The sequence below is a fragment of the Macaca mulatta genome, chromosome 11 (genome assembly GCF_049350105.2).
Source record: "Macaca mulatta isolate MMU2019108-1 chromosome 11, T2T-MMU8v2.0, whole genome shotgun sequence".
NCBI classification, from domain to species: domain Eukaryota; kingdom Metazoa; phylum Chordata; class Mammalia; order Primates; family Cercopithecidae; genus Macaca; species Macaca mulatta.
In genome coordinates, this window is record NC_133416.1 from 73,396,329 (window position 1) to 74,516,220 (window position 1,119,892).

General features: G+C 38.6%; 3 protein-coding genes, 3 long non-coding RNA genes, 1 other non-coding gene and 2 pseudogenes across 19 annotated transcripts; 5 read left to right on the forward strand and 4 right to left on the reverse strand.

Annotated features, from left to right (window-relative positions):
* The first annotated feature begins 46,130 nt into the window (after positions 1-46,130).
* HELB (DNA helicase B) lies at positions 46,131-82,534 on the forward strand. 2 transcript variants are annotated; one of them, XM_015152214.3, is made up of 13 exons: positions 46,131-46,485; positions 48,322-48,741; positions 49,943-50,112; positions 53,291-54,193; positions 57,556-57,733; positions 58,794-58,935; positions 62,031-62,185; positions 65,342-65,423; positions 66,126-66,185; positions 67,388-67,616; positions 68,393-68,536; positions 75,236-75,727; positions 82,044-82,534. In XM_015152214.3, the coding sequence occupies exons 1-13, from the start codon at positions 46,299-46,301 to the stop codon at positions 82,143-82,145; spliced, it is 3,264 nt and encodes a 1,087-aa protein (XP_015007700.3). In that variant the 5' UTR covers positions 46,131-46,298; the 3' UTR covers positions 82,146-82,534. The 2 variants fall into 2 exon arrangements, with proteins under 2 accessions (XP_015007700.3, XP_077810816.1); XM_077954690.1 differs by having other exon boundaries at positions 46,216-46,485; positions 48,623-48,741.
* Positions 82,535-83,736: 1,202 nt separating this feature from the next.
* LOC144332947 (uncharacterized) lies at positions 83,737-85,981 on the forward strand. Its single transcript, XR_013401211.1, has 2 exons — positions 83,737-84,814; positions 84,963-85,981. It is a non-coding gene; the product is annotated as an uncharacterized LOC144332947 (long non-coding RNA).
* Positions 85,982-89,949: 3,968 nt separating this feature from the next.
* Positions 89,950-90,054, forward strand: LOC114671214 (small nucleolar RNA U13). The gene has a single exon (XR_003721099.1). It is a non-coding gene; the product is annotated as a small nucleolar RNA U13 (small nucleolar RNA).
* Positions 90,055-91,631: 1,577 nt separating this feature from the next.
* Positions 91,632-806,784, reverse strand: GRIP1 (glutamate receptor interacting protein 1). 11 transcript variants are annotated; one of them, XM_077954683.1, is made up of 25 exons: positions 806,229-806,784; positions 326,605-326,685; positions 274,759-274,894; positions 272,050-272,195; positions 263,156-263,239; positions 257,732-257,807; positions 255,401-255,546; positions 208,482-208,629; positions 206,113-206,282; positions 199,372-199,527; positions 198,602-198,754; positions 188,522-188,708; positions 187,788-187,933; positions 175,726-175,806; positions 164,669-164,738; positions 150,518-150,663; positions 138,324-138,468; positions 136,803-136,942; positions 136,438-136,632; positions 123,424-123,580; positions 121,347-121,458; positions 121,190-121,234; positions 115,830-116,063; positions 97,629-97,775; positions 91,632-93,418 (listed from the first exon to the last, which is right to left on the reverse strand). In XM_077954683.1, exons 1-25 carry the CDS (start codon positions 806,284-806,286, stop codon positions 93,191-93,193), a joined length of 3,387 nt encoding a protein of 1,128 aa, XP_077810809.1. In that variant the 5' UTR covers positions 806,287-806,784; the 3' UTR covers positions 91,632-93,190. The 11 variants fall into 11 exon arrangements, with proteins under 11 accessions (XP_077810809.1, XP_028685535.1, XP_077810810.1 ...); XM_028829702.2 differs by having other exon boundaries at positions 198,602-198,757; XM_077954684.1 differs by lacking the exon at positions 806,229-806,784 and adding an exon at positions 413,503-413,727.
* Positions 237,520-420,945, forward strand: LOC144332948 (uncharacterized). Its single transcript, XR_013401212.1, has 3 exons — positions 237,520-237,593; positions 418,319-418,402; positions 420,815-420,945. It is a non-coding gene; the product is annotated as an uncharacterized LOC144332948 (long non-coding RNA).
* Positions 300,581-305,752, reverse strand: LOC107000918 (oxysterol-binding protein-related protein 9-like; annotated as a pseudogene).
* Positions 806,785-814,857: 8,073 nt separating the features above from the next.
* On the reverse strand, positions 814,858-833,859 carry LOC107000919 (uncharacterized). Its single transcript, XR_013401214.1, has 4 exons — positions 833,681-833,859; positions 832,302-832,428; positions 829,147-829,228; positions 814,858-814,976 (listed from the first exon to the last, which is right to left on the reverse strand). It is a non-coding gene; the product is annotated as an uncharacterized LOC107000919 (long non-coding RNA).
* Positions 833,860-993,625: 159,766 nt separating this feature from the next.
* LOC100428436 (N-acetyllactosaminide alpha-1,3-galactosyltransferase pseudogene) lies at positions 993,626-999,712 on the reverse strand (annotated as a pseudogene).
* Positions 999,713-999,824: 112 nt separating this feature from the next.
* On the forward strand, positions 999,825-1,046,034 carry CAND1 (cullin associated and neddylation dissociated 1). Of its 2 annotated transcripts, NM_001261692.2 has the most exon segments (15): positions 999,825-1,000,209; positions 1,012,810-1,012,953; positions 1,023,680-1,023,834; positions 1,026,059-1,026,182; positions 1,028,412-1,028,668; positions 1,028,753-1,028,858; positions 1,029,951-1,030,096; positions 1,033,293-1,033,585; positions 1,035,571-1,035,712; positions 1,036,074-1,037,567; positions 1,038,370-1,038,465; positions 1,041,201-1,041,370; positions 1,041,452-1,041,616; positions 1,043,119-1,043,226; positions 1,044,027-1,046,034. In NM_001261692.2, coding segments are annotated over 15 exon segments (3,693 nt in total). In that variant the 5' UTR covers positions 999,825-1,000,141; the 3' UTR covers positions 1,044,252-1,046,034.
* The last annotated feature ends 73,858 nt before the right edge of the window (positions 1,046,035-1,119,892 follow it).

Here is a 1,119,892-nt window from a genome sequence, read left to right on the forward strand (position 1 = left end):
CTTGATGGTCTATGGAATTGACTTGCAAGTATTTTCCTGGGAGGCATTTTTATTCCAAAGACCTGTATTGCCTGCCAAACCTTCATTTAAGAAACTCATTATGGATGTCATCTGCATCATTGCAAACTGTTTCTGGTCATCTCTTTAAACAGCAAGATAATATTTACAGAGGTTTACATTGGCTCTTGAATATTACAATATTCTCATAGACAAACATTAATTGGAATGGAGGTAAGGTGGTAGGAATTGCTTACTTGCGGAAATGCAGGCTCATTGTTGTGTCTAGCAGGTGCTAGGTGCATTCACACATCTCTTAAGCTTTAAACAACCTATTGAGCCGGTTCCCACTTCCTTGATCTATTAGATCAAAGAAAATGAGGCTTAAAGGAGTTGGCTCTTGCCATAAGTCACACTACTGATGGAATGAGAATACAAACCAAAAACACTTTATTCAAGTCCAGGAAATGTCTGCCTTGAAAAAGGGTAACTTAAAAATTCAAAGTATCCCCAATTTGAATATGAAAACAGTTAATAAAGATACGTGTGTTTTTATTTTATTATTATTTATCTTGTCCTCCCATATTGGCAAAGATTGAAGCAATTGAAAGAAATGACATTCTTGTTCACTACTGGCAGGAGTGAAAATTGGTAGAACCTTTGTAGAAGGCAATTTGGCAACACATATCAAAAACCTAAATGTTGATACACTTTTACCAAGCAGTTTGTTTAGGAATTTATCCTAATGAATAAAAGTTGTCCAAGTCTTTAAACATGAGCCTGAATATATACTTCATGATGTTTATGATATTAAAACATTGGAAACAACTGAAATATCCTTCAGTAGAAGATGGATTAAATAAATTCCATGCAGTTGTCATTTAAAAATATTTAGATGTATGTTTATTGCTATGGATATATGTTCCCAAAATATTATTGAATCAAAAAGCAGAGTACAGAATATACATTTAATATGAGCTCATTTATAACATTGAATGTTTTAAGATAATACATGTTTCATAGAGAAATCTTTCACCAAATGTTAATGATGGTTTTTTTCCGGGTGGTGGTATTTGGGTGATCTTTACATTCTTCAGACTCTTATGTATTTGAAATTTTTATAATGAACATATATCATTTTTATTAGAAAAGAATAAAGTTTTTGTAAAAAAAACAGTCATTTTCTACATTTCTACATTTACTTGGCTCTTTGCTTGGTTGTGCCCTTGGTGGCCACTAGCAACTAGTAATAATGCTTCTATTCCACTGCTCTTTATTATTTTTATCTTCCTACCTTAGTAACCGAAGCTACGAAATAGATTTATCTGGTATCCTTTGAGTAACGAGTTTTGAGAGGGCATGTGACAAAGCAATGCAAGAGGCAAAAACCAGATAAGCTGAAATACAGAAAAGCAGAGTACAGATCACAGGACACAACTGAGAGTCTTTTGTAATTACATATTAGTTGATTTTGCTAAAATCTTTTAAAAATTACCCGTAAGATTTGTACTTACAAATTCCTACTTCAAGGAGTTATCTACAGTTAAATGAGAAGACCTTCGTGGAGATAAATTTTCCACCACGAAGTATGCGTTCTCTAGACTTGTACTCCACTGTCCATTTTTAGTTTACATAAAATTTTTACCTTGCTGTAGTTTTAGTTGGAAATAAAACTTGCAGCAGTGCAGAGGAAATGTGACTGAATACGGTGTTTTTCTATAGCAGGTAGAGATGGAACCTATATAACGATGCTAATGGGATTCACAATGCATTAATTATAAAGGGAAATAGCAAAGGATACTCCAGGGTAAAATAGCAACTCTAATGAGTTCTAGCTGGGAGGACTGTTTTGTGCACATAACTAAGTTACAAAAGTGTGTAAGTATGATTTAAAAACATACTTCCTAGGCAGATCCATCTAAAAGATAAATGAGTGCTGGTTTTTAAGAGCATAAAAGAGGCACAATTTTTTTTTATGATACCAAATTAATGTTTCCATGCTACTTTGTGTTTTCTAGAAGGAAAATGCCAACTGATACAACTGTACCCTCACTGCAAAGAGTTCAGCAAAAGAGAATTTAGGAAATCTAATACACATAGTGTAAAATGGGATCATTTCTAAATAGCACATTAGAGTGAGGTTACTCTAGTGATCTTCTTAATGTTCTTAATAACATTATTCACTAATTATAATTTCATGTCGTTCTAAATGTGTATAGGCTAATTACAGTGCAGTTGCTGGACCATTAAACACTCGGTCTTATGATATTACTTTTTCTTTTGATTATAACCCAGGATTTTATAAAAGACCTACAATGACTTCAGCCAAGAGTAAATATGAATATATGACTTTTTATTGTTTTTATTTTGTATGTCTTAGAGGAAAATTTAAGATTCTAGCATGCTTACATAGTCAAAAATGCATGTTTATATTAACTCACTGCTGGCAGCTCTAAGGCTATTACTTGAGACAGCAGGCAGAGCAATCTCTGACATTTTCATTATGCATTTGTCTAGCAGCTTGAAGAGGGGAAATAATTCATGTGATTATGAATAGCCTATCTTGGTCATTAAAATGTATTTCCCTAATAAAAAAATGATCACTGTATTTTACAAGAAATATTCTGACATGTCCCCATCTTTCTTTCTATCTCATATCCTAGCATTATCATTCCTAATTTCAAAAGCAGCTGAACAAACCAAGTAGCATCACCGCCTCCTGTTTAAAAGGTCTCATCAATTACAGTGAAACTACACCTTCATTTCACTTTAGTCTCTATTTCCAAGGACACACTCTAGACCCTATCACCACCTGCAACTGCTACATATCAGGAATCATAATATTTTTCCATAAACAAAAATGGTATGTTTTGTGACCTCATGAAGATCCTATTATCTGATCTGTCAGTGTTCTCCAAAGAAACAGAGTCAATACGATATATGAAGATGGGTAAGAGGAGACTTATTATGGGAATTGGCTCCCATGATTATAGAGGCTAAGAAGTTTCATAATCTGCCATCTGCACACTGAAGAGCCCGGAAAGTCAGTGGGGTAATTCTGTCCAAGTCCAAAGGTCTGAGAAGGGGGTATTGGGGCACTGGTTTCAGAGTCCAGAGGCCTGAGATCAAGATCTCTGATGTCCAAGGGCAGGAGAAGATGGATGCTCCAGCTTAAGATAGAAAGTGAATTATCCCTTCCTCTGTCTTTTTGTTCTATCTGGGCCCTCAAGAGCTGGGGTGACGGCCACCTGCATGATGAGGGCTTCTTTACTCAGTGCACCAATTCAAATGCTAATCTCTTCCAGGGGTGCCCTCATGGAAACACCCAGAAATGATGGTTTACCTACTACCCAAGTCAAGTTGATATATAAAATTAACCATCACAGTTGTTTAGGCTTCCTTCCCTGATGGCAGGCACCACACCTCCATTCCTGAAGGGTCTAAGTCCTTAGTGATCCTGCCTTTTTTGGAGTATTATGATTTTACATCAACATTCACTCCTGGATGCGGAACCATTAGCACCCAGAAGTCCCTGGATTCCAGACTTAAGCCTCCCTGCTCTCATTGTGTTCATGAATCTGATTTCCTCTTGATAACTGCAATCAATACCCAGGGCCATAGAATGACGTCTTTCTTTCTTGGTTCAGTGGCATGAAGAACACAAAATGACAGTGTCTCCACTCCCTGGTGCGTAAGCCCTGTTGTGTCCACATGGAATCATTTCTCACTTGAGCTCCAAGACCTTTCAATTAGCAGAACTCAGAGTTGAAGAGATAGAAAGCCAAAAACAGAAAACAAAAACAAAACATGAGTGGGTACCTAGAAGTAAAAGTGAGAAGAGCCATTTCGACTTCACCCTTTGGTTGCCAGACCTCTGTATTCTGGCTGTGAATGAAATAGCACCATGGATCAGTCTTTGATTTAAAGCCTGTGGTCATCCAGCCTCACAGAGTGTTGTCCTCCAGCTGACAGCATAGCTGAGCTCTCAGTAGGCCATTTCAAAGTTCTATAAAGCCAACTGCTTTATGAAGTACACAGTAAGACCAGCAGAATTCCACGAGTGCAAGCCCCATTGCCTTATTATTTTACTTTATAATTTAATTTTTTATTTTTTTCTGAGACAGGGTCTCACTCTGTCACCCAGGCTAGAGTGCAGTGATGTGATCTCAGCTCACTGCAACCTCTGCCTCCTTGGTTCACGTGATCCTCCCACCTTAGCCTCCTGGGTAGCTGGGACTACAGGCACATGCCACCATGCCCAGCTAATTTTTCATTTTTTCATTTTTTACTTTTTTGCAGAGACAGGAGTCTCACTCTTGCCCAGGCTGGTCTCAAACTCCTGGGCTCAAGCAATTCACCTGCTTTGGCCTCTCAAAATGCTGGGATTACAAGGGTGAGCCACCAAGCCCAGCTGCCTCACTTATTTTACTATAAAATGAGTTCTGCATCAGAGCTGTGTTTAAAGAGATACTATAAACCTACCAACCAAGGTCCTGACAGAGGCCCTGTGGGCAGGAAAGGCAAATCCATATCCAGACTAAGCATCAAATCTGGTGAGGACAAATCACTGCTCCTTCCATGCTAGAAGGGCCCACTGCAGTCAACCTGTCACCAAATAACTAGTAGGCCAGTTCCCCTGAGGAATGATGCCAAGTTAAAGCTCAGCATTGACTTCTGCTGTTGGCAGTTCAGGCACTTGGCTGCAGTGATAACCACATCAGCTTCAATGCAGAGAAACCCACACATAACTTTCATTCCTGTTGCCATGGCCACATAATACCCCCCACACCAGACTTAATGCTTCTGGCACTGAATCTGGAACCAAGTTGTTTTGAAAAATATTGTCTTGTACGCCTTCGTATTTCTTACGGCTCTTGGGAGGGGTCTATGAACACAAAGCAATCAATAGGTATTACATTGCTGGCATAAAGGATGGAAAGAAAGGCAAGGGAAATTCCAAGTAGACTGTGGCAGAATGGAACAGCATAGAAACCACAGACGAGCATGTAAATGAGCCTGAACTGATGGAGAGCAGTTAGAAAATAGTACAGAATAATTTGAAGAAGTAAAATCTGGTATTTCACAGAGCCCTTTGAATAACAGGTTGAATAATTTGCACTTTATCTGAGAGGAAGGCCTTAAGCATTTTAATCAATTAAATAAAATATTAGGAATTGATAGGCACATAAAAGTAACCTTGCACACCTTTTGATGAAAGCAGATATCCTCTCTAGAAGGCCTTTTGATGAATTCTCATCCAGGGTGTGCTGTAAAAAATCCCAGGGAGAGAATTATTTTGAGAAGAGAGGAAGAAATCATTTTTCCGCTTTCCTGCAGTTTCTTTCCTACTTTTATAAGGAGGGGTGGCGTGACCTCATGGTGAGAAGGTGAAGACCTGCCATTTCAGGGACTGGGTTAGTACCAGGATACTGATGAGGCAGGGCCAGGGCACAGGTAGGCTCTGAGACTCTCTCCAGGGGATCACTTGCCCCTCACTTCCTGCTGCCTCCTCGCCTGCGTAGAAAGCGTAGAAAGCGCAGCCTGGACAGGAGGGGAGGTTGTTGGAAGCTCCCCTCCTGTCTAGGTATGGGTCCCTGCTGAGCTCATTGCTCTCCTTTATCAGCAGTGTGGTAGACTTTCTTCCTGGCTCTCCCAATTATCTTTTGCTTTGAAATCTAAGCAGGTGGATGAGATGTGATTACCTTTCCCAGTCAGCCCACTGCATTAACAGCTATTTCTACCTGGCTGAGAGTTCTCTCAGACTGGACTTAATCTGCTTCCACTCCTAGGCATTCAGAATAAGCCTAATTTTACTCCTGTGTATATTCCTACAATGATTTTAAAAGGTTGTTATTTCTATTTTTCTCTATCCTGAGAAAATAGCGGGAAAATTTTTAATTTTAATTCATCAGTAACCCTCTTAACATTTGTCATCCTAAATCCAATGTAAAACCTTAAATATGCCAGATGAAAAAAAATCCTCATTTATTATGTTATTTAATTTGGGTAGGGCTCTGTTAATTTAGTCTAAGGTTGTGTAAGTGTAGATGCATGCACGCATGCACATGTGTGTATATGTGTGTTGAAGTCATCATTCCATACTAGTTCTGACCTTGTGGATCTACCAAGGCCTTGGGGTCCTTTTCACATAAACTGCCAGTTTATGTGAAAACATCTCCTTCAACCATTCCTTGTGCAATTGATTTTTATACACTAAAACAGAGCTCTTACGTTTTTATTGTTTTAATACTACTCAATTATTTTTAAGCGATTTTATCTGCATCATAGTTCAGTTCTATCTTGTTTGTTTTCACTCATTGATCCAACTCGAGTTGGATAACTCTCCATTTCCTACCACTTTCCTCTTGACCAGTCAGCTCCATCCACACTCACCTTCTCGCAGGCCAAGCTTGTTCCCATCTCAGGACGTTTGTGCTTGCTGGTCCCCTGCCTGGAATTCTCTTCCCACAGAATGTCTCCCTCTGCTCTTACTCTCTATTGTCTTTTTCATTATGGCGATTTCCTTCACTTCTTTTGTCACGACATGACATTATATTAGATATTTATTTGCTTATTTTTCATCAGCCTTCTTCCTTAGAATATAAAACCTGTGAAGTCAAGGACTTTAACTTTTCACCACTGGATCTCCAGAACTTGGAAAGTTTCCTGAAACATAATAGATGCTTAATAATCATTGTTTGAGTACATGAATTAAATAGTCGTTTAAATTCTTAATTTGATCAGCCAAACTTTTTTTTGGCTCCTTCTTCCAGATTGTATCATTGACCACTTGGGAAAAGCTGCTTTCACCATCCACAAAATTGCTGATTAAAAAGTGCTGTACAGGATAAAGGTAATTTCAGAACCACATGGTCCTCTACCAAATAGTCTCTATTAGGTTTACATCTTTTCAATTATTAGAAAATCTTTGGAAATAAATTCAAGCAACTCTGATTTCATCTCATTTTCCAACATATGTTTCTCTATCCTTAATATAAAACATGATCAAAATTCCTTTAAATCACATAAAGGACCTTCAAAAACTGGTCCCAAACAATCTTTCCAACATTTATATTTCATCACTACCTCCTTTCTACTTCCTTCCCACAGACTTCGTGTCTTTTGTTCTAGTCTCACTAAATGTGTTATGATTCTTAAAGCATGCCATGGTCCTCATCTCCATGCCTTATATAGGAGCCGCCAGCAGCACCTGGGCTGTGGACCAGTACCAGTCCATGGCCTGTAGGAACTGGGCTGTATTTATTACCCAGTCTGTGTCATTTTGTTACAGCAGGAGGTAAGCAGCTAGTGAGCGAGCATGACTGCCTAAGCTCTGCCTCCTATCAGATCAGTGGCTTCATTAGATTCTCATAGGAGTGCAAACCCTATTGTGAGCTGCACACACGAGGAACCTAGGCTGTGTGCTCATGAGAATCTAATGCCTGATGACCTGAGGTGGAACAGTTTCATCCCGAAACCATACCACTCACTTCTTGGTCTGTGGAAGGATTGTCTTCCACGAAACTGTTTCCTGGTGTGAAAAAGTTTGGGGACCACTGCCTTAGCATACCTGTTCCAGTTACCTAGAATGCCTCCTCTCCCCACCCTTACCTCCAGACAGATGGATCTATCCTTGATGTAGCAAAAATGCCACTTCCTCCATGAATCCTTCCCAAACTTCCCCAAGTGATTAATCATGCCCTCTCTTGTTCTCAGTAATTTTGATGATTCTTCAGTATTTAGCCTGTAGTTTCATTATTGCTACCATATTATTTATGGGTCTCTTTCCAGGGATAAAAGTTTTATCTCTTCCAGGCTATGGACTTAGATACCCATTAATATCCATTGAATAAAGTGGAAAACATGATGAAATATTTTGTTCATTGTTTGCTATAGTTTCATGAAAGCAGGCCACACCCAATGGTACTGACTGACATCCCAGACTGGCTTCTATCAAGGTGGCATTCACCTAGATGAGTTTCGTGGGGTCCATCTTACACTTGCTATCTCAGAAGCCAGAATTCCTGTTTCACTGGAATGAGATCACCTCTCAATGGTAGATTTGCATTGACCAGATTCACGTAGATGGGTAAAAACCAGAATACCTGTTGTCTACTGCTATGGTTTGAATGTTTGTGTCGCCCCTAAAATTCACATTGAAACCCTACTACAATAGTATTAAGAGGTGGGGTCTTTAGGATGTGATTAAGTATGATGGCTCCAACCTCATGAATGGGATGAGGTGCCCTTATCAAAGGGCTCCAGGAAGCTAGCTAGTCTTTTTGCTCTTCCACCTTTCACCATGTGAGGACAGAGCAACAAGATGCCATCTTGGAAGCAGAGAGTAGTCTGCACCAGACACTGAATCTGCTGGTGCCTTGGCTGTGGACTTTGCAGGCTCTAAAACTGTGAGAAATTAATTTTTATTATTTATATATTACCCAGTCTGTGGTATTTTGTTATAGCAGCACAAATGGACTAACACTTCTGCTTTCCAATGATAAATATAACTATTCAGACAACTGAAATTCTCAAGTCAATCTACTAGTGCATTATTTCCCTGTAGGCAAGCTATTATATCAAGTGATATGCTATGAGACAGAAGAATTACTTGATCTTAAGTATTTCTCAATAAAGGGAGCATGAGACCACCTCCTGCATTAGAGAAATAAGCCCTCCAAGGAAACCATAATGTTTGAGGTAGTCTTAGCCAAGACTACCATTCCGTGGACAGGTCCTAGAGGATCACCTTCAACTTGGTTGCTCACACTCCATTTCCTGTGCAGTTGTGGTCAACCAACATCTCTCTGCCCAACCAGGATCCAAAGAAATGTCACTAAATATCTAGTGATTGTTATATTCATATTTAAATTCCCATTATTCCCATTCATATATTCATGGACACTCTCCTGGTTTGTTTCTAGTCACATTTATTGTGTAAGAATTTGACTAATTTAACTTCAAGAACAATTACATTTACACCTCATTGTCAACCTTAATTAATGACAAGGCTGAAAGGGGCTGAGTGACTAATCAACTTGTCCTGGTCTTATGTCCATTACACTGTTCTACATGGAAATGCTTAATAATTATTCAAACTAGTTCTTCACTTTTTCTATCTGTTTAAAATTATTTTTTTCAAAAGGCTTAAAAACTTTGATACCCTAATGACATTTCTATGAATCTATCCTGTGAAAGTTATCATAGAGGTATAAAAGTTTATAGCTAGATAGATGTCCATTGCTGCATTATGATAGTAAATAGTTTTTTTTTTTTAAACCTAAAGGTCTAACAACAGGAAATTTGTTAAATAAATTATAACTAAAATCAGTCACTGACATGATGTTACACAACATTGTTTATCATACATTGTTAAGTGGTAAAAGGCAGATTAATCAACACTGTAAAATAGGATTCTACTTTTTGCAGACAGAAAGTTTATGGGTACATAATCACAGAAAAAAGACTAGAAAAAAATAAAAATATCTAAAAGAAAGTGGTGTTAGGATTATAGAGATGTCTTCCTTTTTTTCTTTTTCTTCTTTCTTTCTCTTTCTTTCTTTTCTTTCTTTCTTTCCTTCCTTCCTTCTTTCCTTCCTTCCTTCCTTTCTTCCTTCCTTCCTTCCTTTTTTCTTCTTTCTTCTTTTCTTTCTTTCTTTCTTTCTTTCTTTCTTTCTTTCTTTCTTTCTTTCTTTCTTTCTTTCTTTCTTTCTTTCTTTCTCTCTCTCTCTCTCTCTTTCTCTCTTTCTCTCTTTCTCTCTTTCTTTCTTTCTTTCTTTCTTGAGACTAGGTCTTTTTCTGTCACCCAGGCTGGAGTGCAGTAATGTGATCATGGCTCACTGCAGCCACGACATGCTGGACTCAAGGGATCCTCTCACCTCAGCCTCTCAAGTAGCTGGGACTACAGGCATGCACCGCCATGCCAGGCTATTTTTTTTTTCTGAAGTTTCTGCAATGAACATGTATTTATTTAATCATTTAATGGTTACTATTATTAGTATGATGAAAAATTAATTTTGTAATCTTATTTAATGGTATTTTAATAGGAAACAAAAACTATATGCAACAATATATCAGTATTTTCATTATGTAGCTCTGTATAAGAAAGTTGTTTTATCTCTACTTTACATGTTATCAATTTCCTGTAGTAATATTCTACTGCTGGAGTTCTTTAAACTTATAAATCACCTGTATTTCTATTCATATAAAGGCAGACAAGCCTTTTGTTGTTGTTTTTTGGGAGAGATGATTACAAGATATTGAAGATAATGACCGCCATGCAAATATTCAAGGGACTAAGCTTAATTTGTACTACTGTAATGTGATATCAATTATAATTTTGTTTCCCATGTGGAAGAACAGGCAGTGTGCTAAAGCTACAGAAGCTACCTCTTCATAGTCCATCCTCTCCTAATGTTGCGTTGATTGGAACAGAGACCACAGGAGAACAAGGGTAGATTAGCATGAAATGTCCTTCTCCTGGTCAATCAGTAACCCTGTGCTTGTATGTGAAGTGCAGGAACAGTTAGATCAAGGAATGTTAACATTTAATTAAAGTTCAATTAATTGTTAATTTAATTTCTAAGTTCAAGGAATTTAAAGCCACTGTGATTAAAAGTAATGAAATATAAAGTTCACTGGTTCTGTGTATGATCTCCTATTCTTATCCTCATGTACATCTCTTCCCTTTGGAGTTCATTCATTCACTGCTGACCTCCCTCCCAGACCCTTTTACTCTGTCCAGTGGAATGTTCTCTTGCTTGTAAAGAAACTCCACATCATTCTCAAGCTGTTTAAAGGCAATTTTATGGCCGAGCACAATGACTCATGCCTGTAATCCCAGCACTTTGGGAGGCCGAGGCAGGCAGATCACCTGAGGTCAGGAGTTCGAGACCAGCCTGGCCAACATGGCTAAACTCCATCTCTAGTAAAAATATAAAAATTGACCAGTTCATGTTGGTGCCTGCCTATAATCCCAGCTACTTGGGAGAATGAGGCAGGAGAATCACTTGAACCTGAGAGGCCGAGGTTGCAGTAAGCAGAGATCACACCACTGTACTCCACCCTTGGCAATAGAGCCAGACTCCATTTCAAAACAAACAAACAAACAAAAAGAACAACAGCATTTACACTTTCTGTTGTCTTAACAAAACCTGACTTTCATCCAAGGATACCGCCTGGCTTCCTTTACCACCCTGCCCAGCAAAGGGTGCTCATTCTTCCATGAGCCCAACACCTCTAGGTCTGGGAGGAGTGGGCCAGATCCTCCTAGTTCCACACTGTTGCTCCTGCATCACTGATCTCACAGTGCCGGCTTCATGGGCATGCGTCCAGTGCAGTTACACAGGGCCTCATGCACAGATGCCCCATGCTTGGGGTTTCATACTTTGCAGTTGCCATCTTGAAACTCTTAACAATTGTTATAGGCTGATTCATGTCTCCTTCAAAATTCTTATAAGGTCCTAACCCTCAGTACCTCAGAATACAGTGACTTAACTTGAAGAGTGGGCCTTTAGAGAGGCAATTAAGGTTAAATAAGGTCATTGGGGTGGGTCCTGATCCAATAGGATTGATATCCTTATAAGAAAAGATTAAGACACAGATAAACACAGTTAAGACCATGTAAAGACAGATGGAGATGGCAATTTACAAACCAAGGATAGAGGCCTCAGGAGAAACAAAACCTTGATCTCGGACGTCTAGCCTCCGGAAATAGATTTCTGCTGTTTAAGTCACCCAGCCTGTGGTACTTTGTTATGATGGCCCTAGAATATGAATACAACAATTTTACCTTTTATTTTGTGTTTTATCAGTGAAGTCTGATGGGACTCTGGAGCATTCACCAGGGGCTCGAAGCCTTGGCTCATGTGGCGTTCTGCCCCTTGCTGCCTCCCCACCTCTCCAGGTCAGGTTCTTGGCCTCCTGTTCCCTGTCCCCTGGGTCCTGTCCAGCCTGCCTCTTTCTGTCAGATCCTCAGGCAGTGACCAGGTCATGTCGGTGTTCCACCATTGCCCTCTGTGTTCCACCATTGCCCTCTGTGTTCCACCATTGCCTTCTGCTCCTGGTGGAGCAGAGGTTAAGTGAGCATCTTTGGTGGTATCTTCGGGTGGGGCATGGCAGCACCATCTCCCCTCCAGGATGGCAGTACCACAGTGCGTTTGTGGGCTACTTGTCAGGGCTCAGTGTAGTGAGTGCTTGTAACTTTATGTTGCCTCAGCATCCATTATTAAATACAACTTTAACTTTTTCATTCCAGAAGTAGGGCTCAGTCATGCTTGACACAGTTTCCAATACTATTTCTCACCCAAATGGCTCCAGCTGGTGGCCAGAGATAAGAACTTGGAAGAATCTCTCACCCAGCAAGCTAGGCTCCTAGCTTTCCCACTGCTTTCTTTAAACAAAACATTCATTCTGTTTTTTGTTGATACATAATATTTTACATTTTATGGAATACATGTAATATTTTAATACATGTATACAATGTGTGATGATTCATTGTATATATATAGTTCAAATATTCACACATTGTATACATGTATTTCAAATATTCTCTATTGAATATTTCAAATATTCCACATTCTCTATTTTCTTGCTATTTTGAAATATACAATATATTGTTGTTACCCTACTGTGATATTGAACACCAGAACTCATTCCTTCCATCTAACTCTATGTTTGTACCCATTAACCAATTTTTCTTTGTTCCTCTACTCTGTTCCCCACATGCACCCCCTTCCCAGACTCTGGGAACCATCATTCTACTCTCTACCTCCATGAGATCAACTATTTTAGCTCCCACATATAAGTGAGAACATGCAATATTTGTCATTCTGTGCCTGGCTTATTTCGCTTAACGTAATGATTTCCAGTTCTATTCATGTTGCTGCAAATGACAGACCATTCAGACATTGGCCCTCAAACTCAAAGTGATCACCTTTCAATCACAGTGTGACTTCCTGGAACTGGTACCTGCTTGCTTTAAACCCACCAATTAAAACTCCCTGCAGGAAATCTGTTTGGATAACACCCTGGACCCAGTAAAGGTGTTGGCCCCTGGGTCCCTTCTCTCTCTGCCTGAGCTTGCTGACCGCATGTGTGTGTGTGTGTGTGTGTGTGTGTGTGTGTGTGTGTGTGTCTGTGTGCGTCCTCCAGGCATGCTGTGTACGCCCCAGGGTCTGTATGCACTAAAAACTCTTAACCTTTCATGTGGTGGTTGTGTCATTGAAACTTGCCTGCAACCCTTGATGGTGAGCCCGAGGAGATACATGCAGGTGGATCCCCTACTGATGTGCTGCTGTCTGGTCCGCTGATGGCTGCTAAAAACAGTATCTACCAACCAAGTTGCTAGAAAAACTCAAAAACACTTCATTCAAAACAGACAGACTCTTGCCATCCCTGATCCAGGTCCTAAGGGCATCCTGATGTGGAGGTTGCCATTCCTTGGTTCTTCCCCTTCTGCTGTGGTGGACTGTGGGAATGGGGAGGTGGATCTCCCTGTCTCCAACCACGGTGCAGCCCTTCAGGGGAGGTAGAACTCAGAAGCCAGTGGGCCATGCACTGAGTTGGGGGACAGAGCCCCCACTGGGTGTCTCTAGGGGGTCTGCACTCCCTCTGCAAGTATCCCCATGTCTGAGCGAACAAGAAATGAAATATCAAATAAAAACACCATGACAGGTCAAGAGAGAGAAAGACTGCAGAAACATTTTCATATTTCAGTACCTTTAATGACACTATATTTAGACCCCCCATTTTCGTTTTGCACTGTGCCCATCGAATGACATAGGCAGTCCTGCCCAGCCCCATACAAAACGGTCACCACTTTTAGGGCTCATACAATTTGGCGATTTCACCCTCTGTATCTCTGCTCAGTACCCTTGCTTCTGGACATACAATCTACTCTCTTGGCTAGTGTCTTTATACCCACTCACAGCTGCCATAGTTTACTCATCCATTATCAGCGTGCCAGCACATGTACAAAACTAGTTCTCTAAAAACAAAACAAAGTAAAACAAGCAAAAAAAACCACCAAAAAACAACAAACAAACAAACAAAAAACAAGCAAACAAACAAACAAACTAGCTCTCTGTTTCACTGACCTTGAAATCTACTCTGGAAGAACAATTCTCTCTCGTAAGCCACCCTTATCCTTTTCATCACCCAACAGCTCCACCTCTCACCCTTAGCGCTGGAAGGAAATGTGAAGGTTTTGGGAAAATCAACCAGCTGTGTGATACCACACAAGTTAGCTGCTGTATTGGAGCTTCAGTTTCTTCATCTGTAAAGTAAGGAGAATAATACTAACTTCATAGGTTTTCTGTAAGGATTAAATAAAATTCTATGGATGATGTGCTTAGCATGGTGCCAGGCACATAAGATGTTCTCAACAGATGGCTAGTGCTTTCCTCTTCAATCACAAACTCCTGTCTCTGGGCTCTCAGTCTCTTGCCCTCATCGGAAGTGACCTCCAACACCAAGACCCCCAGCCCTTTCATGTCTCCATTTTCTGTTAGTTTATCATTACACCATCCTCACCTCCACCCTCAGGCTTTATGTCCCTAAAGTTTTAGTTTGTTTTTTAATTTTAGCAGCATCGTATTTCTTTTCTGCCTTATCTGATCTGCAAAATGCTGGCCCTGGGATCTGCTTTTTGTGTTTCTGTGCCTGAGCGCTGTTAAAGTCACTGCAGCACTCAGCAGATGCATGCCACTACATATTCATGGGTTCCCCTTGGGTTAGTTTCTTTCTGCTGCTTAGGGGTCTTTTTGCTTGTCCCAGGCCATCCATCACCCCTTACTCCACAGCAGTTGTTAGAAGGCTTCTCTTCAATCCTCCTTGCCTTTTCTATCCCTCTGGCTCTCAGACACTGCCTCTGCTTTCAACTGCAGAGAAACAAAATAGCAAGTATTGGGCTTAACTCTTCACTCCTGCTTTTGCTTATAGACAGATCAACAGAACACGCATTCCTCCCTCCTGCCTCCCGTCCTTATCTTCTTGCCTAATCCAAATGTTTTCTTCTATGCTCTTGATCCCTTTTCTGTCCTTTATTCAATCAATCATCTTTCCTACTTAATTTTCAGCCACTTATTTTTCATGTCTGCTTCTCCTAAACACATAAACATAGCTTTTTCAATATTTAGGAGGAAACCCCCTTCTTTCATCATACATCTTCATCTAACTTCTGCTTCTTCTTAGCCAGGCTCTTTGATAAAGCAAGCGCTGGCTTGCTCCTTCTTTCACTTCCTGTTTGTTCCTCAGTTCCTACATAAAGGGTTTGCCCTCCACCCCATTACCATTTCTGTCTCTCAGAAAATCCATGGCCTCCTGGCTGCCAATCATAATGATCAAAATTTAGGCTTCGCCTCACCTGATTTCTCTGTGGCATCTGATATTGTTGAATACTTTCTGGAAAGTCTCTCTCTCTCCCTCTCCTTCCAGGAGGTGGCTCTCCCTTGGTTCTATTTCTACCACTTTGTCCCTTCCCCCTCTACCTTCTTCATTTCTTCCTCCTCTGTTTTGTCAGAGGCTGCCATTCTCTGGGCTTCTATTAGGTTGGTGCAGAAGTAATTGTGATTTTTTGCCGTTAAGGTAATGGGTTTTACCACATTACCTAAAAGATAAGGTAATAACAAAAACCGCAATTACTTTTACACCAACCGAATAGCTCCGCTCCCTCCTCTTCTCATCTTCACGGCCTCCCTTGATGAACTCACTCACTCTGGTGCCTTTAACCACCCTCTGTTTTCTTATGACTCCCAAAAGGCTGGGCTCCTGGCCCACTGAACTGGAGTCACAGGGTGGGTTCAGCGTGGATCAGCCACACCACCTGCCAACAGAGTGAACTTTGGAAACTCAGTGAAACCTCATAAGTCTCAGTTTCCTCTCCTGTCTAGTGGGACTAATATTGATGGGCTTTGGGGGAAGATGAAAATAGTACAGAGAAAGCACACTCCTGGCACATACAGATGACTCAATAAATGGCAGGGATGCTGCCGCTGCTGCCAACAGAGGTGCTATTTAAAGGTAACTGCCACTCCAGCCCTGCTGGGTATTCGTAAGATCTCAACCACACATGCTACATCCCATCAGCTGGGAGTATTTGCTGTAAAGATGTTTGGGCCCACTGGCTCTTCTTTCTATCCATAATCACAACATTTTAAGCTGTTGCTTATTCTCTAGTTCCTCTCATGTCTAAGCCATTTCCCAGTTCTATCTTTGTTCCCTGACTTAAAAAATCTTCTAGTCTATCTGACGTGATCTTTCAGAGGACTGCAAATAGTTAAAGAAGTCCATTTTTAAACAGTCTCTTGGATCTATGTGAGGCCTGGTTCATACTAGCATTCTGAATGTGGTTTGGGCAGTATTTGTTACCTCCATTAATATCCAAGGAACAGTGTTTGGGGGACAATATCCAATAGATTAAAGGCCAGACCCTGTCGCGTGTCATGGCTTGGTTCTTGCCTACTTTTCTAACCCTATCCATTCTCCTGGAAGTGCTCATTCCTCACCAAATGAAACCACTGGCAGTTTCCAGGAGGCACCAAGCTGCTCGAGTTCTCTGTGTGAATGGCCTTTCTCACTTCTAGCCTCCTCTGTCCACTGCCCTAACTACCTCTCCTTCAGCCCATTGCCAAGTTAACTACTTCCACTCTCTCACTCGCAGCTCTGATCAGTCTTTTCTACAAATGCTTGCTTCTCAACTACCACCCTAAACTTCACTTTCAATCATATCTTTGTCCCCAGAGCCCAGTCAGGCAGCATCTCTCGATTGGCTAAATAAGTGAACAATGCTGGAGAAATGCTTCATCAGAATTCCACTAGGGGTCACTTTCTCTACATTCCAGGAAGAAATAGCGCAGGCACTTAGCAAATCAACGCTCTGAAAAATTCAGCTTTGTTTAATTTTTAAAGTAATTTGTTGTTTATTTAATGGAAACTGAAATTCTCCATGTTGTACAAGCCTCGAAGCACCATATGATTGCAAGGTCTTTCTGGTTTTATGGATAATGCCAATATTCATGTTCGTGTAAAAAACTGAAATTGAACATGGCATTTAATTTTGCATATTAATAATTCAGATCACTGAATTTATATGAAAGGTACTTTTCTATTTTTAGCTTAATAGCTTTAGATAAGGTTAATATTTAATTAGTTCATTTCAAACATGGTTCTAAATTATCCCAAATATCTGTTCTAAACTTTTATTTCTTCTCTACTTATTCTCATTTAATTTCAGTTGCAAAATTAATGATGTATTCTTACTGATCATCTTGATCTGCCTTATATCACAGAGATTTTAATAAGGGGAGCTGAAGAGAGGGAAAGTGATTTTACTGGTAATTAATAGCCACTAAAATGCAATACAAAGACATTTAGCACAGACATAATGCTCTGATAATTTTGGTTACTTCCTTAAATGCAAGATTCTTCTTGACTGGCCTCCAAAGCAGCCAAGGTATTAAGTTTCTGTTTTTAAGGAAAAACATTGTTCTTAGCAACATTGAACATAGTAAATGGTTAAACACTAAGCTATATTTCCTGTCAAACTTTTAAGACACACAGAGATATCAACAAATGATGAACTACCATGAGATAAGTGTATGGACAGAACATGCAACAGGTGCCGTTGGAGCACAGGGAGGAATTACGTAAGGATGGTTTCCTGGCAGAATGGGCTGCAAGGGATATTTCCTATAAACTTTGGGCAAACATAACAGAAGCCTCCGTTTCTAATGACTGTGTATAGGCATGGGCAATTTCTCCAGAGTATGTCAGGGAAACTCCATCTACATTAAGTGAACCCAATGTGTGTGAGCATACTGCATAGAGATTCTGGTATTAGAGATACTCTTACTACTTTGGCACAACCTCAACATTCACTAAACTGGAGGAGGGCCTTCCTTCTTAACCTTGGTTTTATTTTATTTTATTATTTTTCCTGAGATGGAGTTTCACTCTGTCACCCAGGCTGGAATGCAGTGGCTTGATCTCCACTCACTACAACCTCCGCCTCCCAAGTTCAAGCGATTCTCCTGCCTCAGCCTCTCAAGTAGCTGGGATTACAGGCGCCTACCACCACACCCAGCTAAGTTTTGCATTTTTAGCAGAGAGGAGGTTTCACCATGTTGGCCAGGCTGGTCTCGAACTCCTGATCTCAGGTGATGGGCCCACCTTGGCCTCCCGGAGTGCTGGGATTACAGGTGTGAGCCACCATGCTCAGCCTTTACCTTGGTTTTCTGCCCATATCTGTGCCAATTCTGGAAAGAATTCTTGGAACAATCATGGTCTGCATGAGTTGTACGATGAATCCCTAAAGCATGGATTTTCTCACGTAGTTGGAAGCCATTTCTGTGTCCTCTATCTGGAATGCTCTACCTGCCCACAATGCGCCGAACTCTTCCTCTTTTCTGGACATTAACAGAAGGGTGACTACAGGTTTGGGCTCTAGCCTTTCCTCCGAGAAAACTTTCTTTGACGTCCCAGATTAGGTTAAAGCTCTGTTTTAGGTGCTCTTTTAGCTCTAGACACTTCCCCTTTGTAGCATTTATCATTGTTGGACTTTGCATTGCGTTTCTGGTTATCATTGAATAAAAAGCTCCAAGAGAGCTCCAGGTGTGTCTCTACTCACCTGTACCTAGCAGAGTGTCAGGCATGAAATAAGCATTCAATAAAGATTTGTTGAATAAATAAATGAAGATATGATATGAATGTCCTAAAGGATGAATAAATAATTATTTGAGCTGCCACACCAATGGGTTGTTATGGCAAAAGAGAGAACAAACGTATGGCAGCCTTTCTTCCCAATGAGACTTATGGCGAAGGTGAGCAGAGCTCCGCTGACTTTGAGTTCTGCTTTGAGAAAAAACTCTATCTTCAGTTTCTATTAAATCTTTTTTTTTTTTTTTTGAAGTGGAGTTTTGCTCTTATTGCCCAGGCTAGAGTGCAATGACATGATCTCAGCTCACTGCAACCTCTGCCTCCTGGGTTCAAGCGATTCTCCTGCCTCAGCCTCCTGAGTAGCTGGGATTACATGTGTGCATCACCAGATCCAGCTAATCTTTTGTGTATTTTTAGTAGAGGAAGGGTTTCACCATGTTGGCCAGGCTAGTCTTGAACTCCTGAACTCAGATGATCCGCCTGCCTTGGCCTCCCAAAGTGCTGGGATTACAGGCACGAGCCACTGTGCTCAGCCAGTTTCTATTAAATCTTTCAAGGCAGAGCTCTAGGGTCTAGAGTCTAGGGTTTTTTGTTTGTTTTTTTAGACAGAGTCTCACTCCTATTGCAAAGGCTGGAGTGCAGTGGCATGATTTTGGCTCACTGCAGCCTTGACCTCCCAGGCTCAGGTGATCCTCCTACCTCAGCCTCCCAAGTAGGTGGGATTACAGGTACATGCCACCATGCCTGCCTAATTTTCTGTATTTTTAGTAGAGACAGGGTTTTTCCATGTTGCCCAGGCTGGTCTGGAACTCCTGAGCTCAAGTGATCCACCTGCCTTGGACTCCCAAGGTTCTGGGATTACAGGTGTGAGTCACTGTGCCTGGCCCAGGGTTCTGTATTTAGGAAAGTTTTGGAACGGTAAGAGAAGGTCCTGGATTATGCTGGATTGATGGGATTGAGCAAAGGGTAGCCAAAATGTTCTGCATAATAAAGAAACAGGAATGTTAGCTATTTTCCTTTGCAGGCCAAGAAACTTGTGATTTAGAATTCTAGATGCAGGGAAGAGAATAGATGAGAAAATGGACTCCGTGGGAAGGAATGGGCCTCTAGAATATATCACCAAGTGAGAGATCTAATGCTATTACTCATTTTCCTTCTTCTACTACTACTGGCATCATTTACTACATCAACAGGCATTCTGTGTTCAAATACACTATTTATGTGATCCTCAGAGGAAACCCAGGAAGCACATTTAGGATTATCACCATTTTACAGAAGAGGAAACCAAGACTAATCAGTCAAGTAACTCACTCAAGGAGGCACATCCAGTAAGGGGCTACTCATATGCTATCCTGCATTGAGGAAGGAAAAGGCATTTTAATGGTAGTGTTCCCTGATGGTAATTTAAATAGTTTCTTGTTTTGAGCTTCTTTGACCCATTATCCCCAAGTCTTTGATAAAGCCTTAGGTACCATCAGATGGAGCAGGTTTACATTATCAGTGCTTTGAGAAAGAGGGTGAGCTGTGCCTTAGCTTAGGGTCAAGAGAAAGGACAGTAGCAGACAAGAAGCAAGACAGCTGCGGGGATGGAGAATTGAGCACAGTAGGAGGTGATGAGCACTAAAGACAAAGCTTCCCCCTCTCCCTGTACCCTGATAAACATTGTAGAGATACTGGACTTTCTGCAATTGTACGAGAGGGAGGACTGAGTTATTTTATTTGGATCTTACCAGATAGGTCAATCCCCGAAGGCCCAAGGATTTGGGAACACCTATTTCTCCTGTTGTCTCAGAGGTAGATGCATGCCCATTGGTGCTTGACTGCCGGCCCTAATCTGGTCTCTCTTTGGTCTCAACTGAAAAGGCTCTACACCTATACCCACCAGAGACAGTTCTTCCTTGTCCCCATTTTGCTGCCTTCCTGACAGTGTCCAAGCTTACCTGAACTTGATTTTTCTAACATTCCTCCATGTTACTGAGCCTTTCTTTGTGCCACCCTGACCGGGGAGGTTCACCTCGTGCCCAGAAAATGGACATTTTCTGAGATAACTTTTTACATTTTTAGATCATGTCAAAAGCCTATAATGTTCTGGGCAAAAAGGAAGTTGGTTTCTAACAATTATAGGTTCAGCCTATTACACAGACATAATAGGGTCCCTGTTTAATGGGAGAAGAAACTGAGGCTTTCAGAGGTTGGTTGCCTTGCCCAGTTCACGCCACCGGTAAATGGCAGACACGTAATGACAAAATAAAATCATTAACCCACTCCTTTAGATTTGTTTTAAATTTAAATTTTTTTAAAGTCAGTATTTTTGGTATACTTTTATAAATTTTTTCTTATGAAATAAACATATATACAGAAGCTGCATTAAGCATGAAGGTACAGCTTAAATTATCACATACAAAAAACCACCCATGTAACTACCATTCAGATCCCAAAATAACATGTTGTTAACATCTGAGAAGTCCCACAAGTCCCTTTTTAATCAAAATCTCCAGATTCACCCCAAAGGAAAACATTACATGACTCTTATTATAACCAATTTCTTTTTTAAAAAAGAAAAAACTCAATTTTTAGCAGCTTTATTGAGATACAATTCATACACTAGACAATTCACTAAAGTTTACAATTCAATGCTTTCTAGTATAAATATTAAGCTCTTTTAAAAAGAGCTTAAATAATATTCATCTGTGCTAGGTGTTGTGGCTCTGAGGGTGCGCAAGACAGAGAGTCCCTGTCTTCTCTACACTATAATAATGGCATTAGATAATCAAGAGAGCAATTTAAATGAAATGTTATGAGAACTTTGATAGAAAAACTATATAGGAGCATTTATCTGTTATTACATGTGAAGAGCTCAGAGTAGTGCCTGGCTTGCAGTGGGCACTATAATTTTTATCATCATTATTCTTATTAAGAGAAGTTTCTCTACAGAACGTAAAACTTTTCCTCTCAAAGGATTAGGGAAGGGTCCTTAGAGAAATTTGTACCTGTAAAAGACCCGAAGGCAAGAAGGAACCCAACATATGAGGTAAACCACACCAGGTCAGTAGAGCTGGAGCTTAGCATGATGTGAAAGAGGGCAGTGGCCAGAGAGAAGAGAAACTCAGGAGTTAGGCACAAGCCAGCTCAGAAAGGACCTTTTCATAATGTTTTCTGCTACGGGCCATGAGAAACCATTGATGGGATTAATTTTTAGGATGACTCTTGGCTGCACTGTGAAGAATGGGTCGGAAAAGCACAAGAAGGGAATCGGCAAGACCTTTTAGGAGGCTGTTCGGGAAGTAGCCATGGCAGCCTAAACTGGGATAGTCCAGGAGATGGAGGGAAGTGCACAGAACAAGCATATTTTTCATACGTAGAATTTGTAGAAGTATAAATCCTGTAAAGGAATCGAAGGGGCAGGTGGGGAAGAGAGAGGTAGGAATTGAGGTTGCCTCTAAGTTTCTAGCCTGAGCAATCAGGTGGAGGAGAGTATGATTCAAGGGGCTAATGAACTCTGTTGGAGGGACTGGTGCCACACATAGGTCATAAGGTTTCTTCATGACTCCAGCAGTTGACATGGATCATGCCTTTCTCTGATCTCAATTAGTATGTCATTTATATTTCTGTCATAATACATAGTAGGGCCGTGGACTGTTGGAGTTGCATGGGATCTCAAAGATTAGCAACAACTTCACTTCATAGGATCTTCAAGAGTCATGAAATTCTCCAGCCTTCTGTGGTCCCCCTAAACAAAATATCTCAGGAACATACAGTGTGTAATTACAGGAAATACAATCAAGTCCCAGCTATTTTTGAGTGTTGCAAGGAGGATGTTTTCACAGCCAGTTGTCACCTATAAACCACCAGCACTCCTGTTACTTAACCCTCTGCCCATTACCTCCTTGCCTCTCCATGACTTTGGGAATACTTTCATAACTTCGGGAGCTCTCTCTGGGCTATTTCACTCTTCCCAAAAGCTACCTCTCCAAGATAAATTCTGCTGCATTTTTCCAATAGTATTTTTTTCTTCCTGACATCTATCCTTTATTTTGATGAGAGGCTAGAAATCCCCAAAACTTAAGTGACTTCAACGTTGCATAGCTTGTTTGTGAAAGATTTTAGACCAGAATGTTTTTTCTGGGACTTCTGACTTCTAGTCCAGTATACGTTCTGTACAAGTCTCTCTTGTCTTCTAGCCTGGGAGCTTCTTGAGAACATGGAATGTTCGCTAGCTCATCACATAACCCGGAATATGGACTATGCCCCATGAATGTTTGCTGGATGGGCATACTTTATCCGTAATCCTTCAACATTATTTTAAGCCCAAGCTGTTGGGCTTTTCTCTCCAGCGCCAGTGACCAACCATGACCAGCAGAGGACAGCAGAGGTGCAAAAGCACTGGCTCTGGAGGGGCTAGATGAAGTGTTGGAACCAAGCCAAAGAAGGAAACATCAAAAATAGAGACATAGAATACAAAACATAGGGTACTAGATTTAGCAAATAAAAATGCAGGATGCTCTGGGACAGACTTATATTAAAAATTATTCATTGTTATTTGAAATTCAAATCATCTGAGTGTCTTATATTTTACCTGCAACTCTGACAAGTACTACTGCGCCTGAACCTGATACTCAAGAAGTGGCAATGGTCCTTATCAGAAACATATTGGAAGGAAATTGATAAGGAAGGTGCGTGGCAAGCTTACAAAAATCAAATGTGAGTGTTTATCACACAGGAAACTGGCTGACTTAAGTTCAGCCAATATCAAAGGCTGCCCTGGGGAAAAAGACTTTGCAGTGGAACCTGGAGTGATCAGGATGACATCTCCTTCCTCTCTTATTTCCTATATGAGATGTGGTCCTTCATGCAAACAATGCAACAGATGAAAACAGATGAAAGAGGCTGGGCAAAATCTCAACACGTGATCATAGATTGAGTAATAATTGTTTAACTCCACACCCTGACTGTTATAACTTCAGTGATAACTTGGATCAATCTTTCTTCCTTTTTTTAAAACAAAACAAAACAAAACAACAACAACAACAACAACAAAACAGGATCTCACTCTGTCCCCCAGGCTGGAGTGCAGTGGTGCAACCAGCTGGGACTATAGGCGCATGCTACCATGCCTGGCTTATTTTTTAAATTTATTTTTGTTGAGATAGGTTTCCCTATGTTGCCCAGCATGGTCCTGTACTCCTAACTTCAAGTGATCCTCCCTTCTCAACCTCCCAAAAAGCTGGGATCACAGACATGAGCCACTGTGCCCAACCCAACTTCCTTTCCTTGATCTTGGGGTCTTTCAACTTACATAACAATTCTCTTCCATTCCAGAATCTACCATTTCCACATAATTTTCAATAACATTTTCTCTCCCTTAAGGTTCTTGTTAACAGACCTCCTGCAATTCTACATCTTAAATGGACTTTAATTAATTGGAGGCCTCCATTCTTAATCCAATGGATAAACATGAACATTGAATAATGTGAGACATAAATTTATTTGAATGCCCATTTACTGAGTACCTACTGTGTCAAAGAAAGGCTTCACCATTAAGTAACTCATAATCTGGTTAATAAATTATTAGAAACCAGAGGGAAGATCCTCTGTCTTAGAAGCACATTAATCCAGGTTGCCAGAAAACAACTGGTCCCTTCATAAATCATGGGAATTCCTATGAATTCCTTCAGAAGTCACCTCAGGGTGAGAAAAGTCATGAACGTGTTGCAATTGGTCTATGAAATTGGGAAAGTTACCTCTGGGGCATTTTTAAAATTCCTTCCTCTTTCAGAGCACACTTGGCTGCTTCCTTTTTGGATGCAAACTGAGCTGACTCAGTCTAGCCTCAGTCACATGCTGTGTGTTGAAGCCACAGAAACACAAACAGAAGCCAGGCATGGTGGATTTCACCTGTAATTCCAGCACTTGGGAGGCCAAGGTGGGTGGATCACTTGAGGTCAGGAGTTCGAGACCATCCTGGGCAACATGGTGAAAAACATATATAAAAAATTACAAAAAATTAGCTGGGCAGGGCCGTGCACACCTGTAGTCCCAGCTAGTTGGGAGGCTGACATAGAGGAGCCTGGAAAGTCAAGGCTGCAGTGAGCTGTAATCATGCCACTGCAGTCCTGCACTCCAGCCTGGGCAACAGGATGAGACCTTGTCAGAAAAAAAAAAAAAAAAAAAGAAGAAAGAAAGAAAAAAGAAACACACAGACCCACTTGCAGCAGCATGGCTGCAGGAAGAATGAATGGTCATAACTGGTGAGGAGGGCAGGTTTCTAAGAATTCTAAAATGTTAACACTTGAAAGACCTTAGTTTACCAATCACCTGGTCCAACCTCCTCATTTATGGATGTGGTGTATGAGCCCAGAATTAAAAGGACTTGCGTAAAGTCTCACACTAAGCTTGTGATAGGACTGGGATGTGAATCTGAGACTTTTTAATATATGTCTCAGATTAGATTCTGAAGGACTAAATATAATCCTCTGTGACATTTAGCTAGTGTATTAGTCAATTTTCATACTGCTATGAAGAAATATCTGAGACTGGGTGATTTATAAAGAAAAAGAGGTTCAATGGACTCACAGTACCAAATAGTTGGGAAGGCCTCACAATCATGGTGGAAGATGAAGAAGGAGCAAAGGCAAGTCTTACATGGCAGCAGGCAAGAGAGCATGTGCAGAGGAACTGCCCTTTATAAAACCATCAGATCTCATGAGACTTATTCACTATCATGAGAACAGCATGGGAAAAACTCACCCCCATTATTCAGTTACCTCCCACGGGGTTCCTCCCATGACACATGGGGATTATGGAAGCTACAATTCAAGATGAGATTTGGGTGGGGACACAGACAAACCATATCAGCTAGTGACCATTTTGTCCTGGAAAACTCTTTAGGTCCTTGACTTCTATGACCTTTTCCCCTCCAGCTGTACCCTGCTCCTCCTGAATGTTCCTTCTGTCTTCTTTGCTAGTGTCTTCCCCTATTCTACCCTTAAAAAGGAATGTTCCTTAAAGTTCACACTCTTTCTCACTCTCCCTGCACAATCTCATTAATTATTATTGTTTTAGTTACCATAAAAACTACATCTTTGACTTCAAAATCTTTGTCTTTAATTCTGATCATTTTTCTAAGATCAACATATTCAACTGTTATCTAGATGTCTCTTTCCAGATGTTCCACAGCTACCTTAAGCTGTCTGCACCTGAGCCATGATCTTGCCCATCTTTCCTCCAAACTAGTTTCCCTTCTTGTATTTTATGTCTTAGTAGTGACATCATGATCCATTCAAATTACCTTGACCCTATCCCCATTATGCAGTTGGCCATCAAACCCTCTCAACTCTGTCCTTCAACATTCCTTGAATCCATCACCTCCTCACCATGCCACAACCTCTGCTTTAGTTTAGGCCTGTAGTCATAGATTCATGGAAAACAAGTAAGACAGGACATGTGTCATTAACAGGGAGCAGTTATGACTAGGACCAATTAAAAGACAATAGACCTTATTTAAAGGGAGCACAGAGTACTTAGTTTAAACAGACTCTCTCCTGAGAGAATAAAGGCCAAGTATTGCCAGATATTTTAAATTTAAAAGAATCCTATGTTTTTAATGTGAAATCTTCTGATTTGTAAATGGGGTAAGTAGTTCAAATTTTTAAATAACTTATATATAGAACAGGAAACAAACATACCCTGTCCCTACCTCCAACACACATACATAATGAGTGTGGGCTAGGTTCTGTCCTTGGGCTGCCAGTTTGCAGTTTCTGTGTAGGTTCTCATTTTCTCTTGCATGGACTATTGCAAGTGTCTCCTAAGTAGTCTTTCTCACTCCACTCTATTGGCAGAGTAATCATCCTACAGACGTAATGACATAATGATGTTGATCATTATAATCATGGTTTGAGAACTCACTATGTGTCAGTTACCATGACATATTTATCTCATTTAATTCTTCAAAGAGCCCCATGAGATACTATCATGATCGCCATTTTGCAGGGTAGGAAATTGGTTAAGCCCTGCTGATATTCCAACTCCAGAGCCTATGCTCTTAATGACTGTTTTCGACTCTGTTCCTTTCCTATGACCTCCCATTTTCTAATACAGTGGTTTTTAATCTTTTGTAGAGCCTCTATCCCCTAATAAATACTGCAGACCTCAGAAAAATCCATACCTAATTCTTGTAAATTTTATATGCAGTATCTGGGGGAATCATAAACCCACATGAAGCTCTTCCATGGTCTCAAAGGTCCATGGATCCTGAGTTTAAAATCCACTGGTCTATAGAACAAAGTTAATACCCCTTAATATGACATTTGAGAGCCTCCATAATCCAGACGCTACCTGACTCTCCAACTTCCTCTTCCCAACTACTTGTAGCTGCTAAAATCATACTTTCTTCTTCTTTCTCTGTATCTGCTATTCCCTCTATTTGGAAAGCTCTTTCCTCTACCTTGTCAGCTGACTTAGTTTCTACAGATTCAGCTAATAGAAAGCATTGTGTATCTGTAACCTAACCTAGTGCCTCTAACACTTCCTTGCACTTGTTTACAAGGCTGTTCCCCCATTAGACTATGAGCTCCTTCTTGAGGGCAAGGACCATGCTTTATCCATCTGTAGCTCTACATCTAGCACAGTGCCTGAGACATAGCATGTGATCAACAAATACTCAAATGAATAAAAGTGGACTGATAAAGTCATAGGAAGCAAGCTAGATGCCAAGGTCAGAAAGGCTAAATGAGTATAGACATAGGGCATGATAATATGGGAAGTTTTAACCAGTGAACTTTCTGTGCTTTCCAATTCTTTGACTTTCTTCACTCACTCAGTGCCCTGAGACCTACTCCCCTTCGACAGACCAGGCAGCTGATGTTAAATATCAAATTCTTAGCTTTTGTTTGAAAAAAAAAATCAGTGTAGAAAGATATGAGAAAGCCTGCTGACCAAGCTCCCCCACCACTCTGCAGTGCCCCTTACACAATGTTCCAACACTAGAAAATAGTCTTTTTAGTGGGAGAGAGGGGTAGAAGACGAGAAAGAAAGCAAGCAATTGAGTTAGGCATTGGCGGAACTTCCTAGAAGGAAGGCAGGGCTCACCCCCATGATCTTAGCTCTAAGACAGGGTGGGAGGGTGGCCCTCAGAAAAGTCTGAGGATTTGAGAAGGGAGGACTTGTAGCCTGCTTTCTGTCTGGGATGCTGGAAGGCAACAGCCTCAGGAGAGTTCTCTGTAGCACCGTGGTGCAAGAGAACTCAGGCTGTGGATGGCTGGATGATGTGCCAATGGCAAGATGCCTTGAGGTAGCCCTATCACTTTTCCTGCAGCCTTGAGAATGTGCAAATTTCCCTGAGTACCCAAGAAAAGACACAATGTTTGTTCGAGACAAGGACATGGGCCCTGAAATTGGCATGCTGTTGTGACATGGAAGCACCATAGTGAAAAATGGTGGGGACCCTGCAGCCCTGGACCAGATAGGGCCATGGAGCCCTCAGTGGGTAACAGAGGAGAGGCAACCATGCTCAGGGTTGGATAAGACTTGTACACCTCAGCAAATGCTGGCACAGGGAAAAGGACAATTGCAGATATTTCCTACAGGGCCATGAATCCCTAGAACATGGATGCTACCCCAGAATGAACGAGCAGGAATAAGAAAATCCTGATAGATATTAAACCTGACATGGAAAAAAAAACCCACTTTAAACTTACTGAGTTATTTGAATTGTCTAGATTTGTTCTTTTAATCAGGAAGAATAGGAGCTTGATACAAAACTCAAGTTCAGCCTTACAAAGTAAAGAAAATCATATTTTTGCACACTGAGTGTATGCAAGCCTATAAAATATTACCTTTACAACAGAAACAGTTCTGGCTAGAGCTGAGGAATGGGGGTGAGGGGTAAAGGATGGAGACAGCAGGGATAAGGAAGGAAGATTAGATGATTATCTTCAATATAAGCTGAAGAGGAATGTTTCCTTGAATTTCCGAGAGAGTTGATTCCTATAGTAGGTGAGCACCAAGGTACAAAAATCTGTAGATACAACCAGAGTTTAGTGTAAAATAAAGGCAAATAGAAGAGTAGCCTGACTCTCATTTATCAGGTAGGATTCTTCTCAGCAACCACTGGTGAGAAGACAAAAAAAAAAAGGTCTGATATATTATTAAAATATGTTAAAATCATTATTTAAACTAAATAATTAATTATAATTACTGAATTATGTGCACGTTAATGAAGAAAACAATAAAATTATTTTACGAAAAAGTTAATTATTTCCTACTTTATTCTATTCTATTCTCATATCGTGTTGGTGACTGATATTGACAGCTTAGTGTGTATCCAGTTATACTTCTTCCATGGTCTTAAAAGAGTTATGCAGACTTTTGTTTTGCCGTTGTTTTCCAAAAAGCTAATAATACTTTACACGTTACTCTGCAATGTGCCATTTTACTTAATTAGACAGCACTGACATCCTTAAGCTTCTAACTTAATTCCTTTTAATTGCTATATAATGTGTTTAAATATGATTTGCCACAATAAATTCAATAATTTTTCTATTGATGAGCAATCAGATTGTTTCTAGTTAGTTTTGGCCTATGAGAAATGGTATAATGAATATTCTTGCACAGTGGTGCTCTCATTTCTGTAGGAGAGATTCTCCAACATGGAAGTGCTATATTAAAGGATGTGTTGATAGATTTTAAAAGACATTATACAATTGGCTGGGCACGGTGGCTCACGCCTGTAATCCCAGCACTTTGGGAGGCCGAGGTGGATGGATCACAAGGTCAGGAAATCGAGACTATCCTTGGCTAACACGGTGAAACCCCGTCTCTAATAAAAAAAATACAAAAAATTAGCTGGGCATGGTGCACGTGCCTGTAGTCCCAGCTACGTGGGAGGCCATGGCAGGAGAATCACTTGAACCTGAGAGGCAGAGGTTGCAATGAGCCGAGATTGCGTCACTGCACTCCAGCCTGGCCAACAGCGAGAGTCTGTCTCAAAGAAACAAAAAGACATTATACAATTAATTTCAAAAGTTTCTAGCAATTCACATTGCCACAAAGGGCCTTTGGTCTGTGGACAGAGTAAGCCCCATTGAGAAGATGATAATCTTTTATCTTAAGCAAAGATACAAAGATGGTGAGGGAGTTAGCCACCCACTTCCCTGGGAAAACTATTCTAGACAAAGAGAACAGACAGTGCAAAAGGACTCTCTGGCAGAAGCACATCTGATGTGTTCAAGGAACAACAAGGGGGCTGGGCCCGTGTAGCTGAAGCAAAATGGGCAAAGGGAGAGCAGGAAGTGAAGAAGGCCAGAGAGACTGATGGAAGGGCAGAGCATGTAGGGCCTAACAGGGTTCGCTTTCAGCGCGAGTGTGATATGGAGCTCTTGCAGGGTTTTGGGCAAAGGAGTTAATATAATCTGACCTGTTTCAAAAGAATCATTATAGCAGCTCCACTGGAAAAAAAAATGTTGTAGGAAGCAAAATTGGAAGCAGGAGATCAGTTAGGAGATTATTGGAATAAGCCAGCACAGAGAGGGAGGCAGCTGAGACCAGGGTGGGAGCAGCAGAGGTGGTGAGAAGTGGTTGGATTCTGGGTATGTTTCGAAGGTAGAGCCAATGGGATTTGGTGATGGATTGTGCATGGGATGTGGGAAACAGAGAAGAGTCAGGATTAACTCCAAAGAGTTTGGCTGGAGCAACCAAAGGATGAAGTTATCATTAACTGAGATGGGAAAGACTGTAGGTAGAACAGATATGGGGAGGGAGAATGGTCAGGAATTTCTGTTTGGCCATGTCAGGTTTTAAAAGAGATCTAACTGGTGATGTTAAGCAGGCAGTTGGAAGTACAAGTCTGTAGTTTAAAAGTGATGTATAAGGCCGGGTGCAGTGGCTCACGCCTGTAATCCCAGCACTTTGGGAGGCCAAGGCAGGTGGATCACTTGACGTCAGAAGTTCAGGACCAGCCTGGACAACACAGTGGAACCCTGTCTCTACTAAAAATACAAAAATTAGCTGGGCACAGTGGCACGCGCCTGTAATCCCAGCTACTCGGGAGGCTGAGGCAGGCGAATCGCTTGAACCCTTGAGGCAGAGGTTGGGGTGAGCTGGGATGGTGCCATTGCACTTCAGCCTGAGTGACAAAGTGGGACTCTGTCTAAAAATAAATAAATAAATAGAGGAAGGAAAAAAGTGATGTATAGACAGTGATACAAATTTAAGAACCACAGCATATAGGTGATACTCAAGGCCATAAGGATGAATGGAGTCTGGACAGAGAGGAGAAGACCAAGGACCAAGTGGTCACAGAAAGTAAGGAAGGCCAAGGAGGCTACTCAGATAGAGAAGCCACGAGGGAGGGAGACAACCAAAAGATCGGGGCATGCCAGAAACCAAGAGATGAAAATGTGTTCAGGCAGAAGGACAGATCAGGGACATCAAATAATGCTGACAGGTCAATAAGAGAACAACTGAGAACTAACTGTGGTAGGCTGAGTAATGTCCTTCCACCCCCACAAGGATATACACATCCTAATACCCAGAACCTGTGACTATATTGTCTTACACGGCAAGAAGAACTTTGGAGATGTGGTTAATGTTAAGGATCTGGAGATGGGGAGATTATCCTGGATTGTCCATATGGGCCGGATATAATCACAAAGGTCCTTATAAGAGGGAGGCAAAAGATTCAGAGCCGAAGTCAGAGAAGGCAATGTGACCGTGGACACAGGTCTGAGGGATGTGGCAAGGAATGATTGTCCCCTGGAGCCTCCAGAAGGAAAGCAGCCCTGCTGCCCCATTTTAAACTTCTGATCCTAAGAACTGTGTGATAATAAATTTGTGTTGTTTTAAACCACTGGGTTTGGGGTAATTTGTTATAGCAGCAATAGGAAACTAATGTATTAACCATTGCATTTAGCCATGTGGAAGTCACTGGTGACCTTGCACCAGAGGAATTTCAGGGATGTGGTGGGTTGGAAACCTCACTGAAGTGGGCTAACAAAGAGCAGGAGAACAAGTCTATCCTAAACACATGCAGGACCTTTTCTAGAATTAGAAGAGGGGCCTGCTTCAGCCTGGCCAATTGCAAAAGGTGGTGCTACTGGATAGACCAATTTCCAAATGTTTCTTCTCCAACTATGACAAAGTCCTATGTCAAGCTTTCTGCCTGGCAAGCAGAGAATGGAGTAGATATTAGTCTCCATCTGTTCCCTCCTTCTCTACCAAATACCTCTGTGCAGAGTACAACCAGAACTCAAGCTGAGTCAGTGCTGAAGGAGAGGAGAGCAGACAATATGTACAGATAGCCCTTTCAAGTGGTTTTGCTACAGGAGCAAGGAAATGAGAAGGTAGCTGATGGGGAGGGGAGGACAAAGAAAACTTTTTTTCTATGTCTTTTTTTGAAATAGAATCTCGCTTTGTCACTCAGGCTGGAGAGCAGTGGCACGATCTCAGCTCACTGCAACCTCCACTCCTGAGTTCAAGTGATTTTCCAGCCTTAGCCTCCCAAGTAGCTGGGACTACAGGTGTGCACCACCATGCCTGGCTAATTTTTGTGTATTTTTGTATTTATTCATTTATTTATATTGATTGATTTTTTTGAGAGAGTCTCACCCTATCACCCAGGCTGGAGTGCAGTGGTGCAATCTCAGTTCACTGCAACCTCTCTTTCCTGGGTTCAAGCGATTCTCCTGCCTCAGCCTCCAGAGTAGCTGGGACTATAGGCCCACGCCACCATGCCTGGCTAATTTTTTGTATTTTTGGTAGAGATGGGGTTTCATCATGTTGGCCAGGCTGATCTCAAACTCCTGACCTCAGGTGATCGGCCTGCCTCGGCCTCTCAAAGTGCTGGGATTACAGGCATGAGCCACTGCACCTGGCCTAATTTTTGTGTTTTTAGTAGAGATGGGGTTTTACCATGTTGACCAGCTGGTCTTGAACTCCTGACTTCAAGTGATCCGCCTGTCTTGGCCTCCCAAAGAAAGGATTTTTTGAGATGGTGAAGGCAACTGTATTTTTGTATGCTGATGGAAATAATTCAAAAAAGAGGAAAGTAAATGATATAAGAAAGAAGGGAGAATTGCTGAAGTGATGTCCTTGAGTAGATGAGAGGGGACAGGGTCTAGACCATATCTAATTGAGGACTACAACAGAGGAGGTTATGTTTGATAAAATCAATAAGAAGGAACATGGTGCAATGTAAGATAGTAACATATTAATAATATTAATAATCCATTTATACTATGAGGTGGATTGATACAAAAAGAAAGAGTGTAGAAGTTGTGCAGCCAATCAGGAGAAAGTCATAATAAGTTAGGGGAGAAAGGTATAGAGTCGGGTGTTGGTATCACTCTTACACTGGAGTAAGCAGGGTTCTTAACCTGGCCTCAGGGGACTCGATTCTTTGAAGTGCTTTCCTCAAATCTTCTAAGACTTCCTGTGGTACTTGGGACTGGCTGAGATTGGCAGCACCATCTGGATGGGGTGTTGCAAACTTGGATTGGAACCACGTGTGGGCCCCCATCCCTGTTCTTCCGTTTTGGATGCTCTCTAACTCTGTCCCATGGATGAGGTCAACCAGATACCCTGAGGAGTTCCATGACTCCTGCCTATACTGTCATTCTGGTATTCTCTGGCCAGGCCCAGGTTTTGGGACCTGGCAAGCCAGTCACTCTCACCAGGTAATACAGTATGTATGTATGTATGTTTGTATTTATTTATTTATTTTAAGGCTTCTGTGCAATTGAGCTACTGAAATGGTATCGACAGATAGATTTGCAGTGGCTTAAGCTGTTTATATGACAGAGCACCTGCAAAATATCTCCAGGGATGGCCCTCAATGTGACATGGTAATGAAGGGGCACTCAAAGAGAGATATGAGATATTTCTTTTACTTTTTCTTTTTTTTTTTTTTTTTTTTTTTGAGACAGAGCCTTGCTCTGTCACCTGGGTTATACTGCTGGGGTGTGATCTCAGCTCATTGCAACCTCCACCTCCTGGGTTTAAGCAATTCTTCTGCCTCAGCCTCCTGAGTAGCTGGGATTACAGGCACCTGCCACCATCCATGCCTGCCTGATGTTTGTATGTTTTGTATTTTTAGTAGAGATGGGGTTTTACCATGTTGGCAAGTCTGGTCTCGAACTCTTGACCTCAAGTGATCCACCCGCCTTTGCCTCACAAAGTGCTGGGATTACAGGCGTGAGCAAGCACGCCCGGCCCTCAAATAGATATTTCAGATAAAACAGGAAAAATAAACACAATTCAGGGAGCAGTGCTTAAATCAGAAATGCTTAAATCCTGTGCTTACTGCCATACTTCAACAATGATATCATTTAGCACAAAGACCATAGGTGGAGCTTTTTGAAGAGTTGCACAAAAATAGTTTCTCTCAAAATAAAAACTTATGGCTAAATATTATGGGAAAGATGTCAGCCAACAATAATCTCTCCAAAACAGAGCCACCCAGGAAAGAGGTAAAGAACATTTATTTATCCTGTATGTAGCATATATTAGTCTGTTCTCATGCCATGAATAAAGACATACCTGAGACCAGGTAATTTAAAAGGAAAGAGGTTTAACGGACTCACAGTTCCACGTTGCTAGCGAGGCCTCACAATGGTGGCAGAAGACAAAGGAAGAGCAAAGGATGTCTTACGTGGCGGCAGGCAAGAGAGCTTGTGTAGGGGAACTCCCCTTTGTAAAACCATCAGATCTCACGAGACTTATTCACTATCACGAGAATGGCGCGGAAAGACCCACCCCCGTGATATAGTTGCCTCCCACCGGGTTCCTCCCAATACATGTGGGAATTACAGGTGCTACACTTCAAGATGAGATTTGAGTGGGGACACAGTCAAACCATATCAATGTACGATTTATCTTAGACCCCTGTGTACAGAGTTCTTACAGGTTCATCCAGCAGAGGTGTAAAAAACAAGTAACCTTGCAATTAGAGTTATTTGTCACTTAGAGATGACAAGAGGTTGTGGTATCTTTGCAACTGTTGTGGATTTGCCCTAAGGTCCCAGAGAAGTGTTTATCTGTTTTACAAATCTCAAACAAAAGAGAGGCAACAAATCAAGGAGACTGATACTATGCTACAGTGTATGCCTCCTCACAGCTCCAGGTTGGTTCCTGGGTGCATGTAGAGATATTTAGAACACAGAGCTGTGCCTGAACATGTAGCAGCAAAGAGCATGGTCACTGGAGCCTGACTTCTCAGGTTCAAATCATGGTTCAGCCACTCCTAACTTTAAGCAAGTTATCTAATGTCTCAGTAGAAGTTTCCTCATAAGTAAGATAGATGCTTTAATGTTAACTACTTCATGAGGCTTTTGTGAAGAGTAAATGAGTTAATTGAAGGAGAGGACTTCGTGATGTGTGGAAAGCGCAATGTAAACACTCAGTCTTAACCATTATAATTTTTGTTTATAATTAAGGGAGGAAGTTAAATATATAAAATTGTTCTGCTTTCTGAGTGTGAAAGCATTGTCTTTGTACTCTCCAAATTCTCTGTGTTTTCTTTAAAAAAACAAAAACAAAAACAGAAACAAAAACAGAGTCTTGCTCTGTCACCTAGGCTGGAGTGCAGTGGCACCTTCTCTGCTAACTGCAACCTCAGCCTCCCAGGTTCAAACGATTCTCCTGCCTCAGCCTCCCGAGCAGCTGGGATTACAGGTGCCTGCCACCACGCCCGGCTAATTTTTTGTAATTTTGTTAGAGACGGGGTTTCACCATGCTGGCCAGGCTGGTCTCAAGCTCCTAATCTCAGGTGATCCGCCCGCCTCGGCCTCCCAAATTGCTGGGATTACAGGCATGAGCCACCATGCTCGGCCTATGTTTTCTTTCATCAAAAATAAAATTTCAGATATTTTGTATTCTTTAATGAATTCTGCATTGTGTAAAATGAGTTATAACTGCATTATGACTTTGTTTTTTAAAGGAGAATTTTCCAACTCTTTTGTAACTCCCCTGCATCTGCTTTCCATATCTTCATCACACTATCTTTCCACATTCTCCTTCCTGTCTCTCTTTCAGTCATTCTTTCCCTTTTTGCTCATCATTATTCCAACCTGGTTCTTCATATCTCACTTTTCTCCAATGCCAGAGGATTTTCTCCCTTCTTGGCCAGAAGTGGATGTTGTATATGAAATCTTGTCACAAGTGGAGGAAATTTTCAGCCATTTAAAATAAATCCAGGAAAACAGACCTGCTGATCTGAATGTAGTTTATCTTTTGCAACAAGAGTGATTCTGTGGAATGCTCAAATATATTTCTATTCCAGAAAGTCAGTCTTCATCTATTGATGATTATAGATTGCACAAGCATAGCGCTTTTCACATGTTCCCTGATTTGCATTCCTTCTATTCAATAATTCATTCCATAGCCAATACAACACAATATCTCATTGTCAATTTTTAATATCTCTGCCTTGGTTTCCATCCATCATTCTATCTGAAATTGGCAAAACCTCACTACAGTCATGCTCTGTGTTAGTTCATTTTCTGCTGCTTGTAGCAGAATACTTAAAACTGGAGAATTTATAAAGAAAAGGAATTTGTTTATAATTTAGAGTTATGGAGGCTGGAAAGTCTGAGGTGGAGAGACCACATCTGGTGAAATCCTCCTTGCTAGTGGAGCAAGAGGGGGCATCACACGGTGAGGGGACTGAACATGTTAGTTCAGATCTCTCCTCCTCTTCTTATAAAGCTACCAGTCCTGGATGTGAGGGTGATCTGTCTGTGACATCTGTCACCCCATTGGTTGCCCGAGTTGATTCGGCTGAACTGGCTGGCTGGGCGGGTGTCCTCTTCCTCCCTCACAATTCCATGTGTGTCCCTCCCAAAGCTGTGCTCGATGGAAGAGGATTACCATCCCCGAGAGAGGAGGACTGGTCTTCGGTCAAGGGTATACGGGTAGCTGCGCTCCCCTGCTAGAACCTCCAAACAAGCTCTCAAGGTCCACCAGTCCCACTCCCATGACAACCCATTAATCCATTGACCCATTAATCCATGAATGGATTAATCTATTCACCAGGGAAGATACCTCATGACCCAATCACCTCTTCAATGATATGAAATGAATATACCTCATGACCCTCCTCACCTCTCAATGCTGCCACATTGGGGATTAAGTTTCAACAAGAATTTTTTTTTTTTCTCCTTGAGATAGAGTCTCACTCTGTCACCCATGCTAGAGTTCAGTGGCACCATCTCAGCTCACTGCCACCTCCGCCTCCTGGGTTCAAGCAATTCTCGTGCTTCAGCCTCTCCATAGCTGGGATTATAGGTGCGTGCCACCACACCTGGCTAACTTTTTGTATTTTTAGTAGAGATGGGGTTTCATCATGTTGGGCAGGCTGATTTGGAACTCCTGACCTCAAGTGATCTGCCCGTCTCAGCCTCTCAAAGTGCTGGGATTACTAGCGTGAGCCACACCACCTCGCCCTCGACATGAATTTTGCAGAAAAGGAGACAAATATTCAAACCATAGCACTCTCTATTCCCTTTCTCTCTTTGATCTTTGCTTCTAGTCCTCATCATCACTTGATATTACTTTTACTTGCTCCCTGGCTCCTTCTTAGGATGGAGCCTTGCTCCTTCTTAGGATGTACAAGGACTTCGTCTGTTTTGTTTACTATTATTCTCCAGTACCCAGAACAGTAACTATCCCAAAATATGTATTGACTGAATAAATGAATTGTAGTCATCTACTTCTTAGTAATACTTTGCAAGTGTTTGCTTTTTAAAAAGTTATGCTAATCATATAGGATGAAAGAGTTTTCATAACATGCCTAACAAAGACCAACATGATCAACCAGAAATTGATCCCCAGTTCCATCTCTCTATGGTAGCAGAGTTGATGCATTTTTGTCTTAGTGCTCACTTCAACCATGGCATGTTTGCACGAAAGGAGCTTCCAGAAAATGTATTTAGGAAGGCAGTTCTTTTTCTTTTTCTTTTCTTTTCTTTGCTTTCTTTCTTTCATTTATTTTTTGAGTTAGGCTCTCACTATGTCACCCAGGCTGGAGTGCAATGGCACAATCATAGGTCACTGAAGCCTTGAACTTCTGGCCTCAAGCGATCCTGCTGCCTCAGCCTCCAAAGTAGCTGGGACTATAGGTTTGCACCACCGTGCCCAGCTTATTATTAATTGTGTGTGTGTGTGTTGGGGGGGTGTGTTTGTGTGTGTGTGTGTGTGTGTGTGTGGTGATGGGGTCTCGCTTTGTTGCTCAGGCTGGTCTCAAACTCCTGGCCTCAAGCAATCCACCTTGGCCTCCCACAGCTCTGGAATTTCTAGTGTGAGCCACCATGCTCATTGGGAGGCATTAATTTTATTTTTATTTTTATTTTTTGAGATGGAGTGTCACTCTGTCGCCCAGATTGAAATGCAGTGGCACGATCTCAGTTCACTGCAACCTCTACCTCCAAGCGATTCTCCTGCCATAGCCTCCCTAGTAGCTGGGATTACAGGCATGAACCACTGCACCTGGCCAAGGTAGTAATTTTTAATGAACATACTTTCCTACAACTTACAAACTCATATGCTCAAACAGAAATATAAAGACATGCATTTAGCCCTACAAATGTTTTAGCATGGATAAAAACACGCATAATAATGTAAAGTAAATTGAATTGTAATTGAGGTGATTGGGGTCATTACTTTGTAACACTTAAAGTCAAAGGCTTAACACAGTGTCAATTAATTATATCAACATTTCCACTGAAACACACATATGTCCAAGAAGAAGGCATGAATGCCCTATGGAATCTTGAAGTATTGCCCAATCAACCTGTCCCCTCAAAGGTGGACTTACTTTTAAGTTTTATTCTTTACCTTATTCATGTCAATTTTTCATTTTACATAATATATCCTTACTTGTTTTAATATAAAAATAGTGTAGTGGCTGGGTGCTGTGGCTCACACCTGTAATCCCAGCACACTGGGAGGCCAAGGTGGGTGGATCACCTGAGGTCAAGAGTTCTTCAAGACCAGCCTGGCCAACATGGGGAAACCCCATCTCTACTAAAATAAAATAAAATAAAATAATTAGCCGGGTGTGGTGGTGGGCACCTGCAATCCCAGCTACTCAGGAGGCTTAGGGCAGAGAATTGCTTGAACCTGGGAGATGGAGGTTGCAGTGAGCCGAGATTGCACCATTGCACTCCAGTCTGGGTGACAAGAGCGAAACTCCATCTCATAAAAAACCAACAATGTGTTGAGTAATATAATACAAGTCAACTGGACACCAGAATGCATTTATTTTGAGTCTTTTGTTCCTTCTGGTATATCACCACTTACTGCTAGGAATCTGTATTCCTGGTAAGAGAATTATGGAACAGTTATTCACCAGATATAACAATGTTTTGGTCAATGATGGACTGCATTAATAGTGGTGGTCTCATAAGATTATAACAACATATTTTTATATAGCTTTCTCATATCTGGATACACAAATACAATTGACCTACAGTTGCCTACAGGATTCAGTACAGTAACATGCAGTACAGGTTTATAGCCCAGGAATGATAGGCTATACCATATGACCTAGGTATGCAGTAGGTTATAGAGCTAGGTTTGTACACTGTATGGTGTTTGCACAATGATGAAATCACCTAAGGATACATTTCTGAGAATGTACCCCTATCGTTAAGTGACATATGACTGTATTGTTTTGTTTTGTTGAGACAGGTTCTCATTCTGGCACCCAGGCTGGAGTGCAGTCGTGTGATCTTGGCTTACTGCAATCTCTGCCTCCTGGGCTCAAGCAATCCTTTGACTTCCCACCTCTTACCTCCCAGTAACTGGGACCATAGGTGTGCACCACCATGCCTGGCTAATTTTTGTAGAGACAGGTTTTGCTATGTTGTCCAGGCTGGTCTCGAACTCCTGGGCTCAAGCAATCCTTCCTCTTCAGCCTCCCGAAGTGCTGGGATTATAGATATGAGCCACCACACCCAGCCACACATGACTCTGTAGTATCAGCTTTTTGTGGCTAGGGCTTTCTGCCTCCTTACATCCCTTTGAGTACTGTACAATGCTATCACAGTGTGTTAGCATTCAAAGTTCCTCTGAATCAATGCAGTTATCCAGTCCCTAGTTTCATTAACTTTCAATATACATATCTTCTCAATTAAATTATAGAAACTTTTTGGCAAGGGCCATTACTATTTCCTATGTCTTTCAACTGTATCCACCAAACGTAACTGTTACGTGATCACTATTGTGTCAGGAAGGATAGGCTAGGTTCTGATGATATAAGAAACAATTCTGATGACATAAAAAACAACCTCAGTGCATTAATACAACAAAGATTTATTCTCATTTGTTTGAAATCTACTGTGGTTCACATAACTCTCCAGGGCAGTTGTTCGTTATATAATGACTCACTGTTGAACCTCACAAAGCAGGAAATAATCAAGGGTGGAGAATTGGGCACCCTCAATTAAATGCTCCCATCCTGAAGTGACATGTTACTCTCATTTCATTGGCCAAAGCAAGTCAGATGGTCATGATGAATTTCAAATAGATGGGGAAGTACAATCATACTGTGTGTCTAGAAAGAGGGGGAATTCAGTATCAGTGGATACTAGCACTACATGCTGTTTGTATGTAGGTCTGTTGACTGAATGAAATCTAACATATCTTTATTATAATTTCTACTCCGTATATAATTGTGTCTCTAAGGTACTGTATTATTGACTCATTTGTTGTCTTTATCATACCACTTCGGATCCCACTTTTACAAACAAAACAGACAAAATACTAGTTTAAACATTTACCAGGATAAATTAATATGTAGCACTTTCAATATAACTGTGAAACTGTCATTATCACGACTGCACCTTAATTACATCCTTTGCCTCATCACAGTAATTAAACAGATTACTAAATCTTTTTCCCTCCCCATTCCCCCAGTACGATGTTTAGGTTTTATTAATGATCACTTCACAGTGTGTTACTTGCCTTGATGCCAGTCAGGCACATTAAAACAAATGTATTTCGGACATGACTAGAAAACACATGGAACACAGGAGAAAAATCTTCCAAATGAGAAGCATTATGTATGAGATACTGAAAGGTATTGCTTCATGATTCAGATTAATTGATTCATTTAATAACCATTTCCTAGGATAACTTTCAAGGGGACATTGCAATGAAAGTTTAGTTTATGGGAGATGAATAGTCATGTTTTCAGAAGAGAATGGTTAAGCTTCTGTTTAAAACCTCTAGTGGCATGTTGCTGACCTTGCCATGGCCTCCTGAAACACTGCAAGTTCTGGCTGCCACCCACTTCCTACCAGCCTCCTCTCATACCCATTCCTTATACCTTCAACTTCACTGACTGGCCAGCAGCAATCCCAGAATCTCTCTAATTCTTTTTCCCAACTTTTTTCTCTATGACATTGACTTTTTGGAATATCCGAGTCAGTTGTCTTGTAGAATGTCCCATATTCTAGATCAGGTGTGGGCAAACTACAGCCTGTTTTTGTACAGCTGTAGAGCTAAGAATAGTCTTTACATATTTGAAGGGTTATAGAAAAAGAAGAGGAAGAAGAGAAGGAAGGAGGAGATGGAGGAGTATTATGTGATGGGGACCATATATAGCGTGCAAAGCCTGAAATATTTACTATCTGTCCCTTTGCAAAAGAAAGTTTTCTCACCTCTGTTCTAGATCTTTCTGTTTCCTTATGATGTCATTTAGTTGGTACCTTACTTCCTTGGATTTGGGGCACATTGGAAATTAGGTCTACAACTGTGCTGTCTAATATGGTAGTAGTCACTAGACACATGGATTTCAAGCCCTTGAAATGTGACTAGTTCAAATCGAAGTGCGTGGTAAGGGTAAAATACAGACCAGATTTTAAAGACTTAGGATAAAAAAAAAAGTAAAATATTTTGTTAATAATTTTTATATTGATTACCATGTTGAAATAATATTTTGGATATGTTAAATAAAATGTATCATTAAAATGTCACCTGTTTCTTTTTTCAATGTGGCCTTTAGAAACTTTTAAATTACATATGTGGTTCATATGATATTTCTATTGAACAGTACTGGTCTAGAGCCTTGATTAAAATCAGGTTAAATACTTTTAGTAAGAATACCTAATAGCTAACTTTATGTATATCTTATTGCATCATAGCATGAAATACATATCAGTTGTGTCCCATAATTGACACTGTGTTTGATAACTTGATTAAAGGGTGAGTGATAAGTATCTTCACAGTTTAGGTACATTTCTCCCTTTACAATTCGTAATCTATTGCTGCCAGGAGACTATCAGTTCCCTAATGATGTTCATATCCTTTGGTGATACTTGCTTGAATCAGTTATCATATTGCGGGGGTTGCAAAATGCTGGTTTCTATTTTTATAATTTCTTCTCAAAAAATTCTTATTAACCGGCATTTCTCTTCCTCTTTTTTAAACGATCACAATTAACATGTGAATTTTTATTTACTCAGTATGTTATAATCAAGTGCAATCATTATTCCTTTTGATACTATAATTTTCCTTTTTTTTTTTTTTTTTTGCTGCAGCAGCACCACCTTGCCTCACTGCAACCTCCACATCGCCGGTTCAAGCAATTGTCCTGCCTTAGCCTCCCAAGTAGCTGGGATTACAGGTGCACAATACCATGCCCAATTAATTTTTATATTTTTAGTAGAGATGGGGTTTCACCATGTTAGCCACACTCGTTTCAAACTCCTGACCTCAAATGATCTGCCCACCTCGGCCTCCCAAAGTGCTGGGATTACAGGCGTGAGCCACCACGCCCAGCTGGTCCTTGCTTTCAAAAACAAAAAGTGACCCAGATTAAAAAACCAATATTAGGCTGGGTGCCGTGGCCTGTGTCCCAGCACTTTGGGCAGGGGGAGGCAGAAAGATCACTTGAGGCCAGGAGTTCAAGGTCACAGTGAGCTATGATTGTGAGACTGAATTCTAGTACAACCCTGTCTAACAAACAAACAAAATTGAGATGGTGGGTGTGATCAGAGTTACCGGGGTTACATTGCTTTCAGGTCCTTTCAGTACACAGAACTAGATAATACATTTTAAGAAATCACAAGCCCATATTGATATTTTCAATTCCAGTTTAATGTTGTAGGACCTTTTTTTCCAACCTATTTTATTTTACATTTGTATTTCTTTCCACGTACATTTAAAACTTTTAATAAAATATGAATACATTTACTTATTTTCTTTATCCTACAATATATAATTTCAAAATTACACTAACACTATTACAACAAACATTAACCATAATGAGTGAAGTTTAAGATCATTTTGTAGATCTTTTGTCTGCAGAGTATAACCTACTAGAGTTGTACAGTCAGAGTAACTTAAAATATTTATCCAAAGTATTGAAACATAACTTGAAATAATTATTTTCTCGTAGTGGTTATGCAATTCACTTGATAGATTTGTTTGTTTCTGTTTGTGTTCAATTTTCTGTTTTACTTTTGTTTCTTTTATTTATTTTTTGAATGTGTAAAACATTTACATGATTCAGAAGTCAAACTATATAATAAATTAATCTCAGAGATTTTGTCCCTATCCCCTTTCTGTCCTATCATGTTTCCATCCCCTCTGTGGGTAACTATTTTTCCCCCCTCTTCTCCCCCTTCTCCTCCTCCTCCTCCTTCTCCTTCACCTTCTGGCTTACTACAGCGTCAACCTCCTGGGCTTATGCAATCCTCTCACATCAGCCTCCAGGGTAGCTGGACTACAGGCACACACCACTGTGCCTGGCTAATTTATTTATTTATTTTTTTTTGAGACAAGGTCTTGCTATGTTGCCCAACCTGGTCTGAAACTCCTGAGCTCAAGCAATCCTCCTACTCTGGCCTCTCAAAGTGCTGGAATTAGAGGCACGAGCCACCATTCCTGGCTATTTTCATTTTTCATTCATTAACTTCTGGTTTAACTTTTGTGTGCTTTTTTTTTTTTCAACACTGACACATACAAATAAAATGATATGCATTGTTTTACATCTTGCTTTCTCTTATTTAAAACAGTATTTTGGGAAACTACTCCCTACCAATTTGTGGCAATTTTTCTTTCTTTTTATAAAAAAATAGCTGAAGAATATGCCATTGTATGGATGTACTACAGTTTATTTCATTAGTCTCTTGCTGTTGAACATTTCTGCTATTTCCAATAATTTGCTATTACAAAAATCACACAGTAGATAACCTACCTCTATGTTGTTTTGTGTTTTGGGAAGTGTAGGTTCAGGGTAGATCCAGGGATCTCAATTTTAGAAGACATCCCAAGTGATTTTGATGCACAGTCAGATTTGAGTACCACTGCTTACTATGTATGATAAAAATGGTATCCAGAAAGCCAGAATTGTTAACTTTTTAAAAAAATAATGAGAAAACAATAGGTAAAGAAGATTCTTATCATTCTAAATTCCTATCTACGCTATCCAATAAAATGCAATTGAACTATATGAATAGAAACTGAACATATAGTGGCTGGGTGCAATGGCTCACGCCTATAATCCCAGCACTTTGGGAGGCCAAGGCCAGCAGATCACTTGAGTTCAGGAGTTCGAGACCAGCCTGGACACCATGGCAAAACCCCGTCTCTACAAAAAATTACAAAAAATTAGCCGGGCTTAGTGGTGTGAGCCTGTGGTCCCAGCTACTTGAGAGGCTGATATGGGAACATCACTTAAGCCTGCTGGGAGGTTGAGGCCTCAGCGAACTGAGACGGTGCCAATATAGACCTGTCTCGGAAAAAAAAAAAAAAAAAGGGGAGGGGGAGTTGAACACCTGTGCTATGTGTAGTGTCTCACATCTGTAATTCTAGCACTTTGGTAGGCCGAGGCAAGAGGATCACTTGACTTTAGGAGTTCAAGACCAGTTTGAGCAACACAGTGAGACCTCATCTCCAAAAAAAAAAAAAACAAAAAGAGAGAAAAAAGAAGTTTAACATCTAGAGATCTAGAGTCGATTCTTGTGCCCAAGGCATCATGTTGGTAACAACAATATCCCATGTATATACACATAAGTGACCCAGATTTGGGAAGCCAATGATAAGTTGCAGTTTAGATATGCTGAGTCTGAAGTAGCCAAGGGGCATCCAGTAGTGACTGACAGTGTTTAGGCAGTTGTTTGTATGGTTTGGAGATCAGATTAGGCTGAGTTATTAGCATGTAGGTGAAGGATGATTGAGGAAAGGATTATAGAGCAAGAAGATGCTTAGGATGGAGCCTTGGGGAATACCAGTACTTACAAGGCAAGAAGAGGGGTCCAAGACTGTAAATAGCCAGAGAGGAAGAAGAAAAATCTGAGATGGCAAGCTGCAAAAACCCAGGCAGCAGAATGCTACAAGAAGAAAATACTCATCAGTATCAAATACTGCTGAGAGGTCAGGTAAAACAAAGGCTGAAAAGTATCCACTGGTTTTTGAAACGAAGAGGACAGTAAGTGTGACATTTGTCAGAGGAGATTCAATGTGGTGGAAACAGTAGTCATGTGAACGTCAAAGGAATTCAACCTCATATAGCCAATCCTTGGAAACACTGGTGTTTTGTCAGCTGCAACAGTATTTCTTTTAAAAGCAACAAAAGTGGGCATTTTTCAATTGGTACACAAAGGGAAAAAAATCATTTTTTGTATTTTCTCCTATTCATTTTTCTTAAATATTTGGTGCTGGTTGTCGTTTATGTATATTTAAATATAGCATAAGATGCTTTTGGATTTAGTAAATAGTGTATGTTTAGTTATTTCAGGATTATTATTAAGAGAATAATCCCAAAATAAACAGTATCAATACAGTAATGTAGTAATATATTTATGGTATTTCTTAAAGAGTATCAAGACTTTCAAGTACTATCCCCATCAAGTAAGAGAATCATAGCCCCAGAATAGTTTTTAAAACCACGTTCCTTTCTCTTCTATTTCCCTTCCCCTTTTCCTGTCTATACTCTGGGCTGCAAAGAGATGCTTTTGCCCCACTGTCAACAGGTAGCCCAGCTTAAATTTAAGCCTAACTTAAACAAGTATGGGAGACCAGGGCGTACTCACAGAGGAAAGGATGAAAAGAACTTTGAATGTCATCTAATCCAGTGGTGTCCAAATCTAGCTGAACATCAAAATGGACAGCCCGGAATGTACATTAAAAAGACAATTCTGGGTTCTTGCCCTAGATCCGATTCCAGAAGGGCATCTGCTATACTTTCGTTTTGGGGAGGTTGGGGTGGGGTTTGCTTTTCTGGGTTCTTCAGGCTCAGAAGCGGACTTTCTCCGCGTTCTTTCTCCGCAGGAGATGCCGTGCACTGGCGGTTCTGCAGGTGCGACGCCTGTCACTCCCCAGTGCTGATCTCGTCCCGGCATCTTCCTGATCTTCACCTCCCTGCACAGTGCTCCGAAACGAGCAGAAGCCCGGTCCATCTACCCGCCCCGCGCTCTCCCTTCCCCGCCCCTAATCCACCTGGCCCCGCCCCTTTCACACGCCCTCCTCACGGCAATTCCTGGAAACTTGGGGCGGAGCTTCGCTACCGCCCGGTTTTTGCGTAAGGGGCGGTCGCCAGGCCGTTCCCGGAAGTTGATGGCCTTACAGTAGTGGAACTGATTGGCTGATCATGACCGTGCAGTTAGCCAAGGTTTTTCCGAGTTGTTTGGGTTGAGTTCAGGAGAAGCATGGCCAGGTCGAGTCGGTACCTACGCCAACTTCAGGGACCTCTGCTTCCACCCAAGGATCTGGTGGAGGAGGACGAAGACTACCTAAACGACGACGTGCAGGAGGATGAAGACTCCGTGTTCGTCGACGCCGAAGAGCTCTGCAGTGGGGGCGTAAAGGCTGGCAGCCTCCCCGGGTGCATCCGCGGTGAGGAAGCCCCCTGCCCCGGGGATGGGGTTGGAGGGTCCAACGTAGCGCGTCCCATTCTGGCTTTGCCCTGAGCAAGGCACCCAGTCGCTGCTAACAGATTTAGCTTCTCAATGGTCTAGCTGCTTCATCCTACTTAGGGTAAAGTTTTAACTATAATAGTAGCAGTGACTTTAACTGAGCACATGCTATGTGTTAAGCTTGCTGTATTAATTATTCTCATTCTCTTATTCGTCCTTTGAGGTAGTTTTACACTACCTCGAGGAAACAGTGTATGTTGAGTCTCTATTTCCACCCAGAATCTGAACTTTTATTTTTCTTTCTGACCGCTTATCCTCAAGTTCTATAGCATGAGAACTTGTAACTATTAATCCTATATTGCCTGGAGTCAAATACGTGGTTCTTCCGCAGCTTCTTGGAAAAAGAAAACAGGCGGGGTGCAGTGGCTCACGCACTTTGGAAGGCCGAGGCAGATGGATCACTTGAGGTCAGGAGTTCGAGACCAGCCTGACCAAAATGATGAAACCTGTCTCTAGTAAAAAAGAAAAACAACAACAACAACAAAACTACAAAATTAGCCGGGCGTGATGTCGCACACCTGTAATCCCAGCTACTTGGGAGGCTGAGGCAGGAAAATTGCCTGAACCCAGGAGGTGGAGGTTGCAGTGAGCTGAGATTGCGCCTTTGCACTTCAGCCTGTGCAACAAGAACGAAACTCCATCTCAAAAAAATAATAATAGTAATAATAAAGAAAGAAAAGAAAAACAAAACAAAACACAAGGAACACCTCAGTGCACAGATGATTATTAACTAGTGTTAGTAACCTTGTGGTTCGGGTAAACCTTGTGTAAGTAGTTTCCTGTGCTATAAGATAGTTTTCTGTGCTGTAAGTTATACCCGTTATGTGTACTTTGTGACTGAGACTTAAAATATCTTAATGTGCAGATCAGTGCTGTTCAGTAGAACTTTCCATGATGATGGCAATGTTTTATATCTGCACTGTTTGGTATAATAGCCACTAGCCATATGTAACTGTTGAGAACTTGAAATACAGCTAGTGTAACTGAGGAGACAAATTTTTAGTTTTATTACATTTTAATTTAAATAGCCACATGTAGGTGGACAGTACAGATTTAGGCAGAAAAGTTTCAAGTATTTGTGGAGGGCTTAGTCATTCATTCTAAAGTATCATCGACTGGCTAGCATGTTTGGTGCTGGGAAAACCTAGAAAAATATAATAACAAGGTTGCAGTCTTAATGAAGCTTACCTTCTAGTGTATTAAACAAACATTCTTCAATCACAGAAGTAACTATAATGTTACTAAATGCTTAGAAGGAATGCTAAATAGTGCTTTGACAGGTTTTATACATGAGATTCAGGGAAGACTTTTCTGAGTCAGTGACAATTAAGCTGAGGTCTGTAGTAAATGTAGTCAACAGTAAGGGGGAGATCAGTTAAGGCAGATGGAATAACTTGAGTGAAGGGCCATGGCATTTTCAAGAAACTGCATGAAGGCCAGTATTGGCTGAAGTCAGAGTAGCAGAGAGGGGACTGGTTTTAGAAGAGGAACAGCAGACACGTGCTGTGTACTGTGCTTGCCTTTTGGAATACAAAGACAAACGAAACAGTGTCCTGTTTTAGTATTTACAGTGTAGTAGAGGGAGACAGAAAAAGAGGTAGGCAGAATGCAGTGTTACAGGCACCCTAACAGACATCTTTAGAGAGTGCTGTAGGGAGATAAAAGATAGTGGTAAGTTTGGTAAAACTTTGAGGAAATGGTTTCTAAATAATCTCCAGAGTTAACTTTTGTGGGTTTTTGTTTGTTTTTTTTTTAGTTTTAATTCCTGATGAAAACACACAAGAGACATGTAAAGTGTTGGGACGTTTTCCGATAACAGGTGCTTGGTGGAGAGTGAAGGTACAAGTAAAGCCTGTGGTGGGATCAAGGAGCTATCAATATCAAGTTCAAGGATTTCCGTCTTACTTTTTGCAGTCTGATATGTCACCACCAAATCAAAAACATATCTGTGCTCTCTTTCTTAAAGAGTGTGAGGTCTCCAGTGATGTTATTAATAAATTTTTAGCATGGGTAAATGAGGTATCAAACTACAAAAACCTAAACTTTGAAAATCTTAGGGAAACACTAAGAACTTTCCACAAGGAAACTGGAAGGAAAGATCAAAAGCAGCCTGCACAGAATGGTCAGGAAGAGTTGTTCCCAGACAATGAGATGAGCCTTCCTCTGGAAAACAAAAGTAAGTGTGATTGTTATCATCAAGTTTCAGTGAAATTGACATACTTAATGACTACAGTGTTTAAAATATTACCACTAGCATAGTATTCCTTTTAAAAATCTATTTGTTGAAAAATGTGTTTATGTTGCTTTTGGAGTATGCCATTGATATTTCAGGTTTCTCATCTGTAACATGATGGGATTATATGAGCCGATCTTTAAAATCCTTCCAGTTCCTTGCCACCTCTAAAATTGTGATTTTATCGCTTTCTCTAACTTTTGTACTCATAGAGATTACCTTGAATCATTAATAAAAAAAAAAACAAAATCAGTTGCTGGCCAGATGTGGTGGCTGCTCATGCCTGTAATCCCAGCACTTTGGGAGACTGAGGCAGGAGGATCACTTGAGCGCAGGAGATCGAGACTAGCCTGAGCAATATAGTAAGACCTTGTCTCTACAAAAAAATTTTTAAAAATTAGCCAGGTGTGGTGACACATACTTGTAGTCCCAGCTACTTGGGAGGCTGAGGCAGGAGGATCACTTGAGCCCAGAAAATGGAGGCTGCAGTGAGCCATGATTGTACCACTATATTCCAGCCTAGGTGACAGTGAGACACTGTCTTAGTTAAAAAAAAAAAAAAATCAGTTGTAAATTATTCTGTTTAAAGAGATAGAGAAGAACAACAAGGATATGAATAATATATTTAGGAAATACTTCAGTCCAAAATGGTTTCAAATAATTTTTAATATGATTTGTTATATGGGCATTCATATATATGGAATATTTCATTTCCTAATTGTATCAAATAAATTTGATGGTACATCAATGAATGACTTCAGTGACAAAAGATTATGATTATAGAAAATGATTATAAAGGTTACTACGTAAATTACTTATTTTATATCCTTAGCTTTAAATTTATATAATTGAGTCAGAATTTTTGTTCTGTTGTAGTGCAGACAGTAGGAAACAAAAGGCTAAGAAATCATTATTTAAGCATTTAAAGAACATAAATTTTGGTGTTAAACACAATGAAAACCATCTCAGTACAAAAGCAATTGTCATAATATGATCCAAATTGTCTTACTGGTTAAGGCAAATGTACTAATCTGTCTTTGACTTGGATTTCTTGAATTGGTTGTGCAAAATGAGAAAGTACTTCAAATCAGTCATTCTTTGGATTCATTTATGTTTTACTTTGTTCTTTTCTGATATTTTGTAGTTCCATATAGAAATGTAATGACAGCTTTGCAGTTTCCGAAAATAATGGAATTCCTTCCAGTTCTTCTGCCTCGACACTTTAAATGGCTCATAGAGTCAGGTTCTAAAGAGATGTTGAAAGAGATAGAAGAGATTTTAGGTACACATCCGTGGAAACTTGGATTTAGTAAAGTAAGTAAAATGTTTGCTCAGCATATAGTAATCTTGTGTAAGGCCTGGTTTCAAAGTTGGCAGTTTTTCCTTTCTCTTTCAAAGGAAAAAAATTTGTGTGGACCCCAGTACTGATTTATTTTTATTCAAATGTTGCAACTGTACATAAACTTCTTATGGCTATAGCATAAGAACATTTTATAAGTAGTTATGCAACTTATAGAGTTGCATACATTTGTAATTGAAAAAAAATTGATGACATTCAAATTATCGGTATTAATTTAGTTGTATAATTGAATGTGACCAATGTCCTGTAATTAAATTGTCATTTGCAACTTGAGTATAGATCTCATTGAGGTCAAAAGCTCTTACAAATTTGGCAAGTCCATTCTGCCGTGCAACTCAATGTCCCACTTCCAGTTTGAACTGTTGACAATTTTCATTATTCATGTGATATATCATGATGCCATTTGATTTTTATTTTGTACAATAACATCATTTATAAATGAATCCACTTCTGTTCTTATTATTAGAGACTATGAGTAGTAAAGGGACACACTGAGGCTCCAGTGGTCTTGGAAACCAAATGTGATACTTAATCTTGGTAGTTCTTGGTTATAAGGTGGTTTTCCAAAGAAAAATACAATTGAGAAACTCTGAGAAAATTCTTGGAACCTCAAGAATGTTTGCAGATGCTGAGTTTGAGAAATACTGGAATAAGGAATTTTTCCCTTACATAAAATTTCTATAAATTCAGTATGCTTTTAAAGATGAGATTCTGGAACATGAGATTATTATATGTATTTATTCAGTGGAGAAGAATGGAAGAGCAATGATATGAAAAAGGCAGATAATAATAGTTTACCTTTTTGTTTAAAAAAACCCTATAAAATCCAATGTTCTTTATAGAGATATTAAGAAGGGAAAATCATTTTTTAGCTCTTTAGAGGTCTTTGGAGCCTGTTCGCATTTCAATAATAAATTATATAACATTTTATTAACAATACACTTTGTGTTAGGCTAATATAATAAACATTTATTGAGACCTTACCAGTGTAGAATGGAGATGCCATCAGGCCCTTACTCTCACTCTTGCTAGGCTCACTGCCTTCCTGGTGAAGCACAGACTTTACGTTTTTCTTTGTGGTCAAATGAGTTTGAGGCTATATCTATCAAGATCCTAGGGCCAGCCTTCTTCCCTCCCTGCCACTATCCCTTTCTCTCTACCTCTTCTTTTTGTTTTTTTTTTTTTTCCCACCCAGGCTGGAGTGCCATGGTGTGATCTCTGCTCACTTGAGTCTCCGCCTGGTTCAAGTGATTCTCCTGCCTCAGCTCCTGAATAGCTGGGATTACAGGCGTGTGCCACCACACCCTGTATTTGTAAAAACACAAATAATTTTTGTATTTTTAGTAGGCACAGGGTTTCACCATGTTGGCCAGGCTGGTCTTGAACTCCTGTCCTCAAGTGATCTGCCCACCTTGGCCTCCCAAAGTGCTGGATTACAGGCGTGAGCTACCGCACCTGGCCTTCTACCTCCTCTTAAAAAAAAAAAAAAAAAAAAAAAAAAAAAAATTAAAGCATTACATATCAGCTACTGTATTTTCTGCCTTCTGGATTAAGTGAACACCTGTTTAAGGAGCTGTTGAAGTCCCAGATTCTCTCCCCATTGTGGGCGTTAAGTGATTACTGCTTCCCACCCTAGCAAGAGGATAAAGATTTCTCTTGCCTGATGCCATTCAGCTGAGAGCATCCAGGCTTGGACATACCAGGTGAGGATAAGGCAGAGATTATCTGGTGGTGACTCAGGTTTTTCATTAGGGAACAGTCCCTTCCCTCTCCCCATGTCAGGATCTGGAAGTGTTTTCTCCTGTCCAGTCACTCTTCTCAGAGAAGAATTGTACATGGAGAGTTTAAGCCTAGTTGCAGCATTCTGGGACTCATGAGAAAAAAAGGAGGCCTGAGGTCCCACCATTCAGCATGTAAACCACTATCCAAGTATTGTGTTAGTTTGCTGGGGCTGCCAGAACAAGTACTGCTGACTGGATGGCTTAAACAACAGAAACTTTTTGTCTTACAGTTCTGGAGGCTACAAGTCTGGGTTGATTTCTTCCAAGGCTTCTCTCCTTGGCTTGTAGATGGTTATTATCTCTCATTATGTCTTCACATGGCCTTCCTTTGTTGCTAGTCTATGTCCTAATCTCTTCTTCTTATAAGAATACCAGTCATATTAGAGTAGGGCCCATTCAGAGGACCTCATCAATGAGGTGAATGGTCCCCTTTAACCTTAATTACCTCTTTAAAACCCTGTCTCCAAATATAGTCACATTCTGAGGATATTGGGGGTTAGGACAGGACATCAACATATGAATTTTGCAGGGGACACAGTTCAGCCCATAAAAGGTATGGAGGGCTCAGGAGTGATGTCTCCATCAAGGAAAAATGGAGCCGATAGATGATATGCTCAGTAGATTATAGTGAAGGGAGTTCTGTCTCTTCTGTAGAGTTTAGGCAGAATTGTTGATAGACATGTAGAAAACTAAACAAGCCAAGAAAATGAGGCAGATGTTAACTTCATGATACACCCTGAGTTCAACACAAAACTTAATGTAGCAGAGTACATCCTGTCACTCAGCTGTGAATCCTATTTGCATAAGCATAATAAATACCTATTTAACCAAAATTGAACAAAATGTATACTACGACATTTTTCAAATATAGGAACCAAAGAAACACCTGTGGAGGTAATGGTATAAAATAGAATGACCTTCCATAGAGATAGACTTTCCATATTAAGGAGTTAATAATACATATCTAAAAATCTTTTAAAAATCAAGGAAAAATATCTACAGTACTTAGAAATATGGAGGTAAATTCTGGAAGAAATAACTAAAGTGTTGGAGATGTTGCCTTTAGAAGGCATGTGAAGAGATAAGGAAAGGATTCATATTTTTTGTGATAAGCCTTATAGTATTATTTCACTTTTAAAACTGTGTGTTAGTGTGATAAAATATAATTTTTATTTAAAAATTTTATAGATCTCTAATTACAGTGTAGCCAGTTAAAAAATAGTGATCTATGGTATTTTCTGCAAATTTCATTGAAGTTCATGTCTTCTGGGATTTAAAAAATTATTAATAAAGAACGTATTCATAAACACTTATGATGTTTATAAACCAACCTGAACTTTATTTCTTAAAGATAACCTACAGAAAGTGGAAACTGTTGCGATGTGAGGCAAGTTGGATAGCATTTTATCAGTGCGAGTCTCTTCTCCAGCTGATGACTGATTTGGAGAAGAATGCATTAATAATGTATTCCAAACTGAAGCAGATATGTAGAGAACTTGGACACACATATGTTGAAGTGAATGACTTAACTTTGACATTGTCAGATCATATGTCATTTCATGCTGCTTCGGAGTCTCTGAAGTTTTTGAAGGATATTGGTGTGGTGACGTATGAGAAGGCCTGTGTCTTCCTTTACGACCTTTACCAGGCTGAAAGAGCCATCGCCTTTTCAATTTGTGACCTGATGCAGAGGCCTCCTTGGCGTTTATGTGTCGATGTCAAAAAGGTGCTTGCTTCTATTCACACCACAAAACCTGAGAATTCAAGTGATGATGCATTGAATGAGAGCAAACCTGATGAAGCAAGATTAGAAAATCCTGTGGATGTTGTGGACACACAGGACAGTGGTGACCATATTTGGACTAATGGTGAAAATGAAATTAATGCAGAAATAAGTGAAGTTCAGGTGGATCAGGACCAGGTTGAAGTTCCACTGGATCGGGATCAGGTGGCTGCTTTGGAGATGATTTGCTCCAATCCTGTGACAGTCATAAGTGGGAAAGGTGGATGTGGGAAGACCACAATCGTTAGCCGTCTTTTTAAGCATATAGAGCAGTTGGAAGAAAGAGAAGTAAAAAATGCCTGTGAAGATTTTGAACAAGACCAGAATGCTTCAGAAGAATGGAATACCTTTACTGAGCAAAGTCAACTAGAAGCGGGCAAGGCTATAGAAGTTTTGCTCACAGCACCTACAGGGAAAGCAGCTGGCTTACTAAGACAGAAAACTGGTCTTCATGCCTACACACTGTGTCAGGTAAAACCTTTGACATTTCATCTGTAGATAAAACATTTGTTGGCTGGGCACAGTGGCTCACGCCTGTAATCCCAGCACTTTGGGAGGCTGAGGCGGGCAGATCACAAGGTCAGGAGATGGAGACCATCCTGGCTAACACGGTGGAACCCCATCTCTACTAAAAATACAAAAAATTAGCCAGGCATGGTGGCACGCACCTGTAGTCCCAGCAATTTGGGAGGCTGAGTCAGGAGAATTGTTTGAACGCAGGAGGTGGAGGTTGCAGTGAGCCGAGATTGCGCCACTGCACTCCAGCCTGGACAACAGAGCGAGACTCCGTCTCAAAAAACAAACAAACAAACAAAATTTACCTTAAAGACAAACTTATTTCTTAAATCAATCGGTGGGTATTTATTGAATGTCTCCTGGGTCCCTGTCTTGCGGTAACTAATCATTTAGATCAATGCTTTTCAAAACAGCCAGTCTGTAAATTGTTACCAGTTTACACGAGAAAGGAGCTAATGGTAGAAGTAAATCAGTGCACTGCTTCCTTCCTTGAGAAAGTCTTATGGAAAAAAAAAACAAACCAAAAAAACCTATCGGGTCCAGTGCTGCGGTTCCTGCCTGTAATCCCAGCACTTTGGGAGGCCAAGCTGGGAGGATCACTTGAGCTCAGGAGTTTGAGACTTGCTTGGGCAACATAGTGAGATCCCCATCTCTACAAAAAATTAAAAAATTAGGTGGGCATGGTGGCATGCACCTGTAGTTCCAGCTACTCAGGAGGCTGAAGTGAGAGGATTGTTTGAGGCTGTGAGGTCAAGGCTACAGTGAGCCGTGTTTACACCACTGCAGTCCAGCCTGGGTGACAAGGTAAGACCCTGTCTAAAAACAACAACAAAAAAATCAGTCCCACTAGAGTGTAGGCGTAATGATATAGTTAGTTTAGATCCTGGTACAATATCTGTTTCTCATGGGGGCTGGTTACAAACATGTCACAGTCCATAGACCACATTTTGAGTAGCACTGGAAATGGAAGTAAAAGGCTTATATTTTGTAGGATGAAAGTGAGGACTTTGCTCATCTGGTATGAATCTTTATTTCTTCCACCTAGAACAGTGCCTGACAAATAGTAGTCACACAATAAAAATTTCAAATAAATTAACATTCTTGAGAAAAAAAATAGTATTGGCTATAATTAAGCATCATGGAGTTTAAGCTTGTAAAGAGTTGGAGAGGTTCCTCTAGCCCTAGCCCTGACCTGCCATTTTATAAAGAAACTTGGTAGTTCGAAGATTTCTAAAGAAGGTAATCATTGAATTGGACTCCAAGGACCATGGAGACTCAGGTGAGGGGAAGGACATTGGACTTACAGGAAAGGCCTTTGCAAAGGCATCGAGGAATATGATCATAGTGTGCATAGAGGGTTTTGGGGTGACTTCATTGACTGGAATGAAGCCCATGTCTGACAGAATAGTGGAAATTAAACTTGGGTTAGACAGTTAATTCGAGCTTTAAAGTTTGTAAAGTATTTTGACTTATCTCATTACATGCTTGATAAAGTGATGTTATCTCCACATTTACAGAAGAGCCAGTTGAAGTTTGGGGATGTTAAACATCTTGCCCAGGATCTCAGTTAGGTGTAGAACTAGGACTTGAAATGGCCTTCCAGCTTGTTGTTCTTTCCATGGCATCATTATTTCCTCATTTATTACAGATGCTGCACACTAACAATGAAACTTCAACTTGGTCTCCTAGGGAGCCATTTAGGTTCCTAAGCAAGAAAGTGAAATGAGGAGGATCTTACAGAGTCGTAGAGCCATGAGCCACTTACATATCTTGCCTATTACCTCCATTTATCACATGAATGAATGGAGACCTAGAGATGTTCAGTGTAGCTTATCGGTAGGAGAGTTTTCTGATCAGTTTATGATTTTTTTTTTTTTGGTACTATGCCTTCATGTCTGATTAGTCTGAAGGATTGAATTAGAAGGGGACACCCGAAAGGGATTATTACCAAGTTTGATCCGATGTGTCAATTCTGATTAGTTGGTAGTATCTTAGTATCTGCTTGGGGTGCTGAGAGAATATTTCTGAAGCTATGTTTAGGCTCAGGAGAGAGTGTAAGAGCACAGAAAGAGCACTGGAGTGCCATTTATCATCCTTGGACTAGGGTTGCCAGATTTAGCAGATAAAAATATGAATAATTTTTTAGTATAAGTATGTATTAAATAATTCATTGACTTGCTTATACTAAAAAGTCATTTATTGTGTATTTGAAGTTCAAATTTAACTGAATGCCTTGTATTTTATGGGGCAATCCCATCCTGGGATTGTGTGTGGGGGAACCTGGCTGCAAAGCTATTGGAGTCATCAAGGTGCTGATAGATGGAGCCTGTATTGAGCTGATAGCACTGGAAATACAGTGAAAAGTGTCAGCATTTTTAAGATAATAAATTGAATATGTTATATAACAGAAAAGAAATGGCTAATTCCAAATGTTGTGAGACATGGCTACTGCAAGCACAGGGGGTTTTGGTGAAGGGAATTGATGCACTTGGATAGGAAATGTGAAGGCTTTACTTAATAGACATGTTGAATCTAGTTTTAGTGGAAAAATTAGATGAAGATGTGATATGATACCATTTAGAAAATCTGTACTTAATACAGATTGAAAATTTGAAATGCTCCAGTGAGCATTTTCTTTGAGTGTTACGTCAGTGCTCAAACAGTTAAGGATTTTGAATTTTGAGTTTGTAGATTAGGGATACTCAACCTATAAATGTTCATACTGATGACATAGAAACATTTTTGGAATGACATACACTAAAATATTGAATGTTCTCTGGTTGTAATTTTACAACCATTTTTTTCCTCATCTATATTTAAAAAATAATAAATAGTATTACATTTGTAGTGAAGAATGTTGTTTTTTATTTGTTGTTGGGGATGGTGTGGTGGTAGTTTTTAAAAAGTTGAGGTGTGGAAATTTGGAATACTTAAAAGAAAAAGTAGTATTTTCCATAATTAGATTAAGAAAGCGCTGCTTTTATTTCAGAATGGAGTACTATGGTTGGGAGAAGGGGAGGGCTTCAGTGGCGTGTCTCAGATGGCCACAAGGTTTATTTGGGAATGGAAAAGAATAGGGAGCTTTCTGTGTTTAAGAACGATGAGAGAAGTGTTGAGATTTTGGAACAATCTGACTTTTTTTTCGTTTTTAGGTTTATTTGGTCTGTCTGTTCTGCATATTCAACCCTATAACTTTTGTGTTTCTCTACTTCCCACCCACCCCTGCCAATTTGTTTTGCCTTAAAATAACTTGCTATTAATTATTGGTTTTGTAGATTTTATAACCTGACTTTAGGAATGCCATACTTTGCTTGTAGGTCAATTATAGCTTCTATTCATGGAATCAAACAATGATGACCACAAACAAACCATGGAAATTTTCTTCGGTTAGAGTTCTGGTTGTGGATGAAGGGAGTTTGGTGTCTGTAGGAATCTTCAAATCGGTCTTAAATTTATTGTGTGAGCACTCCAAACTTTCTAAGCTTATTATCCTTGGTAAGTTAAAATATTGTTGGAATTCTGATGTCTATTTCAAAGTATTGTGGTTAGTTGGTTGTGTACACCACTTAGTTGGTTGTTTACACCAGAACTGATACTAAAGCTACACTGAGTTAAATCTGACCACTTTCCTAATCAGCTTGGGTTGTTCTGTTTTGGCCAGGATATTAGCAGGCTGGGATGTGAATGAAATAGGGTTGTGAAGGGTTACTGCTAATCACATAAATGATGGCTATTAATATAGTAGAAGTGCCACAGATTCAGAGTAAATCAGAATGTGGATCATTTGGAAATAATAAAAAGTTTGAATTATAGACCACTTAAAAGTAATTTTATGATTCTAAGCTAATAAATTAGACCTCACCAGCCTCTTAAGTTCTTCCAATTCTGATAAGATTCAGTTAGATTCTCTTGGGTTGTCATGCTTTGTAGAACATATGATTTAATGGAGAAAAAAATAAAATCACAATTGGAGAATCAAGTTGTATATAAAAACTATTTTTTTTTTTAGGTACTTGAGGATGTATTTTAAGCAGTTGATTCTATTAATGGCTTGAGCCTTCTCTCTGCTTCCCCCAGTACATGTTTTTCTTATATTTACGGCTTATTTGTTGCAAGCAAAAAATATTTTTGATAGAGCAGAACATCACTATAAGATTACTGGAATGTATCTGTTATCAAATGCATGTATTTGTTGTATATTTTGTACACTTATTTTATCTATTTGAGGCTATAGATTCTTCCACATTCAGTAAGACATTGAACATGATTGAAAAAGGGACTAACTACAATGTCTAAGGCTCGTTTTTTTTTTCCCCCTAATATGTTGACTAAAACATATGCCTCTACCCAGTTTCCCTGTGGTTATAGGTATGAAAGATGTTCAATTTAGATTTTGTCACCTTATTGTGTTATTACTATTTTTATATCTTATACTGTTTAAATGTTGTTTTTTGTAAAATATTTAACTTTAAACTCTTAAATAATTTTAAACAATCTTGGGGGTATTTTTTCTCAGAGTAAGTCTTCCTACTATATCTTTTTTTTTTTCTTTTAGGTGACATTAGACAGTTACCCAGTATTGAACCTGGTAACTTGCTGAAAGATCTTTTTGAGACTCTAAAATCAAGAAATTGTGCTATTGAGCTAAAGACAAACCATAGAGCAGAATCTCAGCTAATTGTGGACAATGCTACAAGGTATAATATTACTAAGAGTTTGCATTTTCTGTCTGTTGTATTAGAAATAAAAAAAAAATGGCATTTGAATTTGAATGATTTAGTACAATACATTTACTATACCTTTTAGCAAAACTCTTCCATCCTTCAACTCTAAACCTTTTGCCCTACAGTTAGAAAAGCAAAGTTAATGTTTTTCATTACTGGTCCAGCATAAGTTATTATTGAAATTTAAAAATGGATGAGGTTTCCTGATTTTAAAAGTATGTATATGAATTAAAATTGTATTAAGCTTAAGGACTAGAATAAGCCCAAGGGGAATGGAGATTTGGAAATACATGCAAGGGAGAATTGGGGAAGAAATATCCCCTAATTTTTGTGGGAGAAAGCTGAAAGCAAAAGAATTGAATGTGGTATTTCACTCCTAGATGAATCCTAGAGGCACCCATGGCATCTTACTTCCCTTAAATAGAAAAGAACCCTTCTCTTCCTTTCATCTTTGCATAAGCCTTTGGAGTTATCCTCTGTCAGCTCAGACATTTGGTTTCTCCATAATCCATACATATGAAAATCACAGTCATTATTATTTCATGACATTTATTTTAATACAGTCATGCGCCACATAGTGTTCGATCAACAACAGATTGCATCTATGACAGTGGTGCCATAAGATTATGAAACTATACTCTTACTGTACCTTTTCTGTGTTTAAATATGTTTACATACACAAATACTTACCACTGTGTTACAATTGGGTACAACATTCAGTATAGTAACATGCTGTGCAGGTTTGTACCCTAGGAGCAATAGGCTGTACCATATAGCCTAGATGTGTAGCCTAGGCTATACCATCTAGGTTTGTGTAAGTACACTCTATGCTGTTCACACAACGATGAACATTGCCAAATGATGCATTTCTCAAAACATATCCCTATCATTAATCGGTGTGACTGTATTAAAATCTCTAGATACAATGGGACCTTTGAATACTGAGTCTATGTTAGTCATTGTGCCAAAATGTATCTCTGGTTTTTACTCTTTTTTACAAAATGTTTTGTTGCTTGAACATTTCCTAAGTAGGATGTAGCAGAAACTAGAAGAAGGGTGTCCAGTCTTTTGGCTTCCCTGGGCCACACTGGGAGAAGAATTGTCTTAGGCTCCACGTAAAATACACTAACACTAATGATAGCTAATAAGCTAAAAAAAAAAAAAAAAAAAAAAAAAAAAAAAAATCCTAAGCCGGGCACAGTGGCTCATGCCTGTAATCCCAGCACTTTGGGAGGATGAGGCAGGCAGATCCCCTGAGGTCAGGAGTTTGAGACCAGCCTGGCCAACCCAGTGAAACTCCATCTCTATTAAAAATACAAAAAGTTAAATTAGCTGGGTGTGGTGGCCGGCACCTGTAGTCCCAGCTACTTGGGAGGTTGAGGCAGGAGAATGGTGTGAACCTGGGAGGCAGAGCTTGCAGTGAGCTGAGATCGTGCCACTGCACTCCAGCCTGGGCAACAGAGCGAGACTCCGTCTCAACGACAACAACAACAACAACAAAAATGAGCTGGGCATGGTGGTGGGCGCCTGTGATCCCAGCTACTCAGGAGGTTGAGGCAGGAGAATGACTTGAACCCTGGAGGCAGAAGTTGCAGTGAGCCGAGATCGCGCCATTGCACTCCAGCCTGGGTGATAGAGCGTGACTCCGTCTCAAAAAACCGTAAAAAAAATCTCATAATGTTTTAAGAAAGTTTATGAATTTGTGTTGGGCTGCATTTAAAGCCATACTTGGCCTCATGTGGCTCCTGGGCCAGACAACCTAGAACTAAAATATTCAAAACCTACTTTCTCTAAGCCTCTGTCTACCTTGGTGGATAAAACTGTGGGAGTAGAGGAGGAATTGACAGGAATAGGGTAGACAGTGTGGGTTCATATTAAGACATTAAGAAAACTAATGGAGTTGGATGTAGAATATTCTTTTCCTGTAATCTTTCTGCTTCTACCTAAAGGCCACCCCATTTTTGGTAGATGATTAGTCATTTTAAAGTCCAAGAAACTTGGAGGAATCTAAAGCATATTAGATGTCTCAGAACTCAATTTTATCTGAAACTCAGGAGTTCTTTTTAGTAACTCTTTCAATATCATTTGGTTCTAGCTGTGCTCCTTTCATCATTTTGTCTTAATCATAATGCTCAAATATTTATTGACTGTGAAGGATCCCTGCTATATACCAGGGGAAAGCTCCTGGAGATAGAAGGTGCTACATGCCTTGGGTCAGAAGTAAAACAGGAAATCTGTGATGATTCTTAAGGTCCCAATTAAATCTGGGCTATCGCCAGCAAGAATAGCCTCATTCCCTCTCTGTTCCTTTCCACTTTTGTTTGGGAAAGGGTGAAGAAGGCACAGTAGAGTACCACCACCTCTGATGACCAGGCTGCTGTTAGGTCTGGTCAAGGAGTCAGTCTTCTTCGAAATAACCATACCTTACTCTGGTTTCTGATATGATTTGCTAGTCTTGGAAAATATAAGAATGAAAGAAGGATGAGGAAGGAATAGAAGCAACTAGATGTGGATACTTGGTTCAGTTGGGAAACTGGGATTATATGTGGAATATACAGAGAAGAGAGGAGAATATAGTGTAAACATGTGGAAAAGGCCTGAACCAGTTCAAATTAATTTAAATAGAAAGGGATATGGAGTAAAATGGACCTATTTGCCTCCCAATTCTCCTGTTTTCTATTTTTGTGGCCTTGGGCAACCCACTATACTTGACTAAACCTCACATTGTTTACCTGTGAAATAAGGATAATACCTTCCTTGCATGGTTCTTTTGTGGTCTGGAGATAAATAGACCGGGTTTTCAGAATGGTGCCTAGTAAAGCCTCTGATAATTTTTTTTTTCCTGATCCTATTAGTTTGCTAAGGACTGATTGCTAACATGTAGTACTATAACTTTATTGTCTTCTATTATACAACTCATGTACTGTTTACAATGCATACCTGGATGACCCTTTCTCTCTGTTATCTATTAATAGATACTAATTATTATAGGACATTAGCTCTGATCATATATGAAGACATTTTTGGATGATAATGTTATTTGTGCGTGTGTGTTATCTTTATTCAAGAATCTCAAGACGCCAGTTTCCAAAATTTGATGCAGAACTAAATATCTCTGATAATCCAACATTACCCATCTCAATTCAAGATAAGACATTTATTTTTGTCAGACTCCCAGAGGAGGATGCCAGTTCTCAGTCATCTAAAACTAATCATCACTCTTGTAAGTATAAACTTCTATGAGATGTAGGGTTAAGTATAAGTATTTAAGTTTTGAAACATAGTTATTAAATGACTAGTTATAATTTTCTTTGATGGTAAAGAGAAATATTGCTAGCAAAAAAATGAGACATTGAAAATAAATGAACTAACTTAGTAATCATCAAAAGCAGAATACTTTAGAGTTTTATAAAGAAGTAAGCTCTTGACACATAAATGCTCTGTAAATTTTGTTGAGTGAATAAATGGATGTAGGTGATTTCGTTTAAAATAAAGCAAAGCCCTAATAATTCAGGTTCATTTAGGAGAAAGTAAGTCTTAATTAATGAAGTTTTTCCTTCCTTGCAATTTGAAAAGGAAATACATTCATTTTGAATACAAATACTCAATGCTAATAAAAGCAAGCACTTTTATTTTGTTTCTGAAACAAAAATTGTGACTCAAACTGTTGTCAAGTTTAATTCCTAATAGTTCTGTTTTATAAAATGAGTAGAAGCATGGCTTCTAATTATGGATGTTAGGACGACAGCAGGACAGGGTTGAGAACGAATGTGGGACAGGAAGTCTTCTCCTTTATGTATATGACATGTGTCATGTTACTTAACCATTTGTAAAATGGGAACCATAGTGGAACTCCCTGTGGAGCTATTATGAGGGTTGAGGGCATTCATCAGTTATGAGACACTCTATAAATATCAGTTTGATGTGACTAACAGATGTTATTAAATTAGCTATTGCAAGTGAATTTATTTAAATAGATTGAACCTATCTATTGATCTTTATTTTCATTATAAACTCACCTAGCAAACCTTTTAAAAATGGTGTAATGGTTTTCTCAAAATTGACTTAGTAAAGGTTTAAATGATTATTATTGAGGACTTTTTGTAGTTGCCACTGTTCTCAAAGGTATATCCTTCCCACTTAACCACTTTCACTGTGTATGTGAAAGTGATGACATACAACTTTATCTGTTAGCCTTTTCCCCTTAGTGTGTGCGTGTCCCCAGTCTCATTTCCCTTGGGTGAATGATCATTCACATGTTACAACAATGTATTTAAATAAATGGGATCATACATAGTGTTCTATAATGTGCTTTTTAAAAATTTATTGTAGAAACTATTTTTTTCTTTCTATTTTTCATTCAGCAAATACTTATTGAGCTCCTGTTATATACTAGATAGAATAGATAAAGCAGAGGAAAAGATTTTAAAAATTGTCCCTGAGGTTATTGTGCTTTCATTCTAGTGTGGGAAACAGATAATTAAAAAGTAAACAAGTATAAATATATTTTCAAACATCAGAGTACAAAGAATCAAGTAGACCTAACTGAATACTTACTAGTGACTGATGAAATTTGTTGCAAGATTGCTTTAAATTGTGGGGGCCAATGGTTTGAGAAACAATACTCCTTAAAAAAAAAGTCAATGATACAGGAATGTTTGAAGTAAGAATTAATGTTCCCTGGTAATTTTCCTTTCTCTTCTTCCCCCAGGACAATCCCATTAAGATCACACACACAGTAAAAGCTTGGTGTTTATCCTTTTAACCTTATTATATCCATATACAAACATATTTATTTCAGTTTTACATAAATTGGTTTGTAAGCTGCATATTGTTTTGTGACTTATAAATGTATGTTAAATAATTAATAGCTAATGTTTATTCTCACAGCTTACTTAATAGTAGGTCCTATTTACAGATGAGGAAAATGAGACTTAGTTAAACAGATCTCTTTCTTTGCCACTTCACTTAATTCTACCTAAAATATTGTTGGTTTTATTTCTGCTACCCATTCTTTGCATTAATGAGAATATACTTTTTTAAAAAGTCCATTTTAGACTGGTAGCAGAGCTTAACTGATGCTGCTTTTCTAAATTAAAAACTTCTGCTGGAAAATTAGTCTCTTCTTCAAGGAAATTGAGTAAATATTCCTCAGAGAAGCATATAGTACTTTTTCACTAATAATTAAGTTATTAAGTAAATTATGCCCATGATTACAAAGTACTAAGACCTAAGACAGGATTCATATTTGGGCTAGAATTTCAGAGATGCTAAAATGTGAGAAAAATGTATATCTCAGAATTAATAAAATACATTGTACATATCGATCTGTAAGATTTGGAGAAAGTGAAAAAAGCAAGGTATGGAACAGCACCATCCTGTACATGTAAAAAATAACAGTATGCTGGGTGACCTTTTGAAATTCCTGCTCCAGAAGCCAGGAGTTGGCTGAGGGTGAGCTGAGTCTTGGCCGTTTTCTAGCGGTAATCCTTCCTTCATCTGAACAATGAAGGGCTCAGCAGGCAGCTAAATTTGTCTTCCCAGAGCAGGGCATCACAAGGCCTGGGCTTTTTTATTCCCTTGTGATTCTTCTGCTACTCGGGAAACACACATGGGAAAATGCTTGTATTTCCACGAGCCTGAGTTTTCACATTCACAATATGGATGTCATCAGAAGTGAGACTCCCCAACGGCTGTAGGGCATGAGCATCATTGGAATGGATGCGCCCACTATGCCAGGGTTAACCTTTTAGTTGCTAGATCATGGGGAGGTCTGGGGAGAAGGAAAGAGATGGTTGGGGTGGGGAGTAGAGCATTGTGTTTTAGGGGAGTGGCTGTTTTCCAGCTAATACGAAAGTATTGCTGTGTTTTAGACAAGTACATGCCAGTTGAATATCAGCTCTGAATATAATAGCACCTACCACATGTGGGTGTCCTGCCTATTAAATGATATAACATATAAGGCCTGTATATTGTCAAGTTGTAACTCATTACTAATATGATCACAAGGACTTAAAACAGGATGTTTTACATTAGTCATGCTGTTACACACTTTGTACTCCTGTTTATTTTTTAAATTCAGTGTTCATAAACCATCAGCAAATACACAGTGAGTCTATTACAAATGGGGAACTGTCCTGGCCAGGGGTTGACCTCTCTGTTGAGGGTGGGTTGTCTCAGAACCCTTCTTTTCATTCTCTTTCCTATTGCCCTGGCTGATGTGGGGAATGAGGTTGACATTCCCATGATGAACTTGTATTCCATTTGGTGAGATATTTTCCCAGGGCCCCTTACCAGGAATTCCAAATTAGTTTCTTCATAGAAATTGTATTATAATTTGGTGATTTTCTGTGTTAACTTTTTTCTCTTGAATTATTAGGTTTATATTCTACAGTTAAAACTTTACTGCAAGAAAATGACTTACAAAATGCAAAAACATCACAATTTATTGCATTTAGAAGGTAAAGCATTTAAAATATTTTAATATTTTTAATCTAGCTTTTAAATCTTATAACTTATTAATATAGATCCTATTTGGATGGGAGGTTCCAATATTTCATCACTGTTAATTCTCTTTCTTATTTTGGGGTATGTCTTTGTTAGACATGGCAGAGGGCACTTTCTAAACAGAGCTCTTTCCACCAAGTATTATATTTAGAAGTTCATAGGGACTTTGAATGGAACAAAAGCTTATATTTAGATAAAAACTACAGGCTGGCCTTGGTGGCTCACACCTGTAATCCCAGCACTTTGAGAGGCCAAGGTGGGCGGATCACTTGAGGTCAGGAGTTTGAGACCAGCCTGGCCAACATGGTGAGCAACCTCTGCCTACTAAACATACAAAAATTAGCTAGACATCGTGGTGCACACCTGTAATCCCAGCTACTTGAGAGGGTGAGGCAGGAGAATCACTTGAACCTGTGAGTTGGAGGTTGCAGTGAGCCGAGATGGTGCCACTGCACTGCAGCCTGGGTGACAGTGCAAGACTGTATCTCAAAACCAAAACCAAAACCAAAACCAAAACACAAAACTACAAAAATACTATTTCCTGGAGAAAGTCTTGGAAACTTTTTGTAGAATCTAGTATGTCATAATTGCTGATAACAAAAGTAAACCTGTAGCAGGTACCATTAAGGTGACCCCTGCATTTTTGTGTGTTTCAGGCAAGACTGTGATCTAATTAACGACTGCTGCTGCAAACACTACACAGGCCACCTCAACAAGTGAGTGTCTTTGAGAACTAAAACTTTTAAGGAGAGTCCTTTGATTTGCTGTTTTTTTCTTCACTTTGATGTTTGTCACCTATTTCCATATATTTAAAAATAGCTTTTTTCCCATTTGTGAAATATAATGATCTCTTCAATGAAATACAATATATGAATACATCCTTGGGAATTGATATTTTAGTAATGAGTGGAATAAAAAGAAAAATTAGGAGTGAAATTTTTTTGGTTTCAACCTTAGCAGCCTTAAGCTTCTCCAAGATAAGCATGGGGAGCTCAGGGGAATTTTAAAAATTATGTGTGTAGTGTTTCTGAGAACCTTAGCAACAGGGTGCCTGCAGAGAGCAACTTAGTGAATGTCTGTCTATCAGAGAAACATGAGTGTAGACAAGCCACTGTGGTCATACATAGGAAAAATTAATTCATTTCTCTTGAATTGACAAATACCTGCTTTGCACTAAGTATAGACATTCTAGATATGTATAAGATGCAGGTGGAGTGCCTGTCTTCTGAGGGAAGATACACAAAAAATCTGTCAGGTAGCCCAACAAGAGGCCAGAAAGCATGGACTTGAGGCCATATACCCAGGGTCCCAGGAACTGCGATGATGGGCCAGGTCGTTTCCCTCTCCCATGTCTATAAAAGCGGGTATGGACACAGAATTTCCCTTACAGAGTTGTAGTAAGAATGAAATGAAATAATGTACCTAAAGCAGTTAGTGCAATAGCTGGCCTATCACCACCACTTCCTCAATTTGCTGCTGTTGTACTGATATAGTGTCATAATTATTATAATAATATGTATAAGTGCTGTAAGACCTCAAAAAGACCTCAAATAGCGTAATGATAAGAGAGATTGGAGAGCAGAGGATTAATTTTAAAGGAAAAAAATCAAGATTTGTGGTAACCTTTGGAATATAAGGGGGAGGAGAGGCATCAGCATTTAAGCCAAAATTTCTAATTTGAAAAAATTTGACTGGGAGAAGTCGTTGAGTTTGAGGCGCTGCAGAGAGTATGTATAAATAATCAGACGACAGCTATGGGAGCCTGATTTCTTGTTGCCCATTGGAGAATGAAAGTGTTGTAAAGAAAATATGGGAATTATTCTGATAATTGAATCGAGTCTGAGTAGGAGTTAATGCTTGAACAAATGAAATGGAGACTTTCTAAACTTTGATTATATATTATCATTTTCTATCCCAGAGACCATCAGAACAGACTTGTGTTTGGAGTTGGTGATAAAATTTGTTGTACTAGGAATGCATACCTCTCAGACTTACTCCCTGAAAATATCTCTGGAAGTCAGCAAAATAATGATCTAAACACCAGTGGTGAAGACTTTTCTGGTACTCTTCATGATTTTGCTAAAAATAAGCATGACTTTGAAAGTAATGTTCGACTGTGCAATGGAGAAATATTTTTCATAACTAATGTAAGTGAAAACAGAAGATAATGTCTTTTAACTAATTAGAGATATATTTGGTTATTTTATTGTCCTAGGATTGATTCAGAATCTAATGATATCAGAGTTGACATTCTTGTTTCATGATTTTTTGTTAAGGATTTTGGGCATCCATTTTTATGAAGGATATGGGTAGTTATCTAGTAATGTCCCGTCTGGCTTTAGTATCAGAATAATGCTGGCCTCATAAAGTGAGTTGGGAAGTGCTGCTTCTTATATTTTCTAGAAGATTTTATGAAGAAACATTTTTAATAAAGTTAAAGTACTTGAGTAACAAAAAACAAGGCATAAACGAGACATATATTTTAAAAAGCATCATTTCCTTTGTTGCTGCTTAAATGTACAAACTATAGAAGTGGTTGCCTTGTATTTATTTTCACAGTGTAGATACCCTCCTTGAAAGCTGTGAGGAAAAGTAAACTTTGCAAAGAATCTACTCAGACTTATGTAGTCAATATAAGAAATGAAATGTATAGATTTCAAAATAAGAAATAACAGAGTGTTCTTCAGAGTCAAATTGAAGATAAGTTTCAAAGACTGAAAACTTATATTTGTGTTTATTAAAATATTTGGGTATAGATATATTCAGTTTGTGCTGAAATGCAAATTTTAAGCCTTTTGAAATTCTTAATTGTAATTGTAATTCTTACATTTTATGTTTGACCCAAAGATAGAATATCTTTGAACATATTTGAACGTAGAACATATTTGAAGGTATGAAAAATAGTTCTTTGTTTTGGTGACAGGATGTAACTGATGTAACTTTTGGAATGAGAAGATCTTTGACCATTAATAATATGGCTGGCCTGGAAGTAACTGTGGATTTTAAGAAGCTGATGAAATATTGTCGCATAAAACATGCATGGGCAAGAACTATTCACACTTTTCAGGTAAGAGGGGACTTTTATAAAACCCTTTAAATAATTTATCAACCTTACAGCACCTTGCATTGTTTTCGTAATTTTTTGTTGCACTTATTAGCAAACAAAAATTAGGAAACAAAATACACGAAAGTACAGAACATAATATAGAGACACCAGGCTTTTGCTCTTTTTTGCTCCAGAGCTCTCTTTATTTTTAGAAATGAAGGCATTATAGGTAAAGTCTCCTCCTGCAGGTCTTCCCCTCCTTGCCTGAGTCTCCAGTATGGCTTGGCATGGCACTGTATTCATCTTATCTTTGGTTAAGTTCTGATATTTTGTTCATCATGAATCCTTTTGTGCCTTAATTTTGATTTACAAAACTGTTACATTAAAATATCTTGATTTATCTTGATTGCCGAGTTTCTTGGCAACCCCTTAAATTTTGTACTGGAGGTGAGTTCCTCACTTGCCTTGCCCTAGTCCTGGGCCTGCCTCCCGCCTTCCTCCGAAGTGACTTCTGCCCTGAATTTGGTATATATCACTCCTATTCATATAGGAGTAATATATATGATTGTTTTCTGTGTTACTGAGGTTTATGTAAATGGTATCATCTTGTTTCTATACTTTTGCAACTAGCTTTTATTTTTTATTTTTGGCCTTATCAGCTTTGTGGGGTATAATTTACATACGGTTTTATTATAAAGTTGGATGAGTTTTGACAAATGTATCCTCTCCCTCCATCTTTGTGAGGCAATCTTTCTTCTTTTTTTTCCCCCTAACTTACGTGGGAATATTGTTAGGTTTACAGAAGAGTTGAATGATACGGCAGAGAGTTTTCATATACCCTTCACCCAGCTTTCCCTGGTGTTTAACATTTTATGACTATGGCATATTCATCAAAACTAAGAAATTACTATTGCTGTAAGACTGCTGACTAAACTATGCATATTCAAATTGCACCAGTTTTTCCATTAATGTCCTTTTGCTGTTCTAGGACGGCATATTGAGTTCAGTGCAACTTGCCTTTATGCTTTATTTTAAAACGCTTGAATTCTCGTCTGTTATTAGTGACTCTGTTGTGTATCTCTGTTTTGAGCTTCCTTCTCTGCTGTTGGTATGTTGCTTTAATGTAAAGGTTGCATCAACCCTCATTTTTCTTTTTTTTGAGACAGTCTAGCTGTGTCGCCCAGGCTGGAGAACTGTGGTGTGATCTTGGGTCACTGTAAGTTCCACTTCCCAGGTTCAAGTGATTCTCCTGCCTCAGCTTCCCGAGTAGCTGGAATTATAGGCGCATGCCACCACGACTGGCTAATTTCTGTATTCTTAGTAGAGACAAGGTTTCACCATGTTGGTCAGGCTGGTCTCAAACTCCTGACCTTGTGATCCGCCCGTCTCGGTCTCCCAAAGTGCTGGGATTACAGGCATGAGCCACTGCACCTGGCCCAACCCTCATTTTTGTGCAGAAAAATTTAGGTCAGCCCAAATTTTCTACTAGTAAACAAACATTAATTAGCATAGAGTTTTTTTTTTAAGTGGGTGGGGCTTTATTTATTAACTTACCCCATCTTGGTTCCAAAAAGAATTTGAAATGGCTTATTAAAAATGCCCACAATTCACCTGATTTTTTTTTTAAAGGTAAAAAAGGGTGGGGTATGGTGGCTCATGCTTGTAATCCCAGCACTTTGGGAGGCCAAAGTGGGTGGATCATCTGTGGTCGGGAGTTCAAGACCAACCCTGGCCAACATGGCAAAACCCCATCTCTACTAAAAAATACAAAAAAAGTAACTGGGCATGGTGGTGGGCACCTCTAAACCCAGCTACTCGAGAGGCTGAGGCATGAGAATCACTTGAACCTGGGAGGCAGAGGTTGCAGCAAGCTAATATTGTGCCACTGCACTCCAGCCTGGGCAACAGAGGGAGACTCCATCTCAAAAAAAAAAAAAATATATATATATATACACACACACACACACACACACACATACGTATATATATGTATGTATAGAAAGGATGTCAAGTGAAAAATAAAGTTAAGGATGATAAAACAGTTCTTGCCAGGGGTGGTTGGAATGCAGCCATGCCCGCTTCCCTGTTTGCTAATGTCGATTGCAGATTTGGCTTTAAGTTTCCTTAAGACCAAAGTTCCCCAGGTAAAGACAGAGTAATATTCCTGGCTCGGGTCCTGAAGAAATTTCTTCCATGGATTCTATGATGCCATCCTTCACCTTTAGGAAATTTTCTTGTTCTCAGTTTCTTCCGTTCTGTCTCTCTAGAATTCCTAATATGTGCATATTAGACTTCCAGAATTTGTTACCTAAATTTCTTATCAAACTGTCCTATTTTCCTTCTCATTAACTTTGCTCTATTTTCTGAGAGATTTCCTTAAATTTACAATCCAGTTTTTCTGTAAGAACGAATGAAGAGTAAAGGTGTCTTTATTATTACTGGGTTGAGGTTGGAGTAGATATTCTGGTTCTTATTTCATGGTTGAAGTAGCATCTCTTAGCTCTAAGAGCATTCATGATTCATGATTGTTATCTTTCTTTTTTTTTTTTTTTGAGACGGAGTCTCGCTCTGTCGCCCAGGCTGGAGTGCAGTGGCAATCTCCGCTCACTGCAAGCTCCGCCTCCCCGGTTCACACCATTCTCCTGCCTCAGCCTCCCGAGTAGCTGGGACTACAGGTGCCCACCACCACGCCTGGCTAATTTTTTATATTTTTAGTAGAGACGGGGTTTCACCATGTCAGCCAGGATGGTCTCGATCTCCTGACCTCGTGATCCACCCGCCTTGGCCTCCCAAAGTGCTGGGATTACAGGGGTGAGCCACCGTGCCTGGCCCATGATTGTTATCTTATATCAACACACTGTTTCTTCCAAGTTCAATTCAGTTCAACAAATCCTTACTGAGTCAGGCTCTGTTCTTGGTGTTTAGTATAGGTCAGTGAATACAACAGACAAAGATTCTTGCCATTGTGAAGCTTAAATTTGGTGGGGAAGGAGATAGAGACAGACACGATCATAAAAATACAGAAAATAAAAACAAAAACAAGAACAAAAACTCTTTGTTATGTTAGAAGGTAGCAAATCCTGTGGAAAAGAGGTGGGAGTGTGTGCAATTGTGATTTTAAATAGAATGTCGGTGTAAGCCTCATTGAGAAGATAGCATTTTATCCAAAGACTTAAAGAAGGAAAAGAAGTTAGCCATGTGAGTATCTGGGACAGGAGCATTCTAGGTTGAGGAATAGCCAAGGGCAGGGTTCTAAGGTGAGAGTCTGTCTGGTATAGTTGAGGAGCAGGAATAGCAAGGCAGCCACTGTAGGAGACTGACACGAAATGAGACAGGAAAATTAATATGAGGTAAAGACGGTAGGAGGATGGTGGGGCCAGGTCACCTCCTAGAGCATTTGAAGGCCTGCACTATCTAGTATGTTAGCCACTAGCCGCGCATAGCTATTGAGCACTGGAAATGTGGCTAGAGTGACTGAAAAACTGAATTTTAATTTAAAAACTGGATACTAGGCTGGGCACAGTGGCTCACACCTGTAATCCCAGTATTTTGGGGTGCTGAGGGGGCGAGTCATTTGAGCCCAGGAGTTCAAGACCAGCCCGGGCAACATAGTGAAACCCCATCTCTACAAAAAATACAAAACATTAGCCAGACATGGTGGCATGAACCCATAGTCCTAGCTACTCAGGGAGCTGAGGTGGGAGGATCACTAGAGCCTGGGAGCTGGAGGCTGCAATAAGCCGAGATTGCGCCACTGCCTTGCAGCCCAGGTGACAGAGTGAGACCCTGTCTCAAAAACAAAAACAAATAAACAAAACAAAAATTACTAGATACAGTCATTGGAAAACTTCTGTATGTTGGAAAAACTATGTTTGGAACAACTTGGGTATGTGAATCTTCTTTTTCAACTACAAATTTTATGAACTCTAGAAATAGATTAAGTATTTCTGATGAAAATTTAGTATCCAAATCGTACTGTTCTGGGTATATAAAATACAGAATTTCAAAGATGTAGTCTTTTATTAATAATTTAATATTGATTATATTTTAAAATGATAATATTTTGGATATGTTAGCTTAAGTAAAATACAGGTATATTATTAACATTAATTCTATCCATTTCTTTTTTAATGAGACTACTAGAAAATTTTAAGCTACATATATGACTTGTTTATATTTGTATTAGACAGTGCTATTCTAGACTATTTTAAGGACTTTGGCTTTTACTCTGAGTGAAATGGGGAGCTGTTGAAGGTTTTGTGGCTCTTCATACAAGTTGTTGAGTTGTAGAACCAATTTATAGAATAGACATATACATAATTAAAAGTAAATATAGGAAACTTACCTCCTTAAGAAGTTTGACAGTTCTGATGATTCAAGGAGATTTAAAGCAATGGGTAAATTATTTATAGCAGGTTATCAAGGTGAAGTTAGGTGTCTATGTCTTTCTGAGGTAGACTTAAGTACCATCCTAGAGTACAGAATTTCAGGGATGGCAGTCCTTCGGCTCCTGTAGCATGACGTTTTAATTTTTTTTTTTTTTTTGAGATGGAGTCTCGCTCCGTCACCCAGGCTGGAGTGCAGTGGCGCGATCTCGGCTCGCTGCAAGCTCCGCCTCCCAGGTTCACACCATTCTCCTGCCTCAGTCTCCCGAGTGGCTGGGACTACAGGCGCCCACAACCGCGCCCGGCTAATTTTTTGTATTTTTAGTAGAGACGGGGTTTCACCGTGTTAGCCAGGATGGTCTCGATCTCTTGACCTCGTGATCTACCCCCCTCGGCCTCCCAAAGTATTGGGATTACAGGCGTGAGCCACTGTGCCAGGCCAACATTTTAATTTTTAATCATCGTTCACTCAGTGAGGTACTGGAGAAAGAACAGTGAGTGGGGTAAAGGTGAAGCTCTGCCTTCACGGAGCTTAGGAGCTTAGGGTCGGTACAGCCTGTGATAGAGGAAGTACAGGTGCTGGAGAGTAATAGATGGGGCGGCTACTCCAGACACGGGCCAGATCAAGGCCATGGACTGAGGAATGCTGACAGGACCACCTGGAAGTCCCTTGTGCTGGGTGGAGCATGGTTCATGGAAAAGAAAGGGAAAAAAGGAGGGAGAGGAGCAGGGCCAAGCTGGCTCTCGAAGGGCTTTACAAACATATTAAGGGGTTAGGACTTTATTTGGAGTCCCTGCGAGCCATTAGAGGTTTTAAGCAGCGTCTAATATGATTGGATTTGCATTTTACAAATATCGCTGTGCCTGCCATGAGGATGATGGATTGGGCAAGAGAAGGTACAGGGAGACTGATAATGAGAGCATTAAGTATTAATAATAGTATATCTACTATTATAACTATATTTTTCTCAGTGTCGCTTGATAATTAAGAACTAGGTTAGTTGAGTTTAGGTAGACATTTTCATATTTGAGAATACACAATATAAGTCTAAGGTGAAGAGTGGTGCCATATATCTGTGGAAATGTATGTAATCAAGTACCATTTATGTCAATTTCTGAGACCCAGCAACCTTGGAAAGATGTGGTTATCAAACTTTTACAATCTAAGAAGCTACTTCAAACTCTCTGTCTACGGAGGTAGAAGAGCTTGCTGAGCAAGAGTTTATTTGCAGTGGATGTGTATTTTTTACTTGCCCCATCTTGTCAGTTGTCTTCCCACAATGTTTCCTTTGGCAGGAGCAATGTCGGAGCAATGGGGGAGATAATGCTACAAACCATTTCTTTGTCTCTGTTGGCACTGGATCCACTGATCTCAGAATATAGGACTAAGAATAGCCCTCAAACTTGAAATTGTTTTCTTACAGTTACAGGATGACATTGAGTATTTTTCTTGCCTATCCAATTTTTTGTTAAAAGACAAAGGTTCATTGTTTTCTGTTTTGTTTATCTTGATAAAAGAAATAAGTTGCCCAACAATGGAAAAATACAGACAAGTAGGAGAAAAAAAATCACCCATAGGCCCTCCGTTTGGAGACATTAATAAAAAATTTGGTAGAATTTATCTCCGTTTTTGTGATTTGTTTTGTTTCATTGTATATAGCTATGTTCTTTTTTTATATACTTGTTTTGGATCAGAGTAACTATATTGCTATACAGTTGTGACCATTCTATATGTGTGTGTGTCTATATATCTATGTATATATAGAGAGAGATATATATACGGTTTTCAAAATGTTGTTTTAAAGTATCTTTGATATTCACAAAATAGTATGCCACTGTGTATATATTTTATAAGTATATAATATATATTCACCTATTACTTGCTACTTAAAATTTCCATATTTTATCATTATATGTAACATTTTATATACATATATTTATATATAATATATCTATAGTTTTACTATTACTGAAGTTTTTATATTTTTCCATTATATGTAGTAATGGGTCAACACATTTACACATGAAGCCTGTACCATCATTTCAGTCTTTTATTAGGAAAGATTTAGTACTGCATGCAGTCTTTAAAGTTTGCTGCTGGGTTTCTACAAGCCAGCTGTGGACCTGTGAGACCTGAACTTAGCAGCACGTTTAGCAGTGTGTTTAGAGTTCCTGGAGGATGAATAAAAATGGAACCCGTAAGATGGACACATAATAATAGTCTGGCCAGGTAGAAGTGCTTGAGAACACTGAGGAGTTGTCTCCTTTCCTTGTCTGTAAACTGTCTGAACCTGTTTTATAGCATTTAGTCTTCACACCATATTTTTCCTCCCAGGGGTCCGAGGAGCAAACGGTTGTCTATGTGGTGGGGAAGGCGGGCCGCCAGCACTGGCAGCATGTCTACACCGCCGTGACCAGAGGCCGCTGCCGAGTGTACGTGATTGCAGAGGAGTCTCAGCTCCGGAATGCCATTATGAAAAACAGTTTTCCTAGAAAAACTCGTTTGAAACATTTCTTGCAAAGTAAGCTGTCCTCTAGCGGTGCACCTCCAGCAGATTTTCAGACCCCACGGAAGAGCTCTGGAGACAGTGGAGGACCCAGCACACCGTCAGCATCTCCACTCCCTGTAGTCACAGACCACGCCATGACAAATGATGTCACCTGGAGCGAGGCCTCTTCGCCTGATGAGAGGACACTCACCTTTGCTGAAAGATGGCAATTATCTTCACCTGATGGAGTGGATACAGATGATGATTTACCAAAATCGCGAGCATCCAAAAGAACCTGTGGTGTGAATGATGATGAAAGTCCAAGCAAAATTCTTATGGTAGGAGTGATGTTTGCATGTTCCCAAGTTTTATTTAAATATTGCTGACTTCAGTGTGCTTATAAATGACTGTGTGCTTTTATTAGTGTTGCATTGTGCTGTTGGACTTAAAAACACTTGTTTTTCTCATTTCTGTCAAATTTCCTTTACCTCACTGTCTGATCTCCACTTCGTTTCCTCACTCCTTTTCTGCTTCACAGCCTCTAACTGAAGACAGCTCCCCAAAGCTCAGTTTTTTTTTCCTTTGAGAACTGCCTCATTCTCACAGTTTCAGCCCTCTCCTTAGCACCAGTGATTTGGCCAACAAAGTTTTGACTATAGTAACATTTCAGGCACCAGGAATTAGAGATAAGTGACAATTCGCACTCTCACACTGATGTCATGGTGGAGACAGCCGGCTATGTCGGTAATGTGGTGATTTGCTGAGTGCTCTGGCACTGAAGAGGGGTTAATGAACCAGCTGCCTAATCTGTGTCTTTGTTCCCAGAGATTGACTTTCTGGAACCACAGCCCAGAATCTTACTCTCTCTTCCAGTTTCTCTGTTTCAATCACCATCTTCCTAGTTACATGGCTTAAAATCTTAGAATCACCATGGACTCACCTTCCTTTCACTCTCTACCATCTTCTTGGATGGTTGGTGACCTGGCTGCCCTCCCCTTTCTTGTTCCCATTCTCATAATGTAGCATTCCCCCTTTTCCATGATTTTGCTTTCCATGGTTTCAGTTACCTATGGTCAACCGTGGTCCAAAAATATTAAATGGAAAATTCCAGAAATAAACAATTCGTCAGTTTTAAGTTGTATGCCATTCTGGGCAGTGTGATGAAATCTCACACCATCTCATTCTGTGAATTCTCCCTTTGTCCAGTGTGTCCACACTGTGGACACTCCCCGCCCGTTAGTCACTTGCCACCATCTTAGTTATCGGAGTAAGTCTCAGTATTGTAGTGCCTGTGTCAAGTGATCCTTATTTTACTGAATTGCTTTATTTTTTATGTTATTGTTGCTAATCTTTTACTGTTCCTGATTTATACATTAACCTTTTTTATAGGTATGTATGTATAGGAAAAACCAATACATTTGGGTCTGGTAGTGTTCAAGGCTTCAGGTGTCCATTAAGATTCACTTCTTTGTTCAAAAGCTTCAGTGTCTCCCAGGTGCCTACAACATAAATTATAGACTATTTAGCTTTGGAATTTGAGACGTTTCTCAGTTTGATTCCAGGTATCTCCACATCGTTTCATTTCCCACTATGCTTTTTCTGCTTTTGTCAAGCTAGTGTCTTCAGCTCACTAAAATGAATCAAACTTTTTCATCCTCCTTTTGACTCTTGCGGTGTCCCTCATCTTGAATGCCTTTTTCTGTCTCCTCTCATTTAGCATTTGGAAAAATACATTTAGGAAAAAATTGAAAAAATAAAAATAAAAACCTGCCAGTCACTGATCTAAACATTAAGGGAGGAAAGCACACCAATACTGGCCTGGTGGATATTATATTCCAGCATAGGCAAGAAATACAAGACAAAGTCACATTTCAGATTAAGAGTCTATGAAAATGAAAACCAAGGCAAGGACATAGGGAATGGCAGGGGGTGTGGTGGGCAGGAGGTGCTATTTTGACCAGGTCATGCCTCCCTAAAAAGGTGACATGTGAGCTGAGCACTGAATGTTACCAAGGAGCCAGCATGGGGGCCTCTGAGGATGTAAATAATGCAAAGCCTGGAAAGGGAATGATTTTATTCAAAGAGGAAGGCTGGTTGGCCTAGTGCAGTGGCTCACACCTGTAATCCCAGCACTTTGGGAGGCCGAGGAGGGTGGATCACCTGAGATCAGGAGTTCGAGACCAGCCTGGCCAACATGGGGAAACCTTTTCTCTACTAAAAATACAAAAAATTAGCCAGACATGGTAGCTGGCACCTGTAATCCCAGCTACTCGAGAGGCTGAGGGAGGAGAGTCATTTGAACCCAGGAGGCAGAGGTTGCAGTGAGCCGAGATCACACCACTGCACTCCAGCCTGGACAACAAGAGCAAAACTCCGTCTCAAAAACAAAACAAAACAAAACAAAAGACAAAGAGGAAGGCAGGCTAAGGTGGCTAGTGAGTGAAGAAGAGGGTGCAGGTGCTAGTGTTGGAGAGTGGGCAGGGCCACGGGAATGAGTTGGGATTTTATTCTGCTTGCAGTGGGAATTCATTGGAGGGCTGGAAGCATTGGTGTGATATCATCTGATACCTGCTTAAACATAGTCCCAGCATGGTGGCTCATACCTATAATCCCAGCACTTTGGCAGGCGGAGGTGAGAGAATTGCCTGAGCCCAGGAGTTTGAGACCAGCCTGGGTAATATGATGAACCCCCATCTCTACTAAAAATACAAAAATTAACTGGGCATGGTGGCATGCACCTACAGTCCCAGCTACTCAGGAGGCTGAGGCAGGAGGATCACTTGAGACTGAGAGGTTGAGGCTGCATTGAGCTGTGATTGCATCGTGGTACTCCAGCCTGGGTGACAGAGCAAAAGCCTGTCTCAAAAACAAAACCGCAATCCCTGCTGGGTGTGGTGGCTCACACTTGTAATTCAAACAGTTTCAGGAGCCAGGCGGGAGGATCGCTTGAGCCCAGGAGTTTGAGACCAGCCTGGGCAACATAGCGAGACTCCATCTCTACAAAAATAGTAAAAATTTAGCTGAACGTGGTAGTGCATATCTGTAGTCCCAGCTACCCAGGAAGCTAAGGTAGGAGGATTGCTTCATCCCAGGAGTTCCAGGCTGTGGTGAACTGTGATTGTGACATCCCATTCCAGCAGCCTGGGTGACAGACCAAGACCCTGTCTCAAAAAAAAAAAAAAAAAGCTGGGCATGGTGGCTTACACTTGTAATCTTAGCACTTTGGGAGGCTGAGGTGGGCGGATCACTTGAGCCCAGAAGTTTAAGACCAGCCTGGGCAACATGGCGAAACCCCATCTCAACCAAAAATGCAAACAAAAATTAGCTGGGGGTGGTGCTGGGTGCCTGTTGTCTTAGCTGCCTAGGAGACTGAGGTGGGAGGATCACCTGACCCCAGGAGGTTGAGGCTGTGGTGAGCTGTGATGGTGCCACTGCATTCCAGCCTGGATGACAGAATGAGACCCTGTCTCAAAAATACATACATACATACATAAAAAATAAACAATCCCTCTGGCTTCTGTGGAGAGGGAACTGTGGAAAGTGAAGGGGGAGTGAGGAGACCAGTAGGAGAGCATCGTGGCGAGAGCCTAATGAAAGAGCGGGGCTGGTAATTTGTGGTTGGAGTCTGGATGCATTTTGGAGATGGAGTCTGTATGACTTTCTGATTAGATTTGATGGGGTAAAAGAGAAAGTAATCCAGGATGATTCCTGGATTTTTGGCTAAAGCAATTTGGGGAATAGCAGTGCCATTTCCTGAGATGAGAAAGATGTGAGGAGAACTCATTTGGGGAAATGAAGCGTTCTCTTGTGGCGTGCTGTTGTTTAAGGTACTAATCGGAAATGTACATGGACTTGTTGAGTAAGTCAGTGGTTGGTAGAGGAGTTTAGAGCCTCAGCAGGGAGTAGGGTAGGAAAGGTCCACTTGGGAATCATTGGCATGTAGTGATATTGAAAGGACTAGGTGGGTTAATTTCAGAAGAGACTGCAGATAGAGGAGGGGGCCTGACGACAGAATTCTGGGGTATTCCCAGCTTTTAGAGATCTAGCAGAGGAGGAGGAACTAAAAAGGAGTGGAAGTGAGATAGAAGGAAAACCAGGGTTGTGGGGAGGGAAAAAAAGCCTGGACTGAGGGGGCTGATGAGAGAATGGGAGCCGAAAGGGTGGAGGAAGCAGTGGAGACAGGTTTTGAAGAGGGCTGCTGAAAAAAGCAAAGGTGGTTGTATCTGAATAGAGGACTTGTGGTCAAGGAAAACCTTATTGGTTTGTTTACTTTGGATGAGTACATTAAGGCATCTTAGTGTGCTGCGAGAATGGTCCAATGGAGAACCAGAAATTCATGATTCAGAGAGAGAGGATAATTGCAGAATTGGAGTCCTGATGTGGGTAAGATGGGAAAAATCAAGAGAATAAGTAGAGGGGTTGCCCTGAGACAGGATGAGGGACAGAGGACCCTTCTTCCATGGCAACCAGAAGGAGTGGGTGTAGTACGTTGGGTATATATAGCAGAAGGAAGATAAAGTAGTTCAAAGATGATCACCTCACACCATCCTCTCTCTCTCATTGTTGTAATCCAGCTTAGTTTCTGTGTTGTTCCTGAAGGCTTCTCTTTCTCTGAATTCCCGTAGGAGGGCACACACCCCCCCTTCTGTACTGCACTTGCAATAACCTTGACTCTGTAAATGAAGCTTCTTGAGGACAGTATATCATTTTTGATCTGCTAGAACATTTGGTACAATTGCTGATCACATGGTAATACCTCGGAAATACTTAGTGATCAAAATATGAGTCATGAATATATGGCAATGAAACTTTTAAAAAAAAATCAGACCTTCAGAATATTGTTCTTTCAGGTTATACTGAAAGTCATACTTTTATTCTTGTAGTGCCCCCCTTTACTTTGACAATTCCTTTTGGAATCACTTTTGAGGCAGTAAAAGATCCTTTTGAATGTTTATAAGGGGAGCAAACTTCTACTGAGACCTATTCTGAGTTTAGGAAATAATCCAAAGGCATTTGTTTTCTGGTTTTATGAGTTAGAGGATCCAATTTGGGTAATGGATTTTGTGTTTTTTTTTAAAAAAAGGTGAGATTATAAGTAATTTCCAAATGTAGTTCCAATAGAAGCATAAGAATTGCTTTAAGTGCTGGCAGTAGACTTGTTCAGGTGAGTCTTTAAGCTTCCAAGGCCGTAATAAAGGTAAGAAGGGGGAACCCAGTGGAAAAAGTGCTGATGTAACCTGCCAGAACCGGGCTGAGCTGTAAATGGGGAATACTTATATCCTTTGTCCCCAAATGGATATGGCACAGGGAAAAGGTTCTCTAAGAGTCAGTCTGACACAGGGCACAGCATGTGAAGTCCTGGCGCATTAGGAGACTAGAGGTGTAAAACAGTGTGGCTGGAGCACAGGGCACGGTGAGAGGATGGGCCGCAGACACAGGAACTGGCAGGGAGGATGGACACAGGGTCTTCTGAAGAGGTCGTACATTCTTCTGATTGCAATGGAGAACAGTAGAAGCATTTTAAGTGCTCTGTGAATTGAAATTTATGAAGGTGATGTTGACTGAGGTTTAGTGGATGATGATGGTTAGGGAGAGAGTAGGGAATGAGTTCCCAGCCGAAAGATTATTTCAGTAACCTGAGTAAAATGAGGAGACTCTAACATTAGGACGTAGCAATGGGGATGGAGAAGAGATGCTAAGGATATAGCTGATGGGACGTAATGATCAGTTGGATTCAGGTGGGGTTGGGTCTAAGGATAACTCCAAGGCTTCTGGCTCAGGCATACAGGTAGATCCAGCACCATTAACCAGATTGGGAAAAGAGGGTCAGATCTTTTGGGAAAAGTGATTCAAATGGACATAGTTGAGGGTGGAGGGGGAAGTTTCTTCTTTTTCCCCTCTTGGACAGTAGAATCCCTGCTAAGTTCCATTCTGTATCCCAGATCAACTCTTTGATGGAATTTCCATCTCAGGAAAACATCTTTTTTCTGAAATTAAACTTGTCATCTCTTACAGAAGTCCCGAAATAAGGCTTTTGACATGAGCAGAAAAGAGAGGCAATTCCAAAGAAAGACCCTTTTCCTAAAATTGAATTGTGCTTACTCTTTTCATTTCTTTATGGTGGTGAAACTTCATGACGATACTGGCCCACTTTGGAATCATCAGTAGCACAAAGAATATGACTGTAGCATTGCAATGTTTTATCTTACATATCCAGAACTGACTTCATGGGCAGGCAACATGGGCAGTCCTCCAGGACTCAGGCCCCACACTTAAAAAAATTTAAAATGTTCTGTAATCACCATCTTGAAATTCTTAATTTTGAACAAGGGGCCATCATTTTAATTTTGGACTGGGCTGCCAAATTATGTAGTGAGCCCTGTCTACACCTTTAGAAGTTAGACACATGTACTAATTCAGTACATAGTTACTTCTAAATGCCAGCCCCAGAGCTGGGTCCTGGAGATACCACAGTGAGCAAAGCAGATGTGATCCTACAAGGAGCTGATAGCCAATTGCTTTGGTTGCTCAAGCCTTTCAAGGGTTGGGGAAGGTGCATTATTTCTTTTTCTGAAGCAGAGGGAATACAAGTACATAGGGTAGTCTAACTACATTTTTACAAAGTTAACTTTGTTCTTTTAATTGTTCTAACAGGTGGGAGAATCTCCACAAGTGTCTTCCAGACTTCAGAATTTGAGACTGAATAATTTAATTCCCAGGCAACTTTTCAAGCCCACAGATAATCAAGAAACTTAGTTTTATTTCAAATTGCTCAGAGTAACTATTTTTTCTTTTGGAGACAAAATGAACATCGTAACATCAAAGTACCAAGATAAAAAAAGTTGCCCATAACTGGAGTTTTAAGGTATTTGTGTGTTAGCAAATGTTTTAAATCCATTTAATCAAAGAAAATATTAATGATTTCAACATATGTCATTGTGAGAACTGGTAGCACTGGACATAAGTGAAGAGATTAGATATTTTATATACATATATATTTTTATACAATTGTGTACATCAAGCCGGGTGCAGTGGCTCACACCTGTAATCCCAGCACTTTGGGAGGCTGAGGCAGGCAGATCACCAGCGGCCAAGAGTTTGAGACCAGCCTGACCAACATGGTGAAACCCCATCACTACTAAAAATGCAAAAATTATCTGGGTATGGTAGCACACGCCTGTAGTCCCAGCTACTCGGGAGGTTGAGGCAGGAGAATCGCTTGAACCTGGGAGGCGGAGGTTGTAGTGAGCTGAGATCGCACCACTGCACTCCAGCCTGGATGACAGAGCGAGACTTCATCTCAAAAAAAAAAAAAAAAAAATTATGTGCATTAAAACATGTCGTATTTTTAGGATAATGCCTTCGTAACTTTGATGATCGTCATGTGTTATCTTTGCCAATGGGTTGAAGCAGTGGCAAAGAAAAGCTGTAACTGCATCTGTAGATATTATTGACATGCCTCTTAGGATGTTGGATTGTGGTCATTTTACAAGACTGCTGCTCACTCCATCACTGCCGCCTGGGGCCCAGCCTACCTGGGACTTTTCCTTGGAAATGCTTTCTGAGTTGGGAGCACATTATTTTGAATATGTTCCACTTAGGAATTTTTTTCTCTCTCAGAATGATTTGATTTTTAAATTTTTACCTATGTTAAATGGTAAAAGAAAAAGTCAAGAGGAAAAATGTATCTGTTAACCCATTTATGCGTAGTGTCCATTATTGGGACACTAAACATGTGAGAGCTATTTATATCCCACTGCTCAAGGTCATCGCCAATGTCCGATCGCAAAAATTCAGAAAGTTGCAACCTCAGGCATAAATGGTTAATAGTTTTATTGAGATATAATTCATATACATTTCCCCAGTTTAAGTATACAATTCAATGACTTTTAGTATATTCATCAAATTGGACAATTACCATTATAATCAATTTTAGAACTTTTTTTTTTTTTTTAAATAATAGAGATGAGGTCTCACTATGTTTCCCAGGTTGGTCTCGAACTCCTGAGCTCAAATGATCCTCCCACCTTGGCCTCCCAAAGTGTTAGGATTACAAGTGTGAGCCAGCGTGCCCAACCTGGAACATTTTCATACCCCACAAAGAACCTCACACTCTGGCTGGGCGTGGTGGTTCATGCCTGTAATCCCAGCACTTTGGGAGGCCAAGGCGAGCAGATCACCTGAGGTCAGGAGTTTGAGACTGACCTGACCAACATGGAGAAACTCTGTCTCTACTAAAAATACAAAATTAGCCAGGCATGGTGGCACATGCCTGTAATCCCAGCTACTTGGGAGGCTGAGGCAGGAGAATCGCTTGAACCCAGGAGACGGAGGTTGCAGTGAGCTGAGATCATGCCTTTGCACTCCAGCCTGGACAATAAGAGCAAAACTCTGTCTCAAAAAAAAAAAAAAAAAAAGAGAAACCTCACACTCCTTAGCAATAATTCCCCTGACTTCCCCCATCCCTAGGTAACCTGGTTTTCTTAGTCCCAATAGACTTGTCTATTGCGGACATGTGGTTCTTTGTTCCTGACTTATTTGACTAGCATGATGTTTTCAGACTCCATCCGTGTTGTACCAGTAATATGTCAGTGCTTCGTCTCTTTTATTGCCAAATAATATCCCAGTATATGGATAAAGGACATTGAATTTGTACATTCATCGGTTGATGGACATTTATTTGGGTTATTTCCTACTTTTTGGCTATTATGAAATGCTGCTATGAACATCTGTGTGTAAATTTTTATGTGGACATATGCTTTCACTTTTGGGTATATAACTGGGAGTAGAATTGATGGGTCATATGTTAATTCTATGTTTAACATTTTGAGGTGCTGCCAGACTTTTTCCAAACCAGCTGCACCAAATTATCTTCCCACCAGCAGTGTATGAGAGTTCCAGTTTCTCCCTATTCTCTCCAATGTTTATTATCATCTGACTTCTTGATTATAGCCATCCTAGTGGATATGAAGTAGTATTTCATTGTGGTTTTGATTTGCATTTTTCTTATGGCTAATGATGTTGAACAGCTTTCATGTGAGTATTGACCATTTGTATGTCCCCTAGAGAAACGTATATTCAGATCTTTTGCACACTTTTAAATTGGATATTTTTTCTTTTTATCACTGAAATTGTATTAGTGAGGGTTCTCCAGAGTTATGGAACCAATAGGATATATGTGGATATAAAAGGGACTTTATTAGTGTATTAGGTAGGGTACCCTAGAGGGCCACAACTAATAGGATATATATATATGTGTGTGTGGAGGCAGGGGGGTTTATTAAGTATTAACTTACATGATCACAAGGTCCCACAATAGGTTGTCTGCAAGCCTGAGGAGCAAGGAGAGCCAGTTGGAGTCTCAAAACTGAAGAACTTGGAGTTTGATATTTGAGGGCAGGAAGCATCCAGAACAGGAGAAAGATGTAAGTTGGGAGGCTAGGCCAGTCTCACCTTTTCATGTTTTTCTGTCTGCTTTATATTTGCTGGCAGCTGGTTAAATTGTGCCCACCAGATTAAGGGTGGGTCTGCCTTCCCCAGCCCACTGACTCAAATGTTAATCTCCTTTGGCAGCACCCTCACAGACACACCCAGGATCAACACTTTGCATCCTTCAATCCAATCAAGTTGACACTCAGTATTAACCATCACAATTAGAGAGAACTGGCTCACACGAATATAAAGCAAAGTCCCACGATAGGCCATCTGCAAGCTGGGGAAGGAGAGAAGCTAATAGCATGGCTCAGCCCAAGTCTGAAAGCCTCAAAACCAGGGACACTGACAGTGCAGCCTGCAGTCTGAGACCAAAGGCCCAGGAGACTCTGGGAAGCAATTGGTGCAAGTCCCAAAGTCCAAAGGTGGAAAAACCTGGAGTCTGGTGTCCAAGGGCAGGAGGAGAGGAAGTCAAGCATTCTGCACAGCACAGGAAGAGAGGGAGCAGACTCAGCAAGCACGCTGCTTATCTCCCTTCATCCACCTGCTGTGTTCTGGCATCACTGGCAGCCAACTGGATAGTGTCCAGCCACACTGAGGGTGCGTCTTCCTCTCCCAGTCCATTGACTCCAGTGTCAGTCTCCCTCAGCAACACCATCACAGACACACCCGGGAACAATGCTTCATCAGCCATCCAGGTGTCTCTCAATCTAGTTGACGCCTAATATTAACCATCACAAAATGTAAGAATTCTTTATATTTTCAACATTTAAGTCCATTATCAGAAACATAATTAGCAAAAATTTCCTCCCATTCTGTGAATTTTATTTTAATTATCTGGATGGTATCTGATATGGTTTGGCTCTCTGTCGCCACCCAAATCTCATCTCAAATTGTAATCCCCATGTGTCGAGGAAGGGTCCTGGTGGGAGGTGATTGGATCATGGGCGTTTCTCCCATGCTGTTCTGGTGATGGTGAGTGAGTTCTCATGATAGCTGATGGTTTTAAAGTATGGCACTCCCCGCCCCCCACCCCTCTTCTCCTGCCACCTTGTAAAGAAGGTGCTTGCTTCTTCTTTACCTTTTGCCATGATTGTGGTTTCTGAGGCCTCCCCAGCCATGTGGAACTGTGAGTCAATTAAACCTCTTTTCTTTATAAATTACTCAGTCTCAGGTAGTTCTTTATAGCAGTGTAAAAACGGACTAATAAGTGTCCTTTGAGGTGCAAGTTTTAAATTCTGATGATGACCAGTGTATCTATTTTTGTTGTTGCTGCTGCTTGTGCTTTTGGTGTTATATCCAAGAAACTATTGCCTATCCAAAGTCATGATGATTTACTACAATTTTTTCTTCTAATAACTTACAAGTTTTGGCTCTTACACTTAGATCTTCGATTCACTTTTAGTTAATTTTTGTATATGGTGTGAGGTAGGGATCCCACTTTATTCTTTTGCATGTGACAATTCAATTGTTCAGCTCCATTTATTGAAGAGATTATTATTATTATTTTTTTTTTGAGACGGAGTCTCACTCTGTCGCCCAGGCTGGAGTGCAGTGGCGCGATCTCGGCTCACTGCAAGCTCCACGCCATTCTCCTGCCTCAGCCTCTTGAGTAGCTGGGACTACAGGCGCACACCACCATGCCCGACTAATTTTTTTTATTTTTAGTAGAGATGGGGTTTCACCGTGTTAGCCAGGATGGTCTTGATCTCCTGACCTCATGATCCACTTGCCTCAGATTCCCAAAGTGCTGGGATTACAGGCGTGAGCCACCATGCCAGACCCAATTCATGCATCTTTTTTCTTTTTCTTTTTCTTTTCTTTTTTTTTTGAGATGGAGTCTCACTGTGTCACCCAGGCTGGAGTGCAATGGTGCCATCTCAGCTCATTGCAACCTCCACCTCCTGGTTTCAAGCAATTCTCATGCCTCAGCCTCCCGAGTAGCAGGGATTACAGGCACCTTCCACCACACCAGGCTAATTGTTTGTATTTTTAGTAGAGATGGGGTTTCACCACGTTGGCCAGGCTGGTCTCAAACTCCTGACCTCAGATGATCCACCTACCTTGGCCTGCCAAAGTGCTGGGATTACAGGCGGGAGCCACTGCGCCTGGCCCATGTGTCTGTTCTAATGCCAGCACCATATTGTCTTTATTACTGTAGCTTTGTAGAAAGTTTTGAAATTAAGAAGTGTGAGTCCTTCAACTTTGTTTTCTTTTTCAAGTTTGTTTTGGCTGTTATGGGTCCCTACATTTCTGTAGGAATTTTAGGATCTGCTTGTCAGTTTCTGCAAAGAAGCAAACTGGAATTTTGTTGAGGAGTGTGTTAAACCTACAGATTCGGGAACTATTGCCATTTTAACAGTATTAAGTCTTGTGATTCATGAACACAGATGTCTTTCCATTTGCTTGGGAAAGACAGGCTGGATTGGAGTGCAGTGGTGCAATCATTGCTCACTGCAGCCTCTACCTCTTAGGCTCAAGCAGTCCAACCTCCTCAACCACCCCACCTCAGTCACTCTTGTAGCTGGGACTACAGGCTTGCACCACTGCACTTGGCTAATTTTTGTATTTTTTGCAGAGATAGGGGTTCACCATGGTGCCCAGGCTGGTCTTGAACTGGACTCAGGCAATCTGCCCACCTCGACCTCCCAAAGTGCTGGGATTACAGGTGTGAGCCACCATGCTTGGTTCTTCTTTAATTCTTTGTAGTTTTCAGAGTATAAGTTTTGTATTTTTTTATTAAATTTACAATGCTTTTTGTTAAATTTATTTCAAAATATTTAATTTTTTTTTCCTGTTGTAAATGGAACTATTTTTTTAATTTATTTTGGTTCATTACGGCTACTACATAGAAATGCAATTGATTTTTATATATTGATCTTGTATCTTCCAACCTTGCTGAACTATTAGTTACAGTAGGTTTTTAGTGGATTCCTTAGGATTTTCTGTATAAGAGATCATATCATCTGCAAATAGAGATGCTTTTAGTTCTTCCTTTTTAATCTGTAGGCCTTTAATTTCATTTTTTTTGCTAAATACCCTGGTTAGAGCCCCTAGTATATTGTTGAATAGAAGTGGCAAGAATGAATATCCTTGTCTTGTTCATCATATTAGGGACAAAGCATTAAATCTTCCACCATTAACTGTGTTTGCTGTGGATCTTTCTTTTAAGTCCTTTATTGAGATGAAGAAATTCTCCTTTATTCCTAGGTTGTTGTTGTGAAGGGACATTGAATTTCCTCAAGTCCTTTCTCTATGTATTGAGACGATCATGTAGTTTTGTCCTTTATTGATGCAGTGTGGTAATTTTTGGATGTTAAATCAATCACGCATCCCTGGAGTAAATCTCACTCGGTCATAGTGTACAATCCTTTTATGTGCTGCTGGATTTGGCTTGCTGGTTTTTTGTTGGGGACTTTTGCATCGAAATTCATGACAGATATTAGTCTACAGTTTATTTTTCTTGTGATGACTTTGTTTGGTTTTGGTATCAGAGTAATAGTGACCACATAGAATGAGTTGTGAAGTGTCCCCTTGTCTTCTATTTTGGAAGAGTTTGTGAAGAATTGGTATTAATTCTTCTTTAAATTAATCTGGCCCTGGACTTTTCTTTGTGCGAAGTTTTTGTTTTGTTTTTGTTTTTTGAGACAGAGTTTCGCTCTTGTTGTCCAGGCTGGAGTGCAATGGCACGATCTCGGCTCACCACAACCTCCACCTCCCAGGTTCAAGCGATTCTTCTGCCTCAGTATCCCAAGTAGCTGGGATTACATGCATGCACTACCACGCCCAGCTAATTTTAATAGAGACAGGGTTTCTTCGTGTTGGTCAGGCTGGTCTCGAATCCCAGCCTCAGGTGATCCAGCTGCTTCGGCCTCCCAAAATGCTGGGATTACAGGCGTGAGCCACTGAGCCTGGTATGTGAAGTTTTAAAGCTACTGATTGAATCTCTTTACTTGTTATAGGTGTATTTAGCTTTTCTGTTTCTTCTTGAGTCAGTTTTGACAGTTTTTCTCTAGAAATTTGCTCATTTAATCTATGTTTTTTAATTTTCTGACATACAGTTTATCATAGTATTCCTTTATGGTTTTTTAAATTTCTGTAAGGCTGATAGTAAAGCCTCTGTTTCACTCCTGATTTTAGTCATTTGAGTCTCTTTTTCTCTTGGTTAACTAAAAGTTTATGAATTTTAATCTTGTTAAAGGACCAACTTTTGGTTTCATTGATTTTCTTTACTGTCTTTCTAGTCTCTATTTCATTAATTTTTTTTTTTTTTTTTGAGACGGAATCTCGCTCTGTCGCCCAGGCTGGAGTGCAGTGGCCGGATCTCAGCTCACTGCAAGCTCCGCCTCCCGGGTTTACGCCATTCTCCTGCCTCAGCCTCTTGAGTAGCTGGGACTACAGGCGCCCGCCACCTCGCCCGGTAGTTTTTTGTATTTTTTTAGTAGAGACGGGGTTTCACCGCGTTAGCCAGGATGGTCTCGATCTCCTGACCTTGTGATCCGCCTGTCTCGACCTCCCAAAGTGCTGGGATTACAGGCTTGAGCCACCGCGCCCTGCCTATTTCATTAATTTTAACTCTTGTCCTATTACTTTTAGGAGGGCCTCTTAAGGAGGTGTTGTATGCTGGCCTAAATTGAGGGTTGGTCAAAGTTCAAAAGCCTGGGGGAAGGAAGCTTAGTATCTTCTCCAGATCAGTGAGTACAAGCAATTCAGCTAATCATTTATGAAGCAAAGAATGGTAATTTTCAGGGCAGTCTGTGTCTGATTTTGTTATAAGTAAACGGGGGAAGGGAGATGAACACCTGTGAGTCTTATCTAAGTCACCTGGGGAAGGATGGTTCTTTATAATAAGCCAGTTCCTGGAACATGCAGGCGATGGGCAGGGGCGTTACTACAACCTTATAGAAATAAAATTTCTTTAACTCTGGCTATATTTCAGGGTATAGGACTCAGGTAAAGCTTCACATTGTCAAGAAGAACTTGAAAATACCTTTTTTCCATAAAAACACAATGAAACTAATACTATGTAACTGAATATTCCAAAGCAGTAGTTCTTATATTATAAATGTACTATTGGCTAAAATACAAATAACTGACCTGATTCAAAATTCTCTCAGATTTCATTAAGATCCTTTTGTAGTTCCTAAGCCTGATGCATTGGTGTTCATACACACGTGTGAGATGTGCCTCCCTCAAACCTTGTTATGGTGCCGGCACATTACCGGTCATGAAAAAAAAATATTTGAGTGAAAGAGGATACTTCTAGTATCCTTTTTAAAATGTAAATTGGAAGCAAATAATGTTTCATCCCAGCATGTTAAAATTGCAAGGGTCATCTACCCCAGCTTACTATTTGCTGAACACCCATCAGTCACCAGTAGAACACACATTTCCAATGCTAAAGGTCTTTACTGCTTGGTGAAAACCACTTTGCAACACTAGTGTTGGAAATTACTTCCTTATATTAAGCTGAAATCTACCTCATTGGAACCTCTGCTCGTAAGTCCTGAGTCTCATATATTTCAGACCTTGTCTCTTCCGCCCCATCTGGCTACTTATCTCCAGTTTCTTCTGCCAGTCTTCCGGTGGCATAGCCCCAAACCCTTTCATTTCATAGTTTGTCACTGCCCTTTTTAAGAGGACTCGGGGTGCTCAGAACTTACTGGCTGACCCTAGCTCCTCCTTTGGCCTGGTCACTATATTTGAAAAGTGCTACCTGAAATCATGAGAGCTTTTTTGTTTTTAACAGCTATTTTCTATTGTTGATTCATTTTAGTTTTGGTTACAACTGAAATATCTTTCACATGAAATATAGCTTCTCATTTGCATTTATTCACAAAGCCTCTTCTAACTACACATTTCGTTGGCTTCAGCATCACGCTTGATGCAGAAGTGAGGCGAGTGCAATAAAAATTTGAACAGTTGCTTAGATTTTTGCAATCATAGATTGTCAGTTGGGTCATAAGACTCTCGTGCTAGAAAATACTCTGCCTTTCAGAATGTAACCTGGGCACACTGAATGCAACTGTATAAAAATGAATGTGAATTTTTAAAGGTAGCATAATTAAAGTTTGTACATTTTAACAGTTTATGTAAATATATCTCATAGAATACATGTAATTTTCTCTGAGGTGGATGTTGTGATACTTGATCAATACTTGTCACCTACAGTAAATGTACCATTGGTTTTGGAGGTATTTCTGTGTGTGTTTTTAGCCCATTCTCATATATTTCACTCCTCATCTTCCGAATGATCCTGTGGTACAGACATGACCTTCAGTTTCAGGTAGAGACACTGATTCATGGTGAGTAAATGTCATACAAGAGCCTGGAGCCTGAAATGAAACCTGGACTCAATTTCAATGCCCAGGTTCCTACTCTTTAGTGGTGCTTCTCGGGTTGATAGGAAAACCTTTCACCTTTAGAAAATTATACAAAAATAAACATTGTGGCCAGATGCGGTGGCTCACGCCTGTAATCCCAACACTTTGGGAGGCCAAGGCAGGTGGATCACTTGAGGTCAGGAGTTTGAGACCATCCTGGCCAATGTGGTGAAACCCCATGTCTACTAAAAATACAAAAACTAGCCAGGTGTGGTGGTGGGCACCTGTAATCCCAGCTACTTGGGAAGCTGAGGTAGGAGAATCACTTGAGCCCAGGAGGCAGGGGTTGCAGTGAGCTGAGATGGTGCCACTGCACTCCAGCCTGGGCAACAGAGTGAAAATCCATCTCAAAACAAACAAAACAAATTGTGTAGGACTCAGGCTAGAACACTGAAATATATTCAAAACACCAATAATGCATGTCCTCTTTATTTGGCTTTTTAAAATCACGGTTTATTCCATTTGGTAGAGGGTTTTATTTTTTCCATACAAATATTTGAACAATTTTGAATTCCCCAAAACCATACATAGACGATAAATACCATGCTATTAAAGTATTAAATTTGTACAAAAATACTTTACAGTTTAATACTTGTTTGTTACAAATAAAAATACATATTTAAGTGACTCATGATCTTTTTTTCTTTTTTCTTAACATGATTCTGCTTTACACTTTCTTGCCCTGGCGGTTCTGAAATGTGATTGAAATAATATTTTTTTTTTGCACAAAAAGAAAGGTGATTTTTATTTCCTTAAACAAAGGACACAGTGTTCGAATGCTTTGCCTAAGTGGTAGTTTGAATTATTGACCAAAATGAAAACGTTTGGAAAATAATTATTTCAATATGGAGAGTCTACCATCAATATACAGATCTAGTTTTTTATATTCACCAAATAACAGTTATTAGCGTAGCTATTCAAAATATCTGAACAAATGAAAACAGTTGCTGACAAACATTTAAAGCAACTGTCACAATTTATTGCTTTGAGGGATGGTAATAATTGGCAATGCATTTGTGAAAAATGTATTTACAATTTCGGTAAGTGGCATGGCTCAGAACAAAAGATAGCCCAGTGTCATTTTTAAGTACATGTGCTGTACACCCTCAATATTACCAGTTTTCAAAACATGTCAAGCAGTATGAGTTTGGTTTGCCTATCATTAAGATGAACCTCATTTTAATAGACTCTTCATTCTTTCTTAAGTTCTTAGTCTTGAATTTTAAAAATAAGATTATATAACTAATTCTCGTGTTTACTACACCCTCTAATTCATTATCAGAGATTTTCAGCTATTAAAAATGTGTCCTTAAAAAAAAAAACAGGTCACAAGACATATCCTGTTTGATAATTTGTTGCATAGGGAATAGCATACATCTTAGTTAAAATCATTCCTATACTTGGGCAAAACATTTACCACCACCTATTATGGTCTCCTACGTGCATCATTGCTGAAACATTTTAAGATAACTTAATTTTATACCTGTACCCCTCCCATTGTGGCAGTCCCAGCAGTTTACCAAACACTAGTTCCCCTAGTAGAGCCAGCCTATGAGAAGAAAAGCCTTGTTGGTCAAGTTCTTACATTAATGACTTCATAGTAAGAAACTGATTTCAAAGTGAATTAAGGAAATCATCATAGAGAATATTTTCAAACAGATGTTTCTCTTTTTAAAAAGTGATAGTAAGATGAACTTGTAAAAAATTTCCTCTGATGTTAATTGTAGAGTTGGGGGGACGGCCTATTTTTCTCTACCATTGGGCCTGGCAGGGCATTGCCCACCATGTACCATAGTGGTCACCAAAAAAGAAACCTCTTCAACTTGAGAAGGGAAGTGAACATGAGCCATGAGAGAGATTTAAAAGACCCCTGTGCTTGCAGTTAATGCCACGTGATTATCTGTGCTTCAAATGTCACAGAAATCTTAAAGGGATTTTTAGCACCATGTAGATATTGTCTTTTGTCCTGCTTTATAAAAAGCGTTGCTATAATGTATTAGTGGGTTCTCGTGTCTCCAAATTACCACCGTGGCTAGGCTGCTGGAAAAAAGCACTGTTCTGTTCACTCCAATCTCCTGGTAGACTCTGTTGTTCTACAGACTTCTGTGAAGCCAGTGGGTTTCTACTAATAACCAGGTCCAGCTTATTCCCGGATTCTGCTATGAGGGGCACAACAAGGCAGCAGTCAAAGTCTCTGGTTCGGACATGGTTCACCTGAAAGGTCAAGAAGAGCCATTTTGAATTATCATTGTAACCATAATTCCCAAAACCCAGAGGAACATTTCAGGTGCAACAAGTTGTTTGAAGTCATGAAGGTGCTAAAATGAGCACCATGAGGTCTATCCTTGCTCTGACTATGCTGTGACATGGCTACTGGCTCACTTGTCATTGTCTACCAGTAAATCGTAAGACTCTCAAGGGCAAGGAAGACATACACATCCTACCTATCCTCATGCCAAGCAGGTGGCCCCACCCACAGTGGGGGTGCTCCAAGTCCTGAATATTATCCCTAATTTACAGATGAGAAAAGCAAGGCACAGAGAGGTTAAGAGCTTTGCTTTAGATCAGTAGTTGTTAAGGGTCATAGGATGTAATCCCAGGCCAACTGGCTGATCTCAAAGCCTGTGCTCTGAATCACGATGCTGAACTACCTCTCTTACAAGTGAGCTCCACTAGGTGCAGTGGCTCACACCTGTCATTGCAGCACTTGAGGAGACCAAGATGGGAGGATCGCTTGATGCCAGGAGTTTGAGACCAGCCTGGGCAACATAGTGAGACCCTGTCTCTACTAAGAATAAGAATTTTTTTTTTTTTAAATGAGCTTATTCCCTCTTCAGCTTATACATGCACCCATCTTCCATTTCTCCTTCTTCACCAACAAAAGTTTTTACAATCACCCACATGCCGGTTCTACTCCTTGACCTCCCATTCTCTCCTCAGTTTTTTCAGGTGTCCCCTGACACATGGTCATTCTGGCAAATGACCCCACTTGTCAAATCCAGGAATGTTCTGGAGTTCGCATCCTCCTTGGTGTTTAGCATTTGCCACTCCTGACAGCTCCTCACCCTTAAAACTCTCCTTCCTTGATTCTACAACCCCACTTTGTTTTGATCCTTTTACCATTTTAACTGCTTGCTTTCAGTCCTTTCCTGCCTTTATTTCTTCCTGTCCTTTACATTTGGTTATTGTGGCCAGGCACGGTGGCTCACGCCTATAATCCCAGTACTTTGGGAGGCTGAGGCGGGCAGATCCCCTGAGGTCAGGAGTTTGAGACCAGCCTGCCCAAAATGGTGAAACTCCATCTCTACTAAAAATACAAAATTAGCCAGGCATTGTGGTGGGTGCCTGTAATCCCAGCTACTCGGGAGCTGGCTGAGGAAGGAGAATTGCTTGAACCTGGAAGGCACAGGTTGCAGTGAGCCAAGATCACGCCATTGCACTCCAGCCTAGGTGACGAGAGAGAATCTCTGTCTCAAATAAATACATACATACATACATTTTGTTATTGTTAGAATACATCCTGGGTTCTCTTCTCTTCTTTGTTATAAAGCCACCAAGGGCAACTTGTCCTAAACCCCACACTTCAGTATCCTAAATCTTTAACTCTGGCTCTATCATCTCTCCTCACCAACAGATCCAAACCACCAAATGCTTCCCAGACTGCTCTATCACGATGTGCTGAAAATATTAAAGACTCATTAGTTCTGAAACAGGTGTCTTATCTTACCTACCCCTACCTGGTCTCCTTGCCTGTGATCTTCCCTTCCCTAACCCATCCCCGATACACCCACAATAATATTGTCTTGCCTTTCTATGTTACCAATTATATCATTATCCTGCTTAAGAAATTAATATGCCTTCAGCATAAAGTTCAAGAGCTTTAGCATCACATTCAAGGTCCTTTATAATCTGAATGTAGTCTACTTTTACAGCCTCAGCTTCCATGAGAGTACGCCTAGCTCTAATTTATGGATTAGGAAGACACTCATATAGAGGGGTAAGTAACTTACCCATAGTTATTCATTCAGCAAATATTAGCATGTCTATGGAAAACAAAGTGTCCCCAAACTCCTAGGATAAGACTAATTGTTCTGTTGCCATAGTAAAAATCATCACCAGAATTGTTCCAGAACTATCAAATTGATCAGTGACAACATGCTTCAGTGAACACATCTCTGAAAGCTAACCAATCCGTGGCAGCCTCCTGCTTTGAAAGTTAGCTGTTTGGTGACAGACTGTTTCCAGGTGAGTACACTGCTAAGACTGACTTCAAGCTGCTCCATTTTCCTGCAAAATGCCCTTCCCAAAAACTGCACATAAGCTCAGAAATCTGCTTTCCTAAATAAAACTCTACCTGACCACAATGTTACTATATTAAGTAAGCAAGGTTCAGCTTTTTGGTTTCAGATATTGTGAGAGATACTGAGATATCAAACACTATATAACGGTAAATGAGAGAATAAGGTATTATCCCTGTTCTCAAAAAGTTTACAATCTGCTGGGGAGTATATGCAAGGAAACAGGAAGGTGTTTTCATTTGTTTGTTTGTTTTTGTTTTTTTTTGAGACTCGCTCTGCGCCCAGGCTGGAGTGCAGTGGCATGATCTCAGCTCACTGCAACCTCCAAACAGGCAGTTTTAATAATGTAAATTCTACCAAAAGAAAAAGCTGCTATTCTGTATAGGAGGGGCCCCTAGTCCAGACGTGAGGTAAAGGAGGTTGGGTGGTGTCTGGTGAAGTTGGGCTTTGAAGGGAAGTCCTCTAAACGAGTGATTGTCAATTTGGCTGCTCGTTGGAATCACTGGGGGAGGTGTAAAAACACACCGATGCTGTATCTCTCTCCTAAAGTCACTGGTTTAATTGGTCTGCCATTTGATCTGAACATTGGGATACATTCTCTAGGTGATTCCATTTTTTCAATCAAGGATGGGAATCACTGATCTATGTGAGACCAAAAAGTTGAGTCAGAGTGAGGTAGGTAAGGCCTAGGGATTAGAAGAGCATTCAGAGAAAGGGAAGCATATATAAGGCTCAGAGCCAATGCACTTCTATTCTGCTGCACAGTACTGAGCACTTTTATGTGACAGCATTGTTCTTGGAACTAAGAATAGAGTGGAGAGTAAAATCGCCACCTTCATGGAGTTACATTCTAGTGGGCAACACAGAATAAGCAAATAACTAGCATCATCTCTGGCTGTACTGCGAACCAATGAAGCACTGTGAAGAATGGACAGGCAGGAAGGGCCCTTTTAAACAGAGAGGTTTAAGTGGCAGCATGTGAGCAGGGACCTGAAGTCAAGGAAGGAGCAGGGAAAGAACCTGTGCATGTTTAGCAGAGAAGTGCCACAAGCTCAGGGCACAGCAGGTGCAAAGGCCAGGAGGTGGCAGCATATACCATTCCTGAAACAAATCCAGCTGAAGCTAGAGAGTAAATGAAGAGGTTGGGCACAGTGGCTCACATCTATAATCCCAGCACTTTGGGAGGCCGAGGGGGGTGGATCACTTGAGGTCAGGAGTGCGAGACCAGCCTGGCCAACCTGGTGAAACACGGTCTCTACTAAAAATACAAAAATTAGCCATACATGGTGGCATGCACCTGTAATCCTAGCTACTTGGGAGGCTGAGGCAGGAGAATCACTTGAATGCAGGAGGTGGAGGTTGCAGTGAGTTGAGATCGTGCCACTGCACTCCAGCCTGAGAGACAGAGTGAGACTCTGTGTCTCAAAAAAAAAAAAGGAAAAAAGATTGTAACTTTCCATCAACTTCGAAAGGTCTGTCATCAACCCTCCAATTAGTTAGCAAATTGCATTCTTGCTGGGTGTGGTGGAAGGCACCTGTAATCCCAGCTACTTGGGAGGCTGAGGCAGGAGGATGTCTTGAACCTGGGAAGTGGCGGTTGCAGTGAACTGAGATCACGCCACTCCACTCCAGTGACAGAGCGAGACTCTGTCTCATAAATGAATGAATGAATGAATGAATGAAGAGGTAAGACAAGATGCTGGCAAGGTAAGGAGAGGCCAAATCCCTGAGGCCTTGTAGGTCACGTAGAAGACGAGTGGTAGGAAGGACTAGACTGGGTGCCTGGAGTCGGATAACTATGTCATATTTATGGGACTACTGTGCGATGGTGGGAGGTGACCAGTGGTTGGGTGGAGTCTGAGAAATGAGCGTGAGACTGGGAAAGATGGCTCTGAGCTCAGTGCTGAAAAAAACTGATAAGAAACCACAGAACTTTGGGGGCTGGGTTAGAATTTACCAGTGCTGAAAATTCTTTATTCAGCTGTTTGCTTCTACTGATTCCATAATCTTGATGACAAAGGCTGAAAGGGAAAAGAGCAAAGGGCCCCAAATATGCAGGAGGATGTAGAGGAAGCTCCTAGTGACAAATTACTTGCAAGGAATTAAAATTCCACGTGAGGTCTTACCTGTAAGAGCCTGTCATATGGCTTTAAGCCACCAAGATCTCCTGGCCCAGCTGGGCGAATATTTTTGACATACACTCCTTTCTCCAGCAAGCCATCTGCTACACTGAACCCAAAGTCCTCCATGTCAGAGTCCTTGTACAAGGTCACCTGAAGAGAGAGAAAGTGGGATGGGAATATTTAGCTGGGCTGGAGACTTTTCCTTCTGCAACTTCTTGATGATCGATCTTTTCACACGACTTTTAGTCACATCATGGATTTGTAATATCAGCATCAGTCAGCTCCCCGCACCAATCCTGCAGCTCTTTTTCCCACTCCAGGAATATCCTTGGACTTTATGAAATCCCAACCAGAACTGAAAAACGAGGAGAAATGGAATGTCGGGGTCCTCCCTCCCTCCTTTGCAGTCGTCATCAGGCGGATACAGGAGAGAACTTCCCCAGGGCATGTTGACTTCTACTATTTTCCTGGGGCAAACCCTGGTCAGAGGAGCTGCCCGCAGCAGCCCTTTACAACTGCTGAGATGTCAGGGAATAAGCCAAAGGCCTTTCCTTCCTCCCCACTCCTGCCTAGTGCTCTGCTAAGCACAGTGCTCGGCGTATCCTCTCTTTGGGCAAGTACCATGAAGTTCATCCTTTTATTTGCTCTGGAACCCCCAATGAGCACCATCACAGAACACTATGTAAAAGACCTGAATGTGTTTCTATGACAACACCCTTGCTCTGTGCCTTGGCTTAACTCACTCCCTCAGCATTTGTCTAGGGTTTGATTTGGTAACTGAAGGCATCTACTCTGAGTGCTGCGGGCCCCCCGCCGCCCTGGGTCTCTCTGCTCCTGAGGCCAACTACAGCTGGTCAAAGCCTCACTCCTCCACCAGCCCTCACTCCTCCACCTGACCACCTGTGAGTGTTCGTCTGAGGCTAAAATAACTAATCATTTGTATATTCATCAAATATTTATTAAGCTCCTACCATATTGTAAGCACAGCATGGGGTGCCAGAAACAGCAGTGAACAAGAGGAAGAGGCACACACATGAATATGCAGCAGTCCCCAAGCTCTCACTGTGCTGGGCATTGCGCCCAGCAGCACACTCAGCACTTGATGCTCAGTTAACGCTTTGAGGGGGCCACGGGCTTTATCGAGTTGTGCCAGATGCCCTCCACAAAGACTTCAAGCAATGGTCAGGCTTAATTTTCTACTGTAATTATATATATATATATACACACACACATATATATATTATATATATACACATATATATAATATATATATTTGTTTTTATCCAACTAAAGCATGAAAACATTATTGTAAAATAGTAAAAAACAAAAAAACAAAATCAGAGCTATACAGGGCAAATGTGAAGGTTAAAACTCTTAAAGCAAGGATCTTTGTTTCTATCCAGTGATTTTACTTCAGAGGGCTATGGCATTCTGAAGGCAATACAAAAGTGGCCAGTGTGTGGGTTTTTATTTTACTGGACAGAGAGCTAAAATATCAAGCTGATTGGGTCAATACTATTCACCAGGCAGTCCTAGTGGTTATTACCATATTAGAGGTGAGGAAATTAAGTTTCACTGGGGTTATGTAACCCACCCAAGGCCACAAAGGTAAGAATGGTGGGGACGTTATCTGACAGACTCCAGACACCAAGTGCCTAATGGTTCCACTCTCCTGCCACTCAACATGCACCTCTCAGCCTCATCACTTTCAGCGTCCTCCTGGACAGGAGCCACCCTCAGGAGCCAGTGAAAATGCAGTCTCAGACCCGCCCTAGACCGACTGAGAATCTGCAGAGCTGATGTTTCCTGAGACGACCCTCTTCGCAGGCTCATTCCATCACTGTGTGTGCATGTGAGTGTGTGTGTGTGTGTGTGTGTGTGTGCGCGCGCGTACATACTGGACACTACTATGCCTCAGGGACTGTTTTAGGGACTGAGAATATATTTCACAGGATAGAGTGAAAAAAAAAAGTAGAGCAGTGAGCAAAACACAACCTTTATGAGCACAGCCCAGTGAAGAAATCTGATTTAATCCTCATAATGATTCTGTAAGATGGGTAAGAGTCTTCATTTTAAGAGGTGACAGATATAAAGGTTTCTCAGTCTGCACTAAGTTATACAAGGATAGAGTAGTAAGCCCTATTTTACTACATAAAGGGTGTGTGGGGTTGTGTGTGTGTGTGTAGCCTAGTAACACCCAGCACCCCCGCACTGGCCCCACCACCCATCGCTCATCTAACATGCTCACTGGTGATGCTTGGGGAGAAGTAGGTTAGGTTCACACCATGTGGTTGAGAGCACCCCTACCTTCCAAAGCAATACTCACCAAGGGGAGAGGGGAAGACTTTGCTGGTGGCCTGGGCTCGGGTTTGGGGCAGATCCCCACTCCCCAGCTCCTTGAGGGGAGTAGGGGTCCTTTTTGCCCATGGATGTATCTCAAGCCCCTAAGGCAGCACCTGCCACATAATGGGGTTAGTATTTTGTCAGATAGAAAGGGCTTGTCCTGCAATTTATGAGGCTGAGGATCAGTCATGATGTCCTGTCCCTTTATGAGTCATTGCAGAGAAAGAGAGTGTGAACTAAGAGAGATTTAATTCTGGGGTTCCAGCCATCCCCTCACCCCTCACCCAAGGCCATGCTGGGAATCAGCAAAGCTGTCTCGTGACAGAGTAGCTAGGCAGGACAAAGCTCCAAAGTTGACACTGTGTGGCCATGAGAGGGAGGGCACTTCTGGTACCACGGCCAGGCCTGCCTACCTGTGGGCTGAGGAGACCCAGATTCCCAGACAGTGAAGAAGATAGGGGGAAGGTCCTCCAACAGGGGATGCTAGACTTCTTGCTAGTAAGGCCTGTGGGAGTTGAGTAAGCAGTTTAGAAAGCGAAGAGATATTACTGTCTCCACCAGTTTGTGGAGCAGATCATACACAGACAGGGAAATGAAAGTTCAAAGAGAAATAGCAACTTGCCCAGGATCAAACTGATGGCAACAGTGAATTGGCTCAAATCAAGGCTTCTGACGGCAAAGCTTAGATCTTGCCATGGCACAGTCTCTCCTTGCCTAGCACACAGTTGCTTAATAAATACTCATTGCAGAGAGGAATATTTAGGCTGCTCCACAATTATGTTTTTGCCTTAGGCCAGATAGGAGATTTCTGAAAATATTCTGGGTGAAAATTTCATACATATTCTAGAGTAGAGAGGTTGGAACACCCATCTATTCACCACTCAGATCCAACAAGCATCAAGAGTTTGCCATGTTTCCTTCAGCTATCCTTCTCTTCTTCGGGGGAGTGTTTTCAAGCAAACACCAGTCTGCATGTCATTTCACTCCTACATACTTCAGTATATACCTCCAAAAAATATGATCACTTTCTTTCATAACCTCCACATCATCAATTTACTGGCAGCAGCAACTCTTCTTACCTGATAGCCACTATAATTTCCCCAATTGTCTCAAAAATGATTTTTTCATTTTATTTTATTTTTACTTTTTTGAGACAGGGTCTCACTTGGTCACCCAGGCGGGAGTGCAGTGGCGTGACCTCGGCTTACTGCAACTTGGCTCACTGCCTCCCGGGTTCAAGCACTTCTCCTGTCTCAGCCTCCTGAGTATCTGGGGTTACAGGCATGCGCCACCACACCTAGCTAATTTTTCTGTTTTTAGTAGAGACAGGGTTTCGCCATGTTGACCAGGCTAGTCTTGAACTCCTGAGCTCAAGTGATCTGCCTGCTTTGGCCTCCCAAAGTGCTAGGGTTACAGGTGTGAGCCACTGTGCCCGGCCTCAAAAAAATTTTTTTAAGTTGGCTTGCTTAAGTCAGAATCCCAACAAAGTTCATACACTACATCTGTGTTAAGTCTGTTAAATCTCCTCTTACCTGTGGCGGGTTCTTGTCCTTCCCCTTGTGCTGCTGATCTATTGCTGACACTGTGTCATTTGCTCTGTAGCATGTTCCTCTGTCTCCCACATTTCTCTGAATGGAAGTTAATGCTAGATGCTTGATTTCAGTCAAGATTAGCTTTGTAGTAGGGGTGGGGGCAGGAACAATTCACAGGTGGCACAGTGCTTCCTATCACATCATGTCTAGTTGTCCTACTGTGGGTGGGTTCAGGTGATGACAGCCTCATTCCGCTATTGTAAGGGTTCTCATCAATCTTTAATCTAATGATTTTATTTATTGATCACTATCTGAATCAAAATTCCATTAGGGGTTGTAAAGCGATAATCTTTTTCTAATCCTATTAATATCTTCTCTATTTATTAGCTAAAATGATTTTGTAAAGGAGAATTCTCTTTCATCAATTAGTGCTGCCTTGTTACTCTGAAATACATCTTTTACAAGAAGGGCAGAATGAATGAATGCTAATTCTTTTCTTTCAATTTCAGAACAGGGAATTTGTTCACTAAATACTTTGAATGGTGGCCCAACGAGAATTTGTGTGTGGGGAAGCGGGGGATGGGATCAATATGAACCTATAAATTTTGATATATTCAATGCATTTTTTGTTTGTTTTTGTTTTGATACTGAGTCTCACTCTGTCGGCCAGGCTGGAGTGCAGTGGCATGATCTTGGTTCACTGAAACCTCCATCTCCCAGGTTCAAGCAATTCTCGTGCCTCGGCCTCCTGAGTAGCTGGGATTACAGGCGCCTGCCCCGACGCCCGGCTAATTTTTATATTTTTAGTAGAGATGGGGTTTCGCCATGTTGGCCAGACTGGTCTTGAACTCCTGATCTCAAGTGATCTGCACACCTTGGCCTTCCAAAAGTGCTGGAATTATAGGTGTGAGCCACTGTGCCTGGCCTATTCAATGCATTTCAATGAGTTGCATCATTATTCTTTTGGATCCTCAAATGTTCTCATCTTTGGCCACAGGAAGTCTTTCATGTTGACTCCTGTGTCCTTTTGATAGGATCCATTGGTTTTGGTCACTTCTTTACTTTCCGGCACAAAATATGACTCACCATGAATAGTTCCTATCTCCGATCTGGAATCAGCCATTCCTCCAAGGAGCCTTCACTGGAGGAAATATTGTTGATTTATATTCTATTCTAGTCCTTTTTTTTTTCTTTTTCTTTTTTTGAGACAGGGTCTTACTCTGTCACCCAGACTGGAATGCAGTGGCGCGATCTCGGCTCACTACAACCTCCACCTCCCAGGCTCAAGCGATGTCTCCTGATTCAGTCTCCCGAGTAGCTGGGATTACAGGCGCATGCCACTCCTGCCTGGCTAATTTTTATAGTTTTAGCAGAGACAGGGTTTTGCCATGTTAGCCAGGCTGGTCTTGAACTCCTGTCCTCAAATGACCTCCTGACCTCCTGCCAGGACCTCCTAAATTGCTGGGAGTACAGGCGTGAGCCACCGCACCTGGCCTATTCTAGTCCTTTTCCTTCTATCTCCACGCTGCTTTCTCAAAGGGATGAAGAGGAGGAATAGTGGGGGAAGGGAAAACATGAGAAGGAGGCTAGTAGTTATTAGGATTGGTAATAGACTGACATTCTTCGGACCCTGTTTACTACTGGGTGAAATCTCTTTGCCCGAGGTTCCTGCTTATGTCCCACTCTGACTTTATCTGTGGGATCTCTTGCCCTTTTGCCCCTTTTCTGTCTTTGTTCTTAGCCATGTTTTCTCCACATGGCAAGCAACACACCTGGGGCAGGGACCGTCACCACCATTCCTAGAGGGTGGGGCATCCTCCTTGCTATCTCCATTCCACTTGCAACTAGGTTCAGGGGTGCAGTCCTGCAGACTCTGTGCCTATGGCTGGTTGGTAAAGTGCATCAGCTTCTGTTCTGCAGGCCTAGCCATATCCTTGAGATGCACCCACATGTGAGGGTGCTAAATCTTAAGCTTTAAATGGGAGCGAGGAAACTCACTGTGGTCTTAGATCTGAGGCATGTTTTCCAACATAGTAAACCAGAATCCTTGCATTTGAGGAAACACTTGGTGTGGGACTGGAATAATAGTGAAGTTCGTCATGACTCTATTGGCCTGTGATTCTGGGTGTTTGCACCACAGGCCAGAACCCACAAGGGGCACGAGGAAGAGTGGCACCCAAAACTACCAACACCAACCAATGGTAGTACACTAACCAAAGCATTAGAGATGAGTGCCAACCACAGTTAGCAGAGTAGCTCATTAACTTCAAGGTCACAGTTATTGGCAAAGAGCCTTGGTTTTTCTGAGCCTCAGAGTTGAAGAGTTGATGGAAAACTCTTCAGGATAAGAGGCTAATAAATAGTTTAAATCTAAAAGTAATCTGTTTCTCCAGGGATATCTCCCAAGGTTAAAGGATACTGAATTTTAATAGCCAGCTCTATGGTTCTCCTGGAAATAGCCTAGTAATGGCAAATTAACAAAAATAAAATTATTTTAAAACTACATAAAAGATTCTAGAAATCAATAATTAACAAAAATAGGGAGCACGGGGGGCTGTTCTGACACCAGTAACAATGAATTGTGCCATACAGCCCTGTTTACCTGGAGTTTGATAGTGGTTACCTTGGATTTATTTCCTGTGCAAAAATAATTCTAAGGATTCTGAGGTGTAAGTTCATACTTCTCCCTACCCCTGAAAATGAATCTCTTATCCAGTTACTTTCTTACATATGATTGCTTTTGATCTTCCAACACCTCTGTGCAGCAAAATCATTGCCTTTCCACGAATGAGGATACTGAACCTTGAAAAAGTTGATGGACTGACTTGTCCAGCTAGAATGCAGAAGCACCAGGATTCAAGACTAGAATATCTGACCTCAACTGCTGTGTTCTTTCCACCAAATCATGATTTTTTTTTTTTTTTGGACATGTAATCTCCTAGCTAGTCAGGCAGCCTTTATTCATTTCCAACTGCCCAACCAACTAAAGATGAATAATTAATCATATCCGCTGGGTTTCTTCTCATCAGAGCTCTTTGTGGCTTTCCAAGAACATCTGCATAAAGTCCTGCTCCATGCTCCTACGGCTCACCATCCTGTCAGTTGGCTTTGCATTCTACCCTAGCTCATGTGAAGCAAAATTTTTCTCGTAGGGTCTGTCTTTTGTGCTGACTATAGGATGCCTCTGGGGAACCTGGACTATGAACACAGTTGCAAGGTTTTTCTGTTCTAAAAGAGCCAATGAGCTTCTTAGAACATAACACTCAGGGCTAGGATATAGTTCTACAAAGCTCAGTTCAATTTTAACTATTTGTCAGCATGTGCTGCAATTGCTTCGAACCCTCCTGAGAACAGAAGCTTTCACAGGAGGCCGGGTGGGTTCACCGTGATTCATATTCAGCCTTGTTTTATATTTCTAAGCAAGTCTACTGACATGTTTGAACAACATCCTGAAGGCCAAGATCAGAAACCCGATACTTATGTTTTCGATTTTGACACATGTGAAAGGCTTTAGCTGCAGAGCCAACTCGCCCCACTTGGCTTTGAAGGGCAATTGCATCTGCTCTCTGGAGAAAGTCATGGCAAGTGACAGCCATCCCAGAAGGAGTCCTCAAGCTCTGACAGCTCCCTATGGCTCACTCCCTTGTCCCAATGGCCTTAAGGACCAAACTGACACCTACTTCTCAGAGATAGTTTTCCTGTAAATCACCAGGCATTTTGGTTTACTTGTGACAGATACCGCTGGGGTAGCCCCATTCCTTTAACTCTGACAATTTAAGTAATGTCAGTTTTGAGGACAATCCTACACTATCTATGGCTCTGGAAGAAAACGAAATAGAATACAGTCTTCCAAACTGGAAGCTTGCAGCCCAAGAAGAACAATCTCAGTTTATACCATTAGAAACTCAGGGGTTTGGAGAGGAATTGGGTCAGAAAGCAGCTGCTGCCCTCCTGTCTGGGGAGTCTCCTTAGCTGAGGAGAGAAAGGAACAGCTGCTCCAAATGCCACCTCCTGCTGCATTCTGGCAACAATGTGGCACCAAGAGCTGGAAAAAATGAGGGCTCAACAATGAGAGAATCAGTAGCTGGGATTTTGGCTGTAAGTGTAAGCAAGCCAGGGGCTACCCTGGCCCTTGAGGAGCTGAGTCCCAACCAAAAAAGTCGCACAGTTTTTAAGATCTGTGGCAGATTTAGGTGCTGCCTTTCTCATTCATCCCAGAGCACCTTCACACATCTATTGGTTCACATAGTAACAAAAACAAAAGACCTAGATCATTCTCCAAATTCTCCAGGAGATAAACCAAGCCGCAAGTAAGCAGCTGGTCCCCTAGTTATTGCCAGCTCCACTGCTGGTCCTTTGCACTTGCCCCAGCCACCATCAAGCTGGCCGGCTGCGGCGGAGTCTGTGTTGTGGGTGTGTTTGCTCAGGCCTGCCTGCTGCCTGCTAACAGCACCCCTCTTGACTCAGCCTCTGTGTTCTAGCTCCCAGCTTGGCTCTGGCTTGGCCCGTCTCCAGCTTTTACCCTTTTTCCAATTCCCTCTGCAACAGATTGACCTCCGTTCCTCTCAGGCCCATGTGGGCCTCCTCGGCTCAGGACCCTCCTGCAGCTCTGGGTGGGTGGCACACCCTCCACCCGCCCTTGGGGCCTGTGGGGCTGAGGGCCAGGCACACTGTCATTCAGGAAGGATGACAAGTTGCAACTAACCAAACTCCCACTGCACTGAATGCTAACTGTCTTGATTTTCTTTCCCCACTGTAGAGACTGCTGATGCCTGACATTATGAAGAGCCTGGGACAAGGAAGTACCCCATCTGAGAGAGACAAAGATACATGCCCTGGGCTAGAGTGTTACCAATTTAATCTTTTTGCCCAGACTGGAGTCCAGTGGTGTGATCTCAGCTTACCACAACCTCCGCCTCCCGGGTTCAAGCAATTCTCCTGCCTCCGCTTCCTGACTGCCTCTGCTTCCTGAGTAGCTGGGATTACGGGCCTGCACCACCATGCCTGGCTACTTTTGTATTTTTAGTAGAGACGGGGTTTCTCCATGTTGGTCAGGTTGGTCTCCAACTCCTGACCTCAAGTGATCCACCCGCCTCAGCCTACCAAAATGCTGGGATTACAGGCGTGAGTCACCGCACCCAGCCTTCAATTTAATCTTTACTATAGCCCTGCCTGACAAGTCATATGGCAGAACAACAGTGCAGGAGGAGGACGATAGGACTGTTCTCCAAGAATCTGGGCATGAGGGAAATGGAGTGACCTTCAGAAAGTACACCGTCTATAAGTGAACATCCTACAGATTATACACAAACTTACAAGCTAGAAATAAACATGTTTGATCACAACAGAGATGGATAAGGATATCAGGGTGGGATGAATGGTCCCAGGCCAGAATCAGACTGAAGAGAAGCTATTAAGATTTCTGAAGAGAGGTGGTGGTGGGTCCAGGACAGAAGCAATAAGATGTATGATCAAGCCCTGAGAAATAAGGCACACTAGACACTAGTGAGCCTGCCACAGGGGTGTCTGAGTCTAGGGGATGGCAATTCTCATTGTTTCTCTTGCTCAGAACTCAGACTCTGCAAAAGTGGATGGCAACTTGTAGAAAAGTGATAAGATACAAATTGAGTTCTGTCTGGTAGAGATGCAAAACATTTCTCCCCTCAGAAAAGATAACCTCAAAGGCTTTGATTTTATTTCCCGACAAGTTATTGGGCAGCTTTGATTCCAACTTAGAAACCTTATTCCAACATTTCTTTTCCCCACTGACTGATACACCATATATCATATATACATATGTCCCACTAACTTATATATATATACACACACACATATATACACATATATATGTACATAATATATATACATATATATATGTACATAATATATATACATATATATATGTATATAATATATATACATAAAGTTTCTTTATCCCTTTTTTTTTTTTTTGAGACAGGGTCTTGCTGTGTCGCCCAGGCTGGAGTGCAGTGGTGAGGTCGTGGCTCACTGCAGGCTTGACCTCTCAGGCTCAAGTGATCCTCCCACCTCAGCCTCCTTAGCTGGGACCACAGGTGCGTGCCACCACACCTGGCTTTTTCTTTTTTTAATTATTTTTTGTAGACAGAGGGTCTCACTATATTGCCCATGCTGGTGTTTAACTTGTGGGCTCAAGTGATCCTCCTGCCTCAGCCTCCCAAAGTACTGAGATTACAGGTGTGAGCCACTGTACCTGGCCTTCCTTATGCCTCTTTAAACAAGCTTTGCCATCCTGTTACCATTCCTCGCTAATGAGTTAAATAAACATTTTTTGATATGAGCCAGTTATTTACATAAGAATTGTGTTTTTTGGGAAATTCTATCATTTGTGACAATGTAGATGAACCTAGAGGACATTATGTTAAATGAAAATGTTAAATGTTAAATGAAATAAGCCAGGCACAGAAAGACAAATACTGTATGATCTCGCCTATGTGTGGAATCTGAAAAAGTTGAACTCACAGAAGCAGAAAGTAGAATGGTGGTTACCAGAGGCTGGGGTAAAGAGGAGACATTGGTCAATGGGTACAAAGTTGGTTAGTTGGCAGGAGTAAGTTCCAGTGATCCACTAAACTGCAAGTTGACTACAGTTAATAATAATGTATATTTCAAAATCACTAAAAGAGAAAATTTTAAATGTGATGGGCGTGGTGGCTCACCCCTATAATCCCAGCACTTTGGGAAGCCAAGGCAGGTAGATCATGAGGTCAGGAATTTGAGACCAACCAGTCTGAGACCAGGCTGGCCAACATGGTGGAACCTCATCTCCACTAAAAATACAAAAATTAGCTGGGCATGGTGGCACGCACCTGTAATCCTAGCTGCTTGGGAGGCTGAGGCAGGAGAATCGCTTGAACCCAGGAGGTGGAGGTTGCTGTGAGCCAAGATCGCACCACTGCACTCCAGCCTGGGTGACACAGCAAGACTCTGTCTTTAAAAAAAAAAAAAGAAAAAAAAAAAAAGAAATGATAAATAGTTGAGGTGTGAAAGGAAAATAAAATTCAAATCTTAGGACCTCAAACTCACTAAGCCAAAGGAAACAGTGAAGCTGGGCACTGCGTCCCACAAACTTCCTTCCCATCTTGTTCCTACATAGATAGCTACATACCTTTCTCATATTTTGCCCACAAGGAAATTCCTGGTGGGCCCTGAGATCTTTAAAGCAGTTCAGTTGAATTTCACCCTGACAAAGTAAATTGACAGCTTATCTTCACAAATATGGGACAAAGGACGGAACTCAAAGTCATCCCTCTGCTCACCTGAGAAAAATGCATATCTGACTCCTCCCTACCTATACTCTATAATTATTTTATCTTATGTAAAAATGCAGATTCGCTGAGCTCCAGATAAATGCATAATGAACCACTCCTTTCACATGAAAAATGAAATGAGGATGATCAGGGTTGGATGGCATTATTTATTCAGTGAAGCTAATCAAAAGGCTCAACAGAATGTAACTGCTTCCCTCTTTTATCTACCCTCTCCCTCTCTTTTTTTCTTTACTCTTTTTCCATTAAGTATTGAAGCCCACAGACCCTCTCTGGAAAAAGCACACATCGCAGATTTGTCCTGTGGTATGTGTCGCTTTTTCCCCAGGGTGTGTCCTTAACTTTGGCAAAGGAAATTAAAAATGACTGAGACTTGCCTCAGTCATTTTGTCTGACTTCCAGAGGTCATGAATATGCCAATAACTCATGTATAGATTCTACAGTGTACACATGTATCAAGATATCCCTTTGTACTCCATAAATGTATATAATTCTTATGTGTCTATTTAAAATAAAATAAAACTTCAATGATTATGGTTTTTGGGAGGGCATGGTGGCTCATGCCTGTAATCCCAGCACTTTGGGAGGCCAAGGCAGGCAGATCATCTGAGGTTGGGAGTTCGAGGCCAGTCTGGCCAACATGATGAAACCCCGTCTCTACTAAAAATACAAAAAATTAGCTGGGCATGGTGGTGCCTACCTGTAATCCCAGCTACTCAGGAGGCTGAGGCAGGAGAATTGCTTGAACCTGGGAGGCAGAGGTTGCAGTGAGCCAAGATTGTGCCACTGCACTCCAGCCTGGGCAACAGAGCCAGACTCCATCCCTCACCTTCCTCCCAAAAAAGATTACATTTTATACATTTAAAATGTGTGTCTTAACAGAATCATAGAGAAGGGAAGCTAATGGAAATGATACATTTTGAGGAAGGTCAGGACTGGATGCCATTATTTATTTAAAGCATACAAGCCCAACTCCAATCCTTGTCCCACAGTTCTGTGTTCCCCTGATAATGTTCTGTTTGCTGTCCCTGGTTCTACAGGGAGAGAATTTGCTGGTCAAACTGATAAGTGACTGGTTACTAGACACATATCCACTTCTTCTGGTATACAGAATGAGGATACAGAATGTCTAGGATGGCTTTATGGCAGTCATCTAGATCTTGTTGAAGTCTGGGATGCTGAAGAAATCTCATCGTCTGAGTTTCTGACCCTGTAAGGTTGAAGCAAGATGGAATGATGGTGACTTGGCCAGAAAAGAATGCTATATTGTGAAGTCTCCCTCTTCTGATAACAAGTGACCCTGCTCCCTCTTTGGTAAGTGAGGAAACTGTGGCTCATGGAAGTGGCATGGCTAATGCATGGCAAGCGAGGTCTGCCTGACTAGGAAGCCTATGTTCTCTCTAATTTATCATTCCTTGCCTGAAGAAAGAGAAGCAGATCTAGCAAAGTGTGGTAGACAAAAAAAAAAAAAAAAAAAAAAAAAAAGTTCATATATTCAGTGTGTTGCTTTTAGCTTCTAGTGATTTCCACAGTACACAATTCTACTCTAGCTATTTGGAGAAAGTTGAAGCCTGGCATGAGAATTCCTTTGATTTTGAGAGCTGACTCCAAATATTTTGTGAAGTAGCATGTGCAAGAATAAGATACATATTTCCATCTCATATTTCCTCCAAGGGCTGAGCCTATTCCTGACTCAGAGAGATATTGCAAAAGAAGCTGGTATTATACACATTGGAAATGACACTCCTTCTAAGGAGCAAAACAACTTTATCATATCAAGCAGAGCAAAGCTCCCCTCTTGGAAAACTAAAAAATGATCAAAATGCAAACTGGATTTGGAGGGGGGAAAAGGTGATGGTAGCAAAAGCAGCTGTCAAAAATAAAGAGGTTACTTGTGAATGACTGAAATGTCCAAGTGTCATGCCACCAGCAGCCACAAATAAAAGCAGATGCTGCAACATTTTTAAAAAGCATTTCTATAAAAAGAGTAAAATGGCTGCATACAATTAAGAAGTATAATTTTATTGAAAAGCATGAATGGCAAAGCAAAAGGAAATGCCAATATGATAGGGAGTATTGCTCTGTTACCCAGGCTTGAGTGCACTGGCTCAATCACAGCTCAATGAAGCCTCGACCTTCCAGGCTCAAGTGATTCTCTCGCCTCAGCGTCTCGAGTAGTTTAGACTACAGGTGCAAGCCACCATGCCCGGCTAATTTTTTCATTTTTTGTAGACATAGGGTCTTGCTACGTTGCCCAGGCTGGCCTCTAACTTGTGGGCTCAAGCCATCCTCTTGCATTGACCTTCCAAAGTATGGGGATTATAGGTGTGAGCCACTATGCCCAGCCTCAATATGAATTTTATAAAAGTCCAAATGCTCTGCATGTGGAGAACTTTCCATCTACAAAAAATCGTTCTGCCTTAAGGTGTGCAAAGAAGTGAGGCTAGAACTCATTTCAGAAACAGATTAAGTGGACACCAAAGAATATTTAAGCTTCAGAAGGGAAAGAAAGGTTATCAATGAACAGTAGCTGAGATCACAGGCCCCTTACCTGCGAAGGGAGAGAATCTGTGGTAAGCTGCAGTACAAACCAGAATTCATTTGAAAGATAAAATGCAGAAGCTCCAGGGCCTTAGATGCAGCCTCATTTCCTTTGTACCCTGCCACCCAGCTGTTGCCTATGATTTCACTGAAACAGTTATCACCTCCAGTTAGCAAAATCTAAGGGAGTGATTCTCAATTTCTATTCTGCAAAAGAATCCACTGAAAAGGTTGCTAAAATATAGATTCTTGGCCCACACTCCCCGAAAATGCTGATGCGTTAAGTCTGTGCTGGGCTTAGGAACCCTTATTTTAACAAGCATCCCATGGAAAAGGTCATCGGGGTTCACACTCCAAACTACTGTCTAAGGCTTTAATCCTCAGACTATTGGTTGAGACCTACTAATAAGTCTTGAAGTCAGCTTAGTGAGATTAGCATTTGAAAATAAACAGAAGAAAAAACAGAAAAATGTCAGTGTATACTGTGCAATTTTTAGATTCATTCACATATATGAATGTGGGTATACATGTGCAGTGAATTGTGAGGTACAATATATTTCAGACTGTGCATCCCAGCTGAGAAAGTTGGAGAAACAGTGGCCTAAAAGGACATGAAGATCACTTCCCTGTGACCCATTTATCATTTTCTCTATCCCCACACTGAGTTCCAAATCACTCCAGCTCCACTTCCCTCCCATGTCTACAAAAAGGACATAAGACTGTGTTTCTTTGTTCTCCAGTGTCAGGCATGACAACCGGCTTTTCGGCTTCAGGAATGAATATGGACAACTTGAAGGAAGGCTTGCCAAGACCCCAGTGGAGCCTCAGATGTAGCAGATGATGAGAAGTGAGTGAAAACCATTTAGATTCCGACCTGGGGATCTTCCAAAGGTCTGGAGGAACAGAAGTGGCAGGAAGGAAAGGGTAGAAAATGAGGGGCAAACTCTGGAGAGTAGGTTGAGACCTCAGAAGCTGGAAGGTGAGCCAATGCATTATTCTTTCCGTATGGAGATGATGTTAGTAACCCACCTGCAGGAGCTGGAGTGTTTTTAGCTATTTTTCCTCCCAGCAATGGCACAGATCCTTTTCCATTCATTCATATTATCTTGATCCAACTTATAGTGAAAATAATAAGGTTTCACAGGTGCTGGTCTAGATATGAACAGGCTCACCACTTGTTCTCCTGCATACAGCCTAACCATGTGAGAAAGAGCCACCAGAAAGACAGCACCAGGAAAATAATGCCAAGCATGTTTAGCCCGGTGTGCTATTCATCTCTCCCAGCTTCTCCACTCTGGTCTTTCCAGCCCCTTGGGAATTCCTCCACTAGGTCCATTTGGAAAAGAGTACCAAGGAGGCTCAGGGGACTGAAAACCAGCTGTGCACTGTGGCTTGGGTTATCTTCAATTTGAGGAAGCTGTTTTTCTCATTCCCTAGCTCCCTTCTCCATGCCACCACCACAAAAGAGTACCTTTTCCTAATGTTCACAAAGGTTTAATATACACTAGCAGTACCCCAGGGGAAGAGAGCTCCATTCCTTTAACAAGTCACTGTGCCTTTTCATGACATCAGGCAGTCTTTCGGTGTTCAAAAGACACCCACATTCAACACACATGCAATCACCACTCTTTGCTCTAAGTAGCTTTTGTAATGACCATATCTCCGCTCCAGCCCTTCAAAATTGGAGGGTGTGCCTACTAACAAACATCCTGGATGGCCTATCAGAGTAAGTGAAGTCCTTAAAAAAGAATAGAAACCCAAGATGTGAGCATAAATCACTCCAATAATTCCATAGTATCTGGCCACAGGCATCTCAGCTACATCTTCACTTAACTAGGTCATTTTAGGGGGCTTGCAGTGTCTAGGACACCACTTATTTTTTAGAGTCTTATTTTGTTGGGGATCAATTCAGAAAAAAAAGTGAAGCTTCATGGGATATGTACACATTGTCACCATTTAGAGAAAATGACAGAAGTGAAGGAAAAAAGAAGCATCCTACTTATAAGGTCAATTTGGCGCATGCGTGTCTGTGATCTCAGGGTCTCACAGTTCACACACTGCCACACAAATGTTCCAACCAGTCCATCCACAGCCACTCATTATGCCAGTAAGTGGATGATACTTTTTTTTATTTTTTATATATTTTTTAGCAGAGCCATTTTAAACCTCGGCTATAACAACACTTGCACATCCAATTCATTGTCATTATCTTTGCTAAATGCTTTCAGTGAAGGAGGGATGAGAAAACAGGTCTTTTGTATTCCTGGGCTATCAATAATCTTCTTCCTTGGAGGTGAATGTTTCACTCCAAAGGAAAAAAATGACTCTATTTTATACTTGCTATTTGTCTATCCTGTATAAGTGAGGACTGAAAATGTGAAGTATATAGCACTTGCTAGGCACTCAGTACATGTTGATATGGATTCTCTTTGGGGTGAAGGAAGGTGGGTTATCAAGCAGGCTCCTGTTTCTCTGGGGAACAGAACTGTACAGAAGAGGGGAAGGCAGTGTTCACAGGTACCTGAGGGAACCCGCAGGTACCAGCCCTCTTCTTGGTACAGCAGACTTAGGACTGAATATGTGGCTTCTGCAATTTAATCACCATTGGACTTCCTACAGCCTAATGGTGTATGTCAATTAGTATATTAGGATATGTAACTTACCAATCAGACACATCAATTTAGGGTAACTGGATAAACAAGCTAACTTGTGGCTGAGGCCTAAACCTGGGTCATCATCCTAACATGTCAGAAATGTCTTTGTTTTTTCTCTTAGTCTGTAATTCCTCCTAACACACAAGCTTCCAATTCTAGGCTCTGGTCGTGTTAGACTATTTGCATCCCCTCTCTCAATGAACCACAATCTTTGACACCCCTTTGCACCTGCTTTTCTCTGTACTTGGAATGCCCACCCATCCTTTACCTTCCTCTGCATAGTCAACACCTACTTCTAGGAAGTCTTTTCTGTCCATTGATAGTGGGTTAGGGCCCACCCTCAAGGCTGCCCAGGCTTGCCTCTGTCATTGGACTGATGCCATTATCATCCCTCTGTTTCCCAAGCAGTCTCCTCACTAGACTCTGTACTCCCTGGGGATTTGTAATACATTCTTTGAGTGAATGAATGCACAGGATGGGTATTAAATGAATGGAGGAGTGAGTGGTGAAAGAATGAACCCAGGATTGGAACACAAAGTTCAGAACCCAACTTCCCATACTATCCTTTCTCTCACAATATCCTTGTCAATTGCAAAACAAATAGCTAGGTTTAATAAGGTGGCTAGGGAAATTGAGGTCTTTAGAGGAAAAAAGCGAGTAGCTAGCCTATTGCCTCCTCTGAATCACATTTATTTGCTCTTCTGGATAAGATAACGAATATCTAGCTAATAGATTATTAACCACAAAATATGTCTTGGTTCTCAAGAAAGATGGCATGAGATTGTCACCATTTTATACATCCTTATATATTAACAAAAAATAAAGCACTCACTCTAGAAAAGAACACTAGATCTCCACTGCTCTCCTTGGCCCAGGGTTCCACAAACACTGTTACTTACATATGCCTTGGTTAACCTTGCCAGCAAATCTTGAATTCAACTTTGTGTGCAAGAGTGGGTTTTCTTCCATGTAGCAAAGTGAGGCAACTATCACAGTCAGAGACAGAACATAACTAGGGCTTGCCTTATCCTGGCCCAAGACCATCTAACACATCTTGGAGAGATCTCCATGTCTCCTGAACAATATAACTATCTACTGTAAGTCTGTAATGAAAGATTAAACCTCCTTACATTGAACCTGAACCCCCTTTTCTGTGAAGCTATGAGTGTATGACATTTAGAAAATTCTCTCCCCTTCCAATGAGACTGGAACAATAGACTAATTATGCAAGCTCCGTGTGACACTGGAGCCTCAAATTTTTGTAAGAAGATTCTGGCCATAAAAAATTTTTTTTTGGGCGGGGGTGGGGGGAACAGAGTGTTGCTCTGTCACCGAGGCTGCAGTGCAGTGGCACAATCTTGGCTCCCTGCAACCTCCGCCTCCTGGGTTCAAGTGATTCTCCTGCCTCAGCCTTCCAAGTAGCTGGGATTACAGGTGCCTGCCATCACGCCTGGCTAATTTTTGTATTTTTAGTAGAGACGGGGTTTCACCATGTTGGCCAAGCTGGTGTTGAACTCCTGACCTCAAGTGATCCGCCTGCCTCGGCCTCCCAAAGTGCTGGGATTATAGGTGTGTGCCACCACACCCAGACATCATAAATACATTTTTGATAAATACATTTTTTGAAAGCCAATTTTCCCTGCTTTTCAGGATAACCTCCCAGGGATTGTATTTTGAGAACAAAGTCCCTGAATATCTGTCATTAAGCTTCTTTGCTTGGCTGAGCCGACAGGAGGATACCATTGCCATGCTTACATCCGGGCATACATGCTATGGAGAATGGCTGCCAAATATGACCCTAAGGGAAAGAAGAGAAAGCTTACTGACCTTGTGCAGCTCCACAGGAGTTGGAGACATGATCTCCTTTATTTCTTGTTTCATTTTTCTCAGGGTTACTGACTTCCTACCCACATCTGAAGGCAGGGTGTTGCTCCGAGTTGTTTGGCTGTAGTGTGGCCGCGAGCTGCTGCGCTCCTGGAAGCTGGCCTGTCGCCCCAGCTGACTGCGAGGTGTTGGAGCCTCATGATTCAAACTCATCGTGCTCCCCGACATGATTGTTGCCTGTGGCATTGACAATTTTTAGAAACAGTTAAGCCATGGACTAAGGAAAGGGTTTGGTGCCCAACAGTAAGCACATTTATCCTTCTGCGAGGTAAAAATACAGTCTCTTCAGGGCAAAACCAAAGGCTGGAGAATGGATGTACTAATGGAACTATGAAAGTCTGGAAAATGCTTTGCAAGTGACATTTATAATGCACGTCTCAAATCCAATTTAAGTACTTAAGCCGTTGAGTTTATTTAATCAAATACCACCCCTGGCAGTTTTGAGGCAAATTGAAATGCTCTAACATTTGCTTACTGTAAACTACATTTTAAGCATTAACTTTCCACTGAGTGGGTTCTAACAGATGGGATTCATGAGGCCACCTTGAATATATCTTACAGAAATGAACCAAGAACTTCTCAATGGACACCAGGCTGCCTGTACTTGCAATGCTGCCTCTATCTCCAACGGCAGCTAACAATGGGTTGGAATGGGATGACTGATATAAAGGCAAGGGGTTCTTCCCAGGCGTCTGTCTAGCACTGAATATTGTCTTTCCTGTGGCCAAGTGGCCTGTCCCCAAAGTTTGTAGACCAGCTAAGTCTCCATATTATTTGGTACAGATTAAATGTTTCTTAGAAATACCCTTTGTATAAGATTCTCAGAGAATCTTTTCATTTTTTATCATTTCTTATGTTCTTATATTCAACTTTTTGCTCACAAGCAGTAGGACTTGAATTGGATGTTACCAGTGAATTGGGAAGTTTGTTTGGTTTCAAATATGTTCTTCCCTGAATACTTCACAAGCAATGACAAGATTAGATACCAAAGATGAACAAGGCTCAGAACTGGGGGGGGAAAAAAAAAAAAGGATTTGAAACCAATATCAAGTAGTGGATATTCATTTCTCATGGTCGGAGAATGCTAAAATTCTGAAAACATGCCCGTAGCCAGCTCTGTACTCCTGGGTGTAATGGTATAAAGGTAAACTAGCATTGATAAATCTGCCTGAAACCATGCGGACAGAAAACAAGTTCCATTTGCCACGTGATTTAGTTGTTTATGTTAATACTGATGCTAAAAGTAACAGAAGCTTAACTCGTTGAGTCTTTTGAATGTAGTCACTCATTTAAGCCTCACAACAACTCTATGGGGTAGGCACTATTACTTCTCTCAATTTATTTATTTATTTATTTTCTTTTTTGAGACAGACTCTCACTCTGTCACCCAGGCTGGGGTGCAGTGGTGTGATCCTGGCTCACTGTAGCCTCTGCCTTCTTTGTTCAAGCAATTCTTGTGCCACAGCCTCCCAAGTAGCTGGTACTACAGGCAAGGACCACCATGCTCGGCTAATTTTTGTATTTTTAGTAGAGATGGATTTCACCATGTTGGCCAGGCTGGTCTGGAACTGCTGATCTCAAGTGACCTACCCAACTTAGCTTCCCAAAGTGCTGGGATTACAGGTGTGAGTCACCACACCTGGCCATTCCTCCCAACTTATAGGTAAGCAACTGAGGCACAAAGAGGCTGACTCACCCAAGCTCACATTGGTAGTAAATGAGCCGAGGGCACTTTATAAAACTATTGATCATAAGGGAATACTGCAAAGTGAGTCGAGTTTTCATCTGTCACGTCTCTAAGATTTCATGATTCTCAAATTCACCTGGTGTTCAGCTAGACACACACTATTAACAAGATCTTTGAACAACAGCCAAGTGTTGGCACACATGTGCATATATCTAACAACTTTGTTGAAAAAGAAATGAAACAAGTAGACCATTCACATCTTGGCTAGATCAGTTATCATACTGATAATTTTGAAAAAGAAAATTATAACTGTAAAAACACTTGCTGATCACTGAACATTAACATGTGCTAAGTCCCATACAGATTGTATGTAGCATATCATGTAATACATAAGTAACCCTACACAATAGATATTAAAATTACCATACATCCTCATTTCAGTAAAGGAAAGAGATGCATGGACAAGTTAAGCAACTTGCCCAAGAGCCAGGGCATGGAGCTCTAGCATTCTGACTCCAGAACTCTCGTTCTTGACTGTTCGGTGCTTCTCGGTGAAATGTTAGGTTGAACCATATAAAACTTCCTTTTTAGTAAGTAGAAAGATGCCTAGCATTTAAAAACAAGTGTGGGCTGTTTATATAACAGTTTATTTCAGACAAATACCCTTTTTAAGTTGATTGAAACCTTTCTTTACTGGCTTCATTGGTGTCATGGGATATTCTTTATTTTATGGCACTTACTCATGTATATTTTATTTTATTTTATTATTTATTTATTTATTTATTTATTTTTAAACAGAGTCTCACTCTGTCACCAGGCTGAAGTTCAGTGGTGCGATCCCAGCTCACTGCAACCTCTGCCTCCCGGGTTCAAGCGATTCTCTTGCCTCAGCCTCCCAAGTAGCTGGGATCACATGTACTTGTCACCAAGCCTGGCTAATTTTTGTATTTTTAGTAGATATGAGGTTTCTCCACATTGGCCAGGCTGATCTCAAACTCCTGACCTCAGGTGATCCGCCTGCCTCAACCTCCCAAAGTGCTGGGATTACCGGCCTGAGGCACCGTGCCCGCCCCATTTCTGTGTTTAATCTAGTGTATCTGACAGTGCTCAGTGGTTATTTTCTTGCCATGCTGACCCTCCATTTATTATTTTTACCTACTTAGACTAGTTGTTTGCTTTGTTAACATCTGTTTTTAAATATTCATTTTTTCATGAGAATGACAGGACACGTGTTGGAAGTAAAACACTTAATCACTACATCTGGGAGACCACAGTTTTGCTTTGATGAATCTTAGCTGCCATAGAAGAAATTACAAATTGATTTAGAAAAGGTTCTGATGGAAGAAATAAGATACTATCACTAATTCTTTGGTTCGCATTTCCAAGTAAGTATGTGAGTCTGTATAGTAATCAAAATTTGATTACTTTGTTTAAAATGAACGTTAGGTAGCATCTAAGAAGGAACATAAAAGGTAAAACAAATGTAAAAACTAAAATAAAAAGCTAAAAAAACAATTATTTTTAATTACCTAGGATTTGCTTTGGTCTCAAGAGTATGTATTACCTGTTTTCATTTGCCGTAATTCATAATTGCATATTATCCCTAAGGCAACCTAGAGTTCTCTATCTGACATTTAGTTAAATCTTCTTCCTATATTATGCTAAACACAAAATAGTTAAAGCAGTGTTCATTAATCAAGAAAGGGCAAAAATACTAATAGTTAATTTTTACTGAATACTTTGTTGAATACTTGTTTAGTGCCACATAATTATTAGCTCATTATAATTTCCATCTTTTATAGAAGAAATATCTGATGAGAGGTTAAAAACTTGTCCAAAGACTCATTCAAATTTCTCTCCTTTGTTAAAGCTATACATTTTTCAATGCTAAAGTTGAACCTAAATTATTGCTAGCTATAGGGAAAATGATTAGTAAACTAATTTTCATTTCCATTTCAATTGTAATCATCTTTCATCTTAGCTAACCTTCTACATTTATTAGTATTATAGTGTGCTTTAACTTTTAATGCTGGATGTGAATTTAATATGCAAGAATCTAGCTCTAATATTTTTTGCATTTCCAATCAAGGGAATGGGGTTCATTTAAACCAATAAATAAATATGCTTTGTGATAATAGTCTAAATATAACTAATTTATGACTTTGCCAATCATTCATCCTAGTTGAGGATTTAATTTCCCTTTGGCTTATAAATTCAACTCATTTGCTTTCTGCATTAATAATGTCAAGGGCCACACCTGTCTGGAGCTATGTTACAGCAAAGTCATAGGCTGTGGCAACATAAAGTCTACTCTTGCTGATGGATGTTGTTTTCATCAGATAACTCAATTTCTGGGTGAAAACAGAACCTCATTGTATTACTTTTTACATCATTTTATTTTTGCCTAATGTAAAACAAGCTGTTAGAAAAACAACTTTTTTCTTCAAAAGGGAAGTATCAAAATGCACAAGGAAAAAGCAGCATGAGCCAAAACGTGCTTTCAAAAGCAGGGCTATGTTCAAGAATTGTGAATTGTGCTCATTATTCAGTTTGGACTACTTTTCTTCATCATTCTACATGCAGAAGGTGGTACAGGTTTAAATAAGCCGGCCAATACTTAAGCATTCTGTTCCTTTTGAAAGTTGTGTAAAAAGGAATCACTGCTAACATCTTACTTCATTTAGACTTTACAGGATTATCCATGTCCAGAACCTTTAACTGTGCTCTGAAGCTGCAGTTCATGCCAGGTAATACCGTGACGTTTACAAGTTCAAACTAATATTTTTCTTCATAATTCTCTTTGCAGATTCACAGACATTAGAATCACATAAAATATCCACACATGCAACTGAGAAGCAAAATAATATAAAGATGAGTAATCATTTTAGAATTGCAAGAGTTTCACCCCATTATGCCATTCACATTCCTTATGGTGACTTGGGGACCTCATAAGACATCAAAATAAAAATGAGACTTTTGCCACTTTATTTTTTACAGCTCAGAAAATTTAAAAGAACATAAAAGGAAACAGTCCAGGACTTCCCAGACTAAAGTGTGAATACCATCAGCGAATTCATGGCTTTGATTAAAGAACTCACCAGGAGTTCAGCCATTACATTCCATCTCATTCTTCCTTGAATTCACACTAAGTTAATACAGATGGAATCAGGATTTGCAATTAACAGCAACGTACTATGTAATATTTTTGCTGCTTATCAAATAGACTGGCCTTTTTCACCAGCTGCATTGTCATCTACTTTAAGGACAAAACAAAGTAAAATAAAATTTCCTCTTATGTTCCTCTTAGCGATCAAATTAATTTCTATACCAGGTACAAATGAAAACATGCCAAAGAAACCTTTCTAAAGCAACTAAGAGAATGGGATGCACCGCTGCTGGGAGACTTAGCTCGCTTTTTAGCGATTTGGTGGGAAACAGATACAGTCAGGGTTAGCAGGGAGCAATGGCAGAAGCCACAAGTCAGTAAGCTTGAGGGGTGGAGATGGGGAAATAAATACTTTTGACTGCATTGTATAAAATCAAATTGCTGTCCAGAAGGCAAGGGGGTAGGGAAGGCAGCTTCACAAGCAAAAATATAAACATAAAGGGTAGCTACCAAGAGAGTCATGTTTCTCAAAGACACACGCCTGTCAGCTTTCTCCTGTGGAAAGGGTTAAAGCTTTTAAATGAACTGGTGTGAGAAATGCAAACTTAAAAGGACCAAAAAAAATGAATGTAGAAACAATAAAAGTAAGTAGCAGGACTGAGGCTACCTCCAGTTCTCTCAGAATTCCTGACTGTCCGCAGGTCTCCAAATCCTCCAGCGCTTGAGACCAGAAGTTCTCCTCTTGTTCTGTCTCTGCACTATCGGCAGCCCCTGCAAAACTGTTGTCAAGAAACACAGGCTGGGTTAGGACCTTGCCAGACATTTTTTTTTTTTTTTTTTTGAGACAGAGTCTTGCTCTATAGCCCAGGCTGGAGTGCAGTGGCACAATCTCGGCTCACTGAAAGCTCCACCTCCCGGGTTCACACCATTCTCCTGCCTCAGCCTCCCGAGTAGCTGGGACTACAGGTGCCTGCCACCACGCCCAGCCTTTTTTTTTTAAATTTTTTATTTTTAGTAGAGACGGGGTTTCACCATTTTAGACAGGATGGTCTTGATCTCCTGACCTCGTGATCCGCCTGTCTCGGCCTCCCAAAGTGCTAGGATTACAGGCATGAGCCACCGCACCCGGCTTTTTTTTTTTTTGTATCCAAAATATCTCTCCTTCATCTCACACAAAATAAAGACAGACAGACATTTTGGATCAGGCTTTCTTTCACCTGTGCCTTCCAAGTATATGAGCTTCAGCAGAGGAACGCTTTAGGAAATGCAGTGTTGTGAAGATGGAAAGTATGGTCCATGGTCTTACTACCAGATTTCAGACTATTTGTGGCTGCTGCTAAATGGGCTGCAGCCACATGATGACCCTATTGGAATGGGATGGAATGCTGGAAATGTATTTCAGCTGCTTATCTACAAGGAAAGAGAAATCAAAATTTTCTCTAAGAGAGAAACGTGTTTTTCCCACTTAAAGATCACTATAAGTAAACCAAATGCTATCACTTTTTATAAATTTCCTTAAAATGTTTTGGTAAGGAACAAAATGGTAAAATATACTTTGCTGAAAAGATGGATCCATGAGGTATCTTAAAAAAAAATGTAACTTAATGTGAAACTAACTTTTAAAAGAAAGGAGAGGGGCACAGTGCAGTGGCTCACGCCTGTAATCCCAGTACTTTGGGAAGCCTAGGTGGGCAGATTACTTGAGGTCAGGAGACCAGCCTGGCCAACATGGTGAAACCTCGTCTCTACTAAAAATAACTAAAAACACAAAAATTATCTGGCGTGGTGGCAGGCGCCTGGAGTCCCAGCTAATTGGGGGCCTAAGGCAGGAGAATTGCTTGACCCTGGGAGGTAGAGGTTGCAGTGAGCTGAGATCATGCCACTGCACTCCAGCCTGGGTGACAGAGTGAGACCTTGTCTCAAAAATAAAAAATAGGCTGGGAATGGTGGCTCACACGTGTAATCCCAGCACTTTGGGAGGCTGAGGCAGGCGGATCATGAGGGTCAGGAGTTCGAGACCAGCCTGGTCAACACGATGAAACCCTGTCTCTAGTAAAAATACAAAAATTAGCCAGGCGTGGTGGTGCATGCCAATAATCCCAGCTATTTGGGAGGCTGAGACAGGAGAATCACTTGAACCCAGGAGGTGGAGGTTGCAGTGAGCCGAGATGGTGCCACTGCACTCCAGCCTAGGCAATAGAGTGATACTCCATCTCAAAAAATAAAATAAAATAAAAAATAAAAATAATACAAGACAAAATTAAAAAACAAAAATTAGGCAGATGTGGTGGCACATGCCTATAATCCCAGTTACTCAGGAGGCTGAGGCATGGGAATCACTAGAACCTGGAAGGTAGAGGTTGCACTGAGCCGAGATCTTGCCATTGCACTGCAACCTGGGCAGCAAAGTGAGACTCTGTCTCAAAAAAATAATAAAATAAAATAAAGGAGAGGAACCTACTTGTCATAAGGAAGGGGGTGCAAAGTTTACAGAAGCAGCTTCTCCCCAGGTGCTACTACTGTTTTCATTAGGGGAAACCCAGCTCTTGCCCTGTTGTGTGGTGCTCAGGCTGCCACTGGTCAGGCAGCTTTTAGAATCCTGCCATGTGGCCAGCATGGATGATTATGGTGGCTTTAAGAAGCCCATACTAACAATATGTGCCACTGGCAGTACAGAAGGTCAAATCTTGCCCACATGACCATGTAGTCATCTTGGATGAGGCAGCATTGGTTGAAAACCTTACCCACTGGCTGTGGACCGGTCCCAGTCTTCATTACTCAGCCCCACATCTGGGTAAGTCTGGCTTCGAGGCTTAGTGACTGGGGACAAGCTGCCTCTCTGTTTTGGACTCCTCCAGTCATAGGTGTTGAAATTGTATCCTGAGGCCTGAAAACTGGTGCCTAAAATATAAACAAGGTGTTAGCATTGGGCCCAAGGATTACTTAACACATTGAGAAATTACATTGTTAACCAGTAGAGGAGTTGAATAATAACAGCAATGACAATGACAATAGTGAACACATTGTGTGTGCTTATTGTGCACCAAGGACTTCACCAAGTACTTCATTTTGAGCCATCTTTTTTCTTTAGAGCCATCTTTGGAGGTAGATACTCATTATTTGCATTTTACAGATGAGGACACTGACGGCTTAGAACAGTGGTTTCAAGTACCCAAGGCTACTTGCAAACTTTCTTGGGAGTTCAAGTCACAATTAGGAGAATCAGTTTTCAGATCCTCAAGTTCTAGATGCACTTCTTCCCAAAACTGGCTTAGCTGAGATCTGCCAGTTAGTTCTCCCTTCTCATTTCCTCCTTCACAACTGTACTCCTGCCACTTTACAAACAAAAGACATATTTCTCATCCATTTCAAATCTTTTTTTTTTTTTTTTTGAGATGGAGTCTTGCTCTGTCGTCCAGGATGGAGTACAGTGGTGCGATCTTGCCTCACTGCAACCTCCTCCTCCCGGGTTCAAACAATTCTCCTTCCTCAGCCTCCCAAGTAGCTAGGATTACAGAAGTGCACCACCACACCCAGTTAATCTTTTTTATTTTTAGTAGAGACAGGGTTTTACCATGTTGGCCAGGATGGTCTCGAACTCCTGACCTCAGGTGATCCACCCACCTCGGCCTCCGAGAGTGCTGTGATTAGAGGTATGAGCCATCGTGCTGGCCACATTTCAAGTATTTGAAAGTGCCTGGGCCCGGGGATATAGACTCCCAGCTGCCAAATCAAGGGATAATTTGGGAAAGCCTTGTTCCTGTGATGAAGTCTGTTGGGAACAAGGCCTTATTTCAACCAGGCACAAACTCACGGCAAGGCTTTCACCCCTCTCTCTCGTCCATCTCTCATGCTGCCTCAGAGAATTCAGAAGGGCAACGGATGTCAGGGATAAGGAGCCTGCTGCATTTATTGTTTATTTGAATTGCAAAATGCTGACTTTTTTCCACCAAGGAGTTATATCTGATTAGCCTGATGGGTGAGACAGTGAGGAATGGCTTTGGCTATTAGGTTACATAATGGACACTTTCCACAAATTTGAGCTGAAGCTGTAGTTCCAAGATTTTGATAGAAACATTTTTAAAGCATTTTTACAACAAACTGGAAATTACAGTCTTTGCGAGTATTTACATTTTGTGAGAAAAACATTTAGACAACAACTTTTAGTAGGTGATGGGATATATAGTTCTTCAAAATTATTTTGGGGGTTTAAGTGGGGCTCGATTGTAGGTCTGACTCCATAGGTTGTGCTGTAATCATCACATACTCCTTCATCCACTACCTCAGGTTGTGACGTGTGTGTGCATGTGTATTCACATGGATGCATTGGCTTGGAATATGATATGTGTTTCTTACTGTGCTTAAATCATTTAATACAGCAAACAGACCTGGACCCGCATTTTCAGGTACAGTTAAATGGTCTGATCACGTAAGATGATTCTATCTCCATGATATCTTGTTTCCTCTTCCCCGTTCACTTTCTCTCTACCTGTTGTCGAAGCCTCTAGTGCCGTTTTTGCTACTAGTTTAAAGCCCAAGGACAGCAGGGTATCTGAAGGATAATACTCTCTGATCAAAAGGATTTGATCTCAAGAACCAGGGCAATGCCTACCACCACATGATGGAAATACTCTAAGAACCTTATATTTTAGGACACCAAGGATTAGAAGACCTTGGAGCAGAGGAAATATTTACAGTTCAATATCTCATTCTCTCTCTTTTTCCTAGATAACTGCAGAAGCATGGTTAGCCATCTGGGAAGAAGTCTTGTATGATGAATGCAGTTTTCTGTCAAAAGTGTTGACTTAAGGAAATACAGATGTGTCTTCTCTTGAAGGGGAACTAAGTAGCTGTGAATTTCATCCTGGCTCCCTCTGATGGACTAACCATTTTCTCCTTCTGAACCAACCGAACCAACCCCAAATACCTGAAGTCTCAGCTTTTATAATACGAAGAGTTTGGGGAAGCCTGTACCTCACTTTCTTTAACTGGTTTCAACCCTCAACCTTTCAAAGAGCCAATGCTAATTGGTGGTGTCTTCCTGGAGTATCCTTTTCTGACAAGCATTAACCCGAATGACCACTGAGTTCCCTGGTGAAATTTCAACATTAGACTGATTTTCTTTCCAACTGTTGTTTGTATAATAAGTAGTTCTTGGAGACTTAGGCAAGAGTGCAAGAATGGGCTTGAGCAGATGTGCACCACCATCAGTAGGAAACTGCTAACCTTGAAAGGCATATGTATCTCTAATAAGGATGCCTTGTCTTAATAAGCACTATTAAATGATTATTGCATTACAACAAAGCAGAGAAAGAAAAGGGGATAAGATTCAAATCTCTTTGGGTGAAATGTAAAGTCAGAAAACCTGATCCCAGCTCTTCCCTAGTCCGTGCTATGCTGACCCAGAGATTAAAGTAAGAGAAGTTGACCAGGTGCGGTGGCTCACGTCTAGCACTTTGGGAGGCCAAGACAGGCAGATGGCTTGAGCTTAGGAGTTCAAGACCAGCCTGGGCAATCAGCCATCTCTACAAAGAAAACAAACAAACAAAAACCCAAACCTCCAAAATTAGCTAGGCATGGTGGCACATGCCAGTTACTTGGGGCGCTGAGGCAGGAAGATCGCTTAAGTCTGGTCGTTGAGGCTGCAGTGAGCCAAGTTTGCACCACTGCACTCTAGCCTGGGTGACAAAGCGAGACCCTATTTCAAAAATAGAAAAGTAACTGGGCATGGTTATGCATACCTGTAATACCAGCTACTTGAGAGGCTGAGATAAGAGGATCCCTTGAGCCCAGGAGTTCACAACCAGTCTGAGCAACATAGCAAGACCCTGTCTCAAAAATAAATAAATAAATAAAACTTAATAAAAGTAAAGTCAGAAAAGACCAAGGTTGAAATCCTAGCTCAGCCACTTCCTCACATCACAGCCTGGCCAACTAACCTCAGGGTACAATGGGGATCACAATAGGTACTTTACTAGGTTGGTAAGAGAATGAAGAAGAATGAAAACACACCTTATGAAAGTGCCTAGAACACAAGGAGGTTTTAATGAACACAGATGCCCATTGTTACTATATACTAAGCCCTTCAACCTCTCAAGATCTCGGTTTCTTTATCTTTAAGGTAGGGAGACAAGGAAAAGAGATAAGTCTCAGCATTATTAATGCAGTAAACATTCGGGTGTCTCTTAAGTATCAGATACTATATATCAGGAACTAAAATGCAAAGGGAAATAAAACTAACTCCTGTCCTCAAAAACTGCATTGTTTGGTATATGTATAGGAGAAGGAGAAGAAAGAAGCATAGAAAGTGAGTTCTAGTAGCATGTGAAAGTGTCATACTTTTAGTCTTAATACACTAATATGGAAGGACAGAGACCAGTTTGGGGATTGGTAGGTGGATCACGAAGGGTGCCTAAGGAAAAATGACATATAAGCTTAGAGTTAGATAGCAGGTCAGCATTTACTAGTTGGAACTGTTGAGTAAGACAGTGCATGGTGGGCACGGTGGCTCATGCCTGTAATCCCAGCATTTTGGGAACCTGAGGCAAGTGGTCCACCTGAGGCCAGGAGTTCGAGACCAGCCTGGCCAACATGGCGAAAACCCGTCTCTACTAAAAATACAAAAATTAGCTGGGTGTTGTGATGCATGCCTGTTGTCCCAGCTACTCTGGAGGCTGAGGCAAGAGAATCTCTTGAACCCAAAAGGCGGAGGTTGCAGCGAGCCGAGGGCACACCATTGCACTCCAGCCTGGGCAACAGAGTGAGACTCTGTCTCAAAAACAACAATAACAACAACAACAACAACAACAACAGACAGTGTTGGCCAAGTAGAAGAGAGCCGGGTAAAGGTGCAGTCAGGGTAAACAGGGCCTCGATTCTATCAGTGGATCTCTGTTCTGGGCCCTCTTACCATGTGTACTTATTCCTCCCCATAGAAGGAATGTGATTTACCCAACTGTTGAGTTTTGGAAAAGAACACTGGGCATGTCACTCAGCCCATTCCTGGCTTTCTCTGGACCCTTTCTCTCCCACTGCTGCTGTGCTGTGTGGTAAGCAAGCCTGGGTCACAATCTTGGGGCTCTCTGAGCTTGACAGAGGCAAGAAAAGGCATGACTGGGCAGTTAGATAACCGTGGCAGACTACCAGTTGCTCAACAGAACATTCATTCTCTTCTTTATCCTTAGTACCAGAGTACCCGTTTTGGGGTGAGCAAATTATTGCTCAGACTAAAACTATACTTCTTAGCTTCTCTCAAAGCTAAGTGCAACTTAGTGAAATGTTCTGGTCCATGATATAGCTAAGGGGACTTCTGAGAAGGCTCCTTACACCTTTGCTACTGCTGTCTGGAATGCAAATGAAATTGCTGGAGCCCCAGTAACTGTCTTGGACTATGAGGTGACTCCAAGGATGAAAGTCAGGTGCTAAGCATAACACAGTGGAAATATTTAGAAGCATGGGCCTCTGATGACACTGTGGAGTTACATACCAGCTTGAAGTGCCTGCTTCTTTATAATGTAAGTCAATGTATTGTTAGAGTTTGCAGTTCTCTTCAGCTGAACCTAATCTCATTGACTGGTAATCGGTTCACTTATGGTTTGCTGTGTAGATCTGACTTGCGTCTCATTCAAATTTCAATGTCTAGACTTGGGTTGAGGGTAGGAAAATAATTATCCTGATTCTGGCTGCAGGACCAATCCAGCTTTTTCTACCAAAAAAAATAAAATGAAATGCTGATATTTTAATCCATAGCTGACTCTCATTTCTATTTCTCAATGGATTTGAAACCGATTAAGAGGTTAATTAACATATCAAAATACTTAGTGTTATCAAGGTACCACAATGCAAAACTTGCTTAGAGAATAGTGAGATATTCTGGGTATGTGTACTAAAAGGTACTGCAAAGAAGTGTCAGAAGGTGGACTGATAAAGTATTCAGGGACTAGATTACAAACAACCCTGTGTTTTAAATTGAAGACATTTGAGTTTATCCTATAACAACAGATAACCAACAAAAGAGGGTTTTTTTGGTTTAAAGGAGTGGCATGACTAGATTTGGTTTTTCTAAAGATTATTGATACAAATGTGGGATAAGATGCTCAAAGTAAGAAGATAAATGAGGAAGGAGTTACCGTATTTCGTCAGGCCTGAAACAAAGGCAGTGGCAATGGAGGGACATCAGAGATGCTGAGTAGAGGGAGTGAGATACCTGGGTCTTGATGACACCATGGGAAAAATAAATCCTGATGTTGCTTAAATGCCATCATTTAAATTTTGTTTTGTATGTAGAAGAAAATCTTTAAGTCAACTAAACTTGACCTTTAACTGATACAGCTGGCTGGTGATACCATGATTTAAAAAAGGGAATATCTGAGGAAAATTATGTTTAGGTAAAAGGCAAACCTGTTGCCCATTACTGAGAAGAAGTTAACAGGCCCTGAGGGTTATTCCTTTATACCAGGAGTCAAGCTTAAAAGCCAGAGAATAAATGAGGCAGCCCAGGTATCAGAAAAAATCAACTGCCAGATAGATAATGAAACTTTTTGTTGTTGTTGAATGATGGTGTAAGCACATGAAATATACATATGATATTGGAAACTACATTTTAAATTAAAAATTGATAAAATAAATAAGTTGAAAAAAGAAATAATTTTTTTAAATGTACTGATGGGGCACAGTGGCTCATGCCTGCAATCCCAGCACTTTGGGAGGCCGAGGCAGGCAGATCACCTGAGGTTAGGAATTCAAGACCAGCCTGGACAACATGGTGAAACACCATCTCTACCAAAAACACAAAAATTAGCTGGGTGCGGTGGCGGGCACCTGTAGTCCCAGCTACTTGGGAGGCTGAGGCAGGAGAGCCTCTTGAACCTGGGAGGCAGAGGTTGCAGTGAGCCGAGATCACACCATTGCACTCCAGCCTGGGCGATAAAAGCAACACTTGGTCTCAAAAAATAAAATAATAAAAAAATAAATAAAATGTATGGTCCTAAGTCATTTCTCCTTTGGATTATTTATTTCTTTATTTAGAGACAGAATCTTACTCTATCACCCAGGCTGGAGTGCACCAGCACGACCTTGGCTCAGTGTAACCTCTGCCTAGTGGGTTCAAGCGATTCTCCTGCCTCAGCTTCCCGAGTAGTTGGGATTACAGGCACCCGCCACCACGCCCAGCTAATTTTTGAATTTTTAGTAGAGACAGGGTTTCACAATGTTGGCCAGGCAGGTTTCAAACTCCTGACTTCAAGTGATTGCCTGCCTTGGCCTCCCAAAATGCTGGGATTACAGATGTGGGCCTGTGTTCCAGGCCTCCTTTGGTTTAGAATTGGCACGTTTTTCTTTTTCTTCTTTCTCTCTTTAATTATTTTACATCTGGGTTTCCATATCTGATCTAACACTTTGTATCCTAATGTGAGGTATAAAATTTAGTCCAGATTCCTTTCACTGATATTAATGTTTAGTTTTATTTATTTGCATAATGGAAAACAGGTCTTTACAAAAAATAGGCCTTTATTTGCACAAGTGGAAAATAGGAAAGTAGGTATTTCTGAAAGTAGATGGAATCTTGATAGGATGATTTTTATTTTTAGGTAACTATGCCTTAGATATTTGTAAAATTCTGACATTCCAACCTTGTAATATTTGGTTTTCTGTACTAATGCAGATTAATATTTGTAGCTTTTAATTCATACCCAGCATTAATTTAGAAAAGTGAACTAATCAGTGTTGGTTCATAATCATAAAGTTTAGAATTCAATTTTCGGGCCGGGCACTGTGGCTCATGCCTGTAATCCCAGCACTTTAGGAGACCGAGGCGGACGGATCACAAGGTCAGGAGATCGAGACCATTCTGGCTTACACGGTGAAACTCCGTATCTACTAGAAATACAAAAAATTAGCTAGGTGTGGTGGTAGGCGCCTGTAGTTCCAGCTACTCGGGAGGCTGAGGCAGGAGAATGGCGTGAACCCAGGAGGCAGAGCTTGCAGTGAGCCGAGATCGCATCACTGCACTCCAGCGTGGGTGACAGAGTGAGCCTCTGTCTCAAAAAAAAAAAAAAAAAAAAAAAAGAAAAAAATAGAATTCTACAATTTTGGGACTATAGCTCTTGCCATTACTTTCATTCTTGGAAATCAAGTTTAGTACAGGAAAGTGAGCCAGTTAATTTCCTGCCAAATTTGTTTCCTAAAGACACAGTGTTGTGAAGGATGAGAAAATCAAATCATATGTTTGTATAACTGTTTGTAATTGATCTTGCCAAGAAATACTCTATATATTCAGATGAGGCTATGGTCTTAAAATGTCAATGCAAAGATAGTTCTCTCTTCTCTCAGAAATCACCTCAAGACAAAAAGTAATGATAAATAACAGAAGCAACTCCATCTTAATCAAAACTAGAGTGTTTGTGTAATCTCAAACCATAATACATAAGAAAATACATAATACATAAATTCAGTGGAAGTCAAATGGGAAGGGGGTGGTGGTGGTAAGAAGTGGAGAGAAGGCACCTATGGCCAGGACTACCAAACTACTCTTTGGTAGACAACTCAGTCTACCAAAGCAGGGGCAGTGGCGTGAGGCAAAACTCCAATGCTTTGTTTGGAACACGAGTATGCACTGCATGGCTGGCGGCAGAAAGTACCTGTGGTCCCATCTGGCATCAAGGTAAGTCAAGGAAAGAGAACACATGTCACAGACTGAAGGGAGCAATTGCTCAGTGAAGCAGGGTAGCAGAGAGGAATTCTGTCTTGTGAGCAGCCTGCTGTTGCTGCTCTCTGGTAGCTGGGGAAGAGTTTACTCACATATACCATGCTGGAACTAGGGTACGTTTGGTAGCCTGGAAACAACCTGGGCTCTTCTCAGAACCTCTAGCAGCTTGCAGTTCAGGAAGAACTCATCTCATTCAGTGGTGAGCAGTAATTAAAAAGGAATTGGCATAACATGTATACCAAGTACATATCAAACAAATGAGAGCAAAGGCATAAAAAACAAAGTGATAGCAGATGAAGAATACTCATGAGAAGAAGCCTGGTTCAGAGCAAATGATAAACATGACCAGTCAGAAATAATCACAAAATTCAAAAAATACACAGCAAAGTCATCACCTCTATAAAACAAGGGATCAAAGCAGAAATATAAGAACTCAAGAAAAATTGGGCAAGACAAGATGATGATGAAACATGAGCTTGTAGAGATCAGAAAAGAAAGAGAAAAATAAAACCCTGCCAATGAGTAGAGGAGGATACCATTGGGTTTCTACTCTGTGCTATCCTCTGTATGGAGTATTTGTATTCTTTAATGACATTAAATAAAGTTGGACTCTGACTGCACATGTTGGTGTCCTTGATCAGTTATCATCCTTATGAAAACACAAAGAAGGAATATATCCTTATAAAACAATGAAAATAAATTGTGCATCCAACTTAAGTCATAAAAGGAATAAAATTCAAAAGGAACTGAATGAAAGAGTTAATCAAATTAAAAGTAAAATTTTATGTTAAAAAAAAAACTAGAGTAGAACTAATAAATAAATGCAAGAGTCAGTTCTCTGGGAAAAAATAAAAACCCAACAAAGAAATCAAATAAACTGTTACTAATCAAATCATGGGGAAAATAATAAAACCACAAATATACCAATTAAGAAACAATATTGTGGATATAATTATAGAAACTGAGAAAATAAAAAAATTTAAAAAGAGATTATATAAAAATACATTTGACATCTGGATGAAATAATTTCATTTTCTGAGAGAACACAAATGATCAAAATGACTTCAAAAGAGAGAAAAATAAGATAGAAATGTAACTATCTGAGTTGAGAGTCAAAAGTTACAGAGAGCACAAGAGCTATTCAGCACATGAGAATGGCAGTCTATGTACCACCACCAATCTGCCAGTCCCTCTTGTACTGACCTTTGCTAAATCCAAGTAAAGCAGTCATAGGGTTTTCTCAGAGTTAGAAGGAAGAATTAAGAAGATGCAAGGAGGCCAAATGCCTAAGATTTTGATAAGGCAGAAGGGCATGAGGCATCTAATGGGCAAGACAATGGGGAGTGAAAGAAGCTGACCCGGAGGCCGACTGGAAGAAGTCAGCCACACAGTGGAACTGAGGATCAGCCCCTTGTGGGACTTCCTTAAACACATCCCTTCTTTCCCCACAAGTTTTCATCATTCCATTCTATTTCCCTTTCCACTAACAAAGTGATAGGGCCACTATTTATTTATTTGTTAACTGACTGTCCCTTCAGCTGCGCAACCTCTTCCACAGGAGCAGAGATCATGTTTCCTTTGTCCAACAGTGTATCCACATGGTCTATGGGCCTGATATTGAGCCAGTCATTACATACTGGTTGAAAGAATGAATGGAGCAAGCTTGATATTTTAGAGAAGCAGCAGAGAACAGTAAGGAATGTTGCTGCAAAGACATCGATTTCCAGCCCCAGGAGGAAGATGTGCATTATGGAGGTGCAACAGCCTCCTGGGAATGAGGCAACTATTCCAGCCTTAAAGGGAACAGAGAGAATGTGCAGGGGCTTCCTGGGACAAGGCAGAGAGCCTGCTGAGAGGCTGGAGGGACAGGTTGGAGAGATAAGCTGTGTCTCACAACATAATATTGAATAGGAAAAGTAAAAGTGCGGTTCTCTGTCTTGCTTTTATTTTTGTTTTAATTTTTTTTTGAGATGTAGTCTTGTTCTATTGCCCAGACTGGAGTGCAGTGGCATGATCTCGGTTCACTGCAATCTCTGCCTCCTGGTTCAAGGGATTCTCCTGCCTCAGCCTCCTGAGTAGCTGGGATTTCAGGTGTGTGCCACCATGCCTGGCTAATTTTTGGATTTTTAGTAGAGACGGGGTTTTGCCATGCTGCTCAGGCTGGTCTTGAACTCCTAACCTCAGGTGATTTGCCCACCTCAGCCTCCCAAAGTACTGGGAATACAGGCCTGAGTCACTGTACCCAGCTGTGCCTTGCTTTTAAAAAGTCAATCTCACAAGCACAATCTGGAGAGATGCAGTTTAACTGAATATCACAGGTAAAGGAAAAAAAAAAAAAAAAAAAAACTAAACAACAACAAAAAAAACATTCACAAGACTTTGAGATCTTGGTAAACTGTAAGCTCAAAATGAGTGACAGATGTGCCATGACCACTAAAATTCTTATGTTGAGGTAGGCGTCATTGATCAGTTCTCCTGTCTTCAGTGATGCCAATGACAAGCTTGCTTTGCTCCAGGCTGTCGGGCTGTTGTGTGATTTTCCTTTTGAATGCTACATTTAACAGGTATACAGGTAAACTGAAGCGCATTCAGAACAGAGGCCCACAGGACGATACAGATACTTGCCAGTAAATTATAGAAGGCACAGTTAAAGGAACTGGGGCTATTTGGCTTGGAGAAGGAAAGCCTCAACAGAGACCCAATAGCTGTCTCCGAGTATCTAAGGGGCTGTCAAAAGAAGAGGCTTTAGTCTAGTTCAGAATGACCTTGAGGGTATAGCTAGGACTAATAGGCATACTGCAGCTCAATACAAGTGAGAGCTTTAGAGTCATCAGAGCTATGTGGAGATGGGGGGATGCCTCAGCACAAGGAACAACCTGTCAACTTGGGCGCTCAAGTCCATGCAGCGTGTCTTGGCGTGCAGTGAGGCAGGACCTGGCACCAAGGGCTGCACCGGACACCAGACTAGCTGACTCCTAAACCCTTTCTAAAGCTGAAATCCTGCCTTCAGCTTCCATATTCATTATGAGAATTAATGGGGATTAGTTATACGAAAGTGCTTTGTAAACTCTAGAGTGTTCTACATATATAAAGGGTTATTACTACTTTTTCATTACCTTGGAGTACTTCGATTCTATCCTGATTGCCATTGTCTCTACTTATCCCTTAGTTCCCTTCAACCTCATAAAATGTCTAAATTATAGATGCAAAATATAATATTATGACTATGATTCAAAATTTCGAAATGTTTCACAAATAACAAATGGTTTTTCATCTTTTACTAATGAGGGGCAGGTCCTATATTCAGTTTGCTTCTCATGGTCCTTTTTCTACAGTTTCAAGGAATGGAGTAGCTAAGGTCTTCCGGATCACCTTATGGGGAAGAAGTCATTAATATCAATAGCACCCTCACAAAAATCTGTGTAACAAAAATATCTCTACATTAATAAGCAACACACAAATAATACATGAATAAATAACCAATACACAATACATTGATAAATAAACCTGAGTCTACTCTGATAGAATGTGACTTCTGTCCTTTACTCAGTGTCTTCCGGTGGCCAATCAATTCTCAGGCAATCAGAAGGTCTGTTATTTGGTGGCATAGGCAAACTTGTCACAAGGTATTATGACTTGCAAAAATTAATTGCCAGATAAATAAAAGCCCCAATTCCATTTAGGTGTTCAAAGTATTTTCCGCACCCAACTCCAGTATCATCTCTAATGAAAGTAACAACTTGACAACTTTGAAATATCATCTCCTTTCATTTTTTTTCCAGTTTTTTCTCCCTTCCATATTTTTTTTTTGTTCACCAGAGGACTTAACAGAGAGTGACACAACATAGGCAGGCTGAGAGAAGGAAACTAGGAAAACCAGGAGAGAGCAAACTGGATACAGACTCTCCTAAAAGTACAGTTAACTCCGTGACAAAGCAGCCCTCATGCCAATGTGTTCTCTAAACTGTTTATGTGTTTTATTATTTGACTGACTGAAACCCAGAGCAAACAAGGGATTCAGAGGCTGGAATTTACATAGAACACGGGAGAAGGTAAGGCTCAGATGAGGAGAAATACCAAGAAGTTTTGACATACTTTTCTTTTTGATGCCATGGATCACTGGGAAGAAAATATTTTTTAAAAGAAGCTATTAGTTTCTGCTCTGTTTTCAGTCTGACACCTTTTATGTGTTTATATTCCATGAGTGAGGCTTTTTAATGTAGATAGTATTTCTTCACATGACAATGACCCCTATGAAGAAAAATCTACTCTATACTTTCCTATATTGTGATTATAACGCTCTAATTATAAACATTCAGGGAAAGGACATGGTGGCTCATGCCTGTAATTGCAGCACTTTGGGAGGCCAAGATAGGAGGATTGCTGGAGGCCAGAAGTTTGATACCAGCCTGGATAACATGGCAAGACCCCATATCTACAAAAATTTAAAAATCAGCTGGGTGTGGTGGTGTCTGCATATAGTCTCAGCTACTGAGGAGATGAGACTGAGGCAGCAAGATCTCTTGAGTCCAGGAGTTTGAGGCTGTAATAAACTGTGATGGTGCCAGGGTATTCTATCTGGGGTGACAGAGTGAGACCCAGTCTCTAAAAGAAAAAAAAAAAGTCAGGAGTGGGCAGGAATAAATAAGAGTCACAAATCATTGGCTAATCTCTTATGTAACTCTTCTGAACTCCCCAATCCATCTTTGTGGAAAGCTTGCTGAAAAATAAGACAATGGGGCCTGTATTGAACAAGCCACTTTATTGTATGGTTTGCCTCACATTAATCTAAGCTTGAAGGATAAGCTCTGGATGGGATACTTGGCCATCAGTAGACCTAATGGAGGCCTGTTAGTGTTTGGTAAAGGTTCATGCCTTATAAGCACTAGAAGGAAATGCATGGCCAGCTGAGTGTAAGCATTCAGTGTGTTCGGCTACACCAAAGCAGATACAAGTTAAATAAAGATATTCTCCTCATGGAGCAGAGGATGAATCTTGAAGAAGCATGGGCTTCAACAATGAGAAGTCCTCTGGGGACAAAGTAAAGACGTACCTTGATTTCCATAGCTGGTGTCTATTGCAGACCCATCCCATGAATCCACAGCACTGTCCACACTGGGCACTGTGGAAGGGTACATGTCGGACAGCTTGCCTGGCTTCTGTGCTGGCGAGGAGTCCTCCTCCACATCCCCCAGGTCACTCAAATGGCTAGAAATGGGGAACTTCTTGGGGCTCGATGCTGACTGGGCTTTATAGACAGGAAAGGAGTTTAAGTATCAGAGTAAATTTAAATAAAAATATACCAAAATACTCTTGCTGGAGATTCGTTTCCCTAGAATCACACAGACACTAGCACATTCTTTCAAGGAAGAAAATGCACTGGAAATCCTTAATTGTGGCTTTCAACTCACTACTCACCATCTGTCTGTTTCTTAATTTTCAAGGTGACAGTCTCTCCTGCCATCTGTAACAAATGGATGGCTTCACTCAGAGGCTTCCCTTTCAAGCTGCTGCTATTGATGGCTAGGATTCGGTCTCCTATGTGGATTGCGCCAGTTCTGAAACACCAAATAGTAATAGGAGAGGTAGAAATAATCCCTGTGTGGTACTGAATATAAATTCCCTGACATACCTTATACATTCATCATAATAAAGACTTGGCAAGGATCTCCAGAAGTCCCTCTTGCTTTCTTCTGGGAAATGTTGTAAGATCACTGCATATGTTGTGGATTACTTTTTAGTTTCCAAAAACATTTTAAAAATTGTTTTGATTAGTTATTAAAATGAACTTGTGTGCTTTTTCAATTCCAAGAAAGCTGAGTCATGGGGTAAGTCCCCTAAAAATCCAAATACAAATGTAGTGGATAGCATGCAGCATCCTTTCTTTCTGCAGATTTTTTTTTTTTTTTTTTTTTTTTGAGATGGAGTCTCGCTCTTTCACTCAGGCTGGAGTCCAGTGGCGCGATCTTGTCTCACTGCAACCTCCGCCTCCTGGGTTCAAGCAATTCTCCAGCCTCAGCCTCCCAAGTAGCTGGGATTACAGGCATGCACCACCATGCCCAGCTAATTTTTGTATTTTTAGTAGAGGTGAGGTTTCACCATGATGGCCAGGCTGGTCTTGAACTCCTGACCTCGTGATCCGTCTGCCTTGGCCTCCCAAAGTGCTGGGATTACAGGTGTGAGCCACCACACCCAGCCTGTCTGAGCTAATTTCTAAGGTACACTGCAGCTCCAACATTCTGCAATGCTGTGTCTCTATTTTGCTAACCACTGTTTCCAGTTGTTAGCAGGAACAATGCATTTGTGTATTCCTGAGCTAGGTTGGAAGGACAGATCTGGAGGACAGACTTGCCTGTAGGGTTTGTCATATGTCTGACAACACATCTCAGAAAGAAATGCAGTTTAGCAGAGGGTGGGGAGTGGGTGTGTGTGTATACATCATTGCCAAAGTAAAAAACGGACATTCCAGATTTTAAGACATTATTAAAATGGGTCACTACACTTTGTTCCCATAAGATGATGCCTGTATCACCCTCTTCTGAACACACAGCAGCTAAGTGCAGCACCTGTCAGGTAACAGAGGCTCAGCAAGTGTTTGCTGAATGAAATTGGACAAGCCATTCAACCTCCCTGAACTTTAGTTTCCTCCTCTCAAAATGGACACAATACAAATCCATCTTCAGTCAATTGTGGTCATTTTATACATTTCAGAGAGTCATATCAATGCTAAGCCCATGACATCTTTTACCGCCTGTAAGATGCCCCTCAGAGTCAAGTCGGAGCTCTGCCTGAGAGTTCTCAAGCTCTAAGATCAATCCTTTGTGCAGATTTTTAAAAGCCAACAGATAACCACAGAGAGAGGAGCATGTTTTTATGTGGTTGTGAGGAAGGAAGCCCATCTCAGACACAGGTAATTATAACAGTTACTTCAAATTTTACCTTTCAGCTAATCCCCCTTTAGTGAGGCTTGAAATGATTATAGGATCAAATGGCTCTTCAGTTCCTGAAATTGTGATGCCAAGGGGCCCCCCATAGCGTTTCAGCTCCACGGTGTAAATAATGGCTCCGGAACTTTCTTGCTCATCTGCAATAAATGCCAAGGAATCATAATTGATTTCTTTGGAAAAGGCAAAGGAGTAAGACACATAGATTCACATATAAAGTAGGAATTCAAAACATCCTCATCGAAGTATCATGTCTCAGAAAATAATTATTTTGGGGAACAGCATTTCCTTAGTAGGATCTTACATTCAAATATAGAGATATAGTCATTGTCAGTGCCAGGGGAGAGGAACACTGCCTAATGACTTATGTTTTAAATGTGTGAGATCTGCCCAACTGGGGCTGCAGGACCTTTCAACTGTGTCCATGTCTAGGACAGTGCTTATCTAGCATTTGGTAAGTGTGCAGTAAATACCTGTGAAATAAACATATGGCTGAGGAGGTATTATAATTTGAGAGGAGAGAGTCACCCAGCAACAAAGAAGACATCGGGTCATGCTGTTTCCATTTTAAGCTTTACATGCAAGCTAACTTTTGATATAGAAACGTGGATTTTGCTAAGGGTTGGAACAAATGATAACATATATATGGTTAAGTGGAACTTAGATAAGTAAACTTGAAGACAACAGCAAGAAATCTAGAATCTCTTACATATCATTCCACTTACTATCTTCTAATGTGAGTCCTATCAGTGAATTACAGATATTAAAGTGGAAGTTTGAATGATCATCTCTCCTCTTTCAATGGAGTAAAAGCTGTTGTAAACTATGTTTCAACAGCATAGACCAGGCTGCCACGCTGTCATAAACTAATTTTGGCTATTCAACATTATTATAGTGGAAGACACTTGTGAATGTGCTCTGCCTAAAGGACTGGCCAGAAAGATATCATGGGCTGCCTTCAACATGGTGGGTATTGTGATGGTGTCAGGGTTGCAAATAAGAAGTCTCAGAATTCAAAGGTTTTATTTGCTTCTGACATGCTTAAAGTTCTTGGGCGTTTCTTGTTTTATTCCTTGGGCCTGGGAGCTGTGAATGGTTAAGGAACTGTTTCATTTCTGCACCTGAGGATACAATGAAATGGTTCAGTGGCTACTTTAACAAAACAGTCAGCTTTTACAATCAGACTACATCCTAGTGAAGTATTAACACGGCCACATTTTTGCAGTGAGCAGCTGTTCATTTACTATATGAAACCCTAAAATAAGGAGGAAAAGCAAGGCTTGAGTTAACAATTCAATTAATTGTGTTTTCAGTGAAGAATTAGGATGAATATAAAATGAAGGGTCTATCGAGTCATGTGGGAAGCAATGTGTCCTCTCTTGCCAGCACTTACTTCACTTCTGGCCATAGATTGGGAGTTTTGAATGCAGCCACCATCTCCACTTTCTGAGCACTCTACTCAACGTATTTGCTCCACATATTCAGAACTAAAGACCATCCACCACACACTGCAATGCTTAAGTCAACATTTTAGGGCACAAAATCTTCAACATTGGGATCAAATTTACATTAGCAGCTGAGAAGTTCCCATATCAAACCTAAAACAGCTCTGTTTGCTGGTTCACAAGTTTCTTCTGGGCTGATGCTGAAGTTGTGGCCAATAAGTTGGTGATTATCTGCTAAGGGCTCTGGAGAGAAGCATCAAGATAGAGGGTAACTGAATAACGGGCAGAAGTCAAAAGTCTAAATTTTCCTACAGTACGATGTTTTGTCACATTTCAGAGCTGGCTTTGACCTAAATGAACAGAGCACTATTGGATAGATTGCATGTACTTTGCAGCCCTCATCGTCAACTATATTCTGGATGAAATTCTGAATGAGTCATTTGATTAGTAATCCCTGGCAAAGTTAAACATTAGTTACTGCTGGACACTCTGTGTGGGCCGTTCAGTGGAGGTGTGTATGCCATAGTAAAGACCTTGACCCCTTATTGCTCTCTGTATAAGGCAAGCATGAGCACAAACTTGTCAATGGGTGCCAAGCATTTTGGGTTGGAGCATCCGCTCTTTATGGGTTTTGGGGAGAAGGATGCTTGCCCAGGACCTGGAGACCCAATAACTAGTGGGAGTATCCATGGAAACCATACTTCAGATGAAAACAAAAAGTGGTCCATGGGAAGGGGATTTGGGGGTAGTGCCATTCATTGGGAGAAGGGGGGTACCTGGTTCTATTCAGCTCATTCTGCAGGCAACCCAGAGTGAGTATTCCATGTTATTTTTCGACAGTGTAACTTGTGACACAAAGATGACAAAATAATACCAGAGATGAAGTAAATGGCTTTAAGATAGTCTGTTTCAGGTTTCCTTATTTGGGGACATTTTTTTATTGGCATCTGAGTCCTCACTGACTAGAAGGCAATTATTAGGGCACCCAATGAGTTTAGATAGTGATGGAGATGCGAATCTAGGAAATGGTACATCTTAACAAGAAGGACACATTCCTGTGATTACATTGGGGTGGAAACAGGATGACGTGATGCTCTATTTAAATTATGACAGAAATGGAAGCTGATTTATGTTTTCTTTAACAAATATTGCGAGAAACACAAAAGAGAAAGGAGATTTAGTTGGGCTTTGTGGCTCACACCTGTGATCCCAGCGCTTTGGGAGGCCAAGGCGGTGGACCACCTGAGGTCAGGAGTTCAAGACCAGCCTGGCCAACATGATGAATCCCCGTCTTTACTGAAAGTACAAAAATTAGCCAGTCGTGGTGCCTTGCGCCTGTAGTCCCAGCTACTTGGGAGGCTGAAGCAGGAGAATTGCTTGACCCAGGAAGTGGAAGTTGCAGTGAGCTGAGATCATGTCACTGCTCTCCAGCCTGGGTGATGAAGCGAGACTCTGTCTCAAAAAAAGAAAGAAAGAAAAGAAAATTAAAGAAAGAGAAAGAAAGAAAGAAAAGGGAGATTTAAGAGATATTACAACTAAAAGCAATGAGTAGATCATTTGGAATTCTAATTAAAACCAACTGTTATAAAAAGGTATCTATTGGCCGGGCACAGTGGCTCATGGCTGTAATCCCAGCACTTTGGGAGGCCAAAGTAGGCGGATCACCTTAGGTCAGGAGTTTGAGACCAGCCTGTCCAACATGTCAAAACCCCGTCTCTACTAAAAATACAAAAATTAGCTGGGTGTGGTGGCACGTGCTGTAGTCCCACCTACTCAGGAGGCTGAGGCAGGAGAATCGCTTAAGCCTGGGAAGTGGAGGTTGCAGTGAGCTGAGATTGTGCCACTGCACTCCAGGCTGAGCGACACAGCAAGGCTCCCTCTAAAAAAAAAAAAAAAAAAAAGCTGTCTATTTGTCTATTTTTTCCTCGGATAGATTGCTTTAAAAAAAACAGTTGGTTTTAATTAGGATTTTATATATATCAGGGAAATGTGAACATTGAGCGACTATTTTATCATATTAAAAATATTGCTAATGATGTTATTTAGTTATATGTTTTAAAAAAGTATTTTTTAGGCATATGTTAGTAATAGTAAAAAGATGAGATGATGCCGGGAATTTCTTCATAACTCCACTGGTGAAGTGGGGAAACCAGACTAAGAGGGGAGATGAAGCAAGGTTGGTTGTAAGCAAATCACCATTAACACTGGGTGATGCATGGTGATTCATTATGCTATTTTTATTTTTGTATGTATTTTGAATTTAATAACAAGCTTTTGAAAAATAAAATAATATCATTTCCCTTAGAAAGCCCTATGTGGATGCCTTGTGTAAACAGATATTTAATTACTCTGGCTTTCCTTTCATAGAGGGTGGTGATGGCTGCCCGCACAGAGTCTTTTCCAGACCATATGGCCTGTCTGCCCACAAGGCAAACTCTCCAGCTCTTGAGAAGGACCCCATCTTGGCTCTGCCCAGTTTTTCATAGCAATGGCTTCCTCCTAAACAGTTTGCCTGCTTGGGATCCAGCCTTTGCCCCTCCTCCCCACTTCTATTTTCACCACTGCTGCCAACATAAATTTCTTCTTTTTCCTCCCCCGAATATTTTCAAAACATAAATCTGAAATGTTACTCTCTTACTTAAAGCTTTTTATTGGTTCCTCAGTTCTTTAAGAATAAAATATAACCCCTTTGCAAGAGCTGAGCTGGCCCCCAGAGGGTCACACCATCCTCCCCCATCCCAATCCAATCTGCTAAATTCTCTCTTCATAGAACCACTGCAATTCCTTAAATAGCACTTTTCTAACATCTTTAGCCCATGCACCTGTTACTCCCTATGCACAAACACCTTTCTCTCATTTGTTATCCTGTAGAATTTCTACTTTTACTTTAAAGCTTGGCTTAGAGTCTCATCCTTCAGAAAGGCTTACTGGTGGTTTAGCTGGAGGGGCTAGAGGCTTTCCTATGAGACCCACAGCTCCTGTGCATTCTTCTGATGTTTCTAAACTTTTATTTTCACTCTTGCTCTCAAATAACGAGAAGAGTGAAATTATTTTTAAATTATCCTTAATGAGAGAAATTAAATATTAAGAACTAGAATTCAATCAGGTATGACTGAGATTTGGAGGGCCACAAACTTTCATAATGTAATATCCAAGATACCACAAGAACCAATTTTAAGAACCAATTTTTGCCCCCCTTGGAAATGTATGTTCTAGCGTATACCTTTCACTCTATGTTTTAAGGATCTCACTACTTGGCTCTTCATTAGAATAAGATTACCTTGAAAACAGAGATTTTTATCTTCATATCCCCATAGCCTAGAACTATGTCTGGTACCAAAGGGAACTCAGTAAATGCTTGAACAAGTGAGCAGAAGGATGAATGCATATTAGCATGTAGTCATTGGTTCCCAGGCTGAGATCTCCAGGAGAGTTTTACGAGTCAGCTTCCCTGCTATGCCAAGGTCTAGTTTCCTTTTCCAAGACATGTGACGCAAACCTAATCTCATTCAAAGTTTGAGAATACAACCTCAGCTGCCATTATGGGGATGAGCAAACCTAGAACTTCCTCCCTCCACCGTGCCAGGAGTGTTGAGTCAGCTTCAGGTTCAACTGCCAATTCCACCTGCCTTCTCGGGCTTTAACTCAATTGGCATCTGTGAGGCCCAGCAGCTTAGGAGGAGGATAATAACTGCCATTTAGGAAGGAATACTCAGACTATTTTGGAGATTGAAGCGTTCCTAAATATACTCTCCTTGAGGTTGCTTCAGGTAGAAGTCTTAGAAAGGAGCAACTACGGTGTTTAACTAGAAGAGAAACTTCTGAGAAAGAAAAAAGTAGAATCACCAGTAAGTTTCAAAGTGAGCCTAAGCAGATGTTAATGATATTATAAACAGCTTTTATATCACAACAGAAGGTTTACAACGATTAGTGAAAGACAGGAAACGGGGCAAGCCTACTTGTTTGTTCTGCTCAGCTCTAGTTAAGAAAATTAATGGAAGCACAGAACAGATGCAAAATTGCTGCATTACTTATGTGCAATGTTATTTTCAGGCTTCTTGAGCGCCGCTTGTTTAACAAAATGAACACTATCTGGCTTGAATCCATAATGGTAGCTGCTACTGTGGCCAAATAGGAGGCTTGGATTTGGGAGAGAGCCTTTGGAAGGCATACAGGTGCAGGTCAATCAAAGTTCACTTCAACTAAAAGTGATGGAATTAATTTTAGAGTACAGCTAAATTTCTTGGAGTTGGACAGGCCTGAGAAAGTAAACCATTTGAACAACACTGTCTACAGCTCCCTTATTGCTACACAGTCATTTTATATAGGCATGTCACAATGATATATCAGGAGACGTCCAAGCAATTGCTAAGTGTTTTCAGAGTAGAATTCAAATTTCTTTGTGTAAGTGATAATTTTAAGTCTCAAAACTAGGTTTGTTTGTGACAGCATTTCTCAAAGTGTAGTTCTAGGGCCAGCAGTTTTGGCATCATCTGTGAACTTGTTACAAATACAAATTCTCAAGTTTGCATTTGACTGAGAATCCCTACCCCACAGACCAATAGGAATGGGAACTCTGGGAGAGGGGCCTAGTCATCTGTGGATTAACATCTTCTCGGTGATTCTGATGCACACTCAAGCTGGAGAGCCATCCCTTTATGAAATCAAGCCTGAAGAAAAGAGAAAAGTACTTTTTATCATAGGTCCTTCTTGCAGCCAGCTTCTTTTCAACACACCTCCTTCCAGTGCTCCAAGCACAGCCGAGATCATTCTTGGGAGCTTGGAAAGGGGCATCTCTGCTACTCCAATACTCCAATCTGGGTTTAGGGGGAAAAGCTACCACAAATTACTTAGCTTGGCTTAACACTGGTGAACTATATATATTTGAAGCCCAAAATATGAATCTGTCTTCAAAGGACTAATTTAATCACTAATAAGGCTGGATAAAGGTAATTTGCTTTGAATAGGACAAGCTGCAGCCTGAAAATGATTTTTTTACACAGATTAGAGCCCAGGAAGGTCAAGTATTGATTTATGGTCTCCAAAAATATGCTATATATTAGAATAAGATTCCCCAAACCAAGTGAGAAATCATTAATAGCTGTATATTTGATTGACAAAAGGGTGGTAATACAAAGCCGAGTTTTGAAAACTATATGTGATAGATTTGCAAACCTCTATCTCTTCCTGCAAATCCCCAAAAGTCTCTGTTGCTTTGTTTCAGGGTTTCCTCTCAGGCCTTAGCCAGGTCTTCCAACTCTCTTCATTCACTTTGGACTCAGAAGCAATCAAGACAAACAATAGATTTTTTTCAAGGGGATTATTTGCATTGCTGAGGACCTGCGGATTGGGTCACAGCCTCAGGAATCCCAGAGCCTTGGACCCACACAAGAACCACTGGACACTACCTGAGTTACATTCCTGCAGTAATGGAAGACGACAAACGCAGAAGCTCCTGAATGCAGGATGGTCCAGGCTGAATCCAGAATGAGAGAGAAAAACACCTACAACTCCAAGTGTTCCAAAAGATTTGGCCATTGTTAAATAGAGCTTAAATTCACTTTTAAAATATCCAAATACAGTAATGACTACTGATAGTCAACATTCATTAGGCCTTACTAAGTGCAAACTTATTGGTGAGTTCTTAAATATATTACCTCCTTTAGGCCAGGCGCGGTGGCTCACGCCTGTAATCTTAGCACTTTGGGAGGCCAAGGTGGGCGGATGACCTGAGGTCAGGAGTTCGAGACTAGCCTGCCCAACATGGCAAAACTCCATCTCTACTAAAAATACAAAAAATTAGCTGGGCATGGTTGTGGCAGGCACCTGTAATCCCAGCTACTTGGGAGGCTGAGGCAGGAGAATCGGTTGAACCTGGAAGGTGGAGGTTGCAGTGAGCCGAGATCCTGCCATTACACTCCAGCCTGGGTGACAGGAGCAAAACTCCATCTCAAAAACAAAACAAAACAAAACAAAACAAAACAAAAACATATATATATACACACACACACACACACACATATATCTCCTCCTTTAATTTAAATATATATATGTGTGTGTGTATATATATATGTATGTATCTCCTCCTTTAATCCTTAAAACAGCCAATTAAAGGAAGCATTAAATGGACATTTACAGATGAGGAAACTCATGCTCAGAGAAGTTAATTTGCCTAAGTTTCCCACTTGTCAGTTATGAAGCCAGTCTGGCGTTCTTCGTCTTTCATTCCACTGTTTCCCCCAGCTTGGGCTAGAAGCAGAGTTAATTCAGACTCTCTTGAATGGCTCATTCAGCGCTTTCGTAAAGTGATTAAAACCAGTGGTCACTAACCAAGTCCAGTGGGCCTCATTCCTGTCTTAATTCCTTTAATGGCTCCCCACTGGTTTCTGGGATAAAATTCAAATTTACTAACATGATTTACAAGGCCCATAATGACTTGGCTCCAGTATACCTTTCTAGCTTACCTACTACCAAGTCCTTGCACATATGTTCTGCTTGAGCCATATCTGCCTACTGGAGTGTGCCATGCTGTCCCTAACTTTCTGCACCACTTCACAAACCTCTTCGGGACCCAGGTGGTTAGAATCTTTTCCTTGAGGTCCTCAGGCTCAAATGGATGCCTTCACATTCTCTTACCATTGTGGAATATTTTGTGCATATCCTTACGACATTCACTATATTGTTAATTATTGATTTTCTTTTGTTTCTCCTATTTGGTGGTAACTGATTTAAGGGCAGGATTGTGTCCTTTTTATCTAAGAACCGGTAGTCATTGCCTGATACTTCATAGACAATAAATGAATGCTGATGGCATGACTGAAAATCGAGGGCTTCAGCAGCATTTGGGAATAGTTCTACCATCTCCTTGGGTAAGGTACACAGCAGGGTAGTGAGACGTGCGAAGCTGGAAGAAATGCTTACATTTTGAAGCAGTATCTGTTAAATCCCATTTGCAGTACAAGCTAGCTTAGGAAACCAAGTTACATCAAGTATAGTTATAAACTTCCTGTGACCGGAGAGAGAATCATCATTGAAGGAAGGAGAGCAGCCAGCCGTTAAAGGACTGGAAAACTCCTGAAGTGCAGAGGGCCTACATTAGTATGAGCAACATTTCTGGGGGTGGAGAATATACACTGAATATTACCATTCAAAAATATTGAGACAAAGCATGGCAACTATTTAATGGGATCGTTCTGATCACCAGCATAATTTCAGATTAAGCATAATATCAAACTTTCAAAATCAGTGACTGTCCGAAGGATCAATGCTTATTTTCCACTCAGTCATATCTTGATAAAGGATCAGAACGAATGCAGAGAAAGGGATTTCAGGAGGTAATTAGAATACAAATAGTCCCCACTTACTGAGTGGAGTATGGACTGTGCCAGTATTTCTTTCAGTAAGTTACAACAGCTCCCTGAGATGGGTATCATTATGTAGATGGTACTGAAAATGGGACCAAATCTCAGACAAGTTTAGCAAGTTGCCCAAACTCTTACAGCTCAAATGTGGTAGAGCTGAACTTTAAACTGAGGTCTGATATTTTTAAAAGAATTTATTTCAATAGCTTTAAGGGTACAAGTGGTTTTTCATTACCTGGATGAATTGTATAGTGGTGAAGCCTGAGATTGTGGTGCACCCATCACCCAAGTGCTGCACACTGTACTCAATAAGTAGTTTTTTTGGTCCCTCATCCCCCTCCTACCGTCTCTTCTTCTGAGTTTCCATTCTTCATCATATCATGTCTGATTTTAAAACATTTGCTCTTTGTGAAGATTTAGTTTGCCTTTAAATAATCTGTGGTCAGGCTTTACATTTTGAATAATGTTTTTTTTCCTCCCTTACTTTGCTCTGAATAAAAATGAATTCAGGTACTCAAATTATAATGTTGTAAGGGAAGAGAATACTAGGATCACATAAATTCTTCAAAATCAATAGCTGAATAATTTGCAAATAGTGATCTTTTGTAAAACCATGTCTGAATGAGTATATATTTCTGTATATCAGTATGAGAAAATCTAGTTTGGGTAAGTATGTCTCTCATGCCAATATCTATAGTCTTATTTTGGGTGGTTGTATGTTTTTCTATGGAAGGTTTAGGATTTTAAAACCAGAACCTCTTAAAATTAAAAAATATTTAATAAGCACAATAAGTATCATAATAGTTTACATAGGGATTGTAGGGGAAGCGTATAAAGGGGGAAAATGAGGCAAAGGAAATCAGTAACTGAAAGTAAGGTCTAGCTCTCCAAGTGCTCAGTTGTTTGAAAAACTCCTGCCAACCGGCAGACACAGCCTGGCTTTGAAATTGGATGCATTGCCAACTGTGCCCACTACACACATTCATCTCTGGCTTGGCTTTTTCACTTTGCAAGGAAGGTAGCTGACATCTGCTGAGCAGGGCAAATCATGCAAAACAGGTTTCTCCACAGGGCTTTGCTTCTTGACTAGGACAGAACCCAGGCTGATGCTAAAGGCTTACTCCCTCTTTTGAAATAAATCCCCAAAAGAAAGTGCAACTGAAGCAGGCTTGTAAGGAGAGAAATGCAAATGTTGGCACAGAAAATCAGTTGCTTAGGAAATAATTAGTGCAAACCTGTGCATATTTTTAAACATTGGTTATAAAATATATTTGGATATCATCATCATCAATTGTACTGATGGATGCAACTATAGTTTTTTTTTTGTTTTTTTTTTTTACTTTGAATAGGAATCATAAACACATAGCCTGACATAACTATGAACTCTAGTTTTAGATGACCTGATTAAGGAAATCCCAGAACATTGCCACAACTTCATTACTGGTTGCAATGAAATTATATACAGTAGATGCTCTCTCAACCAATCTCCACTTAACCAATTTACTGAATTAATTGTGGCTGTTCATCCTCCATCATAAAATGTACAGACCAATGCCATGGCATGCTCCAGAGCAATACGTTTCTTTATCTAGCCCCTCTGCACTTCTGCTCCTGCTCCTGCTTGAGTTGTAAACTTTGAAATTTAGAGGCAATTATGTTTATTCCTAAACCTGTTTATGCCAGCTGTACTTGTTATTTTAACTATGTAATTTAATTAATCTTATATAATCTATGAAATATGAATGTACTTGTTCTATGAAAATAAAATCCAACGGTTGGGAAAGATTCAATAAGGGTTTGTTAGGCAAAAATCTATGGCCAGGTGCAGTGGCTCACACGTGAAATCCCAGCACTTTGGGAGGCCGAGGTGGGCAGATCAATTGAGGTCAGGAGTTTGAAACCAGCCTGGTCAACATGGCAAAACTCCATCTCCACTAAAAATATAACAATTAGCCAGGAAAGGTGATGCATGCCAGTAATTCCAGCTACTCAGGAGGCTGAGGCACAAGAATTGCTTGAACCTGGGAGGTGGAGGTTGCAGTGAGCAGAGTTGGCGCCACTGCACTCCATGGCACACTCCAGCCTGGGTGTGCCACACAAAACAAACACAAAACAGACAGACAAACAAACATAAAATCTACTGTTAATTACCTAGCAGAAAAACTCTAAAACACTGGGGAAGACCAAAATCTAGGTGGAGCAGGCATTCAGATTGCTATAAATTCTTTAAAGTCTCACTGCATTAAAAACCAAACCAAACCAAAATAAAACTGGAAGTCATAAAATATATATTGTGGATATGGTTTAGGCAAACAAACAAAAAGACTTGTAACTATAATCAGCAGAACCATGTTCATAGGAAAGGCCTTGACTTTACCCACAAGATTGGCAAAATTGTAAATGAAATGTTTACTTAATAGATCCATATCACATTCTGTAATTCCCCACATTATCTGACTCTTTTGATGAATGGACACTTTTCAATTGGCTCTATATTCTTATCATAATCAGATAGGATGTCTCGTATTTCAGGGCAACCCGAAGTGTGCTCCTTGTACCACAGCTGTGGCAGCATCTGGATGTTTATTAGGAATTCAGAATCTCAGGTCCCACCTGGGGTGGTGCCCAGGATCTGTGTTTTAACAAATTCTTCAGATGAGTCTATGCCCTCCTAAGTTTCACTGGAGGGCCTAAAAAATGTATATAGCCCTTTTGAAAAGCAACGTGAGGCATGACTGACTCATCAGGAATCATAGACATTTCCTTTGTATTCTTACTCAGCCATCCTGCTTCTAGGAATATTTTCTCAGGAAATAATTCAAAAGAAAAAAAAAAGTTGAAAAGCTGAATAAAGATATCTAGGTATAAAGATGTCTATAAGAGTACTATTTACAATAATGAAACAGTTGGAAGCAATATAGTGATTTAAGAAGAGAAGAAAGGTAAATCACAGGCAGTCAATAAAAATGATAGATATTCAGAGTTTATAAAATGATCAAATGTTTATAATGTAAAATTAGGTAAAAAATGCAACATCCACTTGTTTATAGTTATGCCATAGGAATATCAACAAAAACTAGAAAACCACCAGTTTCACTGTATTAGTGTGGGATTAGACGATGATTTAGATATCATCTTTAAAAATTATTTCATGCAATTATAATGTTTTCTATAATGAAATTACCTTAATGATATCATTTACAAGCATCATTATTTAAAATTCGTACTACACTCTCAACACAAAATTTAAAGACTCTTCTAGCTGTGAAACACTGTTGCCACGTCACTAGCCAGCTGTTGTATGTAAAATATCAAGATCTAATATCTTTGGTGACAGATGGGCATTTCAAAAAATCAGTTTTAACTAAGGATGCTCTCAATACCTGAATTATCTTCATCTTTGCGGATTTTGAGCTTCACCAGGTCTTCACATTGCTGGAGGATCTGAACTGCATCTTCCATGGAACAGTTGTCCAGCCGGATATTATCTATTGCGAGCAATTTATCCCCAAGTTCCAGGGTCCCAGTTCTGTTAGTGAATGCATAGTAACACATGACTAATGATGAACACTTAACTAGGCCATTTAAAGAGGCATTAAGCATAATGTAGCACTGTGGTAGTCTTTAGAGGAAAAGAGGTTCAACTGTTTTTAAATTGTACTTTATTGACAACTCCCTCCCTTCTTCTAGTCTTATTTGGGTTGCCTGCCATGACATTAAATTGCAGAGTATTAAAACCATTTTTTCTTATACTTTTTTCAATTAAACAAGGAGACATATAAGTGTCACTCAGGAAGCATATAATTCCTAGGAAGGGAGGTGATGGGCGAGGGTCTGCATAGACCCGGGTATCCTTGTGTTTCTCCATATTGTTGTATTACTTTTGATCCTTGGTAGTCCAGTTATTAGGAGAGCGCTGAGAGAATGAGAGAAGGCAAGGTGTAATAGAGTTAGTGGAAGCCTAAGGCTTGAATCTCTGCTATTTCCATTTGCATCTGGAAACTTACTATTGCTGGAGTAGCAAGAAAATTTATAGATGAATCCATAGCTTATTTGGAAAGTGGCCACTGGGACTCTAAAACTGGCTGTGGACCAGGGTAGGTCTGTTGAAAACTTTTAAGGTCCATAATGAAATGAAAAAAATAATGTGAATGTAGTATGTATATGTTTCTATGTGCATATATGTATATATACACAGATTTGTAAGAATAGCCTTTTATGCATTATGTCTGTGCCAGAGACTGCTAATTGTTTCCCAGCATCCATTCTCTTTTCCCTTCTTTTAAGTTACCCTCTAAAAATGCATGCCCCAGACTCTCTGGGGACCCTCCCCACCTCCTGCCTATAGCTAGAAAATGGTAGCAGGAGGGAGGCAGAGCAAGATGGCTGAATAGAAGCCTCCACTAACTGTCCTCCTTGCAGGAACACCAAATTTAACAACTATCCATATAGAAAAGCACCTTTATAAGAACCAAAAATCAGGTGAGCAATCACAGTACCTGGTTTTAACTTCATATCATTGAAAGAGGCACTGAAGAGGGTAGGAAAGAAGGTCTTGAATTGATGATGCCAGCCCCTCCCCCACCCCTTCTGCAGCAGCCACATGGCATGGAGAGAAAAACTGTGCACTTGTGGGAGGGAGAACACAGTGATGGAGAGACTGCATTGAAACTCAGTGCTACCCTGTCACAGCGGAAAGCAACACTGGGCAGAAGTCAGCTGATATCCACGGAGAGAACATTTAGATCAGCCCTAGGCACAGGGGAATCACCCATTCCAGTGGTCAGAACTTGAGTTCCAGCACGCCTCACTGCTGCACGCTAAAGTGTTCTCGGGTACTAAATAAACTCAAAAGACAGTTTAAAGCCACAAGGACTGCAATTCCTGGACAAGTCCTGATGCTGTGCTGAGCTCAGAGCCAGTAGACTTGGGGGGCATGTGACCCAACGAGAAACTAGCTGGGGTGGCTAAGTGAGTGCTTGCAACACCCCTCCGCTAGCCCTACACAGCACAGCTCACAACTCCCGGAGAAATCTTCACTCTACCTAAGTAGAGGAGAGGGGAGACTAAAGAAGACTTTGTCTTGCAACTTTGATATCAGCTCAGCCATAGTATGACAGGGCACTGGGCAGAGTCCTAAGGCCCCTTTTCCAGGCCTTAGCTCCCAGACAACATTTCTAGACACACCCAGGGCCAGAAGGGAACCTGCTGCCTTGAAGGGAAGGACCCAGTCCTGGCAACATTTATCACCTCCTGACTAAATATCCCTTGGGCCCTGAATAATCAGCAGCATGGCTGGGTGCAGTGGCTCATGCCTGCAATCCCAGCACTTTGGGAGGCCAAGGTGGGTGGATCACTTGAGACCAGAAGTTCAAGACCAGCCTGGCCAACATGGTGAAACCCCATCTCTACAAAAAATACAAAAATTAGCCAGGCGTGGTGGCACACACCTGTAACCCCAGCTATTCGGGAGGCTGAGGTAGGGGAATCACTTGAGCCTGGGAGGTGGAGGTTGCAGTGAGCTGAGATCACACCACTGCACTCCAGCCTAGGCAACAGAATGAAACTCTGTCTCAAAAAATAAATAAAATCAAATATTATAAAAAAATAAAATCAGCAGCAGTAGCCAGGTAGTACTTGCTGTGGGCCTTAGGTGAGACTGAGTTGTGCTGGCTTTAGGTGTGACCCAGCACATTCCCAGCTGTGGTGGCTATGGGGAGGCTGTTTCTGCTTGAGAAAAGCAAAGGAAACAGTAAAAAGGACTTGCAGCTTAGGCACCAGCTCTGCAACAGTGGGGTAGAGTACCAAGTGGGCTCTTGGGGTCCCTGATTCTAGGCCTTAGCTCTTGGATGTTTGTGGACCTGCTCTGGGATAGAAGGGAGCCCACTGCCTTGAAAGAAGAGTCCCAGCCCTGGCAGCATTTGCCACAAGCTGACTAAAGAGCCTTTGGGCCTTGAGTGAACATCGGCAATAGTCAGGCAGTACTTGCCATGGGCCTGGAGCAGTGGTGGCCATGGGGAGGGACTTCTTTCCTTGTAGAAAGGATGGGAAAGACTTCGTCTTGTGGCTTGGGTGCCAGCTCAGCTATAGTAGAATAGAGCACCAGGTAGATTCCTAAGGTTTTGGTCTCCAGGACCAGGCTCCTGGATGGCATCTCTAGACCTGCAAGGGGCCAGGGGGGAGCTCACTGCCCTGAAAAGAAGGATACTATCCTGCCTGGCTTTGCCACCTGCTGATTATAGAGCCTTTGGTCCTTGAGTGAACATGGACTAGCAGTAGCCAGATAAGGGTTTACTGGCAGCCTTATTTGAGACCTAGTATCATATTGGCTTCAGGTCTGAACCAGCATTGTCCCAGTGGTGGTGACCACAGGGGTGCTTGTGTCACCCCCTCACCCCTCAGCTTCAGGTAGCTCAGCACAGAGAGAGAGACTGTATCTGTTTGGAAGAAAGGGAAGAGAACAAGAGTCTCTGCCTAGTAATCCAGATTCTTCTGGATCTTACCCAAGACCACCAATGCAGTATTTTTGAGTCTGTAAGAGCCATAGTGTTACTGGACTTGGGGCGCCCCCTAATGGAGATACAGGTGAAGTGACCAAAAACTTAGATCACAACACGCAAGTCCCTTCAAATACTTGGAAAGCCTTCCCAAGAAGGACAGGTACAAACAAGCCCAGACTGCAAAGACTATAATAAATACTTAACTCTTCAGTTCTCAGACACCAATGAACATTCACGAGCATCAAGACCATCCAGGAAAACATGACCTCACCAAGTGAACTAAATAAGGCACGAAAAACCAATCACAGAGAAATAGAGATGTGTGGTCTTTCATACAGAGAATTCAAAATTACTGTTTTGAGGAAACAATGAAGTTTTGAGTCTGTGATAATACAGATAACAAATTCAGAATCCTATTAGATAAATTCAACAAAGAGATTGAAATAATTAAAAAAAAAATCCAGCAGAAATTCTGGAGTTGAAAAATGCAATTGACACATTAAAAAATTGCATCAGAGTCTCTTAACAACATAATTGATCAAGCAGAAGAAAGAATTAGTAAGCTTGAAGACAGGATATTTAAAAATACATAGCCAGAGAAGACAAAAGAAAAAAGAAAAAACAACAACAAAAAAAAAACACAAAAAACTGGGTCAGGCATGGTGGCTCACACCCATAATCCCAGCACTTTGGGAGGCCGAGGTAGGCAGATAACTTGAGGTCAGGAGTTTGAGACAAGCCTGGGCAACATGGCGAAACCCCGTCTCTACTAAAAGTACAAACACACACACACACACACACACACAAAGCTGGTCATGGTGGTGTGTGGCTGTAATCCCAGCTACTTGGGAGGCTGAGGCAGGAGAATTGCTTGAACCCAGGAGGCAGAGGTTGCAGTGGGCCAAGATTGCGCCACTGCACTCCAGCCTGGGCATCAAAGTGAGACTCCATCTCAAAACAAACAAACAAACAAACAATGGCGCACACCTACAGGATCTAAAAAATAGCCTCAAAAGGCCAAATCTAAGAATTACAGGCCTTAAAGATGAAGTAGAGAGACAGACAGGGGTAGAAACTTTATTCAAAGGGATAATAACAGAGAACTTCCCAAACATAGAGAAAGATATCTATATTCAAGTACAAGAACCTTATAGACCACCTGTGGGAATTTCAGCAACTACAGATGCAAAATAACTGAAATCATAACAGTCTCTCAGACCACAGCACAATCAAATTAAACTCAAGGTTAAGAAATTCACTCTAAGCCAAGGTTTTATGGACAGAATTATGATCTTCTTGGGATGGAGCCCCTTGCAGGACGGGGAGCCATGGTCTCTCTGGTTGTTGACTTAGCCTTTCCTGCCTGCTGGCTCTGGAGAGTCTGGGCGGTCTGGATGAGGGTGGTTCCCCAAAGGACAGAGCACCTGCTCTGTCAAGGAGCAGGCAGACTGCTTCTTTAAGCAGGTTCCTGATACCGTTCCTCCTGACTGGGTGCGACCTCCCAACAGGGGTCTCCAGGTCACCAGATAGGCATCAGGTCAGTGCCCCTCTGGAACAGAGCTCTTAGAGGAAGGAGCAGGCTCCCGTCTTTGCTGTTTTGTAGCCTTCACTGGTGATACATCCAGGTGCAGGAGGGACCCAGGCTTGGGGTCTGGAGTGGACCCCCAGCAAACCACAACAGCACTACAGAAGGGGGGCCTGACTGTTAAAAGAAAAACAAATAAACAGAAAGCAACAACAGTAACATCATCAATAAAAAGACCCCACAAAAACTCCATTCACAGGTCAGCAAACTCAAAGATTGAAGGCAGATAAGCCCACAAAGATGAGAAAGAATCAACATAAAATTGCAGAAAACTCAAAATGCCAGGGTGCCTCTTCTCTTCCAAATAACTGCAATACTTCTTCAGCAAGGGCACAGAACTGGGCTGAAGCTGAGATGGCTGAATTGGCAGAAGTAGGCTTCAAGAGGTGGGTAATAATGAACTTCACTGAACTAAAGGAGCATACTCTAACACAATGCAAATAAGCTAAGAATCATAATAAAACATTACAGAAGCTGATGACTAGAATAGCCAGTTTAGTGAGAAACATAAATGACCTTACGGAGCTGAAAAACACAACATGATAAATTCACAATGCAATCACAAGTGTCCATAGCCAAACAGACTAAGTGGAACAAAGAATCTCAGAGTTGAAGACTATCTTTCTGAAATAAGACAGGCAGACAAGAATAGAGAAAAAAGAATAAAAAGGAATAAACAAAACCTCCAAGAAGTATGGGATTATGTAAAAAGACCAAATCTATGACTGATTGGGGTACCTGAAGGAGATGGGGAGAACAGAACCAAGTTGGAAAACATACTTCAGGATATAATCCAGGAGAACTTCCCAAGCCTAGCAAGATAGGCCAACATTCAAATATAGGAAATCCAGAGAACCTCAGTAAGATACTACATGAGAAGATCAACCCCAAGACACAAACTCATTGGATTCTCCAAGGTCAAAATGAACGAAAAAAATGTTAAGGGGAGCCAGAAAGAAAAGCCAGGATGCCTATAAAGGGAAGCCCATCAGACCAACATCAGACCTCTACAGAAACCTACAAGCCAGAAGAGTTTGGGGGCCAATATTCAACATTCTAAAAGAAAATAATTTCCAATCCAGAATTTCATATCTGGCCAAACTAAACTTCATAAGTAAAGGAGAAATAAGATCCTTTTCTGACAACTAAATGCTGAGGGAATTCATCACCACCAGGCCTACCTTGCCAGAGCTCTTGAAGGAAGTGCTAAATATGGAAAGGAAAAACCATTACTAGCCACTACAAAAACACACTGAAATACACAGACCAGTGACACTAAGAAGCAACCACATAAACAAGTTTACAAAATAACCAGCTAGCATCATGACGACAGGATCAAATTAACACATATCAACACTAAACTTAAATGTAAACAGGCTAAATGCCCCAGTTAAAAGACACAGAATGGCAAACTGGATAAAGAGAGCGCCAAGACCTATTGGTATGCTGTCTTCAAGAGACCTTTCTCATATGCAGTGACACACATAGGCTCAAAAAAAAGTGATGGAGGAAAATTTACCAAGCAATGAAAAACTGAAAAAAGAAGAGCCTGCACTCCTAGTTTGTGAGAAAAGAGATTTTAAACCAACAAAGACAGAAGAAAAGGTTCAATTCAACAAGGCGAGCTAAGTATCCTAAATGCATATGTACCCAATACAGGAGCACCCAGATTCATAAAGAGAGTTCTTAGATACCTACAGAGAAACTTATACTCCTACACAGTGATAGTGGGAGATTGTAACACCCCACTGACAATATTAGACAGATCATTGAGACAGAAAATTAACAAAGATATTCAGGACTTGAACTCAGCTCTGGATCAAGTGGACCTGATAGATAGCTACAGAACTTTCCACTCCAAAACAACAGAATATATATTCTTCTCATTGACACATGACACTTACTCTAAAATCGATCACATAATTGGAAGTAAAACATTCCTCAGCACATGCAAAATAACTGAAATCATAACAGTCTCTCAAATCACAGCACAATCAAATTAAACTCAAGATTAAGAAATTTGCTCTAAACCACACTACTACTTTGGAAATTGAACAGCCTGCCCCCAGGTGACCCTCGGGTGAATAATAAAATTAAGGCAGAAATCAAGAAATTATTTGAAACTAATGAGAACAAACAGACCAATAATGAGTTCTGAAATTGAGACAGTAATAAATAGTGTCTACCAACCAAAAAAATCACAGGACCACATGGATTTACAGCTGAATTCTAATGGAGGTACAAAGATGAGCTGGTATTATTTCTTCTGAAACTATTCCAAACAATTGAAAATAAGGAATTTGTCCCTAACTCATTTTGTGAGGCCAGTATCATGCTGATACCAAAACCTGGGAGAGATATTCAACAATGAGAAAAAACTTTGGGCTAATGCCCTTGATAAACATGGATGCAAAAATCCTCAATAAAATGCTGGCAAACTGAATCCAGCAGCACGTTAAAAAGTTTATCCACCATGATCAAGTTGACTTCATCCCTGGGATGCAAGGTTGGTTCAACATACACAAAACAATAAATGTGATTCAACATATAAACAGAACTAAAGACAAAAACCACATAATTATCTCAATAGACGCAGAAATGGCCTTCAATAATATTCAACATCCCTTCATTTAAAAACTCTCAATAATCTAGGTATTGAAGGAGCATACTTCAAAATAGTAAAAGCCATATAGGACAAACCCACAGCCAATATCATACTGAATGGGCAAAATCTGGAAGCATTCACCTTGAAAACCAGCACAAGACAAGGATGCCCTCTCACCACTCCTATTCAACATAGTATATTGGAAGTTCTGACCAGGGCAATCAGGCAAGAGAAAAAAATAAAGGGTATTCAAATCAGAAGAGAGGAAGTCAAATTGTCTTTGCAGATGACATGATCTTATATCTAAAAAACCCCATCATCTCAGCCCAAAAGCTTCCCAAGCTGTGATAAGCAACTTCAGTAAAGTCTCAACATACAAAATCACCATGCAAAAATCACTAGCATTCTTATACACCAACAACAGGCAAGCAGAGAGCCAAATAATCAAAGAACTCCCATTCACAATTGCTACAAAGAGAATAAAATACCTAGGAATACAGCTAATAAGGGAAGTGAAGGACCTCTTCAGGGAGAACTACAAACCACTGTTCAAAGAAATCAGAGAGGACACAGACAAATAGAAACACATTCCATGCTCATGGACAGAAAAAATCAACATCGTGAAAATGACCACACTGCCCAAAGTAATTTATAGATTTAATGCCATGCTTGTTAAACTACCTTTGACATTCTTGACAGAATTAGAAAAAAACTGTTTTAAAATTCATGTGGAATCAATAAAGAGCTCGTATAGCCAAACCAATCCTAAGCTAAAAGAACAAAGCTGGAGGCATCATACTACCCAACTTCAAACTATAGTACAAGGCTACAGTAACCAAAACAGCATGGTACTGGCACAAAAATAGACATATAGACCGAAGGAACAGAATACAGAACTCACAAATAAGACCAAACACCCATAACTATCTGATCATCAACAAATCTGACAGAAACAAGCAATGGGAAAAGGATTCCCTATTTAATAAATGGCACTGTGAGAACTGGCTAACCATACAAAGAAAACTGAAACTGGACCCCTTCCTTACACTTTATACAAAATAAAATAAAATAAATAAAATAAAATAAAATAAGATGGATTAAAGACTTAAATCTAAATCCCAAAACTATAAAAACCCTAGAAGAAAATCTAGACAATACCATTTAGGACATAGGCACAGGCAAAGATTTCATGACAAAAATGCCAAAGGCAATGGCAACAAAAGCAAACATTGATAAATGGGATCTAATTAAACTAAAGAGCTTCTGCACAGCAAAAGAAACTATCATCAGAGTGAACAGACAACCTACAGAATGGGAAGAAATTTTCCCAATCTATCCATCTGACAAAGGGCTAATATCCAGAGTTTATAAAGAACTTCGCTTCTCAAAAGAAGATATTCATGCAGTTAGCAAACATATGAGAAAAAGCTCATCATCACTGATCATTAGAGAAACACAAATTGAAATCACAATGAGATATCATCTGATGCCAGTCAGAATGGCAATTATGAAGAAGTAAAGAAACAACAGATGTCGGTGAGACTGCAGAGAAAAAGGAATGCTTTTACACGGTTGGTGGGAACGTAAATTAGTTCAACTATTGTGAAAGACAGTGTGGCAATTCCTCAAAAATCTAGAAGCAGAAATACCATTTGACCCAGCAATCCCATTACTGGGTATATATCCAAAGGAATGTAAATTATTCTATTATAAAGATACATGCATGTGTATGTCCATTGCAGCACTATTCACAATAGCAAATACATGGAATCAACCCAAATGCCCATTAATGATAGAGTGGATAAAGCAAATGTGATACATATACACTATGGAATACTATGCAGCCATAAAAAGGAATGAGATCATGTCCTTTGCAGGTACATGGATAGAGCTGGAAGCTTTTATTCTCAGCAAACTAACACAGAAACAGAAAACCAAACACTGCTTGTTGTCACTTATAAGTGGGAGCTGAACAACGGGAACACATGGACACCCTGGAAGCAACAACACACAGTGGGGCCTCTCATGGGTGAGATGATGGGAGGGAGACCATCGGGAAGAATAGTTAATGAGTACTGGGCTTAATACCTAGAAGATAGGTTGATCTGTGCAGCAAACCATGGCACATGTTTACCAATGTAACAAACCTGCACATCCTGCACATGTACCCTGGAACTTAAAATAAAATTTGAAGAAAACAAAAAACCACGAGGAATTTTTTAAACTATACAAACACATGGAAATGAAACAACATGCTTCTGAGTGACCTGTGGGCCAATGAAGAAATTAGTAAGAAAGTTAAAAAATGTATTGAAACAAATGATAATGGAAACACAACATACTAAAGCCAATGGGATACAGCAAAAGCAGCACTAAGCAGGAAATGTTTAACTGTAAGTGCCTACATCAAAAAAGAACAAAGACATCAAATAAATAAACTAACAATGCATCTTAAAGAATCAGAAAAACAAGAGCAAACTGCACCCAAAATTAGTGGTAGAAAATAAATAACAAAGATCAGAGCAAAAATAAATGAATTTGAAAAGAAGAAAACAATGCCAAGATCAATGAAACAAAATGTTTTTAAAAAGGTGAACAAAATGGACAAAGCTTTAGCCAGACTAATAACAAAAATAAAAAAAAGGAGAAAACCCAACTAAATAAAGTCAGAGATGAAAAAGGAGACATTAGAACTGATATCACAGAAATTCAAAGAATCATTAGTGGCTACTATGAGCAACTATATGCCAATAAATTAGAAAAGCTAGAGGAAATGAATAAATTTCTAGACTCATACAATGTACCAAGATTGAACTATGATGCAATTCAAAACCTGAACAGACCAGTAATAAGTAACAAGATTGAAGTCATAATAAAAAGCTTCCAAGTAAGGAAAACCTGGGACCCAATGGCTTCACTGCCTAATTCTATCAAACATTTAAAGAACTAATATCAATCCTGCTCAAACTATTCTGAAAAACAGAGGAGGAGGAAATCCTTCCAAACTCATTCTATGAGGCCAGTATTACCATGATAACAAAATCAGACAAAGATACACACACACACACACACACACACACACACACACACACACAAAAGAAAGAAAAACAAAATGAAAACTATGGGCCAAAAACCTCTAATGAACATTAATGCAAAAATCCTTAACAAAATACTAGCAAAGTGAAGTCACAAATACATTAAAAAGATGATTCACAACCAAGCTGGATCACAACCCCGAGATTCAAAGATGGTGCAAGCTATGCAAATCAATCAGTGAGACACATCATGTCAATAGAATAAAGGACAGAAATCACATGATCATTTCTATTGATGCTGAAAAAGCATTTGAAAAAAATTTAACATCCCTCAGGATAAAAATCCTCAAAAAACTGGGGTATAGAAGAAATATACCTCGACATAATAAAAGCCATATACAACACAGCTGCTGCTAGTATCATACTGAATGGGAAAAACTGAAAGCCATTCCATTCCTCTAAGATCTGGTACACATCAAGGATGCTCACTGTCACCACTGTTATTCAACATGGTACTGGAAGTCCTAGCTAGAGCAATCCCACAAGGGAAAGAAAAAAGCATATCAACATTGGAAAGGAAGAAGTCAAATTATCCTTGTTTGCAGATGACATGATCTTACATTTGGAAAAACCTGAAGACTCCATGAAAAAAAACTATTAGAGCTGATTAAAAAAATTCAGTAAAGTTGCAGGCTTCAAAATCAATAATACAAAAATCAGTAGCATTTCTATATGCCAACAGTGAACAACCTGAAAGAGAAATTAAAGACACAATCCCATTTACAAGAGCCACAAATAAAATCAAATACGTAGAAATTAACTTAATGAAAGAAGTGAAAGAGCTCTACAGTGAAAACTGTAAAACGCTGATGAAAGAAATTGAAGAGCACGCAAAGGAATAGAAAAAAAAAATACATGTTTATAAACCAGAAGACTCAATATTGTTAAAATGTCCATACTACCCAGAGCAATCTACATATTCAATGCTATCTGTATCAAAATACCAATGACAGTCTTCACAGAAATAGATAAAAGTATCCTAAAATTTATACTGAGCCACAAAAGACCTAGAATACCCAATGCCATCCTGAGCAAAAAGAACAAAATTGGAAGAATCCCATTATCTGACTTCAAATTATACTACAGACATATAGTAACCCAAACACCATGGTACTGGCATAAAAATATACACATAGACCAATGGAACAGAACAGAGAACCCAGAAACAAATCCACATACCTACAGTGAACTCATTTTTGACAAAGGTGCCTAGAACATACACTGGGGAAAAGACAATCTCTTCAATAAATGGTGCTGGGAAAACGGAATATTAACATGCAGAAGAATAAAACTAGACAGCTATTTCTTGTCATATACAAAAGTCAAATCAAAGTGGATTAACAACTTAAATCTAAGACTTCAAACTATGACACTACCACAAGAAAACATTGGGGAAACTCTCCAGGACATTGGTCTGGGCAAATATGTCTTAATACCTCACAAGCGTGGGCAACCTAAGCAAAATGGACAAATGGGATCACAACAAGTGAAAAAGCTTTTTCATAGCAAAGAAAAAAAATCAACAAAGTGAAGAGACAGCTCACATAACAGGATAAAATATTTGCAAACTATCCATCTGACAAGGGATTAATCACCAGAATATACATGGAGCTCAACCAAGTCTATAGGAAAAAAAATCTAGTAATCCTATTAAAAAATGACCAAAATATTTGAATAGTCATTTCTAAAAAGAAGACATCCACATGGCTAACAGGCATATGAAAAGATGCTCAACATCAGTGGTCATCAGAGAAATGCAAATCAAAACTACAATGAGATATCATCTGACCCCAGTTAAAGTGGTTTTTATCCAAAAGACAGGCAATAACAAATGCTGGAGAGAATGTGGAGGAAAGGGAACCCTGTATACTCTGTTGATGGGAATGTAAATTAGTACAACCACCATAAAAATAGCTGGAGGTTCCTCAAAAAACTAAAAAGAGAGCTACCATATGATCCGGCAATCCCACTGCTGGGTATATACCCAAAAGAAAGGAAATCAGAATATTGAAGAGATATCTGAACTCCTATGTTTGCTGCAGCACTGTTCACAACAGCCAAGATTTGGAAGCAACATAAGTGTCCATTGAGAGAGAAATGGATAAAAGAAATGTGGTACATATATACAACAGGGTTCCATTCAGGCATAAAAAAGAACAAGATCCTGTCACTTGCAACGCATTAGATGGAACTGGTGGTCATTATGTTCAGTGGAATAAACTAGGCACAGAAATACAAACATCACATGTTCTCACTTATTTATGGTATTTAAAAATCAAAATAATTGAACTCATGGAGATAGAGAGTAGAAGGATTGTTACCAGAGGCTAGGAAGGGTAGTGGGGGGGTCAGGGTGGGGAAAGTAGGGATGGTTAATGGGTACAAAAAAAAAATAGAATGAATAAGACCTAGTATTTGATGGCACAACAGGGTGACTATGGTCAGTAGTAATTTAACTGCACACTTAAAAATAACTAAAAGAGTATAATTGGATTGCTTGTAACACAAAGGATAAAAGCTTGAGGGGATGGGTGCCCTATTCTCCATGATGTAATTACTATGCATTGCATGCCTTATCAAAATATCTCTTGTATCCCATAAATATATATACCAACTATATACCCACAAAAATTAAAAATTAAAAAAAAATGGTAATAACTGACAAGCTGCTGGGATGGCTCCCTCAGCCCTGGATTGCCTGCCTATCTCCCAACTGTTTTAAGAGAGAAACTTCTGTCTTGTTTGATCCACTGTCTTTAGATGTCTCTTTGTCATAGCAGTGGAGCCTGTACATACATTTCTAAACTCATACAATGTCCTTCCTACTTTTCTAATGTTAAAGTATTTCTTGGGCTGGATGTGGTGGCTCACACTTGTAATCCCAGCACTTTGGGAGGCTGAGGTGGGTGGATCACCTGAGGTCAGGAGTTTGAGACCAGCCTGGCCAACATGGCGAAAACCCGTCTCTAGTAAAAAAATACAAAAATTAGCCAGGCATGGTGGTGCACACCTGTAATCCCAGCTACTTGGGAGGCTGAGGCAGGAGAATCACATGAACCCAGGAGGCAGAGGTTTCAGTAAGCCGAGATCATACTGCTGCACTCCAGCATGGGTGACAGAGGAGACACTCTGTCTCAAAAATAAAATAAAGTATTTATTTAATAAAATAATTGTGATAATAGGTTGAAATTTTTTTAAGTCCTGAATTGGAAAACAAAAAGAAAGTTAATGGTCTTATATCAGTATCCTCAATCATTTAAAAATATTTTTATTTATGAAATTAAAAATTTGAGACGTCCTGATTTTGATGGTATATGGGCCAAATAGGTGACATGAACATTTTAACGCTCAAGAATCTTGCTTGCCCAGTGGGGATATTCTGGTAACAGCAAAACTCTTGCACAAGTTATCACCTCTGTTTGGGTACCTCTAATAAGTGCGGCTACTTTCAGGTTTTTGTTTTGGTCAGAAAATGAACGGAAGATGATCAGTGAAGGAGAGCCTATGCTAGACTCATGAGAGACCCTAAGAAACGTTTTCAGCTGTGTATAAATAAATTGATAACCAGGAGAAGATCTATGGAGCCACTGCAACTAGGGATGTCAAATATGATCAATTAACAGTGGCTGCTTGGAAGTTTTTGAAAATACAGTGACCCATTAGAAAGGTTTGCTTTGGGTGTGGAAGGTATCATGTATACTTAAATTAAGAGAGGGCTTAAAATGAATCAGAAAACCTATTTTCCTTACCTGTGTGCCACACTTCCTTTCTTGATATCCGAAATGACGAGGGGGTCTCCTGGTTTTCTACTAGATGGTGCTGTAATAATGGAGATAGAATAATCACATCTTCATATCCATTATTCACCCCTTTACTGTACATTTCCCCTGTTTTATAATAACTTAATGCAAGTAATGTTTGTATACAAAACAAAGATAGTCAGCAAATGAATTAGCAAGTATGCACATTATATCTATACAAATGTTTAGGTTGAAATATTTATAAACAAAAACTAAAGCAATGCCATTTAAATTTGTAATTAGAGAAAGCAATTGGATAAGTACCCATTAGATTTAAATCTATTTTAATAAGCAATTCCCAAGAGAGGACCTGAAGGGTGGGTACCTCAGTTGGAGAGTATTAAAATCAATTGGGGGCTCCCCTTAGTTACCCCTTCTTCTATTCTTTTCCAGTGAGGAGACACCACTGTTGATGGGAATATGCCATATTACTCCAGTGTAGAGTGGGAAAGTGGATAAGAATCACTGATTTAAAGTTCCTTTTTTTTTGGCTAGGCACAGTGGCTCATGCCTGTAATCCTAGCACTTTGAGAGGTTGAGGCGGGAGGATCACCTGGGGTCAGAAGTTCGACATCAGCCTGACCAACATGGTGAAACCCCATCTCTACTAAAAACAGAAAAATTAGAAAGGCGTGGTGGTGCATGCCTATAGTCCCAGCTACATGGGAGGCTGAGGCAGGAGAATTGCTTTTACCCAGGAGGCAGAGGTTACAGTGAGCCGAGATCACACTACTCACTCTAGCCTGGGCAACAGAGCAAGACTCTGTCTCAATAAATAAATAAATAAATAAATAAATAAATAAAGTTCTTTTTTTTTCTCCACAAGGAAATCTTTTGCTAGATGGACTCTAAATCTTTAAATTCTGCTCACAAATTCATACTTAGAAAGCTCCTGGAATGTGACTCTCTCTTTTTTTTTTAGTAAATATTTTGTTACTAGTTAACTAAATTTTTATATATGCTGATAGTCTAAACATGTACATGTAACTTTTATTACATTTATAGATAAAACTATTATACTGCACAGTGATCAGTTTTGGGCTTTACTAATTTTCTTAGGAATATTTCCATTTATGGGAATAAAAAAAATTAGAAATGAGCCTACTTAGAATTAACCCTAGAAACTAATTATAGTCCATATAAATACAAAAAATCATCTTGACTTAGAGGTTTACATTTAATGCAGGAATCTGATCCTTAAAATTAGCCATACCAACATTTGTGAAAAACAATTTGCCTCTGAAAGGAGACATTTTGCCAACCTGAAGGCTGGAGAGGTTTCCTTCCAGAGATCATTAACAGGCCCCTAAAGTGAGATTTTATTATAAACAGTCTGATCACCCCATAATAATCATAGAGCCATATCATATCCCATAATCCCATCTGAATCCCAGGAAAATGTTTATGCACAAGAACAGATGGCTTAATACCTTAACACAACATTTCAAGAAAAAGAAAACACATATACCGATACCTTACCCACTGTCTAAATTAGTCCAGAGTAAATGCTAATGGGGCTTCATTCAATCATTATTCTTAGCTGTTAGCAAAGAATGCAAAACATTCTCTTCACTTTAATTAAGTCTAATTTAAAACTCCATTCAATGATTTGATAGAATGCCTCTAGAGGCATATAAGCATCTAGGATTTCTAGTTACATCATATTTCAAAACTGCAAATTGTTCTGGTCATAGGGCACAGAAATAAAAACTTTGTTAGTACCAGCAAGTATAGCTTTTCTAGCATCTGCCAATGAATTGACACAATATTTTGCCAAGCTGTAGTAACCATCACATAGCACTCAATGTTTCCTTTGGCTTTTTAAAAAATCCATGTTCCACTGAAATGGTCTGTAAAACCAAACAATAGTACAGGCAACAAAATACATCAGACCTATCTGTCATCCTTGAAAGAGAGGAATATAGCACTATGAGCTCTTGGTCAAACCTACACGGCTTTGCAGAGGAGTCTGAAACTTCTCATGGTCTACAGACATGTATGGTGGCCATTTTCACATTTACTAGATTCTTCTCTTTCTCCTTTAATGGAGTCAATAGGGTAGATGCCCATTGGGATAATGAGGTTGAACCCAGAAGTATGTCATCCAGATCTGTATGAGATCCTGCCCATCACCACCATGCATGTTAAATGTGGCTATGCATGGTCTGGGGGACCAGTCATGGTTTGTGTATCCTAGCCCCATGTTTTAATTTTTTACTACCTAAGAAGGAGTCACAAACCAAGCATGCTTTGCTTGGCTAGTAGTGCTTTAAAAATACTTAGTTGCCAACACTTACAAATTAGTAGATTTTATATAGATACATGGCTTCTTTTAAAAAAAAATAGATGGGCAATATGGTGCCATGATTAAGAGACAGGACTTGGTAGCCAGAATGGTCGAATCTAAAATCCTGGCTCTACCACTTATTAGCTATATGTGCTTGAGCACCCAGTCCTTAGGTGCCTTAGTTTCCTCATCTGCAAAATGGTGTTGATGAATAACAGTGCTTACCGTAGTTTCTGTTGGGACGATTATGTGAGCTATTATATGTAAAGAGACTGGACGAGTGCACACATAATGAATTACATAAATGTTTATTGTTGCTATTATTGTTTAACAGCAGTGGACTAAGTTTTCCACTACCTCCTTTAGACCGAGCCTTAGATTTCCCATTTGCCTCTATCCTCATTGGGCTGATCTCACTTCCTGAGTTGCCTCACCCATGAAGGCTTCTGAGTTTGTGATCCTTTGAATGAGAATATACTAGCATTCACTCAGTTCCTGGAATTTGATTGGAGTTCTCCACAGAACCATTCATTTATTTAGTACATATTTATTGAACACCAACTACGAGACAGGCACCTCTGCTCTGGGCACTGGTTATGAAACCCCAGAGAAGTTGAATAAAAAGGAGAGGCAGAGCTGGTTAAATCTCCTGAGCTTATTGGGCATGAAATAGTTTTCTCTCTTCTGTGAAGTGATTCCAAGTGGGAAATCCATACAAATGCATCATATGGGGATGGGGAAGGACATTGAATACTTCCAAGAGTGTGATTAAGAAGAAAAGGGCAACAAAAGCTTATTAAGTTCTGAAACAGAAAAAACAATCACATCTCTTTGAAATTTCAAACTCCTTGAAATTTCAACTTAACTGGTCAAACACACAACTAAAAATCTGACAAAAAAGAGCAATGATGCTAAATCCTTTGTTATACAATATATATTAGTACTGCCTCTTTCTCATTCCTATTTTATGAAATGATTTTAATTCAAATTCGTCACTTGTATCTCCAATGCAGGTGTTTCTGTTGTTACTAGATTTGCATTGAGTCATTTACAAGCTTGTTCAGAAATCTTCATTGTCATCTGTGTCTACAGCTCTTCTGCAATCCAGCAAGACAATGTCATTGGAAATTTTTATCCCAGATCACAAGAATTCATTTTAGTAAATTGCAATATTGAGATTTTTCATTCTGCCTAAGATATACATTCTTGATACTCACAAGGAAACAACTTACTATATTACTTTTTAAAATTTATTTTCTTTGTACCAAAAATATACACACATACAATTTAAAGAGTCAAGAATTCTGAAAGAGCCATTCTCAATTTCTTGCTTCTCCAGGTGCAACCGCTTTCAATTCTTTTGGCTGTTTCCGTATTGCTATATAACATATGACTATTACTACCAAATTATTTTTTGGTGTTAGTCATTTCTATTTACTTTCTATTATGAAAGATGAAGAGTTAGTTTCTCCAACCTCTAGACCACTAACATACTCATATACCCTTCTTGTCCTTCCATTTTCCCAATACCATTTTGTCATAATTTTCGGTATTTATTAATCAACATTTGATATTTATTTTAGCATGACTATGTCAACAGCATCCAGAGATAAGTCATATAGCATTCCATGATTTATTTCCTTTTCTGCAGAATATGTATTTCCTTTAATTATTTGTTGTCTTGATGTTTTTATTTGCTTTGTTTTCTCGTGTTTATTATTAATTCAACTCCTTATATTTCCCAGGATATATAAATCTTCTCTCAATGTGTTAAATCTTATTAGGAATTCTATCAGAGTTTGCTAACCTGTCTAGACTGGTTGCTTTCTAGGTTTGCCACACAGATCTTGGGGACTTCCTTCCCACAAACCCTGGGAACCCAGAGATTCTCTTCTCTCTTGCATCCTTAGAGCCCTTGTATCCTAAACCCAACTCTCCCTGTTTCTGGCTTTACTTTCTCTCACTCTTGGTGTACATTCTCCAGTAGCTTCCCGAGGAAGACTGCAAGGGGGAAGAGTTTATTGAGACCTTGTATAGCTTAAAATGTCATTTTCTACCTTCATATTTGATTGACTACTTCGCTGAGTAAAGAATTCTAGGCTGGCAATCCTTCCTTTAGAAATTTGAAGGCACTTTTCCATTGCTTTCTAGCTTCCAGAGTAGTGGTTAAAAAGCCTGAGGCTATTCTGATATATTTGATTATTGTTTGCATTATTCTAACACATTGTATGACACCCCACCATGCCCTGCTGCCCCAGCACTGCAACCCTCTAAGATTACTGCTTTGTCCAGTATTCTCAGATCTTTTGATGGCAAGCTTTTCTGTGGCTATTTCCATCCATAGGTATGGACCTATCATTCTGAAAATAAATCCATAATTTCTAAGACATTTATACAATTATTTCTTTGATGTGTTTCTTTCCTCTGTCTTTCTGTAACACCTATTACTTGGATGTTGTGTCATTCGGACTCAACCTGTATAATTTTCTCGTCTATTCCAGATTCTTCATTTATTTGTTGCTTGTTCTAATTTCTGGACATTTTCCTTAACTTCATTTTCCAATATTTGTATTTTTTCAAGGTCTCTTTTTTCCCCTCTGAATGTCATTTTGTAAAAGCATCCACTTCCTGCTCACCTCATGAATGCAATATATTTGTTGCTAATGATGTCAATGATAGGTTTCTCTTTGTTTGGTTTGCTTTCTTCTTCCCGCATTAGCTATTACTCTGATTTCCCTCTTTGTTTCTGGTGACAGCCTCACATATTAGATGCTTCCTTAAGTGTCCATTTTTCTCTTAGCTGTCTGTTTATATTAAAGAGTGTGGCCCTAAACAGCTGTTCAAAAGCTTGGTATACCCAAGTGGGGCTTGTGGACTATGGTCTTAACTGTAAGTTCAGGCTGGGCTTTTTCTTTGGGTCAGATGGTCCTGATTTTTCTTCCCACTTGAAGGCTATTAAGCCTGGCTACCTGGTTTCTTTAAGCTTCCTGAGGGAAGAAGGCTCTCAGTCTCAACATGCAGTATGTAAACCTTCACCTAATTTCCATTTTTAAAGCAGTACTGCTGCATTCAGCTGTGTGCTCTCAGGCCAAAGAACTCTCTATTGCATGCTTTCCAGAGAATAAAACTCTAGGCTTCTGCCAGAGTAGGGGAAGGGTACTTGGGAGCTGGGGAAGGCATCTAAAGACTAAGGTCATTCTTAGCAGTCTTTCAACCAATCCTCTGCCTTAGGATTTTCCATCAAATGTACTTCCTGAAGTTTCTGGTCCCTAAGCCTCTTTGGAGTATAGGATAGAAATCAGGCTCATTATCAGCTTCCCCTCTGCTTCTTTAGTTAAATTCACCTTTCTTTATCTTCTTTGCCAAATTTGGTTGCTGTTGTCTAGTTTCCTTTTCTTTTTGTCCTTATGGGGTTTTGCCTTTTGAAAAATCTTATATTGTCATTTAAAGTGGAGTGTAGGTTGGGAGAAGAAGTAAAGGCTTGTGTTCAAGCTACCGTCTTTTTGAAACAGAGCAGGGACCCCTTTTAGGGTCCTGCTGGTCACCCCCCTCCCAAACACAGAAATAAAAAAAGTAGTCCTTTCAAGGGAAATCCCACGTACCTAGGTAGGCTTGAAAAGTAAATGAACAACCCTATAAGCAAGAAGATACAATACTGAGAACTTAAACAATAGCTTCCCAAACAAGTCAGAATCACACAGCATTTTGGTTCCCCATAGAAACTAAAAGATAATATCTTAACATATGTTCTTAAGTTGGTTTTCAGAAAGCTGGACCCACACCAGATGGAAAATGTTGACCACCATTACATAGACCTCAGAGATCTCATGGAGATAAGGGAGAAGTGAGAATTGAACTCTACTGTTTTTTGTTCTAAATTTCTTCCTGAGGGGCCTGGAGAGAGTCACACCTAAAGGCCACACCTTAACCTTCCTTTTTTGCTGACCCTAAGGTTTTACACAAAGCCCTGCTTCTTTAACCAACTGCAAAAAAAAAAAAATCTCTCTGAATTCACCTATGACCTGTAACCCCCACTTTAAGATACCTGCCTTTTGGGGCCAAACCAATGTAAAGTCTCCATATATTGATTTATAACTTTGCCTATAACCTCCGCCTTCTACCTTTAAAAACCATCTAGGCCATCAGGGAGTTCAAGTCTTAAGGATTAGCTGCCTAATTCTCCTTGATTGGTGCCTTGCAACAAATGCTTCACTTTCTCTTGCTGAAAATCCTAGTGTCAGTGTTTGGCATTTTCTATATGCTGGGCAAGTGGACCCAAGTTTGGTTTGGTGACATTTTGACCTCAGAAATTTAAAAACCACTCATCATCACACACACACACACATATACATACACACACACGTACAAACTCTTAATCATTCAGCTGTACTTTAATTGCAACCGTATACATCATATATGGTAAGTAAAACAAGTGATTTGATTTGAAATGGAGCAGTGAGTAGAGGTTTTTACTGCAAAGTTGGCAAAATAACAGGAACCAATCTCTTCTAAATACACTTTAAGACTTAGGGGAAAAATGACAGATTTGCTGTGCTTGTCATCACAAAGGCTGCTTTATGATTTTATAAGAAAATAAAGCAAGGCTTCGTTCCTACAAACATTTCAGTCAGAACTAAAAAGGAAAGCCAATGAATTCACTGTACTCGCAAAATACTGCCTTTTGCTTTTCTGATATAGGATATAGGGAGTTTCATCAATCAGATGGTGATAGGGATGAGTGGTGTGGTGAAAATAAAGCCAGTGCTAAGTCAGAGACAATGGGTTTGGATCCCTGCTTCACTTTTTATTAGCCCCTGGTCTTTGGGCAGGTTACCCAGCTGAGTTGTTGTTTCCTCTTTGTAAAATGGAGATAGATGTCACAGAGCTACTTTGAGGATTAAGTAAGAAAACACATACAATTGCAGAGTGCCATGCCTGGTACAAAGTAGACACAAACCCCTGTAATAAAACCTCAAGGGAAAACACCCATGTAAAAAGGACTTTACTGATAATGGGACGTGACAGAGACAATCAGGACTCGCTGACTTGAAAGAGAGGTGGGCTGTGCAGGAAGGTATGAGCTCTGAGGTTTCTGACTGGCTAAGGTGTTGAGGCATCAGGATGTGACTTCCAGTCCCGAACTGCATCCTTCTGCTAGGCTGTTCCACTTTATTTGCTACAATAAATCACTCTATATTATAGCAATAATATCAATAAAGGAAATGCCTAGTGCTAATATGCTGCAAATGTGTCATCGGAACTTAAGAAAATTAGTCTGAAACTGCTCACTCACTGTGTCTAAAATCAGACAGACTCATTTCTCAGTCAATTAGGTATGAATTGTGAGCCGTAAAGGCTCTGCTGGTATGCTTCCAGAGATGAGGGGCTGTTTCTTAATACTCAGAGCTTGCACGAGGTGAAGACGACAGAAAGGGGACTTGGTATAGAGATAGCGAGAAGAATCAAGTCTTTGCAGCACCTTGGTTTCACTAACAGTACCTGTGTGTGTCTGAGAAGAGGCTTCCCAGATTTCCTCCTTATATTGGCACTAGATTTTGTGGGCTGGAGCTGTGTTTAAAATATTTTAACAGGCGTGGTGGCTCACACCTGTAATCCCAACACTTTAAGAGGCTGAGGCAGGAAAATTGCTTGAGTTTAGAAGTTCAAGACCAGCCTGGGCAACATAGTGAGACTTCATCTTTACAAAAATTTAAAAGTGAGCCAGGCATGGTGGCTAATGCCTGTAGTCCCAGATACTTGGGAGGTTAAAGTGGGAGGATCGCTTGAGCCTAGGAGGTTGAGGCTGCAGTGAGCCATAATAGTGCCGCTGCACTCCAGCCTGGGAGACGGAGTGAGATCCTGTCTCAAAAAATAAAACATAAATAAATAATAAAATATTTCAAAAGGCTCTGTGTGTAAAGTAAATAATGATGAAGATCATCATCACTAATATTTGCTAGGGTTCGCAATGCGTTTAAGGCATTTTACATGTAGTAATTCATTTAATCTTGTCAACAATGCTATAAAGAAGGTAATATGTACACCATTTTCTAGATGAAGAAACTTGGCACAGAGAGGTTGAGGGAATGAGGGCATGAGACAGTCTAGGCTCTGAGTCTTTGCTCTTAATCATTTTCCAAGTCAATCTTTCTTCCGTCCATGCATCAGCCTTTGCACAAACATTTATATTCATTCATCATCTCCCTTGGAGGCTCATTTCTTGGAGTACATAGTGCTTAGTAAAACATTTGCAGGTAAAGCCCCTTATTTATTCACTCAGCAAACAGAAGTATTATATAAGCACCTTGTATGTCAGGAACTGTGCTAGGCCTCAGGATTTTACTAACTCATAACAATGAAAATGGATTCTGAGATTTATTTTTCTTTTTTTAAAGAGCAAAGTCTGCTTTCTCATCTGGCAAAATACGAGTATTTTCCATGAGGAGACAAAAAAGTCAGCATGGTGGTGATGATTGCTTGTGTAAATGGAGCTGAAGCTCTAGAATAACTGACAGGCATGTTTGACAAGCTCATGTATCATTTCTCTGTTTGGGAACAGCATAACACTTTCAGCTTCCATGAATGCATTTGCTTGTGGCTAGCTAAAATTCAAGCCATCTTTATGGAGGTTTTTACATTGTTGCCATTATTGCTACTAAAACCCATTTTAGAAGTAAAACACTCATGCAAAACAAAACACCATCATAAAGCATAATATTAAATGATTCTTCATGTGAATAAAACAAGTATTTTGTAGTTTGTGTATAAGACTACATCTCAAACAAATTAGCATACAAATGTCTACTTTTTAATAAGAAATACACCATAGGCTATTTTTAGATGGATACTTTCTGACTAAATTATATTTTTTATTTATATCAATTTGTAATTAAGAATATATCTACTGTATAAAACAAATTTAAAGACAATATTCCTACTTAAAATTTGAGAGTAAAATAACTGTGTGGCAGTGGCGAAAGAAGCTTCTGAGGAATAGATGACTTCACAATACCAACCAGCAGGAAGCATCTAGAAGGACAGGGTTTATATTCTTAAAACTTAGCATAGGGCTTAGAGCATGGTGGACACTCAGAATGCATTTGTTGAGGGAACGCAGAAGAATGAAAGAATGGAAGCGGGGGCAGGGTTTCTGTGTACAGAGGCAGGTTATACACTGCACAACTCCAAGATGCACCATTCCCACAGCTAGTTCTGTCAGAATAAATGAATGGATTGGAATAAACGAAATAAAAGACTAACCTTAAAGTTTCATGAGGGTTTGCATGCAGAAGCCATCTTGAGCCCTAAATATGTTTGGAACAGTAAATTCTGATATGCTTTCTTAATTTCAGTAGCCCTATTTGTTGACACTATAGTGACATACCATTTTTGCTGCATAGCGAACAAACTGAGAGGCTAAGTGACCCAATTAAGGGAAAAAACAACTTTAGGAGCACTTAGGATAGTGCTGGAGTCTCTAAAATTCCATTCCATCTTTCTACTTTTCTCCCGCTAGGTCACATTAGGGTTTGGGGGGATCTAGGCTTTCTCCCATACATGTGGCTTCTTGCTCTTAATATTTATTCTGAATTGCAGTACCATTCTTTTTACTCTTGCAGTAGATATGTGTGGATTATTGGTTATAAATAAAATTTCATTTTTCAGTATTAAATTTATATCGTCCATGTTGAATCAGACAGCACCATTTCATACTGCCCAATTGAGAACTTTTATTTATTTTTGGCCTGAACCACTGACAGAAATGCTATCTGACAGAGTGTAGTGAGGCACTTTTATGTGGCTCATCAGTCTTTCTTGAAGAAACCAGCTCTTGGTCACAGTCATTACCTCTATGTCTCCTTTGGTCTTTAAGCATTTAACATTTGCTTCATTTTCTTGGTACATTTATGGATGCATTTAGTCTATGGATATTAAAAGCCCCCCAAAACCCTCAATTTCCATTCTATAAAAGTCCATTGGAGCTAACATTTTCAAAGTTGTTTTTACCAAGGCAGTTATAAAACTAAAGCCCGAGGAAAGGAGGGAATTGAGTACATTTATATGCTCCACTTTTCTTTCTGATTCAGTTTTCCAGACACTGTGCACCATGGACGAATTCAAAGATTTACTTAAAGTAAGCGACATTGTTTTAGTCTTGTGAAAAGGATTATAGATGCATAGTGGACAGATGGGAAGATAGCCTTAAAAGTAAATAAATGTAATTTTTGTTAAATAGATTATTATAAAAACTTAATTCACAATATACTATGTGAATTAATATATAATATACTAATAATATGTATTATATAATACACTAATAATCCACAATATAAAATATAATCTATATGCATCTATCTCTCATCTAACTATTTATATAGTTGTGTGAGATACACGTTTTGCACTGACTCATCACTTGCCAGGCACTGTACTAGGCATATAAATACGCAATTTTATTCAATAATTAAAACAATCCTATATTTTCTAGCTATCCTTATTTTCATTTTGCAGATGAAGAAACACAAGATTGGAGAGAGTTTGAGTAACCTGACCCATTCATACAGCCAGTAAGTGCTGGAGGTGTAACCGACTCCACATTTTTGTACCATGACATAAAAACTTGGCAAAGACATATAAAACATTTGTCACACCTGCAAACCATTTGACAACACAGTTTTCTAATGTCTTTAAAAATTATTTAGAAGAAATAACTTCTACTTACAACTTATGGTTATTCCAAGTTCCACATTGTGCTTCTTAGGGAGCTTTACATGAAATGTTCCACTACTTGGGATCACAGACTCTAATATCAAAACGAAAAAAAATGTGTTAATAGAACACTGAGGACTGGAGCACCCATCAATAAAAATGCATTAGGAATACTTGCATCATAATCAACTGTAGCTAAAACTATATGAACTGAAGTAAGATGAATGCCTTTAAAATCCTGGTAAATTAAGCTCCTGGTGATTAATACACTTCTTATTCATAGGCAACTGTGCATAATTCACAGCAACAGTTGAGTTCAGTATTTCTCAAGTGTGATGCATGCACCATCTACATCAAATTTACCTGGAATGGGAGTTACACATAATGATTCCTGAATACTTCCAATCTACGAATCAGAATCTCTAAAGATGAGGCCCAGAGATCTCTAGGTGATTCTCAGGTGTAGTAAAGGGTTAAGAACCTTAGGTCCTATTATATTCTTTCCACCCCCAACCATATTTTCCAAGAGTGTGCTATTCAGTAATTCCTCCCCCAACCCCGTTCCACCCCTATTTATTGTTTGAAGATATCTAGGAAAATAGATTTCAGGAGAGATGTCAGTTTGGTGTGATGGTTGTTGATTGGGTATTAAGAGTGAGTGGAGAGGTGCCTTAATTTGTAATGTAAAAAGTGAAAGTACAATTAAAGAGGTAGAATTAGGAGTGACATTCAAAATATTTTACAACCAGAACAGTACTGGTTATCAATCAAAAAGACAAAAATAACCAATCAGACTAGACGCTGACCACAGAGTTAGAACACAGGGACCCAGGAGATTCCAACTATATTAAACGATCCTTCAGTTCTGTATAATGGGGAGCTTTTAGAGATTCCAGAGAGGATCACAGGGCACTGGGAGAGAGTGAAAGTGGGCTCAGATACTGACCAGTTGGTACAGAAGTAAGCTAATATCAAAGCAACAGAGAGAGAATCAGTGTGCACTGGCTGAATCTCAACTCAGGACAGAGCTAAGCTGATTTTATCCAGACCTAATTAATGTCTGAGAAAGGAAGAAACTGCTACAGGTTCTTAAATATACTCTTCTTAAAATTCCTTTAACAGTCAGAAAGACCTTTAATTAATGATAAGCTTAAAATGGAAATATCCATTGAAGAGATAGCATCTACTCATGCTAAGTTGCTAATGACTGTAATCCTTTCTGATGGTTTTGGAAAGAAGTGGGGAGAGGCTTCAGGAACAGTGGAAACTTCAGCATAAGGAGAGGACTGTGGGACGGGTGAGCTATCCACTCGGCCCGCTTGATCAGCTTGACTCAAGACAGGTGCCCATCTGGCACACAAGCAATTAACCACAGCAGAACTATTAGGCCCTCAGGCCCTTAGCTCAATTTACTAATCACATATTTAACACATTTGAGTCAGTGCAAAGTGGGGTGATGGTTAGTATTGGATTCATGGAAACAGAGAGGACTCCCTTCTTTGTTCGGCCTTGAATTGCTCTTCTTGACCTCTCATCCTTCCCTAGGAGAAATTCAGGTATTAAACGTCTCATAAGAGCAGAATCTGATTTTTCAACTCAGAAGGTTCGCTATACAGTGTTAAACTGGAGCACACAACAGAAATTTGATTTCCCTGGGCCCGCTTGGCTTTTAGAAAGCCACCTATAAAAAAGGATCCCCAAACTGGCCCTCTCAGCATCAGTGGTGCTATGGGGTCTTCCTTCTCTGGCCTCCCTCCTTCGCTCTGGTTTTTATTTACTTCAGAGGGGAGCGAAGGAATCAACTGCCTTTCCCACTTCCTCCCTCGACCAAGTGGGTGTCACGGACTGAGTTAACATCTTCGACTTCGGGGTTGTCTTCAGCTAACACTCTCTTGGGCCAGGAAATGAATCCACATATATTTATTTGTTTATTCGTTCACTAAGAATTTGTACCCTTTCAATTTCTCAACAGGACTTGAGATAGAGAAAATTATTTCCCACAGGAGATTTGAAAAAGACTGGCTAGGCCGGGCGCGGTGGCTCAAGCCTGTAATCCCAGCACTTTGTGAGGCCGAGGCGGGCGGATCACAAGGTCAGGAGATCGAGACCACAGTGAAACCCCGTCTCTACTAAAAAAATACAAAAAATTAGCCGGGCGCGGTGGCGGGCGCCTGTAGTCCCAGCTACTCAGGAGGCTGAGGCAGGAGAATGGCGGGAACCCGGGAGGCGGAGCTTGCAGTGAGCCGAGATCGCGCCACTGCACTCCAGCCTGGGCAACAGCGTGAGACTCCATCTCAAAAAAAAAAAAAGAAAAAAAAAAAAGAAAAAGACTGGCTAATCTGAAAAAGAGAATGAAATAGGTAAAAAACACTTAGGTGTGCTTTACTTCCTGACTTCAGGAGCTGCAAATATCATAAAAGTTTTCTTACAGAATATTTTTTCAACCCATGCCTTTCCTGAGTCCTCCCCATACCATGCTTTAACAACAAAAGGCTAATTGCCACCTTCCTTCCACTCTCAAAGTGACAGTTTAAGAATTTGGAATTAGCATGCAGACTGGGGGCAGAGCGGGTCTTTGGAAGTGACCAGGTTTTGCCCATATGCACCAGCAGCCAGTCAGCAGAGAGAAGGAAGAAAGAAGCAAGTGTATATGAGGAGAGAGCCTGTGCCTGGCCTTGACAGCCATTGAAGTCAGGTTCCAGCCCTTCCTGGCTGTGAAACACAGATTGCGCTTCCAGTGAATGCCTCTTCTTTGATTAAACTAGATGGAGTGCATGTTTCTTGCTGGCAACTGAAAGATCCCTGATGAACACATTGATTCGGTAGAGGAAATGGGATGAGGGCATGCAGAAAGCCTCCACACAAGTGTTTACGGGCATAGCAGAAATAAATGATTTGATTACTTGGATAAAGCACACAAATGGCCCATAAGTAAATGCACATGAAGCATCACTATTTGTAGAACTCATTTCACAAATGTGTGATCATTTAATATTTTCCTTCTTCTCTTTCCTTGTTTTTTTTTTTTAGGAGACAGGGTCTCACTCTGACACCCAGGCCGGCGTACTGTGGCACAATCACTGTTCACTGCAGCCTTGACCTCTGCAGGCTCAGGTGATCCTCCTGCCTCAGCCTCCCAAGTAGCTAGGACTACAAGTGCCCACCACCATGCCCAGATAATTTTTGTATTTTTTGTAGAGACGGGGTTTCCGCCATGTTGCCGAGGCTGGTCTCAAACTCCTGGGCTCAAGTGATCTGTCCACCTCAGCCTCCTAAAAGGCTGTGATTACAGGTGGAGCCACTGCACCTGTCCTACCCATTTAATATTTTCTGTTTTAAGAAACAGTTCTCTGTGAAAGGCGAGGGGAGCATACACATATTTGTACATGTATGTCTGTATATCTGTATATGTATACAGCATCTTGCCCATGATGCTAAGCTTGTATAAGTGAGATCTTTGAAACACAAGGGCCAGAAAATGCTGTTCTAGAATAGTTACTACAGCAACATTTTGCTTTTATAAATTTTTAATCCAGGGAACCTTGACCAAGATTAACATTGTTAATGACACTGCAGGAGATATTATCACTTCCTGGAAAACAGTAATGAATCACTTCTGACTACATGAGATTTGAAATATTCATAATGATGAGCAAATATCAACTAATGAATCTCTTTGATCAAGCTGCAGCTTCATTTTAATCTTTAAATGCCAACATGATTTATTTTATATTTGTTATTTTTTCTTTATATAATTATTTGGCTGCTAAAGCAAAGGCATATTTAATTTGGGGTTTCTTAAAGAAACACTAGTAAAGAGGGAAAGATCCAATGTTTGGAAAAACAGCAGGTTTAGAGGAAGTACATAGAATCTAAGAACAAATGATGTTTATTTTGTTAGACTCACATGTAATTATTTTGTACTTCCCTGATTTTGCTTTATCTTTGTTAATACTATAATTAAAAACACATTTGGGTAAACAAAGGTCTCCTTCTTTCCAAGTGGTTGGCTCTTCTGCCTGAAGCATTCATTGTTGGCACAGTAAGATAACAACTACATCATTATTTATCAATGCAGACACCCTTTGTGAGGAACGTGAATGTTTAACTCCCAGCAATGCAGAGAAAGGCACTGGGGGCTCCATAATAATGGCAAACATTCTTTGATAGGATTCTCACTGAGACTTTTTTCCAGAACGAAGATATATATATATTTTCCAACAAAATAACTTCAGACTTAAAGTAGAAACTTCAGGTATTATTCATGACATTAGTTGGAGATTGGTATTTAAAAGACAGTAACAAAAAAGGCAAAATGTAAATTGTGCATATATTATGATTACAGCTTTATAAAATTATATGTATGGTAAGGATTTTGGTAAGAAATATAAAAAATTTAAACATATTTATTAGCATGATGGGGTTATAAGCACCTTTAACTTAAAACCATGTCAACAAAGTTACTATGCTGTTTGTGCAGTACAGTACCTATATTTAAAGAGACAGATTTGGGGCCAGGCGCAGTGGCTCACACCTGTAACTCTAGCACTTTGGGAGGCTGAGGTAGGTGGATTGCCTGAACTCAGGAGTTTGAGACCAGCCTGGCCAACATGGTGAAACCCTGTCTCTACCAAAAATACAAAAATACTTAGCCAGGCTTGGTGGCACATGCCTATAATCCCAGCTACTTGGGACACTGAGGCACAAGAATCGCTTGAACCCAGGAGACGGAGGTTGCAGTGAACTAAGATAGCACCACTGCACTTCAGCCTGGGTAAGAGAGCAAGACTCTGTCTCAAAAAAAAAAAAAATAAAAAAAAAAAGGGAGAAAAGGGAGAGAGATTTGGGCAAAAATCAGTCAAGCTTTTTTAACCACTCTATGTCACTTAAAATATTTATAAAATAGAGATAATTTGTCTCTGAGGTCCAAAGGTTTGGGAATTAATATCTGGTTGTAAAATATTTCTGAGGCAGAATTTTGGAAATGGATGGCTTATATCCAGACAACTGGGAGTGGATTCAGAAGTACTGAGCAGTCTTGAAACAACTCACATGAAGATTCCCCACCAATGTCCCAAGTTCTTGACTGGCTAGAAAGGATTCTTCCGAATCCAATAGTTTCCGGTAGATACTAGTAGGTTGGTAATGACTAACTAGAGTGTTCTATTGAGGACCATGATGCTGTATCTGGGCTCAGTGGGAGAATACTAGTGTCAACTAGTGATGTCTGTCATGAGGAAGGAACAACAAGATGGGAACATAGCTTTTCTTGCCCTATTCTATATTATTTCCATCTATAAGTGGGTTACTTTCCGGAACAATTAAGGGCAGTGGGAGATGAACTTACATTTCCTTTTCCTGTCCCTTATCAAGTAAGCTGGGTACTGAACAAACTGGGTTTAATAGACAGAGTTCCTAATTTTTTAGGAGCTTAAATTTAAGACATTGAAGTATTCAATCAACAAATATTAAAATATACACATATATATATTCATAAGTAAATACTTAGATACTGCTTATGAAGAAGAGTAAATTGTGCTGGTAATTTCACAACTGGAATGTAGTGAGTGGGTGCCGCTGAACGTACTACAGTGCACACAATATTCAACAAACCACCTCCCTGCAACAAAGAATGTCAGTGGGGCAGAGGTTTAGAACTCCTGCTCTAATTGCTTCATCCTGGTAACATCTCTTGGAAGAGTCAGTGCAATGTGATATGGGGAAGAGAGACTACAAGTCAACAGACCTAGGTCTACCATTCACCCCGCTGTATGACCTTGGGTTTCCCCAACTGAGCCTCAGTTTCCCCATTTATAATGAATAAAGGTATTGGATTATAAGAGGCATTTCACTACTAATGTTCTGTTATTGTAGTCAACAATAATTAACAATTAATGTCATATTATTGTAGTTATTGTACATTCTGGGGTTGCTGGACAGCCTTCTTTGAAAACCGTATCATTACCACCATCTGACCCATCCTTAAAAAGTCCTACCTGATTCTTGCTTGGTCACAGCTGACTAGAAGGGTAGGATACCAAACCTAAGCTGGGCCAATTAGATTCTTTCTCCTGGGAATGAGAAATTAGAACTGGCTGGGCACTTTAGCCAAGATGGGACAATTACATACAATAAAAAGTCAGAGAAAACTTGTCTACAGGGACAAATGGAGGAGATATGCAGAAACAAGCAGCACTGAGAACAGCAACCCCAGAGAAACAGTGGGGATGATCTCAGCTCCTGATGCAATCTGAAGTTCCTGATCCCAGTTCCTCAGGAAAGCCAACTGCTTGCCATCCATTCATTCACTGAGTATTTTTTTTTTTTTGAGATGGAGTCTTGCTCTGTTGCCCAGGCTGGAGTACAGTGGCATGATCTTGGCTCACTGCAACCTCTGCCTCCCAGGTTCAAGCGATTCTCCTGCCTCAGCCTCCCCAGTAGCTAGGATCACAGGCGCACACCACCACGCCAGGCTAAATTTTATATTTTTAGTAGAGACAGGGTTTCACTATGTTGGGCAGGCTGGTTAGGAACTCCTGACCTCAAATAATTCACCCACCTCAGCCTCCCAAAGTGGTGGGATTACAGGCGTGAGCTACCACATCTGGCCTCATTCACCAAGTATTGACTAAATGAGAGCTTCTTGTATTCCAAGCAATACATTGGGTGCTAGGTGTACATTCATAAACAAAACCCACAAAGTCCCTGATTTCATAGGTTTTTCCACTGGAGGAGAGTGAAAATAAACAAACAAATATACAATATAACGTCAGAGTGTGAGAAGGGCTAAGCAGAACCATAAATCTGGGCAAGAGAATAGAGAGTGATAGATGGTCAGGAAGGCTTCTCTGAGTAAGTGACATTTGAGCAAAGCCCTGAATGAAGTGAGTCAAACCACCCAAACATGACAGAAAGCAGCTACTGCAAAGCTCCTTCTGTGGTATTGTGCTTGGCATGTGCAATGCAGCTACTTCATATTCCCCTCGTAATTCTAAGTCCTGCCATCCTTCCGTGAGATTTCACTGCATGACTGGTCCTTCCATTACACTGTTCCCAGTTCTCAGATCTCTCCTGGTTGAGGATCTTTACCTCTATCTGCTTTTGCAAATCACCACCATAAGTCTTGCTTGACTGTCTCTGAAATCCTAAACTGTAATACAGCACTTGGGCCTCAATCTCCTAGACATCAGCTCTCTCATTCCTTTCTCTCACTATCCCGTTTTCTTCCTGAAGATCTCTAGTTCCTTAAGTCTTCCCTTTTCTCTCAGTCTATCGGGCTGATCTATTACTGATTCCCATCTCTCCCACTTAGATTCTTTCAAACACAGTAGTGTAGTGTAGTGCTGCCAGTGTGGCCTTTGAAGCCAGACTGCCTGGGTTAAAATTCCAGCCTACCATCAACTATGTGTGCCTCAATTTTCTGAGGATGTAATCATAGTAATCTCTTCCATTGCTGTTATAAGAATTAAGCAATTTGATGCACACATCACGTTTAGAAAGTGACAGGCCACAGAACAAGCATTTGATAAATATTACCATAATAATTATGATGTTACTATCATAATTATTCATCTGCTCTCCCAGAAACATATTAAACCTCCCTGACTAGTTCTTCTGTTGAACCTTCTCTTGAAACCTCAATCTCTGGCTCAATCTAATCATTCATTTTCTCTGCTCTTATTACTTGGCAGCTGAGGTCTCCTGAAAATAAACAACAACAACAACATACTCCACTGTGTAGGTTGATGCTGCTATAAACTTCAAGCTTCCAGACTCTGCTTGAATATCCTTTTACAGGCTTCTGGATGGTTTCTTCATGCATTCCTCCCATTTGCTATTCTAAATCTTCATTCTTTTCAACCCTCCAAGCTGCTGATCTTTTCACCCTTGCTTGACAGTTCTTACATGAACCATCTAAAAGCCAGCTAAAAATGTACTTACATTCTCACATCCTTTTCTTTTCTTTTTAAAAGTTATTTTAATTTTTGTGGGTACATATTAGGCATATATATGTATGGGTTACATGGGATACTTTGATATAAGCATGCAATGCACAATAACCGCATCAGGGCAAATGGGGTATCCATCCCCTCTAGTACCCATAGTTTGAGTTTCAAACAATCCAATTATACTCTTCTGGCTATTTTTAAATGTATGATTAAATTATTTTTTTACTGCAGTCACCATGTGGTGCTAGCAAACACCAGGTCTTATTCATTCTTTCCAAATTTTTTTGGACCCATTAACCATCCCCACTCCCCACTATCATCACTACTCTTCCCAGCCTCTGGTAACCATCCTTCTACTCTCTATCTCCGGGAGTTCAGTTGTTTTAATTTTTAGCTCCCACAGTTAAGTGAGAACAGGTAATGTTTGTCTTTCTGTGTCTCCCAACCTTTTCTACAAACTCATAAGAAGAGGTCTTCTACCTTCTGTCCTGGACTGCTCTTTCTCATTCCTTTGTGGATCTGATTCCATTATTATCTCTTCTCTCCCTCATTCATGTCAGTCCCCAAACATGCTCAATCTCTCCAATCTTAACAAAACAAAGTCGCAATACAAAATAACACCCCTCTGAACTTTGAGTCTCCCACTATCTGTTGTCTCTTCTTTCTCTACAGCTAAATTTCTTGACCTCACCAAATGTCCCCTGGGGCAAAATTGACCCCAGTTGAGAACTACCGAATAAAGGTTATAATACAACATAAAATAGAGCAACAAGTGTATAAGTAAATGCAGAAGTTCTCAAAAGAGGAGCCCAGAGTGGTCTCCAGTCTCTTTCATCCATTCAGTGCATTTTTTCAGCCAAACTCTCTTCCAAAATCCAGTTCCTAAAGCAGACAGCAAGCAGAGCATCTCTGTACTTATCACTCTCCACTCATTCCTTAGCTCACTGCAATGTGACTTCTGCCCCTACTTCTCAGATCTTTTTATACTATGGCAATGTCTTTCTTCTTAATGGCCAAATCCAAAGGACATTTCCTACCTTATGTTACTTGAATTCTCCATAGTACCTTTAAGCTATCAATAGTGACTTCTGCTTTGAAATTCTTTCTTTGGCTTCCAAAATGCCACCTTCTTTTAGTTCTCCTTCCATTTCTCAAGGTGCACCTTCATCACCTTTACTCACATTTTTTTTTCCCTTTAAATCTCAGTATTTCTCAGGCAGAGTCCCCTCCTCAGTCCCTTTCTTACTGCCACTCTTTCCTTAGTGGTCTCCTTTTTTCTGATGACTTTAACAATCACTGCCATGTTGGTTACTCCTCAGTCTTGCTATCCAGCCCAGACCCCGAATCCTAGGCTCCAAAAGGTAATGCCTGCGTTACTCTCTCTTGGGCCCTTCTTTCTGCATTCCAGTGGCAACACAAATTTGGCAAGTCTATTCTTACCATTCAGCAGCTCTTTCTCTCCTATTTAGCTTTGAACTCTTTGAGGATATGGATCCTTTCTATTTTCTCTTTCAATGATCTGAAAACAGCACAGTGCTTAGCACCTAGTAACGGGTGCTCAATAACTGTCATTTGAATTAAGGAACAGACATGCTTGTCTTTTTTCTCTAGTATTGGCAGTGGATTTGCCAACTCATCTCTAAAATAGAATTATTTTTCCTATTTCCAAATTTCCTCTCTTCCAGTCTTCTCAGCTAAAGACATCACTGTCTACCCGACTGCTCACCCTCACACCTCAAGAGCCATCCATGCTCTTCCTTCTCCCTCACCTTCCATATCTAACCCATAAGCAAGTGCTATTAGCTCTGTGTCAAGCCATGTCCTAAATTCCACTATTTGTTACCACTTCCAGCACTACCACTGTGTCAGGCCACTATCATGTCTTACCTGTCCAACTGCCACAATCTCCAAACTGGTTTTGCCTGCTTCTGCTATTTTCCCCTCCCATGTCAGAAGGCTCTTTCTAAAACATTCCTCAGATTAGCTCGTCCACATAAAATACTCCATGGCTTCATTACACTTGGAATGTGATCTAAATTCCTTACCAGGCACTGCATTACTCGGTCTCTCTAACCTCTCCAACTCCATCACCAAATCCAAACCCAATCCAAACCCAACTCCCTTAATTGTTCCAGGAACAGCTCTTTTTGTTGTTTCTCCAGCAAGCTAATTGTTCTGGCTTAGGGTCTTTATACTGCCTACTCCCTCTCCCTAGAATGCCTCTTCTGAGAAAAACAAGGCTTACCCTTCTCAGCCTTCTTATCCCTGCCCAAATGTCACTTCCTTAGAGCATCAGCCTACAAAATTAGCTCCCCTAAAGTCATTCTCTAACCCTCTATCCTGTGGTATTTTCCTTAGAGCACTTATTCTCTAAATTTGTATTTGTTAATTTTGATTACTTAATTTTTTTGAGACAGGGTCTCACTCTGTCACCCAGGCTGGAGTTCAATGGTACAATCACTGCTCACTGCAGCCTTGACCTCCAGGGCTCAAGTGATCCTTTCAACTCAGCCTCCTGAGCAGCTGGGATTACAGGCATGCACCACTATGCCAGGCTAACTTAAACAACTTTTTTTTCTTTTCTTTTTTTAAGAGATGAGGTCTTACTATATTTCCCAGGCTGGTTTTGAACTTCTGGGCTCAAGCGATCCTCCCACCTTGGCCTCGAAAGTGCTGGGGTTATAGGTGTAAGCCACCACACTGGCAATATTTGTTAATTTTTAAATTAACTTTCTATATGCTGCTATAATATAAGCTTCATATAAGTTTTTTAAAAAAATATAAGCTTTTTTTTACTTTCCTGTCTACTATTACATCTACATTGTGTAGGGGCATAACTGGCCCATGGTAAATAGTAAATATTTGTTGGAATAATGTGATCCCTGTGTCCACAAGCATATCTTTACTAACTGGTAAGGGTTATTGGGTCTGTGAGGTAGTCTTTCACTGTGTGAAGACAATTTTCTTAAATGGGAACTAGCACCAATCTCTAAAATCCACACACCTGTCAGGACTGACTATAACCAAACTTTAGTTTGGTTCCCTGGAGCCCTCTTCTTGACTATGCCTTGTTTTTGGGCTGGGAGCCCAATTTTAGCAAGAATCTGCTGAGTCAGTTTAGGGAGAATCCCCTTGGCCCTCCACCTTTGATATTTAATCAAGTTCCTTTTAGTAATTTTCCATTCAATGACTCCCCCATCTTCACTTTGTCTACTGGCTATAAACTCCCAACTGCCCTGGCTATATTTGGAGTTGGGTTCCATCTCTCTCCCCTACCACAATATTCTTTTTTTTTTTTTTTTTTTTTTTTGAGATGGAGTTTTGCTTTCATTGCCCAGATTGCCCAGGCTGGAGTGCAGTGGCACGATCTTGGCTCACTGCAACCTCTGCCTCCCGGGTTCACGCAATTCTCCGGCCTCAGCCTCCCAAGTAGCTGGGACTACAGGTGTCTGCCATCATGCCTGGCTAATTTTTTGTATTTTTAGTACAGACAGGGTTTCATCAAGTTGGCCAGGCTGGTCTCAAACTCCTGACCTCAGGTGACCCACTTGCCTCGGCCTCCCAAAGTGCTAGGATTAAAGGTGTGAGCCACCATTCCTGGCCTACTGCAATATTCTCGACCCCTACTGCAGTAGTCTCCAATAAAGTCTTCCTTGTCATTTTTAACAAGTATCTGCTGTCATTTCTCTTTAACATTAAAAACTATTTGCCAACTGGGCTTGTTTAAAAACACTTAGGGAATTTTCATTGCTCTCAAAAGAAGTTTCATGTGTTCTTTGCAGTGTGAAGGGTCAAAGAGAGGCTTTACTTGTCTCTGACTGAAGAATATGGTTTCTCTAGTATACAGAAGAATGAAAGAATGAAGGCCACATGATTTGTTTTTGTCGCCTCTGTAGTTGTGGCTATTATTCAATTTGTCACATTTATTTTCAGTTGTTCATGCGGTGACATTTTAAGGAATAATCGAAAACAATGCTCAATTCAAAACGACATGACACGCCAAACCTCCTAAACAAAAGCATGTTCAGCATATAAAACAATAGTTTCCTCTCTGCCACATAACCAATATAATTCACATGCAGTCCACTCCTGACTCTGTCACTGACTTGCGATGATATGATTATACCTGCAACATCAAACTCGATTTCCAGTGTGACCTTGCTCGTGATTGAAGAGTCTCGGAGGAGCTGATTGGCTTCTTCGAAGGTGCTGTCTTCTGTTGGAATTCCATTGATGGCCATCACTCTGTCTCCAATCTGTAGCACCCCACATCTAATTTAGAACCACATGTGAGAGGTTGTAGATGGAGTAAATAATTACCAAGTTGAGCTTGTCAAATCTACCTTGCTTGATCCTTGCAAAATAGCATCATAATTTGGTCTTGCTTATTCAATGCTGTGGGCATCATACAGGTCAACTTCAACATCTTATGTTGTTGCATTTCATGGTTATAATTGTGAGCAGGGGAATCCTGAAGTATCCCAGAGAAGTAATTAATAATTCATAACCATAGTATTGTTAGAATCTGATCCAAACCAATATTTAGTAATGATGAATGTATATTCCCCAATGGCAGAAACTATTGAAGTTGAACTTCAGGATATGTTTTATTTATGAATTTTTCTCCTTTTTAATTAATATAGCTTCTAGTCCCTTGATGGACAAAATCTACTAGTTAAAGGCATCCATGCTCATTACTCTTTTCAAACCTGATCAAGAACATAGAATTTTATTGTCAGAAGAGGGTTCATCACATCTTGCATTTCCTACATTGAGCAATGTTTCATAATTCACTAGCCATTCAAAGATAGCAGGTACCAGAAACGCAGAGCAGAAAATGATGCTGTAAAAGAGTCTCACCTCTCTGCTGGGCTGTCAGCTTCGATATAGGAAATCAGAGGTGGAGAAGAGAGAGTTTCTGTGGCAAACACACTGCCCTGCAGTTGGATCCCAAATCCTGTGACAGGATCTGCCGTCAGCACAACCTCTGTGGTTTCTGTGTGAACAACCTGCCCAGCCAATCCCACTGTGCTGGAGGCTAAGGACACTAGAGGAACAAACAGAAAATACTGACTTTAGGTTGGAGCAAGCACCAGGAATACCAGCATTTCCAAAATAGATCGTGTCTCTGCATAAAAACTTAATGGCAATGGTGGGAGGTTCAATTATGGCCTCTGGTTTAGCAAAAGTTGAAAAAGATAAGTGAATCTCTCAATATTCATCACATTTCAATAATAATATCAGTGTATCCCTGTACCCTGGCTCCCCACTCCTCAAACCAGGGATCATTGTGGGGGCTTTAAGAGGATGGCCTTAGGGTCAGGGTACGTGGGTTTTAGTACTGGCTCTATCACTGAACACCAGCTGGGGAACATTGGGGTAGGCCATTTTGTGTCTCTGTGTGTCTACATCCTAAGAAAAAGGGAGTTGAGCTAGCTGGTCTCATGTTTTTTTCCACTTTAGCCATTTGCATCTGGGCTTTGTGACTTTTAAACAATCCTACCTTCAGCTTTGAAGAAATAATTAATCTAAATCTGACCCTTGGAGTGGTGAGGCTGTACTTTTCCTTAATCTAGTGTTGAATTGGCACGATGATGTTGTTTAAACTCTGTACATTCCTCCTGTCCCCTCAGAGTTTGTTCTCTTCAGCCTTGCTCTTTCCTACTGGGTCTCTAGTCTACGTTGTTGTATTTCATTTATTTCCTATTATTTATCCTATTTCATTTATCTCTCTGATATTCATCTACACCTTCCAGCAGATGTCTCCATCTTGTTTCCATTCCCAACTCATGAAAGGGCTGCTCCACTCCTCCATGCCTTTCTCTCAGCCCTGCCCACTGGAGCTGGGCCACCTGTGCTCTCTGTGAGCAGTCTCTGCCTGCAGGTCCTATGCTGCACTGCCTCTTCCTCCAGAAAGAGTCTGGCCCCCTTTAATTAAAACCTGATGACACCACATACCTCATAACCCTCTCCAAAAGCCATTTTTTTTTACTCTCTCTACAAATGGCAGGAAGACAGGTTCATAATTCTTGCTCTCCACATATGGTACATTGATTCAACTACTCCTATTTAAAATTCCATATTCTGTACTTATTTCTGCTGTCTCATTTTCAAGCCCATAATCTACTTTTTCAAAATTCTCCCCCTTTTCTTCATAACTTCAGGACTTACCTCTTAGTCTGCCTCTAACCTGTAGCTTTTCCTTGTCCTCTGCCTCTTTGACATTATGGTGATAACCTTCTAGCAAGCTGGCTTTATGCTTCTTCAACTCTCTCCCTGTCAGTTCTAGTAATGCCACCCTACTTCCACTCTCTGCCAGCAGAACCCTATGGTGGTCCCCATCTTCCTTCAAAATGAATAGATCTTCAAGATCCTGATATCCAAATCCCCCTTGTTGATCACATAGCCTTTATTAGCCATCTTTCCCACTTCCTGCAATCTGTCTCCTCTTTATGACTTCCAGTCCCATTCCCTCTCACTTGTCTCCTGAGTCTACTGGTTTTCCAACAATATTTTAGCAACAGATTTTTCCCCCTTAAAATGAAAACATATAAGGGCCGCCTTTGTATTCCAGATAAAAACAGCTACTGTAGTTGATGTGGGAATGGGAGACCCCTGAGGCTTTCCCTGGCCTCATGTGGGGATCTGGCAAGTGCAGGTGGAAAGCCATTGTCTTTGCCCACTGGCTTTGCTGGCATCATTTTCGCCACACTCCACATGGACTTCTAGTGAGCATTTTAATAATGCATCTCCTAGGGTCAAAGATTCTTTAACCTCTTGGGATTTTTTCTATACTCTAATATTTTATACTCTTCGGTAATGCCCAGTCAACTCCACTGCTGTTACTAAGTTGCTGAAGAGTGCTAGGAAAAGTCACTACAAATTCACAATCCTATTAGGCCCTTAAATTAGTTGTTGTGTGATATTTTGACACCTTATTTCATTCCACAAAGGATCTGTCTCATATGTTTCTACCCTAACTCATGGTCAAACGTTACTCCTCATTTCCTATAAGACTGAAAAGATGCAACCCTTTGACCAGAGTTCCTTAAACAACATTCTGTTTAGCCTCAATTTCTCTTTATCATTATTTGTTCCCTCTTCCTTTTTTCCCCACTACAGGAGGTTGTATTCTTCCTTCCATTTCAAGGCTAATTCCCCCTGTTAGTGTTTTTAATACTATCCCTTTCCACCCCCCATGATTTTGTGCCATGAAAAAATTTCTCTCTTGCTTCTTTTCCGAACTTTTCTACTCACTCCCCCAGCTTTCTGACCTCTGTCTATAGATGTGTACTGATTCTGAAGCTGCTAAAAACTTTGTTTCTGCCTTCACCATTTACCGAAACTGCTCTCACCGATGACTTCCTGACTGCTAAAATCAATGGCCTCATCTGCTCTACCTGGTGACTGGCTTTAGGACCATCCCTTGCTTTCTAAAATTGTTTGCTTGGTTTTGATGAAGATTTGTTTCGAGTGTCTAACTTTTTCAGTCCCAGCCAGTTGCTTTGCCGCCCTCTGCATTCCAGTGCACAGTTCCATCCTCCAAGTCTTTTCTACCCTCATTCTTTCCCTCATTCATTCCCAGCATGCCTATATGTCTTCCTCATGTATCTTCTCAACTCTTTCTCTTGTTTTTGTCAAGCTCCAGTAATGGATCTCCCTCCTTGATGGGTATCCCATCCACACACTCTCTCATTGGCTCCTCGAACTCAATGTTTTCAAAATTGAGCGAATCCTCTTCCCTCTCTCATTGCCACTACTATTTCTGTGAACAGGCTCTCTAGGCTTGAAATCTCAAAGTAGCCTTAACTCACAACTCCCCATTGTCTCAAATTCTATCTACTGCTAAATCCTTTCGGGATGGCCACTGAAATATATCTTACAAAAATCCTCTTTTCCCTTATTAATTTCAGTACCTCAATTTGGGCTTTCATTATTTTTCATTTGAATTATTCTAATGTACTTATTTCTGGGTCCTTACATGCACAATATTCCCTACATATTATTTCCAGCTGAACCTCCCGTCAGATAAACTTTGCTGATACAATGAGGCCCCAACTTATCTACTCTGCATGTATCTTCTCAACTTTCCCCTTAGTTTCTGTCAAGCACCAGTGATGGATTTCCCTATTCAATGGGTATCCCATCTACAAACTGTCTCGTTGGCTCCTCAATGTTTTCAAAACTGAGTGAATCTTCTTCCCTTTCTTATTGTCACTACTACAGAGCAAGGCCTCATCATCACCAGTGTACATTACTGGATAGACTTCTAACTAGTGACCCTGCCTCTTGTTTTATGATAACAGCCTCCAACTGCTGCTAGAGTAGCCTTCCTAACATGCAAAGGTAATCCCTGCCCCGTTTTGAATTTTCAATAGTTCCCTGTTTCCTATAGAACAAACTTTTCAATTCTAGCAGAGTATACAGGACCCTTCATCAGTTCCTTTCTCCTGCCAACCCACTCTCCTGTTTCTCTTGGTCCCTTCATGTGCCATGTGCCTCAGCTCTCTTGACACACTTTTGTGTCTTCATATATACTGTGCCCTCTGCCACTCAGCTCTTGCTCTGGGTCCCTTTCTCTGTTTTATCCAGGCAGAATTAGGTACTTACTTTTCTATATTTCCACATTTCTAATACATGGTCCCGTTTCAGCATTTATCAGGTCTCTATTTGCCTGTTTCTCTCCACCTGACCCTGAGTCCTTGAAAGGCTGGAACCAGCTCTTTTAATCTCTGAAATCTTAGTGCCTGGAACATTCAATCAATGCTGAATAAATGGGGAATGAATCAAGTTTTGGGATGTCATCTGCATATTCCTTTTAGGAAACAATACTTCTCATAGATGATGCTGAGTTACCGTAAGGAACTACAAGTCATTCTTCAGGACCCAGGTAATTGCAGCTGATGGGGCAAGGGAGGGTGAAGTAGAACATTTGTCTAGCAGGAGTAAGAAAAAAAAATTGACTTTTCCTTAAGAAGCACCATCCTCATTCTGTTGCAGCTGGATTAAGATTAACAAAGCCTGCAGTGGGGGGTGAAGGTAGCCTCCAACCCTATGCTTCTTACAGGTGGAAGCTTGCAATTGCCAGGTCTGACACATGGACTGCCATGTACTAATTTAGATCACATGTTCTGGTGTGGTTTTACTGATGTAGAGTGTACCGTGATTACTCTCCAGATCATAATTTTTGCTATCAGTGGCACCAAATCACTGGGAGACACCATTTCCTGTCAATAAGGATCTGGAGAGTACGTTGCATTCCAGTTATTTCTCATAGAAAATGGGAGTATCATGTTACAGCATCACATGTTTGGCAGGTAACTTCCACTTATCTTCTAGGTGAAGCTTTTTGGACTTAATCAGGAATCCTTTACTTTCTGTGACTCTTTTGTAAGTTCACATTAATGTTTTTTTCATTTGAGATGACAATTTGATATAGATTATCAGACTACTTAATTGGTGTTAAAAGCTATTTAAGAAACTTTAAGGCAGCTGTTTACCATCTTCACTAAGAAAGAGCCAAGAAAAAAAGAGGTCAGTTTAATAGTAACAGGTGAGATTATATTAGATATAGTGAAGCCTTCTCAAAAGAAAGACTTGCTATATTTTTTGAAACAGTGAAGATAGTTGAATAATTTTATTCTCTAGAAGGTTTTGAAAATAAGTACTAATTTAATATGAATATTATTAAATTTATAAGCTCTATCTGGAGGCAAGTTGAGATGATACAAATTATTAGAAAATTGAATTTAGGATTTAAAATAAATTTACATATGTATTGGTTTTATAATTATATAGTTACAATTTATATTATACATATAGGATTATAGCAAATAATTTATGATTTTATAATTAACTCTGAAAGTCCTCTGACATATTGGAATCTTTTATTTGACAGAGCAAAATTTCATTTGAAATTATATGTATTGATTAGTTACACATATAAAAGTTTTGAAAATTATTACCAGATATGAAAAAGATATATTGTAGATTTAAAGATAAGGAACCAAAAGGAAAAAAAAATCAATATTAACTTAGAGGAGAAAAAAATGAGCTTGATTATCCTGCTTCATTAATGTGGTCAACCAGCAAAAGAAGATGAAGGTGAATATTCCCCTGTCATTTGAAAATGTGGATGGTGAATTCTCTCTCCAGGAGCAGATGCTTCTGCAAGGTATTCAGTCATCATTGCTACTAGCTACCAGCTTTGGCCGAGGCTTGTCTACTCCTCAAGGTGAAGATGGAAATGACTAAATTGCTGACATCCTATGTTTGAATCCTGCTAACGGGTGTATGCTGAGGCTGTGTTCAAGATTCGTGCCTGCTCTGTCCTATTCCCATTCTCACATGGAGGGTTCTGTTCACAACTCTTCAGATTTGCAGGGAATGACTGTATTTTTGTCAATTCTTATTCTTCCTAGTAAAGGGAAGGGGCAGCCAATAACACCTCCAAAAGTTTAAAAATTTACCCAATGTTTATTTAATTTAGAAGGCTGCAAGATTTTCTATCAGCTATGAGAAGCATTTAAAAAATATAGAGAACTAAGGACCCCAAACATTTATTACTATAATCTGTTTTTTTCTTCTTTTTTTCTTTTTTTGAGATAGGCTCTCACTCTGTTGTCCAGGCTGGAGTGTAGTGGCAGAATCTTGGCTCACTACAACCTCCATCTCCTGGGCTCAAGCAATCCTCCCGCCTCAGCCCCCCAGGTACCTGGGACTATAGGTGTGTGCCACCACACCTGGTTGATTTTTGTATTTTTTTCTTTTTCTGTAGAGACAGGGTTTCAACATGTTGTCCAGACTGGTCTCAAACTCCTGGGCTCAAGTGATCCACCTGCCTCAGCCTCCCAAAGAATAATGTGTTTTTATTAGTGATCCTGTAATCTAAGACTTCTGTCTCACTAAAGTGTTCCACACTATAGTCAACCTGCCATAGACCCAACACATGTGTATCATGTGATCCAGTTCAGGAACGCAGTAGAGACGGCCAACAGCTCCTTTGTCCAAATGAGGGTGTAAGGACAGTTCTTAGGGTGTCCCCTTCCAGGGCTCCCTGAATGGTCACTTATAAAAGCTTACCAGTAGCTGCCTTTATCTTCCATTCTTTGTTCCCAGGTCGATGGAAGGGACCAGAAAAGTTGTTAGGTTTTTTCATTTTCTTTCCTTCAGCTCTTTTCAATGGCACTCTCTCTAGTTACTGCTGATGACAAAAGCAGCAAAGACCATTCTGGAAATGTGTTCTAACTTCTACTCTTTGCTGAAATTCAGGCAGACTGGGAAGAGACAGTCTCTACGCTGGCCCAGGGTACAGTGGCGGGGAACAGAAAGCACAGCAAACTAGCTAGATCTGTTGCTCAGCCACGCTGTTGTTACAGGGAGATGATGAGGTTCTGGAAGGAGACTTGGCCTCTTTGGCAGAAAAAGAGGCAGCACAGGCAGCCAGGGAAAGGGCAGTAAGATTCCAGCAGAGGAGATGAGAGGGCTCCCTCTATGACTTGGCTTGGCCATGCCTCCAGGGCTTTGTGACACTCGTTAAAGCCTCATGTGTGCTGTATTCATTATTTTCCCTATGAAACAAACATGACACCTTCCTGTTTTAATATTTATAACACATTGCTATATACAGACTTCGTGTATTTCCTCTTTGATCAGTGATATAGAATGTTTTAATTTTCACGTGAGAAGGTTTCATTTTTTTTCTGGGCATCTCCTTCCTTGGCATTGGAAACACATATTAGAATTTTCTGTTTTGCAAGCTCCGGCCTCAAGTCATCACCAATACAGCAAAGGGACTTTTTATTGTATTTGTGACTTTTGCCATGATTCACCATCTACACAATTGGCCTGGTTGCTATAGAAACATAAGTATTACAAAGGGGGCAGCAAATGGTGGCAAAGGATAAAGACATAAATAAAGTGGTGGAAATAAACCATGGTATAGTAAGAGTGGCAATAAAACTTTTATTATCAGTTATTTGGGAAGACCTTTACATCTAATGTGACCATACCAAACCTGTGCAATAAAAGAAAAAAATCCTCATTAAAAAACAAAAAACAAAACAAAACAAAAAAAACCCCAAAAACCTTTGCAACGCTATCATTTTTTCAGATCTTTTTGAAGTGTGAATAAAAGTTGATAGCATTTGGAATTTATTGTTTGAATAAAATGTAAAATGTATGATCTCCTGAGACACACTTATAAACATTCTGGTATGTATATTGTGAGTGGTGCTCTAGTGGCTAATGTCTACAGCAAACACAAACAACTAGTAATGTATTGAAACACGTTTCTGTTTATATTTCTAACATGTTGAAGAATAATGTCCTGATTCAAGTAAGAATTTATGAGTTGGTTATGCATATCAGTGACAGCGCTGCCTCAGCTTTGTTTCCTACTACAAAATTTAAGATATGTAAATATTAACCTGAGATAGCCAAACATTATTCGTTTGTATTCAGTAATGTCCCTAATCAACATAGCAAGTCTTCCCTAACACAAATACTAGTCTTTGAAGCAGAAGTAGGAACACTAATGAATTCATTTTAATTGCTCTTCCCTGCTGAGGGCTGTTAGCCTATTTTTGTCACTGAGGAGTACTACACACAAAGTCATTATCTGTAAAAAAAAATTCATATACTAATAACCACCATGAACCCTGAAGGCATTATATGGAAGACTCAAGACCTATGTATTAGGCCAAAATGTACCCCTCGTGAAAAACACTAAACTCTGAGAGCAATGTCAAGAGATGTTCTTACGTGATAATTCAGATTTAGGCAGATGATAGTTAACACAAACTATTCAAAATAGCTAACAATTAAATTGTGCTTACTATTTACCAGGTGTTGTTCTAAAACACATATACATATGCAATCTCATGTAATCTCAATTGCGCAATGAAGTAATTCTTCATATTTTCAGTCAAGGCATACCTCATGCAATCTTCACAATTACCCAATGAAGTGATTTTCCCTATTTTCAGTTGAGGCATAGAGTTTATAGAACTTGCTCAGGGTCTTACAGCTAGAAGGTAATGATGCTGGGATGGAACCCAGGTAGCCTGGTTCCAGAGTCTAGGCTTATAACCAGTTCACTATATTGCATTCAACTAGTTTCTTCCAAGAGTAAATAATTTACTCTAGTGTCAACTAAAAAACATATGGGACTCTAAGAGCACTTTGTTCTCATTTTGACTAAATTCAATCTTCCATTTTCCATTTCAATTTTACTATCATTTTCATATACCAAAGTTGACAAATCTCCTTATATGTAAAGTATATATGCAAGTCTAAATGATGTACAAACCACAGTGGTGACCCTGTCTTTTGGAATGGAGTTCACTGTAGGGAAACCTTCAGGTTCCTGTGTCATGAAGAAACTAGTTCCCAGTGTGGTGATGGCTGGTCTTGGGCACTTAGGGTGGCCCTGGTGAGACTGGAGAGAGATCCTCCTGGGGAGATGAATCTCTTGCAAACAAGCTGAAAAGCCAGTTAAGTCCATACCAGCTGTGAAGTAACTGGCTTTGGTTTTATTTAGGTAACTTAAGGATGCTCCTTATTTTTATTCCCATGGTGAGCACAGGAAGAGATCCCATCTTCTTTAAATTTCTTTGTAGGAATCATAATCATGGCCATCAAAAGGGATACAGGACAAGAAACAGACTCTCTAGACTATGGTTAGGTCTAGTTAGAAAGGTTAGTGTTTTCTTCTTCCACAAGTTATGTGATCATGATGAGAGAGAATGATCTTCTCTAACAGAAATGATAAATGTAGGAGTGATTTGTATTTCTTTCTTTTTAAGGCATTCAATCACCTTTTTTCCCCTCTGTTCAGACAACCACTATCGAAAGCAAGTAGCCAACCACATCTTCCTAGTCTTGCTTAGTGTATATCGTGTTTGGCTGTCCAGATCATTTTTACAAGACTCATGGTTGAAATTCCATGACTTTAGGATGCTTATTGTAAAACTGAGCATCCTTCCAAACTTCCTCAGACTGGAGTGGGCAATAAGAAATATATGTTAGGCCGGGTGTGGTGGCTCACGCCTGTAATCCTAGCACTTTAAAAGGCTGAGGCGGGTGGATCACGAGGTCAGGAGATCAAGACCATCCTGGCTAACACAGTGAAACCCTGTCTCTACTAAAAATACAAAAAATTAGCTGGGCGTGGTGGCAGGCGCCTGTAGTCCCAGCTACTCGGGAGGCTGAGGCAGGAGAATGGTGTGAACCCGGGAGGTGGATCTTGCAGTGAGCCGAGATCGCGCCACTGCACTCCAACCTGGGAGACACAGCGAGACTCCGTCTCAAAAAAAAAAAAAAAAAAAAAAGGAAATATATGTTAGATCAGTGACTACCAGCGGGGTAGGTTTCTGGAAAAAGTATTGGAGTCTTGGGGAATGAGATACAGTTTAAAAAGGGATGTTCATATTTATCATTGTTTTGGGGAGGAGGGTAACAAAATATAATTTAGTATGACATTTATGATAACATTAAATGAATGCATGAGAATCTTATATTTATCAAAAGGGGAGCATCATTTTCACAAAATTTATTTAGAGTGAGTAAGAAACTAAGAACAAAGGTTTCATGTCCAAAGTTACCCAGAATATAATACAAGGAGTCTTAAAGGAAAAATCATACCTTTGGGTATGTTATGACATCAAAAGAGCAAGAAAAATCTCAAATCTCAAATAAAAAGTTGTGGGCAAAGGTAGTATGAATGAATTCAGTCTGAAGTTATAATGGGGTGCAGTCATTGCCAAACAGATACTGGGTATCATGCCAATGGTCTTTGGCACAGAGCTGTTAGCTGCTCAGCATCTACCTGATCACTTAGGCAACTGTGAAACACTCTTCCCACAATTTCAATATTTCCAAGGTTCCAATGCCCACAGGTTTTTTTCCAGGTCAAATGCCATTGGCTGTTATTTCACTTACATGAGCTTTTGAAGTCTTTCTTTTTCAGTCTCCTCCTCATCATGGTTCCACGTGGGCTGGTGGAGTAGAGGCTTCGAGGTAGAGTCCCCATGTTCAGGGAACTCAGGCTGTATGCACTCATGGAGGTAGGAGAGAAGGATGAAGACACCAAAGCTGCTGCAAGAGAGCGAAGATGTTGCACAGAGCACTCTCAGGTGGAGTGTGAGCTCGCCACACTTGCCAACCAGTAACGATCCAGAAAGACACATATGATGCATAGCAATGGCTAGAAAGGACTCTAGCCAGACAGAGGACAGCCCTCAGGAGCATGAGACAATGCTTTAGAAGAGCCTACAAATGCTAAGGGGCAGCAGGATCTTTATAAGCTCATGGGAACACAAAGAGACTCTATGAGAATTGCTTTAAACAAAAGAACAACTTTGTCTGTGAACAACTCAATGCATCAAATACATAATCTCATTTTCATGGATATTTTCTGACATGAATTTCATAAGTGATTCCACATACACAAAGAAGACCTGAGAACATTGTCTCTGTATAATATTCTGAATTGTTACTTCCTCAGCCACATATAAAGCATTCTGAACATTTATATCCTTTGCTAACAACAAATGCTTTCTGATGGAAAAGAAAAAAACCTAGGAGATGTCAGAAATGATACATTGCTGCTATAAGAAACAGAAAAAAACAACACCCATGAAGCCAAAAGGAAAGAGTGAGAAAAACATAATTGAAATAAAAGACCAGGAGGAGAAAGCAGGGAACATTACGAGGGCTGTTTGGAGGAGGTGCTTTCGGGAGTGTCAGGGCTGGTGCTCTGCAATGGTCAGGGTGGTGCGTGTTATAGTGATGGTTGGTGTGGAGGCTGCTGTGGTTGCTGGCCCAGGAATCCCAGGTAAGTTGCCTGTCGCTCCTCTGAATTTTCACTGCCCATATGAAGTGATGATGAGAAATAAAAACAAACAAACAAAAACAAAGAACCAAAAAAGAGGAAAAGTAACTGAATTGCCCAAATTAAAAGTATAACAAAAAACAAAGCTGCTTGCAAATAAAAACAAATCTATTTGGCTTTGCCCTTTTCTCAGTGGTCAGCAAAATAGATGATTAACATAAAGGATGTAAACTTTTCATCTTCCCAAGAATAATGCATATCTTTCCTCAGCTCGTTTCTTCTTCTTTTAAGATGACTACTGAATCAATTTCTAATCTCCCCCGCTGCTTTGCAGCAGAGATTAAAAACTTTTTTTTTTTTAACTTAAAAGTCAGCCCCTCAAAGATCTATGGCACACAATTAGTAATTAAAGATTTGCAAATCTTGGTCAGTTAGTAGCACTTGTTTTGAGAAAAAGAAAAGAAGGAGCAATAAATCACATCAGTGCATGATTCAAGTGGTTTACTAGTCACACATCAGAATTTACTGCTCTGACATTTTAATCGCACTACAATCCATCACTTGGACTTCATTTTCCTCAACAATAAACCACTCTAATCATCTATCAGTATCAGAATCTTATCTGCATCCCATCTAATAAGGAGAAGATGAAAGTCTCTATATTTTATGATTTTTTGAAAAAGCATATTTATATTAGAAATAATTATTAAAATATTTCACATGTTTTTATATTTCCTTGATGTCATAAAATTTTAATAAAGTTTATTTCAAACTTTATTAAATAAGTTTGAAATAAACTTTATTAAAATTTCAAATTGGCATCCCTTTTATGTTTTAGAAAATCTTTATCACGTTTCCATTCCAGTTTCAACATTAAGATTTGATATTCCACCCAGTGTTCTGAAATATGAGCAACATAATGTTTGTTTTTATGTCGGATATGAAGTTTTTCATTTAATAATCTTAAAGAACTCAAAATAACATATGAACTTATTTTATTTTTCTAGAGGTGGGGTCTTCCTGTGTCACCCAGGCTGGAGTGCCGTGGTGTGATCATAGCCCAATGTAATCTTGAACTCCTGGGTTCAGGCAATCCTCCCGCCTCAGCCTCCTGAGTAGCTGGCACTACAGGCCCATGCCACCATGCCCAGCTAATTTATTATCATTTTTTATTTGTGTAGAAATGGGGGTCTGCCTATGTTGCCCAAGCTGGTCTCAAGTGATCCTCCCGCCTCAGCTCTGAGTTGTTGGGATTACAGGCATGAGCCACCAGGCCTGGCTTAACATATGCATTTATATCTCCTTCTACTTTGATGATTCTGGTGTTAGGTGTCTTACACGTGAATATGTAGAGAGGTGAAATACTCTATGCATTGAAAAGAGGGGTCATTTAGAAAAGAACTTAAGTTATGTCAACTGTGATGCCAGTTGAATTGGTCAATTCGCATCCTTTCTAGAATGAAACAGTACATGAAAAAAAAGCACTAGCATGGACAGATCACTGTGGGGTGAAGCAGACCTGGGTTTCAGCTCTGCCTCCAGCCCTTCCTCTCTGTATGACTTTGGCCAGCTACTCAGCCACTCTAAACCTGGATCTCCTCAAACGCCAAATGGAGATCATGGAATCATCTACCTCACAGGGATACTGAGAATTAGGCAAATACGGTGCTTAGCATGGTGCTGGTACACAGAAGAAAAACAAATGAATTCAGAGTATATTGATTTGTCTACTTTTCCATCTATGTGCTAACAATAAAGTATCTTTTAAAGGAAATAAATTTATCTTTCACTCAACGAATTTCACTCACTGGACATTTAAGTTTAGAGAATTTCTCAGAAATCTGCAGCAGAAACTTTCATAGCCACTATAATTTTGTTGCCCTAAACCATCTGGCCTGCTCCTTCTACTCAACTGCTTTGTTTGTGGTTTGGATTCCCCCGTCTCTCCACTTTCCTAATTCAAGCTGCCACCTCCTTCATCTAGACCACTGTAACACCTTCAGACGTGGCTCCGCAACTCATCTCCTGCATACCCACCTTTCACAACACAGTTAGGGTGGCCTTCTAAATACGTAAGTCAGATCATGCTACTCCTGTTTGAATAGCTTACTTTTTTTTTTTTTTTTTTTTGAGACAGAATTTCACTCTAGGCTGGAATGCAATGGTGCAATCTCAGCTCACTGCAAACTCTGCCTCTCAGATTCAAGCGATTCTCCCATCTCACCCTCCCCAGTAGCTGGGATTATAGGTACCCACCACCACGCCCAGCTAATTTTTGTATTTTTTAGTAGAGATGGGGTTTTGCCATGTTAACCAGGTTGGTCTCGAACTCCTGACCTCCGGTGATCTGCCCGCCTTGGCCTCCCAAAGTGCTGGGATTACAGGCGTGAGCCACTGCGCCCAGCCTGAATAGCTAACTATTACAAAGAGAATCAAATGCAGCCCCTGCCTATCTTGCTAGTTTCATCCATATCACTCTCCCCAACATTTGTATATTTTAGCCATACTGATCTTATATCTACTCTTAGAACAAGTCAGGTTCCTTCCTGCCTCAAGGCCTTCGCACTTGCTATTCTTTTCCCAGTTGTTTGTATGACTGCCTCCTTCTCATCATTCAGGTCTCACCCAAGGTGCCACCTCCTCGGAGAAGTTGTTGCTGATCTCCCTGGCTGAAGGAGCTGCCCTCCCCGTGCTATCTCATTATTGTTTTACATTCTTCATGGTACTTATTGCTGTCTCAAACAGCTTTATTTATTTAATATATTTTTAATGTTTGTCTGTCTATACTAGAATGGGAATTCTATAAGAGTAGGGATATACTTTGTCTGTCTTGCTCATTAAATATATTCTAGCAACTAGAACAGTGCCTAGTATATAATGATTAATATATGAATGAATGAACAAATGCATAAATGAACAGGAATATCAGCCAGAGTGTCCATGTGAACACTGCAGCAGCATTTTCCTAGAGATAAAAGAGTATTTATTGCAGAGGATGTCCCTAACGGATTTTGTCTCACCATCCTCATTCTACTTTGGGTATACAGGAAGACATTTTAGCAAGATGCAGTTATTACTGGGTCTGGCCAATTTACAACCACAGACACTTTAGCTTACTTTTCACAAAGTACCATCTGTTTCAAATGAAGCCAGGGTACAGTGAATGCACTTTGGGATTCTACACCCACCTTTTGACCCACTTCTTCACTGAGAGCTTTGAAAATTACTGGGCATTTGTTAGGACTGCCAAGCACAATTAATAAGTCAATAAGGAAGATATTATTTACCACCTATTGCTTCCCCAGACTGTGCCAATTGCTGCAGGCAGGTTAAAGGTCATACCCTTTACCTTGATCTTGAATTATTACTGGGGATTAAATTTTCACACGTATAAAATAATTAAGAGACAAAAATAAGATAGTGCACAAAACTATATGCTATGGATGATGAATGCAAAAGGTGTTGAACAAATAATGTAGGACAGAGAAGACAGCTGCTGCCTATTTTGAATGTACACTCCAAATGTTTTCTGTTTTACAGTGGTATACTTGATAGGCAAGTATTTCCAGAGTTTAATAATAAGATGTTACATTTTTAGCATGTCCTATCATCTTGCAAAAAGCACTTATAGACACGCTCTCATTTAATACTGCCGATAATCATAGCCTACTTTCACTGAGTACTTATATACTGGGCCCTGTGCTAGGTGCTATTTGATCGATTAGCTCAGATAATGTTCAGAATATTCCTTTGAGGCAGGTATTATTATGACCCCCATTTTACAGATGAAGCAACTGAGGTATAGAAAAGTTGGGTAACTTGCTTAAGGCCCCACGTGGTGGAGTCAGAGGTGAAGCTCTGGACATGTGATCCTGAAGTCCCCACTTCAGCCACCAGACATACCACCTCTTCCTATGGGTATGTCTAAGTCCCTTTTTATGGATAAGAAAACAACACATTTAAAATATTACGGTTTGTGTATCATTTCATGGTGACATCACTACTGTAGTCTCAAGAGATATATGACCACAGAAGTTACTTTTCTTTCTTCTCTAATTGCAGCCTCTTGCTCTGTTCAGGATGTCCCAGAGAGCAGACCACAGCGGCTCCAGTGGTAGCCCTAGAGCTCTCAAATGGAAGGTCCTCCTGGTACTAAATGTGTTGAGTCTAGTGACTCTGGTCACATTTTCCTTTCCAAAATGTCAGTTTCCTTCAATCCAATTATGTCTCCTGAAAACCCTCAGTGGGAACAATTTCTAATGTCACTGAAAACTCATTTTTTTGTCAGCTTCTTTAATGCTGCTATATATCAGTGAAAGGCATAGCTAATCTCTTATTCCAAGTTGAGATATTCATTTCTACATTGCCCTGAAAACTCTTTGGTGTATGCTTTGCTGCTAACAAAATCTGGAAATTTGGGAAGTGTGTTGAGAGACACACTGTTCAGGCATCAGAGATCTTGAAAAAAACAATCAGAACTTTCTTGTGGAGAAAGGGTAAAACTATGTAAAACTCCATTAGTCAAAAATGTAAGTTTGAGAATTGTAAACATAATAATAATTTTGTGTTTTTCTTCTTTACTATGATTTAATTATGTTTAGGAGCCAAAATGTATTTCCTCTTGGAAATGCAAGTCTGATTTTAATGTGCAATACAGAGGAAATGCCTGCTTGATAAGAAAGACAGGGAACAACTTTCAGTAAATGTAGATGATGGAGTCAGAAGTGGAAGCTGGAATTACTTAAACTTCTATCAGCTTCCTATCCCTGCAACACAAACAACATCAGGTCTTCCACAATAAAGGCAAAATTCATTCTTAGTCCATATATTTTAGTACATAAATTAATCTTAAGTTGCCTTGGCAGGTTAAAAAGTTTAATATTCCATGAGTTGAAAACATTTGAATTATTTATGAATTATATATAGGGCCAACTAAAGAAAAATAAAAGAAGTTGTTAAAGACGCTAACATTTTAAAAGGGTGTGGTATGCATTTCCGATTCGCTGATACCAGAATTTAGCAAGCAAAACCCCATGCTGAGAGAGCACTACAGTGTGCATTCTTATGGCTACTGTGCTTCAAATCCAGTGATGACTGCCAGTTAATTTAAAGAAACTTAAACAGCTTCAGAAATCTCTCCTCTCTGCCAGAGTGCAGGAAGGGCCCACGGGGCCTCCTGATAGGAATGGTGTGCATCCTTGTGAACAGCACCTTCCCACAGCTGTTTGCATTTCTATTCCAATACTGTGATGCTGATTTTCTTTTCATAACCTGCCTATGCTGCATCATTTCTCTACTCCAATGTGTAAAATTAAAATCTGATAAGGGTAATGTTGTACTAGAGATTTTCATTAGCTTCAGGGCTGTCTAAGCGCCATTTAATTAAAAAGGTTACATCCAGCTGACTGATTTAGTATGAAAATTATCTGGTCCCTCTTTCCCCCCACTCCAGACTGTGGAGAAGTACAGTGCATTTTAGAAGGTGGGAGACACAATACAAATGACCCCCTTATAAGCAAAATTTCAATTTCAGAGAAAACTGCACGGTGTCTAAACATACAGAAATGCATTATCCTCCTTCAGGCCACCCTGACAATACTAGTGAGGCCTCTAATTTCAAGGAGTACAAAGGATTGCTGTTTGGTTTAAGGAACAGGGCAGGAGAAGGAGTAGGAACAAAGATCCTACTGGAGAACTTGACTTCATTTGATTTGGGGCTCAAAGACCCCTTTCTCGTACCAGGTTTTGCCTAAAGATGCCTAGGTAGATGGTGTAAACACTCGGCAAATGTATCTGTGAATTTCAAGGGAGTGAAAATGCAGATACCTTCAGCTGACACTTTTTATTGAATAAATGGAGTCAAATATTCTGATTCTCCCAGACAAGATTTTTGGTCACGCAGGTTGTTCTCTATCCTAAGAAAAAAACTACACTGGCAAAAGACAAAATACATTGAAAACTAATGCTTCACATAACTGGTTCCCTCTGATTCCTGCCAAATATTTGAAGGTTCTGCCATCAAAATCCACTTTGCTTATTTATTTTTAAGTGAGAGTTTTACTATTTGCCTTCGTTGGTCTTCATCTAGACTGGAAATTCAAAATGAATACCAGGAAGTCAAATTATTTGCCTTCTCTGCACATTCAATTTGCACCAAAGACTTTGTAAAGAAAAAAATACTAAATAGCACTAGCCTGAAAATTTTTTCCTTGATGTTATGGTTTCAAGTAAATTATGTGTGGCTTGGAAAAAAGACTTTGGAAGATGAATTTGAGTAAACAAACACAACCTTGTTTTAAAAAGAAATGATGAGTCTGATCAACATGGTGAAACCCTGTCTCTACTGAAAATACAAAAATTAGCTGGGCATGGTGGTGGATGCCTGTAATCCCAGCTACTCGGAAGGCTGAGGTAGGAGAATGGCTTGAACCCAGGAGGCGGAGGTTGGAGTGAGCTGAGCTCATGCTACTGCACTCCAGCCTGGGGAACAGAGTGAGAATCCGTCTCAAAAAAAAAAAAAAAAAAAAAAAAAAGGCAGAATGAGACCCAGTCTAACTCTGCTAGAGGGAGCAACACTGTGAGGGCCAGACAAAGAGCTTGATCCAGGTAGATATCTCACCATGGTCGGGCCCCTTTAGGGCCAGCCGTGTCTGATGATGGGGAAGGATCTCAAGCTTGACCTGGTCAGTGGTGTTGGCCAGGAACTGGGTTGCTTCTGCAAGTGTACAGTACTCCATGCTGGTCCCGTCGATGGAGAGGATGTGATCTCCCACGTGCAATGCGCCACATCTACGGAAAGGAGAAATACTCGGTAAGAGGTGGTGCCTACCTCTTTGGAATCTGACTTTCATGTATCTCATAGTTAAACTTTCACACAGTTTTCAATTACTTAAAAAAAAAAAAGAAAGAAAAGTTTGAGTGTTATAGGAAACACCATCTGTCAAATTTTAAGTACCTTGAATATGAACAAGGAGGTAAAACCTTGTGGAAAATACAGAAAAATTCAAGGAAATGTTTTCTCTTGTCCTTCTCTAAAAAAAAAAAAAAATCTTATTTTGGAGTGCTTGTGTGGAAAATTGAGGGAAAGTGAGCAAGAGGAAAGGGAAAAACAGGAAAATGTTTCTCCTGGACTTTTGTCTGTGTTTGTTTGTTCTAGGCATTTCTATCTGTAAACATGAGTTGGTAAATCTTCGGAATCTCAAACATGACTCTCAGAATTGGAATAGGGTCTCTTTTATGTGTGAAGAAGAATAACTTGGGGAGATTTCAGTAATACTTCCTTGGAATCCTCACACAAGCTCCAAGATCACCAGTTCTTTATTATTACATTATTCTGGAGTTGAACATGTATTAGTGTAAAAGCTCTTGATAATGGTAGAAATTATGCAGGAGTCAAGTGAGTAATAAAACCAGGCCTGCATGGTGAGTCAAGGGGAAAGATGGGGGCAGGGAAGGGGCTGGCTGCTACATCTTGCTGAGCTCAAGAGCTGGCTACTGGATGAGTTGAGAAAAGTTGGCACAGCCATCAGCATCTCCACATACCAGTCAAGTGAACAGCTCCTTAAACTGGTTACCCCCTGCAGAATGCGAAAAAACAGAGGGAGAAAATTAAAGCACCCTGCGCCACTGAACTGGAGAACACCCCTGGATCAATGGCTGTCACTGATAAGGACTGAATGTCAGGTAAGACCACAGTGGAGCTATAGACTGACCACACTACTGGGGGTTGCTGCAGTTCACTGCACCATGGCTGGAGGTTTTCCAGGCAGGTTGAGGGGCACATAGAGAAGAGGGCTGGAAACATACAGGGGAGACTGGTCATTCAGGTGCAGTATATCTATAAATTCCCAGTGTGAATAGTCTATTTCTCAAGACAAAAGCATTTCAAGTCATCTCTTCCAACTAAAAACGTAATTCCACATTTTTTGCACTTGGAGTGCTTTAGCTATGGGAGATGAGGTTTTTCTTACCAGGAGCTGTAAAATAATTTATTAGATGGAAAGGTAGTCTTTTTTTCCTTCCCCTTTTACCTTGCAAGTATAAAACATTAATTAGAAACATGAAGTTTCATTTTTATTGTGGCATTGAAGCGAATAATATTTTAAGAGACCCTCGAAGGTTGTAAAATCCTAAGATTTACATGCTATGAGAGTATAGGACTTTTTTCAAGTATTGTAAAAAATATTTTAAAAAGTATTGTTTTATTTATTTAAGAAACAAAGAAATCAGATTTTATGGTAGCAGGATTTAATTGTCAACAATTCAGGAAAACCCATCACTGCTCTGCACGGGGTTTAATAAAGATCTACTCCGTTACCCTACATCAAGAACAGGCTAGTGCCCTACGACACAGCAAGAAAACTTGCTTAGTTGCTTGTTTTTTTTTTTTTTTTTTGGTGGCTAAAGGCCACACCAAACCACCAAACATCTGGATGAGGTGAAGTGACATTATGGGGTGGCTGACACATAGGTGAATTTTTAAGTCCTACAACAGTAACTTGCTTCTCTGTGTGAAACCTGTATAAACTGGCAAGAGAACTGTGTGTGTGTTTGTGTATGTGTATGTGTCTATGTATGTGTATATGTGTATCACAAGTGTGTGTACATATGTGTTTATATATACTTAAAATTGCACACATGCACTTTTGAAAAAGAGGCACTTTTTTTTTGTTTGTTTGTTTTTGAGATGGAGTTTCGCTCTTGTTGCCCAGGCTGGAGTGCAGTGGTTCAGCTCACTGCAACCTCTGCCTCTTGAGTTTAAGTGATTCTCGTGCCTCAGCCTCCTGAGCAGCTGGGATTACAGATGTCTGCCACCACGACTGGCTAATTTCTTGTATTTTCAGTAGATGGGGTTTCACTTTGTTGGCCAAGCTGGTCTCGAACTCCTGACCTCAGGTGATCCGCCCGCCTCAGCCTCCCAATGTGTTGGGATTACAGGCATGAGCCACCACACCTGGCGGAAAAGTAGGCACTTTCTACAATACTTACCTGTCTGCAATACTTGCAGATTTGATTTTGTCTATGACAATGACTTGTTTGTTACAGCACATCGAGGTAGTTAGGGCAACCCCAAGGCTGGCACCAGGAGTTTTGGCAACTTCGACTAGTAGTGGCCCGGATGCTGTTGCCACAGAATCTGTCAAAGAACAAATTTCAGAAAGCAAAACAAAATAAAACAAATAAGCAAAGACATAAAAGAAAAAGATGAAGAATATTCAGTTTGATGTTAGCTTGTTAGTTTTATCACTGATACTTAGATTTCCCTCCATATAATATGCCTACAGCCAATGATAAATTCATAGGGCACCTCTTAACACACCTGTTCCATTCAGCTTGTACTGTATTAATGTATGTGTAATGTTCATCTCTTCAATGAGATTTTAAGGTTCATGTCACTTGGTATAATATCTCTTGTATCTTTATCCCCTCCACAGTGCTTGGCACAATGCCTAGCATATACTAGGTTTTTCAGTAAAAGTTTTTTAAATTAATTACTTAATTCAATCAATATCTTAGCACCTACCAGGAATAAATAGATGGATAGATGAATGAATGGATGAAAGGATGGATATAAAAAAGGAAGGAAAGAAGAAAGAAAGGGAGGGAGGAAAGGAGGGAGAAAGGAAAGAAGGATGAGTGGGTGGATAAATAAAAGAATGACAAGATGGATGGAAGGATGAATGGATGGGTAGATAGATGATTGGAAGAATGGATGGATGGATGATGTCTCTAGCCAAGTAGTAGGAATGGTCCACTAAGTTGAATTTGTAAAGGTTTTGGGTCTTTCCCTCCTCTGGAACTCACTTAGGATCACCTCCCTCTCAAGCATAACTTCATATATGCTTTATTTTTGACTTGGAACATTCTTTGTTCCTTCAGCTCCTTCTAACATTCGTGGACTCAATGCCAACATCAATTCCTTGGGAAGCCTAAGTCGTAATTTGGTAAGATGACTTTCACATGTGCTTCTATAGTCTGCTGTATTCCTGCTGTTGTAGCATACATTTCACTGGTTCATAGTGGCCAGTATGGATGATGTGCCTGTGTTCCTTGCCAGATTGTAAGCATGCTTGAAGGCAGATACTATGTCTTGTCAATCACACCATTCTCAGTGCCTGGTATAATGATTAGCACATCGGAGGTATGCCACTAATAGTTGTAGAATGAATGCATGAACAAATGAGAAAGTTCATGATGTTGCTTAAAGCTCAGAAGAGCCACACGACACAAGGGAAAGAGTCTGGGACATGGAATTAAAACATCTGGATTCAATTCCCATTTTCACAATATTTGTGTCATGGTATCTAAGACAAGACCAGTTACTAAAACTGTCTTTTTATTGTATTTTGACAAAATTGACAATTAACAATACTAAAACTTTCTAAGCCTGCTTGCTTACCTATAAAATGATATCTTTTCCACAATGTTTATTAAAACCAAACCAATGAACAAAGCACTTTGTTACACATATAGGATATTTTCATTATTGCTATATTATGACCTCAAGCCTTTGAGTCATCTCATTTTTCAAGACTGCATATTGGGTCTGTAATCCATTTCTAATTTTCGACTGTTCTGATGTTTGACACTCCATTAATACAATTTTGCCTTTCTGTAAGAACATCTTTATCATCAAGGCCCCACTCAGATAAAGTGAAATAGGAAATCTGTATTCCGATTGCTGAAGCTCAGGTAATATGCATTGAGTCATGAAGCTGAAAGGTCCATGGGAGAGAGCCATCTTCAGTTTGAGATAAATTATTTCTTAAAGTAAAGATGACAATATCCAGGTCAACAACATGCATATCCAGTGCTAAGGATTCTTGCATGTATTAACACCATGTTTCCTGACTCGTAAGATTGAAATGTTAGTCCTTAAAAAGGTTAAGAGATCATTAGGGCCTATACCTCTTCCTGTCAATTCCAGAGCAAGCAGAGTTTCATTAATAATATCTGCAAGAAGCCAAAGGTCTTAATCTACTAAGAGTTTTTGGCTCTGGGGTATTACAACTACTCCAGATCCTACGGTTGATTTGCCCATGAACCTAACTATGGTGGATGCTACTCTCTGCTCTCACTCACCTTGCTGTATTAATTTCCCTGATCTCCTGACATCAGACTAGGACCAATGACAATATCCTGGCTTCTCTCTCTCCTTCTCCCTCATTTGCTGCTTTGTTTCTCTCCAGAGTCTCACCTGGTCATCGTGCGTCCTGCCTTACTCTCACCTGGGAGTTTTCAGTGAGTGGGCCCCGTGCCTATGTGCAATGGTAGTTTGCACCTCATGCGTCTCAGTCAGGAGACCCTAGTAAAGAATACTTGTCAGTCCCTGCAGCATCTGTTTTAGTTGTCCTTCTGTCACTAAGGTGGTTAATTTGCCCACCTCTCAATTTTAAAGAAGATCTGTGGTTGAGCTCAGTGCACACAATGTGATGCCTCTGGCTCCACCCCCAGCAGTTGGCCTTCCTCCTTCTGTTCCTTAAGCATGCTGCAAAGCAACCTTTTTCTGCTCAGCCAAACCCCACATGAGCTCTGGCCTACCAGGGCCTTTTCTCACATTACCTTTCTAGAACTTTAGAATGACTAATTTTGATTTCTCAAACCCACTCTCCATGGTCTTGTTGGATTTTAACAGGTATGTTTGTGGGGTGACCATCACTTATTTTCTTCCTCATGGTTTTGTCATGTCTAAAGATAAATTTATTTTGCTTAACAGGTGAAAATGATAAAGTTTCTAGATTACTTACTACTTAATCTCTTTTAGAAATGACAGAAACTGCTAGGTGTTCCCTGATATCTCATCTTCTCTTCTTTTGTCAGTAATAGGGTTTCTAAGTTTTAGCTGAGCAAATGGCTGCCCAGTTAAGAACCACATTTCCCAGCCTCCCTTGCAGCAAGGTGTAGCCATAGGACCAGGTTCCAGCCAATGGGAAGTGAGATGTGACATGTTTCAGGATGTGCTCTTAAAAAGAATGGCTGTGCCCCCCTCTCCCTCATTTCCCCCTTGCTGGTGAAATGTGGGCTCAGAACTGGTAAGCCATCTTCAATCATGCAGACAAGAGCATCAAGCCATGAGATAGATGAAGCCTAGGTTCCTAAAATCTTCAGATTTCTCAAGAGATTGAGAAAGAAACTTCTATCATCTTTATGTGAGCATTGTGAGTTTGAGTCTTTGATACAATGACTGAATTGGTATTCTAATAGGCCTTTTCATTTGAGAGGACTGCACCAATGTATCTGTCTTGGACTATTATTATAAGAAGTGGCTATTTAAAGTAGGTATTTGCAGGTGTAAATTTTATAAAACTACAACCAATCATTACTCAATACTCACACAAAGTATTCACTTTTCTAAAAAGTACTAAATCATGATTAAACATGAGAGTTTTTAAAGAGGTCATCAGGATATTCAAAAGGTATTTAAATATAAACCCTTTAGTTTTTTTTTTTTTTTTTTTCCTGCTGGCCTGTATATTTGTCAAAGTATTAAAACTTATATTTTTTTGTGGTTTTAATGTTCCAATGATCATGAAGAATTAACATGAAATTGTTCTGGTAGAAAGAAATGACAGGAGTAGGAATATTAAGAAGCTTAGGAAAAGGATGCCAGATCCTCTGCCATCATTAAATTAGAGGGCGAGAGAGAGAGAGAGCATCCACAGCTTCTACAGTAGCTTCTGTGACTGGAAACTAGAATAAGTCTCTCTTCAAGTACAACTTGCCCCATTAAGGCTTGAAAAAACAACAAGTGCAATATTTCCATTTGGGAGATGCAAATATGCAATTAATGAATCTCTTTTAAAACTTAAAGTGGAAAGCTTTACAGTTCTGAGATAAGACTAATTCAAAGTCATGGTTAAGGGAAGAGGCAGTGTGGTGTTATACGGGACTCAAGGCTGGAGCTGAGGACCAGCTAGAGGGTGGTTCTTGCTATATCATCAACTCAGCATGTGGCCCGAGCCATCATCTCCCTTACACCTAATTTTCTTCACTTGTAAAATGAAGAGATTTGAATAAAACTTCCCTAGTCATGACAATCTGTGAATCTACAGAGAAATAATGATGCCAGTTAAGTAGCTCTCCAGAGAAAGTTAAGGCAGGTTAACCAACTTTATGAAAATATACACTAGCTAGAATCTAAATCCCAATATCCTACAAATCAACAGAAGAGGTGAGCTGCTAGATAGAAAAGTGATTCCTGATAACTGATGTTTATAAAGGTGGGATGAAAATCCTCAGATCTTTAAATATTTGGATGACAATAATAACATCCTTTAAAGACTGAGTTTGGAGGGATATCTTCCACCTTCAAAGAGACATCACATAATATGAAGCTTCCACATTAAGAAGTTTCCAGGGCACAACTACAACTTTCTAGCAAGATTCTATCATAGTAAGGTCCTAATCTAACCAGAAAAAAATGATAAAGAAAAAAGGGTGCTTATCTCATGAAAGACAATCAGGGCTTATTGATAATAGTTAACAGAAGCTCAGTCTTATATTATCTCACCTCAGTAGCCCACAGTTTCACTTACCTCAGTCACTCTTAAATCCAGCACACATCATTTCCCCAAGCTCATATTTGTCACTGAGAACAATTTTTGGATGTCTCCTAGGAACATCGACACATGTCCCAAACTGAAGAGTGAGACCACCCTACTCCATTGCTTCTGCATGTTTCTTTCTCCAGTGGTGGGTTCATGCTGCACTCCATCACACAAACCAGAAACCCAGGAGCCATCCCTGGTCCCATCTTCTCCCAGATCCTTATAAATTTCTCTTGATTTTACCCCCTAAATAGCTCTCAATTTCATCCTTTCTTTCCATCTTCACGATCACCATTTTAGCCCAAGTTACCATCATCTGATTTCCCCACATCCTCTCATGCCCTTCACCTTCCCCAATCCAGAGTGATCCTTTAAATTGAATATCTCATCGCATTAATCCCAAGCTTAAAACCTTAAAACAGCTGTTCTGGTAACAGAGTACAGGTTCTTAACATGGTCTACAAGGACCTGTACGATCTGGCTTCTGCTTCCTTCACCAGTTTTATCTTCCACCATTCTGCCCTGCTTCTCTCTGTTCCAGTTCTGAACTCCTATTTTAGTTATTCAAAATGCTGTCAATCCCTGCTACAGTGCCTTCATTTAGGTTGTTCTCTCTACCCAGAATGCCCCACCTCTTCCTGTCCCTTCCTTCAGCTCCTTTTAAAAAAAAAAAAAAAAAAAAACTGCTCTGCTCAAATGTCACATCCTCAGGGATTATGGCCCTGACCTGCAAACCATGTCAACCTGCCTGTTATACACCTTAATAGAACCCTATGTGAATGCAGTGGACACGAGGAAGAGGACACTGTTTGGCTCTAGGAGAATCTACCAGACCTGCTCATCTGCAGAGGACTCTGAGTAAATTATGTTGACTGACAGCTGAACAGAACCATGGGGTAGAGTATGCTGTTTAAGTCAGGTCCCAGCAAGAAACACATGACACACTCAAATTAGGATAACTTGAGAAGAGTTTAATAAAGGAACAACTTAGAAAAGTGGGAGAAGCTTATAGGGAAACTACAAGGGATGATACAGTACTCTGGGGCCAGAAATAATAGGGATCGTACCCTACTAAGCCTGAAAAGGCAAAGAATAGAATTGCTAGTAGAACCAGGATTTGGAAGGACCTAAGTGATGAGGGCTCCTTGACATGAGCTGGGACCTTCAGTCAAGGGACCAATTTCAGTGAACCCACAAGGAAGAAGTTGAGAGAGTAATACTTTTCATCATTGTCCTCCCTTCCCCTGATCGACTGCCATCATTCCCTATTAGCCAAACTCAACTGGAAGCCAGAGGGCTTGAGAGCCCATAGTGTAGACCATATAGGTCATGGCAGAGCAGCAAGAAGGGTGGCAAGTGGCTCTGGAGGTAAAAAGGAGGATATTCTTATTTGTGTATATCTCTACTCATCTTTACACAAAAATCTTGAGGCTGTTTGCTTGAAACAAAATAAGTAATATAAGGAAACAACCAGGAAGAAAGAGTCTACAAATGCCATACCACAAGGGTTAATAGAGTTTGACTGCACTGCAAGCATGACACTGAACTATAAGTAAATCCATAGGTACAGAAAGTAGAAGTACAATTAGTAGTTGCCAGGGTTGCTGGGGAGGGAAAAATGACTGCTTAATGGATATAAGGTTTCCTTTTGGGATGATAAAAATGTGCTGGAGTTAGACAGAGGGGATATTTGCACAACTCTGTAAATGTACTAAGTGCCACTGAATTGTATCTTTAAAATGATTATTTGTATGTTATGTGACTTTTGCTCCAATAAAAAGAATCACTCAATTTCCCAGAAACCTGAATAATAAAGAAAACATAATCAATTATGCAGTTCTCACTATTGGAAAGGAGGAAGTCTACTAGTCCCTGTGGTGGAAATAAAGATGATTCTAGCAGGAAGCGCTAAAGATATCTCTCTCATGGGCTTTTATATATAGATGGTGGCAAATGATATAATGGATAACGCCCTCAACACATTTTATGATAGGATGCAGAGGTAGTTTCCAACAGCTGTTCCTTGATCAAGGTTGAGATATAAGATTAAAAAGCAAATCAATGATGGTGTCTCTAGAATGGGACGAGATAATGTATTGGTCAACATGATGTAAAGGTGGATCCCAGGGTAAACAGACTGAATGTCTCTTGGGATCTTTGTTAGATGTCAATCTTTTCTCTCACTTAGGTTAGACAATTCAAGGAAGTCCCCTGTGATGAGGCACTTGTATGGTGGCATTTTACGTAGGTGACTAGGACCAGATCCATATGCTTTGGGCATCAGATGAATCAGCAGCAGCATTAATGTACTCTCAGGAGGCTGGGGAAGCCTAATTATATTCTTGCTAGGATAGAAGGCTGTCCACCTCATAGTTCCATGGAAGTGGACTTTCTAAGTCATCATCCATCCAACAACATGAATTTAAAAACTATATTTACTGACTGCCAACTATATGCCATGTACATTGAAAAGTAGTGGGGATGCAAAGATGAACATTCACTATTCCTTCTTTCCTTCAAGTAACCCCTTGGGATCCCATGCCAAGAAGGTGGGGAGTAGTGTTGAACTCCTGGATTCCACTACAGAAATATATTCTGTTGAATCTCATTAAGTTTCTAGTTACTTTTTTTCTTTTTAACGTACTGTTTGCAATTCCTCTCTTCCTGCCCAATGAAATCTTTAATATAATATGGTCAAAATGCTTATGAAAATATTGAGTTATCTGGTGGCTGGCAAGATGGTCAAACAGGAACAGCTCTGGTCTGCAGCTCCCAGCAAGATCAACACAGAAGGCAGGTGATTTCTGCATTTCTAACTGAGATACATGGCTCATCTCATTGGGACTGATTAGACAGTGGGTGCAGCCCATGAAGGGCAAGCTGAAGCAGGGTGGGGCATTGCCTCACCTGGGAAGCACAAGGGGTTGGAGAACTCCCTCCCTAGCCAAGGGAAGCTGTGAGGGACTGTGCTGTGAGGAATGGTGCACACTGGCCCAGATACTGTGCTTTTCCCGTGGCCTTCACAACCAGCAGACAAGGAGATGCTCTCCAGTGCCTAGGCCACCAGGGCTGTGGGTTTCAAGCACAAAACTGGGCGGCCACTTGGGCAGACACTGAGCTAGCTGCAGGAGTGTTTTTTTCATACCCCAGTGGTGCCTGGAATGCCAGTGAGAGAGAATCATTTACTCCCCTGGAAAGGGGGCTGAAGCCAGGGAGCTCAGCAAACCCCACCCCCATGGAGCCCAGCAAGCTAATGTCCACTGGCTTGACATTCTCGCTGCCAGCATAGCAGTCTGGAGTCTACCTGGGATGCTTGAGCTGGTTGGGGGAGGGGCGTCCCCCAATACTGGGGCTTGAGTAGGTGGTTTTCCCCTCAAAGCCTAAACAAAGCGACTGGGAAGTTCGAACTCGGTGGAGGCCACTGCAGCTCGGCAAAGCTGCTGTGGCCAGACTGCCTCTCTATATTCCTCCTCTCTGGGCAGGGCATCTCTTAAAGAAAGGCAGCAGCCCCAGTCAGGAGCTGAGAGATAAAACTCCCATCTCCCTAGGACAGAGCACCTGGGGGAAGGGTCAGCTATGGGTGCAGCTTCAGCAGACTTAAACATTCTTGCCTGCTGGCTCTGAAGAGAGCAGCAGATCTCCCAGCACAGCACTTGAGCTCTGCTAAGGGTCAGACTGTCTCCTCAAGTGGGCTCTTGAAGGGACAGTGCCTCCTGACTGGGAGACAACTCGCAGCAGGGGTTGACAGACACCTCTTACAGGAGAGCTCCAGCTGGCATCTGGTGGATGCCCCTCTGGGATGAAGCTTCCAGAGGAAGGAACAGGCAGCAATCTTTGCTGTTCTGCAACTTCTACTGGTGATATCCAGGCAAACAGGGTCTGGAGTGGACCTCCAGGAAACTCCAGCAGAACTGCAGCAGAGGGGCCTGACTGTTAGAATGAAAACTAACAAACAGAAAGGAATAGCATCAACATCAACAAAAGGACGTCCACAAAGAAACCCCACCCGTAGGTCACCAACATCAAAGATCAAAGGTAGATAAATCCATGAAAATTAAGAAAAACCAGTGCAAAAAGGCTAAAAATTCAAAAAACCAGAATGTCTCTTCCAAAGGATCACAATTCCTTGCCAGCAAGGGAACAAAACTGGATGGAGAATGAGTTTGATGAATTGACAGAAGTAGGCTTCAGAAGATGGGTAATAACAAACTCCTCCGAGCTAAAGGAGCATGTTCTAACCCAATGCAAGGAAGCTAAGAACATTAAAAAAAGGTTAGACGAATTACTAACTAGAATAACCAGTTTAGAGAAGAATATAAATGACCTGATGCAGCTGAAAAACAGCTTGAGAACTTTGAGAAGCATATACAAGTATCAATAGCTGAATTGATCAAGTAGAAGAAAGGATATCAGAGACTGAAGATCAACTTACTGAAATAAAGTGTGAAGACAAGATTAGAGGAAAAATAATAAAAAGGAATGAACAAAGCTTCCAAGAAATATGGGACGACGTGAAAAGACCAAATCTACATTTGATTGGTGTACCTGAAAGTGACAGAGAGAACGGAACTGAGCTGGAAAACACTCTTCAGGATATTATCCAGTAGAACTTCCCCAGCCTAGCAAGGCAGGCCAACATTCAAATTCAGGAAACACAGAGAACACCGTAAAGATACTCCTCGAGAAGAGCAACCCCAAGACACATAATTGTCAGATTCACCAAGGTTGAAATGAAGGAAAAAATGTTAAGGGCAGCCAGAGAGAAAGGTCGGGTTACCCACAAAGGGAAGCCCATCAGACTAACAGCAGATCTCTCTGCAGAAACCCTACAAGCCAGAAGAGAGTGGGGGCCAATATTCAATATTCTTAAAGAAAAGAATTTTCAACCCAGAATTTCATATCCAGCCAAAATAACTTCATAAGCGAAAAAGAAATAAAATCTGTACAGACAAGCAAATGCTGAGAGATTTTTTGTCATCACCAGGACTGCCAGCTCCTGAAGGAAGCACTAAATATGGAAAGGAAAAACCAGTACAAATCACTGCAAAAACATACCAAATTGTAAAGACCATTGACACTATGAAGAAAATGCACCAACTAACAGACAAAATATTGAGCTAGCATCATAATGACAGGATCAAATTCACACATAAGAATATTAACCTTAAATGTAAATGGGCTAAATGCCCCAGTTAAAAGACACAGACTGGCAAATTGGATAAAGAGTTAAGACCCATTGGTGTGCTGTATTCAGCAGACCCATCTCATGTGCAAAGACACACATAGGCTCCAAATAAAGGAATGAAGGAAGATTTACCAAGCAAATGGAAAACAAAAAAGCAGGGGTTGCAATCCTAGTCTCTGATAAAACAGTCTTTAAACCAACAAAGATCAAAAAAGACAAGAAGGGCATTACATAATAGTAAAAAGATCAACATAACAAGAAGAGCTAACCATCTTAAATATATATGCACCCAATACAAGATTCATAAAGCAAGTTCTTAGAGACCTACAAAGAGATTTAGACTCCCACACAATAAGTGTAGGAGACTTTAACATCCCACTGTCAATATTAGACAGATCAATGAGACAGAAAATTAACAAGGATATTCAGGACTTGAACTCAGCTCTGGACCAAGTAGACCTAATAGATATCTACAGAACTCTCCACCCCAAATCAACAGAATATACATTCTTCTCTGCACCACATCACACTTATTCTAAAATTGACCACATAATTGGAAGCAAAGCACTCCTCAATAAATGCAAAAGAATGGAAATCATAACAAACAGTCTCTCAGACAACAGTGCAATCAAATTAGAACTCAGGATTAAGAAACTTACTCAAAACCACCACAACTACATGGAAACTGAACAACCTGCTCCTGAATGACTAGTGGATAAATAATGAAATTAAGGCAGAAATAAATAAGTTATTTGAAACCAATAAGAACAAAAACACAACATACCAGAATCTCTGGGACACAGCTAAAGCAGTGTTTAGAGGGAGATTTACAGCACTAAATGCCCACAGGAGAAAACAGGCAAGATCTAAAATTGACACCCTAACATCACAATTAAAAGAACTAGAAAAGCAAGAGCAAACAAATTCAAAAGCTAGCAGAAGACAAGAAATAACTAAGATCAGAGCAGAACTGAAGGAGATAGAGATACAAAAAACCCTTTGAAAAATCAATGAATCCAGGAGCTGATTTTTTGAAAAGATTAACAAAATAGATAGACCACTAGCCAGACTAATAAAGAAGAAAAGAGAGAAGAATCAAATAGACACAATAAAAAATGATAAAGGGGATATCACCACTGATCCCATAGAAACACAAAATACCATCAGAGAATACTATAAACACCTCTACACAAATAAACTAGAAAATCTAGAAGGTATGGATAATTTCCTGGACATATATATCCTCTCAAGACTAAACCAGGAAGAAGTCGAGTCCCTGAACAGACCAATAACAAGTTCTGAAATTGAGGCAATAATTAATAGCCTACCAACCCAAAAAAGCCCAGGACCAGATGGATTCACAGCCGAATTCTATTAGAGGTACAAAGAGGAGCTGGTACCACTCCTTCTGAAACTATTCCAAACAGTAGAAAAAGAGGGAATCCTCCCTAACTCATTTTATGAGGCCAGCATCATCCTGATACCAAAACCTGGCAGAGATACAACAAAAAAAGAAAATTTCAGGCCAATATCCCTGATGAACATTGAGACAAAAATCCTCAATAAAATTCTGGCAAACTGAATACAGCAGCACATCAAAAAGCTTATCCACCATGATCAAGTCGGCTTCATCCCTGGAATGCAAGTCTGGTTCAACATATGCAAATCAATAAATGTAATCCATCACATAAACAGAACCAATGATGAAAACTACGTGATTATCTCAAAAGATGCAGAAAAGGCCTTCAAAAAAATTAAACATCCCTTCATGCTAAAAACTCTCAATAAACTAGGTATTGATGGAACGTATCTCAAAATAATAAGAGCTATTTATTTCAAACCCACAGTCAATATTATACTCAATGGGCAAAAACTGGAAGCATTACCTCTGAAAACCAGCACAAGACAAGGATGCCCTTTCTCACCACTCCTGTTCAACATAGTATTGGAAGTTCTTGCCAGGGCAATCAGGCAAGAGAAAGAAATAACAGGTATTCAAATAGGAAGTGAGGAAGTCAAATTGTCTCTGTTTGCAGATGACATGATTGTATATTTAGAAAACCCCATTGACTCAGCCCCAAATCTTTTTAAGCTGATAAGCAGCTTCAGCAAAGTCTTAGGATACAAAATCAATGTGCAAAAATCACAAGCATTCCTATACACTAATAATAGAGAGCCAAATCATGAGTGAACTCTCATTCACAATTGCTACAAAGTGAATAAAATACCTAGGAATGCAACTTACAATGGATGAGAAGGACCTCTTTAAGAGGAACTACAAACCACTGCTCAAGAAAACAAGAGAGTACACAAACAAGTGGAAAAACATTCCATTCTCATGGATAGGAAGATTCAATATCGTGAAAATGGCCATACTGCCCAAAGTTATTTATAGGTTCAGTGCTATCCTCATCAAGCTACCATTGACTTTCTTCACAGAATTAGAAAAAAACTAGTTCAAATTTCATATGGAACCAAAAAAAGAGCCCATATAGCCAAGACAATCCTAAGCAAAAAGAACAAAGCTGGAGGCATCACACTACCTGACTTCAAACTGTACTACAAGGCTACAGTAACCAAAACAGCATGGTACTAGTACCAAAACAGATATATAGAACAATGGAACAGAACAGAGGCCTCAGAAATAATACCACACATCTACAACCATCTGATCTTTAACAAACCTGACAAAAACAAGCAATGGAGGAAGGATTCCCTATTTAATAAACAGTATTGGGAAAACTGGCTAGCCATACACAGAAAATTGAAACTGGACCCCTTTCTTACACCTTACACAAAAAGTAACTCAAGATGGATTAAAGACTTAAATGTAAGACCTAAAATTATAAAAAACCTAGAAGAAAACATAGGCAATATTATTCAGGACACAGATATGGGCAAAGACTTCATGACTAAAACACCAAAAGCAGTGGCAACAAAAGCCAAAATTAACAAATGGGATGTAGTTAAACTAAAGAGCTTCTGCACAGCAAAAGAAACGATCATCAGAGTGAAGAGGCAACCTACAGAATGGGAGAAAATTTTTGCAATCTATCCATCTGACAAAGGGCTAATATCCAGAATCTACAAAGAACTTAAATTCACAAGAAAAAAAAAGCAACCCCATCAAAAAGTGGGCTAAGGATATGAACAGACACTTCTCAAAAGAAGACATTTATTTGGCCAAAAAACATATGAAAAAAAGCTCATCATAACTGGCCATTAGAGAAATGCAAATCAAAACCACAATGAGATACCATTTCACGCCAGTTAGAATGGCTATCATTAAAAGGTTAGGAAACAACAGATGTTGGAGAGTATGTGGAGAAATAGGGATGCTTTTACACTGTTGGTGGGAGTGTAAATTAGTTCAACCATTATGGAAGACAGTGTAGCAATTCCTCAAGGATCTTGAACCAGAAATACCATTTTACCCAGCAATCCCATTACTGTGCACATACCCAAAGGATTATAAATAATTCTACTATAGAGACACATGCACACGTATGTTTACTGCAGCACTGTTCACAACAGCAAAGACTTGAAACCAACCCAAATATCTATCAGTGATAGACTGGATAAAGAAAATGTGGTGAATATATACCATGGAATACTATGTAGCCATAAAAAAGGATGAGTTCATGTACTTTGCAGGAACATGGATGAAGCCGGAAACCTTAATTCTCATCAAACTAACACAGGAACAGAAAACCAAACACCGCATGTTCTCATGCATAGGTGGGAATTGAACAATGAGAACACATGGACACAGGGAGGGGAACATCACACACCTGGGCCTGTCGGTGGGTGGGAGGCTAGGGGAGGGATAGCATTAGGAGAAATACCTAATGTAGATGACAGGTTGATAGGTGCAGCAAACCACCATGGTATGTGCATACCTATGTAACAAACCTGTATGTTCTGCACATGTATCCCAGAACTTAAAGTATAATAATAATAACAAATATTGATTTATCTGATATGATTTCCAGGTTTCTAGAAAAATTACTCAAGCATGTGAAAAGATCCACAGAAGGTGACTGATGCTCCCTGTCCATAAGGGCTATAGAAAACAATTATTATTACCAAATAACTACAGCAGTAAGTGTCAAGGGAATGGCAGTGTCAGTGAGACTTCTGGGCATCTGAGGAGGCTGAGCCTGATGAGCTGACACGGCTGAGATGAGCTTAATAGATGAGATAGAATTTGATTGGAATGTTTCTCCTCTGACTTTATTTTAGTGGGCTCTAGGAGAACAACAAAACTATTTTAGCAAGTACTGTTTTCCAGCATTACCCATGTGGCAGTTACTTTCTGCATCACAGAAGGGGATCTACAAATGTTAACGTTTAATTGATCATTAGCCTTTTCTGGCAATTGCTTTCCATAATAAATGTTTCCCCACAACAACATTAAAGCAGCTCATACTGCCTTGTGGTATTAAGCCTGTTTCCCTAGCTGCCACCCAATTCCATTCACAGAGGGATTTATGAAAAGTAGGATTCCAAAAGCCCTGGCTTTATTCCAAGATGTCTAACAAGATGCATAGGAAAAGTAAAGGCAGGCAGACAGGCTGGACAAATGGGGCACTCTTATTTAAGAAAGTGCAAGAGAAAAATTGGAGTATGCCAAAATGAGAAAAATAGAGGAAAAATCAGGAAGAAATAATCAAGAGCCCATCCCTAGACAGAAGATTAGTTTATCCTGCTGAAATGAAGCATGGTTGAGAAAAATGGATGATACAGATGTAAATTATTCATGGTTAAAGACATCTCAGTCATTAAGATATTTACACCATGAGTGAAGCAGCCAGTGCATGCTGGGTTGATTTATGGGTTACATAATTACAGAAGATATGCTGATGACTGTTTGCATGGGAAACACTCTGGATTTTTATTTTGTTAATCAGTTTTCCCACTTCTGAGTTCTGCATTTCAATCACAGTGCAAGGCTTGATTAGAACCTCCGGGGCGAGGGGAGGGGGGAGGGGGGTGGTAAGAAAGGCTGTGAATGGTAATATCAGCTTTGCCTGCCTTACATTCCTTCAGATAAGAAAGTACCTTTTGGGAGCCTTTCAACTTACTCATTAGTTAATGGTATTTTTATTAATGGTACCTATTCATATAATGCTACTAATAATTTCAACCCTTTACAGATAAACTAAACCCCAATAAATTTTTTAAAGTATTTTTTAAATTGCTGATTTATTTTTTTCTATTGAAATAGAGTGCTTGGGAAAGACTCGCCCAAAAGTGCACCTTCCAATGTTCAAATAAGCTTCATCTTAAATCCTGACTTTTCCCCAGGGAGTTAAAGGAGACACAGCATGAATATTTATTGCATTGCAAGAAGAGTACAAAGCAAGTGAAACTCAATAATACACCCCATGCTAACTTGAGTTTGGATAAAGCATGTTTGATTATTGGCTCTCACTCCTCTGCAGCAGGCTCACCCTGGTAATTGTATTAATTTTGGAATAACTTGATCCCTTATTTTACATGACAGATATTTTTGGTACCCTGCTTATTAGGTTATAGTATTTTAACAACTTTTTATGGAAGTGTATCAACATGCAGATAATGCATAAATCACAAGTTTACAACTTGATACATTTTCATAAACTGAATGTATCTGTGTAGCCACACCAAGACCCAGAAATAGAACATAACCAGCATCAAATAATCCCCCTACTCCTTTACATTGCTCTCCATCCAAAAGGTAACTGCTATCCATTTTCCACTGTAGCCATTCAGTTGAGGGTTTTATCAGGGGTTTCCACTTTTGTGTCTTACTCATTCTCTTTGCCTGTTGCCATTCATGTAAGACTGGACTTGTTCCTTCTTGCCTTCCACCAGAAAGACAAATATTGGATGTTCTCATTTATATGTGGGAGCTAAAAAAGTTGATCTTGTGAAGGGAGAAAGAAGAATGGTGGTTGCCAGAGACTGGAGAGGAGAAGGGGAGGGGGTGTGAAAAGAGGTTGCTTAGTGGGTACGAAGTACATTTAGATAAAGGGAATAAGTTCTAGTGTTTGATAGCACAATAGGGTGACTATAGTTATCAACACTTTATTGTCTATTTCAAAACAGCCAGAAGAGAAGATTTAGAATGTTCTCAACACAAATAAATTATAAATGTTTGAGGTGATGGATAGATATACCTATTACCCTGAGTTGATCATTATACACTCTATGCATGTATCAAAATATCACATGTACCCTATAACTATGTACAATTATTATCAGTAAAAATATTGCTGCTATGAACATTCTAGTTGTCTTTGGTGAGCATGGATATGCATTTCTGTGGGAACCATAACTAAGATTGGAATTGTTGGGTCACAGGGTGTGCATATGCTCAGCTTCAGCAGATACTGTCAAAGAGGTTTTCTAAAGAGTTGTATGAATTTGCTGTCCCACCAGAAGGGAATGAGAGTTCCAGTTGCTCTATATGTTTACCACCTCTTATTGTGGTCAGTCTTTTCCACTGTAGCCATTCAGTTGAGTGTGTAGTGGTATCACATTGTGTTTTCAATTTGCATTTCCCTGATGACTAATGTAGTAGAGCAATTTTTCATACACTTGTTGGCCATTTGAATAATCTCTTTCATGAAGGGTCTGTTCAGATCTTTTCCCTGATTTTTTATTAGGTTGTTTGGCTTATTGCTTTTTGAAAATTTATATATATATGTGTATATATATAAAATTTTAAAAATAATTAAAATAGTTTTAAAGATTAAAACAAAATTTAAAAATATATATTCTGGTATGAGTCACTATTGGATATGTGATTTGCAAATATACTTTCCTCCCTCTATGACTTACCATTTCAATGCTTGAAGGTGTTTTTTGATGAAGAGAGGTTCTACATTATTTATATTATAGTTAAACTTTATATGTTTTGTTTAAGAAATCTTTGCTTACTATAAAGTCATGGTGATGTTCTCCTATGCTTTTTCTACAGGTTTCATTATTAATTTTATATTTAGATCAGTAACCCTCTGAAATTGATTCCTGTGTGTTGTGTCAGGTAAAGTCAAAATATATTTTCTCCACATGGATATAACTGATCCATCATCATTTTTTGAAAGGACTACTTTTTTCTCATTGCATTACAATGTCACCTGTGTCACAAATCAGGTGAATATAAATCTGCACACAGATTAATATATATATTCATATGTATCACTCATATATTTATGAATAGATACATATGTATATATGTGTGTGTGTTTTCTGGACATTGTGTCCTGTTTGTCTTTTCTTCGTGTGTCAGTACCATAATGTCTTAATTACTTCAGCTTTTTAATAGATCTTAATATCTAGCAGTATAGGTTCTCCAGTTTTTTGTTGTTCTTTAAGACTGCCCTGACCTTCTTGACCCCTCGTAGTGTGGTTTTACTGTGTATTCAATTCAGGGAAAAGTAAAGCTCAGTAACTAATAAGTGAGAGAGTTTATGCCCTTGCCACGGGGATAATAATATATGAAACAATCATGTTAGAATTCATGTGACAGGTTTCAGTATATAAACATGGTTTATATATATATATTTAAATATACTCTGTAGAATACTAATAAGAGTCTTCCAACTTAAATTTCTAGGGTCTCAATGCTGTTCCATGTAGCCAAAGAGTTTTCAAATTTTTAAAGCAGGTGATATGGTTTGGGTCTGTGTCCCCACCCAAATCTCATCTTGAATTGTACTCCCATAATTCCCACATGTTGTGGGAGGAACCTGGTGGGAGATAATTGAATCATGGGGGCAGTTTCCCCCATACTATTCTCGGGGTTGTGAATAAGTGTCATGAGATCTGAGGGTTTTATCATGGGTTTCCACTTTTGTGTCTTACTCATTCTCTCTTTGCCTGTTGCCATCCATGTAAGACTGGACTTGCTCCTTCTTGCCTTCCACCATGATTGTGAGGCTTACCCAGCCACATGGAACTATAAGTCCAGTTAAACCTCTTTCTTTTGTAAATTGCCCAGTCTTGGGTATGTCTTCATCAGCAGTGTGAAAACAAACTAATTCAGCAGACAATAAGAAAAAGCAGGTCTCAATTTTTTCTTTTTTTGAGTGAGAGTTTCATTCTGTCACCCAGGCTATAGTGCAGTAGTGCGATCCTAGCTCACTGCATCCTTGAACTCCTGGGCTCAGGTGATCCTCCCACCTCAGCCTACCGAGTAGCTGGCAGCACAGGTGTGCGCCACGACACCCAACTAATTTTTAATTGTTTTATAGAAACACGGTCTCACTATGTTGCCCAGGCTGGTCTCAAACTCCAGATCTCAAGTGATCCTCCCACTTCAGCCTCCCAAAGTGCTGGGATTACAGGTGTGAGTCACTGTGCCTGGCACAAAATTTCGCAAAGGTCTTTCTGAGCTCAGACATAGTGACTGGGGGCACACTTTGTACATACCTTCATGGCCCTCATTGCACAAGCTCTGGAAGCCTCTCCCTCCATTGTCAGTACTAATGTGAAGACTTTTTAAAAAGGGATATACAGGTCATCTGCAAAGAAACACCCATCAGCGAAACTCTCAGCAGAAACCCTACAAGCCAGAAGAGATTGGGGGCCAATATTTAATATTCTTAAAGAAAATAATTTCCAACCCAGAATTTCATATCTGGTCAAACTAGGCTTCACAAGTAAAGGAGAAATAAGGTCTTTTTCAGACAAGCAAATGCTGAGGGAATTCATCACCACCAGGCCTGCCTTGCAAGAGCTCCTAAATATGGAAGCACTAAATATGGAAAGGAGAAACTATTACCAGCCACTACAAAAACACACTGAAATACACAGACTAGTGATACTATGAAGCAACCACATAAACAAGTTTGAAAAACTTTAGGACCAGCTAGCATGATGATGACAGGATCAGATTAACAAATAATAATACTAACTTTAAATATAAACAGGATAATGCCCCATTAAAAGACACAGAATGGCAAGCTGAATAAAGAGCCAAAATCCATTGGTATGCTCTCTTCAAGAGACCCATCTCATGTGCAAAGACACATATAGACTCAAAGGGATGGAGGAAAATTTACCAAGCAAATAGAAAACAGAAAAAAGCAGGGTTTGCAACCCTAGCTTTTGACAAAACAGACTTTAAACCAACAAAGATAAAAAAAGACAAGGGGATGACATAATGGTAAAGGGTTCAATTCAACAAGAAGAGCTAACTATCTTAAATATATATGCACCTAATACAGGAGCACCCAGATTCATAAAGCAAGTTCTTAGAGACCTACAGAGAGACTTACACTCCCACATAGTAATAGTGGGAGATTTTAACACCGGACAGGCAATATTAGACAGATCATTGAGACAGAAAATTAGTGCATATATTCAGGATTTGAACTCAGCTCTGGATCAAGAGGACCTGATAGATATCTACAGAACTCTCCACACAAAAACAACAGAATATACATTCTTCTCATTGCCACACAATACTTACTCTAAAACTGATCACATAATTGGAAGTAAAACACTCCTCAGCAAATGGAAAATAACTGAAATCATAACAGTCTCTCAGACCATAGCACAATCAAATTAGAACTCAATATTAAGATATTCACTCAAAATCACACAACTACCTGAAAATTTAACAACCTACTCCTGAGTGACCCTTGAGTATATAATGAAATTGAGGCAGAAACAAAGAAGTTCTTTGAAACTAGTGAGAACAAAGAGACAATGTACCAAAATTTTTGGGATGCAGCTAATGTTAAGAAGAAAGTTTATAGCACTAAATACTCACATCTAAAACCTAGCAAGATCTCAAGTTAACAACCTAACATCATAACTAAAGAACTAGAGAACTAAGAACAAACAAACCCCAAAGCTAGCAGAGGACAAGAAATAACCAAGATCAGAGCTGAACCGAAGGAGATAGAGATGTGAAAAGCCCTTCAAAAAAATCAACGAATCCAGGAGCTGCTTTTTGAAAAAAAATTAATAAAATAGATAGACCACTAGCTAGATTAGTAAAGAAGAAAAGAGAGAAGAATCAAGTAAACACAATCAGAAGTAATAAGGGTGATATCAACACTGATCCCCACAAAAATACAAATAACTATCAGAGAATACAATAAACACCTCTATGCACACAATCTAGAAAATCTAGAAGAAATATATAAATTCCTGGATGTATACACCCTACCAAGACTGAACAAGGAAGAAATTAATTCCCTGAATAGACCAATAACAAGTTTTGAAATTCGGGCTGTAATAAATAGCCTACCAACCAAAAAATACCCAGGACCAGACAAATTTACAGCTGAATTCCACCAGAGGTACAAAGAAGAGCTGGTACCATTTTTACTGAAAGTATTCCAAAAAATTGAAAAGGAAGGTCTCCTTCCTAACTCATTCTATGAGACCAGCATCATTCTGATGCCAAAACCTGGCAGGGATACAAGAAGAAAAGAAAATTTCAGGCCAATATCCTTGATGAACATCAATGTAAAAATCCTCAATAAAATAAGTCCTGGCAAACCAAATCCAGGAGCACACCAAAAGGCTTATCCACCATGATCATGTTGGCTTCATCCCTGGGATGCAAGGTTGGTTTAACATATGAAAATCAATAAATGTGATTCATCACATAAATAGCACTAAAGACAAAAACCACATAATTTTCTCAACAGATGCAGAAAAGGCCTTCAACATCTCTTCATGCTAAAAATTCTCAATAAACTAGGTATTGAAAGAACATACATCAAAATAATAAGAGCCATATATGACAAACCCATGGCCAATATCATACTGAATGGGCAAAAGTTGGAAGCATTCACCTTAAAAACTGGCACAAGACAAGGATGCCCTCTCTCACCACTCCTAATCAACATAGTATTGGAAGTTCTGGCCACGGCAATCAGAAAAGAGAAAGAAATAAAGGGTATTCAAATAGGAAGAGAGAAGTCAAATTATCTTTGTTTGCAGATGATATGATGCTGCATTGAGAATACTCCATTGTCTCAGCCCAAAAGCTTCTTAAGCCTGATAAGCAACTTCAGCAAAGTCTCAGGATACAAAATCAATGTGCAAAAATTACTAACAATCCTATACACCAACAACAAATCTCTCTGATTTGGCAAGTAGAGAGCCAAATCATAAATGAACTCCCATTCACAATTGCTACAAAGAAAATAAAATACCTAGGAATATAGCTAATAAGGGAAGTGAAGGATCTCTTTAAGGAGTGTTACAAACCACTGTACAAGCAAATCAGAGAGGACATAAACAAATGAAAAAACATTCCATGTTCATGGATAGGAAGAATCAACATTGTGAAAATGGCCATACTGCCCATGGTATGGTATATATTCAATGTTATTCCCATTAAACTACCATTGATATTCTTCACAGAATTAGAAAAAAATGTTTTAAATCCATATGGGACCAAAGAAGAGCCTGTATTGCCAAAACAATCCTAAGCTGAAAGAACAAAGCTGGAGGCATCATACCACTCAACTTCAAACTATACTACAAGGCTACAGTAACCAAAACAGCATGGTACTGGTACAAAAACAGACACATAGACCAATGGAACATAGTAGAGAACTTAGAAATAACACCGCACACCTATAACTATCTGATTTTCAACAAACCTGACAAAAATAAGCAATGGGGAAAGGATTCCTTATTTAATAAATGGTGCTTGGAGAACTGGCTAGCCATAGGCAGAAAATTGAAACTGGACTCCTTCCTTACACCTTATACAAAAATTAACTTAAGATGGATTAAAGACTTAAATGTAAGACCCAAAACTATAAAAACCCTAGGAGAACATCTAGGCAATATCATTCAGGACATAGGCATGGGCAAAGATTTCATGATGAAAATGTCAAAAGCAATGGCAACAAAAGCAAAAATTGACAGATGTGATCTAATTAAACTAAAGAGCTTCTCCACAGCAAAAGAAGCTATCATCAGAGTGAACACACAACCTACAAAATGGGAGAGAAATTTTGCAATTTATACATCTGACAAATGTCTAATATCCAAAATCTACAAGGAGCTAAAACAAATACACAAGAAAAAAAAAAGCCCCATTAAAGAGTGGGCAAAGGACATGAACAGACATTTATAAAAGAAGACATTCATGCAGCTAACAAACATATGAAAAAAAGCTCCGCATCACTGATCATTAGAGAAATGCAAATCAAAACAACAATGAGATACCATCTCACACCAGTCAGAATGGCAATTATTAAAAAGTCAAGAAACAACAGATGCTGGCAAGGTTGCGAAGAAAAAGGAATGCTTTTACACTGTTGGTGGGAGTGTAAATTAGTTCAACTATTGTGGAAGACAGTGTGGCAATTCCTCAAAGACCTAGAGGCAGAATTGCCATTTGACCCAGCAATCCCGTTACTGTGTATATACCCAAAGGAATATGAATTATTCTATTTTAAAATACATGCATGTGTATGTTCATTGCAGCACTATTCACAATAGCAGAGACATGGAATCAACTCAAATGCTCATCAATGATAGAATGGATAAAGAAAATGTGGTCCACACACACCATAGAATACTATGCAGCCACATAAAAAACAGGATCATGTCCTTTGCAGGGACATGGTTGGAGTTGGAAGCCATTATCCTCAGCACAACAACACAGGAACAGAAAACCAAATACTGCATGTCCTCATTTATAAGTGGGAACTGAATGATGATTACACATGGACACATAAGGAGGAACAACACATACTGGGGCCTGTCAGACTGGTGGGACTTGGGGGAAAGGGAGAGCATCAGAAAGAATAGCTTATGGATGCTGGGCTTAATACCTAGGTGATGGGTTGACCTGTGCAGCAAACCACCATGGCACACATTTACCTATGAAACAAAACTACACATCCTGTACATGCACCCCTGAACTTAAGAGCTGAAGAAAAAAATAAAAACAAAAACAAAGAAAAAAGGGGGCATAATTCTTTGAGGACCAATCTTTCAGGAAACTCAAAGTTTACGTTCCTCATTTACTTTAAAAAGTGTAAATAGTCAAACCAATCCAGCATTTAAAGTGACAATTACCAATGGAAAGATGAAAATACTTGCCACCAAGGCAAAAAATTCTTTGCCCTACCTGTTAAAATGATTCAGTATATTACACGTGGTGGCTGCACAATCATCACATTCTCTATCATCATTCTATAGAAAGTCAGATTGCTCCTCAATCTAAAAATAGTCACTGTCAGGTTTTTCTGGGCTGGATAAGTGATTCACAGGAAAAATGGAATGAATCTCCATCAGGCTCTCTGAGGCGGAGAAACTGTTAAAGTAGCAGCAAGTGTGTGCCAGCCTGAAAAAGAATTCCTACTACCCAGATTCTTAACTTCCCAAGACTGGGAAGGAACAGTCAATAAGGAAGAGTTAATGGCTCAACAGCAAGATGCAAATGCTCTGGCATCTTGTGCTACAGTTGGCTTTACGTTAAAAAAAAAAAAAAAAAAAAAAAAGTATCCTAGTTCTTTCAGAACCAGATCAGATCTGAAATGAGACAAATGAATACCAACCACTCAGATTTCCTAAAAGCCAATTTACTTGGAAGTTGCCAAAAATATACTTTGAAATATTTAAGGCATCTATATTTCTAACCAACCTCCTTGGTTTTTATAGGAGGTAAACATAAAATTAAAAACCAAACACTACTAGACAAAAATACCGGCCTTAAGACAGAACTAGATTTTTTTTTTTAAATGAATAACAATTTGATGATTACGTATGAAAATAACCAATGTCCTGTCAACCGGGAAGCCTGACCAGGGAATCAAGAGAGCCAAGGCACTGAGAGGCACCAGCTGGGACCAGTGTGACCGCTGTGTAGAAGTAATAAGTACACAGTCCAGGATCTTGAATTGAGTCCTCAATAAATGCACATTTATTAATCATAAAATACATAAAATTTCCAATTAGAAGAATTTGACATAGCTAGAATTTGACATAGCTAGAAGGGATAGCAAATAAGTTGGATGTCAGAATCAAAGAATTTAGACTGGCTAGGCCAGGCATGGTGGCTCACGCTTGTAATCCCAGCACTTTGGGAGGCCAGCGCGAGTGGATCACTTGAGGTCAGGAGTTCAAGACCAGCCTGGCCAATATGGTGAAATACCATCTCTACTAAAAATACAAAAACAAGCCGGGTATGGTGGCAGGCGCCTGTAATCCTAGCTACTCAGGAGGGTGAGGCAGGAGAATCGCCTGAACTCAGAAGGCAGAGGTTGCAGTGAGCCAAGACTGTGCCACAGCCTGGGTGACAGAGACTGTCTCAAAAAAAAAAAAAAAAAAAAAAAAAAAAAAAAAAAAAAAGAAAAGAAAAAAATTAGATGGGCTGGAATGATGGGTGAATACTTACTTTCAAATTACTACTTAATATGCCTTACATTTTCATAGTGAGTTTACAAAGTGCTTACACATACATCATTCCATTCTCTTGCTCACAAAACCCCTCTGGGATGGACCTGGGCATTTTAAGTGCTCTGTAGGTGATTCTGATGTTCAGTAAGAGGTGAGAATTATTACTTTAGGCTGCAGGATTGCTCGGCAGTGAGTCATCTGTTATTAGGGGGCTCAAATCGAGTTTGGTAAGGAGATCCTGAAGGCCTCCTAGCATTATAGAGTGGTCCAAGTAAATGGTGCTAATATTCAATTATCGTGGTATGCTAACAACTTTGCAGATCACCATGTCCATGGAACTGTATATGTCTTCAGAAGCATGTTTTGAACATCATATTTTCTTTTTTTTTTTTTTTTTTTGAGACGGAGTCTTGCTCTGTCGCCCAGGCTGGAGTGCAGTGGCCGGATCTCGGCGCACTGCAAGCTCTGCCTCCCGGGTTTTTACGCCATTCTCCTGCCTCAGCCTCCCGAGTAGCTGGGACTACAGGCGCCTGCCACCTCGCCCGGCTAGTTTTTTGTATTTTTTAGTAGAGACGGGGTTTCACCGTGTTAGCCAGGATGGTCTCGATCTCCTGACCTCGTGATCCGCCCGTCTCGGCCTCCCAAAGTGCTGGGATTACAGGCTTGAGCCACTGCACCCGGCCTGAACATCATATTTTCAACTGTGCAGTGAGATAGGTCTTCTATAGACATCTGTTTTTTTGACTACGTTTTGGACAGCAAGGGTATTTGAAAGTGATAAGTGGCACTTTATGCCCTGGAAGATATACTACCACTAACAGAAATTGAGGGAACTCCTAAAATGCTTTAAAAGACCAAGGTAGAAAACTTTCCTAAAGTGGTACACAGAAAGAAGAGCCAAGTAGTTCTCTGGAGAACTTGATCTATGGAATCCAATTACATGTAGAGCACATTTTGCCCATGTCCATGGAATTAAGGAAGGTGAGAGACTTAGCTAAAGGGCAAGAGTTAACAGATCGTTTCATTTTAAAACTTTAATTATGGAAACTTGATTTTAATGATGGCACTGCAGGATCACTTGTGATACCTTTATTATGTTAAGAAGTGAACACATACTCCAAATTGGGAGTAAACCTGTGCTCCTTTTCCTAGGCTGCTTATTCCTCTCCCGTCTTCTGAGGAAAGCTGAATTCTAACACTTCATTATGAAAATCTGGGCTGCAGGTGTAGTGCCCGGGAATCTGTGAAGATGCCTCTGGGTATATGTAAAAAAAGAGGTAGGAGGATTCCAGGAAAAGTATGCCTCACTCCCTTAGGCTGAGTAGCTTTACCATAACTTGAATCAATAAAAATACCTGAATGATTAAACAACAGTAGATAATTAATTCATTGTCTCACTTTCTTCCTTCTTACTCAGAACTCTCTTAGGTGCTTAATGTTAAATATTTGATGTTCTGGGATTTTCCTTTGGGTAAGGCTCAAAAATGTACTTAAATGTACTTAAACCTAAAACTATTATATTTTAAATAATAAGGTTCTACTTTTATTTTTAAACACTCTGTTAATACTTTTGTTTTTGTAAGAATATTAACTGAGTCTTACACTTTGAACTCAAATCTTAAATTTAGAATACATAAAGTCACATTCCAGTATTTGTTCTGCCTTCAAAACTTTTACCTATACTTAAAACATTGTTTCGTATATCTGCTATAGTTTCTTTCAATCTTCTGTGAGTATAATGTCAGATTTGTGAGGTTCATCTGGGTTTAATCCTAGGTTTAACGCTACATGGTCTGTGTGAATTTGAATAAATTAACTTCTTGAAGACACGGTTTACTTCATCTGTTAAAAATAAGGATATTAGGTCAAGCGCAGTGGCTCATGCCTATAATCCCAGCACTTTGGGAGGCTGACGTGGGAGGGTTGCTTGAAGCCAGGAGTTTGAGACCAGCCTGGGTAACAAAGTGAGAGTCTTTCTCTAAAAAAACAAATTAAACAAAGGTAGCCTGGTGTGGTGGCACACGCCTGTATTCCCAGCTACTTGGGAGGTTGAAATAGGAGGATGGCTTGAGCCCAAGAGTTTGAGGCTGCAATGAGCTATGATTGCACCACTGCACTCCAGTCAGGGTGACAGAGCAAGCAAGAAAGAAGCATCTCAGAAAGAAAGAAAGAGTAAGAAAGAGAGAAGCTCTTTTGAGACAGAGCATCTCAAAAAAAAAAAAAAACAAATAAAAAGAATTTTAATATATGTGTCCTAGGGTTGCTATAACTATTAGAGTTAATACAATGTGTAAAGTACCTGTACGATGCTTCTTGAGATGAACTGTATACATTAATGTTAGTTTTCTTCTCTACTTCTTTCTGGGTTAATCCTAGGGAATAAATAACGATGCCATCTATGATGCTTAATTAGTTTTCCAGTTGATGTGAAAAATCACTTTCTTTACTTGGCCAGAGAAAGCTGGAGAAAAGGCTCTTAAGCCAAAAAATTAAATTACTTATTTATATGTCCCCAGAACTTTTAAGTTAGTGTTGCTGCCATGTACGATGCAGTGAAGTTGTTCCTAAAAGAAAGTTATGAGAGAAGCAGAAGGGAGAGCAGGAGCGAGCCAGACAGCTTCCGGTGTGTCATCAGTTACATCTGCATGTGCCGTTCCACTTACTTAGCTTTAAGTGTTGTGAATTATTTCACTATTACCCTATCTGCAATTTTAGATTATCTACACTGTTATGGATTGAGTTTTATAATCTATAACTAATGAATTCCTATCTTGGGCAAGGTATTAAAAAAACATCTACATGTGGAGCATGTGGACTGTACAAATTACAAAAATGAAATTTTTATTTTTTTTCACAGCTGGCATAGTGAATATTCCTGCCAAATACTACCTTCAGCGTGACTGACCAAACTAAAATCTACTTGAGGCCTCACCCCCTCATCCCCTCCCAAGTGTGAGAATTCTGCAGGAAAGGCTGCCAAGCTCCTGCTCTAATTTTGTTTGGAGAGTTAAATGTAAGGGAAGCAGATTCCACAAGGCGAATGTACCACTCAGCACAAAATCGACTTTTAAGGAACTAAACAGATGAGTTGAAGTTAAGGAAATCCCCTCTGTGAAGTCATAGGTCCGAGAGTCACACAAAGCAGTTCCAGGCAGCTGAAACATCTCAGATGCCGTGCAGTGAAACCGAAGGAGTCCTCGGCGGCGAGCAAGCAATGGTGATGAACCGAAGCGCGCCAGCCGAAGGCCGGCGGGATTTCACATGAATGTAGCTGAAATATGACTTCAGTACTTGAACCAATTCTTGTGAGTTAATGATAACCACTCCTTTCCACTCTCTGAAAGAGTGTGTGTGGCTCAGTACGTTTCTTTTTCTAACCTCTTGAGAGCCACAAACGTAAATGTGCCAGAAGGAAAGTCTCCAGTGAGCTGGAAATGTAGTCTCGATACTTAGCTTGTTCAAATATATGATGTTTATCTGAAGCCACATCTGAAGGTAGTCTAAAAGCATCTCCTTTTACCAGTACCTACAAGGCTCAGGCTCTGTGGAAGATAGGGGATATGGCAGGGGCTGGACCACGAATATGGATACCAAGATTTCCGTTCCTTAAAAGACCTACAGAAAACCCAGCTTTCAATCAGCCAAAATACCACCGCGGGGCACCTTTCAAAAGCTATATAACTAGGGACTTCTATCATGAAGACTCATATTTGCTATTTTGCTCCAACAAAGGTTATCTAAAATAGGAGGGATGAACACAAGGTGATAAAGGCCACTGTAGACTGACCCCAGTGCTTCCCAAAATTCGAAAAATTGGAGAGAAATGATTGGTCACTGTGTACTACTGTACCTTCTCTGGGGGGATGTCTCTTATAGCCCTTCAAAGTCTGAATCTCCAGACTAAGATTTACTGTTAGATTCTGGAGCAACAGTTCTCCTGAATCACTGGAAATTGCTAATGAAAATTCAGGTAGGAAGTCAACTCTTGGTGTGGGCCAATGAATGGCCTGAAACCCTTCCATGTGGTGCTCTGAGATTCAGGCATCCTGATGCTTTTATCTACAGCTGCAGGAAATGCTTCTGTAAGGAAAGGGAAGAAAAGGGACAGAAGGGCAATAAGGGGAGGGAGGAGAAGGGAAAAGAAAAGAAGGAGAGAGAATAGGAGAGGAAGAGAGGAAAGGAGAAGGAACAAAAGAAAAAAGGAAGAAAAGAGAGGATGAATAAGAATACAAATTGCTTACTTAAGCTGTTACTGCATCTTTTACTACTACCTTTGGAGTTCTTCAGGGAAGACTAAACGTGCACTGTCAATTTAGATGAAACACTGCTTTTAAGCTGTCTGCATTTCATTCAGATAACAAATATTTAACACTTTTTTGGTGTGTCTGGTACATACTATGCATATAGTGGAAAAAATGCATATATAATGTCCTTGCCCCCCGTTCCTGCCCTTCTGGTGCTTATTGTCTAATGAAAGAGACCAACAGCTTAGCTTAGCAACAAATTACTATTATAACTGTGATAATTACTATGAAGGAAAAGTAAGGGCTCCCTGCGGGAGTAAAACAGGGAGACCTAATCTAGATAGGATGCTATGGAAGTTTGTTTTCTCTGGGTAAGAGACATTTAGGCTGAGTCTTTAAGGAACATTGCAAAATAGCTGGTAAAGAATGTGTGGAGGGATTGGAGAATCACTTCTTAGGCAGAGGAAACAGAACTTGAAAAGTCCCTGAGGACATGAAGCTGGCATCGGGGAGGAACTTAAAACAAGAGCTTAAAACAAGAGCATTGGGAATCAAAAGGAAGAAAGCAATTGGGAAAGTTCAACACTGAGATAGGAGTGGCAGTTCTGGGTAAAGGGCATGTAGGATTCAGAGGCATGACACAGATTTAGTGGAATGGCATTGAATGGAAGTAATGTGAAGAGCAGAGGTAGACATGAGCTGGGAGGTGACTGCAGTTCCTTGGGAGAGAGATGGCAGCATCTGTGAGTGAGAGGTATGGACAAGTGTGTGGACAGCAACAATGGAGAGGAGCAGGCTGACTGGAGAGAGTCAGGGAGCTGTGTAAGGGTTGGTGTCAGTGGGGTGGGACAAATAAGAAATGGTTCAGGAGAATTGCTCAAGCGGAGGCACTAGTCCCTGAGATGGGGAAGATGGGAGAGGAACAGGCTAAGGGGGAGAAGTTCTAAACAGTTAATTTTAAGAATTATCATATAAACGTTGTGTTAAAGCTTCTCTGGTTAAACTGCTTTTAAGCAAGGGTTCTGAAATCAGGCATAACAGTTTGAATTCTGGCTCTGTTATTTTCTACCCAGGCAACTTACTTTATTTCCTCTGATTTCTCAAATAGGGATTCTTAAGTCTATCTCTTACGGTTAAAATGCACTGTGATAATGTTTACAAAATGCCTTAAACATCATAGGAACTTAGTAAATAAAAATTACTATTACTATAATCTGCTAATGGCAACATATTATGTTAGAGAAAAGACTCAGTTTTGACTTTGACATTTAGAAACTGTGTCATACAGGCAAAAAAAGAAAAATGTAGTTGAGATTTCTTATCTTTAAAACCAGCCAAATTACCCTCTTTTCCTACATCATGAAGAATATAAAAATGATAGTTACAACTCCAACATTTTTTATTTAGTCTTGAACCTATACCATTGGTAAGTGATAAGGGGCCTTGAAGTGAAATAGTCTTTGTGCTACAAGGAAGAGAAGATTATAAATATTTATAGCCTGTGACCACAGGAGCTCTGGGAAAAACAGCGTTGTAAAGAGAATAGTGCACTGGGGGAAAGGTATTATTTCAGATCAGTCTCATGATCACTGAGAAGGAGCAAAAAGTTCCCTGGGACATCCAAATGTCAACTACAAAGTTCCTACATAATATTTTTGAAATGTAGCCTTCAACATTAAGTGTATGGTGACCATGAAGCCTATTAAGCTCTGTATCTTTTGTTTAGAAAATGGGATTTGTTGTTCACTTAAGTTGCAAATGAATTCACTAGCCTTGTGTGAACTGACCTATTACTGTAGAAGTCATGTGGATTCTTCCATTAATCAAAAAGTGACAGACTCCCATGTCAACACAGCCCTTTCAGTCTTTTTCTCAAAAAAACAAGAGGTAGCCTGTTTTCCTTAAATAGGTTATTATGAGGATAAAATATGATGAAGATTGTAAAAAGTGCTCTAAATATAAGAAATTATTCTGGATATTATTACGTTTGGCAGAAAGGCTCAAAATCAAATATTCTTCATTTATTTGTTCATTTGTTTGTTTCATCGACCAATAAACAAATAATATATTTTATGTAGAGGGCACAAGAAAGGATACGATATGGGTAGAAATAGCTCCTGTCGTCAAGGAGTTTATAATGTTAGGGAAGAGAGACAGTCACACACACAGATAACTATAGAACTACACTGAATGGGGCAGAGATATAGGAAGCATCTAAAAAAAGATAAGATGGTATGAGAGTTAATAGAATAGAGGTATTTTCTTTAGGTGGGTTTACCAGGATAACTCTAAGAACGGGCCGGGTACAGTGGCTCATGCCTGCAATACCAGCACTTTTGGGAGGTCAAGGCGGGAAGATCTCCTGAGCCCAGGAGTTCAAGACCAGCCTGGGCAACACAAGGAGACCCTGTTTCTACAAAAAAATAAAAATACAAAATTATCCAGGCATAATTGTGCATGCCTGTAGTCCCAGCTACTCAGGAGGCTGACGTGGGAGGATGGCTTGAGCCCAGGGGGTCGGGACTGCTGTGATCCTGCCACTTCACTACAGCCTGGGCGACAGAGCCAAGATCTTATCTCAAAAACAAAACAAAACAAAACAAACAAACAAACAAACAAAAACCAAGAAATAGGAACAAATTTGAAAGACTGTAATAGCAGAGTAAGAAAATTCATCTAATAACAACAATAATAAAACAACAATAAAGCAGATTTAAAAATTTTCTATATGTGCCAAAAATGTGTCAAGTGCTCTAAATGTATTAACAACTTTGATCATCACAATAACCACAGGAAGGAGCTGCTATGACCAATCCCCATTGTAAAGACTTAGAAAGGTCACACATCCAGTAAGTTACAGAGCCAGGAAACAAATCTGGGTCCTTTTAATCACAATACTCTATTGTCTCCAGATAGGATGAAAGTCATGAAGAAACAGAAAAACATAGTAAATCCTTGGTGACAAATCATGAGGTGTTCAGTGTGGCTGAAGCACAACAAAAAACAAATCTAGGAGAGGTAGGTCAGGGAAAGGCTGGGTAGAGTCTTAGTGTTAGACTAAAAATTGTGGCCTTTATTTTATAACTAACCAGGAGATGTCTAAATAGAGACAATGGGAATGGTGAGAACAGATGTTGATGTTACGAGAGAGAGTCTTCAGAGACAGGAAAGGTAAAGAGGTTCCGGGAAAAATTTCACAGTGAGTCTCTTGCATTCTACTTGTTTTTAAGTAAAATAATTCAGTAGGAGAGGTGATCTGTGTAATAGTCAATCATTCAATATTCCATGTGAATGAGTCCATTAGATGTTACAGTGATTTTCAGTGAGGACAAGTCTAATCTGTGATGCCCCCATAGAGATCAGGTGAAAGCTTGCTGGCTCTTCCATTTCCTGTTTTACTGCTACCAATACAATTTCTTCAGGTGGTAAGAACTTCAGGTGATACAGAAAGAAGACATTGTATATTGGTGTGCTCTCAAAGAAATTCACATTAAAAGTATGATCTCAACCTGCTTCTGAGAATTCACAGTAGAGAAACTCTTCTTTAATCTTAAAAGTAAACCAGAGGGTCCTTACCAAAATTCTCTGAGCTCCTGACCTCAAGACAGATTCAGGGCAGTTTCTGTCATGGTTGTGAAGCCTGTGTCATACAGAAGAGCCAGGAGGCAGGGGACTCAGTGGGTATTACTGTATTGAGCAACTGTACCCTCCTAGGTGATCTGACAGGGGCATCTAGGAGTCATTTTCAGTGTCAAAGTCATAGAAACAAGTAGTAAAATAGTTTATCCCCTTAACAGTATGACTGTCAGAGTTAACCTGGTATTTTAACACCCATTGGTATACCAGAAATAATTCTTAAAAAATTTTTTTTATTACATACCAAGCACTGTAGTTAATGCTGTTGGACAAAGATAGCTAAAATATGGAGAAAATTACATCATGCCTGACGAGAAATATTGTAGTCTTCTGTTTCTTTTGAAGCTATATACTATTATATAATGGCTAATGGAAGGTAAAAAAGAAGAGTAATTTTTTTCCCCAGTGAATACCTGGAGCTCATTTTATTAAGAGGAATATAAAATTAGTATACAATCACAGAGAAAAGTAATCTTAATTAGTACTTAATAGCACTCTATAAAAGATGGCCTCAGACTGACCTTGTGATCAATAGAAGTGCTTTCCTGCTACTCTTCTCAAAAGGAAAAGCCATTCTTGTCTAACTAATACATGTACATGACCTCAGAGAAACTCATCACACAAAGAGAGATCACCTCCCCTGACAGAGTTTGGTCAGTTTTCCCTATTTTTAAAATATGCTAAAATTAAAGGGATAATTTTCTCCCTAAAGGACATGCTTCATTTTAGAAGTATCATATAGAATCCAAAAAGGAGGGAATTTTAACCAACTTCCCATTAATTTAGTAAATATCTCAGAATGCTAAGATCAAAATCTTCACAGATAATGGCTTCACAGCAGCATGCTGGCTTTATGCCTACTATGACAATGCTGGGGAGTAATCTTTGGAAAATTTGTAATTGTCAACGGGACTACTGGGTTTGATGTGATTAACAACGGAAATGATCAACTTCCCTTTTCAGATAGTGATTTTAGCTGTAACCACTTTAAATTGGTTAAACTATTTTTATTTATATCATTTTTGTTTTGTATTTATGGTTACATAGATGAAAAAAGCAGTGATGATAAATTCTGAAATCTTTTAAGAGAATTTGCCAGGTCCAGGGATAGAATAGTAGAGCTGGAAGAACCTCTAAGATGATATAGTCTGTTCTCCTCATGCTACGAATTAGGAGTAGTGGCCCAAAGATGTTTTAAAAAACCCTTCTGATTCTATCACAATGGATATTACCTAAAATATCATCAATTTGGCCCTTAAAGAAAATGTATATATTAAATTATTTGTCCATGTTACTCCTACTTGGAATCAACTGCTCATCACCATGGTACCTAATACAACACTAAGCTTCTAGAAGGAGCTCCTGAATTACATTTTACAGTATTTTGTATTCTTACATTTGTGTTATTCGGGAATTTGAAAGTGGTTATGAATACCTCTAATATAGTTTGGATGTCACTTCCAAATCTCATGTTGAAATGTAATTCCCAGTGCTGGAGGTGGGGCCTGGTGGGAGGTGTTTGGGTCATGGGGGCAGATTCCTCATGGCTTGGTGCTGTCCTCACTATAGTATGTTCTCATAAGATTTGGCTGTTAAAATTATGTGGTATCCTCTCCTTCTCTCTCTCTTGCTTATGCTCTTGTCCTGTGATGTGCCTGCTTCCACTTCACCTTCTGCCATGAGTAAAAGTTCACTGCGGCCTTCCAAGAAGCCAAGTATATGCTGACACCATGCTTGTACAGCCTGCAGAACTGTGGGGCAATTAAACCTCTCTTCTTTATAAATTACCCAGTCTCAGGTATTTCTTTATAGCAATGCAAGAATGGCCTAACATAGTCTACACTAAAATCAGACTATCCAAATTACTTCAGAGGCCCAGAAATGAACAATTAACATATTAGGAATTGTTACATGAAGTTAGACAGGCATGAGCGGAGCAGGAGACGACTCTGCTCCCCACCCACCAGGAATGTCAGGTGATTATCAGGTGATGGTTTGGCAGTTATCACACTGCTGCTCTAAAAACAATAATTCAGCAGCCAGTGCACCAGGGAGAGACAATCTCCTGATGGTCCACAGCTGTCACAATGAAGTGTTAACTGAATGCAGACACCAGCGAGAGGCAACTTCCCAAACAGATAAAAATACTTGAAATTGGTAATTGGCTTTCAACAGGGTCTCAGGAATTGGACGAGTGAACCGGGCATGTGTATTAAGAGACAAAATGGTGGAGTATGACTTTTGGGGGCATTCCACCAGAAAAGGGAAGAAACCTTCAGATGGGCATGCGTACAACTTCCTAAACACACTGCACATGCTCACTTCCCAAGCATAAGGAGGGCACATGCAGGCAGCCCACCGTAAGGGAGAAATCGTGGGAAAGGGGTGCAAGATGCTGGAGGTGGACCAGCATATCAAGCCCCAGGGTCAAGGTTAAATGCCTGCTTGGGTCTCTTCCAAGTGTACTTTCCTTTCTTTCCTGTTCTAAAGCTTTTTAAAATAAACTTCCACTCCTGCTCTGAAAGCTTGCCTTGGTCTCTTTTTCTGCCTTATGCCCCTCAGTTGAATTCTTTCTTCTGAGGAGGCAAGAATCAAGGTTGCTGCAGACCCATACGGATTCGCCACTGGTAACTCGGATACCTTCTACCCCTAACAGAATGAGTTGTCAGGATACACATGTGCCCCCTGAGCTGAAAGAAACAATCAGAGTGTGGTGAACAGGAGGCTGCAGGCCCAGGAGAGAAAAGCCTGGGGGAGCCTACAGTGGCTGTGAAGAGAGAGACAGGGACTCTGCCAGAAACTTCCCATTCCTCCCAAATACCTGTTCCGGGAAATGTGAGGTTAGAAAGAGAAGACTGTTGACCACTTGGGACAGGAACTTCTCATAGGGATCTTCTTTTTGAGAGTCTATACAAGTTAGGCTGTCTTGGAGCTAGGTTGGCTGAAACAAAAAGGTCATTGTGTAGAGCGGGAATCACAAACCCAAGTGCCTGAGGGACAGGCATGATGGTGACTTGCTATAAGGCTGTACTGTCAGGGACATGATTTGGACAAACTGGCAAGAACATCCCCATCAAGAGGGGCAGTCTGAGAGTCAACTCAAGCTAAGGGTTACATGTAGGAATGTTGACCCGGTGATGTCAAATTACTAAGAGTAACCCAATATTTAGATTTATTCTAAATACAAAGTCTCTCTTTTTAGGTGTTGAAAACAAATTCCAACTTCCCAAAAACATTGTGAAGGTTGAAAAATACATGTTCCACAGCCATGCCCTCCAGTTTGTTGCCTCTTGTAGAGGGTGTAAAAAATGGGGATTAATGTGTGTGGAAGTTGTAGGAAGAAGCATAAGCTTCCAGTTGTAGGAAGAAGCAAAAGATGACAACAAACTGTTCTATTATTCAGATTTATCAGATAGAAAGCCTCTAAAGCTGAATTAGATATGGACTCGGTCTTTGGTCTAGTGGCTTGAATCTCACTTAGGTCTCTAAGTGGGTGTGGGATGGTAATAAGATGCATTTGTAATCACATGTACCTGTAGTGCTCAGGTAGATGGTGTAGGTAATCACAGTGCTCTTTTCCTTTAAACTTCAAAATCCTTCAAGCCTCAACAATCTTCAAACTGCAAAATCCTTCTCAATGCAGTGTTTCAGATGGCCACCATCAGTTAATCAGAGATGACATAAAAAATAGAAGATTATTGGCTCCCCCTGGCCTAGATGAGCCTCATATATAATGTATATAGTTTTGCGATACTTTATCATTTATTTGTTCAAGAATATCCAGAGAAATATGATAAAACATGCTGTAGTCAAATATGGAGATTAGAAAAAATCTCAAAAGCTAATTATTCATTTGTTTGAAAAATATTATTGAGAGTGTCCTTTATGGCAGGCACATTGCTAGGCACTGGAGTTGCTCTAGCTGATAACCTCTAAACAATTGGTTAGACTTCCAACTACTGGCATTTCTTTTCTAGTCTGTTCCTGTCTCTTCATCTTGATTTTGGTGTACAGTCCCATGATAGGCAGAATTTCTGGATTTATCCCCCAAAGATTCCATGCCCTAAGCCCCAGATTCTGTTAGTATCATGATACAATATATAACTTCAATTACTGTGTTATGTCATTTGACATAGTGAACCTTAAAAGGGGAGATTATCTGGGTGGTCCCAAGGTCATCAAATGAGTCCTTAAAAGTAGAGGACTTTCTCCAACTAGTAGTATGAGAGGAAGGCACTGGAGAAAGTCAGAGATATATGAAATATGAGGACTCAATGCACCATTGCTGGCTTGAAGATGGAGGGGCCATGTGAGAAGAAATGTGGGTGGTTTCTAGGAACAGCAAATGGTTCCAGAGAGCAGCTGGCAAGGAAATGAGGACCTTGGACTGACTCCGAGGAATTGACTCTGCCAACAACCTGTGTTAGCTTGGAAGGGATTATTTCCCAGACCTTACAGATAAGACCTTAGCCTGCTGACATCTTGACCTAGGCCTTGTGAGATCCTAAGCAAAAAACTCATCCACGCCTGCCTGGATTTCTAACTTATAAAACTGTAAATCACTACCTTTGTGGCATTTTGCTACAATGTAATAGAAAAATAATACAGTAATGGTGGGAGGGGTTGGTGTAGGGAACCCAAGAGCAACATCTATCTAAATATTAGAGAATGATTTTTTATCTTCTTTCAAGCTTCTGTGTCTAATTCTTTAAAAAAATTCCAAAAAGTAACCCAAAATTTTGTTGGAATGTATAGCTTGTATCTACTAATTTTGGCATTTATTTTGCATTCAGTAGCCAGAATTAGTTTGTAACACATAACTGAAAAAGGGCTTGTATACACAATATATAAGGAAATCATATAAACCAATAAGAAGAACAGAATTATCCAATAGAAAGAAAATGGATCAAAACACTTGAGCAGACATTTCACAAAAATATCCATATGGCCAATATTGAAAGGTACTCAACATTCTTATTCATCTGGGATATAGACGTTAAAACCACAATGATATATTATTATATTCTTTTCAGAATGGTTAAAATGAAAAAGACTGACAATACTAAGTACTGGTGAGGATGTGAAGGATGTGAAACTGTTAGTGGGAGTGTAATTGGTGCAGCCACTTAGGAAACACTCGTTGGCAGTATCTACCAAAGCATGTAACTGACATGTAACTTAAGGCCTAGCAATTCCACTACTAGGTATAATCTGATGGAAATGCATACATATGTTCGAAAAGACAAATATTAGAATGTTCACAATGGTATTATTTACAGGAGTGGCAAGCTGAAAAATACCCAAATGATAATCAATAAGGAAGTATTCAAATTGTGATCTATTCACACAATGGAATACTATACAACAATTAAAAAGAACGAACTATTGCTATAGGCAACAATATGATGCAATCTCACAAACATAATTTGGGCAAAAGAACCCGGCTACCAAATAAATACACTGTATGATTTCATTTATATAAAGTTTAAAGTCCAGCAAAATGAATTTCTGGTCTAGGAAATCAAGACAGGGGTTACATATGGAGAAGGGATGAGAGAAAGCACAATGGGGCTTTTGGTGATGATAATTATGTTTCATTTCTTGACCTCAATGGAAAACACATAAATGAAAATTTAATAAGTTGTACAACTAAGATTTCAGTGCTTTCCTCTTTGTGTGTTGTACTAACACAAAAGTAAATTTTAAAGCATACTCTATTCTAATTTAGTAATATAAAAGTAACTAAAAATTCATACCCTTTCCTAAACTAGGGTAACTCTTTTCTCACCCACTAGTTTTATCTCCAGAAACATAGTAAGTAGCTCTGAGTTTGAATATGTAAAAGGGAATGAGGAAGGTGGGAGCCAGAATATTCTGCAAAAATTAACCTTTTTCTCTCTAGAAAACAGAGAACATATAAGAAAATCCAATTTTTATCTTAAAATACCACTGTCATTTAAAACTTATAGACTTCTTTTATGTAGGAAACCCTATGAACGTCCCTTTAATGACATTTTCCATGAAAAGAAAGTTAAGCTGGTAACCCACAAGGAAGCTTGTGTGTCGTGTTACAAATACTTTAGCAGCCCTTGGAAAACTGTTTCCAGTTCACTGAGATCACCTGTAAGAAACTGATAAAGTATGGGCCGGCGCAGTGGCTCATGCCTGTAATCCCAGCTCTTTGGGAGGCCAAGGCAGGCCGATCACAAGGTCAGGAGATGGAGACCATCCTGGCCAACACGGTGAAACCCCGTCTCTACTAAAAATACAAAAAATTAGCTGGGCGTGGTGGCGGGCGCCTGTGGTCCCAGCTACTCAGGAGGCTGAGGCAGGAGAATGGCGTGAACCCAGGAGGTGGAGCTTGCAGTGAGCCAAGATCACGCCACTGCACTCCAGGCTGGGCTACAGAGCGAGACTCTGTCTCAAAAAAAGAAAACAAAAGAAACAAACAAAAGAAATCTATAAAGTATGAATAGTGACTAACTTACTCTTGCGACTGTTGTAAGTTTTATATCTTGATATCTCCCCAAAATAAAATACAAAATATAGCCAAGATACAGTTGTGATAATGCCAATAAACCTGTAGTTTTTTACTGCAAGGGAGTTAATAATCTCTTCTGAAGACTCATAGCAGTCTTGATAAAAAGGAATTATTTAAAAATTGCTATTTTATGTTTGCTCGAGATTAAATGCATATAAGTAAGGACTGCCCATGTAGCTGCTGGGCAAAGATATAATACCATAGGGCATTCCTTCCTTTCTTATCTTTTTTTTTTTTTAAAAGAGGGATCTTGCTCTCTCACCCATTCTGGAGTGCAGTGGTGTGATCATAACTCATGGCAGCCTCAAACTCCTGAGCTGAAGCAATCCTCCAGCCTCTGCATCCTCAGTGTCTAAGACTACAGGTGGTGCTACCATGCCTAGCTAACACTGTTGGGCATTTCTAAGGAAATGATAAAACTTTTCTCAGTATCCTTGGTTTTGCATGCTAGCATAATCTAGGTGATCAAAAAGAAAGGTTTGAAGCTGACCAAAGACAGTTACAGCTAAAGGGAAAGACAGAGATTTACAGGAATTCAGAAAAATATCATAGGTAGATTAGGAGGTGTTGTGATTGAAAGATCCATGATGTCATTGTGCAATGTAAGATAAAATCATGTAGTAACTTCATTTTAAACCTACAGCATAAACACTGATGTTCTGCTACATTCTACACATACCACTTAATGATGATGATTCATAAGAACAGCTAATCTATGGGTGAACACATTGTTCAATTCACAGTTGTCTTTAAGTGCCTTCTATGTATGTGTGAGGGCTCCACATTAGATGTTATGGAAATACTCAGATAAAGATGATTGGTTAGTGTCCCCACAGAGTCTGTAGAAACTAGTGGCACAATAGAAATATACATAGATTATTAAGGTAAATTAAAATGTAAATACTTTCAAGAGTCACCAGGAAAGTATTACAGAGAGTGCTCCTTCCTCTCTCAAAAGGAAAAATAAGAGATTGAATAATCCAAATAAGAACAGGATGAATGAGGGAGATGGATTTGACCTAGGCCAGTACTATAGTTTTGCAAAGTTTGTGCATAGGAATACTAGATATTGGGCACAACAGTGGGAAAGCTCAGGGCATTTGGGAAAAATATTTTAGTTATTGTTCCATCTTTATTATCAACTGCAATAGTTTGTTGGTTACACTGGAAAGCTACTAAGATCACTGTAGACATTAACTGTCTCTCGTTATAATTACACTACAGTGAGCCTTGTTTTATTCAGCCAGCAAGAATTTCATGTTCACTGACTGTCATCTGTAGTTCTTTCCAGGGAAGGAAGTTATAAAATAGACAAATATTAGAGAATCATGTAATTTTAAAAATCCAGAGCAAGTTACAAGTCAGTACAGATTTGGCACAATCTTCTACACCTCTTGACTCTATAACACCTGCCCAAGGACTGGTGTTCAGAACGATGTTCTTGGGATAGTTGTGTGCTCCTCTACCAAAGACTCAATATATATTTAATATATATTAAACTAACTTAATATATATTCTCAGGAACATATTTTAGAAATATTTTAGCAAAGGTCTAAGCAAAATAAGTATTCTGATGAACTTTTAGAACATAAAATGATCCAGAACATGTCATTTTCCAAATATGCTTTCTAACAACAATTCAATGTTGTCACAGAGTGAACCATCAGTTTCATCTTAATCCAGTGTAATGGGAGACTTGAGGTTCATTTTAGAGAAGTGGAGCATGAAAAGAGCCAATTTAATTTCTTGGTATTCACTAACAGTTTGGTTAAGGCGAGCACTTTACATGTATTCACTCCCTTCATCTTTTCATCAGCCCTATGAAGAAATACTACCATCATCCCTACTTTAGAGATGGAAAAGTTGGAGCTTAGAGAGGTTAAATATTGCCGAAGGTCAACAGAGAGCCAAAATCCAAAACCAAGTTTGTCTTACTTTAAAAGGCACTGTATTTTACTACAGTCATTGCTTTCAGAACTTTTTTCCTTAAAAGTTCATGCTTTCCAAAGACATGGAATCAACCCAACTGCCCATCAATGACAGACTGGATAAAGAAAATGTGATACATATACACTATGGAATACTATGCAGCCATAAAAAGGAATGAGATCATGTCCTTTGACGGAACATGGATGGAGCTGGAAGCCATTCTCCTCAGCAAACTAATGCAGGAACAGAAAATCAAACACTGCATGTTCTCACTTATAAGGGAGAACTGAATGATGAGAACATGTGGACACATGGAGGGGAACAACACACACCGGGACCTGTCGGGGGAGCAGGGGAAGGGCTAGCATCAGGAAGAATAGCTAATGGATGCTGGGCTTAATATCTAGGTGATGGGTTGATCCGTGCAGCAAACCACCATGGCACACGTTTACCTATGTAACAAACCTGCACATCCTGCACATTTACCCCTGAACTTAAAAGTTGAAGAAGAAAAAAAAAAGATGCTCATGCTTTCCTTATACTTATACTTTTATGTTACTTTTCCAACCACAGGGCTCTCAGACCCAATCATTTGGTAATATAGTTCAACAATATTGAAGTGTAGGTTTTCCCCATATGCATTTTATTTTATTTTATTTTTTTTTGAGACGGAGTCTGGCTCTGTTGCCCAGGCTGGAGTGCAGTGGCCGGATCTCAGCTCACTGCAAGCCCCGCCTCCCGGGTTCACGCCATTCTCCTGCCTCAGCCTCCCGAGTAGCTGGGAGTACAGGCGCCCGCCACCTCGCCCGGCTAATTTTTTTTTGTATTTTAGTAGAGACGGGGTTTCACTGTGTTAGCCAGGATGGTCTCGATCTCCTGAACTCGTGATTCGCCCGTCTCGGCCTCCCAAAGTGCTGGGATTACAGGCTTGAGCCACCGCGCCCGGCCCCCCATATGCATTTTAAATAATTTGTTCACAATTTATTGAGCATATATGATGTGCCAAGCACCACATATGCATTAATCCTTTTGCTCCTCATAGCAACTTGTGAGTGTGGTAGTGTAATTGCCACCATTTTACACAGGAAAAATCTGGCCTCCATGACTCCACGCTTGGCCTTGGATCACTGTCTCCATCAGTGCATTGGCCTCCTCAATTTATTTTACAGGGTCCTCTATACATTCCTGATGTAACTACGGGATGGTCTCAGAGCTCAGTCTCTGGGCCTCTCTCTTCTCTGCCTAAACTCTCTCCCCTACGTGTCTCATCCAGCCTTGCAATATAAGTGATGATGACTTAAAAATTTATATCTTCTGCTCTGACCTGTTACTGAACTCCACCTAAAATACTCAACTTTCAACTCATACCTCCACTTACATGATGGACAGACATCTCAAACTTAGCATATCTAAAATTGAACTCTTAATTTTTCTTCAAACTTATTTTTCTGTCTTCCTTATTTCAAAAAATTGTCCTTAAAATGTCACAGACTAAATTGACACAGACTAAATTAAACTTTAGTTAATAAAATTGACAGTTTCAATAGCTTTCCTAAACAGAGCACTGAATTTACTAATATTTATCATTTGAGATTTACTGAAAAAATATATCTGATTCCAGGGTTGAGGTATCGATATCTACATTGTACACACACCACACACACACACTTTCTAAGAAATAATGTGTGTACTTGTAGTAGTATGTAAATAAATCAAAGTATTATTCATGAAAGTAAAACCAAAGCCATAAGCATGTCTTCCTGGCAATGAAAGGTGCTCCACATTGTTATTCATGCAGGAAATGTATATCAAACTTAAAATGAGATACCACCACACGCTGATCAGAACGGTTAGAATGAAACAGGCAGAGACTACTGATATGGTTTGGCTGTACCCCCATCCAAATCTCATCTTGAATTGTAGCTCTCATAATTCCCATGTGTTGTGGGAGGGGCATGGTAGGAGGTAATTGAATCATGGTGGCAGGTCTTTCCCATGCTATTCTCATGATAGTGAATAAGTCTCATGAGATCTGATGGTTTTATAAAGGGGAGTTTCCCTGCACAGTTCTCTTCTCCTGTCTGCCACCATGTGAAACGTTCCTTTCACCTTCTGCCATGATTGTGAGGCCTCCCCAGCCATGTGGAACTGTGAGTCCGTTAAACCTCTTTCTTTTGTAAATTGCCTAGTCTTGAGTATGTCTTTATCAGCAGCATGAAAATGGACTAATACAAATACCAAGCACTAGTCAGGATGTGAAGCAAAGGAAACTCTCATATACTATTAGTGGGAATATAATATTTAACATTTAATTGCATCTTAAAATGGCACCTATTATTTTCTTTGTCAATCCCACATCATCTACTTTGGGGAATTGCCATTTCTCTGGCTCATTCTGTTTGGGCCATTCAACATATGTTCTTGCCTTCCATACCACAGTTGTAGAGTGCACTATCTCCCTAGACACAGTGCTTAGTGTAGTGATCAGCATTTGCCCCAAGCTAAGTCATTAAGAATCTTTTAGAGGAGATCAGTCTTGTTTCTTTTTCTGGCATCACAAACTCTCAAAATAATGTAGACTTTTGCGTGGTAGGGCCATCTTGCTGTGACAGAGGAGAGCCTTTCTCAGGCAAGGAGAACTGAGAGACAAAACTCCTATGACATTATGAAACTTGTTTCTAAAGCCAGGATATATCTTGGGCTTTTTACTTTTGTAGGCTAATAAATTCCCTCCTTAGGCTAGTTGATATAGTTTGGCTCTGTGTTCCCACCCAAATCTCATCTTGAATTGTAATCCCACATGTTGATGGCGGGACCTGGTGGGAGGTGATTGGATCATGGGGACAGTTTTCCTCCATGCTGTTCTCATGATAGTGAGTTCTCACAAGATCTGATGGTTTAAAAGTGTGTGGTGGTTCATCTCTCTCTTGCCACCATGTAAGATGTGCCTTGCTTCTCCATGATTGCAAGTTTCCTGAGGCCTCCCCAGCCATGCAGAACTGTGGGTCAATGAAACCTTTTTTTTCTTTACAAATTACCCAGTCTCAGGTAGTTCTTTAGAGCAGTGTGAAAACAGACTAATATAGAAAATTGGTATTGAGGGAAATAGGGCACTGCTATAAAGATACTTGAAAATATGGAAGTGACTTTGGAACTGGATAATGGGCAGAGATTGGAACAGTTTGGAGGGCTCAGAAGAAGATAGAAGATGTGGGAAAGTTTGGAACTTCCTAGAGACTTGTTGAATGGTTTTGAACAAAATGCTGATATTGATATGTACATATACTACTGAACTATTGTTCCTTATCTAAGTTTGTAACTGAAATTGTTGTATCTATTTAGCTTTATCTAAGAGTGACAGAAAGCTATCACAATAGAAGTCCATAAATAACTTTGAAGGGAAATAAGCTACTGAGAAAAGTTTTTATGAAAAACAGATGACTAATGCCTTTAATATATAAATAGTACAAGCCAATAAACAAAAAACTAAAAGCATCTCCAATAGAAAAATGAATAAAGGACATAAATGACAATAGAAAATGAAGATGACCATATGAAAAAATACTTACCTGCACTAGAAATTTTTTGAGTTGAATTAAAATGTAATGCAATGTTTACCTAACAAATAAGATATATTAAAAATAATATTCAATATTGACAAACTCTGATGAGATGTACACTTAAGGCATTGCTGGTAGTAATATAAAATAGTGCAACTTTTCTGGAAGACAATTGGAATTATGTTTCAAATATATTTAACACATTGTCTCAATGAAATGAGAAATACAGACAAACATTTAGGTAGAAAGATATTATTTTTAGTTATTTATAATAGCAGTCTACTGGGAAATGGTTAAGTAAATATAAAATTTATTTTTGGGTATAATATGAAGTAGGAATTTAATTTTCCCCAAGTGGCTAATTGTTCCAGCATCACTTACTGATCAGTTGAACATTTCTTCACTGATGTTTGACTACACCTCTGGTTCCATATGGACAGTGGTCTGTTTCAGGCATTTTATCCTCTTCTACTGGTCTCTTTATCATCGCATGTTAATATTAGACAGACTTAAGGCCACAGTTTTAGAATGAGTCTTGATATTGGGTAGAACAATCTTCTCTGTGTTCAGATTGTTTCAAAAATATTTTGACAATTTTTCCTTGCTCCCTTTTCTAACTTCACGTACATTTAAAAAACAGCTTATTCAGGTAACCTCAAAGATGCTTTTTTTGAGATTTTAAATAGAATCAAATTTGTGGATACATTTGGGAGAAATGACATCTTTTAGCTATTAAAGTTTCCCCTCCAAGATCATAATATAGGTCTTTATGTATTTAAGTATTCTTTTATGCATCTGTATATGCATATGCATATCTATATCTATAATGGGTTCATACAACTTTTATAAGGTTAATTCCTTACAGGAACCTTGTAATTGTATTGCTATTATGAAGGACACCTTAAAATTTTAACTTTCTGTTTTGGCTGATATACAGAAAGGCAACTGATTTTTGTATAATCAGCTTATATTCAGCAACCTTGAGGAACTCTTAAAATGAGTTTCCTTCCTGATAGTCCACTTTCTCCTACATTAAGGAGCTGACTGGGAATTCTAGGTGTGAAAACTATCAGGTTTCATTCAGAATGTGAGAGTGAGTTGGAAAGAAGGCAAACAGCTAGGGTCACCCCATTCCCTCCTGACCCTGGCAATGGTGAAACTTGGAGGGCTTTTCCCTTAAATAGTATCTATCCCAGTGGAGGAGACCTTGTCTCTCTGATGTGGAATGCTGCAGCCTTACAGGGACTATTGTCTTCAGTCTGGGAGCTTGTTCCTTCTAAGCCTTTGGGTTTTAATTCTTAACTCTTCACTGACTGCCCTATTTAAATCACCTGCCAACCCTCACCTGTGCCTGCCCTTATTCCCTATTACAGAATACTGTTCTTGTCCTTTACAGCAATGATCACATTTTATGAGTTTATTTGTTTGGTAATATCCTTGTTTACTGTCTGTTCTTCTTATCCATTGCAAGTTTCATAAGGTCAGGGACCAGGTCGATTTTGTTCAGCTTTTTCCTGGTCCCTGCCATTTAGTTCAATAAATGTTTGTAGACTGAACAAAGGAGTTAGATGTCAAATATCTGCTTCAATTTTTAATGTTAACAATCCACTTGTCTCATCATTTAAAATATACCTTACTTATGCAATCTGATTTTATCTTCATAATTGCCTTTAAAATAGGGATGCTAGTCCCCATTTGACAAATAAGGCACAGGGAAATCAAATCATATGCTCCAAAAAAAATTAGTAGAGTTGAAAATGGAACCCAAATCATCTAACTCAACACCTGATTTAAAAAACTATAACAAAAATAAGACAGAAAGAAAGGAGGGAATGAAGGATGGAAAGAAAAAAGGAGAGAGGGAAAAAGGAAGGTGGAAAGTAAGGGAGGGAATATTCATTTATGAACTTTCCACATCAAGGGTATACCACATCATTTATCCTTCTAAAAACTCCTTAAGTTTCATACTTTCCCATTAGGAAACCTCATACTCTGCAGACATTTCAGGCCAGCAAACAGATTAAGAATACTCTCATACAACATTGTTATAGAGGAGTCATACAGAGTGAGAAATAAAGGAGTATGCAGTTATAGAATAAGTCTCTTTTTCTCAGCTACATTTCACAACATAAAACTAGATGGTAAAGCCAGGTCACCTAATGGAGTCTGATAATTGTAAGGTTTACTCACAGCATGATTTAAGTTTCAATTTCAAGTTCCAATTCATTCTCTCATAATTTTTCTGCCTTAGTCAACATTACACAAGATGCTGGCTCTCTTACCATTTAAAAGCCACATGAGAATATCTTGCCAGTTTTACTATAGGTATGAGTGTAAAAATAGTTTCTTTCTAGTAGAATCATAATTTAAAAAAAGAAAACTGCACTCAAGTTTTTATTTTAATCAATGATCCTACATCTCCTTTATTTTTCTTATCCCTAAATCTGATGGTGAAATAAATGGTCATTTCTATTATTTTGATTAGCTGACTTCACATTGCGAAGTTACAAGAAGGAAAGGAATCACCTACTGCTGTCAGTCTCTATGTAATAAAAAAAAAAAGAGTACTAGTCCTTACGTTAATAATACTATTTTTGTGATTTGGAGGGGAAAAAACACTTTGCTGCCAAAGGGCAATCCACATAGAAGAGCTGATTGCTGGGTGACACACTGACAGAATGAGACTTTATTATGGAACCTATTGACATGAGAACTCTACATCACTACAAAGTACAGCCACTCACATCTTCCTGAACTCAAACAGAGTAACATTATATAGTATTTATGAATTCTGTCTATTCCAGGAGGGCATAACAACATGTACTTAATCCAAAATCAGGGACAGATAGTGACGTTCTGGTGCTTAGAGATCACACCCTCAGGACTCCAACATACCCATTACTGAGACATCATATTCTATCAGCAGTGTTGCTTCTTGTCCACATTGTTTAAGAATACTCATGGCTTCAGCATGCGTGGTTCCAAGAAGCCGAATTCCATCCACACTGAGCAACCTGTCACCAGGTTTGATCGTGCCCTCTCTGAAGGGAGAATAAAGGAATAGTCTTTATTAATTTACCACAAAGGGGCTTGGTATTAATAGTCACTTAGCCAAATTCATTTTGTTACACATATTCTGCCATCCATCCCATCTGCAATCTTTTAAAGCATCAAGTGTGACAGTAAGAGTATAAAGAAGTAACCCTGAACAGAAAATTGCTGTAATATGAAAATCAGTAATGAGAAAATAACTACACATTAGCAAAACACCTAGTTACCCACAGGTAATTTTTGAAGTACAAAAGTAAGAAGGGCATATTTTCCCTTTTCTACGTTTTTGCCTGAATGTCTAAAATGGATTCATTGGAGGCCAGAAAATACTATTCACCTATTTTCCCAAAGTCAGGTAAACAGAAAAGCCAGGGAATTTCATTCAAATTATTACCAGTGAATCCAAGCAGGATAGGAATTGCTGGTGAGAAATTTCCCTTGTCTATAAATTTCCCTACTGATTTATAAGGCCATTTGGCAATCATGAAATTGATTCAACCTCACATTCCCTGGAAGAGGAAGGCAAATGCTATTCTCCCTGCTGTGACCACAGACACTCAAGGCATTGAGAGATGACTCAGTGACACCACGAAAGTACAGCCAGGGTGGCCCCCAGATAACCCTGCCTCAGAGAGGGGCACAAAAATGAGAAAATCAAATGGTGGGATTATATGTTGAGGATTTGGAAAGAATAATAATGACCTTTGAAATAAACATCTTTCACCTAGTTCACTTTCTATGTCCTTTGGCTCCATTTTTTTTCTTAAATTCTCAGATTTTTTTGAGTTCTAAATTAATTTGGTAATACAAGTACACCACTCACAAGCTCGTAGCCTATGTTTTGACATTTCTGTCAACTCCAACTCTAAATGTTAATAAGAAATGAAAATATTCTAATTCGCTTCAGGAAGAGTGATTCACTAGAGACACATGGAAAGGGAAAAGGGGAAACTCTTGGACATTTTGTTACCTGCTGCAAATGCAAATACACGTCAGCACAAGTAAGACACCAGTGTTTTCCTATTTTCTAATTTTATATGAAATATCATCTTTCTTAAAAGTGAGCTAATCATATGAGCTTCAAAGGAAAAGAAACCTGAATTCTTCCCACAGTTCTTTCACTTACTTACTGCCATACTGGGCAGTTTTGTCATCTGTGAATGTGGATACAAAGACCTCATTTAGAGGGTGGGTTCTAAGGATAAAATAAGATAATGTCCACCAAGCCCTCAAAACAGTCCCTAGCACATAGAAAGTGCTTAATGGTTATAAATGGTTAATTAATTAATGGTTATTAATGGTTAATATTTATTAATAATAAATAATATTGTTATCTTTATCTCTTAACAAAGGTTTTTAAGTTTATCCTGGTCTCAAACAGAGAGACAGGAGGAATCAGTACATTTTCCTCCTCCCCTTCAACAGTCTCTAATGGCAGCAGTTGTGTTCCCCCATCATTATAGAGTCAACTTTTACTGTGGGAAACTAATACAGAGGTGAGTATCTCCAGAGACACTTAAGTTGTGAGCCTATTTGGGGCCCTACAAGGCTTACAGTAGGAAAGTTGAAGGCATTTGCCCTTCACATGTTCAAATTAGCAAGGAAGAGAAATGCAAAGAAAACTCTAGAGACCAATGAAATGTCTTCCATTTTACTAAAAGTCACTTCCATTCTGACCTACAGAGTCACTATCAAAAGATAACACTAATAGTAAGAATGTTGAGAATGGTAAGAATCTCACCACCACCACCTATCTGTCCAGCCTGGGAGATTAGCAAGAGGAGAAGATGCATTTCCAGCACCTGCCTAAAAGAGCCAGCTGAGTCTGTAAGTGCCTCCCCTGTGCCAGTCCCCTGCAAGGCATTATATATCTCCAACCTTTGATAAAACTGAACAGCTCTGAAAGGTAGATATTAGTATCCACATTTCCAACGGTGGTGGAAATTGAGCTCAGTATTAAGTCACTTGATAAACCTATAGTATAGTAAGTATAGACTCTAGAGGCAAACCTTATTTTTTCTGATTCCATAGCTCAGACTCTCAGTTTTCACATTGTAACATGTTTGCTTAATATCTACATTTTACTGTAAAATTTCTAATACATCAACTTCTATGTCAAAGTCCCCAGCTTTATTTATTTTGTTTTGGATAGTGACACAGAAAGATAAAGTTTACCTGTCAGCAGGTCCTCCAGGACGAACACATGTTATCACAACTGGACGAGATTTATTTCTATCATCATGTGCTCCCCCTAGCAAAGAAAAGGAATAGAGCTTAAAAATGCTTTCATTGTTGACATTTAAAAAAATCACCTGCAAGATTTCAGTTGAGAAATGTCCTACTTCATGTACGGAGGAAAATATGTAAAATTATCCTTGAGGCATACAAAAGGCTTAAAGGTCTTGCTCATTTTATAAAGAATGTATTTTTGAAGTCACCATTTCATCATCTTTCAATAAATACATGGCTGTAACCGGGTAATATATAAAGTATTTAACAACTGGTATGGCAAGAGGATCAACTGATTATATCAAGTACTGGCCCGATTTGAACAGCTGTCAGTTATACCGTACAGATGTGTATATCTGTGCCAATCAAACTGATCTAAAATACTGGTCAGTAGGTCTACAACCTAACATAAAGGAAACAAAAATCAAAGTAAAATAAAAATCCTAGTATTAAAAAAGAAAGCAAAAAAAAAAAAAAAAATTCAAGTGACCAAGTGACTTTCATTAAAAGTGAGGTGTTCAAAAATTTGGGGCAAATTTTTCAGACTGTGTCAAACCAGCTGCAATCCTTGAATGGGAATTTTAATTTTCTGTTAGAAAAAATTCTCCACAAGAATTCATGGAAACATAGATGTTTCAAGATGGAAGGTAATTTATTGTAAATTCTCTTTTTAATCCATAATCCTTTTGTACAATTTCCTTAATCTGTGCTCCCCCAGCATCTGCATGAAATGCACGGGTGCTGGCCTACTTACTAGATGTGAGGCTGCTCACTCCACATTTGGACACCAAGGAGTGTTACAAAGTTCTTCCTAATATTTAACTGACATCTCTCCTCCTTCAACTTTCATTCACTGGTCTTTGTTCTATGATCCTGAGCAGTAAAATAAAAATGTATGCTCTCTTCTACAAAAATGTTTCTGAAAGTTGAAAACAGAGATTATATGCCAGCTAAATCCCACCTTCTTAATGTTGAACAATGCCAGTTTCCTTATCTATTCTTTATGTGACCTGGTTTCTTTGCATATCACCATCCTGTCTGTCCATCTGTGAGTTTTCTAGTTTGCCAATATCTGATAAATATGAAGCTATTGTCAACTATTTCTCCCTTAATGTTTGCGTGCTAGAACAGATGGACATTTCCCAAACCTGGTATAGGCCAAAAGGTCGCCTTACAGAAAATAGCCTAAGAGAAAAACTAAAAGGCATTTGCAGTTCCTTAGGAAGGCAAATGCTTCTTTTGTGCTCACTTCTATGACAAGTGATTTGTTTAGTGTGATTGATTGGTAAAAGCTCTCGTTCAGCATTTTATCAGTATTTTATTCTTTCATTGTGTTTAGCTTCTTTAGAAATTCCTCTTTGAAATAAGAAATTCACCACTTTCTCAGAAAAAAATTTTAAAATGAAAATTTTAAATGTTACTACAAATGCTTACCCATATTTATGTAAATACTGTTACATAATTTCTCTTTTGCAAGGTGATCATAAAGAATAGGTTTGCTTTTCCCTAAAGGAAAATCGATTGAGAAAAGGATGAGGGCCAAAGATAGCAAGAAATCATTCCATAATTTTGGCTTGTATTTACAAATTTCAAAATGTAACATTGAATGCCTGTTAAAGTGTGAGATAGTTGTATATTTCTTGATATGTGGCATTTTACTGTGATTTGTAATGAACGAAGTTTCCTGTGTGACTCACTTAGGTTCTAGAAGTTTGCAGCAGCAAGGCAAAACAGGAACCACTCAGAGACCAGTGATATTCTCAATCCTGGTGTACATTAGTATCAACTGGGATGCTTTTTGAAAATATCAATGCCAGAGACACAGTGCAGACCAAATCTGAATATCAAGCAGCATATGTTAAATGACTAGGCCCACCTACAATTTTACATTTGACAATGACTAGAGAAGGTTTCCTTGTCTAAAGTGTAAAGCAACTTCATGGCAGAGTGCCTTTCCTATCAGCCCAACTCATCTCCTCTGGCTTGCTTGCATTAACTGAAATTTAACACTCCAAAGTTTAGGCCAGAACATCATTTTTACTCTATGGATGCAAGGTTCTATTGTTTAGGGAATAAAGGTTTTAGAACTTGTGACTTCGAGCATTAGAAATATAATTCCGTTCATCAGCTAAAACCTTAATGTTGCAAGTTCCATTCTAATAGGTTAAGAAGAACTTCACCCATACTAAATAGATATGCTCTACCTGCAGTAACTTCTCTTTCCTGGCTGTCCTGGTATTTTCTACTGATCTAAGTTTAGCTCAACTCCCATCTATGCCAAAACATCTTATCTGCCATACTAATATTTACTCACAGCACTTACTCATTCTGATTAACCAGTGATTCTTAAGTGATGGGTAGTGACCACCTTCTGAACAGGGAAAATCCTCCAGATGGACCTCAAACTAATCTAAAAATAGAAATTCTTTATCTGATTCTCATTGAGAAATTATGCAAAACTCCAAAAACGTTTATGTTCAACCAACATATTAAGGGAGTTATTAAGGCCTATCAAAATGTGGTACTCATAAACCAATACTGGCTTATTGTAACTAAGTTTTTAAAAATCAGTATAATACTACGAAGTCTGATGTCCACACAAATCTAGGCAACATTCAATCATTCACTTATTAAGTGCCTCCTGGGCATACACACAGATAGTTGAAATTCCTGCAAACTGTGGGAAGGGTGTTTTACTAACATCATATCATCAGTTGTCTTGAGGTGGTTGCACATTTCAAGTGCTTCTATTCTGTTTATTTCTTAATAATACATTACTCTTGGTTTAGCTCCTTTATTAGTAATTTGATTCATTATTGACTAACCATACAGTCACTATCAATGAATATCTGCAACAGCAGTATTTTTTGGCATAGTGTTTCAATAATTAGGCTTGTATGCATGTGATTGAAGAACCTTCTCATTCATATCTGTATTGCAAAACAGATTTGTATATATCACCCTTCAGCCAAAAATTACTTGTACAGTGACTTTTCACTATATTCATCTGGTTATTTTAAACAGAAATTTAGGAATGGTTAGGGTAAATGATCTTGGGCTCTGTTCCTCCACCTGAAAATAGTCCTTGGTCAGAAAAATGTGATAACTACAAGTCTAAACCTCTCAATGAGTTCCTAGTTCCTCATTCTCTCTACTACTCACTTGAGCACTCTATCAACTTATGTCTTAAATTCACTGGACTGTAATTCCCTGTAGAGTGGGGTCTTGTCTTATGACTCTATAGTACTTCCCTCCATGCTGACATGTTGACATGTGCTTAATAAACATTTGACTGATTGATTTGCTGAGTGACTGGGATAAAATGAAAGCTACTATTTAAAACTCAATCACTTAAGACAAATCTGTACAAGTATCCACATCTCTTTTATTCTTTCATGCATATTTATTAATATGTTTAATTTTAATTAATGTTTTAACAATTTTGATAGAATTTTTACTCTGTTGAAGTACAAAACGTTATAGGTGAAGACAAAAACAATCAAGAAATGTGAACTGTTAAAATATTCCTGATAGTGGAAAACCAAATACTGCATGTTCTTGCTTATAAGTGGGTGCTAAGCATTGAGTACACGTGGACACAAAGAAGGGAACAACAGACACTGGGGCCTATTTGAGGGTGGCAGGTGGGAGGAGGATGAGGATTGAAAAACTACTGATTGAGTATGATGATGATTACTTGCATGACAAAATTATCTGTACCCCAAGCCCCCATGACATGCAATTCCCCCATGTAACAAATCTGCACATGTACCCCTTGAACCCAAGATAAAAGTTGGAAAGAAAAAAAACCCCTGATGTTTATATAGCTCCCTATTGAACCTCATTGTCACACTACAGATTGAGAGTTGTTAATGTAGGCATAGTCTTTATGCAATAAAATTACTAATAAGAAAATATAATGCAAGATAGAATTATACTTTAGAATTAGTAGTTTAATGACAAGTTGGAGTCACCTGAAATTGTTATGATCAATGCCATATTATAATATGATGACTTGAGCTGAAGCACATAGATACCCAAGAGATTAGAATCTTTGAACCATTTTTAGAAAGCTACAATAACCAAATGTGTTTCTGGAGAAATTTATTTAAATAAAGTCCCTTAATTCTGGTGTATTAAATCAAATCAAGGCATACTAATCAACATTTTTGATTCAGTGATACAGAAAAATATAAAAGGAAAGACAAAAGATATGTTGAAAAGTATAGGATGACTGAATTGACAAGGTTTATAAACAGTGGCTTCTTGCTCTGTATTAATGAACCAAAAATAGAGCTACATTTGGTTTCCATTTTTATGGCCATTCATTGTCGTGTTTATTTAAAGAAGAGAAGATCTTTCTAACCCACAGAGTGAGAGAAAATATTTACAACTTACACATCCAACAAAGGACTAATATCCAGAATCTACAGGGAACTCAGAGAAATTAGCAAGAAAAAAACCAAACAATTCCATCAAAAAGTGCACTAAGGACATGAATAGACAATTCTCAAAAGAAGATATACAAATGGCCAACAAACATATGAAAAAAATGCTCAGCATCACTAATGATCAGGGAAATGCAAATCAAAACCACAATGTGGTACCATCTTATTCCCACAAAAGTGGCCATAATTAAACAAGCAAACAAACAAACAAACAAAAACACATAAGAAAACAGATGTTGACATGGATGCAGTGAAACGGGAACACTTCTATACTGCTGGAGGGAATGTAAACTAGTATGACCACTATGGAAAACAGTGTGGGGATCCTTAAAGAACAAAAAGTAGAACTATCATTTGATCCAGCAATTCTACGACTGGATATCTACCCAGAGGAAAAGAAGTCATTACATAAAAGAGATACTTGCACATGCATATTTATAGCAGCACGATTTGCAATTGCAAAAATATAGAACCAGCCCAAATACCCATCAATCAACTAGTGGATAAATAAACTGTGGTATACATATACAATAGAATACTATTCAGCCATAAAAAGGAATGAATTGATGGAATTTGCAGCAACCTGGATGGAACTGGAGACCATTATTTCAAGTGAAGTAACTCAGGAATGGAAAACCAAACATTGTATGTTCTCATTCATAAGTAGGAGTTAAGCTATGAGGATGCAAAGGCATAAGAATGATACAAAGGACTTTTAGGACTTGGGGAAAAGTGGGAAGGAGGTGAGGAATAAAAGACTACAAATTGGGTTCAATGTATGCTGCTCGAGTGGTGGGTGCACCAAAATCTCACAAATCACCACTAAAGAACTTATGCATGTAACCAAATACCCAAATACCACCTGTTCCCTGAAAACCTATGGAAATAATTTTTTAAGTAGATTTTTCTAATCAACACCTACCTCGTATTACAAAACCAAAGGTATTGCCTTCTTTATGTAATGTGACCTCCACGGTTCGGAAAATAACACTTGATCCTTGCACAGCTGAATAAAGGAAAGAGAGAAGGAAATATAACTTGTAAGTCATCATAACATTTCTAAATCATTCAATGTGGCATAAAATATTACAGATCCCTGTTGCAAATAAGTTTTGAGTAATAAGCAACAGTTCCTTTTCAAAGAAAATGTTTTAAAAACTGTAATGATGTAAAAATATCATAAAACAGTCTTTTGTATAAGTGACTCATATAGATACAAGTGTAACCAAAATCAAAGCTAGTTCATTTCCTTCTATATAGTTAGTTTCTAGATAACAGGGTGATATTTACATTGTTTAAACTCTACCTAACAAGAGAGACAGTATTTATACAAGTAGAATTGTTTTCCTTTTGTAAAATGCAAAAACAATATTTTGTAACACTTGTAAAATAACTTCTGTATTTATTTTAATTTTGCAGCTGGCACAGGAAGAAAAATTACCATTCTCAGATTGCTATCAATAATTAGGCTGATGCTAATAGATGTTCTGACACATACATAGCTATTAAACTAAGACACAGCAACCCAGATGAAACTTGGAGGGCAAAAGAAATTCTAAATACATTCAGAATACTACTACTATCTAAGAAACTACAGATTGACTTAATTTTACTTGATACACTATGCTTATGTTGTGTTTGCGTGATTATCGCTTTCATTTAATAAAATGGAATTGTATTGTCAAGCTGCAATCTCTAGTCACATTACATACATGTATGACAGTATAAGGTATATGAAGGTATAGTTACGAAAATATTCTGTAAGATTGCTTTTGAGAACCTGTTGAGTCATGCTGATTGTACTATACACTATTTCTGCATTAAAAAAACCCATAAAACTTCTACAAATTGGTATTTTATCATTATGACAGAGGGATGTTTTTATTCATAGAGACTTGTAATGTGTAGGAGAATTTTAGATCTTTACTTTGAATTTGTATCTAGTTAATGCCATGTTCATTATCAAGTAACACATTGTTTTTACATTCCTACTAGATCCTGAAGGGTTTATTAGATAAAACTATCAGCAAGAAATATACAGGCAGGCCAGGCACGGTGGCTCACGCCTGTAATCACAGCACTTTGGGAGGCCAAGGCGGGGAGGTCACAAGGTCAGGAATTCAAGGCCAGCCTGACTAAGATGGTGAAACCGCGTCTCTACTAAAAATACAAAAATCAGCCGGGCGTGGTGGCAGACACCTGTAATCCCAGCTACTTTGGAGGCCGAGGCAGGAGAATCACTTGAACCTGCGGGGGCGGAGACTGCGGTGAGCCGAGATCGCGCCACTGCACTCCAGCCTGGGTGACAGAGTGAGACTGTCTCAAAAAAAAAAAAAAAAAAAATATATATATATATATATATACACACACACACACACACACACACATATATATACACACACACAGGCAGAATCCAAAGGCATTGTTTAAAACAACTTTTCCTACAGAAATAGCAAGTAGTTTTAGGCTTTAATTACAATTATTTTTAATTATCAGAAATTCTGAACCCTCAAGGGAACAAACATGATTAAGAAAAGTACACATTTAAATTCATAAAACTGTCCACTATCTGGCTGGGACATAAAGTACAATAAAAATTTGGATCGGCTGAAAAACAACATAAACCTACAGTTGAAAAATGTTTTGGTATACTGCTGATTTAATTAAATGTCATGTTCTTGCTATCAGGGGAATTTCAGCTTAAACTAATCAACTAGGAACAGTACTCACAAACAGATGAAAGTGTTGAGGTACAGTTTTAATTAAACAAAAAAAATTGAGTTCATTCCAAATGTTTTCTTATTTCCATGGCTCAACAAGCCACTTGAAGAAATTGGTTAAGAACATAATTTTTTTTTGTTCTCTAGGTAAGTGAGGAAAGGAAAGGATATGGAAAGAAATAATTAATAAGAATTTACTGTGTGCTCAGAACTCTGCAAAAATGGTTTACACATATTATTTCATTTACTCAGTAAATCAGCTTTCAATGATATACAACTGAATTCTAATTCTGGGCCACCTGTCCTTGTTGGCTGCATATCTGTTATGGGAATGCAAAGTACTGCAATTTTGATATTGCTTTAGCTAAATCTCGCTGACTACAAAATCTTACAATCAAATTTAAAGTCAGTATAAAGGCTCTGTATTTTCTACAGGTTTAGATTATCTACATTATTGTTCTCCATCATTTACAAAGATAAATTTGAATGTTGACTGCATTTTAATACAATTAATGAAATACATTTGGTCTTTATCATTTTTATTTGCATGGCTGGCTCTTCGTGATTGGGTTTTCATGTGCAGTACCAGACATCCTGCATTGCCATGTAAATTTTACTAATGACTCATACATATATATGTGTACACAAAGTTCCAATTAAGGGGCTTACCCAGTGGATCAAAGTGTAGGTAGAAACCAAGTTCACAATGTAAACATTCACCTCGGCCTGTCAGTTGTGCTGTTGTCCCTTCTTTCTATATGTGGATATACATCTACTTCTATACAGTTATTTTCCTATGGTAGATGAGGTTTTTGAAATTACAAACTCCTTCCCTGCCTCCCTATTCCCTGTCTCAATAGGAGAATAGGAGTTGTGAACGTTCCTACCTCATTATGCTGCACTTGCCCATGTGACTTACTTTTGCCACTAGGCTGTTAAGAGACACAAGCAGAGGCTGGAATTGCACTTACATGGCTGCGCTTGCCCTGTTTTCCCTCTGCCATTGCCCCAGGAAGAGCTTCCTCCAGGTAGTTGCTGTTCCCTCAGACTGAATCCCAGAGTAAATCACATGGAGAAGACCTGAGATTATCTTTCTCCCTCTCTCCTTCTCCTCACCACCACCACCACCACCACCACCACCACCACCACCACCACCACTACCATCTGTCTATTTCAGAACTGAGAAGTCAGAGGACTGTCACAGGGGCATGCTTTTACACATTTATTTGAGTTTAAAATGACTCCTTATGATAGAAAGCTCATCTGAGTTAGCTAATGGATTAACAGTGAAGACTGCCTTTGCCAATCAGATTATAAGGCAGACTGTTTTCCATTAAATGCCCATGAGGTAAATCTGTAGCTCCAAGGTTTACATGAAAACAGAATTTAAAGACATATAAAACAAGTAATATGCTAGGAATTGCATCCTTTCTAACTATTTATGCTTATGATAATTTTAGGTGTTAACTAAAAATGGATGAGAATTATGTAACATTTCAAAATTCTTTAAGAGTTAAGTGACCAAAAAATTTGAAGGCACCGCTCTAGACCAACTTTTTATTTTTATTATTTATTTATTTTTAATTGAGACATGGTCTTTCTGTGTTGCCCAGGGTGGTCTTGAACTCCTAGGCTCAAGGGATCCTCCTGCATCCGCCTCCCAAAGTGCTAGGTAGGATTACAGGTGTAAGCCACCACACCCAGCCTAGACCAACTTTTAATACATATATATCTAAGATACAGGTTGGTAATAGTCTCTCTACAGTCTCGAAGGATCACATAATTTTAAAGTCAGAAAGAGCTTTAGAGCTTATGTAAACCAATCATTTTATTTTCATAAAGAAACTGAATCTCAGAAAGGGCCAAGGTCAAACCAGTTTTCTTCTATCAGATTACACACACACACACACACACACACACACACACACACACACACTCTTTCTCTCTCTCTCTCACACACTCTCTCTCTCTCTCTCTGTCTCTCCTGGTTCTTTCTGAACTCTGTGATTGGCTGAGCCTCAAACTGCTGTGATCCTGACAGAGCTACCAGTCTTGGCCTTGGGTGGCTTGTCTTTTAGCAGTTAGTTCTCCTTACGGACTTTCAGCTGTGGATGGCCTGTTTCTGCTCTAGCAGTCCCAGCTAAGTGAAAGGGGAACTAATTAATCCCTTCAACCACTCTGAACTCAAGTATCTTATTACTTTCTTCAAACATAATAGAAAGAGACAGATTATTCTGGGAGAGTAGACCCCTTTTGATTTCCATCAAAACAATGCACACTTTTGTGTTTAAACATATTTCCCCCCTTTTCCATCAACTTTATTGTGTCAGGGAGAAAAAGATGGTACTGCGTAATCACCAAGTCACGACAGGTTTTAACTCCTAAACATTTCTGATATCCATCTTCTTCTCTAACTCTACTAATGCTATGTTTATTTAGGATCTCACTTCTCTTTTGGAAAATTGTAACAGCCTTTGGGCTTGTAGCCTCTGGTCTTTTCTCTATTTGGCCTCCTACAATGATAAATCTAAACACTCAGATCTTATGATGCCATTCCTCTTTAAGAGCTCCTCATGGCCCACTGGATGCCAAACTCCATCAATATGGCTTATAAGGCCCTCGTTTGGTCCTTGTGTGCCTCATTGGCCTCATCTATCTCCAAGCCCTCTCTTTCTTTCTTTCCTTCTTTTTTTTTTTTTTTTTGAGATGGAGTCTTGCTCTGTTGCCCAGGCTAGAGTACAGTGGCACAATCTTGGCTCACCGCAACCTCCACCTCCCAGATTCAAGCAATTCTCCTACCTCAGCCTCTCAAATAGCTGGGATTACTGGCAGCCACCACCATGCCTGGCTAATTTTTGTATTTTTAGTAGAGATGGGGTTTCTCCATGTTGGCCAAGCTGGTCTCGAACTCCTGACCTCAAGTGATCCACCTGCCTTGGCCTCCCAAAATGCTAGGATTACAGGTGTCAGCGACCACATCCAGCCCCCTGTCTGTCTTTCCCTATCTGTAGTTTAACCTGTGCACTGGGCTGTCATCTTCCCTTCTTGCTGCACCCTTTGTCTGAAATATTGCTCTCTCCACCTGGCTGGCATGACCTTCTTCAAGTCTTCCTAGAAACTCCTAGTTCTGAATCACCCATAACACTGGACAAATCTTCTATTGGCCTTTGCCTAAAAACTACACTTAGAGTTTGTTTTAGGAAGGGGTTGCCTTTTATTGATAGGCCCAGAGGAATATAAACGTATAATCAAAGAGCATTAGAGCTAGACATCTGGTTTCTCTTATGTCTTTGGCAACGGTTTGAGAGAGAGATTTCAAAGCAAACTGACTCATGTAAAGTTCAAAAAAACACAGTATAATAATGGTATAATTATATACCATTTCAGTATAATAATGGTAATAATGGCTAATATTATTAGTTACTTACAAAGTGTTTGAAATGGTCTCAACAATGATTATGTGATTATAACATTGAATCATTACAAAAATCCTGCAACTACTATAGCTATTTTATAGATTAGAAACCGAAGGCTGAGAGAATTTAAATAACATGCCCAAGGTCACAAAGACAGAAATGAGCAAAGCTGCCATTTAACTACTGACACAGTCCAAGCCTTTACACTCTATTTTATTGCCTAGCCTTGCTGGAAATGAAAAAATGTTGTAGCAAGGTTTGTGAACATAGTCTTAAATTGATTTTGTTGCAAAATGACTACTAAATCTTTGGTGTTAGATTTTATGTGAAGAATACGAACTTGTGACTGATTATGCACATGCTTCCTGAGTCCTCTAATCTGGTCCCCAAGCTTCGAACACCGTCTATATTCTCATTACTCTCAAATGTATATTTACAGTCCAGATCTTTCTCTCAAACTCCAAATCATATCTTCGGGTCTCGACATTTCCTCTTGCATGTCAAATAGGCACCTCGAATGTAGTATTTCAAGCAATGAACTGCTGATCCTTCCCTCACAAATCAGCTCTACCCACATTCTTATCCACTCCTGTTAATGGATACTCCGTCCTTCCAGCTGCTCATGCTCAAAACCTTGGGGTTAACTTTGACTTCCCTTTTTCTGCACAACTCACATCAAATCCATTAGGCAATCCTGTAGGCTCTCCCTCCAAAATAGATCTGGAATCTGACTGCTTTTCACTGTCTCCATCGCCACCTCTTACATGGATCACTGTAACTGCCCTCTAGCTCATCTCCCAGCTTCTACCCTGGTCTCTTATAGTCAATTGTCAACACAGTATCCAGAGAGCCTCTGAAAACATAAATCACATCATGTCACTCCTCTGCCCCAAACCATATAGTGACTTCCTGTATCATTCAGAGAAAAACTTAACGTCCTCCCAATGACCTACAAGGATGCCCCAGCCCCTTACATTTCTGACCTCACTTCCTAATTCTCTTACTGCTCATTCTGCTATAGCCACACTGTCCTCCTTAATGTTTCTATAACAACCCTAAGTATATTCCCACCTTTTGGTCTTAGCAATGACTGTTCATTCTTCCTGGAACTCTCTCCCCCAGAAATCCGTACAACTAACTCCCTCACCTCCTTCACAAGTCATTGACTAATCTCACATTCTCAATGATGCTGTCCTAACCACCCTATTTGCAATTGCATTCCCACCCTGATCCCAGCGCTCCCAATCCCTCTCCTTGCACTGCTTTTTCCCATAGGATTCATAGTATTCATACTATATAATTTATTTATTTATTATGGTTTTATTTTGTTACCTGTCTTTTGCTATAATATAAACTCTACTCACGTCCCCCAGGCTCCTAGTACGTAGTGGTGGCTGGAACATAGTAAATGCTCAATAAGTCATTGCTGAACAAATGAATTCTACCAACTCTTCATAATCAACCTGAGTTCTCATTAGTATGGAAGAGCAAAAAGCTATCTCAGGGTAGCATCCATGTTCATAGCTAATAATAGGAAAGGTGGTGCTAGAACAGCATAAACGCAGGGCAGCAATCATACATCAGTATACCTCACAATTAATATGCATATGGACTTTGGAGTCAGGCAGCCCGGATTCAGATATTGAATCCAGGCTTTGTAAAATGAGAAAAAATGCCTATCTTGTAGTGTTGATTGCCTTTTTATTGAAAACTTTGATAGTGCCAGGCACTATTCTAAATGTTTTCCAAACACTAACTCAGTTAATCCTCATAACAAATCTATGAGTAGAAACTAATAATATTCCCATTTTACAGATGTGGAAACTAAGACATAGAAAGCATAAGTAACTTTCTCAAAGGCATGTAGCTAGTAAAATGTGTTGTCTATTTGATAGTAAAGTTCATCTCTGCTATGCGGACACTCCTTGTGGAAAGCATTAAATAATTCAATGTAAGTCAAGTTCTTTATAATGCCAGACATTTGGTACAATCAAAATCTGTTGGCTATTGCTGTTATAATTACTATTATTACTACTTGACAATATGTGTTCTGAAGCTATTTTCATGCTTCAGAAATGGATATATCATATATATATATACCTACTGTGTACCCACAAAAATTAAAAATTAAAAAAGAAATGAATGTATCCATAAAGAACCAATATAAAACATACTAAATATACTTTTCCTAAACCTAGTCACTAAGTACAAAGCCTGGATGGTACTTATTGCACAGAACTTATACACATGTTGAATTAAAATGGCTTAAGTGGCAAACAGAACACGGGCCCTTCATAATTTCATTGCTAGTGAAGACTTTGTTAATTCTTCCTGGGTAGGTTGTAAGTTTTCCAATTCAAATAATTTTTAAATATTAAGAAAGTTGGCTTTGCCATTCCTGTAATGAGATATTGATGGCAAAGGGAAAAAATTAAGAAGCTGATTTTGCCTAGGAAAAACTGTGGTGCAGCTGTTCTTCCTCTGGGTTATGATTATAGCAATTCCTCCTTATCTGCAGTTTTATTTTCTGTGGTTTCAGTTACCCCCAATTAACTGCAGTCTGAAAATATTAAGTAGACAATTCCAGAAATAAATCATTCCTAAGTTTTAAATTGTGTGCTGTTAGGAGTAGTGTGATGATAATCTCACACTGTCTGCTCTATCCATCTGGATGTGTCTGGCACATTCACGCTGTTTACACTACCTGCCTTAGTCACTTTGCAGCCACAGCCGTCTTTGGTATCAGATTGGCTGTTGTGTTCTTGTTGTACTTTTTTTTTTTTTTTTTTTCCGAGACAGGGTCTTGCTCTGTCACCTAGGCTGGAGTACCATGACACAATCATAGCTCACTGCAGTCTCGACCTTCTGGGCTCAAGGGATCCTTCTGCCTCAGCCTCCCAAGTAGCTGGGACTACAGGCATATGCCACCATGCCCGACTAATCTTTTTTTTTTGGTAGAAACAAGGTCTCATTTTGTTGCCCAGGCTGGTCTTGAACTCCTGACTTCAAGTGATCCTCCTGCCTCAGCTTTCCAAAGTGCTGGGATTACAGGCATATGCCACTGCACTTAGCCTTTGCAGTATGTGTGTTCAAGGAACCCTTATTTTACTTAATAATGGCTGAAAGCACAAGAGTAGTGAGATTGGCATATTGATATAATTGTTTCACTTTATTAATGTTGTGTGTGTGTGTTTTTTGAGACAAGGCCTTGCTATGTCCCCCAGGCTGGATGGCAGTGGCGTGATCATGTCTCACTGTAGCCTCAACATCTTGGGCTCAAGTGATGCTCCGCCTAATGCTCAAGTAGCCTTGAGTAACTGGTACTACAGGTGTGTAGTAGTAGTAGTAATTAGCCCAGCTAATTTTTCTATTTTTTGTAGAGGTGGGGCTTTGCCATGTTGCCTAGGCTGGTCTTGAACTGCCGGACTCAAGCAATCCTCCTGCCTCGGCCTCCCAAAGTGCTGGAATTATAGACATGAGCCACTGCTCCCAGCCAGTTGTTATTGTTGTTAATGTCTTACTGTGCCTAATTTATCAATTAAACTTTATCGTAAGTATGTATGTATAGAAAAAAAAAAACACCCCGATGTATATAGGGTTTGGTATTATGAGAAGTTTTAGGCACCCACTGGGGGTCTTGGAATGTATCCCCTGTGGATAAGGGGGGCTACTGTACTTACAGACCGGCGGAAGCTCATACTCTACTTCAAGAACCACTCTTTCTCCCACATTCTTCAGCAAGCTGATGATCTCGTCATGGCGGAATTTGGCCAGGTTGATTCCATTCACTGCTTTGATGTAGTCACCCACATCCAGCTGGTCACTTCTGCAAAATAGACAATGTTGTTTCAGCAGACTCACCCTCTCCGCAGGCCAGTCTGACTATATTTCCACTTTCCCTTCATGAGTAAGCATGCAGTGTAGAAGCAAGCCTAGAAGGCTGACAGCAGAAGTCCCTGCCTCCTAGGAGATGGTGGGCTGAAGTCGGAGGAGAACCAGGGATCGCTTTTACTCATGCAGCCTGTGATACCTTGGAAGTCCTGCTCTGAGTCTGCCACTATCTCTGATTTTTTCCTTTTCGCCTCTTTTATTTTTAAAAGCACCATAAAACAAAATCAAGAGAAGCCTTTTTTTTTTTTTTAAGTTCTTTGCCCTAAACCAGTTGGTTCTCTGGGATGGGATCCAGATCCTAGATACAACACACATCTTTTTATTCTCAATCCCGCTCATTTTTGCTGCCTGCCTTTTATACATTTCACAGCTTTCAATAACTTCACTGGGAGTTTGTCCAGGACTAAGGAAAGGGTCAGCTTATTTTGTTATTTATTGCTTAGAGCAGGATTGATAAGAGTATTGGTGAAGGAGAAATCACAATGCAAATATTGGCTTTCAGTAACATTCTTGTCTCTCTATACCACCATAACAGAATATTGGCTGCTCTTGGACTTTAGTCAAACTCTGTTTCTAAACCAAGAGAAGGTAGCAAGATCAATAATAGGAGTTAAAATTCATATCACTGATAAGGACCTTCAATAACATTTTCTCCCAAAATAGAAATAGCTAACGCATTTATTTTATATATAAATCCAGCTCCAATCATTCCTCCTTCAAAGAGCCTCCTAATCTGCCCCGGTCTGCAGTCTGTGCATGGCCCTTACCTCACTTTCCTGACACTTATGTCAACTGAACCGCCTAGTGCTCTGTAATAACTTCTGTGCTGTTGCTTTTTGCTATCATGCAATGCCATTTTTGCTCCCAAATGTTTCATGATTTTTATGCCTTATCTGCACTGATAGATTGTGAACCCCTTTAGGGCAGGGATCTCATCTTTAATTATTTTGATTTACTACCTACAAAATGGTAGTGCCTTAAATAGTGACTATTTGGTGATTTTTAATACTCAATATAACTGGCACAGTAACACTTTTAATTACAGCATTAATACAACTGAAAATGCTACCCCTCTCCCCCATCACACTTGCCTTAAAGGAGAGATATAAAGAAGCTCTGGAGACTTATGAACCCCTAGCATCATGAACTGGCCATGATTGTTATAAAATAAAGGAGGTTTTGGGTGTGGAAGGATGCTTCTTAAAAGCCTAAAGAAAGCAGATTGAGGTGCTTGTGTCCACACCAGTCTCCCTTACAAACAATACCTTCTGATCATGGAGCAATCCACTGGATTAAGTTTGTAAATTGTACAAACAGGTTGATCATTAAAAGTAATCACAGAAATCACCACTTCAGATGACATTTTATGAGGCAAGAACTCTAAGATTTAACCTGGAATTATGTGGATATGAATATTGGTGGCCCGAATTTAAGGTACTTTAGCTTCACTTTTATTTTATTTTATGTATGTATGTATGTATGTATGTATGTATGTATGTATGTATGTATTTATTTAAGACGGAGTTTCACTCCTGTTGTCCAGGCTGGAGTGCAATGGCACAGTCTTCTTTCACTGTAACCTCCGCCTCCTGGGTTCAAGTGATTCTTCTTCTTCAGCCTCCCAAGTAGCTGGGATTACAGGCATGTGCCACTACGGCTGGCTATTTTTTTATTTTTATTTTTACTAGAGATGGGTTTCGCCATGTTGGTCAAGCTGGTCTCGAACTCCTGACCTCACGTGATCCACCTGCCTTGGCCTCCCAAAGTGCTGGGATTACAGGCATGAGCCACTGCCCAGCTTGGCCTCACTTTTAATGAAACCTGATTCCACCCCCTTTTTCTGAGGCAGATTTAGAATGTGTCTCAAGGAAGTCCACCCCTATCCAGTATCCAGGACATTCTGCCTTTGGCAATAACGAGTGGAATTTGCAGTTATGGAAAGAAAGACAGGTGAGACCTCCTCCTCTAAGCCTTCTGTCCTTTCAGAAACCAACTCTTGAAAATCACACAGGTAGAAAAGGAGAGAGGATGTGGGATAAATAAAATTTTCACTGAAAACTCAGAGTTGGGTCTCCCACTCTTTCAAGGGTAGCCATGTCCCTCTCTGGCACTTTCCCCATACACATTATATGGGTCATCTGTTTCACATTTAGATGACTGGAGCATCTCCTTCCTACTGCAGCCTGTCTGCTGTTCAGTGGCACATTTGCAGACTAGCTGCACATGGTCATTTTGAAATTAAAATCTTATGAGGGCCTGGCAGCTCCTGAGATGACACAAGAACCTCCCTGGTGACTGTAGCCTAGGCTAGAACAGCCACGCGGGCAGACCTGGGGAGCAGCTTCTGAAACGTGCCCCACTGTGCTTCTGCTGGCCTGTGCTGCCTGGCAGATGGCAGCTGTCATTTATTTATTAGTGACCACTTTTGATGGAGCTTTAATTTTTGAATTAATTACACCCTGTGTTCCTTTCAGTAGATTTCCCCAAGAGGCAGTTACCTAGCAGCAATTCCTCCTTGCCGCAGATTAGATACTCTTGGCTTGCCATCCTTATCAATTCCTCCCGATACCGTCAGACCCAGGGTAGTGCCTTCCTTCTTCATCAACTCGACGACTGTGGAGCCCTTGAATTCCTCTGTTAAAAGAAAAGCATTTGCCGTATTAAAATGAGAGTAGAATTGCCAATGTCATTCTGTGTATGTTTAAGTGACTCCTCCCCAGAAGTTCTTTCCACTTTTTCTTTTATGAGAAAAGATATCTATGGCCTCCTTCCATTGTAATTTACAGAATATTTCATAAAGATGCACATGCAGATAGTGCTGAGGCAGATATCCTATTAGAGGCTATGAAAATGGGCACTGGTGGGGTATTCACTCCAGGCTGACAATAAATAGTACAAATTGTCTTATGTACAAATAATATTCACCCTTTGATTTCTGCCATTCTCGGGTGACTTTCTCTGGTTTCTCTCCTTGTAACTCCAGTGGGAACAATTAAAAGTTGTAAAGTAAGGAATTAGAACAGAATTTTCGATGATAATATGAACATATATAGCACAGTGGCAGACTCAAAGTTCATGGTATGTTTCAGGTTAGGAAGTCAACTGAAAGGAGAAGAGAGCTTTCTACAGGTTCTAGAAAAATATTGACTTTAGCTTCTTTGTCTTTCAAAAACGAAGTATGATGGCTTATGTAACACTCATATCATTCTTGCAGAATATGTCACAGTATGGCAAGGCAGGATTGATCCTCAGAATTTCCAGGTAACTGCCATAAATCTTTCATTCTCTACTTACAAAATTTTAAAATTTCATAGATCTTGTGGAGATAATGTATATACAGCAAGACAGAACTCAAATCTTTTGATTTTAGTCAGAACAGAAGGTAAGAAAACTGTAAGAATATCCTCCCTTTCAAAAATAAAAATGAGTAGAGTCAATATTTACCTTCCAGAGGCTAATTAGGATAAATGCTGTTTTAAAATTCCCTGTGATGTTATTCCCCTATCTGCAAATATATTTTCTTGGTAGGGATGGGGAAATTGTCCAATTTTCCAATTTCTCCTAAATTAAGTTACACATTTCAGGGGTAATGAACTTCTAGAACATCAAAGATGCATATTAAAATGCAAAAACAAACTCGCTCTTTCAAAGTGAAATTAAAAAAAATTATTTGCACATCTTAACCCTTTCCCTAATAACAGTTAATTATAATGTTGAAAATATCTATGAATGTGTATCATAAAGGTTTTTAAATTGCTGCTGCTAGTATATTATCCCACTAGGCAATGAAAAAATGAAATTACATTAGGTAAAGAAACAGTATCTCATCTGATCTAGTGAGGAGAACAGAGTACTTTGGGGAAGAAGGCTGCAGACAGCAGGCTACTTATTTCCTCAGCAGCCTAGAGAATGTCCTTCAAGGCAGGGCTTTCAAGTTTGCCAGCTCCTGTGACTTTAACATCCCAGCATACCATCATTGGAATCCTGCCTTTTCATGGCAGTCTCATGACACTGTATACATAAGTCATTATTGTCTTTTAAAGTAGAAGACAAGGAGGAGTCTGAGTGTGTATGATGTCAGCTTCATCTACTACATTTGGTATGAAAGACCAAATAAAATTTGAAATTCAAGAATGAAAATTCTTGTCAAGTGCATGAAAGTACAGGATCTTTTACATCATTTACCAGAAGCATCTGTAACAAAATTCTACCACTATGTGCATTTCCCCTGCACTCCTTAAAACAAAACAAAGAAATCCCCAGAAATCTCATGGAAACATACATAGGTTCAACTGATATTGAAGACATCACCTTAATAAACAATCCCTCTAAACCCTTGTTGGCAGAAGGCTAGTTACAAATTTTTTAAATAAAGTTAATAATTAAAGTAAACAAAATGACATAGTAGATGATGACCATTCATATTAAAGAGATATAATGTGCCCAACAATTTTGCCAACAGAAAGATTCTTTGCATCTTCTTTAAATATGCAGTGATCCTATATATTTAAACATTTGATTATAGAACTTTACATGTAGAGTTGGAAGCATAGTTTTTTTAAGTGCCTATCTTAAAGGTCTATCCAATTTTCATGAAGAAGCAACTCTAAAATACTAACACCAGGCATGTGAGAAGTAAGTTTCTATTCATAAAAATTTTCTTTCTACTCCAAGTTTTCAAGGACATGCTTCCTGCATAAAATAGGATGCACGGGTACAGCCTTATGGGAGGTGGACAATGTCATTTTCTCCAGAAGGAACCCAGGTGCTTCCCAGGCTTCTGGCTGAATCCTGAAAATCTAGAAAAGCTCAACTATTTTAGTTTAATTTCATCATTATTAAAATATAAATGCATCGATCTGGCTACTTTTAAAACTGATACTAGTCAATTACCTTGTCATTTAAAAACATTTCCAATGTCTTCCTAAGAACTAATTTTAATAATGTGAAATTGAGAAAATATTCCTGTACCAGTTAATTGAGTAATTTGTGCATTCATTGATTCAAGCACATATTGAATGCCTACCCTGAGCCAGACAATAAAATTCGAAGATGGAAAAAGCAAAGGCCATTATCCTCAAGATGGCCACAGCCTAGTCAAAGAGGCAACATCACAGACCACTGTGCCATACAATGTGAGTTGTAGGGAAGCAGCCACAGAGAAGATGGTCCAGGCAACAATATACAGTGAAGGGCCTGAGGTTCAAAATGCACCATCTGTTTTACAATTTTGTCTTCTATCCAATCTGCTGTACTTATTGACCAGGATTAGCTGAGCAGAGCAGACCAAATAAGGAATATAAATTAGGCAAAACTCAGGAGTAAAGATAGAACATTCTTGCAAGAAAATTTGCTGAATTGCAAGAATGGTAACTGCCAATAAGTATCTGTGGTCCCAGAATAATTGACTAAATCCTTTATGGATGTTTCTGTAGGGGGTGGGAGAGAAGAAGTGGTCTGGAGAGAAAGGTACCTGCTTTTGGAGTTTGCTTTTGGCTCACCTGAAGTCTCCAGTTGGCTAATTAATCATTTAATACCCCTTTTGGTGTTTAATGTCTGCATAATGATCTAATGAAGACAGAAGAAATGAAGACAGATGCATTCATTTGCATGAGTTCACTTATGTATCAAGGTTTACTGAACAAACACTGCGGTAAAACAGTGGAACTTGGGCAAGTCAATATGTACAGATGATTTCTTTCTTTTGTGATTTAAATTGCAAATATCACTCCCCCAATTAAGAGGACCTTGTAGTGAGCACTGTAATCTCTTTCAATTAGCAAGCAGCACAGGCAACAGATGATGTCTAACTAGTGAGGAAAGAAATGGTTCTGAATTTGACTTTTTCCTTAATCACCATATCTAATTATCTTAGAAAATAAAAGGTATAGGTTTACATCTATACCATTACTTACTCAACATAACTGAACAGAATCCCACTGATAGAATGAAATTTAGTTGTTTGCTGTTTTTCTTTGTGTTTGTAATTAAATCGTTTTCATTACTGAACTCCAGAAATTTTTAAGAAAAGTAACAGTGATGCTTGGCAAACATAAGAGAATTATGAAAAGTTCTTACAAACAAATAAGGTTATTTAAAAACATAGATGGTTATACAATTAATATGCAGAAAACTATATCATTTATGTAGACGAACAGCAGCCAGTAAAAGGTTATTATAGAAGAGAAGGCCCCATTTACAATAGCCAAAAGGTAAAATCCCTAGGAAAAAACTTAACAAAACTGCACAAAAACTATATGAAGACAACTTTAAAGTGCTTCTGAAGGATGTAAGATTAGAATAAATGAAAAGGCATCCCATTCACTCATTCAATAAGAACTGAGCACTTACCATGTGCCAGATAGTGTTTGAGGCATTGGAGATACAACACTGAACAAAATGGATACTATTCCTGCCATCTAAGAACTAATATTCCAGTGGATAGAATAAGTCAACAAAAAAGTGTTGATTTTCTTTAATCAATTTTATATCTATATAGTAGCAATGAACATATGTACATTAAAATTAATATCATATATAATTGTTCCAAAAATGAAATTCTTAGGTGTACAAGTAACAAAACATATACAGTACTTACATGGTGAAAACTAAAAAATGCCAATGAAAGAAATTAAAGAAGGCCTAAATAATTGGAGAGACAAACATGCGCATAGACTGGGAGACTCAGCATAACAAAGACATTAATTCTTTCCAAACTGATATATAGGTTTAATGCAAACCTTATCAAAATCCCAGCAAAATATTTTGTAATTGTAGACAAGATTATTCTAAAATTTATATGAAAGGGAAAGGAACAATTTTTAAAAAGAAGAAAATGGGAGAATTTAGTGTATCAATTTCAAAACTTTCATAGCTAGAGTAATAAAGGCTGTGTGGTAGGCCAGGTGCAGTGGCTCATGCCTATAATCCCAGTACTTTGAGAGGCTGGGAGGGGAGAGTCATTTGAGACCAGGAATTCAAGAGCAGCAACAGAGTGAGACCTCATCTCTACATATTTTTTTTTTTAAATAGCTGGACATGGTAGTGTGCCCCTGTAGTCCCAGCTACTCAGGAGGCTGAGGCCGTAGGATCACTTGAACCTGGGAGGTCAAGGCTGCAGTAAGCCATGATCATGCCATTGCACTCCAGTCTGGGCGACAGAGTGAGACTCTGTATCAAAAAACATAAGCAAAACCACTGTGTGGTACTGATGGAGAGATAGACATATAGATCACTGGAACAAAACAGAGGATCCAGGAATAGACTCACACAAATATGACATACTAGTTTTTGACAAGATGCAAATGCAATTCAATAGAGGAAAGGTAGCCTGTTCAACAAATGATGCTGCAGTAATTTGACATCCACAGGCAAAATAAATAAATAAATAAATGCCACAACTTGCCCACAGTTTCACACCTTGTATAAAATTTAACTCAAAATGAATCACCGTCAAAAAAAAACCATAATATTATAGAAATTGTATGACATACTTATAAACTGTAGGAAAACATAGGATAAAATTTTAAGATCTAGGTTTAGCGAAGGGTTTCTAGATTTGACATAAGCATGATCCATAAAAGGAAAAAAATCCAGCAAATTGGACTTCATCAAGATTAAAAATGAATGTTCTCTGCGAGACCTGCTTAAGATGAAAAGAACATCTACAGACCAGGAAAAAATATCTGCAAACCACATATCCGACAAAGACAAAAGAATAGTATTTCAAATGTATAAGCAACTTTCAAAACTCAACAGTAAAAAAAGCAAATACTTAGAAAACAGGAAAAAGACATGAAATATTTTATTAAAGAGGATATACAGATGGCAGGTAAGTACACACGAAAAAATACTCAACATTTTCCATTAGGGAAATGGCTCAAATTACTTACAAATCAAAACTACAATTGATATCATTACATACTTATCAGAAAAGCTAAAATAAAAATTAGTGACAACACCAAATGCTGGTGAGGATGCACAGAAATTAGATTACTCTGATGCTACTGATGGGAATGTAAAGTAGGACAACTACTCTGGAAAACAGTTTACCAGTTTATTAGAAAACTAAATATGCAACCACCCTATGAGCCAGAAATTATACTCCTGGGCATTAATCCTAGAGAAATGAATGCCTTCATTCACACCAAAACCTGTAAATGAATACTTATCACAGCTTTATTCATAATAGCAGGAAACAGAAACAACCAAGATGTCCTGCAACAGGTAAATGGTTAAACAAATGTGGTATGTCTATACCATGGAATACTTCTCAGCAATCAAAAGGGTCAAACTAGTGCTACAAGTAACAACCCAGATCAATTACCAGAGAATTATGCTAAGGCAAAAAGTCAACCCCAAAGATTTCACATTGTATGATTCCATTTATTTAACATTCTTCAAATGACAAAATTATAGCACTAGAGGATGGGTTAGAGGTTGCCAGGGTTAAGAGCAGGAGGGAAGTGAATGCAGCCATAAAAGAGTAAATGACTGATCCTTGTAGTAATGGACATGTTCCGTATTTTGACTCCATCCATGTCAATATCCTGGTTGTGATATTACATTATAGTTCTGCAGATGTTTCTATTGGGGAAAACAAGGTAAAGGATATAAGGAATCTCTATATTATTTTCTATAACTGCATATGAATCTACAATTATCTCAAAATTAGCAGTTTAATTTTTTAAAATGTCCCATCAGTGGGTATATGATTCAATTGGTCTGGGGTGTGCTCAGTATTTGAAAATTTCCTCCAGGGGATTCTAACATGCAGCTAGAATTGAGGAAAACTGCAAACTGAACTACAGGACATGCTTTCCCCAGACCTCATGTAATCTCCTACCATTTGTTATTTCTCTGCCTTTAACACCTCCCCTTCATCCATGTCCCTAGCTGAGGATGTCTTCAAGGCAGCTCTGGGATGACTCCTCTGAGGAACCATTGAGAACATCGTTTGCCCACATGGATTAGGGGCCCTCCCACGCTGTGCCATGATCACCCTTTATTTACTCTTGTCAGAGCCTGTACCACTTGTTGTTTAATCATCACATATGGCTTTCTTTCCTCTTTCAGCAACTCTTGTGACAATTGTCCATGTTGTAATTTCCTGCTCATATAGCTCCTGAATTTTAGGGACTTGCCAAAATTTACCGGTAACTCCTTTTTTCTGTGTAAGCCTATTTTATTTTTTAAATAAGCAATGAGACAAGAATTTCCAGAAACAAGAGTGTCACAGAACAAAAGATTATTATGCTGGATTTCCATCCTGTACAAAACAGTTTACAAAACAATGAGATGGTTGGATACAGGTTCTGAATGCCTTATACCCATGATACTTTTCTGTTTTGTTTTGTTTTGTTTTGTTTTTGTATGTTCAAGCAGATCCCGACTGACCAATTTTGAGAGACCGACACTGAGGGCTTTACCAGCCTCCTCACCTATCCCCCTGCTTTTGGGTGTCTGTTGTTTGTACAATCTCTTTCAAAGGAGATGTGATTGGTGGTATGACATACCTCATTCAGGAAGGCTTCATGGGCAGGGTCTCTGATCTTTCACAGAAAAGTTAAGCAACAAGCCAGCATACCTTTGAAACATAATTTCTCACAGAATCTTTACAAGTATACATGTTCTAGTTTTGCAATAATATAAAATACATCTTGTGCCAAAAATAATCCTATTGGCATTTTAAATACTGTTAAGTTTATATTTTAGAATAATCTTGTCTATAGTTGCAAAATATTTTGCTGAGATTTTGATAGGATTTATATTAAGCCTGTATGTCAATTTAGAAAGAATTAACACCTTTACTAAGCTGAGTCTCCCAATCCACGCACATAGTTTGACTCTCCAATTATTTAGACTTTTAATTTCTTTCATCAGCACTTTCCGGTTTTCAGCATGTAAGTACTGTATGTTTTGTACTAAGAATTTGTTTTAAAACAATTATAAATTGTTCCTAAGAATTTCATTTTTTGGAACAATCATAAATATTTAAAAATTTTTTTTATAGAGGGGAATCTCACTGTGTTATTCAGGCTGATCTCAAACTCCTGGGCTCAAGGAATTCTCCTGACTTGGCCCCCCAAGGTGCTGGGATTACAGGCGTGAGCCACCATGCCTGGCCTAAATTATATTTTATTATTATTTTTAATGTACATATATTCATTGCTAGCATATAGTTATACAATTGATTGTAGTATATTTAGCCTGTATCCTGTGGCCTTGCTGAACTTATTAGTTCTGGAAGTTTTGTGGGTTTTTATGTAAATTCCTTAGCGTTTTCTATATAGACAATTGTCATCTGCAAATAGGGACAATTTTACTTCTTCATTTCTAATCTATACATATTTATTACCCTTTCTTGCCTCAAGCACTGGCTGAACTTCCAGCACTACGTTAATTTAGAGTGGTGAGACCTTACTGTTATGGTCTTAGAGGAAAACCATTCAGTCTTTCATCACTCAGTACTATGTGAGCTGTGGGTTTCCTTTATAGATACTTTTTACCAAGTTGAGAAAGTTCCTCTCTATTCCCACTGTTCTGAGAGTTTTAATAATGAATAGGTTTGAATTTTGTCAATTTATTTTGCATTGACTGACATGATCATGCGATTTTTTCTTCTTTAGCTTGATAATATGGTAGATTACCCTGTTTGATTTTGTAATATTGAACCAACCTTGCACCTCTGAAATACACCCCATTTGGTCATGGTATATAATTTAAAAACTATCTTGCTGAATTCTACTTACTAATATTTTATTAATAATTTTTTCATCTACATTCATGAGTGATACTAATCTGTTGTGTTCTTTTTTGTATTGTCTTTGGTTTGGTAACAGGATAATAATACTAGCTTCATAAAATCAGTTGGAAAATACATTTCTTCCTTTTCTGTTTTCTGGAAGAGGTTGTTCAGAGTTGTTCTTAATTCCCTTTAAGCATTTGGAGAAATTTTCCAGTGAAGCCATTTGGGTCTAGAGATTTTGGCTTTGGAAGTTTTTAAATTACAAATTCAATTTTATTAATAGTTGTAGGGCTATTCAAATTTTCTATTTCATATTGGGTGAGTTGATTCAGTTTGTGTTTTTCAAAGAATTGGTCCATGTCAGTGAGATCAGAATCTTTGCAAGTGGGGAACTAGGCATAGTTTTTAAAGCTCCTCAGGGTGTTCTAACATATAGCTAAGATTGAGAGACAGACTTAGGGTTTGGTGCATGAGGAGAGATTGGTAGAAGAGACTGGGATACCAACAGACATTATACCATGAAGGATCCTAAGAAAGTGCTCAGATTTGGGTTTTAGAAAAGGTTAGCAATGGTTTTGGTAATGGTAGTGTAAAGTCTTGAGGAGAAAGACCTTAATCTTTGGTCAAGGAGAACCATTAGAAGGCCACTGCTGTCATATAATGTATGGATTAAGTTAGGCTATGTTGTGTCAACAAATAAAAAAATGAATTCAAATACAACAGGAGTTTATTCTGCTCACATACAAGTTTATGGTGGGTGTTCCTGATCATTAGTCAGCTCCCTCTCACACAGAGATTTAGGGAGCTATGCTCTTTTCCGTTTTGTGACTTTGTCATCCCTTAATGCTCTGGTTGCCAAACTGTGCATTGAGGCACATGAATCCATGGTGAATTCACAGGACTACCATTGGATGTTTTAAATTTTCAAGAAAACACACAGCCACATTTGATATCTGCTGGACACAACATCACCTGCTAGCTTTAGGAAGTTTAGTTAAACATTAGCTTACACTATAGTGCTTTGTTTATGTCACAGCTTTCCAAAGCTGAGTTGTTTTTTTTTTTTTCCAGTTACTGTGGTAAAAAGCAATTCCCATGTGAAAACCAGTGTGAAACAGGAATTGAGATTATCAACATTAATTTAAGGATTTGAGAAACTGTACAATGTTCAACAGGCACACACATACCATTCATTATTAACTACTTGTGGTTACTTAAGAGTGAAATGAACATGTGTTGTTCTTTTAGTTTATAAATATCTTTTTTTCACATGGCTAATAAGTTGTTAGGATAAAATATGAACTGTGTTGTTTGAACCTGACTACTTAGTAAATTGAACTAGTGGTATTTTATTTGGCCTGGAGGTGCTGTAAAAAATTACTGAGACACTAAGGGCTCTGTGGACTGAGAAAGTTTAGAAACTTCTGCCCTAGGACTTAATCTTGTTTTCATTCAGCTGGTGGAAGGGGAAAGACAGCTTTCTTAAAAGCCATTACCGGCCTGTTTATGTTCACATCCCAAGGGCAAGAACTTATTCCATCCATGTACACACATAAATTCAAAGGAGGCAGAGAACTAGAGTCTAAATAGAGACCCACGCAATGAGGGTAAGGTGGATATGGAGAGACAGGTACTGACTATGCCATACAGAGGCAACACATGATAGACTAAAATACATCCGTGGCTATGTGGATGGCATGGACATCAGACATATTAATGAAGAGGAGTTTTCCTGAGTTAGAGACCAGTGAGGATGTGGGAAGCATGGAAGCATGGAAGTGAGGGAGGATCAAAAAGGCCCCAAGGTTTCCAACTTGTCTGACTGGTGGATGTTGACATCTGTTGCTGAGAAGGGGAATCCAGAAAACAGGAAGTTTGTGTTGCTGCGAGTGATTGGAGCGGGGCAGGCACACTATATAATGTCATATAAAAGAAATTTAACATTGAAATACCACACAAAAATTTGGTCTTAAAATAGTTTTCGTCACACCTCAAAATGATCTATAAAACCCTCACCCCATGGCTGTAGCATAAAAAGAGAAAGTACAATTTAAAAGCAACCACTAGAGGCATATTCAGCAAAACAGGTTAAGTTCTTTACTTCTTGAAGTTCTATTAACTGCAGAGATTTTAAAAAATACCATCAACAGTTCAATAGAAATACTATTGGCGAAAACTCTGTAAAGTAAGTCACAAATTTTGAAATGCTAGTGTCAACAACAGCGTTTTGTTCCCTGCTGTATCTCCAGCATATAGAATAGTACCTGGAACATTCACAGGTCCTCCCTGATAACTACTGGAGGAACGAGCACATCAGTCCCAAATCCAAGAATTATAATGGGGTGGTGAGCATCAGCTTGTGGTAAACAGAAATATTGCTGGACGGTGCAGAAGCAAAATGATAAAGGAGCAGAATCTGAATGGAGCAGACAGAGTTATTTCCCCACGCTTACTTGGTTGATTAATTGTACCAATGCCTAGGTAAGGGGAATTGGGTCACACACCAGAATACTACAGCTATATCCGTGTACTACTATTGAAAAAAACATTATTGCTCATACTACAGTTTTATCTGTATATTACTTTTAGTGGTGCCACTAGGAAGTTTATTCCCCTCAGGAAATAAACAGATGCTTTTTCCAATACTCATTTCAAGCTCTTCCTAACATCCCCTGGTTCAGCAAAGCTGTGGGGATCAAAGCTAGGTTTCTGTGATGAACTGCTGCATTTTCAGTCTCAGTTCTTGCCACCCAGACTAGCAGAGAAAGGTTATTGGGCATTTTCCACCTCTGTGTAGTGACATGAGGGATATACTAGAATTTTTCTCATCCCTTGGGAGTCTGAACATAAATTTGATCAGTGGCAGGGATGTACAGCACATAAATATTACCTGGCACAAATATTCATGTGAAACAAAATTATGATTGGGATTTATCTCATGCAGTGATGAGAGGGCTGGATTAATATCTGTATGCTTCCTGGAGCACCTCCAAAGAAAGGTTATATACAAATATGCATTGTCAAATACAAAAATATGTGACCCCTGAAGATATGTGATACATAGGTCAGGATTCCTTTAAAAATAGACTGAACAGAGACGTTGACTGTTTTTCTGGTATAACTGATTCAGGTATCAAATGTCTTCTAGAGCATTAAGTTAAAAAAAATTCCTGCTTTTAAAATATGGCAATACTAGAATTGTTCCAATTTCTATTTCTCCCAAAATCAGTTCTATTTAATTGTCAAAATTTGCCCTTAAGCTTTCCAATGTCAAACTTATTAACAAGTTATTTAGCTTTCATGGGTCTTAGTTTCCTCACATCTAATTTAGGGATAACAATGGTATCTACTCACAGAATTTGGTGAAATTAAGTAATATAATTCTTACAAGGAACTTATGGTAATAACTGCCACACAGTAAGTGTTCAATATATGTTAGCCATAGTCTTATTGTTGTCTTGTTGTCATTATTATTGTTATTTGGATATTGGAAATTTCCAGATATGCAAACTTCCAGTTTTCTACTATATTTTGATTGTTATGAATATAAGACAAAACAATTAATAGTGGTATTTAACTGCTGGTGAAATCACAGACTACTTTGAGAATCTAATGAAAGCAGTGAACCCTTGTCCCAGAAAAATTGTGTGCATGATTTCAGGGGAATTCATTAATTCCCCACTGGGGTTTATCCATGTATCCTACTTTAGAAACTCTGACCTAGAAGATTAGGTTTGAGCAACGTGACAATCAAAGAACAATTTATGTGGGAGTGACATTTTATAATTTGTGTGTTTGTTGGGTAGGGGATTGTAGAATAGCAAACAGCACCCACATCTATCAGTCATGTATTCCTACACAGTCATCTGATAGTCTAAATAAAACCATGATGCAAGATATCAGAAACAGGAAATGGCTTACTTCAGTGAAACCGCCTTTCTTCCTAAGCATGATGGCCTGAGTGGTAGACATTTAAAAGTAAGAGGTGATAAGGACCAGCAAAAAGCACTGGGCAGGATATCTCGCAATTGCACTTGCCTCAAAAGCCTCAGGCAACTTTCCTTTGCGAAAACTCTCCATCTGTAATTTTCACTTCTAAGCTGTTATAATCACATTGTTGACATGATTGAAAACTGGCGTTTACAAGTAAAACTGAAGCAATTGGCATGGCTATCTTTGAATTTAATTACTCTGATTTTCAATGTTCTCTTAGATAAGTTAACTACATTCTTACAACTACTTATGGACTGTTTTGTTCTAAAAATATTTTTAAGCATTTATAATTGCCAGACTATGTGGTAGAGGCTAGTATTTTGAAGACCAATAATCACTGCCTCTACCTTTCTGCAATTCACATTCTAAATGTCTAAGAGACAAACATCTAATAATTTCAATGAAATGTCATCAGTCCATAGCATGGGCTGGGAGCCTGAAAGGGAATAACAGCTCAACTTGTGCTGCTAAGAAAGTCCTCTGTAGGCTATAGATGGCTAGTTAGAGGTTTAAGTTCTTCTTTAGATGAAAGTAGGATATTTACTTGCAGTATTGTTTCCACTTAATAGAGAAGTGAAGATACCAAGTATTGCTTAGCAAATTAATGAGCTATTTTTGGGAGGAAGTATTTTATTTTTGCATGTATTTTTGGGTATCCTTTTGGCTAGAATCCTTTTTTTCTGAGACAAGGTCTCACTCTATTGCCCAGGCTGTACTTCAGTGGTGCAATTTTTTACTTACTATAGTCTTAACTTCTTGGGCTCAAGTGATCCTCCTGCCTCAGCCCCCTGAGTAGTGTGTGTCACTCAATGCCCAGCTAATTTTTTGAAACAGTTTTTGTTGTTGTTGTTGTTGTTGTAGAGATGGGGGTCTCACTATGTTGCCTCGGCTGGTCTTGAACTTCTGGGCTCAAGTGATGGTCCTGCCTCAGCCTCCCAAAGTGCTAGGACTACAGGCATGAGCCATGGTGCCAGGCAGGGCAGTATCTTATGTTGAATAACTATTTAAATATGAAAATCCAGAATTACTGTACTAGGATTAGAATGATCAGATGTTCTGATCTGGGAGTCCAGCTGAACAACAAGGGATGGGGCAGCTGGGTGGGCAAAAGGAAAGAACACTATGGAAGTGAAAGACGACCCTGAGAAAGATACCAGGTAAGGCTGCACTACAGCTAGTGAGAACTAGTCATCGCTGAGTTAGGTCGCTTAGTGTTCAACATAAGGGGCCAAATGTTGCATCTTCAAAGACAGCTAAGAGGACAAGGCTTGAGTTCCATTGTGCCTGAAGGGGAAGTGAAGAAAGGATAAACTTCCACAAGAAATCAGACTTCTTAAATAATCAGGGAAAAGTAGAACTAAGAGCTACACTCACTTGGCCTCTTTCTTCCACGAATGTCTAAGTACCCATGAATCTAACATGAGCTAGGAACCTGCCTGAATAGAGAGATTAAAATGAAGAAATTCATGATACTTTTTTTGTTTGTTTGTTTTTTGTTTTTTGGTTTTTTTGAGGCGGAGTCTCGCTCTGTCGCCCAGGCTGGAATGCAGTGGCTGGATCTCAGCTGACTGCAAGCTCCGCCTCCTGGGTTTACGCCATTCTCCTGCCTCAGCCTCCCGAGTAGCTAGGACTACAGGTGCCCGCCACCTCGCCCGGCTAGTTTTTTGTATTTGTAGTAGAGACGGGGTTTTTACCGTGTTAGCCAGGATGTTCTCCATCTCCTGACCTCGTGATCCGCCCGTCTGGGCCTCCCAAAGTGCTGGGATTACTGGCTTGAGCCACCGCGCCCAGCCTGATACTTTTAAAGATTATCCATTCTTTTAAAGCAGTTTATACTTTTCCAAGTCTTCTTACATCCATTCACTAACTTAGCCTTCAGAAAAACTCTGTAAAGAAGGGCATACTACCATTTTATAGATGAGGGACACTGAGACTTAAAAATTAGGGTCCTTTCATTAGGCCAAACTTCATGTCTGTTTTATGTCCATGAAATTTCCCCCTCGTGTAACTAAATGCTACAAAGTTTCAGACTCATCATATAGTAATTGTTAAACAATGGACCAAAAGAATGTATAGATGAAATACTTTTGAGAAAAGGGAAGAAAAATAAAGCTAGCCTCAAGCAGACTCCAAGCCACAAGGGCACTAGTAAATCAATCCTTCTCGTTTTGTTATGGATGCCTGTATGTCAGGGGCACTTATTTGACTTTCCCTTGTTTCATGGGACTTGATCCATTTCAAATAAAGGAACAGATGGAAAACTAATAGTGCAGTCACTGCAGATCACCAAGAGGCAAAGCATCTGGGGATCCCTGTGGACTTTCCACGGAGAAGCCATGGTCCTGCTGCAGTGAGTCAGAACTTCATGAGAGCCCCATGCAGACCTACTGGAATTCAGAACTGGAGGAGGCTGTGCTGCCTACCTGTATTTGGCTTCCTCTGTCCTAACAGGGAGGGTACCATTCTCTCCTGGCCCCTCCCCTGGTCCCTTTTGTTTCTTCTGTTCTGCATGGGAAACCATTTTCTTGTCACAGAAATGTTCCCCTTTGGAGTAAGCAGAAAGAGAATGAGTAGATAAAAGCAGTCGCTACTGTTTCCTCTTTGATGCCATCCATCCTTTGTATTAGTACCTCAATCACCTTATGTAACACTATCTTACCCAAGTATAACTATCTTCTAGCCTCACCCTGAGTTTGAAATGCTTTAGTCCCTCCCTCTCTTCCTCATTTCCTCCCTCCTTCCCTCATTCCTTCCCTTCCCCTCCCTTGCTTCCCTCCCTACCTTCCATTGAATATCTACTGATAATTGCCTAAATTCTAGGCACTTTGCTATCTAGTGGTAAATGATGTAGACTTAGTCCCTGATCTCAAGGAATTTATATTCTATTAAAAAATACAGACCTTGGGAGGCAGAGCAAGATGGCTGAATAGAAACCTCCACAGATCATCCTCCCTGCAGGAACACCAAATTTAACAACTATCTACACAGGAAAAGCACCTTCGTAGGAACCAAAAGTCAGGCGAGTGATCACAGTACCTGGTTTTCACTTCATATCACTGAAAGAGCCACTGACAAGGGTAGGAAAAACAGTCTTGCCACCCGTTCCCCATCCCGCATATCTCATGGCATGAAGAATCTGTGAGCTTGGGGGAGGAAAAGTGCTGTGACTTTGGGACTTTGCATTGGAACTTGGTGCTTCCCTATCACAGTGGAAAACAATACCAGGCAGCAGTCAGCCAACACCCAGGGAGGAAGCACTTGGACCAGCCCTAGCTAGATGGGAATCATCTATCCCAGCAGTTGGCATGTGAGCTCCGACAAGCCCCACCACGGTGGACTAAAGTGGTTTGGGGCCTTCAATCAACTTAGCAGTCTAAGCTGCAAGAACTGCAACTCCTAGGCAAGTCCTAGTGCTGTGCTGGGCTAAGAGCCCATTCACTTGGTGGGCATGTGACCTAGTAAGATACCAGCTGGGGTGGCTAAGGGAGTGCTTGCACCATTCCTCCCCCAAGCCCAGGCAGCACAGTTTGCAGTTCCAAAAGTGACCCCTTCCATCTGCTTGAGGAGAGAAGATGGAAGAGTAAAGAGGACTTTGTCTTGCAACTTGGATACCAACTCAGCTACAGTCAGATAGGGCACCACACAAAGTTGGAAGGACCCCATTGCAGGCTGTGGCTCTTGAACAAGATTTCTAGATAAAACCTGGGCCAAAACTCGCTGCCTTGAAGGGAAGAACCCAATTCTGGCAGGATTCATCAGCTGCTGGCTTAAGAGCTCTTGGCCCTGAATAATCAGCAGTGGCAGCCAGGTGGTACATGCTATGGGCCTTGGGTGAGAATCTGAGACATGCTGGCTTCAAGTGTGACCTAGCATATTCCCAACTGTGGTGGTCATGAAGAAAGATTCTTTCTGCTTGAGAAAAACAGAGGAAGAGTAAAGGGGACTTTGTCTTGCATCTTAGGTACCAGTTTGGCCACAGTGGCTAGAGCACCAAGTGGGCCCTTGGGGTTCCCATTCCAGGTCTTGGCTCATGAATGGCATTTATGGACCTGATCTGGGCTAGAGGGGGGCCCACTGCTCTGAAGGGAGAATCCTGGGGCTGGAAGCATTCATTACAAGCTGACTGAAGAGTCCATGGACCTTAAGTGAACACTGGTGGTACTTTGGCAGTATTCCCCATGGCCCCTTGGAGGTGGTAGCCATGAGGAGAGGCTACTCTGCCTGTGGAAAGCAGAGGGTAGAGCGGGAAGGACTTTTTATTGTGCTTTGGGTACCAGCTCAGATGCAGCAGAATAGAGTACCAGGTAGCTTTCTAAGGTTCCTGACTCCAGAACCTGGCTCCTGAATGCCATCTCTGAACCCATCCAGGGCCCAGAGGAACTCTCCACCCTGAAGGGAACTCTTTACCCTGAAGGGTGGCTGGTTCTGCCACTTGCTAATTATAGAGTTCTAGGGCCTTGAGAAAACATAGGTAGTAGCCAAGTAGTGGTTATAGCAGGCCTTGGGTGAGACCTAGTGCTGTGCTGGCTTCAGGTCTGACCCAGTGCAGTTCTGGTGGTAGTGACCACAGGGGTGCATGTGTCACTCCTTCCCCATCTCCAGGTGGCTCAGCACAGAGAGACTGTGTGTGGGAGAAAGTACGGCAAGAGAGTAAGAGTCTCTACCTAGTAATCCAGATAATTGTTCTGGGTCTTATCCAAAATCACCAAGGTGGTGCCTCTATGAGTCTATAAGAGCCATAGCATTACTGGGCTTGGGGTGCCCCCTAATGCAGATATGGCTGCAGTGACCAAAAAATTAGATCCCAACATCCAAGTCCCTTCAAATACCTGCAGAGCTCTCCCAAGAAGGATGGGTACAAACAAACCCAGACTGCAATGACTACAATAAATACTTAACTCATCAATGCTCTGCAGACACTGATGAACATCTATAAACATCAAGACCATCTAAAAACATGACCTCATCAAATGAATAACATAAGGAACCAGGGACCAAACCCAGAGAAATAGAGTTATATAACCTTTCAGAGAGAAAATGCAAAATAGGTGATTGGGGGAAACTCGAAATTCAAGATAATACAGTGAAGAAATTCAGAATCCTGTCGGATAAATTTAATAAAGAGATTCAAATAATTAAAAAGAATTAAGCAGAAATCCTGGAGATGAAAACATGCAATTGACATACTAAAGAATGCACCACAGTCTCTTAATAGGAGAAGTGATCAAGCAGAATGAAGAATTAATGAACTTGAAGACAGTGTATTTGAAAATAGAGGAGACACGGCCGGGCGCGGTGGCTCAAGCCTGTAATCCCAGCACTTTGGGAGGCCGAGACGGGCGGATCACAAGGTCAGGAGATCGAGACCATCCTGGTTAACACGGTGAAACCCCGTCTCTACTAAAAAATACAAAAAACTAGCCGGGCGAGGTGGCAGGCGCCTGTAGTCCCAGCTACTCGGGAGGCTGAGCCAGGAGAATGGCGTAAACCCGGGAGGCGGAGCTTGCAGTGAGCTGAGATCTGGCCACTGCACTCCAGCCTGGGCAACAGAGCTAGACTCCGTCTCAAAAAAAAAAAAAAAAAAAAAAAAAAAAAAATGAAAATAGAGGAGACAAAAGAAAAAAGAATGAAAAAGGAATAAAGCATGCCTGTAAGATCCAGAAAATAGCCTCAAAGGGGCAAACCTAAGAGTTATTAGCCTTAATGAGGATGTAGAGACAGATAGGGATGGAAAGTTTATTCAAAGTGGTAATAACAGAGAACTTCCCTAACCTAGACAAATATATCCATATTTAAGTACCACAAGGTTATAGAACACCAAACAGACTGAATCCAAAGAAGACTGCCTCAAGACATTTAACAATCAAACTCTCAAAGGTAAAGGAAAAAGAAAGAATCCTAAAGGCAGCAAGAGAAAATAAACAAATAACATAGAATGGAGCTCCAGTAAATCTAGCAGCTGACTTTTCAATGGAAATCTTATAGGCCAGGAGAGAGTGGCATTACATATTTAAAGTACTGAAAGAAAAAAAACTTTTATCCTTGAATAGTATATCTGGCAAAAATTGCTTTAAGCACAAAGGAGAAATAAAGACCTTCCCAGACAAACAAAAGCGGAGGGATTCCTTTAACACCAGACCTGTCCTACAAGAAATGCTAAGGGGAATTCTTCAATCTGAAAGAAAAGGATGTTAGTGAGCAATAAGAAATCATCTGAAGTTTCAAAAATTACTGGTAATAGTAAGCGCCGAGAAAAACACAGTATAACACTGTCATGGTGGTATGCAAACTTAAGTAGAAAGACTAAATGATGAACCAATCAAAAATAATAACTATGACAACTTTTCAAGAAATAGCCAGTATGATAAAACATTAAAAAAACAACAAAAAGTTAAAAAGCAGGGGGCAAGTTGAAGTGTAGAGTTTTTGTTAGTTTTCTTTTTGCATATTTGTTTATGCAATCAGTGTTAGGTTGTCATCAGTTTAAAATAATGGGGTATAAGACAGTATTTGCAAGCCTTATGGTAACCTCAAATTGAAAACATACAACAGATACATAAAGTATAAAAAGGAAGAGATTAAAACATACCACCAGAGAAAAATTATCACTAAAAGGAAGACAGGAAGGAATGACAGAAAAAAAAAAGAAGACCACAAAACAACCACAAAACTAATAACAAAATGGCAGGAGTAAATCCTTACTTATCAATAATAACATTGAATGCAAATGGTCTAAATTCTCCAATCAAGAGACACAGAGTGGCTGAATGGATAAACAATAAGACTCAACTATCTCTTGTCTACAAGAAACACACTTCACCTATAATGACTCATATAGACTGAAAACAAGGGATGGAAAAAGACATTCTATGCTAATGGAAACCAAAAAAGGGCAGGAGTAGCTATATTTCTACCAGACAAAATAAATTTCAAGACAAAAACTGTAAGAAGAGACAAAGAGGGCTCATTATATAATTATAAAAGGGTAAATTCAGCAAGAGGATATAACCTTTGTAAATATATGTACACCCAACACCGGAGCATGCAGAGATACAAAGAAAATATTATTAGAGCTTAAGAGAGAGATAGAACTCAATACAGTAATAGCTGGTGACCCTACTTTCAGGATTGGACAAATCATCCAGACATAAAATCAACAAAGAAACAATGGACTTAATCTGGACTACAGGCCAAATGGACCTAATTGTTATCTACAGAACATTTTATTCAACAGTTGCAGCATATACATTCTCCTTAGCACGTGGATCATCCTTGAGAATAGATCATATGTTAGCACAAAACAAATTTTTAAAAATTCCAAAAAATTGAAATGGTATCAAGTATATTCTCTGACCAGAATGGAATAAAACCAGAAATCAGTAACAAGAGGAATTTTGGAAATTCAACAAACACATGGAAATTAAACAGTATGCTCCTGAATGACCAATGGGTCAATGAAGAAATTAAGAAAATTTAAATATTTCTTGAAACAAATCATATCAGAAACAAAACATACCAAATCCTATGGGATATAGCAAAAGCAGCACTAAGAGGGAATTTATAGCTATAAACACTACATCAAAAAAAAAAAAATAAAAAAGACAACCTTCAAATAAATAACCTAAGAATGCATCTTAAAGAACTAGAAAAGTGAGAGCAAACCAAACCCAAAATTAGTAGCATGAAAGAGCAGAAATAAATGAAACTGAAATGAAGACAATACAAATGATCAATTAAAAGTTGTTTCTTTTCTTTAAAGTTAGTTTTTTGAATAAACAAAATTGACAAACCTTTAGCCAGACTATGGAAAAAGAGAGAAGACCTAAATAAATAAAATCAAAGATGAAAATGAAGACATTACAGCTGATACTACAGAAACTCAAAGGATCTGTGTTTGTCTGTTTTCATGCTGCTGATAAAGACATAACAAGACTGGGTAATTTATAAAGGAAAAGAGGTTTAATGCACTCACAGTTACACGTGGCTGGAGAGACTCACAATCATGGCAGAAGGCGATAGGCATCTCTTACATGGTAGCAGGCAAGGGAGAATGAGACAGCCAAGCAAAAAGGGAAACCTCTTATAAAATCATCAGATCTTGTAAGACTTACTCATTACTACGAGAAAAGTATGGGGAAAACACCCCTGTGATTTAATTATCTCCTACTGGGTCCCTCACACAACATGTGTGAATTATGGGAGCTACAATTCAAGATGAGATTTGGGTGGGAAAACATCCAAAACATATGATGATCACTAGAGACTACTATGGGCAAGTATATGCCAGTAAATTGGAAAACCTAGAAGAAACGTATAAATTCCTATATAAATAAAATGTACCAAGATTGAACCATGTGGAAATCCAAAACCTGAACTCACCAATAACAGCTAATGAGATTAAAGCTGTAATAAAATCTCCCAGCAAAGAAAAGTCCAGGACCTGATGCCTTCACTGCTGATTTTTACCAAACATTTAAAGAAGAACTAATGCCAATCCTGCTCAAACTATTCCAAAAAACAAAGAAGGAGGGAATACTTCAGAACTCACTCCACAAGGCCAGTATTACCGTGATACCAAAACCAGACAAAGACACAGGAAAAAAGAAGACTACAAGCCAATATTCCTAATAAACACTGTTGCAAAAATCCTCAACAAAATACCAGCAAACCGAATTCAAGACCACATTAAAAACATCATTCATCATGACCAAGTGAAACTTATCCCAGGGGTGCAAGGATGGTTTAACCTATACAGATCAATCAATGTGATATATTATATCCACAGAATGAAGGACAAAAACCACATGATCCTTTCAATGGATGCTGAAAAAGCATTTGATAAAATTCAATATCCCTTCATAAAAAATCCCTCAAGAAACAGATTATAGCAAGAATATACCTCAACATAACAAAAGCCATATGTGGCAGACCCACAGTTAGTATCATGCTGAATGGGGAAAAACTGAAAGTGGTTTCTCTAAGATCTGTAACATTACAAAGATTCTCAGTGTCACTCTGTTATTTAACATAGTACTGGAAGTCCTAGCTAGAGCAATCGGATAAAAGAAAGAAGCAAAGGGCATCCAAATTGGAAAGGAAGAAGTCAAATTATCCTTGTTTACAAATGACATGATCTTATATTTGGAAAACCCTTAAGACTCCACCAAAAACGTATTAGAACTGACAAATTCAGTGAAGTTGCAGAATACAAAATTGATATAAAAAATCAGTGGCATATCTATATGCCAACAGTGAACAATCTGAAAAAGAAATTTAAAAAGTAATCCCATTTACAACAGCTAAAAAGAAAATTAAATAGCTAGGAATTAAAAGAAGTAAATGGTCTTTACAATGAAAACTTTAAAACCTTGATGAAAGAAATTGAAGAGGACACACAAAAAATAGAAATATTCCATGTTCATAAATTGGAAGAATCAATATTGTTACAATGTCCATACTACTGAAAGTAATCTACCAATTCAACGCAATCTCCATTGAAATATCAATGACATTCTTCACCGAAATAGAAAAAACAATTCTAAAATTTATATGGACCCACAAAAGACCCAAAATAGCCAAAAGTATCCTGAGGAAAAATAAAACTGGAGGGATCACATTACCTGACTTCAAAATATACTACAGTGCTACAGTAGCCAAAACAGCATGGTACTGGCATAAAAACAGACACACAGACCAATGGAACAGAACAGAGAACCCAGAAACAAATCCATACACCTACAAAGAACTCATTTTCAACAAAGGTGCCAAGAACATACACTGGGGAAAAGACAGTTTCTTCAATAATAACTCATGCTGGGAAAACTAGATATCCATGTGCAGAAGAATGAAACTAGACTCCATCACTTCTTATATACAAAAATCAAAGTGGATTAAATAATTAAATCCCAGACCTCAAATTATGAAACTACTACAAGGAAACATCAAGGGCACTCTCCAGGACATTGATTTGGGCAAAAATTTCTTGAGTAATACTCCACAAGCACAGGCAACCAAAGTAAAAATGGATAAATGGGATCACATCAAGTTAAAAAGTTCTGCACAGCAAAGGAAACAATCAACAAAGTGAAGACACAACCCACAGAATGGGAGAAAATATTTGTAAACTATACATCTGACAAGGGATTAGTAAGCCGAATATATAAGGAGCTCAAACAACTCTATAGTAAAAATTTTAATATAATAATTCAATTTAAAAATGGGCAAAATATTTGAAGAGACATTTCTCAAAAAAAGACAGACAAATGGCAAACAGGTATATGAAATGGTGCTTGACATCATTGATCAGCAGAGAAATCCAAATCAAAACTACAATGAAATATAATAACATCTCACCCCAGTTAAAAGAAAGGGAATAACAAATGCTGGTGAGGACATGGAGAAAAGGGAAGTCTTGTACACCATTGGTGGGAATATAAATTAGTACAATCACAATGCAGAGGAGTTTGGTGGTTCCTCACAAAACTAAAAAGAGAGCTACCATATGATCCAGCACTCCCTAGCAGCATATACCCATATACTGCTAGGTATATGCCCTAAAGAAAGGAAATTGATATATCAAAAAATATCTGTACTCCCATATGTATTGCAGCACTATGTACAACAACCAGGATTTGTAAGCAACCTGTGTTCATCAACAGATGAATGGATAAAGAAAATGTGATACATATACACAATGAAGTACTATTCAGCCATAAAAAAGAATGAGATCCTGTCTTTTGCAACAACACGGATAGAAATGAAGATCATTATGTTAAGTGAAATAAGTCAGGCACAGAAAGACAAACACATGTTGTCACTTGACTGTGGGAGCTAAAAATTAAAACAATTGAACTCATGGAGCTAGAGAGTAAAATAATGGTTACCAGAAGCTCGGAAGGTAGCGGGGGAGTGGAAGGAAAGTGGGGATGGCTAATGGGTACAAAAACATTAGAAAGAATGAATAAGATGCGGTATTTGATAACACAGCAAGTGACTACAGTCAATAATAACTTAATTGTACATCTTAAAATAACTAAAAGAGTATAATTGGATTGTTTGTAGCACAAAGGATAAGTGCTTAAGGTGATGGATACCCCATTTACCATGATGTGATTATTATGCATTGCATGGCTGTATCAAAACTTCTCACATACCCCATAAATATATATACCTACTATATACCCACAAAAATTAAAAACTAAAAAAAAGAAATACCAACTTAAAGAAATAGAAAATTATAACAATATGGTTAGTTATGATTATTTAGAAAAACAAAGGGTTAATCTGGGGCTAAGTTGGGACAGTCACTTGAAAAATATTTGCAAATGGTTCATTATGCCCTAACAAACCAGCCCTATTTGCCTCGCCTCTGGCAAGTCACTAAATCCTTGTGTGACCTAATCTCTGAACTGCAAAATGAGAGAACTGAGTATTTGGCTTAAAAATTACCATATTTTATTGATTTTAAGGTGCCAGCAATTGTAAGGCACACTGTTACTTTATTTGCTGCTAAGAAAGAATATGGCTGGGTGTGTGGCTCACGCCTATAATCCTAGTACTTTGGGAGGCTGAGGTAGGAGGATTGCTTGAGCTCAGGAGTTTGAGACCACTCTGGGCAACTTGGCAAAACTCTGTCTCTACAAAAACATGTAAAAATTACCCAGGCATGGTGGTGTGCTCCTTTAGTCCCAGTTACCTGGTGGGAGATGGCGGGGAGCTGAGGTGAGAGGATTGCTTGAGCCTGGGAGGTTGAGGCTGCAGTGAGCCATGATTGCACTACAGCATGCCAGCCTGGGTCAGAGCAAAACCCTGTCTCAAACAAAACAAAACAAAACAAAACAAAACAAAACTGCAAAACAAAATGCTGTCAAGCAAACTACAACATAATGCTTATCACTAAGATTGTTAAGTATTATACTTATTAAATAATGCAAAGGGCATGCATGAAAAGAAAAATGTCAGTGAAATAAATCAGTCAAGGTACTCCTACAACTTTTCCACATTCACCCTCTGAACCAGTGTCATTGATGTCCATATTTTCTATATGATATTGTCCTCATCACTAGTCCTTTGGGCCACCAAGAGCACTGTGATGCTTCATTTTTTACAGTGCTCTGTTACTGTCCCTTGGATTTTCTTTCAAGCTGCTGAGGCTTATTTGGCAAGTTTCAATTTTTTTGAAAAATTACTTTATGAAGCCTGAAGAAATATTGAGTATAATTAAGCCATAATCTAGGGTTAGATACAACTTAATAATAGTTCAATTCCAAAAGAAAAGTTATTGCAGGTGAGACCATAACATTTCCCAACACGATTTTAAGACACTGTGCTGATTTCTCAAAATAACTCTGAGGAACCCATATTTACAGTAGAAGGAGTTTTTATGAAAAATCTGGCATTAGGTATCTTTGTTGCATGATTGTATATATATGTACGTATAATACAACGTTAGATGCACCATCACCCCCCACCCCCTGGTGTATAGTTGAAAAATCCACATGTAACTTTTCACTACCCCAAAACTTAACTATTAATAGCCTACTGTTGACTGGAAGCTTTACTGACAACATAAACACATATCGTGTATGTTATATGTATGATATACTATAATCTTATAACAAAAAGAATGTTAAGAAGATCATAAGGAAGAAAACATATTTACTATTTATTAAGTGGAAGAGGATCATCATAAAGGTCTTCATCCTTGTCTTCCTCACGTTAGGTAGGCTGAGAAGGAGGAAGAGGGGGTTGGACTTGCTATCTCAGGGGTGGCACAGGTGGTAGAAAATGTGTTTATGTAGACCTGTGCAGTTCAAACCTGTGTTGTTCAAGGGTCAACTGCATATACTGTGTGTATGTGTTTGTGTATATATATATATATACACACACACATATAATCCAACATATGAGCTGTATACACACACACACACACACACACACATAATCCAACATCATAAGAACTAGAAAACAGAAATTGTGTTCCTTAACATCAGTATTAGAGTGTAGAGTTTGAGGCTTGGATTTAGAAATGCTTTTCAATATGTAGGGTTTGGAAAAGGAGCAAACATCTTGTTTTCAAAACCTGAAGTTTTTCTCAGGACTTATGGCCATAACTGCCACAGAGGAAAAAAGGGAAGCTTTTCCCACTGTAATTGTTCATCTGTGTCAGAAAGTCCCATATTCTGTGTAGATCTTGTAAATATTTTGCTAGATTTATGGCAAAGAGAGACATTGATGCTGCAACTGAAGCAAAACAGAAACTTGAAAAAGAAACCGAAGAAAGGATGGAGAAGGAAATCCAATGGGAGACAAGTTTATTTCATGAAGATGGAAGATGTTGCATTTATGATGAACCATTACTGAATTATCTTGGTGCTGCCAAGCATTGGTTTAGGAATTTCTATTTATTTGATTTTTTTATGTTACTGCAAATGGTACTGCTTTTTAAATTTCCAATTCTTCATTGTATATAATTAAATGCTATTGATTTTTAATTGTAAAAAAAAAAAAGTCTCATATCCCTGAGACAGGAACCATTGCAATAAGAAGGGAATGAACAGGTTCTCCCAAAGGGAGAATGTTTGTTGCTTATTATGCTTACTGCCCTGGCTATCAGGTGTAAACTTCACATTTCCTAGCCCAATGCTTGGCAGCACCAACATAATTCAGTAATGGTTCATCATAAACCCAACATCTTCCATCTTCATGAAATAAGCTTGTCTCCAATTGAATTTCCTTATCCTTCCTTTCTTGGGTTTCTTCTCTTTGTCTTTTCCAAGTTTGTGTTTTTGCTTCAGTTGCTGCATCAATGTCTCTGATTTTTTTTTTTTTAAATACTTCAAGTTCTAGGGTACATGTGCACAACGTGCAGTTTTGTTACATATGTGTACATGTGCCATGTTTGTGCGCTGCACCCATTAACTCATCATTTACATTAGGCATTTCTCCTAACGATATTCCTCCCCCCTCCACCCCACAACAGGCCCTGGTGTGTGATGTTCCCCACCCTGTGTCCAAGTGTTCTTATTCTTCAATTCCCACCTATGAGTGAGAACATGCAGTGTTTGGTTTTCAGTCCTTGCGATAGTTTGCTCAGAATGATGGTTTCCAGCTTCATCCATGTCCCTACAAAGGACATGTACTCATCCTTTTTTATGGTTGCATAGTATTCCATGGTGTATATGTGCCACATTTTCTTAATCCAGTCTATTATTGATGGATATTTGGGTTGGTTCCAAGTCTTTGCTATTGTGAATAGTGGTGCCATAAACATACGTGTGCATGTGTCTTTATAGCAGCATGATTTATAACCCTTTGGGTACATACCCAGTAATGGGATCGCTGGGTCAAATGGTATTTCTAGTTCTAGATCCTTGAGGAATCGCCACACTGTCTTCCACAATGGTTAAACTAGTTTACAGTCCCATCAACAGTGTAAGAGTGTTCCTATTTCTCCACATCCTCTCCAGCACCTGTTGTTTCCTGACTTTTTAATGATCGCCATTCTAACTGGTGTGAGATGGTATCTCATTGTGGTTTTGATTTGCATTTCTCTGATTACCAGTGACGATGAGAATTTTTTCATGTGCCTGTTGGTTGCATAAATGTCTTCTTTTGAGAAGTGTCTGTTCATATCCTTCACCCACTTTTTGATGGGATTGTTTGATTTTTTCTTGTAAATTTGTTTAAGTTCTTTGTAGATTCTGGATATTCGCCCTTTGTCAGATGGGTAGATTGCAAAAATTTTCTCCCATTCTGTAGGTTGCCTGTTCACTCTAATGGTAGTTTCTTTTGCTGTGCAGAAGCTTTTTAGTTTAATTAGATCCTATTTGTCTATTTTGGCTTTTATTGTCGTTGCTTTTGGTGTTTTAGTCATGAAGTCCTTGCCCATGCCTATGTCCTGAATGGTATTGCCTAGGTTTTCTTCTAGGGTTTTTATGGTTTTAGGTCTAACATTTAAGTCTTTAATCCATCTTGAATTAATTTTTGTACAAGGTATAAGGAAGGGATCCAGTTTCAGCTTTCTACTTATGGCTAGCCAGTTTTCCCAGCACCATTTATTAAATAGAGGATCCTTTCCCCATTTCTTGTTTTTGTCAGGTTTGTCAAAGATCAGATGGTTGTAGATGTGTGGTATTATTTCTGAGGGCTCTGTTCTGTTCCATTGGTCTATATCTCTGTTTTGGTACCAGTACCATGCTGTTTTGGTTACTGTAGCCTTGTAGTATAGTTTCAAGTCAGGTAGCATGATGCCTCCAGCTTTGTTCTTTTGGCTTAGGATTGTCTTGGCAAATAATGTGGACTCTTTTTTGGTTCCATATGAACTTTAAAGTAGTTTTTTCCAATTCTGTGAAGAAAGTCATTGGTAGCTTGATGGGGATGGCATTGAATATAAATTACCTTGGGCAGTATGGCCATTTTCATGATATTGATTCTTCCTATCCATGAGCATGGAATGTTCTTCCATTTGTTTGTATCCTCTTTTAGTTCGTTGAGCAGTGGCTTCTAGTTCTCCTTGAAGAGGTCCTTCACATCCCTTGTAAGTTGGATTCCTAGGTATTTTATTCTCTTTGAAGAATTGTGAATGGGAGTTCACTCATGATTTGGCTCTCTGTCTGTTATTGGTGTAGAGGAATGCTTGTAACTTTTGCACATTGATTTTGTATGCTGAGACTTTGCTGAAGTTGCTTATCAGCTTAAGGAGATTTTGGGCTGAGACAGTGGGGTTTTCTAAATATACAGTTATATCATCTGCATACAGGGACAATCTGACTTCCTCTTTTCCTAACTGATACCCTTTATTTCTTTCTCCTGCCTGATTGCCCTGACCAGAACTTCCAACACTATGTTGAATAGGAGTGGTGAGAGAGGGCATCCCTCTCTTGTGCCAGTTTTCAAAGGGAATGCTTCCAGTTTTTGCTCATTCAGTATGATACTGGCCATGGGTTTGTCATAAATAGCTCTTATTATTTTGAGATATGTCCCATCAATATCTAGTTTCTTGAGAGTTTTTAGCATGAAGGGCTGTTGAATTTGTCAAAGGCCTTTTCTGCATCTATTGAGAGAATCATGTGTTTTTGTCTTTAGTTCTGTTTATATGATGGACTGTGTTTATTGATTTGCATATGTTGAACCAGCCTTGCATCCCAGGGATGAAACTGACTTGATTATGGTGGATAAGCTTTTTGATGTGCTGCTGGATTCGGTTTGCCAGTATTTTATTGAGGATCTTTGCATCGATGTTCATCAGGGATATTGGTCTAAAATTCTCTTTGTTTGTTGTGTTCTCTGCCAGGCTTTGGTATCAGGATGATGATGACCTCATAAAATGAGTTAGGGAGGATTTCCTCTTTTTCTATTGATGGAATAGTTTCAGAAGGAATGGTACTAGCTCCTTTTTGTACCTCTGGTAGAATTTGGCTGGGAATCCATCTGGTCCTTGACTTTTTTTGGTTGGTAGGCTATTAATTATTGCCTCAGTTTCAGAGCCTGTTATTGGTTTATTCAGGGATTCAACTTCCTCCTAGTTTAGTGTTGGGAGGGTGTATGTGTCCAGGAATTTATTCATTTCTTCTAGATTTTCTAGTTTATTTGTGTAGAGATGTTTATAGTATTCTCTGATGGTGGTTTGTATTTCTGTGGGATCGGTGGTGATATCCCCTTTATCATTTTTTATTGCATCTATTTGATTCTTCTTTCTTTTCTTTATTAGTCTTGCTAGCTGTCTATCAATTAAAACCAGCTCCTGGATTCATTGATTTTTTGAAGGGTTTTTTTGTGTCTCTATCTCCTTCATTTCTGCTCTGATCTTAGTTATTTCTTGCCGTTTGCTAGCTTTTGAATGTGCTTGCTCTTGCCTCTCTGGTTCTTTTAATTGTGATGTTAGGGTGTCAATTTTAGATATTTCCTGCTTTCTCTTGTGGGCATTTAATGCGATAAATTTCCCTCTACACACTGCTTTAAATGTGTCCCAGAGATTCTGGTATGTTGTGTCTTTGTTCTCACTGATTTCAAAGAACATCTTTATTTCTGCCTTCATTATTTACCCCATAGTCATCCAAAATTGACCACATAGTTGAAAGTAAAGCACTCTTCAGCAAATGTAAAAGAACAGAAATTATAACAAACTGTCTCTCAGACCACAGTCCAATCAAATTAGAACCCAGGATTAAGAAACTCACTCAAAACTGCACAACTACATGGCAACTGAATGTCTCTGATTCTTAAGTTGAAAGTGACATCCTTCTAAAGGCAGTGGGATTCATATTTTTTCTGATCTTTCAACTTCCTATCTTCTTGATTATAGACATCTTCTTGGTATCTAAAAAGACTGCATTTTCCCGTTGCATATTTTGCATACATTACACCATTCCATTCCCCTTGAATTGAGCAAAAGGCTTCTCATCATTTGGAGAAAAAAAATCACAGTGGTAATTCTGTGCTTCCTGTCCCCAGAGAAAGGTTCAGTGTGGAAGATGATATTTGCATTATCACCACTTTTGGAATAATTAATATTGCTTCTCCTCCTAGTTCCATTCAGAGCACTGTGAGGATAGACCATCCTTAAACACTGGGGAATGTGAGGATGTAATGTTTCTCACACTTTAAACACAAGACACAGGGCTTGTGGCCCCACCCTATGTTGTTTATCCCAATTGACATCCTAAGGAATTTTGATTAGGTCCAGATATCAGCAATGAATTGAATCTTTTTGATAAACACTCAGCATAAAAGGCTGAAGTAGGTAGATGATGGGAAATCTGTTCAGCCACAAATTTTACATTGTTTTTGGAAACCCAGGGAACTGGTCCTTCCAAAACTAGCCCTTTGTTCTCTTTGGTATCATTTGGTAATGTCCAGTGACACTGAAAGATCTTGCTAAAATGGCTTTTTGGTAATCGATTCTTTCCTCCTTGCATGAAAGGCTGAGAGGTACCATTTCATGTTCTGAACCATTCAATCCCTGGTCACCAATGCTCGCAAAAAGGTTGGATATGCAAAAAACGTCTACATACGCTTCTAAAAGAGATCCTCTTTCAAGAAAAAAATGTTGGAAGAACTAATTTAGAAAGATCCATACTAACCCTAACCTGTGACTAGAGGTATGTGATAATGCTCTTATGCTCCTCCACGGACCCTGCCTCCTCCTCGTCAGCTCTCTCATGAGGTGAATCAAATGAGTCAGTATCACTTGTTCCATTGGATGTGAAAGAATTAAGTGATTCTGTGCTATCTGGGCACTTTAGTCTGTTTTCTGCACTGCCATGTGTCAAGACTGAGGCAGATTCAGAAGAATCTATTAAGTGCTTTGGGGATGAGCCATGTTGATGACATTCATCAGCATTGTAGAATTCGTCTTCACTGCTGGAATAAGAGAACTCTGGGACTGTATTTAGAGAAGCCGTTGACATGGCTTGGAGAAGTTGACTGCTACTAGGTGGTGAATGGTCACTGCCTCTACTATTTGGTGTTGGACTCTAATGGTGTCCCAAGGTAACTAGTACAGGTCCAACTGGTCAGGAAGATGAACTCTGCTCTGTCTTATGCAGCTGAGTAGGTTCCGGAGGTGAGACAGTCTGAGAAGGCATTGTGCTGATCATGGGTTCCAAGGGACTAGGTTGATACATTGCATCTACAAGATTAATAGTACTTATAATTCTACCTGTGTGCTTCTCAGCATTATTCTGGTCTTTAGCAATCTGCATCAACACAGTGCAGTGTTTAAGTGATTCTACCATGCTATTTGCTTCTCTTTAAGAGTTTCAATTTTCTTGCTCTGTTTATTATCTTTGCAGTTTTGAAGCTTGTGATCAAAAAACTTTAATTGTTCTATCAAGATTTGTAGGTAAGCATCAGCCTCTGGCGCGGTGGTTCACGCCTGTAATCCCAGCACTTTGGGAGTCCGAGGTGGTTGGATCACGAGGTCAGGAGTTCAAGACCAGCCTGGCCAAGGTGGTGAAACCCTGTCTCTACTAAAAATACAAAAATTAGCTGGATGTGGTGGCAGGCACCTGTAATCCCAGCTACTGGGGAGGCTGAGGCAGGAGAATTGCTTGAACCCAGGGGATGGAGGTTGCAGTGAGCTGAGATTGCACCACTGCACTCCAGCCTGGGTAACAAAGTGAGACTCCATATGAAAAAAAAAAAAAGTAAGTTTCCTGTCAAAGTTTTGGACACTAGGAACAAATCCTGAATCCAAATCTCTGGAGGTGACAGGAAGGAGGCAAGGAAAGCGTGACATCTGAGCCCATAACCTGGCCTTGGGCGGGCACCAGGGACTGTGAGACTCAGGGGCGGAGGTTGGCCCTCTCCCAGACCCTCAGGTTATACTCACCCCACAAGTGTCGAGCAAGAAAGTCATTTGCAAGACCCCCACACTCTGTGCCTCCAGGAGAGGGGTGCTTCTGAGCACCCCTTTTCCTTCCCCACTTGATTGAATCCTCATTTGGCAAGTTTTGATACTTTTGCTTCTTGAACTTATGGAAAAGTGTCAAGAGAACATTTTAGACAACAGTATATATTCCCTCCTCAGGTTTATTTCAGGTTTTATTCGTTTTCAGGTTTTATTCGTTTTCAGGTTTATTTCCTGAAACTTCAAGGAGTTATATTTATCCAATGATATCACCAGGAACTGCAACCAAGTAAGTGCATGCACAAGCAATAATAATAATATTATGATTATCACTTGTCTAAGAGCAACTATAAAATGCATCCCAGTTTCATGGTTGTTAAAATGTGTATGTTGGGGGGTAGTTTGTAGGCAATGTATGCATGTATGCATGTATGTATGTATGTATGTATGTATGTATGTATGTATTAGAGACAGGGTCTTACTCTGTCACCCAGCCTGGAGTGCACTGGTATGATCTAGCTCACTGCAACCTTGAATTCCTGGACTCAAGTGATCCTCCAACCTCAGCCTCCTGAGTAGCTGGGATTGCAGGTGCATGCCACTACCCCTGGCTAATTTTTAAATTTTTTGTACAGATAGAGTCTTGTTATTTGTTCAGGCCAGTCTCAAACTCCTGGCCTCAAGTGATCCTCCTGACTCAGCCTCTGAAAGTGCTAGGATTAGAGGCATGAGCCACCACACCGGGCCTCAACTGAAATTCTTCCAGGGAAGATAAAAGACCAAACGGGCATATCTCTAAGTCCTAGGTCCCATCTTCAGCTACACTAGTCAGTTTTTCCCTCTTATTCCTCCACATAAGATTTTGAAAAGAGGTTTCTACTGCTAAAAAAACAAGTGTGAACCCCTGTCAGGTGGGAGGTATGGCCATTTCCAGCTTTAGCATTCTGTACATCTCTAATAATGCTGCACAGGCTAAGTGACTGAGTCTTTAATTTCTGGGACCTTAACTGGCACAGGTTTATTCCAAAGTCTTGGGAGGCATCCTAGCAATGTATTCACAGCATCATACGGTTTTGTCAAATTCGAAAAATTATATTTTTGTATTTTTTTTCTTAAAGAACCCCCTCCCCTCAAATTGTATAAACTTGAGGCGGCACAAAACCTAGATCTTCCTTTGATCATACAATTGTATATCCAGAGAGCACTTAAGTTAGCCAGAAGAGTCACATACATTTGATTCTCACAGAAACCCAGGATCCTACAAATGAAAAATCTGAAGCTTTCAAGGTTAGACAACTTGCCTGAGGACAGGTATCAAACAAATCCTTTTGTGAGGACTTAAAACTCTAACTTCAGTTCTCACTCCACATTCAGTCTTCTTTCTACACTATCACTTTAGTTAACATGGGTTGTGTTGGCTTGACCAGGTTGCCAAAGTGACTCTTATCAAAAAAGAGTTCTGAATTCTAATTAAAAGTTCTAAGACTATTTTTCTTTTATTTTGAATGCAAACATGAAACTGTAAAATCAATTGTAGCTCAAGTAGCCTGTGAAAGTCACTTTCACACAATGTGTAAAAGAATATTTACTGATTTGTATTGAGTAAACGACCTGCCAAACCCTCACTTGGGAGGCCACACCAGTTCCAGAGAATAACAACTTTGTGTTAAAATTCCAGAGAAATATGCCTGCTGAGTATCTTTTTTATTGTGTTTAATCTTTGTTAAGCTCAGTGATACATGCACATATAAGAACATATTTTTCTCATATCTGAAATCTGGATACATATTTCCTGAAAATGTATTACTACTCCTTTATTTTTTTTCATTGCATATTTTCCTTTCACAGATTCATCATGTAGTCTGAATATAATACCCACTCTTGTTATCAAGCACAAACAGAAAAGAGGACATTTTCCCTTTAAAAGCACAATGCCCTATTGATGCCTTTAAAAGTCATTAAAGAATATCTCACAAAGCCCATGAGAGCATTACAATAATTGCTTTCCTTACCTAGGTGAAAAAGGACATATCTGTCAAATAGAAAAGTGCAGAAGCAATTAACACCTTAATACTCTACTGGGAAATTGCCTGAATTAAAGAAATAACAGAGATGCTGCATGGTTATTGTATTTCTAATGTTTAGTTACTAACATAACTGTCCTCAGTCATTTCCATTTACTTTCCCCAGCACAACAGGGCTCAGAGTTAGGCATGGGCATGGCGGAGGGTGTATTTGGGTGTTTGCATATTAGGCACATATGGTTCTTCAGTCACATGTTTCAGAGGCTGAATGCAGAAGCAGGGCTGGCGTATGCACTTATGAAATCAATATGTAAGGATACATATGTTTTAAATCAACTTTTCAGGCATAAAAAACCCCACACTTCTGGATTCTGTGCTGCCTCCCATGGAACTGCCTTCTCAGTCCTCTTTCAGGGCTGGGGTACTCAACAGAGAGTTTATATTTACCAGGCCTTCCACAGAGACAGCGGAGGCACATGAACAAACTGGGGAGTGAATCAAACAGGTAAAAACCCTCATATATCAGCAGCAAGATCTAGAAAGAACCCAGCAGTCCAATTCATTATCTCTCCCTTTTCCAGGAGATGTTAGATGGTGTTTATTGAGTACAGTCTAGGCACACCTATCTGGTTAGAATTTTGAAAGACACTGTAAAAGTAAACAGGGCCTGGGTCCCTTTTCCTTAGGAAGAAACAAACCCATAGATTGTAGTAAAGGTAAAGCGTATTTCCTTCCTCCCACCCCACCCCCAAGCATGACTGTTCTATGAGGGAACAGGGCAACTCTCAAGAATTCTCAGAGAAAATCATATCATGGGATGTTCTAGTTTCCATTTTTACACAGGTGAAATCAGACAAAAGTGAAAAAAGACAGCATGCAAAAAGAAAGTAGCAATGAACTCAGGACAGTGCTGAAGGAGGAGGGGGCAGTTGGTTCACCTTGTCTGGTGACAGAATAATCTCAGGTGACCTTCAGGAGCTATCTGGCTCAACGCCTATTTCCATTTGGTTTTCTTTGCTATGTGTCTACAGTCTCCACCCAGTAACGGTCTGGATACCCCCAGTGTGAGAAACTAATCCTCTCAGAAAGTCACCTATGCCTTCTTCAGATAGCTTCCATGGATAATACCTCACATTTATTAAGAATTTTATATGTAGTAGGCCTGACTTGGTATGCATGGAGGACGGTGTCTATGGCAGCTCTCTATGATCCCTAACTCCTGATGTTCACCACCTTTAGATGTCCTCTTCCTTTGAGTGTGAGCATGACCTGTGGCTTACCTCTAACCAGCAGATATGGCGAAGCTTCCAGATGCATGTTGTTACATATATGCTGAATATGCACATAAGATGGTAGCACCCATCATGCTCACAGTCTTGTCTCCCTTGTGGGCTCTGAGGCTGGGGCTGAAGGTGGCCTCTGGGGCTGACAGCCAGCAAGAAACCAAAGCCCTGAACTGAATTCTGCCAACAACCTGGGCGAGCCTGGGAGTAGATCCTCCCTGAGTCAAGACTCAGTGGAGACTGCTATTCTATTTGACATCTTGATTGTAGCTTTGTGGGACCCTAAAAAGGACCAGATAAGCCATGCCTAGAATCCTGACCCACAGAAACCATCAGATAATAAATGTGTATTGTTTTAAGCTGCTAAATTTGTATTAATATTGTTACATGGTGAGAGATAACTAATGTTAATGCTTTATGTGTATTAACTCGTATAATCCTCATTACACTCTCATTTCACACAATGGGAAAACTGAAGCATGAAACTGAAGCAACCAGCTTAATTCCACACAGTAGTAGGCAGCAGGGCCAGCATTCAAATGAGGCAGGCTAGCTCCAGAGCCTGCGTTCCTAACTAGGCAGGTGTGCTGCCTTCCTGTGCTTAGAAAGTTCTACCTTAAGCTGCTTCCAAATCTGATTCCCTATAGCTTGCCCTCATAGCACGAGTCAAACATCCAAACACAGCTGCTAGTCAGAGAAACTGAAAGAAGCAAGCTGTGCAGGACACACATGTACAGGCTACAGATGCGAAATAGGGTGAAGAGCAACAAGTGTTGCCTCCCAGTATTCACCAGCCAGACGAGATGCATCTGTGTTTAGATGGTGACTGCTGAGAGGGTGTCATGCTGTTTGGTGCCCTCTGGCCTATGAGTTATAGTTCTGCCTCTAAGATCATGAAAGACGTGATAATCCTTTTTCCATATGAGTTGAAATATTCCAAACTATTGATCTTCCCCCCCCCCCCAAATGCTCTATTTTCTCTTACTCACATAAATAGTGAGTTGTTTTTGGTGTTCTCTTTTGCAAATGGCCTTCTTGACACATGCAGAAATGTTTATATGGTTGTTGGCTCTGTGTGCTTTCAGCTGGCAGAGATGCCTCATCTTCTTCCTCATCAGCAGGGCAAGGTCAGGGATGCCCTCCACCCACCCAAGATATGGTTCTGATAGGCAGCTTCAATTCACCGATATTCTTTCCTGTCATAGCAGTTTAAAAAAATTATCCAGGTAATAAACAAATGTGTTTTAGTATAAGATTCCAGTGAGGCAGAAGGATTTGGGCAAAGCCTGAGGGCACTCCTCTGCACTCTCCTTCTACTCCTCCCATCTCAGAGGAAGCCACTGTCAAAATTTGTGCCAACCTTTCACTCTCTCTTTTAAAACACTAACATTTCACCTAAATTGGATTGAACAACATGAAATGACTTGCTGTTATATTTTATACCAATATGTCTTGGAGATCTTTTCATGACATGGCCTATAGGTCTACCTCATACTTTTAACAGTCTTGTAAACATTCCTAGAATAATGACATCCTAATTTGTTTGACCATTCCTCTATTGATAGATATTTTCAGTTGCTTACAATATTTTATTAACATACTTCAACATCTCTGTACAGACTGACTTGCTGTTATATTTTATACCCAGTCCTGCCCACTTTCATGGTCAGCTCCACTCTACTTGTCCTCTTGCAGCTGACTGAAGGAACTCTCTGTTCCCACTTTTCTTTTCCTTTTTTTTCTTTCCTTTTTTTATTTTTTTTAGACGGAATCTCGCTCTGTCGCCACCCAGGCTGGAGTGCAGTGGTGTGATTTTGGCTCACAGCAATCTCCGCCTTCTGGATTCAAGCAATTCTTGTGCCTCATCCTCCTGAATAGCTGGGATTACAGGCACCAGCCACCATGCCCAGCTATTTTTTTTTTTTCTGTTTTTAGTAGAGATGGGATTTCACCATGTTGGCCAGGATCATCCCGAATTTCTGACCTCAGGTGATCTGCCCGCCTTAGCCTCCAAAAGTGTTGGGATTACAGGCATTAGCCACTGTGCCTGGCCTCCATTCCCACTTTTCAACAGTGAATCAGAGTTGGGAGAGGTCCCTTCCTATTCCTGGTGCCACCCTCTTCCAAACTAACTGACATTCTCCCTCAGAGGCAGTGACTGATGATAACAGTGGTTGTCAAGTCTACTTATATATTTTTTTGAAGCACTCCTTTATCAGATTGGGATGATTCTAAAAATCATCAGATTTTATGAGTAGCAAGTACAGTTACATCTTCATGCACAGGTGTATTATTATAGGATATATCCCCAGAAATGTTCAGAAAAACATACTTTTTTTTTTTTTTTTTTTTTTTTTGAGACGGAGTCTCACTCTGCCGCCCAGGCTGGAGTGCAGTGGCCGGATCTCAGCTCACTGCAAGCTCCACCTCCCGGGTTCCCGCCATTCTCCTGCCTCAGCCTCCCCAGCAGCTGGGACTACAGGCGCCCGCCACCGCGCCCGGCTAGTTTTTTGTATTTTTTTAGTAGAGACGGGGTTTCACCATGTTAGCCAGGATGGTCTCGATCTCCCGACCTCGTGATCCGCCCGTCTCGGCCTCCCAAAGTGCTGGGATTACAGGCTTGAGCCACCGTGCCCGGCCTGAAAAACATACATTTTTAAACATTTTTATTGATGATACCACTGTGTCTTCCAAAAAGTTTATATTCCTATGAACAATTAGAAGTGTTTATTTTTTGGTATCCTAGATAACACTTGAAATAATCAGCATTTTAAAGATTTGCCACTTTATTTATTATAAACTCTCTTTCCTTCATTCCTTGTGTCTGAAGAGGAGAAGAAGAGTTCTTGCCACCAAAATGACAACCACCTTCATTTGGCCTCCTAGAAAGAAAAGATCCTGGATAGGCTTTATTGGTTTATAGGCAATGTTATCCTGCAAGAATGGTAGCTAAAAGGTATTCAGGACAACTAGAAAATTTTTCCAAGTTCTATAGTCTCAAACGAGAAGAACATAGGCAAGAAGTCTCTGCTTGTAGAAGTTGGTATAAAGTTACTTTTAGCATTTAGCTGAAATACTGAGCTACTCAACTCCAAAGTTGTATCTCCAGTAGCTTCAAAGGAGAAAAATCTTAAAGTAAAAAGAATTGACTTTAAGGTTAAAAGAAAATGTATGCCAAAGGTAGGCAAAATGTATTAAAAGAATGCCCTAGATGTTTAGAATATATTCAACTTTCTAGAGTCAGATAAAGTTAAGCCAGAAAATTAAAATAACGTATAAACATGACTATGAAATGAAGATAAAAAATCAAAGATAGCTGAAAGGCTGGAATGAGCAAGCATCTCAATTTCTATATTGAAGGATGCTAGAAATCTTAGACCTCTGAGATATGTCCTGGTAACATTTTAGAAAGGATTATTATACCACTGAAGAATAAGGGAGGTAAACCACCACCATATAGAAAGATAATATATACTAGGTATGATATTTTAGTATTTCAGTGGGACTTTTAGAAAGATCTCTCATAATAAGCTGCAGATGGATGGACTATCATGAACTGAGTGAAAATGATACCCAAAGCCCGTAAATCAGCATGCATGGGTAAAAGGCAAGATCTCTGCCAGGGATGCTGCAGAGCTCTGTCCTTGGCATTGCTATGCTCAATATTCTTAACACTATTTGATACTTATCAAATTTGCAGCTAATTCACTGCTAAGAAGAGTAGTAGATATATGTGATGATCAGGAATAGAGACTATTTCACCAAGTTGGAAAGAGAGGCTGACTCACTCGAGAGCTGTGTACATAGCTGAAAGAAGACAGCCTTCGAATTAAGGTGATTCTAAACTCAAATATCAGCGCCGTTGTTGGGTAGACTTGGACAAGTTACCTTAGCCTCTGTGAGCCTTAACTTCTTCATCCACAAAAGAGGGATAACACCTCTGTTTTTTAAATATATAAGACCAACATGACTTTTGGTACATAACAGATGCTCACTAGTAAGCACTCTTCCTCCTCTCCTCTTCTCAAACATTACTGGCTGAATAGAAGAGAAATAAATGTGCAGACAACTGAATGAAGGGTACAGAGTTGCACAGAATTACACAGAGTCCTACCCCTCAAGGGAGGAAACCTAGCTCTTAAGGGCAATTCATAAGACCTATATATTTTAGTTGATGGCAAGTTCAATATAAACAAACATCATTATTTCATTTAAAAATACAATAATAATCTGCATTGAGTATTACATCCAGATCAGGGGAGCTAATGGTTTTCTTGAACTGTTCTTTTCAGACCAACAGCATGGCGAAGTGTCTAGTTTTGACTGCTCCATGCTAAAGACCATTGACAAACTAAAGAAAGACTAGCAGGATATGGAAAACATGTCACATAGGACAGAACCAAGGAAGGAGCATATTTTATCTGGTTTAAACAACAACAGCAACTCAAGGAAGAGATGATAGATATATTCAAGTATCTGAATGACTGACTTTGGGGAAGTTCAGAAAGATTAGAAGAGCCAGTGGGTTCACGATAAGAAACTTCAGTCCATCAGGATAAGGAATGTTTAAGAGAGATGTAAAAAAGCAGGGGTTACTTTGTAAGATAGTAAGTTTCCTATGCCTAAAAACGTTGAAGCAGAAGAAAGTAGATGTGGAGTTTCCAATAGTGAAAGTAGAACACAAAGGGGGAAAATATGTGTATGTGATGCATGCACATATTTTTTTAGGTGTTTATTAGAGAAAGATCAGTAAGAGCACTGCGAGTTCCACTCTATCATTCTATTTCATCATTGTGTAAAGGTTGATTTATAATATTGATGAGATCCTAAGGCAGGTGATGAAAGGAGACTCTTTAATTTGATAAACATGGGCTGCACCCTGCTATGAACCCTACTGGGCAAAACTTTGTGGGAGAATTTTTAATAAGGATACATTTTCAGCTGGGTGCAGTGGCTCACGCCTGTAATTCCAGTACTTTGGGACACTGAGATGGGAGGATTGCTTGAGCCCAGGAATTCAAGACCATCCTGGGCAACATGGCAAGACCCTGTATCTACAAACCATTTTAAAAAAATTAGCTGGGCATAGTGGCATGTGCCTGTGGTATCTGCTACTCAGGTGCTGAAGTGAGAGGATGACTCGAGCCCAGGAGGTCAAGACTGTAGTGAGCCATGATCGTGCCTCTGCACTCCAACCTGGCTGACAGAGCAAGACCCTGCTTCAAAACCAATCAACCAATCAACAAAATAAACAAACATTTTCTTGAATTTAAGGGACTATAACCTTAAATTAAATGTAAGTCTACAATCCAGGAAAACAATTGCAGAGCAACTTGAAACAGGATGAGTGAAACTGCTGAAAGCTTCAATAAAAATATAAAATATTCTGGGCCGGGCACAGTGGCTCATGCCTGTAATCCCAGCATTTTGGGAAGCCGAGGTAGGTGGATCAACTGAAGTCAGGATTTCAAGACCAGACTCACCAATAAGGTGAAATCCCGTTTTTCTTTTCTTTCTTAAACACATTTTGTAAAAATACAAAATTAGCCAGGCATGGTGGCACATCTCTGTAATCCCAGCCACTAGGGAGGCTGGGGCAGGAGAATCATTTGAACCCAGGAGGCAGAGGTTGCAATGAGCCGAGGTCACGCCATTGCACTCCAGCTGGGGAAACAAATAAAATAAAATACTCTGGGTGTTACAAAAAATGATTATGGAAGGGAGAAGTAAGAGGAGAGAACCCAGAGGAATGGAATACGCTATATGGGAATGTCACAGGCATCAGCATTAGAAGGGTTAGGGTTTTTTTTTTTTTTTTTTTTTTTTTTGGAGACGGAGTCTCGCTCTGTCGCCCAGGCTGGAGTGCAGTGGCCGGATCTCAGCTCACTGCAAGCTCCGCCTCCCGGGTTCACGCCATTCTCCTGCCTCAGCCTCCCGAGTAGCTGGGACTACAGGCGCCCGCCACCTCGCCCGGCTAGTTTTTTGTATTTTTTAGTAGAGACGGGGTTTCACCGTGTTAGCCAGGATGGTCTGGATCTCCTGACCTCGTGATCCGCCCGTCTGGGCCTCCCAAAGTGCTGGGATTACAGGCTTGAGCCACCGCGCCCGGCAGAAGGGTTAGTTTAATTTGTCCTTTTTTAATTTGAGGAGGCAGGGTTTTTAAGAAGGAAGAGGGGTCTATTAGTTAGGGCTATACTGCACTGCAGGGTAATCCTCGGACAGTGTCCTAGGTAATCCACTGTCCCAGTCTTTGAAATGATACCTCCTCTCTCTCTCTAAGCCTTGAACATCTCCTTCCCCTCCATACCCTCTGTGGATGACCTCACCTCTTATGTCACTAAGGAAATAGAGCAATCAGAAGATGACTCACAGATCTTCTCAGCAGGGACTGTAGCACCCTCCTGCCTCTGTGCCCCTGCACGCTGCCTTTCCTCCCGCTGAACCGGTGGTGCACACTGGAGGCACCCCTGCCTCTTCAAAGACTGGTTTTGCTTTTATCCCCTCTCCCTCCTGCACGATTTTCTCTCATTCCACTAGATCAGTCACATCAGCACACAAACACGCTGCATCCTCTCTTACGTATATATTTTAAAGTCCTCCGTAGACCACATGCTCCCTGTGGCCACTCTCCCATTTCTCTGCTCACTTTGATAGAGAAACTCTGATTAGAGTTGTCCACTTTCTCTGCCTGTTACTCAAGTCTTATTCTCACCTCAAGCCATTCCAATCAGGCTTTTACTCCTGCCTTTTCACTGAATCTATTTTTGTCAGGGTCACCAAACCTCCCTTCTTATAGAATCTTATGGCCAATTCTCATTCATCTCATCATCAATCTTTGACCTAGTTTTTCTCTCACTCTTTAGTCACATGGCTCATAACTTGGATTCCAGGGTACTACATTCTCCTGATCCTCATGACCACTGCTTTTGTTTCTTCATATCTTCTGCTGAATCTTCCTCTGTCTGTGCTACCTAGAAGACCTGTCACCCACCCCCATGGGTATAAATACCGCTGACAAACTGAGAGCTTCAAAATTTCTATCTCACCTAAGCTCTTCTCTGAGTTCCCCACTCTCCTGTTCCACTGATCCATTTCTTCCTGGGTTATTTTCTGTTTCAGTAAATGGCATCAGTATTTACCCAATTGTTAAGAGCAAAAACCCTGAAATTATCCCAGACTTCTCTCTTCCTCTCTCATCCCACATCCAATTTGTCAGTAGGTCCTTTAGGTTCTTTCTTCAAAATTTGACCATTTTTTACTACCCCCACCTCCACCTTCTAGTCCCAGCCACCATCATTTCTTGCCTGAAATACCATGGCAGCCTGCTAACTGGTCTTCTTTTTCCACTTTTGCCTCCTTAAAAGCCTATTTTCCATATAGCAGCTAGAGAAATTAAAATAAACAAAAAAGAAATTACATCAATACCTTAACCCCTACAATGGCTTCCTGTACTGCTCAGAATAATATCCAAACTCTTACCATGGCCTAAAAGCTCTACAGGACACAGTCTTGTCTCTTCTCCAGACTCATCCCTTACACCCCCAGCCTTGCTTCCCCCTTTCTGGCCATGCTTAGCCATTCAATTTGGCGTAATATTGTTCAACCACCTCTTTCTCTTTCCTTGTTTCTTTTTAGTTGTTAGCAGAAGTTTCTTTCTCTCAGTTTCTTTAAAAGCCAAGCTTGTTCTGACTTTGGAACTTTGCATTTGCTCTTCTTTTGGCCTAGAATCCTCTTCCTCCAGATCATTACATGGTTCACCACTCATTTCAGGCTACTCCAAAGTCACCAGCTCATGGGGGCCAACCTTGGCCTTTGGAGGCCATGGAGGCCTCAGATTTTCTGTCTGAGCATGGACACCATAACTTTCTGCCCCCACTACTCTACTACTTACACTAGTTCATTTCCCTTTTTTGTACACAGCATAGCCTGACCTTAGACCAGGTATTCAATGTTTGCTGAATGCCTGTTTCCCCTGCTAGCCTGTCAGCTCCATGAGGACAGAGGCTAATAGGCTGGGTTCACATCTATATTCCTAGCACCTGGAACAGTACCTGGCACACAGTGACTGCTCAACGAGTTACTGTTGGATAATTATGTGTTGAATGAATGTATAAGGGTCAGTTTAGAGGAACACTCAGAATCAAAAAGTGAGAGATCATTTTAGTTATAATGGATGTAGCGAGGAAGTAAAGGATGGGCCAGAGGAAAAAAGGAGAATGAAGTGAGTGTGCACAGGTGAAGGGCAAGGGATCAATGTGTCAGTGGTTTACATTCCATGCAGAAGGCAGGGGGGTTCCAGAGGTGCAGTCAAACTCCTGAAGAGATCAAAGAGCTTTGCCAGGTGCTATAAAGTATTTCCACCCACATTTTGAAGGGGAAATGTTCATAACATCTGTTTAATGTGTAGCCCAGTCATAGGTTTTAGAAATGTATAAGAATATTTGATTTTAAAAGAATTTGTGTATCTCTTATATATTTTATATATTTATATATAGATATGATCAGAGTCAGTGAGTCAAGACTGACTATGATGCTACAGAACACAGTGACTCGTTTCATTTTCTCAGTGTTATCTTACCGCTTTCTATTCTTCCGTGGTTTTAAAGGGGAAACATAAAGCATAGTTATGATGTTACCAGTTTCAGAGTAAGTAGTTAAAAGCCTGCTTGACCAATTTTAATTTTTTTCCTTGACTGGAAAGCTCTGAAAGGTATAAGTGCATGGAATAACACGACCCGAAGCCCTAGTAGTTCGCCTCCTCAGTTTCTCCTAGTACTCCGTTACTTAGAGAGATAATGGCATGAGCCCTATGACCCCAAGCCATTACTCATTAACCCCCTCTAATTTAGGGCTCTAGTCAATGAGGACTGAGATGGAGTCTGTGACTTGGATGGACAGAGATCACCCATATTCAGAGGCTTCTGCTCAACTCACACCTTCTGGATACTTCCAACCAGAGGCTCAACTGGCTCGAGAAGTCAGTCTTCACATTTTGTTCTAAGTGAGGATTCTCTCCACCACCTTCTCCCTTCCCTCACTACTCAGGAATCTGGTCAAAATTTATATTTAACTAGGGTTTATCCAAGGTCCACTGTTTTCTAGTCCTGTGATTTTAGACAAGCGACTTCAGCTCTCAGAACTTCAGTTTGCTGGCGGGGTGCAGTGGCTCACACTTGTAATCCCAGCACGTTGGCAGGCTGAAGCAGGCAGATCATGAGGTCAGGAGTTCAAGACCAGCCTGGCCAACATAATGAAACCCCCATCTCTACTAAAAATACAAAAATTAGCTGGGCATAGTGGTGCACGTCATGGTGGCGCTACTCAGGAAGCTGAGGCAGGAGAATCGCTTGAACCTGGGAGGTGGAGGTTGCAGTGAGCTGAGATCATGCCACTGTATTCCAGCCTGGGTGACAGAGCAAGACTGCGTCCCCCACCACCAAAAATAATAATAATAATAATAATAATAATAATAATAATAATAATAATAAAATAAATAAATAAAAGAACTTCAGTTTGCTCATGTGTAAGAGGGGAATAAAACTTATTTTCCCCCTGGTGATGTTTCTGAGGAAGAAATGAGATGATATTCATGAAGATGACCAGTCCAATACTTGGCACTGGCATGAAATAAATGGTAACTAGTACTTGTATAATCATTCCCCTTTCCCCACCTTCTCTCTCTCTCTCTCTCTCTGTCTCTCTCTTACTCTCGCTCTGGGTTAGGTTACTCCAATGATCATTTCATTCTCGTTATTCCCCAAGCTTTGGCGTAATATTGTTCAACCTCCTCTTTCTCTTTTCTTGTTTCTTTTCATTTGTTAACAGAAGCCCCCAAAGCCTTTCACTGTCATTCAAATGACGTTTCTGCACTACAAATCAACAACTACTTACTGACTACCAACAAAGTGAAGTTTTGTGGTTGTCAAAGTCATGTCTTCTGAGAAGAATCTCATTCCAAGTCAGTGTTTCCCAAAGTAGGTGTGTATAGATATTGCTGAATGCGAGATGATTTAAGATGACACAGAAACTTTTGTTTTTAATTTTCAGAGTTAGAAAAAATTTATATTAGAAAAATATTATTAGCATATAAAATTACAGATAGTAAAGCCTATGATAAACCTAAGTAAAAAAGTATACCAATTTAAACTTACTTAAAATCATATTAATTATAGTAGAGGTGGAACACAAATATATAACAAAAGTAATGAAGATGACATATGAGTAACTGAAATTTGGGAAGCTGTTCTGAGTCATATAAGGTCAATAGATAAGAAAATATTAATAGGCCCAACTACTCTATTCAAAAGTAAACTATGTAAGATGTTTCTTCACTTTCTTCAATGCCAATCAAGCCATACAACTTCTACCTAGCCTAATTTTCTAAAGTCACCTAAAACCCTAGGGTCAATGGTCTACCAAACCCAGGAATGGGAGAATTAATTTTTTTCAGGGCAAAAGTAATAGAGGGAAAAGACTTTTTCCTTATAGCTCTTATGGCTATATCCTCAGTCAGCCTGTAAAATTTTTCTGACACTGGAGGCTGTTGCTAGCTGTCATCAGAGTCACTCCTACATGTACCTGGAGCACAACATTGACCAAGTGCCATCTCTCCTATAACACAGGAATTCCCAAACAGGGGGTTCAGGAAATACCAAAGCACAGTTACCACAAAAAAAATTTCCCCTAAATTGCATGCTGGAAGAATTATTGTTTCAAAATCACTTGCTGCATATGCACCACTTTATTGTATTTCAGCCAATGTTTACTAAGGCATGAGAGAAGTTCAAACATAATAGACTGTCGTTTCTCCAAATCACTAATGAAAGCTATGGTTCTGAACACACAAATCAAGGTGCTGGTTTTGCCTTGTGCTACTTGAGGAGCACTCAGTATGTACTCACAGCCACATAGCAAACTGGATCAGTTCTCTGGAGGAGATACTTAATGTGTACCTGCCATAGTAAGTAATATGTTTGGCTCTGCATTGCTCTATTTATAGACCAGCGTTTCTTCCTCATATTTTTTAGCACTTTTCTACAAGCAGAACACATGAATGAATCACTCTTATCTTCTCAATTTTATTATTAAATGGTGCTCAACTTTTTCCTCGGGTGTTTTAGGACCGCACAGACATTTTCTGGTCAAATAGAAACAAATGAGGCTGGGGGGAACCTCTGGCCTTTCAAAGTCTCTAGCTTCTGGCTGACCTATATTTCATTCATTAGTCTTGGGCAGCAGGCATTTTCTTGGAAATGTCATGTTGGGTGGAACTTCAAGGCCAAATGTGAGTATTTGCTGCAGCATACAATGAGACAGAAAACACATGGTCAACAGAGAACTTGTTGCACTTTTTCTGTAGGAAAGTATGCTGGTCTTAGGGTCACAGATTCCTCACACAGAAAATCTACCTGCTGACTTTTGCTTATTCATTGATTCCACAAGTATTGATCAAATACCTAACATTTGCTAAGGACTGTTGCATGCACTGGAGATAACAGGTGAACTAGACATATAGAGGATCTGCCCTCGTGTAGCTTACATTTTAGCTAGGGACTGAGAAACAAAAAAATAATAAATTTGTAAGTTAATTTCCTATAGCGATAACTACTATGGAAAACAAAACAAGACATGGGAGAAGCCAGAATCTCAGGTATATTTGCAGTGCTAACAGTCTTGACTTTATAATCGTAGAAACTTCTCTCTAAAGAAGTAATGTAATTTAGCTACTTTCTTAAATATTCAGTAATTTTAACACTTGTACACATAATTTTAGGTTCTTTCTTAAGGCTGACACTGGATGGATTTGGCAGAGTACACCCTGGCCCTTAGTTCTCATTTTCCTCACTTTGGCCCACTGGGACACTTGCGAGGATGCAGGGACAGCTGGACTGAGAAGCAAAGGTACTTATCTCTTGGTATTTTTTTCCCATGTTGGTCATGTCCTCATTAATAGTAGATTCTGCCTTAGTTTCTTTGGACAGCAACTGTGTACTTTTAGGACATTTCACACTTGCTTGATTCAACTGACTTTGGTTTCTCATCCCTGAGATACATTCTTTTTAAAATTTTTTTTTTATTTTTTACTTTTTGAGAGAGGGTCTCACTCTGGAGAACAGTGGTGCCATCATGACTCACTGCAGCCTTGATTTCCTGGGCTCAGGCAATCCTCTCACCTCAATGTCCTGAGTAGCTGGGACCACAGGTGCATGCCGCCATGCCCAGCTGATTTTTGTATTTTTTGTAGAGACAGTGTTTCACCATGTTGCCCAGGCTGGAACTCTCAGGCTTAAGAGATCCGGCTGCCTTGACCTCCCAAAGTTCTGGGATTATAGGTATGAGCCACTGTGTCCAGCCTCACTCATTTTTTTGCAGGGGCTCAATAGTAGAACTAACCAGATGAAGCAGAACCAGGCATTTACACACTTGAACAGTGGTATAGCTGTAAAGTCCTAGTGTAAAAGTCACACTATATATCTTCTGTAATAATACAAATTTACATAAATGAAGCATCTAATGATATGAATAACAAAGACAGGAAAAATTTGGATCAGAGAGGGCAGAACCTTCAAATTCCTATTGTAGCCTCTTAATTTAAGGTTACCAGCTCCTCCCTGGTATCAAGGGTATGGTATTATGGGGATTATCTTCCAGACTTTGATTGTTCAATAGATACTGACTTTTCCTGGATGTATTCTAATCAGCTTGACTGTACACATCTTGGGCTACTGGACATTTCAGATTCTCAGCTTCATTTTTTACTACCCACTCCCAAGTACCTAAATGTGAGCAGCAAGAAAGACTGATGTATACTTTACTCCCTTAAGACCTAATTGATAAGTATATTTTCTTACATTTTAGGCTGGGAAAAAAAATCCCACACAAACGTTTATGGCATTATTCTGGGTACAGATTGAAGAAAATTTTCCTGCGTGCACCAAAGTTTAGAAATGTAATAGATATGAATATTTGACATCTTTCTGCATTTGTCAATTGTCCAGAATTCTTTGGGCAATTAGTCAAGACTGATATAAGCAAAGAAAGATGTCCTATATAGAAAGAGGAGGCAAGTCAAATAAGTAATATACTAACTCTAGGTTTTGAGGTCAAGTGTAGAATCCTGTCTTTCCTTCACAAATATGAGACAGACATGATTAAATGCCTCATCTCTAAGTGGGCAAGGTCACAGATTATTGCAAAATATGCCAAACTCAAAGTCTGTACAGATTTTCTCTAATGATTTCGACAAACTCTTCAAGTGGTCGAACTTCATTTCACCAGCAATCTGTCAAATAAAGGAGAATCAACAGATTCTTTTTAATAGACATTGATATATGGTAAAATCTGTTAGTTCTAAATACCTTTGTCCTTGGAATTTATCTTATTTTTGAAAACTAATGGGGAGAAATGAGATTGAAAATACATCTCCCTAATATTTTTAATTGAATATTAAGTCTCTAATACAAACTTAAAGTTTGGTATCATAGGACACTCATGTCATTCTTTACTATCATCAGTATTAAAAATTTCATTAAACCTTATGGAAGACTAAAAGATCCTTTTAGTTTTACATTTTATGCTATATGAGACACGATTAAAATGACAAGTTCCCAAATAACATGAATAATGTATTTCCCCTTTATCCAAAGCAAGTGCATTTTGCTCCTAAGAGTGTTTAACCCATTTTCTTTTTCAGGAAGAGGAAAGGAGGGCGATAAAAGGATTTATGGTTAGAACGGGTATTTAATGAAAGGCACATATTTGGCTTGTGATTGTAAAATAACTGCTGTAGTTATTCTGAGTTTAGACAGGAGTCATAGATTTTGACATTAATAAAAGCAAATTATGATTCTGTTAACATTCATATTTACCTCTTTGGGACAGAATTGTTTAAAGTTACTCTGTTTTAGTCATGGAAATAGTAGAGTCCGTATTAAGAAACCTTATTTCTGTGTATGTATATAAATGTTTACTTCAGGAAGCACCAGATCTACATTTATAGAATAAGTTTCAAAGAACAGCTTAAAATATCATAAAACTTAGAGAAACTTAAGGTGCCTTCTGCTACTTTATACTCTTTTTCCACTATATTCCACCCCATTCATCAGAGAAAGTGCTAATATGAATGGTCAAATCTCGTCACCATCTTTGGACCACTGGGAGTGGAGCTTTACGGGGAGATGTAGGCAAAAGCCATAGCTCTGTTAAGATTTTAGCCTCCTTGTGTTTGCTTACTCCCCAGCAGCTGGGGCAGATCAATGGCCCTGGAGCTGCATCTTACTTGGGAGGGGCCTCTGCATTGAGAAGGTCAGAAACTAGTACATTAGCCAAACTCTCCTTTAGGGCTTCTTTTCATTGGTGCGCTTTTCTCTAGAGGCATCTTTCCATGCTGCCGGGGTGTTAAAAATATCTTGAGGGAAATAGGATTGGGAGTGAGCATAGGAAAAGGAGACTAAGGCTGTAAATGTCCATCTAGCTCAAGCCTTGTCCAACCCACAGCCCACAGGCTGTAATACAGCCCAGGATGGCTTTGAATGTGACCCAACACAAATTCGTAAATGTTTTAAAAACATTTTGAGATTTTTTTTTGTGATTCTTTTTTATTTTTATTATTACTTGCTTTAGTTCATCAGCTATCATTAGTGTATTTTATGTGTGGCCCAAGACAATTATTCTTCTTCCAATGTGGTCCAGGGAAGCCAAAAGATTGGACTCTCCTGAATTCTGGCTCTTATAGCTCTGTATGGTCCAACTTAGTCCATCAGGAGAACACTTCAGGATTTTTCAGTTGAAGCTCTGGTAAATAATAAAGAGGATACACTTACTTGGCCTTTTCCTCTGTGCATTTTTCTCTCTCTCATGGACTTAGTGGGGGCAAAAGTGGACACAGTAGGTGATTGCTCAAGACTTCTGGATGTTGGGTTTCACTTCTGTTTGAGTTATTTCTTGGCCAAACATCTGAGAATACTCTCTTCTTTTTGCCAGAACAAGAGTTCATGGGTACTTTTAAGTAAGACAGTAAGGGATTAGAACTCCATGAGTCATTAGTCAGTCAGGAGGCAGTTTCCAAGAAGTTTTTTAATTCTCTCCTTAAAATACTATTAAGTAATAGTCTGCTGTTAACCACTTTGGTTTCTTAGCCCTCTGGCTGGTGCAATCTTTTTTCTTGAACTGTTCTAAATAACTAAGAAGATTCTGAACACTCCTAATAACCTCCGGCCCCTACCTTGAGATGAACAAAAAGGGGTCTATCAATGGTCAAGCTCCAGGAAAACATCTCATAAAGCTTACCAACAGTTAATGATTCCAGTGACTTTTATATCTAACATAAAGACAAGGAAAAGACAAAATTCATGATGAAGAATAATATGTGCCACAAACTAGGGATTATGATGAACCAATTCTGTGTATTTAACGTGTAACTTAAAAAACTACTTAATGACTTTAAGAAAAAGGAAGGCCTTCAAACATGTTGTCATTAGAATGTGGCACTAGAGAACCCATGAAAAGAAAACATTGATAATAGCATATTTGCTTAGTATCCCATAGAGTTATGAGGACACTGGGAAGTCTCCTTCTTCCCAGCAGTAGAATACTCAGTACCGGTAAATGTAGAGCAGCCAAGAAAGAATTGATGGGTAACTGATATTCTTGAACTTCAAACAGAATATTTCTTTAATGCTGACAAGGAGAAAACAGATAACACAGTCCAGAACTGACTGTAGTAGTTTTTCTAAATGCAACCAGCATGAAGAATGATGTTCTATAGGATAAAATAGAAGACATCTTGGCACTGGGTGATGCCATCTAATTGCAGAGTTCAAATTGCTTTAGAATCTTTGAAGCACCAAAACAAGGATGTAAAACATATTCATAATATGTGTCTTCATAAGTCCTGTACTTTCAAAATGAATCTAAGCCTTTGGAATAAGAGTAAAAATAACCACCTGAAATTTTTATAAAAATAAAGAATAATCATGAAGAGGGTTACTCACAAATGGGATTCATCTTGCTCTTTATTCAAGTGGAAAATTCTTCCTTTCACTGACACGTTTGCCAAACCATTCCATTTAATGTAGGAAACACCACTTTGTTTCTTCTGAATTGCTAAAACTATTGTACTCTAAAATCCTGTAGCTGAGGTTTAGCTGTACTCAATTTGCTTGTATAAAATATACAATACATCATTTTAAATCAACGTTTAAATGTATTAATGCTTTTAACCCTTCTAAGTACAATTGCTTCCACAAGGAATTTTTCCATGAATTATCTAGTTCAGATTGTTTGAATAGCATTTTGAATTTCCTTTCCTCTTTAATTTCAGAACTTACATGTTTTTGTGTCATTCACAAATCAAAGCTTCAAAATATTGAAGTTTTGGGGTAAAGACATTTAAAGATATTTCTTCAAAATGTTTTGCTGGAAAAACATAGATATCACTCATTGTATTACAATACAATTCACACTTTCCTAAGGAAATAAAATCACAAATTTCACAAGAGCTGTCCAATGGAAGCAAATTCAGGTTCAAAGAGATGAGAAGAAAAGAGTGATTTTGCATTCAGCATATATGATCTGTTGCGGCAACTGTGAATTCCTTATTTCTGCCAGCTATAGCTCAGTAAAGAAATGGATGCTATTGTGAAAGTCATCCCCTGAAAACAGAGATGAGAGTAAGTAAATGAGTAGAGTTGATACAAATTCAAGTCATTTTGCAAAGGATTTTACATTGATGGATTACAAGATGAATTCTCACAAGTTGGCAAGGTTTTCTAAAGTCTAGCTTTTATGAATATTGTTTGAACAAGTGGTGTAGAATTCATTCTATGCTCTGTGAAATAACATGATTTATTATTATTATTATTTTTACCAAGTTGGAATTGTTTAGAATCACCAAATAACAGGATTCAAAAGTAAAACAGCTGAAAAATCCAACAGTCTGGTCTAACCTGGGATGCTCTGTCTCCTCACAGCCAACGCTCCATCAGGCGGCTTTGTCTGGCTGGCGGATTTAGTGTAGGGACTCTCATCTGCAAAGGTACAATGAAGCGTTTGGTTAATTTCCATCCAGTTTCTAATGCAGTGAAGATTTTTAACGGATTGCAATCCTTCTGCGAGAGAGAAGTGGTACAGTACAGTGGAAAGTGTTGGTAGGCCTGGGTCCTATACTTGGGTTAGCTGTGCGATCAATCTTTGAAAATGTTGTGAATATGTTTCTTCCCTTATAAAAGAGAGAGAAAATTCTCATCTACTTCTTAGGGTTGTCAGGATCAAAAGCTATAGTGCTCATGAAGATGTTTATGAAATGGTAAGAAGTATGCAAATAGAGTATACAAATTATTTGTCACCTACATTCATTGATAAGTAAGTACCAGTGAATAGGTGTAACAAAGACAAAGAAGAAATAAAATGGCTCAATGGGCACTAAGAATAATCAGGTAGAAGAACAAAGAAAGTAAAAAGAAAGGCAATATTTCAGATAAGCAGATGACAGAGTTAGTATTGCAAGGGAAATAAAGCCACTCAGAGTTAGTAGGTTCCTCCTGGGAGTGTGAACTGGCAGCCAGTGCAAAGCAGAGGGATAGAGATGTTCAGAGGGAAGACCAGAGGAGCTAGGTTGAGAATAGGGAAGGAATGATGGTTTGGCAAAAGAAGACATATATTGCAATGAGCTTGTTTGTGCTCTTTTAGAAAGAGATGAAAATAACTTGCAGAATTATTAAAAGAGCAACTGAGAAGACAGAAGGTCTAAAGCTTAATGGATCTGTGAGAGTTAGGCAAGAAGGTGAATGATTAAAACAGTAGGTGACAAGATCATGGAGACAATGGGTCCATCCAGTTCTAAGTAAGGTGATTTTTTTTTTAACTTTGAAAATGATTTTACCTGACTAGGAATAAAGGAGCAGTGATCTAGGATGGCAAATACTAAGGCTAAAATAAAGGACAATTCTTCCTAATTGGGATGGGAGCATTTATAAAAAGTAAAAGAAATGTGAATAACAACCTTAAAAATTTCAAGAATAAGATGTACATGGCTTGAGTAAATAGAATGTAAAATAATTATCTAGCATATTCAGTCCAGCTAGATAACCTAAATGTCACTGCTGGCCACACTGTAAGATGTATTATTGTTGTTGTAACCATTTTATAATAGCAGGAAATCATTAAAGAACTTAAAGAAGCCATATTGTACATGACAAACTATTACACATAACAAGGATTTATTCAGAACAAGGCTCTATCATCTGAGAACATTAATTCTCCCAACTGAATGGCTTGTGTTTCAAAATTGAGGAACTCATTTCCTCTCTAGGATGAACTTCTGGTTTGAAATGATTCATGATTTCTTCATAAAACTAACAAGGTCTTTATACGCAATGACAAAAGGAAAAGATTAACACTGCTGTAAGTGGCAATTAACTTAAAAAATAGAAGTCATGCTGTTTCACGTTTATATTTAATTTGTCACACAATTTTTTATATTCTTCCAACCATAAAGATAAACTACCAACTTTCAGATAACAATTCAATCAACACCATTTTTGCTTTAGAAGTGGTATCTTAGGTCTTCGACTCTTCTCTTTGCAAACACCATTTTGAGTATAATTAAAACCCACAAAACAAAATACAAAATGTAAACATCACACTACAAAAGTCTCCCTTTGCCCCACCATTGTCACTTGAATATTTGAGTGTTTTTCTCACAGTGTTAATAAGAAGGCAATATGCTTCATTTAGTACCTTTTAAAACAAATGTACTATGTATTAAAGCCGGGGATTCTTTATAAGACTGCTTTAAAAATGTATTTCCTTTCATTGTCCAAAACCTTGAAACGGTGTATTTATGAGCATAGAGCACTAAGCCAGGAAATAATCACAACAACCAGGCTTAGGTACGGCATCTTGGAAGCCTAAAAGCTTTCCTCAGTGTTCTATTTGTCAAGATTCCAGCCAATTAAAGTCTTGAGTTGAATCCAGTGTTGGCTTTTTATAAAGGGCAATAAGAGATTTACCCAGGAGACTCTGGGGTTATCTGCACTTGATGCTCTATTTTAAGGAGCTATTTCTTTAGAAATGTACCCAGTTTGCATTTCAGAAGTAGTCAACCCTGGTAAAATGGTTTTCTCATTTATATTTGAAAACAACTTCCTTGATTTAGAACTGAGATAGTCTAGTTGAGCACATCCTTAAAAGGTTGAAACTGAATTATAGATGACCACCTGGCCAGCCTCTCCATCACCACCCCCAACTGCTCCCAATATCAAGAGTGACCTTACTGAGCACAGGCGAAAGTAAATAATTATCTAGAAGCGAAATCTTGTATTGGTTAAAGGACCAGAATGAAAAAGTTCAGTGCTATCTAATGTTGTCTAAGCGGCATTATTGCTCTCACCCTGATTGCCAAAGCCAATCACGCCAAAGCCTATCAGTGTGAAAGCAATAATTCCTAATGGAAGGGAGGCAGAGGCTTGGCAACATTGATCATCAGAGCTAAGGAGGGCATAGCAGCAGAGCAGCATGGCACAATATAACTTGGTTTTTAGAAGACTTTCCTGAAGAGTGTCTTTTTATTTTAAATACCTTAGAGGCACCATGGCCTTTTATAAAAAGCTGCCTATCACAGAATGAACACCAGCTCTCTTGACGTGATTTACTGAAAGTCAGCTCTAGATTTAAACTTGTTTGAAAATAGAAATGGATAAAACACACTGAATGAATCTGTGGCTGATGGCTCCACAGTAGGATATTAAAGGACCAGAGTGTCCAGAGTGCATTTCTAATCCTTGAGCATAAAGTCATGGAGAACTACGGAGGCTTCTATCTTCTCTTGTGTCCCTAAATGCAGCTTTATAGATATATCCCTAGAATTTCATGCTTATAAGGGATAATCTATTTTTTTTTTTTTTTTTTTTGAGACGGCGTCTCGCTGCGTCGCCCAGGCTGGAGTGCAGTGGCCGGATCTCAGCTCACTGCAAGCTCCGCCTCCCGGGTTCACGCCATTCTCCTGCCTCAGCCTCCCGAGTAGCTGGGACTACAGGCGCCCGCCACCTCGCCCGGCTAATTTTTTGTATTTTTTAGTAGAGACGGGGTTTCACTGGGTTAGCCAGGATGGTCTCGATCTCCTGACCTCATGATCCGCCCGTCTGGGCCTCCCAAAGTGCTGGGATTACAGGCTTGAGCCACCACGCCTGGTTATAAGGGATAATCTAGACCATTCTTTCATTGTAAATAGAACTGAGGCCCAGAAAGATAAATTTACAGGAGGACACACATCTAAATTGAGTCTAGATGGAATTTCTTATATTCTTAGTCCCATGTTCTTTCTTCATTTCCTTTTAGATAGACAATAAGATTTCATAGGCCATTGGGTCCACATGTTGCTGTGTCACAGGAGTGAGTGATTGGGCACACTGTACCAGCAGAGACCTTGTATGGTGTAAGTTAATTGCTACAGTGAAGCCTTTGAAAATGAGCCTGAGCCACATAGCCAATTATTTTTGTGTATATATACATCCCATTCTTCCCTCCTCCACATATTTGTTGCCTAAAGCAAACAACAGTTACAAATGGTACTACCGAACTAATTTATGCTTTTCAGTTCATTTCTTTGAAGATAAAATTTAAAAGCAACGTCAATATAGCTCATTGTTCCCCAGGATGAGCCTTAAAAGAGTCACTGAATTATAAGATTTATGTTAGTACTTTTCTTTGTTTCATTGAAGAGATACTAAATAGGCTTTCAAGTTAAATCCAGATATATCAATAAACAAAAAAAGGTCAAATGACAAGGAAAGAAATCAGAATAGTACCTAGCACATCGTAGGCTTTCACTAAATGTTTGCTGATAGAATATGTGAATTAATTATATTCACTTTTTCAAACAAGAGCATTTGTTGTAAACAAAGAACATGAAGAAAGTCAAACCTTTTTTATAAGCTATATTCCCTCCTACTTCTGCTTTTCTTTTTCTAGGTTGATAGCCTATTCCTTTTAAAGTCACATTATCATCCAACAGCTATTAAATATTGACGTAATGTGAAAAATCTGACCCTTTATAAAAAGGTTATCAACATATATTTCCTTTCATTTTCATTCAGACTGTAGAATGATTGATCAACCTTTAAAATACTGTCTTTAAACAAAAGAATTATGATTTTCATAGCAGACTCTCAGCCCAGACTTGGATGATCATATTAACCAGGGATTCTCACTAAAAGTCACTACAGGGGAAAGCAGACATTCAGTTAGTGAGCTACTTGCTCACTGAAATGAATGTTTCAAGCAATCATTAAGGGCATCTCAGGGTATCAACACTGCCAGCCTTTCCTAACAACATCTTAGCAGCTAGGTAATCACCATCACACATGATGGCCCTTCACAGGGGCTTACCTGTTGGTCACAATAAAGAACATGGGTCCCTTTAGAGTGACATCTCATGAGGCTAGGGAAAAATGCACTCCATTAACAGGGAGAATTGACATGGTGACAAAGGCACCGAAAGCGTTAGTCAAGCATATACTTAAAGCAGAAGAAGAACAAAAAGGGGGACCATCTGTCCCTCTCATTCCCCCCAGTTTGGCCAGTTTCCTCATGTGCCAAACACAGGAGGGGCAAACACAGATCATTTGTTTTGATCACATGAAGCTGGTGTTTATAAACTTGGAAAGCCACCAGCAGGCACCTAAGGAGCAATGCTTCACTATGCATCACAAACCGCCTGTGCTGGAGCTGGGAGAGTCACATCATGAGGAAGGGACTCAGGTCCCCTCATGCTCTCAAATCCTCCAACGTTTGCTTGGTATCAAACAGCATCCTTGTGTCACCAGGCTGGTTCCTGTTTCTCCATTTCCTGAGACTCTCATTTCTCACTCTGGGCTATGCAGAGGAACCCGATATGAATATGGTTTCAGGAATCTCTAGCTGTGTTCAAAGCTTTGCTGAAGAAAGGAAATTTAATTTCCTTTGGCTGAGACTAATCAGCATATGCTAAACAATTCTTAGCAACTAATTATGCACAACTGAGGCACCTGCTAAGCCAGCAGACCCCCTTAACATCTTGATTAGGAAAAAAGAAGGCATTTGGTGCAGTTAAATATTATGACCATTTCCCAGTAGCGAGGAGACAGGCAGGGCATGCCACAGTGCTCATGCATGTCCTTACAAACTTGAAATAAAAGCCTGGTTTCCATGAATGAACAAAATAAAATCCACTGTGGATGAAACAATCTGTCCCTTGAATTCAATTAAATGTCACACAATTTAGTACCTACTATGAGCAAACTAAGACTCAAAGTACACAAAAGATAATGACACTTTCAGTGGAGTGGTGATGGCAGAATCACTACTCCCTACATTTGAGACTAGAACACGGTACTGGATTACCTGACGGGGAGAATGAGAATGGGCTTAAGGTTAGGTGGAGGTGAAGCACAGGATGAGAAAGGGAGATCCACCACTAGGAATTTATCCGTAATTTTTCAATCAGAAAAATCATGAAACAAGTCATTTTAGGCTTTCCGATAACATGGTAGTTTTGTGTGGTGGGGAGCCATAATCGTTTCAGTAATTGGGTCCTGTGAACATTTTATCCCAGTTAGCATGAACATAACATGGTTGCTTCTCTCCCATAGACACTAGCCTTCCAGTCCCATTTGCTTCCCTGGTGGTTTGATGGCACACTTTGAAATTTAAGCAAGATTTCCTGAAGGATAACTGTTAAGGCTTTTTGACAACAGAGCTTAATTATATCTTTCTCTTCTTGTTAAAATGATGCATAACTACAATCACAGGGCCCCACATAATTTAAAGAAATTAAATTGTTCATAATTCCTGATTCAAATAACCCTATTTTTCTACGGTCAAGCAAAAAGTGCACTCATGATCTCTCCTAGAGTCAGAAGGCTGCCAAGTCCTACACAGGCTTCGGCTCTACAGCTTTGGTATGTGGAGGCTGTAACATGGAGAGTTGCTTACAACTTACCGAGAATGCATCAATTTCATTTCCTTCCCTAATCTGATAGAGGGGTCCATACAGCTAAGTTTACACCAGAAGATTGGGGAATGATCTGAGCTTGATGACAAGAAGCAGAGGCAGTGTGCTGCCCTGTGATAGTCTCTTTCCTATGAAAAGATGATTTCCCCCATCTACTTTCCCTCCTCCCTTTTGTTATTTGTTTTGCATCTGCATGGCATTAATGTCTATCCTTGACTCTGCAGGTTTCCTTATAGTGTCATAATTCAGACACAGATGTGCTCTATATTCCTAAAGGGACCAGATCTTTTGCCTTTTTTTTTTTCTTTTTTTTTTGAGATAGGGTCTCACTCTGTCACCCTGCCTAGAATGCAGTGGTATGATCATGGCTCACTGCAGCCTCAAAATCCTGAGCTCAAGTGCTCCTCCCACCTCAGCCTCTGAGCAGCTGGGATTGCAGGTGCATGCCACCAAGCCTGACTTTTTAAATTATTTTTTATAGAGGCTAGGTTTTGCTATGTTGCCCAGACTGGTCTCAAACTCCTGGCATCAAGTGATCCTCCCACCTCAGTCTTCCATAATGCTGGATTACAGGCATGAACCGCCACACCTGGCTTTCTTTTACTTTTGAACTTTGGGGAAAAAAACCAAAACACCCAAACAGAGCACAATTTCATTTTAAGAACAAATATACAGTGGTTTTTTGGTTTCTTCACAGTGATAGAATATCTTGTAATTAACCATAATCTGATAACCATTTCAGGGATTAAATATCGCAGCTAAAAAGAATGGCAACAATATAGCTCACATTATCGTAGGCCTGTGTTATAAGATCATTTCTCTCCCTTACTGCTCTATTATCTAATTCTTGCTTCTCAAAATGTGGACCATGGATGAGCAGCAGGAGCATACCTGGGAATTGTCAAAAAATGTGGAATCTCAGCCTCCACCCCAACCCATGGAATCAGAGTCTGCATTTAACAAAATCTCCAGGTGATTTGTATGCACGTTAATGTTTGGAAAGCCCTGCTCCAATTGATATGACCAACAGCAACTGCACGGGTAGTGAGGATATACCTGTTCCAATGTCTCACCTGGTTGCATCAGGGGCAGCCTACAAAGTAGGTGGCAGAATGCCAGTCATATCAGCAAACTCCAAGAGTATCCCCAGGCCTGCAATCATCAAATTGCTCATGGACTGGTTTCTTCAAATGTAAAGGAAACTGTTGTAATGGTATGGTTTTGAGTGAATTCAATCTTCCCTTGATCCATTTTAAACCTCTCAACAAATCCTGAAATGGCTGAATTATAGGAGTAACTAGAGCTATCTAAGGTCAGATTCAGTGGAGCAAGTGACTGATTGTAATAATAATCTATTAGTCAATTTACATTTGAAGGTGGAGAGAGGAAATGGTATTGAATTACTATCCCCTAGCTAGTAAAGGTCAAATGAAAATAAAAAGTTATGTTCTGCCTCACGGCAGGGACATGAGGGAAGAATCTTCCATGACGCTGTCTCCTTAAATTCTTTCTCCTCAGATACACATTTGCTTCCTTACATCTGCACAGTTCTCCTGCAACCAGGAAGGTCTCCAGCACAGAACCTGGCCTCTGATCTGCATGCAGGGACAAACAGAACTGCGGTGGCCCCGGAGCATCTGGACAACCTTGTGGAAGTGGTCTGTGCTAGCTGGGCTGCTCAGTGATGCCTGCAGGCCTTTTGGGAAAGTAATATCTTTAGTCAGGTTAATTTGTAAATCCTCTCTGAAATTAATGAGCATGAAATTGCACATTTTCTGCCTCTGGCATTCCTATTGCTAATGTGTCTGAATCACAGATGATAACTCCTATGCTTCTTCCTAATATTGTTTCCAGCAAGGACAGCTGAACCAGTCTGTTAATGGCAGTCACAGACCCGCCTCATCACCGAAGAATCAAAATTTGTCAAGGGCTGGAATCCATGCCATAAAGTTCATTTTCATGACCATATCAGATCCCAATTAAAAACATTAACATCTTAAATTCATTATATCTTTCACATTTTCTCTTTGTGGAGAGGGCTATGTGCTTTAAAGCTTTGGTTTAGCCATTAGATTATGCCAGCTGACATTTTCAGTCTCTCATAGGTTCAATAAAGGCTTAGCCTCAGAATGACAATTTGGTGCAAAATTTGAACTACCTCAGCTGACATTTTCAGTCTCTCATAGGTTCAATAAATGACTAACTTTAGAATGACAATTTGGTGCAAAATTTGGATTACTTCACAGTAATGAGTACTGGCTATTTAAAACCACATTTTAAATTCTTATTTAAAAAGCACACCATTCTTCAGGGAAAAAGTATGCATTAACAGGTATAAACTGGCTAGACCACATCCAAGTATTCCTGGAGGGCCAAAGAACCAGTGTTTGATTTAGTGTAATGGCAATTGAGTGGTAGGATTAATAGAAATAAATAATACATTTGGAGTAATTAAGGTTTCTCCATTTTTTTAACTAATGAATATGAAATTCTAAGTCACTTTCATATATATATACAATTTGGACTGGACTAAATTTAGGGAAAAATGTAAAACAGTACATAGGTTTTCCTTAGATAATTCAAGAAACAAAATGTTTAAAATGTTCTCATGGAAAAGACTGGAAGTGATTTTTAAACACTCAAATAAGAACGATCATAGTTTCAAAACTGAATCATTTAAATGATTATATTGCTTTACTATTTAAACTGCTTCTTTTTTTGCCCCTTGTTTGGAATGTTTTTGGATTTCTAATGTAAACTGCGGAGAAAAAGAGGGAGCTTTCTGTCAAATCAGGGTTCTCCAAGAGTCCTTCTTTTACGTGACATTACTGCGAAGGTTTCCATATTTAGAAATTTTCAGTATGATAGCTGCTAGAATGAAGTCAAGACTGATGGGAAAACAAGCAGCAGCAAAATGCAATCAGGATGACTTCATTTGAAGTGGTCTAAATCTTGTGCCAGTGTGTGAATGAACACTGATGTCTAGGAAAATGAGCCACATATATCTGTGGGGTGGAGCATTCCCATGTAGGTTTGATTATTGAGAAATTAGCCTTTAATGTTCTCACCTGTTGCTCTGACAATCAGTGACACGATAAAATTTTATAACTTTGGTAACTTTAAAACCTGGTTCAGTGGCTCACTATGATCTTTCTTTCTTCTTCTTTTCTGTTAATCAAGTGTAGTATAAATTGATACATGTCAACTGCAGGCAAATTATCTAAATAAGTGATCAGATAGTCACCACTGCTGAGAAATTTCTACATAAAATGGAAATAAAAGTATTATCACCACTGTTTAGCTCAGTTTCCAATACACAAAATGAAAATGCCTCTATATCTAGCATTCTGGAATAATAAGGGGACAATGTGTAGTATATATTTATAACCTTGGGTAACATTTTGGAGCTAAGAGCACAGATGATTCTTCCCAGGGTCACTGATTTAAGGAACAAGGGTTACATGTGACTGCCTATATGTGCAAAAATCACTGTGTGATTCTCAACTCCCTCTCTCATGTCTTAAGTGTGTAGTGGTCTTAGAAACAATGGTCCAAAGGATGTTCCCAATAAGCCAAGGGAAACCAAGATTTTTTCCAGGCATCAATTTTCATTAATTTTCAAAACAGTGAAATAGGTGATGGGACTCTGTGGGAATGGGGAAAATGCATTAAGTCAGAACTTATCAGAGTGCAAAGTTGATGGCAGGAAAAGTAAACCTCATGTTGAAGTCCCGGGTTGTATGTAAGGGGTATAAGTTACATGAAGAAAAATGAGAGTTTAATTATAATCATGTACTTTTAGATGCCTCTTTCATTAAACAGCAATGCCACTGGTTTCCTCTATAAGTAATCTAAATAATTTCTTAGAGATCTGTTATTCATTCTGAGTTCAGTTTGAGTATACTTCAGTCAACCAGAAGCCTTTTTAATGTAAATGATACCAATAACTTTATAAATAGAGTTAATACTTATAGAGCATTCATAAGATGCCAACATGAGTCTAAATCCTTTATAGCTATAATCTTATCTCTTCTCACAATAACTCAATAAAATGTAAAATAACAAAACAGATAATTTCATTTTACAAAAGGAGTACTGGTTTCAAGAAAGAATTTGTCTTCATCTAAATAGGTTGTATGGCAAATCTGAAATGGAGCTGCTATTATATTAAAGCCTAGGGCAGGGTAGCATATTACATGCCCAGCACTCTGCTTGGTACCTCACATACATTATCAGTACTCACATCAATGTAATTTCACAGGAACAATTACATGATTTGAAGTATGGGGATACAGAGGCTTATAGAGATGAAATTATGTGCCTAATTTTACCCTGAAAGCAACGTGCAAAAATGAAGCTTTAACATACATATCTTTAGAGAGTCTGCTGTTAGCCACCATGATACACTGTTTACCAAATTTTGATTCACATCCTTACTTGGAGAGAGAGAGAGAGAGAGAGAGAGCGAGAGCGAGAGAGAGCACGAGAGAGAGCAAGAGAGAGAGCGTGTGTGTGTGTGTGTGTGTGTATAAAGGCACTCCTTCACATAGTAGCCACTACTGTGTATATCTTGCATGACTAAATGTCACTGATATAGGGACTTGGGGCTGCATTTGAAGATCTTCTGAAATTGCAGTTTAGAAAAGAATATATCACCTCACCCAATTTTTAGACATCACTTCTTCATCATGAATTCTTGGTTTAATTTATGATACAAGATTCAAGATTCTTTCCAGCACATAAACAAATCACTTGAATGAATGCATTTTAGCCAAGAAGCTCCAAGCATTTTAGAAGATGAAATCTGGCTGAATTTATCTCTCTAACTCCCACTCTGAGCCAACCATTCTCTACAGATAGAGCATTTATGAACTGGTTCCTATAAATGGTTTATCATTTTAAAATGAATAAATACTGGGACACTCTCTTTTCTCCTTTAGTATTCTAGACAAGTTCATGGCCTGCTGCTTACAATATTTCAAACCTTTTATGAGTGTTCATGTAGCCAGAGTGGGGAATAAATCTTGGACCAGACCATATCTAGCAACACAATGAAGAAAATGGTGGTATGACTTGTGTAGCTGGCAAGGAGATCGCTGAGTCTGCCTTTCCTTACCCTCTGGCTCTCCAGGCTCATCTCTACAAAGAGCCAAGCTCCAGGGCAGATGTGCTGCCACCTCAATTCTCAGACTCAGGAGTGGCTCATGCAGCAGAGTCACTGGACAGACAGGCAATAATTTTTTGCTAGACTTCAGAATTTTCTGAGGAGCTTTTGAAACCAAGGTAAGTAACCCACTAGCCATTATTTCCAAGACTGTCATCTCTCCTGGCCTTGGATCATTTCAGGACCTATCTCAGAACACACTATTTTTGTAGACTTTAGTTTTGAAAATTCCCAAATTTAAGCTCAAGTCCTAAGAGCAGGCCACTGTCATTATATAGCGTCTTAGAACCAACACCTTCTTATCTAGTGTAGGCAGCAGGTGGGGAGGGAGGCAGGGGCAGATATCACATTTGGAAGTCCTGGGAATAACATATTTCACACACATGCCTTGAATTATCACATATTTTGCTTTATTAATTCATTGCTGGGTCAAGCAATAGCAGATGACTGCTTATCAAACACATGATATGTGTTTTTAATGCACGATTAAAGTAGGATTTATCACGGCTGTCAGAATCCAGGGAGTCTGTGCTGTTTGTTATTTAAAGCCGTAGTTGTTTGGATACTTTCTGGTTTTACAGTGAGACACTGATTATACACACGAAACCCCACAAAAGTGTTAGACCAGAGAGATGTGGTTTTTAAAAATTTTTTTTTTGACAGAGTCTTGCTCTGTCACCCAGGCTGGAGTGCACTGGTGTGATCTTGGCTCGGCTCACTGCAACTCCACCTCCTGGGGTTCAAGAGATTCTGCTGCCTCAGCCTCCTGAGTAGCTGGGACTACAGGTGCACACCACCATGCCTGGCTAATTTTTGTATTTTTAGTAGAGATGGGGTTTCACCATGTTGGCCAGGCTGGTCTCAAACTCCTGACCTCAGTGATCAGCCAGCTTCACCCTCCCAAAGTGCTGGGATTTCAGGCATAAGCCACCACGCCCAGCCCATAGTTTTCGTATGGACAACACCAACACCATTTTCAATTCACTAGAATTTTACTGTACTGCATAGTTCATACCATCTACCACTTTCTAGCCATGTGACCTTGGACGGGTTCAGTTTCATCACCTATAAAATGGAAATAGTAATGATCACATAGGATTGCTGTGAGGATTGAACAAAACAGTGTAAATAAAGCACCCAGAGTGGTCTGAGTTCAGGAAGTCTGGCTCTGTTCCTTTATTTGTAATAGATAAGGAAGCTGAGTGATAGACAAGAACCAGTAGGAATCCCACAGTATGGTTTTTTTTTTTTTTTTTTTTTTAACAGCACTTACCATACTACCTTAAAATCATCAACCTGCGTATTGCTACACTGTGTACGCCTTTGAGTGGGGGATTTACTTTTACAATCATGGGTATTATTACCCCAATTTTTACAGATAGTAAAACTGAATCTCAGTTACAAATCTGTCTAAGGCTATCAAAAGCTAATAAAAATCAGAGACAGGATTCTAACTAAGGTCTGGCTGACACAAAAGACCATCCTTTCCCAATGTCTCAGCACTGCTTCAATAGAGGGGGTTTGCACAACACACAATCATTAGTGGAAAGGAGAGAAAACTGGGACCTGATCATTACAAACTAATCTTCATGCAGCCAAAACCTATACCTAACTTTCTACCACAATAAGGATGCAGATACTTGATATATTTTTGGTTTTTTATTTAAGCTATGGGCTATCATACCTGAGTTTTTATGGAGAAATTCATTGACATTAAATGGTCTATTATGATTCGTCAATGGAAAACAAAAATTAAAACCCAGATGCTTAGATTTAATAGTCCAAAGATGACCAAATCATCTTCATTTGCTTCTAAGACAAATTATTCAGACATATAATTTCCTCACAAATTACTTGTTTGTCTAACTCTCCTTGGGTTATGTCTACCTCATCAATTTCACTACTTCCTTCCATAAATCTTCCCTGAACAAATATTCAGCTTTTATAGTTAATTTGGATAAACAAGGAAAACACAATTCGATTCCACAAAATGTGATTGTTTAATTTGGAACTGATTTTGTAGCATTATACTCAGGACTCTTCCAATTTTGAGGTAAACGAGTTACTGACATTTACAAACATCTAGAATAAAAGAAACCATTCCTTCCATCATTGTCAATTTCGTTATTGAATCTGCTTTGGGACACTTCAATCATGAAAGTAACCATGTAAAACTATATTGCATTCTATTAGCAATAATACCTTAGAGGAGGTTCATTTATGATAACTGAAATTTTCTCTGACTCAGTCTCATCAGCCATGTATTTTGCCTTAAGGTATTTTGAAAATCACAAAGTCAAAGTTTTAGAAGTATACTCCTAAGGCCTTAGCTGAACCACAGTATATTTTGAAACAGAGAATTTTTATGAAATATATTGATAGGCAAATTAGTCAGAATTTTTCCATGTTAATATTGTTTAAAGTTTCTATATCAGTTGAATACCAATGCCTTATGAGAAAAGCAGGAAGGAATATATACATATATACACACATCCATATATATGTATATATATAAATACATACATATATAGATACATAGATACACACATACACATATATTCATATATATTTAACAGATGTAGACATCTACATATGTATCTATTTATAAGCACTGCCAAGAACAAATATACATATAAACAGTAGATCCAAAAGGACTCCTCAGTCCTAAGACACCCCTCGTCTCCTATCCTGCAGGGCAAAATACAATTGGCAAAAGTCGGAAACCACCATCTCTATCTCAGTGACCTATGGAGCCCTGTGGTAGAATGACCAGGAACTTAGAGCCAATGGTAAGAACCAAGATAGTACAGAGCTTCTGTACTATTCTAGGGACTTTGAAATTTCAGAAAATGTATGCCAAATTTGTCCTTTATATAATTCATAGACTTTGGATTTCTACATTTGAGATTGCCATATGACATCCAGAGATGCTTTCAGAGAAATTGTAATTCAGCTTAGAGACAGTCTACAAATATGAAACATATGCAGGCCGGGCGCGGTGGCTCAAGCCTGTAATCCCAGCACTTTCAGAGGCCAAGACGGGCGGATCACGAGGTCAGGAGATCGCATCCTGGCTAACACGGTGAAACCCCGTCTCTACCAAAAAAAATACAAAAAACTAGCCGGACGAGGTGGCGGGCGCCTGTAGTCCCAGCTACTCGGGAGGCTGAGGCAGGAGAATGGCGTAAACCCAGGAGGCGGAGTTTGCAGTGAGCTGAGATCCGGCCACTGCACTCCAGCCTGGGCGACAGAGCGAGACTCCGTCTCAAAAAAAAAAAAAAAAAAAAAAAAAGGAAACATATGCAATGCCAGGTTCACAGCTTGTAAAAGAACAGAAGAATAGCTATGTGAAAAATTAGTTTATCTCAGTAGTCACAAGTGATAACTCAAGCTCAGCCCAACAGACATTGCAGAGGTGGGAATGAATACCATTTATAATGTGTACTATTCATACATCCACTGCATAGAGAAGTAGCTTAGAAAAGTTATGCATTTGTGTGCAGATCTACTGAGTAATTTGGGTACGGATTTTAAGCCCAGCCTGCCTTCACATTTCTCCACTGTATAACTATAGCCTTTATTGGCTTCTCTTTTGCTTAAGACAAGCTTAACAAAACATTTGACATTTATCGTGATAGAGTAAATAACACAATGGCTATCATGAGTACAGTAAGGGTCAGATGTTTACTTCTTTAACAATTAGGGATACATTGCTCAAAATAAGTAAAAGCATTTGTGCATTACTTGAATATCATATTTATGTAAACAGAGATCATAAAACTGAAATATGTAAGTGCCACCGATGCCACTCCTGTCAGCATCTTCCCTCTAGGAGATGATTTCAAATGACATTTTTTCTTTCCAATTATGAGAGACATTAGCTAAAAATCTACTAGGTCAAAAAATTCTTTTTGTTAGACTAAATAGAAAGCTTTGCCTTCGTTGTTAAATATCTACAGACTTAACTGAAAAAAGATGTTAAATTTAGTGGAGAAAGACCAGAAAGCCTTAAGCAATTTGCATAATTAGACCATCTTTTCCCATTGCCTTTACCTTTTTTATTTTGACCCTAGAATTTCCTTTTTGCATTTCATACTTGTGCATAATTAAGATGAAATATCAAAAAAAGATGAAATACCATGCAAAGGCTGAATTCTCATTCTGTAAGCCCTCAGAAACATTTGAGGAATAGCTGTTCTATGACTAATATCTATAAAAATTAAAGATTGATGTATAGCCACTAAATGATCTCTTCTTATTTAGACTGTGAATTATGTAAACCTATTATAAATTTTATAAATATAAAGAAAGCATATATTTACCACATTTATTTTTTCCGCCATCAGCAAAGATAAGCTGGTTGGAAATGTGAGAGAAGGCAGTTCTTTATTTTTCTTCTACAGTTTATACCAACAGAGTGCATATATGTATTACACAACATTCACGGAATGCCTAATGTTTCCAGGCTTATCTCAAGCTAGTCTTTCTGCAAACAGTTTGAACATAAGAATGGGAGATTTTTTTTTTTTTTGTAGAGAGAGAACATGGCAAGTGGAAGCAGACAGGCTTTATATCATAAAATATTTAAAACCTAGTTTCTCCATTTATTTTGGGCAACTTACATAAATCCTCTAAGTTTCAATTTTTTCATCTCTCAAATAGTAATACCAATATTTATTTTTCAAACTTGTGGAAATTAACTAATATAATGCATATAATGACCTTGGTCTATAGCATAGGCTGAATAAATACAGCCATGTGTTGCTTAGTGATGAAGACACTTTCTGAGAAGTGTATCATTAGGTGATTTCTTCCTTGTGCAAACATCAGAGTGTACTTACATAATCCCAGATGGTATAGTCTACTACACACCTAGGCTACATAGTAGAGCCTATTGCTCCTAGGCTGTAAACCTGTACAGGGTGTGGCTGTGCTGAATACTGTAGGCAACTGTAACACAATAGTATCTGTATATCTCATATCTAGGCTGGGTTCAGTGGTTCCGGGTGTAATTCCAACACTTTGGGAGGCCTAGATGCTTAAGCGCAGGAGTTCCAGACAAGCCTGGGTAACAATGGGGGACCCCAAGTTTAAAATGTTTTTGAAGTGCCTGTAGTCTCAGTTACTTGGGAAGCTGTGGTGGGAGGCTCGCTTGAGCCTGGGAGGTTGAGGCTGCAGTGAGCTGTGACTGCCACTGCCCTCCAGCCTCGGTGACAGAGTAAGACCCTGTCTCAAAACAAAGCACAAAACAAAAATAAAAAATTATCAAATGTCTAAATATAGAAAAGGTACAAATATGACATTATAATCTTATGGAGCCACCATCATATAAACAACTTGCTGCTTACAGAAACCTTGTTATGCAGCATACTACTATATGATCTTCGCCATGCCACTTTGGCCTGGTGTGGTTCCATGGACCCCTAGGGAATCTGATAAACATTAAATGATCACATAAAGTTTGGTAGAAAAAACGTATGCAAATGAAGACTTTTAAAAGAATTTTCTTCTTTGTATGTTTCTATTTTATTATCGGGGAAAGACAGAATCCAAACAACAGAGAATCAGAACACTGCTGTTCACATGCAATGATTTGAATTAATTAGAGCTGAGTTCTGCAGGGCTAAAAATGGCTCCTTAAAAGCATAGTTAAATAATCCCCTAAATACACAAGAAACCTATTAAGTATAAAACTTACCTTTAAAATATAATATGGTAAATCCTCCCAGAGGCATAACTTAGTCCCCTAAACCAGACACATCAGGTGGGCAAATGCCAATTCTTTCATAGCATGAGGATATCATTTATTAAATTACTACTTTAATAGGGCCCTGGTGGCCCTAGAACTAATGCTCCTTGTAAAGGTTTAAGTTAGAATCAGGGGGAAGATTTGCTCACCTGATCCTTTATGCATAATTACCACTAATTATGCAAATCTGGCTTGTATTTATTCCATTAAGTACCTCCAATGATGTCACTTTGTCTGCAGCCCAACTCTGAGATGTACTTTCTGTCTAGGCACAGAAAGTTTCCTGTATGTTACAGTTCAGTTCAGAATTTTAATTAAATAAAATGAGAAACAATTGAAAAACAAGGCATCTACAATCTTTGCATAATGAGTATGCACTGGTCTCCTTGCTCTACATAATAAATGATGACAAAGGACAGGGTAGTATCATTATCCAGTTTGGCAACAACGATGAAAAAAAAAAGAACTTTCCAATTTCTTTCTGTAAAATTTTATTTAAAAAATGAAATATGGCAAAAGACGAGTACTCTTGGGTATTATAAATCATCTCCCAGCTAGGAAGAGAGTTCTACTTGGAGAGCTGCCCAGGGCACACCAATTTGTTCTCTTTCTCTGAATCACTATTAGGGTTCAGTCACTTTTTATTGGACTTAGGTTTCTTCTGTGCAAGGATGAAATAAAATGCTTTTGCATCCTAGAGTTTAAAACACTTAAAACACAGTATTAGGTAGCATCTACTTCTGGTGAGAAGGTACTCTTAGAAATCATGTTTGAAGACACATCAGCATTAATGCTATTTTAAAGCATTCACGGATCTTTTCATTCTTGACATTTCAGCAGCATTACAGCAATATTCCACCTGACTTTGAATACACCATGTGGTTCTGGCTTCCCACCTGCCTCACTGACCACACCTTCTCAACCTCTGTTGGTGCCTCCTTCCCCTTCTCCTCTTCCTTTTTCAGACCTATAAATAAGGATATGCCCTAGGATTCAGCCCCCTTCTTTTATCCATGCCCCTTCTTTCCTTTCTATCACATCTTATTTCCATGCCTTTAAATGCTAAGTGCGCTCGTGTTTGTATCTGCAGCCATGACCTCCCCAATGAACTCCAGACTCAGGACATACAGCTGTTTATCTGGCATCTCTGCTTGAACATCTAAAAGGTATTTTAATCTTAACATGTCCCAAACAGAACTATTGATTCCCTAACAGCCCTCCCCCACACTATGGCATCCTCATCTCATCAGATAATCACACCAAAAACATCTGGATCCTCTCTTGCCCTTACATTCTGCCCTAAGCCCATATGTAAGTTCCGTAGGCTCTTCCTTAGAACGTATCGCAGATCCATTCCTTCTCACCACCTATACTGTTACCACCCTGGTCGATGCCACCATCACCTCTTGCCTGCACCATTTGAGACAACCCCTGAAACTTGTCTATCTACTATGTGTGCATGACTGCTGAAGTTATCTTTTAAAAACTAAAAAAAAAAAATCACAGTACTTCCCAGTTTAAAGTTCCCCAGGGGCTTCCCATTATACTTAGAATAATATCCAGACACCTGACCATGGTCTACAAGGCTGCCTGTAATCTGGCCCCAACCCATCATCTTGACCTCGTCTTGTATCTTTCTCCTCTTCATTCACTGCCTTGCAGCTACACCGGCCTTCCTCCCACTCCTTCAACGTGTCAAACTCATTCTCACCTTAGAACTTTGACTAAACCTTGCTACTCCTTATGCCTGGAATATTATTCCCTTAGGCCTTGGCATGACCAGCCTCTTCTCAATTATTCTAATCTTACTTAAATGTTATCTCTTAACCTTTGATCATCCTTTTCCAAGCTGCTTCTCTTCTCCCAAGTTCCTCTCTATCCATTAACTTACTTTCTTCTCAACACTTAGAACTATCTGAAATGTCTATGTATTTATCTGTTTAATGTCTGTCTTCCTTACTAGAGTATAAACTCCACGAGAGCAGGAGTCTTGTATATTGTCTATGTGTCTTGCACAGAGTTGATATTCAGTAAATATTGGCTGAATATTTTGAATGCATTCCTAACCTGCATACACATATAATGATGTACAGAAATCCTATAAAATAAGCCAAACATGACAAGTAAGATCCTTTATAGTAATTTAAAATAAAAAAATCATGTTTCTGGTCATAGAGTTCAAGCACTGGGAAGGGTCTTAGAAGTTATAGTGTAACCCCCTTTTTTACAATGCTCTGATGCTCACAGGAGGGGAGCCGCTAGCAGTTCACAAAGCAAGAAAGAGGTGGAATCAGGCTGACCAGATCCCCACTGCAGCTTCAAGTAGAGCTGGCTGCTCCTTATCGTATATTACACTGGGTGACTGTTAGAACTCACTGATTATACAGCACAGAGTAACTCCATTTCAGCACCAAAGTGTATATCCACTCTACATAGCAAGTAAAAATAGGACTTTGAATCATAAATTTCATCTATATTAAATGAATTCACTGGTGTTCCTAAAAAATGGCAAACTTTAAAACTAATTTTATTTTTAATTTTTGAGACGGAGTTTCACTCTTGTCACCCAGACTGAAGTGTGCAGTGGTATGATCTTGGTTCACCGCAACCTCCACCTCCTGGGTTCAAGCAATTCCCCTGCCTCAGTCTCCCGAGTACCTGGGATTACAGGTATCCACCATCACGCCTAGCTAACTTTTGTATTTTGGGTAGAGACAGGGTTTCACCATGTTGGCCAGGCTGGTTTCGAATTCCTGACCTCAGGTGATCCACCTGCCTCAGCCTCTCAAAGTGCTGGGATTACAGGCATGAGCCACTGCATCCAGCCTTAAATGGCAAACTTTGAATTAACCACTATACCTGCATTCAAACATAGAAGGCCTTTTTGTGGACAATTAAATGATACATATCTCTTAAAAATATAATCAGGAAAATTTTAACTGATGCTTACAGTTTCTCTTCATAAACACCCCTAAATATCACTTCCAGAGAATCTGTATAGCTGTGTCTTATTATTTGGGTGGCTTTAACTAAGTGACATAATGATGTATATAATGCAGCCCCCTTGAGTACCTAGGGCATTCCTGAAAATCAAGAGAGGCCTGGGCCACAATAAATTTGTGGGATTCTTGGTATTCTTTTTTTTAAATAAAAAAATACTGAAATGGTGTTACCAAAATCACAGAATATCTAAAATATATGTATTTAACAAATTAACATGTTAACCCCCAAAACAGTATTTTATACTTATAGGCTGTTTTAAAACTGCTTATTCTTAGTGCACTAGAGCCTCTGTGATCTGCTGCAGGAACACATTGTACGATTTAAGAGGAACACCTACTCCTCATACCTCTGTGAGTCTCTGTGACATGTGCATGCAAATAATGGCAACAGTCTAAGTTTGAGACTTTTGAAGAAGAGACCTGGTCAAGTGGTCCTCAGTACTCATGACAGGCCTTCTGTATCTGTTTGTTTTTGTTTTTTACCTCCATCCAGCTGCAAGCAAGCAGTGTGGGGAGAGGTTGGTGGAGGATGGGAAGATCTTAGCCTCAAAAAGCCAACAAAAACTAAGTATACAAAAGGTGAGGGAGGGACAGAACCTTCCCAGTCTCAGAACTTTAAAACCAACCTAAGCAAAACCAACTGATAACTGATGGGACCTCCTTCATCTTCTCTGAGCACTGCCTCTCTGTTCCTCAGGGAAAACCAAGGGGCTGTTTGAGATTCACAGTGACTGTGGCTTAACCCAGAACAAGGACCACCTGCTGTGACCACAGCCAAATCCTGACATGCATCTTCCAGATGTGAATGGAAACCAAATCAAAATACCCATCTACTAGCATAAATCACAGGGCCTCGGGTGTGCAGATGCATGCTCTGAAAGGTCTATCTGTTCCTGAGAGGGAAGGCACAGGAGAAAGGAAACAAAGGTTGTTCCCCCAAGAGTTAGGGAACGACTTGATAAGCAACAGGCGTGTGTGTGTGTGTGTGTGTGTGTGTGTGTGTGTGTGTGTGTCTGTATGTGTGTGTGTGTCTGCATGTGTGTAGCTGGGGGAGGTGAAGAGAGGTATAGCCGCAGGTCCCTTTCCATTTCAGAAAATAACCTCTGTATTGAGGCCACGAGACAACTTTGCTTTAATTATCCAGAAAGAATCCATCTCAGGTCTGCCTGTTTCCTCCACACAGCCAACAAGAAAAAAAAAAAAAAAAAAAAAGATGCTTGTAAGTCACTGCAGTGGTGGTCTTATTAGTCTTCTTTAGTGACATTATCCATCTAACAGACTTTAGTTCTTAATTGTTTTTACAAGAATGATGTTTAATCGAAGCTAATGATATCAGCAAACTTGAATCACCACATGAATTAATTTAGCAATATGAATGCTTCATCACATTATCTCTTTATTTCTCTCAATATTAATTAGAACCATTTTCCAAAGAAAGTGGAAGTTCCAGGGATGGTCTGCATATCCCACTTTACTACCCACAATGGACATATTCCAAGAGTCTGGCCACAGAGAGACTGGCTTTGATTAGAGGTCAGTTTTTAAGATATTCCAAATCTGGGATATTTACTTATTCTTGATTTTAACACATAACCAAAAAACATTATGAAATGGGCTTGTGATATTAACAGAAATTCACAGAAAAAGAAATACTACTGGCTCATGAAAGAAAAGATGTTCAACTTCACTCATAAGAAATGCAAATTAAAGCCACATGAATTATAATCTTTTTCACTTCTCAGACTAGCAAAAACTTGCAAGTTGATCAACACACATGCTTTTCAGGCTGTGGGGAAACTTACTGTCACACGTTTCATGTGGGAATATGATCTGATATAACCTTTAAAGAAGGCACTTTGGCAGTATTTATCAACATTATACATGCATATACCATTTGACCCAGAATTCTACAACTGTGATTTATCTTACAGATATGTCTTCCCATGTACATAATATATTCATTATAGCAATTTAATAATAACACACTATTTGAAATAGCTCAAAACTTCATAAAGACTGGAGACAACTCAAATATTTCTAAATAAAGAATAATAGAGTATTACAACAACAAAAAATCAGTAGGTATAGTGACAGGCACCTGTTGTGCCAACATGCAGAGATCTCCAAGATATATTTTCAGTGAAAGCAGCAAAGTGCAGAACAGTGTGCATATGCTATATTTGTTTTAAAAACAGAAAATTATGAATATAAATTTATAGATGCTTCTATTTGCATAAAGAACATCTGGAAGAATTCTAAGAAACCAGTAAAAGTGTTTTTCATTTTGTGTATAAAGTAGAAACTGGCTGGCTGAGGAATATAGAGGAGAGTGAATCTTTTCACCATATATCTTCTTATATGTTTTGAGCTTTGAATCATAAGGCTGTACTAGAAACTACCTGCTTTGAATCTACTTATTAAAAAAAATAAGTAAAAATAAAGCATGATTGATTAGGATGTCATAATTTCCGAATTTTCTAAAAACATATTGCATATATATTACTGAATATACTTAAAATATCTTTTGCAACTTTCTTTGTCAAGAAAGTCTAGTAAATATAAAAAGATTAACATTGAAAGACATTTTATTAATACATGCACATAATGAAATATTTATCAATATCCTCTGATGCATGTTGTGAATGAACTTTCCTTCACTTCATACTTGTAAAACAATTAGGAATTAAAGCTTATTGGATGGAGACTGCTGAAAAAAGGCAAGTACCAACATCATCTATAGTAAAAAACAAAAAATGAGATGTTCAGTAGCTATCACGTCATCTTGGTAGGATAAATAAAGAATATGTTTATTTATTTATCGCAGGTTTTGAATACTGAGAAATTCCAAATCATATTACTCTGTTTCTGTTAAAAAGGATGTTGAGGCAGATATGAAGCAAAGCATTGAAAATACTCAGATAAAAGTATAAACAACATTTCCTTCAGGTTTTTTGTTGTTGTTACAGTTGTTTGAGGTCTTCTTTGTGTAATTAAAAATGAAAAAAAGAACCCAAGGAATGAAGATCAAGATAAGACAAAATAAGATAAACTAGAACATACAGATTAAAGTCAAAGTAAACCCTGGGAATAGAGAAATAGTTCAGGATCCATAGGGCAAGCAGCACTAAAATATAAGAGTGCTATTTCTCTTTTAAAATGGAGTACAAAGCCTATAAAAGGTACTTTTGGATGGGCACATTATGTTCATAATTTATAATTTTAAAATGACACATAAGAACTAGGTACTAGATCATAGGGCCTAATGAGTATTCTAGAGTAGAAAAAAATGGACATAAGGAAAGAGAGCCATTGTGGGTAGATTTCCTTGTCCTCCACAAATCAGCCACACTTACGGACTATTTTCTTTCTTCTTAGTGGCATCTTTGACAAAAATAGCAGCCCACAAAATTTGCACTCGAGGCCCACTTCAAAAACTAGCACAGTAAGCTTCCAGCGTTGTCATGTACCAGAAGTAAAAGAAAAAGAGCCATACATGAACACAGAAATAAAATCAATGAAGGTTACACAATGGCCAATTTATCAAACTTTTAAATTTCTATCTGCCTTGTGCAAGAAAACCAAAAGGAGGAAATAAGAAGATTTGAGGGCAATTATGAAGCGAAGACCTTCTAAAAGTGATTACAAAAAACAGATGACTATATATTATTCATCTAATTTTGTTCTCCAGTGAAACAGTCAAGGAAATTCTGCATGTACAGAGGGTTAAAAAGGGTAAGATTTTAAAATACCAGTTACTACTATGCTGTTTTAAAATACCAGTTACTATTATATTGTTTTTAATTGTTAAAAGGGAAGTAAAAGTAATTGATCATTTGGGGTTGAACTTACTGCCTCTTAAAAACCTCTAGTAAGAACAACTCTTCTTTAGAAAACATTTTGTAATTTCAGTGAGACTTTACATCCATTACTTCATTTGATGAGTTGCTATCATCCATATACTACAAATAATATACAGAGATTAAAGCTCAGAGGCATTAAGCTACCACTCAAGTTTACATAGGTAGAAAGTAGTGGAGCAGAGATTCAAACTCAGTTCGTGACTTCACAGATTGTGTGCTCCACACATCCTGAAGAATATGAATATGTGCAAGTAATGGTACCTTGGTGGTCTTAAATTAAAACGAGTCATTCAGTTCCTCTCAAGAGTGACTGGCTAGGGCCTAAAGGTATTTTGATGATTTCTGCCAATGATCTGCTGAGGGAGCTCTCAAAATTAGGTTCAGTGTTATTTATGAAGACACATGGATGCATTGCCACCATCCAGGACCTTCGACTCCCTGCACCCAAAGGACAATATAATTTTCTGCCATGAGTGGAGCAATGAATTGATTTTCCTCTGATTCACATTCCTGAGTAGGCTGCTTTAGAACCATGGGAAAGCTTCCACTCTCACCTTCTGGACATTCTACTTCATTATCAGGCCGATGTTAACAATAAGAGATGTTCAAAGAACAATAAACATGGCTAAGAAGCTGGTGGGATTGATCTTATACTCCAGGTAATAGCTCTCCGAGGACACTGTGCCTTGACAAAGCTGCTGATGAGTACGTTCTTTCTCATTCTTTCTTTTTCTTTTCTTTCCTTTCTTTCTATCTTTTCTCTTTCTTTCTCCTTCCTTCCTCCTTCCCTACCCTTTCTCTCTCACGCACGCGCTCTTTTCTCTTCTTATGACACTCTTCCCACCCTCCCGCGCCCCCTACCCCCGACTTTTAATGGCCAGTGGAGTGGGGGAAAGAGTGGTGCATAAGTTGCTTCTTCCTCATCATAAATTAAGGGCTGGTTGTAGAAATTTTTTTGAAGTCTGGAGGCTGCAGTGTGATGATTCACGCTGTTTCCTGCCCAAACTTCTCTAATTCACTCAGGTTTATACTCTCCCAAATCCCAGATGCAAAAGATAATGAATAAATTAAGTTTTCAGAAATTACTGTATTTAGAAAAGTTTTAACATATTTTTGCAAAAGCATTTTATAAATTGCAAAGCAGAGCGATTTCATTTACTTTTTTTATGTTGTGGTGAAATAGGCATAACACAAATTGTTCATTTTAACAATTTTTAAGTATACAGTTAAACAACTTTAAGTACATTCACAGTGTTGTGCCCCCATCTTCAGAACTTTTTTTTAAATCATCCCAAACTGAAACCTTGTATTGATTAAACCATAACCTCCCATTGTCCCCCCACAGCTTCTGGTAACCTCTATTCTACTTTCTGTCTCTATGAATTTGCCTATTCTAGGCACCTCACATAGGGCAGTGACATAATGTGTGTCCTTTTGTGTCTGGCTTTTTCACTTGGCATAATGTCTTCCAAGTGTATCCACATTACAAGATGTATCAAACTGCATTACCTTTCATTGCTGAATAATATTCCTTGGTGTATATACTACATTTTGTTTATTCACTCAATCTGTCGATGGACTTTTAGCTCGCATCCACCTTTTGGCTATTGTGAATAATGCTGCTCTGAACAGTGAAGTACAAGTATCTGTTTGAGTCCCTGCTTTCAATTCTTTGGGGTATATATGTAGGCATGGAATTGTGGATCATATGGTAATTCTATGTTTAAGTTTTTGAGGAACCCCCAAACTATTTTCCACAGCAGCTACACTATTTTATATTCCCTCTAGTAATGCAAAAGGGTTACAATTCCACCACATTCCTGCTAATACTTGCTATTTTCTGTTTTTTAATAGCCATCCCAATGGATATAAAGTGCTATCTTATCATGGTTTTGATTTGCATCTCCTTAATGTCTAGTATTGCTGAGTGTCTGATCTTGTGCTTAGGGCCCATTTGTATATCTTCTTTCGAGAAACGTCTTTTCTAGTCCTTTGCCCATCTTTGAGTGGGGTTGTTTGTTTATGCTGTTGAGTTGTAAACTTCCTTATGTATTTTGGATATTCTCTGTCAGATATATGATCTGCAAATATTTTCTCCCATTCCATGGGTCGCCTTTTCATTCTGTCTATAATGTACTTTGATGTCAAAAGGTTTTAATTTGGAGAAGTCCAGTTTATCCATTTTTTTTCTTCTGTTGGCTGTGCTTTTGGTGTCATATCCAAGAAATCACTGTACTGATTCCACTTTGATTAACCTATAATACAATTAATTTCTAAGCAGGACCCTTGAGTTATGCTACAAGTCACTTTTGCCCCAAATAAATTCCAAACAAATACAATGTGATGGAGGAGAGAGGGGAAGTGGGGATGGGTAATGGGTACAAAAATATAGATAGAATGAATAAAATCTAATAAGATCTAGTATTTGATAGCACAACAGGGTGACTACAGTCAAAAATCATTTATTGTGCATTTAAAAATAAAGAAATGTATTTGGATTGTTTGCAACACAAAAAAAAGATAAATGATTGAGGTGATGGATACCCCATTTACCCTAATGCAATTATTATACATTATATACCTGTATTAAAATATCTCATATACCCCATGAATACATACTATGTACACATCAAAACAAAAATATATATGTACAATATGAGAGACTAAAGAGCAAGCATGCTGGGCAACTGAACACTGTTTCCAATTGGTCTTAAGGTCCAGAAAACATGGCACATGGTTTTCTCTGTTACCTGGTCCCTGTCTACTTTTTAAGTTTCATTTCCCCCTTGCCATCTAACTTCAATGATCTTGAATTCTCTGTGCTCTAAAGTACTCTTCATTTTCCCTATACCTGCCTTACCCACACTCATCCTTCAAGTCTCAACCCAGTCATCCCTTCTTTCAGGATGTTTCACATGATATGTCCCTATTTCCACCTACTATTCATGCAGTGAAAGGGTTGATGTGATAGCTTGAGCTCCTGTGGCACCCCATATGTTGTTTACTACAAGATTTACTATACAGAATTACTGTTTATTTAGCTGTCTCCCCCTGTATATTATGAATTCCATTAGGACATTGAACATGATTTTAGTTTATTTTTATTACTGTATCCTCAGTATCTAGAATACTTCCTGACAAACAGTAGATGCTCAGTAGGTAACTGCCGAATGAATGAATGAACCAGACTAATAGCCTTGCCAAAACAGTTTTCGGTTTCTAGAAGTAGTTACAAGAAATATTTTCATGGAGAGGCATAACATTTAGAGATATAGCCTAAATCTCTCTGCTTTTCTTAATAATTTATCTTCGACGAAGTTTATTTCACAAACCTTTAATCAAAGTAGTGTCATAAGCACTTTAAAAGTATTAATTCATTTAAACTTTACAACAGCTTGATGAGGCATTCTTATCTGCAGTATTCAGGAAATGAAACAGAAGCACAGAGACATTAAGTAGCTTGCCCATTGTCACACAGCTGCTAACTGGGACTGGGCCTGCTTAAAGCTGGTCAGCCTGTATCATCTCTTGGTATGAGTTCCAACTAAATGGGAAACAATATGTACTTGAACATTTCAGCCTTACAAGGATGGTCAAGTTCATGGAATTTATAATTTTTCTAAACTTGGCTCACATCACCCTCAAATTTATTGTCTAATTTTCCTCCTGGAAGCCCCACGTTTCCTAACTGGGGCTCACATACCAGTCATCCCTTCCCTCTTTCTGTTTCTTCTCAGAACCTGAGCCACTTCCTCATTCCTTCTGTAGGCTCAGCTGCTGGAAGCACTGGGCATTTCAAGTGCAAGTGGACCATATTTATTTTTAGGATTAAAGACATTTCCTATTTGGTTTTTGATGTCTCTTTGGTTTCAATTTGATCGATGCACTCAAACAACTACTTAAAATAACCATAGGACATTTTAGCTGGTAGTAGCTCCACATAACATTTTATAGGAATATATGAATTTTTCCTTTTAAATTTATTATCTTTTGGTTTCCTTCAATAAAACCAATCTTCAGCTACACTATTATTATTATTGCAGGGAAGCATTTTTTGAAACACAGCACCTTTATAATTCATTCATTCATTTGTTCATATATTTATTCAGTAATGTAGGGTGCAAGGCACTGTGATAGATGATGGGAATACAATTTTATCCTCTCGGAGTCAGTGTCTTTCCCACCTAAACGGATTTCTACAATAACATAGAAGTTAAACATTCCTCTGATTTTGAATATTTAAAAACTTTGTAAGAACATACATTATTTCAATTGGTTCCTCTGTTTCCATATGCATGTTTGCCTTCTCAAAGGTCTAGATTATGTTGCACAGAGATCAGCACCATTATTTTGGTTTGAATAAATAAACAAAATGTCTCATTTTGGAAAGTACAAAAATATGTAACAAGATGATTTACAATTTCATGTCAAAATGTGTAATAGGTTGCTATGATTGTGATTAATCCTTAAAGAGAGAAAAAAATTAGAAGTAAAGTAACATTTTAAAGTAAAATAGATATATTAGAAATTCATCATTGGATAGATTACAAAATGTCTCCTGCCTCTGAATAATAAATATAATTTATTGATTCTCTCTGAATGCATTAGAGAAATAAAGCATGTAAAACAATCATTTAGGCTAAGTACATACAGCAAAGAATCAAAATTATTCTCTGCAGCAAGTACTAGGCTGATGGATAATAGCATATACATTCATTTTCATATCTCTTACCCCTTTTAAAAGTATCTCTAAGGAAAGACAGTGGTTATTTTGCTTTCTCCATGTGAAATTTCCCGTGCAGTATAGCACATCTGTAAAAGATGTGTGAAAAGTACATTTTTCTATCAGGATTTTCATTCATAGTTAATTATTTCATTTAGCATGAGCAACATTTCCAATTTAACTTGCTCCAGAGATTGTAATATTTACAGCTAATTTCCAGCAAAACATTTAGAAATGGCTCAAAGTAAAAATCCATTACTGGTTTTTGTCATGTTTTAAAATGCCAAATGCAAATGAAAACCAAGGCAAGACTATCTTTTACTTTTGGATCATGTATTTCAGTTCCTTTTTTTTTTTTTTTTTTTTAAATAGGTTTGGTGTAGGTGGTAAGCTTGTAATGTCATTCTTTCTATAAAACACAAGGCAGAAAGGTCTCAGGAAGGAAGAGACATATGTTATTATCTGTCATGACCTTATACTTATGAATCTGGGGACCGATTTGGAGACAGGTCTTCAAGTGACCAGATGGACTGCCATGTTATTTAAGTTGCATATATTATAATAGCTTCATTTATTTATTAACCAATGTAACTCACATCTTATCATTTACATTATTGTCTTGCTTCCATTATGGATGGTGTACATTATGTTTTCCCCAAAGTGAACTGACTCCTTGATCTTGTTTATGCATCCTACTTGCATACAGACACATTTTCACATATGTACTTTCCCATATAAATAGATGACCAGTAGATCTTATAACACATTTTTCTGAGAATTTATGGTGCTTTAAGTTACATCAGTTTTTAAAGGGACTCAATAAAGTAATAAAATATTTACACATTTACATTGAAATACAGTCAATTATACTATTATATAAAAACTATAATGAGTATAAGTGATTTTTTATTGTAATTACCTTCTGACCGTAGGTATAAAATGAAGAAATTCAAAATGATGGAATTAACCTTGAAATTTGAACCAATATAAGCAGTTTTAAAGTGTTAAGAGTTTAATGAGAAATGTCACTGAGGTGGAAAAATTATGCAAATGTAAATTTTAAATGGAGCTTCCAAAAAGGAATAATTTTAAGATAGTCTTGCAAATGTAAGGGGTTGGGATTCCTTAGATGAGAAGTTTGATAAAAACATAAATAGAATAAAGAGTATATAGAGACATTTGTAAGTGTCTCCCAAATAGCATTTAATAAAATATTTATTGTATACCTACTAAGAATTTCGGGTACTGAGAGTTCCAGAGTGGGAGAGAGGAAGCAGCATCAGAAAGAGAATGCCTCTCTGTGGACATGACATGGGCTGACACTCAAAGGAGAAGAAGGAACCAGCCCACCTCTGGAGAGGAGATGTTCCAGGCAGAGGGAAGAACAAGTTTATCAGTCTCAAAAACACATTAAAAGTATATTTATTTTTCACTTTGGGAGGCTGATGTGGGCAGATCACCTGAGCTCAGGAGTTCGAGACCAGTCTGGGCAACATGGTGAAACCCCATGTGTACCAAAAATACAAAAAAAAAAAAAAAAAAAAAAAAAATTAGCTGCCTATGGTGGTGTGCACTTGTGCTCCCAGCTACTCGGGAGGCTGAGGTGGGTGAATTGCTTGAGCATAGGAGGCAGAGGTTGCAGTGAGCTGAGATCGCACCACTGCACTCCAGCCTGGGAGACAGATTAAGATCCCATCGCCAAAAAAAAGTATATTTATTTTTAAACCAAATGCTAAAAGAGTCAAACAAAAGTTCAATTAAAAATCAATATATTTATAAAGTATATATTATCTTCTGAATATAAATACTAAATATGTGTGCACAACAAATAGTATAGTATTTCTCTAGAGAAAACTGAGGAAATATTTCTTAAATGTTTTGAATATAAACCAGCCATAGCTAGGAGTATCTGGATATCCTATATTCTGAAAGCATTTGCTTACAGTTTGCCCTGATAAATGTGCTCTGTCCTTATATTCTCTTGGCCTTTCTTTCTGCCAGTGTCTCATGTTCTGTTCCCATCCCCAGTAAGCTGGAGAAGGTGAGAAAGCCTTACTGTCTCAATTAAAAAGAGGTATAGTCAGCGTCACCACTCCACACTTCACAGTTCTGGATACACGCATAGAATCCTGATGAGAAAGAGTTCTGCTTCTTTCTGCAGAAATGACTCTGCAGGTGTCAAGAAGGAAGGGCACTGAGCCAGGACAAATGAGAACTTGACACTGATGCTATTTTGCCAAGATTCATGCTCTCGTGCTCTCTGACCATCCCTGCATGGTCCAAGTAATTCATTTGCATGGACATTAAGCTCCAAATGTCACTGTAAACCGTGCCTTCCCATTTTCTAACCACAGGTGCTTACAGATTAGGCTCTTGCTTAAGCTGCCACTGGCTGCTGGGCCATCATCTGTCCCACAGAGCATTATGATAGCTGTACTCCTTCCTTCGATGAAGAATACTTAGATGTTCTTTCTCATCAGTCAAGGTAGCTCACACTCACTTTACAAAGATTATATTACTATTGGCCCTTCATCAGGTGATTTCTTTGTGGTAGATTCTGGTGCCTATCCTTAAGATGTTTCTGCACTGCTAAGGAGACTACAATCCTGAAATTCAACACAACAACCAAGTCTACCAAATCTCTGGCAGGACTACCAAACAGACTCCTAGTTGATTTTCCTGATTCTTCTTCATTTCATCAGATCTCAGTAAGCAAAACAAAGTGAAAATATCAGTTCATTTTCTCATTCACTCATTAATTCAGCAAATATCCACAGAATGTATTGAATATTTTCCATGTGTCAAGTATATGTCTGACAAGTGTCAAAGCTGACTGCAGCAGTTCTCACAGTGTAGTTGGGGAGGGTGTAAGTAAGTTACTGCAGTGGATGAGTAATATTCTTGTCTAATTAGCAGCCATTTCTCCCTTTTCTCCTAATAGTATCTGGATTTATCTGAGGATATGTCTTTCCCCAAGTCTGACATCATGCCATTTGAGTGGAGCTGATTTTCCCTGCAGATTTGAAGAAGGGGTTGCAGAGACCTAGTTCTAGCCAATCAGAGCACTGGATCCCCTGGGTGTAGTGACTGGTTCAGAGTTGGGGAGTCATTCCCTCAGACACAGCAGGACTCACTTTGAGGCCCTTTGTTAAAATTTTACAAAGGAAGAAAATCTCCTTCTGCTAGTCTTGGAGCTGGGAGCCTGTAAGGACTCCATGGGGAGAAGCCTGCCTGCCTGGGAATGAGGGTGAGAGAAAGGGAGAGTCTGAAAGGGCTGGAAAGCAGGAGTGTGGGGAGGAGGCTAGGGGAGGGAGGTAGAAAGGAAAGAGAGATTTGTTTGTGAATTCCAATACTTGATCATTTAGATCTAGTTGTGCCCACAGCTGTAAGGACAATGACAGAAGCACTAACAAACCACAAAATGAGCATCGAGGAGAAATCCCCCAACTCTGCTTGGAGCAGCTGGGGAAAGCCGTAGCCACCTGGCACCTGCCCATCCTTCACTATTCTTCAAATGTCATCTCTTCAGAGCAGGCTTTCTCTAGATCCCTTATTTGTCCTAAATAGACAGTGAGCTCACAGATACCAGAGAACACGGCTTGGTAATACTATATCTCCTAGTGCTCATCACTGTGCCTGTTAGAGGGAATATACCTTATGCCTCCAATAAAAATTCCTTGAGTGCCCCTGTGTACCTAGGCCTCCGGTGAAAGCAGGGGTCTGAACAGGACCCTAACGCTGCCCTGCTTTCAAGGGATTCCCCATAACTAACATGTACAAGGAACCAGCCTTCAGCAGGAAATCTAAAATAATTTGTTCCTTTTCTCATTTTCCCTCCTCCTCTCCTGCTGCCCCCAGCCCTTTTAGTCTTGTTAACCCCTCATCAGAGTTTAATGCAAACATCACCATGCCACTTATCAGAAAGCTTTGCCAATTTAGGCCTAGTTTTCCTTGTTGTGTATTCTCAAAATGTCTTGTAATTTCCCTTCATATAAATGAGGGCACCTCTCAACCAGGGGTGAATTTGCTCCTTTCCTGAGATTATGTGACAACATCTAGAGATATTTTTGATTGTCACAACTGGGGAAGAGGTTGCTGTTGGCATCTAGTGGTTAGAGGCCAGGGATGCTGCTAAGCACCCTGCAATGCCCAAGACAGCTCCCACAACAAAGAATGATCTGGCCCAAAATGTCAATAGGGCTGAAGTTAAGCACCCCTTATATAAATCATCACAGTTTAGAGTTATGCATCTATTTTTTACTCCACTAAACTATGAATTCCAAAAGGGCAGGGACTAAGACTGTTTTGCATCATTGTATTCCCAAAGACTCATAAGTAGTAGGTACTCAACAATTATTTTTAAATGCTATCATTAAAGGAATGTTAAATCTATTCTCTGAAACAGAATACACCATTCAGGTAATTTTTCCTTCTTTATTGCAAGTATGCATATAAAGCATGCAAAATTTAATTCTCTGGTTTCATTTATCATATTCTAGAAACAAAAGTTTTGAATTGCATGGCTGGATTTTGGTTTAATTGAGGAGGCTCTATTCCATAAGAAAATATTTGTTTTAGTACATTAGGACATTCTTGGGAAGTTGACAAGACATATTAAAATGAATGAGCCTGAATGAAGCAGTCACTCACACTTTGCAGCACATCGTGCTGACAAGCCTTAACGACATAAATGGCATGAAGCCTAACACATGTGATGACCAGCATTTCATAGAGTTATCAGAATGGCATCATTACATTCCCGAAGCAAAAGGTGATACAAGTTCCTATACTTCATCTCTGCTCCCTAATAACAACAATAAGCTTGGATTCTACTGAGCCATGTCTTTGAAGACTGGTAGTTCTAAAGCCTCTAATTATAATCTTGAGTCATAATATTTGCTTGAAAGCTTTAACTCAAATGAACATTCAAATGTAATTTTTCCATAGAAGTCAATTTCTGAAAGAGATACAATGTAAAAACACAGGCAAAAGAATATGGTTAATTATTAAACCAAATCTGAAACAATGTACTAAAGTAACATTAAAAGCATGTTACAAACCACACTGGACCTACTTTCATCCAGAAATGTTTGCTTTCTCCATGAGGGAGTGAATTCTTTAAATATACATAGAACCTTCATTTGAAAGAATACCAACCCATTCATCTATTAAATTCCTATGTTGAAATTTTGTGTGAGAAAATACATCAAGATTTTAGTTTCATACAGCTTAATTTTACCTTAAAAACACCCATAAGCCAGTTTTGATTCTTGTTGTTTTTCTGGAAAGTCTTTGAATCTCTGGTTTTCACTCTACTAAGTATAGGCCAGGCCTTGGGGGCCTTTAGACACTTTTTTTTTTTTTTTTTTTAATTTTGCAGCTACAATATCCAAGGCTCTTTCTACTAGGTATTGAAGAGAATATATAAAATTCAGAGCTGGGTGTGGTGGCTCACGCCTGTAATCTCAGCACTTTGGGAGGCTGAGGCAGGCGGATCACATGAGGCCAGGAGTTCAAGGCCAGCCTGCGCAACATGGTGAAACCCTGTCTCTACTAAAAACACAAAAATTATCTGGGTGCATGCCTGTAATCCTAGGTACTTAGGAGGCTGAGGCACGAGACTCCTTGAACCTGGGAGTCAGAGGTTGAGCCAAGATCGTGCCACCACACTCCAGCCTGGGCAACAGAGTAAGACTCTGTGTCAAGGCGAAAAAAAAATCAGAATCCCTGTCCGCAAATCCCAACTATCAGTCTCCCTGAATTTGGACTTTTTCCTCTGGTCTCTTCCCTCAAGGAGCTTAAGTTCTTATGGGGCAAAAACCATGGACTTTAGAGCTTGATTTGTATAAAAATTTTTTTTGAGTGAAAGAATGAATTGCATTTGACAGGTGAGAAGAGTAAGGCTTGGAGAAGTTAGTTGAAAACAGTTTAAAATGGAGGCTATCTTCCTGGGTGCCTTAAGGTGCTTGAGGGCATGGACATGAGGGCAGTGAGCAGAGACTCAGAGTGGTTCAGTTCCTCTCCTATGAATCAAAGCAATAGCCTGATTCTGCATCTCACTGCATTTTCAGTGCAATAAAAGATGCTCTATTGAAGAACTGTCTATTCTTAGGATTTTACTGAGATTATACTGTAGAGAAGAAATGGTCAGAAAGCATTTCTGCAAAACCAAATCTCCATGTTTGTTGGTTATATTCATTGGGATAATTTTAGCAATAATAGATGAGAAAAATAACACTTTTTTTTTTGAGACGGAGTTTTGCTCTTGTCCCCCAGGCTGGAGTGCAGTGACACAATCTACGCTCACTGCAACCTCCGCCTCCCGGGTTCAAACGATTCTCCTGCCTCAGCCACCTGAGAGTAGCTGGGATTACAGGTGTCAGCCACCATGCCTGACTAATTTTTGTATTTTTAGTAGAGAAGGGGTTTCACCACGTTGGCCAGGTTGGTCTTGAACTCCTGACGTCAAGTGAGCCACCTGCCTTGGCCTCCCAAAGTGCTAGGATTACAGGTATGAGCCATCACAGCTGGCTAAAACTTTCTATTACTCTAATGACAGTAAGCAAATCAGGAAAGCTAATATTTTCTTGGGCATGGGCTTGATTGAAAAAAATCATTGAAGCTGGGGTTATTTCTTATTCATTTTTGTTTCCCACTTAGCATCTTGTACATTATAGGCACTTGATAAATATTTGTTCATTGGCTCTGCTTACTGCTCTGATAAAAGAGATCTTAAAGGTGGTATTCAAATAGAACATGAAAACCTACTAATAAAACAATACTATCTATACCTAACTGTTTCAATGAGTTTAATAGCACTACTAAAGTCATATAGATATAGAGTGTACCCCTGTTTTCATTGCTGCCATTTTCCTCCATGTAGCAAGCATTAAGAAGAGGCGAGATTTCTTTCTCTCTCTCTCAATATAATGCCCGTCTACTGTCATCATCTGACTTTCTGTGTAACAAAGGGAAAAAGACAAGTGATACTATGCTTATTATTATGGGAGACTGATGACAAATTACAGCATAGTGGTCCTACCATGTGAGTCAGTTGATATAGAAATTTCTATTTAAGTGGAGGATTGTCACAAGGTGAGTATTTTAATGTGACAGAACTAGAGCAGAACATGTAACACTGAATATGTGCCAAGGACTGGCTGCATATTTTATATGCATTATTTTATTTAAGTCTCGTATATCCCTATGGGGTAGGTATTCCTTCCTACACAAGCTCATAATGGAAAATAACATATGTGGGATTGTGAAGGGGAGGTGAGAATACTGAGAGTCTCAGGAGCCTGTCTCCTACCAGGGCTTCCCAAGGTGGTGTTCAGCTCCTTGGTTATTTTACCATGGTTCTCATCTTTGGGCCTCTCCCTTGTAGGTGTAGAAACTTGCATTGTCAGCAAGTCAAGAATGGCCCCATTTCTCAGTGGTGAGAAATGCATCACCAAACTGAGGGGACTGGAGTATGAGACTGGTGGATGTGTAATAAGACATTTGTTGTCACAGGTATAGAACACTTGCTATAAACAGAACTGCATGGGAGACTCAATAAAACCAGAAGGTCACAAGGCAAGTAGGGAATGGAAACAAAATAAGCTTTATCCAAAGAGACGGCAAAGCCATTGTAATTGGAGCCCTTGGAGCCCTCAGCAACAACCCCTCTCTACCTTTACATCAGGGATGATCTAGCTATTGGGCTTGGAACACTTGAAGACCACTAACTAAGGTACCCCCTCTTCTCTGGATGGTGCCAATGTTTCCTTCTGTGATCCTCCTTTTTCCCATGCTTCCTTCCCCAAAAAGGAAAGGTTCTTCCATTTTTCCAGTGAGAACCAAATTCCATTCTAATGAGCACTTTCCTTATCGATTTGTATAGACACATCTGGTCAGGCTACAGTCAGGTCTTGCTTTTTAAAGTTCTTCAGTCTCATGTTGAGGAAATGGTTCTTAATCTCTTTGGGGTCATAAACTCTTTTAAGAATGTATTGAAATACAAAGACATATATAAATTCAAATACATATAATTTTGAGGGATTTCAAGATTCTTAGAAACTCATACTGGAATCCAAGTTTTAAGACCATTGCTTAAGGTAACTGTGCATATTCCTGCTCTTATCCATTAATGTAGTGATAAGGTGTATCAGCATCTATGAGGGACCTATAATCCTTATGAACTGGGATTGATTCTATTTTACAAAGAAGAAAATTGAAGCTCAGGGTATAAGTGACTTGCTTAAGGCCCAGTGAGGGCAGAATACAGAATATATCAGTCTCTATAGAAGATATAAGGATATCTGTAACTTTTTTCTTTTTTTGAGCAGCATCTCGCACTGTTGTTCAGGCTAGAGTGCAGTGACACAATCTTGGCTCACTGAAGCCTTGACCTCGAGGGCTCAAGTGATCCTCCCACTTCAGCCTCCCAAGTGGCTGGAACTACATGTGTGTGCCGCCATGCCCGGCTAATTTTTGTGTGTGTATGTATATATATGTGTGTGTGTGTATATATATATTTTATATATATTATATATATTAAAGTATGAGTATTATATATAATATATATTAGAGTAATATATATGTGTGTGTGCATATATATATGTATCTACTACATATATATATATATCTACTACATATATGTATACACACACACACACACACACATACAGTAGAGATGGGGTTTTACCACGTTGCCCAGGCTGGTCTTGAACTCTTGCGCTCTAGCAATCCTCCCACCTCGGCCTCCCAAAGTGCTGGGATTACAGGCATGGGCTAATGTGCCCAGCCAAATGTCTGTAACTTTTAAGATCACTCTTTAAAAATAAAAATTTCATCACAAATTCAAAAAATCCAGAAAGAGAAAGTAGAGAGAAAGGGAAATGGCATTTGTGACTTTTGAGTCCCTGAAGATGGCCACATTTTTTTTCTTTTAGTCAGTAAAGACATGGATTAACTTGCCACTATCTGCATTTTACAGAAGAATAGAAATTTCCCAAGGTTAAATAACTTGCCCAGATTTCTTTAAGTGACAGAACTAGAATTTGAAGTAGGAAACTAAGAAGTTGTATTTCATAAGCTGTGCTCTTACCCCCTCTGCTATGTGACCTCTGGCCACAGCCTAAGCAATTTCTCACTTCACTCATCTCTATTGGCAAGGTCTTAACTGAAGTTGCCAAAGGCAGTCAAATAACATTCTTTAAGCAGACTTGAGAGTGTGATTGTGCAAAAACACTAAAACTTCAAGTTCAAAAGAGTCAGAGTCCAGGATAACCCTCAGGTGGATGAGAGGCATATGATTCATATCCTTTCCTTCAGTTTTTCAGAGACATAAAATGGTTTATGTTCGACTTCAAGAATGGTCTATCTTTGCATTTTCTTTGTGTGTTGTGTTATATTTCATTAGACAAGGAAGGCTTCTTTTCTTCCCCTCCAGGTAATAAGTAGTGATTTATCACAATCACTTGTCACATTTAACTTAGCATTCATTCCATGAAAAGATTTTCCATACATTTCCAATGTGAAATTTAAATGTTAATGTCCATAGATAAAGAAGTATAGCAGTATGTGTTACTTTTTTTTCACTATGAAAACCATTTTCAGGAATTTAGACTGTTAAATAATCATTCCTTTTATGAGACTAGCTCTAAAGATACATATAAATTTTGAAATCTATAGTATTACTTGGCAATTTTAGTGCTTTACTTTTTGCAGCCAATCATGGAAGACTTGCTTTTATAGCTTTCTCTGCAGAGTCATCTTAATTATAGGGAAATCCCTTTACAAATGGCTTTCCATTTACAGTGCTTCAGCTAGAATCTAAAGTTGGTTTTATTGGAAATGATAAAAAATTACTCTTCCTGAGACACAGAGTTAAGAATCAGAATTGGAAATGAACTAAGTTCTTTTAGATTTAGAAAAAAATTTAAATTGATCATATTCTTCCCTTCTAAACAGTTTATCCCAAAGAGGTTTAACACAGTAAAATCTCTTTGATTTTCAGGTACTTAAGAAAATGTTTCAAGGCAAAAGAAGTCATATAGATTACCTAATTCAATCTACACATTTAACTGAATGTGAGTTTCACCCAATTTACAGAACTAGTGATAGAGCCAGGACTAGAACCCCTGCCTATGGGGCATCATTTGTACCATTTAAGCCACACTCTGCTTCCAATGTTGAACCCTTCTTGTGCTTTCTACATAACCCACATGGGTGGGAGAGATCTCTGGCTCCAATAACAGGAATTTCTTTTAGTCTTTCTTTATAGCATCTAGACAACCTGGCATCATATTATTTGTTCATTTGGCTATTGTTTTTCTCCTTCAAAGAATATAAACTCCATGAAGACAAATAATCTGTGACTTTTAATGGTGTCTGGCACATAGCAGGACTCAATAAATAACTTGTTAAATGGAATTTCAAATTTAACCTTAAACATTCTTGTTTAAAATATATAGTTTGGGCCAGGTGCAGTGGCTCATGCCTGTAATTCCAGCACTTTGGGAGGCTGAGGTGGGAAGATGGTTGAGGCCAGGGGTTCAAGACCAGCCTGGGCAACATAGCGAGACCCCATCTTTATTTAAAAAAATTAAAAATTAGCTGGGCATGGTGATGTATGCTTGTAGTCCTAGCTACTTGCAGGGGGTGGCTGAAGCAAGAGGATCACTTGAGCCCAGGAGTTCAAGGTTAGAGCAAACTGTGATCATACCACTGCACTCTAGCATGGATGACAGAGTGAGACCCTGTCTCTAAAAAAAAAGAAAAAAAGAAAAAAGAAATAAAATTTATACATTACATTTTACTTCCTAAAATATCCATGTTTGCTTTGACTGGAATTTTAAATAATTAATGTCTGAATGTCTTCAGGGAAGAATAATTATTCAATAAGATAAGGAATCATCAAACGAAAACATGGTAAATTCTATTACATCAAGGGCTTCTACGCAACAGAAAGCCACCATAAAGAGATTGTAAATACCAGAAATCAAGAGAAGAAAATTGCAACACATAGAAGAAACAAAGGATTAGTATCCAAAATACATAAATAACTTCTAAAAATCAGTAAGGAAAATAAATACCAGTTACCCATTAAAAATGGTAAAAGATATAAACATCTATTTTAAAGAAGAGAAAACACAAATCACTAATGGCCATTAATGACCAATAAAAGTAAGATCAACTATTTCACCTCTTTGGTAATCAGGGAAATGCAAACTAAAAACCACCATCATATATACAGTCTAATTTAAAGCAGGAACTGAAAGAGACATTTGTACACCCGTGTTCATAGAAGCATTCTTCACAACAGCTCGATGGCGGAAGCAATCCTACTGCCGAGAGATGGATGAACGGATAAACAAAATATTCTGTTTACAAATAACTTACAATGGAATATTGGCCTTAAAAAAGGAAGAAAGTCTTGTCACATTCTATAACATAGCTGAACTTTGATGACATTATGCTAAGTGAAATAAGCCAGGCACAAAGGGACAAATACTGTATGGGTCCATTTCTATGAGGCATCCAGAGTAGTCAAATTCATAGAGACTGGAAAAGAACAGGTGATTACCAGGGGCTGACAGGAGAGGGAATGGGGAATTATTTTTTAATATGTAGAGTTTCAGCTTGAGATGATGAAAAAAAGGTCTGGAAATAGATTGTGTTAACGGTTGCACAACCATATGAATGTACTTAATGCCTCTGAACTATGCACTTAAATATGGTTAAAATTGTAAAGTTTATTGTGAATGTTTACCAACAACCACAATGAGATATCATTTTATATCCACTAGATTGAAAACAAAAAAACCAAAAATCTAACTTCCAACAATAGCGAGCATCTGTTAATTGCTGTGGACTGAATTGTGTCTCCTATCCACCCTAAATTCATATGTTGAACCCTAACCTCCCTCCACCTTGACCATTTCACAATATGACTGTATTGAAGATAGGGCCTTTAAGGAGCTGATTAAGGTTAAAATGAGGTCATAATCATGAAGCCCTGATGCAACAGAGCTGGTGTCTTTATAAAACAAGGAGAGACATTAGATCTCTCTCTCTCTCTCTCTCTCTCTCTCTCTCTGTGTGTGTGTGTGTGTGTGTGTGTGTGTGTGTGTGTGTCTCATTCTCTCTCTCTTATCTCTCTGTCTCTCTGTGCCATGTGAGGACATGAAGAGAAGGTGGCCATCTGCAAGCCAGGAAAAGAGCCCTCACCAGAAAATCAAATCTTGCTGGAACCTTGATCTCAGACTTTCCAGCCTCCAGAACTGTGAGAAAATAAATTTCTGCTGTCTAAGCTGCGCAGTCTATGACCTATTGTTATGACAGCCTGAGCAAACTAAACAACAGTGGAGCAATGGGTGTCACATGCTGCTGATGGCAGGGGACACAGAACAGCCTGGCCTGATCTAGCACAGCTGCACTGGTGCAGGCCCATAGCCCAGTCAGGCCGCTACATGGTGTGCATTCTAGGGAACTTAGCGTGTGTGTAACATGAGACAAGTACAGGGAAGTTAACTGGGGCATCATTTGTATTGGCAAAATCTAGGAACCACCAAAATGTACACTGACAGGAGAGTAGAAACTGTAAAAAAAAAAAAAAAAAAAAAAAAAGGTAAATAATAACTTTAAAAAACACAGGACAACCTTGCATTTAGGAAGATAAAGGATGATGAAATCTTTGAGGGGTATAGAGGGGCTTAACATGGTTACCAATATTCTGTATTTTAAGCTGTGTGATGGGCATGTGAATGTCTTCTTTTTTCTTCTTTTTTAAACATGTATGTCCATCTACATACTCTTATTTCACACATCTAGTATACATATTAACAATTAAACTAAACGAATAAAAATATGCAAAACCCAAAGTATATGGCTTAATTTTGTTAATCTTGGTCCAGAATTTTTTGTTAATAATTTCATATCTCTCTTCTTATTTTCATATGATTTTTAAAAAAAATTACAGAAGATAAACAGTTAAAGTAAGTAAGCTCAACTTTAAAATTTCAACTTCTTATTTTATTCATTCAAAATCTGAGTCCCCTTGGAGCCAATTTTCCTTAAAGAGCCAATTTTCCTTAAAGACTGTAGAATCCTCTACTGATCTCCCAAGTTCTCCTAGTCTTGCTCAGCTCTGTTACACAATTTTTCAGCACATGTGTCTATCATATGATAATGCAGGAGAGAGAGAAATGGAAGATCATAAATAAACAGTGTAAAACTTCAAGTTTCAGGGCATAACTGGGACAGATAACTAAGCAAGCAAAATTCTGACATAATAAATTACTTGAACTGCCTGAAAGAGTCAGCTACATAAATCACAATTTTACCAGAAGTGCTACAAAATCTATGCTGGCTACCAAATGCACTGTGAACACTAAAAACTCTTTTGTATGCTGTCAGCCAAGACTCCACATGGTGTATGTAAAGTCTGAGGGCCATTTAGATATATGCCACAGGCTTCTATACACAACGATCAAGAATAACTTTCCCCTCTCAGAATGAGAATATAGTCGTTCTTACGAAAACACTTATTTTTGTTACGGCTTGGGGTGAGAGCGATGGCGAGTTGTTAGAAAGAGTGAGAGTAAAAGGTTATGAATGTTGAAACCCCTAAGAAATACCATATTTTGCATTTTATTCCACAAATTATTTTGAGGGTTCTGACGATGTTACATATAACTATTTTAGGTGTACTCACATTTATCACTTTATTTAATCTACAATATATACCCTTAATAGGTATTACTTCTCCCATTTTGTACATTAAAAAAAGAGAAAGAGGTTAAATAACCTGCCCAGGGTTACAGTGTGAGCAAGTGAGTGTTAAAATTCAAACCTAGTTCTTCTTAATCAAACTCCAGTACTTTGGCCACTGTACTGTTTCTTACTGCCCCACAAAATAGTTTTTATAATGACAGACAAAATAGTTAACAAGTCAAGAGCTAATCAGCCAGGCTCCTTGATTCTCTCCCTAGTTTAAGGGCTTCTCTTACCTTTTTGGCTATATTCCTCCTACTCATTAGTTTTTAGTAAGTAAACCAAGAAATACGAAATCAATTTTGTCAATTTAGGTCCTTCTTTAGAGGTCAGATCATCACGTCTAAGGTGAGTCTTGGGATCTCTCTCTCTCTCTCTCTCTTTTTCTTTTTGTTTTGGTCTCAGCTTTACATCCCGTAGCTTTACTTGTAACACACACAAAGTGCATATGATATAGTGCTGGCCTACAGCCAGAGTTGTGAGGTGACAGTGCCTGGGTAAAAACCCAGGGACAATACTCAACAGCTCTGGTGCTTTGGGCATTTTACACAACCTCCTTGTGTTTCAGTTTCTTTGTGAAATGGGGATTGGCTTGGCTATGAGGATTAAACAATAGAATGTATTAGGTTGGTGCAAACCTAATTGTGGTTTAACAGCTAAAGCATGTAGTCAATCCTGGCATATAACAAGAGGTTAATAAATGTTTGGCATTACTATTAGTAGCAGATATACATATATACATGTGTAAATATTATATATTTTGTAATATATGCCTAATAAATGTTAGGTATTCCTATTACTATTAGTATACGACTGTTAGTAGGGTACTAATAGTATTACTAATCACAGAGTATGCTACTACTAGTGAACTGAGGTGCCATGTAGGGTGGGGAGAGGTGAGCACTGAGGCAGAAAAGGATTAGGGAGATCTTCTGGAAGAGACTAAGCTTGAGTTATGTTTCAAAGGGTGGGCAGAAGTTAGCCAAAGGAAGAAGATGTGTGTATTGGGGGAGGGCATTCCAGGAAAGAGGGAATGGCATTTGTGAAAGCACACAGCATAGAACAGCACAATGAACAGGTTGGATGTGTGAGGGAGAAAATCAGGGACCAATTACAGCACAGTGGGAGGAGCAGAGATCAAATTTAGGTGGATCCATTAAGGACTGGATAGCTAGTGGAAAATGACTCATTCAGGTAGGTGGGTTGTGAAGAGATTAAACAGTTATTCCAGGAGTTAGAAAGAACCACAGAAAAGAATGACAAATAATCCAGCAAAAAATGTCCATTTGAACTATCATCGCATTCTTAGTTTTCAAATTTTTGAATTTTCTAGTATAAAAGTCTAAAATTTCAGAGATAAAAGTTGTAAAAAACAACTGCTTCAAATATCCTCATTGCCATTTTTCCATTAAAACTTACCACACATGAAAATGAGCAAAAACTATTCTTTCATGACACATATGAGCAACTGGATGAACTTAGTACAAGCACAGTTATGCTAGTAGAGTTAAAATAGAAGCTGAGACAAGCTCTGAGGAAGCAGAATTAAACATCATTCTCTATCCATCCTGAATGACCAGCAACCCCTTGAACATATGCTGTGCCTTTCCACATACCCACACCTCTCTCTAGAATGTCCTTCACTCCTTTCTTTTTGACCTGATATTTTCTACTTGGCCTTCAAAATTCAGCTGAAGGGTCACTTCTCCGAAACCCTCCACTAACCTTCCAACCAGCTTCAGGTGCTTATTCTCTTGGTCTCAAAACACCTCATGCATACTTCCATCTCAGCACTTTCTACACTGTAGTTTAATTATTGCTGTTATGCTTATTTGAATTACTACTAAACTATGAAGTTTTTGAAGACAGAGATCACAGTTATTCAGAATAGATACCAGGTCTGACTCTATCCCTCTAATTCCAAGCACATTACTTAGCACATATTAGTCGTTGAATAAAAATATGCAATTTGTCGGTTCAACATCAGACAAACATAGACTGAAAAATAAATTGGTCATCCCTAGAATAACAAGATGCCTTTTAAACAGATTCCTGATTTTTCCATCTCAAAACTACAAATGGATTATATGGCAAAATATCCCAGAGATACTCAAGCTAGAAGAAAAGACTCAAACAACATCTCTCAAAGTTGATTTTGAGAGTGGTGAGGATGTTTTCCTTCTTATGTCCATTAAAACTCCTTTGGTTTCCAGAACAGTCCACCTTCAAATCAATAGTTATGATTTTTCATTATTGAGAAAGAAGAACAACTCTCACATCCACAAAATAGGCCATTATAGCATTACTGGGTCATTTTCTCCACACACAAGCATAAAAAAACTAAAAGAGAAATATTCTAAGAATTAATGTTTCAAGCAAAAGCCATTCTGGGTTTTGTCATAATCTTTCAAGGGAATTTTCTCTCTAGTTCTCCCAAAGCACATTGACTGTACAAAGAAAAATCACTTGACTTTTAAAGCAAAAACAGACAAAATATGTGTCTGAAAATAGTTCGTAAACCCCATTGGGGGAAAATTTCTTATACAACAAGAATAGAACAACACTACAGTGAATTAGACAATGACAAAATCCAATGCAAGAGTGCCAATAACTTTTTCTCCCCAGAGGATCGCCCAAATTTCTGTGCAAAATTCTATGCTAGAGTAGGCTGAATATTAAGTACACATAGTATAGTCATATTTTTCCTCATTTTAGACAAACATGGCTTTATCTGACATGCTGAGGTAGTAATCCTTTAGGATAATTTGTCAATTTAGTTCCATTCACTTAAGTATGCCAGGCTCTGTGGAAATGGTAGTAACCCAGACACTGTTGATGACTCACAGAACTCACAGAAACAGATGTCTGCAGTCAAATGTGGTGAGCACAAAGATCTGCACAGGTGCTACCACTACCCAGGGGCAAGAGAAGCTAAGTCAGCCAGTGGGGGATTTGACAAAACCATGTGGGACATCCGAGGGGAGCTTTAAGGGATGAGCCTAAATAAGTCAGCCTGGGAGGGGGGGATCCTTGGGGAGTGGTGGGCCTGGATCCCTGATCATATTCTTATTTAGTTTTTAAATTTTTGAATTTTCTAGTATAAAAGTCTAAAATTTCAGAGATAAAAGTTGTAAAACACACCTGCTTCAAATATCCTCTTTGCCATTTTTCTATTCAAAATTATCACACATGAAAATGAGCAAAAGCTATTCTTTCATGACACATGAGCAACTGGATGAATTTAGTGCAAGCACAGTTACACTAGTAAAACTAAAATGGAAGCTGAGACAAACTCTGAGGAAATGTTATTTCTTTGAATTAATATAAGTTAATTCAAAATAACCCTGAGAATCTTGTAAAGACCTGGAGGGATTCCCAAGGGCATTAATTCTGTGGGTCACCTCTCTTACCTTCACCATGCCTTATAAGGATCGCAGTGCTACCATCACCTAGCATTGTTCAGATCACATTCCTACTGAACATGTGCAAAGTAGAAATAAGCATCACCTTAAAAGTGAAGGACGGAGTAACAGTTTTTATAACAGCCATACTGCCAATAGAAAGGGTATCTTGAATGGAAAAAATAAAGATCATAGTGTTGTAGATGCTTTATTCTTCAACAGAATTGACTGTGTGCCCTCAGTGCCAAGTTACAACATGAATTACAACGCTAAACAAGACACAGAGCTTGGATGACCTTATCAATCTCGTGGGGGACAGAAGCCAGTGGACAGGTTCTTACAATATAGTGTTACATGCCATCCTAGGGGATGTTACAGGTGCCAAGAAAACACAACAGGAACAACTAAACCAGACTTTGCAGGGAGGAGGGTGGTGCTGGGAAAGTGACATCTAAATCAAGGCTGCAAAGAAGGGTTTACAGAAGAAAAGGGGGATGTAGAGGAGAGCACTCCAGCTAGAGGGAACAGCGTGTGAAAGGCAGGGAGGCACCATGTGCCTGGTGAATTCCATGGGCTAGCAGCAGGTCAGGACTGCTAGAAAGGAGTACAGTGGAAGGGGAAAGAGGGTGTGTGTGTGTGTGTGTGGTAGGGCAGAGATGAGAAATTGAAGCTAGACTGTTAAGTAAGAGCCAGGTCACCAATGAGACTATATTAAAGAGTCAGAGCCTTATCCCCAGGATGATGGGGAGCCATCATAGTGTCTTCAGCACACAAATGACAGAAGCAGATTCCTGCTTTAGGAAGAACCCTATGGATGCAGGGTGGAGAATGGGTTGAAAGGGATCAGGGAGGGCCCAGAAGGGCAGTTAATAATCTGATCTAAGTAATCCAAAGACTAACGTTTGCAAATTTTGTTTTTTTTTTTTTTTTTTTTTTTTGAGACGGAGTCTCACGCTGTTGCCCAGGCTGGAGTGCAGTGGCGCGATCTCGGCTCACTGCAAGCTCCGCCTCCCAGGTTCCCGCCATTCTCCTGCCTCAGCCTCCTGAGTAGCTGGGACTACAGGCGCCCGCCACCGCGCCCGGCTAATTTTTTGTATTTTTAGTAGAGACGGGGTTTCACTGTGGTCTCGATCTCCTGACCTTGTGATCCGCCCGCCTCGGCCTCCCAAAGTGCTGGGATTACAGGCTTGAGCCACCGCGCCCGGCACGTTTGCAAATTTTGAACAATGATTCTAAAATCCATTTGGAAGGATAAATGAGTAAGAATAGGCCTACCTCCTTCCTAACCCTCTACCCCATCCCATCTAAGATATTAAACTTATTTTAAGACTAATGTAATTAAAATGCAGTGATAATAGTACAGAAATAATGCAGATGAATCAATGGAACAAAAAGTCAAGAAGTAAACCTAAGTATATATGAGAACTCAGGTTATTATAAGGGAGGCAACTGGAATTGTTTTTTAAAATAAATTAGGCTTTGACCATATGTAGTAACAAAATATATTCTAGACAAAGATTCAAATACACAAACAAAGTAAAGGCAGTTCATAAAAGAAGACAAGCAGATGAAAAATAAACACAGATACCAATTATTACCCAGCAGATTGGCAAGGATTAAAGAAGTTCATAACCCAGTTCATAATCCAGGGGCACTGAGATTATGGGGAAACAAGGACCCTTCCCTACATTGGTAGGAGCGTTTAAATAGGCACGTCCTTTCTGGAAGACAGTTTAACAAAATGAACCAAAACTTTTAAAATGTGCATTCTGTTTCACCCAGAAACTCTATTCCTAGAAATGCATCCTAAGGAAATAACTAGACAGCCACCCAAACATGTATGTAGCAATAGTAACATTCTGAATAATAAATATATTAGGGACAACCAAAATGTCTTGACAGAAACAATGAAATATTATAGAACCACTTAATGTAAAGATATAGAACTATTTTAATGACATGAAATGATAGTCACAAGTATCAGTACATGAATAAACGAGGTTATAGCATGGTGGGGATAGTACAATTCTGAAATACATATTTGCCTAGAAAAAATGGAAATTTAGATAGAATTATTAATAATAGTTTAGTGTTAGAATTATGATTTGTTTTGGTATTATTATTATTATTTTGAAGCAGACTCTTGCTTTGTCACCCAGGCTCTTAGTTTACTGCAGCCTCCACCTCCCTGGCTCAAGCGATCCTCCCACCTCAGCCTACCCAGTAGCTGGAATTACAAGTGTGCACCACCATGCCCAGTTACTTTTTAAATGTTTTGTAGAAATAGGGCCTCACTATATTGCCCAGGCTGGTCTCGAACTCCTGGGCTCAAGCAATCTTCCTGCCTCATCCTTCCAAAGTGCTGGGATTACAGGCATGAGCCACTATGCCTGGCCTGGTTTCTGCCTTATCCTTACGTATTTTCTGAAATTTTCTTGCCATATGTATTAGTCCATTTTCACACTGTTGATAAAGACATACCAGAGACCGGGAAGAAAAAGAGCTTTAATTTGACTTACAGTCCCACATGGCTGGGGAGGCCTCAGAATCATGGTGGGAGGAGAAAGGTACTTCTCACACGGCAGCGGCAAGAGAAAATGAGGAAGATGGAAACGCAGAAACCCCTGATAAACCCATCAGATCTTGTGAGACTTATTCTCTACCACAACACGTGGTAATTATGGGAGTACAATTCAAGATGAGATCTGGGTGGGGACACAAGGCCAAACCATATCACCATGAGTACATATCACTCTTATGATCAGAAAAAACATATAGTGTTCATTTTTCTTTTTTGTGAAGAAGTGCCAAGAATAACATTGATGGTGGAGTTAACAACTCGAGAGAAACCAGGGAAAGAGCAATTGCCTGTATCACATTTCAAGTCATTAACAAGTGCCTGCTCCACAGCCTCTTCTCTGTGGATTCAAAAGAAAAACCGACACAGAAAAACTTTCTACCACCAAACCTCAAAAGAGGATTGAAAATCCTTATCAGGAAAACCAGCAGTATTATTGAATAAATTACAAAATATTTTGCACTTCAGTTGCACAGCTAATGTAGACACTTATACACCACTTTCACTCTCAATCCCCATATCACATCTCTGCATTTATCAAACCATGTCAAATATTATAACCAGATAACTTAGCATAAAGAAACATGGTTTTATCTTATGTAGGACTCCGTTTGACTTACAAGAATTCTCATTTACTCATTTAATTCTATTTTTGTAATTATGAAAGAATAAAAAGCTGTTTCATCTATTTTAATTTTGCATATCAAGTACAGCATACAATACTATGGTAAATGTTTTCATAATAGTCTAAAATCAGTAGCAATAAATGCCACCTTAGTTTTGTAATGTATAATTTTTGAATACTCTTGTTTACATTAGCATACAGTCTTTAAAAGACCATGTTTAGTGGAAGAACAGGCATTTTTACTGGTGATAATAGTACTTCCACTAATACAAATGAGTTATTATTAGAGGAATTTATTTCCCCAATGGCTTTATGGTCAATCAGCCACAAATTCAGATTCACACCCAGTTTTAGTTTTATAATGGTATTTTTTCAACTTCTACAGATAACAATTTTTAAATGAGAAATATTGAAATACTGGAGTGGGCTAATTGAATTTTTCTGCCATCTGCATTGTATAGAGTTTTTAAATTATGGAGCTCATATAGTTCAATCTCCTCATCTTATTGACAAGGAAACTAAAGCCCAGAGAAAGTAAGCAGTTCTTCTCATATCTCAACAGTCATTAACAGATTGGAAAACAGACCTTAGGTTGCCTGTCCTCTATTATAGTGTTTTCGTCACTGTGCTACAGAAAGTCTGAGGACCTTATACATGCAACAATTTACAGAATGTTCTCTCATTCATTGAGCTCCCATGATAACCATGTTACTATTACTATTATTATTCTCATTTTACAAAGGGATTAACTTTGGCTTGGAGAGTTTAAGTGACTTTGTAACACTTTCAGTCATGAAGTCCAATGCTTTAGATTCCAAAGCCAGAGCTTTGCCACTCAAATCAATGCTGGGATGTGTTTTCTGTAATTAACTCCCATTAAAAGAAATTCATTGCTGGAAAAGTTTTGGAAGTGTAAAATTATATAATAATCTTATAAAAAGATTCATAAATTTCAAGATAATTATTTTCCAAGAAAAAAATCTTTTAGAGTATGTATCTTCTCAAAGCATCAGCTTTCTATAGATAATTAAAAATCGAACTCAGAGAATAATGAAAGCTTACCACTATTTGACTTAGCAAGAAATTCAAGAGGACTCTGATCCAGGTTAACCTTTGTATCATTAATATCAGGAGGCTCATAGTTTAAGTGAAAATCATCAATGTAAGCATCTAGGGCTTCGGAGGCAGACAGATACAGGTTTTCTTTATAATGTATGGAGCCATCAGTATTAAAGGATATGCTGTTCAGTATTAAAGTTGCTGGAAGATAAGATTCAGAAGTGCTAAACTGATGTTTCTTAACTGACTCTGCCATGGCTTTCTCACAATGGGCCACAATGTCCATTCGTCTTTCAAGAAATTCTAAACACAAAAAAAGGTACGTTAAGTTTTCAGTTAAGTAGGAATGGATACTACTACTCATGGAATCCTTGCTAATCTTTCATGTGTAATTACTTATTAAAAAAGAAATTACTCTTTATCTCCCTTTGTGTTTACTTAACTTTCAAGCAATGTTCATTGATTGATAGATGATTACTTTCATCGGCATGACTGCAAATATAAACCATGTTTCAGAAATATATTTCGGGGAAGGGCAGGCATGGTGGCTCATGGCTATAATTCTAGCACTTGGAGAGGCCAAGGCGGGTGGAAAATTTGAGGTATAGAGTTCAAGACTGGCCTGGCCAACATGGCAAAACTCCATCTCTATGAAAAATACAAAAATAAGCTAGGCATGGTGGCACGCACCTGCAGTCCCAGTGACTTGGGAGGCTGAAGCAGGAGAACTGCTAGAACCTGGAACATAAGCTTTGCTAGGTGACCATATAAGAGAGGTACTGCTTTCCTTTGTTTTCAGTTTCACTTGATTAAATAAGTGTTTTGGAATCTTGAGATATTTTTATTTGCTACATTAAAAGAGGGCAATCCTCCAGTATCATATTCTAGTTTTCATTCCCTTCACCTGTCCCCATCCCATTGATGGGATAAGGAAAGTCACATATAAGTTCAAGATGAAAGCAACAGAGGGCCCTGGCATAATAGTGACGGCAAGTAGAGACCAGGTAGCAACAAGAGATGAGTGCTGAAAGGAGTAGAATTCAGGGGAGTGGGTGTCCTCTGATGTGCTACTCTGGCTTTGGTACAGGAGTTCAGCAGCTGTAGACCTCTTTATTCTTACCTTACGTCAATCACTTACTCTTTGCAAAAACTACAAAAGGTTGGTACAATTAGTACCCTCATTATCCAGATGAGAAAATGGTGGTACACAGAGATTAAGTAACTTGTCCAAAGCTGTAGACTAGGGAAGCAACAGCCAGGCTGAACTCCAGCTGTGGATTCCGAGTCTGAACTTAACCATTGTGCTAGATTCCCACCTTATGTGTGCAGGAACTGCCCAGATGACCTGTGACCCTCTAAATGTTCACCACAAGTTACATGCATCAATGTCTGCCAAAATTGGGTGCCGAGGTTCTGTGGTCTCTAATTTTTCCAATATGCTTATTCACTGGTATGTGGGGGGTGAAATGCCATTCATGTGACAATAATATACACATCAGTACCAAAGATTAAATACTTACTTTTTCAGTCCTTTGAAATTTAGGTGGACATGTTGTACTTTCAGAATGTTACATTATACGACATCATAATACCTAAATTTTGCATCTGTGGAATATATTTTAGTTTCCTCTAACGTACACAGAGGCTTTTGAGAATCAGAAGAAAACTATGAATCACCTTCCCACAAAAAGGCACTTTAGCAGACACAGAGACAATGGGTTCCAGGATTCCTGAGGCTTGCTCATGGTCCCCCTGCATCTGAATTCTAGATTAAGAACTTTTGTCTAAAAAAATTGGTAGAAGTGAAGAGAAAGGAAGAGAAAGAAGGCTAACCAGGAAAAGAAAAATAAGATCCTTATTAGGGATGGAACAAACAAATCCAACATCACATATTCTTAGAGATATGATGGTAAAAAATCTTTTGACTTTAGAGGCCCTACTCAAAAGGTACTTTGTAAATCATGATCGTCTTCTTCCTCCTCCTTCTCTGGATTTGTCAGTATGAATTAATTACTATTACAGATCAAAGATGATGGGCTTTGGAACTAAAGAGACCTGGGTTAAATTCAGTTTATCTTTACCAGCTGTGTGTCTTAATCCCCTCCCTAACATGTGATTCCTTTATTTTAAATTCTGCTTAATAATCTTTAGACCTTGTAGAGTAGCTGCCTGTGTTTGATTTCCAGCTGCTTTGCACTAGCATAGCCATTTCAGGGGTAAGATGTTGAAATACTTTGAAAATAGTTGCTAAAAGCCGTTTCCCTCCACCCACTCCTTCCCTCTCCCGCCACCAGTGCCTTCTTGCTACCCAGGCCCTGGCCCACTTCACCTAGAAGCCTTCAGACCTGCTCATGACCCAGCAACTTAAAGGGCACCATCTGGCTCCACAGATCCTGCTCCTGGCTATGGCTCAGGTCCATTCTGTCTGGTTGGTGCCTGGCCATACAGATTGTTAAATGTTTTGAATATCACCCCGGAGGGGCCGTGGTATGCAGTACGTGTTAGTGTTTTTCCCTTCCTCATCCTTTAGTGCTTTGCCTTTCTCTGTTCTGCATATGTATCATGATTTGACCAAGTGATCACTGAGAATATGGCTTCTTCCTTCTCTAAGTTCCAAAAAAATAAGGAATGGATGGGTATTTGTAGTTTCCAACTTACAGCAGTTGCTCAATAAATGTTTGCTGAATTGAACTTCAGCCAAAATACTCCATTCACCATAAAGCATGCCAGTGTGACTGGTGCAGCGGGTAAATATGTTCTGAAAGATGGAGTCTGCTGGGTTTATTGGTAGCTGCTGAGAAACAACAAAACAGGCAAATAGAGTAATGTATTCAAGTCACCAATTTAATCAGACAATGGCTGAATGCACAGTAAGCAAGAAGTTGTTGAGAGAGTCAGAAATTATCATACATGTTAGTAATATTTTTGAGGTTCACTTATGGCAAATCTTTAACACCAGACTGTCCAGTATGCTTCCACAGCTCAAAGTCCAATTTTAATTGGAGATTTAAAGACGTTTTCTATGTCCACTTAGTTGCATGAATAACATTGTAAAGGAAAGTTGATAAATATTTCTATAACAATCTAGAAAATCAATGTTTAAGATATGCTAGTGATCCTGATAATTGAACACTACTTATAAACAAGTTTATTTTGTGACTTTCATTGTATCATATATGTGGGAAAGTGCAAATTCATTCTCTTGGTTTTTCACTATATAGGCTCACAGTGGGCTAAGCAAAGAAGAAAGTGAACATTCTTGTAGTTTAAAAAGCAAGAGAACCATATGCAATAGCTTAAAAAAAGAATCCATATATTTCTTAACTGTATATCAAATAAAATCGCAGATTGTTTGGATATTTTCCCTAGCAATTTCATGTTTGAAGTTGGTCTGGCTCGATTCTCTTTGATAGTATTTTTAAAAATGTATTCATCCTATGAAATCCTCAGGGTGCATGCATCTACAAGAAGGCAACCCAATTCCTGAAGAATATACAATATTTCAAGTAGAGGGACTAAAGAAAGCCATTAGCTCTGTATTCCTTATCACATTAGGCTAAGTCAAACTCAGTCAAGTAAGCTGAGTTCCTCAAGTCTGGGCAGAGAAAAAGGTCCAGAAATTTGTACTAAGTTCAGTTTCTCTCTCTCATTCAATTCAATTAAACACACAATTATTGACTGACAATGTGCAAGGAACCATGCTAAGCACCGTATAGGGATACAATGATGGGCCAGGCATTATTTCCCTCACAAGGAGCTTGTAGCCCAGTAGGAAAGATAAAAGCAGCACATAAATGAATGCAACCCAAGGAAAGGCATGCTAAATGCCATCAAGCATCCCAAGAGTGGCTGAAACACAGAGAAGAGAAGAGAGAAATTACTTTTTTTTTTTTTTTTTTTTTTGAGACAGAGTCTCGCTCTGTCGCCCAGGCTGGAGTGCAGTGGCCGGATCTCAGCTCACTGCAAGCTCCGCCTCCCGGGTTTACGCCATTCTCCTGCCTCAGCCTCCCAAGTAGCTGGGACTACAGGCGCCCGCCACCTCGCCCGGCTAGTTTTTTGTATTTTTAGTAGAGACAGGGTTTCACCATGTTAGCCAGGATGGTCTCGATCTCCTGACCTTGTGATCCGCCCGTCTCGGCCTCCCAAAGTGCTGGGATTACAGGCTTGAGCCACCGCGCCCGGCCGAGAAATTACTTCTTTTTGATGGAAATTGGGAACGTTTCATTTTAGACAGGGTAGTTAAACCAGGACACGAAAAAGACGTAGGTTTCAGATACATGGAAATGAGGAAAATCGATATGTCAGGAAGAAGAAACATGGTCAAAGACATTAAGGAGTAAAATCACAAACATACGGATGTAGGAATATATCAGATTTCCTTGGGTTCCTTTCTTTCTGTGGAAGAGGGGGCTGGAAATTCTATGTTATGAACCAAAGTGGTGCGTTTTAGGGCTAGGTATTTTACCTATTTTACAGAAAGGGTAAACCAAGCCTCAGAAAGTTTTTAAAGGCTCTGGGAGAATGTGTCTAGTGAGTTATAGAGTTCATATTATTTCCACTACACCACAGTGTCCACTTTGCCTGTCTTTCCCAACAGCAGGTGAAGGAAGCCAGCACCGCCTCCACTGACCATTTCCTTCCAAGTGCCCAGCGGTGGGTAGCTCCACATCCAAGTGAGGGCATCCCACCCCACCTGTGCAGTTCTCAGAAATCTCTACCTCAGTTTAAGCCACTGATAGAAGAATACTTTTAAAAGTATTCTTAAAAGTTCTCATGGGCCCAAGTCTATCTATGCCACCTGTATCTCAGGCTGCTTGGGGGAGACAAGAAGCACCATGACAGATTTATTTGTTAATCTTGTGAACTTTTTCCAAAGAACTTGGTAAGCAAATAAAGCATGTTTTATGAAATAGATACTATCTTAAATATTCTCAGTCTGACTCAAGAAATTATAAGCCCTCAAAAATTAAGCTGTGAGTACCCTGTGTTGTGGAATTTGAAGTTTAGTAGAATGTAGTAAGATGAGTTGCATAAGTTTTCTCAGTAGAATAGAACTAATGGAAATATGTCACACATTCTCTCCATCACCAGACACTGTGATCAATAATACCTTCTTTGAGAGATAACTTACACATGCTGGTCACTATGATTAACTGTCAGCATTTAGACCATTAGCTGATCTTAATGGTCACGAATGAGGAATATAGAAGAAACCAGTGTTTGAAACACATAGAGCATAGGACTGGCAAACCCCTATAATCTTGAGGGTTCAACTCTTCCCTCAAACTACTACCTCTTGTTTATTCAAGAAATCTCTATTGTCAATGTAGAAAGGTAATACACAGCAGAGGTTAGGAGTCTGGCTCTGCCACCACACTGACCAGCTTCAAATCTAGCAGCATAACCTTGGGCAAACTACTTAACTTCTCTCTCCCTAAATTGTTTCATCTCCAAAATGAGCGTAGTAAAAATACCCAATTTATAGCACTGCTGTAAGGACTAAAAGGGTTAATATGAGTAAAACATTTAAGACAATATGTACATAGTACTAATGTACACAGTAATTATTATTGCCTGCTATGACCCAAATGATGTGCTAGCTCCTCCCAGTAGAACATTTGTTTCCTATCATGATGCATATAGTTTTTAGTTTTAGGGGATTCCAGCCTGCCTAGTCAACAGGTGGTATAGCAACCCTGGAATATTAAACGCCAAGAAAAGAAAGTTAGAATTTCATTCCCTATATCCGTTTATCTCCTTAAATTTACATTCCATAGTTGAAGGGATTACCCTTCAAGCAGGATCGATACTTGGTTTATTTCACATGCTGGAATCATCTGTAAAGCTCAGGAAAGCCTGAGGCTGGAGGAGAGGCATCAGCAAAATTTAAACTATTTCCCAAATCTTAAGCTTTGAGAGATATTGTATTCTACTGTAGGGACTGCTTTTCTCCTGATGTCATTTAGCTTTCCCTCCAGCATTCTCAATTCCTCTTTATTTCCAAATCAGAGAATACTCAACGATTGTTGTTCTTTTAACGTGGATATGTGCACTTCCGCAAAAATAGCTGCTGAAAGACTTTAAAAGATTTTATTCACTTTAAAACACCATGACAAATTGGGGAAAAGAGCAAACAAGCACATTAGGATTATATCTGTAGGCCTATAACTGTTTACCAGCACACTGGCAACACGTTAAGTAGAATTTTACAATACTGGGTAATGAGGAAAAAAAAAATCATTTGCTTGGTGAAAATCTCTATGGACCTAATTTTGAGGAGGAGGGAGGGGAGCATTTATTCATTTTTTTCTAAACTAAATAATATCATCCATCACTTCTAAATATGTTTTTTTAATTAAGGAAAAAAATACTAGAATGAAGAAGGGACCACACAGGCTGCCCAGATCCATTTCCTACCGTAATGTACACCGTATTTTGAGAGTTTTCTCAGTGGAGGTAGTGGCATCTGGAAATACTTGTACGAAAAATTTAAATACTATGAAGCAAAGGGGTTCTGAAGAGTATGTTGAAATTTAATGGAAGAAAAGTATTCTGCCTTTTGGGAAAGGTGATTTTTCTTAATGAAAAATCAAATGACTTGAAACAAATTCTTATTTCACTACATCTCTAGGCAAAGTCCTATAGTAGAAGCTATGGGAGTGAAATGGGTTGGCTGTGTCCCCACCCAAATCTCATCTCAAATTGTAATCCCTATAATCCCCGCATGTCGAGGGAGGGACCTCTTAGGAAGTGATTGGATCATGGGGGTGGTTTCCCCCATGCTATTCTCATGATAGTGAGCGAGTTCTCATGAGATCTGATGATTTTATACATGGTAGTTTCCCCTAGGTTTTTCTTTCTCACCTGCTGCCATGTAAGATTTGCCTGTTTCCCCATGATTGTAAGTTTCCTGAGGCCTCTCCAGCCACATGGAACTGTGAGTCAATTAAACCTCTTTCCTTTATAAATTACCCAGTCTTGAGTATTTCTTTATAGCAGTGTGAAAATGGACTAACACAGGGAGAAAACAAGGAAATACAGGAGATAGTGCTTTGCCTTCATGGAGATTCTAATGCTGTGGGAGAGAAAAAAAAATGTGTTTGAAAGTTACAAGTCAACAGGTCATATTAGTCTGCTAATGACTAGAGCCGACAAGTCAATAGGTAGAGGCTCTGCAAAGCAGGTACTAGAAAGCATCTCCCTGCTGATCTCAGTGGCCATGTCCCCAAACTCCAGGTGCTTTTCCCCCTCTGTGACCAAAGCTGATTTCAGTAACAAGAAGTCTGGTCTGGCCTTTTAGAATTCAATAAAAAGTTTCCACTCCAGACACTCTTGGGCTTCCATTAGGGCCTGTGTATGCCTTGCATATGGTGGAGAGCCAGATGAGGGTTATGAAACAGACTACAGCTTTCCATCCCTACCTTGTTTGATCTGTAAAGTAAGAATGCCAGTTGCTGTACTTGAAAGATTCCAGAGGTAGAGAAGACTATCTTAAAAGAGTACAAGAGTAAAGAGTTTTAAATTGGTTGTTCTGGGATAAATTCTATTTGCTTCAACTAGATTTTGTCAGAAAAGTCATGGTTGTTCCAGGTGTGATGGCTTTGTTGCTCTTGGTAAGAGTTGAATTCTTGGATTTCTTGGTATTGATTTCTAGATCTCAGGCTCTCTGTTTCTACAATTTTCACTGAATTTCTAAATTTAAAAGAAAAAAAAAGATCTCTTTCCTACAAGTATTAATATATAATCAGTATAATTACCCCATTATAACTTTCCAAATATCTCTTTTTATGTAAAATACCAAATGGTTGAAACCAGGGCTTTTATAAATGTTAGGTGCCCTGTAAGCTGAACAACTCACATGTTTGCAGAATATTCAGGCATTTTGTACTTGCCAACTTATCCCCTGGAAGTATCACCTAAAGTGAGAACGATTTGGTAAACAGAATCAGTGAACAATGTCACACCTCTGTATTAGCCATTCTTCTGCTTCCTAATCTGATGTAATAGAATAGAAGCTTTAGCCCAGTATTGCCTTATCTTTACTTTCTTTACATACTTAAATTTGGCAGTTTAGCATTTATGTCACTGTGGAAGGATATTGAACACAAGAAACTGTTGAGGCACACTAGACTAGGAAGAAACTATTTGCTATAAGCATTTGGCAGATGCACTGTAAACCCCACCTAAGAGAATCAACTGCCTGAAATATCAACACAAGTCAGTGGATACCTCCAGTAAAGACTACAGCTTGAGGGCACATGGAACTCCTGCTGCTTACACTAAACTCATAGCACTGAAATTTAAAACAAAATGTAGGGGGCATATCTATACTCAAAAACAAGATTTATACCTCTGTGGACCAAACTTTGAACTGAAATATACACAACTGCGGGGAGACCAGAGGTGTCCAGTCCCACTGTGTCAGGACTGGACAGAGTCTGTAATGACCTGATGTTCACATCGATACAGAACAGAGACTAAAAGCTTTTCACATGCAAAAGTCAATGGACTCAAGATCACTGCAGGAACCAGTGGCTGAGGCAGGACATCCTTGCTACAGAGGTTGAAAATGCTGTGGTCAGCACTCAGCACTGTAACCACTGATTGATTGGGGTAGAGGGAAAGAACAAAGCTACCAGGCATCGAACACAGGTGATAGACTGAAACTTTTCCAGCATAGGAATAGAATACCTAGCAGTGACAAGAAAGCCTGCTTCTCAATGGTTGACCCCTAGAAACCAGAAGGAGACAACTACAAAAAATTTGGACAAGAAGAAGTGATCTTAAAGAAAAAAATCACAAAACGACTAAAAAAAAAAAAAAGTCAAACCAAACCAAAACTATTCAAGATGAACTTGCAAATAAAAGGTAAAATAAAGTCTCTAAGTGAATACAATCTGTGCCAAAAATATGATAAGGAAAACAAATATAGGTCAAGTCCTACAGTAGAGGCTTGTAGAAAGGATTTTGGGAAAGGTAAAAAAGGAAGGAAAATTTTGTGAAAACGAAACACCGTATGCAAAATCGTGGAAGTTGAACGTGGAATGTTTCTTGGTCCCTGGTTAAGTATCAGCGCACTAAGAAAAGAGGAGTTAGGAGTAGTGGGAGAGCAAAATGTGCTTTATAAATTGACATGGGACCAAGCTATGCTGGTATGTAAATACCAGGAAGAGAAGTTGAACTTGATTTCTAAATAACGGCAGCAGGACAAAGATGTGATAAGCAAGGTGGTAGCATTTACTGGAAGGAGGAGAGGAGGACTGTGGGGTCCTCAGACATTTGGGGAGGTGATGAGAGTGGTTAAGATATGACATGAGGATGTCTGTGCCATTGTGTACAATGAAGATGGAAAGAGATGTTTTGAAGGTAGAATTCATAAGGAACAGATTGCGTTAGCCACTGGGGATAAACAAGAGGGAAAATTTAAACAGTTTAAGTCTGGGAGGCTGGTGCCACTAAAGCAATGGTGAAAATTAGAAAAGGCATTCCCCTAGGAATAAAGAAAAAAAACCTAACTTAGTCATGCTGTTTTTTACATTCTTATTTTATTTTCATTACCTCTTTAACATATTGTAAGCAGGAACATGAAGAAGACATGAGATGCCTAAATACTCATCAAGATTTCACAAATGTGTATCTTTTGTTAAAATTGTATCAGATATTTTTAAAGAAACAAAATGATGCAGATACTACTCTGGATCAACTTCTCCAACTCATATCCCTCCCCGTTCCCCCAAGAGGCAACCACTATCCCCAAATGGGGACTGTTATCCTCCTGCTGTGTACTTTTATGCTTTTCTCACATTTGGATGTTCTTATAATATATAGTATTGCTTTGTGTGCTTTAACAATTCATATAAAATCATGCTGCACATCTTTCTGTTTTGTTTTAAAGACTTTTTGATGGTGGCTTTAGGTTCTCAGCAAAATTGAGAGGAGGGTACCAAGATTTCCCACATGCCTCCTGCCCTCCCACATGCACAGCCTCCCCCACTATCAACATCCCACACCAGTGTGGTACATTTGTCACAGCTGAATCTACACTGATGCCCCATCATCACCCAAAGTCCACAGTTTACGTTAGGGCTCACTCTTAACTACCTTTCATTCTAGGAGTTTGGACAAATATATAATGATACGTATCCACGTTGCACTAACATTTTTTGCACTAAGTTTTTTTGTACTTTTATGCTTTGAACATGTATACATGTTAATACAAGGAGAGCTAGTGTATTGATATATCATATTTAAGGGAAATTAGATACACTGAAGGTCAGGTGAAGAACTGGAACTGTAAGTATTGATTTGATGCCTATAAACATACAGGGAATAATTGAACTCTGAGTATAAATTTGTTCTCCAGGCATCCAATAGACTCAGGTTTTTGAGAGCAATGAGCCTGTCTCATTTATCTGTGAAAGCTGCATTGTGCCAGTCATGGTGTGATACTCAATAAATGATTGTCAAATGAATAAATGAACAACTTTTTCTCCTTCTGTAGAATATACAACACAGCTTGGAAACTGGCAGCCACAGGCAAAATTTGAACTATAAGTGAATTTTGTTTGGCAACAGCGTATTTTTAAAAATAGAATAAACCTTTTAAGATTGGGAGATTTCCCATTAAAAAAAAAAATCAGATCCTGTGCTTTATTGCAAAATCTAAATATCTGACAATACCTGGCTTGTACTTCAGCCTGGCAATAATCAAGGTGAGTAGCTGCAGCCCTCCTTAAACAGACTGTAAGTTTCCAGCATGACACTACAACTTCCCAGTGCCTCTCTGACACCAAGACCAATGGTCTCTTACCACGGATTATTGCTTGCACTGTTGTTTTTCTTAAGGTAGGGCATATTTCACTGTATCCTAGCTTCTAAGAAAGAGGGAAAAAATTAAAATGGACTGAAAGGTCCCAGTGCTTCATGCAAAACTGGAAAGAACGTATTTCTTTGCAAAAGTAAAGTCTGGATTCTTTGGTGTTTAATATGCAAACAATGTATCTAGATCATGGGGAATGGCACTTATTTATTAATTAAATAAATATTAAATGCCTGGCTCTTGTAGGTATTTCTGTTTGCAAGCCAACCTCCTCTTCTCAGATACTTTTAAGGAATGCAGTATTTACATGAACTTTAAAGAAAATGAACTTTCTCTTTGGCTTTTTAGTATGTAGTCTCACTTGGTTTTTATCCCAATAGAAAATTCTCTCTAATAACCTGGAAACCTTGCTAATCTCAATTTTCTCTACTACATTGATCCAGTAGAACCAGCCATGATTCTGGTGTAACTCACTATCAGCAAATATTTCTAAAAATTGAAATCAGTTTGATTTTGATGTAAATAAGAAAAAAAATGGGAGCAATTCATTTTAACTGTAACTCTAGGATTGCCAGTTACAGGAAATTAATCAAAAGGTTAGATTTGCCTCACCAAATTGTCATCTTTAAATGATGTAAGACAGCTCTCTAAATGACAATTTCTCAATCAAGGATAATCATCAGCAAGGGTCCTGAAAGGAAGATGATGATGAGAAGTAGCTGTTAGCCTGTACTGAAGGAGGACCCCTGCACCTCCCCGTCCCACCCCACTCGCCGCCGTGCCACTGCCCAAGTGAGGTTGAACCACTTCTGACTTTGGGATGGGAAGGCAGTGGCTTTAGCACCCAGTCCTCATAACTGGACAGAATAGAGTGTCAAAAAAGGTGGCAAGGACTGGCTGGCTTTATGTCTCAAGTAGGGTGTCCTTCTGTCCGAAAATGAGCCTCTATTCAAACTTTAGTCCAATCATCAGCTTAGATGAAATAGATCTTTCAGGTCTGTCACATTAACAGAAGTTTATTTTTATTGAAAACATGGTCTTCTGTTAGAAAGTAATGTTATTAGAATTAAAAATAGGGGACATCTGGACCCTTGCTGGAGAAGCAGACTCTAAAAGCCACATCATCCCTTATCCCATGTTTGTATGAATTCAGACACTTAATTCCCAGCCTCGATGGGTTTCCTTTCCACTGCATTTTAAAGCTATTCCCCTACATCTAGCATGAACCTAATGGCCATGAAAATGTATGACTCTTCCTAGATGGATAAGAGAGAAACAACAGACAAAGCACGATGGCCGTAATGTCTCCAAGGAGACAGGAGGGATTCTATTTTACGGGATTTTAAAGTTTGCTCTTAAATGTCTGAAAAAGTCATGGTTTAAGAATTTAACTTAAATTTGGGTTCTTACAGAAACAGAAAAGGTATTTTAAACTTTATTAGTCAGTAGTTTACAGTTTTCTCATACCCTAAGAAGGTAAGTTCTTCCTGATAAACCCTTAAAGGGAAATTCTCTACGTTGAAACTGTACTTATTAGTGAAAGTAATGGTACGAAATCATTTCAAAAGTTAATAAACACAAACATATAAGAATATTTATACAACTGACTTGTTAATGCAAAAAAACCTCTGAAAAATAAAGACAAAAGAAATCAATAAGAATGATACAAATAATACACAAGATTCTTGCCACTATTGATTAGAAAATTACTTTGAGAACTTAATGCAACCTACGCTAACCATAGGTCTGGGATGAGGACTCTCTTTGCAGCTAGAAAAAATCCTTGTAAATGTGAAGAAATGCCTAGTAAGTAAAGTATGGTAGTAATTAAAATTGTAGTCTTGTATTCTTTTAATCCATTCCTTTTGGGAGCATCCTTTTGGGGGCATGACTGCATGTGGATATGATAAGCAACCAACTTAAAATCCTTCATCTAGCTGAGGCAGGAGAATGGTGTGAACGTGGGAGGCGGAGCTTGTAGTGAGCCAAGATCACTACACTGCACTTCAGCGTGGGTGACAGAGCGAGACTCCATCTCAAAAAATAAAAAAAGAAAAAAAGAAAAATCCTTCGGCTAAAAAGCAGCTCCTGGCCAGGCATGGTGCCTCATGCCTGTAATCCCAGCATTTTGGGAGGCCAAGGCAGGAGGACTGTTTCAGCCCAGGAATTTGAGACCTGGGCAACACAGGGAGATCCTGTCTCTAAAAATAAGATAAAATAAAATAAAATAGCCAGGTGTGGTGGCATGCACCTGCGGTCCCAACTACCTGGGAGGCTGAGTGGGGAGGATTGCTTGAGCCTGGGAAGTCGAGGCTTCAGTGAGCCGTGATCATGCCACTGCACTCCAGTGTGAGCAACACAGTGAGATCTTGTCTCAAAAACAGCAACAACAACAAAAAGAAAAACATAAAAGGATAAAAATAAAAAGCAGCTCCTGAACTCCTTGCCTTGCTTACCCTGCTCTAGCAATACTGTCCCCCGTGATGATCCTTACATGCCAAGCTCATTCCTGCTGCATGGCTTTTGTACTTGCTCTTCTCTCTGTGTAGAATACTCTACCCCAGATAGTCATGTGGCTTTCACGTCTTGGCTCAAGTATCATCTAATCAGAGGCTGTTCCTGACTACTTCATTTCAAATAGCACTTTCCCCCTCACTCTGTAACCCCATACCCCATGCTAACTTTCTGCGTAACACTGAGTGTGCATTTATTTGAATATTTATTGTTTGACTCTGCCATCAGAAGTGAAGCTCCAGGGATGCAGAGACAAGGCCCATTTTATTTGCTGCTGTGTAAACCCCCACCACCCAGAGTTTTACTTCATACATAGGTGCTCAATAAATATTTGTGAATGCAAAAATGAAGCTCTCGTTATGCATTCCTTTTTGCAAACAACTTTGCTCTATTTGTTTCATAATAAAATACTTAAAAGTTACATTTCCACATGCATTAATACAGTGTCACATAATCCTTCAGGATGTGAATATTAATGTGTTTCCATTTTATAAGCTCCTAAAAAACAACATATGCACCAGTCTCTGTATTGATTCCAATTTAATATAACCTCTATATGTGCACAATCTAACAGAACAATTCTTTTACATTTAAAATTGCTGTTCATTCTGACAGTGCATTTTGTATGTTTTCTAAACATGGACATTTTGAAGATATATTTCTTGAAGGGCCCAGTTTTGTACCATATACTCACTGATGACTCAATAACTATTAACTCTTGGTGAGTTGCTGCCATGCAATTCTCTTGTAAACTCTCTCTAGTGGAAAAGAAAAAGGAGTTCTACCTTGCTTTTAGACCACAAAAATGGTCTTATATAGTATAAACTCCCAAAACGCATAGAGTTAACACACAGGTTCAACACACAAAATAAACAAAGGGTTGTTTTTCTATTAAAATGATTCTATTTGCTGTACCAAGACAGCATCAAAATAAATCAATGTTCATGCTTCTTTAGAGAGAAAAACTAAAGTATCTATTGTTTTCTATGATTCTCATGTTGATGCCTAAATGCATAAAATGTGACGGCCTCAGCCCAACTATTCTCTGGTGAACTGTTAGCTGTCTCTGAAGTAATAATCAATATTGTGTTCACGCCAGAATTTTTGACTATCTTCAAACCTTAATTTGGCTATTAAAATGGTCTATAAAATTCATACCCTAAAAGAATAGGTAAATATTAAATATCAAAATCAATATCATATCTCTTATTGTAATAATGCATCTACATGTTCAAATGAATGACTGTATCTTTGTACTAGAATACTTATCAGATTTTTCTTATGTCATGGGTAAACATCCAATGCTGTTTGAGGCACTGAGGAAAAATGATTAAATTAATGAATTATTCTCTAATTGATATTTAAATCAAGAACTTATCCATCAGCTAATAACAAAGTATCAATTAGTTATTATTAATCAAGGTCTGTTAAACAAGATTCGTATTGTATAATTACAACATTTTAAACATTTATATTTCATGAAACCATAAGACTACCTAATAATTGTACAAAATTTTACAAAGCAAATTTCACATACACATTTCTCATAAACCATTTTCAGCCCACTGTTTCATATGGCAGCACATAACATATTTCTGCTGTATGAAGTGATGTTTGAAAAGAAGGCTAAGTTATTAGTTTGTCAATTTGCTTTTATTTAGATATTTATATTTATATTATTGATTGCCTGCTATGTGCTAGGTATTGAGGATACTGAGAGGAATAGGACATGGGCTATGCCCATTAGAGTAGTGGCTGTTTATGCAGAGCATCCAAGAAATTTGTGTGCATGTTTATATGTGTGTATATATTTCTGTATATATGTATGCATATGTATTACACGTATACAAATATATATTATACAAATATATCATCTTATCTCTCTAGGATATAGTTATACTCTGAACACATAAATATTGAAGTTGGAATGAATGTTATCATTTTAGGAAGATAAAAGCATAATATACAGATAAATAATGGCTTTCCTGGAAACGACAGAAACATGCTTAAGTTTCCAGCTGTGATGCACCTAGAAATTGAGAAGTACTTGAAAAAAATGGCTCCTGTACAGTAATCTGAAAGTAGAACTGTCCTTCAGATTAAGAAGCAACTTCCATTGCCAATTTGAGAAATTCCAGGAAGAGCTTCCTATGCTGAATATCGACTGGCCGAAGAGTGTACAGTTCTTCCTTGGGAGGTTTAAGCCATCTGAAGTTTCCAGTGAAAAAGGCCAAGTCTTTGGAGGACCGAAACAATCAAAATCCCTAGGAGTTAATTTCTCAAGAAAGGGACTACTTCCATCAAACAACAGAAAGCTGGTTCTGAAAGCAAGATTGTATGAAAATGAAAGCTTGGTTAGAGTTTGCCAAAAAAAAAAAAAAAAAAAAAAAAAAAAAAAAAAAAAAAAAAATTGGGGGTGGGGGGAGATAGGGGGAAAAAAAAAACCCCCACCATACTTACTACTATTTTCAATTTGATGTGGGGGAAGTCCTGTCTAGAGAATTTAGCATAATCTTTTTCAAAACCTCAGAGGGCTTCCATATGAATATTAAACACCATATAACACATACTTTACCCTTGGTATTGTCTAAAATTTCCCTGGAGTTATAGGAAAGATCAGATAAATTATACATTTTTCTTTTCCTCAAGCAAATATTTTTCTGAGTTTTTGTCTAGTTTTACATTTAGCATTACTGTAGTATCATCTCAAGCCTGTACAATGGCCAGTATTCTATCTTTATAGTTATCAACCCATTCTTCTTTCCATCTCTATCCTTAAGACATTTTAAGCCAAATGATTAATTCATCCAGAAAAGTCTTTGGCACTTAATATAATCATTTCAAGGTTTCACTGTATGCCATTTGGAATGGTAAAGTTTTGGCCAGAAATGATTTATATAGAACAAAGGTCTTTTCCTTCTCACATGTAACACTGTAGCCATTAGCACCCTGGGATCAGTGAGAGAATGGAGCCCTATTATTCTAAAGTATCCATATTCTTGTGCAGGTAGAATGATATTAACTGTGTACTAACCTTGGAAGAATTAAGAAAATATTCAATCAAAGCATTTTCAGTGTTCTGCGGTTCAGATGAGGAACCCAGATTGAGAAAGACTGATATTTACTCCCTTCAAAATGCCCTTCTAGAGAGGTTTTCCCTCTAACTGTGGCTAATATCTACAAATCCTGACTGCCCCCTTGTTATTTTCCCAGTTCGTTGCCTGCTGTAGTTAAAAATTCTGCTTCTTTCCTCTCCTTCCTCTCAAGTTTCTCTCTCCACTTCCCCATTCTACACCCCTGGCCCTCAAAAGTCTATACAAGTTAAACACAGTATGGTGGAAATCACGCCTAAACTGTTTAACTTCACATCTTTTCATAGTATCATATTCCCTTGAGGGCAAAAAAAGGGGACTTTAATACATTTCTGCTAGCAGCTGATGAGTCAAGATTCTTGTTCATATTATACAATTTCTCCAAAGGGAAGCATAGAAGCACACCTTCCTTTGGATGACTGGGTGAATTATTTCATGATGCATTTTCCATATTTTGTGGTATACAAGCCTGTCCCTTCCTAGGATTCGATAAGAACCGTTTTAAAAAATTTCTATTGCTCACCTAAATGTTGAAAAAGATCTCATGAAAATAACCTCTTCCTACTAGAATACTTGATATTCTATCCTGTTTCTCTTCATAAAAACAAAGCATTGGTAAGCCTGAACCACTCAATCTAATCTCTTGCATTAAGGAGCTAGTTTTCCACTGTTGATTACTGCTCTACCCTTCCTTATCTCACTGAGAAGAGGTTAGACATTTTGTTGTGTTCATTGATCTTTTCTGCCTTTGATTCCATAAACAGGAACCATCTATGAGTCAAGCTGTACAATCTTGGATTAAAGCCCAGGCTATCAATGCTTTTTCAAAGGGTGTGCCATAATACTACTGTCAGAATCAGTTTGGATAAGAATGCTTGTTTGACAGATCAAATTCTAATTCTAAATGGTATAGCATCCCCTTTCTCATTAACCTTTATCACAGCAACTTGATAATGTTCTGAGATCAATTGGAATTATGCCCACAAGCTCTACCAAATTGAAAGATGACTATCATCCTTTATGTCATTGTTTTGTTATGAAGTTGTATTGATTATTGTCATAAAGAGCTTAGCATAGATACAATAATGATAAAATGCTTATATTTTGTGAACATTCTCTAATGTATAAATGAAAAACTGAACCTCTTCCCAAAAGTTTACTTATTCATCTATAGGGGTGGAAGGCACATTGTGTAGAGAATTTAACTTGCCAGGCTTCAGGCTTCCCAGGAAGAAGCTGTATTCAAAAGTAGAGTGTATGAAGGTCATCTGCCTCTTTCACCATCTGGGGGGCCAATCAGTAATAGCTGCCTTTTAAATGTTATGAGTTCAAATCATCTCTTTTTGCTTCACGACATAGAGCTTAATGGTTTGATAGAATTGACTTGAAATGATTTGATAGATTCAAAATGCAGACATCTCTGCACTTTGGAGGTATGTGTGGGGTGGGTGAAGGAGTCCGATTCAACTACAAACATGTCTGTAGTTTATTTCTTTGCAGAAGTGAGTGGGGAGACTCTGTTTAGGAAAGAACTTGTTAGGCTCCTAAATTTTTGTAACAAAGTGAAAACTTTGCCTTCCACACATCTGAACTTTAAAGTATGTGTGTCTAATTTGGTAAACAATACCAGAGAATACTGGCACAGGAGGCAATTCTCAAAATTCACTGAGACATTTTCCCTTTGCACCTGCCAAGTGTGCACTTGAAACAACTTGCATTTGAAAGCCACTGTCTAAGGATCTAAGAATGGCTGGTGCATCTATGCTCCAACCTGTGTTGAGATAAATGCTTTCCAAAGTCTGGTTTCTGCAGTGTTAGCGCTACTTGAAGAAAGGTCCTATCACCAAATAAATTGGGAAAATACTGAGTTAAACAAAATTAATGGGATTTATTTTCTATCAAACTTCTAAGGGTCTTTAATATGCTAATATGGTTTTGAATCTACAAAAGGGAGATTACATATTTTTTTTGCATTTCCAAGATAATTTAACTCGAATCCATTTCTGATGGAGTAACTATTAACATCTAGCAGTTAGTTTTATGAAGAACAAAGGTTGGGAAATGCTGAGCTAGAGCTCCAAAAATCAATATGCTCAGACTCTACTACCTGCATTTCCTGAAGAAATTACTTCCCTGCATTATGACGTCATATTGTGTCCTTGGCTTTTGTAGTGAGTCAACAGAGAAAGAGTTTTAAAAATAACTTCATCTTTTTGCCATACCATAGTTATAGTCTCTAACATACATTACATAAACATTCATAGTATATATTCCTTCTAGAATTTGTTGCCAGGTATGATTATCTCTCCAGGTTCACTATGGGCAATGAGATTTACAAACACAGTAAGAGCTTCCCCTGCCTAACCCTCAAACGCTAAAGAACTAAAATGTGCCTTAATATAACAAGAAACATATTTTGGGTTGCTGAAAAATTTTCTTCCTAAATAATATTTTGTGTCTTTTATATTATAATTGGGTATCTTGATGTTTAGCTTCCTTATCATTAAGCTGGGTTAATAAATTTCACCTTAATAATTGTGGTGAAGAATGTAAGGTATGAAAATTTAATTGACATAGTTACATAATATACCCAGTTCAGTATCTCAGTTATGATAAGCATGAAATAAATGGTAGCTATTGTTATTAGTAATGTTAATATTACTTTAAATTGTTTTGTTTTCTTTTTAACGTTAATGGTATAGGAGAGTAAATGATAAAAAGTAAAAGTTTTCTTCCTCCATTCTTTCTCTCCCTCATTCCCCTTCCTCAATAGGATTTTTTTTTTTTCTTTTTACTGCTTCAGTTTCCAAACTTCTGAAAATGCTATAGGAGAGTAAATGATAAAAAGTAAAAGTTTTCTTCCTCCATTCTTTCTCTCCCTCATTCCCCTTCCTCAATAGGATTTTTTTTTTTTCTTTTTACTGCTTCAGTTTCCAAACTTCTGAAAATGCCAAAATAAATGTTGCAATTTCTTGGCTTACTAGGTTTTCTTTTCTTTTCTTTTCTTTTTTCCTTTTTCTTTTTAGACAGGGTCTTGCTGTGTCACCCAGGCTACAGTGATCACTGCTCACCAGTGTAGTCTTGACCTCCCTGGGTGAAGAGAACCTCCCACCTCAGTCTCCCAGGTAGCTGGCATGCACCATTACATCTGGCTAATTTTGTAATTTTGTGTAGAGACAAGGTCTTGCCATGTTGCCTGGGCTCGTCCTGAACTCCTGCTCTCAAGCAATCGCCCCATTGCAGCCTCCCAAAATGCTGAGATTATAAGTGTGAGCTAACACACCCAGCCAAAATAAACTTTTTATTACAATATAGCATACACAAAGAAAAGCACACAATTCAAAAACGAACAACTAGATGAGTTTTCCGAAAGTGAACATACCCATATAATCACAACTTAGAATACGAAAAAGCACAGCTCTGGTATCCCCGTAAGTGTGCATGTCCTCCCTGAAGTTAACCACTATCCTGACTTCTACCCTGATAGAGAGATTTGGAATGGTTTTGAGCCCTGTCATAAATGACATCATATACATTTTTCCTGTTTAGCTTCTTTGACTCAACATTATGTTTGTGACAATCATCCATTTTATTGCATGGCAGAGTGGTGCACAGTATGCCAATAATTACCACGTGTATTTGTCCATTCTACTGTTAAGCGATATTTGGGCTGTTTCCAGTTTTGTGCTATTACAAACAGTGCTGCTAGGACCATTCTTGTACAAGTCTTTTGAGTCATGTAGCACGTATTTCTGTTAGGTATAAAACTAGGAGTGGGAATGCTGGACCATATGATATGCATACGTTCTGTTGCAGATACTACCAGTTTTCCAAAAGTAGTAGTATCAAATTATACTTCTATGAGCGGTATATGAAAGCTCCAATTGCTTATATCTAGGCCAACTTTTCTTTTTTTTTTTTTTTTTTTTTTTTTTTTTTTTTTTAACTTTCTTTTTTTTTTTTTTTTTAAATTTATTTATTATTATTATACTTTAAGTTGTAGGGTACATGTGCATAACGTGCAGGTTTGTTACATATGTATACTTGTGCCATGTTGCTGTGCTGCACCCATCAACTCGTCATTTACATCAGGTATAACTCCCAATGCAATCCCTCCCCCCTCCCCCCTCCCCATGATAGGCCCCGGTGTGTGATGTTCCCCTTCCTGAGTCCGAGTGATCTCATTGTTCAGTTCCCACCTATGAGTGAGAACATGCGGTGTTTGGTTTTCTGTTCTTGCGATAGTTTGCTAAGAATGATGGATTCCAGCTGCATCCAAGTCCCTACAAAGGACTCAAACTCATCCTTTTTTATGGCTGCATAGTATTCCATGGTGTATATGTGCCACATTTTCTTAATCCAATCTGTCACTGATGGACATTTGGGTTGATTCCAAGTCTTTGCTATTGTGAATAGTGCTGCAATAAACATACGCGTGCATGTGTCTTTATAGCAGCATAATTTATAATCCTTTGGGTATATACCCAGTAATGGGATGGCTGGGTCATATGGTACATCTAGTTCTAGATCCTTGAGGAATCGCCATACTGTTTTCCATAATGGTTGAACTAGTTTACAATCCCACCAACAGTGTAAAAGTGTTCCTATTTCTCCACATCCTCTCCAGCACCTGTTGTTTCCTGACTTTTTAATGATTGCCATTCTAACTGGTGTGAGATGGTATCTCATTGTGGTTTTGATTTGCATTTCTCTGATGGCCAGTGATGATGAGCATTTTTTCATGTGTCTGTTGGCTGTATGAATGTCTTCTTTTGAGAAATGTCTGTTCATGTCCTTTGCCCAATTTTTGATGGGGTTGTTTGTTTTTTTCTTGTAAATTTGTTTGAGTTCTTTGTAGGTTCTGGATATTAGCCCTTTGTCAGATGAGTAGATTGCAAAAATTTTTTCCCATTCTGTAGGTTGCCTGTTCACTCTGATGGTAGTGTCTTTTGCTGTGCAGAAGCTCTTTAGTTTAATGAGATCCCATTTGTCAATTTTGGCTTTTGCTGCCGTTGCTTTTGGTGTTTTAGACATGAAATCTTTGCCCATGCCTATGTCCTGAATGGTACTACCTAGGTTTTCCTCTAGGATTTTTATGGTATTAGGTCTAACATTTAAGTCTCTAATCCATCTTGAATTAATTTTCGTATAAGGAGTAAGGAAAGGATCCAGTTTCAGCTTTCTACTTATGGCTAGCCAATTTTCCCAGCACCATTTATTAAATAGGGAATCCTTTCCCCATTTCTTGTTTCTCTCAGGTTTGTCAAAGATCAGATGGCTGTAGATGTGTGGTATTATTTCTGAGGACTCTGTTCTGTTCCATTGGTCTATATCTCTGTTTTGGTACCAGTACCATGCTGTTTTGGTTACTGTAGCCTTGTAGTATAGTTTGAAGTCAGGTAGCGTGATGCCTCCAGCTTTGTTCTTTTGACTTAGGATTGTCTTGGAGATGCGGGCTCTTTTTTGGTTCCATATGAACTTTAAAGCAGTTTTTTCCAATTCTGTGAAGAAACTCATTGGTAGCTTGATGGGGATGGCATTGAATCTATAAATTACCTTGGGCAGTATGGCCATTTTCACGATATTGATTCTTCCTATCCATGAGCATGGTATGTTCTTCCATTTGTTTGTGTCCTCTTTGATTTCACTGAGCAGTGGTTTGTAGTTCTCCTTGAAGAGGTCCTTTACATCCCTTGTAAGTTGGATTCCTAGGTATTTTATTCTCTTTGAAGCAATTGTGAATGGAAGTTCATTCCTGATTTGGCTCTCTGTTTGTCTGTTACTGGTGTATAAGAATGCTTGTGATTTTTGCACATTAATTTTGTATCCTGAGACTTTGCTGAAGTTGCTTATCAGCTTAAGGAGATTTTGGGCTGAGACAATGGGGTTTTCTAAATATACAATCATGTCATCTGCAAACAGGGACAATTTGACTTCTTCTTTTCCTAACTGAATACCCTTGATTTCTTTCTCTTGCCTGATTGCCCTAGCCAGAACTTCCAACACTATGTTGAATAGGAGTGGTGAGAGAGGGCATCCCTGTCTTGTGCCAGTTTTCAAAGGGAATTTTTCCAGTTTTTGCCCATTCAGTATGATATTGGCTGTGGGTTTGTCATAAATAGTTCTTATTATTTTGAGGTACGTTCCATCAATACCGAATTTATTGAGCGTTTTTAGCATGAAGGGCTGTTGAATTTTGTCAAAAGCCTTTTCTGCATCAATTGAGATAATCATGTGGTTCTTGTCTTTGGTTCTGTTTATATGCTGGATTATGTTTATTGATTTGCGAATGTTGAACCAGCCTTGCATCCCAGGGATGAAGCCCACTTGATCATGGTGGATAAGCTTTTTGATGTGTTGCTGAATCCGGTTTGCCAGTATTTTATTGAGGATTTTTGCATCGATGTTCATCAGGGATATTGGTCTAAAATTCTCTTTTTTTGTTGTGTCTCTGCCAGGCTTTGGTATCAGGATGATGTTGGCCTCATAAAATGAGTTAGGGAGGATTCCCTCTTTTTCTATTGATTGGAATAGTTTCAGAAGGAATGGTACCAACTCCTCCTTGTACCTCTGGTAGAATTCAGCTGTGAATCCATCTGGTCCTGGACTTTTTTTGGTTGGTAGGCTATTAATTGTTGCCTCAATTTCAGAGCCTGCTATTGGTCTATTCAGGGATTCAACTTCTTCCTGGTTTAGTCTTGGAAGAGTGTAAGTGTCCAGGAAATTATCCATTTCTTCTAGATTTTCCAGTTTATTTGCGTAGAGGTGTTTATAGTATTCTCTGATGGTAGTTTGTATTTCTGTGGGGTCGGTGGTGATATCCCCTTGATCATTTTTAATTGCGTCGATTTGATTCTTCTCTCTTTTCTTCTTTATTAGTCTGGCTAGTGGTCTGTCAATTTTGTTGATCTTTTCAAAAAACCAACTCCTGGATTCATTGATTTTTTGGAGAGTTTTTTGTGTCTCTATCTCCTTCAGTTCTGCTCTGATCTTAGTTATTTCTTGCCTTCTGCTAGCTTTCGAATGTGTTTGCTGTTGCTTCTCTAGTTCTTTTAATTGCGATGTTAGAGTGTCAATTTTACATCTTTCCTGCTTTCTCTTGTGGGCATTTAGTGCTATAAATTTCCCTCTACACACTGCTTTAAATGTGTCCCAGAGATTCTGGTATGTTGTATCTTTGTTCTCATTGGTTTCAAAGAACATCTTTATTTCTGCCTTCATTTCGTTATGTACCCAGTAGTCATTCAGGAGCAGGTTGTTCAGTTTCCATGTAGTTGAGCGGTTTTGAGTGAGTTTCTTAGTCCTGAGTTCTAGTTTGATTGCACTGTGGTCTGAGAGACAGTTTGTTATAATTTCTGTTCTTGTACATTTGCTGAGGAGTGCTTTACTTCCAATTACGTGGTCAATTTTGGAGTAAGTATGATGTGGTGCTGAGAAGAATGTATATTCTGTTGATTTGGGGTGGAGAGTTCTATAGATGTCTATTAGGTCTGCTTGCTGCAGAGATGAGTTCAATTCCTGGATATCCTTGTTAACTTTCTGTCTCGTTGATCTGTCTAATGTTGACAGTGGAGTGTTGAAGTCTCCCATTATTATTGTATGGGAGTCTAAGTCTCTTTGTAAGTCTCTAAGGACTTGCTTTATGAATCTGGGTGCTCCTGTATTGGGTGCATATATATTTAGGATAGTTAGCTCTTCCTGTTGAATTGATCCCTTTACCATTATGTAATGTAGGCCAACTTTTCATACTGTCAGTCTTTTTAATTGTAGTCTTTTTTTCTTACCATGTCAACTTCACATGGTATTTTACAACATATTCTATGTACGTTAATGCAGTTAGCCCTATACTTCCCTGCACTTGTCTTTCCTCCACAAACATAAAGCTAGTCAGGTATGTAACTATCTTTATATTATAAAAATTTATGTTAATAACATTTATGTCCCTTTCCTAGTTATAACTGAGTTTTGTTCTTTCTCTGTACAGATATAATGTAAAATTTTAAATATGAATAACAATTATAAAATGATTATGTACATATTTTTCATTGGAGAATCAAATAATGTGATGAAATCCCTAAAGCAGGAGATGCATTCTATGTTCCTAAATCTGTGCTACTCAATGGAGAATCTTCCAAGTATAAAGGTCAAGTTCATTTGCCAAAAGTTTTTCAAAAACATGACACATTTTGCATTGCTTCATATTTGGATTTTTACCTTCTTGTCCAACTTTTGTCCCCCTTAGGATTTCTATTTGCCTTTCTTTTTCTTGTTGACAAAAGAAAACATTATATCTTCACTTTATCATTAATTGTATACGTTATTAAAATTCTATCATATTATGATTAATTAGTCATTATTAAGAAATCCACATTCTTCATCAGGCCTTCCGCCTTGACTCTGACGATTGGTTCTCATTTGCATTGACTGTACTCTACTATATAACTGCCATTCTGGGATATCATTCCACTGCACTCTTAAATTAGATCCACAGCTTCTAGACTTTAACGCTTTCCTCTTTCCTAGATTACTTCTATTTACATTTTTGCTTAAGTATAATCTCCAGTCATTTTTTTTCTGAAAGCATGTGTTAGATTTAAATTTTCTGAATCATTGCATACCTAAAAATGTATTTATTTTATGCTCACCCTTGATAGACATTTTTAGGTTTGAAGCATTTATTCTCAAATATTGAAAACTTTTTAAAAAATCTGGTATTGATAAAAATCTGACGCAAAGTTGATTCTAATTCCTTTATAGGAAACCTATTTTTATTTCTCTTGAGAAGTTCTTAGGATCGTCTCTCTTTCCATGATGTCCTGGAAGAGGATTCGCTTATGTCTTTGTTTAGTAATTTTGCTTAGAGCTCAAAGGGCCCTTTCAATCTGAAAACATGTTTGAATTTGGAGAATTTACACCAATCATTTCCATTATAATTTCTTTCCCTTTTTCTCCTCTGTTCTCCAAATTATTTTTAGGTTGATGTTGTACCTATCCAATTGATCTTCTATGTACCTATATTTTTCAACTATTTGCCTTAACTTTGTCAACTGTTTCTTTTAGTGAATATTAACTTTAGCAGTCACAGTATTTTATATTCTGTGAATTCTGTATATTTCTCTTTTGCTCCCTTGTCATATAGCTGGTCATGTTTTGTGTGATACCTTCTTGAATGCAATATTTACTTGAATGCTTCTGAGAACACTCATTAGAATTTTTAAAAATCTCTCTTTTGTTCTTGAATCACCTTTTCTTTCTTCAGGTCAGTTGTTAGTCCAAAAAATGTCAATGACCCCTAAAAGTTATCAGTTTACATTTATTAATAAAGAACTAGGTTGCCTAAGATAAGTAGCTGGTGTGAGTTATAGCACTATGTTTTCTTAACCACTTTTTCCCCAGGATAACAGGGCAGCATCCCTGGCAGACTTCACCCAAGGCCTCGGGTGGGGGACAGGCAGCAGGGCGAGCAGGCGGTACACTAGGCTACTCCTCAACTCCACACCAAAATGGGGAGGGCTTTCTTGGGGGGTCATCACTACAGATCCATGAATTTCTTAAGAGATTGGCTTTCTAATTTTAGATTAGGGAACGATAGGGAAGGTGATGAAGGTGAAGGAGGTGTTCAATTTTCTCAGCTGTTCCATCCTTCAAAAAATCATCTTGTTCTCTGTCTCCTTCCTCTGCCTGCTTTGCAAAAACAACCCAAGTTTGAAGCCCGTCTGTGGTTCCATGGCCAGGAAGTGTGGCTCCTCCCTCTACTTTTTTTGTATTTGCTCTGGATTGTAATGTCTGCTTGGTTTATCCATTTTCCATCTTCCAGACATTTCTGAAAATCTCATGTTTCTTGATACCCTTTTCTCCTATTTTTAGAACTACACTTTTTACTTATGCTGATATTTGGGATGTAGCTGAGGCAAAAGTTTGTTGTCAGTGTGCCTTGAGTCACTAATCCTGATATAGATTTTAACATTTGGAAGGCATACATTTAAAATAAATAAATATCATCTATATAAAATATCACAAGGAATTAATCAGTCTTGGAAACTATCTTTAGTCTGATACTTTCTAAGTCTTCATAGCTTGTAAACCAAATTTATCAACAAACCATTTAGAAAAACAAAGGCAATAAATGAAATTCATTTTTGATCTGTATGAAGTCACCTAGCTTTATAGATTAGGAAAGACTCAATTCAATCAGAAACTCTGTGGGGTCCTAGATATTCCCCAGATTGAATTCAATTGGGAATTCTGTCATGCAGAATTTAACAATAGTTTGTCCTTCAGCCTCCAGCTGCCTGGTGCTGTTTCTGGTCCCCTGCCAGTATTTTCCTCCAGACAGCCTTGAGCAGGCTTTGGGAGGAGGAGGGAAAGGAGGAAGGTACGGAACACCCCTCTAGTTAAAAGGGAAATTGGGAAATCAGCAGATGTTAGAGGATACTAAAGATCCTCAGAAAAGGCCGAGTGCATGAGTAGCTCATGCATGTAATCTCAGCACCTTGGGAGGCCAAGGTGGGAGGATAGCCTGAGTCCAGGAGTTCAAGATCAGCCTGGGCAAACATAGGGACACAGGGAGACCTCATCACTACCAAAAAAATAAAAATAAAAATTGAAAAAAGAAGAAGAAGAAGAATACCAGTGTGGTGGGGTCCTAGCTACTTGGGAGTGGGGGCAGTGGTGGGGAGGCTGCCAAGATGGGAGGATTGCTCGGTCCTGGGAGGCTGAGGCTTCTGTAAGCCAAGATTGCACCACTGCACTCCAGCCTGGGCAACAGAGAGACCCTGTCTCAAAATAAACAAATAAGCAAACAATAAAAAGATCCTCAGAATATTCCTGGAACTTTCTTTCCTCGTGTGATGTGAAAAATCAAGAACTCTGATGAAAAGGAAAGTCATTATCTGAAACACTCCAAGCCCAAAACAAATGTGTGGGATTGGTTAAGCGAGGAGATCTTTAAAAATTAACATCATTCGGCTGGGCATGGTGGCTCATGCCTGTAATCCCAGCACTTTGGAAGGTCAAGGCGGGCAGATCACTTGAGATCAGGAGTTTGAGACCAGCCTGGCCAAAATACAAAAAAATTAGCCGGTGCTGAGACTCTGTCTCAACAAATAAATAAATAAATAAATATTAACATTATCCATTCAACAGATACTTATTGGGTATTTTCTTTGCACCAAATACTTCGTACTTGCCAGTGACATAATGATAAGTAAAGCATGGACACTAATTTTCAAGGAATTCATAGTCTGATGGTTGTATACAGATAAACATAGAATTATCATCAAATTTAGAAAGCATAATGAAAGCCATCTACACAGGTTTATGAATACACAGAGCAGGAGTACCTATTCAGTGGTGTGCTGGTAAATGTTTAACAAGCTGCTTTGTCAGGGGTAAGGGCACGCCCTGATTTATAGCATTCACCAATTTCTCTGGTGTAAATACTCCCAGTATGGCCAATTTCAATCTACCAACTTGATGTCATTGAATGTGGAGTTGCTAAGAGATGTGTGGCACACCATTATAGAGTAGCTCTCCCACATAGACACAGTAGACTTCGAGAGCATAGAACATAAAATATAGTAATGATTAGAAAGTGATGAACTGTTAGTATTCATTACCTCTGTTTTTAATATCAATATCAATGAAAATTTATATAATTTTAAATAATTGTGTTTAAAAGCTAGTTCAAAAAATTCTTCAACATTCAACAACTGGCTCCATAGAAGACTTCAACCAATGAAGTCTACTCTTCATTGTGGGCTAGGGCAACAGACTTTCTGCACCTTACTCATCCTTTGCATAAGTAGATCTATGTCCATTAGCATTGGAAGAAGAAAAGTAACAGAAGAGAAGAGAGAGCAATGAGAAGACTGGAGATGCTCAGAACATTGCACCTTATATCAGCAGAAAACTTTAAAACCCTGCCTTTCAACTATTCTCTCCATACAAAAACCTTCTGCATAAAGGGAGAAGGAAGGGAAAAATCAGTTAGCCCTTAGCTCCCTAAATAGTAAGGACAGAAAAATCACATGAAAATTATAATATTAATTTCCATCCCCATGGAACATTCCTTCCAGTCTATGCTGATGTGGACTGCCAAGGAGGGCAGAGTCGAGGACTTAACAAAATGATCCACTGGAAATCCTACGTTAGCAGTGGCACTCATAACTTCACACAGGGCTGCAGGCTCAGATCTGCAGGGGTGTTCAAACAGTTCTGTGGAATGCGAGCAACTCAGGAGTGGACTCAGCAAATGGTTGAGTCAACTGTCATTTTTAAACCATGTCTTCAAAACTCTCACCAAAATGTCTACACACAAATGCGCTATATCCTGTATCAGGCCTCTTTTGATTGCAAATAACAGAAAGACCTGGCTTTAATGGGCTTAGGTGTTAAAGACATTTAATGGGTAACTTAATTGAAGAAGTCTAGGGGAGAGCTCCCTTAAGGTAGTTCTTGACCAGAGGCTGAAGTGATGACACTCAGATATGATGTCTCTTTATCTTTTGGATCCACTACCATTTTCAGATAGGCTCTGCCCTCAAAGTCACAGGAAGGCTATAGCAGTTACATAGCCCTTATATCTGCTCAGCTTCTCCCTTCCAGCAGCTGAGTAAAATTCCTGGGCTGTCTCTGGTTGAAACATGTCTAATTGTGGCATCTCTGTGAAGCTGCCAATAGATGAGGTCCATGGCTCCCAAACTCAGTTAACACAGTAAAGTCACCTGGGGAATGTGTTAAAATTCCAAAGAAGAGGCCACACTTCCAGGCAATTAAATCACAATCTCTGGGGTTGAATTCAGGCAACACTATTTTCTTAAGGTCACAAGGTAATTCCAATGCAGAGAAAAATTTAGAAACCCCTGGACTGGGTGCTCATAAAAATAGGAGATTTTAGAGTCATCTTCTGATTTACTAAGAAAGCCAAGTTTGATTAATTTCCTTAATGCCCACCTCAAAGTCTTTCTTCCTACGCTTTCTTGTCTCTGTGACAGGACTGTCCCTCTTGCTCACCCTAGCTGGCTACCATCTGTATCCTGGTCTCACACTCACCCTGTCTTGCCTGGTTCTAGAATTCATCCCTCTTCTAGTTTGCATCTTGAAATTTTGCCTCCCTACTGGTTCTATCCTTTAAAAAAATGCTCAGATTTCTCCCATCCTATAATAGGCTTCCTTATCCCCTTTGGCCCCACCCTCCACCCCCACGGGCTGCTGCCCATCTATAGCCTAACCTTCACCTTCAGACCTTCTTAGAAGAGTGGTCTGCCCTTGTTGCCTTTAATGCAGAGAATCCTTATAATCTGGTTTGGACATCAATACTCTGTGAAAACTGTTCTCTCAAAGGTCAGCAATGACCCACTTACAAAACAGAAAGGCTGCTTCTCGCCTTTCCTTCTCTCATCTTTGCTTTGGTTTTTGGATATTATGGTATCCAAATGCTGTTTCTCTCACTGTTTTTCTCTCTGCCACATCTATTAGCTTAAGAAAGCCTTGGGAAAAATGTGTGGGATGTGTATCCTAAACACATTTCTCAGAAAATATGTATCAGAAGACTTGAAAGTGAAGATACATGAAAGCAACAATGTAAAGCACAAAATAAATTCTTTAAAGACAATACAGTATCACATATCAGACTGAAAACTGGGAAACAAACTAGAGATATATAATCCACATAAGGAAATACTACAGAGACAGTAACAGTTTCCTACGACAAGTGTGTGCTAATGTGCACAAATGGGCAGAATATTAGCAAGAAGATGTAAGACAAACTATGTATTACACATATAGTATAACTTCAACTTATTAAAAAAGCATAATAATAATTTGTAAACCAATTTGTTTCCTTCCATTGGTTTCCATTATTATGATGACAACATATCCTTAGTGATATTTAGTTTTACCTTTTCTCCTAATACATCTGTTTTGAAAATGAATAGAAATTTCCTTAGTACAAATGTAACTTATTGTATTCTTCATATATTCAGCTATTTAATAATCTAGTTGGAATTATTAGTAAGAAGTTCTTTTTCATTTTCTAATACCCCAAGCTTTGTCTGAATTTAGGTAGTCATCACTGACTGAGACATCCAAGACCACTGTTTTTATTGCTTTTTGTAATGGCAAGGTCAAAGTTTCCTTGGTTTGAAGGGTGCAGTAACATCCTTTAAGGAGCTACATGTAATAAACATCTGGGTGCATTTTTCTTTTGGATATATGCGATACTGAAACTTAAATAATTGTTTTAAAAATCTGTAAATAATATTTTCTTCTGTATATTTAATAAAGCAGCAGTTACTAATTTTAAATTTAACATAATTCTCATGTATATGGGCAAAATAATGGTAAGAAACTAAAAGAGAGAAAAAGTTGGGATCCAAACACTGACTGCTTGTCTATTCCTAGAAAATAGTATTTTGCCTCCTTTCAAATAGTGGGAAGTTATCAGATTATATTTTTTGCCAGAATAACGTGAATTTACTAAGATAGGAATTTCAAATAAATCAACTGTAGTAGAAAATTAAATCATTTTGTTATAGCTAACATGAGTATAAAATAGTTTTCACAAGTAATTTTTAATTTACAGATTAAGAAACTGAGATTTAGTGCGGGAAATTGAGTTTTTTTGTTTGTTTTTGCCACACAAGTAAAAACAGGAAAGCTAGGAAAGGCTGACACATCTTCTGATTTCTAAGTCTATTCTATTTCCCCTACCATAAGGAATGCTGAGAGATTAGTGAGGTGTTGAGTTGGTCGATTTCTCTTTATTATTCTAGATGGGCAGGTCTGTGGTTTCTATCCCTTTCTAGAATAGAAAAAACAATGGCAAAAATGAAACACTGGGGTTCCTCCTGTCCTCCAAACTTTGTGATCTTAGGAATGATCCTTAACTTCTCTGAACCTCTTCTTTTTCATCTGTATGGCAAGGATAATGATGATAGTATTGCAAGATTTAAATGAGTTAGCACATGTAAAATGTTTAGAAAAGTACCTGGCAGAAAGTAAGTGCTCAATAAACATTAGCTATCCTTATTTCCATTCTTCCTCCTAAACATTTCCCAAAAGTATATAAGTTAATAGATTAGAATGCCTATCCTACATTGGCCTTCCTTTTCCTAGTAACGAACCAGATATTTCTTCCTAACCTGCCATAATCTTATAAGAAGGGTATAGACTCCTTCTTGTTCATAGGGAGTCATATGAGGCATAGCCAAACATTCCCTCTGGAGGATGGGTACCTCCTGGAAGGAGGTAAAGTACTCTAGCAACCAATTCCCATTCGGAAGACAGGGGAGAAATAAATGTGCTGTTATGATAAGTCTAACCAGTGACATAAAAGAAAAGCTTCAGTCCACTGGAGAGTAAAGTGGTAAACCCCCTCAAAGCAGTGGACTAGAAGCACAGCAAGAAATCCATCACAATCCTGACCATGAGCAGAACTTGTGCGAGAACAAGACCTGCCTGGGACCCAGATGCAGCACTCTCCTGTTTAAGTGGTATCTCTCTATTTGTGAGAGAAATATGCCCCATGCCCTAGCAACAGATGACACTCCAATAAAACAAGGCAGACTTAACTTTGTGAAATATCTAGTAAGTGCATATTATTTTTAAAAGTTGATAGGCTAGAAAGATAAATACGTTAAATGCACTAGCTGTGATGATATGAAATGAAGGGGTGGAGGCAAAGGAGAAAGAACATGTTTGCAGGTAAGATTTGGAAAAGGGTGGAAAGTTAATGAGGTGGAGGATACAGTTAAGTTGTTCCAGATGGCAGGATCTGACAGAGGAGGCCAATGAGGGTTAGCAGAAGGGATGAGGATGGGGAGACAGGAGAAATGAGATCTAGCAGAGAGAGCATTCTCAACCCAGATGATTATCAATTCTGAACCATATCACAGAGTGGATGAGGAACCATTAGAGAAGACTGCTGAAGGAGCCACAAGGCTAGACACAGACAGATGGGAAAGAGCAGAGCAACCAGAACTGAAAATCCAAGGCCATCAGCAAAGGAGCCATCATGTTCAGAACACTGATACTGAGCTCTGTGGTGGATTCAGAATTCCTTGGATTAAAAGATTCTGCAGATGAGAAAAGATGGGAAATATTTTTCCTCTTCCATTAAGACAAAACATTTAAATGTGTTTCTTTAATTAAGATTACACTTAGGAAATTAGTTTCTAAATAGAAGAACTTTTAAACACAGGATGAGTGTCAGAGTTTAAAGGGATTTCTATGTCACCTGAATAATCCATTAAAAGTTTATCAGACAAACTTTAAGACTGTTCTTGTTGGAGAGAATTGAGAATAAGTTTGCTGGTTGTCTGGGATGGTCGAGTTTCAGTTCTCTCTGGAAACAAGTCCTAGACGAATGTCTGACCTTCCCTTTCAAGCGTAATGATTCCATGACTGGGGCAAATGTAGGGAACAATGACTGAAAAAAATGAGTGTGAGTGTGATCACAACCCAGCCTCTTAATCTTGCTCAGTGCCAGTGGAGAGCAATACCCATCCACGTCCAGGCAGCAGAAAAGGAGAAAAGATATTGAGGTTGGGAGGAGAAACCAGGAAGAAGAGAGGGAGGGTGAAAGAAAATAGAATGCACAGCAGGGAGCAGTTCCCTGCCAGCCACAGATGTCTCACTCAGACACCCCATTGGGATGAAGGTCAACGGGGCTGCTTATAGTTTGTTAGTGGGAAAGGGACAGGGAGAGTTAATTCTATTTTAGGCCATATGTGTATTTGGGAAGAGAGAGAAAGTGAAGATAAGTAGAAAATAAAATGACACTTAGGCCAGCTATGATAAACAATGTTGAAGTCTATACTAAAGTGAAGGCAGAGATTTCCGACGTGAGCTTTGAGCCAGTAGAGAGAAGACAGAGAGAGAGGGTGGGTGGCAGCAACACAATGAAAGGTGCCCAGAGCCGTGCTCCCTGTGGAATGTCAGTAAATATTAATTGGCTGATGTTGGCATTGGTAGGCAGAGTGAAGCTTGTGAAAGAAAAATGCCATTGCCAGTGGAGCACCAAAGTTCAGATCTCTGAGCTGGAAACGGCAGCACCTGAGCAAGCAGCAGAGTCACACCCAGTATCACCACAGAAAGTGATTCTCTGCATATGAGGCCAACCTGTCTCAAGGAAGAGTAATCACACAATCATGACAAAGTCTACAGGAGCTATGAAAATATCTCCACTTCTCTGAGAACATACTCCCTTCTCTTGAGGTATGGTAGCCCCTAGCTGAGAAACCAGGGCTGTCCCAGGTAAACAGCTGTGAAGGCAGGTGCCAAGAAGCCTAGATTTACCTGCTCCAGAAAATCCTATTGTCAGATGTCTCTGGAAACCTCAGAAAATGTTATTTTGGGATTTGGCTCTAAGGTTAGGTAATCAGTAGACTCTCATTCTGGAGGAAGAAAAGAAGAACAGCATTGCTTCTTTAGATTTCAATAGTAGACGGGAAAGGGAATGCTTTTGGTGGTGCTTGGTGTTTCTGTGAACCAAAGGTCCTCTCATAATGGCAGGCATGGGCCTTTTGGGTAAAGGTTATTTTCTTGCTCTTGTTCTACATTGGTAGGTACCTGATAAGGCAAAATGATTGAAATAGCAGCTTGAAACGTTAATAAGAAAATGACTCAATTCCCAAGTCAGAGAAGTGCTAAGTTCACCTGAAATATATTCTACTATAATACTGTGGGTCAGTGTCTATGTGGCGTGATCCAAGGACTTGTCTAGAAATATATGGTTTATACATCTTTTAAAATTACATCTGACCTAAAGAAAAAATATTTATTGTTCAATAACATATTGATTTTAAAAATGCTTCTTACACCAGCCCAGAATTCTAAGTGCAAAAAGGTCAGTGTCAGGCACACGGTAGGTACTTAATCGATATTTGTTAAATATATATTAGATATATGTAGAATGTAAGAATCAAGTAAAAATATCAATAATGTGAGTGTTTGTAGAAAATTGTTTCCCTTTTATTCCATCATTTTCTCCTTAAGAAAACTAAGAAGAAATCGCAATTGTCATATTGCTTTTTCTTGTGGGTGATATCAACCACAAATAGCAAGGTAGTTTTGGAGTCATGAAGCAAACTTCCCCCTGCTAAGATCTGGGTAAGGTTTTAGCCAAAAGAGGTCTAATAAAGCTCTCAAAGCACTTCCTAGGAGCTCACAGAAGATTCAAAGGCCCTATTACTTTCAACTAGACAAATCCAATTCATTTTAACAAACAGTTTCGAAGTGCCTACTAAGTGTAAGGCCTTGTGCTAAATGTCTGGAAGAGTGAGTGTTAGATGGGGCCCTCAATAGGTATAAAGAAATATGTATGCTTGGGAATTGAGGGTGAGGGTGTGGGAGTTGTGTGAATAGGGAGAAGGGGACAAGAAACTTCAAGTGTACATCCACCCCTGTCCCCAAGAACACTCCTGACCCTAAAAGAAAGGTCATTTTAATATTGTAATTACATATGTTTCCTAGTTTTATTATTACAGCTTAAGAAAACAGCACCACAAGCATGGGTAGGGTGCTAGAACTCAATGAATCCACTTTGGAACAAGAAGCATGGTGGAACTTGAACTTTGTTGGACAAGACTGGAGCAGGTGGCAAGGCAAGGTACCGTGTTACTCAGGCGCATTATTGTAAGTATTTGGACAGCCAGTCAAACACAAAGAAGAGCCCAATTATGGCAAAATTGATTCTGCATAGAGATTTTATTTTAATGATCAACTGGCAGTCTTAAGTTAAATACCAAATAGAGCAGATATAAAGATTTTGGAAAAAAGTGTCAGGTAGCAACTCTAAAGCAGGTACCGATACTTTCCTCAATTATCTAGATTTTTAGCAACTATATTAACAAACACTTAAATCTCCTTTCAATGCAGGAGATCAATGATTCCATAAAATTCAGAAAACTGGGAAAGTAAAAAATATTTGTAAGAAGTATAAATTGCTTGGGTTCACTCTCTTCCTAGTATGTAGGACTTATAAAAGAACTGATATAGATAAATAGAAAATAATGATTGTTTCATGTTTATGATGTAAGAAGAGCATTAAATTCTCAACATCAAGATAAGTAAATGCCAAAATTAGGTCTGAAAAGAACTTTTCAGAATAAGAGGCCTGTCTTTAAAAGTCTTAGCTAAAACCGTAACAGAAAGGATAGTCTCTTAGTCATGATTTACAAACAGAAATTGTACCTTTGTACCAATTGTAGAGGATAAAGTCAAAACAGAATTTACAGCCTCGGGCTAACAGCCTAATTTAAAATGGATAATCTTCCCCATATTTTCCCCAAAGTACCTTTTAAAGGACTCACTCTGCTATCCAAACAACTTGCAAATGCATTCGGGAAGTTGGTCTATAGTATTTATTCTCTTTCCTGTTATTGACTCAATATCTATTTCTCACTATTTGCTTTGTGTTCATTCTTCTGCCAAATAAAATATTAATTGCATTTTTAGCTGCACTGCTCGTGATCAAAGAACTCTGATATGTCAAGCTAAACTGATAGAAATAGCATCCATTAACATATTTATAGGTTCGGAGCTTCTAGAACATAATTATATCCATTAATTAATTACTCAACAGTACTCTATATGACAGGCTGAAAAAGAAAGGCATTTGCAATGAAATACATTTACTCAGAATGAAGTTTTTTTAAATAATAAATTTTCTCTAAGGAAGGTTCTATCTAAAGGAAATAAGGCAAGAGAGCTCACATATCTATATGGACACAAGACAAGATTTTAAGGCATCCATTTACTAACTTTTCAATAGAATGCTCACAAAGTAAATGAGACGGCACATCCAGAATGGTTCAAATACAATAATGCCTTAAATATTACAGAGAAATTTAATTACTATTTTAGAGTTCTAAGAGTGACAATCTGAAGCTATTAATTCTTGATAAGATTCCAAGCAATGATTTTTACTTGCAAATAAACTTCTAATATTACATAGGACCAAAGTATTTGGAATGACATACTTTTCTGGACATGCAATTCTAACACATAAAGAAATTAAAGCTGTCCAGGGAAAAAGATGTTGGAAATTAACAGAACAAACAATTATTCTGTGGATCCACCAGCTGTGCGAGTCCTGAATCTGCCAGCTGCATTTAGTATATGTATCACAGAAAGGACAGTAACACACACTTGACTTCTCTTGACCAGTTAATCAGCATGCAAAATGACGGTTTCCCACAATAACTTCAGCACCGGACCCAAACACATTCTCTTTTCAGCAAAGAATGAAGTCATTAAAAAAAAAAAAAAAAAAAAAAATCACGCAAGCTGCTTTCATGATTTCAGCACAAACACAACCAGGATGTAAGGACAGAAAGCAAAGCCGAGTCTACCTCTACATATGTATCTATACATATTTCACTGAGTTCTTTGTTGCCTGACAATAAATTGTAAAGGCAGTCATATTTGAAAGTAAAAACCATTAAACTGTGTTTATAGAATACTGCAACAGACTCACTGAGGGAATAACAAGGAAAGCACGATACCTTTAGTAAGTCGCCTTAGAATCTGACAACGGCATTTAAAAGAGACAGCTATCATTCTTGCTCACTGCTTTCTGTGGCAAAGTGTACTCAGGGCTCTGCTCTGGTGGCTGCAGCAGCAGCAGCATATGAATTCCTTGCGCACATACCAGGAGAAAGGTAGTCCCAGTGGGGAGTGACAAAGCTTAATTCCTCTTGGCTGATGCAGAGGTCCGCTACATGTCATCTGGTAAATCTGTGTCATTCACTACTACCACCACCCCTGCCCGCCACAGCCTCCTCCCCCTTCACAATCACAATGGCTTAGAAAGTAATGCTGTTTCGATAGCAACAAAGCACCAAATTGTATAAAGCAGGGACGATGCTGGGAGAGGAGCCATTCCATAAATCTAACACTAAGCACTGAGCAGTGCATTCTGTTTAAGGCAAAAGGCTATGTATCCAGTCAGTTCAGCCACCATCAGCCCCTTTCCTTCTCAGCATCAAGTCAGTGTCCTTTATATGTCTCATTTAATGGGAAATGCAAGTGAAATGCTTGCACTCTTACTTTAGGAAGAAATGCATGGATCATATACTATGTTCTTTAAACAACAACAAAAAGAAAAAAAAAGGAAAGGAAAAGAGGGAGGGCCGTTTATATTTGGGATTGAGGAAAGAATCATAGTTTTGCCTATAGCAGGGAAGCAGCTCTAGGACAGAGACCTCTTTGGTACTTTCTGAACCTATGAGAGTTAAGGCGGTGTATGTTCATAAAGTGAATACAAGAAAGGGTTTGGGCTAGGCAGACAATCAGGCAGATGGAGCCCCAGCCCCTTTAATCACCCTTCCAAAAAAAGGACTTGGCTGGAAAGCAACACAGTCAAGACTGTTTCTAAAGATACCAGAAATAAAAGCAAACAAGGCCAAGTATTTCTATTTTTAATATACTTTATTATACTATTTCCCAAACAACCGTCCCCCAAACCATTCTTCTCATTATGCAAATAAAACAGTCTTGCGACATAGCAGATATTTGTGAGTATCTGCTCCAATGGAGTGAAGAGCAAATTAACAAACCCTTCACAATCCATTCACAAAGTGACAAGAAGGCGGAGCACACCTCCTCATCTGCCAGCAGGAGCTTGCTCACTATATAGTCAATACAAACTAACATTTGGTAGGGAATTTTAATCAAAATCCAGAATTCTCCCACAGGAGTTAACATAAACATTCAGGACAAAAAAATTAGACAGTTGGCCAGGAAGTTTAAGTAAAAAAAAAATGAATTAGTCAAAATGAAAAGATATATCACTCTCTAAACTACTTGATTAATATTTCTAGGACTTTATGAATTATTCATACAGTTTTATTCTCTACGCTTCAGGCTGTGAAAAACCTTTCAAGCTGGTTTCTAAAATAACTTCCAGTATTCCAAATTTAGTGGTAAAACTTTCTCTTCTTCATTCATAAATTCAATATGAACTCAAACAATTTCAATCCATTACCACTGAAATGCATATGCTTTGTATTTTGAGTCCAACAGAAGAATAATTTGTGTGTGAAAAACATCTGAATATCATAAGCATCTACTTTAAAGGTTTTTGAAAAGAACAGAATTCTTTTACCAAGGATGGTCTAGCTAAAGCAACCACTAATCAATAGAAAATACTATATTAAATGGACTGTAGTACAAAATCAAATTTTTATAATTGTTCTCATTAGCATAAATCTTTCTTTGAATTTCAACCCATATTATGTTCTTCTCTATTAGGCTATCCCTAGAAATAGTTTAGCCTCCTTGATATATATATTTTTTGCTTTAAATAGAAATATACCTTAGTAATAGAGAACTGAGTTATTAGCTAAAGTGAGATATTTACAGTTAGCTCTTTCCAAGATTCTTCTCCAAATCTAACATATTTCCTAAAATTCAGGCACTCAGAATACGCAGCTGCCAATTACTATTAGTAGAATCTTGCCTGTGGAACACCACCACCCCAGCCCAGTCTATTCAAATAAAACTCAAAACCATACAGGAATCTCTTGCACCTCTGCTATTGTGCAGACTCAGATCCAATTTGCCTTTTCCTTATGACTAAAATGATCAAATATTTTCCCCTTTTCCTAACACGTTTATTTTTTTTTTAAAGCTCTGTCCTCTGGTCCCAAGAAAGGTCTTCAGAACTACTAAAATGTCCTATTTCTTTGGCAGGGGAAATAACCCATCGTGGAGCTCTTTGAAAGGTTTCTGAGAGCCCAAACTAGGGGATTTTTTTTTTCTCTATTTGAATACTGTGGCTGCCAATCCATATCTATCCTATTAGCCTGCCCAGGCGCAGCCCCAGAAATCTTATAGAAATGGAGCCTCCTGGAGTAACTCTTTTCCAAAAAATGAAGGAATCCACCAAGTATTCCCATCTTCTTCCATTTCTGGCCTCACTAATGCTCAGAGATTTCCCAGGGAGCCACTCCTAGGTCAACCTTTTTGCTCTAAGCCCTTTGTCCTCCCTTTGCCTAATGCAAGGTTAGCCTCCCATCCTAAACTCTAGCACTGGTAAAATGCCTTCCAACAATGCAAACTTTCTATTCAAAATGTATCGACTTGTAGGATGAAGGTCTCAAGTGGCCAAGGCAACCAGTGGAATCTGGACCACAGGCTCCTAACATGAGCTACCACTAGAGAGAGTGACCTACATTTCTTGGCTACCAGATCAATGTAAGCATGTGTCTTTGGGACCTGTCACAAACATGTTAATTATGGTGGTTCAGCTGTCTAGACAGTTCAAACTTTACAACATGCTCTGTGAGGGTTACCAAGTAGGGGCTATGGAAAAAGAAGGCAGTAAAATTGTACAAAATATAGATTGATTAAGCTCCGATATGATCTGAAGAAGAGTGAGTGAGCTAGTTCAAGAGGTTTACCCCTCTTAAAAACACAAACACCTCAATATATGAAAATATGGGTTTGCTGGATTCAGGGCAGACTAATCCCTTAAGATAATTCTTATTTCAGGGTTTCTTTAAAACATTAGTTTTGTTAAGGTATAATACAAGTGTACCATGTTTATATAGAATTTAATGAATTAGAAAGCACTGTCACACATAATGTCTCATGGAGCAACTCTATTGTAGGTTTTTGATCCAGAAAAGGAAAAGTGGTTTCAGAGAAAGTGTTTTTCATCAAAGTCATTCAGCTAGTAAGTGGTAAAGAACAGGAAAGAACCAGAGCTTCTCACCCCTGGCTAATCATTCTTTCTCCTCTTCTTTCTCACGGTTTCTGTGCCACGGATATAAAATGTCATCTAGTTTACAGGGGGACAAAGTCAATTAACAAAGAATCTTTAAGTGTAGTTATATTTCGACAGAGGGCAAAACTAGTGCCTATCACCTTCTCCCCTCTGAAGCACAGATGATCGTTCTAGGACCACCCTGACCAGAAGGAACCAGAAACAGGTGACAGTTAAGACAGGTACCGTCTAGTGAAAGACCATTATGTATCAAGTGTTTACCAGGAATCCCTTCTCGCTGCGTGGTTTGCCCATTCTGACTGGCCTGTGTCATGCTGGTTTTGAAATATTTGGAATATCACCTCCACTAACAATATGGTACTAATTTTATCATAAGAAGGGGGTGGGTCGTGGTGTATGGACAAACAAAACCTTAAGATTGGCTCAAAAGTTCCAATATATTCTCAAAACCAAAGCATTTCAGAGCTTCATCAGCGGGTGGCACACATAGCCCCATAATCTTATTCCAATTTTCTCATTTCCTTGATTCTCTGCCATTGTATTCATTCTTTTATATAACATCTCTATCCCAAAAATAAACAGTGCTGTTTGGAGGTTCTTCTGATTCTTAACAACAAAGAATCATCATAAACCAAAAATGTTCTGCCATATACCTAAACCTGGAAATTCGTTTTGCAAAAAACTAAAACAATGAGGTTAATCCCACAAATACTCAACATTTTATATCATTAGAGTCAATTTGATTAAAGTACTAAAATAATTTGCACTTTCTTCTTCATTTCAACTTCATAAATCTTTCTGATACAAAATACACCTGATAGATCCCATTTATTTGCTTATTTAACGATTACATTTCTTTTTCTTTGCATGCAATTGCTTTAAAATGCTTAACATGCTTAGCTCATTATTTAAACAGCATGGAACATCCTGACTTGGCTAGCATTGAATATACTGATCCCCACACCCCCTACCCTGCAACACATATACAGTTATTAAATGTTGTGCATTTTCCAAATCTTCTGGGTATTTTAAAACACAGTGTTCTCAGAGATCTTAAAACGTGACTCTTACCCACTTTTTCAGCTCCCTACAGACAACCGCATTGACTCATTCTTAGCTTATTATAATCGGCCATTTTTATTTCTCTTTTCAAAGACGCCAAAAACAACCATGAGCTCACACATGTTATAATCCTTGTGACCACTGTCTGCTACTTAGTTCAACCAGTGTGTCAACATGAGACCAAACATTAGGATCAGACAAGGGAGATGTACACTGAACAGAACTTGCCAGTGATGAGCTGTCATGGAGGACTATTAAAAAAGCAAGACCCAGTGTGCTGACACAGGTTCTAAGGGTGTGAAAAGTTGGTATAATTGCCCAAGACAGAATTTATCAGGCATTTTTTAAAGCAAATATTTTATGAGAAAACATTTTTGGAGAAGTAATGATGCCGTTTAGGAAGTGTCATTAGGACATGCTCTTGCAAATCTGGGGTGATTAAAAAGCACTTAGTAGCTCAGAGCCTCTGGTGTGTTGTGATATAAAAGGGCGGGTATAATGCTCACTTCACGTGTTATTTGCTTATCTAGGCAGGGCTCTGATGGCCATCACAGTGCCAAGGAAAGAAGGTTGCCTCCACTGAACATGAGGAAGCCAGAAAAGCTCCTGTGAAGGTAACAGCCTTAGAAATCCATCAGCTAAAAGCATCTGGTGGAAAATGTTAAAGATAGAATATATAGAAATTGAGGAATGCTTGTACAAGAGGAAAAAAACTACCAGAAATAATCCTCCTAACGGCCTAGGTATGTCCAACTGTTTACGGAGGCATTATGTAGGAGAGAATGGTGTAATGGCCAAAAGCACAGTTTAGAATCAAATTGCCTGACTTTGAATCTTGCTTTTGCCACTAAATGGCTGTGTGACCTTGAGTAAGTTTCTTAACCTTTCTGTTCTTCATTTTCAAAACGGTAAAAATCATTTCTAGGCTTGTTTGAATGGTAAACTGAGTTTATCTGTGTAACGTGCCTAGGACAGAGAGCAGTAAAAGCTTTCGTTAGCCACTGTGTATTTGGTAGGAAATACAATTTTACAATTTGACACTTGCTTACCGAGTCCAGACTCTTCCTTAAACTAGCTCCATGTGATTAGTATGGATTGTTTTGGTCAGAGAAATCATAAGCAGGTGGAGTTGGGATTAACAACTAAAACACACCCTTTTCCACAAAATTTTCTGTGATTACAACGGCACAAAGTGGTTTCTCTCCTTTAACTCCTGCAACCTCTTCCTTCTTTCATGCCTCTTCTTTCTCTGCCCCTAAATGTTGGAATTCGCCCAAGCTCTGTCACAGCATGTTGGTCACCTTCTTCAGCATTTTATCCTCTCCCAGGGCTCCAGCAATGGCCTCTCTGCTTTGACTCCCATATCTCCACTGTCAGCCCAAATTTGCTCCCTCATTTAACACTCCCTTCCCCTGGTGGTGGATGGTGGCTCACACGTGTAATGCCAGCACTTTGGGAGGCCGAGGTGGGCAGATCACTTGAAGTCAGGAGTTCAAGACCAGCCTGGCCAACATGGTGAAACCCTGTGTCTACTAAAAACACAAAAATTAGCTAGGCACAGTGGTGTGCACTTGTAATCCCAGCTACTCAGGACGCTGAGGCAGGAGAATCACTTGAACCCAAGAGGCAGAAGTTTCAGTGAGCCGAGATCCCACCACTGCACTCTAGCCTACATGACAGAGCAAGAGTCTGTCAAAAACTTACAAGCTACAGAACCCATTTAACAATAAAACAAAACAAAGCAAAACAACCTTCCCTCATCCTTGAGTCCAACATCTGTGGGCAGCCTTCATGACTATCTCCAACTAGATTTGAACTGAATGAAGCTCCATTTTCTCCCCAGCAAGACACACGTTTCTCTTCCATAAGCTCGCTGCATCATCACCCTCTTTCTCAAGTTCACCTTTAAAATGCCTCTTAACACCCTCCTGCCAGCATCCTAGTCCTCCTGACACCTGACTTTCAGCATCCTAGTCCAGACCTTCACGGTTACTGTGCACAGGCGTTTTCTCCTACAGACATTTACTGATTACCTTGTTCTAGGTACTGAGGTTCTGTGCCCCACACAGGGGTTCTTCCTCCTAACTCATCCCAGAATCAGTGACCAACACTTGCTTTTATTTTTATGAATGTCTGGGTAGTTCTTTTGGGGCAGGGGGAGCTATTACTCTTCAAATTTTGTAGTGCTAGTCAAATTTTGTTCTTTTTTTAGGGCTAAATTAATAAATACTTTAATATAAATAATCTCATGGATTTAGGATATCATACAGCTAAGTTATGTCAGATACTCTGACCAACAATTTGCAGATAACCTGGAAGATAAGCACATTATTTGAATAATAAAGAAAAGTGGAAAACTCAATAGGGAGAGGTTCTATATTCAAATTAAAAAGATGAATTTTCAATACATAGACTAAAGCTGTCTTAAAAGAACGTTCATTTTCTACACTCCCAGGATATAGCGGTGGTGGGCTTATGTGCTACCAGGAAGGAAAGAAACACAGCTACTTCAAAAATCCAACCCCAACCATAAGGAGTAGTGATGTGTGCACAGCAGCTAGGTTAGATCAAGGGAAGAAATGAGATTTCTAAAACAGGTTGGATGAAGTGGTTTGTTGACAGTACTCCCTCCATACCCAGCTTATTACCCTTTCTTGTTTTATTTTATTCCCATATCACGAATCACCATCTAACACACTACCTGTTTTAATTATTTTTCTGTTTATTGTCTGCTGCTCCCTGCCCATGGCTTTTTTTTAAAAAATGAGGGCAGGATTTCTTGGTCTATTTTGTTCATTGGTTAGAACAGTACCTAGTACATAGCCAATGTTCAATAAACTTTTGTCGAATAAATAAATGTGAAAGGATTTCCCTTCTAGTGGATTTATTTTATATGCAATACTGTTTATGAAACGCTTATGGAAAAGAGGCTGCTCATAAATTACTTTAAAAAACAACAATAGCTCTGCCACTTTAAGAGAAAATTCTTCCAAATAACAGGATTCTTGAATGTTAACTGTTTGCAGAGAAGAAAAAGGAAAAGGGATGTGTTCTGTGTCCGCCTTTCCAGAGCACACCTCAGATTCATTCCTGGTGCTTCTGACAAGATCATGAGGACCCTGTTGTTCTCCAGATATGAAGAAACATACAGCCCAGCTAGTTTTTCACTGAAGTCAGATGAAGCAAGATGCAGCAAGAGCAACAAAGAAAAAGGCAAAGTAAAAGATGCTAAAATTAAAAACGTGTCTTGGTTCTGTGTATGAAGGAAGTACAAAATACACATTCATCGTGATAGTAGATTCTGGTCTAACATGCATAATTATAGCCTATGAAGGACATATCTCTAAAGTAATTCATGTGTCTGCTTTTGGAAGCTCTAGTAATACATTGCTAAAAACTCTGTAATTCCATCTTCAACAAGGCTTTGTACTGTAACAACCTCCAAACCTTCTTGCTGTTCCAGCTGCTATTTTGATGACTTTCCTTTTGTAGTATAGGAAGGAGTTAAGTTTTCCATAGTAAGAATGCATGTATTAAAAACAAACTATAAGGCCGGGCACAGTGACTCACACCTGTAATCTCAGCACTCTGGGAAGCTGAGGCAGGAGGATCACTTGAGCCCAGGAGTTTGAAATCAACATGGGCAATATAGTGAGACTTCGTCTCTACAAAAATATTTTAAAACTCAGCAGGCTCATGTGATGGTACACACCTGTGGTCCCGGCTACTCAGGAGGCTGAGGTGGGAGGATTGTTTGAGCCCAGGAGGTTGAACTGTAGTGAACCATGATTGCGTCACTGCACTCCAGCCTGGGTGAGACAGCAAGACCCTATCTCAAAACAAACAAACAAACAAACAAACAAAAACAAAAACACTACAGTAAAGCCTCCTCAATTATAAGACATGCTACTCCTTCAAATAAAACTGTACTGACAATATGTGAAGGTAGCCTATCGAGTATATATTGACATAATTATCTTTTCTGATACAATGAAGTGGAAAAATTCTATCACTCCTTCAAGCAATGTGTACTATGAGTCACCAAAACACACACAAGTAGGTGACAAATACTAACACCTAGAATATTTTAATCAACTATCACTAACTGTAATAATGGTGGAAAGTAAGGAAAAGGGAAATTAAACATGGGAAATAGGGCGGCGGAGTTGAAAGATGTCTAAGGAGTCAGAAGCCTCAGGTTAAAATTCTAATGCAGTTACCTATTGGCTGTTTCATCTTGGGTAAAAGTGACTGGGCACATCCCTTATGCCAGCCACCATGATGGGCCCTGGATGTAAAAAGGTGAAAAAAGTACAATTCCTTTGCTAGAAAAGTATATTCACAGGCAAATTTCTAACTCACAATACTAAACATGTAGTTCTGAATTCTAACTTAGAAGCTACAGGACCCATGTATACAAAAGGTCAGTTAATCCACATGAATTGTTTATGCTTAAACAGCATCAAGAGCTCCTTCCTCTTCAGGGAATAATAACACCTTGATTTTCTCTTGCAGACCCACACTCGGTCCATGTGGTGTGCATGGGGCTGTCATTCCCCTACCTCTACCCCTCCAGGAATGGGTATCAAGGCTGACTAAGTGGAACATACGATCACTTAGTCGCAGGGACTGGTCCAGAAATAGGCAGTCACACAAGCCATGTTAATGAGATGTAATCCCAGGACTTTTGTTAGAACTACTGCAAAGAAGACAGTCTTCATTCCACTGGGAATGGTAGGCTATGTACTTGGAGTTGCTATCATATCACCACGTGGGAAAAGCGGACTTTGAATCATATCAAGACAGAGGAAAATAGAGTCAAGGGATGGAGAGTGACAGATTCCTGGAGATGTCGTTGAAACATCCGGATTCATCCATTTCTAAATCACTAATACACTGGACTTAGTTACTTGGGTCAGGATGGTCTCCATTTTGCTAATTTAGTTTGAGTTGGATTTCTGTCACTTGGGATCAAAGAGTCTTGTCTAATAATTTTTTTTAAGCTTTAGATTCTTGATCTGTAAAATAAGGCAGTTGTGTCTCTTAAATTCCTTACAGTTCTACCATTCTATTACAATACTGAATTTACCAATTTTACTGGGTTGCTGCAATGATCAAACTAGATAATAAATAAGAAAGCACTTTGTCGATTTTCAAGTGCTTACAAAGAGTAGGAATGGTTATGAAAATAATATTCAAATATATGTGTATTTATGTGTACACTGAAAAATTAGGAGGATCCAGAATCCATTCCATTTGTCATACAGTTATATAAGAAGCATAGACTCAGAAAACATGAAAGAAAAAGGTCTCTCTCTTGTGCTTCTCTCTTAGGAAATTCACATTTTACTAAATCTCAAAGGTTTCTGCTCACCATATCTTGTCTTCCTAAGTCATTACCAAAACCCAGAAGGGCCTTTTTCTTTCACTTAAAAAAATAGTGCCTATTATTTTCCACTTTATTTCCATAAAAATGACATTAAAGTGCTCCTTGGGGATGTTTTGCAAACACTTTCAATCACCGACCACTGACTCAAAAAAAAAAAAAAAAAAAAAAAAAAAAAAGGCAAGGCATTTTGTTTTCCTTCAAAGGTGGAAACAACCCTCTAATAATGTCTAAAGGGGAAAAGGAGCTCTATAAAAATGGACGGAGTGAAAAACCAGGGAAAAAATAAAAGAAGTCAGCACTGAGGAACATTCTTCACTGGGTCTCTTCCTCTCATCAGACACCTCCTTAACATTCAGGTGCACAAGCCCCCTGCAATCTAGCAAGTACACCTTCCCTTTCAGGTCTGCACAGCTACACAGTCAGGCCAGCAGCTACTAGAGGGCAGCAAAGGATCAGAAATGGGAGTGCAGGGCTCAGGCATGCTGGCTGGGAACTGACCAGACGACCAAATTGAGGCCAGATACTTGAAGACAACCTTGATCCAGTTTCCCATTAAAAGACAGGAAGGATCATGGAATCCCTCTAAGTTCTTAGATGACTATAACAAAGCTTGTGTTGACAGTAATCCAAAAATTTAGCACAGTATCCAGTGACAGGAGACGAGGCTGAGTTGTCAAGAAACCAGGGGCACATGGGAAAGCCAAGGGGGAGCCGAAGTTCAGGAAAAGCAGGAGGAGGGTTAGGGGAACCTGGCTTCTGATCAGAATTCTGGTCACTCATTGTCATTGTCATCACGATCATCACCAACACTCACTTCTCTGTGTGCTAGCCATGGATTAAGTCTATATATACATTTCAAAAGGCATATGCAGGAGAAATATTTTTACCTTGCTTTACTGAGGTATATTTGGCATAAAATAAAAATTGTATATATTCAAGGTATACAACATGATGATTTTATATATATATATGTGTGTGTGTATATATGTATATATATTGAAATGACCACAACCAATTAACACATTCATCACCACTCAGCATTGATGTGGGTGTGGTGGGGGCCATGAGGGTACTTAAGATCTACTCTCTTACCAAATGCCAAGTAAACAATACAGTATTATTAACTACAGTCACCATGCTGTACCTTAGATCTCCAGAACTTATTCTTTCGTAATTGAAAGTTTGTACCCTTTGATCAGCATCTCCCCATTTCCCCCCCTCCCAGACCCCTGGCAGCCACCATTTTACTTTTTTATGAATTGGACATTTTAATGTATTTTAATTTTAAAATTATTTATTATTAATAATTTATTTTTTTGAGACAGGGCCTTGCTTTCTTACCCAGGCTAGAGTGCAGGGATGTGATCATGGTTTGCTGTAGCTTCAACCTCCAGGGTTCAGATGACTCTCCTGCCTCAGCCTCCCGAGTAGCTGGGACCACAAGCACATGCCACTAGGCATGGCTAATTTCTTCTATTTTCTGTAGAGAAGGGCTCTCCCTATGTTGTCCAGGCTGGTTTCGAACTCCTGGGCTCAAGTGATTCTCCTGCCTTGGTCTCCTAAAGTGCTAGGATTACAGGCATGAACCACCACATTCAGCCAAATTTGACTTTTTTAGATTCCACATACAAGTGAGATTATATAATATTGGTCTTTCTGTGTCTGGCTTATTTCACTTAACATAATATCCTCCAGGCTCATCTATACTGTAGTAAATGGCAGGATTTCCTTCTTTTCATTGCTCAATAATATTACACACACACACACACACACACACACACCCCGTACACCATATTTTCTTCACTCATTTCGGATGGAAATTAGATTGTTTCCACATGTTGGCTACTGTGCAATGAACATGGAGGGTACAGGTATCTTTTCAAGATACTGATTTCATTTCTTTTGGATATATACCCAGAAGTGGGATTACTGGATTGTATAGTATTATTTTAATTTTTTAGACCAAGCATGATGGCTCATGTCTATAACCCCAATACCCGGGGAGGCCAAGTCAGGAGAACCAGTTGAGCTCAGGAGTTTATGACCAGCCTAAGCAACATAGTGAGACCTTGCCTCGAATAAAAATTTAAAAAATTTTTTGAAAAAATTAGCCAGGCATTGTAGTGTGTGCCTGTAGTCCCAGGTATTTGGGAGGCTAAGGCAGGAGGATTGCTTGAGCTCAGGAGTTTGAAGCTGCAGTGAACTATGATCCTGCCACTGCAGTCCAGCCTGGGCAACAGAGCAAGACCCAGTGTCAAAAACAAAACAAAACAAAACAAAACAAAAACACTTTTTTTTTAAAGAACCTCCATAATGGTTGCACTAATTTACATTTCCACCAACAGTGTAAATAGGTTCCCTTTTCTCCACGCCAGCCAGCTGTGCTATTTGCTCAACCCAAGAAATACAAGAATTAGTCAAAGGTAATTTTCGTTTTATGAGATTTTTGCCTCACGCTTTAACTTTAAAACTAATCTCCACAACTCAACTTCAGTGCAACCACTACTAAATTCAATGACCTTCTAAACCAAACCTTATTTGTCACTTCTCATAGTCAAGGTTTTCTTTAAGCAACACGCCGTCAGTCATTTATATCTGTGGTCCTGGCTGAGGGCAAAAGCACAAACCATTAGAAATATTAGGTTTGCTCAAGTGCTTAGGCCGAATAAGGAAAACTATCAAATGAATACACTAGAGGTTTCTTCCACAAAGCAAGGGGAAAAGTCTAAATATGTCATGAAAAATACAACAGGGAGAAATTTACTTTCAAGTTTTTACAAAGAATTAAAAAATACATATACTTTTCAAAAGTTAGATCCATCAACTTTTACCTTTCTTGTTATACAGATCTCTGAATGGTTCTTAATGGCTGTGTATGTTATCAAGCCTGGAATTCGCCAACGCTCCCGGCATGCCCTTGCCCACTCATTCTCCCGAAATTTTGGTTGTAAGTCCCAGTGGTGAACGAAAGCGTCCTCTTTACAAACATTTTTTATTCTAAAGCTACCTTTCTTTTGCCTTTACATATAATACTTTATTTTTAGAAATGACATTAAAAATAGTCCCTAGGAAGAGAGTCCTTCCATAGATTCTCTCTCTTAACCTGTTTGGGGAGGGAAATATGGGCACTTAATTGATCACAAGGGACTCACAGAAGGATGAACTATTTTGCAGAAGCATATGCTAATGGAAATGCACCAACCGCTAAGACCCACTGCTCACAGGAAGCATCATAAAACTGGTGAGCTGATGGAAGTGCAAAGCTATAAAATAACAGCCAAATTTATCTTTTTTTAAAAAAAAATACAAAGTATCTTCCAAGTAGAAAATTAGAGAACCATTTGATATAATTCATGGCATATGACAGCTTTGCAGTAGATTTATACCCTGCTTTTTTTCTCCCTCCCTCAGTTTTCCATTATCAATCTCTCAGCAGGGTTTGGATTTCAGCATTGGCACCAATAGACAGAAGTGGAAACAAGTGAATTCTGCAAATCACTGCATGCTCCCATATCGTAATCTCACTCATTCCTCAGACACAGATTCTAGGTTGCAGCTGCAGATTAAAGTCAATTCTCTAACATTACAACCATAATTTCTCACATATTTCAGGAGTTTCTATTGTGTAACCCTGTAGGAAGTCTCACTCATTTGAGGGAGTTCAAATGAAACAGAAATTTGAGTGGAGAATTAAGCTGTCCCTTCCTTTTTTGGCACTGCGTCTACATGGCATCTTACTATAATACAACTCTTTGATTGCTGTGATGACAGGCAGGGCCAAACTAGTTGGGAAACAAAAGACAAGGCCATCTATCACCATTATTTGGAAATCTCATCTAGCAAAGGATTTATGATCTGTTCATTTTGGAGGAGATTATAAAAAACAAAGATTGAATAAAGTGTGTCTGGCGATACATGAAAATGAGATAGATTTTACGGAAGACCTGGGGCTGACTGCATTTGCTCAGAAGTGCCACACTGCCATGCCAGAGAAGGGGGGATCTGTCTGGGACCACTAAACACCACAGCTGATAGTTATTTGAAAGCAACCAGTACCCAGAGTATCCCAGAGGCAGTCAGTACAGCATACTGATAAGAGTGTGGGCTCTGGGACCAGCCTGCCTGGGTTGGAATCTAGGAGATGAGCTATGACAAGTTACTAAATATTCCTGTGCCTCAGTTTCTCTAGCTACTTATAGGATTGTTACAGAATTATTTCATGAGTCATGACTTGTGCTGAGGAGTCCTGACCTAGAACAGTATCTAACATATAACAAATGCTGGAAACCACTAGTAACCTGACTTCACAGGATGTTGAGAATGTTACAGGAGTTATGAATCAAGTGTTTAGGATAGTGTTTGATACATAAAAAGTGCTAGGGGGTTAGTCATTGTTATTATGAATGTTGTTATAATAGTAACCAATAATTAGTAGTACTAGAGTTCCTTACCATAGCATGTCCCAAGAGAGCCAGGTCATGAGCTTATGAATGACAGGCTGATGTCTAAGCTCAGGTTATCAAACTGGCAGCTCCAGGGCCACACATGACCTGTAAGTACACTCGTTTTGCCTGAGCTATGTTTAGAAATGTTTTAAGTTATTTGCACACTTCAGAAATGTCTATAGTTTATTTAAAGTTACGGGTTTGTGGCTTCTCTTTAAAAATCAAGAGCTCATTTCACACTGGGTCTGCACTCCTGCATGCGACTCTCAGCTGGGGCTGGACAGTGGCGGCCTCTTTGGATATTTGGGGCATACATTCTCCAGGTCACCCCAGTCCCCACTAGGGTTCCTTCATTCACTATTATCTGCCTGGCCCTTGTAGGCACCTGAGTTTGCTGTCCTTCTCCCTTGAATCTATTTCAGGCCTCCTGGGGTGATATGTTCTCAGACAGAATTTTTTTTAACACATTCTGGGCCCATCTGAGAATATGATTTTACTGGAGCTCTCCCCAGTAAAATGCACACGAAGTTATATGCTAACATGACAATTTCAAGTGGACCACGGACTCCCTAAAGCCCACTCATGAAAAAACTTCCTGTTTTAAGGGTTTATTCATGGACAAGAAAATTCCATTAATCTTCATTCTTTATTAGATCACTATTGTATCTCACATTGTTACAAGGGGAATCCCATGATTTTAAAAATACAAATTATACATATACATAAAATGAAGGACTATGCTCAGGAAGAGTAAATCATTTGAACTGATGATAGATTTAGTGGTTGATTTGATTGCACTCAAATTTGGTATCTTTATAACAAAACACCACACCGACTTGCTATCTAATTTCACCTCCTAAACACTTCTCAATTCTGCTACCTCTTCTCCAGATCTCTTAGCACTGTCAGGGCCACTGCCAGCCCAGATGGTACTATTATGAGCATCAGAAAAAGCATCTCTTCCTCAAGACATTTTACTGCCATCTGCTGGGGAAAATGTGTCATACTAACTACATAGATTCATCATGTCTATGATGAGAATGCCACACACTAGACCGGGGTCCTTGAGAAGTGCACACCTGCAGAACAGTTTCCTGCATGGTTTGAGTCGTGAGCATCCCTGACATGGGCTAAGCATTTCTATTTGAGGCCATTATCCAGAGGTGGCAGCTGAAAGTGGCCATTACGAGCTTTGCAGCTTTGAGTTTTTAAAAAAACTTTTTTATTTTGCATTGCTTTTAGACTTAATGAAAAGTTGCAAAAAACTGTAGAAACAGAGAGTTTCCACATATCCTTCACCTCTTCCCCAAGGAGATTTCATCCTATAATCATAAAAATGAGGGTTTGAATCATGATTCTGACAGGATCTTGGCAGATGGGCACAGTGCCAGCTCATAGTAACTGCTCAGTACGTGTTATTATATGTCGTTATCATCTACTAGCATCACTTTTCTTAACTATAAATGAAGTAATAAAAATACCTAGTGTGAGGATTATATTAAATTATTAGCAAAGTATTTAACATAGTTCTTGATAAACAGTAATACTATTATTGATATTGGTGGTGATATTAACTTATTATTTCTGATGTCTAATATTCTTCCCCAACCCACAGTTACCTAGTACACTGACATCCTGGTTTTCTAAGTATAAAATCGTAAGTGATTACTACTCCCGAGATGCTTCCATATCCCATGGGACAGACGCTGGTAACCAGTTCCCAGATGACCACAGTAGACATCCCAAAGACCAGGAAATACCCAGAGCCTAAGGGCAGAGCTAGTTCCAGTCTGAGGGTATGGCTAAATGAGATCTCCTTTTGTGTCTTATCTGAGGGCTGACATCTCTCTGAAGCACTAAAGTCTTACTGATAACTGTTGTTGTTGTTGTTGTTATACTTTCACAAAACAAAGGCAAATCTTTTTAAAATAAGGAAGAAAGCTTTTTATTCCCACTTCCAAATCATCTGTCTCTGACCACGTCACAAAGACCATCAGGTTGCCAGTGCAGTACAATGTGTTAGATATTCAGCAGGAGTTCCTAGAACAGGCTGTAATTCCTCTGGGTGGAGAAGTGGGGCTGGCCATGTGTGAGGAGGAGCCTTGCTCATAGTGGGAAGACACTTTTCTCAAAGCACTCTTCAACTGCTGACCCAGCATGCAATCTAAGCTGTTTTTTTTTGTTGTTGTTTTTTGTTTTGTTTTGTTTTTTGGGTTTTTTTTATGGCATCTGTTTACACAAATTTACACAAATTCTGACCAGGTGGCAAATTCTTCCCCTCTCCTCTCAGCCACAGTATGCTGGAACACCTGTTCCAGAAGTGGACTGATTAGCTCAAGGTTGGGATACACAGCACGAGCTAGGGGCCGCACGCGAGGAGGAGATCCTGTGTCTTGTTGGTGGTTGGCTCCACTCCTCCTCTTGGCTCTAGTCCATGTCTACCACTGACAGGATTGATCCATGGGAATAAATCTGAAAGCCCTTGCTAGGCATGTAGGAGGTTATCTTATCCAAAACTGCTACAGTGTTGCTGCTAGCTGAAAGCAAATGTTTCAAGCACTGGGGAGGGAACTAGAGGTACAAAATTGAGCTTGATGATCTTCATTTTTAAGGAGCTTCATGCGGAGGGCATTGGTGAAGGTGACAGAATGGAATAAAAATATCATTTAATGAATATCTTTTCTGCAATGTGATTTACATATGCATGGTATCTTTAAACAGGTAACAATAATTCAGTGGAATATCAGCTTTATTGATACTGTCACTAGGATGTGTGGATGCAAAAGGGAGAGAACACATTAGTGAGAAGAATGGATAAATGAGGCAGTGGGAAAGGTTCACAGCGGAGGTAGGACTGGAGGTGGATTGTGAAGAATAACTAAGAGTCTGCCCATGGTGAAGCAGGCAAATATTCCAGGAGAAGAAAGAGCAGGCAGCATGGGCAAATGGGAATGAAGCTTGAAAGAAAGTGAAAGAAAGTGAAAGAACTAAATGAAGGGGGGAAGAGAGAATAAGCTAATGATTAGCAAAGTTACTATTATCTCAAAACTCCATTTTTTTTTAAAGGACAACTTCCCAGCTGTGCTACTCTTTAGGGTACTTTCACATCTCAAGAATGGTCCTTCAACCCAGTAGACATACAGAAATACAAGTCAACCTATTCATTTATCTCAATCTACAGAAAAGTCTAGGTCTGCATGCTCCTTGTCATTTGAAGAATTTGTTTCCTGATGAGTAAGTTGCCAGCCTAAAGAAAGATACCAATCTAAACATTATTAAGGACAGTGTAACCAAGAAGACATTCTACAAATTCTTTATTCCTGATAGTCATAAAAAGGCGACAAAGAACACGAGTTAGAGAAAGGTGGAACATACTCAGCATGAAAAAGAAATTTTAAAAAGAATTATGGTTAGGCCAGGTGCAGTGGCTCACGCCTGTAATCCCAGCACTTTGGGAGGCCAAGGCGGGTGGATCATGAGGTCAGGAGATTGAGACCATCCTGGCCAACATGGTGAAATCCTGTCTCTATTTAAAAAAAAAAAAAAAAATTAGCCAGGCATGGTGGCGGGCGCCTGTAGTCCCAGCTACTCAGGAGGCTGAGGCAGGAGGAGAATGGCATGAACCCGGGAGGAGGAGCTTGAAGTAAGCCAAGATCCTGCCACTGCACTCCAGCCTGGGTGACAGAGTGAGACTCTGTCTCAAAAAAAAAAAAAAAAGAAAAAAATTACTGTTACAGAATTTGTGATCCAAGAGGGATGTTAGGCAGCCTACACCTAATAGAATTTGGTAAATGCTAAAACGTTGCTTGTTGAATAAATGACTGAATGTTCTACTTCAGTGGTTTATAAACTGTGCTTCCCAGAGGTGGTTCTGGGTTCTGTAAAGCGCAAAGTAATTTCTGTACAACAATGAAGTTTCAAACTACTATGAAGACAAGTGTGATCCCAGTGTCTCACATATAGCAGGTGCTTTATCAACATTTGGTAGAGAATGAATGAAGGAACAAGCAAATGTATGAATGGATAGAGGAATGGAATCGTTTGAACTTTAACAACCATGAACAAAAGGACTAAAATCTAAAGGGAAAAAAGACCAATTTTCTTTCTCTCCTGACCTATCTCAAACTCCATCCTTGTTGTAACTTATTTCCTTTTGAATCAAGAGAAATATAAAATGACAATGACCTTTCCCTCACATCAGAGAGAGGTAGGAAGAATAAATATGTTAATATGTGCAAAGCTTCCAGACTTCCTTAGAGAGAGCCACTACAGGTATTAATTTAATTATTATAAGCTTCTTGCAAAAACACAGCTGTTACACCTTTAAACAAACCATATTTTGATAATATTTCAGTTATCTTCAAACAGAAGGCGGAATGGGCTAGGTAACCATAGGGAAATGGCTGGCAACATAAATGCACCTGGCCCTCAGCTCCAGACTCACCTGGGGCTCAGTTTGGGGCAGTCACACATTTAAGACTACTTTTTAAGCTACTTTTGGTTTTGTGGTGAAGGGCGGAGAAGCGTGCTAACTGGCTACACTGAGCTGAGTCAGGCATGGGGATGAAACTGATGTCTCTTTCTCTGTCCATAGAGAGCTCCAAATCTGAACTAAATTCCAGGAGAGAAGGTGAAAGGAAGTGAAAAGCAACAGATTCGAAAGTATTTTAAGTGGGTTACTCTCTTTGTAGGAAGACAAATGCAAATCAAGACCCCCTCAACAAAGTGAAATGCAACAAGAATAAAAGTTTATTGATCCTCTTGTTATCGATCTGGACCATATATCTAGATTTATCTGTATTCTAGAACTAGAAAAAATCTTCAGTATGCAGAATTCAATACAGAAAAGAATATTGAAAGCAATACGCTTTCTACAATATTTAAAACAATCAGATATTAGGAGCTTGAAAAAGAATGGAGCACATTGCTAAATGGGACTTGTGCCACCAGATACGCAGGTTCATGAGATTTGTCTCAAAATTCTTCTCTTCAATCAATATGCATCTAAAGACAGGAAGGATCATGGAATCCCTCTAAGTTCTTAGATGACTATAACAAAGCTTGTGTTGACAGTAATCCAAAAATTTCAACTATTTCCTATTTGTCAGCTCTCTTTCAACTATTTCCTATTTGTCAGTTTGGCCACCAACCTGCACGTCTCCTAGGCTAGAAATCTTAGCAGAGTTATTTTCTCTCTTCTTGCTTTCCTCCTTCCCTGTTTCTTGTTTGTTTGGTGAAGATAATAATAGTCTGGCCCCACCTCCTTTGTTGGCTCTAGGGTGGTCCTCCCACCCCATCCCCTCCAGAAGTTAATATGAATCTACCTAACTTATCTAGCTGCTCAGGAAGCCCAGTAGGTGGAGGCACCACTCAAGTCCTCTACCAATGTTACCATAACAAACTTGGTTATTTCCTTCTTTGACTTTTTAAAGCACAGTTTCTAGAGTAAGAAAAACGGTTCCTACTGTGATTGTGGGCAAACTCAGATTTTCATAAGTGGGGAAAACAGCAGCCTCTACTCTTGCAGTGTTGTTGGGAGGCTTAAGTTCTCAGACATGCAGCAGGCTCAGCAAATGCCAGCTGTTGCTACCATTACCATCATCGCCTGTCTATTCTCTTCTCACCTCATCCAGCCCTCATCCACGCCCACTTCACACTAGGTTACCACATGTGTCCCACAAGCAGATACTCATGACTAAACACCATCTTTCCATTGGAGTACTGGATACTAGATACACAAAGATAAGGAACAGCCTTTACTCTTAAGGAGGGTAAGTCTAGTGTCCCAGACAGAGAGATACATAGATGATTAAAAGCAAAAATGCAGTAAGTTAGTACCTGGTGAGGTTTCTGTGATTCAATAACTAACATTTCTTCTTTCTTATCAAAGGTCAGAAACAACAGAGAGTGCCATGGCTTGGCTGTGTCCCCACCCAAATCTCATCTTGAATTGTAGCTCCCATAATTCCCATGTGTTGTGGGAGGGAGCTGGTGGGAGATAATTGAATCATGGGGGCGGTTTCCCTCATACTGTTCTCATGGTAGTGAATAAGTCTCAGGAGATCTGATGGTTTTATAAGGGGTTTCCCCTTTTACTCTTCCATTTGCTCTTGCCTGCCACCATATAAGACGTGACTTTGCTTCTCATGCACCTTCCACCATGATTGTGAAGCCTCCTCAGCTGTGTGGAACTGTGAGTTCATTAAGCCTCTTTCAGTCTTGGGAATGTCTTTATTGTCAGTATGAGAAGAGACTAATACAGAGAGGTATATAATGGAATCAGGCAGATGGCAAGCAAAATACCTCCTTTGTTACTAATAAAGCTGATATTGAAGAAAGTGGCTTAGTATGAGAGTTCAAAGGGCTGACTGGCACATCTTTACTCACAGGGACTTAAACTACTAATGTCGCTAGCAGTGCTGAACAACCACAGCAACCTGCCTGAGGCCCGCCCTGTAGAATGCAGGGCGGGAAGGAGTTAAGGAGTACCAGCTCCCAAAGGGAGGAGAGAGGGAGGAGCTGAGCATCACAAAGGAACGTATTAGACACCTGAGTCCACCTCCTGGGAGGGGCAAGTCAGGGACTAGCATCATGCAGCAAGGCAAGGAGAGCTTCTCTCCTTCTGCCCAATCATTAGAGATTCAGAGTATTGTAGCAGCAGAAGTGAGTATACAACCCATATTGTGGTGGGGGCTGGGGCAAACCAGAGAAGGAACTCCTGGGGGAGTCTCAAAGGATAAGCAGACGTTAGGAAAATAAAGTTAGAGAAAAGGGGAAAGATGTTCCAGGCAGAGGGAAAAGCATCAGTCAAAGAATGGATCTGAGGCATGGTGTGGTGTAAGCTGGAGCAATGGGTGCTTTGACATTTCTGGGGTTTTATGTTCAGCCTGGGAGTTGCAAAGTATGAGGCTGGAGAGGTAGGCAGGAAAGGGATGGGCTGCAGAGCACATAGAGAGTGGCATGTTAGAGAGTCTGGGCTTTATCACAGGTGATGGGAACCAGTGCCAGTGCCAGCCTTTTTTTAAAATTATTATTAAGATTTGGGGTTTCACCACATTGCCCAAGTTGGAGTGCAGTAGCTAGTCATGGGCGTGATCATAGTTCACTGGAGCCTCAAACTCCTTGGCTCAAGTGATCCTCCCATCTCAGGCTCCTGAGTAGCTAGGATGACAGGTGCATGCCACTGTGCCCAACTCAGTGAAAGTTTTTACCCAGAGACTGTATTTTAGATACATTGCTCTGGTGGCTGCTAAGGATAGGCTGGGGAGAGAATATCAAGTTAGCTTGGAGGATATTCTAGTACTGCTTGCAAGAGATGACAGGGGCCTGAAACACGATGCTGGTGTCAGGGAGCAACAAGACAGGAGGGATTTGAGAAATACTTTGGAGGTATGACTGACAGAAATCAGGAAATACTTTATTGCTGTCTGAGGCTTTCTGGCTCCAAGGTGTTCTCTTTCCAACCCATTCTGAATCCCCCACAGCCTGCCTAAGGTCCTGCCATGGGTCAGCCACTATGCTATGTGCTTGACCTTCATGTTCATCCTCAGACTAACTTTATCAGGTGGGCTAACCTCATTAATAACTCTTGTCTGGCAGAGGAGGAAACAGGTTCAGAAAAGGGAAATCTAAGAAGACCTAGTGAGTAGGTGATTGGGTTTGAATTCGTATCTAGGTAGTCTGACTCCAAAACCTGTGCAACTAATAAACACAAACCCTCCCTTTTCTACACACATCCATATAGTCCTACTCCTCTACTACTTTCCCCCATAACTTGAGTTCCAAAGTGTTCCTCCAGGACTCCTCTGCCTCACGTTACTCCTTCCTCTTCTTCATAGCTGCCTTTTAGCCATTGCTTACACTGGTGCTTTTCCTTTGAGTAGCTCCAAGCTGCACAAGTACTTTAGATCAACTGCTTTAGTAGAATTACTTCAATAACCCAAAAATGCATTTTTTGTCAATAGGAAATATATGTACAAGGTACAAGATATAAATAATGTAACTGGAAATATAGTAAAAGAAAAGTAAATCCTCTCCCAGATCCTTTCTCCAGAAGCAACTACTGTTATCAGTTTATGAAACATATCTGGAAAGATGTACAAGAAACATATCAGAATAAATAACTGCAAGCTCTTTCAGCTGCCCATAGAAAGACTTCTCCAACTTCTAACTTCACTGCTTTTTTCCTCCTCTGGATTCCTCCTATTATCCATAGTGCAGTGCCCCAGAATCCAGCACACAATTAACCTCAAGTTGTTTCATAAATATAAGCCATGTCTCCTTAACAGCAATGGCTCTTACATACTAATCTGAGCATTAGACACACAGTAAGTGTTCAATAAATACCTGCTGATTAATTAAGCCTCCTTGAGTTAACCCTACGCTTGCTTAAATGGCATATTTCATGCAAACTTTTAGCTGAACCCATTCACACAGACTTGACAATGGTTACTTTTGCAGTAGCTGTATACTTAATTGGTCATCAGTCTCTTTTTAGAACTCCAACTGTACAAGCAGTTGAAAGAGTGATTTTTTTTTTATGGATGCTGATGTTATAGTGAATACAGTCATTCAGAAATCTAACACATTCAAGTATCATAGAGCTGGTCATGCAACACAAATTCCAATGCCACTCTGAGAAGTCTCGTCATAAATGATGAGAAAAAGGGAGTAAAAATCCTTCCTGTATTACCCGAAGAATAGTATTATTTCTGCCATTTTAATCTGTTTACACTAGGCTATATAACCTCTTGGGCTAAATTTTAAATATTGGCTTCATTATATTCATGATATTCCATTAAAAGGCAAGCACCAGATGCATTTAATTTACTCTTCAGGGGTATGAATCTCAGATAATCTGTCAGAGAAGGACCAAATGCTTCTTTTCACTGTGATGCAATGATGTTTCCATTTAATAGTGCTCTAGAATTACATTTTCCTCCCCTAATTTGGGATCTCTTATGCTAAACTCTCTGCTTTTGTTCTCTTGACAGTTTTCAGTCAGTTTAAATACTTAGAGTTCTGCTTTCAGGGTAATAGCTTTTTGATCTTTATTTTTAATGAAAGCAAAAGTTCTAGGAAAGAGTTCATGTATATGGCTTGCTCTGTGTATTTTATAAGCCCAAAGAAAATTACATTTCAGAGAAGGTACATATCCAATTACTAGGAAATGAGTTACAACAAAGTGGCCATAGAAGCAGTGTAAAAAAGACAACCTCAATTAAAAGTCTCCCTAACAAAGCAAAAAAGAGACACAATGAAATGCACATTAATGGCTTACTCAATACCTAAACACAGAGTGAGTGACAGAAAAAGGAAACGTCTCTTTGGTACAAGTTAATGAATCATTTTACTTAACAAGAGGAGGTCTAGAAAATGGTAAGGGTCTTTTCTGTAATGAACAGAAAGGAGCAGTTAGAATTCAAGAAAGAAAACAATACAGTAACCTTGTGAAAAATTATTTTAGGCAATACTTGGTAATTTTAAATAGTTTTAAAGAAACACCATGAGCTAAAAGCAAGCAGATGTATTGTGCAATCTTCACTGTGCTGATGATAGACTGAGCTCCTACCTTTACGGGACCTTTGGAGGATGGACATGTAAGTCACTGCAGTGTTGTGACTTCCAGGATAGAGTTTGCAACATTGCTTGAAGCACAGAGAGGAGATCTAATAGCCTGGAGAAAAGGAGTACAGCAGATGAGGTTTCTAGGCATCAGCAAAGATATGGTGCCTTGAAAGGGACTGACCCTCCTGGAGTATGAATGTGATCTAGCAAGGCTTAAGTTTGCTTGCAGGGTCTGTATGTGTGTCTGTGTGTGCAGGCACGCACGTGTGCACATGCAGCGGGGAGAGTGGAATTAAGGTGAAAGAGTAGTGGATTTCTAAGACCTTGCCAAAGAATCTGAACTTCATCCCAAAAGCCATGAACTTTAGAAAGATTTTAAGCCAAAGAAGAGGCATGATGATTAAAAAGACAATCAGGTAGCAAGTGTGGAGGATGCATGGGAGAGGGCAAAGGGAGAGGAGGGAAGATCAGCTAGGAGGTGGAGGCAATCATTCCTGCTGTAGGTGATGAGGACCTGAAAAGGGGCAGGGCTCATCATGGGTGGAAAGAAAGTGGAGATCCAAAGAATATGAATGACAGAGGATCAACAGGGCAACTGACACTGATGGGTGTGAGGAGAGGAAGAAAAAGAGTCTAGGATGATGCCCAAACTTGATGCTTGGGTGACTGGTGAAGGGTGGAACACTCATGCACAGAACGAGAGATAAGCAAGCAGAAGTGGCTAAAACTACACCACAGATATGTAAAATTAAGAGTATCAACTTTAAAGAAGAGCCATGGGTTGGGTGATATTATGCCCACTAGACATTAAAATATATTACAAATCCATAGTAATGAAAACCATGTGTGTGGGGTGGGTAAAGGGAAATGAGGAGTTAGTATTGATGATTGCACATCACTGTGAATGTAATAGATGTCACTGAATTATACACTTAAAATGGTTCAAATGGTAAAAATAAGAAAAAGGGAAAGAAAAAAACACAAGTGACAAAGGTATAAGAAGGTACCCATGTGTCAATAAAAAAGAATAGATAGACCTAAAGCAGATCCCAGAATACAAAAGAACATAGTAGATGACAATAAAAGAATATATTTATATCACAGACATAGATGGTAAAATTGACTAACTCCTCCAAAATATCAATTTACATACATCACACAAACATCAAAATAAATTTTAGTTTGATAAGCATAACATGTAAACAAAAAGAACAAAATATCTAGAAAAACATTTAGGTGAACATACCATCTTTAGATGAGAAACATTTTCAAAGTATTAAAGCAATGGAAGAAATTATGAAAAAGCAGATTTTTATAATTAAAAGAGCTAACGTTAAAAATTAAAATGTAATCAAATTGTAAAGAATTTTATATAAATAAGAAAAAGGTTAATATTATTCTATAAAGAACACATGTGGGTCAGTAAAAAGATCACTAAGATGCAAATGGAAAAAATGGACAAAAGATGTGAAGAAACAGTGGGGTAAAGAATCAACACAAATAACAAATACATATATGAAAAACTCTTGAGCATCACAAGTAATCACAGAATTGTGAAACAGAACACTGAGATGTGGTTTTCATCTATTAAGTGTTCCCAAGCCCTCTGCAAAATGTGTACACCTACAGGTGGCAGGAGAGAGGTCAACAGAGTACCACTTTTCCAGAGAGTTTAAGAACCTTAAAAAATGTTTCTTTTCTCTCACCCATTAATTACATTGGAATGATTTATCCTAAAGAAATATAGCCAAGATTTTTCCATAGCATTTTTCCTCTTGCTTAAAAATAAAAGCACTTGTTGATCCCTTCCTCCCATTATTCCTCTAGGTAATTCCTCCATTTCATTCAACTCTTAGCCTGTCTTTGAACCTTGATGGCATTGCTATCTGTCTTGTACGCTGCCATAGCATCCTGCAGTCCCCTTCATGCATCTCATTATGCTTGTTCTGACAATAGTTTGTCTTTCTCTTGTCTAGATGTCTTACCTAGGCAGTAAGCTCCATGAAGGTCTTCTGCTCTATTATAATATAACCATCAATTAACAGAATTCTTACTACAAAGTACTTGTTGAATGAAGGAATGCATTAATGATTAGTAAGAAGTAGGACTGCAATCATTTTTACTTTTCTTTTTTCCCTAAGATTCCATGACAATTTTATGGGACTTTTCTATTAAGAATAACAGCAATGGAAGCCATTCAAAACAGCATCCTTTCATACAGTTCACCCACTGAACTAAAAGTCAACACTCTCAACTATGAAATAGTTACTACGTAGGTAAAACTAATAAAACTATTTAATGCTACAAAGAGAATAAAATACCTAGGAATACATCTACCAAGGATATGAGGGACCTCTTCAAAAACAACTACAAACCACTGCTCAAGGATATAAGAGAGGACACAAACAAATGGAAAAACATTCCATCCTCATGGACAGGAAGAATCAATATCATGAAAATGGCCATACTGCCCAAATTAATTTATAGATTCAATGCTATTCCCATCAAACTACCATTGACATTATTCACAGAATTAGAAAAAACTGTTTTAAATTTTATATGAAATCAAAGAAGACCCTGTATAGCCAAGACAATCTTAAGCAAAAAGAACAAAGCTGGAGGCATCACATTACCTGATTTCAAACTATACTACAAGGCTGCAGTAACCAAAACAGCATGGTACTGGTACCAAAACAGACATATAGACCAATGGAGCAGAACAGATACCTCAGAAATAACACCAAACATCTACAGTCATCTGATCTTCTACAAATCTGACAAAAACAAGCAAAGGGGAAAGGATCTCCTCTTCAGTAAATGGTGCTGGGAAAACTGGCTAGCCATATGCAGAAAACTGAAACTGGACCCGTTTCCTACACCTTACATAAAAATTAACTCAAGGTGAATAAAAGACTTAAATGTAAAACCCAAAACCATAAAAACTCTACAAGAAAACCTAGGCAATACCACTGAGGACACAGGCATAGGCAAAGACTTCATGACAAAAACACTAAAAGCAACTGCAACAAAAGCCAAAATTGGCAAGTGGGATCTAATTAAACCAAAGAGCTCCTGCACAGCAAAAGAAGCTAGCATCAGAGAGAACAGGCAACCTACAGAATGGGAGAAAATTCTTGCAATCTACCCATCTGACAAAGGGCTAATATCCAGAATTTACAAGGAACTTAAACATATTTACAAGAAAAAGACAACCCCATCAAAAATTGGGCAAAGAATATGAACAGACACTTCTCAAAAGAAGACATTTACGTGACCAAGAAACATATTAAAAATGCTCAATATCACTGATAATCAGAGAAATGCAAATCAAAACCGCAATAAGATACGAAGTCAGGAAACAATAGATGCTGGTGAGGCTGTGGAGAAATAGAAACACTTTTACACTGTTGGTGGGAATGTAAATTAGTTCAACCATTGTGGAAGACAGTATGGCGATTCCTTAAGGATCTAGAATCAGAAATACCATTTGACCCAGCAATCCCATTACTGAGTATACACCCAAAGGAATATAAATCATTCTACTATAAAGACACATGCACACGTATGCTTATTGCAGCACTATTTACAATACCAAAGACATGAGACCAACCCAAATGCCAATCAATAATAGACTGGATAAAGAAAATGTGGTACATATACACCATGGAATACTATGCAGCCATAAAAAAGGAAGGGGATCATGTCCTTTGCAGGGACATGGATGAAGCTGGAATCATCATCCTCAGCAAACTAACACAAGAACAGAAAACCAAACACCACATGCTCTCACTCAAAAGTAGGAGTTGAACATTGAGAACACATGGACACAGAGAGGGGAAGAACACACACTTGGACCTATTGATGGGTGGGGTCTGAGGGGAGGGAACTTAGAAGATAGGTCAATAGGTGCAGCAAACCACCATGGCACATGGATACCTATTTAACAAACCTGCACGTTCTGCCCATGTATCTTTTTTTTTTAGAAGACATAAAGAAATAAAAAGAAAATAATTACTACCACCTAAGTTTGAACAAACAAAAATCTATTTAAGATTTTTTAAAAATGTTCTTTAGTCGGGGAAAAATAAAAACAAACTTAGCCACCTTTCAACTTGCAAGCTGGCTCCCCATGCATAAAGCTGTCCAAGTTATGTTCACTCTTCTACTCTGTAACCTTCTACTCTGTCCCCAAAGTCCACATGCTCTTAGAGATTTCCAAAATTAGAAACTTCAAGTCTTCTAACCTGTAGTTGTTTCTCTGAGCGCTTCCCATAATTGGCCCTTAGATAGTGAGATCTAAGGAATTATTTATTATTACTGCTGATTTACACACTTATTTTGACAGGTTAAAACATACCATGTAAGTAAGCAACAGAATAAAACCTTGCTTACATTCAGTATAAAATTATAAATAATTTTATACTGAATAAATAAATAATTTTATACTGAATTTTATACTGAATAAATAATTACATTCAGATTTAAAATTATAAACACAATCCTTCTTCTCTGAGTAGCAGTGATAGACCTTGTGATTTAACTGTCTGCGCCAATCACTGGGAAAAAAAAAAAATGTGGAAAACCTGTGCTGGGCTATTTAGAGACACTTAATGTCCTCAGTCTCTCCCAGCACTTCAAGTAACACTTCTTTTTAAAAGAGGTAAGATTTTTTGCAAGTGGGGGAAAAGATGGTAGCAACCCCTTCGCTCCACATCCTTCCTGCATATTCCTCTTTTTCAAAGTTGGATATTGGTTAAAGTCTTCATAATTAAACCATTCCTAGAATTATTTTCAATGCCCTGTAATGCTGTGTACTGAAAACCCATGTTTTGCTAGAACCTTCCATCAGTTTTAAAATGTTACATATTACTGCTTTCCTGAATAAAAAAGAAATTATTAGTGTCATTAAAAGTATATTTGACATGATATACGATCTGGATGTTAAAAAATATAAGAAAGGCAGGACTATTCTAATTATGAATGGTAGTGAAAGTTAGTCAAGGGTCCATCTTGGGTGGGAGAGGTTATTAACAATTGTTTAAAAGAAACAGAAGAAATAGGCGTTTGTATAATAGTCTCTATTCTAATAATGCTGTTAATAGTCTAAAAGGACATCTTTTCAGAATCCCCTATTAACATCTTTTGAATATTCTCAGTGAACTGGAGACCATAAAATCTCAATGGTCTCCAACATAACTGGAATGTCTCCTGGGACACATGGGTTGCACAGTATATGCACACAGTAGGGAGAAGGAAATGAGGTTGCTCATAATGCTTTTTTACATCAATAATTAATAAACAGAAGTAGACACAGCTCCCCAAGGAATCAGATGTAGCAAATTACAGGTAATAAAAACTGAAAGAAAAAAAAAAAAATCCTAACCCGTCTAAAATTTTATTTGTTTAAACTCGAGCTATCTAATGAAGAGTGTCTTTAAGGTTGTTAATTCAAGGTGATGGTAAAGTTTACCATGCTAGAATTATATTTCGTTAGTTCACTTTTAAGTTCTATTAGGAAATTTTAATTTATATCTTATTTTCTTAGTTCAGGCCTAGGTAGAAAATTAACAGTATGTCAGGTAGAAAAAGAGAAGAATATGATGAATATGTTTATGCAACCAGACTAATTTTGTGGTCATCTATGATGAAAATATATGAAATTAGGTTATATTTGTGTTTAAATTATATGTATATACTTAAAAATTATATGCATATACTTTTTTTATCGTACTTTAAGTTCTGGGGTACATGTGCAGAATGCAGTTTTGTTACATAGGTATACATGTGCCATGGTGTATACACATGCACCCATCAACCCATTACCTACATTTTAAAATCCACAAACTAAAGTTTACATTTACTTTTTCTTTGAATGCCCTAAAGTACATTTAGTTGTGGTTGACTCCCTCTACTGGCAAAAAATGATATTTTTTGGAAAAAAAAATTGGTCAAGATGTTGACACATAATTTGTAAGCTATCAGATATATTATCTCTGATAAATATTACCATGTGACATGATTTTTATAACCAGAGGAAATTAATATAAAAGACAGTAGACCATCATGAATTAGAAAAAACAATGAAAAGATAAAAGTTCCCAGAGCATTTACTATACAGCATAGAAAAAGAAATATTCAAAATAAGGCATTTTGAAACAAATTTTAGTGCTCATCCAAGTGGTTGTTCATCCTATTCAGGGACAAATAACTTTTTAAATGAATGAAAAACAACATCTTAGGATGTGGTCCGAGATCTATGAGAAGGAAAATGTTTTTGCTCAGTGTGTTTTTATCAGTAACTTCAAAGAACACTTCAAAAGCACACTTATGAAAAGGGAACACTCATGTACCGTTGGGTTAACAGACTCAGAATTCAAAATGATCTCAACAGAGTGGCATATGGATGGACTAAAGAGAATCTCTTATCCATGGGTTCCAAACCCAAAGCACCAAAAGCTCAAAGTTGTTTTTCATCCTTTTCGTGGCAAAACCTGATCTGAGCTGACAAGAGGTTGTGAAGTCTTTATTTGTCCTACTTAGTGTGAATATTTATCTGTTTCACTGAATTCATGTTAAGTTTGATGATAGGGAGTTGTTCCTGGGTTGGGCGGGGGGAGCCCATGTATGTAACATACAGGGAACACTGGGGAAAGGGCACTGTGTTGCCTTTCAAAGGCTCATAGTCCAAGATAACACATGTGCTTTAAGGATTTCTGATAAGAGATTGTGAACATATAAAAACATGAAACTAAAAAAGTAAATGTCAGTACTCACCTAACAATTTAGCAGCACAAGTGCAGGAGCAAAAGACTTAGATGAACAGAATATTTAATAAAAGGGGATTCGTTTATAGGAAGTTTATAGGAAGCTGTTATTTTTTGAACACCTACTATTTACCCCGACCTTTGCTAGTCAGGTATTTTGTAGAATATCCCTTAACTGGGATTCGTCTGATGTTTTACTCATGATTAGACCGGAATTATATGTTATTAGGAAGGAAACTAAGGAAACGCCATTCTCATCACATCATATCAAGGATGCATACTATAAACCTGACCTTTCACTGCGAGTGATCATCTGGCTGAGGCAATGTTTGCCAGGTTCCTCTGCAGTAAAGTTCTTCTTCCTTTCTGCTTTCATACTGTAGTCACTGGAGAGGAGCTACTACGTGTAACCCACACATAAGAAGTGAGGATTTATGTTCTACCTCTCCAGAGCGTTTTTAAAAGTAGAAGAGGGCTGAATTACATCTTGAAAGAAGAGAAATGGTTCAATAAAATAAACAAAATGTACCCTGCCCTTTGGGAGATTATGAACTACCTGTGGGAACTCTTACAATAATAAATAGTCTCTTAAAAAAAGTAAGTGGAGCTCCATTGTTTAAACCATTTTCAACTGAGAAGTACTCTATGGTTATCCCTTTTATTGGAAACAAGCAGGTCAGCCATTGTGCTTCTTTCACATCTTGAAAATGTCTTATTCTTGAGGTAATATTTATTTGCTAAAATATTTGAATCTAGTATTTACAAACTCGATTGATTCACTTCAAATATTTGTATTAACTTTCTCACATCCATAAACAAAATACAGGAAACCAATGCACTTTTCTTGAGAATTTACTGTTGCTATAACCCCTGAGTTAATGACCCTAAATGCAAAGAAGAAATTCAACTCCCCTGCCCATCATGCACTTTGCAAGACCTTTATGATTAAGGAGAATCTTAACATAAATAATGCAAGATCGATAACATAGTAAGCCAAATTGCATTTAAAATATTCATGCAATTCTTTAAAAAAATGCAACCACATATTGCAATTCAGGCTAAGGCCTCTCAGGGGGAAGAGATACAATATATGAATGAGTTTGAATATCTCTGAAATGATTTTAGAGAGGAATCTTCCACAGGCTTCTGCCTTTCTGGATCACTTCACATAGTATATGATAGTAGTACAAAGCATAGTGTTTTTAAAAATACTAGATAATATGGTGTGTTGGCTCAGATATGGTAGATTTGTCTTCAGGCAATCTGTTGTGACTTTATAGAGGGTATCTTTTCCTTCATTTTTCATATATGGTGATATAATTTACTACAGCAATATAGATATAGCTTTTGGTATTGATTTAGAGCTCAGATGGATAACCTGATTTAGAGCTTGCTTGCTCAGATTCTTGCTATTAGAAAAGACTTTTCAAAATGTTTGGTTAAAAAAATCTACTTAATACCAAAATAATGAGACTGTGGGATTTTAACAAAGGGTATCCCTAAAAGCACCCATTTAAAAAGGAAAAACTTCTTAAAAACGAATTCATAATTGACGCATGTCAGTTGTCATTAGTAAATACATGTCTCTGGGAAATATAATTTTGTAAATTTATACCAAAAATTAAAGATTTTTTAAAAATTTATGAGCATAATTAAATCATCGAGAAAGTTTTCTGAACATGGTCAATTTTATCTCACCATAGATCAACAAAAGGTTTTGACATAAGAAAATTAAATTTTGCCTAAGCCATGACATATATCAATAAAGCAAAATTCACTGTGCTCTTAGATATTAAAAAGACTAAAATATGACAGGTATAACATATTTATACTCAACTTTGGGATTTTTCTTGGTAGAATAATTGAGTGCACACTGATCCAATCCTTGATAAATTTATGTGTCTTACAAAGGAAATAACTGTAAATCCGAGGGCATGAGTGCACAAGTAATGGATAAACTAAAAATCTACCTACCAACAATATTCTTTTGGAACTCAAAATTGGCCTATCTGGGTCTGCCACAATTAGATCTACATGAGAAAGTAGGATTAATAATACCACTAGACTGAGTTTGAGAACACCCAAACAATTACTTGCCAAGCTGCGTGAACACTATGGGTCATAGATCCTAAATGAGTAAAAATCTACCTACCAACAGTATTCTTTTGGAACTCAAAATTGGCCTATCTGGGTCTGCCACAATTACATCTACATGAGAAAGTAGGATTAATAATACCACTAGACTGAGTTTGAGAACACCCAAACAATTACTTGCCAAGCTGCGTGAACACTATGGGTCATAGATCCTAAATGAGTAAATCAAATCTAGATCATTTAGTTGGTAGGAAAAGAATCTCAAATGATTTAGGACTCTCATTAAAAAATATATATTCATGCAAAACTACCACACGTGAAAAATGAACTGAATTTAGCTACCCAAGAACTACAGTTTACTTTTTATGTAGTGACAAGTTGTAAAAAAGTGACATTTTTAAAAAACATGGGTGCCATCAAATCTTAAAATTTAATATAATCATATACATTTCTTAACATTCAATGAAATGCATTGTTTCCAAGAAGTTTGAATTCCTATCACAATTTATACTTCCAGATTTTAAGTTAAGCTTGGTATGCACCAACTGGAAAATATTTTATATTAGTAAATCATTATACAAAAGTATGGTACTTTTGGTCAAAAGTAATAGATATAATTTATGCATAAAACATAATATTCTCAAGACTCATAAGAATTGGGAAAATGGAAAACCCTGATTTTCAGCATGAAACAAGTTAGGATGTATATATAGGAATGTTAAATGGCTTGTGCAGCCAGATAGCATGTTCACATGGCACAAGTTTTCTGCTTCCTCTGAAATATCTTTCAATTTTGAGCTTCATTTTCAGGGAATTGAAGACGTTAGTGCATCTTCGTATAGATCTTAGTGAATCTCACACACACACACTATATATATATATAAATTGTTTTATATCTATTTATATATTATATATTTATATATTTATAAATATAAATTATATATAAATATAAAAATTTTATATAAATATAAATATAAATTTTATAAATATTATATATATTTATATATTTATAACGAAATATATATTTATATGTAGTTATAAATATAAATATATATTTATATAAAAATGGTTTTAAATATAAATATATATTTATACTATATATATAAACATATATATAAATTAAATTTCATAATTTTTGGCATAAACATTAAATGAAGCCAAACATAAGCAAATGGAGGACATGCGGATGAAATGCAGTGAGTAATAACAGTGTTCGTGGCTGGAACTTTATAGAATTGAGGTCAAATTATAGGCTCATCCTTTGCTACTACGTGACCTGGGGTAAATCACTTTCTTCCTAAATCACGCTTCATTATCTGTAAAATATTTGTCTTATAAGCTGTTAGAATTAAATGAGACAATAACATTTGGAAAGGGCTTCGCCCAAGGTTCAGCACTTATTCTGAATTCTGAGTACTTATCACCATGTAGAATCATGAGTTTTGCTTGCGTGTCTTCACTTCTAGGTGGTGAACTCACTGAGGGCAGGGGCTACATCTTTTTCATCTCTATATTCCTAGGACTATATCAACAGATTATTAAGTCTAGAACAAATGATGTCTACAGCATAATGAGTGAACATTACATACTCAAAAAATTGAAATTACTTTCATTATCACTTCTCTTATCCTTGTTATAAACTTTTGAGCCAGAAAAGATAGAAATAGACCAGCTGACTATTTTTCTTCCACTAAAATAACCTAGTATCCTTCCATCAAAAATGTTATTTCTTAATTTTTTGTCTTTATGACAGTCAATTCTTCTGCTTTCTCAAAATAGAAGACTAGGGAGACAGTAAACTTGTTTACTGAGAGCCAAAGCAGAAAGTACTTAAGAAATAGAGCATCTCTTATGATTCAAATGTCTAGCCGGTGATTTTCTTCCTCAACATTCATTTATTGATCAACTACCATGTGCCCAGGTAGTGTGCAAGGTATTAAGAATAGTGATAAGCACAACAGTCTCTACTCAAGGAATTTAAAATTTAAGAATGACTGCACTCAGCTAGACTAAGCTCTGCCTGAAAGCCACCCAGGGTGCTTGTCAAAAATGCAGATTCTTTGGTCCCCCTCAGAACAGTAGCAGCAGAATCTGCAGCAGTAGGGACCAAAAGTCAAGATATTTATCTCTTGAACCCTACTCTTGGTGCTGCTTCCCATTCTGTGCAGCTTATCTGAAATATCCTCCACTGTCCATCACCCTCCAGACGCATCCTTCGTTACTCAACTCCAGTGCTACTTCTTCTAGGAACCTTTACCAACCATTCCTTCTCTCTCATAGAGTTAATTCCTTCCTTCTTAGACTGTTTACTTTATACCTGTTTTTGTTGATCAGAAACTTACCATGTTGTTGTATAATCTATTGACTTATACATCTGCTTCCCTTACTGGCCTAGCAGCTCTGTAAACAGAAACTAGGTCCTTTTCACCTCAGTATCTAATACCTAGCACACAGCCTGCATGCAGTGGATGGTCAGCAAACATTTACTAAATTATAAATGGAAACATTTTAAAAGCTCCTTGATAGACAAAGTTGGGAATTTCCTTAGAGATAGGCAAGGGCAAAAAAATTCATTTAAATTCACCCTATTGCTTACTCTGTGACCTAACATAGTCAAATTCCCTACACTGAAGGATTGTTTTAACAAGACATATCAATTCATTATTATTTTAAAATTTACCAGATGTCTTAATTTGTAATTTCTAAGTCCACAACTTGGTATTCTAAACCAATGTGAAATATTATCTCTGTTTTACTTTTTAAATCCACCCATGATTTCAGTTTGGTCTGATTTAAACCTACTGAGGACTTTTTTTAGAAAATGAAACTACAATCCAATTTACAACTTAAGGAGTGGTGGATTTAGCATATATTTGAAGTAAAAATTTTCTATTCACATTTTTTATTTCATTGAAAATGATGATTTAACTTTTGAAACACTCTAAGCACAAAAGACTGTAAGAATTAATGGAAATGCAGAAAAGATCAGTGAAAAATATAAACTGGCATAATGATCAATTTGGTTGCCAGATATGTCTTTTAAGTCTTTCACTTTCTATTCTGCTTCTGTAAAAGTTTGTGTCAGAATCTATTCAAAATAAATACATTGCATAATCTCAATTTGTTCGTAATTATACTAAATGGCCTCTTTAAGGAGATCAGCACAAAATGTTTACTCCTTTTATAGCTTTTGGATATCAAAACATAATCATTAAATAATCATGGCATTTTCATGCACAGTTTACAATGAACATTACCTTCTTCAGTATGCTACAAGAAAATGATATGTCATTGTCTTATTTGATGAGTATTTATTATGATGACCTCTTCAAAAGCATTACCTATTCTGTATATTTGGTGAATGGTGTTCAAATGTTCCAGGTAGTCAAGCTAGAAAATGGGGAGTCAGCCTTGATTCATCCTCACTATCTATCCAATCCATCCATCCAATCCACCCTGCTACCAACTCATCCATCCATCCATCCATCCATCCATCCATCCATCCATCCAATCCAATCCAATCCAACCCATCAGTCAAATCAAGGTTCTATAAATTGTACTCCATAATGATCTCTTACAACTCCCTTCTCCTTCCTATGCCCACTTCCATTGCTCTAGCATAGGCTTTCATGTCTGCTTTTTCTCTTCCTTCTTCAGTGACGGCCATGGATCCCTCTAACTTCTCAGCTGAAAAATCTTCAACTATTTTCTGTTGCCAAGGGCATAAACATTTAAACTCTTCAGCAAGGTCTACAGGGTGTTTCATGACCTGCTTCCCAGGTTAACTTTATATTTGGCCCTGGCCCCTCGGACAGTATTTGATACACTACTTGTGCTTTCTGGAGCCTGTCACATGGTCCTGCTCTCCCCAGAAAGTGCTCATGCTGCCCTGTCCCTAGAACCTTATGAGGAGAAGTTCCTCACTTACTGGATGAACAAATTCCTATTTTAGCCACCAGATCTGAGGTTAAGGATAATTTTGCCACAGCAATTAATTGTAGCTTGATGTGTGTGTGTCTGTGTGTGTGTCTGTGTGTGTCTGTGTGTGTGTGTGTCAGAGAAATAGAGTGAGAGAGAGAGAGAGAGAGAGAGAGAGAGAGAGAGAGAGAGAGAGAGAAACTGTCTGTCTCCCCTCTAGATTAAACACTGTGGGCAGGAGCATTGCTTTTCATCTTTGTCGTCCCTGTACCAAAAGGACAGCCTGGCATAAGGAAGATAGCCAGTAAATACCGACTGAATAAATCAGTGGTTGTCCACTTCGCCTATGCCTAAGACTGGTCCTGCTCAGACCTGTTCCAGAAACAATAAAAACATTAAAATATATAGTAATTGGGAATATAGGCTTAGTTATAAGCAGCTTAATTAAAATACAGGATTTACTGCTGTTGCCCTCATTCCACTCTTTCTCCTTGTCTCCTATCCTCCCTGATTTTACAGTGGGAGCTTTGATAAAGACATTTTAGATTTAGAAGTTTAAGAAGGGAAGAAATGGTGACTATTTGAAACCATTTAAGAGGGTTTTCCCTCAGAGGAACATTCATCAGGCCAGCTAGTCTATAGGTACCCCTTTGACCAAAAGAAGCATCACTCACCCAGCATAAATATTTCACTCACCTATCTATGATTCTTCTCACAGATGATTCTTTGGAGATTTATTTATACCCATTTCTGCTAAGGAAGATTTGCTGTTGGTGATATATTTAGGATAACAGGTATTCTCTTATGAAAAATGAAGTATTCTTCGTTTTCTGAGGTCAGTTTCCCTTAAAAAGATTATAATACCCCCACCTAACTTTCCTCTGTGAGGAAGATCAAATGTGATAAAGTGTAACTACTTTGAGAAGCATTAAAAAAAGATTTATTACTTTTATTCCCAACGTATGTGAACACATTTAATTTGCATTTTTTCCTTAGTCAAGTTTAACTGATTTGAGCAAACAGAATTTTTAATTAGCAGTAAAGAGATTCAACTGTTTTGATGATTGCTTTCTTCACCTGACCATTTATTAGAGGCTCCTGGGGACAGACAAATGTCAAGGCCCCACTGCAGCCCAGGGAAATTAAGACCTCCAGGAGAGAAGCCCTGGGGATTTCTGTGTTAAAAGTTCCCCAAGAGTCCATGATAATTAGCTAGGTTGAAAACTATTACTTTAGGTTTCGTATCCTTTAAGGATTTCCTTAAAGTGGAGGCATGGGTTAAGAATACAGACGTTTGGGCCCCAATAGACTGAATTAAGATCTAGATGGTTAACATCCCCCTCCCACTCACCATGACTGTAGTGACAGTCACAACCAGGTGTGTCACCACAGGTGGGAGGCACTAGGGAAGAAAATTGAGGTGGCAGGTGGGAGGCTTAAATCCCATGTTTTGAAACGCTTCAATTTTTTGACACCCTCATCAACTTCATGGTCCCCAACTCTTAAGACAGGAAACTCAGGTTTGTCCTGAGTATTCTAGTTCTGCTATTTAAATGGTCTCCCCTCTTCATCCTTCTCACAACCAAACACATAGCCCAGGCAAGAAATCAATAAAATTGCTGAGAACCTGATTACTATTTATATAACTCTGCTTTTATAACAGAATATGTTCCGAGTGCCAAAAACCCTAGGCAGGAGTGATCTTTAGAAACAAAACTTATTCTTAGATGGAAAACTCTCTCTTCTGTTACCCTAGAAAGAAAAGTCCAATACGTTATAGAACATACATATTTATAACAGCCTGTTCTTATCACAGAAGAACAACAACTTATGGTAGAAAATTATTTTTCTTGAATTTTGTAGACAGAGGGCAGTATGTACATGCCAACTGTATAAGTAAAAGCCTATATGCCAATTTTAAAGCAAATGCTTGCTTTAAGACATCTTTGTGTAATGGCCCTTTTACATATCAAAATATTGTTTAGTCATTTATAATGGGCTTGAATTTTTGCTCACTTTAAAAAAAAAAAAAAAAAGTCACCACATGGCCCAGGAAGGTGTTTATTTCTTTGGTTTAGAAAATGTATGCATCTGATGTCACCATGGCTTTGCAAAGGGTGTATAAACAGATGCAATGACAAGCATCATGCCAGAAAACTCAGTAGTTAAAAATGATAACTAATCTTGTCATGCTCTGTCATTATGGAAATCCAAGAAATCTATTGCCAAAGTGATTTCTATTAGTGCAGTTGAAAAGAGAATTAAAAATGTAATCTTCAGCATATCATTGTAAGATTGACTCTCTCTGGCTGCTTAGGCCTTAAAATGGTGATGCATATTGAACAGTAATTGTGTTGGTCTTTTCTTTAATTATAAATGAGATTGCACTTCAATTCAATGTACCCAACTGATAAACAAAATTAAATTAGTGGTGTTTAAAAAAATTGATTTAAATCTTATCTGGTGTTCTAGAGGAAGTCTTTTTCTCATTTCTGTGTTTTGGTTAATGCAACTACTCTAGTACTAGAAGATAAGAAATCAGTAGTTTTCCTCTGCAGGAGACAATGGGTAGATGGCACATCTTGTTTCCTGGGTGTGCCAGGAAAGACGTGTTCCTGGACATAGGAACACTGATCAAATCAGTGCTGTGCAGGGTCATCACAACACAGTTTCCATGGAGATCTATCTCCGGTATTATACTCTGGAGATTGTCCTTCAATTTCCTTCAAATCCCCTAACTAGTCTTCATCTGTAGCCTCTTCCCACTACATTCACATAATAGCTGGTCAGTCCTCCCAGGCTGCAATGATGTCATTCATTAATGCTCAGGGATTCCTGCCACCACTAATGTCCTGCTGACTCTATGTCACCACTGGACACATAAGTTGAGGGAGCTTCTGCTACAATGATAGCCAAGGTATGCTCCACTTGTTGAGCCTAAAAACCTCCTCTAACTCCCTTATTTTACAGACAGAAAACGAGACAGCCAGTTTGGTTAACATTCAGGGTAATGTTTCTAACAATTTCAAAAATATTAACAATTAGAAATAAAATTAAAATTATTCTAAGCTAGTTTTCTAAAAAAGAGAAATCCAAGCTGTAGTTCTCAGAACAATAGGTATTTCCATGATCAATTAAGTTTGAGAAGCAGTTGGATAGCCAAAGGTAAGCAGATTTCCTTCTTGCAGAAATGTTCTCTACATGTTCTTTGTAGGCTGGGTGCAGTGGCTCACGCCTGTAATCCCAGCACTTTGGGAGGCTGAGGTGGGTGGATCATCTGAGGTCAGGAGTTTGAGACCAGCTTGACCAACATGGTGAAACCCTACCTCTACTAAAAATACAAAAAATTAGCTGGGTATAGTAGCAGGCGCCTGTAATCCCAGCTACTCTGGAGGTTGGGGCAGGAGAATCGCTTGAAGTCAGGGGGTGGAGGTTCCAGTGAGCCAAGATTACACCATTGCACTCTAGCCTGGGCAAAAAGAGTGAAACTCCATCCCAAAAAATAAAATAAAATACAAACAAAATATTCTTTGTAAACTTATGGGAAGAGTTGTGGTACATATAAATGTTTCCTACATATTTTTGTTTTTTTCTCATAGAGCAACTTTGAGATCTAGACACCCGCAGAACAAAAGTGACTGTATCACCTATTGCCCAACTAAGAAATTTTTTAGAATGAAAGGAAGTACCATTAATACCTATGACTGGGAAACAGGCAGAAGCTGGGACTGTCCTGGATGGGGTGTGTGGCAAAAAACAATACAAAAGAAAACATTTTGAAAGCTAAAGATAATAGAAGAGCAGTCATAATTCTGATCCTCAACTTGAAGGCTATAATATACAAGAATGACGGGTACTATTCTATTTTGCTCTAGAAGGCAATAATAATAACAATGGGAGAAAATTAACATGGAGGAAGAATTTTGCACAATGTGAAAAGAACTTTTTAGCAATTACATTTGTCTGAAAAGGGAATGGGTTCTGCTGAGGAGATGAGAGATCTTCCGTCCCTCCTCAGGGATCGACGTTAACCAATGAGTGATGGTTTATGAGCTAGGAGTAAATGACTTCTAAGAACCAACTGATTTCTAACGATTGTATCACTTGACTAATAGGAACTTATTGTAAATCCCTGAGATGTTACCAGATTTCAATCCAAATAACAAGATTGTTTCAGGGGAGGACTCAAAAGTATCTTATAACTCATCTTCATCCAATTTACCATTTGATGAAAAACTGCATGAAAAACGCACTACCAAACAAATGAAACTCATTAAATTTGAGTAACTGAGCTTCACATAAGTGAAATAATACTGAACACTTTTGGCCATGAGGCCTTGGTCTCTAAGGAGGCCATTAGATTTATGTAAAAATTAGTGCTCTGAAAATGCACAGGGGCAGTGATGCAAGAATTAAACAATTGGAAAGTTCAGGCTTACGTACACTTTATATTTGGACAAAGGTTAAACAGTGGAGGAAACCTTGGGGTCATTCTAATTAAGTTTGTTCATTTTTCAACAGACACAGGCCAACGGATATAAAGTATTCTCCCCAATATCACACAATGAGTTTGGAGCAGGTATTAATCTGAGTGGGACACATAGAGAACGTTGAAATTATTTTGCCTATTCTCATATACAAAAATAGCACCTATAAACAAATTAAGATTAATTTCAGGCATTATAAATGCTGATTTATCTAATTTTATCAGAATAGGTAGATACAGGCATACCTTGGAGATATTGCAGATTTGGCTCTAGACCCCTACTTACTGCAAATTTTGGAATAAACCAAGTCTCAAGAATTTTGGGGTTTCCCAGTGCATATAAAAGTTATGCTTACACAACACTGTAGTCTATTAAGTGTGCAATAACATTATATCTAAAAAGCAATGTACATACCCTAATTAAAAAATATTTCATTGCTAAACAAAAAATGCTAACCATCATCTGAGCCTTCAGCAAGTTATAATCTTTTTGCTGGTATAGGGTCTTGCCTTGATGTTAATAATTAGGGTGGTGGCTGATGAAGGTTGGGATGGTTGTGGCAATTGCTTGAAATAAGACAGTAATAAAGTTTGCTGCATCAATTGATTCTTCCTTTCAGGAAAGGTTTCTCTGTAGCATGCAATGATAGTATTTTACCCACAGTAGAACTTCTTTCAAAATTAGAGTCAATTCTCTCAAACCTTGCACTGCCCATAAAGTTTAAGTAACATTATATTATATATCTTTCGTTGTCATTTCAACAATGTTCACAGCATCTTCACTAGGAGTAGATTCCATCTCAAGAAACCACTTTCTTTGTTCATCCATAAGAAGCAAGTCATTATCTGTTCAAGTTTTATCATGAGATTGCAACAATTAGGTCACATCTTTAGGCTTCACTTCTGAATCTTATTCTCTTGTTATTTCCACCACATCTGCAATTACCTCCTCCACTGAAGTCTTGAACCCCTCGAAGTCATTCATGAGAGTAAAAATCAACTTCTTCCAAATTCCTGTTAATGTTGATATTTTGACCACCTCATATGAATCACAAATGTTCTGACTGCCATCTAGAATGCTGACTCCTTTTCAGAAGGTTTTCAATTTACTTTGCCCAGATCCATCAGAGGAATTACTATTGATGACAGCTATAACCTTACAAAATATATTTCTTAAATAATAAGACCTGAAAGTCAAAATTACTCCTTGATCCATGGGCTACAGAATGTATGCTGTGTTAGCAGGCATGAAAACAACATTAATCTCCTTGTATATTTCCAATCAGAGCTCTTGCATCACAGTGCATTGTCAATGAACAGTAATTTTTTTCTGAGCAGATCTCGACAATAATCTTAAGATATTCAGAGTAGATTTAGCATTTAGTAGGAAGAGCCGAGTTAGCATAATTCTTTCTTTCTTTTTTTTAATTGAGACAGAGTCTCACTCTGTCACTGCTGGAGTGCAGTGGTGGGATCTCAGGTCACTGCAACCTCCACCACCCAGGTTCAAGCAATTCTTGTGCCTCAGCCTCCTGAGTATCTGGGATTACAGGCATGTGCCACCACACCTGGCTAATTTTTGTATTTTCAGTAGAGAAGCGTTTTGTTGGCAAGGCTGGTCTCAAACTCCTGCACTCAGGTGATCCGTCCACCTCAGCCTTCCAAAGTGCTGGGATTTAGCATAATTCTTAAGGACTCTATGATTTTTTGGAATGGTAAATAAGCATTGGCTTCAACTTAAAATCACAAGTGCATTATCCCCTAACAAAAGAATCAACCCAATCTGTAAAACTTTGAAGTCAACCATCGACTTCTCTCTAGCTATGAAAGTCCCAAATGTCGTCGTCTCCTGATATAAGGCTGCTTAGCCTACAATTAAAGTCTGTTGTTTATAGTGGCCACTTTCATCAATTTTCTGAGCTAGATCTTCTAGATAACTTGCAGTTTCCACATCAGCACTTGCTGCTTCACCTTGTACTTTTGTGTTATGGAGACACCTCTTTTCCTTAAATCTCATGAACCAACCTCTTCTAGCTTCAAACTTTCCTTCTGCAGCTTTTTTACCTCTCTCAGCTTTCACAGAATTGAAGAGGGTTAGGGTATTGCTCTGGATTAGGCTTTGATTTAAGGGAATGTTGTGGCTGATTTGTTCTCTCCAAACCATTAAAACTTTCTCCGTATTGCAGTAAGCCTGTTTTGCTTTCTTATAATTAGTGTGTTCATTGGTGTAGCACTTCTAATTTCTTTCAAGGAGTTTTCCTTTGCATTCACAACTTGGCTAACTATTTGGCGTAAGAGACCTAGCTTTCAGCCTATCTTGGCTTACAACATGCCTTCCTCCCTAAGCTGAATCATTTTCAGTTTTTGATGTAAAGTGAGAGACATGTAAATCCTGCATTCAGTTGAACACTTAGAGGTCATTGTAGGATTATTAATTGACCTAATTTCAATATTGTTGTGTCTCAGGGATAGGAAGGCCCCAGGAGAGGAAGACAGACAGGGAAACAGTTGGCCGGTGGCATAATCAGAACACACACAACATTGATTAAGTTTGCTGTCTTCTATGGGTGCAAGTCATGGTGCCCCAAAACAATTAAAATAGTAGATCAAAGATAACTAACCACAGATCACTGTAACAGATATAATAATAATAAAGTGTAAAATATCGTGAGGATTGCCAAAATGTGACAGAGAGACATGAAGTGAACACATGCTGTTGGAAAAATGGTGTTGACAAATGAGCTCAACCATCAATTGATAAAAAACACATTATCTGTGAAGCACAATAAAGTGAGGCCAATAAGATGAGGGATGCCTGTATGTAGTTTCTGGAATAAATCTCTAATCCTTACAGCTCCTGGAAAAGACAACTCAAAATACAGATAATACAGAATTAATTAATCTTTTTAGCTTTAATGTTCTTTGTTAATGAATTTCCCATTTTACAGATGAGAAGGTAAATGATATGAAGATAATACACTAAAATGGTAGAACTAGAATTCTGACCCCAGTCAAGTTACTTGAAAGTACAGTAGTATTTCTATTATGCGTGCCTGTCTCCTATAATTTTATTTTGCCAAAGCTATTTTTGATACTTCATAATATTGAAACCTTTTCATCAAATCAATAAAGTAAAACAAAACAGAAAACTCTACATCAGTGGATCCGTTTGTCCTCAGGCCTTTATTCACCCTATACCAATCCACCAGAGCAACTGGCTCAACGCCCAGCCTCTGGGCAGCATTCACCAAATAATTTTTGGAAAAAAAAAAAAAAAAGAACAAATGAAAGAAAAAAATCGGTTACATTTATACACATAGTAATCTTCCATCTAGAGTTTTTCATTTTCTTTTTTTTCCTTTGTTTTTTGAGACGGAGTCTTGCTCTGTCGCCCGGGCTGGAGTGCAGTGGTGCGATAGCAGCTCACTACAACCTCCACCTCCCGAGTTCAAGCAATTCTCCTGCCTCAGCCTCCCGAGTAGCTGGGACTACAGGCGTGCACCACCATGCCCAGCTAACTTTTGTATTTTTAGTAGAGATGGGGTTTCACTATGTTGGCCAGGTTGGTCTCAAACTCCTGACCTCAGGTGATCCGCCCACCTCGGCCTCCCAGAGTGCTAGGATCACAGGCATGAGCCACCACGCCCGGCCTCATTTTCTTTTTGGCTTGAGAATGCAAACAAGGAGTTCTGCACCCACACATGGCTTCACCATGGAGCTCTCTGAGACACTGTAAAGCAACACAATAGCAAGGTATCTACACGTAAAACAATATGAGATGCTTCATGCCAAGAAAAAGTGGGACGAATACAGAATTAAAAATTGTCTGAGGGAGATTCTATATGAGGAATTCAAGCACAACTACCAGATTTGGGGATCATTTTGTGAACACACGCCTGACGAACGGAGCATGGTGTTTCAATGAAATGGGTATTTCTTTGATTAGGTCAGTGGTAGTGAGAAAGATGAGTTAGGAAATAATAACAGAATAAAACACAGAAATGGTGCTCTGTAGAAATGATAGGTTAGGAAAGCATCATGCCCTTGTGCCATAACATCTTGACATGACTCTAGTCCAAAATAATAGTTTGAGAGTTGAATTAAGTACCCAATTACATTTAGGAGACTTTGGGAATTCACACTTGAGTAATGAGAGAAGATGGTTTGTATATAGGTCTGCTAAGTTAGAAATAGCTTTTTGGAAAGCCTGTTCTGGTGTCCCAGAGTGAGAAGTTCCTGGCATATTTGAACAGGGCTGGCAGTCATTTCTTTACACATATCAGCATGCTTTTCAGCAAATTGCCTCTGAGAGAGGCAACTTTCATAAGAGAGAAGCAGATGGGGTGCCACTGATACCAATAGGGGCAGACCACTAGTGTGACTTCTTGGTTAAAGCCAGGGCAGAAGGGCTCAGCGGTGCTGAGCTGCAATGAGCATCATGCTGCATGTTTCGGCTAACTGAGGCACAGAAAATTTCACTGTATCACAGCTCCTTATTTCATCACATACATCATAGAAGCATACAATATTTTGGTGAAAAGTCAGTCAGCTTCAGCTGTGTTTACCTTAAAAACGGACCTCCTTTTGCTTCAGTTAGGGGGCTTTGCTTATGTGATGTACAAAACAGACTGCAGAGACAGTGCTAACAACAGGTCATCTTATGGCCTTCATCTGATGACCATGCAGTATGCTGTACCATACAACCCCTCCTTTAGAAATTACTCCCTGTTTCTGTGCCCTTTTGTCTTGGGCACATTAATAAAGCAACTCCCGCTAACAGGTGACCACATCACCATTTGCCGCTCCGTGAAAAAACCCAGGGAGTTCAGAGAACCTTTGCCTGCAGAAGTGGAAGGGACAATCTGCCTGAGCGCTAACCCCATGTCAGACATGCTAGCTCGAGGAGCAGGCTTGTCTATCCTGACTGCAGGCGACTTCTCTCAGCCTGCCCACGGGATCTCTCTCCACTTGGACACCCAAACAAAAAGCCCATCCATTAGGGATTCTTTTTAAAACAAGAGAGCCTTTTAAAAATACATTTAAAAAAATAGAAGTAGGCCAGGCATAATGGCCCATGCCTGTAATCCCAGAGCTTTTGGAGGCCAAGGCAGATGGGTTACTTAAGCTCAGGAGTTCAAGACTAGCCTGGGCAACATGATGAAACCTTGGCTCTACAACAAATTAAAAACAAAAACAAAAACAAAAACAGCTGGACATGGTGGTGTATTCCTGCAGTCCTAGCTACTCAGGGGGCTGAGGTAGGAGGATCACTTGAGCTCAGGGAGGTCAAGGTTGCAGTGAGCCATGATCACACCACTGTACTCCAGTCTAGGTGACAGAGTGAGAGCCTGTCTCGAAAAAACTCAAAAATCAAAAACAAACAAAAATAAAAGTAATAGATGAACATTACATAATATAAAAACTAACAAAATTTTAAGAATACATCATCTAGAGCTAATGTTGGTATTAACTTTAGAGTTTTTTTGTTGTTTTATATATAAATATACATATTTTAGACCATATGTATACATACACATAAAATAAGTAGGTATATATATTGCTTTTACAAAATGAGATTTTTTTCACTTGGTATATTAAGAATATCTTTTAAAATCATTAAATCATGTGTGTGTGTATGTGTGAAAATTCACAGAATCAAATATTAGAGCTAGAAAAGATGTAAGCAATCATCTATTCCAGTGTTTCTAAACTTTTGACTACACCTACACTAAAAAATAAATTTTACATTGCACTCTAGTACACACATTTATATTAATCATACACACACACACAGTTTCATGTAACAATACTTACTCTTACCATGTAAGAAATATTTTAATAATTTCCATTTTACTTTGATTTATTTAATGTTGGTAAAGCTCTTCCACAAATTCATAACTCACTACTGAGTTGTGATCCATAGTTTTTGAAAAACAAATTCAATTAAACCCCTTCTTTTAAAAAGAAAACATGCTCAGAGACATTAAGTGATTTCTCACGATCACGAAGTGAATAAATAGCATTGTCAAAACCAGGAACAAATCTACTTGTTCTCAGCCCATGCCATCTCTGTATCCCCTAGCCTCAATGAATCACTAATTATTGGTAGAGAGGTGTATGCATGTGTGTGTGTGTGTGTGTGTGTGTGTGTGTGTGTGTATGGTGGTGGTGGTAATGGCACCTCAAAATATATAGCACCCCCAAATATAAAGAAAAATGCTCAACATTTTCCATGAGAAAAATAAATTAATAGCTGTTTTATGATCCAGGAGTTAATTTTCTCACACTGCTTTACAATATTGTAAGGCAGCAGGTCCAGCAATTTCTTCAAATGAATAAAGATCAAACTATTAAAGACACAAGTCACTAGTTTGAATAACTTTGTATTACAAAACTGTAGAACATGTAAAATTATCACTCTATGAGTTGGATAAATACATTGAATTTATGACCTTCAATTGCTTTCCTTATCTATAAAATGGAAATGACTGCCCTAGATGCCAGAAAGAATATAGGGCATAACTCCAAAAAATAAAAATAAAAATAAAAACCAACCACAAAACAAAACAAAGAAAAACAACAACAACAACAACAACAAAACCCCAAACAACTTTAATTCTTTTTTCACCCATTCCAGTAGAGGCTGTGTGGGAATCCAGGTTGGCGGCACTCCATGTGGTGACTCCATGTCCCAGGCTGCTTCAACCTCATGGTACCACCATCTCTTATGTGGCTTCCAGGTCAACACAGCAGGAGAGAAAGAGAGCTGGAGGGTGGCATGTTGGCACTTAAATGCCTTGGCCAGGCAGCATCACAAAAATGCCTATTCACAGCTCATTGTCCAGATCTAGTAACTAGCCCTACGCAATTTCAAGGAACCAGAAAACGTGGGGTACCCTCAGGAAATGTCATGAGCAATAAATGTCTCTCCCATAGCAAATGGTGCCAAAATTATTAGAAATGAACTAACTGTAATGAACTATATTAGTGCACATTTCTCAGCTTCTCTAGTAAAACTGTAGCATCCAATATATCAGCATAATTAGCGTTTCTGTTTTTCAGATTGTGATCTGGGAGCATGAACAATACCTTTTTAAAAGCTTAAGCACCTGTTTATAATTGCTCTGACCTCTATCAACCAATGAAGCTGCCTGTCATGCAGTTGCAATATTTTATGTCCACAGAGACCCCAAAGTATACTGCAATCATACATAGAAACTACACTCGGTTGAGCAGGGTATTTTTAGCACAGTTCTCAAAGCATCACTGAGCTGGAAGAATTTGAGGCAGTAAAGTTAGACACTATCTTCATTCTGCCCATTAAGTAAGATCAGCTGGATCCTAAAATGAAGTGACACCAGTTATCAGAGGCAAAGCAAATTTCCTCAAGAGACCAATGTGCCCTTCAGGATATTAGCTGGTAGCCTTGGCATTTAGAATTAGTTAAACACATGCAGTATGTAGTTCAGTTAACTGACCAAATCATTTATATTGTAGTAGTACAAAATACAAAATCTCTTCTTCTAAATACTATGAAAATAAAAATTTCTCTAAAATACAGCTCAAATTTCTCAAAGAACATATACTCCATCTGGAGTTTAAAGTTACCATTAGATGATTCTATGTGTGTCATATGTGTGTGCACATGTGTGTATGGTATTAAAAGAAAGCATATATTTATGCATAATGGTATGGTAGAACTCACTACTGCTGCACATTTTTCAGTTTCCTGTAATAGGATAACAGCTCTGTACCCATACCGTGTAACTGTGCAATGCCTCTCAGTGGAATAGGTGGGGGCAAATATCCCCGCCTTGTTGACTTTGGCCAGTGGATTCTGGTATAAGTGACAGAAAGACAGTTCTGAGGTGAGGTCTTAAAACGTATCACATGCTTCTGCTCAGTCCTCTTGCTCTTGTGCCATCAGCCAGTGGAGGAATAGGAACTGGGTAGCTGCTGGTTGCAGAAAGAGAGACCTGTGGAGCAGAGTGGAACCCAACCTGCATCTGAAGCAAAGCTGCCCCAGCCATCCCACAGACCCAGGAATGAGAACAACAAACGGAGGCTGCGTAAGTACTAAGATTTTGTGGTTGTCTGTTGTGCTGCATTAATGGAACAAATCTAACTGACACAAAAGGGAAAAATGCAGAAATAGAATCTTCTTACTTACTTTCAATGCCACTGCAAATTCTCCATTCTTTGAACACATAGCCTTTTGAAAGAAGGTAGAAAAAGACTAGAAATGCCATGGAAATTAAGGAAGGTAGACCTATGAGGATCTATTAACATAAGATAAACTGTAGGAGTTAAAATAGATGAAATGGGTATAGAAATATGCATATAAGATCAGAGGAGCTGCTGCTATTCCAGCCTTCTGTTGGAAAAATTCTACATTGAGAAAGGTTTTAATTTGCCCAAGAACATGAGCAAGAAAGAATTTCAATATTTTTACAGTGCTATCCTTGATGATGTTCATCTTGACCTAAGTCCTTGGATTCAAAAATGTTAATTAAAATTTATAAGTGTTGATAGAATTTTATAAAAAAGACCAGATGCTCGAAAGAGAAAAGCCCCACAACAGACACATTGCCAAAGATAAAAGAGCCACCTTGGGAGCTGACATGTTACAAAAATGAAATGGAGAAAGATAATTCAGATTTTAATGTAGCTCATATTCTACAATCTATAAAAATTTCCTTATGTTACTTTTTAGGATTAGATTTGGCTATAAGTGACAGATTATCCAAATTAATGATGGTTTAAACACAGTAGGATTTCTTATCTCTTACAAAATATGAGTTCGGATCTCAAAATTTAGAGGCCATAAATGCAGGGCTGCAATGGCTCATGACGATGCCACAGGCCCAGGATTTTCCATGTTGTTGCTCCACAATTCTCCGCACAGTCACCCCTGCAGTCAAACTCTAAGATGGCCTCCTGACATCCAGCCATCACATCCATATTCAGGGACAGAATAGAGGAAAAGATAAAGAAGGTCATGTCCTTTCTGTGGAAGGGCACTTCCCAGACATCCCATGTGATATTTTGGTTTATGCCATATTGGCCAGAACTTAGGTTCATAGGTACTTTTAAACCATTATACCTAGAAAAGAAACTTATAATTATTTTATTAACTAAGAAGGAATGAATGGATATAGGGCACCAATAGCCTCTGACACAATTCTTACTGTGTTGAGAGTGTAACCTATAGGCAAGCAGTAAGACCATAGGCTATAGTCTCACAGCCTGCTCTAATTCACTGTGGTACACCAAGACAAGAACTTTACAGAAATAGAAAAATAGCATTTCGTTTTGAGATCTAAATAAAATTCTAACAACACTAAGCCCATAGAATCACAGCATACATAAAACTAAGGTGATGTCTATAAATCTCCACCTCCCCTCCCTTCCTCCCTTCCTTCCTTTATTGGTATTGGTTAAAATAGAAAGTCTAGTAGTGACTAAAATGATCTAAAACATCCTATCAGTCAAATAAAAAAGGAGTTGTGGGTTAACTAAGTTAAGGATACTTTCTTTAGACAAAATATGTTCACTCTTTTTTTTTTTTTTTTAAAGAGATGGGTTCTCAAAAAAAAAAAAAAAAAAAAAAAGAGAGAGAGATGGGTTCTCGCTATGTTGCCCCGGCTGGACTTAAACTCCTAGACTTTGGCCTCCAGGGTAGCTGGGACTATAGACATGCACCCCTGAGCCCAACTAAAACATGCTAATCTTGACTGCTAGCATTAAAGGCCTAAATTTCATGAAAAAGGCACACATTATCTGTTGCTTTCTGGTACTTAATTTTAGGTTTTTGGCTAGTATTAAGAAAAATCATATTGACATTAATATATTCAGTTTTATTCCAAATAAAAATATTGACTTATTTGTAATGAAAATATAAAGGCAAATAGTGAGCATAATACATATGTGCCAGGCATCATGTTATGCACTTAATATTACATATTTCACTTAACTCCTTTTTCAAAAGTAAATGTAGAAGCAAGGACTATTAGATCTTCCGATTTACAGAATAGAGACTTGAATGGGTAAGTAATTTGTTCATGGTCACATGCTACTCAATGATGGAAGGTAACACCAGGATACATATTTAAGCCTCTCTGACTGTAAGAGTCAAGCTTAATCACTGCTTTATTGTAGCACATATCTTAAAGAAAATTGTATGAATCATAGCGATAAGTAGAAAATTACATATTTGTCTTTATTTTTATAATTCTTCCTTGTCTTATCATCTTCTATTTAAGTGAATATTCAGAAAACTCTATCTCCAATGCTTCACAAAACCAGTGTACAGCAGACTGACTCATACATAGTAGCCACTTGATAGCTGTAAAATGACTGAATAAACTATGAAATTATGACACCTATTAGTAGTTCTATTTTAATCTACTTTCCAAATTTATGCCAGACTAATGGTTTTTATTTTACCATAACATTTAAAAAGCACAAACATTTCCTAGCATCATAAACAGTTCCACCACTCTGAATTTCTACTATAAAATAGTATCTATCACTAATGACTAGTACTGGTTCTAGAATACTGCAAATTGTTTCATAAATAGCTATAATTGCAAATGTCTTAATATCTGAATTGTGTGTATGTAGCTTACTTAAACACTCTAGGAGCAGGAACAATGGTTGAAAAATGCATCGTTTATTGCTTAAGTTTATATTTACAATTTCTGTTACTAAAGATCCATAGCAATCTCCAGTTTATAACAGTTATAATTATCTGTCCAAAAAAGCTCAGATTTCAAAAATATATGTGAAATATACATCCTTTTCTTAAAGGTAAGTTATCCACATAAGATACAAATTGTTAACCTAAAATACACTTGCTCTTAAGTACAAGCCAAAAGCCTAACTGGATACTAGTCCAAAAATAAGATAGCAGGAGGGTCATCTACAAAACAAAACAAAACAAAACAAAACAAAAACAAAACACTCATACATGATATTTCCCACGCCCAGTGTGCTAGGGAGAAGGTGTCGGAGTACAGGACTGAGCTGTTATGCAGGAAAAATACTTATTTCAAATTTGAAAAAAAAAAATGTATATTACCTCTCCCTCTTTTTATGTGCCTTTGGCTGCCCTATCACTGAAACTTTAATGGCATTCTATCAATAGAATATTCTGTATTCTTGGGAAGAAAAGACACTAAGCAAGTGTGTAAAGCATAGTTATTAATCTTAAAATTAAAGCTGTTCTTATCACTGTTGGTTAAATAACAAAGGGAGACTATGCCTACTCTTCTGGCTTTGGAGTCATAGAGTGTAGGGAGGCCCCCTGAAACTATTGCTACAGAATAAAAGATGAAATGCTCCCGATTATTTTCAATACAAAATTGCATGCAGGACTGTGTAAAGACAATGCCAGGTTGGACTGCCAGAATGAGCCAACAGCGCGTGACGTGCTTCCCCCTGCAGAGAGCCTATGAATGGACATGCAGTCAGGGAGGTTTCACATCACGAAGATTCCTATCCCAGAAAAGCAGATGTTCATAGCTCTGGGAATGGAATGTGACCCTTGTGGAGAGCCCATAAATGGATACATGGTGGGGGGGGGGGGTGCCTGTCCATATGGATAAGATAGGGCTATAAATGCCCTCATCTTGCCACGGCTCTTCTAGGCCTTTTTAGGGTTAAGGCATACTCCCTTCTGAGAATTTCTGGTCTAACCGGTTGTCTAGCTTCATGTCCTGTTTATATGGATTGTCTGTAACCAGGTTTTGCTGCAACTGTTACTGCTGATTAATATCTGGCTAATCATAGGTTATGGAAAGACTGTGTTTCTGTTTTAAGGCTCTGTTAGAAATTACTGATGCACACACGATATTGTGAATTCTTATCTCTGTATACTGTACTTCTGCATACAGATGTTATGTTAAAGAATTATTTCATCCCCATGTGACCATCTCACCTCATAATCAAATGATCCTAAATCCCTCACTAACCTACCCCCGTCCTCACTAAACTCAATAATAAATGCTGGTATATCTAGTGCATTGTTGGCACTGCGGGACCAGAAGGCAGTGACCCCCTGGACCCAGCTTTCACTATCTTGTGTGTGTCTATTATTTCTCGACCTGCTGATCCACCTGGGAACAAAGAGAGAGCCCTGTTGCATTGTGGGCTGCTGGCTGGATCCCGCAATAATAGAGCCCATCAAGTTTTCTAGACACACATATTTATTCTTAGAGAGATCTCATTAGATATTTTCTCTGCCAGTGGATTTTATTATTTTAAGGAGAATCATTGGATTACTAAAGAAGAAAACAATAGGTTTCATGGATTCAAACAAAGCAGAATGAAATAAAATATAAAAAGAAAATAAGTCTTTGTTATAAGCACCATTAAAAGAGATTAAAGATGAAAACCACTTTTGGACTATCATTAAGCTGGTATTATAACACATTGGGCTGAGAAGAGATATTAAATTATTTATGTCATAAAATGATCTTTGACATTTGACTTTTTACATGTCTTACATTTAGTTTTAGGGACTATGGGATGAAGGTGCTATAACCACACAAGATCACTGTGCAATGTTTTGGATAAGAGCATTTACTGTTAAGTAAGATGTTACCTAGTTGTCCAATGAGACCGGTTTATAACCTTTTATACAGTATCTGCCTTATTTAATCATTGAAACTATAAATAAACATGGTGGGAAAATGACTACTTGTTACCTGAAAATCTATCTGACTGCACAAACATTGCTAGAGTACTACTTGGTGTCAAATACTATGGTAGACAAGAAAAGAATTAGGTCATAATAAAGAAATTTTAAAACTATGGGAGATGTGCAACAATGTGAAGGTACTTAACACCACTGAACTGTATACTAAAAGTACTTAAAATGGTAAATTTTATGTTATGTATATTTAATCACAATTTTAAAAAATCTTGAGAGAATTCTTCATGGTAGCCCATTCTTCAATGGACTATGGCAAGCTAACAATAGAGGCAGGGCCTGTTTGTATTGATACATAAAATATGTTGAGGACATGACTTTTAAATTTTCAAGTATATTTGTAGTAGATTTTAGATTTATAAGAAACTTGCATTAATTCAAAAAATTGAGAAATATAATGTTGATGAAATTCATTCTTCTAAGTTGGTACCCAAAGCCTTGTATCCAAATGCCTCTATATGAAATACAATTGACCCTTGAATAACATGGGTTTGAACTGTGTGGGTCCACTTATATACAAGTGGGTCCACTTTTTTCACTAAAAGTTATACCTGCTCCTCCTGCCTCCCCTTACACCTTCTCTACCTCTTCTGTCTCTGCAATTCCTGAGACAGCAACACCAATCCCTCTTGTTCCTTCTCCTACTCAGCCTACTCAAGATAAAGATGATAAGAATAAAGACCTTTCTAGGTTAGGTTAGGTATGGTGGCTCACGCCTGTAATCTCAGTACTTCGAGGGGGCCGAGGCCAAAGTATCACTTAAGGCCAGGAGTTCAAGACCAGCCAGAGCAACATAGTGAGACCCTGTCTCTATAAAACAATTACAAAATTAGCTGAGCATGGTGGTGCACACCTGTAGTCCCAAGAACCTGGGAGGCAGAGGTGGGAGGATCATTTGAGCCTGGAAAGTTGAGGCTGCAGTGAGCTGTGATTTTATTACCGCACTCCAGACTGGGCAACAGACACCCTGTCTCAAAAAAAAAAAAAAAAAAAAAAAAAAGAATGAAGACCTTTTTGATGATGCTCTTCCACTTAATGAAAAGGAAATATATTTTCTCTTGCTTATAATTTTCTTAACATTTTTTCTCTAGCTTACTTTATTATAAGAATATAATATATAATATACACAACATAAAATAACAAAATAGTCAGTGTCAACTGACTATTGATGTTATCAGTAAGGCTTCTGGGCAACATTAGGCTATTAGTAGTTAAGTTTTTAGGGAGTCAAGTTATATGCAGATTTTCTGACTAGGCAAGAGGTCAGTGCCCCTAACCCCTGCTTTGTTCAATGATCATTTGCAATGTAAAACACTAAAGTAACATGAGAAGGATACTTAACAGAAGATTTGATGATTCAGAAAAGTCATTAAGGATTGTGCTGGCCCAAATTTTATCATGATACAGAGTAATTTTGCTATCAACAGGAAAACAATCGCAGCTTTAGGATGACTTTCTATGTTTTTTAAGAAGAGATGGGGTCTTGCTATGTTGTCCAGGTTGGACTCAAACTACTGGGCTAAAGTGATCCTCCCACCGTAGCCTCCTGAGAAGCATCCATGTAGCCACCATGCCAGACTCTAATTATATGCTGAATAAATATTTACTGTAGGAAAATAATGAGGTGGACAGAGGGGGTTCTGTTGCTTATACTTGTTTTTATACGTTGTCAGTTGTGGTAAAGACTGCTAATTGGTGAGCTAATATCCCTTTTCTTTTTTTCTAATATGGAACACTGATTTTTCAGAGTGATGGCAATACACTAAGCTGATAAACTATACATTTTCTACATGACTAAGTTATGGCTAATAAGACGTGAGTGGATGTTTCTGAATGGGACTTCTGAGGAAAGTGCCTTAAAGCAGAGGGCTGAGGTAGCTGGGATGTGACTCTTTCGCTTGCCCTTCTTCCTCCCCGGAACTTGGATGAGATGGCTACAGCTCAGGCAGCCATCTTGGGGCCTGAGGCAACAACCACGTGTTAAGGATATCCAAGTAGGAAAAATGGAAGGCTCCTGGGTCCCACTGGTGACTGTAGCATCACTACACGTGGGCCACCAATCTCTAAAATTCTCATCACAGATGAAAAATAATCAACCAACTTTTTAAAGCCACTATCTTTGGGTCTTTATAACTAGCAGTTGTGTACAATATCTAACCCATCCATCAGTAAAATAGGAATAAAATGGATATGACATCCCACTGAAGTAAGACAGCCTTCTTCAAATTTTAACCAAAACATCTTGTAGGATTTTAACCTCACTGCATAATACATAACAGTTTTATTTCAAGGGAAATCAAAGGAGGAGCTCCTTTCATGACATTTCAGAGGTAAGTGTGCTAAAGCCGTGGTACCATCACCATAGGGCATTATTCTAAACACGGATGCTTATTGCTTTTTGTCAGGAGAGAGGTGGTTTTCTATGTATGCTGCCACTAGGAGAGGCACAAAGGAAACATGGGGCCCACATAGCAAAAGCAGCAGGAATCAAAGTTGCTTGCTTTGTAAATCCTGAGATCGGAATGGAATGTATGTTAGGCTCTCAGAGGTCCAGTATAATAAAATTCCTATTTTAATTACAGCAGCATTCTTAAAGTGCTATCATTAAGGTTGTGTCAGCAATTACTTTTTTACAACCTTATTTTCCAGAGAATAATAAAGATGTGTTTGGCACTGATACCTAGGGCTGAAAGTTGGCACTCAGCTCTCCATCTACACGCTTTTCCTTGTTTCTGACAAATCGGAAGAGAACCTGTACTGTGCTTCCTTGAAACTGTGAAAGAGAAAATTCTAAATGATCAGACCTCCAAATTGCTTTACCTTTGATTGTCTGAAATTCAGGTCTGTGAACTGTCAGGGGCGATCACCGCTGTCATGTTTCAGGATGAAAAATGTGGTTTCTACGGTAACAACAGCTCAGATTGATTAGTGCTTAAAAATTAAAATCACCTCTCTGAACTGTACTTTAAAGAAGGAAATAAGAGTCGAAATATAGAGGTATTCATTTTCTTGGTATACAGATCTATGATGGAATGATTTGTTAAGAACAAAATAAACAAGATATTTTAAAAAGGGAAAGAATCGTGAACCCGGGAGGCGGAGCTTGCAGTGAGCTGAGATCTGGCCACTGCACTCCAGCCTGGGCGACAGAGCGAGACTCCGTCTCAAAAAAAAAAAAAAAAAAAAAAAAAAGGGAAAGAATTAGATTAGTGTGAGAAGAAGATAACTTCAGAAAAAGATAACTTCCCTCCATAGATGAACAGGAATAAACATTTGTTTTGTGAATGATAGGAAGAGTATTATAAAAATGCAGCAAAAAAGGCAACGTTAGGAGATTCATTCTTAAAAAGAAACATCACTAGACTAATTAAGGCTTAAAGAAGAGTGGAATCTCTTATAAGAGTGATTTTATATTAAAGCCTGCAAACCATGTCAAGCCTCAATTATGGTAATAATATTAAGTCTAAGTAATATAATAACTAAAATTTATTGAGCATTAAGTGTGGACAGGTCTTTTGATAATATTTTTACATGTATGAACTCATTTAACATGAATGACAATCCCGTGAGGTGGGTACTTCTATGATGTCCTTGCACAGTTTCTCCAGTAGAAACTGGGACAAAGAAATGCTCAAATGCTTGTCCTCACAGCAGTGATGGGAAGTAAAAAGTGGAGTCCCTGTTGTTCTTCTCAATATGGTTTAAAAGAGTGTGATTATTCTGGATTGTGTGCAAATCTATGGAATAGTAAGTTTTATTGTAACAGACTTCCACGGTTCTATGAAAGGCTGAGTTTTAAGATACTCCTAGAGAAAGCAAAAATATGCTTATAATGTTGAAATAAATAAGAAGAAGAATTTTCTTAGGCATAGGAAAAAGACTGCAAAAGAGAAAGAGTAATTCTGGAGTAAAGAAAAGTTATACCAACAAAGTCAATAAAAGAGACTGTGGAGTCAATAATAAACATGCTCACTAGCCCAGTGACAGTGGTGGCAGGGGAATCCAACAGGATAACAAGCCTACAGTCTGGACATAAATTTCTGACTCACTTCATACTGCCTGGAGTCATTCTAAGATGGCTTTATGACAAAAGGGAAAATCTGATCAAACTTGGTAGGAAGATAAAAAGTTTAAGTGGCAGCAGGAGAAAAAAAAAAAAAAAAAGAAATGGAGGTGACAAGAGAGGAGAAAACCTGAGAACAAAGGTGGCAGGAAGGGGAGAGTAAGGTGTCAGGGGAAAGAGACCATCAAGAAGTAGTCTGAGAAAATAGGCCAAATAAGCAGGGCAATCGATCATAAGTGGAGGGACTTCCAGATACAAAAGCTGCCATTACTAAGACAAATCTCTCCATAATCCTGGGTCTTATCATTTTCAGCATGACTCTATCCCAAAGGCAGTATGCCTCAACATTAAACTGTAGCTACAGGCACTCCCTCCACTCCCCCCTGACTAGTAGGCAAAGATGGCCCTTAGGATATCATGCAGCTGAATAAGAAGAGAGATCTTGAGACACATTTGAGATGTGGCACCCAGGAGAAGAACAGAGAAGGTGAACATAAACAGTTCACCCTTAAACAATGCCGAGGGGTTGGGGGGCGGACTCCTGCAGTCGAAAATCTGTGTATAACTTTTGATTCCCCCCAAACTTCACTAAGAGCCTACTGTTGACCAGAAGCCTTTCTGGTAACATAAACAGTCAAGTATTATATTTTTCTTCAGAGACAGGGTCTTGTTCTGTTGCCTGGGCTGGAGTATAGTGGCACGATCATAGCACACCAATCATAGCTCACTGTAACCTCCAACTCCTGGGCTCCAGCAATCCTCTTACCTCAGCCTCCCAAATTGTTAGGATTACAGGTGTGCATGACCATGCCTGGCTAATTTTTTTTTTTTTAAGATATAGTGTCTTGCTATGTTTTCTAGGTTGGTCTCAAACTCTTCAATTAACATATTTTTGTATGTGTATTATATACTGTATTCTTAAAGCTAGAAAGAAAATATTAAGAAAATCATAAGGAAGAGAAAATACATTTACTGTTCATTGAGTACAAGTGTGTCACCATAAGGGTTTTCATCCTCCTTGTCTTTATGTTCAGTAGGCTGAGGAGCAGGAGGAAAAGAAGGGGTTGGTCTTGCTGTCTCAGGGGTGGCAGAGGTGGAAGAAAATCTGCACACAAGTGGACCCATGCAATTCAAGGGTCATCTATATTTTAAATATTTGAATTGATATTCATCTGCTACTAAAAGTCCCTGAAAAAAAAGAAAAAAGTTACATGAAAAATTTAAAAAGCTATTTGGAAAGAATTTCACTAGGTAGATAAATTGATACCATAAAGATACATTGGAACTAAACAAGATCCACTATGACATTTTCTAGAAAAGTAGTTTGCAAATTGAATATACATCAGTGTTTGCTTTGGAATACAGTTTGCAAGTCATTTTTTTTTTTTTTGAAATTGTGTTAAAGCCCTTACATCCTAACATTCCGTGGGCTCAGCAGACTGACAACTATTCATCAGGGATTTTCAGGTACAGCTGCAAAGTGGCAAAAAATACTAACGTTAGAAGAGTTGGCCATGATCATGTGTGCATCTGGGTAGGTTGAATAAATTATGGGGCTAAACAAGGGTCAGTTTCCTTCCCTTGGATATGGGGGTTACTATGTTATTCCCTTCAGCTGCACAAGATGCTTGTTTGCTTAGGTTGCAGTTCACTGTGACTGACTGCTTTTTTCTTTCTATGTTCTGCAAATCGTCCTCTGTTTCACCTCTAGTGATTTCCAGGCTACTCTCTCTTTTTTTTTTTTAAATTTGAGATGGAGTCTCACTCTGTCACCCAGGCTGGAGTGCAGTGGCGCAATCTCAGCTCACTGCAACCTCCGCCTCTCGGGTTCAAGAAATTCTCCTGCCTCAGCCTCCTGAGTAGCTGGGATTACAGGAGTGTGCCACCATGCCCAGATAATTTTTGTATTTTTAGTAGACAAGGAGTTCCACCATGTTGGTCAGGCTGATCTTGAAATCCTGACCTCATGATCCGCCTGTCTCGGCCTCCCAAAGTGCTGGGATTACAGGCGTAAGCTCACCTCAGAAAGGCATCTCATTACTCCTTCTCTCTCCAGCATTTCCAGCATAACTTCTATCTTCCTCCTCCTCTGCCTTGAACTCAGTATCTCTTTGATAATATTTTTAAAAGTTAACAATACTGCCACATAACTGCTGTATCTTGCACCCATTTTTTTTTTTTACTCTTTTCTTTTGCCCATTCTTTCCACAAATATTTAATCATTGCCCAACAGGTGCCAGGTGTCATGTTCAACATCCAGGATACCACAAGGAAAAAGGCGGACCGATGTTATGCCCACGTGAATTTGAAGTTGTAATTAATAAGGCAGACATTAGACAGGTGATTGCCTAATACAGTTGTGATCATGCACTGAGAAAAGAGGAAGGGCAGGCTGCAAAGAGAGCATACTAAGGGAGTTGGCCAGATGAAAGGAATCAAGGAAGGTTTCACATGGGAAGAAGGGCAGACAGGAGGGGGTTGAGGGACATTCACTTCTGGTGCCTGGGACCCCCTGGCTGGAAGGCCTGGGGGCAGAGAGAGAGGCCTGGGGGCACAGGTGCTGAAGGACTGGGAAGAAGTTCAGAGATGAGCTGAGAGAAGGCAGAGCAGGAGGAGAGCTGGCAAGGCAGGCAGAGGTCAGAACGTGGGAGCCTGGCAAGTGATGTTATATTTTTTTTTTTTTTTGAGATGGAGTCTCACTCTGTCACCCAGGCTGGAGTGCAGTGGTGCCATCTAGTCTCACTGCAAGCTCTGCTTCCCGGGTTCAAGCCATTCTCCTGCCTCAGCCTCCCGAGTAGCTGGGACCACAGGCGCCCGCCACCATGCCTGGCTAATTTTTTGTATTTTTTTTTTTAGTAGAGACAGGGTTTCACTGTGTTAGCTAGGATGGTCTCAATCTCCTGACCTTGTGATCTGCCCACCTTGGCCTCCCAAAGGGCTGGGATCACAGGCGTGAACCACCACACCCAGCCACATATTTCTTTTTTTTTATTGCAAGAACCATATGAAACCATCAGAGGATTTCAAGAAAAAGAGGTAAGGCCCATTGCCAGTTTTGAGAAAGATTGTCCCTGTGACGTGAAGAAGATGGGTCAGAAGGAGCAAAAGGGGACACAGGGAGATGAGCTCAAGGCCCCAATGATAGTCCAGGGAAGAGTTGATGGGGGCTTACATTAGCATGCCAGCTGTGAGAAGGAATGGAAATGGGTGGGCGTAAGAGAGTTAAATATGGACAATAAAGGTGACTCATAAATGCCCTTGATATTCTCCTAGTGCAATGACATGAAGGTGTATATCTGTTTCCAGGATGGAAGCTGACTTTTCTACATTGCCTCTCCACTCAGGCCAGAAGCCATTCTACCCAATTCCTCCTTTACATACTCAGGGCTCTTCTGTCCTTCACTTTGTTCAGAGGTTCCCCAGGAACTTTGATCCTTGACTTGGAGAGCCTTATATATTTGTTCATAGATTAACATGATTAATAAGTCAGTACATTCTCCAGTGACCATAAACACCGGGTCTATAATGTGCTCTGGTCACGATAAAATTCTGGGCTAAAAAGTCATCAAAGAAGTACCTTGTCTACTGTAATTCATACCAACAGGACAACTAAGAGAGGAGATAATCATTATGATTAACATCTACTGAGTACTTATGAATATACCAGGTTTTCTAGTTTGATGATGAATGTAAACCTCACAGAACTCTTACATCCTATAATTTATCTCCATTTTATAGAAGAAAAGACTGAGGCTTAGAAAGCCAAAGTAATTTGCACAAAGAGTGTATGGTGGAGCTGGCAGTCTTACTCTGCAACTGACTGACTTATTTGATAAGGTAATACACATCTCACAAGCAGAAGCTTTATCTTCTCTGAAAGAATCTTTGGCTCCAGGCCCCATGCACCAGTTAAAGGCATTGCTGAGATATCTCACAGTCTCAGTGATAGCCATATTTGTCAAACTGATTATTGAGATTATGATTCCCTTAGGGAGGGGAGCATTTAATAGTCCTCCATGGTGTGGGGGCAGGAAAGTGACGGGAGAAAGAGAGCATCAGGATAAACAGCTAATGCATGCTGGGCATAATACCTTGGTGATGGGTTGACAGGTGCAGCAAACCACCATGGCTCAACGTTTACCTATGAAACAAACCTGAACATCCTGCACATACATCCCAGAACCTAAAATTAAAAAAAAAACAAAAAACCGTCCTCCACCCAGCCCCCTCTTTCTAACCTGAAACCCAGCTTCCTTTCATGTTCTGAAAATAAGGTATACTGAATAAGGAAAAATCAGCATCATGCCAATCTTGCTATAACTCTGTTGAAGCTCAGTCCTCAATACTAGGCTCTACCCATCTTCCTCACACATGAATTATAGGAAATGGATTAGGAAGCTGAGTCTCTCCCCAAATCTGCAGCCCAGCAGCCTCAAGACTGAGATCCTCCCCTTGCAGCTCTCCCCTGTCATTTTTATCCAAGTTCTTCTGACAGATGCTCTTAATGTGAACTAAAGAGAGCCTCAGATAGAGCTGTGCCAGGAAACCTGGTGACTGGGTGTGATCTGGCAATCAGATGTCCTTGTTGCTATGCCACGTCTGTTAGATCGCTGATGATGAATATACATCTTTTTGTGGCCAAAAATCACCGATTTTTCATTCTGTCTGGCCTTCCTATCCCCACTTCTACCCTAGATGGAAAAGATCTAATTTCCGGTCATGCCTCCCTCAGCTGGATCTGGCCATCCGAATTTAACTGAACCATCCTCACCCCTGTCCGTGCCTATGAGGCATAAGTGATACAAATGTCTGCATCAGCATCAGTGTATAGCTCTTGACTTCAACAAAGGATGTTAAGACTGCAGTCAGTCCTGTTTTTCTCCTAGAATCTGAACTGTGGCCAGAAATAATTTCTGGCTCCTGGCCCAGGGCATAGATGGTTTGAAACTTGAGTTCTAATGCCAAAAGTGCTTTTAAATCATTAAAGATGTTGGAAAAACCACTTAGCCTTCTGTTGATTCATCCCATTAGAAGAATATAAGCCAAACTATAGGGAGGTAAATGAAGACTGTTTTTAGAATCAAACTTATATCTATAAGTCCAGTTAATATTTATGGAGCACCAATGTGCCAGACACTGTGCTAGATGCCTTGGATAATTATCTCACGCAATCCTCACAACAACTCATGAATATACATTAAGATTATTTAAATGTTATATTTGAGAAAATTAGGTTTGGAGAGATGAAAGAACTAAGATTAAAGAGCTAGGACATGCTGGAAGCAGGAGCCAACCAAAGTCCTCTTTCTCAACTCTGGGTGGAGTTGTTCATATTCTCTCTCAGCATAGCCAGATGCATAGGTGATATGAGCACATATGCTTTCAATGTATGCACATTTAATTTTCAATGCTAGAAATGCAATTAAAGAAAAAAATGTCCAATTTGACTAAGCCTCCTGGAAAGGGGCTTGGTTGTGGAGAATGAGTCTCAGAAAAACAGCTCCCTTTCTCTAACAATTGTTCCCAGCTCTCTTTTTCAAAGAAGATGCAACATCTACTCCTACTAATACAAATAAAAGAGAATTGTTCTGAAGCGATTTCTTCTCCTAGGTGCTTTTTGTATAGGGTATCTATCCATAATCAACATTTGATAGCAGTTCTTACTTTTTAAAAAAGTACTTTAAAACCCTTTACTTCAAAGGGATTGTCTCTAGGGCTTGTCCATGAAAATAATTCTCCAATTATGTTATACATTTTCTTTACTCATATCCACCTCCTACATTAAAAATAAACTTTCCAAAATAGATAAAACTACCTAAAAAGAAATTAACCAACTCAGAGGGAAAATGTGGGGATAAAGTAAGATCGACATTTAGAAAGTTAACTTGCCATAGAGATAAAAGACAGTCCCACCAGCAGGGTATGGGGCTAGGCCAGCACTATCCAGTAGAAATATAATGTGTGCCACATATGTAATTTTAAATTTTCTGTAGTTACATGTAAGCAAATATAAAAAAATGTGAAATTAATTTTAATATTTAATGGGAAAAAGTTCCCATTTCAACATGTAATCAATCTAAAAGTTATTAAGGTTTCATATTGCGGGGGTGCTAAGATTTGAAATCTGGTATATATTCTGTACTTACAGCACATCTCAGTTTGGACTAGCTACATTTCAAATGCCCCATAGCCAGCCACATGCAGCTAGTGGCTATGGCATTATCAGATAGGACAGACTAGACCATCACTAATCTGTGAATATTCTTCAAGTTTCTAAACATAATGGCTTCCCATCTTTAGAAAATAGCCAGCTCTTTCCTTATGCTTTTTTTTGCCTAGCACTGTTTCTTTTCATTGTTTCCCAACCTCTCTACCAATTCTTTACTCAACTCATACGAGAGGAAACAATTTTCTGTCAACAGCTCACAATACTGAAATGTAGAATTATACACCACTGTACCTTTTTCTTCTCTGCTTTATACAGTATCTAGGTTATATCCCTGCTCTGGTATTATTTTATTTTCATACCTCTTGCCTTTGATTTATAGGGGCTGCCAGCTTCTCTGAGGTTTAGTACTGAAAACTCCATAAAGAGTTTTCTCTCGGAGAGGTCTGGTGTTTCTTTCTGACATTAACTGTGCTGTTATATTTGCATTTTTACTGGAAGTCACCTCAACTCATCTTTTCTTTCAAATAAGTTGGGATATTTTGTTACAAATGAACTAGTAATAAAATGGTTTCCTTAGGAAAACAGAAAGAGAGAAACTGATCTCAGACAGAAATATTTGCTTATAATCTTCAAGGAACCAGTATAAATTTCCACACGGAGTTAGGCCACCCACAAGGCCATCCTGACAAGACTACCAGCATCTCAAGAAGGAGAATGCATCACTACAGGAAGGTGATTAGAAACTAAAGGAAAAACAACAACAGCACTTCCAGCATCAACTTGAAGAAAGGTTAATTAGAAATGAAGTGATAAACAGATTTACACTATTTGGATAAGAAGGATCTATGGCTATTTCTGGTATATGACATTACACTCATTTACTCAGAAAAATGTTTAAAAAAAAAGTGCATTGCAAAGTTGTTTCAAGTGAGAGATAGAACAGGAAATAGAAAACAACATTTGAGGAAGTGGTTGCTCCTTCCCCAGATGATCATATGAAATGGCAAGCTGAGAGAAGAAAGGGCAAATGAAACATTATGAGGTAATAAAAAATAGAGAATGTCAAATTTATTATCTATATTTTGACAATTAAAACCAATAGTTAATTGGAGGCAGTTAATGACTAGCAACAGTAGGAGGTAAAATAGTCAATGTAAGAATTAAATTCATATTGAAAAAAAGAACAGTACATACCTCTCTGTCATAAGAACAGGTAGCATTTAGAAAATGAAACTTTTTAATGTACCACAGAAACAGCAGCCTTTCCTGATTGGAAGAGATGTCTACCTTCCTAAGACAAACAAGTAGCCCTCAAAAACCCATGGTAACAATAATACACACGAAAAATAAATATAAGAGAACCATTCTCCAGCTAGCTAGAATGCAAGGACTGCATTTACTCACCTAGCATCTACCCCAGGGCTTAGATGGCATGTAGCAGGTACTCATTAAATATTTGCCGAAAATATTTTTTGGGGAATGGTTCTAGCTGTAGGTTACTAGTAGGTATATTTCTATTCCCAAATATGTTGGGGTAGAAACAATGTTGAGAACCACTGGGCTAGTGGCAACCTCCCCCAAAGTGGAAAGATTAAGTCTGGGTGGTAGCAGGAGTCTTGCTATTATCTAAGCTGGTGGAGTAACCAGGGAAACTTTATTATGAATCCTAAAGAGAGTAGGGGTCATGAGGAGGAACGCTTTCAGAAGCCAAGGTATGGCAGATCCAATTAGATCCACAGATCAGGAGCCAGGGACCTGGAAGAAGTCAATATACCAGCCAGAATAGAATAGTGATCATACTTTCCAAGAGGCAAGTTGAATCAATGATGTCCATAATGTAAATAGACTTTTTGTGTGTGTGGCCATGCACTCGATATTTACCAAGATCCTGTCCTGGAGTGTCTAGGGTCCCCAGAGTATAAGATAACAAGGAGGAGGAGGAAAGCCAGCATTATCCAATAAAGCCAAAGTTAATACTGTTAAAATTGGTATGAGGGTAAATTAATCAATCTTCTATTCAAAATCATCAGTTACCAGTGGATTGCCACAAGGGCCACAGCTATGGAAAGCCTGAAATCTTTGTAGAGGACCTTTCCTCCATTACATATTTAAGTGAAAGGAGGCAGTTTTCATTGACAGTAGCTTCTCTACCTTCCACTCAAAAATACAGACCCTACAGTTGTACAGAATTCCTTGTTCCTACCTCTGATAATAGTGATTTCTTTTTCAGGTTCCTTCAGTGCTTTCCATTGCTTCCTGTGTCTTAATTAAAATATTATCTTCATAGTATGAGCATGCTCTCTAGAGAGCTACCTAGCTCTCGTTCTTCCAGGTGCACCAGTGGAAAGTTACCAAAGCAAGTAGGAGAGTAAGTTAATAAACAAGCAAATGAGTACATACATAAATACATGAAAATGAAAGTAACGAAACATTGCCTAAATCTAATTTAATTTATAATACTGTTTCCCCATCATGCCACACCAGTACATTTATCAAGATGGTCTTCTATTCCTGAAAAAAAAGGTTCATTCCTACAAGGATAGGCTTTCTCTTCCCTTTCACACTTTCTCTAGTCATTAAATTTTTTTTCTGCAATTATTAGCCTGCTCTTTTTAGGGTATTGGTGCCTGGGAGATAATAAACGTAATGCCCTATCTCTCCTACACAGATATTTCTGATGAGCTTCTGGTTCCTCTTTCTCCATGAATCCTCAGCTAGATTACTGCTGCTGGGTCTGTCTTCCTGGGTTTGGGTCCTACAGTGCATTCTGACCACTAAGATTTGTTTGAATAATAGTCCCTGATTGTGAAGCAATCTGCTCTGGACTGCTAAACTCATTGCAGACCTCCAGCTACATGTTAACCTTTCATTGCCTGGTTCCCCTAGAGGCCTGGCCCATCAGCCCACATATCTCCTGTCTTTGTGCATTAGCCCAGCCACTAGTGCTTCAGTCTCAGGACCTCATTCTCTGTATACCACCCAGTGCCACCCAGCTTTTAACACTACTTAAAGGTTATTTTCCTTCATCCTTTGAGTAACTCATCCATCATAATTTAGTTTTATACGCAGAAATCTTACCCAACTATATTACAGACAATTCTATTAATACTGCTGACATTTACCAAATGCGTAGTATTGTATGGCTGTTATATATCACAGCAAGAAATTAATGAATTTGGCTTCTGGTTTTAACAATCATTCTGGTCCTATAAAAGGCAAACTGAGGAGTATTGCTTTGCAGGGGTCACTTGAATTTCAGGGACAAACATTTTACATATCACCTGATGGCCATAACTGAAAGGACTGCTTCATAGATAAGGTCCATAGATAACAAGCAACGTGGATATTTCTATGGCTCCCTGGTGGTAAAGCTGCCAAATTACCTCAATAGGAAGTCAGACTCCATCATATATAAACTAGTCAGTAAAAAGGACTGCAGCTTTACAGAATCAGCATTTAGAAATGGTCAGTAAAACCCTAAAGAAAATACACAAATGACTTATAGATTATTCATGTAGAGAACAGAAAGACTTCTTATGTTTGGTCAAGACTAGATGAATCAAAGCTGAAGAAAGACAAGGTACATAGAGCAAATTAGAACTCACATAGAGTAAATAATAAGGAGAAACAGGCTGATTAATAAATGTAGTCATTCATTCAACATTTATTCTATGCCTACTAGGTCCCAAATATTGCACTTGGAGTTCTAAACATAAAGATAAGCAAGACAATGCTTTTGTTCTTGAGCAGCTTACCTTCCAGTGGATAAAGCAAATACATGCATAAAAGACTGCAATAGAAGATAAATGCTGTAGAATTATGCAAAGCACTTCACAGAGCAGAGAGAAACGACCAATTTCATAGAGCAAGTAGAAGTAAACTTAGAGGAATATCATAAAAAGGATAAGACTTGGCATGCAGAGGGAGAGGGCTAGGGATATTTCAAAATGTAAGAATAGGTCAGAAACACCAAAGGAAAGAGGTAAAGATAACACGGTGTACTGAAAAAGACCTTTTAGAAGCAGGGCACAGAGGTGTCCCAGAAGCCATGAGAGGAGAGATGTTCAGTGATCAGAGTGTAGTCTGCAAGGTCGGAAGCGGTGAAGCCAGGTCACTGAAGTGCAAGGGCCCTGCTGTTCAGCAGCACCCAATCTGAGATGGGTGGTACTTTGGCTGCTGTGGAGGATACTGAAAGCTTCAAATTTGAAAAGGATAAGTTGGTGTGCTTCAAGTTAGTTCTCAAATATATTAGCTTAGGATATTTCACAAAATAAACACCATAGGAAGGACCAGTCCAGGCAGAAAAAAAGACAAATTCTGCATTGGCAGGATTTGCTGGCTGCCACATTGATTGAATATACAAATCGTGAAAAGGGAAGGAAACCGATCAGAAATCTTGTTGGTTGAAAAATAAAACAAAGCTGCTGAACTGACTGGGAGAACTTAGAAGAGAAATGAATGTCTATAAGAAGGGATAAAAGAAAATTTAGAAATGAAAGAACATCCAGTGAGCCACTTATTTCCATAACTTCTTCATGGACACATTGGCTATTTCATAGGCTTGAAGCCTGAAAATGTGGTTCTCAGCCCAGCAGCACTGGCATCTCTGGAAGTTTGTTAGAAATGCAGAATCTTAGGTGGCGCTTCAGACCCGTTCATTCAGAATCTGCAATTCATTAAGAGCCCTGTATAAATCACATGCACATTGACGTTTGAGAGGCACCTTTTTATAGAATCGCGGAAATTGTGCGTGCTACAAAAAGAGCAAGAAAGCTGCTGTTAAGACACTAAGTAGGAACATGTCCTTCTCCACCTTTGGTACCCTCTTGTTGCTCTCTCAATTGAAATCATGCTGGTCTACCAGATGCCCCCTGGAATGCCTTAGAATACCTACATTACCCACAGGGTAGCTACCTCCCTATGACTGAGCTTAATTAGGTACTAAGAGGAAAAGAATATGATTATCTCATTAAAATAAGATCTCAGGCACTAAGGTGTGAAAGGTTGATTGGATTAACATTCCCAGCAAGCACTGACATTTTAAGGGAATTTGCTAATCCAAATGGATTTCTAATTGACAGTTTACAGGAAAGAGTTATTCTTCAGCTGGGAAGGCTTCCAGGTATCTATTGTCCCTGCCCACTGCAGGCCACTTCGAGCTGAACAATAAATTGTTAGAATCCATTTATGGCAAAATAGCATTAAAATAAATTAAGCCACATTCATCTGAGTTATGGCAATAATGGTGATGAGAGGTTGAGCTGATTAGCTAAGATTAAGTTACATATTATAATAAAAATAGAGCATAAATAGGGACAGTTTTGGATTTAGGATTAGAAACACTGAGAGAGTCTAGTTGGATGTAGAAAAGAAGTGAACTGAGAAGGAAATGAACATATATACTCTGAAGTAAAACTAGATTTCTAGAAAGAATATAAGGGATTTAAAAAACTGAGTAAATAAAAGATATCTAGATTCCTTGGCTGTATAAACTACTTAAAAATTGAAAACTAAGCTAACAAAGAGGATATTAAATAACTTGACTATTAACCATAGCACTGCTGCCTACAAAATCCAAGAAGCAATTGTGTACATGAAAAGAATATCTTCCAGCAGAAGCTTCTGAAAATCAAGCAAGCTACACATTCTTGACAGAGACTCAAAATTTAAGTTACCTCTGTTAAACATGAAGCAAAAGAAGCATTTCTTTCTGTGCCTTCTGATTGTGATTAAACACATAGATAACGCTTAAGAGAAAAATAAAATGGGTTAAAAAGTAATTTTATTTCAGGCCAATAGGGAATGGAAAATGGGCATAATAGCACACAAAATAAGAAAAGCTTATTTGGGGATGAGGGATAAGTCTGTATCCAGATTTGAGCAAAAGCATATACCCAGCAAGAGCTAAAGTATTTGACCTTTCTGAAACTCAACCTCTTAATCTACAAAATGGGTTTAACAATACCAATATTATTTTTCCCCCAGGGTTGTCTTGTGAACTCTGTGAAAAGTACAGAGTGTCTGGCTCAATAAAAATAAAAATAAATATTTGATCTTTAACTCCAAATGGAATAAAAGATGAGTTACATAATACATTGAATACAATAAACTATAATTCACATAATATGAACTCAGAGAGTATAAGGAGAAAATACATCATTTATGCATATATATTACAAATGTGGATATAAATATATATTTATTTATTGGCAGTGTATGTGTGTGTGTATATATATTTTTTGAGATGAAGTCTCGCTCTGTTGTCCAGGCTGGAGTGTAGTGGCACAATCTTGGCTCACTGCAATTTCTACCTTCTGGGTTTAAGCGATTCTCCTGCCTCAGCCTCCCAAGTATCTGGGACTACAGGGCACACCACCATGTCTGACTAATTTCTGTATTTTTAGTAGAGACGGGGTTTCACCATGGTCACCAGACTGGTCTCAAACTCCTGACCTCAAGTGATCCACCCACCTCGGCCTCCCAAAGTGCTGGGATTGCATGCGTGAGCCACCATGCCTGGCCTCAGTTACTTATATAAGAATTTTAGCGTCTGGGTGCAAATCCTGGCATCACCATACATAGTTGTATAATCTTAGAAGTCATATTTAACTCTCTTTAGCTCAGATTCCTCAATTTTAAAATAAGGGTAATAGTAATCCCTAATCTCACATGGTTCCCATGGTACTTGTTCTTGCCAGGTTGCCTTTTAACTTTCAGTACCAGTGTTAGTGGCATGTATCTATCATAAGTTCCAACTAACCCCAAGCTGTACTGAGAACGCTGTAGTGTCTAGCAGTCTTAGGATCATGTGGTTTAAGGATCTAGAGAGACTGCAAGGTCCAATTCTATGTTTGTTGTGCAAACAATTAAAGCTTCTTTCCTTCACAATGGTGAGTGGCCAGCCCTGAATCTACACATGGTCTATGATTTCTTGGCTGTGTGGACTTTCTATATGGTCTTTTTTTCTATTTCATTGAGTCTGAAAAGATTGAGTTTATCTTTTCAGATTCTATTCTGTTTGCTGCTACCATTTTTAAAGCAATTGTTTAAATAACAGGGATAAAACATGCATTCTATAAAATATTTGTACTATACCTAAGTGTATCCATCCCTAGAGGTAACCATTCTTATAGACTTTACATGTTTAAATCCCAGACTTCTCTATATACACAATAGACAGACAGCCAGATCACTACCTAGGCAGGGATAATGCACAGCAGACACTTAATAAACATTTGTTGAGTGCATGCATTAACATGCAAACTGTATCAGAGACTGCTAGTTGCCCACAAGCATCCATTCTTCCTATTCTACTCTTCTTTTATAGAACCCCTGATTTTAGCTAGGTGTTTTTATTAAAATGTTTTAATTAGTACATCTATAGCTTCTTCATTAGAATGTGAACTACTCAAGAACAAAAACTGTCTAATCCAATCTCATTTTCATAATTCCGAGCACAACATCTGACACCAACTAGGCATAAAAGAAATGTTGAATGGATGACACCACTTCTTGATCCACCTGTTTTTCTGTATTGTTTACTCAGTGTAATTTGGGAAAGACACCAACTCAATTCTCAATGGCCCCTACTTTATTCACCCCAGTTAACTTGACTTTTCTCAGCTGTGTACCAGGCAATGGCTCATAAGCAAACAATGGCTATGAGCAAACTGATGTGGCTATTTCTGTTCTCTAAATGAATTTTCTGTAAGTAATTTGTATATTTTCTGCAGTGTTTTACTGACTCTTCTTAAACGCTGATTTTGTAAAACTGTAATCCTTTTTTCTAACCGGTATGCAGTAGTTAGACTTCCTGTAGAGGTAATATGGCAGTTTTGCCACTTGGGAATAAGTGGGGACGACTTCATTTCCCAGTATCCCCTGCAGCAACTGCATGTGAGCAGAATTCATGTGTGCATCTTCCAGATGCCCCCCTCCCTACTGCCACCACCAACCCTTTTACCCATCCTGCTGACTGAAATGCAGATATAATGGTGGTGAGGCATCTTGGATGAAGAAAATTCCCCGGAGGTGTCAGAGCAGCAGCATAGAAGGAGCCTGGCTCTCTGTTATGGTGGACTGCTTATGTCCACATGGATACAGAGAGAGAAATAAATTTCTCTTAATTAATGCCTTGCCTAATATAAAAGCAGATTATTTCATACCATAGTCTTCTCATTTCTCAGGTTGAAAACGAAGTACTGCTTGAGGTAATCTACACTGATTCTGCTACCTCCCCAAAGTCAACCCCAACAAACTGCAGACAGGGCATTCCAATGTGTGTATACCTACGGTGTGCACCACAGGATGTGTTCACACATTTTTCTTCTCTCTAATGAGCAGAGATTATATTAGCTTACTTTCCTTTGCCCAATACTGTCATAACAGGCAAATTCCACCTGTCAAGCACTTGGGTTTGGGGAGAATTCTAAGATATCCATGGCATGAGTTTTAAAATCAGGCTTTATTAGGAAATTTATGCATGCCAAGAGTCCCTTGATCCTTTCATCATCCCAAAGAGAAGCATGCTGTGGCAGGGTGCTGCTGTTGCCACAGTTTAAGTCTGAGTCTCAGTGAAGAAATCCTGCTCTTTCATGTGTCCCCTTTTTATAGGTAAAGCAGGCGAAGCAGTTGTCAGTGCTTGGTACCTGAGAGCCTCAATATAGTGTGCCAGCTGTTTTTATGAACTGTCAGAGAAAGACAAGCCCCTGGCTATTTTAATCTACCTGCCAAGGGGAGGAGGTCACAGGTCCTGTGGGAAACTGAGCACACATACAAACTCACACACTGGATGAAGGAGGCAACCCATTCTCCCTCACCTTGCCCCACCAGTTTAATCCCAGAGGCAACAGGGTCAATCCAGGTTTGACATGTGCAGTTTTAAGGACAGAGAGCTGCTTTTGAATAACAATTTTAAATACGTCTGTTACATCAGAAGAGTGCCAAAGTCTGTACAGATCACAAAGAGAATACCACCATAAAATCAGATTTAAATGATACATTCTAACAGCAATAGAGTTTCCCAAAATAAGCAAAAGACCTGTGAAAATAGGGGTTAAGTCACCAAATGACAGATATCAAAGAGAATTTAAAATAGATTATTTACATGTGATCATTAAAACAGCATAGGCAATGAACAGTAATTCATCTCCTAAAGTAATAGGAAGATTGCTTTAAACCAATAAAGACTAAAATATTCTAAGGTTGCTCAACTTTATTCTTTTTTCATGTTCATATATTTATTATAATAGACTGCTTTTGGGAGGATAACATTCATTTTTTTAAAAGAAAAAGTTTTAAGTTAAAATAAAATTAGTGTCCAAGTGAGAAACTGAGAAAGAATTGTAAATGCAGCTTGTGGAACTCTCCAGGGTTCTTATTTTAGACCCTAAGGTAAGAACATCGGAGTGAAAGCCCCCAAAAGTACTTTACATTCCATCATTGAACAATTGTATCTCCAACTCTAAATGTAACGAAAAGGAAAAGGAGAACAAAAGAATAAAATACTAGGAAAACTAAGGTGTATAGAGGAGTTCAGTGAGTAGAGAAGCTAAGAGGGATGTGGCTCTTAACGGACTGCTCAAAGTACAGGCAGAAAAGAGGTAACCAGCTATTCTCTCTTCTCATATTCTGCATTCTGTACCCACCCAAACCCCAAACCTCTTGCACACACTTCAGAAATTAGAGGTAAAAATATTCAGGTTTCTGACAGAAGGGTAGGGTGGAGTCCAGGGTGCAACTACTGAATGCTTAGTTTATTTCATTTCTAACCTGGCTAAAAAGCCACCTTCTCCATGAAGGCTTCTGTCTCCACTGGTGTGAACATCTCAAGGCAGAAGTTAGGTCTTCTTGGTATTCATGACTGGCTCTTAGGCAGATGCTCCATAAATGGGCACTGAATTAAATAAGAATATAGATTTAGGGTGGTGCTTTCATTACCCTCAATGAGAAACATTTCATGGTTTGTTTAGCTAAAATAAATAGATTTAGGTTTTGTATCAAATTTATCTCACTTATAAACTTGGCAAATCTGCTTTTAAGTTTCACATATAATCTGAAAGTGCTGACAACATGTGTCACAAGCTAATGTCTACATTATGATCCAATGGTGGGAAGCGAAATCTAAAGTGACTTATATCACCTTGCTGCAATTTCTAATAAAAGCAAAGCACAAAGCCATAACGAGTCACTGTCAATAAGATGAGCATGCCACAAATCTAAGGGACCAATGTAACAGGGATGGAAAGGGAGAATACTAGATTAGCATTCTCACTGGCAGGACCCTCAATGGTTCCACAAATCACTCATGAAAATGCTTATTGTAGAGAGAAAATATTTGTCCATATTATAAAAGGATATATTTATAACAACAGTCATAACAAAGTATAACATAACAATTTATTATGGTAATAAGCTTCCATTTAAGACACAATGGAGGCTCTGGTTAGGATCATAGCTTGGAATGAATGAAGTGCACTGGTTGGAGTGTCAAGCATTTTTATCAAATACCTACGTAGTCCTCCAGCTGAGAGTTTCATTAACCTTCTGTTTTCAAAGATACTAAATTCACATGTATATTTAAAGTGTTTTCTAGTTTGAAGCATAAAATAACATTTAGTTTTATAGTAAATCAAGCACATTCTGATACAGAACTGAATAGAGTACTCCTCAAAATATCATATTTTCCAAGGACAGTCATACATTTTGTTTATTTGAGGTCTTAAATACCTAGAGAATAAGGACTTCTTCTCACTATTATATCCATCTCAGAGTCTTGTACATATAGGCAATTGATACATGTGATTTGATGGCATAATACAGAGACCCCTTAGTTGCTGGTCAGTACGAACTGAATTATTTAGCTATAGTACCATGGGCTAGAGGCATTGCTTACCTATACCTATTTAAATAAAAGCCATTTCTATGAAGCTGTTAGTAAATTATCACCTGGTTAAACACTGGATACCTTTGTGCTTCATGATCTAAACTGTAGGGAAATATATAAAGCATTAATGTGACCCTTGCCTTCAAAATTATAATCTTACTGAAAAAATAAGGCTTCAGTTTTTAAAAATTACATTACCAAAACATAATGCCTCAAATAATAGAATAAATATAACATCTATTTCAAAAATAAATTTTAGCCAAGAAAATAAGACAACAATGGAGAACTATAGCTCAAACACTAGTGGAAACTTCTCCGTAGGGCATTTAGGATCTTTTATAATCCAGCCCTGAACTACCTTTGTAGTGGTATTTCTCTTCGACTTCCTAGCCCCTACCCACCAATGCTGTATATTCTAGCCAAAATAGAACCTTCCTCTCTTCCCAAACTCTTTAACGCTCTTATATCCTATTTATATGGCTATCCAACCCCATTTCTCAATGTAAAATAATCTAACTATGGCAAAATTACTAGTATTTACTAATATCTGTGTTCCCCTCTTCTATTTGGGCATATGGCTAAAATATATTTTCCAACCCTTCTTGTACTTAGATGTGGCTACATATATGAATCACAGAAAGTAAAATGTGAATACATATATGAATCACAGAAAGTAAAATGTGAATAGAAGGAAAGGGGCCACTTTTTGACTTCCATCTGTAGACCACTTATTCTAAGGAGCTGGGAGATGGTAAAGCAACAGTAGGAAGAATCCAATGTCCCCAAATCATTCTGTGGCACGCAGCCACCTTCCACCACTGCTGACCCGCTTTGAGCTGTTGGCCTGTGACCTGAGTGAAAAATAAATCACCTATGATGTTATGCCACTGAGATGCGGGAGTTTCTCTGTTGTAGCAGCTAGCATTATCCACCTTAACCAATATATTCATTTATCTTTTCATCATAGATCAAAGTTTCCTCCATTCAAAGTCTTTCCCTCTGCAGAATTAATCACCCTCTGCATTTTGTTCCCAGAGCATTTATTATGTATATTTATTATTTATTGCTGTCTGAATCAGCTTGTGAGATCCTTGAAAGCAGATACTATTTTATTTAACTTTGAATTCTTAACACCTAACCCATAGTAGACACTCAATGAATGTTTACTGAAAGTGGTTAAATGATTGATAGTATCTGAGAAAACTGCATTAATCTAACAGAAAGCTTATATATGAGTTTGACTTAGAACACAACAGAAATTTTAAAAAAAGATTTTTCATGGTTGGTGAGAAAACGTCACTGCTGGATCCAGCAATGTATTCAATTCACACTTGAATGTCATGCTTAAACAGCATTTCCTTGGATAAACATGGCTTATTTTTTTCCTCCCCTTTTAATACTTAGCAATGTGAATCATCAAATCCAGCCACAATAAACGCATCTCCTCTTAGTTGCCCCTTAGGGGTTAAGTGACAACCTGCTGGTAAATAATTATGATCTGTTGTGATTTTCCAGAATGGTTTTATTTTTCCTTTTGACAAAGGAAAATAGATGATAGATGTATACATATGGTATTCATTCAATAATAATCTAGCCACAAATAATTGAAAAAAGGTCTGCTGAACAAATGTTAACATAAAACTGAAAATTTGCAAAGGTTTATAGTCTATGTTACCAAGAATTGAAACAAAACCCATACCTTTCCAAGGCGTTTGTAAGTCTTATGTACCTACTTCCCTCCCAAAGCTGCATCACACAGCACAGGGTTTCTTGGGGATTATAGGTGGAACAAAGCAAGCACACGTGCACACCCACACACATGCACACACAGGATAAAATTAGATTAAGTCGTGGGCTTAAATAACAACAGAGACAACATATTCTATCTCCTGCAGCTCCTATGAGCCATTGTGACTCCTAGCAAGGGCAGAGAGCCGTCGCTACACTGTCTGCTCAAGGTAGGATCTCACAGGATCTAAAAGCACAATTTTTTCTAAACCACTGCCCTTTAACAAAACTCAGGGCTGATATCACTATTCCAGAAGAAGTAAACTAACATGGAGTTCTCTTGATTCTCAAGCCAAAATCAGCCTGAGGAAGGCCCAATTTTCATGTAGGAGAAATGAAAACTGGAGGATAGAAAGTAATAAGAGGGTAGAAAGCCCAGATGCCTCTAAAAATAACTGCATGTCAGCATTTTGGGAAGCCCATTTCCCTGAGTCTGCCTGCTTCATTCTGATACCCTTTCATCTAGTTGGCTGTCATATGAATTTGGTCTGAAAGCAATGATCAAAAATTCATCTTACTACACACAAAACTACGCCACCCTTTAGGAAGAAGCAAACAAGTATGATTTTCACATTTTCTAAAATGCCATTATATCTTTTTTGCTAGGAAATACTGATGGATATAACTTCCCAAACATAATAATTATTCTGGTAAAACAAAAGAAAGTGGGCCAAAAGAAAACATCAGGAAACCTGTGATCTTTATCAGAAAATTTTCCTATTAAAAAAATTCCAGAGTAGGAATTGAGAACACATTTTGACAGCGATGCCTGCTAATATTTAAAACATTAAAAAGGCAATGAAAAAACAAGACTTTAATATTTTTTAGAAATGTGAAATCTCTTAAAACTGCTCTCTTTCATTGCATTTTGTGATAACTAACTAGGACTCACTTTATTTTTCCTTCCAAAGGCAAAGAGGGCAAAGAATGTGGCAAACAATTTTACACTCATGCTCTACATCTGGCCAGGTGGTCACCACACAGTGGTTTCTAATATGAGGCACCCTAACATTAAAGCCTTTTACATTGTTAAAAAAGAAAGAAAGAATGAAAGAAAGGTATAGTAGCAATTAATTCATTAGCACAAAAAAGGACAGCAGTGTGTATCAAACACAAATCTCATGCACAACTTCATATTCCCTTGGTTATGCTTCCTCCCACCTGGGGAGCTACGTTTCCACCACCAGCATCACCTGCTCTAGGAGTGTTGAATGTTCTCTTGTGGCTGTGGCTGGGCAGTGGGACCTCTCAGTTACCCAGCTGAAGTTTCTGGATTCTCTGGCCACTCACAGATGTGGGAGCTGGCAGCCCACACTACAGCTGGAGAGGCCAATGCAACCTGGAAATGTGAGGGAATTCACTCCCCGAGGGGTGAACTCTACCCAATGATAATGGGGAGACAGCAGGGCAGATAAATGTCCTCATCTCTCTTTTTCACTGTTGTGAAGCATAGTTCTTTTCTCCAGCCTATCCAGTAGAGTTCCACGTGCCAAGTGGGTGCAGTTGCATGGCCAATGGCTGTGTCCCTTGGTGGCCTTGAGAAGCAGTAACCAGCCCTGGAACCACTGCTTCCTGTTGCTTTACTTCCTCCCTGGCCTCCCTCCCCTTTAAAAGTTATGGTAAAAAGCACATAAATGTTACCATCTTAACCTTATTTAAGTGTACAGTCCAGGAGTGTTAAGTATATTTAAATTGTTGGGCAACAAATCTCTAGAACTCTTTCATCTTGCAAAACTGAAACCCCACACCCACTGAGCACCGACTCCCCGTTTCCCCTGCCCCAGACCCTGGCAGCCACCAGTCTACTTTCTGTTTCTATGAGTTTGACTACTTTAGACACCTCACAAGAGTTCAATCATATCGTATTTGTCTTTTGGTGACTCCCTTCCCTTTTCCCTCATCTCACCGGCCTGAATTTGTATATCCCGAATGAAGCATTAGTATTTCGATCCTTGCTTCAGGGTAGTCTCTAGAAAATTCTGGCTGGGACGCCATGTTCTGTATAACTGAGCATTAACTCATTGGAGCAGTGAACCTGTCTCATGAAAATAGATCCTTGACTTGGATATCAAAACTAGTCTAAAACTTGTATCATATAATAATGTTCCATTTCATAAGAACCCTTTTTCTGATGAACACCTGGTTCTCATTTCATAGAGCCTCAATAATGGTGGGAATGAAGGAGTGCTAATGAAGGTGGTGGTGGCAGTGGGTGGTAGAAGAGGCAGTTAACTAGCATTAAGCTCTTTGAGCCAGGCACCATGTATTATCTCATTTAATCCTGCCTGCAATGAGGTAAATTTCATTATTGCCATATGATACATACCATCATTACCAGTTGACAACTGAGAATATCAAGGTTAATCAAGAACTTGTCTGAGACCACAGAGTCAATGAATGGCAAAACTGGGGTTTGAATCTAAGCTCTTCTGCCCTCAGAGACTGCCATTAACTATGTGATGCTACAGATAACTGCCTCTATCTCAGTCAAATCCATCTAAACCCTATGTGCCAGAAACTTAATTTTTAATTTTTGTGAGTACACAGTAGGTGTATATATAAAGGCATATAGGGACATCATTATCACATGAGGGTAAATGAGGTATCCATCACTTCTGGTACTTATCATTTCTTTATGTTATAAATGATCTAATTATTCTTTTAATTTTAAATGTACAATAAATTGACTGTCATCACCCTGTTGTGCTATCAAATACTAGACCTTATTCATCTGTTTAACTATATTTTTTTACCCATTAGCCATCCCTCCTCTCTTCCCTCCCACACTACCCTTCCCAGCCTCTGGTAACCACCTCACGTGAGTTGAATTGTTTTCATTTTTAGCACCTACAAATAAGTGAGAATATGTGAAGTTTGTCTTTCTGTGTTTGGCCTATTTCACTTAACATAATGACCTTTAGTTCCATCCATGTTATTGCAAATGATAAGATCTCATTTTTTGGGCATATAATAGTCAATTCTGTATAAGTACCACATTTCCTTTATCCATTCATCTGCTGATTAACAATTAGGTTGCTTCCAAATCTTGGCTACTGTGAATAGTGCTTCAGTATGTATAGGAGTATTGCAAATACTTCCTCGATATACTAATTTCCTTTCTTTTGGGTATATACCTAGCAGTCAGATTGCAGGACCATATGGTAGCTCCATTTTCAGATTTTTAAGGGACCTCCAAATTGTTCTCCATAGTGGTTGTACTAATTTGTATTCCCACAACAGTGTACAAGGGTTCCCTTTTCTCTGCATCCTCATCAACATTTGCTATTGCCTGTCTTTTGGATAAAAGTCATTTTAACTGGAGTAAGATGATATCTCACTGTAGTTTTGATTTGCATTTCTCTGATGATCAATGATGGGGAGCACCTTTCAGGAACTTTGCTCATTGCTTTACATTCATCTTTTTGGTTGTTGTCAAATCCCCAACACAATTCTATGAAATGAAAAAGCCTCACTGATGCATAAAAAGTCTTATTATTTTTACCCAAATAAATCTAGGAAGAAAATAAAGCTCCCATATATTTTACTATAAAAATAAAACAGAAAAAATTACAAAATCTGTGAAAAACAGCATATATTTATAAAATGTAGCTGGTTTAGAAATATTTTTAAAAAGCAAGATGTATTAGTTTGTTTTCATGCTGGTGATAAAGATATATCTGAAACTGGGAACAAAAAGAGGTTTAATTGGACTTACAGTTCCACATGGCTGGGGAGGCCTCAGAATCATGGTGGGAGGTGAAAGGCATTTCTTACATGGTGGCAGCAAGAGTAAAATGAGGAACAAGCAAAAGCAGAAACCCCTGATAAACCCATCAGATCTTGTGAGACTTACTCACTATCACAAGAATAGCACAGGAAAGACTGGCCCCCATGATTCAATTATCCCCACCCCCGGGTTCCTCCTACAATACATGGGAATTCTGGGAGACACAATTCAAGTTGAGATTTGGGTAGGGACAAAACCAAATCAGATCATTCTGTCCCTAGCCCCTCTAAATCTCATGTCCTCACATTTCAAAACCAATCATGCTTTCCCAACAGTCCCCCAAAGTCTTAACTCATCTCAGCATTAACCCAAAAGTCCACAGTCCAAAGTCTCATCCGAGACAAGGCAAGTCCCTTCTGCCCATGAGCCTGCAAAATCAAAAGCAAGCTAGTTACTTCCAAGATACAATGGAGGTACAGGTATTAGGTAAACACAACGATTCCAAATGGGAGAAATTGGCCCAAACAAAGGGGATACAGGGCCCATGCAAGTCCAAAATCCAGAACGGCAGTCGAATTTTAAAGCTACAAAATGATCTCCTTTGACTCCAGGTCTCACATCCAGGTCATGTTAATACAAGAGGCAGGTTCCCATGGTCTTGGGCAGCTCGGCTCCTGTGGCTTTTCAGGGTACAGCCTCCCTCCTGGCTGCTTTCATGGGTTGGCATTGAGTATCTGCAGCTTTTCCAGGCACACGGTTCAAGTTGTCAGTGGATCTACCATTCTGGGGTCTGGAGAACAGTGGCCCTCTTCTCACAGCTCCACCCCCAGTAGGGACTCTGTATGGGTGCTCCCACCCCACATTTCCCTTCTGCACTGCCCCAGTAGAAGTTCTCCATGAGGGCCCCGCCCCTGCAGCAAACTTTTGCCTGGGCATCCAGGAGCATACATCTTCTGAAACCTAGGCGGAGGTTCCCAAACCTTAATTTTTTACTTCTGTGCACCCACAGGCTCAACACCATGTGGAAGCTGCCAAGGCTTGGGGCTTCCATCCTCTGAAGCCACAGCCTGAGCTCTACATTGGCCCCTTTCAGCCATGGCTGGAGCTGCAGGGCACCAAGTCCCCAGGCTGCACACAGCACAGCAACCCTGGGCCCAGCCCACAAAACCACTTTTTCCTCCTGGGCCTCTGGGCCTGTGATGGGAGGAGCTGCCATGAAGGTCTCTGACATGGCCTGGAGGCATCCTCCCCATGGTCTTGGGGATTAACATTAGGCTCCATGCTACTTATGCAAATTTCTGCATCCAGCTTGAATTTCTCCTAAAAAAAAAAAATGGGTTTCTCTTTTCTACTGCATCAGGCTGCAAATTTTCTGAACTATTATGCTGTTTCCCTTTTAAAATGAAATGCTTTAAACAGCACCCAAGTCACTTTTGAATGCTTTGCTGCTTTGAAGTTTCTTCCACCAGATACCCTAAATCATCTCTCTTAAGTTCAAAGTTCCACAAATCTCTAGGGCAGGGGCAAAATGCCGCCAGTCTCTTTGCTAAAACATAACAATAATCACCTTTGCTCCAGTTCCCAACAAATACCTCATCTCCATCTGAGACCACCTAAGCTTGGACCTTATTGTTCATAACACTATCAGCATTTTTTTTTTTTTTTGAGATGGAGTCTCACTCTGTCACCCAGGCTGGAGTGCAGTGGTGCAATCTCAGCTCACTGCAAGCTCCCCCTCCCAGTTCACACCATTCTCCTGTCTCAGCCTCCAGAGTAGCTGGGACTAAAGGCACCCGCCACCACGACCGGCTAAGTTTTTGTGTTTTTAGTAGAGATGGGGTTTCACCGTGTTAGCCAGGATAGTCTCGATCTCCTCACCTCGTGATCTGTCCACCTTGGTCTCCCAAAGTGCTGGGATTACAGGTGTGAGCCACCTTGCCCAGCACACTATCAGCATTTTTATTAAAGCCATTCAACAAGTCTCTAGGAGGTTCCCAACTTTCCCACATTTTCCTGTCTTCTTCTGAGCCCTCTAAACTGTTCCAAACTCTGCCTGTTACCCAGTCCCAAAGTTGCTTCCATATTTTCAAGTACCTTTTCAGCAATGCCCTACTCCTGGTACCAATTTACCATATTAGTTTGCTTTCGCACTGCTGATAAAAACCTACCCAATGCATACCCTTTGTGGGGGAAGGAGGTTTAATTGGACTTACAGTTCCACATAGCTAGGGAGGCCTCAGAATCATGGTGGGAGGCAAAAAGCACTTCTTACATGGTGGTGGCAAGAGAACAATGAAGAAGAAGCAAAAGCAGAAGCCCTTGATAAACCCATCAGATCTCATGAGACTTATTCACTATCATGAGAATAACACAAGAAATACCAAACCCCATGATTCAATTACCTTCCTGTGGGTTCCTCCCACAATGTGTGGGAATTCTGGGAGATACAATTCAAGCTGAGATTTGGGTGGGGACATAGCCAAACCATATCACGAGAAATACTTCTGAAAACAAAAAAGTATTATGAATTTAACTAGAGATAAAAATGCCTGCACAATGAAGATTATACAATATGAATATTCCACACATCTCAATTTGATCTGGAACTTTTCTCAGATCAAACTTCAAATCCTATTAATGAGCATTTTTTTTTAATTCCCCAAAAGTAGCCTGGGGCACCTTTGTCCGTTAAAATGACCCAGTGTGTCAGATAGGTACTAGAATGCAGTGAAAGCTTTGAGCTCTACAGAACCCCCAAATTACCACGCAGTGTAAGATAGCATAGTATATTACGATTTATTGAAATTTATTAGTCCATGCCCTTCAACTGACTTTGCAAAATGGTCTCTGCCTTCTTGCCTTTGTACATCATGAGCACAATCAGACATTTACTTTTATCCCATTCTTTCCTTTTCAGATCTCCCTACCCCTTCCTGCTTGACTCCAATGTAACAGATTCTTAGCTAACTCTTGCCTTTCCTCTATCCCAAGCATCACTACAGACAAACCTTTCTCAAGTACAAGTCTTTTCTCCACTCAAAAATTTCCATGGATTCTCCCTTGTGTCTTCCAAATTAAATATATGCATCTTCGTCTGTCATCCAAGCTCACACATCTGCCATGTCCTCCAGCCAGAGCTGGATGCAAGTCTTCCATGATGCTTTTTGCTCCAGCTTATTTCTACATATTTGCTTATTGTTTCCTTACCTAAAAGGAAGCCTGTACTGCCTCATCCCCAGCCTTTCCAATCCTTCAGAGCCCTTCTCTAATGTTCCCACAAAGTCTCATTTCCTTCCTCCATTAAATGTAATCTCTTCTTTTCCTTGTTCCCCACCACATTGGAATTGTGCCTCTCCTATGGCACCCAGTTAACTCTGCCATGCATCATCTCCCTACTCAACTGAAAGCTTCTCAAGGACAGATATTTCATATCGAACTGTGCCTTTCCTTTGGAGTCTAGCTCACAGAAGGACCCATTAAATATACTTTTAAAGGAAGTAGAAGCTTCAAGACAGCAGTCTCGAGGACTTATGGTGTTAATAAGCTGAGTGCTGAGGGAATCCTAGATCTAGAGGAATCAAACCCCAGCTTTCTCAAGTCTCTGTGTTTCATCAAGCAACTAAACAAGACAGAAGCAACAAATGTGGTGGAGCAAGGAAAAGCATGGGTTCTGCAGCCATGTAGCCTGGGGTAAGTCCTGGCTCTACCCCATGCCAGCTATGATGTGAACTTGGGCAGGTTACTTATTTCTCTCGGCCTTGGTTTCTTCACCTGTAAAATGAGGAGAGTTACCATTTCCTATCCTTCAGAGTTGTTAAGAAAAATCACTTAATATTTGTATAGCACTTAACTCAGAGCCTGGCACATAATAAACTAAAATAATACGAAAAGTAGGTCTCCATGGTTTTGCTCTTCCCATGATTATGATATTCAATTTTGAGATACAGGCATTTTGAACTTGGAGACACTTTCTGGTGATTTATACTTGCTCAGTATGAACTTTCCTCAATAGTGTCAAGGCATAACTGTCAACAAGGAGATTCTAGACTGAAGACAATTTACCTGGCCCCAAGTAAGATTCCTACTCCACAACTGCATTAACAGTTTCATTTGCTCCTGGTCAGAGGAGGCTAGGAGGACCCCAATCCCTGATCAGAGGAGCCTACAATGAAAAACAAGGAGATGGAGCTTCTTCGTCTTCTTGTTAGTCTTCCTTTCCCTCTCTCATTTTCCTGTCACCACTGTTAATACTTTTCTTATTTTCTCTTTATTGTTAATTTCAATAATACATGCTGTACAACTTCATATATGCTGTACAACTTAATATATGCTGTAAAACTTAAAATATGTGGCTAAACATCTGCTTAAATTCTTCGGTGCATAGATGCAATAGTTGGTTCAATTCAATTCTACAAACACCACTAGCACCATTCTGCACAAGGCACTGTGCTTATGCTGGGAAATCAAAAAGAAATGAGCCAAGGTCCCTGCCCTCCAGGAAACTCATGTTTATTTAAAGGAGACAGACATGAACACACACAACTGCAAGGCAATGTATTAAATGCTTTAATTGGAGCATATACAATGTGCAGTGGTTACGCAGATTGATTCTGCCCTGGGGATTGGCTTTATTAAAACATCTAACAAATTAATAAACAATACTGGTTGATTTCATTTCATCATTCTCTGTGCTTAATGTGTTTTGTATATGAGGCTGTTAGCAGGGGTTGTTGAGCTGAAGTACAGAGAAGTCATTGATCATCACAGTCTTGATATTCTGTTTACAGAAACCATGCCCACATAATTTGTTCTGTTACTGAAAAATGCAAATGAAAGTGATACAATTATACATTTTAAAAGTTATAAATTTTTAAAAAAATTTTCTAATTTAAAATTGAATTATTAGAGCTCTACTGCTAAGCTAATCCTTGCTGTCCTTAAAGCAAGGACCAGGTGCATTTGTTTTCCTTTGAACTTCCACTATCAGATTCAGATTCTGACCCTCTAAACTACAAAGGCCACTGGCTGCAACTCCAACTAGAAATCAGATACCCTGGCAATCCATTCTTTCTCCCAAGCTTCCCTCAAAATCAGCTAGTCATTTGCCAGTTTGAATTGATGTTCCATCTAGCCTACCCCTGTACATGTTATCTAGTCTTAAGAAATAAGCTCCACCTCAGACATGTTTTCCATGTAAAATTACAAACAACTACCGGTCTGACCACAGTCAATGATAATTCCCCAGGACTCAGCTTGACAGGGACAAAGAATGAAGGAAAAGAAAACTAGATGCTTGCCAGTATGACTGTTAAATGTCAGCTATTTTGGAGTTTATCCCCATATGAGATATTTCTTTTGTACTGTGAGGATGATCACTGAAAAAAAACGTGACAACATAATAAAGCCACGGAAGACAACCCCATCATTACAGCTGCAGGAAATAAAACACAGATTAATGTCACCAAAGCACATGTCAGGAGGGATAATGATGATGTATACAAATGAATCTTCTCATCCTGGACAAAGAACTTAAGTACCACCTAAAACCGGGTAGTAATTATATACAAATCACCAACGACAACGCTATCTGCTAAGCATGTATTATGCTCACACATTTTCAAAGAGTTTGTTTTGTATTTTTCTCTCAAAATTCTCCTGAAGTCTTCCCACTTGTATTCAAGTGACACAAATTACAAAGTGGTACAGCAAGCACTGACATTGCCTAACAAGGCAAATGCAGCCTGCCATGGACAGCCATGGGACATTGTGTCCATAGTCCAAGTGCCAAGAGCGAGCTGTGAACAAGAAAGCTGTACAGCTGTGAACGAGAGCAGCAAGAGTGATGTGGACCATGCAGAGGGGCCATTTGGCTGTCCAAATCAAAACTAGATATAAACAATCATTTGGAAAAATAGGTTCCATTTGTGTTCCTGGTCACAGAAAACTGCCCAGAGAGTGAAAAACAATGAGAAAGAATCTGAGGCCAATAGCTGATCAACATAAAGAACGTAAACTCCAGTTTGAATACCAGAGACAGAGGAAACTAGCATTATTTTACCTTGGCTCTAGGCCACAGCCGTCTATTAATTGTCTTAATGTGGTTTAGCTACTGGATCATCATGTTTCATATCAGCCAAGTGCAACCTCAGGGCAACTGAACTGCCAGAAAACTGCTTTTTCATTTACGAAGCTTTCCATGAGGAAAAGCATTACTGAGGAAAAGTTATTATTTTACTTATACTAAGACCTTTGACCAAAATTTACGCTCAACTTTTCAGGAAGGTGTTTACTTCATAGCAAGATGTTCACCAATAGTTGACAGCAAATTAATGGGTTACAATTACTGAAACCCCATCTATGATTTGTAAATCATGGCTACATTCTAGAAGGTTTTATATTTATTAAGACCTATTAAAATTCAGTTATTTGTAAGGACAAGAGGTGGAAAGGGAGTTTGTGTTTTTTCTTTTTCTTATATTTTTTCCTGTTGGGATAAAGTGTAACCAGGCATAAAGAATGTCACCTGCATTTGAGCAAAGCCCCCTATCTCTTGTGTGTTTTGCAAGGCTACTGCTGTGTTCTCCTACAGATAAGGAGGGCAGCTTAAGCAGTCTGTAAAAAAATATAAGAATAACAACAATATTACTAATCACAGCTAATTCTTATTTTGTGCTTCCTATGTTTCAGACATTGTTCTAAGCGCTTTTTGTGAATTAGCTCATTGAATCCTTATAAAACTTTATGAAGTAGGCTCTATTATTACCCTTACTAGATAGATGAGAAAGTTTAGATATATATATATTTTTTTTCTCATAAGTTTATTTACTTGCAGCTTCAACAGAATGCAGAACTAGAAAGGAGATAGATTTCCTTATCTCACCACATATGTACCCTTCATTGAAATCACATTTGGTCTTCCTCAATGATGGGACAGGCCCTTAGTCACAGCCTGTTCATCTGCCTGGTGATGATATTTCCTAGATTCTGAAACTCTCAAAGTTGAAGACAACCTTGGAGTCATTTAGGGCAATGCTGCACCCACTGCAGGAAGCATATTTTTTGAATGAGTTTCTAGCCTTCATTTGAACACCTCCAGCCTCTCTTGTAGATGGAGAGCTCTGGATGCCAAAGCTCTCATCATCCTTCGCACTCATGACAATCTTTGAAATGACTCCTCTTTAGAAGAAAAGATCTTCTTCCTTTGAAGTATTACTCTATGCAAGTGAAACGGGGGAATTGTCACAGTTTTTATTTTTTTAAATTAGATCTTACTTAAAACCAAGGGTGTGATATGGTGGACTTCCACATAAGGGAATGAAGAGGGACTAATTCTCATCTGTGGGTTGGGACAGCTAATCCTCATTCCTAGTGGTCATCCGCTCCTTGCTTCACACTCCATGGTAGCTTCACATGGCTTCTCCACTGTGGAACATGCTGACTTTTTCTCATGTTGCCTTAGGGAAAACCACTAGAAACAAATAATTTGTAGAATTGATGTTGAGCAGGAAGCTCTTGAGAAGTAAAGCTGAAGGAGTATTTTTCTTTTATAAATGATGTGAAAACTCACCATCCTTGCTCTATTTCAGTGAAAGAAATATAGACTGGATTTGGAAGAAGAGGCAGAAATAGAAAAGGTGGGGAGGTAGGAAGAAGTTGGGAGGAGAATGAACCAGGTGGAAATGACTGCAGACATAGGATGTCCTTAGTAAATAGTGTGTGGGCACAGCTGATCTTCAGAACTTGTAGACCGCTCAAGACTATTCTGGTACCACCATCTAACTTTCTACACCTATGATCCATCCTCCTCTAGGACTCACTACACTGTGGCTCTTGTTTTTTTCCTTACACTATGAAATTAAGGTCAGAGGAAACATCTGAAGCTCATCCACACTGTGATATAAGTGACTGTTGACAACTCGAAACACTAGCCCCATGAAAAGTATATTTTTAACAAGAATTGAAATATCAAATCAAAGGGCTGAAGCTCCAGGTCTTGAATTTCGTATATTGACCAGGAATGGCAGAGAGATATCTGGGGAGTCAGAAGTCCCTTCCAGGACTGGCCTCCATTCCAGGGGCTCCCCTGGCCTTGCTATAAACGCACACCCAGGTCTTCCAGATCTGTGCATGTGATCACTGTTCTAGAAGGTGGCTGGTATTCCAGGGACAGCTGGCATTCCCTTCCTTGCTCTTTGCCAGCACACGGCACACACACCTTCATTAAAGCATTTGTCATACCGTACTTTGAAGTCACATGACTATGTCCCCCACCAGACTGTGAGCTCTTGGGGAGCAGACACTGGCCCTTGGTGATCTTTATGTTCTCAGCACTTCGTATCAGGCCTACATGGTCCCCGATTCCTTCCACATGGCTGCCCTGTGAGGAACCAAACACACTCGCAAGAGCTCTGCATGGGTGGCCTTCCATGTAGGGACATTCAGTAACAGTACAGGAGGTTCTCACATTACGAGCAAGACCTTGACTTAAAGATCAACAGTCAGGGCCAAGGCTAGCTAATCTTTTCATTAAATTATAAATTTGTTAGTAACGTATTTGCGGATTTTATTTACTGGAATTCCAACGTGCTTTTTCCACTTCAGTGTTGATACAAACACATTCCCAGCAAGTGAAGTTTTCAGTAATACCTACTGAAGAATCCATTCATCATTAAGCAAACATTCCCTATGGATAAGAGAATGAACAAATGGATAAGGGATTCACTGCTACTTCCCCTTTTCCACTGGAATTTTCTACCCATTACAAATAAATTAGGTTTGTCTTTAAGTAACAGGAGACTCACAACTCTATACTACAATGTTTTAATGCATTTATATAAAAGCTGAAATGAATTTTTTGTCATTTTCTGGATTAATTTCCTTAATCTTGCTACCAATCTAATCAGCTTTAAATCTCAGAAAGCCACTGGATAGCTTTTGAATATAAATACTTTTATTTTATTTACTTTGGAAACTCAGTTTAAAATACTATTTTTTTTTTTTTTGCCACAGAGAAGCACCTTTAAATTTCAGATTGTTTTTCAATAAAGGTACTTTAACAAGATGTCTCCTCTGAGGTATGAAGAGTGAGGAGGAGGGGAGGAGGGGAGAAAGCAGGGAGTTCTCAAAAGAAGCATCTAAGGAGGACAAGAGGCTTGGGAAAAAAACAAAGCCACAAAGAAAACCACTTTCATTACCAATACCCTCTTTGCTGGGATGTTTAAAGAGTTATTTCAACTGAAAGGTCTGAGATAGGATTAAAGGCACTAGTGTTCTCTGATAGATCTAACTAACCAATAAAAGCTGAAGAAGAATGTTAGTCATATCATTTTGCCTTCCCAGCAAGTGGTTGTCTCTGTGTTTAAAAAAAAAAAAAAAAAGGCTTTTATTAGTATAACTGACTTTTGACGGTATTAATAGGCTACCAGGCTAATTTCTCACAGTAGGCTGAAAAACTGCAACCAACACGAGATAAAATTACATAATCACTGAAGCAGAAGACAAGCAAATTATTTACACATGACTCAATTGAGATGTAGGGCCCTGCCATGATGCTGGTGTGCCTCTCCTTAGCTTTGTCCACCAGGGACATAACATACATGTTTTGGTGCCATAATAAGGCAGTATCTTATAACAAGATAATAGTCTCTAGTTCTTCCCCTTTTGAACAACATCAAGGTACAACAACTCATTTGTAAGGTGCCTTGTTAAAACAACCACAGTCCTCATAGGAAGAGGGGAGGGTTAAGAATCAACGCAATTCCTGTCAAATGTGTATATTCTGCAGGCTTATAAAAGGGAGAATCAATTCACTCCAGCAATGAGTAATAACTTCTATGTCCTTGAAGAAGCACTTTGAGAAATGCTAGAGTCACAGAACTATACATTCAGTGACACTGATTAAATGCTCTACTTGGTCTATATTTTATTGAAGATGGAGGCGGGGCAGCAGATTAATATTGTTTGCTCCTGCTTAGAGGAGGAACATTGGGAAAATGAGGAGGCATGTCTCCCACCAGCATATGCCATTGGAGAATTACTGGTACTTTCTGATGAACTTCACTGAAATTAATATTTTATATAATCTCAGTGTAGCAGGCAACCATTTTCCCAAGTTATATAATTGTGGATCACTGAAGTATCTGCCTACAAATGCATGCTCACATACAAACACATGCAGCTGGAGATGCTACAGATCTTCTTGTCTGGAACTTGCAACCTTGCAAATTGCTTCCGTGGCAATAAAGACTAGAATTACCAATACAGATGATTCACCTCAGTGAATTGAGGAAGTTAACGTGTGAGAGTGCGTGTGACCCAATGGGCTCACCAGCGGGCTGAAGGAGTGAAGGCAGGGACAATGTGTCCTTATTACAACTTCCTTTCTGATTTTCCCAATGGCATGGAGGAAATTATTTACCTTTTCCATGCACAGGTCATAGGGTAAGGATATACCATGTAAAATAAACATGTCAGCTAGACACTGGTTATACACAATAACATCTATCCTTTTCTTGATACAGTAGCATTTTATTAATGGTGACTGAGGACAAAAGCAATGCTTAAATAATTTTTCACCTAACAGAGTGAAAAAAACTCAGGTAACCTGACCCAGAGGACACTGCTGCACATTAGAGTAACTGGGAGACCTCTAAAAGAATTCCTGTACTCAGCCTACACCCCAGATCAACTCCATCAGAATCTCTGAGCATGTGACCCAGTGTTTAAACCTCCCCAGGTAATTCCAATATGCAGCCACTCTTGAGAACCAATGGTATGGGATTCTACAACAGCACTTCGCCTTCCCCTAATCCAGCAGGTCTTGTGCATGAGCTTGCATGCTCTGTTAAAGAGCAGCTGGGTGGGCTCCACCCCCAGAGTTTCTGATGCAGTAGGTTTGGATTGGTGTTTCTAACAAGTTCCCAGGTGACACGGATGCTGTGGAGGGACCATATTTGAGGATCACTGCCTCCATCAAAGGTATTCACTGTATGAATCTTTCTCCAACTGAATTTTTTTTTTTAACTTTAGCCTTTCTGAAAGTGTGTTTCTTGGACAACTGCCATTGGCATCCCCTGGAGAAAATGGAGACTCTGAGGCCTACTCCACGTGAGGCCTTTTAAACTTCATGTCACCACCCTCCTCCCCCTGTGATTATGCTCCCTGAAGTTTGAGAACCACTGCTTTCCCTCCTCTTTCTGCATGCTTATGAAACAATTCTCCCCTAATAACCAAAATGACTCAAGCATTAAAAGGCCACCAGATCCCAACATGAGAAGTGAGCAACAGTGAATTCCCTGTGGTGAAGCATCTTCACTGCATTATTCTGTGGGCCAGGGGACAAGGGCACAGGTACCATTTTCAGAACACATGTCTGAGAAATTAACTCAGTCATGGAGAAAAGTCTCTGTATTCTGAGAACACACCCTTCGTTATCTCTCTTATTGCTGCAAATGTTCTGAATATAGGAGGGAAAAAAATCTCCCTTTCCAGCAAGTTCACTATAACAACCAATGGTCTTTTTGCAATATTTTTAATGTCTTTTTGGCTGTACCTACTTCTACCTCTACACCTCTTGAACTCACAAAAAATAACAGAGTTTTAGAAAAGGATGATGTTTCCTTTCCCATCCCACCTTGCTGACACTCTCAGGTTTAATAAGAACTAGATAATAAGGGAACTGAACAATATTTTATGAGTTTATAATTTAAAAATTAGTAACTTGTTTGAAGGACAAGCGTCGGAGCTATTCAAATATGTCATTTTATCCCAGATCTGCCACTCACCAGGTTGTGGCTTTGGGGGAAATTATTTAACCACCTGTACCCCCATTTCCTCATCTATAAAATGGGAGTAATAAAGCCTACCTCAAGGATTATTGAAATGAACTAAAACATATAAAGCAATTGGCACAGTGCCTAGCATATAGCAAGCGTTTGATAAATGTGAGTTTTTGTTTTCATTATTACATAGTGGACACAGCAAATGCCGAATAAAGAATGAAATAAATAAAAAAAAAAAACTAGCCAAATGAACAATATCAAAAGCAGTCCTTTAGGACTGTCAAACTTCAAATTCAGACTAAGTTACTGTTCAGGGAACCTAAAATTCAAGAGTGCATGGACAGAGAGTATAATTCAGTATGAAGTTCACCAACAAAAGTGCTCCCAAATAATTTATTTTTTGTAGATTGATCAAGACCAAGATTATTCTGTGAGGGTTATTTCTGTCAATAAAAAGAAAAGGATTCAGGTCTTGCACATCATGGGACAGACTTTATCTTTTCAAAAATGACTATGGGAAATAGCAGATTGATGGTCACCACTGGGTCAGCACCTGGGGAAGCTGGGGCAGGCCAATATTAGAGGCCCGTAAAGTGGCCAGACACAAGCAGGGGACTGAAGACCACACGGGCAATGAAGCTTGAACAGGTAAGCCAAATGGGTCAGGGATCTGTTTAACTTTACTGTCATGGGGATTTTCTCCCATTTTTATTTATAAATAAAATAAGGCATACTCCCCATTTCATGCTACCAGCAACCTCCACTTATTTTATCAGACAAGCCCAAAGTAAAAACTTAGCAGCTGGCTGGGCGCAGTGGCTCATACCTGTAATCCCAGCACTTTGGGAGGCCGAGGCAGGTGGATCATGAGGTCAGGAGTTCGAGACCAGCCTGGCCAACATGATGAAACTCCATCTCTACTAAAGATACAACACGTTAGCCAGGTGTGGTGGTGTGCCTGTAACCCCAGCTACTCGAGAGGCTGAGGTAGGAGAATCGCTTGAACCCAGGAGGCGGAGGTTGCAGTGAGCCGAGATCATGCCATTGCATTCCAACCTGGGCTACAGGGTGAGATTCTGCCTCAAAAAAACAAAAAAAGAAAAGAAAAGAAAAGAAAAAAGAAAAAAAACCCTCAGCAGTTGGCCTGTGTGTTGTAGTTGATTATTCAGAGACATGTCAAAGACTCAGACTCAGACAGCCCATTTTACCTTTTGGAGGCTTAATCTCCCACTTAAATTCAGAAAATTCTTAAAGGAAATTCGTTTTTAATGATGATACTCTTATTCTCATTATTACATTTTTCCAACCTAATACTCAATTGTAATACAGTAATACAATGCACCATTAAGTCTCAACTATATTTAAATGTATATCTTGAGCCATAATCATACAAGACCTTGCACACAGACATAACACACACAGATGTAGCAACTCTTATAAAGCCAATGATAAAATTAAAATCAAATCACTGAGTACATCATAAAGTAATGCCCATATATTGTTTATTGCTATAGATCCACAGGGTATATATTAAGGCTGAATTAAATTTGGGGTTCATTTCAGTCCAAAGAGACTTGGAGATAATTTACTTTTGGTCAATCCCAGCATAGAGAGGTCCCCAGGAACGAATCACTTCTTAGGCTCACTCAAATCCACAGAGTTACACAAATGACCTGGCTTTTCAGAGCCTACCACCCCAAGGCCAGAGAGTCTCCTGCTGTTGGTTTAGAAAGAAAGAAAGTTCTTTAAGCCTGTAGTGAATAAGAAATGTTATTTTACTAACTCTGACAAGCGTCTAAGTCCTTAGGGTTTGGGCCACATAGAGCCAAAAGTCTCAGGTCTAAATGAGGCTACATCTGTGGAGGCTCACTGCAAGTGCCATGGTCTCTGGAAAAGCTTTCAACGTATTAAAATAGGATCTGCACATACAAATGGTTCATAAAAAGGACCGAGTGGCCACAGGAAAATTATTATAAATATGGTGATAATAATGGCGATAAGCAAATAGCCAAGACTTATGGAGAACTTGTATTCTAGATGCTGTGCAGGTATTCTACATGGTTATCTCATTTGGTCCTCTAACAGCCCCATGAGATAGGTAAGATATCCCCATTTTATAGTTTAGGGAATTAAGGCTTAGTGATTTCAGTTATTTGTCCATGGTCATGTGCTCATAGATGGCAGTGCCAGAATGTAAACGTGGTCCTGTGATGTTCAGAGCTAGAGCTCTCCATCCCATCCTCATCTGACTTTCAATAGACAGTAATTAAGCAAGGGACTCCTGGGTGTGTTTAGATCTTAAATGAGAAGTTATAAAACACAGAGGAATTGTCATATAATCAAGAAAGAATACTAAAATGTAATCCCAAAGGACAGTGCAGGGAGCTAAAACCCCAAATAACCCATATTCTTTGGAAAATTCCTGAAAGCAACACATTTTATTGGTGGGGTCCATGATTGAGAGCATCAATCCTGTTGGTGCCAAGCTTCAGCCACAGCTGGGCATTTTGAAGGGTTTTTGGGGTATGTCTTTAACAGAGGGGTGAGAAACCACCACCAAAATAACACATGCTGAGGGAAAAACCTGCTATCACTAAAAGACTTGAAAAGGTAAAGGCCTCAGGTTAGAGGGGCACCTAATTTTGGGTTCACTGGTATGTGTTACCCCCACCATCCAGGCTTGTGCATAATTCTGGGGATTGGAGATAGAAAAGCATTCCTTCTTTAAAGCCCCTTAGGCTTTGGTGAGCACAAAGTATAGGCAAAGTATAGCACAATATAGGCAAAGTATAGCACTATAGGCAAAGTGTAGCACAAATGGGAGGGAAAGAGCTTTTATCATTTAGACTGATTATTGAAACCCACTGGAGGCCCAAATTAGGCCTGAGCACAAGTTGGTAGCCATGCCTCAGACAATCAAGAGTGGCAAGATATAAGAGAGGAAACCTTCCCCCAAATGTGGCAGCTGGGAAAATGAAACTTCCTACACCAAGTGGACAAAGGACTTCCAAAACAAGCTGGAGTGCTTGTCTGTTAAGGAAATTCAAGAGGAGGAAGAATTCTGCAATTCTGTCAGTGGTGGGTAGGGGTCCACAAAATGGAATGGGTAACGGGAGGCAGACCTGAGAAATGACATTTTGGTAGTTGCTGAGGTCCCCGTTTACCTTCAGGTCAGTGGGAACTTTGGAAGTTGAGGTTAATGATGTTATGTCTGGTCTTTGCAAGAACAAAGAAAACAACCAAATCATTGATGGGCACTTGGGTTGGTTCCAAGTCTTTGCTATTGTGAACAGTGCTGCAATAAACATACCTGCGCATGTGTCTTTACAGTAGAATGATTTATAATCCTTTGGGTGGGTATATACCCAGTAATGGGATTGATGGGTCAGATGGTATTTCTGGTTCTAGGTCCTTGAGGAATTGCCACACTGTGTGAAGCTGGAAACCATCATTCTTAGCAAACTAACACAGGAACAGAAAACCAAACACCACATGTTCTTACTCATAAGTGGAAGTTGAACAATGAGAACACATGGACACAGGGAGGGGATCATCACACACCAGAGCCTGTCAGGGGGTAGGGGGCTAGGGGAGTGACAGCATTAGCAGAAATACCTAATGTAGACGACAGGTTGATCGGTGCAGCAAACCACCATGGTGCATGTATACCTATGTAACAAACCTGCACATTCTGCACATGTATCTCAGAACTTAAAGTATAATAATAAAAACAAAAAGAAAAGAAAACCAAATCACTGCTTTTGTTTTGTGGGGATGGGGGTTAACTGCTGTAATGTTAAGAAAATATCAAAAGCAAACAGAAGTACTAAACTTTTTGGCATGTCTTTTCTTTATCAAAGAAAGCATAATACGCAAAACTATACTATGAGGCAGCTCTTAGTGCTTTAGTTTAAGTGGACTCAAGACTTCAGACCCAATGGTTTACATCAAAAGATACAAATGATGAAGATCCAAGAACTGCTGTGGTTAATCTCTGCACAGTCATGGTAAACCTGAATGGTGCTAGAAGATGGGAGTTAAAAAAAATGTATCAAAGTTCAAAAATGGGGAACAGTATATTTGAGAATAAATTCAATGAGATATTGACCTGTAGTAGAAAAAGGACAAGGCCAAATGCTTGAAAAGTGGCTTTCAGGGCCACCATATACTCAGTATGTGACTAGAGAACAATCTTACTGCCTCTAGTTTGCCACACATAGAAATGGAATTCATTAACATCATTAACAGGCTCACTCTACCTCCCAAGGTCTGAGGGAGGCTCAACCAAGACCATGTTTTCTTATGAAAATGCTCTGAAAACCAAAGCTCTTAAAGTTGTCACGCCCAATAGTTCTATCTACAGTTTATATAAAGACAGAAATAAACTCAACCCAATATGAATGTGACATAACTGAATTAAAGTTAATGTGTTACACAGTGACTTAATGAAGATTAATAAAGCACTCAACTTGCATGAACAGTAAGACAAAATCCAAAAGAATGGAATGTAACAGGGACACACTTGTATTAATAATGTAAAACATTATTAATAAGCACAGGCCTAAGAAAGTGGGGAGGTGTAGCCCTAACTTTGGAGCCTTTGATATAGAAAAAACTTTGGAGATTTCATTTTACCACAAGCGAACTATGAGTCAACAATATGACCTGGATGATAAAAAGAAATGCAACCATAGGCTGCACTAATGGAAATATCATTCCAGTAAGATAGAGTGGGACTGGAGATACACTTGTACTACTGCAGCCTCAGTGTACTGTTTGGAGAATGCTTTCGATACACTGAAGTCCATGGGGTTTTAAGGGCTGGCTTAGAATACTAATGACCATAAACAAGTTTTCATCAGGAAAACAAACAGTATTCAAAGTTCTGAATAGTCAATTGGATAATATACTTTAGAATACAGCTTATTAACAAAGAGGGGGAGGGTGAGAATACAGGTACTTGGGGCTATGTCTCTTACACAGAATCACCCCCTCCCCAGTGCAAGCCTCTCATTTCACAGGTGCTTGCTCTCTCGCAAAGATGATTTGGAAAGATGGAGGTAAATTAACATATTGATTTCCCAGCACTCTGAAGGCCATAAGCAGACACACTTGGTCATGTTTCAGATGATGGAATGTGAAATTAAATTAAAGGATGCATCTGTGCTCAGCCCCTAATTGCCAGCCTAGTGGATGTTTTTAAGGAGCACAGAGAGGGAAGAGAGAGAAGAGGAAGAAGGTGAATGCATTAGAAAGCCTGAAAAACAAGCTGAAAAAAGGGGGTTGGGACAATTAAGAATTTCTATGTGCAGATTAAAGTTGACAGTGTCTGTTAAATACATCTCCATAATTTTACACGTAAGAAAAGTCATCAGTTGGCATCTTTGACAACACAGATAGAAGTTGTAGACATACTCCCCTGGCCATGTTTCAGGTATCTGAAAATGTTATATAGCTAGAGGAAATTAATAGCTGGGTCTGGTTTTTTAAAATTATCTTCATTTGTCAATTTTCAGGCTTAAACTTGTTCCTAAACTCTCATGTTAGCTTTAACCTAACTAGTTCTAGGATGGAATCTATTACAAAATAGATCCCTAAACAAAAATGTTCACTTCATCTGTGACCTATTTCTGCGGTCAATCAGCTATAAACTAGCCTGTAACTGGACAGCGACCTTTCATTTGATGAAGGTAAAAATTTTAAATATATTTAATAATATTGATAAAGTTATATAATTTACCTCTATTGGTATAAAAAGCAGAGAAAAAACAACTGCTCTTTTCTCCAACTCTACTGTACAGAAAATTGATATTCTGTGATACACTGATAGGTGTTACTAGGGGGGAAAAAAGGTTTTCTGTGGTCAAATCAATTTGAGAAACACTGGAATAAAGAGTTTTCTTTCCCGCAGGGCTTCTCAAAACCCTTAATATGCTTATGTGCAAGGAGGAGGGAGATGCAGTATAGCATTTCCAAAATGGAACATTTGTCACTATCTCCAGGGACCCACATGTTCTGGGAAACACAGCCTAGGAAAGGCTGCTCAGCCTCCTGACCCAGCACACACTCCTCTGTCCAAATCCATTTTCAAATCACATTTCAAAGATTCTGAAAACTAAGTGATGGTATAGTCAATGGCCTAATGGCCTCAGCAGCCAGATGCCCAAGGCTACAGGCCAAAAACTGCTGCTCAGTTTCAAGAAGACAAAACAAATAGAAGCAAATAAAGCGACAGGAACCTGGTTTAACTGTATTTACTGTCACCTACATAGGTATCCAATTCAGTCCTACTCAGGTTTTTGTATATTTAAAGAAATGCTTACTTTAGGGATTAGAAATAAGAGAACAAATTGACTATTTCTATCCTGAACACTAAAGATAGAATACGTACTTGTTCTCAGCTAGCAGTCAAGAGTGGGTAATACAATAAATCAAAGACTTTCGCTGACAGTTGAATAATCACTGAATAACAATAACTTTAATTAGTAAAGTCATGACATAGGATTATATAGCATAATTCAAACAGAATTAAGCAAAGTTCTAGTCAAAGGGGGAGGGTGTAAAAAAATAAGAGGTTAGCCTTGCTCTCGAGAAGCTTATAATAAAGAGTGGAACACAAGGACATGCACAAGTAAATACAGAGCAATATTTGCTATAACTGCCGTAAAGTGCAAATCCATTTGACATCCCAGAGAAGAGGAAGAGTGGGGTAGAATCCACATTATTTATAATTTAGAGTGCAGAAAGACTGCTCAAAGTATGCCATAGGAGAACACTTTTACTTATTAGATTGGCAAAAGTAAAATTGTTGACCAAATGCCATAGTGATAACAGGAAAACAATCGCTCTCAAACACTGTGGATCACATACATTTGTACAGCTTTTTCAGAGGCAACTTGGCATTATCTAGAAAAATTAAAAACAGACATCCTAGCTGTCATTACTAGGAATTTATCCTGCACATAAGATCACACACATGTGCCAAGATATGCTGATTCCAGGATATATACACGGTCTTGTAGTTCTGATAAAAACAGGTCAGAAACAACGTAAGTATCCATCTCAAGAGAAGACTGGTAAATACATCCTCGGTACCACAGGATGCTTTGTGGCTGCTAATCAGAACAAAGCAGACCTTCTTACACTCAGAATAAAAGCCTCAGCGGTGGGAGGAGCCTTGAAAGTGCAACAAAGTGACAAAGCTACACAGGATCTGCCGCACTCCCCACCCTGACCTCACTCACGCTGTGTTCCCCTCTCTTGCCTTACTCCAGCCACACTGGTTTTCTGCTCCTCAAATGTGCCAGGTACCCTCCCAACTTGGCCTTGGCACTGCCCTCCTCCTGCTTGGAACATCCTTCCCCCTGAGATTTAACTGTAACTAACCCCCTTGCCTCCTTCAAGACATTGAGCAAATCTCATCTTCTTAATGAGGTCTACTCTGAGCACCCTACTTGCGATGGACACTGCCCCCCCCAACACATAATTTTTCTTTTTCTTTTTATTCACAGTACCTATGACTTTCTAATACACTTGCTATAATTTACTTACTTAGATGTTTATCATCTATCTCTTGCCTCTAAAATATAGTCTTTGAAGGCAGGGGTGTTGAACAGTTCCGTTTACTGATGTAACCAAGTCCCAAGAAAAGTGTGTGGCACATAGTAAGTTGTCAATAGCATTTGTTGAATTGAATGGACCACACATACACGTACACATACATGCAGATGCACATGTATGCGTACATACACACAAACATGAACACACACTTTACCTGCGTATAGAATAACTCCAAAACGTATGTAAGAAATTGTGTTTGACTTTGAGAAGAAAGACTAAGGAAGGGAAGATCAGAAGCATACAGACATACAGGAAGTCTTATTTGCCAGTGTTTACCCTATTATATGTTACTGCTTTCTTTCTCCCTCCTTCCCGCCCTCTCTCAGTGTAATCCATTATAGTAGCCACTAGCTACTCATAGCTAATGAGCACTTGAAACATGCTAGTCCACATCAAAATGTAAATGTAAAATATACACCAAATTTTGAAGAATAGTATAAAGAAAGCAAAACACCTAATAATTTTTATGTTGATTGCATAGTAAAATTGTACTAATTGCAATATACTGGTATAATAAAATACATAATTAAAGTTAATTTCACCTGTTTCTTTTGGCTTTTTAAAATGCGGCTACAGTAGAATATAAAATCATATATGCAGCTTGGATTTGTGATTTGTATCGTATTTCTATTGTACAATAACACTATCTCTCCAAAAATAAAGTTTACATACACACATAGACATAATATTAAAAGTGTCAAAAAGACTCTGAAGTTAGATAGACAGGCAGTCATGAACTAAAAACCAGCTTTGCTTTTACTTAACTTCTCTGAGTCTTAGTTTCCTTTGCCAGTAAACGGGGATATGATCCCCTACAAGATTATAGTGGAAATTAAAGGAGATAAATGCATATAAGATACTTCGTACATAAACTTATACCATATAATGGTACAGTGCTGGATTTGTTTCCAGAGGAAATAGTGTATAAAGCTACTATTAAACCATGAGCCCTACCACCAAGCAAGCAGTAAGACAGTGTAGTTTTTCTGCATGTTTGTGCAGCCTGTGCTACCTATGACAAAAAAAAAAAAGTAAAAACATCCTATAAAGAAACAAACTTTGCACAGAAAAACACAAACTGGAGTCAAATGAAGAAATGAATAATTTAATTTTCAGTGCAGTGCTGGGGGTGTTCCAACTAAGACACCATATCTCTATATGTAAACAGTCCAATATATTCAATAGGTGCAAAATTGCTCAGTAGTGAAAATTTTAGTAGAGATAGGAAAGGGAAAGGGGAAATCAATGGAAAGCTGTGGAGCTTGGACCAACAAGGTCCAGATGTGACAGGTGATCAAGATATGAAGGAGAAGCCTGAACTGACCTCACCTCTAGCCAAAGTCAATTTGAAAATGTGAGGAACAACTCTATCCCGTTAATGTGAGATTAAGAGGAGAACACATTAGCTGGCCACATAGCTTTGGGAGCATTTTTCCCCAAAAAGAGAAATTCAAAGAAAAGATGGAGAAACCAGAAAACCTGTTCAATAAAGATGAAGTGCTATATGTCAGGAAAATGTCTTTGTTAACATATAATTTCAAGGAGAAAAAGTGAAATCAGATTTAAGTTGCCCAAGGACAGTCTGTCTTTCCTATTCCAGGTCAATATGGTAGGTTTTCAAATTAAGCTGGACTTTACTATCTGCCAAAGCATAGGAAATCAAAGAGAATAATAAGAACCTCTTGAAAATAAAAATCATGTGTAATGTAGTGTAGCATTTATTTTAGTGGCTGAATTTATTTTAATGGCTTTAGAAATGATTTTAGTTCTGTATTAACAAAAAACATTAAGAGTCACTTATATGTTTCAGCTACACTTTACTGCATTTTATATGGGAGATTTTGTTATAATACTGGTGAATTTGTGGATACAAGAAGACCTTCTGGGCATATTCCTCATGAATGTCAAAGTTTACCATATCAAAGCATATTAAATATGGAAACACTTCTTAGTAAGCTGAGGTTCACAAGACAAAGCAACTTAGAGATCATAATGATAGTTATACAATCAGGAAACCTTGATTAGTCAATTCACTTTTCATTCCTTCATTCAACCTACTAACATTTATTGAACATCTATGTAACAGGTACTGAGAATACAGTGTTGAACGAGACAGACAACATTCCATACATAATAGTGTTTTGGGGGGACCCAGTAAACAAGTAATATCACATAAATACGTGCAGTAGTGAAAATAAAATGGAACAATGTGGTAGAGAATGACGGGAAAGCTACTGTAGACAGGAAGGTCAAGTCTGAGGACATGGCATTTAAAATGATATTTGCATACTAAGAAGCAGTCAGCCATATGACTATATTCAAGAAGTACATTCTAGTTGAAAGGCCCTAAAGCAAAGTTAAAGAACACAAAAATTAGTGTGGTGAATGCGTCAGGAGGCAGGGAAGGAGCAGGAGATGTGGAGTGGGACTTTATTCCGGGTATACTTGGGTAAGATGGTGGTGGTGGTGGTGGTAGTGGCAGCATAATTTGAGGTTTTCCCAAGTCCCCACATAAAAACAGAGCAACTAGGTGGTCAGAACCCTAAGGACAACACATACATCAAACCAGGAGATGATGTATCTCACAAACTCCAAACTATAAGCAAGTGAGGACAAGCTATCAAGAAGAGCAATATCAGTGTTTGTGCAAGAGAAAGCAGAGAGAAGCCAACAGGCATCTGATGGATGTGAGAACAGGAGAACCTCCAAATAGTCAGCAGGTGTTCACTAGAGAGTGCCACATGCCAGTTTGGTAACAGTGGTTGAAAATACCCAAGTCAAAGCCAGTGAAGGCCATGGGCTCACAGCAAGGCCCAAGGGGCCATGTCTGTAGCAGTCTTGCCCTTGTGAATTCTTGAATCTGACCAGGCGGGCTCCCTTTCAGGACAGGACCCCATACTGAGAAGAAACTGCTTGGAGTGGAATCAAAATTAATCAGGACAGGAACAGCAGCAATGGAGGAAAGAGAAAATCCAGATGAAAGGAAAGGCATACTTTCCAAAGCAGCATCCCACAATGTCTCCCATGTACTGTTTACAGTGTCATCTTGAAACCCCTCCCATTGAGTGATGAGGTCTATATCCTCTTCCTTTGAATCTGGGCCGAATTTTGGGACTTGATCAACAGAGGATGGCAAAAGTGTCTTTATGTGACTTTCAAGGCCAGATCATGAAATGCCATGCACTACCACTTTGCTCTTTTGGAATGCTCTGTCTTGGAACCCAGCTGTCATACTGTGAGAAAGCCCAAACTAGTCCATGCAGAGAAGCCACATATAGGTATTCTAGCTCAACTAGAATACAGTGTGGAGCTGGCAAACTGTCCGCTGTGCTCCATCTGAATCCCTGACCCATAAAAGCCAAGAGCACGATAAAATGATTATTGTTCACCACTGAGTTCTAGGGAAGTTTGTTACCCAGCGATACCATAGTTTTAATTAAAATATTCTGTCTCGTGGTAACATTTATAAGGTATATTTACTTTAAAAGTTGTCTTAATGTTTGGTAAATTATAAAACAAACTCAATGCGAGTGGAAGAGTTCCCCTTTCAAAAGAGTAGCTTAATTGATTGGGGTAGCACAATCAATTTTCCTTGGCTTTGAATGGCGTCTCTTGCTAGCAAATGCTTCAAAAACTATGCCAGGGGAAGTCTGTTTTTGTTTTTCCAAATGAAGCAGCCAAAGCTATTTAGGTGTCTTTCTGTCCTTTTAAAAATAACTTATTTGCAGTTGGCAGAAACTGATTACGTAGAATGACCACATAACTTATCATCCAAACTGGAAAAAATCATCAAAACAGCTTTATTGAGATATAGTTCATATATCAAAAAATTTACCCAAGGAAAGTGTACACAATGTTTTCTTATTACACTCATAGAGTTCTGCAAACATCTCCACAATCTAATTTTAGAAGTTTTTTCATCTCCCTCTACCCTAGGACAAATTGAAAATGAAAGGAGCACTAATCATAATTATGCAAGAACAACAGGTATGAATTTGGTATATCCAGAGTCTGTCCAAGGCAAACTAAAGCAAAGCATCACTGAGGTAGAAGACACAGGTATTGGAGAGAAAGCTGTATAACTTAATTCAAAACAGGAGGCTGCATGAAGAAGGTTTTAAAACAGATAATCAGAAATGAAACTCCATTTCCTTCTTAGGGTAGGGGAAAGGTGTATAAATTGGTATAGCCATTTTTGAAAACTATTTGGCAATACCTATTAAAGCTGAACATATGCATGTACTATACGACCCAGCAATTCCACTCCAAAATATACCAATGGAAATGACTACTAACCATATGATGATTTCATTTATATAAACTTCAAAAACACGCAAAAGTAATCTATAACATTACATTCCAGATCAGGATGGTGGTTAACCTTGGATAGGAATTAGTGACTAGAAGGAGAGGCATAAGGGGAATTTTGAGGTGCTGGCTAATGTTCTACTTCTTGATCTGGATGCTGGTGCATGGTTATGTTCACTTCCTAAAAATTAAGTTGTACACTTAGAATCTGTGTACTTTTTATATGAATGTTAGACTTCAATAAAAATCCTACATAGAAATGAACAGGTTTGTGTTTGATAAAGAGATATTAGGAATTTGGATTGAGGGATTTTCAAGCCCTCCCCATTAACAGAAAGCTATCTTAAAGAAAGCAATTAAGAGCAGTTAGTGTTCACACAGTAGCAAGTGGTTGTTAATTTTCTTCTTAACACCTTTCTCTGGAACTGGAGGCAATGAAGTTCCTGGGGAAACAGAAGTGGTGAAAAACAAAAGGTCTTTCCCTGACATAAAGGAATGTTTAAGTAAAGACTGAAATAATTAACTACCAATTAGAAATGGAGGAGGCTTTTTGTTTTAGTTAGCGTTTTTAAATGTTTCTGCTAACCAGAATAGTATTTTAGAGTTGGAAGCAATTTTCAAGATCATGCAATCAATTTCTTTCACTTCTAGTTATGGAAACTAAGATTCAGAGAACTGATATGATAGCCCCAAATTGCATAGCTAGTTAGTGACAAAGCTGGGATCAGAACCCAGTACTCTTGACTCATGAACGACTTTTCCTATTTATAATGGTAATTAGTCTTACTGCTTGCTATGTAACAATCTCTGCCATAAGTTTTCCTATTGCTCTCATCTCCACAAGAGATGATAGATAGGTATAACACTTATCCCCATTTTACAGAGGGGAAAACTGTAGATGCTTCGAGAAGTTAATATACTTTGACAAAGTTAAAAATCAGTTAAGTAGAGATGCCAGGATTCTGATCCCTTCTCACTGTGGAGTCTGAGATTTTAACCAAGGGGCAATACTGCTTCTTTGAAATAATGGTACATTGCTATATTTCTCAGTTGAAGGACAAATGAGTAAATGTACCTTTTTGGGGGTGGGGGGCAGATACTCTGTCACCCAGGCTGGAGTGCAGTGGCACAATCTTGGCCCGCTGCAACCTCTGCCTCCCCGGTTCAACCAATTCTTACGCCTCAGCTACCTGAGTAGCTAGGATTACAGGCATGATTACCACACTTGGCTACTTTTTGTACTGATTTAGTAGAGACACATGTTTTGCCACGTTGGCCAGGCTAGTCTTGAACTCCTGGGCTCATGTGATTGGCCCACCTCAGCCTCCCAAGTGTTTGGATTGCAGGCGTGAGCCACCATGCCTGGCCACATTGTTTCTTGATTATTGTCATGGAAAAATAAAAAGTGCATAGCTTGTTTCTGTTTTAGTCCAGTTCTCATTTATTCACATCTGAGAAAAATACATCCATTGGACAATGGCCAACCAGTGGCACCCGCGTTTTCCTCTTGGCAGCAACTTATAAGTGAGGTGGCTGTGCTTAGAGGTCTAGGAGTTAATTAACACTCAGAGCGATGACCTTGCAAACATGACATGCTTTAATGATACATCTTTATTTTCTGGGCAATGTTCTTAACAACATTCAATAAGCAGGGTTAAAAATTCATGGCCAACACATCAATTTTACAGTTTTCTTAAGTATCCATGGATATTTAAGATAAGGAATTCAAAATAGAGTCTAGGTAACCACTTATACCTTAAAGTGCTAAAAAAAAAAAAAAACTGCTAGTATTTTTTCAATACTATTTAAAGTATTGAACTCAGGTTTGAGATCAATACAAATATTTTAAAAAATTCAGATAAGAAATTATATTTGGCAAAAGATAGTTTGCATTAAGATTTGATTTTCCTCACATTCTTTCTAAATATCTAACCTGTAGTAGAACTGAGATATTTAAGAAGTGCAGGCTCATTCATTATGCATTGCAAAGTACATTTCCTTTCGACTCATTTATGTTGTAAGACTACCAAGGTTAACAGAAGAACAAAAATGGTATTTACTTTCCATATAATTGTCATAATTTCAAACTTATATAATTAAGAACACAGGGACAGCAGGGAAAATGGAAAGAGAAGGCCTCTAATTTAAGCCAATATTTTGTCTAATTTTTTTAAGTTGTAAGTAGATAACTATGTTACATGAAAAGTAAAATAGGAGGATTGAGCATAAATGATCACTTTATCCAGCTCTACCCCAAGGATGATAAATATGTGGCCTACTTTCACTCACAGCAGACATCACTAATTGATAGGGCCTGCTTTCCCACCAAACACAGATTCCTCTGACCTTCACTATCTTTCCCAATAGTAACATTGATTATCTATTATTTGCACAGCACTGTACTAACCTCTTCACATGCATCATTTCATTTTTATAACGTCACGATATCCTAATGAGGTACGTAATATTATATTGTCTTTTAGAGATGTGGACACTGAGAATCAGGGGTTAGCTTAACAGTTGGCAGGGGCTGAGCTGGCACTGAAAGCCAGACTCATTTTAATCCAATGTCCATGCTCATAATGACTATCCTCTACAGCCAGCTTCCACCAGTTGACTGCAGTTAGCACATAATCTATTTGCTATCCTAATTCTTATGTATACATTCCTTCTATAGCATCACTAACCATGGTCATAGGAAAGATGTTACTGTTTTCAGGAAAATAAAATCTTTCTGAAAAACTACTCCCTGGTCTTAGCTTTGTTTTTAAGAGTCACACAGAGCATATTCATGGGTTATGCAAGTTAGCACTATTGTACCTCCAACCTCCTCTCTGTTATTTTTCTGTGAAGTCTTGTCTTGACCAGAATAGGTACCTTCTGTTCTTTCAGTCAAGCCATATGCACCTTTCATATGTCTAGTCATTCTTCTCTGGCAGTGCTTCAGTGTGTCCACATCTCCCTGAAGCAAATAACACATTGCCCATGAGGTCTGACCAGCCCAGAGTATAGTAGGACTACCGCTACCTTCCATGTTCTGGCTGTCTTTCTTATCACATCTGAAAGCTTATTTTAAAATGAGTTTCATACTCTACTGACTTGTACTGAATAATATTTTACTAGATCAGCATAGGCCTTGAACTCCAAATAAAGAAGGTGGATATAAGAAGAGGAAAGTAGGAAAAAGTCAAGAGCTAGTTGAAGAAAAAAGGTTGAGGGCCAGGCACGGTGGCTCATGCCTGTAATCCCAGCACTTTGGGAGGCCGAGGTGGGCAGATTGCTTGAGCTCAGGAGTTCAAGACTGGCCTGGGCAAAACATGGTGAAACCCTGACTCTTCCAAGAATTTAAAAAAAAAAAAAAGTTAGCTGGGCATGGTGGCACGTTCCTATAGTCCCAGTTGCTCACGAGGCTGACGGGGGAGGATGACTTCAGCCTGGAGGGTGGAGGCTGTGGTGAGCTGTGATTGTGCCACTGCACTCCAGCCTTGGCAACACAGCAAGACCCTGCCTCAAAAAGAAAAAGGTTGAGGAGATGGAAATATTTCTGGTGGGAGAGGCTGCAAGTTCCCCATATCAAAATGTGACCTTTTATTTAAGTGGAATATACTCAGCCAAATGTACTAAAGTGACCCAACCCAAAATTCTCTCTTACTCTGCCTGAAATTCCATCATTTAGAGATTCATTTGGGTTAATAAGCAAAAACAAAAACAAAAGCCAAACAAAACAAAAACTTCGTTAATACTAACCTGGATTATCAGATAATCACATACTTAACTGACTTGTAAAACAAAAGCAGGACTGGGCATGGTGGCTCACACCTATAATCTCAGCACTTTGGGAGGCTGAGGTAGGAGGATTGCTTGAGGCCAGGAGTTTGAGACCAGCCTGGGCAAAACAGAAAGACTTCAACTCTACAAAAAAATTTAAAAATTAGCCGGGCATGGAGGTATGCACCAATAGTCCCAGCTACTCAGGAGGCTGAGGTGGGAGGATTGCTCAAGCCCAGGAGATGGAGGTTACAGTGAGATATGACTGTACCACTGCACTCTAGCCTGGGTGACAAAGCAAGACCCTGTCACACAAAAAAATAAAGCAATTTGGTTTAACAAATGACACTAAGTTTTTGTATTGAAATTATAGCTTTTTGAATGGAATAAGGGTTAAGGAGGAGGAGAAGACGACTAGGAATTTGGAGTTGGGGGGTAGAAAACCAAAACCCATTCTGGTAGATGGATATGACAACCACATTTTGCAAAATAAAAATCAATACACATGGTCGGATAGAGGAAAGAGGAATTTGGATTGGCATAGCGGCCACACACATGAGATGTATGGAGGCCATAGAACTTTGTTGGTGGACAGACCTGGAGGGAATAGCACTGTGTCTTACGGCAACCTGCAAGACAGCAGCAGGGCTGGGGACAGCTTCAGGAGGCAACTTCACCTTCATGTCCATTCAACCTGAGACTAGTTAGGCTGTTGCTTTCTCTTCCTCCCCAACCCAAATCATTTATCTCTGGTTTCATCCTCAGACACTGACTATGTTCTGCTTTTCCCAGCAGCCCCCAGTGCTTTACCCAATATCTACTGGTGAGCACTCAAGGGTGAATGTTGGTGGAACACCAAATACTTTGCCTGGGAGGTGCTGCAGCTGGAAGGAGGATGAGAGCCTCCTTGGTCTATTGGCTGTCCAGACATACTGACTCCCAAGGGTTCTCACAGGACTAGGAAGCAGAGAAGCCAACCGTCATTATTGAGAGAAGGAGCCTTGAGCAACACCCCGTTTATATGGAACCGCAGAGTAGAAAACAGCACTAAGGCTTAACAAATGATCTTTGCTTTTGCCATTGACCTAATACAGTATAATTTAGTCTTAAGAACTATGTAACAATTCTATTTTGTCTCTGAAAAAGAGCCGCAGCTGACCCTCAGATCTAATCCTTTCGATACCTGAAAGTGGGGGTGCAGAGTGGGCTCTAAAGAGGAAGAAGAAATCTAAAGCAAAACAATAAGCCAGCTGCTATAAAGCTGTGACTACAGCTTATGAGGTTTAATTTTACGCACGAGTAACCTTGGATACCTAGTATTTGACCCCTAAATGGCCCCAGCTGAGCCCAATTACTATCTGTGCACACACACCTGTGTTTTCTGTAAGTCAACACAGTAATAAGGCTTTGTTTTCATTCTAAAGCTCCAGACAGATGAACTGAATTCAGGGCTGGGGATGTGCTCTACTAACAATTAAAGGTTACACAGAAAGTTTAGGACATTTTGTTTCCAGAAGACACATTCATATTGCAAAACTGTGGCTTAGCTTTTGCTATTGATTTTAAACATTATTTAGCACACATTCTTTTATTGAGAAGAATAATTCTCTTCCCATTTCTGCCACCAAAACAAGATATGTTATCCTGTATATCTTTAAGTCCACCAGTGCTATGATCTGAATTGTCTGTGTCTTCCACCATGTCCCCTCCCCTGCAAATTCATATGCTGAAATCCTAAACCCTGAGGTGTTGATGGTATTAAGAAGTGAAGCCTCGGGGAGGTGATTAGATCATGAGGGCAGGGCAGAGCTTCACAGATGGAATCACTGCCCTTATAAAAGAGATCCCAGAGAGTTGCCTTGTTCCTTCTGCCATGTAAGGACACAGCTAGAAGGCACCATCTATGAGCAACTGACCCTTACCCAACACTGAATCTACCTGTGCCTTGATCTTGGAATTTCCAAGTTCCAGAACTATGAGAAATACATTTCTGTTGTCTATAAGGTACCCAGTCTACAGTATTTTGTTACAGCAGCCTGAATGAACTAAGATACCCCCAAAAGTAAACTGCATGAGTTAGAACAGGTAGGGACTTAAAGCGTGACCGATGGGTGCTATGGGCCGAAGGGATCTGCCTACCATCAGCCAAGGGGCCTTATTGAGGTCACAGCACCTCAAGGTTTCTTTCCTCCACTCTGAGTTCATATGATTTACATGTCGGCTTCTGTCACTTTCCCCGGGTTCCAGGGGTGGGCAAGTGACCCAGGATTGGTCAACTGGAGTATTTCACACACCCCTGCCATAGGGGTAGTCAGGGAGCACAAGACAGATTGATAGAATCCATTCAAAACTATTTAGAAAGCAAAGTTGAGTGCCAATGCAGAACAGAACAGAACTCTGCTGCACCTACTGTCGGGACAACACTGAGACTTTTTTCTTAAATACAAAACATACAAAAATAAATTACTTTTTTTTAGCTAAAGCCAGTTTGAGCTGAACTTCTGTAGCTTTCCCTTAAAAAGTCTGGACATGGTAGAGCTCAGTCTGCTGGAATTTTATTTTTCAGTTTACAATGGTTGAAAAATAATATTAACATGAATAAGATAGGTAGTATTCAGATGGCCCAAATGATTGAGACCTCCTAGTATCCTCCTAGTATTGCATACTAGGGAGATGTAATCCCTTCCTCTTGAGTATAGGCTGGATCTAGTGACTCTCTTCTAATAAACAGAAGGCTACAGTGATGAGATGTCACTTCTGAGATTAAAAAAAAAAAAAAACTGTGGTTTTTGTCTTGCACACCCTTTCTTGCTCTCTCTGGCACACCTGCTCTAATAGTGACCAGTTGTCTTGTTTGAGCTGCTCAATGGAGAGGGGTATTTGTGGGGAGAAAAAAACCCCCACAAAACTGGTATCTCCATACAATAGCCATCTAGAACTTGAGACCTGCCTGCAGCTATGTTGGTGTACTTAGACGGGATCCCACCCCATTCCAGCCGAGAGATGATTGTACCCCAGCCTACTTTGGTCACAGCTTTCTGAGAGACCATGAACCTGAGGATCCAGCTAAGCTGCACCAATATTCCCGATCCACAGAAACTATGAGAGAAGAAATGTTTGTTTTTTTAAGCTGCCAAATTTGGGGGTAATTTGTCATGCAGCAATAGATAATAGATAACTGATAGAAAGGAATTAAATAGATTAACAATAAAATACTCATCCTTTGCCTTTTTGTTATGTTTTCCAAGACAACTCTCAATTACTCTATTTTTAGAACTTTAAAATGCAATTTCAATATATTCAAGGTACCGCCTAATTCTATTAAGTTGAAAAAATATGGTATTTGAGTAGTAAAATTCTTTACAAAAAGGCTCACACTTGAAATTCCATTCTAGTTTACATGAATCTGTTTTACAAATACACACTGAGAACCTGCTATGTTCCAGGCACAGGAGAATTAAGTCGGATGGGCAGCTTGTTTCAAAGAGCTCTAAGTCCATTTAGGAGAGGAGAAAATCCCATAAGATTTGGAAATAAGTGAATCAGGAGGAGTGCCACTACTCACTAGTTGTGTGACACTGGATAAGCGATTTAAATTTTCAGTGCTTTTGCTTTCTCATCTATAAAATGAGGAATAACAGTAACAATAGCTGATTTATGAACTTATAAGATGGCTAGAAAGACCAAAAAGGACAATGTATGTTATAGCATTGTAAAATTTTTAAATAATATAAAATCATAATTATTGCAATGGTTATTACCAAAACTATAATACACAAGCTTTACTATAGAAATAGATAAGAATGGTCCATAATTAATTTGCTGTTTACCGGCATGCAAAAATTTTTTCCATTAACTATTTAAACATGTCCTTAAATTTGAAATTTGTATTCTAAACATAGTTGTTTTGATCACTCTTTTCAAAACCATGCAATCTGAATTACTTCTCCCTTGAATATAAAACTCATACTTTCATCTTAATTTATTCTCTGTGAAAAGATAGTTACAGTAATTGTTTACAGAAAAACTGAGTGAAAAATACAAGGAACATGCAAATTCTAATCATTTTGATTAGACCAATTAATAACTTTTATAAGCAGAAAAGTTCCTATCTTACAAAAAAGAGAAAAAATGTTATTTGATGTTAAATGTAAAGTGTTTAGAGCTACCATTTAGAATCCATTAAACGTTCTCATTACTTCTATTGCCTTCTCCACTAAACTTTCTTTAATATAATTTGTGATTCATTAGATCAACATTTTGAGGTCACTGAAAAACACTTTATTTTCAATATGCCACTGGACTTAAATTCATCATTCTAGTCCAAACAGCAGATCCCTTAATAAAAATGCACAGGCAAGAATAATTGATTTCATTTTAGGGAAAAGATATCAACAATAAACTGCTTTGGACTGCACAATCAATGGTTATTGAATTCTGGACTCCAAGCTAATATTTCCAGCTACATAGGTCCTTCAGACTCAAGTTGCCCACTTTGCTTTTAATAAACAAGGTCAGAATCATGAATTTAAGTACTGTGACATGAACGGAATACTTTATCTCAAAAAATTTTAGCCTTGAGGCATTGTAAACTGCCAAGTATCTTTCCAGTAGGCCTAAATATTAATATATACTTTAAAGTTGGAGATAGATCTGTCCCTTGAAATCCACTATTCTAGTTATCTACAGTTTGGTGTGAAATAAAATAAAATTAAACATTTATTAAGCTCTAACTATGGACTACCCCGGGTGTAGAGGGAATACAAAGATGAAGTATAAAGTAGATGAAGTAGATAAAATATAATAGAAAATTTAGATAATGTAAGGAATGAGAAATGAACTCAAGGTTCCTGGTTTTTAGAGGACAGTGCCTTTATAGCTAAAAGAGAGAAGAAAGGTAGAGGGAACATTTTGGGTAGGAGAGCTAAGGTATTGAGTTCAGTTTAGGAAAAGTTGAAATCTCTGGTAATGGACCACCCAGATGACAGTTGGCAACATAAATCCAGAGCTCATTTGTGACATCTAAATTACAAAAAGAGGGAGGCAGATATTGCCCAGGAAGAATTCAAAGAGTGAGAAGGGAGAAGGGCCAGTGCTGTACCCCACAGTCAAGGGGAAAGAGCGGGAGGAAGGAGAAGATATCAAAGAGAGGCTGGAGGACTGGAAAGAAGATGGGTCATAGAAGCCAAGACAGGAAAGACTCAAAGACCAAAATGATGACTGGCACAGTTGCTACAGGAAGCTCAACGAAATTAAGAAAGTCTCAAAGACCACCAAATTTGGAATGAGATCACTGGTGATCTCTGATGAATCCTTTTCAGTAGAATGGCAGGTGCAGAATCCAGAGGGCCACAAGGCATCACTCAATCACTCTAAGTGAACCAGGCATCTGCTTTGTGTTTTGGGGACAGGAAAGTGCATGCTGCATAGTGGCAGTTTTCGTAAAAGATATTTAGAAGGTGGAAGAAGCAGAGTCAAGTAAACTAAGAAGTAGCCCCTATCTTTAGTTGACAGTATGTTTCAGGATGGGAGGAGCAGGCTGGGACTTCAGAAGAGAGATGCGATTTGGGAATGATTGCTTAGGGAAAGGGAAAGGGAAAGAGAGTGGCTGGAGATAAAGACAAAAGATTGATGACTAGTGTTGAGAACCACTATGTTCCAGCTGAGGCTGGAACTCATAAATCTGTAATGTAGCCAACCACTATGGTTATACAGTTTTTTTCTTCCAGTAATGTCAGTAGCAGGAGTGAAGACCACAGATGGTTTGATGGAGCTAAGGTTCAGCATTGGCAGGGCTGTTAGGATGAAATCTCGAGAAGAAACAAATACTTGAGGGGCCTGGTGATTTATCAGGGAACTGAATACCTAATCGAAGAATAACTCAACAATACTCCTTTTTGATATCCATAATATTAGATATGTATAATTTCAGTAGCTTTAGGGGTACAAGTGGTTTTTAGTTACACAGATGAGTTGTACACTGGTGCTGAGATTTTACTGCACCTGTCACCCGAATAGTGTACATTGTACCCAATATGTAGCTTTTTAACCCTCATCCCCCTTACCCTCCCCTCTTCTGAGCCTCCAGTGTCCATTAATACCACTCTGTATGTCTTTGCTTAGCTTCCACTTAAAAATGTGAACACGCAGCATTTGATTTTCCATTCCTGAGTTAAGAGAAGTCAACAACATTCTCACATGTGGGGATGACTGGTAGGGGATTGAAGTGCCTGGAAAGTTTAACATTCCAGTTTCCTCATGAGAAAGAGGTGGGAAAATGAGATTTTATGAAACTTTTGAGGAAAAAAATAGATACAAAAATAGAGAAGAACCTGATAAATGTAAGAGCTACCAAATACCTTAACAAAGCAAAAGAACTGATTTGAAACTCTTAGAAATGATACACTGTACTATGACTTTTCTCTACAAAGCTTAATATTTGCACTTGTACATAACATCAAATAGCTCCAAATCATATCAGACCATTTCTTTCTTTTTTCTTTTTTGCAGTGCAGTAGCATGATCATGGCTCACTATAGCCTTGACCTCCTGGGCCCAAGTGACCCCTCTGCCTCAGTGTCCCTACCCCCTTCTCCCAAGTAGCTGGGATTACAGGCACGCACCACTGTGACTGGCTAATGTTAAATTTTTTTGAGAAGCTGGGCATGGTGGCTCAGACCTGTAACCCAGCACTTTGAGAGGCCAAGGGGTGAGCTTGAGCTCAGGAGTTCAAGAACAGCCTGGGCAATATGACAAAACCCCATATCGACAAAATAAAATAATTTAAAAAGTCAATTTTTTATAGAGACAGGGTCTCCTTATGTTGCCCAAGCTATATGGGACTATCTCTGAGGTTTGCTATTACAACTCAAACCAAGAGATCTCTGTCTCATTGAAATGAAATATTGCAAGTTCTGATTGAGGAACACTCAATTTTATGAAGTAAAAACTAAAAAATAAAAAACAAAACCTTTCAAATGAAAAGAACACATAGCTAATTGTCTGAGACAATTACAACACTCCAAGTAGAACACTTTAACAAAGCCAAGTTCAAACTAGATAACATAAATTACACAACCTGACACTAAGAGTTCCCTGACCATTGCTGCCAATAATCCAAATAATATTCACTAAAAACGCATATGTTTTATAGTGAATAATTTCACTCTATTTGAAAAATATTTCCTATCAGTAAATTTGATATGTGGGTATTTACTTTATTCATGGAAGAGGAGAATATGATTCATGTGTGACTTAGTAATAAAAATATAAATAAATAAAACTAGTTCCGATATAGCCTTCCAATTCTCATGAATTCTAGGATTTATTTGGAATCCCTCAGAGAACTCTCTGCTCTTATGAAAGTTTTATACCCACATTCATATTTTTGTTTATATAGATGCATTGCTTTTGGACTGTTTAGCTTTTCATAATTTGAGTTCTAGGTATTACAGACACAAAATGCATTCATATTCAAATATTCTGATGGCTGGATGTGACACAGGACAATGTCACAGCCCTCCTGCTCTTGTTCTACGTCGCTGAGGGATTATACACAAACCTGAGTCAAGGTCCCAACTCCGAAGTAGATCTGTTTGCTTACCTTGGTGATAAGTTTTCTTCCAGTCCAAGTATGCTGTGAATCACATACATCAGTCGCTAATTTCAGATTCAGTGGGAAAAAAACAATAACAACAAAGTCACACTAGAGTGTAAGGTAAATTCTCCTATTCAAAGTACAACTGAATACAAAATAATTGAATGAACGTACTGAGAAGTTACAAAAATGGTTAGTCACAACAGCATGTTGCATTTGCTGCTTTTTCTCCTTTTGGAGACATAGAATTATATCCAGGCTGACTCATGAGTTTATCAATCCATCATGAGGATTGAGGCTGCCATCACGAAGGCACAGTTGACCAGCAACATGGGGAAGGATGGCACTCAGCACTGCAGTTGGGAGCTGGGACACTCCTGCCATGGCTCTCAGCACATAGTACTGCTTAATGCATATTTGCTGATAATAGCTAACATACCGACAATTGTGTAACATTTGGAAAATTAATTAAGCTCATTTGGCTCAAGTTTTGTCTGGAAAATAAAGATAATAGTATTAATCTCATGGAGTTGTATGGATTAAATGAGCTAATGCACATAAATTAGTAAGCACAGGGCCTAGCATGCACTGATCTCAGGAGATCAAGCATAATAAACTTCGTAGCAAGTGTGTGTTGAAAAGGAAAAGGTAGGTCTATAAGAATCTTATAAAGTATAACCACTGCTTTCCCTTCTATTTTCCTTGCATTTGGATTTTCAAAACATTTGCTGCAAGAGCTGTGTTTTCCTATGCTACACAGAATAGTAGATGGAGAGGAATAGTATCAGAATCATGGATATGGCAAACTAAGATTCTTACAGCCACAGTATGGTTTTCTAAACTTCCTAATCATTTCAAACACATGAATAGTGAGTACAAAGTAATGAGATAGGTTTCTGTGGGTGACTTATGGGAATCAGTCTTCTTCACAGGTTTTTAAGACAGAAACATCTATAGATGGCCCAGGCACTGTCCTAGATGCTGGAATACAAAGATGAGGATATGGCACTCACAAAAGGACACGGTATGTAAGTAATCACAACACAATGGAGTAAGTGGGGTGCCAGTCACATACACAGAGGCTCCAGGGCTAACCCTTGGGAGAGTGAGCAGGGCTGTGGGAAACTTCACATGAAGGCAGTGTTTGAAGCAATGGGAGGTATGCGGGAGGATACGATTAAAAATACACCAAGTTCAGAGACTTAAATACTTACGTTACTTCTATTCTGAGCTGTGTAATCTTGAGTTAGATATTTTCTCTCTTTAAGCCTTAAACAATTACTGAGCAAATTACTCTGTTGTTAGAGATACTAAACTTATGCAAAATCAGAGGGCTGGATTGGAAGATCCCAACAGTTCTTAGCTTTACAATTCCTTTTATGCCTGATCATCTTCCAAATAGTGCTAAAAACACCATAACGCAAAAGATTTGGAATTTTTAAGAATAAAAGAGAGAGGTGTTTGTTCCTATAAATCATGAAAACTTGGCATTGGCAGATAAAACCAGCCGTAAATAACAGTTTTAAGGTGTTGGGGATTCCCCAATGGAAGACCACTGTAAATCCATAAAGTGGAAATTTGCAACCAACTGCTGAGTACCCGTACATCTCACCCTAAATTTTAACAGCTGTTCCCCTAAAAGTGATCACGATTATAAGCAGGGTGAAATGTACTCAGCAAAATTTTTCAAGGTATAATAAGTTCATATTCATGTCTTCAAAATACTTGCAGAACTTAATTTTTTTGCATGCAGATTACAGTTTACAAAAACAAGTATTAACCAGAGCTGTAATCATTTGTAAAACTTTCCACTACAGCTATTTGTTAACCTATATCCAATTTTTAGAATCAGCAAGGATGCCATTGTTGGCTTCACATTCCATATTGCTTACATTTGACATGTGCCTAGTTTTATCTCAAAAATGGGGCTTCACAAATCAAATGTTATTTTCTGCACCTGAAAATTCATGAACCACATACCACTGACAGCAGAAGCACAATGTGAAAACATAAGACCAGCTCAGCAGTAATCAAAAGCACCTGTTTTCACAAAATGTTTGCCACTGTTCTGAAACTACACATAAATTTTAAGTTTGTTGGCTAGACTGCATCCTGAAAAGCAGTTCAGATTAATCATCAGAAAACAGGTATTTCATCTTACATTAAATTTTTAAACATAAAAGACCAATCCTCTAAATCATATTTAACAAATAGTAAGTTATGTAGAAAATAGCTTATTCCAACAAGCAATATACAATTCCCTATTTATCTACTGATAGTAACATAATCTACAATAGTAATATAAAGGGTCTAATTCTCCACGAAGCACAGAAGATGGTGATGCTGTGGGCTGTAACCTGAAAGACCCTGTACAACTTTGTGCACTTTCTGGAAATAATTTCTTTGACATATAATCTTTCCTTGGGCGTACAAAAGCCATTGAGAATCTTTACAATGGAGTGTACTTGAAAGACCAGGGAGAAGCATAAAATAATTTTGTTCTACAAAAAACAACAAACTATAAAGCAGTCATACATTTTAGTATCCTCTGATGACATGGTAAGTATACTTTTAGCTTAAGAATCATGCTCAGTGGATGTTTAGGATCCAAATACAGAGAAGATTATTGACAACTATTCTACAGACAGAGCAAACCATCTTCTCATATCCCCAAATCACCACCCCCACTTTACACAATGCCTAACTTTGCAACAGTATATTAACAGAAGACTCCTCTATGTAAATAGCAACAGCAGCCCTGTCTTTCTCAGCAAAATAGAGGTTTTCTCCAGCAACTATGCCCCCTTTGGCCACAGTCATCCTTTACCTGTTAATGAAATATTGCAAAAAGACTTCATGATTAGGCCTGGTTTTAAATCTACATTTTTCCTAGGAAAAAAATGGATTCTGAATTTAAAACAAAAACAAAAACTGGTTTAACAAATGAACGTCAAGGAAACAAGCCAACCAGAAGATGGAAGGGAAGTACTGTATTAGAATGAATACACTTTTATCTCTGGAGGCTTTATGCCCCAGCCTCCTACTCAGATTACACAATGACTCTGTCTCTTCAATCAGGGGCATCCCAACATCCTGTTCTCCAAGAACGAACACTCTATCTCAAACGCTCACCCTTTTCACCACCTCCAGCACTCCATCCCAAAACTTCAATCTGGTTTTCTTCATTGCACTTGCCACTAGTTTTTCTGTTTTCTTTTTAGCTTGCTAACTCCACTAGGGCAAGGGCCTCCTCTGTCTTCTGTACCACGGTATCTCCAGCATGGAGAATGACACTTGACATGTGCATCATCAAGTAATTGCTGAATGAATAAAAATGGTGGGATGCTTACCACAAATACAATCTTCTTGAAAGAATAAAGATGGTAAGAAGAAAATTAAAGCATTATATCTTATTTACAATATTATTAATTATGAATAACTTATTTAATCACAATCTCATACTATTTTGGAGCCAGTTCAAATAATTTCTAAAACAGAGATCTTCAAAGGTTTGGTATATCAATTGAAATTCAACTCAGTTTCTACATATCTATAAACCTAGTTGCTGATGTTTAGTTTATATCTACAGATCCAAATAATTCAGTTCCACAGTTGGATGTTTCAGAAAAGCTTTTTGGTTGTTTAAGCTTATTTAATAGTTAGTGAGATAGTGGGTAGAATTCCAACACTTCAAATTTTAAAAAGCAGATTAAAAGTTCTATTATATTCTAATATACCACTAGGCATGTTTCCATCTGGCATCATGGTGAATGATCTGGTGAAAGGTACATGGGGAAGTTGTGTGTTCCCCTCTAAAACAAGACTTAACTCTCTAAATGAAAAGTAAGGGCAAAGAATGTTAAATGCACTGCAGTTATGCTGCTAAGTGGAACGTCGTCTGTTTAAATTTGCCTACTAGCTATCCCCTTCTTCCAGCTGTTTGGGATGTATGCTGCTCTGGGGAGGCACAGCTCTACTGACTAGACCTGCCAGTGATTCCTCTCTCTTGGGTCTTCAGCACTCTCCACTGGGATTTAGTATCCCATTTTACAAACAGAAAACTGAAGAAGCATACTGACCCACATGATTCATCCAAAGTCACATAGTTTTTAGTCCCATTAAGAGAATTATATTTTGGGAGAATGGGAACTTTTATGGAAGGAATACAGTTTCCATCTGTAGTATTTATTTCGATCAAATGAAAATAACTAAAGAATCATATTTTCCAAATAAGAGCTTACCAAGACTATCAAACTTGAAACTAGCTGATCTGAGTTCCAATCCGGGTTCTGGTCCTTTCTAATTCTCTAAACTAGAGACTTTAAGGACTGGAATTAGTGACTACAGTCCTGAGGGGAGCCTCTTGATCCTTCATGTCCATCTCCTTTGGATGTGTGCTCGATTCCCTCCCACTCCAGAATGGTTTCTCCATAAGCACAGTGCACTGGGTTGAATTTGCAAAGTCCCACAGGAGCATACTGATTGACTCAGCTCAGTTTATGAGCTCATTAACAGACAAATCACTAAAGACTAAAACGTGGTAATTTTCTATAATTGTAACCCAAATGATCACAGTTTTGATCAATCAATAATGACAGAACTGAAGGAGAAACAGGAGTATTTTAAACATGAACACTGCTCTTCCAAGGGGAATGAAAAGAGTTTTAAGGCAGACAAATAGATGACCACTACATCATGCAAACAGAAAGCACTAGAATATGCTTTTTATTAAATAAATAGAAGCTTTGGTGATCTTGTGGAAATCAACAAAAAAGAAGAAAACAAGAAATAAAAATTACCACATGGATGTGGGCCCAATACAGAGCTCTTCTGAGTTTGTATAGTTAAAACAGAAATAGCATTGAAGGAATTACTCACCTCCACATGCCATATGTTACATCCGTGAAAGAGTAATGTGAATAAAAAGCAAGCATGAAATTTTATTGCACATTAAATAGTCTATGTTTATTTGGGTCAAGATATAGATTTTGAACACATATTGTATTTCTTAGAATAAGCCAGCAACTTAACATATAACTTACAATTTATTTAAAGGAGGCATAGGTTTATTCAGTAACTTGCCTTGTCTGGAAATGAACGTGTTCACATTGGAAGGATTTAAATGAAAGCTAGATGTCCATATAGCTGGGATATCGAAGAAGGACTTTCTATTTCAGATAGTATGCCTTTACCAACTGGACTCCAAAGTCCCTCCTAACCCTAATACTGTCTGAAATAATTATGCCAAATTAAGTCCCTTGAAAGAATATTCATGGATGAAGGTAGTTATATTTGCGAACCATAGAGCAAATAAGAAGTGATACAGAAAATCACCTCTGGTTTTTGAGCCACTGACAATCACGTTAATTAACATCATCTGTAAATATAATAGCATGTTAATTTGACTTGCAATATTTAATTAGGAGTTCGTTTTTGTTCAAGAGTTTAAGATAAGATGGCCTACTGTTCAAAAAAAAAAATAAAGCCACATATCAGGGAACTAAGCAGTTATATTTATATGTAGATGATCCTGGAGCTTAAATATCACCAGAAGGCTCATCAGTGAGCTAAAACAGAGTGGGGATAAGAGGTGAAGGACCAGACTCAATAAGGGAGTCTGGCTGCTATTCCCAGTTCCACGATGATCAGTGGGGACTCCGTAAGTCGATTAACTTGTTTATATATTAGTTATTTCGTCTAAAAAAATACTCAAGTTGACAAAGTAGATTCTAAGGTCCCTTTCAACTTCAATATTTCTTTATTCCATGTAGAAAAAAATATAGCTTGAGACAAGAAAGTTGGTAATACAAAATAACCAACAAATGGAACATGCTAGCCAATCAATTTTCAACAAGACAAATATACTATAGATGGAAAGCAATTCTTAGGGAAGAAAAATAAGCAGTATAGTCATAAAACAAGCAAGTTTGCCCTATTTCTTTATAATTGATGTTTCTTCTAATTCATCTGGGATTTCTTGAGTTAAACTAAATACAGCTAAGGCTTGAATCATCCAGGATTTCACATCCAAGACCTGTCAGTTTGATGATCCCACTATTTTTAACATAGAAATAAATGGCTTCTATGCTCGTAAGCACTAGAAAAGTAAGGACAGTGTATGAAATGTGCTTCCCTCTCTCCTTCCTTTTCCCCTCCCCATTTCCTTCCTCTTCCCTGTCATCCCCCACAGGCTGAGGAAGGCAACAATCCCTTTGATTATATGTTCAGCTCTTGCACATATTTCTGCACAAATCAGGCATCTTTCCAAAGTATATGTCAGAGTTCTCACTCTAGCCTTGTGGCACACTTATCAAGAAAGAAAGTCCTAATTAGATGTCAGTTTCCTGAAGCAGAGAGGGTGTGGTTACATGAATTTACCAAAGGGGGAAAACTCTAAAGAATAAATTACTTACCTAATCACCCACACCACAGCCTAAAAATTATCATTCTACAAACACCCACCAATATTGTTTTTTTTTCTAAGAAGAACAATGCATAGTGTTTTTCAATGACATGAAAGAAAGTGAAGCACCCTTTTAAAATGCAATTTGAATATCTAAGACACTTTAAAGCCTGAATTGCCTAACTAGAAATTGTAAATGCATACAATGCATCATAAAACAACTTAGCTAACAATGATTTCATACACACACATCACAATTACTGCTGAATATCTATTAAAATAGGCAAACAACAACAACAAAACAACAAATGAAATAATTTGTACATACAAATGACCCTTTTACTCAAAAGGTCTAAACCATATTCATGTTCCTCCCTTTCTCCAGTTTCCCTGAAATGACCTCAGTAAGAAAAGTTAATTGGTCACTAATGACTGCCTTGAGAGCTTTACCACACAGCTTTTCTTCAATCTAGGTGAGTCAGGAAGAAGATCAAGAACAGCAGTTATGGAGGAGCCCTACACCTAATTCCATACCATTACACGTGTGTATAAGATACTAGCACTGTACATGAGAGTGACTCACATACCTCTGTTCATAAGAGACAAATTCTTCCTTCTCAAGTAATTCAGCTGCATGGACAGCAAGAGGTCAGGATTGTTATGTATAAGAACAGTGTTAAGAGATTGCTTGTATAGTATACATTATCTGTCTTACAGCTTGAATATTATCCAGTGTGGTTAAATACACATGACAATAGAATCAGACCTTTTATTTTTCTATGACAGATGAATTAACATATGACCTGCCAGAGTCTATAAAAAGACATTACCATAACACAGTATTTTGTGAAAAACAAAAACACCAAACATAATAAAATGGAATGTTAGGGTCCTTTTCTAGCTGTTGACTACATTCAAGTTTATGACAGTTTTGTAATCAAAGCAAGTTTTTCTCAAGGAAAAATACCAAATGAATCATCTATGTGAGAATTTCAAAAAGTAAATGATGCTTCTTGTTGGATATGATTAAATAAAAAATGCAGTCTCAAATTTACAAACATCTTCATAATTTCAAAGGTTTATCAAAATTCTCCAACACTACTTAATATTAAGTGATAGATTATGACCCTAAAGTAACAGGAATTCTTCCTACTGAGCATTCCTGCCAGAAAAGACAATTCCCTCAGGATATTTAGATGATTTCTTTTTGCCTTAAATACCAATGAAAATTCTCTAGTCAATACCTTTACCTGAACTGTTTTGGAAATCTAGCAAAGTTCAAAATGTATATAATATAGCTCTATAACTGGGAAAATCTTTAGAGACAAAGCCACCTTGTATTACATTTTAAAAGCCCAGAAATGTTTGGTGACTTACCCAAAGCATGCATCTGTCTTGTTTATTTCAACTCTAACTCTAGAATTATGAAGGACAGATGAGTGATGAAAGCAGTTTTTAAAAAAATCAAACATGACCATCTCATGTACATTGACATACATCAAGTCAATATAAAGTCAGAGGAGATTTAAAATCATTTTATCACCATTGTCAGTGCTAAAACTGAGTTTTGATGGAATTTCAGAAAAGTCATCCATTATTAAAATAACTTCTCTTTCATAGCATCTGACCCTATGGACATTTTAATTCAGACTCTGGCATTTAATGAGATTATAACTGATGCTGTATTTAAGATGAAGGAAAGGGTGGTGAAACTCTATATCAGAACCCACAATAGAATAGACATTAATTAGGATAAAATTAAATATCAGAACTGGAAAATGTACTACAGGGAAGGCAAACTTGGAGAATTTTCTGGGAGGTTCTTTATAGCTCAATATTTCATTGTTACACATATAAAGTTCTTGTGGCAATCTGCTCCAAAGGAAAAACTGACAAGACAGTTAAGTTTCTTTCAAGAAACACTCTAAGAAGAAAAATAAGAATGACACTTCTGGTTCATCGATAGCACCATTAACTAAGATGTGAACATCATCAGTAAATTCCACCACGTTTTCAGCCTTAATGTAAATAGTTTTTCTAAGCCATCTAGAGAAACACATAGAGTATAAACTTTTAAATTATGGCAAAAACTAATTAAAACAGATATGTTGTAGATGTAATTGAATTCAACCATATTACCCATTTGAGAGGACTGGTTTTAAGGTCAGTCTCCGCTCTTTAATGCTTTTCTACAGCACTAAGATGTAAGTGAATGTCTCCCCTACCCAATTCAGAGAAGCCCTGAAACCAAAGCCAAAAGATGCACTGAGAAGTCATTGTGTTATATGACTTATCTTCTTTAAAACCCCTGGCTATTTGACATTTGATGAAATGCCAAATCCCAAGTGCCTGAGTCCACTCTGACACATTCTGTTTATTATGTAGTAGTTTCAAGTTGGGGACTCAATTTGCAACTAACTCCACAATTTATATATTACATAATGGGTGTCTTTTGATAAATCACAGGAAAAACATGTCAGTTTTGTAGCTAAAGGAAATGACTTTTGCTATTTAACATCTTATCCATAGCATGGCCTTGACAAACGAGATAAAACGTGATTCTCTTTGAGTTATTTCATTTAATGTATAAAGACTACTTACTATCTTCATTATATCATTGTCCTAACTCTAGTTTGGGAATATTTCTTAGATACCTCCATAAATAGTTCTTCTTGTCAGGACATTTTATAAACTTACAGAGTAATTCTATTGTTTTTAAATTCTTACCAAAGCTAGCAGTATGCAGACATTTGAGAAATATTGTTCAGTTCTATTTCTACAAACATATATCACAGTACAAACCTGAGACGGTATGAATTTGACTCAGTATATATTGACTGCAAAAAATTTGTACAATGACTACCAGTCTAATTAAAAGTTCATAAGCTGCTTTTTTTTCAGTTTCCAAGTTTTCAGAATTACACATGCAATCTGACAATATTTTTTGATGTGACATAAATTTTAGTTAAATTCTAGGATATATTATGGAAACAAAATTTAGGAAACAGAGTGTCACTCTGTTAGAACACATTATTCATGTACACACATTTAAAAGAGAAACATCTCTAAAACTCAGAGGTTACTCAGGTAAAAGCAATACAGCCACATTACTCAAGCAAATACCAAATAATTACAATTTTACATTCTTGTATTATTGCTACCACATGAATTTTCAACCCTCAGCCTTCATCAATCACAACAGAACTGCTAGCATTTAGAAGGAATTCTCATGGCTTTCAATACCACAGAAATTAAGATTTAAATTATTTATTAGTTAATGCTCAGAGGTTATAAGTGGGATGCATTCATGATCAGACATCAAAAGACCAGAACTAATTAGGATTGAAATACAAGTTTATAAAGATCCTTGTTCAAGAAGACAAATAAACAATTTTTACCTTTTTAAAAATGTAGATCATATGTAACTGTCATCTTCCCCCATTTGGGGCACATCATAAACTCAGTGATCTCTGTGCATAGCTGCTTTCTCTCTGCACCCTTAGGCATTTCTGGGCCTTTTAAATCTAGTGGGACAAGTCTAAACCTTACCAGAAACTTAAAGCACTGACAGATAAAAGAAAAATGCTAGTTCTCTTCTATTTAAAAGCTAATTTACAAATGTCTCAATATAGACATATTACAGATACCACAGGTATCACTGCTTCTAGCTGACAGCAAATAAGAATTAACCTTATTTAATAACAAAATTGTAAACATGCATCAGAGAAAGGTACTTGAACTTCCTTGTACAAACAACATCTCAGATTAATCACAGATAACTGTCTAGAAGTCTGTATCAGGAGCATTAAGCATTAACATCAACTTGAACATGAACAATTATTTCTTCCAAATGAGCTAGCTTTCCCTATTCTGAAAGAAAAAGGAAAGCAACAACTACAACAGAGCATATTCTGGCCACCTACTATGTTGGCTTGCAACTTTTTTGAATGGCTTATTAAAATAACATAATTAATTCCACCTAAAATATTAACAATGTGTACAAACCTTGGCTGGTGATACTGTCTAGATGCTATTATCTAATGGCTGTTCTTGCAACAAATCTAGCAAAACATAGCACTTCAGTACTTACAGACTGCTCACAGAGAACACCATCTGAGAAACCTTTTGCATTTAAGATTAAGGCTCCACACAAGGTTTATTGTTAGCCCCAGCATGCGAGAAGGAACCGGAGGATGGAGAGAAGCGCTTACTTCGAAAATGCTCTGAAGCGTAATAATAGACATCCTCATAGCCCTCGTGGTAATCCTCTTCTGGTCGGTACTTTTTCCCCTTTCTTCTCCTAGATCTTCTTATCGCCTTGACAAAACCCAGGAAGCGGTCCATCTCTCACTTACCGTGCAGCACGGCACAGCTAGCACAAGAGCACAGCAACAGCCCAGCTGCTCTGCGAGTCGGTGGAGCATGAATGACCAATACCAAACCTGGACCAGGACAGCTACCCTTCTATCTGCTTCTGGGCTACCATCAACACGGTGACTTTGGCCATAGGAGGGGAAAGAAAATAATAGTGATATGGCTTTACCTTGACAATATTTCTCATTTAGATCAATAAATTGTCAAATCTGTAATTAAAAAAAAAGGGGGGGGGGGAGAGAAAGAAAGTGAAATGGTAATAAAAGACTAAGAGAAAAAACAAACGGCAAAGCTTTTGACTTTAAATAGCTTCAAAACAAAACAAAACAAAGTTCAAGAGATTCAGCTGAGGCAAGAGGAGTCCCAGCACTAGAATTTCACTATCCAATATCTCCACCATCCCATCATCGGGGCGGGGGTATAGGAGAAGAGAGGGGCGGGGAAACATATTAGTCAATGGACTGAACCAAAGTTAGAGACTGAACTGACTTTCCTACCTGCTAATCCCACACCCTAATCCTAGCCCACATTATCTCAAAACATGTGCTTGGGAAACCTCTTGAAAAGCTATTGTTTTGCAATGGGCGGACTGATTAACCCTTTGTGCTCTATTGCATATCATATTAATAAGCAGCAAAGTGGTTTCATCCATATGCACAGCCCTCTTGCTGACAGGAGTGTGCAGTATGTGTTAATTGGAGCAGCAGGGAGAAGGCTCAGCAGCTGCTTTCAAATGACACGTTTACCCACTGGGCATTAATGTATTCCAATCACTGTTTGATCTAAATATTAAAATGCACTTCACAGAGAAGCTTCTCATAGGCTTAGTAACAGCATACCATAATCAGCAAATAAAGCAAACTGCCTGGTTTAAGGGAAAAGAAATACAAATAATCCAACTCAACTTACACTTGAATTCAAATATAAACCTAGCTCAATTGTCACATTTTTAAAAAAATATGAAAGTAAATGGGCTAAACAGCAAACAAAACTTAATTCTTCTTGGTGAAGACAGTGGAAAGAGAGAAATTTCATAATATGCTCACATGCTGTTCATCCTTTATCTCTAAAAATCACAAGCTTTAAAAAATTATTTTTAAGTACAACAATCAGCAACACTTCATACTAGACAAAACAGGTACTCTAAAGTCTAGAGAAGTCAGTGTTAATCATGAACAATTTTTTTTCCTCTATAGCTTCTTTTTTCTTCAGGTCTTTAAGTGAAAGATAATTTTTAACACCAGGAAAAATCTGATTTGTTTACAATATAATTAATCAAGCATGTCAGTATATTACCAATGAAACTAATGATATTCTGCAGCTCCATGTTTCCAGAAATATAATTTTTTAAAAGGCTTCTTACTGAATAAAGGTTGTTCAATATCTGTGTAATGTCAAGTTTGTAGGATCATCCCAGAGGGAACTGACTGCACTTTGCACTCTCTGTTAGATTCACAAGCAATTTGTCTGTCTTCTATATTTACACAGTTCCCTATTTTCAGATATAAATTGATAATGATGGAGCAGGGAGAAATTTACTTAGAAAGGCAAATACTCATCAGCCAAGAATATTTCATGTCTAAAATGTGTAGTTACTTTCAATGGTTCTGTGAAGTTCCTTTACTCCCAGAAGTTTCCATTTTGTATGCCTTAGGAGTGAGTCTGTGAAAAGAAATACTAATTTAATGATGCTGACAAAAAGATGCTATAAAATGTTTTATGAACATCTTTAAATAAAAAAATCACTTGTCCTTGGGTTTCAAATCCTTTATTATTCTGATTCCCTCAACCGAAACAAACTAGAACAATTAACAAATAGTGAATGAGAAATTTGAAGATCTGGAGTTTAGACCTGAATAGTCACTAAATATATGACAATAATAATACACAATCTTTTAATTTAACCTAACAGTCCTAATAATGAGGTGAATGTCATTATACTTCTATGCATGAGCAAAAACAGGTTCAAAGGTGTTTCAGTGGTTTGTCCAAGATCACAAAGCTAACACTATCACGGCAGGTAATAGCAGGTATTTTTCACACCGGTTCAGAGATTATTTTGTCTACCTAACAATTACATGCATTAAAGTTCATTCTTTTCTATGAATATTTTATCTTGAAGTGGAATTTGAATATAATTGTCAACTTTCATTATTAATGGATCAAACATATATCTTGGTTTATGTGATTAATTCAAGTATATGTGTCTCCCAGAGATAATGCAGGCAATGAATTTTACGCTACACTTGAATTTTAACTCTTAAATTAGTAGAGTCCATATTAAGTTTTGTAGTTTTAAGCTCCCAGTTCAATCTAAAAGGACTAACTCACAGAAAAGATGGTGCTTTACTCTTTAATAGAAAGAAGATCCCATTTGCATAGAAGAGCTTAAAACATTTCACTAGAGTTTGATTTTTTAATTTTGGTATTTAGGGACTGATTTTATCAAGCAGTGGTAAGCAACTATTTTTGCACAAGAACTAATGCAGACAAAGTAAAATTATCTATATACCAAACTCTGTATTCAGAAATAAACAGAAATTGTACATAACCACCTTTCTATTATTTGTTTACATCTGAAGGATTACATTTGTTAACATTTCAGTATCTGTAATGACAGAATTTTTATATGAGATGTGGTTTGGTGGTGTTGGGGAGGAGTTTAAGAGTTTAGCCATATATTTGAAGGCATACAGCAGAAGGTATAAAAGCTTACTAAAATAATCAGACATGCTTGGGAAGCCAGGATAAGGAAGCTGTTATTTAGAGGAGGTCCACTTGGGTCACAAAGAAGGAAAGGATGTTGCAATAGATGATATAAAGGAGGGAAAGCATGAGTATATGGGCCACAATCTAAAAGATGGAAGGCTAGACACTTGGTGCTCTGCCTGAGGGGTGGCGGAGGTAAACGAGATCATTTTATTCAATTTTCCTGGCTCATCCTTCTTGATATGGTTTGTATCTGTGTCGCCACCAAATCTCATGTCAAACTGTAATCCCCAGCATTGGAGGTAGGGTCTGGTGAGAGGTAACTGGATCATGGAGGTGGATTTTCCATGAATGGTTTAGTACTATCCCCTTGGTATTACACTCTCAGCAGTGAGTTCTCATGAGATGTGGCCCGTTAAAAATGTGTAGCACCTGTCCAGGCACAGTGGCTCACGCCTGTAATCTCAGCACTCTGGGAGGCTGAGGTGGGTGGATCATGAAGTCAGGAGATTGAGACCATCCTGGCTAACACGGTGAAACCCTGTCTCTACTAAAAATACAAAAAATTAGCTGGGTGTGGTGGCGGGCACCTGTAGTCCCAGCTACCCGGGAGGCTGAGGCAGAAGAATGGTGTGAAACAGGGAGGCAGAACTTGCAGTGAGCTGAGATTGTGTCACTGCACTCCAGCCCCTGGGCGACAGAGCAAGACTCCATCTCAAAAAAAATAAAAATAAAAATAAAAATAAAAAAAGGTGTGGTGCCTTCCCCCTCTCTCTCTTGCTCCTGCTCTGGTCAAGTGAGATGCTCACTCTGCCTTTGCCTTCCACCATGACTGGAAGCTTCCCGAGGCCTCCCCAGAAACAGATGCCGCTATGCTTCCTTTATAGCCTGTAGAACTCTGAGCCAATTAAACCTTTTTTTTTTTTTATACATTACCCAGTCTGTTACTTCTTTATAGCAATGTGAGAACGGACTAATACACTTCTGAATTTTTTCCCATCTTCTACACTAAAATGATCCATGTTTAGCAATAAAGGGCCAACCTAAAATCTCTGTCAGTTCTTGGTTGTATTACAATAGCTAACTGTTGTTTAACAATTGATTAACAGTTAGCTATTATAATACAACCAAGGGCTGACAGAATAGTAGTGTAGTTCAAGTCCATTCAATTAGGTTTACCACTCTTTATGCAGAGAGAATGGCCCTTTCACTCCATAGCACAACCTCCAGTAAGAGGTGCTATTTATCAGTTATTGAGCTCTACAGTCTAAACTGATGGGTCAGTTGAGACGTTGCAAATGGCAGTTCACAGAATGCCACAAACATGTTTGGTTTGGCTCACATGAATGTTTGTAGTTTTGTTCTTGGTTTTTTGTTTTTTTGGAGATGGAGTCTAGCTCTGTCACCCAGGGTGGAGTGCAGTAGCGTGATCTCGGCTCACTGCAACCTCTGCCTCCCAGGTTCCAGCGAGTCTCCTGCCTCAGCCTCCCGAGCAGCTAGGATTACAGGCGCCTGCCACCACACCCGGCTTTTTTTTTTTTTTTTTAAATAGAGATGGGTTTTCACTGTGTTGGCCAGGCTGATCTCAAACTCCTGACTTTGTGATCTGCCCATCTCAGCCTCCAAAAGTGCTGGGATTATAAGCATGAGCCACTGTGCCTGGCCTTTTTTTTTTTTAAATTGGACAAATATCTAAAAGTCAAGAGATTTCATAAATAAATCAAACTTTTTTTTTTTTCTTGAAATAGCAAAAGATCTGGTAACCTTGAGCCTGATTCCAATATGGCAACTATTGATTAGAGCTGAGTGGTGGCTGCCTGCCACCCATAAATAAACATGTGCTTTCCATTTAGCTACAGTCCCTCCCCTGGGCACAATTCAATCATTCAGTTACCACCTGGTCCCTGTAGGCATAAATGCTTGTGAACAATGGTTGAAGTACTATCCTGACTAGCCAGTCTCAAAACACTAATTACTTTAAAAGAAATTCCAGCACCCCTATATTTTGATGTAAAGAAAGCAGGCTATTATAACAAATTGGTTATCAGTTGAGCTAAATGTTCACTAAACCATAATATTAAATTTATTAGAAAAATTTGTTCACGAGACAATAAAGCAGGTTGAATTATTCAACAAAATGCATTTCAACCAGCAATGGCAAATATATGTTAACAAATACGTATTTTTCAAGTACTAATTATTTTCATTTTGGGGAAGCAGGCAATTGCCTATATAGCATTTACATGATTTCCGTACTCTTCTGAATTAGATTCTTCATCCCCTTTTAGGAAAAAAGAAATGGACCAACTATTGAGATTAAATCTTCAATTTACAAACTTCCCTAGATCAGTGATTAGAGAGTTCCCTTCAATGCATAATTAGATTGAGTAATGGTTACAGTATTATTTTTTAGTAACAGTATGAAACATATAGTCTATAAGAGAAATCTTTAAGACATTAAATTAATCTGGCCCTTTTAGATGTCAGAGCATCTGCATGTGATGCCAATAATTGCTGCCGCCTTCATGTGGCCTTGGGAGAGATACCCTGACCTACTGAGGATGAGAATGGGAAAGAAAAAAAACACTCTGTCCTCTGGCACTAACGGTATTCTCATCAGACCCACTACTATTTCATTATAGCAAATGATTGGTAATATCCCTCTTTACTAACTGAAATTCATAGATCATGTAACTCATGAGCACATAATTTAAACACAAAATGCCTCTTTTTTTTGAGACAGGATCTTGGTGTGTTGCCCAGGCTGGAGTCCAGTGGTGCAATCACAGCTCAGTACAGCCTCCACCTCTCAGGGTCAAGCAGTCCTCCTACCTCACCCTCCTGAGTAGCTCGGACTACAGGCATGTACCACCATATACAGCTAAGTTTTGTTTTGTTTTGAGACAGACAGGGTTTCACCATCTGGCTGATCTTGAACTCCGGAGCTCCAGCAATATGCCCACCTCAGCCTCCCAAAGTGCTGGGATTACAGGCATGAGCCACCACGCCTGGCCTAAACACAAAATGTATTAATGCTGACATATATTTAATAATACATATTTCAAATAAGTGGATCTGAGGGCATTGCTACAACAGAAAATACAGTTAAATCCTTGCAACCACTTGTAATGAATAATTCTGAATTTGAGATGGGATCAGAAGCCCTTCCATACAACATACAGAAAATAAGGTAGACAGGTAGACACCAGTATATTCACTGTACACTAAAACTGAAAAATACTTTATGTCTATATAACAGTATTTGCTTCCATGCTCAAATAATTATAAATAGATTTTCATTTATAAGAGTTTTTATTGGCCAGGCATGGTGGCTCACGCCTGTAATGTCAGCACTTTGGGAGGCCAAGGCAGGTGGGTCACCTGAGTTCAGGAGTTTGAGACCAGCCTGGACAACATGGTGAAATCCCATCTCTACTAAAAATATAAAAATTAGCTGGGTGTGGTGGTACGTGCCTGTAATCCCAGCTACTCGGGAGGCTTAGGCAGGATAATCGCTTGAACCTGGGAGGCAGTGGTTACCGTGAGCCCAGATCGCGCCATTGCACTCCAGCCTTGGCAACAAGAATGAAACTCTGTCTCAAAGGGAAAAGAGGTTTTTATTAATAGTAGTTATGTGAGGGTTGTACAGTATGCAAAATAAATTTTCCATGTGTAACCATGTCTCCCTCATTTTAATACTTCTAGCACCTTCAGCCACCATCCATGAAATGCTAGCAACGATCCCCAACCCACAGCATTGTGATAACCCAAAATATACAAAAAAAAAAATCATTGTGTTTAAAACACTTTTTCCACAAATAATTCTTAATTGGGCCTCTAATTTGATTCTGTCCAATTACTACTTATTTGTGTTGTTTATTAAATAAAGCATAGAGCCACCTGCCTAAACAGTAATAATATACCCTAAGTTTGTTCATCTGCAAATTGGTGAATAAACTAAGCCAATTCATCCATCTGTGAACTATTTCAAGGTCGACTCTCCATTGGCTACAAGATTTTGAGTTAAAAAGACAGTGGAAGACAGTGCTTATAGTTTGATAATGTTTGCTCACTGAGCGTGAAATGAAATTTAACTGTGGCATGTCTGCATTTGTAAATTTATTGTGGTTGTTTAGACTTCTTGCAAAATGAAATGTCAAGCAGTCATTCTGAGACTGCAAATATATTAGGCTTCAAAGGGCTCAGATAACTGAAGTTACTGAGTTTTCAAAGATTTTTCTAATGTTTTTTCTACCATATAGAATATGTTCATTCAATAAGTGTAGAATGAGCATAAAAGTGCAAAAGCATAAAAAATAATTTCTGAATGTAAAATGCTAAGTGTGCTGTCTATTATAAGGGTTTCAAAAATGCTCATTGTATCAGAACTCATTTTTTCCTGAAGGTATATGTGTCTTAGGAGGAAAGATTTGGACTAGAAAATATCTTCTAGCTACAAGATGTTATTATTTTTATGCAGCTAGATGCTTTGAAGTGATGAAAAATACAGTGCTGATTATAGTGTCTTTTAAGGTAACTGTGAGACTTCATGGAATCTATTTAAGCTCCATATTTGACGATTCTGAAGAATATATTACCTAATGCCTTCTATTTCCTGGAATTCATTTCATTTTCTCTCTCTCCTCTCTTCCTCCTTTCTTCCTCCTTCCCTTTCCTCTTCACCAACTTGTTCTTTTCAAGCTACTTGGAGATCAAGAAAAGTCTATTTATTTTAAGTTACGCACATTTATTTATTTATATTTGTTTCTTGGTTGGTTGGTTTTACCCAAGTACTGAATTTCTAAAAGCTGAGATTTTTTATTTATTCATTTGGCTACAGGAACATTTTCTTGGTATTTAAATTTGTTCTCGTGGTCTCACTTCTAAGTTGTCATAAATAATCTAATTTAAATTTCTCTTTTTTTCCATCCTCTAAATGCACTGCCATGTGATTCATTTCTCCTGCCTTCTCGGCCTTTTTCTCTTAAAGCCATTTTTTTGGCTCCCAATCCTGGCTATGATTTACAAGCAAACTTGTTCGGGTTAATAGCAAATATTTTAAAGCACTTGTGAGTTTTAGATTTTTTAACAGCCATTTATCCAATTTGAATTACCCATTATTCCTGCCTCTCCTCTTTACTTTTATTTATTTATTCATTTTGTGATGGAGTATCACTCTGTCACTCAGGCTGGAGAACAGTGGTGCAGTCTTGGCTCACTGCAACCTCTGCCTCCCAGGTTCAAGCGATTCTCCAGCCTCAGCCTCCTGAGTAGCTGGGATTACAGGTGCCCACCACCACGCCTGGCTAATTTTTTGTATTTTTAGTAGAGATGGGGTTTTACCATGTTGGTCCAGCTGGTCTTGAACTCCTGACCTCAAGTGATCCACCTGCCTCGGCCTCCCAAAGTGCTGGGATTATAGGTGTGAGCCACTGTCCCTGGCCTCCTCTTTACTTTTATTATTGAGCATTTGTCTGGTTCATTAGTCTGTTTGCTCATTTATTTACTCAATTGTTCTTCACACACATGTTCAATATTTATTATGCAGTGGGTGTGGAACAGAATTTGAAGGGAAAATTCTAAGTCATCATTCTCCTTGACAGTAGCTTTAGTTGCAAGTTCAAGTAAAGAGTTTAAAACTATTAGCTTAAATTACACTTTTAGAATGTCTATGGCTCTAAGGATTCAGTTTTTCACCCTATAAAATGTATTTAGTGCCAGTCATATGCTAGATGTTTAATCCATGACGGCCTTGACAAACTTTTAGAACTGGTCCTGTTTCACATTCTTGCTGGTTGATTTTTGGTGTTTGACATACTTTTTAGGAGGAAAACATTAAAGGCCCTTGAATAATTTAAACAGTATGTTTCCATGAACCATGAAGAATATGTGCTTGTCTCACACTAAATCTGATTCATTTATTCGACAAATGCTTCCTGTGTGTCTCTAGTGCCAGACACTATTCACACTCTAAAGATAGAACAGTGCACATGAGGGTAACACTCCTCTCATGAAGGTATAATATAGATGAGGAGGTGTGTTAGTCTGCTTGTGTTACTATAAAGGAATACCTGAGACTGGGTAATTTATAAAGAAAAGAGGATTATTTCGGTTCATAGTTCCCTAGGCTGTACAGGAAGTGTGGTAAAGACATCTGCTTCTGGTGAAGGCCTCAGGGAGCTTACGATTATGGCAGAAGGTGAAGGGGAAGCAAGTATATCACACAGAGAGAGAGGAAGCAAGAGAGAGAAAAAGGTGCCAGGCTACTTGTAAATAACCAGCTCTCAGGTGAACTCATAGAGCGAGAACTCACTCATCGACACTAAGCCGTTCAAGACAGATCCACGGACCTCCCACTAGGCCCCACCTCCAACATCAGGGATCACATTTCAACATGAAGTTTGGAGGATATCAGAGGAAACAGATAACGTACAAGTACATCATCAAACAAAGTAATCTCCAATAGTGAGAAGTGACAAGGTGATGCAATATAAGTGACTCTGAAGGCTATATTAGAATGGGGAGAGCTGAGAAAGCTTTACCCGGAGGAGATACAACTTGAGCAAAGACCTAAAAAATACAAGAAGATCCATCCAAGCAAAGGTGTGGGGGCAGTACCTTTGATACAGCATGAACAGGAAGGATGACAACACTGAGTTGGCATTGTGCCAGGCACAGCAAGGTGACCACTGTGGAGAATAATAGGAGAGGAAACTAAAGAGGCAGGGAGGGGCCAGCTCACCTCAGGCTTTCCAGGCCCAGATAAAAATTGTGGACTTCTATTCTACATGCATTAGGAGCACATAGAACTCACTGCACAGTGTTAAATAGGGAAGTGACATGATCTACCTTTAAGATGAATATTCTGGTTGTTTATGGAAAATGGGCAAGAGTGGAAATAGGGTTCTAAGAAATCAAGGATGATTCTTTGATTTTGGTGTAACTGGAAGGATAGTACCATGATAGTATTACTATGATACGAATAATGGTGGAGATACATGTTTGAGGGCTGTGCCTTAAAATATTATCTATATTATGTGATATATAGTTATAAATTTTATATATAGTTATATGCTTCATATATAGTTATAAATCTATGAATTTTATTTTAGAAGTAAATGTGCCACCCTCAGCTGTGCAACTGGAGCAAGTTACTTAAACTCTCTGTACCCCATTTCCTCATCTACAAATGAGGATAAACAATAGTACCATGTTCATAGGATTGCTGTATTAAATGAGTACATGAAGCTCTTGGAGACCGGTACATAGCAAGAAAAATTTAAATGTATCGTTGTTGATAATAAAGGTTAATTAACTGAAAGGAGCCTTCTTTTCATTTTCATTCACTTTATTATAGCTGCTTCTTATACAACCTTGTAATTATCTGCTTATTTAACTGTGAGTTCAAGGTAGAACTGTCCTTTTTATGGTTGCATTCCAATAGTCTAACATGTATTTGTCCCTTTATTAATTCAACAAATAATTTACTGAATACTTATTATGTGTCCAGCTGCACTAAGTACTAGTAATACCATTAAAAAAAAAATCAATGACCATGTCTTAATGAAGTTTATATTCTGGGGGGAGAATGAGTTTATAGAAAAATTAAATAAATATATAAATAAGGTACATGTATTAGCTCTGTCACACTGCTATGAAGAAATACCCAAGACTATAGTTTATATTTTTTTAAAAAAGAGAGAGGTTTGACTCGGTTCTGCATTGCTGGGGAGGCCTCAGGAAATTTTCAATCATGGCAAAAAGCAATGGAGAAGCAGGGACCTTCTTCACAGGGCAGCAGGATGGAGTGAGTGTAAGCAGGGGAAATGCCAGTCACTTACAAAACCATCAGATCTCATGTAAATTCACTCACTGTCACAAGAACAGCATGGGGAAACCACTCCCACGATCCAATTACCTCCACCTGGTCCTGCCACTGACAAATAGAGATTATGGGGATTACAATTCAAGATGAGATTTTGGGTGGGGAATAGCCAAACCATATCAGCAGATCCATATTGGATATTTATATCCTTTATTTATATGCATATAGTAAACATTCCATACAAATGTGTTTTGTTTTAGGAATAAAGCAATTAGTATGTAATTAGATCTTCTTCTACTGGAATATTACTAACAAAGGACAAGTCAAATCTCATGACGAGGCAGCACATTAGTGATTCTCATGGATGAGGGTGGTATTATAAGAGGATAGAGTCAGAATCACCTGGGGAAGAGTTTTTTCCAAATCACAATGATCCTCCAAAACCTAGCTTAGGAACTCCATTTTCCAGAAAGCTCTCCCTGATGCTCACTTCCCCCATCCCTTCCAAGGGGTCTAGGCCTGAGACTTAGAGCATCCCAGGATTACTCTGTTAGTTTGGATACTAGTTCAGGTGCTTTAACAAATTAGTAAGAGTGGCTTAGGCTGGGCACAGTGGCTCATGCCTGTAATCCCAGCAATTTGTGAGGCTGGGGTTGGTGGATTGAGCCCAGGAGTTCAAGACCAGCCTGCGCAACATAGTGAGACCCCATCTCTACAAAAAATAAAAGGAAAATTAGCCGGGCTTTGAGGCACATGTCTGTGGTTCTAGCTACTTGGGAAGCTAAAGTGGAAGGATTGCTTCAGCTAGGGAAGTAGAGGCTGCAATAAGCCAAGATCAGGCTGCTGCACTCCAGCCTGGGCAATAGAACAAGTCCCCGTCTCAAAAAAAAAAAAAAAAAAGGGTGGGAGTGGCTTAAACAAGATGAAAGATTTCTTTCTTTCTTTCTCTCTCTCTCTCTCTCTCTCTCTCTCTCTCTCTCATATTAAGGTCTGAGTGGTGGGAGAGAGGAGGCTGAACTATTACATGAGGTCTTCCAGGGATCTGGGTTCCTTCTGTCTGAAACATTATAACCCGAAATATTGTCCTTATATTCATGAGTGTGACTCAATATTGTCACGGCCAAGGTCTAGCACAAAGGAAGAGAAAAAACAGTAAAGTTTTCATCTGAGAACAGGATCAGTAAGTTGCATCTGTCACTTCTGTGTAGATGTCATTGTCTTTTGGCTCCACCCTACTGCATTGGAAGAAGGAAAATGTGGAGGACAACTATCTGTCTCCCCTCACTTACTTTATTGCAGCACTATTATTGTCTGTTGTGATTAAGACCATATTGACTTTCCCTGAAACCGATCTCAAAGCTTGCTCAGGAAAGAGCCAGTATTTTATTCATGTTTGTTTCCCTGGTACCCGGCACAGAGCTTGGCCTCTGATAGGCACTCAATTGCTGTGTATTGGTTGTACTAAAGGCTCTATAAAAATTTAATTTTCTTCTTACAACAACCTAGTAAGGTAGTCATAATAATCTCATTTTACAGGTGCTGATGTTTATAAACTTATTCATTAAAGATTCAATAAATTTTGGACACAGTATTTGTAACCAACCTTACGTAAGTCCTCGAAGTCCTCACTCTTCCATTAAACCACACTGGTGCATTTAAAAAAAAAAAACACAAAAACTTGAGACTACCATTTAAAAATATAGCCTCAAAACCTTAAAGAAGTGTTAGAATTTTCAGATGACTAATAGCCTCCTTCTTATCCTAAAGCAGTGAAAATTTTCTGAATGACAAGAAACAAGAATTCTAATAGTACAGACTTTGACCTTCTTACAGAATCTTAAAGGCATTTTGAAAAAAACAAAACTACATCCTCAGTCACATTTGCTCATGAAATACGTTCATATATTTGCTTCATGATTAAGGTTGCCCCCTTTATATTTTATACTAGAGAACTGTGAGGTTTATAACATTTTAACCTACTCAAGACACTAGATCTTTAAAACAAAGTGTAAGTAAAGCAGTATTTGCAAAAGATGATTCCTCATGAACATCCTTTCCTCAGAAAACAAGATTTTATCCAAGAATCTGAGAAATACCAAGTCAAACAAAATTAAGCCTGTTTTTCAACTGTAAGACTTCTAAGTGCTTTTATGACACTCCTATGCCAGTCTGACTCCTGACAGGCAGCAAACTTGTTTCATCACAGTAGAGACATAATTTTCTACATATATACATATATATATGTATATATGTATATGTATATATGTGTGTGTATATATATTTCCCATAGACTATTTCATTTTAAAGTGGTAAATTTTAAGTTATTTAGTCTCAAGACCCATCTACCTCTTTTAAAAATTACTGAGGACATCAAAGAGCTTTTGTTTATATGAATTTTATCTACTGATATGTACCATCTTTGACATTAAAACTGACTATTTTATTTTAATTTTTACTTTTTGGGATGGAGTCTTTCTCTTGTCACCCAGGCTGGAGTGCAGTGACACGATCTCAGCTCACTGTAACCTCTGCCTCCCAGGTTCAAGCAGTTCTTTTGTCTCAGCCTCCTGAGTAGCTGGGATTACAGGCACCTGCCACCACACCTAGCTGATTTTGTATTTTCAGTAGAGATGGAGTTTCACCATGTTGGTCAGGCTGGCTGGTCTTGAACTCCCAACCTTGGGTGATCCACATGCCTTGGCCTCCCAAAGTGCTGGGATTACAGGCATGAGCCACCACGCCCAGCCTGAGAATTTTAAAATATGTTTATTACTAATTTATTAAGCAATAAATCCATCACGTGTTAACATAAGTAAAATATTGTATGAAAAATAACTACATTTCTCAAATAAAAAAATACCTAAGATAGGCATTTTTTTATATTTTTACCTAATCTGTTCAAAATGTAGCTTAATAGGAAGACGCTACATTTTAATGTCAGATTCTACATTCAATCTGTTGCAATATGTTATTTGAACAGAGTATACAAAGAAAATCCCACCTCACACAGAAATGTAGTTGGAAAAGGAAGGAGTATTTTAACAGCCTTTTGAGATAATTTTGGATATTCTTTGGTAATACACCAGGATTCAACAAGAGGTAGTTTCTTAAATATTAGTTACAATGTGGAATCTGAAACTATGTCAATGAACTGTTTGTACTCACATTAACTGTTTGTATCACATTAATATTAATTGTTCTTTCTTACATCTAGAATGTATCTTTACACATAATTTTGTGCATCATGCATTTGTTAGTTGGAAAATATTGCTTCACTGAGTTATGCAGGTCTTCCAAATGTTAATACATTTCATGTTTCATTATACAATATCAAAACATCACATTCATTATCACCACAAATCTCATCCAAAAAGTCAGTAAGTATATTAGGAAGCTGTCAAGTTCCTAATGGTAGATACAAGTTTTCCAAAGTTCCAATTTTCACTTAAAAAATTGTATTTTATTATTGGCAACAAATGTTATCCTTGAAGTAACAAATGAATTCATCTTGTTCATTTTTGAGAAAATGTCTGTCAAGTACCCAAGTCTGAATAACTACAATTTGCCTGTCCATTCTTTCAACAAAAATATTATTCCACGGAAAAAGTAGCTAATTCCGTTCACAACTCAAACATTTCATTAAGTGTTTTTTTGGATACAGCCATAGTACTTTGGTATGCAATAGAGTGCTTTAAAAGTCCTTCCCATTTTGTTAACACAGAATATTAAAAATATATTTATTACTTCTTTAAAGGCATTCATAGGTGAAACCTGTTTTTTACTTTTAATTGCATGTGTGTGGTGGCAAATAATATACTGACTACTACTAGTAAACCTTGGTGCCACTGCTTGGGTACTAAAGCTCCAGAGGTGTTACCCACTATTGTGTAACCTCAAATAACATGGACCCCCAGGGGTCCACAGACTATACTTTGAGAACCACTGCTGTACAGAACCACTAATGGGTAAAAATAGAGAAAAGCCTTGGTTTACTGTTATTTTCTGCAAATTCTAATAAAAGATGTCCCAAAAAATCTTAATGCAATTTAAAACTTTAATAATTTCAGAAGTACACATACTAGCAATGTAGTTAAATGTCTTTTATGTGTATTTAGTTTAGTGCATTTGGGAGGATAAAATTTAGAACTTAAAGTATAATAATAATAATAATAATAATAAAAATTTTAATTTAACAATTTTGTTTTCCACTATTCCCAAATGGATTGGCAAAGAAGCCCTCTGCCTGGTGACCTCAGTCACCTGATCTGCCTCTATTACACTTTTGGTAGGTAATATCCAAACTGATGTACATATCAAAACCTTTTACTTTTGTTGACTTTAAAGCTAGAATAATGAATTCAATCCTTTAAGCTAATAAGCTCAGTAGATGGAAATTTTTACAAAGTTTGAAAATCAACTACAGTGATATAATCACACGAGATGGTAGTTACGTTGAACTGTAATAAGCAATATTAATGTTTTAAAATGTTAATCAATTTTCCAATGTTGTTTTCTGTAAGTAATTACAATATATTATTCTTAGGTTACTGGTGTTACAGGAAATCATGATACAAATACATGAATTACACCATCTGCCTAAAGTTAATAAATATTTATTGAACTACTATTATGTACCAGGAACTGGGCTAGGCACAGCAAAACAGTGTAAAATTTTTAAATAATATGCATTGCTACATTGAAACCACTTTTATAATGCCAGTACAAGGTGGTTTTTAGTTTTACATGTCAAAAGGTCAAACTAAACGGATAATTTTGAATATTTACTGCCAACATTCAAACTAAGAGTTCCAGTTTCCAGTTCAGCATCTAAGGAGCATGAGCATCACTACTCTATCCTAGTAACAAGTGAAAGGCTAACAAACTGAATCAACGACCCTTCATGAACCCATCAGAGATGTGATGGTCATAGGGCAAAACCACTGCCCACAAAAGTGAAGACACAAACAGGTGAATCAGAGAATCACTCCTCTTACTAGAATGGAAAGCAAAGCATAAACTTCTGTGGGAACTGGTGCGGGGCTAGGAAAGCCTGTGCTGTAACTGATGAATTTCTATAATGTGAATAAGCCTGGAAGATAAGAACTCCAGGAAGACTCAGTCACCTGGAGGCACCTTACTTTAGTGAGCTTTACCTCCTGAAACCTGATGAGGTTCTCACAGTGAATACTGAAGAAATATCTCCTCCTGCTTTTGGCAGGAAGAGGGAAAAATAACCATTTTGAAATATGCTGGGCCGGGCGCGGTGGCTCACGCCTGTTATCCCAGCACTTTGGGAGGCCGATGTGGGTGGATCACGAGGTCAGGAGATCGAGACCATCCTGGCTAACACGCTGAAATCCCGTCTCTACTAAAAATACAAAAAAAAATTAGCCGGGCACGGTGGCGGGCGCCTGTCCTACCAGCTACTTGGGAGGCTGAGGCAGGAGAATGGCGTGAACCCAGGAGGCGGAGCTTGCAGTGAGCTGAGATTGCACCACTGCACTCCAGCCTGGGCAACAGAGCCAGACTCCGTCTCAAAAAAAAAAAGAAAAGAAAAGAAATATGGGCCGGGGGCGGTGGCTCACGCCTGTAATCCCAGCACTTTGGGAGGCCGAGGCGGGCGGATCACAAGGTCAGGAGATCGAGACCACGGTGAAACCCCGTCTCTACTAAAAATACAAAAAATTAGCCGGGGCGGTTGTGGGCGCCTGTAGTCCCAGCTACTCGGGAGTCTGAGGCAGGAGAATGGCGTGAACCCGGGAGGCGGAGCTTGCAGTGAGCCGAGATCGCGCCACTGCACTCCAGCCTGGGTGACAGAGCGAGACTCCGTCTCAAAAAAAAAAAAAAAAAAAGAAATATGCCACAGAATTCTGTTCTTCTTAACAAGTCCTGCCCTCAGAAGAAACTATCTTAACTATCTTAGCAGATTTTAACCTGACAGACCTGGGTAAAGGAAATACCCAACTTCAGCCAGCTTTGTCCTTCCACATGGGAGAAGTGAAATATGTAACACTAGCCCTCTATAGACATCCTGTTCCACACGAGGTAGTAGGGAGGGTGAGGAATTGAGAGGCACTTGTAAAGTTCACAACCCAGAGGTACAGGCTCACTAAAAGATGGAGACCTAATCATAGAAATGACTATAGAATGCATCCTTTCCCCACAAAACTTACTGCCACGTCAATAAAAGCCTATTTGCTAGAGTTCCTCTTGCCCAGTACATCATAGCCAGCTTTCAACAAAAATTATAAGACAGAAAAAAACCAAAAAATACAGTTTGAGACAGAATAATCGTCAGAACTAGACTCAGATATGGCAAGAATGTTGGATTTATCAGGCTGAATTTAAAGCAACTATTACTAATATGCTAAAAGCTCTAATGAAAAAAGTAGATAACATGTAAGAAAAGACAATGTAAGCAATGAGATGGAAATTCTAAGAAAAAAATACTAGAGGTCAAAAACACTGTAACAGAAATGAAGAATGCCTTTGATGGACTCATTAGTAGACTAGACATAGCTGAAGAAAGAATCTCTGAGCTTGAGGATACATCAGTAGGAACACAGAAAAGCAGAAAATAAAAGAAAAAATAATAGTAGACTAGAATATGGAAGAACTGAGACAAACTACAAAAGCTATAAGATATACATAATGGGAATACCACAAGGAAAACAAAGAAAGAAACAGAAGAAATATTTGAAGAAATAATGACAGAATTTCCTCCAAATAAAAGTCAGACACCAAACCATAGATTCAGGAATCTCAGAGAATACCATCATGATACAGTGAAAACCATACCAAGGCATACCTATTCACACTTCAGAAAACCTAAAGTAAATAAAATTATTAAAACAAATCAGAAGGGAAAAAATGCCCTACCCTCAGAGGAGCAGAGATAAGAATTACATCTGACTTCTCAGAAGCCATGCAAGGAAGAAAATGATGTGGGATATTTAAAGGATTGAGAGAAAACCACCACCAACCTAGAATTCTGTCTCCTGTGAAATTATTCTTCAAAAGTAAATGAGAATCACTTTCTCAGAGAAGCAAACATTGAGACAATTTGTTGCCACTAGACTTGCCTTGCAAGGATTGTTTAAAAAGTTCTTTAGAAAGAAGAAAATTGACATAGGTGAGAAATTCAGTCAACATAAAAAAAGAAAGAACATTAGTTAAGGAATAAGTGAAGGTAAATAAAATAGTATTTTTCTTAATTGATTTAACATAACAGTTTGTTCTAATAACAGCAACAATGTATTCAATCATGGATGCCTATGTATGGTTATGTGTGGTTACATATAAGTGAAATGAATGATAGCAATGATACAAGGGGTAGGAGGAAAGAATTAGTAAAATGTTACTAAGTACTTGTACTACTAGCAAACTGATGTAGTGCTATTTGAAAGTGGGCATGGATTAGTTATAAATGTACATTGAAAACTCTATGGCAACCACTAAAAATAGCAAGCAAACCAAAAAGAAGTATAATTGATATGCTAAGAGAGCAGAGAAAGTAGAATTATGTAAAATGTTCGGTTAAAACCACAAACAAACACAAATAAAGAACAGGGTAACAAATAGAGAACAGTAAAAATATGGTACCTTTTAATCCATCTAGATCAGTTATCACTTTAAACATCAATGGTCTAAATACAATCAAAAGAGAGACTGTCGGAATGGGTCAAAAAACAAGCCCCAAAGAATTCCTAGTTACCTAAGGAATTCTTAAAATTCAACAAGAAAACAACTCAATTTTAAAAATGGCAAAAACCCTGAACAGATGACCTCATCAAACAAGATATACTGATGGTAAATAAGCATGTGAAAACATGCTCCAAATCATATCTGATTAGAGAAATGCAAATTAAAATAGCAATGAGAAAGTACTACACACCTATTAAAATGTCTAGTGTCCACAACACTGGCAATACCAAACACTGGTGAGGATGTGGAGCAACAGGAACTCTCATTCACTGTTGATGGGAATGCAAAATGGTACAGTCACTTGGGAAGACAATTTGGCAGTTTCTTAGACAACTAAATATTCTCTCTTAGTATTCAATCCAGCAATTATGCTCCTTGGTATTTACCTAAAGGTATTAAAAACTATGTGTTGGGGTCCGCATGTTTCCTAAACAAAGGAATGAACACACAAGACAACACAAGACAAGACAAACATGGCGGCCGCCTCGAATGGCGCGCTCTGCTTTATTTTATACAGTCGTTTGTGGAATGTTGCCAAGTCACAAGACACATTGTTGTTTTTCTGACCTTTCCCTGACTTTCTGGATTTTCAAGATGTTTACACATAAACAAGCCCCCAATGCCCTGCTTCGTTTGCAAGGGCAGGACTTATCGGGAACGCCCTGCTTCGTTTGCAAGAGCAGGACTTATCGGGAACGCCCTGCTTCGTTTGCAAGAGCAGGACTTATGGGGAACACCCTGCTTCGTTTGCGAGAGCAGGACTTATTGGGAACACCCTGTTTGTGAGCACGTAGTCCTCTACAACTATGTCCACGTACAAACCTGCACATGGATATTTATGTCAGCTTTATTCATAATTGCCAAAATTTGGAAGCAACCAAGATGTCTTTCAGTAGGTGAGTAGATAACTAAACTATGGTACATTCAGACACTGGAATATTATTTAGCACCAAAAAGAAATGAGCTACCAAGCCATGAAAAGGAATGAAGGAAAATTCAATGCTATTGCTAAGTAAAAGAAGCCAATCCAAAAAGACTACATGGTATGATGCCAACTGTATGACATTTGGGAAAAGGAAAAACTAGGGAGACTATTAAAAAAAAACAGTGGTTGCCAGTAATCAGAAGGAGGAGTGGATAAATAAGTGAAGCACAAAGGATTTTAGGACACTGGGATTATTCTTTATGATACCATAAAGATACCTACATGTCCTTATACATTTCTCAAAATCTATAGAACATACAACACCAAAAGTGAACCTTAATGTAAACAATGGACTTTGGGAGATAATGGTATGTCAGTATATGTTTCTCAGTTGTAACAAATGTACCACTTTGGTGGAGGATGTTGATAATAGAGAAGGTTTTATGTCTATAGAGAGATTAGGGATATATGGGAACTCTGTGCTTTCTGATCAATGTCATTATGAACCAAAGCTAGTCTAAAATATAAACTCTAAAGAAAAAATAAACCTAGCCCTCTTCTAGTACATATAGTAAAATTATAAACTTGTTAGAGACAAGTTGGCAAATTTAGAAAATTTTATTTAACATTGGTTTGTAGATTTACCATTAAGATAATGAGTGCTATGAAAATGGGGCTAAATATTTTGCATCTCAGCAAAATGTGGAAATCTATGGATGACTAAAGATCTTCATAACTGTTATATCTTTATGTTACCATGAGTACTCAAGTCCAAAACACCATGACATGCATAGTTGTGGTTTCCCCCTAACATCTTGCTTTGTGACGTAAGAAATAAAGAATACTTCTTTAGATTTCTAGCTTAGGTTGACAAAAGGTTAAACAGATGTCAGGCTGCAAAGATAAAAAAAATCCTTGTCAATGCAATTTAGTTAAAGTTTATATTTTAATTTTTAGTGGCATTAACTAGTCTCCCTAAAGAAATTGAGCCAATAGTAATTATAAATCTCTCTTATACATACTCACACTTCTGGGTTTTGGAAACAAACCATTGAGATCATCAGCAACTCCTTTCTTAAGTAGTCTTGTGGAAGGAAGTGACTTAGGAGGAAAAGGAGTAGAACTGAATACAAGATTTGGACCTTCATCAGAATACAGGTGGCAAATCTGTATGCATTTCATCACACAACAAAAAGTACAGGCCCTACTGCAATCAAGTCATATCTAATAGGGGTTTTGAGTGTCACATCCTTGGCTGACTACATTTTCCCAGGAAGAGCTCCTAAATGATGAGCATACCTTGGACCAGAAATAGAATAGGGGCCAAGTGATGGAGACACTTCCATCTTGTTTGTGTGTGTGTGTGTGTGTGCGCGCATTAACATCCCAATAAATGTGCCTCTCTTTCTTTTCAATTATCTGGTATTCAGAAAGCATCATGCAGTTGAAACATTCAGGTGAGCTAGGAAGAAAGGAAAAAGCTGATAGTGAGAAGCTTATAAAAACCCCGAAGCTATATTGCAACACACTTAGAAGCAGAATACCTGGTAGAAAGTGGCTTCGCCAATTTGTTTTCTTATTTTCACCTATGTTTTATGACTAACAGAACCATGTACTTTCTCAGTATACTTGTGAAAAATTCCAAAACTCAGCATGCCATTCCTTTTATAAAGCCAAAACCAGATTATTAAAAAGTCAGAAAAACAACATATGCTGGCAAGGCTGCAGAGAAAAGGGAACATTTATTCACTGCTGGTGGGATTGCACATTAGTTCAGCCACCATTGGAAGCAGTTTGGAGATTTCTCAAAGAACTTAAAACAAAACTACCTTTTGACCCAGCAGTCCCATTACTTAGTATATATCCAAAAGAAAATAAATTATTCTACCAAAAATACACATGCACTCATATGTTTGTCACAGCACTTATTAACAATAGCAAAGACAAGGAATCAACCTAGGTACCCACTAACAATAGACTGGATAAAGAAAATGTGGTACCTATACACCATGGAATACTATGCAGTCATAAAAAAACCAAAACAATGTCCTTTGCAGCAACATGGATACAGATGGAGGCCATTATCTTAAGCAAAATAACACAGGATCAGAACACCAAATACTGTTATGTTCTCACTTATAAGTGGAAGCTGATCATTGGGTACACGTGGACATAAGGATGGAAACAAGGGAGGAGAAAGGGAAGGGAACAAAGATCAAAAAACTTGTGTACTATCCTCATACCTGGCTGATGGGATCAATCATACCCCAAACCTCAGCATCACACGATATGCCCAGGTAACAAGCTTGCACATGCATCCCCTGAATCTAAAATAAAAGTTAAAATTATAAAAATAAATTAATTAAAATAAAGCCAAAGCTAGCAACACAGAAATACGTCTTCAACAAAAAACAGGCCTAGTAATTAGTTCCAGCAAAACCTACTAACTGCATGACCTTGTGCAACTTAACCTCTCTAGACTTGTTTTCTCATCTGTAAAATGAGGGAACTGCACAATATGATAGCTTATGTGTTTGGAAGCTCTAAAATTCTATAATTATCTGATTATATAATCCTCAGACATGTAAATATCTTGAATATCAAAATTTCCTAGGAAACTAAGACAGCACTGGAAAGAACTGTTTTTTATAATTATGTGTTATTTGGTACATGTTGGTAATGGTTCTCAAGTTGCTGCCTTTGTATTTGTTTTGGGAGATTAAAATTCCTTGAGGATAGAAATCTCTATATTTCTATTTGGTTAATTACCCAATATTGTCTAGTAAAGTGTTTTGCACATTAACATTTTCATGATAAAAATGATCAATGATCATTTACAGCTTCCTTGGTTTATTAAAAAAAAAATTAAGATTCATCTTTCTCCTTCATCGGTATTTAGTACATACTCTGGCACCTAATACACCACATGTATCTCTCTCTATAGCAGAAAAATTAAGATTTTGTACTTTGATCAAAAAAATCAGACACTTAATAGAAGCAATATTGGAAATCAAGAATTTACTCAGTAAACACCACCTGTAATACCAAGAAATCATTTCTCTATACAAATGATTTCCCAGGCCTGAGAATCCTAGCACTTACAACACTCACGGGGCATAGAATTCAATGAAAGAACGAGTTCTGATTTGGGATGAGATCATCATCCTCTTTGCCTTTCTCTCCCACAATATGATACCAACAGATAACCACACGCTTTTTACTGTCATGTTTGGGCTAAAATTCTTATCAACTGAACAAGATGTAAAATAGAAAATCCAATGCCATCCTCAAACTCTGAAACAGAAAGCCTGATGATTCCGAAGTGTAACCAGTTCTAATTCTACTAATAGCTCTATCCTTTCCAGGAGAGTACACAGAAACAGGCTGCAGCTGCCATAAGGCACTAATGTTTCATTCTTTGTACAAGCCTGACAAGTTTTCAAGTTTAATAGCGTTAGCAATGACGTGATGTAACCATGGCAGAGGTAGCCTGAGTCTGCCAGGATTTTTGAAAAGGTGGGTGGGGCACAATCCCTAAACAGCTAATGGTTTGGGATAAGGCATTTTAATCATTTAACCAAAAAGAAATCAGACATACTAACAACCCTCCCCATCAAGGTGGAGTGCAAAGAAGCAAGTTACTGGTTGAAAGGTGGGTGGTTTCAGATATATGTGAATAAAGACAGCCTGTGCTGTTGAAGCTCTAGGCCCAGGTCATGCCTCTACACTAGGACTGCCTCATGTGATGAGTCATTCCTTGCAATGGCACTGGACAATTACTGCATTCCTGAAGCATTTTACTGGGTCTTTTTGATTTGACATAGCTCAGAGGATTGTAAAGGGCTTTGGCAATGCAAGTGGCCTACCCATTATGAAGCCCAAACACCACTTCCCTCCCCACCAAGCCGAATGCCCTTTGCATAACCTGGACAAGTGGTTGTCCATTTCTCCTTCAATGTGTCTATTGATGAGAAGGTCACACATTTAAATAACTGTGATTTACATAGAGGAAGCACAGGGAGACTCATGATTCAAGGATAATTATAACCAAGAAAAGGCCACTCGAAGTGAATTCACTTAGAAGCTAAATTTCATAGTTCAGAGTGGAAATAAGAAGGCTGTAAAAATGAACAAAAATGAGTACAATATTGACTTTTATCTTTTTTTAAGAGGGGGCATATTTTTTTAATTACTGGAAATGTATATGATAGCACAAAATTATATAATAGCAAAACTTAACATCCTTTACTTCATATTGGACTTTCATTAGCTTAGTCTAAAAGAGGCCATTTTGGTTAAAGTTTTCAAGAGCTTTTTTTCCCCAAAGGCCTCTCTTAATCCCTTGATAAATAAATCATTCTCTTTTGACATGCTTATATTACCACTATTGTCTACTTTTCATCTTCAGCTTTTAACTAGTCCAATTCTATCTTTATATTTGAGCTGTCTGTCCACATCTATCAATCTCATGAAACTGAACCTTTCTACAAGATTTTCAATTTACACTATTCTTCATTGCCAAGAAGAGTAATGAGTAACAGCATGTATTTATGGCCTTTCCTAGCAATTCATAGGGTCAAATTTTAAAGTAGTTAGTTCATAAGCAATTTTTTTCATGCCATAACAATTTTTGCTTTGTTATTCATTTAATAGAGATTTCCACACCATCATTACCTTTCTCTGTATGACTTTACACACAAAGCATGAGAGATTAAATACAAAGTCTGCCAATATCACGCATGATCACATTATTTCATACAAAGGGCATTAGCTGCCTTTTCACCAGGGAAAGTAGTTTGATATAGATATGCCTCTATCCTTATCCTTAAGGATTAGTAAGTATAAAATCTTAGGTTCTCTTTGGTTGCCATCCTACTTTGCCCAATGACTATATCTGCGACTTCAGGCAAGGCACTTAACCTGTTTATCCAACAGTTCCCTTATCTGTAAAATGGGCATAATATAGTACCTTCATCACCAGCTGCTTCCAGGATTAAATGAATGTATAGTGCCTGGCAAGTAATCAGCACCTAACAAATGTCAGCTTTTCTTCTTCTGCTGCTCTTATTGTAATAGAATGATGAGAGTACCCTTTGAATGACTAATAGTTCTTCCTTTTCAGGGCATAAAACTACGTTTTAAAATGCTGAATGCACCCTATATCAATGGAATACAATTTTTGATTAAGGACTGGAATGTTTTTACACTGTTGTTGGGAGTGTAAATTAGGTTCAACCATTGTGGAAGACAGTGTGGCGATTCCTCAAGGATCTAGAACCGGAAATACCATTTGACCCAGCAATCTCATTACTGGATATATACCCAAAGGATAAATCATTCCACTATAAAGACTGATGCACACATATGTTTATTGCAGCACTGTTCCCAATAGCAAAGACTTGGAACCAACTGAAATGTCCATCAATGATAGAAAGGACAAAGAAAATGTGGCACATATACACCATGGAATACTATGCAGCCATAAAAAAGATGAGTTCAAGCCATAAAAAAGGATGAGTTCATGCAGGGACATGAATGAAGCTGGAAACCATCATTCTCAGCAAACTAATGCAAGAACAGAAAACTGAACACCACATGTTGTCACTCATAAGTGGGAGCTGAACAATGAGAACACACGGACACACAGGGGAATATCACACACTGGGGTCTGTCGAGGGGTGCAGGGATAGGGAAGGGATAGCATTAGAAGAAATACCTAATGTAGATGACGGGTTGATGGGTGCAGCAAACCACCATGGCACGTGTATACCTACGTAACAAACCTGCACATTCTGCACATGTATCCCAGAATTTAAGTATAATTTAAAAAAAGAAAGAAAGAAAGAAACCAAACCTTCAACTAATATTCAGAGTTTCTATGATCCCAAGGTACTTACAAAGAATTAGGCAGATTGAATTGAAAAGTCAGCAAAATGTTATTTTATGGTAATTGAATCTAAGTCCTCAGTTCTATTTCTACTTCAAATGCTGCTGGAATTAGAGATTCACACATCATCTAGAGAAATCTCCATTCTGCATAAATTAGATGAAAATAAACTCATGGAAAAGAAAATAAACAATGTATTAAATTCTAGTTAATGAAAAAGTAACAGTGAAAAAGGAGTAACTTTCCTCCGAAGTACAAAATTCTAAATGCCATTAAGCTGAATTAAAATTGCAGTGAAGGTAGGAAGAATTTCCACATACTAAACAGATCACAGGGTCAACTCCTCTTCTTTTCTAAACACTCACTAGGTATATTCTGTGTGTGTGGTTTTTTTTAATGCATCAAAGAGAGTATAGGTAGAGGGAAATCAATAATATACATCCTAAATATGAGAATATTTAATATTTTCAAAAGCAGTTAGCAACTTGCTTAATGCCTAAGGCCTGGATTTCTCTCTCTCTCTCTTCCTTGAAGTCAACTTTTGGAGGTAGAAAGAAAAATTCAAATCATTGTATTAGCATCTTTTGTCACATAAAAATATTACTAAAATTTAGTGGCTTAAAACTATACACATGAATTTTCTCCCAGTTTCTGTGGGTCTGGAGTCTTGACAAAGCTCAGCAAGGTTCTGTTCATCAGATCTCTCAAGGCTGCCATCAAGGGATCACCCAGGCTGAGTTCTCATCTGAAACTCAACTAGGGAAAGGGTCTACCTCTAAGCATACTCAGGATGTTTGCAGGGCTTCGGTTTCCTACTGGCTATCGGCTTGGGCTTGCCCTTAGTTTGTAGAGGTTGCTCACTTACTCAAAACCAGCTGTGTGTGTGTGTGAGAGAGAGAGAGAGAGCCAAAAGGACAGACACTACAAACTTATATACTAATCACATAAGTAGGTAGATGTAATCACATATATCCTGTCATCTTTGTCCTGTTCCATTGGTTGGAAGCAAGTCACAGGTGCTATCCACACTCAAGCGGAGGGGATCACACAAGAGCATGAATGCCAGGAGACAGGTTCCAGGCCACCTTAAAAGTCTATGCAACACTAACCTATTTTAATGCTTAGAAGATTCAGCTTTAGCGGAAGAATGACAATGTAGATTTGAAAAACCTGAAAAAAAAGTCTCCCTTCCACATCTGCCTTTTTTCCCCACCTCAGTAAACAAGCACTGGCTCTTTTGAGGTACCATTTTGAAATTACTGTGAAAATTAGATAAACATGTGTCTATAATTCAAACTTAAATTCCTTTTCATAAAAACATATCTTGCTAATAGGGCCACTACCAAATAAGTGTGTCAAGTTCTAGTTTTCTTAGTGCTTCATTGGTGGTCAGAAGCTGCTGAGAAGAAGGTACGACACTGTCTGTCCATGGTTCTTTCACTGCAGCCTCCCACAGGAAGCAAATACGTCACTGTCAAACCCTGGACTTGCCCTAATTCTGGGACTCCTATGCCTCAGGGTCCAAAGTGGATGAAATCTTAGTCCCAAGATGACATAAATTACCAGTTTTGTGGTGAGGCAATTATTTTATCTTAGTTTAACATTCACACACTACCTTTTCTACAGGCTTTAATAAATTATAGAATTGTAGGCCTTGTGAATTGTAGATATAATCATAATTATAGATGATGCCATATGTGATAGTATTAGGTTAAAGACAGCAAGACACTGCCAAAGGCTATACTAAAAAAAATAAAACTAATAAATAGGCATGATACTTGGAATTGCTGACACTGAGTTCACCTTTCAAAATTTAAGGCCACATCATCCATTTATTTTCTACCCTACTGCCATACAGTATTTAAATAATATGATTTGAAGATTACTAGTAGTATTAATAACACCTCACATCCGCATCACTTTTACATTTTCAAAACACATTTACAACTGTTATCTCATTTTAGATAAGTAAAAATAGAATCAAGTATGATTAACCCCCATTTTTCAATAGATGTTTTAGGTAAGTAAAAATAAAATCAAGCATGATTTACCCTCATCATTTTTCAGTCTTTCTTATAAAGAAAGTTTTGTCTTTCTTTTGCAATAGACATATTAATATTAACACCTTCCCTTAAAAACTCAGCTCCAACTCCCTGGTCAGGTGAGGAGGCCTCCTGAGAGTGGCACTATACTCTCTGCCATATCCCTCTGCAGACTTAGTTCTTTTCAAGTGTGTCTTACCTTTCATTTGCTTGATGAGAATCTCATTGACAGAAGGTATTTAACTTATGTCTATTTTTGTTTGGTATTGCTCCTGTAATGCCTCATAAATGCTGTTGTTCATAGAAGCATTCAACAAGGACAACCAATGGTCTGACATTTAGCCATTGATTGAAGGATCTTTATCATTTCTGAGAGACTTCTCTTACTTTATATCCCAGTGGCAGACCAAAAAAATGCCCACCTCCCCACGATGAATTCACTTCTTAATCCCCAGAACCCGTAAATATTATTTTTTATGGCAAACGAGTGACTATTACCTCTTATGGCTAAGGACATGATGTTGAGAAAAGGAGCTTATCTTGAACTATCCAAGTAGACCCTAAAATGCAACCACACATATTCTTGTGAGAAAGTGGCAGAGGAAGTTCTGAAGCACAGACACACAAAAGAGGAGGAGAAAATCTGTACATGAGGGTAGACATTGGAGTGACATGGTCACAAGTCAGGGAATGCCAGCAGCCATCAAAAGCTGGGAAGGGCAAGGGACAGATTCTTCCCTAGAGCCCCACAGGGAACGGGACCCTGCTGACACTTTGAGGTCAGCTCCATAAAACTGAGTTTGGATTTCTGACATCCCAGGACTCTAAGAAAAACAATAAAATTTATGTTATTTTAAGCCACCAAGCTTGTGGTAATAACAGAACAGCCACAGGAAACTAATACAAGCCCCTAACCCTTGATCCTTCCTTTCTCCCAAAACAGTAAAAGACACTGTGTCTCTTCCTCCACTCCCCACTTGCCCCCAAATCTAGTTAAATTTTGTCTCCAGGATGAATGTTTCTGTCCAATAAGAAAAAAAAATCTTTGTAGTAGATTCCCATTTGCATGGCATTTTATAGCTCAAGCACTTTCCTAAACCATTTGATCCTTCAATCATATTGTGAGGTAAACAGGGCAAGTACTGTTACCTCTCAGTGTCAGGTTAGGAAAGCCTGCTGAGAGAATAAGTCACCCTAAGCTTACAGAGCTGGTTAGGAAAAGAAACTAAGACTTCCTGAGGCAGCCACAATCTCATCCCAACATTGTGAGGCAGAGTTCACTGTTTTACAGATGTGGAAACTGGGCCTCAGAGATGGCAAGTTACTTGTCCAAAGTAAAACAGGCAGTAAGTAAAGGGGTACCTGGGTCTATTTCCCAAGCCCATGAGCTTTCCACATACCATGCTGCAGGCTAGAATACAACCAGGTTATTGCCATAATGAAAATACACTAGAACAATAATCACATAGCTAGTATGTGCTTGGCCCTTATAACACATCAGATACCATGTTAAATGTGTCATATCCATTAATTTATTAGTCCCTGCAACAACCTATGAGGTGGGACTATTAGTTATTGTAGTATACTGAATGATCCACTGCCCCGCGATGCCCAGAACCTGTGAATATGTTACCTTACATGGTAAAAGGGACTTGTAGATGTCCTTAAATCAAGGATCTTGAGAAGGGGAGAATATCCTGGATTATCCAGATGGGCCCAAGGTAATCACAAAAGTTTACATGAGGGAGGTAAGAAGGTCAAAGTTAAGAGAGGTGACCATGGAAGGAGAGGGTCAGAGACAGAGCGAGCCTTGAAGATCTTACACGCTGGCCTGCAGACAGATGAGGGGCCGAAGGAGGAGGCATGGCAGGCAGCCTGCAAAAGCTGAAAAAGGCAAGGTCTCTTGTGGCACCTCCAGAGGGAGTGAGGCTGTGCTGATACCTTGATTTTGGTATGATGAAACCGCTTTCAGACTTCTGACCTCTAGAATGGTGAGATAATAAATTTGTGTTGTTTTCATGAAGTCACTAAGTTTGCGGCAATTTGTTACAATGGGAATAGGAAACCAGTATCATTATCATCCCCATTTTCCAAATGAGAAAACAGAAGCACAGAGAAGCTAACTTGCTCTAAGGTCACACAGCAGCTAAATGGCAGCTCTAGGATTCAAATCCAGGTAACCAACTCCAGACCCTGGTGTTGGTATTTCAATGCCTGCTTTTTTTTTTTTCTGTTTTGTTTTTATTTTGTGAGACAGGGTCTCACTCTGTCACCCCAGAGTGGAGTACAGTGGTGTGATCACGGCTCACTGCAGCCTTGGCCTCCTGGGCTCAAGCAATCCTCCCACCTCAGCCTCCCGAGTTGCTGGGACTACAAGCATGTGCCACCACACTTGGGTAATTTTTTATTTGTTATAGACATGGGGTCTCACTGTGTTCTATGACACCCAGACTGGTCTCGAACTCTTGGGCTAAAGCAATCCTCTTGCCTCGGCCTCCCAAAGTGCTGGTATTATAGGTGTGAGCTACTGCACCCGGCTTCCTCAGGAACCATCTGAAACTATTGCTCCAAAAAAGTAATATCTGAATTTCATTGCCACCAACTACATGGCTACGTAGAAATGCACAATAATCTGCTGTTTTAACTCTGCAAGGTGACACTGGGCTCTGTTTTTTCAGGAATGCTGATTAGTTCATGCTGATTTATTCACATTAGCATTATGTTAATGTCATTGATATTTTTATATACTTAGAGATATCTTACATTAGCAACTTCTCTCAAGAATGACAACAGAATGAATGATTTGACTCTTGTCAGCCCAAGATTGAAGGTAAGAGTCATGAAGCTCTTCTACAGATGTCATGTGTTGGCCCAATCAAGTTCCCTGGACATATTTCAAAATTATAACAGCTAATAAGTATATGCTTTATGTGTGTCCTCACAAACCGCACTTCAAAGCAGGTATTTCATCTTCCATTTACAGATTTAAAAACTGAAACTCTGAGAGGTTAAATAACTTGGCTGTGGTCACACCGCTGGAAAATGGAAATGGCAGAATCATATATCACTGAGATGTATAATATGCTCTTTCTAGATTTCACACCAAGAAGTGATGTTTCCCTTTGGGATGAGCATGGTACAAAACCCAGATTTTCCTCTTACTTTCTAAGTTACTTAACCTCCTGATGCCTTGTATGTATAAAACCAGGATAACAATAGTATCTACCACCTAGAATAAAAACTAATTGAGTTTATTATAAAATTTTATAAAATTATAAAAACTATTTATCAAGCAGTAAAAACTAATTGAGTTACACATGTAAAGTGCTTGGCAAAATCTCTGGAATAAAGTAAGGTATTTATTTTAGTATGTGTTTTTAACCATTTTTATTATAGATTTGACTTACAAGTTAGACTTTCCTCAATCATTCTGCACTACCTCATGTTCTATCCAGACTCACATTTGGAAAAATTTTAGGTTCTGCAAAAGATCAAGACAAGTTGTGAATTGAGACAAGTTACTTCTGAGACTTGCTCTAGGTACACTTAAGACCTGTACCTTGCTACTAAATTAGTTTCATGCTTAGAAAATATCAAAAGGTCATTAAGTTCATCCTCAAGTTGTGGCCTGGTTTCCTTCTGAAATTCTTACCTTAGTTTGAAATACCTCTAGAGAAAAATATTTTATAGCTTCCTATGGTAACTGATTCGAATGTCAGACTTGGAGATATTAAAAGTCATGAGCACAATGCCTTATGTTTCACTTACAGGTTGGAGCTCAGAAAGATATAAAATGCTATCTACGACCCTCCTATAGAGACCTGGGCTATTTACAAAGGGGTTTCTTAAATTTTAGCTGACATTCATCCTTCTAAATCAATGCTTAATATTGTGTTCATTCCATCCTTCCTGGGAACCAGTGAAAATCTCAACTTAAAAACTGGATCATCTGTTTATGAGAAAAAAATTATTTTGCTTTTAGAACTGCACAACTTAGGAAGTGATTTAGTGATTTACTACAAAGTGATCCCCGGTAATGCAGTAAGTCGGGAGGAGGGGTACTAAGCTGGTTATAGTGAGGTATTTAAGAAAATATTCAAACTATAAATACAGAGAAACAGATTCTACAAACACTTCTTTATTTTCTGTTTATCTGGCCTTAGGCAAATCTATAAAAATGGAAAGCTAACAACTAACCTGTTTATTGGACAGTCATATGATGACAATCAAGTGATATCTTGGTAAGTAAAGTGCATCAGTGACTGTAAAATACTGTGTAACAGGTGGCTCCCAGGGGACGATCTTTGATGCTACCAAAGTTAAAGTCTCTGACCCATGATCCTAGCAACATGAACACAGACAGCTAAACTTTCTGAGTTCTTTTCAGCCCGGCAGCATGGAGTTTGCGTTGAGATGTGTTCCTCCTGGTGGCTCTTTGAATGAGCAACTGGCTTACAGAGACTCGATGATGGAACCTACCAACTTAGGGCAGAATCTAATCCTAGAATTCCCAATTTCATGAAATCAATTTCCCCTGTAAACCTGAAGCCCATCTCTGCAGGATGCAGCCACTTCCCTGGCTGCTGTCACAAGACATGGTGTCAAGAAAGGTGTTTGATTCAGTCTGGAGTGGTGCATAGGTTGTCTAGTTTACAGGGGCCCCCGGCTACGGTTGTGAAACAGGGTGTGTACTCTACAGTGGCCCTTCTGGAACATCCAGCTCCCGCCACTCTGTTTATTCTGGCATAAGAGTGAGGTTGAATTTACTTTTCTTCAGAAGCGCTCCCATATTTTTAGCCACTCTTCCCTGGGCTCCAAGTGGGAAAGTCCCCATCATTCCCCAGCATAAGGATCCAGGTCTCCTCACATTACTCAGGCATTCTGCTTCATTTCTCTTATTTAGCCCTGGACTGAGGAAACCAATGGCCACTCATGGGGTCTGCCTTTCTCCAGGGGAAATGTGACTCTCTTCTCCTTCTCCCCTCACCATCCTGAGTTCACTCATAACCTTCAGACTTGTACCCCTTCCTCACGCAACCTGGACCCTTATCACCAACTTCAAACTGAATTATTTTGATTCTTGTCATCATTAATATTGGAATTTTAAAATCAGCATGAATTTGGGTACTGTGTGTAGCCAACTAAAACAAGTCACAACATTATTTATCTATCTCTTACATTAAAAAAGAAAGTGTAAGAATTGAAAGTAGAGGGAAAAGCTTTAATAGACAGGACAAAATACATCAAAGGCTTACAATGTGCTAGCTATTAAACAAAAATTAAAAGGATTATGTTGGCCATGCACTGTGGTTCATGCCTGTAATCCTGGCACTTAGGAAGGCTGAGGCGGATGGATCACTTGAGGTCAGGAGTTCGAGACCAGGCTGACCAACATGGTGAAATCCTGTCTCTACTAAAAATACAAACAAATTAGCTGGGCATGGTGGTGCGCGCCTATAATCCCAGCTACTCTGGAGGCTGAGGCAGGAGAATCGTTTGAACCCAGGAGATGGAAGTTGCAGTGAGCCCAGATCATGCCACTGCACTCCAACCTGTGCAACAGAGTAAGACTTCATCTTGGAAAAAAAAAAAAAGAAAAAAAAGTCGGAGGATTATGTCATTTGATCCTCCATACAGACTAATGAGTTAGGTATTATAACAAGTGATTACACTGAAGCTTTGAGACATTACCTTCCCACATGTTACACAGTTACTGAGTGGCAAAACCAGGACTCAAAGCTTTATATTGTACTGCCTCTGTGACAAAATCAAGCAATCAAGCAATGGTCTTTCAGTCCTCGCTGATAGCTTAGTATGTGCATGAGAAAACAGTGACTCAACTAATACAGATACAAAATAAAGTACCATAAAGGCTTAAAATCTCTACGGGAAAATGAAATTAAGGATCTTCCTTAGGATCAAAGAAAATACAAATTTTACTTAAATAGTGATTGATAAATAGTACAGTTAAAAGCCATTATGTTACCATTTTTGTATGTATTTCCATTGCATCTGCTTCAAATGTACTTTAAAGTGTCTGATGTTTGACAATGACTTACATCATTGTAGTAGAGGCATGCAATTGGCTGGAGTGTGTGGATAGTTAAAAACAGCCCTTCTGTGGTGATTTTTAGATACAATACCAAAGGCATGATCCATAAAAGAATTGCCTATAGTCCATAAAAGAAAGAATTGCCTATAGAATTGCCTTGGGAGGCTGAGGCAGGAGGATTGCTTGAGCTCCGGAGTTCAAGGCTGTGTGAGCTATGCTCACATAACTGTACGCCAGCCTGGGTAACACAGCATGACAAGACTCGTCTCTTAAAAAAAGGGGGGTGGGATCAGGAGTAGGGGAGAGAAAGAATTGATGAGCTATACTTTATTAAAAGTAAAAATTTCTGTTCTGAGAAAGGCACTGAGAAGAGAATGAAAGGACAAGCCACAGACTGGGAAAAAATAATTCCAAAAGACATATCTGATAAAGGATTATTATCTAAAATACATAAAGAATTTTTAAAACTCAAGAAGAAAACAAACAACCAAATTAAAAAAAAAAAAAAAACAGATACCTCAACAAAGAAGATACAGAGTAACAGGAACTATCGATTCATTGCTGATGAGAATGTAATACAGTACAGCCACTCTGGAAGAAGTCTGGATATTTCTTACAAAACTAAACATACTCTTACCATTTGACATAGCAATCCCAGTCATTAGTATGAAAAAAAAGTTGAAAACTTATGTTCACAGTAAAACCTGCACATGGATGTTTGTATCATTGCCATATGTTTATATCATTGCCAATTGCCAAAACTTGGAATGTTTATATCATTGTTTATATAAATGAAATGTTTATATCATTGCCAATTGCCAAAACTTAGAGGCAACCAAGGCGCCCCTCAGTAGGTGACTGGATTAATAAACTGTAATACATCTAGATACTAGAATATTATTCAGCACCAAGAAATGAAGTATTAAGCCATGGAAAACCATGGAGGGAACTTAAATGCATATTACTAAGTGAAAAAAGCCAATCCCAAAAGGCTGCATACTATATGATTCAAACTGCATGACATTTGGAAAAAGCAAAACTAGGGACAGTAAAACGAACAGTGATTGTTGGGTGTTGGGGAATGGACAGGTGGAACACAGAAGACCTTTAAGGCAGTGAAATCATTTTGTGTGATACCCCAGTGGTGGACAGATGTCATCATATATCTACCCAAACCTATAGAATGTACAACACCAAGGGTGAACCATGATGTAAACTATTAATTTAGGTTCATCAATTGTAACAAATGTGCCACTCTGGTGGGAGATGTTTATAATGGGGGAGGCTGTGTGTGTATGGGGGGAGGGGACATATAAAACTCTCTATACCTTCCACTTGATTTTACTATGAACCTAAAACTGGTCTAAAAATAAATCCTATTTTTAAAAGAACAGCTATTTTACATCAGTCTATGACTACTGTTGGTAAGAAGTTAAGGCTCTAATAAAGTAGCAAATATGACATGATTGTTTTACCCTCCTGCTGGGTTTCAGGATCGACCATATAATCATAAACAAAACTCATCTATGACATAATAAGTAAGCCTTCTTTATGGATAATGTTGCTCAAAACTCGGCATCTCTAAATGCTCCGAGAAGAGTCCAAGCCCAGGAACCTCACAACCTCATCTCCCTCAAGAAGATGCCTGCTTCCCCGAGGCCTTAAATGGCTCCCACACTTCCTGGGCCTTTATCCACAGCCCTTTTACATAAGCCAGCTACTTAGTTCATGGGAGCTTTCAAGCAGTGACATAATGGCAATTTGCATTAGCATGCTCTTCTATACATCTTTTAAAATAGGCCATAGCTCTTGGAGTAGAAAGGTCATTAAAAGAATTCCCCCGACCACTCTCCCTTAAATTGATTTCACTAAATTTAGAGAGAAAATACACAAGTGTGATATATTTTTTTCTGCTTGTGACTCTCTAGGCTTACACATATCTTTTAACTTGTAAACAATAAAATAATGAGAATACCTTCACTAGAAGGATGAAAGACTGGCATTGATATTAAAAAAAATGCTTCCATTAATAACATGGATTAATGGCCAGCAGCAGTACTTGGTGTCCTCCTTCCCTAGTTTCACATTTATGAACTTGAAATGAGTACTATCAAGAAAAGGCCTCATTTACAGGCTGGCAGCAGGTTGCCCCACTAAAAGCAGAAGTGATGATTAGTTCATTTGACGAGGAGGATGTTTAGAGCTCACAGAAAGCTGGACCATCAAAGCAGCACACCTCTCTTTCAAAGAAAGGAAAGGTACATTCATGTTGGTTTTTTCCCCCTCTTCAAAGCTTGTCTTTCAACTGGAGGTTGGAGAGAAGGGAATGCATGCTTTTAATCCAAATGATAATTGCTGTCAAACAACCTAGTCTGAAATCATTTTCATTATGCACTGAGTCATCACAGGAGATCTGTCATTTTTATTTTTCCCCTGAACTTACTGCTCATGACTTTTCTCTTTCTAAGAAAAAGTTAGAAGTCTTTATTACTCATTCAAATTAATTTAACTCAAATTTACTGAGTACCCACTATGAGCCATAACGGGCCTGTGAGATGCACACATAAATAAGACACTGTTCTAATCTTTCTAATCTTTAATGCCCTCACATTAGAGTAAAGGAGAGACAGATTTAGAGAAGAGTTGCATTAACAAAAGTATCTAAAACATACAGAGACAGAACAACGAAGCAACTGATTGACTCGTTTGGGTAAGTCAAGAAGACTTCGGCCGGGCGCGGTGGCTCAAGCCTGTAATCCCAGTACTTTGGGAGGCCGAGGCGGGCGGATCACAAGGTCAGGAGATCGAGACCACAGTGAAACCCCGTCTCTACTAAAAATACAAAAAATTAGCCGGGCGCGGTGGCGGGCGCCTGTACTCAGGAGGCTGAGGCAGGAGAATGGCGGGAACCCGGGAGGCGGAGCTTGCAGTGAGCCGAGATCGCGCCACTGCACTCCAGCCTGGGCAACAGCATGAGACTCCGTGTCAAAAAAAAAAAAAAAAAGAAGACTTCAGAGGGGAGAAGGTGTCTCAGCAAATCATTGATGTGCACTTGGTATACTTTCAGAAAAGGAGGGCATTTCTCCAGACACAGCAACATGCAACAATGCCCACAGGCCTACTGTAATTAGCTCAGTGTGGTATGTGTGCAGCAAAAGTGAAATGAGACTGGGGAAGTTGGCAAGGGCAAAGTAATGAAAAGGCATATTAAGGAATTTATATTTTACCTTGCAAGCAATGAAAGGCCATTGAAAAGTTTCTAAAAAAAAATAACACAAATCTATATGACCTTTAGGAACATCACTCTGTTGGTGGCATAGAGAATAGGCTGAAGAAAGGTTGTAGGGAGATAGTTAGAAGCCTATTGCAATGGTCCAGGCATAGTTGAATGAGAATGTGAGCAAATACGGTAGTGGGAGGGTAAAGGAGAAAGGTCAAATGTTTAAGTCTTAGTTACAGAATAAAGAGGAAGGTGTCGGGGATAAGTTTGTAGACTTTGCTTGGGCTATTTCAGAATGGTGGTTAAAAAAATCCAGCAGGAGGCCGGGTGCGGTGGCTCATGCCTATAATCTCAGAACTTTGGGAGGCTGAGGCAGGCGGATCACCTGAGATCAGGAGTTTGAGACCAGCCTGGCCAACATGGTGAAACCCTGTCTCTACTAAAAATGCACACACACACACACACACACACACACACACACACACAAATGAGCTGGGCATGGTGGTGCATGCCTGTAATCCCAGCTACTCTGGAGGCTGAGGCAGGAGAATCTCTTGAACCTGGGAGGCGGAGGTTGCAGTTAGCCGAGATCGCAGCACTGCACTCCAGCCCGGGCGACAGAGCAAGACTCCATCTTTAAAAAAAAAAAAAAAATCCAGCAGGAGAACCAGTTTTGGGGTAATGAGTTCATTCTTTCCAGAATGGCAGTAGGTGAGTTATAGTCTCCATTACTCTATCACTGGGCACCATTTATGTTTCTATGCTTTTTAGAGCACCAATTCTAATAACTTTAAAAATATTTCAAGTGTTTCAAAGCGAAAAAGTTAGCAGGTGATTGGTAAAAGAGTTACCAAATAGCAAGATGAGGTTGGAACATCAAGATTACACTAATAAGACAGGACACTCTTCCCTAGAGTGAACACAGGAGACGCCAAACTCTGATCAGACAAGTATCTTGCCAGCAGCAGAGGCACAACACACTCATTCATGCATGTGAACAAATCGACTTAGACATAATAAAGCCAAAGAATCTGATGAGGAATGTTTGGGATCAGTGACTGGGTTAAAATAATAGGAGAGAAAAAGTACAAGGACAGAGCATCACCCGATAAGGGGGCACGATGTACTTTCATTTGGACTGATAAAAATAGGTGAGTGATTCAGGTAATTCTTTTTGGTTTGGTAGCAGTGGTGACTGGGCAAGATTGAAAATGAAAGAGGTTAAAAACAAGAAAAGCCCACCAAGTAAGAAAGGATGACAGAATAGGCACAAGGATCACAGAATTGTCAGAGTGAAATATTGGGGTTGTAGATAAAGGCAGACTTCTATGTAGCCAATTTTAAACTTAGCACCAAAAAAGATATTTTAAAGGGCAAGTCAGAGTAGGGGCAGAAACAATGAGCTGCCTCGATCACAAATACTACAAGATCTCTACCACAGACTTGAATGTTTTATAGCAAACAGCAATGAAATCAAGACACTAAGGGTTCCTCACTGCAATACCGAGTATTATCATGATGACTATAACTATGAAAAAAGACTAATTTGAATTTCATTCTCAACAGATTCATATTTGAGATAAAAATGCAAAAGGAAAGAGAGAAAAATGAAAAAATCCCGCATTTCTTGAACAGAAAAAAAATCCTGCCATTTGGTGTCAGTAAAAAAATGGACATTTGAAATAATTTAGCAAGCAAAATTGCCCTGTGATTCTGGAGTCCCTAATGAACTATTAGGGACCATTACGGGAAAATGAGTATACAGGTGCAGATGATGTCTATCTCACCTATTTATGAGGTCAAACTGCAATAGACATAATTCTTTGAGAATTACGAGAATTTTCAAAATGATTTAATTCTGCAAGTTAATTGCATGCAATATTCATCTGTGAGTTTATTTTAAATATATATTTGCCTACACACAATACTGCCTCAGTGTATGCACATGTTGATATGTATGATATGAAGACTCACAATAGTATTAAGAAACACCTGAAAAATTCCACCCAGTCAACTGAATTTTGGCAGCTGTGTAGCATGAAAAACAATGAAGAGATATATTCCCAAAGGGATAAGCTTGGGCCTCAAAGGCCAAAAAAGAAAATAGGAATTCATAGCACAGTGGAATCCAGAAAAGCATAGGTAACAGTCTGCTAAGTGACATCTTATTTATGAGAACAGGTATCCTACCTGGTCAGTTTGGGAGGGGGGACAAAGAGTTCAGCTCAACAAATATTTTTTTTAAAATTTATTTATTATTATTATACTTTAAGTTGTAGGGTACATGTGCATAACGTGCAGGTTTGTTACATATGTATACTTGTGCCATGCAGCTCAACAAATATTAATGGCACTTACTCTGTGCAAGGCACTCTGCTAAGTGCTTCAGATTAAGAGAGCCAGATGGATTCCCATTCATTGCCCCTCTGTACCAATCTCTCTTATCTCCATATTGTCACCATTTATATTTGATAAGTGTGTTCGATAGATACCATGGGTAGCCATTATAATCAATAAGGTTGCAAATTCAATAATTTCATCCACGATCCAAATGGTAAATTATTTTAACTTGGATATTTGTATTCTCAGGCTTTGGTCCTGCACTGCTGTTTCATGGTTTAGGCTTATAAATTCTCCCCATTCAAGCCCATAAGTGCCTCAAGCTGCAGCTACAGCTACCTCAAGCACAGAAGATAAAATGTCCCATCAACATATAATTAAAGGAAAATCTCTACTACTTGGGGATTTAAAATAATAATCATAATAGGCATCTGGTATTGATTGCCAACTGAAGCAAACTTGAGGATTTCCATCTCCAAAGTTATTATCTCAAGTATGAAGCAGTGGAGGTTGTTCTTATTAAGGAACAATAATGAGCTACCAGTTTGGGGTGGTGGCTTTTAATCACTAATAAAATTGTGAAAACTCAACATATTTCTAATGTTAATCTACTGGGGAATGGCTACAAAACAACGTAAGAGGCAGCTTTTAAAGAAGAAATATTTGTCCTACACAAGAGCAGGGAAGGAACAAGATCATTAGACAATGACAGTAAGGGCTGCACTGTTAATGAGGCATATGTAAAAATTTTCCTAGCTGATTGGTTGACATTTTTCTTGCCAGTGATGTTATTATTCACCTTGTAAAGTGAATTCATTTTACATCAGGGCATAATATTAACTCTGAAATACCTAAGATTTTCACACTACTGAGCAATATGTTTAGACTTAAACCTACTGAACTCCTACTATGTGCCAAGCTTGATAGAACAAAAGTCCCCATACTCTCTGGTCATTTGGGCTGCCTGAGAGGCAGAAAAGGGTAGGAGCTATATCAGCCTCTGGTCCTCTATTGCCTGACTGACAAAGTCAAACATGCACAGACAGCCCAGTGGGCCTCTTTTTATTTTTATTTTTTTAAAGGGCAGGTCATTCAACTACTATTTTCTAACTGGCTAACATATTTTTAAAATCCTTTTGAAACTGAAAGAGTTGCCAAGTAAAAGACACTCATTTAAATGTGAATTTCAGGTAACAAGGAATAATTTTTTAGTATAAGGTTATTTCAAATACTAAATAGGGTATACTTCCATTAAAAATTATTTGTTGTTTTCTGAAATTCAAATTTAACTAAACACCCCATAGGTTTATCTGCAAAATCTGGTATAGCTGAGCTCACAAAGATACAAGGAAAATCCTCAGGGTGGAAGTGGGAAGCAAAAATGAATGAAAACTGAAGTTCTGAGCAACTGGCGTAATGCAGACCCTTCCCATGTGTTTGTTTCCTCTTCCCTTTCTCCTCCTCTCTTTTCTTGTGCCTCTGTTAGGCCTTAAAGGAATACCAAGAAGTGTATGTCCTTCTCCACAGAGAGCATACCATTAATAAAACAAATACAGTCATGTAATAAAAGATGATATGTGCTAGTATTGAAGAAGAGGCCAGGAGTAATTTTCTATAAAGAGAGAGAGAGAGATTAAGTATAATTAAACATATATCACTATCTAATAAGTAATCATTCTTTAAAGTAATTCTAAAACACAAAGATGTGAGATGAAGCAAGGCACTGCACAGCACTTTTTGATTATTCAAGGCATTCTTCAATACATCTTTTTGAGGCATGCTCTTCAATTCCCTAGGTTATTTTCTATAGGTACTAGCTCAGTCTCCTGCCTTTGAAAGTTGGGCTCAAATCTCAAATCTCAAGTGGGGTTTCATGAAATATAAAGGTGTGACCATAAAGGTGGCCACAGTTAGCTGACAAAACAAAGCAACACCACCAGAGAAATTGAGGAGACATAGTTAGAACCTAAAGAAGCCTTTATCACTTCGGGGGAGCATCTTGGGGTAAACATCCTCCTCCACAAATGCCTAGCACAAGGCTTATATTTGCCTATTCTGCAAATCACATTTACAAAGGCAAAGCAGGCAAAATACTTAAAGACACGCATAATAAAAATACAGGTTTTATTTTAAAAACATATAGAGGGCAAAAGTTTTCTATAAGCTTCATAATCCTGGCGATTTTCCCTTCCCAAAGTAAGATCAGCAATGATGTCTCTACCCTTGCCCCTAGTCCCTCCCATCACAGAGACAGATTTCCAGCACTTCGATGTCAGTCCCCTTATTGAGGATACACATATTGTATACATTCTTTTTCTAAAAACTACAAGTACATGCCCATGATAGAAAAACATTTTCAATGAATAAAATTAACCTGAATAAAAGCAAACATCTATAATACCTGCTGTTAACATTTTCATATTTCCTACTAGTTCTCTTATATACATAACTTATATAATCAAGATCTTATTGTATGTATAATTTTATATCCCGTATAACATTTTATATATACAATATAGAATAAATGTTACCCATACAATTGTATATTGGAAGGATATCTCATGATTTGGTTAATCAAATTTGTTCATTTTAGTAAGATCTGTTTCTGGAGCAGACTGTCTGTGCTGGATCCCAGCATCTCCACTCACTGTTGTGTGGCCTTTAGCACTCCCTGCCTCAGTTTCCTTTGGGTGTTGTTATGAATTTTAAATGAGTTAATAGTAAGTATTAACACTTATATAGTGCCTGACATATTATGAATGCTCAATGTTTGCTATTAGTATTTTTGCTATTATGAAAACATTATTTTGTATATCTTTTGGGGATAAGAAGCTAGAAAAGTCATAACAAAAGTTAAAAAAGTCATAACAAAAGTTAAAAAACAAAAGATAAAACAAAAATGTCCAATGGGACTGATAGGGATTTCTCTGATACTATAAGAAATAACAGTTTGTACAAGTTTCCAGTGTTGAGCATATAATGGATACTAAATTGATGCTGTTGAATGAATTAATTAATGAATCAATAAACCGATGTTTTTTAGTTTAGGGTCATAGATGCATTTTTATTTATTTCCATGTGTAAGGTATGTCTCTGGAAACTGAAACAATAAAGTACGGGAAGCCATCAGCTGCTTATGTTTTTAGGATCAAAGAAAAGATACAGTCTGTAGGACCCCTTGATATAATAGAATGAAGGTTGTTAAAGTTGTCAAAATATCATATACATGTGTATATGAAAAGAGATTAACTCACCTGTTTAAAAGAGCTTTAAACTAAAATTGTCAAGAAAACACTTTAAAAGAACCTGAGAAAGTATCTAGTAATAGTGTAGAGAAAACAATAGCAAAAAAGACTAGAGCTCAAACCTCCTAAGCCAGTTCCTGAAGAGTATACTACCATTCCTCAATTAACAACAAAAGCTTAAGGATAAAGAAAACAATTCTATTTATAATAGCATCAAGAATAAAATGTTTAGAAATAAATGTAACCATTTGTACACTGAAAACTAAAAAACATTGCTAGAAAAAATTACAGAAGACACAAACAAATGGCAAGATATCTCATATTCATGAATTGAATATGAGAATGAAATTGAACGTGAGGGTTTATTTAGGGGCTCCTTATTCATGATCATTTTGACTATTTTGGGTTCTTTGATATTCCACATGAATTTTAGCATGGATTTTTTGGTCAAATTCTGCAGAAAGCACTGTTGAGATTTTAATAGGGATTGCATTAAATACAATCAATCATGAAAAGACTAACAAATCTGAAGATCTCACACTTTCTGGTTTCAAAACGTATTACAAAGCTACAGTAATCAAAACCGTGCTGGCATAAAGACATAGAGGTCAATAAAATAGAATAAGGAACCCCCAAATAAACCCTCATATATATGACCAAATGATTTCAACAAGGGTGTCAAGACCATTTCATGGGGAAAGGAAAAACATTTTTAAACAAATAACATTGGGAAAACAATATCTACATGTAAAGGAATGAAGTTGAACTCTTACCTTACACCATATATAAAAATTAACTCAAAATGCATAGAATATTTAAACATAACAGCAAAAACTATAAAACTCTTACAAGAAAACTTAGAGAAAAAGTTTTATGACATTAAATTTGACAATGACTTCTTGGATATGCCACCAAAAACATAAGCAATAAAAGTAAAAATAGATAACATTGACTACATCATAATTAAAAGCTTCAACATATTGAAAAGTCAGCCTATGAAATGGGAGAAAATATTTGTAAATCATATATCTAATAAGGGGTTAATATCCAGAATATATAAAGAACCCTACAATTCAACAATAACAAAAATCAACCTGATTTTAAACGGGTGAAATACTTGAATAGACATTCCTCCAAAGATATACAAATGGCCAATTAGCACACGAAAATATGCTCAACATCACTACTTATTACCCAGAATATATAAAGAATCCTACAACTCAACAACAAAAAAATCAAACAACCTGATTTTAAATGGGCAAAAGACTTGAATAGACATTCCTCCAAAGATAAACCAATAGCCAATGAGCACACAAAAACATGCTCAACATCACTACTTATTAGAAATATGCAAATCAAAACCATGAGATACCACCTTGGACCCATTAGGATGGCTACTGTCAACAAGAACAACAACAACAACAAAGAGACAGAAAATAACAAGTGTTGCTGACGATGTGGAGAAATTGGAAGCTTTATGCAGTGCTGGTGGTAGTATAAAATGGTACAGCCGCTATGGAAAACAATAGGACTGCTCCTCGAAAACTTAAAAGTAAACTTATTATGTGCTCCACAATTCCACTTCTGGGTCTATTCTCAAAACAATTGAATGCAAAGTCTTAAAGAGGTATCTGTTCCCATGTTCACAGTAGCATTATTCACAATGGCCAAAAGATGGACGCAACCCAAGTGTCCATCAATGGATGAACTGCCAAACAAAATGTGTACGTACTTAGATATGATGAAATATTATTCAGCCTTAAGAAGGAAGAAAACTCTGACAGATGCTGTAACATGGGTGAACCCTGAGAACATTATGCCAAGTGAAATAAACCAGTCACAAAAAAGAAATATCACATGATTCCACTTATATGAGGTATCTAGAATAGTCAAATTCATAGAGACAGAAAATAGAATGGCAGTTGCCAGTGGCTAAGAAGTGATGGGAATGATGAGTTAGTGCTTAATGGACATCGACTTTCAGTTTTGAAAGATGAAAAGTGTTCTAGAGATTGGTTGTACAACAATGTGAATATATTTAACACTATTGAACTGTACACTTAAAAATGGTTAAGATATAGCAAATTTCATATTATGTATTTTACAACAATTAAAAATAAGAAAAAATGCACAATAAAAATGTTTAAAGATAAATATAGGGTCTGGGCGTGGTGACTCACACATATAATCCCAGCACTTTGAGAGGTCAAGGTGGGTGGACCACTTGAGGTCAGGAGTTTGAGACCTACCTGGCCAACATGGTAAAACCCCAACTAGCCAGGCGTGGTGGTGCATGCCTGTAGTCCCAACTACTCGGGAGGCTAAGGCAGGAGAATCACTTGAACCTGGGAGGCGGAGGTTGCAGTGAGCCAAGATCAGGCCAGTGTACTACAGCCTGGGTGACAGAGTGAGACTCCTCTGTCTCAAACAAAACAAAACAAAAGATAAACATAGGAACATTTGATAATTCATGCTTTCTGGTATTAATTTTTGCATTCCACTTTTATTTAAATAATTTTAAAGTTCTGTCTTCCCCAAAAAACTGTAATTTTTGTGGGATGAGGGACTGGGTCCTATGATCTGGGTACACTGCAGACTTACAATGTGTCTTTGATAGCTAACTGAAATAAAATTAACATAATAATGTTGGATTAATCTTCTTTTGAGCTCAAACATTAATAGTCTTTATACTAGCTGAGTATACTCAGTAGGTCAAGGAGAATCTCTATCCTGCAGGAACATCTATTCTGAAAGACAGAAAAGCCTGAACAAGAGGACTCTATTTAATTCTCTTAAATGAAGTGCGCAAAGGACTACTGGCATGTAATAAACTCCTTACCTACCAGTCCTTCGAGGGTGGAATAATTTGTTATCTAGGTAGTCTAAACCTCTACTCCTACACCTCTCCCAGAAAAACTGTCGGCTTCCATTAAACTAAAATATTCATCATTGTCTAAATTTGCATCACCCGTTGTGCTTCTGAATCTTGATTCACACTATTTCTCAGGCCTGCTATTCTCTTGCTTCAATCCAACAATGCTCACATCTCCCTCCCTGCAAAAGGTATTCCTCATCAAGAGGCTTTGGAGACTGCCATCTTTGGTGATTACTACCATTTATAATTCTCACTTGCTAAGATTTTTTAAAGTCTACTATATGCCCTCATTCTTCAACAAGATCTAGTCGCCAGTTCTAAATTGTACATTTGACTGTCTCCTTGACATTTTCTCTCGAACATCTCAAAGTCACCCTAATGTCAACATGCTCCGAACTGAAATTATCCCATAATCCGGGGCCTCTTCCAGTTTTCTGTCTTGGTGAATGGACCCTATTAGACAAGCCAGAAATATATGAGTCATCTTCATCCCCACATTTCTCTTATCCCCAATATCTGTCATAGAAATTCTGTTGATTTTATCTCCTAAATATTTCTGCATCCCAGCTGGAAACCATCACTCTCAGCAAACTATCGCAAGAACAGAAAACCAGACACCACATGTTCTCACTCATAGGTGGGAAGCAAACAATGAGAACACTTGGACACAGGAAGGGGAACATCACACACCGGGGCCTGTCGTGGGGTGGGGGAGAGGGAAGAGGGAGGGATAGCATTAGGAGATATACGTAATGTAAATGATGAGCTAATGGGTACAGCACACCAACATGACACATGTGCACATATGTAACAAACCTGCACATTGTACACATGTACCGTAGAACTTAAAGTATAATAATAAATGAATAAATAAGGAAAAAATATTTCTCCATTCACCAGTTTCTTGCTGTTTCATCACCAACCTGGTCCAGCATTGTTTTGATAGACTTTATGATTATTTAGGTATGGCAAAGCCAACAGATCAGAAGATGATCGACACTGAAAATATAGTTTATTTTGGAGGCTATGAATATGTTTCTTACCTTGATTGTAGTGATAGTATCACAGGTGTGTGCACATGGCCAAACTCATCCAACAGTATACATTAAACGTGTGCAGACTTTGTCTATCAATTCTACCTCAATAACGTTGTAGCTTTTAAAAGACGATTTTTTCTACTTATGATTCTCAAGAAAGGAGCACACATCACACCACAGGGGACCATGTGGGGAAATACCAGGGTCAGCCACAGGACACAGGAAGAGGGCAGACCTGTAGGCAGGAGCCTTTACTGTGGTTTCCATGGGGAAAGGATGAGGGAGGCAGGCTAAAGAGGCTTAGGCCTGGCTAGTTTGAATAACATCAGTGGACTCTGGGGCATAGTCACTTTCCTGGTTGTCTGGCATCTGGCCCTGGCATAAATAGGGTAGGTGGATAGTAGTCCAGGATAGGAAAGCCCGATAAGGGAGAAGGATGGAGGTGTGGAATTAATCAGCCACTCCATAAGGGGAAACCACAGACCTCTAGTCACTGCCTCAAAACTAAGGCAAAACAGCATTTTAAAAACTGTATTGCAAGCCATCTCAACCTGCACTGTTGACTTCGATAGCCTCTTAAAATTGTCCCAGCTGTCATTCTCTCCTACTGTCAACTCCTTCACCCTGCCTCAAATCCTTTAGGGATTTCCTGTTTCCTTAAAAATAACATTTTCTAACATGGCTACAAACCCCTGAATGATCTGGCCCCTTCCTACTTTCCCAGGCACAGCGGCACCTTGCTTCCTCTAGCCACAGACCTTAGGTCTTGTCTACACGTGTACACAATTTGTTATTTGCTTCACAAAAAGGTACTTCATGCTGAGAAGATATTAGTTGCAAGGGGCTTGATGAACATCTTTAATCAATTCCAACTATATGCTTTAATTTTATTTGGCAAATTAAATAGTGTTATTTAACTTGTATTAATCAGATGTTGCTATCCATTATACATATAGTACTTATGTATATCATTAATGTGAACTCTGAAGGTAAAATGGCCAATATTATATGAAGAGTAGGTTTCAGGTAGCTATCTTAAATTTGATTATTGAGTCTTGTAATAAAAATTTTCTGTTCAAAAAAACCCTTGTTCCTAGGGACTTTGTTAGTGAATATAGCCACAATTTCTGCTTTAGAATGTGCCTGACACACACATTAGACTCAAAAACACCCTCAAGACCCCTGATAAAATGGTAGCTAAAAAACTCATTTCAAGATGAAATTCTTCCCACAGCATTTAAATTGCAGATATGGGATATGAGTATGTATTTTAATTTTCTTTTTGTTGGCACATTATCATTGTTTTCGATAAAACATTTATTTAAGAGGTAGCAAGTGATTTTCATTCTTGCATTTGTCATAATTTCTCTCATTAACTTGAACATTTTGATTTATGTTACTAGGGGATAGGACCAGTCCTAAGTAATATGATTTACATCATATCTGACTTTCAAATGTCATAATGCTATCATATTAAATCAATAATAGTGGGCTTTGTGGAATAACACATAAAGCCAAGTTGAAAACAAAGTTCTTTCGTAATAATCCTCAGTTCTTTCATTTATAAATCTGTAATCATTTTTCCTTTCTTCCCTCCTTCCCTTTCTTTTTCTCTCTCTCTCCCTGGCTCTTTCTCTGTCTCCCTCTCTCTTCCCACTCCTCTTGTGTCTCTTCTTTCTCCTAACATGAATGCATTGTTAAAGTGAGTCAGCCATTCAGTACTTCAACAAGAAGTTACTGCACATTTCATCTATGATGGACACTATACAGGGCCCTAGGAATAAAACAGTGAATAAGACAGAAAATAGTCCTATCTGTGGGGAGCTGACAGTCCAAAGGAGTGACTGACCACCCAACAATTACAACCCAGCATGGAAAATCTATGGTAGGGAAAGTGTAGGGTGCTCTGAAAACACATAGGAGGGGAAAATAACCTGAATCCATGGATCACGGAAGGCTTCCTGGGAGAAACAACCTCTAAACTATGGCATAAAACAATGAGCTATACGGACATTTCTATTTATTTAGTCAAAACTTTAAACAGTAAAACCGAATTCACTGCATTCTCAAATTACAAATTCCTACCCAACTTTTAAAATTCATTTCAAAGGCACTTTTTCCCCTAGGTTCAAAACTTTGGATTTCTTTAAATGAAAAAATAGGAAACACTGATTGAGAGTAAAATTATGGGTATTCTGACTCTACCCAGTTCCTTCACCAACCTCTGTGTCATACTGAGGAAGTCACATCAACTTCCTTGGTCTCAGTCCCAAATTTATAAATGAGAGGATGACAACTGATGGACTGCTTTCAGGGATAGGATTCTCATTGTAAGTCTCTGAAACTTTCTAGGTCCAGTCTTCACTACCTCTTGCATTTTGTCCACCTAGGTTCTCCCAACTGCACTCCACCCTGCACATTGATTGCTGCCAGGTTCATCCTCCTAAAGCACAGTTCTGTCACTTCTTTGTATCCAGCATATTAACAGCCTGCAAGACAAAAATCTGAACTCTTTCTGCAGCATCTCTTCTCCCTGGCATAAGCTTTCTACCTTGGACAGCTATAATTCATACCTCCATGCTGGACTCACTCACACCTGCTCCTTCCTGCTAAGGAGACCTTGGCCTCTTCTCCCATCTGGCCGTGGCCATTTCTTACATCTCCTACAAGGCTCATCTCACATCCAAACCTCCTCCATGAAGCCTACACAGGCTGGCTCAATTCCTTTCCTTCTAACATCTACTTCGTCACTTATTTTGAAACGTCCTTTTTATTATCTAACACTGCAATCCATGTTATTTTTCATTACCTAATGATATTGCAAATTCTGTTAGATCTTAAAAATCCTTTTGGTTGGGTACAGTGGCTCATTCCTGTAATCCAACCTACTCGAGAGGCTGAGGCAGAAGCATTACCTGAATTCAGGAGATCAAGACTTGCAGTGAGCTGTGTTCACGCCACTACACTGCAGCCTGGGTGACAGAGCATGACCCTGTCTCAAAAAACAAAAACAAAAAATCCTTTTATTTACCTTCCTTCCTCACCCCCACCTCAATAGCAATGTGAAGCCCATACTATTTGCTGAATCAAATGAAATAAATACATAAATGTTTACCTGGTTTCTAAAAAGCATGTCGGCTAGCCCAAGAGTAAAGAGACCTGACCTGAAAGAAACAAAATATTTCCTACATCTTCAATCTGTCCCTCTTCTTAACTTTTGAGGACCAGCTACCCTTTGGCTGGTGAACATAGTCTAGTGGAGAAAGCACTTGACTAGGAGCCCAGTTCAATTTCTGGCTCTGTCGGTCTGCAGCTGGAGAGCTCCAACCCAGGTTCTCAGTCTTTCTGTGCCACAGTTTCCTCTTTCCTCATCTATGAAATGAAGGATATTGGTTCAGAAAATATTTTTTAAGTCCCTTTTCCATGTTAGACTTATGGAAATACTTACACTTTATAACCCAGGACACACATAGCTAAACAGAGGTGTAACTGGTTAAAGAGAAAGGCAACATGAGACAAAAGGGGAGATGAGTTATATTACAAATCTAAGAGTCAAAAAAGATTTCAGAAAACTATTTTAAGGGTAAGGTAACACCTTATCCACTGAATACATTATTCCTCTAAGAAGCTACCTATACCCTTGGGCAATCATGACGCAAGTTAAACTTTAGTTCTTTTATACAGAGCTTCTTATGAATACAGATGTAGGTTCTTGAGGTGAGTACATCATTTTCAAGATCTTGAAATACTTCTGGATTAAAATGTTCCTCTGTTGAATGATGAAACCGTATTGTAAGACTTAGTAAACCATCAACTTACTGTGTTTTCAGGTTGTAAAGTTTTTATGTTGTTTGGTTTTAACACTTTATAAGAATGGACCTCACATTTTCTATCTTGAAGTCGTGGATCTTGATGCAATATTGGCCTTAAATGGGAAAGCCATGTAATAGAAAGTAACTGAACATTTTCATTGAAACTATAGGATATTCTTAGGAACACCAAGAGGTGCCTCTTAGATGCGTAGGACACGAGATACATTCCTGCAAGGGGCACTAGAGTTGACCAACAAAGAAATTCAGAGCACATTTTCTCAAAAGTATATCTTTCTGATAAAAAAGTAAATATATTCATTTACTATTTTCAGATAGGTATCAGCCAGCATGTAACCACATATACAAACAGCTAATATATCTATCAACTGATAGATTAGCTTTGTTTTTATTAATATGAATGTGATCTCTCTCCTGGTAATGTCTCCTCTTTTGGGTTTCTTGGCTTTTAAATTTCGCTCCCTCATTTAATATCTCTGAACCTTGACTTTCTTATCCCAATAATTAATAGTGCAGCTAAGGTATCTAGTATGATATCTGGGATCTTTTATTGATTGATTTATATGGACTTCATTCCAAAAGCGATTTGAGGTAAATACTCAGCAAATAGTAGGTACTGAGTAAACGTCAGTTTTCTTCCCCTTCTTCCTTTACTTAAATCACCCCTACTTTTCTTGAGAAGAACAGATAAGCTGAAAGGCAAGGGAAATTTGGGAATAGAGGCCATGGAGGTAACATATTAGTAAGCATTAGTTGTTCCCTTTTTAAAAGCTTCACTATCTGAAAGACAGCATCCTTCACAAGACTATTACCACCTACACAGGACATCTGGAAAGCGGAGACAGGGGACTGCACAGTAAAATACGAATATTGGCAAGTGCATTGCTCTGCTATAAAAGAGGAAGTTAGAGGCAGGAAAATGCTATCACAGGTAGAGCAGCTGTCTATCCAAGAGCTCAGCAGCCCAAAGCCAAAATATAGTTTTATTGTGATTACATTTGAAATTTATATAGCCTTTTTATACTGCAAAGAGCTAACCAAATCTTCATCATGCAGGTTTCACTGCTGATTTGTAAGATTTTACCAGTTGGACCTTTCTAGAAGCAAATATGCCATGGAAATCAGAAGGCACAGTCACTAATCAGTTCAGTGACCTGGGCATGCCAACTTTACCTCTCTGAACTCAGTTTCTCCGTTTTACCAATTAGCTAATTTAAGTCTCCTGTCAGCTCTGAAATCCCACAATTCCATTTTCTTAGCCATGGAAACTGGGTAACTTAATCAAGCCTCTAATAGTGTATGGCTAAGCAGGATCTTGGATCCTCATTTCTTCATTCTCTGAGTTTTAAAGGTGTTTCTTCTTATTAGTAAATAAGCAAAGTGTTAAAAAGGTTGAGCATCTTTTCTTTTATCCCAAATCACCTGCAATTTTTTAAGTTCTGTCATTTTGATAGGTCACAAAACTTTATCAAAAGCCAACCTGTCATGATAGTTCACACTATTTACAATTCAGACTCTGGCACAATTAATATTCCTTTTCCTCATCACATCATCATCCATTATTGTTGTAATCTATAAATCAATGGGATAAAATCTCAACTAAAAAATCCGATTGAAATTTAGGGGTATATAGTCTTCTATAAATAGAGCTTTTATAGAAGAGGAACTGAGTTGAGGCTGTAAAGAAGGATGTCTATAAAAATACAAATTCATTCTTCCATTTCTGGAAATCTTTTTGTACCTACTTTAATCATAAAAATTATATCTTATATTAACTGAGCCAGGGAATTTTTTTTCACAGATAAATTTGATATCTTTCCAAAACTGCATGATTTGCTTTAAATTCGGAAAGAGGCCAAGATTTACTCGATGTGCTCAGTTAGCAGCCCTCCCAAGAAGTTCAATCTGAGGTCAAACTTTTTAAAAATGTCATTTAGAATGAGATCTGAGTAGAATACAATCTCTTAGTACCACCTGAGTTTAGTTAGGAAAGATTTTTAATCACCCCAAAAAATAAACAAAAAAATGATTAGACACACTAACAAAGTGTGTATATATACAGACATATATATGTGTATACATGTATATGTATACATGTATAATATTCTGTCAATTAAAATAAATCTGGATTTTTTCAATTCAGTATGAACTTACATATATTTTATAAATATATATTTTGGTAAATAAAATGTATTTTCCAAATGCCAATTAAATAGAGATGTCAACTCTAATGATTTTGAAACATTTACTTGTTACATTATTAATGGGAAATCTGGGTCAATTCTCATGTATTTCTCCTAATGCCAAAAGATATAAAATGATTCCATTTATAATTCAGAGCCTGGAGTCACGGCAAGTAAAACAATTTTACTGTTAAATATTGCAAATCATTAGTGCTATCAGCATATACGCCTTGGAGAACAGATTCACATTCTAACACAGACCAGCTTCTATTTATTGCAAGCATAAGAATAAGTAAAACATGCCAAGCTAGCAGAACCCATCTTAACCCTCTCAGGCAATTATTCTCCTTGTTTAAGTTCCCCTTAATAAGCATGAAAAGTAACAGACAACCAAGATGTTATAAGCTTGGAGTGCAAGTCTCATAAACCAAAAGTGAGGAGCTTTTTCTTCCGACTATAATTCTCAAGCAGGAGAGGGTTCTTTATATGAACACCAGAAAAGGGAGATTTTAAATCCTAAGTTGCATGGAGCTTGTGAATTTTCAGGATGATCCAACAGTTACTTAAATACACCCAAATCTTTCTCATGTGGGGCAAGTTTTTTTTCCCCTAAGCCTTTATCATTATCTGTCTGCAGCCACTGATGCATTTGATATATGGCTTCATTTATAGAACAAATGTAAAAGACATACCCAAAATGAATTATAGAGAAACTAGCAGGGCAAACTGTTTGACTGAACTTCATTTTTGAAAATTTATCTTTTTTTCTCCTTACATAATCAAAAGCTCAAGTATCCAAGGGAGCCATTTTAACAACTCTGCTCTTAAGTAATAATTAAATCTGCTGCCGCACAGGAGTTCTGCGTCTTTATATATGTCAACCCCATTCTAAAGAATCCAACCTGCTCCCCAGCAGCTCGAACACCACGTTCATAAAGATACAAAAGTTTGAAATGTCTTTTTCTCACTTATACATGTATAAATCATGAGCCAAAGTTAAATCCCAAATCAAGTGTGTACCAACAATTACTGGCATGCATTCTAATAACAGAACTCTTAGCAAATTAATATGAGTAAACACTATATTGAGCCTGTAGCAAGATATAAATATCTGAAGTTCAGTTACACCAATTTTATAAAGATATAATTTGAGAATTCATGAATATGATTGGTTCCTATCGTTGAATTTTTCAAACCTATACACAATTATCTTTTTAAAGAATAGATACTAAAAATAGGTTATTTTTCTGATTCACAAGATCACTGAAATATGTCTGACTCTATTAAGGTTAATAATGAATATTTTCACTCTCTTTGGGTTGATGGGCATAAGGAAAAAAATAAGGTAAGGGAGAATTTGTGAGCCAGAGATTTATGGAGCACTTTCTAGATTCCAATTGTTAAATACTAGGAATATAAATATAAATAAGGTACAGTTTGCACCTTTAATGTGCAATCTTGGGAGAGGACAGACAGATAAACAGATTGTATTAAAATGAAAAAGTGCGACAAGACAGAGGACACGCAGGCAAGGGCGAGGAGGCGACAGGGAAGGCCTCCTGGAGAGGAAAGGAGATGCAGGATGGAGCAAGCAAAGGCATAAAGGTCAAAAGAGAGCTAAGTTTAGGGTGACTACAAAGTGTAGAGATGAGAATGGTGGTGAGGGACTAAATTAAACCAGCTCACTGAGAGCCTTGTATGCCTCCATAAGGAGTTTTGGATTGGTCCTAGGAAAATGAGAGCTTCTGAAGGATTTTCAGCATAATTTAGATAAATATTTTAAGTTAGTTACTCTAGGAATGGTGTGGAGGGGGGCTTTGCAGGAACTAGAATTTAATAAGCAGCTATTATATGCCAGGTTCTTATATTATCTCATTAAATCCTCACAATAATCTTAGACTTCATTATCTCCATTTCATGGCTGAGGAATAGAGACTAAGAGTAATTAAGTGATTTAGCAAGATTACACAATTGGTAAGTATAATAGTAAGACTGGAATTAAAATGTTGACTGGTATGCAAACCCCAATTTTTCCAACTATATCAACATGTTGCAAAAAATCCAAAATGAAACGTAAACTGGGATGTGTACAACCCGTGCTTCATGACTAATACATGGATGCTCTCATAAATTAAGATAGAAGTCAGTGTTGATTCGAGAGGAATATGTAAAATGGGGCCAACATTACAATCCACACTACCCAACACAGCAAATAACATAGAGAAACCCCAAATACTTTCACTATTGACTTCATATCCCATGGCTCTTTGTAAAGAGAAACTAGTTTTAAATTACAGTGTCCATCTTTGTCAACATCACTACTATTTGAACTGATGTTTTCAGGCTATTCTTCCTTTTCCGTCTGCTATTTATTTATTTATTGGTGTGTGTGAGGAGTGGGGAGCTGTCTAGGGGAAAAACCACACGGGTAATCAAATGTCTCAAACTACATTACCAGGTCATTAAGCCTAAGTTGGAAGTGTTAGGCTTTACCAGCTGCTATTGTACACATGAGGCACATTATATAACCAATCAAATGCTATTAGTCACTTTGAAGGACATCTCTATTTTCTGAAAATCAAACTACCCTCTAAGCAAGTTGGTTAGAAAAAAAAAACAGTCTTCAGAGTGTTATAGCTGGAACTATGCAGAGCAAGAATACATCTTTGCACTGTTTGTTTTGTGTCTGTATCCCCACTTCAGGGATTCAATATTCCCACTTTACAGATGAGAAAACTTAGGGTCATGAAGAGGAATGACAAGTACACTTTCACGGAGTGTGTGAATCTCAGACTTGGGGTCCTTGCATCCAAACCTGTTGGTTCATATCACTTAATCCTTTCTCTCTATGCTTTAGGAATATAAAAACAATAATTTAGAGTATATTCTCAAAGATCAAAGCATTTACAAATCAACAAGGAAACAGAGGAAGCCATTTTTTCCACGTGTTTACAAGGACATTGTAGATCTTATAACTTTCTAAGATAGCAGAAAAGAAAAGCCTGTGGTTCTCATTATCCCCAATGCTAATAACTAAATATAAACATATTAATAACACAGCATGCTGGAGACATGAACAGAACTACCTAGATTCTGTTACAACAGTGTTCTCCAAAGTGGGTTCTGGGGAACACTAATCCCATAAGATATTCTTTTACTGTTCCTATAAGTTTGTGAAACACTAAATATTTTATTCTCTTCATGCAGACTTCTAACCTCTCTGACATATAAAAGTTTTGATACATCTTGTAATGCAAAAGACCTGTTTAACCTTATTTAAATCAGAGTTTTCTAAATAATAAAAGTTAAAAAAAGGGGTAGTTGAATCTCAGGGATTGTGAGCCCAGAAAATTTTATAGCATTTCTAGATTCAACTCCAACAGAATACTCAAATCAAAAGGGAAATCAAAGCATGGATTTTATTATTTTAATATCATTTTCACATTAAAAAATAGTAATGATTAACTATTGTGAGCCAGGTGTTTTGTTAGGCCAGTGGTAGCAAGGAAGTTGAAACTAATGTGTCACTCACAATGAATCTATAGTAAGCAGCTGTCTGAAGTGTGGAGTTCAGAAACACTATGGGGCTCTGGATAGTCTCAGAAAAAAAAAAAAAAATGAACAATTTGCAATGTTTATCCCAAACACAGAATTGAAGAGTGGAGGCATAAGTGCTGAGTATTTTCCACCTATGCTCTAAGCACTGAGGACATATAAATGAATAAAATGTGGTTCCTGACTTCAGGGAGCTCATTTTGGGGTGCTGGGAGGTAAGGCATATCATCATATAAATTCAAAATAGGGAGACAAGAATAAGAGTAGTAAGCTATAATAGAAAGAGGAAAAAAGGTGTGATCAGCGAGCTTCAAAGACTGGAGGACACTTGAGCTGAGTCTTGAAGGATAAGTACAAGTTGATCAAGTGTGCAGAGGTGATGGAGTGTCTGAAACTACAGGTAAAGCCAATATTAATGTCGAGCACAGAAGTGTGAACTGGTGCAGCACCTTGGAGGCTTTTGGTAGCTCCGTTTCTCAGGAGCATGAGGTTTATAGAGGAAACACTGCCTATCTTTCCTTTGATCATGCTTTCCAGGGCAAGTCTCTCAACAACGTTCATCATGTGTTTTTTGTTTTGGGGGTGGGGTGTCAATGTATGTCTTCACTTTCAGTACTATGAAGTTATTCAGCATGGTAAAGGAATAGATATTCTGCATAATTTAATAATATGGTTAGAAAGTTACTGTATATACAAGAGATCATTTTTATTCTAATTTTCAAAATGGTCTGTATGCTCTTTACTAAAACAAAGCTATAAAAGTATAGAAAATTTTATATATATAATATATGGCACTCTTACTGCTTCTTTGCAAGAATATACTTTCAACACCATAAGTTTCATAACTGAGTTTGTATGCTTAAGAAATTAAGACGAAAGTTAATCTACTGTACGATATATCCTGGAACTACTCTTAAAAATATAAATTACTCAAAATCACTCAAATTGACTTGTGTTTCTTGGTATTTTTTGACTTTTTTTTTTTTTTTTGCAGATTCTAGCTACTAAAACTCTCCCCCAGATGCAATACTAGGTAATAGTGTCTACTGTTTCTCTGGGAAACATTTCATTTTCCTATAAAGAAAGATAAGGGTAAAACTAACTGGTCAAGAGTCCAGTTTTGAAAGTGTGTTGAGACAATAATCCAATAGAATTTATAACAGGCTTCTTTCAGAGTTGCTATGACCTCACCTCGATCCTCTTCACATTTAAAAGAAAATCCTCTCCTCCAAGGAGACATGGAAGTGAAGCAAAATTAGGAAATACTAAGAATTAAAGATAAGCTAGTGGTATGGGGGGAGAGGGAAATACTAATTGAAGTGGAGAAAAAGATCATCCTTGAAAAAAAGATCTAGTATTTTTAGCATTAATTCGGTGTCTTTTTTTGTGGTTGTTGGTTATGGGAAAACTTTGATGTATCAGAGCTATTGTGTTCAAGAATGAGATAACTTCGCCCATAGACAAATGGTCACTATACCCATCATGACTAACCATTTTGGCTTAGTTTTCCTATTACATAACCCCTGTGAATCTGTCCAGGTATTTTTTCCTTTTTTTTTTTTTTTTTTTTTTTTTGAGACGGAGTCTCACTCTGTCCCCCTTGCTGGAGTGCAGTGGCCGGATCTCAGCTCACTGCAAGCTCCGCCTCCCGGGTTCAGGCCATTCTCCTGCCTCGGCCTCCCGAGTAGCTGGGACTACAGGCGCCCGCCACCTCGCCCGGCTAGTTTTTTTGTATTTTTTAGTAGAGACGGGGTTTCACTGTGTTAGCCAGGATGGTCTCGATCTCCTGACCTCGTGATCCACCCGTCTCGGCCTCCCAAAGTGCTGGGATTACAGGTTTGAGCCACCGCGCCCGGCCCAGGTATTTTTTCCTAACAATTCCTACCATACCCTACACCACACTTTGCACATTTGGGAATATGAGCCATATGAAGGAATGTGAATTCACCATTGATATCAGCCAAATAAGCTAGCAGTAAAACCATTTTTGACTCTAAAATACTAAACGCAACAAATTGCCAGGAAATAGCAAAACGAGGCCTAAAAAACTAGCATATTCTCCACATTTTCTGAAGAAAATACCAGTATTAGCCATCACAGAAATAGAAGCTATTTACTTCCTTTAGCATTGGTGTATGGTCCATAAGTTCCTTACAAGAAGCAAGTTTCATTTTTGCCAACTGCATATGATTCTGCTTCTAAATCATTATTCAAACTCTAATAGTAATTTATGCTTTCAGATAGTTACACTACATAAATAAATAATACAAATAGAAAAAAATGACTCTGAATAAAATAATTTTCTCAGACTGAGCAACAATCCTCCTGATCTACAGGAACAAAAAGTAGTTGCAATCCCTTATCTTACTGGAATGTCTAATTCCATTCTCTGTGGGAGACGCAGCAAATGAACTTAGACAAAACAAGCAGGATCATATAAGTGTAGGTAATTACAACTATATTAACCTCAGGAAATGGTTTTGAAGAGAGATCACTGTCAATCTGGCCAATTCCTAAAAATAGTGCTTGGTGGATGCTGGAAGGCTGTGTTATTTAACCTCCTGATGAACACTGACCAGCAGGCAGCACCAGTTTCATTTAGGGGAAAATACTTGGCTTCTTAGTCCTCCTTAGCTCAGCATTAATAGATAGTTCCTGTCTTATTACTAATTCTTCATCTGAAGGTCCTCTATATCTGCAGTCAGTTTCTACTTTCCTAAGATGGCAGGGCTCTATATATTCTCTATATGTAGAAACTCAGATGACACACATGAAAGATATAAGTGATCACCACCTTCAGGCAGGAAGTCACCTTAAGTGCTTAACTTACAAACTTTCCCAAATTTACATTGTAACATAAGATGCTCAGATCCTTGGTCTGGAAATCAACTGTTTCGTTTGTTATCTATAGCAGGGGCTATAAGGATAGATAACTTATCAGAAAAGCCTGGGCTTCTAGGAGGCAGCTTCTTGAAGAAGCTTGGGCTTTCAAGTCTGACCCAACTAGGCGGAAGCTTTAAGTGATCATGTGCTTGCTGTGTGAATGCTTTGCATAGTTTCCTTTCAGGACAGTGGGGTATCTATCTCTTAGAGTTGTTATAAAGATGAAATATGAACCTCAGCATAATATGTACCAAACACAGAAGAGCACTTGGAGCATTCGTCTCTTAGCCCCTTTTTGAAAGTGTGTTGAGACAATAATCCGATACAATTTATAATAAGCTTCTTTCAGAGTTACTATCACCTCACCTCTATCCTCTTCACATTTAAAAGAAAATCCTTTTTGCTGGATTGTACTTTTTTGCTGAAGTGTACTTTTTGTAACATGCTGCCCATTCCCAGAGTGTAAGCTCCCTGGTGGTGGGTATCCTGACTTGACCATATCTGCAACACAAGCCCGAGTCCACTGCTTGGTGCAGATTAGGCTCTCAACGCCTGCTTTACATTAAAGATGTGGAGGACTTATGGTCAATGCATCTCAAACTCAATGTGTATATGAATCACCAGAGAATCTTATTAAAATGCATATTGTGATACATAATGTCTAGAGTGGGCCCCAAGATACTCCATTTTTTATAAGCACCAGATAGACCATGCTTCCAGAACCACAATTTGAGTGAACTACGTGCTAGTTTTCTTTCCTTACCTTTCACTGCCACAGTATTCCACATCGTGGCAACAGAAAGCAGTTTGTGGACATTTCATTCAGGGCTATTACACTATGCTCAACCATGTCCCTTCCTCAACACACAAAAAAAGGGGAGGGCTACCCAGGATAATATCAGTGTGCAGACTATTTGCTGATATATCTCTACCTTATTAGGACAAGCTATTAAGTGAACTCCAATATTTATAGTCAGAAAAATAAAAAGGTCCTTAAGGAAACATTAACAGTTTTACTATACTTCTTCTAGAGGGTAATGATACATAATAATATTCTGGTATATGATACGAATTTATAAATCATTGGCATTTAATACCTTGTATTTCAAAAAAGTGTCATACCCTCTGCTGTAATGTTAACAGGATGAGTATTTATAAATATATATGCCAGAAATGCAAACAGCCATATTTGCAAAGGCAACTGTCATCTGGTTACCACACAGTGCCATCTGCTGGACAGCTGCTGATGTGCAGAAAAAAAATGCAACATGCTGTCCGGGAATAATAATAAATTTTCTGCAGCTTTTCAATGAGATTTAAACAAACGAAGGCAACTTACATAGTTCTGCACTGGCTTGTTCAGAAAGAAGATTGTATAGCCCCTATGCTCTTTTGCTTAGAAAAGTAGAACAGTTTTGAACAGTTTTATAGAGATGTGCCTATTGATGTGGGGCTAAAAGCTGAATACAGAAATCCCACATGGTCATGAAGAACAAAGGACTGTTTCTTCTAAAGAAAAATCTAGTTTTCTGGCTACCACTGAAGTTTACATGAGTATTGTCTTCATCAATAAAATAATAGTTCATACTATTTTGCAGCACCTCTCACAACAAATTGATAATAATAAAATAAAAACTATAATTTCCTAATCTAGTTCACTTCTGAAAACAGGTTCCTCTTGAATCCTAAAGTTGGTCAAAATTCTTTAGCACAAATAATAAGAAAAGAATACGTGGAAAAGATACAAGTCCTGTGTAAGTCCTTACTGATATCTTTCATGGAAAACACAACTTGTTCTACCATGGTAATGCTGTAACTTGGAAATGATTTGACAATTTCCTACCTGAATTAGTACTCAGTCTAGTCACAAGAACTGATCATTTAGGTCTCATGCAGTCTTCAATTAAAAAAAAGTAAGCAGATGTGTGGATTTAACTGAACACATTAAAGAATAACGATTAGTGCTACAAAATATCTACCTTGGGATGTTAGAACAAATATATGTAACCAGGTCCTGTTAAGTAATTTTCTATGGAGGATCACAAAGGGCATTATTAGTGTTCACTCAATGACTCCTAGAGTGGCTCTACTGAGGTTTTCCCAAGATTCTGAAGTGGAAAGTATGAATAAAATATGGATCAATAAAGTATCTTATAGGTACTTTAGAGGAACATTAAGTGAATTGCCTTAGGTCACAAAATCCTAATGGTGAGGAAAAAAAGAACCCGGGACTCCCAAACCCTAGCTTAAAACACCTAAAGTACTTCCTCCCATGGAATATTTCTTGGGGGCCAGTTTCATAATTAATTTAAACAGCTTTCTGGGGCACATTAATTATGTAAGCTCTCTGTACACTAGGCCACTACAAAAGGAGAAAATAGCTTCCTCGCTACCCATGAATGGGACTGTTTTCTTCTTTGTGACACCAAGGTGCTCTGGAAGCCCCTAGTAAGGAAACAGCACAGTGCCCAAAGGGCGAAGAGCATGGTGGGGGTGCCGGGGGGAGACACAGATTTATCTTCTGGCTGTCTCGTCTCATTTTGTAGGATCTCTCAGTAGTCTAGGAAAATCGACCTGTCCAGCTGTCACAGTCCCTCCCCCACAGAGCTTTATCACCCTCGGAGGGATGATTCCCATCTATAAATTTCCATGCCTAAAGGGCTCTGCTGTACTGGCAGAGAGAATGCAGTCTGGATTCCATCTCTCTAGGTGGTTAAGGCAGCATTACTCTTCTCTTCCCATATCCATGAGAATTTCCAATGTGCTGCAGTTTCAGGGGAATTGAACCACAGTATTGTGAGCAAACTCTTAAATGATATAACGATGAAACTTAAAATATGAAATGTTGTGCTACGATTGAAACACCGAGACAAAACAAGTATATATAAAGTGTGATGGTAATATAACATGTGATTAGGTTCAAAAAAAGGAAGAATGTTCTTGGCTCATATACGTTGAAGTCTAGGACCAAAATATGGCTTTGCCCACTTAAACTAACTGAAACTAAGGCTGACGGAAACTCCTTATCTCTTTTTCTAAGTCAATTTACTTATGATTCCCTAAAGTGTACCGACATTTTTGAGCCCCATTGGAATTGTTCCTTCCATTTATTCATTCATGCAGGCATGCAGGCATAGAGCGAATACCCATTAAAGCCAGCTATGTGTCACACACTGTTCTAGGTGCTAAGAATATAGAACATCGAAGATAAATAAGTTCCTGTTCTTTTGAAGTTGATTTCTAATAGGGTAAGACAGGCAATAAATAAATAAATCTATAAATATATTACTACTTAATAACTTGTAAGAAGCAAGATAAAGCAAAGAGGAGTGGTGAGGTAAGTGCGTTTATAGTCATCAGAGAAAGTATTTCTGCTAAGATGACATTTAAACAGAGATCTGGAGGAAGGGAGAGAAAGGTGCATTTATATGGAGGAAGTGCATTCCTAGCAGAGAAGCAAAGGAAAATGTCGGTGCAAACATTCTGAGAAGTGTATGCTTGGAGTGTTCAAAGAATAACTAAGAGGCCAGGTGGTGCATGAGTGGGAATAAGGATGGCAAGGAGAGCAGAAGATGCAGTGGGAATATCATATAGGGCAGTCTTCCTCATATGCTCTGTGTTAAAGAACTGGCTGTTTTTTCAGGATCCACTGCAGATGGATAATTTTATAAAATGCAATTAAAATGTCAGTGCAATAACTACTGCTACAAAAAGCTTCTGAACCTGTCTCCTCACAGACCCGTAGCAGTTCTCAGAGTAGCAGAGATCCAAGGATCACACTGAATTGTACTGAGGAGCCCAGTAAGCCAGGGTAAGTCCTCTGAATTTTATTGTGAAGGAGCTGTACCACCACTAGAAGGTGTTGAGCAGAAACTGCTGTTCCTTTCGACTGGCATGCCCTTCCGTCTCCAACACTTGGCAAGATCTTGTTTAATCAGATGAACCATCTCCACCACTGACAGAGAGTATCTTCAACCAGGAGCCCTCTAAGCACTTCACATGCACGGATCCCAAGCAGATCTCATGGCTTCTCTTCCATCTCTGCCAAAAGTAATGACGCTCAATTTTTTTTTCCTTTTTTCTTCTTTAAAATACTCTTTATGTCCTCTATCTACACCATGCTTTTTGAGTACATGTCCCATCCACCCAGTCTATAAACTCCAAATATCAGAGACTATTTTATAAATCGTTATACTTATTAACTTGACACTCCATAAATGTTCTTGAATTGAGCTCTACACTAGGTCCACAAAGATCAGTCATCAATAATATGATCAGACCATATAAAATAATTTTTAAAGGTCTGTTTAGGGCTTGGTGTGGTGGCTCACACCTGTAATCCCAACATTTCAGGAGGCTGAGGCAGTAGGATTGCTTGAGCCTGTAAGTTTGAGACCAGCCTGGGCAACACAGTGAGACCTCATTTCTATTAAAAAAAAAAAAAAATTAGCTAGGTATGGTGGTGTGGGTCTGTGGTCCCAGCCACTTGGGAGGCTGAGGCAGAAGGATCACTTAAGTTTAGTAGCTCAAGGTTGCAGTGAGCTATGATCACACCACTGTACTCCAGCCTGGGTGACTGAGAGAGACCCTGTCTCTAAAACATAAAATATAAGACCTGTTTATAGCATTTTACAAAATGCTGACCTTTATCAAGCTCCCGGTTACTCTGCAGATCAAATCCAGAAAATTATTGCTGCCTCAAAGGCTTTTGTAGTTCAAGTATCTTATTTCTGGCATATTTCTTGAAATACATAGTCCACTGGCTGGAACTGTTGACCATCTTAGTGCTATACAGATCTCTCTTCTAATGAAATGTGTTAGGATGCAGTTTGAACTGTAGAACTGAAAAATTTAAATGTTCCCTTAAAAAGTCAGTGACCAAGAAGCAGCATTGTTTGTATATGTCCCAGACCTATAGTTAATTTTTAAATTAGAGGTAACGATCTGCTGTGTTAAATGAGTAAGAGAATAATTAAACATCTGGATTAGGGAACTATAAGATGAAAGCCCAGCAGCAAGTTGAAAATCTGACTTTCAATATTTTAGCTCAAGGAAGCATGGCAAGAAGGTTATTGCTCCAAAATCCAATATGAAAAAGTTCATGTTGATTCTACCTCTATTTTTACTAGCAGAAACAGAGCTGGCTGTCCATTCTTAAGTATTTGTATCTTTGGACTAAATCAAGATTTACTGTGATGAAATTCCTGATGTAAAAAAGAATAGTCACTAATCACAGAATCTTATTCTTTTTCTCAAGATTATAACTTTTTTATTTAGACAAAGAAGAAAATGCTTTCCTTAAGAGTATGAAGACAATAAGACAGACTGTCTAAATAGAGCTAGCAGATCTTTGTGGTAGTTTTTTTTTTTTTTTTTTTTTTTTTTTTGCATGGACAGAAATATGTTCTTTTCCAGCTGCAAAGGGACCTCCAAAATTTTGACATGTACTGTTTTAAAAGGTCAACAACACATTCTGTTCATTACTCCATCCATCCAATCATCCAACCATCTATCTACCCAAATTCTCATTATCTCCGCCTCAACTTTTTCTATCTCTATCTTCCTGTAATCTTCAGAGTGAAACAAATAATCTTTTCCCCCCATGATTTAATGTTTTAAAGCAAAACATACAAATACAAATCTGTATGCTTTTCTTCCTATATATTTTTAGATTATCTATCTCCCATAATTTTCCTATTTCTGCTTATTTTCCAAACTCACTTTTCTCCTTTTCCTAAATTTAATCTTTTCCTTCTATATGTAACTCTCCATTTCTTTCAGTCAACCTACAGAAGAAAATTGAGATTAACCTCATAATTTTCACCCAGGGGTCTGTGTAAAGCAAGAAGACAAAGAACCAAAACCTTACTTTTCCTGGTCTTTCCCGACCACCCACCCCACAACTGCGACCCTTACTGATGTCCCCAATTTGATGGCTTTGAAACACAGATTTAAAAACATATCATCATATTAAAAAAAAGTCTATAACAAATTAGAAAAACATCTATTCTTAAATGATTTACTTTTTAAGGGCATGCTGGGCACAGTGGCTCATGCCTATAATCAAAGCACTTTGAGAGGTCAGGATGGGAGAATTGCTTGAAGCCAGGTGTTCATGAACAGCCTCGGTGGCATAGTGACACTCTATCTTAAAAAAAATAAAAAATAAAAATAAAAAATTAGCCAAGTGTAGTGGTGCATGCCTGTACTCCCACTTACTTGGGAGGCTAAGGCAAGAGAATCACTTGAGCCCAGAAGTTCAAGACTGCAGTGAGCTATGATCACACCACTGCACTCCAGTGTGGGTGACAGACAGGGTCAACTGTCAGGTCAACTGTACAACATGGTGACTATAGTTAATAATATATTCTACTCTTATAGTCAGAAAGAATGAATAAGACCTACTAATTGATATCACAACAGGGTGACTACAGTCAATAATAACCTAAATGAACATTTTCAAGTAACTTAGAGTGTAATTGAGTTGTTTGGAACTGAAAGGATAAATGCTTGAAGGTATGAATATGCCGTTCTCCATGATGTGATTATTATGCATTGCATGCCTGTATCAAGACATCTCATGTACCACATAAATATATATACCTATCGTGTAGCCACAAAAATTTAAAAATATATATACTGGACTCCTGAAAAATAAGTAAGAGAGTAAGATGTAAAGTGTTCTCACCACAAAAACAATAATGTGATGTAATACATATATTAGCTAGATTTAGTCATCCCACAATGTATATATACTTCAAAATATCACGGCATACACAGTAAGAATACACAATTTTATCTGTCAATTTTAAAGAGAATAGGGCAGTTATTTCATATTGTATATTTCATTTTATTTATTTTTTTATATTGAGACAGACTCTCACTCTGACACCCAGGCTGGAGTGCAGTGGCACAATCTCAGCTCCCTGCAACCTCCGCCTCCCAGGTTCAAGCGATTCTCCTGCTTCAGCTTTGAGTAGCCGGGACTGTAGGTGCGAGCCACCACACCCGGCTAATTTTTGTATTTTTAGTAGAGACGGTGTTTAACCATGTTGGCCAGGCTGGTCTCGAACTCCTGACCTCAGTTGATCCACCCATCTTGGTCTCCCAAAGTGTTGGGATTATAGGCGTGAGCCATAGTGCCCAGTCTCATATTTTATTAAAAGCCCATGACCGAAATTTGGTGTTCCTGGACAGAAACTGGTGACTCTTGACTGAAATGACTTAATACCAGAAAAGCATGAAACTTTAAATTAGCATCATTGTTTTCACTTTAAAATTTAAAAATCTATAATTTCAGCATAAGGGGTTGTCACTAGGCAGGGTTAGGACAGGCAAAGTGTGGGTGAGGGTCCTACGAAATATTTCAAATATACTTATGTTTGTTTCTTAACTGACTAATGGATACACAGTGCTATTTTATTCTTTAAATCTTACATATGTTATAATTATCTTGTCAACATCTAATATATAATAAAAACAGAATTATTAAATCCTATTCTTCAAAAATAATTGTGATTGATAATGTTATCTCTTTGGAAAATGGCATTTAAAAAAACACCCATTTTTCTAAGGTGCTTTTAATTAAAAATAAATGCACCAGAAAACTACATGTAGCTTGAAAGAACTTTATTTCTGATAAAGATACTTCACAACTTTCTGTAGGGTTATGAGCAAGTCATATACGACAGGTACTCAGTGAATGTCCTTGCAGCCAAATACAGATTGTTAGGCAGGGACAAAAATCTTCCATAGAAAGATGTGCAGAAAAGTGTTTGTTTGGTATTAAACACTAAATCTTCAATTCTATAAGGGAAAAATACAATACTTTATTCTGACATAAATATGGGAATAGCAATCGGGAAGTAACCATTGATAAAAGATGGAATAACAGTAAGTATCACGTACTTAATCTCACTTATGGGCTATAAAAGGAAAGCTGCTTAAAAATTCAACACACAGTTCACTCAAATTTAAGCAAAAGGAGCTGGTAAAATACAGAACCACTAATTAAAATTTTACATTAAACATACATTATCAGAAGACCAAGGGGGAAATGTATACTGTTGACCAGATAAAACAGAGAGTGACAGGGAAAATCTGTACTGGCAAACAGGGGAGCAACAGAAGCCACCACTGAGATAGAGAGGAAAAACAGTCCCCTTAGAAATATTATCTAAGTGAGGAAGATAAACAGGTAGGGGGAAGACTCAATGAGGCATCTTTTGGCAGGCATTTTATGCGTCATCTCAAGGAATCCTCTCAAAACTACAAAATGTAGATGTTATTATCCTATATGGACGGATGAGGAAACTGTAGCTCCACGAACTTAGGAATGTTACCCACAGAGACACAAAATGATAGCAGAGATTCAAATCCAGAGATTTTTTACTCCAAAGCCTCTAATTTTTCTACCATGTCATTCCAAGAATAGAAAAATCTACAAAATATAGTTGGGGTGGAGGGAAGAGAAGGCAGTCATCTGCCCCGCAAAATGGTTAAACTACAGAATACAAAGATTAAAATTTGTATTTGAGTCCTTACTGTGGCAGTTATTAAGGAAATCTGAAGGCTAAAATAAGCAGAGAGGGCAAACTAATGTGAAGAATCCATGATGTTCTGGGTCTAATTGACATACTGGACATAAATAAATCACCAGGAGTGGTTGGAATACACTTGAGAGTCTCGAAGAACTTTAGGATAACACAGCGAAACATGAGGCCAAAATGTACAACTTGTCATTTACAAAGCTATCTTTCACAAGGAGTCTGGAAGATGTTTAGAATAATTCTAATACAGAATATGGCTGCAGAGGCCTAGGTCAGTAACCTGAACTTTCATGCGTGGCAGGCAAACAGGCTCTACAAGTATAGTGCTCTAGACACATCATAGAAACTCTGCATCTCTCGTAAATCTTTCTACAGTGGATTGCAGTTATGTATGTACATATCTTATCACCCCTAAGTAGATTTTAAGATGTTTAGCAAGGGCTATTTCTATTGATCTAGTATTCTCTGACAGCCTGGTATACTGACCTGTGCTTAATAGGTACTCAACATTTCTTGAATTGAATCAACCCCTGATCACATAAGTAAACACTACTGCTGGGTAGAAAGGCAACTGTGGCTTCTGTTGGGGGAAATACTGCTTCAATGGTCTACTAGAATTCAAGAGGCTGAAATCAGTTTATGGCCAAGAGGAACTTGTGACATACCTTTCCAAGTGAATTGCATGGTGATTGGTGAAATGTTTTGTCAAGGGAAGAAAATCAAAGAACAAACAAGAATCAAAGATAAAAGTATAATTCTTCTAAACGAAAAGGAGTTAACAGGTCTCTGTTGCAGCTGACCTTAATTAACATTTTTAACATGTAAATAATCTGGCTGAGGAAGTCATAAAGTACTCCAGACTATGGGTGTCAAGCTGATGAGCATAAAGGCAAAGAAAATGGCAAAGAGTTGAGTGAAATGAAAAGTGACAGATATGTGTCATTGAAGACAAGTACAAACAAATTATTATTAAATAATTTTAACAAAAAATTATTAAAATACAAAAGCACCATATAGGATGATGGACCGTGCACCATTAGTAACAATTTGGGGCAGTGACTAAGGCACTTAAAACTCAGGTATCTTGTAAAGATACAAGACAAAAACCTCCAAGTATCATGAGGCAGTGTTTAGAAAAACAAAAGGTTTCCCTTCGCACCAAATCCAAGTTCTTTAACTGTGGCTGATGACGACACACACAGTAAGACAAGATGCAGAGACACATCTAAAGGCAGGGTTCTCAACCTCCATGGTCTGACATTATGGGCCAGATAATTCTTGGATGTTGGGGACTGTCTGGTGTGTTGCAGAACATTCGGCATCATCCCTGACCTCTACCCATTAGATGCCAGTAACACCTTCCCCATTGTGACAACCAAAAATATCTCCAGACATTGTCAAACGTCCTCTGGGTGACAAAAGCATCTGGTTTGAGAACCATCACTTTAAAATGATCAGCAGACTCTGCAACTGGAAAAGGTATCAATAAGCATATGACAGAAATAAGCATACCATGAGACAGCTGGTGCAAATATGCATATACTTGCCAAATTCCAGGTCTATGGGTATAGTTGAAGGGAGCATTTTTAAGAGAAAAATGATAAAGTTATTACCATACAGAATGAAAATTTGTGAATTTAATTTTATCCCAAGATGTAAATCAGGGTTAAAAAAATAGGCTGAAGAAATGTTTGGCAATGTTATGTGTGGACAGACTCCCCAGTTTTTTAAATGTAATCTCTTAGAGAGCAATGCTGTTTCTTCACAGAACATCCCTTGGTGCAAAGAGAGAGAATATCAGTCTAGTCTGATGTAGTATAAAAGTTTAAACTGTTAGACTGAGGTTAGTTGTATACTTTAGTTCTAGTTTTGAAGTGTTATTTCTATTCATTCTGAATGCATCTTATCTAAATACAGAAATTATTTCTTGTGTGAACTTCGCCAAATTTGAGCATGGACATGAAAATGAAAAGGAGGTAGAGACTGGGTTCATGCTTCTGACAGGATTATTGGTAACAAGTACTATCCTACTGGAAAGACTGGCACATGAACAGGATGTAAACTGTTCATCAATGCTAGAATTTACAGTCATGGCCTTTGTATGTTACTACTTCATTAAAGGGCCACTCCATTTCAAAGGCTACGTGCCAATTTGGTCTTCCTGCTGCTTTATGGCCTTATCTCACTGTGCTGAACTACTGCACTGCACTGGAAACTTTATAGCACTCGCAGTAGTTGAGAATGTGGGATTTGCACTCAAAGCCTAATTTTTACCATTTATAGCCTAATTTTTACCATTTATATACTTGACCATAGTGTATGACCCTTCAGAGACTTATTTTTTTCCATGAGTAAATGGAAGTGTTAATAATGAATCTCTCGGCACTGATGCGAGGATTAAACAAACTTAGAGGTTGGAAACCTACTATTGGAATTGTTGTAGGTTTGGAAGAGGGGTCTTCTGGCTCTTTGCTTAGGCATTAGGGTCTGGAGTGCAGACTGTTGAAGGATTAGGCAATGTTGTGATTTTCTTGCCTGTTTCTCCTTTTTCAAACAGAATCACGTGATGGAAATATGTGATAATTGTCTTAGAACACTATTTTTCTCCAAGTTATAAATTTCTAGCATTTACTCAGACATAGGAGAACAGCACAAATACCAAGAAACCTACTAAAATCTCTATCAGTGCATAGGAAAGAAGATCTAGTGTCAGACTACCTAGATCCACATTCCAGTACTGTGATTTATTAGTTTTATGGGCAGTTTATGCCTCAGTTTCCTCATCTGTAAAACAGGATATTAATACTACCTACCTTATAGGGATGTGTAAGATTATAAAATAATACCTATAAAGTGCTTAAAGAAATACCTGGCATACAATAAAAACTCAATAAATGTTGGTATCATCATCATCTTCTTTATCTTCATCATTATCAGTTCAAGATCATACTAGGCCAAGAGACAGGAACTGATGGGCAGGGAATGCCTACCCCACCCTCAGTCTAAAGGGTAAAGACTGCAGAGTTAAGCTGATGTATTTAATCTCTTCTGATAATATGTTCCCCGATCTCCATATTATACCAGGTAGGGATTTTGTTGAGAGAGACTTGAAACTAAAATAAGATTGAGTAAGGTTGTGCTGGGGCAAGTGGTTTTTCTTGACCTATATAAATTGGTACAGAGTTTAACATCTCAGCCTGGAGGCAGACCTGAGTACTCTATCAGCTGACTCTAGTTTTGCTTTAGGGCACCATCTTCATTGTTGTGGCCAGCCAGACTTCTGTTTGTCTTCTTTTAATACATCCCAGCTCATACATAAATGTCAAGTTTTCAAGGTACCCAGCACTTTTTCCCACCCTTGCTATATGTGGGAAATTTGCAGCCTTCTTGATCTGGCTTCCTAAGAGCAGAATCTAGAAAACTCAAGTTCCAAGACTCCCTTCCAGCTAGAATACAAGCACTTGCACGAGGTTTTGCCAGTTAGTCACTTGCTCCTGAATCTTTGGTTTGGAAGCAAGAAATCTGAGAAGACAAGCTTTAGGGGGAGTCCTAAGTATTTTGCTGGCGTTGGTGGCAGCAGAGGCATCCAACAATCAGGGACAGGCAGTACAGGGATTTCCTTTATGTTCATCAGGCAACAGCACAGGTTGCAGTTTTCCTCATCAGACCAGTTCTAATGCATGGTTCTAGGATTGTTCCTGTAAGTTTACACTCAACTGTTCCTATATATTTAAATTCTAACCCTCCCCCACAATTCTGTGAGCTACAGAATTAATTTATCTTATAATAGAATATCTTCCTGGCCAATCAGGCAAGGTTTGTGTTTCTTCCAGCTAAAAATCTGGATATATTCCAGGAAGCCAGGGATTTGTATCTACTACAAAAGGGGGTACAGGCACCAAGCAGTAAAATATATATAAAACATCTGGTGCTTCAAAATGGCAGTTGCTATAATGATGCCTACTCTAAATGTGCACATTTATTCTCTAAATGTTTCAATAAATACTGCTTCTACAGAAAAGGAAAGGCTTTGTTCAGGCCTTTGCAGCTGACAATAATGCTCTGTCATTATAATGTCAAGTTTACCTTATCAATAATTTTTCCAGTTAACTATGCTGTGAAATAAACTATCCCAACATTTAATAACAACATTATTATGCACACAGACACAGTGGATCAGGAAATTGGACAGGGCACAGAGGAGATGTATTCTTTCTGTTCCAAGATCCGAGAGTTCATCAGGGAAGAATTGAAGGGTGACTTATGGCTGAGTTGGAATTATGTGGCAATCCTTCTCACTAAATCATGTCTGTTGCCTGCGCTGATAGGACTCAAAGACTTGGCCCACTCAATAGAGTACCTACAGGTGGCCTCTCCTCCTGTCTTGGTTTCCCTTACAATATGGCGGCCGCAAGGCAATCAGATTTGTTACCTGGTAGCTCAAGGCCTAGGGTAAGTATTCCAATAAAGAAAGTGGAAGATACATTACCATTTTGACCCACCTAGGAAGCCACGCAGTAATAATTCCAGCATACTTCTATTTGTCAAGGCAGTCACAAGAGGAGGGGATTCAAAAGGAAAGGAATTAGATTCTACCTCCTGATGGGGAAGTGGCAAAGCCACACTGTAGAAGAGCATGTGAGGTGAGAGATACTGTTCCATCCATCTTTGGTAAAGTCTGCCATAGTGATGCTGGTAAAATTGACTTAGAATTCAAATATTCATCCTAAAGATGTCTAGGAGTTGCAGAAGTTCAAACAGTTGGAGTAGTTTAAGTCTTGATACTATCATAATACTGTGTATCTCCTATAGATCTCGAAAGGGTATGCAGACTTTCTCAATTTGCATTCTATTTTTCACCCATCGGTATACAATTTGACTATGGAATACCCATCTAGAAAAATCTGGTGACTATTTATATTCTGAATACTAACGTCTTTTAGTTATAGTCAAAGTTAATATATAGTTTGTATTTTCCTCCAGCTTACCACAAGTCCCTGGTGCTATGACTCCTCTGCAAAATAGGGATCTCTTGAAAAATCTTGCATTCACTTTCAAAGCACTGTCATAAATATAAAATCCTTTTGGTAAAGGGATTTTTATCATGTTCATGTATTTCCTATGGTTTTATAGATGAAAGATGGTGTTGATAATGGCATAATTTTGATCTTTCCCACTGAGCAGATCATTGCAGCTGAGTTTTCCATTGAAAAATTCAATTACATTTCTCTACATCTTATCACCACTGCCAAAAGATGTACTGAAATCTTTCCTAACTCCCTTCTGGCAAAAACAAGTTCTGCTACAAAGGATCTCTTAAGATTCTTGAAGGACATCTGTCTTCATCAGCATGTGATCTGGTGGAGATACGTGCTGTTTTAAGATGCAGGTTCATCAGTTATTCATTTGGCAAATTTAAATGCTATTACTGTGTGACTGCAAAGTAAGACCTGAGAGCTATTAAAGTACCAATCCTTTCCAGAAGAAAATATATCCAGCATCTTTTAAAATGGAACGTGTATTTGTTTCTCAGGCCAGGGCTTTGGACTTATCCATAGATTCTGCCCCAGTACATTTACATAACTGTTGCACAACAAATGTCTGTTGACGAGAATCTTATGATTACGCATTGCTTCCATTTATATATAGTTCACGTACCACAGTGCTGGATTCTTTTATATCTGGCAGGTTTTTAGACTTTTCTTTAACTTCTGAAGGTTTATGTTTCATGAGATGGTGTATTAGTTCATTCTTGCTGAGACTGAGTAATTTATAAAGAAAAGAGGTTTAACTGGCTTATGGTTATACAGGATGTACAGAAAGCATAGCAGCTTCTGCTTCTGAGGAGGCCTCAGGAAACTTACAATCATGGAAGAAGGCAAAGGGGAAGCCAGCACTTCACATGGCAGGAGCAAAAGGAAGAGAGAGAAAGGCAGCAGGTTCTACACACTTTTAAACAACCAGATCTTGTGATAATTCACTCACTCAGTATCATGGAATAGCACTGAGATGGTGCTAAACCATTCATGAGAATTTTTCCCCCATGATCCAATCACCTCCCACCCAGGCCCCACCTCCAAACCTGGGGATTACTGTTTCCCAGTGGGAAAAACTGTTCCATGCTCTGCATGATTTACCAAATGTTCCACCATTCATTCAGGTGTTAAACTCTTCCTAAAATTATCTGAGCTTACACATTAGCAGTTTTTGTACATTCTAAGATATCTTACATTTCATGTATACATACCCTGTATGTGTGCTATAAAAATTAAACCCATCAGAATTGGTAGTAAGACACATAAAGACAGGAACCATGTCTTATTATTTTCTTACCTAGCGCAGTGCCTCATACAATGTAGGCATTTAATAAGTATTTGTAAAATGATACAATGATTAGTGATAATATATCATTGTTAGGTCACCTTGTCTTATTCGTTCATTACCTCATGAACTTTAACAGTCTTATCTTAAAAATAAAGTTGCTAATAAACATATTGTTACAAAATGGGACCTCAGTTTCTTCAGGAAATAACTGGTTCACATCCTGCACTGCCATCATCAGAAAAAAGTCCCTTTCACCATCAAAATACGTAAATTTGAGCTAGGTTTCCAGAAATGACTCTTGATTGTATTGTATTGAACAACTGGATGTTCTGCACTGATGTTCCCTGTTAAGTGAGGAGAAAGTGACCTGGATGAGATTATACAGCTGCAAAATCCCATCTTCATGCAAGTTCCTTTGTGGTTGCTAGGGCTCCATCATTCCACAGGCTGCTTCACAAACATCCACCATAAAAATAAAGCCTGGTATCGCTGCTACTCAGTAATTAAATTCCATGCACATCCAGAATTTTGCTTATATGTACATTTTAATAATGAGATTGTCTTCAAGGCTGTTGAAAGGTGGTGGAAGACTTCAGTGCTTAACCAATATCTGCCAATTATCCCTTAACACTTTGCAGTTTTACTAAGATCAATCATCCAGCATATTGTGGTGCTTTAACTAGTTACAAATTAAACAGAAAAAGTAATAAGAAAAGAAAACCAATTTTCCTAGACTACCCTAATCCTGCCAAGCATAAAAATGCACTTAACTCAGAAAACTGCTGAGAGATTAATATAGAATTTGTGTGCTACTAAAGAAATCATTAAAGCAGCTGAATTCTGGGAATACAGCCTCTGCAAAAGTAAAGGAAATGTCTTATTCAAAACTAGTGGTACAATCAAATTTAGTTATTTATCCTTTACCAATGTAAAAAGGATTTTATTAGTATAACTTCATTTAAAGCTACATATGCAAATCTTCAGAGTGAAGAAAATATTTCAACTGTTAGGCAATTTAAATTTTAGTATTAGACAACAGGAAAAGTATGAGCACTTAAAACAAAAAATAATCTGCAGGGGTGATAATGAGGATCAAACTGAAATGAAAACTAGGAAATCTGGCAGCCTGAAGGAAAAAAATTTATAGTTAAGTTAAAAATAAAATTTAAAATAAGGAACTTGAATTTTATCTCAAGTATAATTCTTTACTGTCATTCATGGTTGTCATGATTACTGTTATCATAGCTGTCCTTTAACAAATGCTTATTCTATTCCAACCACTTTATACACATTTGCTAATTTAATCATCAAAAAAACCCTATGAGTTAGGTACTACTACTCGTTAGTGGAGAAACTGAGGCTAAGAAAGGTTAACTAGCACACATTACTGGCCTAAACCTATTAAAAGATAGGTTAAAACCCCAGGCAGTCTTATTCCACACTTCCTTATAATTATCATCTGTCTAGATTTTTCTGACAATAGATCTAATGAATATAGCAGCTACAGACATAGCAAAGCTGTCATGCAGCTCATGAGTTGCATGAATCTTAACTAGTTGAGTGACTAGTTTCAAGTAACTAAAATTTTTCTGGTTCTCAAATTCCTTAAGGAGGTGGTAGGACTATGACAGAGATTCCCAACTGGGGTAGCTCCCCATTGGGGAGCAATGTGGCCATTTATGGGGAGGCGGGATCACAATGACTGTGGACCACTATTGTGGGCATTTGGCAGGCAAAGTTCAGTCACAGAGGTGGAAATGAGTAGGACAATTCCATCAAAGAACTTTTCTATGTTCTGCATGATTTACCAAATGTTCTACCATTCATTCAGGTATTAAACTCCTTCTAAAATTATCTCAGCCTACATATTAACAGCCTTTGTACATGTAAACTCCAAGTATTTTTTTGTTTTGTGCTATTTTAATATACATTGATTTTTTCCAGGAATGCAGCCTCAATATGCACATCTGTGTGTGTAACTGTGTATGAGTGAGATGGCTTCATTTGGAACTTTATCAATGATGGGTTACCATCTAGGAAAATCATAGCACTGATCATAAGGTCAATTACGGTATCTGAGTGGCCAATACAACACACCTGTAACTGACAGCATTTGAGGCTGCCCCATTCATGAAGATTCCACACACACGTGCACACATCCGACTACTTTATTAGGTCTTCCAAAGAAGTCATGCTTTAAGCATTTATATATTGATACTGACATGTATATTTTTATATATCTTTTGTATTTCCATCAGGGTGTTAAACTATTGATTTTTGAAAATCCATGTATGTTGATATTGGTAAAAAGTATTTTAAGCCACTAAAAGGCAATGTTATTAAATTTTTGTCAGAAAAGGGTATAATGGATCCTCAAACAATAAAGAAATTCTGGAATAGGTAATATCTAATATCTCATACAATTTTAAGATTCTATTTCACCTTATTAAACACAGCCACAATCAGTGATCTTTCTCTACAAAAGTGATTGCAGCCAAAAATCAAAAGTTAATTACACATTACCTCTTACTTAGCATTATTGCTCACAGAACACACACTTATATTTCTGGAAATTCTCTAATTTGCACATTTTTATAATGGGAAATGTCTTTCCAAGTCTGTGAGGCAGAAAATAGCATTCCACATACACCCCACATATTCATTCTTTCCTCTTAACCCACACATAAAACATATCTGGCAGAAAGGCAGATTGGAAAATGGAATGGGACTAGGCTTATAAATTCATTTTAAGTTAAAAATAAAATTAAAACATGAGTGAAGGGAGTCACAACAGAAACAATGGATGGAAAATGAGAGAAGTGATACAGAATTAAAATAATTTGATCATTCTGTACTGTGGGCCAACATTACAGAAATATTCAGAGAATTATAACAAGGTATGGTAATTTTTAACTCAAGAAAGACTTAAGGTTTCCTTGGAGCTTTGCCATGTAGAGAAGTCATTCAACAATGATTAAGCAAGAGTTCAGAACTCTTCACAAAGGGATATGAATGGCTGTTCTGAAGTCCCTTCTCACATTCAGATTCAACCGATTCAACAAAGATAGACTGAGCACCCACTGAATAGATGGGCTGAGGACTGGGCTGGGTACTATAACGTGGGATGGAAGTGAGATTCCTACACTCCATGTTCCTGCAGGACACACACACACATAAATAAACCTGAAATAAGGATGACTATGAAACAAGTTACAAGAGAGATAGTAAGTGCTAAAGAAATCTGGAAGAGGGAAGAAGACTTATTTCAACTAGAGGAACCGAGAAGGCTTTTTGGAAAAGGTAGGATTTGAGCTAAGCTTGAAGAAAAAGAAGAGCTTTGATAAACAGAAATGAGTGTGAGAGGGGAGGTGCTCCAGGAAGAAGAAATAACTGGAACTAAAGCCTGGGAGAGGAGAAAATGGAGGGCAAATTGGAGTGATAATGTTAGGGTGGAGAAGTGAGACTGCAGAGGCAGGGGACAGGTAGGGGAGAAAATAAAGGTCAATGTGAAAGCCACACTGAGGAGTTGGGACATATTCTACATATTCAATATTCGTTAAGCCAATGCTACAAAGCATCTACTGTGTATCAGACTCCATTTTAGGCAGCAGGGAAACAGCAGAAAACAATGCAGATAAAAATCCCTGACTTCACGGAGCTTATATTGTTAGCGGGAAAACTACAGAATAAGATAAACAAGAAAGAATATATAATATGTTGTAGAGGAAGAAGTATCATGGAGAAAAATGAAGAAGGGAAGAGGAATAGAGGTGATGCAATTTTAGAATGTCCAGAGAAGGCCTTACTGAGAAGGTAACATTTGAACAACAGCTTGTAGGAGGTGAGAATCTATGTAACAGGGATTCAGGAACAGATGGTGAACAACTTACAGAAACAGAGATGATATGGACACTGATTTGAGGGGGGCATTGAGGGATGGGTAGCTAGGGGCAGGGAGATGAAGAAGCAGCATAATGCATTGTGTACTATATAATGTTTATGATTCCCAGCTACACAGGAAATGTATACAATATGTATATGGATGATAAATACCATGAAAGGAGGGAAGGAAAGTGAAAAAGGTAATATAGGGAAGTGTCCCCTCAGGTGGCTTTTACTATCTTGTTATTTTCGTTCTTAAACTGGGGCTGCACTCATAGGTGTTTGCTATGTTAATCTCTATTTTTATTTGCACGTCTGAAGTAGTTTGCAAAAAGGAAAAATAAAGTAGAGGCAACAAATAGTTTAAATAGTTTATATATAATTATCATTTACTACATACCAGGTGCATAGTGCCACACATGAACTCCCTCAATGAATCCACACAACAACCCTGTGAAAGGGGGTATTATTTCTATCGTTCATTTATAGGTTAAATAAATACATATGGCACAGAGACTACATAATTTGCACAAGGCCACACAGTGAGCAAACCAAGCCACACAGGCTACAAACCAAGGCAGCAAGACTCCAAAGACCATATGTGAAACTGCTCTCCAAACAGCACTCAAAATCGCCTCTCCAAAAATAAACAAAAGCTTCAGCTGGAGAAAGCTGAACAACAAAGGAGAGAAGGCAAAGATAGTAACAGAGTTAAGAGGCACTGTCAAGGCAGAATGAACTGAATGGCAACTAGTTACAAGATTCATTCTTTCACTCCTCATTACTTTCAGTGCCTATTTCTTAAATTTCTTAAAGCATATGTGCCAGGCACTGCTGTAGGTACAACAGTGTAAGAGTAGATAAGGCAGAGCTTATGGGCAATTGAAATACAGTATAACTAGTACTATAATAAAGGTATGCATGGAGGGTATAGGAGCCTATGGCAGGCATGTCTAAGGTCCAGATGCCAGAGTCAACTGCAGTGTAAGAAGGAGTGAACCCAATTAAGCAGAGGTTGAGGTGTCTAAACACAGTAGGCAGTGTTCATAGTGTTTGTGCTAAGGCCTACTTGGAGAATTGCAAGTGGTTAATACTGTGCAGGGGAGAGAAGGAAATGAGGGTAGCTAATGATGAGGCACAGAGACTAGGTAATGTGTACAAGGCCAGACAGCTTGAGGTTCAGCAGAGGTCAGCCCATGACAGCCAGATGTAGAATGACCAGCCATGCAATGAAGGGAAGGCACAAAGGACTGATGTGTTTAAGACAAATGAGTGCATAAGGGAAGGAGGAGATGGAGCCCAAGAACCTCACTAGGATTGTGGGTGGTAAGATCATCTGCTTAAAAAAGGGAGGTGGGGGGGTGGGTGAAAACTTTAGGATAATGTCAGATACAGCCATGTTAATTAAAGTGACAGGAAATTAACATGGATTCAAAAGAAATACACCATGCTAAATGGAGGATGCAGTGGAAGTAAAATACCTTGACGTTGAGTTCATTGGTCAACACTCACATTGGTCAATATCATGATTGGGAGATCCCTGTCCATTCTCAACATGTGGGTATGGGAGCAGAGAGATTGCAGGCATAACCACAGGATAAAGACAGAGTGATGGACTCTTTATTTTAAAATTATTTATAAGGATTCAATGGCTAGTACTAAGAAACACAGACTACACTGTTTCCAACTTATAATTGGATTTTATAATATAATTGGAATAGAGCAAAGACACAGGAGGAAAACACCAGCCATGGAAAATAAATAGTGGGAACATGACAGGATATGTACAAACAATATTAACCAAAGACAAGTCAAATGAATCCCCAAAGACTGCTGAACTGATTAACTGACCTATACATTTATATAGGCAGACCCTTAAAAATCAAGTATACTTTTGTTAACGTTTCCTAAGGTTCACTTAATCTGTGTTCCTTACAAACACAATTTCCAAGTAAGTGGTGAGGAGAGTGAGGAAAATATCTCTAGTTCTCACCAGTCAGCAGCTTAATACTTGAAGTCAGGTTTTTAAGTTTTAAGTAGAATTTGTTACTCTTCTGTTCTCCTCTTTTCAAATACCAGGTGTCTCAGATAAGTAATAAAAAGAGGACTAAAGGGAGTTTTCACTTTTTTCCTTTCATTTATTAATTTCTGCACATATAGCTCCAGATTAACTATCTAATGAATGGTAAACAGAGTTCCTTTAAAGACAAAGGCCCAGTGGACAGAAACACTACAGAAAAACAGAAAAAGGTTTTGTGTATGGTACTGGAGGATGGCAGTGTAGAGCTTCCTTTTTTTCTGGACGCTAATACCAGAGGTCAGTTTTAAGCCTTAGTCTGTAAAGATGTGATGTGAGGTTCACAAGGGAAGGAAAGGGTAAAAGGCTTAAAGCATAGCTGGAGAAGCTGAAGCTGCTAATTGGCTCTAATGATCTGAATGCAAATTAATAAATCTCTGTACTAAAAATTACCTGCATATATAATTATGACTTTCATAACTTAAGAGCTCTATTTAACCCATTATTCACATTCTTTCTTTCCTGAGACCTGCTAGGAATGGATAACTTTTTTTTTTTTTTATTACTGCTCCAGCTTCATCCATCACATGCAACATTGAGTTTTACAGCCTTTGAAGGTCTTATTAAAACAATCCAAGGATTGCAGAAATGAAACCCAAAGACATTATTACAAAGGAGGGGCAAAGGGTCAAGCTCAAGGCTGTGGAAGGCTGAGCAGCTTGAAAATTCCAAGCAAAGTTATCTACCCAAGACCCTTGGACTAGGCAAGAAGAAAAACCTGAAATCACAATATGTGGCTGTGGGCTGTCAGAAATAAAAAGACACATAAAAAGAATAAAAAGAGCTCAGCTATAACAAAATGGCCAGACCCCATTTGCACAGCAAAAGAAACTGCCATCAGAGTGAACAGGCAACCTACAGAATGGGAGAAAATTTTTGCAATCTACTCATCTGACAAAGGGCTAATATCCAGAATCTACAAAGAACTCAAACAAATTTACAATAAAAAAACAACCCCATCAAAAAGTGGGCAAAGGATATGAACAGACACTTCTCAAAAGAAGACATTCATACAGCCAACAGACACATGAAAAAATGCTCATCATCACTTGCCATCAGAGAAATGCAAATCAAAACCACAATGAGATACCATCTCACACCAGTTAGAATGGCGATCATTAAAAAGTCAGGAAACAACAGGTGCTAGAGAGGATGTGGAGAAATAGGAACACTTTGACACTGTTGGTGGGACTGTAAACTAGTTCAACCATGATGGAAAACAGTATGGCGATTCCTCAAGGATCTAGAATATCATTTGACCCAGCCATCCCATTACTGAGGATATACCCAAAGGAGTATAAGTCATGCTGCTATAAAGACACATGTGGCACTATTCACAACAGCAAAGACTTGGAATCAACCCAAATGTCCATCAGTGACAGACTGGATTAAGAAAACATGGCACATATACACCATGGAATACTATGCAGCCATAAAAAAGGATGAGTTCGTGTCCTTTGTAGGGACATGGATGCAGTTGGAAACCATCATTCTCAGCAAACTATCACAAGAACAGAAAACCAAACACTGCATGTTCTCACTCATAGGTGGGAATTGAACAATGAGATCACTTGGACACAGGAAGGGGAACATCACACACTGGGTCCTATTGTGGGGAGGGGTCCTATTGTGGGGAGGGATAGCATTAGGAGATATACCTAATGTAAATGACAAGTTAATGGGTGCAGCACACCAACATGACACATGTATACATATGTAACAAACCTGCACATTGTGCACATGTACCCTAGAACTTAAAGTATTTAAAAAAAAAAAAAAGATTACTTCCATGGTAACATAAGAGCATCTCACAGAGAAAGGAAAATAAATTCATGCTATTGCTAGAATGAAAAAAAAAAAAATTGCCAGACTGCATTTTCTTCCACAACGAATGGAGTAGTTGTGAAAATAACTGAGATAATTAATATTAAAGAGTTTAATAGAATTCCTGGTACAAACCAAGTACTTGAAAATTTCCTTTCAGTCATTCAGAGAGGTGGTATCTAATTCCTATTTCTAGTTCTTATTATTTCACTTTTTCCTGTCCCCTGTTCTGTATGTTCCTCTCTACTATGTACTTGCTCCTTTCTCTTCCCTCCCATCCCCATCTTCCTCTTATGTCTTCTATCACATGAATAGGCAACCACTTAGTTCCTCTGTCATTGAACATTCAACAGAGACTAAACCCTTGAGCCCTATTGCCTGTGCCCCATATAAACACATAGTGTGCTATCACAAAAAAAAGACCACTCTTCCATCAACAGGATGTTACAGCATCTGAGCCAATGCAACGCTAGGGATAATTTTTAAAGGGGACTTTGCCTAGAAAGCTGGTAGACGGAACAGTGTACACAGACAGAAGACCTCAAGATCACCAGAGAAAAACTGCATGCAAACTAATATTTATTTTGTACTTGAGATCTGACAAGTGTGGAATAGGAGAAAAAAGAGGTAAGAGGAGCCAGCAGAGCTGAACTGAAGCTGATTTCAGCCAATTAAATAGCTGTGATCTTGAGTAACTGCTTAATTTCTTTGTGCCTCAGTTTCCTTATCTGTAAAATGAGACTATTGTGAGAATTAAATTAATCAGTACATCAGAAGCAGTGTTAGGAACATATTAAGGGATATGCAGTCATACAAATAAAGTATCATCTCTGAGTACTACCACCACTGCCATCATCATTGTTTTATTTCAAGACAAGTCCAAACCAAATATTATAAGCATTAATATTAATCACAAGAGCATTCTGCTTATTTCATATTTTGCCTTTCAGTTCCAAAAGCGCCTTCCCCATAGTCTCCTTTTAGCTTCACAATAGCCCTGTAGGCCAGAAGGATTATTATCTCCTCTTCACAGACAAGTCAGCCAAGGCTGCTTTAAATACTTGGTCTACTCTGCCATTCTTTGCAAGGTTCATAACCAAAGAGACACCTCTGGTGGATTCTGGCTCCAGAAATGGGGAAGAAAAACCACACAAGCAAAGTAAGAAACAAAACTGGGAGGAAAGGTCTTTCCCTCCCACCCCTCACATTCCATCCATCACCAAGTTATGAGTCTACTACCCACTCTGCTTTGTTCATTTCTATTCACTTCATCCTCACAGCAACAGCCGTTATCATAGGACAACTGCAACTACCAGTTAATGTCTCTCTGGTCTCTTCCCACATGAAAACCCATAATGCCACTCTCCTTTGGGGGTTCCCTCATCTTCCCCTTTCACACTTCTCCAGTCGTGATCCCATTGCAACTGTGCACCCCTTTCCCCTTAGAACTGCTCATTCCTTAATTTTTGGTCTTAGTCTTCACACTAGATTATAAATTATTTGAGGGCATGTGTCATGTTTATTCATCTTTATTTTCACAGTACCCATCAAAACACCCAACCCATGGTGCTCAATAAATCCATATTGAACAAACAAATGAGAATTCTATAATATAAATAGAGAGGGACTGGGGTACAGCCCTGACCATGTTTACACTGTATTACATCAGTAGACACATTCATGGAAGGCTGCCTCTTCTGAGTAAAAACAATCTGATTAGAGACTAAGGACTTTCCAAACTTGAGGAAAGGACCTAAAAAGGACCCCCAGGTTCTTCCTTTAGTGTCTTGATGATCAAAAGCTCTCCATTGAGAGGGTTCATAGTTAGGGTGAACACACGTCCTGGTTTGCATAGAAAAGCCCTGATTTATAACTGTCATCCCGGTGTAAATAGCAACAGTGTCCCATTTTACTCTTAAAGACATCCCAGTTTGGACACTATACTACATAGTGGGGAAGAGGGCAGATCAGGTTTCAGCTCTGTTGCTTTCCAGCTATGTGACCTTGGTCAAGTTGTTCAACTTCTCTAAATTTCTGTTTTTACATCTGCAAAATGGCTATCTACTTCACAGCAATATAAAGATCATTATAAAGATCAAATGAGATAATGCATGCAAAGTCATTAGCAAAATGCCTGACACACTGTTCAAAAATATTAGCTACTATTACTATCACTGAATCAGAGAGGGTGATCATGCCAGTGCACATGCAAGTGTGAGCAAAAAAAAATTACACTTACTGAATGTTAGCTCTCCAAGGCATTCTGGCAACAAATTGATCAGGTTTTTACTCAAGTCATATGTGAGTGCCTTTTGTGTAACATTACAATAGCAGTTTTAGAGCACAGAAATGGGGAAATGCAGTGCAAAAGGCTGCATGCTTAACCTATATATTTTGTTAATAATTTCAGTGAGACCACTTAGTGCTTTTGCTAACAGGGAACTGAGATCCGCACCTCCCGCTGCTGTGTTAGAACTCTTGCCAGCCACAAGGGAATAGAGAGCTATTTGAGAAATTGCCTCTCTCCAGCCTCTGATAATTATGTAAAGCGTATCATTGAGAACCTGTAATTGACACAAAAGGCTAATGCTGGAAAATGAGACTATTACTCTCTAGAATCTTCTTAGGATAAATGATACATTTATCTTAAAGGAAAGAGAATTGTAATATGCAGGAACAGGATGTAAAGGAAAGAAACTTCCTTGAATGGGGGATACAGCTGAAAACGATACTCTTCAGCAGAACTGACACCAATTGGAAATGAACAATAATGAAATATAGAAGTTATAAGAAACAAAAGCTTTAACAAAAAAAATGTAAATGGATTATAAACAGAGAAGTTGCAAGTTTCACATAAAGTTTAGTCTTGGATACAACACCTACCCAATGATTACCCACATACAATTTCTTGGGTAGAAAGGCAAAGCAGAAACAAGATATAAAACAGAAAAGAACAAAAAGTAATATTACTTATATTCGTGTAGAATAACATTTTGAAATGTCATCTAAAATATACATAATTCCTGGCAATTCTGTCTCAAAATTCTCCACTCTCTGAAGCTGAGGCATCCATTTCTTAAAGGAGAGGACAGGGCCAGGAAAGAAAAAAAAGATGCTTTTCCCCACTTTGGACTTCAAAGTAGAACTGTTTTTTAAAAGACTATGAAAACCTTGATTTTTCCCTTGTAAGAGCTGAGTACTTAGAAGGAGGTTTTCTGCTGAACTCCAAAGAAATTATTAAAATAGCAAAACAAGCCTGAAGAATTGACTATCCATTTCTCCAATTAGCCTTGTGGATCTTACAAACTGAGATCAAAACCCCAGAGGGGGAGGCAGAAACTTTCCAGAGAGACTCAGCACCCATAAGCTGAGGAGACTCATGATCCCTGTTCAACTGAAACTCTCAACGGTGCCTCACACCCACGAAAGAAGGCTGCCACAGAGAAGAAATGCCAGCGGGCGAGTCTCAGCAGAGAAGACAAGCTGCCCCTAGTGCGCTTCACACCAGTTCCCCTTGGCACCTGCAGAGCAGGGAGGGGAGCTGGAATGTCCCATGGCCCCTTAAGAGAGGCCTGGAAAGGGGCTGAGGGCTGCCGGCCAATGTGTTATTCTCTCAGGGTGGTCTAAGACAAAAAATCTGTAGCAAAGGCTGTGAGTAGAACAAAGCCAGGAGTAGATGGAGGGCATACCTGACTCTCAGAGAGAAAACAGCACCAGGAAAAAGCCAACGTGGCGGTGAAGTCAGCAGAGACAAGCCTATACTAAGATCAGATCACAGATCACGGACACTTAAGTAGCAGATGCAGTGAAGGCCTCGTGCCTGAAGGCAGGGGCTCGTGCCTGAACACCAGGTGGGATGAGATAGTGCAGCAAAAGCCGGAAGAACCAGATACAGCTGGTGAGCCTGCCAATGTCTCTCCTCCAAAGCCTCAGGCTGCATAATCACCAAGCCGCCTAGCCACCTAGGAGGAAGAAGAACTCTGAAAGGCTCTATCTTTCTGTGAAAGAAGAGTGAGTCAGCCTGAAACTGACCTTGTTACCTTGAATGGGCAAATTACAAGGAAATGGGAAAATGGAGATTCAAGAGCTACCTGGAATTCAGTTACCTAAAAATTAGTTATCATATGCGACTCTAAGTTAAAAATCCTCCAATGCATTATACAGTATACCCAAGCTATGGAAAATTTATGGACGCAGTGGCTCACGCCTGTAATCTCAGCACTTTAGGAAACCAAGTTGGGTTTATCACTTGAGGTCAGGAGTTCGAAACCAGCCTGGCCAATATGGTGACACCCCATCTCTACTAAAAATACAAAAAAATTAGCCGGGCATGGTGGGGTACACCTGTAGTCCCAGCTACTTGGGAGGCTGAGGCGGCAGGATCATTTGAACCCAGGAGTCAGAGGTTGCAGTGAGCAGAGATCATGCCACTGCACTTCAGCCTGGGCGACAGAGTGATACGATGTCAAAAAACAAAACAAACAAAAAGATTATCCCCAAATCCTATATAATAGAAGCTTTTTCAGGTAAAAATGCTCATGAGAAATAGAATGACTAATTTTAAACGTGAAAAACTGTGCATTATAATTGATAAATTAACAATGATCTCATATCTTGGAATGTTCCTAGATTTCAATTTCTGCTTATCCCCGAAGCCCAGTTACAACCTGCCCCATCTCTTCTCTCTCTGCAGTCAACTTTTTTTTTTTCAAAAGCAAATCTGAGAGGTTTCCCTGTTGAAACTGCTCTCATATTCCCAAATGTAAAATCTCCTAACGACCCACAAGAGGAGACACCTGAGCTGGGCTCCCATCTCCAGCACCCATTCATCCAACCTCTACCTACTTGGACCTGTGGAACCACTTTTAGTTGGTGATAATACTAAGCAAAAATAAGATAATAACAGCAACAATAAGAGCAAGATAAGATTAATTTTAAAGATTAATATTTACATATCATCACACCACAAAAAGCACTCTCTAACAAATACCTTATTTGACCATGACAACAATACCATGAAGAAGCGATGGCAGACACTGATGTTGCTGTTGTTAATTACTGTTATTACTATTGCTACCCCTATTTTATAGCATATAAATGAAGTCTCAATGGGTATGGGGATTTTTGCAAGATCACACACCTAAGTGAGAGCTACACTAGAGGTCTATGTCTCCAGGTGCCCTTTTCACTCTATCTCACTATCTCCCAGTATCACTCTTTAGATAAATGAATTTCAAATCTGGAAAGCTGGGGAATCGAGAAAGTAAAGCAATTAAAACTGTGGTGCATGAACCATTTGATCTGATGCTTTGTTTTTCTGGCTTTGCTAACTGTCACTTTAGGAGATAAAGTCATTTGAAGACTTCTCCTTCTGGTTTTGCCTTAGGAGTAAAACATATTTTAATGAAAGTTAGCATTTCAAAATATAGCAGTACTTGCAAATAAGAAAGACTGCTGAAGCATAGAAATGTTAGAAAAAGAAGGATTAATGTTCAAATCATAATGCCTAATTATAATATTTACAAAATATTTATAAATGCAAAATTTCTCCCCGTGCCTCAATGTCCTCAGGGGTAAAATGGGATTAATAATGTGCCCACTTTACAGATTGTTATGAGGATTGAATGAGTGTCTGCCCTAAGGCACTTAAAATATTGCCTGGCATATAAGGAGCCCATTAATGTTAGTTAGTACTGTTATCATTTCTAATGACATAATCATAAACTAGGTATCTCCATCATTGTGTTTTCTTTTCTAGAAGTCAAGAATATTTACATCAGATATTTATTTGCCTTTTAAGTAACTTGAACATTCTATACATGTTTTGACAGTGTTTAGAGTATGTCTTATGTATTTCTATTCTAAAATACAAAATCTGTTAAGAAACTAACCTCTAAGAAATAACTATAAGCTTATACTTTTCTTTAAAAACTTTGAAGTTCAATATACTAAAAGAAACAGAGAGGTGGCTCCCATGTTAAACGTGCTTTTCCTTAGCCAGAGAAGATATTTATTTCTAGATGCACCCTCCACCAAAAGAGAAAAAAATGCTACTGTAGTTAAATATAAATTTAGATAACAAAAGACCCAGATCAGCAGCTGTCTGTCCTTGGTGTGCATCAAAATCATCTAGGCTTCAAAAAGCTTTTAACAAACAGAGATCAAGTTCTACCCCCTGTTGATTCTGATTCAACTGGTCAGGGGCACAAACCTAAGAAATGACCTTTTTTTTTTTTTTTTTTTTTGAGACAGGGTCTCGCTCTGTTGCCCAGGCTGGAGTGCAGTAGTGCAATCACCACTTACTGCAACCTCAACCTGGGGCTCAAGTGATCCTCTCACCTCAGTCTCCTGAGTAGCTGGAACCACAGGCGCACACCACCACACCCAGCTAATCTTTTTTTTCATTTTTTTTTTTTTTTTTTTGTAGAGATGGGGTTTCAATATGTTGCCCCAGCTGGTCTCAAACTCTTAGACTTAAGCAATCGGCTTACCTCGGCCTCCCAAAGTGCTAGGATTACAGGCATGAGCCACAGGGCCTAGCCAATAACAGACTTTTATTAAGACAGAGTCTCTCTGTTGCCCAGGCTGGAGTGCAGTGGAGCGATCTCTGTTCCCTGTAACCTCCGCCTCCTGGGTTCAAGCAATTCTTTTGCCTCAGGCTCCCGAGTAGCTGGGACTACAGACATGCGCCACTACGCCCAGCTAATTTTCATATTATTTTTAGTAGAGACAGGGTTTTGCCATGTTGGCCAGGCTGGTCTCAAACTCCTGACCTCAGATGATCTGCCCGCCTCGGCCTCCAAAAGTGCTGGAATTACAGGCGTGAGCCACCTTACCCTGCCAGAACTGACATTTTTGAAGCCTGTTTAGGTTATAGGAATGTGTACTCAGGGTTAGGAACCACAAATCTAAAGAATTCCAAGTTCCTATTTTTGCTAATAGGAGCTAAAATATTGCGAGTTTATGATATGTTTTTCTACTGAACACAGTTGCTATCATCAAATGTGAAAAGCTACATTTAAATAAATCAAATATCATTGAATAAATAAAAATAAATAAATTCAAATCTGAGTAAGAGTACCCTAAAAAATATTTGAAGACTACATTTAAACATACATTTTGGTCTTTTATAATCGTAATGGGCCATTAATAAAGAAGCAATGCTAGAAGACAGAGTTGATCTACAAAAAACTGAAGCTCTAAGAAGTTACATGATTTGTCCAAAGAAATAAAGTCAGTGCCAGAGTCCAGTCTCAAACTTATTTTTCCTATCTGCCACCTTTCTCTATTGTAAGTCTAGTTTGTCTGTGCATGGATGTGGTACACACATTCCTTTTTAAAAATAATTTCAGGCCAGGTACGGTGGCTCACGCCTGTAATCCCAGCACCTTGGGAGGCCGAGGCAGGTGGCTCACCTGAGGTAAGGAGCTTGAGACCAGTCTGGCCAACATAGTGAAACCCCATCTCTACAAAAATACAAAAAATTAGCCGGGCATGGTGGTGCACGCCTGTAATCCCAGCTACTCGGGAGGCTGAGGCAGGAGAATTGCTTGAACCTGGGAGGCAGAGGTTGCAGTGAGCCAAGATCATGCCATTGCACTCCAGCCCGGGGAACAAGAGTGAAATTCTGTCTCAAAAACAACAAAATAATAATAATTTCAAAGACTTTTTGAGAACTGTGATCCAACATTGCACATTATTAAGGTTATATATGTTGAATATTTTAAGACATGTTTATAAAAGTCAAAGTATACTAAATAATCAATGGTGTAAGGTAAAATTCATTCTTTGATCAGGATAAAGTTAATTGACTACCAAATTTTGATCAAAGTTAAGTAATGTTAATTTTCTTAAGCTCGTAGTTTATTTTATTTGCATAATTTTAAGGCCTAAATGTGTAACACAAATGTCATCATGTGTTACACTGTACTAACCTGCTATATTTCGCATCATTGAATTTGGAGCTATATTTCTAATAGTAATAATAACTGCCACTTATTGAGTGCCTAATATATGCCATGCATTATACTATTTTACATATATGGCCTTTAGATTAAATTTCATAGAGAGGTGAACGGAGGCTCAGCTACTGTTTTCTGTTTGTTTGTTTGTTTGTTTGTTTTTCTTACAGGGTCTCACTTTGTCACCCAGGATGGAGTGCGGTGGTGTAATCACGGCTCAATATAGCCTTGACCTCCTAGGCTCAAACTGTCCTCCCAACAGCCTCCCAATAGCTGGGACTACAGGTGTGTGCCACCATGCCTGGCTGATATTTACATTTTTAGTAGAGACAGGGTCTTACTATGTTACTCAGTCTGGTCTTGAACTCCTGGGCTCAAGCAATGTACCCACCTATGCCTTCCAAAATGTTGGGATTACAGTTGTGAGCCACACACCCGGCCAGCTCAAAGAACTTAAAATGCTCATGAACATAACCATTTGGTGGCAAAGTAAATTTCCAATCCAGGTCAGTTTTGCTCCAAAGGCAATGCTTGATCCACAAATATATTTTACCTTATGACGATTAGAAATCTAAGTTTAATCTTATTGAATGCAAACCCAACTCAAATTAAAACTTTTAGGTAAAACTATATTTTAACTATAATTTAGGTTAAAAAAAAACAATTGCCTGTGAAAACACTGATGCTATTAACATAAACAGAGATGAACACAAGTCAAAACTGGATAATGCTGAATAATGCTGTTAAAGAACTTACTTGTTAGTCTGCGTATCAGAGAAAGATGACACAACATTTGGAAGTACTACACCTGCAACTAAGTATTATTCTCTGCTCAGTATCAGATAGTTAGCACTAGGGAATATAAAATTGGGGAAAAAAGAATAGATAAAATTTTAATAAATGTAAATAATTATAACTGGAATACAAATGAGTTTATTATACATATTGATGGGTTAACCATCTGTAGATCTGAAAAAGAAATTATCTGCCTAAGGAAAAATTTTAGCAAGAGGGCAGAGAATGTGACAGGGTAACAGGTGTGCTGTGTCTAGAAAGAACTTCATCAGTGCCAGAATTGAAACACAGGCTGTGGATCTTTTATCTTGCAGGATCACCAGTGGATGCTCAATGACTTTATGAGGTCTTCCTCAGAAACTTAACATCACAGAGAACATACGGATTTGAGAGGGAAATGGGGAAAGTGGTAAAGTGTTGCTATACTTTAGTGTTGTTCTAAAATTATATAGTTCATTTAAACAGCAATTTTATAATTGTTATAAAGTAACTAGAAGTCATGTATACTTCGATAAGGAATTTGTTTTAATGAAGTAAAAGTGAAAAGATCTCAAAGCAAGGTAAAGCTTTTATATTTTTTTCCACCATGAAGATTTAGTCCATATTTAGAAAACCAAGAGCAAAAGTCCCAACCATTTTGGAGATAATGTCAAGGATGACTAAAATTCATACAAGGCCTTGCAAAGCCTTACTATGAAATATTAAGTAGGTTGCAGTTGGGACTCAATGGTCCAGGACCTCTCAAGGGCTCAAGTTTTATGTATCAAGAACCTAGCAGAGCAGCTACCCCTGGGAAAATGTTCACATCTGAGTGGCCACAAAGCACATACTTTCAGAAGGATGGGACAGTGGAAGGCCTGGCTGCAGTCAGGAAGTAAGAAGGGATTTCTCTCCCATCTGAAGGTTGCACCAGAAGGATGTGGGCTGGTGTGGTGATTTTAGAAAGATGACCGAAGGGGTGGATCATCAAAAGTAGAAGAGGAGTAGCATCCTCTTTGTCATAGGGGCTAAATACTGGGAGGATTGAGCCTCTGTTTGGTGTTTCCCCCACAGAGCATTGAGGTAGCCATGCTCCTTAAAGATGACAAGGATAAACACCATAAAACTGAATCAGTAGGAAGAAAAATGCTTTGACATGGAGATTTCCTTCCTTCTCTCACATGGGAAAGTACCTTGGGAAAGAGCTGAGAGATGAGGAGACACCAATAGAAAATATGACTGAGGCAAATTCTTCCCCTATAAGGAGGAAAAGGAATTTGAAGCCTCCTAAGAGAATGCCACCATGTTTCCTGAGACAGAGGAGTGAGAAGAGCAGACTATGATATACCTCCAGTGGGACACAGCGAGAAATTCCAGTTCAAACCAGACAGCAATCTTCTTCCTAATGGATGGGCAGAGGAAATACAGCTTAGATAGTAAAAATCAAGGGCCTGTGATGGCTCAGGGCAATCCTGGCAACAAGGAAAAAGAAACTCATGGCATCTCAGGGGAAGTAGCACCCACACTTGCTGTGAGGAGTCACAAGGGCAGAAGTGGTGTCAGGGTGAGTATAGGTGAAAGATGGGGTCCAGAGATGATAGTAGAGATGGTGACGGGGTAGTGACAGCTGGAGAGTCTGGCTCTTCTTAAAGTTGTCCCATTGCACAGCCTGGAAGGGACAGGTAGGAATTCCACCACCAATTCCACCTTGGTCCCAGCCACCATCATCTCTTACCTGGATGACTACAGTAGCCTCCTAATTGGTCTCCCTGTTTCCCCTTTGTCCCTTCAGTGTTGATTCAACATAACTTCCAGAGAGATCCTTTTTTAAAAAATGTTTTATTTAGAAATAATTTTAGACTCACAAAAAAACTGCAAAAACAATACAGAGAAATTGTGTGTATCTTTCTCCCAGTTCTCACCAATGAGAGCAAGTTACATAATCATAGTATATCACACAACAAGGAAACTGGCATTGGTACAATACTTTAACTAAACGAGAGACCTTTTTAAGAGTCTACCACCCTTTTCGTGTACTCACTTATATAAATACACATATATAAACATTTTGGCTATGAAATGTTATCACACATATAGATTTATGCAATCGTTATTACAATCAGGACACAAAACTGGAATGGATGTGGTAGCTCACACCTGCAATCCCTCCATTTTGGGAGGCCAAGGCAGGAGGATTGCTTGAGCCCATGAGTTTGAGGCAAGCCTAGGCAACATAATGAGACCCCATCTCTACAAAAATTATTATTTTTTTTAAACAAGCCAGGCATGGTGGTGCACACCTGTGGTCTGAGCTACTTGGGAGGCTGAGTCAGGAGGATCGCTTGAGCCTGGGAGGTCAAGGCTACAGGAGCCAAATAGCACCACTGCAGTCCAGCCTAGGTGATACAGCAAGACGCTGCCTCATAAATAAAACAAAACAAAGACAAAAACAAAAAACAAAATGGATGCAGAACTGTTCCATCACCACAAAGAAACATCCTATGCCACTCATTTATAGGTATACCCTTCCCCAACTCTAAACCCCAACAACCACTGATCTCTTCTCCATCACTATGATTTTTCCATTTTGAACATATTATATAAGTGGAACCATACAGTATAAAACCTTTTGGAGTTGGCTGTTTTTTTTTTTTTTTTTCCGGTTAGCATAATGTCCTTGAGATCCATGCAAGCTGTTAAATGTATTTTATATTTCTTTATTTTTATTACTGTTTGAGACACAGTCTTGCTCTTTTGCCCAGGCTGAGTACGGTGGTGCGACTGTGGCTCACACAGCCTCCCAGGCTCAAGAGATCCTCCCACCTCAGCCTCCCAAGTAGCTGGAACTACAGGTATATAACACCACACCCGACTAATTTTTTTTTTTCCTGGTAGAGATGGGGTCTCAATGTGTTGCCCACGCTAATCTAGAACTCCTAGGCTCGAGCAATCCTTCTGCATTGGCCTCCCAAAGCACTGGGAATACAGGTATGAGCCACTGCTCACGGCTATTTTTATTCTTGAGTAGTTTTCCATCGTACTGATATACCAAAGTTTGTTTTTCCATTTACCCATTGAGCACTGAAAGACATTTGGGGTTATTTCTGATTTTGGACTATTGCAAATAAAGCTGTTATGAACATGAATACATAAGATTTTGTGCAAACATACATTTCATTTCTCTAGGATAAATACCCAGCAATGTGACTGCAGAGTCAAAAGGTTAATGTACGTTGAATGTCATTGGAAATTGCCAAATAGTTTTAAGATCATTTTAAATCAAAGGTCATGTTAAATCACCTCTTATTCAAAACCCTCCAATGGTTTCAGCATCTTACTCAAATCAAAAGCCAAAGTCTGTCATTCAGTCATCCCAAAGACCCTACACAACCTGGCCCCTGACTCCGCTCTAGCTTCATCTCTATTCCTCTCCTCCCTGATCATTCGGCTCCAGCCACACTGGTCTCCTTGCTACTCCTCTCACCAGCCAGGCCACTCCCAACTCAGGGCCTGTGTACTTGCTGCTCCTTCTGCCTGGAATGTTCACTCCTCAAAAGTCCATGTCCTTGCTTCCTCATCCATAAGGCCCAGCCTTTCAATTAAAGTACCTCCCTTTCCTGCTTTATTTTATCCAGAAAGGACACATTTAAAAGTCTTGCTCCAATATCTCCTGTAAGTACCCACTGGGGTTCATGGAGGAAAGCCCTAGAGAGTCTATGCATTCCCACAATTCTGTCTCTCCTCAGGTTCTTCAGTTTCCTAACAGTTCACTCTCAGCCTCCATCAATTTACCAACCAGTGTCTGCCCCCTACCAAGCCAGCATGTATGTCTTGTCTCTTTCAGGAGGCCCCACTCTCTTCTTAGATTTTGAGCCAGTTGGTTATCCTACAACCAAGGTCCTCCATGAGTTCCAGACAATTCATAAATTGTAGCTTGACACACTTTTAAATTTTTGCCTTATAAGAACAGAAACAATGCTCTTTCTGCTGCCTATGCCCCAGGAGGAAAGCTAGGGTCTTCTGTATCCCAGTGTATGCTGAATGATGTTCTATGACCACTGGCCCTGCCACATTTCCCTGACTTTGCCTTCCAAGGTCCTCATATGCCCAGGACTGCCAAGGCTCCTGAGCTAATCATGAAAATGGCAAGAATTAGATCAGAAGACACAAACTGCCTCCCATACACAGACCTGGGAATTAAATTGTGTTGTCAATCAGATCCTGCAAGGGACAAGCAGTAGAGGTCCCTGAGGCCTTCTGATGGCAATTTTTCCAGTTACTGTGTTGAAACAATTTTTTTCCCATAACCTTCATAGATATGATGACCAATAACTTTGGCTCCTTGTAGGACTAGAACCCTAGCCACAGACCCATCTAAGCCCCTCTCTCAGGGTCTTGCTGTCATCCTCCAGTCAGTGTTTGCCATGCTGCTGTGAAGAAGCAGGTGCTTCTGCTATGGATTAGCTGTGCCTGACTTTGCACTCTGTGCCCCACCTGGAACCCCCATGTGCCAGATTGTCAGCCTCTGGTACCATGAAGTGCCTTCACCATACCCATTCTTGCGATAGGTCTGTGGATTGCTCAGATGCCCTTTGATATGGTTTGGCTGTGTCCCCACCCAAATCTCATCTTGAATTGTAGCTCCTATAGTCCCCATGTGTCATGGAAAGGACCTGGTGGGAGGTAATTGAATCATAGGGGTGGGTTTTTCCCATGCTGTTCTCATGACAGTGAATAAGTCTCACAAGAGCTGACGGTTTCATAAAGGGTGGTTCCCCTGCACATGCTCTCTTGCCTGCTGGCATGTAAGATATACCTTTGCTCCTCCTTCACCTTCTACCATGATTGCGAGGCCTCCCAGCCATGTGAAACTGTCAGTCCATCAAACTTCTTTTTCTTTATCAACTACCCAGCCTCGGGTATCTCTTATAGCAGTGTGAGAACATACTAATTCACCCTTATAGTAGTCAACAGTCACAGCCTCACTTGGTCTGGATCCATTCTCTCCCCTTGTTTCTACCTGAGCCCTGAGGTATGGGTAAAGTTCTCTACTGGGCACCATTAATAAGCAGAAATGAGATTTGATTAGCAATCATTGCCTTATTCAAGAATTTCTCCCCAAAGATAAAGCTGGCCCCAGAGCTAACACTACCTCCTGCAGTTAATGTAACCAGTGGTACTGGTTTACTTTCATATTAATGTTCATTTACCAGAAGATGAGGAAGTTATATACACTGTATAGCACACTGTGTTTCTTATCATAGTTTAAAATACAACACTAATACATTTTTGTTACTAGTTTAGCCTAAAGAATAAATGTGTTTAAAACTCAAACTGACTATGGCCACTTCTTATAATCAGAGGGGAAAGTAAAAATTCCTGTCATTGAGAAAAAAGTCATTGCCTGTTCTGCTATATTGGTAAATAACCAATGGTCATTTTGTTTAGCAAGATATTAACCAATTTTTAGACAAAGGCAGGCATGAAGCCAAATAAGGAGTTGTCAACTAGACAACCGTGCATAAAATGCAAGAAAAACTGTATTTAAAGTATAGTTAGAAAGGGAGTAGGGTGAAGCTGCAAGAGACTGGAGCTTGCTACAAGGGTGACCTAAGGGAATTCTGTGATGGGATGGCTGGAGGACATTTAGAAACAGAAAATTCTAAATTCAGTTTGAGGTGTGTTGTGTTGATGTAACTGCTAACTGATCCCTGTTGCCCCAAACGTTCAATAAAGTCTGTTATACCTAAAAACGCCTTGTGTGTGTGCAATCGCAGGGAAGTCTAGGGGGAGAAGGAAGCCAGGAATGGGTCACTGTGGAGCATAGGGAAGCAAAGGGCAAGGGAGATCAACACTTCAATGGGAACTGAAAGTCAAAGCCAGAGTGACTATGAGAATATTACCTCTGAGGAATTTGGAGGAAAAAAAAAAATCTTTGGTGGGTCTGGATGCACCATTAGATGTAGAATAGAGGTTTTTTGTCAGTGTTTTGTGAATCCAGTCAAGAAGGGCTTCTAAGGTGTCATCTGTGATATGCTTTTGCATGTGAATGGCTACCCCTTCCAGAGGCATGGTTGTGGTATAAGTTAATGTCGTGGTGACATAAAGAAAGATGTGAAGGGGTTAACATACTGCTGCAAAGAACAGCTCTGGCAGACTGAAGAATAAGTCAGGAAGCTGTTTTTAGAATCAAGAGAGTTCTAAGTTAACCAGCCATAATAAATTCTGTATTCGAAGTTAAGAGTCACGAAACTAGAATTAAGAAGATAGCTTGGCAGTTTTCTGGTTCCAAGATTTCAGAAACATTCCCATGATAAAGGAACAAATAATTAGAATGTGTCAAGGCATTTTCCAGACACTCTTCCGAAGACCTGCTCCAAAGGCAACAGGAAGCTGCTCTGAGAGGCAGTGTCGCACAGTGGTTACACGTGCAGGCTCAGGAGCCGGTTTGCCTGAGTCCAAGTGCTAGCTCAGCTATTTGCCAGCTGCGTGCTCCTGGGCATGTTGCTTATATTTGCTGTGATTCCATTTTCTTATCTATAAAATGCGAGCAATAATAAACAGTTAGAAATTCATAGTGCTGTTGGGAAGATGGCATGAATTAATGCATGGGAAGGACTTAGATGGGCACCCAGCACCCAGGAGGCACTCAGTATGTGTCAACACTCTTTTCATGAAAGAGCTATAAGTGCTCACTGAAAGTGCCCTAAAGCCCTGCCCCAAGAGCTAAGAATCACACTCCCCCACTTAGGGAGAAAGCTTAAGGTCACAGTTTTGGAGTCTTCCATGAAGGTGAGAATCAAGACAGAGCAATTGTCAGAGTTTCTGCCTCCTTATTAGCTTCTGAAAATAGAGAAAACTCCACTAGTTTAACAACTGCACATGCTATAATACCACTTATGTCAGAAAAATACACAGTTCCCTTAATTAAGACCCAGAGGTTACAGCCGAGGAAGGCAATCAGCCGCTTCAGAACATGTGCTTCAAAGACCAACCTACGAATGCATGGGAGGCAGTCATGACAGTGGCGGATGAGCTAAACAGACAAGGTTTTCTCTAAATAGAGATTTTCACAAACAGTGGATGAAATGACAGTATACCAGGTAACAGATCCAATTATGGCAAAAGAGGGGAAATTAATGCTATGCTTCAGCATACCATGTTTAGTCCAATGGTTTCTTTTTGTGAATTCTAATATGTATCTTTTTACTTTGAGTTTGAAATACCTTTCTAATGTTTCCCTGTTCAAGATGTAAGTGTGAATCCAAACACACGCATACACACCAGTAATGACTTTGTAAAACCAAGTAATAATAATCTGCCACAAATTGCTAGGATCCATTTTTTCAAGAAAAAACAGAAGCCAAATCCTTGCAAAGCAAAGAAAAATAATCAGTACTGACAAGAATGCATTGCCTAACCTGTGTACTGTAAAATCTCAACAACAGTAGAGTAGTTAAAGGGAAAAATAATGTTTATTTATGATCTTTATCACCTAAATGCATGTCCAAATACTATGTTCCACATTCCCCAAAAAATCTACAAAGTGGAGGAATTTTTAAGATCCTTTTATTTATGTTAGCTGAGGCAAGAACTGAGATTCAAAAGCAGTTCTGTCTAGGTTCAAAGCCTGTGTTGTGCCCACTACACTAATATCCCGAGACACAGAGTCCTTCGCCTTCCTCAGGAACTGGTTATAGCTTATGGCATTTTTTTCTTTAATGATGCTCACTCTTAAGAAATGTTTCCTAATATTTAATCTAAATCCCTCTCTTCTCTTCCAGTTTAAACAATTCCTTTTATTTGTGTCCTCGATGGGGAGAGAGAACATTGGTCAGTGTCCTCCTTAATAACAGCTCTTTAACAGTTATTAAATTGCTTCTACTCCAGGCTAAATGCATCCAACTCTTTCAACCTTTTGTTAAAGGGCCAATTTTCCAACCTATTGATAATTGCATTTGCTCTTCTCTGGATCTTTTCCAAGCTCTGGATGTTGCCCTCAAAATGCATATATATACACTCCTCTTATCATGAAGAACCTATGCCAAGTAAAGCTAAAATAATCCTTCCCAGTTCTTTCATATGAGAAAGAGATTCTTAATTTTAATAAAAGCTCTATTTTGTTAGGATATCTGTTAGCAATTTACAATCCCTTATCATTACAGATTTCTTTTTATGATACTCTTTCCTAGTCCAGCTTGTGCCCAATGTAGTGTGTTTATTAGCAACAATTATAACTACCTTGAAATTACTCTCTAAAAACATGCCAAGTGCTTTGATGCCTAGAGGGATAGCAGCCTGTGCTGATAGGGATTGAGTTGTTGAACAGGAAAGTTTATGTAAGGCCTCAACACCAAGGATCCTGGCAATAGCCAGGAGAAACAGAGCATTATGACAGAGCATGCATGTGACAGCATCAGTATCTTCTTACAGCAGGGGCTTGCAGCATAGAAAGGGATCAGATCTTGTTTTACTGATGTTGTATTCCTGGCACTTCTCTTTGTGTTTCTGCCTGAGTAACTCACTCTAATTTCTCAATTTATGTCCACACTGCTTCTTGGATCACTCTTTTAAGTTACCCCAGACTGAACTTGATCTCTATCTTCTTTGACATTAGCAATCTCATAGAAAGTTGCAGGAAGGCAGGTAAGAATACCCAGGTCCAATAAAGGCTTAAAGGGAGCTCTCTCATTCACTAGTCAGTGAAACACTCTTTCAGTGAAATGCTGCTGGCAGGACAGAACATACTTCCTGTAGACATCATTGGAAAGAAACTGTGTTCCTGTCCCATGTGAAAAAAAAAAATTTTTTTTGAGTCAGGGTCCTGCTATGTCACCCAGATAGGAATGCAGTGGCACAGTCGTAGCTCAGTACATCCTCGAACTCCTGAACTGAAGTGATCCTCCAACCTCAGCCTCCTGAGTAGCTAGGATTACAAATTCATACCACCATATCCGATTTTTTTTTTTATAGAGATGAGGTCTTGCTATATTGTCCAGGTTGGCTGAAAACTCCTGGCCTAATGCAATCCTCCCACCTTCACCTCCCAAAGCACTGGAATTACAAGCATGAGCCACGCATCCAACCCTTGTGAGATTCTAACTTCATACAACTCATCTTTTGCTATGGGGTAGATACTAGACTTCAATTGCTCATGCATGCAGAAGAACTACTCGGTCCTATACTTCTCTATCCCACAACTATTGTAATGAGTACTGCTGTGAAATGTCTCTGGGCCTCTTTGAAAATCTCCATATTCATAGGAGAACAAAGAAAGGGACAGCAGAAATAGCTGTGAATACATTCTCCATTCTTGGGCAGGACCAGTCTATATATGTGATTTTCAGGCAGGCACTTCCTGCCTGAAAATGTCCTCTTGAGCGCTAGCAGAAATAGCTGTGAATACATTCTCCATTCTTGGGCAGGATAGCATATGTGATTTTTAGGCAGGCACTTCCTGCCTGAAAATGTCCTCCTGAATGTTACAAATAAGGGGAAAAGGAGGAAATTAGAGTTGGGAGCAGTAAAGAGATTGGTGAAGGAGGAATAGATATTTTTGTATTACAGCCATGGGAAAGGTAAAGAAAATAGATCAGGTATGATTAGGCTTGTCTGTATATAATAGAAACTCCCAATATGTGGCTTAAACAAGACAGGTTTGTTTCCTCCTCAGACAAAGGAAGTAGAGATGTAAGCATTTGTTATGAATGTCTGTACCCCTCCAAAATGCAAAAGTTGAAATCCTAACACCCACCCTTATAAAAGAGACCCCAGAGAGCTCACTCTCGCCTTCTACTATGTTAGGACACAGGGCAAACACTGCCATCACATCTATGAAGCAGGAAATAGCCCTCACTGGACACCAAATCTGCCAGCATCTTGATCTTGGACTTCCTAGCCTCTGGAACTGTGAAAAGTAAGTATCTTTTGCTTAAGCCACCCAGTCTTAGCCTGAACTGACTAAAACAGATACATATGCTGCTATAGCAGGTCCAAAGTCATCAGGAACTCTGGAGCCTATCTTTCTACATAGTTTCTATCTGCAAAGCCTAAGGTAGCTATAGTGCTTCAGATATTACATTCCAGGCAAAAAGAGGAGGAAGAAGGAAAGGGCCAAAAAGATTTCCCTCTCAAGTAAGTTAGCCTGTTTCACATAGCCTTCCCAAAAGCATACCCAAGGACTTCTACCTAATCTCATTGACCACCCATGGGAAGCTAGGAAATAAGAGTGTGTATCTGGGTACATTGCCAACTGGAAAAAATCAGGTTTCTAGGACTAAATGGAGAATGGATATTGGGTAGGCAAGTAGCAGTTCTATGCTAAAAGCTAGGATAAAATACTTTTGATCTTGGCTCTTAAATCCCACATGTTTTTTCAAAGTAGGAAGGGAATGTACTTTTCTGAAAGTAGGAATGGAATGCACTGCTATTTCCCTAATTCGACATTTCTCCCATGGGAGTAGAGATACATGAATGAAAATGAACCAGAATATTTAAATCGGCTGCATGGAAATTTATCACTCACATCTTCTAAATTATTTTTAAGTTTAAAATGAAAGGAAATTTTGATTACATGGGTAAAAGAACAACTTTATTATTTCAGAGGGAGCTATTCAAACTGAAATGTAGAGCGTTGTTTTGAAAACAAAAACCATCCATTAGAGGGGGAGTTAGTTCAACAAAAGAAAAGAATGAAACCAGCAAACATCTGCAATTTCACATGACAAGGGGAACAAAATATAAAGCTCAGTTATTTTAAGCAATGGACAAAAGAAAAAGTGAAAGCAGAAGTAGGCCTAAGACTTGTCACTCTTGCTGCCACAGGGCATACCACTCAATCACTCCGTGTGGACACATCTGGTGGAAAGGGAGGCCCTCCATATTTCACTCAGTTCTGCTTATGCTTCCTGAGACCCTCCAAATAGAAAAGTCATTATATGTTTTGACAAGAGACTTTCTTTTTTGCAAAGGTATCAAATAGTCTTATAAGGGAAGATGGCACATTCAGAGATCGTCTTTATGATGAAGAATAAAAGCCCTTCAATTCAAGGCTATGTCAGGAAAGCTGGGATGTACAGTAGCCTTAATAAACTTGGATTGACCTTTACAATCAGGAACTAAGATTATACCTGAGACTTACTGTTCTGCAAATGACACCTACACCACAGGTCCAAGTCTTATATCTGGTCTGAGGGTAACATGGCATCAGGCAAGAGACAGGGAGCAATAAGAAGGGCAAAGAACTGTTCTTATTTCCTTGTTACCTTATCACTGCCATAATGAACTAAACTTCCATTGAGTGTTCCACAAGTGTATTGTAATGTTTGAGAAGGAATGGCATACAGAAAGCCTTCTCAAAGTTATAATGCATTCAGCAACAAAAAACTTTAAGTATTTCTTGCTGAGATGATCCTTCAGATTATGTGCATATGGGCAGAAAGCATGAGGTTTGGAGTCAGAAATACTTGGTTGGGAATTAAGACCCATGATTCACTGGGCAAGGGTAACACTGGGACAGCAATTAATATTTTTCACATGCAAAACTGGGGAACTAGTTCTTTACAATGGTGTTGCAATGATTCAGTGAGATGATACACAGCAAGCACCTGGCACTTAGTAGGTATTCAACAAGTGTTATCGACTCTCTCCCTCTCTCCCACCTCCCCAGCCTTCTTTCCCACTCTCAACAATTCACTGTTTTGGATTTAGGTTCACGTATTTAGCAAAATTCGATCATATTAATATATTATGAGGTTAAATGAGAATGCCAGTCATATCACAAACATGGATACAAACTTTTGCTCCTTCACAGTGTGACATTAGTCATAGAACTCCAAGAAACAGGTGGCCTGAGGTATGATTTCAGGCAAAGATTCTGGGATGGTGCAGAAGTATGTGAACACCACCAGCTTCAAATCTCAGATCAGTTGAGCAGTCTCCCAGATGTCATTCAGCAGTCTTCCTCCTATACTCAGTCCTCTGTTCCAGGACTAGGAGACAATTCATGATAACTGCCAGTTTCATCCATCAGCTCAAAGTTGAAGTTACCAAGTAAGGCCACTTTGGAATATTGCAAAAGAGATACATGGAGAGATGAAAATGAACTGGAATTTTTCGTATCAATGACTTAATATGGGAAATAGTGACAATCTTCTGGAAAAATTCACTTAGAAATCATTTAATATATTTGGATATAGACACAGAAATACTGATGTTGTTGTTTTAAGAGTTTATATTTCAAAATGAAATATAAAGACCCTTAAATGTATATTGTTGTTAGTGCTTTTGAATTACTGAATAGTAAAGATACATGTTCTGTGTGAAATGCTCATTTCTTCAATGCTTGGAAGTGAGGTACTAGGGAAAGCTTCACATCTATGTAACAAATTAATTGCTAAATTCTGTTTTTCAGACCATGGAGTTCTGATTTGTTTACTTTTAAATACATTATTTATACAAATAAAGTTTTTTTAGAGTAAATGCAAGAGAAGGGTATAGAATTAAATAACCAGCCAAATTCTGAAATAAGACCAAAATACCCATTAAAATACTTTCTCGTTAATTCACATTTAATGACTGGGAAATCCTTTGCTTATTACTATGCTATGCAAATCAACATGCAAAAAAGCATTAAAAAAATTTAGAGCACTGCACCACAATCCATAGTTATTTATTTTGACAATTCTAGTTGTTTTAATTATTCACTATAGTACTTTATGGCAGAGTGTAAACGTGCTGCAGTATTTTTTTTTGTAAGTTTAAAAATCTATGTACTGCAATACTTCAAGAGCACTTTTTTCCTCCCATTAAATGCTTTGTATAATCAGGAAAGATACTGCCTTTTAAGAAAACTTTCAAGGTTATTTAGTGATACAGTAGAATAAATTATGTCCTACTCTTCACCTACTTTTACAATTTGAAGATTTTGAAGAAAGATAAACTATTTTTTAAAGAAAATCTCCATAAAAAATATTGTGGGCTTTGCTTAATGAAATTCTTGAGGTTAAGTTTTTAGTATTTCAAGGCTTCTGTTTGAAGGGGAGGTAGGAAAGAAAACCACAGACATCAAGTAATTGAAGAAAGATTTTAGGAAATACTAAATTTTCTCTTTAAAGTCTATTTGTTGAATGTAAAACAACATAGACACAGGAAGGCTTGAATCTATAGATATTGTTCTTTCCCAAAATGATATGGCAAGAAAGACTAAGAGATCAAGGATAATTAGGTATCACCAAAGGCATCTGCACTTGCCACACTCAAGAATAGGGTTTATGGATTGCTGCCTTCTGATGGGGGATGAGGAAGAGAGGTGGAAGTTAAACTCTTCTCTACTTTTACTCAACCAAGCAAAGGTTTTCAACAGATAGTCCCTAGACAGAGCAGTGCAGTGTTTCTGCACCTGTTGACACTTTAGGATACTGGATATTTCTTCCGTAAGAAGGCACTGACTCTTTAAGAGAGCAACTTTATGTCTGCTATTAGAAAGCAACTTTATGTCTACATTTTAGGCAGTATGGTATTTAATAGACGGTTCATACCCTTTATATAACAAATACTGTAATGTGCCACTAGAAATGAACAGCAGAAGGGGAAACATTTTTCTCCCTGCAATATAGGCTAGAGGGCACTGTAGTATAATCTTAGCAGAGACGTTTTCAACCTTTCTATAACCCAGACTTTTGCACATCAGTTATTGAACAAATATTTCAAATCCCTGCATGGTGATGATGCCCATCCCACTGGCCAAGAACTGCATGGAAAAATGGAAGCAATGAAAGTATTAATTAGTCCCAATGATAAGGAGCAAGGATCACCAATGGAAAATCAATTGATCTGAGAGTTGGCTGGTGGTGTGTTCAATTATGAGTTAAAACAATAAAGGTTAGAAAAGTGTATGAAATTCTGGGAATTTATATTCTGAGACTGTGTCTAAAAGACTAATTAGGGAGTTCATCATATATTAGTTCTTTGCTTATGAAAGCCCCATTCCTTTAAATAGAAAGCTTGTTAAAATGTAAGATTGGGCCCAGGCGGGCAGATCAAGAGGTCAAGTGATCGCGACCATCCTGGCCAACATGGTGAAACCCCATCGTCTATTAAAAATACAAAAATTAGCTGGGCATGGTGGCGGAGGCCTGTAATCCCAGCTACTCAGGGGACTGAGGCAGGAGAATCACTTGAACCTGGGAGGCAGAGGTTGCAGTGAACCAAGATCGCACCGCTGCACTCCAGCCTGGCAACAGAACGAGACTCCGTCCCCAAAACAAGTAACACTGCTTTTTGTTTGTCTTTTTATTGGTAAAGCAAAAGAGAGTTTAAAAGATTGGCTACTTCTGTGGTGCTGTGGTGTCCTCACCAAAGGAGATTTCACCATCCCAAATCCTTAGATACAAGAAATATTGCCAAGTCTCTATGCGTGTTGATCCTGAAAAAACATTTGTGATACTTCACAAAGTAGATAGCATTTGGGTGTTTAGTAAACATTTTCAAAATTGCAATATATAAACAAATGGAGGCTCTTTGTGTTTCCTTTTTTCTTTAAATTCTAGTTCAAATTGCCACATCCAGTTACCCATTACTATAAGTTGAAGGAACATGAATGTGGCAATTTGCCTGGTTCTTGCTTTGTAAAAATGTTCACTGTAGGAAATCTCTGCTCCAAGCTCCACACTTTCCATATGTGGATGTTTGTGTTTGTGAGCTGTGAGTGCCTACTGCCTAGATACAAAGATGATAGATGCCATGGAATTACATAGGTCAGTAGTTGGCCAGGGCAGAGAGCCCCAGGGGAGGATACCGTGAAACAGAGAAGAGGGACTTTTCTTTGCTAAGATAATCTTAACTCTGTTGTTAGGAGTACATGGTTTATGAGAGCAAATGACAATTCAGGTATGACTGAAATGAAATATTCTGTGTTTTCAATAGGAAATAATTGCAAATCAAAGGTTTTATGAGCAAGGGGAAAATAACTACACGTCGACTCAAAATTTATATAAAGGATTCAACCTTTAAAAAACCTTTCTTGAATTTTCAGCTGATTAGAAGGTCTTATTATAGCTCTTATTAATTACATGTGTTATTATATAGTCATTTTCAAGTGACAGACTAAGTTTAGAATGCTCTTGGCAATGCTCAGTGAGGATTTTACAAGAGTTTCTCAGGTTTTTAAATGATTTTTTCAACTTTTGCAAGTTGTCTTAATAAAAACCATAGTGTTTCTGATTTCTACCACAATGTGATAGGAGAACTATATCCTTTTATATCTTTGAGACATTTTAGAGGAACGTTTCCTGTACAAAATTTGAGAAGAGATGCTACTAGTAAAAAGGTGGTCAGTTCTCTATGTGTAAAACAAAAAAAGGAATATATTAAATCATAATAAAAAAGGATGCTCAATTGAAAATCTGACTGGACTATCTAGGCATGCAAATATTAAAAATTTTAACTTCAAAGGCAAAACTTGTACCATTTAAAAATCAAGGTAGGGCTGGCACAACGGCTCATACCTGTAATCCCAGCACTTTCAGAGGCTGAGGTGGGAAGATCACTTGAGGCTAGGCTTGAGGCCAGGAATTCAAGACCAGCCTGGGCAACATGGCAAGACCTCATCTCCACAAAAACAAACAAACAAACAAAAAAATTAGCTGGGCATGGTGGTGCACACTTGTAGTCCCAGCTACTTGGGAGGCTGAGGTGGGAGAATCACCTGAGCCCAGGAAGTTGAGGCTGCAGTGAGTTGTGATTGCACTCAACCTGGGCAAACTAGTGAGACCCTGTCTCAAAAAAATAAAATAAGGTAGAAAAGAGACCAGATTTCCCATTTTCTCTTATTATTTTATATATCTTCCTTATTAGCCTCAGTACTGATGAAAGCAAGTTACCAATACATAGAATGTATGTAGTACAGCATCATTGCCACAGAAAGGCAGGATACTGGCCTCTCAAGCATACGCACTCTGGGACTAGGTCATCCCTAAAGGAGTCAAGCTGTTGCTAGGTAAGGCCAGAACGGGAAGGCACAAACACAGCCTGCAAATAACCAAAATGGGAGCAAGCAAGGGTAAATTACTTTGGTGTTTACTGAGCACCTACTACACTGGACACTGTTAGGGGCTAGAAATCTACATTCCTAAGATATACTTCGTCTATAGAAAGTTCCTAGTTGGCTTTTCTTTTTAACTTTTTATTTTAAAGTAATTTTAAATCTTGAGAAAAAAATTGAAAATTGTAGAAACGGTTCCCGTAGAACTTTCCCCCCGGCTTGCCTTAATGTCAGTATCTCACATAACCTTCATGCCAATGACCACAAATAAGGAATTGACCTTGGTACAATACTATTAACTAAACTGCAAACTTTGTTTCACCAGTTTTTCTACTATGGTCCTTCTGTTCCAGGATTCACTCCAGGGATCCCACATTGCATTTTGTCATCATCTCTTTAATTGCCTCCATTCTGGGACAGTTCCTCAGTCTTTCCTTCTCTTTCAAAACCTTGTCAGTTTTTGCTAGTTGACTTTTAAACAATCATGATGGAATGTGTAAGTTCTACGAGAGAAGCACATTTTTGCTGGTGGGGAGGAGAACTTTAAGGAAAGATGACGTTTGAACTGGGTCGGGGAAAATAAAGTAAGATTTTGCCAATTTAGTACTTTTATCTCATCTGTTCAACTCAACATTACTTGTGGTAATAAAACATTAGACATTGGAAATATAGCATTGAACAAGACATAAATGGCCTCTGCTCATATGTATTTTATGAATATTAAATAAGCCACGACAGGTACATTAAGCATAACAAGGAAGAGATAAGGACTGGGTAACATTCAGCAAATGAATCTTACCTTATCTAAAGGGCCAGGAAAGGTTCCCAGGAGGAAATGGAGGCAAGCTGAGATCTGTGTGGTGACCAGGGGTTAGTCAGGTAAAGGGAGGAGCAAGAGTGTTCCAGGAAGTGGGGGGTCAGCATTCCAAAGACACGGGGTCAGCAGCACTTGTCATATTCCAGTAATTTCAAATGCTGTACCACTGAGATGACGATAGAAAGGGGTAGTGTGAGGAAAGACTAGATGAGGTTGGAAATATGATGAGAAACTTCAAATAACAACAAAGAAAGGGGAGAAAACAGGTAGAAAAGTAAAACAGAAGGAGATTCCTACATCAATTGCACAGCAACACATTCCATTCGTTTTTCTGAATTATTTGAGGGGAGGGTGGCTGGAACAAGGAGAAAGGGTCATGCCAACCTAAGAAGAAGATATGCCAAGTGACAAGAACAGTGTTGGATTGCCCTTCAAGATGACAGAGATTAGGGCATTAGCAAAATTGGGTTACCCAAAGTGAAAAAAAATTAGTAAAGGTATTATTTTTCCAAAGAAGCATCAGCATCATGGAAATTTTAAGAACTTTGTTAAACTTTCTTAAATTCATTTTAATGGCTCCATATTGTTTTTATTTTGAATTACATCAAATGGAAGATATGATTTCCATTTTTATGGCTTCTAAATGTCCTAGTCTTGGCTGAAAATACAGATGTTGATGAGTTTCCATTGCAAAACCAACAAGATGAGATGAATAAGGGAGTGGAGAACACAGCTTGGCAGGAGGGCAGAAGACCAGGCAAGGTGTAGGTGGCAGGCTGAAAGCCAATGACGATCTGACGCAGGCCTACCAGGGAACAGCAAAACGTCCAGGAAAGTCTCCATCACAGAAATCAGGGAAGGAGAGGATTTCAAGAAGGAGGCACCCCTTTCCACAGAGACGTGAAAAAGGATAAGTGCTGAAAATGATTCATGTAAAATCTGGCCCTGAACAGGTTAGCTGTCATGGGTGACCTTTGTTAGAATGGTTTCAGAATGGTAATGGGGTAGACATCGTATTAAAATAAATTGATGAACAAATATGATCTGAAGAAACAGTGTTGCATATTAAACACCCTCTTGCAGAGAGTTTGTCTATGAGGAGTGAGATTGGAGTGTATGGTATACAGGATATAAGAGATATTTTAATGGAGGATGTTATATTCCTAGACCGGGGGAAGGAATGATATGGAGCTTTTAGCTGGAAGAGGTCTGTATATCTTCAGAGATACTCTTTTGATGATGGTAGCTGCAATAATTTTTAGCCATAAAAATGTCTTCATTGAAGGTCTAGGAGTAGTGGAAGCAAGATGTCTGCCTGGAGAATGACTACCTTGAACTTCTGATTTGAAAACAACCCTTGGATTTAAGAGGAGCCACAGGGAGCCTGCACTGCCACCAAGACTGCCTCAGATATAGTAACTCTATCCCTCAATAGAGATGCTTAGACTTCACACTGCACCCAGCATCAAACACCTCTTTCCTGCTTTTCAGCACATTCCTCAATATTTTTGTTATTATGCTCTCTTTACATTTGCGATAATACCATTTATTACTTATTTTAAATTTTTTTCTTGCTAATTCACTGTTTTTAATCTTTTTGAAAAATCTCATTTCTTCTCTCTATCCTTGTTATCATTCATGTCTTTGTTGTGCTATTTTGCCATGTTAGTACATTACGATGCATTAGATCCTAGTGACATGAGCTCCTATACTTTCTTCACCTCTATCTCAAATGGCCTCACACCAGTCATCATACCCTTCCAATGTTCTCTATGAATAATGAGAGAAGGTCATATGCCAAAGACCAAGCAACGCAGATAGAGCAGAGAGCTTGAGGTGAATGCTAAATTCAGGATGGCTCAAACAAATAGGTTATTTAGCTGTACAAGACCGATAAGGGTTTTGAAAAATCATTCCATATACAAAACTAGTTTCAACATAAATCCTATATATAGAACATTTCGACAAAGATGTTTGCATTATCAGCTCACATGGTCAGTTTAAGGCTTCTTCCCTGACCTTGCTGCCTTCACCCTCTACTCTTCTACTTCTTTCCTACTTACAGCCAATTAGAATTTACTAAGTGCCTGAAGAATGTTCTCATTGAGTTATATAAGTAATATGAAAGCCGCTGAAATGGAGGTGTAGACAGGGTGTGTGAGAACAAGGTTTAGATGATCTTCTAAAACATCTTTTGGCTCCTTTCCTTTCTCTTTGGCCCCTCCCCTACCTTCTCTTTCTCTTTACCCTAGCTATTTCTCTTCTAATATGTCTAAAATATTATCTTTAGTTAACTGGCTGAACACAATAAAATAGTTCCAAGTTACTGTCATAATAATGTCAAATCTACTGAAAACTGGATCAAAGGCCTTTCATGCTATTTTGGATAGCATCCAAACTATCTCATTCCCACAACTTAAGCAACTTAAGTTTTTATCTCATCTAAGCAGATTATAATCAATCACAATACTCTTCTGTCTCTGGTCAGTGCATTTAATCAAAGTCTTCTTTTAATAGACTTTCAAGGTTGAAGAGCACTATCACTAGGACGACAATACAGGTAGTACATGCAATTTCAGACATAGAAACACATGAAATATGAATTTCCCTTGTTTGGAAGCAAGACTTAGGCTTAGGACACATCTCTTCCTAGCATTCATTATTCTCCTTCCTTCTACCTTCCTGGCCAGTTTAATGACTACTTCATCACTAGCCTTTCTCCCCAGTTCCCATTCTCTCTCTGCCTAAGTACAAAAGATGAAGCAGGGCTGAGGGCCTATATCTATCTTCAGGGATGGGCCTTCCCTTTACTTTCTTCTCCTGCATTCTATAAAATGTAATTCCACCTTTGAGTAGTGACTATGGGCTTGCAAAACTTCCAGTTCACCCACAGTCAGGACCCGAAGCCAGGACACTGAAGCCATGGTATGACCACCAAAACTGTATTAAAACCAAAAGGCTGCAGCAGAAATCTTTAAGCAAGAGCTGCAGAATGTGTCAGTCATACAACCTTTCCAACTTAACTATGAAGTTGGGTCTGGGAGTGAACGTAAGCACAGGCACTTCCTATTTAGCACACCTTCTCTTAACCTCAAAAACATTTTGAGGACAAGGAAAAGCAATAGTGAGTGTGAAAAATGAAACCCAGGAAACTTGAAATGAAGAGACTGAGAATCAAAAAATTAGAAATCAAAAAGCGAATCAAAAACGTTTTCTAAGCTTGACTTTGTAAACCAGTGATTCTGAAACTATGTCCCTAGAAGTTCTTCAAAGGTGCTTCAAGGACTCAGAGGGTAGGTCCCCAGGCACTAGAATTCCACTTAACCAGAACAGCTCCATCTTTGTCACTTTTACATACTGGATCTCCAGGTCAGACTTCAATTTGAAGGACAGGTTCTACAACATGAAGAAAACATTTTTCAACCATTATTTCAACTGTAGCCATTTATATCTTCATCTATTCAATAAACATTTATTGAGCATCTACTATGTGCCAAGCATTGTGCTAACAGATGGGGATATAAAAATAAGTAATATATCGTTTTCATTGTTACCCTCAAGGGGTTCTTCCTGGAGATGGGTAGATAAGCAAATGATGCAAAACTCAGAGCATGGTGATTTATCAGGTGAGATACAACAGGGGGAGAAACTGGAGCTTTGAGATCCCATAAAACAGGTGTTTTAACATCTGGAAATTGGCTTTGAAGCTCTACTTAAATACATCCACTGGTGGGAAATTCTACAAAATGGTTGATTATGCTTTTTTTTTTTTTTTTTTTTTGAGACGGAGTCTCACGCTGTTGCCCAGGCTGGAGTGCAGTGGCGCGATCTTGGCTCACTGCAAGCTCCGCCTCCCGGGTTCCCGCCATTCTCCTGCCTCAGCCTCCTGAGTAGCTGGGACTACAGGCGCCCGCCACCACGCCCGGCTAATTTTTTGTATTTTTAGTAGAGACGGGGTTTCACTGTGGTCTCGATCTCCTGACCTTGTGATCCGCCCGCCTCGGCCTCCCAAAGTGCTGGGATTACAGGCTTGAGCCACCGCGCCCGGCCCGATTATGCTTTTAACACTTATACTCTCAGAAAAAAATTTTAAAGGCGGAAATCTGTGTTCTGAAGGCTTCAACCCATTGGATCTAATTCTATTGCAAAGTATACACAGAGGCAGTCCACTAACCCTTTCCACAAGATGCCTTTTAAGATTGGAGTTCAGTCATCATTCTCTTCCCCTGGCACTCTACTCTCTAGGCATACAGCCTTTGTTTATAATTATTATATTATGACTTCGTGTAACTAAGAAAAAAAGGGGTATATTTTGGGAGAGAGAAGGTTTAAAGAAATGACTCCAACTATGTGAGAACTTTATTTGGGATAATTGTAAGAGCAGTTCCTGGTGCTCTCCTAGAATCAAGAAAATAGTATGTAGATGGAATTGGATATAATAAAAAGTAACCACAGATCATTATAGCTCATTTTCCTTCATTTATTATCATGCAAAATTAATGAAAATATAGAGGGTATCCAAAAACATACAAGAAAATATATAAAAATGTTTTACTGATGTAACATTGTTGGCATGTTCAATGTGTCATCCCTCATTAACAATGCATAGTTCAACGCATTGAGCAACATTAGCGTGAACACAGTGTGCAACCAGCTGCCATCAATTCCTGGCACCAGCATCTGAGATATGTTGCCTACAATAACTACATCTCTGGTTTTCACTGAATAAACCTCCACCTTTAGCTTACTCTAGAAAAAGTAATAAAATCAACCTACATTTTAAAAATAAAATGTTACCTACATCTCTGGATTTCATAGCGAGCATCTATGTTTCATTAAATTTTAGTTTTACTTTGTAATGATTACAACTTTTAAAAAAATGATCAGCTTAAATAACATTCCAACATGTTGGCATACTTAATTTTATAAAACATAGGAGTATTTCTTTTTTTAACCATAATTTCCATGTATAGATTACAAAGCTATAAATGGATTAGGAAGCTCTGAAGGCCAGTGTGAAATCTAACACACATATAACGTTTTATCTATGAAAAAATGTATCCATTCAAATGGTTTCAAGATTAATTTTCTGGATACAGGCTTTGCATATGAAGTATTTCACTTTCACTATAAAATTTAAGTGCCAAAGGAACTGAAGAAATATAGAAGCCTGTTTTCTAAAAAAAATGTGTAGATATTACTATGATGTATGATGTGTATTAAATGTGACTTTGATTTTCCTGGCAGCCTAGGCAAAAAGAAGAAACATGAAAAAATATTCAATTATTTTTCATTCATATCTGATAAGATAAAATAATTTTTACAGGAAAAACAAAATTTTATTACTATGTCTCAAACAGATTTTATCAAGAAGTATTAATAAGGGGAATTTAAATAAGGCACATTTAGCAATGTCTTCAACAAAAATATGCAACAGAAGACTGAAAAAATAATCCTAACAATGTTATGTATTATTTATATCCTCAATAAAATTTTAAAAAATAACATTAATGTCATTTAGTGAGGGTATTTTTGTGGGGGCTACAACTGAAAAAGTCAAGGAATATCTCTCTCTCACAAACCATGATCATTAATTTATGAGCGGAATCTAAATTAATAGAAAAGGCATGACTACTATTTTCTTTCTGTACTCAGCTGTGGCTGTTACAGGATATAGATGGAAGTTACCTCAAGTTTAAAATCTAATGAAAAAACCCATAATGCAGGTACCATGTCATGCCTGAAAGAACTTCAAATACCAAACATGAACGTGCAAAAGTAACACTTCATTATAGAAGCTGAAAAACTGCCTACAATCTTCACCTGGGTAAAAGGTTGCCATACAAGTCGGCAGCCACAGCATCTAGGGCAAAAATTGGCCTCAAAAAGCAGCTTAGTACCCGAAACAAGTGCTTGAAACTCCAAAACACCATAACAAATAATACCCTTTATCCATGTATTTCTTCATTCCAAAACTTCTCAAAGCTTTTAATTAGCTCACATGCAATGTGGACCTCCCAAAGTGGGCACAGAATGTGCAGTAAACTTACCTAATCACAAGGTCCCGGTTTATTGCAGCATTTTGCAAGATTAATGTCTTATGGAATATAGTTTAGAAAATACCACCAGAGATGATATAAGCCTGAATATCTTAGCAACCTCAGAAAAAACCAAAACAACAACAAAAAAACTCTCAGTGATGTTCCAGTAAAACATCTGGTTTTTAGCAGCAATAATGCATCAAAGATCTTCTAACTGAAATTAACCTTAAAACATTCTCCCACATACACAACTAAATGAACTGGGCTTCAGGAAGGCATTGTTTGTCATTGTTGGAGAATTATTTTGTTATTTTGTTAAAATAACAACAGCTCTGGCATACTTCATATTAAGCTGCTCTTTAAAATAATAACGTGACAACATAATCAGCTGCTTCCTGGAGCTGGAGATAGATATTCAATGTCTTCAGTCTAAAGAGGAATGTTTTTCTATTCAATTATATCAGGAGGTCAATCAAGCCATAAATCTGAAACTTCTAACTTAAGATAAATGAAAATGGAAAGACATCAAAATATTATACTGTTTATATCATTTAATGTTGAAAATAGTCTGTTAGTCGATAATTCCTTTTCATTCCTGTCATCAAAGAAGTATTTAAATACTGATTTTGAAGTATCATCACAAGCCTGGACTTGATAATAGCCAATAATTACTGTACTATGTGTAATAGTATATTCTTGTTAAAGTCATTAAATTCTTATAACAATCCCATGAGATCAGAATTACACTATCCCTGTTTAACCAATGAGGAATGCTCTATAGACTACAGAAGGATACTACGAGAAATAAGGAGACATTTTCTTTATCTCTAAATTTTAACCACTTTTCTCATGTGCAAATAGGAAATTCTAGGAAAGTAATTGTTTTTAATTTGACCTAAGATATCTAAGTCAAAATATGGGGGTAGGCACATAATCAATAATGCCAGCCCCAGGACTAAGAGAAATTCTTCCAGGTTTGCTACCTATTTTGTTGTTGTTAACAATATAGGTAAAGTTTATAAATACTCTTCATTTGGGCATTTACATCTTTTATTCATTCAGGTTGTCTAGAAAAAAACATGTAATGGATATGAATTGTGTTATTGCAAATTTTACTTGCATCATCTTTTCTGCTTCATTTTGCTAATCATAACTGTGATGTAGATATTACCATAATTAAAAACTGCCAAAACTTTGACTAGCACATCAGTAATGACTACAGTGGATTAGCCATTCCTAGTATGTTAGTTTCAATTCTATCTCATTCTCTCAGGTTTTAAGAAAGCACATCAGAAAGAAATAAGCATTATTACAGGATACATTTGAGTCTACTTTACATAAAAAAGGAAAAACTGGCTCTTGGCCTTCCCTGTTCGGCGTTTCTCTGGTGAGGGGTTTGGTGGTTCAGAGTACATAAAGTTTTAAAGATCAAGAATCCAAAACCTGAAAACCAAAGAATCTGCATGTACCTTGGCAGGAGAAAAACAAATATCAAGACACTGTAGATGAGTCGAATCAGGGAGCTGAATGAAATCAGACTAAGCCAGGCACGGTGGTGCATTCCTATAGTCCCAGCTACCTCAGGAGGCTGAAGCAAGAGGATCACTTGAGTCCAGGAGTTTGAGTCCAGCATGGGCAACACAGAGCAACCCCATCTCCCCCTGCAAAAAAGATTAAACCTCGGAAAGCAACAAGCTTCTCTATTTTATGAGACATAAATCATGTCTCTGGATGGCCCAGTTTTGTGTCTCCCAATGTACCTGATCTTGAGAGAATTCATTTCCTAAAATCCCAGTCTTCTGCAGACAAATGAAGTCCATGTATTGGACAGAAAGTCCAAAAGAAAACTTAGCAGACTGGAATCTTGCTTTTGAGATGCCCCTTCTGACATGTTCCAAGTGATGAGTTTTAACTACTGAAAGGAATAAATGTCCCAGAGAATTCACTAAGTGAGGAAAATGTTGTCATTTTCTTTGTAGAAAATGCTGACCTGTTTGCTAAATGCCTATTAACTGGCATAACACCATGAGAGTTAGCCTGACTTAATTGCCTCTGCATCTTGGGGTGGTAGTGGAAAAGTCTGTAGGCTTCCCAGACAAAGCCATCTGGAGATGGGGGAGGGAGCTGTCTAGACAAAAAGCCAGCTAGCTTTAGAAAAGAAGAGTGTATCATGACAAAGGCGAGTGAGACGGAAACAGGGTGGAATCACATACAGAGTGTGTTCTCAGCAGGCATCAGACGTGGGTGGGAATCAAGCAGAGTGACGGAATCGACACTGCTGTCTGTCATCAGCCACTGCAAATTCCAGATTTGGCACAGATCTACCAACTGTGCAGCTTCTGCACGTGAGGCTATCTGTTGAGAAGAAAGATATTAAACAGGGTGGGGCCTAGGTCTTGTATGCTGGGTAATGAACTTGTGAGGCCTCAAGCCTGACTTTTCAGAATTGCTTTCAGGATTACTTCCTGCTGCTGCCTAAACAAATCTAATGAGTGACAGCCAGACACTGAGTTAGACACTGGGGATGAGACGAGGAAGAAAATACAGTTCTCCCCTCAGGTTGCTGAGCACCTATTAACACTCAGCCAAAATTGGAAGCAAAGGGAGAGGAAGTGCATTCAGAATATTCTTCTCACAGGAGGTCTTTGTGAGAAACTGATCAGGCCAGAAGGCACCTGGCTGGTCCTTGAGAGGGGCTGGAGAATGATTTTGTTGGGGGCAAGGGTGGGTGGGCTAGTGGCACTCTGAGCATGTGCATGCATGTATGCATGAGTGGGCACACACAGAATGGTGGATATTGTAGAGCCTATGGGTCCTAAGTATGCCCACCTCTGCTGTAAATATAAAAGGATTATATCGGAAAGCCTAATAAAAAGGAAAATGGTATTTTTTAAAAAATTCAAAATTAATGGGCAAAAAGTCTCACATGCTATTTTAGGTTGTGGCCGCTGCAAATAACACAGAGGTATCTGTACATCAACTTTCTGAGGCTGGAGTACAGCAGGGATGCCAAGCCCTAACGGGCTGAGATGTTCCTATCTGGAGATTTGAGAGAATAAGCTGGTGTTCATGCTCCCTTCCGCCCACACAGTTTATGCCTAATCAGGTTTAGGCACGTAGAACTCAGCTCTCCTGGGAAGTCCTGACTTTGTACAGACAACAGTCTCGCACTTCGCCTTCCAGCAACCCCCTTCAGAAGCTTCTAGGGTGCTGTAAAGTGCCTTTCATGTTTAAAAAAAGAAAACCCAAATAAAACCTCCAAGTAAAAAATATTAGAAGCATTGTTTTTTAAAATGCAAAATGTATATACCATTACTTCAAAATCTCACATTCTAACAGGTTTCTTAGGGGGTTTTAAAAAATGATTATTTAAATATTTTTTCTTCTCCCTTTTTGCAAAAATGTTAAAGGAGGCACAGTAAGAAAAAGAAAAACAGCCAAGAAAGTCCAGGAACTGAAGCCGCCAATAGAAAAAAAAAAAAAAAAAAAAAAAAAACCTTGATACAAAACAAAGTTCTTGTACTCTTTTGCCTAGGATTGAAAGGCATTTACCCTGCCTAGGGGCCTGATATTCTAAAACAAAATCACTTGTATTTCCATTGCTTTATTAAAATTAACTATGTTCATATAAGATAAACATCACATAGCACTAAGAATATATCTTTATAAAATAAATAAGATTAGACTTTCTTGTTTGTCTGGTTAAGCTAGAAAATATTTGTTTCCTTACAAATGTTCCAAATTTTATTATCTATTTTCTGGTAATCTCCAACACATTTCTCAGATTTACTAAATTTAATGTAAAGAGGGTTTCCTCAGTCTACCATAATCTTAAAATTGCATCCCATATATTTAAAGAGTATTTTAAGTTCTTCACTGCATGTTGTATCTATGCTTGTTTTTAACCTTCCTATACTTTTATCAGCATAGCCCTAATTTAGAATATGTTCACATGCTGCCACTCTAATCAACAAAAACAACAAAACTCAGTAGCCAATAATCTCTACACTTGCCTAATACATTTATTTCAAATACAGTCCATCTTACATAGCAACGAAAATAGTTGTTTTCCACACATTGTGAGGGTGCTTCCCTCAATCCAGGAGTGAACTGCTGATTAGCAGAGACAGGGAGAAAAAGCCTCATCAAAGAGCATCTGTTCTTAATTGTTTATGGGAAAACTATGGCGCAATGTGTATAAAGAATAAATTAGAGTTTAAAACTGTATATTTTTCATGATGTTACAATTTGTGTATGACATTAATTGATAAACAGAAGGTAAAGAAATAATTTCCTTTTATCATATGCCAAGTGTAGTGCTTCATTTTCATGATTATTTATCCAACACCTAAAATATGCCAGAGGGGAAATTTACTGCATTAATTTCAATCACTAGACATTTAAAGAATGTTCTGAGACACTTTAAAAACATTATTTTAATTTCCTCTGTTTTCTCAGCATCATTCTTTTTAAATCAGATATTCTAGAGAACATTAAACTGGACAAATTAAGCCATTTTATATAATGTTCCCTCTAGCGTTTATAATTTTCAAAATAATTACACTCCACCATCTATCTCTTTATATCTCTGAACCAAAACTACTGAGTCCTAGTTATCAGAGTTTTCCCAAGAAAGAGAACCAATAAGAGATGTACAAACACACACACTTGTGCGCGTGCACACACACACACACACACAGAGACAGCGAGAGCAAGAGAGAGAGAGAAAGAGAGACTTATAAGAAATTGGCTAACACAGTTATAGAGAGGCTGACAAGTCCCAAGATCTGCAAGGTACGCTGGTGAGCTGCAGACCTAGAGGAGCCAATGACTCGTTACAGTTTGAATTCAAAAGCCTGAGATCCAGGAGAACCAATGGTATAGTTCAAGTTTAAAGACCTGCAGGCTTGAGACCCAAGAGGAGCCAATGGAGTCCAAAGGTAGAAAAAAGAAGGTGATGTTCTAGCTTGAAGGCAGTTAGGCAAGGGGTATTCTCTTTTACTTTAGAAAAGTCAACCTTTTTATTCTACTGAGGCCCTCAACTGATTAAATGAAGCCCATCACATTAGGGAGGGCCATCTTATTTATTCAGTCAGCCAACTCAAATGTTAACCTCATCCAAAACACCCTCATGAGAACACTAGAATAATGTGTGACCAGATAACTCAGCACGCTGTGGCCAGGCAGGCTGACATACAAAACTAATAATCACCCCAACCAATGATATTCCCAAATGTACTCCCTTTTGTTCTGTACTTCCCTAAGTCTCCCAAATCCCAAAGTTTTAGAACATTAAAATGTTTTCAAACAACCTGTATTCAAAAAAAAAAAAAAACCACAAACAGGAAGTTTTCTTCTCCAGAAGAAAAATTATCCTTCTTTCTCACATTTACAATGGTTCCCTGTTATTTATGTTAGCTGCCCCCATGAAAGAGTAATATCATCAAAATAAACTAAAAGAAAACGTCAAGCCTAAGTTCAAACACCAATCTTCATCTGGCAACTTTCTCCAAAACTCCGAGAATATCATTAATTCTACAACATTAAAAACATTTTATGAAAATATAAAATGAAAACTAAGAATACAGGAAAAAAACTGTATTTTCATTTAAGATTTCTTTATGCCTTGAAATAACCTTAAAATGAATATGAAAAAATTAATGCACAAGTATTGAACATTCATCACGAATGGTTCAGAAACGAGCGGGGCCAGAGGTCATTTGAGCTTCATTCCCACAAAGAGCTGTCATTTTATAATCACCATGACTTTTTGCAGTTTCAGAAAAGCAGTTTTGTTAGGTTCCCCCAGGCTGTAGCAGGTATGAAAAAATGGATTTACTACGGTCTAATAAGAAGGAAATCTATGTAAATCCCAAATTATCAATTTTTTAAGTGGAAGATAGTTTTTGATGCAAGAACTAGGGACACATCTGCATGGGACGTGTCCTTCCTTAGGGTTGGGGAAGGGGGAGGGTGTTCACCTGAAAGCAGAGTTAGCAACTGGCAGCTTGCTTGGTGAGAACAGAACAGAGCTAAATTTATTATACTCCTTAGGGAATCTGAACAAGATACCCCAAGGAACTGCCCTTCTCTACCTTGGTGATGTTTTAGGTAAAGAGCAAGGTGATTCATTAATAATCAAAACATCTGCCCTCTGAGCAGTGCTGGGGAAAAACTGCAAATTCTTTCTCTGCAACTCCATTTCCTTTTCTAGACTACACAGGGACTTGTTTGCATGCATCATTACATCATTCTCCCTTATTTTTGGCTTACATAAACAGACTGTTGTCTGCTTCCTAATGACATAAAGGGAGGCACCTCAATGACACCAGTGAAATGAAGCAAGAATTTGGTTTAGGGCTTGACTTTTTTTACCCCAGATAATTACCTCAATTATCCATTCCAATGAGAGGGATAAGGAAGTGAGGTAAGCCAGAAAAATGTGTCACAATGTATAATGTTCACTTGCACCTTCACTAAAGTAGGATAAAGTAGACACTCAAATAAATGAAAGAGCTGGAGATATGTTAAGGCAGTATTATAAATTTTTGTTAAATGTCTTATATACAAAATGCCTGAAGCAAATTTTTACCTTAGTAAAGTTAAAATATTTCTACATGTACTTATTTGTACATTGAATATAATATATAATCAATTCATGTAAGAAGAAGAGCAGATTAACTAGAAATATTAAAAAAACAAATAATTATCAATAATATAAATCCAATAGAATAAAGGCATATCAAGAAAATGTATGTAAAGAATAGGTTGTTAATAAATTTAGTTTTGTCAATAAGTCAATTTGAATAATAAAACACATAAAGATAACCAAGAATTAGAATGAGTAAAAAAAAAAAAAACTACCCAAAAAATGCCAGACTTTGATGAACCTGTATCAAATAATAAAACCTCAGCTGTCCAGCATTGTTGAGCAAGGTTCTCTTCCACCTAATTAACAGAGTATGCCAGTGACTTTCTCTGTACCTCCTTGTACTTTTACTCTCCCGCCTACCCAGCTTAATGTCTCCTGGCCCACTGGTATAATTGCTCCTTTGCAGTCACCCCTGGTCCTTGCCATGAACCTGATTAAAAAACAACCACCTGATTATACCCACACACATGCCTTCTACCTCCTTCAAGCAGCTGGATGTTGTGAGAGACACGATGACAAGGCACATGTCACATTCATGTCCCAAAAGCTCAAAGAGCACTAAGCACTGTCCAGTGACTGGAGGGAAAAGGACCATCAAGGAAGTTATGGAAGGAACCCAAAAACTAAGGAGACATTTTGATGTCTGGTGAAGAATAACCTCTCCCCCACCAGGTCACTGATTACTTTTAATATTTTTATGTGTCTAGGAAAGAAAGTTATGCAACTCAGGCATAAATCAGGCCCATACCCCAAAAGCCTTTCCTTAAAACTTTATCATACTGGGGGAATCTCTATTCAGCTTCTTATCAGTGTCCATGAGGACCACTGCTGCCCCACTAAGACTTCTACTTATTTTGAGTGTAATACTCCCCACCTCCCTAATACCTCAATCCCAGTACCAAATAATGGGAATGCAACCATGTGATCCGTTCATCTGCAGTAAGGCATAAATGGACTCCTCTAATGATCTTCCGGCAAATTGTAACATGAAATGAGGATGCATCCTGTCATTCTCTTTCATGTGCCATGGCACAACCTAGCCTCTGAACACAACCATCTAGGAAATGGTGAGAGGAAATTAAAGTCACTACTGAGAAATGAGATGTCCTGATGCTACCATTAGAGGCAGGTGAACCATTGTTACCAGTAATGAGACAGCACGTCTCACCTAGAGGGACATAATAGATGACTTCAGAAGCCCTTTGGCTCAGAGAACTGTTTACAACAGCAAAGAAAATGCTATGACAGCCTCCGACCTGATATGTTGTCCTGGCAGACACAAAATAGCAGAGAAAACTATTTTCCATAAATCCAATGTGTGTCAACTGCCTAAAGCCCCATGCAAGATTCCACACAAAATACACAGGAAAGGGCCTGCTCATGGCTCCTGACATGTCAATATATAAGATCAGTACACAAGAACAAAAACCTTATCTGGATCATTGAAAGGTGTCTGGGCTACCTCCCAGCCAGGCTTCCGAGCAATTTCTTGGCCTTGTTCTTTACTTCTATTAAAATAATTCCCAGGTGAATCCACCTTCCCATTTCTGGGCCCCATGCATGGATTTCTCCTAGTACTGCAGGCTCCTGCTTTTGAACTCAGAGCGTAGTAGGGATGGGGCACCCACAGGTGGCCTGACATCACTGACTGCACCCAATCACTCATTTGTACACTGGGGGTAGAACATAACACTAAGTTAAACATGAACTAGCAAAGAGCTAGGACTGAATGCACAAATCAGAAAGAATGGTTCCATCTGAACCTGCTTAAAACCATCCAGAGAAACTGGAATCTCCAATAGGAGGCACTTAAGTGACTGAAGAATAAGTTCTATAGATCTAAAGGCATTATTTTTCCCTCCACTCTGAATGTTCCTCTTTTACATGACCTTATGAATTCAGGCCATCTTTAACTTCTCCCAATCGTCACTAAAAAGTAGCTACAGAGGCTACTGCTCATTTTCCCACCTGCCTGCTGTCTGCAAGGAAAGAGGATTAGAAAAAGGGGACCGCTGCTTCCATAAACAGAGACATGAAAAATTATTAATATGAAATAAATCATGCTTGTTTCAAAAGTGTTTATTTTACCTTATCTGTTTTTAAAGGATGTAGCTGGTTTGTATTTCATTTAGAAACCAACGGTTTATAAGAAGAGCCAACAACTGTGAAATTCTCTTTGGGAAAGAATGAGGAAAACCAATTAATAAATACACAAAACAATCAGCAGTAAACACTTTTTTAATATATCCAGCTTCCCTGGCTCTAGAACCCATCAGTAACCCCCAAAGCAATTTACATGGTGCAAGGCTTGCCCTGGGGTGGGGGTGGGGAGGTAGAGAGGAAGCATCATTGCCTTTCACCCGCCTTCTATAAAACCAGGACTCTGTGCTCTCTGTCATCTTAAAGAGAAATCAGTGGCAGCTATTTACAGTCTAAGCTTGTAAGAAAGTTTCACAATGTACCCATACATTGTCAAATTTTCAGCTAAGCTTTCCAAATGTTGGGTGTACAACAGATTTCTGAGTAGGAAAGTGTTGCAGACTGCAAGTATTTACAAAATATCCATTCTTTTTCTTAAAAAGCAGGCCCCTATGTAGTTATAGGCAGCAATGTGCCTGAGTTAAGAAAATAAAAACCAAACCTATAATTCCTGAATTCCTTTGTGCTTAAGAGTATCCAAACAGATTTAAGCAAAAGTCATTGACAGGCTTCTGCAAAACTACTTCAAAGGGAACTGACTCAGTTAACAGCTTTTGCCCTTCCTCCTTTTCTCCCTCTGGCTATCTGGAATGTGGGCACGATGGCCAGAACTCCAGCAGTTACCTTGTGAATATGAGGTGGCCTTGAGGATAGAAAGCCTGGCCTAAGAAGAGTAGATCAAAAAGACAGGATCTCCCTCTGAGCCTGGCACACAGGGGGCATATAATACATATGTGCTGAATGCACTATATATTAAACAAATTCCATTCAAGGTCTAGGGAAAATCCCTAGAAAAAAATATTGATACATATGATTAAACCCATGCTGCAGGTAAAGCTGAGCCACTGATGACTGCATGAATATCAAGCCCTTTGCTACCTACCTCAAAATTTATTTTCTATGAGAGAAAAATGCACCTCTATCTTCAATGACTAGTAGCTTGGGTTTACAAGCAGCTGAACCTAATTCCAATTGATACCAATAGTTATCAGGTTGTGTGACTTCCTTTTAAAAAAACTTGTCTTAGGCTGACACGGTGGCACATTCCTGTAATCCCAGAATTTGAGGAAGCCAAAGTGGGAGGATCACTCGAGCTGGGAAAGTCGAGGCTGCAGTGAGCTGAGATCATACCACTGCACTCCATCTGGGCAACAGAGTGAGACCCTGTCTCAAAAACAAACAGACAAAAAACTTGTCTTGCCATACTCCACATTATTTGGCAGTTAGATATCTCACTAAGTCATGGTCCACAGCATCAACTGATTCCTTGGGAATGCTCAACACACCTGTTCACTCTCCACCATCACCTTACCCTCCTACTCAACAAGAGTTCTCAACTCTTCACAAACTTCTATCCCCTTTATATACCCCCACTCAACTCTAAGCAGAAGATCTCAGAAAAAAGAAAGAAGTCATCAGATAAAGGCTGCCACAGCCCCCTCCAGCAGATTCTCAAACGCACTTGTACTTTTGAGTCAGTACAGAGTAAGAACCTAGTTCCAGATTCAGAAAGACCTGGTTGGAATCCCAGCTCTACTATCTGCTTGCTGAGAAATCTTGGGAAGATCCTTTACCCTAAGTTTCAATTCCTCATCTAGAAAATGGGAGCAACTGTTGTATTTATACTCCCTGAGCTTTCAAAAGGATTAAATGAGATAATTTTTCAGCATTTTTTTTTCTTTTTTGAGACAGAGTTTTGTTATTCTTGCCCAGGCTGGAGTGCAATGGTGCGATCTCCGCTCTCTGCCTCCCAGGTTCAAGTGATTCTCCTGCCTCAGCCTCCCGAGTAGCTGGGATTACAGGCATGTGCCACCACACCCAGCTAATTTTTACATTGTTAGTAGAGATGGGGTTTCGCCATGTTGGCCAGGCTGGTCTCGAACTCCTGATGACAGGTGATTCACCCGCCTCGGCCTCCCAAAGTGCTGGGATTACAGGCATAAGCCACCGCACCCAGCCAATTTTTCAGCATATTTTAACACAATGCCTGGAACACAGAAAGTGCTGAAACAATGTTAATTCACACTAATATTTATTTAAGTCTACATCATATCATACTATATTTAAGTCTATATCATCATATCTGTCAGTATCACCACAATGCAAAGAGCCTGGCACACAGTGGGCACATGATATCTATCTGCTGAATGCACTATACATTAAACAAATTCCATTTAAAATCTAGGGGAAATGCTAGGAAACACTGTTGATACATATGGTGGGGCCCATGCTGCAGGTAGAGACAGAGATGTGTCTGTGCAACTTCCTCAGAGTCACATCATTAGCCGAAAGAGGCAATCACATTCTCTGAATTCCTGTTGTCTTCTCTGGGCATATCAACATATTATAGTATAATTCCTTAAAACTTAGTATGGAAATGCACTGATTAGCTGATTTTAAGAGTTATCCTGTTCTGAACTGGCTAATTGAGAGAACATTGAGAAGTACCACAAAACAAACGATGCCTCACTCATAAAAGAAGCCAGATAAAAATTAATAGAGCAAGACAAGAATTTCTTCACTCAAAATATAAATAAATTACATGAGTGACATATCACTTTTAAAAGAAATGAGGAGACTCTGGCTCTTCTAACAGAGTTGGGGCACTTGAGATAAGATTCATAGGAAGACAGTGTAAGTAAGTAATTCCACAGGACTCTGCAGATGAGGTTCAAGAAACAACACCAAAAGAATTTTTAAAATCACCATCCCATACACAGAGTCAGCGAAGATAAAGATCTATACACCATACTCATGCCCAGAAGTGAAAGAGAATGTGGAAGTACCAATGAAACGGGGTTCAGGCAGACTGCAAAGCAGCACTCCCCAACTCTTCTAGGAGTTAAGCTGGGCAATTGACAAGTATGCTGAAAAAGGCAAAAGGGCATAAAAACACATGCTCAAGTATGTATGACCTATGAGAAGTACAATACAACTGGAGGGAATGAACACAAATGTAGTTCTCATTTGTCTGAAGTCATGTAGAGGAATATAGAATGTCAGGAATTTCTACCATATCTTGTCTATCAGTAAAGTAAAACAAATTTCCAAACCTGGAGAATATACTACGAATATAGATTATACTATACTAGATTATAGTAATACCTGTTTTTTTGTTTGTTTGCTTATTTGTTTGTTTTCTTAGATGGAGTTTTGCTCTTGTTGCCCAGGCTGGAGTGCAATGGCGCGATCTCGGCTCACCACAACCTCCGCCTCCCAGGTTCAAACGATTCTCCTACCTCAGCCTCCCGAGTAGCTGGGATTACAGACATGCACCACCACACCCAGCTACTTTTCTATTTTTAGTAGAGACGGGGTTTCTCCACGTTGGTCAGGCTGGTCTCAAACTCCTGACCTCAGGTGATCCACCTGCCCTGGCCTTCCAAAGTGCTGGGATTACAGGCGTGAGCCACTGCGCCTGGCCAGTAATACCTGTTTAAGAAAATTTCTGAAAAATAAAAAGAAACAGTATGAAAGAATGGATTCTGATAAATTAATAAACAAGCTGTTTATTAGATATTGTAAAGCAAGACTAATGATAATAGATGTACTAAGAGGTGAAGGTACAGACTTTCCTCAACACAGGCGACTGAAACATTCTGTAAGGAGTGCTTCTTTCCTCAATGTCAGCAATGTTAGCAGTCACTGAGGAGGCTTTTGTTTAAAATTCTCAGTGTTCTACAGTCAATGTTACCAGTTCCTCTGACAATAACTTCAGTTTTTTACATGTAATAATGTTCACCACCACCTAAGGAGACATTGTTACTTGAAATTTTTTCTCCCTATTCCAAATAGCCCATTAGCGAAATAAAGGCCAATTCAGGGCATAGCTTGAAGCTAGCGACTGCCTAAAATCAAACTTTTAAAATAAGCCTGCTGTTCTCAATTTTCCTTAATTCCTCCGCCTGGTGGAAGTACTGCAGTAAAGCTGAGAAACCTGAGTTCGAGTTCTGCCTGTATCATTTGCCTTCACTCAAATGACAGACCACTGCCGCACAAGTGTGGCTGCAGGTTTCCCCAGCTACGGAACAGAAGGGTTAGGCTGGATGGTCTTTCAAGTCCTTTCTAAATGTGCTGTCAAGTTGTGCTATGTGATTTTAGTCTTCAATTTGCATATTTGGTTGGTAGGCCTTCAAGTTATTTTCCTTCAGACACTAAGAAGGCAATTTTGTGAGGCACCCAGTCTATGCCGTGTGCTACACACAAGCTGACTCCCATTCTGCATGGAATAGTGAGACAAAGCACATTTCACTAGGCCACACTTTTCCACTAGAAATGTAACTCTCTACTAAAATAACAAAGCACTAATAATACCACAAATCACACCACTAAGAGCAAAGAAAAAAATAAAAGCATGCAGGCACAGTAGGATATGAACTACTTAATCTAATCACAATATTCTCCCACATCTAATTAGAAAGCTCACCATTCATCCATCAGTGATTTATTAAATGTGTACTATGCGTTAGGTGCTATGCTAAGTATTCTTAGTGAATGAAATGGCTTCTATGACATAGACACCACTCCAACTTGTTACCTTATATCATGGTTTCATAGCATTTCTGACATCAAAAATCCTTTATTACTTGTCCATACCCTCCAAGTGAGAAGGAATTAATTGACCTCCTCAGATTTCTTACCTTACAGAGCCATCCAAGTATTCAAACCTGTGAGCTACTGTTATACATCCCTTTATTATTGCATTGTCCTTTCAAGAATCATTAATGATTTTGGCTCCAAGAAATATTACTTCAATAAATACGTGTGGTATGCTCAGTACGTATCAGGCAATGTGTCAGATGTTAGAGATACACAGCCAACAAAGCAGCAAAAAATGTCCTCATTCCTCTAGAGCTTATAATAGAACACATATTGATTGAAGATATATAAGATCAGTAAGACATGTCCCTATGTTCTTCGTCATCCCTGCATTATCATTCATTTCTGTGACCAGCCTATGGGTTTCAGTCTTTGAAACACAGTAGGAATACCGTCAATATTTTCTAAGTGAAAAATTTCAGTCCCTCTCTATTTCCAGCCACAAGAAGGAAACTGCCACTCCAAAGAACTTGGGTGCAGCCAGTAAGGAACAAATTAGGACTCATGAGTAAAATATCTCTAGTAGTTTCTATAGACTTTACTTATAAGAGGGGTTGCCCACCTCGTATCCACCCTTCCTCTTCCTCTTTCCTAATGGAGACATGATTTAGTTCAGGCTTCCCCTCTCCAGCGCAGCCTATCATTCCCAGGGGGAACAATCCTATTTCCAAACCCAATGCTAAGTCCAGATAGCCTACTTTTATCATGATCATTTCATTAGCCTTGGTGATAATGGTTCAGAAGTAAGTACATGACCTAAGTTAGTCAGACTGAAGGAAAGAAAAGATTTTTAGTCTCTGATTGAAGAAGATGTTCTTTCTCCCACTGCAATTAGGGACAATTGCTGCTGCTGGTAGCAATTATCTTGTGACCAGAGTGGAAGCCAATTTAAGAAAAATGGAGACACAGAACACAGCAGAGCTGAGGTCCCAAAGAAATGGAGCAAGGCACTGTCTGCGCACCAGACTTCAATTCTGTTTTCTGACATCAAAAATCCTTTATTACTTGTCCATACCCTCCAAGTGAGAAGGAATTAATTGACCTCAGATTTCTTACTTACAGAGCTGCTTTCTTACTTACAGTGATCTCTAACAATCACATCTCTGTTGATTGTTTATGCCGCTTTAAGTGGTGTTTTCTCTTACTTACAGTTAAAGTATCCCCATGTAAACCTCCGGAAAATATTGCTTGAACTCCAAATTAGTAGAAAAGAAAATGTGCTTTAAACATAGGTATATATTAAAATGTAAATTCTGATCAGAAGGAGAGCATATCTCCTCTAAGACCCAGTCAGAGAGTCAAGCATCTGTGATTATTGTTGGGAAAGGAAAGCAATATTTATCACAAGTAATTTATAAGATTCTTTTCCCTCTCTCTAACCTTCGTGCTTAATACCCTCCAGAACGCTTAAAAATACTTTACTTTTAAAGTCCTTTCTTTGAATTGACAAGGAGTTTCCTTGAATTAAAAGCAACATAAAATAATCCACTTTGGATAATTCAGTCATTCATTTTAAAAAAAAAAGGTTAACAATAAATAATTCAAGAATGAAGAGCCTTTAAGAGAATCATGGATCACAAGTCCATGGCTAAAAAATACCTTAGAGATTGTCTACATTAATGCTTTTGAAAGTTTTCCACTGAAATTCATGTAGGAAGTGTTTTTATGACTGTAGAAATAGTGTCTGAAGTAGCTTGTCAAAAGCATGAAATATCTTTGCATTTGACTTTTTAATATTAAAAATGCAAGAGGAATTTGTATTCTAGTGTGGAATATTATTTACATATACATTTTCCCAAACCCTTAGTGAAATTAATAGTCCAGGAAGCTGCACACTATCTATACTGTGGCTCTGGGTTGACATCTACTGGGACACCACTGTGTATCCCCAGGGAAAGATAGTATGTTTACCCAAGTGCAAGTGTACATCTCCAGACCATTACTCTCATGTCATGAACCAGAGAACTGAAGTCAAGAAAGGTTAAATAACTTCCCCAAAGTTCTCAAGATAGTTATTGGCAGAGCTGAGAACAGAACCAAGTCTCACTCTAACTCCCAAGACTAGTACCCTCTCCAAATGCTTCTTCCAGTCTTTGTGTGAAAATAAGAACCCAGATTAGAATTTAGCTACAGCTCTAACCACATACGTGAGGCTACAAATCACTTCCTGAACATGCCCTGCACCTCAGTGCCTTTGTGCTTGTTTCTCTCTAAAGGCTCTTCTAACTCTGCATGGCTAGTTTCATCCTATCATTCATGTCTCACCTCAAAGATCACTTCAGGGAAGCCACCCTGACCACCCTACCTAACTGGGGAATCCCCCAACTCCAGTTTCTCTCTACCATATTTGACTTGGTTCCTTCATAAGACATATCATGATGTAAAATTACCTTATGTATGTATTCATTCCCCTGTATATTGTCTGGCTTCCTCCCTCTTGAATATAAGCTCAGTGAAGGAACAGATCATTTCTGTCTTGCTCACTGTTCAAACCAAAATTGGAGGTTCACACATGGAAGATGATGCAAAATATTTTTGAATCATAAATGAATACTCTACAGTCTCATATCTCTCTGTCCTGATCCAACCTGCCACTCTCCTAGAATGCCTTTCCTCCTGCATATTTGCCTGCTCAAGTATTACCTATTCTAAGCACAACTGAAATCTTATGTCTACCAGGAAGCCTCCTCTACATCCGTGTATCTGACTACCTTACGAGGATACTGAAAACAAGAAACTTGTCTTATTCACATTTGTATTCCTACATCCTGACATAAGTGGACTTCGAGCTCAGTCCTTCACTTTTGTCACCTGCTCATCTGCCTTCCTCACCTCAATGCCCTTTTTCTCTGTGTTCCAGAAGCCTGTTTTATGAGAATCCTACTTATGATTGACTATATTTTTCATTATGCCAATTCTGTTCCTTAAACATTCCAATGTAAATTTTAATTCGCCATTTCATTTTGGTTGGCTTATTTTTTTCCCTTGCCATCTTTTGCTCATGTCCAGTTATCCAGGTTCTCTCTCTCTCTCTCTTTTTTTTTGTTTTTTTACCTGAATGCATACTTTCTTTTGACCTTTACAATCTTTCATGGAGACTCTCTCCTCAGTAGTCAATTTAGAATGTCTGAAGTTTACCTAAAATAGCATGTTATTTCCTGCAAAAGAATATGTATGTTCAGAAGTACGATCTTTTTCTAATCCTTAAGTTTGATGACTCTTTCCCTTAACCTGCACTGTTATTTTATAAGCCCTGAATTTAGGATTCACTCTGTTTTCATCCTAGAGGGAGGAGAGTTCTCTTCAGACTCATGTGTTGACCAAACACATGATTTAGAGAGCTCTTAGCCTCACTCTCTGTTTACCAGGGAGCAGATTGAATCCCAGACTTAAAGCAAAGGGAAGGTAGGTGTGCCGGATCTATCCTGGCTCCAGGACTCTAGTCTAATATAGAGCAGTTTAGATAGTTAGGTGGGATCCTCTCCTAACTCATCACAGAGTAAAATACTTTTTAAAATGCAATGCACTTCCCAGCTCTCTCTACACTTTGTTTTGCCCAGTTGTTTTCCAAACTTACTGCCTTGAAATAGATATTGACTGACAAGAGGACAGAATTAAAGCCTCTTCACAAGAAAGAAAATAAAAGGGAAAAGCAAAAGGCTAAGAATTGAATCTTAAAATTGCGAACTGGAGGAAGAGAGGGAAAGGAGAAGCAGTCAGAGAGCATGATGCTGACTAACCTGTCACATGGATGCTCTGAGGCAGAGGGAGCATTGAAATACTGCAGAGGGACGACCATCAGTGCCAATGATCTCATCAAGGAAAAAAGAATGAACACTGCGTGATTAGGAGGCCCCTGACATCCTTGGAATTATCAGAAGAAGAATAACAAAGAATATCACTCTGGCAGGTGATTAAGCAATGAGTAGAATAATGAAGAAAGGGAAACTAGGGCATGCTTGTTGAGGAAGAGCGACAGAAAAAAACAAGGGAGAAATAGATTGGAGTCATCTAATAAATACGAGAGATGTTAAAATCTGCATGTACTATTTAAATCTCTAAGCAAAAATAATAGGCATAATTGCTCTTTTTGAGTTTAGGTATTAATGGGATGAATGTCTGTAGTTGCAATTTTTGTTGCTCCTGGAAGGGTGAACACCATGAGGCTTTCTTTGGGGTTGTAGCTCATAACTGAGATACACGATACACTTAATTTGTGGGTCCTAGCACCTTTTTCAATTTGTTTGTAGCCAGGAGCCTTTATGTTTGTGGCCAGGAGCCTTTATATTTATTTAATCTTGCTGGGTGTAGTTAATAAGAATAGATCTTTGATGGAGATATGAAAGGAAATATTTAATGACTTCTTACCTGTAAAAAAATATATATAATAAACCTGTTTATTAATACGTAACTGATTTTACTCCATTAGTCATTTGAGAAAGTTAATAAATTAGAAATCCTACCACTCTAAGAACTAATTCCTAACCTGCAAACGAATTATCATGATCATATGCCAACTGCTTCAATATTTTAGCGTTACACAAGGGATTCACTGAAAGAAGTATTTGTTGAGGGCTCCTCTGTGCCAGGCTCTGATACTTAAGCAAATAGGTCACTTAACACACACACACACACACACACACACAAATTATCCAAGGAGCTAAAATCAGAGGGAAAAATGTTTTCTGGGTTTTTTTTTGTTGTTTTTTTGAGATGGAGTGTCACTCTGTTGCCCAGGCTGGAGTGTAGTGGCGTGATCTCGGCTCACTGCAACCTCTGCCATCCGGGTTCAAGCAATTCTCCTGCCTCAGCCTCCCAAACAGCTAGGATTACAGAGGCCTGCCACCGCATCCAGCTAATTTTTGTATTTGTAGTAGAGATGGGGTTTCACCATCTTGGCCAGACTAGTCTTGAATTCCTGACCTTGTGATCCACCCGCTTCGACCTCCCAAAATGCTGGGATTGCAGGCATGAGCCACCGCATCCGGCCCAATATCAGTGTATTTTAATGGCAATGAAACTAGCAAGGAATGATATTATTCCTACAGGTAACAAGTTCCATTTTATTAACAACCTTTCATATGTGTAACATCTTTCAGCCTTTAGCCTAATGCTTCTTCTGGATACTGGACTTACTTGCTGAGCAGAAATTTCCAAAGCAAACTAACTCTTGCTGATGTAATGTAACTTCTTTCTTGAATACAGTCAACACAAACTGAGGCTGGCACCACTTTTCCAAGTTTTATCCCAATATAAAGGCATGACTAAGTATGTACCTCTTCCCAAAGGAGCTGCACAGAGGTTCAGGATCATCAACACATCAATTCTCCAGAGAAATCTACAATAAAGATGAGATCACTTCTGTACAATTAAGCTAAAAATAAATTGTCTTATATGGAAACCACTGCTGACATTTTTCCCAAACATAACTCTAGTCTTTGGGTAATATTAGCTTAACATTTTGTTGATTTTGAATTTACTATACTAAATGCTAAATATCTATTATTAAGCTTTCTTCCCTACAGTTTAACCAGGGTATACATCTTAGTTTATTCACATTCAGTTCATCCAACAAAATTTAATTGAGGGGCTACTATACACCAGTCATTTTTCTAGGCTCTAAGGACACAACAAAGAAATGAAATGAAAAAAGCCACATTTCTGCCCTCAGGGAGCTTATATTTTAGTGAATAGATATATAAATGTACATTCATACCCATAAATAAACCACCTACATATATAGTACAATAATATTTATTCATCCCAAGCTAGAATTTGCTTCCCTTCTAAACTTGGAAATATTTGAATAGAGATCTAAACATGTCACTAAGCAGCCTCTATTCTGCACAATATTAAGCTATAGCCCAGATCCAAGTATTCAGATTTACATAATAGTACTCAGTGAACCCTTTTTTCCTAGAATAAGTTGTCTTTTGCATAACCTTTACCTTGTTATCTCTAACAGAATCTCTTCTTTTATTTCCTAACTCTACCATCCTCCCACAGCAGCATTACTCATTCTCCTAAGGTGTACAAAACATGTTCTCTCACAATTCATATTCTCACATGAGAGCACCTTGTTTTAATGGTACTTTCTTGTTGTTCTTGATCTTTCTGAAAAGACCTCCATGGTCTACTAACATGGCACATGATGTGATCACTTCTTTTTTTCAGGTCGTTTCTTACAACTCACTTGACATTCCACAGAACTACTTTTGTTTCTCAAGCACGTCATGCAACGTCTCACCTCCAGGTCTCTGCTCACGTCTTACTGACTGCCCAGAAAAATCTTTCATTATGCCCTTGCCCAGAAAAACGTCTATTCATCCTTAAACAGTTTAGTTCAGACATTAACTCCTCCAAGAAGCTTTCCCTGACCCGGTATCTCTACTCCCTGGGATTCGTTTAAGCTCTCTTCTGTGCTTCTACAACACATGAGAAATAACTACATCAATTAAACTTACCACACTGTACTGCAATCATTTAGCTGCAGATCTGAAAGGGGCAATGCAGTCCTAGTCCTGTTTGTTAGCATGGTTTCACACAGGGTCCTTCACATGCCAAATATGCAAAAAGCAGATTTGCTGAACAAACACTTGAATGAATTTTTAAAATACTTCAATACATTTTTAACAGTAAAAATAGCAAGTGAAAAATACTTGTGAAATGATCAAGTTCTGTCTACCACAGAATATTTAACTCTCTGTGCAATGTTTTTCTTCTTTTCCAACCAAGCTATTTATTTAGCTTTTAAACTAGATATCAAACACAAGTAAGTGCTTGTTTAAACTTGAAAAATCCTACAGGGATCATGGACGATGATGGAGGAGACACAGTAAGCAACTGAACAAATATCTGTTGTGAGATTTACCCTCTGCCCAGGAGACACCAGAAAGAACTTCATTAGCAAAGATCTTCCTTCTTCTATGAGGTAATGAAAGGGGAATTGCCAAAGCCCTCAAGCCAAGGAATGGGTGACATCAACTTTATCCTCAGTGATTTAAATGTGTCTACAATGCCATGTCCTCCAGAAGAGGCTTGAATCAGAAACATGAGTTAAACACGTTTCATTTATTGTTCTCTTATATCCTTAGTAGCTACCTCTCTAACAAAGAGAGGAACTTGAGTTTTGACCATGAAAATTCTCTTCATAGGAATTTTTGGCCTCAATTAGTTCTATTTTCCTATCTCTGGGCCAGCTTTGCTATAATAAAATTTATAAGCCAAACAGTTTTTAAATTTCTGTTTGTTGCATAAATAAAGAATGTGTCTGGTCCTCGTGCCAGGTTCCTGTGATGAAAGCTTTTAAGCCCTTGGAATTTCCAAACTGATAGAAGTCTCCATTATTTCTGGTGGATTCTCAGACCACACATAGGTTCCACAATATGAGTAGCTAAATGAGTAGCTAATGAAGCTACTCATGGTGGGCCCCTAGATAATTTCAGGAGGGGGGCTGCCAAGCTAGAAAGACCAATTATGTGATTAAAGGGTTGGGGCTTTGAGTCAGGTGATATTAGCCCTACTTCTGGGGAGAAGAAGAGGTCTAATGATTGAATTCAATCGTGTAGCTAATGATTCAATCAATCATGCCCATTGATAAAAGAAGAATTTCAGCCAAATTAAATTTAAAGGAGTTTAATTGAGCAATGAACGATTCGCAAATTGGGCAGCCCTCAGAATCACGGCAGAGTCACAGAGACTCCAGGGGTGCCTTGTGGTCAGAACAAATTTATAGACAAAAAAGGTAAAGTGACGTACAGGAATTGGAAGTGAGGTACAGAAACAGTGAGATTGGTTACAGCTTTGCGTTTGCCTTATTTGAACACAGTTTAAACATTCAGCAGTCTATGAGTGGCTGAAGTATGGCCGCTGGGATTGGCCAACACTCAGCTATTGTTAAAGGTGCACACTATTAACTTAGGTTTTCAATTTTGTCTGACTATTAAGATAGGTTACAATGCATCCACAAGGACTCAAACATAGAAATACGGAGGCCTTCTCAGGCCATATTTAGTTTGCTTTAACACCATGTAATGAAACAAACAAACAACAACAACAACAAAAACTCTGAACACCAAGTCTCCAGTGAGCTCTCTGGTAGGTAGGTGAACACACTGATGTGCCCAGGGGACAGTGTGTCCTGATCCTTAAGGGAGAATAAGCCGGGCCCCTTGGCTCAGGCCTGAAATCTGAGAACTTCGGGAGGCCAGGGTGAGAGGATCACTTGAGCCCAGAAGTTTGAGATCAGCCTGGACAACATAGTGAGACCTTGTCTCTACAAAAAACAGAAAAACAAAATCAGCCGAGCATGGTGGCATTCACCTGTAGTCCCAGCTATTCAGGAGGCTGAGGCAAGAGGATTACTTGAGCCCAGGAGGTAGAGGCTGCAGTGAGCCTGATCATACCACTGTGTTCCGGCTTGGGTAAAAGAGTAAGACCCTGTCTCCAAAAAAAAAAAAAAGATTGGGGAGAATACATGAAAGTTCTGTGTTCTAGACTCTTCCAGACCTGGTCCTGTATGTCTCTTCATTTTATTGGTTCTGATTTGTATGCTTTATAATAAAAATGTAGCCTTAAGCACAGTGCTTTCCCGAGTTCTGTCAGTCATTCTAGTGAATTATCAAACCTGAGGGAAAACCCAAAGTTGTAGCTGGTCAGAAATGCAGTTGGCCTGGGCACCCCTAAACTTGTGACTGGTATCTGTAGTAAGGTTGTTCTTGCTGGGGACTCTGTACTTAACCTGGGAAATCTGTCTAACTCTTAGGGGAGTTTAGCATTAGAACTGCATTAAACCATTACACCATGCCACCAGGGTAACCACAAAATTAGCATGCGTATTCAGCATGAACAAAAAAATGGCAGGCCTAGAGCCAGGATACCTGGGTCCAGGGTCAAACCTCCCATTTTAGAGCTTGATCCTGGGAAAGCCACAAAACTGTTCTGAGTGTCAATTTTCTCATCAGTGAGCGGGGCTGGACTTGGTGGCTTCCGCCATTTCCTGTTTTATTACTGCTTCCATTAGTCATCTATTTGGAGAAAAAACCAATTATCACATTTTTCTCTCGACGATTTTTCTCTATTGGCTTCTCATATTAGCAAAAGCTTGAAGGTAGGTTTGAGGCCTTTGCACTTGCTGTTCCCTCTACCTGAAACACACCTCCCTGAGATGCCTGAGTGGCTCACTGCCTAACTTCCTCCAGTGCTGTGCATAAATGTCATTTCTCTACTGATCCTTGTTGGCCATGTTATCTAATTTTAAACTCTACCCCTGACACCTGGCCACCTTTCTCAGCTTTCTTTTACTCCATGACATTTATTACTGACTGACATCCTACATGTGACAATGGCTTTTCTCATCTGCTCTGCCAGGAGAACGTAAGCTCCATGAAAGCAAGGGTCTGTGCTGTGTGTTCACTGCTTTATCCTCAGCACCTAGAAAAGTGCATAACAAATAAATAGCTGATGTTTAATAAATATTTGACATATGGATCAATGATAGTTTTTCTGAGATCTGGTAGGCACAACAATTTAATTAAGTAATACACAAGCTCATACCTAAAATAACTGTAAAAATGATTCTCCCCAAATTCAAAAAAAGTTGGAGAAAGGGTGTGAGAATAGATAATAACAGAATGCTATTAATCAAAATCAGAGGAAAGAATTATGGGGCTTAAGAGATTTTAGAGTAGAGATGATATGATGGTGATGGGTAAAGTGGAGATGTGATGAGATATTGAGAGATCACTATCTCTCAATAGATGTTAGAGTTTTCAAAGATGATAGCAGAGAAAGGGGCAGTTGATGCTACAATAATTGACAAAAGTGAAAAATTATCTTATTGGTCATAGCAAAGATTACAACAAACAGGTGGTATAAAGAAAAGGCTCTGAAATATTGAGAAACTGCAGAGGAAACATGATCTAAACCAGGTGTCCAATACAGTAACAATTAGACATACGGGACAATCGAGCACTTGAACTATAGCTAGTATGAATTGAGACATATTGTTAAAGTATAAAATAAATACCAGATTTCAAAGATTTAGTACAAATAAAAGAATAAAACACAACCTGTTCATAATTTTTATATTCGTTTCATGTTAAAATAATTTTTATATTCGTTTCATGTTAAAATAATTTTTATATTCGTTTCATGTTAAAATAATTTTTGGCCGGGCATGGTGGCTCATGCCTGTAATCCCAGCACTTTGGGAGGCCAAGGCGGGTGGATTACAAGGTCAAGAGATCAAGACCATCCTGGCCAACATGGTGAAACCCCATCTCTACTAAAAATACAAAAATTAGCTGGGCATGGTGGCACACACCTGTAATCCCAGCTACTTGGGAGGCTGAGGCAGGAGAATCGCTTGAACCCGGGAGGCGGGGGTTGCAGTGAGCCAAGATCATGCCACTGCAATCCAGCCTGGTGACAGAGTGAGGACTCCATTTCAGTAATAATAATAATTTTTGATGTGTTAGGCTAAATAAAACACATAATTAAAATTAATTTCACCTGTTTCTTTTTATGTTTTAATACAGCCAATAGAAAATTTTAAGCAACATACGGAGGCAAGAATTTTATTTCTGTTGGCAGCACTGATCTAGAAGGGTTCAAGGGGTATGTAAGGGATTCTGCAGATTTGATATCAGCCCCCATGAACCCAGACAAATAAGAGAAGGCAGGGCCTCCACTAGTAAAGTTTGCCAGAGAAGCACTATCTTCAAGAGAAAGCAAACTTTCAGGTCAGGCGTGGTGGCTCATGTCTGTAATCCCAGCACTTTGGGAAGCCAAGGCGGGCAGATCACGAAGTCAGGAGATCAAGACCAGCCTGGCCAACATGGTGAAACCCCACTTCTACTAAAAATACAAAATTAGCTAGGCATGGCAGCACACGCCTGTAGTCCCAGCTACTCAGGAGGCTGAGGCAGGAGAATTGCTTGAACCCAGGAGGTGGAGGCTGCAGTGAGCCAAGATGGCCCCATTGCACTCCCGCCTGGTAACAGAGCAAGACTCTGTCTCAAAAGAAAAAAAAAGAGAGAGAGAGAGAGAAAGCAGAGTTTCAACACCAGGGAGCAGGTAAAATGGCTGAAGGAAAAAAGGAGTATAGTTGAAGTTTCAGAGGCAAGTTGGTAGATCAAACCACAGGAGACGTAGAGACTTTGAAATTCATCTGCCCTATGCTGGTTCCAAAGCTGAGAGCAGTTCCCTTAGCTAAGACCAACTTTATCTGGGAAAATGGGGTGGATGAATAAGTCATCAGGTGTGATACAGTTAATTGGCTGGGCATGGTGGCTTGTGCCTGTAATCTTGGCACTTTGGGAGAATCGAGACCAGGAGTTCAGGGCTGCAGTGAGCTACGATCACATCACAGCACACTAGTCTGCGCGACAGAGCAAGACCCTATCTCAAAAACAAAAACAGTTAATGAACTGTTTATTAGAGACTCTGTACATCCTAGGCTCTAGGGATCTAAAAATGAGTATGTTCCTGCCCTCAAATTGTTCTCAAAGTAGCAGGAGAAGTAAGTATATAAAACTAGATAAATCCAATACATATCCTGGCAAACACAGTAACTCAGTAAAAGTTAGGCCCTGAGGTCAGAGCCAAGAGTGAGACATACACACTTTACATCCTGTATGCTATCATTCCAACTGAGGCATGGGCTGTAGAAATAGTCCATTCAGCATAATTTTCATTCTAGCTACAGAAGAGTCATGCCATCTTTTACTTAAAAACATTAAAGCTTTTGTCTGCAAAAAAAAAAAAAAGTATTTCCCATGAAAATGTGGAGTTCTGTAGGTATCAAGGGAAATAACTTAGAGTTCACAAATATATTCCACTATCTCTCATTAAAACTGTAACTATACTTCATTCAAAAACTTCAAAAATACCAGTATACCTTCTCAAATGTTATTTTTAGATGCCTTTATATAAAACAAAATGTGCATATAACACTACCTCCTTTCACTATGATAAAGTGAAACAAGACGCCATATGGTTACAAGAGACTAATATTTATTTTGTTTTATTGATATCTTTCAAAAACTACAATATAACTTATTTAGTATAATTAATTTCTAAAAGGTATAATATGAAACAGCAAAATCTCATGAATAGAAAAAAAATCAGACTATGTATACCTTTTGGGTTTTTTTTTTAAATCATCTCTTCAGTGGCACCACAACAAAGGTGAGGATAACAATGATAACAACCTGTGTATATGTGTGTGTTTGGAGTTCATCATGGTGAGAGGAGGCCCATGCCAGCAAGAGGCACTGGTCGTTAAAATAACAGAAATGAAGATACACATCACACTCCTATCGCTTATTAAATTTGGGATCTTGGGCATGTCAATCAACTTCTTAGAACTTCAGTCTCATCACCAAGATAATAGGGATAATACGCACTGTGAAATTAAATGAGAATTCTGGCATATAGTAGGTGTGCTCAGTGAGTGTTACGATCTGATCCCTTTCCTTTCCTCCAAACCCCACTGCACTCCCAACCTAGTTACGGCCACCTATGCCCAAAAGAATGACAAAATTATATCAATCAGCACCTTGTAGACTGCTTCTTGATATTATTCTCCTAAAGGTGGCGGTGTATCAGTGAAGGCAGCCAACCCTATACTATGTATTAAAATGAAAGAACATGGTTTTCAGGATAAAATTCTCATTAGTTTCCATTAAAAATTAACTGCTTGAGGATTTTCTAGCAAAATTAATCCAAGCTACCTGAATGGTCCTTGAAAGCTGGAAAATCATCAGGGTCATCACAGACTATTGATTCATGTTCTACAAAGTTAAAAAGCAAATTATAGAAAGTTTTGATGAGAATCTTGTCCTTATCAGCATGAGTAAAGTTCATAAATTTCACCCACTAAATTCCAACAATCTGAAATTCAACAGGAGAATGTCTTCTAACAACCCTACAGGGTGTGTTTTCATCAGAAAAATAACCTGCTTTAAATTCTTTGTGGAAAAAAAAGTGAGCTATAAATTTAATATATTTTATTTAGTAAAATTTTCCATTTCTGATATCAGGTTTTTTTCGTTGAATAAGTAGAATTTCCACGAAAAAAGCTCCCAAAGAAAATATGCATTTTACTAAAATAAATCACAATGCTAAGCACAACCTCCAATGAATAGAGCACTTGATGAATGTGCAGGAAATGAAAAATAGTAAAAGCAAGTAGGCCTTAACAACATGTTCAATGAGACTGTACGTTAATTCATGTGATTTAAAAAAACTCCACTCAGGGCAGGTGGTTTAAGAGGCCCTGAGAAAGTAAGTGACTTGCCCAGGGTCACACTCCCTAAGTGGCAGAGCCTAGACTGGAACCCAAATCTGTAGATTCATTTCCCCACCTTAAAAATCAGTATTGAAACACCCCATGGAAGTTATAGTTTCAGTCTTCTAGGCCACACTGGAATCTTATCAATAGCATGAATGACATGTGGTTATTTAGTCTCTGTTTAACAGTTCCAATGATTCACCCCTTTTATAAGGTCACTGTTGCCATTTCTGAAATGTCTTCTTTACAATGAATCTAAATCTTGTCTCCAGTTAGTGTTGTGCTTTGGTCCTGAGCTACACAGCATAAATCTAATCCACAAAAGAGCTGGTCCCCTAAAACTTTCTCTCCTTCAAAGCTACACCTTCCTTCAACTCCTGTGGCTTTACCATGAGGAACTGCTACAGGTGTCATTTGATGCTTGAAAACCCTTGCTCATTTCTTCCTTCCCATTACATCTTCCCACCTTTTGATTTTCATTTCATACCACCCCTGAGATATCCAAAACAGGATCATAAATATACTGACAATTAAAAGGATGTACAATTAAATGGCAGCCAGTAACATAATCATGATCCTCCTGAATTATTCATTGTTCTGAAATATCTAGCACTATTCAGTGGAGGATTGTTTACAATCTAAATCTATACATTTCTCAGATCTCTTCAGCTTTGACATTCATCCAATCGCACAGCAAACATTTATTGAAAATAAACTACATGCCACGCCTTAACCTAGGCCCTGTTGCAGGCACTACCCATAGAGGAATCAGTAAAACAGAGTTTCTACTCTGAACGCAGGTAATGTTATTATACCTGCCAGCTTTCATAGAGCACTTACAGGTACAGTTCTAGGTGCTTTGCATGCACTAATTCATTTAATCCTCACAGTGACTATAGATAGGTACTGTTGTGTTATTTTCTGATAAGATAAATGCATTCCATCAAGGTTGAGGAATTTATGCAAGGTCTCCAAGCTAGTTGTGGCTGCCACTAGCGGATCAGGGATGAATTCCAAATTAAGTGGTTTTTCTTTCCTCTCCCATCCCTTTTCAATTTGTCTGTTCTTATTGTTTTTTTTCCTGGCTGCCCAGTGCCTTTATTTATGCTAAGCAATGTGAGGTTTTCTTCATTCACAAAACTACATTCGTGTGTAGATGACTGCCAAGCATAGCATTGCTACTTCTGTTCTTCTTTCCACTTTCTTTGATCCATTTCCTCTCCCATATATACAAATTACCAAGGTCAGTAAAGGGGCACCCTAACTTTGACTTGACACACGAACTGAACAATAAGGTATATTTTAAATAGTCTGTGGGTGTGATATCTCAGATCATCTGTTACTAATCACACCTGACATCCTTCATTTCATGTAGCACTGGTTAGTTGGGTGGAAGGGTGTTTCAGAATAAGCAACGTGTGTTATGATACTGAAGACTTCAATTGTAAGTGGTGCATTGTGAGCATGTGACTTGGTAAAGAGGGGGCAGCATTATGGACTGCATATTTGTGTCCCCCCAAAATCCTATGCTGAAATCCTAACCCCTAATGGGATGGTATTAGGAGGTGGAGCTTTGGGGAGGTGATCAGGTCATGAGAGTAGAACCCTCATGAACAGGACTGTGCCCTTATAAGAAGAAACAACAGAGAGCTTGCTGCTTCTCTCTCCAGTCTCTACTGTGTGAAGATAAGAGAAGACAGCCATCTGCAAACCAGAAGGTGGGTCCTCACCAGACACTGGATCTGCTGCCACCTTGATCTTGGACTTTCCAGGCTCCAGAACTGTTGAGAATTAAATATTGGTTGTTTAAGCCACCCAGTCTGCAGTATTCTGTTATAATAGCCCCAGTGGACTAAAAGAGGCACAAATGTAAAAATTTAGGAGATTCCTGTGTCGCCAATTTTGTCTTCTAATCTTATCTAGAATCTATTCATCTTCTAATATTCATCTTCTAATGAACTAATCTTGAATTTTTCTGGTTAACTTCTCATCTGAAGGGGTTAACCCAAAGAGAGAATGGTGCAGCTTACATGTAGTAAGGGCCTTGACAGCACAGGGCCTAGCACTTCTCCAAAGAGCCAGAGATGGGAAAGCTTGGGAAATTCTAGGAACAAATGCCTGCTTGGGGTGAGGAGAGAGAGCACTGTCAAGGAAGAAATTTCTGTTGAGAGGATATTTGAGTGATGTGAGCAACAACAGTGTATGTAACAATATAACTGATATTTATAAATTATTTTTTATTTAAATGTATATAGGCATTAAAGACATCTTTATTTAAAAGACAGCATTAAAAATACAGTTTCATGTTTCTCTTTTCTGTGAAATTGCTTCAGTTGATAACAAACAAAAAAGGAAAGAAAGGTAGTATGCATGCCTCTGATTCAATTTTTTCAAGGAAAGCAGCATTGCAGTAAGTACATTTACAGATCATTCTGCTTGTGAAATTTCATTTGATAGGTATTCCAATAATCTTTTAAATCTCTGGACCACAGAATAGTTGGAAAGTTTTCAGGTGTGTTTGTTTTTTAATTAAAAAGGATGTCCTGTGGTCCCTAAAAATGCAATGTAACTAAAAATGTACTAAACATTTGATTCAAAATATTTGACTCAATATATTCTTAGTTGCTAAGTTCCCTCTGTATCAGTTAGAAGCAGGCAGCAAAGTCCTATATAACATTCTCACAGGTTAAGTATTTTCTTAAGATTCACATTGACCCAGGTAAGAAAAAAACCAATATTCTTTAAATCTATCATCTCCAGTCTTTCACTGATGTCCTGAAATAATCAATAATTGTAACTGCCAGGGTTTGCAAAGTTTACTATAATGACTTACTTACATTAGCATGGACTTTTCCAAATAAAACTTCAGTGGGTACAGGATCTGATGCCTTTCTCTAATGTTGCTGACAGAAAGGACTTTCAGAGGCTGTTGTGTTGTGAAACAGTACTCATTTCAGCTGGGGCATCTCATTTACCCTTCAGGCTTTTGATGTGCTAATAAAAGGACTCAGTAATCTCATAGGTCCTCCCAGTTCTCATGTGCTATGATTCTGTGACTTGTGCATGACTTGGTTTCCTCCTTTACAGAGTTAGAGCGTGACTAATAGCCTGACCCTGAGGCTGCTACAAAAAGTTTATCTTATCGGTGTAAAAGGCGATCTCCTTTTAAGTAAATGTGACATATGGCTTCAAATTCAAGTTGATGGAATACTGATCCACCTTAGTTAGAGCATTTTACATTTTTGACAGGGCACTTTGCTGAACAGAGTGCCAGTATATTCACTGCAGCAGTGAAGAAAAAGTTGGGGGGGAGGGGTGCAGTTCTGAGGGAAAGAAGGCACGTAAGGAACTCTGAGATGTGTGAGAAAGTAAGTCCTGCAGCCTGGGGAACTGATGAAAAGGGGGTAGGGGTGATAACAGGAAGGTAACACATAAGGTCTGAAAGGGAAAGGAAACAGCCTGATGTAATGCAGGGCCCAAGAAGTCACTCAGAGAACTGCTACTGGGTCATTTCACACCCTTTCCTCATCAAAAGTTTAAAAGGCAAATTATACAGGTGTTTTGTTTGTTTGTTTGTTTTGTTGTGTTTTTTGAGAAGAGTCTCACTTTGTTGCCCAGGCTAGAGTACAGTGGCACGGTCTTGGTTCACTGCAACTTCTGCCACCCAGGTTCAGGCAATTCTCGTGCCTCAGCCTCCCAAGTAGCTGGGATTACAGGCATGTGCCACCATGCCCAGTTAATTTTTTTATTTTTAGTAGAGACAGGGTTTTGTCTCATCGGCCAGGCTGGTCTCGAACTCCTAGTCTCATGTGACCCACCTGCCTTGGCCTCCCAAAGTGCTGGGATTACAGGTGTGAGCCACCGCACCCAGCCTCAATTATGCAGGTTTTTAATATGGAATTGCTTTTCAATATTTTATTTACTTTTTAAAAAAAATTTTATGTTAGGTTCAGGGGTCCATGTGCAGGTTTGTTATATAGGTAAATTGTGTGTCATGGCGGTTTGGTGTACAGATTATTTTGTCACTCCGTTAATAAGCACAGTACCCAATAGGTAGTTTTTTAGTTTCACTAATAAAACATTTATGTAACTGCTGTAATGAACATGGAGCCTGCACTAACTTGTTCTTGTGTTGCTATAAAGAATTATCTGAGGTTGGGTAATTTATAAAGAAAAGACTGTTTAACTGGCTCACGATTTGGCAGGTTGTGCAGGAAGCATGGTGCTGGCATCTGCTCAGCTTCTGGGGAGGCCTCAGGAAGCTTACAATCATAGCAAGGGGAGAAGTCTTCTCACATGGCAAGAGTGGGAGCAAGAGAGTGGAGGGAGTGGGAGGTGCCACATACTTTGAAAAAACCACATCTTGTGAGAACTCACTTACTATTGCAAGGACTGCCAAGCCATGAGGTATCTGCCCCCATGACCCACACACCGCCCATCAGTTCCCACTTCTCACACTGGGGATTACATTTCAACATCAGATTTGGGAAGACAAATATCTAGACTATCTCTGAGCCCAGGTGTCCCCGTCAACCATGGAATCCTTTAAAAGAGAAGTTTGGCTCAAACCTCCATTCAGCATCCTATGAAAAAATCCAATATCCTCCTCAATATTTTAGCAAATGTTGGAGTTTTAGGTGCTGTGGCCTGTATTTCTCACTTCTGCTAAATTCTCATCCATAGCTCAACACTGAGCAGCTATTCTTTTCATGAACCTCAGCAAAGGCCCAGATGCACAATTCCTCAATTCCTCCCCTTCCTTCTTCCTGCTACACAGTTATTTATAGCTCTTGCCCTTAGCACAAAGCTTGGAGGTGAGCAGGAGAGGTTACTGCCCAGCATTGCCCAGTCAACAACTTAATGCTTTCTTAAAAGACCTTTCTATTTCTTTCCTTTTCAAGAATTCTCACAAGGCCATTCCACCTGGGTCCCTCACTATTTGCTTGCTCTTCTCTCCCCTTCCACTTCCCACAATGTGCAAGAAAATTCTAAATTATTTTACTTTCTTATTTAGAGCAATTCAGTTCCATCCTGGCCTGTCTTATCAAATCAATTCCAGGCCTGGCTTTAGATAACCTAAACCCAGTAGAGGGCCTGAGATTACAGACTTTCCTTCAAAATGATCAACAATCCCTAGATAGCAGTTGTGGTTCTAAATATTGACATTTTTCTATTACAAATATATTCAAATATATTCCCTAAATGATGAACATCAATTTTAAACAAGATTTAGGCTAAATATATTTCAATGAATTTCAAACAGTGGTACCAGGAGTGTATTATTCCTCATATACTTTAATATAGTTAGTCTCAAATTTTAGCTAGCATCAGAATGGAAGACTGGCTAAAACACAGATTGCAGGGCCCCCTTGCCAGAGCTTCTGTGTCAGTAGGTTTGGAAGGCTGCACTGCACACACATCCCAGGTGTTGTCAGTATGTCCCTTTAAAAACCAATGCTTGGGCCAGTAGTGGTGGTTTACGCCTGTGATCCCAGTACTTTGGCAGGCAGAGGTGGGTGGATCACTTGAAGTCAGGAGTTCAAGACCAGCTGGCCAACATGATGAAACGCCATCTCTACTAAAAGTAAAAAAAAAAAAAAAATAGCCAGATATGGTGGTTGGCACCTGTAATCCCAGATACTTGGGAGGCTGAGGCAGGAGAATTGCTTGACACCAGGAGGCAGAGGTTGCAGTAAGCTGAGATCGCACCACTGCACTCCAGCCTGGGCAACAAGAACAAAACTCCATCTCAAAAAAAAAAAAAAAAAAAAAAAATGCTTAGCAGAAGTTCTCATCCTCGTATCCCCATCACCTGAGGGAGGCAGGAAGCTCATCTCCGCACTTTTAGAGGGAGGCAGACAGGAAGCTCATCTCCTCACTTTCATCATATAATGGCTTGAGTTTTCTGCTGAAAGTGTAGGTAGCAAATACTTTCACCTGTCCCCTTTCAGCCCACATATGGTGATGAATCATCCTGTTCCCAGAGATTCTACTTCTACTTCCTGTAAGATCTACTGAACGAGGACTGGTGTGGTCTGCATATTAATCATCCTTTCCAGACCCCTGTCATCATAGTAGCCATAAGGATATGCTCAGGCCTTACATTATAAATGTGAAACTATTTAGAAGATGACGCTCATTTTCCAGTCCCTTGGTTTCTCCTTAATCACTGTGATTGTTGCTGATTAATCCCGAGTGCTGGTGGGAGAGAATATGTAAAAAGAGTAAGAACTTTGAAGGAGATGAAAACAGTTGATACGGTACATGCTGCTTCATGTGCTTAGCTTGTGGATGTGACAATAATTTTTGTACTCTTCTGAGCAGGTGGCAGATGGGTGACTTCTGGCAAAGAAAAGATTAATGCTCTGATTTGATGGCTGCTTCCACAATACCATCAACAAGGCATTGTGAACAAGAATTCTAACCAAAATTTTAGCCACTGTTCAGCATCTTTTCAACAGTAAAAATTCTCCTGCGACAGGCTATTTCTGCAGGATTTCTTAGATTTACCAACCTGATCGATAACCAAGTACCCAAGACACAAAACCACAGATAGTGACAGGCTCTTTAAGCAACATTTGCAGCTGAAATGAAGGAACTATCTTCATGTTCCAGTGCACGAAGGGGAGTTGCTCCTGCACTATCTTTTTCCTGCCTCCTCCATCACATATTTAGTTATTTTCAGAGCCATCCTTGAGGATGCAGGACCTCGCTGCTTATCAGACTCCTTTATAAAGTGGGTTCATCTGTTCAGCATGTCAGATCACATCAAGATATACAAGCTGTTCCCACTGTAGCAGAGAAAGCTGAAAACCTAAAGTTGGATGATGTGTTTATTCCCAAGGCCAGGGTTTAAATAAAGTTTACATTCAAAGAATGATTTAGAAAACTGATTTTATTTTAATTTACTAGAAATATTTTAATACTTTAAACTGCCATTTTATATCCTTCTGGAGGAGCATGGACTTTTAGAGCCCATCCTTAAAAATGTTTTAGCCATCTTCTCAGACACTGGGTTTGTTAGATATCCCTTTGTTCTTTCTTCTGTTCATTCTTCTCCACTTCACTTAGCTAAATGATCTGAGGCATGAATATGCTTCAGAATTCTTGACATGGAAATTTATTATTCAGTCATCAGATGTTATCGGGAAGATACTGTATCTTAAGGACTGTGTTATACAAAAGGATACTCAAGATGAATGAGTGATGAAGAAGCTCATGGGCTGGCTCATAGAAAGATTATGAGCTGCTTCTTTTGTCTTGAAGAAGCTCATAGTCCAAGGAGGGGAGACAGATACATGGCAAGATGAGCTACTGTAAAGCAGGATGCAGGAACAGAGGAATAAATATGGCACATGGGAAACATGAGGCAAGGAAGGACTAACTTTGCCTGGGAAAATGAAGAAAACTTCAAATGGAGGCTTTGAACTGGGTTCTGAAGGATACATAGATAAATGGAAGAAGAGAAAGAAAGAGAAAGACCCCTATAGAGATTCTATCTTTTCTTCGATTTGCATTAGGAACAAATTCCTAACTTCCTACCACAGAAAAATGAAGTTGTAAAATTTTATTTTATGAAATTTGTTGTATGTCTAATAAATTGTAGAGTTTCATTTTACACCTACTTTCACTCTCATTTTAACCCAATTATTAGAGAATCTTGGTTATAAATTACTAAAGATGTGCTACAGCTAAAAGTCTAACTAAAAGCATATAGTGGAGCTGACAGGGAGAGGAAATTAAGGAGCAAAAGAACCTTACCTCCAATTCGCCATTATTTCCCATTTTTCCTACCAAATTACCTAATAAAACTAATTTAAACTAATCAAAAAGCAAGCAATCACTTAAATTTTGTTGAGAATGTTTTGTATATGAGGCTTTGGATCTTTAAGAAAATAACTTGAAGACATAGGGGAATCCTATATAATAATTTTCAATTATTCACTATATAAAAAAAGAAGCTGTTGGGCAGAGAGAGTATGTATATTAACCTAGTTGTACCTGATTCCTAGAGAAAAAATGTTGAGAGTTTTCTATAAAGGTTTCATTCTTCTGATTGGGAGAAAGCCATTATTCTGCACTTTTACTCTGAAAAACTAAGCTGAGAAGTCAAATGAGAGGTCTGTGTATAATTAGCTCCTATAGCCTGCATGATGTGAATACAAATCTGTGGCTAAGATGTGACTTGGCAGGCCCAACAACTAATGGTCACAGGAAATAGATAAAGGATGAATTAAAGATGAATAAAAAATGTATCTATTTTCTCTTTCTTTTAAAATTTTTTCTAAAAGAATGATTTGTCTTATTAAACTGTCTTGATGACAAATTGTCTTATTTTTAAAAATAGACATAAAAGTGCACTAAAGCTAATCACCCTTTTCTTTCTGATGGGCCATGGCATATCACTGATTTGGTGTTTTAAGTACCCCTCAAAAGTTGGCTACAAATCTAAGATTATGAACTTAACATTGCACGCTACTTCCTTCCTTCCTTCCTTTTTTTTTTTTTTTGAGACGGAGTCTCGCTAGCTCAGTCGCCCAGGCTGGAATGCAGTGGCATGATCTTGGCTGGCTGTAAGCTCCGCCTCCTCGGTTCATGCCATTCTCCTGCCTCAGCCTCCCAACTAGCTGGGACTACAGGTGCCCACCACCACGCCTGGCTAATTTTTGTATTTTTAGTAGAGACAGGGTTTCACCATGTTAGCCTGGATGGTCTCAATCTCTTGACCTCGTGATCTTCCCATCTCAGCCTCCCATAGTGCTGGGATTACAGGCATGAGCCACTGCGCCTGGCCACTACTTCCTTTCAATGTTCCCACTCTCATATTTGTCTTTGTCTATTCAAAACTCCATCAAATCATTATCAAAAACTTTGTGATCTTTCTGACTTATAGACTGAAAGCCAAATTTAAAGACCATGTTGCACTCCATGATTTTAGATGCAAAAATAAAGGGAAATCCAAAACAGCTAATAGTTCTCAGAATTAATATTTCAAAATGCTAGCTAGTGTACAGTTTACACTAATGTACAATTTACAATTGTAATACAATTTAGTGTATTAACTTTCCTATATTCTAAATAAAAATGTATTCTAGCCCCTCAAAAACATAGTTTTTGTAGTCAAAATAATATGCTTAAATTACAAAACCTATATCTACTTTTAATCAATGTATTACTCAGTTTTAACATTTATATCTATTAAAAGTCATAGCTCTAAAATACTTTCTAAAATAAATTTTTCACCGCTGTGAAATTAAATGAGTTCTAACCAATATTAATAAATAAAATAGAATAGCATAAAATAGAAAAGATCAGAAGACAACAGAATAGAAAGCAGTAGAATATACCGCACATAGCAATGGAAAATATTAATTCCTAAAGTTTGTGTGTGTGTGCGTGTGTCTGTGTGTGTCAATACTAGATCACAAGTTAAGCCAAGTTATAGCCAAAACTTTGACACATTAACATTCAATTTTCTTACACTTATTAAGAAAAAACTATTGAATATTAAAAAGTACATGGTCATTCATTTCTATATATTTGAGACAATGGCCAATGTGTAGGTTGGTCATTACATTCATCCTATAGGATAAAAGCTGCTTCTGAAGAAATTGCTATGATGTGTTGCCACGAAAGATCAACCAGCTCAAATCTGCCATCTGGAAGACAAATCTGCAAATATTTTAGTATTTTTGCCTTTCATTTAGTCATGTGACTTCACTTATCTAGACCTACTTTATACAAGCACCACGTTAGGCAATGGGAGGAAAACGATGAACAAAAAGTCATGATCCTGCTGTCAAAGAGCTTATAGTTCAGCAAATCTTAGTCAAATAAACGTATAAATAAGGCTGAATTTGAGCTGTGTTAAATGCTATGAAGTGTGATAAAAACATAATGAAGACTCAACTATATTAATAACAAAATATAAAATCTTGTGATATAGTAATATTTCACTGATATTAACAATATTTAAGTGGTATTAATTTCTTTGAGGATTTAAACGGAGAAGTTAAGGATGAGAAGCAGTTAACTAAGTGGAGTGAAGTATGGGCTGGGGAATGAGAAGAACATTACAGGCAGAGGAAATAGCAACATAAAGGTTCTGTGGCAGGAGGCAACAGGACACATTTCCGAGAACGGAAAGAAAGAACATGTGGCTGTAACAGAGACCATGGGGAGAAGCATCTTGTGACATGAGGTTGGAGGGGTCAGTGGGAGCCAGACCCTACAGGAACGTGTGGCCTTGTTAAGGAGTTTTACTTAAAAAGGGGAAGAGTACACAATCAAATGTCTGTTTTAAAAAGATTGCTCTGGCTGCAATGTGGACAATGGTTAAGTGAGGATGTGAAAAACTAGTCTGGAGATTATTCTAGTCCCTAACAGCAATCCTTGTTGTAGTCCACTTGCACGACTCTGCTGGCTTAGCCTTGCGTATCTGGAGAGGTACAGGAGTGAAGAAGAGACTTGGACAGATCTGACAGCCATCAGGGAGTAACATAAACTGGTGACTGGGTAGACTTGAAGGGTAAGTAAAAGAGAGGTGACATCAGGTTATCTCCTAGGTTTCTAGGTTATAGACCTGATGGACAGTGGTGATGAGGAAGAGGGTTTTAAATTGGCAACGGAGGTGCCCTAGAGGCAAAGGGAAGACATTTGGATAGTCAAGTTTGGTATTCAGAGAAGATATCTGAGCTGAAGATCCTAATTTTGAAATTAATAGCATACTACAGGAAATTTATGATAGACTGAGGCATAGACAAGATGCTTTAGAAAAAGAGTGTAAAGTGAGAAGAGGAGAGGACAGGGAAGAAGCAGGGAAGGAAAGGAAGGTCAGAGGAGGAATGGGGAAAAGAAAGAAGCACCGGGATTGAGCCTTGAGGGACTGCCAGATGAACAGCTGAGCAGAGCAGTCAGAGAAGGAGCAGCCAGAACATTTGAGGGAAAACCATGTGCTGAAGTCAAGAGACAGTTTCAAGAAGGGAGTGGCCATCAGATGGAATCCTGGTGAGAGACTAAACAAGAGGAAGACTGAAAAGTATTCTTCGGATCTTATATAGTGAGGTTATCAGAGATCCTGGTAAAATATAAATAAATATAAATAGATTATGCCATTAAAGCACTAAGTTTCTCCGTTATAACTGTCAAGAGTTTCAAAACTTGAGATCATAAATAAAAATCACATGCAGTATTGTTTACAAATGGCTTGAGACCCAATTAAAGTGTAAACAATAATCTCTTTTTATAACAAAAGTATAAACACCACCACCAGAATTTGCTCATTTTTCCCCTTATTGATTATATCACCTTGCGCTTAGCTATGGTAAAATAGGACTTAAGAACAAAATATGAATGGCAGAAAACATTTACTGTTTTTAACACAAAACATGATATTTCATCTCAATAGAGTTCAAATTTCTATGACTCAATATATTCAACATCTTTCATGACCACAATTCAATCTGATTTGACATCTCATTAAAAACATTCTCTATTTGCTGCTGGATGAATGATTTCATAAATTGCATACATGATCCAGGCCTAGAATACTGAAAGGAACATGATTCTGATGAGTAAACAGATTCTGTTTTTAGTCCATTTTTATTGTGCACACTTGCAAAATTATTCAAGTTTACGATTAGAGCTACATGAGGACTTTTAAAAATATGCTATAGAGCTTGACTATGCCACACATAGATATTTAAATTCTAAAGTTTGTTGTGTATAGCTGCAACCCAAATCAGAAGGGAAATGTTATACTGAAGTAAATTTTTTAAACATAGAAACTGTACCATATCTCCAAAGAAATCATTTAGCCAGCAACAAATGGAGAATGCCTTTTCATTTAAAACCAAAAAAAAAAAAGTCATATGTTCAAGGATTCATTTTATCAACATTTATTGAGTGTGTACCATTTGTTACAAGTGTGAAAAGGACAGACATAACCCAGGTGAGACAAAAACTATGATTATGCAAAGGCTATGAAGGAAAAGGACAAGGCAGGCAGAGGTAAAGAGCTGGAGAGGCCAGAGGATGATGATGTTAATGGTGACTCTAGCAGCTGTCATTCATTCAGGACTTACTACTTAGCCAGGCACAGAGGAAGCACCCCATAAGGATTATCTCACTTGATCCTAGCAGCAACCTGTGAATTGGGTGGCAACGTCATCATCTCCATTTTAAGACAAGGAAACTAAAGCTTAGAGAGACATGTTGTTTTTTGTTTGTTTTTAGCGTAAATCACAATGCTCACAATGGTTATCCTTGAGACATCTGGAAAATTTAAATTCTGCTCCGCAAAATAATAGAGAAGGCAGGCTTTTAGAAATGCTATCACCAAAGTATGGATATAATTCTGTTACTGCTCTGATGCTCACGGGTATTAGTGGTTTCTTATGAGGACTCCTGTTCTCACCAAAGATGACAGATTAAAGAGGCAGCACTATAAAAGATTAGAAAAAATGTAAAAAAAAAAAAAAAGTAGACAAAACTGAATAACACTGAGTAACTCTGTATCAGTCACTAAATGACAAGTCAAAGAAAAAGTGTGTGTCAGACACACACACACAGCATCGATAACCTAAATAATAAGGATATGGTCTTTCTCCGCTCCTCTAGTAAAACTTCACACTCAAAATCTGGTCTCTTGTTTAGCAGATTTCAACAGTTCTTTCCGAACCCCAAAACTGTTAAAAAGTATTGCCAAAACCCATCTTGTTTGCAGCTGTCACAGTACTTCTCTGAGAATTCTCCACGGACTCCTCTGCACAGAGTTTGCGTTTCTCATACTGGGTTTCAAGGCCGTCTCTTCATGTGGACTTTGCCTTTATCACCTCTCCTACTTTTATTTTCCACTATCAGTGGATCTGCCTGGTCCATCTAAATCCCTTCTGTCTCATCTCTTCCCTTTTCCTAATTCTTTCCTCATGACATCGCTATTAGGTTCCATCTTCTAAGAACAGCTTTGTAAATCTTAACTATCACTCTCACCAATAAAAAATTGCTGCCCAGTTCAGCAATATTTGGGAAAACAAACTCATTTGTACTAAATGGTACAGAGAAATGAGTTTCAAACTCTTTTAGCTACACAGTCCTTTTGTGCGTGAAATTTCTCCCAGAATCCAGCCACTTAGGACTAGATCCCTAGGAGAAAGATAAATGTCTCGTTGTGGCCAAGTATCCTGGGACACCCCATCCCTGCCTCAACCACACCAGTAAGCTGGTGGTTCTGGGGTGGGGAGACCATCAGTCAGTACCAAAAACACAGCCTAATTAAAGAAACTTATCCTAAGTCAAATTAAATATGCAGAACCCCAGAGGTGCCTAAAGAATAATTTGTAATCCACTTTCATCAGACAGTAACATCAACCATTCAATGTGGAACAAACATTTGTTAAGTGCCTACTATGTTCCAGGCACTGATTTTAGCACTTGACCTGCATCAGTGAATGCAGAGATTCCCTTCCCGTGATAAGTTACAATCTGGCAGAGGAAGACAGACATTTAAAAAGCACATAATGAATATGTAAAATATATATAATTTATTAGAAGGAGATACGTGCTATGGGGGAGGCAGGGGGGCATGGGATGAGGGAAGGAGAAAAGGAGATTGCAAGTTCCAGGAAGAAGGACTAAAGGAAGAAAGTCATGGGGCATTTGCAAAGAAGGTGGCCACAGAAGGCCTCATGGATAAAGTGCCACTCGAGCAAAGCCCCAGAGGAGGTAAAGGAGTTAGCCATGAAGACATTTAAGGGGGTGGTGATATCTAGTCTTAACTGATATCTTTTCATGAACAACTTACAATGTGTCATGTAAATTGCTAAATCGGTTTGCATTACACACATTATACATAAACTATCAGAGGTTGGTATTATTATTGTTTCACCTATGAGGATACTGGGACTGGAGCAGTGGAATCACCTTGAGGGGTTGTTAAAATACAGATTGCTGAGCCTGATCACCAAAGTTTTTAATTTGCTAAAACTGGGTTTCAGCCTGAGAATTTGCATCTCTAACCAGTTCGTAGGCCCTGCTGCTGCTTGGCCCTGGAGCGCACATGGAGAACCACTGATTTAAAAGAGATAATCTCTGCAAGACCTTTCTATCTCTAAAACTCCATATTCTGGTCTAAATTACATACTTCCTCTTTCAAATAATAGCACCTTCATCCAAATATTTCCATTTATCATCCAACTGAAACTTATAAACAAAATAGATACGATAGTATATATTACTTTTTTTGTTGTTTTGTTTTTTTGAGTCAGAGTCTCACTCTCGTCACCCAGGCTGGAGTGCAGTGGCGCAATCTCCTCTCACTGCAACCTCCACGTCCCAGGTTCAAGAGATTCTCCTGCCTCAGCTTCTCCAATAGCTGGGATTACAGACGTGCATCACCATGCCTCGCTAAATTTGTATTTTTAGTAGAGACGGGGTTCCTCCATGTTAGCCAGGTTGGTCTCGAACTCCTGACCTCAAGTGATCCACCTGCCTCGGCCTCCCAAAGTGCTGGGATTACAGGCGTGAGCCACTGCGCCCGTCCTATACTACATTTTTTAACAAAAAAGGATCGATTGGTGATAAAAATGAAAGCTCTACAAGAGCAAGCATAATTACCTGTTTTATTCATTGAGTATTCTTAGCACATGGAAGAGCTTTTGAGTGAATTAATGCTATTATGTATGCTATATTTTAAAACCTATTTATTTCACAATAATTTTGGATTTACAAAAGAGTTAGTTGTGCAAATAGTACAAAGAGTTTCCATATGCCCTTCAAGCACCTTCCTCTAATATTACCATTTTAAGTAACAGTTATCAAAGCTAAGAAATTAACATTGCTATAATACTATTAACCAAACATTAGGCTTTTTTTGGATTTTGCCAATTTTCCCACTAATGTCCTTTTCCACTCCTGGACAGCATGTCGCATTAGTCATCAAGCCTATTTAGTGTCTTCTGGTCTTTCCTTTTTTGTTATGACCTTGAAACTTTTGAAGCAAACTGATCAGGTATTCCATTGGAGGTCCCTCCATTTGGGGTTTTTGCTGTTGCTATTTTCATTAACAGGCCGGGGTTATAGACTTTGGAGGGTGGTGAGGTAAATCACCCTCTCACTTCAACATAACAGGAGTAGATGATATCAGCAGGATTTATCACTGGAGATGTTAAACTAGAGCAGTTGGTTAAGGTGGTGTCTCCCAGGTTTCTCCACTGTACCGTTCCTCTGTTTCTCTTTCTAGAATAGTGAATCACTAAGTACACACTTAAGTGACAGAGAATTGAGCTCCACCTCTTGGAGAGAGGCATATAAATGAGTGTAGACAGATGTTAAAACCACCACACAATTCATAAATGTTTAGGAGAAGAAGATACATTGAGGCTATGTACATATACCATTTCTCCTTAAATTTTCTCCCAGGATAATGTCCTATTTTCCCTGTCCCAGTGCTAGAAGCAGCTATTTCTCCTTTTATTAGGGAATGGTATTTAGAAACGATCTGGGCACCAGGCATGCTTGTCACTACTACTGGGAAGTCACTGCATCAAGGTCCCCTCAGCATACAGAGCTGTGCAATATGTGTATATATATTAGCTGACATAACATATCTATATTTATTTCTATTATCTATCTCTGTGTGCGTGTGTGTGTGTGTGTATACACACACACAAACTAAACAAGAGTCCCCACCAATACCGCTGACTCAATCAACACAGGGTTCACTCTAGCCCTCCTCTCTTGCTTATTTTTAACTTCTTTCTCTGATAGTAAGAAACCTGGTGCCAAGGGCTGAACTGTGTCCCCTACAAAATTCATATGTTGAAACCCTAGTCCGCAGGACCTCCGACTATAACCATATTTGAGACAGGGTCTTTAAAGAGGTAATTCAATTAAAATACGGTCATTAGGAAAGTCCCCAATCCAATATGACTGGTGTCCTAAAAAGAGGATATCAATACAGACACATGTGGAGGGAAGATACATGAAGACACAAGGAGAAGACAGCCACCTATAAGCCAAGGAGACAGGCCTGGAACATAGGCTTTCTTCGTGGTTCTCAGAAGGAACCAACCCTGCCAAATACCTTGATCTCAGACTTGTCACAATTATAATTAAATAATCAATATTGATACATTATTGTTAACCAGAGGCCATACTTTATTCAGATTTTCTTAGTTTTAATCTAATATATACATATTAGATTATATATATTACAGCTTTACACTCTGTACTTAGTCATCACGTCTCCTTATGCGACTCTTGGCTATGGCAGTTTCTTAGACCTCTCTTGTTCTTGATGACTTGAAGACCTTGACAGTTTTGAGGGTTACAGGTCAGGCATTTTGCAAATGTCCCTCCGTTGGGACTTGTCAGATGTTTGTCTCGTGTTCAGACTGTGGTCATAGGTTCTGAAGAGTAAGACCACAGAGGTAAAGTGCCATTTTCATCACATCATATTAAGAGCGCCTACTATCAACATTAATTATCTATGTTGATATTGACCTCAATCACATGACTGAGGTAGTATATGTCAGATTTCTTCACTGTAAACTTATTTTTCTCCTCTTTCCATACTATATTCTTTGGAAGGAAGTCACTATGTGTAAACCACACTTAAGAAGTGGAGATTTATATTCCATCTCCTTGAGGGTTCAGTATCTGCATAAATTATCTGGAACCTTTCTGCTTGGGTGATTTGTCTCTAGTCCTCATTTATTTGTTTATTCAATTATGTACTTTAGTACACACTCATAAATATTTATTATATATTTTGGATTATGACTATAATACAAAATTGTTTCATTGCTCAGATTGTCCCATCGTTGGTCACTGGGAGCTCTTCAGTTGGTTCTTGTGTCTCTTTGAATGAAATATATGGATTTTGCTTATTTATTTATTTACTTACAGACACGTCTCACTCTGTCACCCATGCTAGAGTGCAGTGGCCACAATCATGGCTCATTACAGCCTGGAACTTCTGGCCTCAAGTGATCCTCCCACCTCAGCCTCCTGAGTAGCTAGGAATACAGGCAAACACCACCACACCTGGCTAATTTTTTTTATAGAGATGGAGTACCACTATGTGGCCCAGGCTGGTCTTGAACTCCTGACCCAAGCAGTCCTCCCATCTTGGCCTCCCTGAGTGCTGAGATTAGAAGCATGGTCCAGCATACCCAGCATTTTTCGATTTTGAAGACTTTCATACTTTCTGGGAATAAAAAAAATGCTCTTCATCCTTTATGTTTCCTGTGCCAGTACTAGAATCAGCTATTTCTCCAAGGAGCCCTGGTTTCTATTATTGGAGAATGGTATCAGGAACCAAGATTTGGGTCCTAGGTATATTCTACATTTTGACCTACAATTTTGACCTAGGTATATTCTACATTCTACATTATGATAGATACTATGAAGAAAGTATCTATCATAAATACTTTCTTCATGTGAATAAATTTAAGGTATCATTTTTAGAAGTGAATAATATTCCACTGTGTGGATAAACTGTAATATCTATTAATGGATACTCATATTGCTTCTATGTATTTAGGTATTATAAACAATACTGAGATAAACTTTCTGGTGTCGAAATCATCATCCTGGTAACTGGTTATTTCCTTAGGATAAATTGCTAGAATGGGAAATAGAGTTTAGGGCTTTTGATGCATATTATGAAAGGGGCTTCCAGAGTCCCATCCGCAGAGAATGAGTGCCCAGTACCCCATACACTCTCCAGCATCAGGTATCTATTGTTATTGTTACTTTTTAAAATAATTTCCCACGTAATACATAAAACTTTATTTGTAGTTACAATTTATTCCTAGATGGATGAACAATGTCTTCAATAGGTCTTTACCATTTGAATCCCCTTTTAAAAATGTTGGTCTATGTTCTTTCCCGTTTTAAATTGGTAAGCTTTTAAAACTATTTATATGTAGGAGCGCCTGTATATTAAAGAAATTAACTCTTTGCCTGTTATATATTTAACCATCTTTCTCCAATGTGTCATTTATCTCCTAATTTTTTATGGGCTATTTCTTTTTTAAACAACCACTTTCATATTCCATATTCTATAATTTAATATATAGTTTTGTTGGTTTTTTTGCTTAAGCCACATTCACATTTTACAATTTTGCTCATGAACTAAAAAAATGTGTTTACTTTCACAGTTTTGCTTTATGTGAGCCAATCTAAAAAAAAGCAGATGATGTATTATTGATTCTGACACAGTCATGAAAGCACAGATTATGCATCTATTAAAACTTATATTTTATGACAGGTTTGTCAGGTTTAATTTATGACTCATACACATTCCTGGCTCGGTAGCCACAAATTATCTCCATTTGAATCTTTATGATACAGTACATTTTCTTGCCAGAGTATTTTTTCAAATATCTTGATACACTGTGAAGAAAAACAACAACAAAACCCAGAAAACTGCATTAAAAATTGATAAATAGAAAATATCATTTTAAAAAGCAGCTTCAAATATATATGTATCTCTCTCCACTTTCTCATTTTTTAGGCTAGTTTAATTTTTAATTTTTAAAAATATTTTAGGCTAGTTTAATATTTTTACAAATACATGATCATTTTTAGAAAAGTATGTACATAGATATTCATGATGTCATGTTTAATTAGCTTCATATAAGCATGTATACACAAAAATATGAAGCTGATATCACCATCTTCATTATAGTAGCATTATAATGTAAAATTTCAAATAAGGAGAGAGAAAAAATATATATATACATCCTTAAGTGTGGAAAATAGCTCAGATGGTGATCGGAAGGAGGTAACTGGGAATATTCTAGTCATGTGCAGAGACATAGAGGTAGCAAGAAATACATGGTATGTTTAGGAAACAGAAGAAAGGTAAGCAGCCACATCACACAGGTTACTAGTCTTGTTAAGGATTTGGGTCCTTAACCTGAAAACAGATAGAAGCACATGCAAGTGGCTTGTTGACATTACTGTTTGACAAGACTCTCTGAGTCATGTGGGGAATGAATTGTACAGAAGCAAAAGTTCCTGAAGTTTAGGGTGGGGCTCACCAGTTGTCCAGGCATTAGATGATGATGGTCTGACCTGAAGTGGTGGGAGCTGTAAATACGGAGAGAAGGGAAGGAATCTGGGGTAGGGTTGGAATGCAAATCAACAGCACTTAGCAATTGACTAGAAACATGGAGTGAGGGAGATGGGTAGATGAGAGGTGCCTTCTCAAGAGATAGGAAACATCAAGAGCAGCAGTGTGGTAAGAAGATCAGCATTTGGACTTTTTTTGGCTTTGCAATCTCTTCGAAATATCCAAGAAGACATACCACTGGTGCTCAGAAATTAGGTCTAAACTGGAGTCATGAGTATGTTAACATATAGGTCATAATTATTTCAAAGATTGTGGATGGGATTGCTTAGGGAAGGAGTATGAAGCAAGGGTCCTCAGCTACAACTTGGGGAGTTATTTTGCCCCTCAGGGGATATCTGACAATGTCTTCAGACATTTTTAGTTGACACAAATGGGGGCATCTAGTGAAGAAAGGCCAGGGAAGCTGCTAAACATCCTATAATACTCAGACCAGCCCCACAGCCAAGATTACCCAGACCAAGATGTCAGCAGTGCCAAGGCTGAGAAACCCTAGTAGAGACTGCAAATGAAATGTGAGCTTTTAGGAACTTCACCTGAAGTCTTCCTCCCCCCTCCTTCCCTGGCTACTCTGACTCCCTCTTAATCAGTAGTCAGCTCCCTCCCCTGTAAGGAAAGGGCCTGAGAAATAAGAGAAATCTAGAAAAGTGTTCAAGGTTGGAGTTAACTGAGAAGTGGTACAAAATTCCATCTGTGTGTCCACAAGATATACCTATTTTGTGACCTGTTCAAAAATAACAGGTTTATGAATATTTTAGGAGAATTTATAAAAAGTATTTTCCATACAAACTAAACTCTGAACCAGCATATACAATACTTCCTTTTGCAATACCAGCATTTGGCACTGTTTGTTGCTCATGTTCCTGAAGAGCAGAGATGGAGGAGGAGCAAACACAGAACAGGGAGGAACACCAGGGGAGATGGGTGTCAGCAACACCAAGAAAACAGAGTTTTCAAAGAAAAAATGAGCAACAAACAGTGCTAGGGAAGTAGGAGGCAGGGAATTTGGGTAGGAAAAAAAAAGGATGAATGACTTTACATGGAAAAATGCAAGCCCCACCTGCAAATATGTTTCCAAATGACCATTTAGAGTTTGCTATTTGGAATTTTATAAGCAGCTTGCTCCAGAAACAATGATATGAGAAGTAGTTAAGTTTAAGGAAAAACTACAAAAATAGGTTAAACCTGTATCTGTTGATGTTACAGACCAAGTTATAGAAGGTCACGAGTTTGGGAAGTTTAGAAGGATTTTTTGTCTGTTTGTTTTAATCAGCTGCCTTTCTCTTTCTCTTGGGAATACTCTTGGCCTCAATTTTTTTAAAGCTCATTTGTTCATCAAATATTCATTGAATACTTACATAGGTATTTGTTTCGTGTCTGTGCCCCCACTAAATTCTAAGCTCCATGACGGCAAGTGCGGGTTTACTCTGTGCATTTCTGAATGCTACCACTACTGCCATTAGTGCCTGGCATCCGGAAAATAATCACTGATTAACAGCTGAATATTGATCAAATGAACAAATGCATTGCTAAAAAACGTTGTTTGTTTACTCTAACGTATTTCAAAAGGGTGGATTTCTATGCAGAGTTGTCATAAAAACTTTTCAGAAAGTAGCCTAGTAGTGTAGAGAATGATGTTTTGAATCAGAAAGGTCATCCATAAATAGGCCAGTTTTGCCTGAGAGCCTACCCTTGAAGTCAGCCTTACTCAAATAGCATATATATATATATATTTATAGTTCTATATTTCTTCCTCCCTTTGGGATATTAAAATCTTTCTATCTTTGCTGTAGCTGTGGTAGTGGTGATGCAAGCATAGCCCAAGATAACAGTTTAAAATTTAGAAAGAAAACAGACTATTTCCTTTAATAATAAGAGGAAATCTTCAGGAGAGGGAAGTTTTTGAAATGGATGGAAACCTACTAAGAGGATTAATATATTATCGTAAACAATTTTATGCAAAGAAACTTCCACATTGAACTTCAAAGGGGAAAGGAATTGAGACAGGAAAAATGGGTCAAGTGGAGAGGACCTTTCTGATTAGGAGAAGATAGTAAGTGGGGAGCATTTTACAGATCCTGACTCAAGCATGAGGCCTTTGCAACGTGCCTGTCTTACTGTTAAACGGTGCCACTTAGACCAAATAATATTAATAAGCGAAAGTGGCCTCTCTACAAAAAAAAAAAAAACAGGCAGGAAGCAGAAAGAACTGGGCACCCCCTATGAAGCCATGGCATTAAGACGTCAGTTAAAGAAGACGACAGATTAAAAAAGTGCAAACACACTTTAATGAGCCAGTAAATGTGTAGGGGTCCGGGACTTTTACATATTCAAGGTGCTAAATAAAGATCCATCTGAAAACAGAAAAAAGAAAGGGGCAAGATCCTGATTAAGCAATAAATAACAGTCAATAGCACACTTAATTTTACTCTGAAGTTTTTAAGTGTTGCCTTAAGTTTGTAATCAGTAATACGTAGGTGTATTAATAACTTAATATTAATTAAAGTTGAATGTGTATTTTAATAATTATATACGTACACATTCACAAACATAGCATTAAAAAGTTCTCTGTCACACTTAACAATTCACACCTAGAGATCCATGGTTGATCTAGTAAGCTGTAAGCACAAATGTTCGTAACTGGAAACTTACTAAGTTTATAATCAAACTTAATATTAAATATTTAGGCCAAGCACAGTAGCTCACACATGTGATCCTAGCACTTGGGAGGTCAAGGTGGCGAACTGCTTGAGCCCAGAGTTTGAGATCAGTGTGAGCAACATGGTGGGACCTCATCTATAAAACAAAACAAAAAAAAAAAACATTAGCCAGGTGTGGTGGCATGTACCTGTAGTCCCAGCTACTTGGGAGGCTGAGATGGAAGGATCACCTGAGCCCAGGAAGTCAAGGCTGCAGTGAGCCATGATTGCATCACTGCACTCCAGCCTGAGCAAGAGTGAGACGCTGTCTCAAAAAAATAAATAAATAAAAATAATGAAAGTTTAAACTTAACAAGTAAAAATAATGAGTGAACAATTATTGAATGCACATTATAATTCTAGAGGCTTTACATATATTTCATCTAGCCCTCACAACAAATCTATAATAAAGGTAGGTATTATAATTGGACCCATCTTAGAGATGAAGGAAAAGAAGGAATAAGGAGGTTAAGTTACCAAGACTACAGCTTCAGAGCTAGAATCTGAACTACGTATTTGTTTTAAAGTTCTATAATGTAATGACAAACATAACAATAAGGAATTCAAGAGTTTTTTGGAAGTGCACTAAACTTCTCACTGCTTATTTTGATTTCCTGTTTCTATTTTCTTCTCAATACTCTGTGTTCTCATCTTCCACGTCTACACCTTCTATTTGAACAATGGCATCCATTTCTATGGCTTTAGGTTCACCTCTAAGTTGAAGTTTCCTCACTCTGGATCCAGCCTAGACAGCCCCCTCTCAGTCACCACCAAGTAGACATCTTGATTTGGATGTCATTCTGCTACCTGAAGCTAAACATGACCAACACTGAACTCAGTACCTCCAACCCACATCCAAAGTCTACTTTTCTTTGTATGTTTCTTACCTCAGAAAACAAACCTATCTTTCTTTCAGTGCCTACACCAGGAACCTGGGAGGGACCATTCTTCTTTAAGCCTTATAGACAATCACATTACAAGTTCTCTTAGTTCTACCTCCTGAGTAACTCACCCGTTAGCTGAGTCTTCTCATCTACACCTCCACTATCAACTTCAGCAGGACTATTACAACAGTCTCCTAACAGCCCTGCTTGAGGCCACATTCTAAATGTTTCCCACAGTGCTGCCAAAGTAACTTTTCTAAAGAACAAATCATGCAATTTACTCATTTATTTATTCAGCAATTATCTTGTTGAATATCTTCTGTGTGCCAGGTACTATTCTAAGTAGCGAGAAATACACCAGTTAACAAAAGAGACACAAAGGGCATCAAAGAACTTATGTTCTAGAGAAGAGACACTGACAGTAAACAAAATGAGTATAAACACATGCATGTGTGTGTAGATGTGTGATGTGTGGGTGTGCGTATGAGATGAATAAAAGCTTACTGCCCTAATGCCTAATCGTACTAGTCCCTCATTCACCCACAACCTAGAATTCATCCCTGTTGAGCTATTTTTACTTTCCCAAACATGCCATGCCCCTATATCCAGACCTCTGTATATCCTCCTTCTTCTACTTAAAATTCTCTTCCCACTGGCTTTTCACCAGGCTAATGTCCACCCTCATCCAGCCAGTTTTCCCTGATCCCCCCAGTTCTGATTTTGCTGTCCATCATGAGGCTCCCAAAGCAACTTAACCTTCCCCAGAGATTAGATAACACATACTCCGATTATGTGATAGGTATTTGTATGAGTTTGTTCTGGTTGCCATAACAAATTACCACAAACTGATGGCTTAAACCACAGAAAATTACTTTCTCACAGTTCTGGAGACTATAAGCCTAAGATTAAGGGATTGGCAGGCGGGGGTGGTTTATTCCGAGGTCTCTTTTCTTGGTGTGCAGATGAATGTCTTCTCAAAATGTCCTCATATGGTCTTTCCTCTTTACATGGATGTTCCTGGTGTCTCTTTGTGTATCCAAATTTCCTCCTCTCATGAGGATAACAGGCCAAATTAGAGAATACTCTAAAGGCCTCATTTTTAACTTAAGCACCTCTTCAAAGATCCTGTCTTCCAATACAGTCACATTCTGAGGTACTGGGGGGGCTTTAACAGATGAATTTTTGGAGCAGGGGCAGGGGGTACAATTCAGTCCATAATAATATTCTATAATCGACTCATTACCAATCTTGTATTGCCTATGGCCCTAAACAACTCCCCATTCCCATATTATTTTGAAGAAAAGGTAAGATATTATATCCTTCAATCAGTAAATATTCCTTCAACATCTTTAGATAAAGAAAATATATTTTACTCTCTGGGACTAAAGAGATGAAATCTACTTAAGCTCTCTGATTACTCTCTAACATCTTTTCTGGTTTTAGGACCTTTTCAAAAAAGATTCTGCCTTTTTGGAAAATATTTTCCCTTATATTAATCACTAACAAATGTTTTAAATTTTCAATATGGTAGATCTTCAGTCTACACTCCAAAGACGGAAAAAGAGGTATCTGTGAGTGGTTTTAGTTGAGGTTTAATTTTTCTACATGCTTCTTAGACTACTGGAAAAGAAACATATTTTTTGTGTGTGTGTGTGTGTGTGTGTGTAACATTATTACTAAAACGGGACTAACAGATTTTCAAGGTTCATTTTGAGAATCCACACATGCCACTCCATGCATCATCAGTGAGACCTAAGAAGCCAGGCTATTTTCTCTTTTCATTATGGATGCCCTTTACACATCTCCTCATCTCCTAACAGCTGTCATGGCAACATTCTCCTCTGTCAGATGAGAAAGCAGCAAGGCTCGTCCTCTTAATGCATGAATGAACCACAGAGGCTTCTGAATAACAGAATTCCCCAGAGTTTGGATGACACCATTGCAAAATGCAGTTTTGCAGTTTCTGCCAGACAGTCTGCTTTCAAAGTGATGCCTTTTCCATACTGACACTTCATACTGTGACGATAAAATGAGGAGATGAAAGAGATGGCTCTTCTTTACTCTCCATTTGTGACTCTATGTATTTTGTCCTTAAATAGCAGGTTGTAAAGTGACAATGAATAACGTGGGTGCTGAAGAATATATGGACTATATAGGATTGTAACAACTAAAGGACACTTTTGTTCTTGCATATATTTATATGGAAAAATCAAAGAATTGCTATATTCCAGAAATAAAGTGCTGTATTCCAAAAATAAAGTGAGTAGCATCAATACCAAAAGTTTTATTCAGCAGAAATTATTGAAACTGGAAGAAATGGTTTGGCTAAGAATTCTACAAATGAACACATGAGTAGGTATCCTTACACTGATTTTTCTAAAATAAAATGTATTTTAGCATAGTTTTAGATTTATAGAAAAATTACAAAGATAGTACAGTGAGTTCCCATAACCCCAGAGAGTTTCCCCTATTACTACATGTTCTAAGTGCACATTTGCTACAACTAAAGGACCAATATTGATACATCATTATTAACTAAAGTCCATACTTTATTCAATTGTCTTCATTTTACCTAATATTATTTTCTGTTCTAGGACCCCATCCAAGAAAGCATATTTCATTAGCTGTCAAGTTTCCTTAGGGTCTTCTTGGCTCTAACAATTTCTGAGATTTCCCTTGGTTTTGGTGACCTTAACAGCTTTGAGGAGCATTCATTTTTGTAAAACGCCATCAATTAAGATTTGTCTGATATTTTTCTCATGATGAGACTGGAGTTATGAATTTTGGGAAGGAAGATCACAGATTTGAGGTGTTATTTTTATCACATCATACATAACAGCAATAGTACTTATCACTGATGATGTCAATCTTGATCATCTGGCTGAAATGTGTTTATAACTACTAGAAGCAACTGCTGTGAGTAACTACCATAAAGTCGCTTCCTTACCCTTTCCACACTATACTCTGAAACAAAGTCACTATACATAACCTACACTTATAGAGTGGAAAATTATGTTCCACTTTCTTGAGGGTGAAGTATCCACATCAATTGTTTGGAATTCTGTAGGAGAGACTGTTTCTTCTCCTCCATCTATTTATTTTTTTTATAGATATACCACAATTTGTTTATTCATTTAGCTAATGAAAGATATTTTTGTTATTTCATTGTTTCTTCTTTTCTAACGTAAGTATTCAGTGCTATAAATTGTTCTCTAAGCACTATTTTCTTTTCATCCCACAATTTTTTGTTTTTGTTTTATTTTGCTTTTGATTGACAAATAGTAACTGTACATATTTATGTGGTACAGTGTGATGTTTTGATACATGTATACATTGTGTAATAATAAAACCAGGGCAATTAGTATATCCATCACCTCAAATATGTATCATTTCTTTGTGATGAGAACTTTCAAAATCCTCTTTTCTAGCTACTTCAAAATATATGCAACATGTTATTGTTAACTCTAGTCACCCTACTATGCTATAGAACATTAGAACTTATTTTAGGTGAAGTTTTAAATACTAAAATTATTTTAAGAAAATAAGAACAGCCATTTAAGTATGTTATTCACAGTTGCACTGCTACTGCTAGTATATGGAGAGACAGGAGTTAAACTCACAAGTTTTTATAAGTCATATTCTAAATTTTATCTTATTCAAAAAAAATTTTTAAGTGACTGGGTCTCACTATGTTGTTCAGGCTAGACTCATACTCCTGGGCTCAAGAAAGCCTCCTGCCTCAGCCTCCCAAGTAGCTGAGACTACAGGCTATTCAAAATACTGTTAAATTTATCTTGTGACCTCTTCAATTCATGTGTTATTGCGAAGGGTGCTGTTTAATCTGTAAATATTTGGGGATTTTCCAAATATCTTTCTGTTATTGATTTATGGTTTAATTTCATTGCAGCCTGAGTACATACTTTGTATAATTTCTACTCTTTTAAATTTGTTAAGGTATGTTTTATGGCCCAGGATGTGATCTATCTTGGTAAATTTCCATGCAAGCTTGAAAATATGGATTCTGCTATTGTTGGATGCAGTGTTTTATAAATGTCAATTAGATCAAGCTGACTGATAATGCTATTCAACTCAACTATGTCCTTACTGATTTTCTGCTAGCTTGATCTATCAACTAGTGAAAGAGGGGTGTTGAAGTCTGCAGCTACAATTGTGAATTTGTCCTTCTGAAATTGTGCCTCTTTGCAGGTCCATCAGTTTTTGCCTCATGTATTCTGATTCTCTGTTGTTTGGTGCACATGTTTTTAGGATTGTTATATCTTCCTAGAGAACTGACACTTTTATCATTCTTAATGTCCCTATTTATCCCTGATATTTCCCTTGTACTGAAGTCTGCCTTGTCTAAAATTAAGATAGTGATTCCAGCTTTCTTTTGACTGGTATTAACACAGTGTATAATTCTCCATCCCTTTTCTCTTAACCTGATGCTTTATATTTAAAGGGGGCTTCTTGTAGACAATAAGGATTTGCCTACGGCTCTAGGTTTCCTATGAATTATATACTTTTTCTTATTTTGCTTTCTCTTGCTTTAATTCTCCCCTCTTGTTCTTCTTTCTCCTGTTTTAATTGAGCATTTTATATAACATTTTATCTACTCTCTGAGCATCTCAATTATACTTCTTTTAATTTTTTTAGTGGTGGTTCTAGAGTTTGCAATATGCATTTTAAACTAATCGAAGTTCAGTTGCAACTCATACTATACCATCTCATGTGTAGTTCAGGTAACTTATAACAGTATATTTCCAATTCCTCCCTCCAACCTCTTATGACATTGTTGTCATTCATTTCACTTAACCATATGCTATAATTATCTAATACATTGTTACAATTATCAGTTTAAACAAATTTTTCTTTTAGCTCAATTATTGAGAAAAGCAAAAGATTTTACTTTACCTTAATTTATTCCTTCTCTGATGTTCTTCTTTCCTTAATGTTGATCTAAGTTGCTGAACTATCATTATTCTTTTCTCTGAAGAATTTCTTTTAACATTTTATAAGGAGTAGGTATGCTGTGCTAGTAATAAATCCCCGCAGTTTTGCTTACGTGAAAAAGTCTTTATTTCTCCTTCACACGTGAAGGATAATTTTTATGGATTTAGAATTCAAGGTTGGTGAGGGTTTATTTTTCTTTAAACTCTTTAAGTATTTTCCTTCACTTGCATAGTTTATGATGGGAAGTCTACTGTAATTCTTATTCTTATTTCTCTATAGGTAAGGTGATCCCCCCAACCCCAGGGCTTCTTTCAAGATTGTCTTTTCATATTCCAAAGTTGAATATCATATATCTAAGTATAGACTCTGTGAATTTTTTTTTTTTTGAGAAGGAGTCTTGCACTGTTGTCCAGGCTGGAGTGCAGTGGTGCAATCTCCACTCACTGCAAACTCCACCTCCTGGGTTCACTCCATTCTCCTGCCTCAGCCTCCCAAGTTGCTGGGACTAAAGGCGCCCGCCACCATGCCCAGTTAATTTTTTGTACTTTTAGTAGAGACGGGGTTTCACTCTGTTAGCCAGGATGGTCTCGATCTCCTGACCTCGTGATCCACCCACCTCGGCCTCCCAAAGTGCTGGGATTACAGGCGTGAGCCACCGTGCGCGGCTGACTTTTGTGGAATTTATTCTACTTTGTGTTCTCTGAGCTTCCTGGATCTGAATTTAGATTAGATGTCTGTCATTAATTTTGGAAAATTATCAGTCATTAGTACTTCAAATATTTTCTCTTGTTCCATTCTCTCTTATTTCTCCTTCTGATCTTCTAATTACCTGTACGTGTATGTTTCACCTTTTGACATTGTACCAAAGTTCTGAGTTCTTGCATCTTCTGTTTTTTGTTCATTTGTTTGTTTTTTGAGACACAGTCTCACTCTATCAAGCAAGCCAGAGTGCAGTGGCACATTAATAGCTAACTGCAGCCTCCACCTCCCGGGCTCAAGTGATCCTCCCAATCCTCCCACCTTAGCCTTTAGCCTGTCAAGTAGCTGGCACCACAGGCATATGCCACCATGCCTGGCTAATTTTTTTTTTTTTTTTTTTAGAAACGGCGTCTCACTATGTTGCCCAGGCTGGTCTGGAACTCTTGGACTCCAACAGTCCTCCTGCCTCAGCCTGTCAAAGTGCTGGGATCACAGGCATAAGCCACCATGCCTGGCTCTTTTTTTTTCCCCATTCTCTTTTATTTTTGTATTTGAGTTTGGGAAGTTTCTATTGACCTATCTTCAAGATCACTGAGACTTTTAAAAATCATGTTAAGTCTTCTGAGTGACCCTTCAGAGGCATTCTTCATTCTGTTTCTGTGTTTCTAATTTCTAGCTTTTCCTTTTGATCTTTTCTTAGCTCTTTCATCGCTCTGCTTACATCACCCCTCTGTTCCTTCATGTTATCTACTTTTTCCTATTAGAGCCCTTAACATATGAATCATAGCTACTGAAATTCCCTGTGTGATAATTCCAAAATCTGCGTCACATCTGAGTCTGGTCCTGATGCTTGTTTTGTATCTACAGACTCTACTTTTCCTTGCCTGTTAGCATGCTTTGCTGAGACAGGGTCTTACTTACTGTTGCGCAAGCTGGAATGTAATCATGTGATCACAGCCCACTGCAGCCTTGACCTCCTGGGCTCAAGTGATCCTCCCACCTCAGCCTCCTAAGTAGCTGGGACTACAGCCCAGCCATGCACCACCATGCCAGGCTCATTTTTGTATTTTTTGTATAGATGGGGTTTCACCATGTTGCCCAGGCTGCTCTTGAACTCCTAGGCTCAAGCGATCTGTCCGCCTCAGCTTCCCAAAGTGCTAGAATTACAGGCATGAGCCATATGCCCAGCCTCATCTGTGTAATTTTCTCTTGAAAGCTAGACATGATGTATCAGATAACAGGAAATGAGGCAAAAATGACTTCAGCTTGAGATTTATCTGTGTAAGATTGGGCTGTATATAATGTTTGCTATAAATGTGGTTGTCAGAGGTTTCAAAGTCCTCTAGTGTCTTTTTTTGGTTTTCATCTCTCCTGTTGTCTTTGGGCTTTCCTGAGACCCCCTCTCCTTGGCCAGTGTCTGTCTGCATCTTGCAGCTCTTCCAGCAGTAATCCACTGCTATTATAAGAAGCCCTGTTGCTGTGGTGGTAAAGAGTGGGGAAAGGAAGCATTCCATTTTCTTAGGATTACATCTCAATCTTTTGGTGGGTCTATGTTGCTGTACCTTTACAAATGTTTCTTAACCTTTCTCCTCCTTCCTTAGTTGGCACAGGAATTTAGAGGGGCTCTGAGTCAAAGAACCATCTTCTCCCCAGATGGGATAAGACTCTGGTAAAGCCCTTTTCCTTGGAGAGTAGGTCTTTATCATAGAGAACATTCTGAGCGCACTTCAAAGTCATTACTTTCCCCTTCCCCTCGCCAGAGCCAGGACAGGGTCTATCTTGGCTCTTTGTTGTGAAAACCTGATGGGGTTCCGGGGAGTAAAATCCATGTAAGCGTGAGACCCTCTCTAAGACTCCTGTGCCTAGGAGTTCCACACTCAAGCTAGTCAACACTTAGCCTCCAGCAATTCATCAAAACTACTATTTAAATGGCCCTTCTAGTCTATGGTTCCAGTTGCTTCTGCTGTAGGTAAGCAAACCTTAGCTGTGACTGTCTGAATGTACCTGTTTCTTCAGATTTTCAGGTGGCAAGCGATCTGCCCTGAGACTGCTGATAGGTCCAGGAAAACTTACCAAGTTTTAGTTTGCTCAGGTTTGGAAGGGAGTGAGGACTCCCAAGCACTTTACATGCTGGAATGCCTTACTTTGTTTTTTTCATATTCCTATTTTTAATACTTATTTTATAGAAACAGAAATGTTTGCTTAGAAAAGTATTTATTGAGAATTCATGGAAAGCTTAGCATAATATCACATGTTTTAGAAGAGAAAAATTGATTCACTCATTCAACAAATATTTGTTGAGTATATTTGTTGAGTACCTATTATGGTGCTAAGACATGTGCTGGATAGTAACTGCATAGTAAGGAATGGTGAAAAAGACAGCTATAGTCCCTGCCCTCGAGGAACTTATATTCTAGTGAGGAAGACAGAAAAAGGATACACGCATGAAAATAGTAATCACAGTCTTTAAGAAGCTCATCAAAGTGATAAGATAAGATATAATAATCACAGAGAGTATAAACGCTTGAGTACATTGTTACAAGGTAGTTTAGCAAAGAGAAGAGATGGTATGGGTTTGAATATTCTGAGACCTGAGTAGAAGTTAGAAAATAAGTAGAATTAAGTTTGTGAAGAAATGTCACTTTGATAAAAGGCATAGAAACAGCAAAGACTCAGAGGCAGGAATGAGAACAACGTGTTTCAATATAACAAATTCAGTTTGGCTGCACTGTAGTTTTCACTGCAGAAGAGTGGGAGAGAGTAAGTGGAAAAGTACTAAACTAGGATTCATGAGGACACCTAGCATTTGCCATTAATCAGTTGTGGGTCTTTGGGCAAAACTGACTCTGAGTCTGTGTCTTCATCTGTAGTAAAAGAAACGTTGAATTGCTGAGTCTTCTTCCCACTTAAACATCCTAAGGTTCTGGGTAGAAAATTCTTCTACATCACTCCAAAAAGTAGGAATCCAGTCTCCGTCTGAGTACTTCAAATGACAGAAAGCTTACTATTCTTTGAGGCAGCCGATTCAACAGCACAGGCACTGAACAGTTAAAATTAATAGGACAGTTTTGTTAGAAACGAGCTGAAATCTGCCTTGCCATAATTCACTCTGTTGAAAGTTCAAAACTTTAGAGCAGCTGTGTCCAAAAGAACTCCCTACAAAGATGAAACAGCCCAATTCAGCAGCCATGTGACCACCGAGCACTTCAAATGTGGCTACTATGAACGGAAAGCTGAAAATTTTTTTATTTTATTTAATTTTCATTTAAATAGTCACATGGGACCAGTGGCTACAGTGGTGGACCATCTAACTCTAAAACAACCCCAAATAAACTTCTTCCTTCCACATAACAGCTCTTCAGATATGTGTGACAGTTCATTAACGACTTGTCCTCAAGTCTTTCTTTTTCTAGCTCATCACAGTGAGATGCACTAACCATTGTTCCTATGGTATATTTTGCAGTCCCATGTTCTTACTGATGTATTCTAATTCATGCACACTCAGCTAAGGTTCAAAGATGCTTTCAAGAAACCATGAAACCCCTAAACTTACATGCAAATCTGTTGTGTATATGCACATTATTTACAGGAGAGCTTTCATGGCTGCCTTCAGATTCTCAAAGGAATTCCTGGCCCCCAAATGGGGCCTGGGGTGAGAAGAGAAGATGAAAGAAAACCGGGATACAATGGCAGTTATTAATGCTAGCCCTGAAATGTAACCTAACAAATGAGAGGCTGAGATGAAAGCAGACCTTAGGAACCCTAGTGCCTAGGCTTGTTTCTATTTCAACACCACCTGTGTATTTTCACACAAGAGTTGCTTCAGTATCTTTTTAAAACACAGCTACCATTTTTTTCTATAAACACAGTAACATGTAATTTTTATAAATCTATATGTCATGTAAAACTGTTATTTTTCAGTAGAACCATGGTTGAAAAGTATTTTTAAAATATTAAAAACATTCCTTAATACAAAAAAATACCCACATTATGTAGGTTATTCAGGGGTTTGGGGTAGGTTTTTTTTCTTTACCTCTTTTCTCCTTTGACACGACAATGGTTATTTTTTCCCCTTTTTTCCTTTTTCTTTCTTTTTTTTGGAAGGAAAATGTACTTCAAAACCCGTCTTTCAGTCTGTTAAAGCCATTTGTAATTCCCCCAGTTCAGATCCTACCGCCTCCACATAGGAGAGGTCTTTTGAAAAGATTTTTGAATTCTGAATAAATTCATCTTACTAAATCAAAAGACCTATGGTATACCAAAAAAACTGACCTCTATTTGCCTAAATCAAAGCATCACAGTTCTGCCAGTGTTTATCCTATTTTTAAAGAACTCCAGGAAAGATAATTCTGTTACCTCAAATGGTAATTCATTCCAATGCCATCCAGTAAAAGACCACATATAACATGACCCTGAAGTAATTTTGTAGGTACCATATTGCCTTTACCAAGAGTACATATATCAAGTAAAAGTGCATCAGCTATGTGATTGTTGTAGCTTCTCTTTACTATCACCCTAATGTAATCCAGGCATTAAAATTATATAAGAAGACCCTTTGGCATATTGAATATTGAACTCTAGAGTTTTCCTAGATTACACAGTTAGAAGATTTTGGGGTTTTTTTTTTTGTTTGTTTGTTTTTTTGAGTCAGAGTCTCACTCTGTCGCCCAGCTAGAGTGGTGCAATGGCGTGAGCTTGGCTCACTGCAACCTCCACCTCCCAGATTCGAGCAATTCTCCTTGCCTCAGCCTCCCGAGTAGCTGGGATTATAGGCACCTGCCACCACCCCCAACTAATTTTTGTATTTTTAGTAGAAATGAGGTTTCACCATGCTGGCCAGACTGGCCTCGAACCCCTGACCTCAGGTGATCATCCCATCTCGGCCTCCCAAAGTGCTGGGATTACAGGCATGAGCCACCGTGCCTGGCCTGGTCTTTACTTAAGTATTACCTTCTCGGTGAAGTGATCCATCTAAAATCTCAACCTCCGCTCCATACACATACATATTTCTTACCTCCTTGCTTGCTGTTTTGTTTCTCCTTAGTACTTATAACCATCCAACATGTGATAATAGACTTCATTTATTTATCTTGTTAACTTATTTACTGAGTATCTTGTCCAACTAGAGTGTAACCTTCATGAAGGCAGGAGTTTCAACATCTAGAACACTGCCTAGCATTCGCTATGTAGTTGTTGTATAAACTGAATAAATCCATATAAAAGTTGAAGTGAAAAGATGAAGTAAAAATGATCATAATTTTGACACTGTCTAAACTAAAATTCTCATTTAAACATAGATATTGTTCTCTGGAATTTTTTAATATAAAAATAAAATGCTCATTATAAAAACTCAAAATGAAGTCTTAGCAAGGTGTCTGGCGTACAGTAAGCATTCAATAAATGTTTGCTATTATTGATTTTTACTGCATATTTTTCTTATGATAAATTCTTAGAAGTTTCCTGGTCATAGACAGAGGCACATACATTAAGTGCCTAATTAAGTTTAATTTTCAGGGTCCCTCATTTCCTAAAGCTTCTTCTGATACATAAAAGGGATCCTCAAAATGTGTTCAATGGCCCTGTTTTTGTAAAATTTGTGAAAATAAAATATTTTAACTGGATCTGTTATGACGGCTGTTGCCATCTACTGCAATTTTCCTCTCATCAGACTTCCCCTTGAACTGACTGCACTGAAGGAACCATGGACATTTTTGGAATCTGGTGGTTCAAACTGACTTTGGAATTATACTTTATTTTGGTTTAGTGGGTTTTTTATATAGATTTGGGGTCACTTCCAGGGATAGGTATTGATAGCTGTTCCAGACTAGAAGAAAAGGCAGGAATATTCCTACTACCCCTCATTCCATCTCACCCTCCAAGGCCAGAGGTCACAACACAATGAAAACACTTCTTGCCAAGCCTGGCACCAGAAATATATGAGTAGTGAAGGAGAAACAGGACGTAAAATGTAAAATGTATAGAGCCACAAGCTAGTCTGTAGAGAATTCTTCCAATCACCACGTATCTAAAATTGTAAACAAAGGATTCAGTTTTCATCAGTGGCTAGACTAAATGAAAGCTCTCTCCTGTCAGAAACATATTCAATAATGCAGGATATGCAATTACAAATGCAACAGACCTGTGGCAGTGCTACAAATAGCAAATTTGTGTGCATGAGAATTTTCAGGTTTTATGCAACTATTAACAATAAAAAAACAAATTTCCACCTACCATGCTAGAGGACTTATCTTTCCTGTCTCTTTGTAGAAAATAGTACAAAATCATTGTCACATGAAAAGGCAATCAAAGAGTAACGAAAATAACGTAATAAATAAAATAGAGGAGTGTCAGAAAGTTGATTACTAAAAATGTTAAAAACATAATACATGTATTCTGTTCAAGGGCAAAATACAGAGACCAGTTAGGAGAGTATTCCCATGATCCAAGAGAGACACGATGGAGGTTTGGACCAGGGCACTAGCAGCAGAGGTAGCAAGAAGTTGCAAATGTGTTTTGGTCTTTAGTAGTCAACGGACATAGATGAATGATGCATTCTGAGGCAGTCAGAGCACAGCTGTTAAGAGCCATGCCCTGGAGCCAGACTGATTCAAGTTTGCCTCATAGAGACGGATTTTGTGATGTTTATAGTATTTACCAATTTCATAAAAATTTGTTGTGATGTTTTCCTCATTCAAATAAATATTTAATGTTATACCTAATTTTGTATTTATAACTTTGGAATCCGTTTTTAAAAGAACTCTCTCCCTTCCTCAGTTGCATAGGCTTGGGCTCCACAAACCCCGTATCTGCCTTTGGTCACAGAGTATGTACATTTTAAATTTTGATATGCATCACTTAATTTTCCATTGGAAAGATTATGCCCATTGCCACTCCTGATTTCCTTAAAATTTAACTAGCATTGGCTATTATTAGTTTTTCTCAATTTGGCCAATTTGATAGGTGAAATTTTAATTTGTGATCCTTCGATTACCAGTGATACTAAACATATTTTCATGTAGGTATTGGTGATTTATGTATCTCCCCTCACAGACTGTCCAATCCAGTCCTCTGTCATTTTTCTATTAGAAAGCTGGTCTTGGCCGGGCGCGGTGGCTCACGCCTGTAATCCCAGCACTTTGGGAGGCCGAGACGGGCGGATCACAAGGTCAGGAGATCGAGACCACGGTGAAACCCCGTCTCTACTAAAAATACAAAAAATTAGCCGGGCGCGGTTGTGGGCGCCTGTAGTCCCAGCTACTCGGGAGGCCGAGGCAGGAGAATGGCGTGAACCCGGGAGGCGGAGCTTGCAGTGAGCGGAGATCGCACCACTGCACTCCAGCCTGGGCGACAGAGCGAGACTCCGTCTCAAAAAAAAAAAAAAAAAAAAAAAAAAAAAAAAAAAAAAAAAAAAAAGAAAGCTGGTCTTTATTATTTGACTGGCATACAAACAAATGCAAAATGTATCAAATATTGCTACTGTTTACTGTGTGTGTATTTACACCACTTACCTTGCACATGTATTTTCATTTAAACATTTCACTTCTAAATGTCTTGTTTCTCCAACTAAAGGGTAGGTTCATGCATAACAAGAAATGTGACATGTATATCATATCATGTCACCTAGCAAAGAACAAAAGTGTTTTAAATGAGTGATATTTAAAGCAAAATCTATACTCTTCATGCTACTATCACTACCACTACTTCTATAGTGTGAACAGCTGAGTCCATTCAACCAACAATTGAAGTTAAATACAAAGGGTGAATAAGTATGATGTGTCTGGCCAAAAGAATATTTCATCGTCCTGCTTCTGAATGACTATCTGAAGACTTGTGCCTTCTAATGCCATTATTTCTACTTATCTCTAATCTTCCAAACTCTTCTTTACTGCCTTAATATTCTCTTTGTCTCTCTCTTTTGTCCAATCCTTGGATTCCTAAAACTTACATACACACATCCAAGTTTATAAACTGCCAAGCTAATGAGAAATTTGAGAAACAAATTCTATGTTCTGAACTGAATATAAATTGTAGCTAATTCTGGTCCCCACTGAGGCCTTTGAACACATTTATATGACTGAAAATACAATTTCAGAAACAGAAGCAGGTTGCTAATTACAAGGAACATCAATGGATAGCTCCCAGAGAAAGATTCATCAATTTTGGTGTAATTATGAAAGTATATATATAAACATTAGCATTCCCAAATCTGTCATGATTAAGATTAGGTCAAACTTTCAAAAAGACACATCATAAGCTCTAGAACGGACTATAAATTTACATTTCTTTAGGATAAAATTGTTCTAAAGAATGTACATTAAGTTCTATAATATATTTCTTTAACTTCTTTTAAAATGTAACGTAAACATCACAGAAAAGTGTACAAATGATTAGGTGAAGAGTTTGATGAACACACTCAAGTTATCAGTCCCTAGATTAGGAACTGGCACACTGCCAGAAGCTGGCAGACCCCATGGTGCCCCTTCTCACTGTTTACCTCTCCCTGAGGTACACCACAATTCTGACTTTTAACACCATACATTAGTTTTGCCCATTTTTAAGTTTATATAAATGGGAATCATACAATACATGCTTTTTTGCATCTGGCTTTTCTCATTGTTATGTTGTCACATGTAAGAATAATAGCCAATGTGAGACATAACACCCAAGTTTTATGTCACTAAAGAATGTCTTCTTTTTATTACTATTGTCAGTTCTAGAGCTGAGCCTTTATTTTATTTTATTTTATTTTATTTTATTTTATTTTAAGGATCTTGCTCTTTCACCTAGGCTGGGGTACAGTGGCACAATCATAGCTCACTACAGCCTTGAACTCCTAGGCTCAAGTGATCCTCCCACCCCAGCCTCCCAAGTGGCTAAGAATACACGTGCACACTACTATAACTGGCTAATTTGTTTTTTCATATTTATTTTTTGTCGAGATGGATTCTCACTATGTTGCCCAGAGTGGTCTCAAACTCTTGAGCTCAAGCAAAGCTCCCGCCTTGGTCTTCCTAAGTGCTTGGATTACAGTTCTGAACCACCACACCTGGCCCTGGGCTCTACTTTTCATAAAGTTTTACACTGTAGACTTTAAATCCAAACCCAGAAACTATCTCAACAAGAGTTAATAAATAGACTCAACTCTGGGAATGTTTAAGATTACTTTTTGATATGTAAAGTGCATATTCACACATAGAAGCAAGGAATGGTTTTTTATTATACTAAAAAATAATTAAAAAGCACTATTCCCTAACATTATTTAAAGTTTGATTTAAAAGCACTTCTGCAGAGATCAACATAAGTGGTCTGAATCATAAACCAAAATGAAAAGCACATACATCAAATTGAAAGCATGTAACTTTGATTTAACTATTTTTGACCATGTAATCTGAAATGACCACTCTCTCCCTGCTCAGCCTCTGTCTTAATTAATTATGTTAACATCTCAAGTCTCCCTCAAACTGCCCATATCTTTCCCAAGGAGGAAATGCTACTGCATAGCTCAGAGTGCCCAGGCATCAGGCTTCTGCATTCCTTTCTTTCACTGGTCTCAGATTAGCTGTCTTCTTTTTGTCCCAAACATTAAAAGTTACTAGATTTCAGCCAAAATTAAAAAAAAAAAAAGAAGTATTGGCTTCAAAAGCTAAGACAAGAAGTAGATAAAAATAACTAATGGAAAACCAAAAATAAAGAAAAACTATTTTACAAAATGCTCCCTTTCCACCAGATTGGTCATTTTCCTCTGTGCACTGACATTTCATTTTCTTTCACTTGATCTGACTTCTAACCAAGTTCTTTCTTAAATTACAGGCAGCTAAGCCTTTAAAATTTTTATCTGCAGCTTTCAGGATCCACGGGGACAAATGGCAAAGTGGTAGACCGTGACACAGCCACAGCCCAAGCCCACAGAGGCCAGCCAAGCTTTACGCCTCCAGCAGCATGCCTCAGTCTCCGTGCTAGGTCAGTAGCTCTACACCATCTGGGTTCCTCCCCCAGGATATACGATTTACTAAACCCGCTGGGATCCCATGTGTGACCTTTCCAAAGAATTAAACAGAAAATACACTTTTCTTCCTGCATAGCAATAAATCCCAAACATTTTGATCCCCATGACCCCACTTGAGGATTTATATAATATCCCCAAGCCACAAAACTTCTCTTCTTTAAAAAAAAAAAAAAAAAAAAAAGCCACCTGTCATCCTGCAGGTACCATTACCACTAGATAATTCTGAAATTACTTTTGCTCTTACATGAATTCACACATTTTGGCAAGGTGGGAAAAAAAAAAACTCAATGAGTGAATGCAGGAGTGAAAATGAGTTGGCTACCCTAGTTTATATGGTAATAGCCCATATGAGCCACCATGAAAAAGTTAGAGCACTACAGCTGCTGTCTTCATGAACCCATCAACACACCTCTCAATCCCTCCGAGGGCTCCAAACCTCAGTGTTTTGTTGTTGCTATTGTTTTTCATATTATGGCAATGAATCCATATTGAACAAACCTCAGTTTTGAGAGCACTATGTTATGGGTCAAGCTGTATCCCCCAGAAAGATGCGTACCTGTATCTATGATGTGAATGTAACTTCATTTGGAAATAGAGTCTTTGCAGACGTAATCAAGTTAAGATGAAGTCATTAATAAGCCCTAATCCAACATGACAGGTGTCTTTAAAAGAGGAAAATGACATATGGAAACAGACACACAGAGAGAGTGCCATGTGATGAGACGCAGAAAGTGCAGCGATTCAGCTGCAAGCCAAGGACCATGAGGGGTGAATGGCTAACCTTAGAAGCTAGGAAGCGGCAAGATATGACTCTACTCAGAGTCTCAGAGGGAACCTGGCCCTGCTGTCACCTTGACTTTGGACTTCTAGCCTCCAGAACTGAAGGAGAATAAATGTCTGTTGTTTTAGGCCACCCACTTTGTATAGCCCTAGGAAGCAAATACACACTAGGATGATTATGTTAGAAGAATGCCAGTGAGGCTTCTACAGCACTCCTCTTTCATAAGACTTCAGACCACCAGATCAGAAGACTCACAATCTGGTACCACGCACTAAGTCTGTGCAATTCTCTGTTATCTATGAGGACATGAAATGCTACAAACAGTTCATCTCTTTGCCTCTGAAAAAGTATTTTGTACTTCTATTTGAATGTGAATGACTAGCATTCTGGAAATTTACTACACTTCAAACAATAATGATAGCTTACATATATTGAGAGCTCACCACTCACCAGATGCTCTTTTAAGAATTCACATGTGGCCAGGCACTGTGGTTCACGCCTGTAATCCCAGCACTTTGAGAGGCTGAGGTAGGCAAATCACAAGGTCAAGAGATCGAGACCATCCTGGCCAACATGGTGAAACTCCGTCTCTACTAAAAATACAAAAATTAGCTAGGTGTGGTAGTGCATGCCTGTAGTCCCAGCTACTTGGGAGGCTGAGGATGAAGAATCGCTTGAACTCAGGAGGCGGAGGTTGCAGTGAGCCGAGATCACGCCACTGCACTTCAGCCTGGCGACAGAGCAAGACTGTCTCAAAAAAAAAAAAAAAAAAAAGGATTCATATGTATTACCTCATTAAATTCTTACAACTCTGTGAAATAAAATATTATCCTTATTATATAAATTAGAAAATTGAGACAAGAAGAACCTAACTTGGCCAAAGTCACATAATTAGAAAGCATCAGAACCACAGTTTGATGACCCCAGGCAGGCTGACTCCAGAGCCAGCTTCTTCACCAGTGTGCCATAGTGCCTCTATGACAAATCCACACTGGATGAAGTTTTGATTATTCAGTTTATCCATGTTACTGTGTCTACTCAGTGTCTTTCATCTTCCTCTGCTCTTGTGACTTGTTCTCCATTTCCATGTTTTGAGCACTGGCCAAATTACCACTAGATAACATAAAGGACCCATGTATAACAGAGCCGAATCCCTTCTGCAAATGTGCTCTTTCCTACTTTTCCTAGGGCAGAGAGGTTAAGTATTTTGATTTAAAAGGCCTTCTATTCCAATTGAATTATAGTAATCAAAGCTGCTATTTATGTCAACCAAGCACTTAAGCAGAGAAGGTGACAATGTCAGCAAGTCTCTTTCAAGTGCTTAATGTGCATAATCTCTAATCAGGAGTTGGCCGTGCAGTAGAGCAATCTTCCCTATGATCCACAAGCTGGAAGTGATCCCTTCCTCTCTCGAATTCTCCTTAATACTTAATGCTTATTACGGCTTTTTAAAGAACTATCTAATAATTATTTGTGTTCACATGTTACTTCTCTTTTCACATTGTAAATTCCTTTATTTCAAAACTACGTTTTTATGTCTGTCTCCCTCAGAGCAACTTCCTTGGTTCCTTGCATAAAGCAAGTGCTCAAAATATATTTTTTGAAATAATAACTGGACAAATATAGATGACTATAATATTAAACAACTGATCCTGTTGTAATAATATGCTGAATTCTAGAGATAGATTATTCAGTGTACTCAACGCGACATAAAGGAATTTAACCTAAAGAATAAGTTCCTATGTATTATCAAAACTGTAACTTAGACTTAAGGTTGAAAAGTAGAAAAGAAAAAAGTTAGCTTTACAGCAAGGTTCTGATATACCTTTATCTAACCCAAAGACAGTTTAAAAAGGTAACGCCTCTACTTAAAAGGATAAACAAAAACTACAATTTTTCAAAAATAAAGGAAGTCACACTATTCAATTGGTGTAGGTATTCCAACAGCACTGTTGCAGGAGGACTCAGCTTTGCTGTACATGAGTCCTTCACATTTGCCTACATGGTGAGACGGCCTACTGGAAAAGAAAGCAGTTTCTAAATGAGAAAGTAAAATGCCTAGATGTTAGGCTTCTATACTCTCCATCTTAGAATTCATATGTCTGGGCTACATTGTGTTATTCTGAGAAAAATCACTGCTGTTATCTTTGGGGAAACTGAATTCTAGTTGCAGCTCCACTGCATAGTAATGGGAGAGCCACCTTTCATTGAGAACTTACAAAGAACACTGTTATACTAACTTATCTCATTTAATTTGGATAGTAACTCTGTGACTTTGTTGAGAAAACAGAAGGTCAAAGATGTTAATTAACTCATTTAATAGGTAGCAGAGCTAGCACTGAAATCCAGTTATTTCTGTCTCCAAACTCTGTATTCTTTATTCACGCTCTGAGATAGCAAAGGCTAACTGCGTACTCAATATCCAATGTCTCTTTCTTGATTTTGTGTGTGACGGGAACATAAAAATTAAAATCATTCACTTTCCTAGACTCCTGTGGTAGGCAACTTCTAGAATGGCTCTTAATGTTCCCTACCTCCTGATATTCATGTCCTTATATATTCCCCTCTGGTTGAGTGTGGGCTGGACCTACTGACACCTATAACAAATAGAACAGGGCAAAAGTGTTGTAACGTTACTTCCGCACTTAGGCTGAAATAAACTGATTTCCATTTAGTCTGCTCTCTCTCATTCTGTTGCTCATTGGGAGGGAAGTCATCTACCATGTTATGATCTGCCCTGTGGAAGACGCCCACATGGCAAGAAATAGGTAACATTACCCAACAGCAAGTGAGAAACTGAAGCTCTCAGTCCAACAACGCTTTAGAAATTGAATTATTCCAACAACGACATGAGCGAGCTTAGAAGTGGGTTCGTCCCCTGTCAAGTCTTCAAATGAAACTGCAGACCCAACTGACGCCTGACTGTAGTCTTGTGACAGACCCTGAGACACAGGCACCCAGCTAAGCTGTTACTGGATTTCCAACTCACAGGAACTTTTAAAAAATAAATGTTGGTGGTTTTAAGCTGCTAAGGTAGGATAATAGGTTATGCAACAATTCCTAACATAATTCCCTTGAAGTTAGTAGGGGCCATATAACTTATAAGATGTAAGCAGAAGTTTAATGAATAGGGCTACTAGAAAAGCTGTTTTCTTGATAAAAAGGGACAAAAACAGTTTTCATTAGCTTCAGGCACTTTTCCCTCCACCTTTTTCCTTCCTGAAATGTAGATGTCATGCCTGAAGTTGGAACCATCATCTTATATCCATGAGCACAAAACCTATATGAACTTGGGTCCTTATGGCATCATGGCAGTGCCACCCCAACACAGGACTCCCTTTCTCTTGACATTTTGTTACAAAAGAAAAAGAAACCTTCTTTGAGTTCTGTTATTTACAGCCAAGTGGAATTCTAACTAATTTACTCCTTTTCCAGCTTTGGCTGGAGCAGTTTTCTCTATAAATTAATAGATTAATAACAAAAACTACAATTTTCCTCCTCAGGTGTGTTGAAGTGCTCTGTTCTTATAAAATGCCATGTAAATATAAGGTATTATTATTATTTTAAGAAATCAAAATATTATTAACATTTAATGACAAGACCAGTTGTAATCTTACTGACAATGAATGGACATGTTTAAGTAATTTTAACTCTTAGCAATATTTTTTTTAAAATCCAATTTACTAGTAAGTTTTCTTCACTAAAATAAAGTACTTTAGGTAATTATTTTAATAACTGCATCTTGATAAAGCTTTTTTAGTTACTGTAACTTAATAATAAAACCAATATAAAGTTTCAAATATCTTCCCTGTGTTTTATACAGATTTGATAGTTGTATCTATGTTTTTGAAATAATTCAGAAAACACCTGAAATAAAAGCCCAATAAGTTAAATTTTATGCATACACTTCATCAGCCAGTATCATCTGTGTAACCTACAGGGTACTGTGCATGAAGTGATTAAACAGTATTGCCTTTGGCTGCTGAGACTGAGGGTATACTTAATAGTGTTGCCCAGGAAGTATCCTGGTGTCTGTTTTTGCACAATGGCATATCTATTTTCAAATCTGACTCCAGGCAGGAAGCACCTCTTCCCACCAAGGGAGATTTAAAACCCGATTCCTATCTTTGCAGCACACAGAAATTGTCGATTATACCAAAGAAAACAAAGATGGGGATGTTCAGGCTAGAGATACAGTATTTCATGATCACAGCCAGCAATTTGCAGAACAAACCCGAGAGAAGCAAAGTCACACTTAGAAATCCACAGACAAATTAAGCCTCTAGTCTATACTTAAAGACTGTATTTCAAGAGCATAAGCAAAGAGGAAGACATAATAATGAGCCTACAGCAAAACCTAGACATCCCAGAAACTGCAAAAGCACAGAGAAAATCCAGTCTGGACCATAATTATTTCCCTGACCCCACTGATTAAAGACTCTCATCAGAGCATCTGACGAAGATAAATCTGGAACTAGTCTCAAAAGCCATGCTGTACAGCCTGTCCAATTTATCATATGTAAGAACATGTAGAAAGCTACGAGGTAATCATAATCAGTTGTGGGTTGATTGCTTTCAACAAATCTTTAGACTGTCTTCATAAAACATCAGAGGCATAATGATGCTGAAGTATCTTACATTTATTGAGTGCTTACTGTGTGCCAGGTATTCTTCTAAGAGCTTTACGTGTACTAACTCATTTAATCCTCACAAAAACTCTGTGAGGTAATTATATTATGATTATCCCCATTTTACAGATGAAAAAACTAACTAAGGTGCCCAGGAACTAGAAGGTGAGAGAGTTGTGTAGATAGTCTAATTCTTGACCACACTAAAAACCCATCCAGATCGTATTATCTATTGACTAGATCCCATGAACTTTGTCTGGCTATTAGAGTCAAGATATTCTTCCCTAGTGTGCTCAGTCAAAGTAAGTAGCCCCTCTTATAGAGATGTTATTAATAAGGCTTATTTATGTCTGGGTATGCTAGCCATGCATTCTGGTTACCTACAGCTGTGAAATAAACTATCCCAAACTTGGTTTCAAACTACAGCAATCATTTTATTTTACTCATAAATCTGCAATCTAGGCAAGGCTCCTCTCTGATTCACATATTATCAGCTGGGGTGGCTAAAAGACAGTGGGGAGGAGGTGGTTCTATGCCTTAGAATCATCTGAAAGCTTACTCACTCTTTGAGTTGATGCTTGCTGCTAGGTAGGACCTCGGTTTGGGACATCAGCCAGTATGCATACACATTTTCTCACAGCATGCTGGCTGGTTTCCAAGCAGCATGCCTAAAGAATAAGGGGGAAGAAGTACATGGCATTTTTATGACTTAGCTTTAGAAGTCACATAGCATCACTTCCAACTATTGGTCAAGGCAGTCAGAAAGGCAGCCCAGGTTCAAAGAGAAAAGGCATAGGCCCAACCAACCGATGAAAAAAATGTGAATTTATATTGTAAGACAAGCTTGCAGTATGAGATATATTGTAGCAGCCACCATTGGAAAATATGTCACAAGAAGGCAATTAAAGCTGTTCAAAACCTAAACATAATGAACCTACACAACAAATAAATAAATTAAATAAATGATATCGGCAATATCCTACTATTATTAACCACCTCAGGAATTATTTTTAAAATAAAATTTTTACTGTTTAAATTTCCTTCTATCATAGAGCTCTAAGACATTTTGATTTACAATTTAATTGTATCTGATTCAATTTCAACTTCCTTGTACCAGATTTGAAGCTAAATCACCTTTCTATTGGGAACAGTTAGAGAAATAAGGACTGATATCATTAAAGATTAGATTTTTCTCTCATCATGTTAAAGTGGAAAAATGAGCACTGCCACTCAGGTTTTCAAAGATAAAATGACATTTTCAGTAACACCTACTACCTCTGAGATATCTCATCCTGCCCTAAAACAGCACTGTAAATCAAAATCTTGGTTTGTTTTATCAAGATGGCATGTCATTTGTAGATCCTTCACTGAGGACACTGAAAAACAACTCCATCACTGTAATTCATGTGCCTTTGGTCAACGGGCAGTAACAGTTATTGATTTCATTCTGATTAAAAGTACTTAGTAGTATTGTGTCTATAATTCAGGATCATCTTTTTTAAAATGTGCTGCTTACTTTTTCTCATCCTGATTTTCGCCCTTGAGATATGCTGTTCTCCAGCCTAGAATGCCCTGCCCTTAATGGACCTAAATCTAATACATTACTTAACTTAATCACAAATCTTGATTCCTATACTCATTCTGAATGCACATCACAATTAAGCAAGTGATACACTTGTGTGGCAAAATTCTTACCTAAAAATCATTTGGAGACATTTGGAATTCCTAATAGAAAGTCTAAGAAGCTCAGAGATATCATATAAATCTAAAGAGACAGTCCATAAGAGCTTCACCTGTTTAGGGTCCGTTGGACAAATAAAGGATTCAGCAAGAGTATGTGTGCCTTCTGGCTTACAGTAAAGCCTAAATGGGTCAGAAGAAGGTGGAATACGTGGGAATAGAGTTGAACTTCTGGAGGTTTCTAGGAAAGGGTGAGGAATAAGAACCTAGAGAGAGGATATCAAGGGAGCAGGTTGGGAGAGTGAAATATAATTCATTGTCTCTTGCTACCAGAATGTAAGTTCTATGAAGACAAGGGTTACTGTTTGTTTGTTCACTGTGATACCCCCAACACCTAGAACAGTGCCTGATTGGCAGTGAATACTCAACCAGTACTTGTTGAAAGAACCAATGATACTGACAGATGGTAATAATTCTTGAGATAAAGTACAATGAGAGATGGGAATCCAGGCTTTTACTTTTCTGACACCAGAGACTGTCCTTTAGACCTTGCCTTCTTATCAATCTACTCATTCTCTCTCCTTCCACACAAGTCTCAGCCAGAGTAGAATGCTGAGCTTCTCTGCTGTCTGGAGAGCAAGAGTGCAGAGTAGTGTCTCCCCTTACAAATGTAAAGGAACAGAGATATGTCTGCCAGAGAGGAAATCTACCCACATCAACACCACAGGTCATCTTTGGAGTCCAGCTGCAAGTATTCCACCCCAATCGATATCGTCTCTAAAGGAACATTACTTGAGCCTGGTTTTTTCAACAGCTTGCTAAGCTGACCTTTCATTAAGAGGGTCATAAGGCCACAGAGTCACCAAAGAGTAGTACTCACTCATCTCCGATTCTCCCTGAGCCCAATGAAAATTAGCAAGTTAGAAAACATCCCCTCTCAGCCCCTCTTTTCTCTGCCTCTTTTATCAACCACTGCTTTCAGGAATGCCAAGTCAACAGCACCACAAGAATATGTGCAAAAGCCTGGGAAGGCCACAGGATGAACACTTCCCCTTCCTTTGTGCCCTCAGTAAATGTAGCCTGATTTCCAGGTCTGCCTCAGTCAATAGGTAGTTACCTAAGGTCAAGTCGTTTAGCCCCCAAGGTCTCTGTTTCCTCATTTATAAAATTAGATGTCAGGACAAAAGAAACAAGTGACAAAAGAAACAATAAATAAACTTAAGAGTTTCTTCTAGTAGCAAATTCTTCAAATCAATAAGTAATTAAGAAAGGACTCCAAACAATAATCTTTCTTGATAGTGTAAAATAATGGTGCTAGTTAATTCTTTCTTTTAATCTAATGGTGCCACTTATTCCTTGATCAATACATATGCAAATATCCCGCCTGGGTGATATGAGTGAAACCCTGTCTCAAAAATAATAATAATAAATAAACAGATAAACATGTAAATATTTACTAGGCACTCACATAGCCTTGTGCTACTTCTCTGATGTTCTAGAAATTCTTTTTTCTTTTTCTTTTTCTTTTTTTTTCAGACGGGAGTTTCACTCTGTCATCCAGGCTAGAGTGCAGTGGCACAATCTTGGCTCACTGCAACCTCTGCCTCCCGGGCTCAAGTGATTCTCTCACTTCAGCCTCCAGAGTAGCTAGGACTACAGGCACGCACCACCACACCTGGGTAATTTTTGAATTTTTTGTAGAGACGGGGTTTCCCATGTTGCATAGACTGGCCTTGAACTCCTGGACTCAAGTGATCCCCGCCTCAGCCTCCCAAAGTACTGGGATTACAGGTGTGAGCCACTGCACCCGGCTAAGAACCTATATTTTTAAATGATACCTAGTTGACTTTGGTTCCATGTTTTAGGAGTTTTCAGTTCTTGTTTCAAATTCTGAAATATAATATGGTTCGTTCATTTATCTAGTTATTCAAGGGACAGTTAATTAAGTTAAATGCTTATTGATAAACTCTCAATAAAGAAAGAATGATTTGATGGCTTTATAATGGAAGATGTTTAGTTTTGAGATCAGCTAACATGCAAAACTCTTTGAACCAAAACAATAGATAGGCAAGCAAAATGCTGATCATAACTTTCATCTACAAATATTTCCAGAAACTTAATTTCTTCTTAATTACTACTTGCTGAGCATTTACTATGGACCAGAGCAAAATTCCACCTTCTCAACAGTCCCCTAAGAAAGATATTATTAGTCTCATAGGACACCTTACAAAAGAGACAGGAGATTGTGGAAGACTATACTGTGAATCACACAATCCTGGCTCTAAAGCAGTCATTCCCAAGGGTCACAGGCAATTTCCAACCAAAGTTCTAACATTTCCAAATTTCTGTGTTAATCTGATACTCTTGTGTGTAAACTTGCTGCAGCTTCACAATTAAAATCCAAGCTTATTCACTGGAGACCTTCTTCTTTGTTGCTACTCTGGGTAGCCAGTTGTAGCAGAGCATAGGAAGTTTTTACTGAATGAATGTGGTGAGGTTTCTTGCCTTGTTGAAAAGCATCAAATTTGGGAGTTATCACAGTGAAGATCACTGTGTCCTTGGGAAGAAGCCATGGCTGTACAATTCTTCTTCCCTAAGCAATTAAGGGGGTGTCTGGTCTGTGCCTTCAGGGTTTGGAGTAAGACCCATCTGTTTGTGCCTTTATACAAGTGGCCTGATGGCAAAATTATCTTCAGTTCCTCAGATGAATCCATCCGAATAGGATATTAATCATCATTAAACAGAAAATCTTTATCTCACTCTTAGAGACTTTTTAAAAGCCAAATATGGTCAGATTAATATATAATGTTTCTAAAGTTAAGCTTCAAATTGGCTTTGGAACAACAATAAACACTGTCACTACACAAGGAAGAAAAATAATGGAAGATATTAACTTGTTTATGGGAAATGGAATCCCTGGCTCCAACATGATCTGGCTGACGGCACTGAAACCTTTAATGGAATTTGAGTTACAACTGCAGAAATAAATACAATCAGTTCTATTGATTGCTGCAAAGTGGGAGGCAGGGAAGAAAAGTGTAAAATGATTTAAAAGGAATTATAAATTCCAAGGAAAAATGATAATACTACAAATAGACAATTCAGTGTTGCTTAAGATTTCACAGAATTAAAATAAATGGAAGTGTTAATGCTAGTTCTAAGATTCCTATAAGGTGGATATTCCTGACTAGCAACATATTAAATACAATTCATTAAAAGGGATGGTCCATAAGAAGGATGAAGAAAATACTGTCTCAAATTCCAACTAGGGAGGTGGGATTTTTTCTGAGTATCAGAGAAAGGTTGTTACTAGGCACTCACTATATGCATAGCCTTCTGCTACTTCTCTGATGTTCTAGAACTTGTATTTTTAAACGGTATCTGCTTGAGTTTGGTTCTATGTTTTAGAAATTTTTGGTTCTTGTTTCAAATTCTGATAAATAGTACGGTTTGTTCATTTATCCAGTTATTCAAGAGACATTTAATTAAGTAGTACTGTATTTAATGTATTTAACACTGACTAGGTTCCAGCTCTGGCTGATTTGAAAAATACATAGGTAATTAATATAAAGCTACTGATATTAAGGCACTCATCTATCAGTGGAAAGGAGAGAAAAGAGGGAAGAAGGAAGCAAACAAGTGTTGAGTACTCTGTGTACCAAGCACATTATTTGCCGCTTTCTAGCCGTGAGGCTCATGTAATGCTCATAACAACCTGGAGAAGGCAGCTTTATTCCCATTTTACATACACATCCCTGTTCTTCTCACTAAGCAATCAAATGTATCTAACTATAACATACAACAGTCTAGGAGGGAGGTCTGCTTAAAGGACAAACTACTTGGCAGGGTGCGGTGGCTCAGGCCTATAATCCCAGCACTTTGGGAGGCTGAGGTGAGTGGATCACCTGAGGTCAGGAATTCAAGACCAGTCTGACCAACATGGAGAAACCCTGTCTCTCCTAAAAATACAAAATTAGCCAGGCATGTTGGCACATGCCTGTAATCCCAGCTACTTGGGAGTCTGGAACCCAGGAGGCAGAGGTTGTGGTGAGCCGAGATGACATCATTGCGCTCCAGCCTGGGCAACAAGAGTGAAACTCTGCCTCAAAAAAAAAAAAAAAAAGGACAAACTATTTAATGAATAATCAGCTTTTCTTATGTAACCTCAACATAATAACCTAAAATAGGAAAAAATCAAATTAGTAATAATCAGAGACACGGCATCATTTGCAAATTCAGGGGAATAAGGCATTGCCACAGCAGGCAGGAAAGGAAAGAAATATTTCTTCCCTATAGCTGAGTAAGGAAAAATCAAGTAGTTATACATAAGTATGACAGTGGTCAAAGTAAAATACAGAATCATCAAAATACTTTATTCATTTCTGCAAACATCCATTATTTCTGAGTAAAAGAATACAAGAAAACATAAAGAAAACTTGGGCACAGCCAAGTTTTCAATAATGTGCAACATATTCACACATGTACATCATGAAAACCAAATGATTTATTAATAACAGTGTTGAAATAGAGACAGCTGGATATTTAATGGTGATATAAAAGCGGTGTAAAAAAAATTTTAGCCCACCCAAAAATATAATTAGCAATAAGTATATTTTAATCAATAGTAAACTATATGAGTGAAAACCCTGGCATTTGTCAAACTGAACAATTTTTTAACCCTCTAGAGTGAATTCAGACAGATGCCATCGCAACTTGGATTCCAGATTTATAACACTAATGGCTTCAATTTCAGTAGTTTCATAAAAGAGAAGATGCTTTCACAGAACAGGACACATTGAAACACCATTCAAAATATGACTTAAATAGACAGGCATTTCATGGTAGTGCTGAGATACTTTTACAATCTTCACATTTCCAAGAATTTTCTGGGTATGTTTTCTTAATAGGCATAGATTGCACTCTGTCGAATCTCGAATCCCATTCAGAGGAAGGGCTACAGCCTCCAAATGGAGATATCCAGAAACAATTGCAAAAAATTAAAGCATAACTTATTAACGTCGAAATTTGTGAATCTCCTCTGAAACTGTGAATTTATCCTCCATGTGCAGCACAATTCTTAGAGAAGCAGTAATTATATTGATTTTAAGATAATTCAGTAACAGAACATGAAGAAGCAGGCTGCATTTGGCAATCACATCTCCCACTGGAAGCTAAGTACCTGTACCCTAGAAAAACAATGTGAAGGTTTAAATATACATATATATTTTAAATACAATTCCAATGTCAGTGTGTTTGGAACAACGTCAATTCAGGAAGAAAGTATAGAGCCAAATAGGTAGGTGGCTCTTTCAGAAGTGTTTAAATATCAACAAGTCCTGATTACAAAGCTTGGTAAATCTATTTAAAAAGATAAGACATGTGCTATAAACTAATTAGACCTAACATATATCTATTGAATACTCTGCCCAACAATTACAGAGTTACATTCTTCTGAAGTGTACACAGAGCATTCTCCAGGCTAGACCATATGGTAGGCCATAAAACAATCCTAAAAATATATTTTGAAGAATTGAAATTATACAAAGCATATTTTCTGACCATAGAGGAACTAAATTAGAAATCAATAACAGAAAGAAATTTGGGAAATTCACTAATATGTGGAAATTTTAAAAACATACTTCCAAATAACCAATGGGTCAAAAAAAAGGCCAGGTATAGTGGCTCACACCTATAATCCCAGCACTTCGGGAGGCCAAGGTAGGCAGGTTGCTTTAGCTCAGGGGTTTCAGACCGCACTGGGCAACATGGTGAAACCTTGTGTACTCCAAAACTACAAAAAATTAGTAGGGTATGGTGGCATGCGCCTGTGGTCCCAGCTACTCCGAAGGCTGAGTTGGGGGGATCTCTTAAGCCCAGGAGGCAGACATTGCAGTGAGCTGAGATGGTGTTACTGCACTCAGCCTGGGCAACAGAGCAAGACCCTGTCTCAAAAAAATAATAATAATAAAATAAAAAAGGAAAATTAGGAAATACCTTGAAATTAATGAAAATTAAAATATAACATACCAAAAATTATGAGATATAGCAAAACCAGGGCTTAGAGGGAAATTTATAGCTGACAACACCTATATCAGAAAGGAGATTTTATTTCAAATCAATAACCTACTGTTCTACTTTAAGACACTGGAAAAAGAAAAGGAAACTAAACCTGCAATAATCAGAAGGAAGAAAATTATAAAAATTAGAACATAAATTAATAAAATTAAAATAATTTTAAAAGGAGAAAAAAACAAAAAGCTAAAAGTCTGAGCTTTGAAAACACCAACAAAATTTATGAATTTTAGGCTACACTGACCAAGAAAAAAAAAAAAGACTCAAATTTCTAAAATCAGGACTGAACAGGCCAGGCACAGTGGCTCACGCATGTAATCCCAGCACTTTAAGAGGCTGAGGCAGGTGGATCACCTGAGGTCAGGAGTTTGAGACCAGCCTGGCCAACATGGTGTAACCCTATCACTACTAAAAATACAAAAATTAGCCAGGCATGGTGGTGCATGCCCGTAATCCCAGCTACTTGGGAGGCTGAGGCAGGAGAATCACTTGAACCCTGGAGGCGGAGGTTGCAGTCAGCTGAGATCATGCCACTGCACCCCAGCCTGGACGACAGTGTAAGACTGTCTAAAAAACAAAAAAAAATCAGGACTGAACAAGGAGACATTTCTACCAACCTTACAGAATAAAAAGGACCATAAAGGAATACTATAAAAATACTATGCCAACAAATTGGATAATTTAGATCAAATGGACAAATTCTTAGAAAGATACAAACTACCAAAACTGATCCAAGAAGGAATAGAAAATCTGAATACATCTATAACAACTAAAGCAATTAAATTAGTAATTTTTAAACCTCCCACAAACAAAAGCCCAAGCTTAAATGGCTTCACCAGTGAGTTTTACCAAACATTTAAAGAGGAGTTAATACTAATTATTCACTAACTTTCACAAAGAATAGAAAAGGAAGGAACACTTCACAATACATTTCATGAGGCCAGTATTGTCCTGATATCAAAACTAGACAAGTGAAAAAAAAAAAAAAAAAAAGCTACAGACAATTATCCCTTATGCAAAACTCTGTAACAAAACACTAGCAAAAAGACTCTAAGACCACGTAAAAATTATTACACCATGACCAAGGGAAATTTATCATAGAAATGCAAAGTTGATTCAATATCTGAAAATCAATTAAGGTAATATACCATATCAATAAAATAAAGGACAAAAACCACGATAATGTCAATAGATGCAGAAAAAGTATCTGACAACATAAAACACCTTTCACGATAAAAAACACTCAATAAACCAGGAATAGAGAAGAATTTCTCAACCTAATAGAGGACATCTATGAAAAACTCATGGCTAACATCATACATGATGGAAGACTATATAGTTGCAATAAGGAATCTGAAAATGGAATGAAGAAAACAATTCCATTTACTATAGCCTCTAAATGAATAAATTACTTAGAAATAAATTTAACAAAATGTGCAAAATTTACATTCTGAATACTATAAAATGTTGTTGAACGAAATGAACAAAGATCTAAAAAACAGAAAGTCTTCTGTTCATGAATCAGAAGACTTAATATTCTTAAGATGATAGTAGTCTCAAAATTAATCTACAGATTTAAAACAATCGCTATCAAAATTTCATCTCTGTATTTTGTAGAAAATGACAAGCTGATTTTAAAATTTATATGGAATTACAAGGGACTCAAAATAGCCAAAAAAATCTTCAAAACAAAGAAAAAAGTTGGAGGATTTAGTCTTCCTGATTTCAAAACATACTGCAAATCTACAATAATTAAGAGAGTGGAGTGCTGACATAAGGATAGACATATAGATTAATGGAGTAGAATTACGAGTCCAGAAATAAACCCTTAGGTTTATGATAAATTTTTTTTCAACAAGGATGCCAAGACATCTCATTGGGGAAAAAACAGTAATTTCACCAATGGTTCTAGTACAGCTGGATATTCATATGCAAGAATAAAGTTTGACCTACCCCTTTTCATGCCATCTACAAAAAAAAAAATTGACTCAAAATGGATTATATCTAGATGTAAGAGCTAAAACTATAACTCATGGAAGAAATTATAACAATAAATCATTGTGACACTGGGTTAGGCAAAACCTTATCAGATATGACACCAAAAATACAAGTGACAAAAGAAACAATAAATAAAATGAATTCCATCAAAATTTAAAACTCATTTTTCAAAGGATACCATCAGTAAGGTGAAAATAACATTCAAAGAATAGGAGAAAAAATTTGAAACCATGTATCTGATATGGGACTTATATCTAGAATGTACAAAGAACTATTAACACTCAATAACAAGAAGACAAATAATAAAAATGGGTAAATAATCTCAACAGACATTTCTCCAAAGAAAATTCATAAATGGCAAATGGGGACATGAAAAGATGCTTAATATCATTATTTATCAAGGAAATGCAAATCAAAGCCACAGTGAAGTACCAGTTCACATCTACTAGAATGGTGGATGATAAAAACATAACACAAGTGTTGGACATGAAGAAACTCATACATTGCTGGTAAGAATGTAAAGGGGTACAGCTGCTTTGGAAAACAGTTTGGCTGTTCTTCATGAGGTTAAATACAGCTACCATATGACACTGCAATTTCACTCCTAAGTATACAACCCAAGAGAAATGAAAACATATGTCCACATAAAATCTCGTACATGAATATCTATACCTGCATAATTATTAATAGCAAAAATGTAGGAACAACCCAAATGTCCATCAACTGATGAATGGATAAATAAAATATAAAATGTGGTATATACATACAATGGAATATTCTTTGGCAATACAAATGAAACATAATACTAGTGAAAGAAGCCACTTACAAAAGACCACATATTGTATGACTCCATTTATATGACATGCCCAGAATAGGCACATCTACCAAGACAGAAAGTAGATCAGTGGTTGTCTAGGGGTAGAGACTTTTAGAGTAGGGAGGGAAGAATAAGGAGTGACTACTTAATGGATACAAAGTTTTCTTTTTAGAATTATGAAAATGTTTTAAAATTGATGTGATAATGATTACACAATTCTGTGAATATGATTAAGTCATTGGCTTATACACTTTAAATGACTGAATTGTGTGTTATGTAGATTATACTTCAACAAAGCTATTAAAAATGCGAACTAACAATTTGAAACTCTTCCACAATTAAAAGAAAAAGACAAAGTACCCGACTGCACAAAGAAGTTCTAGAGGCAGCCACCATCTGAGCCGACACAGCAGAACTGAGACACTCTGTCTCTGTTGCCTAATGGCCTTGGAGTCTAAAGAGCAGCCCCAGAGAATCACCTCATCTACATCAAAATTATCTTCACTTCATCAATTGCTCCTTTGCTACACAAGGGAATAGAGAAACCCAGGCCAAACCCATTGAATCCCCTCTCCCAGACCACAGGAGTAAAAATGGCAGGTAGAGAAAATAGAGCAACTAGTGCCAGGAAGCTAGAGATTGACCCATCCTGGAAGACAGAGTGACGTGAGATAGGAATTTCACCAAAAACCATACCCCATTGTTTCCACTTTCCTGAATATTTAGGAATTAGGTGGATTCCCCTCATCCTTTCACTTATTCACATTAAAATCTACCTACTGAAAGAAGTTCTTACCACCCCCACATCTCAATCTAAACCTGAGAAAAACCTTCTACACTTCCAGAAAGATCTATTAGAGGCTGCTCACTTAAAAGGAAGAAGGGAGAACCAGCACTGACTTGTCATTTCCCAGGAACTGGGGCATGAGTTCCCCACACAGCATCCAGCTGACGATCTCAGAAGATGCATTTGGCAACCACTGGACAGAAAGACTGATAGAGAAAAGGGTCATGCTTAAGTTTCGGCTATTCTCCAACACCGGACCTGGTGAGTTCTACGTTTAATGAACAATTTAAAAAAATGAAACCTCTGACTAAATCTGCAGCATAAGAGTGACATTTCCCTAAGAATTTAATACGAAATTACAAAATCCTTCTCTTGAGTATTTTTACAACGAGGCATGTCATACATAGAGCATATGCGTTTGCTGCTCCCACCAAGATTCAAGAACACATTGTCTCCATTAAATAAGGACAGGAAAGCTGGGCCGTGGCACGTGTCTGTAATTCTGGCTGCTTGGAAGGCTGAGGTGGGAGGATCACTTGAGCCCAGGAGTTAAAGACCAGCCAGGGAAACAAACACAATGAAGCTGTATCTCAAAAAATAAGAAGAATAACAAGAGAATAAGAAAAGTGGATAGTAAAATTAAAAAATGCTTTAAAAGAAATTAAGTTCTCACCAACAACAATATAAAATAGACTTTACACAACAGAAAATGAGTAAGAATGAAGAAAAAACCTGAGAAAACACCCTAAAGAAGAAATTAAGAGAGGAAAAGGATAAGAAGCCCAAAGCTAGTCAATATGAAGGTCTGATCAGAAGTCCTGGCTATGAATGGATCCTCTATTTTGACCTGGATGACAATCTAGCAGGAAAATAATTCTGAGAAAAGTTAAAAACGTATCCAAAGGTCACACAACTTATAATTTGCAGAGCTGAGATACAAACCTACGTCTCTATGGCCTCTAAATGTATGTTTTTATTAATCACATCACACAGCTTTCAAAAGATACACTAAAAGAAAACTTGCAAAACCTGGGAAAGGGCTGCTGATTTTCATGTGTTCAAAAAGTTTCATTAAATAAAAATCTAAAAGCAATATCCATAATTTGCAAAATTTCAAATTTCTAAAACCAAGACAAACTGAGTTTGGATTTTCCCCTGTAATAATAAATGCCAGAAGCCAGTGGGGTAATGTTTATAACTGTAATGATATCCAAAATAGTTGCTGCTATCCATATGTGGCTATTTAAGCAATGAAAATAAAATAAAATAAAAATTTTGATTCCTCAGTGACACTAGTCATATTTCAAGGGTTCAAAAGCCACATGTGGCTACTGGTGACCGTATTAGAGAGATGTAAGATACTTATGTCATTGCAGAAAGTTCTATTAGAAAGGCTGGACCACAGAGTTTTGAATAAAAGATCTTGACTAAATAATTTCATAGGGAAGTTGGAATTTCTGTTTCAAGGTTAGAAAAAATACTTTTCAGTTATGTACAAACTATAGAAAGTATACTACCCAGGTACTTTTCTGATTAAAAAAAATAATAATAAATAAAGTTTGTTTATACATACAACCCTCCTGGCTAGTCTCATTTTAAATTCATGACCACAAATCACAAATGGGCACTAAGAATAGACTGGAATCCCACTGCAGATCCCTGATAAGTTCATTTTACATATTCTTTTTTCTTGCCAAACTTTCAAACTAGCCTCCCCACACACACACTTGCCCATCATCCCACTCCTAATCACCAAAGACCTCATCTCATTCTTCAAAGAGAAAATAAAACAGGACAGGAATCTATCTGCCTCAGATGAGGCCTATATTCTGTCTTCTCTCCTTACAAATGAAGAGTCTCAGCTTCTACAAACACCAACCTTTTTAGCTGCCTTGGCCCTCTGTCCATTTCAGAAACAATACTTCTGCCATTATTTCCTCCTTTCCTGGCTGCATTAATATCTTCCTCTTCACTGAGTTGTGCCCACTAGCATTGAAACATGCTCCAATGCCTTCTTTTAAAAAGGAGTATTTGGGCCTAAGTGCCCTTAAACTATAATGATCTCATTTTTCTTCTCCCCTCATTTGAGTCTAAGCTCAAAAGGACCCCCCTCCTCAAAGTACGCTTTGCTGACCACCCCATCCGAAGCTGCCCACACTTCACATGCCCACAATTCTCTACCACATTCGGATGTTTTCTTCATAACAATGATAACATCAGGAAAAAACAGTTCCAAGACTGAGGAGATCCCGTCTGTCTTGTTCATACCTACATCTCAATGGAGCAAACAATAATAAAAAATAATAAGAGTTTTAACGTGCTGTAGTCCAAACTGGGTTATCTCATTCAGTTTTCACAGCATTGAGAAACATAAGATTAATATCTTATTTTATAGCCCAAAAAACTAAGACCCAGGGAAATTATGCAACTTGCCCAAGGCCACAAACATAGGGAAGTTGGAATTTCTGTTTGAAGGTTAGCAAACCCTGGGGGTAGGGCCTTACTAGTGGGGGTAGAGCCAGGTTGAAACCCAAGTAGACAATCTCCAAAGCCCATGCACTCAACAACTATACTTTCCTGTCTCTGTATAACAAACGGTATTCAAACACACTTTTTGTTAACTGAAAGAAAATTTTGACCAAGTTATGAAGAAACAAAGCAAAATTGTAACGCAAGAAAGAGAAGATTAAGGAAGTGAATATTAAAACCAACTAGAAGTCATAAAGATAATGGCAAAGGGTATTAACCATCACCAAGGAAAAGTATAATACAGAACTATCTAAATAATTAATGTACATATGAGAGCACAAGGAGATGCCTAAAAATGCAAAAGAGGATTCACAGTAAAGATAACCAAAAAGAAAAACAGAGAAAGAAGATATAATTATATATCATGGTTCCATCTACTTATAATTTTTGTTAATCCTTGGTCATAGTGTGATATATTTTGGTAACAGATGATCACACCTGCTACACTGAACACTCATTCCCCTGTTCATTTGTCTTACACCTTCCTGCACCCATAATTTTTCTCATGCTGTTCTCCTTTCAAAGCCCCAAATTTTTCTTCTTCCCTCCCATTAAGTTGTTCCACATTCAGGAGCTCAAAGATTTCTCTTTCTTGATTTCAAAATCTTTGCTACAGCTCACAGAGTGACAGATCACATGAGAGCACAAATTTCTATCAGGCATTACTCTTTTCACATGTTTACTGTCACCTTGAACTAGGCAAGGACCTCTCGAGGGAAGCAACTCTAACTCTGTCTTGTACATCTCTTTCTCTTCTCAGGGTCTAGCATAGTATTTTATAAATAAATTAGGTAAGTATCACAGGGCAAAAGGAATACCACATGTGTTCAATCTAATGGGACCATATCACATAATATCTAGGACCGTATCACATAAAAATCAAAGAATACCATGTTTCTATGAAACAGATCATGTTAAAAATTAGCTATATTTCTCCAAATCTTCATTTATTTCTAGCAAAATAACAGGAATAATATTAGCCACTACTACTACCTAATCATTTTCTCTTATTGTGTGTCTGCTAATGTGTCTAACCAACAATGTCTATCTGCCTCCAAAGCATCTTTCAAATGCCATTCCTTTGGAGAGCTTTCAATTAATTATGGACAAGCAATTGAACTGTACTCTATAAATTTCCATGTTAGCTTTGCACTCTACTTTAGGTTGTTCTGTCTCCTCACCTGCAGCAGTTCTAGTAAAGAGGATTTTAAAATTCAGCAAGTTCATGAGGATACTTCAACATCAACAGACAACCAGTGCAAACACTGTTGAAAGGAGCTGTTACAATTCTTCTCTGTTTTCTGGCATATAGATTTTGGATATTCTGGCTTGACTCTGAATTTTACCCAAGTTCATGATATAGGGTTGTCAGATTTAGCAAATACAAGAAAACATAAGATGTCAGGTTCAATTTGAATTTTACATAAACAATAATGTTCCAGGATAAGGATGCCCCACGCAATATTTGGGTAACATCTTCCATAAGATATCCTTATCCTAAAACATTATTTGTTATTTATCTGAAATTCTAATTTAACTGAGTATCCTGTATTTTATCTGGCAACTTACCCTAGTGGGTAGAAATGATATCACCTATATTTCTGCAACCATCTTCGCTTAGCAATTATGTCAGACTGTCTGAACCTGTGATTTTGTAAAATGCTTCCAGGCCAGTTCAACCTAACCCTGTCTTACTATGCTTGCTTATACTAGCTCTGGTCCTACCAGATATTTTTAAAAAGAGTTCTGATTGTCTCTCCAGATTTGCTCTAGCTCAGCTCTTTGCCTTAAAAGGGCCAACCCTCCACCAGTGTTTCCTCACATAAATTATACTGAGAGCTTGTGGGGTATCTAAATTCTGTTCATAGGCTCCGGGAGTAAAAGAAAGAGGGGGAAAAAGCATTAAGATCCATGCACAATCACTGAGAAGAAGGCAACGGATGCAAGACAATAAATATTTTCTGTGAGACCCCAGTGTTAGAGAACATTTATCAGTACATTCAACCAGTGTAGACCAGAGGTCACAAGCTGACAGACCCAGACATGCATTATTTGGCTCACATCATGTGATCCTCTGTAGTCTTTTTGAATGTTTTCAATTAATTATCCAAACATAATAATCAGGATACTACCTAAAGGCTCTCTCTGTGTTTTGCCTTGAAAAGGAAGACCCAGCAACTCTGTGCCTGTATCCCTACATGGTAACTAGAGACTGGAGCTAAACAGCAGCTGTCACAGAATGGGATACATGCATGTTCTCTCAAGACCCCACCACTCACTCTTGTCTCACCTGCATCCCACTGAACATATAGCAGTCTTGGAGTCTGTGACTCTCTCATAGACACTCTTGGCTTTTCACAAGTTCACACAAGCAGCCAGCCCAGTTCCTCCTTTCTATCTGCAGAGATTTCATAAGCGTGTCCAGCATATCACACCTGACAGGTCCCAACCTTCCATTGCACTTGCCAGTCATTTATACATTGTTCCATCCTGAAGAGGAAGGGTATGTTCACCCAGATATAAAACCAAGCTGAATACAACACAACATAGAGAGCTTTGCACATGGAAAAAGGAAAAATACATATATCCTGAAGAAAATATGCACCCAGTTGTAAAACCAGAGAAAAATGTGAGGATTCGAGTCCTGAAAGTACTGTATATTGAATAAACAATATTAGATTCAAACTCAATTGTAACAAATGCAGTACTTACGCTATTATTAGAGCAATGATAAATGCAACTGATTCTTATTCAAAAGAATTGTAACACAACTATTTTTTCCCACTCAAAACACAGTGTTTGTGAACTGTACAATCTGTCAAAAACTGAAGACAACCTGAAGCAACACATTTAAATTGGCAAATCCTTGTGTTGAAATTCACTGACCTAAAAATCAAAGGATGTAAATGACACACTGCCACAAATTATACCAATAGAATAGGTGGTAAACACTGCACATTGGTAATGGAACAGACTGGAACACAGAATGTTGGTGTAGTGCATTATCTCACATTTATTCCGCAAACTTCCCCAACTTCTCACAAAGGTTCTGTTATGCTAAATAGGAGATAATACTGGCCTTTTCCACAAGGCAATTCACACAACAAAGCACATTAAAATTCTCTAATCCATTTAAAGAAACAAAAACAATTATTTCCTTTTCTTATAACAACCACATATGATTAATTGAGTCCATGATTCAGGACATCTATTTTCTTTTCTCATTTTTAGAGAGTCAGGCAATCATTTCGAAGAGAACCCAGATATATCCAGTAGAATTACACCATGATTTTCTTATTTCCTTTTCTTTATCTACTTTTTTTTTCTTTCCTTTCTTTCCTTTGCTTTTAATATTTAACTTCAGAGACTTCTCTAAGTAAAGAAGTCCTTTGTACTTTTCAGGTGAAATGAGAATCACAGTTGGCTTTTTGCCACAAGGGAAGGGTATTTGGAGAAGAGTCAACCACCACTCATGCCTCTCCCCTGCCCAGCAGCACCTTGGATTTTCCTTGCTTTATGCCTTCTGTTTCCCCTGGCTGAGTAACGGCAGGTATTAGGTTCCTCTATACACGATGTATTACAGGGAAATGGCAGTGATGGTCTGGAAGGGCAACACCGGCCTTCTTTCCTCCTGAGCACTAAAATCCTAAACATACAACTTAAAAAAAAATTATAAATGTGAACACCACTTTTCAGTAATTTATATTAATATACCATCTCACCCTCTTCTCCTCCTCTTTCACCATCCTTCTTTCCACCCAGACTCCAATATACCAATTTGTTTGAACAGTTTTACATTTAAAGTGTCCAACTATTGCTAAAGGAATGGATAAATTGTACTTAGACTACTATGTTTTGTCACTTATAGTATTAATGCTTTTCCAATTAATTTCCTGATTACGTAATTCTACACTGTTAATTCTGTAATACATTTTGACATCTTAAAAATGATCATTCTGGCCAGGCGTGGTGGCTCATGCCTGTAATTCCAGCACTTTGGGAGGCTGAAGCAGGCAGATTGCCTGAGCTCAGGAGTTCGAGACCAGCCTGAGCAACACGGTGAAATCCCATCTCTATTAAAAATACAAAAAATTAGCCAGGCGTGGCAGTGTGCACCTGTAGTCCCAGCTACTCGGGAAGCTGAGGCAGGAGAATTGCCTGAACCCAGGAGGCGGAGGTTGCAGTGAGCCAAGAGTATGCCATTGCACTCCAGCCTGGGCGACAGAGCGAGATTCCATCTCCCAAAAAAAAAAAAAAATTATTCCTACCATTTTCCCTCTTTCTCCCATCCATTTTTAAATGAAATTATCAAAAGAAAGAAAATAGATATGCATTAATTTCCTGATGCTACTATAATAAGCTACCTTATTGGGACACCACACAGAAAAAAAAAACGTGAGTTAAACGTTGAGCACCACATGACAGCAAAACTCATTACAAATAACTTTTACTTTAAGTTTAAAGGGAAATAAAAGTATTATAAAGTTGGGAATGGAATTCATTTTGAGAAAACTGGACTTATTTGGTCAAGCTTATCTAAGATAGGGCACAATCATGAACAAATACTGAAATGTATGCATAACAGAAAAAGAAAAAAATTTAATACACTATAAAAGAAATAGAAGCAACGGGGGAATCCATCTTCCAGTGCAACCATGAGAGCATTTTTCAAAAGTCATAAGATGAACTTTGCTGCATTAACTTAAAAAAAAAGACAAAAATAAAATACCAACTTTTGTCAATGTGAACAGGAAATATGAAAGAACTTTTACCGTTCTATAAGGATCTGACCAAAGCAGTCATAAGTAGGAGATAGAAAGTAGTCTTCAGACCACATGGAAAATGTACAACTTGCTGCCCTCTCCCCTTCATAAAATTCAAATACCTTTCAAAACAACCTCAAATATTTTAGAAACTAATTTTCCATCCCTTCTTCCATAGCTAATCTAAATTTGGAGCTTAGAAAAGGAATAATATAGTGATAACATCTTCCATCCATCATAGATATATTGTTGATATGTCAAAAACTATGTCACTAGCAAAGTTCTGAAATACAAAGATGGTAAGGAAATCCACTACAATGATAATATCATCTGGCATTCATCGTGTGCTTATGCTTGGCCAGGCATTGTGCTAAGTACTTAACTTGGGTGATCTCTTTACAACTCACAAAAATCTTATGAGGAAGGTACTATTTGCATATAAATTTTATAGTAAGAGAAAAATGAAGTCAAGCTACCAGGAGTAGAAGTATCAGAGCCGAGATTCAAACACAGGCAGCCTGTGGAAAACCATCCACTGCCACTGCTGTGTGATCACACTTGTTGTTAGTGAGTGCTCACTGAGTGCCAGGCACTGCGCTAGGTATTCTCACACGTGGAAGAAGAGATTCCTCACAACCTTCCTGGGAGGTAGGTATCATTATTAAACCCAGCTAAGAAAACTGCCACACAAAAAGATTATCCACCTTGCCTAGAGTCACAGAGTTAGTAAATGGTAGATCAGCATTAAAACAGAACAAGGAAGACCTGAAAATATGGCTAACAACTACACCAATGGTAAAGACTAGTGACTTACATCACATTTAAATAAGACTGACCAAGTACAGAAAAGGAATCCAGTCATCTAATCTGCCCGTGAAACCTTAAACCTTAAACCTCCATTGCCCTGGACTTCCAAGCATAATATCCATATTCCAGCTCCTCGGCTTTTCAAAGGTGAGGATTGGATTAGGCAGCATCAATGCTTTTAATACATCTTAATGGGACAGACAGTACCAGTTTTCTTAAGGACCTGACACACTAAGGGTAAATAAATATACAGGGAAAGGGATAGAAAGAGACATCCAGAAACAAGTCAGAAAAAAATACAAGCACCAAAGGCAAGTGAAAACTACTTTCCCAACAGCTGCCTGTGTCTCAGTCAAGTAGGCTGCTAGGCACTAACATTAAACAAAAAAGCCAGGCAAAGTGTGGTGGCTGGAGCCTGTAATATCAGTACTTTGTGAGGCTGAGGCAGGAGGATCACTTGAGCCCTGGAATTTAAGACCAGTCTGGGCAACACAGTGAGACCGTGTCTCTACAAAAAATTAAAAACATTAGCTGGGTATGGTGGTGCACATCTGTAGTCCCAGCTACCAGAGTGGTATAAAGGTGTGGGGGAGAGGGGTTGAAGTGAGAGATCGCTTAAGTCTGGGAAGTCGAGGCTACAGTGAGCTGTGATCACGCCACTGCACTCCAGCCTGGGCAACAAAGAGAGATCTTCTCTCAAAAAAATAAAAAATAAAAATTTTAAAAGCCACATTGACAGCTTTCATCTGAGGGTAATTTCAAGCGCATCTACGAGGCTACTGGCTGGCACAAACCTAAGGACAGAAGGGACCAGGCTCCGAAGGGAGGGACGGAGGAAATAATTTGGCCCAAGGCAGAGATAAGCAACAAAAAAGGGCTTTTGTTTGATCGTGGTGTGTGTGTGGCTTTCCCGTTTACCCATGTACAAAGTCATAAAGACAATCTGTTGCCTTGGTTTGTACAGCAAATACATACATGGGCAATGTTTCCTCTAGTTCTGATGAATTCAGAGCTTAAGTAGAGTTTGGCCAATCACTGCTCACCTTCAGTTTCCCTTGAATGTCAAGAATGCGATATAAAACTACAGAACAAAATCAGTCATAATAAAACTTCTATAACATAGGATAATATACATGTATTTAAACTTTTCTTTTTGACAAAAGACAAAATACCATCAAATCCCACTCTATTCATTGAAAAGTTGGTGCCAGTCTAAATGCTAACAACTTTCACTAGAGAGGAGAGCACAGTGGTGATGGGCAGGGGGTAGAGGGATAAAAAATGCCTTAAACAACTCATTACATCATTATGATTTTCTTCCTGTTGTCACACATACACAACCACTCAAATACACAAGAAGTACAAAAGAACATTCCGTACCAGTGTTCAATATGATATCTCCCAAAATTCAGGGCAACAAGATTCATATGGGGGGGATAAAGGACTCTAACTCAGCATTTATTCAGAAAAGTAATATCCACAATATGTGTTATGAATAGATACAATCTGCCTTTCTCTTCAATAATTTTTAATAATCCATTGCATTTCTAATACGGACAGCAAGGTAATGCAAAAAAAACTCCCCTCATCCCCCCCAGAAAAACAAAGACAAATCAAAGAAAAAGGAAGAAAAAAGAAGAGTGATGGGCAAATACGATGTTGGTATTGAGACTTTCACATGTAATTGTTGTTTTAATAAATATACAATGTCTAAGAGTTTGTTAGATGAGTTCACTACACATCTGTTGTTCCTCTTGTTACTATTATCAGTCATATGTCACTTATTTCCAATGCCATCCCCACCAACATCCCTGCCACCACAGGAAAATCATGGTCATGGTGTGACAGCAGTCTTGCCACACAAATCAAAGATAATTTTCTTGCACAATCAATGCCTTCGATATCTATACTATCGACTTGTGGGAATTTAACTGCAGTCCACAATCATTAAATTTTACAAACAGCTGTGTTCTAGGCCTACAATGTGCATCAACATCTCTGAAATAATATTGCCTATATAAGGATAAGTTTAACAACAATAACAACAAAAAAACAATCATGGCATATTCAGCTGAGGAAAATGAAATAGGAACCCACAGAGTTTTCGCAGAAATAACAACTCATGAATAAAACATCTGCACAGTATACTGCTTCAGAAGGAATCAATCATAATAAAAGCTTCTATGACATAGGATAATATACATGTAGTTAAACTTTTCTTTTTGACAAATGACAGAATACCATCAAATCCCACTCTATTCATTGAAGAGTTAGTGCCAGTCTAAATGCTAACAACTTTCATATGTGCATAGGAGATAGGAGGAAAAGGGGGTACTGCCCCATTCACGCTCAAAGTACAGTTTATACCCAGAAAAATGAATTAAAAACTAAAAGAAAATCTGCAGAAATAGCTGATTCTTTGGGGGGAAAATGTGGAGTTTGGATAAGCAAGTCTCAATTCCATCCACCATATTGCATGTAAAGGTTTATCTTAAAGACTTCCAACAATAAGGCTATGCATTCACTTTAACAGAAGGCCACTCAATACATCATTATTTACATTCTGCTTACTCTCAAAAAAATGTTATTTAATGTAAAACAAGACACATCAAATTAGAGATTATAAAATAGCAGTCGGGCACAGTGGTTATGAACCCAGACTCTGGAAGTAGAGAGGATAGGATCTGAATTCCATCGATACAATGTACTAGATAGGTGACCTTGAGCAAGTTACTTAACATCCCTACCCCTCAGGTTTCTCAACTGGAAAACTGAAATGATAATGTCTTCTTTTTAAGGGACTGTGTGATACAAAGGAAGTGCTAGCACAGTGTTCAAACAGTAAGTGCTAAAGAAACTATAGGTGCTATTAATTTTGTAACTAATAACAGTAAAAGATTCTAGAAGAATCTATAAATGTAGATTATCCTTAGTAATAATTTTTTTAAAAATCCATATGCTTTCACTAACAATATGTGCCCATTATAGTTATAAAAATTAAAGTACCTGATCCCTTCCCTTCTCCAGGAAAAAAAAAGTCATTTCACCTTGATACAAAAGTACACTATAAGAAAACCTGCAAATGTGAGATAAAATGTGTTTCAAGAATTAATCTTATATTTGTTTCAAGGGCCTAAGCAATTGAGACACTGGAGTTTTATATCAAAATAGGATAGCAATGACTTTGGTCTGAAATATTTTAAGTGCAGGATTAAGACCAGCTGGCTATTTTAATCATGATTTTTATTTTAGAAAACCGCATCTTCTTGTGTCCCCAGACTGAATTAGCTATAAATTGTTTCCCCTAGGAATCAAGCAAAAAAAGTAAGGTATTCAATATTGTATATGTAATTGCTGAAGATTTTAAAAGGGGATTATTTAGCTTTTTTTTTTTTTAGGGTAATCAGCCACTGGTTTCACCTGTTTTGCTAACAATATGGAGGAAGATGCTTATCTTTCAATTAACTTTGACAGAGGCCACGCATGCAGCTCATCTGAAGGCTGTATAGAGTTATTTGGTGCTGTTAAAAAGCAAAACAGCTAGGAAGCAGTACTATCTTTTATTATTTAGGAATAAAATTTTATCTACAAAGAGCACATTTTTACCCACTATTATTCTCAGAGTGATTTAGCATGACGCAGACTTCAAAGAAGTATTAACACCTGCAGTCCATGCTGAATTATGGTTGACCCCAAAATGGTTTATGTTTGTGGATTCAAAGACTGACCATAGACTGCTCAACATTGTGAAAGTCCTTCATTGCTCCTGAACATATTATTGAAATAGACTACAACCTGTTAATCCTCATCCAAGACTAATCATAGGACTCAATGAGGGCCACTCAATAAAGTCTGTGCATTTTTAAATAGCACCTAGTAAAAGGACAGATATATGAGTGTGGGAAACCAATGGCTACCCTCTTCAAGATAGTATAAGCTGCACTTGGAGTCCATACTGAAGAAATTCTAGCTAATATAACAAATATCAGGGCCCATCATATAGAGCCTCATTTCAACAGTTCTCATCCCAATTACTTCTCTTTCGACTTTCAAATAACATCTTCACATTAAGCTTTTACTAAAGAGAGAGGTGTAATGAATGCAAGGACGTATTTCTAGGCAGCTGAACCACTATCCTAAGAGGGTGTTTATTAATGATTTGGTGTCAATCTAGACAAGGTTTCCGTAGGTACACCATGGGACTGTCTCCAAATTCTAATTTTCTATAGGTTTTAATCAGTGATTCAGATGAAGATAAAAGGATATATATTTATGAAGTTCATGAGGAATACAAAGCTAAGAGGATAGGTAATATAAAAGAAAAAAAAATTAAATGAATGAGCCAACACATAGTGGATTAAACTGAATTCTCTGTTTCTGTGTTCAAACAATTGACTGCACAAGTATGAGATCTGACCTAATAGCAATTCGTGTTTAGAAAAAGGACATAGGTGTTTTACTTGCCTTCAAGCTAAATCTGAGTTAACAGTATTATATACAGCTTCTCCCAAAAGCCAAAGCAATCTGAACTCACATTTAAAAAAAATAACAATGACTATGGCAAGAAAACACACTAGTCGTTTTCTATTACGTACAACTATGACTATACCAGGAATTAATGAGTTCAGTTTTAGGTGCCATGTCTAAGAAGGCCACTGACATGCTAGAATATACTTGGGGAGAGTAACAAGAATGTTAGGGACTTTCAAAACTAGATATGAGAAAGAACAGAAAGAAATCAAGATGACTAGCCAGAAGAAAAAACTTCGAAAGAATAGGCCGGTGAGGTTGTGTTCACTTCCTAATCATAGCTAACCCAAGAGCTGTCAACAAAATCTGAGTGCAGAAAGCCGGGACACCAAGCCCCACACAAGTCCTGAGCAGCAGCATGGGCATATAAAACCAGCCCTCCTTCCTGAAACACTGTCTCCCCCGAGCGCAGGAACACCCAACTCTCCTAGGTTTCTGCCTACTCCTCTGGCTGCTCCTTCTCAGTCTCCTTTGGAGGCTTCCACTCCTCCTCCTCCCAAACTATAAATGCTTGAGTTCTCAGGACTGGGGCCTTGTACCTTCCTCCCTGTACCCGTCTCCCTAGGCAATCTCACTTACCAACATGGCTTCAAAGAACTGTAAATGCTGATGACTTTTAAATTATACCTACTACCCATATCTTTCCTCCAAGCTCCAGATTTGCACATCCAACTGTCTTCTTGACATTTGTACTTAGCTATCTCATTGGCACCTCAAACTCCACATCTCCAAAACTGAAATCATCATCATCACCTATGAATCCTGCTTCTCCTCCGGAGTTTCCATCTCATAAACGACATCTCCATTCACCCCACTGCTTAAACTAGATGACTGGAAGTCATCCCAGATTCCATGCCTTCTTGACTCAACACATGGAAGCAACCAGTCCAACAAATAGCTAATGCAACCACTCCTCCCTATCTCCACATAATTGATTTAAAACGTGAATCTACTTAAAACACTTCAGTATTGTCCTAGTGACCCTAAGAAGAAAACACTGTTTTTAGAGAGCCATGCCTGACCTGGCTCCTGCTACCTCTCTACCTGAACCTCAAACCACTCACCTTCACTCCTCCATTGGTTCCAGTTCCACTGGCCTTCCTTTATTTATTCAGATACACCAAGATTTTTTCCTTCTGCAGACCTCCATGCAGGTCGTCCCTCTACATATTTAATCCTCACATCCACATCCTCTAGCCTTTTTTTTTTTTTTTGTCCTTCAGGGCCCAACTTAAATCCTACTTTCTCAAGAAGGTTTCATTTACTGCCTAGTCTAAATGAGGTTCTCCTTCTCATTCTTTCACAGCATGTTGCATTACAGAAATTTGAAATCACATATTTATTCACATATTTGAGAATTTAGTATCTACCTTATCCACCAGGCAAGGGGTCAGCAACATTTTTCTTTAAAGGGCCAGACAGTAAATATTTTAGGCTTTAAGGTCTCTGTTGCAACTACTCAACTCTGCCGTTGTAGTACAAAAGCAAAAGAAGAGGCCTGGCTATGTTCGAATAAAACTTTATTTACAAAAACAGACAGTGAGCTGGATTTGAACTGAAGGCTATAGTTTACAGATCTCCGTACTAGACTATAAGTTGCAAGAAGACAGGGACAAGACTGTTTTACCCTCACCACTCTATGTCTGTTGCCTAAAAAAGTGCCTGGCATATAGCAGTCGTACAATAAATAGTTGTTGAATGGATAAAATCTGAAAGACTGTCAGTGAAATTTGTTCCATGTATCTCTGTGAATCAATAAGTACAAAGTATAGGAGAGAAGACTTGTATTCATCATAAGGAAAGCTTCCAAAAGTTCTACCAACCCTACAGAATTATGATACAGATCAGTTAAAATAATGACTATAAAAGCATTTCGTAAACCACAAATAAAATGTGTGTTATTATCATTAATAATTAGAACTGACCAAAAATATGCACAGACTGCCTTCTGAGACAGTGGGATCCCTAGGATATCTAATGAGACCCTTAAGATCCATCTTCCAGGAGTGTTCCAGGACAAACTTTTGCATTGTTAGGAGGTTAAGCCAGAAGATCTCCAAGATGCCTTCCAATCTTAGGTTTCTAAGCCATCAGTTAGGACTTGCCCATTAAGAGCAACAGCATATTTATTAACTCCCTATCTTGTGACAAGAGCTTCATATGCCACGATTTATTTAATTCTTGAAACAAACCCTCAACTTTAAATGGTATTATCCTCAGTTTGCAGATGAGCAAGGTGAGACTCAGAACTGCTAAGGTAAAGAGACAGAACCAGAAGCAGAAGCCAGAAAGGACTCTGAATTGTTTTCTTATCACAGACTGCATAGTCATGCTCAGCTATATCAGTCCCTTTTCAGGTATCACACCTAGAACCCCAAATTTACAGACATGCAATTCCTAACGTGCCCCTATATATTTATGACTGAGAGATAAACCCCTCAAAAGCAATTTGCATCAAATTCATTATAAGGTTCTGATGGAATGATGAAGAAATGTGTCTCTCAAAATAGTCATTTTTGAAAACAATTTTCCTCTGAGATATGCTGAATAAATATAACAGCTTTGTAAATAGAAAATAATTTGTGTCTAAAAGAAACATTTTCACCTTTTTTGAAAAAACCTATTATTCTTCAATCTGCATTTCATAAAAGGAAAAAACAGGTAGCTGAAGTATCAGTCAAGCAATATTATAAATTACCAAATCACATAATTTGGGTAACATTTGTTGAGGAAAGAAAATATCAGGTGCAGCGCAAAATATTGCTGTTTCTAATTTTCAAAGACACAACAGACTTGTCATTTCCATACAGAAATACTTACATAAAAATAGGCAATTTTTACTTCAGAAGGGAGTTAAAAATTAATCTGGGTTTTAAGTTAGAGCTATAAGATTACAAATGCTCTTCACTATCTTCAAATAGGTTATCTATCTTTTCTATTTTTTAAACAATGAACATATATAACTTGTGTAATAAAATGTTCAAAAACAATCTGATTAGAAGATGTATTTCTTAATATTTTCTCAGTAATTTATTGGCCAAATCCTTCTTAATTACTTCATCTATCTACTGCTCAGTCATTTGGCATCATCTATCTAGAACACAATTGAAAATTAGGAAGAAAGCAGAAAACCTCTGAATATCCCAAATAGATGTGACAAATCCAGTATTCATGCACATTCATTACAGGAGGGCCTTTTGAACACTTGTTGTTACTTTACAGGGAGTTCTAATTAACTTGGATAGCTGGTTGCCAAGTCTCCTACAGAGCTGAGGAAACAAATAAAGAAGGTATGTATATTAGAGAATGTGGTTGTCTGCCCAATATCCATTCTATCCAGCCTCCAACATGTAGCAGCCATTTTTTCTGGATGGGATGGAGTCCCACCTCCAGGGATATTTTCTGTCAACCATGGTAATAGCAGAGTAATCCCATCTCCATTCCCCACTAATTGCTGCAATATATTTAAACCAATAAGTACTTGGAATTCTTCAGGACTTGGCGATTGGTTTAGGAGTTTGTCCAACCAGCACAAGCTCAAGATTTCTACTAAGAATTCTGGGACAAGGATGCTCTCTTTTCTGATGACAAACTATGCAAACTGGTTGGCAAGATGTAAAACTTAAAAATACTGCAATTATTTTGCACCATGATGCAGACCAGCCCCAAGATAATCCGTACACATGGAGACAGGTAAATGAATCCTGATCAAGCCACAACAGCACCCAGTCAGCCTCTAAACTTTTCTGGTACGTGAACCAATAAAATGCTTCTACTATTTATGTTAGTTGGTATTGAATTAGATTTTATATTAGCCATGACAATTTCAGTTTGCCCTGGAGAGTCACAGTTTACAGCTACTACTCCAGCATAACAATTAACAAAGTTCTCTTTCACTTCCAAAAGTATTCTGGTTTGAATGATAAATTATATGAGCACCTGTATCATAACTCGTGTGGGCTAAGGGGATGGTATCAGGCAGTTAGGAAAAACCAAAGCACTCACAATGACAAATGAAAACTGTAGAAAACAAGAATATGTAGAGAATGTATTTTAAAAGAAGACAAAAATTCAGCAGCAGTCTGGGGTAACTCAAAATAGAGGCAAATAATCCCATACATATTGAGAGCCTGAGAGGCTATCACACTAAAGCAACTTTTTCCCAAAAAGTTCTAAAGATTTTCTTTAGGAACTATAACAAATGTAGCACAAAGGGGATTCCGTGGTTCATTATATTTGAGAAAACTTCCATTCCATAACCCCCTGCAGAGACTCAAAATACACATTCACATGGTAAAGGTTCAGAACAATCTGGAAAAAAAAGAAAGCTGCCTAATCTTGTTTACCTAGTATTTATCCAATTTACTTGATCACAGAAAACTGTTTTTCTAAAGATACCTATTAATATGCAGTATACAACTATTCTGCTGACATCAATTTCAGAAAAGCTGCAGTCAGAAATTAATAATTGAGTCATCAAAAAAATCAAACCACTTTTAGTCCATTTAAAAAGTAGAAAAATATTTATTCTAGAAAGATTTCCTTCCAGAAAGGTTAAATGTTTTAAGTGTAAAATAATTGAAGAAATAAATAAATGGAAAAACAAATACTCACTTTTCCTAGTGAATAGCAGAAAGAATCTCTACTACACAACTAAAATAGCACCTTCTAAGACACCATGACTTTTTGAAGGGTATAGGTCCTATTACCTAAGAGAGAAAAAAAGCTAGGAAGACATGCACACATACACACCAGAAATTCTAAGTAGAGTTCTACTCTGATCAAGAAATGTGTACGCTGATATTCTGCAGCACATTAAGATGTGCATTATCCCAGAGGTCATATGAACCATAATGACTTTACAAGGGGCTTGAGAAATTGCAATCTTTGCTATATAAATTCTTAGCAAGCTTAGCAGGCTCTTTCATACTAAAATATAAACATGTGCTCAGGAGAAATGTGCCAGGGTATATTTCACTGTCCCCAAGAGGGGTTCTCTTGACTCTGAATGGAATAAAACAAAAAGCTTCAGAGATGCCTTAAAATAAATCCTGCTATAGCAGACAGACTGGCATCTTCACTACAACTTGGGCCTGGTGAACTCTTATAATTCAGGAAGTCCTCAGAGCTTTGGAGAAGCACTCTAAAAAGACTTCTGACAGGAATTCCATGTTGAGCATCTGAAATGGAGAGAGTGAGGAGGGAGGGAAAATGAATGATTCGAATAGAGTATCAAATACCCAAAGCCACGCAAAGAAGGAAACAAATAATCCTGGGATGGAGGCAGAGTGTAAACAATCCAGCTTAAGGGCTTCAACCATGTTGTGATGGTGAGAGAGCAATTTCCAATGAATTTCTACAGGAGGAGGGATACATGATGCATCATTCAGGAGAATCCTCAGCAGCTGACAACAGAGCAGTTGGCATAAAATCAGAAAATGCTGCTGGGCCTCAGAAATATTGTCCCCACATGAGAGGCAACAAGAAAGTAGAATTAGAATAGACTGTGAAGTAGAAATGGCCCTGTTGGTGAATTACAAGTCCTGGCTACCATGAGCCCAGCTGTGGTTTATTCTTGGCCCCGCCTCCAGCACCATCACTGTCATCTGCTTCTGCAGTCCTCTCAGGTGGCTGAAGCAAGGATTTAAGAACACAATAGCATTTACTTAATCTGAAACCATGTAACTCTGGGTTATGGGGATGTCTAAAGTCCTTCATGTCATTTGTACTGCAGTAGTTTTAGCTGTCTATATATTTGCTTAAGATGCACTGACACTGTTCTTTGACAGAGAAAGAGAAACAACACTCTGCTTCGTAGCCCGTGCTTGTGTAAAATGTAAGAAATAAAATGGTTCCTTTCTCTAAAAAAAAGACAGAAATTCCAAACACTTGATAATTTAAAGCCCTGAGACACAAAAATTCCAGCTCTAAATTCATATAAACACACACAACAATAGATAGATAGATAGATAGATAGATAGATAGATAGATAGATAGATAGACAGACAGATAGATAGACAGACAACCAAATATCAGGCAAAAAATCGTAGAACAGATAATTCTGAAATAATCATTAATATCATGACCTTTATTTATAAGAATAAATAAGACCCTTTATTCTTATTTTAGAAGGATTTTTCATATGTATTCGAGTCTCACACTAACCCCTTGGACTGAGTAGGTGTTATTTCACTTTAAAGGTATGAAAACAGACTCGAAGAAGCTCAGTGCTCACGTGCTCAGCAGTCGATGGAAATGGCTGGGTTAAGACTTGTATCTAGTTACTTCCGACCTACTGTCCCCCCACCTTATCTTAACTAAAGAATTTTGGAGAAGAAGAATTAAAGTCTGAACTTCCACTAAAAAAACAATGGACGAAGAAATTATCTGGACTGCTCAATTGGAGCCAATTTTAGAAAAAAATAAATAAACTGAAATAATATCATCTTGTATCTGTAGAAGTATTTTTACATAATATTTCAAAATGTTTGGGCATACATCATTTCCTTTGCCATTTACAATATCCCTATAACATATGTAACACAAGTATGACATCCTCCTGTTTGAGATGAAGGAACTACAATGCCTAGATGTTCAACCAAAGGTTAGTAAAAGATGCATAATTACTAGTACTTAAATCCAATGGAGCTATTCAATTCTATAAGACATTTTTAATAACCTAAGAACATCAGTGCTGGTGCTTCTGTCTTCCACTTTCTTCTCCAATTCACAATTGAGCGCTTAGTCAATTGCACTATGCCAAGGGCTCTGGGAAAGGCAAATAAGACAGTGAATCTGCTTTCTAGGAATTTACATTTTAGGAGAGCTTTGACAGTTATTTGCTCTCAAAATACTAGGAAGAATAAAATGTGTACCATCAGAGATAAGAACAAATTCAGCAGAAGGGAAAGATTGTTCCTGAATAGAAGAATCAGGGAGAGGCTCATGAATAGTTATTATATGTCCCCATTTGCCAGGAACCATCAGAGTTTATTGCCTGTTGTCCTTTTGGTGGCCGTTTTTACTCTTAAAGCATCTCCTTTTAAATGATAAATTATATAACCAGCCTTTTCGTGAAGGTAGTGGCATTAGGTTGGGCCCTGAAGAATTACGTGTATTTTAATGGGTGGGGAATTAGGAAGAGACTATTAATAGATAGAGGAGAACAAGAAAGCCAAAGACAGAGGCAGGAAAAATAAAGTGTGGCAAATTAAATATGGTAGATAATCTACAAAGGTGGTTACAAATGAGTTTCCCCTTTCCTATATGTACATGCTGTTCTACCAGTCAAGAGGTGGACTCTCTTTCCCTTGTATCTGGGCTGGCCCTGTAATTTGTCTTGACCAACAGAATGCACTGGAAGTAATGTGGTGGCCAGCTCCAGGTCTGGCCCTTAAGAGGCTAGGGAGCTTCTGCTTTTGCTCTTGGAAGAAGCAACCAAGAAAGTCAAAGACAGAGGCAGGGAAAAAGCATCCCCAAAACAGCCTGCAGCTGCTCCAGCCAGCCCCACTGGGGTGCCCGTTATATGAACAGAGAAGCCATTGGGATTTTTTGGCACCAGCAGATACCACGTAGGATTACAGAACATCCCAGATACCACGTAGAATCACAGAACATCCCGAATGGCTCCGGTTGCAGAATTCTGAGAGGTTATAATTGCTTATATGTTAGGCTACTAAATTCTGAGGTGGTTTGTTACACTGCAACAGATACCTGAAATACTGAGTGAGTTGAACATGAGGATTTAAGTTTGGCCGAGCTGTGGTTGGTTAGTGTCCTCTGCTGTCCTGATCTCACCTCAGCTTTAGAAAAGCCCTGGCTCCCTGTATCTCAGGGCTGGGGGGCTCTCTCAGTGGGTTCTGTCCCTTGTGTGGTGGTAGGAGACCCCCAAAAGTCTGGGCCCAAGAGTGTTTCCTCCCCTCCTCCAAGCCTACACCAGCAAGAGAGGCTTTCCCAGATCTCCCTCTCTATCCTCCAGCCTTTCTTGTGAGCTCCCAGGGAAGCCCACGGAGGAGAGCCTCCAAGTGGGCACTAATATCCCTTGTGTCTGAGACTCCTTTTGGTCCTACACACTAACCCTGTCGCACATGCGACCTTTAGCAATCTGTTACAATTTTATCTGAATTCAATTTACCTATGTCTATGGCAGCTCTGCCTTCCTCTTGAGTTCTGCAACAGAGAGCCCAGGCCTGCATTCAGTCTTTCTTTGGAGGTGCCTGGTTTTCCTTGGATTTTAGGCTAGTTTGTTTCCCTGAAACATCAGCTCTCTGATGGTTCAAGAAAAGTTAAAATGTCGGATATTACTTCTTGTGTCAGGTTCCTACAAGCCAGGCAGAAACCAGAAGTCCAGAGTTGGCTTTGAAACTGTGGTCCACAGAGGTCTCTTGGATGGCCTCTGGTGGGGAGCCCCCAGGAAAAGGGAAGGTGAATAAATGGGCCTCTGAACACTCCATTTCCGTCTCAGCCAGTCAGTTCCATTTTGTAAAACCAATTTTAGATACTGAGCTTCAGCATAACGGGAAATGTGACTAAAAACAGTGGGAAAACCACGGACCCACAGCATGATTTCAGATGCATCAAGTAAGTACTCCCTTCCCCCACCCTCTTCCTCTCTATTTGTTTCCCAAAGCCTAAAATCCAGCTGGGAAAGAAAAGCTTTTCACACCACACTCAGGGATAAAGTTTAAAATGCATATACTTCAAGGGAAAGTTGACTTAAATTCACATTATTAAATGGGGCTGATAACAGGTTTTTTCACAAAGCAGGTTTTAATAAGAACAACAGAACACAAAAACTGTGGATTGAGAAAGGAGTAAAAAGAAGCCTTGAGTTGGAGATAGAAATGACTGCCAAAATGATCATTCAGGCGCAAAAGGCAAACTTCCTACTTCACAATTTTACCCACAGCTGGCACAATACACATGCACGAATATGTCTCTACAGGAGAAACAGGCAGTCCAAGAATCTGCTTAGCAGCTGCACAATGCAAACAGCCATAGTTAGGACCTCAGGAGGCCTGCGTGGTGACAAGATGTAAATACGGATGCTTCCTTCTCAACCAGCTCGCCTGGGAGTTGTAGGTGCACAGAGGCTCAGCCCCACGGCTGGCCCTGACTACACAGAACTGTAACACAAAAGGATGTAATATGAAGGAAAGAAGGTAAGTATGTTAGAGATGTACATCGTAAAAAATGGTCACTGTAAAGTCACTCAAAATAAGAGGAGTAGAAAAGGTAAATGCTTCTTCAGAAAGTACCTTCCGTTTCTAAGCTTTACATGAATCACTGAAGGAAAACCTTCCCAGCCAGAGAGGTAATATCTAGAAAAATTGTTAATATTACTGAACGTTACTGCTATAATTTTAAATGAGGTTGACTAGGCCAGAAACAGCATTAGCAACTTTCAAATCAAGTCTTAGATAAACATGTTAAAAAGGAGAATAGATGTGGAATTTATCCTATAATCCCTATAATTAATTACTAAAATAGACAGTGGATTTATAATATACACACACACGCACACACACATGCACACGCACACACACACACACACACACACACACACACAAAGATTAACGTAAAAACCCGAAATAAAAGAAATCATTATTTTCTGAAGAAGGAATTTGGACCTCTCAATTAATACCTCAAAAGTTAAGACTTGTAAGAAAGAAAAATTAACAACCATACTCTTGAACTCAGTTAAAGACTTCCTTTAGTTGTTAATTATGTACATAAATCTCAGCTTTGTAATCAAAATATGAACCCCTCTAGAAGTCTGCTTTTTTAGTAATTTCTTTTTTTGCACTTTAAATATTAAGTGAAAAGAAGTACTTAATATATACTTGAGGAACAAATGAATAAATGTAGAAAACAGAGTTTTCAGTACTACCACAAAGCATAACATCATACTCCACTTTTTATGATGTTGTGCAGAGAAAGTTTTGATTTAATGAATCATTGATCTTGCTTTATTTCACAGTCTGTCTCATGAAATTTTGGTCCTTCAACATTTGCATCTTTTTTAAGCCTCCATATAACAAACTTTTTTTTTTTTTTTTTTTTTTTTTTTTTTTTTTTTTTTTTTGAGATGGAGTCTAGCTCTGTCGCCCAGGCTGGAGTGCAGTAGTGCAATCTCGGCTCACTGCAAGCTCTGCCTCCCGGGTTCACGCCATTCTCCTACCTCAGCCTCCTGTAGCTGGGCCTACAGGAGCCCGCCACCATGCCCAGCTAGTTTTTTGTAGTTTTTAGTAGAGACGGGGTTTCACCATGTTAGCCAGGATGGTCTTGATCTCCTGACCTCATAATCCGCCCGTCTCGGCCTCCCAAAGTGCTGGGATAACAAACATTTAATGTCTAAAAACATTTAAATATCACTAACACTAAAGGAACTGTTAACTTAAACTGTCACAAAGTGTTAACTGAAAAACAGACACTTAAGAAAAGCACTCATTCATTCATTCAGAGACAAGGTCTTGCTCTCTTGCCCTGGCTGGAGTGCAGTGGTACAATGATAGCTCACTGCAGCCTTAGATTCCTGGGCTCAAGTGATTCTCCCACCTCAGCCTCCTGAGCAGCTGGGACTAAAGGTACGGGTGGTCTGGCAAATTTTTAAAAATGTTTTGTAGAGACGGGATCTCTCTAAGTTACCCAGGCTGGTCTTGAACTCCTGGTCTCAAGCGATCCTCCCAGCGTGGCCTCCCAAAGTGCTAGGATTATAGGCAAGAAAAGCACATTTTAAACCATTAAGAGTAAGCCCATACTAGTGATTTAAACATAACATAAGGTATTTTATTTTTCAACTATATAAAGTATTGGTGACATAAAATAAACTCCACATATTTAAAATACATAATTTGGACCCAGTGCAGTAGCTCACACCTATAATCCCAGTACTTTGGGAAACCAAGGTGGGAGGATCACTTTAGTCCAGGAGTTCGAGACCAGCCTGGGCAGCATGGTGAAACCCCATCTCTACAAAAAACTAAAAATTTAGCCGGGCATGGTGGTATGCACTTGTAGTCCCAGATACTCTGGGAGCCGAGACCGGAGCTCAAGGCTGCAGTGAGCTATGATGGCACCACTGCACTCCAGTCTGGATGACAGAACAAGACCGTGTCTCAAAAAAATATGAAACAAAATATAAAATTTGATAAGCTCTTTGACATACATATACCCAAGAAACCATCACCGCAATCAAGATGGAATTGGATATCCATATGTAAAAAATGTGCTTCATCACTCTCAAAAATTTCCCCATTGTACTTTTTGTTGGTCTCTTTTCTCCTATCACGTTCCATCTTCCATCCCTCCTTCTTCCTGTCCCCCAACAACATCAACAAAAAGATCTGTTTGCATTTCTTCAAATTTTATACAAATGAGATCATGCAATAAACATTCTTTTTGAGGAGGTCAACTTTGTTTAATTCAGCATAATTATTTTCAGATTCATCTCTGTGGTATCATATATCAATAGTTAATTTTTTAATTACTGAGTAGTGTTTGTTGTATGAATATACTACAATTTATTTTTTAAGTTAATTGACACATAATTGTACATATGGGGTACATAGTAATGTCTTGATACATACAAGTATAATGATCAAATCAGAGCAATTAATATCTATCACCTCAAACACTTATTTTCTTGTGCAGGAAACATTCCAAATCCTCTCTTCTAGTTAGCCAAAAATATATAATAAACTATTGTCAATTATATTCATCCTAATGCGCTACAAAACACTAGAATTTATTCCTCCTATTTATACCTTCTCCTAGCTGTAATTTTATATCCTTTAACCAATCTCTCCCTATCCCCCCATTCCCTTTTCCTTCCCAACCTCTAATAACAACTATTCTAGTATCTACTTCTATGAGATCAACTTTTTTAGTTTCTGCATATGAGTGAGAACATGCTGTACTTATTTTTCTGGTCCTGGCTTATTTCACTCAACATGATATCCTCCAGACTCATCCATGTTGCTGTGAAAGACAACATTTTGTTTTATGGCTCAATAGTATTCCATGGTGTATATGTACCACAGTTTCTTCATCCATCATACTTAGATTGATTCCCTATCTTGGCTATTGTGAATAATGCTGCAATCAACATGGGAGTGTTCTCTCATATACTGATCTCTTCTCTATACTCTATAGCTATCTCCTCTTCCATATACCGATTTCCTCTCCTTTGGACATATATCCAATAGTGGGGTTGCTGGGTCATATGGTAGTTGTTTTTGCAATTTTCTGAGGAACCTCCACACCGTTCTTTATAGTGGCTGTACAAGTTTACATCCTATCAACAGTTACACCACAGTTTATTTATCCATTCACTTATTGCTAGACATGTGGGTTGTTTGCAGTTTTGACTCCTACAAATAAGGCTGATATTAATATTTATGTACATGTATTTTTATGTACACATGCTTTTATTTTCCTTTTATATACCTATGAGTGCAATGGTTTGACGATTTAGTAGGTAAAATTTCCACTATTCCAGAAACTACCACATTGTTTTACACAGTGCTTGTACTATTTTACATTCCCATCTACAATGTTTGGGAATTCTAGTTCCTTCCTGTCCTTGCAAACCCCTAGTGAGGTCAATCATTTTAATTTTAACAATTTGAATAGATGTGTATAGGTAGCTCATTTTGAGTTTAACTTGCATTTCCCTAATGACAAATAATGTTGAGTATCTTTTTTTTATTTCAACATTTATTTTAGATACAAGGGGTACAGGTGCAGGTTTGTTACATGGGTATGCCACATGGTGCTGAGGTCTGAGGTATGGATCCTGTCATCCAGGTGGTGAGCACAGTACCCAATAGGTAGTTTTTCCACCCACGCTCCCCTCCCTCCCTCCCACCTCTAGTAGTTTATAGTGTCTGTTGTTCCCATATTTATGTTCATGTGTGTTGAGCATCTTTTTTTATGTTTGTTACCCATACATATTTTTTGCTTAAGTATCTGTTCAAATCTTTTGCCCACTTTTAAAATTTTGGTTGATTTTGCAAAACCACAGGGCAGAGCTGCCCAAGACCATGGGAACCCACCTCTTGTATCAGCGTGACCTGGATGTGAGACATGGAGTCAAAGGAGATCATTTTGGAGCTTTAAGGTTTGACTGCCCCACTGGATTTTGGACTTGCATGGGGCCTATAGCCCCTCTGTCATTTCTCCCATTCGGAATGGCTGTGTTTCCCCAATGCCTGTGCCCCCATTGTATCTACGAAGTAACTAACTTGCCTTTGATTTTACAGAATCATAGGTGGAAGGGACTTGGCTTGTCTCAGATGAGACTTTGGACTGTGGACTTTTGAGTTAATGTTGCAATGAGTTAAGACTTTGGGGGACTGTTGGGAAGGCATGATTTGTTTTGAAATGTGAGGATATGAGATTTGGGAGGGGCCCAGAGTGGAATGATATGGTTTGGCTGTGTCCCCACCCAAGTCTCATCCTGTAGCTCTCATAATTTCCACGTGTTGTGGGAGGGACCTGATGGGAGATAACTGAATCATGGGGGTGGGTATTTCCCATGCTTTTCTCATGATAGTAAATAAGTCTCATGAGATCTGATAGTTTTAAAAACAGGAGTTTCCCTGCACAAGCTCTCTCTTTTCCTGCTGTCATCCATGTAAGATGTGACTTGCTTTTTCTTGCCTTCCACCATTATTGTGAGGCCTCCCCAGCCACATGGAACTGTAAGTCCGTTAAACCTCTTTCTTTTGTAAAGTGCCCAATCTCAGGTTGTCTTTATCAGCAGCATGAAAATGGACTAATACAATCTCTCACTTCAGCTCCCTGGAATCTTTCTCCAAATAAACTATCTCACTACAAAAAATAAATAAATAAATAAATGAATAATAAAATTTTGGTTGATTTATTATTACTGAGTTTTGAGAGTTCTTTATACATCTAGATACAGGATCAGATATATGTTTCACAATTATTTCCTCTCAGGCGGTGGCATATCTTTCAAAAAGTCAACATTTTTCGTGTTGAGAAAGTAATTTATTATTTCTGCATGTTTAGATTATGTTTTGGGGTAACTTACTAAGAAATCTTTGCCTAACCCAAAGTCATAAAGGAGTTCTCTAGTTTTATTACAGAAGAATTACAGTTTTAGGTTTTACATTTAAGTCACTTTGAGTTAACTTTTTAATATGATATAAAAGATAAATGGAAGCACGTACTTTCCGTAGGGATCTCTAATTTGTTTCCACACTGTTTGTTAAAAAGATAATTCTTTCTCCACTAAATTACCTTTGCACTTTTATCAAAAAGAAGTTACCCATAAATGTGTGGGTTTATTTCTGGATTCTCCATTCTGTTACCTCAATTTATTTGTCTTCTTGATACCACACTGTGTTGATTATTGCAGCTTCATAATACATGCTAAATCAGTTACCTCTGTTCTTTATTTTTTTTCAGTTGTTTTTGCTAAGTCGTTTGCATTTCCATATGAAATTTTTCATCATTTTGTCAATTTCTACTAAAAAACGTCTGCTGGGATTTTATTGGGATTACATTGAATCTACACATTAAGCAGTGGAATCCAAAACTTCTACTCTCACCCTTTCCTCCCTCCCTGTCACCTTCACACTAATAGTGGTAGATTCCAATACCCCAGGCTCCAATGGACCAGAAGCTAGAGGGTAAGATCAAATCAGGGGCACGGTATCTCCTGCCAGTATATGTCTCCATGGGGATCCAAAGCTAGTTCCCTCTTTTACATTTTCTCTTCCTTTTCTTTGCTTTTCTTTGATTTTTTTTTCTCTTTTCTCTTTCTTTCCTTCGTTCCATCTAAGAATATTACAGATTAGCTCCCCTGTTTTCTTGCCACAGTCAATACCAGGACCTTCCAGCCAAGGTTCAAAGTTTCACAGCTGTTTCTCAATTCTCAGGTCCCTGTAGCAAGCAAAAAGCCCTTTTGAGACTGTTCACACTTGGGGATCTTTGGATCCTTTTTTAACAAGAAGTTACAAGTTAGCAAAAATAAAAATGTTTTCCTTCCATCACTTACCACCCTCTTTTTCTTTACCTTCTATGACTCTTGAGAAAGATGAAACACAAACAAATAATCATGATGCCCAACGGACTGCAGATTCGTGTGCATTTCTGAAGAGGAACTGACCCTAAGGAGTTCTGGCTGGGTCCATGTTAGGAAGAACAAAGGCAAGAATCTAAGGAGGGAGGACAGACCTGCAGCGATAGACACTGGGGGAAACGCAACAAAATCAATTGAGTAAGAAGAGCGAGAGCGTTTTAAACCAGACCTATGAAAGAAAATTAAGGAGAAAGGGGGTGGGGGGCGGGGCGGGCGTGGAAATCTGGGCAAAGGCAGCATGTCTGAAATAGGACTTGCTGGTTTTCTGATCCTAAAGGCCTGCCTGTGTAATAAAATGACTACTAAAAAAAAAAAAAAAAAAAAAAAAAGAAACCTACCATCTTATTTGCATTCCAAATGCAAAGTCTAAATTATAAATTGTAGACAGGAGAAGTATTATGACCATAGTCATTTCACATACGGAATTCTAAACTCTCTTAGAAACTTACAAAAGATCATTAATACAAATGGCTACTCTTCCACATTTAATTTTATTTAATTCCTGGTACAATGACAAAAAATGATATATACACATGTATTTTAGTCAAAAGATCTTTACAATAATATGTTTGTCATAATTATTCCTAGTCAGTAATTCCCCCACTAATAATGTTTAAAAACTTAATTTAAAGAAATCATGACATTTTTCTCACTGCCATTTGTTTTTCTTTCATTTAGTCCAGGAGATCCCTTCAAAAGATTTGGCTGAAAACTTATGCCAATTTTTGAAAGAGTTCATCTCTACTCAACTATTAGCATAAAATCCTCTCTGTAGGAATAAGCAAAAAGGGCCAGGCACAGTAGCTCACGCCTGTAATACCAGCACTTTGGGAGGCTGAGGCAGGCAGATCACTTGAGGTCAGGAGTTGGAGACCAGCCTGGCCAACATGGTGAAACTTCACCTCTACTAAAAATACGAAAAAATTAGTCAGCTGTGGCGGCAGGTGCCTGTAATCCCAGCTACTTGTGAGGCTGAGGCAGAAGAATTGCTTGAACCTGGGAGGTGGAGGTTGCAGTAAGCTGAGATCCCACCACTGCACTCCAGCCTGAGTGACAGAGTGAGACACCGTCTCAAAAAAAAAAAAAAAACAAACCCCACACACACACACAGAGAATAAGCAAAAAGAACAATCACACAGCCTGTGAAAAAAACTGCAATGTGGAAAACAGGAACGTTATTAAAAACTAAGATAACAGGAAACTTAAAATTCTCTGTTTGAATTTATAATTATTTTGTCTTCTAGGCAGGTTTACACTTTGGCCTTCTGTTTCCATAGAAATATGAGATAGAATAAATAAATATGCATTACAGAGTCAGTCCTTTCGTATATTCACTACTTTTAGTATCTCCTCATGGACTTGAATTTCTAAGGACTTGAATTTCTATTGCCACACGTTTGTATCTCCCCAGGGTTTAACTCACAATTCCTACACCTGCCACAAGGTGGTATCTTGGGTCATGATGGCAAGGGTCGTCAGCTAGATTTACCCCAAGTGTGGATAAATGGAAGATAACAGGATCCAGGCAACGAAGCACAATATATTTAAAATAAATAAATAATTTATTAAAATTAAAAGCATAAATTTTTAACGAACTCTTAATTATCATGTATAACAGTGCTTTCTCAGCACTTTAAAGTGAATTCTCAAAATACTCCTAACTAGCCAGTGGTGTTCATTTTCCTCGGGGTTTTTTTTTTCTTTTTTTCGAGTTGGAGGAGTGGAAGTGCATAGTCACAGTGCTTCTTCAGCAGCATGAATCTCTCTGCTCTATTTTCCCAATTAGGAGGTTAACTCTCTACCGGGGCTGCTTCACTCTTGTCTACTCCCTGAATACTGCCTATAATGCAATTTAATTTTCATTGAATTACTTAAGATTATTTATTGAAAACCTTAGATGCTCTCTGTCAACTATGCTCTTTGTTTAAAAAAAGCGTTTTTTTAAAAAGTTCTTATTTTAAAACATTGAAAAACAAAGAAGAAAATAAATGCCATGCCTAATCTCACTTTTCAAAGATAACACCATTAAAAGCTCCTATAATTTTCCCCATAGTTCTCATGTTCTATATTTTCATCCTTTTGTTGGGAAAATTTTTTCTCAAGCTTGTTTTCTACTTCATTATTTTGACCTTCCACAGTGTCCCATTTTCTATTCACTCCTCTACAAAGGTTTTCTAAATGAGGTTAATAACAGTATCTCCTCCCTCATAAGGTTGTCCTAAGGATTAAGTGAGTTAAAACATGTAGGCCCTTAGAACAATGCCTATTACCTAGTAAGTAATCAATAAATATTAGCTCCTGTCATTATTTCTATTGAAGCTAGCTTTCCAGCTTTTTGGCTGTCTGTAATCCTTCTTCTTCTTCTTCATTATCCTGATGGCCTATTTAGCTGACTGCAGTCTCCCACATGTTAACATGCCCTCAAGTGCTGTTGAAAGCAGAAAAAAATATTTTCGAAGATGATCTCATATCTCATGGTCAATCTATTACAGAGGAAACAACTCTTCAGAAGCCCCAGAAAGATGGTGATCCCTATCTTTTGAATAACATAATCTCTTTAAGTACCCATGAGAGCACCTTATTTTATGACAAAATAATTCCCTAATAGAATTGTGCAGAATGTGCTGTGAATTCCCATCCGGATCTTGGTTTGTTTGTTTGTAGTTTGTTGTTGTTGTTGTTTAAAACTTGGTCTCACTCTATCATTCAGCCTGGAGTGCAGTGGCGCAATCACAGCTCACTACAGCCTCGACCTCCAGGGCTCAAGTGATCCTCCCGCCTCAGCCACCTGAGTAGATGGGACTATAGGCACACACCACCACAAAAGGCAACAGATCTTTCTTAAACAAACATTCTTGTCTGGACTGAAAGGAGAGCAGAGAGGAGGGGAAGATATCAGTAAGGACATCCAACAGCTTGCAGGGACCAGTGAGCACCTCAACTTCCAACGTGGATACTATTCCTTGGGAAATGCTGTTTTCCAAAACCTCTGCCTGATGTGGCACCCACACCGAGAGCAACCTGCAGCGCTTTCCTATCATCACACCTGGTCCTTAGCTTGTGATAGTTGTCTGTGCAGGAAGCAAATGTCAGAGGCACCTTATGTAGCTGTTGAAATCCAAATGCAGCCAGCCACCTACCAGTCCATCCATCCATTCATTCACTCCATAAATATTACCTACTGAGTGTCTAATATGGACAAAATGCCATGCAAAATACTAAGGCTATAATGATGTGCAAAACCAGATACCATCCTGTCCCTGTAGAGTTCATAGTCTAACAGGCAAGACAAATACTAAATAAATCAGCATCAAACTGACTGTATGATTAGAAGTACAGAGTGCATGAAAGCATAGATCTTTGATGATCCCTAAGCAAATAAAGAAGGAGTCAAAGTCTTCATAACAATTAGGAATTAACTAGAAAAGAGGGGCAAGAAGAATGTCAAGGCAATAGAACCAGTTCAGGGCCAGTGGTGCACATAAGGTCACTGTGGCGGCCACCCAGAAGGCATGGCATGACAAGAGTCTGGAGAGAGAGAGGGGTCCATGTTCTGGACATCTGCCTCGACCTTAAAAAAAAACCGTTGAAACCCCTAGAAGCATTTAAGCAAAGGAATCACATGACCAGATATGCCTCTTGAAAAGATCATTGAAGTCTAGTGAGGAGAAGGAATTGGAAGAGGGCAGATGGATGTGGGTGGATCCAGGAGGCAACTCAATCTCCAGATGTGTAGGTAGCATACTCACCAGCTGACCCTCAATCCACCCTCACCTCCACTGTGTCTCTCTGGTCACCTGGATATTTTCTGGACCCAACGTTATCTTCCAGGGGGAGGCATTCTCGGATGTCCTTCAATCTGGATCCACTGATTCAATCTGGATTCCCTATCCAAAATTCCCCTCACTTTCAGCTTTCGAAGGGACTATCTCCATCCCTGGTTTCTCTTATTAATACTGATTTCCCCTCCTATTATATCCTTTTAGTAATTCCAGTGGTAATTTGGGGAGAACTGGGGTTTGTGCTCACATCATCCACCAAGCCCAGAGGTTTCAAATATTGCTTTTTAAAAACTGAACATTAAAATTAAAGAACAGTGTTTGAATAGAAGGACTTTTAAATAGATGTATTTTTAGTAGTTTCTTCACGAGCATATTTTGGATTGAATGGATACCTGTAATTATATTAGCAATTTTCAGCATTCATATAAGTAGAAATTGTGAAAAGATTGCTGGAAAAGGAAACAGCATCCGTGCCCATATTATTTAGTATAATACAGATTATAGCTAGCATGTCCTATAGACGTTTATGAATAGTTTCAAGAATCCTTTATATTCAATAGCTTCTGCCTCTTCAATATCTTTTACTAATAAGATTAAATGCTGTGATTCCCTCTCCCTTTTTCTCTATGTTTTTAGTGGCAATGATTTAAGAAGTAATAGATCTCAAAATCAGACAGCAAGGAGCACTCAGGGGAATCTCTATGGTAACTGTATACTACAGTCCTAGGAAATGTACTATTTTACATTTTATCATACCAGCACTTTACAAATCAATTTTTAAATTAATTAGTCAAGAGCATTTGTGGAGAACATTGGTTATAAAATTTCTCAAATTTTTATAGTTGTTATTTATTGCAGCATCTAAGCACTAGAGACTTCGCCACCCTGAAGTCAACAACGAGATTCATCAGTATTATAATTTTATAAACATGAAATATTGGGCTTTAATACTTAATAGGTTTACATAAAGTTTGATAGAGATGAAGCTGAGGCTGGAGAATCACTTGAGGCCAGGGGTTCGAGACTAGCCTGGGCAAAATAGTAAGACTGTCTCTACAAAAAAATAAATTAAAAAATTTTTTAGATAGGGTCTTGCTCTGTCACCCAGGCTGGAGTGCAGAGGCATAATCTCAGCTCACTGCAACCTCTGCCTCTCAAGCTCAAGCAACCTTCCCACCTCAGCCTCCCGAGTAGCTAGCATGCCCAGCTAATTTTTTGGAGTTTTATTGTTGTTGTTATTGTTGTTTGGTAGAGATGAGGTTTTGCCTCGTTGCCCAGGCTAGTCTTGAACTCCTGGGCTCAGTGATCCACCTGCCTCAGTTTCCCAAAGTGCCAGGATTACAGGCATGAGCCATTGCGCCTGGCCAAAAAAAATTTTTAAACTGGTCAAGCATGGTGGCGCATGCCTGTAGTCCCAGGTACTTTGGAGGCTGAGGTGGGAGTTTGAGCCCAGGAGTTTGAGGTTGCAGTAAGCTATGACTGTGCTATTGCCTTCTAGCCTAGGCAACAGAGTAAGATCCTGACTCCAAAAAAAAAAAAAAAAAAAAAAAAAAAAAAAAAAAAAAAGTCAAATAATGAACTTTTGGTAAATCCAGAAGTAAAGCTGATATATTTTTATTATTAAACCAAAATCTTGGCAATGATATAACATTACTATGACTTTTCCAACTATTTTTTGGAATAAAAATCCCTCAAAAGCAATAACGGACATGTGCTAGTCATATTGATGGAAACCTTAACTAGTGATACTGCAGGCAATATCTAGCAATGGTGTTTCTATTTTAGTATTTTTGTATTTGAAGACATTAAAATTCTTCAAACAGGAACTGCTTAGATGTTTTTAATCTACTAATTTCCAATAAAAATAATATTGAAAAAATCAAAATCTACCTAGGATCTTACTATAAACATTCTCTAAGACATCAAAAGATAATTGCCACAGGGAAATATAAGTTATTATCAATAGAGACATGCACAGGGAGGTAAATTTTAAGGCAAAATACAGATACATCCCCGTCCAGCACAGATTGAGATGCACCCATCTCTTTGTGGTACCATAACTCGCGCAATGAGGCCTGTACAAGAAAGACCAAAAATAGCCATTTAACACAGCTTTTCATAATCAGATAGAAAAAAGTTTCCAGTTTGGAATTGTACTTTTAAAGTATTATTTTCTCTCTCTGATTCATAAAAATCTGTTCCACTATTTCCCATACTCCCTCAATAATAAATATTAAAATGAAGCAGTTAAGCCTCAGGTTTCACCAAACCTTCTGAAAACAGCAGATAAAATAAATTTAAATTACCTGCTTCTAACCGTGAAAAAGTGCAAGGATGAGTTTATTTAATTTTAACCCCCTATCATTTCTAGTTTATTTGTTTTACCAAAAACATTCTCTTTAGCCCAAGTTGCATAAGGGCAAGTGGGGCAAGTACTTAGGGTGTCAGCTTTTAGATTCTCAGAGGTTTGAAGGAGAAGAAATATGGACAACTAACAAAGTTAGGTAGATGTCTAATTACTAAAAATTTCTTCCTGTCATTTTTCTCAAGCAACTGCTTGGTTAGCTGTTTTCTGAAGCCCAGAGCTGGAGCTGACAGGGATTATAATCTCAATTTCTTTGTACATATATATCCACCAACCTCACAACAGGTAAAGTAATAGACACATGCTCAAGGAATATTTCTTGAAGGAATGAATGATTCAAGAGAAAGAATGTCACAAAATCAGTGCTTAGTCTCCCAACAGAGGTTTCTGGGATGGTCTGGGTTGACAGGAAGCTGCTTGTCCACTCCCTCATTTCTTATGATCTGCACTGCATCCCAGTTACTAGAAGCTTCTAATGGTGAAAGCCAAAGACTAAACACTGTTTCAGACTCATCCTCTACACTGTAGAAGCCTTCTCAAAGCAAACTTCTCTTAACTTCTGTGATGCTGAACTACACAAAATCCTGTTCCTGTATCTTCTGCCACATCCTCATACTTTCACGGACTTATCTTCCTCTATTTTATCACCCGAAGACAGTCACACCTAAGGGTATATCCTGGCCTTCTTCACAAGACACCATCTTCCACTATTACCCATTCTCAAAAAGTCAGAAATCGCTCTTCTTCAGATGACTCCAATATCTCTAATCCTTATCACTCTCTTGACCTCCAGATCCAATTCTCAGGGGCTTTCTCCGCCTCTTTACTACCTTGATAATGTACTATGACCGCACACTCCACAAGGCAATCCTGAACCCATTATCTTTCCATTCACCTGACCCCTCTCTCTATCCCTATCAAGGTCTTCAGACACCCATATTGAAAACCTCAGGATTATCTTTTATTCCTCCCTCTTTTTATTTACCTACATCAAATCAAATGTCTATTCCTGTGCACTTTGCCTCTCTCGTCTCTCCTTTTTTTTTTTTTTTTTTTTTTTTTTTTGACGCGGAGTCTTGCTCTGTGCCCCAGGCTGGAGTGCAGTGGCGCGATCTCGGCTCACTGCAAGCTCCGCTCCCCCGGGTTCACGCCATTCTCCTGCCTCAGCCTCCCGAGTAGCTGGGACTACAGGCGCCCGCCACCTCGCCCGGCTAATTTTCTTGTATTTTTAGTAGAGACGGGGTTTCACCGTGTTAGCCAGGATGGTCTCCATCTCCTGACCTCATGATCCGCCCGTCTCGGCCTCCCAAAGTGCTGGGATTACAGGCTTGAGCCACCGCGCCCGGCCTCTCCTTTTTTTTTAATCTCCCCATCTATTATAAATTATCTCAATCTTACTTGCTTTTGTCTTCTTTTGTTTGGGGTTTTCATTTTTTAGTCTATCTCCAACTGCTTCCCATTGAGATTCTACCCTTTCATCAACTTGATTATTAAAGACTCCAAACATACCCTGTATCTTCCTTCCTCCATGCCTTGGGACATGCTGTTCCCTTTGTTTTGTATGCCCTTCCAACATCTCCATGGACTGCTGTCCTGTCCACGTTTAGGGATACACTTCAGATAGGATGCTCTCCATAAAGCCTTTCCTAATTTTCCCCACCAGACATGGTATATTTTCCTTTGAAATCTATAGACTTTTTGTTGTCTTAGAAGATAGTATATTTCTCATGCCATCTCCTACTATCCTGCAGGATTTTTGAAGACAGAAAATCATAGTTATTTATTTTTCTTTTCCCTGTAGAACTTTGCACATGAACAGAATTCAATATTTGTGTATGTTTGTATATATACATTTATTCTCCCCTCATCTTGTTCCAGAAAGGATGTGTAGTCACTCAACAAATATTTGTTAAAATGCCTAGGAAAATCTATGGCCTTTATGCTTCTACGCTAACTGTCTCCAATTTCCTTACTCTCACCTACAATAATAGACCCTCCTTAATGTTGTTAAATACTTATTCATTCTAATATTTCAAATCAAATTAACCTAAAAGGAGTTTTCATTCCTAATCTTTTCCCTTACTTCTTTCTGAACATCTATACCAGGAATTCTCAACCTCAACACTACTGACATTTTGGACCAGATAATTCTTTGTTGATGGGGAAAGGGACTTTCCTTTGCATTATAGGACACTTAACAACATCTCTGGCTGCTACCCACTAAATGCAATCACATGCTCAGTTGCGACAACCAAAAATGTCTCTAGACATTACCAAATACACCTTGGAGGTGTGCAGGATGTCAGGGAATTGCCTCTGGTTGAAAAGCACAGATCTCAACCAGAACTGTCACACAGAAATAAAATGAAAGGTTCAAATGGAAGCAACATGTGTAATTTTAAATATTTCAGGAGCTACATTAAAAAGATACGAAGCAGATTAGTTTTAATACTTTATTTAACATTTCCAAAATATTATCATTTCAACAGGTAACTGATATAAAAATGATTATTTAAATAATTTACATTCTTTTACTAGTCTTTGAAATCCAATGTGCATTTTATGTGTATAGCACATGTCAGTTCAAACTAGTCACATTTCAATTTCTTAATAGCAAAATGTGACTAGTAGCTATGGGTATGGGTTGGACAGCTCAGATCCAGACAGTTTTTCCTAGGCTGAGAACTCACTTTTCAAGAAAAATAAAGAAACCTCTTTCTTGCCCCCTAATTATTCCTAGCTATAATCAAACTTAGTGAGATTCAGGAGGAGACATAAACCCAGAAATTTCCAATGGGAAGGGTGGTAGGAGATCTGGGATCAAAGGGTACATGTATATTTTTTTTAAAAAGACAAATTAAGAAATAGCTGTAACATAATTCTACTCCACTTGCTCTGCATATTTGATCATTAGGTCATATAGAGATGTCAGGTTTTACTTTCTGTTGACACCCGAAATTCTCACCCCAGTAATAATATACATCTATATACCTACAAAAGGAGTTCTCACAGTGTGCACAAAAACAAAGTAATGTTAAGTATGGACCTCTCTCAAGTTTCCCCTGGGTCACACATCACAGAAGTGGCAGAGAAGTGTATTCCAATCTTCTCATTCTAGCCCCTGCACTCTACAAATGACGAAACTGGAGTCTAAAACAAGACTGAAAACTGGCCTGAGATTTAGAGCTCATCAATGGAATTCTAAGACAGAATCCAAGTTCTCCAAGTCCTGGTACCAAGTTCTCTCACCCACCCCATCCTAGCTGTGCAACTTTCAAAGAGTAACTTCACCTCTTGAACCATTGGTTGTCTCATATCTACAACAGAAACAATGATATCTGCTTCATATGTTGTTGTGAGAATTACCTTAACTGAATTAATATATGTAAAAAATATCAGGCAGTGTTCCTGTCATCCTAAATGTTTGTTGAATCTGAAAAGACTAACACATAATAGAACCAGGAGAAGATAGAAAGCAACGTGGAGATTTATTTTAATCTGTGCTTATCCCTTAGGAGTTCTAAGCCTAATCTATCAAGGCTGATGAAAAATTCAAATCATTATTTAAAAGCTGTAAAGAAAAGATTGTAAGACCCCTCTCAATATATGTTTTCAGTCAAGTCAAACTTTTCAGTCAATGTTTCAAGAACCAACAAAGAACTTAATTATTAGCTTCAAACCACCTGGGCAAAAGGAACCTGCTGGAGGGCACATGTCAATCTTAAAGGAAAAATTCCCTTTACCTAGAACTGGGTTGGAGTCATAGCCTGCTTCCTGCACTGAAACTCACCAGGGGATGAATGAATGACTTCTATTTCCTAATCATAGTTTGCATGGCTTAACGACAGGAATATGTTCTAAGAAATGCATTGTTGTGCAAACATCATAGAGTGTATTTACATAAAACTAGATGGTATGGCCTGCTACACACCTAGGCTACAAACCCATACAGCCTATTACTGTATAGAATACTGTAAGCAGCCATAACATAACGCTAAGTATTTGTGTATCTACACATAGAAAAAGTATAATACAAATAGAATATAAAAGAAAAAATGGAACACCTGTGTAGGGCACTTGCCATGAATGGAGCTTGCAGGACTGGGCCTTAAGCCAGGTGACTCAGTAAGTAAATGATGAGTGAATGTGAAGGCCTAGAACATGACTGTACATTTTTCACACAACTGGCAGAGCAGTAGGTTTGTTTATACCAGCATCACAACAAACACATGAGTAATCCACTGTGCTATGATGCTCTGACAGCTACAACAGCCCTAGACGACAGGAATTTTTCAGCTCTATTATGACCTGTGGGACCACCATTGTTTATGCGGTCTGTCATTGACCAAAACCTCATTATGCAGCACATGACTGCATTCCACCTTTACTGGTTTGGGTAATAGGAAGGCCTAATGTGCCAATAAGATTAAAAAAACAATTTTTCCAAATTTGAACTTTCTCAAGAAAAGCACAAATCCATTCACTCCAGCAAATACAGCTTGCCATTACTTTCCATGTGATAACAACATGACCCCTTCAAATATCTGAAAAGCATCATTAAATTATTCCTCAGCCTGATTTCCTTGGAAAGTTTAGGTATTAAGTTTCTGGGTAATGTGGAAAGTTGGAATTTAAAAACACCTCCTACAAGTATTCTGTTGTACTTTTGTCTGATTTGAATTTAGTCCCAGTCTACTGCTGGATAAAATGGAAAAAAATGTGTTTCCTCCATGCAGTTCCATAAAGCTCAGACTTCGCAGAAGCTCTTTTATCTGAGGATATCCCTTTGAATTAGACACCCCATGCCTTAGCCCCCCTCAGCAGGGTGTGCATGGAGGAGAGTTCGCTGTTTGGAATTCAGTCCCTCAAGTTAGGGAACAAAGTCTGAATCTGCCTGTCCTTCAGGACACAATGAAACAGCCAGCTGTTTACTTAGACATTTGTCTGAGTAGTATTTTATCGGGCTATTATTAGTTTTAATGTTGTAATTAGATGTGCAAATGTACCCTGAGGTATGTTTGGATGGGAACATCATACAAATCAGAATTGACAATGATGAACACAGCTGCATTTCTGCCAATGATTAGGCATTTAAATACGTGCCCATGATGCGTTTGCAGGAAAATGTGATCACATGGAGTGGAGAGGTTAGCAATGATATGAGGCTGCCAAGGGGACATCAAAAATACATAAAAACAAAAGAGAGAGTGAATAAATTAGATTCCACTTGGAAATTGGAAACTAACTTCTCTAACCACCATATCTAAAATAGCCTATCCTCCATTATTATTCCCTAACCTAGCCTTTATATTCTACACATCATTTATCTCATCCTGACAAATTATCTATACACATGCATTTTTAACTTCTTAGTGTTGTACCTCCTTCCCAACAGAGTAAGCTCTAAAAAATGAGGAACAATGCTACACCCTCAGCACTAGGAGCAGCACCCAGTTCCACCAAAGAATAAATTCTAAAATAAGTATCGCTGAATAAATAAATCAGTTGCAACATGCACTGGAAGGCTGATGTAAATATGACTTCTCTTCATCTAAAATTTACATTAACATTGTTTCATATTTACAGTGGGATGACATCAGGTTCATCACCATTGTTTCATCATTGCAACCAGAGGTTTGGGTTGCATTTCATGATAACTTTTACTTCTATGAGGGTAACCATTCTGAGAACAGATCACAGTTCTTTCTTACTTACCTTAACTACTTCTACATGAGCATAATCATAAATAATAATACAGAATAAGGATGTCTTTTTTTTTTTTTTTTAGACAGAATCTCACTCTGTCACCCAGGCTGGAGTGCAATGGTGATCTCCAGGCTGGAGTGCAGTGAGATCTCGGCTCACTGCAACCTCTGCCTCCTGAGCTCAAGAGATTCTCCTACCTCAGCCTCCCAAGTAGCTGGGATTACAGGTGCCCACCACTATGCCTGGCCTTTTTTTTTTTTTTTTTTTTTTTTTTTTTTTGTATTTTTAGTAGAGATGGGATTTCATCATGTTGGCCAGGCTGGCTTCGAACTCCTGACCTCAAGTGATCCGCCTGCCTCCGCCTCCCAAAGTGCTGGGATTACAGGCGTGAGCCACTGCGCCCAGCCAGAATAAGGATGTCAACACTTTTATACCTTCATAGCCCTCCTTGTTGTGGCTTCACAATTAAGTCTCTTTAATACACTGCTGGCCCCTGAAAGCTTCAAATTACTAAACCTATCCATTCAGGGCTTCTAGGACTCTTTCTATTTATCACATCAAGTACTGAAGACCTGACTTCACATCTCCAAGTTGCCTCTCAACCACCTCCTGCCGCTATATTTCTTCCAAATTATAAAAATATGAATTCAAAGATATAAACATACCAAGAAACATTACATATATTTCTTGAAGCATGAAAACCCTGTGTGAGTCTCTGACAAGTGTCTAAGTCAGTACGGTTTGGGGAATACGCATGTATATTTAAATACTGCACCAATGATTTCTGAATAAAAATATAATACTCAAATACTAAGGCTATACTAACATAACGTAATCTTCCTTTGGAGATTCAGAAGCCAATTCTTGAAGTGCCTGGAGGGCATTGTTTGAAAATGCTTTCTCAACTAAAGCATTTCAAATTCTACATACATTGCTATAAAAAAAATACATTATTTAAGCTTTTAGATTTTGAATAAATAGAACTTCATAGCATTTTGACGAAGAGGAGTTATGATATTCATCATACTGAAGCAAAAGCAGACATAAAGAAAATGAGCTGTATTTCAAGCAAAAACAGTTAAATTAGGTATTTATCATTTCTTTATATTAAAAAAAGAACTAAATCTAGATCCTAAATCATTAAAAGCATAATTCCATTTGTCATGGGTTATAACCAGAAAAGTTTATTCAATCATTTGTTCTCAAGCAAAATGTTAAGGTTATAAACTTTATTCTGTATTATATTTAGTCTGTCAGTGGGACATTAACCTAGACTACAGTGTGTTTGGTCTAGATTACTTGAAAGTAGACCAGCTTCAACTTAACACAGAATTTTCTTTTAAAAAACTTTTAATCCCAGGGAGGGGGGTGTGATTAATAGGACTAAAACTACTTTAAACTATGCATTATCCTAAACATACTGAAATTGGTGAAAACTACTTATCAACTTCAAATATTCAAGCTGATGACATACATAAGGTATCCATATGATCTACACCGGCTATCTGATGTCTATAGCTGTTGTCTGACTATCCAATACTGAATCAGCTTGTGAAGGACTAACCAATGACTTTTAAAGCTTCCTATGTTGTTACTAAAAGCAGAAGGACTTCCAAGGAGAGTCCACAGAAGTCAGACAGTGGAGAAAAGGAAGAAATTGAGCAGAAACACTGGAAGAAGCCCCAATAAGGACGTGGGCAGGATCCTGACAGTTTTCCAGCCCATCCATTCTTGTGAGCCAGCTCCATTCCCACTGCCACATTCCACAAGGTATCTCTGAATTTTTATAATAAATTCTCTCTTTTAAACTGAATTCCAACTGGTGTTTGTGGCTTGCTATAAAAACCCTCGACTACTAAAAAAGTACACCCCCTCCTCAGAGTTTCACAATATACATTAAAGAAAATCATCTGAGAACTTCCACAGGAGTTTTGAGACTTAATACACCAGTGAAATGTTTGGTTGTTTTTTGTTTGTTTGTTTGTTTGCCTAATGTCTACTAACTGCCTTTCAGTTAGTGCTCAGAGCGCCTTTTAAAAACTAATGATGTTTACATTTGTATAAGCTTAACATGTGCTTTCTCAACTAAAACATTTCCAATTTAACCTCAAAACATGATTGTGAAAGAAAAGATTTGAGGAAGAAATTCCAGAAATTTTATCACTCAGGCATCTGCCCATTCCATCCGAGCAAAGGCAGATTCTGTACAAATCAAAAGGGAATGTTTCCCCTCATAATTAGTTCAATAGCCACAAATACACATTTTATCTTAGATGATCTACAATTGACTTTTAAAAATATGATCAATCAATAACTTAGTGTAGCATGACTCTGTACTCACTGCAGATCAATACTATACACATGCCCTAAAGTACTAGGCAAGTCCTAAATATGTACCATAGCAATAGGACCAAACTCATTCCCAAATCCCTATATGTAATAACAAATAGTCACAAATAATACACACACACACAGCATTTATTCCCAAAACAATTTTAAAATGAAAAAAACAGAGGTCCTGAAAATCTAAGTTATAAATAAACGTACTGAAAACCAGGAGTGAGACAGATTTATATTTGGGGTCAGGGGGAATATTATATTTTTGACTATTTGGGAATTTCACCAAAGCAAAGCTGGCAAACACACCGTTTGAATTCAATTACTGTTTAAATACCATGCTTATCCTCAGACATCTGAGGAACATGTTTAGGTAAAAGAAAACAGGCCCTGAGTCTTTTTCACATTCCACGTACTATCAGAAATGGGCACACACACACACACAAAAAATCTAAATAGTGACTCTTCCATTAAAAGTATATGAGATGAAAATAAATTTGTTTCAGATAGGATAAAAGGCAGTCAGACTAGCCACACAGTCAGTAGGAATTTTGGTTCTAACACTGGAAATGAATTCTGCATAGCTGGGCTCTCTAACTCTATTTAAACTATACCCAGTATGGGTGCTAGTCAAAAGTCAATTAAGGCCAAAAGCTCCATTTCCAGAAAGAGTACTGCCACATTGGTTCTGTACCATCAGGTGTAATTCAAAAGAGTCTCATAATAATAATGACTGCTTCATACAGATGCCTGTCCAGAACCCCAGCTGCTTGAAACATTATGAGGAGACTTCTTTCTAGATACATGAAAACCTTTAAGCACTAAAGCATCTTACTGATTTTCCAAGGGATCCTTGCATTGCACAGTTCTAGGCCTTCTTGAGTGCTCAAAACCTGATTTGTACTCCTGGTGACTCATTACAAATAACAATTATCATATTGTGTGAAATGGTCTTTGGTAGGAAGAGATGTTTTAAATTTATACTAAATGGACCTCAGTTGTGGCATATTTTAGGTTTGTGTTTGCTTTTATTAAGCTTCTTTTCCACCTAGTCTAGTCAACCAGGTATTACCTCTAACTACTTTCAAGCTGTTCACTCTCCTCTCCCTTTCTAATTGAAAAATCTCTCCTCCAGCCCCACTTTCTAACTGATAGCCTCTACACTGCTCTCATCTTAGAAACCAGTGTTTCAAGTAAGAGCACAAAGGCCTCTATGCCTTTTTCACATACTTTCTGGTTATTAGCTGAGTTTCAGAGAGTTGAGAGATAATTATAGTGCCTGTAGATCCCTCGCACTGCCCACCCCCACCCCCCCAGCAAAGTGTCATGGGTGAGCTCTGGCAGTGTGTGGGCAGGTCCTACTCCAGCAACTTGCTGAAGTAATCCTCCACTCAATAAGAGAAAGTATCTGTCTCAAACTCAGACACAGGTGCATATGTTTTAATTTCTGTTTCTTAGTCTAACAACATTTTCAAGTGACCTTTCTGAGCCTTGTCCTAGAATTCTTCCCACAAAGATATAAATCCCTCATAAAATCAGTGTAGTGGAAAGAAGCCACGAGTTCAGTAAATAAACAACTTGCAGTCACAGAGAGTTCTTTGAGACTCGACTTAGGTGTCCCTTCATGGGACACCTAATTTGTCGTTTACATGTTTAGACAGGGAGGTAAGAAACACGAATCCCAGCCCCACATTTCCTTCCTGTGTGACCTTGAGCGTGTAACAAATCCACTTCATTCCTAAGGTTTCCTCAGCTGGGGAATGGAGATACCCAACTGACAGAGATAATAAAACAATTGAATGAAATTATGTTTGGAAAGAATGTTGCACAGGGCCTGGCAGTCAGAATGTGCTCAATAAAGGTTGTTTACTGTCATGGTTAGCTCTGAGTCAATTTGGCTGGACCACAGTGCCCAGATACTCAGTCAAACACATTTCTGGATGTTTTTATGAAGGTGTTTTTTGGCAGGGGCTCAGATTTGCATTTAAATTGGTGCACTGAGTAAAGCAGATTATCCTCCCTGATGTGGGTGGGCCTCACCCAATCAGTTAAAGGTCTTAATGGAACAAAAACTGACCTCCCCGAAAAGCAAGGGGGAATTCCACCAGCAGACTGCCTTTGGACTCAGATTTCAACTCTTCCCTGAGTGTCCACCCTGCAGGCCTGCCCTATTGGATTTTTGGACTCATCTCCATAATCCACCCTGTAAACTACTTCCTTAAAATCAATCTCTCTCTCTCTCTCCCTCCTTCTCTCTCTATATATATACACACACATATATACATATATATATATGTATATACACACACACATATATATACGCACAAATATTTATGCGTGTATATACACATATATATTTATGCGTGTATATACACATATATATTTATGCGTGTATATACACATATATATTTATGTGTGTATATACACATATATATGGAGAGAGAGAGAAGAGAGAGATGGTTCTGTTTCTCTAGAGAACTCTACTATAGTTACTTTTATTATTATTTATAATCATCATCATTACTACACTATTAAATCCAATGCACTTGACTTCCTCTAATTTCAACTACAAAGGAGACAGAAAGGAAGACATAATTTCCTCAAATGTCTTTAATCAAAAAAGGAGTGGGTGATCCTCAGCAAAATCAGACATCAGTAAATGCCTCAAAGTAGTTCATCTAGCAGATAAGTATGTCTTGGTGTCACTCTAGACCCATTCCTAAGTATTGTAAATAAATCTGACAACTTTTTTTTGGAGGGGGGAGCTCTTTTTTAGAAGAAATTTTATGAAAGAAAAGCCACAGCAGAAAAAAAAAAAACTTGTAATTAGAAATTGTTTCATATGTTTTAATGCTGCATTTGTATAGGCTGTAAGTTCCTTGATGGCATATACAAACCCATAGAAATGTTAACCACATAATTATTCATTTATTGCTGCTATGGTTTGAGAATTTGGGAATGTCTCCCCCAAATTTCATGTGTTAGAGACTTAATCCCCATTGTAACAATATTAAGAGGTGGAGTCTTTAAGGGGAGATTAGCCCATGAGGGCCTCACTCTCATGAATGAATTAATGCTGTTACAGCAGGACTGAGTTATTGCAGGGGTGGCTTCCTGATAGAAAGGATGCGTTCAGCCCCCTTCCCCCTCCCATCTAGTGCAGTGTCGCCACGTGATGCCTTCTCCCATGAGATGACTCTCACCAGATGCAGCCTCTTCATCTTGAACTTCCCAGTCTCCAGAACTGTGAGCCAAATACATCTCTTTTCTTTATAAATTACTCATGTTGGGGATTCTGTTACAGCAACAGAAAACGAACTGAGACAACTGCCTACTGATTTTGTAGGCATATGCTTATGAGACCGGGTTTTGCTCATGAAGCCATCATAAAATGAAACCCGTAGGGCCGTGCGCAGTGGCTCATGCCTGTAATCCCAGCACTATGGGAGGCCGAGGCAGGCGGATCACAAGGTCAGGAGATCGAGACCATCCTGGCTAACACAGTGAAATCCAATCTCTACTAAAAATACAAAAAATTAGCCAGGCGTGGTGATGGGCGCCTGTAGTCCCAGCTACTCAGGAGGCTGAGGCAGGAGAATGGCATGAACCAGGGAGGTGGAGCTTGCAGTGAGCCGAGATCGTGCCACTGCACTCCACACTGGGCAACAGAGCGAGACTCCATCTCAAAAAAAAAAAAAAAATGAAACCCCTTTTTCTATATAAGGTAATAAAGCAACTTCATACCTTTGAAGTATGAAATTTTCCACAATCACTTTTCATATTTTCTTCAGCAGAAGGTCAAAGGATATCCAAAATCCCTGTAATTTCATTCTATTTCAACTCACAGGATACAAATATCCTTATTTCTCTGCCAGGCATTTTTTTTCTTAACTTGTTCATGTCACATGGCTTATGTGTCCTAAATTTTCAGTCTCTTACCTGGTATTTGAATTTAAATTATCTCTACATTTTTAATCTTCAGAAACAAAGCTCCATGAGATGGCCAGGTTGCCAGTCATCAAGAGGCCAGGACTGAGGACAATTTAGTGGTGAGAACAATTAGAACAGTACCAGATTACAAGTAGAGACTGAAGGGACAGCTCTGAGGGATGGGTGTGTATCATGACTGTGAGTCATCAGGATAAGAGCAAAGCCAGAGCAGTGGGAGCCAGGATGGAGTTAAGCACAAGGGTTAGACTTTAAGTATGAGTGTCCAGAGGAACAGGAGCATAATACATCTTCCGTGCAACTTGCAACCGAGTAAGCAGAGAGGAGCTTCACATGGGACAAATGGACTTGTCCACATGACAGCACAATTTGGAATGACAAAGGATCCCAGGGTGGTGCCATCTGCCTGCAGCCCTGGCTCTAAATGGCCTGGAGAGTGTGAGTAGATAAGGGCTGGCAGGTGTGTGCTGTTCACTGACAAAGGCCAAGGCTGGCTCTGCAGGTGCGAGGGACTGCAGGCGAGAGTGAGGTCCTCTGGGGAGCCCTTGCAGTTCTATTGCCATCATTGAAATTGATGTAGCACCTACTCTTCCTTTGGTTTTCATCCTCCTGAAAGCCATGAATTAAGTATTCATCTTTATTACACAGAATTCTCTTACGGAGCCTGCTGATAGGAGGAATCGCTAAACTCTGGAAAAAGTCCTAAAGTCTGTTATTAGGACTTGGGAAGGATCTGAAAGTCTTCCCGGTTTCATTAAACCTATAACCGTTCAGCTCCCAAATATCATTTTTCTTCTGAGACCGCAAAAGTGATCTACAGCTCTTAACCAAAAGCAAAATATATCAATCAGTCCCTCCTAAAGATACAACCAAAAGTCTTCAGGCATAAAGTCAACGATCTTTTTCCCCATTTTCTCAAAGATCAAGAAAGAAGGCTTAGCCCGAGCAAAAGAGATAATTAAGAGGCGTTTGACTTCCATCACCCAGCTTTTCTTCTACACCCCCCATTCTCCCAGTTGGGGCATCATCATCTTCTTATTCTCCCAGCCCTTCTCCCAATAACCAAGAATCATGTCGCTCTCTCCCTTATCAGTACTATTTAAGGCCAGAGAAAAACCCCATAATCCACACAAAAAAGTTTATAAACTCACTAACACATTACTATAAGCTACTGCACATTACTAACATGTTACTCAATATATTTATTACTTAGTTATGCTGGGATATTTGCATTTGTACAGAAGATTTGAAACTTGAAGGTTTTTCTTTGTTTTGTTTTGATTTTTTAAAGGAGAATCTCTAACGTGGAATTTCAAACAGTGAAGAGATAAAGAAGCTATTTGGAGGAAATCCAAAGGCATTTCTCAGCTGCTGAATTGAAATAACTTATCTAGGGCCCATTCCACCCATGGGTAAAGCTGACCCTGAGAGAACCTTTTATAATAGAGCCATGAGTTTTAATCTTTTTTTTTTTTTGAGACGGAGTCTCGCTCCTTAAGGTATGTGCCTATTAATTCTGAATATTCAGTTCTAAAAGAACTAGAAAACCACACTAATGCTTAGAGAAAAGCTAATAATGCTTTCAGTTTCTCCCAAGAGCTATTTCCGCCAGCTCATTCCTGGGGGGGATAGAGAGGAGTAGGGGCATTTCTTCCACCAGTTAAATATCTTTGCAAAAGAAAATCATGTTACATTCATCTAAGGGATTTAATCCCAAGAACTTTTTCCCCTAAATTTAATATGCAAATTGCTCCCATCTTGAGAGAACTAGGATTTGTAGATACTAAAGAAGCAAATCAGAAATTAAGCTGCTTGGATTTACCAGTTATTGATCTGGTATTATTCCCTGGGGAAACTACTCAAACATTTTCTTGCTCACTCTCACCTTCTATAAAAAAATAAAAGTGCTAAAATGTTTTTCTTACAGATTTTTCTAAGTGGCTGTACATTTCCCTTAAAAATCTTTGAAAGAAAAAGCTCCTGTGAAAATCTAGTACAACTGTTGTCATAATCATAATTACTGTAAAATTCCTGTTGATTCCCAGGGAGTATTATGTATAACAATTGCTTTTTATCTCATTCTGCTGCACTCAAGCTGACACCAGCTACTTCTAATTCTCCTCTAGTGACTGTCATAATGTTTCTCTTTTAGAATTTAAACACATTCTAATCCAGAGTCCTGTCATATACTGTTCTACATCAAAAAAATAAAAATAAAAGAATTGTACAAAATCTATGCTCTGGGAACATGTTTTTGAATGCTTTTGCAATGTACTAATCCAGAAGGAGAGACTGAAATGGCCAGCACTGTAGTAATTCTTATCGAGTACTTAACTATGCACAGAATGCTTTATGTATGTTAGTTTATTTATTCTTCACAATAACCCAAAGAAGGTATGATCACTAATCTCCATTTTACGCATTAGCAAACTGAGGCACAGAGGCAGTAATAGATGCACTTAAGTTCACACAGCTAATAAATGGCAGAGCCAAGATTTGAATGGAAGCAGACCATCTCCAGAGTGTATGCGCACAACCCTACTTGAGCTAAGCTGCATAAAATGTAACACAGCACATTGGAGATGGGATTCAAAATCATGTTTAGAAAAAGAAAATCAAGATGTGTTTAAACTGAGAAGAGTAGGTAACTTTATTCTCTGATTTTTTCAATGAAGTAATTAGCAAAATCCCGTTGATTCAGTGTCAGGTAAAGAAATAGGGATAAGGAGAGGGAGGGAGGGAGACACAGAGACAGAGAGAAATTCCACATGAACTTTTGGTGAGTTTTAAGAAAGCAGGAAAATCCTGATCACGCTGCTACTTAGAGCTCAAATAAATTAGCTGGAAATCCTGTATTTATTACTCAAGAAAAGCTGTGCTGTGTTGCTCCTCCAACCCCATAGCATGTCTGTTACAGGAGGCAACTTTCCTGTAAGGGCCATAACAAAGGACATGTCTTTCCATTTAGTTCATGGATGGGAAAGAAAGTCACTTGCATACTGTCTGGGCCTGAGAAAGGCAAATGATACACCAGGAGGAAATACCTGAGTACGCCAGTGTGAGACTTAATGGGATTATGAGCACACTGAGGAATTAGTCTCAAGTTTCAACTCACAGCTGTAGCTACCTTAAGAAAAAGACTGAACAAAAAGATGCTCGGAGTGGCAGTGGGGCAGTCCAGACCACTCTGGAAGCTGGGCCAGCACACGGTAAACCTCAAACTGACTTAGGTGTTTTGTCCATGATCACCAACACCAGCCAAATGCTGGTGACAGGGCCGGGGCTGTCAACACTTCGACCACATGCCATGAGGGTGATCAGACCCGCAACAGTTAAAGAGACTGACTGCACCTGCACTGGCTGGGCCTGAAGAGGCGGATTCCTTAGAAAGGGAAAATTCACCTGAAACACATAGAACACACCTTCACAATTTAGGGGTGCAAAGTTTGATGTCTGAAGCACATCATCAAAATAGTGAGATGAGACTGGCTTTACTAAGCACCTTAAAGAGAAGAGCATCTCACAGAGACTACAGCTGCCATTTTATTTTCTGATAACACTGGAAAGAAAACAGCCTGAGCCCTCTTCAGTTGACCTCCACTTCCCAACTGAGTTCAGCCTCAAAGTCAAAGCCAATAATTCTTCACCTTCTGCCCCTATGGAGCGGGCAGAAGCCTGGGTCATCTGAAGCAAAGGGCAGCAGCTGCTAGAGGCAGGAGGAGCCCTCCTCTCTGCCTGCCACGTGACCTTAAGACACTCCAAAGATCTCCATGATCAAATCTCATGTGAAAAAAAAGGATTCTGATAGTACCTAATTCACGGCGATTCCCTTCCATACAAGATTCCTGACATTGCTTCAGTTCTCTAGTTGGGCTTTTTGCTCTACTAGTAACTCTGACATGACTGAATTTCATGTTAATTTGAATAATTTTGAGCCCTGGATTTTAAATCTTATAGTATATTTACATAGAACATAATAATAATCTCTGATATAATCAAAACAAAACTTTCTGACCTATGTTCAACATTTTAAGCTGTTACTGAAATCTTTTCTAATTTAAAATTAAATTTAAAATATCTTTATTTTTACTTCAAACCAATTTTCAAGCACAAAATATAAAAACAATCCCTAAACTTACAAGAATCTATCTAAAACATTTCAAAACACAAGCCAATTACACAAAATAAATTTACGCGTAAGTATGGAACATAATTAAAGTTGACTTAGAATCACAGTAGTGGAATCCTTCGCTCTAGAAAACAGTGCTTCAATGGAAATTTAAATTTCCTCCTCCTACTTTAAAAGAGGAAAAGGGAAAAAAGCACTATCATCCTACATAGCCATTTTTAGAACTTGAATTATATACTACTGTACTCTTTATGGCATGTAAAATAAGTCGAAAGGATTTCTAGGCTATTAAATTTGCATTTACCTAATCAAACTGACATTGTGTTGGACTTTTTGATCTGTTGAGTGTAAGTTTTTATCTGTTCAATACACAATTACCATTTACTATAGAAGTGTTTTAATGAAAGCAGCGTCTTAACAGTTTTAAACATATCAGTAAAACCAAAGATGTTTTAGAAGCTCAATAAAATAACAAATTCTGGTAGTTTTAATTACATTAAATTGTCATGGTTGCTTGGATATAAGTTCCAATTTTCCTATTTAAAGAGAATGTTGCAAACATATAATAAATAATGACAATTAAGTTTAATGTTCACTTTACCAACTTAAAAAACACATTCTTATTATAGAAAATTTGGGACACAGCAAAAAAAAAAAATGTTTTTTAAAAAATTTATCCACAATCCAATTGCAAGATAACTTAATATTTTCATGTATTCCCTTTCAAGCTTTTTTCTATTTCACACAGTTGAGGTCAATATATATACAATTTAACATTCTACTTCTTATACCCAAAATTTAAAGTCAGCTTTTCCCATGTTACGCAAGTCTTCTTTTAAAAAATCATTTGGGGAAGAGATTTTGTCTATTTTGTTCACTGCTGTCTCCTCAGCATCCAAACAATGCCTCCACAGTTTAGGCACTCAATTAATATTTGTTGAATAATTAATAAATTCTGTAATTGATTACTGATTGCCATTACCCCATTACCAAAGCACTGCACATTTAGGTTGCTTTCAATTTTTCACAGTTATGGGCAATGCCATATTATATCTTTGTGGAAAAGCTTTTTCAGTATTTATGATTATTTACTTGGGATCAAGTTCCAGAAGTTGAATTACTGAGTCATGGTTTGTATAAACAATTTTAAGACATCCTATACCTATCATCAAATTGCTTCCTCCAAAGCACTACCTGTTTGAGCACACCTTGTGAAAGCACTGGACAGTCTCTTTTTTTACAAAGCTTTTCTAATCACATAAGTAAAAAACAGTTATCTCATACGGCTTTATTTGTAAGTCTTTAATTGCTAATATTATTTCCCAAATATGTATTAGACACTTATATTTGTGGTTCTTAGTCACCTGGTCATATCATTTATCAATTTATTTATTCACTCTGTATTCCCTGGACCCACAGAATACACTGTTCTATTCCCTGCATGCGCTTCCTCTAGTCTCATTTTGGGGGGGAAAAAGTTATTCTTGTTAACTCTTTCATATAGATTTCAAAATACTGTCATGTTTACATACACTCAGATCACACACACACACACACGTGAAAAGATTTTTAAAATATTGTTGCTTATAATAACATATACATTGTAGAAACATTAGGAAGTACAGATTAGGAAGAAAGAAAAGTCAGCCAAACTCTCAAAAGTCACAGATATGCATCATTCACACTTTAGTACACATCTTTGCAAATTTGCTCTATGCATATGCCTTTTTAAAAAATTTTATATATGTAAATATATACATGTAAATATATATATATACACACACACACACTCTCTTTTTTTTTTTTTTAGAGATGAAATACTGCTCTGCCATGAAGGCTAGAGTGCAGTTGCTCAATCATGGCTCACTGCATCCTCGGCCTCCTAGACTTAAGCAATCCTTCCACCTCAGCTCCTGAATAGCTGGGACTAAAGGCACTGATACGGTTTGGCTGTGTCCCCACCCAAATTTCATCCTGAGTTGTAACTCCCACAATTCCCACGTGTCATGGGAGAACTTCAGAGGGAGGTAATTGAATCACGGAGGTGGGTCTTTCCTGTGCTGTTCTCGTGACAGTGAATAAATCTCATGATACCTAACAGTCTTTAAAATGAAAGTTTCCCCACACAAGTTCTCTCTTTGCCTGCCACCATCCATGTAAGACGTGACTGGTTCCTCCTTGCCTTCCACCATGATTGTGAGGCCTCCCCAGCCATGTGGAACTGTAAGTCTATTAAACCTTTTTTTCTTCTTAGTCTTGGGTATGTCTTTATCAGCAGCATGAAATAGACTAATACAGGCATGTACCCTCACACCTAGCTAACTTTTTTTCATTTTTTGTGGAGACAGGGTCTCGCTATGTTGCCCAGGCTGGTCTCAACTCCTGGCCTCAAGCAATCCTCCCACCTCAGCCTTATACAGTGCTGGGTTTACAGACATGAGCCATTGCACTCAGAACCATATACCATTCTTGGAACATATGTGGGGTCATATATACATACTGTTTTGTAATTGTTTTTACTTAATTCTGTTTCATAAACAATTTCCCATGTCATCAAATATCCTTCATGATATTTTTCATGCTCAGAGAATACCATAGGAGGTAAAACCATAGAGTTTGAAGACAGGTCTAAGCCCAAATCTTGCCTCCAACATCTTAACTATAAGACTTAGCTTATTTTGGCACATATACACCATGGAATACTATGCAGCCATAAAAAAGAATGAGTTCATATCCTTTGCAGGGCCATGGATGAAGATGGAAGCCATCATCTCTGCAAACTAACACAGGAACAGAAAATCAAACACTGCATGTTCTCACTCACAAGTGGGAGTTGAACAATGAGAACACATGGACACAGGGAGGGGAACATCACATACCAGGGCCTGTTGGGAGTTGGGGGGCAAGGGGAAGGAAAGCATTAGGACAAATACCTTATGCAAATGGGGCTTAAAACCTAGATGATGGGTTGATAGATGCAGCAAACCACCATGGCACATGCATTCCTATGTAACAAACCTGCATGTTCTGCACATGTATCCCAGAACTTAAAGTACAATTAAAAAAAAAACAAAAACAAAAAGACTTAGCTTCTTTAAGCCCTTTGCTCATTGATAAAATGAGGATAAAAATACCTATTTGAGATGAATTGTTGCTTAAACTAAGTGAAATAACATAATTTATAAAACAACAGTATGGTGAAAATGGATGCTTAGTGTTTGTCAAATTAATAAATAATTGGTTTTAAAAAAGTTGTTTTGTTTTAATTGGCATTTCTTTGCTTTTTTGTGCATTTGAATTTCTTTTTTTCTTTTTTCTTTTTCTTTTTTTTTTTTTTTTTTTGTTGTTGTTGGTGGTGGTGGTGACTTGTCCTATGTCAAATGTTTACACTTTTTTCCTGAGGTGATTTTTTCATTGCTTTGAATTCATATATGTATTCATTCATTCATCAATGATTTACTAAAAGCTACTATGTGCTTATTTTATTATGATATTACACTTTTGTCTTTCATGTTACAAATGTTCTTCCAAGTTTACTATTTGCCTTTTAATTTTGTTTATGGTAGGTTTTGATGTATAGAAATATTAAATTTTCATGTAACTTACAACTTATCCTATTTTCTATTTTTTATAACATGCTCAGAAATTCCTTCTTTACCCTAAGGGGATACTTTATTATTTGGAGTGGAAAGAGAATAAAGCCCTCTTAGGCCTGAAATGAAAAAAAACAAAATAATTGGGTTGATATAGGACCAGCTTTATAAAAGGTTCATTTTATACTGTAATTCATTGTTTAAGGGCAGGCCTACCATATTCATATTTGTGTTTCCAGCAACTAGAACAGCATATGACATGTAGTAGGGCCTCAATAAATGCTGAATTTGCTCAACTGGAGAAAAAAGAGTGGAGTTGAGAGGAAAGGTTTTAATTAGAATAACACTACAGAACAGCAGAGAAAACATCAAGGAAGTTCAAAATCAAACATTCTAAAGCACTGATGTTCTTCTGTTGTTGAGGGAATTATACCTGCTCTTAAGATTTCTTTCAAGTCCCAAATATCACTACTACTCTATTTGGCAGCATTTCTCCATGCGTGTTCCGAACTACATCACCCTGCATGATGCTCCAGTAGCAAAGGTGTCCTATAATCAAATAAATGTTGCAACCTCTGCCCACTGCTTTGCCCCTTTTCCTCAACTCACCCACAATCCAGAGGCACAATGAACTTTCATATAAACACACACTGAGGAATTCTGCAGGTACCAGTTTTCACAGAAGCTAAGGTCAGAGTTTGTCTGGCATGTCCAGAAACGTAAGAGGAAACTAGGGGAATGTCAGGACCTAGTGAAAAGCTAAAATCAGTATCCTGAGACCTAGGCAGATACTGGACAAAGCATGCACTTGGGACATAGTAAAAGAACAATAGGGGAGAGACAGACCAGCAGAAGACATTCAAAGATTTTGGCAAGACTTAGCCTATCTGATATTGTGGGCAAGAAGTAAGTGTCAGCATCCTGAAAAATCATGTACCAGACACCAGGAACATAGGCAGAGCCTGAACATGAAACAGAGGGACTTGGCAGCAACATCAGTCCCAACCACCAAGATTGGGGCTGGACTATAACCTGTGGGATGTCCATGGATGCTAATAACTTGCTTCCTAGATAGGCTACTTGTTCAACATTCATCTACCAGAAGCAGGGCCAATGCACTTTGCAGAGGGATTTTTTTTTAATGTCCACTATGGTAGAAGTAGTTTTACATGAAGACTTGAATTAACTAGCACCATGTTCCTGATTTTTTCAGCAATGTGTAGCACCCATGTAGATTGATACTCTGGCAACAGATTCTGTAATCCTACTGTGACTGAGACTGAGTATCAAATGGAAGGAACCATCAGCAGAGACCTCAGTAACAAAGCAAGTTCCCCAGGAAGGGGTTCCCTCTACGTTTTGTGTTTAAATATTCAGCTGAACTGGGCTAGACAATAATACAGCAGGGTCAAAGAGGAAAAGCTAGTCATGAGTGGAGTGGAAGCCAGAGAGCTCCTAATGGCTGTAAATAACGCAAGGTTCCAGCAGCAGAGGAGATCTGAGCTGGTAAAACACATCCCCTCAGATCCCAGGTTAGGTTTGCCACAACCTCAGATCAGAAAGAAGCTTTGCTGTTTTTTGTTTTGTTTTGTTTTTATTCATCAGCTATTAGTTGAACTGTTGAAACAAAATCCAAATCATCACATCTTTGCAGGTTCTCTATTCTGAAAGAAAACAGTTTAGTTAGTATCTCTATTGTCTTGGTTTAACATATATTGAAAGCCTCACATTGCACAAAGCTAGTCATCAAATGACGTCACTGACAGGAAGAGAACTGGAAAATTGTGACCTAAGAGTCTGATGTCAGGCTGAATCACATATCGGCAACAAAACAAATAGAGGCATATTCTTTAAAATCAATCCTTCTATCCAGGTACATATTATTCTATGACATGTTTGGAGGCCTTAAGTCTGACACAGCTTAGCCTAGATAAATTTCTGGGTTATATTCATAATCATTTTTTCAAATATTTTTAACAAGAAGTTATTGTGTTACCAAATATTTGTTTTAGCATGAGAAACCAGCAAACGTCCCCCCCTCCCCAACCATCTTCATGAGACACAGGGATCCCCAAACATCCTGGAACTCACCTTGTAAAATGACCCTCAGGTAACTGCATCATCCGTAATAACATGAAAACCTGGACATTGTTTTGTATAGGATCTTGTAATTACTACATTATTGTCTAAATTTTACTATTCTATATTTAGCTATCATTACTGGTGGCCCACTCTTGACAGGTATTTTTACAGATAGTCTTAAAATCTTTACAACAGGCCAGGCGAAGTGACTCACGCCTGTAATCCCAGCACCTTGGGAGGCAAAGGCAGACAGATCACAAGGTCAGGAGATTGAGACCATCCTGGCTAACACGGCGAAACCCCATCTCTACTACAAATACAAAACAATTAGCCAGGCTTGGTGGTGGGTGCCTGGAGTCCCAGTTACTCAGGAGGCTAAGGCAGGAGAATGGCATGAACCCAGGGGACAGAGCGAGAGATCATGCCACTGCACTCCAGCCTGGGCGAGAGAGCAAGACTCTATCAAAAAAAAAAAAAAAAGAAGGAAGGAAGGAAGGAAACAGAAAAGAAAAGAATCTTTACAACAACGCTGAAGAGTAGGTATTACTATGGTTATTTTACAAAGGAAGAACTTGAGAAGTCAAATAGAATGTTCAAATCTACAGAATCACTTAGTGTAGGAGTTGAGACTTAGAATCCAACTCAGATTCTTAAAGCCCAAATCTCTATCCTAAAATCAAGCTTCCTAGATTGTTTTCCCATAACAGAAGGAAAAAATTATAACAGTGAATATTCATTCTTCATCCACTGCATATATCCCAGATCTAACTGACTAGTTCCATGATGAGGAATCCATGAGGGGCCTTTGATTCATTCAGGAGTCTCCCTCAGGTTAAATAGTCTGCAGGAGGAAGGGTAGATCACTCAGTCAACAAGTATTGAATGAATGCCTGAGGAATGCTGTGCCAGGCATTTTTAAAAATGTAGTAGAGTCATAAAATTGTTATTCTGATATTCCAAAGCTGGGGGATAAGGAGAGAAACCAAGCAGATACCTTGGGAATATAGAAGTATAGAATATCTCTTTCCTACCTTATTTTTTAAAATGTGAACTCATTTTATCCCATTTATTCATTAACTTAACAAATATTAAACATCTACACCATGTCTTGCCCCATAGCAGGCAATGTGGACACAAATAAGATTATGACACAATTGCTAACACAAAAATCGTATGTCAGAATAAATATTGAGACAAAGATTTTCACTGCAAAACATTCCTCTACTGTTTTTCCACTTTAAAACATCATGTGTATCCTCGGGCCGGGTGTGGTAGCTCATGCCTGTAATCCCAGCACTTTTGGAGGCCGAGGTGGGTGTATTACCTGAGGTCAGTAGCTGAAGACCAACATGGCAAAACCCCATCTCTACTAACAAAAAAAATACAAAAAACTACCCAGGCGTGGTGGTGTGCACCTGTAATCCCAGCTACTCAGGAGTCTGAGGCAGGAGAATCGCTTGAACCTGGGAAGCAGAGGCTGCAGTAAGCCGAGATCGTGCCACTGCACTCCAGCCTAGGAGACAGACAGAGACTCCATCTCAAAAAGATAAATTAAAAAAAATTAAAATTAAAAAAATTTTAAAAATCATGTGTATCCTCAACAGAGGTATATTTTAGCAGAAATAATTTGAAAATTTAGACATTAAAAGATAGTCTTCAAGGACCACTCTATTGATTGCCAGTGGTGAAAGAGAAATTCACTGCTTACCAGCCAGCTACCTATTTGTGGCAGGAGAGGAGATAAAGTTTATTTAGGTCCCCAATTCTTCATCCACAATGGGAAGACCAGGCAAGATATGGAATATAAATTGTTCCTGATTCTTCTTCCTCTGAAATCAAGATGCTTAAAGCTCAAACGTAAACCTTAAAAGCAATGGAAATCTTAAAAGTGAACACAACTATATCATCATCTGCAAATCATTTCTTTCACCCTCTTAGTAACACAACCTGAGAGACTTAATTTATTTAACAGATATTTACTAAGCACCTACTACGAGCCAAGCACTCTTCTGTGTGTTGGGGATACAGCAGTAACAAAACAGATAAAAATTCCTGCCTTCAAGTGGCTTCCATTAACAATAAACAGCAGGCATATACAGTATACAAATAAATGAGTAAATAGTTTGTCAGGTGCTGCTAAAAAAAAAAAACACTAGAGCTGGGGGCCAGGCGCAGTGGCTCACACCTGTAATTCCAGCACTTTAGGAGGCCGAAGTGGGCAGATTGAGGCCAGCAGTTTAAGACCAGCCTGACCAACATGGCAAAACCCCGTTTGTACTAAAAATATGAAAATTAGCCATGGTGGCACACACCTGCACCTGTAATGCCAGGTACTCAGGAGGCTGAGACAGGACAATTGCTTGAACCCAGGAGGCAGAGGTTGCAGTGAGCCAAGATCACACCACCATACTCCAGACTGGGTGACAGAGCAAGACTTCGTATAAAAAAAAAAAAGTCAAACCCTGTAGTACTCCAATATGTAGAAATCAGGGGCATGAGGGAAAAAACACCAACAGAGACCAAGAGGGAGTGGCCAGTAAGAAGGAGGAAAAGCGGGATAGTATGATAGACCAGAGGCCAACTGAATAAAGTACTTACAGTAGGAGACTAATTATCTCAAATGCTGCCTACTAGTCAAGTAATACGTGATTGGAAATTGGCTATTAGGTTTACCAATGTAGAGGTCATTGGTTCTCTTCATAGGAAACAGAACAGGGCACAAAAACCTGATTGGAGTAGGTTCAAGAGAGAATAAGAACTACTATGGAGTTAATACAGGCAAATCTCTCATGGAATTTTGCTATTAAGGCAAGCAGAAAACTGAAGCAGTAACTAGGAAAACTGTGGATAAAGAGACCCCTGTTTTTTAAAGTAGGTGAAATAACTTCATGTTTGTATGCTGGAAATAATCCAGTAGAGAAGGAGACCCTGGTCATGCTGAAGAGAGGGGAAAATATGCTGGAGCTGCTCCTGGAGTGGGCCGGAGGGAATGGGATGTGGTGTACAAGTGGAGGGTTAACCTTGGGTAAGGGTACACCATTCGGCTTCACAGCAGTGAAGACAGACTATATGGCCACAGGTGAAGCAGAAGTTGTCTTCTAATTTCTTCTACTTTCTAAGTGACATAAGAACAGGATGCTTGAAAATGACACAAGACAGGGTTGTAGTTATTGGTAATGGCAAAGTCTAGGGCAGCAGCTCTCAGACATTTGGGTCTCAGGACTGCTTTACATTGTTAAAAGTTACTGAGGATGCCCAAAAGTTTTTGGTCATGCCTCTCAATATTTACCATATTAGAAATTAAAACAGAAAAGTTTAAAATGCAAGAATATACAAGAACAAATTCCTTTAGTGGCCTCTGAAAAACTAGTGTGCACTCATAACAGAATAAAAGTCCAAAAGGCAAATAATGTTTTTATATGATTAGGAGAATAGTTTTGGTCTCATAGACCTTCTGAAAGTATTTAGAGACCCCCAGAAGCCACTGGACCACACTTAGAGGACAGTTGGTCTAGCGTGTGTCTACAGGAGTGAGGACCCCAGGTACAGCCAGATATAACAACTGAATGACAGGACAACACAGAACTAAGAAACCAAGAAACTGGAAGGACAATTCATATGAATATTGAAATCACCAAGAATTATCTCTCTAATGGGGAGCTAAGTTTCAATTACGGCAAGAAGGTGAAGGGGAAGTTAATGGAAGAGGCTGAGGATATAAGGGATTTTGCTGATAATAGACAATGAGTTCTTGACAGTATAGTAGAAGGGGGGGATAAGGGATCCAAAAAGGAGCCATACCATGTCTATTCCAGTTACTCTTGCTGTGTAACAAATTATCCCAAAACATAGCTTCCTTTTAAGAATGATTTCATTTTGCATATAAATTCCATGGTCATGAATTCAGACAGGACACAGTGAACATATCTAGCATCTATTGCATGATGTCTGGGGCCTTAGCTATGAAGACTCAAAGCTTGGGGTGGTTCAACAACCAGGGCTTAAAATCATCTGAAGGCTCATTTAACCACTTGCCTGGTGCCTGGGCTAGGAAAACTGGAAGACCAGGACTGTCAACCAGAGCACCCACACATGTCCTCTCCATGTGAACTGGCTTCCTCACAGCACTGCGGCTTCAGTGTAGTTGGAAGTATCAGAGCCGCATGGTAGCTCAGGATTCCAGGAACAAGTGTTCCAGCTAGCAAGGGGGAAGCTGCTTTGACTTTTGCATACCAGCCTCAGAAGTCATACAGTGTCACCTCCAGCATTTTCTACCTGTTAATCAGCCACAAGCCTGCCCAGTTCAAATGAAGGAGACATAGACACTCAAGGGGAAAACTCTCCCCAAAATTTTGAAAGCCATATTTTAAAACCAGCCCATCAACATCCGTTCAAAAGGATCAATTTCTAAACAATGAGAGATGAAATTTATAAGAGCATTACATACACTACTGAATAATCTGCCTGCTATGGACTGAATGGTTTGTTCTGTTTTCTTTGTTTGTTTGTTTGCTTGTTTGAGATGAAGTCTCACACTGTCACCAAGGCTGGAGTGTAATGGCATGTTCTCGGCTCACTGCAACCTCCACCTCCCTGGTTCAGGCGATTCTCCTGCCTTAATCTCCTGAATAGCTGGGATTACAGGTGCCCACCATCATGCCTGGCAAATTGTTTGTACGTTTAGTAGAGATGGGGTTTCACCATGTTGGCCAGGCTGGTTTCAACTCCTGACCTCAAGTGATATGCCCGCCTCGGCCTCCCAAAGTGCTGGAATTACAGGCGTGAGCCACTGTGCCTGGCTGGACTGAATGTTTATGTGGCCCCCAAATTCATACATTGAATCCCTAACCACCTGTGTGGTTGCATTTGAAGATTAAACGTCTCTAAGGAAGTAATGAAGGCTAAATGAAGTCATAAGGCCCTGATCTGATAGGATTAGTGTCCTTAGAAGAAGAGACACCAGAGGGCTTTCACTCCCCTCCCCACTCTCTCTGCACTACACCTACCAAGAAAAGGCCATGTGAGCACACAGCAGGAAGATAGTCATCTGCAACCCAAAGGTAAAGCCCTCTAGGAAGCTGGCCCCTTGATAATGAATTTCTAGCCTCCAAGAATGTAAAAAAAAAAAAAAAAAACCACTTCCGTTGTTTAAGCATATAGTATTTTACTGTGGAAACCTGGGAAGACTAGTACACAGTCCTTCCTTATTTTCTCAGTATGATCATTAGGGTCTGGGAAGGTAGCGGTCTGAGTAAATGCATTTACTGAGTATACAGCCAATGCTACTCTCATCATTTTATGTGACTGTGAGCAATAACAACAACAAAAAAAACAGGGCTACCCTTTGGTGGCAGGTATCTTATATGTATATCAGCATTCAGGCTCACTAACAAAGCCAGATGAGGTGCTTTCGCAGCAGATGCAGCACTACAGGTGTCTGATTCTAGCCTGGCAAATTTTCATTCTCATAACTAAAATTATAGGGAGAAAATGTGAAATGGTAACAAAGAAACTAAATTTATATTGCCTTGTTCAAGGTTTTCGTTTAATGAAAATGTGCTCTGCACATACTAGAAAATTATACATGTAAAAAGAAACACTTGATTTCATCTGTAAAATGTAATTCTAAAAGGCACTTTCTTTTTAGTTAACAATCCTGACACGAAGAGGACAATGTGAAAATCCTTATGACTATCTATAACTATCTAAGTTTGATTTCATGAGGATATTAGTGTATTCCCCTCAGTGGTTTGCAACGGAATTTGTGAGTAACAGTAATAGTAGATATAAATATTAGACATCATAAGATATGAAGGAAGGAAAAAACTCACAGATTATATAACCAGAATAAACAAATAAATACCTATCACCTTCCTATGTTATTTTCTACTGTTTTATCATCATTGCATTTTTAATGTACCAACAGGTGAAAACTACAATCACTACCTTTCTCAAATGATGAACTGTGCCTTAAAAAGACATAAATCCTAGTCATTTGTGATGTCAAACTGTATATCAGATTTTCAATTGTCTATATTCAGAAAATAAATGAAAGTGAAAAAGAAACACTGCAACAGTAAAAGGAAGAGAATTATTAATTCTAACATAAATTCACACAAGAAGTCTTGAGTATATGTAGTGATCTATTCTAAACATTTTTATTCAAAATACAGAGTACACTTTATCAATACATCAACACCTAACAGTAAATTCACACTGCAATTACACTACTGACTATGAGAAGAAATATGTCGGTTCTTGTGTTCATACGTTTGCCAATGAAATACAAAGGGCAGATTTCTAGTAAAACTATTAAGTGAGAAAAGTTTATGTGCAAGGAAGGCTAGTAGAAGGTGCTGTTCAAAACTACTTGCCAGCCTCAAGCGATGTCATCTCTAAGCTGTTTGACCATTTCTATTTCTTTCTTTGCTGATGTTCAAATCATATGGAGAAGAGTCCACCTGGCAAAGGAACAGGATTCTTCTGCTTTATCATACAGTCATCCTCCTTATCCCTGCTCCTTACAGTTTTAAGTTTTCAAGAAACTTAAACCACTTCAGATATGGAACAGCAGAGAAAGAGAAAAAAGGGAAGGAGGAGCAAAAGATCAGATGTAAGTGTCTGATACTCTTCAAGGATTCAAAACTCCTTGATGAGTACAAAAGGAAAGAAAAACTAACATCTGTGTATCTTTGAGGGATTTAGAGAACACTGTGGCCAATGACCCTTATCACCTAGCATGAAGGTCCCCTATGTGGCACATGCCACAGTCAACATGGTATTGGACCATAGAGTGGTAATATCTGCAGAAGGTGACTAAGACAGGTGGGGTTGAGCACACCTCCCAAGATCCCACAAACTCCATCATGATTCAGAGAAAACAGTTAAGTACTCTCTGGCTACCAGGACAGATACAGAAATACTGATAGGACAAGTACCTAGAAAAGGCCTGGGTAGAAGATCGCAAACCACAAGGATCTCACAACTAGACACAATGGCGAGGTTCAGGAAGTCCAAATGAGCCGCCAAGATGACATTCAAAAGATCAAATAGGAGCAGTCTCATTTCAGTGGATACCAGGGCACAACACCCAGTCACCAAATGTGCCAAGTCCAGAGCAGTAGACACAGTGAGGGTCACACAATGAATGAAATGCCCTTCACCAAGGGCAATGAGGATACTAACCTTTCCCCTTCACTCACATGTCATCTTGGGAACAAAGGAAGGGAAAATCCTTGAGAAATTAGAGAACCCAAAATGAGTTTTTAAACTAGAGACTAACGTGTTAATTGACAAGATCAAATGTTTTCCTTTTCAGTGGGAAGGGAAACTTGAAGGCAAGGTAAAAGCAGTTATGGGAAACATTATGTTTCATTTGTATATCTTAAAAGTAGTGTGTAAATTTGTAGACACACATACACACATACCCACCCTTCTGAACCATTATGTACAACCTCAGTTACATAAGTATACTCTAAACCAGTACTATTCGAAATGTGCTCTATGGACCATGCCAGTCAAGAAACTGTTTATTACCTGCCCAAGGTTACATAATTACTGAAAATGAGGGTGGGTGTTTACAAACACTATAGCAATTTGACATTGCCATATCCAAGTCTGTGACTAGCGAGTTCATCTCATTGAAGAGGATAAGAACAGGAGCAGTCAAACTTAGGTAGTGAGTTTCACCAAGTGCATGGTGCTATGGGACCCCGTATCTGCCTGTGACAGGAAAAAAACAGCCCTTCATTACAAAGAGTATAAGAAGAACAAATGCAGATCTGCATGTAGCCTAATACCACCACCACTTTCAGTGCTAATACTGGGTTTTGTATTTAGGATCACAATGGTTTGTAATAGACCAATGAGAATAGAAGACTTCACATGTAAATGATGTGTTCATGCCTAGGAAAGACAAAGTGATATCAGACTGTTAAACTAAGATTCCATCAGAGTTTGACTAGAAAAAAGTGATGTTATTACTTTCCACAGCAGCAAGTACCATATTCACACTGCAAGAGAGAATTTAGTCTCAGGCAAATAACATCAAGTCATATGAAATCAATGTTGTTGATTTGCATATAACTGATTTTGGGGGGTAGCTTTGTTTATTTTTCTTCTGTAAAATCTGTTTTGGCTTTGTAGTTGTATGAGAGCTATAAGCATCAGGAGTTTACATGTAGTTATATGTTAGTACATATTTCAGTAGTATAATAAAAACAAATGACGTTAGCCAGGCATAGTGGCTCACATCTGTAATCTTAGCACTTTGGGAAGCCAAGGTAGGCAGATCACCTGAGGTCAGGAGTTCAAGACCAGCCTGGCCAACATGGTGAAACCCCGTCTCTACTACAAATACAAAAAAGTTAGTCAGGTGTGATGGTACAAAGCTGTAATCCCAGCTACACAGGAGGCTGAGGCAGGAGAACTTCTTGAACCCAGGAGGTGGAGGTTGCAGTGAGCTAGGAATCTCACCATTGCACTCCAGCCTGGGCAACAAGAACGAAACTCCGTCTCAAAAAAAAAAAAAAAAAATGATGGCAGTGGAGATCTGCAAGATATTTTTCTCCCTTCAAAAGGTTCCAAACATCATTTTAATTGAGAATAATGATCTTTTGGAATCTGGGTTGTCAGAAGCCTGGACTGAAAGAAGCAGATAAGTAACACCAGGGAGTGGCAGAGCCCACTCGGTATTTGAGCTGGACTTTTCCAGCTGCAGCCAGAAATGAGGCTGCCTTGGGTAACTGCAACATTGCATGCATTGTAACTTTGTTGCATCACTTGAGTTATTTTGTTATAAATGGGAGTCCAAAGGGGAACCTCATGTTTGAACTTCATTTTGGAAGACTAGGGATTGAAATTTTTTAATAAAAATTTCTAATTTATGAAACAGGAGCTATCCAAATAATGCCCCCATCCAGAGATGGCCTGCTAATAGACAAATGTACCTGAAGACGCTCTGTCTTTCACCAACTTCTAACCTTTGTGATATAATAACTATAATAACGTTACATCAATAGCTTTTACCTCCAAGTATAACCCCGGAAGGTCAGTATGCCAAGAATCATCCTTACTTTAGAGATGAGAAAGTCAAAGTCAAGATGGTCGGTCTATACCTAGGCCAAATAGCCAGAGGAAATGGCTGAGAGTACTTAAAAAAACTCCAGCTTTCTGATTTTGAGTATAGTATAAGAAGTATATTAAAACTTTATTCACAGAGTACTTAGTTATTTTCAGAAAATAATAAATTTAAAAACCTACCCAATTGCATTACCAGGGAAGATAAATCTAAAAAATAAATGCAGTACAACCATTCCCTCTCTTTCAGCTTAAAAACTCACGTAAAATTCTAAATTAGTTTTAGGAGATAAATGTACAGGATAATTATTTTTCCTTTAGGAGTAGGTAATATAAATTGTATATAAATAAAAGAAGAAAGCTATTGCACAATAAGCTATCATCATGGCACAGTCTGGTAGTCCATCACTTCGGTGGTTCTTTATTTTTATATTATTCTACCACATTATGTTTACTTTCTCCCCTAAATTGATGGGGGGAGTGAGGCAGTAAAAAAGGCAATATGTGATAGAAAAAAATACCAGGCTCTGTATCAAGATACTGGGTCTCAAGATACAATTCTGATTCTAACCAGTACCTGAACCAGAGATCTACACTCTTCATATTTCCTACATTTACCTGGTCACCAAGTCCATCTCCTGAGTATCTCTGCATGGCCTGAAACAGGGCAGTAGCCTCCCACCTGCTTCCCTCCCTTACAAGTCCTTCCCTTTTCAGATGTTTCCTCTATGCTGCCAAGATGAGCTTTCTAAAACAAAAATCTGATCCCGACACTCCTCTGTTGGAAGCCTATCAATTCTTTATCGCCTGCCAGATACAATCAAACTCTTTAATCTGGCATATGAAGCCCTTTCCAATCTGGCCCTTTCTAGTCTAATGCTCCCATCCAGCTCCATTCCTCGTCCCATGGGGGAAATGAATATTCATATTCTATGCTCATAAGTATGTTCATACTCTACACTCCATCCCCTTTAAGAAACCAGTCATGGTTCCCAGAATGTCTCATTTCACAATGCTTTGGAACACACCATGCTCCTTGCCTGAAATACCTTTCCTTCTATCCCCTCCCAACTCTCTAATCTCCTCCCCTTCCTTCAAGTCTTTTAACACTTGCTCTATGCCACCTCCTCTGACAGATGTCTTCAGAAACTTCTTTCTTCCCACCCACCCCAGCACAATCAACCCCTCTTCTCTGTTTCCTCTGCATTAATCTGTACAAGAGTAGAGAAGCTGTCCTGGAGTTATCTGTCATAGCCCATGACTCTATAACTATACTTAACAATCTCCTTTAAAATGGAAACCATTATTTTCTCATCCCATCATGGCACTTTGGCAGTTGGTACTCAATACTAACATTTGCTAAGTTTATGAAGTGTGGTCTTGGGTACATTTCTCTCTCTACACTAGATGCTTTGTTTTCATGAGGGCTGGGCTAGAATACATCAAAGACCTTGGCTGCATCAAGTTCTGTGTTCCAGTGTAGCTTTTCACAAAACATTAGACTTTTTAAAAATGCTTTATGAGGTTTCTAAAGAATAAAAATTATTGATTGATTGTTTCATCATCAGGATTTCCTAAGGTGTTAACAGACCTATATCAATATACCATTAAAATAGTAGTTGCCATTACTGAACTCCAAACCGTCTGCAAGGTACTATCATTCCTCCACATTTGTTAATTTCATTTAATCCTCACATAACATAGATGTTTCTTGTCCTCAACTTAAAGTAGAGAAAACAAGGGCTTTGAAAAGTTAAAAAGCCCCTAGAGTTAATAAGTGCCAGACTGAATTTAAACCCAATGCCATTTGGACCTCAAATACCTAATCAACCACTGTGCTGGCACTTAAGGAATCTATCTAGGATACAAGCCATATCTTCTCTGCATTCTATTCATGACCTCACTTGGTGCTTAAAGTTTAGTCACTGTTGAAATGAAAGGTGGTAAGAAATTAAATCAGGTGCTTTTAATATGCAGATATACTTGAAGATCACTAATTTTCCCATAAAGCTGATAGCACCCTTTGGCCACTGACATACCTAAACAAGTAGGTATTCTTGTTTCTTGAATAAGAAAATTTGTATGAATAGATTTTTTATATTTATATTTAAGAATCTTTTCAATTTCAGAAGAAATAAACTTCAATAAAAGATAAAACAAGAGATTCAAATCCAGCGTTTGGCTTTGCATTTGAATCGTTCTCTCTGATAGACATGTTACTTTGTATTACTATCACTCTTGTATTTTGTATTACTAGCTACTATTATAATTTAATTGAAAATAAATGAATCAAATCCTAAATGTCTTTAATAGTCAGTCATCTGCAGCATTTAATGTAACAGTTTTGAAATCCATAAGAGTCAATTCTCAAATTCTTTTACTAATATCAGTTGAAATTTCTTTTTCTTCACGAACGAAAGCAATCAGGTTGCTGTAGAAGAAAGCACTATCTGATGCCTCTTTATTTGACCACTGGGCCATCTGTTAGGTAGCCAGAGTTCAGATTTTGGCTTTAATTAAATAAAATGTTGGCAAAGGACAAATATGCAATGGCTATTAAGAATACAATCATTTCCCAGTTTTTCACAGTAAGGAAGAACACTTAATTCTTGTTAATTCCTGCCTTCATGGCAAATACGCTTTGAAAAAAAAAGGAAAAATATGCAATAATGGCAAGTCTTTGGTGGAAAAAACCCATTCACTTAAATGAGTTACTTCAAGTGTAGTCAAATAATTCAACTTAGAAATATGTTGAGGTTCCAATCCTTATTGTTAATTAACACAACTACCTTGCAAGATCGTTGTCAAAAGTCCAAAATATACTGTAAAAGTGTTTTCCCAGTATACGTAACTAAGAAAACTCTCTAATGAATTCCTAATGAAAGATTTGATGGCAGTTTATTAGAATTTTGCCCAAAAGGGAAAAATGTTATAATGTTAATAAAATTCTATAAACTTCACCTCAGGAAATATAACTTGACTTCTTTTTAAATATCTCTTTAGAAATGAATGCCCTAAGTCTTGGCTTTATAAGTTCTGGCAAATTCATTAGCTCTCTGAACCTCAGTTTCCCCATCTGACACGGTGACGAATAATAACACTTAGCTTACAGGCATGTTATAAGGATTGCACCAAATAATGCATGGGAAACATCTAACACGGTGCCTGAAACAAAGCAGGCCCTAGATGTCTTTGCTTTCTTGTCTTTTCCCTACTTTGTTCCTTACGCAAAAGTCAAATTCCAAATTGGACTTTTTGTTAAGGAGGTTGTGGGTAGGGTCACCAGATCTCCTCATGATATGGGTGGTATGGGAAATGAACCAGGCCAAGGTTGTAGTAAAGGTCTACTCCTTAAGTTCCCTGTGCTTTCTCATAGATATTTTATAAAAGCTCTTTATTTATATCTAAAGTGATCCAAATATCCACAAAAAATAAAATAAGAAAAAACTAGCCAGCCATGGTGGTACATGCCTGTAGTCCCAGCTACTTGGGAGGCTGAGGCAGGAGGATCTCTTGAGCCCAGGAGGTACAGGCTACGGTGTGCAGTGATTGCACCACTGCACCCCAGCCTGGGTGACAGAGCAAGACCCTGACAAGAAATAATAATTTCTAAAAGAGAAATCCAAAGAGAAGTTCTCAGTTTCCTCTGCAGACCTCCAAAACTTGTAAGAAGAACAAAAAGGCAAAGGGGTGAAGTGCTATAAAAAATGCATGTGTTTTCCCCTGGTGAATGTATATGCTAGTGTGAAATGCCCTTAACACATCTATATAATTAAGTTTTTTATATATATGTGTTAAATCTAAATATAAAAGCAAAGGAAATGAGAAAATACAAATTAATATTTTTCTCTTTTCCTCAATAATAAAAATATCAAGAAGTATGTTTGCAGAAACAGATAAATAATCTTTCCAAGCATTATATTTGATTTTCTATCCTAACTATACATTATTAAACACAATAAACGTTTACTAATCAAAGCCACACAAGTAAGAAAGGTATGGTACAGGCAAAAGAAAAGCATCCTTAATTACAGAAGCATTTATCTCTTTATACTAAGAATTTTCTCAACAACCGCATTCCTATTACACATGATCAGCTAATAAGCAGATGTAAAACGACGAATACGTTACTTAATTTAATTTGACTGGAAGAGATATTAAACAGGACAGTTTTCAGAAACATTTCTCTTCTCCTAAAACACTTACCCCAAAGTGTATTAAGTGGCTTCTAAATGGATTGGGTTTAGCAGATCAGGCAGAAAATCAGGGGTAGTGGGGAGGATGGAGAAATGTGTTCTGAATTTTAATAGTATGTCAGCGTACATCAGTAAGTCTTAACATGTCATTTTCGAAGTGACTGCATTTACTGCAACAAGCCATATGTTACAGTTTCTCTGCTCAGCATTACATGCCATAGCAATAACTTACTTAATATCATTTTGACACAGGCCTTCAAGATGAACCCAAGTTATGAATGGTTTATGTAGATATGGCATGAAATTATATAGAACAGCCAAGCCTCTTTTTGTACGTGAATTGAGATTGGTATTTTTTTTCTTTTTTGGGAATAAGGTTAAGATACATACTCCTTCAAATATGTGGTCCTCAAAGAAGCTAGCATCTTGTATTAATTTGCATTACACCTCAAGAAGAGATTTTACTAAATAAAATCTACATGAAAAAAATGTTACGCTAGAGTAGTCTCCATAATGGGTTTTAGAATGTTTACATGTAGATTGGGGTTGTGGGGAATGTGGAAAGAGCAGTGGTTTAGATGAGCACAACCAACCTTAGAATTTAATAGTAAGATATTAGAAATTGACCTTTTGGTTAATGTTAACCCAAGACAAAATTTAAAATGTATTTGTTCCATGTTCATTATCTTCCTGACCAACCTGACAGTTTAATCTTTTTGTGTATATTTAGAAGAATCCAATTCAACGTTATTTGAATCACTTAGAATTTCAAGGGTCAAGGGAAAAGCTTAACACAATCTGACCTGAAATACAAATAGAAAACATCCCTCATCTCTTTACACTAAATTCATCCAAAAGGATAAGCCAAGCTCAAACAATGTCCTCTGATATATGCATTAAAAGTCACATAGGCAGCTCAGTTTATTTAAATATATATTTAATATATGTATATATATGTGTGTGTGTATATATATACACACACACACACGATTGAAACAAAAACACCAGTTGGACAGGAAATTGTGAAAGAAACAAAATCATATATTTGTCCATTCCAAAAGAAGCAGGACTTCAAAAAGAAATGCTACAACCAAACAAACAAAAATAAATACTAATTATTTAGAAAAGCATCTCATAACTAAAGTGAGAAAGAAGAAACCTTTAAAGTGAAAAAAAGCAAAAAGTAAGAAACATTTCCTGTTTTCTCCTATTGGGGGAGATAAGGCAGAACACTCAATTTCTTACTCAGATTTTTATGCTCTGAGGAATTTCAGTCTTATCTCCACCAAGCAGATTAGACAATCATCTTTCAATGTTACCATATATTTCCAAAAGACATACAAGTACATTTTGTCACAATCCGAAAATCTACCCACTTCGGCATTCTGATAAAACTTGTCGGAAGTATGGTGATTTTTTTTAAGCAAACTGATACATTTAATGCCAAGTACATTGTGACATTTAGTTGATAGGACAGTCACTCCATGCTTGGCAGAATGCTTTCATGTAGTGCTTTTACCTGGTTATAAATTATTGGTACTGCTATTTGCAAGTTTAAAGATATGATTTACTAAAGGGAGAAGCAGAAGCATTCCCAAAGCAGGGGTGCCTTTTGAATGGGTAAACGTAAGGTCACCTGCCAGAAAGTGTGCTGGAAAATGAATGCACATATCTAATAAGGAAGTGCTTAAAAAGGGATGAATTCCCTGAGTCATTAAACAGGATACAAACCAAAGACAGGTTGTGCCACCTAGAGAAAAACTGGAAATTGTACATTGGTTCTTCAGTAGTAAGTGTTATTCAAACGCTTGAAACTTTTAGTATGCCCAATAACCAAGCCACCATCCATACCAGCTCACCAAACTGCTGGATTAAACCCCCTTGACAACTCTGCCTTCTCCACACACCAGACTGGCCTCCTCCTGCTTTCCTCGCCCACGTACCCACGCTGCGCCACTTAACCTCAGCACTGGCTGTTTGCCACAGCCCATGCAGCCCCTGCATCCTGAAACCTATCCAATTCTAAAGCACCTTCCTCGAAGCCAGGACAGGACAGGGTAGAAGAAGCAAAGGGATAAACCCTGGTGGACCTTGCCAGCCAGCGTTCCTCTGGATGCTAGCAGAGCCACCGTGCACACACCCCTCTAGCCCCATGGGGCCTGTATGGGAAATTCTGGTGCACTCAGTACATCATATCCAGGTTACCAAGCTGAACTCCCTGGCCAACCTCTGCACAATCCAAACACCATGAAATGACCTCAACAGAACCAAACCTTTAAGGTGCAAAAGGCTCTTCAACTTTCCTCTCCGCAAGTCACTTAAAAGCAAAGTGTACAGCACACTTGTCAAGCTGAAGCACAAAAGGTCTGCAAGGCACCAGGCACAGAGAGCCGCCTTTTGCAAAGAAAATAGACAGTAATTACGAAAAGCCCGCAGTCCTGCGGTATTAAACTGACAGAGGGGACTGCGCTGGGGCATAACTCATCTCCAAGCAGTCACTCCCAGCCCCAGACCCTGAGCGAGGGGACAACCTTTTCCCTCTTCTCTCCCCCTCCACAGACCTGCGGCAGCGCCCCCCTTGCCTCCCCCACGCTTTTCCTTCTCCTCCTCCTCCTTCTTTATGAATCTCCAGCAACTTTGGGTTGACAATGCCGTCGCAGCCCAGCCAGAGTCGGGGACAGCGCGAGGGTGGCCGCAGGAGGTGGAGGAAAGTTTGAAAAGTCACTTAAAGCACTGCAGGAACCCCCCTCCCTGTCCACCATCACCCCCAAGCACCCACCCCACAGACGGCGGCTCGGAGCTCCACGTGCGAGCGGGCCCTGCAGAAGCTGGAGTTTCCCCTACATCCTCGCCAGAAAAAAATCTTTCCCCAAGCGAAAAGTTCCCTGCTGCAGCACCACCCCTCTCCCCCTGCCCCTCCAGCCCGCCCCAACCCACCCCCCCCACCAAAAAAAACAAACAAACCAACAAAAAAAAGAATCAGAGTTCGCAAGACGCCACCTGGATTCGCCCGCGGGCCCTGAAGGAGCGGCGCCCCTCCCCCGTTGGCGGGTGGACGGGTCGGGAGGGAGCCGGGGAGAGGGAGGCACCGGGCGGCCCCAGCCCGGACCCCTTCCCTCCCTCCCCGGCCCCGCCGCCTAGCTCACCTCTCTCCTGCTCCTCTGCCTGCAAGCAGATGGGGATATTCTTCTTCCAGCCGGGCATGGTGTCGCTCCCTGCGCTCGCTCTTGGGCTCGCTCTCTCTCGCTGGCTCCCTTTCTCCGGGGCTCGCCGCGCCTCCTCGCTCGTCCTCTTGGGTAGCCGCGCCGGGGCTGTTCAGCGGAGCTGGGGCGCCGAGGCGGCTCCCGGGCACATCGAGGCGGCGCCGTGCGCCCAGCGCTCCCCTCAAACTCGCCGGCGGCTCCGGGCGGCGGCGGCGGCGGCGGCGGCCGGGCCGGGCCGGGCCCCGCCGGGCAGGTCTGGGGGCTGCAGCGGCGGCTGCCGCTGTGTGGCCGGGAGGTTGGGCCGGGCCGGGGGCGGAGGGCCGGTGCAGGCCGAGAGCTGGGGGCTGCGGAGCCCCCGGGAGTGGGCGCCGGCGAGAGGAGTGGGCTGGCGCCGCCGCCTCTTTCCCCTCCTCCTCCTTCTTCCCCTTCCTTGTCTCTCCGCCGCCAGCAGGTGGGACTCGGAGCCGCCGCCGCACAAAGCTCCTCCGGCAGCAGGACTGAGGTTGCGGGCTCCCTGGGCGCCTCTCGGCGGAGCCTCCCCCGAGACGCGCGCGAGGCTGAGCGGGCACGGAGGGGGCGCGCGCGCTCACACCCTCCGCGCCCCAGGCGGCCTGCGAGGCGCGCCCGGCCTGCCAGGTACCGAGCCTGGCACCGAGCCGCTGTTGCGGAGCCCACGCCGCTCCACCGCGGCCGCCACTCCCTCCCCGCCTTCCTCCCAGAGCCCAAACTGGCGGCTCCTCTGGCTTAGGCGACGACCTCGATGGAGTAAGGGGCAGTGTCCTTCCCTCTAGTCCCTCCTCCGCGCCGCTCTCCCTACGCCCTGGCTGTCGCCCCCTCCCCCAAGTTGAGACTTGCAGCTACGGATTTGCTAACTTCGCCCTCAACTGAGGGAAATAGCAACTTTTGGGATGGTCAGCGCTGGTCCCAGGAATACGTTTCCTGGCAGTGTGGGAAGAGCGTGAATGGAGACTCTCTTTTGTTTTAAATGATGCAGGGAGACCTTGGCTGAGTGAATATGTAATCGCTGTCTTCAAGCATAGGAAGGGTTTTATGATCAGGTTTTATGATTAGTTTCTTCCCCTTGTCATAGGTTCATAGAAAATCGGTGGAAAAATGAGTCAGGTGGGAGGGAGCCAGCTTTGTGATACAGCCTGGAAGATTCTGCCCAGACATGGGGCTCTTGCTTGTGCTTTCAAAACGGTAATGCTAGGAGGGGTTCCTGACAGTGTTCCAGGTGTCACTCGGTGACTGTCCTGTGGAGTATGACATCTGCCTCTGCCTCAAGCCTGGGGGCTGGCTAGAAAATACCTGTCTCTCCCTCCAGAGTATCTGATGTGGACCGAAGAATTTAGGGCCCCTGGGGCTGAACTACTGGTTTGTGGTTGTTGGGGCCCAACCACTGCACTGCTATGAATGACTCGGTGTCCTGCAGTTTATTTTGGCCTCTGAAGGAACTGCAGTTTGCTCTCCCGAATTGAGGACATTGGCTCACACTGGCCTTCTCTCCCTCTCCTCTTGGAAACATAGTAATACTGCCAGAGAAATGCATTAACTAGAAAAGGCTGAAAGAATCTTCTTTTCCTCTGCCACTGCATAAGCGGTCTTATCGGGTGAGGACGTTTGCCTCTGCTGCTGGCCTGGGTGGCTGTCTGTCATTACAGAACTGCCCAGCTGCCAAAGCAAATGGCTCTCTCTCCTAAGCAATGGAGAGACTCGGGTCCAGAAGCTTCAAGGATAGAGGAACTGAAGGGCTAAATGAAGGGCAGAGTCAAACCATCCCAGGGGGTTATCAGTAGAAATCCCGTCTGAGCTGTTCAAATCTTCTTTCCAGACTCTTTGAAAAGTAAAATCCAGAAAATCAATATGAACATCACACCTGTCGCCTTTAAATGGCCCACCCTTCATCCTAAAATGAACAAGACTCCTTGGGTGCTTTAGTCTGCTCCTAACCTCGTTTCAAGGTCTAGTCCTGCCAATTTTATGTAGAGAAAGACATTTGCCATTGATTCCCCCAAAGGACAAGGCCAATCAGGCCATAACCAAGACATTTGATGTATGTATACAAGCAAAGACCTAGCTTTTGACAACAAAGAAATGACCACAACATTTTACAGCAGCTTATATAACATTTATATGTCCGTAGTGGGTCTAACAAGCATCATTCTGGAAAAGCCACGCAATAAACGCCTTGTGTGGACCAAATCATACTCATACAGTTACAGTGCAATCAGCACTTGTCCTGCCAAGATGAGTGATGGATTATAGTGGAGAGGAAGTTCCAGCTTACACCTGTTAATAGTATTTTAAGTCACATAGGCAAAATTCCTATGATGTGATAGACTCTGGGCTAAAAGCTAAGGATACAAAAAGAAAATTAGGCCCAGTGTGATGGCTCATGCCTGTAATCCCAACACTTTGGGGGGCCAAGGCAGGACAATCACTGAAATCCAGGAGTTTGAGATCAGCCTGAGCAACATGGTGAGATCCTATCTCTACCAAAAGAAAAAGAAAAAATAATAATTAATTAGCCAGGCATGGTGATGCACATCTGTGATCCCAGCTACTCAAGAGGCTGAGGTGGGAGGATCACTCGGGCCCGGTGAGCTGTGATTGTACTATTGCATTCCAGCCTAGGCAACAAAGCTGGACCCTCTCTTAAAAAAAAAAAAAAAAAAAAAAAAAAAAAAAAAAAAATTATAGTTTAATAGGGAAGATCAAGTTAATGCATTCTTCTGTGTGTAAGAGTCAGATATTATTATATGGATTATACAAGTGAGATTAGTTAAAGAACCTCTTAAGGATAGATTCGTATCCTTCCCACCACGAAATACTTATTGTCTAAACACTTGTTCACCAACATCCAGTGTCTTGTATCATCATTGTACGTATGCCTAAGTTATCAACTAGGCCCTGAGCTCTCTCAAGGGGAACCATGGCTTACCCCTCTGCATCCCCAGAGCCAGGGACAGTAAGCAATCATTGTTAGTTGATGATGATGGTATTTAACCTCGCTTGAGCTACACATAGCACATCACCACAGGGAAATAGCCCCTTAATGAATCCTTTTCATGATACTGTTGAGATCACTTTATAATATCAGACCAGAAAAAAGAATGAAATCACTGAACTAAAAATGCCATTTGACCCAGTAATCCCATTACTGGGTATGTACCCAAAGGATTATAACTCATTCTACTGTAAAGACACATGCACACATATGTTTATTACGGCACTATTCACAATAGAAAAGACTTGGAACCAACTCAAATGTCCATCAATAACAGACTGGATAAAGGAAATGTGGCACATATACCCCATGGAATACTATGCAGTCATAAAAAAGGATGAGTTCATGTCCTTTGCAGGGAAATGGATGAAGCTGGAAACCATCATTCTCAGCAAACTATCACAAGAACAGAAAACCAAGCACCTCATGTTCTCACTTGTAAGTGGGAGTTGAACAATGAGAACACATGGACATGAGGGGAGCACCACACACTGGGGCCTGTTGGGGATGGGGGCCTAGGGGATGGATAACATTAGGAGAAATACCTAATGTAGGTGATGGGTTGATGGGTGCAGCAAACCACCATGCCACATGTATACCTATGTGACAAAACTGCACATTCTGCACATGTACCCCAGAACTTAAAAGTATAATAAAAAAAAGAAAAAAGAACTTAGTCTGAAATACTTGGTTTCATTGTCTAAAATCATCTTATGTTCAAAGCACCATTTATAAAAAATCTATTCCAAGGAAATTATAGCACTATTTGGAGCTTTATGAGGAAGATATCTACCAGCCAGTAGGACATAAGATATATTATTTTTCTCCTTTACTAAATTTGAAAATCAATGTCCTTTAAAGACTGAAGCTACAACTACAGCCACTGTTTATAGACATCATCTCACTTATATTAAGAATTTGTGGTCCTTATTTGAACATAAATTCTTCCTAGTTATTTGTGTAGCTCGAAAGGTTTTGCAGCCTGGGTTTATAGAATTCAAAATTTAGTTTAATTTCTTTTACCTTAACCAGTGTGCATAGTTGATTGTGTAGGCCAAGAAACCTACTCTTAAATGTGGCCTCACTTGATCTCCTTTTCAATGTAAAATTTTCAAAATAAAGGGGCAAGAAGACATAATCTCTTACTCCTAGTACCTCCCTCACCTGGTAGGAAAGAAAAGAAAAAAAAAAAAAACCCTGTAAACTAAAAGCTTTAATTTTATTGTTTGATCATCTTTTTCAAGCTTGCATGGATACGTTCAGTCTATTGAAGAGCTGAAAATGTGTTTGATGGAGAGAAAGAGCAACTTCCCTTTCATTTCCTTTGTACTCTGACAACTGAGCTTCCAATCTCCTGCTCACAGGGCTTTCATACTAACAGAGTGTTATGACTTCTTGGGACTGAATTTCATGAGTTTGAGGAGTCCCACAGGAGAAGTAAAATCCCAGCTGTTATTTTGGATTTGCTCCATGGCCTAAAAACATCCACAATATATTTTTTAAAATCGTGCATTGACTTTTTATGAACACACACACTGCATACTAAGCAGGCACCTGAAATTTTCAATAGTGCTACCAAAAAACAGCACTTATTTTCCATTGCATACAGTGAATTTGAAAACTCTTTTAACACCTGATATGCACTCCTAGTGGGTATCTGTGGATTCAGTTTTACCTGACAAATCCTCTTTCGACATTCAAAATGAAAGAAACTTCCTTGGATAGTTTATCATCTTGGGGAAAAAATACAGAGAGGATAAAACAAAGAGAATGAATTCAAGTTGTTTTTACTTTAAAATCTTCACTTAGGAGAACGTAATGGGAGAGAGACGAAACATGGGAAAAGCAGCAGCTCTAACATAGATAATTTAAGTAAGGTGTGTTTGAAAGCAAACAGGAAGTTCACCTAGGAAAAATATTAGAGTGTATTTTTAAAAATGACAATATAGGGCACTGCAACTGGGGCCAGAGAGATTGTGATGGTTGATTTCATGTGTCAACTTCACTGATCCAGCAGACACCCAGGGATTTGGTCAAACATTATTTTTCGTGGGTCTGTGTGGGTGTTTGGGGTAAACGTATCAGTCACATCAGTAGACGGAGTAAAATAGATGGCCCTACCCAATGTTGGATGGGCAGTGGGCCTCATCCAATCAGTTGAAGGCCTAAGTAGAACAAAAGGATTGACCCTCCTCCAAGTAAAAGAGGATTCCTCCTGCCTGATAGGGTCATATGCTTTATCATGCATTCAGACATGAACTGACACATCGGTTTTTCCCGGATCTCACACCTGTTGCCTTTGGACTGGAGCTACTCCATTGGCACTCTTGGTTCTCAGTCCTTTGGGATCAGACTGGAAATGCAGTATCAGCTCTCCTGGGTCTTTAGCTTGCCCACTCACCCTGCAGAGCTTGAGGTTTGTCAGCCTCCCTAATCATGTGGGCCAATTCCTTATAATAAATTCCTTTCCATATTTATATGCATCCTTTGGGTTCTGTTTCTTTGGATAACCATAATATGGAGACCTAAGTTCAAATCTTGGTTATACCACACACTAGCTCTGTGACCCTGGGCAAGTCTAACTCCATGTCACCCATGTTCAAAATGTAATACCTACATGGAAATGCTGTGGGAAGGATTAAATGAGCTAATATAAGTGGGGTACTTAGCACAGCACCTGATGTGCAGCTAATTATAGATAGACAAAAATTAACACATTGTTTTAAAAAAGTTATGCAGAGTAGATTCTTGGGATTCATGAGCTTCTAAAAATACAAGAACTCCCTAAAATTGTATGCAAAATTTTCTGTGTCTTTTTATGATCCCCCCAATACGAACACACACACACACACACACACACACACACACACACACACACACAAACTTGGGGATAAAAGAAATTCATAGCTTTCATCAAGTTCTCAAAGAAATACTTAATCCAGAAAAAAAAAAAAGTGAAGGTTTCTGGTAAGCATGAGAGGAAGACTCCATAATATACAATTAACTTTGGGTTCTGCTAAAGAAAGAAAAGGATTAATCCTAAAGAAATTCACATTCCTAATTGAACCTTAGGATTACTGACACTCAAACTCTCCACTGTCTCTTTGCCTTTGCATTCAAACTTTTCAGAAAGTCAACTATACCCCTGACATCCAAGTTTTCAACTCTTGATTCACACCTAAACTAACTGCAGTTTCTCTCTGCAAAGGAATTGTCATCATTGCAGGTCCCTGGGGCAAAAACCTGAGGAACATTTTGACTCAGTCCCACATCCCCAGTTGGCTATCAAATTCTTTCAGATCTACTTTTGAAATAATTTTGGAATCTCTCTCCTTCTTTTCCAGGCATTGCCCTGATTATTGACCTTATCTTTCTTGGACAATCCTGATGGCCTCCTCCAGGTTCACTTCTTCAGTCTATTCTTACTCCAAATGCACTGCAGTCAATCTTATTGTTGTTGTACTTGTTTTCCTTTAGGTAAAATGACCATCCATTTTCTGCTGTCTTCAAGTCTTCCAAGAATTCCTCATACCTATTCTGTCTTCTGCCACAATTATTGTGGACGAGCACACACATGTCCTTCCTTCCTTCCTTGAACTGTCCCTAATATCCCCTTAAATACTCTACCCAGTATTACTTCCATTCCCTAAACATATCATGTGTTTCTACACTTTATACCTTTGCTCATTAGGACTAAAATAAGTTGAGTGCCTGAGGCTAAGAGAAATTGCCTTACAACTAATACGTGCTGGAGCCAGAATTTGAGTCCAGGGTGTTGGACTCTAAAGTTTGTCTTTCCACCCCACATTGAACTACTCACTTGCATTTCTCCCCAACAAACTTTTATTTCTACACAACAAACTTATTCTACCTCTTCTTTGCATCTTGATTTCACCCGTTTCCCCTACCCCCTGCACTACCATGTCCTTGTTTATAGCATCTGAGCGAATCTTATGCATAAATCTGGTCTATCTTACTATTCTCTAAGCTCTATAGGAAAGTATGTAGTAAGTAACCTGATTCTGGATTCAGACAGCCTAGGTTCAAATCTCAAATTCTCCATCTGAGTGATCCTGGGCTTCTCCCTGCCTTTGTCTCCTTATCTGTAAAATGGGGCTAGTAATAGGACCAATCTCATATCATTTTGGGTGGATTAGATGAGTTAGTGCATGCAAACATTTAGACCCAAGTCTGATGCATAAAGAGAATCCAATAAATTTGACATATTATTATAGGGCCAGGAATGTGCCTTATGTACCTTGGTATTATCACAGGCATTAAGCATTGCACCTTATACATAGTGTGTGCCCAGTGCATGCTTGCTGAAAGGATGAATATTAAAAATAGGTTTAATTTCCTACATAAACCTCCTGTGATCAGAAAGACTTGGCCCATAAATATACAAGAGATGGAAATCTTGCTTATTACACCAAGGCCTGACAATATTTCTAAAAGAAACCTTTTAGGTCAGAATGGAGAGCAATGACTTCATTATCCTCAACAAGAGCAAAAATGACTAATTGAATGGAAGACTAGACATAAATAAGCATTTCATCAGGAAAATTAAATAGAAGGCGCCTACCTTCATGACAAAAAGCTGCTAATAATAAATTCAGGTTTAGTCCCTTGAGTATCTAAAAAAATTAGAGCAATGAAGTGGTTAAGAAAACTGACTTCAGAGGAAAATTAAGGTGGCTGGCTATATCTAGTATAGACTGAGGAAGCAATGACTAAGAGCTTTCTTGGTGGAAATTCATAGGATCATTAAAGGAGTAAATACCAAACAGGGAAAGGAATTATTTATCATGTTGGAGGTGATAAAAATAAAGGAAGAAATGAAAGGAAAGTGTAAGCTGGTCAAGAGGCAAGATTTAATTTGTATATATGCTGAGGAGTAGTGAAAACTACTGGTTAGAAAATATTGTGTGCCTACATAGTCTACTAGTCATTGGTTGATTCAAACATTTCAGTTAGCAATCTGGCAATATATAGAAATTGCAAACCACATATCATTTTACCTAGGCTGAACCAGGCGGATCACGAGGTCAGGAGATTGAGATCATCCTGGCCAACATGGTGAAGCCCTGTCTCTACTAAAAATACAAAAAATGACTGGGCGTGGTGGTGCACGCCTGTAGTCCCAGCCACTTGGGAGGCTAAGGCAGAAGAATTGCTTGAACCCGAGGCGGAGGTTGCAGTGAGCCGAGATCACACCACTGCACTCCAGCCTGGTGACAGACTGAGACTCCATCTCAAAAAAGGAAGGAAGGAAGGAAGGAAGGAAGGAAGGAAGGAAGGAAGGAAGGAAGGAAGGAAGGAAGGAAGAAAGAGAGAAAGAATAAAAGATGTGACCAAAGGTTTATGCTTGCAGATGACTATCATACCTTTATTTATAACAGCAAAAAGTGGGAAAGATTCCAAATGTTCAATAATAGAGGATTGCTTAAATAAGTTAAATTGGCTATTGTAGAGCCTTTAACCATCATAATTTAAAAGATAGTAGTAAATCTCATGTTATAACATTTACCACAAAAATGGATTACATATACCATACTTCACAGATTTTAAGAGGCAAAATTTTAATATTTTTACATATCTAAAATCTTAATATTTCTTGTCATATCATGGCACGTCCAAGTGTATTAAGACTTGCAGGTGGGGTGAGGTCAGCTTGAAGCCAAGTTCTAGAAACAATAACAGAACACTCTTTCAGGAAATGCTGTCTTGCCAATACCCTAGCTGAAACAGAAGATATTGTGTGGAAAACCACAAACATTGAAAAGTCTGAATCATAGAGTGAATCATAAGAACTGAAGTTTGAACGTGAAAAAGTTTTAGTAATACCTAGACAATTAGTTTCACTTATTTTTTTATTATGTAAGTAAAGATATTTGATAAAACCTATGTCTAAAGGATTTCTTTCAACAAGTATAAAATAATAATTCTTAGTAGTTAAGCATTGCATCATAGTACTGGCATAATTTTTTGTTTATTTTGTAATAGTGCATAAAGTATTGACGGATGTTAATAAAGGTGACCTCCTAGATTAATGAAAACCAGTATGTATATATAGTATGAATCAAACTTTTCTTAGAAGGGAAGAGATGCATCAAAATGTGTCCTGTCTATTAACAGTATCTGTGAGTTTTATTCTTCTGTTTTAATACATTCTAATATTTTTCTTAAAAAGCAATATTACATTTTAATACAAAAATTTTAGTAAATATTGTTTTTAAAAACAATAGAGAAAACAAACGCAAACTTGAGATTTTTCTAGACTACTCTAGGAATTGGTATATCTATCAGCGATTCTGTAGTAAATAGGCTAAGAAATTGAAGTAGAGAAGTTTGAGTTTCATTCTTGCTTCTGTCAATGTAACCATTTACAAATGATGTGGTTTTCTAAAATTTTCCTTTGTCCATGGGTAAGAAACACACAATAATGTTCACCAGCCTATTTCAAAGTAACAGTGACTAAACATCTGGAATGAAGCAAATAGATTATATCATAATTGCAGGGCGTCTCAGTAAAGAGTATGAACAAAAGCATTTTGTAAAGACAAATCTATTTTCCCTTTAACTTATCACTAAGTAATATTCATCTCCACACTAGTTGTGGGGTCAGACCAGCCAATCTATTGAAATCCCCAGGAACATCAACCTGAGATCAGTTTGTCTGATGTACCAAAAGATTTTTCTTAATACCCCTTAGGGATTTGTAAGCTTATTTATTTTTACAACCTGCAAAACTTCAGTCTCGGCAATCAACATAAAGTGCCTGACACATATGTATTATGCATGTATGAGCATTTGTTTATATTATCTTTGACTTTTTAAAATCTGTTCAATGAGCCTTTTTATTCCATACTTATTATATACGATGTTTCATTAAGATCCATGAAAAGAGTCACTCCTAGTTTATATTTACATTATTTAAACACTACAAGTGATATTTGCTACTGGTTATGTAAATGGAAAATAATTTATGAGATTTATGATATGATTTTCTTTCCTGCACTTGGTGACTGGGTTGCCTCTTGGTTTTTATTTATGTCATGAACGATAATAAGCTCCTTCTGTTTGCCCACCCACACAGTTGCCTGAGCTTTAGGTGTGGCTGGAAATGATGGTGGGGGAGGAATAACTGCACTCAGTTCAAACGATAATAGCCCTCTCCTTCTATTACAGCAACCGTGAGGCAGGTCAGCTTCCAGGAAAGAATACCAACCTGCTTTCTGTAGGTGAAGAAGTCCCAGGGCTTGACTCACAAGGTCCTCTAGCACTGCACTTTGCAGTCAGTCCTGTGGGAGATTCGAAAAGACCTATCCTATGGAAATGCCTATAAATGATTAACAGGCAGACAAAGGAATTAACTCAAAATTGTAAGAAAGAGTAGATTAGATGAGCACTAATAAATGTGACTGTCTACAACCACCTTGAAATCTAACAGGAAACAGGCCAAATGGCAAATTAGACTGTTTAATGGTTGTGTGTGAAAGTGCCTCCTCCTCGTAAAGGAACTGTAACAGATCCAGTCTTGTGCAAAGAGAATATTATAAACAAGATAAAGAAGCTTCGAGATATTTTCCCTAAATTCACTAAGTCATTAAGTAAATTTTACATTATAATCCAAGTGAAAAAAACAAACAAACCAGAAAAATCAAATACAAACCAAAAACAGACCAGAAAAACCTGAACAGGCCCTAAATGAAATGCCATGAAGGTCTCCTCTTAGAATCACTGTGGATTCTCTTATGCCCCAGATGCAGCAGATTGTATCAAGCAAGCAACATCACAACTTTTATTGAAAGCGCAATCCATATTCTTCTACAAATGAAACTTAGAGTTTCCTATCTGTCTGTAATTTAGTTCTATTTTTAACTCATTTCACAGCTCAATTAATATTCCAGTGTTTTATTCTTCTTCGTCATATTCAGAGCAGCCTGAAATAAACCTTACTTTGAAGCTACTTCCAGCCTTTGCAAATCCTTACCCTTCTCAGAACCTTCTTTTCCATCACTGCTATTTGTTCTGTCTCCCTGGAGACTTCACTGTTGCCACCTGCTTTCCACCATTCCAAACTGCACCTGTCCCAATTGTAATCCCTGCTTTCTAAGTGAAAGTTAAGTAATCCGATAAATTAATGTGTGCTAATGTATTATTGGTCATTATCGTGCAAATGAAAGCATGTTAATTTCCTATCCTCTTTTCCCTTCTGAGAATTTTTACTATTTTACTATGGCCTTTTAAAAAATGGCTCATTTCAAAGAGGTAGTATTGGCAGTGGGAATTTTTAGATATCAGACCTATGGAGGGAAGTAGGACAATCGTGTGTGTGTGTGTGTGTGTGTGTGTGTGTGTGTGTGTGTGTGTTCCCTCAAATCACAACATGGAGGAATGGCATCACATGTGTAGTAGCTGATGCATTTCACTGTTATATTATGGATGCTTCTGCAACAGTTCTATTCAGAGCTGCTGTAGACTTAGCATTAGGTTAAGCTCTAGAAATATGCCATGTAAAGTGACTTGCATTTTCATGTCTATTATAAAGGTTAAAACATTTGAACTTTCTGTTTAATTGGTATATATTTAAACTTTTCCTGAAATGGTCAAAGAAAGACTTTTTGGCATTAAACTGCTGCTGTGTAGAGCCTAAATGTCTGAAAAATTCATTAAAACAGCACTTTAATTTTGACAGAGTTGAACTGCTGGGAAAATTAATTGATTGTTTCTCACTTGAGCTTTGGAGAAGTCATTAAGGTTTTTATGGTTTATGGAAAATTGAGAATTGAAGTACACTAAAATCAATATGTTATCTGATGTACAGAGAAAATCGCACTTCAGATGAAAGAAAGCATAAACAATTCCAAGAGCTTTTTCTTTCTTTCTCTTGATTCCACAGGCATATTTGCATAGAGCTTCTATATTTACTTGTATTCAAAGTCCTTTGTCAGTCATTTTTATTGTGATACACATTATGGGGACAGAATAATGAGGTCTGAGAGATGCACCACTGCATTTTAGAAACTTTTCTGTTAATTTCAAAAAGGTATTAAGGACATAATATAAAATACCAGAAATAGTCTGGGCATGGTGGCTCACACCTGTAATCCCAGTACTTTGGGAGGCCGAGGTGAGCAGATCACTTGAGCCCGGTTCAAGACCGGTCTGGGTAATATAGCAAGACCCCATCTCCATTTAAAAAAAAAAAACAAACAAAACAAAATATCAGGAATATTCAGATAGGTCTGTATATTTTGAAACAACCCTTAACAAGAAAGTTGTAATTAGGCTAACATGTTAGGAGCAACGAGAAATACTTCAAGGATTCTATATATTGGGCTTACATGTATTATGGAAAAAATAATCATGCCTTCTGCAAATAATGGGCAATGAATTGGATACTGGCTGGTGCCACCAGCGAGACTTAGGAGCCCACTCCGTTATGTTAAACAAGGATAAGAACAGAAAAAGAAAGAAGGACTGTAACAGAAAAGATCATCATGTAATTTATCTTTACTTAGTCCTCTGAATATGTCCTCTCTGACCATCCCCTCTTCTGATTATACACATCAGTAATCCTGGGGGGATTTTACCTTATTCAGATTTTGCAAAGCCTGAATGGATTGGGATTTTAAGAGTAGCCACTTCTGCATTTGTCAACTTCTACTATCTCTATTCCAGAGAGAAAATGATATTTTCCTTTTTGAATATTCATTGTTGCTTCCAAACTCGTTCAGCGTCAGACTGACTCTTTCCTTTCTTGTGTGGCTAACATCACTTCTAATTCACTCAACTTCCTACAAAGTCATACCCACAGTAGCCCATGCAAGCATGGGATATTCTGGGAGACTGGTGAGATTGTTAGTGATAAAATACTTGTTAGTATGAGATTTGTCTCACAAGCACTAAGTAAATCATGTAACCCTATAGGTAACAGATTTATTGGTTATCATTGGATACTTTAAGACTCAGGATAGTTATCTAATAAGAATTTACCCTAGAGCAGGTATTTTTGAGATATTCAAGCAGTTACATAACAAGACAAGAGTGTGCTCATTGAGTTAGCATTTGATACTTGACATGTTTGTATTTACTTGCCTGTAGTTTTATATTTTATCCAATTAACCATTGTTCTCTCTATTGGGAAACTAATCCTAAAGGAATATACCACAAATAGAGAAACTCTTTAAATCTCTTTTACAACTTATGTACTTAACCTCTTTCTTCACTTTTGCAGCATTATTATCAAAGTCTGGAAAATTCATAAAGTCATTAAGAAATAAGCACCCACTCAAACCAAGGCAGGATGCTAGTTCATCTTATGGTTGTCAGCCTGGTGTGCAGCCCTTTACCTTGTCTTTATGCTGCCAACCTGTGAGTGACTAATCCCTGCCTTCTTCTCCCACAGTTAATTTATCCTATTATAAGTTCTCATGATAGGCATCTCTGAACATGTCCTAACAACTTGTTCAGAGGAAGGCTTTCAGTTGAAATGGAAGATGACTAGCAATTTTCACTGCTCCAATAGTTGTTCAAAAGAATATAATTTATTAAGCTATATCTACTAAACCAAGAATAAAAATGTCTTGTTCATGATTATGCTACAGCTCTAGATTTATTGAGACACAAAGGGGGGAGGATAACCTTTTATACTGTAGCATATATTCTTTTATTTTTTATTTTATTTTATTTTATTTTGACATGGGGTCTCACTCTGTCACTCAGGCTGGAGTGCAGTGGCACAATCTCAGCTCACTGCAACCTCCGTCTCTCAGGCTCAAGAGATCCTCCGAGTAGCTAGGACCACAGGCGTGTGCCACCACTCCCAGCAATTTTTTTTGTATCTTTGTTAGAGACAAAGTTTTGCCACGTTGCCCAGACTGGTCCTGAACTCCTGAGCTCAAGCTATTCATCCTCCTCAGCCTCCCAAAGTGCTGGGATTACAGGTATGAGCCACTGTGCCTGGCCAGCATTTTTTTTTTTTTTTATTTTTGAGACTCAGTCTCACTTTGTCACTGAGGCTGGAGTGCACTGGAGCGATCTTGGCTCACTGCAACCGCCACCTCCCGGATTCAAGCGATTCTCCTGCCTCAGACTCCTGAGTAACTGGGATTACAGGCATGTGCCACCACCCTCGGCTAATTTTTATATTTTTAGTAGAGATGGGGTTTCACCATGTTGGTCAGGCTGGTCTCAAACTCTTGACCTCATGATCCACCTGCCTCAGCCTCCCAGGGTGCTGGGCTCAGCCAGGCGTGAGCCACTGCGTCCAACTGCATATATTCTTCACACGGGGCGGGGGGGGATCTGTTAACTAAAGTACAGATTAGAGTCAGGAGACTTAAGTGTTATTATGATTTTTGCATGTAATCTCTTTAATAATCCCAATTATTTGACATGTTCTTTTCTGAGCAATAATTTTTGTCCTGTCTCTAAATTAAATACCCCAGTATCCCAGGGTATTAATCCACTGTGGTATTGTTTTTTATTCTATTTTATAATCAAATACACTTTCTATTATGATTACACTTCTCTCTCCTAGAAAGAGAATCTTTGATTCAAGACATGGTGTCCATGAAATCCACATTAAACCATACCTGGAGTATGTAACATGTTAACATGTTAGCATCGGTCATGACATAATCAGAGATGGGGTCATTGCATTGTAACCAACTAATAACCAGCTCAGCAGGTAAAAATTGCCAGGAGACTAGAAAGATGGTAGAAATCAGATATGCAGTTGTTTTTCAGAAGACAGACTCAAAAGGAGGGAATGGGAGGATCCCTGGACAGGCAGCAGGAAGACACTGCCCAACCAGCAAGTACGGAGCCAGCTAATACTGAAGGGGTCTCTAGAGACAAACTCCATCTCGCAGAATTCTCTGAAGCTGCTGTTGCCCAACTAAATCTTTAAACAAAATATTCATGTCCGCAGTGAAAAAGGACAAAAATTACCAGCCACAATATTACATTTTTCTTTTTCTTTCTTACAGCTCTATTTGCAACCTTGGAATTGGATTTGATTCTGAGACTGCCTGACTTCTTAATCTGATAAAAATCATTGGTATTTACAGGGATCTGTATTATTCCAAAAATCAGCAACTGATCTTTCTTGGTACACTCTGATATCACTGATGAGAAGACTTTCTTTTCCTTGAAAATGTAGACAGTAACAAAGACAGAAAACACTCCAGCCCTCATTGGCGAGCAAATAAATTCAAGGAATCAAGGACAACCTCACTTCTTTCCCATACGAAATCCTTTCCTGCAACACATCGCTCCCTCTTTTTTTTTTTTTTTTTTTTGAGACGGAGTCTCGCTCTGTCGCCCAGGCTGGAGTGCAGTGGCGCAATCTCAGCTCACTGCAAGCTCTGCCTCCTGGGTTTACGCCATTCTCCTGCCTCAGCCTCCGGAGTAGCTGGGACTACAGGCGCCCGCCACCTCGCCCGGCTAGTTTTGTTTTTGTTTGTTTGTTTGTTTGTTTGTTTGTTTTAGTAGAGACGGGGTTTCACCGTGTTAGCCAGGATGGTCTCGATCTTCTGACCTCGTGATCCGCCCGTCTCGGCCTCCCAAAGTGCTGGGATTACAGGCTTGAGCCACCGCCCCCGGCCACCCCCTTTTTTAAATTGGAAAAACTTAAAGTTGGGGATTAGAAACTTAAGTATGGAAGGCTCGCATCAAATGTATAAATATGAGAGACAACACAGTGTAGTGGTTAGCAGCATAGAATCACACAGAACTGTGCTGGAGCCCCAGTTTCATCACTTATCATCTGTGCAAATTCAAGCAATCTTGTTGAGCCTCAGTTTTCTTGTCTGTAAAATGGGGATAATAATAGTAATTACTTTGTGGAACATAATAAGTGTGCCATACATTAACTGTTATTAGTTTTTAAATTAAATATTGTTCTACTAGAATCTACTTCTGAGATATACAAGTTTTCTAATAATATAATTATAAAGATAGCTACCATTCAAAATGTTAAACAAATACATTGTAATCAAGTAATCAAGGAACCGTAGGATTATAAGTTATCCAGTGTTGGAACAGGTGCTTTATGAATACAAAAGAATTATAAATTCTAGCTTTTATGGAGAAAAGACTTTTTTTTTTTTTTTGAGATGGGATCTTGCTCTGTAGCCCAGGCTGGAGCTCACTGGCATGATCTCAGCTCACTGCAACCTCCACCTCCCAAGTTCAAGTGATCCTCTCACTTCAGCCTCCCGAGTAGCTGGGACCACAGGCGCACACCACCATGCCCAGCTAAATTTTTTGTATTTTTGGTAGAGATGGGGTTTTACCGTGTTGCCCAGGCTGATCTCAAACTCCTGAGCTCAAGCTATCCATCCACCTTGGCCTCCCAAAGTGCTGGGAATACAGGCATGAGCCACCATGCCTGGCCTGAAAGACTAACTTATAAATATATAATCATTAGCATACACAGGTGGTATTAAAAACAAAACACTGAAGTATTTATTTAACAGCTCCATCTTCATCATCAAATCACATGTAAATGGTTATGAACACAGTACTTAGTTTTCCAATGCCTCGAAACAAGTAAAGATGGTAATAAAACAACCTATAAAACAAAGTCAGAAATTTTGTAAAGCAGTAGCCCATTCCATTTTGCATTTCCTGATTTTACTTTCTTCATTGCACCAGCTGATGGAGTACCATCTGAACCTCTGTAACGGGTAACTGAAGAGCTGTCCCTGTGATGCAGTGAATCCAGGCTGGAAGGGATGAACTCATTTCCACGCTTTCTATGTCAGCTAAATCCCCACTCTTGGACAGAAACCCACAAGCATGGCCAGACTGGGAGAAGGCAATTCTGCCAGCTGATTGGAGTTAAAATGTGCAACTAGACAAAACCCCATGTTCCACTCCTACAAGGTAGACAACAGAAACACATTTCCTCTGCTTCTCTTCCTGTCACATTCCTCAAGCCATACTTAGTTATATGATGATATTCAACATCTACTTGGAAGTAATTATTACTACATTATAAACAACAACAACTAATGTTTGTTGGCATCTAGGAACTCCCTTGGTTATCCTAGGACTTCTAAGGTGAGGAGGGAAACGAGCTAATAGAACTGGATGTTGACACAGGCTTACTTCTATGGCAACATTTTCCTTTTTCCAAAATGAATGCTGGAATTGCCTGACCACCTGGGAGTTATTTGTTTCACGGTTCAAAAGTTTGTTTACTGAGCTTTTGTTCTGATAATCATCTGAAAGTGAGTTTTGCTTTGGAATGAATGGCAAGCTTAACTTGAAATTTTTTATTATTGGAGCTGTGCTGCAAGAGGTCAAAAATGACCACATCACTGATCCATGGAGAAGCACAGAGATACTCTCTTTAGAAAGTTAACCTTATCTACAGTTTAAAGTAACCTTTTAGGAACACAAACACACACACACACACACACACACACACACACACACACACCTGTTACTCTATCTTTGTCTACATATTTTGCTTCACTCCACAAAAGTAAAGAGGGGAGGGTAATTCAAAACAATCAATAATTCTTATGTAAATCAGGTTAGTCAATTTTTCCACATGTTTTTACTTTGACAAAGAATGTAACAGTCTTTTCCAAGAGTAAACAATTTCCAACGACTGCTGGCTCCTTCCGTTAGGACAGTGTAGGGAGGTGGGTGTTGGTTACAGAATAACTCAGGTCTTCAGAAGCGTGACTACATAATAAGACATGTTTTCAAGCCTAGCTGATGAAATTTCAGTAACTATTTTTGGAGTGAGATCTTCTATTTATATGTCATATCTTTAAGATATTTCGTATGTAGATAAGTCATATTTATTTGATGTGATAATGACTTCAAAATTATTGGTCATTGATGTGCACTGTTCCCATGAAATAGTTAAAATATTATTTCTGCTAAAATAAAAACAATGATGCATTCAGAATTTGTATCTTACTGCTGTTTGAATAAACATTTTATATTATTGGTTTAGTGTTCTGACATACAATGCAAGGACATAGCATCTGGTTCATTTTAACCCATAAGTGTCTGTACAGCATATTATAATTATATTTTTAAATTATTGTAGGGGAGAAGAGGATCTTAAATCCAAAATTTTTTACAGAAACTGATTGTGGAATTCTTTATTTATGTCCTCAAAATAATACCTCAGAAGATGACACACAATCAGGCATGGTGGCTCATGCCTGTAATTCCAGCACTTTGGAGAAGCTGAGGTGGAAAGATTACTTGAGGCCAGAAGTTCAACACCAGCCTGGGCAACACAGAGAAACCCCATCTCTGCAAAGAAAATTAAAAAAATTAGCTGGGCATGGTGTTGTACCCATATAGTCCCAGCTACTTGAGAGGCTGAGGTAGAAGGATAGCTTAAGCCCAAGAGGTCAAAGCTGCAGTGATCATGCCACTGCATTACAGCCTGGGTGACAGAGCAAGATCCCATCTCAAGAAAACAAACAAAAAAAGATGACACTTTAATGGTTATTCTGGTATCATCTAGGGATGAACACACATATACACAAATTTTAAGTAGATGATATTTCCCTAAGAGATATTCCTTAAAATAGTTGTCCCATATACATTCTTTTGAATAATGTGTTATGTTTAAATGTTCATTTTCAGATTTACATTTGAATTTATTGATGCTTATCTAGCCTTTCCTTAAAGAACATGGATCACATATCCAGAAAGAAACATTGATGAGGAGTAAGCTCCAACATCATGCATGAACTTGCCCTAAAATACTCAGTCTTTCTGATGAAGTTTACCTTAAGAAAGTGAAAAATACTTTCAAAAATAATATTTTTAACAATTAATGTGACTTTTGGAGGACAATTTTGAAAAACGTGCTTTCTTTAGCAGCTGAAAGTGGAAAACACAGGCTGAAATTAAGGCTATGACCATTTGTCATAATGCAGGCCACACATGGTCACAGCATTTTAAGTGGAAATATATTATGTTTGGTAATCTTTCTGTTTTTTAGAGGTCTTTGTATTACTTTTACAATAAAAGAAAGAATAATAGAAGCCCAAAAAGTAGCAGTTTTTAAAAGCACAAAATTTTTATCTTCTATTTGAGGATAGGTAAGTGAAGCTATGTTTAATAAAGAAAAATAAAATATCAAGAAAATATGATCTTACCCAAATTTACATTTGAGTTTCTATCTCAGTTAAAAAATACTTCTGTATTCATGCTAAATCCTGGCCTCAGTGCTAATATTTTACAGACTGACTTGAAACTACCAATTCTAAAAATGGAAATAGTTTAAGCAATCTCTAATTTCATAAAATACGAGAATGCCCCTTTCAAGGAAAATTTATAATGGTTCTGAGTTATGTTTGTTTTTCTTGTTACTTTTTATTGCTAAAACTCTTTCACCAAGCTAGTATTTCTTTTATGCCCAGGAGGCAAAACAGCTTGGCATTCTGTTGAATTTGTTCATCTAAATGTCAACTTTTTAAAAATGGAATGAGGATTTTGTCTTAATATTTTCATTTAAGACTACAACTATATGACCTTTAAGATCCTCTCTTACTTTATAATCTCTGATGATTTTACTATACCTTCCCTTAAAATTAATGATAAAAATCTTAACAATCATTCTTAAGTAATATACATTGTTATATTAGCCTAAGACAGAATACAAAAATATTTACATCAACTATGGCTTTCTGTAAGGATAGTACAGATCTCAGACAGTCTCCAAAGAAGTTTTCTAGTGTCTTTGAGTTGCTGCCTGAGAAAAAGGGAGCACTGAAAGACTTCTCCAGAGATTACATTCTTGAACCCAAGGCCCTTCCTCCTCCTTCTTCCCCATCTTTGTGCTGCTTCGCTCTTCTGAATCTCTGAAGTGTAATACAAGACCAGCAGGACTGCATAACAATAGAGATGAGACTATCTTTGCATTTATACTAATGTAGTTTGCCAATGTACAGATGCACAGCAGTTTTTGCTTAAATTAGGTTGCTGTTTAGTTTAACTCCTTACTCTGATTCAAAAGCTGTCTCTCAAGTTCCCTGCTGGGTTTGCTGGCTCATATTTCTCCCTTTGATCCTGGGTTCACTCTGCCTTCCTCACCAGCTCCCAGAGCTACCTGTTTAGTTCCAACTAAAAGTACTCTTACTGCAGTTGCCCAATGCTGGCTCCGTGGTTCTGTATTCTCTTTAGTCTGTCCATTACTCATTAACCTTCCACTGCTCCCTAAATGGATCTCCTTCTTCCTGGACAGCTCTAAACAGTCCTTTTGGCTCTGTTCAATGTTTAGCTTTTTATTTATTTTTTTTAGAAGTAGGGTCTTGCTTTGTCACCCAGGCTGGAGTGCAGTGACACAATCCTAGCTCACTGCAGCCTGGAACTCCTGGGCTCAAGTGATCCTCCCACCTTGGCCCCCTAAAGTGCTGGGATTACAAGGCGTGAGCCACTGCGCTGGCCTTCCATTGCTTGTATTTGCATATCCATACCTACAATTTAAAGAATGCTATCTATACAGAAATATTAGCATTCAGTATGATAAAAGAAATTAAATATGTTTTAAAATACATGTGTTTATAATGATACTTAAAAATGCTCACTAGTCACCTTTTGGAAACTGGTAACAAAAAAGAGTGTGGGGGAGACAGAACCAAGCATTCATCATACTTTTTCCATAAGAACCATATCTCAGCATCACCAAATAGTTGATAAGGGAAGGCTTTTTGGCTTGTTTTTGTTTTAATAAGTTGCAGCTAATAAATGCAGAAGGCATAACAGAATTTACATGTCACCATTTTGCAATCCCTAATGAAACAAAGAATTTGGGCAAAGACCCTCAATGACTTCTAAACCATTAGATAAAAAACTTAATGAGGAATTATATAAAGAAAGGATCAAGCTGACAATACCAGAACACACTGATCAAATTTAACATTACAAGTAGGGAAACAATCATACACTCTATGCCTCATCATATAATGCAAAAGAAAATATACAACACAAACTATTAAATATTTTTACAGAAAATTGGCTACACAGGAAGCTGAGGCAGGATTGCTTGAGGCCAGGAGGAGTTCAAGGCCGCAGTGAGCTATAAATGATCACACCTGTAAATAGCCACTGTACTCCATCCTAGGAAACACAGAGTGACCCAGTCTCTTAAAAAAAAAAAAAAAAAAAAAGAGGATAGAGCAAGATTCTTATTGAGCCCTCTATCAATTTTACAGGAAATACAGGAGACAGGATATCACAGGAAGGCAATCAGAAAAATTCAGAATGTGGGAAATTTTACAGGACAGATTATCTACTTTTTTCAACTAATTACGAGAAAAAGAAGAAAAAGATGCATATATATTAATGGGACTTTAATGACATATTAATGTGTAATGTGTGCATTTTGGTTTCTGATTTGAAGAACTCGATTGTAAAAAACAATGATCTCTTGGGAAACAGGAAAATATGAAGACTGAGTATTTGATAATATTGAATTATTATTAATGTGAGGGTGTGATAATGGCCTTGTGGGATTTTTTGAAAAAAGAATCCTTATATTTAAAAGATATATATCAAATATTCATGGATAAAGTGATATAAACTCTGGAATTTGTATAAAAATAATCCAGGACATGGGAGAAGCAAATGGGGTATAGACAAAAGAAGATTAGCCATGAATTTTCAATTGTCAAAGCTGGTGATGGCTACATGATGCTTCATTGTACTATTCTATCCACTTTTGTATATGTTTAAAATTTTTCATAATAAAGTGTTTTAAAGGATTTAGTAACTAATATATTTCTTTGAAGATATAATAGGAACTCTGCTGTCAAGAGAGAAGCTGATTCCAGAAATCATAGCCTGTGATGTGGAATCTATTCTATGGGATTGTAGTGATACTCTCAATCTACCCGCTTTTCTCCTTTTCTCCCCAAACCTTCAGAAAATCTGGTACTGCCTGTTAAAATGTAGGCATTGAATGACCACTGGTTGGGAAGAAAGGTGTTTCCTAGGAGAGTGGTGGTTTATCTATTTGTTTTGGAGAATCCCCACTTTGCCCTCACCACTCTAGAGAGGAAAGTGGTGATCCACCCAGGTGAGTTCAAGCCCCTTTTAATAGCCAGTGAAGCTAGCAAGTGCCCTAGGGCTACCTGTGAAATGACCTTGGAGTCACAGCCATATCATAGGCTGGTAGTTTCTTGCTGGACTGGAGTAAGCTACTGCTATAGGAGCAAGGTTAGAGGAAACTAAGAATAATCTGCAGTCTAAATCAGGAAGTTCAAGACATGGAAAGTACAGTTCTAATCTTGACCAAAAATGAAAACGAAGTAGATTGGTGGTAAGATGCTACCATGAAGATTTCTCAGGCCCATCAGGACTAGGAGAAGAGGGTCAGGGCCATCTGATAACCAGCCTTGGTTGCAGAAAAGGGTTCAGCTCTAAGATAGAGTTAGAGTGTAGACCAGGAGTCAGGAACACACACTTTGGAGAAAGTTAGTGATTTAGTGGAGAGGCTGTGATCCACGGATGATGTGGTCTTCTAGGAGTCTGATGTCACATGCAACCACACTGATCCTGGCAGTAGATACCACTCAGTAATGGTGGAGATGGAATTTGTATGCTGCTTAGTGGTGAAGACCTGTTGCTTTTCCATTGCACACTCTGCCTCCCAGCTCATTGAGCTGACTTGGCATATGGGAGAGTCCTTGAGCAAGCAGCTCTGTTCTCTCCACTTGGTGGTGTTCTCATCTTGGCATCCCTCCCAACCCCTGTTAAATGCTAATCCTTTGCTTAGGCAGCACAGAAGAGAGCCAACATGACACAGAAGGAAGAAGAGGTAAGAGCCAGTGGGAAAGTCTTGGACTCCGGAGGCAAACTCACCTGGCTTAAATCCTGATTTTATTTCTTCCCAGCTTGTCAGCTTCTGGCAGATTTCCTGTTTTCAGAGGGTTTGTTTTATTGTCTGTAAAATAAGTAGAGAATTATCTATTTTGGAGTATTGTCGGAAAAGTAAATGTAAAAGGGGCTATGAAACATAATATTAAAGTAAACAGGAATATCACCTCCTTTATAAACTTGTTATGGCCACTTGGGGTCCTAGGAAAAATGGCAACAAGGACTAAGGGACAGGAGAATCTTAGGAGACTTTAATAGTATTTGGCGCTCCCAGATGCTGAACCTGTCTAAACTTGACCGAGGAAGAGTGCTTTTCATGAAAACCTTCTGAGTCAAAATATTACTATAAATTGCCCAGTCTCTTCACAGCAGTAGCCCCATCCCATCATCACAGGAGTAAGGGAGCTGGAAAGGAGTTTCCTGCTGATGCTTTCTTGTCCAAAGGACTTATTTGTTTTTTTATTCTATGATTTTCAATACTACCAATAGATTGGACATCAGACTTCCAAGAAGCAAGCTGCCTGAGTGATGCACACCAAAACAGCTGATTCCTTTGGGCTAGGGCAAGGATGTCAATCTAATTCAATTAGCTGAAGCATTACATCAAGGAAAGTCTAAGGTGTTTTTTCAAAGAGATCAAAAATTACAGAGGATTAGAGAATAGGGTAATGTGTGAGGAGTTTAATTTCTCTCATACACTGTAGTCCATAAGTGAACAGTACAGGTTGAGGGATGGTTCTGCTCTATGTGAGTTGTAGTATCTGGAGATAACAGTAGACAATGGGGGAAGGCAACAGATTTTAAAATCTTTTGCTCATCTATCATAAAGCTCTTTATGCTTTTTAATATGATTTCTCAATATACAGACATTGCTCACTAAATCTTAACTTTTTTCTTCTTTCCATCCCATTCTATATCGAGTATATTGAAGATGGCTAACTACTGATAATTTTATGAAGTAGCTAAAGAAAATTAAATGTGCCAATAATGCTTTATACTTTGCCACCATAAAAAAAAAAGTAGCCTTACTTTTCTCTAGAATAGTCTCTAGACTTCTTATTGGCCTTGACTCATGGGTTTTATGCATATTTTTTAAAGGGGAATCACTGCACTCGTGTTTAACAGAATAGATCAACATCATTACATTTAATTTTAAATATCTTGTACTAGATTAGCTCTTGAAAACTCTAGATTTTGGCCAGTTCAAAACTAAATCACCAACAGGTAAAGATACAGAATTTAAGAAACTAGGAAAAATAAATATTCAGCCCAGTAACCCCTTTAACATCCTTTCAAGATGGTCTTGAATCAACAGTCACCAAGAAAAAGTCTCTAACAGTTTGGAGGTTCCTCATAAAACTAAAAATAGAACTACCATATGATCCAGCAATCCCAGTACTGGGTATATAATATACCCAAACGAAAAGAAATCAGTATATAGAGGAAGTATCTGCACTCCCATGTTTATTGCAGCATTGTTCACAATAGCCAAGACTTGGAAACAACCTAAGTCTTCATCAGCAGATGAATGGATGAAGAAAATGTGGTACATATACACAATGGAGCACTATTCTGCCATAAACAAGAATGAGATCCTGTCAATTGCAACAACATGCATAGAACTGGAGGTCATTATGTTAAGCAAAATAAGCCAGGCACAGAAAGACAAACATTACATGTTCTCATTTATTTGTGGGATCTAAAAATCAAAACAATTGAACTCACGCAGATGGAGAATACAAGGGTGGTTACTAGAGGCTGGGAGGGGGGGATGGGGGAAGTGGGACTGGTTAATGGGTACCAAAAAATAAAAAGAATAAATGAGATCTAGTATTGAATAGCACAACAGGATAATTATAGTCGATAAAAATGTAATTGTACATTTAAAAATAACTAAAAGAGTGTAATAAAATTGTAGCACAAAGGATAAATGCTTGAGGGGATGGATACCCCATTTTCCATATGTGATTATTACACATTGCATGCCTGTACCAAAATATCTCATGTACCACATAAATACATATGCATCCTATGTACTCACAAATATTAAAAAAATTTTTTGAAGAACAAGTCTCTAGAAGCTTGCTATGATTTTGTTGACTTTCAAGTTAAGTTGCTAAAAATATTTCTCCTGTATTTGTTTTGTTTGTTTGTTTCTTTGTTTTTGTTGGAGACAGAGTTTTCACTCTGTTATCCAGGCTGGAGTGCAGTGGGGTCATCCTGGCTCACTGCAAACTCCACTTCCTGGGTTAAAGCAATTCTTCTGCCCCAGCCTCCCAAGTAGCTGGGATTACAGGTGTACACCACCACTCCTGGCTAATTTTTGTTTATTTGTATTGTATTGTTTTGTTTTGTTTTAGTAGAGATGGGGTTTTAGCATGTTGGCCAGGCTGGTCTCAAACTCCTGACCTCAGTGATCTGCCCACCTTGGCCTCCCAAAGTGTTAGGATTACAGGCATGAGCCACTGCACCCGCTCTGTTGTTTTTTACTTCATAAATACTTGTGTGTTATCAAAAAACCATATTAGGCCCTCCTCTAACATTAATCTTCCAAAGCCATTAAGACTTCTCTTTTTCCTGGGCTTATGGGATTTATTTCAGATCTACTGAATAATTTGTATTATGATTAGATTGGATGGGTTTGCACTACTATTCCTTAGTGACAAAACCTTATGGAACATATTTTTCCACTAATTGCATGATCCCCAAATAGCCCAATGAATAAAGAAACATTAGTTGGTCGGGCATGGTGGCTCACGCCTGTAATTCCAAGACGAGGCCGAGACGGGTGGGAGACTGAGACGGGTGGATCGCCTGAGGTCAGGAGTTTGAGACCAGCCTGCCCAACATGGTAAAACCCAGTCTCTACTAAAAATACAAAAATTAGCTGGGAGTGGTGGGGGGGCGCCTGTAATTCCAGTACTTGGGAGGCTGGGCCAGGAGAATCGCCTGAACCCAGGAGGCAGAGGTTCATGCCATTGCACTTCCAACTGGGCGACAAGAGCAAAACTCCGTCTCAAAAAAAAAAAAAAGAAAAGAAAAGAAAAGAAACATTAGTCATCTGGGTATTTTGTTTTCCCAGTACAAAACATCAGGTAAAGGGTTTCATCTGGAAAACTAAAATTTTCCCCACCTCTTACCTCGTAGGTGATGCCTTGTAGAACAGCTTTGGATAGTAGATGGAATGAAACGTCAGACTGGAAGGATCATGCTAGTTTCCCTGAATTCTGGTCAAGGTCCCAAGATTGAAACGAGTTGTTCTTAGAGCTGTGGGAGTGGATATCTGAAATTACTCCTTTAAAAGCTGCAGGAGGCTTTGGGACTATGAATGGTAAAATGAAATGGTAAAATGTCAACTTGCAGAAAATTAAACGTTTCAAATCTTGACCTTGGAAAAGGTTGATTCCTGAGCAACTACAGGAGGGAAAATCACAGCCACAGTGGACTCAGGCAAAGAATGTCATCTAAACACAAAGCCTAAGAGCTCCCCCAAACAGTAGAATGCTGAAATAAGGAAAAAGCAGGACAAATAAGTCTTAACTCCAGCGCTACTGGATCCTAGTCACTTAAATTCTCTAAAAGCCATTGAGCCCATATAATATAGTGATTTAGCATCTGGGCTCTGGATAATCTAGGTTTCTAGTGCTGGTTCTATCATTTACCACTGTGTGAACTCAGGAAGCTCAACCTCTCTAAGCATCATCTGTAAAATGGGGCTAGCAATAGAACCTAACTCTCAGGATTGTTGTGAAGAGTCAGTAAGTGAATATGTGTACACTTGGCACATAGTAAATGCTCAATAATCGAGCTCTTATTATTACTCCCATGATCTGCTGTGAGAACACCTGAGATAAAAGATGTGAACATGCTGTGAAGAACACAAATGGCCACACAAATTCAAGGTGTTGCTGGTTTGTTTAGTTTTCCAGTAGACCTACCTTGGTAGCTCACCGGAGATCTGGATGAAATTGCAAACGGTATTGAGAAAGATATGCCTTCTATAATCCTGGTAGTACCTACAACTTGTGTTTCCAAAAGTTATTTCTTCTTTGCATGTGTCTGGTGAGGTGAACCTAATGCTGCTGGCAGCCATGCCCCTAGCCGGAATCACTGCCAATTATTTCAATAAAGCACAGATCCATTCCTCACCCTTGCAACTGAGAAATGCTGGAAAGGAGAGAGGAGTAAGAGAGTCATATTCCTTACTTCTTCCTTATTTTACCTTAGACCCTACCCCTCTTAGGTTCTCTGGCCAGTTGATTAGCTACACTTTAAGTCATTCCATAGATTTATGATGCCTGTTCTTACATAATCTAAATGATAGAACTGGCACTAAAAACCTAGATTGTCCTAGTCAGGAGTTACAAAGACCAGCTTTCTGCCTGTGCAGAGATTAAACCTAGTATTATATGGGGAATTGGACCATTAATTTGGGTGGTTTAATTTCAAATGAAGTGGATTCTGCTACTTGAGAAATATTCTTGGAAGGAAAAAAAAAAACCCCAAACATTCCACTCACTGTGAGAGTGTAGAACAGAGTAAAAGAATGGGCTTATAATTTGGGAGATGCTTTGAGTTTCTGCATGAAAGATGTTATCAGAATCCAAGAATTTTTGTTACTCAATAGCAATCCTACCAGAAGGCCAGCTTTTTCCCAAGGCCTGGTGGCATCAAGCAGCTTAGAGTCCAGAGAAAAAAGCATTACAAACAAGTTTTCTGGATGAAATGACACATGGAGTTATATAGAGTTTGCAAAATACATGATATTTTGAAAAGTACTCCTGAAGCTGAGCTCCGGCTTAAGAGAAGAAATCAACAATGAGTAAGATTCTATGAAAGGAATTCTGAAGAGTTGTGAGAATATTTTCCTTTTCTCTTAACATGGATGACCTTGTGTGTATATACTATTGCTGACTTCAGTAAACATTTATTGAGTGACCACTTAGTCAACAAAATAAATGTACTCTCCTATCTGTATCCCTATAAAACACTCATCCTCTTGCAGTCTCTGGGGGAATCTCAGCAGAGGGGCATTTTCCTCAACTTAATCCTCAGAGAAAATCTGAAGCTGCCCTCATGTACTTTCTTGCCACAAGAAAGGCACTGTCTAGCAGCATACATCCCTCTTGGCCTGATGACTAAATCACAGCAAAAGTGGCCCATATCCTTCTATATTGCCTTCTCCTGCAATCCTCTAAAGGGGAAGAGATGATGGATAGGGAAATGTTGGGCTGTATGTAGGAAGAGATCTTTATTATGTTTTTTAATCATCCCTCAACTCCCCAGTACCATATCACAGGTGAAGATGAGTAGGTGGACAAAAATCTGTTAATTGGAACATATCTGTACCTGTTTGCAAAGCATTAAGAAAAGTACATTTTGATCATGAATTGCAATAATTAGCAGCAAGCATTACACTCATTGTTAATGTTACCTCTGTTCTAGGCAGAGGTCAACATTGCCTCATGAATAAGTGACTCAGCATTACAAAATAGTGAAGTGTCTCCTCTGCAGTTAAATTTGGCCTTCTCTGAAGTAATGAAAACAAAGTCCCCAGTAGGAAAGCAAGGTTGGAGAATAATTTGACAGGATATCGTAGCGATTACCACTCTTTCATAATCCTTGTGGTGGAAACTGCTAATTGTCGACCAAAATCTTCTCTGCTTTTCTTCTGGGTATATGCCACATGCCACCTTAAGATTGCATTTTCCTAATTCCTTTGAGACTAGGTACAGTCAAGTGACTATATTCTCAGAAATGGAATGTGAATACAGTACAACTCCTGTATCCTTTGCTTAAAATGAAACTGATGCTCTGAATCTGGTTTCTCTTCCACCCTGATATATCCAGGATTCATTTTTGACCACACAGATGAGGACAAGGCTCCTTCTGGGGGGTTGCCAGGGTAACAAAATAAGAGAAACAAGAGTGCTTGAATGTCCGTGTAAATTCAAGCCACCTCTGAACCTGCCGTGCTCACTTAAGGACTGTAATTCAGGAGGGAAATACATTTCTCATGCATTGAGTTTTCTCTAATTCTCTCTATTTTTGAACCTCTTTGAGAAAGCGTCTTTGACTTTACCCTGATACAATATATTTTTATGTAATACAGTCATGCCCTGAAGAACAACTTTTTGCTCAGTGATGGATCACATAAACTATGATAGTCCTGTAACATTATAATGGAGCTGAAAAATTCCTATTGCCTAGTGACACTGTAACCATCATAATGTAGTGCAACACATTGCTCATGGGTTTATGGTGATGCTTTGTAAACAAACCTACTGTGCTGCCAGTCACATAAAGGTAGAACACAGGCCGCGCACGGTGGCTCACACCTGTAATCCCAGCACTTTGGGAAGCCAAGAAGGGTGAATCATGAGGTCAGGAGTTTGAGACCAGCCTGGCCAACAGGGTGAAACCCCATCTCTACTAAAAAATACAAAAAAAGTAGCCAGGCATGGTGGTGGCATCTGTAATCCCAGCTACTCGGGAGGCTGAGGCAGGAGAATGAATCACTTGAACCTGGGAGGCGGGAGTTGCAGTGAGCCGAGATGGCACCATTGCACCCCAGCTTGGGTGACAGAGCAAGACTCCATCTCAAAAACAAACAAACAAAAAAGGTATAACATAAAATTATGTGCAGTGCATAATATTTGATAATAATAAATGAATGTTACTGGCTTATGTATTTACTATACTTTTTACTGTTATTTTAGAGTGTACTCTTTCTACTTACATTAAAAAGTCAACAGTAAAACAGTCTCAGGCAGGTCCTTCAGAAGGTATTCCAGAAGAGGGCATTGATATTATAGGGGATGATATCTCCATGCATGTTACTGCCCCTGAAGACCTTCCAGTGGCATAAGATGGGGAGAGAGAAGACAGTGAGATTCATGATCCTGACCCTTTGTGAGCTTAAGATAATGTGTGTTTGTGGTCTTTGTTTTTAACAACAATTTAAAAGTTAAAAAATATTGTTAACTAGAAAAAGTTTACACAATAACGTATACGAAGAACAAAATATTTTTGTATAGCTATACATGTTTGTATAGCTATACATGTTTTCAGCTAAGTGTTATTACAAAAAAGTAAAAAAAAATTAATAAATTAAAGTTTATAAAATTAAAGTCTATGAAGTTACAGTAGGCTACGGTTATTATTGAAGAAAGAAATTAAAAATAAATTAACTGTAGCCTAAATGTGCCGTGTTTATAAACTCTTACCACTCACTCACTCGCTGACTCACCCAGAGTGGCTTCCAGCCTGGCAAGCTTCATTCATAGTCAGCGCCCTATTCAGGTGTACTGAAGACCAGAGATTTTCACCTCAAAATATGGCACCCTGGTATGCTGATTATTTTAAATTAAAAGCCACTGGAGGCTGGCAGGCACTGGAAAAAGCTTTACTCTGATACTCCCTTATCTGCCTAAAGTCCAGCTCCACTAAAGAAGAAAACAATTAACTGTGTTTCCTTCCCTGAGTTCTCATTAACTTAGCTCATGCTGCAGGAAGAAAGACTAAAGTCTGTCAACACATCTGGACAGACATTTTTCACAAACCATGATCTGCTCTCCAAGCCCGACAGACTTTGCCCCAGACCATTGTATGTTCTCCAAGTCTATTCACTTCCCCCTAAAAATCATTTATAATCCCTCAATTAGTACATTTCCCCCATCTCTCCTTCTTTATGAAGAAGTTTATATAAAGATCTGAATCTTCTTGGGTTATTGGATAATCATTCTCATGCAATTCCCCTGTACTATGCACATTAGAATACATTTGTATGCCCTTTTCTCATAGGAATCTGCCTTTTGTCAGTTGATTTTCAGTGAAACTTCAGAGGGCAGAAAGCTTTTCCTTTGCCTCTACAGTACTATTTTTTTTAACTCTTATACCATATTTTTACTGTACCTTTTTAATGTAGAGATATGTTTAAATATACAAATACTTACCATTATTTTATGATTGCTTATAGTATTCAGTACAGTAATATGCTGCACAGGTTTATAGCCTAGGAGCCACAGCCCAAGCAATATAGATTAGGTGTGTAGCAGGCTATACCATCTAGTTCTGTGCCAGTACACTCTGTGATGTCCACACAATGATGAAGTAGCCTAATGATGCACTTCTCAGAAAGTATCCCTGTCAATAGGTGCTACATGACTATGTATCAGTCCACGTACTATAATTATATATATATATATATACACACACATTCATTTTATATAACTGTATCACAAATTACCACACACAGTGCCATAAAACAAGACAAACTGGTTATCTCCTGTGTTCTGTAGATCAAACTCAGGTGGATTCTCTGCTCAGGGTCTCTCCAGGCTGAAATTAAGGTGTCGACTGTGTCATTTAAAGGTTCAGGTCCTCTGACAAGCTCTCATATTGTTAGCACATAACGTCCTTCCTGCTACAGAGTGAGATAAGTTACCTACTTTCTTGCTAGCTGTAGGCCAGCAACCACTCTAGGTTCCTGATGGCTGTATTCAGTTCTTTGTCAAGTGGCCACCGTAAGTAATTCACAACATAGTACTACTTCTTTCAAGCCAATAGGAGCACATCTCTGGCTTTTTTTCTCTGTAAATATCTGGAGATATTATTAGACCCACCTGATTAGGTCAGGCCCTCTGTGAATAACCTTTCACTTGCCATATTAGGTAATATAATCACAGGAGAGATCTACTGTCATATTCACAAGTTCTGCAAACACTCAGGGGAGAAGATTATACAAGGCTTGTACATGAGGGAGTGGGATTCCTGGGGTCATTTTAGAATTCCGATACCACAATCATATGTTAATACACATATGTGATATTAACACACGTGATACATAATATAATAGCGCAACAATGATGACTTATTACTGAGTGCTTACTATGTGGTAGGAACCCACAAACCATTTTATCTGCATGTGATGATTTAATCCTCATGACAAATCTATGAGAGATAATCATAGTTCCTATTTCACAGAAGACAGGGGTAACTGAGGCTTAGTAAAGTTATTTGGCCAAAGTCATATAACAAGTAAGTGGCAGAATCTTGATTATATCCAAGTCTGTTTCTAGGCAACATGGACTTTGGAGTTGGACATACTTGTTGTCCATGCTCCTACTGTCCTGTACTTCTTTGCATCACTTGTCACAATCCTAATTAAATAATTATTCTGAAGTAAATTGGTCATGTTTGTCTCCCCAGATAGATATAAACTTCATCAAGACAGTTGTATCAACTTTGAAGTACATTCAGCTACATACAACAGAAAGCCTGGCTAACAGTGGCTTAAACATACAAACATTCACCTTCCCCCTCTAAACAAAAAGTTCAGAAGTCTTGGTTGCTGGCGATGTCTCAGAAGCTTAACCATATTAGGATGTCTCTTTGACTCTTTTGATCTTTCTTTACTTCATGGGTTCAAGATGGCTACTGCAGCTCCAGCCATCACATCTAAATCAAGCTGGAAGAAAGGGAAAGGGATTAAAATAACCATATCTCTCTAATTTTAGCAGGAAAGCATTCATGTATCTGTGGACATAAATGTGTTGCTTAGAATTTCAAGCTGCAGGGGAAGCTGGGAGAGTGAGATTTTGCACAATATAATTGGGGGAAAAAAGGTAGGGAAGGTATTTGGTAAGTAAAAAATAGTGTCTATCATAGGCAGGGATTGTATCTGTCTTGTTCATCATTGCATTTCCAGCATCCAGTTTAGTGACTTCTACAAAATAGGCTTTTATTTTATTTTACTTTTTTGAGACCAAGGTCTCACTCTGTCACCCAGACTGGAGTGCAGTGGTACGTGGATGGCTCACTGCAGCCTCCACCTCCTGGGCTCAAGCAGTCCTCTCACCTCAGCTTCTCAAGCAGTAGCTGGGATTATAGCTGCATGTCACCATGCCCAGCTAATTTTTTAATTTTTTGCAGAGACGAGGTCTCACTATACTGCCTACACTGATCTCAAACTCCTAGGCTCAAGTAATCCTCCTGTTTCAGCCTCCCCAAAATGCTGGGATTACAGGCGTGAACCACTGTGTCTGGCCAGTAGGCTTTTATTTATTGTTGAATGAATGCCTGTGAAATAATGCATGTGCTAAATGTTTTCCACAGTGCTTGGCACACACTAGGTAGTCAATAAATGATGACTACTGGTAACTACATTGTTTAAAGACCCCAAATTTGTGTGTGTGTGTACGTGGCACATGGAAGCATTCCAGCACTACTTTGGTTGATTCAAGAATAAGCACTAACAGTTAATTGTTCTACTGCCCTATTGGACACAGAAAAGCTTGAGTGGGGCCTGCTCTGGGGTGGAGAGGTGGGAAGTGACAATCTCCGTATTAGTCCGTTTTCACGCTGCTGATAAAGACATACCTGAGACTGGGTAATTTATAAAGAAAAAGAGGTTTAATGGACTCACAGTTTCACATGGCTGGGGAGGCCTCACAATCATGGCAGAAGGCAAAAGGCACATCTTACATGGCAGCAGGCAAGACAGAATGAGAGCCAAGTGAATGGGGAAACCACTTACAAAAGTGTCAGATCTCGTGAGACTTATTTACGACTATGAGAACAGTATGGGGGAAAACGCCCCATGATTCAGTTATCTCCCATCGGGTCCCTCCCACGATACATGGGAATTGTAGGAGCTACAAATCAAGATGAGACTTGGGTGGGGACATAGCCAAACCATATCAATCTCCTTCTAGCCACCCTTGGTGCTTTGCAGGCTAAGGCTGGCCAGGAGGAGCTAGCTCTGTAACAATTGCTCAGCTGCAGCTTGTGCAGCTCAGTTAACACAGCTAGTGGGAAGGGATGCTTAAAGCTTGCTTTCTTTGAGTAAAGAGGAAAAATAAAAATTAAATTAAATTAGAAAAAAATAAAAAAAAAAACCCTGCCCTGATGATGGCAAGACTTATTTGCCTGAAGCTGAGGAGGGGAAAGAACTTTAAAACGTCTTTGCCACCACCCTCTTCTTGGCAACATTTTGACAAGTTTGCTGATCTTCAGCTTACTTTTTCTTTCTCCCCCTCCCTGTCCTCCTCCTTGCTCCTTTCCTTATTCTTCACTCTACCCCTCCCTCCCTCTGCATCTCGCTGCCTCTCCCTCTCTCCACCCTGAGGCCAGGCAACCAGGTATGTTTAGATTGTCAAGTGAAATACACATTCCAGATTCTGCTTTCCCTTCCCAGACCTAGAAGTTGGACACACTAATGTGGCAACAATGCAAGAGCTACATACAAGCTGTTTCCCTCCTCCCTAAACATCCAATGTATGACCTGAATCTCTGGATTTGTTTGCTAGGGTTGCCATAACAAAGCACAAACTGGGTAGCTTAAACAACAGAAATTTAGTGTCTCACGGTTTTTGAGGCTGGAAGTCCAAGATCAAGGTGCTGTGAGGGAGAATATGTTTCATGCTCTGTCTTAGCTTCTGGTGGTTTTCTGGCAGTCTTTGGCATTCCTTGATGAGTGGGTGCATCACCCTAATCTCTACCTTCATCTTCACACCATGCCCTCCCTGGGAGTGTGTATGTATCTAATTGCTCCTTTGTATTAGGACATAACCATATTGGATTAGGGGCCATCCTAATCACCTCATCTTAACTTGATCATCTGCAAAGACCCTATATCCAAAAAAGATCACATTCACAGGTACTACGAGTTAAGACTTCAACATCTTTTTAAGGGACACACTTCAACTCATAACAGTTAGGAACTGGTATATATGTCCCTTTGATTAAGCAAAGACCCAATAGTGATCTTTGGGTCTCCTGAAATGTTAAGATTACTTTCAGGATCTTAAGCAAGAATCAATACCTGTAAAGAAAGTGGATATATAGCCTCTACATGCCAGACATTGTATTGGAAGTTTAGCCATGGCGATAATGCTAAGTAGGTGTTAATAGGCTCATTTTATGGATGAAGAGACTGAGTCTCAGGATAGTTAGAGACCATACCTAAAGTCAAGCTCAGCTGGGGAGGGATGGATCCAGGATTTTAATCAATGTATGTCTGATTCCCAAAACTGTTACGGCATGTGGTGCATTTTTTGTCTCAGAAAAACATAATATTCGTACCTTTGTGGCTGAAATTGCAATGGCTGTACATGAAAAAATGAGACTCTGGACAAACCAGAATTTTAATAAAAAGAGAAAAATGTGACCCACAGTGCTGAAATGGCACTTCATTGATTTGCTAATGTTCAATTCCTTCAGGTACATCACGGTTACACCTGAAGTGAGTAGGCAGTGGTAAGTTTCAAATGTTGTTAAGAAAAACATGGGTCGATGTTTTAAATAACTCTTTAAGACTTTTAAAATGTGTATTTTTGCCCTTTGGGAGCAATTGCAGATAAAATTAAGGGAGCAAAAAATTCGAGCCTTGTCTGCATCAATACTAAACACACTTTAGGAAAAGGTAGACGTTATTGAGATTTTGATAATAGCAGAGTTTTTTTTTAAGTGTCATGTTTTAAATGACTCTTGTGGTCTAGAAAATGTAGATTCCTCATCAAACTATTTAATTGAAATCTTCTTAATACCCAGGTTAAGTCACATTAAAGAGAAGACGAAGAATCTCTTTAAATCACTTTGCTGTAATAGGATTTTGTGGATAAGGAACTAATTTAAAATAAATGGGCCATTGGCTAGATTTAGACATTTCTGTCACACAAATTTCTGTTCCATATCTATTTGCAGTAACAGGTTTTGATCTGTTGTCAAATGGTCAATTGTTTTGGACATTGTGCTTTTTTTCATGCAGGTCTAGTAAATGATGAGCAGTTTTTGGAAATTCTACTAATTACCCATGGCCTATTTTTAATGATGATAAAGTGAGGGAATTTAGACAGATGTAAGATCTGCTTTAACCCAGTAATTGTTCCTCAAACTGTTTCTCCCCAGGGCATTCAGATGCAGAAGCCTCACATGTTCATTCAGCAATTATGTATTAAACACACCATGGTCCAGGCACTGTTGAGGTGATTAAGACACATCTCTAGACAGACTGATAAAGATGCCTGCATTATGGAGTTTACCTTCTAAAAGGAAGTAATAGGCAATGAACAATAAACATAATTAAAAAGTCAGATGTGTCAGAATAAAACAGTCCAAAAAAGTGAGAAGGTGGTTGTGCTATGAGAAAAAGAAAAAAGGAGAGCCAGGCTAGAGGCATTGGGAATATTGGCAGGTGATAGTACCATTTTATTTTATTTTATGTATGTATATATGTATATATGCATGCATGTATGTATGTGTTGAGACAGAGTCTTGCTCTGTCACCCAGGCTCTAGTGCAAAGGCACAACCTCAGCTCACTGCAACCTCTGCCTCTGGGTTCAACTAATTCTCCTGCCTCAGCCTCTCATGTAGCTGGAATTACAGGCACCCACCACCATGCCCAGCTAGTTTTTTTGTATTTTTAGTACAGATGGGGTTTCACCATGCTGGCCAGGCTGGTCTCGAACTCCTGACCTCAGGTGATCTGCCTGCCTCGGCCTCCCAAGGTGCTGGAATTACAGGCATGAGCCACCATGCCCGGCTGACAGTACAATTTTAAATAGCATGGTCAAGGCAGGTGTCACTGTGAAGGTGACAACAGAGCCTCAGCCTAGAGAAAGTGGAATTCAGTTTTCAACTACATGAAATTGAGTGGGACCGTGAAACGTATAGTGCATGTAAACAGGGGTCTGGGTACCAATGGGGTGATAGAGCCAAAGTCCAGCAAAAAGAGTTCTGAAGAAAAAACACGTCCCACTTTCTCCCTCCCTCCAACTTAGCCCCACACTTTATTTTACTTATTTATATTTATTTGTATAAATCTAAGGGGTACAAGTGCAATTTTGTTACATGCATAGATTGCATAGTGGTCAACTCAAGGCTTTTAGGGTATCCATTATCCAAATAATACACATTGTGCCTGTTAAGTAATTTCTCATTATCCACCCCCCCACCCTTCCAAGTCTCCATTGTCCATCATTCTACTCTCTGCATCCATGTGTACACATTTTTTAGCTCCTACCTATGAGCGAGAATGTTCAATATTTGTATTTCTGCGTCTCATTTGTTTCACTTAAGATAATAACCTATAATTCCAGCCATGTTGCTACAAAGGACGTGATTTTGTTCTTTTTATGGCTGAATAGTATTCCTTTGTGTGTATATAGTGATGAATGATATATCCAATCATCTGTTGATGGACACTTAGGTTAATTCCATATCTTTCCTATTGTGAATAGTGCTGTAATAAACATACCTGTGCAGGTATATTTTTGATACATTGATTTATTTTCCTTTGGATAGATACCTAGCAGTGGGATTGCTGGATCTGGTAGTTCTACTGTGGATATGCAGTAGTTTCACTGCAGATATGATGGTTCTACTTTTAGTTATTTAATAAATCTTCATATTGTTTGCCATAGAGGTTGTACAAATTTATATTCCCACCAACAGTGTATACGAGTTCTCTTTTCTCCACATCCTTGCCAACATCTGTTATTTTTTGACTTTTTAATAACAGCAATTCTGACTTGGGTAAGATGATATCTCATTATGGTTCCAATTTGCAATTCTCTGATGATTAGTGATGTTGAGCATTTTTTCATATACCTGTTGGTGATTTGCATGTGTTCTTCTGAAAAATGTCTATTCATGTCCTTTACCCACTTTTTAATGGAATCATTTGTGGAGGTTTTGTTGTTGCTGTTGAGTTGTTTGAGTTATTTGTATGTTCTAGATATTAGCCCTCTATCAGATGCACAGTTTGCAGATATTTTATCTCATCTCATAGGTGGTCTGTTCACTCTGTTGATTATTTCTTTTGCTGAATTTGTCCTTTCACTTTGACTTTAGACTGTCTGTTTTTAGTATGTCATGGCTAAGTCCTTTTTGCATTGCATTTTCCTATGGATTGCTAAACTTCTGTACCTGGATGTCTAAATAACATGCTAGACTTTGGAAATTTTCATCTGCCATTTTGTTAAATAGCTTTTCTAAGTTTTCTTTGTTTTGTTTTAAATCCCTCTTCGCCTTTGGGAATACTGGTAATTCATAAGGTCAATTACTTTATGCAGTCCAAAATGTCTTAAAGGCTTTGTTCATTCTTTTTTATTTTTGTCTGACTGGATTATTTCAAAAGAACTTTCTTCAAGTTCTGAATTATTTCTTCTGCTTGGTCTATTGTATTGTTGACACTTTGAGATGTATTTTGTATTTCCACAATGAATTTTTCAGTTTCAGAATTTCTGTTTTGTTTGTTTGCTTGTTTGTTTGTTTAAGACACCTATCTCTTTGGTAATTCTCTCATTCATATCCTGTATTGGTTTTCTGAGTTCTTTGTACTGGTTTTCAGATTTTTCTTGCATTTCATGGAGTGTCTTTAAAACCATATTTCAAATTCTTTATCTGAGATTTTGAGGATTTATTTTTGGTTTTGAGCTATTGTTGAAGAATTATTGTGTTCCTTTGAAAGCATCATTTTACTTTGGTTTTTCATGTTTCTGTGTCTTTATATTGATTTCTGAGCATCTGGTGTAACAGTCGCTTCTTCTTATTTTTGGATTTAGTTGGTTGGGGAGAACTTTTTCCTGAAGATATGATTATGATGATGGTTGGGTAGGGCCCTTTGGTTTTGCTTCTGGGTGTGTGAAATGTTGGAGACTCTGTATGATTTCTTTGGCTATAAATAATGTTAGTGGTATCTGTGGTTTCCTCTGTGTATTAGGGTGAAGCTACTGGTGGACACTGTGGTGAAGTTGTGCTGGGGACTGGAAGTGGTGCTGTCAGTGAACCCTTCTTTAGGTTTCAGTGGTAATGGTGGTGGATTAAGCATGTCTATCTTTGTGACCTGGCATATGCTGGCACCTGTGCTGGTAGTTTTAGGCAGGTCAATTCTTGAGCCTTGGCATGGCTTTTTTGGATGTTGGTTGTACTAGTGATATATTGGGTGAGTGAGCAGGTTCTTGAGCTCCTGGCAACCATCACTAACTCCTGCATGGGTGATGGCAGTAGCAGTGGTGGTGAGATGCTCTTTTAGTCTCCAAGTGCTGTGTTCTTGTATTGGCAGGGGTTGCAATTAGCTGTATGGGCTGGCCTCCAGGTCAGTAGGTGGTGCTGGTAGGCAGGAGCCAGACGAGATGGTGGTGGTAGGGGGTTTATGCCTAACCTCTGTCACCCAGGAGGCCAGAGGTCAGGCATAAATGTTTGACTGAAGAGTGCTTGGCTGAGAAGTGACTGCTGCCACACTGAAGTCCTACCTCAGGGATTGTGGGGGTCGTCTCAGTGGGCACAGCTTCGGCTGACAGGTGGGGGACTTATGTTCCTCTTATGCTTTAGTCCCATAGGGAATCCCTCCCCTATCCCAGTTGTTCAGCTATTCAACCAGACCAGGAAGTTCCTGCCTAGTCCATATCTCAGCCCTGGGGTGTAAGCGGCCATGCCCAGCTCAAGACCAAGCCTCCATGGCAACTCTCATCCTGCTCAGATCCTAGTGTGGTGCCAAGTTCTAGCGCTGGTGGCTGGAGCTCGTGCCACACTTACTTCCCAGTCCACAGAGGGTCAAGGCACACACCTGTGGCCTGGATTGTATGATTCTCCAGTGGGAAAGTGGACCACATAAATATTGGGGACTTACTTCTGGCTCCTGGTCAGTCCTGGCCACACAAGCTGACGTTTCCTTCTCTTTTCTCAGTTTTAGAGTTTCCTTTCACTTTTCTGTTGAACTCTGGTGTTCCCTTTCGGATAATGTATTCAAAGTATGTTTGTCTATAAACTCTTTTGGTTCTAGGTGAATGAAGCATGCTTGAAATGCTTCTAAGCAGTCATCTTGTAGTCCAATATTTTAAAACAAGAATGTATGGAACAGAGAAGTGATGTCACTGAATTTTTTTTTTCTTAGAGATGAAAGGGACAGATGTAAATAGTAGTGATGATTGTATACTGGTATAGCAAATTACTCAGGAACGGTATTCTAAAATCAACTCAAGACAAAATGGAGGTGTTCAAAATAACCTTTGAAAATTCCCCAGGAAGGCACCTGATGGAGATTAGCCAATCATCTCTTACAAACCTCAACATTGCCAAGTTTTCTTTGGTTGGGCAGCAGATAAAATAACTTATTAGCACTGCAGGAGTCATAGTGAACTTTTAAATATGGCTAGGTGCTCACAAGGGATCTGAGACAGACTTGGGTCATGGCAGATTCCCGTCTCTTGTCTCAGTCTGGGGAGGATAATCATTGATGCGGATGGCAGGCGAGTGCTATTTTAGCATCTCTTGGTTTATCTAAAAAACAGGTATAGTTTAATTTGCATGAATTATTTAAAATAATTATTTAATGCAATGACACCCTCTACCAAGCAGCCTCAGTTCTGTGTTTATTAGTGCTGTCAGTGAGCCTCCATCTCCCTCTGTCTGACTCACTGAGTGACCATCTGACCTTCATTTGCTTGTTTTCTTTCTTTCTTTTTTTTTTTTTTTTTGAGATAGAGTCTCACTTTGTCGCCCAGGCTGGAGGGCAGTAGTGCAATCTCAGCTCACTGCAACCTCTGCCTCCCAGGTTCACGTGATTCTCGTGCCTCAGCCTTCCAAGTAGCTGGGATTACAGGCATGCACCACCACACTCAGCTAATTTTTGTATATTTAGTAGAAACAGGGTTTCACCATGTTGCCCAGGCTGGTCTCGAACTCCTGACCTCTGATGATCCTCCTGCCTTGGCCTCCCAAAGTGCTGGGATTATAGGCGTGAGCGACCATGCCTGGTCGAATTGCCTGCTTTCTACTGCTATGAACAGTCACCAAAGTTTAGGAGCTTCGCAAAGTCACCAAAGTTCAGGACCATGTGACAATCACTCTTATTTTCTGTCCAATAGGGTTATCTCTTCTAAGCTGCTGAAACAAGGCTGTCACCTGAATATTCTTCTCTTGGTTTGTTTCATTTGGTTAAATAAAAATAAGTCAAATTAGTTAAAGAAAAAACTTACAAAGAATATCACAATTCACTTCTATACACTTACTACATATAGACAAAATCCAAATTAAGAGAGCTGCTACAGACAGTGTCAGAGTTTAGGGAAAGTTCATAATATCATAAAGCTTGAAGACTTCTAGTTCAGTTTTTAGACAGGCTTTTTCTGATTACATATGCATAATCTCCTTGGGGATAAAGAATAAGAAGATTAAGTTGTCTTTGTCTAAGCAACACATTACCAGCTTAACCAAGATTAGCTGTGTTATAACAACTAAGATTATACATTCAAGATTCCAGTTTCATAATTTAAATGTCAAAAATTGAAGCAAATTTCTCAAATTTCCCAAATTAACAAACAAGCTTGAATCAATTAAACATAATTCTAAATATGTTTTTTTTTCTTCTTTCTTTGGTGGGTAAGGATATAAAAGGTATAGAAAAAGCGACAAAAATTTAGTTTGTCTCCCAGTAGAGTTCCTGATGTAGACATTTTCAAAATATTCAAAGGCAATTATGTCCCTCAAATTTTCATTTTGGCCTCAATGAGAATATCACCAACCCCTTAGGAGGACCTTTGAGAAATCTGCAGACTTTAGAAATGGGTAACCTAGACTCTATTCTAAAAGAAAAAAGTGTAAGAGTTTTAAAATGTACTGCTTGGGCCGGGTACTGCTTGGGATTACAGCGGCTCATGCTGTAATCCCAGCACTTTGGGAGGCCGAGGCAGGCGGATCACTTGAGGCCAGGAGTTTGAGACCAGCCTAGCCAACATGGTGAATCCCCATCTCTACTAAAAATACAAAAATTAGCCGGGCATGATGGCAGGCACCTGTAATCCCAGCTACACAGGAGGCTGAGGCAGAAGAATTACTTGAACCCAAGAGGTGGAGGTTGTGGTGAGCCAAGATCGCACCACTGCATTCCAGCCTGGGCGGCAGAGTGAGACTCTGTCTCCAAAAAAAAAAAAAAAAAAAAAAAAAGTACTACTTCATCCTGGCTGACTGCCAAGTCTCCAACTCTTCAGTAACTTTTTCTTAAATGGGGTAACCCTTACTAATAACTAATTTCACTTGTACTTAGGATAAAATAGTTTAATGGATTTACTATCAAGGATTAGTGGCTTAAATAATTTAATTTACAGACTACTTGAAATTATTTTATTTAAATAAATAACTTAAGGACTACTTTAGAAAATAAAAGCTTAGAAATGAACTAGCTTTCCAAACTCTTTGATACAACCTGAAAAGATTCCAAACCCACTTATAACTCTGATGTGGCTAAAAGGAGTTGAGGGTGGGGATGATGGGGTACACAGAAATTCATTAGAACACTGTTCAAAATGACCAAAGGGAGCCGATGTAAAGCAATGCATAGCAGTACTGTAGAGTGAGACTAGGGTCAAGTAGGCCACTGCAAATCCTAATCTTCCACTAACATGTCTAGAGGATCAGCAGGGCAGTCCTGCCTGTTAAGGAGTTATTTGCAAGAAGAATCGTGGAACTTTATGGGAGGGAATTGACCCAAAGAAGGTTGAAGTGTGTAAGCTTGGTCCAAGGACAATGGGTCATTGTCAGAGGGGAGGAGTAATTCTGAGGCTAACAAGGTTTATATGCTCAGGTTTCAAATGGGCCTGGTCTTACCCAGGGAGGAACATGTTCAATAAGAAGCTGATCATCAGTATTGTAAGACACAGGTAAGGCAGGGTGGCTCCGTGGCCTATAACGGAACATACCCCAAGTGGTGAGTGGGGTAAATTCCTCAGTTCAGCTTGAAGGCAGTCAGTATATGTTGCAATAGTTACACACTGGAAATGTCATTGAGATCAGCCACCTGGGATTCCCTTGGCCAGTGTGATATGTGTGACAGAGGTAAGACTGTGGTCACCTGGTTGCTGGATATCTACACAACCACCTGATATCTGAACAAGTACTGTGGGAGGAGGGGAGGGGAAAGACTCCCATGTCACAGCCAGGAGGATTAATTCTGGGAGCCTTCTGAGGATTTCCTCAGTGACTACCAAAGGCCTGGTAGGGGGCTGGAGCTTCCTAAGAGGAGCCGGATCAGACATTCTTGTGAAAAATCTCTTGGTCCGTTGCCTGCCTAGCCTCCCCAAGGCTGATGTGGCCCTGGGATTTACAGGTTAGATTTCCAAGTGACTTTTATTTTAAAAGCCCAGCTCCTCTTACTGCTTCCTCTCCTCCATCCCCCACCCCATTTCAACACACGTGGTGCTTCAAAAGCAATAATATTTAATAAGCACCTGCAGGATTCAGTATGGGTACCAATAGCACCGAAAGAATGGTTCTTATTATAGAACTATTTAATCTAGTTAGGGAAACAGCATATGTTTAAAAATGTAAAGCAGAATGAAACATGAAATACACATTAAAATAAAGTATTCTAGGCCAGGCATGATGGCTCACGCCTGTAATCCCAGCACTTTGGGAGGCCAAGGTGGGTGGATCACTTGACCCCAAGGAGTTCAAGACCAGCCTGGGCAACATGGTGAAACCTTCTTTTTTTTTTTTTTTCAGAGATGGAGTTTCGCTCTTGTGGCCCAGGCTGGAGTGCTCACTGCAACCTCCACCTCCTGGGTTCAGGCAATTCTCTTGTCTCAGCCTCCCGAGTAGCTGGGATTACAGGCATATGCCACCACGTGTAGCTAATTTTTGTATTTTTAGTAGAGATGGGATTTCACCAAGTTGGTTGGCCAGGCTGGTCTCGAACTCCTGACCTCAGGTAATCCACCCACCTCAGCCTCCCAAAGTGCTGAGATTACAGGCATGAGCCACTGCACCTCGCCTAAACCTTGTCTCTACAAAAATTAGTTGGGTGTGGTGGTGTGCACCTGTAGTCCTAGCTACTCAGGAGGCTGAGGTGGAAGGATTGCTTGAGCCTGGAAGGTTGAGGCTGCAGTGAGCAGTGATTGTGCCACTGCACCCCAGCCTGGGTGACAGAGCAAGACCCTGTCTCAATAAGTAAATAAATAAATAAAGCATTCTATATAGCCATTGTGTTACAATGAACAACTTAGTGGGTTCATTCAGGAAAGGTTCTTGATGAAAACATTGAGAGGAATGTTTCACTGTTTCCACTTGTGATGAAGAAATCCCAGTCCCCTCTGTGAAACGTTACTTCAGGCAGCAAGTCAGATGCACATATAGATGTGTGCACAGACGTTCACACACACAATAAAAGAGAAAGTTATCTGAAGTGAAGCAAGGTCATTGAACAGCACTTTCAACAATTCCCCAGGGCACAATCCACAGTTCTACTGCCCTCCTTGCAAGATGACAAAGTAAGTAATAGCCATGAAAACCTTAAGTGCCCATATTTGAATCTCCTGGGCACTGTGAAGAGGGAAAGAGACCCAAAATACATTCAAAATTCATTCCATAAGAGCTGAGCACCTATAAAGTGGGAAATGGAAGCAACCTGGCTGGGTAAGTAAGGCATTCAGGTTGAAAACCAAGTCTTCCCCTGTGTGGTCATGAAGAAAGCTCTTACATTTTCTCTGATCATGGGTTTCTAATCCGTAAAATGGGGATAATAACACTCACCTAAAGAATTGTGAGGATGCAGTGTATATACACATACATGCAGAAGACATCTGACATATGGAAAGCACTCAATACATTAGGCTTGCAGTTCTGCACATGGAAATGGGTGTCTCTCTAACCACAAAACTGGGAAAGACAGTGGTGTGTGGTTACAGGAAACATAAAAATTCAGTGAAACCCAAAGTTCCTGGCTGGACCCAGAAGAATCATTGTGGAATCCAGGTTCCCACCTGTTTTCCAACCCTGGACTCTTTTTTTTTTTTTTTTTTAATCAAGGGATAGATCATTGCAGTCAAGAGCTGATGTCAAGGTCAGTTTTGCTGAGCTAAGTGCCTGGAAGCCAGGAATCTGAGGAACCTCTACTTCCAGAATTGTCCCTTCTTGGGTGCTGTCAACACTGCTGCTGCTCTGGGGCTGGGGGCTGCCGTCACTGCTTATCTGTCTTTGATGCTTCTCCCAGTCAGGGTTACTATTGAGTACTGGCCACTACTGCTGCCAGTCTGGGCCTGGGGACTGACGCCAGGCAGGGTTAGGAAGAAAGAAGGAGGTGCTTCCACCCTGTGCTGGGCTCGCCTCTCTTGGTGCTGGGCTGGGATCTGGCACTCTGACACCTTCTCTTGTCTCTGGTGCTTCTTGGTAGCTCCAGTCCTTACACTTTTTCGAAAGGAAAAATGTGTGTTTCCAACTGAAATAGAGAAAACCCTGGAATGTCTGCATGGCTTAATCTACCATTTAATTCTCTAATCTACCATTTAATCATGCTTTGAAAATTATATCATTTAATCCAAACGACAACACTGGAATGTGGATATTATTTTCCCCATTGTACATATGACAAAACTTAAGATGAAACAGATTAAACTCTTTCACAGCTAGTTGAGGGCACAGTCAGGATACAATCCCAAGATTTTCTGACTCCAAAACCCCTCTGCTTTCCATACCTCTATAATCATAGATGAAGCTCTTGAGGAGAAAGACCTAATCTTATGAATTTTTGTATCCCTAATATCTTAATAGTTGCTAACACATACAAAGTGTCCAATTATAATTGATGAATAAATGAATGCATGAATGAATACTGAGTGCAAGCACAAGGAACTAATAAAACTACACAATGATAATAGGGCTGCCCCATTTTGACAAACAAAGTTCAGATGCAGAGAGCATGTTGTTTATGAATGATGGAGGCTCCAATTAATTTTACAATGTGCAGCAGAAGGTGATGGACAGGTGAGTCCCTGGGTGTGATGACACATCCAATCTAGGACACAATATGCATCAAAGGCCTGAGCAAAAACAGGTATGTCTTTGCCTGAGTCTGCTTGGACATGAGCCTGTGATGAGAACAAACAGGAATATCAGTGGCAGGCCAGCCTGACAAGTGGCTTCTGCAGTTACACCCACATGGATATTAAACAGTGCAAGTGAGCTGAAATAGGCAAAGGGAACATGCTAAATATTAGAGAGGAAATGAAATATCCCAGAGTATGGGAAATGAAATATCCCAGTGTATATACACATACATGTAGAAGGCATCTGGCATATGGAAAGTACTCAATACATTAGGCTTGCAGTTCTGCACATGGAAATGGGTGTCTCTCTAACCACAAAACTGGGAAAGACTGGGAAACGTAAGCAGAAAAAAAAGCTCATTGTATATGAAGAAAAGTTAATAGATTGTTGTACAGATCAGGAAACAAAAATAAATTCTTTTCAGAAGCTTCTGTTCCTCTGTCCACAAGGATAAGCTCTCCTGAGCATTGTGGACCCTGCTTTCTCTCTGCACCCCCTCAACCTGTAAATTTCTTTTTTGTAAAAGACACTCTAACAACAGCTTTAGAAGGCACAAGTGTCTCTCCACCAACAGAAGACCTGCCATAAGAGTTTGATTACATGCACAAAAGAGCTCAGGAAAAAACCCAGAAATCTAAGTAACACGATAAAAAAGAAAGGACCATATTATCTCTGGTAATTGACAGTTGTGAGTCATAAAATTTCACCCTATTTTGTAACATTGCAACTCATTTACAAATTCATTCAGTCACCAGTATTTAGCAAATCTTACCAACAGACAAAAAACCGGGAGCTGGGGACGATGTTGCACTGTCCTGCCTTCAAGGAGTTCACATTCTTTGGGGGATAAAAGGGATATAATTACATATCCTATTAGAAATAAGATATATAGGCTGGGCATGGTGGCTCACACCTGTAATCCCCGGACTTTGAGAGGCTGAGGCTGGCAGATCACGTGAGGTCAGGAGTTCGAAACCAGCCTGGCCAACATGGTGAAACCCCGTCTCTACTGAAAATATAAAAATTAGCCAGGTCTGGTGGCATGTGCCTGTAATCCCAGCTACCTGGGAGGCTGAGGTAGGAGAATCGCTTGAACTTGGGAGGTGGAGGTTGCAGTGAGCGGAGATCGCGCCACTGTACTCCAGCCTGAGAGACAGAGCGAGACTCCATCAAGAAAGAAAGAAAGAAAGAAAGAAAGAGAGAAAGAGAGAAAGAGAGAAAGAGAGAAAGAGAGAGAGAGAGGAAGGAAGGAAGGAAGGAAGGAAGGAAGGAAGGAAGGAAGGAAGGAAGGAAGGAAGGAAGGAAGGAAGGAAGGAAGGAAAGGAAGAAGGAAGGAAGGAAGGAGGGAAGGAAGGGGAAACAAAGAAAGAAAGAGAGAGAGAGAGAAAGAAAGAAAGAAAAAGAAAGAAAGAAAGAGAAAGAAAGAAAGAAAGAGAGAGAGAGAAAGAAAGAAAAAGAAAGAAAGAGAAAGAAAGAAAGAAAGAGAGAGAGAGAGAAAGAAAGAAAGAGAGAGAGAAAGAAAGAAAAAGAAAAACTCTCTGAAAGCCCTGTCGAGAGGATGGGTGGGAATGGGGCTGAAAATTTTCACAGAGGAGGCTATCTGTGAATTACATCTTAAATAATAAGTAACAAAAGGGGGTAGCAGCAGATCCTGACACAGGGAACAGCATGAGTTAAAGCTTGGAAACCTGTTTAAATACTATAAATAGCATAAGGGGCAAATCCAGACAATGTAGGGCCTGGAGATTCTGTTTTGGGGGGGACTTCATTAATAAAAACAATAAAAAATATAAATATAACATTAAATATTAAAGTGAAGGTTTTAGAAGAACACAACAATTTACAAATGTAAAAGCTGACAAATATCAGAAACTTCACAAAATCCAGAAAAATAAAATAATATTGAATTAATTATCTACCTAACAAAACTCTATAATACTTTTTTCCCAACAGTTTTCGGGGGCTTTTACTCTTTGCTAGCCTCTTTATATGGCAACAGTTTTACCATATAATATGTATTTAAAAAGAAAGATAACATTGATTTCTCTATTATGATTAGTAAAAATTGATGCTTATTACTACGTGTTTGGAAAAAATGTATATCAATTTCAAACTCTTTGTTAGCAATGCCATGTAAATTTTTAGGAGTGTTATTAATTTGGGGAAACATCCATCAAGTGTCTTTTATACATGAGCGATAAGATTTCACGCCATTACAGGTTTTTCTTTTGGCAGTGATTAATTTCAATTCTCTTTGAATTAATGACATCATTAGCCTGTTGTCATTAATGTTTTCATTATGGTGGCATATCATGCGTTTTATTGTATCTACCTTGATGTCAGTTATTTTGTGTCAAATCAGCAAGAAATTTAATATTTTTCCATTATATTCACATGCTTTACTCTTCTTCATTAATTGGGTTATCAAACAATATCCACAAGCCTTTTTATTACTTTTATTCAAAATTTATCTCTTATGAATGAATTACTTGTCAGTGTCAGAGTAATTCCTATAGATTTTATCACTCTTTTTAAATCACATTTCCTGTTTCATTATCTGAATTTTTTAATACTTCTTTAATAAATAGACATGCTAAAAGGAGGTACGTTCATGCACATCTAAATCAGGAGTCTATAAATTATCATTTGTTCTATTGAAATATTTATAAGTGACTGAGAAATTATGGTTAAATATGATTTTTGAGCTTCATTAACTTTTCAATAAACTTTTTGCATCATCTTTGCATCTTTGTTGCAAACCTTGAATAGCTCTATATATGGGCCAATCAGAATGTTACATCTAGAAAAAAAAAATCCAGGTTGGTATATGTGTTTAAATAATCCACTTGGGAGATGAGCCAGAAAACATACATCTCTCACAAAATATCAGAGTAATCCACAACCTCAGGAACCATGGGGCAGGATTAATCTCCAGGAAGATTAAGGAATGAGCTGTACATGGCTCACAGTCTGCGAACTTAATAAGATGTTGGTCTTCACTTTTCTAAGAGTTGCGTTGTCACAACCTTCCATGGAAAATGTTGCGTTGTGCAGGTTACAGTTGAATAGATTTGTTTCATGTTGTTAAAATCACACATGAATGCTTTTCATTCAGCAAAATAAATATGAATATTATATGTATTCCATACAAATGTATTCCACTGTATCCAAACTATAACTCCAACCCAACTTTTTATCTGCATCACCAAAATGCTTATGGTCACTCCAATGTCACCCAACACAAGGGCTTATGTGACAGAGGGGAGGCGGAAGTGGGAAGAAACAGTATCCTTAATAATCTTACGGTTAAAAATATCTTGCTTTTCCAAATTTAAGACACCACCAATACCCTTATTTATAAAAGCATAAAAATTCCTTCCTTCCTTCCTTCCTTCCTTCCTTCCTTCCTTCCTTCCTTCCTTCCTTCCCTAATTCTGTCCCTCCCTCTCCTATTTCCTATATAATTTAGTCCAAAAACCATTAGTCAGGACCCAGCAAGGCGTGTGTTTATTAGGGGGTAGTGGTGGCAGCAGATGACTAGCATGGGATAACAAGTCCAAATGGGGAGAAAGAAGAGGATATCTGTGGGGAAGGAGAATGGGGGAGGGGAAATTCTTAGATGTGGGATGTTGAACTCAAGAAGGATGAAAAGTTTATCCATGAGGCCCAATGCACAGTGTTGGAGTCGAGTGGTAAAGAGGAAGTTTGTGCTCGGGGTAGGATGGGCTGGGGTGGTGGTAGTGGTTGCCCAGAGTAGGGTGTCAGAGCCCAAGTAAGGTCAGAAGAAAGCCAATTCATGGGTGAAGTGTGTCTTGGCATGGGCCGAGGTGGGCATCTAGGTAGCTGGGGTGAGGGTGGGGGAGAAGATTGACAAGATAAAGGGAGAATTGATCTAACAGGTAAATAAATTGAGGTTTTGGTAGGCGAGTTTCTTGCTGTCAGAGAGTGGAGTTATAATATGCTAAGGAGACAACTAAAATGAACCTTGCAGTATTGAATTGGAATTGGAGGGATCAGTGTGAATTCATATGTAGAAAAGTATGAACACAAATACAGATATACATATGTATAGATGCAAATATTCTCTGGAGAATATATGAGAGGGCCTGAGAATAGCAACAAGAGGGCCAGAGGAATGAGCACACTTTATGCCCAGCTCTTGGTTTCTCAATGACATTTCAGCTTTGAAGCAGGGAAACAAGCCTGGAGACTGTGTTATTTTGGAAAGCAAAATGTGATCAAAGAAGATGGGGGCACGACAAAATTCAGAGAAGCCAACTTGAAAAGGTTCATGCTAGCCAAATCTGGGACAATTTGAGATCAAAATAAAAAATGACAATAGCACATTATCACTCATTGAATAAGAATCATGAATTCACACTGATATGTTAATAAATGCATAAATAAATTCAGAGAAGGAAAATCTTTTACTTACAATAGAATATCAAACAATAAATGTAGATGGAATGAGGGAATTAGCAAATCATCTTTTGGCAACCATTACAGTAATAATTCAAGTCATTAGTGAATGCTAAAACTAGTGGGTAAAAGTTTGATAGGGATTGGAATATTCAGTTCATCTCAAGATACCTCCTCACAGTTCAAGGCCAGCCTGGGCAACATAGTGAGACCCCCATCTCTAAAAAGCAAAAAAATTAGCTGGGCATGGTGACATGCACCTCTAGTCCCAGTTACTCAGGAGTTCAAGGTTACAATGAGCTGAGATGGTGCCACTGCATTCCAGCCTGGGTGACAGGGCGAGACCCAGTCTCAAAACAAACAAACAAACCCAAAATATTTAAACAACAAAAGAATCTCCTCACAAAGTACATAAATTACAAAGGGAGAAAGAAAAACTTTAAACTACAGAAACCCAACAAACACCACCTCAATCACAGTCAAAGTTAATATAACCATTAACAGGACAAATGAAAATTATGTACCACCCGAGAAAAATGCAATGAGACCACAGCATTACTTCTGTGATCCTGCTAAAAATGCATAAGCTGAATCTAATCCTGAGGAAACAGCAGATGAACCCAAATTGAGGGACATTTTAAAAATAACCAGCCTGTAATTTTCAAAAACATTGCGGTCATAAAAGTCAAGGGGAGACTAAAACACTGTTCCAGATTGAAGGAATGTAGAGAGACCAAAAAATAAATGCAGCACATGACCCTAAATGGAATCACCTTGCTATAAGCACATTATTGGGATAATTGTCAAAACTGTTTGGTTCTCTGAATTACACAGTAATAATGCATCTATTTTTATAATTTTCTGTCACTTTAAAATTATTTTTTCTAAAGAAAAAAAAATCTATACAGCCACATCGAAGTATAGCTATAGCCCCTAAATGAACCTCTGAGAGGACCTGTCCTGATAGGGGTCCTTATCCTTAAGCTTGATTAGCTTCATGACAAATCTTTTTCTGCCTGTAAGTACATGAAGATGAGATGTATTTCTGGAAATGAAAGTACTATCTAAATCAGTACGAACGGGATATTAGAAATTTGGGGAACTATGTTTTCAGTGTCATGCTCTTGCTAGTTCTTCTTAATTGTCCTCAATCCCTGGAGTTATGATGTGTGTCCAGACTAAACATCTTCTAACTTAAATACTAGCTGGTTAATTATTTTGATCTGCAGTAACATTTATAATGCTTTTCAAATGTCAAGGGACTTTCATCTATTCTCCCTAATTATCCAATGGTTGCTACTCTTTTTTTTCCATTATCTCCTTGAAGTTGCCTTGACCCTCCTTGGAAACTTCATTTCAAGTTCAGGTTGTCATTTTTCCCTTTGTTCCTTTGAGTTTAGTCCAAGAATTTAATGTGTATACCTTCAGTTAGCCATCACAGGTCCAAACTCTTTGCCAGATCATGAAAATAAATGACAAGAGAGGCCATGATGGCATAAACCATACACATTGCAGAATAGACACAACTTGGGAAAGTACATTGAAATCTCATTGACTGAAAGCACTTGGCAGCATTTGCAGCAAAGGAAAATGATATGTTAACAGCATACTGTAATATATAATAAAAACAAAAGTCACTAAACAAATCATTGTTACATGGATGGGTCTAAAAGGATTTCACCTGGTGTGACTAAAGTGTGGGGAACAGTGGGAGGTTGGTTGAGGTCAGAGTATTGAGAGTTTTGATTGACATACAAAGCAGTTTAACTTTATTCCGTGAACAATAGAGTGTTTTTGCAGTTATTTAAGTAAATCAGGGTTGTGTCTCAGAAAGAACCCAAAGGTAATGTGAAGAATAGAGTGAAATCATAAATGTCTAGAGGCAGAAGACTGGTCAGATGTTGCTATAAGAGTCCAGATATCAAAAGATCTGATCTAAGGCAGGAGCAGTGGGAATTGAGATAAAAGAAAAGGCTTGTTAAATCTTTTGCAGACTAAATCATTGGGGCTCAGTCTCCTACTGAATATGTCAAATGATATGAGGAAACAATTAAAGGCATTTGGTTTCCAGCTTGGATGGCTTGGGGGAATTGTGAGAGTAGCAGACATTATTAGCTACCTGTACAATCATTCACCCCATAGCAGATTTGCTGGTTATCTCCCAACAGACCTTGTTCCTTGGGAGCAAGGCCCTGTACAATGTATCAAGCGAAAAATGGCAAAAACCAGCCTCCTTTGCAATATAAGCAGAAATCTTGCCAGGGACATCCAGGAAGCCTCCTTAAAATAAATAATTTGAGCCATTCTCTCTCATTTCCTTAATCCTACTTTCATGTCACAGCCTAGCAGGTGTAATGGGCTGGACTGTGACATGGAAGCCTCATATTGAAGAGCAGAAAACTGATAAGGAGCACGGTCCTGTCTTTATTCATGGAGCTAAGACAATTGTCCTAGATTGTCTGCCTCAGAATTTCTTTGTATATATAATCCACGATTGAATTGGGTCTTTGTTAATATCAGCCACATCTAATCATAATGGATTCAACTACCTTCTCTCTTTTCTAACAGAACCCTGATTCTACTAAGACACCCTCCTTTCTCAAGGAAACTATATGGTGCAAGAGAGGCAGGCTTATCACAGTGAATAAGCTTTTCCATTTTACAGTAGATGGTTTGGCAAAGTGCACTTAACACAATTGTGGCCAATGGAATGAGAGGAGAAGTCTTCTAGAGGGTTCCTGGGGAAGGTTTTCTTTGCTGATATGAAGAGACACAAGAAAAGAAATAGCCCCTCTCTTCTTCCAGTGGACACTGCCTTGTCTGGATGTGATGCCTGGAACTGCAGCAGCCGTCTCATGAGAGGCTAGGCTGAGGGCAAACCAATGGGCTGAAAACGGCAGAAAGTGAAAAGAAAAAGCTGCTGCATCTTGCCTGATGTCACTTATCCTCTGAATCAAATAATCAAGGCACTGGCTTATTTCCAGAATGCTGGTTATGTGAAGTAATACATTTTCTTTATTGTTCAAACCAATTGAGTCTGGGTTTTCTGTGAGGGTGGAAAGCATCCTCCTATGTTATTAACCAAAAAATGGAAAATCCATTTGGGAAAGGGATCCAGAAAATAATTTATTTCTAAAATGTCAACTTTGATTATTTGTTATGACAAGTAGAAAACTTGAAATAGAGGTGGTGCAGAATATGGGTGTTTGAGGAACACAGATATATAGATAGTAGTTGGAGTCATGATTTGGAGGAACTCCTCAGGAAGCACACACAGGCTGGGAAAGGGGTCATGGATAATGCCCGGGAAGCAACTTATTTTAAAGCATGAACAAACGAGTGTCAGAGAAAAGGACAGAGAAAGAAGAGACAAAAGTAAGGAGGGAAATCTCCAAAGGGTGGTGATTTCAGGAAAGAAGAGGATGGAACTTTAAGAAGGGGAAACTGCTGCAGATAAAGGGCTGTGGGATTTATCACTGTGGAGTTCATTGATGCCCTTTGAGACTAGTTTTAGTAAAGAGAGGGTGCAGGAGCTTATTTAAAGTGACCTGACAAGAGTGGGAATATTGGGTGCCTCAGTGTTTCTCAAACATTCAAGCAATGTGGTTTTAAAAGAAAAAAAGTACAGATTGCCACACAGATTTTGATTAATTAGTGCTGGAGTCGAAGTTCAGAAGGCTGCATTTTGAACGAGGACTGTAGTGTGAGTTGTTAATGAACCACACCTTAAGGAGCCACTATTCTTTCATGAACTATTTATGAAAGGATGGAAAAGGAGGGTGGCAACTTGAGGCCAGGGAGAGTTGATGGAAGGCATCTATACTGGGGAAGACTCAAGCATGACTGAAAGGATATGGGAGGGATGACAGACAGAAGATGTAAGAGCTGATATCTGGTAACTCAAAACCCCAGAGAACAGGGTGGTTGGTAAAGGAGGAAGGATTCCCCAGAACAGAACAAAGACAGGCAATTGCAGTGTCTTAGTCCATTCAGGCTGTTTTAACAAAATAACGTAGACTGGGTGGCTTATACTCAACAGAAATGCATTTCTTATGGTTCTGGGGGCTGGGAAGTCCAAGATCAAGGTACTGGCAGATTCTGTTTCTGGTGAAGGCTAACTTTCTGCTTCGTAGATGGCACCTTCTTGGTGTGTCCTCACATGGTGGAAGGTGAAAATGAGCTCCCTTGGGCCTCTTTTATAAGGGCCTCTTTTATAATACCCTCATGAGGGTTCTGCCCTAAGAATTTAATCATCTCCCAAAGGCCGCCACTTTCCAGCACCATTACCCTGGGGGTTAGAATTTTGACTTATGAACTTGGGAGGACATAAACTTTTATACCACAGCAGAGGGGTAAACCTATCTACCCTGAACTACTTGCAACTAGGCTTTCTGTGTGTTTTCATGCACTGCTCTTCCTGCTTTCTCTGTTCACATGGGGTTGGTCACCCCACCCTCTCTTCTGGAAAGCCTTAGAGTTACCATGAAAGATTCCTCCAAATTGTTCCCTCCTCAATAGACCCACAAATGAATAAAATGCCACAAGTGGAAATTGATAGTTAAAAGATATTGATTCAATATAAAACATTATTTTAATTGATTAAATCTTTTACAATGAAATGAACTACTTCCAAAGGTCATGAATTTCTCACGTTATAATATTTCAAGCTAGAAAATACTCTGACAAATGTTGCAGGCAGAATTGATGTACTGGAGAAAAACTCCCATGAGTTCCCTTTCAACTCTGAGATTCTAGGATTCTAGGTAATATTGAAATATAATATCTTCCACAGGGAAAGAGAAAAGGGCAAGTCAGGGATAGAGCTGGGGAGAAATTTGGAACTTTGGACAGCATGAGAATACTGGGATATGATAAAAGTAGAGGATAGAAACCAGGTGTGGTGGTGCAGACCTGTAGTCCCAACTACTGAGGAGGTGAGGCCTTGAAATTGCTTGAGCCCAGGAGTTTGAGTTCCCAGTGAGCTAGGATTGCACTCCAGCCTAGGTAACAGAGAAAGACTCTGTCTCTAAAAATAATAGAATAACATTTTAAACAAATTGCCCTCTTAAAAAAAAGGCTGCGTGTGGTGGCTCACACCTGTAATCCTAGCACTTTGGGAGGCCGAGACAGGGAGGATTACATGAGCCCAGTAGTTTGAGAGCAGCCTGGGCAAGATGGTGAAACTCCATCTCTACAAAAACAATGTTTTAAAAATTAGCTGGGTGTAGTGGTGCACACATGTAGTCCCGCTACTTGGGAGCTGAGGCAGGAAGATCCCTCGATCCCAGGAGTTTGAGGCTGCAGTGAGTTATGATTACACCACTGTACTCCAGCCTGGGTGACAATGCAAGACCCTGTCTCTCTTAAAAAAAAAAAAAAAGCAGCAGCAGCAAGAAGGGTGGCATTCAAAGTAGGTTTTACCTTCGATATGATTTTTATCTTAGGCTGGCTGAATATTTTTCTAACTCCCAGCTAACTGATAGTGCCACAGTTTGATATAAATTTCATGTCAGATTTTGAAACTGCCTCAGGCTATGTCTGTGCCTCAGTCTTGCACTAGAGAATTTTCAGTCCATCACTGCGACTAATCCTAATGATTTCAAGGTGAATGAATTGTAGCGTAAGGCATGGAAAGGATGATCAAATGTTGTTGGCTTCCAAATGCTCAGCTTTTTATAAACAAAAATAGCAACAATTATCAACAGCTAATACATTAAGGCATGGCAGAGAGTACAGATTGTTTGGGGAGGATTTTTTTTTCCCAAAATAAATAATTCATTTAATAACTGGTGATGATTTTTTTTTTTTTTTTGAGATGGAGTCTAACTCTGTTGCCCAGGCTGGAGTGCAGCAGTGCAATCTTGGCTCACTGCAACCTCTGCCTTCCAGGTTCAAGCAATTCTCATGCCTCAGCCTCCTGAGTAGCTGAGATTACAGTTGTGCATCACCACTCTAGGCTAATTTTTGTATTTTTAGTAGAGACGGGGTTTCACCATGTTGGCCAGGCTGGTCTCGAACTCCTGACCTCAAGTGATCTGCCCACCTTGGTCTCCCAAAGTGCTGGGATTACAGGCATGAGCCACTGCACCTGGCCACTGGTGATGATTAATGTGTTGCTTTTCCCATGAATTAAGTATATGCGACTGATTATCACTAAGTAAAAGTCTAAATACAAGTAAGAAAAAAAAGGAATAAAGACAGAAGAGATGCTGTGCTCATTTTGAAAGACAAAATTGTTAAGTACTACTAATTATATTATTTAGTTGGCATGAAAAATGTAACAGGAAAAGGGACTGATTAATATCATTAGTAATGAACTTGAATTACGTAACAACCTCTTCAAGGCATTGCATGGATTTCACAGACACTCTTTTGGCCACACACATTCCTTGGGTTATCAATTTCTAGTTCATAATGGGGAAAGCAGGTGTGGATGGGCAGGTGACTTGTGATAGGTCATGTAGCAAATAGCTTGCAGAATCCAATCTAGGAACAGAGTTCAACCACTGTCCTGTCTAATCCTCCAAATGTCAATTTATATCTGAAGCTCTTGTCAGAAAGGATTGTACTGTTGGAAGAATATAAAACATTTGGCTGAAATAGGAGTGATGGAAATACTTGAAATGACTTCACAGTGACTGAAGGAGATTATTTCCTGGTGGAATGGCTTGTTGAGGTAGTGCTGAAAATGCTTGGTTTGAGTTCTTTCCCGTCATTAATGGTGTGTAGCACAAGTGCATAATGGGCATAGTTGGACTCAATCTATTTTATGCATCCATGCCTGACACTACAAGAGACCTAGATACTATTATTAGAATATGTTTCAAACTCTCCAGCATACTTTTCTATCTCAATGGATTTTAAACATCTCCAGAATTCTTGAGGGGGCCACTGATGAACTTCCTTGGAGCAAATGGTTGTACCTTTGAACAAGTCCAATAAGTTACTTTGTAGATTATAGACTGCTGTGCAGTGGTGGTTGAACAAGAGAACTTGAAATGGGTTTAAAGGAGACAAGCCAGTTGGCCCCAAAATTTCATTGATAGGGAATGTGAAAAGTTCTCAGTGTTGAAATATTTGGAAATATTTATCTATGGCTCTGCAATAGGAAAGAGAGAAGGGTTCCAGGGTATGCGTCTTCCTAATCTGAAGGAAGATAGTGATTTTTATAACCATGTAGAGTGTATTCAGCACAGAATGGAATGCATTTTGGTCAGAGGGCAAGGTATTTAAGGAGGAGGAGAAAATATACAGTAAAAAAAAAAATGTAGGTGAGCTAAAAACATGGAGGGTTTGGAAGGAAAGAAGAAGTTTGGACTTTATTTCCTCTAGTAATTTTCCTCTGATCCTCCCAGAGCAGCTTAGACAATTCTATTAAGTGCTCACATGATATCCTTTATCAAACACGTATCATGTTTATTGTTGTTATTGTTTCTTCAATTGTGTGATTTCCCCATTAAATTCAAATTCTGTGAGGCAGGAACTATGTCAGTCTTGTTCACCTTCCTCTCCCTAGGCTCCCAGCAAAGACTCTGGTACATGGCAAGTGCTCAGTACATACTTGTGAAATAAGTGAATGAATGAATAATGGGAAGCCACTAAGTTGGCGAGGCCACTAATAATGGCAACTTAATAATGGCCACTAAGTTGGTGAGGCCTATGGTTTAAAAGAATCATATGGCAGTGAGATGCAGCCAACCTAGGCAATAAGATTCAGGAGTTTGCTGCTCCTTAACTTTATCAGCTACTGTGCTAGAAGTGTCTCTCACCTGAATTCAAGCTACTGAATTGTCAGTGCTTGTCACTTAAGAGAGCTGCCAGGCATGCTCCTTCCATCTCTTCCACCACTGAGGAACTTCATTGTGATCATGTCATGACTTGGCCTTAAAATTCACAGTTGAGAAATTGAGTCTCAGGGGACTGTGTGGTTTTTGTGAGGTTCCATGGTAGTTTGTAAGGACCAAAGCTGACTAGAGTTCAAGTTCCCCAATTCCTACCCAAGAATACTTCTTTATATGCCTTTCTGCAACTTTTTTTGAGATTGGGTCTTGCTCTGTCACCCAGGTTGGAGTGCAGTGGTGTGATCTCAGCTCACTGCAACCTCCACCAGCCAGGCCCAAGCAATCCTCCCACCTCAGCTTTCTGAGTAGTAGAGATCACAGGCACACACCACCACATCCAGCTAAATGTTTTGTATTTTTGGTAGACCTGCTTCAACCTCTCAAAGTGCTGGGATTACAGGTGTGAGACACCATGCCCAGTTTAGAAAGAGCTTATTGTTTTGACATTAGGTTAGACTTAGAAGAAGAGAGTCTTAGTGAGTAAAATGAGTGAAACTCCTAATTCCATAGCATCTGCTAACTGTGAGTCATGAAAATGATGGTTTTGATCCTATATTCTTACATAACAATGGTAAACATGGATCTGTGTGTTGAACAAAGGGTTTAGGATGAAGACTCTAGTACAAAGAACAGAAAGAAGGGCAGGAGAAAAATGGGAGATGGTGGGGTGAAGAGTAAAACATCAGTGAGGATGACATTAAAATGCTAATTGCCACCAAATAGTTATTCCTTCTTTCTCTTTTAGTAAAAGAATTCTGAGTTTTAGCTAAGGAGATTACTGCATAACAGAAAACTATATTTCTCAGGCTCCCTTCAGTATATGCGGCTATGTTTTGTGTAATGAGATTTCATTACAGGCAGCTTCTGAAATGGTCCCCAATGACCTCTCTCTCCTGATACTCACCTGCGTGGGCAAATCCTCTTTTTGAAATATGGACTGGACCTAGTGACTCATTTCTAATGAATAGAATAGGACTAAAGTGAGGGGATGTCATTTCCAAGATTAGGTTACAAAGAGACTTTGGCTCCGTCTTGGGTACTTTCTTTTATTCTTGTTCCGAGGATAGCCAGCTGCCATGTTGTGATCTGCTCCATGGAGAAACCTACATGGCAAGAAATTGATGTCTCCACGCAAGAGCCAGTGAGGATCGGAGGCCTGCCAACAGCTTTGTGTGTGATCTCAGAAACATATCCTTCCCGGGTGAGCTTTTAGATGACTGTAGAACCTGTCAACACTTTGATTGCAACTGTGTGGGATACCCTGAGCCAAGAGCACCCAACTAACTTGTGCCTGAATTCCTGGACCACAGAAACAGTGAGATAATGAGCATTTGTTGTTTTAAGCTGCTAAGTTTGGGTGTAATTTGTTACACAGCAATAGATAATTAACACAGATATAAAGGAAGTGCTATGAGGCACCTCCAGAAAGTTTCCAGAGAGGAAGAAGACAACAGAGCCATTATGCACATGGCTGTGCTGGTTGAGCTTGGATCACAGTCATCTTGGATCACAAAGTCAAGGACACCCTCTAGGGGTGGCAGAGTTTTGAGTTAGAAGGACCTTAATCTTTCTGAAGACCATGTGGGATTCCTTTACGGGTCATGGACTGTCTACCTTCAGATTCCTTAACCTAAACTTCCCCGAAATGGCCAGTGTTATTGCTTTCTGGTATTAGGTCAGTGCAAAAGTCATTGTGGTTTTTGCCATTTGATATATTGAAGCAAACCTAATCCTGACTGATATAGGTGGATAGTGAAAGAAACAGGGATTCTACCAGTGAAAGGGAGTGTGAATCAGGCTGTATGAGAATGAATGGTGGAGACTGGGTCTCTTGCAGGATGAGCAACAGATGCAGGGGTATTTACTGTAAAAAGAAGAAAAAGGCCAGGTGCAATAGCTCTCGCTTGTAATCCCAGCACTTTCAGAGGCCAAGGCAGGTGGATCACCTGAAGTCAGGAGTTCGAGACCAGCCTGGCCAACATGGTGAAATCCCGTCTCTACTAAAAATACAAAAATTAGCTGGGCGTGGTGGCACACGCCTGTAGTCCCAGCTACTCAGGAGGCTGAGGCAGGAGAATCGCTTGAACCTGGGAGGCGGAGGTTGCAGTGAGCTGAGATCGCGTCATTGCACTCCAGCCTGGGCGACAGAGCAAGATTCCGTCTCCAAAAAAAAAAAACCTGTCACTAACAACTATTGTAAAAGATGGCCTGCATAACACTAGCCCCAGTGACAGTTAAAATATGGGTTCCCAAATCCCCTAGGCAAAAACCTTATTAAAACCTTTCTTTCAGAAGTAAAGAAATAAAAAATATTTCTGATATTTAAAAACAACTTAAGTTCAATACAAAAATTTTGTACATTGTGCCTGGTACCTCTTTCAGTTCCATTTTATTGGACAAATATTTATTGATCATCTTTTATGTGTTTGGCAATTAAAATATTACCATTTTATCATTATCAGTATTATATTTTTTGGTTTTTTAGTTGTAAATTTCCTCTACAACAAATTATTATTATTATGTATTCATTGCCTAAGCAACTTACAATAGTTAATACTCTAACCAATAACACACCAATAAACGCTATGTCAACTTCTCATTTCTAACAGAGGAGAAAAGTTTCTTCTGGATATTGGCAAATCAACAGAGGGCCAATATGTCTGCACCCTTAATCCTATCAGTGACCCAAGAAAAAAATTAAAACATTACTTTAAATGTGATACTGGCATTAAATCAGCTATCACCAGAAAAATACATTCTTGACAAGCCTTCCTGATAATTCTATCTGCCAAAGGCAAGGAAAGCAGAGAAGGGAAAATGCTACTTTGGATCTACTCACGGCCTATAAGAAAAAAATGTGCTGAAAAGTACAAGCACTACAATTTTGGAAGAATAAAATGATGTCCAATATTTTGTGATAGCCAAGGAGGAGAAAACTGGACATAATCTGCCATGATTACTTTTTTATGTGCTAATTGCTTTTTATTACAAAATAGCTGTTCTTTGTTTAGAAAAGTAGAAAACTGAGAAACTTACAAAGGAGAAAATAATCCAGAGACAACAATGTTAACATTTTGATGTATATCTTCCTGGCTTTTAAATACATGTATTGTGTTTCTCTTATTATATAATTTATATTATACTTTACATAAAATTTTATACTCTGCTTTCTCCCATTCACCATAGATCATAAACATTTTTACATTTTATTACATGGTCTACTGAGACATTATTTTAGTGTTTATGTGATACTCTATTAAATAAAAATACTGATAGCTAATTTTCACTGGCACTATGTGCTAGACACTATATAATAAGTGCACGGTTGGATTATCTCATTTAATGTTCATGACAATCTCCATGCTAAGTACTATTAGGATCCCCATTTGTATGGAGATTTAGGGGAAATAACTTGGCCAAGGCTCTAAAGGTTAGAATTAAAATATTCAGATTTGAATCCAGATAATTTAAAACTAGAGTCTGTGTTTTCAACTATTACCTTACAGTATTTCTGTTTTTGTAGGAATTTGCAAAAATTTACTTCACCAATTCCCTATTGTTGAACTTCTAAGGTGTTTCCATTTATAAGCTATTACAAATAATTCTGTCATTAGAATTAGGACAACATAATTCTACTTAACACAATATAACACAATATAATGTTATAACACTTAGCACAATATAATATTAATAGTAGTTAATAATTCTACTTAACACAACATAATTCAACAATTTTGGCCATACACTTTTGTGAATATCCATTGTCACTGCCTTAAGATAAAGTTATAGAAGTGAAATTGCTACTTAAAAAGGTATACATAATTCTGAGACATTCAATTTGCTTAAAAATAATTAGCCAATTTGATAGAAAAAGTTTTTTAGATTTGTGTTAATCATCATTGTATTAATGATATATTAACAAAATATTTATTGCCTACTCAGATTTATTTTTGAAATCTCTGATATACTTTTATCCAATATATTTTGTTTTTTCATTTCTCTTATTTCTTGAGACAGGGTTTCACTCTGTTGCCCGGATTGGAGTGCAGTGGCGCAATCACAACTCACTGCAGCCTTTACCTCCAAGGGCTCAGGTGATCCTCCCACCTCATGCTCCTGAGGAGCTGGGGCCACAGGCATGAACCACCATGCCTGACTGACTTTTGTATTTTTTATAGAGACAGAGTTTTACCATGTTGCTCAGGGTGGTCTTGAACTCCCGGGCTCCAGTGATCTGCCTGTCTTGGCCTCCCAAAGTGCTGGGATTGCAGGTGTGAGCCACCACACGTAGCCAAGAATTCTTTATATACTCATAGTTGTCACAATTTATCATGATTTTGCAAATTTTTCTTCTAAAATTTGCCCTTAAATTCTATTTATGGTGTCTTTTCATATAAGGATTTAAAATTTTTTGGTAATAGATCAATCTTTAATTTTTTTTTATTTGCTGTTACGTTTAGGAAGACTTGATGGCTTTGTGTTCTCTGAGTTTGCACAAATATTGAATCCTATTTTTGAGCAGTTCTTAATGAGTTTCTTAGGCAAACTGAATTGATTTTTAAAGCCATGTGAATAGCTTAAAAATGAATTCAATTCACTAAAGAAACTCACATAAATACGAGACCTCGTCTGATTTGTACATCACGTATCTAAGTATACGATCTGCAAATCAGACCATACTCAGCATTCTGGGCTAGATGAAAATTGCTTTATATGTTATGATCTTATTGCATATTTGACATGTTACTAGTGGATGGTGAAACATAATTAGGGTAGTATTGTTTACATACCGGTCATTTAAACATCTTTCATTTGTTTCTGAGAAAAAATATGATACAAACCCGAAAGGATTTCCTGTGAAGCAGCCCTAACCGTCTGCAGTTTAGAGTGGTTATCTCAATGAGTGACAGACCATTTTCTCTTGCAAAATCTCTTGCTTTATCTACTGGGATTGCCTTGAGAGGAAGTAAATAATTCCTATTATTCACAAACATTACGGTGTTTCTATTGGCATGATCTTTTCTTTCTTTCAGCTACCATTCTATATTCTCATATATGATATATTTAGCATTATTATAAGCCACAAAGCACCTACTTATCTGCAGTGGTTTGCTGATATTACAGCCCAGCACCGCGGTTATCCTATGATATCCCTTCTCTGTATCTTTCTTGTATCCCTATCAACCTGGATGTGTCTTGTTGGAACTTTCTTCCAGTTTCCAGAGCTGACTTGATTTCCAGACTAAGAGCTGTTAATTTCCAGGTTAAGCTCCTTGATTTCCAGAGTAAGTTCCTTCAAATGAATTGAAAGAGGACTCTTTCCTCCATCAGAGTTTTACTTGTTGTCATAGATGTCAACAAGTGGGATGGTACCGGTGTCTGTGCTGAACTAGTGAGACCAGGAAAACTGATGCAACAATAATTGGAAGATCATGCTTTCTGAAATTTAATTTTTTAATAAATCTGAAATTTGTTTTGGTGTTTGATGTGAAGTGAGAGTCTAACTGTATATTAATTTGCTTAAAAAGTAATGATTTACTTTCTCAGTGATTTCAAGTGCTGCTTCTTCCCCCCCCCCCCCCAAGACGGAGTCTTTCTCTGTTGCCTAGGCTGGAGTGCAGTGGCAAGATCTTGGCTAACTGCAACCTCCACCTCCCGGGTTCAGACAATTCTTCTCCCTCAGCCTCCCAAGTAGCTGGGATTACAGGTGTATGCCACCATGCCTGGCTAATTTCTGTATTTTTAGTAGAGACAGGGTTTCACCATGTTGGTCAGGATGGTCTCGAACTCCTGACCTCATAATCCACCCAACTCAGCCTCCCAAAATGCTGAGATTACAAGTGCTACTTCTTTCATACATTAAATTTATATATGTGTATGGGTATATATATGTATACATATGTGTGTACACATTCTGTAGATTTTACATATCTTTTTTTTTTTTTTTTTATGGAGACGGAGTCTTGCTCAGTCGCCCAGGCTGGAGTGCAGTGGCCGGATCTCAGCTCACTGCAAGCTCCACCTTCCGGGTTCACACCATTCTCCTGCCTCAGCCTCCCGAGTAGCTGGGACTACAGGAGCCCGCCACCTCGCCCGGCCAGTTTTTTGTATTTTTTAGTAGAGACGGGGTTTCACCGTGTTGGCCAGCATAGTCTTGATCTCCTGACCTCGTGATCCACCCGTCCCGGCCTCCCAAAGTGCTGTGATTACAGGCTTGAGCCACCGCGCCCGGCCAGATTTTACATATCTTTTTAGTCTCTCATTCTATTTATCAGTTTCTTTAGTCTTATGCTACTCCCATGTTGTTTTTTTTTAATATTGTTTTAAAGTTTATTTTAATATTAGTAGTGATTCAAATCATCTTCTGCACAAGTAATCAATTTATTGTCCCTCAACTTCAAATTTACCCTTCACTGAATGCTCTGGGAAAATTGAGCTGAGTCCTTTAAATATTTTTCTTTACCAGCTGGGTATGATGTTAATTTTTGTCCATAAAAGACAATAAAGAGTAATTGCAAGAGGAAAGTGCCTTCTTTCCTGGTTCTGGTGTGCCAGCATGGCTGTCTCTGCATGGCTTCTCCAGCCTGCCTCTTGCAGTGCACAGTGGTCAGCAGCACCCAATGGCCAGCACTTTCCCCCAGGACTATGGAATGCACATTTCAAGCAAGTCCACTCGTGCAGTACCACAGTGATTTCTCTGTCATTCAGTTAGCCACAATCGTGCCATCCACAAGGTCTGAATCTGGGGTAAATTGGGGAGTGGAGGGAGCTCTTTCTTCTAGCAGCTTTAGAATCCATGGCTGCTTATTATACGTGCTTGCTTTTTGTTGTTGTTGAGATGAAGTCTCACTCTGTCACCCAGGCTGGAGTGCAGCAACGCAATCTCAGTTCACTGCAGCCTCTCCCTCCTGGGTCCAAGCGATTCTCCTGCCTCGGCCTCCCAAGTAGCTGAGATTACAGGCATGCGCCACCACGCCCGGGTAATTTTTTGTGTATTTTAGTAAAGACAGGGTTTCACCATGTTGGCCAAGCTGGTCTTAAACTCCTGACCTCAGGTGATCCACCCACCTCAGCCTCCCAAAATTCTGAGATTACAAGTGTAAGCCACAGCGCCCGTCCTATGTATACTATTCTTATATTATCTAGCTTGCTTTACTTCTTACTAGCTAACCCCTCATTACTCCAATCCCCTTATATGGTTAATAATTCTTTTTGTTGTTGTTGTAACTTTTGTGAGACAGGTTCTCACTCTTGTCAAGGCTGGAGTGCAGAGGCATGATCACAGTTCACTGTAGCCTCAACCTCCTGAGCTCAAGTGATCCTCCCACCTCAACCTCCTGAGTAGCTGCGACCACAGGCACATGCCACCACACCCAGATAATTAAAAAACATTTTTTTTTTTTGTAGAGATGAGGTCTCACTATGTTCCCCAGGTTGGTCTGGAACTCCTGGCCTCAAGCAGTCCTTCCACCTCAGCCTCCTAAAGTACTGACTGAGATTACAGGCAGAAACCACTGTGCCTGGACTAATAATTCTTAGTATTAAACTTTTGTTGTTTAAATTATTGTTTTGTTTCTGTGTCCTGATTGAACTCTGAATATTTTTCAAAAATTTTATAAAATCTTTTTATTTTTCCAGATGAATTTTACAATTAATATGTAAGTGGAAACCATCATTCTCAGCAAACTAACACAGGAACAGAAAACCAAACACCTCATGTTCCCACTCATAAGTGGGAGTTGAACAATGAGAACACATGGACACAGGGAGGGGAACATCATGCACCAGGGCCTGTCGGTGGGTAGGGAGCAAGGGAAGGGAGAGCATTAGGAGAAATACCTAATGCATGAGGGGCTTAAAACCTAGATGACGGGTTGATGGGTGCAGCAAACCACCATGGCACATGTATACCTATGTAACAAACCTGCACGTTCTGCACATGTATCCTATGACTTAAAGTATAATTTTTAAAAAATCTTTTAGATTTTTCATTAGAATCTCATTAATACTATATATTAATATGTGAAAATTGACATATTTTCAATATTGAACATTTCCTTCTAGACCAGCCTTCTTTTATGTTCTTCAGAAAAAAAAAAATTCACTTTCTTTATCTAGGTCCTATACATTTCTTGTTAATCCCAGATATTTTGTTGGCTCTTTTTGTGAATGTAATCTTTTCCATTATATTTTCTATTTGGTTCAGAAGCAAAGGTTAATTTGACTGTTCTCCTGCAGTCTGACTGTAAGAGGATTGGTCTTCTGCAGAACTCCATGGAACTTGGATAAAGCCAAGCATTAAAATCAATCCTGGCATAATATTGAGGTGGCGGATCAGGCCACTGGTAATATAAGCTACAAATGCAAGACTTAAACTTGTGTCTCGGTTCCAGTTTCTATGATTGCATAACAAATTAACCCCAACACTTAGTGGCATAAAACAACCATTTATTATGCCCATGAACCAGGAATTTCGGTAGGACATAGCTTCTGTCTGCTCCTTGATGCCTGGTGCTAAGCTGGAAGATTCAAAGGCTGGAAACTGAAATCATCTGAAACCTCATTAACTTTCATGCGTGGCGGTTCACATTTGCAGTTAGCTAAGGGGCCTGAGTTCTTCTCCACATTGGCCTTTACATGTCGTCTCTCCACATGGGCTAGTCTAGGTTTCCTCACAGCCTGATGGCTGGTTTCCCCAATGCAAGCCTCCCAAAAAGGAAGAGCCAGATGGAAGCTGTGTTCTATTTATGAACTAGCCTTGAAAATCACATGGCAGTACTCCGTCTGTATTCTATTGGTTGGAGAAGTCACAAGTACAGCGTAGTTCAAGACTCTACACTTGATGAGGTATGTTAAGTTTCTAGAAGAACATATGGAATCAGAAATGTTCCTGTTAACAGTTTCTTGGAAATAGACTCTGTCATAGTCCCCAAAAATATCAACGGAAGGACTGATGCTCCTCAACCCATGAATACTGAGGTGATAGCAAAGGGATGAAGAATAGTCTTTCTGTCATAATCTTGATCATGCTTGGTGAGCAATGGGTCTTTCCCTAGGGCCACGATACCTCTCCTAGTGTTGACTCCTGGCCAAGCTAAATCTCTATGTGCTTTTTCAGAATGTGATAGTGCAACATAAAACTCAGCCGTCATGCTACCGCTTCAGTCTCTATGAGTGTCCTCAATAAATTCTGTCCCAGAAGTCTGTTTGTATGTGATCTGGCAATTTGCCTTTGTTGCTCAAAGTCAGACTTCTCTGCCATATAAAAATCTAATTTGTATTTATTTATAGTCACATTCTTGAACTTTTTATTGCTTGTAAAATGTTTTCAGATGACTCTTTTGAGTTTTCTAGGTAACAGATGATCCAAATGATGACAGTTTTGCTTTTTTACTTTTTATTGTCTTATATTGGCCAAAGCAAAATTCACAGGAAAAATTGTAAATAAGAGTGCTGATAGAGGAAGTGTTTGTCTTCTCATTACTGCAAACGACAAAGCTCTGTGTTTAGCCATTAAAGCACGATATTGGTAGTTCGTTTGAGATACACTTTCATTATAATTTTAAAGAAGCACCTTCCTAGTCCTTACTTGCTAAGAGTCTTTTTTTTTAGAAAGAAAAACAGATCAAACCTTCTTTTTAGCATCTGCGGAGATTATTTTTCTTCTTTAAGCTTTTGGTGTAAATGTTTTATATTAGTAGATGTCCTAACATTAAGTCATACTTGGAATAAGCTCTATTTGGTCTTGGTGCATTTTCTGGTATTAAATTCAATCAGCCACATTAATCTTTTGCATACAGATCTTGCAGCATCCCATATTTATTATATGAAGTGTTCTCATTGTCATTACACCCGCATTCCCTTATCTGCGGGGGATATGTCCCAAAACCCCTAGCGATGCCTAAAACTGCAGACAGTACCAAACCATATATAGCTACACCTTATATATACTGAACATATATATACTATGTTTCTTTTTTGTATACATGCCTAGGATAAACTTTAATTTATAAATTAGGCACAATAAGAGATTAACAACAATAACTATAATAAAACAGAACCATTATAGCAATATGTTAGCATCACTACTCTTGTACTTTGGAGCCAGTATTAAGTAAAATAAAGGTTACTTGAACACAACACTGCAATACTGAAAGTCAATCTAATAACTGAGAGGGCTACTAAGTAACTAAGGGGCAGGTAGCGCCTACAGTGTGGATGTTCCAGACAAAGGATGATTCACATCCTGGGCAGGACTTAGTGAGATGGTCCAGGATTTCATCACACTGCTCAGAATGGAGCACAATTTGTAACATTCATTGTTTATTTCTGAGATTTTTCATTTAATGTTTTCAGACTTAGGTTGACTGTGGGTAGCTGAAACCATGTACAACTATGGATAAGGTGGGGTGGGGGACTACTCTATTTTCTAAATAGTTAGTAATAACATTGTTTTCTTTGCTCCAAAGTTATTTTGGAGAGGTTTTAAGAAATTATTGCTATTTCCAAGTGGTTGACATTTGTCTGAAATATTGTTACTACAACTTAAATATTAAGAAAATGTATTTGTTTGTAGAAAATATGTATGTTATTTTGGAATGTGTTCATCAGATGAAGCAGGTTAACACATTAATCCCCAAATCTCAGTGGTTTTCACACAACAAATGTTTATTCATAGTTACACTACATGTTGAATGGCAGGTTGGTAGGAAGCTCTACTCTAGGACTCAGATTGAGGGAATGTCCAAAATCGCTTGATGCTGCTATCTGAACTTGTGATTTTAGCCTTCCCTTTAACAGCAGAAGGAGTGAATGGAGAACTTACTCTTTTTTTGAAACTCTTTGACCCAAAAGCAACAATGTCACTTCCATTCATAGCCTATTCATTAGAACTAGTCATGTGGCCCTGCCTGACTACAACGATATGTGGTCAAGCAAATGAAAATTCAGAGGACAGTAAATACTGCCAAAATGCCCGTGAATCTAAACGGAAGATGGTTGAGGGGTATAATACTGAGATTTACAACGAAGTTAGAGTAAATGTTAGAATGAGCATTTGCACAAATGTTTTACTGTAAAGGAGGAAGACAAGTGGGAGGCATCTAAAAAAGACCAATGTGACTATGGAGAAATTCCTCTAATTAGCTAAAATGTGAAAAGCACATTTTTAAAGTATGAGAGAAAGGATGGAGTACAGGGACTGGAATTACTCTATCCCTTTAACAAAACCCAACGAATGGGCAAAATCAATGAAAAAGCTGTTTTTGAGAAATTGGACATCAGGCAGCTAATGACAGTAATTCAAGAGAGATAGGTAAAACATGAGCCAAGCCATATAATTGCTCCAGATTATTGCCTTGAGAAAGTTTCCAGTCTCCAGCGCAGGGAAGGGGAAAGCAGGTCAACTCTGAACTGAGGAAACAGATTGCAGGATCTGGGAGACAGAAGATGCCTGGAGTTCATAAGACACAATACCAGATGAGACAGATCTGCACAGAGATTGAACTCTAGAGGTCTGCAGAGAGCCCCCCTCTAGCACGAAGCAGAGTACTGATCAGCACATATTTGTGATGACATTATTGGAGGCTGAGGAAAGAACCATTCAAAAGGATTAGAGGTAATACTGCCCAGTGCTAACATTGGGCTGCGAATAGTGCCTATTCCCATCAGCCACAATGGAAAACTTTACAATTCACAGGGTGTTAGTAGAATACTCAGGAAGGTTTGCTTCTGTAATGAGAAATAATCAGCTCTGGATTAAAAGATATTGGTGCTGTCTAACAAATCTTAAAAACCAGACCCAAGGGATCAAACTCTTTACAAGTAACTTAGCTGCATCCCAGAATCAGGCTCAAGAAATAGTTATAAGTATACAAAAATATCCAGCTCCAAAACAAGATAAAATTCTTAATGTCTGGCAGTCAATGGGCCGGGTGCGGTGGCTCACACCTGTAATCCCAGCACTTTGGGAGGCCGAGGTGAGTGGATCACAAGGTCAGGAGATTGAGACAATCCTGGCTAACATGGTGAAACTTTGTCTCTACTAAAAATACAAAAAATAAGGTGGGCATGGTGGCATGCGCCTATAGTCCCAGCTACTTAGGAGGCTGAGGCAGGAGAATTGCTTGAACCCAGGAGGCGGAGCTTGCGGTGAGCTGAGATCACACCAGTGCACTCTAGCCTGGGCGACACAGCAAGGCTCTGTCTCAAAAATAAATCAATGAATAAATACATAAATAAATAATAAAAAATTACTAGGCATGAAAAAGCGGGAAAATATAACCCATAGTGAGGAGAAAAATTAATAACTGAAACTGAACCAGTACTGACGCAGATGTTAGAATTAGCAGACGAGGACATTAAAAGTTAATGCAACAGTATCCCTTGTGTTCAAGACATTAAGTAGACACAGGCAAGGTATAAAAAAGACCCAAATCAAGTTTCTAGAGATAAAAATACAATGTCTGAAATAAAAAATGCCCTGGATGGGATTAATTAATGGTAGATCAGACACTGCAAAGGAAAAGTTTAATGAATTTAAAAATATAAAACAATGGAAACTATTCGAAGTGAAAAACACAGAAAGAAGTTTAAAAAGTGAACATGGCGTCATTGTATTGTGGGACAACTTTAAGCAACTTAATATATGTATCACTAGTCTCCAAAGTTAAGCAGATGGAGGAAAGAAGAAATATTTGAAAAAAATGGTAGGAAACTTTCCAAATTTCATGAAAACTGTAAACCCATAAATCCAAAAGCTAAGTAAACCACAAACACAAGAGCCATAATGATAGCTATACCCTGGCACATTATAATAATAATTATTTTTAAATAATAATCTGGACCGGGCGTGGTGGCTCATGCTTGTAATCCCAGCACTTTGGGAGGCCTAGGCGGGTGGATCACCTAAGGTCAGGAGTTCAAGACCAGCCTGATCAACATGGAGAAACCCCATCTCTACTAAAAATACAAAATTAGCTGAGTGTGGTGGCACATGCCTGTAATCCCAGCTACTTGGGAGGCTGAGGCAGGAGAATCGCTTGAACCTGGGAGGCAGAGGTTGCGGTGGGCCAAGATTGCGCGCCATTGCATTCTAGCCTGGGCAACAAAAGCGAAACTACGTCTCAAAAAAAAATGATAATAATAATCTGATTTTTATTTTTATTTTATTTTGTTTTAAGTTGGGGGTACATGCGCAGGATGTGCAGGTTTATTACATAGGAAAATGTGGCACATTATAATTAATTTTCTCAAAACCAGTGGTAAAAAGAAAAAGTTTAAAAACAACCTGAAAGAGACATATTATGAACAGAGGAAAACAGATAAGGATGACAGCAGATTTCTTGTTAGAGACAGCATATGTGAGAGGACAGAGGATAAAAATCTTTAAAGTAGAAAGAAAACCTTTCAATCTAGACTCTTCTATTCAGCAAACATACCTGTCAATAATGAAGATAAGATTAAAAGCTTTAATCTGCATCAGTCCCTATCTACAAGAAATGTTAAAGAAAGTACTTCAGGCCAGAAGGTAAATAATTCTGTGCAGAAACACGGATTTACACAATGGAATGAAGAGTGCTCAAAATTGTTAATTATCCTCATGGACAAAAATTGCTGGAACAGCTCTTTATATCACATTTAAACAAGATAAAAGTCTAGCCAAAGTAAAGATGTCCATCTTTTCTGGCATATTACTTCAAGAGCAGAAATCTTTTCCCATAAGCAACTCCCATAAATATCTGTGGACCTTCCCTTAAGTCACAGTGGCCAGCACTACAGGACCATTATATTTGGCTTAAATTTAGGATTTACTCCAGATTCAAGTGGGAAGGAATTGACAACTGAACTAAATTGGAACTCAAGAAGAAAAAGAGGAAAATGGCTATTAGGCAGGCAAACGGCATTGTCTGCTATTGAGGCCGTGACTTCTATATAGTTGTCTATATCTATCTTTAGTGTCCAGTCCTGGGTGATGAGGGTCTAAATAACTAAATTACTTATATGTATATAAAAATTTCTGTGAAAATTGGATCATAGTATAAACACAGGTTTGAAATCTGCGTTTTTAGTATGTTGTAAATATTTCCTCCATCACTAAATATGTTCCAACAACAGTTTAAATTTAATAGGTTTATAGCATTCTATTGAATAGATGTATCATAATTCATTTAACATAACTTATAATCTTGATGTTGAACACTTAAATTGCTATGAATTATTGACAACTGAATGATAAATATCCTTCTAGACATAGCTGTGTGCACATCACTAATTGTTTCCTTAAGATAAATTATTTAAAGAAGAAAAACAGGATCAAAGGTGTAGATCAAGTATTTCCCTATAGCAAGGTTATACAGGATTACTTTCCCACCACCAGATTGTGATAATATCACCCTTACCTATACTAGCTATTGAATTTTTCCAATTTGATAGGCAAAATGTATCTTTTCATTGCTTCATTTTTTTTACTACATTGACTACCAATGAGGTGAACTATGTGTTCCTATGTTTTAACAACATTTGTATTTCTCCTTTTGTGGGTTGCTTATTCAATATTCTTTGCCTCCTAAATAAAATGGCATTGTAATGCAAACAAACAAAATACGAAAGGAAGAACACATTATTTAAGACACATTAAAGAACAGCATAGAGCCGGGCACAGTGGCTCATGCCTGTAATCCCAGCACTTTGGGAGGCCGAGGCAGGCGGATCACGAGGTCAAGAGATCAAGACCATCCTGGCTAACATGGTGAAACCCCATCTCTACTAAAAATACAAAAACGTTAGCCGTATTTGGTAGCAGGTGCCTGTAGTCCCAGCTATTCAGGAGGCTGAGGCAGGAGACTGGCATGAACCCGGGAGGCGGAACTTGCAGTGAGTTGACATTGCACCACTGTACTCCAGCCTGGGGACAGAGCGAGACTCCATCTCAAAAAAAAAGAAAAACAGAAAAAAAAGAAAAGAACAGCATAGACCAAATTACATTACCAGAAAGGCAAACGGCCAGAAATAATGGAGGCTTATAAAAAATAATACAGGGCACGCATTGAAGCTAGCTAAAGGAGAAGAATAAGAATAGATTGATTTTACTTTATATTCTCTGTGATGGATATTGACAACCAGACTGGATATATAGATTAGACATTGATTGGAAAGAACTGAAATCCTACCTAGATTAAGAGTTATCAGAGAGACCTTACTTTCAAGTAAGTTTAACCCTGTGGTACTCATGGAATTAATTCTCAAAAGTACTAGTACTATGGATTAGATAGCTGATCTTTAAGGAATCTTGCAAAATATGAGAGTTCCTAAATATTTGGAAACTGGTAACTATTACCTTGAGTTTTATAAAATAAAAAAAAGTAGAATTTGCATAATTTAAGACACCAGTGCTAAATGAGATATGTAGAGTCTCATCTGATTAGATAAGTGACCCCCAATACTGGAGTCTGGTGGAGTACTACAGGAATAGGCTCTCGGTTTATCCTGTTCATAATATAGTTTGCAACGAACACAATAAAATTTAATGAGAACATATGTGCTCAACTGAAAATAAGGCATATGAAAATCACATGGAAATAATGGAAATAAATTGTCCAAATTATATAAACTGCTTATTTACAGGACTGGGGATAGAAGGGTAAAGTGTAGAATGCTTAGAAAAATGTACGTTAGGTCTAATATGGCATAGATTATTTAAATAGCAGGAAAAGTGATTTTAAAAATATATTTTAGAGCTATAAATAAACAACTCCACTTTAGAGTGGGTAAAAAACTACCAAGATTATCTCTTCAAAGCCTTCATTTTACAGTTGTCAAAACAGATGTCAAGAGAGGTAAAGTGCCTTTCCCACACTCCCAGTAAGTTAGCTGCATGATTTAATTCTTTATCATCTATCATGTTGGTATTCTCTCTCTCTCTTGATTACTGTCTTTCAGGATCCAATCTTCTGGGAAAGGATGAAGTTTCCTCTGCTGAATGCAATTGATCTTTTCCGAGGAAAATATAGTCACTGTCTTGGACTGAAACAGGAATTTTCAACCGGATTGAGGATTTCTGGGGAAAGAAAACTAAATCAATGATTGGCCCAGTCTGTCAGACTATTAGCATCATTTGATCCCTGCCCTGTGAGCTCCATTCCCTCCTCCTGATGAAAAGGCATTCTCCTATCCAGACGGATCCTCATCTGCCTGTCTGGTCTCTCTGACCTCACCTGCAATAAGCCTTCCACCATTCACTGTGCTCCAAAGACACTGGCATTTGCTCTCTTCCTTCAACAAAGCCGTCCTGGTAAACCTTTCTCTATACATGCGGTTCCTTTGTCTGAAAGCTCTGCCACCAAGTCTTTGGATGACAGGCTAGAGGTTTCAGCTTAGCTGTCACCTCTCCAAAGAAGTCTTCCTTGATGATTCATCCTAAAGTACCTGTCCACCTTCCAGACAACTCTCCATTCCATTATTGTTTGACTTTTTTCATAGAATTTTTCGCCATTTGAGATAGTATTTTTCTTTTAATTCATGTATGTATTTATTGCTTGTCCCTGTACACATTCTAAAATAAAAACATAAGAAGAACAAGGTCCTTTGATAGTGTTTACTGCCGGATCTGCAGTGCCTAGAAGAGTAGCTGGCTCATGGGAAGAGCTCAATAAATATTTGTTAAATAAATGAATGAATGAAGTTGCTACTTAGACTATCTGTCCTTTTTAAGTTGGCATTGTAATAGTTGGCTTTATTTGAGCCCCATATTATGTGCATACATATAAGAAGCAGGCAGAGTAAAGGGACTCCTTTTCTAAACTAGTTACTATTTAACTAGTACATACCTTTGTACCTGAAATAGAAGCCAGAATTTCAGAGCTTGAAGAACTTCAAGAATCATGAAGATGATGATGATGACAGTGATGATAATGATGATGATAAATAACTGAAACCCAGAGGAGTGAAGTCAGTAGTTCAAATTGACACAGATATTTTCAGCTGAAGTTGAGACATAATCCAGGTTTCTGGACTTCCAATACCATGCTTTTTCTATTGAACTAAACTCCCTTTATAAACTAAGAGACTACATACCAACTAACAATGATGGAAAGGATGACAGATGGTAGAAGAAAGTCAGAAAAAAACAAATGATTAGCAATGTCTGCCACAAGCGCAGAATCAAGAAATGGTGATACACACTAACTGTAGTCTAGAAGAGAGGAAGAATGTCCAGCAGCTTATAATATCATAAATCAGGAAACCCTAATGGAGAAAGGCATTACAATTATAAAGGGTATGGGATTTTTCTTCAGAGGAGGAGAGCTGTAAGCCTCCTATAGCAAAGCTATCCTGTATGAGAAGCTTTGAGGGTTTTTGTCGTTGCCCATTTATTTAGGTAAATCAAATCAATTTTCAATTCTCATGGATGATCTCCTCCTAGGAGAAATGTGATGCAAATGGAAAAAGCCATGATTTTTCACAACCGTCACATAAAATTGTGTCTTTTATATGCATGTCAGAGTTATAAAACTATAGCTAAACATGGATATAGGACTGAATTCATTCAACTTGACTTGTGTAGAGAGGATGCTATTAGATAAGATAGATATATGTACTCTGTAAGAACTCTATGCTCTAAAATTACTGTTTTCAAGTACCTCAAACTACCTTCAAGAAGTAACAATCTCATAACTTGCATTTTTGGCAGGATTTTTTTTTAAGTTCATAAATGATTAAACATGGAATCTTTTTTATATTATTTTGTAAAGATGGAGACTGCATTTACATTTTTGCCATACTTTCATTAGCTCTAGAGTGGGACGACTGTCTTCAAAATGATAAATTTCAAAGTGTTACTTGCTTACCACAGTATTTTGGACAGAAATTAAGGAGGAGAGGTTATATTATTCAATAGAAGCTTGGAAATAGATAGCTTAGTTCTCTCAAACAGTACATGTATAGGTGTGGGGTAAGCTGGGAATTTGGTCATCATATGGATGTGGAGGGAACCCCTTACTTCACTCTATATTGTCAGTACTGAGAGAAATGTCCAGCTGCATTCAAGGACACCAGCGTACTTTTTTGAGAAGAAAGTGAGAAGCAACATCAACAACACCAGGCATGGAATTTTAGATCCTTATTAGCAATGGCAGCCTGAAATAGTCATTTAACTTCTAAGTATATTGATGATAATGATAATGCTCTGGCTCTCTCAGAAGGTTGTTATAAGTATCAAAGGGGCTAACATCCATGAAAGTGCTTCATAAACTACAAATTACTATATAAATGTATTTTGGTATGAAAGAAAGACCTGGCTGGGTATACCGGGGTAAGGTTAAAAATTCAGACAACTTTCAGTATAACTGACAGGGAGCCCTCTGTGTTTGTTTAATTCTGCTCTTTCAGAATTATATATATATATATATATATATATATATATATATATATATATATATGTAAAATGTCTTAGTCTGTTTGGGCTGTTATAACAGAAATATCTTAAACTGGGCAATTTATGAATAATAGAAATTTCTTTCTCACAGTTCTGGAGGCTAGGAAGTCCAAGATTAGGTCTCCGGCAGACCTGGTGTCTGGTGAGGGCTTGCTCTCTTTTCCAAGATGGCGACTTCTTGCTGCATCCTCACCGGAAGGAAGCGAGGAATGGGGTATCTTCACATGGCAGAAGGGCAAAGAGGGCAACAGGTACAAGCTTGCTCCCTCAAGCCTTTTTATAAGAGCATGAATATCATCCATTAGGGTAGTGCCCTCATGGCCTAATCATCTCGTGAAGACTCTCCCTCTTAATACTGTTGCACTGGGGATTAAGCTTCAACATGAATTTTGGACATTCAAACCATAGCGCATATATATATATAAAATATAATATATATTTTTTATATATATTTATATATATAATATATATATTATATATTTTTGAATATATTCTTTGAAAAGTCTAGACTCTGTTCTTTGAAAAGTCTAGACTCAAGATACCCCAGTAACAATGAGTATACCTAGAGTATACTCATTTTTAGTTTCTAATATCATTTTCCACTAAAAGGAACCAGGGTACTTTGGAGAGATGGCTGATTTCAGGACGAGGGCAGAGAAAATAAAATGTAAGCCTGGTACATCTTATGTGAGAAGGTAAGTAAGTAATTATGAGCCTTGTCAAAAGGACACAGAGGTATCTTGAAGGGACTTCCACTAGCCAAATTTGGGGAAGTTGATCATCAAAATAATAATAAAATAATTAAAGAAAATAACGTACTATCAGCCATTGAAAAACCATTCGTTCATAATGATAATACATAGATAAATGGGGAAGAAGGAAAACATGCTATAAAGCCCATTATTGAGAAAATCGACAAAATTAGAATATGAATTGCAGATTAAATTATTACATTCATGTTAAGTTTCTGGAATTTGTTAATTGTACTGTGATTATGTAAGAATATATTTTCTGAGGAAAAACACTGAAGCATTGAGGGTTAAAAGGCATGGTTTATACAACCTACTCTCTATCAGTTCACATGTATGTACATATATATATATATATATATATATATGATTCTCCTGCCTCAGCCTCCCAGGTAGCTGGGATTACAGGCATGTGCCACCACACCCAGCTAATTTTGTATTTTTAGTAGAGATGAGGTTTCTGCATGTTGGTCAGGCTGGTCTCGAACTCCCGACCTCAGGTGATCTACCCACCTTGGCTTCCCAAGGTGCTGGGATTGCATGCGTGAGCCACAGTGCTCGGCCTAGGTAAACCTTTAAAGTATAATATTCATACATAAAAGTACACACACAATAAGTGTATAACTTGACTAATTATCAAAAAGTAAACCACACATGTGTCACAGCATCCACATCAAGAAATAGTAGGTAACATCACCGGTTTCCCAGAAACCCCTCTTGTGCACTCATCCAATCACTGCCCCGACAAAAATAACTACCATCCTCACTTCTAACAGGATAGGTTAGTATTGCCTATTTATGAACTTTATATAAACTACCAATTTCTTTCTCTCCACATTATGTTTGTAAGTTCCACGTTGTGTGACTTGTGGCTCATTTATTTCTTTGCTGCACAGCATTGTGTTTATACATAAACTACAATTTGTTCTTCATTTCACTGATGATGGATATTGGGTTGTTTCCAGTCTGGGACTATTGCAAATAGTGTAACTAAAGACATTTTTGGACATGTCTTTTGGTAAATATGGGCATTATTTTAGTCCTATACCTAGGCAAAAAATGCTGAGTCATAGGATGGACACACACACAAACACATACACACACGAGTGGGTTCTCGAATAATGTTGTTTCATTCTATATCATTTTGTTATAATTTTTTTTTTGACGCAGTCTCTCTCTGTCACCCAGGCTGGAGTGCAGTGGCATGACCTTGGCTCACTACAACCTCCACCTCCCGGGTTCAAGCGATTCTCCTGCCTCAACCTCCTGAGTAGCTGGGATTACAGGCGCATACCAGCTTGCCATCATGCCCGACTAATTTTTGTATTTTTAGTAGAGATGGGGTTTCACCATGTTGTCCAGGCTGGTCTTGAATTCCTGACCTCAAGTGCTCCGCCCACTTCAGCCTCCCAGTGTTGGGATTACAGGCATTTTGTTATAATGTTGATGAGGAAAAAAGTAGATTCCTGGTTGGGGCCACTGTCTGTGTAAAGTGTGCATGTTCTCTTTATATCTGTCTGGGTGTTCTCCAGGTACTCTGATTTCCTCCCACATCCCAAAGATGTGCACATTTGGTGAACCAGTGTTTCTACACAATCCCAGTCTAAGTAAGCATGTGTGTGTGTGTGTGCCCTGCTATGGAATGGTGTTCTGTCCAGGGTTGGCTCCCACCTGCACCCTGAGTTGCAGGGATGGGCTCTAGCCAGCCATGACCCTGACCTGGAGTAGTGATTGGAAAATGAATGAGTGAATTGAATGAATACAAATTGTTGTCTAATAAAAATTTGTCAAGTATATGGTAATCATACAAATGCATGGCAATAAAGGATGTGGTATAAAAATGCTCAGTGAGCCTGCCATGTTTGTTATTGTTTGTTTTTGAACTACATGGATGTGCTATTACTATTTTTACTTTGCAAAGAGGTGATGGGTGCTTGATTTGACCCACCACCACTAATACTGGCATCAGTCACTGATTCACCAAAAGTTAGGTAAATAATTCTCTTACTTGTTTCTATTAATCTTTCTTAAATGTATGTATAGCTCCCATTTATTTCAATGTTTAATATTGAAAATGTCTTGGGTCTTTGTTTAGAAATTTAATGATGTTTTTCTGACCAGAAATATGTGGCAGGAACTTAACTCTTGCTTATATCAAGTAGCCTGTGGTGAAATTGGTTTTGTTATGTGTCATTTCACTTAAAGTCAATTTCTAAGAACCTATCAGTGATGTTAAGTGAGCATTTACTATGTGTGTGTGTGTGCGCGCGCATGTGTATTATTTTTTGATGATGTTGCCAAATAGTTTTCTGAAGTAGCTAAACCAATTTCTACCCTCTTTCACAGTGTGTGAAAATTCCAATTATTTTACGTCCTTCCTGACACTTGGTATTGTCTGTTTCTTTTTTGCCATTTTAGTGGGTGTATTACTTTTCTATAGCTATATAATAAATTACCACAAACTTAGAGGCCTAAAACAATACATTTATTATACCACAGTTTCTGTGCATTAAGAGTACAATCTAACTGGGTCCTCTGCTCACAGTCTTCCAAGGCTACCATAAAGATGTTGGCTGGGCTGGGTTCTCATCTGGAGGCTTGACTGGGCCAGAATCTGCTTCCAAGTTTATTCAGGTTGCTGAGAGAATTTATTTCCTTCCTGCTGTATGACTGATGGCCCTAGTGGTTTTTGTGTGTGTGGGGGGGAGGGGGGGCCATTGGCAAGAAGCTGAGTTCAGTTCCCAGAAGCTGTCCACAGTTTCTAGATGCCACATTCAACTCCTTCCCACATGGGCTCCTTTTAAATGGCTGCTCACTTCATCAAGCTCACAAGAGTCTCTAGCTTCAGTATGCTAATACAGAGTCTTATATAAGATTACATTAAATAGGAGTGACATCCCATCATCTTTGTCATATTCTATCAGTTAGAGGCACATCACAAGTCCTGCCTGTAGTCAAGGCGAGGCAATTACACAAAGGCATGGGAGGCAGGGTTCATTTGGGGTCATCTTGGATTCTGTCTGCCACAGTGAGCATATTGTGGTATTGCATTGTAATTTCAATTTATATTGAAAGCCCATTTTTTCTTCATAACTAATCAAAGAGGAAAATGCTGTTTACTTAGGAAATTTATTCTGAAATATTCAAATTATTTTTCCTCCATCTTGTGAATTAAATTCCCACCATTTTGCTTCGCTAGTGTGGATATGGGCCCAAAGTCCAGGTTTCAGCTTTCCGGTCCTAGATAAAGTCTAGCTTACATAAAGGTTTAAAATTCTGCCAGCTCAAGTATCCATGCCATTTTAATTGGACACAAAGGACAGAGTCCTGAGTCATAGCAAGAGGTAGTCCAGAGATTTTGGGTACGCTTCTGAAATATAAGGAATTTTTATTCAGTTGCTGGAAATGTGACTTGGCCTCTTCCTTCTTGCTTACTTCCTCTAAATGCATGAAACATCACTCTGCACTATTAAGCAATGGCAATTTCACCCTAGGGGCAGTGGCACTTGAGGAGTGAAGGCTGGGATCTCTGAGGTTTGTTTATCACTTCTTTTAACTTTCTAAAGTGGTTGGAATCTTCCCCGAAGGAAGGTACTGAGACTATTAAGCATCATTATGGTTAATATGTTTGCTGAATCACACATTATAATGGAATCTTCCATGTTGATCACAAAGAAAAAAAGTGATCCTTATTCTTTCAATATTAAGAATCTTAAAAGTCACCCAACTAGATAAGAACTGCATTTTTAAATGTTTGTTCACTATAGAAAATACTGCTGGCCAGGCGCAGTGGCTCACACCTGTAATTCTAGCACTTTGGGATGCTGAGGTGGGTAGATGACTTGAGCTCAGGAGTTCAAGACCAGCCTGGGCAAGAGGGTGAAACTCTGACTCTGCAAAAAAATAAAAAAATTAGCTCATCCCAACTATTTGGAAGGCTGTGTCACAGCTACTTGGGAGGCTGGGGCAAAAGAATCGCTTGAGCCCAGGAGGTCAAGGCTGCAGTAAGCTGCAATTGCACCACTGTACTTCAGCCTGCGCAAGAGAGCAATGTTAAGTTCCCGTTAAGTCCCCATATCAAGAAAAAAAAAAGAGAGAGAGAGAATACTGTCATAGATTAAATAATACGACCGGTTGTAATAATACACAATGAAGTCAATAAAGTGAGAATTTTTGAATCAAATAATACCAAGGAGATTTGAGAAAATAATTGTTTGATTGAGCTTAAGGACTCAATGCTTTCCTAAATCTAGAAAAAATGAAAGCTCCTCTCTCTACATATTTAACAAAGATATGCATATATTTATATATATTTGCCAAAAAAGCTCCTCTTAGAGAGAGAGATATATATTTAGAGATACATACATATTTAGATACACATATATATTACCTCTAACAATCTTTTAAATTGTTGATAACCTTATTAACAGAAATATGTAGAAGGAAATTTACATTGTGGGAAACACATTCTCAACTACAGCAGTATATCCATAGGAGAGTGACTGCATCTAACAGGAAATGTCACAAGAATAATTCCACCTGAAGCTGTCTTTGAGTCATCTTTATAACAAGACTAAAAATAAATTTATTCAGATTTGAATTCCCTTGTAAGGAAGTGCAAAATACACGCCGAAATATTCAGAACTCTGAAAGAAACACCTGAAAATTATTTATAATGAAAAGAGTTCAACTATCATGAGCAGCATATTTGAATTTCTGCTGAATATGGAAAATCATTATTCCTTAAATCTGATTTTAGAAGCAAAAGTCATGGGGAACAAACTGAAACAAATTCATGCCACAAACTGAAGGGGTAATAAGTGATGATCAAGTTCTATTGTGTTTATGAAAACTGAAGGAGTCAATCCATTCTACATTACCTGTTTTCAGCATTTCTTTTTGCTCCTTTGAAAAAAGGTCCTTGGAAATAATTTTTCAACATGCATTTGTTCTATTTTGCTGGGTGTGCCCAAAGCTAAAATTTTCCTTTGAAATAACACTATTAAGCAAGACTATAGTGATAGCGTTAACAATATTGAATTAACTGGAAAAAAAAGGTTCTATCTCTGGAGAGTTAGATGAATGCCAAATAAGCAACTATAAATTTCTCTTTTAAAATAATGATGATTTTAATTAACTTTGGGATGGTATATTAAGACCTCTGGCATCATGATATGGTGGCAGAAAATAGGGCCTAGGAATTTGAATCTCCTCACTTTCTAGTTTAAGGCAAACTAATGTAAACCACCCCAATATGCCAGGAGTATGTATATTTTCATTTACTATATATGTATGTACTCTGAAATCTTCTTAAGGATTTTGTAAGATTATATTATTACCAACTAAAGCTTGAAAGCCCCAGGGTCACATGACCACCAGTCAGTGAACGAGCTAGAAGCCAAACCCTGCTGTGTGTGGTTCGAAATCACATTGCCTTCCAGTGCTAAGGAAGCTTTTTATTTCATTATTTTGTGTCAGGTAACATTCCTGAGGCGGTCGTTCTTCCCCACCTTGACTTATCATCCTATTACTGGAAGCCTCCGTGATTGATTCAAATCAATGAGTACAGATTCTAACATTGTTAAAATGCAATCAGGGTGAACACCTATCCACAAGGTTTTTGAGGCTGGGCAGTGCTAGAGGACATGTAGACAGGTGCCAATCTGGCTTTGCAAGTGCTCTGCAATTCAGCTCTAACTTCTCTAATCCCTATTTAAATTTAGTGGATACTACGTCTGTCACTAGTCTTGAGAGCAATGCCAACACTTGGTCTAGCCTCTCTCAACACTATTTCTTCTCCCTTCCATTGCTTCTCAAACCAATGTGCAAAATCCAGGTAAGCAGTTGGATAATGATGTATGCATAATGATGAATACAAAGATGTAGTTTTCTTTGCATTCTTATTGGTTTGGATTCACTGAGATTCCATCTTTTTCTTAATTAAAAAAATTGTATGGGTATGTAGAAGGTATATGTATTTGTGAATTCCATGAGATATTTGATACAGGCATGCAATGCGTAACAATCACATCAGGGTATGTGATGTATCGATCACCTCAAGCACTTATCCTATGTGTTACAAACAATCCAGTTACACTCTTTTAGTTATTTTTAAATGTGCAATTGAATTATTTTTTATCATTGTCACCCTGTTGTGCAAGTAAATACAAGGTCTTATTCATTACTGAGATTCTTAAATCTGTGGACTAATACTTTTTACCAGTTCCAGAAATTGTGCAATGGTTATTTCTCTATATATTACTGCTGCCACAGTCCCTCTCTTCCCTCCTTATGGGACTCCAGTTACATTTATGTTAGGGTTTCTGGCTTACTCTCATGTAATTCTTGTACTCTCTTCTGATACCGTGTTATTTTTTAAAAAATCCCCTTGTGCTCTATTTTGAATATTTTCTATTAACCTGTCTTGGTGAGTTCACTAATTTTGTCATTTGCTATATACTCTATATTAAAATAAAACACAACAAACAACTTTATTGAGATACAATTCACATACCATAAAATTCACCCATTTGAAGTTAAATCAGCTAGTGGGAGAATATAGGTTGAGAAAAGGGTCTAGGAACAAGCCACAGTCACAGGCATATCTTGGAAGGCTGAATTAGCAACACATTCCTGCTGCTATGTGCAGAGTCCATGTTTCTTGTGCACTTCCTGGTATATTCACCTTTCTGATCCACCAGGGCTTTTTGTTTCTGGATGATGCTTGCTTTAAACTTAAATATATCCCTACCTCTGCCTTGCATTTCAACACAAGATACTTTTTTTCCCCAATTCTCTCTCCCCCAAGGATCTTAGGTGGCAAGCGAAACTAGTAATTGATTCACCTAATGTATTAATATAATGTGTTACACATTATACATTAATACGTATATGTTGCTCTGGCTGTTTAGAATGCAACAGAAGATTCCTAGAGATGAAATACCATAACCTATATTTTCTCAAGGAAAGATTCATGGACCATTTTCTTAAGGAGTGCATGTAAAAATGCTCATGTCTGGGCTTCATGCCAGATCTACTGAATCAGAATCTCTTGAAATGAGGCTCCAAATCTAAGCTTTTACAAGGTCTCCCCAGTTAGTTCTTATGGACCTTAGAGTTTGAAAACCAAAGCTTTAACTCATAAATATAAATCTCAAATATCTATGGACTTCAAGCCAAGGTCAGATGGGCACAATGTAATTGCAGAGGTCTCTAAGAGTTTCAGCTGTGCCACTCCGACTACACTACGGTGCCACCACCAATTTCAGCATCAAGCAAAACTAACCTAGTTTTAAGTAAATGAATATTTATCTAATATATGCATAAAATTCAACTGTATATGGGGACAGATGTCGAAGAAAGTGAAAATAGTCCTTAATATTTGAGAGGTAGAAAGGATCTGCAAGACCGACTTCTATTCTAGTCCAAAACAGATAAAGAAATTTGGAAGTGATTAATTTAAAATGATACATCCGTTTCGAGTCTCAGCTGAGAGCACTGATGGAGTGGCTGGAGAGCATCATCACACTGAGCATGAGTAGGGCTGGAGCAAGGCTTTTGTTAGCTTTGAGCTCCCAAAGAGTTTTCTACATTGCTCCTTCATTCTGTGTTTAATGCCATGAGCCTAGAATTCTTTTAAGGGAAATTAAAACTAATCTTAGCATAACATAAGGGCTATCTCCTGCACTGCCGACCTCTAGTTAAATAAATATGTCCAAAATGTATGTGGGGAGTGTTTGCATGTGATTGGAAAGGCTTTAATAAAGGCAAGATAATGTGTCTAGTAGGTACTTTCTTCAGACTCTAAAAATCTAGGCTAGTTACTTTGTGTTAATGGTCTTTTTTGATAACCTGCCTCTTTGCTTCTGGTGTCTTGGTGATGTGGCTCTGCAATTTCTTTTTTTGTTTGTTTGAGATGGAGTCTCGCTCTGTCACCCAGGCTGGAGTGCAGTGGCACAATCTCAGCTCACTGCAACCTCCACCTCCCAGGTTCAAGTGATTCTCCTGCCTCAGCCTCCTGAGTAGCTGGGCTTATAGGCATGTGCCACCATGCCTGGCTAATTTTTGTATTTTTAGTAGAGACGGGATTTCACCACATTGGCCAGGCTGGTCTCGAATTCCTGACCTCAGGTGATCTGCCCGCCTCAGCTTCCCAAAGTGCTAGGATTACAGTCATGAGCCACCATGCCTGGCCGGCTCTGCAATTTCTAAATAGACAACTCTGGTACATTCATTGTTGGTAAGCTAGCAGCCAGGAAATAATGGAAAGCTACTATTTGCTGTAATATTTTTCTTAATTTATTTTTAATCATGGCCTATATAGTATAAACACTGAAATATGTAACAGAATACTTTAAACCTCTTAGGAAAAAAAATAAGATAATATATTTATGACTTCAGAATCGAAAGGAATTTCAATGAGGCACAAAAAGTCTAACTGATAAAGGAAAAGCCTAATAAATTAGATCCTATCAAAATTTAAAACTTCAACATGATAAAAGACACTATAAACAAAGTTAAAGGCAAGTGACAGGTTGGGAGAAGATATTTGTGACACATAATACAAAGGTTTAGTATGCAGAATATGCAGAGACAGCATACAATTCAATAAGAAAAAGAGAAAGAACCCAATAGAAAATGCACAAAGGCGTTCTCATTGTTCAACTCCCACTTATGAGTGAGGACATGCCGTGTTTGGTTTTCTGTTCCTGTGTTAGTTTGCTGAGAATGATGGTTTCCAGCTTTATCCATGTCCCTGCAAAGTACATAAACTCATCCTTTTTTTATGGCTGCATAGTATTGGGGGGGAACATCACACACCAGGGCCTGTCAGGGGTGGGGGGCTAGGGGAGAGATATAGCATTAGGAGAAATAGCTAAGGTAGACGATGGGTGCAGCAAGCCACCATGGCACGTGTATGCCTATGTAACAAACTGGCACTTTCTGCACATGTATCCCAGAACCTAAAGTATAATAAAAGAAAATGCACAAAGGCAGTTAGCAAGCAATTCACAGAACACAAAATTCAAATGACCCGTAGACCTATGAAAAAGTGACTAGATTCACTAGTATTGAGAGAAATGCAATAAAAGTCATAAGATACCACTTCTCATCCATCAAATCAGGAAAAATAAAAATATCTGAATGGACTGGACATTGCAAACTACAGAAACCAACCACAGTTAGTTTAAACAGAAAATGAATGTATGAAATTCTACCTGCTAACAGTTAGACTATGTGCCAGCCACAGTTTCAAGTGCTTTACAGGTATTTCCTCATTTACTCCTCACAAAAGCATATAAGACAGGTGCAATTATTTCTCACTTGTAATAGAGGAGGAAGCAGAGTTTCTGAGAGGTTAATTTGCCCAAGGTTATGGAGCTAATTTGTCAAGAAACAGTGGCTTTAACATAGGCAACCCATTTCCAGAATTCTCCCTCTTTAGAGCTGCACTCAACTCTCTATTAGAAAACTCACAGAGTCTATGGGAAGACCAGGAAACACACCCCAATTAACATTATTCAACACCACTGAAACTCTGAAACTCCACAACTGTCAGAAATCCTGACTAACGACCACTATTTGTGTCACCAGTACCAGCACCAATACCAGAATGTTGCTTCTGGAATCTCTCATCTCTGAGGCCTCTGAAAAATGGATGTAGCTACTGCCAAGAGTGGCTTCCAAGGAGCACCTGCTTCCTGTTAAGTCACTGGCTTTCCATTCATGATCTGATTTGGGTGGATCTGATTGGTGAGGCCTAGGGAGGGTGGGAAAGAGAATATCTCAAGTCTGTAGTGGAAGGTGGGGGCTCATAATTAGAGATTCTCCAAATATGGAAAGCATGGTCAGAGTGCTGGGTAGCCAAAACAAATGACAAATATTTACTACACTGACCATGCTACATGCTGAACAAGAGGCAGAAAGAAAAGAACCCTGTGGTAGAGCTGTAAGTGGCAGAGCTGATGCACAGAGTATTTTGGTAATAACTAGTACAACTTAAAATGTACCCGCCTCACAGTATGTATTTCTAGAAAAACTCCAGCACATGTGCATAAGAAGATATGTAAAAGATGCCAACTGCAGCAGTGTTTAAAATAGCATACTATTAGAGGCGACCTAACTTCCCATTGGTGAGTAAGTAAATTGTGTTATGTAATTGTCTACTGAAAAATTACACAATTTATAAATTTAGAAAGGAGACTTTCTTCCTTTTTTTTTCTTTTTTGTTTTAAAAGACAAGATCTCACTTTGTCACCCATGCTGGAGTGCAGCGGTACCATCCTAGCTCACTGCAGCCTCAAACTCCTGGGCTCAAGTGATCCTTCCACCTCAGCCTCTTGAGTCACTGGGACTACAGGCATAGGCCACCACACCTGGATACTTAAAAAAAATTTTTTAGGGACACAGGTCTTGCTATGTTGCCCAGGCTGGTCTTGGACTCCTGACATCCTGCCTTGTTCCTTAAAAGTGCTGGGATTACAGACAAGAGCCGCTGAGCCCAGCCCAATACTTAATTTTTTTTAATAAAGGGCTACAGCCTGCAGGGTAGCCATTCTGACAGTCTGGGAAGTGTAGCCTCTGACAGAGATTGTTAGAAGGCACTTCAAAGGAGGAGGGATTTGCTGGAGCTTTATGCCAAGCAGGTTGGCTAAACATACATATTCAACAGATTATAGGAGGAGCAATGAACATTCACAAAGGGGAGCCTGACACACATGTACTGAACCAATATGCATGTTACATGAGTCCTATGTTCATTTTTGGGTGGAGGCTTAACATTAAAATGCATTATGATTAGGTCCTATATGTCAAAAGGGGAAGCAGGGACACAATGGCACTCAAGTGAACAGACTCTGTAAACCAACCAGAACCAGTCCATGGTCAGTGGCTTCCTATCAGGAGAAAGTTACTGAAACCAGTCTCTTATCCAATCAAAGTTGTAGCTATACGTTGTGGAACAGGAAGTCCGTTAGTCAGTGCCTGGCAGCAGTGGATGAGCTGCAATGGTTTTTTGTTTGTTTGTTTTTTGGGTTTTTTTTTTTCTTCTTGTTTTTAGAGACAATATCTTAACTCTGTCACCAGGCTGGAGTGCAGGGACTTGATGATAGCTCACTACAGCCTCAAACTCCTGGCCTCAAGCAATCCTCCCACCTAAGCCTTCCAAAGTACTGGGATTACAGGCATGAGTCATCATGTCCACCCATGCAATTGTTTTAATATTGCTTATCTCAAGGCCAGTGCTTGTTTAGCTGCTAGAGAAAAAGAAAAACCTTGTGGCAATTAGAACACAGTGTATTCTTTAAGTGTGGGGTTGGGTTGCCCAATGTGGCTTTAGGAGTTGTATAATTTGGTATCTTATTGCCATAGAGTCTGTTCTATCAGTTTTATAATCTCTATTTTAATATTAATGCTGGTCAGCTGTTGTGTCTAAATTGCAAAATGGAGGGGATATTGAGGCATGTTGGACCTCCTGTCCCATCATGGCTGGGAACTCAGTTTTTAAGGTTTCTCTGGGGTTCCCTTGGCAAAGAGGGGGTCTATTCTGATGGCTCGGTGGGGGGACTTAGGATTTTATTTTTAGTAATTGATACAGCTAATGTGGAAAGTATTTTGGTAATATCTAGTACAACTTAAAACATTCCCACCTTACAGTATGTATTTCTAGAGAAACTCCAACACATGTGCACAAGAAAATATGTAAAAGATGCCAACTGCAGCAGTGTTTAAAATAGCATACTATTAGAAATGACCTAACTTCCCATCAGTGAATATGTAAATTGTGTTATGAAATGAAATATTTTATAGCAGTTAAAGTGAATGACGTAGAATATGGTTGTCCTTAATAACATTATGGTGAATAAAAATGATTCAGAAATGAGAGATACCATATGAGAGTATTTATGTCAATCAAAAACAAACAAAAAGAGCACGTAAATGACACATCACATTTACGCTCATTGATGTAGGAGTTGCCTCTGGGAAGAAAGAGAGAAGATTGGGACTGGGAAGGAAGAAAAGGAAGTTTTAACTTCATTTGAAGTATTTTATTTCCATGGCCGGGCGTGGTGGCTCACGGCTGTAATCCCAGCACTTTGGGAGGCCAAGGTGGGCGAATCACGAGGTCAGGAGATAGAGACCATCCTGGCTAACACGGTGAAACCTCGTCTCTACTAAAAATACAAAAAATTAGCCAGCCGCGGTGGCAGGCGCCTGTAGTCCCAGCTACTTGGGAGGCTGAGGCAGGAGAATGGCATGAACCTGGGAGGCGGAGCTTGCAGTGAGCCAAGACTGTGCCACTGCACTCCAGCCTGGGCGACAGAGGGAGACTCCATCTCAAAAAAAAAAAAAAAAAAAAAAATTATTCTTTTATAAAATTTAAAAGACGGAAGCAAAAATGTTAAAATGTCAACAGCATTTGTTGAGTTTTGATGATGAGTATATGGAAGATGGTTAATTTTCTGTATATTTATGATTTTCTTTAAAAAGGGAAAAATCATGGTTATTCAACTATATTATTTGAGTTTTGGGTTCCACATATTTTAGTCCAATTTTTCCAGAACTATTTTATTCTGTTTCATAGTCTCCTCTTTTGGACAAGTAAAGAGCACAACTTTTTTTTTTTTTATTAATACTGAAGCTATATAATTCATTTAAGTAGCATCCCATTTTGCTGACTACAGAGATTTGAGCATTTTCCAGGATATTTAATACTAAAGGTTCTGATATAATCTTTCTTGATGGTATAATCTATATTTAACTCTTTGTTCTTTGTGTAATTTGCCAAAAGTGAGTTACCTGTTGCCTTCTGGCTAATGAAGATAGAATTCACCTGGCAGCAGAGAGTAACACCGTTTTTCTTTAATGAATGGAAGAAAAAACACTTTTAGAATTACTTTTATTTCAATTACAAGAGTACTGAAACTAAACATTATTTCATCGAAGGATTTATTTTAAGCAGCAGAAATGGAGAATATTTGCTTCTAAAACATGTGTTCAGAATGTCCTTGAAGCTGCAGTGTTAAAGACAGATGTTGAGATACTTACCACCTCCCCAGGTATTCTATTTTGATGATCAAGTTCTTTGAAGAATTTCACATTTCAGTAGGATTGACAGTCTCTAATGTGGAGAAAATTTAGTCAATGCCAACTAGCTTTGTAACAAACAATATGTTACATGTGCAATCACTTAAGGTTCCTCAGGAAAACTGACATAAATATCAGTGAGATCCCACTTGGAGATTAATCTATTAATAGACTTTCAGAACCACAGAGATATGAGGAAATAAATTTAATCTTCCTGAGAGAGGCTCAGACTACCAAACAAATATCACCTCTGATATAAGAAGTGATTACAGTTCTTATGGCTCAAACCTTTTGCAAAGAAAATATAAAGTAATCGTATACCTATCCACACTAGTGAAGAGATATTCTCACAGATTTTAACAAGTCTTCAAATTATACTGAAGGGGCCACGTCAGATATGAAGAGCAAGTGTTCTCTATTTCCACAAATCTCACCCCTAGATTTAATTGAATTAGTTGATACTAGTTAGAACCTAAGTTAAACATTAAGAAATCATTTAGACGATTGATAGTGAAAAGCTGGAAAACAAAGATTAAGATCTACTACTTACACTAACTCCCTTCTGGAATGTTTATAAAACAAGATTAATAGTTATCAGCTTCAGATAGCATGGTACCATAAAGGATAATTAAAACTGGTATTTGGTGGCATAAAAATATATTGGAATGGTAAACAGTGATTATCATTCTGTTCATGGTAACAGTAGTATTCTACAGTGATTACCTCTGGAGGACCGGAAGAGGAGGCTAAAGGGGAGGGCATATAGAAGACTTTATTTATTTGATAATATTCTGTTTGACCTTGTTAATAGGTACATAGATGTTTGTTGTAATATTCTTTATGTATTTTTTCTGGAGTGTTTCATAATCATTTTTAAAAGAAAGAAGCATTTTGAAGTCCAATAAGAGTGTGTGCTATTCCAGACATCATACTTACTTGAGGAGATATTTAGACAAACTAGAGAGTATTTAAAAGTTAAAGACCTAAATACTTATGAGCCTGGAAACCCTGATAAAAGAAAAAGTCGAATGAATCTCTCCAGAGGTTTAGCCAGAGAAGACTTGGAGGTGAAGGGGGTAATTTTGCACAGCAAGAACCAGATGACAAAACTATTTAGGTAACGGTGATATGCGAGAAGGAGTAGATTTGTTCTATGTGACCACAAAGAGTTAAAAAACACACATACACACACACACACACACACACACGCATGATTTAGTAGAATTTGTATAAAGAAGAGTGGTTGGGAGATGGAATGACTGACATCTCCGTACTGGTCATGTGAAAGCCTGTCTCAGAGGACTATCTGATGTGACTGTCATAGAAGAAATCCAAGCAAAGTTGAACTGCTTCAGAGTTTTTCAACACAGCTACTTTTTTTTTCGAAATGGTAAACTGTACAAATCTTTCATTTGATCGGCACCTTCCTTGGTGGGGAAGCTGTTCAAAGAATTGGTCAAGCTAGTCATTCCCACAATACTGAGGGTCTGACAATGCGACTTAGCCACCATCAGGTACATGATGCCTAAGGACAAATGTCAAGATCTCAGAGTAAATGCTGGTCTAGACAAATTATGTTATTCAAAGGGGTTGTCGGAGGATATATATTTAAACAGAAGCTACAGAACAAAATTAACTGAGTTGCTGATCAGAATGAATGACATAAGACTAAGCCTAAAAAATTTCAGTCATATAAGCCAATGGGCTTTTGTTCATCTAATGTCTGGTTACACAGCTAACTTAAGCCCATTTAAAGGCCTCATGATAGGATGAAATAACTACTTTGGAGAAAGAAACACAACTTCATTCTCATCACCAAGGAGTAGAATGGCTCTGTTAGAACAGCCAACAAAATATTTTATGGCATTTATAAACACTGACCTTGGTTCAAATCCAACATCCTCATATTACCAGCTGTGTGACCTTAGAAAAAAATGCGCATTCGAGTCTTTATAGCTTTACCTGTAAAGTGGAATATTACTTTTATATATCTCTTATGTTAAGTGAGAAAATGTATATATGTATATAGAAATCTATCAGCTTTCTCCCTGGCACATAGTAAATGCTCAATAAGTGGGCTCAAAACTGGGATGGGGCAGTAAGCAGGGAGGATTACCTTTGTGTATTGCTGTGTTCTCAATGCCTGATACATTCTAGGTATCCAATCAATATTTGAAAAATAAATTAGTACTAAGACTATGAACAAAGGTCCATAGATGTGATTCAGGTAATTAAGCACCAAGAGATAGAATGTGGACAAAATAACAAGGGTTGGTGTTGTGTTGGACCAGGAATGGCAGAGGTAAGGCAGAAAAATAAATGTGTCATTGCTGAAAGAGGGGTTCTCACCTATGAGAGGCAGTTGTGGCTAGGGAAAAAAAAAACTAAGGCTAAAAATGAAGGGCGATGATGTTGCAGACACATTTGCATTGGTGAGCAAGTTCAGTGGTTCCATGATCCATAACGGATATAGCAGAGAGGGCTGCGCTGGAGGATTTCAAATCAAACGAGTGGCCACCGAAATGGTTTTTATGCATTAGGCCTATTTGGTCTGGCTGTAGAGCTCATCAACACTCCATGACTCAATGACTATCCCTCTGTAGAACTGGAGTTCTGCTGGGCACTACTGCCACGGCATATCATCTTCCCAAGCTACGCTGGTGTCAGAGGATTTCCTGGGGTTTCAGGTTTCTTCTGTCCCGAGACATTCTGGTTTTCAGAGAAAGGTCATGCAGGTCTTTGTCCAGCATGTAATACACGTATTAGCTTAAGTGGTCCATTTCAGCTGCCATGAACTGAGTGTATAGGTTTCCCTTGGCTATTCATGGTTGCCTAGGAGCACCATGCAGGGTCACTTAGGAAGATCACCACATGTTTCAAAGGTGGCTGTGATGCTTAATACCACTTGTTCTCATACAGAGTAATTGGCCTAGGCTGCGATTGCCTTTTAGAAAAATCATAAAAACACAAAGGCTACCCAAACTTGGGTCTGCTTCTGAAAGAATATGCTTTCCTACAATGATGTTTGAGGTATCATCAACGTTACTGAAGAACCAGGTTGGGTCTGAGTAGGTAGGGTTTGGAGCTGAGATGAATGAGATTTTCAAAAACTGTGATGTCTGTGTGCCAGGAAAACCCTTTTCCCACATAAAGATTTTAAGAATAGTCTGGTTATAACACTGGTTCTGAAACTTGATCATGTATAAGAATCACATGGAGGGCTTTAAAAGCTCAGATTACTGTCCCCTGCCACCAGGATTTCTGATTCAGTAGGTTTGTGGTGGGGCCCCAAAATGTGATTTTATAACATGCTCCTAGATAATGATGCTGGTCTGTGGAATACACTTTGAGAATCACTGGGTTAGGGAAATGAAAGATAAATGACCAGAAAACTCCAGAAACCACCTGTAACTAGAACAGTTTTGGAATAACTTGGAGTTCTTGATTTTGTAGGGCACTTTCCCATTAAAATTGTAGTCAGTAATCCCAGATACTCGGGAGGCTGAGGCGCAAGAATCGCCTGAACCCGGGAGGCGGAGGTTGCAGTGAGCTGAGATGGCACCACTGCACTCTGGCCTGGGTAACAGAGCAAGACTTCATCTCAAAAAAAAATTTAAAAATAAAAATAAAATTGATGAGATGAAAGATGGTATATGCATATTACATAAAGTATAAATATGGAGATATTTGATTGCACAAAACTGAAAAAAACTTTTGCACATGTAAAATATTAAAACAGTTAAATAATGTTCTAAAATTGGTGATGGTAGTGCAACTCTGTGAATATAGTAAAAAACATTCAATTTAACACTGTCAGTGGACGAATTGTTTGGTTTGGGGATTATAGCTCAATAAAGCTGTTAAAAAACAAAACAAAACAAAACAAAATTGTAGTCACTTTCTTTGACATCATTGGATTGTCTTCCACATTCTCAGATTTGGCCAGGAGGTGGCACTACAATAAGCAGCCCTTGAACCAAGAGTTTATTGGAGGTCATTATGTATAAGGAAACCTTTCCGGCCTCACACGGTGGCTCATGCCTATAATCTTAGCATTTTGGGAGGCCAAGGTAGGAGGATTGCCTAAGCCCAGGGGTTTGAGAGCAGCCTGAGCAACATGAGCCAACCCCCTGCCGTCTCTACAAAAATCAAGAAGTTAACCAGATGCGCTGGCGTGCACCTGTCGTCCCAGCTGCTATTTAGGTGGCTGTGGTGCAAGGATCGCTTGAGACTGGAAGCAAAAGACTGCAGTGAGCCGTGGCTGCACCACTGCACTCCAGTCTGGGTGACAGTGCGAGACCCTGTCTCAAAAAAAAAAAATAAATAAATAAAGGAAAAAAAAGAAAAAGAAACGTTCCCATCTAGAAAGTTATCAAGTCATGGAACATCCGTTTATGACTCATTAAATGATGGCAGGGATATTGGACAAGCTGAAAATTATCATTAAATACTTGAACTGGTTGAGATGTTTCTCTGAAGCCATTGTTACTTATTACCCTTTTTGTTTTGCCCAAAGTTGTAGATTTTCTGAAAGTCTTACTTCATCAAGCCTAAATTTTACGGAACTGGTCCATAATAGGGATTAGTAAGAGTATCTAGTTACCTTGAATGGTAAGCATGTTAGACCACAGTAATTTCCACAGAACCCTAAGGTGCTGTGGGAGATTGTAGAGGGCTGGAGGAACTACCAACACAATGTGGTAGTCCCTTTGAACTTGCAGAAGGCCTTGGTTCTGAGCAATAAATGCGACTATGTCTGCTGCTAAGACCCAGGTGCTAAATCAGGTGAGTTCAGCTGCCTACTTCATTTCACTACAGAGAAGCAGTCCCCTGCCTCTTTGTTGCAAATTTACATAGCTTTTAGGGAATAGGAGAGGGGTAAAGTGGAGACTTGAAGAAAGTCTAAGCAGGGCTGGTGGCATAATTTCATGGAGAGAGAATATGGGATACATGGCTCTTCAGTGACATATTTTACAAATATTTATGTGACAGACTCTTTTCTAGAAGCTAAGTAAAAACAAGTCGAAGTCTCTGCTCTCAAGTGGCTAATATTTTTAAGTGGAAAAAGCTGAGGAGAATGAATAAAGGTAATGAATAAAGAACTCCATTAGTCTCTTGATATCTTGACAGGCTTTCTAATATAAAGCCCAGCAGAGAGTGGTTATTCATTTGTACAGTAGTGGCACTAGGGCAAGTGTGCACCCAAGTTGCCTGAACAAGGGCATGATCCATGAAGCTACATAATGTCCCTGAATTTATCAGTTTTTACCTGAAGGTAGGAGGGAGCTAGTTTAAAATCAATTGAAAAAAAAAATCTCCTTTTTCCAAGGGATTCAATATGGATATGGGAAGCAGGGTATAGTGTTGGACAGAGCCAGAGTGGAGGTGCATGGTGCCAGAAAGCCAATATCATCACTGTGTCCAAGAGCCATAATACATATCCAGCATGAAAGATCAGAATTGGAAGTAAAAATCAAGAGCGGAGCTGTGAGTACCCAGCGGGGGTTGTGAAGGAAGATGACAATAAAGATTTGTGCGTGGAAATGAATACACTAGGGTATATTCTGGATGAATGCCAGAGACAAAAGCAAATAGCCAAGGCTAATTTTTATATGCTTTTAGTGCATTCTTACTTGGGCAGGGAGGATCCCTGTAAGGCAGCCAAAATGGAGCACATACTTTCTGACACATATACTAGAAATAAAAGCAAGCAGAAGTAAGGTAGCAGAAAATAAAACAGTATTCAATTACTGCACTGAGAGATCAAATGAATGTATATTTATTGAATAATTCATATATGCCTTGACTGAACTAAGTGCTTTAGCTCATTTAATCCTTCAGCTAATATAGAAGCTTAGAACTACTATAATCTCTGTATTAGTTACAGTAACATCAGGTACTATAAAAATAGACTTAAAATGAAAATTGGCTTAAATACAATAGAAGTTTATTTCTCTCCCATGTATCAGTGTAAGGCAGAGTTCCTGATTAGCAGACAGCTCATCTATCCTTCAGTCCCATCATCCTCCAAGTCCTTATAATTATTCTCTGCATCTAGGCAATAGAAGGAAAAGAAGAGGAAAACAAGACACATCTATTTCTTACAACCCTGGCCCAGAAATGACACACATGATTTTCACAAACATTTCTTTGGTGATAACTAGGCACTCAACACACCTTGATGTAAGAAGGGCTGAGAAAATAGTGTGCCTTCCTGGGGATATATCCGTACTCTGGAAAAGGGAGCACAGACTCTGTCTTCAGCGAGCTCTCTGCACAGCCTGCCCCTCTAGCACTACATATGTGTTCACCCTTCTTTGCACCCAAAAGACACACTCACTCCTCCTTAAGGGAATTAAGCATAAGTACCATGTGCTTTCTGCAACCAGCTCATCCTCTATGATCTCTTGATGATTATTGTCGTCTTCACCCAGGCCAAAAGGTCTTCTTTTGGTCTGGCCACAAATTAACTGAAAAAGAAAATATGGAATGACAGAGCAGGGACAGATCTCATTCAGATGAAGAAGGAATGGGAAACACATAGCAGACGCAGCACAACAGCAGGGATGAAATCCTGCTGGGAAGGCATTGTCAAGAATATGTACCTTGGAAATGATGAAAGTTCCTTAATTAGACCCCAGTTCTGCTCTCCAGGAAGAACTCCCATGTTCACCTTTGGATCTCTTCCAGGCTCTTTCTCTGCCTCTTACCTTCCGGGGTCACATTTGAAATAACAGCTGGGGAATATGCCATCCTTGGGAGTTGTTCAGCTTTCATGGCCCTCTTCCTGTCCATGCAATTTAGGGGTTTGACTTTTTTTTAAGCTCAAACAATCAGTTTCGGGTCGGGGTATCATCTCTTTAGATACGAGTTAGCTCTTTCTAAGTTTTACTGTGTTAATAAATAACACTGAAATCTCAGTGGCTTACAAAATAAAGGCTTAATTTCTTGCTCACACTAAATAGCTGTAGCTTGTCAGCATTTTGTTCTAGGCGACTTCTTCATTCTAGGGTCAAGACTGAAAGATCAACTCCTGTTGGACTTAGCAGAGCCATGTAATGGCTTCCAGGATGTATGAAAGAACAGGGTGACATTCATTGCTGCTTCTTGCAGTCCATTGGCAAAAGTCTGATATCAGTGGAGCAGGGAAGTAGATTCTCCCTCAAGGAAACATTGCAAATCTTAAGGCAGTAGATAGAGGTTTAAAAGGAGGGGAATAATAATACAATCTACCTTTGACAATACAGGCCTCTCCAAAACTTAGACCTTAGTTTATTTGCTTCCAATTATTTCCATGTGTAATCACACCTGAGTTTTTTCCTATAGATAGCTCTCAATTCCACTTTGTTTCTTTGCTCTCTTTCCCATAGGCATTTATCTCCCAATTTAATGAGACTCTCAAAAGCCACAGGTTAAGGTGAAAGGGCAACGCTCTCAATTGTACCTTTGCTCTAGGGTTGAATCACCTTATTTGAGCAGTCTCACGACTGGACTTTTGTCATTAAAGGTCTCTTTGAATTTTTTTTTATTATATTTTTTGATGAGGTCTCACTCTGCCACCCAGGTTGGAGTGCAGTGGCTCGATCAAGGCTCACCACAGCTTCGACCTCCTGGGCTCAAACGATCCTCCCATCTCAGCCTCTCGAGTAGCTGGGACTAAAAGCACTCACCACCATGCCTAACTAATTTTTTTATTTTTTTGTAGACATTGGGTCTCACTATGTTGCCCAGGCTGGCCTTGAACTCTTGGACTCAAGCTACCCTCCTGCTTCCGCCTCCTAGTGTTGGGATTACAGGTATGAGCCACAATGCCCAGGTTATTTCCTGTTATTTAAAGTCCAGAAGCAGTTTTCAACACTGGAAAGCTTTACATTTCTGGACTCGTTCCATTCCCTTTTACTTCTTGCTCTCTGATCGACAATCTTTTCCTGAGCACATCACTTTCTTGCAATATCTTACTAAATGCAGCAGCCAAGCAATTGCCAACACACACTAAGATTCTGACTTTTTTCAACCCTCTTTCTCCCCAGATCCCCCACACCAAGTGCTACAGACCCCGTAAGCATTTCATCTTCCTTCCAAGAGATTGCAGGTGATGGTTTTGCTAAATGTTTTGTCATTGAATATCTCTGTTATTCTAGCATTAGATATATTTCCTTAGTGCCTACAATCCTCCCTCTAAGCCAGTACCATATATTTTAGTTTCAACATAATGGCGGCATCACACTTCAACTTGCCAATTTTTGTTAGATAGGATGACACTAGGTGCTGCAACAAATAGCTTTTCTTTTAAGAAACATATATTAACTCAAACTAAATAGAAATGTATTTCTTATGGAAGTAGCTATCCAAAGTGGATTTCCTGTTTGTCAGGAGCCTCTCTTCCATGCAGTAATACAGAGATTTTGCTTCCTTCAATATGGTGGCTCCATCATCCTTTACTGCATAGGTTGGCAAATTATAGCTTGTGGCCAAATCTGGCCTGTGGCCTATTTTTGTGGAAAAAAAAAAAAATCTTATGGGAACATAGCAATGGCCATGAATTTACGTATGATCTATGCTGCTATTGCATTACAATGGTATATTTGAATAGTTGCAATAGAGATATTATGAGCTGCAAAGCCTGAACTATTTACCACTTGCCTTTTACAGAAGAAGTTTGGAGACATCCGCCCTAGGATCTAATTATCACTATTTGAATTTAGTTGGGAAAAGGAGAAAGAGAGCCTGGAGAAGGTTCAATGCTCTTTAAAGCCCTGGTCCATAAGTATCACACAGACTTCCATGCACATTCCTCTCTCACATAGCCTCACCTAAATACAAGGTGGGGTGAGAAATGCAGTTTGTTGTCAGGCAGGCCCTTTGCTACTTTCCAACAACTCTATATTATGCAAAGGGGAGTAAGAATTTGGTGGACAGCTATTAATCTCTGCCATAATGCCCATCTTGTAGGTTTTTTTTAAAAAGTTAGACTTTTAAGAGTTAGTAACTTGACTAATGACTTTAAGACCTGTTTGAAGATATTATATCAAAATGGTTAACAATTCAGTCTCAAGAATCATAAAGACCTGGGTCTTTATGATTAAGAAAGACCTTAAAAGTAGACGCTCAATGGATGTTATTAATATGTTCTTCCCTCTGCAATACAGTAGAAGCTCTTGTTAGACAGGTAAAAATTTACCTTCCTTATCTATAGCTTGGAAGTTGCAAAACACTGGCCTAGAAGGTCCTTAAGATCTTTCCACCTCAGAAATACTTACTTCATTCTGTATCTTTTACTTGGTCCCCTTTTGTACCTGAAACTGTGCATGGTAGTAGAGTCACAGAGAAGAATGAGGCAATGAGGCCATTTGAGGCCATATTCCAGCCATTGATGAAATGGCCCAAAGAGGAAAATAGATGTGGCATCAATGACTAACCTTAATACCTGGGAGTGGAAACACTGACCTAGAGATATTCACAGAGAGCTGTGAGCCATGGCAATTCTTTCCTGTCTGACAACCTTCAACCTGAACTGCTAAGCACCTAGACCCTGCTGGGCATACCTGTTAACTTCTCCCATCAGTTGGGTCTTTAAAATACATTATTTGTGCATTCTTTTGAAATATATGTTTGATCTTTGACTCTGGACTTCCTCTTCATTTAAAGTCTTTGCCATAGAAAACTCTCTTTCTCCCTATATTTATTTTCCATGCTTATACCACACCCCTCTCACAACTTTGTTCTTATTTTTAAAAGAAATTAAAAGTGACTGACAATTGATGTTTTATTCTAGGAAGTTTCTGAACACCTCAAATCCTGCTACAAATGTGTGAATTTTTTTTTTAATAAATTAATACCTCAAATCCTTTGTATTTCATTACTCTTCTTCCCTTCACTAGGCCCTGGACTACAGTTTCAAAAACTAGTGTGTGGGGGTCTGGAAGTGCACAAGGGTGTTCTACAGAATTTTAATATTTTGCAAAAGCTTTTTAACTTTATGTTTTTATTTCATTGATAAACTTAAAAGTTAATGTAAACATATTCCAGTGTATCAGATTTATTACCTTATAATTGATTATGCATTGTAATCCTAATGCTTGAGCTTGTGTTTGTATTTATGATTGTGTTTGCATCAAATGACATTGTGGAGCGCTGAGTGGCCAAAGGTTTCAAAGTTATAAGAACAGAGAAAAGTAGTGGAAGAATTGGGTCATCACATGGAATATGATGGTGTAGACTTAAAAAAGGAGAAGGCAATCTATCTGTTGCATCTGGTATCATCCTTATTTTGCAAGTAAGCCTACTGTTCAGCTACTAAGTAGGAATAATTCATTAACAATAAGCATACTATGAAGTATTCATTATTTTAATAATTAAATTAAATATCCATACACATATTTTAAAGGCCACAGTATCAATTTTGTGAATTATTTTTAAACAATTTACAAAGTTGTCACTTCAAGAAAATCTCTAGGATTATTATTCACTGGAAGACTTTTGATTCTATTGGAAAGCTATTTATTCTAAACTAGTAAACAAAATCATACTTAGGGAACACATTTTTTTCTTACATTACTGTTATCAAAATGAAACTATGAAAACTATTTATAGACTTTGATCTGAGGCTGCATCCTTATGTATTAAACCCGACATCAGTAATGTAGTTCCAGTAAACATCATGTATCACATTAAATTAATGCTGTTAATTTGAATTTTAATGGTTTTGCAACATTGTTAGTATTTAATTTGTAAATTTGCTTTTTAGTTCAATAGAAGCATACACTTCTTTTACATTCAAATAAAATATGTGCATATTTATTTTCTGTTATAATAAAATGGTGTAAGACAACACAGGCCGGGGGACGGGAATCTCTGTGAGAGTGCCTTTACTTTAAAATGAGAATATGCATTACTCAAGCTGTAGAAATACTACATGAAACAGCTATCATTCTCAGGAACTCAGAAGTTCTAGTCTTTGAATTAGCACAGACTGCTAATGAAGACTTGATGTACTCAAGACAAAATGGGCAAAATAAGGACAATGTAGTGAGTTTTTGATGCTAATAAATAACACTACATTTAAAGGAATGTCTATTAACTAACTATTCTAGTTTTTTAGAGAGCTATCATTGTCCTATAAAATGTCAATGATAACATATGGAAGGCTTATTTAATGCTTTTACTTGACAAAAATTTTATTGTAAAATTTTTCATGACATTCCAAAACTATAAACTGCTGACTATCATAGTCCTAGTGAAGGAAATCTCTAGCTTTTTGTCACTAGTGTTCTGGCACTGAAACCACTGACATTTCAGAACTTGCAGCCTCAGGTGCTTGTAGGCCACACAGAAGCTTGTAAACCAATAATAACAAGATAATAAATTGTATTAGCTCATTCTCCCACAGCTATGAGGACATATCTGAGACTGAGTAATTTATAAAGGAAAGAGGTGTAATTGACTCACAGTTCTGCAGGGCTGGGGAGGCCTCAGGAAACTTACAATCATGGTGGAAGGGGAAACAAATACACTCTTCTTCACATGGAGACAGCAAAGAGAAGAATGAGTGCCCAGCGAAGTCAGGGGAACTCCTTATAAAACCATCAGATCTCGTGAGAATTCACTCATTGTCATGAGAAAAGGATGGGGAAACAGCCCCCATGATTCAATTATCTCCATCTGGTCTTTCCCACGACACGTGGGGATTATGGGAACTACAATTCAAGATGTGATTTGGGTGAGGATACAATCAAACCATATCATAAATTCCTTCTTATTTGTAATTGGAACTCATTGCTCAGTGAATAGAAACAAAATAGACTAAAACAGGGAATCTAAAAGCCATAATTATTTTTTCTCACCTAATATAAATGAATGTATATTCATCAATATTTTGATGGAGAGTCACAAAAGTATAGACCCATCAATTGGTGTTTAAACCACATTCAGTTTCAAGTTCTTTAAAGCAGACAGGAGTAAGGCATGTGCCATCAATCTGAGTGCAGAATCCTGTTTGATTTTGTTTCTCAGTTTTTTACAATTGTGTTACTTATATCTATTTCAACACAGTTTTTTAGTGGCTTGGTTTCATTAGTAGTTTCTAAATCATGCAATCTTTTTTCATAGAAATGGTTTCCTTTTTATCTTTATTTTATTAGATAATATAATATTTCAAATACATAAGTATGATAACAAGTACAGTTGGATTCAAGGAGTTTGGGGACCAGCCCAAGTGACTCTTGCTCAGCAAACAGCTTAACTGGTATGAGTAGTATGAGGGCACATTGAAGAGTAGAATCCTTAAGCAGTAAGTGCCGTGAGCATCAGTCAGTATGTTTTATAGAAGGAATGGAGAGCATCATCTATTTTGGCAATGTGGTTAAATGGAGGCCAGTTAAAAACAAACTTCTATTGCAAAATGTAATGAGTATGAAAAAAATGTAAGTACAAAATGCTATGAAAACTGAAGGGAGGAAGCAACTAACTGCCTATGATTCCAGGTTTCTTCAACCCTTGATTAAACAACAGCAGAAACTAAAAATAACTTTAAAAAATGTATTTCTACATCTTCACTAATTAAACTATTAGTGGGTTATTCCAACACAAAAGGTTAATCTGAGTTGATATGTTTTCCCTTAAATATGGGGGATAATTCATACTGTATTTTTTCTTGTTGTTTTGAATTATAAGTAATTGTTATGTCAATTGTTATTTTTAATGATCTGAAGTCTTGAGTTTTGAAGTTAGAATTCCCCAAAAAAGGTTTCCTTAATTCTCACAGAAAGGGCAAATTCTGTGCTCCAACTACACAGGGCTCATTGCAAATGGTTTCTCCTGATGGCCTATCCAGTCACCTTTCTTCCATGTACCCATTCTTGGTGCTAATCAAGTCTCATCCCCTATTCTCTTCTCTTGGCTTCAGTCCTTGTTGGTCTTTCCCCTTAGCAGAACTCCTAGGGCACTGTGACATTTAACAATATCCTCTCTTGGATCACTCACTACCCAAAGGATCATATCCTGTCCCTCTAAAATAGACTACAAATCTCTTGATGAAGGATTGCCTTTCCTGTGCCTTTTTTTCTGTTCACAGCATCTGTCTATCACAGGTACAAATAATTGCCTGTTGAATTGAATTTAAACAACTAGCAAGCTGCCAGAAGAAAAATATGGGCATATTTAATAAATGGACTGGATTCTCTGAGCAATTACTAAATTTTATTCTATAGTAAGTGCCATAAAAGATAGGTATAGCAGATGTAGCACAGAGGAATTGGTAAAATTTAAGGTGACCTTAATGAAATATAAAATCAGTTTGTTCATTTGTCTACCATTGTACCTTAAGTGCTGAAAAAAAATTGCATTCTACTTCTGCTTCATGAACAAATGTAAGGAAGGCATGTCATGCTTCTTATTCAGTTAGAATAATGCCTGACACATAAAAAACATTAGTTATCATTAAAAAAAGTTTGCTATCATTGTTATCATCACCACCAAAAACATAATGAGAGCATCAATACATTAGCTGATTATTCATTGTTTCAACAGCAAGTATGGTTGAGCTTGGATTTGGGATTCACAACAAGAACAAAAAGTCTAAATAAAATTTTTGTAAGGAGAAATTCTCTTTACAAAGTCTTTCTCCATCTGTTTCATTTGTTTGCTGAAATTAAAAGGATTTGTCTCTAAATTTTTCCTTTTCCGCTGCTTCTTTCTTTCAGAAGCAATTTTCTTCTTGGGGGAACATTGTGTAATGTAACCTAATATATCTTCAATGCAAACTTCAGGACTTAATAGGACTTTCTGATAGAAAAGTTCATTCCCTCCCTGCTCCCTGTTACTCTGTAAAGTGTTCCTATTTCTTGAGCCATTTCTAAGACAGCTGTCTTATTAATGTTTAGGTATTCTGGCTCAAAGTCAATAGGCATACTAATACACAAGGAAGAGAAATACACATTTTTCTTTCTGTTTTCCTTGTTCTGGGTATCAGAAACCAGCATAATAATTTCATTGCCTATTTCAGACCAAAGCTATGTAGCTTTTTTCCCTGGATAAGAGTACCTCTGGGGAAAACATTACTGTTTTATTTGGAGCAAGCACTAAACATTAGTGTTAGTCTAATGCTAACACATTAGTGTTAGTCTTTGGAGCAAGCGAGTCATTTGATCCTGTGGTAAGGAGGCACTATGGTTTAAATGTGTCCCCGAGGTTCATGTGTTGGAAACTTAATCCCCAGCAGCAGTGCTGGGAGGTGGGGCCTAATAAGAGGTGATTAGGTCATGAGGGTTCTGACCTCATGAATGAATTAGTGTCATTATTGCAGAAGTGGGCTAGTTAAGGCAACAGCGTCTTGTTATAAAAGTAAATTTGGCTCCCTCTTGCTCTCTCACTGTAACTCTCTCTTGCCTATCTTCCTTTTGCCATGGGATGGTGCAGCACAAAGGCCCTCATCAATATGAGCATCTTGATATTGGACTTCCCAACTTCCAGAACTGTGAGAAGTTCATTTCTTTTCTTTATAAATTACCCAATCTGTGGCATTCCGCTATAGCAGCACAAAGCAGACTGAAGCAGGAGGCGATTTATTTTTAAGGAAGAGACAGAGACAGAAGCCTAACAAGAGGTGGGTTTCCCCATTTTTAAGTCACTCCCACACTACTACTGTTGAAAACTCTTCTCTGATGGGGAGAACGTATTGAAGACTTAGACTATTGGAAAGGGGATACCTGTGGGTGAACAGAGAGGATGCTCCAAAGGAGGTATCAATGAAGGTCTCTCTCCTGAATGCAATGAGAAATATAATTCACAAAGCTCCTGTATACAAAAGAGAAGAGAGGTCATTCAAAGGCAAAAGGAATGGTTCATAGGCATGGCTCTGCATCATGGGACTTCCCACCGATGACCCATAGGTGCTAAAGTATCTATGGATGTTGACTTCTTTTTCCATCTGGCTGTCTAGTTTTGGGTCTTTGTAATTTCACCTCCTACAAGGTTATCTAAGAGTATCTTTCCCTGTATTAGTTAGGGTTCTCCAGAGGAACAGAGCCAATAAGATGTGTGTCTGTGTGTGTGTGTGTGTGTGTGTGTGTGTGTGTATATACACACACATATATATATATATTTTTTACAACTTATTGGAAGGAATTGGCTCATTTGAGACTGGCAAGTCTCAAGTCTCAAGCTCTGCAGGGTGAGTCAGCAAGCTGGAGACCCAGGAGAGCCAATGATTTAGTTCTAGTCCAAGTCTGAAGGCTTGAGAACTTGGTCTCAAGCTCTGCAGGGTGAGTCAGCAAGCTGGAGACCCAGAAGAGCCAATGATTTAGTTCTAGTCCAAGTCTGAAGGCTTGAGAACTTGGTCTCAAGCTCTGCAGGGTGAGTCAGCAAGCTGGAGAGCCAGGAGAGCCAGTGATTTAGTCCTAGTCCAAGCCTGAAGGCTGGAGAACTGAAAGAGCCAATGATGTAGTTCTTTAAAGACCTGCAGGTTGGAGGCCCAGGAAGAACTGATGTTTCAGTTTGAGTTCAAAGGCAAGAAAAAGCCAATGTCAGTATAAATGCAGTCAAACAGAATAAATTCTCTCTTTTTTGGAGGAGAATCAATCATTTTGTTCTATTCAGGCCTCTAATTGATTGCTTGAGGTCACCCATGTTAGAGAGGGTAATCTGCTGAAGTCGGTCTAACAATTTAAACGTTTTCTCATTCAAAAACACTGGCAGAAACACCCAGAATGTTTTACCAAATATTCAGATATCTCATGACTCAGCCAAGTTGACACACAATTAACCACGGCATTCCTTCATCCCCCCTGCCAACACACACACCTACACACACACACACACACACACACACACACACACACCAGGCTTTCCTCTCTTTTCCTGACCAAGATAGTCTCATCAGAAATTTCCAGGGCCAGTATCATCTACTCTTCTCAATTTTATTACTTTTGCAGTTGAGGTTTAAAACTGAGTTAGTGGGCAGAATGTTTATTAGGGGTGCTCCCTTGGGATCCATACCCGTGGCAAGAAGGGAAGGAGGTAGGATTTGGGCAGAAAGAGAAGTCTAACTGTGATGCAGCCTGACCACAGCTTGGCTGACCACACAGGGAGCTCTGGAACTAAAATGATCCTGTGTAGTGGTACTGAGTTGGGCCAAAGGGGCCAGGTTTTTACACTCCCTCCTTTATCAGCCATTGGATGTGGGTCATCTTGTAAATATCGCAACCTTGGGTGAGGCTGCTAGCTCTCTGCAGCTAGGCTGTCTCTGAAGAAACTGACAGCCGATGAATCTCTGCCAACAGCATCTCTGTCTGCTGGGGCAACAAGTCTGCACTGGAGGGAGCTGTGGGGGTGCTCTCATGTCCACCACAGTGGTTATGGTTTAAAGGCTGTGTCCTGCTTTTAGGGACTTCTTTGATTCTCAATACTCTCTTTCAGAAAGTTAAAAAAGAAAAATTAAACATTTATAATTTCTCTTTATATCCATGCCATAAAAATTCTTTTCAAGGAAGTATGAAGATCTCTTAATGACTAGGGGCGGGGAGGTGGGGAGAGGCTTACATAAGGATGTGCTTTAAAAAGGCAAAAATTGACCAAAGACCAGAATTTCAAAATTGTATGAAGAATTGTTCCCTTTTAGAGGTGAAATGATTTGACTTAATTTAAGTCCTAGTGTCTTCTATTATTCTGTATAATACCTGGTTTGCTATTCCTAGGGCCCTGATTTGGCTTAATTTTCATCCCAAACTATGAAAACTCCAGGTTTTTGTGCATTTACCCTACAGTCTATGACAGAACTGAGAGTCATGATAAAATTATCTCCATCATAGATAGAAATCTAATCTCCCCAAATAAGAACTTCCAAATCTTCAGTTTAAAAGTATTGCCTACTTCCAATGCCAGAACTGACCTAATTCATGAGCAGACTAGATATAGGTTTCAATTCCAGATATCCTGCTTGGTAGCAAAAAAAAGAGATCAGCCAGCTGAATCACATTTTAATATTTTCTATCCATACTGAATACTTTGAGTCTAATAGCAGAGCATAAAAACCCAACTCAGCTGAAATATGAACTACCATTTGTTATTATCAATGCTGTGTTTCATCATTACCAGCCTCATATTTCAAGAGGACAGCTGGCACTTCCAAGGTCAATGACAGTTTTATATAAAAACTCCAAATGAAAGGACTGCAGAGATCAAAGATTTGGGACAATCATACAGAGAAAGATTGCCATAAGCTAGCTCATTCATTCCAAAAATTGGGTTTTTATTTTTGGTACCTATGATAAACGGGCAGAAAGAGATTTAAAAGGAGGATTTAATAAAAGTTATCAAGACGAGACTACACTTTCCAAAATAAGTAAAACATTCCGCAGAAGTTAAGGAGAAATGCACGCCAATAATTGTTACTGCTGAATGTCCACTCCCTGTTGGTGAATCATTGTGAGAAGGCCTGATGCTAATCTGCAGCAATTTAATTATACAGCAGGACAGTAATGATCTTGCAGACAGATGAAAACAAATCAAAATCAGCTCAGTGGTACCAAAGAACAGATATAGACATGCTGTGTTAGGCTTTCAATGACCTTGATGCGTGTATTTACATTAATGGAAGAGGGAGGGGTACCAAAGTTTCAAAGCTTTTTGAGTTTTGTAAATAAACAGGAATCAGAATTATTCTCACTTTTCTTGCTTCAGGGAATACTGGAATTGTTATGAGAAATTATTGAAATCCAGAATATTCAGCCTGGAAGATGCCAGCATCTACTGCAGTGACTTCGATCCTGTCCATGAAGTAGAATGAGATCTGTATTTGGGAGCAATGAAAGGGAACACGAAATGTTCCCAATTATTTCAACTTTCCATGCTACCCACCTCTCTCATTTGCCTTCGTTTTGAAGTTTGAGTTGAAGCTGTTTGGAAAATATTGTGGAGGGGAAAGAGTGACTTCTAGCTAGAAAAATGGAGAACATTGCCGGGACCCAGGGGAGATGTGTATTAAGCAAAGTTTAACTTCAAGCCCCCAGGCTTTCTCTACTGAACATTTTCTTGCCTCAATAATATCTGGCCCCTCCTTTCAGGCTTCTGCAGTATTTGTGCTCATTCTTTGGTCTTCCCTGCCACCCTGACCCCATTTTTTTATTATCAAATTGTTTGTTCCGGTTTACCAAGAAAGTGGAGGGATCCACATACACAAAAGTCTGTTTTACTTATGAAAGCAGTATTGTATTCAAAATATTGAACAAAGGTTGAAAATAAAGGTGTTATTCCCAGTTTCATGTCAGAGACTCACCAGTCCCAAACCCAGCTGGACCTGCTCTGGATTATGGCAACGTCATTATTGAGGCTATGACTCTGGTCCAAGTCATCACAGTGGTATCTGTGAGCTCATGGCAGAAGGTAAGTCTGGAGTTCTCCTAGATATGATGCATGAATGGGTTGCATAGAGCCCCTCTGCAGTGGACTGAAAATAAAATGTAAAGATAATGCAATTCCTCACCTTAGACTTCATTCCTGAGATTATATGGAAAGAGATAAGAACTGATTTTTGGTGTTGCCATCAGCAGTGGAGGGTGCTGAATTAGGGGGGTTGTGGAAGGCAAATTCTCATGCACTTCTCTTACAAGTTGTAGATACTCAGCAAGTAAATGTGTGTATCCTTTCTGGAAATGTGAGGTGTCCATGCTGTGGCTGGGATTGAGCCTGACGCTGAAGCAGGGTGTCCAAGTTTACTCTGAGACGATCTGAAAGGAGGACGTGAAAAAGAGCGGTGGGAAAGAAATTGTTGCTGGATGGTGGCATGTCTCAGACTGTTTGGGATGCCATAACAAACAGCAGTCGATGGATTGGGTGGCTATAAGGGATATAAACAGCATGCAAGCTGATTGATGGCTAGCAGGATATGTCTTTGTTGTTTTTCTCCTAGGTGCTTGTTTAACATGCTACACATATTTTACTGCCATTTATCTACTTTATTGTCCATGTCCCTACTGGAATATTTTCCCATTGCCTACACTAGTGCTTGGCACATAGTACATGCCTGATTAAAAATTTTGAGTCCCACCTGTAATCCCACCACTTTGTGAGGCCAAGACAAGAGGATCACTTGAAGCCAGGATTTCAAAACCAGCCTGGGCAACATAACCATATCTCTATCTCTATTAAAAAAGAAATTAAACTTTTGAATCAATTGTTTATATGAACACTACACTTTTACCTGTACCTTTGTCAGTGATCTGTGTTGTAATCATATTTTCCTATGCTGCACTCATCTTGTCATTGTTTTTATAGCATCTTGATGATATAAATTCTTTTAATATAGTTGTATTCAAATTATTTTCCTTTATAGTTGTTGCTATTTATATATAGTTAAATAAGTTCTCCCCTCTTCCAAAGACATAAAGATACTCTCCTATCTCTTAAGTGGTTAAGGCTTTAGAGGAGTTAGATGTCTTTTAGTTGAGCTTATTTCTGAGTACTCAAAAATTTGGAAAATTTTACTTTTTGTTCTTAATATCAATCTTAATTATTATTGCTTACAACAATTTAGTTTTGCATATTGTATATACAGCAACCTTGTTAAATTCTATTAGGAATTCTAAGAGTTTACTTATAGATTCTTTATATTTCCTAGGTACACAGAAATTTCATCTGCGAAAATGACCATTTTTATTATCTCTCCTAGTCTTTTCACTATTACATAATTTTCATTTTTACTGTGATATTGAAGACCTTTATTATAATGTAGGATGGAAGTAGTGATAGTGTGCATCTCTGTCTCATTTCTAATGTCAAAGAAAAGCTTTTCATGTGTTGCTCTTAAGTATGATATATTCAGTAGGCATTTTTGTAGATAACCTTCATTCGACTGACAAAGTCCCCTTGTGTTTTTAGATTGCTAAGAATTTTCATCATGAAATAACGTTAAATATTATTAAATCATTTTCTTGTTTCTTGGTATGATGGTATAATATTGTTTTACATAGTGCCAGATTTGTTTTGCTAACACCTGTATTTTGCTTAGGAGTTTTGCGTATTGTTCATGAGTGAAATTGGTCTGTAATTTTTTTTCTTGTTCTTTTAGATTCTAGTATCAAGGTTTTACTGGCCTGACAAAATGAGTTGGAAGGTGTTCCTTCTTTTTCTGTTCTCTGTTAGTGTTTATAGAAAAATGGGCTATTTATTCTTTTAGTATTTGAAGGAACTCACCAATGAAACTATCTGGCCCTGACAAATTTTTGTTGGTCTGTGTAGGAAATTTAACTACAGATTCAATTCGTTTAATAGTTACAGAACTATTTGAGATTTCTATGTCTTCTTGAGTCTGTTTTGGCTAGTTCTATTTTTGTGTGGGAACTTATCAATTTTGTCACAGAGTTGCCTGTTGAATTCAATTTACTATCTTTTAAAGATGTCTAAGGCGTCTGTAGTGATACTCACCTTTTCATTCCTGAGATTGTTCCTGATATGATTAACAGTACCTTCACTATTAATTTCTTGATCATTTTCACAGTTTTATAATCTATTATTCTCAGAAAATATCTTTGGCTTCATTGTTCCTCTGTACTGTACGTTTATTTACATTCTCATAAATTGCCGCTCTTCATTCTATTTCTGCTTTCTGCTCCCTTTCGGTTTTATTTTGATCTTTTCTAAACATCTTCCGCTGGATATTTAGCTCAGCGTTCGCCAATTTTTCTTCTCTAATATTTGCTTGTAAGAGTATAAATTTCCTCTTAGTACTGCTTTGGTTATATTCTATAATTTTTGATATGTAATATTTTTATTGTCACTTAGTCTGAAATATTTTCTAATTTTCATTATGATTTCCTGTTTAAACAATATAGTTGTTTTAGACACATATTTTTTAAAATTTCCAAACATACGGGGATTTTATAGTTATCTTCTTGATTTTTACTTCTAACTGAATTGCAAGATAGACAGAGAATATATACTATATGATTTCAATCCTTTGAAACTTGATGGCTCAGGAATCAATTTCATAAAGTATCCTGTGTTTTAAAAGGAACGTGTATTCAGCAGATATTGATGCTGTGTCCTGTATATAACCATTAGGTTAAGGGTGTAAATTGTATTGTTCAACTTTTCTATTTCTATGCTGAACTCTTGCCTCTTTGTTGAAAAGAAAATTTTAAAGAGCATTAGAAAACTTCCACTACAGTCATAAATTTATCTATTTTTCTTATAGGTTTATCAATTTTTAATTCATGATTTTTGATACAATATTATATATTTTATACAAATTTGGAATAGTTATATTTTTATATAATTATCTCAATCTCTAGTATTTTTTGTCTTGAAGTCCTTTTTGTGTAATATTATCTTGTTATAGCAGCTTTTGATGGGGGAGTTATGGTATTTAACTACATTTTTTTTTCAATCCTTTTAACCTTTCTATACTTTTGTGTGTTAGCTCTATACCTAGTAAACAGCATATAATTAAAATTTTTTTTGGCTATCTTTATCCTTTATTTAAAGCATTTACTGATGTATTTAGTTTTATATCTACTTCATTGTTTTAAACAATTTGTCCCACCTAGTCTATTTTTCTTTCTGTATTGCCTTATATGGACTTGATTTTTCTTCTACAAATTTGTAATGTTATTTACTTTGTTTCTATTCATTTACTTGTTACTCTAGATTGCTGTATCATGTGTACTTTAATTATACAAATATTAAGCTAATAAATACCTTTACTTTTGTCATGATCTTAAAATACTTTAATCACATTTAGCCCTCCTATAATTTTATTTGATTGTTTTCATGTATTTTAATGATATCATTTTATTCATACTTCATAACATTATTACTGTCATTTATAACATTCAGTGGTCATTTAGATCAATCCCATATTAAACACTTTCTTTGCTCTTCATTTCTTCTTGGATTACAGACTCTTTCTCTGGGATTATTTTCCTTCTGCCTTAAATTATCCTTCAGAATTTTCTTTTGACAGGGTCTACTAGTCACATACTCTCTCAGTTTTCGTTGGACCGAAAATGTCTTTATTTTACCTTCATTCTTGAAAGATCATTTTGCTGTGTGTAAAATCTGTTGATAGTTACTTTCTTGTAGCACATTGGATAGGTCATTCTCCTGTCTTCTGGTTTTCATTTTGATTCTTGAGAAGTTCGTCAGTAATTTTGCTTTTTAAAATTTGTCTGTTTTAAGATTTACCTTGCCTGGGTTTCTGCAATTTTACTCTTGTGTGTTTAGATATAATTTTCTTTTTATTTAGTCCACTTAGGAATCACTGGACTTCTAGAGTGGATTGATTGGTATCTTTCATCTCCAGAAAAATTTCAGAGGCTATCTATCCAAATTGCCTTTGTCTCATTCTCTGTCCTTCAGAACTCCAATTAAATACATATTTAGCCATCTCTCTTTATTTCCTATGACTCTTTACCTCTCCTCTATATTCTCCATCTTTTGCTGTCTCTGCTCTGCATTTTGAATAACTTCTAAGACCCATCTTCTAGTTTAGTAATTCTCTCCTCAACTGTGTCTGGTCTCCTATTAAATAAACCAATTTTTTTTTTTTTCAAATCTGCTGGTTCACTTTAATTATCTGTTTCTTGCCGGTATTTTCAAGTTTGTTTTTAATTCCTTTAACTATAGTAGGCATAGTTGTTTGATAATCTTTTCTAATTTATCTTTATGATAAGTGTGTAGCACTTTGGGATTCCAGTTTTGTAGAGAGATGGATAGGTTCTAGGTGCCCCAACTGCTTCCCTGTGGCATTCAGGCAGTGATAGCTGCAGCTCATTTTCTTCTGCTTAAGCAAATGTCCTCAAGACAAAATACTTTGTTTTTGGCTTTCTAGTCAGTTGCTTCATGTACTTAAATTTTAACCTGGTAACTATTTGTATCTTATTGGCTTTTATGTGCTCTTGAGGTTTTTTAAAAAAATGTTTTATCCAGTATTCCTAGTGTTTTTTCAACGGGAGAGTTGGTGTGAATAACCTACATGTTATCAGAACACACATATACACATCTGGGCAGTTTCAAGATTCCCATCTTTTAATTCCCATGCTCATTTATGCGGAGTCAGGAAAATTGTGAGGGTCTTTTATGCCTTACAAGGCATCTAGAAAACAGGAATGGGGTAGGAATTGGATCACTATTCTTCCCAAGTACCTTACACTCAAGCGTTGCTGACAGGGCCTTCCAAAGAGGGTCTCCTACTTTTATAACTCTCCAGAACAAGTACGTCCCCCAATCTCAGGGGTCACATAGAAGAGGCAAACATTCTTTTCTCCACAGACACAAAGAAGTGCTTAAAATCACACTACCATGTCCCTAGATTCTCAGAGCCGCACATCCCTTCCTAAGAACTCTCTCACCATGCCCTGCTGCTATACATGCCCAAGCCTTGGGGGACAAAAGAAAGAGCAAACGTTCTTACCCTCATAGACATAAAGAAGTGCTTAAAATTACACTCCCATAGTCCCAGATTCTCAGAGCCGCAACACTCTTCCCAAGAACTCTCTCGCTGTGCTCTGCTACTATGTAGGATGCATGTACAAGAATCTGCCCCAAGCCAGCATCCAACTGGAGAAAAAGATGCTGGTACCCTGCCTTACAGGCATCCTAATATTTAGGGAGGATTTTTTTGAAGTCCTCTCATTCTGCTTTGGGGAAGAGAAAGAAACCTCCTGCTCTACTCCAAGAAGAAGAAAGAAGAAGAGGAAGAAGAGGAAGAAGAGGAGGAAGAACCGAAACCGTATATTCCCAACAATAGTCAACATCCTTTTGCCTTTCCCCTTCATCCCATGTAAACTGATGGGTGGGGTGGAAGTGGCATTAGTGCCTGATACTTCCCAGCAGTACTGCAGTACTGGTACTTCCCAGCAGGCCTGCAGGAAGAAGTCTGGCCCCAGGGACTGAAAGTCAGAGTGTGAAGTAATTAGTCCACTTTGTCCTCAACTGGCCTTTGCCTCAACTGTGGCAGAAAAAGAAGAATCAAACTCATTATCCTGTTAACAAGATACACATTCTTAATGGTTATTCTCCCAGAGGTCAATAGTTGCTTTCCTCTTCCAGGGTGCTGGGCTCTTGGGTGATTTAAAAATATTTCTTCCCTGTTTTCTCTTTCCTCATCTATGTTTTCTCGTTTTTCTACAGTAAGCACACATTCATTGTATAATTAAAAAAATAAAGATGCTTCTCTGGATGCTCCACCTTTATTAATGGGCAATTGCTATACTCCCTTAAAATACTTATGAAATTATTACCAGTTGTATTTTAGTTTTCTGGCAACTAGCTTTAATTCTCAAATGTAGAAATGAGTTTCTAACCTTTTGACCCTTTCTTTTTATCTTTTGTACACTTGAGTTTCAACCTCTGCCACTTGATTTTGCTATGATTTTCAACTCATACTTTAATAAAAGCAATTTGTGTTTCAAGGCTCTAAAAGAAATGGGAAATTACAAATTAAATTAATTGTTATATTTAACCTCCGACTTAACATGAAAATATCACCTCCAAAGAAGTGACAGGTGGAAATGATAATTGTTCTGTGCGAGATATTCTAAAGGGCAATTTAAAACATGTCAATATAGGCTTCTTCTAAGGTGGTAAACTCAGTTTTTTCCTCTCTCGGGTGGAAAGAAACTCACTGGCATTCAGCTGAAGTGCTGCTTTGATTAGATTGAATAAATTCTTTGGTCAGGGAAGGAAACAGAGAACTTGGAAATGGTTCTTGACCAGCCTGGTATTTTTCCATTTTGTCTCTGGCTAGCTGTGTGTTCTTTTCTGTTGTACTGGTTTGTCCCAGAACATTAGGTTCATTGGGCATGCACTTTAAATTTTCAGATGAAAATTCTTGATTAAATATCAGTTGAATATTTTTTATGCTGGCATCATGACCTAAACATGGCAAGAGTTTTCAATTACGTGAAGCGTGTACTAATTAGGCATCTTCTCTGTGCCCCGTTCTGTGCTAGATTCTATCGGAGGTTGGAGGACAGGAGACGGATCCTCAGTTATGCTGAGTTTAAACCAACAAAAAGGATATCTTTATCTGTCTCATGTCTGTTGATATTACTGAATGTTCCTTGAATAATATGTTAGTTATCTCAAGGAGGTAACAGTTTTGTACAGAGGATAAGACTTACGCATACCAGACAACTAAAAGGAAGACAAGAAGGAAATTATTCAGTGCCAAATAATTTAGTACAAATAATTGATAAGGGAGTTCAAGTGGGGAAGAACCGCTGTAAGCGGCATTTATGGGGAGTGGTTACTATGGACTGAGGAAATCAGATGAACTTTGAAGAATGAACAGGCTTTGGGTAGACAGAGAATAGAGTGAGGACTTTTTGTGTGTGAAAAGTAACAGGATAAAAGGTGCAGAGTAGAAGAACAGTAAGTCCATACACACCTGATCCAAAGAGAGTGGGTAGCTGACAAGTAGAACAAGAAGAGAGTTTTCAATAATTCATGATATGCACATATGGAATAATAATATCTTGAGATATTTATCCACTTTATATGCAGGCAAAAAAATGAGCTAAAATGACAGTGTTTTAATCTGAATTGCTATTCCAAACATTACTTATTTACTCTATGATTAAGTCTTTTATAAATGATATGAAGAAAGGATAATAGCACATATATGGACCCTTCATAAATATCGTTTCATGTAATGTACATAGCAAGTCTAGGAAGTAGGAATTGCATTTGGTTATTGGTAAAAGAAACAGAAGAATAGTAGACTAAACAAGAAAGAAATTTATTTTTCTCTCACATTAGAAAAAATCCAAAGTTAGTCAATCCCAGCCATCTGATTGACTGGGTAACTGATCCACAGCCATCAGTTACCCAGGTTTCTTTCATCTCTCTGTTTATTAGACTTAGTGAATGGCTTCTAGCCTCATGATTGCCTTGTGGTGGCAGGATGGCCACTATAGCTCCAGCCACCATATCCATGTTCCAGGTGGAAGGAGGAAAAAGGAAGGTGAAATACAGAAAGTCACACCTCCTAGCTGGGTCAGCTGTCTTTTAAAGAGATTTCCAAAAAGCTCACTACAGTGACTTCTGAATTGTGATCTCACCATTATCTGTAGGTAAGGATAGGAAATGCCCTTTTAGTGCATTGTTGCTCCCAACAATACAGTGATTCTGCTAGCAGGAAAGGAGAGGGGCAGTGGCGAGAATGTACATTGGCTAGGCTGCTAGCAGTCTCTGTCAGAGTAAGCTTACTGCCATTTTGCACCAAAGGGAACTATCCTCAAAAGTACTAAGTAAATGATCCCAAGTCACACAGCTATGTTTTAAATCCAGCTCTATTCACCACTCTGCACACTGCTTGTGCCTGAAATTCTAGGCTTTCTTTCTGTAGTGTTGATCTCATGCTTTCTTTTGTGCATGCTGAATTATTCTTCTTCTCTTGGAATTTTATTATCACTGCCTAGCTGCAAAGAGATGCTTCAGTATCATTAAAAAGACAGGGAACTTGAACTAAACAACTTCCCACATGTATGTATTGGGGTTGATCTTGCTGAAGTTGATGGAAGTTTGTGTAGGTACCATTTGTAGAAGTCTTGGGAATGAAGCTTCTGTACAGTCTCCATGTCTTCTATCATATGTGTTTCATTTCAGCTCTACTGATCTGGTCTCTTCATCTCTTCCCATTTAACATTTATCCATTTGTCATTTCTTCCCAAACCACCACATTTTTGCCTCTTTCAGATTTGTCACCCAGTTACTAACACTGTTCTCAAGAGAAATTGTGAGCAAAAACATGCACAGGGCAACATTTTGCCTAGACTCAATCCTCAACCTACAAACAAGTCATTTTTTGAACACTTACTTTGTACAAATCACTTACCAGGTACTAATGGGTTTACTATGAAACATAAGGATAATCATGCTTAACCTCAATCTAATTAGAGAAATGAAATGCATATACATTAAAGGACAGCTAATGGTGCAAGGCAGTATATAAATGCAGGTCAAATGAGGGATAGACAGTAAATGCTCTCAGTGTTAAGAGTAAGGAAAAATCCTTTTTGGCTAAAGAGGTTAGGGAAAGCTTTGTAAGACAAGAGGAAATGGATTTGATTCCTGTGGGACTTAGGAAAGTTGAAAGGAGATGAAAGGTTTCCTTAGGAGAGGAAATGGCAAGATCAAAGCCATAGCAATGGAAACTACTGAATATGTCCAAGAGATTGGAGTGGATGGGTCTAGCTGAAATCATTGATTTGTATGGGAAAAAAGGGAAGAGGGAGGCTAGAAAACTGGTTTTGCTTCAGATGATGGAAAGCCATAAATGCCATCTAAGGAATATGAATTAGATATACATTTGAACTTTATCCAAATTGCATATAGGATTTAATGAATGTCCTGACTTAAAAGGAGTAACTCCAAGTCTAAGTAATTTGTGTTCTGCATACCCAATTTTCTCCACCCTGGAATTCTTTCTCTGATTTGCAGTTAGCTGGCTCAGGCCTCATGGCTTCCCTTCCTTCTCCTGCAGCCTGCTTTTCATTTGCATTGACCCCTTCATCAGTACAATTACAAAGAAGAGAGGAAATGGAACTTACACCAATCTATTTAATGAGTTAGGTTTTACTGGTTCTACTAAAAGATTTAGAGAGAAAAAAATCTAAAATCAATTTCTAGAATGAATATGGCCTTTGATTATTAAATGATTGTGTCTAGGAAGGCAAACAAGTAGTGACTTTAGGAGCAATGTAGGTATGGATTGTTCACACTTTGAGGACTAGGAGAGATGTGGTGGCCCTTTTATGTCATACCTGACTTTCTGTCACTCAGTCTTGCAAATGAGGCAGCTCGCAAAATGGCGACTTTTGCAAGTCGACTTGACTCTGCCCAGTTTCAGGAAGAGAATTAGGTAAGTAGTAGTAGTAGTACTCTACTTCTACTAATTAGTAGTAGTTTCTCTTCCCAAGTCAAATTCCCTCAAGAAAGCAAATGACATTATCTTATTTGGGGTTATCTAGAATATTTTGGGGTTGCAAGTAACAGACAACCTAACCCAAATAGATTTAAACAAGAGAGGAATTTACAGTATTAGAAGAAAGAAAGAAAGAAAGAAAGAAAGAAAGAAAGAAGAGAAAGAGAAAAAGAGAAGAAAGAAAAGAAAGAAAGAAGAAAGAGAAAGAGAAAAAGAAAGAAGAAAGAAAAGAAAGAAGAAAAAGAACGAAAGAAAGAAGAAAGAAAGAAAGAGAAAGAAAGGGAGAACTTAGTTCACACACACAAAAAAGGAACTTACTAGCTTATGGGGTGATGTCATTAGGACACTGTCTTTTCCCATCTCTCAACTCTGTTCTCAACCATGTTGTGTTATTTCTTATACTCTCATAGCAAGATGGCCATCCACAGCTTCAAATTTCAAGGTCCAAGTCCAGCGGGAAAGAGCACATACTTCCTCTCAACAGTTGCAGCAAAAATTCCCAAATTGAATCTCATGAGATCTGATGAAATATTTGATTTTCCAAGCCCTAATCTCATGCCCCTCTATAGAGTTAGGTGTCCAGTCAACTCAACTGAAAAATCCACGGACAATGGATTTTGTCCATGAATTTTGGACAAAGTGGAAAAGACAGTGCTTTCCGTGGCACTTCCCCAGAAGGGGGAATGGATACTGGGTGAAGTGGGGAATAACAAATATCTACAACTGTTACATAAAAAATGCCTGTCTCTTAATAATGCCTTGCACAATTTCCCCCATTCTTTTCAACTTTCCAGTATCATTGTCCTATGACATTTGTAAGAAGAAAATACACAGAGCCCAAAAATATACAGTGCCCAAAAGTGGACTACACTTTATTTATTTATTTATTTTTGAGACAGAGTCTTGCTCTGTCGCCAGGATGGAGTGCAGTGGCGCGATCTCGGCACACTGCAACCCCCGACTCCCTAGTTCAAGCGATTCTCCTGCCTCAGCCTCCCAAGTAGATGGGATTACAGACACGCTCCACCACGCCCAGCTAATTTTTGTATTTTAGTAGAGACAAGGTTTCACCATGTTGGCCAGGATGGTCTGGATCTGTATCTCTTGACCTTGTGATCTGCCTGCCTCGGCTGGACCACACTTTTAATTTAGAGTAATGTTTTGGGCACATGGGCAACTAGCCTTTATGGAACAACTGTTCCATGACAAGAGTTTCACTTTCACTATAATAGCGCATCTTCACAACATCCCTTTGAAATAGGCACATTTCTAATTTTTCATAAAGAAACTCCAGTTCAAAGATGGTAAGCATCTCACCCAGTATCACATAGCTTTAAAAAAAAAATGTGCATTAGTATTGGTACTAAAAATCAGGGCTTTCAGATTCAAAAAGCACTGCTGCTTCCACTATGCTGCCCCAAGTCTGATTTCTTTTGCAGGGCCTGTTCTCATTTCCACAGTCACAAAATTATGCTGTGAATTATCATGTCTTTTTCTGATTAAATTCCAAACCACTGCCTGTTTGTGAAGATAAAAAACCTGAGAATTCAACCACTGAGAGCTGAAAGGAATCTTAGAAATAATCTACTTCAAAGCTAAAATTCCTGCTTCAAAAGATGAGAAAGCAAGTGTTGGTTGTTCTAGATCATAAAAATAGAGGGTGGCACTGGTGAGGGACCTGGGTCTGTTGGACCCAGATTCATACCCTGTCTCCTCCACTTTCTTTATCTTGCCTCAATGTGAGTGACCTTGGGAAAGTTAACGTAATCCCTCTGAGCGTTAGTGTGCTCCTTTGTAAAATAAGGGCAATATTATTGAATTTCATTGAATCCTAAGTGCACATAATTTCATAGTTTAGCTCTAAAATCTAAATGTGCCTTAAAATGGAAATTCAATCATAGTTTATGATTTTACTTTCTTAGCAATATACAAAAAAAGTCATGTCTCATCATCTATGGTGTATTAGATTGGATGAAATATGGAAACACATTCCTCATATGGGGTTGTTGCAGACATGTACTAAAATAATGAAGATGTATCATTTAGAATCATACCTGGCACATAGTAAATGCCCAGTAAGTGTTAACCGTGGTGGTGGTGGTGGTGGTGGTGGTGATGGTTTCACTGTGTATATAAGAATATGTATAAGTCTTGGCTGATGGACTCTTTTTTAGGAGTTGAAGGTGTTCCTGAGCTTGGTCACCATTTACAGTTTTGTCTCCTTGGCTTGTGGGCAGCATAGTGGTTTTCCTTTCTTATTCTGTATTCTTGAGTGTTATATTTGGTTTCCAGGAACAAAACCATAGCCTCCCAAATTCATTTGAACTGAATTATCTAAATAACTCCTTTTCCTTTGTTTAAGCATAAGGTAAAGTGACCAATTGTCACTCATGTTTGTGTTACATAGGTACAGGGTATATACTTTGGACTGGTTTTCCTTATTCTTCATAGTCAATTGATAAAAGTGGTTTCTACAAACAGTTTCACTCAAAACTCTCAGCCTCATCTCTTTATGACACAAAAATGCATCAGAGTAGGCAAACTGACATGATGTGGAGGGTTGGGATTTTGTGGTAGAGATGTATCTGTACATAGAGTAGCAGCTATGGCTTTATTAGGAAGGGAAATCTGATTCTATTCAGTTGTAAGCTTAAATTGGCACAGTATCAAACTAAGTCAAGTTTTATTGATTTCTGAGACAAATTTCTAAGTGTTTTTTTTCATCGTATTGCAAGGCATAACTTTGAAAGGCACAGTATTCTTTAAAAGATAAGACATTCATGAAAAGATATTGTGTTCCTTTCCTCTAGTTTCCAAAATTTCACTGCCTATAGATTTGAAATCAAAATAGGTAATATCTTTACTGATCTCGTTATTCAAAATTCATAGCTTTTCATAGTATTCTTCTATTCATCATTTTCCCTTGTCTTTCAGAATGTCTATAAAATGATGGGTTATTATTTCCGCTACTTCTGTTAGTGTTTATGCCAGCAGGAGAACATTATTTTATTATTTTTAGAGAATAGAAGCTATTTCTTGAACCAGGAAATTGAACTTGCTATTTTAAAAAAATAAAGCAAAGGCATTTGTCTCATCGGTCCCTATTTGATTTCCTCTGGGGTAATTTTCATTCCCTAGTCCCTAAAATTACTGCCCCCCACACTCGTAAACAAGAGGCCTTTACCATTGTACACTGTGCACATCTCTATTATTTATTTTCATGGTATGTTATAATATCTGGTTCTATCTTCTTTTTAAATAGGGTGTTCCTCAAGAACAGGGACTGTGGCCATTTCATTTCTGTATCTCTGTAGCTTGGAGCACTAAATTAAAAAGTATGTTAAACAAAAAAGGTCTAACTTTGAAAACATTCTTGTGCTCTGGGGATAACCATGCATTCAATTTCAAAACATGTGTTTACCCATTGGATAGGAAGATTCATCACCAAAGTATATTTTCGCTTCTCAGAGCTGCACCTGCAAAGTTGCATGCACCACTTTAGGTAATAATCTAGCTAGAGACACTTATAGGCACATATTTACTTAATATTAAGCTGGGCTAGAAAAGAAACCAATTTGAAATTGCTTCCTCAGCTGAAAGCTCTATGCTAACAATAAAGTTTAATTTCAGCAGCTGTAGTTCTCAAATCAATAGACTGCAAAGAGGGTGGCAGAATTTCAGTTTTTGGTTTTGAATACTAAGCAGGTCAGAAGTTGCATTATTTAAAAACACATTTACTGGATTTAAAACACAGCTTTTGGCAAATTAGCTATATGGGTTTATATTATTTTCAATAATAATCTAACTTCTCAGAGTAAAAACAAAGTGTCCAGTCAGAAGCCTTCATATTTTACATGAATTACATGAACAGGAGGGTGTTTGAGCATTTGTGACTTCAAGAGAAAGACATAATAAATCTGTAAATGATAGATATTATCACACCAGACAATCGATATTCTTACCTGACAAAGAGTTGCAGGGCATATTTTTAGGTCTTTGTTTAAAGCAGAGAACACTGTAGTAATACTTCCTGGTAACCAGACTGTGCAACACTAATATCCAACTAGTTTCACCTTTTAGCAGTATGTGCTCCAGAGTGTGAACACATTTGTGATGAATATTGACCAGGTCATGGCTATACTGGCCTTTTTCTCTTGGTCTTGTTTCTGTATGTTGTATTGCCTCATTTTTTAATAACTAATTGTGCTGGTAGCCACAGGGGCATAGGGCTATCAAATCATGGATATTTTTATAACCAAGAAGTCCAATTTGAGAAGTATAATTTAAATGTAAATAAATTGGGCTGGGTGCAGTGGCTCACACCTGTAATTCCAGTACTTTGGGAGGCCAAGGCTGGCGGATCACTTGAGGTCAGGGTTCAAGACCAGACTGGCCAGCATGGTCACCATCTCTATGAAAAATACAAAAAATTAGCCAGGCATGGTGGTGTGGACCTGCAATCCCAGCTTCTTGGGAGGCTGAGGCAGGAGAATTGCTTGAACCCGGGAGGCAGAGGTTGCAGTGAGCCGAGATCGCACCACTGCACTCCGGCCTGAGCGACAGAGTGAGACTATGTCTCAAAAGAAAAAAGTAAATAAATTAATTGGTCCTTAGGAAAAACGAATGATGTTAAATCTTTCCAGGGTTAACAATGCATGCACTTAAACCAGAGTGTTCCAGGCTCCCTGTTCTGGGTGTTCGTAGAGACAGCATCCTGCACCTACAAAGATTTTCTAAGGTAAGGTTGTATTGGAAGGTCTTGAAGCATTCTGAAATAGTAGGTAAGAGTTGTCATCATTTATGAAAGAATGTTAAAGGTCAAGATGATTACTGTTTAAAACAGAAAAATAGGGAAACAGGCAGGGCAAGAGAAGGTGGTGAATGGGGTCAGGACCCTGGACAGCTCTACTAATCCAGATCCACTGTGAGACTTTTCTTATTGACAGCTTTTGGAAGCATGGCCCATCTCATTCATAGGCTTCGCTTCTGATTAGGCTGTGAAGTTTCAATGTCATGGTCTTGTTATTTTATGCTCTTTTATTTTGGGAGGGTAATAAAGAATAATTTTCATCTACCTTTTATATCCACTGTGGGTAATATGGATTCTGGCCTGACTGAAACTTCAGCACTGTGAAGGCAATATTTTGTTAACTATGAGTGGTGTAGAGGTACGGGGTTATAGATTACCCTCATACTTTAACATGTTTTCCTGCCATATATTTTCTTTCCTCAAAGGTAAGGATTGGCTCTTGAGCATAGACTATAGATATAGCCCAAAACTATTTTTAAAAATGATGTTCCCAGTTCAGTTTGTGGAAGACTTGGAATAGATCCACTTAAGCACTTGTTTTTCTCTCTCATTAAAAAAGAAGAGAAAAAACACAAGTTTTCTCTTTTTAATAATTTTGTGTAATTAAACTTCAGGCTTTTAGATGAGATGCATGCTAATAAATTCTCAATGGAATCTTTCAGAAGTAAAGCACAGCTGTTCAATTCATGAATTTATTTTGCACTGTCTTAATAGAGTATTTTTCTCAAGAGGAATTTTATTCTTTTCATGGCCCAAATGACCTTCTGTATTTTATTTTCTCTCATCTTTTATTTCTTCCTGATTCTATTTGTGTAGAGATGGGGTCTCAGTATGTTGCCCAGGCTGGTTGTGAACTCCTGACCTCAAGCGATCCTCCCACTTGGACCTCCCAAAATGCTGGGATTACAGGCATGAGCTACTGTTTGCCTAACCTTTTTCTCATTTTTGATCAAAAACATTTGTTAGCCTTAGAAAATTTATACTTCTTATGTCAGATCAGTTATTTCTATGCCTGTGTCTAAGATCCACTATTTCATTTCTTTTTTCTGTGCTAAAGATTATAACTGTTGCAGGAGCCTTTAAACTCAGAGAATTTAATTGGAATTTTATTAAAGTATATGATCTTGTCTTAACTTAGATGTTTTGCAGGTTACGTTCAAATCTGGGTTCATGAAATAGGCAACAAGATGATTTCTAATTAAATATATGGCTAAAAACAGGGAAAGAAGGAAACAAGTATTTAATTTGAATGCACAAGAACAACTTTTAGCACCCTTGTTCAATACCTGACTAACTTAAAGTAAGCCACATTGATAATAAAAATTTAATTAAAAAAAATGTAAAAGTTGTTGACTGGGTCACTGGCTCATGCCTATCATCCCAGCACTTTGGAACACCGAGGTGGGCAGATCACCTGAGGTCAGGAGTTCAAGACCAGCCTGACTAACATGGAGAAACCCCATCTCTATTAAAAATACAAAATTAGCCAGGCACCGTGGCGCATGCCGGCTACTCGGGAGGCTGATGCAGGAGAACTGCTTGAACCCGGAAGGCAGAGGTTGCTGTGAGCCAAGATCGAGCCGTTGCACTACAGCCTGGGCAACAAGAGGGAAACTCCGTCTCAAAAAAAAAAAAAAAAAAAAAAAAATTTGTTAGAGACCTCTCTCCTCCAAGATGTACCAAACAACATTGGATTGATCTTAAATCTTTGAATTTTTGAAGACTTTCTCTCACATTCCACTTACATGATCTTAAACTGTTCCCTCATATCATTTTCCATCAAGTGCTACTATTGACCACTTTCAACATTGATCTTTTGTACCAACTAGAGAGAAGGTGTTGTCAGGAAAAATGGGAGAAGGAGTGAAAGGGTGGAGAAGGGGAGGGAAATGGAAGAGGAAGATTGATATTAAGCTTAGAACATGGCCACTATGTGCTCTTCATTGTATTCTGTGTTTCCTTGGCAGCCTATTTGAGATTATTATCCCAAGAAAATTACTTGGACAAATTTATAGCATTAAAACAATCCCTAAACAAGATAACATCTTGTTTCATCGCTCTCTTAAATAAATCTCTCTCTCTCTCTCTCTCTCTCTCTCTCTCTCTCTCTCTCGGCTGATCAAACGTAGTACTGAGTTCATCTGACCAAGATAAAAGAAGATAGCTCCAGTACTTTGTCAGAAATCTAAGGATGTCCTACCAAGGTGTCTCTAGGCTTTAAAAATGTAAAATATGGCCGGGCATGGTGGCTCACGCCTGTAGCCCCAGCACTTTGGGAGGCCGACGCGGGTGGATCACGAGGTCAGGAGATCGAGACCATCCTGGCTAACATAGTGAAACCCCGTCTCTACTAAAAAATAAAAAATAAAAATAAAAATAAAAAATTAGCCGGGTGGGTTGGTGGGCGCCTGTAGTCCTGGAGTCCCAGCTACTCGGGAGGCCGAGGCAGGAGAACGGCGTGAACCCGGAAGGCAGAGCTTGCAGTGAGCCGAGGAGATTGCGCCACTGCACTCCAGCCTGGGCGAAAGAGCGAGACTCCGTCTCCAAAAAAAAAAAAAAAAAAGTAAAAATACGTTCTGATATGTTCTGATCAAAAATCACCCCTTACAATATTCAGATGACTTTTATTCAGGGACTTTTCAAATGAAACTTTTTGAATTAATCACTAGAAAGACAATGTCAAAAGGATAAATAAAAGTGTTCAATATTCAGAAGGGAATACATGAAGTGTGAGCATCAAAGATTCTAGAAATACAAAAATCTTTAAATAGAAAAAGCCCATACCTTGTCAGTTCAAGAGATTAAAATAAAAAAAAAAAATTCTATGTTTCCTACTTAGAAGGAATTTGGGTCGCAGCAACACTTGTCCCAGCCATCTGAGTTCTTCGTTGGCCTCTGCACTTTTTTGTGTTTCTTTTCTCCTTAGGTTTATTTAGATAACACCCTTACTCCAAGGAGCTTAAAGTGGTAGCATTACATTCTCAACCTTTGAAACGTATTAAGAGGTAATTAAAAGACAAATGCCCCTGATTTTTACATCCCACATCACATGATATTTATTCTTTTTTTAGCAGACATGTACCAATAGTATTGTGCTATGGTAAGCAAGGTAGTTAGATCCTGGCCTCAAAGCACTTATAATTTAAAACCATCAATAAAGATAAACATACTGAAGCACATGCCAACAAGCAAGAAACTGTATAATAAATCTAGAAGCAGAAGCCAGAGACAAGCTTCTAAAGAAGAAAACAGTATCTAGAGTTTTAGAATTAAAGAGAAACACCATCTTTACTTTTTAGAAAGCGCGGGAAGAAGGAATTACAAACATACTAGCTTTTCTAGGGGATTTTTTTTTTGACAGAGTCTTGCTCTGTTGCCCAGGCTGGTGCAATTAGATTGCTGGTGCAATCTCGGCTCACTGCAATCTCTGCCTCCCGGGTTCAAGCAATTCTCCTGCCTTAGCCTGCCAAGTAGCTGAGATTACAGGCACCCACCACCACACTCAGCTAGTTTTTGTATTTTTAGTAGAGACGGGGTTTCACCATGTTGGCCAGCTGGTCTTGAACTCCTGACCTCAGGATCCACCCATCTTGGCCTCCCAAAGTGCTGGGTCTGGGGGATGCTTTTAAGCAAAGGTATGAAGCTGCAAATTTTGGTCACCTTGGCCTCTCATTGTTTCCCCTTTTGTGGTGTCCTTTAACTCCTGACACTCAAGCCGTAGAGGGACTTCTGTTCTCTATCTATTCTCTGCCACCCAGATCTAACTAGACCAGTGATTTTGATCTTGGAGTTCATTTTGTCAAATTTCCTTCTTTCAAATGGTATGTGTCCTTTAAGTCTCACCTTTCTTGTGAAACGAAAGACTTTACTCCTTGTTCATAGAATTTTAAACGTCAGTAAATACACATGAGGGTGGGGGCAGTATTTGAGGAATAAATATGCTTTCTTGGATTACTGAGATTATAGCACAAACACTGTACTTTTTCTTGTAAGGTCATCCTTTTTCATTTTTAAGCCACTTAAAACGGACTTTTCTTTATGATTTATGAGTATCTGAGTAAACTTGCCAGTATGATAGTGGTGATGGTGATGAAAATAATAATAGTTATTCTAATTGCTTAGAGTGTCATCAGGTAAAGGACTTTGAAGTTCATTTTCTTTCAGAGAAGTATTGTATGCAAAGATTTGGAATCTACACATATAGGATGTCGTTTGAATGAACATATATTATCAGAAACCTATTAACAACAAACGATAGGAATATCACTAATATTTTAGTGACAATTTTCCAAATATGAAGAATGACAGAGAAGAGGCATCATAGTAACCTGTGTTAGGAAGAGTTGGGCTTCATTATAATCTTATGCAAGTTACTTATCTCTATAAAGCTCACCCTCTTCACTTGTAAAATGGAAATAATAAAGCCTACTCTACAAAGATGTGGTGGGACTAAGACCCCAGCTCAGTAAATCTTACTTTCCAATTCTTCCCATGTGGAAAAAACACAAAACATAAAACCTTAAGCCTAAATGCAATACACAAAATGAAACCAACAGTGACCATAGTGAGGAAACTCTTGCATACTATATGTCAATGAATATAAAATGTCACAGATATGATATATTGCTACTATAAAATAGCCACAGTTTTGAAACTTACCTTGAATACATGAAATATGAGAGGAGAATTCAGAGCAACCCCACAAAACTTTATAGAAACAGGATCGATTTTCCATTTCTCCTGTGGGAGTTTCTCCTACTCAGGCAAATTTTTCCTCTGATAAAACTTTGTGGGATGTGGTAGAAGGCATCTGTAATCCTAGCTGTTCTGGGAGGCCAAGGCTTGCTTGAGCCCAGGAGTTCAGGGCCAGCCTGGGCAACATAGTGAGACTCTGTCTCAAAACAATCAAACGAACAAAAAACCCTGCAAAAAAATTTATTTCTAAGCCTTTCTATACTAATTATACAGAATATGACTCAGATTATTTTAAATTTTATTATTTATTTATTTATTTTTGAGACAGAGTCTTGCTCTGTCACCCAGGCTGGAGTGCAATGGTGCAATCTCAGCTCACTGCAACCTCCGCCTCCTGGGTTCAAGTGATTTTCCTGCCTCAGCCTCCCGAGTAGCTGGAATTACAGGTGCCTGCCACTGTGCCCAGCTAATTTTTGTATTTTGTGTAGAGATGGGGTTTCACCATGTTGGCCAGGCTGGTCTCGAACTCCTGACTCAGGTGATCCATCTGCCTCGGCCTCCTAAAGTGTTGGGATTACAGGCGTGAGCCACTGTGCCTGGCCAGATTATTTTAATTTTAATGTGTACACATGCTTACAGCAAAATTTACATGTTCATATGCTTCTGTTAAGTCTTCCCATGTATTTTTTATGCCAGGCTCCCAGACATTTCTATGTGAATTGTAAGAAACTTGAGGGTCAGGCCATTGCTGCCTTTTAATGTTCACTATATACAATGTGCCCGTTTTAGCCTTTATCTTGCTTGACTTCTTGGGGCTGTCTGTCACTGGTTCCCACTTCTTGCAACAGTGTCCTTGGTTTCTGTGATTCTGTACTCAGCTAGAGCTAGCTTTCCTGTCTCAAGCTGTACTTCCCAAATTCCATTTTTCTTCTGATAACCTCTTAGAAGTTGATGTTCCTGGGGGATCTACTCCATTGTTTCTTCTCTTTTCATTCTACAAATGCTCCGTATACTGCTTCATCTGCACCAGTGGCTCCAACTAACATCTATATATCCAATTACTATCCAGATCTGGAGTTCCAGTGCCTCAGACCTCCAGGTGTATATTTTTACCAAACATCTCCACTTACATATCCCATACCTCAAATCAGCATTTCTAAAACCCAACACATCTTTATACCCCTCCCCAAATGGGCCTTCCCTTCTTATATTCTCCTCTCTTGAATGCATCTCCACCTGCATCATTGCCCAAGACAGACACTAGGGAGTCATCCTTAATTCAGTGTCTCCCATACCCAATAGTCAAACTGAGATCTACCTCTTAAATATCTCTAGATTCTCTCCACTTCTTTTTATCACCGCTGCTACTACTTGGTCAACATCTGCCAAATTTTTGCTGAATTACTGGAACAGCTTCCTGTTCTCTCCTGGTCTCTTTACTATGATGCTTGCTTGCTCAGTGCTGCCCCCATTCTCCATATTGTAGGGAAAGGCAAACCTGATTTAAGTCGTCCACCTGTTTAAAACATACAAATGGCTTTCACAGACCTCAGAATGTATAAATCCATTTTTCTTAGCAAGGCCAACAAGCTCTTCATAGACTGCCCCTTTGCCACCCAGCTTCATCGCTTGCCACTTACTTTCTCATTACTCTAATCTGAATGATTTGAAGTTCTCCAAATGTCATGTTTTCTCTTGCCTGTTTGGCCTCTGTGACCACCCCACGCCTTTACTCTGCCTTAAGAAATTTCTCTCTTCCCACCCTTAACTAAGTTACACAGAGTATCATTTAAGAATTATGCAGTTGCAAGCAACTTCTCCTTCCCTTCCAAAGTTTAACAGTTCACTTTGGAAAAGGTCAGCTTTAATAGAAAAGAGCCTATAAATTAGGTTTCCTTCTGATGTATTCATATTAACGCTGCTAGAATGTAACTCTATAGAAAGCTACAAACTGCATTTTTTAAGATTACTGGTTCTGGATGTAGATACCACCTATTTATATTTATGTGACAAATACCTCAGTAGTATTTACTATGCACCATGTACCTTACCATTATTCCTTTTTTGTTTGTTTGTTTTGTTTTTTGTTTTGTTTTAGTTTTTAGGGATAGGGTCTTACTATGGTTGCTCAGGCTGGAGTGCAGTAACCATTCACAGGCACATAGTGCGATGCAGCCTCGAATGCCTAGTCTGAAGCAATCTTTCTGCCTCAGCCTACCTAATAGCTTGGACTTTGGGTGCACTGCACCATGCTCACCTCACATTAACTCTTTAGTCTTCAAAACAGCCCTAAGAAGTAGATAGGGTGGTCATTTATCATGACTATTTCACAGACAAGGAAACTGAGACATCAAGGGTCACTGTCCCTAGAGTTAACTAGTAACAGAGGCAGGCTTCAATGCAAGCAAATTAGGTGCCAAAGTGTAGCTCTTTAATCTTTACACTAAATTGCTTTAGAACAATTGCCTTAGCTTTAGGAAGAAAATCTTCAGCAGGCTGAACTGAGGAGTTGGGGGATTTCTTTTACTACTGCTTCACTACTACTAGTGAACAAGCTTGTCCATCCTTCTAAATCTACTCAAAAGATGGTACAAACCTAAATCTGGATGCTGTCAAGTCACCTCAACTAATCCTGTTTTCTTCCTAGAGGACCTGGATTTTACAAAGCAGGCAGTATGCACACATGAAGCAAAGAGCTCTCAACAGCTTCCAGGGGACACCCCATCCTCTTTCTCCCAAGCCAAAACATTCAGGTCTAGAAATGTCATAGAGCTTAGTGTCTTTTACTTGAACAGCGTAGTGGTTCTGACAAATATTTGAGCATAAATTATTTAACGCAGTACATACACAGTCAAGATTGCCCACACATATCAAAAGAAATCAGCCTTCCAGTCAATAGACTGTGACATATCTCTTTGTTAGTCCCATTTGGTTTCCATCATAATAATCAAATGAATATTGCTTATTTTGTGTCCATGTGATCTGAAGTCATGTCTGAAGGCCTAGGCAAAATACTAAAGATTAACTTCACTTCACCAAAATCTTAGTGTTGTTTGAAGAAGGCACGTAATTGCAAGGCAATTGTTCAGCTGTAATTTTGAATTGGATCTTCATAGCCTACTCTTCTGCCACTAGATTCTCCTTTATATGTTATTCAACACTTTTTCCATGAGCATTTAGTACTACCAGTTGTTGGGAGATGGGTTGAGGCACACCTTATGAAAATTAAGTGTAGCATAGAAGGGACCAAGAACACCAGTCAGAAACATTAATTACATGAGAATTTGACCCTCAGGACTACATATGATATCTAGATATTATATAATTACTGCAGGGAGGAATCAAACCTTTTCCACCCTCGTCTTGGGCATCATGCATTCTAATCACACAGCCCAAGTTTGCAACACTACACCTTTAATTGACACCAAATTTTCAGTCATTAAAATCCTACACCTTGTCTTCCATGAATGGTAGTTAATTCAGCTCTCCTGTGCCTGCACTTTCACTATTGACTTTTTTTAAACCTATGCTTTAACTTTCTAGTTTTTCCCAAATACATTTTGTCTTAACAGTTTTAAGCACTTTTTCTGGCCCGCTTGTCTTCGATGGCTTCACTAAGAAGAATTGCCACTCATTGATTCAGCCCTCCTTCAGAATATTTTACCTCAGGACGTTTACATCAGGCTAAATTAGGACATTCTGAAATGATGTGATTCCAAATGCCTTTAAATGCTTTGCAATCAGTTCCTAGGGATGAAGTAGGGATGGGGGAAAGAAAAGAGATGGAGGATAGGAGATAAGAATAAAGCTCCAGAAGATGAGTGAATGTTTTAAACATTGGAATCAAGAAATTCATTATACGTATGAAAAACACAGCTGTAACTGGAATAGGGAGTGATTCAGCCTTCCATCCTGGCAGCCATTTAACTCTGGCAGCATGAATTGGACCTGAAAGACTTCTACTGCTTTGAGTTCTGATTTTCATTTAGTCCTACCAGCAAGAAAAATCACCCTGGAGCAATGAGCATGCTGATTTTGTTAATTCCCTCAAACATGTCCCTTGTTTAAATCACTGCTGATTAAACATTCGTGACATCTTTCCTTTCTCAATGTGCCATGACTCATCAGGTGATCACAGTGGAATGAAAAACACAAATTGTTTTTGTTTTATAATGTTTACTGAAAGTGAGCAATGGAAAAAACAATAGCTGCTAAAATGATGAATAGCTGGTGGGCTGTCTTTCACCTTTCGGTGGTCTTTAGGAAACAAAATATTATCTGTAAGAGAAGATCACCAGGTCCAGAGTCAGACCATAGACTTCAACTACATAGACTTCAAGCCTGGGCTTCTGCTGCCAAACAAGCCATTACCAAGTAGGGTTGATTATTCTGTTGCTATTCAAGGTCATTTAGACAGAGGTGATCATTTGGCTGTGATCATGGATTTTCACTTCACCTTATCACAATGTTTAAATTCACTCCAATATTTGATTCTCTATTTATTCAACAATCTGAATTTTAAGATAGTGAAATCACTTGCCACAAAGGAACCAGGCCCATGTAAAATGTTGCTAACTGTAAGTTCAATTTTACAAGCTACTTTTAGCATAGCAGAAGTTATACTTTCTGTTTCACATATGACAATAACAAGAGGATGACTACCACCATAAATTACTCACTCTCACCTATCTAATAATCTGTCAAGCTCTGGCAGTTGTATTAGGGGGAGAAATGATCATATTGAGTGTGATACAACAGAACAAGCACTGCACTGGGAGTTAGGAGAACAGATTTTCTGTTCTTGGCAGTGCTCACAAATTGTGTGACCTTGAATAAGTCATTTACAATGTCTAATCTTCAATTTCTCTTCTAGGTAGACATCAGACTAGAATAAGATCTTAAATTTTAGATTCCATGCTAAGGCTTCCCTCATCTGAACAATAATTGTTTTCGTGGAATATGGTGCTAGGATTTTCAATGTATAGCTACTAATGCAGTGCACTCTAGGACATTACTTAGTTATTGCTCAAATAATCTGAACAAAAGATCAGGTGACAAATCATATGTTTTTCTTCTGCCAAGAAAGACCCTATTTTAGAAATCTGATTTTGCTGATTACAGGGGTCATTTTAAAAAATGAATTTAACTAGAATGACACATTCATGTTACATGCGGAACTGCTGATGTTGGGAATGGAGAAGGTCTAAATGCTATCAGCCTCATTCTGGGATCTACCACTAACTCCCTCTGGTATTCAGACCAGTCACCCAATCTTTTTGTATCTAAATATTTTTATTTCTATCTTACAGTTAATTATTTAAGCTTGACTCAGTAAACTGTGACAGATAGAGATAAAAATCATTTGGGAGCAGGATGCCAATGGGACAATATCAGAAAAACGTAACAAATTTAAAAATAATTAAAAGACTAAAAGTTACTTCCTTCAAGCTTTGTTATTGACAATATAAGGGCCTCATGATTTGGAGAACTCTAATATTAATCTGTCGGTTGTCATGGCAACAACTACTGCTATTACCAGCCTACCTGGAAGGGTCCAAAAATAAGGAAATAATTCAAAAGTCTTTCACCTGGCTATGGCTTATGAAGTGGTAAATATTTTCTTTCCCTGGTCTGTGTACTCTTCCTATTTCCCCTTTCCGCTGCATCAAAAAGATCTTTTTTTTTAACTCTGTATTTGTCTTGTTCAGAGCCACTGGTTCCACTGGCCAATGGTATGGGAAAATTTTCTTTTTCTTCTTTGGCAGATCTAAGAAGGGTTCTAAACTCAGGGGAAATGGAGGTTGAGTCATGGAAAGTATTATGCTTGGGGAGAATTAGAAGGAGGTTCTCTTTTCCTCCAATTAGAGCTAGGAAATGGAAGCCTATGAAATCACCTTCACGTAACACAAAGGTAACTAATAGAGTAGCTTAACTCAAATTTGGCTTCTCATTTTAAGGCAAAAGAGAAAGAAAGTGGATTGGCGTTAAATGTTTACAAGAGTTTACTATATTGTATTTTCATGTATCTACTTAGGCTGTTGCTTTTTCTCTTTCCTGTTTCAGTAAGTTCTGATGACTTCCAGGTCAAGATAGTAAATTGAGCCAATGTTAAACTCTCATCTTCTGTTCAAATACACCCATAAATCAGAGGTAAAATATATGCTCTAAGTTGGAAAGCACATGGTCATATTCAAAAACAAGAAGGGGAATAATACATGGTCCAAAAACCAAGATATCATCCCAAAAATGGCAAAACATAGCAAAACCTGACAAAAACATATCTGCAAGCAGCTGAAGCCATGGGCCTGGCATAATCTAATAGGAGCTCCAAAATGAGAAATAGGGAAAATGGGTGCAAAGCAAAAGCACGATAATTAATACCTGGAATTTCTCAATATTAAGGAAAGGAGTTTTCAGATTGATAAATTCTATTATGTGTCACATGGAATAAATATAGTTTAAAAATTCCTATCTAGTCATATTGTAGTAAAAATGCAGAACATTAGGATAAGGAGAAAATTCTACAAAACAAAAACAGAAATCAGATTAATTGTAGATTTTTATCAGCAAAAATAATGCCTTAGGAAATGGATCAATATCTTTACATTTTAAAAGAATAAATAACTGTACTATAACTCCGTAGACAAGTTATAATTTATGAAGATGTTTGTAGGCACACACATACATCTAAAATAAAGAACAGAATTAGAAACTGGAAGAATTTTAAAAATCTATTTTTCAGTCAAATAAATAGATTTATAGACTTAGAAAGAAGTAGTGATGTACAAGAATCAAAGTGAGCAAGGAATCAGGAAACCATATGGGAAAATGCAAATGGATGTTGTTTGTAAACAAAAACAAAATAATATTTTTATATTTAGTACAAGATGTGTCTATAATTGTAGGCAAAAGTTATATGGGAGTTGGGGGAAAGTTTGGAAGATATTAAAGTGTGCAAAGACGATTGTCTTCTTCAGAAAGAGAGAGACTGATTAACCCAGAACTTTGTTTTTAAAATGCAAACATATGCATAAATATTAAAATATAAAGCGTCAAGAGTGAAAAAGTAATGCCCGGTGCAGTGGCTCATGCCTGTAATCCCAGCACTTTGGGAGGCCAATGCGGGAGGATTGCTTGAGCCCAGGAGTTCAAGACCAGCCTGGGCAACATGGCAAAACCCAGTCTCTACCAAAAATGCAAAAATCAGCTGAGAGTGGTGGCTTGTGCCTGTGGTCCCAGCTACTCAGGAGGCTGAGGTGGGAGACTAGCTTAAGCAGGCTGCAGAGAGCTGTGATCGTAGCACTACACTGCAGCCTAGGCAACAGAGTAAGACCCTGTCTCCCCAAAAAGGAAGAGTAAAAAAGAGAAACACAATACACAATTTATATTGAACAAGTAGAGCAGAGGAGGGAACAAAATCTTGACCCGTTGAAGAGAAAACAAGAAAAGAGAACAACAAAAAATAAGCAAAGAAGAAGTATGACAGATAAAAAACACAAAATAATTTGGCAAACACAAGAACAAATATGCCAGTAATCATAAAAATCATCAAAGTTATTTTCTAAAAGAGTTGCTCAGCGTTGATAAAAATAAATCCATCTATGTGCTGTTCCCAAAATTACCCAGAAATGGATAAAATGAATGAAAACGAATAATGTATGTTTTGATGAATGGAAACATAAAAAGCCTTATATAGCAATATTCAAATCATAAAAATAGAATAACTTGTTATTAAAAAGACAAAAAATAACAGATGCTGGTGAGGATGTGGAGAAAAGGGAACTGTTATATACTGTTGGTGAGAATGTAAATTAGTACATCCATTATGCAAAATAGTATGAAGGCATTTCAAAAACCTAAAAATAGAGCTACCATACTACCCAGCAATTTCACTACTGGGTATTTATCCAAAGGAAAGGAAACCAATATATCAAAAAGATACCCGCACCCCTGTGCTTATTGCAGATCTATTCACAGTACCAAAGATTGTAATCGACTCAGTGTCCATCAACAGATGAATGCATAAAGAAATGTGATATATATACAGATGGAATATTATTTAGCCATAAAAAGAATAAAATCTTGTCATTTGCAGCAACATAGATGGAACTAGAAGTCATTATGTTAAGTGAAATAAGACATAGAAGGACAAATATCACATGTTTTTGCTCATATGTGGGAGCTTAAAAAGTTGATATCATGCAGGCAGAGAGGAAAATAATAGTTACGTGAGGCTGGGAAGAACGTGTGTGAGTGTGATGTGGGATTAAGAGAGATTGCCTAATGGGTACAAACATATGGTTAGAAGGAATAAATTCTAATGTTTGATAGTAGAGTAGGGTCACTATAGCTAACAGAAATGTATTGAATATTTCAAAATACCTTAAAAAGAGGACTTGAAATGTTCCCAACATGCAGAAATCACAAATATTGAGGTGATAGATATTCTAAATACCCTAACTTAATCATTATACATTCTGTGCATGCTACAGAATATCACATGTACCCTATAAATATGTATAAATATTATTTGTCAATAAATTTTTTAAAACAGAATAGTTTAGTGAACATTTAATTGGGTCAAAAATGTGATACTAGTCAAAATAAAAATTCACAAAAAGGTGAACAATATGTTCCAAAATGTATTCTTCCACATATCCACTCTGTGATCTCAAATTTAATTATGCAATTTAATTTGTTAGATCACTGGTATTAAGCTTTTAAGTATAATTTTAGGAATAATAACACTTTAAACGATAATAATTAATATATAAACTTGCTCCTTAACACAATGCCTATACATTTTAATAAAATTAAGCAGAAAATGTATTACCTGAGAAACACTTCAACCTGATCACATTATCTTCAGAATATACATTCATGATACTCTATTATCCCACTGAGTTATGTATATTATAAATACATTATAGGAATGTTTTTCTCACCTGCATGATTCTGACGTACAGGTAATTAAAAAATTTCAGTGAATTTGCCCAAAAGTAGCTTTATTTTAATTTGTAAACACCACCTGATATTTATTTTGTTCATTCTTTTACCCAGTGGGAGGACGTTAGATAAGGATTTTGTTAAATATTAAATTGTCTTTATTAATGCTTATATGTAATAATTATTTCTCAATTCTTATATTTAGAAATATGAATAAAATATTCACAATAGTTTACCCAGTACTCCTCTTTTCCCCTGTAATTAGAATACAGAAAAAAACCAAGGTGATATATAATTAGAAAGTAGAAGAAAATCAGAAGTCAGGGCAAATTAAAAAGTTTACATCATTGGAATAATTTAAAAGCACACCTAATATAAGAGGAATTATTGACTGAAATGTCTTATTAATAAACTTCTGCATTAATTGTCTTCTTTGATTGAGATTAAATAGGAATGCTAACTGGGAATGGAAAGAAATATGGAAATCTCTGTTGAGGAATATACCTATAGTGGGAAGTTCGTGATTGTTTGGTGTCAGTATATGGTTTTGGATCAAGTATTGCTTTATGACTATTACGGCTTCAGGTTGGAACTGGGCCTGGAGAACAGTTTTTCTTTTGATCTTACACCCTCCTCTGTTAATCAAGGCGTCTTGTCTCCTGAGATTGATGTTGAAGAGCAAAAATTTACTCTATGGCTTAACACAAAGCAGGAGAATGCTAATTTAATGTCATTCCCTTAACACCTCATGAAAAGAAAACATGCCTTTAACATCCAATATGCTTCCCCAATGCCTATTTCTTGTCAACAGACACGGTCTAATCTTTGAGAGCCAGATGCACACAACTTTTGGCTGAAAGTACAGAGAGCAATTTTATACCAAGCACATCAAGGGGGAAATTGGGAACAGTTGCAACACTCTATATCACTCAGTTTTGGAAACGCTTTTATAGTAACGGACAAATACTGGCCTCATGCCGGCTCCCCAGATTCCTCCTATGGAGCATAATCTCTTGAGAGATTTTTCATTATTGTCTTTATTGCTTAGATCAACACCAGGAAGACTGAGTGAAAATGGCCCTTCAAATCCATTTTTAATCCTTTGAACAGGCAAATTAGTTGTGAATTATTTATCAAGAACATCCAGGTGGGTGCTAATACAGTGGAATCAGCCTTCTGCTTTCCTATTACCTAGAGGTTTTGAGCCTTAAAAATACTGCTGTCATTCCATTTCTTTTCTCTTGCCAATTTTCAATCTGCTTTCTAAAAATAATTTGACATGCTCTCACAGAACTGAAAGATGTTTGTTTCTTTATCCTGTAGTGACACAGTCAAATCACCGAGAAAAACTTAGCAGTACCTGGACCAACAAACGTTTACATTGTAAAGAAAAATGCAAAAAGGGAGTTAACGCAGAAAAGTTGCAGGAAGAAATAAATGTTTTTAAATGAAGATTAAGATGATAATAACACTTTTTGGGATGGGAATGCAAAGTGTGCACTATACTAATCCTACTACACTAGTCAATGGACTTGTTTTAAGGAAAGAGTCAATTAAATTGTCTTGATTTGCAACTTTGTGAAGTCAACAAGGATTCTCTCTTTCCATTGCTGAACTAAATTTTTTGGCAACCCAAATGGTGTCAGCTTGTTTTATAGTGCAGACATGTGTAAACAATAACAAGATTTATATTTCTTTTGTTTCTAATATGTAGGCAAATTTTCTGTTTCACAGCGTGAAGATTATAAAGTCTTAGACAAAACTGTAGAATTAACTCAAGCAAAACTGAGGCATGCTTAGAAAAAAAAAACAAGGAGGAAACGCTCTATTAACAGAGTAATATTATTTGTCTACTTGGAAATATTATGATGCTATTAAGTAATAGGACAACTTTTAAAAGATGGACCTAAATTGCAAAAGCTAACTCTTACTGAGAACTTACGTATGACAATCCTCATAAAAATATAAATAGTTAAAAGCCAGTAATGTCTCCAGTTATTGAAAAGGAAACCAAAATAGAGCCAGACTGAACAGAACAGCTTGTCCAAATTTCCATAGTTAGCAAATGTGACATCAGAAGGAATTGAACACAGACATTCTGCCTCCACAGCCCACCACTTTAATTGCTTGACATTTGGTCTCTCTTCCATTCAGTATATCTAATATTACTAAAAATATTCTTGAAAAGCATCGAAGTAATCCTTTACCAAAATAATAAAAGTGACTTGAAAGTGCCCTGCACAAAATTTGCACAAAACACTTACACTATTTGCAACTCTCATGGACATAACAAAACTGATGACTGTGCCTTTCTCACAGTGTTCCTTTCTGCTGTGTGTGCTTTCTGTTCAAATTGGTGTTAAGTAATATTATTTGGGGGAGGGGAAGAGGCCAAAAGTAGAAGACAGAATAAGGCAGTGGTGGTCAGGGAGATTTGCAAAACCGTGCATCAGAAAACTTGTGCGTTTTTAAATTCTACCAGAGAAAAGCAACATTAAGTTTAAAATAGACAAAATAGAGTAAAAAATATCTTAGCATCTATGATGTACAGCATACTTTCTTATGTGAAATTCACTTTGTTTTCCTAATATCCCTGTGATAGAAATCATATTACCTTTTTAAAAGGAGAGGGTCCTAAACCAAAGTAATGCAGAGACGGAAATCAAAGCCAAGTATTCATCCACGTCCATTCTATCTTCTGCTCTGTTACCCTGTGACTATGAAATACAGTGGTAGACATCAGGTGTTGGGTCAGTTCAGAATCCTTAATTTCCAAATTATGATACTTCTGCTTACTGGCTGTGTAATCTTGAGCAAATTAGTTAACCTCTCTGCAGCCTGATTTCTTTATTTGTGAAATGGGAATGATAATGACACATAAAGAGTTGTTGTGAGGATTAATGAGCTGATACATATAGAGGTGCATAAAAGAATGTCTACTGGGCACAGTGTAAAGCCTCGATACAATTTTGAAAATATAATCATTGTTGTTCTTGTTTTTATTATTATGAGCCATTGCTGCAGTAGTACCCTTGGGAACAAAGCAAGAATGTTCACTTTCACCTCTTCTATTCAACATTGTACTGGAGGTCTCAGCCAGTGCCACAAAGCAAAAAAAAAAAAAAGAGAAAAAAGAAAGAGAAAGAAAGAAAGAGAAAAAAACAAGCTATACAGATTGAAAAGGAAAGAACATAATTGTCTTTATTCGCAGATGAAATGACTGTGAATGTTGAAAATTCTATGGAATTGACAGAAAAGCTACTAGAAGTAATAGCATAATCATAGATTCAAGGTCAGTGTGCAAGAATCAACTGTATTTTTACACTAGCAACACAAATTAAAATGAAAAAAATATCAGTTATAGTATCCTCAAAAAAGCAAAATAGTTGGGAATAAATGTAACAATGTATGTGAGAAATGTGTACACTAAAAACTACAAAACATTGCAAGGAAAACTTAAATAGAACAAAACAACTGGAGAGATATACTACAGGTTGAGCATACTTAATCCAAAAATTCAAAATCTAAAATGCTCTGAAATCCAAAACTTTTTGAGCACTGAGATGATGCCACAAGTGGAAAAGTCTACACCTGACCTCATGTGACAGGATTATCGTCCAAACACAGGCACACAATGCATAGTTTATTTTAGCTTGCCTGGACAGCATGCTACCAGCAGTGAAGAGAAGCAGAAGTATGGAAGGTTTGCAAAGGAGTTTGGCATGAAAGATGCTGTATATACTGTTGCCAACACTTGAAACACAATGACTAAAGACACAGTTTGTGCATGCTAGGCACAACCCGTGGCCTGCAACTGTATTAAGCAATGATGACCAAAAAAATTATGACTTTGAAAGATTCTGTATGTCAAGTGAGAAAAAATGATGTCTGACCTTCTTCACTATGCCAAACAAAACAAAAGAAAACAAAAAAAACCCCTGCAGGGTCAAGCAGTAAGCTGGGAGAAGTAGAGAGGGAAGAAGTCTTTAACGTCTGTAATGAGGCTTCAGTTGTTCATCCATTGATTGATGGTGAAACAGCCAAAATGGTTCTGAGTCAAGGTGATTGCGATGATTGTGACATTAGAGAGAATGAAGATGACACTTTAACACTGCAGAAAAAAAGTACCTATAGGTGGCATGGTGAAAATGTGTGATGGGTTTATTGAAAGACTAGAGCAGTGCGTATTCATAACAGAACAATAAATCATGTCAGTTTATAAAATCAAAGGGAGACTTCTAAGTCAAAACCTGTTGTTAATGAGTCAGAGGAACTCTGGAGGAAACATCTTAAAAAGTCATTTAGCAAAATGCCTCCTGATACGTACAGGACCCACTTTCTGGTCCCTCAACAGCTTCTGCTATTTCTCCTCACTCCCTAAAATAAAATAAAGTGGACAGTAACTTTTTAATCAAAACACAGCATTATAGGTGGAAATGAAAAGGCTGCCGTTGTTTGCTGCTGTTGCTTACCAGCTAACACAGGTATTCTGGGGATGTTCTGTGCTGCTTAGTAATCCTGAACACATTATTTTTTCACTGTAAGGATGCTATGGCATATTTTTATTGTAAGTACCTATGTATAAATAATTGTAAGAAAATGATTGCTTATCGGTAGCATGTACATTCAGAGTAAGGACTGATGGTGATGTCAAACAACCATGGATTTTTTACATGGGTGGCTGAGATAGTGAAACTTTTGCCTTCTATCGTCCAATGTAAACAAATGTTGTTTCATGCACGCAATTATTTAAAATATTAAATAAAATTACCATCAGGCTATGTGTATAAGGCATATATGAAATATAAACACATTTCTTGTTTAAACTTGGTTCTCATTCCCTAAATATCTCATTATGTGTACGCAAATATTCCAAAATCTGAAAATATCTGAAATCCAGAACACTGCTGGTCACACGCATTTTAGGTAGGGTTACTCCTCTATCTACTTGAATCACAAGATTCGATGTTGTTGATCAATGCAGACTCAATCAAAATCCATGCAGACTTTTACATAGAAATCGACGAGATCATGTTAAAATTGATATGAAAATCCAAAGAACCTGGAAGAACCAAAACAATTTTGAAAAAAAATTAAGAAGGGCTTACATGTTCTCAAGACTTACTGTAAAACCATATTAATCAGGACAGTGTGTTATAAGCATAAGAACAAACATATATATCTATGGAAATGAATTGAGAATCCAGAAATTGGCCTACATGTATCGTCAATTGATTTTCAACTAATATGTCAGATAATTCAATGAAAAAAGGGTAGGGTTTTTCTCCCCAAGCAATAGCGTTAGGATAGTTAGATATCTATACAGAAAAAATAAATTAAGTGTAGCCCGTACTTCATCACGTCATAGTAAAAAGGAAACTCAAAATGAATCACAGGAGAAAATAAGAGAAAACTTGTTTGATATTATGGCAGAAAAATACTTCTTAGAAAAAGTAAACTGATAAATTGGACTTCATCAAAATTAAAACCTTCCGGTGTTGAAGAGACATCATTAAGAAAACAAAAAGGTAACTATACACTGGGAAAAATATTCACAATACATGAATCTGATAAAGAGCTCGTAAACAGAGCATATAAATAACTCACACATTATAATAATGAGAAGACAAAGGACCTAGTGAAAGCAAGGTAAACAATTTTGACACTTCACCAAAGATACTAAACCACATGAAAAGTTATTCAACATCATTAGTCTTCAAAGGACTGCACATTAAAATAGCAATGAGATACTCCTACAAATTAAAATGACAATACAGTAAGTATAATTAAAAAGATTGACTATGTCAAGTGTTTGCAAGGATGAAAAAAAGCTGGAACTCTCACATATTCGTGGTAGGAATAGAAAATGGTACAACCATTGGAAAAACACTTTGCAGTTTCTTCCAAAGTTAAAGATACAGTTAACCATATGACCCAGCAATTCCACTCTTAGATATTTTTCCAAAATAAACATATATGTTCACAAAATGTGCTCATGATTGTGCATCGATCATAGTTTCATGCTGGAAAAAACCCAGATCTTCTTTGATTGGTGAATGGATAAACATTCACCATGTATTCATACAATGTGTTATATATCAACACAATATAGAACTTCTCAACAATTACCAGGAATTCGTTACTGACATTCACAATAAAATAGAAGAATCTCTTGAATTGAGGTGCATGCAAGCATACACACAATGTATTATTCCATTTACTTGAAATTCTAGAAATAGCAAATCTAATTTATAGTGATAGAAAGCAAATCAGTAATTGCCTAGGATTAGAAGTGCAGGCTGGGGATTGACTGGAAGGAGCACAAGGGAATCTTCTAGGATGACAGAAATGTTGTATATTTTGATTGTGATATTGGTTTCATGGGTGTATACATTTGTCAACTTTTTTAATCTGTACATTTAAATGAGTGCATTGTATTGCATGTAAATTATACCACAGCAAAGTTATATATATTACAAAGTTCCATTAATTCTGTCATTATACTGTTACTAATTTGTAAAAGCAGTTACAAGTATGCAGGCAAACATATTATACAACAAGCAACACAAATTAGTCAGGGAGGCAAAGATTATTCAACAAAAATATCATGAACAATTAGCTGGCTATTTGGAAGAAAATCAAGGTTTAGCTGAATATTACTCCACTATATACCAAAGTAAATTCCAGGAATATCAGAATAAAGTGTGTATTTATAATGTAATGTTTTAAAAGAAAAGAAGATATAAATAAATATTTATTGACTCCTTTGAATGCAGAGGACCTTTAAGCCTGAAATCATTGGAAGAAATCATAAACAAGAAGACCAAAACATTGAAGTATTTTAAAATTAAAAATGTATTTAAAAAATACCAGTCTGTTGGTCTGTCTTGCGTTGCCATAAAGGAATACTAGCTATACAAAAAACTTGAAGAGGAGTACGCTAGGGAGAAAGAAAAGTAAGTGCAAAGGTCTTGAAAACTTTGATGAATGTATGTTTTACAAATGAATGAATGAATAATATACATTGTGAACAATATTTGAATGACCATTTACATTGCAATCTACACTACAACTTTTTTGATATTCCCCTTTAAGGTGCTTTTCTCCATTTACCAAGCAAGAATACAAAATTCTTTGTGCATTTTCTTCCTTTAAGAAATTGTATTATGTATCTGTCATTTGTACACATAAATTCATAACCAGGCAAACACTCCTTGGCAGTCCTATTAAATTGTGTACATGTGAGTTATGAATGACTTTGTTTACTAGGTCTAAGAATTACACATATCTTCAGGGCTAAGAAATTCTCACAGAGTCTGCCAACTGCACAAAATTATCGTCTTATATGAATCCCCCAAGGAGGGGGAAGGGATTATTTTATCATCCCTGTACTTTATCTCTACCATATAGTAAGCAATTGCTGCTAGAGCTGCAAATACTATAGAAGAAGAAAATTGATAAAAATAACATCCACACTCCATAGATTATTTTTTGCTCAGATGCTCAGAGAACTATGTTTAAAATGAAATGTAGAGGTGACATTGAGAAGTTGGATAAATGAAGGAATTGAAGAGCTTGTGAGTGAGAGACATGTTAGATAATCCATGTGTCTCTACCTCGACTGGTTACATGGAAGTGAATCAATTGGACATGGAGTTCTGGTCAGCCAAATCTATTCACTGCAACATTATCAGCTTCCCAAACAGATGAAAGAAAGAGAGAGACAGAGAGAGAACAGTTTTAGAGAAGAGCTTGAAGGAAAATTACAGGTAAACATTAGGATCTCCTCTAGATATTACTCCATGGTTCTAAATTCAAGATGGAGGCAAGTTGATGAGCCATATATTTGCATATTATCTATCTAAAAACAAATCTGCTCAATTAGTTGAATCCATCTTTCCCACTTGAACGCAGGTTGGCTCCTATTCAGATAGAATTTTAGCAGGGCCCTAAAAAAACCCAGATTTAAAAAAAAAAAGTTTAAAACCACTACTGGAACTTTATTTCTTTAGATGAAAGCACTCATCCTTGTTAACATGAAGATTACCCTAGTTAATGAGTTTTGGATCTCTTCTTGAAAGCAATTTTTAATAATGAGGAGATAAAATGTGTGAAGGCACTGAGCAAATGAAATGGTGGGAAAGGGAGGATACCAAATGGCAAGACCTTAATCACCACAAGCAAATTTCCCCTACCTTAACATTTTCTCTCTGGCAAGCTTTGTTCCTAGGTTTTGATTTAGGTTTCTGACAATTTGACAAACTAGATATATGAGTACAATTATTCAGAGCATATACAGAAAACTTCCAAGACTGAACACAAATGAGGTGGCTCTAGGATTGCCCCCAACTTCCAGCCCTGAGAGAGTTTCTATGTTATAACACCAGGAGGGAAACCAAGGCACATGTTGGTAGATACTGTGAGTTGAAGAGATGAAGCTGTCTGAGTAGACCGAGACCTCTAGGGTTTGCAGACCAGAGTACTAGAGATGAGAGAGTTGCACAAAGACAGAACACAGGACACCTGCAAAATCCCCTTCAAGCATTTGGCAGAGTACTCATCAGTGCATCAGAGTGAAGAATTATCCAAGGTTAGCGTAAAAACCAAGTAAAAGCATTAGAGAACAGTGCCTCGCACTCACAGAGGGCTGGCAGTAGTGCTTGTTTGCACCAGGCAGACTGGAATAAAACATAATTCACAGAGCAATGGGCAATAACTTCGGGAAAGCCTTGCCTCAGTAGTTGAGAATAATACAATTAAGCACTACTCTGGATCTGTGAAACAAATCATAAAAGAATCAAATTGTTTTCAAGCAAGTTAATTGGATCTCAGAATAAATCTCTAGAATATTCATAGCAATACAAAAATATACACCTAACAAGGGGTAAAATTCTAATATCTGACCTCCGCTCCGATCAACTAAAAAAGTTAATTTAGCAAGATTGCAGAGTATCATATAATATGTAAAAATAAATTGTATTTCTATATATCTGTTGTGTACAACTAGAAATTGAAATTAAAATAACATTCAAAATAACATAAAAATTTGAAATATTTCAGGTAAGTCTGTCAAAGGATGTAAAAGACTTGTACAGTGAAAACTGTAAATGACTAAATCATATGGCCTGAGTGGCAAAGAAGCTTGCATCTTAGCCTGGACCTGTTACACAGTCCTCTGTTGCTGTGAGTCTCTTCGAAAATGCAAGCCTTCTGAGTGACTAAATAGATGAGTTAAAGCAGTATTCTGTATTGCAGTACATATTTCCTCTGAAGCCCAAAGAGGTCTCCTAAGCATACTGCTTCTTTTCTTGTGGCAGGAGGTGTCAAGTGCAACAATATATTCTTCATCTTAGAGGAAGATAACCCAGTATTGTCCACTCCTGTGACTCCAGAAAATAATATGGCAGGCCTCTGAATCTTCATGGGGCTTATCTCCTATCATTTAGTAACAGGGAATCATCTAGGGTACTTACCCCTTCTTGCTCACAAGATCCAAATAACATGATGTTATCAATATAGTAAGCCAGTGATGTTCCACGAAATAACAAGAAAATCAATAGTATGCAGACACATTATGACAGAGAGCAAGAAATGTAACACAGCTCTGGGTCAAGACAAAAGGAAACTGCTTTTGATTCTTTCTACTGATTGAGATTGAGCAAAACACATTTACCCAATTAATAGTTCGCTATGTTGATCTGTTCCAATAAAGATACATTTGGCATGGCAGCTGCAATTGGGGCTACTACCTGTTCATACTTATGGTATTCCAACATTACCCCTCATTATCTATATGGTTTTTGCAGGAGCAAGAATTAAACCTTGATGTGATGGAGACCACCATCCCTACATACTTTAAATATTTTACACTGGCACTAATCTCTGCAATTCTTCTCACTTGGTATTGCTTCTGACTTATTATCTTGGCCAAGAATGGGTAGCAGTTTCAGGGACTTACACTTGGTACTCCTAACATATTGGACTTGACTTTATAAGGTCAAATGTTAAAGTTCTGTTTGTGTCAAGAATTTTTATTTCAGCTATATATTGAGGATCAGGAAAATCACCACAAGATGAATCGGTGGACCCACTGGATCCACTGTAAGATGGGCTTGGGCCAGGACTCCATTTATCAACTACTTGCATAAATTTTACTTTTTCTCTGGCCCTCCAAAAGCCTGTATATTTTCCTTTCTCCAGTTGGCAGTTATACTGGAAAAAAAATCACAGATTCCTTTGGGAAATGAATGAACAAATATATACCTATGATGACATTACAGGGTACTTCCTCAGGGGTACACAGCCTGTGCTTCAATCAGTTGGCTCTCAGACTATAAACTGGCTTAGATCTGAAAAGCGAATGAGATATTGCAATTTTCTATTATAATGGTTGACATTAGCCCAGTCCTCACTAGCTTTCATTTTTTAAAAGTATTGTTGTTTTCACTGTTATACAAATCAGGTAACACCTTACTCCATTGTCCTTCTGTTTTGACCCTAGAAACACCATGATCTAATGGCCATCACTCTAAATCCCTACGGATCAAAGCACCTTAATTGCCATTCCATTTTTTCTGTTTATAAGTAGGATAACCAAAGATTGATTGTCAAAACCAGGACACTTTTGAGAGTGAAAGCTGGCACTAGTAATAATATGCTGGGACAATAGGCAAAAACAGTCCCATGCAAACTATAACATATGTTGACCTTACTCGTTACGGTAATTAGATTCAGCTTGCCTCTGATGATTCAGTGCTGCCACCTGGCTTCTGCCACTTCTTAATCCCTTCGTACTCATGAATTCCCAAAATCACAACTCCATGGCAGCATCACACACCATCAGCTCCAGCCTCTACAAGACAGCCAACATGAAGCTTCTTGAAGATGTTGATGACACCTTCACAGGTACATTGTTTGTTGCCTTTAGAAAGGGAGTATCCTTTGGGACCAGTTGGGTGGCGGGTCCTCAGGTATTATTCAGTAAATCCTTTCTAACATTTCCATATCCTTGAGCCTTCTGAACTCTTTCCCAGTCTTATGCCAAAAAAATTCTGGCATCTTCACTTCATTTACTATAAGCTACTGCTGTATCCAAATTTCAAAAGGCCATCCCAGCAGACTATGAAGACTGGTTCCAGGTGTCTTTGCCAAAATACTGAATCCTGAGTCATAGATGAGTGTCCCCATCAGTAAATTCTCTCCTATCTAGCCTTATATTTCACATTCTTCCCAGTTCAGTGTTCTCCAGATGTGGTCCCTCTCATGTTCCTCTGGCTCATGACTGTGCATATGATCCACATAATTGAATTCCCTTGACATGTAAGCTATTTCTTTTTGGAGCAGGGTATTTCCTTATTCAACTTTGGCTAAAATCTGACCCTAGTTATAGGGGTCATACTCCAGGTGAGCCTGGGTTAATGAAGGGTAGAATCAGTATGTTAGTAAAAGGCATCATTTTATGAGACACTTGCTACAGCTGAGATCATTACGTAGTCTCCAAGTACAGGAAGGCCTCTCTCCCCAGCAAGTGGGAGGGTCTGCTTTTGCTTGCCAGAGGATTTAGAAGAATTTAGGCATTAAAGATTCTCAGGCTCATCTATCAAAATGCCCTAGTTCCAGATCTCAGGGCCCTATTTTGTTTTATATAAAGGTCCTATCTTCACATAGGAAATCTGTCAAGTTTGCACAGTCATTTTCCTTTGATGCACTGCCACCCTTAAAATCAGATCCAGGGCCTGGTTTTCAGCACAGTCTGCCGTGTGGCTGCAGGAGTAGAGCAACAAGCTGTATCAGCCAAGGTCTGAGTATTTCCTTTCTATTTAGCACAGTCATTATAGTAAGTGAAAGCAAAGTCTCTTTAAGTAAAAACTTGGAAGAAGATTTATAGTATATTCTTGTGGCTGAATTGCAAGGTCTTTTCTCAAGGGGCCTACCCTCCTCTTCAATCAAAGGGATTTAGTTTGTGAACTGGTTTAGATATTCAAGCTAGACAAGAGGCTTTGACTGTCCATTGTGGTGACTTAAGTCCACTTTCTGGCCATGAGACCTAGATTTCTTTTAAATCCTGTTATAAGGATCAAGTAACATTTTACTATAATGTTTATCTAGTTCATTTTCCTAGCTGATGGCCAAACATTCTGATTACCCCTTTATCCCTCATACTCTTTACTATAAATGTGTCCTCATTGTCTTTGGCAGGTAAGTGTTACCACTTGGCTCTGGTATGCCAGGATCTTAGCTTCTCCATTGAAATCGGGGGACTGATTGCAGTGCCAGCATCTTGCAGCAACCTTCCTGGCCTATAGAGGACAATAAGGATTCTGATGCCCTCTTATTAATGTATTTCTTAATGCCCTAGTGAAGGAAGTGTTTTCTGAGGTACCTAGGATGATGTAGTAAGAATGGGCCATGGGGTTAGTGTACAAGTCACTTATGATAAATCAATTCCAACATGCCATTCTAAACCTTTGAATTTCTTCCTCTGCCTTACACGGGGAAAGATCCATCTCCATCTCAATGAATGTGGGCCATGATGGAACCCAAGTTCTGTCAACCAACCAAGTAAACTTGGAACCACTTGCAGATGTGCAAGATAACACATTACATCTGTAATCTCTGGAATGGATGTCCATTTCAATATATTAGACTCAATCCAGTCATATAACAGAAACAATGTATTAAAAGAATTGGCTAAACAGATATTAAAAGACTAAAAAGGCAAAAGGAATACATTAAGATAACATAGAAAGAATAGGACAGAAAGAAGTTACCATTCCAAGGGCTGGGAAACAAAGAGAAGAGGTTGAATTCGTTGAAACCTAGACTCTTGGAGAGACTCCATGTAGCAGGAACTCAGGCTCCTATGGAGGAGCACTGGAAGCTGGTATCTCTGAAGGGGTGATGTTGGCAGTTGCAGAATATACATCAGGAAGGAGCTGGTTGTTTCTCCTTCAGGCTTTCAGTCTCCCTCTAGTGTTTCCTTTTGGGAAAACATAACAGGGAGCCAGCTGCCAAAACAGGCTTGCAGAACATCATATAGCAAAGGGTAGAATGAGGTTGGCATAGAGAAACAACAGCTGAATAACCAGCATGGTGCCTCTCAGATGATCATAGAGGCAATTGGCTCAATACGACCTTATTTGAGTTTTCCAATGTCATTAACAGTTCAGTCTCCTCCATCATCCTATGCTTATAATTATCACCATATCCTCTGAGGCATGAGATGTGCTATAGCCACAGTACATGCCAGTGCCTCAGTTTCCCCCTGCATCTCATCTCAATTAACCCCTGATGAAATCCTTAGTGATTCTGATACTATTTCAATCAGGAGTTATCACCACCCCCACTTACCGCTAGTAACAAGGTCCTTATTAGCACCAGGCTGGAGAGAAACGCAACTCCAAAATCTTATCCTGAGGCATCTGCTTTCAAAGGTTTTCTCTAATTCCAACTGTCTTGGCCTGAGTTCTCCAGAGTACAGAGCCTAAGGCAAACACATTTATGTCTTGCTACTTTAGCTGCGAGTTCAAGCCCAGGAAAGCAGGAGTGAAGGAATGAGGGGAAAGAGGCGGGAAAATAGGGGGAGCCAACACAAGGTATATTACTGAAACGGCTACAACCTGCTACCAAGTACAATTCATGGCTTGTTCTGGCAGGATAGGATTCTAAGAGCCTATGAACGATTGCATTTCAGGACAGTCTGTGGGATGGAGGGAGAAAGAAAGGGTGAATCATTTTTCTGCCGGCTCTTCCTTATTTCATTCTAAGATTTGCTCTCTGTTTCTCTAAGATGCACTTTCCTGCAATTCTGGTTGAATGCGTGGGCATCAAGCATGAGACTTCTCAAGCCTCAGTAGCAACAGAGGCACCCTAAGGCAGGAAATGAATGTCACATGTCTTGGGCAAGAACAAGTACTGTCTGGTTGAAGTGAACCTTAGCCCTTACCCTGCTGGGCTGGTCATCACAGCTGCAGGTGGTGGTGGTAGAATGGGGGCAGGGCAATAAAAAAGGGCCCTGGTGAGGCTGAAAAGATTTAAGTGGCGTCTGTTACAAGCATCATTTATATTGACAAAAGATAAAAAGAAACCAAAGAACTACCAAAAGGACAACGATTGAATAAAATACACATAATTATATGCAATTGTAAAAAAAAGTTACAGAGCATTTTCGGTTCTGTTATGGAAAATCTATAAAATAGTGAACAACAAAGGTACAGATGAGCATTTATGATATGCAACCTTCCACAAGAAAAGTAGGAAAATTAAACCACATTTGAATCCATTAGTATATACATAAAAAGTTCTGGAATGATGCATATGAAAGCATAAACAGTACTCATCTATGGGTAGGAACTGAACATATGGGAAATAATACGAGAGGACAAGTTTCCACTGTAAAACGTTTTATGCTTTTGGGCTTTTGAACCATGTGAATATATTAGCTAAGTATCCAATACAGAACTATGGGGGAATGGAGAAGTGTTAGAGAACACCCAGAAAAATAAAAATTAAGAAAATACTACTCATGCCACATGCAGAAAACTATGAAATAAACAAAAAATGACAATGACAATAAAATTAGTGAAGATTTTTTAAACCCCAGAACTTGTTCTTCAAAAACTTTAATAAAAGATAGTCATGTAAGACTTAGTAAACAAAAAAGAAAATGAAAATAAAAAAATGCAGAATGAGAAAAGGAATAGTAATGCAGGCATAATATTATAAACAAGTATGTACTGACTAATTTGAAAACTTAGATGAGATGAAAAATTTCAAAGAGAAATAAGATGCTGAAATTAAAATTTGAGAATTTGAAGAAAACACTAAGAATTTAAAAAATTGAAATGGTAGCAAAAAACCTCCATTTTGCCCCCAACCGTCAACCCTTGTCAACCTCTCTCAGACCTGAATAGCTCTACAGTGAATTCCACTAACACATCAGGGAAGATTAGCACCTATGTGATACAAATGGTCCCAAGGGTGGAACAAAAGCTGCCTAGATCATTTTATGCATCCAGTGAAATCTTGATTCCAAAAACGTAAGGACAGTACAAGGAAAGAAAATTACAGATCATTTATTTTATATATAAATGCTACCTTCAAAAAATACAAGCAGAATCTGACTACTTGTCACCTCCTCCTTAAATTCCAAGCCACCATTGTCTTTTGTCTAAACCTTTTGCAACAGATCTCCCTGTTTCTGCTCTTGGCCCAGTGCTGTCTCTTCTTCATAGAGGCAAGAGTGTTTTTGTTTGTTTGTTTGTTTTGTTTTGTTTAAGTAAGATATCGTTCTCTCGCTCCTTTCACATACCTGCCTAAAGATCTCTGGTAAAAGAGGTCTTCATTTTCTTCCATACCCCATCACCCTTTATCCTCTACTATGCATTATTTTGTTTTACTTATTATCATCTTATATATTCCGTTTATGCTTTGTTGTCTGTCTCCTCACTCAAGAACTAAATTTCAGCCTGTAATCCCAGCACTTTGGGAGGCCGAGACGGGCGGATCACGAGGTCAGGAGATCGAGACCATCCTGGCTAATACGGTGAAACCCCGTCTCTACTAAAAAATACAAAAAACTAGCCGGGCGAGGTGGCAGGCGCCTGTAGTCCCAGCTACTCGGAGGCTGAGGCAGGAGAATGGCATAAACCCGGGAGGCGGAGCTTGCAGTGAGCTGAGATCCGGCCACTGCACTCCAGCCCAGGCGACAGAGAGAGACTCCGTCTCAAAAAAACAAAAAAAGAAAAGAACTAAATTTCATGAGAGTAGAGGTTTTGTTTTGTCACTGCTGTTTTCTCTGCACTTAAAAGAGTGGTTGGCATATAGTATTATAGATTAATAGAAACTTAAATATTTGCTGAGGAATGTCATTTATATAAGTACAACAATACGGAAAACAGTCTTGTATTTTGTTTAGAAACATATGGATATTCCTAATCTTGTGCCTAGGCATGATAACTACAAATGCAGGAGAATGGTGACCTCTGGGGAGAGGAAGGGGATGGAGGAGAATGTGATCTGTATGTAGTCATGTCTTGTTTCTTATTTTGAGTGATAGGTTTATAGGTATCTGTTATAGTATTTTCTTACCTTTTTAAACGATGTAAACAGTCAATATGACAATGGTCAAGTATATAGACTCAAGAACCTGACCAATGAGGTTTGAATTCTGTCTCTGCCACTCAGAAGCTGCATAACCTGAGAAATTGTACTTAACCTCTCTGGGTTTCAATGTCTTTCTCTGTAACACGATCATAATAATGTGCATCCTATGAAGATGAGCATAGTGAATATAGGCAAAGTGGTTGGCACGTAGTCATGTGATGTAAGACTCTCCCTTATTTCATGCTATTGAAATCAAGTTCAAAAGAGGATTCTACTCTGAACAACAAAATAACAGTCCCCCTTAGGGTGACCCATTCTGTAATGAGTTTGGAATAGAGGAAAGAGACACGTCTATGTTTAGATTTTGGTCATGATACTTACTAGTACTGAACACTATGGAATCAAGATACCAAATGCATGGATCTGACTCTTAAGGAACTTGTCCTAGTAGTGGAGACAGTAAGATACCTAGCTAAATTATAATGCAATGTGAAAAATTCAGCACTAGAAATAGCATAGAGAAAGGAGTGTTTAAAATATGACAGAGCCTAGGGACAGTAGTGCAAAACCTGTATTGTGCCAAATTTAGAGTAAACAATAAATCTTAGCTCCCTTTACTCTCTGTTCAGTGGTCTGTGGACATTAAATGTGAAAAAGAGACAATGGGAAGCAATTAGTGATTGTGATGTATTTAAGAATGAATTTTTAATTAGAAAGAATATTAATGTAAGCTACCATAAGGAGGGATTAATATTTATTTTTCAACATTTAAAACACAGAAGGGAAAATTCTGATACCAAATGAAAGCTATTACTGTGTACATATACTATTAAGTGTCATAAATTGAAATTAGTCCTAGGAACTAACAATGTACAAAAAGCATGTCCTGCCAACTCTGTGGTTATATTTAGCTCCTCAGTATAAACCAAGGAATTATTTTTCCACTGTTTTCAATTCAATGTTTCTTACAAATAATTCTCTAAAAATACACATTTCAAAGTATCCTGACTTCTAAATATGCCACTGGACTCAAATGACCTTTCATTGAAATTTTAAGTCTCCTACTGATACTAATTTAGTCTAAAAAAACAAAGCTGTAGTGTTGGGAAATAGAGAAGGCATTGAACCTTCCTGAGAGTTTATCAGCTAAGACATTCATGGTATTTGTAAAATTTCTATCTTTCCAAGCCTAAAATAGGATACACCCAAGCAAAATTGCAAATCAAGTGAAGTCTGTCTTCACAGCTCCTCTTTCTAGTAATTAAAGTCTCATATGCTGAAGAATTCTGCTTGTTGTACCAGCAAACTGAGCAGCGTTGGAGAATGAGATGGGATACTCTAGGGCTGAGGTTGTGTCTAAAAGAAGTGACAGAGTTCTGTACTTAAAGATACTTTGCATCTACATCCTTTTGAAAAGCTGACTATAGACTCAAGTAACTCTTCGGGAATAAGCTGACCATAGACTCAAGTAACTCTTGGGGAATAACTCTTGGGGAATAAAATTGATACTCTTGGGGTACCGATAATAAATTTCTGGAGAAGAAGCCAAACACAGTGGTTAGGAGTGTGGGCTCTAGAGAGAGATTGCCTCACTTAGAATCTTAGTGTTACAAGTTGTTTGCTGTGGACCTTGGGGGAGCTCATTTAAACTCTCTGAGCCTTGTTTCTTCATTTGTAAACTTCAATGATAATAATACTTGTCTTTTAGGGTTGTTATCAGAATTCAGTGAGTTAGTATTTGCAAAGAGTAAGAGTGCCTGAAACAAAGTATGTTATGTAGGTCATTTAAAAATAAATAAGTAAGTAAATCAACCATCCAACTAGCCTAATTCTACTTCTGATAATGACAGATGAAGTTATTACTGAATATAGCTAAAGTAAGCCAGAGGACATTTTTGAAAAATTCTTCTTGGAAGCACTGAATGAAGATTTAATCAGATAATGATGAACTAGTAAGCTGATATCTAGGTAGTGGAAGAAATTCAGAACTATGAGCCTGGGATTTGATGCCAATTTTTCAGAGTCCAGAGCTCAGTAGATGTGGAGACTGTTACCACTCCTTCCTTATTTTGGGATTCCTCTTTGTGTAAGAATATAACCAAAATAAACAGGCCCTCGCATGGAAGAATGCCTGGTTTTAGGTCATCTAGGTATTCTCCCAAATCCTGAGGCTTAAAAAAGATAAAGGGTATTATTGATAGTGAGTGACTTCAGACACGTGACAGAAAGAATAAAAACTGTCTGAAGGAAGATAGAATCATGCAAGTCTTCAAAATTTTATTTTAGACACATTTTCAAATAGAATGACTAGTACATCATTAAAGACAATAAGCCATGTAATGTCACAAGTCATATAAGTGAAAGAGACAGCAGAAAGAAAACCAAGAGGACTCCAAATGCTAGAATTGTCAGATAAAGACTGAAAAACCATGATCTCTACAGTGCTCGTTTTGTGTTTATTTCAAATATAAACGACCATGTTTGAAGATTTCAGCGGAAAACTAGAAACTATAAGAAGTTATATCAAAGATTTAAGAAAGAATTAAATAAAAATTATAGAATTTAAGCATGCAATAATAAAAATTAAGAACTTGAAAGAATTAGAAAGCAGATTAGATATAACAAATAATAAAATTAGTGAACTAGAAAATAGAACAGAAAAATATCAAAATTAAGCATGGGGAACAAAATCATGGAAAATAGAGGAAGTGATGACAACACACATAAAGGAGAGAGACTGTCTAACGTATAACCATGAACTGCATAACAACAGTTGGTTAAGGATGGACCAATACAATGGTGGTCTCATAAGGTTATAATGTGTATTTTCACTATACCTTTTCTATGTTTAGATATGCTTATATACACAAATATCATTGTGTTAAAATTGCCTACAGTATTCAGTAAAGTAACACGCTTTGCAGTTTTATAGCTTAGAAGCAATAAGCTATACCATATAGCCTAGCTGGGTAGTAGGTTTACATAAACTAGGTTTGTGTAAGTACACTCTATAATATTTGTAGAGTAATGAAATAGCCTAATGGGGAATTTCTCAGAATGTGTTCTAGTTGTTAAGCCATATATGACTACTTAGTTAAATTCCCAGAAGAAAAGAAAGAAAAAAAAAGATAATTGGATAGAAGCAACTTTGAAGAGATAATGGCACAGAATATTCAAAATTGGTGGTGAAAAACAGAGATTTATAGATTTAGCAAGTCTAAAGCACCATGAGCAGCATAATTTTTTTAGACCCACATGTAGAAATACAACAATGAAGGTGCATATAGTAGCAAAGACAAAGAGAAAAATCTTACAGCAGCCAGAGAAGAAATACTGCCTTCAATGAAAACAATTATATGGATTGTTTCTAATACTTTTCACAACTATAAGAAAAACCAGAAGACAATAAAATAATATTCTTTCAATGAATAGAAAGAACAAAACTTCTGAGTAAGAATTCCATACCCAGCAATAACAACTCAAGAATGAAAGCAAAGTATAGGGTCAGAACTAGGGTGAGGCAAGCAAGACACTCAGCATGCAAAGCTGAAGAAGGAAATCACTGTCAGAAGCCAGTCCTGCAAGTGCACAAGCCTGTGAGTGCGTGCCTTTTTATATTTTACACACTAGGCAACTTGCTTGCCTTACCCTAGTGCTTTCACTGGCAAACTAAAGACATTTTCTATTTTTTGGTCTTAACTTTTATTTTAGGTTCAGGGGTACATGTGCAGATTTGTTATATGGGTAAACTCATGTCATGGGGGTTTGTTGTGCAGATTATTTTGTCACCCAGGTACTAAGCCTAGTACCGAACAGTTATTTTTTCTGCTCCTCTCCCTCCTTTCACCCTTTACCCTTAAGTAGACCCCAGTGTCTGTTTCCTTCTTTGTGTTCATAAGTTCTCATCATTTAGCTCTGACTTACACGTGAGAATATACAGTATTTGGTTTTCTGTTCCTGGAGTAGTTGCTAAGGATAATGGCCTCCAGCTCCAACTGTGTTCCCACAAAAGACATGATCTTGCTCTTTTTTATGGCTGCATAGTATTCCATGGTGTGTAAGTACCACAGTTTCTTTATCCTATGAAACTTCAGGTTCAACCTCACAGGGATAGTTTATAGAAGTAAGGTTCAAGTTAAAATTATCCAAATTTTTGAAATTGGACTAAGGTGATACCATATTCCTAGTGTCTTTAGCTGCCTACAGAAGCAAATCTCCATTCTGGGGGAAGATATTATTTTTCTAGATGCCACATTATTTTTTACAGTTTTTTTGTATACAATGTTCTGCACACAAGCAAAAATAGCCAAACACACAAAGAGACAAGAAAATAGAAATAAAAACAAGACAAACAACATAAAATAGAAACATAACCACAGGAGAAGAAGTTAATAGCATTATCCAACATAAGCTTCAGAATAACTATCCTTAACATACTCAAGGAGATAAAAGACAAGACTGAGAATTTTGTTAGAGAAGTGAAAAATTACAACAGAAAGTAAAAAAAATAATAATAATAACTAAAATTAAGGACAGATTAGATGGGTTTAACTTCAGACAAGATGAATCTGAAGAAAAGAGTAGTAAACTGGATGATCAGTCAGGAGCAAATATTTAGAATGAAGCACAAATAAGTGCATGGATGGAAATTACAAAAGAGAAGGTAAGAAAAACAGAGAACATAGTAAGAATATCTAATATACATGTAATTGGAGTCCTAGAAGAAATAAAGACAGAAAATAGAACAAGAGCAATATCTGGAGAGAAATTAGCTGTGAATGTTTCCACATCTTACAAAAGACATCAAGCCAAATATTTACAAAGTTTAATGACTCTGAAGTCAAATCAATTAAAATAAATTCATATTTTGCCACATTGAGGTGAAACCCCATAGAACCAAAGAAGAAAAATGTTAAAATGGTCATAGGGCAAAAAAATATAGTCAACTCAAAAGCCTTACAGCTGGGTACTCAAGAGAAACAATGAAAACCAAAGGACTATGAAATAGTATCATCAAAGAGATTAAAAAAGAAAAAGAAAAAAAAAGACTAAGAATCTAAAATTCTCTACCAGAAGAAAATACCTTTCAGCAATGTAGGTAAAATCAAATCACCTTAAGACAAATGAAGGATGAGTCATCTGTCACCAACAGATCCACACTCATAGAAATGCAAAGAATGTTCTTCAGGCCAGAGTAAAATAACCACAGATGCTCTAAAGTGTAGAAAGAAATAAGAACAATGTAAAGGAAAATGTCTAGGTATATCTAAATTAACATTGAGAGTATAAAATAGTAATAATGACCTTTTTTTTTTTTTTTTTTTTTTTTCTGAGACGAAGTCTCACTCTGTCTCCCAGGCTGGAGTGCAGTGGCATGATCTTGGCTCACTGCAACCTCTCCTCCTGAGTTCAAGTGATTCTCCTGCCTTAGCCTCCCAAGTAGCTGGGATTACAGGCAAGTGCCAACACACCTGGCTAATTTTTGTATTTTTTGTAGAGATGGGATTTCACCATATTGGCCAGGCTGGTCTCGAACTCCTGACCTCAGGTGATCCACCCACCTCGGCCTCCCAAAGCGCTGGGATTATAGAAGTGAGCCACTGTGCCTGGCCATAATAATGAAATCTTATGATGATTAAAAATTACATAAAATTAAAATACATAATCAACATGAAAGTTTGGAGGAAAATAAATGGAATTAAATTTTTCTAAAGACCTTATATTTTCCAGGAAAAGGAAAAAAGTATCAAGTTTTATAAGTCAAGGAAGCATGTTATAATAATTAGGGTCACCATTAAGAGGAACAAAAATATGTATAACTACCAAACTAATAAAGTTGCTGAAATGGCATATCAAAAAATTTGATGTAACAAGATAGGCAAATAGAAAACAAAATAGAAGATTAAATCCTGTATCCAATTAGGAGAAAGGAACCACACCATATTTCGAACCGGGTAGGTTTACTATAAAGAATATTTAAATATTGAATAGAGAATACCTACTGAAGGGTAAAGGGAACCGTAAAGAAAGTCGGAAGAGTAGATGAAGGGAATATCTTTTACCTCTAGGACTAGAGGCTGGTCATTCAAAATACAAAAATATCTGGACACTCTCCCTTTTCCCTAGTGCTTAAATCCAGTCTCATTGGAAAGGTTGTGGGCATGGCCCACAGGATGGCAGACCAGTTTGGTAAGGTGCCCCAGTGACAGGTCTTACTGGGAAGCCTCCCCTTAAGTCCTAGATAAAGCTATTCACGGAGAGATGTTACATGTTTTTGTCCTCTTCATCCTCCTTTGTCTTTCCAGTGGCCTTTACTGATAAAGCATAGCACTCTGTCTGCCAGTTGTCAGAGAAAAAATGTTCTAATGTCACAAGCATGGCAGTGAAGGGTGGCTTTAGGGCAGAGAGGCTGCTATGCTTTGGATACTTGTCCCCCCAAATCTCATGTTAAAATTTGATCACCAGTGTAGTAGTGTTGAGAGACAGGGCCTATGGGTGGTGTTTGGGCCATGGGAGCAGATCCCTCATAAATAGATTAGTGACTTCCCTGGGAGTGGGGGATGGGTTCACACTCCATTAGTTGCTGTAAGAGCTGCTTGTTAAGAAGAGCCTGGCACCTCCCATACTCCTCTTGCTTTCTCTCCCGCTGTGTGATCTCTGCACATACAGGCTCCCTTTTGCCTTCCACCACGAGTAGAAATAGCCTGAGGCCCTCACCAGATGCCCAATATTGAACCTTCCAGCCAGCAGAATCATATGCAAAATAAATCTCTTTTCTTTATAAGCTACCTAGCCTTAGGTATTCCTCTATAGCAACACTAAATACACTAAAACTGAGGTGATATAACTGGTGTAAACTAATGAATCAGTAATTGCATTAAGTATAAACAAAGTGATGCCCTTAAAAGATGAAGATTTTCATGAAATCACAACTAGATGCTACTTACAAAAAAGTACATCTAAGAAATAAAGACATAGAAGATATAAAAACAAATGTATATAAAATGATAAACTGAACAAGAATCTCATAAATGGTGGCCTCACCTCACTAATATCAAACAAAGTAGATACTCAGACATAGTATTACTAGAAATAAAAATAGGCATTTCATTTTGATAAGTTCAATTCCCAAAGAATGTATAACAAATAAAAAAATTGTGTGTATCTAGTAACTTAGCTTCAAAATATATGGATGCAAAAATTGATAAAGTTACAAAGTGAAATGGACAAATCCATAATTATATGGTAACATACATTTTCCAGTAACTTATTAAATTAGCAGCTAAAAATCAGTAAGGATATAGAAGATTTGTGGGTTTGTTGCAATGATAGACACATAGGTCTCTGGAACCATAAAGAGAACTCACACACCTACATGTATATGAACACTTGATTTATCACAGACACAGCATTGGAGTTTAATGAGGGAAATGTTTTTTTCAGTAAATGTTGTTGGAACAAAGAAAAACACTAATGTAAAGAAAAACACTAATGTAAAGAAAATGAATAATACAGTGTACTAATATTAAAATTGTGAACTTATGTACATCAAAATACATTAATAAGAGACTAAAAGACAAGATACGGAGGGTAGAAGTTATTTGAATAACATTTATATTACATATACTGACAGAGAGATTAGATCCAGAGCATTATAAAAAAGACAGACAACTAAATAATAAGAGGTCCAAAATCTTAAACACATAAGAAGAAAATCTTCCTTCACATAGGAGGAAAAGCAAATGGCTGATAAAAGTGCTCAACCTTATTAGTAATTGGGGAATATGTGATTTACACTAACGTGAGTTACTAAATACCCACTTGAGTAGCTAAAATTAATAGTCGGACAATAGCTGAAAGTGGTGCAAAAGCAACTGTTATTCATTGCTAATTAGAGTGTAAACTGGCACAACCACTTTGGAAAATAGGCATGATCTAGAAGGAATGAAGATACATAAGTCGTATGACCCAGTTGAATACCCAGTCATTTTGTTTCCCTAAGTATCTACTCTATAGAAATGCAGACTTAATTGTATCAAAAGATATACATAAGAATTTCCAAAGCAGCATTCTGTGTAGTAGCCAAATGTCTATCAATAATAGGGTGGATTTAAAAGAGAAACTCAGCCAGGCGCGGTGGCTCAAGCCTGTAATCCCAGCACTTTGGGAGGCCGAGACGGGCGGATCACGAGGTCAGGAGATCGAGACCATCCTGGCTAACACGGTGAAACCCCGTCTCTACTAAAAAATACAAAAAACTAGCCGGGCGAGGTGGCGGGCGCCTGTAGTCCCAGCTACTCGGGAGGCTGAGGCAGGAGAATGGCGTAAATCCGGGAGGCGGAGCTTGCAGTGATCTGAGATCCGGCCACTGCACTCCAGCCCGGACGACAGAGCCAGACTCCGTCTCAAAAAAAAAAAAAAAAAAAAAAAAAGAGAAACTCTGACATATTAATTTAACTGAATATTACACAGCAATGGAAAGTAATTAACTACAACTCATATTTACAATGTAGATAGTTGAAAAAAATAGAATGAGTAGAAGAAACAAGCTAGAATAGATTAACATAAAGTTCAAAACCAGGCTAAATGAAACAAGAATGCTTCAGATGCATACTTTTGTTGTGTGTGTGTGTGTGTGTGTGTGTGTGTGTATATATATATATATGAACAACAACAAAGTGAAAACTGTGCAGGTTAAGAATGTGGGAATGCCTTAAGGAGGAAAAGGTTGTGATTCAGTGGAGAATCTGGGGATTTCTGGGGTGATGGCAGTATTCCATTTCTATATCTGGGTAAGAGTTACATGAATGCTTTTTAATAATTCACTTAGCTGAACATATATGTTTTTGCATTTTTCAAAAGGTATGTAATATTTCATAACAGCTTCAAATCCAAAAATTAAACAATTCTAACATAGCGAAGTAATTCTAACGAAGGTGACACATTGTGCTGGGTATTTCCTGTTTGTTTTCTCTTTTAATGTTGATAAAAATACTGCAGTTCTCATAATCATATATTACAGCATTATCATCTCCATTTTAGGGGTATGAACTATTTTTTAGTCATTGTTATCTTCCAAAACCTGGCACCATGCCTGGTATTCAATAGGAACCATATATGTTTGATAGTAAACAGGGGATCAGAGATATTAAATGGTTTTCTTCACAAGGCAACATGTTATACAAGGAGTGGAACCTGCAAACTGGTTTTCTTAGTCCAAGCTCCATCAGGCATGCCACACCTGCCTTTCCACGTTTCTGCTGTGGCAAACAGGAACTTCCCCTGATTCTGATCGTCAACTGCACGCACAGCTAAATAGAAAACCTATTTCCAACCATGGACTGCAAATAGCTTGCAAGACTAAAAGGCAACTTGAAGGCTAAAAAACAAAAAAGCCTTGACTACAGAGCCTGCCCATGATAGCGCAAACTGGGAATCGCGCACCTTTTACTGCTGTGTTAAGCTGACATCAGATAGGGAACTAGCATCCCTTCCTTCAGGCAGCGAGCACTGTCCTTTCGCCCTCACTACAGTATTCACAGGTGTTATTCTGGAAGCAACAGAAATAATATTAAAATTGTATTTTTCAAGTATTTGAAGTTCCCCCCTTTTTTTCCATTGCTTACAGTATGTTTAGCTAGTTCATCAGAAGATAGTCAAGAAATATTGATGTAATTATTTCAATACAATTAAACAGTCTTTAGGCCTAGTTCCCTGAACATGTTTACCATTGTGATAGTAATAAAAATGTGTTTCTTACTGGTTCCTAACATACAGAAATTATACAAAAGTCTAGCGGAACAGAAAGGTTTTACCCTGTGCACTGACCGTGACAAACTCAGCAGATTCTCAGGTAGGGGTGCAAGCTCTAGGGACTCTCATGAGAAGGGGTTTTGTTTTTCAAACTACAGGTCATAATCTGTTAGTAGGTCCCAACCATTTAGAAAAAAATAAAACAGATCAGAAAACACTGGAGTGCATTGCCCCTAGTAAGAGTGAATACTGTTTCATGAAATATTTGTTTCACATTACATATTTATGTGTGCATGCATACATATGTATGTGTGTGTCTGTATATATATATATATAAATTTGCATGTACCAAGTTTTGTTATAAAATGTTTTTCTTAATGTGGGACCTGGTAAAAATGAGTCTGCAAATGCCTGATTTGGTGCTGTTTTGTTCTATATTCTATAAGATTTATGTGAAAGGCCTACACAAGTGTTCACTGTTGTGATAATTAAGATTGAACAAAGAGAAATTTTGGGGTAGTTAACTGGTTTATCATCACATGTGACCTAATTAATCTGAGTCTTGATAGTGACCCAGAAACAAATGGCAGCCAGCTGACCAGCAGGTGCTAGCAAATTCTGTTACATCATTAAGCTAAAGCAAGAAACAACTGTTAATATTCTGCACTGTTTTTTAAATCTGGTCCAAAGGCAACAAAGTGAAGCACGACTGAGTCCCTGATCAGTGCCAATGCACACTGAAGACTAATCCTCTAACTCATCCTAGCTGCCACCAAAGACTTAGAACCAATCAGGTTATAGACCTTCAGTCACAAATGTCAACTGAGTTGCCTCATGACAAAGCATGAGGTTGTCAACTGAGTTGCCTCATGACAAAACATGCTTCATGTTTGAGTATTTCTCCTTGTTTACTGCAACTCCTTCTGTTTCAGTGTTTTCTGTTTACCTTTGTTTCTAATAGGACAGGAGTTAGTTTCATTTCATATATGAAAGAGATTATAAAGCTACCTCAATTCAGAATATTTCTCTTTTTGGCATAATGGCCTTATTTAGATACTGAATTATTTGGGGTACATGAAAAAAACTTTTATCATTAGAACAAACAGGCTCTGGAGTATTCAGAGGTAAGTCTACCCTGACAGATTATATGCAAATAAAAGTTTGATTAATTGATTATTTTACTACAAGTGCAAAAGCATTGATGCACATTTTGAATGAAGATTTGTGAAATGACTTGGTAGAGATAGAAGTAAAGACATTTTCTTTGTGAAGACAAATAGTCTAGGTCTCTTTCTAATTGCACAGTGAGTCATGCAAGAGCATGCAATAGCCTGGTTGAATCCTGGACACGGCAAACATAGATTGGAAAGTAGTAAGAGCTGAATTTTGTGACTGATTCTAAAATAATCAAATACACTTGATCGGTATGACTTATTTTCCTCAGAGTTTCCACGGGATCATTGGTGATAATAAAACATTTTAACCCCTGAGAATGGTTTGCTCCCTTTCTGAACTATGGGGGTGAACACAACTACTAAGAAGACAGTAAACATTTGAAAGACAGATTAAGTACTTTTTTCAAGATACAAACACTACTGCTAATTCCTCACCATCTTTCTCTTACTCTCGGGAAGAGAGTACAATCCTGTTTTAACACTGCTGACAGTTTAGCACAGCCTCACCGCTAGTTACCCTTTCCATTAGAGGACTTACTAATGTGCCAGGTGCTGGGCAAAGTTTTCCATACATGTTTCCCTTTTGTCTTTACAACAAACCTGTGTACTAGAGACTGTTATCCTTAAATAAAACAAGGCTCGTGAAACTCCAAAGCCTGTTTTCTAACTTAGGACTTTCTATCCCACTCAAAATCCTTAACGCTGCCATACACTGCAGTTTGACAGCATTTTACTTCTAACTACTAAGATGCTCTGTGCTACCAAAAAACAAGAAACTTCAAGTTAACTTAAAGGCAAGATATTTACATCCCCAAATAATGAAATTGTCACATATAATTATGTTTTTGTTGGAAGTCCATCTTATACAGAGAGCTATTATTTATAGGCTGTACAAAATACATGCAATGTATATATTTTAATTTAAAACAAGGGTTTTTAGGTAGAAATGGAGTCTCACTGATGTTGCCCAGGCTGATGTTGAACTTCTGGCTTCAAGTGATCTTTCTGTCTCCATCTCCCAACAAGCTGGGATTACAGGCGTGAGCCATTATGCCTGGGTAATATTTTATATTATTGCTCAAAATTGTTGTTAAATACCTCTATTCTTATACTGCTATTCTCATGTTGTCATACTAGTGCCACTCTTCTAAGAAAATACTATTAGGTGATTTATCCAGGCTGAGGTTTGGTTTACTCTTCAAGAAAATTTTAGGAAAGACTAGTGACAGCCAACTCTCAAACAGTGCCATAACCAATATTGAAATTACAATCTTAAAGTTTACCTTTTAAAGAACAAATGCTTCTTTCTAAAAAGACAGGAGGCAAGTGTCATGGGCCACCACTACTAAGGACCAACTGTAAACCATTACTGTGTGTCTCACTCGATGAAGAGTAGATGATAAACACTTTCATCTTTGAGATTATGTGTACTCAAGCAGTGGGCTTATTATGTAAAACAAAGTTGACAGCATGTGTTGGTAGAAATTTGAAATCAAGAAGAAAATTAGTTGCCTTTATCCCTAGAATTTCCAAACACTTATGACGGCAGGCGTATTCCGTATTTTTTATATCAGAGAATTCCTATCTTTTCTAGTTAAAAGAGTATGAATCAGGAAACAACAGGTGCTGGAGAGGATGTGGAGAAATAGGGACACTTTTACACTGTTCGTGGGATTGTAAACTAGTTCAACCATTGTGAAAAACAGTGTGGCGATTCCTCAAGGATCTAGAACTAGAAATACCATTTGACCCAGCCATCTCATTACTAGGGATATACCCAAAGGATTATAAGTCATGCTGCTATAAAGACACATGCACACGCATGTTTATTGTGGCACTATTCACAATAGCAAAGACTTGGAATCAACCCAAATGTCCATCAGTGACAGACTGGATTAAGAAAATGTGGCACATATACACCATGGAATACTATGCAGCCATAAAAAATGATGAGTTTGTGTCCTTTGTAGGGACATGGATGCAGCTGGAAACCATCATTCTCAGCAAACTGTCGCAAGAACAGAAAACCAAATACCACATGTTCTCACTCATAGGTGGGAACTGAACAATGAGATCACGTGGACACAGGAAGGAGATCATCACACACCAGGTCCTATTGTAGAGCGGGGGGGGGGATAGCATTAGGAGATATACCTAATGTAAATGACGAGTTAATGGGTGCAGCACACCAACATGGCACATGTATACATATGTAACAAACCTGTACGTCATGCACATGTACCCTAGAACTTAAAGTATAACTTAAAAAAAAAAAAAAAGAATATGAGAAAATTGCCTCAGAATCTTTAGTGCTAAATTTCCAAAGAAAAAGTCAGAGAACAGAAGCAGAAAGAGTATTACCTGTTTTATTGGGCTAAATGACTTATTCTCCTGAGATGTATTTTTGAGGCACTGGCCACCCAAAGGAGTGCTTAAAGTAAAACCAAAATTAATAGATGACCCAACCCCCAATTGACCGGAGTCTTCAATTTAACCAAAATGGCCTAACAGTGCCCTATTTTCAGAGAAAGTGGTATATGGCAAGCACATGATGCCAACCTAAGTATTTTGTGAAGATAATTCCAAAATGTCAAGTGTTTACTTGAGGTCAGTACACACTGTTTAATCTTCTATTGCACACTTCTAGAAATTGAAAGTTGGTATGAAGAATGATAGCTCTGGGTCCATACAAATCCTTTATTTGGAAAAAAAATGGGATTTAATCATCTTTACTGTAATGAAGTGCACGATAGCATCCAAAGTCATTTTTAATATAAAAGTTTGACAAAAAGCGTTTTTTAAATTAAACAAAATTTACTCATAAAAATAATCAACCAAAGCCTACTTCATTCCTTTAACTGAGAGGTTCTCTCATTGAGCCCTTTTTTTCGGAGGGGCCAAGGGGGTTCTGGAGCTTCACATGAAGAAAGTTAATAGTTTCTACATTTGAGAATAAGTTCTTTATCTTCTAGAGCCATAACAGGCACTCTATGCCATTATTCACTATGTTTTCTGTGAGATCCGAAATAATTCAATAGATGACATTTAATTTCATTATGAAGTCACTATTAATTATTTGCTATGGTCAATCTCAAGCTGATAAATCAAAATAGTACTGGAGCCAAGGGATATGGAACACTTTTGCTCTTTAAAAAAAAAAAAATCTTCAGTTGTGAAGCAAGTATAAAATCCAAATCTGACTTATAATTGCATCTATTCTGTGATGGAAGATACACTAAATGACATTGTGGATTTGGATTATTCCTGCTTTATAACTAACCCCGATATAGTGCCCAGAGTGCAAAAATCAAAGGGTACTGAATCTCCTTGTGCAATATTGTAGGGTTGTAGCAGCCTTTTGACAAGGGTACTAGGTGGTACTCAAGGCCCAGAATGAGAAAATTCAGGTTCTCTCGGAACTGATACTGGCACTCTGGGATGTGTGAAAAAGTGGGACTGATGTTTTCCAATATCTTTTGAAAATATTTAACTGTGGTGAGGATAGACTTCAATAGACTTGATAAAGAAATGGAATTAGAGAGGGACCTTTAAAGATGGATAGAATTGCAGAAAAAGGAGCTCTGGCAGGGCCAGACGAAAAAGGATATTTCTTGATTTTGTTTTCAGACCAATGTTGTCAAATATTTTAATTGCTTGCATACCCTAACAGTTAAAAATAATTGAGTGCATTCCCCAAGATATGATGTTTAATTTATTTGTAAATTGTATACATATATTATCATTCTAACAAAGTATGTACACATACAAAATAGAATTTTAAAATAAATATAAACAAAAGTTCTTACATTTTCTTGCTAAACCTCAGTGGATAATCTTGAGCAAACCCTGGAGTACACCTTCCATGTCCCCCTTCTCTCTGTCTCTCTCTCTCTCTCACCCCCCCACACACATGCACACATGCACTTGCACACACACATATGCACGTGAGTGTGCACGCACACGCAAACATACACACACACACATGGAATGCACCACTGGTCTAGACTCGACTGGTACAAGTTGGCCTGGCCTTACTTTTAAAAACATGAGTCCCCTGACTGGCAACAATCTTAATGCATTTAACTTCTAGAAACAAGTTAAAGGAATATTTGAAAAAATTACTATGTTTATTCAGGAATAACATTTCTAGAGAGATTGTGTCCAATGGTGAACAAGAATTTTCCCAAGGTATCTAAACTATTTGTTGCATTGTGAAGTATTATGCTTAAAACAGAATTAAACCCAGTTTGAGAGGAGTCAACAAAACAGACTTAAGGATTTGCAAGAATTTAATACGTTTCATATAAAGTTTAAACTTTTATTGGATAAAGTGGGTCTTACGTGTAAAATTCCTTGATTATTTACTTTAAAAATCATTTTTGATTAACTCCATAGAGCAACTGAGTTTAAAATATATGTATTTTGGTATATATTAGATTGTGTAACATTGCCACAACATAGTCACTTGAGTATTTCATAAAATGTAAACAAAAAAGGCACATTTACATGTACCAATAAAAATAACATTTATATTAATTAAATGTTTAACTCAAATAATCAGTCATAGATGCTTTTAAATTAGGGGTGTACCAGCCTGGGCAACATGGGCAAGAGATGTTGCTCAACTCTACAAAATAAACATTAGCTGGGCATGGTGGCACATGCCTATGGACCCAGCTACTCAGGAGGCTGAGGTGGGAGGATCACTTGAGCCCAGGAGGTCCAGGCTGCAGTGAGCAGTGTTTGTGCCACTGCGCTCCAGCTTGGGCAACAGAGTGAGGCTCTGTCTCAAAAAAGAAAAAATTGGGGGTGTTTTATTTTAAAATCAAGAAATATCTTTTATTCTGGCCCTGCCAGGGCTTCTCCTTCTGCTCTCCTACCCATCTTTAAAAGTCCCTCTCTAATTCCATTTATTTATCAAGTATTTTAAGTCTATCCTCACCACAGTCAGACCTAGTCATTTACCCGTAGTTTACATACTGCACATTGCGGCACTTTCCGCCATCAGTCTGGTAATAATAACAGCTACTTTGTCCAAGATCATAGTTTGTAAATGGTAGCTAAGAAGAGCTCCACTCTATCTGACATCAAAGTCAATATCCCTCTTCCATATTGCATTTTGTAAGTTATAACAACTAGACAGGGATCTGCAAAAGGTTGGGATAGTATCAATAGTGTCACGACATCTAGCATAGCACTGTGTACAAAATGGGTAATCACAAATATTAGTTAATTTGAAATGATAAATGCAAAACAGTTACTTTGTGGGTTTCTTTCTACACCACATATCAAGCAAAAACAGTTACTTTGAATATACATATTCAAATTATATATATTAATATAAATTTAATAGGTCATTTTATTGTCCCTTAAAATTCATTATGTTCTTTAAACATATTTTTGTGTTTTTTTAAGGAAAGGAATATGGGAAGCAAACCAGTGGACTATAATAATGTGTTATTCTGAAGTAAAATATTATAAAGCAAGATAATATAATACTATTTAAGTTGGAAAATTCCACTGAAAAGAAAATAATTTTTTTACAGTTTCACTCTGTTGCCCAGTCTGGAGTGCAGTGGCGTGATCTCGGCTCACTGCAACCTCTGCCTCCCGGGTTCCATAGATTCTCCTTCCTCAGCCTCTCAAGTAGCTGAGACGACAGGTGCGCAGCACCATGCCAGGTTAATTTTTGTATTTTTTATTTTTATTTTATTTTATTTTTTTTTTGAGACGGAGTCTCGCTCTGTCGCCCAGGCTGGAGTGCAGTGGCGCGATCTCGGCTCACTGCAAGCTCCGCCTCCCGGGTTCACGCCATTCTCCTGCCTCAGCCTCCCGAGTAGCTGGGACTACAGGCGCCCATAACCGCGCCCGGCTAATTTTTTGTATTTTTAGTAGAGACGGGGTTTCACCGTGGTCTCGATCTCCTGACCTTGTGATCCGCCCGCCTCGGCCTCCCAAAGTGCTGGGATTACAGGCGTGAGCCACCGCGCCCGGCCCTTTGTATTTTTTAGTAGAGATGAGGCTTTACCATGTTGTCCAGTCTGGTCCTTAACTCCTGGCCTCATGCGATCGTCCCACCTTGGCTTCCCAAAGTGCTGGGCTACAGGCATGAGCCACCATGCTGGGCTGAAAATAAATTCATTACCTGAGAGAAAATGCTCATTTTGCAATCTATATTATATTTTAAATTTTTGTTATCCTTTGACTTTTCCATATTCACTGTAGATGGTTAATGATACACATTAAAATATAGAATAATTCTACAGAGGAAATTCACTGGTGCACAGTAGTATTTACATACCCTTCTCAAGAATTCTAGGATGTCAAATAGGCCCCCAGAAATCCTATTTGACTGAAGCATCCCAAAAGAAATTGTGAAAATCCATCTGTCCAGATTTTGGGGATTGCTGGTGGAAGAGATTGTAAGATATTAGAAGAGGCCTCGGAAGACAGGAAATTCCTCCTGAGACAGGAGAAAGTCACATTGTGGAAGATGAGTTTGGAATTCAGAGGCCAGCTTGGGTAGAAAATGACCCTTTTAAGAATAGAACCAGAGGGAGTTTCCGGAATGCACTCCAGGGTAGCTATTGAGAACTTGTTCTAAATTTCCTGTAGAGAGACTTCTAAAGCTAAGGCTACTCTTTGGAGGCTGAAAAAGTTGTATCCATCATTTAAAGTCAATTCAAGGTTTTCTAAGAAAGAGAAAAAAACAATTTTTCCTTATTAAGTGTAGTGTGTGTTGTACACTTTGACCTCTCTACAGTAAGGTTAGTGAACTATAGCCCACATGGGAATTCCATCCAGCTATCTGTTTTTATAAGGCCCATCAACTAAGAACAGTTTTTACATTTCTAAATGGTTTTCTCAAATTAAAAAATAACATTTACAATATGTGAAATGTATATGAAACTCAAAAATAAGTGTCCATAAATATAGTTTTGTTGAAGCACAGCTACACTCATTTGTTTATGTATTTTCCGTGGTTGCTTTTCTGTGACAATGCCAGAGTTGAGTAGTTACAACAGAGACTGTATAGCCCACAAAGCCTAAAATATTTACTGTCTGTATCAACTTACAGAAAAAGTTTGCCAACCTCTGATCTACAATCATGAGGGAGAAGAGGGGAGATACATAACGTGATGAATATGAATGCATGGAGAATTCTCCAGTGAGTTAATATCTTAAGAATCTTGAGAAAGTTTGAAAGGAAATGTAAGAGAAAGGCTCATAAATAATAATTTTAATGAGAAATAATTTGGAGAAATAGCAAGGAATTCATAAAAATGATTTCAATGAAGCTAAAAGCTAGAAGATTCTCAGGCTTGTGAAAATTATTTATAGCAAGAAAAAAGTTTTATTTGTGAGTTAAGGAAACAAGAATGGCATAAAAGCTACGGAATAGGGTAAATGGCATAATGCTACCAAAAAGAAGAAATTAAGTTGAATTACTTAACTCTCTTCAACTCAGCTGACTTAAGTATGTTCTATCTTTTCTGTGGAGATATCATTATGTAGAAAGAGCAAAATAAATAATAGTACGAATAAATGAGAGACCAAGAGAATAAAATAGTAAAGAAATACCCATCTGCTCTAGTTTATCTCAAGGCCTGAATGATCAATATCTCAAGATGACAAAAAGATTGGCATCTCAGTCTATCAAAAGGCCATTGACTGTTACTAAGTGGCTATTGATAATCTTTGAGAATTTGGAGAGAACCAAAGAGGGGCTTAAAATTTAGAGTTAGAAAAGTCAAACCTCCAATTTTTTTTTTTTAAAAAAAGAATGCTGCAAACTATGGAATTGATAACTTGATATGACTCCCAGTAAGACTCCAGGGTGAATTATTGAGTCTTTAAGCACTAAGAATGGAAACTTGTGATGAGGAGGAAACTGAGGAGGTTTATTTTTTTTAATCAAGCCAGAAAAAGCTCATATTTTTAGATATAATTATAGTATATATCTTGATGTTAGGAAGTCCTTTGACAGGTTCTCTTCCTTTGTAGAAGATATAGAAGGAATCATGTTGCAGATTAAGAAGTATCATCAAGTGCAATTATGTTGATTTGTAATTAAGAGTACTTTATTAATGATATTCCCCAAAGTGCTGATTAATGAATTAATGCCATGTTATGGAAAATTCTCCAGATGTAAGTTACTCTCTCTCTCACTCTCTCTCTTCTTCTCACCAAATGATTTGGTTCAGGATATTGTTGGCATGATGCCCAAATTTGCAGAAACTCGGTAGTAGCAAGGAGTAGCTAACACCTCATGGTAAAATCAAGATCCAAAATGATCATCAGAAATTGAAACAAAACTATACAATTAGATCTTAAACAAAACAAAGCAAAACAAGAACAACAAAACAAAAGCCAAACAAAGCACAACTGTGGTTCTCATGCCAGTTGCATATTAAAATTATCTGGGGAGACTTTTATTTGACCTGGTGTGCAACCTGAGCATCAGTATTTTAAAAACACATTCCAAACGATTTCAAGTTCAGTGAGTGTGGAGAATCACCTATAATACACTGACTATGGAAGTAGAGGAAAGGGTGGTAAGTGGAATAACTATAGCCCAATGCATGTATAGAAATGTTTAAAGGATTCTGTGGGATTGTAAGATCAATGAACCAATGATCCTGTGAGATGTGGCAACTGAAAAAGCTAAAATTATCCTCAGTTGTAGATACCAAATAGAAAATTAGGAAATAGTAGGTCGGGCGTGGTGGCTCATGCCTGTAATATCCCAGCACTTTGGGAGGCCGAGGCGGGTGGATCACTAGAGCTCAGGAATTTGAGACAAGTCTGGGCAACATAGCAAAATCCATCTCTACAAAAAGTACAAAAATTAATCGGGCACGGTGGTGTGCGCCTACAGTCTCAGCTACTTAGGAGGCTGAAGCAGGAGGATTGCTTGAGCCCAGGAGGCAGAGGTTGCAGTGACTGCCACTGCACTCCACCCTGGGCAACAAAGTGAGACTCTGTCTCAAAAAAAAAAAAAAAAAAAAAAGCAAATTAGGAAATAGTAAAAGCTTACTTTCATTTGTAAGTAATTACTCTTATAAGGCAATTACTCTTGTCTCATGCACAGTAAAAAGGATTTTTAGTGCATCATATTGTTTAATCTTCACACTAACTCTGTGAGATAGATATTATAATCCCCAATTTGTGGTGGAGAAAACTGAGACTTAGAGAGGTTAAGTAACTTCCCTAAGACTTCCAGCTAGTATCCAGTTTGGCTAAGTTTACTGAATTACTACATGAGTAATGAAGTGAAAATGGCCTGAAGAGACCAATTGGAGTTTGAATTTATTAGAAAGAAAAAATACATAAGTGATATTTTAATGAAGAGTTGGTGTTTAAGTGAATATAGATAATGAAGAAAATACAATGTTCAAATACTTTCTCAAGATTTTCTAGCCTAGGATATTGAAATATTTGTAGACCTATGGAAAAAATGTGTCAATAAAAAGGAGGGCTTATTTTCTAGAGAAAAATAATTTCGGTTTTTAATAATACAGGAAATATTATACAGCACTTACCTTCTGCCAAGTATTTTATATTGATCTGATTTAAGCCTCATACAACCCTATGAAATAGGGACTATTCATATTATTTCCCAGAAGTTGCCTAAGAGATTACAGCATAAGTGGTATAATTAGGATTTGAGCCCGGGTCTATGTGAGTGAGAGCTGGCATTCTGAATTGCTCCACAGCCACTCATGTTGAGTTTAAGGTGACTGTGTAATATCCAAGCAGAAATATGCCAGAGCAGTTGGAAATAGGTCTAGAGCACAGGCAAAATGATTAATTATAAGCTTAAGTACTTAATAGTTAATAAATATATCTATTAAGTAATTTTAAATGGAACATTAGCACAAACAGTTTTGTGTGTCATAAATATCTTATCACTAGTTGCTAAAAATTATTGTATGGGACAGATATGCTCTATTTTATACAATCCCTGGTTCCTTCTTTATAATAAATATCTCTTGCTCATCAGTGATGACAATACTGAGTTACTCTTTTTATATCTTAGACCAAATACTCATTTTAGGAGGAAACTAAAAAAAAAAAAAAAAAAAAAAAAAAAAAAAAAAACAAAACAAAAAAAAAACTAAACTTACTTTGACTCTTGTGTTCTAAATAAGTTCATTTGTATTTAAACCATTTAAAAATGGTTTCTATTTTTATTATTTTGAAAGCTTTATTGAGGTATAATTGACATCCAATAAGCAGCACACAGTTAAAGGTCACATATTGATGAGTTTTGACATACATACGCACAAGTGAAATCATCACCACAATTAAAGAGCAAATATTTCCATCACTCTAATCTATTTGGGAGCCTCTTTCTCCATCCTCATCCCCAGGTAACCACCGATGTGCTTTGTGTCTCTACAGATTAGTTTGCAGTTCCTAGAATTATTTATAAATAGCCTCATATCTTTTACTGTTTATTCTTTTTTTGCCTGACTTCTTTCACTCAGAATGACTTTGAAATTCATCCATGTTTGGGTGGGCATGATGGCTCATGCCTGTAATCCCAGCACTTTGGGAGGCTGAGGCGAGCAGATCCTTTGAGCCCAGGAGTTCCAGACCAGCCTGGGCAACATGGTGAAACTCCATCTCCACTAAAAAATACAAAACTTAGCCAGGCATGGTGGTGCATGCCTTTAGTCTCAGCTACTTGGGAGGCTAAGGCAGGCGACTCGCTTGAACACAGGAGGCAGAGGTTGCAGTGAGTCGAGATTGTGCCACTGCACTCCAGCTTGGGTGACAGAGCAAGACCCTGTCAAAAAAAATAAAAAAGAAAAGAAAAGAAAAAAAGAAATGCATCCATGTGTACATGCTTCAGTCTTCTGTATTGCTTTGAAGTAATCACAATTTGTTTATCCATTCATCTGTTGGTAGACATGTAGTTTGTTAACGTTTGGGATTATGGCAAATAGATGTTATGAATATTCATGTTCTCTGTCTTTGAATGGACATATGCTTTCATTTCTCTTAGGTAAATACCTAGGAATGGAATGGCTGCAGACGTATGTTTAACTTTTTAAGAAATTACCAAACTGTTTCTAGCAGCCATGTATAGGAGATCCAGTTGCCCCATATCTTTATCAACACTTAGTATGATTGGCCTTAAATTTTAATGATTCTAAGAAACATTTAGTGGTATCTCATTGTAGCTTTGTCTTTCTCTGATAATAATGATTTTGAGCACCTTTTCATGTGTTTATTTGTCATGCTATAGCTTCTTTGGTGATATGCCTGGTCAAATATTTTGCATGTTTTGAAATCAGGATTTCTGTCTTCTTATTGAGTTGTGTGAACTGATTACATATTCTGAATACAAGTCTTTTGTCAAATATATGTTTTGCAAATATTTTCTCTTGTTTTAAAACACGGTTTAACTGTTAAAAGTAGTCATTTACACAATCAATAAACATTTTCCTCTAAACCAATTCTAGATTGTGACATATCTTAAATGTTAATAACCACATCCATTATAGCAAAAGCCCTGATACTTGTTAGGAATTGATGCAAAGTTTTTATTGCTTTCTTTATTAAATACAAAGAGACTTTACTTCAGTTTCTCTTCTTAGGTCACATAGAAAAGTTTACATTTTCCAAAAAGATGTTAGTCTAGCAAAACACAATTTATTTAAACAATTTTTTCTAGAATGGAGTATGTTTACTACTTCATTTACCAGTATAAGTAGTAATGATAGACTAATATCATTGCATAAAATATCCATTGCTAAAAAATCTCAGTACTATTTCATTACATTTATTTTCATTAAAATTCCTATTTATTCAGCTTCATTTTATCATAATTTTTTCCAGTCCCTGATCCTTTGGGTTCATATTTTCTCTCTTCTCTTTAACATCTTTTTTTTTTTTTAAATCAAAACTCTTACTTGGCAGTAAGCAGAATACCTTTTAAAGCAATAGGTAAGTCATCATCAGTACAATATCTATATTTAAAGCAAACTGCAGCATTTGCTGAATTCTAGCACTTTTTTCTGCATCCTTCTGTCAAAACTGATAACCAGCTTTACATTATAAAGTTGTATTTTTAGTTGTCTGAAAATCCTGGACAGTGCACTTATCAATTTGTATCAGAATATGTTATTATCTTTAAATGCCAGATGATGGATAATATAATACTATCTTAAAAGTCAAAGGTGAGAATAAAACTAGTAGATATTCCAAAGGAAGTACCTCTGTGACATAAATAATCTTTCTTATTTTCTCTAATATGCTGCAAATGTATTGCTAACTCTAAAAAAAAAAAAAAAAAAAAAAAATCCTTTCACAGAATCACAATTACATTTGATTTAGAGTGCCACTAAAAATTAACCAAGACCTTCTAGCAGTTGTTTAGAAGAGAGGAGATCACAGGAACAACTCTAGCTGTTGGTTGTTTCCCATCAATTGGAAATAAATCTCCTCGAGATTAGTCTTATGTAGCATTTACTTCCTTTTGTATCTAAATTGAGTTCAGTGTTGATAAATGATATATAACAGGAAGCATTTTGTGTCTGTTCCAGTGTGAAGCTGTCTACACTGAAACATAAATCAGAACTGCCCTTTTCTCTCTATTAACATATCAGCCTTTTTTTTTTTAACTGAGAAAATAATTTATTTAATTATAAAGCAGAGATTTTACTTTTAAAAACCATTTAAGAATAACCATTAATGCTGGACACAGTAGCTCAGGCCTGCCAGCACTTGGGGAGGATGAGGCGGGTGGATTGCCTGAGCTCAGGAGTTCTAGAACAGCCTGGGCAACACGGTGAAACTGTCTCTACTAAAAATACAAAAAAATCAGCTGGGCATGGGTGCGTGCGCCCGTAATCCCAGCTACTTGGGAGAATCACTTGAACTCAGGAGGCGGAGTTTGCAGTGAACTGTGATCGCGCCACTGCCCTCCAGCCTGGGTGACAGAGCAAGACTCTATCTCAAAAAACAAAACCAAACCAAACCAACAAAGAAACAAAAAGAATAACCATAATAGCCACTAACGAGATCTTGAATTTGTCCATTGGAGATTTAAATTTTAGTGAATTTTTTAAAAATCAAAAAATTGACTCAGAAGCAATGCTTTTCTCTAAACTTTTAGGCTAGATCACTTCTTTGGTTCAGGACTTAAACCATTAAATTCTCCCTACTCCAGACTGGATCCAAGACAACTTGAGTAATAGAGAAGCAAGATTCTCAACTGATGTGTAGTCTACTTCTTCTCTTTCAAAGCTCACTAATTCAGGATTTTTGTGCGTTTTATTGTTTTATTTTACTGGATGTGGGTTTTTTTTGGCAAGGATTGAAGTAGGAGACACAGTGAAATGGTAGCGAAAAATGTAAATTTCATTTTATCAAAGAAGCCCACTGTACTATACATCAAACTAGTGCAATGGCTCTTCAAATAAATTGCTTGGCAATGGAAACAAATAGGCCAGATGCGGTGGCTCACACCTGTAATCCCAACACTTTGGAAAGCTCAGGCGGGTCGATCACTTGAGTTTAGGAGTTTGAGACCAGCCTGGGCAACATGGTGAAACCCCTGTCTCTACAAACCAAACAGCTTAGCTTCAAACCGGGTTTTAAAACCTTTTTTCCTTTCCTCCCCAGTCTCAAGATACAGTTCTAAAATAAACTACACATATGTTTTATACCCTCAAAATATTTTCTTTCCTCCCTTCTCCCCAATCTCAAGATATAACTTTGAGACAAAATACATATGTGCTTCCTTTCACCTTAAAATACAGCCTCAAAATGTACTGTAAACCTCCACTCCCTTTCTCTTCCTATACTATACTCCCATGCCTTCTGCATATTTATTTACTTAAATGCTTCTTAAGTGCATGACACACTCACATATCTGGTCATGTATTTCCTTAAAAGCTTCAGGGGCCAAATCCTGATATGGACCAGACACCTTTGGAAATCTCTCTCCAGTGAAGGCGGAAACTCACTCCCAGCTAGAGACTGACCAAAAGATTGAGTAATTTATAACCTATTTGGGCCCAAAATGGCATTGGCCCCTTCAACAAATAAAACAATAATTAAAAATAAGCCATTGGAGCAGATTGTATCACCTGGCAACTCCTAGCCCCCTTCTTCTCCCACATTCCAAATCCCTCTCTCTTAAAAAAAAAAAAAAAAAAAAATTCCTGTGCTCCCTCCATCAAGGGAAAGTGGACATTTTTGGAAAGAATCCCACCTGCTCTTATCCTTGCTAACATGGATAATAAAGTCTTGCTGTCTTTGTATCACACCTCATCAATATTTTGACTTCTTTTTACAAACAACAAACTGTGGACCCCTTTTGCCGGATACAATTTTTGGTGGCCAAGACGGAGAGCACTGTGCGTTCCCAGGAGGCCCTGGGCCTGCCAGACCGATCGATCCCCTGTCAGACAGGGCATGGAGCCTCTTATGAGTGCCAGCTGCTCGTGGCTAGCTGACCCTGTGGCCAGAACATTAGGGGAGCTCCCAGCAGCTGCCTAGGTATCTTTGTTTCAGGGAACCTCCCTTTCTTTTCCTGCCGTGGCATCTGCTGCTTTCAACGCTTCGCTGATAAAAAGAAAGTGACATTTTGAAGAAATTGACAAACTTTGGAACTGAGTGAGTTGGTGTGCACCCAACGTTCTTCTGCCTCTTTTGGAGTGTTGCTGGGGCTCTGCTCTGTTTAGACTTAGCTGCTGGCATCACCATTTGGGCATTTTTATGCATTTGTATTTGTGACACACTCAGGGGTTTGCTCACATCGACTCAATCATCTAGAAGGACCAGTTAAAATTAAGACATGAAATTTGGAACTCTACCCAGCCCCTTATAGGGATTTGTTTGGAAGCAAGCCATTTGTATACATTTGTGTTTGTTTGTATTTGTGGCACCCTCAGGGCTTTGCTCACATCCAACTCTGGCACCTGAGGGGCCATTTTGTGATATTTGTGTGTGTATGGGCCCTGATTTCTCTCTCTTTCCCCTTCTTCCAACTTCATCCTCCTGATTATCTTGGAAGCTACCCACAGCCTTACTCCTCTGGGCCCAAAGCACCCTTAACTCCCTCTGTCTGGAAATGGCACACCTTGACTGGTGACTTGTGGAGGTGGGAGAAATTTGTCCCACACCAAGTAGGTCTGGGGTGCTAACGCTCTCCCTGATGGGAGATAAATGAGGTTTGGGGAGTAATGACCTCACACCTACAGTAGCTGAAAGGCTCACAAGCCCTCCTGTAAAACTTGACCTCTTTCCTCTCCATTCCTTTCTTTTCTCTTTCCCTTGTTCTGTTCAATCTAGGGGTCAAGCCTTGAAAGGGAAAAACAGTTTCCAACATCCTGGCCTCTAATTTTGTCGTTCTCTTTGAAACTCCAAGTGGTTACATATTATGGCCCATTTCTCTGCACATTTTAAACTGATAGACAAATTACAACAAAAAACAAATTCAAAGCTCAAATAGTTAACCTATACAGTTAAAAGAGTCTTCTAAAACTCTCTATCTTCCTTTCTTTTTCCTGCCTGCTTCAAATCTACTGTTACTAAACTACTAGCACTGCGAGAAGACTCATTATTTATGGCCTAACTACAATATAAACTTTAAAACTCCTTTGAAGTATATATTTTTAAAGGGTTTTGTTAAACCAAACTGCTATAAAGACTACTTTACCCCAAGTTTTGGTTCACAGACTTGCTTAGATTACCTAGCAGGGCAAAGCAAGTTTAGCCATGTGAACAGGTTCCAATTTTATCAAAAAAAATAACAAGAGTCAGCTATCTTTTATATGTCAGTTGAGTTGGTGGTGCTGTCTCATGACTAGAGCTCCAAGGTAAAAGCTATTGAATCTTTGTGTATGTATGTGCACATGTTTAGCTATGGATACATAATTATACAAATAATAGTTACGTTCTGTCTTGTGTCTAACATACTACCAAATTGACATGTAGGTAAATGAATACTCATAAATTAATCCCAGCTGGGTGAAGTGGCTCGTGCCAGTAATCTCAGCACTTTGGGAGGCTGAGGCAGGTAGATTGCTTGAACCCAGGAGTCTGAGACCAGTCTGGGCAACGGGGTGAAACACTGTCTCTTAAAAAAATATAAAAACTAGCTGAGTATAGTGATGATGCCTGTAGCCCCAGCTGCTCTGGAGGTTGAGGTGAGAGGATCACCTGAGCCTGGGGAGGCTGAGGCTGCAGTGAGTCATGATCACACCATTGTACTGCAGCCTGGGTAACAGAGTGAGATCCTGTCTCGAAAAAATAAAATTAAGCCCAAATGCTTTTCAAGTTCACATGCATCTTTGATAAATAAGCCGGTCTTAAAAATTATTAATAACATTTTAAATGTTTAAAAATCTATTAATGTACATTTTTGTTTGAGTTTATTGATTAAATGGTTTCATATTCATCTCTGCCAAATATTATTAGGCATCAAAATTTGGCATAAAAATTATAAAAGCATAAATCTACCCAAAACCAAAATATTTTTGCTTATATTTTTAATAAATAAAACACTTAATATTATTTAGTAACAACTAAATCTTCTAAATTATCAACAAAACGTCCATGTGTTTAACTTCTAAATTCTTAAACACCTTATGTTCATAAACTTTAAAACAGTTAAGAAAAAAATAACTTTAAATCATGACCATCCCTACATGTTTTCAAAAGTAATCTAAATAAACAATTAAAACAAAAAATTGAGTATATGTGAGATAAATGCTTATAAGTAAACTTTGTATATAATTAAAAATCTTAAAATCATCATAGATGCTTATTAAATGTCTGTGCTATTTCCAATTAAAAAAATTATTACATGAAAAACATATTCCAAAATTGTAGAATGGTTATAAAACGCTAAAAGTTGGCTGGGCACGTTGGCTCACACCTATAATGCCAGTACTTTGGGAGGCCGAGGTGGGCAGATCGCGAGGTCTGGAGCTCGAGACCAGCCTGATCAACATGGTGAAACCCCGTCTCTACTAAAAATACAAAAATTAGCCAGGCATGGTGGCACATGCCTGTAATCCCAGCTACTCAGGAGGCTGAGGCAGGGGAATCGCTTGAACCTGGGAGGCAAAGTTTGCAGTGAACAGAGATGGTGCCACTGCACTCCAGTCTGGGTGACAGAGTAAGACTCTGTCTCAAAAAAAAAAGCTAAAACTACTAAAAAACAGTTACATACAAAATATACAAAAAATATATTAAAAAAAATAAAATCTGCTTTTAGTAAAAAGTTATAAATGGTATAAAAATACGATTTTTGGGCCAGGCATGGTGGTTCACACCTGTAATCCCAGCACTTTGGGAGGCTGAGGCGGGTGAATCACCTAAGGTTGGGAGTTCAAGACCAGCCTGACCAACATGGAGAAACCCTGTTTCTACTAAAAATACAAAATTAGCCGGGCGTGGTGGTAGATGCCTGTAATCCCAGCTACTCAGGAGGCTGAGGCAGGAGAATCACTCGAACCTGGGAGCCGAAGATTGCAGTGAGCCAAGATCATGCCATTGCATTCCAGCCTGGGCAGCAAGAGCAAAACTCCATCTCAAAAAGAAAAAAAAAAAAAAAAAAAAGATTTTTGTTAAAAAATATAATTTTGTCTAATTCAAAGAGTTTTAAAAATTACCTTAACAAAACAAAATTAAAAATTTAAACAAATATAAAAAATCTGTAAAGAGTTCATCTTATTTTGAAAGTTCTATAAGCATAAACAAGTTGACTAAAATTTAAAGGAAATTATTTAGTTTCTCCATAGGTTAAACATTAAAATAAAAATATACTAATAAAAATATACTAATCCAAGGACCATGTGTCTAAATAACAGGGTTTTCTCAAAAAATTAATCTACTTTTTAACAAAAAATTATAGTTATAAAAAGTTCATTTAAAATTTACCTTATAGTCACTATAATTAAATAAATAGAAAGTTTTATTAAAAATTGGGTTTAACATTAATAAAATACTAACACAAAAGTAAAATGTACCTTTCTCTTTTAAACAACACTTTCATATAATATTAAAAACAATAAAATATTTTTATTTGCCCTTAAATAAGCAACAAATAAAGAAGAAAAAAAAGAGACGTGCTGGCCTCATACTGTTTTTATTGGATCCTATTTAAAAAACAGTCTCCCTCTATCAATGAGTAGAGATTTTTGCCTTAAATTTTTTTTATTTATCACTTGAACTAAATAACTTACAATAACCTAAAATTTTATTTATTTTATAATACCAAGTATTAAGCCTTGAATACTTGACAAACTTTTCAAAGTCAAATTTTAAATTAAGCCTTTTTTCTTTTTTCTTTTTTTTTGAGACAGTGTCTCACTCTGTCGCCCAGGCTGGAGTCCAGTGACACAATTATGGCTCACTACAACTTCCATGTACCAGGCTTAAGCGATCCTCCCACCTCAGCCTCCCAGGTAGCTGGGACTACAGATGTGCACAACTACACTAGGCTAATTTTTTTTTTTTTTTTTTAGAGACGAGGTTTCCCCATGTTGCCCAGGCTGGTCTTAAATTCCTGGGCTCAAGCAATCTTCCCACCTCAGCCTCCCAAAGTGCTGAGATTACAGGGGCAAGCCATCATGCCTGGCCTTACGCCTTCTTCTAATCTAATTAACTCTTTAAATATTAAGTCCCTTAAAGTCCAAGAAAATAAATTTGACATTTAATGTATTAAAATTATACACAAAAAATTGTCAAGGATAAAATAGTGTTTGACTTTCTTCTTTAAGCTATAGTTATATAAATATATTGTCAATATATATTCCAAAACTATATAAAATTCCTATAATTCTGTTTCAATATATATCAATAATAATTATATGAACTTATTATATGCCACAAAAAAAACCAAACTTTAACCATGATTATTTTAAAACTTTTGTCATCCATAATTCTTTTACTTTAATTATTTTCAAAACAATTTTATAATCAACTATAAAACTCTAATAAATATTCTTAAATACAAATATCTAATAACTTTAAAAATTATGCCAGTAAAATAAAAAAATATCACGACTCCCATAAAACCTACTGTGTTCAAACATATCAAACAAAACAGAAATTAATTACATAAACTATACTAATCAAAAAACTTTGTATAACTTTTTATTTTGCAGTGAGCTGAGATCCGGCCATTGCACTCTAGCCTAGGCGACAAAGCGAGACTCTGTCTCAAAAAAAAATAAAATAAAATAAAATAAAATAAAATAAAATAAAATAAAACACTGTTAATTCTTTTGTTTCACAAAATCCAAAAAACGTTTTCTTTTTAACTATTGACAACTTTCAATAGTCAGATAAAATACACTCCTACAAGGAAAATTTAAGACATATTTTTCTCTAATCTCTCCAAAATTTACAAACTATTTATAAATATACTTAATTTATAACAATATTATTATTTATATAAATTCAAAAAAAATCTATTTTCTTTTATAACATAATTAAAAACACTATTTTACCAAAATTTTAATTTAAAAAACATACTTACAAACTACTTTAAAATACCAAAATTAACCTATAAAGCCAATAAAAGCCCCTTACAAAACTAACCTCATACTTTGTCTATACAGTCTCTATACAAAATTCTTAACCTATAACAAATAAAAAGTGTCACTTTCTAACAGGCACTATAGCGCCAAGTTTTCTTGAGACCTCAAAATAAAAAATTTGCCCAATTAATACAAATATTTAAAGACACAAATAAACCCATGACTGGATCAAAACTTCAAAAGATCTAATCTAAAATTCCCTATAACAAAGTTCCAACAAAGCCAATTTTTTTAAAAGCCTATGTGACAAATAATTATTCTTACTGACTTTATACAAATAATCAGGCCAAATATAATAAAACTAAAACTTATTTTGCCTATAAATTTGTCCTATCATAATTTGTCTTTAATAAAAACAAAAATTTAAAAAAAGTTTCGGCCGGGCGCAGTGGCTCACGCCTGTAATCCCAGCACTTTGGGAGGCCGAGGTGGGCAGATCACGAGGTCAGGAGATCGAGACCATCCTGGCTAACACGGTGAAACCCCATCTCTACTAAAAATACAAAAAACTAGCCAGGCGTGGTGGCAGGCGCCTGTAGTCCCAGCTACTCGGGAGGCTGAGGCAGGAGAATGGTGTGAACCTGGGAGGCGGAGCTTGCAGTGAGCCGAGATCCTGCTACTGCACTCCAGCCTGGGCGACAAAGTGAGACTCCGTCTCAAAAAAAAAAAAAAAAAAGTTTCAAAAAAACCCAACTATAGTACACCTGTAATTAAATTCTAGTCTTATCCACTGTTTCTGAGTTTTTATTATTTTCTATAATTTTAGCTAAATCCTAAATTCTTTCTAGACTACAAATTTCCAAACTAATACTTTCAATTTTTTTCTTTCATTTTTCTAACTTAAACTCAATAAAATTACTACTACCTCTTTCCTGAGGCCTTACAAACTTAAGCTTATTCCTTAAAACATGGACAAAGAAAAAGTCAAATTGCTACTGCCTTCCACCTCTATAACTAAAAGTACTTTAACATCTACACAGTTTCCAACATTAATCTTTGCTTTTCTATTTCCATAAAAATGCCTCTTATTAAACTTTTTTCTGCCTTCATCACATAAAAAGGCCTAGCCCATGTTCAATACTACCTTCTAAATAAAACAACTAACTGAACTAATCCACCCTCAAAAACTAAACAAGACTTAAAGCCACCTTCATAAATATCCATATCCCTATTTATAGCCTATTAAATATGTATATTAGCCAACCTGTCATCACATCCAATTACAATTAACAATAAAAATCGTACATAATTAAAAATTCAAAAATGCCTCAAATAGCCCTACAAAATATACACCAAAAAATTACATCTATGTGCGACACTACATTGTCACTAAATCAATAGGGGACATTCTAATACAGGTCAGGACCATCTTAGTGACAAAAACTACTTATAACATTGGCCTGGCCAATAGGGGTAGACATATCCCTGTGTTATAAAACTTACTACTATTATACCCTCTATGTAAAACTATAAGACAGACTTTCCCCAAAACTTTCTAAACCTCAAACTGTATCAGTCCAATCAATATTGTCTATAGGCCCAAATACTCATAAATATTTCCAAATCCAAATAAATCAATTCCATTTTAATACCCCCAAACTATGCCCCTTCTCAACAACAACAACAAAATAGCCAAAACAATTATAGCACCCATTTTCCATACAAATAAAATAAAATTTGACAATAAAAATTACAACCAAACAGCTTAACTTCAAATTGCATTTTAAAACTTTTTTCCTTTCCAACTTTCTCCCCAGTCTCAAAATATAACTTGAAAAGAAACCACAAATGTGTTTTACAACCTCAAAATGTTCTTTCCTCTCTTCTCCCAATCTCAAAATATAACTTTAGACAAACTATATATCTGCTTCCTTTCGCCTTAAAATACAGCCTCAAAATGTACTGTAAAGCGCCACTCCCCTTCTTTCCCATACTATACTCCCATGCCTTATGCATATTTATTTACTTACATCCTTGTTAAGTACATGCCATAGTCACATATCTAGTCATATATTTCCATCAAAATGTCAAAGGCCAAATCATAACACAAACCAGACACCTCCAAAATTCTCTCCCCAGTCAAAGCCAAAACTCACTCCCAGCTAAAAACTGACTACAGGCCAGATGCAAAGGCTCACACCTGTAATCCCAGCACTTTGTGAGGCCGTGGTGGGAGGACTGCCTGAGCCAGGAATTTGAGACCAGTCTGGGCAACATGGTGAAGCCCCGACTCTACCAAAAAAAATACAAAAAGTTAGCTGTGCTGGGTGGTGCATGCCTATGGTCCCAGCCACTAGGGAGGCTGAGGTAGGAGAGGATCACCCGAGCCTGGGAGGTCGAGGCTGCATTGAGCCAAGATCACACCACTGCACTCCAGCCTGGGAGGCAGAGTGAGACCCCATGTCCAAGAAAAAAAAAATTGACCACAAAATTGACTGCAATTAATATGTAACCCAATTAAGCCCAAAATGATACCAGGGCCTTCACCAAATCAAACAACAATTAACAATAAAGCCATTAAAACAAACCATGCCTCCTCACACCCTCTTCCTTTCCTACATTCCAAACCCCTCTCTTCCTAAAAAGCTCTATATTCCCTCCACAAAAGGAAGAGCGGAAATTTTAAAAAATTTCACCCATTCTTCCCCTTGCTAATACGAGTAGTAAAGTCTTGCTCTCTTTCTGTCACTTCTCATTATTATTTTGACTCCTTTCTATAAACAAATTGCCGAACTCTTTTGCCAGTTACACATCCAGTTGTTACACTTCCATAGTGCAGATGGAAAATGAGTGGTTACTCTTTGATGTCAGCCCTCCAAGTTGGGGTATGAGGGGCACAGGAACCCTGAGGTCCAGACTAGCTAAGTGGTGAGACTAGCTGATGATCCATTGTCCTCTGATGAAGCCCACATTCTGGAAATGGAAGTCCTTGAAAACCTCTTCAATCCACTGCAGGCATTTGCCTTCTCTGACGGCATCTATATCTCCTCACCAAGGATCTGAAGACACAAGTTGCAGAGTCTGGTAGACTGAATACAACTTGGGCAAAACAAGAAGCATCTTCCATTCAAGTCCCTGCTGTTTGTCAGTCATGGGGTCTACCAGGCTGGAAATCACCCACACTGCCTCCCATTCAGTGCCTGGATCCATGATGTATTTAAGCACCAACCTCATGGCATGTGTTCCTGCAAGGTGGCACTGACCCCACAGTGATCAGCCCCTCTCTTGCACTCTCTCTTTGCTATTTCATGGCACTCATGTTGAGGCTTTGTTTTCACTTCACACTGAGCACCTTGGTTCATTCAGGTTCCCTGGGACTCTGACCATGCACCATCATAATATCTACTGAGAATCTCCACCAAACTTTCACACAGAAACCAGATGACATCCTGATGAGAAAAGAATGGACTACAGATGGCCTGAAACAATCTGTTCTTGAAGTCTTTTGAGGATTGCCAAGGTAAACGGTGTCCTTACTGAAAGTTCTCCGGCTGCAAATCAACTCCATATTCTTTAGATCCATCAGAAACAGGAAAACATTGAAATCAAGGGAATAACCCCCTACAACATATCTCGCTGCCAACACTTCCCTTACCACCCTATTTTCTCCAGGATGTTATCTGACACATGTAGAGTGCTTGTGGGTTTTTTGCTTTTAGATGGAATTTCGCTTTTGTTGCCCAGGCTGGAGTGCAATGGTGCAATCTGGCTCACTACAACCTCTGCCTCCCAGGTTTAAGTGATTCTCCTGCCTCAGCCTCCTGAGTAGCTGGGATTACAGGTGGGCGCCACCATGCCCGGCTAATTTTTTATATTTTTAAGTAGAGATGGGGTTTCACCATGTTGGCCAAGCTGATCTCGAACTCCTGACCTCAGGTGATCCACCCGCCTTGGCCTCCCAAAGTACTAGGATTACAGGCATGACCCACCACGCCTGGCCTGTTTCTGGCTTTGTCTTTGCCTATGACAAGTTCTTTCTGGTTTAGCTGATAGTATTTCCCCCAAATTCAGAATACATAAGAAATCACTGGGAATTTACATCTGATTACCATATATTCATCCTCTCATATTACAAGGCTCAAAGTTACAAGGAGAAATAGTATGTGATTGCGATGTTGGTGTTTCATTAATATTTTCTTAAAGTTGTTTTCTGAGGAAGTAGCCAGAATAATACTCTCAAATTCAAAAAACTGTTGGCACAATTTGAAGTCAGTCATCATTTCTAACCAATGTATACTCTTTTTGCTGCCAAGATAGCTTGACAATTTTAATATCTGCATGATGGCCTATATGATAATCCCAGCAGCATTCTGGGGATAAGATCTTAGAGGGTACGTTGAGGAAAAAATACTTGTTTAGGTGGCTTTCATCATGCCACTCTGCTTCAATGTCATTTGTCCTGGAGGATTCCCTTAAAGCACTCCTGGGTGATGTTGAGAACTTGAATGGGTGTTCCACCAAAAATGGCTGCGTGATAATAAAAATCCCCCTGGCCGAATGGAATGTATGCCACCGACTCCTTCCGTCTCTCATAAGTATTCTCCTCAGGATGTTTCCCCTGCCACCAGGCCTGTAGCTGAGCCACCGACTGGCCCAGGGTCTCCACCCCAAAATTGTCTTCGAACACCTGGTCCACATCCATGCAGAAAAGGAAGTCAACTTCCTGTTGGATGTGGGCCAACATGTACTCCCTGATGGTCTTCATGCCCATCATGTTGATGACTTGCTACCTCTTCTCAGGCTTGATCTCAAACACTCTGAAGAAACACAGAAGACCCAGCTCTATCAACGGCATCCTGGAGATATTATCGGCCATGATGTAAAATATGACTTTGTGGCTGACCATAAAGTACCCATCAGCAGATGTTATGAACTCCTTCAAGTAATACTCTACATATCTTCCGACAGCAAAAACCGTCAAACCCACAGTAATTTTCTGTTTGGCATAAGAATTTTCTGGGATGGTTCTGTTCTAAGTGCCTTCCCACGTAACCGGCACATTCCAACTGGTCACGGTCAGCACCTCTGGGCGATTGTATGGATTAAACCAGTCCCATAGCTGAAGCTCTTTTTTTGTCATCTTCTTTTCTTTGTTCTTTCTCTTTTTCTTCGTCTATGTCTTCTTCTTCCCCTGCTTGAGGATTGTGGGTCCCATTGTTGGAGCAGCTTGGAAACCACCGGCCCTTCCGACCGCCGCTGTCAACAACTTCTGGGTGTTTTAAGTGATACATCCACAAGAGAGAGCCTTCTTGGGTGTTGATTTCCAAACCACAACAATCACAGTTGAGACAACCAGCATGGGAGGAATTACATTTCCTTTGACATTCACTATTTTCTCTTTATCATCTGCTTCTTTCAGTCCAGAGTAAAAGGCAAAACAACAAAGTTCTACTGAGCTCCCTTCTGCAGAAGGAAGGATTCAAGGAAGGGAAGATGCCGTGTTCCAACTCTTGACTGGCAGAACCCAGGCGCCGCCAAAGGCCGGCGCGTGGCGAGGGACCATAAGCAAGACTGTGCCTCCCTCCCCACCCAGGTGGCCCCTTAGCTGTGTCCGCCCCAGCCCGGCAAGGCATGCCGCGGAAACGCATCGGCTTTGACATTCAACTCAGAATTTTATTTCAGAAATTACCAACTAGTTGAATAAATATAGCTCTATTATTCCCTTTAACTCATTTACAACAAATGTAGAAATTGAGCACAGGCCACATGTACTTGGCAGAAGGCTGTTTTAAAAATGAACATCAAACTTATTTTCTGCCAAGACTCTCCTCCCCATCATCCATCCACTCAGCATTAGGTTCAGAAAAAACTACCTACAGAACAGTGGTTTTCAAATTATGTTTCATGGTCATGGTATTCTCATTTCTTGAGATTATACAGGTACAACTTTAAATTCTATGCTCAAATGTGTCAAGCAGCTGCATACTACATATTCCTCTTACACGCTGCCATATTAAATGTTCTGTGGGTCAGGTGCTGTGGCTGTAATCCCAGCACTTTGGGAGGCCGAGGCGGGTTGATCACTTGAGGTCAGAAGTTTGAGATCGGCCTGGCCAACATGGTGAAACCCCTTTTCTACTAAAAATACAAAAATTAGCCAGGTGAGGGGGCGCACCTGTAACCGCAGCTACACAGGAGGCTGAGACAGGGAAATCACTTGAACCTGGGAGGTGAAGGTTGCAGTGAGCTGAGATTGCACCACTGCACACTCCAGCCTGGGTGACAGAGTAAGACTATGTCTCAAAAAAAAAAAAAAAAAGAAAGAAAAAAGTTCGGAGACATGGTACTATTAAGAAAACTGTTTCCTGCACTTTTTCTCTTAACCACAACCCTCCTCAGCAACAACACCCCCCTTCCCCAGCCAACACATAACCCAAGACCCAAAGAGTATTTGCTTCTACTATCAATGGAACTAGTGTTCCTAGGGTTCACAACTTGGGAAATCCTACAGCAGAGCTTCCTTGTAATAATAGGGTGGAAGAATGGAAAGCCATATAAAGCCCTGGAGGGTGTTTTTTTTCCCCTAAGAATTTTGATGTTTTCTTTATTTCACGCCATATCAGAATTGCTTTAGTGAAAATTTAGAGGGTTTTAATTCCATTTGCTTTTATTTCACATTCCTAGTCTCTAGTAGGAGTGACCTTTGTCCAGTTACTTACCCTCTTTGTGCCTCTCATACTTAAAATGTGAAAAACACCAATCTCATAGGGCTGTTCTGAGGATTGAGTTAATACAATGCCTGACTCATAAATAAGTGCTCGGCAGGGCATGGTGGCTCACTCCTGTAATCCCAGCACTTTGGAAGGCTGAGGTGGGCAGATCACCTGAGGTCAGGAATTCAAGACTAGCCTGGCCAACATGGTGAAATCCTGCCGTCTCTATTAGAAATAAAAAAAATTAGCCAGGTGTGGTGGCAGGCACCTGCAATCCCAGCTACTTGGGAGGCTGAGGCATGAGAATTACTTGAAGATGGGAGGCAGGTTGCAGTGAGCGGAGATTGTGCCGCTGAACTCCAGCCTGGGCAACAGAGTGAGACTCCCTCTCAAGGAAGAAAAAAAAAAAATGCTCATAAAGGCCGGCGCAGTGGCTCACGCCTGTAATCCCAGAACTTTGGGAGGCTGAGGTGGGTGGATCACTGAGGTCAGGAGTTCATGACCAGCCTGGACAACATAGCGAATCCCTGTCTCTACCAAACATACAAAAATTAGCCGGGTGTGCTGGCGCATGCCTGAAAACCCAGCTACTCTCGAGGCTGTGGCAGGGAGAATCGCTTGAACCCAGGAAGCAGAGATTGCAGTGAGCCGAGATTACGCCATTGCACTCCAGCCTGGGCTACAGAGCAAGACTCTGTCTCAAAAAACTAAATAAATTTTAAAAATGCTCATAATTATAACAATTATTATTATATACAAGACCTTCTGTCTTTGAAGGACTCAAAACTTTAGTAGAAGCAATTTCTACATTAGAACAGTGATAGAAAGGTCAGAAAGAAAAGCTTAGGGACAAATGAAGGCCACCAACTACCAAAACATTTGGACTTTATTCTGTAATAGTCAGTCACTGAATGTTTTCAGTAAGTAAGCAGTACTGTAAAAACAATGTTTTGGACAGCTCTGAAGTGGTTGTGTAGAATGACTTGGGAATAGGGACAAATAAAAGATTAAAATAATGTGACGATAGCTAATGTTTATGCTTTTCTGGACCTTCGTTAAGTATGTAAGACATATTAGTTATAAATATTATTACGTTCTAGGAAATGTGCTAGGCTCCTTATATAGGATATTTTATTTAACTTTTTTTTTTTTTTTGAGACAGAGTTTCGCTCTTGCTGCCCAGGCTGGAGTGCAATGGCACAATCTTGGCTTACTGCAACCTCGGCCTCCCGGGCTCAAGAGATGCTCCTTGCCTTAGCCTCCCAAGTAGCTGGGATTACAGGTGCCTGCCACCATGCCCAACTAATTTTTGTATTTTTAGTAGAGACAGTTTCACCACATTTGGCTGGGCTGGGCGTGGTGGCTCATGCCTGTAATCCCAGCACTTTGTGAAGCCGAGGCGGGTGGATCACCTGAGGTTAGGAGTTATTTAACTCTTAAAACAACCCTGAGGTAATATCCTGATCATCATTTACCCATGAAGAAACTGAAGCTGAGAAAGATGAACATGAATTGCCTATGACACCAAGTAAGTGGCTGTAAACACGATGTATATTTAAGGAATCTGACTTCAAATAGTATAGTTCAGCTGGAAATTCAAAAGTGAAAGAATTTACACACAGAAAAAGACAAACCATGATTTGCTTTCTGAGTGGACACAGGCTAAAAGAAAGTATTATTGATAATACCAAATGACTGAGGCCTTGAGGTCCACACATACAAAAAAAAGACCTGCTTCTTTGTGTGTGTATGTGTGTGTGTTTTACATTAAATATGGTGGAAAGGCCATTCAGAGCAAAAGGCAATTAATTGTAGCTGAAGCACTAAGGACAGTGCTTCATCACTTGATGAAAGATATATTAATCATGGCAGATGGGTAAAATAAAGAATATGGCATTACTGGGGAGAAAAAATATATTACATATATATTTATTATTATTATTATTTTGAAGACGTTGTCTCACTCTGTTGCCCAGGCTGGAGTGCAGTGGCACGATCTCGGCTCACTGCAACCTCTGCTTCCTGGGTTCAAGCAATTTTTCTGCCTCAGCCTCCTGAGTAGCTGGGACTACAGGCATGCGCCACCATGCCCAGCTAATTTTTGTATTTTTAGTAGAGATGGGGTTTCACCATATTGGCCAGGTTGGTCTCGAACTCCTGACCTCCTGATCTGCCCGCCTCAGCCTCCCAAAATGGTGGGGTTACAGGCATGAGCCACCACACCCGGCCTTTGTATTACATACATTTAAGTAAAAGGACACATGAGAGCAGATCAGAGGTATGTGTGAAATTTAGACACACATTATGAGGCTAAATCAAGTTTCATCTGTTTCATTAACTGCTATTGCCTGACTTTTAAGTACTCAGTAATAGTTGATGAATATAGAAAACAATGGTAAAGGTCAGGTAGATTTGATCAGATTTGAGGTATGTGCTAGTAGAGAGCTATTTCAAGGTTTGTTGTTGTTTTTAACAGGAGTATCAAGTGAGATTGATTTTTCATCTCTTCACCAGGCTCTCTGTTCTTTTAGAAAGGCCTGTCAGCTGGCTCCACCCCTAACACTTTCAGGGATGTTGACCCCTACCTGGCAAAATTTGTGTTTAAAATCCCAAATATTAAGCAGATGAAAAACTTGGATAGTAAATACTTCAATAACTCCACGGATTTGTCTGTCTGACGGAACAATACACAGCTGCAGGTCTATCAAGGCTACAAAAGCTAACTACAGAGATAGTCTTTTAGCTATTTTGAAAACAGTAGGGCCTGACTACAGTCATCTGTCGCATACCCATTAGTCTTACTAAGGTCCTGTTGGCGTCAGAGAGGTGGCTCTACGATGCACGGAAGGAGTGTTGTCTGGCCAGAGAAGTGGGGAGGCTCAGCTGCCTTGGGAGGTGCAAGGAGTAGCGCTAGGAAGTCGCTGCTAGGCCTCTGGCAAGAACACCAACTGACCCGCAATGCGCCTGGCCAAACTGCAGCAGCTTGCCCTACAAATACCGCATAACAGAAAAACCCCGTATTGGACAAAATAAGAATCCGCGGCAGAAACGGCGTGCGCGGCGATTCAAAGGTTTTTATCTAGCACTGCTCCCCTTCAGACTACATATCCCAGCATTCAGTCCTTCCGGGGGGGCCAATGAGTAAGCTACAAGTTCCCGCAGCCAATCACATTATTAGCCAGTGTATCACCCGACTGAATTCTGGGATTTGTGGTTTTCACGTGGCAACATTACCCCATGGTGGTTAAGGCAATGCAGGCCACGCGTCTGATCCCAAACGAAAGCTCCCTGTTATAATTCTTATGTTGGTTCCGCAAGCTAACTCCTTAATTGTCGTTACTCCTAGGCTTTCTCTTTCTCAAAGCTCGTAATCTTTTTCTCTTAATGTCATTAAATAATCAAATTATTTTCAGATTACGGCCCACTTGCTCCACTCGTCTCCTGTCCTTTAACCGTTGCTTTAAAGTCTCGCGAGAACAGCCCCTTTTTTGTCGTTGTCATGCCTCTAAAAGGCGGGTCACGCGAAAACTGACATAGCCTTCAGCCAACCGAATTGTCTTGTAACTCTCGTCTTCATAGCGTGCGCGGGGAGGCCTCCGTGAACTCTGACCTTAGTTTTCCGTAGCGTCCCGCGTCTGCCGACCCCGCCCCCGGAGCGAAGGAGGCGGGCTTTGGCCTTTTGCCCTAGGGAGCGAGTGCGGAGCGAGTGGGAGCGAGACGGCCCTGAGTGGAAGTGTCTGGCTTCCCGTCCTGCCGCCCATGAGCTCGTTCTCCAGCGAACAGCGCCGTCGTTAGGCTGGCCCTGTAGCCTCGGCTTACCACGGGACAGGCCCACGCCTCGCCGGGGAGGGGGCAGCCCGTCGAGGCGCCTCCCTAGTCAGCGTCGGCGTCGCGCTGCGACCCTGGAAGCGGGAGCCGCCGCGAGCGAGAGGAGGAGCTCCAGTGGCGGCGGCGGCAGCGGGCAGCAGCTCCAGCAGCGCCAGCGGGCGGGATCGAGGCCGTCAACATGGCGAGCGCCTCGTACCACATTTCCAATTTGCTGGAAAAAATGACATCCAGCGACAAGGACTTTAGGTGAGGCCGAGACCCGACCCTCACCCCACCTCGGGGTTCTCGCTGCCGCGGCCCTGGCCGTCACGCAGGCCTTGCCCCACCCCTTCGGCCGTAGCCGGTAGCTTCGCTACCCCGAGGTCTCCAGCGCACTGGTCCGCTGGCCTCCCGATCCCTCCCGAGCCCCTTTCCTCTCCCCTCTTGCAACCCCATCCCCCCATTCTTTATCCTAGGCAGTTGTCCGCCGCAGTCTCTAGGCCCCGTTTGCGTCTCTAAGTGCCCCCACATCCTTCCCTGCCCCACTGGGAGGCGATTCTCGCGTCTCAGGTAGCGCGAAGGGGCGAAACCACCCACCATTGTGGAGAAGGGAGTTGCTCTAGGCCGGGAGACCGGGCGCCGGGCCTACTCTCTTGCCATCCTGCGTCGCTAGGCCGCCCTGCTCGCTGGGGCCCAAGCTGCTGCCCACTCGGGGACCCGGCGGCCTCCTCTCTGCCCGCAGGTGCGCGTGGGCCTTGCTGCATTCGGGTGGAATGGTGAACTTTTGCGCTCTTGGCTGATATATACTTCTTTTTTTGGATTATTTCTTTTCTTGAAGGTGGGAAGAAGGGGGAGGGGAGCCAGGATGGAGGAAACTTCGCTCGTAGGGTTTTCCCGCCAGCATCACTGTCAGTTCCCCTTGTCAGGTAAAACCCGCTTAGGAACTCGGGGTTTCAGTCTCATGTCCTCATATCGAAAATCACTGCCAAAGGGATGGATTGCTGGATCTTGATCATAGCAGACGGATCTTCTTCAAAAGGAAGAGGTGTTTAATACGGAGCTTGTGAATATGAAGCTTTATTACAGCAGTTCTGTTCAGGAGATCTGTACTGTTGGTTCCAAATTGTTGTAATATGCGTAGTCAAGATTTGTTATATTTTTACAGGTTATCTTTGTTTTTTGTTTTTTTTACTTGCACGCTACGGTGATTGTTGCATTCTTTCCCGCCTCCCATCTCTTCACAAATAAGTTCTCAATCTTAAAAAAAAAAAAAAAAAGGTTGCTTATTTCCTTATACCTGTTTTGTTCTCTAATGCTTTAGTGGTTGTAATTTGGGTGCATTTTAAAGGAAAGAACAAATAGTCGTCAACTAAAATTGTGACTAAAGAGCTCGTTTGCTTGTTTCGTATGAACAATATGTGTTAACACCTGAAAATGTGTCCAAACCGTGTGGACTGGGAAGAACGTTTAGGGTTTGTGAAAGGAGAGAGCCGTGAAAAAGTAGTAATTGTGTTTCTGATTAAATTGATGTACTGGCTTATTAAAATAGTCAATGACCACAAAACCATATATTACTTAAAAAAATATTTCTACTTAGGCAGCTTTTAAGTGTTGTATTTAAAGCTTAAAAATCAGTTTGCTAATGGTAAAAATTTTAGTATTGTAACTTTTTTGAGGTGACATAAGTTTGTTTTGTGTATTTTAGATTTGTGTAGTTCTAGCGCCAAAATTAAGAATCTTGGGGCAAATAAAAGTTTTGTGTTGTTTAACGGATTGGAATGCCTTTTGATTTTTGGGGCTTTGCTTGCTTCCAATTCAAGTAATGGATAAGGTGTGTCGTGTGATTTCCTCCCCATTGCTGTCAGTTTGGCTCATCTGTAAAGGTAGTACATTTTATTCTGATTGTGGTCAATTTCAGTCTGAAGATAGCACTTTGTAATAATACAGTTTTGTTCAGCTAGTCAGACTTCTGTATGGGTATAAGTTTAGAAAGGCTAAATAAATTATGTGGTGATACCATACATGTGATTATTTTTGAGACGGAGTCTCGCTCTGTTGCCCACGCTGGAGTGCAGTGGCATGATCTCCGCTCACTGCAAGCTCCGCCTCCCGGGTTCACGCCATTCTTCTGCCTCAGCCTCCCGAGTAGCTGGGACTACAGGTGTCCACCACACCGGGCTAATTTTTTGTATTTTTAGCAGAGATGGGACTTCACCGTGTTAGCCAGAATGGTCTTGATCTCCTGACCTTGTGATCCACCCGCCTCGGCCTCCCTAAGTGCTCGGATTACAGGCGTGAGCCACCACGCCCAGCCTAAAGCTTGCTTTCTTAAATTTCCTGTGAAAGAAAGACAACATATACATATCAAGGTTTTTTTTTTTTAAAACAAAGTTAAATGAAAGAATAATGCTCTGATACTAAATGACAGTCACTGCTGAATTTGATAAAGATTATGAATTTTGGTTGTACTGAATCAAAACATTGCCTGGAGGATTAGTGTAATATTGGTATATCCCTAATAGTTGGTGAATGCTAGGTAGGATATGTTTAGGACCAGTATGTGATTTCCAGTAATTTGACATCATTAAGATATTTTTATTAACTGCCTTCTAAAAAACATTTTTATAATGTGCTGTAGCCATCTGGTTAATAGGTCTTTGGAACTAAAGCACTTTATATGTTCAGTTTAAACAGACATTTAATAATTAGAGTTTGGAGTCAAGAATTTTGAAATTTTTCCTGCATATTTTTAGCATAGGCATTTATTTTAATTTGTTCTTTTTTTAAAAATGATGCTTTGTTCTCATTAGAAGTTTATTTATTTTGGCTTAAATACCAAGAATTGTGGCTACATATTTTAAAATACCTAGCACTAGAAGGATCTTGAGGGCAAGGTTAATTAACATTATGAAATGACCAACATTTGCAAAGCACTCTGCCTGTACTAAGGACAAGAGAAGAAAACAGTGCTCCAACATGAAGAGCAAATTTTATTCTCCTCATGGTAGAATCCAAAGAGAATTTGACCTAATCACAAGATCTGGGTTCTAATCATGTGTGATTCTTTGTTATGAACTGTAAGATCTTGTGCAAGCTACTTAATTTGAGATTACATTTTCACTTCTGAGAGGCGTGGACATGACTAATTACAAAAGGTTGCTTATAGGTATAAAATTTCAGGTCTATGTAGATAATTATATAGTCCATTAATACAGAGAAGGGACAGGAATGAATGCAGGCTTAAAACTTTGGAAATGTCAGCATTTTAAAAGAATCTTTTTGTAGGACTTAATCGGCTCAATTTATTGAAAAATTGTATAATATTTGTTTTGTGTTTTAGTATTGTGCATTATTTAAAAATGGGATATTAAGACTTAGGAGAAATGGGGAAGCATTAGGATGAGAAATGCCGATGTTAGGAACTCTGATGCCATATGCAGAGTTGTTGTAGTTGTTTTTGTTTTTTTTTTTTTGAGACGGAGGCGGAGTGTTTGTCGCCAGACTGGAGTGCAGTGGCGCCATCTCAGCTCACTCCAACCTCCGCCTCCCAGGTTCAAGCGACTCCCCTGCCTCAGCCTCCCAAGTAACTGGGATTTACAGGCACGCACCACCACGCCTGGCTAATTTTTTGTATTTTAGTTGAGATGGGGTTTCACCATGTTGGCCAAGATGGTCTCTATCTTCTGACCTTGTGATCCGCCTGCCTTGGCCTCCCAAAGTGCTGGGATTACAGGCAAGAGCCACCGTGCCCGCCCATGCAGGTTTTTTTTTTTTTTTAAACCCTTAAAAAAAAAAAAAAAGACTAGGAGCTCTTTTATAAAAAAAGGAGGAGGCATTTGTGTGTCTCAATTACTAGGATATTGCCTGTTACATACTAGCCTCGGTTTAGTGAAAAGTTATTAATGAATGCTGATTCAAATAAAACCTTCAGAAGAAAAATGAAGAAACATTCCTTGGGACAGTACCTTAGAACAGTGCTTCTCATCACTTCCCCTAAAAAAAAAAACACTTCTGGAGTGTACTGAGACTTTTATACCAGTATATATAGTTATTTTAAGGACCTCTAGGGATGCATGTTCTATAAAGGAATAAAGAGTAAACATTATAATTTAACCAATAGATAGGGGATTCGGTAGATACCAGAGCGAAAGCTTTAATGTGGATGAACCATGTGACACTCCATTTGTGAATATTAATATTAATATTAAATATTCGGTGGATTGAGGTAATTAAGTTTTCTTTTTCTTTTTTTTTTTAGAGATAGGGTCTCGCTCTGTCACCCACACTGGAGTGCAGTGAGTGGCACCATCTCAGCTCACTACAGCCTCAACCTCCTGGGCTCAAGCAATCTTCCCACCTCAGCCCCCAGAGTAGCTGGGACTACAGGTGTACACCACCACACTCGGCTAATTTTTTTTTTATAGAGACAGGCGTCACCATGTTTCCCAGGCTGGTCTCAGTTCCGGCAGTCTGCCCACCTTGGCCTCCCAAAGTGCTGGGATTACAGGCTTGAGCCACTGTGCCCAGCCAGTTCTTCTATTTTCATATGCTTCAACCACCAGTTGATTTAAAATATTCCAAAGACTCAGAACTAAAGAAAATATCATTGTCTTTCTATGTATAATAGTTAATATAAATGCTTACTGTGAGCTTGATTTTTATTTATCCTTACAACTTTAGTAAAAGAGGATAACAATCTCATTTACAGTTGAAGAAACTGAGATTTGGAGAGATGAAGTACTTGTTTAAGGTCAGTTAGATAGTAGGTCTGGGATTTATAGGATCTCTTTACCCCCAAAGCATGAACTCTTAACTACCCAGCTATGTCACTTCTCCAGGGTTTAGACTAGGAGATATTAAGATTCAAGCCTTAAATTTCATTTCCCTCTAAAATTAGGGTTATAAAATATTTCATGCTAGAAGATACTTTTAATAATTCCTGAGAAGAACTACAAAAAGTTTAAGATCTAGTGCTTACTTTCCCTAAATCTACATGCTTGTTGAATAGTTAAGACACTATTATAAAAAGATGAATAACCCGGGGCCGTATGTAATTGTCAGGCATTAAGTGGCAGAGAACATTAAAGAAAGAAGATTCCTGTCCATGGAGAGATCTAAGCCAGGTGTTGAAAATGAAACTCTAGGTAGAAAGAGAAAATGTAAAGCACACGATATAAAATTTCACTGGGGAAGAGGAAATAGATAACTGATTGTAGCTGGATGGATATTGTCCACAGAACTCCTTAAGAATAGGGACCTTGTCTGACTAAACGGAATCCTTCGCTTTGTCTGGCTCTGGGCCATGTGGGTTCTCAGTAGGTGCTTGTTTAAGTAGAATTGGATTTTAGTTCGATTATATAGGATTTTAGGAACCTTCAGGAAACCATTGTAAAGTCAACTAAACTGTTTGTTTAAATACCACCTGATAGAATCTTCCTAAAATAATTCACTACACTATAGAATGCAAGTTTTTCCCTATTTGATAAAGGTTTATATTACCAGATTTATTTATTTAAGTGTTTTGGATATTGGACGATATTTTCTTTTGGAAACTGTTTAAAATGCTTATTAAAAAAACCTCAAACCTTTTAAGGAATCATAGGTTTTCAGAGCTGGAAGGAACCTTACAGATCCTATCATATAGCTAAAAGTACGGTGTGGGCATTTACAATAACATAACAGCAAACAGTGAAATTATCTTAAGTACTTGTGCTTGAAGAAAAGCAGGCTTAATTAGAAGAAATAGATATGCAGAGATTAAGAAGGTGATTTCTGGGCACTTTTAAAAATACTTAGCAGATTGATGGCAGTAACTTTCTTGATTTTACTTAGATGTTTTTATCTTGATATATACTGTACTAACTGGTTATCAGCAGTGGTTAGGGCTCACCAGTGAGAAAGAGGAAGAAGGTACCTCACAGATAAAACTGGGAAGAAAGATTAGTAAAAATTAGATTTCTTTACATGAACAATATCAAGACTATTCCAATTTAGGCCTTGTGCGGTGGCTCATGCCTGTAATTCTAGCACTTTGGGAGGCCAAGGCAGGCAGATCATCTGAGGTCAGGAGTTCATGACCAGCCTGGACAACATGGTGAAACCCCGTCTCTACTAAAAATACAAAAATTTGCCGAGCATGGTGGTGCACACCTGTTACTCACGAGGCTGAGGCAGAATCGCTTGAACCCGGGAGGCGGAGGTTGCAGTGAGCCAAGATTGCAGCACTGTACTCCGGCCTGGGCGACAGGGAGACTCTGTCTCAAAAAAAAAAAAAAAAAAAAAACTATTCCAATTAAATTCATAGCACTCTAAGGAATAACTGAGGAAAAATGATATAGCAGTGGTGTATGTGCAGGATCTCTGAAAGGTAATTGGTGTACTGAGTGATAAAATTGACCATATCAACTAGATTTCTGGTTGGAAACAAGAGTAAAATTGTGTTTATGTCTGATGGGAGAGGCTGTGGTGAGAGTTAATGTGAGTGCAAGGTATCTATCCATCTAGTGCATACCTAGATCTAGTGTAAGTTCCAGACTTACGTGTTACTCATCATTATGTTTGCAGAGTAGAGTTCCTTATGTTGGTGCCCTCAAAATACTTGTTGAATAAAGGAATGAGATGGCACTGCCTGCAGGTCATATCAACCTGGAAATTCCATTGAAGTCTGAAATGTAACCATTTATCTTTTTCTTTTCCCATCTTAATGCCTTCTTTATCCTTATTTTGGCCTGTTAAATTACCATCCACTGAAAGTCACAAGCAGAAAACCTTTGATACCACTCTTCTGCTGTCTGTCTTCTTTGGTCTCCTGATGAATATTTCTCAAATTAATCTTGCTGTCTCAGGCCTCTTCCTAACCCAGTGTGTTCCCTCTGGCCGTTAGAATTTTCTTTCTATATACTGCAGCTGATCATTGCCTCCCTCACTGATTTCCTTTGACTACAAGATAAACTCCAGATTTCTTAGCTGTTGCCCATCTGAATTTGTAGAGACTGCTCTCCTAAAATCCCTAACAGTCTCCCTAGTCTCCTAATGTAACTCATTTAGCGGATATTTTCTTTGCTCATCTTTTTGGTATATATGTATTTTTTAACCACTTTTTCCTTCTTGTAATTCTGTTTTATGGGCATCCTGACACAAGTTGGGTTTTTTGTCTGTAATAATCAGGGAGAACACACACTTCAGGGTATCAAAGGATTTTAGAAGGAACCTATTCATTTGGGTAATTTGGGAAAGAGTCTAAGGAAGTGAAGCTTTGCTTTAGATTGAATGTTGTCAGAAAGAGAGGTCAATTCTATGATTTGGCCTTTTAATAAATTTTATAGGGAGGGCTGACCTAAGCAGGGGAAAGCTGTAATTGGTAAAGAAGTACCAGTCACTCATTTAACTGGAGAGGGGAATGTTTGGTATTTTGTGTTGCTCGGTGACCTTGTCCAAAATGGATGTTCTGTGAGATTGTTTATATCCAAGGAAACAATATGCTTTAGCTGTTAAGCATCAGATCAGTTGGTAGTAACACTGAGGTTTAGGTATGAGTCTCAGATAAGTTTCTGGAATGTGGAGGCTGCTGTTTTTTCTTTATCAGTGCCCACTTTTGGCCAAGGGCAGACAGAGTTGGGCTGCAGGACATTAATTTTTTATTTTCACATCTTCACTATGGCAGAGATTTTGTTGTTTAAGATCAGAGGAATATCCTTTACATGTAGTTTGCAGTTTAACCAAAGGTAATCCTTTCTTCTATTGTAAGATGAGCAGTTTATTTATCTGATGTGATGGTGGCTGCAGGGTAACATTAAGAGTCTGGACAAGGATACATCAGCTGACTGCAATACCCAGTCTTGTGGTTTTCGTTTTACTTCTTTCCTCCTAGCTCATCCTTACCATCCCTACGTCTAATCCGTTTTGAAGAACTATTAATTTTAGTTTGTAAAATTCAAACCAACTATTCTCAGTATTTGTAATATGTTTTGTAACATTATCACAAACACTGAGTTAGCAAGTACTGAACCATTGCTTCTGAGGGAATTACGGAATTAGTTCCTATGAGTCCTGAGTCACATTATTTTAATCAGTTGATAAGTTTGTAACCTTGTTTTATGAGTGTTTCTTTTAAAGATGTGTTAATATATATTGCTGATTCGTTAACATTGAATTCACAGCCAGTAAAGAAGCTTATCTAACACATATGTTTTTTTCAGAAGGCACATTATAGCCTTCTTGCACTTAGGAATGGTTGACAGCATTTTAGCACTGTGCTTGGAGGCCATATTAAACAACAAGAGCACCAGCAAAAAGCACAAACATGTGAAAAACATGGGCTGAAATAGGCCAAGAAGAAGATGCTTGTTTACAGCATGAGAGCTAGAGCTAGAAGGCAGAGTGTTATTTTGTCCCACCACAGCTGGGAATGTATGTGTTGCATTACTCAAATTTTTCACCATTTGACACTTATCATCATCATCTGCAAATGACTGTGAAATAGGAAACAATAATTTTGGCTTTACAAATAAATGTTAATAAGTAGGTGAATTTGCAAATATGGAACCTGGGAATAATGAGAATCAACTGTATGTCATTTTTTTTCCATCTTCATTGATTGCAATAACCCTAACTCAGGCTATCATAATTTCTCACTTAGTCATTTTCCTAACTAGTCTCCATTGGTATGGCCAAATGAAGATTGGTTCTCTCCAAAGTATGGTCCACAGTATAGCTGGAGTACTGTTTCTGAAATGTAAATCTGATCGTTGCATTTATTCCCCATCTATAACCCAGCTGTTTTTCAGTAGCTTCCCATTGCTCTTAGAATAAAGGCTAAAATCCTGATATGGTCTACAAATTCTTTAAATTTCTGGCCCTTGCTTACCTGGCACAAATTTTCCCTTGCTTCACCATAATTCTGCCCACTCTTTATTTTTAAGATAGAGTGTCACTCTGTTGCTCAGGCTGGGGTGCCATGGCGTGATCTTGACTCACTGCAACCTCCACCTCCTGGGTTCAAGCGACTGCCTCCCAGGTTCAAGCATTGCCCCTGCCTCAGCCTCCCAAATAGCTGGGATTACAGGCATGTACCACCACGCCTGGCTCATTTTGTATTTTTGGTAGAGATGGGATTTCACCATGTTGCCCAGGCTGGTCTCGAACTCCTGACCTCAAGTGATCCACCTGCCTAGGTCTCCCAAAGTGCTGGGATTACAGGTGTGAGCCACTATGCCCAACCCCCACTCTTTAGATCAGTCTTTCCTGACACAACCCCCAATTCAGTCTAGGTCATGTTACTTTGTTTATTCGATAGTGTTTTCTTGTTTTGAGATGAGTCTCACTCTGTCATCCAGGCTGGAGTGCGGTGGTGCAATCTCAGCTCACTGCAACCTCTGTCTCTCAGGTTCAAGTGATTCTCCTGCATTAGCCTCCCAAGTAGCTGGGATTACAGGCGTGCACCACCACACCCAGCTAATTTTTGTAATTTTAGTAGAGACGGGGTTTCACTATGTTGGCCAGGCTGGTCTCGAACTCCTGACCTCAGGAGATCTGCCTGCCTCGGCATCCCAAAGTGCTGGCATTACAGGCGTGAGCCACTGGCACCCGGCCCCGTAGTGTTTTCTTGATAACACTTTCCTTCATAGCATTTATCTTAGTTCTTAGTTCTACAGGTGCTTACTCATATATGCAATTTAAAAAGTTAACATACCTCTTACTAGACTGTGATATAAGCTCCAAGACAGCAAGAATTGTGTGTGCTTTGGTTAGCCCTTCTGTCAGCAACAACTAGAACAGTACCAGATATGTAGTAGCTTCTTATTACATAGTGTATGAGTATATAACACCCTTCCCATCTTGACCTCAGCCTATATTCCCATCATCTTCCTATTAGGTTTCTGTGCTCCACATACTGAACTGTTTCCTTAGGCCTTTACTCTGAGGTGCTCTGTCCTTCCCCACCACCAAAAAAAAAAAAAGTAATTTAAATTCCAAACCAATTTTTCCCACACAAACCCTCATTCATCCTTTGAGATCCTACCTAACAGTCAACTCTTTGGTGTGATAATTTCCATATGCTCTTGAGTAGTGTTTTATAAAATGTATTGAGATTTGTGCCCTTAGCACCACACCTAAAAGAGTAAATGCTGAAGAGACATGGACATGCCATGGACAGCTTTTAAACTGGTCAACTTCCTTAATAAGATTAATAATGTAAATTTTTAATATCACATTTACAGAAGGAATAAATTATTCCCAGAACTTTGTGATTTCAGGGTCACCATTTAAAAGTAACTCTTTGTGGCCGGGCGCGGTGACTCACGCCTGTAATCCCAGCACTTTGGGAGGCCGAGGCGGTGGATCACGAGGTCAAGAGATATCCTGGCTAACATGGTGAAACCCCGTCTCTACTAAAAATACAAAGAATTAGCTGGGCGTGGTGGCGGGCACCTGTAGTCCCAGCTACTTGGGAGGCTGAGGCAGGAGAATCACTTGAGCTCGGGAGGCGGAGGTTGCAGTGAGTCGAGATCGCGCCACTGCACTCAAGCCTGGTGACAGAGTGAGACTCCATCTCAAAACAAACAAACAAACAAAAAAAACCTCTTGGTATTATAATAATCTACTTTTTCTGCTTTTTAAAAATATCTATTGCTAATTTTGACAGTGCTCATTTTAACTTTTTAAATTATTTAACCATTAATCATAGATTTTTGAAAATCAGTAGGCTTCTTTATTACAATATAAGCTTCTTGATGTTAGGGGGGGCCAAAGTGTATTCACCTTTTATCTGTCCTTATTTCTTAGTCCAGGGTTTCTTACATAATAGACAGTGAATAAATAAACAATAAGTAAAGAATGAATTTGTGCCGGTAGAACCATACCGGACCAAAAAACAACTTTTTACTTGGAATTATGTTTTTGTGCTTAAATTGATGATCATTGTTTTCTCTGGAAGCAGATAACTGGCATTGCAGTGGTTCTTAGAGGTAATAACTATTATGATTATTTAATGGATTTTATTTAAGTAAAATGGTTAAGGTGTTTTCAGTGCTTTGTGTGCAGGAGTGCCTGCATTAATGTGTTACGCAGTTTTTTCGCTTTCCGGAATATTAATGAAAATCATGTCGTTTTAATTTTGTTTTGTCACATTATAAAATGGGTGAGGGGCTTCCAGTTAGGAGAGCTGTGTCCATTTTTTAAAAGTACATGCTTAAGTGATCTTATATTGCGCCAGTGTAAATATAAGCTTTTTTAAAAATAAGCAGTTTTACAGAACGTGGTAAGAATTAAACTATTAGGTTGGTGCAAAAGTAATTGTGGTTTTTGTCATAATACATACTTGCATGTAGTGTAAAACTTTGTCAGATCAGCATTAAACGAACATACTAGTTATTGGAGTTATCCTTAAAATTACCTTAATGTAATGCATTTCTAAATTATTAAGTTGTTTTGCCAGCTTTTATCACATAGTTTATTACCCCTGTTGCGGACTGTCTCCATAGCTGTTTATCAGTTCGGCTCCAACAGTTGTTTTTTTATTTAAACATGGATTTTGACATTTCTCTGTAGTGTACAAAATAATATATTTTTACTAAAACTGAATCTGGTTCAAATAAAAGAAAAGAACGCTAACTAGTTATCTTAGTTGGATTGCTTCCATAAGTGGAGGGGAGCCAAGAATTATGGGACAAGTTCATTTGGCTTTTAAGGAGGTCTTAGGGCTTTATTTAAATGTGATTATCTCATATTCTGAGAAATCACTTTTAAAACAATGAATTGTTTGGTAAGGCATGTGGAGAAGAAAATCTGAGACTCTGTTTATACCTTATTTTACCTGAGACTCTATTTATCTTGTCCACTATTCACTCCTTTCATTTAAAGCGAGATTAGATGATTAATCACTCTGGGTTTTTGCCAGGCTGTTCCTTCCTTGGGCAGTGGTTCTTAAGGGGAGGGGAGGTGGGAGATGTCAGGGGGAGCTACTTTCTAGAATCACCTCTTCACTATTTTGAAAATAAGCCTGGTGGCTGGGCACGGTGGCTCATGCTTGTAATCCCAGCACTGTGGGAGGCCGAGGCAGGTGGATTACCTGCGGTCAGAAGTTCGAGACCAGCCTGGGCAACATGATGAAACCCTGTCTCTACTAAAAATACAAAAATTAGCCGGGTTTGGTGACAGGCGCCTGTAATCTCAGCTACTTGAGAGGCTGAGGCAGGAAAATAGCTTGAACCTGGGAGGCAGAGGTTGCAGTCAGCTGAGATCCTGCCATTGCACCCCAGCCTGGGTGACAGAGCAAGACTCCCTCTACAAAAAAAAAAAAGAATGAAAAAAAAATAGGCCTATACCTAGTGATGGGTATTTTGGAAAATTTCCGGTAATATGTGACCACCCCCTGCAATGCAACATACTTGTTTTGAAAGTGTTTTTAATGTTTGGAAGGTGTTCTTAATGTTTGTGGTTAAGGACTTCCTAGATAGAATTCAAATCCCATGTAAAGAAAAAGTAAAGAGGAACTTTTCTTACCTAAAAGCAGTGATGCAGTTAATTTGAATGAAAGAGTGCTCACTGTAGAGTCCTGTTAGTCAGTTTGAGATTAAGACTGACCCGGGGAAAATAATTTTGGATAATGGTACCTCATATAAAAGCATATCAGTACTTAAAAACTCTCTCACCCTCTCTCTGGATACAATAAATTTTAAGTACATTATTGCTCTTTTTCTTGGTAGCTTTTAGATTAAATTTATGATCACTTTTTAAAAAAAGTGGATGAGTTTTATAATAAAAGATGTTCCTGTTGAGTGAATGGTATAGCACTGGATTTGAAAAATCATTATCTTTTTAAATTAATGCTCTAAAATTTTGAAATTAACAAATTTTTTTTGATAGGTTTATGGCTACAAATGATTTGATGACGGAACTGCAGAAAGATTCCATCAAGTTGGATGATGATAGTGAAAGGAAAGTAGTGAAAATGATTTTGAAGTTACTGGAAGATAAAAATGGAGAGGTACAGAATTTAGCTGTCAAATGGTAAGTTGTTTTTTACTGGTTGAGTCTTTCTTCCTGCTCCCCCAACCCTGTTTTTAAAAACTCCATGATAAGTAGTAAATTATCTTAGCCTTGTACTATCTCTTTCTAGTGTTTGTGTTTAGAATTCTTAGGTGACTAATGTTTAGTGTTTGTATATGGTATATATAGTATATTTCCTTACAGCATATAAGTTACTAAATGGTATTTTCTTTTAATTGTTACGAAGTACATGTAGGGTACTCCAAAAACAATGATTCTCTCATTTGTTTGACTATAGCCTACATTTTTAGCTGAGTTAAAGCCCTACTTGCTTCTGTATATCTCTGTATTCCAGTGGGGATGAAATGAAAATGAAATGATTAAGGAAAATTAAAAACTAATAATAACATTCTTTTTTTTTTAAGGCAGGGTCTCACCCTGTCTCCCAGGTAAGAGTGCAGTGGTGTGATGACAGCTCACTGCAGCCTTGACCTCCTGGGCTAAAATCCTCCTGCCTCATTTTTTAAAATTTTCTTGTAGTGTGGCCCAGGCTGGTCTCGAACTCCTGGACTCAAGCGATCCTCCCACCTTGGCCTCCCAAAGTGCTGGGATTATAGGCATGAGCCACCATGCCCAGCCAAAAAACTAATAATAATAAAATTCTTAATGAAGAATAGCAGCCGTTAAACCATAGTTAAAACAACACTGATGATACAATATGTATATTGTATCATCAGTTGATGCAATATACATATGATACAATAGTTACAGAGTCTTTTCTAAGAATTACGGAGATTCTGATTGTGTGTACAATGCAGTGGGGGCTTCTTGCTATGCATGACGTTGGCAGTTTGGTTTCTTATTTTTGGTAGGGTAAATAATTTGATTTCTGAATAAATTCCATTAACATACTGATTTAGTTTATGAATGTCAACTTTTAGAAATCCTTAATTTACATATTTATTAGTATAACTTTTAGCCTCATAAAAATTATGGAATTATGTCTTTTTTTACATCATTATTTTTGGTATCGATTTAAATAAAGCATTATTCCACTGTTACTTCTTTTTAAAGGATTTTAAATTTGTTTTAGCCTAAACTTTTACATATCCCTTGTAAGAGTAAATAAAAATATGAGAACTAATTAGCATAAAATTTCCAGACATGCAATACAAATTTCTTTAACTTGGGACATTTGCAAGCTTAAAATAAAATGGGTCTTTCAAAAAATGGTGTTGTACGGTAGTGGTGGCACACACCTGTAATTCCAGCACTTTGGGAGGCCGAGGCAAGTGGATCACCTGAGGTCAGGAGTTCGAGACCAGCCTGGGCAACATGTAGAAACCCTGTCTCTACTAAAATACAAAAATTAGCCAGGCATGGTGGCGCACGCCTGTAATCCCTGCTACTTGGGAGGCTGAGGCAGAATCGCTTGAACCTGGAAGGTGGAGGTTGCAGGGAGCCAAGATTGTGCCACTGCATGCCAGCATGGGCGACAGAGCAAGACTGTGTCTCAAAAAAAAAGGGTGTTGTAGAATAATACAGATGAGTCAGTAATTTCACTTTAATTCTTTATCTTTTAATATTTTTTTGCCATGTGCCTAATAAACAAAATTAAGCTTTGTTCAAAATATATCCTGAATGTTTCTCAACCTTTTAAAAAAATAAGTCTTTAAAAAAGTAGTCTTTGTCCCAAATTGAGAGTTGGGAGGTATGTCACTTTAGTATGTATCTTAGTTCTTAGTCACTTGAGTATGTATCTTTACTCATTAGGAACCTGAGTTTCTTGACCTTTTGTTGATATTTTACATTTATAATTAGAGGAGTTGGGGAGAAATAACGTATATTCAAGAAAATAAAGGAATTAGGATATAAATAGAGTAGAAGATAAAATGATAATTAGTAAATTGTCTAAGAGCTGGGTCTTGGAGGATGGAAAATCCCAATAGATAGATTATTAAGCAGCCATATCAAAAAATTGGAAAAATTGAACAAAAACTTTCAATTTTTGGAAAAATTGAACAAAGAATTCATCACCCAAAAGAAAGATCCAGAAATATTTCACAGCGTCTTTAAAACCTCAAAAAAACAGATAATTCCAGTACAGAGAGTTGTAGTACTATTTCAGAACATAGGGTAAGTATGAAAACCTTCCAGACTTTTATTTAAATTATATACTGATAACAGATCCTGACTAATGATAATACTTAAAAAAAAAAAAGAAAATTATAGACTAGCTTCATTTAAATGTTCAAAATAAAATATAGCAGTGTATTATTAGTAACAAACTGTGACTAAGATTTTAAGGGGCAGTTCAGTATTATATGCTTTATTAATAGTTATTTCATAATGTTAATAGGTCAAAGGGAGAAAAAACTGGCTAGTTGTCAAGACACTGGTAAGAGTCAACACTGACTCTTGATTAAAACAAAACAGGCTGGGCGCGGTGGCTCACGCCTGTAATCCCAGCACTTTGGGAGGCCGAGGCAGGCGGATCACGAGGTCAGGAGATCGAGACCATCCTGGCTAACACGGTGAAACCCCGTCTCTACTAAAAATACAAAAATTAGCCGGGTGTGGTGGCGGGCGCCTGTAGTCCCAGCTGCTCGGGAGGCTGAGGCAGGAGAACAGCGTGAACCCGGGAGGCAGAGCTTGCAGTGAGCCGAGATCGCGCCACCGCACCCCAGCCTGGGCAACAAAGCGAGACTCCATCTCAAAAAAAAAAAAAAAAAAGCACTTAGTTTACTTTGTATAATTAGAGAGGTGAAGAACTTTCAAAAACTAGCATCATACTTGATTTGTCATTAGAGTGAAGAACAGGTTGAAAATGTATTATCCCACTTGACAGAATTCATCATCTGTTCCAGGTAGAACATGTAACAACATAGGAATTGATAGGTCCTTCTTTAACATTAAAAGTGTACACATGCATGTACACACACACACACACACACACTTTCTTCAGCCCACACACATTCAGTGCCCTACCAATACACACACACATACACACAGTTATTTCAGCCCAAAAGTTATAAAATACCAGATAGATTCACCCTAAAGTCAGGGACAAGGCAAATATGTGTATCTCTCTGCCGTTTCTTTTGAGGGTATTAACCACTTTTAAGACAGAGGGTTGGGAAGAAAATTAGAGGCATAAGAATTGAAAAGTGTATGTGGGAAAAACAAGTCAGTTAAGAAAAATTGAATTTATAAAAAGAATTCAGTGAGGTAGGATGTAAAATTTATAAAATTAGTAGCTTTTATATAAGCTTTTGATAACTAGCTTTTCATGTGGGCAATTAGAAGATAATAGAAATGAATACCCATTTATTATAGCAACAGAAAGACAAAATAAATAGGAATAAATATAACAAGAAATGTTACAATGGTGACTTGGATTGCAGTGTTGTGTGGTATAAGGTAAGATTACAGTTTTCTGTTGTCCCAAATTTATGAGAGAAACATTTTAAAATACTTTAAGATACAAAAATGTACTTGAACAAGCAGAGAGACATCTCATGTCCTTGGATGGGACAACTTCACATCATAAAGTTTTTGGTTCTCTTCAGGTTACTTTTATGCTAAATTAATTATAAAAATCATTAATTTTTTTTCCAGAAACTAGACAAACTGTCTAAAATATATTAGAGTTGAGAGTGAGCATGTTCTGAAGATAGTCAAGAAAACTCTGAACAGGTAGAACAATTGCTGAAGGTAGAGAGGTGTTGGTTAGCCCTATAAAAATTTTTTTTTTTTTTTTTTGAGACGGAGTCTCGCTCTGTCCCCCAGGCTGGAGTGCAGTGGCGCGATCTTGGCTCACTGCAAGCTCTGTCTCCCGGGTTCACGCCATTCTCCTGCCTCAGCGTCCGGAGTTTCACTGTGGTCTCGATCTCCTGACCTTGTGATCCACCCGCCTCGGCCTCCCAAAGTGCTGGGATTACAGGCGTGAGCCACCGCGCCCGGCCAGCCCTATAAATATTATGTCTCTATAATCAAAGCAGTGAGGTAGTGGGGCATTACTAGACCAGTGATGTAAAATAGGATGTAAAATATGTTATGAAGGTGACGTCACTGGGAAAAAGATGGACCTTTTTCAAATGACTGGATAGTCATTTGACAAAATTGTATAATTTTATCATACAACATATCCAATCACGGTCACCATTATTCAGAGTTTATTTACCATAAATTAGTTTTGCCTGTTACAAAACTTCATATAAATGGAATTATATAGTATGTGCTCTTGTGTCTGGCTCTTTTTGCTCTCATGATACCAGAAGTTCATCCATGTTGTGTATATTAGTAGTTCATGCCTTTTTATTAATGATTAGTAGTCCATTGATTGTTTATTCATTTGATTTCTTTCACGGATTTGACTACTGTGAATAAATATACAGTGAACGTTTGTGTGCAAGTCCCATTTAGGACGTGTGTCTTTATCTTTTACTGATACCCAAGAGTGAAACTGCTCTTGTTCACTTAGCTTTTTATGAAAATGCCAAATTGTTTCTCAAAGTCTATCTACCACTTTATGTGAAAGTACTAGTTGCTCCACATTCTCACCAGCCATTTGGTTGTGACAGTTTTTAATTTTAGCCACCTCAGTAGGTATGTAAGTGTGGTTTTAATTTCTATTTCCGTGGTAACTAATGATGTCAAGCACTGTTTCATGTGTTTTCTGGCCATTTGGTTTTTTTTGTGCATGGACTTTTTATTATCAAGTTGTTGTTCTTCTCTGAATTTGATGAGCTTAAGTTTTTAATTTTGGTTTTGAATTTATTTCAGTTTGATTTAATTTGTAAGTTAATTTAAAATTTTCTTTTATGGTTATTGTTTTCTGTGTCCTAAGAAATCTTTGTTTACCTTAGGTTGTAAAGGTTTTCTCCAAATAAGATTTCTAATTTTAGCTTTACTTTTAGTTCTATGATCTATCTTGAATTTATTTTTGCAAAGGATATGAAGTAGGAATTAACGTTTTCTTTTTTTCTCCAAATGGATATCCAGTTGATGCAGCACCATTTATTGAAAAGACCTTCCTTCCCTACTGAATTACTTTGGCATCGTTGTCAAAAAATCAATTGACTATAAAAGTGTGGGTCTATTAATAGATGCTGTTTTGTTCCATTGGTTTATTTGTCTATACTTATACCAGTACAACACTTGCATTCATTTTAGCTCAGGATTTATCAACTTTGGCATTACTGACTCTTTGGGCCAGGTAATTCTTTTTTGTTGTTGGAAGCTATGTATGCTGTGTACTGTAGAGTGTTTAGCAGCATCCCTGGCCTTTACTCAGTATTTGCTGATAGCATTCCCACTTCTCCCAGTTGTGACAATCACAGATGTCTCCAGGCATTGCCACATGTCTCTTGGAGAGCAAAAATTGTCCTGTTGAGAAACATGGGTGTAGATAGTAAATGTAAAGTAAAAGGTAGTTTAAGTTCTCTGGCTTCATTCTTCGTTTTTCAAGAGTAGTTTCGTTTTTTTAGGTCCTTTATATTTCCATGTAAATTTTAGAGTTGTCAACTTGTGTTCTTAAAAGTAAGCTTGCTTAAATTTTGATTAAAATTGTGTTGAAGCTTTAGGAGTGTTTGAGAAGAATTCATGTATTAACAATAATACATAAACCATAAACCATAGTATCTCATACTTGTTAAAGTCGTTTTTGCTGAGTCCTCAGGATTTTCTACCTAAACAATCATGTCATCAGTGAATATCCCTTTCTTTCAATCCTGATTTTGATAATTTGTGTTCCTTTTTTTTTAATCATCAATTAATTGAATCAAATCAGGAACTTACCAGGTTTACTAATCTTAATTAAAGACCTGACTTGTAGGTTTATTAATTTTGTCTGTTTGTTGTCTGTTTCATTGATTTCTTCTGTGATTATTGCTTTCCTAATGGCTTTCTTTCTAATTTAAATGTATAAAGGTATATATTTTCCTCTAAGTTTGTCTTTAGCTACATCCTACAAATTTTGGTATATTCATTATCATTCAGTTTGAAATATTTTTAATTTTTGATGTAATTTTTTTTAATCCATTGGTTATTTAGAAGCAGTTTCCAAATAATTTGGAGGTTATTTTTTTACAGGTTTATAATTTAATTCTACTGTGGTCAGGGTACTTTCTTTTAACATTTATTGAGATTTGTTTTGTGGTGTACCAAATGGTAGGTCGTGGCAAATGTTCTATATATGCTTGAAAGTATATTCTGCAGTTGTTGGGTAAAGTGTTTTATAAGTGTCAGGTCAAGGTATTTGATAGTGTTCAGATTATTATTATTATTATTATTATTATTATTATTATTATTATTTAGACTCCAGTCTGTCACCCAGGCTGGAGTGCAGTGGTATGATCTTTGCTCACTGCAACCTCCACCGCCCAGGTTCAAGCGATTCTCAGACTGCCTCAGCCTCCCAAGTAACTGGGGTTACAGACGCACACCATCACACTCAGCTAATTTTTGTATTTTTAGTAGAGATAGGGTTTCACCATGTTGGCCTGGCTGGTCTCCAACTCCTGACCTCAAGTACTCTACCCACCTCGGCCTCCCAAAGAGCTGGTATTTTAGGCATAAGCCACCACACCCGGCTGTCCTTTCTGATTTTTTTGTTTAGTTGATCTGTTGACTGTTGAGAAGGATGATTTTAAAACTGTATAATATTAAAGACAGAATTGTTCTGACATTTGTTTAAACAGTAAGAAATACTTTAATCAGGACTATTGTGATAGGTGTAAAGACTATTGCAATAGGAGAGAGAGATTGGTCTCAACTTCAAATACTACAAAAGTGGAAATTTATAGCCAAAAAGCGGAAATAGTCAGAGATGGAACATTACATAAAAACAAACATCAGGGGTGGTGATATTCTCACTACAATTGGGGTAGGCCTGGCAAGGACAGGGGCCCAGGGTCAAGAACTGCTTGTTGAGAAGAGTGCTCAGATGTGGCTTAGTAAAGTTTGGTCAGAGTCTTTGTCAATGACTAGGTACATACACATTTATAATAGTGATGTCTTCTTGATGTATGACCCTTTTATGAGTATAAGACATTTCTCTCTATCTCTGGTAATACACCTTACCTTGAAATATATTTTCACTGATGTTAGTTATATAGCCACTCCCATTTGTTTCAAGATTGGTTTTTGTGCATATGTATCTTTTTTATTTCTTGTTTTATCTGTTTTTTTAAAATTGTTTTTTGTAGATAGCAGGTAGTTAAGTCTTGTTTTTTCTTTTATTCAGTTTTATAATTACTGCCCTTTATTTTTTATTGTTAGTTTTTAAATACAGCATTTCAATTTTTTTATGATTTTTATTTTATTTTATTTGTTTGAGATGGAGTTTTGCTCTTGTTGCCTATGCTGGAGTGCAGTGGCGCCATCTCAGCTCACCACAACCTCTGCCTCCTGGTTTCAAGTGATTCTCCTGCCTCAGCCTCCCAAGTAGCTGGGATTACAGGCATTCACTACCATGTCCAGCTAACTAATAATAACATTGTCTTTTTTTAAGGCAGGGTCTCACCCTGTCACCCAGGTGAGAGTGCAGTGCTGTGATCACAGCTCACTGCAGCCTTGACTTACTAGGTTCCAGTGATCCTCACCTCAGCCTCCCTAGTAGCTGGGACCACAGGTGCATGCCACCACAACCAGCTAATTTTAGTATTTTTGGTAGAGACGGGGTTTTGCCTTGTTGCCCAGGCTGGGCAAGCTCAAGGAGCCCACTTGCCTCAGTCTCCCAAAGTACTGGGATTACAGTCGTGACTCGCCACTATTCAGCTGAAAGCTAGAACTCTTTAAATTCATTTTTTGAGTTCCTTTTAACTCCGCTCCCAATTTTTATTGTTTTATATTCAGTCTCTTCATGTATCTGCCATGTTTCCGTTAGCACTGCCTTCATTTTGGATTAGGCTGTATTTAACCTTTCAGTTTTTTTATTTTTATCGTTTAAATCACCAAATTGCCCTGCCTTCTACTTCTCTGGTCAAGCAGTCAGCAGTCATCAATTGAGCATCTATTTGAGACACTGATCTGAGCATTTATCAAATTAAATTTTCATGATGTTACTTATGCTTCAAAAAATGTGTTGGCTTCCAATTTTATCACATTTAAAGTCATTGACCAGACTTTAAGAGTTCTCTATAATATCATAGGCGATTACTTTTCCTATGGTGTTTTCCATCTGCCTTTTGTATCAAGCAGTTCTTTTTACTACTAATTTCTTTCAATATACATTCTACTTGTTTTAGTTTCTGGTCTTTACAAGAGCTTGTTTCCTTATTTGAAATGCTCTTCTTTTCTAACTACCTCATGAAAGCTCAGTACCAGCCTGGCATGGTGGCTTATGCCTGTAATCCCAGCACTTTGGGAGGCCACGGCAGGTGGATCACTTGAGGTCAGGAGTTCAAGACCAGCCTAGTCAACATGGTGAAACCCCGTCTCTACTGAAAATACAGAAATTAATGGGGCATGTTGGTATACACCTGTAGTCCCAGCTACTTGGGAGGCTGAGGCATGAGAATCGCTTGAACCTCGGAGGCTGAGGTTACAGTGTGCCAACATCACACCACTGCATTCCAGCCTGGCGACAGAGCAAGACTGTCTCTCAAAAAAATAATAATAATAATAATTAATACCTAAAAATCTGACTGTTAATGTTCAGTCTTTTACCCTGTAAATGCTGACATTGCATTTAAAAGGTTTTTTTTAAATTTGTTTTTAATCATGACAGGGTAGTGAATGCCTTCTTTATTTCATAAATAGTTATGTGAGTTCCATAGTTCATGAACCAGATGGTTAAGTTTTTGAAGATAGGGGGCCATACTGTCATACTGTCTTTGTTATTCAATAATTTTGAATACAGTGACTTCTTAATATAGGGGTCCTTAAACCCTGGGCCATGGACCCATACAGATCCTTGGCCTGTTGGGAACTGGGCTGCACAGCAGGAGGAGAGCAGAGGGTGAGCCAGCCTTACTGCCTGAGCTTTGCCTCCTGTCAGATCAGCGGTGGAATTCAATTCTTATAGGAGCACGAACCCTATTGTAAACTGTGCATGCAAGGGATCTAGGTTGCGGGCTCCTTATGAGAATCTAATGCCTGATGATCTGAGGTCGAACAGTTCATCCTGAAACCGCCTCCTCTGCAAATCCGTGGAAATTGTCTTCCACAAAATCGGTCCCTGCTGCCAAAATGGTTGGGAGCTGCTGTCTTAGTGATACTCATGTACCAAACTTACCTACTAAAATCTATGAGAAGAACACAAAAGAAGGACTTTCCTCCATCCTCAAGAAGTGGTTCAATTGGTGAACATAATGCAAACTTGTAACAACATCCATAATAGTAATGAGAAAAGTATATGCAAGGTGCTTTGGGAGCACAGGGTAGTGTAGTATTCACTTGTTTTCATCTTTACAACCAGTTACTTTTTGCTTTTAACATTTAGACAAGAATATAAAAGGGCACATTGTTTTATAAATTAAGATTCAAGGGCAGTGGAAATTCTTTTGGTTCATGAGGTGGTGTTTGGTGATAGGAAGAAAGGGTCAAAGTTGGCAAAGTGATGCAGATTTAGTGTCCTTTATCTGAAATGCTTGTGACCAGAGTGTGTTTCATATTTTGTATTTTTCCAGATTTTGGAATATTTGCATATACAAAATGAGATAACTTGGGGATGGAACCCAAGTCTAAACATGAAATTCATTTATGTTTCATATATATCTCTTATACACATAGCCCGAAGGTAATTTTATATGATATTTTTAGTAATTCTGTACATTGAGGATAGGAATGGAAAAAAATAATTCTGTGCGTGAAACGAAGCTTTGACCAGCACATGAGGTCAGGTGTGGAATTTTCCACCATGGCACTCAAAGAGTTTTGAATTTTTAGATGAGGGATGCTAAATCTTTATGTTAGATGGAACTTCCATTGTAGGAAAAACTTCTCGTCAGGAGCAGACTCCTAATTCACCTATTGATTGATTGATTGATTGACTGATTGAGACGGAGTCTCCTCTGGCCCAGGCTAGAGTGCAGTGGTGCAATCTCGGCTCACTGTAACCTCCACCTCCTGAGTTTAAGCAATTCTTGTGCCTCAGCTTCCCAAGTAGCTGGGACTACAGGCACATACCAGCACGCCCAGCTAATTTTTTTTTTGTATTTTTAGTAGGCATGGGGTTTCACTATGTTGGCCAGGCTGGTCTCGAACTCCTGGCCTCAAGTGATCCACCCACCTTGGCCTCCAAAAGTGCTGGGATTACAGGTGTGAGCCACTGCATCCGGTCTCACCTTTTTATTATTAAAAGGTTTTGTGCCAGCCATGGTGGTGTGTCCTTGTAGTCCTAGTTACTCAGGAGACTGAAGTGGGAGGATTGCTTGAACCCAGGAGTTCAAGGCCAGTGTGAACAACAGTGAGAACCTGTCTCTTAAAAAAATTAGAAATAAGTTTTCTCTGTATTTGTCAACTAATTAGCTTTAGGGGTATGACATGGGGTATGATATGGAAAGCAGCTTCGGTTTCATGATACTAGGATGGAAATCAATGAGAAAAACGTGGAAACCAACTGCAAAAATCTTAACCAATCACAATTTTCTTATGTCGTCATTTGTATACTATTTATGATACAGACATGGTATATACTTTATCTTGAAAGTTCTAGGCAGAAAGGTTAACATTTCTACTTATGTATTTTCCTGTTTTTGTGCTTATCTAGATTTTTTTAAATAATTTCTTCTTTGTATTACAGTCTTGGCCCTTTAGTGAGTAAAGTGAAAGAATACCAAGTAGAGACAATTGTAGATACCCTCTGCACTAACATGCTTTCTGATAAAGAACAACTTCGAGACATTTCAAGTATTGGTCTTAAAACAGTAATTGGAGAACTTCCTCCAGCTTCCAGTGGTAAGCAAGAGCACATTTTTCTTCCTATTTGTTTTTATGTGGAGGTATTTCTCCCCACCTTTTTTTCCCCTTCTGGCCAAGGAGGGAGGGAGGTGGCTGTCCTTACAGATCTTCGTAGGAATCCCTTTGGACAATTAAGAAAATTAAAGCTTGAAGCCTTATTTTTCTTAGAAGTAAATTAACTGGTAAAGGAATATTTCGATTGAACTTGTTTGTAGTATGTATTTTGGCGAAGGATTTTTATATGTTGGAGCAAGATTTTATACTGTGTGTACCATGACTGCAGACTAGAATTATGCCAACCTATGCAGTGAGGGAAGAGATAACCAAAATCTATTTCCAGTATTAATTTCACTTTGCGTCATATTTGCTATGTAAAATTTAACACCATTCAGACGTAGCTGTGAAATAGTTCAGTTTACTGGTAGCTTTAATGAAAGCTGAGCCTTTTACAGCTACTTGGTAATTAAACAAATTTAAAACTATGATTAATGTATTTGTCAACTAATTTAGCTTTTGACCTTTGACAGAAATGTGTAGGTAATATAAATTTTAGAATTGGTCTTGACTATTAAACTATTGCTAAAATTAGCAGGCTAAAAGTTATTGTCTCATCTGCAAAAGGTGAGATTATCACCTATTTCATGGGAAGATTTAGATTGGTAATAATGTAGTCTGGGGGCCGGGCGAGGTGGCTCACACCTGTAATCCCAGCACTTTGGGAGGCCAAGGTAGGCGGGTCACCTGAGGTTGGGAGTTAGAGACCAGCCTGACCAACATGGAGAAACCCCGTCTCTCCTAAAAATACAAAATTAGCCAGGCGTGGTGGTGCATGCCTATAATCCCAGCTACTTGGGAGGCTGAGGCAGGAGAATCACTTAAACTCAGGAGGCAGAGGTCGCGGTGAGCCAAGATGGTGCCATTGCACTCCAGCCTGGGGAACAAGAGCGAAACTCCATCTCAAAAAATAAAAATAAAAAAATAAAAAAGAATAAATAATGTAGTCTGGGTATGTTATTTTCACTTATTTACTTAAATCATTCATTGTGCTAGTTTTCATGCTTAAGGCTGCATACGTAAACTAGTCTAAACATCAATCATATACGAGGTCTTACTATTCCTTCTAGTTTGTAGATGGGGGAACTGAAATTCAGAGAGATTAGGTTAATTCACCCAAAGTTGGGTGAGTAATTGGGTAAAGATTCAAAACCATTATCTTTTAATCCAAAAAGGGTGCTTTCTTCAATGTATCATACCAGTGTTGTTTTACCCTTATTAAATAGTTACTTATTTCAGTAAAACATTTCAACAACTCAGAGGTATGTTATTTATAATTGTATTAGCTATGTATATATTTTTAAATTGTTTTTCTCTCATTGAAATATGTTTGCATTGAGCCAATTTCCGGTTTTTGTAAGAATTTTGTTAACCATTCAGATTCTTTCAGAGTGACTTGTTCTTTTTTTTCTCTCATCAGTAACGACATGTTAAGTAGTAACAATTCTGATTTATGAGTCCTGGAACGAAGTTTCTACTTTATAATGAAGTTACGGAATCTTTGAGTTGGAAAGGACCTTATTAAAAGTTATGGCTGATTTTTTTTTTAAGAAGCTTCTAAGCATTGGAGCTCAAAATATATGCTTTTTAATTCACTGAAGTTTAAAAGGCTAGTCTACTAGAAGAGACTCAAAAAGAGAAAACTCTCCTTGCTGCTTTAGGGGTGCAAGCACTGCAGCTACTACTGGCTCCATAGCTAGCATTCATACCAATGCATACAGATTATGCAGTAGATAGAATAGTTATCTATCTACTATTACTAGTTATCTATAATATTTATTGGTATCCAGTAGAAAGAATCCGCTGACATCTGTATTTTCCCTGTGTCCTTTACCCCTTATGAAGTTGTCATCCCTAATTCTCATTTATGTCTAATAAGTTATTATAGAAAAACAGCCTGTTCTGAAAGATGTGTTTTTCTGCCACAGATCTCCCGTGTCTCATGATCAAGTGTGGAGTTGTTAAAGATTTGGTCTAATTCTTGTTTATTTCTATTAAGTTATTTTATTGAAAAGCAGCCTGTTTTGAGAGATGTGTTTTTCTGCCCTGGATCTCTTGTGTCTCATGATCAAGTGTGGAGTTGTTAAATATTTGGTAACTACCATGAATATAAGAGGGAATTCAACATGCTTGCTTTGAAATTATTATTGCCTTCCTATTCATGCAGGCTCTGCATTAGCTGCTAATGTATGTAAAAAGATTACTGGACGTCTTACCAGTGCAATAGCAAAACAGGAAGATGTCTCTGTTCAGCTAGAAGCCTTGGATATTATGGCTGATATGCTGAGCAGGTAAGTGTGCCTGTTTATTTCCGTTACTTGTAATACAGATACTACATTGATTTACTAAAAACCCTTTCTAGTAAATACAATAAAACTTAGTGAAAAATTATTCATATTTAAATGGTGACTTTTATCAATTTGTGTGATTGGGAGTGAGGGGGAAATAAGCTAATTACACTAATGTATAAGTATATAATATTGTATAGTAAACATTTTATAGTTCTTTAATAAAACTTGTGATTTTAAATTTTTTAGCACAGTTCATGTTTTGTTTTACTTATATATTCTTGCATTCAGTGATGTATTTAGATAAGGAGATGTGCTGGTAGTTGTGGATTTTCCAGTTAAAAGAATGCTGGTAATCTTCAGTAACCATATTAATAGTCCATATTTTAGGGGAGGGAGGACCTTGGCTTTTATATATTGTTGCTTTTTCACTTTCCTTTGAAAGTCAGATGTTAGAACATAGACCTAAGCAACTCCTAGGAGAAAATACCTTAAAGGACCTGTCAATTTCTGATTCTCATAATCATTATAGGCCACCATTATTTGTGTGTATGTTTTTTGTGGCAAATTCATTTCAACTTAAAAACAATCAAGTGCCTTCATGTGGGTGTGTGGATGTGTGCGTATAAAGTGAGGAGCTATCATCCTGGCACTGAAAGAGCTTGTATTTTACGATAGGATATAAGAACACAAATGGCTACAGGACAGAATGGGACTAAAGACTAACTGGGAGCATAGTGTGTTTGGGGTTTTAAAATGGAAGGATTCAAGAAAATTGTTTTTATGGAAAGTGGCATTTGAATTGGGTTTTGAAGAATGGGTAGCGCTTCAATAGTTAGATGTGCCCAGGTGTAGAATACTTAAGTAGTATATGAATGGGGAAGCGTATTCTCGTTTTCTAGAATATAGAATGAATAGAAAAGCAGTAGGAAATCATTCTGATAAATTGGGGTCATGTCGTGGTGGATGAGGAATTTATGTTTAATTTGATAAACTGAAAATTCAGACTTTTTGTCCTATGTGTGATTTAATCACGAACAGTGATTGTCCTGGCACAGGTTTGGGTAGTAGTGACTCATTGAACTATACATTTGCGATGCTTTGGAAGAAGGGTGTTGGAACAACAGGAACAATGAAACTATATATAGAGGAAAGCCAATAAGGGAGAGGGAGAACTCAAGAGAAGCTCAATTTTTTAGTGTTATGAATCCCCCCCCCTTAAAAAAGCAATACAGAAAGTCAGAATACAGAAAACCATTTAGAGACCTTTTTTTTTTTTTTTTTGAGATGGAGTCTCACTCTGTCACCCAGGCTGGAGTGTAGTTCCTTGATCTCAGCTTACTGCAACCTCCGCCTCCTGGGTTCAAGTGATTCTCCTGCCTCAGCTTCCTGAGTAGCTGGGATTACAGATGCCCACCACCTCACCTGGCTAATTTTTGTAATTTTAGTAGAGACAGGGTTTTACCATGTTGGCCAGGGTAGTCTCGAACGCCTAACCTCAAGGTATCCACCCACCTTGGCCTCCCAAAGTGCTGAGATTATAGGCATGAGCCACCGTGCCTGGCACAAAAAATCATTTAGAGATTTTGGAAGGACAAAGTGACAAGATTATTGTGTGGTTTTGGTGGTGGTGGTTTGTGTTTGGTTTTGAGACAGGTTTTGGCCCAGGCTAGAGTGCATTGGCATGATCATGACTCATTGCAGCCTCAATTTACCAGGCTCAGGTGATCCTCCCACTTCAGCCTCCTGAGCAGCTGGGACTACAGGGATGCACCACCATACGCAGCTAATTTTTGTGTTTTTTGTAGAGATGAGGTTTTGCCATGTTGCTCAGGCTGGTCTCAAATTTCTGGGCTCAAGCAATCTGCCTTTCTCAGCCTCCCAAAGTGCTGGGATTACAGGTGTGAGCCATCATGCCTAGCCTTGTTTTGTTTTTTTAAAAAATACTTTCCCAAGCCAATTGATTAGATAACCTATAATTGGGGATTTAGGTCTAGATTCCCGGAGTCAGTTTGGCAATGTAAATTTCAATGCCGCATTCACTTGGCTCAGGTTTCAGTTGCATTTTAGATAAAGTAAGAATTTAATTTTCCTTTCACTCTGAATTTGAATTAGTCTCAACTAAATTTGTGTTCTGAATATTTACATTGAGGTCAGAGGCCAGACATTTAGTAGTGGCCAGGCATCTTGAATTCATTTGTTGTTTTCTTTCTTTTTTTATTTTATTTTAAGGCAAGGAGGACTTCTTGTTAATTTCCATCCTTCAATTCTGACCTGTCTGCTTCCCCAGTTGACCAGCCCTAGACTTGCAGTGAGGAAAAGAACTATTATCGCTCTTGGCCATCTGGTTATGAGCTGTGGAAATATAGTTTTTGTAGATCTTATTGAACATCTGTTGTCAGAGTTGTCCAAAAATGATTCTATGTCAACAACAAGAACCTACATACAATGTATTGCTGCTATTAGTAGGCAAGCTGGTCATAGAATAGGTAAGAAATCTTTAAAAGTTTTAAACTTTTCTTTAATTAAAAACATTAATGCATGTTTTTAAAGAACCATTATGCTTTTCTTAGGTGAATACCTTGAGAAGATAATTCCTTTGGTGGTAAAATTTTGCAATGTAGATGATGATGAATTGAGAGAGTACTGTATTCAAGCCTTTGAATCATTTGTAAGAAGGTAAGTTTTTAAGATCTCTATTTTTTACAAAAAACTTTTCCTTAAGAATAGAATCATAAGATCTACATTAGGTGTGTGAGGAGAAGCGGCCTATTGGATTTCAGATATAACAGACAATACAGTATTTGAAATTAATGTCATCTTGCTATTATAAAATGTCATCACATTTATTTTGAAAATTTTTCTTGTCATTGTTAGGACTTCAAAGAATTTGGGAAAGGTATTTATAATTATTTTGGGTTTACTTTAGAAGGGAAGAAATGCCGGTGTAATAATGTAGTCTGTAAATTATCCCAGCAGGATAAATTATTTGTCAGAAATAAATAGTGAATTGTCTTTTCAACAATTTCTTAGGTCACATCCATTTAGCTAGGTCAGTGATTGTCAATTTGGAAACTGATTCTAATATATTTTTTAAAAGCTTAGTAAAAATTGTATATTTGTGTACTGGAAGGCAATACAAGATAAGTAACAGAATTTTTGCTCTTGACTAATGCAGTAGCATGGTGTCTTGAGGCCTTACTGGTTGTTTTCTGCATTTATCCCTTGACACTTCTGGTTTTGTGAAGTGGCTTTTAATCATATCATATTATGAAAATCAGAAATTGTTGGATTCATTTTTGTTCCTTTAGTTGACAAACACAAAGTATTCTTTTATTTGCTGGCCCTGTGGGCATTTATATGTTCTGTCCTCTCATTACATCACTAGAAGACCAAACCTAGGTGAATATGCACTGGCATTTCCACAAATAATCCTGGTTACTGAAGAGCACATTCATCTGGGTTTGGTTTTTCTAATAACATGTTGAGTATATACTGATTTCTGTCTATACTGCCACACATTAACCATAATAACATAGTTAAAATGGGGATTAAGGGAGTTCATCTTAAAATTGATTAAATAAGTAAAATTTGAAAGGTAAACCTTTTAAAATCGTAAGTCCATGGGAGAGAAACAGCAAGAATCATTGGTGCTAGATAGTATGGGAACTACTCTCCTATGTTATTGCTGGTGATAAAGCAAACTGTGGCAGGTAATGAATCAAGGAGAAAAGTACAGCTCTTCAAGGCAGCTTTTGTTTTTGCCTTTAGATGTCCTAAGGAAGTATATCCTCATGTTTCTACCATTATAAATATTTGTCTTAAGTATCTTACCTATGATCCAAATTACAATTATGATGATGAAGATGAAGATGAAAATGCAATGGATGCTGATGGTGGTGATGACGATGATCAAGGTATTTCAAATTAAATAGAATCTTTTAAATTTTTGTGAAAGACAGTGTTATAAATGGAGATGATTCTTAGTGCAAATTGTACTGTTTGTTTTATTTAGTTATAATAGTGAAAGGGGAAATGATCTCAATATTTGACAATAGCAGATTAAGTTAGAGGGCATCTATGTATTGAACTGTTATGCAACACATTAAAAAATCATGTCTAAAAATCATTCATTAATGTTCTCAATAAGGTGAGTGAAAAGTATGTAGCAAAAATTGCTCACCATGTCCCAATTTTATTTCTTTAAGTATACAGAAAAAAATCTGTATATTTACAACTAGTACCATTACCACTTGTTTTCTCTTGGCTAGCAACTATATATGATTTCTGGTTTTAAGTACTATTCAAATTTTCTACAAAGCATTTTTGTAAGGAGATAAATCGAGGTTTTAGAAAGAATTGAATCTGTAGATATACATATTTAGGGCAGCTTGGTTTGAAAGAATATTAGTTTGTTTGTTCATAGTTCAGGAAAAATTCTTAATACCGTTTGAGGCCCCATTTAACGTTCATTAATAGCTTACAACGTTTCTGAGGCTCCTAAGATTGATGCCATCACATGATGATTTATGATATTTACTCTGGAAAGGAGTAGCAGCACTTCAAGGACATAGGGGTTGCTCATGTTCAGTTGTTTCTGTTCCTATTGGAAGAATCATAGTAACAAATATTTAAGTTGGTAAGTTACTAGGTAAACAGGTTGGTGGATTTTTTGTTGTTTTTGAGAATACTGTTTAGTTTGATTCTTTGAAGGAATTTATGTAACAACTTTCCTAAGTGAGCAATTTCACCCATCTTTAAAAAACAACTACCAAAAAAATTTCTTAACACCATATACACCTCAAGCAGCTGCTGCCTAGTTTCTCTCCTCCGCAACAGAACTCCTCAATGCAGTTCAGTTTCTTTCTTTCCATTCTCTCTTGAATCCACTCCTCCAGTGATGCACAAGATTGCAAATGTTTGACTCTGCCTATTGTATTACTCAGTCTCAGCAACATTTCTTTATTTAGCTTCTGGGATACCATTCTAGCCTGGATGTAGTCTTATCATTTTGATTACTCCAATCTTCCATGCTGGTTCTTCTTCTTCACCCTGACCACTGTACTTAGAGTATCCCAAGGCTCAGTCCTTGAACTTACCTGTTATACTCTTGATTTATTTGTTGATCTCATCTAGTTTCCTGGCTTTAATATCAGTATGCTGGCAACCCAGATCCTATCTTTAATCCAGATCTCGCTTGTGAATACAGATTCATATGCAACTGCTTAATTAATATTGCTGCTAGGATATCTAAAATATCTTTTCCCTACCCTTCCCCATCTCCCACCTAACCTGTTCTGCTTTAGCCTTTTCCATCTCAGAATGGTACCTCCATTCTTCTTAGTTGATCAGACCAAAAATCTTGCAGTCATACCTGATTCCTTTTTCACACATCCCTCATGTAGTCTTCCACCTCAGAACTCTTTCATTTTGTTGTTTTTATTTTGTTTATCACACTTAGTTACTTTCTGACATACTGTAATTGATGGTCTCCTACCTATTAGAATGTAAGTTTCATGAAGGTTCAACGTTTTAATCTCTTGATTGACTGCTTTATTCCAGTGCCTAGGACAGTGCCTGACACACAGGCAATCAATAAATGGGTTGTATTGATGAAGGGAAAACTTAGCTTATATTTTAATATGAATATCTTTTGAAAAAATCAGTAGCAATGTGTATTCCAGGTTTTGAATGTTGGTCTTTTGTGCACTGTATAACAAACAGGTACTTCACCTGCTTTATCAGTTAATATGAATTATACCCATTAAATGACTTTCTACCATGGTGTTTTTGTGATTTATAAAATCAACATAATTTTAGTGAATTGGGACATGTTAATTTTTTATAATCTTGTTTTTAATAAAGCTTATATTTCTGGGATGCAATTACCATAGTGTATGGACATGGAAAAAACTTTTATGTGCTCTTGATAGTATATTTTGGCAGTATCTTTTAACTTTATTTAAATAGATATTGGTAAATAAGCAAATGCCTTGCATTTAGTGGTATTTGGTTGTATTTTCCTATAATGTGCTAAGGTGAATTTTAAGCTTTTGAGTTGGAAAATTTTATTATTTTATTTTATATTGTAGAATCTTCTAAGGCCTAGCTGGCTACCTTTGACTGTCACTAAGCTAATTGGAATAAAAGCCAGTAAAAAGATATCACTCCTCTCAGTTATTTCAAGGCTATGTATAGTTTTGTCTAAGAATCACGAAATTATTGTGAGATAATTTTAGACTATCATGATAACTGCTAGTATTTCTGCCACCCTTCTGACTTCATATTACCCAACTAATTAAACCTGATGGTGTTAGAAAGAAAGAGTTGCTGGAGATTTCACACACATGTTATCTATCAAGTATAGATAAGTGAGATACAATTTTTAGTGCTTCTGCTTTGAATGTTTAAGGTTTAGCATTAGGGGAAAAATGGTTCTCTGTTAAGTTTGCAGCATTTTCTTGTTACAATTAAGCAAAAATAGTTTTGTTTTAAAGTACATTAAGACAAAATTGTGAAAGGTTTAGAATATACATGTTTGTTCCTCATAGCTTATCAACAAGTCGAGTGAAAAGCCTTATAGTCATAAAGCTGATATCAGCCTTCTTTTTGTTCCCAGAAAATTAGTTCTACAGTGTTTTGGGCTTGGTAACCATTCATTTTATCACCTACTCTATTACCTCAAATCCATTTCATGGTTTTTCTTAGAAAGTCCCTGATAGTTTGCTTGATTCTATGCTGTTAAGTAAGTTCTTTGAATTTTGTTTCAAAAGCTGGGAAATTTATGACTATAAATATTTATATTCTAAAGAAGTTGAATGTGTTAATTGATGATTTTAAAGTGTTATAACTAAGCACATTTCATTACAAAATAAATGAGAAAATGTTTAAAAATAGAATTATGTTTGTTTTTTAAGTTTAATTTATGTGCACTTATAGAAGTAACAAGCTCTTTGTTCAAGTTCCAGTTCTATTGAAACCTACCTGTTGCTGTATATGTTACCGGAAAGTTAGATTAACTGATTTGGTTAAAAATATCAATTCATTTTCTGTTTAAAATAATATACTTCTCTTGTCATTAATAGCCTGTTTACATTAAAACTTACCCTTTAGGGAGTGATGATGAATACAGTGATGATGATGACATGAGTTGGAAAGTGAGACGTGCAGCTGCGAAGTGCTTGGATGCTGTAGTTAGCACAAGGCATGAAATGCTTCCAGAATTCTACAAGACCGTCTCTCCTGCACTAATATCCAGATTTAAAGAGCGTGAAGAGAATGTAAAGGCAGATGTTTTTCACGCATACCTTTCTCTTTTGAAGCAAACTCGTCCTGTACAAAGTTGGCTATGTGACCCTGATGCGATGGAACAGGGAGAAACACCTTTAACAATGCTTCAGAGTCAGGTGGGTTTTAAAGTACAGTTTACAAAATCATGATAGTAAATGCAATGCTTTTAAAATTGTCTTTGTATGGAAATGTGAGTTCCAGAATATCTATAGAGAGGCAGAAAGTTCTAGGATATGTTTATATAGTTAATGCATGTTCATATTATGTTACTTGTAAACTATTCTGATTGAAGTATTCTTGGTTTTACTTGATAAACAATATTTAAATAATTTTAAGATTCAGTAAAGTAGTCTTTATCTTTGATGTTAATAGAGATGTCTTATAGCTGTGGAGTCATACTATTTGTGATCACATAACTGACTTCACTTCTAATTTAGGTGTGTGATATTGGGCAAGTTAGTCAGTCACTTTATTAAACCTCACTTTTCTTATTTGTAATAAGAGTGTATTTAGAAATACCTACCTGTGGTTGTGAGAGCTGGATGATCTGTATAGAGCATTCAGTGTAGTGCCTACTACATATATACTTACTAATAAAATACACTTTTTTTTTTCACTTGAGGGCATTTTTTTCTAAGGTCCTAAACATTAGAGCTATTATATTGCTCCCATTTATTGAATATAACATACCAGGCATTCTCCTATCTTATATGTAATCTCTACAGCAGCCCTATGGGATACACAAATACTAGATCAATTTTTATAGATTACAAAACAGATATTGACAGTGATTAAACCAGTGGAGAGGATGGGACACACATATGGTATCTATCTTGTTTTCAAGTAGTACAAATAAATACATTTTTGTGGTGAACTTACTCATAAAGGTGAATGTTGAAGATTAATTGTAGAAGGAAATAAGATAAAGTGTATGGAGGATATATGTGAGTGAGTGAGTATGTAGAAGTCAGGTATTGCTCAGTAGAGTTGCCAGGAATTTCGACAATGCTGTGGAAAGTTAGACAATTTTTTTGTTTTGTCTAGTTCTTAGATCATTGTGTAATTATGGTGTGTATCCTTGTAGTTTGGTTGTTGGGATTTTTCTTGGCTTTGTTTTTATTTTTAATCTCTACTTGCTTTGCTGTTGAGGTATTCTAGAAGCTCCATTTATAGCTTTGCATCCATAAGATTTGTTAGTAGAGACCCTATTTGTTTTACTGACTAACCAAACATTAGAAAGTTTAGAGCAGATATCTTTTAATCATACCCCTGCTGCTTGTAGCTACATTTGAAGTGAGGTTGATTCCTTGTAACAGCAAATGGAAAGTAAGAAAAGGACCTGTTCAATGGTTGCTTTTCCATAATTTATCTTGTTTCCTTTGACTTTTATCTGTGCTTTTGTCATTCAAAATACCATTTATGAATTAACCTCCTAAATTTTTTATTGAAAATATTATTTGTTTACTTTATTTCTTTTTTTTCTTTTTTCTTTTTTTTTTTTTTTTGAGATGGAGTCTCGCTCTGTTGCCAGCCTGGAGTGCAGTGGCGCTATCTCAGCTCACTGCAACCTCCGCCTCCTGGGTTCAAGCGATTCCCCTGCCTCAGCCTCCCAAGTAGCTGGGACTACAGGTGCACACCACCACACCCAGCTAATTTTTGTATTTTTAATAGAGACGGAGTTTCACCATGTTGGCCAGGATGGTCTTGATCTCTTGACCTTGTCATCTGCCTGCCTCAGCCTCCCAAAGTGCTAGGATTACAGGCGTGAGCCACTGCGCCCAGCCTATTAATTTCTTTATAGTCATGTATGTTTCACAATTAAAAATTAAGTAGGGAAGACTGTTTTGTTGCTCCCTTGAAAGCTAAATGATAGCTTTTCGTAATTTATCAGTATCAAGCAAATGTAGTTATAAGAGAACATATATAATACATGTAACAAACTTGATCTTGTTAGTGTTAGCAATAGCAGTAGATAGTTGAATTAGGAATTTAACAAAAAAAGATAAACTCTTCCCTTTATCCTCATTCTCCGTAATTCATGTTAAGTGTACTGAGGAAATACCAACAGCTGAACCATCTAATGAGTATATGATAATTGCAGGTTCCCAACATTGTTAAAGCTCTGCACAAACAGATGAAAGAAAAAAGTGTGAAGACCCGACAGTGTTGTTTTAACATGTTAACTGAGCTAGTAAATGTATTACCTGGAGCCCTAACACAACACATTCCTGTACTTGTACCAGGTATGAAAGAAACATAAATCTCTTTTGGGACTTATTATAGGGCATAGCCTTTTTGTTAGGATTTAAATAAGCTTAAATAATGATTTCCTTTTAAAGGAATATTTGTGACAACTTAATATGCACGTAGAGCTAACTTTTTAATCTAACCATCTTGAAACCTGAAGTTAGAAATTTGTAAATAAAAAGTTAAGTCTTACCCTAAAATATTTGGCTGTAGTATTTATTATAGATGGTGAAAATTTCTACTTATAGAAATAATATAATGAAGTGGGAACATTAGCAGTACTCTAGGGGTTGATATTTCATTTTTCTTTCTTAAAAGTCTGCACAGCAATGATTGGATTTTTTGTTGGCTTTTTAGGAATCATTTTCTCACTGAATGATAAATCAAGCTCATCGAATTTGAAGATTGATGCTTTGTCATGTCTATACGTAATCCTCTGTAACCATTCTCCTCAAGTCTTCCATCCTCACGTTCAGGCTTTGGTTCCTCCAGTGGTGGCTTGTGTTGGAGACCCATTTTACAAAATTACATCTGAAGCACTTCTTGTTACTCAACAGCTTGTCAAAGTAATTCGTCCTTTAGATCAGCCTTCCTCGTTTGATGCAACTCCTTATATCAAAGATCTATTTACCTGTACCATTAAGAGATTAAAAGCAGCTGACATTGATCAGGAAGTCAAGGAAAGGGCTATTTCCTGTATGGGACAAATTATTTGCAACCTTGGAGACAATTTGGGTTCTGACTTGCCTAATACACTTCAGATTTTCTTGGAGAGACTAAAGAATGAAATTACCAGGTTAACTACAGTAAAGGCATTGACACTGATTGCTGGGTCACCTTTGAAGATAGATTTGAGGCCTGTTCTGGGAGAAGGGGTTCCTATCCTTGCTTCATTTCTTAGGAAAAACCAGAGAGCTTTGAAACTGGGTACTCTTTCTGCCCTTGATATTCTAATAAAAAACTATAGTGACAGCTTGACAGCTGCCATGATTGATGCAGTTCTAGATGAGCTCCCACCTCTTATCAGCGAAAGTGATATGCATGTTTCACAAATGGCTATCAGTTTTCTTACCACTTTGGCAAAAGTGTATCCCTCCTCCCTTTCAAAGATAAGTGGATCCATTCTCAATGAACTTATTGGACTTGTGAGATCACCCTTATTGCAGGGGGGAGCTCTTAGTGCCATGCTAGACTTTTTCCAAGCTCTGGTTGTCACTGGAACAAATAATTTAGGATACATGGATTTGTTGCGCATGCTGACTGGTCCAGTTTACTCTCAGAGCACAGCTCTTACTCATAAGCAGTCTTATTATTCCATTGCCAAATGTGTAGCTGCCCTTACTCGAGCATGCCCTAAAGAGGGACCAGCTGTAGTAGGTCAGTTTATTCAAGATGTCAAGAACTCAAGGTCAACAGATTCCATTCGTCTCTTAGCTCTACTTTCTCTTGGAGAAGTTGGGCATCATATTGACTTAAGTGGACAGTTGGAACTAAAATCTGTAATACTAGAAGCTTTCTCATCTCCTAGTGAAGAAGTCAAATCAGCTGCATCCTATGCATTAGGCAGCATTAGTGTGGGCAACCTTCCTGAATATCTGCCATTTGTCCTACAAGAAATAACCAGTCAGCCCAAAAGGCAGTATCTTTTACTTCATTCCTTGAAGGAAATTATTAGCTCTGCATCAGTGGTGGGCCTTAAACCATATGTTGAAAACATCTGGGCCTTATTACTAAAGCACTGTGAGTGTGCAGAGGAAGGAACCAGAAATGTTGTTGCTGAATGTCTAGGAAAACTCACTCTAATTGATCCAGAAACTCTCCTTCCACGGCTTAAGGGGTACTTGATATCAGGTAGGTATCTAGATTTTCTTCCTTAAAAAATTTTTTGTTGATAGTTGGTTGCCTTAAAAGATGCCTAATAAAGAAGTTAAGCCATGTCTATATTTTCTTAAACCTAAAAGCTAAGTATGTGATGAAAAAAAAACCTGTCTTTTGTAGTATAGAGTGATATTCAAATGACATTTTGTTGTTTTAAAAGATAGAGTGGTAATTAGATAATGGTTAAATGTGTTCTCATTCCTCATAATGACTATATTTTAATGTTGCTATGTTATGTTAAAATGTGGAAAAGACATATCTCGTGAATTAACATAATCTAAAGAGCTTGCTGATACTAGTTACAATAAATAAAATTGGTGAAAGTACTTTTTTCAAATGAAAGATCCTGGAAGAGTTTTCAGATTTACCAGTGTCATCCTGATTAGAACAAGTAGAAGGTAATAACATTAATAGCAGTAATAGCCATTCATTCTTAGGCATTGCTTTCTTTTTTAGTAAAAAATTTGAAGATTTTTGAGCGGTTTTGGATTTAGCTAGTTCTCTTTTGTGAGGGTGAGATTCTCCACTGCTGCTTCAGGTCCCTCCTTCCCAGAAGGAATTGTTTCTTTTGAAATCTAACAGGATTTTGTTTTATGCTCATAAGTGAGTAAACTTGGCTCCTTTGGATTCATGCGTGCAATAAAAAATACCCTTCTTGGCCAAGGAAAATTCTAAGGAATTGAAGACACTGGTGTTATTTGAAGTGGTTTAAAAATGATGTCCGTGAGTTTTAGTGGACTACATACCAATAGACTTGCAATTTATTTTTAACTAGGCTCATCATATGCCCGAAGCTCAGTGGTTACAGCTGTGAAATTTACAATTTCTGACCATCCACAACCTATTGATCCACTGTTAAAGAACTGCATAGGTAAGTGGAAACAAAGATAAACATACTGATTTTTGGATTTTAGAATTCTCAAACGCTTGAATTTAGTAACTAGAAATATCAAGGAATTAAAATAATTGTTTAAAATAAAATTGATATGATCTTATAACTTTAACAAATTGCATTTGCCTATATTGTTTGTAATTATTCCTAGATGATTTTGCACACATAAATGAAGTTATAATATACCAGCATGTCTTTAGAGTCAACTACATATTTGATAACCATGTTTTTGGGGTGACTTAAGATAAGATAGCTTTAGTGGATAGAGCAGAAAGGTACTAGATTTATGTGGCCAGTCTGAAGTTTCTCCCTAGATGTAAATGAGTCTCATTTGAACTATTAAGGCCTCAGATTTCAATTATTACGTCTAACACCGAAGGAGATCTATGGAGATTTCCATATTTAAGGTCAAAATAACCTAAGAATAAAAAATAAAGTGGGGGAGAGCTAATTCGCAGAAGAACTAAGAGGAGATAACCCAAGAAAAACTAGGGCTTTCTCTATTTCTGTGAAGACAAGAATTAGCTTTTGGGATTATTTCTGATTTTTATAACCTCCGTGCATTTTGTTTTTATCATTGGTTTTCCTAGAGTTTGATAGTAGCCAAAAACCCCTCAGAATTTAGTTTGTTGCTTTCTTGAGGACGGGATAATGGAGATAACCATCCGGGAGGACTGAGGGATTTGGCAAAGAAGCTTTGTAGCTTTGTGCCATTCTGCAGTGTGCCAGAAAGAAAAAAAAAATACAATATAAAATTTGAGCTGTATAGAAAGGGATTGCCAGTTCAGAATAAGGAAGGCAGAGGCACAAATAGGTTCTATTGCTGGGGCCTAGAAATTATTTAAAGTCTATATGAGAAACTTCTTACTGGCATTTCCCCCACCCATTTTCTGCTTTGATATATTTATTGAGCACTTTGGTATTATGCAAAACAGGACAGAGGAAGAGGCCCATGCCATATCTCTAGAAATATCTTCCCATGTTGACAGCAGTCAACCTGTATGCATTGTTGATATAGTTACTCAACCAGGTAGTTAGCATTGTAATTGAATTATGATCTAGTTCGATATTCATGACTGTTTGAACATCAGAACCACCTAGGAAACTTTTTAAAAATTGAAATTGCTAGTTCATGGCACCATTTTGTCCATAATAGCAATATTTTAGATGCTTTCCTGAAAGCAGATATATACTCTATTGTAATTATTCTTCTAATCTACCAGTTTAGTATGCAAATAAAGGGAAGGGGAAATTAGTTTGGTACATTTATATTGTTTTTGAAACCACGCTGTCTCTCAGACTTTTTTTTTTAAGTCAGTGCTGGAACTTTCTTGGATATCAACATTGAGTTTGCCAATCTGCAGTATCTGAAGTCTCTCTTTCCTCCCGTATTTTCAAATTGCTGGTTTTTCAAGTTGGCATTCAAGTCTTTTGTTACCTCTCCTGCATTTCCCTGTGTATTCTAAAAGATTGCTGATGATAGAGTTGAGATCATATAATGATGAATAATAGCTACATGTGAATACTTAGTGTGTACTAGACATTGTCTTCAACAATATATGTGCCGTTTATTCTGCTCTGTATGGCTCTAAAAGATTTATAATCCTCATTTTATTGAGTGAGAAACTGAGGTGAGAAACAGGTTCTTAGCCGGGCGCGGTGGCTCAAGCCTGTAATCCCAGCACTTTGGGAGGCCGAGACGGGCAGATCACGAGGTCAGGAGATCGAGACCATCCTGGCTAACACAGTGAAACCCCGTCTCTACTAAAAAAAAAAATACAAAAACTTAGCCGGGCGAGGTGGCAGGCGCCTGTAGTCCCAGCTACTCGGGAGGCTGAGGCAGGAGAATGGCGTGAACCCGGGAGGCGGAGCTTGCAGTGAGCTGAGATCCGGCCACTGCACTCCAGCCTGGGTGACAGAGCGAGACTCCGTCTCAAAAAAAAAAAAAAAAAAAAAAAAAAAAGAGGTTCTTGCCTAAAGTAACTTGCACAAAATCATACATTTAACAAGTAAAATGGTTTGAACCATCATCCATGTGACTCCAAAGCATTATACTTTCTTTCCCACATTTGCAAGAATAAGCAGACTTTTAAAGTACCTAGATGCCTTCTCTGGCTTTTGTCCTATGTTAGCTTTCAATTTTCTCCCTTTATATTATTTTCCTGTGAATTCATGTATTTCTTATTGAAGACAGAAATAAATTAGGGCTTTTGGAGGCACGTTTCTCTTTTCTTTGATGAATTGTATATCCGCTAATAGTACTCCATCTTTATTAAGCAGTGGGTCTGTCTTCACCTCATTTTTTTATTCTTATTTTGAACTTAGTTTAAAAATATTTTTTTGCTGCTTTTAGTGAACTCCAAGGAGAATCATGCATGTTATTAGTCTTTTTAGCTGTTATCTCTGTCATATCTTGTATCTATGAAAGTGATACTGAGGAACTTTATGGACTCTTCTTCCATACCCTCTGCATTATAGGTGCTGAGAGTGGATTATCAGTTGAAAATATATTCACCTTCAGAAATGATAGTTGCCTTGCTGCTGAAAGAAACTTTATGGTTCACTTAGTATTTCATCAGGTTCTTCCCTGACCTTCGCTGAAGAAATAACAATGACACCAGCAAAAATAAATTATATCAACTTAGAGAAAATATAATGTATATTATATTTCAAGTTTACCATGTCTGTCTGTTGCTTTTCTTGTAATATTTCAGGTGATTTCTTAAAAACTTTGGAAGACCCGGATTTGAATGTGAGAAGAGTGGCCTTGGTCACATTTAATTCAGCAGCACATAACAAGCCATCATTAATAAGGGACCTATTGGATACTGTTCTTCCACATCTTTACAATGAAACGAAAGTTAGAAAGGAGCTTATAAGAGAGGTAAGTTAGATCACACTGTTTATCTGAGCTTGTCTTTAACTTCAGTATTATATATCCACACATTCTTTTTTGCTTTAACAGGTAGAAATGGGTCCCTTTAAACATACAGTTGATGATGGTCTGGATATTAGAAAGGCAGCTTTTGAGTGTATGTACACACTTCTAGACAGTTGTCTTGATAGACTTGATATCTTTGAATTTCTAAATCATGTTGAAGATGGTTTGAAGGACCATTATGATATTAAGGTAAGATGTTTGTGCCTATTTATACAATGTTTTAGAAGAAGACTTTGCTAGAGCAACTTTCACCCTTGCAATTTACTCATGTGTCTGAGAAAATCAGGTTGTCTGTCAAGATTTTGATAAACACGTTGTAAACTATAAAGTGCGAAAGTAATAGGCAGTGTAACACCAGTTGACATGTAAGAAAGATCCAGAACCCTTTTTATTGGAGGAGGAAGTGGCAGTGGATGCAAAATGCTCTGTGCCCACTTGCTTAGTGAATAGTCCCTAGATCCTTTCCCTCAAAAGAATCCCGACAGATTTTGCTGTTTAAAGTATAAATCTGTAAGTTTTTGGCCTGACTTAACACTGGACCATAGTTGCTACCCATGGAGGGTTTTCTTAGCATTGTCTTGATTAATTCTCCTGAGCTACCTTTGGGGCTAGTCTGAATTGTAACTGTATTATTTACCTGAAGGAGGAATTTTTGTTTTCCAATATAATATACTGTGTTTAATACCAAGAATTTTGTTAGAGGACATGGAACTTTTCAGATATACAAAGCAATCTGTAGAAGCAACTTGAGAGAAATCATACTGCATCTTATGTTTGGATAATGAATTTTGCGTATAAGTGTTCTTTGTTTTCCTGTGATGAAATGAACATCTCCATTTAAAATGTGAACAGTAAAAGAGTGATTTGAAAAATAAAAAATGCATGCATTGTGTCTTTTTCATCTACTCTTCCATTTAGGGCTTTTGGCCAAGCATGGCAAAAGTGGTAACTCAGCGGTAATTCAGCCATACTACCCAAACTCCTACTCTTAGGTTTCCATGTGTGGTAGTGACCTGAGCCTCTCAAAGTTCAATAAAGAGAGCCCCCCAACCAAGAATTAAAAGGACGTGCTTGTTTAATTCTATGAGTTCATAGTCCAAGAGAAAAAGGTTTATGGGTTATCAGGTTTTGCATGGATTAATCTGATAACTGGTCAACTCTGTTATGATAGTGGAAACTTATTTCGAAACTTGTGTTCCAGCTCAGTAATATTCCAGTTCAGTGATTCTCAATTCTGGTGCACATGAGCTTTTCAAAAAACAAACAAACAAACAGAGTCTGTGGCCGTATTCTGACAGGTTCAGTAAAACTCTGGGGATGGGACTTGAAGAATGGGTATGTTTCTGAAGCTCTCTGGATGATTCTAATGTGCAACCAAGATTGAAAACCACTTTTCTGGTTCTCGTATCTGTTTGAGACAGATGTCTCAAACCTTATCTGAGTTAAGGGCTAAAGAGTCCTCACCTATAATATGCTGCTCAAGAGACCTCACCTAAAATACAATCTGGTGAGGTCTCTTTAGCACTTAACTCAGATAAGGTCTGAGACAAATCTGTCTGATTCTGATTGGCAGATTACATTAAAAGGAAGCTTTACTTTGCATGGTATTTTCCTTTAAAGGATCTGTCAGAATTTAGAATTTTGTTTTTAGAAAATGATGTCAAATCTAAATTCTTTTTTATTCCTAATAGATGCTGACATTTTTAATGTTGGTGAGACTTTCTACCCTTTGTCCAAGTGCAGTGCTGCAGAGGTTGGACCGACTTGTTGAGCCATTACGTGCAACATGTACAACTAAGGTAAGAAATGATAAGTATCAACCTAGGTCAGACTTGGTGTATTGGGGATTCCTAGCCAATTCTTTTCTCTAGCTTTCCAAATATAAGTATTCCAGTGCTCTATGTAGCACTTGGTTTAAAAAGTTGACCTATTGAATACTGATGTTTTATAAAACTTAGCAATGTTAACTGCTATTCTTAAAAGTTTTTGTTTATTGCTATATCAATATAACATTTTGAAGTACTGATATATATATTTGAAGTACTGATATGGGATAAAATGTGATCAGGCAACAAAAGAGGAAGGTTTTACTTCTGATTGGAAGGGGAGTCATAGAAGGCTTCATATTAGGGTGACAACATTTGCAGTGAACCTTGAAAAATCCAGATTTTTTTTTTTAGACCAAGAAGATGAAACAGGCTTTGAATAAAGACCTGGAGATGTCATCATATGGTGTGTTTGAAAAAGTGTTTAATAGAATATAGCAAAGAATAGGGTAGCTAGAGTAGTACTTTCTTGATGGGGGCCAAAGTGTGGGACTTGCTAAGCAGATAGTTGAAAAGAGTGTTCTGCTCTCTTTGTTACAGTCATGTGGGTCTAGATTTTCTGTTGTTATAATGGTGCTTTTTGTAAAATATTCCCTTAAAAGAAAAGGAGACAACTTCTTTAAAAATAAGTTTAAAAACAGTTGTGCTTAGAATATAATATGCCTTATGGACCTATGAGAGTAACTTTTACCAGGAAGATCTTACGTGCTCAAATTTGTTCATGTAAGAGTTGTCTTTTATAGCATGTAATCTAAGTTTACTCCATGTTACAGGTAAAGGCAAACTCAGTAAAGCAGGAGTTTGAAAAACAAGATGAATTAAAGCGATCTGCCATGAGAGCAGTAGCAGCACTGCTAACCATTCCAGAAGCAGAGAAGAGTCCACTGATGAGTGAATTCCAGTCACAGATCAGTTCTAACCCTGAGCTGGCGGCTATCTTTGAAAGTATCCAGAAAGATTCATCATCTACTAACTTAGAATCAATGGACACTAGTTAGATGTTTGATCACCATGGGGACCATTACAGATGACCATACAATGCACTGAATTGACAGGTTAATCATAAGACATGGAAAGAGAAGTGTCTAAAAGCTTCAAAATGTTCCACTTTTTTTTCCTTCGTGGAGACTGTTTGTTTGGCTTTCTTCCATTGTTGTTTTTGTAGCATTTATTTCAGAAATGTGTATTTCCATAATCCAGAGGTTGTAAAACCACTAGTGTTTTAGTGGTTACAGCAACATTTGAAATGGAAACTAAAAGTTAGGATTTTATGGAGTATGGAGATAAGGTCCAGTATCTATTTACCCTGTAATGTTTAGGATTAAAATGTTGAAATTTTGTGACCATGAATTTCTTTCTTTTATAAATTTTCTCGTTTAAAAATCAAAAATCTTGCAAAACAAAAACCATGTTTCTTTTTCTTGTACAACTTTTTGTTTTCCGCAACACAAATTGATTTTTAGCTGGCAGACAAGAATACCATGTAAGATTTGTTACCATTTCAGAGGGTTTGGCAATTTTTAAAAGATAATAAGGTATCATTTTAAAGTATGAAAATTAACAATATCCCTGTTGCGCACACTAATTTTGCATGAGCAAGTTTACAAATATGTATTGTCTGTAAAGCAGCATGTGCAGATTATTCATAATATAGAAGTTAAAATAAGTATTATTAGTGCAATTTTCAGATATTTATTTTTGCACAGAAAACACATTATCTGGAGAGAAAGAAAGGAGAATTTTCGAGACTTTGGTTTTCTTAATGCCAGTGTGAATTTGCAGATGTTTTCAGCAAATCGAGTCACAATAACAATTTGCCACTTTTTTCTATTATAAATCTTCTTACTTAAATTTTGAATATTTTAAGTGCTCAATTTTTCTCAGTTACCCATTTGTGTGCGTGTGTTTCCACTTAGAAATTCTTAAAACCAGATTTTTCTTTCATTCCCTTTGGATGTCTACATTCCTTATCAAAGGATATAAATACTGTGTATGCTTTTGAATTGTATTTTTAGGAAAATTCTGAAGCCAGCTATCACAGCTTTGTTAGCTAATAATAGTATTTTCTTTTAGTTGAGTTAGGTTTTTCCCCATCTCCTGTAGAGCTAATTTACATACTGTATTTGCTAAGTGTTAACTACTTTTCCTGATTAAGGGATCTGTGCTGGGGAACAAAGCTTTTGCAGTACCTTATATTGTAGTTAAAATTTTATTTAACATATCCGTCAGTGAGCTCATTTCACACTGTAGCCTCTTCCTTCAAATTTGTGGTGCTCCTGTAACAGTAAGAACTAATTCTGAAATAAAAGACATCTCCTAATGCTGTGCAAACATAGTTTACATGTATTGAAGGAGGCAGTTGTTAAATTGAGTGACCAATTTTAAGCAATCAGATATTTGAAAACTGCACCCTTTATTTTTGAAACTGTGAATTAGAAACACTTCCTGCTGTATTACTACCTGCTTTAACATCCAAATATACAGTGATTTTAAATGATAACATACTGTGGTTATTAGATTAACAGCTTGATTTTGAATGTTCAGATGATAATGCAGAAGACATCACTACTAGTAAGGATTTTGACTAGTGCATTGATGTTGAAGTTGGTGCCATTTCAAAATATGGCAGGTGATAATCTTATACCATAATTTGCATAAAACTGTAATAGAAGTTTATTTTGAGATGTTAGTATATTATGTACTATGCATTTCTGTGGTATAGATGTTGTGGATATATTTAAGTATTTGGTTACATGGTTTCACAATAAATTACAATACTGCAGGCTCTAGGACTGAATAGGAGACTGACATGCATATGTTGTGTGAATGAATGTCTTAGTTGGGTAAAGTTAAATCCAAATACTTCAACCGGCTTTTTCTTCAGTTTGTTTGTTTTTAACTTTCAAGATGCATGTTTTGTTTTGTTTTCCTTTGCTTTTGTTTTGCAAGCCAGCTCATTTTTCTAATAGTTGAAATTCTTTTAATACTAAAGAAACAGATACTACTCTCTTATGGCTTTAAGTGTTTATATACCTGTTTATATGCATACATTAACAAAATTAGTAATAGCAGTGCTTAGAATTTCAATGCTGAGTCATACTGATGATTAACTCCATACTCCTAGTGGTGATGTGGTCCAGATACTGGAATGGAAGTGGCAGGGTGTGGAGTCCAGACATAGTCTACCACTCATGCTACTTACTAGTAATATTAAGGTGTTGTACTTAGCAATTCTTCACATGTGGGTTCCTGAGGAGATCTAAAAGTTAATACAAAACCAAGCTGTTTATTGATTTTCATGAGAAAACTTAGTTTAGGTCTACCTGATTTATTTTAAAAGAAGGCAGAAAGGAAATTTGGTATGGCAGGGTTTAACCTAAAAGGTTATTTATAAAATCAATAGCACTGAATGATAATTTTTTTAATGATGGTCATATATTTTATTAATGATATCTGAAAGTTGCTTAACCATTAGAAATTAGAATTATTTAAGGGTTGGAGTATGATGATTTCATCAAATGTTTGAATATTTAAATAATTTTTATGTAACCATAATTAAACCAAATTAGTCTTTTTTTCTTCATACTTTTCTTTGGTAGTGCAGAAATAACATAGGGGCATATCTAATTAACCAGTTCCAGCGGGTATTGCGATATCTTTATATCTAGTTCAGTCTCAAATGTATGAATATGATTATATAGTCATGATTGAAGTTCAAAATGAGGAAACATACAAAATCCTCAGCCATTGAAAAATTCAGTTAACTTGTTTATACTCCTGTAAGCTGTAATTAGTCACAAGACAAAGTATATAGTAATACTTTGTAATGAAGTAACATTTTCTGCCCACATTAATTTTACTAAAGACCTAAATTGTTAAAATTAGTTGGCAGTCTCTAGATTATGCTAAGTAAGTGTTTTGAAATTAAAGACCTTAAACATTTCAGCAAGTAAATATTGGATTCTAGCTCTGTTTTAAATTGAATCCTAATTTTCAAACCACTGCTACCCCAGATTCATACCTGTTTTTGAAATCTTGTTTATGGAATGGAAAATTGACAGTAGGTAATAGTTTATTTACTGATTGGACAAAGGATATTCTGGTTTTAACTGACCTTTCCATTTAAATAAAATTCATATGATAATTTTGGTTGCAAAAATGGAACACAGTGGAAGTATTTGGCTACAGGCTACCACAGTCTCATCAGATAAGACTGTTTTCTAAAAGGAAATGCAAAATGAAATCATACATTTTCCTTTTCCAATACAGTAAGTTGCTTGTTTTCCTATTAATACTAGAAAATATTTTGTAAACACCTTTGCTGTAGTTTCAGGCAAGATCTCTCAGCAACATGTTTTTTGCTCTTTTTAACTTGGAAAGTTAGCTCTGAATCAAAACTACTGAAGGGAGTAACACATATAATTTTACTTTGTTGGACCCTATAATGCCAGTGTGTCACGTTTCAGAAGGATTTTTAGTAGACAGAAATGCCTACTTTTGTTTTTGGAGTCTTAATACCCTGTCCTCTTCATACCTTATTAGTGGTGATTTTAGCAAGTTTAATTATTTTGCTGAGGTCTTAGAAAAGAGAAAGCTTATGCTATATGAAATGACATTGTTTCCAGATTAGGAAGTATTGGATTAATTTGCTATTGCCAGTAAGTAATGGTAGATGGATATTGAGTGATTTTAGTCTAGAATACTCTCACAAAAATAGTAAAGAATTGTACTTCAGGGCCGGATGGCGGCTCACGCCTGTAATCTCAGCACTTTGGGAGGCCAAGGTGGGGATCACTTGAAGACGGGAGTTGGAGACCAGCCCTAGGCAACATAGTGAGATCTTGTCTCTACCAAAAAAAAAAAAAATCAACAAAATGCAACCAAAAGAATGGATGAGATGGCCCTAAAAGAATGAGGATTACATTTAATGAGAAGACATGTGGGATGAAATACCTAGTGAACAATATTTAAGGGAAACTGAAGTGCAAATAGCCTCACAGGTTTGTTTTTGTGTTTGAGACAAGGTCTCACTGTTGCCTAGGCTGGAGTACATTAGCACGAACATGGTTCACTGCAGCCTCAGCTTCCTGGGCACAAGTGATTCTCCCACCTCAGCCTCCCGAGTAACTGGGCGTATAGGTGTGTGCCACCACATCCAGCTAATTTTTTTATTTCTTTATAGAGATGGGGTCTCATGACCTTGTCCAGGGTGATCTTGAGCTCCTGGGCTCAAGCAGTTCTCCTGTGTTGGCCTCCTAAATTGCTGAGATAATTGCAAGTGCCTCCTTGCCCAGCTGTGTGTTGTTGATTTCTTTTTTTTTTTTTTCTTTTTCTGAGATGGAGGCTTGCTTTGTCTCCCAGGCTGGAGTGCAGTGGTGCGATACCGCCTCACTGCAACCTCTGCCTCCTGGGTTCCAGCGATTCTCCTGCCTCAGCCTCCCAAGTAGCTGGGATTACAGGCTAGTGCCACCATGCCCAGCTAATTTTTGTATTTTTAGTAGAGATGAGGTTTTGCCATGTTGGCCAGGCTGGTCTCAAACTCCTGATCTTAGGTGTTTCACCCGCCTTGGCCTCCCACAGTGCTGGGATTACAGGTGTGAACCACGTCGCCCAGCCAGCTTCTTAATTTATACATCTAGCCCAGTCCATGCCCCTGTTTCAGACTATTACATCCAACCACCTGCTGTACATCTCATAAAGGTATCTCAAACACAGCATGTCTAAAGCTGAAGTCATCATCTTTCCCTGGTTTTTCCTGTCTCTTTGCTGATGGCATCCCATTTACCTAACCATTCAAACTGGAAATCTAAAAGGCTCACTTAGCATGAGTTTGGAGGCAGAATATGATAAAGAACAAGGACTCTGGGAGGCCAAGGTGGGTGGATCACTTGAGGTCAAGAGTTCGAGACCAACCTGGCCAACATGGCAAAACCCTGTCTCTGCTAGGAAAAGAAAAACACAAAGAAATTAGCCGGACGTGGTGGCACATGCCTGTAGTCCCAGTTATGCGGGAGGCTGAGACAGGAGAATTGCTTGAACCTGGGAGGTGGAGATTGCAGTGACCCAAGATTGCATGCACCACTGCACTCCAGCCTGGGTGACAGAGCGAGACCCTGTCTCAAGAAAAAAAGAACAAGGACTCTACAGACAGACATCATATATTAGTTTGAATCCTGGCTGGCTGTTAGCTGTTGGACTTGGGTAAATTATTTAACCTCAACTTTCCCTGTCTATAAAATGAGAATTAAAAATTGTAGAACTTTATAGGGTTTTTGTGAGAATTAAATAGGAACATTTGTATAAAGCACTTAAAACAGTACCTGGCACATACTACGTGTAGTATATAATTGTTAACTCTTATTAGCATTCTGTCCCTTTTATTTCCTAAATATCTCTCATGCCCATCTCTGTTATTCTTTTGGCTTAAGACCTCATTTCCTGCTTATCTATTGACTGGACTGTGGCAAATGCCTGCTAATTGTTATTTTTGTGTTCATTCATTTAGCAAGCCAATTTATTGCGCGCGTAGGGTGCTGCCAGGGCTACAAAAGCTATTGAGACTGTACTTGATATCAAGAAGCTTCCTGATTATCATGGGAAGACTGACATAAGGAAGCACCATAAAATTCTGCTGTATGAGAGGTATACACAGGGGTTACTGGGGGTTGACAATTGAGGGTATGGTCCATTCAACATGAGTGGGATAGAAACAATTCATAAAGGAGATGAAATGTCTTGAGGAATGAGCTCTTCCTTAGAAGAATGGTTTTCAAATGAGTGTGCATCACAATCACCTGTAGGACTTGTTAAAACAGATCGCTGGGCCCTACGCCCAGAGGCTGTGGTTCAGTAGGTTGTAGTAAACCAATAATTTTTTGCTGCTTCCCAAGGCCACACCTTGGAAGCGACTGCATTAAAGAAGGCATTATTTCCCAGTCCTTCCTCTACACAGCTGTCAAAACAAGGGTCCTGACCATTTCATCTTTGCACTACATCCTTCACTGTCTCTCTTTTGCCCATAGGATAAGTACAAACTAGATCTGGTTACTGCCTGCCCCACCAGCCTCAGCATCTCTCACACCTAGGACTAAGCTTTTCTTCTGACGACTATAAAATATATCCCTCAGCCACCATGCTATTCCTTGCCTTCTCAAGTTTGCTGTAGGTCAAGTTAAACTTTTTGCCTGGAATGACTTGCCTTCTTTTTTGTTTTACTTAGCTGGCTGCTTTTCATCTTGTAGGTTAGGTCAAGGACTCCAGGAAGTCTTCCCTGGACAAGTAATGAAGAGGGGATAATCTAGGGACAAACTCCCATGTTTGGAACCTGACTCCATTTTCAGGCACGTAACGTCAAATTCCTTTTAAAAGCACCTCTCTGTTAACGGTGCAGGTAATGCTATTCCCCTCCTCTACTCCATACCATTGCTGACGGTTACTGAGTGGGCTAAGGTATGGGAAGGGCCAACTAGTCCAGCTGTTCACAAACAGCCCTTTATGTCAAACTGAATACTGCCAACCTAGTTCCACTTTCTTTATCTAAAGACTCAGCTTGGAGTCCTTTCTGGGACTTGGCTGGACTAAAAGTAACCCCGCCTTGTCTGGTTTGTGACTTTCTCTACTCTGATGCCCCTGGCTTTCTGCCTTCTAGAAATTTGTCAGAATTTCTGAAATTCTTGGGCCTTCCCTCTTGCTCTATATATGGTTTGGGATTCATTCCTTTTAAAAAATATTTACTGTCATTTCAGTAGAATTTTGACACAATAAATATAAGCACATCAGATTTTTTGCCATCTTGAAGCTTCTGTTATTTCTTGGTCTTTGGTAGTGCTTTACTGAGAAACATTATAATACAGTTGTAAAAGCTCAGGCTCTAAACCTGGGTTTAAATCTGGTTCTACCACTTCTTGGGAGTGGGACTTTGGGCAAAGTATTAATGTATCTAGTGTTACCGGTGGAGGGGCTTGACTATGAGTTGTCCAGGTCCTGGGCATTTTGAACAAAGAACTGAACAAAATGCACACAGTGGCAGAGGAATGAAATGCAGGAATGAAGCAGCAAAAGCAGGAATTTATGAAAGCGAGAACGCACTCTGCTGGGAGGGAGTGGGCCTGAGCAAGTGGCTCAAGGGCCCAGTTACAAAGTTTTCTGGGCTTTAAGTATCCCATTTGAGGTTCTTACCATCTACCCCTTATCTGGATGAAGGATTTGGTCTGTGGCTGGTTAAAGGCTGAGGTGAATTGGCACCCTATGCACATGAAGGGATGGTTCTGTGTGGCCCTCAGCCAATCCAGGGCACTCTTCCTTTCCATCTGAGATATGTTGGGATGGGAGGGTTGTAGGAAGAGTAGCCCTTGATCCTTCATTACTTGGCTTGGGGAGATGGGGTTTTTCCCTTTTGATTTAGCTTTAGGAAGTTTGTGTTAATTGGCCTTAGGATTCCTGCGCCCAGACCCCGGTATTTTCCTTTAGATCCAGCTTTGAGAAGTCAGCGTGATTTGGCCTTAGATTTCCTGCCCCCAGACCCTGGTGTTTTCTCTTTTAAAAAGTTAGCACAAATTGCCCTTAAGTTCCCTGTCTGCAGACCCTATTCTTCTGCCTCACTAGCTCTATTTCCTCATTAGTCAAATTGAGTTATATGTACTAGTCTGAAAGAAGAGTTTCCCCCAACATACTAAGAAGGTTAACACACACACCATATAGTACAACACACATGAGATAGGGCAGGGACTCCTCTTAGGGGCCTGCTGGATCTTCCCAAGCATTGAAATTAAGGAAAACTCCTGAGTCTCTTCAAGGAAAATTCCAAGCACTAGCTAGCCTTGAGTAGTAAATGAGCAACTTGATAAGCAAGAAGGTAATAATAGCTTAAATAGCCAAGTAAGTTCGAGTCATAAGATGTTTGGTTCCCATAGAAACTAAAAATAACATCTTGACACTTGTCCTTGAGCTGTTTTTCAGAAACCTGAACCCCCACCTGATGGAAAATGCTGACCTGTCATGTAAACCTCAGATAAGGAGGAACTGAGGGCTGAACTTCTTTGTTCTAAATTTCTCTCTGAGGGGCCTGCAGAGTCATACCCTCAGGCCAACCCTTAACACTTCTTTCTGCTGACCCCAAGTTTTTATACAAAGCATCGCTTCCTTAACCAATGCTGAATTGAAGAATCTCTGTATCCTATCATCTGTAAACCTCTGCTTCAAAATATCTCACCTTTTAGGGCCAAACCAATGTATAACCTCCACGTATTGATTTATGACTGCCTATAAACTTTGCCTCACCACCTTTAAAAGCCTTTGCATGTAGGGCACTGTGGAATTTGAGTCTAATGCTTATTAGCTGCCCAATTCTTCTTGCTTGGTGCCCTGCAATGAATGCCTACTTTCTCTCACTGTAGATCTTAGTGTTGGTGTTGACTTTGCTGTGCCAGGTGGATGGACCTAAGTTTGGTTCAGTAACACATAGTAATTACTCAAAAAATATATTTTAAAAAATATATTTATTCATAAATGACTGACTATAGAAGCTTAATAGTCCACTCATGGATTCTTCATATGTTACTCCCATTTTCTGAGGGAGGGAAAGGGATGTTATGAAATGTATTTTGAGGGGAGTATTTTACTCTATATTTTGAGAATCCTATGATGGCTCAATATTAGAAAATATATCAATGTAAAACTATTAGTGAAGTAGTAAAACTATAAGGACTAGTTATCAGAAACCAATAATAAATAGTATCCTAAACAGTGAAACATTAAAACAACTTTATTTAAAGTCAGAAGATAAACTACTAGTAGTATTATATAGCATTATTGTATAACATGGTCTTGGAGGTTTCCAAAAAATGAAATAAAGCAAGAAAATATAATGAATAATTGGGTTAGAAAATAAAGCTATCGTTTTCGTGTATGACATAACCACATACCTAGGAAACCAAGAGAATCTAGCAAGAAAAAAGCTTAAAATTGATAAAATGTGCTGAAGTGGATTCTTTCAAAGGAAGTACCCTGGTATAAATTGAAGATGGTGGAAGAGAAACAGGTAGCGTGCATGGCTGTCATGGAGAGGAATGAGAAGGGTGACTAAATACAGCATCTTCAACTGAAACATCCAGGTACTTGCAATGTATCTAATCAAGGAAACAGCTTGACCACAGAGAACAAAGAAAAGCAAAGCAGGACAACAGCCCACTTGGGAGTGACAGGAGCCAGGGGAACCTTCCCCACCCAGGGAAGTGGTGAGTGAATGGGTGACTCTGGGAACCCTCGCTTCTCCCACGGATCATTGCAAGGCAGGGTCAGGAGATCTCATGAACCCACTCCACCAGGGCCTTCAGTCTGACAGAGCTACATAGAGTCTTAGCAGAGCAGCCGCTCAGGTATGGGTGGAGACCCAGGAGCTTCAGAAAATCAAGCTTCCCAGCAAAGTAACTGCAACTCCTGCAAAGCGGGAGATTAGATCCCTGTATATACCTGTAGGAAAGAGGCAGAATCCTCGAGGCTGCGCAGTGACAGTCTGCAGGCCCCATTTCCACAGCATCTCAGGAGAAGACCCACAGGCTTGGAAATCCAACCAGCCACTGGTAGCAGCCTTGCGCCTCCCTGAAACGGAGCTCCCTGGGGGAGGGGTGAGCCGCCACCTCTGCTGCTGTTGGGGCAATTTAGCCACTCCAGCCTTCAGGCTTTGGAGAGTCCAAGCCAACTGGGGGTGGGAGGGATTTCCCAGTACAGCACAGCTGCTCTACAAAAATGTGGCCAGACTGCTTCTTTAAGCAGGTACCGCAATCTCATTCCTTCTCACTGATTGGGACCTCCCATCTGCGGCCTCCAGCCACCCCTGCCAGTGTTCTCCAGCTGACAGAGAGACTTGAATTCTCCCTGGGATGGAGCTCCCAGAGGGAGGGACAGGCTGCCATCATTGCTGTTTGGGCGAATTAACTGTTCCAGCCTTTGGGTTTTGGAGAGACTGAGTCAACCGGGAGTGGAAAGGGTACCCCAGCATAGCACAGCTGATCCACCAAAATGTGGCCATGCTTCTTCAAGTAGGTCCCTGATCCTATTCCTCCTCACTGGGTAGGACCTCCCAACCAAGGTCTCCAGCCACCTTCTACACGTGTGTTTGGGCCAGGTCCATGCCTCCCTGGAACAAAGCTCCCAGAGGGAAGGGCAGGCCACCATCTTTGATGTTTCACCGCCTTCTCTGGATCAGGTACTAGAAAATCTGCAGCAACTAAGGACTAGAGTGGGTCCCCAGCACACTGCAACAGCCTGACAGAAAAGTGGTCACATCGTTACATGGGTGCCCATTTCCATATCTCTGTGAGGCAGGTCCTCCAGACCTGGGCCTCTTGCCAACCCCTGCCAGGGCTATTGAGCCAGTAGCAACTCAGGAACTCCCTGAACAGAGCCTCCAGGGGCAACTGAAAGCCTCTCTGCCACTGCCTCTGCAGTGGAACTGCCCTTGCTACCCTCAGATTAATGAAGGAGCAAAGACCCTAAGTGCTTTATCCACCCCTCCAACAATCTGCAGTCAACCCAAGGAGAGGAGGCCAGTCTGTCTTACACGGGTCCCACATCGCACTCCACCCCCGCCACACCCGCCGCAATTGCTCATCACCAAACGGAACCCTTGGATTGTGCCCACAGCACAGATGCTGTATCCTGCGTTGATTCCACTGAGATACTGCTGACCTGCATCTCTCTGGGGTGGAGCCTCAAGGAAACAAGCAAAAGACCCTTGGCCACAATCACTACTAAGGTCCCTTCTTCATCTGCTTCCAAGTTGGGGAAGGAATATAAACACAGAGATTGCCTCAGCTGCATGGGCATCCCAGGAGTGCCAAGCCACAATCTACAGCCAACACTCAAGGGGGAGAGGAACCCACATTTTCATGGCATTGAGAGGGAACGTGACTGCAACTATGAGGAAACATAGGGGAGTCATACAACTGACCAAGAGTCTACCAACTGACCAATAATCCTGAATATCACCTGCTGGATCACACTCCAAAGCTTTGACACCATAAATACCTCACTAACCTACCCCACTCTGAAACCAGAGACAAGAAGCCAGCTTCAAATAAAGACCCTGCCCAAAGCCTCAGCCTGGTGAAAACATCCAGAAAAGAAGTCAATTGACTGTACTCAATCCACACCACAGCTAAAGGAACACCCACATGCAGAGATGAGAAAGAATGGACACAAGCAGTCTCATAACTCAAATGGCCAGAGTGTTGTATATCCTCCAAATGACTAACAATTCTCCAACAAGAGTTCTTAACCAGGCTGAACTGTCGGAAATGACAGAAATAGAATTCAGCATATGGATAGGAATGAATATCATTGAGATTCAGGAGGATGGCAAAACCCAATCCAAGAAAAATAAAAATTACAATAAAGCAACATGGGAGCTGAAAAATGAAACAGCCAGTATGAAAAAGGACCTAAGTGAGTTTGACAGAGCTGAAGAACACAATAGGGGAATTTCACAATGCAATCACAAGTATTAACAGCAGAATAAACCAAGCTGAGGAAAGAATCTCAGAACTTGAAGATTGGTTCTCTGAAATAAGATAGACAAAAATAGATAAAAGAATAAAAAGAAATAAACGAACCTCTGAGAAGTTGGGATTATGAAAAGAGGCCAAATCTATAAGTCATTGGCATCCTTGAAAGGACCTGGGAGAAAGCAAACAACTTGGAAAACATCTCAGGAAATCGTCCATGAAAACTTCCCCAACCTTGCCAGAGAGGCCAACAGTGAAATTCAGGAAATACAGAGAACTCCTGCAAGATTTTACACAAAAACATCATCCCCAAGACACATAATTGTCAGACTTTCCAAGGTCTAAATGAAAGAAAGAATGTTAAAGGCAGAGAGAAGGGGCAGGTCACTTACAAAGGGAACCTCATAAGGATAACAGTGGACCTCTCAGCTAAAACCCTACAAGCCAGAAGAGATTGGGTATCTATATTCAACATTCTTAAAGAAAAAAAAGTCTGCAACCAAGAATTTCATATCCAGCCAAACTAAGCTTCCTAACTGAAGGAGAAATAAGATTCTTTTCAGATAGGTAAATGTTGAGGGAATTCATTACCACCAGACCTACCTTACAAGTGATCTTGAAAGGAGCACTAAATATAGAAAAGAAAGACTGCTACCAGCTAGTATAAACACACAGACCAGTGTCACTATAAAGCAACCACACAAAGAGGCCAATAAAATAACCTGCACAACAAACCCCTGTGACACAAGTTTACTTAAACTATGTTTCCCTGAAGCTAAAATAAAAGCTAAAAAAAGAGGAAGAATCCCTTTCCAGAAGAGTCTCTTTAAGAGATGGCAGCAAATGGAGGTAGTGCCTGGGGCTCTTCACTCTAGAACTCATACTTTCTTGTTTCCCTAAACTCACTAGCTGGGATATAAACAAGGGTCTGACATTGACTTCTCACTCAACACCCGTATCTGAAGAGAACAGCCGATCTTTCTAGGGGAACACAACCTACAGACCAAAATAACTTGAAAACTGAAAAGTGGTAAGAGTTCTTGCCTTCTTCATCTTCCAAAGTTAGCCAAATGTCTGTGTTCTGCATCTGAGTTTTCTTACCTCAAGTACTCATAAGATTTGTGTTTCATGGCTGAAAATAGGCACTACCGTGGACCTTAAAGACAAACAAATGAAATCCAGTTTTTGTTTGGAAGGAGAATGTTTGGCAAAAGAGATGAAGAGAGGTGGGATATAGGAGTATGTCAAGGGAAACCCAAGGTGGTAGGGAGTTGAGGAAAGAATGAGATTCTCTGTGACTGGGAAAAATGGGAGTGGGGCACATATGTACAACTGTCAGGGAAAGATCTGTGTGCCCACACAGTGCTGAAGATTTTGAATGGGACTGCTGTCTGCTTTATGGATTCCATAGCTTACAGGCCCTTGGAAAAAGAGTTCCTCAGGAGAATGGGACACATGGGCTTGGAAACCAAGCATCTCAGTGGTGAAGAACAGAAGGCCCTCATCCCATTCCTTGGTCCCTGGAGCTATTGCCTGTCCCACTTCTATTCAAAGAATTGTATGCCACTTTGAATAGTGAGATTCTAAGATAGATTTAATTTGGTTTAAAACAAATTTCAAAATGCTTCAGTTCCCTGAGCAGATGCCGTGTGTTTGGTAGAAGATTTAGCATTGAAGAGAAGAAACCTGCAGCTTTGAGAAAATTTGCTGAAGGGGTTAATTTCTTTATGATTCCATAAAGAAATAGCAAGAAAGTAAGGGACTAGGAAGCGGGGAGGGGTAAAAAATTATTGAAGTGTAATATATACAGAGCAAAGAACACAATTCATAAGCGTATGGCTCAATGAGTTATCAAAACGTTAATATACCCACGTAACTATGTAACTACCACCCTGGTCAAGAAAAAGAACATCATCAGCATCCTTCTTGGTCATCTTTACTGTTGCTCCTCTTCTTGACTTGCTAACATTGGGGGTACCCCAAGACTAAGATGTTGGGTCTCTTCTCCTTATCTACATTCACTCCCTAGGGGACTCATCATCTCCTATGGAGTTATATACCATCCCTACTGACACCTCTCAAATTAATATCTCCAATCAGAACTTCTCCCCTGAACTCAAACCCTGTATATATAACTATAGCTTCTTGACATCTCTACTTGGATGTCTAAGTAGCTTCCCAAACTTGACAGATCCAGAACTGAACTCCCAACTCTCCACCTCACAAATTCTCTGCCTGTAGTGCCCTTAATTGTAGTAATATCTCATCCTTCCAGCTACTCAAGCCAGAAGGCTGCAAGTCATTCTTGATTCCTCCTTTTCTTTCACACACTATATACAACCTATTAGGAAATCCTGTTTGTTCTGCTTTCAAAATGTGTCTGTGGCTCTGATCACCACTCAGCATTTTTATAGTACCAGCCTAGTGTAGTTTATCGTAATCTCTGGCTTGTCTGGGTTGTTGTAATTGTCTCCCAACTATCCTTGATGCTTCCTCACTTGCCCTCCTCCAATCTAGTCTCAAAAGAGCAATCATAGTGGTCCTATACAAAAGTAAATCTCACGACACCATTCCATAGCTCAAAAGCCTCCACTGGCCTTCCATTTAATTCAAAAAAAAGTCAAACACCTTATTACACACAGCCTACAAGGCCCTCCATGATATTATAACCCTCGTTGCTTCTCTCACTGCATCTCTAGCTACTTTATCCCTTGTTCACTCCGCTAAAGCTACCCTAGCCTCCTTGCTGTTGACTGATCATGCCAGGTGCATGACATTTACATTGGCTCTTCCTTCTGCCCGGAACACTGTCCCCAGAGTGCTGTGTTAATGCCAGATATCCACATGGCTCACTCCTTCCGCTTTTGCAAGTGTTTACCTAAGTGTCACCAATCCTGCCTTTCTCAATCTCTATTACCCTTTTTTTCCCCATACAATAGCATTTATCACCTTGAAATGTACAATATAACCTATGGATCGTATATTCCTTAACTGTCTCTCTGCATAGAACATAAGCTCCATGTAGGCAGGGATTTTGTCTATTGATTTATTATCTCACTAATGTATAATAAGCACATGGTATATACATAAATGATGGAATAAATAACTTCCATATTTCAAGATATTCCAGGTGGTGGTGCCAAGCATATAATGTTTGGAAATAATGATTTTAGTGTCAGGAACATTGTGATAGCTCCACCTGAGGCTGCTGTTTTTACATGGGGAAATTTTTAAGTATTAATTACTCTTTTGAATCAGTATTATAAGCATGGTAGAAAATTCAATGTATTTTTAAAGGTATATATTAAAAAGCAAATACCGGCTGGGCACAGTGGCTCACGGCTGTAGTCCCAGCACTTTGGGAGGCTGAGGCAGCCGGATCACTTGAGGTCAGGAATTCGAGACCAGCCTGGCCAACATGGTAAAATCCCATCTCTACTAAAAATACAAAAATTAGCCAGGCATGGTGGCACACGCCTTTAGTCCCAGCTGCTTGGGAGGCTGAGGCAGTAGAATCACTTGAGCCCAGGAGGCAGAGGTTGCAGTGAACCGAGATCTCGCCACTGCACTCCAGCCTGGGTGACAGAGCAAAACTCTGCTTAAAAAGAAAACAAAAGCTCCTAGAGTCTCTTCTTTGAGGCATTGCTCTTAAGTTTCTTGCGTAGTATTCCACAAACTGTTTAAGCATATGTGAACATATTTATAGACATTCTTTTTTTACCCAGATAGTAGCATACTGCCCCTGGCCCTTTTTTCTTCATTTAACAATATAACTTGGAGAACCTTCCATGTTAGTAGAAATAAAAATGTTTCATTCTTTTAAAGTGCTCCATAATACTCTATTGTACAAATTTCTCATAATCTATGTAGCAATTCCTATATTGAAGTTGTTTCCAACATATTACTATTTCAAACATGCTACAATGAACATTCTTGTACTATTGCCACGAAGACATTTTGATGTGATCAAAACAAACCGAAAAGAATGAAAAGAAAACATTTTTATTTATTTACTTATTTTTATTTTAGATTCGGGGGTACATGTGCAGGTGTGTTACACGGATATATTGCATGATGCTCTGAGCTTCAATTGAATCTATCACCCAGGCAGTGAACATAGTATCCAATAGGTAATTTTTCGCCTTTTGTCCCCCTCCCTCCTCTCTCCTTTTGGAGTCACTGGTGTCTATTGTTCCCATCTTTATGTCCATGTAAAGCCAATGTTTGGCTTCCACTTATAAGTGAGAATATTTGGTTTGCTTAATTTGTTAATTTCCTTAGGATGATGGCCTCCAGCGGCATCTGTGTTGCTGCAAAGGACATTATTTTGCTCTTTTTTATGGCTGTGTAGTATTTCATGGTGTATATGTACCACAGTGTCTTCATCCAACTCACTATTAATGGACACCTGAGTTTATCCTGTGTCTTTGCTATTGTGAATAGTGCTGTCATAAACATTCAAGTGCAGGTGTCTTTTTGGTAAAATGATTTATTCGCCTTTGGGAATGAATATACCTACTAGTGTGATCACTAGGTCACATAGTAATTCATGGTAATTCTTTTTGGTTCTTTGAGAAATCTCCAAACTGCCAAGAAAACATATTTTAACTTCTAGGTTAAAATTTTTTTTTTAATTATTAACTAATTTGTATAGGAGATGCTCTTTTCTTTCCTTTTTGGTTGATTTTGGCCATATTAAAATGTCATTATAAGTACAAAATATTGGACCTTACCACATCATAAACTACCAACCCTGGAGTATGACAGGATCAATCTGAGTTAAATGGTCTCTAAACATATTTTCTATCACTAAACACATGTTATACTGTGCTCCACTCTGCTTCCCAGTGCTCAAACCCTGTTCTGCCCCATCAGGGATGGGAGGGAGTTAAGAATCATCTTGCAGACAAGCCATGCAATGAGGAGTTTACTGCACTGCCATCCGTCGTTCTAGGCAAAGTGTCTGTGCTTGCTTGCTTGCTTTCTCTCTCTCTCTCCTTCCTTCCTTCCTTTCTCTCTTCCTCTCCCTTTTCTTCCCTTTTCTTCCCTTTTCTTTCTCTCTCTCTCTCTTTCCTTTCTCCTTCCTTCCTTCCTTCCTTCCTTCCTTCCTTCCTTCCTTCCTTCCTTCCTTCCTTCCTTCCTTCCTTCCTTCCTTCCTTCTTCTCTTTCTCTTTCTCTCTCTCTCTCTTTTTTTTTTTTTTTTGGAGATGGAGTCTCCCTTGCTCACCCAGGCTGGAATGCCGTGGCACAATCTCAGCTCACTGCAACCTCCACCTCCCGAGTTCAAGCTATTCTCATGCCTCAGTCTCCCAAGTAGCTGTGATTACAAGCGCGTGCCACATACCCAGCTAACTTTTGTATTTTTTTGTAGAGACGGGGTTTCACTGTGTTGGACAGGCTGGTCTCGAACTCCTGGCCTCAAGTGATCTGCCCACCTTGGCATCCCAAAGTGCTGGGATTACAGGGGTGACCCACAGCACTGTCTTTTGTATCTTGAATGGTTTGAGTTTTTGGTTTTTAAAAAATATTAATTTATTTCTCTTTTAAAGTTATTAGTAATGTACTTTTTGCTAATAAGTCCCTGCTTAATAATGAAACTTTTTTTTTCTTTTTGACACAGGGTCTTGCTCTGTTGCCCAGGCTGGTCTCGAACTCCTGAGCTCAAGTGATCTGTCTGCCTCGGCCTCCCAAAGTGCTGGGATTATAGGCATGGGCCACCATGTCTGGCCAAATGAAACATTCTATTTTCAATCTGAAGATCATGAAGATGGACTATAGCTCTTAGGAGTTATGATGATGCTATTGTTTACCTTCCTATATCTTGAGGATGAGAAGATGGAGCTGGTTGTGGTAGTAGATATCTGGGCCACAATGTGATCCCTTAATCTCAAGCCTGGATGGCATATGTAATCCTCAATTAAATTTCTAACAGATACTTTGTTTCTTTAACCTATGAACATATTTTACACTTAAGATTCAAAGACTCTTCCAAGATGTTTTGGGAGATAAGACTCGGACATCATTAGAGGCTTAGACAAATTTGACAGACTTAAAAAAATTTATATGTACATACTTAAAGTAATGGTAATATATAGCATGAAAAAATCCAAATAATATAGAACTTAAAGAAAATGTAAGTCTCATGTAGTCTGGGTTGCGTTAATGGATGCAGTAGAGATCAGTAAGTTGTACACATAATTATTTGGTAATAAAAAATAAAAACCCAGAGACTTATATATTTTTATAGGGCTACTTCGATTCAGGAGTGTTAAAATTGCTGTATCAAACTGACCTAATATATGGTGTCATTTTGACTCTTTTGCCCTGAGACTACCTCTGTCTTTGTTTTCTTTCTCTTTCACTTTTCTTTCCTTCCTGGCCAAACCATAATCCTACCCACCCCACCTTACCTTTGCCCTCCACCACAAGCTCTCAGTGTCTTCTTTCTCTGGCCCTTTACCTAATTCTTCTATCCCCAACAGTCAAAACATGATAAAAGTGTAGTAAGTTATATTTTTTTAGATTAAATTTCTTAATTTTTCTACTTCCTTGGGTATTATTACATATCTTTAGTGATTAAGAGTTGTGGTGAAAATAAATTTTTTTTTACTCTTTTTTTTTTTTTGAGAAGGGTCTTGCTTTATTGCCCAGACTGGCGTTCAGTGGCACAATCTTGGCTCACTGCAACCTCTGCCCCCTAGGTTCAAGTGATTCTCCCACCTCAGCCTCCCTACTAGCTGAGACTACAGGTGCACACTACCACACTTGGCTGATTTTTTTTTTTTTTTTTTTTTTGTATTTTCGGTAGAGATGGGGTTTCACCATGTTGCCCAGGCTGGTCTTGAACTCCTGGGCTCAAGCAATCTGCCCTCCTGAGCCTCCCAAAGTGCTTGGATTACTGGTGTGAACCACACTGAACCTGGTCATTTTTTTCTTCCATTTTTCACTCTGTTTTTTCTTTTGATACCTTTGCCCTGGTGGATTTGATGCCCTTGAGAGCAAATAATTACGACTATTTGATTGTCACTGAGCTATATTAGCTATAAAATTTCTGAACCTCTTGGTAGACATAAATAAATTACAAAAATTAACTTGTCAGCATTTTATTTTGGTGACTGTAATAATAGCCTTAGGTGTGGGACTATAAAAACAAATAACTAAACAATTCTAATTAATTTTGGAAGAACTGAAGCGATTAATGGGGATAGAAAGGAGTTTTCTCCAGAAATAAACATCTCAGATAAATTTCTACCATCCAATGTGATATTGAATTTTTGGAATTTGCTTTTCCTTGTAATGACAATGGAAAAAAATGTTCTTTAAATTCATATAGCTGATATTTAAAAATCAATATAGGAGAGTAATTTTTAGACATAGAAATTCTATAACATGATAATTATATGATATTGGTATAATTTGTTTTCTTTTTTTGAGACAGAGTCTCGCTCTGTTGCCCAGGCTGGAGTGCAGTGGCACAATCTCCACTCATTGCAACCTCTGCCTCCCAAGTTAAAGCGATTCTCATACCTCAGCCTCCCAAGTAGCTGGGATTACAGGTGTGTACCACCATGCCCAGCTATTTCTTTTTTTCTATTTTTAGTAGAGATGGGGTTTCACTGTGTTGACCGGGCTGATCTCAAATTCCTTGCCCTCAAGTGATCTGCCAGCCTCAGCCTCTCAAAGTGCTGGGATTACAGGCCTGAGCTACCATGCCCAGCCTAATATTGGTATAATGTTTTAAAAGCTAGAAAACTGAGGGACATTTTTCAATGTTTATAGTCTTCTCCTGCCCTGCCCCTTTGCCCCCTGCTATTGTATTTTTTTTTTATTGATACCTAATTGTACAAATGTATGGGGTACATGTGATTTTTGATACATACAATGTAATGATCAAATTAGGACATTTCAGATATTCATCACTATGATCATTTATTATTTGTGCTGGGAATATTTCAAATATGCTCTTCTATTTTGAAATATCCAATGCATTGTAATTAACTATAGTCATCCTATTGTGCTATCAAACACTAGAACTTATTCCCTTATCTAACTGTATATTTGTACTCATTAACCAACTTCTCTTCATCCTCTTCACCCCCAGACACCCACCCTTCCCAGCCTCTGGTAACTATCATTCTACTGTCTACCTCCATGACATCCCCTTTTTAAGCTCCCACATATGAGTGAGAACATCTGATATTTGTTTTTCTGTGCCTGGCTTAATATATTTCACTTAACATAAAAACCTTCAGTTCCATTCATGTTGCTGTAAATGACAGGATTTTATTCCTTTTTATGGCTGAATAGTATTTTATTTTGTATATATACCACACATTTTCTTTATCCATCCATCCATTAATAGATGCTTAGGTGGATTCTATATCTTAACTATTGTGAATAGTGCTGCAATAAACATAAGGGATACAGGCATCCCTTTGATATACTGATGTCCTTTCTTTTGGGTAAATATCCAGTAATGGGATTACTGGATAATATGGTGTTTTATTTTCAGTTTTTTTGGATAAATGTCCATACTATTTTCCATAGTGGCTGTACACACTGACAGTGTATAAGAGTTCTCTTTTGTCAACATCCTCACTAGCATTTGTTAATTTTTGTCTTTTTGGTAATAGATATTATAACTGGGGTGAGAATATATCTCATTGTGGTTTTGATTTGCATTTCCCTGATGATTAATGATGTTGAGCACTTTTTTATTTACCGTTGGTCATTTGTATCTCTTGAGAAATGTCTATTCAGATCCCTTGCCCACTTTTTAATGGGATTATTTGTGGGTTTTCTTGTTTTTGTTTTTGTGTTTGTTTTTGCTGTTGAGTTTCTTACATATTTTGGATAATAGTCTCTTGCTGGATGAATAGTTTGCAAATATTTTCTCTGATTCAACAGGTTTTCTCTTCACTCTGTTCATTGTTTCTATTGCTGTGCGAATTTTTTTAGTGTATAGTCCCATTTGTCCGTTTTATTTTTGTTGGCTGTGCTTTTGAAGTCTTAGCCATAAAATTTGCCTGGACCAATGTCCTGAAGCATTTCTCTTGTTTTATTCTAGTAGTTTTATAGTTTCAGGTGTATGTTTAAGTCTTTAATCCATTTGCAGTTGTTTTTGTATATAGTGAGATAGGGGTCTAGTTTCATTCTGCATATGGATATCCAGTTTTCCCAGCACCATTTATTGAAGAGGGTGTCCTTTCCCAATGTATTTTTTTTATTTTTACATGTTTTTAACATTTTAAAATTTTTATTAAAAAACTATTTGGGGATATATTCTTTTTTAATTTTTTACATGACCTTTCCCAATGTATATATTCTTTTTTATGTTTTATGTGTTTTTAAATTTTTAATTTTTTATTAAATTTTTTGGGGGTACATAGTAGGTGTATGTATTTATGGGATACATGAGATAATTTGATATAGGCATGCAATAAGTAATAATCACATCATGGAAAATGGGGTATTCATCCCCTCAAGCATTTATCCTTTGTATTACAAACAACCCAATTATACTCTTTTAGTTATTTTAAAACGTACTATTAAATTATTATTGACTGCAATCACTCTGCTGTGTTATCAATACTAGGTCTTATTCTTTCTACCTATTTTTTGTCCCAATTAACCATCCCCTTCCTCCCACCACCATCCCACTGCCCTTCCTGGCTTCTAGTAACTGTCCTACTCTCTATCTGCATGAGTTCAATTCCAATGTATATTCTTGATGCCTTTCTCAAAAAATTGGCTGTAAATGCATGGTTTTATTTGTGGTTTCTCTATTCTGTTCCGTTGGTCTATGTGTCTGTTTTTATACCAATACCATGCTGTTTTGATTATATAGCTGTATAGAACGTTTTGAAGTCAGGTAATGTGGGGGCTTCAGTTTTGTTGTTTTGCTCAGGACTGCTTTGGCTCTTTGGGGTCTTTTGTGGTTCCATGTGAATTTTAGGAGGTTTTATTTTGTGAAGAATGTTATTGGTGTTTTGATAGGAATTATATTGAATCTGAAGACTGTTTGGGTGTTATGGTCATTTTAACAATATTAATTCTTTCAATTCATGACCATGGGATGTCTTTTCATTTGTTCATATCTTCAATGTCTTTCATCTATGTTTCATAGTTTTCCTTGTAGAAGTCTTTCACCTCCTTGGTTAAATTTATTCCTAGGTATTTTATGTTTTTAATTTATTGGAGCTATTGTAAATGGGATTGCCTTCTTGATTTCTTTCTCAGCTGGTTCATCACTGACGTATAGAAATGCTACTGACTTTCGTATGTTGGTTTGTTGAACAGTTCCAATAGTTTTCTGGTGGAGTCTTTAGATTTTTTAATGTATAAGACCATGTTGTCTACAAAGAGAAATGATTTGACTTCCCCTTTTTCCAATTTGGGTGGTATTTATTTATTTATTTATTGAGACAGGGTCTTGCTCTGTTGCCCAGACTGGAGTGCAGTGGTGCGATCTTGGCTCACCGCAACCTCGGCCTCCAGGTTCAAGCAATTCTCCTGTCTCAACCTCCCAAGCAGCTGGAACTATAGGCACATGCCACCACATTCAGCTAATTTTTTGTATTTTTATTAAAGATAGAGTTTGACCATGTTGGCCAGGCTTGTCTTGAACTCCTGGCCCCAAGTGATTTGCCCGCCTTGGCTTCTCAAAGTGCTGGGATTACAGGTGTGAGTCACTATGCCTGGCCTGGATGCCTTTTATTTCTTTCTCTTACCTGATTGCCCTGGCTAAGACTTTCAGTACTGTGTCGAATAAAAGTGCTAAATGTAGGCATCCTTGTGTTTTAATTTTTAGAGGAAAGGCTTTCAGCTTTCCTCCATTCAGTATGTTGGCTATGGGTTTGTCATATATGATATTTATTTATTTATTTTATTTTTTGAGATGGTGTCTCACTCCGTCACCCAGGCTGGAATGCAGTGGCACGATCTTGGCTCACTGCAACCTCTGCCTCCCTGGTTCAAGCAATTCTCCTGCCTTAGCCTCTTGAATAGTTGGTACTACAGGTATGCACCACCACACCCAGCTAATTTTTGTATTTTTAGTAGAGACAGGGTTTCATCATATTGGCCAAGCTGGTCTCGAACTCCTGACCTCATGAGCCGCCCACCTCAGTCTCTCAAAGTGCTGGGATTACAGATGTGAGCCACCATGCCTGACCCATATGTGGTCTTTATTATGTTTATGTATGTTCCTTCTATGTCTAATTTGCTGAGAGTTTTTTTATCATGAAGGGATATTGGATTCTTTCAAATGCTTTTCCTGCATCTATTGAGATGATCATGTAACTTTTGTTTTTTATTCTGTTGATGTGATGTATTACCTTTATTGATTTATGAATGTGGAATCAACCTTGCACCACTGGGAAAGTTTCACTTGATCATGGTGTATTTTATTTTTGATGTGTTGTTGGATGTGGTATGCTAGTATTTTGTTGAGAATTTTTGCATCTATCTTCATCAGGGATATTGGCCTGTGGTTTTCTTTTTATGTTGTGTCCTTGTTTAGTTTTGGTATCTACTGGCCTTGTAGATTAGTTAGAAAGAATTTCCTCCTCTTCTGTGTTTTTGAAATAGTTTGAGAAGAATTGGTGTTAGTTTTTACTTATAAGTTAGGTAGAATTTAGCAGCAAAGCCATATCTGGTCCTGGGCTTTTCTTTGTTGGGAGACTTTTTATTACTGATTCAATCTCATTATTCATTATAAGTCTGTTTGGGTGTTTTATTTCTTTCTGGTTCAATCTGGGTAGTTTATACGAGTCCAAGAATTTATCCATTTTCTTTAGGTTTTTCAATTTGTTAGCACATAGTTGTTCGTAATAGTCTCTGATGATCTTTTATGTTCCTGTAACATCAGTTGTAATGTCTCTTTTTTTTGTTTCTGATTTTATTTTTTAGAGTATTTTCTCTTTTTTCCTTGGTTAGTGTGGCTAACGTTTCATTGATTTTGTTTATCTTCTTAAAAAAACCAACTTTTTGTTCCGTTGGTCTTTTGTATTTTTTACTCTATACTTCAGTTCTCTGATTTTTATTATTTATTTTTTCTACTAATTTTGGTGTTTGTTCTTGCTTTTCTATCTCCTTGAGGGGGTATCACCAGGTTGTTGATTTGAAATCTTTTTATTTATTTATTTATTTTTTGAGACAGAGTCTCGCTCTGTCACCCAGGCTGGAGTATTTTTTTAATGTAGATGTTTATTACTATAACCTTCCCTCTTAGCACTGCTTTTGCTGTAGCCCATAGGTTTTGATATGCTGTATTCCCATTTTCATTTGTTTCAATAAATATTTTATTTCCTTCTTAATTTCTTCATTGACTAAGTGATCATTCAGGAGTATGTTCTTTAAATTTCTACATATCTGTATAGTTTCTAAGGTTTCCCCTGTTATAGATTTCTAGTTTATTTCATTGTGATTTAGGAAGATTCTTGATAAAATTTCAATTTCTAAAACTTTGCTGAGATTTGTTTTGTGGCCTGTATTGTCTATCCTGGAGAATGTTTCATATGCCCATTAAAAGAATATGTATTGTGCAACTGTTGGATGAAGTGTTCTGTAAATATCTGTTAGGTCCATTTGATTTAAAGTGCAGTTTAAATCCAATGTTTCTTTGTACCTGAGACTGGGCAATTTATAAAAGAAAGAGATTTAATTGGACTTACAGTTCCATGTGCCTGGGGAGCCTCACAATCGTGGTGGAAGGAAAGGAAGAGCAAGTCACTTCTTACGTGGATGGCAACAAAGAGAGAGAGTTTGTGCAGGGAAACTCCATGTTATAAAGCCATCAGATCTTGTGAGACTTACTATCATGAAAACAGCATGGGAAAGACCTGCCCCCATGATTCAATTACCCCTGACTGGGTCCCTCCCGCAACACGTGGGAATTCAAGATGAGATTTGAGTGAGAACACAGCCAAACCATATAATCATTATATAATGACTTTGTCTCTTTTTGCAGTTTTTGACTTAAAGTCTCTTTTATCTGATGTAAGTATAGCTACTCCTGCTTGCTTTTGGTTTCCATCTGCATAAAATACGTTTTTTCATCCCTTCACTTTCACTCTAAATGTGTCTTTACAGGTGAAGTGAGTTTCTTGTAGGCAACATATAGTGGGGTTATGTTTTGTTTTTAAATGTATTCAGCCAGTGTATGGATTTTAAATGTATATCTTTTAAGGGGGAATTTAATCCATTTACATTCAAGGCTATTATTGATACATTAGGACTTATTCCTGTTATTTTGTTAGTTGTTAATCTGGTTCCTTTGTATATCTTTTGTTTCGTTCTTCTTCTCTTATTGTTTAATAACAGTGTAGCTTAGTGATTTTCTGTAGAGGTAATATTTTAGTCCCTTCTCTTTCTCATTTGTGTATCTACTCTACTAGTAGAGTTTTAAACTTTCATATGTTTTCATAATGGTACATATTGTCCTTTCACTTCTAGATCTAGGACTCATTTAAGCACTTCTTGTAGTGCTGGTCTAGTGGTGATGAATTCCCTCAGTTTTTGCTTGTCTGGGAAAGACTTTATTTCTCCTTTATTTTTGAAGGATAGACTTTCTGGGCATAATATTCTTGCCTAGCAGGGTTTTTTCCCTTCTTTTAGCATTTTGAATATACTAACTCATTCTCTTCTGGCCTATAAGATTTCTGCTGAGAAATCTGCTGTTAGTCTGATAGGGATTCTATTATATATGACTTGACGCTTTGCTCTTGCTGTTCATAGAATTTTCTCATTATCTTTGACTTTTGACAGTTTTACTATAATGTGCTTTAGAGAAGACCTATTTGGGTTGAATCTGTTTGGGGATCTTTGTGCTTTCTGTATCTGGATGTCCGTTTCTTGCAGGACTTGGGACGTTTTCAGCTACTATTTAGTTAAATAGGTTTTCTATGCCTTTGCCCATTATTTCTTCTTCTAAAGCTTTCAAAATTAGAATACTTGATTGCTTTATGGTTTCCTATGTCATATAGGCTTCCTTCACTCTTTTTCATTCTTTTTTTTTTTTTTGTCCAACTGGGTTATTTTAAAAGATCTGTCTTCTAGTTGAGAAATTTTTTCTTCTGCTTGATCTAGTCTATTGTTGAAGCCCTCAATTGTATTTTTAAAATTTTATTCACCGAATTCTTCAGTGCCAGGATTTCTGCTTGAGTCTTCTTATGATATCTATCTCTTTTTTGAGTTTCTTATTCAGATCATAAATTGTTTTCCTGCTTTTTAAATATTGTTTATCTGTGTTCTCTTGTATCTTACTGTGTTTCTTTAATATCAGTATTTTGAAAATTGTTTTAGGCATTTCAGATGTTTCTTTTTCATCAGAATCTGTTGCTAGAGAATTGTGTTTCCTTGGAGGTGTCATGTTTCTTTTTTTTCTTCATGTTTCTTTGTTTCTTCATGTTTCTTTTGTCATTACATTGATGTCTATACATCTATTGTTACAGTTGCTTCTTCCAGTTTTGTGGGTTGGTTTTTGCAGGAAGTGATTTTCCCTATAAATGTATCTATAGTATTGGTTGGGTAGGGCACTTTGGCTTTGAAAGTTGGGTAGATGCAGTAGTGTAGTCTCCATAGGACTTCTTTGTCTATAATCAGCATCAGTGGTGTCTGTGAGTTCTTCAGTGGCTTAGGCTGTGGTTGACAGTGAAGACTGTGGTGAGGTTTTGCTGGGCATAGGGACACCAGGCGGATCAGTCCTTAGTCCCCATGTGGCATATATGAGCATCAGTTGTTGTGAGTCCAGGTAGGCTGATCCTTAGGCCTCCAGGTGGCTTGTTCAGGTGCCAGCAGTCACAGTGGTGGACCCAGTGAGTGCCAATTTGTCTAGTGAATCAGGGTTTTAGTTCTCAGAGTAGGCAAACCCTTATCCTGGCTTTTTAGGTCCCAGCTTCCCTTGACTATGACTCCCAAAAGTGTAGAGAGACTTTGCTATCCTGGCTGCAGTGCCAAAATTGTAGAGACCAAGGGGAAAACTCCCCCTTGCCTTCAGAAGATTTACTGAAAAATCAACTTTCTTTATAAGGAAAGGGAGAAAGGAGAGTTGGGGAATGTAGACAATTCTTTTGAGGGACAGTGAATAATTATTAGGTAGAATGAATTCCTCTCCTCCCTACCATTTATTAAGGTATAACTGATGATTAAAAATTGTATGTGTTTACACTGTGTATGATGTTTTGATATATATATACATTATGAAATTAATAAAGCAATCTAGTTAACATATTCATGCCACATATACTTACCATTTTTTGTCATGAGAACATTAAGGTCTTATCTCAGCAATTTTCAAGTATACGGTACATTATTATTAACTATAGTCACCATGCCATACAGTAGATCTGCAGAACTTATTCATCCTGTCTACCTGAGATATTTTACTTTTTGATCAGCATCTCCCAATTCCCCCCATTCCAACCTCCCCCAGTTCTTTTTACCCATCATTCTCTCTGATTCTATGAGTTCAGTGTTTTTTAGTTTCCACATACAAGTGATATCATGAAGTATTTGTCTTTTTGTATCTGGCTTATTTCACTTAGAATAATGTCCTCCAGGGTCATTCATGTTTTTGAAAATGACAAGATTTCCTTTTTTAAAATCTGAATATATTCCACTGTGTAGATATACATTACTTTTTAATGCATTCACTTTTCACTGGACTCTTGGGTTGTCTCCATATCTTGGATATTGTGAGTAACGCTACAATGAACATGGGAGTGTAGATATCTCTTTGACATACTGATTTCATGTCCTTTGGATATGTACCTAGTAGTGAAATCACTGGATCATATGGTAGTTCTATTTTCAACTTTTTTAGAAGGCTTTATATTATTTTTTCAGTGACTGTACCAATATACATTCTCACCAAGACTGCACAAGGGTTCCATTTTCTTCACACCTTATCCAATACTTATCTTTTGTCTTTTCGGCAATAGCCATTTTAACAGATGTAAGGTAATATCTCATGGTAATTTTAATTTGTATTTCTCTGATGATTAATGAGTGATGTTGACCATTTTATTATACACCTGTTGCCACTTTGTATGTCTTCTCTTGACAAATGTTTATTCAGGTCATTTGCCCACTTTAAAGATTGTCGGGTTTTTTTGTTATTATTTGAATTCTTTATATATTTTGGATATTAACTCCTTCTCAGCCATATAGTTGGAAAATATTTTCTGTCAACATGTAGGTTTCATAATGTTGATTGTTTCCTTTGCTGTTGAGTTCAGTTTACTAGTATTTAGTTGAGAATTTTTCCATCTATGTTCATCAGGTATATTAGCCTATAATTTTCATCTCTTGTAGTGTTTTTGGCAGGCTTTGGTGTCATGGTAATGCTGGCCTTGTAAAATGAGTTTGGAAGTGTTCCGTTCTCTTAATTGTTTTGGAAGAGTTTGAGAAGGTCTCTTTAAGTAAGTGTACAGTTGACCGGTGAAGCCATTATGTCCTGGGTTTTTCTTTGTTGGGAGGATTTTGATTACTAATTTATCTCTCTACTCATTATTGGTCTGTTCTTATTTTCTATTTCTTCATGATTCACTCTTGGTAGGTTGTATGTTTTTAGGAATTTATCCGTTTCTTCTATTTGTCCAATTTGTTGTTGTATAATTGTTCACAGTATTATTTTATTATCCGTTTTATTTCTGTGGTATCAGTCAGTTGTAATGTCTCCTTTTTTATTTATAATTTTAGTTATTTGAGCCTTCTCTCTTATTTTCTTAATCTAACTAAAGGTTTGCTAATTTATTTGTCTCTTTAAAAAACCAACTTCTAAGTGACCCAGGAATTCTATTATTCATACAGACTTGCATTACTTCTTTATTCTTAACCACCCTCCCTTCCCCATGTGTTTTTTGAGATCACAGGACACTCTAATCCCTGGGCCTCTCTGGGTTCGGATGTTGGTTGGTATTTACCTCTACCAGTGTTTGGGTTCAGTTTTCTTTTCTTCTACAAGGTCATTCATGTCTCTATTCATTTCGTATCCTCCAAATGCTTATCAACATCTCTTGTCCATACTCTCCTATTCTCCTTGTCTAAAAAATGTTGAAATGTTTTATTATTTTACTGTCATTTGAATGCATTTGGGAAAGATAAAAGACATATATATACATGTATTCAACCCATCATGTTTATCCAAGTTCATCATTATTATTTTTTAGTTTCTCTCTTTATTTAAAAATATAATTTTGACACCATTACAGAATAAGTAAGTCTGTTATGTTTTATTGCTTTAGTATTTGATTTCAGATTGTGGTAGGCAGAACACTAAGATGGCCCACAAGATTCCTATCCCCTGGTGTACAGAACCTGTGTAATCCCCTCCCTTTGAGTCTAGGCAACATGATGGATGCCACGCCCATGGTTAGGTTAGGTTATATAGCAAAGGTGAAAGATAATTGAGGTCCCTGTAAGTTCACTTGGAGTTAATAAAAAAAGGAGATTATTCTGAGTAGTCTTTGCCTAATCAGATGAACCCTTGAAAGAGGATCGAGAAGTCAGAGAGATTTCAAGCAACAGAAATGCTGTCTTGATGACTTTGAAGGAACAAACAACCATGTGAACTACCTGTGGAGGAGGCAATATAGCAGGAACCTAAGGGTGACCTCTAGTAACTGGGAATAATTCCCAACTGATAATCAGCAAGAAAAATAGGGTCTTCTGTCATACAATCACACAGAACTAATTCTACCAAGAACCAATAAGCTTGGAGGAGGACCCAAGCTTCAGATGAAAATGTACCTGTGACTAATATTTCAGCTTAGTAAGACACTGAGGAGAGTTGCCAGCTAACCTGTACCTGGACATCTAACACATGCAAACTGTAAGATAATAATTTTGTATTGTTTTAAGCCACTACATTTTGGTCATTCATTATTCAGCAACAGAAAATGAATGCATAGGCCTGTCATGCTTCATATTCTATTATACTGAAGTCTATTGATATATGTATGTTTTTCTCTCTGAGACTTGGATATGGCCTTGGGGTTGAGGGATGATGTGTGTGTTTATGATTGGGTGGTTGTTTTATTTAGCATATATTCTATTTACTCCTGTAAAACAATAAGATTGCTTTACTTTTACATGCATTTCTAAATTATGATCATAGTTTAAAGAATATTATTAATTAAATCTTTATCATTACCAGTTTTGGTGAGACAAATTCATTTGGTAATGAAATAATAATAATAGCAACAACAATATCAATAACTCCTAATATTTACTAAATGCATGCTATGTGGCAAGCATTGTGCAAAGTGTTTTTCATTTAATCCTACCAAGTATTGTTATTATTATTATTCCCCTTTTACAGTTCAGGAAACAAAATCTTAAGGAAACTTCCAAAGGCCACATACCCTAGGAATGGTGGATCCAGAATTCTATACCAGATTGCCAAACTCCTCAGTTTGTGCATTTAACAGTTACGGAAAACTGCCTACAGGAATCTACAGAATGTTTATTATTATTATTGAGCCAGGGTCTCACTCTGTTGCCCAGGCTGGAATGCAGTGGCATGATCACAGCTCACTGTAGCCTAGAACTCCTGGGCTCAAGTGATCCTTCCACCTCAACCTCCCAAGTAGTTGGGACTACTGCCACTATGCCACCATGCCTGGATGTTTTTTTATTTTTTGTAGAGATGGGATCTTACTATGTTGTCCAGGCTGTTTTCAAACTCCTGGACTCAAGCAATTCTTCCACCCCAGCCTCCCAAAGTGCTGGGATTACAGGCGTGAGCTACTGTGCCCAGCAAATGTCAGCGTTATTGAAAATGAAACAGTTGACCTTTAACATTCTTGCTTTTTATGTGTATGGTTCTGACTAGTCACATGCAGCTCTGCAAGCTTATGTGATTTTGCTGTAATGTAAGTTCATGTCGCTCAAATTTGGGAGAGTGGAATAACTGGTGAGGGATCCCAGCAGATGACAAGGAGGATCTCAGCTAATGGTTGTGTGTGCTCTGATGCTCATTAAGAAACCCAAGGGATCATTTCAGAGTTTGGATGTTTTCCTTTACATTGTGGGGAGAAATTATATGGTACTGTGAAGTAAATGGGCAGATTTTTAATAGTATTTGGCAAGAGGGACCCAGGAATGTCTGAGGGAGCTAGGCATAAGGACCAAAAGTAGATGGAAAACAAAGGGCCACTTTATTATTGGATAGACCAGGCCAGTACCCCAATTATATAATTGAAGGGAGCTCTTGGCTTAGGTTTGAGGCCTAATTTGGACATCCTAGTTCCCCTCAAGCCTATATCCAAAGTTGGGATCTTTTACCACCTCTGCTTGGCTTCCTGGTAGAGGAGCTTTCATTAGTGACCAGCAGGTTTGGGCATGTGTTCAGAAAGAGTAAGACTTCTGGGCCCTGAGGCAGCCTTGACTCAGTGAATAGTCCTGCTGCAGAGAAGGAACAGGAGCTAAAGATCCTACAAGGGAAATGGCTATGTAATGTGCGCTTAATAACAATGTCTGATGGATTATCTTGGATTCTAACCAATCAGATTGGCTCTTTCTCCTCCCTTGGTGGTATCTAGAAGAGCATGAGCATTCTTCCTCTTACAATGGCAATTATAGATTTGGTGACTTAAGGAGTCTAAAAGGACCTCCTAAGATGAATCTATTCTTATTATTTATCAGACTGATATATATCTGACTTTCGTAAGAAGCTGAAGACATGTTGTTTAAATAATGGACAATCCATTCTTTCCTTTGCATATGTTTGATTTTTTAAGTTCTAAGTCTGCAGGCATGGTGATATACAGATAGGATGATGATTATATGCTTAAAACAAAACCTAAAACAAAATCCCCTGTATCCTCACCTGTATTCAGATGTGCAGCATGATCTTACTTCCAAGTTGAAGAAAAAAAAAATCACAAAAGAGTATGGGATTGAGAAAGAGTTTTGTTTCTGGTTGCTCTCTCCAGCCTGTTTATCTATATTATGACGTCTGTTATGAGGCTGCCAATGTAGTCACCAACAGTCACATTCTATTAGTTAAATTATAAGGTGCAGAATGAGAAAGCTTTTGAAAACTATGACTAATGTTGAATTCCTTATAAACAACCAACTTGTGGCCTCCACTTTATTGCTTCTAAGTGAGAGTGCATTAAAAATCTGTTAATATCTAGCTGCAAACTCAGGAGTAATTGCCCAGCCAGCCTTTTGAGATTAATTATAAGTCCAGAGCTGTCATTATATTCTGACTGGTTTCTCCGGTCAGGAGTGGTCTGCCTCTGAAGTAGTGCTTCATGTGCTCTTGACTGTGGTTTGAAAGGTTTTGAAGTTCAGTTGAAAATCTGAGCTGCTACCTCCCTGGTGAGTTTATCTCCTTCCAATTTATTTTGATGAGGTTCACATGGGGTAAGCCTATTGGATTTATGGCCCCAGAGCCTATTAGTTTCATTGTTTATATGCTCAAAGACAAAAATATTAAAAATAGTTTAAGTGGAAAGAACTTTAGAAGTAGAATATAGCAGCAACTTTGAATAATTTATTCCATCAACAAAGATATATTAAGTTGTTCCAATGTGTCTAGCACTGTTTCTTACAGGCAGTGGGGACACAGGAGTGGACCAAATAACAGCCTATTTGATACGGTTTTTATCTGTGTCCCCACCCAAACCTCAGGCTGAATTGTAATCCCCCCGTTGGAGGAAGTGATTGGATCATGGGAGTGGATTTCCCCCTTGTTATTCTTGTGATAGTGAGTGAGTTCTCATGAGATTTTGTTGTTTGAAAGTGTGTAGCACCTCCCCCTTCACTCTTTCTCTCTCCTTCTGGCCATGTCAAGATGTGCTTGCTTCCCTTTTACTTTCTGCCATGATTGTAAGTTTCCTGAGACCTCCCCAGTCATGAGTCCTGTACAGCCTGTGGGAACTTGAGCCAATTAAACCTATTTTCTTTGTAAGTTACCCAGTCTCAGGTAGTTCTTTATAGCAAGATGAGAGTGGACTAATACAGAAAATAGGTCCCGAGTAGTGGGGTATTGCTATAAAGATACCTGAAAATCTGGAAGCAACTTTGGAACTGGGTAATGAGCAGAGGTTGAAACAGTTTGGAGGACTCAGAAGACAGAAAGATAAGGGAAAGTTTGGAACTTCCTAGATACTTGTTGAATGGTTGTGACCAAAATGCTGATAGTGACATACACAGTGAAGTCCAGGCTGAGGTGGTCTCAAATGGAGATGAGGAACTTATTGGGAAATCGAGTAAAGGCCACTCTTGCTATGCTTTAGCAAGCATAGCGAAAGCATGCTTGGGTCTTAGAATTATGGTGGGAGGCAAAAGGCACTTCTTACATGGCGATGGCAAGAGAAAATGAGGAATATGCGAAAGCAGAATCCCCTGATAAAACCATCAGATCTCATGAGATTTGTTCACTACCAAGAGAAGAGTATAGGGAAAACCACCCCCGTGATTCGAATTATCTCCCATTGGTCCCTCCCACACCTGCAGGTATTACAGGAGTGCAATTCAAGATGAGATTTGGGTGGGAACACAGCACCAAACCGTATCAGTGTTCAACGCACAACAAGGAGGCCAGTGGGGCTGGAATAGAGAGAATGAGGAAAAGAGTATTAGGAGATTAAGTCAGAGAGGAAGTGTCAGGTTGGAAGATGTTACACTCTGGTAAAGACTTCTGTATTAGTCCATTCTCACATTGCTATAAAGAACTACCTGATACTGGGTAATTTATAAAGAAAAGAGGTTTAATTGACTCACAGTTCAGCTGGCTGAACTGGAAGCATGGTTGCGGAAGACTCAGGAAACTTACAATCATGGCAGAAGGTGAAGGGGAAGCAGGCACATCTTACATGACTGAAGGAGGAAGAGAGCAAAGAGGGAGGTGCTACATGCCTTTATACAACCAGATCTCATAAGAACTCACTCTCATGAGAACAGCAAGGGGGAAATCCACCCCCATGATCCAATTGCCTCCCACCAGGCCCCCCGTCAAACACTGGGGATTACAATTTGACTCAAGGTTTGGGTGGTGACACAAATCCAAACCATTTCAACTTCATATTTTAGGATGTTAAAAGGGGAGCCTTCATAGAGTGTTTTAGTTTCCTATTGCTATGGTAACAAATTACCACAAAGTTACTGGCTTAGGAAAATACAAATTAATTATATTCTAGTTCTGGAGGTCAGATATCCAAAATGAGTCTTGCAGAATGTATTATTTTTCTAGGGCTGCCATGAAGCAAGTACAAACTGGGTGGCTTAAACATCAGAAATTTATTGTCTTGCAGTTCTGGAGGCTAAAATCTGAGATAAAGGTGTCAGCAGGATGGGTGTGAAGAATAATCTGTTTCATGCCTTTCCACTAGTTTCTCATGGTTTGCTGGCAATCTTTGGCATACCTTAGTTTGCAGAAGCATCACCACAATCTCTGCTTTCACCTTCACGTGATGCTCTTCCTGTGTTCATGTCTGTGTCCAATTTTCACTTCTTTATCAGGACACCGGTCATATTAAATTAGGTCCTGCCCTAATGACCTCATTTTAACTTGGTTATCTCTATTAAAGACCCTATCTCCAGATAAGATCACATTCTGAGGTATTGGGGGTTAGGACTCCCACATACTTTTTTTTTGGAGGGGACACAATTCGATTCATAACATAGGGGGTTAAAATCAAGGTGATGTCAAGACTGCATTCCTTCCGGATACTCTAGGGGAGAATCTATTCTTTGATCTTGCCACCTCTAGAACCCACATTCCTGGGCTCATGGCCCCTCCCAGCAATGACACCACTCCCACCTCTCCTTCCTTTTGCTCATCTTGTCTAACTCTCACTCTCTTGCCTCCCTCGAATAAGAACCTTTGTTATTATACCTGGAGAGTCAAAGATAATCTCCCACCTCAAGATCCTTAACTTAGTCACATCTGCAAAGACTCTTTTACCACATAAGGCAACATATTCACAGGTTCTGGGGATTGTGGGTTAGGGATTAGGGGATCAGGACATCTTTGAGGAATCATTACTCTGCCCACCTCAGAGGGTTTTGAGCAGAGGAGTGATATAATCTGCATTGTATTTTAGAAGAATCTCTGTACCTGCTGGGTGGAAGGGAAGAGTTTGAAGAAGCAGACCCAGTAGAAGACTGTAGCAGTGGTTCCGGTGGAAGAAGATGGTGCCCTGGACAAGAGTGGTTGGGGTGGAGATGCAGAGAAGTTGTCAGATTCTGGATGTATTGTGAAGATTGACTTGCCCATGGACTGCATGAGACAGGTGAGATAATAAATCTTCCTTATTGTCTCTTTTTCAGAATAACAGTAACTCATATTTATTTACCACCTTACAATTTTTGACATGGTTTATACATGTATTTTCTCATTAGAATTCCCTACAACCTTTTTATATATAATTATTTTTATATTTATTTTACATAGGCAGGACTGGAAGATCAGAGAGGTGATTTCTTCTAGTGATTTGATTTTTAGTTGTTTTGAGCCAAATTTTTTTCTTTTTTTTTAAATTGTCTTGAAATATGCTTGATGGGGCAACCCGCTCAGGTCCCCTTCCACACTGTGGAAGCTTTGTTCTATCGCTCTTTGCAATAAATCTTGCTGCTGCTCAGGAAAAAAAAGAAAAAAAAGAAGTATGCTTGATGGGTTTTAGGCACAGAAATTACTAGGTAAGTTTATACTGGTGATAAAGGGAAACAGGTGTTATCTGATGTCACCTATGTTGTATAAATAAATTCACAAATTCCAAAGCCAGAGATAGTTCCATATTTAGTTTGGTGAGGATTAAATGAGTTAATATATACAAAGAGTTTAGAACATTGTCTGGTACACATAAGCCCTATATAATAATAATCATGACAGTTATTATTTACTATTTAGAGTCAGTACTTCTAAAAGATATTTGAAATGGCTATTTTAAAAAGGCAAAACAAAACAAAGAAAAAAATACAGGAAAAATTTATATTGTGATTTCCTAGAATAAATCAGTTGCTGCAGTTAAATGTTTTAGTTCTGAGCATCTAGGCAGCTATGTCAAAAACGAAAACACTGTTATGTAATATAGTTCTTGTTGATTTGTAATTGAAATCAAATTAGGTCATCTAAAGAAATGAACTTTTTATGAAATTCTAATCATAATTCAATGTGCAGATCCTTGTACAAAGGGGCTTTGAAACAATATTTTGGACTTTCAAAAAGTCTTAAAGAAGACCTTTCAGGCATGACATTAAATCTTAATGCAATGAAGTACTGTATGAATGTGCTAAACCCATATATTCTAGGTGTTTATTTTTTGTAAGTGTTCATTTTCCCTCCTGTTGCCAGAGTGACTTTTAAAAATGCAAACATGATCATGTTACCCCCTGCTTAAAATTCTTCCCTGACTCTTCATTGCCCACAGTGGTGGTCTCAAGCTTATTTTTAGTCATGGAACCATTTCTTCAAATTAGAGCTTACACAGAAATTCAATACGTAAACCACATATCAGCTGAGTTGCTCTGGATGAAGTGCAGGTGAGGACTTGGCATCTGCATTTCCAGCTTCATCTACCTCTCTCCTCGTGCACCTTGTTCCATCCTCCAACCATCAGGATATAATCAGAACCCCTCAGTGTGGCCTAAACAGCTTCCATTCAACCCTTAAGTTGCCATACTGGCTGCACTTAGTTTGAGCTTAGATGAGGATCTAACTTATTAATGAAACTGGTACATTTTTGAAAATGAGTGGTTAAAAAACTAAAATTATATGAGTTTTGAAATATTTACTTATTGTTCAACAAACTTGTTTTATGTTATTGTTAGGCATATAAAATGGTTTCATTAAAACTATGTTTTAAAAGGTCTCTCTAAAAATATTAACGCAGATATAAAAAACAAAGAGCAAAAATAAAAACAAAGAATAAAAAATTATTAAAGCCAATATATTGATTGAATATTTCAAAAAAGACAAGTGTAATAATTACTCTTCAAACATATTACTGTATTTTACTTAGTTTCTTAGTTGGGTCTGTCTTTAAGCCTATGTCATTGTTTCTCTTCCTCCTCCCCTTGTTTTCTTTCTTTATTCTTTGAGTACATAATGCTTTTGTCCCCAGTATGGTTCTAAAATTTTAATAAAATTGCCTCTAATCTTCAAAACATAATTTTATGATATATAAATGGAAAATTTTTGATATATTAACTTCTGGATGAAAATTCTGTTTTTAACAAGAATATATTATCTCTGTGAGTGGTGAGGTAATCAGTAAGCTCACAACAAATGCAGCTAAGTAGAAGATATTCCCAATTCTCTTTTAAAATATATTAAAATGGTTAAACATTTTAGCCTAGATATTTTTGTTTCAATCCAGAATAACTTTCTTTGACATGCACTTCTATAAGACAAATCTTGTAGATCAAGGTTTCTCAGAGCCAGGCTGCCAACTAGTCCTAGCTAGTGCTAGGCTGTGAGCTGGCATGCACTCTGTGCCTACTCAGTGGCTTCTAGAGCAGGTTTGAGGCACCCACCAGTGAGCTTCAGTGTTGTCCTGCTAGGAACTCATTCCTGTGAGAGCAGAAGGTGAATCCTAAAAAAGATCAAGCAGGAAAGGGCTGCTTGAAAAAATAAGATATGAAAACTGGAAAAGGCTAGCCAAGAGCTCATTCTTGTTGCAGATTTTATTAGCCTTGTGAAGTTCTTGGATAAAGCAAGCCAGTGGCCTCAGATGGAGCTCTGCTTGGAGGAGAGTGAGTGGAGAGCTCTGCTTCTGATGAGTGGTCCCTGTACAAGCAGTGAGAGCACACTATGGACAGGGACACCGTCAGGGCTGTGCTGGGAGCCCAGCAGGAAGCTCTGCAGGAGCTACCACTCTAGTCCCCTGAGTTCCCCACTGAGGCCATCAAGTAGGACTGCAGCATGTTCCCCATTGAGAGGGAAGGTCCAGATTACACATTATGGGTCTCTAACTACCAGCCCCCTAAAGACAGGTACAATGATATCACCAAGATGTACACACAGGTAGAACTCAAGAGAGAGTTGCAGCAGCCAACCTTGGAACATGATGCTCCGAGAGTCAGAATGACCAGAGTTCCAGTTGGCTTTCCACAGAATCAGGCATGCTGTTAATAAATATGTGTTTAATTTAAAAAGACAAAAAAAGGAAGAAAAAGGTTGTCTTTATGATTGTTTGGAACATTTCACCAAATTTAGGTTTTGTGAAAGTATAGACTTCTCAACTCTATTCCATTCTCTTCTGGAAGAGAATGTCAGTTTATCTGAATAAATATAGGAGCTCCATCAAAAGACTCTTCAGGTTGAAATATTCCAAAGTGCAATTACAGAATTTCAAAATTAAATCCTGTATCCTGTTTAAATTTGTATTGTTAACATTTGTTCACATCCTTGTTTTTGTATAGACAAATTTCATTTGCTCTTCTGCAAGTTTTGTTTTCAACAACCTTAATTCTCTAAAAAGCTTTGCAAGCTGAAGTTTTTGTTCTTCCACTTGTTGAATGCCTTGATTTAAAAATTCAATACTTGTTAATAAAATGTGACCAAAATTTAGAAAACTTGTTTACAAGAGTTGTCACCACTTAGGTTGACTTGAGGGCAGGTTTCCCCTTGCTGTTCTCATGATAGTGAGTGAGTTCTCATGAGATCTGATCGTTTAAAAGCATGTGGCACTTCCTTCTTCTTTTTCTCTCCTGATTCATCATGGTAAGACGTGCTTGCTTTCCCTTAGTCATCTGCCATGATTGTAAGTTTCCTGAGGTCTTCCAGCCTTATGCTTCTTGTATAGCCTGTGGAACTGTGAGTCAATTAAACCTCTTTTCTTCATAAATTACCCAGTCTCAGGTACAGCAGTGTGAGAACAGACTAATATACTTCAATTAAAGATTTATTCTTAATAGGTTCAAAGCTTTGGCTGATGGGGAAATGGGGCTGTCTAGAATGCCAGATACATGTTACGAGGGGAGGGAGGAAAGTAAGTGAGAGTATGTCTTATTCCCCTTCTGAACTGCTGAGGCGGTCATCTTAGCTGTCCATAGTGCTATGAGCCACTGGAAAACAGCCCCTTTCTTAATGTCTTAGCTATCAGGAATGGTCATCCATCTGGCAAACATTTGCGGTGTGCCTACCATGTGTTAGATACAGCCTGAGGTGCGGGGTTGCAGAGTCAAACTCTTAATCTTTTTTCAGAATGAACCTATGGCAGGTGAGGGGGGAAAACAAACCATTTTACCAGCATATGATGGGCACTGTGATGGAGGTATAAACAGGGTCTTGTAGGAACATAAAAGCGAGGGGCTGCAGACTGCTTGGGTGAGACAAGCGAAGGCAGCTCCTGAGCTGAAGTTTGAAGACAAGTAGGCATTACTCAGACTATCAAAAGTCAGGCATTGGGCAAAAAAGCGAGAGCATATATGTAGCATAGTGACTGAGGGTGCCTAGCATATTTAGGGAAACCTTCAAGTAGCTCTGTATGCTGGAAGTTGAGTTTGTGTTGGGAATGTGGAAGGTGAGAAATTTGCCTAAAATCAACTCATCAGAGGCTGGTGAACGCTACAGGGAAATGATTGGTGGCAGTTTAGATATATTTCTGAAACTTTTGAATTTCATAAAAGATGACCTCTCAGTGACAATCTTTTTTTTTTTTTTTTAGATGGAGTCTAGCTCTGTGGAGTGCAGTGGTTCATTGCAACCTCCACCTCCCAGGTTCAAGTGATTCTTCTGCCTCAGTTTCCCAAGTAGTTGGAATTACAGGCACCTGCCACCATGCCCAGCTCATTTTTGTATTTTTAGAAGAGACGGGGTTTCACTGTTTTGGCCAGGCTGGTCTCGAACTCCTGACCTCGTCATCCGCCTGTCTTGGCTTCCCAAAGTGCTGGGATTATAAGCGTGAGCCACTGCGCCTGACTGACAATGAATTTTATACCGAAAACTCTGTTTACTTTTGTATAGCCTTACTGATAGGTTAGAACATGGCTATCTCATTGTGATGACAGATTGTAGGAAACAGTTGCTCAATTGATAGTATCAGTCTATCTTGGTCAAGTGTCTTAGTTATATGAATTTATCATTTAACACCAACAGTACAAATGTTCAGCTGGTAAATAGCTCAAAGATCAACAGGAAGGTGTCTAAAACTACAGGAATGTCCAAGCAAGTAAGGTTCCACAGTGAGGGACGAAGTGGAATGAAGGGGAGGAGATGGCAGACTTGAAAAGAGCCCAAGAGTTTAGTTGTGGGACAGTGAAGTATTTCAGTTTTCCGGATAGTTATGAAAACTGAAATTATGTCTCCAAATGTGGGTTCAAAGGGAGGGTGGGACGCTGAAATATTGTTTTTGCTTTGTGTAGGCAGAGTTCCTGCCTCAAGAAGAGGTTTGGCAGTAACAAAGGTTAGCTCTTCTCCTGGCCATCACTCAGAAAAGTGTTCCCACAAAGTGGCTGACTTAAAAAGTAAACTTGACTAAGTATCATATCATATGAGCAGCGCTGGAAAGAGGCAGAGCTGAGGGAAAGAGGGAAGCTTCTGTGTAGACATTGACTTGACTCTTTGACCACCATACCTTGCCTTTCAGTTTGTGGGTAGCTTAGGAAACCGAAGTCAGACAACATAGCTGGCTTTTGGGGGATAAGAACTGTGTCTTTCAGATGTTTCTCATAGTGTTTTACAGAATATGCCCTCAAAAGAAGCTGAAACAATTCAAAAAAGAAAGTCTGACACATTTCAATGCTGTGTTCAAACCTTCTGTTTTCCAAAACAGGCCATCAGGTATCAGCAGCAAATCACTTTTGTGGATTATAAAAGGAAGGCGACTTGCAGCTCTAAAATCTTAAATTCTCTGTTCCATGTTCTGTGTTTTATAAATAAGCATAATTGGTGTTCATAAAAGAAATCTGCAATCTCAGCCTACTTCAGGATGTTGGTGAGTTGACTAAGCTGTAAAACTCCTTAAAAGTCAGGATGTTTGGGCAGAAGAGGGCAAAACGTCTAGACGGAACAGAAGGTTTAAACTGCCCCTGGTGATGTTTAGTGGGAATTGACTTCAGCAGCTTTTCCTCCTGGGTGAACAGCTTGTGATTTGAGACTGTGAAGTGGTTGGCCTGAAATGCTTTCTACTCTGAAGTTATATGACTATTTTTTTTTCACATGGTGAATAAAGAGATTGATGGAAAAGACATAATTATCAAGATAAAAGTGTGTTTTAAAATAATACTTTTAAGTATTCGACTGTATTCCTTTGTCCTTATGCAAACCAAACCTTGAGAAACAAAGACTGATAAGATCTTGTGGAGAGAAAGTCAAATATTCCAATTCATTTGGCTTTGTTTGTGCCATACGTGTAAATAACTCCAACAAGATAGTCTGAGAAATAAGAGTTCATCTGGGAACATTCTTAGTCTTGTTATTAATGTCTTAAAATCCTTAGAACTCTTTTGCCAAATTCTGGGGCTTAAAATGCAAAGATAAGGATGATTATTTTCAGAGCCAAGTGTGGAAATTATTCATCTAGTATCTCTCTGTGTTCCTGCAGTGCTATTGACTCTTGCAAAATGGGATCTCATATCTCTTTACTAACGAGAACTCAAATCTTCCCTGGGGATTGGCAACTCTAAAGGCTCATTACTCATATGTTTGATGTTATCTTTTGCTGGCAAATAACTGATGCTAGAGTCCTGAACATTTGCCTTTTAGCTTTGCTGTTTGCCCAACATTATGCTAATTCATCTGAAATGGAATTGTCAGTAGCTGCAGAATGTCTTTACCTTTCTTGAGAATTGAAGAAATTTATCTTCACTGGAAGCCTTAATACTAAGCACCTTTTTTTTTTTTTTTTTTTTTTTTTTTTGCGTTCTTGGTCTTTTCTTCCAGGAGGTGGCGATAGAACATCATAAATATCAAAGCATAAAACGCATGCGTTTTGCCCCTCCAAATCTTCCATCGTGGAGCTTATGACCAGCGTGAGTTACTATTCAAGATTTGAGCCTTGGGTGAGCTCTTTCATTGTAACATGTGACTTCCAAGTCATATCTGAAGAGAGAGCAGAAGTACTTTCAACTCCATTGATCACTTGTTTTTCCACTTAGCTTCTCATTTTCTGAGTTTGTGCTGTTGAGTGCAGGAAACGTTAAATAGGTTGGCTTCCAGTTGACAGATGCTGAGATTTACTAGTGCTGTTGTAGGTTGGGCTTTTGAACCTAGAATTATTGCTTTTGCTGTAAACCAACATGGCTGCCATGCTGTTTTCTAGACGTATGAGGATACTGCAGGCTCTATTAGAGACTAATTTTTAAAATAGCCCCTGATATTCCTCAACTCTTTCTGTTTAGCATTTTGTACACTATTCTTCAAGTTGGCATTTGGCAGCTTTTCCTCCTCTTACGATAAGGCAAAGTTAAAAAAAAAAAAAAAAAAAAAAGGACATTTGCCAAGGAACAATTTCACAGGAGCTTGGCTGGGAAACGGGAATTTGGTATCCTGCTTGTGTACCTGCCAGTTGATTTCTGATTTCCTTATTAGGGGAGAGAGAAAGTTATTCTGAGGTTTATCATCAACAGCTGCCTAATCCTAGTAAGATTAGCTCTCTTTTAGAGTGATCTAATTTGAAAATATCTGCTGTTTGATTACCTTTACTATTTTCTTTCTTTTTTTTTTAAATTATACTTTAAGTTCTGGGGTATGTGTGCACAACATGCAAGTTTGTTACATAGGTTTACATGTGCCACGTTGGTGTTTTGCACCCATCAACTCATCATTTACATTAGGTATTTCTCTTAATGCTGTCCCTCCCCTGGGCCCCTGAATATTTTCTTAAAACAAAAAGTTCTGGTTTAGCAAGCAAAACTGGGATAGGTGTGCAAAAGAGAATCCAATGGAGAGTTCAGCATAAGCAGCTAGAAGAAGAAAATTGAATACATAGAGAAGGGAAGTTTGTAAAACTAAGGGTGGGGACTTTCTATATGGTGGCATGGAATAATTTTTTATTCATGGAAACTTTAACTATATTGCAGTACTTCGCAATTGAAAAGTGGAAAAGATAAATGCTTCTTTCTAGTGCAGTAGTTTTGTGAGGGTTCTTTTTCTAATATGAAGTTTTTTTCACATTAATTTCTTTGAAAGTACATTTAGGTGGTCAATAAGTGCTTAGTTAATTCATTCCTAATACAAATATTTTTGAGCTCCTACTATTAACTGGCTCAAAAGCCTAATAAGTTTGGGTATGCATTTGCTGTCTCAAGACGTTTGCTTTCTAATAGGTGGAGATAGACAGGTAAGCAATCATCGGTAAGTGATGCTTCCTAAAACATGTAGGTTTTTCAGATTTTGGTAATCACAGCATGAAAGAAAGTCATCAAGGCCAGCTCTATGCAAGGCTGCAAAACTGCGAAAGTATCAAAACAGCAGATCTCTGGCTTTAAATTCCAGCTTATGATTCATTAACGGTGTGCTCATGGGCAAATTGCTTAACCTCTCTCAACTTCAGTTTTCTTATGTCAAATGGGAATAACAGTACTTATTGGTGAGTCTGTTATGGGTATTTAATGAAATAATGTAAGTAAAGAATTCAGCATGGCACTCACTTGAGACTCAATAAGTGGTAGCTACTGTGATCATTTCTGCTTGTCTCCTTTCAGCTGGTTTCCTTCCACTGCTGAGGGCTTGGTTCCCTGTGCTTGCTTGTTGCTGCCATTCTAGAGGAACACTCCTCCTGCCTCTTCCACAATACATGCATGCTGTGATGCTTCCTTTAGGTCTGCCGTCTCCAGGGGAATGGGGTTCTATTTCTAGAACTTACTTCAGGCTCCTGATCTCTGTGTGATCCAGTTAGATAACCCAATAGCCTAGCCTGTGCCAAAGAGGTCCGTGCTAACCTTCACCCTTTTTTTTTTTTTTTTTTTTTTTTGAGACAGAGTCTCGCTCTGTTGCCCAGGCTGGAGTGCAGTGGCATGATCTTGGCTCACTGCAAGCTCTGCCTCCAGGGTTCAGGCCATTCTCCTGCCTCAGCCTCCTGAGTAGCTGGGACTACAGGCGCCCGCCACCTCACCTGGCAAATTTTTTGTATTTTCAGTAGAGACGGGGTTTCACCATGTTAGCCAGGATGGTCTTGATCTCCTGACCTCGTGATCCACCCCCCTTGGCCTCCCAAAGTGCTGGGATTACAGGCGTGAGCCACCGCGCCCGGCCACCTTCACCTTTTATCTTGTTGAAAGAGGGCTGCTGAGACAGCCTGTCAGCCTGCGCCCTCCGGCATTCTGGCTTTTCTTTCTGAGGAGTGCTGCCTGTGGTCCTGTAACAGTTGCGTTTCTGGTTCCAATGACCGGACAGCCCAGTTATTCATCAAAAAGTGCTTATGAAGGAACTCTTCATTTCTAAATGTTGGGTGGACAGTGGTGGACAAAACAGACACTGGTGTCGCATTGAGCTTGGAGAAAAATGGGGACATAGACATTATACAGACAGACACACAGGGAAAAATATTTACAAATTGGTAAGTACCACAAAGGAGGTGGTATGAGGAAGAACTAGGAGATCAAGAAAGTGTGTTAATTAATTTTCTAGGGCTGCTGTAACAAAGTGCCACAAGCTGGGTGACTTTAACATCAGAAATTTACTGCCTCACAGCTCTGAAGACTAGACATCTGAGATCAAGATGTTGGCAGGGTTAGTTCCTTCTGAAGTCTGTGAGAAAGAATCTGTTCTATGCCTCCCTCCTAGCGTCTGAGGCAGTCTCTGGTGTTCCTTGACTTTTGCTACATCACCCCAACCTCTGCTTTCATCTTCACATTGTCTTCTCCTTGGGTGCCCGTCTTACTTCAAATTTCCCCTTTTTATAAGGACTCCAGTCCTGTTGGACTGGAGGCCCACCCTACTGCAGGAAGACCTCATCAAGACCTCATCAAATTAGATCTGCAACAATCCTATTACCAAACAAGTTCGCATTCTGAAGTATTGGAGATTAGGACTTTAACACATGAATTTTTGTGGTTATGCAGTTCAACCCCTTGCAGTCAACAGGGAATAGCTCTCCAGGGAAGAAAAGAAAGAAAGACATTTTAGTGGTAGAAGTGTCTCTTGGGGCTCTACAATCATTCAGTATAAACAGCTGTTGCTCAGCCCTGTGTGAAGCTGGCCTTGTCACGGTGGCTTAAGCTGGGAATGGAGACAGAAAAACTCACATGGATTGTGCTTGTATATCCTGTTACTCATCTAATTCCACATTTGACAGTGGAAATTCAGTCTCGCACACAAGAGATGGGGCAGGAGGCTTTTTTTATTTCTTGTGCTTTGACATTAATGTGACGATCACTCTAGTTTAGGCTTTTGGTTCATAGGGCAGAGAATGAAAATTTGGATAGTGTGACAGATTTGTGCAATCATCTGTCATGTCAGAGTTGCATGGAAATTTTAGATACTGAAAAAGTATCATTTGTGTTTTCATCCATGCAGCCATCCATTGCTATTATGTGGGCACCGTGGTAGCTAATGGCAATAGAATCAGGTGATAAAAAATATTTAACCACTCATGATGGTCAGGGCCAAAACCAATAACATCAGTAAACAATTCGTATGGCCAACCCGGGGCCAATGCACTAGCTACCAGCCATGTGTACAATACTTAATAACCAGCAGTTGTCCTAGGTCTCATGAAGCTGGTAGCTGGCTAATAGAAATATGATGCATACACATGTGTAATTTAAAGGTTTTTTTTCCCAGAGTATGGGGTCTCATTTTGTTACCCAGGAGTGCAATGGCATGATCATGGCTTACTGAAACCTCAAATTCCTGGGCTCAAACAGTCCTCCCACCTCAGCCTCCTGAGGAGCTGAGACTACAGGTGTGTACCACCATGCCTTGCTATTTTTCAAAAAAAATTTTTTATAGCAAGGGGATTTTACTATGTTGCCCAGTCTTGTCTTGATCTCCTGGCCTCAAGCGATCCTCCAGTACTGGCCTCTGAAGTGTTGAGATTACAGGCATAAGCCACTGCTCCTGGCCAATTTAAAGTTTTTTAATACTATGTTAAAATGTAAGAAGAGACCACTGAAATTAATTTAACAAAATATTTTATTTATCCTAAAATATCTATCATTTCAACATGCAATGAATATAAAAATTATTAATGCAATATACCACATTCTTTTTAATGCTAAGTCTTCAAAATCTGGTATGTATTCTAATGCATTTACAGCCTATCTTAATGGACAAACCACGTTTCCAGGGCTCAATGTTCACATGTGGCTGGTGGCTACCATATTGTGTCCAATAGCACAGGCCTAGAGGATAAATGAAGATCAGAGATCTAGCTCTCACTTTCTTAGAAAGAGAAGAGACCCACATAGAATAAATGTCCTTTGAGGGGCATTTGAAAAAGATGTAGTAGAGAGATCATGGAGTGAGGGGAGTATATTAAAATATTAAATGAATGTATTTTTCATTTCCTTTTCCTCCAACTTGAAATGTTTTCTTGCAGCCTTTCTGTCAGTGTGAGTCCCAGAAAAGTGCTGAGTATAAATAACGATTTGATGAGAAGGAAACAATCGGAGGCAAGGCCCTGACAAACAAGAGAAAGAAATAAAAGAAGATTCTTCTAATATGAAGGAGAAAAGGACAGACAGAAGGGAGGGAGCGTAAGAAAGAGGTGTCAGTGTCCTTTGCTTTCTCCTAGTCTCTTAGGGTTGAACCATGGTAAGAGGTGAGGTCTAGAAACATGTGTATAAGCATGAGGGAATGTAATGAAATTGATAGTAGTGGCCCACTTCCATAAACATATTAGAGGGTACCCAAATGCACAACCCCAATATATGCCTCTTTGGCATATGGGTTATTTTTAACTAAAGCCATTGAGAACCAGCAGATGTAGGGAGAACTCTAAAAACAAGGCACAAGTTTTCTTTTTGTAAAGGAAAAGTTACATTTATAAAGGAAATTTCCATTTGTAAAAGGTGTCTCCCTCTGTCACAGCAGAAAGAGTAGGATTCTTAACAACTCTTATCAATGGAGAAGGCACATACTGAAATCTTTATAACAAACCTTACTAAAAAACCCTTGGTTACTATACTTTTCCTGGTTACCTTCCCATAACTTGACCATCCAGAAGCTCAAACTTTCTTTCCTTTGTTTAACCTAAGATGTTATACAAGCCCAAGTTCTAACCATCCTTTGGGATTATTTATCACTGGGTGCTCCCATGTGTACATGCATGTGTTAAACTTATGTTTATTTTTCTCTTTTTAATCTTTTGCAAGATTAATTTATAGGGCCCCAGCCAGAAAACCTAAGGTGGGTAGAGAAAAAAGGTTTTCTTCTTCTTTTCTCTACAAGAGCCTGGGGAAGAATGCAAGCTTCTGTGTTTAAAATGGCACCACATCCCAAAAGGTGAAAGGGCAATGGGATAGAGTGGGGTTCAGAGAGAGAGAGTGAGAGAGAGAGAGAGAGAGAGAGAGAAAGAGAGAGAGAGAGAGAAACAGAGAAAACAGGAATGAGAGATGAGCCTGAGGCTCTGGGCAACCACAATCTGCAGGATATCACAGAGCCCCTGTGTGTTCCAGTGAGAAGGTTTGGAGACACTTAGAGGTTGGAGTACTATCAGGGGTTGGGGATCAGAAGAAATAAATGAAGAATTTGAGGACCTGTTAAATGGAAGCAAATGACTGGAATCACAGACTATAATAGTGGATGTCAGCTCAGTGTCCCTGAAGGCCAGTGAGATATTGTGATATAGAATATATATTTGGTTTTCACCCCCAGTTCCTGGCACAGAGCTCCTAAAATCCTGGTAATTCCTTGAAATTATAGGGGTAATAATAGAAACATCTTTTGTTATACTATTTGGTCTTAGTCACAGGTGCCCGACACAGAGCTTCTAAGACCCTTGCAACCCCCACAGTGATGACTGTCTTTTTTATGGTAACGAGATGTTTCGTGGCTGGGGCCCCTAGAAAGCTGGGGGCTGCTCACCATAAAGACCAAGGCATATGATGTTCCCCTTCCAGAGTCCAAGTGATCTCATTGTTCAATTCCCGCCTATGAGTGAGAACATGCGGTGTTTGGTTTTCTGTTCTTGTGATAGTTTGCTGAGAATGATGGTTTCCAGCTGCATCCATGTCCCTACAAAGGACACGAACTCATCCTTTTTTATAGCTGCATAGTATTCCATGGTGTATATGTGCCACATTTTCTTAATCCAGTCTGTCACTGATGGACATTTGGGTTGATTCCAAGTCTTTGCTATTGTGAATAGTGCCGCAATAAACATACGTGTGCATGTGTCTTTATAGCAGCATGATTTATAATCCTTAGGGTATATACCCAGTAATGGGATGGCTGGGTCATATGGTATTTCTAGTTCTAGATCCTTGAGGAATCACCATACTGTTTTTCACAATGGTTGAACCAGTTTGCAATCCCACCAACAGTGTAAAAGTGTTCCTATTTCTCCACATTCTCTCCAGCACCTGTTGTTTCCTGATCACACACCGGGGCCTATTATAGGGAGGGGGGAAGGGAGAGGGATGGCTTTGGGAGTTATACCTGATGTAAATGACGAGTTGATGGGTGCTGACGAGTTGATGGGTACAGCACACCAACATGGCACAAGTATATATATGTAACAAACCTGCACGTTGTGCACATGTACCCTAGAACTTAAAGTATAAAAAAAAAAAAAAAAAAAAGACCAAGGCATAATGAGAGGCTGGAACTTTCAGCCCCACCCCCTGACTTTTGAAGACGGGAGAGGGGCTGGAGATTAAGTCAAGCACCAATGGTCAATGATTTAATCAACCATGCCCACATAATGAAATTTTCATAAAAGCCCTAAATGACAGTGTCTGGAGAACTTTTAGGTTGGTGAACACAGTGAGGTGCTGGAAGGGTGGTGCACCCAGAGACAGCATGGAAGTTCCACACTCCTTCCCACATACCTTGCCCAATGCAGTTCTTCCATGTGGCTGTTCTTGAGTTGTATCCTTTAGTATAAGCCTGTGAATGTAAGCAGAGTTTTCCTGAGTTCCTTGAGTTTGCTAGGAGCTGTAAAAAAAGTTCTCTGGAAAAGGAATTTGGAGGAAAGAGACTTTTTTCCCAGTAAATAGTTTGCAAACTGGTAGAAGCAGACTTTGGAGTAAAAGGAAGCTACCTTCCAGAGAGCAAAGAGGGAGTTTGAGTTTTATAGCAAAATTCCGGCCCAGCTTCCACGTTTCCAGGTCTGTTTATACAAATGAAGGATTGAAGCGCACTTAGTTCTGATTGGTTGGCCCAGCTAAGTTCCGATTGGTCAATACAGTTGAGTCCTGATTGGTTGACACAGCTGATATTTGATTGATTGGCTTCCAAGCCCCATACTTGAAGTCTCTGTCAGATGTTTCTTTCAAACAGCCAGTAGGGGTGTATTGGGCCACAGTTTATCTTGGTACCAAAACTGGAGCTGGTTTGGCTTGACTGTAGAAAGGGAGGTCCTATGGTACTTTTACAATATCTTTCTGAGAACACAGAGTACCTGACTGCTCCCTCACCCAGCCATGCTGCCTGGTTCTGTTTTAACTTTGAGCACCTAAAAATGACCATTTGTCAGAATGGAAACCCCTGATTTATAGCCAGTTGGTCAGAAGCATGGGAGGTCTAAATTTCGGATTGGCATCTGAAATGAGGGTAGCCTTGTTGTGGGGCTGGGCCCTCAACCTATGGAATTTGATGCTAGCTCCAGGAACATAGTGTCAGAATTGAATTGTAGGACACCCAGTTGGTGTCCTGAGAGTTAGAGAATTGGTTAGTGTGAGACCCTCCTCCCCTCACTGATGTTTGGTGTTCTGTGTATAGAAACAGATCACAGTAGCACGAAGACACACAAGGGGCATGAATACATTGTAGAGGGCCAGGCAAAACCGTTGTAGGGGAGGAAAAATTGCCTCCTTCTACCTTTCTAGGTTCTTGCTGGTGTAGAAATTAAATTGACATAGGATTAACAGAATAAAACAATTTTAATTATGTACATGTGCATGAGAGTCCCACAAAAGTATGATACCTAAAGAAGCAGTCAGCTGATTAAGGTTTATGTGTCACCTGGAACTACAGAAAAGAATAGGGATTTGGGGTTGGGGGACAAGAGTGGAGGCAAATTATAGGAGGTTGGGAGGAAAGGCCAAATTAAGAGGAGACGGCCGTGAAAAGCACGTTAAACAAAGGTAAGATTTGTTATGCCTTCACCATTGATTGAGTCTCTAGAGATTTAGTTGTCTTTTTCTTTCTGGTGCAGAGAGGGAACCACCATTACAAATGGAAGTTTCCTTTCTTGATGTAAATTTCTCTTATAAAAGGGTAACTTTTCAGACATTCTGTGTCTGCAGTTTCTCAAAATAACCGGCTCAAAATAATCAATATGCCAAAAAGGTACATTTTAGGGTGGCTTATTCTGGTCTCCCGCAGTCACATTTTGGTGTGGTGTGTCCTGAACCCCATCATCATCTATTCTTCAACATCAGCAAAAAACCTGGAGAACTCAACCATTGCTGAGGCTTATTTGCAATGGTCAGCATCCAGTCTGGAAAACAGAACCCATGCCAGGCAGTAGAGGGCATTTATAATGGAAACTAGTGGAAGAGGCGTTGGAAAACTGAAAAGGGGGAAAAGGTGAGGCAACTTTGAAAGTAACAAAAACAAGAAGGCTTCATCACTCCTAGAGCTTCAGTAGCTTCCTGCGGGCAAGATGTTCAACCCAGCTACTCCGTGTTTCTCTAAAGTACTGGTTATGTAACAAGGCAAAGAGAATGGAGGTATCTGAGGAATAAAGACTCGCTGATAAAATGAGTGAGAATGAATGCAAGATTTGACCTTACATTAAGTCAGGAGTGGTAAAAGCAGCCAGGGGCAACACTTTGAGAACAGCAGCCAAGGGGGAGCGGTCTTGGAGAGGCCTGGGACTGTTCTGGCCGGGTGAGGTGGTCTCCACCCACAGGGAGGTGAGAATTTGGACTCAGACCTCTTGGCTTATCTCAAGTGTGAAAGAGAACCAGCTGTGTGTATTTACATTTCTAGGAGAAGAAGCTGTCTGGGAGGCCATTCTTGACAGGCAAACCACCTGCGGGGTCTGGCATCAGCATTCCTGGTGGCACTATTGATGTTGGCACTTCTGATTCCTCCAAAACACTTTTTCCCAGAGAGCATCAGTGAGTGGGGCCATAATTGAGGTAGGGTGTGAAGAGGCTTTGAGGAAAAATTCTCGCTGTGCTTCAGAGGAGTTAATGCTTATTTTCTGTGAGTGACATTTTGAGAAGATAAGAACATGTTCTAGTTTTCCCTAATATCCTCACCTAACTTCATCTAAAGGGACAGGTCTCAGCCAAGGTCTGCTGGTACTTTTAGGGGAAATGTTCCCCTTGTTTCCATCATTCTCTGCTTTGAGCTATAAGAAATGGAAGGAAAAAATCATTTGAGACAAGATACACAAAAAGAAATGATAGCTGTGTAAATGGTAATACATACTCCTACAGCTTTGGTGTGAAAATACTATTTCCTGCACTATCAAAGCCAAGGTCAGGGATTTTATTTTAGGCAAAATTGTAAATGATTCAGAAATCATTTAGTTAATAAAAGTACCCCTGGCCCTACTTACACTTTTCCTGTCCTCATTAACTTCTCCACTACTGTTGCTACCATCATAATTTATTTGGGGGGTATTGTTTGCTAGCATTTGTAAAACTGGTTGGCTTTCTTGCTTATTCACATTTTTTATAAAAATATTTGAGGTAAGATAGGTTGAAAAAGATGACAGACAGTAAAATCCAGGGATTATTTGTGGATTTCACCATTCTGGGCCTATCCTATTCTTCTTAATCTATAAGCATTTACAATTATAATGTAAGGAATTCCTAGTTTCTGGAAGTTATTATTTTTATTTTTTCTGGAAGTGAAATTACTTTTGGAATTCAATAATTTCTTATCTGAAGAAAAATGTTCTTTTATCACAAATTCCCACTTTAGGACAAAAATGCTACTGAAGTTACAGTATTTAAATTTTTCTGTGGGATGAAACTTTGATTTTCATACTTTCAGCTGATATTTCTTAGAGTTATGGTGCTGGGGGAGAAAAACATACAGCCAAAGGGTCTCCAGAAGAAAAGGCCCCTAGAGTGTTAACCCCTTCCTTCCACAGAGGAAGCCACACTCATGAGTGCACACTTTGCTCATTGGGTAATCGAAGCCCCATGAGCAGACTAAATGCTATAATTTAAGAGGTCCTGGTCCTAACCTGTCCTTGTCCCCAGATGCCTCTCCCATGCAAAAAAAGGTCTTCTGTTCGATGTGCCGCCTGAAATTCTGCCAATTTGTTCTTTGTTTGAATTATCATCCTGGGCTTTTTTTAAAAAATGCACATATTTCTGGGTAGGTTAGACAGTCATTGCCAGATAAGAATTGATTTTTGGTCAGATTGCTTTCTGGGGACTCCAAGGCTTCTTGGAGGTTATAATGCGAGACAACAAAGGGCAGCATTTCTGGAGCCTCTTTGAGGGGGCCAGAGAGAAAAGTGCTAAGGTGAGTACAGGCAGCATGCAATAGCAAGGAAGGCACCAGGGCCAATTTGGCTTTACTGGAAATTTTGCCCAGAACATATCCAGTTGTTGATTGAACCATAACTACTACTAAAAATAACATTCCTCATTTGCAGAACTAGTAAAAACATCCTTGGGACTGTATTTCCAATTAAATGAATGACTATTTATTCAGCCATTATCATACATGGCATATTGAGTAAGGTGGTGTTGGCATTTACTGAGCACCTATTTATTACATGATATAAGTTTTGCATACATTATTTTACTTAATCTCCTCATCAACCCATTTTGCAGGTGATGAAACCTAAAGCAAGAGAAGTCAAGTTACTAGGTAGGGAGTGACAGACCTAGAATTCAAGTCTAGTTCTAGCCTTGTATTTTTAGAAACCATGTTTCTGAGTTTTTAATTGGGTCTGTGTGGAACTGCCTTTGCAAGAATTATGACAGTGAGAAAAATCTGACATAGGAAAATTATGACAATGAAAGAAATCTGACCTAACTAATTTCCTCTTGCTTTTAACCCTAAGCTGCCCTTGTTCTTTCCTGGGAGTAAGCTAACTATGGGAAGAATTTAGTTTATAGTTTAACTTAAAAACAAAGGCTACACACCCCCTCCTTGTTTGTGGATCAGACTGCCTTTGTAAAACTAACCGATTAGCCACAAGATTAGAAATTATGACTCAGGAGTCATGCAGCCGGAGGCCACAAGGTTTCTTACCTCCCAGTTGGATAACATCACTATTGTAAAATCTAAGATTGGTGTTCGAGGTATTTTTCAGATCCTGCATTCTGACGGACCAGCTGGTGCCACTTAGACTGATAAACTGCTTCATGTGGTCTTGTGGGCCCCACCCAGAAATTGATTCAGGGCAAGAAGACAGCTTCGACCCCCTCACATAATTTCATCCCTGACCCAACCAATCAGCATTCCCCATTTCCTAGGCCTCTGCCTGCCAAGCTATCATTAAAAATCCCTAGCCTCCAAATTTTCAGGGAGCAGATTTGAGTAATAATAACCTCCTGTCCTTTTGCTTAGCTGGCTCTGCATTTATTAAACTCTTTCTCTATTGCAAAAACCCACTGTTCTTGGTGCATTGGCTTTTGTGAGCAGTGGGCAAGATGAACCTTGGGTGATTACATACGTGTCTAGAAGAGAGCTAATATATTGTGGTGGGATCACCATTCTGCAGAGCACATAGCACTTTTTAAAAAGCACTGAGTAATTACATGATGGGGAAATATCACAGACAATCTAATGCCAGGTCTTGTGTGTCTCCATTGGGTAAAATTATCTTCTATAATAAGGTCAGGTGAATTTTTTAGATGCAAATAACATGCACATGGGATATGAGACATTGCAGAACTCAAAGCTGAGGTACACATGTGCTGTTAGTTAAAAACATTGAGAGATGGCCGGGTGTGATGGCTCACGCCTATAATCCCAGCGCTTTGGGAGGCTGAGGTGGGCAGATCACCTGAGGTCTGGAGTTTGAGACCAGCCTGGCCAACATGGTGAAACCTTGTCTTTACTAAAATTACAAAAATTAGCCAGGTGTGGTGATAGGTGCCTATAATCCCAGCTGCTCAGGAGGCTGAAGCAGGAGAGTTGCTTGAACTAGGGAGGCAGAGGTTGCAGTGATCCGAGATCGCACCACTGTACTCCAGCCTGGGCGACAGAGTGAGACTCCAGCTCAAAACAAAACAAAACATTGAGAGACATTTTGTTAAAATATTGAAGAATGTATTTTTACAAGCAAATATATTCAATGAAGCTATAATTCCATTAAGTGGAATATGAAGAACCCATATTTCAGAACAAGCCTGACGGAAGACTAATACTTTCAGATAATTGAAGCATTTTTAAAAAACTTTTTAAGGATAATTTTAGCATTCCAGTGCACAGTAGAAATAACCTTATTCCCTGCTAATTGGAATGTATAATTCTGAAAGAGGCATTGATCATCTTAATTAGAAATAAGGTTTGTGATGTTGAGATAATGGCCTTTGGTTTAATAATTTGCAGCAAGTTAATTTAGAATGGGAAACAGAAACCTGACCCAAGACAGTTTCTCTTGCTTCTGGTTCAGGTCTGTCAGGCCACATGGCTTACTCATCTTTCAAGCGCAAGGCAGCTCTGCATGGAGGATGGTAAGACTTTGGGCCAGCCCAAGGCATGACTGAAGGAAGGAGGTAGTGGTCACATTGCTGAGTTCTTCTCCTTTCCCTCTCTGAACTATGCTCCACCTCCTGGTGCTCTGTCTCACCTGCTTTCCAGTGGACCTGGTGGGAGTTTGCCAATCATTGCTCTTTGGAGCACGCCAAGCAGAAAGGCACCTACTGCCAAATCCACCTCCTCCTATTTCTCCACCTCTTTCTTCCACTCCGCTCAAACTCATGAAGAGAGGCTGCTTCCACCTAGTTACAAGGACAATATTGGATTACATCTGGAAACACAGAGAAAGGATGGGGAGTTTGTAGAGTTACCCAAAGCATCCAGCCTGGGGAGAGTGAGCAGAAATCCAGCTGTGCCTCACCTACCCTGTCTCGTTCTTTTTTTTTTTTTTTTTTTTTGCGCCTAGTGGCTCCACTGCCCCCAACCAGCACAGGGTATGGCTGTGTCAGCCCAAAGGAGGGCTTAATGTCATCATCTGCCTGGAGGCAGTCTCCCTTTCTGTTCTACAGATACCATTTAGGCTCTGCCTAAATTATTACTGCAGTGACATAGTCCTTTAAAGATTTTATTCTTCACTAGAAGTCCAATGCACTATCCATTGCACCACAGAGTCACTTTAAAGATTTTGTTCTAAATGCCCTTATACACGTTTTCTCATTTGAAAATTACAGTAGCCTACTCACTTAAAATGCATCAGAGATCATTTAACTCTGCTGTGCAGATGAGGAAGCTGAGACTCTTATTGAGACTCATTTTTCTAAGATCTTGATCTTGAACCGTGTCCTTGTGATTTTACATTGTCCTTCCTACCCTTACTTTGTTGGAATCTATTCATTGTAAAATGTGAATGACTAATAGTATTTTTAAAATTCTTTATTATTAACTGTGCATACATATATGAAAATATAGAGAGTAGAATAATTAGCTCATGTATCTGTTATCAAGAATCAACAATTACTAGATTTGGCCAGGCACCATGGCTTTTCATCCTACATATTTTAGTTTGTATGTCTTTAAAAAATAGACATATTCAGCTGGGTGCTGTGGCTCGTGCCTGTAATCCCAGCACTTTGGGAGACTGAGGTGGGTGGATCACCTGAGGTCAGGAGTTCAAGATCAACTCGGGCAACATGGTGAAACCCCGTCTCTACTAAAAATACAAAATTAGCTGGGCATGGTGGCACACACCTGTAATCCCAGCTACTAGGGAGGCTGAGGCAGGAGAATTGTCTGAACCCGGAAGGCAAAGGTTGCAGTGAGACGAGATCGCACCATTGCACTCCAGCTTGGGTGACAGAGCGAGACTCCGTCTCAAGAAAAAAAAAAAAAAGAAAATAGACATATTCTTGTGTAGCCACAATGACATTATCATACCTAACAAAATTATTCCTTGATATCACTAATAGCCACTTCATATTCAAATTTCCTAATTTGTCTAAAAAAATTCTTTTATTGTGACTGTGTTCAAATCAGGGTTCAAAAAACGTTTACATTCTATTATCCCTTCTTTCTCCTTATTTTCAACTTCTTTTCTTCTGTCTACTCTATTGTTTGGAAGGTTACTGAAACATTCACTATCTTTAAACACACATACACACACACACGTGTGCATGCACATGCACATATAGACATATTTGCTGTTGGGGAATCAGGTGAGAGCTAGCATGGCCGCTTGTGCTCCAAGAAGCTGATAAGACACATCTACGGGAAACAGCAGTGAGATAGTGCTAAGATAGAATTGCAAGGTTAGGCAAGTCTTATTTATTCAGAAATATTCTTTTGAGAACCTGATACATACCAGATTCTGTGCTATATGCTAGAGATAAAAGTGAGGATTAAGTTTAAAGTGGGAGGTTGGGAACAGACATTAAAATAAATAGCCATAAAGGGCATTATTGCATGTTGTCTTCTAATTGCTTCTGTATGTCCCACCTTTCAGGGTTGACTTGCTTTTGCTAACATATCTGTAAAATGAAGAGCGTCAGTTCTCATTGTATTCAATTCTCGTCATTTTCACATAAAGCTCTGTGTATTTTGGATAGTTCTAGCTTTATTAAATGAACAACTGAGGTCTTCATTGCATGTAACTGTAACCCTTTGATTCCTTTCACTACTATTTACTTTCATCTTTCATTATATTTGATTTTTATTTCTTATGAAGGATACAATTTGGATTTAGGCCTGTGATATTGAACAAGCTGGATGGCTGTTAGAGATAGAAAGCCAACTGCTTACCTGAACAGTTTTACAATAGCACTGACAGAATATTAATTTTGATTGCTGTATTAGGTAATGCTTGCCATGTAGCAAACATGTCCCCAAATGTACAGGCTCTTTAGAGCTGCAGTTTTCTTATCACATATAAGCTTATGTGTGATAATAATAAGATATTATGATATGTTTCTCCTAGGACTTCTGTAAAGAAATAATGCATATTGACACATTTTACAAACTAACGTGCTAAACAAGTGTTAGTATCAACAGCAGGCACAGGGTTGGCAGCGGCATCAGCAGTGGTAGTGGTAGTTACCATGACTCTTGTCAAAATGTCAGTAAACCATCCCTCCTAATGTCTGAGCATGGGATTGTTGTCAGAATGCAAAGCTGAGAAAGAAAATCTGGTGATCTCATTCCTGTTTTTGATACAGCAGTGGTTCATTTCCTACAGGAGTCTATGATTTGGAAGAATTAATGGTTTCGTTCAGGGAAACCCTGAGATAATGAGAAAACTCTTCTGTATTCATTGGCCTCTACTTTGTTTTATGATAGAAGGTGCCTTGGGAACACTGCGCTGGATGCTAAAACTTTATCTTCTTCCTCTGTATTCATTGCTAGATATTATTTATGTTTATGCTTGTTTATTTTTCTTTAGTGGCCTCTGAATAGATTTATATTTTTATAATGTGTGGCACTTAATAATTACAGCTATGAGCAATTTGTTAAAAAATTTGCTGGATGTTTTTCTAAGTTCTACTGCAGTGAGCATGAAATGAGTGAGCATAGGAACCACCAGGGGGAACGTAATAAAATTTCATGTTCTAGGGCCAATGATTATAGACTGAATTGTAGATCTGAGAAAGGTTTAGTCATCAGGGATATTGGTTAAGTTTTTCTGCTCAGTTAACTTTTTAAATATGCACTCTTTTGTTTATTTTTAGTGATTACTCTAGAAATTTTAAAATGCATTCCTAACTAACTATAAAACACCTTCCACAAGTTTTACTCAAACAATGAAAAAGCTTACGATGGTTTAACTTTAGTTACTGCCTCTTACCCTTTGTGCTATTGTAGTCGTATATCCATATATTTTAATTTTTACATGTTCTAATGCTCACAAAACACATTATTACTGTGTTTAAAGCAGTGAATATAACTTTTATTTTGAGACGGAGTCTCGCTCTGTTGCCCAGGCTGGAGTGCAGTGGCACTATCTTGCTCACTGCAACCTCTGCTTCCTGGGTTCAAGCGATTCTCGTGCCTTAGCCTTCCGAGCAGCTGGAATTACAGACGTGTGCCACCATGCCTGGCTAGTTTTTCTATTCTTAGTAGAGAGGAGGTTTCATGATATTGGCCAGACTGGTCTCGAACTCCTGACCTCAGGTGATCTGCCTTCCTCGGATTTCCAAAGTACTGGGAATACAGGCATGAGCCACTGCAGCTGGCCTGAATATAACTCTATATGTACCTTTTCTATTGCGTTTCATTTCTTACTGTAATTTCTGTTAGCTATCATTCTGTTGCCTTCTCTAACTTGAAGAACTTCCCTTAGTACACTCACAGTACAAGTTTTTTCAGCTTTTGTTTGAAAACATTTTTATTTCACTTTTTTTTTGAAGGATACATTCACTGGGTATAGTATTTTAGAATGGCATTTTTTTTTACACCCCCCCTGCCCCCACCCTCACACCCCAGCATATTAAAAATGTTATTTTTTTGTATTCTGGCTTTCAATTTACTTTGAAAATTCAGCCTTCAATATAGTTGTTGCTCCTTTGTAGGTAATGTATTTTTTACCTCTGGCAACTTTTAATATTTTTTTTTCCTTTTTTAAAGTTTGGTTTTCTACACTTTAACCAGGATGTTCCAGCATGACTCTTTGTTTTTATCCTGCTTGGTGTTTACTGAACTTCTTGAATCTACAAGTTGATGTCTTTCATCAATTTTAGAAAATACAAAACTATTTTCTCTTCAAATATTACTCCTGCCCCAATTTCTCTCTCCTCTCCTCTGGAACTCTAAATACATACATATTAAGCCTTTTGACTGTCTTCCATGTATTTTTTATTATTCTCTGTTCTATTCTTGTTATTCTTCCTATGCTCTCCGTGTTTCTATATGGATATTTTATACTATCTTTTAGCTCACTAATTTTATTTTTATTGTGCCCAGGTCACTGTTAAGGATATCCAATTATTTAATTTTAGATACAGTATGGTTTTATTCTAGAATGTTTATTTTATTCTTGTATATAATTCATGTATCTGTTGAGTTTTTTCATGTTATTATCTATTTTGCCCATTTTTTTCTTCATTTTCTTCAACATTTTAACTTAGCTATTTTGAAGTTTTAGTCTACTTAGTCCAACATCTGGATCATCTGTGGGTACATTATCTAGTGTTTTCATTTGATTTTGATCACATTTTCCTGCCTATTCATATGTCTGTTCATATTTGGTTGTATTCTGGTCATTGTATCTAAGAGAATAGTAACATCTCTGCATGATGCCTTTTTTTTTTTTTTTTTTTTTTTACCAGATAGTTCCCCCTTTCCCTCTACTAGGTAGATAAAGTGTATTATCCTCTGGTAATTTTTCTGGCAACTCTTGTTTAAAACCCAAACGATCAAAAGAATTATGAAGCTGTGCTACCGTGGCCTGTGTTCATATTAAAAATCAAGTTTTGCCCTTGTTTTCTGTGGGCTCGTGATTTGGCCTTGCACCCAGGGACTGAACTGAGCCAGGGTTTAGTTAAAAAGTCAGTCCACTTTTGTATTTTATTATTCTTCAGCCCTGGTCTATGCAGGCTTTTGATTCAAATTTTGGAAGGTGTCTTTCTTTGGCCTGAAATTTTGCCCTTTGAAGATTTTGAGGTGTTAACTATTTAACTTCCTGCTCCAGGCAAATTTAAAATATGCACACTGTCTTCAGGGAGCGACTAGTTGTATTATTGCAGACCCCTTCTGTCCAGTGGGATTTTATCTTCAAGGCAACAAGAGTCTGTGGGAGATTTCACTTGGCTTTTCTAGCTTAGCATCCCCAGGTCTCCAGCCTCCCACGCTGTTCCAGAACATAGCAAATGATCAATGCTAAAAATCAGTCTTGCATTTGGGTCTCCTCTAGTTTCCAGTCTTCCAGATCTGTGTGGACACCAAAGACTCTGCTCATTTCACTCTCCTTAGTCCAAGAGCCATGGGCCTCTTACCAGTGGCACTTATGTCTTCCCAAGTGCCTCGAGGCAAAAAGATAGGTGACTGTGGTCAACTCGCCTAGGGAGTATTTACCCACCCTTCATGTTGGAATTAATCTAAACTTCATTGCCTCCAGAGAACTCTGATAACTTAAAATAAAATTTTTGCAATTTTGGTTATTGCAGTGGGAATATTGGCCCTCTACAGTCTGCTATATCCCACCTTACTTTGAATGGTACTAATGCTAGTGACTGGAGACCCACAGCTTTATTCCCACTACCTTTTGTTTCAGAAAAGGCAATATACTTGTTTGGAATGTATAAATTTTGTGTTAATCTATAACTGAAGATTTAGGATTTAAATATGTTACTGAGAAATGTGCATGAAGACACACCGTCCTTATTTAATCAGCTTCTAGGAATAAAAACTACTTTATTCTAAATTCTGTGCTATGGGTCATAAAATGGTATACGGAGTTAAATAGAATTATACCCCAATTCCATCGTGTTATTTTTATGAATTCGTTTCAAAACATAGTTTTGGGAAGCATATTCTCTAGCAACTTATTTGAAAAAGATTTCAAGTTCAATGATAAAAAAGAAAAAAAGAAAAAGGTAAACCTTGAAGAAATTAATCTCCTGCCGATTTAGCTTCTTTAATTTTTAAAAATATTTTTTGATCTTGTAAAAAGCCATTTTATTGAGGTATAACTTACATTTTAAAAATTGCAGGTATTCCTGGCTAACCCAGTGAAACCCCGTCTCTACTAAAAAATACAAAAAACTAGCTGGGCCAGGTGGCGGGCGCCTGTAGTCCCAGCTACTTGGGAGGCTGAGGCAGGAGAATGGCGTGAACCCAGGAGGCGGAGCTTGCAGCGAGCCGAGATCCAGCCACTGCTCTCCAGCCTGGGCGACAGAGCGAGACTCCGTCTCAAAAAAAAAAAAAAAATTGCGGGTATTTTACATTTATATTTAAATGAGTTTTTGACAAATGTGTACACCTAGGTAACCGTCTTCACAGTTAAGATAAAAAACATTTCCTCAGCTGGGCGCAGTGGCTTAGGTCTTTAATCCCAGCACTTTGGGAGGCTGAGGTGGGTGGATCACCTGAGGTCAGGAATTCGAGACCAGCCTGGCCAACATGGTAAAACCCCATCTCTACTAAAACTACAAAAATCAGCCAGGTGTGGTGGCACGCACCTGTAATCACAGCTACTTGAGAGGTTGAGGCAGGAGAATGGCTTGAACCCAGGAGGCGAAGGTTGCAGTGAGCTGAGATCATGCCACTGGACTCCAGCCTGGGTGACAGAGTGAGACTCCATCTCAAAATACATAAATACATAAATATAAAAAAAATAAATTTCCTTGAATATTTCCACCTTTTGTTTTTACTCTCATATAGGCATTCCACAGCAGCTAGTTACTTAGCTTTTTTCCTCTTCTTCACAAGTTACTGGTTCCTGACTCACATTTATACACATTGCCACTACTGCTTCTGAAATATTCCCTCATAATTTGAGCACTCTGATCTCTGCTTCCTTTTTCTTACCTCTAAATTCTTATGCATGTGGAGGAATAGGTTGAACATGGGCATTTTGGCATGCTGCTCTGTAATTCTGTTCTTTACTTGATTAATATTTCTATACCCAGACTGTCCTCCTTGGAGATAAATTCCCCAGAGGACCCTTTACTATATTTTGTTCAATAAGTGCTATTAATAAACACAATTTGAAGAATGTAAATCAACTTTATTTTTTAAAGTTCTAGACTAATCCCGGCATCCTCTGTGGGGTGCATTCTATGAGAAGAGTTATGAGCATGCACCCACAGCACACACAGTGCCATTAGCTCATTCAACTTCTCAATATAATTTCATACCCGACTAGTATGAGATTGTCTTTTATAAAAGCATTGACCCATAGCAGTGGCAGCATCTGTCTATTAGTGTGCTCAACATTAAATTGGAATTTTAATGCTAATAATTAATTAGAATAATATCTCACTTGGACAGAAGCCATTTCATCCTCTCTTATGAGCTATAATGTTACTTGAACAACTATCGACTCCAAAGAAATAGAAAGAAAATTTTGTTATTACAATATTTTAGGAAAGGTAAAAGAAGAAATTTAGGTTTCATGAAAATATTTCTTAAAGGTAATGATCTTCAGAAATGGCGTTAGTTAACACAAAACAATCTTGTTACTAAAATGTTATTTCAATTTTCCTCTATTTTTAAGCCAAGTGAGTCATGAAGGAATAACATTGGTCGTTATATCCATATTACTAATACAAACGTGTGTAGGCTTTTAATAGTATTCAAGAAAATCTAGAGAAATGAAATTCACAAATTTTATTTAAGACCAGTACTAGTAATTTTCTTTCATAACATTCTGTAGGAACGCTTGATAAGTCCGCTTTGGTTTCCTGTTTTGGTCAGGATAACCTTAAATGAAGAGCCTGGCAACTATGGATATGCAGAAAAGAGAGAGAGAGAAAAAGTAAAGATCTGTGTAATCCTTGATCAGTAAAATCAGCTGACGAATAATCAGGCGTTGATAGAGGTCAGGGTAGGGACATGAAGCAGGACACAAAGCTTTATTACAAACATACTAAATCCAGGGGATTTCCTATGTGAAGGCCCATTTAATTCCTTATCATTGTCCAGTTATATGTGTGTGTGTGTGTGTATGTGTGTGTGTGTATATATATGTATATAATTATTTTATAGATAAGGAAACTGAGATTTAAGGCAGTTTAATTAGATCAGAGTTACAAAGAGCCAGGGTCAAAACCTGTATATTCTGACTCAAAGGTTTATATAACTACAGCCCATGCTCACGTCTAGCTCTTGGAGTCATAGAATGGGGGCAAAGAAACAAATCTTCCTTCTTATTTAGTGCATTACTCTTTGTCAACATATGTGTGAGATTGAGATTAAACCCATCAGTGACAAACCCAGATATGGTAACCCCAGGTTTTTGAGGTTTCCATTTGTTTGACAAGTTTAGTTATCTGAAAAACTTCCTGACTGTTTTAAACAAAATGCCTCGGTCCTCTGAGAACAGGACACCTTCACTGGGCACTGGCAGGGACTGTCACCTTGAAGTGACACCTTAAAGACTTCCTAACTGTGGCTACTTTTGATTTTTAGGAAGCTTCTTGAGACTGCAGGGCTCAACCCTGGCTCCAGATTGACAATGGTGGACTTTGTAGGTAACAGAAACCCAATTAATAAGCTGAATTTACAAAAATGGTCTCTAAACTTTGGAAATGGGGCCAGGTGGTGATGACAAAGACAAATGTGGTTGGTTTGCCCTCTGCATGTTGGCTTTGCCCTGTACTAACAGCTTCCTTCTCACATTGTCACCATCTCTCTCTCTCTCTCTTCTTTTCTTTTTAACACAATGTTATTTGAATTCATGCAGTGTGAGTTAGTTTTATAGATTAGGGCACATCAGGAATACAAAGTTGTGGAGTAGAACGTGTGTGGCCAGTGAGATTTACTTTTTGGGAACTAGATTACATAAACCAATGTATTTGGTAATCATTTGGTTCTGATTATGTAAATCTGTAGATAAATGTGAAATTAGGACTGCCTGATAAAGATATATTGCTTATGTTGCACAAAGGTATCTGCTAGTACCATTTAATAGTTGTAATAATAATAACAGTTGACGTTTGTGAGTGCTCACTATGTGCAAGGCACTGTGCTAAACTTATGTTATTCAATTATTATACCATCTCTATGAGACAGCTATGATTATACTCATTTTACAGGTAAAGAAATGGAGATTTGAAGAGGTGAAGTAATGCAAAGACACATAGCCACTAAATGGCAGATGTGGGACTGGAAGCCAGTTCTGTGACTTGGAAATCCGTGCCCTCAAGCACCACATTATTTGTTTGCCTTATTATGATAGAAGGAGAGTATAAGGCGAGGCCCTCCAAACCCGTGAGGTGTTCATTTTCACCTTCCGGGTTCACTGGCAGAACCAGACGTGGAATCCAGATTTTCGAGTCTCAGTCCTTTACAAAATTGACTGACTTTGCTTCCTTGGAATTAATTTGCTTTTTCACTTTTTTTTCAGAAAATAGGATTTGAAGTAAAACATACGCCAATAGAAATTATTATTTCAAACTAAAAACAAAATGAAAACTGTGCATTTGATTATTCTGTGGTACACTCTGGTGAACAGAAATGCAGACGGTCCAAATCTAGGGCCATGCTTTCTTCTGACCCTTCTTTGCCTAATATCAACACCATATTGTTACAAAGAGGGCAGTTCAGAGCCAAGAAGCCTCCTTATGGATGGTTACTGATTTTATCACTAAGAGAAATCTCAGTGGGAACGCAGACCATGTACAGTTGTGGGACACACTCACTGATCTTCCTAATTCTTCCATTGTCAGTCAGGTCAGACTGCCTCTCGTGGCTGCTCTAGGCTTCCACACGTTACTGCTTGCAAAGGCAGCTGACGTTAGCATACATTACAATAAATGAAATTGGGTTAAATTGTGCTACTGCCACATCAGCACTTTCAAATTGCACTAAGAAACTCTGATAGAGAGACATATATATAGTCGTCATACTTGTTAAAACTGATTCCTCATGCCTGAGGAAAATAAATCATGACTTCCTTAAGGTCTACTAGAATTGTTGGTTGGCATTTCTGACTGAATTCCCTCAGTTTTCACTACAAGATTTTATAAAAATGATGTTGCATTCATTCCTGGGACTCTTACAAGGCATTTAAAGCTTTCCAACATTCAACTGACCTTAAGATCACTTCTAAAATTGGGTTTCTTTGCTGCAAAAGATAGGTCTAATTTGGGAGTTAAATGCATTTGATAGGATTTTAAAACTTTTCTTTTGCCTCACAAAACTGACTGGCTTTGTATCAAATGAACAAACATTTCTGTTATACAATGACTTTCCTGTACCCTAATAGTGTGTGAATAGCCAAAAAACTTCATGCCATTAGAAGCTCAATAGAACACTTACCCTTTAATAAATACGGATTTCTACTTTAGAGCAAATATGGACTTTTTGGATCCCTCTCTACATCCTAGTGAAAGGAAATGAAAAGGTTAGAAATTGAAACAAAGGTATTTTTTTCTTAGAAAATTACATATGGCATGGAATTTGGAAAAAACGAAGTCCTCATTGGAGATGAATACATTTTTATTTGGGACATTTTATTAGTTTCTTATTGCTGTTGTAAGAAATTACTCCTTTCATAACAGCTTAACAATTATCCATGTATTTTCTCTCAGTTTTGTATGTTATAAGTCTGGTAGGCTCAGTTTAGCATCTAACAATGCTGAGGTGTGGCCAGGGCTGCGTTTCTTACTGGAGTGTCTTTGGGGAGAATCCCTTCCGGTTCATTCACCAGGTTGACTGTATTCTGTTCCTTGCGGTTGTAGAAAGTAGGCCCCTACTTTCTTGCTGGCTGTCCACAGAGCATTGTTCTCAGCTTCTAGACCCTGCCCACATTCCCTGTATCATGGCTCCATTCCTCTATCTTCAAAGCCAACAAAGGCTGGCTAAATATTTATCTCACGCCATCTCTCTCTGACCCCCTTCACTCCCAGTCTCATCTTTCTCCTCTTCTGCTGCTGCATCTCTCTTACAGGTAGAGAAATATCTCTGATTTATGGGCTCAAATGATTAGATTTGGCACATTCAGATAATCCAGGATAATCTCCCTATTTTAAGATCTAGATCCTTAATGATATCTGCAAAATTCATAGCAGTACCTAGATTCCTGTTTGGTCAAATAATCTTAGAGTGACATCTTTAGAATTCTATTTTCCTCTGAAATGAATACAGCAGAGGCTATCCACTAGGGACTCTTTGGCTAGAGGTGGGTGGAATGCAAAGTTTGATTCAGAATTCCATACCATTGCTGCCTCTAATATTTTTAATTAATGAGAAGAAAACCATTACATTAACAATACACTAGTTGGCCAGCACATAGAAACCTATCTTAATAAGTAACCAACAGTTACATATTTACTGACAAGAAGAATCACTTTTGTGTTTGCATCGTCATTAAATACCTGAGTTATGGGAGAACTCAAAGAGAATCTTCCCCTCTTTAGCAATGTTACGCTACATGCCAGTACCCCAGAGTTCTCAGCAGAGCATCAGTATTGCCTTAACTCTCGAAGTACTAACTTCAGCTGACATAGTCCACTGGGGATAGAGTCAAAAATGAAGACGGCTTTCCCAAGGGCCTCACCTGGGGCAACGACATTGAGAAAGTGATGACCCAGACCTGAGATCTCCTGGAAAGTTGAAGTTCAGTCTCAAGGAAGGTAAAGAAATAGGACTGGGGAGAAAAACTCCAAGGACTGGGAATAGGAGAGTTTCTCTAGGTTTATCAGAGAGTAAAGGAAAGGGGGACCTTGAGAAGTCGGACGTTTCTCTGATGTTTCCTTGAAGTCCAGAGCCAACGTTTTGGACAAATTCCAGTAATTTTTCCATTTGCCCATCTCTATGTTCATAGTTCTTGTCATTAAGTCCACAGTATAAATTCACAGTTATTCAATATATCAAACTTTAGGAAAGTTAAAAGGGCTAACGCAATAGAAAATGGCCCATTTTTCAAGTGAACTTGACCATAGCTATTCTGGACAAAAAATATTTATATGTTATTTACTCAGTTGACCACTTTCATGGATTCTGGTTTATGTAGGATAAAATATGGAAATAAAAATTTAAGACATTCTTTCAGTCCATGGACAAAAACAATATACTCTCTGTCATACAGTAAATCCCATTTAAATTGTACTTCTCTGCCTCACTGGAAGTTTACAATGTGGTGATCAATATGTCTGATAGTAACCTCAGGATACACCCCAGACTTCTGAATTCTCAAACAAAGATGAAAATATGTCCAGTTTAAGTGTTAGGAATTATATACAGATTCTTTGAAAACTGACATTTTATGTTCCATATATACACGGACACTTCTGATTTAACTGGAGTACTTGATTGACAGAATGTTCCATTCACTAAATACTGTGTAAACTCTAGGTTGCTATTAGGTTTTTAGAATTCCCTCTTTGTTTTCTTTGCAGGATCCCATGGAAAAAAAATATATATATATTTTTTATATATATTTATTATATATAAAAATATATATATATATATTTTTTACTTTAACTTTAAATTATGGGATACATGTGCAGAACGTGCAGGTTTGTTACATAGGTATACATGTGCCATGGTGGTTTGCTGCACCCATCAACCCATCATCTAGGTTTTAAGCCCTGCATGCATTAGGTATTTATCCCAATGCTCTTCCTCCCCTTGCCCCCCACCTGCCATCAGGTCCCAGTGTGTGATGTTCCTCTCCCTGTGTCCATGTGTTCTCATTGTTCAACTCCCACTTATGAGTGAGAACATGTCGTGTTGATTTTCTGTTCCTGTGTTAGTTTGCTGAGAATGATGGCTTCCAGCTTCATCCATGTCCCTGCAAAGGATATGAACTCATTCTTTTTTATGGCTGCATTATATTCCACCTACGGGAGAGATTTCCATGAAAAACAGCATCGACTTAGCCCAGTTCAGAAATTCAGAACAATCAGGTGGCAAAATGGAGGGCTTGGTCCTGCCTCAGCTGTGTCCCCAGCTGTCTGTGTCAGTGACTGCAAAGCATGACAGGCAACAGCACTAGCCAAAGGCTTGTCATCACATGGGTTGAAGTTACATCTGTAAAGTACTTAACATCTGATTTAAATACTTTAAATTTAATGCTTCTGTACTTTCAATTTAAAGCACAGAACATTCTGCAAGAAGTATATTATGCTGCGAGTTTTGGTTTAAAACCATCTTGGTACCAATGCAGGCTCCATCAGTTATTAGCCTTGTAAACCTGAGAAAGTTGACCTCTGAGCTTCAGTTTGCTTATCTGTGAAAGGAGAATAGTACTTCAAAGGGATGATGTGAAAATTAAATGACATAATGCAAGACAATAGATTGACATAGTAAGCTCTTGGTCAGTCTCCACTATTATTATTAATAGTATGCATGCATACATGTGATGCTTATAAAGACTTGTGAGTAAACACCAGTAAGAATGGTTGTCTTACTGGATAATTAGGCAGAGGAGAATTCTAATTTAAGTAGGCTCAATATATCAGCATTTTGATTTTCAAAACTGGAAAAAGCAATATGGGGTTGTCTTATCCCCTAAGAGATAGGTCAATTGCCAGGGATGAAAAGGGGGCACACCCACATGCCTTTTGATTCATATGATGCCACCTTGACTGGGGCTTACAAGCTGTGCACTGAGAAATTACTGAATTCCATTATGTGCTTTACTGCACTGTCCTGTTCTATCCTTGAAATAATCCTAGGAAGTGGACACTGTTACAAACCATCTCCAGTCTACAGATGAGGAAACTGAGGCTGAGTAATTTGTCATTGCTACAGTCACATGGCTAATAAGTATCAGAGCTGACATTCAAATATGTCTCGATCCACACTGTGAGCACGGGGTCACCAAACTATACTACGTTTGACAGCATCTGGACCCCCGGCACTCCCTGGAGGTCTAAGGAGCAGGGTTATTCAGGTCTGTAACCATTCACTGTAATAGCACCTCCTGACTTTAGTTAACTACGGTCATCAGATAATTTTAAGGAAAGTAATTATAATAGGCATTATATATGGGCTTGCTCTGTGCTAGATTGTACAAGCAGAACTTAATAACATATATCTCCACAATGACCCACAAAGTAGATATTATCATTCCTTTATTACAGATGAGAAAAAAGGCCCAGGGGGGTTAAGTAATTTGCCCAAGGCTCAGAGTAAGTTGCAGGAATAGGAAGTACTACCTCTGAAGTGTTAATGTACGACAGTGGGAATCAGGGCCTCATCAAAGGGCTATTTTGGAAACTAGCAGTTGCTGGTAAGTGAGAGATGCTTCCGTACCTTCAAATCTTGTGAATTCAGCCATGGGAATTTTGGGAAACTAAAAGCTCTTCCGGTGGAGAAATTTGGGAATAGAGAGCTTGTGAAAACCAAAGCCACAAAGGATCTGAGTAATAGTGAAAACCAAAGTCACAGAGGACCTTGTTCCATTAGAAGAATTCAGTAATAGTTGTGTAACAAGTTGTTTATAATAAAAATATGATCATATTTATGGATTTTTCCCCTCACATTTGATAAAATATTCAAGACATTTTCTCAGAAAGCCATGAGTAACACCTAGAAAGAAAAGAAAAACATGACATTTTTAGGTTAGATTGCAGCTTGTCACCATAGATTTTTTTAAAAATCCTTTTAAAGCTTGCCAATTGACATAGGAAATTATGACTAAAAATAAAAGTGAGGTTGAAAAGGACAGAATGCAAAAGCCACTAACCAAAACTATTCAACTCGCCTCGCACACATTCTCTCTGGGTAGTTCAGTCAACAGCATTTTAACTTTTTTTAAAACTGCTTTTAAAAACTCTACAAAACAGACCATATTAATGATTAATTTTAGTTTTCATTGCAGAAAATACATTAATGGTTGAAGCTTAAGTTTACCTAAAAAAATTTCCAAAAATGATGATCAATAACAAGGGGATGTCAGTGTTAGACCAGCCTTTGATATCTGCCTCCCTTTTGAGATCTGAAGTGGCCCAGGTGAAAACTGCTAGTGTGCAGGACAACAGACATTCTGGAGATAAACAGTCTTGTTTTGTAGCTCTTCTTTTTGGTTGTAAGATGCGGACTCAATCGCCTGTGAATTGGGACAGGTAGAGAAGCCTCTTGCATTTCAGTGCTTGCTCTTCGTGTATCTCTGCTTTAACTCTAATGTTCTTCAGTTTTTCCAAAATCATATGCTTTATGTTTGCACGTATGGGGAAAAAACAAAAACAAAAACAAACAAACAACAAAAAAACCATGGCAAGTGGAAGGCAAGCTCAAAGCAATCTTTTGAACCAGAAATTTGTGCTCTAATCAGAAAAGGATGTCTGGTGGTTAACATTACTATTTTGTAATTTGTTGAGCATTTAATATTTGCCAGGTGTTGACCTAAACCCTTTAATTTATTATCTCATTTCTCATCTGTTGGATGAGGAACCAGAAGCTTAGAGAGGTTAAATGATGCTTCCAGGGTCATGGAATTGGTGGGGGCTGTGATCTGCTGTTGGGCCTGACTGTATTTTAAGATCTAAGAATCAAAGCTCAGGGATCAGGCGACTTGGATTTACCGCTTACAATTGTCATCCGGGACAAGTTATATGAACTCTTTGTGCATCTGCTTCCTCAACTGTAAAATAATGGTGACAATAATGCTTACCTACTTCAAGTGTAGATCCTCAATAAATGTCAGCTATAGCCAGCATTCCAAAACTCATGTTCTTGATCAGTTCACCCTGCACCAAACTAAGGCAAGAGTCTGTGTTGATAGTGCACAAGGTGAATTCTGTCTGAAATTCAGACTCCTTACTTCTAGCAGGTTGCTATCCTGCCCTCCAAACTTGCATCTTTTTGTTTTAATATATACTTAACATCTGAGTGAGCACATCCTTATAGAACATCAAGAGTAATAGAATGAGGTTCCAACCAGCAAAGACTATGCTGGACAAATTCAAACTAGATTTTACTTTTTTCTTTTGCATAAAAAATAGTCACGTTTTGGGTTTTAATTACATTTTGGTTTTAAAAATGGAATAAACCATCACAAAATTTTCTCCTAAGAAATTGTTTTCTAAGTACATAGGTGATACATTAATACAACCTGTGGTAAAAAAAAAAAAAAATCATTAAACCCAGGAGTGTATACAATACAAAGCGCAAGTTCCTCTTTAATCCATTCCAACTCGACCTGCTGCCCACTCGAGAGGCAACCATTGACAGTAGCCTTTTTTGTATCATCGCAGATTGTTTTCTGGGCATTTTTTTAAATGTAGGTAAATATGCTCCTGTGGCTATTTTTCAACTATAAATGCGATAAGACTTGACATAATTTAATATTTTTTTAAATGTCTACTTTGCCGGATGAAATTCAAACACACCATTGTAGCAATGGAGACCCTTTATTATGTTCAATTAATAATAATAATAATATATAATGGTATTATTATATATATAATAAGAAGAATAGTATTATTATTATAGCCCTCCTCTCCCCCATCGTCCCTGCTCCCTGACTAATGCACTCTCTTTAGGAAAATTCCCCTGCTATCTCCTGAGTGAGACCTGGTCACCACCGCCTTTGTAGATTTGCTATTATGGCTTCATATGCGGGATTATGCCTCCCTGCTTTCTCCATCTTTGGCCCATTAGCCCATTCGTTAGGGGCCAGCCAGGTCCTCTTTTCTCAGGAGGCCTCTTAGAGTCCTCTTATCTCCCAAGATTACCTAGCACTGGCGGGCTTTCCCTTGAGCTGCGTACCTTGTTGTATTCCATTTAACAGGTCAAGGCCCAAGGAAGTGCGTGGCCACTTCTGCATATCTTGTCTCCTCAATAGAATTTTATGTTTCTTTAGTTTTAGACTGTATCTTATGCCATCTTCTGTTCTTCTTATGGTCTTTGGCATAAATAATAGCCATTAAGACATACTTGAACTAAACAGTTTTAAAGTAGGACAGACCAAAGAAGGTCTTTGAATACTATGCTGGTGGTTTAAGATGATTAATAATTTTACTGTAAGCAGCTTTTAGTGCACTCATTTTAGAAAACATTGAATGAGAGGTGCTATCCTTAGTCGATATTCTTAGGATGTTCTACATTGTCTGGGGTGGATGGTCCTTGCAACATAAAGGAATGTTGAGAACTAAATTAATACTTTTAATATTTCCCACTATAGAGCAAGTATTTTTTACTTCTACATTATTTATTTATTTATTTATTTATTTATTTATTTATTTAGACAGAGCCTTGATCTGTCACCTAGGCTGGAGAGCAGTGGCTGCAATCTCAACTCACTGCAACCTCCACCTCCTGGGTTCAAACAATTCTCGTGCCTCAGCCTCCCGAGTAGCTGGGATGACAGGTGTGCACCACCATGACAGGCTAATTTTTGTATTTTTAATAGAGACCGGAGCTCACCATGTTGGCCAGGCTGGTCTTGAACTCCTGACCTCAAGTGATCCGCCCATCTCGTCCTCCCAAAGTGCTGGGGTTACAGGCCTGAGCCACTGCACCCGGCCAATTCTACATATTTTTTTCTCTTTTGTCAGGATACATTGGCCACATGAAAACTAAAATAGAAGTCAGTTAGGTGGTTATGGCAAAGGAATTGTGTAATCAGTTGTAAGATTACCATTTGTGCCTGAGAAGAAAAATGTTCATCAATTTCAGCTACCTTACAAATACAAACAGGGTCTTAAAACATAATATCCAGTGAAGCTTAGCTGGGACAAAGCTGAAGCAGTGTAACCATGGAAAACAAGTGAATTATTAGAAATTATTTGTGTTTTTTGTTTCTATTAAAGTATTTTTAATAACTAAATCCAGACTAATTGACCAATTTTGGCAAAGTACTGGTGATACTGAAAATTCAAATTTATTGGAACCATAAACGTTAAACTTAAGTGACTATGACTTAATAGGTTTACTAAGGTAAACCTTCCACACAACTGTGCTACAGAGTTAGTTATTTTAGTAATCCTTTAAATTCTGTTACAGTAATCTTGGTGAAGGTGGAGCTAGATTCTTTGGACTGGAATTTAGGCGTTTAATAAGTGGGTGGTAAACTGAGCTTTGGAACTCTTTTCTTTATGGTAAAAATTTGAATCCATGTGATTTTTAAATCTTTCTAAAAGACCTAAAGCATTTTCTCTCTCTCTCTTTTTTTTTTTTGTTTTGAAATTCAGTACATACAATTTTTTCACCAAATGTTCTTGCCTATATTTTTCAATAATTAGAGACCTCGCATTAATTCCTTACATTTAGAGGCTTCTGCATTAATGCCTCATATGTGAAGCATTATTTGTAAACTGGTATTCCATTATAGAAATAAATTAGTTATTGATGGATAGAACCTTCATAACCAGAATGCTGTAGAAACACATCATAAATTTTTTCTCCTTAGCACATTTAAAAAGCATTAAAATAAATGACAAAGAACTTTCTAAATGTTTATGACTTCAGTTTATGCATGTGGGCTAATGGAATAAAAGGCTAATCCATCAGTTAGCTCTTGCTGCATTTAATTAGCCTGGATCACTTCATCCTACACTGGAAATAACTTATGTCTTTTCTCTTTCCCTGAGGACAAACAAGGTAAAATTAACAGTAGCAGGAAATAGTTCCCTTACATTTAGGGCTGATGTAAATAGAGAGAAAAATAAGCTTACTGCAGAGAACAAATAAGGAGCACCTACAGCCAGCAGCTGCTCTTTAACCTCTACATAGGTTATTTCAACTTGAGATTTTGACTTCTTCCTTGTGTCGTTGCTACCTTATTTTATCTGTGACATTACACCAATTGTGTCCTGAGATGGGCCACTGACACGGAGAGAAGCGTGCAGTGTTTACACAGCAAGACTCATGGACTCATGTTCTTATTTAGAGAGAACAATTTTCTATTCTTATTTCTAAAATTAGGCAGCATCTTATATTTTTAAAATGCTCTGCAATCAGCATTAGTTGTTCATGTTACAAATTTGACAACCAAAATGTTGCACTGTGTTCTAGATTATATAGAATAACAGCGCCATTTTTAACAGGAGAAACCCCATGATTGTGATGTCTGATGGAAAACATATGTTCATTAACTGCTATATCAAATTGTGTAATAAAAGTGACTTCCATATTGGTCAATAAAGGAGGCAGCTGACTATATATATATTTTTTATATATAGATACATATATATGACTATATATGTGTGTGTATATATATATGTGTGTGTTTGTGTGTGTGTGTGTGTGTGTGTATATATATATATATATATATATTTTTTTTTTTTTTTCCATCCAGGCTTGCTTTCTGGCATTCTGCTCCAGAAAAGACCTGGGCATTGATGGGAAGCAGTTTGGTCGTATAGACCTCTGGGTTCTAGTGTCAAGTTAGCAATTAGAAAATTGTGTCAATTTAAGAAGGTAATTTAACCTCTGTTGGATTCATTTTTCTCACCTCAAATAAAGTGATTTTCTTTCCAGATTAGCAGCTTTCAAACCGTCCTAAGTAAAGATTTCGCGGGTTGTCCTGGAAGCTCTTGTGCTGCGGGCCAGGGCAAGAGCAAGGATGGGAAAAGGCCCCGAAGAAATAGGTCTTCAAGACCTCTCAGTGAGTGGGAAACTCTGCTATTTATTTTATTTATTGGGCCTCTGTTTTGGCGAGTTGGGGAAAGTTTCTTCTTTTAAAAAGAGGTTGGAAAAACTTCATCCAAGACAATGTCTAGGTTTCCCTCCAGTGTTTTAATTTTATAATTTGAATTATAAACTGGCAACATGAATTAAAAATGAGTATAATTTAAAAAATAAATGCCTTTAGAAAAACATGGTAATTCCTGCCCATTTGTGCCTTGGGGTTTTATATGTGCCCGTGATGAATGACGCATGCTGCACACAGTGGGAGGGCAATGTCACAGTTAAACGACGTTCTTTTGGCTAATTGCTGTCTATGATATAAATCTCTGTTAATCTAATGAAACCAAGCAGGCTACACTTGAAGTGACTTGTATTGAATTTGGTGCATATAAACAGTTTTCTCAGTTAACATGGTCCTATCTTAAATCAATTTCATTTTAATTGGGAACATTTTGTTTTGGTGAACTCAATTACCAACATATAGTGTTTTCTTAGCCCGATTTGTTAAGTTTTAAATTTCCTTACAGATATTTGCAGACAAAAATATTAAAAAGGAATCACCAAATTTATAGAAATGATGACAGTGAAGGAAAAGAAGAGAAATAAAAATTTAGCAAAAGGAAATTTAAAATATACCCAGCATACAAAGAGCTGCGTGGCACTTAATTCATTGTGTGCTTAAAGACTACCTGAGATTGGTGCCATTTGCAGAAGCCACTTTGAGACTCTTCTCTGATTGGGAAAACTGGTGCTGTGACCTAGATATGGAGTAGAGGGACAATCAAGGAGGGGGCGAGGGAGAGAGGAGCCTATTTCATTTCCCTGTGGTTTCAGATCTCGCATCTGCCACCTGCCTGCAGGGTTCCTAGGGTCTCAAGCCTGCTTGAACTTACCTGTCTTAGTTTGTATGGGAGGTGAGAAGGCAACCTGTGTGTTTTTATCATTACGCTGTCCCCTGTGCTTTCACTTGCTTCCAATAAAGCTTGTCCTTTAAACCTATTAATACTTTGCCTTCAAGAAATCTGCCCCCATTTGGAGGAGGGACATCGAGGTCAGGATTTTTTGTACTTGAGTTTAGGAGGGTCTCGGCAGCCAACAGTCAGGAAATGCCACTGCAGCTAAAGAGGTACAATAAATCTCCAAGCCACCCAGTGAAATGCAATCTCCCACCACATGGGAAAAGGTCAGATTTGAACAGTAAATAAATTCCTGTCACACAGCAGCATGTCTGTTCAGGTTAGATAGTAAATCTTCATGAAGAGAAGTAACCACACATACCACAATTCTATTTATATGATCCTGGACTTCATTAGTTAATTTTTACACAACTGGTCTTCTCTTCTGGTAGGCTTGGGGCTTACCATTCTCAAGTGTTAAGACCTCCCAGGACACAGAGGCTGGATGAAGTGGGCTGGGTGGACCTCCAGAGGATTCTGAATTCTGTTTATAGAGTATAAGCTCAAATACCCTTGAAGGGAAGAAAATTTTTATTTACAGCCTGTCCATATTTAATGGAAGACAGGGGATCATTGATGCTGTCTTATAAAATTCCTTACAAATTTTTGTAACAAACCTTTTAGAATGCTGTAAATGGAAAAATCTCCAGCATGTTACAATATATTACACTCAGTTTCCTTTATCTTAACAGTCCAGAGGTTAGCAGCTGGAGTCAAACAGCTGAAGTCTCAGTTCTGATTCTTTAGCCAGCCAGTCGGCATTTGTTAAGCTATCATGCTATAAAGATACAAAGATGAATGAAGTTGGCTGCCTCAGAGAACTC

Coding starts and splice junctions, on each gene's coding strand:
- GRIP1 (XM_028829702.2), bottom strand. CDS start 806,286: ATGCCCGGCTGGAAGAAGAATATCCCCATCTGCTTGCAGGCAGAGGAG. Junction 263,240..272,049: donor GTATGAGCTTCCGCCGGTCT/GTAAGTACAGTA, acceptor TCCTTTATTCAG/CTGTGCAAGGATCAAGTGTT. Junction 136,943..138,323: donor AAAGGGGGATTAGCTGAAAG/GTAAAATTTGAA, acceptor TTGGTGTTTCAG/AACTGGCGCAATCCACATAG.
- HELB (XM_015152214.3), top strand. CDS start 46,299: ATGGCCAGGTCGAGTCGGTACCTACGCCAACTTCAGGGACCTCTGCTT. Junction 48,742..49,942: donor CCTTCCTCTGGAAAACAAAA/GTAAGTGTGATT, acceptor GATATTTTGTAG/TTCCATATAGAAATGTAATG. Junction 57,734..58,793: donor TTCTAAGCTTATTATCCTTG/GTAAGTTAAAAT, acceptor TTTTTCTTTTAG/GTGACATTAGACAGTTACCC.
- CAND1 (XM_028829007.2), top strand. CDS start 1,022,625: ATGAAATTCATTTATGTTTCATATATATCTCTTATACACATAGCCCGA. Junction 1,022,675..1,023,679: donor CTTATACACATAGCCCGAAG/GTAATTTTATAT, acceptor TTTGTATTACAG/TCTTGGCCCTTTAGTGAGTA. Junction 1,026,183..1,028,411: donor ATGGCTGATATGCTGAGCAG/GTAAGTGTGCCT, acceptor TTTTATTTTAAG/GCAAGGAGGACTTCTTGTTA.